The following is a 1,153,433-nucleotide window of genomic DNA, read 5'->3' as shown; positions in this document are numbered from 1 at the left end:
TGCTTTACTCTGATATGGTCATGAGGGTACGCCTTAACAACAGAGGCTTACTATCTGAGCAAATTATTACACACAATGGTTTGAGGCAGGGATGTAGATTAGCAGCTACTCTCTTCAACCTTTACGTATCCCAAGCCGAGAAAATATTGGACTTGAGTGGTTTAGTATCTCCAAAGATAGGCAGAACAAATATAAAATGGATTGCGTATACAGACGACTTCTTGTTGTTTGATGGAACCAAGGTTGGTCTGCAAAGAATGACAGCCTCCTTTGAAGATTTTATCAAAGAAAGGAAATTGCTAATCCAAATAAAACAGTGATATTCCACACGGCCTCAAAATTATTAAGACAAGGTTCTCTCACAATGTTCTGTGATGGTATGAAGTTAAAAAATCATTCACTGCTGAAATACTTGGGTAACAATTATTTTAGTGCACATACACTTGGTTTCATGAAAAACAATCTTAAATTGAAGGCATCAATTATTGCAAATCAAATGAAAACAATAGAAAGAAGATATGGAAAATGTACACTAAGTTCATGTATACTATTCTATCGTACTAAAGCAATTCCACGCTTAACATATGGTCTAGAATTCTGTCCAGATTAATTGGTTCCCTTTTTGAAAACAATTGAGGCATGTGTGTGGCGTAAGGTTTTAAGACACACCCCTAATTGCATCCCAGTGGAAATGATACGCTACGAGTTGGGTCTGTCATCTTTAAAAAGTGTTATATGTTGGAAGAAGTTATCATTATTGTGGAAATGTCTCGTATATGAAAATAACACGCTTTATCATTACCTAGGGAAAGACTTGGAGGATTTATTCATGATTGGCCTTAAAAGAGTATGTGCTAAAAATCTATTTGATATAGGCTTATCAATGGAGACGCTTATAAAGTACCCTGGAAAGGTCAAAGAACGTATAAAAGCATTTGATTGGCTTGAAAATAATGTGGTGATTCTAAATTCCCCATTGTACTCACAAGTAATACATTTTGGAAGTGGAAACCGGTTCCAGAGAAATATCTTGTAAAATATTCCTCTAGATCTTTTCGAAATTTGACTATGAGATTTCAGTTTAATGTACTGAATACTTTTGAGATCCAGAGTATACGAGCAAAAAACGCAGCAGACATTAAATATTGTAGGCATTGTAAGGAAAATGGAGTTAAGGAATCATTAATGCATTTGCTATTGATCTTTCCAAACTTTCTGAAACAAAGAATTGAAAATTTCTCAATGTTCGTAAATGACATTTCTAGAGTGAATAGAGATAATATTTGGTACGAGATGTTACATGGTAACTCTACAGTCTTGAAAATACGTGTTAATGAATTTCTGAGAGTCATTTGTGATCTAGTATGAAAACATTTATGTTCTGGCATATTGTTATGTTTAGGGTAGGAAACCTTTTAAAAACCTTTAAAAGCTGATGTATAAGATGTTTTGGTTTTTATTAAAGTCTTTCATGAATGCAATGACATAGTGATCTATATGCAAGTGATAATTTAAGTACTTTATATGTAAGTAATGAATGTATGAATGTCATTGTATTTTATCGTTTTGTAAAAAAAAGAAATTATACTTATTTTTGTGAAACATTTTGTAAAGGTTTAAATAAACCATAAACAATAAAAAAAAAACTCTTGTATTCCAATCTGTTCGGATCCCTTCTGGTGTACTAGAGGTGTGGGGTTGGTTGATGGTTTAGAAACCGATATTCATCCCTGGACCACTAGTGCCACGGAGGTTTTCCGGGATAATCACATTTCTTGGTTTGCTTTTCCCTGTAAGTGCGACGGTAAACTTCCTTTGTTATGTTATGTTAAAGGATATTTATACCAAGCACTATCACCCCCTGAGTGGTCCCCTTGCACTCTGGCGGATCTCAAAAGCAAGAGGGTAGGGTAGGTTAGTAGAACTGAATGGGGAAAAAAGAGCAAGAGAGCTGTGATGTGCTGTTGGCAGCTTCAGTTTGGTTTACAGCGTTCGCTGAGTGTAGGCGTGGTTTTTCAGTGCGTAGTTGTCATGTGCTGTTGTAAGAGGCTAACTGTGGTTTGTTTAGTTGTTGTTTTGCATTGTTGCCTTGTTGTGTTGCTGAGGTAGTGATCTGTTCAAAGTTCTTTGACAGTAGGTCACAGGGCCATGAAAGGCTTATAAGTGAACAATCGCACCCAGAGCACTTTTGCAAAGCTTTATCTGAACAGCTAATACATGAGCATTCTGGGCACAGATGGGAGGTCTATAGGGCTAGTATAGAGAGGGTGGACAACTTCTTACCAGAACAGCAGTTTTCCCCTCCTCGCAGGTTATGGATTCCAACCTCGATAGACTCTTTTCATTGTGGAGGACACCCCATAGTTCAAAGCACTTCCCAATTGAAGCCACATGGGTCAGAGGAATAGAGCAGTGGCTTTCTACTTTATAAAAATGAAAGTGTGGACATTTAGAGGATAGCCCCATAAAACACAAGAAGATATTTACATAAAAGAGAGAATTTGAAAACAGGAGCAGCTGATTCAGCAAAGAGGAGAGCCAATCATACTCGGAAACAAACAGGAAAATCTCAGAGCAATTTAGGTGCAGTGAAGTTAGTGGCTGACTTGAAGATGGGATTGAAACAAATATGATTTTTTTTCTGGCAAATATAAAAATCAAGATGATTCTAATTTCATTTGATTGTTCTTGCAAGATATGGCGAACATCATATTTTATTTAGTGGAGATACTGAATATGTGTGACATCCCAAACTGCGCTGCAAATTATATTATATATTATTATTAATGCTTAATAAATCAGTTAATCGAAATTACAACTGATTAACCGGTATCAGGTAATAATGTCCCCATACATAACTGATTGGTTGCCAGCAAATTGACAATATTTCCCTACAAAGGCAGCTATTTGATTCGTTGTGTGTACCTCGTTGAGAGATTATAATTGTGTCTCACTTGAACATTGGGGTCTTCTGTGTGATTTTGTGATTGTTAAAAGAATCGAAGGTAACCATGGAATGCTTTTCTTAACATCCGTCCTTCCTGATTATGGCAAACCCAAAAAGGGGGAGGACAATAAACATTGGCACTCACTTGAAACAACAACTCCATAGCTGCAAAAAGGGCGAGGGCAGAATATGAAATTATAGTAGCATCACTATCACGCGACCCAATGGCACATGTTGATGTGGTTCTGGGTGGTGAGAATCTGCCCCCAGAAGACACAGCAATAAACGTGCATGTCTTCAGGAGGCAGATTTTCAGTACTATCAGGAGACCTCTCGGGAGACTGACACATACAAATCAAAGGGCACACACAGGCTGGCGTGATGCTGAGCGCAGACACGGAAATATCCAATTGAAAGAGGCAGTAAAGTAGTGTGGTGAGATTCACAGATATGTGGCATTGGAGAATTGTTTAAGAAATGGAAAACTGGGAAAGAGAGAAAATATGCACTTTCAATCTGGTAAGATCTGAAGTACACTACTGTAGTAAATGGCAGTAGATCATATTAGAAGATAGTTATATGGGCCCCCAAAACATGGTGATCCAGTCCCCATCTCACATACACATGTGCACATTTGGCCCACTCACTTCTCCACTCTTCATAATGCACCCAGCACATCCAAATCTGTACATTGACCATGAGATATCACTCCTTCTGCCCTATTACTATAGAGAAAACAAGGGAGGCTATTTTGTTAAATTTTCTGAAATGTCACCCGGTTTGAATCGCATTCCATTGGATTTCAGTAAACATGATAAAGACATATGAGCTCCTTTTCTTACATGTGTTTTAATGCAGTTATCAAGTGAACATGGCACACCTCCCACACATTATTTGGAGCAGAATGAGTTCCAATAAACAAGAAAAGAATCATAAACAACCTGATAGAGCATAGGCCAACTTCTTTAATCTCCTCCTCTGCAACAATATTTGGAAAAACAATTGTAAGGAGAATGGAAGAAAGATTGTAAGATATGTATTGATGGTTCAAGCAGGTTTCTTCAAAGAGAAGTCGAGTGTATGAGATTATAATTTAATTTACCTACATATGTTTCATCATGTAAAGGCTTTGTGTATCTGTCATTCTTAGATCCTAAATCAGTGTTTGATAACAATCCACAAAATAAATGGTATAAGAATTTAGAAATTTACAGATGACCTCTGACCCAATGGAAATAATAAAATGCACTCTAAGACATATGCCAATGTTTTTTTATGCTGAAGAGGGGGATTCGACTGGAGGATTATTGATTCGAAGATGGTGTGCCAGACTGTGTCCTACCACTATTATATTTGAATATATTTATTAATGGCCTGAATGAAGGCCTCAAAAATATTCAAGCAGATGTTCCCCAATGCAAAGATGTCTTGTTTTTCCTATTGTTATATGCAGATGACACTGTCCCAATCGTAGGAACAGATAAAACTTGTTAAAGCGTTACATTTCCTTTGAGAATGTGTGTAAGCAGATGGGTATACTTGTTATTACATCAAAATGTGAGGTTCTAATCATTGGCACCCAAAAAGGATTCTCCCAGTCCTCTGTTTTGAATAGGGAAGTAGTAGAAAAGGTTAAGGCTTTTAACTATTTGGGTATTTGTTTTAATACCTATAACAATAGGAACCGATGGAACCAAGAAGGTGTATGGCAAAGTTCTACTACAGAGACTTGAAACCTGCGTCACAGGAAATAGCATTATTTCTCATTCTCCGGCAGGTTCCAGATCTAAGGTAGGCACTGTGGCCAGGATTTGCTCTTCCATGTGATAATACAAAAATGTTGTATGATCAAAATAGAACCGCAATATGTCCTATTTGTGGACTTGAAAAGGGTGTGAAGTTTTTATAGCAATGGGGATTCCTATGTATCTCTTGGAGGCAAGAATACACCTTGAACCCAATAATTCTGCTGTGGTTATGTAGGGACAAGGAGGAGGTGTGACAGAACCATTTCCAGTCGAGAGACAGGTTCGGCACGGCCGTGTTCTGGGTCCACTATTGTTCTCGTTGTACATTAACGAACTAGCCATTCAATTACAGAGGATGCTGCACCTATGCAGCATTCGACACAGTAGATTTTGAGACACTCACCGGCCATTTGCTTTGCCCTATGGGGATCAACAAGATCGGTCTCAGCTGGTTTAATCATGCCTTGCTAATCACCACGAGTATGTACAAATGGATTCCTTCAGATCACCAACTTTACCCATCACCTGTGAAGTCCTACAAGAATTCATCCTCTCGCCCGTGATCTTCAGTCTTTACATGGAAATGCTTGCAACCCTCTGCGCTCCATACAAAATCCATATTCACCAATATGCAGATGAAATGTAGCTCTACATCAAGATATCCTCCATCTTAGACTCTCATTGATCAAGTTTTGGCTGTCCCATGCTTTGCTATGCACCTTGTGCGCTTCACACACAGCTTGCCACCTGCACCAAGTGCCTTAGATTTGATATCGACAGACATCTCTCCTTCAAACAGCAAATACCAAGGAAAACACAAATGACTTGGTACCAACTTTCTCTCCTCTGGAAAATCAAGCCCTTGATCCCAGAGAACAACTTCATATCTGCTGTCCATGCCTTGGTACTCTCCCACCTGGATAGTGACAAGGCCCTTTTGGAAGGCCTTCCAGTGACTACTCTGTCTACAGCACAACTCATCAAAGGACTCAGCAAATTCGACCACATGACCCCGACCCTCATCATGTTTCGTCTGACGAAATTTGGAGTGTGTGCAGGACAAGAGAGAAGGAACCCATGGAACATTGAACTGGAATCACAGCGCAGTGAGAAAAAACTGGGGTACCAGATTAGAACATTTCTGGACTCGGCCACATGAGGCGAGAACAGGGCTCTTTCCTCTTTGGATTTATTGACTAAAGATGCAAGACACCCCCATACCTGAATCTTTGATCAGTATAGGCGCAGAGTTATCTAGCACCACTGCAGGATTTAGTCCATCGTTGACACGCGTCTCCATTATTTCCCGTGGAGATTGAGGTTTGACGACATCCTCCACCTTTTGACATTTCGGAGTGGTTGCAACAGAACCATCCGTCTCCTGAAGAAGGTCGCTTATATTTACCGGCTTAAATTAGGGGCCTATTGTGATGACCGAAACATATGTTGAGTTACAGCAAATAAGCAGGATGCTATTTGTTTTTGTATTAACACTTACTGTAATCACCAAGAGGTGTTGAAATTTATGTTAATATATTGGTTCTAGGTGGTCTGAGTACCACAAGTGTGGAATATTGACATGTATAGTAAGAGTGTGAATGAATGATGGAATGAATGGTGGTGTTTAAATGGGGATGTTGAGAACAATAAATATTTGTGTAAATTATTTATAAATAAATATATATATTTTTTGACAAGACCTGGTATTGTTTAAATGTGTACAGATGTTCTGATCTCATTTCGCCCAGGTTCATTTTTGTTGTTCCCGACCCTCATCAGACTGCACAAGCGACACCTGCTGTAAATCCGTATAATCTTTAAATCCTGCTGCATAATCTACAAGGCTGTCAGCCTGAAGTCCCCAAGCTACCTCACTGAGAAACTCAGCATCTCTGGAGGCCTACGACCCACTAGAAGTAAGAACATGTTCAGACTTGGACTCCACCAGTGCAGGACGGAAAGAACCAGAAGACAGACCTTCTCTGTCTATGCCCCAAGACTCTGGCATCTTCTCCCCATCAACATCAGACTAACCCCCTCGCTTCTACGGTTCAGGAAGGAGCTCAAGACCCTCCTCTTCAAGGAATGGCTCCTACCTATCACCTAGCTCCACACACCCTCAACTGCCCACCCTGCCTGACCGGGTAATCTGATCCCCACTGTTTCCTCTCTTGGCTGCTTGTAGATCCATTGCTGAGAAATTGCCTGCCCTCTGCTGTTGTTATAGCCCCACTCCAATGTTTCTCTTCTTCCCTAACCATATTCTTCCCCCTATGATTATAAACCACTCTGGTGGTCCCGAAGCTAGGTCTGCGCTCAATAAATACCCTAATAATTATATAACAATATGTAAAACGGGGACAAACACAGCATACTGCTTTTTACAGATTATACTGTTGTCAAACCAACACCTCTAATGGGACAGTTAGAGGCAACCCAGAAGTTCTACAAATAACATAGCCTTCTTATAAATACCACAAAAGCGGACGGTAACAAATAGTTTTACATTCCACCAGGAGCATAACTTCACACCTTGAGACTATGGGTGTGAAGATTAAGCAAGTGGACACATTCGACTATCTGGGACTCAGATTTTGTAGAAAGGGCAATTGTGCCTCTGCAAGTAACTAGGAGTGAGGTAAATATGACATATAATATATGGGCTGTACTATTGGTTTCTAAAACATACAGAGGAGAGCAATACTCCCTATAATAGATGTTTACTGGACACAAACAAGGGCTGCAGCACTATATGGGGCAGAGCTATGGAGCTTCTATGCTGCACCAAATCTCGAGATTGAAGAAAAAACCTTTAAAATAAATATTTTTAATCTTTCTATATCAACACAGAATATTCCGATTAATGAGAACCGTTTGCATCCACTATTGTACTTTTTGAATCTAACTAACCCATGGCATAACACATGTTACTATGAAAATTCTATTTTTGAAATGTGTCTAAACATCTTCCTGTTAGCGGATCTGATGTCTAGCTAGAGAAATAAACATTCAGATTTACGTGCATAGTGCAAAAATGTGTCAGCCATTTCCTGCTGGTTTCCCTTAATTAAAATCTTGGAACATTCGGTCATCAAAGCTTCGCTCTTGGTTAATAAAATAACAACAAAGGGAACAATGTTATTTAGAGTATCACATGTTGTCTTTAGTGCTTGGCACCACAGGTAGAATTACTGAAAAGATGTCAATAATATAGCCTTATAGACCAAGGGAGGGGTCATAATCGCATGATAATTGCCCGCCATCAAGTAATGGCCCGAGGCAAAGCCGAGAGCTATAAAATCATCCCAACCGATAATGACCCCTCGAGAGATCTCTTAGGCCATGATCACATGGTGGTAGCAGCAAAACCTGTTTCTGAGGTTAGGCAGCAAATGGTTTGGTCAGGAAATATAAAAAATGGATACTTTAATAGTGAGTATAGTCAATATACAAAAATAGTACATTAAACTTGGTTTTACTTTATGCTCTTTAAATAACAAGATAGTCTTCATAAGGTAAGCTCAATAAAACCAGGAGCATTGTAAAACCTACAGGTATTAGGTGCCATGTAAAAGTAAACCGAAAGAGAACGCATATTCAAATGGTGTAACTTTGTCTCTGGTGTGTTAAAAATGATGTTGCTGTGAAAAAAAAGGCCTTCCCAGAAAGGAGTTGTCTTGCTGAAAGAATGTGCTAATGACGCTGGTGTTTCCAGGTCTAGTGCACTGCTCATAGAAAGGCCTAGAGAGGGATTTTCTGTTTTTAGCTTGTTTTAGCTCTCTTCATATACTTGCATTTCATGTATCTTTTATATTAGTTGTATGGCGATGTGTTATTGAATGACTTGGTTCTGAATGCCCGAGATAAACATGTTTGATGATGATAATTATGAAGATGATGATAGTGACGAAGGTGAAAGTAGAAAGAGAATCTAGGTAGAACCTAGTCTACTCCTTATTTAGTCCATAGGAAGGCCTTGGGGTGCTATATGGTTGCACGGAGGCGTGTGCGTTGCTGGATTTGTATATTGACTATCCTTCATGTCCAAATGATTATGATATGTTATTTATAACGCGCTTAATACCCAGAGGTTTCTAAGGCAGACCCGGGATCGAACCTGTGTTGCTCCCGTGTCATCTTGCTTCCAAGGCGATCTCGTTGCTCCTGAGATATCCTCCCGGTAATCAAATGGATACCCTTATAGATTGTGCGATTTCCTCCGCCAGTACTTATTCACCCTGGCTGGCTTATGTAAAGAGAATGCTTCTGACTCCCAATGGTCTTCATTTTGAGCATCATTTTTGAACATCCCCTGAAACCTTATCTAAAGCTGATCAGGGAGACATACCTTCCTGTACGTGAGAGTGACAATTGTAGTAATCACTATTTTTTATCGGCCAAGTCAGCTGTGTGACCAACACATGTCACCATTATTTTGGGCACATTATCGCTGATACACGCCAGACACAGCCTTCCAAGGCGTTGTTTAACATTTCACCACTAGGTGGCTCCTTGCCTTTCAAAAGGGGAATGAAGCAACCACACTTTCTTACCCTGTCCCTGGCCACAAACGCACTTCAAAGAGATGAGTGTGACATTATTCTAATTTATTTATTTGCATTTTTAAAGCGCTCACACAGCCCAGGAGCATTGAGACGCTGTTACAGGAATATGTTTTAGTTGCCTATCTATAGCGCGGACCCGGGTTCGAACTTGTGTTCCAAGACAAGCACCTTGCCACTGAGCTATCCTCACGGGACGATTTTAAGCATGCAGCAGTCCAGGAAGACGTCATTCATGGTAACATCAGTGGCTGCCTGGTTGAATACCTGCCTGGCCTTCCCATATAAAATTGCAGGCCAACATCAGAGCCTGGTGATCATCTCATCAGACCAGGAAATGTCTCATCAACTGGGTGATACCACAATCAACTGGGTTCCCAGTAGCGAGCAGCTCCACTGATGTATTGTGAATGTGATTAGTGAGCACAGGAGTTATGGATTCATTATTTATTTACTGATTTAATGCCCCTGCTTTTGATTGGATGTCTTTCTATCTATACGTTTTTGGTGCGGGGAAATAAGCACGGAAGGCCAGTGAATGTATTGCTAGTTATGATATAAGTGATTTACAACACGACTGTACACATGAGTTTTTGGTGTGACAAGACAAGGGAGGGTACGGAGGGAAGACAAGACAACGATCTTACTAGGCCTCTGTCATTCAGATCGTGCAAGAAAGAGTTTTTTTTATGTATTCCTAATGTTTTTACCGCATGTTATCGTGTATTTATTATTTATTTATTGCTGAGATCCAGCATAAGGCAAAGCATTACTGTACTGCTGATGGGACAAAAAATTAAAGACAGTGCATTTTTCAGAGGCGCTCCATGAAGCTGTCAAGTTGTCTGTGAGGCAGGACAAAGCAAAAACAAAGAGGTGAAGGCTGGAAGGTTTAGACTGAATCTTAACCACTGGCATTGCTCGGGGCAAGCCTCCAGACCATCGTTCTTCGCCTGCCAAGCCATTACAGAAGGGGAAAGACCATATGCAAATCAGGCTTGGCCCCACCCCAAAAGGGGCAGTCCAGCCCGAACTGCTAGGTCACATCCCTTCTGCACGAGACCACAAGCATCCCCAAACATGTTTCGCCCTTGTTGGGGCTCATCAGTGAGGAGTAGCTTGGGTCTCTAGGCCCAGCAGGCACAGGACCCACATCTGGGCATACCCGTCCCACTCGACAAAGCAAAAACAAAGAGGTGATGGCTGGAAGGTTTAGACTGAATCTTAACCACTGGCATTGCTCGGGGCAACCCTCCAGACCATCGTTCTTCGCCTGCCAAGACAGTGGAAGGTTGCCCAGAGCAATTGCCAGTGGTTTAGATTAATTCGAACCCTTCCACCCTTCACTTTTGTGGTCAGTTTGTTTCTCCTTGTGAGAGAGGGTATGCCCAGACATGGGTCCCTTGCTCGCTGCGCCACAGGGAACCAGGCTGCACCTCACTGAGGAGGTCCAACAAGGCCGAAACATGTCTGGGGTTGCTTGGTTTTCTGTGCAGAGGGGACCTAGCCTATCAGTTCGGGCTGGGCTGCTACCTTCGGTGGTGGCAGCTGCTGACTGATTTGCACATGGCTGGTCCCCTTTTGCAATGGCGCAGACGGGCTAAAAAACGGTGGTGTGGAAGGTTGCCCAGAGCAATTGCCAGTGGTTTAGATTCATTCGAAACCTTCCACCCATCACTTTTGTGGTCTGTGAGCCAGGACAGTCAGGGGATCTGCATTCATGTGTCGTATGGCAGTGCGGCACGAGAGACATTATTTTTTTTCCATTAGAGAGCTACATGTAATAGAATTTGTGGGGCATATTACTATAAACGCAACACAAGCATCCTGTACCCGTGAAAGTGGTTGGGTAGGCCTCCAATACTGTGCAGAGCAACAATATGCTAGGCCTACCATCCCCAGAGCATCGGCTCCTTCGAAAGTGGTGTTGCGCTGAAGCTTCCATACTCCTCGCCCCTTCGCCGCCCTTTCACACCTGGCTGCGTACTGCATGCATAGGAATACGGTTTTTAGCGTGGGCTTCAGGCTCTCTCTGTAACATGGGTGGCTGCATGATCTGCCCATAATGGATTGGAGACCACTGTTGTGGGGTGAAGCATCCATTCATCTATATCAATGTCAGGGATCACAGGTGCCAGCCTCGAACTCGAACACACACACACACACACACACACACACACACACACCCCCCCAACACCACTGTCATCAGCCCAGGACAACTGTAAGGTCCAACTGGGATCTCACAGAGCACAGCCAATCACTCCATCAATAACTTATCCCATGAAGAGAGGACAGTTGAGTTTTGGGATGCATCACTGCTCCCACGTCACCTTCCTTAACGAGGGCATCAGTGATCTCATACAGACACCTAAAGGTGCAGCAGAAATGTAATGTACTGTAATGTGTGATATTTGAACAAGAGAAAGGAGGAAGAAAGCACACAAATCTGGAGGCTACCTGCCTACTGCAAAGGGGTTCGGTTGCTGTGTATGGGCACCCCGCTTCCCACAGTACACATTACAACACCTTTATCACAAACAACCTCTCCTGGACGGCTTGTATAGTTGAGTTTGACTATTATCCTTTGCATATATAAATTAAGCAATTTTGAGCTATTTGGAAAACAATTTTTTATATAAATTCAATAACAACTGTAATCACCCAGCAGTTATACAAGTAGGTATCAACTGGTATATCCAGAACAATAGCACATACATCTGTACAATATTTCTAAAAACAATATTAAAAACCATTATGAAGTGCAATTTATATATACTTATGAGGGGGGAAATGATTTTATTCGGAAAATTGTGTTTTGGGGTTTGATGTAAAGCATAATTCCATCACTGCCTGGACACATTCCTGTGTGTCCCAAAAATGTAGTCTAAAGCAGGAGAAAGCCCGAAACGCTAACAAGCCATCTTGCAGCCTAATATCTGTGTGCTCCTCGTGGCCCTTCTCAGATGGCCACTGGCTTCGGCCCACAGTAGCCAGACACCCCTTTTGGCCACCAAGCAGCCTTCTGCACTCCGATTGGGCAGGACTTTGTTCTTTCACCAAATCATGCTGGCCCCCCTCATCAAAGGCCCACATGTAATGCCCTTTCTGTGCCAGTCTGGGCCTGCGATGGCTGGAGGATTTCCCCTCTCTTTCCCCCTCCCATGAACCATGAAGCAGCCTCCAGATGTAGCCTGTGCCTTCATGCTCTATTCAGAACATCAGGTGAGTAATGGCTGAACTTCCACTGCCTCCACCTCTAACAGACCAGAAACAAACTGTGCCTATCTCACTCTGCCTTCTTCGACTCACCTATTCTACCCCTTCTGCATTGATTCTGTGCCCTGTATTTGATTTTCGAATGTGGATGTGTGCCTGCATTGCATTTGTGTCCCTCTTGTAACTACTAGGCCGCTTGGTGAGTTTGGGCTAGCACTGTGCAGTGCAACCACTCCTCTATCCTCATCTATCCTCTGCCACCCTGATGGCGCTCACCATCTCTCCTATTTTCTCTAACTGCTATCCTTTAACCTACCCCCGGTCTCTTATGAAGTCTGGAAGAAGAAAACAGAAAAAAGACATCCTGCCTGCCAACCCTGGCCTACCCATCGCAGACACCTATGGCAGTGCAACTTCCAGACAGGTCTTCACCAAAATCCTCTTTTCTGCACCCTGCCCAGATCTATGGACTCCTCATCTCATCTCTACTCTCTCTCCTTTCACATTGTCTCCCATTAATGGTGGAACCAAGTGGGAAGTCCTCTTGGCGGACTTTGCATCATCAAAGTATATCATTAATGTCTACCACACTGGCACTATCTTGGTTCAGGGTCCTCAACCCAACTTCTATGCCTTTAACCAGAGTCTGCTGGCCCTCATCAACTTCCTTCCTACATCTGCCTCTTCCCTTCCCACTCTCTCTGTCCCTCCCTCTCTGACTGGTGTAACAAGCCCCTGTACCCCTCCTCAGAAAACCTTCAAGGGGGGAGACCTCCTTCAGCTAGCCACACTTAAAGCTTGTTCAGCAACCAAACACTCCGCCAACATCTGCCTCCTTCTTGAAGACTTGGACCTCGACTTCCTCACTCTTACCGAGACGTGGTTCAATGCCAGCTCAGTCACTGCTTTTGAATCCCTTCTCCCTTAAGGCTACAAGATTATTTCCAAGCCCCACCCTAACCGCTGGCCTTGATTTTCCCTGAGTGGGTACCTTCCACCCTCATACCCACCCAGCCTTATTCCTCCTGTGAGAGCCTGGTCTGCAAGTTGGTTATCTCTCCCTACTCCTCTCTGACCATTGCCACTATCAACAGGCCCCATGGCTCTACCAATCTGTTCCGCTATGAATGGGCCGACCTCTGATCCTCTCTCCTCTCACCCACTTCTGACTCCTCCTCATGGGAGAGTTACCCATCCATCTGGAATCCTCCACCATGGCCTCTGCACTTATCTATCCCTCTCCATTCAGCCTTCTGGTCCAACCCACTCAGCTGGACACACTCTGGACACCCTCATCCACTATAATCTCTCTCTCTGCCCCATTGGTCACCACTCTCTCCTGGTCAGACCATTCTATCCTCTCCTCTTACCTGGGCCCCCTTGGCCCTCTGACCGCATCTCCTCAAGCCCTGCCACCTCGCTCACGAACATCCGTCCGATGAAACGAGTGTCAGCTGCTGCGTTCACATCCACCTTCATCCCCCCTCTCCACCGAACTCAGATTCCATCACTGACTCTGCTCTGAGCAACCTCCATTTGGCCATTACCAACACCCTGGACATTCTTACCCCATTCATGAGGATCTGCCTGAAACCTTCCTATAACCTTAACACCTGGTACCACTCTGAACTAGCGGCCCTGAAAACCAAGTGCAGAGTTGTGGAATGGAAGTGGCACATCTCTGGCTCACCCTCTGACAAACTGGCCAGTTGCCTGCTCTAAAGGCAATACAGACTTTGCATCTGCGCCAAGAAAATGGCCCACATCCAGGCGCGGGTCTCTGGTGCATCCAACAACTCACATGAACTCTTTAAAATCAGCAGGGAACTAGCCAACCCATCTACAGTCTCCTCCTCACCCGGCTCCTCCCAAGCCCTCTGCAACACATTGGCCACTCACTTCACTACAAAAACTCAAGATATTCTGAGCACCCTTGCTTCCCTCTCCCCTGGCCTCTCCTCCACCCCCTTGCCTCCTATGGCCTCCCACCCTCCATTCTCCTCTCGCTCTCCTCCTTCTCCCCTGTCGCACATGATGAGGTCACCAGAGTTGTCTGCTCCATGAAGGTGTCCTCCAAACAGGTTTCCCCTGCTCCTACAGAACCATTATGGACAACATTGTCTCTCTTGCCCCTACAACTGCCGATTTCTTCAACCACTCCTTTGCCACTGGATCTTTCCTTTCCTCCCTCAAGCACTCCCTTGTGCGCCCTCTCCTGAAAAAACCTTAGCAGAATGCCACCTGCCCAGCCAACTACCACACCAACCCTATCACCCCCTTCCTTGGGAAACTCCGGGTGAAACTGGCCTTCCCCAACTGACTTCTCATACTGAACTTGATGGCGGTCTGCACAACCATCAATCTGGATTCCGAGCATCAAGAGGCCGGAAACTGCTCTTCTGAACACCCGTGAAGAGCTGCTTGCATCTCTGGACTCTAACTCCCCAGCTGTCCCCATTCTACTTGATATCTCCTCTGCCCTTGGCATGGTCAAATACTCCCTCCTCATAAAACAGCTCCATAATACCCTGGGCATCTCGGAGCATGCACTGGACTGGCTGATCTCCTTCCTAATTGACCGTCCATCCCAGGTTATTCTGGGCACTTTCTCCTCCTCTACCTCTTTCCCCACCTGTGTTGTCCCCCAGGGCTCCAACCTCTACCTGTGGCTCTTTAACACGCACCTTGTTCCACTGGCAGTTCTCATGTCCACCTTATCTCCTAACTTCCAGTGTTATGCAGATGACACACCACTTTTCTTCAAACTCCCCGCTGACCCTCTTACCTCTTCCATAATCCGGGACTGCCTATCTGCCATCCAGTCCTGGTACACTGCCAACAATCTGTGCCTCAATGCCAGCAAGACTGAGATCCTTCCTATTGGGACCAATGCCACTCTCTCTTTCCCTCACACTGGCCATCCTCTATGGTCTCTCCTCCTTCTCCTTCATCTGAATCCAGAAACCTTAGATTCATCTTCGACTCCTCTCTCTCCTTTCCCCCATCACATTCAGGACATTGCCATGAAGTCCCACTTTCAACTCTTCCTTCTCAAAGGAATTCTCCCTTTTCTCACTTTCACCCAGAAGCTTAATGTTACTCAAGCCCTGGTTCTCTCTAGGCTAGACTATTGTAACGGCCTTCTCATGAAGCTACCCTCTTCCTCTCTACGACCCCTCCGGCTAATCCAGAATAGGTCAGCGAAACTTATCCTTGGCCTGAAACACAGGGACTGGGTCTCTCCTGCCCTAAAAAATCTTAACTGGCTTCCCGGTTGCTGCATGGATTAAATTCAAATCCCTCTGCATCATCCACAAGGTTGTAATGGGGCCGGGGACCATGCTATCTGCAACTTGCTCTTACTAAATACTCCCCCTCTAGACCTCAATGTTCCTCTGGCATCAATTCTCTGTGTGTACAGTGTTTAGCTAAACAGAGAGCAGAAGGCTGATATCTTTCTTCAGCTGGTTCCCTCTTATTGAACATTCTCCCCCTTCCTTTTGAGACGGAAGCTCCTCAAGACTTTCCTTTTCACTTCCTCCTTCTGTTCTTCCCTCCTCTGCTAATCTCACAGTCACTGTGGTTGGTGACCAGGGCCCTTATGTGTCCTTCTGAGCCCTGGCATCCCACACCCAATCGTCTCAGCCTCTGCCTACACACAGCACTTGCCTCAGCACCAACTGGTCTACACCACTGTAGCTACAATGTCGATCAATAGGAGCACACCTAATATATAGGCCTGCACTTACCTACTTATTCAACTCAATGCTCTCTAGTACTTATTATACTGGGCACTTACATCTGCTGCTAACCCACGTGCATGGACACTCCAGCACTTACCCCCACACCCTCTTCCCCTCTTCTCTCTCTGCACTTGCACGTTCTGAATACTCACAAGGCCTAGTAGGTTTGTCTTTTATCCTCCAGTTTATAAATAGTTTTCAATCCCATGTTCCCTCCCTGTTGCCCTGTGGGCGCAGTGAAACACAATTCACTTGTTGTATAAGGGCCTAACAAATACACAATAAATAAAACAATAAATAAATGTGCCTCAAAAGTGTCACCATGCTCAATACTACCGATTCTATTGACCTCTACTTGTGCAAATATTGCCATTAATTTTAAGATCCTGTTAGGGATCTAGTACCTATCTACTTGCCCAACATGTTTCATTCCTCTTATGTAGATCCAATCTAAGGAACTTCTTCAGGAGCTTTCTACACACTACTAATTTGCCACCTTCCCACGCTCAACTATAAAAGTAGTCCAGGAGGGTTTGTTTATGATAAAAGTTTGGTAAACCAGGGATAACCCCCTTGCTGCTATATCAAATTAACCCTGAAGTCCCCCATGGTTGCAATAAGTACATTACAAACCCACAGCACCCCAACCCTCAACAGTACACTGTAAAACACCTTAGACTCATCCTACCCTCTACAGTACAAAGTACAACAACCCATGGCAACCTCATCAGCTATAGTATCCTTTACAACACTTACTCATCCTCTTTCTTGAGTCACCTCTTCTGTGGGTGCTCTTTCCAATGGGTGTGGTAGTTGATGGCAATCTGTGTGAGAGAAATTCCAAAAGTGGCAAGCCATTGCTGGATTTCCTTATTTGAATATCAGTGTCGAAAAGGTCCGATGATTTTGGCATTGCAGATGCAACAGCTGAAGTGGCTCACGAGTTGCAATGCACAATGAATACCTGTACAGTGGGCTTGAAAATGAGGCATGTAAAAGTTTGCAACTTGCCTTTTCTAAGCACAGCCATCACATTTGTATGGACCTGCCTAATACAGTACCTAGTTATAATTCGTTCATGCATTTTCTGTCATGGGATGAAAAACCATGGCCGAGATTGTATAAGGCTCTCTGCAGGAGTTGAGATTTCCAAACTATGGGATGCTCTCAATCCTAAGGAACTCTACCAAAAATGCAAAGGAAGAAAAAAAGGCAGCCCTCATCATAGCATACACATCAATAAAGAGACACCAATAGAATATTTAAAAAAACTGAATGTGCTAATCAAGAGGTGAGGATCCTACGCAACCCAACATCCAAAGGTAATGATTTAAACAGGAACCCGCGCTGTTAGAGAGACGGGCCTGCTCCCTGCTTCAAATGAAGCGAATTGTTAGTACTTTGGAGAAAAAAAATAAAAGAATTGGTGTTGGATGTTAAGGGGTTTGGAGCCTGAGCTATTTGATCCGTGGACAGAACATTTAAATACATCCTGGGCAATATGATAGATGGAAGAACGACCTCCAGTTACAAAGTGAGTGCACTGTAACCCTCGGCCAACCAAGCCTTGAGATCACTTGCTGCTCTAATCATACCACCAGTAGACTTAAGCCCCATACTGTATTGTCAATCCCACGATTAGAATAATAAGAACTGGGATGAGCTGAGCAAGGCAACCACAGCCAGTACGCTAGCCTACCTGACAACCAAACTAAAAGCATCAGATGGCACAGGTTTATCTTGCAGTAAGAACATCACCACACTGGAAACCAGACTGGCTGTCGAATAGAACAGTAGTAAAAGTCCTTCTCATCCTATGCTTTGGCCCTTTGGAATGCCATAGGAATGGCAAAGTGGACTGCTCCAAGTATCCTTCAGTGGAGGAAAGAACTGAAGATCTGGCTCGTTGAACAGCGCCTTGGTGCAACCTAGATCCTGGCAATCTTGTGCACACTCCAACTCTACATTCTACTTTGATAACTATTAGCAATGTATACTTGCTAAAATTGCTTGTTAAATTCTGGCTACCAATGGTTTGCGCTATGACCTGAACAGTGCCCTGTTGCTTCCAAGCTAAGGTTGTGCTAGACAACTATTATTAATAATTATAGTGAGAACAGATGTGCATGAACTAAAAACAACTAAACTGTCAGCATATGTGTTAGCAATAAAGTTATTTTGTTTCAAATTCTGTAGTTCTGAAATTTAAAAAGTGTGAGTCTTTGAGTACAGAGGAACTTAAAAGTGGCGCTGACTGCTAAAGGGTTCCAAACATGTGCACTGTGATCTGTGGTGGGACCATTTGAACCATTCTAGCATTGTTGGATGGGGTGAGGCATAACCTCTCGGCCACTGAGCAACAAAGTCAATCCCTGGCCAAACTGTACATAACCTTAACCACCCCTTCCATACAATATATATGTTTTTGTACCATTTGTCAAGGGGTAAATGAAAATGGCAAAAGAAGGCCAACTCATAAAGTAATTGGGGTAGGTAGGATTTGAACCCAGCTCCAGCAAGCGTCCAAAACACTTTAAAACCAACGTCGGGTGTAAGACGCCTGCGCCTGTAGATTTTGTAGACAAGTATTAGCACACCATATATCACCGTGCACTCTGTTCAGCCAAAACCTTGCCCACGGGCAGTGCAGTTTCCATCTAGCGTCACACCATGGCAGGAGTGGAACATTGTTGTTAGTTTTAGTTTTGGCCTATGTGAGATGGGGAAAAAAGAACTAAATCAACCAGAGCTTATTCGCCAAGTGAAAGGGCCCGTGTTCAGAGAAGGGGTGCACTGTGCGGCCGATGAAAAAGCACTGCGTTTTTTATGACATGCGCGATTTGAACTGAGCACAGCATACACGGTACGTCTCATTATTTAGATATGTCAGATTTGTTTCATTGGGCTATATATCTGTGTTATTAGTTTTTCACCGGGAATAAATACTACTGATAGAAATAAAATGTGCATGAAGAAGAAGGAAGAGAGAAAACGAAGCAAATTCATTAAATAATATTAACTTCGCAGGCACCGGTGAAGCGGCAGTTATAGTAATGAATAGATGAGTAAAGCAAAGTGTTCAAAAGAAAAGCATATTCCCCATTTGGAATGCAAGATACAAAAAAATCACAGTTGGAGAAAGGTACACAAACTCAAGAAAGTACCATTTCGAAAGAGTGTGCTTCCCGACAGGATAGCAAAAAATGTGTGCTCTTAAAATGCTGCCGGATTTATGCTACCAATCACACCTCGGCCTGTGTTACAGAAACTTTGTCCCAGCCCACTGTTCCAATGCCAAAAATGGGCGAATACAAATATTTATTGTTTCAATGCAGTTTTGAACTGGCACACATTTGCACCAGTGCAACAACTGCACTCAACCAATGCAACGGTTCTGTAAAATGGTCCCAGGGATGCAAACTCCACCAATAGTGCTAATGGGCTACTTCCAATTGACTCGCCCTAGTTTCTACGTTTCTGAATATTTCAGTTAAAAAAAATTTCACTCTTTGCAAAATGTGTGGTCTTTCAATTATTAGTAAGATTTCCTTTACTGTATTTTTGGAGGGCGGTGTCTCTTCTGGAGGTGGTAGCGTAGACTTTTACCATGATCTCTTGAACAGTCTATAAGTGTAAAAACATGTATGGCTCCCTAGTGCCTGACCCACTTCTTAGTTCTCAAACACACTGGAAAAGTCAATCCCACAGCTTTTCCACATGCCCCCCTTGCTCTTAGCAATACACTCACCCAGAAGTAAGCCTAGTCTGCCTTTACAGGATTAAAGGTACGAAGTATTTTTAATGTACAGTCAAAATATTTGTGATAATCCGTTCATTAAATCTTCTGTTCACCAAATTTATACACCTACTAGCAGAAGCACCCATTCGTCGCACGGGTTCTGTGGGCAGACATAAGAGCACTCTCATCAATTGTTGAAAATGAATGATCCTGTAGGTTGCTGTTCCACCTCACCCTGGCATGCTGCAGTTCATTGTGGTGCATTGCGGTGTGAATATCTCACAGACCGTGCATCCTAGGGCCTTGAAACGTCATTTTCCTCTTGTCGGGACCGGTTGAGAACATTATTTCTTGTTTTCCTTCCCAATGAACATGGTTTATGGCTTTGTTGGCAGGCACCATCTCGCAAAGATCCTCAGGAAAAGTAATTTCACTGGATGCAGCAACCATTTTGTTTACCTTCCCTGTGAACATGGTTTACAGCATTGTAAAGCTTGTTTAGAAACAACATTTTTTGTTTCCCTTCCCAGTGAACATGGTTTACGGCTTTGTTGGCAGGCACCATCTCACAAAAATCCTCTGGAAAAGTAATTTCCCCTGATGCGGAAAAAATGGGGAACTTCTGGAATGCTACCTGCCTTCACCTTTGCCTCTCAGGTCCATTCGCCTGCCATACATTTTTTTGTTTCTCTTCCTGGTAAAATATGGTTTACGGCTTCGTCGGCAGGTCACAAAAACATTTTAACTTATGCTGAAATCCGGGAAAAGGGGTGGGTGTCCAAATGTCATGTAGACAGTAAAGTCTGGAGGGTCCTAACATGTAACTATGCAAAATCTGGTGCATATTGGTTAAACGGCGTGAAATTGTATAAGGAACAATGCATCGCCAAGCCACAAACCCACCAAAATGTTTTGACGTGTGCTGAAATACAGTATACCGGGTAGGGTTTCCAAATGTCAATTAGACATTATTGTCCAGAGGGTCCTAACAGGTAACTATGCAAAATTTGGTGCAGATTGGTAAAATGGTGTGGAATTCTATAAGGAACAAAGTTTTTTCAAGCCACAGACAAATTTTGACTTTTATATATACAGATTAGAATCAGTGGCGATATTACGGTACATTGCGCACATGTAAATGGAGTTTGTGTACATGCAAATGCATTTGATCATGTACTATATTGTCTCGGGAGGAAAGCCCAGGGGCAATGCGCTAGCCTTGGAAGCAAGAGATGCAGAGCAACACAGGTTCAATCCCAGGGGTCCGCGCGTAAAAACCTCTGGGAATTAGGGGTGTTATAAATAACTAATTACAATATATTAATTAGAGTTGGAGCAAATGCAGTTGCACCACATTTGGACTTTTGCCAATACGATTTCACATGCACAAATACAGTTTGCGCATTGGCAAGCCAGTTCATGCTCCCCAAATTGTGTTTGCGCATGGTCTCGAAAATGTAAGCAAATATCATCTAGTCTAATTGAAATAGACAGATTCTAGAAGATCATAACATCTAATACTGGAATCGTCGCGCTGCCAAAGGATGTGGTGCAGAGGTCACTAGTGATACGTGATGCATTGCACGTCAATCAGCCCCGAAGATTAGCCGCAAAGCAGTGACAGAAGTTGGAACCATTGCACTACGGTCCAAGGCCGACTCTTAATTTATAGCAACTGATTCCACGCGGATAACAAAGAGTCGGTTTTCCAATGCTTTTCAATGGCTGAATAGGAGATTCCCAAAATTAAACATAAGGTCCACAGCCATAACGGTGATGTTGGTCATGACATGTTTTGGGGATCAACCCCTTCTAAAATTACCTAAAAAGTCAAACAGCTAGATTTAGATACGAATGTAAAATTGTCTTTCCAAATTGGTTACAATAATTCTGGGCTAGTCAAATGAACATGTACATTATTATTTAAAAACATACCCCAAGTTCTTGATTGACACATTGCGGTGTGGACCGCGGGCAGGAGAAAAGATGTACCTGATGGAGCACCCGAATGGCAATGTCAGGGATCCTCTGCGGGCCCCAGTGATAATGGTGAGCCTTTGCCTCTTCATATGAAGCTCTGCTCTCGGATCATGTAGGGAATGAGGCAATGCATCCACAAATGCTGAGACTAGAGGAGCACAATGAAGTGCCTGTTACATGTGAAGTGTCTGAAACACCGGTCTTCCTCGGTTGTCTGAGGCTACATTGAGATCACAGCAGGATACGAATAGCACCAATATTTGGGCATCCACATGATCGCCATAGCTTCAAGGATTTCCAGAAAGGAGTTGCATAAGGGATGGCCATCACACATACAATCTGATCAAATTATTCAAATGCAGCTGGCCTTAACTGGCATGAATGGTTCTGCTGGTAGAATCCGGGTAATTTCCAAATAGTGTTGCTAAATGTTGCTACTCTATCACCCATGAGGTCTTTCTTAAAAGGGTTTTGGGGCCCAGGCCACAGAAACACTGGGTGCTCCTTCCAAACCGAAAAAATAAAGGATCCATTATATCTGATCACTCCCTACGCCCGCTGTCTGTCACGGTCCCAACCCCGATTTTAATAAGCTGTCCCGGTAGCAATCCAAGTAAGTATGGGTTTTCCCGTGGAACCCACTTCATCTGTGATGGAATCAGAACAATGAACAAGTAGCTTTTTCAGGGCAACATTAGCCGTCCATGGGAAGCACGCGTGTGTTCTGGCAGAGGTACAGGACCATGTTAGCAGCATCATCCAAGAAGATATATAGCCTGTCATAGAGATACAGAACACATACCAGTAGCCATATGAAAAAGGGGCACATGCCCCAGCATGGACACAGAACTCAGATCGGATCTGCGTGAAATTACTGAGTCGAAAAGTCTGACCACCAAAAGTCTGTTCCCCCCCATTTTTTCGCATATATATATATGTGGGGGGAGACCCCCCACAGCACCCCACCTTACACCGATACATTTTAGTAACTTTACTGCCCCCCACATGTACATATGCGAATAAATGGGGGTCGGACTTTTCCACCTTGGTAATTTCGTCCTATTCCCTCAGATCAGCAGCCTCAGAGAATGGGCAGGTTCTCAAGCATGGACCCAGTGGGCAGCTTGGAGGCAATGAGGAAAGTGCAAAGGCCAAAGCAGACATAGAGATTATGGATTATACATTACCAGCATGGTGCACATATGTGAATAGACACTGGGATTAGAAGGGGCCATGGTTCAAGTGGGGCTGCTATTGGTGAACAAAGAAATAAATGACTTTGTGGTGTGCAATGTATCCATTGTCACGTTTAAATTCTCCCCTCGAGGCGAACGTCCTCCCAGAATGCATCGCTACAACAGTCACATCCGCTCTGTAGCAGGTTATCAATGCCTTTGGGACCAGAGAGTTGGTCAGCCTTAAAATAAGGTGGAAGATGGATATAGGCACACTAGAATCTGAGGAATGGGTTGAGGCTTTGATGTTCCCGAGAGAGATTGGGATTTCAGCAAGGCTATGACTAATAAAATTCTCCACAGAGTGTATTACCCCCGTACTGCGCTATGTACATGGGGGCGAGCTGACCATGCTAAATAGTCTAAGATGTGGGAGACCTGTGAGAACATTTCTTCACATACTATAGGACTGTGCCCAGGGTCGATATATTTTGGGGAAATGTCTAGACAAACTGAACAATGTTCTGGGTTCTACAGTTCCAGAGGATACAAAATTGTTATTACTGGGAACATGGAGAGAATCCCCCAAACAATAAGTATGAAAAGTTGTTCTTATGCACTACGGTTGGTCTAATCAAGCGAATCATAGTGTCTATGTGGGAGGGGGGGCAGAGGGGGCGGCAGAACAGCCACAAGTAAGGCGATGGAATTCCGAAGCGGACATGTGCAGTGCCCTAGAAAAAAAGAATATACAATGCACGAGGTTGTCCTTCTAAAGCACAGAGAATATGTGGGAAATGGGGAGGGTGGGATCAGGGGACGACATTTTGATTTTTGACCCAGTTTCTTTTTGTTTATTCCATCTCTATCATACTGTGTTTCTACGTGTTCCAATAAATGTACGTAACTTGCAAATGATATGTTCTCTTGTTTGTTCTGCCCTTTTCAAAATAAAGAAATGGTCACTGTCCCATATGAAGCAGCACTGTTGCCAGCTACACCATGAATAAAGCTTCATTGAAGAGCATCTCTGAGAACTAAATTGCTGAAGTGCGGAATGTTTAGGGAGTGACAATTTTGAAAGGCTAAACACTATGAGATTAAATGGGTTAAACTCTACGAAATTACATTGGTTAAGCACTACGAGATTACCCTAGATTGCCCTAGATCACACACTTTAGTTAAGAGATGAAGCTGTGATTTCAGCCAAGTTTGACATTTCTGCACTTGTCCACATTGTTTCCCAGTTCTTGTCCTATAAAACGTTGCAATTACCTGCGAATGTTTGACGTTGCCAGTTTTGTGGACCTCTGTTGGAAAGTACACAAATCGCATACTAACCTAACATTACAATATTTAAAACAAAAACTTTGTAGAAACGTGTTATTGAAATTCGGAACGATTCTAGCTTTGCTTTCTCCATTATCAATGGAAGCATACAAGTTCCAGAATACTAATGGGGGTCGGCCTGACTATCTCATCTGGGATTTTTCTACCATATTTTAAAGCTTTAAATACACACAACGCACAGAGACACAGGGTGTTGTTATTTATGATGTACAGAAGAACATTTGAAATTCCACAAAAAAGCGAACTGTTTTTTGTGTCAAATATGCCGAACTGGAAATAAGCTAGCCAGAAGTCTGTGGCATTTGGTGGTCTCTCTTCTGTCTGATCCCTTTAGCTCAGATGACCTACATACAAAGAAAGAAGGGGCAAGGGGCTAAACGTTGTGACCAGAACGGGAGTCGGCAAACCATTTTGCAGAAGATAGCACAGTTAACAGTGAGATAAGATGACGTGCAGTATCACTGTATGGTCCAGTGGCAACGCCTGTATATGAGTCCCAACACTTTGCTTCTACAGTCTGGAATTTGGGAAGCATCTCTCCTAACATCTTATGCTCTTCCTAGGGGCTGGCTTCCTGGTTCTCCCAACCTCATCTGTAGGGACCAACATCTATATCTAGGCTGGGAGGATAGATCAGGGCAAGGGGTTTGTCTTGGAAGCAAGACAACGCAGAGCAACACAGGTTCGAATCCCCGTTCCGTGCAGTATTAAGCGCATTATGAAAGATTAATTAATAAATGTATATCCTGGCACAGCCACCAAAGTATGTGTGTGTGGTATACATGCACGTTTATCAACCTTAGAGATAGTTGAGGCTGAGTTGGTCTTTCTGGAATTTGGTATTGTGCATATGAACACAGCTGTATGCTGAACACACTGAGCTATCATCTGAACCCTTGTCATTCAGATTGATCAATATGTATTTACTGCGCTTAATTAATATATTCCCCACATAAATGTTAAAAAAAGCACATGAGTGGACTCTGTGTACTATAGGGAAAGAAGACGCCTTACAAGATGAATTGTTCAGATGGAATGTACTTGTGGTTATGATATGATAGGTTATTTATAACGCGGTTAATACCCAGAGCTTTCTAAGCGCGAACCCGGGGATCGAACGCGTGTTGCTCCACGTCTTCCTGCTTCCAAGGCGAGCACGTTGCCCCCTGAGCTATCCTCCCGAGAACAGCATCCAGGCCGCAGATGTTAAGCCTCAGCCACACACTATCCAACATCATGATGTGTTATGTTTTGTAAAAGGTAGGCACACACAACGCTGCATCAGAATGCCGGCTCACGCCCAAAGTGGGGGCATGGGGTACGTCTTCCTTGTACCATCCCATAAAGATAGACCGGGCTAAGACACGGTGGCATTTCTGCTACACACTGCACATGTGTGGATCCTTCACTGTTACCAGACCAACAAAAGCACGGCTGTGCCACGAGGAACAGTGACGACACAGAACGCACTATTTGCCTTTGCTTTGCCTGGTTTCCTTGGAGAGACAGGTCCAATTCAGTACCAATTACGTTCTGAAAAGTTTTCCAGGAAAAGGGGAAAGATAAGAGCAGAGATCTGGTTCCGCATCAGGCACCTGCACCCGATTTGCTTTTTAACCCATATGGCATTGAACTTCTCATGGGTGGGCTTGCCTTCACACAACGTGCAACGTGTTCTCACATGAAAGGGGGAGAATAATGGATGATCCTGAAAGTCATTTGCTAGCATGGCTCTACGCAGCAATGTCAGGGGCTGCCTCAGCAATAGCATGCATTCTTCACACAGGTGTCTGAACATGGACCTCGCAGAGTGTAGCAGAATCCGAGGTTACAGATGTGGGCAATTCAGCGAGGGGGGCCGGGTCTATATCCACCTCTTTCCCCGGTTACAGAGAGTGCATGCGGCTTCAGGATAGCTCGCCACATCCACAGGGACTCTAGCGCCTTCACTGGTCTACAAAACCAGTGAAGGCGCTAGTCTACAAATAGAGCTCTTATCGGCTTAACCCGGAAGTAAAGATTGTGAGCGGCGTGAGGGGGAGTGGCAACAGAGAAAAGGGTGTTAGTTTGTGTGGCGTTGCCCCGTGAGGGGATACGCACGCGGCGGCGTGACGTTGCACGTCGCCGCGTGCGCCTTAAATAAACGGGGCGTTCCCGGCCGCGTCAGAGCGACCGGGGAGCCCGAACCGCACAGATGTGTCCGTGTGGAGTCTGTGGGTGGAGGGGCTCGCGGGCACGCAGTGGGGGCACCCAGAGACCCCCAACAGTGGCGACGAGTGTCGGATGCCCGGGCCCGGCGGTGAGCGCGATCCCGGACAATTTTTCTACATAAATGGGAAACATCCGCGGGTGTTTCGCATCACGCTGAGGCCGCGGACCACACGCGGCTGGCGGCCATTTTGCGCACGAGGTGGAGGATCTTCCGTAAGCTCCGGTTTGGAGTAGGAAGGCCATCCAAGCCTAATTTTTGGATTTCCTGACTGCGGGCAGCACAACCCGCAGGCCCATGCCAGAATTTTGATATTTTGGCCATTTTTCAGGCGATGACGTCGAGTTGTAGCTGGAAGATGGACTGAGGTGGCTGGGCCTTCTCAGCCCATTCCTTTTCAAAGCTCAATTTTTGGGAACTTTTATCCACAAATCCTCTTCAGGACCCTCTTCAACCCCTTCATCATCATCACGTGGGGGATGACGCTCCCGCTTCTGCGGCCCACGTGGACACAAGGCACCTCGAGGTACTCTCCTTTAACCCTTTCATCATCACGTGGGTGGTGGCAGTGTGGGGAGAAGGGCAAGTTGCGGCCCTCAGGATTAGAACGAGGGTGACTGTGCGCTTGCGCCTATGAGTGATCCCCGTGCCCTTGGGGGTGCGACGGCCTCGGAAGATTCGCAGGACGAAGACTTAACAGATCAGATCCAGCAGCAAACCCCACAGCCAACCCCGCGTCCTACGACTTCTGGACCGGCGGCGCGCCCGGTTGCTGCCGTTCCCCCTCCGATTCAACCACCACCCCTGGCCATGGCCCAAGCCAGGGCGCAAGCGGCCCTACAGCCTATTCCGGAATTTGATGCTACGGGCCCCCCATCCAGCCTGGGGCCCCGATGGAGGAGATGGATCGGACGGCTGGACATGTACTTTCGAGCCGCCCAGGTCGCGGATGATGACAGCAGGGTGGCCACGATGTTGTACTCCGCAGGAGCGACCGTGCAGGAGATCTTTGAATCATTAACTCCAGCGGGTAACTCCTATGATCAAGCCAAAGCCGCCCTCCTCGCGCATTTCGTCCCCCTTGCCAACGTGGATTTCGAAAGGTTCGTCATGCTGTCGGCCAAACAGAAGGAGGATGAGACGCTTGACACCTTCTATGGCCGCCTGCGCCGCCTGTCACAAGGGTGTGCGTGGGGGGATGCGGAGGACATGATAAGGACCATGCTGATCCAGGCATGCTCATCTGGCAAGCTGAGGCGACAAGTTCTAAGAGAGCCCGGACTCACTCTGCCCAGAATCCTGGAGCTCTGGAGGTGCCATGAGGTGGCGGAGGCTCGTGCCAACAAGATGGAGGCCGGATCCCGTGCGGCGAGACCGGAGGAGGTGTGCGCTGTCTGGCGGGGCGGCAGAGGGGTGCGAAAACCCGGTGTACCTCCCAGAGACAGAGCAGGGAAGCCGGTGGAGTCGTGCCAGAAGTGCGGCTATGACCTCCCCCACTCATCGGAGTGCATGGCGAAAGGAAAGATCTGTGGACGCTGTGGGGTGCCTGACCACTTCTCGAGGGTGTGCAGGGCGACCCTGCCTGTACTTATTCCGAGAGGACAACCTCGTCTATGGGCCCCGCGGCAATACCGCCCGCCGAATGTAGCTCAGGTGGAACAAGCGGAACCCGAGGAGGCGCTGGCGGAAGAAGTGGAGGAGGAGGATGAGGAGAATATCTTCTTCGTCTCCAGCATGGAGGTCCTCAAGGGGAGGAGCAGAAGACAGCCGAGATGTGTCGTAGAGGTGAACTGCTCGCCGGTCCCGGTGTTAGTCGACACCGGGGCCTCTGTCAACGTAATGGCGAGAGGACATTATGCTGCGCTCAACCCACCCCCGAGGCTGGCGACGCCAAGAGCCCGCATCTTCGCATTTGGTGGGCGTGAGCCCCTACCACTTGATGGGGCGTTTGTCGCCAAGGTGGAACATGACGGGTCGAAAATCAGTGGCCCGCTTCTATGTGACTCCGGTGAGCAGCAACACCCTGCTCAGCTGTGCGGCAGCGGAGGCCCTTGGCATAGTCAGCTTTGCCTATTCAGTATACTTGGAGGACATCAATGACCTGCTGGACAAGTATGCTGACATCTTCAAAGGGATTGGGAGAATGAACGGTGACCCCGTGAGGCTCCACATTGACGAGTCGGTACAGCCCGTAGCCCTGAAGCACAGGCGGATCCCATTTCATCTAAGGGACCAGGTGGACAGGGAACTCGATAACCTGGTGAACTTGGACGTAATTGAAAAGGTGGAGGGCCCCACACCATGGGTATCCCCCATCGTAGTGGCGAGGAAACCTAAACAACCGGACTCGGTCCGAATCTGTGTGGACATGCGGTTGCCCAATAAGGCCATCAGGAGAGAACGACACCTGACCCCGACGATGGATGACATCATCGCAGAAGTGCAAGGGGCCCGGTTCTTCTCGAAGTTGGACTTACGAGCTGGGTATCACCAGGTTGTTCTACACCCAGAGTCCCGTTACATCACAACTTTTACCACCCACAAGGGGCTCTATAGATACAAGCGGCTGAGCTTCGGAGTGTCGTCTGCGGCCGAGGTGTTTCAGAACTTAATCCGTGGCGCTCTCGCAGACCTGGAGGGCGTCCTGAACATTAGCGACGACATTCTGGTCTTTGCTAGGACTGAACCTGACCATCTGAAACGCCTAGCCAAGACCCTTGAAAGGCTGCAGTCGCTGGGGCTCACCCTCCACAAGGACAAGTGTGAGTTCCTCCGCCCGACCATTGAGTTCTTTGGTTTCATCTTCAAGGAGGGCGGGGTATCCCCTGACCCCAAGAAGGTCCAAGACATCAAGGCGGCACGCCCCCCTGAGTCAGCGTCAGAGGTGCGGAGCTTCCTGGGTATGGTGACGTACTGTGGGCGTTTCATCAAGAATCTCGCCTCGAGGTCGGAACCTCTGAGGGCCCTGACGAAAAAGGATACCATCTGGCAGTGGGGCCCATTAGAACAGTCGGCATTCGAGGACATCAAGGGTGCCCTGACAGCAGAGGACACAGTGGCTTTCTTTGACCCCTCCCTGGAGTCGGAGATTATTGTGGACGCCAGCCCGTTTGGCCTCGGGGCAGTCCTCACCCAGGTGGGCAAAGATGGGGGAATGAGGCCCGTGGCATACGCGAGCAAGGCCCTCTCCGAGACCGAACAGAGGTACTCACAGATTGAACGGGAGGCCCTGGCGGTTCTGTGGGGCTGTCGGCATTTTCGGCTCTACGTGCTGGGGAGACCCGTGACAGTGGTAACAGACCATAAACCACTGATTCCGATTATGGCAGGATCCTCTTCCAAACCACCCGCCAGGATCGAGCGATGGTTGCTGGCCCTCCTGGAATATGGCGTCACCCTGATCTACCGGCCGGGGGCCAACAATGCGGCTGACTACCTGTCCAGGCATCCGGTGGGCAGGGGCGGACCCGCACAAGAGTCGTGTGCGGAGGAGGCCGATGATCACGTCAGCATGGTGGTCGAGAGCGCCACCCCCAATGCAATGCCGCTACCCGAGCTGGAGAGTGCTGCGGCCAACGATGAATGCTTCCGCATCCTGAGGAGATCGATGCAGTCGGGGTCCTGGAAGGCCGTGCTGGAGTTGGTGGCAGGGCGCACTCAAGAGGCCAAAGTGACCCTCGAGCAACTCTGGAAGGTGAGGGACGAGCTGTCCTTCACAGAGTCGGGCCTGCTGCTGCGGGGCGATCGCCTGGTGGTGCCGGGCTCCAAGGTCCACGAAGTCATCAACCTGGCACACCAGGGACACCAAGGGGCCGCCAAAACGAAGGCGAGACTGAGGCTGAAGGTGTGGTTCCCCGAGTTGGAAAGAAAAGTGGACGACTTTGTAGCGGCCTGTGTATGGTGCCAGGCGGCCTCCCCAGTACAGCGGGAGCCTGAAATTGAAGTAATGCCACGGGGGACCCGCCCGTGGGAGGTAGTACATGCGGACTTCGGATCCACGGCCGTAGGTACTCACTTCCTAGCCATCGTCGATGAGTACTCGCGATACCCGGAGGTGGAGTTCGTCGAGTCGGTGGCGTTTGAGCACGTGGTCGGCGCCGTGGAAAAGATCTTTGCCACCCATGGGTTTCCCGTGACCCTGTGCTCGGACAATGGATCCCCATTCCAGAGCGCGAGGTTCTCGGAGTTTCTCGAGAGCTGCGGAGTGGCCCACCGGAAGGTGTCCCCGCTGTGGCCCCGCGCCAACGGGGATGCCGAGAGGCTGATGAGGACATTAAACAAAACGTTCCGGATAGCCCAGGGACAGGGCCAGCCTCTCCAGCGGGCGCTATACCAGTTTCTAAGAGTATACCGCACCACCCCACACGCCTCGACTGGGGTAGCCCCGGCTGAAGCCCTATTTCGAAGGTGCCCCCGAGGTCTCCTCCCGGAGGTACAGGAAAAGATACCCGGCGTAATAGATGACCAACGGGTGGAAGCGGAGCGACAGGCAAGGACACTTCAAGAAAACACACGGCGGGGTCTTCGTCCGCAGCGGCTGGAACCGGGCGACGAAGTGCTGATCAGGAATCGGCATCCCCATGGAAAACTCTCGCTCCCATATGAACCCGAGCCGCTGGACGTAGTGGCAGTGAAAGGATCAATGGTAACGGCCTCGGACGGGAAGTCGGCCGTCACTCGAAATGTGAGTTTTTTCAAGAAACTGGGGGACTCTCGAACTGTACTCCCGCCTGACCCGGATGAGACTGTCCTCCCGGATGAAGATACCCCCCGGGGGGAACTCGTGGGGTCACCAGAACGAGGCACTGGAGCAGCAGGGAGTCCGGCGGCTGAGGTAGGTGGGAGGTACCCCCAGAGGGCTGGGCGAGGGAGACCTGCCTACCTCGGAGACTGCGTGCTGGGGCCAATTGACTGTGTTCCGTAGTGAAGGGGACCTGGGAGGCTGATAATAAAAGGGGGCATGGGCTTTGAAGTTCGCAAGTGACTTTGTGTGCAGTGCTATGGTTTGACGTGTCTGTTTGTTGTTGTTCCTCCCGGAAAAAGGAGGAGTGTGGCGTTGCCCCGTGAGGGGATACGCACGCGGCGGCGTGACGTTGCACGTCGCCGCGTGCGCCTTAAATAAACGGGGCGTTCCCGGCCGCGTCAGAGCGACCGGGGAGCCCGAACCGCACAGACGTGTCCGTGTGGAGTCTGTGGGTGGAGGGGCTCGCGGGCACGCAGTGGGGGCACCCAGAGACCCCCAACAGTTTGGAGGCAAAGAGGAGAAAAAACCCTTCACCTCTTGGCTAGAGGTTTTACTTCCACTTTACCATAGAACATGGGAAATGTGCTTTAGTTGGAATTAGCAGACGTGGTAATGCCTCCAAATCCCCAGCAGAGTCCTGCTCTCTCCAAGAATGGTGATAATCATGGAATTCCAACACTCGTGTTCCTGTGGATTCCCAGTGATTATAAATGGAAGAAATGGTAAAGGAGTTTGGCAGTATTTCCGCGGGTAATGAGGCTATATACTTTCGTTTCTTCACATACAATGATCAGCTTAAATGAAAGTGTCCACACTTTCCTTCGTTATATCCTCCCATCTTCGGAGCATAGAGTCGGAGTCGGTCTCTTTCAGCTGTTTCCTGTGTTCTGAGCGTGAGGTGCGGCTTGACTCTGCTCCGTGTTCTGCTTTGCTCTCGGTTCTCGGCTCTCTGTTCACTGAGCCCTGAGGTTCCTTTTTGGCTTACTGCACAGTACACCCAGACTCACTTGTAGTAGAAAAGGTCGCTTTAATGTGACAGGCCAAAGCTCACAATTAACCGCTAACCTGGCTCCTTGGCCTTACAGACTAATAACTATTTTTTAACAACCAATTTAATAATTCAACACTTTCATTTCCCCCAACAAATAAATAATTAACTAGATCCTCTTCCTCCCTACCTATCCCTTGGTCCCTACCGTCTCCTTACCATCTTCTCAATGCGTCCCGCTTTCTCCCCGGGGCCATGCCCCTCCATCTTCAAAACCTGTTCCCCTGGGGTAGCCCGTTCGTGCAAACACCACCACCCCCATCCTTTCCCACACTATTCCCCCACTGAACTTCACTCCCCCCTCATCTAAAGGGGCCATGCCCCCGGCAACAGAAAAACCCTCTGTACTGGGGAGACCCCCTGTTGGCCTATAGAGTCGGGGTTTGCTCCGCAGTACTTTCAGACGAGATAGCTGCACCTTAGAGATGGATGGAGGTGCAGGTATATTACTGCAACACCAATCAATAAGGACAACTCAATGGTTGGGCAAAGGGGAGTCCGTTTAATGACAAGTACAAAAAACATGGAAACATGGAAATCAACAGTGATGCGATAGTCCGTCTCGCTTCAACTCCCGCGAACTTCATACAAACAGTAACATTTATACCCAAACCTCATCATCATTGACGTGTAACGCTCAAAAGTTAACATGCAATTCTATTGGTTAGGAAAAGGTAACTTTACTATAGGTACTATATCTGTATATGGTAACAGAGTGAGAGGATTGGATAAACACTATCAGGTGGGCGTCTACTCCCTTCCTTCTAATATTACTCTTGCAGACGTCACTAAGAGTACGACAGCCCATTGGTTCTACAATCTGTAGGACCCTAGATTACTTGGTCCACTGTGATTGGGTTGGCTTCAACCCCATGCATAAATCTACACTTTACTTCAAAATCATTAATTTAGTGGCTATGTGTCAATTAGTTGGCTGTGGTCAGCCTCAAAACTGTGTCTTCTTGTCAGGAAAAGTTATGATATCTCCGTCTGGGCGGCTGCCAAGCATAGGTGTAAACCCGTGCTTCTTCTTGCTCGGATGGTCACGTTCTACTCGCACCGTGACTCTGCCTAGTTTCTCTCAGTTTGTGCATTTATTTCCTATTCGGCTGGCCACCTGCCTACGCCTCCTTATCTCGACCTTCCAAGGATAGGATCTTCTGTTCTTAACTTTCAATTCCGCGAGGCTACTGTTCGTTCCTTCTCTTGGTCTATCCTTGGCTCTTCCCTGGTGCACGTTGCCTCTGCTGAGTTTCAATTCATCCGTCTCTCCTCCTTTTAGCTGGAATACGAATCTAATCCTGTTTGACCTCTAGTAACCTGAGGTAATTCTGCTTTTGTGTAAATGGATTTGCACTTGTATAGTGTGCTTCGTTGAGGTAGATATGTATAGGTGGCGCTTGCCGCGGTCTATCTTCTACTAAGCATAGCAAACCGCACTGTTTCCTTAGCTTTCTTGCGGTTTCAAGCATATGTACAGGCATTAGCTGATTTTGAATGACTTCATCCTGCTTTACAGTTTAAGTCTCCTTATATTTCAACATCGTCTCTCCTTCTAGGTTCACAATATCCTTATTCATGGTGTTTCATCTCTGTGTGTCATCTTTGGGTCGTATTATCTTCTGTCTGCAAGTCTGTCCGGGTCTTCGTGACATTACCATTCGTCTTCAATTAAGGCCTTTTAGGTTTCTTCCGGGACGGTACTTAAGCAATCTTTATTTCATTTCATTTGCTGGTAGGGCTGTCTCAATGGATACCTTACTGTCCATGGTTGTCTGGTTATTGGTACTTCGATAGGTGTTGTTCTTCTGATGGGTACCGGGCAGAGCCCTACTGCGGCTCTCTGTTGGTTTATTTGCTCATCATACGTCACATATTTTGGTGTGAACATTCCTGGTAGTTCAAAATGGGCGGCTGGAGTGCAGGCTTTATTTGGGACCTCCTCAACACTCCCCCCTCTGGTCGATTCATCAACCACTTCCACTTCCCCCTTTGGATTCATCTTACTTGGTTCTTCTGTGTTTATTTCTTCTTCATCTTCTGGGTTTGTACATGATGGTTTGAAGAAGTGTCTCTTTGAGTCCATATTTTTATCACTCCTCTCAGGCTTCCTGCTGTCCTTACATGTTTGTCTTTGTTGCATGTCATCAGCTGACATTGTCCATTTGGACTGCAGTAAATCCATTTTCCTTCGTAATTTCTGTGTTCCCTGGGGTAAAGAAACTTTTTACCTTCTGGCGTATGCTCGCTGGCCTTCACAAAGTCTCTTATTTCATCATCAGTTAGATCTCTAGGTCTCCATTCTGGCTTGACATCAATCATGATCTTCATCCCTATGGCTTTCTTCGCAGTTTTCTGGCATTGCGAAATTATTATCTTGATGACACAAAATCCTAGTAATATCATCACTAGCAGGGCTCCCAGAAACTTGAATGTGTCTGCCATCCATTGTGGAACCCACGAGAATAGTGATCCAAACCAGCTGTCATCGAAAACTTTGTCGGTTTCATTGATCAGCTGATTATGTAGCTTCGTCAGCATACCTATGGCTTCTGTAAGAGTTCCATTTTCCATCTCGTCGTGAGATGGTATAAATGTGCAACATGATTCTCCAACTTTTGCACAAACACCTCCATCCATAACTGTGATCATGTCAAGTACATATCTGTTCTGTCGAGGCATCAGTCGAATTGCTCTTAACTCTTCCTTAATCGCATTAAATCCTTTTATGGTTGTGTTGATGGTCTGCAATAACTCCCATCTGGTTATCTGCAACCATTTATTGTTTACTCCAACTTGGATTCTTGGCACGAAGATCGTTGTGAACACTGATGAAGTGAGGCTGAACAGCCTGTGTTCATATGGGATTGCATGAAATGCTTCTTCTGATTTAGCAGAGAAATAGTTTTCTCTCTTCATTCGAGTTATCAGTTCCACAGATCTCTTCTTCCTCAGGTGAGCATCTGCTTTCAGGAAACTGTCAATGTTCAGGTCGTTTTTCGGGATTACTAATGCTGGAATGTGGACATTCACTATTGTGCATATGCCTCCCCAGTTTTTTGGCAGTCTGATGTATGCTTTGGATCCACATGCCCAATAATTATCCATAATTACTGCAGTCCCATGACTCATTCCTGGAGCATCAAACATTTTCCCACAGTTCTGATTCTCCCCCATCTTCCTCGTGCCATTGTTCCTGAAGCACAATTTCGGGCTTTAGAGCGGCACTATCTGCAAGGGTCCTCCTCTGTCTTTGACCATGTTAGTAATTTTGTAACTGTAGGCCATAGTGGTTTGTACAGTCTTTGTGAGTTTTCGATGGCTTCCTTGCCGGCTCTGAGGACAATCCATGCTCGGCAGATCAATACTCCTTCTTCCCATCCGTTTGGTGAAAGCACTGTTCCCTAAATCTGCATCTGGCCTCTATATTTCCAAATTTGAGCTTCTTCTGGAGTTTTTCCTTGGCCATTTAGTCTCAGGTTTACTTCCCATCTTATTCCTGCTGCTTTAACTTCAGGTTTCTCGTACCTGATCACATGAGTCCTAGTATGAGCTGTTTTTCTCGTCTTAATGTCTTGAACATAATCATCTTCATCAGGATAAGCTGTCTCAGTTGCCCATATCAATGAGGCATCACTTCCCTTGAACTGGCCATTCCTATGTGTGAGATACAGTGTGCTGTCGGGACATTGATTTCTTTTCTACAGCTATGAAGATCTTGGACTTCCCCATGCTGTATGGTAGAAGTGCACAAACAAAGCATTCTCCTTCTGAATTTTGTCTTCCAATTTCTTTCATGTGCTGATACCAAATGTTTCCCAGATGTGCTGTGCTGTCCAGGTAGTCGTTTAGTTCATTGTCATCTTCATGCATGTTTCTCTTGATTCTTAAGGTTTTCCTGTAGTTAGCTATAACTACATCTCTGAATGCCTCTGTATGGCTTTTTCTTGCTGGAGGATCCTCAGGCATCCTGGTCCATAGTGCAGGTCTCTTCATCTGCAACATTTGAGTGGATGGGAGTCTGGCAGCTCTTTCCTGTTCCTCATGCATCTTTTCTCTGCTGCGTGCAAATGCCCATTCCAACCAGCCTCACACCGGTCCGGTATATGGCTGTATTGTAGACCTGGTGCTTGTCCCTTGTGTTAGAACATGTGTGCTTGTAGGTACAGTCTCTGCCATTTTGTTCTTTATTTCCTATTGTTGTTTCCCCACTCTGGCTATGTGCGGAAATAATAAGTCTACTATCATTTGTGTCCGTGCAGAGAGTTTCGCTGAGTTGGCTTTTGTTTTCTCAAGAGTTTCTTTTATGACTGCTTCTGTTGGTCTTTTTCTTAATTCTTCTTGTTTTCTCGCACTATCTTCTGTGAAGGTTTTTATAGCAGGCAGTCTTATCTTCTCTGCTGCTTTCGTTTGTGGTTCTGCGGTCATTGATACGAGGCCTGTTTCGTGTGCATTCAGTGTGTGTGTGCGTGTAGTTGTCAGTGTTTCTTCTTCATTCATTTCATGCCGACCCTGTCTCCGGCTTTCCTGCTCATTCGTTACCAGGATTGTGTGTCTATCCTTGCTAATCACATTAATTTCAAGTTCATTTACTCTACCATCAGATTTTCTAGGGACTGGAATGACTATACAAGGTCTGGGTGCTTTTGTGGGTTTCATGCATGTATCATCAGGTGGGTGCACTGAAATTGGAACGCTTCGTGCACCAATAAAGAATGCAGTTCTGATTGTTAATGACAATAAAATAATAATGAATATAATGCGTAGGTACATTATGCCCTTATAAGTCAGGCGGCAGCATTTTCTTCCAGAGAAGCGGGGGTGCCTCTCTGCTTTTGGGAGGACCAGGTTGCTGCTCTGGACCCCATCTCAAACATTTGCCAAATGTTATTATTCCCTTATCCAATATCATCTTTTGAGTTCTGTGTTTAGGAGTGTCAGGTACTCCTCAAGTGTCCACCCTCTTGTGAGTGACAATTGTCTTTTATTTCAGGATACAGTTCCTTTGCTAGACTATGGGAAAAAAATAATCAAATAAACTAATACTTCAGTAAGTCCCTTTACTGTGCATGTTCAAAGTAGGTAAACTCCCAATCCACCACTCGAATCTGCTTCAGTCCTGAGGATATATTGGGCACTGATCAGTATGAAGAAATAGGGAAAAAATGACAACAAATATAACAAATGAAGTTCTTGACTCTGCTTCCTCGATCTGTCCCTCGGCGGAAAGCTTTCTCAGAATCTCCTCAGATAATCTCTCTGATGGTTGGAAAGTTCCACTTGGGGTATGATTCCATGCAGGAGCATTCCCATCTTTGTGACATTAGCTGGATCTCTGATGAAGGTGAGGACGTCAACCTCGATAGGTTTCCCCACCAACTCTAGAAAGTCAGTGACAAGGCGAAAAAGGACATTGTGTGCCAATCTGCTGTCTTCTGGTGACAGGTACATCTGTCCTGTCTTGTTGGGTTCAGGATTATATGTTTTTTCCTTGATGTAAACAATGTCTGCACTGTCCGGTAGCGTGGAGTGCGACTAAAATGATGATCTTATTTAAGAAATGGCTTAAATGTTCAGTGTTTGCTGGGTCTCAAAGAAACGTGATTGTGTCTGTCGTTCTTCCAATAAGAGTTGGACAGTCTTCGATTATGCGAAAGAACAGTGTGTTGACAAGCTAATTTATTTCCGCCTGCGTTGGGACCATTTGATTCTTTCTCACTGTACTGAGGGAGTAGGATGAGTTGTTCGGCAATGACAGTGAGGAGTTGTCTTATTGTCTTTTCGTTCTCAGGATCTTGTAAAAAGTCTGTGACACTGGTGAGCCTCCCTACCAGTGACGGATATGACTTTAGTACTAAGTCAAAACAGGTGACTAGGTCCTTTGTGATGTCTCTACTGTGGGACACCATACGTGATTCCAAATAGGGTCTTGGTACTGAATGAATCGGGATACTGTATTTGTTTCCAATGTAAATATCCTCGGTCAAAATTTGTCATAGTCTTTTTCTCATAAAGGCTTTAAGTGTGCCTCAGTTGAAGGTTCAAATCAACAGAATATGTTGTGGCTTATAAGCGCAATTTTCTTCTTCACCCTGCAACTAGGATGCACAGAGTGTCCGTTCCTATGTCCTTTTCCCCTTTTTTGCTTAGAGTAAGTGTCCAAGTTAAGCCACAATCCTGCAAAAAGTTCCTAGTTTTTGTTTTGCTGGCCATGCATCCTTCTTCCTCATCATGGATCTCGTCTGCACATGCTGTGGTTCTTCCCCGTCGCTCATCGATTCCTCTCATTGTGGTGCAGGCAGGGGCCCTTCTCCGATGTAGGGTTTGATATCACCAAGAATAATCCATGCTCTCCTGCCCTGTAGCTTCACAGCGGACAGAGTGCAGTCCTCTACGATAAAAGGACCGTTGAATCTTGGCTTGTCCTACCTTTTCCTTGTATGGTTTTTCACGAAGACGGCATCTCCAGGGAAGACGAGTGGAACACGTAGACCTTGAACTGGGTCTGTTGCAGTGTCTCCGTCTGTGTCTTGTGCTGGGCTGCACCCTTGTCGTTGTCGCTGCAGCTGGCCTGAAATTACAGTAAGGCAAGATGTCATGCAGTTCAGATAGTTTTGCATTTCAGACCCTAAAAACTCTCCTGTTGACTGGGAATCACCTCTGGCTCTATCTCAGGGTTTTAGGGGAGTTCTCATTATTCTTCCTGTGGCTATCTCGTGTGGCGTAAAATGATGGTCGGAGCCTGGTTGGTTCTGAAGTGCATACAGTGCCAGTGGAAGGCAGTGCAACCATCCCTTCTTTAGAGTAATCTTCAACGTGGCTATTCTCTCCTTCAACAAGCCGTTGAGCTTCTCACAGATTCCATTACCTTGTGGATGATAAGCCAACGAGAACTTGTGCTTTATACCAAGCAGCAAGTTAATCTGTTCAAATACTGTATTAATAAAGTGGGCCCCATTATCTGATCTCATGACTTCACATACCCCCCACCTTGGGAACACTTCCCTCACTAAAAATTTTGCAGCACAGGTAGCGTTTGGGTGTGTACATGGGCCTGCCTCTATCCATCTAGAGAATGTACACACCACAACAATTAAGTATCTATACCCGTTGCATACTTGAATCATGTCGACATAATCAACATGCAGGTGCTGAAAAGGCCCATTTGGCCTGGGGATGACTCCTCTCATAACTTTTAATGTGTGCCCAGCGGTGAATTGCTGGCAGATTATGCAGTTCACCTTAAAGAATGCAACATGCTAAGCTAAATTCAGTATGCACCAGTCTTCCGCAAGCGTTGCTGCTAGATTCTCCTTTGTCATATGCGCCGGGTAATGTAACTGCTCCAGTGCTATTTTTAGTAGGGCTACAGGCACTACTGGTTTATCAGTGCTGTCTTGTCGATACAAGCTGTCAGAGGGGTTTAAAGAACACCCTTGACGTTTCCACAGGTGCCTCCCCTTGCAGCTCCATATGCTGCGTTTGCCCAAGGCTTTTATAGGCTTCAGGAGTTGTTTGTGCAACCATCATTCTTTCATTGGTGCAGATGACTTCCACTTCCATAATCATCTCACTTTTGGATGCCATAAGCTTGGCTTCCGTGTCTGCTGCTTGGTTTCCTCGTGAGACAAAATCTGTCCCTTTCGTGTGGGTGGCGCATTTCACGACTGCTATGCCCACTGGGAGCTGTAGTGCCTTAATCAGCCTGTCCAATAAGACTGCGTGATGCACTGGCGTGCCGTCTGCTCGGAGGTAGCCCCTCCTTTTCCAGCCTGCTAAGCCTCAATGGTGAGTATCAATGTCAATAATTCGGCAGCCTGTGCTAAGTACTCAGATGGTATTCGCGCACTAACAAGTACTCAAAATTCTCCATTTGCAATTTGTTTCACCACAGCGATGCATGTGTATCTTTGTCCGTCATTTTGATCGATCCTTGAAGACCCATCAATAAAGACAATCTCTCCTCCTGCCAAGGCATTTTCTTTCACCCTGGGGATTTCCTCATAGAATTCTTCGTAATTTGCACAGTCATGTATCGGTTCTCATTCAGTGACTGGCTCTGCTATAAACGTAGCTGGTTTTACTATCTTACATCAGACTATTTTAATCAAGGGATTTGATATGATCACTTCATAAGTAGAAGCTCTCTGAGATGTCAATGTGCCTTTCGGTTTCTCTAGAATAGCAAATAATTAGTGCTCGACGTACAATGTCATTGAGCATCCCATTACAATGGTTGTCGCCTTCTCTATGGCGAACGTTGCGGCAGCTAGACTTTGTTGTCATACGAAGTGGCCTCTCATTACTGGGTCCAGATTCCCACTGTAATATGCCAGGGGCTTGTACCCCAACAAGGTTCTTTGAGCACTCCCGTCATGACGCTGCCATTTGTGTGTGAAAACAGGTAGAATTCCTCTGCATAATTGGGGATCCCTAGAACTGGAGCTGTGCAAATAGCTCTTTTTAGTTCAGCGAACCCTTTCTCCATGGCCTCAGATCATTCGATCTTTAAGTAAAGGCTTAGTGTAAGAGCTGTAGTTGAAGACCCATGCCCTGACATAGTTGCATAGGCCTAAAAAGCTCTGCATCTGCTTTATCGTGTGCGGCTTAGCCGTGTTCAATATGGCTTCAGCCCTTTCTGGGGTCACTCTCTTCCCTTCATGTGAGATCAGCTGGCCTATGTACAGCACTTCCTGCTGACAATATTGTCATTTTTCCTTGTCAACCTTATATCCTTTCTCAGCCAGTATAGTCAGTAGATGAACAGAAACGTGCCTGCATTGCTGCTCTGTTGTGCTGCAGATTAGGATGTCCTCCATATACTGCAGGACAACACTTTTTAATGCAATATTGCTTAAGTACATCTGCAGGACTCTGTTGAAAATAGAAGGAGACTCACAGTACCCCTGTGGCAGCCTCATGCTTTTCAGACGCATCTGTCTGAACGTGAATGACGTCAGATCTTGTGAGTCTCGGTGTAACGGGATTGAGAAAAATGCATTTTTCAAGGCAATCACCGTGAAATACTTTGCCTCAATGGGTATATTACATAGGATTGTAGACGGGTTAGGGACTTGAGGGAACTCGCCCTCAACAATATCGTTTATTGGCCTTAGGTCCTGTACTAGCCTCCAAGACCCCCTTTACTTTTTTTCAAAGGATACACTGACGAATTACATGGTGACTCTGACATCACTAAAATACCCTGGTCCATCATGGCAGAAATTGTCTTGAAAATCCCCTCATCTGCCTCTCTGGACATGGGATATTGTCGGGCTCTTGGTAGAATCGCTCCTGGTTTCAATTTAATCCTTAATTCGCCAACCCCCTTCAAGCGACCCAAGTCATAGGGTCCGGTAGTCCACACTGAGACAGACACTTTAGCTATATCGTCATCAAAATATTCAGGACGTTTTAGTGCCAATATCATTCTCTGAGGTATCTCTCTTTTAATCATCTTTACCCAAAAGGTGAGACTCACTTCCACCATTGTCTCTCCCATATCTGCTTGTTCTTCAAACAGATCGTCATCAGTGACGTCAGTCACTCAATATCCTTCTTCAATGGCAATTACCACGCACCATTGTCTGCCCTCGTCATCGTAACCGTCAACCAAGACCACTTTCCCTTGTATTTCAGCTGGGTGTATCAGAGGGAAAGACTTGTCCCTTCTCTTCGTGCATAGGTATTCTGGGTCTGAATAAAAACTCATCAGGGGTTCTCATGGTTTTATCTGCAAGGCCTGGCAAACCCGCCATAAGCGCTCGCATGCCATATGCGAAGATTTCTGGCTGTAATGATATGGCCCTCATGGCTATGTGTCCTGAGTATGCTCTAACCATTTTGCATACATTTGAATAGTACATTCCTGGAGTGGAACATACTATGCCCTCCTCCGTGAACGAGATTGTCATGTTCAACTTTTTCATTAAGTCTCGACCCAAAATGTTTACTGGGGTCTGTCGAGAATATAGTAGAGGTACATTCATTTCGCAATCTCCTATGTCGCACCCGTGTCAATTAGGAAGGAATATTCTTTATCCCCTATTACGACATCCACCCTGGGTTCCCTATGAGGGTCTGGTGTCACTGATAGAATAGAACACATCAGGTTTGCTAGTGAGCTGTCCTAACTTATATATAAATTCGGCCCACTGTGTGCCGGTGGATTTCCCCCATTCCCATTGTTACCCCCCATTCCAGGGTTCATGGTCTGTGATAGTTGCAGCAGTGCCTGCTTGGATTGTCCTTGTGGAAAATTCCCCATGCTTTGTGGTTGCACCCTTTGCTGCGCTCCTTGTGCTTGTTGTTGCACTGTGTGATTTTGTGCACCACCCTGCTGCAAACCTGCAGGTGGATTTGTTATGCCTGCTCCTGTTCCTTGGCCGTTCTGCATCATGCCTCGACTTCTGCATGTGCGCGCCAAATGCCCTGTCATTCCACACAGCCAACAAACTGGGGGTGGTCGGATCATTTGCTCATTTGACATGTCTTTTTTACCATTTTGCATATTTTGAAAGCCTCCTTGAGTATTTTGGAAACCTCCCTGATTGCTCTGACATCCTCTTACCCTAAATCCTCTTCCGCTGGGATAGAATCCCGTATTGCCCTGATTATTTTGCTGTGGATTAGCCACCTGCTGCATGCCTGATTCAGCTGAGCTAGTTATCATGGCTCCCTCAAGAGCATACTTTGACAATTTCCTTTGCACCAACTTCGCTTCCTCACCCTTACGAGTTGCTTCTTTTTTGCGATTCTTTTCTTGCAACAGTCTATAATAATGTGGGATGGTCAACTGTATTTCAGCCCAAGGTTTGGCTTCGATTCCCACCAATGTCTTGAGTTGTTTCTGCACCGGCTCTGGCAACCCTTGGCACAGTATATGGTAAAACACAAGTATAGATTTCGTCCAAGATTCATGCGTTTCGAGCCTTGACGCATCTTGGAAATTCTGTATATAAATTAACGGATCTTCCGACTCCTTCATTTTTCGAGTCATTATAGCTCCCATATCAGAAGTATCTGGGTAAAGTACTCACAGCGCTTTCCATACTGCGGCTCTACAATTGGTAAATGGAGCTCTGTCATGCGAGGTATTAATTGTGGTTACACCAGGGTAGCCTGCTTGCGCCCACACATCGTCTACTCTCTCACCAAGTATGGCGATCAGGAGACCTTTGATGTCCCCTATAGCTAGCGTGTTGTCTCCTGTCATTTTTTCGAACTCATGTATCCATTTTCCAGCTCCCTATGTCAGCATTGGAAGCTTGTTTTTCAAATTTTCTCGATCCATGTGTGGCCATGGAATATATTGTTGTCTTACTCCCCCTTCCCTAGTAGCCGAAATTGGAATGCATAGCCCTCTTTCTCTTCTCTCATTGTTTTTCTGTATATTGCAGGGGTAATATTCCTGCATCGCCGTCTACCTGGCAATGTCCTTAGTCTATCTGCATAAGGTGGCAAAGACACCCCCCTCTGACTGTGAGATACTTCTTCATATCGGTCAGGCCGCGTGGCGCACTCTGACGCTCTTGGTGCAGACTCAATAGCGTCTGACCATCTTATTTCCTTTTCCCTTGGGAGTCGCCTTTCATTTCGCCTCCCTTCTTCGTGTTGTTCGCGCTCTTGCCTTTCGGATTCAAACATTATCTGTCCCCAATTCACTTAACTTCTCGTATCCTCCTTGTTCCTGCTTATTTCTAATCTATCCAGGGATAGCTCTCTATTCCCACTACTTCGAGTGAGCTCCTCAGTGTCATACAGCTGAATGCTTTCCAGGCGCTCATCTTCCCCCTCCCCTTGGGGTATTTGTTCTAGCCCCATTTCATCATATATTCTATCGATCATTTCTCTGATGCTTCTGGTGTCGAAGTCATCATCAATGTTTGTCCCAGATGTGCCTGGTACTGAATCGTACGCAGGAAAGAATTCTTTAATGTCTTCCCAATCTACTCCTAGAGCAGGTTTTTTAACCTCTCTCCCCAGATATTCAAGATCGCGTGCTCTCTGTCTTCGCTTACGTTCTACGTCGTCATAAAATTCTTTGCGTTTCATCGCCTCTTCTCTGACCCCATCTTCTTCCTTTCTCTTTTCATTTCTAGGTTCGTCTGCCTTTTGAATTTCCTCATCTCTTTGTTTCCTTATTCTTTTCTCACGTATCCTTTGCTGTTTCTGTCTGTCTTGATCGTAGCCCGCTCTTGGGTTGCGATTGAGCTGTTTTTCTTGCTCTTCGAGATATAGCTGTTCTCGCCTTTCTCTGTCTTTCCTTCTTATCCTATCGTCTCTTAAGTCCTTTTCTTTCCCCTTCCTCTGTGTCTCATCTAACCTCTCCTTTCGTCTCGCGTCATCAATGCCTTTGCCATTGAGTTTCAATAAAATGTGTCCTTCCATCCATTCGTCTTTTGTGAATGCTAACTCATCAGTTCTGTCTTTGTTCCCTTTCCATCACTTACCTTCTCTCTCCTTGTCGAGAGATGCACTTGTATGTGCCTGATCTTTTCTTTCATCATCGCTTCTCCCCTTGTCCCTTGGGACTGCAGAGGCAATATTTTTGTCCTTATCTCTCCCTTGATTCTCGTCACTACTATGTGTCGGTGACTCATATGCCGGGTTGCTGTTCCCCGTGGCTGCTTTAAGTTCCCTTAATGGGTTTAATCCCTCATCCTTACTTTCTTCGATTTTCGTTTCGGACGGGCAGGTGGCGCGGTAGGCCTCTCACCCCCCTCTGTGCATACATTAAGTATCCAATCTGTTGGTGGCTCTTCCTCCTTTACCTGTTCGTACATTTTCCACAACTCGAGAACAGCAAGGCGTTTTTCTAACTTCTTTCCTGTATATGTGGCTTGCAAATATGTCATCCTATGCTGTAAGACGGCTTTGGATGAAGACCCATTTTGTGGCCATGGCATAAACATCTTGTGGGCGGTACCCTTAACCCACTCGGTACTATATTTCTTTAACTTGGGTGCGTGTTTTGGCAATTGCTTGCATAAGTGTGCCAATGGAGTTATGTCTTCCATGCTTAAATCTGTTCCCTTTCCTCCCATATATAACACTCGACAATGCTTTCATGTGGTTCAAACAGCTTCTAACAATATGAGCGAGCACCAATCAAAATTTTCCAGGAAATTTTATACTTCCAATTTGTTAAAAAAACATCAATTCATGTGCGATATTCTGTCTCAGCTATCAAATCGCATGAAATTTTAAACCAATTTCCTCAAGAAAATGTTCAATACATATGACGTCACGACAGAAAACATGTAAGACAGACGCTTAACAAACTAGACAGACCCCAGCTGGACACAAATATCTCTGCCTCTAATTATTATCCCTTCATGGACTGTAAACATACCCCTTTCACAACATCTTTAAACGTTGTGGTAGCCTATTCATTCCCCATTATGTGGGACTTTGGGTACATGTTTCTTCTAGCTGCTATATTAAAGTGTAGGAATAAGGCGAATCCTCTCACTTCTCAGGTGTCTGCCCAGGTAACCTCTCTCTTCTCGGGTGTCTACCCCGGCAATCTCTCATTTACCCTTTATTACTCTCGAGTCATTATCCCCATATATATATATATATATATATATATATATATATATATATATATATATATATATATATATTCAGTGAAAAAAACTTTGTTAAAGGGACGTTATGGTTAAGTTGCGCTACTAAAAACCTATGAAATTCAGTGAAAAAACTTTGTTAAAGGGACGTTATGGTTCCAAGTAAAACCGAAAAACCCTTGAAATTCGCCAGTTATGGTAAGCTAAGCAACCATAACTCGCGCCACCACCGTGCACTGCTAAGACTAACACCCAGGACATCAAAGATGACATCACAAATGTCATTGATGACATCACTGATGACATCACATGTCTGGCTCACTATGTTTTCTTTTGCTGACATATCTAGGCCACATGGTTTTCTTCAGTAACAGTCAGAAACTAAGAATTTTATTTTATTTGTAGACATATCCTTCTAGTAGGTTCTTACAGTAATTCCCTTAGAGTACAGTCACATCATATGAAACATATACATATGGGAAAACACAAGCTTGAAAGACAGCAATCCTTTTTGTGCATAAAGATAATCACTAGTCTTATGAGCACTTTCTGATAGTTCTGTTTTTTTTTTATGGCTGTACTTTCCCTGTATATGGTCATATTTGTATACATTGTACTCACACTACTTTCCTTAGGGTCCAATCACATCAAGTGATACATATACATAGGGTAAATAGCAGCTTTGAAACAGAGCAATCATTTATTTGCATGAAACTAATCAGTTAAGTTATGAATTGTTTCTGCTACTTCTTGAGCTTTTTTGCTAACTTCACTTTCCCTGTATATACCCATATTGGTATGTGTTCTTGTGTCTTTGTGTTTTGTCTATAGTAATGCAATTATGTGATACATGGGTTTTATTAGCTACTTATCACATATTTCACAGCACACAAAAATCTGTTAAGAAAACAATTATCATTTCATTATTCAACATATTAACATTACGAATATCATACCTTCATCTTGTACGCTGCACACAATGTTATGTTTCTGTATGAGTAGCTTAGTATACTAGATAGAACCCCATAATAGGATGCTATTTATATCAATGCATCGTTCAATGCACTTATTAGGGTATATTTCTTGCAATGATTCTTGACACTTTTTTCGCAACATAATAAGAATCCCTTCTACACATATTTCATGAGAAGTACATACACATGTGATGTCATCAGTGATGTCATCAATGACATTTGTGATGTCATCTTTGATGTCCTGGGTGTTAGTCTTAGCAGTGCACGGTGGTGGCGCGAGTTATGGTTGCTTAGCTTACCATAACTGGCGAATTTCAAGGGTTTTTCGGTTTTACTTGGAACCATAACGTCCCTTTAACAAAGTTTTTTCACTGAATTTCATAGGTTTTTAGTAGCGCAACTTAACCATAACGTCCCTTTAACAAAGTTTTTTTCACTGAATTTCATAGGTTTTTAGTAGCGCAACTTAACCATAACGTCCCTTTAACAAAGTTTTTTCACTGAATTTCATAGTTTTTTAGTAGCAAAACTTAACAATAATGACTTTGACTTTATATACATGTCATATGGAACTGACTAGATCTCTTCTTATGAACGTGATGTCCGCAAACTTATTTAATGTTCGCGGACATGTTCGGAGAACAGTACCACTGCCTAAAAACTGTGGGGAGGGGGTGGTGGGGTATGTTTGATTGTTATATCATAATATAGGAACATTTAACACATTCAAAAAGCAGCACACAAACACATTATATATAGTAATACATAAGAAATGTAACCCATATATGTAACACACTAACCATTCATTTAAATACAATATGTTCTGAAATGGAATATACCACAAGAACATAAATTGGCTTCCAACATAATTACCTCACAGACACAACAGAACTGAGAACAAGACCAGACCCACTGAATACATAGGATTTATCTTACCAGAAATAGTAAGTGTACTTCATTTTACTCATATATTTATAAACTTTCTGTATTAGATTAAAAAATATATTATCTTTTTTTTTTCCTCACAGAAATGTCTAGTACTCTGGAATGGCTAGAGGACAATTTCCCACATGAAGAAATGTCACAAGATAGTGAAACTAATGGTAAACACTTTATAATATAAACCATTTAAATATTATTATTTTGTATACATTTAACATATATATATTTTTTTTGTACAGAGCATAACAAAATAGAAACTACCTCTGAAGAAGCTGTTATGGAAAACACGCTTGACAACATAAAAGAAAAAATTGATTTACTGTTGACCAATTTTAATAATTTGAAAACTTTTGTTGAAGATCATTTTAAAACAAAAACGTCATACCATTGCCCCACATGTACTTGTCCCTCCTCACCATATCCCAATCAATTATCCCCAAACCCTCTCCATAATCCAAAACGTTTTGATGAGATTTCCATCCCTTCTTCACCTAATACCAATCATGTTGAAACCCCAAATTCTCCTGTTTTTGTTTTTGTTTCTGCCTCACCTTCTCTGTCATAAATTATTAATATATGTTAAATAAAGTTTAATTTTTATATTGTATTGTGAATAGTTTCCGTTTTTTTTAAAAAAAACAATAAAAGTGTCCGCAGACAGTGCGAGTGTTCTGAAATGTTCGTACATAAACGAAAATGGAGGTGTCCTGAAGAACACCACACCTGTTTGTACTGTTCGCTAGCAAGTTGAAACTGTTCTAAGAACACACGTGGTGTCCTGAAATGTTCGTAAAGAAACAAAAATTAAAGTGTTCTAAAGAACACTATATCTGTCCGTAATGTTCGCTATGAACTTAAAACTGTCCTAAGAACACAATTGCTGTCCTGAAATGTTCGTAAATAAACGAAAATGAACAACAGTACAACTGTTCGTAGTGTTCGCTAGCAACATGAAACTGTACTAAGAACACACGTGGTGTCCTGAATTGTTCGTAAACAAACAAAAATTAAAGTGTCCTAAAGAACACTATACCTGTCCGGTACTGTTCGCTAGCAAGTTCAAACTGTTCTAAGAACCCTATTTGTGTCCTGAAATGTTCGTACGTAAACGAAAATGGAGGTGTCCTGAAGAACACTATACCTGTGCGTAGTGTTCGCTACCCAATTGAAACTGTTCTAAGAACACAATTGGTGTCCTGAAATGTTCGTACATAAACTAAATTACACGTGTCCTGAAGAACACTATATCTGTCCTTACTGTTCGCTACCAAGTTTAAACTGTTCTAAGAACACACGCAGTGTCCTGAAATGTTCGTTTCACGTGTGACGCACTTTTAATTACTTCAGAACCCGGAACAGTGTCCGTAGGACATCAATGCGCATGCGCTAACCAATCTCCGTGCACTTGGTGTCCTGTAGACAGGCGCTTCCTTCGCAGACTAGTTCGCAAACAGATCATATGACCGCGCTCATGCTCATCGTGTGTCCTGAAATGCGGACACTGTTCATGTCCCCGAACAATTTAAAAGTACATTTTCAGTTAATCCATAATATTTTTCAATAAAATCTCAGCATGCCACAAGTCCCACATAGCAATCTTGAGTTTCTATATACCTTTTGAAACTTTCCGATCCTTTTTTTGTGTTCGATCTGTCCACGCACATTGCGCATGTCCGCGGACCATGCACAAGCACCCCTATAAAAGACCACGCTCAAGAGCTTATTCCCATTGTGTTTCTGGCTATTCTTCAGAACACAGTGATTTTTGCTGCCACCTGCAGACTACACCATCATCGAGATGGCATCCTTGGCTGCTGAACTGCCACTTGGTGCTGCACCTGCTTCAGCACCACCACCACCCCCTCCACCACCACCACCTCCCCAAGGGCCTGAAGAGGGGAACAGGACTGAGGATGCGGAGGAGGAAGAAGAGGGTGATGAGAATGAGGTAGAGGAAATCCCTACTACCCGCACTAGGCGTGAGTTTTGGGTGTGGCGGTTATTTACCATTCATGGGAATGGTCCTAAGGCTCGTGCGAACCATGTTACCTGCAATGAGTGCAAAATGATACTCAGTCGCGGGAAGCACAGTAACTACAGCTTTGGGACCACTACTATGAAGTGACACCTGAGGTCATTTCACTCTGGGGCTATTCGCAGGGTTGTACCTTGCAAAGAACGTAGCAGGTTGATTTCCTCTACTTCATCCTCTGTTTCTGATCCTGTCACCGCAAGGACCACCTCTGTGGGACAGCGTCTTTCTCAAGCTGCCTCACAGGCCATACAGAATGCTGATGACCCTTACCTTTCGAGAGTCACAGTTGTATGTATGTACTGTGACACAGTACTCTGCAGGGGGGAGCGACTTCGGAGTGCTTTTGAGACTATCGCCTCAGAGCACGAGAAGACCTGCTCACTACCGAAATAAAACCCACTCTACATCTTCCTCTCTCAGCTCGCCCTTTCTTATCCCTGTGGTTGGTGTCCCCCCTTTACCCTCCTTTACCTTCCTCTCCTAGTGTGTCGTGTCTGAAAAACCAAAAAAAATACAAAATTACAAAAATAAAAAAAAAATAAGGCTCTTTTCAGAGCCGCCTTTCCCAGTTAAAAAATAGAAGTGAAAATAAATGAAGCAGGGCTCTTTGTATTTTTTAGAAGTCCGCGGACAGTTCGCAAACATTAAAAAAATTGGGTTGCTACTCCATCACAAACATTGTAATTTTCTCTGGAAAGAAGTGGTGGCTCTGAAAAGAGCCTTTGGGTGGTGTTTGTAAGTCAAAAATTGTAAATGCTTAACATCTACTTCAAAATCGTTGTTGTAATTCCAAAAAAGGTTGCAATGCATTTTGTACATTTCTCAGAAAAATCTGATTGCCAGCATAAGTAAGATGGACTCCATCTCTGCGAAAAATGTATGTACTACAAAACATAATATTTTCATTGTGAAAAGAAGACATGCCAAAATCTCTTAGAAAGCCACAAACAACCTTATTAACATTGTGCCTTGCTTTTTCCATTTGTGGACCAAATGAAGAAGAACGAAGCCACATTTGTCTCTGCGCAATCCGTGAAAATGTCACTTGAGAATTAGGAAAGATGTCCATAACCTTCCTCAGTCCTTCTTTCATAGCAAATTGCAAAACAATTCCAGTCACATGTCCTAAACTGTTCCCTCCACAATGAATAACAATTATGTCTGGATGTTGCTCTGTCTCCAAAGTAGCACAGAGAGGTAGCAAGTCCAACCACTTCATTCCACGTACTCCATGCCAGTGTACTTCCACATGTGGGAATCCAAGATCTACAGCTACTCCACAGCTTTCTGCATGCACCTTCAACCAATGTATCCACGAATCTCCTAAAATCCAAACAATCTGTTTTCTGAAACACACAGCCATAGCTATCTTTTGTTCTCTCAGCAAAAAGAGTATCTGAGAAAATCTCTCCTGGCACAACACACCCACCAAACTTTCCTGACCAATCCCTTTCAGTGCTTATTCTCATTTGCATGACTTCTGAACCCAAAAATCCCCGGATGTAACTCCCGATGTCCGCGAACTACCGCCATGTCCGCGGACATATCGTAACATGAACAGCCCTTCTACCATTTCCACTACACTCTCTCTGCCATTCCCTCATTGGATGTACTTCAAAAATCACATGACCATGCACCAATCACATTCAAGACCTCTACATCTAACTGCATCATCATAGATCAGCACAGCAAATGTACTCTGAATCTCTCTGAGTACAAGTGTCATATCATTGGCAAGCAGCATCTACCAGAAATACTGTACAAGTCTTCAAGATTTCTACTTGCAGCTCCATGCACATCCATATGCATGAACACAAACTTCAGGTATGCATATTTTCTGTATAGTAGATGACATAGCTCTCAACCATTTTTGTTTTACAGGCGGGTGAAATCACCCGATTTTGTTTTTGGCGAGTGAGACGCCCATTGGAATGAATGGGCGTGCAGGAGGCTTGGCGGGTGAGTCTGCCCTTTACAAGGCATGTGACACCCGCCAAAAGCGTGTGAGTTGAGAGCTATGGTAGATGAACACATTTTCAAATAGACTTTTACCTTGTAAAATCTGTAAAATGAATTTACTGTACTTTTTTCAATTTCCTAAAATCAACTATCACTTATAAACCTTTATACTTTTTACTTTCTTTATACACACACACTCAAATCATGTTAAACTAACATTTTTTAAATGAACTATATAGACGACATATATTCAAACAAAATTGCATGCAAACACAATCTATGTTTAAACCTTTATAAAAATACTTATACAATTTCATATTTTTTGTTTTTATTTATTTATTTACTTAATTACTTTAAATTAGACATGACATTGAGGCGCTATTACCTAGAACAGTTTACTTACAGAAATAGTGGTACTCACTAATATATTATAAATTTCACAAGGCATAGTAAAGATTTTTTTTTTTGCTACAGTTAGTCATTCAATACAATTTGTTCATTAAGAACATATCATATGTACTGAACTGATGCAATGTATCTTATGTAAATAAATTAGTTTAATGGTTTTACAGAAGGCACTGAGGATTTCAATTAAAAAAATCAATATCTAAATAAATTAAAAACAGTGCTATATACAAACAAAGTTACTAATTTGAAGCTTTTACAATTGCAGTGAAGACCAGTTTCCTGAAAAGAAGCAGCCGAATTCGAAGAAGAAAGAAAAACTAAGAAGTTACCTGTTAATTTAAAAAAAAGTAAGTAAAATATCACCATAATATTTATATTATTAATCAAATATACTATAACATTAATACGAGCTATTTTGGTTTCTTAAAATAGAGATTTTGTACCATTTTGTCCAAAAATGTCCATGTGTTAAACAGCGATTTACAGCCAGAATGGCCCACAAATTTCTATTTTTGGACACACAAATTAGCCAACTGAACCACTACAATTTACATATTATAGAACAAAGAACTTTTTTAATTGTATACATTAGATTTACTATTTGTACTTTTCCACACCACTAGCTTACTTTTTTTTGTCATCTGAACCACAGTTTAGTAACAAATAAATTCAAGAATACCTATCCCTACTAGTTTTAGTTCCCAATGCACAATCATACACCATTACATACATCTTTATCATCTTACTCAAACACTCATGCACACAGCACACATACATTCCAGAACACCCCAACCCATTTCTTCTTTATTTTTTTCAACAGACCCTAAAGAATGCCTACCAAAAGACAACTCTGTAGAAAGCAACGCAAAATTAGAGCAAATGAAAATAAAGGTGTCCAACATAAGCATCCAACTCTAGCAGAATTTGTAAAAAAAGTTGAAACAAAACAGCTAATACAATCATTTAGTGAAACACAAGAAGTTTCAAGTACAACAACTTCGCTTCCTCTATCAAAATGTAAAAAAACCAAAAAACAATTAACAGAAAATAAGCTATCAGTACAGATAAAACTACTTCTTCAAATTTTAATATAGTGCAAAGTAAGCATACCAAGAAAAGTATTTTAGCCAAAATATACCGTCACAAAGTCCTTCAAAATCTTATAAAAACAGGAGAGAAATCAGGTTCAAAGCTTAAAACCTATCGTAGGAAATGAATCTTAGAAGCATTGATGGACAGTGCAATTCTTCTCAAAAGTAATTTATTTATTTTACTGTTAAACAAAATGAAACCACTAACAAAACTAATAACTAAATTACAAAAAATACTTCTCAATAAGCGAAATGTCAACAGAAAGAACTTCTTAAGTATCTGCGGAGGTGAATGGAATCACACTACGAGCACAGAACCATATTTTAATGAAGAAGCGTACAAACAAAAGTAAACAAATACAATTGCCATAAATAGCAGTGGTCGAGGTTATGTAAAAGTGAATAATACCATAATGGAACAAGAAGTACTCCTTACAAAAATATGCCCTGAAAACTTAGAATTACCCCTCCATTCAACTGAATCAGAACGTCTAGTGTACAAATGGCCATGCACGTCAATGTGTAACATTCCCAAACAATGTTTCAAATCTTTACACCAATTCCTCAATAAATATGTAAAAAGAAAAGACAAAATCAAAATTAAATTACTGCAAAATATAGATACCTGTCCAGTGCGCAAGTACACAGGACTACAAGGACATTCATTGGCCTGCATTACAGGACCTACTTGTAAAACCACTTTCCATGATATCAAAAGGATATCAACACATCATTCAACTATAAGAAATCTAGTCTATAAACTGTACTATGCTAAAAGTCCTGCTTTAGCACTACCAAAGTTAAATAACATCCTTCTACATGGTACAGCAAAAGACCTACTTGAAGAAATTCACTATATCCAGAAAAAATATTTTGGAAGTGAAAGCCATTTACAGAATGAAATAGCTTTAAACCAATTAAGCAACAATTCTACACATGGCAACCTTTTGCTAAACACATACAAAAAAGAAATACTAACATTTAAAAGTACATCAGCTGAAGACCCAAACCATGTATGTGTATGTTGCCGTAGAATTTTTTTATAAAAGTAACACAAAAACTGTGGACCTATCATACAAAATAGAAGACAATGAAGATTCTAAATGGTTTGAATTAGCTCTCTACCTTCTAGCAGAAAACAAATATGAAATAACTGAGCCCTTAATACTTTGCAGTTATTGCACTACAAAACTTGACAACAACCAAACTCCTTCACGTTCTATCACAAATAATTTGGAATCATACCCAGTACCAAAACCTCTACAACAACTTAATTTATATGAGAGCATCATAATTCAAACAGTACACCCAGTTCAAGCAATAATACACCTTCAACCAAAAACAGCAAAATTACCTCCCTCTGAATTGGTAAAAGGCATTCGTGGAAAAGTAGTTTATTTACCACTAAATCTAAAAGAAAATGTGCATACTCTAGGAGTGCAACGTCCAATGCAGCAATCTTTAATTATATTAGTAAATGGAGTACCTACAAAAGACAAAAGAATATGGCAACAGCTGGTAGATTTATATAAAGTTAGACAATATCTTAAAGAGAATAATAAATATTACAAAGAAATTAATATTGAATAAAACTTGAAAGATACAACTGAAATAATTCAAGAAGCTGGTCAATTTGAGCTACTAGATCCTGTTACAATATCAAATACTTTAGACCATTATACAATTCATCCTTTGCACTGTAATGACACTGATGTACTAGAAACTTATCAAATGCGTCAAACAAAAGAATCGCCAATCAGTATATGGGAAAAAAGTATAGAAGCACATGCTTTTCCTCTACTCTTTCCTACTGGCAAAGGAGGAAGGTATGATGATAGACCTCTTCAAATATCAGCAGCAGAATACCGCTCATTACGATGTATTCTGAAGATCCCAGATTTAGACAAAATGTGGAATAAATATTCCACCTACTCTTTGAAAGTGAACTAGCAACTTTATGTTACGGAGTTGCTCACATATTAAAATCAGGATCACACTTTCAAAATATGACAGCTACACAATTATTAGAGAAAGTGCAACAAAAGGATGAGGTTTTACAATCAAATATTACAAATCTATTAGCAAATATGCGTGGTACTAAAGAGTACTGGTTTCGACGTCATGGAGATGTATGTTGTATGATCAGAAACCTTGGCCCACCCACTTGGTTTGTTACATTAAGTTGTGCAGAATATGCATGGGAAGATTTACATGATTTCCTACGCATATCAAATAAAAACAAAACAAACATAGATGTTCTAACACCTGGAGAACTTTGTTCTTTGGATCCTGTTAATGTTTCAAGATATTTTCACCATCGCTTCATCGCTATGCTACATTTTATTTGTAATAAAACTGTTCCTCCCCTTGGAGAAGTGCAACACTTCTTTTGGAGAAAAGAATACCAAGCCAGAGGAGCACCACATATCCACATGCTTTTATGGATTAAAGATGCTCCTAAATTTGGTCAAGACAGTGATGCCACTGTTTTACAGTTTATTGAAAAATATGTCACCTGTGAAATTCCATCAGAAGCCACAAATAGTGATCTTCGTGCACAAATTTTACAATTTCAAAGACACAAATGTGGAAAATATTGTCGTCGCAAATACAAAAACAAAGGCAAATACTACACCAAATGCCGATTTGGTTTCCCTAGACCAGTTACAAATACAGGTCAAGTAAACAACCTCATGTCTTCAGTTAGACATAGTGTTAAAGGTAAGTCACCTAAAAATACATATTACATAAAAAGAAAAGAAGAAGAAAAATATACCAATGATTATAATGCAATCATTGCCCACTTATGGAATGCAAACATAGATGTGCAGTACATTGCAGACAATTCTACTGCAGTTGCACGATATGTCACAGCATACTTAACTAAAGCAGAAAAGACAGAGCTCCATGACCCCTGGAATGACCTGTCATCAGATAAAACAGTATCTCAGAAATTATACAGCTTGGCCATAAAAATGCTCACCCATAGAGAATGTGGATCTTATGAAGCAGCTGATCTTTTAACTGGTAATGCATTGTATGGTAAATCTGAAAATATAGTATGGCTAAGTCTTGGTCCAGCTAAATCTAGAAAAAGAGTTCTAAAATCATATGAAGATATAGAAACAATAGCCAAACATGATCCCAACAGCCAAGACATTTTAAAAAACAATTTATTGGACACATACTACCCAAACAGAAGTAATACTTTGGAAAACATGTGTCTATACCAAATAGCCCAAAACTACACATTCAAAAATAATATGAAACCTGATGAAAAAAAAGGTAAATATAGAGTGACAGACTGTGAAGGCAGCTTAGTTAAACTCACTAAACCAAATTTAATTAATCATATCAAATTGTCATTGAAGACTCCTCAACATACAGAAGTATATTACATGTCCCTGCTACAACTCTTCAAACCATGGAGAAAAGAAGAACAATTACTAGATAGCTATGACTCATATGAGGATGCTTTCAAAGCAAATGAAAGCACTATAACTGATGTAAACTTTGCACAGTACAAAACAATGTTGCACAATGAACAGCAACATGAAGAAGAACTCCAAGCCCAACTAGATAAGGATACTCCTGACAGTAGTCAACCTTCTGTAACAGGAAGCCAAGAACCACTGGGAGAACCACTAATAACAAATGAGGCAGAATTAGCTCTGATAGAAGTAGAAAACACCATGTGTCAGTATGAAGATAAGGAAGACTTAACTATACTACAATCAAAACTAAACAATGTGCAAAGTAGCATTTTTCAAGAAGTAACAAAACAAATTGCACATGGTGTAAAACATGAAAATAAAGAATGTTCCTGCCATAATTATAAACCTATACTACTGAACGTCAGTGGTGAAGCTGGTTCTGGCAAAACATTCCTAATCAAAATCATTAGTAAGTTCCTTCAACAATTGACAAACACCAAACTGTCAGCTGTTGTCACTGCCCCCACAGGTTTAGCGGCCTACAACATAGGTGGTGTTACATTACACCGATTACTACTATTACCAGTAGAACACCAGAACAAATTAGACTATTACAAACTTTCTGCAGAAGCTGCAATGGAATTACGCAGAGTATTGAAACAAATGAAAATGCTACTAATAGATGAAGTGAGCATGGTCTCCAACCTGATGTTAGCTTTGATTCACCTCAGATTACAAGAAGTACTCAAAACAGACTATGAAGAGCTCTTTGCAGGAAAACACATTATTGTTTTTGGAGATCTGCTTCAATTAACACCAGTAAAAGACAAACCTATTTTTAAAACATTAGGGCACAAACTCTGCCGTAAAACTGTTGGCAGCATTGGAAATGTCAACCTTTGGCAACATTTCCAATACAGAGAATTAACAGAAAACATGCTCCAATCTGCAGATCTAACTTATGCCAACATTTTAAAAAGTTTGAGAGTCGGTATACTTTCTAAAGAAGCAGAAGCAACATTGAAAACCCAGCACATTAATGCACTTTATGGCGATAATGCATGTGCTACAGATGTTATGGAACAATTAGCCCACAAAAATGTCAATTGTATGGCCTTAATGCCAACTCTTGCAAGCTGTCTCAAATTCAATGAAATAATGTTAAGTAAAGAAGTGCAACCAATAATGGAAATTAGCGCCACAGACAAACTAGATGTACATGGTATGACACTACCCATGTGTGACCAAGCCACAACAAGACTAAATAATTTAGAAAAATCAATCTCAAACACAGCAGGCTTAGAAAAGATGTTAAAAGTATCCTTAAATTGCAGAGTAATGCTTAAACATAACCTTGTCGTGGACCAAGGACTAGTTAATGGAGCACTGGGTACAGTTGTTGGCTTTCAAACATACCCACGTGACAACAAAATTCAGTTTGTCAATATACTCTTTGACAAACTTTCAGAAGTAAAACGGATAGGACGCTCAACACCTAGATTCCTTCTCTTCAAAGATATGTATGTACGCAGAGAACAATTTTCTCTAACTCTTGCATACGCAGTCACAATTCATAAATCACAAGGTCTTACCCTAGACAAAGCAATGATAGATATTGGTAACACAGTCTTTAAAGAAGGCATGAGCTACGTAGCACTATCACTCTTACATACACTTGACGGTCTATTTCTAATCCACTTTGATGCAAGTAAAGTATACGCTGATTTTCCTTGCATTTTAGAATATAATAGACTTCGCTCACTATACACTCCCCATCTAAACACATATTCTGTTCCACAAAAACTAAAACGTTGTAAAAGAAAACTAAATCAAACAGAAATGCAACAGGACGTCACTGCAAATCCTCCAAAGAGAGTAAAAGAAACTAATACTTCATCAAGTAACACAAACAAAAAAGAATCAATTAGAGAAAGTAAACCAGGTACTTCTTTAAAGAAGGAAGACAAACTCCAAAAAAAGCAGTTAGATACAGAACTACCTGGACCATTTAAATTCTCAAATATAGTTGGTGTAAATTGCTTTGCAAATGTAGCAATGAATATTCTATTTCAATTACCACCAATTGTTGACAACATTTACTTACACAGTACAGACCCATTGTGTTTGCAAATGTTAGTACTTCACAGAAATGCAGCAAACAATCCTGACAACACATATAGTGTTTTTGGAATAAGACGACAATTGGACTACTGTTCTGGAATGGTGAAATTCACTATAAACTCACAGGAAGATCCACAAGAATTTCTAATGTACTTACTACAAGTACTGGAAAACAAAAACATACCTATAAATGAAATATTTCCGATTTCATACATGTGGAAACATACATGCACTCTCTGCAACAATGTGACACAAGAAGAAATCCCCAATGAACGCTTCATATATATATATCAATACCAAATTGTGAATCCATTCCATTTCAGCAACTTGTACAAAATGCAAACCATGGTACATTATGCTCTACCTGCAATTCAGATAATCGCTCCACGTTAGTAATACAAACACATAGTAAATACGTAATACTAATGCTTCTACGTTACAATGCAGATGGTACCAAAAACAACTGCAAGCTGACTGGATTCACACATGGTCAAATATCACTTGGTAAGAAAACCTTCACAACAATAGGTATAATCTACCACGCAGGAGCCACAACCAATTCAGGGCACTACACTGCATATATAAAAAAGAAATGTGGATAGTTTGAATGTAATGATAGTACCATTACTCTAAAGCAGAGATTACCAGCAAATCTTACAAAGGCTTATTTGATGTTCTTAAAACCAAAATTTGACAAATAAACTGTATTTAAACCTTTAAATAAATTTGTGTTAAAAAAATATAAACTGTTAGAATACTCCAAAAGCTATCTAACTGCTCAAGGATTCTTCAACAACTAATCAGATAAATGAATACCACTAAATTAGACCAAAAAAATACACAGTTAGAATACGCCAATTGGTATCTAACTGTCCCAAAATTATAAATTTGTGTTAAAATAATATAAACTGTTAGAATACTCCAAAAGCTATCTAACAGCTCAAAGATTCTACAACAACTAATCAGATAAATGAATACCACTAAATTAGGCCAAAAAATACACAGTTAGAATACGCCAATTGGTATCTAACTGTCCCAAAATTTAACAATATCCAAATAGATAAATCAAAACGACTAAAATATATTAAAAAAATAGACAGTTAGAATACGCCAATTGGTATCTAACTGCTCCAAAATTTTATAATATCAAAACAAATGAAGAATCTGTTACTGCTCCAAAAAAAATACAACAAAGCAAAGTATAAAGCATTAGCCAGAAACAACAAGTGAACACTGAAAACAAACAAACAAATAAACTGTAGCATAACAGAAAAAGGTTTTTTTTTTAATCCAACATGGATTTTTTTTTCTCCCACAGACCCAATGATTTTAGCAACAAATACAGAAACTGAGCAAATTGCACAGTACTCTGATTTGTACTCTACTAAATATGAGGGTCGAAAAAAAAATAAAAGTATATTGCTTATACAATGTAATAAGTCATTACAAAATACTAATACTAACATGCTATTTTCTTTTATCACAGAAATGAAGAAGAAAAACATAGACTCCCATTACTAGACCAAACAGTAAGTATACAATAATAAGGACAACCATAGCAGCGTATCACATCCATAGTATCTAATACCTTTGTTCCTTATACATTTGTTTTTCACCCAAAGTTATAAGCAAATATGAATGTGATATGCTGCGGTGGTTGTTGCCAGGGCATAGAGTCTTGGGTGCATGGCAGAGTCAAACATTTCAACTCTGATCTATGGGAAACTTTTAATGTCCGCGAACAATGTGAGTGTTCTTAGAACACTTTGAACTTGCCAGCGAACAATACGGACACCGTTTTCAGGACACCCCTTACGAACATTTCAGAACAACGCGATAGTTCTTAGAACACTTTCAACTTAACAACGAACAATACGAACAGCGTCCTAAGGACACACTCTACGAACATTCCAGGACACCGGGAGTGTTCTTAGAAGCGTCTTCAGAACACCACCATCTTGTTTATTTGCGAACATTTCAGGACACCGCGAGTGTTCTTAGGACACATTCAACTTGACAAAGAACAATACGGACAGCGTCCTCAGGACACCCCCTACGAACACTCCCCGGACACCGGGAGTGTTCTTAGAAGCGTCTTCAGAACACCACCATCTTGTTTATTTGCGAACATTTCAGGACACCGCAAGTGTTCTTAGGACACATTCAACTTGACAGAGAACAATACGGACAGCGTCCTCAGGACACCTCCTACGAACACTCCCCGGACACCGCGAGTGTTCTTAGAAGCGTCTTCAGAACACCACCATCTTGTTTATTTGCGAACATTTCAGTACACCGCGAGTGTTCTTAGGACACATTCAACTTGACAGAGAACAATACGGACAGCGTCCTCAGGACACCCCCTACGAACACTCCCCGGACACCGCGAGTGTTCTTAGAAGCGTCTTCAGAACACCCCCATTTTGTTTATTTGCGAACATTTCAGGACACCGCGAGTGTTCTTAGGACACATTCAACTTGACAGAGAACAATACGGACAGCGTCCTCAGGACACCCCCTACGAACACTCCCCGGACACCGCGAGTGTTCTTAGAAGCGTCTTCAGAACACCCCCATTTTGTTTATTTGTGAACATTTCAGGACACCGCGAGTGTTCTTAGAACACATTCAACTTGACAGAGAACAATACGGACAGCGTCCTCAGGACACCCCTACGAACACTCCCCGGACACCGCGAGTGTTCTTAGAACAGTTTCACTCTGCTTGCGAACAAAACAGACACATATTGACTACTTAGAACACCCTCTAGTCAGTTTATTTAGAACATTTCAGAACACCCGTGATGGCCGCAAACAAATCAAACACAAAAAGAACGTCTAACACATAAAAAACACAACTTTCATCCTATCTCATACACTCCCACCCTCCCCAAACATTCCTACACACCAACACACTCTACAAAATACACATTTTGAACAAAGTTTCACCGCGCTGTCCGAGGACGTCCGAGAATCCAAGATGGCGGGCGCTACCGAAAAATCTGACGCGCTTCACGCTCCACGCCGTCCAATCAGCGAACACTTTGCATATACGCGAACATCACGCAAGACGATTGGCCAATCAGGACACTGTCCGCGGAGCGAACAGGGAAGTGTGTCCGCAAACCGAACACAGATATCACTAATTTTTTTTTACCTACTTTTTGGTCATTTTTAAAAAAACTACTGGACGGATTTTCACCAAATTTGCAAAAGCACGCTTTCGGGACCAAGCCGCTGCTCCTGGTCCAAATTTGGTGGAAATCCCTCCTGCGGTTTGGGCTGTAGGCGCAAGCAAAATTTTTTTCCCATTCACTCTATGGAGAGTGAGAATAATGTATACAAATATGAGCATATAGAGGGAAGGTAGAGTAATAAAAATAAAACTATGAGAAAGTGCTGATAACCATAATGATTATCTTCATGCACAGAAAGGATTGCTCTCTTTCAAGCCTGTATCTTGCGCTATGTATATGTTTCATATGATGTGACTGGACCCTAAGTCTACAAATATAGTACCTTTTCAATTTTTACTTCCTGACTGTTACTGAAGAAAACTATGTGGCTTCGATATGTCAGTAAAGGATAAAAAGGGAGAGCCAGCCATGTGATGTCATCAGTGATGTCATCAATGACATTTGTGATGTCATCTTTGATGTCCTGGGTGTTAGTGTTAGCAGTGGACGGTGGCGCGAGTTATGGTTGCTTATGTTACCATAACTGCCGAATTTCAGGGGTTTTTCGGTTTTACTTTGAGCCATAACGTCCCTTTAACAAAGTTTTTTCACTGAATTTCATAGGTTTTTAGTGCACAACTTAACCATAATATCCCTGACTTCATATACATGTAACATAGAACATACTAACCCCCTCGTAGTGATTTTCATGTCCGCGGACTACCGCCATGTCCGCGGACACATCGAAAATCTGAGCGTGGTGAATGTAAATTTACATAGTGTGCCCCATTTCCCCTTTGAAGTTGGCTCTGAAAAGAGGCGTTTTTTTTTTTTTTTACAGATGCTTGACAGACACCTGTTATTTTGTATTTTTTTTCTTGTTTTTTTTTCTTACTTTACTCCTAAAATCTTCACATAACCTTCTCCAAAGCAACCCTTACATTCCAAAATAGAAAGGCATTTCCCGTAAAAGATAAAGAAATGCCATCTTCTTTAAAATTAACAGCATTACTGGCATCAATATTCTCATTGTTACAGAAGAACATACCAGCCCTAAGCATGAAGGCACACATGCCTCGGTTGATGACACACCTAGCAATATTTTGCTGAGGACAAAAAACTGAACTATTGTCCCATATTGCCCTAGGTAGTAATCTAGAAAAAAATTACTTCTGCATTTGGAAGGATCTTCATTACTGCTTGAACCAGGTGTTCCAAATCAGCCAACAAAGTAGGGGCACTGACGTTGCCCAAATGGAAAGCACCATAGTGCAAAACTACCACATGCCGACTGTTCATCGTGGCCATATCCTCACAAACTTGTACAATTCCCTGTACATTGCAATCAGGCACACTGCTCCACACCACCTCCACTCCTTTCACATCAAAGTTCTTTGCAACATGCCTGCATTCAGCGTACTGCTGTAAACCATGCACAAACATATCTCTTTCAACACAAATCCACAACCTCGACATCTGATTGGCTGATCCGTTCAGTCTTCTTTCCATGTTGGATTTCCTGGAAAAACCCGGATGTAGCATGCCCTGTCCACGAACAGCCGCGGTGTCCGCGGACGGCGTCCACTTTACTCTCTGTGCCATTCCCTCATTGCATACAGCTAAGCAATCACACAATACGAATAACGTCCTCAGAACAACACCATTTTGTGAATTTTCGAACATTTCAGGCCAATTATTATTTCATTATTCAACATATTAACATTACAAATATTATACTTTCATCTTGTACTCTGCACACAATGCTATGTTTCTCCATTAGTAGCTCAGTATACTAGATAGAATCCCATAATACAATGCTATTTATATCAATGCATCGTTGAAAGCACTAATAACGGTATGATATTTATTGCAATATCCTTGACACTTTTTTCGCAACATTATAATAAAAATCCCTAGTACACAAATTCCATGAAAAGTACATACACACGTGATGTCATCAGTGATTTCATCAGTGACATTTGCGATGTCATCTTTGATGTCCTGGGTGTTAGTTTTAGCAGTGCACGGTGGTGGCGCCAGTTATTTTTCAAAGCTTACCATAAATTGTGATTTTCAGGGGTCTTTCGGCTGTACTTAGAACCATAACGTCCTTTAAACAAACTTTTTTTAATATCACGCAAACAATATACAAACATGGCGTGCAAAAACCAACTTCTACAGATGGCTTTACACAGAATGTTGCAAAGTAAGAATTTATGCTCGTTCACAGTGAAGATCAGCTACTTCCACAACTTCTACAGATGGCTTTACACAGAATGTTGCAAAGTAAGAATTTATGCTCGTTCACAGGTCAGCTGCTTCCATTTTTTTCTCAGGCCCCGGAGAGGCTCATGAAGCGGACTATAAGGTTGTATTGTGTTTTGACCTTGACAGACAGAGATTGGGATGAAAGACTTCTCTTGAAGGAGTGTTGCTAAAACGTAAGAGAAGATAAAGATGAAATTTCTGAAACGAAACCACTTTTATATATTATATCACTATGCGAAAGATCGTTGGCACACGCGGAGTCGTATTTCGGGACTGCACCACTTGTAGACAATGGAAATTGCAATTGTACTGTAAGTAACCCTTTAGATTACTTTATACCAAATATAATTACAATAGCGTAGCATTAAAGACCGCTCAAGTTGAACTTGTTCGTTGAAAGTGGCATAATGTTTTCTACCACGCACTATCACCGCCGAATTGATCCCCTGTCGTTTAGAGGGCTCTGAAAAAGGCAGACGACACAGGGTGGGTTAATAGAAATAATTTAACCGGTCTATAGGCGGTCAAGCGCTCTACTCGCTGTGCCACTTCACTGTAGCCTGTCAAGTGGCACAGCGAGTACAGCGCTCGCTTTGACATCCGTGCACAGCTTGCTAACGCAAGTTTGAATCCCGGCAAGGCCAAACTCAGCCTTTCATCATTCTGTGGTCGATAAATGAGCACCACACACCGTGGTTAATAATAAGCACCGCTTAGATACCTCACGGTTCTTAGCGCTATATGAATGGGAAAATATTATTATTTTATTATTAACATACTCTGTTGCACTATCTTCGATAGCAAATATTTTCACGCCCTAATAAATAAAATGATGATTTTTAATGAAGATCGGCTGGTGAGACTAATTTATGTTTTTTAAAACAGGTATGTGGCTCCATTTTGCCTATGTCACGATTTACAGACTCCAGCAGATGGGGTCTTCAACTGCCAGGTGCAGGTCCAAATATGCAACTTCATGACCCTCACCATTTTATGGGACAATCGCCAAAGAACAATATGCCCTTAGGCAGTACTAGCGGCTACAAACAACATACCAACCAATAGGGGGGTCTAATGGCTCGTTGTTGGAGCAACCTTCCGATTATCAGAGCGACCATTTACTGCTTTTATCATAAACCAACAGCCTATCTACCGCAAAGGAACAAGGCGTGGCTCCAAATAAACTTTTGCTGATCGACAGCAGAGACAATAGCAAATTGCTGAATATTCACTAAACATTTCATGTGAAATAAATGTACTTTACCAAATGTACAATCGTGCTGTTTACTTTTAAACCACAGTTTCATATTCCGAATTGTGGCGCACTGAGTTGTAAGCTGATCTAACACTCTCTGTACCGCAAAGGAACATTGCGTGTCTCAACATGAACTTTTGCGGATCGACAACAAAGACAAATGCAAATTGCTGAATATTCTCTAAACATTTGATGTCAAATAAATGTACTTTACAACATTTACAATCTTGCTGTTTGCTTTTAAATCACAGTTTCATATTCCGAATTGTGGCGCGCTGTGTTTTGACATAATGTGTGTTGTCTTCCGGGTTCTGTGTAAAGTCGCGTAGTACTGGAGACGACTGGGCGCGTTTGATTACGCACCCTGTAACGTCACGGAGAGAGGCGGGGAATATGAATGCTTTGATAATATCAGGCTTAGGGGCGGGAGATATGATTTAGTGTCGCAAAAGCAAGTCAGCCAGGTCAATAGCGCCAGTCATAGGATTATCACATAATGTCGGCGCACACCAGCCGGATTTATTGTTTCTTTAGTGGACAAAAAGTCGGTTGACGCCCCTAGGAAATTGTACTATTAGCGGACAAAAGGAGTGCTCTTAAAACACTTTCACCCTGACAACGAACAATACAAACAACGTTCTCAGAACACCCCCATTTTGTGTAATTGCAACCATTTCGGGACACTGCGAGTGTTCTTAGAACACATTCAACTAGACAGATTACAATACGGAGAGCGTCCTGAGGACACCCCCAGTTTGTGTATTTACGAACAATTAAGTACACCGCGAGTGTTCATAGCTCATTTTTACCTTCCTTGCGAACAAAAATGACACATACTCCGTCCTCTAAACACCCCACCATTTAGTTTATTTACAAAATGTCAGAACAGCTGTGTACTCCGTGGACAAATCGAACGCAACAAAAACGTCTAGCACATAAAAAAACAAAACATTGAACCTATCTCATACTCCCCCACCCTCCCCAAACACTCTTACACACCTACACACGGCACTAAATACAATTTTTTATCCACGTTTCACTGCGCTGTACGCGGTCGACTGAGAATACAAGAGGGCGGGCGCCACAGAAAATCTGATGCGCTTCACGGCCCTCGCCATCCAATCAGCGAACACGTCGCATGTCCGTGGACATGACGCAAGGCCATGGGCCAATCGGGGTGCTGTCCGTGGAGCGAACAGGGAAGTCCGTCCGCAAAGCGAACACAGATATCACTAATTTTTTTGCCTTACATTTTGGTCATTTTTAAAAAAACTACTGGACAGATTTACACCAAATTTACAAAAGCACGCTTTTGGGACCAGGCCGCCACTCCTGCCACAAATTTGGTGTAAATCCGTCCAGCGGTTCGGGCTGTAGCCGTGCGCAAAGTTTTTTCCCATTCAGTCTATGGGGAAAAAAAAAGTTTTGGGACTCCCCCCCTATAACTTTTCCCCCCCTGGACGAATCCTCACCAAACTTTGCAAATAAATTCAGGGTGACCCAACTACTTTCTTTGCAAAGTTTGGTGAGGATCCGTCCAGGGAGAGCGAAGTTATAAGCCGCCCAAAAACTGCTCTTCTTATGGAAACAGCAACTTAACCATAACTACATGGCCACTAGCGTGGCCATGAAATATATATACAGTCTTCTCTACTTCTAACTGTATTTTGTTTTCCCACCTCTCTCTCCATTACCTTTTCCCTTTACTTGTTCTAAGGCATGCACTATTTACCAAAGCATTCAATTTTCTGCTTCACTTACCATTCACATGGTTCCTCTCTTGACCCTCGGGATCACCGCCTTTGTTACCACCTTCTTCCGCTTTTGGCTCGCTCAGCTGCCCGTAGGAATGGGAAGGGAAGTGTGGGAAAACTGGTCACTTTAGGCCCTTTCTGCAGATTCTTGCATATGCTACCATTGTCTACGGGGAGCTTCAAGGTCCACTCAGCCGAATGGCAAAGGACTTGCGATATTGCCGAAGACCTAGAGTTACTTTATGTTGATGGTCAATAGGTGTCTTACTTCAGTCAAATAATCGATAGTCGATAACCATCAAATCTCTGCTACCAAGTGTACTGGGGAGACCCCCGGACGGCCCATAGAGTCGGAGTTTGCTCCACAGTACTTTAAGACGAGATAGCTGCACCTTAGAGATGGATGGAGGTGCAGGTATACTACTCCAACACCAATCAATAAGGACAACTCAATGGTTTGGCAAAGGTGAGACTGTTTAATGACAAGTACAAAAAATGGGGAAACATTGAAATCAACAGTGATGCGATAGTCCCTCTCGCTTCCACTCCCGCGAACTTCATACAAACAGTAACATTTATACCCAAAACTCGTCATCATTGACGTGTAACGCTCAAAAGTTAACATGCAATTCTCTTGGTTAGGAAAAGGTAACTTTACTATAGGTACTATATCTGTATATGGTAACGGAGTGAGGGGATTGGATAAACACTATCAGGTGGGCGTCTACGCCCTTCCTTCTAACATTACACTTGTAGACGTCACTAAGAGTACGACGTCCCATTGGTTCTACTATCTGTTGGACCCTAGATTACTTGGTCCACTGTGATTGGTTTGGCTTCAACCCCATGCATAAATCTCCACTTTACTTAGCAGCACGCAGAATGGTCGGCCAGGTGCAGGATGCCCCAAGATTCACCCGGCCTCCCGTCAATCAATCATTACTTTAGTGGCTATGTGTCAATTAGTTGGCTGTGGTCGGCCTCAAAACTGTGTCTTCTTGTCAGGAAAAGTTATGATATCTCCGTCTGGGCGGCTGCCAAGCATAGGTGTAAACCCGTGCTTCTTCTTGCTCAGATGGTCACGTGCTACTCGCTCCGTGACTCTGCCTAGTTTCTCTCAGTTTGTGCATTTATTTCCTATTCGGCTGGCCACCTGCCTACGCCTCCTTATCTCGACCTTCCAAGGATAGGATCTTCTGTTCTTAAGTTTCAATTCCACAAGGCTACTGTTCGTTCCTTCTCTTGGTCTGACCTTGGCTCTTCCCTGGTGCACTTTGCATCTGCTGAGTTTCGATTCAGCCCTCTCTCCTCGTTTTAGCTGGAATTCGAATCGTGTCCTGTTTTACCTCTAGTAACCTGAGTTAATTCTGCTTTTGTGTAAAGTGGACTTGCACTTGAATAGTGTGCTTCGTTGAGGTAGATATGTATAGGTGGCGCTTGCCGCGGTCTATCTTCTACTAAGCATAGCAAGCTGCACTCTTTCCTTAGCTTTCTTGCCGTTTCAAGCATATGTACAGGCGTTAGCTAGTTTTGAATGACTTCATCCTGCTTTACAGTTTAAGTTTCCTTATATTTCAACATCGTCTCTCCTTCTAGGTTCACAATATCCTTATTCATGGCATTTCGTCTCTGTGTGTCATCTTTGGGTCGTCTTATCTTCTAACTGCAAGTCTGTCCGGGTCTTCGTGACGTCACCATTCGTCTTCAATTAAGGCCTTTTAGGTTTCTTCCGGGACAGTACTTAAGCAATCTTTATTTTGTTTCATTTACTAGTAGGGTTGTCTCAATGGATACCTTACCTTCCATGGTTGTCTGGTTATTGCTACTCGATATATGTTGTTCTTCTGATGGGTACTGGACAGAGCCCTACTGCGGCTCTCTGCTGGTTTATTTTCTCATCATACGTCACATATGTTGGTGTGAACGTTCCTGGTACTTCAAAATGGGCGGCTGGAGTGCAGGCTTTTTTTGGGACCTCCTCTAGACCTCCACCGAGGTGTTCTTTCTGCCCCACCCCTACCCCTTCTTTCTACCTGCAACTCCTTACTATCTCTTCCACCTGCAAGGTCAAATCCGCCAAGTAATGACTATTCCCATAAATGGACAGGTAAACACCATCCTCCCTGAAAATCTTGAAACCCTCATAAACTATTTCTTTGTGCTCTAAAACTGTCACCGCCGCTGAGGCACAACATTTTTCCATTTCTCTATTTGTTCCCTTCCTAGCATGCTCTATTGCTCCCTCACTTCTCGCTCCCCTCCACACTCTCCGCGGTAACAGCTTAGACCAACCTACATGTGCTTTGGGCCACATCTCCCGGACCCATACCAAATCCCTTTTCATTTTCCTAAGAAGAGCCACACCTGTATCTCTTACCAGATCATTTTCCCCTGCATGAATTATCACCCCCTCTGGAGACCCGAGGCGTTCCTTCAGCCCTGCCAACATAGGCAGCAGCTGATCCCTGGGAAGCCCCCCTAAACCGGACCATCTTACCAATGCCACCTTGTAGCTGCATCCCAATTGCCTGCCAAAAACTCTTTTCTCCTCCTCCTTCCTCGCCCACTTAACAATAGAGTGGCCCACAATCCAAATCTGCAGTATCTCCTCAGCCTCCGAGCAGCATCTGAAAAAGAAATTACAATATCACTTCCAAATCACAACCACCCCACCACATTCGACACTCCTGTACTCCCCAAAACCTTATTTCAAACGGCACCTTTACCCAAGTCCCTGACCTACCCTCTGCATTTCCCGGACTTCAACCGTCCCAAACTTTTCACCTTATCCTCCGATAAGCCCAATCTGCTACCTCCAGATGCCACACCCATCCTAAATGAATGAGTTCCAAACTCCTTTGCCTTTTCCCCTACCGCTGCCAAAACCTTTCGTAGCACCCCCAAAACTTGCACTTCTGATACTGCCACCCTATCCTCATGCTGAAAAACCAAACGCATCCTTCCCCCACATAGCTCCTTCCACGCCAAGCCTGCCCACACCAGGCACAAATCCTTGCTCCCCCAACCCAGCAAAACCCAAGAGCCCTTTCCTTTTTTATCCATTTTAGACCTCTTAATCCTGATGTCCAGCCCTAACTCCATAAAATAAACATCTTCCCAACACAGTCCACCTACCCCACTCTTTCCTCCCACCACCTCAGAAACCCTAAAGGCCCCAAAGAACAGCCATGTAAAGCAAGTCGCAAACAAGTCTCCTTCTCAGGCCAACCAACAAACCCCCCCCCACAGCCCAACACAACCTGGCTAGTAGGACCACTGATACCGGTCTCCTCTTGTCCTTCTCCCTCCTACTCGCCCTTGCCCATCCTTCCAACATCCTGCTCGCCATTTCTCCACCGATTGGTTGAAAACCCCAAAACCATTTCCCATAGAAAGCGATCCCTGCCATCTTCATCGTTATAGTTGCCTTAGACCAACCCTTATCCATGCACCTCAAGAGGAAGTTAGTGACATAATCCCTCTCCGCTTTTCCGCATCCTCCCTACCCTTCCAACTGCGGGTTCCCCCTTTTATAAAATCCTCCCATGATCTCCTGTATGCCTCCCTAGATGCAGGGGCAAGCGAATCCTCCACCAAGGAAAGCGCTCTCAGCTTCCTATCTTCCACAGCTCCTCCGGAATCCGCTGCTCCTCCTGTTCCGCTCCTGGAGCCAATCCACGGAATCTCTGCCATTGAAAACGAGATAATGCATCAGCAATGCCATTATCCTTCCCCGGCACATGTGTTGCCTTAAACACCACATTCCATTCCATGCAACGCAGAACAAACTCTCTCTCATCAGTCTCGCCACCCTCTGATCCTTTGCCGACTGCCTGTTCACTACATGAACCACGCATTTGTTGTCAATGTTGAACTTCACTTTCCTGTTCTGCAACTCCTTACCCCACAACTCCATTGCAACCAACAAAGGAAAAAATTCAAGAAATGCTATGCCCCTCCCTGCCTTCAACCAACGCGATGGCCACTTCTCCGCGCACCATTTCCCTCCCCAAAACACTCCAAACCTTCCTGCACCTGCTGCATCTGAAAATATCTGCACTTCCCATGACACCGGATCCCCTTGCAACCACATGGACACCCCATTAAAACTCTCCAGAAAACACAGCCAAATCCTACAGTCTTCCCGAACTGCACCTGATAACCTTAACCGGTATCAGGTAATATTATCCCCATATATATGGTCGCCGTAAATAATATCGCCGGGAAAAGGTCGCAGCGATATTATATGGGTGACCATGTATATGGGGACAGGGGCAAAGAAAAAAAAAATTAAAAAAAAGGAAAACAAAATTATTTGGGGATTGCGGGGGTGTCCCCCGCATGTTCCATGCAATAATGTCGCCACAAAAAACGGCCATTTTTCGGAGATATTTTTGCATGGCCAGATTTTTGTGGCGACATTATTACATGGAACCCCTTACCCGATCATGTGGCCACTTTGCTCCCGCCATAGACTGCTCCATGTTTCTACAAAAACGTCCGCCCTGGGGCCACCACCTTGCATGCAAAATTCAAATGCCCCACCTGTCTCTGCATTTCCACTACCGTCATCTTCCGAGCCCCCACAGCTTTCTACAGCAATCCTACCAGTTTGCTCACCTTGTCGTGCGGCAAGCGTGAGGTCATGGCCAATGAATCTAATTCAATCCCTAAAAAAATTAACACCACTGCCGGTCCCTCCGTTTTGTCTTCTGCCAAAGGTACCCCCAACTCTCCTATCACGTCCTGAAACATCTTTAGCATCTCCCCGCACTCCCTCTCTCTGTCCGCCCCACTAATGAACAGGAAATCATCTAGGTAATGCAGAACCCCTTCCAAACCAGAACTATATGAGAAAACCCACTGCAAAAAAGAACTCAAACGCTAGAACAAGGCACAAGAAATTGCTCACCCCATTGGCAAAGCTTTGTCATGTAGATGCGGTCCTCAAATTGCATTCCCAGCAGCCAAAAATCCTCCGGGTGCACCGGCAACAACCTGAAAGCCGCCTTAATGTCGCACTTGGCCATGATGGCCCCACACCCCGCTTTCCTCACCAAACCCACCGCCTAATCCACACTTCCGTATACAACCCCACACACTTCCGCAGCAATAAAATCATTGACAGACATGCCCTCAGGCCATGACAAGTGGTGTATCAATCTAAATTTCCCCGCAACCTTCTTGGGTACAATACCACTAAATCTCCTGGCAGATCATCAACGACCCTACCACCCTCCCCACTGGTATCTCCTTGCCCAAATTCTCCCTCACCATCTCCACATTTTCCTTGGCGGACTTAAAATAACCGTCTCCCACAATCTCAGCCCCCTCCTTGTCCCAATAAAACTCCAACCACTTCTCCAAAACCTCCAATTTAATTGGAGTAAAAGCCTTTCGCCACAACCCCTCTGTCGGATCCTCTCCCCCTCCCTCTGTCTCCTTGCTGGAAACACTGAGTAAGTGGGTGCTTCCCTGCACACTTGCTACATTCATGTCTGAACCTACACACATTCCTTGTGCAGCCATCCTTATTAAAGGCCCAGCATGCCACTGAAGGTTGCCCTCTGCCTCTTCCCCCCCGCCCCTTCGTGGGCGGAGCGACCAAGAAAGGGCCGGAAAGGCACAGGCAAACCACTTGCTGTGTGCAATGTCGGGGCAGGCCTTGTCGGTGCCATCAACTGCAGCCAGAGATCCATATCTATTTCACTCCAGACCGCTTTGTCCTAAACTCTTCATCGTAACGCACCCACGCAAAGCCCCCAAAACTTGTAAATGCCTTTCTAATTCGATCCATGCTTTTTTGCAGGGCCACACATCTCTCTGGAAATTTCTCACAGTAGACTCTCGCGTAGATAATAAATGCTGACGTCCAATTTTCGATCGTCACAGGTACCCTTGGGCGCGAGGCCAGCTCCCTCTACTCCTCCTTAAAACCCTCTTTTGCTCTCACTTCCCTATGAAGCAACTTAAACACATCTACAAATTCCCCTGCCTGTATCGTATCCTTAGTTGTTGTCAAAAAATGTACTCCCAAATGTTTCGTGATGCCCATGTATGGTAGCTTTTTCTCCTTGCCCTTCACCTCTACCTCTTTTTCTTTTGAAACCTGTACCTCGAGTGCCAATGGCTCAATCACCATGTCTGTCTGTACCTCCACCGATCAATTTTCCCTTTCTCCAGCCAAGGCTCCAATAGCCTGTACACCAATCTCTCTCTTCACCCCTTGCAATCCTGACCCTTCCCTTCTTGCCCCCGTTCTCGTATTCCCCATCTGCCATCCAGTTGACCAGCCCCCTTTCCGCTCACCTCTTTCCGCCCTGCCATTGCCTGTCTGCAGCCTGGCCTCCATTCCGATGCTCCTCGTCTCTTTTCTTAATGGGCTCCTGCTGCCAGCCGTCTCACCCAGCTAGTTATTCCCCCAACCTCTTTACCCCCAAACCCCTTTCTCCTGTCTTTCACAATCCCACCTAAGGCCCCTTCTTGCCCTCCCCCTCCTCCTTACCGCCCTGTATCCTTCATCCTCCCACTGCCCCACATATTCTTCCATCCCTTCACCATCACCCATGAAATACCATTGCTGCTGCGAGAACATGCTCGGGCCGAGTAGATCCTCCTCTTGTGAGTCTGGGGCGTCCGCCCTGCCACTCCTTTGGCGTCTTCTCGGCATGGCCGCAGAAACCCCTTCCTGGTCCTTTTCTCTCAGGTGAGGTGTCCTCTCCTCCACCCTGTGGTCTTCCTTGCTAGGGGCCATGCTGTGCCCTCGAGACTGTCCTCACGCAGTTCGAGGAGGGGCTGTTCCTAAACCCTCTCCATATTAATCCTCTGGAACAGCAGGGGCTGCTCTGTGCCCTCCGCCCGAAATCCTCCTGTCAGGGGTGCCGTTCCACGCCCCTCCCTAACCTCACTAATTGATGGGGACCTCTCTCTCCTCCTCCCACCTGCACTCTTCTACAGGTATTTTCCACCCTTGCCCCTCTGCCCTACCTCCCCACTCTGCACCCCGCCACCTCCACCTTCATGCCCCGCTCGACCTACCTCTTTCTGTACACTCGTAACGTCTCCTCCAACCACCTGTTCATTATCCCCCAAACCCCTTTCTGTCCCCTCTACCAACTACACTCCCCCCTGGACACTCTCCTATCAATCTCCCCGCTCATCTTCCTACCCCTACACTCCGAGACCTCCCCCATGCCCGCCGAGGGGCTGCAAGCTACCACTGCCGCAAGAGCCCCATCTGCCGCTGCTCTCCCCTGCGGCCCTGCTCCAACGCCCTCCCCTTCGTCCGTAACCTCACCCAAGGCCCCCTGAAGCTGGGCTTTGGATGCCCTACTAATGATCTCCAAGGCTTCTCTCAGGGCCTTGGCAACCACCAATCCCTTCTTCTAAGCTCCCTGACCCACCATGGTGCACCAATATTAATATTGCTGTGCACTAAAATATGTCCCTTAAACTGGTCACCTAGTTGCACTAAGCCTCCGAGCCAGAACCTACCTGCGGATATGATACTCGTGTGGGGTGGGAGAGGAGGGCACCAATTAACTGGTATACCCTGGAAAGGGACAGAGCCCTAAATATAACTCTATGGGCCTCATTACGATTCTGGCGGTAGCCGTGCCCTGATTAAGGGCACGGCCGCTGCTGGTAATGATTTTTTACCAGGTCCAAGAAAAGGGCAATAACCGGCTTATGCCAACCTTGGTGGACACAGTAATTGACCTTTTCTTGGACCCGGTAAAAATCAATCCCCATTCCCATTTGAGCCCCATATGGCTCAATGGGAATGTGGAGGATGCTAACAAAGGGCCCATTGTTAGCATAATGGCCTGCTAGCGGGTCCCGCTTTTCACGTCTGGTCAGACCAGACGTGAAAAGTGGGACCCGCTACCAGGCCTCGTAACAGATCCCGTACCGGCACCGTTCATTACGAGAGCGCCAGGATTCTAATGAGGCCCTGTAACTCCATTACGAAAAAAGTTAATTAAATTCCTGTGATTCTAATTCTGAAATTATTCAAGTCCTTTTTATTTTTTTAAACCTTCCAAACTTCCATACAACTGTCCCTAGTAACCCCCTCCCTCCGAACTTGTTAACTTGAAATGTAAAAAGCCCCCCCAAAAACCAGGCTGCCCTTGATCAAAAGGAGCCCAGAACCACCTCTCCCTTCTTACCAAACAATGCAGTGCGGTCCCTTTAAGGGATCCGCACTGTCCCCTCTGTCCTTCACCTGCTACCACGCTCAAATGCGCTGCGTAGCCGCTCCCTACAACGCCCTCCTCCCAACAGACCCGAGCGCGACACCAAGGGCAGGATGGCCCCGGAGCGTCTTTCCCCACAAACAGGCAAAGCTCCACCAACGGGGACACGGGGACCAGCAGATGCCTTTCTCCCCAATGCACACCCACGGACGTGCTGGGCTGAATTAACAGAGACGCTGCCCCCTGCCCAACTGATACTGGCTGATACCGATGGCGGCTGAGGTAAGAGGGGGTACCTTATCTACGGTACCCCCGGCTATATCATAAATTGAAATATAAAGCAAAATATTCCTAACGCTAAACCTTACCTCCCCCCCTACCTGACAACAAACCCTCCTCACCTTTACTAACCTCCAACACACTAGGCCTAGATATCCACCCCCTTAAACACCCACTAGGGCGCTTTATGCGCGGGCCAGCTCGCTGGCATGTGCAGCGCCAAAAATGACCCGGCGGGGAAATGCTTTGCGTTCCCCCCGGGGCCCCCCTTCTCGAATCATCAGATTCAGAGATTCCTCAGGTTGGAGAGGAGAGGAGTGGAGAGGAGACGAGACGTGACGGGCACTGAAGATTCCAGCCCGACCGTGCATTTGCGTGACCACGTGACCACCTGACCGCCCGACCACCCGACTCAGCTTTCCTGAGAGAGGAGGAGGTCTGTGGCCTGAGGCGGTAAGGAGAGGGAAGGTCTATTGCAATTATTTGCGCGGGTGCTTCTATACACTACTGAGGTTCCTGCACCCCGGTGTCCCTGTGTCCCTGTGCCCTTGTCCAACTGTCCGTCTAAGCCTCTAGGGAGACTAGGGGGGTACTAGGGGAGACTTGCGGAATACTTGGGGATAATAACATTAAAAAACCCTGCATCGAGCACCGTGCACCGGCTTCGGCAGGCAGTGCAGAATAGAGCACTCTCAGTGGCTGGATAGACCTGCCTACCCCCTGTTAATACCTGTTGATACTTTAGGAAACGAGTGCTGCGGTGCGGTGCTTCGGAGTTTCGAATATTGGATACGAGCACCTTAACAACTTCAACAACAACAACGTGGTGGTTGTGTCTACTCTGCAGTGCAGCGACTGCGAGCCCCTGAGCTGCTTACTGTGCTATGCCATCAATTGTAGCACTCCGGAACCTGCTTTATCTTTGTTGTGCAGCGACTGCGGACCCTTGGCCTTTGAGCCGCTTACAGTACTTTGTTATCAACTGTTTTATTTCAGAGTTTTATTTTTGTTGTGTGGCGACTGCAGGCCTCAGGCCTTTGAGCTGCTTGTTCTATTGGCCTAAACATCCTCGAGAAAAAGCCTTATTAGGCATAATACAACTGCGATAAACACTTGCTATTACTGGCTTGTGGCTGCTCTATGTCCATTGGAATTTATACCTTAAAATCGGGTATACCACCACCTGTTTCATTAGAAAATGAGGCCTTAGCTGTTATTAAAGTACCACTGCCGTTATTAAAGTACCGCTGAGAAAAGCTGCGGTAACTGGCACGACTAAGATGCGCAGTCTGAAGCCCCTGGGGGATCTTGTGCTATGGGGTTGGACATTAGATCCTTTTGCTGATCGCATAAAGTTGTGAATGTGCCATCACTATTAAATAACGAGGAGGCCACCAGGGGGCTTGGGCAAAATGGCCGCCTGATCTTGCAGCTCTGTCCGTTACCCCGAAACACTAGAGGAGCTGTGGAGGAGAAAGGGACCCGATGCCGATGCCCACAACAGCTGCAGGATCGCTCCGAAACGTGGGAGGTGGTGGGGGCCCATCACACAGGGCCGTGTACTTCCCCAGCGCCGGCGGACTACCTGCAGTGCTTGGGCCGACACGCTCAATCAGGAGCTGGCGGGGGACCACTGAGGGAGGACGGGGCCTCCACTGAACCTCTGTGGTGGCCTGGCCCTCACCAGCGGGCCCCAGAAAGATCTGGGGTCTACGCAGCAGCGGAGGCCAGGAGGTGCTGCGCCGGAGCGGGCCTGGAGTTCGGTCCCTGCTTTCCCACCTCCGAGACTTCATTGAATGCACAGTGCCGCAGTGGAGCCAGCACGAGTCGCGGAGCAGCCCCACGGAGAGGACTGCAGCGTTCCATCTGGAACCACCATTGCTGCAGAAGGGGGGCTGCTGTGCCCAGCCCTGGGAACCCGCACTCCCCCACGGCCCCTCTCCACGAGGGGCACACAAAATAGAGGAGCGCCAGCACACAGCAGAAAGGCAGGTGAGGAGCAGACAGGGAGGGACACCTGGCCGCCCTGCAGCACCAGGAGAGCCAACAATAATCAAGCGCCCCTGGGGAGTTAAAACACCAAAACAAAACTGTAGACACATCAGAGGGGATAAGCCCTTCAACTGGCTCCAATGACAGGACCCACTCATGAACCAGCTACAAGGGTCCCCAATGGGACACATGATACACTACTAAATGCACCAGGGGGCCTCCCCCCGGCCCTGACCTTAGTTCTGAGCCCCTATACCGTAACTGCAAGCCACACTTGACAGTTGAGCCCACGTAACATACATCCTAGTGACCATACAGTGACTGATTTCTGGGCTTGTTCTCTGCTCCCCTGCCTGCGAGGGGGGCATGGACACATGGATGAGGCGCTGGACGGGGGTGCCCCAACACACAGAAAGCCCATAGCGCACCATTGAGGTCGAAGGAGATCCACCACTACATTTTGGTGGTGACGCTGCTCCCCCCACCCTGCTAACAGACCCACGCTGATATGGACAGACATCCAGGGCAACTTCCAGTGAATTGGAGCCGTACCCATTGGGTGGATACTGGGGAAACCTGTTAGGCCACCGTCTAACTCCAGCCATGGAGTGACAGTCTCATCTCTACCTACGCTCTAACCACAACGGTGCTGAGACCCCGGACCCTTCTTCATGTCTGACCTTCACAGCAGTGCTGTGGCACGACCTCCATGAGCTGGAAAGAGACACTGTCCAAATACCAGTACCAGGCCGGAGCAGTCGAAATGGCGTCTGGGCCCCCCCCCGTTCCACTCCAGACCTGGGGACCATGCAGAATAATATTCAGATGATCCTGGAGGAGATCAGAGGGATAAGAACTGACATGGGGGTCAAACTGGCAGACCTCACGTCGAAGGTATCCACGCTGGAGGACCCCATGGAGGGAGTAGAGAACAACCAACTATCAATGGCGCTACTGGAAACTCAGATGGAGGCGAGGTTCATGGAGGTGCAACGGCGGGAGGAAGAACTATGATTCAAGGTCGACAATATGGAAAACAGAGAAAGAAGGAACAACCTACGCATCTTTGGCTTGGTGGAATTGGAAGGCGAAACCCTGAAGGGCCTGGAAGGCAAAGTCCAAGACATAATAAGGATTGTACTGGGGTCAGACGCTGGAGAAGAGACTATGCTGGACAGAGTTCATCGTGCAGGAGGAGGACTCAACGGGGACTCAACAGTTGCTATCTATCAGGATCTGTCCGCCCTCACGCTGTTGTTGAGGAAAAAGTGTGGTAACCTCACCAAATGGCTACAAGAGAAGGGGGTCAGGTACCGCTGGGGTCATCCCTTTTACCTTGCGTTTGAATGGCAGGGGGAGAAGCACCATCTTGTATCAGAGGAGGACATCCAAAGGGTCACAGAAGATCTAGTGGGCGGTAGACCTGGTCCCTCGGAGGATTGGAGCGGAGGAGATGTGGGCCTCGCACGGGGTCCCGGGGGCCCAGATACGCCCAAGGGGAAAACTAGGGTCAAAGGTACTCGGAAGTTCCAGAAGACTAGACACCCCTCCTCCGCCTCTGAGGGACACTTAAAGTGATATTGATATTGTCTTTCGAAGGCCTTTCCTTTGTGACTTACACAGTTGCCCCAGTTGGGGGGCCCATAAGACAGGTGATGACCGGCCTGGGCCTTTACTGGGTCTGGTCGGCTCCCCAGGTTACATAAGGGTTCTGGGTGTTCATGAAGATAGGCGAGGGTTAGCTGGCCTGCATTTAATTGTTGAAGAAGTGCTTGGAGAAAAGCACTGGGGCTTACATTTAATTGTTGAAGAAGTGTTTGGAGCAAAGCATTGTGGGGACTGCGCTGGGGGGGAACATTGAGGAGCTTCTCACCAGAGATCACTGCAGAACGTTGAACATTCAGGCAGTGACTGATCCCACTAGGATTGGGGGATGAAGACGAACGCCTCATTGGGGGGAGGGGGAGGGCTGGGCGGGGTCAAGGGGGAAGGGGTTAGGATGAGGGGGAACATCAGGGAGTGGAATAGATTGGTAATGGGTCAGTTGGATAGGAGTTTGGGGGAAAGGGGAGGTATTGGTTGGGGTAGAGTGGAATGGCAATAGCCGGATCAAGCCATGGCCTTGTGCTTTACAATGGGCTCCGTACCAGAAACATACAGAGGCGTACAAAGAGGTTGAGACCAAGGATGACAATGGTTGAAGGAAAGATAGGCACACTGAATGTTAAAGGCTTAAACTCTCAGACCAAGAGATCTTTGACTAGCAACATGTTCGCAAACAACGGTTAATGGTCCTTTTCTTACAAGAAACCCACTACAAACAAGGGAAGTTTTTTGGGCCTCCCACAGAAGTACTAAGAAGGAAGGGGTAGGCATTCTCCTAAGCAAAGCTCTCCATCTCACAGAAGTGGAAACCAAGAGGGGTTTTGCAGGGCGGTTTTGGGGGGGTTAAGGGCACCTTTGAGGGCGAACGGATCACATTGGCCACACTATATGCGCCCAACACAGGTCAGATACGGTTTCTGGCCAGATTTTCAGGGTACTTGATGAATGGGCGGATGGGGCCATGGTACTGGGGGGTGACTTCAACCTCAAAATGGACCCCCAATTGGACTGGTGGTCAGTGAAGGGTGTGGGGACAAAGGGAGGCACCAAGGACAATCTAGCCCTGCAGACTCTCCTAAGGGAACACTATTGGGTAGATGTATGGCGAAGAGTGTGGCCAGGTCCGGGGGGATACACCTTCTTCTCCCCCTCGCACCATACATGCACAAGGATTGATCTACTACTGACCTCAGAGGAGGGGGGGAGGTGGCTGAGCTACCTAAAGTAGAAGCAATAATGTGGTCTGATCATGAACGCCGAGTGGCAAACTGGTCGCTGCCTGTGTCCCCAAGATCCTCTTGATGGCGTTGTAATGACACACTCCTGAGGGACCCGGTCTTCAGGGACTTTCTAAGGAAGGAAATGACAGCCTACTTTGAAACAAATGACAATGCGGAAACCGATATGGTGATGGTATGGGAGGCTGCCAAAGCCCCTTTCTGAGGTCTCCTAGTAGCTGAGGGTTCCAGGCGCAAGAGGGAAAGGGGCCTTATTGGAAATACAACCCGGGGGGAGCTGAGGGCCATGCGGGCCAGACTCAATCTCGATGGGGAAGACCGGGAAGCTCTCCTGGGGGAAATGCGAGATAAAAGGCAGGCCTTACATACGGTCCTCATAGGGGAAGTGATTAAGAAGCTGAGGTACATGCGACAAAGATACTACGAACAGGGAGATAGAGTGGGTACTCTCGTGGCACGAAGAGCGAGGGGATGTAGAATGGAAAGGAGGGTGGGGCCCATTAGAGACAAGGGAGGCAACGTGTGTAAGAAAAGGGAGAAAATAGTGGATTGCTTTGCCGACTTCTACAGAGAACTGTACACCAAACAAGAGGGCGAGTCGGTGGAAGAGATTCGGGCGTACTTGTCTGAACATCTACTACCCCGATTGACTGGACCAGAGCGTGAGTGCCTTGAGGGGGAAATATCAGAAGAAGAGGTGAAATGTGCCATAAAGAGGTTAAAAGCGGGAAAAGCCATGGGGGGTGTCAAATTTCTATAAAAAATGTCAATCCATCTTGACGAAACCACTGGCCAAATTGTTCAACCAAATTAGAAACCACGACTCAATCCCGCCGACGTTCCTACAAGCCCTAATTACCATAATACCCAAACCGGGCAAGGACCAGGCAGATTGTGGCTCATACAGGCCTATCTCCCTCCTCAACCTAGATGCTAAGATCTTTGCCAGAATTTTGGCAGTGATGCCTCCCCTGCCTGATCCACCCAGATCAGGTGGGATTCGTGTTAAACAGACAAGGCTCCGATAATATGCGCAAGACCCTCCATGTTTTGAACTCGAGGGTGGTCTGTGAAGAGGGAGCCCTCCTGTTGGCACTCGGTGCCGAGAAGGCCTTCAATAGGGTCAGGTGGGAGGTTTTCTCTTCTCTGGGGATGGGACCGAGGTGGTTGGGCTGGATGTCGGCTCTGTACTCCACCTCATCAGCTAAGGTGGTTGCAAAAGCGACCACAACCAAGGGCTTTTTCCTTGGGGAGGGGCACAAGGCAGGGATTTCCTCTATTCCCCCCTAATAGATGCACTGGTCATGGAGCCCTGGGCGATTTCGGTCTGAAAAGATGAGGCAATGAAGGGGATACGTATAGGAGACTCACATTGCAAGATTGGCCTGTTTGCCGATGACGCATTGCTTTATATCACAAGAGCTTCCCAGACGGTCCCCCTGGTGCTGCAGGGCCTAACACGCTATGGAGAACTCTCTGGGTTTAAGGTGAACTTTGGGAAGTCGGTGGCGTTCATAGGGGGAAATTTGACAGATGCAGAGGTGGACTACGTGGGAGGGCTCCCCTTCCGGCTTCAGAGTGACGGCTTTTGATACCTGGGTGTCCAAGTGACACGCAGCCCGGATGACCTCTTCCCAAATAATTTTCACCCGCTCTGGTCGGAAGTCAAGAGGGATATGGAAAGAGGGGCGAGATCGGGAATCTCGTGGATGGCTTGTCTCAATCTGGTGAAAATGGTGATTCTCCCCAAGTTCCTATTCTTGTTCCAAATGCTCCCAGTGCAGGTGCCCAAGACATTCTTAACAGAAATAAAATAAGCCCCTCTGATATTTCTTTGGGCAGGCAAGTAACATAGGATCTCATATGAGGTACTAATTAGGCCCAAGGAAGAGGGAGGTGTGGGGTTCCTGGACTTTGAGACTTTGAGACATACTATAAGGCTTCCCAGTTGAGGGTGTTGACAGATCATTTCACCCCAGGGACGGAAAAGCAATGGGTAGCGATGGACAACAAGGTTCTAGCCCCGGTCACGTTAGATGAGTGGCTATGGGTTTCCAGGGCACGCATCTCTAGAGGGGTCCTGCATCACCCGGTACTGGGAGTCTTGTGGTCAGTGTGGAGGGAGGGAGGTTATTATAGATGGCTTACAACCTGGCCTCGCCATTGAGTTGTATTTGGGCCCTCCCATTCATAGACAAGGTGGCCGAACCAGCCGCATTCCAACAATGTTACAGAGCCAGTCTCAGCAGAGTGGGTGAGCTCTGGCTAGGGGGCTCCTTTTTACACCTGAAAGACCTGGAGGAGGCTCTGGGGTTGGGCACCCTCTCGCTGTTTCGCTATCTCCAGCTCAAGGGGGTCCTCACCAAGCCCTCATGGGGGGACACACTCAGGAGAGACCTGACAGACTTTGAGAGGCTACTCATATCAACCCGGGGTTCCAAGGGAGTGATATCCCGTCTCTATAAACTCCTCCTCCTGTCGGCTCCAAGGGACCCACCGCCAGCGCGGATATGGGAAAGGGACCTAGGGGAGGTAATCGACAATAAAAGGTGGACCAAAATGTGCAGACAAGCTAACCGCTCAGCGGCCTCGCTCCAATTCCGACATCAGGCTTTGAAGGTGCTGCACAGGTGGCACTACCCCCTGCAGAGGATTGCTAAGATGAGGACGGGATATGACCCGCACTGTTGGAAATGTCGCAGGGTTAAAGGTGACTATATACACATGTGGTGGAGGTGCCCTGAGGTACAGACATATTGGGGAGAGGTCTTATCCTGGATTAAAGGGGTTGATGGAGTCGGGAGGACCCTATGCCCTTGGCTCCTCCTCTTTGGAATTGAGGTGGGGGATGATCACGAGGAGACTCAAGGACATATGTTCAGGTCATGCTGGTGGTGGCTAGGTGTTGCCTGGCCCAGAAGTGGAAAACTCCACACATGTCAGGAGAAAAAGAGTGGGTCACTAAAGTCCGGGCTATTTATGACATGGAGATCATAACGCATCTTATCGATGAATCCAAATCAAATATCGAAGAACTGTGGCTCCCTTTCTTTGAAAAATACGGGCGCCTGGCCTGAAGTGACAACAACATGCCTGGGGATCACCCCAAATTTGAAAGGCCACCAGGAATTACACTGGGCATAGTTGAAGTGCTATATGAGATATGTGCTACAGAGGAAACAGAGCTGAGCCCAAGACTTCAGTGTGCAAAGAGATAAGGTTCTGAGTCTTCCTTGAAATTTTCACTGCGAGCTCTTCAGACGAAATAGATACTTGTGCTTGATCCATGGCTGTGGGTGAGGGGTGGATTGGGAGAGGGTTTTCGTTATAATTGTATTACGGAGTAGAATGTTGACATACAATGTAAGATGTTATAACCTAAAATGGCAATACATTTTGATTTTCAAAAAATAATGAGACACAGACGACGTTGCAATCGTCTGTGAATACTCGCTGATTGATTTTACAACTAATACCATCAGTGACTCAATGATGCAAATAGCGGAATCCGCTGTAGAAAGTGAAACCTTGTATGATACTCAAGAACCATCAGAAAGAACTGGCGAGAACTATAAAGTGTCCTTACAATCTGAAGAAATAGTGAAACAAACCCTAATGACACCTTCGGACAAGGGCCCAATTAAAACCACAGTGACAGCAATTGTACATGACAATTACATCAAAGATGTTTCTCTTGATGCCCTAATCTTGCGGAACCTGAATGCAATTGATACAGTATATGTTCAATCTGATATGAATGAGGGAAAAAATGACTCTATTTTGACGGGAGATGATGGAAAAAGAATCTGATTGTGTAAGAACTCCAACGCATTCAAATAGCCAACAAGATAAGGCAAGAACACAGGATGAGGATTTATCACACTCACCTGTTACGTTTGACCCCTCGACTAATCACTCTTCTGTGCTATACCTACCATATGTAAATCCAACCCCTAGGTGGGTTAAACCATCGACGGATGCAGTATTACACTCACCACCGATATATAAAACACAAGATAATGATCTAGCAGTTAATAATACTCTTTCAGCGGTGAATATTGCTCTATTAACAATCGCCAAACTCTATGAAACGCTAGATCAAAAAGTAATATATCAGTCTGATTTAATCATGCAGTTGGTTGACAAATTCACCTCCTCAGATTTAGACGCTAATCACAAAATGATGAACGTTCTAGATCAACTAAGAGGGAAATCGACTGCAGCGATTCACACTCAAACATCTATGATATCTAATGAAGAACAAAACATGACCTTATCCTCAGTTATACCAGTCGATAATGATAGGGATAGGTAGTCATTGAAAATAATTGATCTATCAACACAAAGGCAGAACCAGTTGAAGGTTACTGATGAAAGCAATATAAATGATGACACACATCATGCTACATTGAAGACCACTGAACAAAAAAAACAACTAAACAAAGGGGGTCATTCCGAGTTTGGAGGTAAGTAACTGTCCTTACCAGCATGGAGCAAATACCGTGTCCGTATAGGTAAGAGCCCACTAATAGAGGGCTATTACGAATTCGCGGGCACGAGCTTTGCGGCATGCCGGTAAAGACATTGCCGGCATGCCGTAAAAGTCCCGAAAAAAGGCCCTTAGTGGCATCATGTAAAGCGCAGATTGCACTACCGGCATGAATCAAGACGGCATTAGCGGTCACCATTACCAGTGGTGACCGCTAATAACGGTCACTGTAAATAAGCGGAACCAGAAGTAGCGTCATCGCACAGGAACGGGGAAGAGCATGGTGGCCATCTTTAAAAACACAATCCATTTCCATCCTCGGCAGCCAGGACTTGTAGAATATTTCTGTGTGCCAAAATCTATCCACTACAACACTACAATTCCCAAGGTTGTGAAAAAGGGCGCCTCACGCTAGCGTAAGGAGCGCTTCAACGAAGAGGCGCTCACCATGCTGGCAGAGAATGCCGATGTCATGTTTGCCCAGAGCCTCAAGAGGGAGGCTGCAATCAAAAAGAAGGCATCTGGGCAGTAGTGGCACAAAAAGTAAGCGCGGTTGGCAACACCCCCCCGCACAACCAAGGTCTGCAGGAAGAGGTGGGATGACTTGCGCCTGCGAGTCCGCAACATCCTCTCGCCAAACAGGAGCCAGGCCATGGCAACTGGTGGAGGAGCAAGCTCTCCCATAAAGCTGTCCTGGGAGGAGGACATATGTGCAAGCCTGATCAGCATGGAGGCCATTGAAGGAGTGGGAGACATGGAGTGTGGCGCCACCTCATCGGCGGAAGGCGGTGAGTGTCCAAAGAAACATTGTAATGCAGAGTCTGATGATAGTCCACCAATATGTCTGTTTAAAGAGGCAAGCCATGGCCCAATACACACACATTCCCAGCATAGTTGTACGCAGCACAGACACATGCAGATGCATGCAGCAAGGCAATGCAATACCTTACACAAACCACACTAAGATGTTTATGGCATAAGTCACACTGCATGCAGGCCACAACAAATATGCATGTCACATAGCATACGTCTGCCCAACATGAGTGACCCCGACGTATGCCTGCATTACCCACCCATATAGCAAGCAACGTGATCATCCAAACTCAACTGCCTATTACCCTCTATTGTGTAGATGAGCAATAATACAAATGTATGCATGATGCTTCTCAAACCATCACTCATGCCTTCCCTCTCTTCGACCCCCACAGGCTCAGACCATGACAGCGAGGCCTGGGACTCACCCCCACAGCCAACCACACCCCGGAAGAGGGCCCAGGATGAGGGAAACAGGCCTTTGACCTCAAAAGCCCAACACAAGCCTCACCATGCGCCACAGAGGAAACCACCTCCTGATGCCATGGCACTGGTGCTGCCAAGGGCCGTCGACACAGAACCTGCAACTCCAGTCACACTGGCACAGGACAGAGCTGAAGCTGCATTCTCAGCAGAGTCCAGTTCAGTCAGGGAGGCGGCAGCTACAGCACCCCTGGCTGAGGAGGAGGTGCAGGAAGGGGTGTGGGTGCCCGTAGAGGACGACTCCTCCGAACTGCCTCACACACCAAGTCGGCACCATCCCCCCAGCTCACATCAGTAGACTCCGACCACGCCACCACCCCAGAGCAGTCTGGGGGGGGGAGTACAACCAAGGGGCCATGTGTCCCATAGGGGAGCCAATAGAAATTGTGCATGACACCCAAGCACCCTCCACCTCCACAGGTGTACCGGCGGGGGTGCAGCGGCAGCGGCATGAGGAGCTAACTGCCCTGGTGCGACAATTCATAACTGAAAATGCCCAAGCAAGGCAGGAGTGGCGCGAAAACACTGCCTCTCTGGGCAAGATCATTGCCGATAACACAAGTAGACTCTGCGAGGAGGTATCAGCCCTGCGGCAGGTCCTCGGCCGCATTGCTGATGCAATGGAGGCTAAGCGTCCGGCCCCCCAAATGGAGCAGGCGGCCACCCCATCGTCCTCGAGCTCCACACAGACTAGCCCACTACGCAGGTCATCGCACACCATGTGCCACCCGGACATGCCGCCACCAGGTCCAGGGAGTGGCAGGAAGTAGGCTGGCCAGCCTGATGAAGGCAATAGACACTTGTTGGGACATGTGTGGGAGAGTTGTGGGGAGAGGGGGAGGGGGGGAGGGTGTGTGGGGGAGTTGTGGGGTTAGGGGAGGGGGGTGAGGGTGTGTGGGGGAGTTGTGGGGGGACGGGAGCGGGTGAGGGTGTGTGGGGGAGTTGTGGGGAGACGGGAGGGGGTGAGGGTGTGTGGGGGAGTTGTGGGGGGAATGGGAGGGGATTGAGGGTGTGTGGGGGAGTTGTGGGGGGTGAGGGTGGTGGAGGGTTAGTGCACTTTCATCTTCATTGGACATTTCAATACACCCGTTGTGTTAAAAAAATAACTTGAGTGGACATTCATCATTGCGCATGTGTCATTTATTCATATACAGTGCATAGTGTACATGTACCCCCAGTGCCCTCTGTCCAACTATCATGTCACCCTCTGCAGCCATGTGTGTCAGAAATATTGTGCAATCACTGACTGACGCACAGCACGTCCCTCCTGTGCATCGGCACTGCGATGATGTGCAGCCACATCTTCCTCATCCCCTTCATCATCGCCAGGTGATAGCAGTTCAATGTCAGGGGGCAGGCGCACGTTCCGTCGGATACACATGTTGTGCAGCATGACACATGCCATGATGATCTTGGCCACCTTCTCATGCCTGTAGAGGAGTGCCCCACCCGACCGGCTAAGGCAGCGAAACCGTGCCTTCAACAGGCCAAAGGTCTGCTCAATGAACACACGGGTACGGGTGTGGGATCGATTGTAGTCCTCCTTGTGCATGTTCTGTGTGTTTCGGACAGCGGTGAGGAGCCACGGCTTCAATGGATAGCCACTGTCACCTGCATGGGAGGCAAAAAAAGGTATATGTCAGTCGATTCATGATGGACAGCTGTATTAGTCACACATGTCTGCAGATTATCGTTGGTCACATGCACATGTCCCTAGTCGTATGCACATCATTTTTAGGCCCTCAATGTGTCCTGTTCCATGGAATAATGGTGTGGGTTGCATCTTCAAGATGATACACGGTGTGCACTGCCGTCTTGTTGCTCATGCATTGTGTACGCATACAGCTGTGTTGGTGTCAAATTTGTGATGTTTTGTGTTCTGTATGATTTTCTGACTGGGAGCGTTGGCAGTAGGCCCTGCAATATTAGGAATTCAGCACTGATTTCTCCCATGGTGACATGCAGCATTCCTGTGGTTGTGGCGGCCCTGTGACAGACAGTGGATTCCCTTGGTGGTTCTGTTCAATGCACTCCCATGGCTGCTTGTCCTGTGTGGTAATTTGCTGGAGACAGCAACATAGTGCATATTCACTGCTTGTTGCTGGATGGTGTTACGGAGGGTGAGGTCCGCTGATGAGTGGTGCACGTGTTGTGGGATGTGGGGTAGTTTACTGTTTGTGATCTGTGTCGACCTTACTTCATTCCTGAGGTATTTGGGTGTCATGTTCTGTTTGGGATGCTTTGGGCACAGTGTTTAGTGATGTGCACATCGTGCTGTCACATCAACACTGACGCCATGGTGGTGTGTGCATCTCTCCCCCCATTTCAGTGCCATATGCCTGTCATGCAATTTACCAAGCAGCCAGGCACGTCATCCAGCATGTCGCTCCATGAAGCATGGTAGCGTGGGGTTCCGCAGGGCCATAGAGTCATGAATTGATCCGGGATATCGGGCACAACAATGTGTGATGATCTTGCTGGCATCGCATACCATCTGCACATTGATGGAGTGGTATTGCTTGCGGTAGCGGATCACCACCTCCATGGCATGCAGGACCACCAACTCCACGTGGGTGCAGTCGAGGGCACCTATACAATTTGGCATGCCTGCCAGTGCATGGAAGCCAACTTTTGTATCAAAAATCTCCTGGGGAGTACGTGGTAGGGATATGTAGTCCCTTGTGTGCTTGAGGAGGGCATCCAGCACTTGGTTCAGAATGCGAGAAAATAAGGGTTGTGATATGCCATGCATGTGCCCCACTGTGTGCTGGTAGGTGCCTGTGGCAAGGAAGTGGAGCACCGACACTACCTTCAGTAGAGGGGGGATGGCGGTGCATTTTTCAATGAGGCTGACAATGTCGTTGTCTATCATGTCCACGATGGTGGTGATGGTGTCCCAGTCCAGACGGTAGAGGGTGTGGATCTGCTCAGGGGTTAGGTTGAAAGGACTGGCTCTGATGCAAGGGATTGGGGGCTGCCTGCGTGGTACCGCTGGCTGCACTGGTGGGGCATGCTGGGCCCGTCTCACCCTGCGATTCAAAGAGGGGCAGCAAGGATAGACAACACAAGGACAGAGGGAGAGCATTCCAGTGTTGAGTTGCCAAGCTGCGATTCAAAGAGGTGCAGAGAAGATAGACAGAGAGGATAGACATTGCAAGGACAGAGGGAGAGCATTCCAATGTTGAGGCACCAAGCCGCGATTCAATGAGGTGCAGCGAGGATAGACATCGCAAGGACAGAGGGAGAACATTCCAGTTTTTAGGCGCCAGTAAAGAGGAGGAGCCAATGCGAGAAGATGCACAAGAATGTCGCGAGACAGCTAAGAGAAGGAGGGACTGAGAACGAAGGGTGCAGGAACGAGAATAAAATGAAAAAATGTCCACAGAACAGATTAAACTGCAAGGAGGTGATCCTTAAGGCCCGATTCAAAGCGGGCAGAGAGGATAGAAATCGCAAGGACCGAGGGAGAGCATTCCAGTGTTGAGGCGGTATGCTGTGATACATAGAGGGGCAGCAAGGATAGACATTGCAGGGACAGAGGGAGAGCATCCCAGTGTTGAGGCGCCAAGCCACGATTCAAAGAGGGGCAGCGAGGATAGACATTGCAAGGACAGAGGGAGAGCATTCCAGTGTTGAGGCGCCAAGCAGCGATTCAAACAGGGGCAGCAAGCATAGACGTTGCAAGGACAGATGGAGAGCATTCCAGTGTTGAGGCACCATTCCGCGATTCAAAGAGGTGCAGCCAGGATAGGCACTGCAAGGAAAGAGGGAGAGCATTCCAGTGTTGAGGCGTCAAGCCGCGATTCAAAGAGGTGCAGAAAGAAAAGACATGGCAAGGACAGAGGGAGAGCATTCCAGTGTTGAGGCGCCAAGCCACGATTCAAAGAGGGGCAGCGAGGATAGACATCGCAAGGACAGAGGGAGAGCATTCCAGTGTTGAGGCGCCAAGCAGCGATTCAAACAGGGGCAGCGAGTATAGACGTTGCAAGGACAGATGGAGAGCATTCCAGTGTTGAGGCACCATTCCGCGATTCAAAGAGGTGCAGCCAGGATAGGCATTGCAAGGAAAGAGGGAGAGCGTTCCAGTGTTGAGGCGTCAAGCCGCGATTCAAAGAGGTGCAGCAAAAATAGACATTGCAAGGACAGAGGGAGAGCATTCCAGTGTTGAGGTGCCAAGCCGCGATTCAAAGAGGTGCTGTGAGGATAGACATCGCAAGGACAGAGAGAGAGCATTCCAGTGTTGAGGCGCCAAGCCATAATTCAAAGAGCGGCAGCGAGAATAGACATTGCAAGGACAGAGGGAGAGCATTCCAGTTTTGAGGCACCAATAAAGAGGAGGAGCCAACACGTGAAGATGTACAAGAATTTTGCGTGACAACTAAGACAAGGCGGGACTGAGAACGAACGGTGCAGGAAGGAGAATAAAATGAAAACATTTCAACAGAACAGATGAAACTGCAAGGAGGTGATGCTTAAAACATGATTCAAAGAGGGGCAGCAGGATAAACATTGCCAGGACAGAGGGAGATCATTCCAGTGTGGAGGCGCCAAGCCGAGATTCAAAGAGGTGCAGCGAGGATAGACAGCACAATGACAGAGGTAGAGCATTCCAGTGTTGAGGCACCAATCCGCGATTCAAAGAGGTGCAGCAAGGATAGACATTTCAAGGAGAGAGGTAGAGCATTCCAGTGTTGAGGCGTAAAGCCACGATTCAAAGTGGTGCAGCGAGGATAGACATTGCAAGGACAGAGGGAGAGCATTTCAGGTTTGAGGCGCCAGTAAAGAGGAGGAGCCAATGCGAGATGTACAAGAATGTCACGATACAGCTAAAGAAGGTGGGACTGAGAACGAAGGGTGCAGGAAGGAGAATAAAATGAAAAAATGTCAACAGAACAGATTAAACTGCAAAGAGGTGATCCTTAAGGTGCAATTCAAAGAGGGGCAGTTAGGATAAACATCACAAGGACAGAGTGAGAGCATTCCAGTGTTGAGGCGCCAAGCCATAATCCAAAGTGAGCCAGCGAGGATAGACATTCCAAGGACATAGGGAGAGCATTCCAGTTTTGAGGCGCTAAGCCACGATCCAAAGAGGTACAGTGAGGATAGACATTGCAAGGACAGAGGGAGAGCATTCCAGTGTTGAGGCGCCAAGCTGCGATTCAAAGAGGTGCAGCAAGGATGGACATCGCAAGGACAGAGGGAGAGCATTCCGGTGTTGAGGCGCCAAGCCGCGATTCAAAGTGGGGCAGTGAGGATAGACATTGCAAGGACAGTGGGAGAGCATTCCAGTGTTGAGGCGCCAAGTCGCAATTCAAATAGGTGCAGCAGGGTTAGACATTGCAAGGACAGAGGGAGAGCATTCTATTGTTGAGACGCCAAGCCACGATTCAAAGAGGTGCAGCGAGGTTAGACATTGCAAGGACAGAGGGAGAGCATTCCAGTGTTGAGGCACCAAGCCACGATTTAAAGAGGTGCAGCAAGGATAGACATTGCAAGGACCGAGGGAGAGCATTCCAGTGTTGCATCACCAAGCCGCGAATCAAAGAGGTGCAGCGAGGATGGACATCACAGGGACAGAGGGAGAGCATTTGAGTTTTGTGGCGCCAGTAAAGAGGAGGAGCCAATGCGAGAAGATGCACAAGAATGTCGTGAGACAGTTAACAGAAGGAGGCACTGAGAACGAAGGGTGCACGAAGGAGAATACAATTAAAAAATGCCAACAGAACAGATGAAACTGCAAGGAGGTGATCCTTAAGCCGCGATTCAAAGGGTGGCAGTGAGGGTAGACATTGCAAGGAGAGAGAGAGAGAGAGAGAGAGAGAGAGAGAGAGAGAGACAGAGAGAGAGAGAGAGAGAGAGAGAGAGAGCATTCCAGTGTTGAGGCACCAAGCCACGATTCAAAGAGGGCAGCGAGGATAGACATTGCAAGGACAGAGGGAGAGTATTCCAGTTTTGAGGCACCAAGCCGCGATTCAAAATGGCGCATCGAGGACAGACATCACAAGGAGAGAGGGAGAGCATTCCAGTGTTGAGGTGACAAGCCATGATTCAAAGAGGGGCAGCGAGGATAGACATTGCAAGCAGAGAGGGAGAGCATTCCAGTGTTGCAGAGCCAAGCCACAATTCAAAGAGTGGCAACGAAGATAGACATTGCAAGGACAGAGGGAGAGCATTCCAGTGTTGCAGCGCCAGAAAAGAGGAGGAGCCAAGGCAAGATGAAGCACAAGAAGGTTGCGGGACAGCTAAGAGAAGGAGGGACTGAGAACGAAGGGTGTAGAAAGGAGAATAAAAATAACGAGTGCCAGGCCTTAGCAAAGCCAATAGGTCTAGTTGGCTGTAAGTGTATGAGTGTTGCATGGTAGGACTGATGCAGTGTAGTAATGGCACTGGTTTATAGTGAATTTTTCGAATGACATTTTTTCGAATGACATTATCTCGAAAACATTTCATCAAATTTTCCCCCCCAAACCCCTGTTTATTTTTTTAACACTTTTTTTAACACTTTTTTTAACTTACAAAACCCCAAAAAAACGTATTAAATAAAAAAAGAATACATTTGACGAAAAAAAAATTCGACAAAATGTTTTCGAGATTATTGCATTTCGAAAAAATGCATTCGAAAAAATGACCGGATCCCGATGGCACTATATACACATCTAGAGTCATCAGAAGGCCGCGTATAGGATATTGGGATGTTGCAGCCACGTCATATAAATACTTGAATTATTTGCCAGGAACTGCAATTGTAACTTTGAGAATGTCCATAACATGCCGGGTATTTCCATCATTTAATCCTGACCATTGTGAACCAGATTCAGGCTGGATTGAAAAACATTTCAACTGAGACAGCGATATTGCCAATCTTGCCCAAGACAACATGGTGCCATTGCATGCTTATGGATTCACTGTGCCTTAGAAGAGCATGATATGCGCTTTGCAGGATTGGCCATGGCGTGACACCCAACCAAAACCAAAATGGTTACATCTTTCACAGTGCATGCAGTGTTGCACTCCCAAAGTTATACTGCTGCCGACTACTAGCCAAATGTCCTCGTTTCTATTGCCATGGCAACGGGATAAGCATCCCTGGCACCGAAATACAGGCCTCGATTTTGGTCGCACTGGTCTATCAAAGCTCTATTTATTTTGCTATGCAGTAAGCCAGGCTGTTTTTTTAAACACTATTTCACAATTTGACCAATATAATGTGTTTAGCTAAATGGCCCTGAGAGTAGGCTTACTACAGCCGACTGTCATATTGCACATACAAGGAGATATTAGGAGAACATCTTTGGACTGTTTGAGCTTACTGCAGCTGAGACCCAGAGTAGCGCCCTTGCCACTCTTCCTTTTTCTTTGCACATACAATGTATGCATATTTTCAGCTTGCCATTCTGTGTATGCTGTGCCCAGATCATGCCTGAAGCTGGCATGTACCCCTCATTCTTACAAGTATAGCCATGGATGGGTCCCCCAATAGTCCTCATCACATCACACCTGATCAGTCCATAAGCAGACCCCTATTGATGAGCAAGGTCCTTCTCCCGACAATGTAACTGGTCAGTGCTTACACAACGCAATCCTCTTGTGTTTTGCAAGTTGGGGTTGACAATTCATTTGGGAGATACTTCTCAGTCTCACAGTGTATTGGGAGCTAAAATCAATAAATTAGCAAGTACTGTAAATAAGAATCAACAAGTTACATTGGCTAGGACTCTGACTAGCGTCTCTCCGGTGCCAAGGTGAATGCCCCACCGCTCGAATACTAGTGCATAAGATAGAAGCCAGTTATGGCGGCCATTTTATACAGCTTGAGGCCTTATGGAGAATTGAAATAAGCGACCAAGGAAATCGATATGGATAAAGTAAGTAGCAGAAAATAGGAGGCTACAGTACATTCTGGTACTCAAACAGAACTACACAATGGGCCTCATTAGGAGTGTGGTGGCCACGGAATGAACGGTGCTGGTAACGGTAAGGGACCGGCACCGTTCATTCCGGGCCACCACATTACGAGGTCTGCAGCGGGTCCCGCTCTGGACGCCTGGCCAGACCAGACGTGCAGAGCGGGACCCGCTAGCAGACCAGGATGCTAACAACGGGCCTGTCATTAACGGGCCCGTTGTTAGCATCCTCCCCATTCCCATTGAGCCCTCTGGGGGCTCAAATTGGAATGGGGATGTACTGGGTGCGGGTCCCGAGAATGGGAATTACTGGGCCCGCTAAAGTCGGCATGGCCCGGTAATTCCCTATTTTCGGGACCAGGACCCGGTACCCGATTTGGAGGTAGCCATGCCGCTAAAAATGGCATGGCTACCTCCAAACTCCTAATGAGGCCCAAGGAGTCTACACACGCAAGTAGTGTACTGGCATTGCTGGACGAAGTGTGGGTCAACTAAGGGTTCTATTTTGTCAGTAGTCAAAATGATTTCCACATTTGAACATTCTGTGCATTTTATAACTCTTACTTTCGCTAATGAGCAGGGGTCTGAAACCTCAGGCTAGCTGCATATGTTGAGCTATAACACCCATCAGCCTAAGACAAAATAGTCACTAGTCGGGGGCGTCATTGGACGGAACTTCTGGTAAACCGCAGGTTGCAGACCCCCGGTGGAGATTCTGGTAAAGCCTGCAGTATTCTGAAAATACCGTCAACTTGGTATCTGACATCACAGCAACAGGACCCTGAGTTATTCCCGAGTGCTGAGGACATGCAGTGCTCATGTCCACATTACCTCCCCTGCGCTCAGGACATCAGCATTACGGTACATTAGAACTCCAGGGCTAACAACATGCACTGATCATATTTGCGGTCCAGCACAGTGCAACATGGCCATTCACATCCTTGAGGGCAGCATACAGTGGGAGTGCTGCCCTGTGTGCACTCTGCATGCCTCAGGAGCAGCTGATGCTACTGAATAGGAAGAAGCAAACTGCTGGTAAAAGAACAGAGAACCTTCCACACAAGGGGGACCCCGGGGGGAACGCGAAGCGTTTCCCCCCGGGGAGTTTTTGGCGCTGCACACGCCAGCGAGTGGCCGTCGGGGCAGAGCGCCTCCCCGGGGGTATTTAAGGGCTCAGGGAAGGTTCGGGAGGCAGCCGACGGTTAGGACTTGATGATTGTCAAGTCCTGTTGCCTGCTCCCGAGCCTTCCCTGGGCCTAGAGGTGCGTGAGATAGTGATGTGAGGTAGGGGAGTGTTAGAGTGGGCGGTTAGGTAGTTTTATAGTACAAAAAAAAAAAAAAAAAAGAAAACAAGTATATATATATATATATATATATATATATACAGTTAGTTCGTTTTTAAAGTATATTTAGGGGTGCCGTAGATAAGACACCCTTTGCGGCTTACCAGAGGATCCGCATCTTCTGGTGCGTGCCGCTGGGAAGTGCAGGTAGTGGGTGGTTCGAGGGCTTTGGGGCGCCGTGGGTGAGTGGGGGCACATCCTTCCTACGGTCGCTTGCCGGCAGGGTGTTTTGGTTGGGAAGCAGTGCGCTGCACTGCAACATTGAGGGAGAGGCAGCACAGGTTCCCTGTGAACGCAGCGCTAGTGCTGCGCTTCCTAGGTCCTCCTGGTTTTTGGGTCGGCGGCCGTTAAGGGGAGAAGAGAGGGTGTGTTAGGTACGCCGTAGCAGGCTAAGGACAGAGGGGGCAGTGCGGTTCCTTAAAGGGACAGCGCTAATTTGTCATTGATTCCCTGACAGTGCGGTGCATTGCACGATCCACTAGGGGGCGGTGTGGGAGGTATTGTGCTCAAGTGGATCTCTGGCTAAGGGGATTGTGTGGCTGGTGGGGGCAGGGCCTTGCTTGGGCACTGTAGAGCGGGAGTTGGGGGTCTCGTAGGGCTCGGGCAGTAAGAGGGGGCAGTAGTGGGGGGGGGCAGGATAAAATAAAAATAAAAAAAAACAAAAAAAAACTATTTTGATTGAATAAATTAATAAATAATTATACTATTTTGGTACATATTCCCAGTGGGTTTTTAAGAGGTGTATTTTTATGCTGTTCAAAGTTAGCAGTTTGGGCAATTTGGGTATAGGTCCACGGGTAGGTTTTGGCTTGGGGGCTTAGTTAGCTAGCTTAATTTTCAGGGGGCATATTTTTAGTGCACACCCAAATTATTTGTGCACGATGTTGGGCCAGGGAGCTAGCAAGAAGGATCTGGTGGATGCTAGGGTTCTGAGGGAGGCCCTGGAAATCATTAGCAGGGCATCTAAGGCCCAATTGGTAGGGGAAGTAACGGGAGAAGGGGAGGTAGGTGGGGGCAGGCCGCAGCGTAGAGCTGCGGCAGATGGGGCTCTCGCGGCAGTGGTGGCTTGCACCCCCGTGGCGGGAAGAGGGGGGGTTTGGGAATCCAGGGGCAGGAAGATGAGGAGGGAGATAGACAGGAGGGTGTCCAAGGCAGGAATGATTTTGGGGGGGCAGCCAGTGAGGGAGGGAAGGAAGTATAGCCCTATAGAAGCGGGGAGTGCTCAAATGGAGTTGGCTCAAGGGAACTACAGTGGGGCCAGTGAGGGGGCGCAGAAGGGGGTGATAGGGCAGAGGGGAAGAGGGTGTAAATAACTGCAGAAGAGTGCAGGTGAGAGAAGGAGGGTGAGGTCCCCATCAATGGAGGAGGTTAGGAGGAGTGAGGGCGGAGGGCGCTGCGCAGCCCCCGCTGGTCAGGTGGAGGTAGAGGGTTTCAGTACGGCCCCTCCTTGGTCAGCGCAAGGAGAGCCTAGAGGGCGCAGCACAGCCCCTAGCAATGAGGATTCCAGGGTGGAGGACGGAACGCCTCGCCCGAGAGAAGAGGACCAGGCAGGGATTTCCACAACCCCGCCGAGAAGACGTCAAAGGAGTGGCGGGGCGGACGCCCCGGGCTCGGAAGAAGATCATCAACTCAACTCGGGCAGGAGCTCGCATCCGCAATGGTATTTAAGGGGTGATGAAGTGGGATGGGAGGAATATGTGGGGCAATGGGAAGTGGAAGATTATGGGGCGGAAAGGGAAAGGGGGGAGGAGAGAAGAAGCTTGAGGTGGGATATGGAAGGGGAAGTGCAGGGCGGACGGGGAGGAAGGGGTCAGGGGAACTATTGGCTGGGTGAGTGTGCTGACATGTTTTGTCCCCGCAGTAGGAGCCCTCTAAGAAAGGAGAGGAGGAGCATTGTTGTGGACGCCAGACCACAGGCGGCAGGTGTGGAAAGAGGTGAGCGGGAAAGGGAATGGTCATCTGCATGGCAGAGAGGGGTCGCAAGTAGGGGGACAGGGGATGAAGGGTCTGCACTGCAAAGTGTAAGGAAAGAAGTTGGTGTGCAGGCCATTGGAGCCGCGGGGGTTGAGAAGAGCATTTGCTCAGTGGAGATCCAAACGGACAAGGTGGTGGAGCCATTGGTGCTCGAAGTGCAAGCCGGAAAAGATAAGGAGTGTGAAGTGAAAAGAAAGGAGAAAAAATTGCCATACATGGAGATAACAAAACTATTGGGGGCGCACTTGATGGCAGCGACCAGGGAGAAGATTCAGGCGGGGGAATTTGTGGATGTCTTTGAATTGCTCCATAGGGAAGTGTGAGCAAAGGAGGGGTCTAAGGAGGAAGAGAGGGAACTGGCTTCACGGCCAAGGGTCCCGGTGACTATTGAGAATTGGACGTCGGCGTTTATCATTTATGCCAGTGTGTACGGTGAAAAATTCCCAGAGCGTTGCGTGGCCCTGCTTAAATATATGGACGTAATTAGGAAGGCTTTCACGAGTTTTGGGGGTTTTGCCTGGGTACGCTATGATGAGGAATTCAGAGCGAGAATGGCGGAGGAAAGTCAGGCGGTCTGGGGGGAGATAGACATGGATCTTTGGCTGCAATGGATGGCTCCAACGAGGCCTGCCCCGAGATTGCACACAGCAAGTGAGCTGCCTGTGCCTTACCGGCCCTTTCTTGGTCGCCCCGCCCATGAGGGGGCGGGGGAGGAGGCGGAGGACAGCCCTCGACAGCATGTTGGGCGTTCAATAAAGAAGGCTGCACGAGGTGGATGTGCAAATTTAAACACGAGTGCAGCAGGTGTGCGGGTCGGTATCCGGTTACAGATTGTTTTCAGGCAGGGGACAGTGGGTCAGGGCGAGGAGCGGGGCAAGGAGGTGGGGGGGAAGGACCGCATGCCAGGTAAATTGGGGTGTGCTGGTAGGTCGGGCTCAGTTTAACATAAAAGGAGGGGGGGAACAAGGTTTGATGAAAGGTTTTTGGGGGCGACTTAAAGGGGGTAGGAGAAGGGTGAGGAGGAAGAAGCGTAGGTAGGGGAGGGCCGCAGGGGGGATGTAACTGTGGAAATTGTTAAGGGGTGGTGGCCGTCGTTTGGAGGGCATGGACGACGGTGGCGGAGCCCTCACTCTTGCCGCACGACAAGGTGAGTAAGCTTCAGGCTGCATGGACGGAGGTGCGGGAGCACCTCTGGTGCAGCAAGGGGAAGTGATAAGCTGGGTCTGCATGGACGGGGGTGCACTAGGGCCCCTAGTGCAGCTGGGGGAAAGAAGTGGAGCAACGAAGCAAGGTGCTGGAAGAGGAATTTATGTGGAATGGACTGCATGGACGGGGGCACAGGTTTGGCCCCTGGTGCAGCGGTGGAGAGGAGTAAGGCAGAAAAGGGGCCTGCATGGACGGGGGTGCACGTGGGCCCCCAGTGCAGGGGGGGCAACGCAGGGCCAATATTAATAAGGTGATGGAAGGTGGGGGGGCAAGGGGTAGCAGGGGGGTAATAGTTTAGAGGAAAAAGGGGGTATAAGTGGGTTTAGGTGTATTGTTTAAAGGTTAGGTGAAAGGGGCGAAATATAGGGGGACGGTAGGAGAGGACCTGGGGTGTTTCCCGAGAGGGTTAAGGAGATGGCCAGAAAGGATAGGGTACTGAGGAGGTGTTACTAGTGGTGTGGGAAAGGTTAGGAGGTTGGAACTCATTCATTTAGGAGGGGTGCAGTATCTGAAAGTAGCAGGCTGGGCTATTAAGAGGAGTAGGTGAAAAGGTTGGGACGCTGGGAGTAAGGGAGATACAAAGGGTATGTCAGGGACCGGGGCAAACGGAATGTCTTTATAGAATTTTTTCAGTAGGTAGCAGGAGTGTTGCATTTATTAGGATGTTGTTGATTTGTAAGTGATTTTGTAATTTCTTTTTCAGATGCTGCTAGGAGGTCCGGTCAGATGTCAAAAATCTGGTTTTTGGGACATTCTAGGGTTAAGTGGGCGGGGAAAGAAGCTGAGAAAAGGGTTGTTGGCAGGCAACTGGGGTGCAACTATAAAGATGTTGTGGTAAGATGTCCGGGTTTGGGGGGCTGGGCTGGGATTAGTTGCTTCCTATGTTGGCTGGGGTGAGGGAAAGCTATGGGCCTCCAGAAGGGGGGGATTAGTCTTGCTGGGGAAAATGATCTGGTAAGGGATACGGGTGTGGCTCTTCTTAGGTTCTGGGCTGGGAGACAGGGTAAAAAGTTTGAGGTAGAAAAGTTTGGGGGGGTGGGGCAGAAAGAACTCCTCGGGGGAGGGTTTTTCTGGTGCCGGGGGCATGGCCCCTTTTGATGTGGGGGGAGGGAAGCACAATGGGGGAATGACACGGGAAAGGATGGGGTGGCGCTGTTTGCACAAGCAGGTCACCCCGGGGGAACGGGTATTGAGCCTGGAGGGGCATGGCCCCTGGGAGAAAGCGGGACGCCTGGAAAAGGGGCAAGGAGACGGTAGGATCCAAGGGATCATTAGGGAGGAATTGGGTTATTTAATTATTTAATTGTTGGGGGAAAATGAAAATGAAAATGTTTAATTTATTTAATTGGTTGTTAAAATATTTCTTTAGTTTGTTAGGCCATGGAGCCAGTTAAGCGTTTGATTGTAAGCTTTGGCCTGTCACATTAAAGCGACCTTTTCCACTTTTAAATGAGTCTGGGTTTTTGTGCAGTAAGCCAAAAGCGTCACAGGCCTCTCGCAGACATCCGGAACAGTTTAGATGTTCTAAAGATGGTGGCTCATCGAGTCTAGACAGAACATTCTGCCACGTTTCAGTTCATTGCATCATACACTCAGGCCAAGGGCACTTGCATGATATGGCGAGGCACTAACATTGTGTGCTAGGTATTACAATCCTATGCACAGGATCAGGTGCCAGATACCAAATAACATGCCCAGTTAGTCTAATCACTTTTCTATCTTAATACGCCCTGGTACACTACCATCATGTGTTCTGTTTTGGGATTTTCCACTATCAGCTGCCAACCAGGAGGTTAAAGTGAGTCTCTCCGAACCTGCTGGCCATGACCTTGTTTAGAGCAAGAAATCTCCACTTACAAGATTTCACCATTTGGACCGCTCTGACAGTCTACATACATCCTACCCACCAAAATACCTCCATTAATTCTAGAGAAGCCCTCAGGCTCATTTTTTTCCAATTCCTTAATTCCTTTCCTAGATCACTGGCCTGCGCAGCCATTGGTGTTTTGCGACCCACAGTCTCTTTGAACATAGAACTCTGCAATCCGGATATAGTTTTATATTTTTTTTATTGCGATATAGCTGGCATTCTACGAATTTTCACAAGGCAAAAGATAAGAAGGTTCATTCATAACATGTTAGGGATACAAGAATAAAAGAGGAAAAAAACAGCAACAGATAAAATAGTACTTAGAGCATACAATATGAAAAAAGTAAAAACGAATAAACAATTCTACTCGCCAGGAGTCATTAACGCGTCTTTGTTAAATTGTGCTGAACTGGGTATAATCCCATCTATGTAAATTTGGATATGTACCAGTCATATGCGTTGGCTTGTTCTGATTGCGAGCTTAACAAAGACGAGTTAATGACTCCCAGCGAGGAATTATATGGATTTATATATAATGTAATAGCCCTGATTTGAAAAAGGCAGAGAAGGGCCGAAACACGTGTTATCACCAAAGGGCCAATCTAGTAATAAACACGTATTCACTCTTTTGGGCGCAAAGTCCTGGATTTTCTTTCTAGTTTTGTACCACTGAAATAATTAGTACCTTACAATACATGCTGAACACTTTCACCAGAATCCCAGGCTTGTTTTCACACCCAAAAGCCATTAGAATACATAAAACTACATCCAATATACATCAGGAGATACATGGAAAAAATTAACATTAAATAAATAATGCAGGTGTTCAATGTACATGTTAATGAACCCTTAAAAAAATATTGGTGGAACAGGTCAAAACCTGGAGCGCAGTTGGTTTAGGTGACACCCTGTCATCAAGGCTTTCATCCAGTTGATGAAGCACCCACCAGGTTCAAGCCCTGGCCTCCAAACTATCACGGATACACAATGTGGGCGTTCAACCCTGCACCCCCAGGGGTTACAGAGGAGGACTGAATGCCTGTGGGCTTGAAAGGCTGCCAAAGTAACACTCTAAAGGGAGGGTATTGAAGTTCCATGGTTCCAAGTATGCTTGATAGGCTGCAACCTGTAGGCATACAGCACTGGCCAGGTTTGAACTGGTGAGGAAGGACACATACATCACGCTCTGCAACTCTTCACAGTGCATCAGTCACCAGGACCACCCATAAAGGTGCAGTTGGCTGATTACCCATCGAATGACAAGGAACCTGACAAGGAACCTTCTAGTGTCGCAATGTAAACAGCATCTTGAAAGGCTGTGTATCAGAACAAAAGTGGGTCCTAAAAAGTGGGGAAATGTATCTGTGAGGCGGTCAATGCTGAAGACAAAAGGAATGATTTGTACAAATGTCACTCTCAAGTGCACTACAAATACACCTGCAGACAGCAATCTATTCCAGACCTCTTTCCCTTGACTCCATCTTAACCCATGGACCATATGCGAATATTATCCTGTACTGCCGTGCCTGAAGTGCCTGAGTGGCATGTGGGACCTAAAAATACAAAAATATTGCTATCATCCAGTCAATAATTTTCACCATCACATAGGTGCACAGTAACACCCAAACATTCATTCACTCAGAAACATCTATTCACACATTCATTATCTCACACAAAGGTCTTGGGAAATCTTCAGTCAGCGGCTAAGGTGCCTTCAGGAGCTAAAATTATCTAGCCCCAGCTCCACACCACCAATGCCGACCAAATTCACTTGACCCTCCTCTCTTTGCAGTCACGTGATGCAGACCTATAATTCCCACTGCTACGCTCACCACCTTATGGCAGTGAAGATCATCCTGTACTCTTACCAGCAGTTCACATCATTTAACCAGGAAGCCTGAATAACTCTCCCTCTCCTCCCCACTCCACCATCGCAACGTTCCCACTCATATTCTTGCCGGCCTGCGCTAACGCAAAAGGCTCAACTGAACTGTACTCTGAGGTTTTCTTGAGACCTAAGTTTCTCTTACAGTCGCTGACGAAGGTTGCTAGCTCGGCAGTACCAATACTAGCCGTATGGCCCTCCGCTCTTGTGGTAACATAACCCACAAGTAAAGTGCCCACTGCAAAGCCCTCCAATTGTAGCTGTGAAGTTGCCCTGACCCACCTTCCAGCAGGTCATGTGTCACAGTCAATCCATCCATGACCCTCATCTTGGCGTCCATAGCAAAGGAGAAACAGAAGAAAGGGTTTTCTGCTTGGTCTTGTGAGTGCCTGGAAATGGACAGAATTGTGCTCCTCGGGTAGCCTTCCACCATGTGCATAACCCCACACTCAATTGAATCAATTTACACCCTGACTCACTCACCCAAACCTCTAAAACATACACAGAATCCACATTCCTCCCCCCTAAAATTCCACTTACATCCTACTCATCACCCCTCAAACAGTCCCAAGCTTTCTTTCGTGACCCCTTTTCATCATTCCCAGTGTGAAGGATTTCAGTCTTGCTGGCATTTAGGCAGAGATCATTGGAGGTACACCAAGACTAGATGTCAGATAGGCAGTCAGGAATGATGGAGGAAGTAAGGATAGGATCAGAGGGAAGTTTGAAGAAGATTTGTGTGTCACCTGCATAACAATGGAAGTTAGGGGAGATGGTGGAAATGAGGTGTGCAAGAGGAGAAAAATAGGTGTTAAAGAACCAGGGTGAAAGGTTGGAGCCCTGGAGGACGCCGCAGGTGGAGATAGAGGTGGGGGAGGAGAAAGAGCCCAGAATAACCTGGGATGGAGGGTCATTGAGGAAGGAGGTCAGCCAGTCCAGTGCCCGCTCCGAGATACTTAGGGTATGATATATATTAGTGGCTAGATATCATTATGGTACAGCCAGTCTAGTCATCTCTTACTGTGGCATGACATTTTTACTGGGCATCTATAATAAAGTAAGCATCATAACTGATATTACGTGGCTAGATTTGCACTTTGGTGCAGTTAGTCTAGAAATGTCTTCCTGTGGCTTGACATTTTGTACTGGGCATCTCTGCTGAAGCAATCATGATAAGTGTAATCACCTGGCTGGACAGGCATTTGGGTGCAGCCAGTCTAGCTTTTCTTTACTATTGCATGGTATTTTTTTCTGGCCATCTAAGATAAAGTAAGCATGATAAGTGTTAATACATGGTTAGGCTGGCATTTTTGTGTAACCCATCTAGGTATGTCTTACTGTGGCGTGGCATGTTTTACTGTGCATCAACAAGGCTACAGCAAACATAATAAGTGTTATTACGTGTCCAGCCAACATTGTGCAGCCAGTTTTTATATGTTTTCTTATAGTGGTATTGCATTTTCAATAGCAAAGCAGTAAGATTGCTCAGTAGGTTGAGCCCTCACTGCTGCAATTTATGTGTGATCTGCAGGTTCAAATCCCGGCTCGGCCAACTCAACCTTTCATGCTTCGGACGCTGATAAATGAGTACCAACTGCGGTTGGAATGATATTTGTATTTAAATTTGTGCTACGTATAGTGCTTTGGTGAAAACGCTATATAAATAACAAATCATTATCATGAATCAAAGCATTACTGCTCCTGCGCTTTATTGGTGACTTGCATCTATTGGATTTTTGGATACTGTAATATCGCAGCAACTGGCAATGTAGGGTCTCTACTTATCATATAATGACAATCACCTGACATGCAGCTATAACTGGCATAATATGTAAGTAACTGGCCATACAATGCTGAAGTGGCATATCTATAGCAGTGCCTCAGACTATGTTGAGTGCCTCGGCCTACGTTGATTCTATTGGATCCAACCCTATGATATCATGACCCCATCCATGGCATATAAAGTAAATATTCTTGTCGGCTTTAGTACCTATTTGGTATTTTAAAAAGTGTACATTTATGTTCTTTTTTATAAGCCAACACTTCAGATGATGTCACCAGGATTAAAGCAGAACTGATACCATCCAGGTCAAAGGTCATGTGACATCACTTCCTGTGATGTCATCAGGTATGTGATGTCATTTCTGCTACTGCAGGCATTTTGGTGAATTTACATCCCTGAGCCCATTGTGGTTAATATGTGAAAGAGTTTTAAATCTAGCTGAGTTTGTATTAGCCCAGCTAGTGAAACCCACATTTATATTAAAACTAAGCAGAGGCGTTGCTGGGGGGGGGCTGAGGTGGCTATAGCCCCAGGTGTTGTAGCCCCAGATAGAAGCGCAAGAACTACAACCAAAAGGCTACAGCTAGCCCCAAATCCCACCAGTCCCGACATTAGCTTAGCCCCTGATCTTTTCCAGACCTGGCAACACCCCCGAAACTAAGCAATCTTCCATAATCCCCTGTGTACCATATAAAGGTTCCATATGTGTTCATATGAAACAGCCTCTTTTATAATTTTAAATTATATTTATTAAAACACCGTTTCTTATGAATAAAAAGGAATGTTTCTCCTCTTTAATTTTAGGATTATTTCACAACATCATGTTCGTTGTCGTTTGCCAAGATAACTGAGGAGTCAGTATTAAGAGTCATCCACAATATTAACTTTTGTGTTTGAAATCACACTTTGATTGTCAAAATAAAAAGAGGGGTTGGGGAAATCCTACCTGTCCCGATGTCAATGAGGTGTTTCCCTGCCTCAAAACTCTAAACTGACCCTTACATGCTAAATGAATACAATGTGAACATGGGGTTTTCTTTGAGCTATAAACATATAGCTTGTTCTTAAAGTTCCAAACATAAAGTTCTAAGGTGCACAAAAGGAAAAAGGAAATACTGTTCCAACAGGAAACAGGGGTTCGCCCTTCCCATATGTTTCTCCTGGTTTCTTTCAATCACGCTGGTACTTCCAAAGCAGCCATAATGTTTTCATGTTTTTCCAGGAGATGACTCTCTCATTGAATATTCCTTCTCATTCACATTGTTATTTCATATTTTTAACAAGGGGGTGGGGAAAACGCTCCACTCGTGGACCCCTTTAATCATCACTGAATCGAAAATCTTTACGGTCCTTTAAACTGTTCACTTTTTCTCCCTCTCTTGTTCTTGTTCCTCTGTCAAGGGGTATGGCTTCCCCCTGTGTTGATATTCCAAAACTTTACCTTTCTTCACTTATTTGTCTACCCCTGGTTTACTTGTTTGCTAGGGAGCCACTATTTTGTTTCTTCTCTTGAGACTTTGGTTTCTTAAAGGGTTCTTCCCTTTCTACTTAGTTTCTTTGGTTTTATCTGTGGAATTATTTAAATGGGCAAGAATATTCCCTTGTCTATTATGTGCTTTCACATATAGGGGTGTTGACCTCTTGGTCTGTCTCAATCCTTCTTCCTTTCTCTGGTATACTCTCCTGCCAGGGTATTGTTCCTTTTCCTGTAAAAGGGGGATGAATCTTCCCTTTTTATCCTTTATCCTTGCTACCCCTGGTGTACTTGCCTGCCAGGGTGTCTTCACTTTCTTGCTTGGGTGTGAGTCCCAGACTCACTGTTTTCCTGGTTCACTAACCTGCCAGGGCTTCTCCACCTTTGCTTCACTTTTTCTTTTATCCAGCATACAACAATGTTCCAAAATCGGGTCAGCGACCCTTTATTACTTCCATCACCTTTGTCTAGGCTTTTGCCATTAACACTGTTTGTAATGCGATGATTTCACTGTCTACGCTTAGGTTCTTTATCTCAACAATGTACTTGTCAGAAATAATTGCACAATACTTAGGCTCTTTTTCTCAATAAAGTGTGTATCGTTAATACTTGCAGTGCCTTTTCTTAGGCTTGTTCCTTTAATCAATGTTTGTGTCAGTAATATTCACTCTGCCTTTACTTAGGCTTGTTCCTGCAACAATGTTGCATTGCATACCAAAATGAATGGCCACTTAGTGGATACCGCACACCTTAAATAAAATGTTCTACTATTAGCAAGCCCAATGATACTCCTTTAAGCAACATCGGAATGATAAAAGGCTATGTTTTGCCCTTTGGATTTTGTAACTTTGACCTGCTGATGTTTGCACAGGGCACTCCATGCCTGAGGGATCACTGTAGTAGGGATAGCTTTTATCATGTAGGGCAAGTCTGTTGTGGGACATGCATTTCTGATGAGTCTTCCACCATGACCTGAGGTTTACCTTTCAGCAATGGGCTAGAGTTGGGCATGCTGGCACAGCTGGGAATTCACCCTCTCCCTTAAACTTTAGGCCATTTTTAGTTTTAGCTATTACTTGGTGCCAAAGCGCCACCTATAAACGGATACTTATATTGGAGCACAGCTAGGCTGGATCTGACAGGTGGGGAAGGACACACAGCGTGAGCACGTTGTTTTATTGACCACTCATTGACTGTTCCTGGGCATGTCAATTCATATGGCCATTATTCCCACCAGCGACCTGCCCTTTCACATAAAAAACAAACCCCCCCTGAGATCTTTGACCCAGTTCTATCAAGCAGTAACATCAAAGCTGTCAGTGTTATTTCTAAGCCGTCTGAGAGCTAATGGCTTAATTGCAACCATGAATGTGCTACTGGTGTGATAAAAATGACTTTACCTATGATGCCTTCAGCCACTTGACTTATATTTGTTCCTTGAACTGAAGTTCTGTTAAAAAAAAACACGGACAAAGCCAACAGTTTTGTCTAGTGCATAGGTATTGTTATATGTGGAGCAACTCTATAGTCAGTCTTTATTTAAATAACAGCATGATATTAAAGCATTAAAGTTCAACTTAGAAAGTGTGCCAAATATCATCAGTGTACTAAAGTTGAATCTACAAAGTGTGCCTAATAGCCTCACTGTGCTAAAGTTGGATCTAGAAAATGCGCCTAATAGCGTAACTGTGCTATAGTTGAATTTAGAAAATGTGCCAATAGCGTAACTGAGGTATAGTTGAATCTAGAAAATGTGCCTAATAGTGTCACTGTAGTACAGTTGAATTTAGAAAGTGAGCCTAATAGCGTCACTGTGCTAAAGTTGAATCTAGAAAGTGTGACTAATAGTGTCACTGTTCCAAAGTTTGTACTTAGAAAGTATAGCGTAACTGTGGTATAGTTTAATCTAGAAAGTCTAATAGCGTCACTGTGCTAAAGTTGAACCTAAAAATGTGCCTAATAGCGTAACTCTGGTATAGTTGAATTTAGAAAGTGTGCCTAATAGCGTCACTGTGCTAAAGTTGAATCTAGAGAGCGTGCCTAATAGCGTCACTGTGCCAAAGTTTTAACTTAGAAAGTATGCCGAATAGCGTAACTGTGGTATAGTTGAATCTAGAAAGTGGGCCTAATAGCGTCACTGTGGTAATGTTGATTTTAGAAAATGTGCCTAATAGTGTCACTGTAGTATAGTTGAATTTAGAAAGTGTTCCTAATAGCATCAATGTGCCAAAGTTTGAACTTAGAAAGTCTGTCTGATAGCGTCACTGTGCTAAAGTTGAATCTAAAAAATGTGCCTGTAGTATAGTCACTGGTGTAAAGTTGAATCTAGTAAGTGTGCCTAATAGCGTCACTGTGCTAAAGTTGAATCTAGAAAATGTGCCTAATAGCGTAACTGTGGTATTGTTGAATCTAATAGCGCAACTGTGCTAAAGTTGAATCTAAAAAATGTGCCTAATAGCGTAACTGTGGTATAATTGAATTTAGAAAATGTGCCTAATAGCGTCACTGTGGTATAGTTGAATCTAGAAAGTGGGCCTAATAGCGTCACTGTGGTAATGTTGATTTTAGAAAATGTGCCTAATAGTGTCACTGTAGTATAGTTGAATTTAGAAAGTGTTCCTAATAGCATCAATGTGCCAAAGTTTGAACTTAGAAAGTCTGTCTGATAGCGTCACTGTGCTAAAGTTGAATCTAAAAAATGTGCCTGTAGTATAGTCACTGGTGTAAAGTTGAATCTAGAAAGTGTGCCTAATAGCGTCACTGTGCTAAAGTTGAATCTAGAAAATGTGCCTAATAGCGTAACTGTGGTATTGTTGAATCTAATAGCGCAACTGTGCTAAAGTTGAATCTAAAAAATGTGCCTAATAGCGTAACTGTGGTATAATTGAATTTAGAAAATGTGCCTAATAGCGTCACTGTGCTAAAGTTGAATCTAAAAATGTGCCTGTAGTATAGTCACTGGTCTAAAGTTGAATCTAGAAAGTGTGCCTAATAGCGTAACTGTGGTATTGATGAGCTTAGAAATTGTGCCTAAATGTACACCCCCTGTTCTGCTCTCGTGCTTGATCACAGGCGCTTTACTGATAATCACCATATCAAACTACTACGCTTGCTCTCCCCTATACACCATCATTCAACTAGAACACAGCTGTACTATGACACATTCAGTCTAGCTGTTCTCATAATTAACATGACCCCACGAACCCCATCCACATCATTCTAATAAAACACAGCTAGCTGAGCACATTCCGGCTAGCTTAAGCGTCTCTTCAGGCCTAACGCAGCCAGAACTCAGTCTGGGTGTCCAGCCTCCAGACTGAACACATCCAACTGATTTCCTCAGCACCACACCTACCGCTAAGAAGCAGCTTTCATGCAACAACCACACCAGGTGCACACATATCCGGTGCGCCCACGCACCATACCACACTCTCTCTCTCTACTGACTGAACTGCGGTTCCCGAGGGCGTTCAACCTACCAGCGCTTTGAGATCATACCAATGATACATAAGGCGCTATATAAATGCCAAGTAACATAACATAACAATGTTGGTCAGTGGTAGAATTGTAGCATAAAAAGTAGCAGAAGGTATAACTGAAGATAACTGAAGGGTTATGTTGACTTAGTCTGTTTCTGTCTCCCTGGAGCTTGTCCTCTCCCACGTGGTCCTCACGCAGATAGCCAACCCCAGGGTCAGAGTCAGGTAGCTTCTGTCTTTCCCTTGCCATGTAAGAGTGGCGTCCTTCCTGGAAAACAGTGACGAAGTTCTCAGATTCATCACATAACCCAATGCAAAACACATCATGCCTGGGATCCCCACTGAAAGACCCCGCCAAACAGCACCTACACATTAGCATTCCTACCTTGTTGCAACAAATAGTTTATAAACATCAGAACCCTGAAGGATATTGTGTAATGTGAATATGATGTATGGGGAAAGTATGTCACCCTGCTAACTGGGGCCCAACTCGCTAACGTTTTCCTTGGTGATGAAAATTACACAAAAGAACTTCACACACGGTTTCTTGCTTGCGTAATACGATATGAAGCAAACAGGTTTTGCCCCAATTCATATTACTTAAGAATGTTTGCACTGCAGTATGGCATGGGTTTGCCCATTTGCCCTGGTACTGTGATAAGGAGTTAAGCAAATAAGCTTCCCTCCAAGTTTAGGTAGAAACTACTACAAACCATTTTGAGGCAAGGCAAGAAAAGTGAGAAAAAACCTGATTTTTAATTTCTGCTCATTCAATAAGGAACTAAACAAACACTGCCCCACGTTTCCACCGTGAAAGGTGGGAGTTTGAGCAGGACAGAATCTCTTTATTGTTATGCCATGAAGCAGAGATTATTACAAAAATCATGGTGCTTTAATGATTTATAACTTTCATGTGCGTCTTTCTCTTTATTCAGTTTCTTTTTGATCAAAGAATCACTTCTTAACAATTGATTATTTCTAAGACATACATTTATGTTCATATTTTCACGTTTGCATTCAATTTGCATTCAATTTTCATTTTAAAATCTCTTACTGACAAGACTTCTTGTCCTCAATTTCATAGTCCTTTGCATAACCCCAACACGTGTTTCAGCGTTGTTACAGCTTCGTCAGGGGGAATGGTTTGTGTTTGCTTTTTTGGTTGTCCCTTTTGCTCATTTAATATGGAAGGCTCCTTAATGTGACTCCTATTCATGGCTCTCTTTCATAAATTCCTATGAGGAACATAAAAGTATTGTATGTTCCAAGAAAATGTGCTGATTAACGGTTGTTTAGTCAATGTGTGTATCATTGTGGATTGTCATTGTTAGATAACTGGTTTACTACTTAAATTGCTATAGGCAAAATATCACAAAGTCAGATTGCCTCATACTAAACCCCATTAAAAAAAATCTATGTAATATAGATCGGGACACAACCTTTTTTTGCCCCATTCTTTTACAGAAGCAGAAAAGCGTGCAAAAAAAGATTCTTTCAAAGCATTTTTTAACCAAGGCAATGTGTGGTGCAAAAATACATTGAAAGAATTGTTTTGCACCTTGGTATTATTTGCTTGTAAACCTGCACTTGCACTGTTGTAAAGCTTCAGTAATGAGGGCTCGCGCTCAGTTTTTAGCACCTGTGCAAACATTATTTGATCTAGTCACTGCTGTAGCAATCTGCCATCCAGGGCCCTCGTTGCATACGATTGCGACAGGGCTAGTACATTTGGCACATGAGCAAACAGCATTATATAAGCATTAGCACCGAGGCTTTGCCCTGGGGCTAATGCAATTGTCAACAGTCAACAGGTTTGGGAGACAGCAGGGTATTCGTTAAGGCAACAGGTGTGTTGTCCCTGGTATGGTCCCGGGAGGGTAGCTCAGCGGCAACGTTCTCACCTTGAAAGCAAGACGACACGAAGCAAGACAGGTTCGATCCCCGGGGGCACGCTTAGAAACCTCTGGGTATTTAAGCGCATTATAAATACGCAACTAAAACAATTACACAACAAACAAAAAAAACAATTCCTGGGCTGTGTGAGCGCTTTAAAAACGCAAAATAAATAAAATGGGAAGATAAAAACAATCCCTTCTCTGCCAGTGTAGTATTTACTTCAGACGCATTCAGGTCAGCAAATACCTTTATTCCTGGTCATAACATTGATACATATTCTTATGACTAGGGATATTCAACATGAATGCAGAAATTCATGTTAAGCACCAAGCACAGTACATAAAACCTACCACAATTTAAAAACATCTCTACAGAACAATAACCACAAAGTGCAGAGTGCCAATGAAGTGTTCCTGTAAACATAGCCCTAATACACTTATGGCCTAAAGTGAAACATTAAACCACGACTTTTGCATATACCTGAAGTTATCCTACTATATAAACCTGCTCTTTTGTTTTATGGTAAGCACTGAAAGGATTATGTATTACCACTGCCCTACATGTTTCATTCCTTACACTTAGATTGAATCATGGAACTTCCTCAGGGGACGCTCCTGCGTATCCTTACTATTCCAAGAATACCCTAGCCAGCCTTCACAGGATTTGACCAATTACTTTCCATGTTACCTGCTTTACTGCACCCCTAGTGGCGACACGCTCCTGTTACCCTTCCTCTTGGGCTCTGTTACACACGGCACCTCTATTAGTGTTACCATCTGACAACAAATACACATAAGTTGCACATCAGAATGGGCCATATTCTCACTGTAAACATAAATCAGCACTCTCTTCCACAATATGTACAGCCTGCACTAATTAATAGATGCCACACGTGCACTTAACACATTCTTTGCATCTCCCACCGCGGTCAAGTGACCTGCTTGGCCACACAGTACCCTAAAGTGCACTCTGTAGTTTCATCCGCCTATTTTAAGTATAATTGGACCTCTATGCTTACGTATTTGGTCACAGCGAGCTGACACAGAGGTTTCCTTTTTTAATGCATTGTTATGCTAATGCTATTGTACAAGCACAAACACAGTTTGCACATGCGCAAAATGCGTTTGCACTGCTGCAAACGTAGGGCAATGCGCCCCCTAGATGCACTCTATGCTTTCTTGATTACTGTCCATGTCCACACCCGTAGATCTACAATATGATTCTTTTTTTAGCAGTTACCATGTACCAATGGGTTAATTTATGCCTCTAAAATGCACTTAAACTACAGTGTGGATTATCATGTTTAATCATCAATAGTGTTGACGCGCGTCAGAAACCTGAACTGGCCTAGTCTGTTTCCAAACCAAAGCTCTGGAGAGTGTTCATCCTGGAGGAACCTTTTTGAGTGATTGACATTGTAGAAAGTCAGAGTGCTCACTCACCAGATAACAGCTACGTGCAAATGCACACACACACAGCCCAGCCCTGTTCTCTCACTCTTTTAATAGTGAATTCATGAATTATACCTGTTCCACGGCTGCAGGGTGTATTGCTATTTGCACCCCAGGAGTGTGCTCAGGGTGCAAAGGGCTTGTTGTCTCTTTATTTTTTTTAAAACAAAGCTTTGTCAAGGAAATGGAAGTTGGGCTCCACGTTGAACCCCTATTTTATATTCATGGTGTGGGGAGCCAGGGGGGCAGGGTCGTTGAGGAAAGGAAAGCAGAGGAAGCAAGGGTGCGGAGCGTGAGGGTGCAGGTTGCTTTGAGGGGTCAAGGCGGTGGGACTCTATGGCAAGGCCTACTGGAGGCAGCGTGAAGAGGAAGGTGCCAGCGTGAAGAGGAAGGTGCCAGCCCTCAGGAGGGAATGTCGGTAGATTGGGGGTCAAACCTTTGCAGGTCATCTTTCCATTAGCCCTCCCTTTTTACTGTTCAGATGTGGTCGCTTGTTACCCCTCCCTCCCTTTGTATGGGGGACACCTCGTGCCTCCTAATATAAAAAGAGTCAACAGGCTGCAAAATCCTTTATCATGGAAACCTTAGCACCCGTATAGTTTCAGCCAGTGACGCTGCACACATATACTCATTCAACTTAGAAACCTACATACAAACAATGCAGAGGATTGAGATGCATAGGAACCACAAATGTTGTCCCGAGAGCATAGCTCAGCGGCAACGTGCTTGACGACACGAAGCAACGCAGGTTTGATCCCCGGGTCCGCGCTTAGAAAGGCATCGATGCCCCCGGGCTGTTTGAGCGCTTTAAAAATTTAAATAAAAAAGGAGTTTTAAACAGTGCATTGAGACTATAATAATGGTAAAAGGCACCATATAAATTAATACAATAGAATACCTCATATTTGTACATTGTTGGTTTGTTTTACGCATGCTATCTTCCAGATCACTATTACCATGACAGTATAAACTAAATACCCATAACTGCAAATAATTTCTGCTTTAGGAACATATTGCTTTTTTCTTTTTTGGTTTGTGTTCGTATCCTCTGTTGGCCACCAGGGGGCAGTCCTTCTCTCTCCAGCTCAGCTATGACCACATCCTTTCCCTGAGCTCCTCCTCTCTTTTACGTGCTCTGAATGCTCTTTAACCATAACTTTCTCGTCCCGCCAACCGAGCGAAGACTTCCTGAACTCCAATGGATTAACCTCACAATGGCTGAACACTCGCCTTCTTCCTTCTAGTCGACTCCCTCAATTGTTCTTCTGCTCTTCAACTAGGGAAAACATAAATATAATATCAGGGTGGAGTCTAGCTTGTCATCATATCCTTACACAATTACATGCAATATGATTACCAAATAGCCATGGGTGGGAACTAATGCTCGCCTCCTAGTCTTTAATAGAATGAATACTCCCTGCGCAGTTATCAGGGGAAATCTTTATTCTATGACAAGACTGGAGGCGAGCATTATGCTTGTTCAAAGCTGTCCCAACACCGTACTCGCTATACTCTCAGTCGGTTTAAAATAACATTCCCTGAAGGCACGATCATTCGCCCAGTCTGCTGCTGACATAATATCTTGCAATGGAACTCCTGTCCTGTGTGCTTTGGACGCCATGGCCCCTCTCACTGAATGCGTACCATACTGCTGTAAATCAATACCTGCTGCTAGCATTACTTCTCTGACCCACCTCGCTATGGTAGCAGCTTTACCGCCTGAAAAGGCTTCCTACGCGCTATTAGTAACTGATGTGTACTTATTGCTCTATTCTCTGCAGTCCTGGCTTCATATTCTTTGATGCAGCTTGCTACGCACCATTTCATATTATTTGGAAAATAGGGATAGTGCACTGTAGATGTGCTCGATTTATTCCTTTGTACTACTATAAAGGTCACTCCTTCTGGCCCAAATGTCCTTCTATTAATCTCTAATGCTTTAATATCTGATACTCTCTTACAGGATATGAGACATAACAGCATCGCTAGTTTGCCCGACTGCTTAAGAGATAAATATCTATTAACCGGCCAGCTTTCTAATAATCTCAATACTCTCGTCACGTCCCATAAGACTGTGTACTTAGGAACTGGTGGTGCTTTAAACTTAGCTCCTCTAATGAGCCTACAAATTGCCAGGTGTTCACCTGCTGGCACTCCTTCAATTGGTACGTGACCTGCGGAGATTGCTGATCTGTACACTCCCATAGTGCGAAAGGCTTTCCCATCTTGCAGCAGCTGCGCTAGGAAGTTTAGTATGGCTACTACAGGTGCAGAAATGGGATGAAAACCTCATCCTCTACACCAACTCGTCCACTTGGCCCAAGCCATTTCGTAGCTCCTCCTAGTTGATGGAGCCCAGGATTCGGCAATGAGTTCTGCCGCCTGTATCGAAATGCCTGGCAGTTCCCATCGTCTCCTGATATCCTGCACGCGATGAGCGGGAGTGTCCCTCTCACTCTCAGAGGATGACACTGCCCAGCTGGGTCCGTGAGCAGTCGCTCTCCTTCCGGGATGACTCTCGGCAGATCTATCAAGCGTTCTATCAGTGTCAGGAACCAAACTTGAGCTTTCCACAAAGGTGCTACTAGTACCAGCTCTGCGCTCTCCCTCCGACACTTTGCCAGCACTCTGCTCAGCATCATGAACGGAGGAAACGCGTAATGCAGGCCGCCTGCCCAATCCTGCTGGAGTTTGTCTGTCCCTTTTGCGTCTGGATCTAGCCTCCAGCTGAAATAGCTGGGTATCTGAGCGTTGAGGCGAGACGCAAACAGATCTGTGTGTAATGGACCCCATTTCTGATCCAATATCTGAAACACTGCTGGATCTAGCCTCCAATCGCTGGAGTCCCTGAGGTATCGGGAGTTCCAATCTGCTATTACATTCAGTGCCCCGGGAAAATACTCTACTGTCAGGCAGTAGTGCCAGAAGTCCTTCGCTAGCTCGGCTAGCATCCTGGACTTCGTCCCTCCTAAGTGGTTTGTGTAACATACTGCCGAAATGTTGTCCATCTTTAGCAGGACGCAAGACTTCACTCTGTCTCTTGTGAACGTCTTTATCGCGAAAGAGCCTGCCAGAACTTCTAGACAGGTTATGTGCAGGCTCAGCTCCTCTTCGCTCCATTTTCCTCCTGTCTGCAACTCTCCGCACCGAGCCCCCCATCCTAGACGACTGGCGTCTGACTCTATTATGAGGTCCGGCCGGTCTCCGAATATGGCACGCCCAATCCAGTGGTCCATATTCTGCAACCACCATTCCAGTTCCGTGATAGACTCCTGATCTAGCGGTATCAATTGATGATATCTCAACCCTTGTTGGAGGTGTCTTATCTTCAACCTTTGTAAGGCTCGATAGTGTAAGGGACCTGCAAAAATGGTTTGTATAGAGGCTGCTGGGAGACCCACTATTCTCGCTAGAACTCTCAGCGAAATCACTTTCTTCCTCAAGCATGCTCTGATCTCTCTCTTGATATCTCGTATCTTCCTTGCTGGTAGCTCCAGGGTGGCTTTCCTCGTATCTAGAATGAAGCTGAGAAAATCCAGCCTCTGGGCTGTTTTGGTATCTGACTTCTCCATGTTTACTAGAAACCCCAGTGACTGCAACAGGTCTAGTACCCACTTTGTCTGATATTCCAGCGCTCCTCGATCTTCTGCCCGAAGCAACAGATCATCTTAGTATATTATCAACCGTATCCCTTTCTCTCAGATAGCCGCGGCTACTGGTTTCATCATTTTCGTGAACACCCAAGGCGCTGACGCAAGACCGAATGGCATTGTCCTGAATTCCCAGAACTGTCCCTTCCAGTGAAAAGCCAGGAACCTCCTGAAATGCTCCTGCACTAGAACCGTAAGGTAAGCATCCTTTAGATCTAACCTGGTTAGCCAGTCTCCCTCTCTCAGGGAGTCTCTGAACTGATGGATCCCTTCCATCTTGAAATGATGGTAGACTATCCATCCTTTCAACTCCTTCAAATGTATTACTGGACGCACTTTCTCCTTCCTGTGAACGAGAAACATGTTGCTGAGGAAACTTGGGGCCCTGGGGCACCTTTCTATGGCTCTTTTCTTCACTAATAGTTCTAATTCGGTATTGAGGACCGCTTGCTCCGCTTTCGCTAGGCGCGGGCGCTGGGGTACTCTGGTCTGCACTGGGTCCTGAATAAACTCTAGCTGCAGACCTCTGATGGTTTGCAATATCCAGGCATCGCTGGAAAGCGCGCACCAGTTTTCCCAGAACATACTTGTCTTCCCTCCCACTGGAGGATAAGTTACTGTTCTTACCTGGTGTAAACCCCTGACCTCGTCCAAAGCCTCTTCCTCGGCACCCTCTGGTATTGCGACCTCTGGCTGGAAAGAATGTGTCTTGCTGCCTGTTCTCCCAGTACTGGGCTCTATGATTCAGGGGTCTTCTACCTCCTTGTTGGCGACCGGTCAAGCGACCCCTGTAACGAACGGACCCGGCAAAAACTCTCTGTGGGAAGATCTTACGTATGGATGCTTGCGCCTTCTCCAGAGAAGTGTCTGTGCCTAAAAAGCGGCCCATCTCCTTTCCGAAAGTCTCACCAAACAAGAATCCTTGGGCTGCCTCTCCAGCCTCGTGGGATGCTAGGTCACTGAGCTTCGAGTCTATCTTCAGAAGCAGCCCTCTTCTTCTCTCAGAAGCTATAGCGCAATTCGCCTTCTCTAGAAGGCAAACCGCTCTTTGCGCCCATCCTGCTAGGACTTCTGGGTCCACTTCTTCGCCTGTGTTCCTCGCCCTTTCTGCCAAGTCCATGATCTTAGCCAGAGGACTGGCTAAGTCCAGGATCTTTTCCTGGCAACGTTTCCATGATCTATCTATCCCTTTATGGGGGTCCTTACTGGTCTTTGAGACAAAGGTGAGCATTTTGGGGTCCAGTTCGGGGGCTTCCGCCACTTTCCCCGGCAAGTTTGGGCGGGGGCATTCCGCTCTGAGACGCTGTCTCACTTCCTTATCTAAAGCTTTTCTTAGCCTTGCTGTCATATATTGAGCCACTCTCGGAGAAGGCTGCCAGTCGGAAGATCTCGGATTCCTAATACTCTCCGGATCGAACATATCGTCCTGTTCCTCTTCGAGGTGCTTTTCCTTGCAGGCCCTTTTGCCCCCGCTGGACTTTGCCCATTCCTCCTGGACTGGCTCCTCCGGCTCTTGAGGGGGTAGGTCCCCTTCCTCTGGCTCCTCTTCCGAGCCTGGGTCTTCATCTCCTTCATTTTCTTCCCCAGGAGAGGGGGTCGTGAGGTCCGGCACGGCCTGACACTGCAAATATGCTTTCTTAAGCTTCGCGAAGGCGTCAGCGACCTCCGGGGCCTTATCTTCCGCTCCATCCGTAGGGCCCTGGGGGAATGCAGAGGCTTTTCTCTTGCAGGCCTGAATACTCCCCTTAGACCCTGATCCAGAGGGTTCAATGGGCAAGCTGAGTGTCCTCTTGGTGCTTTCTTTAGGCTGATGAAGCATTGCTTCCAACGTCTCCAGCCTTTCCTGTAAGGGTCTCACCCCTTGAGCCACTGCATCTACTAGGGAGTTCCCCAGCACCTCCTTGAAACTGGCAGCCAAGTCTAGGGACTGCTCCTCCTCACTCCATTCGAATTCCGACATGTTAAGGGGTGCTGCGTGCCTTAATACCTGTGTGAAGGTGTCTTTGCTGCCCACTTCCTAGTAGATGTTTTTCAGAGATCAATTTCTAACCTTGTATGTATATCTCTTATTTCTTTCTTTCTTTTTTTTAAAAAATATTTTTCACCTGGCTGCACCGGACTTTATCAGTTTTCTATGCCTTTGGTGGCTTATGGTCTCTCAATACTTGTTGGGAGGCTACAGCCCATGTGTGTGCCTGCTGGCACCTTCTCTTTGTGAGCTAAGCTATTTACTTACTTCCTCCTTCAGCCTCTCTCTCCTGAGGCTGTGCTTTTCTCAGCTTGGTATGCGCTTTCAGAGCACGCAAAGGGAGAGTAATCTCCTTTAAATTCCAATTAATTAGATCAGCTCGTACGAGCTCTCGCTCCTGATGACTCGGGCCGCGTCACAGAATAAAAGCGATGCGGCACGGGCATCCGGCAAGCTCCGCCCCAGCGAGGGTGGGGACGGGAGAACTCCGAGTCAGCCCTTTGCAAGGGCTGGACGCGCTCGGCGTCTGGCCCCGCCTCCGCAAGGGAGGGGGCCTGCGTGAAGCAAGCCCGCTCTACCCGGAAGGGAGGCGGTCTGCCGGCAGATCAAGGGAGCTCCGCGGCCCAACAGTGCACCCCTGAAGTGCCGGGAATACAGCACGGAGCCAAGGCAGCTGACGGAGCTCCCGCTACTTACTATTTAGTAGTCAGGTTGACTGAGAATCGTCGGCGAATCTATGTGGCTGCCGACACGCTCTCAACACGGACAAAGTCCTACATATATAACCGCTTTCCATACGCTTATCAAGTCTGACGTGCTGCCTGAAGTTACGCTTGCGCTTAGTATCTAAATCCACTCACTAGTCTGTGAAATAATGCCGTAGAGGCATTCTAAGTCAAAAACATATCTAAACCATATGTCAATGCTATAGAAATACACATTAGCTGGGAGGTAAAGAGAATGTCACTTATATGCTTGAAGAGCAGTAAAAGAAGAGGAGGAGCTCAGGGACAGGATGTGGTCATAGCTGAGCTGGAGAGAGAAGAACTACAGAGACTTTGGGATTTGTCGTTTTTGAAAGTGAAAATCATGTGGACATTTCTTTGTTGTTGATTTTGATATAGTTTGTTGAAACTGCTGAAGGGTAGTAAATAAAGAAGTTGAAACATAATGCTCGCCTCCAGTCTTGTCATAGAATTAAAAGTAAACGCTGCCTGGAATACAACCATGCCTGCCAGCGTTTACTCACTTTGGGCAAAAGGCACCGTACACACCTGCAGCCACCTTTTGCCCTGCAATTTTGCACCCCACTGTACAAACGAAGAAACTTTGGTGGTGGGGAGACGTTAACGTTGCAGTGCAAAGACCGCCATCAAAGAACACATTTAACCAAAACGAGCCCCATAGTTCTCTGAGGGATGGCGTCACTTGGAATCCTCATTTAATATTGGTACAATTGAAGCAAGTTTCATGGAATCCATTAAAGCCGTACAGAAATGTCAAGAGGAACTTGGCTCCCCATTATCAACATGCAGTAGCAAACCGCGTGTGCGCAAACTTGGATGGTATCACTAAACGCTAGGTTTCGTTTAATACATTATAATATTCTTATGAGATAATACAGAAAAAGAGAACGGAGGATAGCACAGGGGCAATGTGCTGGTCTTGGAATCAAGAGCATGCAGTGAAACAGAGGTTTAAATCCTGGATCCGCGCTGAGAAAATCAACTCTGGTATCAAGCTCGTTATACATTTTTTTTAAAATAAAAAATTATAATAAAGTAACTGATTGCATTCAGTGTTCCCGGATGTGAGTACTTATTGAGTGAAGTGTGGGCAATCAAGGTTCCCTACTAGTATTGAAGAGCTTCCTGGTCATATCCAGATGTTAGGACAATGTGCAAAGGTGTCATGCTATTTGTGGGGTGACAAATTCCCACAAAGCCATCTAGTACCGTACCCACCTTGAAACTGAGCCTGCAAAGCAGGCAGGAAAAAATGGTCGAGAGGCCATCTTACTCGTGAAGCAATGTATTGCAATGTGTGGGGTAAAACCCCAGAAGTCTGATTTTGCTCAGTGGATTAGAGTCTGTTCCTCTGGCTGAAAGGGAGAAAGATTATGGAGCCATCTCTCATGTTGCCCTAAAGATATATGGTCAGATTTCTGTGCTCACCTTGTTAAAAGAGTTACAGCAAATTCTCTCAATTTCAAGTTCACTAGCAGTACATGCGTTCATTAATCCAAAATCTTTGACCAAATATAATTAATCATCACATCATGGATGTTTAAATAGAGTAATAATGTTGTGTCAGCTGAAATGTGGAACCGAACAAGGTAAGGTAATTTGTCTTATTATGCGCCCTTCTACCAAAAATGTTATCATTGCAGCCCAAGATTCTGTAAGAAAGGCGGGTTGCGGGTGTTAGTCGGATAGCAGGAAAGGCAGATGCAGAAAACCTGCAATGTTGATGGGTGCAGGTCGGAAATACCCGTTACCTGTGTGCCGGTATAAAAACTCTGAGATGGGTATGGACGGGCACAGGTTAGCCATATGTGCAGACCCGTAGTTGCTCAGCATCGATTGAAGGAGTGGTTGCTATTGAAAGAGCGGAACGATAGCAGTCTGTTGAGTAAACTAGCGCCATGATGCCCCTGGGCGACCGTACGCTCTACAAGTACAGATAACATAACAAAACATAACACTAGACCTAGTGGGTCACCTGAAGAGAGTGAGTGCAGTGTAAGATTGGAAGATTTTTGGTAAAGACGGGGGTTAGTTGAGGGTGGAGAGGGGACGGTGGGGGTTAAGAGGTTCAAGTATTGTCACTTCCAGGCTATTAATTGTAGATTTCTTTGAGAGACTGCAGTGAGGTTCAATGTCACGCAGCCAGGGTCCACAAATCGGCAGGTTATCCTTTGAATGGTAGTGTAGAGAGGTCGTCAAGGTGCACTGAACCCCATGTCCACTTATTAGACATGGCACAGGGTTCTGGAGGATATCTGATGCACATGATTTGGTTGGTTGCAGTTTTCTTTCATATCTTTGAAGTTGATTTGTTAATAAGTCAAGTCTAGAGCTGCTTCCTGAATGTCAGGGGGTTCACTTCGAAGCTGAGATGTTTAGTAGGATGGTTCAGAGGTTTGTGACTAGAAAGGAGAATGAGGATCCCCTTGGTGTTTCTTATTGACAACCAAGACTAGGACTAGTGCAGTGTTGCTGGACCTTGCTGGCCTATTCGCGCAGGCATGATGTGCTGGGACCTCCTTCTGGGGAAGGAGGGGCCACTTCCATGGTAGGAGCGCTATGTGATGCACTAGGTTTTGAAATTAATCCTTTTCTAGATGCCATTGGAGGATATGTAGTGGTGGCGTGGTATTTTCGAATATCTTCGTTCTGATGGGTAGTCTCACCACTGGATGTTGGACTCTGTAGTTTCCTCATTATGTAGTCCAGGAGTCGGAGATGGAGAATATTAGCATTGTCTAGTCTTGAAAGTACTAGTGAAATCACAGCCATGGTTATGTGGGTGAATGTCAAGTAAGGTAAGTTGCAGGGTAGTGTGCAGGGATGGAAAAACAGCTTCTTGCGATGGCTCCAGCTTGCAGTTCAAGTGGGAGGGTGCTGTCCATTGTGGTTTCAAGTAGTTTTCCTTAAATGGCGGGTGGCTTTGGGCATGGGCACACCTTGTCAGGCCAAGGGATTGTGGTGGTGTTGGAAACTGTTGGATTGCAGAGTATCAGTTACATTTTGGTAGGGTTCAGTTTTAGTATGTTTGCTGTCTTCCATGCGTCCACAAGTACAAGCAGGGTCGGACTGGGACAAGAAATAGGCCCGGTCACCCAAAATAAAATGGCCCACCCCTCGCCTCAAAAAAGTGGCCCAGCCCTTGCCTCACGACCCTGGACCCCAGATGACATCACCGCAAGTGATGTCATTTGACCCCACCCCAAAGTGACATCCCAGTAAGTGATGAAACATGACCTTTCACCCCTTGAAAAAACAGGAAGTGGCATCAAATAGCATTGTTCCTAAGTACACTACGAAAAATATGGTTCTGATTTCACTAATGTGATATACATTTCATACAAGAATGGATCACCATTGTATCATTAATATCTGTGTGTATAGATCCATATTGGCAAATTACTGTGAATGCAAGCAGACATCCAAGGCCAAATGATATGTTATTGTATAGCACTTACGCTTAAGCTCTTTTTTTATAGAACAAATATGCATACAATATCACCCAACCTGTGTTGGTACTCATTTATCAACCTAAGAAGGATGAAGGACTTTTTGAAAAAGAAAAAATAAATGTGAAAAAAATAAAAAAATGTTTTCACATTTTTTTTGCCAAACCGGTCCAGGCGTGGCCAGAAACCGGCCCCAACTGCCCAGGGACAATTTCGGAAGGCCGAGGGGGCCAATCCGACTCTGAGTGCAAGTAATATCTTTAGCATTGTTGATAGATTGTTCTCAACTTTGTAGATTATTTGTGTATTATGTCCGTTGTTGCAGTAGGTGATGCCATATACATTGATGAAGACTAGTATGGAGTGTCATGTAGATGTTGAATAAAAGAGGTGAGAATGTGGATCTCTGTGGTACTCCACGGGTTAGTGGGCAAAGCTGAAATTTGTAATGGTAATAATGGTTGTTGTGGTACAAGGATGGTAGTTGATAGGGGTGTGGCTTGCCGCAATGCCATGAGGAGTTGCTGCTCAGAGCTCCCGAGGCAGATCCTAATGTCGATCCTTTGATGCCCGCACTCGAGAGCTGATTTTTGCTGGGGGAGTGTCGGAGGGGCCCAGGCACGACACTGCCTACTCCTATGCAGCTGGGCTGCCAGGATCAGCAGTTCTCCGCTGATGTGTACTGCCACCGTTGTGGCCAAAATGGCAAACGCCAATAGCCTTCCAGTGGCCTGAGGTGCGACCAAACTCTGGAGATCCTGTGGAGGTGCAGTGTAGTGGCTCTGTTGAAATTGCGCCTGATGCACGCACGTTACAGTGGGCGGTCCGGGCTGCCGGAGCTGCAGGTGCAGGGCTTGGATTGATTCATTGATTGATTGATTGATTCATTATTTTTGTGTGCCTATGCACAAGTGTTTTAAGGCTCAACAAGGCAAGAGTGGGGGAACTAAGGGAGGACAAGACAACAATCTTATTAGGCCCTGTGTCATTGAGATTGTGCAAGTGCGCAACAAGATGTGCAAAGGGCAGGGAACAGGGAGAAGTGCACCCAGATCAGCAGGACCCTGAGTTAAGTGCAAGGAAGGCTTAGCATATAGTGGACAAGCCCAGCCCAATAGTTCAAAGTTAGCCAGGCAGCAGTGCAAGTTGGGCCAGGTGGCAAGTGCAGGTTGACTGGTCAGGGAGGGGGTGGCTGGTGTCCAGTAAGACTCAGTGGACACAGAGCAGCCAGTCAGCAGACAGAGCAGGAGCAAATGAAGGTTAGCAGGGGAGAGGGAGCGGGAAAGAAGAGGAGAAAAGGGAGGTCTTGAGGAGCTTTCGGAACTTAACGAGTTCGAGCTCAAGGCGGAGAGGCATGGAGGCCATTCCAGAGGGAGGCACCTGCAGAGGAGAGAGATCTACTCCCCATTCTCTGGTTGGAGAAGTGACTCACCCACAGAGAGTTAGAAGTAGATGAACGAAAGGGCTCTAGGAGGAAGGTACTTAGGAAGAGAGAGTTGAAGGTAGTGAGGGCACAGCCCCAGAAAGCCTTGTGGGCGATGCAGAGGGTCTTAAAGTTGATCCTTGCAGCCACCGGGAGCCAGTGGAGGGGTTTCAGGGCCAGAGAGATGCATTCCCTGGCTTGAGGCCAAGGATAAGTCTTGAAGCCCCGTTTCTGGATGAGTTGAAGAGGCCGAAGAGTAGAGATAGGCCGATTGAGAAAGATGCTGTTGAAGTAGTCCAGCCTAGAGATAACCAGGGCTCTGGAGACAGTGAGCTTCTGGGGGAAGGTGAGAAAAGGGCAAATACGTCTGAGGAGGAACAGCTGGAAATGGGCCTTCCTGGCAAGGTCTGTGATGTGTGGAGAGAAGGAGAGAGTGGAGAAGATGACCCCAAGGTTTCTTGACTCACAAGAGAGTGAGGGCAGAGGGCCCAGGTAGGGTGGCCAGAGTGAGAGAGGAAAAGCGGGAGCAGGGGTCCAAATGAGAAGGATCTCAGCCTTACTGGTGTTAAAGCAGCGATTGTTAGAGGCGCAACATGCCCGAATGGTGGATGGACAGTCAGGGATGAGTGAGGAGGAGGAGGAGGTTGAGGGTAGCCTGAAAGATAGCTGCCTGTTATCCAGATAAAAACTGAAAGTTAGAGGAAAAGGTAGAGATCAGGAGGTCCAAAGGGGCCAGATAGACATTGAAGAGCCAGGGGAGAGGATAGAGCCCTGGGGAACACTGCATGTGGAGAGAGAGGTGGTGGAGAGAAAGGGCCCAAGCTGAACCTGGGTAGCTCGGTCCAGGAGGAATGAGTTCAGACACGCCAGAGCCTGATCCGTGATGTTATTGGTCTTGCAGAGACAAGTAATCAGGAAGTTGTGGTGGACCGTGTCAAATGCAGAGGAAAGGCCGAGGAGAATGAGGACAGAGGGAGAGCTAGAGTCAGGAATAGAGAGCAGATCTTCACTGATGTTCAGGGATGCAGTTTCTGTGCCTCTGGCTGCTCTGAAGCCAGATTGATGGTCATGGAGACAACCAACAGATTCAGTTTGGCGGGTTAGCTGGGAGATACCCAAATCCTCCAGGAGTTTGACCAGGAAAGGAGTGATAGAGATTGGGCGATATATAGCCAGAATGGATGGGTCGGCAGAAAGCTTTTTTAGTAGGGTGTGCACAAGGGAGCGCTTGAGAAGAGAAGGGAAAGATCCAGTAGCGAAGGCCTCATTACAGAAATCGGCCAAGGCTGCAGCAAGAGAACCAATGTTGTCCTTAATGGATATGGAGGAGCAGGGTGTCACCTATTTGGATGAGACTTTCATACACTGGACTTCTATGGAAACATCTTCAGGTGTTACATGAGAGAGGGAGCAAAGAAGTAGAGATGGGGGAAGTCAAGGAGGGCCTGCGAGAGGTGGAGGGAGAGAGAAGAGGAGGAGAGTGCAGACAGGATGTCCAGAGGTTTAGTGGTGAAATGAGAAGCCAGAGCTGTGCAGAGGGCCTGCATAGGTGTAGAAGAGGTAGATACTACAGTAGGATTGGCCAGCTCCTAGCAGATTTTGAAAAGTTTGACCGTGTTGTAAGAGTCCGCAGAGATGCTGGCTTGAATATGGACCCTCTTCTTAGAGAAGATGTAGAGTCTGTATTGCCTTTGGCGCAGGTGGCAGGCCAGTTTGTCAGAAAGTGCACCCGAAGCTCCCCACTTCCATTCAGCTACTCTGCACTTGAGTTTTAGAGTGGCCAGATCAGCAACATGCCAAGAATTGCACTTGGTGGCAGGCTTCAGGTGGATCCTCATAACAAGCGCAAGGATATCCAGAGTGTTAGAGATGGAAAGGTGAAGGTTGGAAAGGGCTTCGTCAGGATGGGAGTCAGCCACAGGAGTAGGCGGGGGAGAGAAAGTAGAGGCAAAGGCGGTCACTGACACTCGCTTCGTAGGTCGAATGAGGAGGGGCAGCGGCCTCTGCGGTGGCAGCGAGCTGCACATCTGAGGCGGATAGGCTTTGTGGAGCCTGTAACACAGCCCCGTGGGACATCAATGGACAGCTGCATGTGGCCACAGATGAGAGCAAGTGATGCATCAGGACATGGTGCCCTGAGTACCAGCTTTGTTGTTGCCTGGCTGAAGAGCCCCTTAGCATCCTCTTGGTCCAGCCTCACTTCACAGTGGGTGCGCACAGTAGCTGCTGGGACCTATTAATTGTTACCTCTGGAAACGAGGAGCCCTTCTGCTGGTAAGGCTTGGTGGAATTACTTCGGCACTGGGATCTCCCAGTGGTGCCACACAATATTGACATCCTCCTTCCTTGGCTGCTGAAGTGGCCTCTTGGCGTGGTGGCTGTGCACCTGCTGGCTTGGATTTGCTCATTTTGGAATGGATTGCTACATTCTACAGAGCTGGTGCCTCCACGTGTCATGTAGGTGGCTCTGTACTGGTGCCCTGGTGTCTTCGTGGTTTGGATGTTACCCTTGGACTGTAATTGGCGATCCTTAGTGTCCTGTGGGGTGGCCAGTTGTGAGGGACACTCCTAGCAGGAAGCGAGTGGCACCCAAACTGTGAAGTACATTTGCTTTCGAAAATTAGATTGTGAACGGACCAGAAACTCAGGAGGAAACTGTAATTGAATGTATAAGACCTGAATTTTATTGTAATCATTAGTAACACAAGATGTTCCTATCATAGCGGCACAGACTGTGACTGATGATCTGGTCCATCAGGCATTCAGAATGACCTGTATGTATGTAATTGTGAGAACACGCTTTGTTGGAAGTATAACTGCAGAAGAAGGTTTGGTGGCTTTATGACCGGCAGAGTATGAGGAACTAGTGCAAGAGCCATTGATACATTACACTGGGACAAAGGTAGAGTAGTGGAGCATGAGGGAACTGAGTATAAGAAAATGGGTCATTTACATAACCGTACAGGGATAGAGCTATAAGGGTTGCCAACCATTTATTTTCATTAACAGGAGATGCCTATAATAGATGCAATAAAATGTAGTACATCAATAAGTAGCAATATTACCACGCTAAGAGATTTACCAGCAGTACTTGGAGCGGGCACAGTACAAGTGCCTGACTCCAACAAACGCTACCCGACATGCAGTCGGGTAAGGCATGAGTGCTCCATTCTTAACGAATTAAGCTAATTTTATGTAGTATCTAGCTGGGGCACTTAGATAGGTTTGTATTTATAGTTTTAGGTTTGTTTTTTGATTTTTAGATATGCACGAAAGAACAGAGATCCCCAGAGGTGGGTGAATATAATGCTTTTGTTAACATATGAGCATACATTATATGAAAAATACAGGACAATAGATTCTGAGATTTATTATCTTTTCATTGTAGATGGAAATACACAATTTGAATACCACATCAGTTTAGTCCTGGAAAAAGGATAATTTAACATATCCGAAACGCGTCTGCAATGGTTTTTGTTGCGAAATAACCACTGATGCAGAAGTTGGTTAAAATTATAGAATTACCGAAATAAGTATTCTGTTTTCTGTACCTTGAATTTTGTACTTTGTATTTTGAGTTGGCAGTGATGATATATGTGAAATTCGTATAATAAATTGGGTGATTTAAATTGGAGATTTATGTTTTTCTCACCTTTCACATGAATTTGGAGTTAAAGCAGAAATGATGTAACAAGCAAATATTAAAATATACATTGTGAAGAATGCCATCACTGTATGTGGCTTTAATGTAGTGTAAACGTAGTAAGTTCTGTTTTTAGGGGTATTTACCCCATTTAGAGTGCACAAGGATCACCTGTTGGCAATAACCGCTTTTTGGTAGCGTTTACTTAATGGGACTCAGGGCAGAGTGTCCTTTCCCAGTGCACTAGAAATAACTTGGAAATATCTTAAAACAATACAGACACTATATGTGCATCAATGAAAAACTGAGTTGTGCATCTCCATTTTATTCTTCCATTGTAAATTTGCTTTCAGGACTGGGCACACCTTCTTGGCTGGAGTTGCATTGCACCTGGGTATAGAGGTCAGAGTGCTGTCCAGAGCGGCCTTTGCCAGCTCAGCGCCCTGGCTCCACACGCCAAGGTCGGACAGAATTTGCTAAGGGAAGGCTAGACAGATAGTTATGGAGGCCTTTGCGCAGAAGGTGGGGGGTGCTACGAATCAGCTAGACGTCGCTATGGAGGCAGCAGCCTCGTCGCCGGTGGATCCGCAGGGTGAGTGTCCTATTCTGGCAGCGAATGCGGCACTGAAGACAGTGTTGGAGCACAAGTTTGACACAGTCATTGTGAATGTTGGCCTCCTGTGGCAAGAGGTGGGTGCGTTCGCAGACTACTTGGGTACCGCGGAATTGCGAGTGCAGGATAATAAGGCTAGCATCACCACCACTCAGGCACAGGTAACGGACTTGATTGGTAAGGTGAGGGTCCTGGAACACTGAATTGAGGATGAGGAGGGGAGGGCCAAGAGAAATAACATCAGAATCCTTGGTCTCCTGGAGGGCGAAGAGGGACTTGATCCGATGGTGTATATTGAAAATATGTTAATGCAGTAGGTGGGCCCTGGCATGCTATCGCAGGGTATTACGGTTGAGTGCGCACACAGGTCCCTGGCGCAGCAGTCCCCTCCTGGTGTACATCAGAGATCGCTGATTGCGAAACTCATGAACTATAATGAGAGGGAGAGAATTCTGACCTTTTCGAGAGAAGGGGGGGAATATTGTCTGTGCGTCTTACTAGCTGGTGATATACCCTGACTACACTGCCTTGGTGCAACGACACAGAGCAATGTTTGGGCCCACTAAGGAGCGACAACGGCAGGCAAATTTGCGATACATGTTGATTTACACAGCAATCTTTAGTTGCTGCACAATGACAGGTTGCACTTATTTGAGAGCATGGTGGAGGCACACTCTTGGATGGACACACAGGGGATACCACAACTCCCAGACAGGGGGAATAATGCATCATAGTACAGTGCGGTTATGGTTCATGAGGGCATACATCTCTTTTGCTTACCACTCCTATGACATCGCCGGAAGTGGGGGATGGAGGGGTAACAGATTGCGTGGGCATGCAACATTGAGAGAGAGGAGTTTGGGTCGGGCACTCGGGCAGAGTTTGCTGTAGATGACGGTCACACCCCCAAGTTGTAACCTAGGGTGACTGTTTTGTGGCATCAAGCTGCTGCATGTTACCCGAGGAGAGGGAGGTGGGTGTGGGAGAGGCGGCTGGGCCTGAACATGCAAACTGTTGCTGGGCCGGGGTTGTTTGGATTGGGAGGAAGTTGGTAGCTTACCTCCTTTGTGGGTTTTTTTTTTCAGCACTTTGCGCTGAGGATGGTTGATGTGTTGGTTGGAGGTGTGAATACTGTCATGGCCACACTTACAGTCAATGCACAAATAGGGGTAACAAAATTGCAATCCGATGTCTTTCCTGTGCGGCTAGCGCAAGCTCCCCGGCTGCCTGGGTAATGCCTATTTTGGTCTCTCTCGCTCACGTTTGTTGGGAACCGGTCCCTAAAGGGGGTGAGGGAGGTTGTGATGGTGGTTCCATCGGAAAACAAGGGGCCTGGTAGAACCAGAGGGATGGCTAGCTACCTGAAAGTAATTACTTAGAATGTTCAGACCTTAATAGTTATGTTAAGAGACTGAGGGTGCGTGCATATCTGATCAGAATGGGAGTACAAGTTGCGTTGTTGCAGGAAAGCATCTTACGGCTGATAGGCAGGCCACAATTGATAGAAAGTGGAGCAGCAAACTGTGTGGTTGTTCATTTTCAGCATACGCTAGAGGCGTCCTCACACGAGTGGTGCCCTCTGTCCCTTTTCAATTGCTGGAGTCCAGGAGGGATGACGAGGGTAGAATGGTCCTGGTACATGGGTTTTTGGAAAACAGGGAGGCATGCTTTATAAACATATACGCCCCAAACCACGATGACACAGTCTTTTTTAATTCACTTTATTCAAGACTGACTATTTATAGGGGGGGCTGCATTGGTCTTGGGCAGGGACATTAATTGCACCCTCATCCCTTGCGTGGACCGATCAGACACGAAATATCGGAAACCTGCCCCGCCGGCTAAGACCATGGGCTCTCTGCTATCACATTTAGATTTAGTGAACATCTGGAGGGCAATGCATGGTGCGACACGTGGCTACTCGCACTTCACGTCTCCACATGGAGTGCATGCAAGCATGGACTACATTTTCATGGGGCAGGAGACCTTGGGGGAGTTTGCGGGCATTCATTATAAGGCCAGGGTCCTCTCTGATCATCCTCCATTGATGGTGACATGGCAGATATCCTTGCCGAGACCTTGGATCCCTACTTGGTGATTGAGGGCGGAAGCCCTGCTTGATGACACGTTCAGGAGATACTTAGGAGATGGGATTGAGGAGCATTTTGACATAAACACGGGTAGCGTTGCGGATGCTAGCCCATTATGGGACGCCTTTAAGATAATCATGTGGGTGGCGGCTATTGGGAAGATAGGTGGCCTCAGGAAGGACATATTGCTGGCTCTTACTGATACACAGGCTGCTATTGCAGAAGCAGAGAGAGTCGGTGAAGGGTTGGTAGAGGGGTCTCTAGAACTAACGGCGCTGCATCAGAAATGGTTCACAGTCAAAGTTTTGAAAACAAAAGGCTCAAATGCCTTTTTCTCGACAGTCAAAGGACCGAAACAAAGGTTCACATTTTTTTTTATTATTATTATTTTACAGCCCCCTGTTTTCTATTTATAAAAAACTTTTTTTACATTCTAAACTAAAAAATATATATAAATAAATAAATAAATAAATAAAAATTTCGGACCTTTTTTTCGATCCTTTTACTTTCCAACAAAAGGTAATTCGACCCTTTGTTTTCGAACATTTGACCGGACACCATCAGAAATGCATTGCAGAATGGAACAGACTGGGCAGATTTGACTTCACCAAATACACTCACAGGTTGCATGCAGAAGGGGACACATCTAGAAGGCAGCTGGCAGAGCCAAGGGACATGATTAGTGCTATCACTGATGAGAGTGGGGCTGTAGGGAAAACCCAGGAAGAGATTAATGAGGTCTTTTCTGGATATTATGAATCCATATGTTCGGGGGGGCAGAGGAGTGTGGTAGTGACACCAGGGAGACTCTGGCTCAGATTGCTTTGCCAAGACTGGATGGTGAATAGGTAGACATGTTGGATGCCCCGCTCACCCTGGAAGAGTTTCGTGCCTCAATCTCAGCTATACTGACTGCCAAGACTCTGGGACCTGATGGACTCCCGGGAGAGTTCTACAAAATGTATGTGGGCGTACTAGCGCCCAAACTCCTGGAGATGTTAGAAGAGGCTTACAAGACAGGAATGCTGCCACACACCCGGCTGAACTCAACCATAGTGCCTATCCTTAGACCTGGTAAATCCCTGCTATACTGTCATTCCTATAGAGCCCTTTCCATTGTCAACCAGGACTGTAAGATCCTTATGGCGATATTGGCAAACAAATTTAAAAGCGTAACAGGAGCTCTGGTACAAGCGAACCAGGCTGGGTATGTCTCGTGCAGAGCACCGTGTGGAATTTTAGGACATTGCATCATGTGATAGATAGTACTAACCGCCTGCGGGTGGACTGTGCAGCGGCCTCCTTGGATGCGGTCAAGGCATTCGACTCAGTTAGTGAAACTGGCTGTTGGAGACCTCGAGACACTTTGGTGTTAGGGCAGACATCTTTCCGTGGGTCAAGCTAGTATATACTGCACCCAAGGAGAGGGTGAAAACTGGGAAACAGAACTCTAGGGCATGGAGGCTGTATAAGGGAACTAAGAAGGGCTGCCCGCTGTCCCCAATGTTGTTAATTCTTGCTTTGGAACCGTCGGCTGCTTTCCTTAAATCGGACTATGCAGAAGCAGGTAATGTGGTAGATGGGGCAGGGCACCTGGTCTCTCTGTATGCAGACACCATGCTGCTGTATATTAATCAACTCAAGACCAATTTACCGCACATCATGGATACGATTGATCAGTTTGCTGAGCTCTCTGGTATCGGTGTCAGCCGTGAGAAGTCCTGTTTGCTCCGGTGGCTTACTTTGGAACAATTACCTAATTTGGGGCTGCGATGGGAAGTTGACACCTTACAATATTTAGGTGTTAATGTATGGTATGATCCGGTCTCCTCGCATGAGCATAACACGCAAAGGGCTCTCGACAGTGTAGTCAATTCCATTAAGTTCTGGAAGAGGATACCCCTGAATATGCTTGGGAGGGCTGCTTATTCAAAATGGTTGTGCTTCCACACCTCTTATATCATTTTGTCAATGTACCAAATAATATACCCGAGAGGTTTTTTCGGTCGATGAATTTGCTAGTTTGAGACTTCCTGTAGGGTGGGAAGAGGAATAGAATTGCATTAAGCACCCTGCAGAGGGATTATGCCAGCGGGGTTATTAGGATACCCCACTTTGAGTTATACTGTTTTGCAGGGCAGCTGCAGTTTGTAGTGAGTTGGCTTGAGTATGAGGTCTCCCAGAATCACTTGCACTTGCAACCGATGTTAGGACAATATTTATTGAAAAAAGTGTTGTGGGTGCGGGAGTCTGAGTTCCTGCATCCTTCTCGGCTCCTGGTGTTTGGCAGGGAATTGTGGCGCAGGATTTGGAGAATCCTTACTCCCCATGTGTCCCTTTGGTCCGAGTGCTTGAGGAAAATGTGGACATGGTCACACAGTTTAGACGGCATTGGGAGGATAACGGGATAGCTGCGGTGGGGGACCTCCCGCAAGATGGTGAAATGATGGATTTTGCAACCTTGATCGGGGACTTCGGCATACACGGTGGTCAGTTCCTGCTGTATCTGGGCCGATTAGGAAGATAGTATGGAGATGGGCAGACGACTGAGAAGGCTTTGAAGATAATCCAGTGCTGTATTGCATGTATGATGTGTCAAAGGGGGGGCCACATGGTTTCTAGGTTGTATGACCTATTCCTGGATAGGATTAGCGAATGGGCACTAGCAGTGCGTATGAGGTAGGAAGAGGATTTGGGGAAAGCTATTACAGATGAAGAATGGAAGAGAGTTTTATTATGTACGAGAAGAGTCTCTAGGAATTCCAGATTCAAACGTATTCAGTTGTATGCCACTCATAGAGCATATCTGACCGCACAAAGGTTAACACAATTTGGTTGAGCGGGTGCTTGTGAGAGGGGCAATATGCTGCATATGTTTTAGTCTTGCCTCATGATAGGGAGGTTCTGGCAAGCAGTGGCAGACAAGGCGACCAAGGGAGGGTTACAGATGCACAACTGACCCCCGAGGGGAAAGAAACATATCACACACCTCGCTAGGATGAAAGATTTAAGTTGTGTGCTGGCAAAGCGCAGAATTGCAATGGCCTGGAAGTATGCTGAGGGGCCCAGGATTGAAGCCTGGTCGGTGCACTTAAAGCATTGGTCACTGGCTGAGACTGAGATATGGTGTAGGGCAGCGCAGAGTGGGCAGAGTGGGCTGAGGGAAGGATGTACAGAAGTGGCCGCCTAGAATGAACTGATGCTGACAATGTTTGCCCCTTTTGATGGGGAACCCCTGTGAACATATTTGTTCGGGAGATATCATGCTGTTATTTTGTACCATGTTTCAAATGGTAAATAAAGCATAAAAAAAAGTGCCCAGGTCATCAGAGAATGTCAACCACATGAGGGCATGGCAGAGGAAGAATGCTGACTTTGTTCATAGTGAAAGTTGCAGGCAGGAATCTGAAAACATCAAAGCTAAAATAGATGTTTCTCGCACATTGGGATATTTCAATATGGAGTGTCCAACTTTAGTTACAATTGATACCAGAAGAAGGTTTGGGAGCAGTGATGACACAGAGACCCCAGGAGCCTGAACCAAGGTATTTAGTAATAGAAATGGAGGCATTGGCTTGCCAATTGAGTAGGACTAGAGACTAGAGAAGTTCAGACATTTCTATGGGGTACTAACTTTGGGCCTTCAATAAGGCTATTATCAACATAGTCCAGGTATTTCTTAGAGCGCTTTATTTACTTTTTCACTGCCGCAATTTCAGCGGTTCCATGACACACGAAGCGCAAGCTTTTCTCACGTTGTCGCTATATAATTTCTCTGACAGTGATGGTCCAGCGAGGTTACACGTAATTCAGTACCTCAGCATCACAGTGTCTATCCAGCTCCACACTTGACCGCCGTCGGTCCAGCTTGCTAACAATCTTTGTCAGGTATACTAATATTTTTGTCATGTCCTGACTTGCTCGTGCCTCTTCACTATTTGAATCTTGAGAGCAACCTGTTATTTATTACGAACACACGTTTTTTATACCATTAGGATATTTCTGAAACATTCTCAATATTGGGATTTGGGATTCTAATTAGCAACACTATCAAGCTGCCTGGCACAACCTAAGCGTTTGAGCTAACTCGTTTGGAAGGGACTTACAACTAATGTGGACTACCACCCCAGGACTACAGGTGAGTCCACTACCTGACTTCTTGTATATTTACCAACTGCCTACTATGTTTGTTATATTTGAGAGACCATTACAGCACAATTAGTGACTGAAAAGCCATCTATTTGCTTTTCTTTCAGTTACGCAATTACGGATTAATAAGAAATCCCTCTACTAAGGAGTTGTACGCACCCACATGAACCGTTCCAGTTACATTTTACCTTTGGAAGTTGGTTTTGTGTTCATTTTAAGAGCCCCAAGAGTAATTATGCCTTTATAGCTGACCCTGCTCTTTTTTCTTTTAAATCTGACAGGTCATGTTGATTTTAACCCTTACTCCAGCTGTTTGCTGAATAGGAATCCGATTTGAATCTTTTTCTCCTGAAGAAAGTTCTGTATTCAACACACTTAAGAACTGAAACATATCAAGTCTATATTCTCTGTAGTTTGACAGAGCTACTAAACCTACAATATTTTCTAAACTCATGGACATTTGTATGCATTGATTAACTGCCTTGCATCAAATATACTCATTATTTGAAGATGTGCCAATTGTAGGCTTTTTTTCTGTATTCCTATAGATTGCTTTTTAGCAACTTTATTAGTACTTAATTGCTTACTTATGTGTTTTTGATGTTTAATGTTATTTATACTGTTTTAGCACCTAAATAGACCTGTCTAACCGTGTTCTATTTCATTGGTATTTATAGTAGTAACTTTGGGCCTCATTACAAGTCCAGCGGTAACCCGCCGATGCCACCAGCGGGTTGCCGCCGGACTGTATCACTGAATCCCGCACCTGACTTCCCGGTGGTACTGGCACATTACAAGTTCCAGCAGGGCAGAAAGTCAAGTGTCAGATTCGGTAAATCCCCATTTCTGTGGAGCCCTATAGGACTTCACAGGAATGGGGACTTGGAAGCACTGACACCGTTCCATGACAGCTGTGCCTACCGGGGCCGCTGCACCCGACAGGTCAGACCTGCCGGGCACAGCAGCCCCGGCAGGCACAGTTGTAGTCTGCCAGTACGAAATGGGTGCCTGTACGTTGCTACCGGCACCCTTAATTCCGGACCAACAGACTTGTAATGAGGCACTTTGACTTTACTTTGACTTGCATACAGATCATTGAGAGGGCCAAACTAATTAAGCTAACACATGAAGGACATTGTGCATATCGGAAAAAAGAATTGCCTCAAAGAAGCTTATTGATTGCCTGGGTTGAAAAGATCCATTGATTCACTGTTAAAAAGAGTTTCAACGGTGCGCAGATTTGGACTCAGTTACAGACTAAAGGAACAGCCTCTCAGACCTTATCATTTTCCAGAAGCGGCAGGTAGCGAATAGGCCCTGGATGTTTTAGGACCCATTAGTGTGGGTCATGGTTCGAACCATTATGTTATTGTATTAATAGACCTCTTCTCTGAATGGGTAGAGATAGTGATTGAACGCGAGTTAATCATCACCTTTCTATAGAGTATTTTTAGGAGGGAAGTGTACCCAGTGAGAATCCTCATCTTAAATGGCAAAAATGCACAAGCAAAAATATTTACTGGGGACTGTGTGGAATAGCTCATAAAAGAAAGTCTATTAATCACCCCAAAACTCAAAACTGCAGAATCACTTAACAGAATTCTCATGCAAGCCACGTCCATGGTGTATGGATGTAGAGAAAACTGTGAACATGCCATGACACCAACAGTCCCATCAATGAGTTTCTCTCTGCAAAATGTGATGGGTTTAATCCACTTTCAGCTCTTACAGCAGTGGTCGGCAACCTTTGCCTCTCCAGATGTTTTGGACTACAACTCTGTTCACTATAGTCAATTGTGAGGGATCATAGGAGTCATAGTGTGATTCATGTGGTGAGCTGCAGGTTTCAAATCTTGTTTTACGGGGTACCAAAGGAAATATATAAGTTCACCCTGGCTGACTGCCGCATGCCAGGCAAGTGTGCATGAAAGAACAACAACTATGAAGGAGAGTGTCAGAAAAACAACTTCTTGCAAAAAGAAGTTACACTGTTAAAAATGTTAGTGGATGCACCCAAGTTGCAGTCGGTGACCTTATAAGATTAAGGAAGCCTTGACATGTCTGCAAGGGAGAAACATAATTTTTGGACCCTGTGTGAGTTGAAAAGGTTGGAATGCATATGGTGTTTATTTGTTTGTTTATTCATTTGTTAAGCGCACCAGACTCGTGAGTAAAAGGGCGCAGTTATATGGAGATGCAAGACTTACATAGTTACGTATATATAGGTTACAAAATTTACATAATAGCAAAATATACAATTTTTACATGAATACAAGGTATATACAAGGTGCAAGATAAGACGAGGAAAAGAATACCAATGAAATAAATAAATGATCAGTAGGCAATGTAAAGAGGATAAAAGTACAGCAGTCCACTGTTACTGAAGGATGACCAAGTCGCTAAGGAGGTGGGCAAATCCTCTAAGGGTGGTCGGAAACTAAGGATCCGTAGTAGTGATATGTTTTATTAAATTTTTTCTGAAGAGTAAGTAGGATTGGTCTGCTCTCAGCTCCTGAGGCAATGAGTTCCAACTTTTAGCTGCCTTGACAGTGAAGCTGTTACCCCCAATGGTGGTAAGCTTATATTTAGGAATAGTCAGACAATTAGTATTCCCAATTCTAGTCGGTCTGAGAAAAGTTCTTCTCTGGAGTTTATCTATGAGGTAGCTGGGGGCTGCATTGTTAAGGGCTTTATGTGTCAGGGAGAGCGTTTTTAGTTGTGTTTTGTTAGATGTGGATAGCCATTTGTGTTGACGTCTCAAGGAGGAGATGTGGGTTTTCTTATTTATGCCTAAGGCTGCTCTTAGGGCGTTATTCTGTAGTGTTTGGAGCCTTTGAATGGTAGATTTGTTGGCACCACTGTAGAGGGCATTGCAGTAGTCGATTCTGGAGAGTATTAGAGCTCTAGCCAGGATCAGACAACTATTGTCAGAGAGGAATGGTTTACCAGCTCTGAGTAATTTGCAGGTGTAGGCCGTGGCAGAGGTAAGGGATTTGACCTGTTTATCAAAGGACAGTGTGGAGTCCAAGTAGAATCCAAGGGTTTTTACTTCCTTGGAGACTTTGATGGTGTTACCGTCAATATTGAATGATGAGTATTCTTGGCCTAGTTTTTTGATATTAGCCTGCGAGCCCAGAATTATCAGTTCGGTCTTATCATCGTTCAAGCACAGACCATGAGTGGCCATCCACGCTTGGATGATAAGGTAAACTTTGATCACTAAACCCATGTCCGTACCGTAATCCCCAGAAAGTGGGAGGAGAATCTGAGTATCATCTGCATAGTTAGTGTAGGTGATACCCAGCTGGTCCAGATCGTCGAACAGTGGCTTAGTGAAGATGTTGTAAAGGGTAGGCGAGACGCAGGACCCTTGGGGAACACCACATAGGATGGGTGTAGGGTCGGCAGCTGCTGAGGGGGAGAAGGCTCTCATGTTTCTCTCACTCAGGAAGGACTCAATCCATTTGATGGCACCCGTAGAGAAGTGGACTGCAGAATCAAGGTGCCGGCATAAGACCTGGTGTAAGAAGGGCAAGTTTGCAACATGTGTGGGGTGGTGAAAGCGTGAAGCCTTTGTATGCATATTACCTCTTAAAGGTCACAGGAGTTTGTATTGGGCAACCTCCTGTATGTTATTTACATTCTTTGTTCAACCACAGGGAAGATAACCTTCCACTTAATGAAAACCGATCTGGTTTTTGCTGAAACAGAAGAATGGAAAAAAACTCTCCTTTTCAAAAAAAGAGAAACTCCTGAAAGCCTCTGAAAGCACTACACCAACAGCCCTACCAATCCTTGATTTATCATCTAACTGCAATACAATCCACCATCAGACACCACTACAAAGACTAAAAGTTCAGATGGTAGTAGATGGAGTGGATCACCAACTACCTTGACGAACACAAATGAGGGACTTCAACTCAACAATTTCCCCCTGAAAGTGTAGAGTCCTGCATGGCTATTTCATATTTATATTAAAGGCCTAGCAGACATTATACGACTCTTCTCAAAATCATTGCAACGATATATCAGGAATTTGCAGGTAAAACTGAACCTGAAATCTGGTAGGAACAATCAGCATCTTACTGAACTCGGCGAGGATATCCAGGACAGGGACATAGATATTAATCTTTGCTTGATTGCCTCTAAGAAAGAGATTATCTTATTGGGCACCCACACCTGGCAAGACATCCGTTCAAATGGCCACCCCTCACAAATATGCAATCCACCCATTTGTACCAGGTAAAGAAACTTTACATTGTTTTCAAGAACCAAACTCTGACTGCAACAACAAATAGACGACCTCATCTACAAATCTGACTTCCAGTTCCACATCCTCAGGAGAGGTCCCCTACTTGGAAATGGCACAAAAGGTTGACGTGACAAGAGCCCTTGTACTCTCTCACATAGACTGCTGTAATAGTCTCTATTTAGGACTAAATAAAAATCAACGAAACCAACTTCAACTTAGCCAAATAAAATAGCTAGGTAGGTTTATTTTGGAAGTCGTGCCCTGGGACCATAACTCACCAGACCTAAAAAGCGTCCAGCAGCTCCCATTTGCAAAGAGAAAATTACAAAATATCAACTGTTTTACCTTCCAAATCATTCATAACATTGCTTCTAAATACCTGAAATCTTACAGAAACAAATATTTACCTACAAGACCACTGAGATCATCACATGGTAACAACCTTAATATTCCCAGGTTCAAAAGACTGAGACACAGAAGAAGATCCTGTAGTATGATCTTGAAGTAGAGCCTCCTCAGCATACGAGTATGCTGAGGAGGCCGTGTTTGCAGTAGGAGATGAAGGAGAAGAATTAGATGGCCTCGAGGACAATGTGAAAACTGATGGAAAGATGTTGAGATAATGATCGATTCAGGTGCGAAGTAGATCCTCCATCCGAAGTCAATATTTGATCGAATATTTCAGGGAGAAAATGTTATGGATATAGACATTAGGCCAGTAGCATATAGAGGTACTAAGATGGATTAGTGGGGTGGTTCTAAACGAATGTTGAGTTCAAAGAAAGATCTGCTTCCAGCAAATTCTACATTAAGGAAAAAGGAAATACTCTGTTGTTGAGCTATCTCCAACAGAAGACACTAGAAACCTAACCCCAATGCGCGTGAGCCAATGATGTACTGTGATGATAGGGAATTCATCGTGGAGATGCATGCCAGTGAATCAGGTGGCTGGAACAGCAGGTGAGAAAATACTGTGTACCACCTGCTGTTTCCAGCCACCCAAGGCCCTTCCCCAGAGATGCCATCTTGATTATGGGGAGGCAACAGGAGGACTATCCCTGTTGCCTCTCCAGATCCCCACCCTTCCCCTGCCACCAAAAACAAACCTTACCTTGATTAATTGACCTTACCCTTTCCCTGCCCCCTCTCTCTCTCCCTGTTTATCTGCTGGACCCAGGCATTGTGCTCCGGTCCCGGAGTTCCTCCCACCTGCGGCCACCATAGACATGGGTCCCTTTTCCTATGGTGGTGGCCATCTTGTTTTTATTTATTTTTTATGGGAGTTTAGGCTTGTGCAATACACAAGCAGCTCAACTCCTGTGTAAACAAAAATGTTGTAAACCATCCACTCCCCAGATGAACCCCAGGGTGGAAATGGCTAGTACACTCTTGTTCGAGGGCGGACATGGGCAGTAACTGACCATAGCCCTCACTGAGGCCCGAGCTCAGGCTGGCAGAGTATTACCTGCCATGTCCGGCCCCAGACTTGGGGATGATTGCCATAGTAAATTAATGTTCAGCAGAAAAGTAGGATGCTTGAAAGGATTCCTATACCAAATCAGAATACGCCAAGATTCACAAAGTCAGGAACATTCCCATGTCCAATAAGGAACAAGTGGTAAAGGAACTTTGCAAACTTGAAAGAGATGGAATCATTTAGAGAATCGAAGCAGCTGCGTGTGTTTCCCTACTAGTCATAGTGGCTAAAGCTATTGGAAAGTTAAGACTCTATGTAGACCTCTGTTCCCTCAAAAAGTGTTTTGTACAAGATCGCCATCTCTTATCAAATATTGCGGAAATCCTTTCAACCTTAGGCGATGCACAACTATTTTCATCCTTGGATCTCACTTCTGCTTATCCCCAGATCAAGTGTCACCTGCGTTGTAAGGAACTGAAGGCATTTATTACACCTGAAGGGCTCTTTCAATTCGTTTGCATGCATTGCAGCCCAGTATCAACCGCATCAGTTTTCTAGAGAATAATCTATGAGATATTTAAGGATGAGACAGGGGTTATATGCTTCTTGGATGACATAATAGAATTCAACAATAAACAAAAAACTCATGACACGAGGCTGGCCAGAGTAATTAAATCATTAGTAGAAAAGAGTCTCACTCTAAGTGATGAGAAATACAAATCTAATCGGAATCAGAATAAAATAGATTCCTTGGGATACACAATCTCTGCAAAAGACGTTTGTCCAAAAAAGAGTTGATCAACAACATCAGAAGAAAATTTGAACCCGTTGATAAAGATAGGTTTTGTTTGTTCTTAGGCATGGTGGAATATTATTCTAAATATATTCCAAACTTTGCGGAGAAAGCATTACAAATTAGACTACTGATGAAAGACAGAACTAAATACGAATGGAATGAAGAATGTGCAAGGGAATTTATCATGATCAAAGATGCCTTAACAAACACCATCACTTTAGAAATTCTAAATGGGAGGCAGACAATCATATCTACAGACATCAGCAGCACAGGTTTGGGTGCGTTCATAATGTAACTGGAATACAGTAAGGAGTATGTCATTGCTTTTGCATCCAAGCTCCTCAAAGGGGCAGAACTAAATTATTCAACCATCAAGAAAGAGCATCTTGTAATAAAATGGTCTGTGGGGTTCAAATTTCATAGTCCACACAGACCACAAGGCACTATGAGGGAGACACTGCAGATGAAAGGCATGGGTAGAGTTTCTTCAAGAATAAGGAGATGGGTGATGCCGCTCCAGGAATAAAGCTTTGATGTGGAATATGTCCCTGGAAAACAGAATATACCTGCACACTGCTTGTTAAGTTTAGTGGCACATGGGAAACAATATTTCCAAGATGACAAAGAAGAGGAAGAAGATTGTTTTGAGTGTTGAGGAAACAATGGTTTCAAAAGATGACTTGGATACCAGTTTGGAAGAGGATAAAGTGCTGAAGAGAGTGAAAAGGGAGATGATAGAGAAAAGGTCTGTGTCAAAAGAAAGTGTGGTGAAAACAAATTTGGATGGTGTATGGCCGATTAGGGATGACTTACAAGTGCTAGGTCAGTGCATTATGAGAGGAGACAGAGTGATACCTCCTCGTGGAGTGAGGAAACAAGTTATACACATGGCCCATGAGTGTCCTCAAGGCATCACTAAAACCGAACAGCGTGTTTGGTCAGATATTTAGAGGACTAGTTGCGATTTGGAGATTGAGAGGGTGGTGAGAATTTGTCTTGCATGTTAGATGAGTGAGAAAAGTGTTAAGTCAAGGGTAAGCCCCATGACACTAATGTCCGTTCCCAACATACCCTGCGAAAGGGTTGTCATGGATATAGGAAACAAGGGTGTGGGAGCCCTTCTACTGAGAATGAACATGGGTCAAATACCTTGTTCTATGGAATTTCTCCCAATCAGAAGGGTCTACAATCACGTTTGAACTCAATGCACCCTTCACAGAGGTGGAGGTGTCGTTATTCTTAAATCAGTGCCGGACTGCCGTGGGTGGGGGTGGGGGAATGAACAGCAATTGGCTGAAGTTGAATGGGGACAAGATGGAGGTCCTGGCGGCGGGCTCTCCTCCTAATCCTACCCTCTGGACTCTGTCTTTTTGGCCTGTTACACTTTGTGACTTTCTTCTGCCAGTGACGGTCGTTAAAAATCTTGGGCTGACCCTATCCTCGACACTTTCAATGGCCACCCAGATTGGTGAAGTTTGTGACATCGCCCACTGCCAAGACTCTACCATTCTTACTTTGTCACCTGTGACCTCTGGTAGTGGCCTCACTGGTTCCGAGCCAAATAGATTACTGTAATGCCCTGTTTTTGGCTCAACCAGTGGGGCTCATCCATTGGTTGCAGGTGCTGCAAAATCTGGCGGCCTGAGTGGCTACCAACACACTTTATGGTGCCCCTATTACTCCTGTTCTGCACTCTCTCCACTGGCTCCCTTTTGCCAGATGAGAGGAATTCAAGGCTCTCTGTCTAGTCCACAGGGCCTAATATCTTCAGGGGGTGTACTAGCTCTGTGATAAGTTCTCCCCCTGCCTCACAGGTCAAGCTTGCTTTCTGGTAGTGCTTACTTAGTTCTGGTTCCTAGGTTTCACCTTTCCAGGATGGGAGGACGAGCATTCTCTGTGGCGGCAGGCAGAATGTGGCAGGCTGTCTCGGTAGGATAGCTCCGGAGCAATGTGGTTGCCTTGGAAGCAAGACGACATGGAGCAACGCAGATTTGATCCCCGGGCCCGTGCTTTGAATCATCGGCGTATTTAGCACATTATAAATATCATATCAACGGCCTTTTTCTCCCCAACGCAATCACATGGATTGCAACCTCCCTAGAAGGTAGAGCGATGCAGGTTTTCTCAGACTTCGGAGCTGCTAACCCTGACACCATCCTCTTCGGAGTACCGGAAGGCTCTTGCCTGTCACCCACTCTATACAACATATTTACTATCTCTCTCTTCAATCTACTTGACTCGCTTGGCATCATGTACACCAATTATGCCAATGATACGCAAGTCTCCATTCCCATGCAACTACCAGAAAGACTCCAACACCCTCAACGCCACCTACGCCACCATCCACACCTGGATGGCTGAGAACTGGCTGCGTCTGAATGGGGGCAAGACAGACCTTCTTCTGTTAACACCCACAGACGCACGCATCATCCTTGACGCCAAATACCAAGCCTTCACTGTTGACAACACCACCATCCCTGTCTCACAGACAGTCAAAACTCTAGGAGTCTACTTGGACAACAACCTCACCATGTCCAGACAAGTTAGCACTATAGCTACCTCTTGAGCCTACTACTCCAACCTCATCAATGCTACCAGACCTTTCTTATCCACCACCAACTCCCTTTCTATTGCGCGAGCCATCATAGGTTCTAGGCTACTGTAATGAACCTCCTCAAAAAACCTGGACACACTACAAACTATCCAGAATAACGCCCTGCACGCAGCACTAGGCATCGCCAAAAGGGAACACATTTCAGTAGCCAGACAAAACGCTCACTGGCTGCCTGTACGGCAGCGCATCTTGTTCAAGACACTGGCCATCACGCATAGATGCATCCACCACACTGCACCTCCCTACCTCTCTGACAGAGTCCTCCTGTCTACGGCAGCAAGACCTAACAGAACCCCCTTATACCAACGTATTGCCGGTCCCGAGAATCAAACGAGCTACAGGCGGTGGTGCAAGCTTCCCCTTCATTGCATCCAGACAATGGAACTCACTGCCTCAGTCCATCAGAAATTAACCTTCTCACCTTGCCTTCCGCAAGGCTGTCAAAACCAGGCTATTTAGCTAAAAGACCTCTGTATGATGTATATCGTCCGCAGCTCCTATGTAATCTGCTGCCTAATGATGTATCTTGTATTATCTCATTTATGCATCCAATGTTAAAATATCATATCATCATCACTCCCCCTTGCCCGAAGATGCACAACAAACCATCTGGAATTCAGACTGCTTCTGAAGACACTACTCTTGTAGGCTAGATATGGCTGGATATGGATTAGCTGTTCTGCGCGTTTCTAGCGCCAAGATGCCCTTGGTCAAACAAGTGCTTTACAAAATCAGTTAACATAACGTAACAGAGGAGAAATATCATTTGCATACCAGTCTGGTCCCACCCACAAGGACAGTCCAAACCCCAAGTTTTACAAATTAAACAAGCATGTGGGGGCCCCTCTACTGGGAGCAAACATGGGTCAAATACCCTGTTCAATGGAATGTCTCCCACAAGAGTACCATCAGAAATCCTTCACCTCACTGAGGAGGCCCAACAAGGTGGAAACACATGTCTTCAGTTGCTGATTATACTCTTGTTCAGAGGAAAGTTGCCTAGCATTTCAGTGCTGGCCTGCCCTTTTGGGTGCATGGATGGCATTTATTAACTTCTCCCTTGCTACCCCAGTGGTCTACCTTTGTACCCCTAAAAAAGTGTTTAAAAAAAAGGAAAAACATGTTTTAATTGAGGCTCGTGGGCTGTGGCCAGCAGCATGTGGCTCTTTGTTTCTGGAGTGACTGGTTTTCTGATAGCTGTAGCGCTAAGATAGCTCAGCAGGTTGAGCACTCACTGCTGCAATGTGTGTGTGATCTGCAGGTTGCAGGTTTGACTCCCGGCAAGTTCACCTCAGCCTTTCATCCTGCTCAGGCTGATAAATGAGTACTAACACAGGTTGGGTGATATTGTATGTATATTTGTTCTATATGAAGCGCTTAAGCATAAGTGCTATATAATTACACATCATTATCGTTTGGCCTTGGACGCCTGCTTGCATTCACAGTAACTTGGTAATATGGGCCTATACACACTGATATTAATAATACATATGGTGATCCATTCTTGTATGAAATGCATATTACTTTACAGTGATATCGTAAGCATATCTTTCGTAGTGTACTTAGAAACAATGCTATGGGATGCCACTTCCTGTTTTGTCAAGGGGTGAAAGGTCGTTCCTCCATCGCTTCCTGTGATGTCACTTTGGGGTGGGCTCAAATTACATCCCTTCCTGTGATGTCAGCAGAGGCCATGGGTTATGTGATGTCACTTCCACTACCCCTGGCATTTTGCTGAAATGGCGTCCCTGTGTAGGTGGGACCAGACTGATATGCAAATGGGTATTTCTTCTCTGTGAAGGGTGCAGTGAGCTAAAATGTGGTTGTAGACCCTCCTGAGTGGAAGAAATTCCATAGTACCGGTTATTTGAAACATGTTCATCCTCAGTAGTGGGGCTCCCAAACCCTTGTTTCATTTGTAATACTTGTGGTTTCACCCTAAGTAATCAATGGTAATCCAGACATGGACCCCTTGCTCACTGTGCCTTAGAGATATCAAGCTTCACCTCACTGAGGAGGCCAAGGCCGAAAGATGTGTAGGTTTGCTGATGGTACTCTTGTCCAGAGGAGATTTGCCTACCATTTTGGTGATGCAACGCCCTTGTGGGTGGGACCAGACAGGTATGCAACTGGATATTTCTTCTCTGTGAAGGGTGCAGTGATCTAAAACATGGTTGAAGACTGTCCTGAGTGGAAGAAATTCCACAGAACAGGTTAATTGAACCATGTTTGTCCTCAGTAGAGAGGCTCCCATGCTCTTGTATAATTTATTTTTAAAACTTGGTGTTTCACCCTAAGTAACTGATGGTAATCCAGATGTGGACCCCTTGCTCACTGTGCCTTAGAGAGCCTCAGCTTCACCTCACTGAGGAGGCCTAACAAAGCTGAAACACGTGACTGGGTTTCTGATTTTGCTCTTGTTTAGAGGAGATTTGGCTAGCATTTCCGTACTGGCCTGACTCCCCTTTTGGATGGGACCAGACTGCTTTGCAAATGGATATGTCTTATCTGTGAAGGATGCAGTGAGCTAAAGCAAAATTGTAAACCGTCCTGAGTAGAAGAAATTCCATAGAACAGGTGATTTGAACCATGTTCATCCTCAATAGAGGGGCTCCTGCACTCTTGTTTAATTGCCGTGGATATAGTTGGACCAATTCATAGTCGAGTAATACCCCAATAGTGCATTGTGTTAGTAGACATCTTGGGTTGAGGTAAAAAATAACCAAGCATATAAACACAAAGGAAGTAATAGGCTTCTTGGAAGGATATCCTGAGGAAATCCAAACCGATAACGGGGTACAGTTAAAGTCCTGGGAAATGCAAGAATTTCTTCAAGAGAATGGGATAATACACAAGTTCACATCAATGTACCACCCACAAGCTAATAGCATAATAGAGAGATTCAATAAAGTGATGAGGGATTGTATCAGGTGGTCCTGGTGTTATAATATGAAATGTGAAAGGGCTATTATAGATAGGATAACAGCTCACAGGTTCTCAACACACAACACCACAGGCTTGTCCCCTTTTGAAACAAGTAGGGGGAAGAAACCGACAGTAACATGTGCATTCCATGGATATAGAAGAACAATGTGTGTCTGTGATGAGGTTCAAAAAGCTAAGAACCACATCAGGAAGAGACAAGATCACAACAAAGGAAGATATGATGAGAAGAAGGCAGTAAAAGAGAGGGGATAAGAGAAAGGGTGCTTGTGACATTGAAACTACCCCACACTTTTAGGAGGGGTCCAATAAAGAGGTCTCCCCCCCAGAAAGTGATTGAAGTATTTTTTAAAGCTGTAAAGACAGAAGATGGAAGAACTTGGAATGTGAATAGGGTGGTTAAAATAGGAAAGATATATGATAGAGAAGGTGCCATAGACCCTGGAAGCTTTAGGGAGTGCAGGGCTGAAAGATTGCCAAGACGTCCTGAGCATTTCCTGGATTTCAAGCGAAAGGTGCTGCTGCCTCCACAATCCCACCGCGACGCCGGTTCCCTTCACGCACATGAAAGGGTACCGGCGCTGCCGGTTCATTTCCTTTTTTAGATTTTGTTTTTAGTTTGCTTGTCCCTCGCTTTCCTTTTTGTACAAGTGGGGGTCACCCTGCGAATCCCCATGGCCTGGAATATCAAAAAAGGGGCACAGGGGACACCCCTGCTGCCCCTGATCAACATTTTCAGAATTTTCTTCCAATGCTGTTTTCTCCCTTTATGTTTAATTCCGTTCTATTCTTTGGATTCCGGGTAATAACACTTCTGGTTAATCATACCTGATTTGAAGTGCTTCCGGTCTCGCACCCTCAGACGAGGGGCATAAGGCATCCGCCCCTATGACTCCTTCAAGCCTTGCTGAATGGTCCATTGTTTAATGCCACTTGGGCTGACGCGATCCACTGGCCTTAGTCCAACAACCTTGTTTCAGTAAGCCGGGCAGTAAAAAGGCTCATAGTATGCGATATTGCTGCACATGCACAGTCCAGTTCATACAGGACAGTATTGCAAACAGGTAAAAGGGGTTTCACCTACCCAATGGGCACTAAAAGAAATTAAAATGTATAAAACACTGGTGCATGGGTTTGGGACTGATATCATAGGAAAAAGAGTGCTTAGGAAGATGCCTCTTTAACTGAAAAATACAGTTCTCCTCAAGCTGCCCAATTGTTTATTTGGATCTTTATTTTTCTAGTCTCTGGACTGTGCACTACCACAGTGGCTCTTCTTCTGCTTCTAGTGCAATAACACATTTCAGTTAAACATCTGAAAACATATGCAAACCTTTGTTTCTCATGACTTGTCTGTTCGGAGTAAAGGTTTTCAGGAGCTGGGACAAATGGCCTTTACTACCCTGTAGAAATGCAATCTAATTTCGCAATTGTATTCCACTTTTATTGCCATTAGGTCCTACAGCTTCCGCTGATGCTTGTAGTTCTGTTCATGCACATCACAGACTACAAAGGATGGAAAGAAATCATCTTTAGAATTGTAATTGGAGGGTCTGGAGGGTGTAGTTTTAACTGCTATCCTCCCTTGTTTGACAACACACAATGATCCCTACCCCGAGAACAAAGAACAGTATTACACATACAGCTGTGGTATGATAAGGCTGTTTAGAGACTTCATTATTAACAAAACATAACACCTCAACGGAAGTACACGTGTACTTCCGTTGAGGTGTTATGTTTTGTTAATAATGAAGTCTCTAAACAGTCGTACAATGAGTAACCTCCAATCAAGGGAGGACTGGCAACTTTTGGCCTGGGTGGTCATGTGCATATTTCTGACCGTAGCACATAATGCAGTAGCCCCAAAATCCAGAACAATTAAACTCAATACCAACCTCTTCTTCACCCACAAATTCATAAGTAAATATAGCAGACATTATTGACATTACTTTTCTTTTATGCAACATGTCTTTCAGCTATGTTTGTGGTTTCTTAGAGAGCGGGGCCCCCAGCGAACCTCTACCACATGCCAAACACAGTAAAATGATTTAACAAGGATAATAACATTAGGCAAAATTGGAAAGCTGGAATTTGAGCCCAGGTTTCCACATGTCCCAGCTTGCAGTTTGACAGCAGGTTACGTCTCCTCCATCCCATCCCATCGTTAGATTTACACCAATGTAAAGCAGCGGGGAAGCTAGAGGATTCATTGGTAGACTGAAGCCATAACTGAGCCAGGGGGCTTAACTTCACTGTAAGAGCCAAACAGAAGCTGAAATGGCAAAAATACGCAGGTACTTACGGAAAGTAGGCACTTAAACACTTAATGTGTGAAGTGGGGAGGCATGGATTTGGGCTCTGCTATCCTGCCTCCACAGTTTCAAATTTAGTCAGAATGGGAGACTTCATCTTCTCTTATTCCATCTTCAATATTAGTACTAGCAAAACACTTTGTGCAAGGTTGTTATAATTAATCTGGCTTTCAAGGCACCATGGCACATGATAAAGCAACCTGAAAAAATATAGGAGAAGCCTTAATTGAAAGATATGTTTATAAAGCAAGTATGCATCACTGAACAGGAAAGGGGTGAGCCAGTCCCACACATGGGTGCTTTATTTTGCAGGTCAGGTACAGATCTGAGCAACAGTCACTCAATCTGCTAACCTACCTTTCTAGATGTGAATCTCTGTCTCATTTACCCTATTTTTCTTACACATGACCCTCCGATGTTCGACCCTTGCACCACATCCTTGATGCTCCTTCACCCTCCACCTCCTTGCAAAAATCTTTCAGACCTCTGTACCCCTTTTGTGCCATACCATAACCCTTAACTCAATGCCCGTCCTTTACCTTACCCACAATCCCTCGCTTTCCAACATTACTCATTCCCTAATCCCTTGTCACTCACCCCTTCCATTGCCCTGGCTCACATGTATATGGTAGATCACCTTTATTGCCATTCAGCCTCTGCCAGACATGACAATACGTTGTGGTCAGGGTCTTGCTGGTAGTTGTAGGTCTGGGGTCTGCAGGTGGACAACACAAAGTTGCTTTTATTGTGCTCCCAAGTTGAACTGTCTTGGAAAGTTGGTTGCATATTTCAATTCATGGTAGAGGGGTTTCAGACTGGGAACGAGTGATGTGGAGGGAGGACGAGGGACTTACTATATGTATTCGCGGTTTCGAGGAAGCTCAAGCGCTTCCCGTCAAAATAGTTAAAAGGTTCTATGGTAGTAGGGTGACAAGGAAGGTATCTCTGTCCGCCTTCTCACCACTTTCCCCATGTAATTCCTACAAGGGCCACAATTGATACTTTGGTGCATAGAAAATGTACAGTAATGGTATGAACCACGACTGTAGATAAACCATGTTCACTTTCACAGTGAAGGTGCGAATGGCTGACATTTATATTAAAATACACTGTTTTATGTTCCAACCGGCAGAGATGGTATTTCTGAAATATCTCCAGAGGTATTCCAGAAATGCCACCCGTGCTATTGGTAAACTCTGTATTGGGAAGATTTTCAGAAAAGCCACTGGCGCAGCTGGGACATTTTTTCAGCTGTATTTATAAAAATCTGGCCAGTTCTGAATGACCCACGTTTTGTATGCTTCTAATAAGTAATACCTGCATGTTACATCTTTCTGTGTGTGTTTTTCAATTGTGCCCAAAAGTGAATACCACAAACAATCCAGCAGCCATTTCTATAACTACAATAGTAACATCCACGGGTGGTATTCTGGGTGCTATTAAAAGGTTTCTAAAATGAACTCACAAGTGATCAACAAATTCACCAGAATACAGGGGAGCAGTCTTAGAGAATAAAATCGAGGACAAACTCTAATAAGATATGGACCTCCGCAAGTAGGAGGCGTGGCAAATGGAGGAGGATTGAAACAGACCACAGGTTTATGTGGCATAGTGGTGCCTACATTACCATCAAGGGTCACAGAATCTGTCATGTAAATGCATACATTGCCGCTGGGCGGTATGGACATGCAGCTGTTGGCTCTATTCCCTCTCACGGTGGAGGCCCACAAGTGGAGGCCCACAAGTGGAGGCCACCTGCACCATTGCTGAAATGAAGATGACTGACTGACTCCATCTTCAGAGAAGCTGAGCAAGTCTTTCAGCACTCGACTCCTTTAAGGCAGGCTGAAATGTCAAGGATTTTGTTTATTTTGATGATTTTTCTTTCCATTTCGCAGCTCTGACCCATGGAGTAACAGCAATTTTACATCAATCGGTGCACATCGGGTCCATTTTGCAAATCTTAACTACAAGTACAAAAAAACTCAACTAATGTATGGGTGCAGGGGAGGAATACCTGCCCTGACACTAAGCCGTAGCACAATCTGAAACACAAAATGTCCACTCTATGGACACTGCCGTCACCTGCACACCTTAATGCTGAAAAATCAGCAAAACATTTAATTTATACTTTGACCAAATTCAAAACGAAATTCAAAAATAAGTTCCAGACAGTGCCTCATAAATCAAATTCCATTGGAGTCTTCCAATTTTCTTTATTCACTATTCTTATACACTTCAGTAGTGCTCTATGTGTCTCGGGGATATATACCCCTTCTTCAGGACCGAAATTCTGCAAACAGAAAAACACATGGCCCAATATCTTATATATACAATTTCTCACTTATAGACAGTGTATACAGTATTATACAAGTCCACCTGATCAATATGCCATAAAGTTCACAGACTAAATTAGGTGTTATATAGCTCCGCCTAGTCACCAGGCCATACATTTTAACTATTGAATTCCGTGCTTGACCGTTAGTATCCCTAGTGTATGTGGTAAATTAGGACCCCTTAATATAAGTCAAAACCAGCCATTAGTCACTTAGTTAAATTCTACATGTGTCATAGATCCAATATTTAGTGGTCACCCCAACCAGTGATGTCACTCAATACATTCCAAAAGGCCTACCTGGTCAAATCAAATGACTTTTGCCCAAATATTCTTTTATGTGGAAACCAAACTGTAAAGAAAACAGGTTATTAAAATACTAAATGATACTGTCCACTTCCAAGTACTCTTACCATGTGTAAAATTAAAACTCTTGGAAAAAACTCAGCTACACTTTCAAAATGGCTCCCCAATAGCTCAGATCGTAGGTGTACTGCAGGTTCTCCCCAAGAATTTTAATTATTTCAACTTTCTCAACTTGTAGTCTGTTGCCCATAATGCAAATTCTAAAATCATAAAGTGATAGTAATTTTTGAGAATCTACAATTACTATGGCCACTAGTCTCGCGCCGTGAAATTCACCAATAGCTAGGCAGAATAGCCCAAGATGTAAGTGAGATCACGTAAAGTTCCTTTACCTTAACTACTGGAGTCTTCTACACATATCGGCCATCAGTAACCTATCCTGATCGCGTGCAGGGAGGATTTGTATTTCCCTTTAAACAACTTCCTAGAGTGTTCATGTGGGATCATCCGCGTAACGTTCAATCATGTGACCACTTACTAACCAGCCACGTGTGTATCTGCGTGTCAGGTGAATCCAAAATACGTTCTTTCGTTCCGTTACATGTAATTCAAGCAGTCATATTGGCCTGGGTTGATATTGCAGCCATTATCTACTTTTATTATTGATTTTTAGGTAAATGCACACTGAAATTACGCATATCTCGGCACATATATTCTTGGTTTTTGAATAAATAAACACTGAAATTACACATGTATCACCTAAATCAGACGTTTTACCATCCAATCCCTCCCGTGTTATTTAGTCGGCCATCTTGACTTGGGATAATGAAACAGTGACTCATAGGCTGGGTTTCAACACTTACATTTTTAGTGACTTGTGTCTATGATGTTCAAACATGTACATCCTGTCGTACCATACGTACAAATTAGTCATTAAATTAACATAGATCATATAAGAAAGTTTATGCACAGTAAACCAAAAACATATCCCTTGAGGGAGCTTCATAAATGTACAATTCCTAAAAAACAGTTATACTTCCAACAGGTTTATACAGCATGCATGCACAAGTATTGTTAATCCTCAATACATTTGGCTAATTCTAAATGATACATAGATACATTCATGTTCATTACTTCAAAAGAAGCCTTCACCCAATGTCATGTAGATCTTACAACTTGTCTTCCCAATTCAATTTTCATCTCTATGGGTTAGATATACTGTATTCCAGGGACTCTCACCCACACTATACAATCTACAGACCAACTCATACTTTCTCAATTGTAAATCAGATTAAACAATTCAAACAAAACTCTTCATTCATCCCCTTGGGATGTACTGTGTCCAGCAAATGAATCCAATACATTTCTCTCTGTGCAAGACGAGTATTAAAGTCGCCCGCTCTAGTGGGACGTGTATCTACTTCAAATATTTTAAATTGCATCTATGCAATTGAATGGCTGTGTTCATTAAAATGTCTTGCCACAGGAGTAACAGTCCAGCCAGCCGGGGGCGGAAGGGCAGTTGCTCCTTGCCCCTTTCCCATTCCACCACTGCCTCAAATGCCTTCTCCTGCTCATTAAACACTACCTCTAACAGGCTCTTCTGGATATCTGTTAACTTCTTTACTTCTGGAAGTCTAACAGATTCTCAAAGTTCCAAGTCACAAGCATAGGCCAAGGACTCAACATTGCTACCTGTAACTTTACTGAACCTTTCTCTATCACTGGTCAGAATACATCAATTCAATGGGTTCCTCTTTGCAATATAAAATGTATATCAACAGCTGCGGTAGACACTAGTTCTATGCACCTGTCTACTCCCTGTAACAACAACTTCCCACTTAATGCAATTCCTGCAGCTCTATCATTCCAACATATCCTATTATCATAATTAGAATTGTTATTTTTATAACACGCTTAATACCAGACATTGGTTTCTAATCATGGGATCGAGATTCAAATCTGTGTTGCACTGCGCTGTCTTGCATCCAAGAGAAACATGTTGCCCCCGAGCTATCCCCCCACTAATACTACTTGTTCAATAGGTTAACTTAACTTACTGATACATTGCAAATGGGGTGGTTGTGAGGACCCTGATTTCAAAGTGAAACAAATACCTATCCATGAGTCAGAAGCTATACCTGGGACACTGGTTAAATGAAGTGATGGACTCTGAGAAAATGCACCTCCCACACTTTTCGATGCATCATCCAGTCCCAGTTGCATCCAGCCCATGTGCCTGGTGTGATTTGGCACATAGGGGCCCATATTCCTTTCACTGGCCCCCTTGAATGAAAAGTGCATTCTCAATATCAACAGATCCACCTACTGTATTGTCAGACGGCTCTCCGTGGCTGCAGCTCTTCGGATAAACCCAAATCATGTCTTTAGAGTCTTAGCCAGCTGTTGTGCAAGCTATCTTCTCAGATGCTGAGGGGCTCGGAGTTTAGAAATCTTGTACCTCCACACAAACAATCTCCCACTGAAGCTTCTGTCTCGAGGAGGCCACTCCTTTTATCAACTGTATCATGACATCTCGGGTAATTGTACTGGGAGTTTCGAAGACTTTCAGCTCACCAATATTGGTGTCTGTGTTGGTCAGCTGCGTGCCAGAGATAAGCCCTGCCACTCTTTTTAATCGGCTCAAATGGCCATCTAAAGATTGGCCCTGACATATACCCCAAGCAGCAAGAGCAGTATTGGCACCATCCCAAATTTGACCCTTTACTTCCCTTCTCTTTCTTCTTCTGAGGAACTTATCCTTCAGCTGCTGCAACTTGTAGGGTATTTTGTGGAGATTTGGGGCCTGACAGTATTTTATTACCGCCGAAAAATAACTTAGCAATAATCACTCTTTGTATTCAGATTTGGCCATGTGCAACAATAATACAATGGACATGCATTATTTCAGCACCCAGACCTGCATATTTGGTATACGTGGTTGGTGGTATTTTGGTGAGCATAATTCCCTTGTTTTATTTGTGGCCCCAATGTCCAGAATCCCTTGTCTTTGCTTAGATTTTTCGTGTGATCACTAGAGAGACCTCAGACCTACATTTTAGGAATACCACATTTTCAGTGATAGTGTTGGTGTGCCACCATGGGCGAACTCACTGACTTATTTACGACAGAGAGCTATATATGGTAGTCTTGTGGTAATTTCCACTACCTTATATACGGTAGGGAGCTATGTTCAGAGAGTCTCTCTTCCCGTTGGCTCATGTACCTCCAACAAGCTATGCTACAGTCACTCACAATTATTCATACTGATTCTGACATGCACACATCTGTCTTAAAATGACCATTGCACTGTTTAAAAATCTCCCCACATCATCGGCATTGTAATGGTAAATAGTCAATACACCACCCGTCTGTTTTCAAATATTTTTCTGTATTATAAAAGTTGCATTTAAACACGATCTCATTCTTTACAGAAATAAATAAAATGGTACAGTAAAAGCATTGTCTATGACACACTGCAAAGAGCGTGGCGGAGAACAGAACTCAAATTGCAACATTGGTATTTGATTAAGACACGCACAGGAATCCTACACTGACTGCATATTACCGTACACACTCAGCTCCCACACTTCTCATTACCTTATCTTTTTAGTTGTTCTCTTTGGCTGTTCTCTTTGTGAATGTGGCTCCCTTGGATTAACTCCAGCAAAAAGGAACGCTTGCCTTCTCAAACCGGGGTCATTGCCTGGAATTCTCAGCTTTTGCAGATAGGAATGCCTCAGCCAGTGGAAAGGTCCTTCTTTCAGCTCTCCCCAATCTCGACTGCAGCAGGACGCAGGAATCTGCATTCAGTCAGGAGTCCCACAGCCAGGTCTTCTCCCCAGTAGTGCAGAAAAATGTCTGCCTGTCTTTTTCCCCGATACTGCCCACTAAAACTTTCATCTCAGCCCTCTGTATGACGTGTCCCAATGAAATCCATCATCTCTCATCCTCCTACTCTCAACAATAGCTTCGCTTATACATTTGCAATTGTTGCAAATCTGACTTCCTTCTTCCTGCAGTTACTGTGCACAAAAACACGGAGAATCAGGCAGAGAAGAGAAGAAAAAAAATCTGCACACACATTTAAATGGCTTTCAGAGTATGCCTAATTCTGCAGTGGAGAACACATTTTATTAGTGGGTTATGTTAAATAAGGTTTTATTAGTCAGGTTAATGGTTAATAGGTTAGCTGTTAATTTTCAAATGTGTCTCTCGCACCATAGGCATTTCAGGTGAAAAATAGTGTGCATTTTTAAATGAGCACGTGTGCTTTTAACTGTAAAAATAGATTTGCATCTTATATGTTAAAATCGTTTTTGACTGAATAGCCTGTCTTTCCTTGTTAATCTGGTAACCCATATAGCAATGCACCGCACCCTTGTGGTGGTGCTGCGAAAAAATTGCTACCTGTGCAGTAGTGCTGTACTCTGTGCTGTTTGCTACCTGTGTAGTAGTGCTGTACTCTGTGCTGTTTGCTACCTGTGTAGTAGTGCTGTACTCTGTGCTGTTTGCTACCTGTGCAGTAGTGCTGTACTCTGTACTGTAACACGCCAAATATCCTTACATATACCCTCCTTTTGTTTTTAGAACTTGGCTATAATCCAAGCCAATTCCTAAAAACAACTTGTTCTTTTTTTTTTTTTACAATATAGCAATCCAACAAAATGAATATTCATGTGCATCAATGAAAATTTGCAATCAACATTTCATCTGAGTCCATCAGTTCATAAAATGTTCCACATTTGCCTTCTCAGTTGAAGTGGCATTACTTTAAGTTTAAATTTTCCAAGTCAATTAAAAACAACGAAATAAAACAACTAACTAAAACAAATAATTAATATAACAAATTAAAATAAATAATTAAAATAATAAATGCGTGGAACTTCATATGCCGGAACTTTTGTTTTGTCTCTTTTGGTATGTCCCGACCAGCGATGTTATTCGGTTCATTCGAGTACTCTTTCATCTTGGCAATCTTGAATCCACAGTAGTCATCTCTTTTGGCATTCCGGTTATTTTGTCTTCACCTCCACCTGGAGGCAGGCATCTTTTGGTCTTCATCCAGGGGACTCCAGGACTCCATCGTCTCCCGTGGCCTCTGATCCCGGAACCTCCGACCAAATAATGTTAATTGTCTAAATCAAAATAGAAAATAAACAGATTAAGTACATAGCACAATACTAACTTCATCCTTTTGCCAAAAATAAAACATGCTTGGTAAAAATATTTCATTTTTTTTTTTCCTGAAAATAAACACAAGTTAAAAGAAAACAAGCAGATATTCAATATTTAACACACTTTCTCTCTGCACACCAACCATGAGCTTCCATTATATGTGCATTTATTTATTTATATTTATTTTATATTATATTTTACATATACTACAGTGTTTATGTGCCATCATAACAATCAACTCTTTAACTTCTTTGTCACTGCCTCCTGACTACACCCACTTATTTTCTCCTTTTTTGTTCAAGGGACTTTATCTGTCTCTACATGCTCAAGCTGCCTGATCTCATGTCTGGGATGGCATGGTTTGATTTGATTTACATGGACGAACTGCTCTATTGCTGTTTCACCTTCATTTTTCAAAATTTTATACACTACAGGAGAGACCTTATCTATAATCCGAAATGGCCCCTGCCAGGCTGCTAGAAATTTAGAATTTTTCTGTTTACTTTTTCCAAAATGAAACTTGTACACCTGATCCCCTACACTGTATTCCTTTGCTGATGTCTTTTTATCATAATATGACTTTGCACTGTCAGCAGCTCTTTCCAGATTTCTCTGCACAAAAGCAAATGCATGTTGCAAATGCCTCCTTAGTTCATCAATATATTCATGAACTGTGGATGCACTCACTAGAGTTTGCTCATGTGTTCTGTATAGTAGGTGTTGTGGTAACACCATTTTCCTACCTGTCAAGACCTCATGGGGGCTAACACCTGTTGCTTTGGCAGGAGTCGACCTGATTGCCATCAGAACCAACGGTAAACGTAAATCCCAGCTGGAACCTGCTTCTGCCACAAATTTCTTTAAAATATCCACAACAGACCTATTGCTTCTTTCAACTGTACCTGAAGACGCCGCCCGATATGCGATATGTAGTTTCCTTTTCACACCTAGTATTTGCCATACTTTACTCATTAGAGTACTTGTGAAATGACTTCCTCTGTCTGACTCAATTCTTTGTGGCAAGCCAAACCTTGAGAACACATGGTTCACCAGCAATGTGGCTGCTGTTTGCGCACTACAATCTGGTGCAGGAATGCATTCAATCCACTTTGACATCAAACATACCACACTCAAAATATAACGGTGTCCCCTGCTCGACCTTTTTAAAGGACCTACATAGTCTAGTTGCAAATCTGACCATGGAAGAGTTAGGCCTCTTTTCATCAATGGTGCTCTATGCATTGGTGAAGCAGGTTTAAATTGGGCGCATACTAGACATCCTCTAGTATATAATTCCACATCTTGGGACATATGTGGCCAGTAAGCATAATCTTTTAATATTTCTAATGTTTTTTGTGAACCTCTATGGCCCGCAGTTATGGCATCATGTGCATGGTGTAGCATCAGTCCTCTGAATGAAAGGGGTACTACCCACTGTATTTGTCCTGTTATGGACTCTCTAATCATGAGTCCATCCTGTAATCTGATTCGTGTTTTGTTCTTTAATAACACCCTCAACTCTTCTTTTCCCATACAATAATTTTCTGTTAAAGGATTTTGTTCAGGATCTATCAAATGATTATAATAGATTCCCAAAATTTGATCATTCTTTTGTGCCTCAATCAAATCTTGGTCTGGCGTGTCATGACTCCACTGCACCACCGGTTGATCTACCTCCTTTGGTGCTTTAGAACGTGTCACTGCATCAATTTGTATTTCACCCATTAAATAATCAATATGTAGCAATTCTCCCATCACAGCCCCAATCTTAGCCAGATGGTCTGCCTTATCATTTCCCTCCTTATCCTCTCCTGGTGTTTTTAAATGCCCACGAATTTTTCTCCAGTATATTGTTAAATTATTTTCTGACACCAATTTGTCTATGGCTTGTATCATTTTTCCATGTTTAAGTGGCTTTTTGTTGTATGTAACCATGCCTCTTGATTTCCAACCAGGCAAATACTCCACAAAGCTATTCTGTGCATAGTCAGAATCAGTCACCAGGACAATTTCACTGAACCTTTTATCAACTGCAGTAGCAATTGCTTTATAGATGGCTGCCAATTCCGCCACCTGACTGCTCCTATCCCCAATCCTCATCCCTATACTGGGGACGCCTTCACATTTCAACCAGACATTTCCTATTCCTGCCACTAATTGTTTATTACTGTCATTTTCAATGTGAAAAGCACAACCATCCACATATACAGTTGGCAAATCCTTGCATGTTTTTTCATCAAAAGCTTTGTGTGGTGATTGTTCAAATTCCTGTAAACTAGTTTCCACTTCCATTTCATTTGGTATTTGTTCAGCTGCACAGTCATGTAAGTCAGCTAACCCTTGAGCAATTGGGCTCTTTTTATTTTGTCCATATCTCCCTTCTACGGGAAAACCTTGTAATGCCAGCGTCCATGAAGTGATTCTGGATTGCGCTAGATTGCCTGATCTAATTCTTTTACTCTCTAAAAATTGCAAAGGTTGATGATTTGTTTCAATAATCACCTTTTCTCCCTGAACAATGGGGCGGAAATGTTGTAGCGCCCACACAGTGGTTAATAGGGCCTTTTCACATTCATTAAATTTCATTTCAACTTGGGAAAATGCCTTACTTGCATATGCAATGGTTTTGTGATTCAAATCGTGTTTTTGTGATAATACTGCTGACATACAATGTTCATAAAAACCTATTTCTATAAAGAAATCCCTGTCCTTTATGGGGTATGCTAAACATGGTGCCTTTACAAGACATTCCTTTAATTTAGCCACTGCATCAGACTGCCCTCTTTCCCATTTTCAGGGAGTATTCAGTTTAAGCAGTTTAGTCAATGGTTGAGTGATTTCTGCATAATTTTCAATGAACTTTCTGTTATAGCCTGTCATCCCTAATAAACTTTTTACTCCTTTCACATCTTTAGGATCTTTTAATCTTTGTATGGCCTCTATTTTCTTCCTTTGTGGATTTAGCCCACGTTCAGTCACTTCATGCCCTAGAAAGTTCACTTTTTTCTTGCACCATTGTGCTTTTTGCAAAGATACTTTGGCGCCTGCTTTCTGCAATTGGCCAAGTACATGTCTTATTTCATCAAAATGGCTTCTCAGGCTTTCATTTTTTATCAGTACATCATCCACATAAAGTATTGTTCCTCTTTCCGCTGCATCCGGCATGGCCTTTCTCAAAAATATGCCAAATTCACTCCCACTATTGATGTACCCGAACGGAGCTCTAAGCCAGGCATATTGAGTCCTGTCAAATGTAAAGGAAAATAAGTGTTGTATCTCCTCTGCCAATGGCACACACCAATATCCAGATGTGAGATCTAACGTGGTAAATACATTTGAACCATGTATCTGAGCTAGGCCCTGATCAATGAATGGTAGTGGCCATCTAGATACTGGTACTCTTTTATTTAACTCTCTTAAGTCTGCACACAGCCGCCATTGACCATTTGGCTTTAACACACCTAAAATAGGCGTATTGGATGTGCTATGAATGGGCCTGATTATTCCCCGTGATTCCAAATTTTTAATAATCTCTGCCAATGATTCTAAACATGCCAGCGGTAGTCTATACTGGCGTACAAACACTGGATTCCTGCTACAACCTTCTGGTACTGTGGCCACATGTAAATCAGTTAAACCACAATCATAAGCATCTTTTGCAAATACATCCTTAAACTCCATAAATATTTCCCTCAGATTGTTTCGATCCTCATCGCTGTCACATGCATCCGCTAAGGAGATCTGCTCTTCTACCATTCTGGAAAATTCTGGAAACTCTTCTGGTAAAGGAATCTCAGCGCTTTCCTCTAACTGTGTGGCTGTGTCTTTTTGTAGAGCTGCCACTTTTAAATATTTTGGCATATCAGCTTCCACTTCAATGGGCTGATTCCCTGTTTCATTTTCATTTAAATTAAATATTATGCAATCCTCTTGATGGCAGCACACTGTCTCATTTGAATCATAAGGATACACAGAATGAATTTTAAATATTCCTTTGGGCTGAGAGTCCAGGTGTTCTGGCAACTCGCCCTTGGCATCTACATATTTTTCAGGAATATTCCCAATCACCATGTTATTTAAATCTGCCGTATAATGTGATTTTTGTATGGCCATTCCTAATGGGGAGTTTTCCTCTAAATGAATATCCTGACAACCTTTATTATTTACCATGATTTTTACAGATCCCTCACCAATGTCTACCAATGGAATGTATTCATAATCCAGGCCTTGCTGTTTTATGGATTCATTCAGGCATACAAATGCATCAGAGCCTTTCATCTGCTGTCCATTTTTGCATTTCAGTGTTATTGTAAACTGTTTTGTAAATGCAGGAATAATAGTATTTTTCCTCATTTGTAATTCGACTGCATAAGGAACCAGTTGTGCACAATGATAAGCCCTTCTTTTGTCTTCAAATTCAGGTGCCGGACCACCTAGGCGTGACCATATTTTTTGATTAAGGAAATCTAACACCATACACATTCTGTGCATGATGTCATTGCCCATGTAAAATTCATTTTGTGCTCCACTCACTATCCATACATTATGGTAAATTGTTTTCTGCCCAATGCTAATTTTAAGCATGCATCTGCCTGCAATTCGGTTTTCAAAGTCTGGACTGTCCAACCCAGAAACATATTGGTTTTTAATCCTAAATTTCGGGATTTCTTCCCTCTCCATAATTTTTTGCAACAATTTCTCATTAATGAAACTCCTTTCATGTTCAAGTGCTAAAGTGGCTTTTATTGTTTTAAGATAATCATTTATACCAACATGAACCCATGGTTGCTCATCTTCCATGTGTATTTCTGCCAGAGTGGTAATGTGTTTTTCTGAATCTGTTTTAGGAGCAATATTCTGTTTGCATGTTTTCTCTTTTAAATAGAAACGTAATGTGTGCTCATCTATGGCAGTCTGCCAGTCTTTCCTTGTGTCCAAGTATATTTGTACAGGTAGTTTTTCATTGTCGCTCTGCATTTTGTCTTGACACATTAATATAACAGTGACACTAGGTATGCAGCTATTCTGGAGATATACCTCCACAGCATCATTTGTTTTGGCAACGGTGTGACATTCATTTATATTGCTGTTTTGTGATTTTAGTTTCTTAGGCCTCAATGGTTTTTTGGTTAAGGACCACAGCACTCCATTCACCCCATCTATGAGAGGAGACAATCTTTTCAGGCAATCTGTCCCCATCAGAAATGGAATTTCACAAATAGATGTGATCAATACCTCTTGTTTCATTCTGTGCTTTCCTATTTTTATGTCAACCTCAGTTACACCTATGATGGGCACCTCCTCCCCATTAAAGTTATGCACTGGGCCTTGATTTTCCTTCACTGTGATCTGACTCTGTGGAGGCCTCCCTTCATTGATACTCTTTACCAGCTCCTTGGACATAATTGTGGCCTGTGCGCCAGTGTCAATCATAGCGAAGGTGTGGCATTTTTCTTCTACAGTGATGGGTGCATAATATCTGTCCTCAACTTCCTCTAATACACATAAGAAATGTGAATTCTTACTGATTTCAGGGCTCACCTTTCTCAGATCTTTTTCACTTTTGGCTAAGCACATTGGTAAATGAAAAGACATTTTTCCCTCCTTTTTACCCATTTCTGTGTGAGATATTTTATTCATTTCTCCATGTTCAGAGGTTTTTTGGAGTGTGGCCACTGTTCACCCATCCATCTGGGTAACATCAGAGACCACATCACAACCTTCCAACTGAACATGTGTAACAACATCATTCAGCAATTTGTCATTTTTTAATTCTGTGCATTTGTGATCATTTAGTGTAATACCAGCCCTTTCAGCCTCTTCAAAAATATGTGGCTCAAAGAATTCTTCAGGTGATTGACTTGTACCCTCCTTGTGAGTATTTCCTTCTTCTGTCTGTGTTTGGTCATTGCTTTGCTTGCCCAGGGAAGGAGCTATGGCATCCCCACTTACTCCCTGTTCACTGGTATTCCCCATGCATGAGTCATTTTTCTTAAATCTGTTCCTTTGTTCTTTTGGAATTCCTAATGTTTCTTTTTCATTTGTGCAAATCTTTACTGTTTTATTTAGCTCTAAGTTAAACCGTACCTCTTTTTTAGAAGTATTTGCACTTTCTATCACAATTTCATTTACTGGTACTTTCATTTTTAATCCATTAGGCATCTCAGAGTCGTTATGCAAAATTATATCAGAGCAATCTGTCATTTTGGCACTGCGATTATCATGAGTACTTAGTCACTTTTCGGAAGCCCCCCGGTCATTGCTATGGCCATCAGCCCCCTCTTTGGAAGGTTGTTTTTGCGCTGTATAGAGCTTTCCTATTTGCTCAGCTAACATTTTCACTTGGGCCTCAAGGCACTGGAACCTTTCCATCTCTCTAGGATCCTCTTTCTGTGGCCTAGGTCGATATTGGTTGTTTTCCCCCTGATTGGATCTATTCTGATACCTCTCAGGTGATTGATACCGGTTGGGATGGTTTCTGAACTCTTGATTCATTTGTGGAGGGGAGCGGGTTGCACCCATCCTTTGATTATAGTCCCCTGGTGGGGAATCATTGTACTGGCGTGGACTGTAGTTCACGTTTTGCCTCATGTCCTGTCTCTCAGATTGTGGGTACTGGCCCCTATGTTGATTTCCATTATCAGTAAATCGATCCACATATCGGGGCCTATCCTGATTACCATATATCATGGTGTTGGGATCAAACCTACTCTGTGTCCCCAATGACTGGTAGGGACCATCATTTCTTTGATCTTGATTTTGTCTCTGGTTATTGTTCATACCTGCCATATCAGGCCGATATCCTACCCGGGGTCTATCCCCTAAATATCTAGGGCTGATGTAGCTCTCTCTATTACTAGGATCATGTGTTTGGAACATTGGTACAGGAAATGGCGATCTTTGTTGATTACCCCTTTGTTCAGGTGTCACATTATTTTTACCTTGGCTTTGAGCAGACTCAAGGGACATTTTGGCTGACCTGATTTCCATTACTGTGGCTGAGGGTTCTTTAGATTTAGGCCTGGTATCTTTCATTTTATCACTTTCTCTACCCTGACAATAGAGTACCTCATATAGCTTTGTGCTTTGATGTACAATCCATTCAAGGGACTTGTCACGGTCAAATTCACGGACCAATTGGGATATGATGTCTTTCTGTAGCCCATAGAAGTATGCGGTTTTAAACTCATTGGAATTTGAGTCAAAAGATACATCAAAGCGAGAGAATGCTCTTTTTAAGTCTTGTAAAAATTGGCGAGGGGATGTATTAGGTCCAGCAGTAATTGTGTACGCGACTTTCTTTGCCTCCTGCAATGACTGAAAAGGAGAAAAATGACGCCTAATTTCTTTTTCAAACTCCAGCCATGTCATATTCTGCTGTTCATTTAATCCCCTTATGATGCTGGCCGTCGGGGCATCTAAAGTTAAATGAAAATATTGTCTGTACTGTTCCCTAGGTATCTGGAGTGCTTTAAAAATGTCATGTACCGCTTCTAAGTGATCCTCAATGCAGCATTCACCTCCCTTTTTAAATGGTTTGATCAGGGCTTTAATGGATTTCATTATTTTTATGGGGCTACTTGTTGCAATGCATGGAATTGCACTATTTTGTGATTCAATCCTGTTTTCAGGTGTATGAGATTGGTGGCTGCCCCCAATGGGAGTATCAAATCCCCCAAGGGCGCTGCAACCAAGTTCAGTCACCGGCCCAGTCACTGGGGCACTAGCTCTTTGGGCAGAGCTAGAATTCACCTCCACTCCATTGAATGTGGTACCCTGCCGCCTCTCCTGGGACCTGGGAATGCACATTTGCTGTTCTAAGTCCTTACACTTTTTAAGGAGTCTGTTGGCTTCATCTTGCAAATAATTATTTTCGTCATTCATTTTATTAATCACCTCCTGCATATCGCACATTTGCATTTGGCATTCATTGAACTCTTTATTTCTCTTGTCTCTTTCTTGAATCATTTTAATCATTTCTTGTTCTGCACTCTGGAGATCACCTTCTTTTTCGCAATGTTCTTTTTGTAAAATCTGCATTTCTGAAACAACCTCATCTTTATCCTGCCTAATGTGATCCACTAAGGCTTTTAAGTGTGCCAATTCTTGCTCACTATCTTCAAATTGTTTCTTGCTTTTGGATAACTGAGTATCAAAGTCTCTGCATTTTAATTGCATGTCTTTTTGGCATACATCCATTTCTGCTCTCAACATTTCCTGATTTTTACTTGCCCCCTCTAATTCAGTCTTTAACCTGTTAATTAGCTGATAATCATTCTCTTGCATTCGCAGGGACTTGTTTAAAATAAACCATATTTTGCCGCATAGCCGTATTAAACAGTCTTTCTCTGCACTTTTATCGGCTGCATTCAATAATCTTGTAAGGCAGACCTGAATTATGCTGCCTTCTGCAAAAATATTGTCTAGTTTTTCTTTCTGCACCTCACCCTGAATGCGGTTACTCCATTCTAACGTGCTATTCGAAGACCAATTCCCATGTGCAAATAACTTTGCCTCTAAATATTGCACTAGATCTGAGAATGTGGTTTCCCTTTGTGACATTCTGAAATTCGTTTTTAGTGGCACACTGCTATTATAAAATGGGTTCCCTTTAAAGTGCAAATGGCAGTGTGAGACACGTTTGCCACGCCCAGTAGGTACTCTAGGATCACTTTCCCGGCCTGCAACGCACCATAAATATGTAGGGTATTTTGTGGAGATTTGGGGCCTGACGGTATTTTATTACCGCCGAAAAATAACTTAGCAATAATCACTCTTTGTATTCAGATTTGGCCATGTGCAACAATAATACAATGGACATGCATTATTTCAGCACCCAGACCTGCATATTTGGTATACGTGGTTGGTGGTATTTTGGTGAGCATAATTCCCTTGTTTTATTTGTGGCCCCAATGTCCAGAATCCCTTATCTTTGCTTAGATTTTTCGTGTGATCACTAGAGAGACCTCAGACCTACATTTTAGGAATACCACATTTTCAGTGATAGTGTTGGTGTGCCACCATGGGCGAACTCACTGACTTATTTACGACAGAGAGCTATATATGGTAGTCTTGTGGTAATTTCCACTACCTTATATACGGTAGGGAGCTATGTTCAGAGAGTCTCTCTTCCCGTTGGCTCATGTACCTCCAACAAGCTATGCTACAGTCACTCACAATTATTCATACTGATTCTGACATGCACACATCTGTCTTAAAATGACCATTGCACTGTTTAAAAATCTCCCCACATCATCGGCATTGTAATGGTAAATAGTCAATACACCACCCGTCTGTTTTCAAATATTTTTCTGTATTATAAAAGTTGCATTTAAACACGATCTCATTCTTTACAGAAATAAATAAAATGGTACAGTAAAAGCATTGTCTATGACACACTGCAAAGAGCGTGGCGGAGAACAGAACTCAAATTGCAACATTGGTATTTGATTAAGACACGCACAGGAATCCTACACTGACTGCATATTACCGTACACACTCAGCTCCCACACTTCTCATTACCTTATCTTTTTAGTTGTTCTCTTTGGCTGTTCTCTTTGTGAATGTGGCTCCCTTGGATTAACTCCAGCAAAAAGGAACGCTTGCCTTATCAAACCGGGGTCATTGCCTGGAATTCTCAGCTTTTGCAGATAGGAATGCCTCAGCCAGTGGAAAGGTCCTTCTTTCAGCTCTCCCCAATCTCGACTGCAGCAGGACGCAGGAATCTGCATTCAGTCAGGAGTCCCACAGCCAGGTCTTCTCCCCAGTAGTGCAGAAAAATGTCTGCCTGTCTTTTTCCCCGATACTGCCCACTAAAACTTTCATCTCAGCCCTCTGTATGACGTGTCCCAATGAAATCCATCATCTCTCATCCTCCTACTCTCAACAATAGCTTCGCTTATACATTTGCAATTGTTGCAAATCTGACTTCCTTCTTCCTGCAGTTACTGTGCACAAAAACACGGAGAATCAGGCAGAGAAGAGAAGAAAAAAAATCTGCACACACATTTAAATGGCTTTCAGAGTATGCCTAATTCTGCAGTGGAGAACACATTTTATTAGTGGGTTATGTTAAATAAGGTTTTATTAGTCAGGTTAATGGTTAATAGGTTAGCTGTTAATTTTCAAATGTGTCTCTCGCACCATAGGCATTTCAGGTGAAAAATAGTGTGCATTTTTAAATGAGCACGTGTGCTTTTAACTGTAAAAATAGATTTGCATCTTATATGTTAAAATCGTTTTTGACTGAATAGCCTGTCTTTCCTTGTTAATCTGGTAACCCATATAGCAATGCACCGCACTCTTGTGGTGGTGCTGCGAAAAAATTGCTACCTGTGCAGTAGTGCTGTACTCTGTGCTGTTTGCTACCTGTGTAGTAGTGCTGTACTCTGTGCTGTTTGCTACCTGTGTAGTAGTGCTGTACTCTGTGCTGTTTGCTACCTGTGCAGTAGTGCTGTACTCTGTACTGTAACACGCCAAATATCCTTACAAACTTCATGGATGGATGCAGTTGCTGTAATCTTATTGCAGCCCCTTCAGTGCAGTTAGTAAACTGCTCTGTGACCAGATAAAGGGAGGGTAAAAAGCAATATGGTAATGGAAGCATTAACATATGACATGCGAATACCTGACCTATCTATCTCACTTATTGTATCATACCAAAATGACTTCTGAGATAACTGTAAGCTATTATGAAACTCTGCAACTTCTATGTCTTGAGAAGCCATGCGTTGTATCAATGTGCATGTCCTAATCTCCTGCTGGGTGTCATACTGACGTATATCACGTGCCATGTTTGAATACACTCACCATCTCGATATCTCGATGTCATCTCTGTAAGTTAATTTAGTTACCCAGAAACAGTACAATTCAGTTAAAGCATTATAATACTTTCCTACAACTACACTTTGGATCTTCTATACCTCACTTGCCCCTTACAACTACTCTTTGAAAGTCCACCAGTAAATCTACTACTGTGACACTGTTACTCTCATTTGAGCTGTGAGACCTTACTCTCACCACAGCTGTTAAAGGTGACTCGTATCGACACCATATGATGATACTCAATGTCTGTTCTTTCCATCTCCTAGATTGCAAAACAGAATAAAAACGAGTGTATTAGATCAAAAACATAGTAGGGTTCAGGGTATATATCAGTAGGTTCAACAATACCAGTATACATTAAAGCATTGCCCTTTGGAATTTTCATATTGGGGTTGGGGTTCTGGGACCTATGGGCTTCCTCTAGTGCACAAAATAAATCCCCATCTGAAATCCATTCGGGAGAGCTTCACAAGGGCTCCGAACTGCTCATAAACCCACAGTTTCCCATATGCCAACTCACAATATACCTCTTCTTATACCAGGACAAACTCTTTATTTCTGGGGTAGTTATTACCTGCAAGAGGTTAACCTCTTCCCTGTGTCCGAATTGAGTGGGAGAAACATTGTAAAGCATCTAGAGGGCAAAATGAGACAGGTTGACAACTGACAGGAGAATAAGAGAACCCCCACCTCCCCACCCAGCACATACATCATGATCAATTTATGGAAAAAGTACAGTCTTTTTTCTGGTGGAGGCATATACCCAGGTAGGCCACACTTTGACTTTGACCGCCAAATTGGTCACTCGATGATATGAAAAGAATTGTACCACTGCGTAGCCAGCGCTGATTTGTGCTCCAGCCAGGCTGCAAGGAGTTGCAGGGTTCAGTCGGCTCTTTAAGCAAGGTGACCTTCATCGGGTTGTAGAACTGACAGGAAGAGTTAAGGACCTCACATAATCAAGACATGTTTCTTCATTGGGGTGCTGATTAGTATCAATAGACTTAACAGGCAAGGATGAAGCGATCCTCATATAGAGCCCGTATCAAATCTCTTGGCACAGTTTTGCTAATTAGTTTTTAATTACCTATTTCTTCCCTCCACACCTGCTGCTAATTTTGGGTTTTGGGGGCAGAGTCGATTGTGTTGTACATTCAGGGCCTTCAAAAGTTCTTTCATGACATTATTGACAAAAGGGGAACCGTGATCGCTATTTGACTAGTAACCCATATCTTGGTGCAAAATATCTAACCAGACACTAGACAACAGTAATCGCATCAGCTCTTTTGCAAGGGTAGGACTCTACCCAACCATGGAACACATCTAATAATAACAGAAGACATTGCCTATTATTGCAATGAGGAAGCTGCAGCAATTCAATTTGGAGATTAACAAACAGACCGTTAGAAGTGGGATGTGCCCCCTTCCAATATTGGTTTGTAGGCACACAACACATGTCTGACACTCTTGTGCCATTTTTACAAGCTCTGGTGCAAATAAATATTTATTCATGGTCATTATCATTCCACTTTTTCCCACGTGTGCTTGCCGTGATATATTCTTACAAGGTGTGAAAGTAATACTTTTGGGGCAGCCAGCGGGCCGTGTACTCTCTCCACAGGGAATCTTCATGCAAACAACATCCCTTTCTTAACCAGTAATCCTTCTAACTTGAGGATGTGTTCTCCTATATCCGGGCTAATTCTTCTAATGTTTTACATTGGGATGGTTCTGAAGTAACCTTCTCTGAATGGAATGTACACATCCTCAGATATGGTCACCGCGGCTAGCTTTGCCGTAGAGTCAGCAAAATCATTGGCAGGAGCTGCTGAGCGGCACACTTCATTAATGCAATCTTTTCTGGGTGAATAACAGTATCTAAAAGCGCTCTCAGATACTGGCTGCTTTTAATTGGGGAACCCGTGGATGTCAGAGGGGCTTTTCTTTCACAGAGGGTTTCCCCCATATTTGGACATTTCCTGTGGGGGGTCTTTCTGGCACCTTCTTCCACCTTGGTTGCCAGGCTGTCCTTCTATAGGCACAGGCCTCATCTCTTTGACTCCAGACATCGGCAAGCAATTAGTAAATCATCAACATAATGAGCTAGCACCGAATTCCCAGGGAACATGGCATCCTCTAAATCTTTCCTCGACTGCTGGGAAAATAGTGTAGGGGACTCAGTGAACCCCTGGGACAGCCTATTTAAGGTGTACACTATGTGAAAATGGAAACAGATACTGGCCCTCATTACAAGTCAGGCGGTGGACCATGGTGCTATTAGCACCATGGTCCATGCCGGATTCCGCCATGGTGGATGGCGGAATTATCGCCCCATTCCAAGGTGAGTGGGGCGGTAATTCCCCATTCACCATTTGCCCTTCCCCATTCCCATTGTTGCCGCATAGGGCATAATGGGGATGGGGAAGGCGCTAATTAGAGCACCGTAAATTACGGTGCCGTAATTAGCACCAAGGTCGCTTAGCGCCTTGGACTTTAACGCCTGCAAAAAGCAGGCGTTAAAGTGTGAATCAGGCGTTAAGGGTTAACGGCGCTGACGGCGCCGTTAAACCCTTAACGCCTGACTTGTAATGAGGGCCACTGACTGGCCCCATGTATGGGGACAGAGAAAAATATGGTGCTTAAGACTACTACAGATAAACGTGTGGCATTTGGGGGAATACAAGACAATATAGTAGCAGGGTTTGGTACAACCAGGAAGGAAGGTATCACTGCTGCATTAATGGGTCTCATAACCTGAAGAAAATGGTATGGATCCTTCCCTGGCTTTTTGACAGGCAATATTGGGTGTTACACGAGTTAGTAATAGGGACAATTATGCTTTGTTTGAGGAGTGATTAAATGACAGGGCTAATCCCATCTCCTGCTTCTGGTTTTGAAGGGTATTGGAAAATGCAAGGTAATTTTTTGAGCAGATCAACCGTGATTCTAACATGTTCAGCACTGTGAATGTACCCCACCTCATTATCATGCATAGACCACAGGTAGGTTGGTATGGAGTCAATAAAGTCCTTCCGTTCTCCTGTCCTCGGTCCCTCTACTAACAACACTCACTGCGCAACAATCTGAAGCGTCGCTAGAACAGCCTCAGCATTATTATGGGCAACGCTCAAGAACATCCCATCCAGGGTGCAGTATATAGTGCATTGAAGCTTACACAGTAGATAGACAGGAGCTGAGAGACTAAAAGGGAAGGCATGTGTGGCAGTTGTATGACCTAAAATTATTGTAAGTGGTTCTGTAACAGGGTGCACTACCAGAACTTTAAAGATTCCTTGCGCTTTCACTGTTTTTACAGAAAATTGAGCATCAGGAAAGTGTGTGTGGCCACTCTCATAGCTGTGTCTAACAAACATGGTATAGATGTTCCCTCTACTCTGCCTTGCACATACCGACCCACCTGATCTACTGGCATCAAAGTCGCTTGGGTACTACCGCATCGGTTTTCAGTCAGGGCAACCTAAGAAATCAAAGGGGCCCAGGAATGTAGGGTGGTGCGCTAGTATTCGGAAAGATGGGAAAGCATTCATATCTGTGTTGGAGAAGGGGGGCTTATCTCCCTGCAGAAGGGCTCCGCCAGTGTTCTGTCGTTGAGTATTCTGGAAAAAAGGTTCTTCTGGTCTGTATGGAAACTCGTTCTTCCAGTGACCGACCTGTTTATAATAGTTACACACTAAGAGGTCTACCTGTCCACCTGGTGGGCCCTGAAATCCAAAGTGTCCCTGTGAATCCTGTTTTTGTTGGTATCCTTGCTATCCTTGTTGTCCTTTGACCATTACCATGACTCCTACCCCTGAGTCCTCTTGTAAGCCCCAGCCCCCACCCTTTGTCCAGTACCTTGCACCTGTACGAGAGGCTGTGAGGTTGTAAGGCCTTCAGTTTATTCTCAATAGTCTATCTTCACTGCTCCTGACATACCATACAATGATTTGCAACTGCCTCTATTTCTGGCAAAGACTTATTCTGCTAACCGATGCACACAGTGTACAATGGCACTTGAATATTGGGTAATAAACCAGATGCCAATGAATTTGCTATAGCTTCCCGAGCAGTCTCACCAGGCTTAGTGATCTCCAAATGCTGAGTAAGCACTATTTTGAGTCGTCTAAAAAGCCTGCTGGCAATTCCTCTTCAATGAAACACTTGTGTATAAGCGCATGATAAACAATTAATCAATCAATCATTCTGCTTTCAGTTCTTTATCTTTGCCAAGTCGGCCTTTCTGGGGCAAATCGCTAGGATTGCTGCTATCAAACTATCTCTAGCTTTCTGAGGGCGTCTCCGGTAACGGGATCCATCATTGAGCAGCTACTACGCTGAGTAAGCCGCTGCTTTACCTATTATTGATACTAGGAAATTCTTTAGTCACGCTTTGTGAATTGCCCGCTGTCCACAGGACACGGGCAGTGAACAGGTGGGGCTGCACTTCTCCTTCCTCTGTTGTTTCTCCGGTGAGGAAACCCTAAAAACTCAATAGCCAATACATAACATTTACAATCAACAACATACAGATTCCTGTTTCATCCTCTTCGAATACCTTAGGGTCTAAGTAGACGATAGCCTCTCAATGTCACAGCAAGTCAGCGCTATCGCTTCCTCAGTAGCCTACTCCACTAAGCAGCTGAACACAGCCAAAACATTCCTGTCCACGAGAACTACCTCTCCATTGCCCGAGCGATAATAGGCTCAGGATTGGACAACTGCACAATCCTTTCTGCCAGCACCTTGTCAAAAAACTACTAAAACTACAAATAATCCAGAATAACACACTCCGAGCAGCGCTCAGCATCCCCAAAAGAGAACACACCTTTGCAGCAAGATTGGAAGCCCACTGGTGTCCATTCAAAACTCCTGCCATCACTCACAAGTGCATCAACCACACGGCCCCCCCTACCTCACCAAGGAAAGTAGTGAGAGCAGGCATGTCCAGACCTGCCACAACACTGTGCTCCCACTGACTCGTAATCCCCATAGTCAAACGCGCCAAAGCAGGTGGTGCCAGCTTCCCCTTCATTGCTGCCAGGCAATGGAACTCCCTGCCACATACCCTTAGAGCTGAACCGTCTGACCTTGCCTTCCACAAAGCCCTCAAAACCTGGCTGTTTGACTAACTCGTGCACACTATGCCTTGTATTACTGTCAGTGTTCATGCTGTATGTATGTACCCTTGTAACTAAGCAAACGTGCGTAACTCTGTAACAGTGCTGCGATGCCTACGGGCTGTTGTGCGCTATACAAATACAAAAAATTAAAAAATCTGTCTGAGAGGTGCCTGAAGGATCGTATCGTCTCTCTGTATTGTGCTGCTCTCCTCGTAACTGAGTTTAAGAAGGGCATTGGGCATGTGTGGGACCCAAGAAGAACCTGGACATTAGGCCCGGGCTGCACTGGCTGCACTGGTGCAAGTTACACTTGTAGTGGAGGCTCTGCTTCTTCGGGTGACTGGGCAGCACCTGGCAGCCACCCACCCTGTATTCGGCCAGTCATCCTGCTGGCAGTATAATATGTATGCTAGAAAAGAAGTCTGTGATATGCTCCATGTTTTCATCTACCATTGGGGGGCAAAGCAGCGTGGGCAGCCCTGCCGGTTCCTTAGTCTGCAGAAACTTAATGTGTCCCCGCAATGGTTATTGTTGTCTTTTAGTCCCCTTATCTTTCACTCATTCTGCCTAGATGTCGTTTCCTTTAACCACATAGCATATGGGACCCATGTCTAGGACTCATCTTCCCTTTTTGCTTCTGCAATACCTATTTCAAAGCCCCCAACTTATCAAAGTTGAAGGTCCTTGCGAATGGAAACTGAATGTACCTGTTACCCTGTGTCAGCAGATGACATAGTTCAGGAAACGCACACGTAGCACTGTTGATGGGTGGCCCTGGGAGGAGTCTCCCCCAGCCTTGATTTTTGTCGTCCATCTCTGTCTCACATTTTATTAACAAACACCACGCTGTACAACGAAAATGTCAGTATCACAGCAATAAAACAGGCAAAAAGGAGAACCACAACAAAATACCCAATCCTCCTGTTGTTTCACTATCTTGGCAAAACCCTGGGCTATACTTAGCGGCTAGGGTGGACAAACAACTCTATGGTTCCTCCTACCGATTAACTCTTGAGGTTTTTAACAAGGACTCCTTACCTCTTTTAGGCATCCACGTGGGGCGTTTGAGAGGACTGTGTGAGGAAAAATGTCTCTTTACTGCACCTTTCCTTCCATCTTTATGGAACCCCCAAACGTTTTCCTTTTTTTTTTTTTATCTGACCTGTAATTTTCACAGTGCAGTAAAGCCTTAAGCTTCACTACACTGACCTTTGCTCATATGTTATGGGGAAACTGATATGTCTTTCAGGCTGTCAGTACTGGGAAACATTGTTTCCCTTAGTTCTGTTACTATGTTACTACTTTTGGTTACTTTTGTACCACTTGTGGTCACTTTTTATCATTGTACAATGTAGCTTACACTGCAGTACAATGGGTACATTTTTGTTCTGCCTTTAGACTAACACTCAGAGGATTTTTGGTTACTCTAGGTGTGCTAATAGGATAGGCTGGTGGCAGCAGTGACTTTCCCCCATTTTTTTGGGATTTTTGTTTTAGCTTTACGACGTTTACCGTGTTTGGATACTAACTGTGGCTACTGGTCAAACATGGCCTTGCCATGAGGTTTGTCGCCTGTTGTATTGCCACCTTCTCTTTTAGCCTACTTCCTGGCCAGGAAAATCCTTATAAGCACTTCCAGTGCCTGGGAAAGCAGGAGCTTTTGGTGGGCTACTAGAGGGCTATGTGTCTTTGCTGTCAGGATGTGAACTGTGTCTGTCTGACTCCAATCGCCAAACCGGTTTCAGTGTGTCTGAGTGGTATGCATTAATGTTCCCGCCAGTGGTCCCGATTGGACCACTGCTGGGGTGTGTGTGTGGGCTAGTCCTGCTATTGGCTAGTGGGAGTTTCAGCTCTTACCTTGTTCTTACCTGGCTTTTAGGATAAGAAGAGGACCCCTGCACCCATTCTTCAGAGATCCTGGGGAAACCTGAAGGAGCCAAGTATCCTGTCCAGCTGTGAGACCCGCGATGAAACCTAAGACCTGACTGAAGGAGGCCTGGCAACCAACTTCTGCTGCTGTCCTGCAGGAGCCCTGTCTTGCTTGTGATCTTTAGTAGTCCTGTGAAGGAGCTACGGCCCATGGAGTGGAGGGACCATCCATTCCCGAACGTCTGCTCAGTGCCCTGCCAAAGAAAGCCTTCAGAAGTGCCCTGGAACTGTCTGGTGGCTGAACAACTTTGTCTTTGGGTTACTGTGCTGCCGGCGTCACCATACTGAGTTTCAGCCTGAAACTTGTGGGATCCTCAGCTGGCCCTACTAGACTACCTCCTGCGAACTGTCAGCATCCTAGCATTGAGGAGATCCAAGATAGGACGGAAAGTCTGACCACGCCTGCTAAATCCTTCTTTGCGTCACTGTGTGTGGTGACCACCGTTGGCAAAATTTCTTACCTGACCAGACCTGAGAGGGGTGCTACATGGCGTTTTTCTGCATTCTTCGACCGAGAGTCCTTGCAACAGTAAAAAACACCAAACCGGAGATCAGCTCGAACCTGCAACACTTGAGAATCGAGGACTGCAATTTATGGTGGGAAAAGCAACGTTGGACCATCTTCCTTTGTTCTGCCAAGTCTGGGTAAGAATCGGAGTAAGGGGGGTACATTACAGAGCTTCTAACCTACCCCAACACACCCATTATAAGTTGACTCCTCTCTGTTATGTTTGTAAGTCATCTTTACATCTCCTCTTTTGCCTATTCCCGCGTGATTCTATATTTCCGGCCCTAGCGTCACTTCGCTAGCTTCCTTTCGGATCTCTTCTGCTACATAATTTTCTGTTTCTTGTCTTTAATTTTCTTCCCAATCTGCCTCGTCTCTTCCCTCGGTCACTTTTATTCCCCCGCATTCTCTCCACTCTCAGTCTCTTTTGCTTCTTTTAGATGCCTGTCTCAATCCCGCTTTCGTTCCTTTTCATTACGTGCACCTAAGCACTGGAGCGCACTTACCCTTCGCTCTCTGTCCTCATTCCCTCTGTTCCGTTCTCGTCTTAAAGATTGTCTTTTTTTTTCTTAATGTTGTCAATTTTATTTCATGCATTAGATATGTACAATTTTGTTACTTTTTTAAGAGTCTGGCGCAATATAAATTAAATACAAGTAGTGTCCATGGTAGCATGTCTGGACAGTGTGGGATGTGTATGCTGTATGGGGCATGGTCGAAAGCGATGCTTTGTGTGCTTTGTGTACAGTGTGTTCTCTTCATGGCCATTCCCAGTTAGCACAGATCGCATGTTTACCGTGCTTGGGGTATGGCTGCAAACCATGCCCAGTGGTCTTTGTGGGCACTGGGCATGACTGCAACCCATTCCAAGTGGGCTCAGTGGATGTGCACACCGGACTCATGGCCTTGCTGCAATGATATGATATGATAGGTTATCGCGCTTAATACCCAGAGGTTTCTAATCGCGGACCGGGGATCGAACCTGTGGTGCTCTGTGTCGTCATGCTTCTAAGGCGAGCAGGTTGCCCCTGAGCGATCCTCCTTGGCCTATTGAGCATTTTGAGGTGCTTGGGGAATGGGCTAGTGGAGCACTGAAGTGCCCCAGGTACATTAGGCCTCTTTAAGGTGATTGGCAAATGGCACATGCCATGCTCTGAGCACAGTGTGCAATGGGAACATAGAGTCTGGTTAGGGTGCCAGCATCCTGGACCAAGGTCCAAGCACCAGTGAGCTGATCAGGGGCATGGGGGATCCCAGGGCACGGTACCTCAGTGAACAACAGATGTTCCTTGTCTAATTTCTCGTTGTAAATTTATTTGTAAGGGTGGGTAACCTGTGGACGTTTTGACCATCATTTTCCTTGGCAGATAACTATGGTTGTGCACAAGTCTTCTTGCAACCACAAGATTTCCATGGAAATATCAATATTTTTGCTCTGGTGGCCGTTTCTTCCCTGGGAATTATTTTTTTTCTCGGGGAGTTATGTATTGCCTTCTTGTAAAAGAAAAACATCACACATCCACATCTTTTCAGGGGTCGACAAAGGCTCAGCAGTGCAACTAGACCTGAGCCAGCAGTATTTTCTAAAGCCCCCTCGGTAATAAACACTTTGCCTAATCCTACTTAGACAAATCTATGTCTGCTCGAGGGGGCAGATTTCAGCAAAGAAGAGCGGTCCCCGGGAATAAGACCCTTGGCAGTGTATGCACAGCTAGTAAAATAGCTACTTGTACTTGGTGAACACATTTAAAACGTGCACAATTATTCGGTGTCAAAGTTATACAAAGCATATGTGACGTAAAAATATCTGTGTCGCACATCGAAATCCTCTCAACTTGAGGAAAGTGATTTCTTTGTATTTGCTATAGTATACAGTCATTAGGGCACACGCACACCTGTTGCATTGAGTAACCTGGGCTAGAACGTTCTTAAGTGACAAATGCACTGCTGGTCTTCCTGAAAATAAAAATAAAAATCTGTTACTATCCTTGAGAAGGAAATTTCGACATATCGCTCTTTTTTCTCCCTAAGAGGGCCATTTCATTGAGGCATAGCACCACTATTTTGGACATCAAAGTACATCTCTATATTATAATATAACATCTAGTTTTACACAGCGTTACAAACCCCACAGCTGGCTAAGCGCTGAACTAACAGCTGATATAATTATCCCACTGAGTGAGACTGAATTTATCGACCTACGAAGGAAAGAAGGCTGAGTAGGCCCTGCCAGGATTCGAACCAATCATCAGCAGGCTGCGCACAGATCTTAAAACGAGCAATCAACGCGCTGTGCTATCTGACCGGTTATGATTTGCCCCACAGTTTGAATACCTCTGCGTTAGACAGTACAAAGCCATGAAGATTGCTTCGCGGCGCAGTGGGCTACCAAACAACAACGCCCAATTACTGTACAATATGTAATCAGTATCCACTGTAACTGAATGGCTACTTCAGGCGCAGCATTTGAAGCTGAGGTGACCCCTTCTTGTCTGCTGGTATAGTCCTGCCACATCTCAAAGTCATTCCTGTATTGAGACCCGCTGGCCCACAATGCTCTTTTGTTATGCAGTGTTCAGCCAATCTGTTGCCAAATGCTGTGGCAAAGTCACATTACATCCCCGGAAGGGCTCTGGGGACCAGACATGGCCACCAGCTGTGTAAAGAGCGACCTGGAGTTGGCATATAGAGGTGGTAGTGAGAGACTTCCAGAGCCCCTCCCCACGTCCCAGATCATCAATCTTCCTAACACGAGGGGTGACTGCTGCACAGCCTTTGTTTAGCTTCGGTAAGAGGATTAAGTCTGGGCCATGCATTAGGTCTGAGGACGGGGCTGGGGTGACAATGGGGGGCACCCTACACTACACACCTCGGCACATGCCGTGGCTGTTGCCCCAGCTTCACTTGCCAATACCATGAGGCCACCCCCCAGTATCCTCCAGAGCTGTGCACTGTATATGGGTATGCCAGCAACTCGAGTGCATCCTTCTGCCCCCACCGACGGTCCCCTGTTGTGGTAAAGCCAGGCAGAATCAAGGAGAAACAGACACAGAGGGTTATCAGATGAACAGAGATGCATTATCATACTTGCCAACATTGTGTCACCAAAAAGATGTAGGCTTTTTCAAGTTTCAAAATGAATAATTCCCATAACTATGACATCACAGGAAAATACAAAACATAGATTGTTGGCACCATTGAAGCATTCTAAAATACACAACCCATCAAACAGCACAACATGGAAAGATGTTGACATTTTAAACATGTATAATTCTGAATGGTGACTTAACACCAAATTCAATGACCTAACCTCACAGAAGGTAATCACACAGGGCTGGCAGGCAACATGTGCCACTGCTCTCTAGCTGCAGCCCAGGCAGTACATATTTATTGCAAGTTGAACACTGAACGACTCAGCGACTGATAACCCCCTCAGTCTGATTGGCAGATGCTGTGTGATGGTGTTACACTCTGCCACTGGCCTTCACTGGTGGTTCACCTAAGGGTTGTACCGGCAAGCGTGAAGGACAGAGTCAAGTAGCTGTCAGGTCAGTGGATTGGTCTGAGCCCGTATTCAGGCAATAGTGACAGAAATGGTCCGTTTTCATGGCAGTATACTGGCTGACAAACTGTCCCAGCATGCACATATAGTTCGGCCCCAGTTTTGTACACTGTGTAAAAACGTGACAGGGGTCTCCAATTTTGTCGGGCCTTTACATGTATGGCAGATTCTCATCGCCGTATAGGACCACCGTGCTGGTCTTGAAAGCAAGACTACGAAGAGCAACAGAGATTCGAATCACGGATCCGCACTTAGAAACCGAACTCAGGTATGGTATTTGAGGTGTTATTAAAAAAACAATACAATAAAATAAAATAAATAAATGCTTTTTTAAATAGGCCCCCCTCATAGCGAGAAGAGGCAGTTGATTTACTCTCAATCGTAGTATGGGCATTTTAATAAGTAGCACTGGGTTTGCAGGTAATTATGTGTAACCCCCATCACATATGTATAGTTTTTCAGTGTTTGCAGATGGGTGTAATTGCCTATCCAATCATGAGAAGCAATTTTCCTCTTATATATGGGTTTTAACGTAGTAAAGCTCGTACCACGTTCAAGGTCAGGCTTCCAATCAATGGAAAGGAAACACTCGTCATTAATTGATTGGTAATTTACAAAGGATAGTTTCTGTACAATATCCCTAATAAGGGGCATTTGGGTTTAGTTCTTGATTTTATATACAGAGCACCTCTACGTTTCATTACCTGAGATCGCAACGAAATCAACCTCAGCACAGGCCTCAAATAGGTCATAGGAGTGGACGAGGGTAGGGTTAAAAAATGCCTCCAGAAGGACCCTGCCAAGACGTCTAGCCAACCAAGGTCACCCATGGCTAGTGCCTCCAAGCCATATAAGATTGTTGGAATAAAACTCTGTTTATAGAGTTTGATAGTGTCTTCAAGTGAGAACCCTGCTGTACTTTTAGTAAACTGGCCTATGGCGTTCATTAGCTGTCGGCCCTTGCAGATTTTTTGTTCGATAATATTAACGCATCGACCCGCTGCTGACAGCTCCACACCCAAGTTGGTGCAGGTCGGCACATAATCAATGTGTCCAGGGTCTGTCTCTAGTTTTACCCGATGTAACTTTCCTCAGGAGATTACCATTGTTTGGGTCTTCTTCATATTGATGGCAAGGTTATTTTTACACACATATTCGATCAATGCTTAAATGTATCCCTGACACCAGCTATTGTGCGGTCCATCAGGACCAGATCATCAGCATACAAGATGCTGCGTATACAGGTATCTCCAACCTTGATCAAACAGCCCCTCTCAGAGGTTACTGCTTGTGGGAGGTCTGATAAGAATAGTTTAAACAACCGGGGGCCAGGTTACAACCCTACTTGACCCCCCTGTTGATGTTTATCCTAGGTGATAATGTGCCGGCCTCGGGCAATCTTACTCAGGCTCCTGTATTTGTGTGAAATGTGACAAGGATATACACGATCCAGTCAGGGCATCCCAGGGTTGGAATTGTTTTCCACAGAGTAGCCCGATTAACGGAGTCAAAGACCACACTGAAATCTGCACAAATAAGATATAGCACTGGGTTTCCCCTCACCGCGGCCTCCTGCAGACCTTTATCAATAATCCTGATGTTAAGTGTGGTACTGGACCCTGGTCTAAAGCCAGTCTGTGTCAGATGCAGAATGTTACAACTCGTCACCCACTTTTGCAGTGCAGTCATGACAAAGGTGGCAAATAACTTCCCCGCCACATCCATGAGAGAGAGGAGCTTATAGTTTTCTGGCATCTCTATGTCCCCTTTCTTGTAGACAGGGAGAAAAATGGCCTGCTGTCATGTATCAGGCACTGTACTAGTCCCGATTAGCAGGCCAGCAGATGGACGACCACTTTGGCCCTTTTTTGCCAATGACTCGAACAACACGTAGCCCTCTAGATATATCGGATGTGTGAGCCACGTCTCCTGCAAAAATATGATATCATATTCCTGCAGAATTGTTTTACGTGGCACTTTGACTTTCATCACTCCTTGTTATATTATGGAACACATTTGATGATGCCAATAGCCGCTGGGACAGTGCCGAGCATGCGGGGGAGTTGTGCACCACTGCAGCTGTGACCACCTGGTTAATTACCAGACCAGCTAACTCAACTGGTGGCTCAAAGTGTGCACTACCAGACCCCATAGCACTTTGCAGAGTGTAACATAGGCCCAGCAAAGAATTGTTATCAATATCACCATAGTACGATTTAGAATTATTTAGTGTTGGCTGCCATACTTAAGCTTCTCTCCCCCTGGTCTGACTTAGTGGTCCCTTAGTGGTGTGGTAGTAGTTGGTTATTTTCCTCAGGCCGGGCAGGGAGATGGATATAGGCCCCACCGGCCCTCCACAGGTCACAGCCACAGGTACCAGGGGAGCCTTTTTCGTGTCTCCGCTCTTGTCATCATCCTTGTTGCCGCTTTGCAATAGGGTTTGCCAGTATGAGATTTGGGGGTGTAGATATTGGTATCGCCTTTCCAGGCATATTCACGCCTCACGTATATCTGACCAATGACCGAAGGAAAGTTGCTAGTAAGCTCTAGAGCTTGTGTTGATAGGGGGTGGCCACAACGTTTATACTTCAGTAGCCCCCCCCCCACCCCCGCCCCCGGGTTTCGAGCAGCAATGTTTGTAATACACAGGCTTAGCATAACGCTCACTCGCAGATTGTGTGTCAAGGAAGAAAGGCTTTGCCGACACGTAGTGGAGCAGGAGGAGGGAAGGGGAGGGGTGGCAGGCCTCAATAGTAAAGTACTTCCGGCTCCAATATAGGAACTCCACTGAACCCCTGCTGAACACCGCTGAACACTTTTGCTAGCACTTTTGCCTCCCAAAGACCGCTTGAAGCTGCAGCGTGCTGCCTGGTAATCCGTTAACTAGAGAGCAACCAGTTGAATGAGGACACCGCAGAACACTTTTGCCAGCGCGTTCGACTCGAATCTCCAATGTGCTGCCGGGTAATAGTTAAAGGGAAAGTAACCAGTGAAGTCACAGACACCGCAGAACACATTTGCCAGCATTTCTGGGTGGGATTTGCTTCTTCTCAAATGGTGTTTCTGGTTCTCAGTGCAAAAGACACCTCCACCTGGGTCCCAGGGCCTGAGTGTGCTCACCCTTCAGGACTTGGCAGCAGCCAGAGAGATGCCTGAGCATCGCCAGACCAAGCCCCAAAGTTTCTTTCAAGGGCCGGGCCACTTAGACTGATCTGCTAGCTGGGTTTGATGTTTTAGTTGTTCTCCCTGCCTGAGGAAGCTGCCTCTGCTCTCCAACACCACACTTTCCTCTGCCTCATCAGCCACCCGAGAGAGTCTCATTCCTGCAGAGGTCACCACTTGCTTGCTCCCTTCTCATCTGATCTCTCCTGTACTGTTCTCTTTTCTCTTCTATCACCTCCTCAAAACTGTGCCACATTCTTGTTCCTTTTCTTCTCTTTGCTTACCTTCTTTCAAGCACGTAATATACCTTTTGATTCTCAAGTCCCTACAGAACATTCTTGTTCCTTTTCTTCTCTTTGCTTACCTTCTTTCAAGCACGTAATATACCTTTTGATTCTCAAGTCCCTACAGATCCTTCTTCTTGGTTACCTCCTATGCATTCTCCCTCTCTCCTTCACACTCTCCTCCTTCCACTGGCTTTTTCTAAATTCCTTCCTTCGCACCACATTAGTTATCACATCTTCTCTGATCTTTCCTCCTCTCTGGCTTCCTCGCTCCAGCCTCCTTCTCTCTTTTCCAGCTTCACCTTCTCCTATCAGCCCTTTTTCCAGCCTCCTTCTCTGCTTTCTAGCTTCAACTCCTCCTCACTGACCTCCGTTCTCCAGCCTCCCACATCTCACAACACCCATTCCTTCTTGAAGCTCCTTGAGGCATATTTAGGGAATGGATACTGCCCTTGCTCAACTGATACCAGGTTTGGGGGATTTCGTATGGAATTCTACTTTATAGCGGCTTCAGATCCACTCTGTGGACCCGCCACCTTTGCGTAGCCCCTCAGATGAAGCCTTTATCTCTGTTCGTCGTCATTTTGGATCTTCACTTCATGCATGCGTGGGAGGGAGCCAGTGTAGCGGAGCAACGTGCCCCAGGCTCTACCCTTGCTGACCCCACTTTTCGGGCTGAGATAAGTAATTCAAACAGTATTTGAGCACAGTCGACCTCACACATGCATTACACTATTCTCTTTTGATGTTTTGGGTTTTCTTGATCAGAGGACCCGCTCAACAGAATCCCTTTTGTTTTCAGGTTGAATGCAAGCTTCTTCCCTGCATTTCCCACAGAGCTGTACCTGGTCTTGTGGAGCAAGTGGGGACTTCAGCATTGTAGGACAAAGCATGGCTTGGAGTTCACTACGCCCAGGGATAGTTGTATGTTAAAGGGACAGTGTCATTGGTTTGCTATTTGTGACAACCCCTGCCTGCCACATGACTGGGATATGTTGGGGTAAGTCAGGGGATCCCCCGGCACAACAAACAAGGGGCAAGATCACTTAGCAGGCACTGATACCAGCATCCATGGCTATTTTACCCTACATCCAAGAGTCAGGAAGTGGACTTTGTCACATAGCCTCCTTTCCTCCAAGATCCCCCGTTTTTTTCTGACGGAAGTCTGCTCAGGAGGTCCATATTCGCTTTTAAGTGTTTTTTCGTTGGACTACAGTAAATTGGTATGTCTCTGGGGCCCAAAACCACTGCAGAACCCAAGCATTGTATCTTTGTTACAAACAAGCCAGACGAAGGTACATGATCTGTAATAAGGGTAACTGTCTGCTCCCCAAGAACATATTTCAAGGCTGTGGCCCATGTGATAGACAGACACCTCAAACCTAAGGCCACATAATTTCTCTCTCTATTGAACAGATGTATACGTATGTAGAGCATGGGTTCCTCACAGCCATTTCATTCTTGCAACAGAATGGCACCTCACCGAAACCCTAGAGGCATCTGCCTGTAGAATGTAAGTCTGGCTTAAGTATGTCATTATAAGGAGAGGTGGTTGGCATTGAAAGGTCATCCATCACTTGAAGGCCTTCCTAGTGTCTGTTCAGGTGACCGTGCCTCTATTCGCTCCTAGTCAGTGAAAGGTCCCTTTGCTTTTGAAAAATGTGGGTTAAACCATTGGTAGTATCCAACGAAATCAAAGAAAATCTGAAGGGCTCTATTTGTTGTAGGTGGTGCAACTTTTTTGGACGGACGCACCTAGGTTTCCTGCCGCTGTACAGTGGTTTTCCTCACATTGTACCTCACATATTTTAATGAAGGCAGGGATAGATGGCATTTGCCTGGGTTAGATTACAAACTAGCCTTTTCTAATCTTTGGGTTACAAGGTGCGGGCAATGCATGTGTTTCCTACAGTCTACTGTAAATCAGAATATCATACAGGTGTGCTCTTGCATATTGCTGAGGAGGTTTCAAGATGCAAGCCATCATATTTGGAAACATGGGCAAATCCCTCAATAGAGACAATGGCAAACGTAGTGAAATGTAATGGCAGCAGTGGAGGTTAAGAGATAGATTTCCCCTGACCTTGAAGGGCCAGTGGATTTGCCAATAGCCTTTACCTAAAATCAGAGGGTGCATATGGATAGATGGTGCTACCCAATCACCTTGTCCGTGCAAGAAATTGGATAGCGTTCGAACCAAGAGATTTCATTAATTTAGCGAAAGTCTAAACAAAACCTCCTGGAACCACTAGATTTGGCAACCAGGATTTTTAGTGGGGATCAATGGCTCGGCTCTGGAAGTGTCCAATGAGGCAGAGCTCCAGCAGTGTCTTCACTTTTGCCCGTACCGCCCAGTGTCTGGCTCCCGGTAGTGTATGGAGGCTTGAATACTTAAACGTCCCAGCCGTGGTTTCACGCTAGAAAACAAAGCTATTGACATATCCAGCTTTGTCCACAAACACATCTCCAAACTGTCTTAGGTAGTCTGACAGGTCATTTTCTTGACTGCTTTTTCGTGTCTCTGGAATAATGTTCATAAGTCTTGTAGCTGGACCAAATCAAGAAAAGCCCTCCTAACAAGCCCTCAGGGCAGGATCGGTGGCTCTCTAGGGAGCATGCCACCTCACCAGAAGCGTGTTATATGCGTGTCTGTAGAAACTGGGCATAGTTTTGTTCTGTCCGATCAAGCCTCTCCCATCCCTTCTTCAGCATGTCCAAAGAATCTTGGGGTTCCCATCCAAAAACAAGCTAAAACAGAGAGTTGCTAGAAGAGGCTTGCATTGTTTTTCCCACAGCAAGTAGGGTCCAAGGAAAGAGTTCATCCCAGTTCTTGCCATTTTCATACACTAGTTTTCTTAGAAGGTTCTTCAAAGTCTGCTTGAGTCCATCAACCAAGCCATTCAGAGGATGTCAGTAAGTAACAAGGATTTGATCTCGATCATGTGTTTTGACACAAATCCATAAGGATTTTCTGAGGATATTAACTGTACGAAAGAGGGAACAAGATGCTTGATGATTTGTTTGCACGGAAACGCAACAGGGTAGTGGGTGGCATAAGCTACAGTTATAAGTGTGTAACTCATCCCGGCTTTGGATAGTCTTAGGATTACCATAATGTCCATGCATAGCAGGGAGAATGGGAGCTCTCTGATGGGTACAGTTTGTAAGGGGGTCCATTGTGAATGGCGCACTCCTCATAAAATTCCTTCATTTGTTGATACATGCCTGGCCAGAAAATTGCAGATGATGTACCGAGATTTCCCAAAACCCTGATGTCCAGCTGTTAAATGTGAATGGGTCAGTACTAATAATGTCATTCCTGTGCCACATACAATTCCCTTCTGTTGTTGAAAAGTTACATCTTAATGATGCCCCAAGAGTCCTCAGTTATCACCACAAACCCAACATTAATACAACACCTTACGGGTAGGCCTGATTTTGCATCTGCTCTGTTTGAAAACTGAACTCTTATGCTAGTAGTCCAGCCTACAGAAGGAATAACAGCATGATCAATGCTGTACAGTCAAAGCCTGCAATCCAGAGGTGGCTTTAAGGGGCGCTTGGCCCATTTGGTAGCCCTCACAACCTTTATTGTGGGCGTGGTCGGGACGGCTGCAAGTATATTTACCGGCCCCACTACCAACCACTGGTGTTCCGACTATACAATCCCCTCAACCCAGATGTGTCCTTACTGGAATAGGCCAAAATAACTGAACCGAACATTACCTACCTCACCAAAAGACCTAAAACACACCAACAAAAAGTTCGAACTACCAAAAGTTCAAACTTTTTGTGGTGTGTGTTTAGGTCTTTTGGTGAGGTCGGTTAAAACATTTTCTTTTAAAAAAAAGGCTGTGGGGGCAGTAGGGGTGTACCCTGTGACACCCTGCTCACTATACTATATAGTATAGTGAGCGGGGGTTTGCGTGGGACACTCCCGCAGCTCACCCAACCGAAAAAAAAGGCTCGGGGCTGTGGGGGTGTCCCCCGCAGCACCCCGCTCACTATACTACACAATATAGTGAGCGGGGTGTTGCGGGGGAAACCCCTGCAGCTGCCTGAAAAAAAAAGAAACTGACCCTGCGCCGACAGTTCCCGATCACGGAAGTGAAAGGGAACTGGCGCCGTAGGGACTCTGCCTGTCAGAATGGAAGGTAAGTAGGGGAGTGGAGGCGTGTTGGGGGTTTGTTGATGGTGGGGGTGTGTTGTGGGTCTGGGTGGGGGTGAGTGTTTGCATGTATTTGGGATTGTTTTACAATCAATGGCCGCATGGGAAATGTATGACATTTGTTTTATTGCGTACATTTGCCATGCGGCCATTCCCGTCATACAGATCCTCCTTACCACTTCACATGCATGTTTTACCCACCACGATCACAAGCTGCAGTTTCTGTCATGTGGTAGACCTTTTCATACCAAGGTCAAATTAAATCAACCTGTTTACACACTTAATATATAATATATATATAGTCTGGTTTAGAAACTATGACCAGACCAGGAAGATTAGCAATAAAAATTGTCAGAATCACGAACAATCTATGATCAGAGTAAAATTGAAAATAATGACCCTCCGATATCCCCATCCCACCCCCCCATCCTCCTCCTACAAAAACACACACACACATGTTCCTCTGAATTTTCTGGGCTATTGTGAGCCACTTTAATGACATGCAGTAAGTGTCTAGTTAAATGTTGCTGGAAGGAGACTATTGCTTCATTCCACCCGCCCTACTGACTCTCTGTGATTGGAGGGCGAACTACCACTGGCTTTGCTTGCTCTGCCCTGCATCCACCTGCATCCAATAGGGCTCCACTACAGAAACCACTGCATGAGCAACTGACAGTGAGAGGATGTTAGTAGCTGTCATTAGCTTTGCTACCACCACCGCTAGCTCTGTTTGATGGTAGGCCCCATACATCCTGGCAGCGGAATACCCTTTGCTCATCTGCATTCGCAGGCGAGTGGAGGGAATTCCTTTGGTGTCTCAGAGACAGAGCAGAGTAAAGGAGTGTGCCAGCCCACGCCATCCACATGCAGGTGGTACACTACCCAAATCACCATCTGGTGTTTGAAGGAATCCACATGGGCAGGGGAGTTGCTAGGTCTGGAAAAGACCCGGGGCTAAACTGATGTCGGAACTGTTGGGACTGGGGGCTAGCTAGTCTTTTGGCTGTAGCTCCTGAGATTCTATCCGGGGCTACAACCAAAAGATCAGGGGCTATAGCCCCCTTAGCCCCCCCCCCTAGCAACGCCCCTGCACATGGGGAAAATTGTTTGACCAGGTTGATTACTGCCAACGGGCTGCTGTTAGGGCTAGATACGAAAATGAGGCAGTAGCTTAACCTCCTGGCATGGAGATATGGTGAAAGCTCTACTTCAACCAGGTTTCCTAAATAGGGGGTTTAGTGCACTCTGCAGATTCGAGGTTTTACCAATTCTACTGGCCCAATGTTCTTTAAATGTCCCTTTCTCGCAAACTGCTCAGAAAATGTCCTCTTGGTACTAGCCCGTTTGCTGTGTAAAGATATTAATCGTGTATCATGAATGTGTGTCACACCACTTCCAGAACTCACTAAAAAGGTACAGTACTAGCACAAACAGTGCAAACTTTATTCACAGACAGAAAAGACATGACACCACATGCAGCAGAAGTTGAAACTTTCCCGTCATACATTAAAGGTACACAATAGGTACCAGAGCAAGTGACCATCGCACAGGAGCTACACAGGGGGCACCACTGAAAGCTTATATCACACATTAGACAGCTACATCATGGTCGGAAATACTGTAAGCTACTTTCCCACACCAAGACAGTACAGCAAATTCCCTCATATGCACCCATGTGTCACAGTCTAGGCAGCAGTGCTGTAAAGTTTCCAAAAGTACAATATTACTGCACAAATACAGCACATACATTTGCAATATGCATTGGACCAGCTCAGGCGGCCCTCACAAACAGAACAGGCAGAGGAACAGCATAAGCAGGACTGGTACGTTTCCTGAAACAGGTACAACATAGATCAGGCTATTGCAATCTTTCCTGAAAATCAATCAGGAACTGCTTGGGCAGGACGAGTGGATGCTTTCCACAAACAGGTACATCATGTGCATGGTGACTACAAGCTTCCCTAACAACCCAGTGTACATACAGCATGGATAGGGCGAATGCATGATTCCACCTCAAATAGATACAGCATCAACCACAACAAGGCGGAAGTTCACGCTAAGTGCAGTCAATGGAGCAACACGAGAGGGCTACGGCACTTATCTCCGTGTTTTCAATTGGATTGCCTTGTCACATTCTGGAACCAGCTGACTGTCCCAGGAGGCCGGGACTACATGAGCTGTTCCACCGCACAGAGTGTGCACACAGAAGTGCACGCTAAGTGCAGTCAAAGCACTCTGAGCAGGGAGAGCAGCTTTGGTCCAGGACGCTCCATATCTGGTGAATGGGAGCCCTCTTAAGGCTCGTGTTTTATTCCTCCTTTTATTGCACAGTATAAATTATCCTACAAACACTGGTGAACATGTATAATTAAGAAGCAAAAGTACTTCAAATTTACCACAGGGCAAGAGCTCTTGTGACCTGATCTCCATTATGTGTAGAACGGGGGATAAGATCACAGATTCTTTTTAAAACAACCCAAGTACTTCTAATGCTGCTAATACTGTCAGTCACATAGCTATTGCAGATGTTTTAAGTCATCACACTATATTGGACAATGCAGTCGAAGAAATTTCTGTCACCTCCTCTAATATTCAAGCAGTTTCATCTTGATGTCCCTCCTCAATCTAATAACGACTCTTGTTTAGAAAAGAAGGAACCCATTTCTCCAAAGGGTTTCCCACAATCTTTATTAGACTCACATTTGCTGTTTTTTTTAGCAGTTTTCTAGAGTTAAATCCTCTGACTAAACACAGCTGAAATGCCTTGGCTTCGCCCCAGCTCCTGGAAACTGAGGCAGACTCTTCCTATCTAGGTTTTTCATCCATAGCTTCCCCAATGTGATTTTCAACTCACTGGTGCATCTTTATAATACCATTACATCTGACTTTCTTTCTAATAAAGCACTCATGCAGTATCTTATTTGGAAAGGTCATTGATGGGAAGCAAACAGGCTAAGGAGCCTCCTGCATAGGCATGTAATATAACACATTCTGATAAACAGGTCAACCAGGCAGCCCCAATTGCAAGCAAAGCCGAAGCCGGTGACCAAGCTAGCTTGATCAGTGAAGCCCTTGATACTCAAGAGTTAGCCTTAAGGGTTAATGAGGGCACAACAGGGACTCGTGAAGAGTCTACACCTAAGAAGCAGGCAAAAAGGAAGACCAAAAACCAGAAGAATGGTCTGACAATTAAGAGTAGGGGTTCGAGAATGTTTCTGCTTTCCCTTACATGCCCTTATCGGCAAAAGAGCAGTCACTCTCTTGACAGTTCACTGCCTCTACTGGTCCGGGTGACACCCAAACAAGTTCCGACCAAAGCTAAGAAGGAGGAAAAAAATGAAGGAGCAATCGTCTGTTAATAACAAGGAAGACTCAATGCTACCATTCATGTCTATGACTTTGGTTGGTAATGAAATGGAGGATAATTATACCTACATTACTCCCACTTAGGTGCTTCTGACAAGTCATCAAAACAAACCTACTAGTAGCCTGATGCACGCATTGTCTACCGATAGACTGTTCAATGTCTCCAACTTCAAGGTCATCAAGGAAGGTTACACATTATTAGAAGACCCTCTGGACTTGGGTTGCTTAAGGAAGACCCAAGTGTCAAGTGCACCTAACTCTATGTAGATGAGGGTGAAGAACTTTCCAAACAAGGGTCTAAACCTCGAGTCTTGTTCTTGGAATTCATTTTAGGACAAACCAACCCATCCATAATCTTGAACAGACACAATGTTGTGATGTTGTTTCATAACATCCAATCACTAATAGCCTTATTATCTATGCAAGTGCTACACTCAGATTTAGTATGATACACTGTGTTCTGTTCTGTTATGCTATGCCATGTCATGTTTTAAGCTGTAGAAACATGTTGCTTGGTGTCTTGTTCTGCTGTGATTAATATGTTATTTTTCCAAAGCTAAATGCATGTTAACTAGAATCTACCTGAGTGCTACTGCATGTATTCATTCATTCCTTCGAGAGAGGGGAGGGAGAATATGATATTGGTTTCCTTTTATACTAGCCGCATAGATCATGATCTATTAGGTTGAGTTTTCATTATAATGTTTTGCTTTAAATGTGTAATTTTCAAGCGCCTTTGAAGCTCCAAAAAGACAGCATGTAGCAAACCCCTAAACACAAAAAAAAGAAAACAGAGAAGGACAGACTAAGTGAGGCAGGTATGGTATCACAAGTAAGGACACAGACACAAAAGGTCCAAGTTTCAACGCATGTATTGAGTTTGACTGGGGTTGGAGGATTCCTAGCTGGCCCTAATTCTATAATGGCAGTAGTCTCGACCATCAAAGTAAAATAAAATGGTCACAAGTCAGTCAGTCAAACAAAGGAAAAAGTCTGTGTCAGAAACCTATACTGGCCCTCATGTTTCACAATAACTAAGTGTGGGAAAATGGATGAAAATAAAGAGTGTATTAAAAGAATGGCAGAATGGCAGTGAAAGTGGCACACCACTCCCTTCCCCGAGTTCAGTTAAATGGGGTTCTTACAAAGTTCCTTCAAGGTGGGTAGCATGCCCAGTTCAAAGATTTCCTATAAATCTGTTAAGCGTCCCTCGCCTATTTCAATGTCAGTTCAATATGTATCACTGTTCTCTTCAATTGATTCCTTCGGGCTTCTGTCGCCCGACTTCACATTTGTAAAACAAACAGGTATTCACAAAGTTCCTTCTTAGTTACCTTCACAGGCTGCCTTTGCCTGTCTTCAAACATTTAAACATGGCTGAAACACTTTCCATCTAAACAGCTCCGCTTCTCAGAACTCGGGGGGGGGGGGTAAACTCCCTTCCCCAACCTTTGTACTTCTCTTTCACAATGTTCACCTGTCAGAGACCTTCACAACCATATAGTATTATCAGCCCCATGCATGATCACTCGGACAGCAGGGTCCTTCTTATTATCACTTTGCCAGAGACCTTTGCAATCACACACCCCTATCCGTGACAACTCTGACAATAGGGTTGGTTTGTTAATCTTTGTGCCTCTTGCACTTGGTTTCGCAAAACGGGCCCTCAGGGACTCTGTTCCTCATTTCACATAAATCTCCATTTCACATTAGCTGTTCGGGATCTCTGTATGCTCTGTTTCCATCGTGTCCTTCCTTTCGATGGCTTTCAACATATTTTGTTTTCATTATTCACTGTTCTGTTATCTTTCAAGAAGCATTCAACAACGTGCCTTTTCACACGGCACCACTCTGTCACTTTGTTTCTGATTAGCTCCCTCACCGGCTAAATACATGCAAGCTTTCAATTCAATGGGCCTCATTACGAGTTTGGAGTTAGCCATGGTGCTATTAGCACCAGGGCTGCCTCCAAAATCGGTCCCGGTCTGGGTTCCTTGAATGAGGAATTACCGGGCCATTCCAGCCTTGGAGGACCCAGTAATTCCTCATTCAAAATACCATCCCCATTCCCATTCGAGCACCCATAGGGCTCAATGGGAATAGGGAGGGAGCTAATAACGGGCCCGTTGATAACGTGCCCGTTATTAGCTCCCTGGTCCTTTAGCGGCTCCCGCTAAGGGACCTCGGAATGCGGCGGTAAGGGGTTAACAGCACCAGCATCCTTACAAGCGCCGTTAACCGCCTTACCGCCGCACTCGGAATGAGGCCCAATGTCTTTATTCTTCCTGCGTAACCTTGCGTGTGACACAGCAGCATTTTACAATAACGCGAATCACAAAATCGGGCTCTCCATTTCTTTGAACTCACCAGCTGTGTTTGCCTTTGTGTGTCCTTCTATTTTCAACTCGTCAAGTTCAGGGTCTTGCCCACATGCCCCTCAGACACTCCCGGGCAGCCTCGCGGCCCAGGTGAGAAGACGAGCAGTCTGCTGGTGCATGGAGGAAAGGGACTAGCCGGCCCCGCGGCTGCCTTCTCTGAACTCTGTCAGTTGATGGGGGATACCATGTCTCATCTTCCGGTTTCGTTTCCGCACTCGTTGAGGACCACCTATCCAGGTGATCCTCCCTCGCTTGCAATGGCTTGCTTTTCAGGGAGCTGTTGCAAAATTGGCAAATTCGGATTTCTGACGTAGAACCCCTGCCAAATCTTGTTGAGGGGCCCCAGGGAAGTAAGTAGAAGGGCTTTGACGCCTGTGTTTTCTTGGGCATTGCTTCAACATGCCCCGGCTCACCATGTAGTCAATTCCAGAATATTCCCTGGCATAGTGAACACCTCATCTCCATCTACCTCTCCTTTCAGCGCTGCGCTCCAAAGAAGACAGTTGTGTCCCATGATAAACCCGATCCAATTGTACACGTAGCTCTTCCACCATTTCCTTCCCATGCATTCCTGAGCCCCTTATCTATCTCTCGCCTTCATCCCAACTATCTACCCGACTTTGCTCCTGCGTAGCAATACTAAATGTTCTATCATACTCCCCCTCTACCTCTCCGACAGGCAAAAGCGATTCGAAGCCATGAACTATGGCAGCATGTGCTAAACAAATGCTAGATAAAATAACTAAGATTGATAAACAAATATATTGATTTGGTGAAGATTATACAGGTTGTAAGAACTGATCTGGTTGCGTTGCACAAGTGTTATGCATTTACCCTCAACAGACACATAGTCACAGCCAGCATGATATTCTTGGGTTTATAACCTGCACTCATTATAAATCAAAGGGAAAGACAGCAAGGCTTGACCAGTATGTTTCAGTATTGCTTTAAAACTTAGCACAGAAAATTGCAAATTAACTCTTAACTTTCAAAAAATGCAAGATAATGCTTGCAGCTGTGAATTCACCCAGATACAAAGAATTTGCAACTTTCCTCTGTGCCCAAAATAAAGTTTATTTATTCATGAAGCAGTTTTAATATTGTTATGTTATGTAACATGCCATTTGTATTGCACCCAATGTCACTGGTACGGCCTCAAGCCACTGTGGGCTGATTGCCCTTGGAGGACCGAAGTCTGAGGTATGAGAATTGAAGGAGAATCTTTAGAGTGTGGTTGTGCATTTTAGCCCATACGAAGATAGGGAGGGGTGGCTAAGTTCCTGATAGAGATCCATGGCCATCTGGCTAATGGATGGGTACTATAATAAACGGTCAGACGAGTATGTGAATCAACAAGACTGATTATGTGCCCAGCTAGACAGAATTTTTGTGGTAGGACTCAGCTGCATTCTAATGGCAAAGGAGATCTGCATTATAAAAGTCGAGTAGTAAATTGCTGCAAATGTATGCAGGTGAGTGCCCGTGCCCCCGGCAAGATACGGCTATGTTCCATTGAGATGGAGTGCTATACGTACCAAAGAGTCCCTTTACGGTTAGAAATGCAAGTCTACAGCACTATCTCTGTGGGAAAAGATGCATGGTAGTGGCACACAACAGCAGCGAGATTCAAAATGCAAGCCTACAACACTATCCCTGTGGGAAAAGATGCATGGTAGTGGCACAAAACCGCAGCGAGATTGAAAACGCAAGTCTACAGCACTATCCCTGTGGGAAAGGATGCATGGTGGTGGCACAAAACCGCAGCAAGATTGAAAATGCAAGCCTACAACACTATCCCTGTTGAAAAGATGCAAGGTAGTGGCACAAAACAGTAGCAAGATTCAAAATGCAGCCAGACCCAAAATACAGGTCCTTGGCATTATCGCTCTGGAAAAGGATGCAAAGTATTGGTGCAGAACAGTAGTTAGATCCAAAATACAGCAAGATTCAGAATACCGGTCTACAGCACTATAACTGTGGAAAAAGATGCAAAGTAGTGGCAGAAACAGTAGCTAGATTCAAAATACAGTGAGGTTCAAATTACAGGCTTACAGCACCATACCTACAGAAAAAGATGCAAAGTAGTGGCAGAAGACAGTAGCTAGATTCAAAATACAGCTAGGTTCAAAACAGGCCTACGGCAATAAACAGTAGCTGGTTTCAAAATGCAGGTCTATAACAAACTGAAGGGTACAAAAATGTGCTTTCGCCTGCCTGATTGTTGAAGCACACTGGGGCACCGAGGGTGAACAGGCAAACAGGTGATGGAGGTGCCCAAGCAGGTGCCCTTCGCCTTAGCCAGCTGCCCGGGCAAGGCTGCCCTGGTAAAGGCTTATTCCTAGCAAGAGTCACATGACCAGTGCAGGCTCCAATCAGGGGAGGGTGGGCGGGGTGGAGGGAGAGGGGCAGTATGTCTGGGGATCAATGGAATGCATGAGGACATCACTCCCAGGAGGGCCTTGAGGGAGCGGACTGATGCGATCGGTAGGCCCGATAGCTGTTAGACTTTGCTCAGTACAGTTTTCACCCTTTCCTCCAAAGGCATGGCAATACACTTGAGAGTATTATACGTGAGCCCAAGTATAGTGAGTTCTGAGCAGGATGTAAGGATGGCTTTGAAAAATTCACCGAGAACCCAAGAGTTGTCAGACAATGTATGGTATCCTCTGTGTGTTAGTTTGCTAGTGGTAGAGATGGAGCTCGAACCAACCAGTAGACTAGGTGTGGGTAAACATGGACTTCTGAATGACGGAGGTGGTCCACCACTGGAGCCTGGCAATTTGCGAACACTCTTGGAGCTGACTTCAACCCGAAGGGCAGAGCCTTGAATTGGTAGTGCCTGCTTTGGACTTGAAATGGGAGGAAACGCTGGTGCTGCCGATGAATGGGGATGTGAAAGTAAGCATCCTCTAGGTCTAGTGTGGTTTGTGCAAAGACTTGCCTTTGATCTATGGAAAGTCAAATGGAGGGTATAGAATGGGAGGGCCTGGTTTTCCTTGACACGCCTCATAGAGGTGATGGCAACCAACCGGCACGATGGATTTCTAGAATCTGCCCTGTTGGATGGGTTTTAGGAAGCCACCCTAGTTATAGTGTAAAGGGAACTCAGAGGCTAGCCAAAACTAAGACAGCAATGGAAAGCAGCCAAGTCTACTCTCGGGAGAGTGAGTGGGGTCAGGGGCACTCAATGAGTACACACAATATAATACACAATAATTCAATTTAGACAATAGTGTATAAAAATACAAATATTTATTCTAGACCCTCTCCACACTGAAAAATGAAACTAGCAGGTAATACTATTGCACAATACTCAATAAAACAAATATACATTCAGCATAGGTTCATAGCAGAAGTTCAAATAATTTATTCAACACAGGAGGTAAGTAAAATAATGCATTAAGGATAGAACCAAGTCACAAGTGAATTTCCCAAGACAAATGGGGCCTTGTGCCCCAAAGTTACAGGAGCCACAATGTTTCTCCCAGATCTCTGTAGGTAAATTCTAATTTACTTGTCTTGGTAATAATTCAAAGAAGATTTTCAATAAGGTTACTAAGGTAAGTAATTGTGTTCTCATCCTTCAGAAAATACTACCCATGTTTGATGACAAAGGAACTTCTTCCCAATGTTATCCTATGAAGGACAGGGTGAAGGAGAAATGCTTCATGTTTGCTTACCCCCCACTCATATTTTCCCAGATGACTTGATGTGTCGACAGGGGAGTGTGGGTGCATGTTGGATTCCCCGCTGTTGGTTCCAATGAGAGGTGCCCAGGGTGCAAGGATCCTTCTGGTCAGCTCCAGATGCAAGATGCAATCCCTGGCAATGATGAAATGCAAGATTCACTGATGCAGGCCTCTTCAGGACACTTCACAGGATGGGAAAAGGCAACTTCCAGTGGTGGTCACTGCACACAGTCAACAGAAGGCATCCTACCAATCACGTTTGAAGAACCTTCTCTGGGCTGGGTGTGGAAATCGATATAATATTATGACCCCAATCGCATCGTTTAAATGTATGTTGGCCTACGCCAAGCTGTCTAAAGGATACTATGTACATAGGTTCCGCGGCAAGGTCTTGACCTTAATGTATCGTGTAAACCGCCATCTTGGATCTAGCCGCCATTTTAGGTACTCTTGCAGTGTGGAAGTCACCCTGAATCACAAAATGGAGGCCGAATGACATTTCGAGTAAGACTTCGGCCATGGTGACCTCCGCACACGTGAATGAATAATATGTCTGTAGGCTACTTGTTAGGGTCATGAACTAAGACCCTGTCCTCTGTTTAACCTATGTGTAAATATGTAACCGTATCAGCGGAACTGATCTAATGTATGGAAATTGTGTGTTCGACCTGGCTACGAACCCTAGCCATGGTTCCAGAAATGGTTAACTTGTAAGAGGGCTGGCCAATGCAGTACTAAATGTATAAAAAACCCAAGCATCCCGATGATCGGTCTCTCCCACTTTCAGTGCGAACCTAACGTTGAAGGTTCGTGTGTTAGTCAGAGAGCCGAATAGCTATTCGCATGTCAATTGACTTTGGTAACTTTGTAACTTTGAAATAAAGCGCTTTGTATGTCCTTTGTAACCTGTGTTGGTGTGTTTCCTTTTGGGCTTCCCGGCCTCATGTCAATTTCTCTGTTTCCACAGTTGGCGCCCGAATAGGGACCCTCAAGATTGATGCCGGATCATTGAAGGTTGACGCAGACTATCGAATCGGGATCGGACGGTGTGATTCTGTGGGCCCGACCGATCGAGACGCGATACCTCGGCAGCGCTGCACGATCCGATCCTTGGGCGATAGTCGTGCGGTCTGACACGGCATCTTGACGAGGGTCCAATTCCGAGGCGGGCAGATTTGCCGAAACCACCGAACGCAGGTAAAATTTGTTAGTTGAAGTCCTTTGTAAACCGTACGGTCCTCCTTAGGTTTGGTCAGGTGCAGTCGTGACCCGGCTCTTAATTTAACCCTGACAATTTGAATTTGGCGTATTGTATCTGCAGACACAATTATTGGACCAGGTAACACCAATTTTTTGAGAAATGCCTGGGAAATTGTCTAGCTGCTTTAGGGTTCTGTTCCGCAGCGATCGACAATCTTTGGAATTTAGCCGTCCGGCACCACAGGAGGGGTCGCCGGCGTGTACTATGTACTGTAAGTATGGCATTGGTAGTATTGTATTTAATGACATTTGGCACAGACAGACCAGAAATGCCTCCGAATTTCAGTGGCCAATCAATGGTAGCTTTGAGATCCCCCGTATTGAATACTTAGAGTCGATCTTGCTTAAAAAGAAGGCTAGGCCAGCAGCCTTTGATGTGTTACAAAATTGGAAAAAGGAAGCATTACAGCAGCTTAAAAGTAGGGATAAACATGCACGACGTCATAAAACGAATGCCGAAAAGGCATTGTTGTATGACAAGGAAAAACGATTAGATGAAACTCAGAAGATGGATAGAGCTTTCTCGCTTGGAGTCCAGAAAATTTACCCTTCTAAAGATTTTCATGTTTCCGAGGAGTTTATTGAGAAAATATTAAACGAACGGAGGCCTGATTCTTCAGCGCCACCTCCGTATGCTCCCGTTGTGGGCACCTTGCCCGTTCCTGCTATTGCTCCTATCGTTGTTCCTACTCCTCCTGCGCAGCCTACTGCCCCTAGTTCTTTGGTTGTCGCTCCTCTGTCTATTTCATCTATTACATTACCTCTTTCCCCTGCACCCGTGTTAGGTTCACCTACACCTCCGATTCTGGGGAGTCCCGTGTTCACTAAATCAGATCCCGGTGCAGGGTCGAAAATTGTGACTCGTAGTACTGTTCCTGCGGGCAGGAAACAGGAACTATTTGCTTGGGCTAAACATTGTATGGAAAAAGGTGATCAAACTGATGTACTTTCAACATTATCTAATTTGCACGATTTTCCCGAGAAAAACGTTTTTATTGAAGGACTGGGGATTCATTTAGGTGTAATGTGGGGTAGATTGCAGACTTCGGATCTCCCACAAGGGGTGAGAGATCTGAATGCCTTGGCACTTTCAAGGAATACAGAGCAGAAAGTATATGGACATGTTGACAGATTGTTTGAGTTTAGGAGGGATTTTGAAAGGTTACAAAACGAGGATGATGAGGACGACAGGATGTATGCACAAAAACGGTTCCTTTCGTGCCGAAGTTCAGCACCTGAGGAAGTACGAATTTGTACCAAAGACGCGATTCGATGGATCTCGGATTCATTGATACCGCCAGATGAGGTGTATGACACATATAGTCAATACACGGTAGAGATGCAAAGGAAGGTAATCCAAGTGATGGTACAGCACTTACAGGAGGAATGTATAAGGAAGAAGGTTGGTTGCCCCATAGAGTTATTGGGTATTTGTAAAAGAGCTTTTTCGCCCGACACTTCTACAGCTGCTTTAGCGCTCGATTTGGCCCTATTACTCAGTAAGCGGTCGGAGGTCCCTATATCTCAGTTGCCTATGAGAGAGGTCCCTCCGACCTTTGTCCCAAAAGTAGAAATCCCCGCCAACGCGGCGACTGGTGCTGCCGCGGTGGATATCCCTGCACATTACGTATCACAGTTTGTTCACGTCCCGTTCTCTCGACAGGAAGTGAACACGATTAGACAATCAGTCCCTGATATCAGGAAGAACCCGACAGGGTTTTACAAAGAAATAGAATCCGTTTTGCAGTCTTCTGTGTTCACCTTAAGTGACATGGATTTATTGTTTCCAGTGCTTTTACCTGTTGATGTATGGAAACAGGTACGAACAATAGATGATGTGCCGGGGTTAGGGGATACATGGGTAAACTTAACTAGAATAGATGGGGAACGACTAGCTGGTGAGAAACCACCCCAGGTAATACTCACTTTACCTGATAGAATAGTTGCCAAATTAAAAACTATAATCCCGGAAAAAAGGATTATTTGGGACAAGCTTACGGCCTGCGTCCAAGTGAAAACTGAAGGTACTACTGAATTCTTTAATAGATTCGAACAGGTGTTCTCCGACTTCAGTGGACAGGATTTAGGTACAGAGTCGGGGAAGAGGTTGTTTGTGGACAAATTTGTGCGTGGATTGTTGCCCGACATCCAGTCACAAATTATGTCCTCAGAGAGCGCTTGGCAGGCAAAATCTCAGTCAGAGGTCTTGCATATGGCTCAGTATTACGAGAATCGGGTTAATAACGAAAAAGAGAAAATCGAAAAAAGAAGGGGTGACCTAAAGACTAAGGTATTGTTGCAGCAAATTGTCAGAAACCCCAGAGGAGGTACGACACAGACTAGAGGTCAGTACATTCCAAGAGGAAATACTCCTCCAAATTCTATAAATATTAATCAGTGTGCTTATTGCCGCCAGGAAGGTCACTGGCGAGCACAGTGCCCTGCCCTTCGTCAGAGGTCAGGAGGCACATTTGGAGGTATGGGTAGGCGACCAAGGGGCCGCCCCGGAGCAGGGGGCCCTGATAGGGGTCAGCTTCTACAAGATCCACAGCAACCTTTTTCACGGGAAAATCAGACTCCGAGTATGGACTCGAGAAATATATTTGATCACCCTTCCGCCGCCTATCTTTCTGAGGAACTTCCCTTTGATGAAGTTCTGCCTTACTAGGATTGCCCGAAGCAGCGTTTGGAACCTTTACCTATTCCCGTTATTCAGAAGGGCCCCTATGTTGAATTATTGGTGGGGAATAGGAAACATCAGTTCTTGATCGACACTGGAGCACAAAAGTGCTCCATCGACCATTCGAGGGTTCCAAACATCCCACTGTCAGGGCAAACAAACGTCTCTATAGGGTTCTCTGGCATACCAACTGTTTGTCCGGTTTCTGCGCCGGTATCCGTTTCTTTAGGTCCTTTTACAGACCAGTGCCCTTTTCTTCTTACTTCAAACTGTGGAGAAAATTTGCTGGGGTTGAATTTGTTGAAGAAACTGAATGCAGTGATTCATTGTTCCCCTGACGGAATAAGATTAACAGTTTCACCACAGCAACCCTTTAACTCCCAATACTTGACCCGACCTCTACCTCCCGAATTTGACATTGTCCCAGAATGTTTGTGGGCAATAGACGATAATGATGTCGGGATATTGCACATCGATACTGTTAAGATAACATTGAAACATGGGGTTAAGCTACCGCGCATTCCGCAATATAAAATTTCAATTGAAGGAGCGCGCGCTCTGAAATGCATTGTCTCCGATTTTGTACATCGTGGAGTGATCGAAGAGATTACAGGTAGCTTATGTAATAGCCCGATCTTGCCAGTATATAAGAAAGGCGACAATGCAATTCCGTACCGGTTTATAATAGATCTTCGTGCTATTAACCGGGTGGTAGCCCCACAATTTCCAATCGTGCCTGATGTAACAACGATCTTAACAATGATCCCTGCTACGGCTACACACTTTAGTGTTGTAGATTTAAAAAACGCCTTCTTTAGTATTCCGATACATGAGGAGAGCAGGTATTTGTTTGCGTTCACCTTGGGGGGACGCTCGTTTACATTCACAAGGACACCTCAAGGGTATACTGAAAGTCCTAGTATCTATAGTAGAGCCTTAAAAGAGCAGCTCGACACCCTTGAATTACCATCTACTTGCACGCTGCTTCAATATGTAGACGATTTGCTCCTGGCTGCAGACTCTGAGAAAGCTTGTAAAGAAGGCACTATATTGTTGCTTGTTCATTTAGCTGAAAATGGTCACAAAGCTTCACTTAAGAAATTTCAATATTGTTGTCAGGAGGTTGCCTATCTAGGCTACCTCCTGTCAAAGGAGGGGAGAAGATTGACACCTGAACGAATAAAACACATTTCTGGCATGTCTGTCCCAAAAACACAGAAGGAAGTCAGAGCCCTGATAGGGATGGCGTCCTACTGTAGACTGTGGATCCCGAACTTTGCCCTAGTGGTAAAACCGATGTTGGCTTTGACGAAGAAGGGCATTTCTCTGCCATTGCCATGGGAATCGGAACATCAACGATCATTTGAGCTTCTCAAAGCCGCGCTGTGTTCAGCACCGGTTCTGGGTACACCAAATTACGATAAGGCCTTTGTGTTGTTTGTGCATGAATGTAATGGATGTGCTTTGTCTGTGTTAACACAGGAACATGGAGGGAAGAATAGGCCGTGCGGCTATTATTCCTCCGCCCTCGATCCTGTTGCATGCGCTTTGCCGCGATGTCTGCGCGCTGTTGCTGCTGCCGCTGCATCTGTAAAACAGAGTGAGGGGATGGTCCTAGGCCACGATTTAATTTTGATGGTACCTCACTCTGTCAATATTCTATTGAATAAAACTCAAACACAACACCTTACTTCTGCCCGGTTGACCAGGTACGAATTAGTTCTATTTGCTCCTCATATCCAAATTAAAAGGTGTTGTGTTCTCAATCCGGCTGAACTTTTGCCTCTCCCGCAAACTATTGCTTGCGGCGATGACGGATCACATGACTGCCTGTATGCCACCGAACAAGAAACAAAGGGCAGAATAGACCTCTCAGATACTCCTTTGGAGAATGCGGAAGGGGAGCTGTTTTGTGATGGCTCCTGTTTTAAACTTCCGAATGGCACGTCTACAGCTGCTTATGCAGTTACTACTTTGAACAAGATCGTAGAAACTAAAAGGATTCCGCATAACTCCGCGCAGGCCGCAGAGATTATAGCGTTGACCCGCGCTTGTGAGCTCTCCCAAGGGCATAGAGTTAACATTTATACGGATAGTCAGTACGCCTTTGGGGTGGCTCACAATTTCGGAAAACTGTGGTCGGAAAGAGGGTTTCTGACCTCACACGGGACCAAGATTCAGCATGGTCCCTTAATAGTACAACTACTTTTTGCGCTCTCACTCCCTGAACAATTAGCAATCATGAAATGTGCAGCACATCGCAAGGTCATAGACAATGTGGGAAGAGGAAATGCTTTTGCAGATTTGATAGCTAGACAAACAGCTACAGACCTTAGCACAGACATGTACACCTCGAGGGAAGTGAGAGATGGTTGTATAATAGATGAAGGCATTGGGTCTGTGCGAGATATTCAGACTGATGCCTCTGTTGAAGAATCTAGGAAATGGGCTGAAGGCATGGGGAAATTGGATGACGAAGGGTGTTGGGTGGACGCATCTGACGGGAAATGGTTGCTTCCTGATTCTTATGTATTAGCAATGGTTACGATGGCACACGGTCCAACACATGTGTGTGCCCAGCAAATTGCGAAGATATTACAGCAGGTTTGGGTGAATGATAAAATTTTGGAAACTGCAAAAAAATACATCCAGAACTGTATGATTTGCCTGCAGCACAATGTGGGTAAAGGGACAGTGACTCCAAGGGGAAGTTTCGGGCCCCCCTCTGTCCCCTTTGAAACCATTCACCTTGATTTTATTGAAATGGAGCGATGTAATAACTTGAAATATGTTCTTGTTATCATTTGTGCTTTTAGCAAATGGGTCGAGGCTTTCCCCGTCAAAGATGCTACCGCCATGACCACCGCAAAGATCTTGGTAAAAGACTATTTTCCTCGATTTTGGCTCCCGAGGATAATTTGGTCGGACAACGGCCCCCACTTCATCGCAGCCGTAATGTTGCAAATATGTGTTGCCTTAGGGATAGAGAAACGTTTTCATTCAGCTAGGCACCCTCAAAGTGCGGGGTTGGTAGAAAGACACAATGGTATTTTGAAAAACAAACTTGCAAAAACATGTGCCGACACTAAATTAAAATGGCCAGATGCTTTACCTATTGTGTTGTTAGCTATGCGCACCACACCCCAGACTAGAACTGTGCTCTCTCCATTCGAGGTAGTAATGGGAAGGCCTGCTAATATTTGGGGTCTCCCTAAACCTAAAGCCCTGAGGGATGTGGAGAATATATTGCTCATAGACTATTGTAATCAGTTGACTAAAAATCTGTATTTCATTTACCACCAGGTGAATGCTGCCTTACCTGTACGGTTTACGGGCCCAGGACACGATATATTGCCCGGCAGCTGGGTCCTGGTGAAGGCCTACGAAAGGTCTTCCTGTCTCGTGCCTCGCTGGCGGGGACCCTACCAGGTTTTATTGGTCACCAGGACGGCAGTGCGGGTGGCAGGAAAGAAGAACTGGATACATGCAACACATATCAAGAAGATCCCTCACCCGACGCCACACGTTACAGAAGAAACAGAACCCCTCGCTGGTGCTACACTCTCTGATCTCGGAGTAGCAGGCAGCGTTGTGAGTGCGTCGGAGAAGTTCTCTGAGCCTGAGGAGCTCGGGGAGCCGTCCATTTTGTCTCCACACTCCCTTGATCAATCACTTCCGGAAAACCTTGTTTCGAGCTCTGCGACTTCCGTCGCTACTGATACGACGCTCCCCTCAGGGAGCGACGATATTTTACTTTTGGATTCAACAAACTTGGGTACCATCCGGTACAACCTTCGACCACGCAAATAAAATCGCCGCACGAGTATCGTGCATCTGGAAGAAAAAGGAGTGATTGAAATACTATCGTCTTCCCTTTTTTTGGAACAAAGAAAAGGGGGGGTTCTGTTGGCCAGGGTTGGGAAGGACTAAGAAGTCGCGCGGCCGAATTGCCGCCAGCAACGAACATTGGGGCCGTCGATCGGGATAACCATGATGCCTGCCGCCTTCACCGCTGCTCCTCGTATTGAACTATTAGATAAGGAGTTGACCAATTCGAACAATGGACAATGTGACTGGGCCCCGAAAACGTACTGTTGTGTTCTCGTTTTGATTATTGTTAGTTTTGCAACTGCTGCCGTGGGACTTTGGTACTTTGAAGAAATGTATCCTTTGAAGCCTCTGTTACCGACCAAAATTGTACCAACTGTTTTGACTCCCTCTGTACATCTTTACACTCTGTCCCCTAGGGACTCTCGGCATAGACAGAAATATTATAATAACACTTTGATGATAGTGATGAATGCTACGCATGCAATTTTTAATAGGAGTAATTGTTGGGTCTGCACTCACTTACCACAACATGGGAACAAGGGACTGGGATGGTATGTACATCCCTTACCTTTAACAACCTCTTGCTATGCCTCTCTTAGAGCACTCTTTTTTGGCCGATGGAATGATAGCATCTCAGGGAACTTCGATGGGACTAATTTGAATGAATTTGAAAAACGTGAATTGACTCCCCTGGGATGCTCGCTTTTCGCAAATAGGAGTAGACCTAATATCGCTTCTATTAGGCCGTCTGATAAACTTTCTTTTCCTTTTCAAAATCTAGTTTCTTTCAAGATGGCTCCGATAGGCAATAAGGATGCCATGCCTCCTTCTTATTCTGTAAATCACAGTCCTGATTCCGTCCCTTTCTGTGTACAAAGAAACGGCACTAGGCCAATGGGAGATTTCGAGCCTTGTATAAATATTGTAAATTTGACTGGGGAAAATAGGCCTTTGTATGTAGGGGGACCGGTTTATTTTGTGTGTGGTAGTTTAGCTTTTCCCTGGTTGCCCAAGGATTGGCAGGGGACTTGTTATTTAGGGATATTGTTACCAGGCGTATTTATAGCCAGTACCTTAGAGGTATCTAAGGCTCGCCCGCGACGGGATAATGATGGAGATACCCCTGGACAAGTGTTCGGGGATATAGCCAAATCAGTAGTTCCCTTCTGGGGACAAATAGCAAATTCAGAAAACATCAGGGGATTAGCGAGGGTGTTGGAGAAAACAATCAACCAGACCACGGACATACTTTACAATATGACCTTAGAGCAAAAGGCGATAAGATTGGTAGCACTTCAAAATCGAATGGCATTAGATGTCATTTTAGCTGAACGAGGTGGAGTATGTAAATTAGTGGGGTCCGCTTGCTGTGTTTTTGTACCAGATTCTTCGCCAACAATATTCAAAGCAATTCAGAATTTACACACTCTTAGTTCTGAAGTCCATATCCCCGTAGGAGACTGGAGCCTTAGTACTTGGTTTTGGGATTCTCTACGATCTTGGGGGTGGAAGGTGCTTTCTGTTATTTTAGGTATTTTAGGGACTCTGTTATTCCTTTGCTGCTGTTTTCAATGCCTCCCGAGTATATGCGGAATGATAGGGGGATGTTGTGCCCAAGTTATGAGCGCAATAGGGCGTAGAATATATACCCCGAAGACAGCATCTAAAGAATTCATGTTGCAAGAAGTTCTTATGAACAACTTTATGGCTATTGACATTTCAGACAATGATGCGGAACCTATGGATGCTGATGCCTTCAAGTATTTTCAAAAGTATTAGGAAATAATGTTTTAGCACTTGGCATAGGCCAAAAGGAGGGTCTGTGGAAATCGATATAATATTATGACCCCAATCGCATCGTTTAAATGTATGTTGGCCTACGCCAAGCTGTCTAAAGGATACTATGTACATAGGTTCCGCGGCAAGGTCTTGACCTTAATGTATCGTGTAAACCGCCATCTTGGATCTAGCCGCCATTTTAGGTACTCTTGCAGTGTGGAAGTCACCCTGAATCACAAAATGGAGGCCGAATGACATTTCGAGTAAGACTTCGGCCATGGTGACCTCCGCACACGTGAATGAATAATATGTCTGTAGGCTACTTGTTAGGGTCATGAACTAAGACCCTGTCCTCTGTTTAACCTATGTGTAAATATGTAACCGTATCAGCGGAACTGATCTAATGTATGGAAATTGTGTGTTCGACCTGGCTACGAACCCTAGCCATGGTTCCAGAAATGGTTAACTTGTAAGAGGGCTGGCCAATGCAGTACTAAATGTATAAAAAACCCAAGCATCTCGATGATCGGTCTCTCCCACTTTCAGTGCGAACCTAACGTTGAAGGTTCGTGTGTTAGTCAGAGAGCCGAATAGCTATTCGCATGTCAATTGACTTTGGTAACTTTGTAACTTTGAAATAAAGCGCTTTGTATGTCCTTTGTAACCTGTGTTGGTGTGTTTCCTTTTGGGCTTCCCGGCCTCATGTCAATTTCTCTGTTTCCACATGGGAACCCTTGAACCTCGGATGCTGAAATTCAGAGGGAAGGTGATTTGTACTACAAGCTGGAGTCCACTCAGGACAGCTGGATCCTTGAGAAAGCATAGAGACTAGTTGGCCCCACTATTCCAAGGGCTGAAGCACCGCTCAGGGTCTTCTGAGATTAGGTAGTCCAACAGGACTTCACCGGCTTCAGGAGTCTTCTTCAGAATTTCAGTCAGCTGTTGGTCTATTAGGGATTCTTGGCTCCAACGCTGAACTGAAGAAATGGCTGTAGGAGTCCTTTTCTTATCCAAAATCCATCCTGGAAGCAAGTCCACTAATCATAAGTATCTACACCCTTCAAACAGCCAGTAACTACTACTTGTTTCACTCTTTACCCACACCTAGACTCTCTGACACCATGGATGTGGAATGGTACCAGACAGTCCCCACCCCTTCCTGGGCAGCTCCCTCTCGCCAAAACACAAAAGCAGCACTAGCCATTGATCAATGACATTTGTGACGTCATCTTTCATGTCCTAGATGTTAGTCTTAGCAGTGCAAGGTGGTAGCACGAGTTATAGTTGGTTAGCTTACCATAACTGGTGAATTTCTGGGGTTTTTCGATTTTACTTGTAACCATAACGTCCCTGTAACAAAGTTTTTTCAGTGAATTTCATGGGTTTTTACCAGTGCACCCTAATTTCCTACAACTTACTAACATCATAACTACCCCAATATAGCAACATTTTTGTCCAATTTAGAAAGTTTCACCATAAACCTCTGCCATTCCCCAACTCCTGCCATCATTTTTAACATTGCTATTCACTTTTTGCAACTTTTGCCATGGTTTTTGTGTTTGTTGATGTTCGCGAACATCTGATGCAATTGCAGACTTTCCGTAGTGTCACGTGACCTTTGAAGCTCAATATTTACCCTTGCACAGCTCCTACACCTATTCTTACTCATTATCCATTAACAATCTAGCACACAGCACATACTTAGAATATTAGCGAAACTGCTATTTATCTTAAAAAAATGGCATCCGCTATTCCCATTCTCCCCTCCCCCACACCCCCAGGAGCTCCCAACACCAGTTGGAGAACCTACACAACGAAAGAAGTGCAATACTTCAAAAGAGAATGAAGAGGACCAGGAAATGAGTGCCTACCTCTAGCACCCAGAGAGAATCATAGGTGTGGCATTTCTTTTCCAGTGTTGGGAATATGCTAAAGGCGAAAGCTACCAAAGTGAAATGCACTGAGTGAGTGTGACGTTGTACGCAGTCGTGGACTACCTGGGCAGTACTCCTATGGAACCACCTCCATGTGCCGCCACATCAAATCCAACCACCACAATGCTCTCAGAAAAGCTATTCCTTTCTTAGGAAGTAGTAGGCTGTCTTCCTCTCCCTCACCTTCCTCAACCAATACTGTTACCACACAGACTACTTCTGTGGGACACAAAATCCCACCGGCTACCTTAAAAGCAATAAAAGAAGCTGTTGATCTATATCTTTCTTTCGAAAACAACAGTACTCTGTATATACTGCAACACACCACTCTGCAGGGGAGAGCAATTTCGATTTCAAAGTGCTTTTAAGGCTGCAATCAAGGAGCATGAGAAACACTGCCCCCTACCTTAGATGTAACACTTGTGCAACATATTCCCCTGTCCACCTGCCCCTCCGTATTTGTGATTGGTGCCCCTTCCCTCATTTCTCTCTCCACCTTACTTTCTGGCCTCTCCTGCAACAAAAACAAAAAACATAAAAATGTTTCATTTAGGATCCACCTTTCACAGTTTTCAAATAGAACTAAAAAATAAGCTTTTAGACTACATCTACTTAACATTTTTCAGTGAAGTATTTAGATTCAATAAGATTCTCCAACATTCCATTAGCATTTTCTACTATGCTAATGGAAATAATGGATAATTCTATACTACAGAAAAAGAAAAAAGCATCAAAACAATTTTCTGTCCGAAATTCTTCTCTCTGGTATACACTAAACTCCATTGCCCTTTACAACTATCCACAGTCTCTGCATTGCCCAGTCTAGCCCATGACTTATTAGAAAACCCAGATTGCACATTCAAACCATTACACAAGACAGCCCTTCTACTCTTTTTACTTTTATGTTTGTAATTCTCCCTCATTGCCTGCTTTAAACCATTCACACATATATCCACTAATCACTTTAAAAAATCTTTACATATAGCCTTTTGACATATTCAGCTACCACCCACCAACTGCCACTTTACAATGTTCTACAAATCCTTTGCATCTACATTTCCCATACTTATACCAGAAAATTATACATAGTGCTCCTATAAATGCACATATGCATTGTGCAGTGAGATAACTTCATGAATAAAAGGTGCAGTATGGATAGACAACTGCTCATGGGAGCCCATGAGGAAAGTGCCAAGGGATGCCAAGGTGGGAGGCCTGAAACACCCTAGTTTGGCTTAAAATGCTGCATGCCCCAATAAGTAAATCAGAGTAGGCATTTGTCCTTGCTGAGGGCTAGGCCCATTATCCATGCACCAAACAAACTTACATCACTATTTTTTATACTTACATGTGGACACTTTGGAAAAATAAAACAAAAAACAGATTTGAAAAAAAAGCATGCTTTGGGGTCCTTAATGATACTGCTCGCGCAGGTTTGATGTAATTCAGTACAGCACTTTAGGCTGCAGCCACAAGCAAAATATTTGTTGCCATTCAAACCTTGGGCTTCCAAAGTACACAATTATCAAGTAATTGCAGGGTGGTAGAATAAGTAGGTCACTGCGCATCATCTAGTACTTTAAATGGATTACAATACTGCTAGTGATGAGGTTATTTTGTGAAGGTGCCCTTCCTTCTTCAAGTGTTAGGTTTCGAATAGGAGAGTGTTCCCTGTTCACCTTAGCGCTGGGTGATTCAATAAGTATTATTGTTGTAATAAGGCAGTCTTAAAAACCATTGTTGGTGCTATATTTATTGTTAGAAGTCAGCCAACATGTGTTTCGACTCTCTAGGATATTTCTCAATACATGTGGATTGTGGGCCGGTCATTGCTGCGAGGTTGTGGAAATGAGTCTGGCATGCAATCCCAATATCTTGTCCCGGTATGGTCACAAATAAAGGTAGATAATGATTTCAAGGGGTGGTCTGGTGAACACGTGATCAAGGTGGTCTAATGTCTACAATTGAGCCAGGGAAACTGAACCAATGAAGGCATGGAAGGGGCTTGGTGTGCCAGGCAATTAAAAGGGGTGATTCACAAGGAATTGGTGGCTGAGCAATGTGGGAAAGGGAAGGGGTGCATGCAAGGTAAGGGAAAGGGAATGAGTTAAAGGTTAAAGGATCGAGAAAAAGAGGAACAGAGGTCTGAAAGTGAAATGTAAGGAACGAGGTGCATCACAAATGTGGTGCAAGGGAAGGACACTGGAGGGTGATGGTTAAGGAAAATAGGTTAAATGAGACAGATGTATACCTCTGAAAAAATAGGTCAGGATGTTGACGTTGCTGTGATCTGTGCCTGACGTGCATGCCACTGCACCTGACTGTTGGACTGGCTCAACCCCTTTCTTTTTTCTGGCAAAGTGATGCATACTTGCTTCATGAATATCTGTTTCAATTAAGACCACTATTGTATTGTTTCAGGTTGCTTTATCATATGACTTGGGGTTTTCAAAGTGCACACAATTGTATAGAATAAGATAATTATAGTGAGTTTTCATTATAGTTATAATCTTAGTCTTTAAAATTGTGTGTATCCTCAGATACATTCACCTCAAGATACACGCAATTAATATGCTTCTCTCTTGTAAATACATTGGTGCTTTGAAAGCTAGATTTATTGAACTGTGTACTAGTCTAACCCTTGAATAACAACTTGCCGAAAGTGTTTCTAATATTAAAGATGTAAAGGGAGAAGGTGACATCTCATCTGATTTCTAAATTGGAAAATGTGGAAAAAGAAGATATGTCTCACTTTTTTACCTTCCAAACTTCCTACATTATGTTATTCTGTGAAGATCACTTTTTATCACTGTGCCTTATTTTCCCTAACTATCTGCACTCATATGGGTTTATAATCTATAATGTTACTCCGTAAATAATCTTAACGTTTTACATGATGTGTGCTAGTAGGGATACAGGATGCCTAGTTTCATAATTGAAAGATATGTTGCATAAAAGGAAAGTCATGTCAATACATTCTACTAGAAATACTGGGGAATGTGTGGGGGTAGAGGTTGGTATTGAGTTTACCTGTTCTGGAACTTGCCCCTGCATTGTCTGGATTTGCACCACCACATTGGCCAGAAAATGATATTTGCCCCCTATGCTAAATGTTGCCAGTCCTCCCCGGGTCAGAATTCTATTAATGGCAAAGAGGGTAGGATTATTGCACCCTTCTATTGCCCTCCCTCATATATCATTTATTTTGCAACAGATTCAACAAAGGATACATAGAGCGCATAATACTCTTCTCCTTGACATGAATAGAGGCATGACTGTCCACTAGGCACTATCGGCATTCCCATTGAGCACACAATATTTGGCCCCATGTACATTGCTGCAGTAAAATACTTTCAACTACTGTCAGCATTAATGGACTATGTCATGGGTTACCCACAGGACAGCCTGTAAACCCCATGGCTTTTTATCCAATATTTCCTGAAACATTTGGCAAAATATCCAGCATTACAACCAGTAACTTTACAGGCTTTCGAGGGGAACCCTTCGAGGGGAACTCTTCAAAGTTCCTGGGGAGGGGATCAGGCTATACTCGCTTATACCAATTCTGACCAAATATTTACTCCATAGCAAGAAGAAATTCCATCGGAATGTCCCTGACACTTACTGACTAAAGGTATTTATAACTGCAATAAATGGGACAGATGAAACATGCATTCATTTGGAACAGTGGATTGTCGATTTGTCAAAGTTTGCATCAGCAAAGTTCAATTTCAACAATGAAAAAGCCCGAAAATCAATTCTTGAAACATATCATGTTTATTGTTGAAAAAAAGCAGACATTCATATATACAAAAATATTAGTTGTATGGAAAGTGAAATGCATCTTTGTAGCACTGGTTCAGTGATGGAAGCAGATCTGCGTCTTCCCATGCAACTCGGGTCTTTATTCATTTTTTAGAGGCAAAGGTGCATATTGCAATTGTAACAATATCATTGTACAGTTAAATCAAAAGAAAACAATGAACGCAGTGAGACATTTTTTTATCACCACTCCTCCCTAAATTCACAGCAGAAACTACAACCGCTTGTTCTGTGGAATGTGTAAACTGGCATTAAATGTATATGATCTTAGCATAGAGAATGTGACCCATATTCCAGATAAAGATGTGGCGGCATTGAAACTCATATTAAGCAAAAGCAAATTGCACGTTTCAAACACACACGACAGCCTGGAATAGCTTCTGACACAAGTGGATCGGCAGGGGAGTTGCTAGGTCTGGAAAAGACCCGGGGCTAAGCTGATGTCGGAACTGTTGGGACCGGGGGCTAGCTAGTCTTTTGGCTGTAGCTCCTGAGATTCTATCCGGGGCTACAACCAAAAGATCAGGGGCTATAGCCCCCTTAGCCCCTCCCTAGCAACGCCCCTGGGTGGATGTCTTCCCAATCCCATCTTCAGGCTGCCCTATACATTCCGCTGTGACATCCTTACTATATCCTGGCTATTGATCAATGATCTGTATCCATGGCCAATACCACTGCACTGCCATCTCAAATACAAGCTACAGGATAAGCCAGAAGAATTGAAAGAGATGTGGAAGACCTTCCTGGCGGTCAATCAATTGCATAACCTCAGTGCAACACTCTTGGATTCAAGTAACATAAGAAAATTCCTCCTACACCAATGTTTGTTCTAGAAACTTCAATATGGGTGGAAATTGGAGATGTGGCATCGTTGTGCTTATACACTGTTTAAGTATGCAGTGCAATCAGATTTCAGATAATAGTGTTCTTGTAGATTATATGTTTTCAATACACGCTTTAAAGGTACATTATTACATTTTTCTGCATCAAAACAGTTGTGAAACAGTATCAAAAAGAAAAGCGGACGTGTAGCCTCATAAACCATTCAATATGTAATACAAAAAACACAGAAAAAAAAGAAAATATAAATAAGTTTTCAGGTTGGAATACAATTGCCTAAGGCCAGAGTACAAACATGCGTGAGCCCATCCTCGTCAGTGCAGAGGAAATAGAAGAAGTAAACAACATGTTACCATGGAGATTTTAATTGCGCTACAGATCTTATATTAGTTAACATCCACAGCACAGGACCCCACACATGAGACAGATAATATAAGAACTAAATCTTGGCATACAAGACCTAGCAGCCAGGCCATCCTAGAGTTCTAAGCAGAACGGTGGTCAATGACACCAAGGAGGGGCAGCAACTCGAGCCACCATATGTATAGTCGTTAAAAAAGCTCCTACAACCTATTAGATATCTTGCCTGTGCTTCGTTTCATAGAACATATACATTTCAGCATGGATAGATGGGAGGCTCAGCTTTCCGAATTGTGAAGATCAATTGGTTGGGCGGTTTTCCAAGTGGTTAATATAGAATTTTGTGCAGCAAACAGAATCATGTGAAACAATCTTTTCTCAGTGATCCTGTTTTCCAAAAGAGAGATCCCAAACAGTATGAGTGTGAGAGAAAGGCCATTGGTACAGCTAGGTAATTTAGCAAGATCCTGCACCCCATAATCCCAAGACATTTGAGCCAGCAGACAAGACCAAACCTATGACCCATGGTCCCCAATAGTCGGCAACTCCTTCGACAGTTAAAAGGGGCTGTCGGAGCCATATAGAATAAATGATCTGCTGTATAGGGGGTGCCTTTATATTGCTTAACAGAAATTACACGTGTAACATGTGTGAAGAATCCATTGCGCAAACCAAGGAAGAGAAAGGAAAAAAGAGGGGCCAGCCGGCGAAAGAGGAGAGGTAGAGAAGGGCGTCAAGGAGGGGTGCCGGCAGACTTTGGAGTGGAGCTAGATGCGGGAAAAGGGATGGGGATGTGGAGGGGGTAGTGAGAGGGATTTCATGGGGAGGCTAGTGGGCGTGGATAATGTCAACGGTGAGCCAGAATGAGGGGTTGGGGGGAATATGGACAAAGCTTCTGCAGGTGTCCCCTGGAGAGTCAGTGGTGCAGGTGCGGCCAGTGCGTACGGAGGGACAGAGATCCTTTATGCCACTCCTATTGCACGAATGTGTAGGTGCAGTGGGAGATGCGATAAGGATGTTTTAGAAAAGATCACACAGAAGTGGTGTATGCTAAATATGCCAAAGCGATTTAAACTGCATCTCAATATTCTTCAAATTAAAGGAGACCTCAGGTGTTATGCATCAATAAGAATGAAAGTCTGTGAGGTCTATAGTAATCCCATGAATCCAGGCCATACCATGACTAGGGTGGAATTCATTTGTATATTTTGGGGAATCAGGAATGTATGCAAGGTTCTAAGTCTGGGGAAGATGCCTTCGCCACAAAACAATAACAGCTCTCAGTTAGACTGAGTCCTTTTATGATTTCATAAAACCATAAAACAAGACTCTCCTTAACCAAAGTGTGCGATCTTCTACATAATAATATAATCTCACTGAGCATTGCCTAAAAACCTTGTGCGTTCTCAAAGTCTGCAATATTTTATACAGAACAATACCACTGTCAAAACCACTTGTTCAAACTCTTTCAGAGTGGCCATACATCTCAACCAATCCCCGAGAGACTGCCTTTCTTAATCTTGTGAAACGCTTTAGGGTAAAATGGGCATAGAGGTCCCTGGTGGAAACGCAGTCACTCCTCGCTCATTGCTTACATTTTTCAGGTTATTTACGATTCTGAAGGCGAAGCAGCCTGTGAGCAATAGTGAAATGCCACGGATCCACCAATGTTTTCCTAAGCACTGCATGCCCACATCAGATGGTACAGCCCACTAAGGGATGGTGGATGGTGGTAAATTGTCACAGGCCTTTTAGCAAGGGTAATGGCTGGATCTCTGGAAGTGTAAATGTTCTTCCTGTTAACAGGAGACAATAAAATAAAGATTCCACATTTTTCATACCATGAATACAACAGGGCAGAAGTAATGCTGTTGACCTGACACAATTGCTACACCTGTGTGTTTTAAAGCCACTCAAACGTGTTCAGCTCAGGGAATTATATTTCATGTTCCCCAGATGAGAAGACGAATTAAGATATCATCTGGAATGTTCTACTAGGAAGGTGGACATACGTCTGCTGTTAGTTGGATTATTAAACCCCCAATCTCACAGAGATCCTGAAATCAATGCATCTTTATCAGAGACATTTGGTGTGTGGATAGCAAGAATAGCATGCAGTCAGTAAATTATTCTTCTACAAGCTTTGCAGTGTTTGAAAGTTTCCTGCGTTTAACTTTCACTGCATTGCTCTTTCTATAGAACCAAATGGAGGCCCACTCTTGCAAAGGGAATCCATTCAAAAGTGCGTGGGCTCCCTAATTTGCATGTTGGCATGCTCACCCCATACTGAGAGAATCCCCTTTTGTTGTGTGAGGGTGTGCATGCGTTGCAGAAGCAGAGGCATAGAAGCTCCAAAAGATGTTCTCAACGTAGCCTGTTTCTCCGGGCTTCATTTGGGAGGTGAAATAGAGATTCCGGAATACGTCTGTAGACTATTGGGACCAGTGAGTGGCTTCTGGCTCCAGTCCAGAATTAGAATACAGGTACACCGGCGCAGAGGCTCTCAGGGTGGTGGCGGCAGCTCTTGCCCACTGTGCAGTCCGAGTCCAAGACTACACCCAGACTGATGGCAGTCTCAGAACTCCTCCCCCTGGCATTGGAGAGGCCACTCATTCACTAGAAACAGTCAGCGAGTGGTGGTTGAGCCCACCGCTCATTAACTATCTCCTATGTATTCCCCTATGCGGGTGCTACATTATCAGTGAGCACCAGAGAAGGGACCCAAGCATTTGTGTGTTAAATGGATGCATAGCCATGGTGTGCCGATAGCAATGCCAGCGGCTGTGTGTAAGTACAGTCTGAGACCATGCATTCTATAGGTTAACATTCCACTAGCCCTAGGTTGATCTGCTCTAATACCACTGCCAATTCCATTCATGAGGAGAGACTGCTAGCTGGCTCTCCATTATTAGAATGTCAATGTCATCCTATATCTTAGAGAAGGTAGGGGTACTTTCTCACCTTCACATCATAGACTAGCCTAACCACGCTAGCTGGCCCCAGTTGAGAGGCTTATGTTTACCAAAGCCCCGATCCCATGTTTACTAAGGTCCCCATGTTTACAAGTATTGTGCTCACCCTAGATGGAAGCATCATCAACCTCCCTAGCACCATAGGGGAGTTGACGTGTGTACGATAGCAGAGCAACCCCAGATCAGACTATCATATAATTTTCCAGGGATTCCTTTAAAGAGAAAGCATATAACTTTCGTGAATATGGGAATCCAAACACGTCTACTGGAGGGACTGTAAAGCACCCCACGCCAATATGCCTCTTTGGATGCCTTAGTAGATCTCCTACATCACAAAGCAGCCGCAACTGTTCATAGGAATTAGCTTTTCATGTTTGCAAGTCCTACCGAAGAGTCCACCAACCAGAGTGATATCAGAATAGCCAAGCTCTACTCCATGTTCAAATGATACGATGACTTGCATGTTCTTGTTCTTTATCACTGGAAGCTGTCATATACAATAAGACACCAGAGCAGGCCCCCAGCAAGTCATCAAGAGGAGTGTGCCTTTCTGCAACTGACAGATACATAGATACTGTGACATGGCGAATAGGAGCAGCAAATGATGCTTTCAATAGGATTATCTTCATCTTCTCCCACAGTATAGATGAAGCGCCCTAGATAGCCGAACGCTGCACATCTGAACGTAGGCCCACCAAAATAGTGTAACCATTGCTTTCTCAGTGGCTACTGAAGAGATAAGTGACAACCCACTCTCTAATGCTCCAGAGAGAGGTTTTGTGTCGGGTTCATGTTCTTACAGTGAGGTCTTGAAGTGGATTCTCCCCTGCTTTCACTCAGATCTAAATAATCCAGCTGTCTGCACAACGGGTTCACCTAACCTAGATTATGATAAATCCTCTTTCTTGGTCGCCCTACCTATATCATCCCAAAGATGCAGATTGTGAGAGGCTACACCCAAGATTATCCCAGTCCACCTCGTTACTCCCATAGTACTCCCCTTCCGCACTTGTTGCATTGGCTTCCTATCAAGGAACCTGTATCCTTCAGCTAACTGTGCACTGCAGATAGTGCACTCTACGTCATGGCTGTCTCATAGAGAAGTTGGTATCTTAAGCTTCTCCCTGATGGACATTCCTTCCTTCTGTCATAAACTCAACAAAAGTTGTGCCTTCTAAGTATTAACACTGACATTCTGTCATTCCTAGCCCCTCTCCAGTATCTTAGTTCTGGGCTGTCTTTCCTTTCATCGTGCCATTAAGACTGGACTAGTGGGAATCGTACAAAAATGTCGACCTGGGAATTGCGACGGTCGAAAATGCCGACTTTTTTTTTTTAAACACCCGCTTTACACCACATATATATGTGGGGGGTAATGGGTTATTATAGAAATATGGGGGGATGGCGGAGGGTCTCCCCCGCATATCTATGCTGTGTAAAGGGGATTAATAAAAAATAAGTCACAATTTTCGGCTGTCGCAATTACATGTGGTCGCGGTGATCCCATAGATCCGACTAGTTCACTTGTCACTCAAAGGTTTTGCCCTCTTTCTGCTTCAGCTTTAGTGCCAAGCTGCCCACCCGCCATCCCCCCTGGCCCCCCGATCGCCCCGGAGATAGTAAACTTTGTACATTTCTGAGGCATATCAGGCTATGGCAGACAACTGTAATCTGATCTAAAGCAAACAGAGTAAGCAGGAATATTTATGGGACAGTGTTTACAGAAAATCCCGCCTTAGGTAATGGCCCATATTTACCCCATGCATGCCTCCCTCTATGTACCCCATGCAATGTCAATATCAACTCTTAATTAGGAACTAGTTTAAAAACAAATGGTATTTAAAATTACTGCTTTTCCACTTCAACACAATACTCATAACGAAGCACCAGCATGATTTGAAGATTGGGGTATCGTACATAAATCTATATTGCTGTTAGAAAAGACATTACACAATAATCAACAAAATATAAGGGAGTTTATAGACTTGAAAGACAATAAACCTAAAAGGAATAAAATCAGTAGAAAATACAAAAACATCACAACAGATAATGGGCACTGTTTTGAAAGCAGACATACCACTAGGAGCCTCCAAAATTGCCCAGGGCGGCTGTACATCAGATGCAAACTATAATGAGTATGGAGAGAGTGAACAGGGATGCAAGCCCATGTGCATTTCACAAAGTAAGTGTTGTTTCTTTTTTATGACCTACATCGGGCCAATGCGATGATGCAAGATAAGCCGGTCAGTGGATGCAAGATACAAGATTTGGAAATCTCCCTTGTATCTAACCCACTCCTTGCCATTATCGATAAGGAAGGGGTTCCTGGGTCATGCCGATCATATTCCAATGCAGGGCTGGCTTGCTGATCTGAAGCAGATGAGCCAATGGTTGGTCTGTCACAGATGCCATATTACACCCATGCTCTGCATAATAATGAGTCATGGAACATTTTGCTCGCAAATGGAATACAACATTGTTTTTCCAGTACAGTAAACACTGCTTGATAACCGAGACTTACAATGTCCTGAACAAGGCTGCTTCCAAAGAAATTGGGCACGCGTTAGTACAACAAACCAAGCAAAAGATCATTACAATGTACTCAAAAGTTAACACAAATTGGATTCTGTTGTTTCATTGAATCCCAGGTTTTTGTCGAGAACGCAATTGCCTCTCTGATGAGAGAACACAGACATATAGAGCATTTGATGGAAAAAAAAACACAAATGTACAAATATTTACTTCTGAAACATGGTAAGTGATTGATAAAGGCTTTAGGAAATGTTAATGGCGTGTGGACATGAAAAGCAGAGAGAGAATGTGTCCACGTGTATACAAGATTCAGGGCCTGGTTCACAGAGCGTTTCTAATGGGGTTTTGCCATTATAAACCACTACTGTGAATTAGGGCCTAAGTCTCCAACTCAGAGACTAAAATCATCCACACTCAGGAGTATAGATTTTAACGTTGCGAATAAGCATTCTTTCATTTGATGAACAAATTGAATCTTCTTGCAGAAAACTATTACAATAAAAGACTGTTTATTGGGCTGTTCACAACCGTCGCTCTCTGCATGGATCTGGCAATGTCCTACTGTTGAACCCTCACAATATTCGGTTGCAAAAATCTAGTTTATTTTATTTTTAATGAAGTTATGTGAAATGGAAGCATCACCCCAAAAGACAGCCATTTATTAAAAATATCCACAGCCATTTTTCATGCATTGTCCAGTTCAGCCCGCACTGGAATGATATAGGTGGCACGGTTTTAGCCGGACGGCGCAAACGTTGGTGCGTTGCATTTATGTTGGGATTTCTTTTGAATGGCAAGAGTGAGGTCCGCTTCAGCCTTTACACATTGTATAATGTCTTTTCTTTGTCTTCACTTTCTGGAAAAAAAACGGGGCACATATACATCAGGATTCACAGCTGTATTGCATTTAGGAATAAACATTTCTGATAGCCTTGAGTTATAATATAATGTTATATCTAAAAAAAACAACAAACAATATAGTGATTGGCAGTAGAGTTGTAACATCTTTCTACGTCCTCGACTACCAAGACCTCTCATCACAAATTGACAATGTTTAATACGTTCAGCATTGCCAAGTTATGATTACAGAGTACGTACATCCTTCATTGGTTTTCCCTGTCAAATTTAAAGTCATCCATCAATGTAAAGGCACACATGCCAGTCAGTGTTGACTCGGGAGGATAGCTCAAGGGCAACGTGCTCGCCTTGGAAACAAGACGACACATAGCACCACAGGTTCAATCCCCGGGTCCGCGCTTTTAAACCTCTGGGTGGATATTTATATGATATATAAATATCATATCATGCAGTATTACATCAAAATATTAGACATTAGTCATTGCTTCATCCATCCGAGAGCACATGTTAAAAACCTCACCAGAACTGCTTAGCTCACTCCCTTCGGTCTGAGCTTCTTCTAAAATATCGGTTTCAGCATTAGAACTACAGACAACCCCGAAAGAATGGGAAGATTGAATGGAGCTGACTGCGCACCTAAAGAGGCAAACCAGATCGAAAATCAATCTCTCTAATTTGACCACATCATCCTGTGGTGATACGTTTGGTAGGTCATCCATCCCCCAGGCCGTACATGCTGCGGTATCTGTGGCCCTGTCATAAATTAAATAACGCCAATTAGTAAAGGGTTCAGCCCACTCCTGAATTTTGTGTTATGGGCTGCAGCAGAAATTATCCCTGCAAGATATTGTTACTGCGCAAATAGATTGTAAAATTCTTGGCACCACTTAAGTGTTGGAATTGAATGTACTTTAACCCTATTCCTAGCAAATACTTCAACTCTCAGCCTCTTTCTTCCATCATTAAAGCCAAACCTTTTCCTAGCATTGAATCTTCTATAGAGCATGCAGTCACTGAGCTGGATATGTCTGAGCAATCCTTCATGATATTAGAATCTGAGCAGCTGTAACACAAAGCATTAGCCGGCCTGGAGAGTCACAATCCTGACGGCGACCACTGCCTTTTGCTAGGCATGAAATCTAAGGAGACCTACAAAAATAGACATTCATAATCCCCTATGATGTTTTTTACAAAAACAGCGCAGTTTAGTTGACAGTAGCTTGGAAAGGCCCATCATGAGAGACAATCAAATCAGCGGATCTGTTTTCAATAGCAGGATCTGAATCTTAGTGTGGTGGACCTGGGCAACCTTCTCTTGGGCCAATAGCTGAGCAATATAAATTATCTGGATACAAGGATTAGGCTTACAGTAGAAGAGTTGTATGAATTCAACGACCCAGCACTGTTTTATCTTCATTAGAGATAATCTGGGTGCTTGAACAAACTAGTTATATCATGGTTTGGACGACTTAACATCCCATAATTTAGGAAGAATGAACATTCTTCCTAAATTATTGCATTTCTTTAAAGCACTACCCGCACACTTTCCTAAACAGGATTTGCTAAACTTATAAGAAGACATGCTAATAATCATTTGGATAGAGAGAAAACCAAGGATCAAAAAGAAATTCCTTCTTGTGCCACCGGACAGGGGACTGCGTCCCCATGATTGGTACAAATATTATATTGTGGCACATCTGCACATTTCTCGATGCTGGAATACAAAATTGCCTACTAAACAGTGGAGAAAAATGGACTTTGCGCTCAGTGGGAAACTCATGTGGCACCTGATTTGGTTACCTACAGCTAATAGACCAAACTCAATTAACATGAATCCAGTCACCAGATCTGTTTTGATACGTGGGATTTGGTTGATACTAAATGAAACCTTATCTCCTTTCCCTCACCTTTCACAACCCTCTTTGGGAACCCTGAATTTTCCCTGGGAGTCCAAACTGGAGGTTTTTACAAAAGAAAAAAGGCAGATTTTCTACATATCTATTGGTTGAGCTACTTTAAAGTCTTGGACACGATACATGTTTTCATTGTGTACATTCAGAGGGACGTTGCAGATGGAGTATGGTGGGAGAGAGGTTGTGGGTGGTCGTCACTTGTATATTGGAGACTTCTGATTTATTTGTGAAAAATATTGGACCGTTTATTTCTCTATAAAGGTGAAAACACTACTAATATTTGTTCGAGAAAAAAGAAAAGGCAATGGTCCCCAGGGACTTTTGATGAACAATAGCCATGGTGCTCAGAGAGCCTTCCTTATACCCAAGATATCACATGATGCCTTATGACAGACATGCATGGATGTTCATCCTGATACTAGCCCTGGACAAGAGGCAGTTTTCCTTTGTTCCCTACCCTATATGAAATATTCCACAAGCTAGATTTGCATTGTGTACTCAAACTTCACTCCCTCCTGGTGTGCAAGTTTCATTTGCATGTTTTGCATGGCCAGGTCTTGTCTTGGAGGTGGAACCGACACAGTCTGCCTTGTTCCAGTAACAATTCTTAGTGATTTTCTCCACAATAGGTAGTACACTGGAGTATCTTGTCCCTGCTGTATTGAGAGCCAAGCCTCTTCTGGAACTGTGACAGGTGCTGTTAAGGACTTTCATTCACCCCCCCTCCCTTACCTCCCTGCTTGTAGGGTTGGACTAGGCTTTAGATGTATCAAGGGGAGCAGCTGTGTTGTCCTACTTAGACGAATATACACAGCACCATGGTCATCTTCATCCTTGAAATATCCCTTTAAAGGAGTGGGAGTTGACAAAATGGAGTGATTGAAAAGGCCTCTTCTTCTACACGAGATGATTCTACCAGACCTACTGGTAGCTTACCTTCAATCATTTCCAATGCTACCACTGACCTAATGAATCAACAGACAAATCCAAGCCAAAGTATTGGTTCAGTTTCTTTATTGGATACAACAGAAAGCCACGCAAATAGGTTTGACTGAGCTCGGGGTGTGGTTCTGGAATATCCACAAATGTACAAAAGTACTGCCATTCTCCTAACTTCTCCTCGCTGTTTACACTCCTGAATCCCATTGCACCTGTCAATCTCACTCCCCTTGTATCCCTTCATGAGGTTGGGCCTGGGGTCCCTGGTTGTAAAACTGCATTCAAGTGTGTTTGTGGGACGCGTGTGCTGTATGAATAGACAGTACAAACGTTTGGGTGTCATTTTTCATTCACCTTTGTGCAGTGAGCTAAAACGTGGTTGTAAACCCTCCTGAGTGAAGGGAAATGCCATTTCACGTGTTATTTGAATAATGTTCATTTTCAGTAGAGGGCCTACCACTCTCTTGCTAATTCTGTAAAACTTGGTGACTCACCCTCGCTCTTATCTCTTTACTACTCTCTTTCTTCTTGGGATTCGTGATCAAGCCCTTGCCTAGATTGAATCCTACCTCGCACCTCGCCAATTCTCTGTCTAATGAGCAACACCACCTCTCAACTTACTCCTCTAATCGTTGGTGTTCCACAAGGCTCTGTCTTGGATCGCTCCTCTTTACACTTTACACCTCTGCTCTTGGGGCACTAATCTCCTCCTTTGGGTTCTCGTACCAACTATTTGTGGATGACACCCAAACCTTCTTCTCTTTTTCTGATCTCTCTATTCATTATTTCCAAATGTCTCTCTGCCATTAAATATTGGATGGCTTTGGACTCTCTGGTGTTAAACTCCACCAAAACAAAGGTGCTCTTCTTCCCTGCCAAAAGCTCTCTCTCATCTCTTCCTTTGCCTAACCAGTTCCCACCAGACACTCTCCCCAACTCCTCTTTAGCTAGAAACCGAGGCATCATCTCTGACCCTTCACACACCTTCTCTACTTTCATCTCCAAAACTAGAACAGCAGTTCACCTCAACCGCCTAAATAATAATAATTTAGCATTTATGTAGTGCTACAAACCCTCAGGTATCCCCTTTGCCATTTACCGCTGCTTATTATTACCCACGGTGTGTGGTGCACATTTATCGACTTTGGAAGAATGAAAGGCTGAGTTTGGCCCTGCCGGGATTCAAACCTGCATTAGAAGGCTCTGCACGGATGTCAAAGCGAGCGATCTACTCCCTGTGCCACTTGACCAGCTAAATATTAGGAAAATCAGGGACATCCTTCCTTTCAACACCGCCAAGCATCTCCTAACCACTTGGGTCTTCTCTAAACTGGACTACTGTGCCTGCATCCTCTTTGGTCTCCCCAACTATGCTTTCTGTCCTCTCAACAAGATCATTAACTTCGCTACCAGGACTCATTTTGAACTCCCTCACTTCACACCTACTTCCTTGTACCGTCACCAGGCTGGATGACTGACAATGCAAAACAGGGCCAGATTTAAATTTCTTCTCCTGATTCACAAATCCATCCATGGTAAGGTACCACTGTATCGATCCTCCTCCATCCAACTCTACAAGATGTCTTGCAACTACCCTTGTGGCCCCTCACCCTCCCTGTGCTTTCTCTCGTTTTTGCTCTTTCTCTCTTCTTGCTCCACTTGCATGGAATTCTCTTCCCCTGGACATCCGAGAAACAGTCCATTTACATTCTTTCAAAACCAAATGAAAAGCCTTCCTCCTCGCCTCCGAGTTACTCTATTAACCCACCTCTCATTTGTCTGCTACCAAACATTTTAACCTGCCTCTGTCCCTTACTTCTTCTGCCTCCGCTCTAGCACTTCACCCTTTATGGTCACATCCCGAGCTCAACTGGCCATACTGCCTACCGGCACTTAAAAATCTCCAATGTTGGCTGTCCTTAACCTATGTAAGTCCACTTAGGCATTGTCCCCGGTGACTGATCCATTTACTCCCCTCCACAACCTGCTCAGAATGTTCCTTAAACTCCACCTATTGTAAGAAGCTCTCGTCACATCTGATTTCTTATCTATGTTCATTTGTGATCAAAAGAGCATTGTTCCTCCTGTATATAAATGTATAAATAAAGTCACTGGGCTTTCCCAGAAGTGTGAGCCTCACTCTTCTGTTATCCCTGCATGGGTTTGCCTGTTGTTTGCAGGTGCAAAAAGCAAGGCAGACTCCATATGAATCCCCAGCATTTGCATTGGCATGAAAATCCATGCCGGGCCAAATGCTGGAGTATTTGTATGGCGGAGTGGAAGGGAGCGGTGTAAACGTACTGAATGAAAATGAGGCGCACCATTAATTGAATGTGTAAAAGTTGTACGCTTTCAATTAACGGTGCGCCAGGAGAAACATGTGCTCCATGGTGTTTGGATGTCTTTCTACCATGTTACCCATATGATGACCAATGTTTATGCTGCCAAGAGTGGCTAGAGACAGTATGGTAGGGAATATTAGCAGGGACAAGTTTGGAGTGGGGCGAATTACAACCCTCCATACACCACCTTTGACATTGGCACCGTACACATACTCCAATGTCACTTCACATGATTACAACACTTGTTCATTTGATGATGTGGATTAGGAAGCCTTTTAGAAACACTTGTGACAACCAAATGAGGCTGGGATTTGAGATGACCTTCGAAAAGCATAATAGTCAGTTACCGTGGCAGTGATAGCACAGCGAGTAGAGCACTCGCTTTGACATCTTTGCAGAACCTGCTGATGCAGGTTCGAATCCCGGCAGGGTCAAACTCAGCCTTTCATCCTTCCGAGGTTGATACCTGAGGGTTCGTAGTGCTATATAAATGCTAAATTATTATTATTCCTTCATATTACCATCACAAGCTGCGTAATGTCCCACTAGTAGTGATGTAAGACAATATGCTACTTCATGTTAATAGTCACACAGAACCATATTATGTGAGGAGTATTTATATAGTGTGACAAACATGCCATGAATGGGCACCTAGGCACTAGCAGCCTTAAGCAGATCCGGAATATAGGTGGGTCAAAGAAGCTGATTACTTAAATCTGGAAGAGCTCTCTAAAATGATGAGCTTTAGTTTTACAATCATCCCGTCTAGTAGAAATGCATGCATTCATTATAGTCGGCTGAAGGAAAACAATGAAGAAGCTGCCACAGACACTGTAGCTGTCCAAAGCATGACAGGGATAATGTATTTATTTGTGCTGAGACAGAGAGTTGTTCATCAGAGGGAACTGGTGTTGATTGATAGCCAAGACTACTCGGCCCGGGAAAATTAAGCCGTGAAGGTTTTGCCTGTCCACAAAGCATATCCTCTGTTTTGGCTGCACTGAATTTAAATCAGTTTTGGTCCATTCATGAGCTAATTACAAGCATACAGTTTGTTATGGTCATTGTGAAGTTGAATTAGTAACTGAGTGTCATCCGCAATGGTATAAAAAATGATGCCAAATGGTATAAGTATAAAGCTAACGGGTTGAATATAAAGGTAAAAACCGAGTGGGGAAGGGCTGATTGCTGTGGTAACCCAGTCAAGTTGATAACTATGGGATTCAAAAGTTCCTATGGTAACTGTCTGCAAAATATCAGCTAAAAAGGATTAAGATCATTGTAGGACAGTGCGTTAATTCCCCATCTTTGCAGACAACTCTGTATAATAGAGTGATTGACTTCATCAAAGGCCGCAGGAAGGTCTAGCAGGGCTAGAGCCCCAGTCCCTCCATTGTGAGACAGTTTTCTAATTTAGTCTGCTTTAGGTAAAACAACTGATTCTGTACCCTTGCCTGGTTAAAAGCCAGCCTGAAATATGTCTAACATGTCATTGTCTTCCACAAAGGTCTGCAAATGGCCTGCAGCAATATTTTACCCAAATTTACTAAGAAATGACAGGCGAGAAATTGGTCGAAGATTTGATGGGTCCTATGGATCTAAGGATATTTTCAGGTCCGCCAGAAAATCACTTAATAGGGTGGAGTTATTGGATTGTAGAATAATCTCAAGTAAAAATTAGTAGGAATCTATATCTTTGGCAATTTCTGTTTGACAGATATCTTTTGAGCAACCAGAACATTTGGCAGCAAGGAGAAGATAGTTATATTCTACTTTTGTTATTGGTCATGAAGTGTTTAGTGTTTCTTTTTGCTTCTAGGTAGAGTTCAGACTGTCCTGATCAGAGATAGGTGCTAATGTTTTCTTTCTATGTGATATGATTATTTGATACAAAGCCATATTTCTTTTACAAATCCAAGAGCTTTGGAGTAGTTCGAATCGGCTTGCATTTGATTTACCTGTTTACCATTTTCTTTCTGTCTGTGCACTACGCTTTTTTTTGGTAGCAAGTGGGTTTACTCTGCTTTGATTTTGCGCCTTGCTTTTTTTCCACAATTTTCTGATTTAAGTTTAGTGCTTGTAAGGTATCTAGGAGCCCAGCTGTTTTGGGATGTGTTAGTTCCTCTAACTAGAAGTTGAAATCATTTCAACACAGACGTTATTTGTAGCGATCGAAATGGGTGAGATTTCGTCAGCCAGGAGATTTCAATCTTTCAGTCAAACCCTGGCAGCTCCTTACAAATTTGGTGTCTGAATATCTGGTAACAAACCATAAGATGTGCTCTCTACCAAATAGCCTGCTATTGTGGTGTAGCGCTTACTTTGAATTTGTTGTTTTCATTTTCTCTTAAATTGATTTATTGCTTCACACAGTCGGACATGCCTCTCCGGTAAATTCCTTGATATAGTGTTGTGTGATTTTATTTAGGTATCAGTCTGTCAGTCAGTCAGTGCGGGGCAATCTTGTCAGTAAAGCCACATTTTGCCAAATCATGCTACATGGTGGATGAGGACGTTTAAAACCGTCTGACAGAGCGTAAGCCGTGTCAGTCAGTGTGGGGCAGCCTCAGCAGTCCCGGCGGAGGGGCTACATATCACAACGTGACTCTGATTTGAACTTAAATGATCCCAAACCCTCAATGTATGACCATCAAGGCAAATAAGCAACAGATGCAGCATTAAGCCCCTGCGCCCCTTAAGCCTCTGGGAGAAATTGAGTGAATTTCAAACCCCGTGGCTCAGGGTCTATGTTTTCTACCATCGTGTGCTTAGAGTCGTTCCCTCAACCTGCTGGCACTGAAGCTTAGAAAATCGTTCAGGAAGATGGGTGCTTAAACTTTCTTTCTAGTTTGTAGCTGCCTCCTCCTAAATTACTACAATGATGTACTATTGACTAGAAAGCATTTGCCTGTACACTTTATAGTTTGAGACCGGTTTGTCTTTTCCACATGTATTACGGACAGGATCGGCACTTTTCTACAATGTAGGAACTTGAAGGTTTCGCATCTGGAGGCCCTGCTGATAAAAAATGGCGAAAGACTTTAGTTCGGACCCTTGTTATCCATTGCGGAATAAAATGCAAGATAAACCATAGACCAAATCCCCTTCCCTACCTGACTCTTCCAAATGTGCAATGGTAAATCGAATGGGTGATTGATAACCTGTTACCTGCAGGCCGAATCTCAAAAGAGGTGACTGTGGAACAGAGGCCATTGATTAACGGCAGAAACAAAAGTGTAAATTTGGAAGACACAGGGAACTAATTTTTTAAAAATGTGTATGTATCTGGAGGGAGAGGAAAACAAACTCAGGATAACCAGTAAAAAGTACAGTCTGAAAAAGTGGATGCATGTGTACTGGGAAACAGTACCTCTGGGAATATTGCTGTAAACCTGTGGTTGGAAATTGTGAACAGCTTGTGTTAAATTGTGGTGTTTTCTTGAATACAGAGTTTCTTGAATATAGAGAGGGTTTCCGATTATGCATGATTAGTTCCCTAAATGAATGTTTATTGGACATGAGTTTTTATTTACACTATTCATCTTACCAAGACCAATTGGAAAAAGGACCTGATATAGAAAGTAACAAGGATAGGAAAGGTGATACGTCAATCAGGACCATAAAGGGCATTAGTGAAGAGTAACCCTAAAATATGTTGTCAATTGGGCGCAGTGCCATGTACAATTGTCGAGTTTCAGAACCAGGAAAGTACCAAGGTTGGAAAAGAGAAGGATGACTGGCACTGGCAGACATGCAGCTAGCTCTACTGCATCATTCATAGCACTATGGTTGGGAATCTTATCTTATTGTGGAACACCAGTGGTTAGTGGAAATTGTTTTGTAAAGGCCAGTTACTGGACTATATAGGGGACTTTGACTTTATATTGTTACAGGAAGTCTGGCTGTGTTACCCTTCTATCATTGATGAAATATCAGTAGATTTGCAGCCTGACATTAAAGTACTTAGGGAATAGCCAACGGCAGGCTTGTTTCTCATAGCAGAGATCTCTCTAGAAACAGAGTTTGAATTATTAGTGTTAGCCCCTATTTGCTAGCAGTTTGTCTCGAGATGAAAGAAGGTTGTCTTAGACTGTCTTGTGATACATTTTTATAATTTCCCACGTGTAGAATACAGATATATGTATTACTAAATGTCATTAAAGTACTGTGGTCCTTGTAAAGGAATTCAAAAGGAGGCCCAGTTCTTTTGGCCTGTGACCCTAATGCATACATGTTTATTACTACCGCAATACTTAAACAACAAATGGTAAAATAAGGCTGGGAAAATATGGACAGAGACACTAGCAGCCTGGAGACTGGTCATTGTTAATGGGAGGTATCGGTAAACACTGCAGGAGAGTTTAACAGAAAAGTTTAAGAGAGTTAATTGGGAAGTAGATCTACCCTCAACTATGTTTTTATCGCAACTGCTGACCTAAAATTAGTCTGCGCTTGAGTATTATACTGAATGAGACTAGAGCCCACTACCCCCTGGATGATACACTAAATCTTAATTTTAAATCAGTACGCAAATCAAAGATTGGAGGAATTGTTGCTAATGGTTTGGGTAACAGATTAAAATAAGATAACAAAAACATCAATGAGATAAACGAGGAGCAAAATATTTTTTATGAGAGTGATATTTTTTTTAAATTTTATTTTGATATAGCTGAACAAGTCAACTTTTCAAAAGTCAAAACAACGTTTTTTTTTTTCAAATTTCATTTACATGTTAGTATAAAAGGAGATAAAAATAAAATGAAGAAAAACATTAATTAAAACATTAACAGAAGCTATAAAAATCTCTTTCCTAAATATATAATTCTCCTTTAACATTTACAAATTAATCACAGGATGTCATTACAGCTTAATTTCACAAGGCAGAATTATGTCTAGGTATTGCACTAGTGCTTTTATCACAGTGAATTTGTTGTTGGAAAATAACAACCTCCAAATCTGGTTTTCATCCAATTCCTCATTCAAATTTATCATGTTAGTGAAAAATGTGGCTCGTTGATCAATTAGCATATTACAAGATATCACCAGATGCTGAAGTGTCTCCTTTTCAGTTGGAAGCTCACAATATCGACAGTAATTCATATCGGCTGGAATGACATTACGCCTGACAAGCACTTCCCTAGTAAGCCATAAATTCAATCTGACTCGTAGGAATTTGTTCCGTATAATCGAGGATGGACATTTCAGTAAGTATCCTGCCAATTGACCCAGTTTTTTATTGCCAAAATTGTCAGAGTTAAAATCTTTATATTTTAGGCAGGACTCTGTTTTTTATCCAATCCCACTGATATAGCTTAATTTTAGCACGCAATGGATTTTCAATCAGAAGCGTTACTGTTATATCGGCTTCAAGGTTATGAGAGTGATATAATAGGTAGCAATATACCAAATTCTGTGGTTTAGGAGTTTGCTCACTGGATCAAATACTTAGGGAAGTGGGTTGTTATGTCTGTATATTAACAGGCATTTTAGGAGAAATCTGTAAAACCACTGGTGATAAACTAGCCTTTTCAGCCGAAATTTGTAAAACCACATATAATGCTATAATGTGACAGAAGGTAAACACTGGTAAATCTCAATATAAGTGAGATCCTCACACTAAACATAGATTAATAAGAGCTAATTTACAATACAAAAACTTGCTGTAGTAGCATAGAAAAATGAATTACATTTGAATTGACAATTGATGTCAAAATTAATCTTAAGAAAGACTCCTAAAAGTTCTGAGCTCAAATAAATGATTTAACAACTAACTGTATGGGATCCCAGGTTAACCGACAGGCAGTTCTTGCAAGTAGCAGGTCATGGAAGAAAGGTTTGGATAGAAATCGGCTGAGACTGAAACTACCTACTTTGATCAAACATACAAGTGGGGCTTGTACTTCAAAGAAGTTGAAATAAAGTACAACCTGTTGATGCTAAAGTCCTACAGAGCACCTGGTTCAGAAGGTCTTTCAAATATGCTGTTAAAAACGTTCTGGCTTTGTAGGGTCTATATTATACTTGGTATTTGAGGATTTCAAGATTACATTTAAATTACCAACCTCACGGATTAAGGCAATTGTGGTGAATATTTATAAAAAGGACAGCAGGGACAGCAGCGATGACCCATGGCATTTTCGTTTAATTTATTTTATTTATGCATTTTAATTTAACAAAGAACATCATTATTGCATAATTGCGCTATTAAATATTATTAGATAATACCAGTAAGATCTTTGCATAATTATTGTTAAGGAACCTGGGGTCCTGTGCTTCTGTGAAGGCTACTCTGTTTCCTTTCCAGAACAGTGTCAAAGCTAAGATGTCCATACTTCATAATGGCGTTTGCCTGGGTGCATTCGCTAGCATGACGATCACTGCAGGGACATTCCTCCATATATGTCTCTCACTATTTGGCTACTTTTGACAAGGTTGATTAGCCGACCCTGTGAAGACAACTGTTTACATGGGGAATTGATCAAGGTTTGCTGAAATAAACAATTTTATTACACACAGATACTAAGGTGAACGTACAACCACACCAGAACTGAACTGATCAACAACTCTAGTGGCCTTAAGTAGGGCTGCATATTAGATCATTTATTGTTTAATTTATACATATACCTGATATTGAATTTACACTGATTCAGCCATCAAACTTTCCACCAAGTAATGTATTCGATATATATCATTCGGTAATGATTTGGTCATATTTGTTTAGACACCTATCTGACTACACACTACAGCATAGCCTGTCTGCAGTGTTTGAGCATTCTGCTGGCCTGGGCTTACAAATTAACACCATTAAAAAAACATTGGTTTCTCGAAAGGGGCCAACCTTAACAAAATAAATTGGAACAACGAAGTCCAAGCCATTAAAGTAGTCAACAACACTTTCTACCTGGGGATTGCATTTAATTTACGGTTACATTTTATGAGTCTATGTAAAATGAAATAGTCAAGGTTTGGATTGCTATGTCCCTGCTGCGATATTTTGACACTAAACATATCAGATTCTCTCCGACTCTGCTGAAAGCTTACAGGCAAAAAATAGCACCCGACATTCTTTATGGTTTGGAATGCAATCTTTGCCTATCTACTGCTTGGCTCAGGGGTGAGATCCTGTTTACATAGTCATTTGGTAAAGCATGAGACTCTAAATGCTTTTGATTCCCAATCGAATCAAACCTCCAAGCCTTTATAGTTGCCTTCCTTACTAAAATCACTTTAGGCAATGATCAATCAGGAGCCATATTAATTTCTGCCATGAAAGTCATTTTTTTTCCCGAACATATTTAGGCCTTCGTTATGTCCTACATTCATGGCGGTCACAATCTGGACTAATACAGACTCTGGATCAGCATCTTCAAATGCACATAAAAATATAGTTTCTACAATTTGAACAATGTTTCCATTGATGTTAATCCTAGTTCCACAATTATCAGTTGTATTGGAATGCATTAAGGGAGCCCAACACCAGTCACCATAGTTTTCCCTCAAGTTGACCTATGATACAGCAGACTTAAGTTTCTTAGTTCCCAGATAAGACAAAAAGGTGTCTTTATAATATGTTGTGATTAAACCCGCTGGAAACATATGAAGTACTGGGAGGTGGGCATTTAGGTGTAGGTTGGTCTGAGAGATGTTTGACAATTTGTAATGATGCTAATATTCTGGAAAATAAAAAGCATCTCATATTAAGGGGTACTAATCTGAATAACATCAGAGTGTTACTAATGTGTACATTTGTCAAGTGTGCTGATATTCTTTGGACCAGTCCATTTTAAAGCTGGATAATGCGGGGGAAGCAGGTATTATTGCAGTTTTGATTTTTGGGAAAGGATTTTTAAACTTTTGAGTGATGATAGTATCAGGAAAATAGATCAAAATGACTACATCAAATTAAGAAGCATTTGTTAATTAGCTATAATTGTATAGTGTAGATATTTTAATTATTCTAATATGGACATGAACCACATAAAATGAAGATTTTAATTAGAATTCTTAATTAATAGAAAGGAACCAGTTACTTACATGTAACTCTGGTTCTCCAGCATTTCTATCTTTCATGGATTCACATGCTCTTCAGTATAACCCGCCATCAGGCTGGGAATCCTCAGCAACATTAAAGCTGTTTACCTTTACATTTTAAAACTGCTTGTCACTTATGTGCTCTATTAGATCCATTTTGGGTCATACTGCCCACAGTTAATTAGGCAAGCCCCCTTAGCTCCACCACTAGTGCCCATCTTCAGATTTGGCAGCGCATATAATGTGGCAGTAACAATCAAAACGAGCCAGAGAGAGACGAGACCACAAGGGGTGCTGTGAGCAAGATGGCAACTTGAGCCGAGGCTCCAGCCGCCCCCCAGCAATCATTCGCTAAATTATCCGTTCCCCTGCGCTCTAGTGTCTGGCATGAGCAGAGTGGGTCACAGAGGCTTCGGCAGTAAACTCCGGCCCGAAAATATGAATAGGTGGCGGCTGAGGGAAGGCACATGGGACAGCAGAGGAGGTGGGCCCTGGCCAGACGAGGTGCGGTGAAGGTGGTCTGTACGGGAACAGCGTGGCACGAGCCCAGGGATTCTGGAGATGGTAAGGAAATAAAGGCAGGCATAGCTTTACCGGGAAGGAGCAGCAGTGACAGCCGCACCCAGCGGCGGGCAGCCAGGACTGCAGTCAGAATTGAGTGGGCTGCATTGGAGTGCCCCGGAGTGCAGAGGGAGGTGGAGTGGGACCTGATCTAAGTAACAGAGGGGATCCCTCGAGAATCTGACTGCGATCTGAGGAAGGCTGCCATAGAGGGCTGGTTTGTGCCTGGTGAAGGCCCGTCAGACATAATGAGCAGTACTGTGAGCATTGAGCACTGAGGAGTAGGGGGAGGCCTCACTAGGGGATGGGGTGCACAGCACATATTCATCATAGGAAGACTTCCAGTGCCTCAGGAGCACAGTTTGGAGCCCCCTGCCCCCTTTCACGATTCAGTGGCTCCAGGGAAGAAGAGTTCCTTGGAAGGGCCACGTTACTGTGAATACTGCATGGGAGCATGTTGAACTAGTTTGTATTTGTATTTGTATTTATTGTGTTTTATATAGCGCCGTTGTCCAAAGTGCTTTACATAGGACAGTCAACAATATAATGAATCAGAATGCAAATCAGCGTTCATAAACAGTAACATTCAAACTGTGTTCATAAATAGTAACAATCAATTAGGATTCCTGGGAGTAAGTAGTTGGGGCATGGGGTGAAATAGGACGGCCGATGGATGAGGATGCGTAAGGGGCCAGAGGCCCCCCCCACTCCCCACCAGAGGACTGACCGGCGGCTACAGCGAAGATTCTGCAGCAGAGGTGGGGTTGTACCACACCGACTGTGTGCATGGGCAAGGACAAGCCCAACAAGCTTGTGCAGAGAGAAATAGAGCACTACGCACTGAATTCAGTAACCAGGGCACAGGCAACCCCCCATCCTCGTCCCACTCCAGACAATGCAGCCCACAATGCCGGCAGGACAGCAACAGGGAGTGAGAAGGAGCCCACGATGAGGCAGGTGCTACTGGCGGTGACAGACTCTAGGCACAGCATGGAGGAGAAGATAGGCCAAGTGGGGGTGGAGGTGAACCTGCTCACGACAGACCTATGGGCCGTGTCAGAAAGAATGGGAGAAACAGAGGAGATGATTAGCTAACTGGAGGACATGCAACACCAGGGGCTGCAGGAAAAAATTGCGAATTGCGGAAGAGAGGTTGGAGGACGCAGAAGGAAGGGTGCCGTAGGGCCAATATTAAGATAATTGGCCTCCCCCAGAGAATTGAAGGCCCGGCGATGGATTTGTTCTTAGAGAAGTGGACCAGGGAGGAGATGCAGCCAAGGGGGCTGCTGGGCAGACCCCCATCCACTGGGTGCCCTTCCTAGGCCGGTGGTTGCCCACCTCTTTCATTACAGAGACAGGGACATTATCCTCCAGGCCACCAGGAGAAAAGGGGTTGATCAAAATTGAGAACGCGAGTGTGATGCCCTTCCCGTATTGCACGCTACAGGTGTAGTGGGTTAGAAGGTCTTTCGAGGAGGCCAAAAGAATACTACATAACAACCAAGTGAAGTACATGCTGATGTTCCCGGTGAAGCTGGGAGTTATGGGGGGGGGGGGAGTTCCTGGGTTTTTCAGGAACCACGGAAAGTCGGAGACTGGATAGAACAACGGGGAATGCAGGGGTCAGGCCCACACAGGAGGAGAGCGAAAGGGCAGCATGTCTGAGGTAGAGAAGCAGTGGCCCCCAAGGGGAATACCAGTCACAGAGGAACTGAATCATTAAGGGAACAAAGAGAGGAGTACATAATCAGGGTGGCTTTGGATGGAATGCTTTGCAGGATTGATCCAGACCCTGTGGGAGAGGAGCACCAGCTGGGCACTTCCCAAATGAATGCCATGGGAGGCAGGCCAGGAGATTGAGAGCATTGGGTGGGCCTCCCAGAACGGCTATGAATTTTCTGAGCGTTGTGCTGGACATGAGCCATGATTCATGGAAGCGAGGCCCCAAGCGTTGAGGCATTAGTGCCTTGTGGTGTGGGGGGTTATCAGCATGGGAGGAGTAGAGGAGAATGAGGCGGGAAGGATGGGGTGAGTGATTTTGTTTTGTCGAGGGTTATATTTGGGGACAAACTTGAGTTGGTTTGATTGGGGCACACTTTTTTGTTTTGCAGGTAAAATACTTCACTATTGGGGAAGAAGTATGAGGAGGGGGTTGGAAGTTCAACAGATGAGGGGCAGGACGAGTGGGAGGAGGGACAAAAGTTGGGGGTGGGGTGGGGAACAGAGGGTGTTTGTAAAGTTAGCGCTACTATGGTGGGTTTGGAGAAAGGGACTGTGGCGAGGGTACAGGAACAGGGACGGTGGATACGGATAATAAAGACCAGGTGACATGCCTCTCCTGGAATGTAAAGGGGATGAAGGACAAGTTTAAAAGAAGTGTTGTGCCGGGGTCAATATAAATACGTGGCACACGCATGATTCACTAGGGGCTCCAGTGGCGTGGGTATACTCATTAAAATGTCAGTGGCCTTCCAGATCAATAGGACATTCCAAGATAGAGGTGGCAGAATAGTGGGCATAGAAGGTCGGTTGGGAGAGGAGGCTATCTCCTTCATCAATGTTTCTTCACCTCCAGTGCTGCTACAAGACACTCTTGAGGAGGATTAGAGGAGGATGCTAGGGGCACAACAGGGTCTGACAATATTGGCAGGAGATTTTGATGAGGTGGTAAGACCATTGTTGCATCAGTTGGGGAGTGTTGTGCAGGGGGAATAAGGAGATGATTTTGAGGACCTTCCTGGATGCCATGGGGTAAGAAGATCTCTGGGTGGAACACCTGAGTGAACGGGCATTCTCTTTCTTCTCGGCAGCCCATGAAGCCTTCTATAGGCTAGATCATGTCTTTGCTTCGGTACTCCATGTCGATAGAATAGTGAGGGTGGGGTACTTACCGAGGCGTATCTCAGACATTTAACATGGATAATCAGAATAGAGTGGCGGTCGCTTGAGGGGGTTGGAGGCTGGGTGCCCACCACTTGCAGGACAAGTGAGGAGCTGAAGGACGAAACAGGCAGTACTTTAGTAATAATAAGGACTCTGTGAACTCGAAACAAGCTCTGTGGGAAGCATATAAGCAGTAATATGGGGGATAGCTATGGCAATAATCACTGCTAGGCTAAGGGAACACAGGAAGGTACTTGTGGATAGGGAGGCCAGAGTGAGGGAACTTGAGGAAAGATTGAGGCAGACTCCTTCAGAGGAGATGGCTAGGAAACTCCAAAAGACAAGGGAAGAGAGCAGACTTGGGGCCCTGGAGGGGGTGAGGAAGGGTTGGTGGCATAGAGGACCCGTATATACGAATGGGGAGATAAGACATGGAAACTCCTGGCCTGGCTGGCAAGAAGGGAGGAAGTTAATAAGGAGATAGATGGGGGGACAGGAAACGGAACGACTAGAAAACCCAGGGAGATAGTGCAGGCCTTTGCGGCGTACTACCAGAGGCTGTACACAACACAACTGTTTTTTATTTAAATTTGTCTATTGATGAGTAGATACAGCTTCTTGCATTATACATTACTTGAGTATGTATACAGTGTCTTAATTTCTTTGGTTCATTATAGAACTCTATTTATACCCCAACATATAGTTTGGACTAACGTCAAATCAACATACCAACAATTATTCTGTTTAAAGTACAAAACAAGCACATTTTTACAACTGTTTGCTTCACAGGTGTAGGCAGATGATATATTGATCGTGGTGCGGGCGATCTAAATAGAAAAGTTCAGAGTTTGGGATGGGTGGACCTGCCCCCTCTTTACTTCACAGGTGTGGACCTCCCTTTTGGCAACAAAGATACAGATCAGCGTCTCTGCATCTAGTGTAGGTCTCACTGGAGAACAGTTAATGTCATACTATATGCCGATCCTTGTGCCTCTCTCTTCACGGAGGGCGCAGGTTGGTGGTGGTCATCATGTCATTTAACATTTGTCCCCAGTCCATACTACTGTTCACCTCTGCATCTGCCGAGGTTTGATCTCTAAGTAATTCCATCTCTGCCTTCCCCCAGCGATATACATCTTTCAGCCACAGTTGGATCGATGGGCCCTTCAGGTGCTTCCAAGAGATCGCAATTCTACGTTTGGCTAGTATTAGTAGAAAGGCCACCTTTTTCCTCCTGGATTTTGTACGTTTTCCCCCTGGTAGTATGCCCCACAAACATGTTTCGGGTGTATACAGATATTTACTGCCAGTCCAGGTGTTGGTCTTGTTCACAACTTCTTCCAAAAATGCTTTGATTATCTGCCACTCCCAGGTCATATGCCAGAAACCCGCCATGGCTCCCTTACATCTTGGACAGGTGTGTGGTTGCTGTGGGTTGATTGTGTGAAGTCTGGATGAGGTCAGGTATACCCTGTGGATAAAGTTATATTGGATGAGTCTAAACCTTGCGTTTCTTTACACCCTACGGGTCTGTTCCCATATTTTAACCCACTGCTCGTCTGGTATCTCCCTTTCCACTTCTCGCTCCCATTTTGCTTTCACAGCTAATTACGGGAGTATCCTCCTTCTGCTTATCTGTTGATAAAGATGTGATATCAACAATTGGTAATGCCTAACTGGTGCATCAGGGGGTTATTTTCCAGTTCCACAGGAGTGTCTGCCAACAGGGCGGTTATTCTTTTAACTATTTGGGCATAACTTAAAAGGGCTCCTTCAGGCATGTCGCATCAGTGGCGCCATTCCTGGAATGGTAATAATTTCCCTCCCTCATAGAGATCTCCCACTTTTGTGCACCCTTTGTTCCTTAGTCTAGCCCAGTCAAGGTTAGTCAGTATGCCTCTGATCTCTGGGTCAAAACTCAGCGGCAGGTCCGGGCTATATGGGTGTGACACAACAAAACTTACTAAGCGGGAGGCAGATCTGAGGAACTTCCTGGAACGACTGCTGGTGACTCGATTATCGGAGGAACAGAGAATCACTCTGGAAGGAGAGTTACGGGCAGAGGAAGTGCAGGAGGCTATGGCCCAGCAGGGAAGGGTAAAACTGTGGGGCAAACGGTTTCCCGTTGGAGTTCTGGTTGAGGCTAAAAAAGGAGGTCTCCGGGCTCTTATAGACCAATATGTCTAATTAATATAGAGACAAAGAAAATGGCCAAAGCACTAGCCAACATGCTGAGTAAAATAATTAGAGTTGGTGAAAGAGGACCAATGCAGTTTCATTCCAAATAGATCGACTAGGCTAAATATACAACACCTCCATCTGATCTTGGGGGAGCAAAACAGATGCTGTGTTTGCTGGACATTCTGGTGTTAGATTTCCAAAAAGCCTTTGACTCTATTAAGTGGGTGGACCTAATTATGGTCCTGCACTGGATGGGCTTTGGTGAGGGGCTTATAGGGTGGGTCCAGGTGTTGTAAAAGGGCTTGATGGCCCGGGTGTGGGTCAATTACATGGTTTATGAGAGGTTTGCACTATGTTGTGGCACCAGGCAAGGGTGCCCACTCTCGCCCATGTTGTTTGCACTGGCATTGGAGCCGCTAGCAGACTGGATCAGGGGGGACCCAGAGGACTCAGGATTTGTGTGGCCAGGGGAAAGGGAGGAGCAGATATCGGTGTACGCAGACAACATCCTACCTTATGTCACCAACCCAGAGATCTCTGTGCCGAGAATTATGGACATTCTCGAGGAGTTTGGTTCATATTCCGGACTGGTGATTAACTGGGAGAGGTCCATCCACTACTCGGTGAAATAGGGGGAGAACAGCAGGAGGCAGTACCCACCGCTGAGAACAGAAACAGGAAGCTTTCGGTACCTAGGGATATAAATCAAAAAGGACGAGTCGTCCTTTGTCGAGCTGAATCTTGTCCCAGCAATTAAGAGATTCGAGCAGAACACCACCCACTGGACGACCCTACTGATCTCTCTCATGGGCAGAGTGGTGTTACACAAAATGGTGACTCTGCCTCGATTTCTTTATATTATCCAACATGCTCTGTGTGGACTGCAGGCAAAATACTTTTTATAGGATTAACAACAGGATACTGAGAGGATTTATATGGGAACAGAAGACACCTAGGGAGAAATTGGAGATGTTATATAACTCTTATTGAGGAGGGGGACCGAGTCTGCCGAACTTGAAACTTTATTATTGGCCAACGCAGTTGGCCACAGTAAACGGATGGGTCTATCAGGGAGGGAGAGACACCCTTGTAGACAAAGAACTCGGGCGGATGGGCAGGGGTGGATGGGAGGGACTACTATATGGGTCAACCTGGGTTAAAGTGGGTCTTCCCATCACAGCAGCGGTGGGAAGGGCCTGGACGCAAGCCAACAAATATCTACGGTGGGGGAAAAAGCTCACGTCTAGAATCTGGGGAAATAGGCTTATTAAGGGGATTCACAATCAATAGCACAGTGAGTAGAGCGCTCACTTTAGTATTCGTGCAGAGCCTGCTGGCGCAGGTTCGAATCCGGGCAGGGCCAAACTCTGCCTTTCATCCTTCCGAGGTCGATAAATGAGCACCACAGATACCTGAGGGTTTGTAGCGCTATATAAATGCTAAATTATTATTAAATTATTATTATTATAGATGCAGGATGCCCGGGGACTGAACAGATGAGATCACTACAATTCCTTCCAACTTAGGCACGCCTTACAACCACATGTGGACAGACCAGATGGGCTCCCCCAGGTCTCCCTGACTGAATGGAATGTGCTAGATAATGAGATTTAGGGGAAACATATTTCCATCCTCTATAGGGCTTTAAGTAATCACACGACGGTGTCACTGAATGGCTTGAGGGAGAGATGTGTCAGGGATTTAGGTGGAATAGATGAGTAAGAATGGAAGGAAGCATTATAGTGCCCCAGGGAGGTGGCTAGAGCTGCAAGGTTAAAGATGATACAATTCAAATAGGTGCACAGAATATATTACTCTAAGGAGAGGTTAAGGAAGATGGGCAGCGGGGAGGACAACACCTGACCTATTTGTTAAACTCACAAAGGACCTTTATGCATTTGATATAGCATTGCCAAAAGCTGCATAGATACTGGGGGAATGTACAACGTGAGGTTGAGGAGGCCTGGGAAAGATCTATACGCTTAGCACCAAGGGGGCAATACTAGGGAGGAATATGATAGACATGACATATGCTTCCTAAACATTGCATGTATTGTGGCCAAAATGGATATAGCACAAAAGTGGATGAGTTTGGATCCCCCACAATTGCGGCATGGAGATCAGGAATGGACATGGTAGAGAGGTGGATCTGGGTTGTGTACAAGAATAGAGACTGCCTACGGAAATACAAAATCATTTACGGACAATGAGATTGAGGGAGGAGGGAGATGCCGGGGTAGGATGGGAAAGAAAGGGGATGGGGGAGTGAATACATGGATCTTGGACATTGGTAAAAGTGGACCTTACAGGAAGGACTAGGAGTGGGAGGGGGCAGAGGGTGGGAATGAGCGTGGGGTGGAGGACACCCATCAGCTGTTATTGGATTGATATACTGTTCATTGATATTTTTGGTGAACCCACCAGTGTTTAAAATGCATAATAAAAAGTTGTTTTAAAAAAACAATACAAGCCAGAGAGGGTTAGGATGGAGGGTTGCATGTGATGCCATGCAAGATACCAATGCTGGAGGAGAGGAGCTACAGGTAAGTAGCTATTTCCTTCTCCAGCATTGGATCTTTCATGGATTGACATGCTCTAGAATAAGATTACACAGCAGTACAAATACACAAACAAAAGAGGTAGAGGCGCAGCTCAACAGAAGTAACCAACTCACCTCTGGAATACTCTCATCATGCAAACAGGTTGTAAAGCACTGCTTGGCCGACTCAGGACTCCTCACTGGAATCACTATTGACGCAGTAGAACCTTGTAATGGTACAAAGAAACCTCCAAATGGCTGCCATGCAGATGTCGAGCAGGGGAACATCGAACAGGAACGCCGTAGTAGAAGCCACAGCTCTCGTCGAGTGTGCTCTTGGTCTTCCTGGCAGGGGCCTTTTGGCTAGACGATGGCAGTGGGAAATACATGTTGACAGCCACCTGCTAATGGAAGACTTTGAAAGGGATTTGCCCTTGCCAACAGGTCCAACGGCAACAAACCTTCAGAACTCCTTAGTGCAAGCCACATAGAACTTTAGTGCTCGTGCACCATCTAGAGAGTGTAAGGATCGCTCTGTTGGAGACTAAGGAGAGCCAAAGAACACCAGCAAAATCAATGGTTCATTAAGGTGAAATGCATAAGGGACCTTCGGCATGAAGGAAGGGTTCATACGCAGAACCACCTTAGACTGGTAAAAACTCAAGTAGGAAGGTTTGCAGGAGAAGGCCTGCAGTTCACCCACCCATCTGACTGAAGTAATGGCAACTAGGAATGGTGTCTAGCACAAGAGGAACATCAAAGAGGTTCTGTGTAGAGGCTTGAAAGGAGGGCCCATTAGCTTCGAGAGGACCACATTGAGTTCCCAAGCTGGAGCAGGGGCTCAATTAGGGGAAAACCCCTGAAAAAGACCCTTGAGTTTCCACTTGCTTCTGTAGCAGGACACCATAGATGTTGCTCTTACCCTGGCCAGGGTTCTTTTGCATTCTGGAGGTAGCAGGATGTTCCCAAATTATACGGATGCAGGAGCCAGGCTGTCAAGTTGAGGGATGCTGAGTCAAGGTGCAGCACTGACCTGCCGTCTCTGAAGAGCAGGTCGGGAAGCTGAGGCAATTTGATGAATGTAGCAAATGATAGGTGAAGCAAGTTTGCCCCAGCCAGGCTGGGGCCACCAGGATCATAGTGCAGTGGCTCTGTTTGACTGTACTGAGAACTCAAGGTAGAAGAGGGATCAGGGGGGAGGTGGTGTAAAGGAACATTTCCTCCCATTGGAATGAGAACACATCCCCCAGACCCACCTCTTGGTGAAACCGACTCGCAAACTTGATGCATTTCCTGTTGGACACTGTAGCGAACAGGTCGATCTCCGGATGCCCCCACTTGGAGAAGATGCTGAGAATCTAGCTTGGATGAAGTTCCTATTCATGACATAACCTGAGTTTTGTGGATTCCTGGCAGATAGAAGGGAATCAGAAACTTGTGTTAGATCACCCATTTCTACAGCACATGCACCTCTGCAGGCAGAGTCGAAGAGCTGGTCCCACCCCGCTTGTGCCTATGGTACATGGTGGTGGTGGTGTTGTCTGTGAGGTTGTGAACCACCTTGGTTTGCAGCTGTGGCCTGAAAGATGAAAGATTTCAGGGCCAGAACACTGCTCTGGACTCCAGGACATTGATGGCCTTTTCTTTGGGTAGCCACAGTCCCCATGTTTGGGGTCCCCACCCCTCCAGGGAGTCATCAGTAGCTACTGTGATTTGATGTGCCGGAAGACGAAAGGAGACTCCCTGAGTGAGGTTGAGATGATTACCCCACCATTAGAGAGGTTGGCAGAAGGATGGCATGAGACGAAGCTTGTATTGCAATTAACCTGTCATTTGCTTCCCACGGGCAATCAGGAACTCTTGAAGTGATCTAATTTGGAGCCTGCAGTGAGGGATCAATGGGATGCATGAGGACATTATTCCCAGGAGGTCCTTGAGGGAGCAGACTGATGCGATTGGCAGGCCAGATAGCTGTTGGACCTTGCTCAGTATCATTTTCACCCTCTCCTCTGAAGCTGTGCCGACATACTTGAGAGTTTTAAGACGTGCGCCCAAGAATAGCGGGTTCTGAGCAGGATGCAAGGATGACTTTTCAAAGTTCACAGAGAACCCCAGAGTTGTCAGACACTGGGCTTCATTACGGGTTTGGCAGTAACCCTGCCGGTGCTGCCGGTGGGTTGCTGCAGGACCCGTAATAATTAACTGGCGCCTGACCTCCTGGTGCCACCGGCTCATTCGAGTCTGGCGGCCGGGAAGTGAGGCACCAGTATATTTGTTAATCCCCATTCCCATAGAGTGCCATAATAGGAGTGGGGACATGGAAGCACCAGCACTGTTGCTAATGGTGCTGGTGCTTCTGTGAAGGGTTTGCCTACCGTAACTGATGCGCCCGGCAGGGTCAGACATGTCTGTCACAGCAGCTTCGGCAGGCAAAAACATGGTTTGCTGGTCCGGAAACAAGGGTGCCAGCGAGCTTACCGGCACCGTTGTTTCCGGACCAGCAAACTTATAATGAGGGCCACTGTATGGTATCCTTACAGTGTTGCCTCGCTAGTGGTAGAGATGGAGCTCACACCAACCAGTCGACTAGGTGCGGGTAAACATGGACACCAGATGATGGAGGTGGCCGCCACTGGAAGCAGGCACTTTGTGAACACTCTTGGAACTGACTTCGACCCAAAGGGCAGGGCCTTCAATTGATAGTGCCTGCCTTGGAATTGAAATTGGAGGAAACGCCCGTGCCGCCAATGAATGGGGATGTGAAACTAAGCATCCTCTAGGTCTAGCGAGGAGAGGAAACACCCTTCTTTCAGCTGGTGCAGGTTTTCTTTTTGCAGCGTTACCATGCAGAACGTTTGACGCTTGAGGAATTTGTTTAACCTCCTGATGTCTAGTAAAGGTTTTCTTCGTCCTGATTTCTTTCCTTACGAGACGGTATCTGGAGCTGCGGTAGTACGACTTAATTTGCCCCTTTTCTGTAGGAGGAACCGTACTTCTTGGAGAACCAAGGATTGTTTTTTTCTGCCTTTGGGATGAGAGGAATGGATGGACATTTTCCCATGAAGTCCATGTTATGGCCCTGCTCAATAATGGACAGCACCCATTTGTTGATGGTGATGTTCTCCCACTGTGCCACCAAGTTGGAAACCTGCCCCCCTACTGTGGTGTCGAAGTTGGGGGGGTGGCCTGGTCAGGCCTGCTTCAGAACTTGACTTCCTTGAAAACCTTTCTTTTCCAGAGTGAAAGGACTGGCAATGTTGTTGTAAAGTGCCAAGAGAACAGGTTGTTTCAGTGTCGGCTTAGATGGCTTCTAGGGTCTTGCTGACCTTCTTTCCAAAGAGGTTGATACTATCAAAAGGCATATCAACCACCTTTGACGGGTCCCCCAGCCGAAAATGTGTGGCTTTCAACCACCCTTGGTGGCCCCCATTACCCATCTCACAGAATCACGTATCTGCTATGTCCACAGCAATGGAGACGGCGTGATCCAGTGCTGCTTCCCCCTCATGTAGCAGCTTAAGCACTTCATCCTGCTTGTCATCGGGGAGAAAATCTATTATTGGTCCTAGTTTGAACCAGAGTGCACAGTCGTATCGGGAGAGGATCACAAGCGAGTTTGCCACTTTTATTGGCATCTAGCTGTCTGCCCTCTTTGTCTGGAGGCACCATAGAGGGAGAGGAAGGACTAGCCGAACGCTTATGGGCAGCTGCAGGGACAACCGAGTCCGGGCAAGGTTGAGTGAGCAGGGACTTGTGTGCAGATTCTGGGACTTTATATTTTTTTCTCAAAGAAATCCTTTTTGGGGCACTGAAAATGGGTTCCTCATCACTAGGAGGCCGTCCTCCCAAATATCCTCTAGCAGTGTAATGGCCACCATTGATTTTCTGTCAGGTAAAGCAACCCCTCATTTTTCTGTTCTTCAGGTAGAAGATCAAAATGTTTTGGGGTGCGTGCCTTAACGACATGGAAAGAGACAATCTAGTCTGGAGGAGAGTCTCTTGGTAGTAGGTCTGCTGTCTCACCATCACCGGGCACCAGATCTTCAAACTAGAAAGCGTGCCTGGTGAGCCATTTGTCGTATAGCCATCTGCACCTGTGTCCGTATCTGTAAGGGTGACTGGTGGTAAAAGTGGAGCCTTTGGAAGACGTCTGGGAGGTGGAGGAGGAGCCAGGTCTTCCCGAACAGGAAACCCACGAAGTTATGCTGGAGAAGACAACTGTGGAGTAGGAAGCCGTTGCTGGGGCTCTGAAACAAGTGTTTGTAGTTTAGCTAATATATCCATTGACACATCTCGTGAGCTGGAAGGCATGCCCATCAGGGTAGGTGCCACTGGAGGAGGATGAGCAGGTCCTTCTGGTAGAGGAAGGCCTTGCTTTGGTTGAACTGGAAGAGGCATGTTAGCAACAGGCGTCACCTTTTCCACCCCTCCTTCTGCTTCGAAGGACACAACTTCTGAATTCGCTCCCTATTGCAATATCTGCTCAGAAGGGGCTGTGGATGGACATGGGACTGCAGGCAGTTCATAAGGAAGGAGCCAATAAAAACAGTGAATGGGCACGAGTCGGCCTTGGAAGATAAAACAATGCAGATGGGGCATCGCTGTCCACAGCAACTTGTTTTGGGAATGTGGAGACTAAGGGCCTTTGAACACGAGCCTTTGACAATGCAGACATGCATGGCAATGGCGTAGGTCTAGATGGTAACTCATAAGAATTTGTAGAAAACTTGGTTGTCGACGACGTGATTGACGTAAATAACGGTTTTCATTGTCAGCATAGTTGTCTTGGTAGTTGATCAGGTGGTTGACGGAGTCACCAACAGTGATGGCATCGATGAAGGAACTGTAGACGTGGATGAGCGCTGCTTTTCCGAAGAGTGCTTTAACGACAAAGCTGTAAACAAAGGCATTCACGGCACTGAAGTGGTCAACGAGGCGATTGCAGGCATAGATGTAGACGTCAATGAGACCGTCAACAAGGGAACAGCCCGAGTGTGCGACCCATGTCCATTTTAGGCCTTCTTCCCCGGGAAGATTCTTCGTGGGACTTCGACCTCTTAGAAAGGGTGTGCAATGTAGGGGTCTGCTGCGCCTGACAGGGGCATATTTACGGACAGATGCCAAGTCATAACCCCCAGGACACCTTCATCCAACCAGGTCAATAACCTGCAGTGATGGTCCTTGCGGGTCTTGGATGAGAACGACTGACAGATGGCCCAGCTGGTCAAGTCGTGGTCCGAGTAAAGACAGTAAAGTCACTTCTCAAGAAGATATTTGATGTAAATGTTCTTACATGTCGAGCAGGACTTGAATAGGCATTTCTTACTCGTTTCTGACATCTCCATGGACTCCTGAAGGCCTCAGTTGGAATATTGGAACATCAGAAGCAATGGAATGGCCAAAAATTCACTGCAGTGGGCAAGAAGGATGCAGCAACAAACTCGAAGATTAGATGAAAACAGAGAATTCTCGACGTCTCACAACACTTAACGTGCAGTAAAAATCCTGAAGATGGCCACCACAGACCGGTGGAGCTAAGGGGACCTGTCTAATTACCTGTGGGCAGTATGACCCAACATGACTAATAGAGCAATAAAGTGACAAGCCGTTTTAAAATGCAAAGGCAAACTGCTTTAATGTTACCGAGGATTCCCAGGGGATAGTCAAGAGCATGTGAATCCATGAAACATTGAGGATTTTACATTGACTTGTTAGATACCATTTGTGATTTGCTTGAAACTGTCACATACTTAAATTAAATAAGAAGACTTTTAGATTCCAATCGTATATTACAATATAGTGGTAAAGCTGGAGCAATCCCCATTCCTGACAGTCCTACTTTGCTATCCTATTTTAATTTGGTGTTAAACTTGTACCCCTAACGTTGCCTTTTTTTCCCTCACATATATTCCATTCACCTTGCCTCTCTCGTAAATGGGTTCCTAAAGTGCCAGCTTTTTGAATTTGGCGTTCTGGATTGTTTCTGTTAACTTACGCAGGTCTGTAGTTAATGTCTGTCGGTTTTAAACACAGGGGTGGACTGGCCTATAGGGAACTCTGGAGATTTCCCAGTGGGCCTCTGCACCCTGGGCCTCTTTTGTGTGATATTTCTAAATTTTCTCATAGGAAAAGCATTGGGCTTGCTGAAAGTGTATCAAATGGGGCCACTTTGAACCTTATTTCCAGGGCCTCTTTTGGTCCCCAGTAATTCATTCCAGGGCCTCTTTTAGTTCCCAGTCCACCCCTGTTTAAACATCGAATTTAATTGAATTATTTTTGCAACTAAAAGCCCCTTTCAAGGTATTTCCATTTGCCCGGACAACTTTGCTTATCCCTATGTCAAATGTCTCTGTGTTTTTAGTGGTGTTAATAAATGTCTGTGGGCGCAAATGTCTCCCTCTGTGTAATACATTAACGATAGTCTCTCTGCAATAAATACAGTGCCCGTGCCTTCCAGCGGGTCCTTTCCCATTTCGGCCAATAGTTTCGCTCAATAACAAAGCCAGCCCCCTCCTTGTGGAAGGGCTCTTCTCAGGCTGCCGAGAAGCTGCTGCATCTTGGGACTTCAACTCTTTCCTTAACATACGAAATCTGAGGGGAAAAGTGCAAACATCCACAGAAAGTTTCACCAGATTTGTTGCGGTGAAAAATCAACATCTGAGAGTTAAATTAAATAATATGTGCATACAGCAGCAAAAAAAAAATATATATATATATATTAGATTTTAATGTTTCATTGTAACACTCACAATAAGGAACTAGCCCTGTAAAACGGCTAAATGCAATCAATATACCTGCCCTGAACTAACTCTAAAAAATACACATTCTAAAAAAGTTGCTAAATTACAACTCAACTCTGAGCTCCTGATACAGAATCCATTTTGTGTTTTTTCTACAGTGCTTTGTGGCAGTTTCACCAATTCAAACTTCATGAGGTGGGGATCACAGAGGGAATGGTCCCAATCGAGTCCAGCATTTCTCACCGCAGCCTACCATAATGATGATAGTGCTGGCCAGTAAGGGCATGGCAGACACCATTAGTTGAGAAAGTTTAGGAAGATGAAAATCATTCGATCAAACTATTTTGACGAGCCAATTATAAGCAACCTCCCTTGTGGATCAGGATGCAAGAGCCTTTTGGGTACGAAAGTTTTCCGGTGCATTGTGCCCGACGATTGTGAGAGGTGGCTAAGCAACATGACTTACAAACTATTGAAATGTAATATGAAATGATCATGTGATACACAAGCAGAACTACTCTTATCAATAAAGATTGCTCCCACTAACAATGCTAACCCAATTCAACCTCACCAGTAAAAACATGTGACCATTCCTAGTACGGAATGTAACCTGGTAAAGCATTCAAGGATCATTTCTGTAGCTATGGCTAAAGTTTATAATGATATCCCCTATGAAGGTATAGGATAGACAGTGCTTCAATCTTCATATTTCTCAAAATGTGTAACAGCGACATTTGTTAACACATTTATTTGAATGAACATAAACATTGAAATGAAGATGCATGCACACATATATTTGGCCAAATAACCAGTACTTGTAAAATGTAGTCTCTCATGGAACAGAACATGGACAGATGAAAATAAATGAGAGCCTGGAAGTGTCAATTACCTTGATGTATGCACAGAGACCGCGAAGAACTAACTGCTGGGGTTTGCCTTTCGGGCCGTGTCCATGGTCCTATTTAAAAAAAACACAATTAAATTAATACTCAACAAGGATTGCTACACAAAATGTGATTGCCAGTTTGAATTGTGTTATATTACATTTAAACCATCAGTTTCCATATCAACCACAATATGAGAGGGATATTGTCAAGAGATCTTTAGCATATTCTTTCTACAACAATGTTGGTGCTTTGGTTATATGATGTACGTAATCAATATAGTAGTTAACCACAAAAGAAATGGGGGCAGCCTCTTCAAGCACACTGGGCCTCATTACATGAGTGAGCAGCAATCGATACCGAGTTAATGTCAGCAATCAGCGATCATAGATTCCACTCGCAGGAGGCGACTGCCGATGAGATCCAGGATAATGAACCTTAGCAGAGGTGTCTGTGCGTAGAAATACTGAAGTGGTAGACAATTCCTTTCAGCTCCAATGTGTGTGATAAAGTACTTTTACCTAGCAGTGTGCTACATGAAACCAAACTCCACCTGTTGATTCCTGAAGTACTGAAATACATTTCAGCATTACAGTACTGGTGGAATAAGGGGAATCAACATCTGGAATTGGGCACGCCTATCTGCTCAGTGTGTTTTGTGACTATGTCCCATGTTGGAGGCTAGATGATGGGTCTGACATGACTTTGGATGTCAAGAGCCACCACCTGATCCGAGATGTAGGTCCTGAGGTGGAACAATGAGGATCGCCACTCCCAAATGGTCCTGGGACAGGATCTAGAAGGATCAGGTTATAGAGAAGAGAGAAATTACAAACCCGGGTCATCAGGTAGCCTCATGATCAGTTGCTAACTCCCTTTGGAATCCTGTGAGTTATGAGCTTTGAATGAATACCACTGTCCCCCGGCTTTGAGTGCCCCCACCCTCCAGCAGCTCTGTTGAATCCTTTGCCAGCGGAAAGTAAATGCCGTATTGCAGACCATTAGTGTCCATTTCACACACAACACGAGAGGAACACTGTCAAGAGATCTTTTGCATTATTTTTCCCACATACATTTTAGAGTTTGCATTACATTTTGTACATTGTCCCATAAGTATTAATATATGTATTTAATCGCACCAGAAAAGGGAGTGGCCAAGCAGGTAAGTGATTCATTGGGCCAGGTGCCTCTCAGAGCCAGTGAAAGATGGACCCGGGAGTGGATTGCAGAGAATCCATCCCAGAGTCACTATCCCTTGGCCCCTGGCAGCTGGCAATGCACAGTCACATTAGCACTGCAAAGCCCTTTCCCTTTTCAGTAAAACAAACATGGAGGTGATTGGCAGACACGTTGGTGCTAACCCACTTGCAAAGTCTGCAAACCCACAAACAACCACACATTCTCTGAAGAACATGAAAATAGGGTTACAACCATCCTTAATCCTCCAAAACTGTACTTGCCTACACAAAAACCACACACAAGTGTGTTCCTTCCACATGCTGTTCACCAAGACCCTTCATGCACATACACACACACACATCTATAATGGCTGCCAGGCTTGATATAGGCTCATGATGCCCCCCGTTAGCCTCAACTTGATACACGTGAGGTTTAAAGCAACAGCCAATCCCAACTATCCAACAAATGGCAACCACAGATGCAGAGCCTTATCCAGATTTCCACCTACGAGGAGAGGAAAGTACCTTAAAGGGTTCCATGTGTTAAAATCGTGGCAAAAATGGCTGTGGACACAAAATATCGCGGCAAAAGCCCCCGCACCCTCTGGACCCATTATACCATTTAAGGAGAGCGAGGGACACCCCCGCAACCCACAATCTCCTTAAATGGTGTAATGGGATACACCTTCAAACCACAGCATTTCTGGCATGATTTTTTGTACAGGCGACATTTCTTCCGTGATTTTATCACTGCATACCCCTTGAAGGTACATTATATAAGCAAAGCATCTCAGTCTGAGAGTGTTGGTTGTTGGAGCAGGTTCTAGCTGGCGATTAGAGGAGTGGTTCCATGTGTTAAAATCGCGGAAAAAATGGCCATGGACACAAAATATCACGGCAAAAAGGCTGTGGTTTTGCCGCTGCAATCCATGTAAAGGATGTGGGGGACATCCCTGCAACCCCCGGACCCTTTAAATGGTGTAATGGGGTACACCTTTAACGGGTCAAACCACAGCATTTTTGCCACGATTATTTGTACAGGCGACATTTTTGCTGCGATTTTATCACTGCATACCCCTTAAAGGTACATTACATAAGCAAAGCATCTCAGTCTGAGAGTGTTGGTTGTTGGATCAGATTCTTGCTGGCGATTAGAGGAGTTTTGTGTATGATACAAGTATTGTGAAGGAATGGATGCTGCTGGAGGCGAGAGGCGGAGAAGGAGCCTGGAGGAGGGTGTAACATCAGGTGGAGGAGGTGAAGAACTGGAGGAGGTCATTATAAGAAGAGGAGGTGAGAGGCTTGAGGAAGTGGTAACATCACGAGGAGGTGGTAAAGAGTTGGAGTCACAGGATTATTAGTAGAGGAGGTAGTCTGGATGGCATAATAACATCAAGAGGCATTGGTAAATACAGCAAGGAGGCAGTTGTACCAGTAGGAGGTGGTTAAAGGCTGGCTGATATCATTATAAGAGGAGAAGGTGGTGTTGTGTTGGCCCAGGCAGGTTGAGATGGCAGGAGAAGGTACAAGACACTGACAGGGAGACTAAAGCAGCAAGGAACTCAGAAGGAAGGAGGATACAGGGGTGCAACCCTGTAGGTTGGAAGTGGACTTGGGGATTAGAGATTTGCAGTGGAAACTCCTGGTTCCAACTCCAACCCCTAGAGAATCTGCTGTGCCTTCACTACAACTAGTGGGGGCAATGCAGAAGAACATCAACAAGGGATTCCAGGGTGCCAAATAGAATGAAACTTGTGGTGGTCTATTTCTTTTACATAGCCATATTATTGGACCTAGGAAAGCTAGCATGTGAATAGGTGGCCAGTAGTGACAGCCACCCTGAGATCAGAGAACAGGGCAATTCAGGTTGAAATACTCTGCTAGGTGGTTCTTGAGACGCTTGGTTTGTTCATTTGAATTTAGTGTTGATCCTTTTGCCCTGTTAACAAAAGACTGTACACCTCATCTCCTGAGTCTAGTCATTAGTCCTACCCAGTCTCTTGACATTGTGCATAGAATGTGATGGACGTCTGACCTGCCTCTAAGATAAAAAAAAAAGTATCTTACTGTGCCCACTGCTCCTGTCCCCACAAGAGCCATCCTGAATTCGACGAGTGGGATTTGTACAACACTGGCACGGTGGCCATCCAGCTAAAGAGACAGGCTCTGTTTTATACTGGACTGAGGTTTGCTCTCTTGGAAGGGACCTGTGGACACATTGCCCCTTCATGATCAGGTGTCAACATCTGCTCCATGATGTACACCCAGGGAAGGGGTATACAGAAAATACTTTAGGTTTTCACATTAATCACCAGCCTTATGTCTAAAGGCCAAACCAAGAACCTAAAGGACCCCTGGCAAGCTAGGGCAGGCCATTGTGGCAAAAGTAATAAAACAGGAGAGGTTTTCTTAGATCGTTTACTTTCATGAAACGGGATGTAGAAGAGTTGGGTTACAGGAAAGAGAGAAGGTTACAAGCCCAGGTCAACAGGTACCCTCATGAGTCTTTGCGTCTTTGTTGACCCCCTCTGATACTCCATGAGGCCTGGCATTCGAATGCCAGATCTTGTCCAGCGGGAAGGGACCCCAATCTTTGTGACTCCCCAAGACAACTGGCAAATCTCTATCCAGCTGATATGAAAGCTCCTCATGGAGGTTATGGAGAGATTGCTGTTCTCACTAAGAAGGATGTCTCTTTAGCTTGTCTGTGAGAAGTTGCTTGCCTCAGAGAAATGCAGCATTTCCATTCAGAAAAGAAGAGCTATTGACATGGAAACGAAAAATATGTTTGATAAAATGAAGAGATTTGTTACAATGGCACCAATGGACATGGTACCATGGGCTTTTGCAGAGCCCAAACCATGGTGTCCATGCGAGCCAACACGAGTTCTTTTCCTCTTACTTTTTGGGTCCCTCAAGGATCAGTTCTTGGCCCCCTTCTCTTCACTCTCTACACCTCACCTTTGGCATCTAATTTTTTCTTACAATTTTCAGGCACATTTCTTTGCTGATAACATTCAAATCTTCCTCTCCTTTCCTTCTTTCAATTACTATATTCATAAACATCTTGCTCGTCTTCTGGCAGGGAAAACCTAAATGTCCTTGCAATTTCTATGCCTTGGCCCCAACAAAATAAGGATTCTATTTCTTTCAGCTTCTTCTTCTATTTCTTCGCAAATACTCTTTTCTTTTTCCTCCCCTTAATCTTCCCGTAGCCTCTCAGACTTGAAATCTGGGTTTCATTTTTGACTCACCCATCTCTCTTCAAAAGCAAATTTCTACTATTACTCAATCTTATTAGTTTATCTCATTAAGATACATAGACATCCGAACTGTCTAACTTTTTCTTCCATTAAATTATCATTACAAACTTGTGTCTTGTCTCACCCCAACTACTGCTGTTCTTTATATACTGGTCTTCCAGCTTAATCTCTTCTTCCATTACATTACATTCATTCAGCACAGTCAGATTATTGTTTAAATTAGCCGAATCCTCAAATATCTCCCCCTACTTGATTCAACTTTGATGGCTCCCAATTAGATATAGATTTGAGTTTCATGTTCTGTGCTTAGTGTTTAAATTAGTTCATGCTTTGGCTTCAGACTATTGGGCCTCTTTGGTCTTCTTTTATCATCCAGTTAGGGTTCTTCATCTCATTATATTCTTTCGGAGTCAGCTTAGTCTTGAGAGTCTTCCCTGATTTCCCTGTTGCTTTGCTGACTGAGGACCTCTTCCATTGCTACTGCCCAGAGGAGGACCCTTTTGCTACCTGCACCATAAGACCCAAGACTCTCCGCGGAGCGGACGCAGAGTCAGCTGAGTCTTGAGAGTCTTCCCTGATTTCCCTGTTGCTTTGCTGACTGAGGACCTCTTCCATTGCTACTGCCCGGAGGCAGACCCTTTTGCTACCTGCACCATAAGACCAAAGACTCTCTGCGGAGCGGACGCGGAGTCAGCTGAGTCTTGAGAGTCGTCCCTGATTTCCCTGTTGCTTTGCTGACTGAGGACCTCTTCCAGTGCTACTGCCCGGAGGCGGACCCTTTTGCTACATGCACCATAAGACGCAAGACTCTCCGCGGAGCGGAAGTAGAGTCAGCTGAGTCTTGAGAGTCTTTGGAGGCGTGGTGGTGTGGCCAAGAAAAAATGGGTGAGCCTGAGCCCTTGTTGGGTTCAAAAGGACGAGGACGAGGAGCCCAACATCCCTTGACTCGACTGCAACTGCGCCGTGGGAATGAAGCTGTGTTTAGACTGGAAGCAGTCACGGACAATCAAGTAAGAATAATGAATGATAATAACTACCTGCCTAACAACTGCAAGGGGGGGAAACACGCCCAAAAATCAGATGTTATTTAATACAGCTTTGAACTTACACAGCTCTCCATATAGTGGGACCAAAACAATGAAAGCAGCATTAATGGTTGATCAGTTGGCGCCTCCTGCTGTGACTTTACCATCTCAAAAGCTTTCTTACCCCGAAAATATGCAGTTGCCACAATGTACATCACCCATTGGCCCTGCTTTATCTGTACATGCTAATATGCCCGTTTCGGCGCATAGCGCTGTGTTAACATTACCCCAGAATACTATGAGCTCCATAATCTCCCAAACTAATCAGTCCTCGCCTAATATCATACCTGCCGGGGCTGTTGTGGCGGGAAGCGCCGTGTCTTCACTGTCTCGGAGCTCCGTGTGCATTGGAGCTCCGCAGCCATGCCCCCTCGGGACATCGATCGGTGCTGTCATGGCGGCGTCCCCTGGGTTGGCTCGTGGAGCCTCCGTGGAGCCGCGGGCAGGTGTGCCCTTGAGACTCGTCCTCGGGGAGGTTCCGAGTGAGGACACCGCAGAGGTCTCTCGCGGAGGGGCTACGAGGGCTGGGCTCCATAAGGCAGACAGTGAGCAGGCTGTTCCTGCCTTGGCCGTCATGGCTGCGCATTCGTGGACTGCATGCCAACGACGGCTGCTTAACTATAAACAAACGATAACAGGCAGAGAAGTGGAGGTTAACACACACGCGACTCCATATTTCTCTGCCACAGAAATGCCATCTGACATTCTAGAAGAGCGAACAGCTTCTAATTCAGAAGTAACTTGTGATGTCATAAAAAGCAGGGCTAGTATAATTGGAACACATTTTAAATTTCCTGATGTTGCACTAGTAACACCTGTTTTTCGTCAGAATAACGGAATATACCTACATCCACTTCACACTGAAGTCCAAAATGAATGTTAACTTATGGGACTCAAGAACAGTGTGTCAAATGTGAGCCCCTTATATGGAGAGCAATCAGAGTCCAAATTGGGGGAGCTTGTACAAGACTCTCCATCTGACAACAGTGTGCATGACGCTTTCAACAGCAAGACTCGTGAGGAACGTGCTAAAAGCAGAACAATTTTGGGCTTGGGACAATCAACCGCCCATGCAAGTGCTGAGCAAATAATGTCTGAAGTGAGGCAATCCTTTGACACAACTTTAACCTCAGATCCTAATGAACTGATGCAAACTGCTGATAACGTAACAACAAGTGCAAACTCACTTGAGGTAGTAAACAAACTGCTACAGGATCTAACCAAAATACATTTGGCACGTATTTCCCCAAAATCAGGACAATGTTAGAAGGCAGTAACAAGGCACTATTAGAATTTGGCATGGATCAACCCAAAATAAAAAGTGCAAAAGACATCATTGGACGTTCTGTTCATTCAAAGCGTAGACGGATTGAAGATAGCGATTCCACAGGCATTATCTGTTCCCAAATAAGAGTACAGAAGACTCAAAATATAATATTGCCTACACAAAATTGTGAAGATTTGGTTCAGAAACCTACAAATCTAATGACTAACAAGACTGGTTCAATTAGTGAAAAAGAGTCTGGTTCAGAAAATTCCTCTACAGACTCATCGTTCATAGAATACAGGACAAACAAATCAGAAGGACCTGTAAAACAGGATGAACTGCTCACAAAAATCATGTGAGACTTGCAACCAATTCTAACATCTACACTGACGTTGTCCTTGAGTCCTTTCATTAAGTTGTATGAGCAAGTGAAGGACAGCTTGAATGATCTAACTACTTTAGTCGCCCTGATGAATTCCAAAGTGGTCAATTTGGAATATGCCACCAACCTATTTAAGCACATTTTCTGCGAATCAACAAATAAAATTGACAGCTCTCTGGCGACCCTAGTAGATCAAAAACAAATGAATAGTGAGGACAAGAAGCTTCTGGCTGCAGTGGCCAAAGAAGCCCTCAGCTTATTCAGGCACCAAAAACATCATGCTCATGATGGATCTAGTCCGCAATCTAGAGCGGACCACGCTGTACATGATAGTAAGCCCGTTAGTGTACGATCTGCAGGCACTGAATCAAATAAAGATGCTGTTAACAAAGAAGTACTATCTGAAACACCTGCAGAGGTTCTGACTGTAAGCATTCAGTCAGGTCAGAACTTGAGAGCAGATCAACAAACAATGGACACAGCAAGTGTAATAGAAACACAACGAACAAACAACGTAGAGAATGGAGAACATGCCAGTGAGGCCGAGAGGCTTACAGCCATTCCTCTGAAGGGTGATAAAGAGCACATGGGGGAAAACTCGTCCAAAAGAGCACTAGATTCGAGTGTTGAAATTACATCCTTTGCCATAGCAGTGGAAAGTGCTCAAAGCATAGGAAACAACGCAAATGGCGATGCTCAAACACCCTCGACATTTGCAGATCTCAGAGGACGAACCATAGACTTAGTGAGCCCTGTGTTGCCTCATGATACAGACACAAACACCGCTGAAGATGTGTTCCCGATCTTTAAAGCGTCTCAAAAAGAGGTTTGTAAATCAGTACAACCAAAACCACCTCTAATTAAAAGACCTAAAAATCAAAAAGGAAATAGAGCGCGGATAGCTAACAATTCAAGAAAATTCCTTAGAAACAGAAAAGCAGTAAGCGTTACTATTAACTCAAATGCTCTGTGCACACAGGCAATTCCTAAAGTTCCTCAAAACACAAAGTCAAGTCATGTGGTTCAAGATGGCACAAGAGATATCGAGGTAGTCACTAATGATATTCCAACTGACCTCCTGGAATTATCTGTCTATGAGGATGTTGAACTGGACGAAATTGAACAAGCTCAAGAACCCAAAGGTGCGGAGGGTGCTGTTCGAGAATCTATCGAACCTTCTGAGTTGCCACAGCTCTTAAAGAATAGACCGGCAAGAGTATGCACGATAGTGCCATCCACCTGCTCGGAGTCGGAAATGATGGAAAACCCACTGAGCCTGCCTTTTGTGACGCTCTTCCAAAAATGGGACAAACTTACTGTCTCTCAGCGGAATGTGACTCAAGAGCCAATCTAATAAATAAAGATCCTAAAGTAGGCATTGAGGAGGAAAAAGGTCACATTACCAAAATAACCATTGAGCAAAGAGTGAGAAATGATAATCAGAAAGGCAATGCACAAACGAGAGGATCTTCCGAGAACGAAGCTAACAGCGGTCACAAGACTACATCTGTGAAAAGAAGTTACGCGAAGCAAAATGCTAAGAATTATTTAAGTGCAAAGTACTGCCTGTGCTTGGAACGCGTAGAAGCCATTGAAGATGACTTGTCCTTGAATCAGCACAATGTCCTACATCTGTTGCACTGCGTATGATCAATACAAACGACATAAAAATAGTCGAATTCTTTAAAGAAAACCATAACGACGCAGTAAAACTTCACTTTGACTCCCGTATAATCTGTAACATCATATTGGATGCTGCTCCCATCCTAATATCGATGGGTTTTGATATCACAGAGTCACAAGAAAAGATGAATCCGGAAGATAAACAAATAACATCTGTTGCTGAACATAAAAGAGACAGAAAAGTAAATCAGGGTCTCACACAAAAAGACATAAGAAAGAACCAGTCTGAAATTAAAGGGATGGTCTAGTAAAATTTTTTATTTAAAAAATAGATAGGCAACATAAAAAAATACTAGCATTCTCCGTTTTAAAACTTCCTATGTAAAATTTTGAGCTATTCAAGCTCAAAATTCGCAAAAGCAAGCACATGGGCGCATCCATTTTGTGAAATGGATGCCCCGCCTGTGCTGGCTTTTGCTTTTGCGGCACTAATGAAGGAAAAGCCAGCCAGCTGTAGTAAACAAAAGCTACCGCTGGGTGGCTTTCCGTTCATTAGTGCTGTAGGCGGAGGACGGGGACCGGAGACCAGAGCAGGAAAGCTGCAGATGAATCTCGGTAAGTGCTATTTATTTTTTTTTTAAAAATAAGCACTAGCTGCGTTTTTTTTCTAAGTTTTCCGGGCTGGAGGAGCCCGGAAAACTTAGAAATAAAACCGCAGCTTTAAAAACGTATTTATGTTTGCGGTCGCTTTTGAAGCGACCGCAAACATAAATACAACGTTATTGTGTTGGAAAACGCTGCGGTTTTTCTTTCCAAGTTTCTCAGGCTCCTCCGGCTCGGAGGAGCCTGAGAAACTCGGAAAGAAAAACCGCAGCGTTTTCAAACACAACCGCGTGTGTTTCTGCCTGCTGTGGCTATCACTTTGGGTCTCCGGTGCTCCCAGGGGAGCACCGGAGACCCAAAGTGAAAGCCACAGCAGGCAGAAACACAACGCGGTTATGTTTACATGCCGCGTAGTGTTTCTACCTGCAGCTGATTTCCCATTTGGGGCTCTCGGGCTCCCCATGGGGAGCCCGAGAGACCCAAATGGGAAATGCTAAATGCTGCGTTGTGTCTGCCTAAATCTGCTTTCCCGTTTGGGGCTCTCGGGCTCCCCGTGGGGAGCCCGAGAGCCCCAAATGGGAAAGCAGATTCAGGCAGAAACAACGCGGTTGTGTTGGAAAACGCTGCAGTTTTTCTTTCCGAGTTTCTCAGGCTCCTTCGAGCCGGAGGAGCCTGAGAAACTTGGAAAGAAAAACAGCAGCGTTTTCCAACACAATAACGTTGTATTTATGTTTGCGGTCGCTTCAAAAGCGACCGCAAACATAAATACGTTTTTAAAGCTGCGGTTTTATTTCTAAGTTTTCCGGGCTCCTCCATCCCGGAAAACATACAAAAAAAAACGCAGCTAGTGCTTATTTTTAAAAAAATAAATAAATAGCACTTACCGAGATTCAGCTGCAGCTTTCCTGCTCTGGTCTCCGGTCCCCGTCCTCCACCTACAGCACTAATGAAGGGAAAGCCACCCAGCGGTAGCTTTTGTTTACTATAGCTGGCTGGCTTTTCCTTCATTAGTGCCGCAAAAGCAAAAGCCAGCACAGGAGGGCCTCCATTTCTCAAAATGGATGCGCCCATGTGCTTGCTTTTGCGAATTTTGAGCTTGAATAGCTCAAAATTTTACATAGGAAGTTTTAAAACGGAGAATGCTAGTATTTTTTTTTTTATGTTGCCTATCTATTTTTTAAATAACATTTTTTACTAGACCATCCCTTTAACGTCCATAATCTTCAAATACCAACTGTCAAGAACATGCTACAGAACCAAGAGGAAACCTCACATGTATCAGAAATCAGAGAACCCATTAAAATAACCTTTTGTTCTATATCGGGAGGAGAAAACTCTATGCCCAGCACAATTCAACCCTGTAGTGAAGCCACTGATTGGAGTTGGATCGCGTCAGCCCTCGCTGCTCAAACTCGCAGCTAATGCCATGTCTTGGGGTTACCCAATGTGTGCACCATTAGGTGCTGGAACACTCGTGGTTTTGCTCACCTGTGCCAGTCTAATTGGCTGGGAGATTTGGCTATAGCATGTTTGCAGGAAACCTGGCTGCTTGAGTGCCCTACAGTAGATGGTTATGAAGTTGCCGTAAACCCAGCTATTAAAAAGAAATTGGGTTGTCCTTCGTCTGGTCTATTGACATTCGTGCAAAGGAAGTCTGGTAATAAAATTCTGCAAGTGCGTAACATATCACCCTACATCCAGAAAGTAAAAGTGGCCTTGGACGGTCCGGCAGAGAATCTTCAAAACTACCTACATCTTTATAACGTCTACTGGCAACACGACTCCATTGATTCAGCTACCTTCATTGATCAACTCACACATTCTATAGATCAAATGTAGGAGCAGGAAGCGGCCCCGAAAATCCTAATTTGCGGTGACTTGAACATCAACTGCATAGATTTATCCCATAAAAAACGTCCAAGAAACGACGAAACCACACCTAAAGCAGTTCAATGGTGTGCTGAAATGGAGATGAGAAACTTACACCTCCTGAATGGCAACACACCAGGTGATATACCAGCTAAATCTACCTGGCAGAGACAGAATCAGGAATCAATACTGGATTATTATTTTGCCTCAGAAGCTTCACAAATCGACGTCAAAGAACTTTGTGTCGTGCCTAAAACTGAAAGCGACCACAACTTAGTTCTGTTGAGCATTAATTGTCTACAGAACAAGCAGTTAACCTTATGGGACCAAGACATAGCAGTTGAACCTAGCCGCACTAGACTCAGACTTAAAGAACAGAATATGAGATCAATTAACAACGCCTATCAAGAAGAAGTCAGCTGCGTGGAATATCGACATCTTCTAACTATCTTTTCAGGAGCACAAGGTGTGAGGAAGAAAACTTTCATCAATAAGCATGTCTTTGATCTTGCCATCATGAAACAAAAAAGGCAGCTAAGAAGCAAAATTAGAGCATACGAGAAGCCATTTACTGCTGAGATCCTGGTTAGCATCAAAAAGGCTAAACAGTCTCATTAAAATTGGCTTAAGTCACATCGAGCAATCATGCTCCAACAAGATGCAGAACTGATGATTGCAAAAATGTAAAATAAAAACACACGTCAGTTTTGGACACTAGTCAATGAGCAAGAGAGCTTGCAGACTACACTCAAATCTAGTATGGTCACGGAAACTGCTTGGATAAGACATTTTGAACAGCTTCATAAAAAGAAAGGAGACTCCCTTGACCCGGAACTGCCAGATTTGGATATGTGGGATTTACAATTTGAACGTTTGGATATTCTTGAAACCATCAATAGCATAAGTACCTCGCGAGCTCCAGGCCCAGATGGGTTAACCAACTTCATCTTGAAAGAAAATCCAGAAGCCTGGGGCGATATTTGTTGTACTTTATTCAAAGATATCACAGGGGCATGTGCAACACCAACATCCTGGAATGGAAAAGTGCTTTAATTATACCTGTGTTTAAGAAGGGCAGCCGAGCAAATCATACAGACTATCGCCCCATGGCACTTTTGAATGTCCTAAGCAAGATTTACGCCACGCTCATACAACGCAAGCTCCTAGCCTGGTCTATTGCGAGCAAGCATATTGACCAGAGGCAAACAGGGTTTGTTAAAGGAGTGGGCTGTAGCTTAAATCTCCTAATTGTCAACATACTGAAGATGGATGCAATAAGAACAAGCACTAAGATCTACTTAGCCATAATTGATCTAGCTCACACATTTGACAGCATAGACCGTGAGAAATTATGGTAAAAAATGTCAATTTGGAATTGCCCCCCAAGTTTACTGTTGGCAATAAAGGACCTACACACGAACACGGTGATAAGAATTTGTTTGGGTCGTTCAGGTAAATTATCTATGCCCATCCAAACCCTATGTGGAGTCAAACAAGGATGCCCTTTGGCTGCGATCATTTTCAATTTATTTATATCCAACATTGATCAAGCCATCGAAAGTCCGAAATCGTTCTCACCAAAAATAAATGGAGTGCCCATAAGTCATCTGCTATATGCAAATGACTTGATATTACTAGACTTGACACCTATTGGCCTCCAAAGAAAACTGAACGCACTGGTACAATATGTAAGAAACAATGGGCTGACTATCAATGCGTCAAAATCGGAAATGCTCATTCTTGAAAACCTAAGTGGCAAAAAGAAAAAACTGCACCCAAATTTTCACTGGCAGATGGATAATACCGTGTTGAATATTACAATGAATGCGCGCTACTTGGGTATGCAAATTAATTCGAACATCAATGACTCCCCGTGGGTCGAAACAATGAAAAGGAAATGCCATATTCTAGCAGTTCAAGCTACTGTTCTAAACCGAAAATATGGGAAATATTCTCTGCTACCAGCGTTGACGTTCTATAAACAAAAAGAAGTTCCTGCACTAAGTTTTGGGGCAGAATGTGCATTTGGCTGCCCAGAAGAGCTATGGAGCACTCTTGAGAACATCTTTTGATCCAGAGTTTTGAGCCTGCCCAAGGGAACTCTTACTGCCTGTATCCGATACAAACTCAGCCTAATATCCATAAAAGCTAGAGTGTGTTAGAACATGCTTTCCCTATACAGGAAAATCACACTGTCAGAATCACCAATACAGTTTAAGATCTTGCAAGCAACTACTCATTGTAATGAGAACTCAGTATTTGCTTTATGGATGAAACGTTGTAGCGATATAATGCTGGATCTCGACATCAAGCTCAAGATCTTACAAACAAATTCAGAACACGCAAAAAAAATGTTATGGAGACTTGTTTGGTGCTCTACTTGTGATCAAAAAAGAAAACATCGAATAATGAAACATGTTCCACATGAGAAAAGAGAATTTAATGAAATCCAACATTTCTGGAAATTATTCCCTGGCCCACATCGAAGAAAACTGTATATGCAATTTTGTTTAAATGTGTTCAAAACAAGAGAAAAAACTAATATATGGGCAGGACTAAACAATCGAAGTGACCAATGCAGACTTTGCAAAGCTTCGGAGGAGACCTTAAAACATATAACGTTGTTCTGTCCTTTACTCAGGCGAGAAAGAACAAAATATCTGGGAAGTTTCATTGGAAAACGTTCAACATTAACCGCACTAGACTGGTGGCAATTAATGTTCGACGAGACCGACAGGGCATTGACGATTACATTAACTTTTTTTTCTTGAAGAAATAGTGCTACGATTTTGTGCTGTAAATGAGGAATTGTAAAAGGTTTATTTCTTTCTTTTCTGTTTTTCTTTCTCTTTCTGGGTTTTTAACACACATATACCAAAATGATGCGAGTTGTTCAAAGATGAACCAGTACATGTCCTCGCATTATTATTAGTGGTTATGCTTAGTTTTTTTGTTTGTATTTACTCTGCATTTACAGGTTGCCAGTTCGCTCTTTTTAGAAGAGTGTGATGAATCGAAGTGCTCTTTTTTTCTTGAATTACTGTTGAATAATTGTGTATGGATGATCTGTTTTCTAAACGTTTGTAATAAACCATATAAAAATAAAAATAATAATAATAAAAATATATTCTTTCTGTTCCTCAACCCCCCTGTGCCTTTCCTTACTTTTGTTCTTTTCAATTACCTGTTCCTGATCTATGGAATTCTCTTCAGTTTGACATTCGTTCTTGCTCTAATTTTGTTCTAATTAAGAAACATCTTAAGACTCATCTTTTGCAGTCTGCCTTTCCTCGTCACGTTTTCTCATGGCTTTGGTTGTGCCATGAGTTCTAAAAATGACTAGGTTAATACAGTTTTTAGAAAAGAGATCAGTTTTAAAGGACTACTGTGTTTATTCGGTACTCAAGAACTCATGCATTCTAGCTTTGAGATAAAAAAGAATCCACTAATTCCTTATATAAAGATTGCCAGGAAGGATCTTAGCCACACAAATGCTAATTGAATCTGACTGATTACAATAGCTAAGCAAGAAAACTTAGGGCACAATACCTGGAATCCTAGAGTAATATCAAACTTGATCATTACAGCATTAGGATGCAAGAGCATAACACATCACTAATAGTCCTGACTGTGTTAATCCAATAACCTTCCAACATGTGTGTAAATCCAGAATTGCTATTAATGCTCCACATGCAAGCTGAATTCTTAATTATTTTTTTAATATCTGAATTAATCATGTTGCGTAATAATAATAATAAAATAGGGTCTTGTAGTGTTGCAGTTTGTACATGAGGAATAACATAACAACTGCTGAATATCTGCAGTTAGATGTGAATTATAAAAGCTCCTCAGGCCAGTTGTTGGCATGAATAGGCATGAATAGCAATACAATCTGGCCCATCTCCATCAGAACAATATATAAATTGAGCTACTAACCAGGGCCATATATAAGGAAATAGTAGTGGTGAGTATAGAGTACAATGTGTGTGGGTTCTAGCTTGAGGTAATCACAAATATGTAAATATTTAAAGATGCCACCACTTTAGAATCCAAACTCTTCTTGAATCCTTTGTCTCTACCAGTAAATAAAACAGGGTTTACTTCGTTTTTATTCCTAGGAACCTCCCATTCTATGGGACTGGCTAAGCCCTGATTCCCTGTTGTTCTGGTTTCCCAGGTATGGCAGCTCTCTCCCTTAACAAGACAGTACCACTTACTAAAATATAAGCGTTAAGTTAAAATGGTCAGAGTCTTTGTAGGTTCGATTTGGCTAAGGACGTCCATCTGGTGAATGAGGAAGAATGCTCTATAGAAGTGTCCTCTTTCCAATGACAGGGGGCTCTCCCAAGAGGGGGTGGCCAGGGGATCCTTCCTATAGCATCCCCGGGTCAATCATTCCCTGGCTCATGAAGGTATTTGTCTCCCATGGACACCTCACTAGATGCCCACAGAGTAAGTCAGGGGACTATTTTCCAGTCCCATAGGGTTTTCCCAAACCCATTTCTGTTATCCCTACTGTCTGGGCATTCAGTCCTGCCGGGGGTGGTGTGACAAACCAAAGGTTGCCTCACCCGCTGGTCTTCGGGGACTTGTCATCCAAGTGGCCAGGACACGGCCATCGCTTTTGGATCCAGTTCCTGGGGGTGGACCAGTGTGGGAGGATCACCTGGGTGAGGCGTCTTAAGGGAGTGGGAGTGAGGCAGCCAATGGTGAGAAGCGGTATTCCCCCACTTTTTTGTATACCTAACCCATCCTATTTTTTAGGATTCTCTGATGTCCCAACTCCCCCCCCCCTTTCTACACAAATCCTGGGCCGAGGAAGAGGGCAACTGAGAGTAATAAGACTAACACTTATACATCGCAATGTACATATCCCGCTAATCGGGTCAGGCAAAGTGAAACACTTTGTTACGTTTTCCACGACATGCCCTGTTCCTACCAGACAACCCACAGGCACACGTGCTAGCCCCATACGTACCAACCCCTCTACACTTCAAAACAAGGGTATCCCACGCAAACATTCTGGCTTACGGAGGTTGCGGCCTCTCACCAGTTATGCCAGGACATGGTCTTTTGGATCAGGTGTTTACCGGCCTTCGCATCGCTGGCGTCTACAAGGGAAACATCTGCTGGCCCGCAACGCTACACGTTGTCAACGAAGATCTACACGTCACGTTATCGGGCCAAACGTCACGTGACGACACATCTCACCTGACTGCATCACCTGACGCACGTCATATGATCATTCCAGCATCAGGTGACCTTCCCTATTGGCTTAAAAGGGCGTCCTGAAATCGATAGCGTTGCTTCACAGCTGTTTACCTTCAGGACTTTACGGCGTTTGTTCGCATGCTTGAATCTCGTTACTACGACCACGGATATTGTCTACTGGATTGCCCTGTCTACCGGACTGCTTTGTCTACTTCTTGCTTCTTACACGTTACCAGACCTCGGACTCTGCTTACTGGATTGTTCTGTCAACCCCTGGCATTTGTTACCCGACCTTGTTCTTTTTGGAATTGGACTGTCTTACGGATTTCTTTTTTTGCATTCAGTGACTTTGGCCATTGGCCTTCTGCTAGGCGGTTGCCTGACCTACATTACCACAAGCCACGTGTGTGCCGCCATCCAGGGTTTGGATACCACCCACATTCCTAACCGAGAAGCTCACCAAGCCCTTTATCCCGGGTTTACTGCCTCTTCCATCAGGGTGTCACCTTCCGTATTTCTAGGTAAGAGGTGCTTTATCTCCTTGCTGGGTATACCTTGTAATAGTCGCACATAATCTGATAACCACTCATTGCCTTACAGCGCTCAAGGGGTCCTTCTGGCATTTCCCGGTTCCAGATCTGACGGCTCACAAACAAAACCTGTGGCCTCAAAGACTGCACAGACATTCTATACCAATTGTCTGTGTGGTACTTGGGGACGGAGGCATTATTAATCTGCACGACCATCAAGATCTTAACAGTCTGTGAAGCCTCTGGTCGTGCTGATTATGGAGGCCTCCGCCGGGGACCCTGTGACCGCTTTAATGCAGGCTGTTGCGGCCCTTAGGACCGACATGGCCGCCGCCACCTCTGCTATTCACCATCGTCTTGACGCTTTACAAAGCACACACCAACCATTGCCCGCTGACGCCGAGTTTGGGGATCCCAACCCTCCTGTCCAGCCTGCCCCTACTCCACCTCCTGCTCCCACTCCTGTGTTACTCCCGACTTCTTTTCCTCTGGCTGCCCCAGAACGCTATCAAGGCGACCCACGTAAATACCGTACCTTCATCAATCAATGTAAACTTCACTTCTTATGTAGACCCCAGGCCTTCCCTGACTCTGTTACCAAGGCTGCCTTCCTTCTATCCCATCTATCCGGCGTGGCAGCCACATGGGCAAATCCATTCTTGGAGAACGACCATCCTGTTTTATACGATTTTGAACTTCTAGTGACTGAAATGGCGAAGGTGTTCGATACTCGTTATAGGGCACAATCACGAGACCTGGAACTCTTAGAATTGTCACAGGGTAAACATTCCCTAATTGAGTACATCACTCGGTTTAACCAACTCGCCGTGGAAACATCCTGGCCAGAACAGAAAAAGGCCATTGTTTTTTACAGAGGGTTATGCAATACCATGAAAGATGCCCTCGCCGTGGTTCCATCTCTTCCTTCTGTTTTCTCTGACCTGGTTGATCTCACCTTACAGCTAGACGCTCGTAGAACCGAGCTTAAAACAGAGACGTCCTTTTCTAACCTGCCTCCTCCACGTTCGTCTGCCACTGGCACTGAACCCCTGCAAATCGGTGGCATTCGAAGTCCTATAACCCCAGCTGAGCGAGAACGCAGGAGAACCAGTAACGCCTGTTTTTACTGTGGTATAAGTGGGCATTATGTAAAAGAATGCCCTCGTCGCCCAAAAAACAAGACTCCGGATTTTCCGAAGGCTCGCCCTTGAGAGCGGGGGCACCGGCGAGCCCATCATTGACCCCCACTGAACCCATGTTCGGCTCCATCAGGCCCATAGTGGTCCATGCATTGTTGAAACCCACTAGGGACATTGAGCATGATGTGCGCATCGTGATTGACTCAGGGGCCACTGGCTGTTTTATAGACATCACATTAGCTCGTCATCTCAATCTGCCCCTGGTTCAGAAAGAACATCCTGAGCATGTACAAGCAGTTGACGGCACCTCCTTGTCTTCTGGCCCGATCAGATACCAGACTGCCCCTTTGGAAGTGGTGATTCAGAATACCCACAAAGAAACCATGTCTTTCGACCTTATCACCACACCCCAATTCGGCATTATACTCGTATTCCCTGGTTAAGACAACATAATCCCTTGATCAATTGGGGAACTGGGCAGGTAACGTTTGAATCAGACATATGCCAAAACTTCTACTTAACAGAACCCGACTCACTAACCTCTCCCTCTGCTATTCTTGGGGCCATGGCCTCTTCCCGACTGGAAGACGTAGAGCCGTGCACTCCAGCACATACCGTGGGAGCTGTGTTGACCAACATTCCTGTTGAATATCACGACTACATACAGGTTTTCGACAAAGCTACGGCGGAGGGTCTACCCCCGCATAGGCCTTACGATTGCCCCATTGATCTGATTCCTGGCGCACCTATACCAAAGGGCAGAATATATTCTTTATCTCCCTCTGAAGAAACGGCTTTGAAAGATTATATCCAACAAGCCTTACAGTTAGGCCATATCCGTCCTTCTTGTTCTCCCGCTGCCAGCCCTATCTTTTTTGTGCCCAAAAAGGAAGGCGACCTACGTCCATGCATAGACTATAGGCGGTTGAATGCCATCACTATAAAGAATAGGTACCCTATTCCGCTTATATCCACCCTGCTAGATAGGCTGACGCGTGCTTCAATCTTCACTAAGTTGGATCTAAGGGGGGCGTATAATCTAATCCGTATGCGCCAAGGAGACGAATGGAAGGCGGCGTTTTGCTCCCGACAAGGGTTGTATGAGTACACGATAATGCCCTTCGGGTTATGTAACGCCCCTGCCACTTTTCAGCGCTTCATTAACGAAGTCTTTTCTGACATCCTTGACATATATGTCGTGGTGTATCTGGATGACATACTGATATATTCATCCTCCCTGGAAGAACACGTCATGCATGTCAGAGAGGTCCTATCTCGCCTCAAAGACAACGCCTTATTTGCTAAACCAGAGAAGTGCTTGTTTCACTCAAAGGAGGTGGACTTCTTGGGATTTCATATTACGCCCAGCGGTCTTTCCATGAATTCATCAAAAGTCAGAGCAGTTGTAGAATGGCCTGCCCCGACCACCATAAAACAACTCCAATCCTTCCTTGGTTTTGCTAATTTTTACCAGCGTTTTATCGCCGGTTTTTCTGCCATTGTTACCCCACTCACGACCTTAACCAGCCCTCTTGTTCCGTTTTCTTGGACACCCGACCATCAGAAGGTGTTTGATACCCTCAAGTCTAGGTTTACCACGGCTCCGGTGTTACAACACCCAGACCCAGAACTCCGGTTTATCTTAGAAGCCGGCGCCTCCTCTTACGCATTAGGGGCAGTTCTTTCACAACCTTGTCCATCTACCAGCCACTTACATCCAGTCTCTTATCATTCCCGGAAGTTCACATCAGCCGAATCCCATTATACGGTGACCGAAAAGGAGTTGCTAGCCATAAAAGATGCCCTCCAGACATGGCGTCATCATCTCCTCGGGGCAAAACATCAGACAGTGATATATACTGACCATAAGAACCTGCAAGACCTAGCCACATTGAAGTGCACAAACAGTAGGCATGTGCGTTGGCATTTATTTTTTGCCGCTTTCGATTTCATTGTGAAACATAGGCCTGGCCTCTCCCATGGTAAGGCGGATGCACTTTCTCGTTCCCCTGGGGGGGGATTCTTTGCCTCTGTTTCCTGATGCAGTGTTAGAGAAAGGTCACGTCATCTGTGTATGCACGCCATCCCCTCCCATTTTTACCACTATCAAACACTGGATCTCCCAACACCCTCATGCTTTGACAGAATGGACGTTCTACTTCAGGAGGGGTTGCCATTTATTCAAGGTAAACTTTTCCTCCCCACTAGTGAGGTTCGCAATCAGGCACTCGCCTGGTCTCATGACGCTGCAATCAACGGTCACCCGGGGCAAAAGCGCACCCTAGAATTGCTACAACGGTGGTGCTGGTGGCCTTCAATGAGAAGAGATGTTAAGAATTACGTTAACACTTGTTCGATCTGCGCCCAATGCAAACCGTCTAGAGGCCGACCTCTGGGATTGCTTCAGCCGCTACCGGTCCCACCCAAGCCTTGGCATACGATCTCTATGGACCTTATCACTGATCTTCCCCGCAGACGGGGTTACAACACAATCTGGGTGATCGTTGATTCCTATACAAAAATGGCCCGCTTTATACCTTGCACAGGAATACCTTCTGCCTCCACATTGGCCCGTCTGTTTTTCCAATCCATTTTCTGTCTCTTTGGTCTCCCACAGGTTATTGTTTCAGATCGAGGTTCCCAGTTCACGTCCTGTTTCTGGCGGGCCCTTACTGGACTACTGGGTATTGAGTCTCGCTTCTCCTCTGCCTATCACCCTGAAACTGACGGGCAAACTGAGAGGGTGAATCAGGCCCTGGAGCAGTATTTACGCTGTCTTACTCTCCAGTACCAGGATTCTTGGCTTGACCTACTCCATTTAGCTGAATTCGCATATAACAACTCATGGCACTCATCTACTGGCTTTTCCCCCTTTTACTCTTTGTATGGCCAACATCCTCGTACTCTTCCCCTTCCTGATTTGCCCTCCACCACTCCTGCTGCCGATGCCTGCGCCCGCAATTTGGTCACAGTCCATGCTCAAACTCTTATCCATCTACGCGAGGCTCAGGTGGTAATGAAAGCCAAAGCGGACAGGAAGCGGGTGGCAGCCCCTGAGTATCGTGTGGGGGACCGGGTTTGGCTCTCGACTCGCCATTTGCACATTCCTGGATGTCGCAAACTACTGCCGCGTTTTGTCGGCCCCTACAGAATTTCTAAGATCCTGAATCCTGTAGCTTTGCGCCTTTCCCTTCCACCCGCTTGGCGGATCCACCCTGTGTTCCATGCCTCGCTCCTCAAACCCTGTCCTGCCCCTACACGACTCAATGTCCCTCCTGCCTCTGTTTCTGTCACCTCTCCCGATGAGTATGAGGTCAGGGCCATTTTGGGTTCTCGTTTCTTCAGGGGTCGCCTACAGTATCTTGTGGACTGGGTGGGTTATGGCCCTGAGGAACGCTCTTGGATCCCTTCCCGTGATGTACACGCTCCGGTTCTGGTTGCCCGTTTTCATAGGGATAACCCTTCCAGCCCACGGGGTCGTGGGCCTTTGAGGGGGGAATCTGTTACGTTTTCCACGACATGCCCTGTTCCTGCCAGACAACCCACAGGCACACGTGCTAGCCCCTTACGTACCAACCCCTCTACACTTCAAAACAAGGGTATCCCACGCACACATTCTGGCTTACGGAGGTTGCGGCCTCTCACCCGTTATGCCAGGACATGGTCTTTTGGATCAGGTGTTTACCGGCCTTCGCATCGCTGGCGCCTACAAGGGAAACATCTGCTGGCCCGCAACGCTACACGTTGTCAACGAAGATCTACACGTCACGTGATCGGGCCAAACGTCATGTGACGACACATCTCACCTGACTGCATCACCTGACGCACGTCATATGATCATTCCAGCATCAGGTGACCTTCCCTATTGGCTTAAAAGGGCATCCTGAAATCGATAGCGTTGCTTCACAGCTGTTTATCTTCAGGACTTTACGGCGTTTGTTCGCATGCTTGAATCTCGTTACTACGACCTCGAATATTGTCTACTGGATTGCCCTGTCTACCGGACTGCTTTGTCTACTTCTTGCTTCTTACACGTTACCAGACCTCGGACTCTGTTTACTGGATTGTTCTGTCAACCCCTGGCATTTGTTACCCGACCTTGGTTTTTCTGGAATTGGACTGTTTTACGGATTTCGTTTTTTGCATTCAGTGACTTTGGCCATTGGCCTTCTGCTAGGCGGTTGCCTGACATACATTACCACAAGCCACGTGTGTGCCGCCATCCAGGGTTTGGATACCACCCACATTCCTCACCGAGAAGCTCACCAAGCCCTTTATCCCGGGTTTACTGCCTCTTCCATCAGGGTGTCATCTTCCGTATTTCTAGGTAAGAGGTGCTTTATCTCCTTGCTGGGTACACCTTGTAATAATCGCACATAATCTGATAACCACTCATTGCCTTACAGCACTCAAGGGGTCCTTCTGGCAGTTCCCGGTTCCAGACCTGACGGCTCACAAACAAAACCTGTGGCCTCAAAGGCGGCACAGACATTCTATACCAATTGTCTGTGTGGTACTTGGGGACGGAGGCATTATTAATCTGCACGACCATCAAGATCTTAACACACTTGACTTTAAGTGCATACATCTGATACCAATTAGCTATTCTCACACGAATAAAAGGCGGAACATAGAGACACACTCTGAGCAAGGTGGAACACGAGTAAGAGTGGAACTTCCAGGGCAAAGGCAAACCTACTGAAGCAGAGCGACGGACCAAGGGATGAGAGCAGCAGGTCAAAAACCCCAGGAGTTCGTTACAGGAGGTTGTTGCCTCCAAAAGGCCACGCAAGACATGTGGAGAAGGCCAAATCCCAAAGCAGAAGGCTGCATTGTGTTTCAAGGATGGCTGTGACCCTCCTGGGTGAATGGCAGAGTTGGGAAGTAGAGGCCAAGCCTGTGGTACTAACCTTGATTCGTGAATTGGAAAACTGTAAAGACAAGAAAGAAACGCACACAGCGGGTGAGTTGGCAAGCGACCTGAGAGACCCATGTATGTTAAGGAAAGATTGAAGTTGCAACATTATATCGCAAGTGAAGGCTGCATGCATGTGGATAAGACGTGAAGAAAGGCAGACCTGTGAATGAACTTTGAACTAAGGATAGCTATGAAACCAGCAATATTGAGTAACGGAGAAAGGAAGTAGCCCACTCAAAAGTCTCTGTGAAGGGTGAACTGTTTGTAGCATTAAAGTGAATTAACTATAAAGGCAAAGTGATTAAAATTAATCCAGAGAGAAGGGGAGAATAAAAAGCTGAAAATTGAACTTTGAGTCAAAGTGTTCCTGGGAAGGCCTGTAGAGAAAGCTAAGCACATTCGAAAGTCTTCGACATCTGAAAATGGTCTGAGCCCAACTGAGGGAGACCCGAAGTGTAATAAGTTTGGGGAAGGGAGACCGTGCAAGTATTGTTGAAATTTTGTTATGCTATTGAAGGCAAAAGATTTGTGCAGCCGCTATGGCCAGACCATGGGGTTTTTTTTTAATAATCACTCAACAGCTTGGATATCTTCCAGTATTTTACAACGTGTGCTATTTGCTGAACATATCATTGTGCAATCGGGTCAGAGGTTCAAATCACAACAAAATAATTCAGAAGTTTATTGTAGCTACCATAAAGACTGCACGTCACTAGCAGAGGATATGTTTTTATTTTCACACAAAATAAGTTTTTCACCAGGGTTATTGGCATTTTTTGCCACATTCATCTCCCACAATGCGTTTGTCAAATACACGCATGCAACTCAATGTGATAGCAGCAGGGACGCAAGCGGTATGGTTGCTGTTACCACCGCCTCCCTCACCTCTTGTGATGCGTTTCTCTAAACCTCCACTCGGGACATATGAATGCGATGATACAAGTGGTGTAGCTGCTTTTGTCCCCACTGTAAGGGAGCCATGGTATCACAAGTATGACACTGACACAAGAGGCACACGTTTCAAAACCTTTATTCAATTTTCAGGGTTTGGAAAAACACCTGCTTTACCCTATCGCTATGATGGGAGTAGTCGCTACCATCAAATAATAAAGAAAACACAGTCCTAGTCAGTCTTTGCCAAATCAAAATGGCCTATAGTACCAAAACATAATGCCTGCCCTATCTCTTATACAAAAAGTGTGTAAAGGGGAATATGTATGTAAAGGAAAATCAGTGTTCTAACAGAAAGGATCAAGGTGGCTGAGTCAGCTCTCCTCCCCCCATTGGACAGCATGGAGTAAGGCAGCCCGTAGACAGGATGACACATTCTGGCTCAGGTTCTCAAAAACAAGGCAGTTCAAAAAGTCGGTCGAGGCCCATGTGTCCGTCCACGTTAAAGTCACTTATTTCAGCGTTCCAAAAGTTATTTCACAGTTCAACAAAAAGTTCACGTAGGTCTCCCTCCGTTGGGTCGGACCTCTCCAAGCTTTAACAGTTAACATAGGTTCACAAGTACCTGATTCAACGCAGATCTCCCTCAGCCGGGCTCAGACCTCGCAATCACATCACTTGCATGGGTTCCCTTCCCCAAGCTTAATTGACATTCGGTAGGGGTTCCCTTCCCCTAACTTAACACACTTCCGGTATCCCTCAATCGGACTGTGACCTTTTACGGATGTCGAAGACTTTGGAATGTACGAGGCTTTTACTGTAGACCTCCGCAGGACCACTTTGGCATTCTCTTCAGCTCAAACTCTTATGTTATTTGCTCCAGTGTCTCTTGGTCTTGGTAGTTCAGCACCATTAGCTCAAACGTTCAAAGAAATCTTTATCTTCAAGCATTCACCTTTTCACTTCCCCTTCTGTCAGGTTTAATCTTGACCATTGCGCATTTCAGAGTTTGTTCACTTTGCCACTTTATAACCAAAACATTTCACATTTCGCTGAGACTTTCGAGTGGGCTACTTCCTTTTGCCGGACCACTGCGCTACTCTGTATCACTGGCTTCACAGTTATCAGACACTTAAAAGTTAATCACTGGTTAGCTTTTTTCCTGTCTCATCAGCAGGTGTGCAACCTTCACTTATGAGATATACTGTTGCAGCTTCAATCTTTCCTTGACACAAACCAGCCTTTCATGTCTTTCACTAACTCACCGTTTGTGCGTGTTCCTTTTGTGTCTCTGCGGCTTTGATTCATGAGTCAAGGTTAATACCACAGGCTTGGCCTCACCTCCCCAACTCTGTCGTTCGCCCGGGAGGATCTCTGGCATCCTTGAAACACAATGCAGGTTTCTTCTTGTCTGCGATTTGGCTTTCTCTGTGTCTCCTTCACGGTTTCACGGAAGCAACAACCTTCTGCAGAGATCTTTAGGTTTTCCATACTCTATGCTCTAGTCCCTCGATTAGTCTTCCTGCTCCTGTAGGTTCACCTTCGCCCCGGAAGGTCTGCTCCTTCTCATGTACCACCTTTCTCAGAGTGTGTCTCTATGTTCCGCCTTTTATCCATGTGGGGACAGCTAATGGGTATCAGATGTATGTGAATAAAGTCCAAGTGCCTGACTTGCCTGACCTGATTAGCGGGACATGTCCAATGAGATATGTAAGGGTTAGCCTCTTTACTCTCAGTCCACCTCTTTTGCAGCCCAGTGTTTGTGCAGAAAGGGGGCGGGAGGTTGGGACATTGGAGAATCCTATCAAATAGGATGGGGCATGGATACTGGAAAGGGGGGAAAACCACGTGCCACCGTCGGTTGCCTCAACCCCACTCCCCAAAGACCCTTCACCCAGGTAATCCTCCCGCACTGGTCCATCCCCAGGTTCTGGATCCAAAGGCTATGGCTGTGCCCTGGCCATCGAGAGAGAGAACCCCTGGAGACTGGTAGGTGAGACACCCTTTGGTTTCTCACACCACCTACCTGGCCTGCCCAGATGCATTCTTCCAATACCCACAATTTGCTGGTGCTCTTTGGCCGCATGACTCTGGCTCCTATGCATGCACTCTCATGCTGTGCTTGCTGGTTGACATAATTGTGGCACCTGGGCAGAGGATGCTGTGAGAAATCTGAAGGTGTCTCCCTAGCTAGTCCCCAGGGATCTGTCATCCAGGTGGCCAGGGCACAGCCATCGCTATTGGAACCAGTTCCTGGGGGTGGACCAGTGAGGGAGGATCACCTGGATGGTGGGTCCTCAGGGAGTGGGACACTGATGAGTGAGACGCGGTATCCCCCTTCTTTCAAACACCTTTTCCCCATCCTACTACGTAGGGCATTAAAAACACTGCCCCCCTTTTTCCAACACGAGCATTTTCACACAACACAAAAAAGAACAGACTAACACTCGAGCTGTTTACCTGACATGTCCCAATGCAAGCGTCAGGCAAAGTCAGGCAATTAACCAGAATCACACACACCTGATGGCCCTTTCCTTTCCCCACAGGGATAAAAGGTGGAGCAAGAGAGCACAGTATGAGCAAGGCAGACCGCACAACCTGAGAGCTAACTCAGCACAGCAGTTCAAGAGAAGGAGAAAGACGGTGCATACTGAGGGGGTGACAAGGAGAGAAGCTACCTTGCCCTTTCCAACCAAGTCCCGTGAACCCTCTGCAAAAGGAATTGTAAGACCACAAACAGTAGCCAGCGTGTGTTGCAGCAGATGTCAACGGTACATGAGACCCTCTTCCGCTGATAACCAAGCCAGGAAGAGACGCTGGTCTCCGTGGTACCGACCTTGACTCCAGATACCCTGAACAGCCAATCGGTTCATCACAGCTGGTGAGTCGAGGGGAGAGCAGATGAAAACCGAACTGTGTTGAGTGAAAGCCGTAAAGTAGCAAATTGAAAGAAGTTCAAAGAACTCTTAAGAATAAAGTGGAGGCTAGCTGCAGAGGGATTCGGCACCACATGGGTACTCACTGGAAAGACTCCGGTCTATTTCGTTTTTGTTGAAACTGCTGATACTAGAAGTCTGCAGGAGAGCGGCCCAAGCAGGTCAAAGTGATCACACAGGAGATCTAGCAAAATCCCTGTACAATCAAAAGTCTTTGACCGACAAACTGTTAAGAGAAAGCAAGGGAAGTGAATCCTGCATCAATAGAAAACAAGGGAAGTGAATCCCGCAATCGTTGACAGAAAAAGAAATTGTAAAGTGGCAAGAGTGAACCCAGCAGAGGGAAGCCAGTAAAGAGGGGGCGAAGTCTAGAGTCAGTGTGTTGACAAAAGTGGACCCGGCTGAAAATGTTCAAAAGGAAATTAAGATTTGCATATATGTCACACGCCTGACTTCCTGGTGGTTGTGGAAACCCTGGTTGTACCGACGCCATTAATATGCACACCACGTTTCATTGTCTACGTTTTGCAGCAGTCTAGTCGTTTACTGTCATGGGCGCCACCGGCCGTTCTTAGCAATTCTGTTTCCGGAGCTCCTCGCGTTGTAACCCTTTTGGCTACTCGAACCTTTGGGTCCAACACTGTTATTTCCTTGGCTGCCCCTGCAGCGCTCCTATTCCTCGCCTGTGAATATTCTGCCCTGTTGCATGACTCTCTCGCCGCACCCTCTCTGCCCATTCTGTTGTTTTTTCTCCCACTTCGTTTCTCTCCTTGACAGCTCTTTTGCCCTGTTCTTCTCGTGTCCTGTCCGTTCTATCCTTTTCTCTCTGCGTTTTCTCAAAATGCTATTCTATTCAGCTCCCGATTTCCCGTGAGCTCTTTTTTTTCTGTTCTCTTACTTTTCTCCTCTGTCTGGCTCAGTTTTCATACCGGAGCACTCCTAATCTCTCTTCCTGTGTTCAGTGTGGCTATTCTGCTGCAGAGTCCTTCATACAGCCATCATACTGCTGTTGTACCGAACTTTCTGGCGCTTACCTTCACCATTGTGCTGGAAGCTTACCCTTGATAGGGATTTCTGGACTCAGTACTATTCTTTTGCTGTACAATAATACTGCTGATTCTCCAACGCTGGATGAAGAGACCTTGCCTGTCACACCAGGCATCTGTGGACATCCAACAACTGAATCCTACACAAGACCACGTTATGTTAAAGAGGTTTTTTCTGCCAGCAGGCCTTTTCCTCTTTCTTGGCTTCCTCAGGAAGGGGTCCCTAGCCGGCCTTTTGGTTAGGCGGCATAGTGGCTTCGTTTCGAGGGAAACCATATCTCTACCGAAAAAAGCAGAGCATCAGAAAGAAAGGAGGCAGGTCTTTCCCGAGCACTTTAGAGGAATCAGGTGTGGGAATTATCGGAATTAAGTGAAGACCAAGAAGATTCTGACAGTTTGCAATGCCCAAGAGAACCCTCATTGGCAACGGCAGAGCAAGTTCAAGAATTGTTCAACGCGGTGCAGTCTTTCCCAAGAGATCCAAACACTGAAGGTCGAAAACAATGCTCTGCGACAATTGGTCACTGCTCGAGACCAACACAAAGCCAAACTCCCTCCGATGCCCTTGGCCTGCGGAAAATACGATGGATCACCAAAAAGGTTCAAGGAATTTATTGAAGCCTGTTTTATCCAATTCACTTTCCGCCCACATACTTATGCTTCTGATCAAGCACGAATTGGATTCCCTATCTCCAACTTAAAGGGGAATGCTCTAGCCTGGGCTACCCCGCTAGTGACCAGCGCTAACACAGTTCTCCAGGACTTTGCCAACCTTTTCAAACAAGTGTTTGAGAGACTAGAGACTTCTCAGGTTGCTTGTGAGGAATTCCTGGACATACGACAGGGATCATCTGATCGCTTGACCTATATCACTCAGTTTAAGCACGTAGCAGCTGATATCGGATGGCCCGAAGCTGCACAATACACTATCTTCAGACGTGAGTTACGAGAAGAATTAAAGGATGAACTAGCCTGGACGCCAAGACCCACCTCGTTTTCTGAGCTGTTATCTACCACATTGCAGATCAACTATCGTCTTTCGGATAGGAGATCAGAAAGACGGAAGGGTTGTAGCCCATTGGGAAATTCTGAGCCACCAGTTCTTCCCTCTTCCTCCCGCGAACTGTCAAAGATGAACCGATGCAGATAGGAGCAGCCAGAGCACCATTATCCACCGAAGACCGCAATAGACGCACAGAGAACAGCCTATGCATGTATTGCTGTTCTGCTCTCTACCTCCTCCGAGACTGCCCAGAAGTGCCACCTTGCCGCCCGGGAAACGGGCGACCTCGGAACTAGCAAAGACGAGCTCCCGAGGTGTTTATCCATAGCCCTATGTCTCCATGTCTGTCTCCTCCACAATCTCCACTGAAGACAACTGGCTAATGGGGATAGCCATTCAGCTTTTGGTAAAACAACAAACAGTGGATTCTATAGCCCTCATTGATTGCAGCGCTGCCAGCAATTTCATGGACACCCTTTGGGCAACCAAGATGGGCATAGACCGCATCGAGAAGGAAGAAGACCAGAAGGTTAAGGGGCTGGACGGTAAACCCCTTAGCTTGGGATTAATAACACACATTACCCAAGAATTGAACATGACAGTACTGCAACACAAGTAGACCTTACAGTTCGACCTCATTAGAGCTGCCCATTTTGCAGACATTTTAGGAGTGTCATTGCTTCAGACGCACAATCCTGCTATCGATTGGGCCAAAAACCAGATTGTGTTCACTTCAGGGTTTTGCCGTAAGGCCTGCTTATCGTGGATCAACTATGAAACAGTCAAGGCCATGACAATACCTTCAGCTAACCCAGTCACCCAGGAAGTTAATTGTATACCAACAGAGTTTGGTGAATTTAGCAAAGTCTTCCTGGACAAGGATTCTCAAGAATGACCACCGCATAGACTAGAAGACTGCGCTATAGATCTGCTGCCTGAGGCCTTTATTCCATTTGGCAGAATGTACTCTTTGTCCCTTAAGGAGAAGTAGGTACTCTGGATCTATCTAGACTCCAAAACGGCCTGATACAGCCTTCCCGTTCTCCCGCCTGGGCATCCTTATTCTTTGTTCCAAAAAGGATACCCAAGAACTAAGGCAATGCATTGACTATCGAGGGCTCAACCGAGTCACCATCAGGGATAGGTACCCTATGCCTTTGTGTCTGGAGGCAGTTCAGGGTGTAGTTATCTTTTTCAAATTAGACCTAAGACAAGCCTATCATCTGCTGCGTGTTCGTGCTGGAGACAAATGGAAAACCGTGTTCCGGACCCCGTACGGTCACTATGAGTACAAAGTAATGTCGTTTGGGTTGGTCAATGCACCTGCCATTTTCCAGAGGTTCATGGACCGACTGTTCTCAGATTTACCATTGTGTACCTGGATGATATCCTTGTTTACTCCAAGTCTACGCAACTCCATGAGGAACACCTCCATCAAGTTCTTCTTCGGTTGAAAGAAAATCAGTTAATGGTCAACCAAGAGAAATGCTTGTTCAAGGTTTCCACTGTTCCTTACTTGGGCTTCATTTTGTCTGAACACAGAGTAGAAATGGACTAAAGAAAGGTGGCAGCTATACTGGAATGGCCTTCTCCCACTTCTGTAAAAGATATGGAAAGGTTCTTAGGACTAGCGAACCTTTACAGGAAGTTCATTCCTGCCTTCTCTCAGGTAGTGCTGCCTATCACTGCGCTGCTGAAGTGTCCATCTCTGTCTTTTCTTGGTCAGATGCGGCAGAAGAGGCTTTCCAACATCTCAAAAGGCTGTTCTGCTCTGCTCCGGTACTCCAACAACCTGATCAGAGTCAACCATTCATCGTCAAAGCTGACGCGTCGGCGGCTGCCATTGGAGCTGCTTTATTACAGGATTTTGAAGGCACCGAACATCCTGTGTCCTATCACTCCAAAACGCTGACTCCTAGCCAAGCTAACTGCGCTGTCATAGAAAAAGAATTACTGGCCATGAAGACGGCTTACGAAGAGTGGCGACATCTGCTCCAAGGAGCCAAGTATCCATTCATCCTTCGGACGGATCACAAGAACCTCAAGGTTATTCAACAAATGCATTGCATAAAGCCCAGATAGGCCAGATGGGCACACCTTTTTGCTCAGTTTGACTTTACTATCACATACATACCAGGCAGCAAGAACGTCCTAGCCGATGCCCTATCTAGGGTTCCCGGTCCTGGTAGTTCGTCCGAGCATCTTCCTGAGTTTCTTTTTCCTCGCAATAGGATTGTTTATCAAGTATCTACATTCCTCCAGAAGGTCAAAGAAGCCACTAGATAGGGTGTTACACTGCCTCGAACCACTCACAAAGACGGGGTCCAAGACCATCAAGGACCGATCTTCGTCAATAACCGGCTTTTCCTTCCTGACTCAGCATCCCGCCAGTTTGTGTTAAGGTGGTGTCATGACAGTATTTTAGCAGGTCACAGAGGCGTTGCCACAACATTGGAACAGATCCAAAGACAGTTTTGGTGGCTGGGTCTTTCATCTGAAGTTAAGAATTATGTCCAATCCTGTCTTACGAGACAAGAAGCCACCAGTCCCTAACATTTGCCTCCGCAAACCAAAATTCAGAAAGGCAGAGGTGACGGCACTGGCAGACACTGTGATGCAGCACTCAGAGGCACCCTTTGGGGCTGGCCACAGAAAAACCAGCCAGCAAAGGAACACTGCCATGTTGCAGGAGGCGGCGGAGAAGGTAATGGCTGTGGGGACTGTCCCCCGCATGAAGAGGTACTGCCGGAAGCGCTGGGTTTATCTGCGCCTGAGGGTCCTGAAACTCATCTCCCAGCGGAGGAGGGAGACATCTGCCACAGGAGGAGGGACAGTGGCACCTCTCCACCTCTTGCCCTGGGAGGAGATATGCTTTTCCGTACTGCACATGGAGGGCAATCAGGGGTTTGGGACGGCCGAGGAAGGAGCTAGGATTTAAGGCGAAGGTGGTAAGAACAACAAACCCCATGTAAAAGCAAAGATTGTGTCCAAATACATGCATCCCCAAGTACAGAACCACCTAATGTGTAAGTGAACTGGTCCAACACATATCAGTGACAGCAAATGGGCAGATCACACACACACATGACAGGGGATGAATGTAGACATAGCCATGCAAAAACACCACAGAACAAATCTGAAGCCCCACACATGGACACATGAGAAGCGCCCATGCGTGGCAAGGACATTCATGACATGAGTCGTTGGCCCACCATAGACACACAAAAAAGGTACCTTGGCATGCAAACAGGCAATGTGCACTCACACCACCTACATGTAGGTGCACACATTAGGCCCAAGACCTCAAAGAGGCCACATAAATAGAGCAGTACATACAGAATGTTGCATGGTTGTAATGCAAGTCCAGAGATATGTCTCCCAGATGACTAACAGCATGCCCATTTCTTCTTAACAGGCACACAGTCCACAGACAGCGACAAAGCAGGACCGTCGACGTCAGCGATGACCAGAAAAGTCCACCCCCCAACAACAGGCTCACACAGCATGTCAGGACCTCTGGCACAACACTATCTGTGTCAGCAGCCCCACCATCAGCTGCATCAGCAGTCCCACCATCATCTGCATCAGCAGCCCCACCATCAGCTGCATCACCACCCACCTGTGCAAGTGGCACATCAGCCGTACCCGTGTCTGCCGCCCTCACCACAACAGTGGTCAGTGGACCCACCACCGGTCAGCAGGGAGACATACCATCCCCAAGAACCACCTCTGGTCGGCCTGACCAGGTGACAGTCTGGGCAACCTATGCTGCTGTCCCTCCTGTTCCCTCAACACCACCACCGGCAGAGCAGCCCCTAGTCCGTGGTGGCAGGCTCACTACCACTGATGAGGAGGAGTATGAAGACACATCCTACCCCTCTGCCTGTTACAGCCCAGGCCCACCAGAGAGCCCTCCACCACTGCCACTGTCCAGTATCACTCCTGCATGCAATTGAGGACAGGCAGTCCAAACTCAACACCACAGCATGCCAGCACCGCAACAACATGTGCCTGATGCGGGCATTCATGCAGGCGTGCAACAGCAGGATTGCCAGGTTCCGTGGACATGCCACTGTCGCCCTCATCAGCCTTGCCCAAAGGGTGCGTGAGGGCAGGAGGTGGCCTCCACCACAGCTACAGCTGAGGCCATAAACCAGAGCATACAATTGACCCTGCAGCACATGCAGGGCAAGGGATCTGACCCACCAAGCTCTGTCACCACCACCAAGAGCACCCAGCCAAGAACCCCATGGTGCTGCTCCCAGCAACTCCTGACAACAAAGGAGAAGACAAAGAGCCCCATGACAAAGAGGCGCCCCAGGTGACTATAGAACACTGGCAGGGTGCATCACTGGGTGTTTAGGGAGGGGCAGGGGTGTTTGGGGAAGACAAAGGGAGCAGGGATGTTTGGGAAGGGTGCGGGGAGGGAGGTGATTGGGGTTGCCACTGTTCATGTTTCAATACAAAACATTTCACTTGAAGCACTGACTTAACATTCCTTTTTTCAAAACAAGAGTTTACTGTGATGATGCATGATGACTACTAAGGTGCAAGGGTTGTACAGAGTGGAGTGGAAACTCAAACAAAAGTTGTCAATCAGTTCTTGGTGGGCCATGCGGTCATCCCTGTCATCCATGCGCACGTGCATGGGTCCAGCTGGCGCTGCATCATCATCATCCTATGGTGGAGGAATGTCCAGATCTGGGGCAGGGGTATGTTGTGCCTGATGCAGATGTTGTGCAAGATTGCACAGGCCAAGACTATATGCTCCACATTCTCTGGCCTGTGCATGAGTACACCCCCAGACTGGTGTAGGCATCTGAAACGTGCCTTGAAGAGCCCAAAGGCCCACTCAATGGTCACCCTGGTCCTCCCATGGGCTCTGTTGTATGCCACTTCCTGCAGCGTCTCGGGATTCCTCAGAGGTGTCATCAGCCACGGAAGCAGAGGGCATCCAGAGTCACCTACAAGGGCTGAGGACACAGGTGTGAGTAATAATGCTCGGCAGTGGTGTTGCCTCTGATAGGAATCTCAATGTTCAGTCTGTGCTTCCATCTCCTATGTTTCATTGTGCCACACTGTCGCATGTTACAGTCCTTGCATGCATATTGCACTGCTCAGGGGGTGTTGCATTCTGGTACCTGTAGTGCATTGCGTGTGGATGTCCTGTTGGGTTTGAAATGTCCTGGTTAGTGACTGCTACATCTCCAGTCATGTGATACTCCTGTGTGTTGTGGCTTGTGAATTGAGGGGTGCGCTGGTGGGTCCTGCATGTGCAGGGTTTTTCTGGGCATGCATTTGTGACATTGTTGCACCCCACGCCACCCCTTTTGACTGTCACTCATGCTGCAAGGTAGGTGGTATTATAAATGTGCTCACCCAATATTCAGGTCCTCTGTGATGCTCCATGCAGGCTGGCAGCAGGATGTTCCACAGGACTATTGCGTCATGGGTTGGTTGATCCTGGGAATCGGGCACAGCAGTGTGTGATGCTAAGGTCGACATTACAGCTGACCTGGACATTCAGGGAATGGAACTGCTTCTGGTTCCCCAAGACCTCCTCTGAGGCATGGGGGGGCCACCAGCTCAACATGAGTAAAGTCCATTGGTGCCACCACATTGGGCATGGCTGCAATTGCACAGAACAGGGCTTTGGTGGCTTTGAATTGTGCGTAGGTGGTGGGGAGGGCGATGTGCTGATCCACATGGCGAAGGCGGGCCTCCAGCACCTCCACCAGCATTCTGGAGAAGGCAGGCTGCAAAATACTATGCAGCTGGCTCACAAGGTGCTGGAACGTGCCACTGGCCAGGAAGTGCATGGCGGGCACCAGCTTTAGCAGCAGTGGTATGTCCGACCTGATGCTGATCCTGCTCCCAATGTCCCCCTGGATGTCAAGCATGGTCTCCCTTTTTAGGCAATAAAGGGTTAGTATCTGCTTGCCAGTGAAGGCCCAGGGTGTGGCCCTTGTGCAAGGGAACACTGCACGCCTCTGCCTCACCACCTGCATCCCCATTACAAAAGTAACGGTATTACCTGCACTTTTACTGTATACTAGCAAACTCGTAATGTCACGTGTCTTAATCTATTTATTTATTTATGTGTTTATTTGTAAGAAGCCGGAAGCCCACAGGCATCGGGGCTCCACAGAAAGACAAGAGACAAGACAGTGCTACACATCAGACAAGACACTTTGCTGAAGCCACCAAAGAGAGGGAGATCATGTCACTTTATTTATTTGAACAGGTATGTTTTCAGACTTTTTCGAAAAGATAGATGGTTAGTCTCTAATCTCAGGTTCAGAGGTAGGCTATTCCAATTTGTAGCTGCACAAATTGGGAAGGTTCTGCCTAAACCATTTGTTTTCTTATGGGGTTTAACCAAAATAAGTCCCTGTGTTTCTGATCTTAGCGTACGTGCTGGTATGTATCGAGCAATCTTCGATTTCAGGTAGACCGGTGCCTTGCCGTACAGACACTTGTGAACTAGTGTCATTGAAAAGCACATAAATGCCCTCAACTTATCCGTGAATGGCTGTGAATGTCCTTAAATGCCCGCATGAACCAATGATTATGAGTACTCGGTCACGCAAGACAGAGAGTTTATGTGTATTAGCAACAGGGATGCGCAAAAGTCAGTAGTAAAACTCTGGGGAATTTGGAGATAAGCCAGCAAAAGGCTCTTGAAAATCACAAAAATCCTCACTGTGAAAAAATTCCCAGAATTTGCAGTCTTCCACAGAAGCAAAAATAATACTTGGAATTCTGGAATTTCATTGCGCTTTGTGAGACAGGCATGGTATCAAGAGAGATGATACAGAGGTATATTTAAACAAAGCTTTATTAATAATCAGGATGGTGTAACGCATAACTATCCCTATACTATGGTGGGATTTCCCTGCCTAAAGAAATCTAAGGAAAGTCTGTGTCTAAACGTCAAAACCAAAAGTCAGTCTGTGTCAAAAACCTATGTGTGTTTTCACAACTACAAAAAAACTAGCGTGGAAATGCTCTCAACCAAATATAAGTGTTCCAAAGTAAATGTTCAATGATTGGCAAATTTAAGTTCTTCTAAAGTTCTCTGTCTCAAGACCAATACAGTGTCCTGGGAGGATAGCTCAGCGGCAACGTGTTCACCTTGGAAGCAAGACGACACAAAGCAACACAGGTTCGATCCCCGGGTCCGCGCTTACAAACCTCCGGGTATTTAAGCGCGTTATAAATGCACAACTAAGACAAAAAAAAAAAAAATTACGCAACTAAAAAACAAACAATTCCTGTAACAGCGCCTCGATGCCCGTGGGCTGTGTGAGCGCTTTAAAAATGCAAATAAATAAAAATAAAATAAAATGTAGTCTTGTGACAATAAAGACTGATCAAGTTCTGAGTTTACCATCTGCAGATTCACAAATATCACAATTCACATCACTTGAAAGTCTCTGGGCTCCTTTCCTAAAGTTCCAAAGGTGACAAAGTACACACAACACTGTGGTCTTGGGATTCCCTTCCCCAAGATGAATATTCTCCAGGTGTTGTTTTCAGAGTTCCCTTCCCCAAGATTTACTTTAGACAGTTACTTGGTTCTTCGGTTTACAAACGATCATGGGATCTACTTGACCCTTCCTTTGGTTAACTTCACCAATGATTCACCTCTTTGCTGCTTTCCAACCTTTAGTGGTTTTTGGTCTAGGAGCAGTTGTCAGACAGCACAGTCCCCCCATCACTGGTCACGCAACCAGCAACCACATATGCTTTGAGTCTTAATGTTGAAAAGGTTTGTACTAGGAAACTTTCTGGTCTAGGCGCAGTTGTCAGACCACACGGTAAACCCATCACAGGTCACGCAACCATAAGTTTCCCAAAGCTAATGCTCAATAGTTCACAAGACAATACTTTCATTTAATTTTAGGACCTTCATGTGTTTTCCAAAGTGTTTTCTAACCATGGGACACTTGGTTTCCCCAGACTGTTCTTAGAGTTGGTAACACTTTATAGTCTTGTTCTAGTAGCAACTTTCTTGTCATTTAATATATCCCGCATTATAGCATTCACTTGGTTTCACTCTAACCATGCTTTCCTGTTATTCATTATTCAAGATGTATAGCTTTACGTTGTGTGAGTTCGAATAATGTCTTTCAAACAATTCAGTATTACATAGATGCAAGTTTTTCTTGTACGTGCTCAGTAGCTCCTTTCAACAAGTTTGGTATTCAATATTCGTCGCTTTTACTTATTTATTTTATTTATTGTGCATTTGTAAGGCGCTTATACATCAAGAAATTGTGTTTAAAAGCACAGTAGGGAAGGCATGGTATCATAAGTATGACATTGAACAATGGATTTATTAATTTCATTTTATTTTATTTATTGTTTTTTTGTATAGCGCCTACACACAGAAGAGTGTTTCAAAGCGCTTGAGGACAGAGGGGGAGCAGTAGGGAAAAAAAACAGTCATACAGAGCCCTTGACTTTCTGCATGATACAAGCCTGCACAAAAAGCAGGGAAGTGCAGCAAGAAGTGCATGTGATACAAATAACAGTGAAGTGAACTCTTTCATGTCTGAAGACAGTCCTTAGTTCGTCCAAGTTCCTTACATAAATGGGGTGAGATAGGGGGTGGGGGGGCAGGGAAGGACAGACAGCTGCTATACAATGCTACATACAGTTATATAGTGGCGTGACATAACTATGTAGGGGTGCAGGGTAGTTGGGGGAGGGAAGAGATAGTAGGTTGGTAGTACTATGTTCAAAGATAAGGAGATTTTAAGGTGTAAGGAATGGGAAGGTAGAGCGGGGGCAGGAGTAGAAACAAGGGGGAAGGACAATACAATTGACAATGAAAAAAGTATAGAAGAGGAGGGTGCTTGTAAGGTGGGTGGGGTAGAGTTGGAGGGAAAGGGGGAGAAACAGATAGCAGGAAGGAGGTAGTGATGGATTAGGAAGGATAAGGAGCGACGCATGAAGCGGTCTGGCATAACGCAAGTCGGGCTATTATAGGCAAGGTGAAACCACGAGAGGCAGATGGGCAGGCATAAAATCGCATGATGTGCAATATGGCAATTAGACTCCCAAGGTGCAACACGAGCAGCAGGGCACATCGAAAATAGAATTACGACGGTGAGTCACATGAGGCACACAGGCAGCCATAAAATCACATTATGCAACACAGCCTCAGACTCATATGGTGCAACATGAACAGCAAAGCACATCGATAATCAATTTGCAACAGTGAGTCACATGAGGCACATAGTCAGCCATAAAATCACATTACGCAACACAGCATCAGACTCACATGGTGCAACATGAACAGCAGGGCACATTAAAAATCAATTTGCGACAGTGAGTCATGTGAAGCAGATAGGCAGCATTTTAAAGTTGTTATTGCGGCGGGACAGTCAAGATGCAAGTGAGTGAAAGGTGGCATGGTTCCGGTCTGGGAGAGGGTATGACGATGATAGTCGATGGAGCTGACCTGGGTAAATGTTTGATGCTTCTGAAGGTCTTCAATATGTCCTACAAGTGGTCAAAAAAATGCCTCGACAACTGTGTGCACAAGGGGGAGGAGGGGAGGAGTGGGCCCTCAGACCCGGCCAGGCAGCGGACAGGGCCTTAGATAGTGGGCCTTCTAGAGGGGGCCGGCGTTCGTCTGCCGGCTTTGGATTGGCCATTTTTAGGTGACGAAGGGCCAATCATGTAGCAGCATCAGGCTGCAGTAGGTAGTGCTTAGGGTATGGATTCTTTGGCGGCCATGTTTGAAGATATTAGGACAAAGAATGAAAATGGCCAAACACATGTGCATATCATACCATGGCACGCATTTAAAGCACAAAAGATGGATTGTGTTGCAAGCGGTATAGTGTACGCGGTGTTGAAACAGGGGAAAAATGCATCCCTCTGATAGCAAGCTCCAAGTGGAGCCTACCTACATAAGCATGATGGCTGCAGACCCCGCAGCAAGAGTGAAGCCTTGTGGTGTAGCAGGGTGCTCCGGGCATCCCATGATAGAGTATCTTCAGATCCAGGCAGGCTCAGGAAGAAGTGGGGGAGACATGAATCAGACAGGGCCTTAAATTGTGGGCCTCACAGAGGCCAATCAAGCGGCAGCATCAGGCTGCAGTAGGTAGTGCTCAAGACAAAGAATGAAAATGGCTAAAAACAAGTGCATATCATACCATGGCCACATTTAAAGCAATTCTAAAATTCTAAACCTTTATTGAAAACTTTGGGGTTGGAGAAACTCCTAATTTGCCCTATAACTAAGATGGGAGCAGTCTCGACCATCAAACGATAAACAAAACAGTCCTAGTAGCATCAGTCAAATCAAAATGGCCTATGCTAACAAAACCTAATGCCTGCCCTATCTTTTATACAAAAAGTGTAAAAGGAGAAATGTATGCAAAAGGAAAAATCAGTGTTCAAAAGAATAAAGGTAGTTGAACCAGCTCTCCTTCTCACGTTACACCTCACTGAGTGAGGCTGTCCCTGTAGGCAGGATGACACACTCTGGCTTGGTTTCTAACATTCTAAGCAGTTCCAAACCCTGGATTTAGGCCCCCCCCTTCTGCCAGGCTCAGACCTTACAGCACACAGTTCACGAAGGTCCCCCTCTGCCGGGCTCAGACCTCTCACATCACAGTTCAACACAAACTTGCAAGGGGGCTCCCTTCCTCAAGTTTACTGTACTTTGAGTCTCCCTCAATCGGGCTCGGACCCCTTTCAAAGACTTTTGAATGTGCGTGGCGCTTTTACCAGACCACCGCAGGAACATTTCAAAACAATGCAACTTTGACAGAGACTTTCGAATGGGCTACTTCCTTTTGCTGGACCACTCCGTTACTTAGTATCGCTGATCTCACAGCTGCTCTTTACTTCAAAGTTCATTCACAGGTCTGCCTTTCTTCGCGTCTCATCCACATGTGTGCAGTCTTCACTTGTGATATAATGTTGCTACTTCTTTCGCTTTAACACACACCAGGTCTCTCAAGCCGCTTGCCAACTCACTGGCTGTGTGAGCTTCTTTCTTGTTTTGCTATTTTCAATTCACAAGTAAAGGTTAGTACCACAGGCTTGGCCTCGCCTCCCCAACTCTGCCGTTCACCCGGGAGGGTGGCTGGCATCCTTGGAACACAATACAATCTTCACTTATGGGATCTGGCCTTCTCCACGTGTCTTTCGCGGTCTGTCGGAGGCAACGACCTCCAGTAGGAAACCCTTGGGGTTTTGTGCCCACTGCTCTCGTCCCTTGGCCTGTTGCTCTGCTCCAGTAGGTGTGCCCTCATTGTCCCGGAAGTTCTGCTCATGCTTGTGTTCCGACTTGCTCAGAGTGTGTCTTTAGGTGTTGCCTTTTATTCGTGTAAGGAGAGCTAACTGGTATCAGGTGTATGCACTTAGTGTAAAGTGCCTGACTTTGCCCGACTCGTTTAACAGGGCATGTCCAGTAAAATGTGAGAGAGTTATTCTGGTTGCTCTCAGTCATCCTCTTCCTCGGCCCAGTGCTTGTGAAAAAAAGGGGGAGGGGGGACTTTGGAAAATCCTATAAAATATGATGGAGTAGATGAAAAAAAAGGGGGAAATATTGCATCTCACCGTCGGCTGCGGCATCCCAACTCTTTGAAGACCCCTCAAGTGAGCCACCCACAATGTTCCACCCCCAGAGTCTGGATCCAAAGGCGATGGCTGTGCCCTGGCCACCTGAGAGAGAGAGATACCCAGGGACTCATGGGTGAGACACCCTCTGGTTTCTCACAGCGCCCACAGGGCAATGGGGAGAGCACATGGGAATGAAAGGCAAATATAACAACAATGAAGAGAATGAAACAGGCGGTCCTATTAGGTCTTGTGAGCATTCAGAGCATGCAAGTGCAGAGAGAGAGAATGGACGAGGGAGGGGGGTAAGTGCTAGGACTTCCACAGATGGAAGTGCAAGGGAGTAAGTTGCAAGCAACTGTTAAGTGACTGGCAGAGATCACTTGGTAAGAGTGGTCAAATGTCAATACAATAATTGCAGGCCTGCGAGATAGCACAGGGCATTAGGCACCCAAAGGCAAGTGCTCGGCTTGAGCGGAGGCTGAAGGTGATACGGTCCCTGGGCTTGAGGCCAAGGATAGGTCTTGCAGCCCTATTCTGGATAAGCTGGAGGGGACGGAGAGACGTATAGGGCAGATTAAGGAAGAGGCTGTTGCAGAAGTCCAGCCTAGAGAGTGCCAGCGCTCTAGAGACTAGAAAGCTTCTCGGGGAAAGTGAGGAAAGGAAGGATACCTTGTATGGGCTCAACAGTCCCTTTCATCAAGTTCGGCATTCAATATTTGCTTGGTTTACTTATGCAGGCTAAACAACCCCTCGGAGCGCAACGGAGTTCCCAGTCTCTTTGAGAGTTTTACCGGGTTGCAGCTGCTCCGTTCTGTGGCTTCCCCCCACACGGGAGAAGCAACCTGCTGGTTCACCGGCTGCTTCCTTCCAGGTACAACGGCATTCATGCTGGGCTCCACCTCTGCTCGTCAGCAGCATCTGCTCTCCTCATTCCTCCACAAGAGTTCCTGGTCCTGTTAGGTCTGCTCAGAAGGACTCCCGAGATCTTCAGCGGGCACCTTAGGGTCTCGGATTCCCACCCCACAGCATGGAACAAACTTGGTTTTGTTCTTGTTCTGCTCCTGCACCACCTACATTTCTCGCACCTCTCACGCCTCTCTCTAAGCATCCCTGACTTCCAGATTTTATACTCCCTTTCATTAATAATGGGCTGCAGGTGAAATAAAGTATTCCCAATTGCCTGACCTTGTTTAATCACATTATTGTGACATGCCTGACCTTGCTTCTTCGACACAGTACCAGAGTGGTGTTGGCAATAGGAAATCTGAACTGCTCCTACTTCCCTCTTCTTCTTCTCAGTACTTAAAGGAAAATTACAGGGGGTGATAGAATGAGATTGGCAATAGCCCATAAGGGCTAAGGGAGGGGAGGGTAGGTCAGTATTAGGAAAGGGGGGATACCATGTCTCACCTTCAGGCACCCTCTCTGGAATCCCCAAGGATCCTACACCCAGGTGATCCTCCCTCTTTAGTTTTATTACATGGATCCCCAGGGTTAGAATCTGACAGCCTTGCCTTTCTCTTGGTTACCTGAGTGGGGTTTCTAGGAGGGTTAAATGTGTGAACATCCTCAGAAGTCTCACAGATTGGTGAAAATTCACTAACCCCTACTTGGAACCATTGAGAAAGCTCAGTAAACTGTTTTTTGTATAACTTGCCGGTTAGAAATCTAGACTGGACTAACTGACCCTTTCATTGTTCATAGATATCACTGAGATGAGTCACAATGGCACCTATTATTAAAGCACAAACAGGTAATTAATGTCACGTCATATAGTGTCAGACATCCTACCCAAAGTTTTGCTTCACAACACAACTTCCTCCAAACGGTTCCATGTAATAATGTCCCTGCAAAAATGTCGCTGGGCAAAAAAGTCAGCATTATTACATTACTACACACAGTAGTAGCTTCATATTAGTCAAAGTGTGGTCAAAAGTTAATTGTATTTAACTATATGACCAATAAAATAAAACAAATAAAAGAATATTAGTCAAAGCATAAAATGGCTTAGCCCTGAACAATTCAGCACAAGATCCAAGATATATGTAGTAAGGCAAAATCATCATTGTCTGCAATCAATAGAAAGCATAGAAAGTAAAACATAGAGCAGAACTGTTGTCAGGTAGAACAACATTCTAGAAGAACCCAAGCTAGTCAAAGCTGTCACATTTAGTATGTTATGACATTTTACAATGTTCACAACTTGTGTCCATTAGAGTGCACAGAGTATGTAGGACCTGTTACAACATAGCATCATATTTGTTGTGAATGCACTACCTATCTAAGACATAGTCAGTGATATGCCAGGCAAATTAAAGAAAGGTGTAGTGGTGGAAGCAAACAATTTCATTAATACTTTCGACAGTTGGACGATCAAAGTGTATAGATTACTTCATATTGTCAAAAAAGAAAACTTCTAATTTATCTTACATTTGATGTTGTCTAACAAACTCTGCAAATTGTCGATCTTTGGCATAAAGTTCAATTATTCGTATCCTGTCTTGAATTTCCTGAAAGATAAACAACATGTTACAAAGCCTGAAAACTTGGTATAGTTTTATAGCAGCATATTCATCCAAATGTAGGCTAATTTTGGTTTAGCAATTATTTTGTGTCAATTCCCTATCCCTGTCACTTAAGAAAAACTAGTAATATTTCAGATGCGTCAAAACACTGCATAAGCTGCAGAGTGAGGCAATGTTAACAATTCTAAATACATATATTAATTTAAATCTGTATTGAAGTTTGAACACAATTAAAATATCTGTAAGCTATAGTTGAGCCAAAGTACATTAATTATAGAAAAACATCCAACTGCAAATAGATTATGGGCATGCCCCAGCCGAAGAGTATTCTGAGTGGGAGTTCCTCTGCCCCATTATTCACAAATTATTGTATGGTGTTTCACTGTTTTCTCAGAGGTTTGCAACCCATGAGAAATATCTTGAAAGAACATCTTTCACTGAGAACACAATTGGAAAAGCAAACATATTTTGTGGTGAGATGATTTGTGTTCTTTCAAATACCTGGGACGCTGTCATGTGACTCTTATTATGGGGCTTCTCTATCACCATGTAAATGGAATAATGCCCTAATTAGTGTTTGTAGGATCATGTGAGATCATGTGATCAAGTTTTGTCAGTGAGTCTGATATGGTACAAGAGATTATAAATTAGGGATCTGACAAATAATAATGTTTTTATAAATCATATCATCCTAATAATTAGCATTAAAATAGAGAATAATGATGGGTAGGTATTAATGGATGGTCTAGATAATGTACAGAAAAATGTAACAATTTGAGTTGGGTAAAGCTAGGAAGTACTTTTAAGGTGCGAGCCACACAAACTGAGGTTCAGATTTTCCGGTTTCAGCTCTACCTAGTTTCAATCATTGAAATTAATTTGATTCCCCAGTGTACCAGATTTGTGCCAGTTCTCCCGTCCCTAGTTAGAACTACTGTGGCAACTTCTCCTGCCTGTCGTTGTTAGTGGATAGCGGGGTGGCTGATGGGCCAGAAGCCATCGCAAGTTGGAAAAATCATGGGGCCAGGGTTTATGTGCTAAAAATCCACTGGTTTCCTCCAAAATGGCACTTGCAGGAGGCAGAAGCTTCTCACGTTGCCACTTCAGAAGCTCCTGGCCCTTTAAGGGAAATGAGTGGCGGAGGTGATCCTTCAGAGTAGGCTGCTCCTGAACGCTAAGCAAACCATATTGTGAAGCAGAGACCTTGGTTGACCTAAAACAGAAATATCGTGAATTTAAATAAATAATTTACATATTTTCTTCACAAATTGCTGGCATGCCAGGGTACCTGATTTGGACACTCAGAAGATACCTCACCTGAATTCTCAAATTAGAATACAAACTGAAAAGGGGATTGTTATACAAATGATTATTGGAAATATACACACAAAATCGGAGGAGAGGGCGGTTTACACGTTTTGAACATATGTATTTGAAGTCTCCTATGAGTCTTTGAACTTCCTAGTTATCTAGATAAAATACACTATATCCAGGATGCAGGCAGGAAGACCATCCAACCCAAATGAAAGCTCTAGGTATGATAGAAATGATGCATAGTCTTGCCCAGGTAAGATTGCAAAGAAAACCTTAGGAGAAATTGGGAAACTATGAGATCAGTAGGGGGCTAAGGTTGGGCAATTTAAGAGATTGGATGCTAAATTTCAGCATCTTCTTACACTCAAACATTTCAAACTAGCAATATAATTGTACAAGAAAAAACTCACATATATCCATTCAGAAGAGTCTCTACCACCCTATCCTAGCAAAGAAGGCATACTCGCTCCACCCAAATGACAAATATGAATGTATTAGATTTTCTACATACTACAAAGTGTGAGAGGTCAGAAATGTGAGACGGACACATAGGTATAGTTTCCTCACAAGCTGGCATTTTATTAAATGAAAAAGGGGTGAGACAAGTGTCTATCTTTCCCTAACCAAACAGTAATGTCCCTGCCTAACAAACTAAGGCTAAAGGAAAATGACATAGTGTCCAAAAAGCATCTGACCCTCACACTAATACATACTACAAAATTATACAAGGTTAGTTTGGCTGTTTTAAATTCCACTAAATAATATACCAATTCAAACTCAAAAGCTTTAAGTGATACTCGTTGTAACTACCGTTGGACTCCCTTCCCCTGGATCAATTCTGGAATATCTTGAGCAAAGTTCAGGTTCAAGAAAGCTCTGTGCAATAACACGTTCCCATTCAGCATAGCATATAAAGTCTTTTCCAATTAATATATCTTTTCAATTGGCAAAGCGATTATCTTTCTTCCAAATGATTTTTCATGAATCACAACAACTGTCAATTTTCCAAAATCTCCTGCTTGGCCAAACGAAAGTCTTTTCCTCAAAAGACCAGTTCATAAATCAGGACAAATGTTCTTTTCTCAAGGGGCAAGCAATTGTTAATACATAATACTTCTTCAAAAGAAACACTTAAGTCAGGATGGTTCAATATTCACTTTCTGCAATGCAACAGTTCACCAAGATAATGTGATAGAATTAACACTTCCTTTCCACCACACCTTTTTACCACAACCAAAGTACTTCAACTCATCTTCTTCTTTCCTGGTATACTCACCTGCTAGGACTAAATAAAATTGATCCCTTTCCTGGTTCCTACTGCTAAAATTGTACTCTGTGGTAATGCTTGTTCAAAGACCCTCTACACCAGGAACATAAATGAGGAGGTTTGAACCAACAATGTAAGGAATAGGTGTTGGGACAAGAGAAGGCGTGTAATGGGTAAGAAACGGCTTTGAAATAGCTTTTAACTACAATTCCCAGCAGGCTGTGGGACATTAGTTCAGAGCATTCACGTGGCGAGCCAGCTGTACAATCAGATGACTTCTTAAACCATCAACCGGTGTGCTTTGTGGGCGAGCAGATTTGCGGGCTATTGAGACGCCGGAGGTATGTTTGCTGAGGAGACCGGGCCTCGACAGTGAACAGTGGCTGCCCGGACTATATTCTGCGCCATTCTCCAGGGTCTGGGTGACCTCGTGAGGCACCCGGACACACAGATAAGTGCCTTGATGCCTATTACCCTCTAAGGGACTGTGTGCTCACGTCTATATTATTTGTCAATGGGAATATCTATGTGCGTGCCAAGCGTACGCTAGGTTAACTTGTAAGGAAACAAAGTGAGAGAAGTTAAGGTCACGCTTCTCTGCTTTACAGCGTTTATGCCCATGAGGTTTAGGAGCACAACTTAAATGCTGAGAAAGAACATTAATGATACTTTATTTTCGAACATTACATGCCATATAGGGGTGCTTCTCCAGACAAGTGGAGAGGGGCACAGCTAAATGTAATGATTTGCAATGTTTGTTTGTTGCCTTTGCATGCCCGATGGGCCATATGTCTTGTGTTTTCATGAAAGGGACCTTCCCTTGTTTGTGCCATAATGCTTGCAGTTAAAACCATGTCCTGCATCGTGACACTATAAGTTTGTTGTTGGGTGCTATGTTCTGTTATGCTTCTTGTACCTAACACATTGTTGTATGTGCATTTATTGGTTTGGATTGGGTTACTCAAGCACCTGCTATGTTTCAAAGAATACGCCTAGAGGCAGGAATAAGATTGGAGTAGGGCTGATCAGGTTTTGGAGGTCAGGTTTAGGAGTACAGGCTTAGGTGTACAGGTTTAGGAGTATTGGTTGTCAATAGAATTGCTTGCTATGTATATGCATGTTTTCTCTTCCCCACCTTCCCTTTATCATTCCACACTCTTTCCCTAACTGTCTTCCTCCCATTGGCTGCCACGTGGTTACCTGTGTTACTAATTTCCAGGCACCCGTGCCAACCACAGTGGGAGGGTCGATCTATTTGGCTTCTGTGGTTCGGGAGAGGGGGTCGATACCCTTTCATCCCTTTACGATCTTGACAGAATTATCCGCCCCCTATTTCGGGGTAATTGAACCACCCAGGCCAAATGGAAGCGAATCCTCCCTCTTTAGAGGAAGTGTTAAAAGTTTTTCAGGATATTCAACTTGAATTAGCGCACGCCAGACAGGAATCAGGTACTCTTAAGGCTCAGGTGCAAGGTTTGGTAGCTCAAAGTACCCCTCTGGAGGGGGCTGGGTCATCCATAGGGATCACAGCAGGTAGGCCTTCCACTGTGATTGTGCAGCCCCCCGAGTAGTGTGCCGTTGGTGGCACCGGAAAGGTTTGTGGGGGATCCTAAGAAATATATGACGTTTCTGACACAGTGCAGATTGCATTTTTTGTGTAAACCCACTGCTTTTGAGACCATACAGGCTAGGACCACATTTGTAATTTCATACTTAACTGGGGGTGCAGCAGCTTGGGCGATGCCCTTGGTGCAGAAGGATGATCCGTTATTGTACAACTGGGATGGGTTTCTGGCGGAATTTGGAAGACTGATCACAAGGACGTTTTGCTGGCACAGGATAAAGAATTGCTGGCTTTAAGGCAAGGAACACGCGATTTGGTCTCATATGTGACCCCGTTTAGTAAACTGGTCATTGAGACAGTTTGGCCAGAAAATAAACAGACTGTTTTTTTTACAGGGGTTAAGAGAGGAACTAAAGGATGCAATGGCTCAAGGAGAACCTCAACCTAGTACCTGTACGGCCATGATTGACTTAGCCTTAAGATTGGACCATCGCATGAACGAACGCAAGGGAGATAAGAAAAGACCAGAGGTAGTGCCGTTTGCACGATTGGATAGGGGTAAGGGAGGCAGAAGTGCGGAAGGAGAGCCAATGCAGATTGGAGGAGTGAAAGGGCCCTTATCCACAGCAGAGAAGGAGCAACGTAAGGCTAACAACCTGTTGTCCTACGCGATCGCACTTGGCGAGAGGTTCTGCGTTGGAGGATGGGAGGCGGGTTCCGACGCAAGGTGTAGCCTTTACATTTTCTCTCTTTCTGCCCGTTGCGATCTAGTCTTTTGCACCGTGGCGACTTCGGGGAGGTACTTTACTCTTCCGCTCCCAGCAGTCCTGGCGTTGCAACCGTCTTGAATCGCAGCTCTTTTTGGTTGTCACGCTAGTGCTCTTACTTTCGCTTCGCACAAAGCTTTTTCTTTTCCCCTAACCGGCCTCTGGCACCCTCTTCCTTCGGTGTTCAGCCCGGTTCTGTCAGCTCTTTCCCTCTTACCTTTGCTCCGGCATTCTCACTCTTTTTTCTGTCTCCCCCTGGCTCCTCTCCCGGCTCCATCTACTTCCGATTCTCCTTTACTTCGGAATCGGCTGCCCTTCCTGTCAGCTAGTTTCCCTCCGCGCGTAGATCTCTACCTCTTTGGAAAGCAAAGTGAAGATCTACTGCTGCCCGCATCTCCATTGTGTCACTTGTTCATTCATCAAAAAGGGTTTTTTTTTTTAAGCGAAAGCTTTTTTCCCCTTGTATTTTGCCTGTCCCTGGGATAGGAGCCACAGTGCTGCAGCTCACAAGCAGTCACAGTGGCTTCTACCCGAGGCAGGAACTTACCGCAAAAGAAAGAGAAGGACTACCTTACTCGCAGACACCTGGATGTGGAGACAGCCTTAACCGACAGCTCAGGTGAGGAGGAAGCTGAAGGGAGTGGGTTGGTGTTTCCCTGGAAGCCTGGAAACCAAGTATCCCAGCAGGAGATAGAAAGCATTGACATTATTGACAGTTTGCAACGCCAACAAGATTCCATGGCTTCAGCGGAGCAGATCCAGGAACTCTGGACGGCTATACAGGGATTATCTCAAGAATCACAGACCGTGAAGACGGAGAATGCGGTACTTAAGCAGCTTGTCACAGCTCGTGAATCATTACCCCAGGAATTACCCTAGATGGCACTATCTTCGGGTAAATTCGACGGAACCCCTAAGAGGGTTAAGGAATTTGTGGAAGCCTGTACTGTTTATTTCACGTTTCGCCCCCGTGCATTTTCCTCCAACCAGGCTAAGGTGGGGTTCATTATCTCTAATATGACAGGGAATGCACTGGCCTGGGCAACCCCATTAGTCACGGGCGCAAATCCCATTTTGCAAGACTTTGGAGGGTTTCTGACCCTTCTCAAGCAGACAATCGAGCAACCAGAACTCACTTATACTGCTTGTAAAGATCTGTTAGACATCAAACAAGGGTCATCAGATGTACCTTCTTACATCACGGCCTTCAAGACTCTGGCCACCGGGGCTGGTTGGCCAGAACAAGCACAATATGCAGTCTTTCATAGGGGTTTGAAAGAGGAGATTAAGGATGAGTTAGCTCGTTCTTCACGGCCCCCTACGTTCACTGACTTGTTGTCTGTGGCCCTTCAGATTGAGTACAGGCTTCAAGAAAGACATTCAGAGAGAAGGAAACAACGAGGCGGATTCTTGTCTGGTGAAACTTCATCTCCACCAGCCCACTACCCTGTACCTACTAAGGAGGAGCCAATGCAAATTGGTACCACCAGAGCACCATTTTCAGAGGAAGAAAGAAGGAGAAGAAGAGAAAAAGGTCTCTGCGCCTATTGTGGATCCCATCAGCATTTACTTAAGAATTGTTCAGAATTACCAACGAAGAGATCGGGAAACGAACACCCTCGGTCCAAGTAGGGACGGGTTACCGAGGGAAATCTCCAACCAGCCTTAGTCCCTATGTATCTTTGTCCATCTTGGCAACGGATATTAAAGAGGAATCCGGACTAATGGTCCTCACGGTGCTTATCGACCTCATTCAGGGACCCATAGAGTCCTTGGCACTACTTGACTGCGGGGCGGCAGGCGACTGTGTAGATACTGTATGAGCAGACCAAGTTGGGCTGCGCCGCATCACTCGCAAGGAAGGACAAAAAGTGGAAGGGGTGGATGGTACTCCGCTATCCTCCGGGCCCATCATCCACACCACCAAAGAATTGCAAATGACCATCTTCCAACACAAGGAGAACCTACAGTTCCACATTATCCGGGTGGCCCATTTTACAATCATATTGGGTATTCCCTGGCTTTGCAAGCATAACCCCCGCATCGATTGGGCAACCAATCAGCTGACCTTTGGGTCCAGTTCGTGCAAACAAAATTGCCTCCATCCACTGCAATACACCAAGGTGCAGGCTATGTTAGCCACTCCAGAAGACAACCTCAGCATCCATGCTTTACCCAAGTTTTGTGTTCCCTTTCAGGATGTATTCAAGGACTGTAAACCTGCAACATTGCCTCCCCATAGGCCGGAAGATTGCTCCATTGAATTAGAACCCAACGCTCTGGTCCCTTTTGGGAGAATGTTTTCTATTTCTCAGTTAGAATGACAGGTTCTACGGAATTACCTGGACACAAATTTACAGAACGGTCTCATCCAGTCTTTCAAATCTCCTGCGGGGGCATCACTCTTTTTCATATCTAAGAGGGATTCTTCAAATCTTCGCCCGTGCATAGACTACCGGGGCCTCAATCGAGTCACCATCCGTGATCGCTACCCGATGCCTCTCATTAGAGATGTTATTGAAGCAGTCCAAGGCGCTCAGTGGTTTACAAAGTTGGATCTCCGGAATGCTTATCACCTATTGAGAATAGCTGAAGGGGATGAATGGAAGACGGCATTCCGGACCCCCTTCGGGTTGTACCAATATAAGGTGATGCCTTTCGGGCTTGTGAATGCACCAGCTGTATTTCAGCGTTTTATGGATTGACTTTTTTCAGATTTATTATTTGTCTCAGTGATCATTTACTTGGATGATATACTCATATTTTCATCCACCCACGAGGAACATATTGGTCATGTCCAGGAGGTTTTGAAGAGACTACAGTCCAACCAACTCCTCGCTAAACCCGAGAAGTCTGTCTTTGAGGCAACATCGATTCCCTATTTGGGGTTTGTGGTTTCTCGGGAGGGCATCTCCATGGATTCTCGCAAGGTCTCCGCCATTCTGGATTGACCCACTTTGTCATCTGTTAAGGAGATTCAAAGGTTCCTTGGACTGTCCAACTTCTACAGACGATTTATTCCGGGGTTTTCTGAAACGGATCTTCCCATAACATCCTTGCTAAAGAAGAGTTTGTGACCTTTTCTTTGGACTGAAGAGGCTAACAAGAGATTCCTCATGCTCAAGAGACTGTTTTGCTCTGCCCCGATCCAACGTCAACCAGACCAGGAGAGACCGTTCATTGTGGAGACTGATGCATCCGATTCTGCTATTGGTGCCGTCCTCCTACAGGTAGATGATGGTAAAGAGTTCCCTGTGGCTTACCTTTCCAAGATGCTATCACCCAGTCAATGGAACTATTCCGTACTCGAAAAAGAGCTACTTGCCATGAAGCAAGCCTGTGAAGAGCGGCGTCATTTACTTTTAGGGGCTCGACATGCATTCATAATTCGTACCAATCATAAGAATCTGCAAGTTCTTGAAGCCATGGAATGTTCAAATTCTCGCCAAGCTCGCTGGGCTCACTTCCTTGCTCAATATAGCTTCAAGATCACCTTTCTACCTGGCTCTAAGAATACGCTGGCAGACACCCTGTCTCGGAAGGACTACTTCCCCCTAGGGCAGCGTCAACCCAGAGAATTAATGTTTCCTGAGACCAAGATTGATACCTTGGTTAATACTTTCTTACAACAAGTTAAGGACGCTTTGGTTACAGAAGGTTCTGGGTCTGCAAAGACTCCTGAACAAGGCTATGTCTTGAAAGACGGCATGTGGTTCCATCATAACAGGCTATATATACCTGAAGGTCCTTTTTGGAAACAGATCATAAATTGGTGTCACAACCATCTCACAGCAGGAGACAGAGGGATATCAGCCACTACGGAGTTAATAGAAAGATCCTTCTTCTGGCCTACGCTTAGGAGGGAAGTGAAGGTCTATCTAGAGCCGTGTCCAGTATGTGCGATGGCTAAATATCAAACCGGAAGACCATTGGGACTTCTCACTCAAGCCCCAGTTCCGTCTCGACCGTGGGAAGTCATCTCCACGGATTTCGTGGTAGAACTTCCCGTTTCTGAATCTTGTACTTGCATCATGGTCACAGTGGATACCCTCACAAAGATGGTCCATTTTTCTCCTCTGATTGGTTTACCCACGGCGGCAACCATGGCTGACGTCTTTATCAAAGATATATTTTGTCTGCATGGTCTTCCTAATAAAGTGATATCTGATAGAGGGAGTCAATATATTTCAAACTTCTGGAAAGCACTGTGTAATCGCCTAGGCATGGAGCGGGCACTGTCATTCGGGTTTCACCAACAAACTAACGGGCAGACTGAACACCTCAATGCCACCCTGGAGCAGTATCTGAGATGCTATATCAACCAGACTCAAGACAATTGGGTGAAGTTATTTCCTACTGCCGAATTCACATATAACAATTCCAGACATTCTGCCATAGGTATGACTCAATTTTTTTGTACCTATGGTATACATCCGCGTTCTATTCTCCCTTTGCTCCCGAACCCTAGAGGCTCACCCGCTGCTGAAGAGTTATTGGCTACTCTTTCAGAAGCACACAAGGAAGCAGCCATTAACTTGAAAGCGAGCCAGAAGATTTACAAGACTCAAGCTGAAAAACATTGCAAGGATTGTCCCGGGTGGTCCCCCGGCACCCAAGTCTGGCTGTCTACTAAGTTCCTTCCCAGATGGGTCCACCCATCTAAGCTCTCTCCTCGTTTCTTGGGGCCCTTCTCCATTCTATCTAAGATCAATCCTGTTACCTACAAACTCAAACTACCTGCTAGCCTCAGCTGCATTCATCCTGTCTTTCATGCTTCCCTTCTCAAACCTTTCTTTCCTGATCCCTCTCGTAGTAAAATTTACCAGCCTGATCGTCCCATGGGTGCAGACCCCACAGAATATGAAGTCTCTTCCATCCGCGACTCGCTATTACAGGGGTCGGTTGGAGTATTTGGTGTCATGGAAGGGGTATCCAGAGTCGGAGGATTCATGGGAACTGGCTTCCTGTGTCCATGCCCCTAGGCTGTTGAAAAGGTTTCACCAGTTACATCCCAGTAGACCAGGGTCCTACAGCCCTAGAGGGGGGCATACTGTCCTGCGCGATCGCACTTGGCGAGTGCTTCCGCGTTGGAGGATGGCAGGCGGGTTTCGACGCAAGGTGTTTTTTCTTTTCCCCTAACCGGCCTTTGGCACCCTCTTCCTCCGGTGTTCAGCCCGGTTCTGTCAGCTCTTTCCCTCTTACCTTTGCTCCGGCATTCTCTCTCTTTTTTCCGTCTCCCCCTGACTCCTCTCCCGGATCCATCTACTTCCGATTCTCCTTTACTTCGGAATCGGCTGCCCTTCCTGCCAGCTAGTTTTCCTCCTCGCGTGGATCTCTACCTCTTTGGAAAGCAAAGTGAAGATCTACGGCTGCCCGCATCTCCATTGTGTCACTTGTTCATTCATCAAAAAGGGGTTTTTTTCTAAGCGAAAGCTTTTTTCCCCTTGTATTTTGCCTGTCCCCGGGATAGGAGCCACAGTGCTGCAGCTCACAGGCGGTCACAGTGGCTTCTTTCCGAGGCAGGAACTTACCGCAAAAGAAAGAGAAGGACTACTTTACCCGCAGACACCTGGATGCGGAGACAACCTTAACCGACAGCTCAGGTGAGGAGGAAGCTGAAGGGAGTGGTTTGGTGTTTCCCTGGAAGCCTGGAAACCAAGTATCCCAGCAGGAGATAGAAAGCATTGACAGTATTGACACCTGTGTCTGTATTGTGGGCAACCAGGACATTATGAGGGTAATTCATAGAATTTCGTACAAAAGTGGCGCACGCGGCTGGCGCACAGTGTGCGCGTGCGAATGTCTGCACCCGCCGTGTGCGCTACAATCGATATCCCTGCACAGCATATTCATGAATTTTACCCTCCAAAACCAGCCGTGGCGCAGAGTGGTGCAGCGACCATGCAGCAGTGCCAGTTACACCCCCAAGAACGCCCTCGCGCAAAGAAAAGCCATCAAAATTCCCAATTCAGTGCAAAGGGCTGCGCTAACCCTGGACCAGTTTACAGGGCTGGCAAACAGCAAACGCAGAGCGGGGAACGTGTATTACTGGGGTGCGCGGGAAGTTCCACACGCGATTTCAGCAGGGTACGTGTATTTCTGGGGTGTGGGGAAGTTCTACATGCGATTTCAGCAGGGTACGTGTATTACTGGGGTGCGCGGGAAGTTCCACACGCGATTTCAGCAGGATACGTGTATTACTGGGGTGCGGGCAAGTTTCACACGCGATAGGCCCTGTGCGAGTGGGGTACGTGTATTTCGGGGGTGCAGGGGAGTCCTACACGTGAATTGGCGGTGTGGGTCCTCCCAGGTGGTCCCTCTACACCCTCCACAGCGCCTGCAGGCAGACCACACCACAGGGGACTACCCTGCACCCCTGGTCATGTCCCGCAGGCAGCCCATCCACCATGGGCATGCCCCCCCAGCCAAGCCACATGTCACCTTGCGCTAGTGATCACCAACGCATTACCCCCTTGCACCCCCACCCCACAGCAGTGCAGGGCACCTGCCATCAGGCCCCCACTCATGTCCCCTTGCACCCCCACCCCCAGCACTGAGGGGAACCTGCCAGCAGGCCCCCACTCATGTCCCCTTGCACACCCACCCCCCAGCAGTGCGGGGCACCTGCCACTAGGCTTCCACTCATGTCCCCTTAAACCCCCAGCCCCCAGCACTGAGGGGCACCTCACAGCAGGCCCCCACTCATGTCCCCTTGCACACCCACCCCCCAGCAGTGCGGGGCACCTGCCAGCAGGACCCCACTCATGTCCCCTTGCACACCCACCCCCCAGCACTGAGGGGCACCTGCCAACAGGCCCCCACACATGTCCCCTGCACCCCCACCCCCCAGCAGTGCGGGGCACCTGCCAGCAGGCCCCGAAACATGTCCCCCAGCCAACAAGTCATCACAATCTAGATCCCTGGCGCTTATGGCCAGCCTCCACATGCCAAAGACCCACCCAAGTATTGCATCCACCCACATAGAAATGCAAATTACATGATACAACCCCAATGGCAAGTATGTAAATTAACACATGTCCGTCACACACACACAATGGGTGCAAGTGAATGTCAAAACCCATATCATGACATGCATGAAACCAATGAGATGATACCACAAATGGAAGTATAAAAAATATATATTAAAGACAAAATGAATGTAAATCAAATTAAACACACAACAATGGGAATAACAAAAGAAATGGTCCATGTCCGATAAATAATGAAAATCAAGAAAACATAAGCAAAAGAAATCCAAAAAGAAATGTTGTCCAAAGTCACTGTTCAACAAATCAAATCCAAGGGAAAATAAAAACCATTGCTCCATGGTGAACACAAAAAAAATATCAAAAAATATGAATCCAATGTAAAACTATGTACAATTGAAGAATCCAGGGTCCATGAGCCCAACTTAAGAAATGAAACCTACCAAAAACTACTACCTAATAAAAAAACTATATACAAAAATGTGGTCCATTGTCCAAGCGGTCCAAAATAAAGAAAAAACCAAAGGAAACCTAATACTAACTAACTAACTATTTACAAGGGCAGCGGGCAAGTCCAACGGCTCACATGTTGATGTTCCGCGCTAGGGCATCATCGAACTCCTGCTCGATGTCCCGGAGGCGGTCCTCTTCCATGGCCCCGAGGGTTCGCAGGGACGATGACATCTGGAACTCCAGGTCCCTGCGAATGGCCTCGAGGCACTCGGCCTGCCTCAGGGCCCTACGCATGGAGTTCTCCGCCCTGACCATCGTGAGCCGTGCCTCTTCCGCCCGCTGCCGCTCCGCATCTATCGCATGGCCCAACCGCTGCCACACGGAAGACACTTCCCGTCCAGGGTACTCCTGCCCTCCAGCCGATGCCTGCCCCTCCGATGTTGATGGTCCCGAGCCATCATTGCTCCCACCTACAGCCTGCTCCTGCTGCTGCTGCTGCTGTCCATGTGCCCTGTATGATTGTGCCTGCACATCCTCCATCTGCTGGTCTCCAGTTGTGGTGTCCACCCCTGCTGGACCGCCAACTCCCGACTGTGGCAGGGATGGGATCTCCACCAAGCTGGCTGTGTTGGGCAGGCCAGGTCCACAGGGAGCCCTGGTGGAATCTGGGCCGGAAGACGATGTGGAGAACGACCGGCGCACAGCCTCCACAGAGGAGGAGAGGTCCGCCAGAGTGCGCGTCACATGTAGGAACCCACCGACCAGGGCCCCTCCCAGCAGTGCCACGTCATGACGCTGCTCTTCGTGATGGTGTGCGTTCTCCGCCCAGGAAGAACGCACGTCATCACGAATGACACGCGTGCGCAATGCGACACCCACCAGGACGGATCCCATACGGTCACGGGACCCCTCGCCCGCAGTTAGTGGAGAGGCAGGTGATATGGCACTCTCCCCTACCTTTGGACTGGCCTGGTACGGGGCCTCCCTGCTGGTGCATGATGGTGCAGTCACAGGGTCAAGGACAGCGACATGCACAGGCCCCTCCGCGGTGACCTGTGCTGCCTCCTGACCCTGGCCGTGGACTGCACCACTTGCACCAGTGGTACTACCCCCACCAGGCCCCATGTGCGGCTCAGTAGCGGGCTCCTCCTCCTCTGTGGAGACCACCAACCTGAATGTCTCCACACCGTCTTCCGCCATTGGAAGCCCCTGTGGGGGCTCACCCGGCCCTTCTGCACAGCCGTTGTGGCAGACGCAGCACCAGCCCCCTCGCTCCCGGATGATGGTAATTTCTGGGAGGGTGGCTGGGCCTTGCGTCGCCGCCCAGTGGAGGCATCCCCGCCGCTTGGCTCCACAGCGCCGTCTCCACCCTCTTCTTCACTTGACGCTGCGTAGAGGGAGACATAGAATACAAGCATCAGGGTACAGTACAAAATACCCTAGACAGGAAGCAATAACACATGAGTGGCACTGTCAAATGTCACTTCCATCCTGTCATTCCACAACACATGGGTGAATGCACACAACACACATGCAGAATCAGTCCTGGCGCCTGCAATCAACATCAACATCCATGTAGAAGGGCCCCTGTAAACCAAGCTGTTGCCTTCAAAGTCACATGCATCCATGGCGTTTCAAAGTCACACACACACTTCTCAGGCACACACACACACACATGTGCACCATACATGTACATGACATCAGCACCCATTCCTCACCCCCCCTCCATGTCCAGGAACAGAGACAGCCATGCTTTCATGTGTGCATTCCACATAGAGCTCCCCATGTTGCATTAAAACACATGCACCAACCATGTGGTTCACACATAATTAGTCTCACATGCATGACCATGATGTCCCTGCACACACACATCCATACATGGCCTATGTCACACATACAGGCAAGCATCAGACTACCAGCACACTGCAACATGCCCTGTCTCACACAGCAATGCTTGGCCACTTACCGCTCAACTCCAGACGGGTCTGCCTACAAAGGATCTGGACGTGGAGCGCTGGGCCTACGCGTTCCAGGACCCTCATCTGGATGGTACTCAGGCGTGCCCGGCCCCCCTCCATGAGGCGCCGGGCCTTGTGGAGGGTCCTGGACCTGAAGACCTCCCAGCGCTTCTTGACGTGCTTGATGTCGCGGGTTGCCACCCCCTACGCGTTGATGGCAACCACTACGCCGTCCCAGATCCTCTCCCGTCCTTCCTTGTTGGCGTGTGATGTTCCGAAGAGGGCATCATAATGCCCCAGGACATGCTCCACCAGGACACCAACTTCAGTGGCAGTGAAGCTGGTGGCCCTCTGCCTCTCTGGCTGGGGGTTGCCAGTGGTGCCAGATGGTGTAGTGCCCGACATGGCAACCCTAGAGGCAGGAGTGGGTGGGCAACTGGGTCCTGGGGCTGGGCTGTGGAGCGATGGAATCCCAGTCGGGAGTCTTCTGTTCCAGCAGGGGTGGACACCGCAACTGGACCCCTGCAGATGGCTGACGTGCAGGCACCAAATAGCAGGGCACGTGGGCAGCAGGCAGACAGGCAGCAGCAGATGGCTGGTGGGAGCATACTCGGGGCTCTGGGGGGCAGGAAAATGGCCTTCTGGGCAGGAGCGTGGTCTTCCGTGTGTGTACGCATGGCCAGCTTGATACGGAGTGATTTGGCACGTGAAAATCTTGCACGTCAGCGTGTAATTCGAGGAAAGGCCCTTAGCGCGTAAGCGCATCAGCACACGTACGCGATATCATTGGACCAAAGTCAGCACACGTACGCGATATAATTGGACCAAAGGCCTTTAGCGCGTAAGCGCGTCTGTGACGTATTGTGCACAGGCGTTGCCCTTTCGCGTGTAAAACTTGCCGCGCACCCCTGAAATTCACGTACTCCCTCGACCAGGGCCCTTTCGCATGTGAAACTTCACGCGAACCCCAGGAATACATGTACCCTGCTGAAATCGCGGGTGAAACTTCACGCGAACCCCGTAATACACGTACCCTGCTGAAATCGCGGGTGAAACTTCACGCGAACCCCAGGAATACACGTACCCTGCTGAAATCGCGGGTGAAACTTCACGCGGACCCCGTAATACACGTACCCTGCTGAAATTGCGGGTGAAACATCACGCAAACCCCAGGAATACACGTACCCTGCTGAAATCACAGGTGAAACTTCATGCGAACCCCAGGAATACACGTACCCCGCTTGCTCGCACAGGGCCAATATTCCTGGGGTTCGCATGAAGTTCCACACGTGATAGGCCATGTGCGAGTGGGGTACGTGTATTACTGGTGTTCGCGGGAAGTTTCACCCGCGATAGGCCCTGTGCGAGTGGTGTACGTGTATTTCTGGGGTTCGCGGGAAGTTCCACATGCGATTTAGCTGTCAGAGCGGGGTACGTGAATTTCGTGGGGGCACAGGGAGTCCTACACGTGAATTGGCAGTTTGGGTCCTCCCAGGTGTTCCCTCTACACCCTCCACGGCCCCTGCAGGCAGACCACACCACAGGGGACTACCCCGCACCCCTGGTCATGTCCCGCAGGCAGCCCATCCACCATGGCCATGCACCCCAGACAAGCCATCTGTCCACTTGCACCACTGATCACCAACTCATGTCCCCCTGCACCCCCACCCCCCAGCAGTCAGGGGCACCTGCCAGCAGGCCCCCACTCATGTCCCACCCATGTCCCCTTGCACCCCCACCCCCCAGCAGTGCAGGGCACCTACCAGCAGGCCCCCACTCATGTCCCATTCATGTCCCTCTGCACCCCCACCCCCCAGCAGTGCAGGGCACCTGCCAGCAGGCCCCCACTCATGTCCCACTCATGTCCCCCTGCACCCCCACCCCCCAGCAGTGCAAGGCACCTGCCAGCAGGCCCCCACTCATGTCCCCTTGCACCCCCACCCCCCAGCAGTGCAGGGCACCTGCCAGCAGGCCCCCACTCATGTCCCACTCATGTCTCGTTGCACCCCCACCCCCCAGCTGTGCAGGGCACCTGCCAGCAGGCCCCCACTCATGTCCCCCTGTACCCCTACCCCCCAGCAGTGCAGGGCACCTGCCAGCAGGCCCCCACTCATGTCCCACTCATGTCCCCTTGTACCCCCACACCCCAGCAGTGCAGGGCACCTGCCAGCAGGCCCCCACTCATGTCCCCTTGCACCCCCACCCCCCAGCAGTGCAGGGCACCTGCCAGCAGGCCCCCACTCATGTCCCCCTGCACCTCCACCCCCCAGCAGTGCAGGGCACCTGCCAGCAGGCCCCCACTCTTGTCCCCTTGCACCCCCAACCCCCAGCAGTGCAGGGCACCTGCCACCAGGCCCCCACTCATGTCCCCTTGCACCCCCACCCCCCAGCAGTGCAGGGCACCTGCCAGCAGGCCCCCACTCATGTCCCACTCATGTCCCCCTGCACCCCCACCCCCCAGCAGTGCAGGGCACCTGCCAGCAGGCCCCCACTCATGTCCCCTTGCACCCCCACCCCCCAGCAGTGCAGGGTACCTGCCAGCAGGCCCCCACTCATGCCCCACTCATGTCCCCTTGCACGCCCAGCTCCCAGCAGTGCAAGGCACCTGCCAGCAGGCCCCCACTCATGTCCCCTTGCACCCCCACCCCCCAGCAGTGCAGGGCACCTGCCAGCAGGCCCCCACTCATGTCCCACTCATGTCTCGTTGCACCCCCACCCCCCCCCAGCTGTGCAGGGCACCTGCCAGCAGGCCCCCACTCATGTCCCCCTGTACCCCTACCACCCAGCAGTGCAGGGCACCTGCCAGCAGGCCCCCACTCATGTCCCACTCATGTCCCCTTGTACCCCCAAACCCCAGCAGTGCAGGGCACCTGCCAGCAGGCCCCCACTCATGTCCCCTTGCACCCCCACCCCCCAGCAGTGCAGGGCACCTGCCAGCAGGCCCCCACTCATGTCCCCCTGCACCTCCACCCCCCAGCAGTGCAGGGCACCTGCCAGCAGGCCCCCACTCTTGTCCCCTTGCACCCCCAACCCCCAGCAGTGCAGGGCACCTGCCACCAGGCCCCCACTCATGTCCCCTTGCACCCCCACCCCTCAGCAGTGCAGGGCACCTGCCAGCAGGCCCCCACTCCTGTCCCACTCATGTCCTCTTGCACCCCCACCCCCCAGCAGTGCAGGGCACCTGCCAGCAGGCCCCCACTCATGTCCCCTTGCACCCCCACGCCCCAGCAGTGCAGGGCACCTGCCAGCAGGCCCCGACACATGTCCCCCAGCAAACACGTCATCACAATCTAGATCCCTGGCCCTTATGGCCAGCCTCAACATGCCAAAGACCCACCCAAGTATTGCATCCACCCACATAGAAATGCCAATTACATGATACAACCCCAATGGCAAGTATGTAAATGAACACATGTCAGTCACACACACACAATGGGTGCAAGTGAATGTCAAAACCCATACCATGACATGCATGAAACCAATGAGATAAAACCACACATGGAAGTATGAAGAAAAAAATGTATTAAAAGCAACATGAATGGAATTAAAATCAAACAAACAACAATGGGAATAAAAAAAGAAAAGTTGCATGTCCGTAAAAAAATGAAAACCAAGAAATCATAATCCAAAGGAAAGGTGTCCAAAGTCACAGTCCAACAAAGCAAATCCAAGGGAAAAACAAAAGTGAAAACCATTGCTCCATGGGGAAATCCCACAAAAAGATGAATCCAATAGTGAACTATATACAGATGAACAATCCAGGGTCCATGATCCCAACTAAAGAAATGAAACCTATCAAAAATACTACCTAATGAAAAACTATATACAGAAACGTGGTGCATTGTCCAAGCGCAACCAAAATAAAGAAAAAACCAAAGGAAACCTAACACTATCTAACTATTTACAAGGGCAGCGGGCAAGTCCAACGGCATCATCAAACTCCTGCTCGATGTCCCGGAGGCGGTCCTCTTCCATGGCCCCGAGGGTTTGCAGGGACGATGACATCTGGAACTCCAGGTCCCTGCGAATGGCTTCGAGGCACTCGGCCCGCTTCAGGGCCCTACTCCTGGAGTTCTCCTGCAAAGTCAGAAATGTGGGGAAAAAAATGCATTTTCCGCACATTTCACTCGGCTCACCCATCAAAACACACCGCCAACAACACATGGTCTACCGTCCTGCGTTCCCACACGTCTCCCGATGAAAACGGTACCTCACATGTGTGGGTGCACCTACCTGGGCTCCAAAGGGAAAGCCTAGAACACAAGTAACCCCAAGTCTGTTTTCGCACCTGAATTTCACAAGCCAATCCCCTCCCTGAGAACGGGTCTGGACGTAGGTATCCCTGCTGGTGCAAGATGATGCAGTCACAGGATCGGGGAGAGGATTACACACAGGCACCTCCGCGGCGGCCTGTGCTGCCTCCTGTCCCTGCCCCTGCACTGCACCACTACCACAGTGGAATCCCCACCTCCCGACCCCGTCTCTGTCCTTTGCACGGCCTCCTCCTCCACCAAACCCCCCACCAACCTGGATGACTCTGTGCCATCTTCTTCCGTCGGGCCCTGTGGGGTCTCAGCTGCCCCTTCGGCTGCCGAGGAGTCCAACTCCAACCTCCGCCTCTTGGACCTCCCCTCGGCAGCTGCGACCTGGGACGCGGCACTGGACTCCTCACTCCCCGACAAGATGACAACCTGGGAGGGGAGCCGGGCATTGCGTCTCCGGCTGGCGTTGCGATCCCTGCCGCTGTGCTCCACAGCACCTTCTCCGCCCTCTTCATCAGTTGACGCTGCAGACAGGGAGAGATAGGAGACAGGCATCAGGGCACTGTACAATGGACTCATACACACATGACAGTTGTACATGAGTGGCATTGTCAAACTTCAGACATGGCATCACAATCCCCAACACACATGTCATTGCAACTCACACACATGAGCTATTCCACAGCCATATTGCAACAGCCAGCACCATCCATACACATACAACAGCATGAGCAGCCAAAGGTGAGCCAGACATCACATGAAACACAGGGAGTGAACTAGACATGCACACACGCCACCACAATTACATGCATGTGTACACCTCCGCCAACTGTCGCAGTGATGAGATTGGCATCCATGTCACATCTGGCAATCAGTCTTCTACATATCAGTCTCACATGCATCCATGTTGCATCACTGTTGCACCCATGTCAAGTAAACACACATGCACATGTACACGGTGCAGATACATGCAGCTGGAATCAACATCCATGTGTGACACCACAACCATGCCAACTTACATACACAGTAATTCAAACATGTGTGGTCACACATCTGCATTTGGCCTGCATGCTTACCCATACATACACCATCCATGTGTCTCACACATGAAAGGACTTGCATGTGTCAGCCTCACAGCCCTGTACATACACATCCATACATGGCCCTACAAAACCACATGTACAACCTGCACACTACTGGCATACCACCACACGCACAGCTTCCAATCAGTATGCATGTACACTTACTGCTCGACTCCAGACGGGTCTGCCTCTCAAGGACCTGGACATGGAGCGCTGGGCATATGCGTTCCAGGACCCTCATCTGATGTTCCGACAGGTGGCCCCGGCGCCCCTTAGCATCCGCTGCCTTCAAGAGGCGCCGGGCCTTGTTGAGGGTCCTGGACCTGAAGTCCTCCCAGCGCTTCTTGACATGTTGGAAGTCGCGGACTGCCACCCCCTCCACGTTGATGGCAGTCACGATGTCCGTCCAGATCCGAGTCCATCCTTCCTTGTCGGCGGCCGACCTTCCGAAGAGGGCATCATACTGCCCCAGGACTTGCTCCACCAGGACACCAACTTCGGTGGCAGTGAAGCTGGTGGCCCTCTGCCTCTCTGGCTGGAGGTTGCCAGTGGTGCCAGATGGTGCAGTGCCCGACATGGCAACCCCAGAGGCAGGTGTGGGTGGGCAACTGGGTGCTGGGGCTGGGCTGTGGAGCGATGGAATAGCAGTCGGGAGTCTTCGGTTCCATCAGGGGTGGTCACAGCAACAGCACCCCTGGCTGACGTGCAGGCAGCAAATGGCAGGGCACGTGGGCAGCAGGCAATCAGGCAGCAGCAGATGGCAGATGGGAGCGTGCTCGGGGCCCTTGGGGGCAGTAATTCGGCCTTCTGGGCAGGAGCGTGGTCTTTTGTGTGCGAACGCGTGGCCAGCTTGATACGGAGTGATTTGGCACGTGAAAATCTTGCACGTCAGCGTGTAATTCGAGGAAAGGCCCTTAGCGCGTAAGTGCGTCAGCACGCGTACACGATTTCATTGGAACAAAGGCCCTTAGCGCGTAAGCGCGTCTGTGACGTGCGCACGCGGGTGTTTCCCTGAACCCGGGTGCATGTTACACATCCAAGAACTGCACGTCAGAGTGTCAGCTTGTGTAATTGGAGGATAGGGCCTTAGCGCATATACGCGGAAGTGACGTTGGACGTGTGGGCCGGTTCAAAAGGTACGTGTAGGACGTCATTTCCTTGTACGTGCTTTTCGTGGAGAGCGAGTGGGTGAATTCTGTACTTCTTGTCGGTTCACACGCGATTTACTTCACAGCGTTTCTAGTTCGTACTCCCTGTTACCTCTGACAGCTTTTTTCTGATTTTCTGTTGGGCCTGTTTCCTCAAACAGCGTTCACTTCTTCTTTTGTCCTGTCTCCTCAGACAGCGTACAATTCTTCTTTTGGCGGGGGGTGTTGCCAACGCGCACACGCGCATATTTTTCACGCTCTTTTTACAGGCAGACGGTGAGTCACGCACGTATTTACCAACTGTGCTTGCTCCGTTTGTCACGTACCCCTTCAGAGGTCATTGTAGGCTGCGTGTGACATGCATAGGTTCATTTTTGTGTTTCTGTGTGCCACAGCGTAGTGCGGGTTCATTTTTCCACGCACGTTGTCTATGAGGGGTTGCGTGCACGTTATTTTCTGTTTTTGGGGTGCCTGTGCGTTGCGTGACCCGTCATCTTTCCCCAGGGGTCACATACAGCCTTGCTAGAGCACTAGGGTACGAATTTCATCTAGTACCCTACCCCTTTGACCCCCAATTGCCCAGGACAATAGTTTACTGCAACTCCCATACGCACAACAACATCAGTGCCATGGTTGGGAGGCGACCAAGCTGTAAGGTGGCAAAGGTGGCTGAGCCTCAAGAGGTGGGCATGGTGGGCACGGTAGGGGACGTGGCCGGGATTTGCAGGGTACCCCGAGCCCCCCATGTGTGGAGGACCAGTCAGGGACACCCATGCCCCCCCCCATGGTTGAGGGAAACATGGCTGACACCATCTCTGCTCAGCCCTTGTTGGTCCGGCCCATTGTGGCACCTGACCTGGCACAGGGTGACTCCCAGGCTGGCTTCCAGGTTGCCAAGTCTAGGCCACGTGTGGCGGTGCAAGTTGGTGTCACCAGGCCACGTGGATCAGGGGCAGCTATGTCATCTGCTGCCCCGAGTAGGCAGGGTGGGGAGGCTGCAGGGGCAGCTGCAGCTCCATCCACCCCAGCTCTGACTCTCCCAGCTAGGGCAGTGTTGATCACAGTCCATCTTGCTAACGTTCCCCCTGACTACGTCACACTTCAGCCAATGCCTGCACCAAGTCCCATGCTCAATGTGCATTCCCACACTCCAACTACCCAGTCCACCGGTGCTCCTGCCCCTAGTGGCCAGAGCAACGAAGGCCATTCAGGAACCCCACCACCTTCCAAAAGAAAGAGGAAGAGTGCTCGTCCAGTACAGGCTGATACCCCAGACACAGCTACGCAGTCCGGCACACCAAGGAAGCCTAGCTTCAATGATGCCGAACGTGATGCACTTGTGCAGTATGTGTCCGCACATGACAGCGAAATGTTGATCACTTCAGGGTGCAAGACCACACCTGCTCGATGTCAGGCACACTGGCAGACCGTCGCGGACATCATAAGTGCCCTTGAATTTGTGAGGCGCACAGCTGGTGAGTGCTACAAGCGCTGGAATGACCTTAAGCGCAGGGCAAAGAAAAAGCTGGCCTCAAGTCATGCCGCTACACTGGTGACTGGAGGTGGGTCTCCATAAGAGGACATTGAACTCACTGTACATGAGTCTGTTGCTGGGACCTACGTCACAGAGGAACAGATCCAAGGTGTGGGAGAACTGCAGATTACGAGGTATTGTCCGGTGAGTGCACATGCATGTGTGTGTGATCCATGTGTATGTTGTGTGTGTGAGGGGTTCTGATTGAGTGCCAGGTGAGGGTGTGCGTGCCTGAGTGGTTTGGGTCACCCAAGTGCTTCATCCAAAACATTCTGCGCCCCTGGATTTGGGTATTACAGTATCCCTTCTGCCCACAGTAGACATTTTGTGCAACATCACGCCAGTTGCCCTTGAAGTGGCATCTTGCAACAACATTGTTCCGTATTGTTCAGTGTTCATTCAGGCTGATTGTTTCAATTCCCACACTTTCACTACGCATTTCTCAGCCCTATTGTCAAACAATATGTGACATGCCTATGGTACATGCCATCTGTGTGATGGCATGTGTCATGTATGTGGATTGTACATGCCACTCACAGGCCAATGTGTGATGGTACTGCTAGCCAGCATGCAGCGAATGTGTTGCTCTTCCATCTTGGTGTCATCAGTGTCTGACATTTTCCTCCCCTTCAAACTCAGTGACAGTGCATGCCTGGGAGGGTTATAGTCATGTGGGACATGTGTCAATCAAGTACTAGTTCTGTAGCTTGTCAGGCCTAATTGTGTGCCATGGTGCTAATGCATGTTTCCATTTTTTGTCTTTCATGTTTTTGCAGGGGATGACGCTCTTGATGCTGTTGAGGGTGAGGAGATGGTGCAGACCCAGGAGGGATCTCAGGCACGACCGGGCACCAGTGGGGGACAGGGTGTGGTGGTGGGTGAGAACCCACTCTTGCTGCAGACCGTTCTCTCCAGGGGTGTCTCTGGGTGCACCTCCCCAGACCTCTATTCAGGTGTTGATTCGGATGATGAGACCTATGTGGCTTCGCAGGTAGGTGTTTCTGGAAGGGATTCTGTTCTGTACGACCCACCTGCACCAGGGGTACAGCCCACTATGGAGATGTCAGTGTTGGTAGGTCTGCCTTTGGTGGTTACGGATGCAGGGCCACACTCCGCAACATCTGATCCTGTTCCTGGGCCAGCAGATCAGAGGGGGAATGCAGTCCTGCAGCCTCAGGCAGTGCCGACACAGCAAGGCACAGTTCGCCTTGCCCCAGACAGGTGTGGTGCCCGCCGACGCGGTGGCCGTACGCCACCAGGCAATACCGCAAGGGAGAAATCCATATACGGTATGGCAAACCAACAGGCAGCATCATCTGAGATGATGGCTCAAGCAATGGAGAGGGTGGCCACTTCCATTTTCCCCCCAGAAAGGCAGATGAGCAACTACAGCAGGCAACAGACTCCATTTGCCAATCACTCAGGGAGGACATGTTGGCGTCCAACAGGGACGGACGGGCGGCCTTGGACACTCTGCGGGAAGCCATTTCTTTAGAGTCCCAGGGCCAGAGGGAAGCCCTGAGGGTAGAAGTCCATCACCTCAGGCAGACTGTTGTGGACCTTGAGTCTTCCACTGTCACAAGGACAGAACAGCTGCTGGAGCGGGTCACACGTACGCTCTCAGCAGAGATGCAGGCAACTCAGGAGGAGGTCCGGGCATCACGTCAGGTGGTGCATGGGGATCTCCGCACCATATTCCTCCAGAACGAGACCTTCCACACCCGCATGCTTGCTGCCATGGAGGACCAGACTAGGGCTTTGCGTGGGCTGCCTCCCATAGCACCACCACCTCCTGTGGCGGCAGCAGCACAGAGTGATGAGAGCGACCACAGCGATTCTGAATCTCTCACAATAGCATAGCCGTGCAGGCCATGAGCCCATGGAGGTGTTTTTTTTTCGCAAAATCCACACAGGTGGCTGTTGGTGTGCACCCTGTCCTCGGACCTCCTGGGTGGCCTCCCCCAGCCCCCCTGTTCCCCACGTGGCCATTTTTGATTTTTTGTTACAGTGTGTTGCCTTGTGTGGCTCCCGTGGGCATCCACTGTATTCCGGCTGGGCACATGCAGGCTTGTCCTGAGTTTGGTTTAGATGCTTGGGTTCGTGAGACACACACCCCTCATGCTTCCCGTTTCCATGGGCTTGCAAAGGGTGTGCCCAAGTGACAGTGACTTACACAGTGACGTTGGACTCCCATGACATGCGTGGGTAGTCTGTAGTCAATACTGTGTATACATTCCTAGTGCATATTGTTGTAGTATTGTACACTGCATGGTGTATTGATGTGTGCTTATGCATCCATGTCTCCCTCCTAATTTGCAGGTTCTTTCCTCATGTCTTCACAAGGCCGTCTACTTTGGAGATGGGGTTCATGTTGTAAGCAGTGCACTTCCAGATTTGCGTGGCACCAACACTGTACAATTGGAAGTGGTCGATGTGCTAGCATCTGTTACGCTCACCTGGACCCAACAGGGGTGTCGATCGGACACGGACAGCTGTGGTCTCCTTCGACGTGATGCGTAGTGCAGAGATGACTGTCTGGACTGGCCCGCCTAGTCTTGTCTGCTGGACCCGAAGAAGTATTTTCCTGCAAGTGGAGACAGGGATTAACCACCTGTGGGTTTTAGTGATGGCCTCCCAACTGTTCTCGCTCTCCCCCACTAATCACCTCCGATAGCCCCTTAGTAACCTCACATTATGTTCGTAAAAGATGACCTCTCCATCCTGCGTGTCTTGCAGGGGCACGTAGATACCAGTTACTTCACTGGTTTGAAGGCGCTGGGAGAGTTCCGGTAAGTATTGACTCTGAAGTCCCTGGCGGGATTGGTAAGTATCAAGTTCAAAGAGTTCAATGTGCCCAATGTTCACTCTTGTCCCCTTCCTTCCTTAAGTTGCAACTGAGTTCGTGAGAAGAAGGCCTCGTAGCTGCTGCTGGCGTTCAGGTAAGAGTCTGTGTTACCCAATGCTGTCCGGTAACTATTGCATGCGTTAACGTGTTGATTTTCTCCCTCTTTACAGATGCAGCACATGAAAATGTGGAGAGTTATGGAATAATACCGCCGGTGGTAAGTCTATGGTGGTAAGAGGTTGTATTTGTTGATTTCCTTGGCTCACCTTGTTTTTTCGTGTGTCCCCTAGGTGCCGGATTATGGTGAAGAAATGATGGAGACAGTGCCAGATCGAAAGATGCTGTGAGAACTGGTGAGTATGGCGCCGTGCTGGAGCTGGCGAAGCGACGCGTGCAGGACTGATGTACTTTCCAGGTCCAGAGATGAAATGGTTCCGGAATTAGGTGAGGAATTTGAAATAAGTTTGTTTTCTAACCTTGTCCTTTTCTTCTTCTTTATTCTAGGAGCTCCGGATTCGAGGCGGGCGTGGCAGAAGACTGGATGCTGGCTGCAGGCACACAGGCATGGCAGAAGACTGGATGCTGGCTGCAGGCACGGTGAGCGTCACGCTGCTGGATGCAGAATAACGCGAAGCATGTGCTGCTGTTCGGGTGTGGTTTAAATAGCCTCCAAAGTAGTTCCAGGTAAGAAGTTCCCTAGAGCTACGCCCGAGTAAAAAATAGTCCCTGTAACAAAATAGTCCCATCCAGGCCTCATGTAGGCTTGGACTCTTTTGCAGCATGGTCTGCATCAGGTAAGTATGAGCCTATGGCGCCAGGACTGATTTCTATGATGAGCCTGGCGCCTAAGGTGCCAGGACCGAACGCAGACAGCCCCTAGCCGGGGCTGCTGAGGTTGAAACAAATGTCTGGATGCCTGCTCCCGGAGCTGAGGGCCTTGGTCCTGATGCCTGGGGGTAGGCATCATGACAGAGTTCCCCCGCCAAGGCCCCTCCTAAAGTTTTTCTTCCCCCTGGCCCCGGTTTGTCTGGGAAGTTCCAATGGAACCTTTTCACCAACCGAGGTGCATGAACGTGGTCGCTAGGCTCCCATGATCTTTCTTGTGGTCCGTAGCCCTTCCAATCAATCAAATAAAAAAGTTTTGATTTAATCATCTTGGAGTCCAGGATATTTTTTACCTCAAATTCAGGTTCTCCATCTATCAAGATGGGGTCGGGTGGTTTGTTTAATCTTGTCCCTGGTTGAACTGGTTTTAGAAGTGAAACATGAAAGACAGGATGAATTCGCATATTAGAGGGTAATTCCAATTTGACGGCCACCGGGTGGATAATGGCCTTAATGGTGTAAGGTCCCAAATATCTAGGATTAAAAGTCTGAGTTCCCTTCAGAGGTATATGTTTTGTAGCCAGCGAAACTTGATCCCCAATCTGGTATTGTGGAGTTTCACTTCTATGTTGATCAGCATTTTTCTTGTATTTCTCTTTTGCTTGTTTCAAATGTTCTGTGGCTTCCTTAAAGACTTGTGTAATAGTAGAGTGCAAATGACTAACTGCAGGCATTTCTAAGTGCTGAGGCGAATCGAGTTCTGAGGTTTGAGGGTGATGTCCATATATGGTATAAAAAGGGCTTTGTCCGGTTTCTGAATGTACAGAGTTATTGTATGCGTACTCGGAAATCCATAAAATATCTTTCCAATTGCTTTCGGTCTGGTGTAGCATGCAGCGTAAGTACTGTTCAAGGGTCTGGTTGGTCCTTTCCGTCTGACCATCGGTCTGGGGATGGTGACTTGTTTATAGCCTCATGTCGATTTGTGCCAGTTGACAACATTTCTTCCAAAAATGCGAGATAAATTGACTACCTCGGTCAGAAACCAATACGGAAGGGAATCTGTGTAATCGAACAATGTTTTCGAGGAACTCCTTGGCCAGAATCGAAGCAGAAGGTAACCCCTTTAAAAGAATAAAGTGGGCCATCTTGGAAAAATGATCCACAATAACTAGGATGGTGTTAAATCCATTACATGGAGCTAGATCTGTAATAAAGTCTAAAGTAAAGGTGTGCCATGGTGTAGGTGGAATATCCAAAGGTTGTAAAAGGCCAGCAGGTTTTTTCTTCTGGCTTTTGTTTTGGCCGCAAATGCCACAAGACATCACAAATGACTTTACATCTTTTTGTCAAGTGGGCCACCAGAACTGTCTCTTAATTTTTGCTTCAGTTTTTGCGATACCTGGGTGCCCTTCCATCAGGGTGTCATGGTAATTGGAGATGACTAGTTCTTGTATTTTCTTGTGTGGTAGAAATAGTCGTCCTTGATAGTAAGGTAGGTCTTTGACGACTGAGTAGTCCGGGCCTTTCTTTATCCAGTCCTGCAGGGTTGCTGGATCGAAGAGTTGTTGGATTTTTGAATGAATATCTTCTAGTGTCTGTAGAGTAGTTATGCCAAGAATTCTTATCTCAGGGATTATTGGCACTGGTTCCGGGTTTGCATATGCTTCTCCCATCCCCATTCCTGATAAGGCATCTGCTCTGCCATTTTTGCAGCCTGGTCGATAAGTGATCACAAAATCGAATTCGGCAAAGAACAATGCCCATCGAAGTTGTCGCGATGATTGGGCTTTGGCTGTTTTTAAATACTGCAGGTTCCGGTGATCGGTGATTACGGTAATAGTATGCCTGGCACCAAGAAGATAGTGCCGCCAAGCCTTAAAGGCGGATTTGATGGCTAATAGCTCTTTATCAGTAACCGCATAGTTTAACTCAGGTGCTGAGAACTTTCTGGACCAAAACGCTACTGGGTGAAGTTGACCGGTTTCAGGATCCTTCTGGGACAGGACAGCTCCCATGGCTAAACTGGATGCATCAGTTTCTACTATGTATGGAAGCTCAGGACGTGGATGCTTTAAGACAGGTGCTGATGTGAATTTCGCTTTCAGCTCTTGGAAGGCCTTTTCAGCCTCTTCGGTCCACAAGAAGCGTTTGTTTTTTCACAAAAGTGCTGTGATGGGGTGTACAACATGGGAGAATTCCGGAATGAATCTGCGGTAGAAATTAGCAAATCCGAGCATGCTTTGTACCCCTTTGACTGAACTGGGTGATGGCCACTTGAGAATTGCATCCGCCTTTCGAGAGTCCATTCGGACTCCTTTTGGAGTCAGGATAAATCCAAGAAATTCAACTTCCGTAGCATGAAAAACACATTTTTCCAATTTTGCATATAACTTGTGCTGGCGTAGTTTCTCAAGGACTGCATGCACGTGCTTAACATGGTCTGATTCTGAGGAGGAGTACACTAGAATATCATCTATGTATACGACGACACAGACGTCAATGAGTTCACGAAGTATATCGTTCATAAAATACTGGAAGGCTGCTGGTGCATTGCACAACCCGAAGGGCATCACCTGATATTCGAATAATCCGTACTTGGTGCGAAAGGCAGTCTTCCATTCGTCGCCTTTCTTGACAGGTAACAGATGATATGCCCCTCGGAGATCTAACTTAGTGTAGATAAAAGCATCCTTTACTTGGTCTAGTAATTCGGGGATCAGAGGCAATGAGTATCGGTTTTTTACCGTAATCTGATTTAATGCTCGGTAATCTATGCACGTTCTAAGGTCACCTTCCTTTTTTGGCACGAAGAATAAAGCTGAGGATGCAGGAGACTTGGAACGACGGATAAAGCCATTAGCAAGGTATTGGTCCAAGTATTGCCGTAGGTGACGATTTTCAGGTTCCGTGAGGGCGTAGATTCTACTGCATGGGGGTTGTGCACCGGGTAGGAGGTCGATTTGACAATCGTATGATCTGTGAGGAGGTAATGTATTGGCCTGTTCTTTTTGAAAAACATCCTGAAATTCTTGGTATTCCTGAGGTAACTGCACGATTGGGTTAACGACTGTAGCCAGGCCTTTGTTCAAAGTTTTCTCCGGGTAACAGGTGTGTGCACAATCCGGGAAGGTTATTCTCTTCTCTCGCCAATCTATACAAGGATTATGTGTTTCCAACCATGGCATCCCCAATATTATCTGGAACTGTGGGGCTTTGATTAGATCAAACACAATAGTCTCTCGATGCCCATCTTGACTCAACAGTATCATCTCTGTAGTGGAATGAGTTACAGGCCCCGAGGCAATCTCAGTTCCATCAACTGTGGTGATGACATCCGAAGTGGTCTTTTTGCAAAGAGGCAGATTCATCCTTGACACCAATTTGTGGTCCATATAGTTTCCTACGGCCCGCTATCTATGTATGCCCTTACTGTGTGCATACGTGATGGCTGCCTGGGATCAAGTAGGACCATTGGGATGATCAGATGCGAGGTCTGAGTGTCCTTCTTTAAGCTTGGCAAGCGGACCTCTACGCTTGTCGGGCGTGGTGGTTTCCCGAATCAGGCTCTATGTGGCTTTTATCAGCAACTCCTACCACCTTCTTGGGTGGTTTTTTAGGGCAATCCCGTAGAAATGTCCTGAGGTTCCACAGTTCAGACACAACTGCATCTGTCGTCTTCTTTCTTTTTCCTTTTGAGTTAAGGGTCCTTTAACCCCCCCCGATCTGCATAGGTTCAGATGAATCTGTTCCTTTGGGGGCAACGTTGGGTTTAACCAATACCCGGTTCTCGAACTTAGCTCGATCAGTCTTTCGGTTCTGAAGTCAGTGGTCTAGCTGGACCACTAAGTCTATAAATTCTGTGCAATCCTGAGGTGGGTTCACAACTTGAGCCAAGACATCTTTGAGTTCTCCCCGAAGTCCACGATGAAACAATGTCATTCGTTTTTCCTCCAGCCACCCGGTTTCCACCACAAACCTATTGAAGGTTGCAATATAGGTTAGCAGATCCTGGTTACCTTGTCGTAAGGATAAAGGTTTGTTGTCCAGGGCTTGACCCTGTGAGTGTCTGGCGAATATTTTTTCCATGCTCCTTTGAAAACCCTGATAATCCCGGAGAAGAGGATCATCCTGGTTGACTAATGGAATGGACCAATCCGCTGCGCTGCCACTAAGATATGACAATACAAAGGCTACTTTGGCTTGGTCATTTGGAAAGGCTCCCGGTCTGCATAAAAAGTGCAAGCGGCATTGGTTCATAAACACGGCAAACCTTTTGGGGTCCCCAGCAAAGCGTTCGGGTGGAGCTAACGGAATATTTCCTGGTAAAACCACTTGCACAGGATTGCTTGATGAAACGGGGGTTGGGTTTCCCCCATGTCCAGGCAGGGGCGTCTGCCCAGCTTGGTTTTGCAGTAGTTGCCTAGCCAGATCATCCGTGCGCTCCTTTGAGACAATCAGTTCTCTCCTGAGGGCATTAATCTCTTGGCGAGCGGCATGTACTTCCGCCCTAAGTTCCCCGAATAATTGGGCCAGTTGGTCGGTTTCCGAGGTTTCCATAACACCCGGGTGGGTATTTGTAGAGAGGCTTCGCATTCTGTTACGCTCACCTGGACCCCACAGGGGTGTCGATCGGACCCGGACAGCTGCGGTCTCCTTCAACGTGATGCGCAGTGCAGAGATGACTGTCTGGACTGACAAGCCAAGTCTTGTCTGCTGGACCCGAAGAAGTATTTTCCTGTAAGTGGAGACAAGGATTAACCACCTGTGGGTTTTAGTGATGGTCTCCCAACTGTTCTCGCTCTCCCCCACTAATATCCTCCGATATCCCCTTAGTAACCTCACCTTATGTTCGTAAAAGATGACCTCTCCATCCTGCGTGTCTTGCAGGGGCACGTAGATAACAGTTACTTCACTGGTTTGAAGGCGCTGGGAGAGTTCCTGTAAGTATTACTCTGAAGTCCCTGGCGGGATTGGTAAGTATCAAGTTCAAAGAGTTCAATATGCCCGATGTTCACTCTTGTCCCCTTCCTTCCTTAAGTTGCAACTGAGTTTGTGAGAAGAAGGTCTCGTAGATGATGCTGGCGTTCAGGTAAGAGTCTGTGTTACCCAACGCTGTCCGGTAACTATTGCATGTGTTAACGTGTTGATTTTCTCCCTCTTTACAGATGCGGCATATGAAAATGTGGAGAGTTATGTCTATGGTGGTAAGAGGTTGTATTTGTTGTTTCCCTTGGCTCACCTTGTTTTTTCTTGTGTCCCATAGGTGCCGGATTACGGCAAAGAAATGATGGAGACAGTGCCAGATCAAAAGATGCTGTGAGAACTGGTGAGAATGGCGCCGTGCTGGAGCTGGCGAAGCGACGCGTGCAGGACTGATGTACTTTCCAGGTCCGGAGATGAAATGGTTCCGGAATTAGGTGAGGAATTTGAAATAAGTTTGTTTTCTAACCTTGTCCTTTTCTTCTTTATTCTAGGAGCTCCGGATTCGAGGCGGGCGTGGCAGAAGACTGGATGCTGGCTGCAGGCACACGGGCGTGGCAGAAGACTGGATGCTGGCTGCAGCCACGGTAAGCGTCACGCTGCTGGATGCAGAATAACGCAAAGCATGTGCTGCTGTTCGGGTGTGGTTTAAATAGCCTCCAAAGTAGTTCCAGGTTAGAAGTTCCCTAGAGCTACGCCCCCGAGTAAAAAATAGTCCCTGTAACAAAATAGTCCCATCCAGGCCTCATGTAGGCTTGGACTCTTTTGCAGCATGGTCTGCATCAGGTAAGTATGAGACTATGGCGCCAGGACTGATTTCTATGATGAGCCTGGCGCCTAGGGCGCCAGGACTGAACCCAGACAGCCCCTAGCCGGGGCTGCTGAGGTTTAACCAAATGTCTGGATGCCTGCTCCCGGAGCTGAGGGCCTTGGTCCAGATGCCCGGGGGTAGGCATCATGACAGCATCACCAGGTTGTAAGACTACGTATCCTTTAACTTAGTACTGTCATGTGAATGCTATGTTTGGGGTTGGGTAGCTGCATTGTAGTGTGGTAAGTATTTGGTCATGTGTGTTGTCAGTTCTACATTAATGGGAGCATATTGTGTGTGGCCAGTTTCCATTCGGGACACTGTACTTTGTGACACTTGTCATGTTTTGGGTATTCCTTTGTTTGCTCTCACATAGCATGACATGCCATGGTGTGTTGGGTGGCGGTGCTGGGGAGGGGTTGGGTGACATGGCACTGTTGACATGTTGTATCTTGCAAGGGGGTAATGATTTTATCAGCATAGAAGTGTGTCTTTTGATGACACAGCATTGGTGGTGTTTGTGTAGGTAGGGATGCACACAATGGAACACTTCCAGGTGAACAATCTCCGGCTGGTATGGTTGTGGCAGTTGACTGTCACTTGACTCATCATCATTGATAGTCAGCTGGTATGTGCCAGGGCTGTGTGCACTCCACAGGGGTGTGATTTTAGGTGAAATAATTATCCACCAGCTACATACGGGCTGCCTCACCCTGTGCCCTTTCCCCTCCCATGCGAGGCGGGTGTGCATGTGTTTGGGGATGTGGGGGCACCACCATGTCCACGGCCAGGCCCCAGCGTGTTGCAACGTTGTGCAGGACACATGCTGCCACTATGATCCTGCACACTACTGGGGGAGCGTATAACAGCTGCCCGCCAGAACGGTCAAGGGAGAGAAAGCGTGACTTGAGCACTCCGAATGTGCACTCCACTATGCCCCGGGTTGCAATGTGGGCTGTGTTGTATCTTACCTGGGGTGGCGTGGTGGGGTTCCGAATTGGCGTCATCATGTGGGTGCTCAGAGGGTAGGCACTGTCCCCTGGGGAGGTGGTGATGGGTATCATTAGTGGGGTTGTGACATTACTCAGTATCTGACATGCATGCATGTGCAGTGGCATTTATACTCACCAAGCAGCTATGTATCGCCATGCCGCCCAGCTTCTAGGTCTCGGTTTAGGGTTGACATTCTGTAAATTAAACTGTCGTGGGTGGACCCTGGATAGTTGGCATATACTGAGGTGATGATTCCCTTGTCATCACATACTACCTGGACGTTGATGGAATGCCAGTGCTTGCGGTTTCTATAGATGTGCTCAGATGCCCTGGGGGGACGTAGAGCCACATGGGTGCAATCAATGGCACCTAGCACTTTGGGGAATTGTGCCACCCCGTAGAAATCCTGGGCGGCAGCCTGCCTTTCTGCAGGTGTTCTGGGCAGGTATATGTGCCTGCGGACTGATGGGCGTGTAGTGATGATGGCCAAGACCTGGTGTAGGCAGCGTGACTGCGTGGCCTGTGACACCCCCCCCCCCCACTATGGCACTTTTCCGCTGAAATGATCCAGTGGCCAAGAAGTGTAGTACATTAAGGACCTTCTCCAGGGGGCTGAGTGCTTGGGAGCACAGGGTGGGTGATGTGAGGTCATCCTCCCACACACTGACCAGGTCGAGTATTATCAAAAAGGCTGGTTCTGGGTGTAAAAATTCTGGCCCTGACTATCCTCCTCCTCCTCCTGCGGTATCCCACGGCCACTGCTGCTAGCAACGGTATATTCATCCTGGCGTCTGAGCTTGTTTGTTGTTTGGGTGCACTTTTATGATGCACGGGTCGATGTACGCCTGCTTCCTGCTGGCGTACGTGTTTCCGGATTGGCCCGTCTTTTTGGGCGCATGCCTTAGCCACGTTCGATTCCATGAATACGTGTTGTAGGCGAGCGTGTGAAACTTCCCACGCACCCCAGTAATACACGTACCGCGCTCGGCCAGGCCCAATCGCGTGTGAAACTTCACGCGAACCCCTGAAATACACGTACCCAGGCCAATCGCGTGTGACACTTCCCGCGCACCCCTGGAATACACGTACCCCGCTCCCCCAGGCCCGCTCACATGTAGAACTTCACGCGCACCCCTGGAATACACGTACCCTGCTCCCCCAGGCCCGATCGCGTGTAAAACTTCCCTCGCACACCCGGAATACACACACATGCTATTTTTCACACAGCGGGTGTCGCTGTTTGTCGCGTACCCTTTGCGCATCATTTGTCCTAGGGGGCCACAGTATGGGACATTCATCAGAGCTGTATTATCGTGCTTTTTGTTAGCGCACATTTTGGCGCAAATTTGTTTCCAGTGCAGGGATGCTACCGCCTGCCTTCGTGTGGCGGATGGGTTTGGGTCTGTGCACGTCTTTGCCCGTGCGCTGGTTTGCCCTATTCGATTCCATGAATACGTGTTGTAGGCAAGCGTGTGGGCGTTCCGCGCACTTGCCTCCTGTACTTCCCCTGTGACACCCACATTTTCACGAGTTGTTCCCCATTCCGAGTGTCACGCCCCGTGTTCCGCCTACTTTTGTTATGTGCACCGCGCTATGTGCGCTTTCGCTGTGGCCTTAGCGCACGCCGTTAGATGACATGTGCGCTGGCATGCGCCGCACACTTTTTCAGCGCACATCCCTGATTTTACTCGCGCACGGACTTCCATGAATAGATGTGCGCTGGTTTCCCTCCGATATTCGCACTTGCACTGCGATTTTCGCTCTTTCACTGCAAATCGCACGTTTTCGCACGCTTGCGCCGAAATTTTCAGCGCACATTAATTCCATGAATCGGCCTGTATATTTGGACATGCCCAAACACTCCGAAGAAGGGAGCAGGAGGGGATAGAACCAAGGTGGAGACGGGAAAAGGACTGGGCCGGCCTTGGGGGGAACTCAGGTGTCAGGCCCAGTTGAAAGTAGATTCCCCAGTTGGGTAGCTAATATGGCAGGAAAGGGGAATTACCATTTATACATTCTGGTGACATTATTCTTTGCTTGTACTAAATAGATAGTGTCAGCTATGGTGCACTCTGGGGCCACAGGAAATTTCATTGATATTAGTTTGGCCAAAAGGTTGTGTTTACCGTTGAGGGAGAAATCACAGGTGGAAGGGGTGCAGTCGGTAGATGGGTCACCCTTAATTTCTGGGCCCATTTGTCAACAGACACAACCAATTCTAATGAGTTGTGGGTCGGGGCATGTGGAAGAAATTGTGCTTGATTTAATAGCAGCACCTCAGTTTGGACTCATTTTAGGTATGCCTTGGTTAATACAGCATAATCCTAGAACTGATTGGGTCACTCAGGAAGTCGTCTTTGAAGGGCTGGAGTGTGTGAGTCATACGGAGGAGGAGATGGGTCCTGCTTTGTTCTTGGCGATCAGATGCCGGAACAACAAGTGGTGGGAGCTGTGGGACTAAGTATTCCAGACCAGTATCAAGATTTTTCTAGAGTTTTTGACAAAGGGGGAGCAGAGAGGTTGCCACCCCGTAGATCGTATGATTGTGTGATTGAGCTAGAGCCTGGGGCCGCCAAATTGCCTTGCAGCAGGATATATGCTTTGACAGAGACAGAAAATCAGCATTTACCGGAGTATTTGGACGACATGTTGAAAAAGGGTTTCATCAGACATTCTACTTCTCCAGTCTCCTCACCTTTGTTCTTTGTTCCAAAGAAGGAAGGAACACTCAGAACCTGTATTGACTACCCTGCTTTAAACAAGGTGACGGTAAAGAATAGGTATCCCTTGCCTTTGTTTTCAGTGCTTTTGGATCAGGTAAAGACAGCAGTGGTGTATACAAAACTGGATTTAAGAGGGGCATACCATTTGATTCGAGTAAAAGAGGGGGATGAATGGAAGACGGCCTTTAGGACTACATTTGGATTGTTTGAATACCTAGTTATGCCTTTTGGACTGTGTAATGCTCCTGCAGCCATTCAGTATTTTATGCAGGAGGTGTTATTTGAGTTCTTAGACTTGTTTGTTATCGTGTATATTAATGACATTCTGATTTACTCTTCTTCAGAAGACCAACATGTAGGCCATGTTAGGGCAGTGCTGCAGAAATTACAATACTATCAGTTGTATGTAAAAATGGAAAAATGTGCCTTTCATACCACCCAGGTGGAGTTTCTTGGATTTATTTTGACTCCTTCTGGAATAGTAATGGACAAAAAGAAGGTTCACGCAGTTACTGGCTGGCCAGCGCCGCAATGTATCAAGGATATTGAGTCTTTTTTGGGTTTTGCTACTTTTTACAGAAGATTTATTTCAAAGTTATCACAAATTGTTGCACCCATCACTAAAAGAAAGCAACTAGCTTTTGTTGGAACCAGGAAGCGAAAAGGGCTTTTTAAGAGTTAAAGGAGGCGTTCACTTCAGCTCCAGTATTGAGACACTCAGACCCTGGGAAACCTTTCCAAGTGGAAACAGATGCGTCAAATGTGGCAGTGGGGGCAGTGTTGTCTCAAAAAGATGAGGAAGGGGTTTAGCACCCAGTGACTTTCTATTCTCGTAAATTCACTAGTTGTGAACAAAACTATTCTATTACGGATAAAAAGCTACTAGCTCTCTGAGCAGCCTTCTTGGAATGGCAACATTATTTGATGGGTGCCAAGCATCAGGTGATGGTAGTTACTGTCATGATGCCTACCTCCAAGGAGCCAGGTCCGACCCAGCAACCCCAGAGGCAGGCATCATTTCCCCCAGGGGAGTGCCAGCGGGCCCAAGCTGGGGCCCTTTGGACGCAGTCCTGGCGCCTTAGGCGCCAGGCTCATGTTGAACCCCTGTCCTGGCGCCTTAGGCGCCAGGCTCATAAAGCTAGACATGTGTTCAAGTGTTTTAATGTGCACTTACCTGATGCAGACCATGCTGCCATATCCAGGCCCTCTTGAGGCCTCAATGGAACTACTTTACCTGTGGGATTACTTTCCAACCGGGTGTGGTCGGGGAAGGATACATACCTGATCGGAGGAAGGATACACACTTGGAACTTCTTCCAAAGCTATTTAAACCACACCCGATCAGCAACTCACGCTTCGCGTTGTTCTGCTCCTCGCAGCTGGACGCTCACCGTGTCAGCTCCTGCATCTGGACTTCAGCCACGCCTGTCAGCATCCTGGGTCACCTGCAAAGGAAAACAAGAGACCTTACCAGCTAAATCTGCACCACGGAGACATCACTGACGATCCTGAAAGGGAAGACATTATTTTTTAAAAGCATTTTGTTACGATCGCTGCAGCGCTGCATTTCACTCACCTTTCCTGGGTTCCTCCATCTTCAGCAGCGATCATCCGGATACACAGCCACTTCCCAGAGCCTAGAGAAAAAGACAAGAATAAGAGGTGAGAGAAGGAAGGGAATAAGACTTACCTCATTTCATTTCGGGTCTTGCCGCTTCCAGGCATTTTCCGGACCCCGGCCCCTATGGGGAAAAAAGACAAAGACATTGAATGAGCGTATGCAAAGTCAGTTCCCGAGCGCTCATCCAGAACTAACCTGCCATTTACTGGAACTGGAACTGCACGTTTCACTTCGGGTCGGTGCCATATCTCAGGCATTCCGAACCCCGGCCCCTAAGGGGAAAAAAGACATAAGCATTAGCGCTTGCTGCAAAAAGACAATGAACATTATTATTAAGCTTGGACTTTTGAACTTGCAACAGAACTTTTACAGAGCCTTACCTGAATAGTCAAGCTTACCTGAACTCCCATCAATCCTCAATCCAGTGAAGTAACTGGGTTTCAACGCGCCCCTGCATCAGAAGCAGTATGGAGAGCTCATCCTTCCTGACCCCAAGGTGAGACTTCACAGGGAATCGTGGAAGGGTATCGTGGAGGGTTGGAAGAAAGTGGGAGGCTTGATCATAACTCAGTCAGTAGGTAATAATCCCTTTTCACACACAGGGGAATATTTCTGCGAGCCGGAGAAGCCAGAGTAGAGGGCCCTTCCTGTCCATCTTCAGAGTCCTGCGCTTCACCATTGAAGAAGCATCAGGACTCGAAGCCAGACCTGCGCCTCCGTGGGAATCAGGTGAGCGTTACAGAACGCGAAGCCTACCCACAATTTCCCACCCGGGCGCTACGGAGACTTCCGAGACTGACCAGCTGGCCCAGCTTTTGGGGGAAGTACGGGCAGAGGTGCACTCAGCCCGCCAGGAGACTAACGCTCTCAAAAGAGAACTGATCTTATCCAAGGAAAGAACAGATGACCTAGCCAAAAGGTTATTACAGGCCCAGGCAGGGCACACTCCTTTACCTAATTCCGGAGACATTTCCACATCAATGGGTTTGAGTAACCCGGTGCAAATTAATCTACCTGGACACATGCCTTTGGCCACGCCTGAACGTTTTGCGGGGGATCCCAAGAAATATGCCGTCTTTATGAACCAATGTCGTTTACACTTTCTATGCAGACCCGGAGCCTTCCCTAACGACCAGACCAAGGTAGCCTTTATACTATCTTACCTCAGTGGCAGTGCTGCCGATTGGTCTATTCCATTGGTAAATCAGGATGATCCCATTCTCCAGAATTTTCAGGGCTTCCAGGCCAGCATGGAAAGATTGTTCGCTCGACACTCTCAAGGACAGGCCCTTGATAACAAACTGCTATCCTTACGACAAGGTAATCAGGATCTTCTGTCCTACATAGCCACCTTTAACAGACTGGTTGTGGAAACTGGATGGCCAGAAAGCAAAAGGATCACATTGTTTCATCGAGGCCTGCACGGAGAGCTTAAGGATGTTCTAGCTCACATAGTAAACCCACCCCAGTTCTGCGCAGACTACATTGACTTGGTGGTTCAACTTGATCACAGACTTCAAAATAGAAAAGCAGATCGGTTCAAGTATAAAAACCGAGCACCGATCAAAACCCACGCTAACTCCAAGAGTACCGACGTATCTGAACCTATGCAAATCGGTGGGGTTAAAGGACCATTAACGCAGAGAGAACGAGAGAGAAGGCGGCAAATGCAACTTTGTCTGTATTGCGGGACTTCCGGTCACTTTCTTCGAAATTGTCCAGTTAAACCACTTAAGAAGGTGGTTGGAGCTACTGATAACGAATTAGTGACACCTGATTCGGGAAACGACCTAGCCCGGCAAGCGTAGGGGTCCGCTTGCCGAGCTTGAAAACTAACTCTTTGACCTCGCATTTTGTCATGCCAATGGTGCTCGTGGACCCAAAACAGCCTCAGCAGTTGCATGCTATAAAAGCATACATCGACAGTGGAGCTATTGGAAATTACATAGACCGTGAATTGGCTTTCAGGATTAAGCTTCCTCTCCGCCCGAAAGTAACCCAAGATGTCATTACTACAGTAGATGGAACCAAAATAGCCTCAGGGCCTGTAACGCATTCCACTGTTGAAGTGACACTGGTGGGTCAGGATGGACATCGGGAAGCAATCGTGTTTGATGTGATCAAGGCCCCACAATTTCAAGTAATTCTTGGAATTCCTTGGTTAGAAACACATAATCCCAGAATTGACTGGCGAGCAAAGAAGATAAGTTTTCCTGATTGTGAACAAACTTGTTATCTAAGAAATCCAGCTATGGGTCTAGCCTCAGCAACTTCCACCCCTGTACAGCTACCGTCAGAATACCAAGAATTCCAAGACGTTTTTCAGAAAGAACAGGCTAACACGTTACCTCCCCATCGGTCTTATGATTGCCAAATCGATCTGGTACCCAATGCTCAACTACCTTGTAGTAGGATTTATGCTCTTACGGAACCTGAGAACCTGCATTTGTGTCAGTATTTAGATCAGTACCTAGCCAATGGTTTTATTCGCCCGTCCAAGTCTCCTGTCTCTTCAGCTCTGTTCTTCGTGCCGAAAAAAGAAGGCGACCTTAGAACGTGTATAGACTATCGCGCCCTAAATCAAATAACGATTAAGAATCGTTATCCTCTGCCCTTGATCCCTGAGCTTATCGACCAGGTGAAAGACGCTTGTGTGTACACCAAGTTAGATCTCCAAGGAGCTTATCACCTGGTGCGCATAAAAGAAGGCGACGAATGGAAGACTGCATTCCGCACCAAATTTGGGCTCTTCGAGTATCAGGTGATGCCCTTCGGGTTGTGCAATGCACCTGCCGCCTTTCAGTACTTTATGAATGATGTTCTTCGGGAATTTATCGATGTCTGTGTCATTGTTTACATTGACGACATCCTGGTGTACTCTTCTTCAGAATCTGATCACAGAAAACATGTTAGGGCAGTTCTTGAGAAATTGCGCCAGCACAGACTATTTGCAAAACTCGAAAAATGCGTTTTTCATACCACAGAAGTTGAGTTTCTCTGATTCATCCTGACACCTCAAGGAGTCCGAATGGACTCGCGAAAGGTGGACGCCATCCTCAAATGGCCATCTCCTAGCTCGGTGAAGGGAGTTCAGAGCATGCTCGGCTTTGCCAATTTCTATCGAAGATTCATCCCGGAATTTTCCCGAACAGTCCAACCCATCACCGCTCTCCTAAAGAAAAACAAACGCTTCGAATGGACTCTTGAAGCCGAACAAGCCTTCCAGGTCCTGAAAACCAAATTCACCTCTGCACCTGTACTGAAACACCCGCACCCAGATCTCCCGTACATAGTGGAAACCGATGCATCCAGTTCGGCCATGGGAGCTGTCCTGTCGCAAAGAGACCCAAAAACTAACCAACTACACCCAGTGGCCTTTTGGTCCAGAAAATGTTCTCCTCCTGAAATCAACTACGCAATTACCGATAAAGAGTTACTGGCCATCAAATCTGCTTTCAAGGCTTGGCGTCACTATCTTCTCGGGCCAAGACACACCATTACCGTAATTACGACCACAGAAACTTACAGTATTTAAAGACGGCCAAAGCTCAATCTTCACGACAACTCCGATGGGCTCTATTCTTTGCGGAATTTGATTTTGTAATTACCTATCGCCCTGGCTGCAAGAATGGAAAAGCGGACGCCTTATCCCGGATTGGCATGGAAGAACCTAATTCGAGCTTAGAACCTGTGCCCATCATACCTGAGCAAAGAATCTTAGGGTTAACTTCATTGCACACTATTGAGGACATCCAAACGCAAGTAAAACAACTTCTAGACTCTTCAACCTTACTGGAATGGAGTCAGAAGGATTTCATTACACCGTTAAGGATGACTTACCCTACTTCCAGGAGCGGTTGTTTCTGCCAAGTAAAGAATTGCAAGAACTTGTTATTGCCCATCATCATGAATCTTTAATGGAAGGACATCCTGGTATCGCTAAAACGGAGGAAAAAATTAAATGTCACTTCTGGTGGCCTTCTTGGAGAAAAGACATAAAGTCTTTTGTTCTGTCTTGTGGAATTTGCGCCCAAAGCAAGGCTCAAAAGAAAAGGCCAGCCGGCCTACTTCAACCCTTGGATATTCCACCGGCACCATGGCACACCCTGTCAATGGACTTTATAACCGACCTGCCTCCTTGTGCTGGTTACAACACAATCCTTGTAATTGTGGACCTATTCACCAAAATGGCCCACTTTATCCCTTTAAAGGGTTTGCCTTCTGCTTCCACCTCGGCCAAGGAATTCCTGGAGAATGTAGTTCGCATACATGGTTTCCCTTCCATATTAGTCTCGGATCGTGGAAGTCAATTTATCTCCCATTTTTGGAAGAAGTGTTGTCAACTAGCACAAATAGATGTGCGGTTATCCACCAGCCACCACCCCCAGACCGACGGACAAACCGAGAGAACCAATCAGACTCTCGAGCAATATCTTCGGTGCATGTTACACCAATCCGAGTTAAATTGGAAAGACATCCTTTGGATCGCAGAATATGCATACAACAATTCAGTGCATTCTGGAACCGGACAAACCCCCTTTTATACTTTGTATGGTCACCATCCTCGGACCTCTGACCTAGATCCACCTCTGACCCTGGAAATGCCCGCAGTAAATCATCTGCATTCCACAATAACCCGAGCCTTCAAAGAAGCTGCAACTCATTTACAGCAAGCCAAGAAAAAGTATAAAGAAAACGCAGATTTGCACCAGAGTAAAACTCCGCCTTACCAAGTAGGAGACCAGGTATGGCTAGCAACTACAACGGTTTTGTAGGGAATAATATTATTTTTAATACTTGAAAAAAATCTTGAGGCAAAAAATTGGAGGTGGGTCACCTCTAATTCACAAGTGCAAAGTAGTTCAGGAGGGTAGCAAATCCAAAAGGGGGGTAAGTGCTTCACTGTTCAGAACTGGGGATTAGATTCTGGAACTGTGAGATGATAGTCCGATCTAGATCGGGTTAGCTGTTCATTTTCTGTGTTCTGTGTCAATTTCTTTAATGGTTCCCGTGGGTAACAAAGGATCAGAGGTATTGACTGTTTGGAGATGCACAAAAGTTAAAACACAGGGGAGACTTCTTTGGCCAAGGGGCCAAGAAATGGGAGAGAGCTCTTCTAAAATTGCACACTCATAGCATCTGGGGGTGTGCTGGAGAGGTTGTTCACGCAATATCTTATTCCTTCCAATTGAGATATTTGCTGTAGGTCATGAGAGCCCTCATGACCTGTAGGGTCGACCGGTTTCAATGGCTAATGATAATGGAGCCATCTTCTTCAGGACCGTTGTTCATTCCGAGCTGCAGCAGTGCCACGAGCAGACGCCTACACGCAGACGTATACCAGAGTGACTGATCAGACAGCACCAGCCCAGTCTGCATAAAGCAATTGTCCTTGTTTCAGACTTCTGAAACCTTGGGATTGACTCCTTGTTTTGAACAACGGTCCTGAAGAAGATGGCTCCATTATCATTAGCCATTGAAACCGGTCGACCCTACAGGTCATGAGGGCTCTCATGACCTACAGCAAATATCTCAATTGGAAGGAATAAGATATTGCGTGAACAACCTCTCCAGCACACCCCCAGATGCTATGAGTGTGCAATTTTAGAAGAGCTCTCTCCCATTTCTTGGCCCCTTGGCCAAAGAAGTCTCCCCTGTGTTTTAACTTTTGTGCATCTACAAACAGTCAATACCTCTGATCCTTTGTTACCCACGGGAACCATTAAAGAAATTGACACAGAACACAGAAAATGAACAGCTAACCCGATCTAGATCGGACTATCATCTCACAGTTCCAGAATCTAATCCCCAGTTCTGAACAGTGAAGCACTTACCCCCCTTTTGGATTTGCTACCCTCCTGAACTACTTTGCACTTGTGAACTAGAGGTGACCCACCTCCAATTTTTTTGCCTCAAGATTTTTTTCAAGTATTAAAAATAATATTATTCCCTACAAAACCGTTGTTTTTGTGCTACCATCCTTGATCTATATTTAACGGTTAAAAGAAATCCAACGGCTTGTCCGTGCTCTCCCTTGGTTGTTTATCCCAACAACATACCCTGTTTGTTATTACAATGGCTAGCAACTAAACACTTATCCCTCAAGGGCCCGCGAACCTTCAATCCCAGATTCATAGGACCTTATCCCATCAAGGCTATAATCAACCCAGTGGCCTTTAAACTGGATCTACCGTCCAACATGCGTATACATCCAGTTTTTCATGCAGCACTTTTGAAGCCCGTACAACCAGGAACCCGATTTCCAAGCCTCCAGATCCAGTTCAAATTGAAGGGGAATTAGAATTCGAAGTTAAAGACATTTTAGACTCCCAAGGTGGTAAAGTTGAAACTCTTCTATCTTGTTGACTGGAAGGGATATGGACCTCAGGAGAGATCGTGGGAGCCTAGTAACCATGTCCACGCACCTCGATTAGTACAAAGGTTTCACCGGAGATTTCCGAACAAGCCAAAACCCCCGGAGGGAAGAACCTTGGGAGGGGCCTTGAGGGGGGGTACTGTCATGATGCCTACCTCCAAGGAGCCAGGTCCGACCCAGCAACCCCAGAGGCAGGCATCATTTCCCCCAGGGGAGTACCAGCGGGCCCAAGCTGGGGCCCTTTGGACTCAGTCCTGGCGCCTTAGGTGCCATGCTCATGTTGAACCCCTGTCCTGGCGCCTTAGGCGCCAGGCTCATAAAGCTAGACATGTGTTCAAGTGTTTAATGTGCACTAACCTGATGCAGACCATGCTGCCACATCCAGGCCCTCTTGAGGCCTGAATGGAACTACTTTACTTGTGGGATTACTTTCCAACCGGGTGTGGTCGGGGAAGGATACATACCTGATTGGAGGAAGGATACACACTTGGAACTTCTTCCAAAGCTATTTAAACCACACCCGATCAGCAACTCACGCTTCGCGTTGTTCTGCTCCTCGCAGCTGGACGCTCACCGTGTCAGCTCCTGCATCTGGACTTCAGCCACGCCTGTCAGCATCCTGGGTCACCTGCAAAGGAAAACAAGAGACCTTACCAGCTAAATCTGCACCACGGAGACATCACCGACGATCCTGAAAGGGAAGACATTATTTTTCAAAAGCATTTTGTTACGATCGCTGCAGCGCTGCATTTCACTCACCTTTCCTGGGTTCCTCCATCTTCAGCAGCGATCATCCGGATACACAGCCACTTCCCAGAGCCTAGAGAAAAAGACAAGAATAAGAGGTGAGAGAAGGAAGGGAATAAGACTTACCTCATTTCATTTCGGGTCTTGCCGCTTCCAGGCATTTTCCGGACCCCAGCCCCTATGGGGAAAAAAGACAAAGACATTGAATGAGCGTATGCAAAGTCAGTTCCCGAGCGCTCATCCAGAACTAACCTGCCATTTACTGGAACTGGAACTGCACGTTTCACTTCGGGTCGGTGCCATATCTCAGGCATTCCGAACCCCGGCCCCTAAGGGGAAAAAAGACATAAGCATTAGCGCTTGCTGCAAAAAGACAATGAACATTATTATTAAGCTTGGACTTTTGAACTTGCAACAGAACTTTTACAGAGCCTTACCTGAATAGTCAAGCTTACCTGAACTCCCATCAATCCTCAATCCAGTGAAGTAACTGGGTTTCAACGCGCCCCTGCATCAGAAGCAGGATGGAGAGCTCATCCTTCCTGACCCCAAGGTGAGACTTCACGGGGAATCGTGGAAGGGTATCGTGGAGGGTTGGAAGAAAGTGGGAGGCTTGATCATAACTCAGTCAGTAGGTAATACCCCCTTTTCACACACAGGGGAATATTTCTGCGAGCCGGAGAAGCCAGAGTAGAGGGCCCTTCCTGTCCATCTTCAGAGTCCTGCGCTTCACCATTGAAGAAGCATCAGCACTCGAAGCCAGACCTGCGCCTCCGTGGGAATCAGGTGAGCGTTACAGTTACTGATCATAAGAATCTGCAGTACTTTAAAACAGCACACACTTTGAGCCCCAGGCAACTACGTTGGCCGCAGTACTTTAACGAGTTTGACTTCTTGGTGACTTTTAGACCAGGAAAAAGAAATGGGAAAGTGGATGCTTTGTCAAGACAGCAAAATTTAGACAATATTGTGACATAGGAAAAGACAATCATTCCAGCAGAGAAGGTGGTAGGAGCGGTCATGACCAGATTGTTGAGACAAGTAAAGCAGGAAATGAGAAAGCAGGAGAGGTTAAAATGGGGAGTGGAAGATCCCTTAGAAATGTTTCGTGATGGTCTTCCTTACTATGCGGGAAGGTTATACTTGCCTACTCCTGATTTACAAAGGAAAGCTATGCATTGGTGTCATAATTCCCCTTTAACGGGTCATTCTGGAAGTAAAAAGACACAAGACATGCTGGAAATGTATTTCTGATGGCCAGGTTTGAGACAGGATTCTATTAAGTACATTCAGAGATGTGAAACCTGTGTACGCAGTAAAACAGACCATACCAAGAAAGCAGGGATGCTTCAGCCACTGCCCGCTCCTTAGAAGGTCTGGATCCATATATCTATGGATTTTATTACCGATTTGCCTCCTGATGAGCAGTATACCACTATTTGGGTGGTGGTAGACTATTTGTCTAAACAAGCTTATTTTGTGCCCTGTAAAGGAATTCCAGGAGCTGGGAAATTGGCAAAATTATTTTTGCAACATGTGGTCAGATTACATGGGTTGCCTCGAAGTATTGTATCAGATAGAGGTCCCCAATTTACTTCTAGGTTTTGGTGTGCCTTCTGTCAGATGTTAGGATTTGATTGTGCGTTATCCACAAGCTACCATCCCCAGACAGATGGTCAAACAGAGACGGTCAATAAGACTCTTGAACAATATCTGCACTGTTATCTGAACTGAATGATGATAGGACTCATGGGTTCAAGCATTGTGGTTAGCAGAATTCATATACAATAATACAGAGCATACCTCTCTGGGTATAGCGCCTAATGAATGTTTATATGGACAAGTGCAAAATATGTTGCCTGAGCATTTACCTGAGGTAGAAAAGATTCCAGTACTTCGAGTATAAGGTGGGAGACAGAGTATGGTTGTCCACACACAAGTTTATTGGACCGTATGAGATTGTGAAGTGTGTGTCTGCGGTGGCTATGAACAATTTCGATTGCCTCAAACTTTAAAGATACATCCAGTATTCCCTGTGTCTTTGCTTAAAGCTGCAGTTCCTGGGACGTGTGTGCAGAGGCTACCAGCACTGTCCAAGGATGGTCAGACGGAATACGAGGTAAAAAGAATACTGGATTCAAGGCGAAGACAGCAAAGGTTGTGGTATCTAATTCAATGGTCCGGTTATGGTCCGGAGGACTGTTCTTGGCAACCAGACAGTTCTGTTAATGCACCCCATTTGGTAAGACAATTTCATTTGCACCATCCGGAGAAAACAGGTCTTGGGAAGAGCAATGGGGGAGGAGGTACTGTCAGGAATAGGTGTTGGGGCAAGAGAAGGCGTGTAATGGGTAAGAAATGGCTTTTAACCACAATTCCCAGCAGGCTGTGGGGCATTGTGTAGTTCAGAGCATACGTGCGGCAAGCCAGCTTTGCAATCAGATGACTTCTTAAACCGTCAACCGCCCTTGCTTCGGTGCGAATAATTACTGATGAACAGCACGGGCGGCGGCGGTGTACTTTGTGGGCGAGCAGATTTGCGGGCTATTGAGACCCCAGGGGTATGTTTGCTGAGGAGACCGGGCTGCAACGGTGATCATAAGCGGCTGTATCATCATGCTAGCTCAGGAGCCTGGGTTGCGGCGTGAACAGTGGCTGCCCCGACTATATTCTGCGCCATTCTCCAGGGTCCGGGTGACCTCGTGAGGCACCCGGACACACAGATAAGTGCCTTGATGTCTATTACCCTCTGAGGGACTGTGTGCTCACGTCTATATTATTTGTCAATGGGAAAATGTATGTGCGTGCCAACCGTACGCTAGGTTAACTTGTAAGGAAACGAAGTGAGAGAAGTTAAGGTCACGCTTCTCTGCTTTACAGCGTTTATGCCCATGAGGTTTAGGAGCACGACTTACGTGCTGAGAAAGAACATTAATGATACTTTATTTTCGAACATTACATGCCATATAGGGGTGCTTCTCCAGACAAGGGGAGAGTGGCACAGCTAAATGTAATGATTTGCAATGTTTGTTTGTTGCCTTTGCGTGCCCAATGGGCCATGTGTCTTGTGTTTTCATGAAAGGGACCTTCCCTTGTTTCTGCCATAATGCTTGCAGTTAAAACCATGTCCTGCATCGTGACACTATGAGTTTGTTGTTGGGTGCTACTTTCTGTTATGCTTCTTGTACCGAACACATTGTTGTATGTGCATTTATGTTTTGGCTTGGGCTACTCAAACACCTGCTATGTTACAAAGAATACGCCTACAGGCAGGAATAAGGTTGGAGTAGGACTGAACAGGTTTTGGAGGTCAGGTTTAGGAGTACAGGCTTAGGTGTGCAGGTTTAGGAGTTTTGGTTGTCAATAGAATTGCTTGCTATGTATATGCATGTTTTCTCTTCCCCACCTTCCCTTTATCATTCCACATCATTTTCCTAACTCCGTCTTCCCCCCCATTGGCTGCCACGGGGTTACCTGTGTTACTAATTTCCAGGCGTCCTTGCCAACCACGGTGGGAGGGTTGATCTATTCAGCTTCTGTGGTTCGGGAGAGCGGGTAGATACCCTTTCATCTCTTTACGATTTTGACAAACAACTACTTCTCTTTATAGTCTTTCGACTCTTAATAAAGTGGGTTAAATCTGTTGCCAAATTGATATTCCATAAAAGAATTATTGCTCTCTTGCTTGCATTGTGGTTGTAGGCAATGCAGGTTACATTTCTCCCCCCTTGGTCTCTCACACAAGGAGGGCTTTGCTCCTGCTGGCTTTGTATTCTAGTTATGCAACCTCTTGGCTGCTGGCAATGCGGGTTACATTTATCTACCAATTGATATCCCTTACTCAGAGAGTTGCACCCTGTTTGCCCTGGTATCACTCTTCTACAGATTGGGCAATGTGGGTTACAATTTTCCCCTAATTGGTATCCCTTGTTAGAAGAGTTGTGCCCAGTTTGCCTTGATATACTTCCCCTGTGACTTTGGCAATGCGGATTACAATAGTCCCCTAATTGGTATCCCTTATTAGGAGAGTTGTGCCCAGTTAGCCTTGATATTCCTCTTCTCTGACTTTGGCAATGCGTGTTACAATGGTCCCCTAATTGGAATCCCTTATTAGGAGAGTTGCGCCCAGTTTGCCTCTGTTCATTCATTTGGTATTCAAAATTACTACTTTCACCTAGCGGTCTCCTTTGCAGAGCCCCGGGGTCACCTGCTTCAGGACAACGCACTGGTATGCCTTGGTGTATCCTTCTGACTCGATGGCATTGCTGTGGATCTCTTTGGGGCCTGCTTTACCTCTTCGAGCTCCGGTTTGACTGCTATGGTCCACACAGTCCTTCAGAGGAGCTCTGGCAGCTCCATGTGCTCTCCGGTGCAACCGCAGTACCGGAGCAGTTCACAGCGTGTCAGGAGCTCGTTTCCCACACGGCTCGGCTTACTTCAGAACTGCCTTCCGCTGCGCATTCTCTGCATAGCCATGGTGCCCCACCCTCTACACTCAAACAAGTGGGGGGTCCTGGGAGTTCCTCTCTACCGGCCGATATCCCCGGGAGAGTCTCAACCAGATTCTTTAGCTCAGTATTCCTTTTACAGAAGAGAAATGTCCATTACATATCAGTCTTTGTCCTGCCAACGGCAGTCCAGCACCGAAATGCCAGGCAATTCTCTTCTGAACAATAGTACCAACAGCAACCCCAGACACATATTTCAGCTTGGTTGGGCCTCGTCAGTGAGGTGGAGCTGTACCTCTCTAGGAACAGTGAGCAAGGGGTTCATGTCAGGATTTCCGTAGTAATTTAGGGTGAGAACCCAAAGCTACTTAATATGCACAAACAATGGGGGGTCCTGGGAGTCCCTCTCTACCGGCCTATATCCCGGAGGGTCTCAACCAGATTCTTTAGCTCACTATCCCTTTCACAGAAGAGAAATTTCAATTACATATCAGTCTTTGTCCAGCATCTACAGCATCTGCCGCGCAGCATCCTGCAACCGCCACAACTGCACCATCAACTTCCATCAGAAGCCATACATAAAAAAAGCAAAATAAAAAACTGAATGTGAGATTTGGCCGAATTTCTGGGCGTGCGAAAGTTACATATGGCAGAAAACTTTGAACAAGTCCCCCATTCGGTGTCCCTGCGCCCTTGTTCACTGTCATGTCAGCAGCGGTTGCTGGGGTGTCCCCCGCTCTGTCACAATAAAGTTAAAAGAAAACAAAAAAAGAAAAAGCCGTACCTGCAGCGCGTGCCCATCCATGCAAGTGAAGGGAATCAGTGTTGCAAAGGGGTGCAGGAGACAGCGGCACACAAGGAGGTTTACTGCCCACAGGTTAGTAAAGGGGTGGGGTACAAAGGGATAGTATGAAATGTCCGGGGGAGAGAAAACCGAAAGTTATTTTCGGTAAAATAACTTTCGTTTTTTTCTCCTTTGAACATTTCAGCTTCGATTTAATCTCTGTAATACACTTTCCTCTGCTCCTGCTCTTGAAGCCCAAATATATTTAAAGGTGCTGCTCAGGTGCTTTCTGCCAAAACAACTAGACTGCTCATTCTGCTTCTTCACCTATGAAGCACTCTTCCTCGTCCCAATACCATAAGTATTATGGGACTAGAAGTCCATAATGTTTTGGTTTATTGTATGATCAGTTAACATAAGCTGGTTTGTTAATTTAGAATGTTCAGATTTATAAATAGGTTATTAAAGGAGTTGGTGATTTACCCTTGGGTTTTAGACCTTAATGTAAGGCAGAAACACAATGAGAAGTTGTGAGATGAACTTCCTTAAATCTCAATGTACCACCTTCATGCTGGTCATCAGCTAGCAACTGCCTCCCCCTGGCGATATGAGACGAGACTTTAGTCTGGGTTTAGTGATAGCTCTTCAGAATTTATCACAAAAGATAGTTGGAAAGCAATGGGAATTGTACAACATTGGAATAATAGGATTCAATAATATAATTATAATTGTTCTTTTATAACGCGCTTAATCCAGCGATTGTGCAGGTTCTGCATTTGAAGACAAATGTGTTGCCCCTGTGCTATCCTTCCTCCCCATATGGATACAATTAGAAAGATATACTATTAGGAGTGGAGCAAGAAGGATACAGGAGGGCAAACAGAGGGTTACAGGCAAGGGATACAGTCTGGAGATGGAATGGGGGACCCAATCTGGGCATGAGAGCCACAGTTTCCAAGGATCTGACCTTCCTCAGAGCATTAATTGCTTGGATCTGCATTAGTGATTTGTTTCCTTCCCTTCTTTGACTATAAAAGGAGAAACAAACTGTGTTTCTTTTAATTCCCCGAGAAGACCCCAAAAGTGTTCAAATCATTATGGAGCTGGGCCAACATTTGTCCCGGCCTTTTCTATGCCGTATTTACTGGCTTCAAAAAGGGAACCCTATGATGTATTCTCTTTTATAGTCTCCGGGATTCCACGCTTCTAATTGAAGTCACATACTTGACATACTTGTTCAATACATTTTAGTTGGCTAGCTACAGCCAGCCTGCCCAAAAGTAATACTTTTAATAACCAATAGTATGCTTCTATCACCAATAACCCGAAGGGTGAACCCACAGATACAGCCTTCCAGGACCTTCTTTCAGGGATCAAGTCGAGGGAACACGTGGGGGGACGGAGTCCACTCAATTTTTTCAAAGGGTGGACTCAGAACCCCCCCATCTAACATTAGAAGCATTGAACATCCTTGCTGAATTCATGGGTTAAAGCCGACCTTGGGAATCGAACTGCAGTCGTCAGGTTTGTAGACAGACACTTCACCACTGCACTATAACCTGATGAAAAATAACAAACTACTAAAGGTGAAATGTCACATTTCGGTATTGCAAGTCCGAGGGAAAACATTTATATTGGTTTTTGGAGTTTAAAAAATGCACACCTTTTAGCGTTTTCAAAAACACCATTAGAAGAAACTATCCTTTCTTGGTTTGGTGCATGTGTTGATTTTATGAAACGCAAATTCCATTCGTCCCGTGCAACTTGGGTGGTTCTGCAAAGCCAATTTAATTAAAGGTGCATATTTCGCCTTGATAAGCTCATTTCTGGCGACGTCACAACCCATTGCATTTGTTGATGAGTCCCCCCTGCTTTAACGTTTAGGACTTGACCCCTGCTTCATTGTCATAATATCCAACAACATGCAAACATGGCTCATATGGATAGCAGAGTACCTAAAACAACACAAAAGAAAAGAAAAAAACACAAACGTACTAACACGTTCAAATACAACATAATCTAAACAATATGGGAATCGAACCGCAGTCGTCAGGTTTGCAGACACTTCACCACACTATAACCTGATGAAAAATAACAAACTACTAAAGATGAAATGTCACATTTCGGTATTGCAAGCCCGAGGGAAAACATTTGTATTGGTTCTTTGAGTTTAAAACATGCACACCTCTTAACGTTTTCAAAGACACCATTAGAAGAAACTATCCTTTCTTGGTTTGGTGTATGTGTTGATTTTATGAAACGCAAATTCCATTCGTCCCGTGCAATCTGGGTGGTTCTGCAAAGCCAATTTAATTAAATGTGCATATTTCACCTTGATAAGCTCATTTCTGGCGACGTCACATCCCATTGCGTTTGTTGATGAGTCCCCCCTGCTTTAACATTAGAGTACTTAAAACAACACAAAAGAAAAGAAAAAAACCCCACAAAAGTACTAACACGTTCAAATACAACATATTAAATCTAAACAAAAAATAAGGTTAAGGTATGTCTCACTACTGCAAAGTCAGATATTGGAAATGCCATTACAAGCACTCTCAATGACGACAACAACTTTAGACAATCGTGGACAACCGCAAACCGCACTAGACACTATGTTACCAACTTGCTGCAAAACCTACAATCAAAACTGAAGTAAAATGTAGGTAGAAGTGCCCTTTATTGTCCCAGTGGGCAAGCAATGTGCTACAAACTCCCACTTGCCATTTTAACTGGAGTATGTTATGCTCATCAAAAAATACAAAATGCATTTCATAATCAATTGTGAAAAAATGACAAAATACAGAAAGGGTACAAGAATATGGGTACTTGGAAGTGAGTTGGAAGTTGAAGTATAAGATGGGGCCTGTGCCATTAATATAAGTTTCATGTGTACGAACAAAACAGTTTCAAAATTGGAACCACATAGATCCCTTTGACCACCTAACAACTCTGAAGTCATGATAAACGAAGACACTTAAATTGCAAAATTGGTTGCTTATCTTCCCTAAGTCTAGAACACACTCTTCCTGGACAGCTGGCACAACTTAATAATGGATACACAGATTGCTGCCATACAATATTCATAATAGGAGACAGAGTGGGTCTCATGTTGATGCGGCCAGTGGGGGAGCAAAACGTAATTTGTTTGTGAAGATATGGCCTCAGCCAGCAATTTACGATCTGTGCAATGATTGGGGTTGCAGAGAATAAAGTCCTCTTTTGTCTCCCAGCCCCCTAATGCAACAAATCCACCTGCATCTCCACTCTCATTGAATCTTTATGCGACTGAGGTGCTGGAATCTGCCTGATTTTCAGCCTGATTATTTCACATTCAAAAACCTGACCCGATCATTATGGATTGATGTAAATAATGTCTGCCATGGAGATGCATGACCGCTGTCAATTACAAATGATTCAGTGACAGGGTGCACTTAAGACATCTAAATCCAGGACCGCATGCATTTACTTGGTGGGATAAAGAACTAGCATAGAGGGTGTCATCAAGGAGGGTCAGTACCAGAAAAGGAGTAGAGAGGGGGAGGCACTGAGGGTAGAAATCAGGATCCCAGGAAGGGAGGTAATAAGGGCCCTGTGAACTCCTCTGTGGAGACTGCAACAGGGAAAACCAGTTCACTCTGTGATAAAGTAAAGGAGAAACGTCACTTGTATCTGCAACTTGTGGCCAAGACACAGCAACATCTACATTAACTGCCAGGGTATTGGAGGTGGCTGTATCCCACCATCACCCACAAACAAGATGGAGAACTCTTGAAAGAACCACAGAGTCTCTGAGTGACAGAGAAGGGCCCAGACATTTAGTTAAACAAATCTTATGGTACTGATGGAAGGACTCTAGAAATGAGGAATACTCTAGAAATGAGGAATGAGAAAGAGAACAAGTCCAGCAATTGACTAGATTCACCACAGAGTAAGGAAAGAGAAATCCTTCTGATAGGTCCATAAAAAAAATCATTTTGTTATTGGGGATGGTTATTGGTTTGAAGACGTTATTGAAGGTCTGTTGAGAAAGTAAGAAAGGTTCAACCTAAGATGAACTCAGGAGTGGGGAATTAGTTGAGGAGTCTGCCAAAGTCCCACAGTTATTTGGTTTCAGTACAATTATCTGTTTAAAGAAAGAATAGTGCTCCTTCAATCCCTACGCCAGACTCGGTTGTTTTCGTATGATCAATGTTCATGCAATTACAACACTAACAATGGAATATACCACTTAGGTCCATCAAGGAAGGCTGTAATTTCTAAAAGGATTTGATGTTATTTTGAAACTGTTTGAATGAATAGATAGATATGCAAAATTATGATTAAATGTTGTCCTCTTTAATTATACAAAATATGAAATAAAAATAAGGCATTTTATAAAATCCAAACAACACATATACAATAATAAAAGCGACAATGCCTCATTACAAGTTTTGTGGTATTTCTGCAGTAAATCTGTTGAATTACCACCAAACCCAATTACTGTTACCACCACTTGGTCCTGTGGAGTTACCATGGCATCAAAAGTGGTAGTAGTTACCCATTTTTTTGATTTCCATTTTTTTGATTTCATACAACTCCTTAGGGTTTTGGGATGGATTTACCGCTGGTGGAATTACCTACAGTAAATCTGCTGATTTTTCGGTGGTAAGGAGGTAGATTTATATCCAATTTTTTGTTAGAGCTAAATCTACCTTGCTACCACTAAACTCATAGTATGGCAGTTTGGTAATGTGGCGTTAAATTGGTGCTTATGGAATTACCATCACTTCATCACTGTTTTTTACCAAACCATAGCATTTCTAATGAGGCCCATTATGATCCAATGGCTTGGGACTGGGGAAATCTTTCCACTTACCTCCTTGCTGAGTTCACTGTTTTCGTAAATGTGCCTTATTTCTTCACTGCTGAAATCCGATGATGTTTCCGGACTCGTAGAGCTGTTGGATGTTAGCTGAGGGTATCTTCTGTAGTAATGGCTGTATCCAGTAGTATCACTTTCATACATAGGGTTGTATTTCACTGCATTTTCCACTGATGACAAGCTGTCACTTGGTCTACTAAAGGAATTGAGACAATCCACATTGATAGTATTTGAAAGGCAGTTTTTAGAGATACCTTCAACAAAACATCTATAGAGTACATGTTATTAAGTACATATTTTTTGTGTTCATCAGACCTAATCTTATCACATGACGAAGTCAATACTTAAAAATAAAGAAGAAAAGCCTTGGTTTTGACCTGTTGAAATTGACTTGTGCTTAAGTTGCTTGAGATGGAGATTTGACAAAGTGCCTTATGCAAATGAGGGGCAATGAGATCACTCATTAGAAGAAGCATTCGCACCGAGGGAGGGTGAGCCAGCAAATCAGGTGGCTGGAACAGCGGGCGAGAATACACAATCCCTGCCTGCTGTTCCAGCCACCAGAGGCCCTTCACCAGATGGTGCTTTTTCTCTCTCTAATTTATGGAGGCAACAGGGAACACCTCCCTGTTGCCTCCCCACTGCCCCAAAACACCAGATTCCACTTCCCAGTCCCCCACTTACCTGTGGGATCGGAGCCTTGCGCTCTGGTCTGTGAGCTCCTCCCGTTTGGCTGCCACCATTGAAATCAAAAAGGGACTATGTCCCTTTTCGGCTGACTGCAGAGATTTTGGAACATGTTTTCAATGGCTGCTGTCATCTGAAAAGGGATGTAGTCCCTTTTCCATGTCAATGGCGGCAAATAGCTTTCCCGCCCTGGTTGGAGAGTGGGGCGGGGGGTGGACATGGGCTTTAACGGCTTTACTCGGGCCTACCAAAGCTCGGACTGGTGGGCCGTTAAAGCTCATGTCCGCCACCCAGCCATGGCATGAGAGCGAAAATATTTGCCTGATTACAACGACTATTATGTGAATGGGTGAAAGATACCCAAAGCACTGCACTCAGGTAACCTTAGAGCTAGCAACTGTGGTGTGGCCGAGCCTCCCAGAAGCTTACACTTTAGGTGACTGACTAGATGAATAGCTGTTAAGTGGAGCAGATGAGAGCAGAATATGTTTTTGTCATGAGATCGAAATAGAGAGTGGTTCAAATATAATCAGCTATGACATAGAAAGTATTCACTGATTTAAAACCTGGCGGTGGTTACTGGCTTGAAGAAGTAATTCCACTCTTAGGAAGGGATAAACAGCAGACTATGCTTTTAGAGGTTTGCATGAGATTTGTGGATATCAACAGCTACGGAGTGTGAGGCTCCCGAGACTCTGACATTGAGTCATACATCATGGGCCTGTGTCTCTCAGAAGAATGCGAGATGCGTGAGTTTTACTTAATGGCATTGAGGACCAAACGTGTATTCGTTTTTTTCCCTTAAGATGGTACGAAAGTCTGCAGGAGAAGGAGGCATTCCCTGGCATTTCGTGAAAGTCACTGGAAACATTTCATTAATTGTTCATGAATGAAGGTGGATCACTAAACAAATTCCATGTATGATGGTTATTGCATGCATCGCATGCTAACAAAGACAACTGTTACATTTGCATCTTCATTAATTCGCAATATGATACTTTTTAATGATAAGAGATTGGGACACATCAGTTTTCTTGATCATACTCTGTATGAGGCATAGTTTTTATAAACTTTACATATAATTAGTCCAAGTATGTTTTGCTAAAGATTCTGATGTAAAATAGATTTCTACGAAGAATCAATAAATGTTCATAGTATATAAATGTTTCACTACAGGGAGTGATATCTTCATAAAGTGAGAAGTTGGTCTATTTCCCAAGAGTAGCAATTCCCAGAAAAAGGGGCCAGATTCTGTTACGTTGAGACTACCACTGCCTTCTCCCTAGGCAGCTGGTTGGAGCAATCGATTTCCATTTCCATAAAGTAATGTACTATACTAGACCACATTCACAGAAATCGTACAATCGTAGGTTCCACTGTTGACAGTTCCATTCAGTATCTAGTGATAAGCTTAGCAATATGATCAGGATTGGTGCTCCCATTCCCAAGATGAAAGGAGCTTACAGACACGCAGCGTAGTTCAATGGGGTCATGAAACACAGGCAATGTATCATTGATGGCCAACGTTACTGTTTTAAAAATATCGGCAACAATATACTCTTATTCATTACAGGTTGATGTATTTTTTAGATAGAAAGGACTTATTGGTACTACTACAATTCAATGTGAGCTCAAAGTGTTTCAAAACCCATGCATTTGCATGGGTGGATTGCAGCAATCTCACATTGTGGTAAGACAGATTTCACCATGCGGTCTACTTTTGGAGCTTCAAGTTGCACACATACATTTCTGACAAACATGAAGTGTTCTTTTCAGATGATTAAAGGTGTTTTGTAAAATTTCAAAATGGAACTTTTAGCAAAAGAGAGGAAACTCAAATGAAATTTGAGTTTCATACATATGTTCCAGTTTCTTGGAATTGCAGAGGACAAAATGACCTGAAGTGGTGCAATCCTGCCACAATAGCCATTGCTTCAGAACACATGATCTCACATTATTTCCACCATAAAAGCAAGAGCAACCAGCTATGGTTATGCAATGAGGCTGAGCTCACCTTAAAGAGTCATCTTTGCTGCTCTTCGTGTGGTGTCCTCTAAGAGCCCTTGCTAGGACGAAGATGACTGCAGACGCCACCAGGAGAAATCCAGCCACAGAAGCGACAGCAATACCCACCACAAGAGGCTCAGATACATATTCCTCACAGTGTGCTCCTCTGTACCACCAATTTTCCCCTACACGGCATCTGAAATCACCAGCCAGTAAAAAGAGCATTCGTTAAGCAGCAGTATAACATCGATCCATTTATTGTATCTATAAGGCACTACATGTAGTGTATTTGAGTGAGGCCAATCAAATTAACAGACCTCTGCTCCTCCCAGGTCAATCTGGCATTGACATGAGTCATAAAAGCACAAATTCTGAAAAACATTTTTGAAACAAATGATTGTGCAAAAAACGATGCATCCTATTCTCAGAGGACAGTGGAATGTGTGATTCAAATGCTGTCTTTTACCCCTTTTTGCATTTACCCATAATGTGGGGCATTTCTACACATTTTCAAGGAAATCCTGTATTCAAAAACAGGGTGCTCTTTTAAATGCAAAGAAAATGAAGACATTCCCCTGTGAATGGTTGGAATAATTGTGGAGGGCTGTGCATTACAGGATAGGGTCCTTTGTGACTTTGTCATGCACTTACATTTCTATCCCTCAAACAGGGATAGAAATGTTTTTCCCCTACCATTTAACAGTCACTGTGAAATGTGTTCCCCGGATCCACATTGGGGCTGGGAGTCTATGATACATTAGTTTGGGGAGCACACTCCCGACACTAACAAATGCAAGGAGGCTGACCAGAGCATCTATTGAGGTGCTATCCATCCACCCTAAAATAGACAGCTCACCTCAGAGAATAAGTTGACCTGCGTAGTTCTAAAATTGACATAAATGAAAAAAGACCCTTTTTGATTTACGTTAGATTTTCAGAATTGTGTCCATAATGTCTAAATCTGTGAATAAAGTCAAGCAAAGCTCCTCAATGGATATGGTCATAGGCCTGCAGTCTGTCAAAGCAACCCTGTCCTGCTGCGGTGATTCTGACATCCCTTGTTATGAAGAGCATGATAAACCTAATGATTGTAGCTTGGAATTTGTTGTGATAGAATAGGTCTCTGTTTTGATATGTTGCCCAAATTACAGACTTTGGAAATGGGAGAACTGGATTCTAATCTCAAGTTAAGCACTTGATCAAAAGTGCCAAGACCCTTGAAAGAAATAACTTCATCTTCCAGTGGACAATTTGCAAATACATAAAAAGTAAAAAACAACTATACATTGTGCAGTCTAATATTAACCGAAGCAAATGTTGTCACCCTCCCTACCCATCCTGACATGGATTTTGTTACATGGTCTCAAATGGGCCTCACAAACCATGATATTCTATGTCCAGCAACTCAAGTTGAAGATGGTTCTGCTACAATAAAGGAACTGCTCATTCTAAAGTCCTCCTATGCTCCCTGGAGCACGGTCTGCATAGACATACATTTTGTGTCACGATGAATGCGTTGGGTTGCAACCTTTGTGTTAGAGTCAAGCAGGGACATGCTTTGAAGGATGAAATGATTAGCATTAACCCTCTTCTTGTTTCCACTGTTTCCCATGTATCTCCGTGTTTGGAGTGGCTTGAATCTGTTAATAGGTCAACTTGAGGGGTGTGTACAGTTAATACAACATCACCATCATTCCGATACAGAGTGCCTAGAGGTCAGACCGGGGGTTCTAAAATGACAGTGAACTGGGTGAAATCTTACTATAGCATGGTTGAGAGCAGGGGCTCCATTGTGATGATGTTATCTATTATATTTATTGAGAAAGGTAATAATAGTATGACTATGCATTGAACACAGGTGAGGGCAGAGTCAAAGAAGGGCATAGCCAATTAACGTACCTACAAATTGCTCCTTGTCCCGGGATTATATCACATTTTCCATCGTTTTGACAGAAGTCTGGCTGCAAGTCACAGATACTCTGACAGGGCAAACCATCTGTGCTCATATACCCAGGATTACAAACACACTCTCCCTCCCCGCTCCAACGGTTCACTGCACATTCTGAAAACTCATTGCAGGCCTGAAATTTGCAAGGATCCGCCTGATCTCCTAAAAGATTCAAGAAAAGATTCCATTAAAAACACATCATAAAATCGAATAAACATGTGACACTTCACATCTACTTCTTCAACACAATCCATACAGTTTTGCTACACCCACACTGAGCCAATGGTGGGCAAGCAATCCATCACCTACACCTTTTGTCCTGGGCTCATGACAGGAGGTCTATACTAGCCAAGGGAGATGTTTATATATATTTGTAATGCTTTACTTAATATAGGCAAAGTACAAACGCACTAGCGCACTTTTCACATATAACGATCATTATGCTGAAAAAGCACAACATTGAGCATTGTGCACGGGTGAACCGAAGCACTAACAACAACATAAAGAACAATAGTGTCACTGTACAATATTTCTACACAGTATTTCACAGAAACATATTATGTTGAAAAATGTGGCTGGCCTGACGATGTGAGGCCTTTTAAGGGTTGGAGGGACTGAAAGATACGGTGATGCTGATATTGGTGAGGTGGGGAAGAGTGGTAAGTGACCCCCTTGCACTTGTGACACATTCAATGAAACATTTTCACAAGAGAGCAGTGGATCCCAAAGGATTTGGAAAAAGAAGGAATTGTATGTTTTAATCCTTTGTTATTCTCATGTCATGACCGTAAAGGTTAAAGGGTAATAGAAGCGCAAATGTACTCTTAGCTGTCTCTTAAATGGATACTAACTAATAATTGGTTTTATGGCAACATCATCATTTATTTATGCACTGACGCGTTTCCTTATTCAGAGGTAGTAATGGCATCATGGATTCATTCAGACTAAAAGAGCGAGGATAATAAAAAAACAGGATTGATTGCAATAGATGGGTGAACAGGAAAATTATAATTGTCACCCACTCAATCATGAGTAACATACAGGGTATTATAAACAAGTATTATTTTAACTATGCTAAGGCTAACAGTGTTTGATTAAGTCAGCCCGAAGAATTAATGTATGCATAGCACTCTTTCTGACCCCTGTGGAATGCATTCAATATGTCTGTCTAGTGGCATTGTAGTTTGAATTCTTTGAAATAATGGTATCTTTCTGATTAGTTGTATTCAGAGAATTAATTTGCTCAATGGTCCTGTCTCAAATAATTTCCCTGTTCATATTCTTCCGAAAGTTAAAATGATCCAAACGGTTCAGGGACTAGTCAGATTTATTTTGCCTCTCTAGAGCAAAAGGCTTCCTATGGCATAATCATCTTACTGATAGTTTTGCGTTCCTTGGAAGTTCCTCAAAAACATCACCTTTGTGAATGAAATTGAACGTGATTAAGTCCTTTCATACTTTTTATTTTGCCTTGCAAGGCTGTTTAACCATCCCTTTTCCTCAAGTTATCTGAAATGCGGTGTTACTGTTACATTTAGCAACGTTCAGGGGTTATCGATTAAAAGGGCTTCTAGAGGGGTTGATAATGTTAGAGTATTAAGAGATATAAATCTCTTATTTGTATCTATGTTTTAATCTTTACTACCTTGTTGGCCGAATTTCAACATAAATCCACTAAGGAGGAGACAACTGCCCAATTCAATTGTCTATCTCTGTTCTGCATGGTGTATAAGGTGATCAATATACTTGACTTGAGAACTCCAGCGTTAAAGTCTGGAAGAGGCTGCCATCCAATTATTTTGATGCTGCTCATTTCTTTCAGGTCATCCCCATGTTCTTTCACCACATAAAAAAGTTGAGATGAGTCCTGAATGTTTGGTTAAAAATCTATGTGGACTATAGATTGAGATATACACATGCAAAAATGTACTTCTACTCCTATGAATACACAAAACACATATATCTCGATTTTGGTAACATTCTTTTTTCAAATAATCATAATAACAATTATTTAACCAGTCAAGTGGCACAGCGAGTAGAGCGCTCGCTTTGACATCCGTGCAGAGCTTGCTAACACAGGTTCGAATCCCGGCAGGGCCAAACTCAGCCTTTCATCCTTCCGAGGTCGATAAATGAGCACCACACACCGTGGGTAATAATAAGCAGCGCTCAGATACCTGAGGGTTCTTAGTGCTATATAAATGCCGAATTATTATTATTATAACAAGGTCTTGCAAGGACCACATATATTTCTACATTTAAAAAACAGAATACAATAAAGAACACCCTTAACAACACCCTTAACACCACAATGTTCAAAATGGACAGGGTGGAACTCTCCTTTTCTCACACAGCCTTTGCAGCTCTGTTCACATGGGGTAGGTATCACAAAATGGCTGCTAGGCCCGATGTAGACTTTGTCTGGCTTTCTCATGCTCAGCAGGGTCCAAGTGAGGCTGGAAAACCTAACTAGTCATGGACCACTACCATTTGGGTATCACAGCTGCAAACCTTTGTCCAAACTCCAGCCAGGGGGAAGTTTCAGGGCCATATAGTAAGAGTTGGTGTTGCACCAAGTTTTGGCTGGTGGTTGCAGGAATTTGGAGGATATTACAATATCAGGCACCATGGAGTAAGATTCAAATTTAGTTACAAAATGTATAAAAAAGTGTTACTTAACTTAAATGTCGGATGGAGTAAGGCCTAACTTGCCCTATGGTAAGGTGGGATTTCCCTACCTAAAGAAAACTAAGGATAGTCTGGGTCACGATGTCCAAATCAAATGTCTGTCTGTGTCCAAAACCTATACTTACCCTCACAACTAACTGTATACAAAGTGTAGGGATGTCAGCATCAAACGAATAGCGTTCAAAAGAAAATTCAGAGCTCCTTCCAGCTCTTGGCTTAGGATCAGCTTCCCTAAGTTCAACACAGTTCACAAAGTCTTGGGGTTCGCTACCTCAAGAGTTCAACACAGTTCACAAAGTCTCATGGTCCCCTTCACCAAGAGTACAAAGCTGTGTTCCAGCTTTAAAAAAATAACACATTTCTTTGGGACACTTCCCAGTTCCTTTAAGATTAGTATCTTGTACCAGTTAACTTAGACAGTTCTGTTTCTTAACTTCAATTTCTCATCTTAGGCTGTTGCAGAACGTAGACCTCTTTATATTTACTTTCTATGGCTCTTTCCAAGAAGAGTACTGGGTCTAGGCACAGTTGTCAAACCACACGGTCCACCCATTACAGGTCACACAACTGAAACCACTTCTTCCTGTTTCTATAAACAATTGGCCACTGTCTCCTCCTGACAGTGATGTTTAGTTGATTCTCCAGTGTCACACTCTTCAGACACTGTACCGTGACTTGCTTGGCCAATATGCACTTTCTTATTCTTTTCTGTATTCCTCTGGCTCTTACAAACACAGGTTTCCTCTTAGCCTGCTATTCCTGGGCTCCTTTTGGCTTTGGGAGAATACTTGAGTGCTTCTTTTTATACCTTCTTGGTATTCTCTTGACTTTGCTAATATGTATTTCCTGTGCCCCTCTTAACTTTGGGCTCATACTTGGTTTCTCATTTCCATACCCTTTTTGGTATTATCTAAACCTTGCCAATACTGGTTTCATGGGCCACTCTTAACTTTGGGCCAATGCTTGGTTTCTCACTTTCATAACCTTTTTGGTATTTTTGGTATTCTCTTGACATTGACAATACTTGTTTCATGCAATGCATTCCTTGATTTCCGTCTCATGCAATACTTTGCTTTCACTCAATTTATGAGTATTCACTGTGCTTTGTATTCTGTGCGGCATTACAAAGTGCTTTCAATCAGTTTCAGTCCGCTCTGTATCTTAAAATATGTGTGCCGGCATTCAAAAGTACTTTTAGTTACTTTCAGTTCAATAGACTTTCACAAAGGACTTTGTTATGCATTACCGGAGCGCCCCGGCATGAGTGTGTAACTGCTTTACACTCACCAGTCGCACACGGCAACGTCCTTCTCTCGCCGTCTTTCACTACAGGTTTCTCCAGGCTTCTTCGGCTTCCCCAGAATCTGCCTCTTCAATGAAGCCTCCGCATAGAGCACCGCTAGCTCTCCTGGCGTCCCGCAACAGTGGCTGGGGTTAATGGGAGTTCCACAGCTTCCACGAAGCAGACCCACTCTGGAGGGTAACAGGACCTCTGGACCCTCGCACAGCCGACCACAGCTCTGGAATCTCCAACTCCTGCACAACACCGCTCCCGGCATCTGGGTCTCCAGCTTCCTTTCCTCCAGCCTGTATTTCTGCTCCCAAACAGCAGGCATTTTTAAATCCCTCAGATGTGCTAACTGACCCCAGGTGTGGGTCATTGAGTTCCATTGCCTGACTATGGAGAACGCTATTTATCAGACAAGCCTGGCGGTTCCATTGGTATGCCTCCATAGCCCTCATCTGTTTGGAACTGTCTGATTTAATAAAAGGAGCATTCATAACTCTGTTTTGTCTTTGATATTTGTGTGTATCAGTAAAACGAGGATGTGTCCTCCTAGTTGGTCTCTTCCTCGTCCTAGTACTAAGGTGTTGTTTCTGTGGGACAGTTTGGAAGGAGGGAAAGGGTTTCCAATACAATACAATGACTTTAGGGCTAGAGAGCTCATTGTGGAAAGAGAAAGGGGGATACTATGGGGGTCATTACGACCCAGGCGCTAAGTATGCCAACTTTACCACCATGGTGTAAACTACGTTTAACCATGGTGGATGGCGTATTTACCGCCCCATTCCAAAGTGAGTGGGGCGGTAAATCCCCATTTCCCATTTTCCCTTCCCCATTCCCATTTTTGCCCCATAGGGCATAATGGGAGTGGGGAAGGCGCTAATTACGCCACCGTAAATTACGGTGGCGTAATTAGCATCATGGCGGGTTAGCGCCATGGATTTTAACGGCTGCTAAAAGCAGCCGTTAAAATCAAAATAGGCGTTAAGGGTTAACGACGGCGTTAACCCTTAACGCCTGGGTCGTAATGAGGCCCAATGTCTCACTCAAGGACATCATCTCCCAGCTCCCCAGGTTCCCTCCACCTAGGTGATCCTCCCTCATATCTCCACCCTCAGGGTCGGGATCCAAAAGTGATGGCCTTTCCCTGGCCACCTGAGAGAAGGATACAGGGGAAAAAGAAGAGAGGACGCCCTCAGGTACCTCACACGAAAATGTTGACTACTCCTGTCCAGGAAAGGGTCTAATACCACATTAAAATCTGCACCTAGTAATATATTTCGGTCCTTTGTGTCTAGTAAGTGTTGTCCTACACTGCTTAAAAATGCACTACCATTCGCAACTGGTGCATAAATATTACAAATTGTCATTACTACATCCTGTATTCGTAAGGACACTGAAACCAGCCATCCCTCTTTTTAAGACAAAATCACTCCCGGGAAATTTTTCCGTAGCAAAATCAAAACTGGAACTCATAGAATATGAAGAATGGAACATCTGTCCTACCCAGCCCCTACATATGTTTTCTACTTCTTTTTCAACCAACTGAGTCTCCTGGAGCAGAGCAATATCTGCCTTCAAATGTTTTAAGTGGGACAACACTTTTTTTCTCAATATTTTCGAGATGGGAGGAAAAAAGACAGAGAGGCTTTAAGCTTACTCATGCAAGACTTAGTTGACTAGATGTGTGGAGATTGGAACATCCGACAGGTCGTGAATACACCTTCCATTCAGGGGCACATGATGTTTACTCCAGGACAGACAACATATTGACAACTGGGTTAGTAAAGCAGAATGTCAAAAGTTGTGAGATTGAGAACATTATGATTTCGGACCATGCTACCTTTTTGATGTGTTTAACTTTAGATTATTCATCACGTAGATCACACACATGGAGAATGAACACCTCAATATTGAAGGATGAGACATTGAGGGAGATATTAGTGAGAGAGGCAGAGGAATACATTGCATTTAATATGAAAAGTGAAGTAGAGGTGGATATAGTGTGGGAAAGCTTCAAATGTGTGATGAGAGGAGTGTGTATGGGGCTCTCTGGAATTAAACAAAAAGAAAAGAATGAAGAACTTGTTGCTTTGAGCGTAACTGTGAAGGATTTGGAGAAAGATGTGATGAGATTGCCAGATGAAAATAAAAAGTTAAAGCTTAAAAAGTTGAAATATGGGTTAAATAAGGACCTGAGTGAGTTGGCTGAGCATGCACTTTTTAGGGCACGATGAAACTATTATGAAGGTGGGGAGAAATGTAGCCGATTGCTGGCACATCATTTAAGAGTGGTTGATGGAAGCAAGGCAATTTGTGTGATTGAGAAAAAAGGGGGACATATAACTTATGATCCACCAGAGATTAAAAATGAATGTAGAGAATTGTGTAAGGGGCTTCACAGTGAAACTCAGAAAGATGATTCAGTTTTAAATCATGAATACTTGGAAAGTCAACTTTTGGAATGTTTGTCAGAGGATGAAAAGGTGATTATGAAAAGAAAAATAACAATCAATGAGATTCGAAAAGCTGTGCGTGCTTTGAATATGTGAAAAGGCCCAGGTCCGGGCGTTGTAACCATAGAATTTTATAGGCCAATGCCTGAAGGGGGTTTGGACTTGCTGAAGACAACTTACACACACTGCAGAGATAAGGGTAGGCTTCCACCCTCACTTAGACATGGAGTGATCTCGGTCCTCAATAAGTTTGATCAACTTTGACTGTGAAGTACTTTCAAAAGTGTTGCCGGGCAGGTTGGAGAAAGTCTTAACAAAATTGGTACATCCAGATCAGGCCGGCTTCGTAAACGGAAGAGTCTCAGAAACAAATAAGCGAAAGCTTTTATTAAAAATGTCGGTATCGGGCAATATAAAAGTCATATTGGCTGCTCTTTCTCTGGATATGGAGAAAGCCTTCAACAGGGTATGTTGGGATTTTCTATTCAGAACTCTGGAGAGAATGCAATGTGGAATGGAATTAATGAGCTGGGTGAGATTGATTTATATGAACCCAACGGCTGAGATATTAACATATGGCACTATTTTATCAAAGTTTGAATTGCTCCGAGGGACACGTCAAGGATGTCCATTGTCACCTTTTGCTCTTTGTTCTTTCTTTGGAGCCCTTCGCTGTGGGTATCAGATCGGAGAAGAGAATAGCAGGGGTTAACTTCCATGGAGTTAGTACACAGAAATGATGGCTCTATGCAGAGAATGACTTTCTTGTTTTGCAAGATATGACAACATCTATCACAGAATTAATGGATCTCATTGAGAGATATGGCATCATTTCAAACTATAAAATCAGTTGGTTAAAGTCAGAGGCTCTGCCATGTCCGAAGTTGTGCAAAAGTTCAGAGCTAACACATCTAGATTTCAGGTGGAGCACTTTGTGGATTACATATCTGGCTTACTAGAGATATAAAGACATGATGGATGTGAATATGAAATTAACAATGGAGAAATTATTGGCAGACTTTGAACGATGGGATTCCCTTAATTTGGCATTTAGTGTACCATTAATAGTCTTTTCACGTCGGAAGTGGCTGTGCATACGCATTTTGCATTTCGCATTCGCGCAGTGCGGCTTGACGTGCTTTCCTGTTCCTTTGGGTCCTCTCATCTAGCCTGTGAATCAAGAGAGTGAGAAAGCCGAGCTGCGCCGAGTGGAGCTGCGTTCCGAGGCGCTGCTGTTCCGGCAATTCCTTGTGTGCATCCAACTCCTGGCAGTCACCCTGTGCTGGCATATATCACAGTACACAGAACACTGAACAAGGAGGAGGAATGACTGCACATGGAGTGAGTGAGTTCGGGTGAGTGAACCAGCCTGCACTGCCTGCATTATTTTATTTATTTATTTACTTATGTTTTTCTGCACTCGCAGTGTGTGAGCTCTGGTTGCTGGCCGAAAGGAATCGGAGAGCATTGCTGTGCGTGCCCTAGCTGATCACTGCCTGCTCTGCACTGCTGAGGATGTGCTGAAGGTGACTGAGTGGAGGGGCCACCTACAGTATGAGTGCCATTACAGTTTCATAACAGGACAGGACGTCGGAAGCGGCCAGTTCACTGCTCTGCTCTCCAAACGTGAGCTTTGAACTTTGGTGCGGCTCGACATGTACGTGCACGAGAGGTGCCGTTTAGGTCCTTTCCTGCGGGAAAGCTGTGGCTGCGCCCTCTGGCGCCTGCTGCTGCCTAGGTGCCCTGGTGCCTTTGTGCTGCTTGGAGAGTGGGGGAGGAGCGGCCCCGAACACATGCGGTTCGCCTTTCCCTATCTTCTTCTGCCCATGGGCATGTGCACTGCCGCAACCTGTGAAGCTTACTGATCAGGTAATTTGGCAGCCGGCAGCCGCCTGCAGGCAGCCTGAGGCCACAGCACCTAGGTGGGTGCCTTAAGTGGAGGGATCATAGAGGAGTGCAGTGGGAAAGGGGGGTAAAGGGGGCCTTTCGGTTTGCCTCCTTTTTGTGACTTCCCCACTTCCATCCCCTCCCTCCCCCCCATCCCTGCCCCCCCCTTCCATGTGTCTCACCTAGTGACCAATAGTCTGGCTAACTGGCACCACATATTTATTTATTTATTTATTTATTTAAATTTATATAGCGCGCAAGCAGCCCACGGGCATTGGGGCGCTGTTACTTGTGAGAGCTTAGTTACAGAGGTACAGGAATGGTAGCAGTTGTTGGTACATTATAAGTATTACAGACATAATACAATACTTACAGCTTATGTGATTGGTCATTACATTCCAGCTTATGCAGTGGGTCAAATGTATAGTATTCATACTGATGCGAGGGACCTTATGTGAAGAGGATGGTTTTCATAGCTTTACGGAAGGCGATGAGGGAGGCCTCACCTCGGATAGTGGGAGGTAGGGCATTCCAGTGTGTGGGTGCAAGATAGGGGAAGCTGGAACCACCCGCTCTGGCTCTTTTTACTAGTGGCTCATAGAGCATGTTGGTATAGGGTGATCTGGTTGGCCTTGTGGAGGAGACAGGGTGGATCCTTTCCGAGAGGTAAACGGGAGCCGTGAGGTGAATGCACTTGTGGGTCAGTGTAAGAGCTTTGAAGACGATTCTTTCCTTAATTGGGAGCCAGTGGGCTAGTTTTCTAGCCTCCGAGATGTGTTCTCTTTTAGTAATGCCTTGGGCTGCACGGAGAGCACTATTCTGTATGACTTGTAGCCTTTCCAGATTTTTGTTGGAGGTTCCTAGAAAGAGTACATTGCAGTAGTCTAGCCTGGAGTCAGTGATGGCTCTGGCTATGTTTGTGCAGTTCTCTTTTGAGAGAAAGTTCCTGACTGCGTTGATTAGTTTAGCGTGATATGCAGCTGAAGAGGCTATTGCATTGACTTGTCTCTCCATGGATAGGTTGGAATCCAAATAGACTCCAAGGGTTTTGACTGAGTCTGAGACAGGTATTTTGATGGTGTCGATGGTGAAGTGACTGAATTGGGAGTCTAGATTTCTTAGTGTGTCGGTGGAACCTATCAGGAGGAGTTCGGTCTTATCCGAACTGAGGCATAGTCCATTGTCTGCCTTCCAGGCTTGAATGGTGTTGTAGAGGTTGTTAAGGGTCAAGGAGTCAGTGTCGTAGTTGCCAGTGAGGGTAGGGAGGATCTGGGTATCATCAGCATAGTTAGTGTACGAGATACCCATAGCGTCAAGGATGAGGAAGAGGGGCCGTGTGAAGATGTTGTACAGGGTGGGAGAGAGGCAGGAGCCTTGGGGCACACCACAGAGTATGAAGGAGGGTGAGGCAGAGGCTAGGTCAGAGAATACTTGCATGGTTCTGTCTCGTAGGAAGGAAGTGATCCATGTAGTGGCGTCAGGGGAGAACTTGGCAGTGGAGGAGAGGTGGTTGCATAGGACGTCGTGATCTACAAGATCGAAAGCCGCGGATAAGTCAAGAAGTAGGAGAAGTGTTGGTTTGCCCATGTCTCTGGCATCGTCCATCTGGTTTTTCAGGTCAAGTAAGGCAGTTTCAGTCCCGTGTTTGGGGCGGAAGCCAGATTGACGGAGTCCCAGGAGTTTGTTCTCTTCAATGAAGTGCTGGACCTGCAGGTAGGCTGCTTTGTCCAATATTTTGAGGAGGAAAGGGACAGTGGTGATAGGTCTGTAGTTGTTAGGGGATGTTGGGTCAAGAGTTGGTTTTTTTAAGAGAGGGCGGACCCAGGCTTCCTTGAGGGAAGCGGGGACTTTCCCTGTGGCAAACGACGCACTGACAAAGGCTGTCAGGAAGGGAGCCAGCGCTTCAGTACAGTCCTTGATGATGGTGGCTGGGCATGCATCACCTTTACAGTTAGAGGGTTTGATATATTCCTCATTATGTTGATGATATCTTTTTCCTGTATGGGTTTGAAGGAAAAAGGTTGGGGGGGGGTCCGAGGCTGGTGGTGGGACAGGGATGTGTGTATTAGGCAGGGCTAGTTTGGTAGCCAGTATTTTGCTTTGGAGAGTCTTCAATTTGGTTTGCATGGCCGTTTTGATTTCATCGCACCAGGCTTTGTCTTTGGTGAAGTTCTGGGGGGCGGGAGTGGGTGTCTCTAGCTCCCTGAAGATGGCGAAGATTTCTTTTGAGCTAGATTGGGCTTCTGAGATTCTGGATTCAAAGGATTTGGACTTTGCTAGAGTGATTGCCTTTTTGTATATGGTGGAGCGGGTTTTAAAGATCAGCTTATCTTTGTCGGAGTGGGATGTTTGCCACTGCGTAAGTGCAGCCTTTTTCTCATTGCGGAGTATGAGAAGGTCCGGGGTGAACCAGGAGTTGGAGTGGGTAGTTGGTTTGGATTTTCGGGTTTTGAGTGGTGCAATGGAGTTGATAGCTGCTTTGATGGCAACATCATAGGCGGTTGCGAGGGTTTCTGGGTCTGTAGAAAAAGGTGGTCTGAAGGCTGGGCCTTGGAGGAAGGGCAGTAGCCTTTCCTTAGTGAGCTGACGGGAGCTTCTTGCGAGGCAGGGAGGCAGGGGTTGTGGTGCGGGAGTGGAGGGGCTGGTGGTAAGGATGCTAAAGTTGATGATGTGGTGGTCGGACCAGGGGGTGGGAGTGTTTCCAGTGATGATGAGTGGGCAGTTATGCTGTGCGACCCAGTCGAGAGTTCTGCCCTGGGTGTAAGTACACATCCTTACCTACTCGTATAGTGTTACCATAGGCACCTGGGTGGAGAGCCTAACAAAGCAGACAGTATCAATTTTGGCGGAACAGTGACAGACCGTATTGTTTTGGGACTACCACAAGCTGCCCAAAAAACTATTTGTGAACTTACCTGAATATTGCCTAACCCTACTTCAGGAGACTGCTGGATAAGTGCCTTTGATCCTGAAATTCACTTTATTTAAGGTAAGGAGCCCTGAGTGTCACCGAGCTTGAGCTGCAACTGAACCTCTGTGGATTCTTGACCAACAATCAAATCTGATCCACTTTAATAAGAAGTTATCTGAGACACATCCTTGTGGGTCTCTGATTAACAGCAAAATTTGACCCACTCTAATAAGAAGTTACCTGAGGTGTATTGAGTGGGAAGTGGACCTAGACATACAGGCCACCACTAGCAAATTGCCAATGTCCCCGGGGAAGGGTTTTGCATAGACCAAATACAACCTGCGTAAAACCAGAAAACAACCCAGCAAGGCGAGCGTTGACCCGGCTCCCCCGGTGACCATTACGAGATCAAAAAAGAAACTTAAGAATCCCATCCCCACGGACCAAGCCATGATCACGGGATTCTTCCCCCCGAACCCTTCGATCCCTCCATTGGAAATTACCTCTACCATTATTGAAGAGATTGCCACCCCAGGACCCAGTGCCAGTGGAGTAATGAGCTCAACCAACTACGAGGACATTGACAACAATTCCCTATTGGAGTTATGTTTAAATATCCAAAAAGGAATGTTGTCACAAATTCCGTTGCCAGTAGAAAATTGCATCCCGCCTCAGGCTGAGAATTTTTCAGGTGGAGGGACGGAACTACCAAATCCGTCAGGGAGCTTCGGTCGGCTATCTGCTTCTCCCAACCTGGTCTTGACCTCAATGGAAGATGGACCAGAGAAAGAACCAGAGGAGTCGAACTGCCCGGCACCTATGGCAAACGAGATTGCGGAGCTACAGTCTATACAATTTGTCCTCAAAATCCGATGAGCACGATTTCTTAGGGGAGTCTTTCCTTGGTCACCTGAATTAAACAATTGATTTCACTACAGCTCCCATAATCCTTAGAGACTGCATTAGCACTTTAATTGGATTCACCTGAAAAGAAAGGCAACACAGACTCCCTGAAGAGTGTTGGGACACGAAAGCGCTAGGAGGAGAAGAACAGCAGTACAAATGCAGCAGAAGGGATCCACCCTTTGAATATTTATGCAACAAATTGAATCTAACTCAGTGAATTGGAAACTTTGGGATTTAACCCAGTTATTCTTTTTCTTTCTTCAGGTAGTATATTGGCCAGACTTTGGAGTGCCCGCCTCACCCCCCTTTTGTTGTTACATGTAATCTGTGGAGATCCGGACTCCAGAGGCTGCAGCACTGGGGACATTTTGCCCTAGAGTGGAGAACCATAGTTAAGGTTTTCTCCCCTCCCCCTGCTAAGAGTAAGATGTGTGCTACTGGAGGGGAGTCTTTCCTTGGTCACCTGAATTGAGCAATTTATTTCACTACAGCTCCCATAATCCTTAGAGACTGCATTAGCACTTTAATTGGATTCACCTGAAAAGAAAGGCAACACAGCCTCCCTGAAGAGTGTTGGGACACGAAAGCGCTAGGAGGAGGAGAACAGCTGGACAAATGCAGCAGAAGGGATCCAACCCTGTGAACATTTTTGCAACAAATGGGATCTAACCCTGTGAATTGGACACTTTGGGATTTAACCCAGTTATTCTTTTTCTTTCTTTAGGTAGTATATTGGCCAGACTTTGGAGTGCCCGCCTCACCCCCCTTTTGTTGTCCCTTCATAATATAGTTTGGCACAGTCGACAAGATTTGTGTTCACTATTCCATTCTGGAATTAACAGGGAAAAGTTGAGCACAATGATGAAGGTGGGGTCCTCTGTCACATTCCTGGGTGGCCAGAGACAAGTGCAAGGTCATGTGTGGCTGATTTTCTGCATAGGCTCTATGCCCCAATGGCGTGGGATATGCTGGAGAATGATGGTTCCCATGTGGTAATCAGCGAATGCTTGGCTGATTTGCTGCTTGGTAAAGGCAAAAGGAAGCAGAATGCTGCAGCCAATATAGGCTGCTTGATTTTGCAGGCGCTCAGGAAAATGCATTAGAACAAATTAATTGAGGATGCCCAGATTTGAAAACTAAGTGATGAGATCTCCCTGCTAAAAGAGCAACACATTATTATGCGTGAAACGCACAAATCATCCTTTAAACAGGCTGACCTCATGGAAGATAAATGTGCTTCCCTAACCGTGTGTGTTGCTACACACAAAGGCAGGCAGAGAAAAACTACTCCTTCAAAGATAAGAATTTGAGCACTGGTTAGGAAAGATGGTTGGGACCCAAATTTACAGTCATGTGATGTAAGCTACAGTGAGTCAGAACAGGCTTTTGATTGGGATGAGCCAATGAGAGGTGAGATTAATGGAAATTGATAAATTGCAAGTGGAGGAGCAAGATAGTTCTGTTAATTACAAATAAATCAAAAGGCCAAGTTGGGGGAGCTAACATTTAGAATACTCAAATCGTCCGAGATTACACTCAGATGGAGCATTTATACATTGCTAAACTATCGAGACAGAGAGCAGGAGAACCGATTTTGAAATGATTCCTCAGAACATGGGATACTGGAGCCGATGGAATATTATTGTCCCCAGAAGAGTTGTTGAAAATGGGTTCAGTTACTACCAATGTAATGTTGGGGAAGATCCTTCGAAGAGCGTTAGGACAGCAAAGATCACATTCATTGTTTAAATGGCTTCAGACTGCTTTAAACTGTGTTTTATGCAGGTACATTGGACATAGGGGAAACTTGGGGTGCATGCAATTAATTACCTGAAGCTACAGATCCATTAGGGAGATGGGATTACAGTGTGCAATGTATAGTGCAAATTTTGCGGGACCTTATATGGAGCTGTTTACAGCAAGCATGAGAGCGCGATTATTGTGAAACGCTCCTGGCCTTGTGAAAAGGGCATCATTGCTAGGTCCAGCACAGGGCGAGGTGAGGTTGCACTGTTACTAGGGCAATTATAAGGTTTGGATGAGAGAAAAGCTGCATGTTTAGTTGCATCAGGGGATAATCACGAGAAAAAATCTCGAAATAAATTAAAATTGAAAGATAAAACTGACACCATTAGAGTAAAGCGCAGACAAATGTGGATTGACTTGTTTAAAGCAGGGACACCAAAAGAGGAAATAGACAGTAAATCGACATCTGTGTTGCTTGAAAAATTGAAAAAGATTAAGGGTGGAGAGGGGCAGGAAAAGACTAGCCCTGGTGCAAAAGGTTATCCTGATTTGTCAAAGGGGAAATGGGAAGTCCGTGACCACATCTTTGATTGAAGGAGTGTCTCTGTGTCTGAGGTGCAGTTAATAAAGAGGACTAGTTCCAGAGACAGCCGCCCTTTTGTGCCACTCACATTGTATTTATATGACAGAGTGAAACAGGTTTTAGCCCTATTAGACACGGGGGCAGAAGTGAGAATTCTAAATGGCAATCCAAAAAAGTTTTCTGGCCCCAGAGTTCTGGGGGCAGAAATGATCGCAAAAACCTTTCACATGAAGTTGTCAACTGGCAAGGGTTTGCCTTTCACTGGCGATCTTTTGATTGCTGACATCCCAGAATACATTTTGGGGATGGATGTGCTGCTGGGGAAAAGTGTAACTACTGACTTGGGGGAATTTGTTTTTGGCAACCGCAAAATCCATGTGAGAGTGGTGAACTCTGTTTTGGTTGGGCTTGCTAAATGGACACCCTTGCATGTACCCGCTTCCTGCAGAGCCAGTGTGCATGAAATAGTACGAGTTTCCGGGAGGGCCCAAAGAGATTGGTGAAACTATTGAATCACTAGTGAAAGCTGGCATAATGAGACCAGCAGTCAGTCCATATAATTCACCTTTGTGGCACCTGTGCAAACCGGATGGCTCTTGGAGAATGGTTGTTGATTTTAGTGCATTGAACAAAAAGGTGCCACTTTTGGCTGTGGCTGTGTCAGACATTGTTACCATGGTTGAGAAACGCACTAAAGAAGTGGGTGAATGGCATGTGATAATTAACTTGGCCAATGCATTGTTCTCCATTGATATCAATGTTGAATCCCAGGACCAATTTGCAGTAACTTGGGGGGGACAGACAATTTACATTCACTAAATTGTCGTAGAGGGGTACTTGCATAGTCATCCTGTATGTCAGGGATGGGCTGCCAGAGACTTTTAAATGGTACAGCTGAATGATGGGTATATAGCACACTATATTGATGACAGTGGGCATCATTACGAGTCAGCCGGTCCGGAAAGAACGATGGTGGTAAATCCGCCACCACTGTTCTTTCCACACCGGCTGATTCCGAGTCCTGCAGGCGGGAGGTTTCACTCCTGCCAGGTCTGACCTGGCGGGTTTAACACCACCAGCCTGCAGGCAAACGTGGAAAGACCGGCACCATTACATTGGTGCCTGTGTTTCCACTTCCCCATTCCCATGGAGTCCAATCGGACTCCATGGGAATGGGGATTTACCGAATTCCGCCTCTGGAATTACCGGGTGACAGGGGTTGTAATGCCCCGGTGATTCCGGGAATCACAGAGGCGGAATGGTAATACAAGTCTGGCGGTAACCTGCCGGTTGTTCCAGCTCGGTTACCGCCGGACTCGTAATGAGGCCCAGTATGTTAACAGGTAGTGAGAGAATTCACGTTGAAAATGCTGCTGAAAAACTGATCACACACACATGCAGAATCAAGGGTGGGCAATATATCCCAAGAAAGTACGGGGGCCTGCTCAAGAAGTACAGTTTTTAGGTGCAAAAGGGTTTGGCTCTGTAAAGTAAATTCCTGGATGGAGAACCTGACCCTCCTCTCGCGAGATAAGATCCTCTCTTTATGGACGACGAATCGGAGGACAGATGGACATGTCTAGAAGATTCGGGTACCATATCCTCCTGGCCCAGTCCGGGGCAATTAGGATCATGGTTTTCCGGAATCTTCTCAACCTCCTTATTACGTGAGGAATGACAGGGACTGGGGGAAATGCATATAGAAGTGGAAACTCCCAGTCCACCACAAACGCATCTCCTAGAGCTCCTCTCAGGGGAAATTCCCTGGGGCAGTACCGTTCACATTTATTGTGGAGACTTGTTGCGAACAGATCCACCTGAGGGGTTCACCAAAGGGTGAGGATCTCTTGAAGGACTTCCTGAGCTAGTTCCCACTCGTGGGAGATTGTGGTTTGCCTGCTCAGAGGATCCACCGCTGTGTTCTTCTCTCCTGCTAGGTGGACTGCCGATAGAGAGATTCCTTCTCGAATTGCCCAGAACCAGAGCTGCATTGTCTCTCTGCACAGTGGCAGTGACACTACGCCTCCTCTTTTGTTGCGGTAGTGCATGGCCACTGTGTTGTCCATCATTATCAGAACATTTTTTCCCTGTACTGATGGCAGGAAAGCTTTTAGTGCTAGCCTGATTGCTCTCAGGTCTAATAGGTTGATGTGTAGTTTGGACTCTGATGGAGACCAACGACCGCTGATGGTCAAATCGTTGGCATGGGCTCCCCACCCCGTGAGTGAGCATCCGTAACTACTGTTATCTCCGGCCATGGTTGCCAAAAAGGTTCTCCTTTCAAGATGTTCTCCCGACAGGCCCACCAATGAAGGTCCCGTGCAACTCTGTTCGGGATTTGTAGGAGATCTGACATATTTCCTGAGAATTCTTACCATTGGGTCCTTAGAGCCCACTGGAGAAATCTCATTCTCAGGCAGGCCTCTGGCACTAGACAAATTCAGGATGCAATGAGGCCGAGCAACCTCAAAAGTCGTAGGCCGGCAGATCCTGGGCATTTTGAAATCTGTTCACCATCAGTAGAATATCTTGAGCCCTCACCTCTCGTGGCGAGGCTTTTCCCAGGGATGTGTTCAGGACTGCTTCAATAAACTGGAGTTTCTGTGATGGTATCATGTGGGACTTCTTGAAGTTGAGGGAGAAGTCCAGCTTGTGGAAGAAGTGGCAAACATAATCCAGATGATCTCAAGCTTGTTCCGGGGACACTGCTCTGATCAACCAGTCGTCCAGGTAGGGGTAGATAGGAATCCCTCCCCTCCTGAAACTTGCTGCCACAACCGCCACTAGCTTGGTGAATACCCTTGGGCGGAGGTTAGCCCAAATGACAGAGCCCGAAATTGATGGTGAGAGCTGCCAATGGCAAACCTCAGGTTCTTTCTGTGCTTCAGATGGATTGGCACATGAAAGTAAACATTCTGAAGGTCCAGAGATAACAACCAATCCTGAAGTTGGAGGGCCTGAAGTATCTGAGAAAGGGTTACCATCTTGAACTTGTCTTTCCTGAGGAATTTGTTCAATTCTCGTAAGTCCAAGGTGGGTCTCATTCCTCCGTCCTTTTTCGGAATTAGGAAATATGGGGAGTACCAACCCTTGTGCCTCCCCGTTACAGGTACCGGTTCTATAGCACCTTTCTCTAGCAGGTCCAAAATCTCCTGCATAAGGAGCGGGTCTGGAAACATCAAAGAGTTGTTCCCCGGTGGATGACTCTGAGGAGTGTGTACAAAAGGCAGGCAGTAACCCTGGGCAATTGTTTCCAATGCCCAAGCATCTGAAGTCATAGCCTACCATTCTGTCAGATGTTGATTTAACCTGCGTCCTACTGGTGTCTTGTGTAGTAAGACCTCAGAGGGGTTTTGGAGCGTCTAACGCAGATGCTGAAGGCAAGACAGCACCTGCGGATGTGGACTTGGTACCTTTCCCCGTCTACCACGGGTGAATCGTCTGTGGCACCTTTGAGCTGGCTGTCCTCTGCCTTTTCCAAAACCAGAGTAAAAGCAAAAGGACCTACCCCTCCAGGGCGTACCTGTGGGGCGGTTTCAAGTTTGTCGAATTGCAGCTCCAAGGGATTTGGCCGCCGCTTTGGAAGTTTGCAACTTCTCCAAACTGTCATCAGCTTTTTTACCAAATAAATAGGTGTCGTCAAAGGGCATATTCAGAAGTCTGGATTGCCCATCAGGTGCAAAGCCAGATTTCCACAACCACGCAAATCTGCAGATTGTGGTACTAGCCACCATGGCTCTGCTGATGCTTCAACAGAGTTGTGACCAGTTTGGAGGGACTCACACATCACATCCCTCCCGTCCTTGACAATGCTCAAGAAACCGTCTCTCTCCTCTCCCTCGGGGAGGTGGTCAGCTGCCATTGAAGCACACTCCCAAAGGGTGTGGCTGAATCTTGCTAGCGTGCAAGTGGCGTTAGCAGACTTAAGAGCCATGCTGCATGGCAAGAAGACCTTCTTGGCCATGGCGTCAAATTTCTTGTCGTCAGGATCCTGTGGTATTGTGGGGTATGCTGATTGTCTGCCTGATGAAGTTGCAGCTTGGACAACTAGACTCTCTGGAGTCGGGTGTTTAGATAAAATTCGAGGATCTGTAGCCGATGTCCTATATTTTGCAGAGAGTTTTTTACTGACTGCAGGAATTACTTCTGGAGTCTCCCAATTTGTGGCTACTTTTTTGCACTTGCCCTTGATATTGATATTGAGTTTATGTGTATAGCGCCTATAAACAATGTTTCAAAGCGCTTCAAGGAAAGGGAGGGAACAAGGGGAGAAAATACAATGAACATTCTTACAGTCCTTGATACATTCAGAATGTGAAAAACAAAAATCAACTATCATAATTCAGCCTGGCGACATTTCTGATAGTGCACTTGCTAAGGAAATGGGGAGGGAGAGAGGGAGAGTGAAACAGACAAGCGGCTACATTACTATGCCTGACGGCAATTGAGGTAGTGCCGGAAAATAAACAGGGGGAGGCAGGGGGTATTGGAAGAGGGAGAAGGAGAAGAACAGAACAAAGTGACTATTTTACTAGGTCTGACGATAATTCAGATAGTGCTGGAGGGGGTATGGGGGATAGGAGGGGGTGATCATAAAGGGAGGGGAGACAAACAAGCTGCTAACAGATAGGTCAGGGGGACGTAACTGAAAGAGTAAGAGCCAAATGAACAGTGATTAGGAGGGGAGGAGGGGAGCTAAAGAGAGTGAGACAGACAAGCAGCTACATTACTATGCCAAACAGCAATTGAGGTAGTGCCGGAAAATAACTGGAGGAAAGGGGATTGGGGGTCAATTGGAAAGAGGGAGAAGGCGAACGCTACTTCATAATACTCTGGAAAATAGCAAAGCATTAAGACCACTTGAGGGATGTTTTGCGGTCCCCAAGGAAGTCTTTTCATAGTTTGGGGAACAGCTAGTATCTTTTCTCTGATCGATATTTTGAGAATGTACTTTTGCGGATAAAATGCTTCTTGTAAGATCTACAAGTCCATTTTAGAAAGTAAGCTTTGAAAAACCTGAATAAATATTTTGGGACAGTATTTTGTATTTATTTGTATTTGTATTTCTTTGAAGAACAGGGATGTCAATTTCGAACAGAAATTACTTACAACAAAGTAATTACAGATGGCGGAGGCATTCGTACAAAGCATTTCTGTACAATAGCAAAACGATGAGAACAAGTGATGAGCCAGTTTATGAGGATGTAAAATAGTGGGACATACACCAGGGACAAAACAAAACGAACAGAAATATACATATATATATAAATATATATATGAAAACAGGTGACTTACAAAGGTAACATTAACAATTAAGGAGCAAGTGCTTCAAACTAAACAGGAGTACTATTTAAATATATACATTTTTAAGCGTCACTGGGGGCGATGGTGGGGTCAGGTAGGGCAGATGGCGTGAGGGCAGGGGGAGCTCCCTCTTTAGCAAGTAAGTGAAGTTTAAGCCGAGCTTTGAAGATATATGCAGTTGGGCTGGCTTTATTGTTATGGATTCCAGTGGGCATGCGTTGAGTAGTGAGAAAAAGCAGAAGCGAGAGGAGGGCGAGAGGAGGCACAGCGATATGGGATGGTGAGGTTGAGTGGATAGGAGGATCTGAGGGAACCAAATGGTGAGTAAAGTGAGATACAATCAGACAGGTACTAAGGAGCAAAACCATTGATAGCTTTCTAGACTAAGAGAAGGAACTTGAAATGATAATGGTTGTGCATGGAGAGCCAACCGGGATGCTGTTATTATGTAGAAGTGGGGAGGATCTGGGTAGGTTGTGGAAATTGGGTGTAGCAAATGTAAGGACTTTGTCTAGAGTGAGGAAAGAATAGATAGGAAGGCCAAGGAGTACGCTGGAGCAATAGTCCAGTTTGTTGAGTACGAGAGTGGAGATTAGAGTTTCTGTAGAGTGGTTAATAAGAAAAGTGTGCATTTTCCAAATGTTGAGGAGGTTAACACGAGCAGCATAGGCAGTGGTAGTGGTGAATTGTTGCAGTCGTAGGTTGCTATCAAAGAGAGCCCCAAGACTGGGAGCTTTCAGTGAGGGAGCAAGAAGGTCGGGCAAGAAGGAGATAAGAGAGAGGAGGGATGGCTTTGGAGGCAGGGAGAAAGATGAATTCTGTTTCTTTAAAGTTCAACATGAGGCAGCGGACAGCCATCCAGTGATGAATTGCAGTTAGACAGAGATGGCTGCGGTGAAGGAGGGACATGAGAAAATATTTGAGTGTCATCAGCAAAAAGTTGATAGTGATAGCCAAAAATTGAGATAAGACTTCCTAAGGCAGAGGTATAAAGAGTGAAGAGCAGAAGTCCACAAACGGATACTTGGGGATGCCAACGGGGAGAGTGTGGGGTCAGAGTTTTTTGAGTTTTTGAGTTGCAAGTGATTTTAAAGGATTGACTTTCATGGTAGGAGATGATCCACGAAAGAGAAGATTTGGTGGTCAGCAGTGTTGAAATCGGCAGAAAGGTCCAAAATCATGAGTATAGAAGAGAGTTTGGAGTGGTGAGATAAAGTTCAAGAGATGTATGAGTGTTGTCTCAGTGGAATGTTTACTATGGAAGCCAAATTGAAGTGGATCTCAAAGGTCATTATCATCAAGGTACTTAGTGATCTGGTCAAAAACCACCCACTCAAGGACTAAAGGGGAAGAAGAGAAACTGGGCGATAGTTTCCTCAGACATTTGGATCACCACCGAGTTTCTTCAATAGGGGTAAAACAGTTGCATCCAGCTCCGAGAGAGGGATGTTAAAGAACTCAGAGAGATAAGGTCAAGTGATTGAGATTAAGACTTGGACCATTTGGGGAGAAAAAGGGGTCATAGGAACGCAAGATGATTTGGCACTGTGAAGGATGCATTCTAATTCAATAGGAGAGGTAGGGGAGAAGTAGGTGAGTGTGGAAGAGGTAGGAGGAGAGGTGGTAGACAGAAGAATATTTGGGGAGGGAGAGAGAGGTGGGCTCTGAGAGTGTCACATTTTAGAGGTTTTAGATGAAAAGTAGTGAGCAAAGCCACCAGCAGAAAGGGACGAGTAGATGGATTTTGGCTTGGGAAGGATGAACAAAGATTGGAGGGTAGATGAAAGTTTGGGGAGATGATTATGGAGGGGGGAGATTAGGTTTGTGAAGTAGGAGGACTTGGCAGAGTCCATGGCAGAGGTTAGGGCAGCAAGGGACTTTCTGTAGGCCAGGAGTAGGGTTGGTGTCCATAATTAGCACCACAGTCATAGGTCACACATATCTGTTTTGAGGGCCTGCCTTTCAGAGGTGATCCAAAGCTAAGGACAGGGACGAGAAGGTGTAAATATTCAAGCAGGATAGTGTTGGTCCAATGGGGTCATAAGTGGATAGTGCAAGTCTGAGAAAGCACGGTCAATGGAAGAGGCATGCAAATGGTCTTTTCTGGGTAATCCAAATAATCTTAAAAGAGATTATAGTTCCACTTGGAGCTTGTGTGAGGATTGCAGAGCAGGGGAGATGTTTTCCCATTTTATAATGCCATGGTTAGGTTCTGGATGAGTGGAAGTTGTTTTATGGACTTTTTTTTGGAATGCAACAAGCATACAGTTAAAATAGTCCAGGTAAAAGGGTGATCCGTTTTTTTTCAATAAAGTTCAATTTTGATTGGAATTCCAAAAAGGGAAGGATGTTTCACAACAGGTGAAGTTGAACGTTTACGTTCTTGAAAGCTACATTGATTTGGGGTATTTTGGAGAGGTTTGCATCGAGGAGGATGCAAAAGTTCTTGGCCAGGCTTCTCATTTATTTTATTTTGCATTTTTAAAGTGCTCACGCAGCCCGCGGGCATCGAGGAGGGGAAGCAAAAAGTGGGTAGGGAGTCTGTGATTTGGTGGCTGAACAGGATGCCCCCATTTAGGCATATGCAGTTGTCCACCATCAAATCTTGGGTATGTGTGATGAATCCCAGGATCATAATTCAATGAGCGCAGTCAAGGCCGAAGATGATACATATCTGTACATCATCTGCATAGCATTGCAATGGTATGGGAAGTTCTCCAGGAAAGTGCTCACACTTGATTATGAGCCTTATTCCAGCTTTTTTTATATCTGCAAGATCTTTGTTGAACCATTTATTACTGAGTTAAAGAAGGGGGGGGGGGTCTGTCTCCTCTTTGTTCTGGAGATATCTGGAATTTTTTCCCAATGTCCCAATGTCAAGGTACACCCACTGTGTACTACAAATGATGTGTTAAGGATATATTTTTTATTTCCTTGGAGGGATCAAAGTCAAAGCTGGTTTAATTTTCTAGCATGAGAGAATATGTATCAAATAGTACATGAATAACAAATGTGTGTTCTTTTATATCACTTCATTCCGGATTCATCTTGTGTTTAATTGTTCTACAGATGTCATTATAATGCAATTAAATGATACTCAATTTATTGACCTCAAAAGGATGAAAAGCTGAACCGCCCGCGTTGTGGGATTCCAACTTGAGTAGTGCATACTGACCCCATATCTCAGGCAAACTCTTAACCCATGAGCTATCCATCCAAACTCCAATAATAATTACTTGTTTTTATCAACATTTGTTACTGCATAGACACACTCTGTTTATCAGATTTTACTATTATCTAATGTATTATTGCTCAATTAACCAAATCTGGAAGGATGAAAGGCATAGTTTACTCTGAAAAGATTTGTACCACATTATCCCTTACCGCCTATCTGAAGCAGCATCTTTACCTGATTCCACGTCCAGAGAGTATTTATCAATGGCCAGGTTCATGGTTTGATAAGCCGTGTTGCAGAAATCTTCTAGAATGATGTAAACTGCATTGGTTACATTGCGAGGCACAGGTTTTGCGAATTTCATCCGGCTATTTACCACAATGCTTCCGTTACGGAAATTCAGAATTTCCAGATTCTCAAAACCTGTTAAATTGGATTGAAGGTAGGGAACCAACTGAAACACATAATGAGGAACATGATTAGACAATACTTAACATAGAGCTATTGCAGTTATCTGAACTGATTAATTGGACAATTAAAATAACACACACAGAACAAGTAGCCAAAAGCAGAAAAGGGGATGGTGGTTTACAATGAGTCCCTCTGAACGCCAACAACAAATATACAGCTTGTGAGTTAATCAGCAAGACAATAGCCACTGAACAAATATTAGTCAGGTATGTAGGATAGCTGAATCAAGTAGCACTCATAGATTTATATGCTCATAGAGCCATAGAGATCAAATCAGAATGGACCGACAGATACTCAGCTAGTTAATATGAAGACATATGTTGCAAAAGTGTGATTTCGCTCAACTCCTCCAACTCTGAAAACCATTCCAAAAGCAAAACATTAACTGCAGCACTTCACAAGATGTTTTGCACCAAAAGCTCTGTGCTTTGTCAGCTTTAGAAGAAATCATAAAAACTAAAACATCTCTTTCCATTACTATGCTGTCACATAACACTTTAAACATACCCAAAGAAACAAAATATTTACCAGCAACGGCTCAGTCTAAATACTGCACAAAAAGGTGGTCTAACAGAATATAACATTTAAAAGTGAATAATAGTAAATTGTGATAAACACTAGACCTGCAATAAAAACACATCACATAATAAGCAACTAAAGATCAAATTCTGCTAAAGGGCAAGTGCCTAACCACCCATGATCTACAACTAACAGAGAACTAACTTACTACCTGCATGCTTATGCCCTTTGCCTCTAAATGATCACTAGAAAAAGTATGTAACTTGCATGGCCAAGCTTCTGTCTATACTCAGGGCTAGTTGACACATGCCGGGAATCTAAACAAGGTCTGCCAAAGACGACAGAAGCTTTTTGACCTCTATCTAATGAATGCATTGCCTATATCTCAATAACTGAACTAGCCACTCCCTTCTAATTGGCCAATACCACTTGGATGTCATCTTCCCCCTCTTCCAATATTTCTTTTATATATTATTAGTGCTGAATCTAGCTCTGCAATCTACGAAAAAAACACCTACGTATGTTCCCTTTTCTCAAACTGATCATCTAAACCTTAAACACTCCCAGACTTAGCCATTGTTCTTTTTATTTTTCTCAGCGATTTCAATCAGGTCAGCATCCCTTTCAGCCTAGTCTTTATTTTTCGGCTGGGGTTATAACTGGTGCCAGTTGGCTGGCCATTTCTGACCATTATCAGCATCAATTTCTCTGCATGATCTATGAATGGCCCAGCAGGTTTATCTGACCCATCTCTGGTCTCTAAACATTCTCTACATTTTCTGAGACTGTCTTGTTTCCCTGTTGCTCTGTTATTTCCTGTCAGTATTTCTTGTTGTTTACTTCAAATGCTCTAATACTCTGAAAACATCCCCCTAGGGACATGCACTCTGCACATCAACTCTCCTGTGCTTTTAGTGGAGGCATCTGCAACCTTTGGCTCTCCAGACATTTTGGACTACAACTGCTATCATCGCTAGCCAGCGTAAGGCCATGGGATTCAGAGTCCAGATCACCTAGACATCCTCAGGTTGCAGACCGCTGCTCTTTGTATCCTCTACAGTTGGTCAAACCATTGCAGAAGCCACTTTTTGGACAATTCATCCATTCAACAATATGTATAGTTATGTGTTAACACTTCCCCAGTGTCTCACTCACAAACCATTTGCACAAGCATTCAATCTGCCCCACGTGTTGCGCCTTGTCACATTTCAACATGTTAAATGCACTCCAACAGACCTATCAGTCTACTTAGTTTCTACAATCCAAAATGGTAACACAATTCCTAAAATGTTCAAGCCCTAAACTATCCACATGTTCTGCCACCTTATTCTTTGCATATGGTAGCATCAACTTTCCTATGCATTCCTTGCCACCTTCGGTATTTGCAGATTCTGAGCCTGATATTAAAATCAATCTCACAGTTTGTACATTTTGAAATTAACAGACCTCTAAGATGGCTCAAACTATGTTGCACAGAGTACAACCTTTTCAGCCGAGGCTGTGTAATATATACTAAGCACTATACTATTATGCATTGTCATGTAATGGTGAACTGCTTTGCATAGCAAGTGGGGGTGCAAGGAAAATGTCCAACTACATATGAACAGTAATAATAAGCTGCACATGAAAAGTAATAATATAAAATATACAAAATAACAAATAATACAAAATAAAAATATAAATACCCTGCACATGAACAATTATAATGCTATAAAGAAATAACAATAACAATGATAACAACAATAATAATAACAATATTCTTACCAGCTCCAAGAACCGCTGCTCCAAAGCTTTGTATTCTGGTGAATTTTTGTTGAACAGGTCCTCTGAAAACATCATGTTGGTAACCCTCAGACTAAAAAATACCACCACAGCTCGGGCTGGTAATGAAACATTAAGGCCATTTTCAAAGGTGGATAAAATAACTCCAGCCATATCTGTTGAATAGTCATTTTCATCTGTCATTAACCTTTCCTCTTGGTTCATTTCTGGGTGATAGTACACTGTGCCCAGATTATCCAATTCCAAAGAAATGTCTTGAACATTTGGGATTACTTCTCCATCACGGTTCACTGAGGGAGCGCCCAGATCTTGCTCTGGTGCTGGCTTGGAGGAAACATTGAGCCACTGATCGTGCAGACCAACAGTAGGTGAACCCATGATTGCTAGGTCCTGCTCGTTGAGTGCATTCCCAATGGTAACTGTTGTTATGACAGAGTTCACCACGGTAACAAAGGGATTAAGAGAATGATCTTCTTCAGCTCTACTGGGCCACTCGCTAATAGTTTCTGAACCTGTTTCCATATGGGGTATAACTTTAGCATCATTGGGCTTCTCATCAACAGAATCAGCGCCAGTGGGCAGATCTGGTTTGTTAGGATTGGTAGTCAATACTAAAACCGATTCCTTAGTTGACTCGGACGTTGCAAATACATTCTGTTGTACAGTCTGAATATCAGTGGATGATAAAACCAGGGATTCATGAAGGTCTTCATTTATAGCATTTTCAGAGGCTTTGTTTGGACTTTGAGTTGGCTGTTTTGTTTGTAGTTTGATGTCCGCTGCATCAGTCACATTATCACCAATAAACTGTGAGTCTGTTATTTGAGGCTCATGGCTGGTTACCTTGTTTGTAGAGTGTAACGCCAGATTATTTACACTGAGGTCTTCCTTTATGTCATTTCCTTCAAAATATGATCCATCATTTGCTGGTTGAGGGACAAAGTATGAACTTGTAAATGGGTGATGGTACAATGTTTCAGGCATAGGTATGTCAGATCTGGTAACATCAGTAACAGGCAACACACGAGTTAATGATTCTGTGGTTGCCTGCCAAAATGGGTTTGCTGCGCTTGGGGTCTCTTCACTTGGAAGGTCTAATAATGAATACTTCACAGGGCTCTCCGTTGACAAGGAAGACTCTGCTAGCAAATAATCAGTCATGCCAGAGGATTCCTCTTTTTCCACAAACAGCTCAACCGTCGAAGATATCAGTGTCAGTGGTGTAGACACTGGTGTAGTCGTCATCTGTAGAAAGGCAAGTGCGTCTGGTGTGGGTCCTGCAGCAAGAAATTCATTATCACTTTCAGACGTGTGTGTAAATTCCTCTGTAATTGGGTTTGTGTCCCCATCTCTTGAAGAAACTTCATTGAGGTAATCAAGCAAGTTTGTTACATAATCTGCATCCAAACCCATAGCAGTTTCATCATCTATTATCTGGACTGATACATTCTCCTTCGACATAGGATAGAAAGCTGCTTCAGGAGATCCCGTAGCCCATGTAAAAACTGTTGAATCATAGTCTTGCCCTGAATGATCAAACCCTGATCCAGAACCACCTTCAAATAATATTTCATTTCCAAGATGGATGTCAGGCGGTGCAACATTTCCCGCTAAATGTCTCTGCTCCTCATCAGTATTGCTAGAAATTGTTGAAGTAGAGTCACCTGATGTAGCTGCTAGTTCTTGTATTCCAAGTGAACATAGGTCATTGCTGTTACATTCTGAGAGCGGAGTCGGAGCAGCAACCACAGCAGGAAACAACATATTTTCTGTGTCGTGACCTGTATAACCAAAGTCAATATTGGTGATTTCGGGCTCCTCCACGGAAATTGTTGATGCCACTATTGCAGTACTGACCTCTGTATCTGATTGAGAGGCCACTGTTGGTATGACAGTAATATAGGAGAATGACATTTCGCTATGTGGTTGTACATTATTTGGCAAAATATGAGAAGGTATTTTGGTTGCAGGCAGTTCAAAAGGCAACTTGTCACTAAAAATAAGGCCTTCTGAGTCCGATTCTTCAATATCTGCAGGTTCTAAAAGAAATACAGAAGCATTGCCGATGTTTTAACCAATTGTCGTATTTACTCCAGAACAATAGCGATATATGTATATATATATATATATATATATATATATATATATATATATATATATAAGTCAAAAAATTGTTTGTAAAAGAAAAAAACATTTAAACACGTAGATTTTGGCATGACTTTCAAGATGTACCATACAAGGTAAGCTCAAGCATCGGCCTTTCCTGCAAACACACATCCACAAAGGTCAAAGTACCCTTTTTCAAACCTACCACAGAATGTACTGATTGTTGAAATACTAAGAGTAAGTCATGGGCACTACATACCTTCACTTTAGCATAGATACTCTTGTTAATGTACTGTAATGTAAGAGATTTTGTGTTGGTTGACTCTTTGATGGGGCCACACAACATGTGGTGTTTAGCAGAAGCTCCAGATACCTGAGAGTTACCTATGGACAAAAAAGGTGATGATTTCTCACCAAACTTCCAGTAAGGCCAGTGGATCACCGAATATGCAAATTCTCTCATGTATGTGTACTCCTGCATTTGACTCATTTATATCATGTTTCACTGACCTGAAAAACCTCTATCAGATGTTGACTGAGAGCAAAACCAAGAGATCTCAGTGGGACACCTGCATGGGTAACCTATAACCCTACCGAATGGTGAAAAAACTCTTCTCTGAGCCGACAATAGAAAACAGTTTCTCAGATGATGAAAATGTAGTGGTAGCAGTGGCAAGACATTCTGAAACAATGCATACATTTTCAGGGTCAGCTTCTATGTCAGCAACCAGCTAGAGCTTTTTCAATGGCTCCCATTACCAACACAGTGATTCCTCACCAGTCCTGAACCTGCCAAGTCCATCTAGCAAAGGCTAATTGCTTCTCAAGCACTCCTACATCTAGTAAACCAGGAGCTAATATAGACCTTCCATTGAGAAATGCAACAGTAATTAAGCCCACATTTTCTTCTTTGCCAAGCTTTGGGCCATGAGTGATAAGAAACAAAATGTACACACATTTCAGGAGAATGCTGATTTTGTTGATTGTGCTGGTAAACATGAAAACTATGTTTAAGGCGGTGACTGCTGACCATTAAGATGCATGGATTTCCATGACCAATCTCAAAAACCTCCACTCCATGTTTACAGGGTTTCCACCCAAAATGCATTTTGATGCACTAAATCTTAGACTGGACTTTGGAGCGAGTGATCATCGAGAACAAGCCAGGAAGTATGCTAATGATGAGGAGTAAGTTATCCCCAAAGCAAAGTTTTTTATTTTTTATTTAAATGAACAAATATGCCAGCTGGCAAATACATCTGATGCAATTATATCTAAAAGAACATCTACATATACAGGTTACCTGCTCATAATCCTTATACATATTAGCTGTGTCACACCTTCTTCGGTCTGCATTCGTATCCTACTTTACTCATACAAGAAAAGGATAATGATAATGCTTGCCTTTTTTCTACCCTTTTTTTCATTTCCATTGTTATTTTAGAATTATTAGCTCGAAAAATATAAAAATCCTCCTCATAATTGAAAAATTATGCCTTGTCCCACTGCTAGATCTGCCTATGAAAACAATTGCATTTCTGTATTTGTTCAGAGAAAAATATCACAAGAAGGTGAAATGAGCAAAAGCTTGCAGAATCCTGTTTAGATTGAAGCCACCACTTCGTCGAGACTCATTGGCCAATCCACATGGCATGACTAAATCACGTGCCTACACTCACTCTTGTAGTCGCTCTGATCGCTGGGAAGTGTAGGTAAACTTCCCAGCGATCAGACCAAGAAAATACAACCCACTAGGGAAAACGGCCAGGTGCGCCCTTTTTCGAGAAAGACAAGAGCATTCATTTAGTATACAAAAGAAAAATGGCGACAATGGTATTATAAGTCGACTGCCACAGAGCTCTTTTATCCTGCGTTGAAGACTCAAGTTATGAACACAAAAATCATCACATATGACATACTCAATATACAAGGTTAATCCCCCCTTCAGCATAGGCTACCACCTATGTACATGCTACTGATTACATATAGCCCATTTCCCAATTGGTTCTGCTGTCTTCTCGCCCCCCTTCACCACACGTGGGTAACGTCCTTGTCTGTCTTGAAACACTACAAGATGATTTCAAGGTTACCAGACATTTGGTCGAAAAAAATTGGTCGACTGGACAAATGGTCGAACCAATTTGGTCGAAAACCAAATGGTCGAATTTTTTTATTTTTTATTTTCACCCCTTTTTTGGTTTTTTTGGGGGGGTCCCACCTAACCCCCTTTTTTTTAAAAACGAAAACCCGAAAAATATATATATAAATAAAAAAATAAATTTGACCATTTGGTTTTCGACCAAATTGCGTCGACCAAATGTCTTTCGACCAGTTTTCAGTTGACCAAATGTCTGGACACCGATTTCAATTAGCACCCTCTTACGTTTAGTCCTAATCACTTGATGTACACCTGGTTATCAACATGAACTCAGCAGTCGACTTCAAGGTCAGTCTGGTCCTTGCAAACAAAGCAGCCCTCTTCCCATTCCAGACACGTTGGCGCCCCCATCATGCGCTCCCCACTATATGGGCATCACTCTTGACTCTCCCTGGCACAGACCATAGATCATGTTGTTCTCCGTATTCCCCTTTATCAGTTCTCCTACCCAAGCGCAAACCTAGTGTCCCACTAATCATCCCAGTTCGCGAAAGATTTAAGACCCATTTTCCTACACATCTGGTAGTTCAAATAGAATGACTATAGTTCTGGGGGGCGCTAGTGTCTTAAATCTTAATTGATGTTTTGGCAACCCGAGACCTCTGCCTCGTTTCCCAAGAGTGTGACCTTAGTGCTAGGCCGCAGCCCCTCGCCTGTTCAGCTGCACATATTCCTGCCTACTACTTCAAAAGCCCAATTAATGGGGAGGTGCGTGCATGTTTCTTACCGCATCTGGGAATCAAAATGTGATGGTCAAACAAGGGATAAGGCCTCATTGTTCTGTGTCTTCGACGTGGCCTGCAAAGATTCAGGCCTACTCTTAAATGCAGCACTGCTTTATGTTAGGACTACCGTGTGTATGTATATATATATATATATATATTTAATGTATCTTACGTGATTCTATTGCAACACTACTGATTAGTTTCCCCCATATGTGATCCCCACTCAAGCCAGTTAGTCCCATTCATGAAACATCCCTCTCCCTCCTACACCGTTCTACACCCCTTCTCCATATTTTAGTATATTTTCCACAATCTAAATCATCTGGGAGCGGCAGCAATCTGTACATGCATCCCAACACCAGACATAAGATTCCCAGCCCAGAAGTCTCAATTAAGGGAAGCTGAAAGTAGGGGCAATTCCTACTTGGTCCTTTTAAAACAATGACTGGGTGTAAAGGCCTGAACCCCTCTATTGCACCAAACAAGTTACGCACACAATCATGTGCCTTTAATCTCTGAGACACCAGCCAATTTCCACACTTCCATGCAGATACAAGCCCCCCTCATCTCCTCAGATTAAAGGCTCACACAGCCACAACAGGCTAGTTTCGATCAAAATCCCAAATGGCACACTCACAGCCTCGTTGACAAAAAAACTAAACATAATGCTAGCTTCTCACTCCTCCATGCAAAAAGCATGGTAGACACCACAACAAGAAGTATTCCTAAGGCGGACTTCATCACAGTGAAGTAGCTAACTCATAATCCAATAAGTGTCCTTCATGAAGACATCCCTAGGGGTAACAGTATTGAATACCACACAGAGAACCAGTTGCCAGCTAGACATAACCCACAACACTTCTTGGCCCAGCATCCGGCTGGGAGAAGCCATAATCAGCTCTTTGTAATCATTGTCTGTTACTTCCCAATGTGACCCACATATAATGTGGCATTCTATTGCATGTAAAAAACCCACTGGTGCAATTAACAATTTAACAAACACGTCTCTGACCCAATGACAAGAGAAGAGAGTTTCAGTTCCTGAACCTTAAGTGTATTATGGCCTGTCTGTAAAATGCAGGGCGCCATTTATTAGACGACCCCCGCCCCCATTCTGTTAAGGTGGCACATGTGAATGTAGGTGGTGCATAGGCCCTGTACTGTAATGCACACCTGATGAGATCAAAGGCAGAGGTAACACTTAGCAGATCTTCCTGCCACAACCTGTCTCATGCTGAGCTGTTTGTTGAAGGTTTGCAGCACTTGTCTTACTGGACACAGGTTGGCAACGCTTCGTGCTTCAACCCTCTTACCTGTCTGGAAGAAGTAGCGACACAGAGTTTACACGTCAAGACACAGGAAAGGTGTGCGACTGAGGGCTGGAGGAGAGAACCGAAAAGAGAGTGGCAATAGAGAGAAAAGAGGGGGCATACAGAGAAGGGGCAGAGAGATAGCAAGTGTCGATAGGCAGGGATAGAGAGACAGAAAGATTGATTGATTGGAGGAATTGGAGGAATAATTGCTTTTGACCATCTTGCTTCAGTACACTGTGAGGGGGAACCTACACTCACTTTGAGGCAGGCAATCTGCTAAGAGGAAACAGGACACCATCTCTGCGCTTAGCATACTTGAAACTGCAACCACATAAGCCTTTATATAGTGCAGTCAAATATGCGTCACACCCCTTTTGCCTTTAACGTATTCCTCCTCCTATGAAACCATCTAAATGAATTAGTGCGAGTGAGAACCGCATTCTGCAAACGCACTACTTGGATCAGCATAATTCGGAAAAGGACCATCTTTTTCTGACATTTTAGACAAGCACTGGTCGCCTTCAAGGAGAAGTGCCTGCCAAGCCTCCTGGTCACACAAGGGCTTGCTCCAATTTTCTATGTATTCACTTTTCTTCGAGAAACTACAAAGTACTTCTTCTCCCTGGGCATCCCAGTACTTGCGCATTCACCTCGTTGTACGCTGGGACAAACTAAGGCTTTCACCCTTGGCTAACCTATGCCTTACCAAGCCTGTGCGCAAAGCCCCTGCATGACTGAATTGGACGGTTCCCCAGTCAAAAACCTCTATGTTCATGATATGTTTTTCTCAGATGCTTCAGCTTGAAAACTGCAGCGAGCAACCTCGCACGCTTGGCAGCCGGGTCGTAGTGATTTACTCTCATTTAAGCAGTGATACTTTTAGACTGTCGTATTTCAGGAACAACCTTCTCTGTAGCTTCTCAGTGGTCTGAAATAATGCCCAATAAATCCAGAGGTGACCACGGCAGCAGAAAAACAGCCAGCTTTTATTTCTGTACAGATGTTGAGGAATGAACAGGAAAACCACAGTTTATCCGTGTCCCAGAAAATAGCCCGATGGCACAGATTTTGAAGGGTTTTTGTAGGGTTTTACAGAATGAGAATGAATCACATATAAAATAGTAAAATACATGTACTCAGGTGCATCAAAACAATACACTTCCTAACGGAGCATCCTTTGACCTCAGCAGGCATTGTTCAACACTTTATGTCTGTACAATTTCACTCTGCCTACCCATGTGACACAAACTCTGCCTGTGACAGATCATTCAATCATACGTAACAAGCAATGGTCTGGTGATTGGTACCTAAGTGGCCCTTATTTCAGTTCTCAGGCAAGAACGCCTTGTCCTAACCTTGCCCTTGTGTTATGTATCACTTAGTATACGTCACTGGTCATGCTTATGTCATGTCCCAAGTAGAATTAGCATATTAGCTGCTAGCCTTCTGGTCCATTTCCCACCTTCTGTCAGTAAATCGTGTCCTCCCATGGTCCTGCCCCATCATCCTTCTAATCAAACCTGCTGTGCTGTTCTGCCCGGTACAGTTTCACAAACATTGCTGATAGGAGAATATAAAATACTGTTTGTTTCAAACGTACCCCCTTTTGCGCTTACACACACACACAGTTGTCTCACTTTTATTTATCGGTATTTCCACTTTGTTACACTCATTCGATTATCTGTCTGTCTCACTTTCGCTTTTCACTGCAATCAATATTCTTTATGCTGTCTACGCAGAGATTTGAGGCCAAGGATAAGTCTCACAGTCCTGCTCTGGATTAGTTGCAGAGGGCAGAGAGGAAGGAAGATTGAGAAAGAGGCTGTTGCAGTCCAGCCCAGAGAGAACCAGGGCTCGAGAGACAGTGAGCTTCTGGGGGAAAGTGAGAAAAGGAAGAATACCTCTGAGGAGGTACAGCTGGTAGTGGGCCTTCTTTGCAAGGTCTGTGATGTGCAGAGAGAAGGAAAGGGTGGAGTCGAAGATGACACAAAGGTTTTTTGCCTCACAGGAAGGCGAAGGAAGAGGGCCCATGGAGGGCAGCCAGAGTGAAAGAGGGAAAGCGGGAGCAGAGGTCCCAACGAGAAGGATCTCCATTTTACTGGCTTTGAGGGAGAGGTCGTTGGAGGTGCACCAATCCTGCATCGTGGCTAGACAGTCTGGAATGAGCGAGAGAGGAGAGGAGGCTGAAGGGAGCCTGAAGGAGAGCTGAATGTCATCCACATAACACTGAAAGTTAGAGGAGAAGGTAGAGATCAGGTGGGCGAAGGGGGCCAAGTAGACGTTGAAGAGCCAGGGTGAGAGGTTAGAGCCCTGGGTAACACCACAAGTGGAGAGAGAGGTGGTGGAGTGACAGGACCCAAGTTTGACCTGGGAGGGCTGGTGTTACGCTCACCTGGCTCCCATGGAGGCGTCGATCGGAACTGGACAGCTGCGGTCTCCACCAATGTGACGCGTAGGGCCGAGATGACGGACTGGACTGGCCCACCTAGCTTCGTTTGCTTTGCCCGTAGGAATATTCTTCTGCAAATGGAGAAAGGGAATTAACCACCCGTGGAGTTGAGCGTAAATCCCCCTACCCCCGCTGTTCTCCCCACAGATTGCCTTTGATGTCCCCTCTTATAGTCTCACCTGATGGTTTGAAAAGATGAGCTCTCCATCCTGCATTGAGCGCAGGGGCGCGTTGATAACCAGTTGCTTCACTGGCTCGAAGGAATTGGTGAGTTCCAGAACAATATTGACTCTGAGATTCCCGGCAAGACGCCGTAAGTATAAAGTTCGTAAGAGTTCAAATGCCTGACTTTCACTCTTGTCCGATTCCTTGCAGGTTGCAGCTTGACCCTAATGAAGAGTTCCTCGTGGCAACCGGTAGTATTCTGGTAAGGATTTGTATTTTCCAACACAGTTCGATAAAATAAAGTCATTGGGCCTCATTCCGACCCTGGCGTTAACCAAGGCGCTATTAGCTATTAGCGCCTTGGTTGACGGCGTTATTTTTCCGACTCCGCCATGGTGAATGGCGGAATTACCGCCCCATTCCAAGGTTGGCGGGGTCGGTAATTCCCCATTCACCAAGGGCCCTTCCCCATTCCCATTTTTGCCCCATAGGGCTCAATGGGAATGGGGAAGGCGCTAATTACAGCACCGTAAATTACGGTGCCGTAATTAGCTCCTAGGTCCCTTTGCGGGTTGGTTTTTTAACGCCTGCAAAAAACAGGCGTTAAGTACCAACCCGCAAAGGGAACTCGGAATAGGGCGGTAAGGGTTTAACGGCATCGGTCTCGTTAACGGTGACCGTTAACCCTTACCGCCCTACTCGGAATGACCCCCAATATGTAACCTGTTGCTTTCTCCCTTATTCAGTCGCTGAGAGACAGTATGAAGTCTTGGGGAATAATACCTCTGGCGGTAAAATCAGGTAAGTCTATTGTGGTGAGGAGGGTTCCCCTTGTTAGTTTCTTTGTTTCACCTTGCTGTCCTTTTGTTTCCCCTTAGGGGCCGGGGTTTGGCGAAGATGCAGTGGAAGCTGCGCTGACCCGTGAAGAGGAATAGTACCCCTGGTGGTAAAATCAGGTAAGTCTATGGGGGGGTAACTAATATTCCTCTGTGTAATTCACCTTGCTGTTCTTGTCTTCTCCTTAGGTGTCGGAATGTGGCGGGAACATGCAGGAGGATGCGGTGGAATGTGAAGATGCTGCGAAGGCCGGTGAGTTCAGCGCATTGCTGCAGAAGGCGAGGCGACGCGCATAAAATAACTTCTTTCTTCCAGCTCGAAGGCGCGATGGATCGGGAATTCAGGTAAGGATTAAAGGTATTGCTCTTGTTCTAACCTTTTCTCCTTCTTTCTCCCTTTTTCTAGGAGCTCCAAAATCGAGGCGGGTGTGGCAGAAGGCTGGATGCAGACTTGCAAGCACGGTGAGCGTAACGCTGCTGGATGCAGAATAACGCGAAGCGTGTGCTGCTCTTCGGGCGTGGTTTAAATAGCCTCCAAAGTAGTCCCAGGTAAGTATTACTCCCCAGCCCCGCCCGAGTAAAAAATAGTCCCTAAGTAAAGTAGTCCCTTCCAAGCCTCTTTTGGCTTGGAGCTCTTGCAGCATGGTCTGCATCAGGTAAGTTTGCAGCATGGTCTGCATCAGGTAAGTTTTACTCTATGAGCTTGACGCCTATGGCGCCAGGACTGACTCTCCATATGAGCCTGGCGCCAAAGGCGCCAGGACTGGACCCAAATAGCCCCTAGCAGGGGTTGTTGGGCTTGCTTAGGATAACTTAATGCCTGCTTCCGGGGTTGCTGGACGTGGTCTGGGTCCCCGGGGTAGGCATCATGACAGCCGGTCCAGGAGGAAGGAGGTCAGCCACTCCAGAGCCTGATCCGTGATGCTGAGGTTCACATGGAGTCGCTTGATCAGGATGGAGTGGTTGACCGTGTCAAAAGCAGAGGAAAGGTCAAGGAGGTTGAGGACAGAAGGGAGGCTGGAGTCAAGATTAGCGAGCAGATTGTCACGGGTGTTCAGGAGAGCAGTTTCCATGCCTCTGGCTGCTCTGAAGCCAGACTGATGGTCATAGAGACAACAAACAGATTCAGTGTGGAGAGTAAGCTCGGAGATGGCCAGCTTTTCCAGGAGTTTGCCCTGTTTCATCCTGAAGGGGTGACGTTAAATATGGGAATTGTTAGAACATAGTGTCTGACCCTACTTAAATCTTTTGTTACATGGAGCTCTCCCACGCTGGTGGCTACATTTGAGAGCTGTATTCATTAGCAACTCTGTCACCTTTACCAGCTGTCCCAACCTCTATTTATGAACTTTATTCCTTGATATACATATTCTATGCTTATGCTATGAAATTGACCCCATCCCAGATGCAACCTTTTAGATATCTCTGTTTTCTGATTTTAACCTTCAGCATGTACTTCTGCTGTGCCAAATGTATTGAGCAACCTGTAGAGCATTTAGTAAACTGAGATTTCACTCAAAAGTTCAATATTGGCAAAAAGAGCTCTATCAAGCCTAACGTTGCATTAACCACTGTCTATCTAGGTGCGTTCTGGTTTCCCAGTGACTTGCTGCAAATTCTTTGGTTCTTTATGACAATAACATCTCTTAAACATTTACTTTTGGGGTAGTGACAAGACGCACATTGGATCAGGGTGCAAATGAAAGGTGACACTGGTAACTTGTCTAGGCAAAGGATTTCCCCTTATGTCACTCTCTCCACTACCACCTTGATGTACACTAGATGAGAAAACCATGTATTACTCCTCATTTAGTTTGATCAGTTCAAGGTCTGCCCCACATAGCCTTGTGGCTTTTGTACTCTCAGCCTCGTTGCTCATTTGGGCATGATAAAACAACTCACCCTGGAAGAATGTCTCCCCTATCACCTTCTCCATTTCAACTTCGTTGTACCATCGGTCATCTACTGCAACACTTTGTTGTCCAATTATTTCCTTATTCTGTGACATAGAGATTAGTCTAATAATAAGAAGCCAAATTAGATGTCTGTGTTGGTCTTGGCCACCCAATCTGTTCCAGAGAAGGAACAGTACATTTTGGAGAAACATTTGCCATTTTTCATGTCACCTATTATTGCTGCACATTGCCTTCTAAAGAGATTAGGCCTGATTACGGGCCTGGCAGTAGCCCTGCCGGTGCTACTGGTGGGTTGCTGCTGGACCCGTAAACATTTACCGGCACCTGACTTCCCGGTGCCACCGGCTCATTATGAGTCCAGCGGCCAGGAAGTCAGGTGCTGGTAAATTTGTAAATCCCAAGAATGGGGACACGGAAGCACCGGCACCAGTGTTTCCGGAACAGATTTGCTTACTGTTACCGCTGCACCCGGCAGGGTAAGACCTGTCGGGTACAGCGGCTCCAGCAGGCAAACCCATAGTTTGCAGGTCCGAAAAAAAGGGTGCCAGTGAGCTTACTTAGGAGCCCAATTTAGCAGTATCTTATCTCTTGTAGGCACTTGGCCATCCGTATATATTCACCTGCTCTTGGGGAACAATTGCAGATAATAAGTGATGTCACATTCCCACAATGCTTGATGCAACAATTGCCTCACTGCAATACAACTATTGCCCTCTTTTCACAAGCAGCAATTCCTAATTTCCTATGTGGCTATTGTACCACTGTCTCTAACTTCCTTTCAGATTGCTTCTATTTAACAGTCACTGGTCGTTTTCTTATAGTTCATCTCACCTAGCTATAAACCAAACAACAGAAAGGTCACAACACTATCCAGGACCACAAGATATCACTATCACTTGGGGTGGGATTGCTTGGTGACAAGAACTGGAGTGGGTCCAGGTCACACATATCTGCACTGGGTGGCAGTATTCATTGTGAGTAGGACTTTGAAAAGGCATGAAATCTAGGTGATAGACACTTCTTGCAGAGATGGATCCTCTCAAAGACCCAGCCCACCAGCTTGAAAGGGGGACACAGCATTTCAGTTTCCTTTTGCAGTACCTGCTGGACATGCAAAGAGATACACCTGAAAATGTTTACATGGTTCTACCAATGTTCTAACACTACATCGTTAAGTCATTGAACATTTGTCAGACCTATTTATGGTATACGGACAGGTTTGCTAATGAGAATCACATATGGGCTCAACACTATCTTTCTGTTTGCAGTACCTCTCATACTCATTAAGGAGAATGGCGGTGCAACTGAGCATTTCAGGTGAGTTTCGGAACAGATTTTTGAGTCCCCAGAAGCTGTGATGTGATGAAAGCTTCTATTTACTGGGCATTCTTTGTGGGTGTACCAGCTGCAGTTCAGAACACCCTTTCCTTGCACAGCAGACCATAGTCATGCACCACCCCAAACTTGTACGGGAAGCCCATGTACATTGTTACCCTTTTATATTCAGCTAGGTTGCATGCTCTTGGTAGTGTAAGCAGCTCTGCAATTTGGGCAGAAAACACTTCAGGGATTTTTGCACATTCACTCACTTGATATGCAGTGCATACCATATAGCCACATTTTAAATTCCTCTTGTTCACCTATTGAACATCACCCATCCACATATGTTGCCATCCAAGCCTTCTGAAGTGTAATATATAGAAAAGATGTTTTAATGGTGTTATAAGGGCTTCTGTCACCAACAGGAAATTGTGGGCATCACCATCTTCAGGGGTTGGCAGCAGAGAATTAGGATATAGCACTGAACATCCAGTAATGGGTAACATCTGCAGAATTCAATAAATACAAGTTCATATTTTGTAAGACATGAAACAGGTAGTGTGTTTTTGTTTTCAACAATAACGCTGTAACCGCATATGGTACTGCTACAATGAGGGGCAACTCTAACACCACTGACCTACCACAAGCAAGGTAGAGTTCAGCTACAAGTGGGTCCAATCAAGTGCTATAAAAGGCAATAGGGCAACATTTGTCCATATGTTTCAGTGTTACGACCGCTTGGGCATACACCCCTTTCTCATCATATTTTTTAAAAAATTGCTTTTAAAAAAATGTATTTATAGAGTGATATAGTTTAGTTTACAAACTTTACACATAATACATAAAATTAATCCATATAAACAAAAAAATACCCAAGATTGGAATTCATTTAAAATAGTCAAATACAAATGACTCAAAAAGAAGAAATCTTAATATTTGATTAGAATCATACACATTTAAAAAATAAAAACAATAAAGTAAAAAAATAATTGCTTTTTGTAATCTAGTAATCCGATAGCTGGGGTGCTAGCAAGGGCCTGATGCACTTATAGAAACATCTTCTCTGCTGCTGGTGCACATTTACCCACACCAGAGCCCATTTCAAGGGCTCTGGTGTGGGTAAATGTGTAATTATCTGTTAGGGGCTCATCATAGCAGAGTATTTCAATGTCGACAATATTCAGTTGCCCCTAAGAAATATTTTGTTTGGAAAATAGGCATGTAGGTTAGGAAATTTTAAAGTTGTTTGTTTACAGGAATTTGTAAGGGTCCGGTTGCCTGCTGAAACTTTGTGGCCCTGATAATGCATTTCTTCTGTAATGGCATGTGACATTTTTTCAGCTAATGCTTTTACAAGTATAAGTGGGTTTTGCCTACACCGTTTATATAAAGATGATGCCCCCGCTAGGAAGTTGTCCACATAGTTGATGATCATAGAACCTACAGTCTAAGTCTTTAAGATCTTGTGAAAAAGAGTATGGGGCTCTCTATGTATCCCTGTGGAATCCTTGTATACATATATTGAAAATAGGAATGGATAAAAGCAAACTAGTAGTCATTATCACAATGTATGGGAATAGGGATGAAGCAGAACATAAATCAATAATAGTGGAATTAGTAGCTCTTTATGGAATGCAAGTAAGAATTGAAACTGGGTTCAGGACAACAGGAAATGTAGGCAATACCACTGCATTCACTGCTCATAAATCTTGTACAAAACAAGATGTACTCATACATGGGTTTTTCACTGGCAATATTGGAGTATTGCATTGGCTAGTAGTCAGGACAATAAGTCATTGTTGTAGCAATGACTGTATGTCTACCGCTGTTATTGAGATTTCCATTGCAAAGGTTTCACTCGATTCACAGCTGGCAGCATGTATTAAGTAATACACAATTTTGAACAATGGTCAATCAGGCTTCCGTCCTGGTTACAGTACGGAGTCAGCCCTCCTGGAACTTAAATCTAATATGATGTCAAAAATCAACGAAGGATCCACCATGTTACTGCTGTCCCTGGACCTTTCAGCAGCATTCGATTTTGTGGAACATTAACTCCTCCTGGAGAGGTTGGGGAACAGAGCCAATTTTAGTGCTACTGCAAGAAACTGGATGCAGTCTTTCTTAGGTTCAAGAATAATTTGTGTATGTAGTAAACAAGCAGAGGCAGGTCCAGTAACTATGAGCTATGGAATACCTCAGGGAGCAGCATTGTCACCTATTTTATACAATTTATTCACAGTTCCTTCTTTGATGATCTAGAAAAAAGAATATATGCTTCTCGTACTACAATGGCGATTCTCAGTGCCTTATTACACTTTCAGGGAACTATGATCAGGACGCCACTATGGTAGCTGAAATATATGATTTCATTCGTGACTGGATGGACGCGAACGGCATGGCCCTTAATCATGGGAAAACAGAGCTGATGTTGGTCGGCTCTAAACCAAGACTCAGTAAGCTGACATCAGATTATAAATCATTTTGTATTGCAGACCATGATATTCAGGTGAAGGGAAAAATCGAAATTCTTGGAGTCACATTCGATGCATACCTGAGTATGTCAGCCCATGTTAATAATCTGGTTTCATCATCAGCTTATTACATTAGGCTTCTTGCACACATAAGACCTTTTTTGTCACAAGCCTGGTGTGAAACCATTGCTAGAGCTATTGTATCCGCAAAAATAGATTACTGCGGATCACTCCTCATTGGTATAAATAAGGCTGAATTAAAAAAAAAGTATTGCAGAATAGCGCTATAAGAGCCATCATAGGCCAACGTAAATATGCAAATGTATCTGAGGTAAGAAGAAAGTTACATTGGTTGGCAATTGAAGAAAGGGTTGAGTTTAGACTTCTCACCATTACGTTCAAGGCTTTATCCAGTGATGCACCACCTTATATTGTCAACAGATGAAAAATTAAGCAGGTGTCACACTCACTTCGCTCTAATGGAGATAGGAACCTACAGGTCACGAAAACCTGGCTGGAATTAGTGAGAAAGGGTGCATTCTGGTCAAGTGCCCCCATTAAATGGAAAGCACTAACACCGATTATAAGAAACAAGGAGTTTAAAAACAAACACAAGACTCACCTCTTTAAATAATCTGGGTTAAAGCCCCACTTTTTGGAAGAGCTTTTTTACAGTCTGCGCCCGTATGCCCCCGGGCCAATTTGGTTGTGCATAATAAATAATGATAATTAACAGGAATTCAAACTGGTTCAGCATTCCTGTTTAGCCCCAGCTCATTGGCATGGTAAGACCACAACCAGTCAGGTACTTTAGATAATAATGTAACGAAACCTACACCTAATCTATCGCCTTTTTGTAATTATGGGTTTTCATTTTGTAACATTGCAAAAACTTTCATTTTCGCTAGGCATGTTCCAAAACACCCCATGTAGGGTATATCTATGAAAGTGTCATCCAAACAGGTGCTCCCCAGCTCCTCCAGAAACCATCAAGGACCATATTGACACCCTCACTCCAGCCTTGGCCGATTTCTGTAATCACTCTTTCACCACGAGAACTTTCCCCTCTCCCCTTAAGCACTCCCTTGTGCACCCCCTCCCGAAGAAGCCATCTGTCGATCCTACCCGCCCAGCAATTTCCATCACCCCTTTCCTGGGCAACCTCTTGGAAAAGCTGGCCATCTCCCAGCTTACTCTCCACACTGAATCTGTTGGTTGTCTCTTTGACCATCAGTCTGGCTTTAGAGCTGCCAGAGGCACGGAAACTGGTCTCCTAAACCCCTGTGAAGATCTATTCTTAACTTGATTCCAGCATTCCTTCTGTCCTCATCTTCCTTGATCTTTCCTCTGCTTTTGGCATGGTCAACCACGCTATCCTGATCAATCGACTCCTTGAGAACCGGGGCCTCACGGATCAGGCCCTGGAGTGGCTGATCTCCTTCCTCTTGGACCGCCCTCCCAGGTTCAACTTGGTCCCTTTCTCTCTGCCACTTCTCTTTCTACCTGTGGCGTTCCTCAGGGCTCTATCGTATCACCTTGGTTTTCAACCTCTGCTTGGCCCCTTTGGCCCACCTGATCTGTACCATCTCCTCTAACTTTCAGTGTTATCAGGATGACACTCAGCTTTTCTTCAGGCTCCTGTCGGTCTTCTCTCCTCTCTTGGTAATTCCTGACTGTCTATCCACGATTCAGGATTAGTGCGTCTCCAACGATCTTTGCCTTAATGCCAGTAAGACGGAGATCCTTCTCATTGGGACACCTGCTTTCCCTCTCTCACTCTGGCTGCCTGCCTTGGGCCCTCTTCCTTCACCTTCATGAGAGGCAAAAAACCTTGGTGTCATCTTCGACTCCACTCTCTCTTTCTCCCCTCACATCTCGGACGTCGCCAAGAAGTCCCACTACCAGCTGCACCTCCTCAAAGGGACTCTTCCCTTTCCCCCAGAAGCTCACTGTCTCCAGAGCCCTGGTTCTCCCTAGCCTGACAACTGCAACAGCCCCTATCTCAATCTTCCTTCCTCTGCTCTCCGCCCTCTGCAACTAATACGGAATAGGACTGGGAAACGTATCCTTGGCCTCAAGCCCAGGGACTGTATCTCTCCATCCCTGAAATCTCTCCACTGGCTCCCGGTGGCTGCAAGGATCAAGTTCGATACCCTTTGCAATGTCCATAAGGTTTCTGTGGCCGGGGTCCGCATACATCCAACGCTCTCTTACAAAATACCTTCCTTCTCGAACCCTTCGCTCAGCCACCTCCAACTCTCTAAGGGTTAAATGCATCTCCAGGCATAGAGTGGGGAGTAGGTCTCTCTCCGCTTTAGGTGCCTCCCTCTGGAATGGCCTCCCTGTCCCTCTCAAACTTGAGCCGCACCACCTGAAGTTCCGGAAGCAGCTCAAAACTTTCCTCTTATCCTCTGCTTTCTCTCTCTCCCTCACCAGCTGACCACCTGTCTGCTGTACCGACTGGTTGCTTGGCTACCCTCAGAGTCTCACTGGGTACCAGGCTCTTTCTTGATCAGTCACCCTTGCACTGTCTGCGGGCCTACCATGCACTTAGGGGCTGTAACTGTAACCCTACAGTCCCTTGTTCTCCTTGCACTACTAGAGGCGCGCTGCCCTGGCTGCAATTACTCAGAGCATTGCTGGCCTGTTTTTCCCTCCTCTCTCCCTTACACTCCCCCCACCCTTTCCCCTTGCACTTTTCGTTCTCACACTTCTACGATCTGAACGACACAAGGCCTAGTAGGATCGTTTATCTTGTCCTCCCTCTGTCTTCCCTCGCCTGTCTTGTCGCGCCTAGAAAAACCTGTGTACAGGCACGTTATAAATGACTTATCATATCATATTGTACAGTAAATAGTATATCTCAGTTTATATAATGAGTTGTGTCCAAATACCTTCACTGGAGAAAAGGGGCATAAAAGAAAAGCAGGTTAATCTGAAATAAGACTTTTATCCCTTGTCAAGGGGGTTGTAACAGGGTCAATATGGGACAATAGGAATACCAACATCATTTACAGTCAAAGGAGAAAGCAGAGCAACAGGAAAATTGTTACACCTTGCAGATCGATTTTCCCCCTGTATCTATTAGACAAGGGATAAACTTGCCCCCAATTTCACAATCAGCAAAGAGACCCTCCTGATTTATGGGTATCAATGCTTGAATGATGTTGTCAGTTTTCTCCTGGTTGTCCTAACCCCCAATCTGTACATTCATGTTTTGGAAAGAGAGGGACATCCAGCAGCCTGAAGCTGAAATCGGTTGGGGCATTTAAATTATCCATCACCCCTTCGACTTACAGTAATGGCATGCAGAATTACTTGTCACAAACCCATCCGCCATACCTATTCCCCAGCCAGGTCTTCTAAAATTTATTTGTCCTCCATTCTCATTTGAATTTGCGTTCATATTCATTCCTTGGCCCGCTCCCGTAAGCTTTGTGATATAAAAGGCACCACTCATGAATTTTTACCTGTTTCCTATTTTTGCTCTTGTGCAAGAAACAAAGTGATTCACCACCACGTGCGCTCTGAGAGCAGCTTGGTTTACTACCCCACACAATTGGTCTTACGCTGTTCCAGAAACATAGGGATTTACCCTACACAAATGCTTCAGCCACGCCCTGGTGAGCCACTTCTGCCAGTTGGTTAGTTCCAAACTGCTGTGTAAACAAAATGTTGAACAATCAAAATAGTCCACTGGAGACTCATTCATTTTCTGCCAACAGGTATTTATTTTAGCCTAATCTGTTTTCCTCGGACATGTCAACAGAATGTTGACCAACAAATAATTCTCGCTTACGTGGGTTCATGCTGCCCCTATCCCTACGTCTTGGGTGAGCTAACCACTCTGGCACACCATAGTAGGTAGCCATTACTACCCTCATCAGTTGATTTATGTCTGTCCAGGTATGATTGTAACATTACACCATGGTTCAATTCTTCAATGAACATTCTGGTTCCTCTTTGATATTTGGAAAGTCTTTAGGCAAATTCCTTAAATCTCCACGAGTCCATGGGGCATGTACTGTTACCAAATTACCAGATCCATCAGTAGAAACACCAGGTGACAGACCTTACGGAGTCTGGAAGCATGTTCCTGTCTTACCTGTGTGAAAGCGAGAAGAACAGTTGATGCAGATGCCCTTGCCTGCTCGCTTGGGGTTGACTACAGCAGGGGCTCCTACTGTGTCTGTGTTCCCTATCGAGCTGGGGTCTAAGGCTGTGAATGCAAAATGATCATGGCTTCAGAGTATGTCACTGCTTCTGCAAAGCTTGCATATACTTGCACAATGCATTTGAAGCACTTCACAACTCTCTCATATCTTCCCTTTCCTCATCCTCTCCCCCTCTCTTTAGCCTTATCTCCACTGTCCACTGTAGATACAAAGAGGTAATGGGAGTCATCGGGGTAGGTTGTATTAAACCTGGTTCTTTTCTCTGTTTCTATTTACATTTTTTGACTTTCCACCTCAGTTTATCATTTGTGTCCATAAGACTCTTCAAGTTTGAATCCCCAACTGATTAATAAGCTTCTCTGAACCAAACTAGGAACGCTTCCCATTGCTCTTTTCGAGATTGAGCACTTTAGGAGTTTATGCAAATCAAAGGTGCCTTCGACAGGGAATTGCTTGTGCTTAGCCTGCCACTAAAAATATAAATGCCCCTTTCAGTGGAACTACATTCTTTGCAATGTCCCTTTCCCATTCTCCTTTGTAGAAAGACTCAGCATTACCTTTGAGACTTGTGTGAGGAGTTCTTGATTTTCTCATGTATGCCATAGAAGACTTATGTTTATAACACGGTTCTTTCACAAGGAGGTTAAGCTACACAAAGCAATTGCTAACTATTCATAATATAGGGACCTCTGTTTACCAGAATGTATCTTCAGTACAGCTCTAATTTTCCAAGAGATTTCAGAATAACCCAATTATTTCGGCACCACCCTTCCCTCCCCTTTTAGTTTTTGCACCATTTTCAGTTACTTTTTATCCTTACTGATCAGTTTTTCTACATTGTATGGTAAGATTAAGAATTGTGACGAATCCCCGGATGTCATCACTTCTCCCCTAGGGGGAGCCCATTTCCATGAGGCTAGGGAGGTGAGGCTGCTACCCGATAGTCCCCCTGGTGGTGATACTCAGCAGGTGGATATCATGGGAGGGAAGCCCCCTATAAGATTAGTGACAATCCGAGGAGAACATAGTATCCCCATAGCCAACAAAGCCCACCAGCCTTCTTCTCTAACCCTCTACAACACCATCCCTAGTGTCCCTATCTGTTTCCTTAAAACCAGTAGGGTAGGGAGTACTTGGAAGAGAAAGAGTCCAAGTGACTCACTAGGAGTCCTCAAGATCAGTACTGAGACGAGACGAAGAAGAGATGTGGAAGCATAGAAAGCACCGTTGTGAATCATACCAAGCAGTCTAGTTTTTGCATATTTCGTATTGGTCAAGGCAAGAGTGAAATAGAAGAGGGGAATTCAAACTCAGTGAGAGATCCTCCCTGGAGAAACCGGGAGTTGAGGAGCCAGCGGTCAGGAGCTGAGCAAAGCAATAACAGACAGGACGCTTACTAATCAGCAGACACGCTCTGGAGACCTTCACTGTGGTTGTGCCGTGACTGGAAGCAGGAAACCAAAGCACCAGCTGATCAAGAGAGTGGTATGGCTGGCACATGATGCTGGAAAGCAGAAAGCTGCTGCGGGGAGCGTGGAAGTCCAGGGCTGCCCATGTGACGAGAACAAGAAGCAAAAGGGTTCTGGGAACAAGGGCAAGAAATCAAAGGGGTCTGGGACCCAAAAGAGAGAGAAGCCAATATAACAGGGGTCTGGGACACGACAACATGAATACCTGGCAGGATAGTTAACCGGGTACAAACTGGTAAGGATCAGGAAAACACCAGGGAAAGAGAGACATATCCCTGGTGTTTGTGAACATTGTAAAAAGGAGTCAAGAGGAGGGGGTCCTTCTCTTGACACAGTGAAGATACAAGACTCTTTGATCTATCTGCATTATTGGGAGCATTGTGAAAAAGGACCAGGGGAAGGGAGGTATACCCCGCGGTGTTTGTGGAATCAAGAGGAGGGGTCCTTCTCTAGAGACTGTGAAAATACAAGACTCTGTTATATGTGCCATATTGAACCTTTAATCCAAGAAACCTTTTTTGAGACTTTTGATTTGTATCTCTTATTTATTATCACATTTATAGCAGCACACCAAACCCTGAGGCATCAAGGCACTAGTTGCAGAATAGAAACAGGTAAAAGCGTGAGGTTTAGAATGCTAGAAAGGGACAGGGAGAGAAGGTCAGATCAACAGATCAATGCTAGTTGAAAAGTCACGTTTGTTGTTGCTTTCTGAAGAGCCAGGAGCCGGGCTCCGCTCTCAGGTATAGTGGCAAAGAGTTCCATAGTAAGGAAGCAGTGACAGGGAAGTTGAAGCCTGTGGCTCTGATGTGCTTGGATCTGGGAACAGTCAGATAATGGATGTTGGCTTAAGAAGAACATTTCATTGGGAATAACCCAGAAGTGAACATGCGGCTATCATCCCAAAGGAAGAAACCATTATTCTGAATCAAGAAGACCTACCCTTTTCTTTAGTTGCATATATAGAGCAGGGTCAGAAATAGGTTTTGGACGCACAACGGTGGACTCTTTGTTTAGACTGACATCCGGGCACACTCCTTAGTATTATTTGAGGCAGGGAAAACCCTCTTAGAACTGGGGTGAGACAGGGTTTTCTCTTTTATGTTACTACCAATAAGTCTATAGCTAGAAACATGTCCCCTGTGTGCCGTTGTCCTACTTCCACACCCTTACAGTATCCTTTTCAATTTAATTTCTACTCTTAATAATATTTCCCATTCTTCGTTCATGCTGGGTCTACAATACTGATGTAAAAATCGAATTAAATGGCTTACATGCAGCCCAAGAGATACACCAACCTTATGGGGGCCCTCACTTGAAACTCCTTGTTTTGGTTTCAAGTAGACCTCTTATCTAACTTTTTGTATGCAAAGGAGTTAGTGGGGGAGTGGTACAATACGTGCATTGCTGTCTGAGCTGAGCATAACGAATCAGAATACTGATGGCACAAATTGTGAAATTGCATCCAATAAATCCACTAAGAAAACTAAGGAAGTAGCAACAGAGTTACCTTTTATTTCTGTTCAGCTGTAGACAAATTAACAGGAAAACCAGCAGAGAATCTCTGCTCCATAAAATGGCACCCGAGCACAAACTTCTCTGTAGTTTTTGAAGGGTTTTACACAACGAGATTCACACAAAAACAATTATTCAATTACAGTATAACAAATACACTTCCTAACAGAACATCCTTCAACCTTGGGATGCATGGCTTAACAAGCAACCTTATGCCTCTACAATTCCACTCTGCCTACCAATGTGACACAATCTACGCCTGAGTTGGATCGTTCCATGATATGTAAAAAGCCACGGTCTTGGGTGTGGCCAAGATGGCGGAATGGTGAGACTCTCCTCTCCAACCATCGGCCTGACCGGATACTTTAGAAGCGTCCTGGCACTGTCTTTTCACTACCCAAGCTGCCGCAACGAAAGCCAACATCAGGGGGACTGCCCTGGAGGGCTTGGATGTTCATGGATGGGGGATCGCAGTCTGTATGAAGAAATCAAACCCGGCAGCATGTCTCTCAAAGATGGCGACCATGGCGGGAACACGCTCATAGTAGGGTGAGAGGAGGGCCAGACCTGGCGGCGGCACCTGCTTAAGACACCACCTCACAAGTGGGATTCGGAGCGCCTCTGGGGATGTCGCCGGGTGGGAGTCCGCTCCCACCACAAGTAAGGAGGAGGGGACGCCAGGGATTGGCCGCCCCGCATCGGCCGCACTGCATGCAGGCGAGGCCTAGAGCAGAGGAGTGACCCATTTGCGGGGGCCTGTAGATGCCGCTGGGGGCAGGCAGCCAGAGTCAGCTTCCAATGAAGAGCGTGACTCCCGCTCCAGGCCAATGATTCAAGATGGGCCACGTTAGAGAGCCCCCTGCGATCAGTGGGGGCACCAGATCACAGCATGGGGCTTTGGAAAGCGCCTCCCCCCCTGCAGTGCGAGCACCACATATAAAGCAGACACACCTAGGTCATGGTTGCAGGAAGAGGGAAGTGCGAGAGGGAGATATTGCTGACCCAGACCCCAAAACCTTGGCACAAAGAAGATACTCTGGAGATGCGTGCAGAAGCCATGTGAACTGGGCAGCATGTCCAAACCCGCCAAAAAAACAAGGGACACAGGTACCCAGGCATTTGTGGCACCTTTACATAAGTTTTCAACAACTGACTACATGGAGAGGGAAACGGGGCAAGGACTGCAGCCTCAGCCTGGAGCACCAACATTAACCCCAGACTTTCAGACTCACACTTTAGATGGGCTCAAGAAGGGCATTAAAGACTCCCTCCATAACGAGATAGCGGGGCTGCGCAAAAAGATGCTGGATTCTGCAAGTGAGATTAGAGGTGGGGGCCCTGGGAGGCAGAGTCGACCAGAATGAATAATGCCTGGCATCACTTGAGACGGAGGCGAGAAAAATGCAGGGGGTGGTGGCCGCCACTCAGGAAACTAAACGCAGAACTAAACAAAATACAACAACCTGGAGAATAGGGCACATCCAGAAAACCTCTGAATAAAGTTCCTTCAGGAGGGAGCCAAAGGAGGTGACAGAGGATTCTGTGTGACAATTCTTCTTGTAACATCATGACTAACGTCCCCCTTGAAGCAATCAAAATTGATAGTGCCCACCGATTTGGCCCCAACAGAGACGACACCACTCGTCCGCCGGAGACATACTGGTGAAGTTCCACCTCTATAAGGTTAAGGAGGAAATCCTGACAGAGGAGCGGAAAGCTAACCAAGTCCATTTTCGGGACTTCATGATCCAAATCTACCAGGACATCTCTCCATCTACCTTGGGGAAGAGAAGAACACTGAAGCCGGCCATGGAAGAATTGCACCAAAAAAGTGGACAAATCCTTTCGGCCTTCAGTTCAAGTTGAAGGACAAAATACATACAGTTTTCACCCTGGAAGAAGAAGCCCTGATACTGAACATCCAACATCAGTCTGGAGAAATCTCCCAATCAACAACAGCCAGCAGTGGCAGTAAAGAGGCCGGATCCTGGAATACGATGGAAACAGGGAAAAATCAAGTCGACAGTTGACGGCTGTTGAAACCCAGAGCCTTGAACTCCCCATTTAGCAAACTGAGTGCAAGGACCAGTTGAGAGTGACCAAGCTCTTCCCAGGGTGTCACTTTGTTTGATGAAAGTCAAGTTGGCTGTAACATGATATGAAGTTAGAAATGCCAAATTGGCGTTAAGTTTATAAGAGATATTTGGTCTGGTCGGGTGGAAGGAGTGTGAGGTTCCTTCGATAACAGAAGTTATACTGATTGCAGACATAAAAGCCAGGGTTTGAAATTGAGGTGAGCTGGGAGCTATTTAGCTCCTTTTGGCTCCCCAGGCCAACTGATGCCTTACAAACACACGTATGTATATGTAACTGCATTCGGACATCACTAAATACATATTAGGACACATCCATACGACATTTAAACCATATGGGGCCATAATAAATGCACAAAATTATATGTTTGCATTTCATGTGGATATACTAGCTCCTTGTTCCTCAGTGGTAGCTCCTGGTCCCTTGTTAACGCTGGATACCCAGGAGCTGTGTTTAGCTCTGTCATGTCTCACAGGCGGCGCTGGTCTATCTGGCACCTCTGGAGACAGGTTAGCTCTGTATTTTGTGGTTCTTCCAACATGGCGGCCTGTAGCCACAGCAGCATTCCAGCCCAATCCCTGCTGGTTTGAGGCTGACTCCGCCCCCATTGACAGGGAAGGATTATCTGGCATTCCAGACAGGACATTGGCGCATTGCTACTCTACAGTGTGCTACGCTCCGTGAGTTCTTACCCATACAGCCTACACGTCGTCTCTTGAGGCTTACACTGTGCACATTTTCTAATCTTTGCGCTCTCCCTAGAACTCTCATCTAACCCTCGTCCGTCTCCCGTGTCCCGATCGCATCCTGTCAGACATACAAGCTCCCACGCTCCCCTTCTTAAATTACGTACTTTTGCGAACCAGGTTCCCCGCAGTAACAATCTCGTCCCATTTTAGGAATCTCTCATTTTCCCTTGTTGTTAAGACAACGGATGACATTTACAAACCTACCCAGACGTTTGCGTCTCCTTCGCTGCACTCCCAGCCGCAGTGCCACAGTGTATGAGAAGGACGCCTCCGGTAGGTTACATTGTAATCTTCTCTTCTTTCCCTTATCCGCATACCTCCCCGCTCGCTCTCAGTCACTGTACGCTCTTTCAGATCCCGTCCTCACCTCCTCACTGCAACACGTCCTGAAGGCCATCACGTCTCCAGTCTCCATTCTGGCTCAGCATACTTTGCAAGTCTCCCGTTCTAAGGTTAATCAGAATTCTATTAAGACCGAACTGTGTAACTGCCTGAATCCTCCAAATTAACACTCTGTTTTGCATTGACAGCATCTGTAAAAAGAAGCTGCCTCTCCTGCTACACGGTGAAGTTCTCCAATAAAAACACCTAGAAGAACGCCACTTCAACAGCCAAACAGGGTTTTCTTCCCCAGAGGTTTTACCTGGAGGTTTCATTCTGTCCTGGCAAACATTGGCACAGGCTGGAAAGGGATAGCCAGGGGGCTTCTAATTGTCATCTTCACTGCTGCCTCTGGTACAGGTAGTGTATTTTGTAACATAGTGTCCACCCTTTTGCCAGTTCTGTATATAGTTATCACAAGCTCCTGCTTATCAAATCTTAATTTCAGACCCTGAAAAGGGATTTTTATTATTGCTAGTGGATGATATACTCAAAATGAGAATCAGCATAGGGGACTATCCATTCGACAGTGGGGCATGTCTAAATCAATCAGCCAATATGGGGGTGGGGAGCCGTTTGACAGCCAGGCTATAGGGAGAGGCAATGTACGCTCCCATCATAATGGCAGTTATTGTGACCACTTTGAATGCTCGGGGCCTAAACATCCCTGGTAAGCGCGTACAATTATTTCATGAGCTAAAAGAACTGCAAATACACGTAGTGGTGCAGCAAGAAACCCAACTGTTGGTTGAAGACCAATGTAGGCTTAGGAATAGAAACTACCTACACCAATTCTTTTAATCAGCAGAAATGCAAGCAGGCCAAAGTAGCAATTCTCCTACATAAAGAGCTGGAATTCACACACAGGAATACAAAGAGACAAGGGGGGCAGATACATAATGGTAGTGAACTAATTGCGTGGGAAACAGGGGACCATTCTCTCATTTTATTCACCAAACACAGCGCAAGACGCCTTCATGCTACAGCTACTAGTGCAATTGGACTCTGTGGGGCTGGGGGACTTCATTTTTCTAGGAGACATGAACCTAGTCTTGAATGGTGTTGAGGCTAGGTCGGTTAAGACAACCTATTCTACAATGGGAGCTCAAAAATTGAGAAACAACTGCTAGAACTGAACTTAGTAGACATCTGGCACACTGAGCAACCCAACAACACTGCATATACCTGCATTTCTCACATGAATGCATTAGCCTCATGCATTGACTACATCCTTATCACATCAGGCTTGGTCCAACAGGTATTGACCTCGGAAATAGAGTGCATGACTATGACTGACCACAACATGGTATTGGTAAAATTCTGGGACTGGACGGCACATCGGAAACATCCACATTGGAGGCTTCCCCCAGAACTCCTGCGAGACCCGGTGTGCCTCAAGGATTTAAAAAGAGTGTTCTGGGATTACTTAGCCTACAACCATCCTGATGATACATCGGTAGCCATTCGGTGGGACGCCTTGAAAGCGGTAGCAAGGTGCAATATCATTGCGAACTCAGTTACAATGAAACGAGTGAGAGGCCTAGCTGAAATGCAATTAACTGAGGCAGTTAAGCAGGCTGACAAGACCTACACTGCAGCTCTAACTAGGAGCCACTTGAAGCAACTTAGCATGACCATAAATCAACGCAGACTTATTAGAGTGCAGAGAGCGGAGCGCCATGCTGGGGCTGCGCCATAGATATTTTGAGCAAGGTAATGTGCCGGGAATGTTACTGACACAATTTCTTGGACAACAGGCGAGCCGCTCGTTTATACACTCAGTGCAAGACACCAGAGGGAGGGAATGGGATGAAGAGGATAAAAAAAGAGACATATTTCATGAATACTACACCGCACTCTATACATCGAGCTCTTCTGAGCAGGAGCATATACTCTCCTTCCTAAAGGGGGTGCTGCTAAATAGAATCTCTCAAGGGGAAAAGGATCTTCTAGAGTCCCCAATTGAGCCCCAAGCGGTTCTCCAAGCTATAAAAACTCTAAAGGCAAATAAGTCCCTGTGCCCAGATGGCTTCAAGGCCGCTTTCTTCTGTGGCATCCAGCCAGCACGGGCCTCTCCTACATCCACAAGGCTGGGGGCTCACCTCCAACATCAAGCACAAAAGGTAAGCCCTTGGGGCTTTTAGGGTGCATTTATCATTAAAGGTCAACCGGTGCTACTGCACCCCCTACCATCCTGCTTATTTTAAATGTTTATTCAGAAAGCAAGAAAAAGCAGATTTATTTAAAATATGCATGCACTGCGCCTCCGTGTGCAGGGTGATCCTGCATTCACTGTGGGCTGCTCTCTCTGCCCCTTTGCATCATGGCTGCTTTGTTCATGTAGGCACTGGAGTGCCTTGGGACTTTGAGGGACTCACACTGATTGGGCCTGTTCCTATTATGCCCAAACAGACTAGCCGGCAGGCGAATGCCGGCCCGCTTCCCTGGCCACTCACTGATAACACTGAGTTCTGCCTTCCTCTGCCTGTTCTTCTGTGGCATCCGGCCAGCACGGGCCTCTCCTGCATACACGAAGCTGAGGGCTCACCTCCAACATCAAGCACAAGAAGGTAAGCCCTTGGGGCTTTTAGGGCACATTTTTCATTGAAGCGGAAGCAGCGCTAATGCAACTCCTACCATCCTGCTTATTTTAAATATTTATCAGAAAGTACAACAAAGCTGTTTTATTCATTTAAAATACACGTGCACCGCGCCTGCGTGTGAAGGGTGATCCTGCATTCACTGAAGTCTGCTCTCTCTGCACCTTTGCATCATGGCCGCTTTGTTTGTGTAGGCACTGGAGTGCTTTGGGCCTTTGAGGGACTCACACTGATTAGACCTGCTGTTCCTCTTATGCCCGATCAGGACTAGCTGGCAGGCGAATGCCGGCCCGCCTCCCAAGGCCCCACTTCTAAGTCTTCTGTCCGGTCCTGGCTGGGACCTGTGGCCACTCTATGTCCGCTACCTTCACCCTGCACCAGGTTGCCAGTGAATTTATCCAGGTGCTATGTGATCGCACCTTCAGCTTTCACGTAAGTTTGGACATTCTGGACTATTTTGCCACTCCCGACTATGTTCTATAACCTATATTCAGAAGTTACATTCTTTCTCCTCCGGTTTCAAATCACCAAACCTTCACACCCACCTCCTTCTTGGACTTCCACCTCAACTTCCTAGACCCCCGTACTGTTGTGCTACTATACCGGTCTTGCCTACAAAGAAAATCGATTTTAGCCATGTGCACATCCTGATTGTCTTGCTGCTGTTTAGAACCGTTTTAACTGTGTGCACATCCTGATTGTCTGCTGATGTTTTGAACCGTTCTAATTGTCTGCTGCTGTTTAGAACCGTTTTAACTATGTGCACATCCTGAATGTCTGTTGCTGTTTAGAATTGTTCTAACTATGTGCACATCCTGTTTGTCTTGCTGCGGTTTAGAACCGTTTTAACAGTGTGCACATCCTGCCTTTCTTGAGAATGTGTTGACAAGTTTCCCCTCTGTTCCCTGTCTTGTCTGCTAACTGTTCCCCTACCCTCGTCATCTCCCATTCTCCCCCTTTCCTATCTGTGTCATTTGCTGTCTATGCTTGGTCGGGCTTCCGGGCCCTACTCTCCTACAATTACAACCAAAGATGCTCCATCATGTTGGTTACTCCAACCACGCACCTCTGGTCTGTGACATCCCCCCTATTGCCATCATGTGAGTACTGACTGTGCTTTGGTGGCTGCTTCGTCTTTACTTGACTCACTCCCTCTGCCGCACCAATCACTCACATTACAGTTGCCCCTGTACTACGGTGAATCTTAAACTCTTCTTTCACCCCCTAATCTACATTGCTAGTGTCTCCATCTCTGTATTGTTGTGCTACAATTCCTTGTGGCATCTTGCATTGCATTTGTCTAATTATTGTAAAAAATCAAAACTAGATGTGCCTTCATCCTGCATTGCATTGTCTGTTAGTGTAAAAACAAATATAGAATCTAGGTGTGCCTTTATCCTGCACTGCACTGTCTGTTAGTGTAAAAAAAAAAAACAATATCGAAATTAGGGGTGCCTTCCTCCTGGACTGCATTATCTGTTAGTAGAACAAAATTGAATCTAGGTGTGCCATTATCCAATCGAATCTAGGTGTGCCTTCCTCCTGCAGTGCATTATCTGTTAGTGTAAATAAAAAGGAATCTAGCTGTGCCATCATCCTGCACTGCATTGTCTGTCAGTGTAAAAAATAAAGGAAAAAAGGTGTGCCTTCATCCTGCACTGCATTTGTCATTAGTGTAAACATCGATTCTAGATGTGCATTCGTCCTACATTGTTTTGTTTTGTACTCTTAACACCCACTTGGCCAACTGTGTTTCCAGCTCAGAACTGTGTGTTGCAGCACTCACACACACACACACACACCCCTCTCGCTTTCTCTCTGCCTCTCACTCTCAGATGGCACTCCCCATCTCCCCAATCTAATGCAACTGTTTCACCATCACCTATCCTCCCTCTCTCACAAAATCAGGATGGAAAAAACATTAAAAGAACATCCTTGCTGCAACCCCTGGTCTCCCAATTGCAGACTCCTATGTCAGTGCATCTTCAAGAGAAATCTTCACTGACATCCTCTTCTCTGTCCCATCTCCTGACCTATGGAACTCTCACCTTACTGCCATCCTCACTGCCACCGTCCCACCTGTCACAGGAGGATAGATCAGCGGCAACGCACTCGCCTTGGAAGCAAGACGACACGGAGCAACACAGGTTCGATCCCCAGGACCGCCCCTAGAAACCTCTGGGTATTAAGTGCGTTATAAATAACTATCATTTCATATCACCTTACTCTTCCACATCCATTAATGGTGGCACCAAGTGGGATGTCCTCCTTACGGGCTTCCTCTCATCTCGCTGCTGCATCAATGTCTATCTCACGGGCACAGTCCTGGTTCAAGGCCATCAGGTCAACCTCCTTCTCTTCGACCGAATCCTGCCACCTCTCAGCAATTTCCTTCCTTCCTTCCCCTGCCTCTCCCCCTTCTATCCCCTCTGCTCCACCACTTCTAGTGGAAGCCCCACACCCCAACACACTGCCTCAAAAAACCTTCAAAGGCAGCAATCGTCTCCAACTGGCGACCCTCAACGCACGCCCAGCCATCAAACACTCTGCTGACATCTGCCTGCTTCTTTCTTGAAGACACTGACCTGGACATTCTTGCACTCACTGAAACTTGGTTCAGTACCAGCTCAGTTACTTCCTTCGACTCACTCCTACCAAACGGCTTTAAGATCACCTCTAAGCCTCAACCTCACCGTGCTGGCTGAGGGGTTCCTTTGAGAGACTAGTATGCAAATTGGTCATCTCTCCTTCCTCCACCTTCACCATTGCTACCATCTACCGGCTGCCTGGCACTTCTTCTCGGTTTCTCTCTGAGTGGGTGAACTTCTGTTCCTCCCTACTCTCTACCATCTCCAACCTGCTAATACTAGGTGACTTCAACTTCCACCTAGACTCCCCTTGCACAGCAACCACCCTCGTCACTGACCTCTGCTCCTCCCTATCCCTCTCCATCCTTCCCTCTGGCCTAGCCCATTCTGCTGGACACACGTTAGGTGCCATCATCCACTGCATCCTCACTCTCTCTTCTCCCCTGGTCACCCCCCATTCTTGGTCTGACCATTGTCTCCTCACCTCTTATCTAGGTCCCTATGGCCCTGTGACAACTCCTCATAAAGCTCTGCCAACCTTGTTTACGAACATCCGTCTGATGAAACGAGTGTCAGCTGCTGCCTCCTCTTCCACCTTCATTCCCCCTTCCCCACCCAACACAGACGCTACCACTGATTTTGCCCTCAGCAACCTCTATCTGTACATTACCAACACCATTGACATCCTTGCCTCAGTCATGAGGATCCGCCTGAAACCTGCCTCCAAATGTAACACCTGGTACGACTCCGATCTTGGAGACCAAAAACGTAAGTGCAGGGCTGCTGAACGGAAGTGGCACACTCCAGGCTCACCGTCTAACAAACTGGCCTGCCGCCTAAACCAGAGACACTACAGACTCTCCACCCATGCCAAAAAAAGAGCTCACATTCAGGCACGAGTGTGCAATGCATCCAACAACACGGCTGAACTCATCAAAATCTGCAGGGACTTGCCAACCCGTCCGCAGTATCCTCTGACTCTACTCCTTCCCAGGACCTTTGCAATGCACTCGCCTCTCACTTAATTTCTAAAACCCAGGACATACTGGACAGTCTTGTCACTTACTCTTCCAACCCAACCTTCCCCCCTCTGCCCCCTCCTACCACTCCTTCCACCTTCTCTTCCTTCGCTCCTGTCTCCCCTGAAGAAGTCACCAGAGTTGTCAACTCCATGAAGGTCTCTACCAAACAGGTTGCCCCATGCTCTTGCAGAACCATCAAGGACAACATCTCCTCTCTCGCCCCTGCTCTTGCTGATCTCTCCAACCACTCCTTTGCTAGTGTTTTTTTTTCCATCCTCCCTCAAGCACTCCCTTGTGTCCCCTCCTTTAAAAACCCACTGCAGACCCCTCCTGCCCAGCCAACTACCGTCCCATCTCCATCACCCCCTTCCTGGGAAACTGCTTGAGAAGTTGGCCTTCCCTCAACTCAACTCTCATACCGAACTTGTTGGAGGTCTACATGGCGACCAGTCTGGATTCCGAGCATCCAGAGGCAAGGAAACTGCTCTTCTGAACACCCGTGAAGAACTGCTTGCATCCACTGATTCCAACTCCCTTGCTGTTCTCATCCTCCTTGATCTCCCTTCTGCATTTGACACAGTGAACCATTCCATCCTCATAAAAAGGCTCCATGATACCCTTGGTATTTCGGAGTGGGCGGCACTGTACTGGCTTACCTCCTTCCTAACTGACCGTTCCTCTGACGTCATTCTGGACTCTTTCTCCTCCCCTACTTCCTCCTCCACCTGTGATGTCCCCCATGGATCCATTCTTTTGCCCTGGCTCTTTAACATATACCTTTCTCTGCTGGCATGCCTCATTTCCTCCTTCTCCCCCAACTTCCAGTGCTACGCTGACGACGCACATCTCTTCTTCAAACTTCCTACTGATGCCCTTACACCTTCCTTCCTCCCTGACTGTCTCTCTGCCATCCAGGCCTGCTCCACTGCTAATGACCTCTGCCTCCATGCCAGCAAAACAGAGATTCTCTGTATTGGGTCGCCTGCACCCTACGTCTTCCCTGCACTCTTGCCTTACTCCCTGGGCTCCCTCCCTGCCCCCTCCACTGAAGCCAGGAACCTCGGAGTCATCTTCAACTCCTCCCTTTCCTACATTCCTCAAATACAGGACAACGTCAAGAGGTCCCACTTTCAACTCTTCCTTCTCAAAGGAACTCTACCCTTCCTCACCTTCCCCCAGAGACTCAATATTACCCGTGCTCTGGTCCTCTCCCTCTCCAGGCTAGACTATTGCAATAGTCTCTTGCTTAATCTTCCTTCGTCCACCCTGCGACCGCTCCAGCTAACCCAGAATAGGGCAGCAAGACTTATCCTTGGCCTCAAGCCCAGGGACCACATCCCTCCTGCCCTACAATGCCTTCACTGGCTCCCAGTCTCGGCATAGATTAAATTCAAATCCCTCTGTATCATCCACAAGGCTATCTGGGGCCGGGAATCAATCTATCTTCAACGCTTCTGACCAAATACTCCCCTTCTAGACCTCTGCGTTCCTCTGGCATCAACTCCCTGCATGTGAAGCGATTTTCTAAACAGAGACCTGGTGGTCGATCACTTTCCTTGGTGGGTTCCCTTCTGTGGAATAGTCTCTCTCTCCATATGCGACTTGAGCAGGACTTCCTTAAGTTCCGAAAAAGCCTCAAGACCTTTCTCTTTACCTCTTCCTTCTCTTCCGCTCTTCCCTGCTAATCATACAGTACTGTGACTGATGTGCAGGGCCCTTATGTACCCTGGGGGCCCTGACCTCCCACATCTCTCATCCCAGTAGCTGTCTAATTTTGCTGCACTTACTTAGGCTCCTACGGGAGTTTGCACTTACGTTCTTCTCTTCTTAAGCACTTTTCCATGAGCACCTCAGCACCTATCCTTCACCCTCCTCCCCTCTGCACTTGCACGTTCTGAACACTCACAAGGCATAATAGGTTTGTCTCCCCTCCCTGATTGTTTGTACTATTAATTCAATTATTTATCTTTGCTGTAATGTGTTGCTTCCGTCCCGTCCCCATTCTGTTGCCATCTGGGCGCTTTGAAACAGCACCTAACAAATGACCAATAAATAAAAATAAATACATTTCTATGGGTCACGCAATCAGGTACTAGCAAAACCCATGTCAGAGATTTTTAATTCTATCAGGAACGGGGGCAACCTGCCGAAATCCATGAAAGAAGCTCAAGTGATTTTAATACCTAAGCCTGGCAAAGACTCCAAACAATGCTTGTCCTACAGGCCTATAGCCCTGTTGAACTTTGATTGCAAGATCTTTACCAAGATCCTCACCAACCAGCTGGAGTAAGTTATGCCTACCCTTATAGACCGTGATGAATCAGGTTTTGTCTGCGGAAGAAGTACAGCAGACAACATAAGAAGATTTCTACACCTGATAGACAAATCTGGCAGGAACGAGTCGCAATTCCTCATTCCGGCATTAGATGCTGAAAAGACCTTTACTAGGGTGGAGTGGGGGTTTTTGAGGAAGGTATTGCTTGAGTTCATTATTGGACCTACAATGGGCCACATGATACTCTCGAACTATGCAGACCCAATGGCACGACTGCTTATTAATGGGGCGGCAAAAACATCCATTAGCCTAAGAAGGGGCACACGGCAAGGATTCCCCTTGTTGCCTTTGCTGTTCGCAATGGTAATGAAGCCCTTTGCAGCATACATAAGAGCAAATAATAAAATTAGGGGCATAACATTCGGGGGAACCCAGCATAAAATGTATTGCTTTGCTGATGATGTTGTTCGTTCCATCACACAGACCCAAACAACTCCCTTCAAGAGATAGAAGCTGAAACTATTCGGTACGGTTCGGTCTCAGGTTTAAAGGTTAATATAACTAAATCAGAAATATTGGGTCTCAAAATCCACCTTCCAATGATGGAGGAACTTTAGCAAAAATTCTCCTACTGATGGGCATCCAAAACGGTGAGATACCTCGGAGCACATATGCTGGGGAAACTAGGCAACCTGTTTGGGGCTAATTACCCAGTGCTAGTAAGGGAAATTAAAAAGGATCTCGAACGATGGGACACCCTTCCCCTCTCATGGTTCAGAAAAATTACTTTAATCAAAATTAACATACTCCAAGATTCTTGTATCTTTTCCAATCGAACCCCATACCTGACTTTGGTAGCATCTTTGTCCTATGGGATTCACTGCTATTACGATTTTGCATAGAGTCAACACACGCTTGTTATACGCGACCAAGACTCAAGGGGAACTATGGTTCCCTAAACTCTTGAACTCCTACAGAGCTTCAGTGATGAGGCCAATGATTGATTGGATGCAAAGGGATTCCAATAAGATTTGGGTGACAATGGACCAGACGACACTTATGGATTCAGCCAGAGGTACCTCGATATATGCAAACACAAAGTTTGTATAACAACCCTTTAACGCAATCTACCATTGCCACTTGGGACAGTGTGGACAGGCTGGAATGATCATTCACATTTCTATCTCCATTCACTCCTGTGATAAATAACGATGATTTTACACCTGGAAAGACAGACAGGGGATCACCAAGTGGAAAGACAAGGGGGTGAGCAAGATGGGGGAATCTCTTCCTAAATTACCAGATCTGAGGTTGCATCACAAGTTGGGTGGTAATCCGGCACAATTTCTGCCGAGCGGAAATAGTGTTACCACTGGGTCGTGCAGCAGTATTAGTGCTGCATCACAACCTGCCATGAACGCACGTCCGTCTCCGGAAGTGATGCTATTACAGCCCGGGGGGAAACTGCTCCGAAATAAGGGGTAGTGCTAAAAAAATCGGCACTAATAGCGCCACCAACCATGCCGCTATTAGCTCCAGCGGAAATTGCATCATCGACGGAACGGGAAGCATTGCAGCTGGCTTTTTGAAAAACACAATACATCAAATATGTCCTCTTCCTACAGCCATGTGGCCCTGAAAAGAAGCCAGCATGTCCCAAGAGAGGATCAGAGGAAAGGTGGGAGAACATTGTCTGTGGAAACCAACATTTTGTAAGGGCAGCTGGTGATCCTCACAGATGAGGTCATTGCCCACTGTCACAAACTATGTGGCAGTCAGCAGCTTTAGACCACTGCACAGCGCAGGACAGCCATCTGGCATGCCATCATCTGGCATGCCATCATCCAGAAAGTGACTGCAATGGTGAGTGTGCCCCATGACAGAGAGGACTGCCGCAAGCAGGGGAACCAACTCAGAGTCAGGGTTCAAGGACTGCTGTCCCAAAACTGCCAGGAGTCCCTGGCGACTGGAGGAGGCACTGTGGAGCCACTGGTCCTCTCTGCCTGGGAGGAAAAGTACAGGTCGGTGCTGAACATAGAAGGAATAGAGGGAGCTGGTGGTGCAGAGGCGGGTGCCAGCATCCAGGAGGCAGGAGGTGAGTCAAACACGCCTCCCTACCCCACACAAGTTCATTCACAAATGACAGCCCAGCATAAGATGCCCCAGTGGAGAGGGAAACATGTCAGCAGACCCAGAAGCTGGACATGCCAACAGGGTGGAGTGATGGGTTGGCACATCATCCACCCTCCACAGCAGCTATGTGACAGGGCACCCCTGAACATCACAGCAGTGGGAAGGGGTGGAAAGTGACCTAACCAAACGCCATGCACAACACACCCCTGCTGGCGCACCCTGTGCCAGCGGAATTTAGGTGCATGAGCAACCATCAATACTGAGCAGCAGTCACTCCAGCATGTTGTGCCCCATGTTGGCATAGCGGACAAGCCACAGGGAAGTACACCTACCCCACACAGATAAGTGGTCAGTTTGCCAATCACTGTGCAACACAGTGCAGCATTGCTGGCTGCACAGCAGTGCCTCCTAGAGCTATGCCAGTGTCACGGACTAAGCCCCCACTCCCACCGTGTGAGTGTCACCCGGGGAAGGGATGTGGGGGCATGAAGGACCAAAAGCATGCATGCCATATGCAGCTGCCCCCACATGAACAATCTACCATCCCCACACACAGCCCAAAGACCAACTGGCCATGCCCAACAAACTGATTGCTACAAGCAGCCCCATGATGCTGGGCCCACATGCGATCTCCCCTGACTAAACATGCCCATTTGCCCATATCTGTGGGGTCCCACTCTGTACCATAGCAAATGTGGCTTGCACGCGAACACACATGTGAAAAGACCTAATTCGACCTCTTTAAAGATGGCAGCCAGTGTAGACATTTAGATGGAGACACGCAAGCGAGGCTATTTAGGCTGGTTACCTGGCAACTACTCCAAACAGTATTCCCACAAAAGAAGATTGTGATCGTGGCAGCGGGGCTGAGTAACTATCTGCCTAAAGGTAAGTGTATCTGTAGATATGTGAAAACAGATACTCAGTAGGAACATAGGTGCTCGAGGGAGCAGCCCAAAATCTGAATGCATCAAAAGCATGTATCATGCTCAGCATGGGAAAAATTAATGTGAAACTACACAAGCAACCTGCCTGAAGGACAGTTGCCAGGGAGTTGTATTCTGTGAAACGGAAGCTGCTCATAATTGTAACCGAAGGACGCATCGCGCTCGGTACATACTATTCAGTGGGATAGAAACGAGCAACCTGTCCGACAGTTATGCATCTAGTCACACACTTATCAGTTGCGCTGACGCGTGCTGGAGGTCCGTTCTTGCGGCGGTGCGGGCCGCAGGTGCGCTCTGGTTCTGCATCCATCCAGCGGCATGCTGGATCCCACGCACGGTGGCATCATTGGCGCTGTTGGCCCGGCTCGTGATGGGGGTTGCCATGGTGTTTTTGCGGACGCGCAGGAGCGCCGCTTTGCTCCCCTACTGCTCACGTGACCCGCATCTCCTACCTGGACGGCAACGACCCAATTACGTGACGCCCATACAGCATGAAGGGCGGTCACGTGTCCAGGAAGTAACAAGATAAAAGATGCCCCTTTTGGATACTCGGAGCTTCTATGCTGTTTTTCTATGGCGTTTGGCTACTTCTGTGCTCTGTGTACTTCTGTTCGACTTCTTGGATTTTGGACCTCGTTTCCCTGGCCTTTTGGATTGCCCTTGGTTTTTGGCCTTTTGGATTTGGTGTTGTTTTCCTGGACTGACATCCTGAACTGCTGCTACCTTGGATTTTGCTCAACCGGATTGCTTTTTCTCTTACCCTTTGGCTCTGGCATTTAAGGACTTTGGATTACCCAAGAACTTTGTTGAACTCTGACCACAGTACCACTTAGCCTGCCCCCATCTAGACCACGGTGGACCCTGCACGTGTCACAAAAGAGGTACCCTTCCATCTCTTTCATTACAACCTACGACACCATTCAGGGGGAACAGTTAGGTTATCAGTTGTCAACGGTCATCCCCACGGGTAGGTGCCCTTGTACTTGCATCGTTGTACATATTTGTAGAGTCCCTATATCTTTGCATGTCTAACCTTGTGTTTTTCCCTGCAGCCATCTGGGACCCGGTGTTTTCTCTGTTCCTGCCACTTGTGGCCCCAATAATCGGTCAGCAAGTTGTTTATACTTTCCCTGAATGGTACTTGGGGACGGAGGTATACTAATCCACGTGGACCTCGGTTCTTGACACTGACGGGCGGTTGCTAGAGAGATGCACTCTGTTAAATGGAAGCAGCTTATATTTACAACCGGTGCTGAAGCAGAGTGGGAAAAATACATGTTTTCATACCAAAGTACACATGGTTACCACACGTGATGTATGTGACAGAATGTATTATGAGAGATAAGAGATACAAGGAAATTCATGTGGTGATCCATCCAGCATATGAAAGCAGCTCAACAGATTTTTTATAGATGCTGTATTGAAGAAGCCACGCGTGTAACAAATAGCATATCGGGTCTGCCATGGTGGGCCAAAATTGCCTGCATTTGGAAAAATAACTATATATTTGTGTCACGCAGGCGATACAGCGACATTGATGCTCTGAAATACAGATGGCTGCCGCATATATATTGAACTCAAAGGAATGGAAAAAGGTAAAAGTGAATATTTTTTGAAAATAAGAAAAATGATGGTCATTTAACATGCAACAAGAAGAGAACTGGGAAACAAAAAATGACAGAAAAATATTTACATTTTTCTATAGACTGCAACAGAAAATAAATAAATAATGCAGCAACAACAAAAAGGCCGTACTCCACTTTTGAGAAAATAAGGTTAGTGTAATGCTCATGAACACCATTATGGTAAGGCTAAAACCACCCAGGTGAATCTCCTTCTGATTTTTACTTTTCAATATTTTTATAGACTAGAGGAAGTAGCCCGGTAGTTGGAGAAATTTGATCAAGCCACGCACACACAATGAACTCTAGTCCTGACAAAGGCCTAAATACCATTCACTAAGAGACTGCAGTGGATGAGCGGATCTTGTTGCAAAGGACCGAAATGCTCTGGTGTCGACATTGTTTTATCTAATCCGTGTTTTGTCATTTAAAAAAAAACAGAGGTATAGAGAAATAACCTCTCTCTAGGGAAATTGGAAGATATAAGACCACAAAAAAAACTAAAAATGTGAGAGTGATTTTGAAAATCCAAATGAAAAAACAAATGAACACACCTCCTTTTTTAATTGTTAAAGTCAAGAATTGAACAATATCACACTCCCTGTTCAAGCATGTGTTTACAAGATGTAAATGTACTGTATGATTCACAAGAAGCACATTTACTAACCCCATTTGTAAAAAAGAAATGAAAATTGTATTATTAAAATGTTATATTTTATGACAAATTGCTTAATGAAGAAAAGAGAAATGTATATATCCAGAAAAGAGAATACAAATCAGATCTGTATATTTACTTATTAACAGATGGAGTCCATGTGTAGTGATTGAGGTTCTAAGAGCTACAAAGTTTCACAAGGTAACCATTTGAAATTATAACAAAAGAAGGTCGAGGGGCTAGTGTGTGTTGGTTGTTGTGTTTAAGTGTTGGTAGGATACAGAGCGTACAGAGTGACTGTGAAGTGTATGGTTCAGAGTGAAAGGTGAGTGGTTGTGCAGAAGTAGTAGTGTGGAGGAGGGAGTTGTAGTATGGAGCAGTAGTGGGGACGAGAGAAAACTTGTATGGAGGATGCTGCAGTTGTGTTGAGGACGGTGGAGTAATATCAAAAGGCTGCATGCAAGGTTTAGAAGGAGTAATAGACATCGGAGAGACAGGATAGTAGATGGAGAGGAAAGAGGAGGGCGGAATTGGAGGAGGCGAGTAGTAAGAGGTACAGAAAGGAGAAGAGAGAGGAAGGGAGAGGAGAGCGTGACAGATTCAAGAGCGAATCGAGCATGGTATCTGCAAGGCACATTCTCTATCCCTATAGTACACTAATCACTGGATGGAGTAGGGACAGTGTTATGAAGTCCCTGAGGGAGCCCCGTAAGAAAAGGCACCTTGTCTTTAGGTCCTCACAACTAGTGCAAGGCAGCGATTAGACTGTAGGGGTTAACATTCACTATCTACTAACCCAGGACCAGGGACTCCTAGGTTATAGAGGAGGTGCTTTTGAAGACGAGAAAGAGGCAGAGAGAAAGAGAGAGAGATAGAGAGAGAGAGAGAGAGAGAGAGAGGGAGAGAGAGAGAGGGGAATTAATTGGGACCCATTAAAAAACAATACAAATCCTTGAACCATCTCTTAGTCTTGGAGTAAATCCTATGCTATCTATGACATTTGGTGTTGTCCATCGTGGGATTCAAAAGACCTCTGTACAGAGGTTTCCCCATCACCATACAAAATGCTGAATGTTCTGAGACTAACGAGTATGGCCCGGTTTCCCACCAGAGTTGCAGGGTGCAACCTGCACAGAGATGAAGAAGTGACTATCCCTCACTGAGGCCAAGCCATGCTTTGGGCCGGACTAGATGGATACATTGGTGGGATTGTGATGTTTGAAATGATATGGAGGGACAGGGCCTCCTCGTCCTTATCCCACTACTCCCCTAATCTGTGTTTTCTGCTTGGCTTGGACCCCTGGCAGTGCAGCTCTTCATGTTTTATGGCACCCATGGGTAGGAGTACACCTTGTTACCCCTAGTTTGTGTTTTTGGGTACCTGTGTGTTGCTCGACAGAGCAGATATGGGCTGGTGGCAGGTACATGCTGATTTCACAGGCACCCAGGGACTCCCCCATTTTGGGACACCCAGGCCCAGCCATATGAATCTATGGATTCTTGAACAAACATAAGATGGCTACTGCCATTGCCTTTTATTTATTAGGCATATGGTTAATATACAAACCTTTAGTCAATTTTAATATTTAAGAACATGTGTATCATCAAAATTATTAGAACAAAAAACAATAAGAACATATCCAAACAACAAACAAATATCAAAAGTTAAAATCACTGTTGTACAGAATGTGGAAAATACATAATCTATACATTTAGTACATTTAAAATAGACATTTGATATAAAGCCACAGTCCATACATGGAAAGCTGCTGCTGTCATAACAATACTCTCAGCACCATACAAAGTGTTCCAAAATTGGTCGCCCACAATTGAAGTGATGTTATGTACTAAATTCTTGTAGCAAGCATAGTAATATAAAACAAGGGCCTGACATAGTAGACGACGTTCAGTCTCCATATAATCATTGTAGAGTCAGCAGATTCTATGGCTGCAAGCCAATTTGCTCCATCTCCCCATATTTTCTTGAGTCAGGAGTATATTAAACCATAAATACAGTGCAAATCGCTGTATATTGGTAAGCAATATTTTATTTAGATAAGTCTGGGGCGATCCTCGAAGAAGCCCTGAGTGGAATATGCCTGATACATTGGGCCTCATTACGACCCTGGCGGAACGGGTTAAACGGCGCCGTAAAAGGCTGCGGTGCCGTTCAACCCGTTCCGCCACATTACGAGGTCCCCTCGCGGGACACGTTAAGCACGCCTGGGAAAACCAGGCGTGCATACCGGGTCCCGCGAGGGGAAGAGGGAGCAAACAACAGGCCATCTCGTAATGGCCCGTTGTTTACTCCCTCTCCCATTCCCATTCAGCCCTATGAGGGCTGAAATGGGAATGGGGATGAACCGTGTCCGTGTCCTCGAGTGAGGAATTACCGGGCCATCCGAACTCGGAATGGTCCGGTAAGTCCTCATTCCGAGGACACGGATGCGGTTTTGCCGGCAGCCATGCCGCCAATAGCGGCATGGCTACCGGCATACCTCGTAATGAGGCCCATAGACTTCTTATTTAGATATTGAATATTGGCCGCAAAGTCAAAGTTACTATTCTTCCTTTTTAAAACAAAGGAAGAATTAGGCAATTCCAATAGATCATGGATATCAATGTCAAGATTGGACAGATGTTCGAAAGCAGTCACTTTAAGCTGTTCAAGAAATAAGTTAGAAGTGTTCCCCCTATATAGTCGCATAATGTAACTATACACAATCTCAGTCTCTACTGATGAGCAATATATCTCAAGAAATAGTTTGCATCACAGATGGGACCAAAGTGAGTGGATAGATTGTACCTCAAGTTCGCAACAGAGGGCCTCAACAGGGACAGAAGAAGGCACCCCTAAGGTAGAGCGCAGCAGCTTGGTTTTCAAGCTGTCCATCCATTTAGTCATGGATTTTGGGGAGAACAGCAGAGCTATACAAAATCATGGGAATTATGCTTTTACAGTATATTTCAACCATTCCCTCCATATTGTTGCCTCCTTTGTTACGTATAAATCTCCTGATCATGAGCCATTTCTTCATTGTTTTCATATGCATGTGGTCACCATATTTTTGTGATGTTGGAGTATTATAAAGAGGGACACCAAGATATAAATAACTATCCACTACTTCCAACAGGTCCCCATCATAACGCCACTTGTACTTTGCAACCCTTTTTTCCCCAAATTCCAGTATCTTTGTTTTGACGCTGTTGACATGCAGGTCATTTGCCTGAGCATAAGCAGCCAGTGGATCTAATGATCTCTGTAGGCCGACGAGGGTACGGTCCAGAATAACCGTGTTGTCAGCTTATCGAACCCAGGATACTGGTACCGTACCAAGACATGGAGGAAAGTTATGTACGGCTTCAATACAGGCACCCATGTCTGCCACATACAGATTATATAGTAATGGGACCAAGCCACAACCCGGTTTTAAACCTGTATTCGTTGGTATGACTTCAGTGACTTCACCCTGCTGGCTAACCCAAAGTGAAACCATGGTGTCAATATATAAGGCAACAATGAAATCTAAGAGGGAGCGATCGATATCCCAACTAATCAATTTAGCCCAAAGACGGTTACAGGAAACTCAATCAAAAGCTTATGAAAAATCTACAAAACACATGTAGATATTCCCATAGGTTTCGTCCAGGCAATGGCTAATGATCATTTGTAGGATACAAAGATTGTGCAGCGTGCCATGTGATTTACGAAATCCCATTTGGAATGGGGACAATACATTCTTAGACAAAGCCCATTTAGATAGTTTTCCCTGCAATATGCTGGCAAAAACTTAAGAGCTAATGTCTAACATGGCCAATAGCCTATAATTGTCAGTATTATTTCGCCCCTTTTGAACACAGGGATGAGAATGGATTTATGCCAGCTGGACGGAAGTAGGCCGGTACTAGGGATTTGTTGGAATAGATTCCACAAAACCATTGCCCAGATTCCGGATCGGTTTTGAAAATTATATTTGTCATCATATCTGGACCAGGGGCTCTTCCTGTTTCCCAAAGTCCTGTGAAGCCATGGCTCTATTCCCTTCCCCTGGTTTGATTTTGGGTGGAAGGGCAATTTATGTCTCTGGGGCTGCCTTTACCATAAAACAGCTTGTTTTGGGAACATCCTAAGGGTGCGACCTGAATAAATGTAAAGAACTCCCATTCTGTGTTGTGGGTGTCTGAGGTTTGTTGTGCGCCACAATGCCTGTGGTCTACCTGAGCCAGCCCTCTCTGAAACTGGAGTGAAGGCAGTCTGTGCTCTGAAAGGCTGGGAGTTGCCCCCAATATACATCCACTGTTTCGGGTGTCTGGTTTCGGGTGTCTGGTTTTGGGTGAAGGGCCTGAATGCCTATGACCCAAGCGGCACTGCAGACCGGACATCTGTCCACTTTTCCCCAGCTGAGGAAGTTCGGTGTCGCTGTATGCAGGGAAGTGTCTGCAGTGGGTTTCCCGCCACTCTGCATTGATGAATGAGTCCTGAGGGTCCAGACTTGGCAGAGGTCTGCAGAGAAGTCCAGTACTTGAGTCCAACTTACCAGAAGCCATCGAAGAATGAAAGGGCAACAAACCGCGAAGGGACGGAACCCGACACCTACTTCTGTCACTGCACCCATTGACACCAAAGGTCATTGATGGAAATCAAATGTCTTATCCTCACCTCCCAAGCCTTGTCAAGGTCCACAGAGATATAGTCAGCTTCGTGGGACATCCACAGCCGGAGTAGTAACACGGCCAAGGAGTCCACCGTGACAGACCTCACTGCTTTCTTTATGACATTGCTTGGTTCCCTTCTCCCTCTCGACAGCGACGACCCAGTGACTTCTTCTAGAGAGGGGCCGTCCTTGAGGGGCATCATTGAGTAAAACTGAGAGACTCCACCACTTCCAAAGCAACCAAAGTACTGTGATGAGGAAGAGGGGCTTCCTCCCTCATGGTCCATCTGGGGTCTCAGATTCATCTTGGGCCCTGCTGCCCTGTTGGTTTCCAGGGGTTCTATGTGATTTCATTGAGGAGAAATCATTGAATCCAATTTCGTCAAACTTATTTTTCTCTTCTTCATTTTGTCCACAAATGTATGTGGTGGAACCCCGCACCCACCTGCCCCCACCTTAATTTTTACCTTTACCCAGCCACCCACATATATTTGCGGACACATTTGTTTAAACATATTCGAAAAATTAGAATACTCCTGCGACAAAACATCCTTATCCCTTCCCAGGTACTTTGGGGTGATGGGACCTGTAAAGAGAAAAGCAGACAATTACTGAACATGTACGATAACATAAAAGCAAAGTTTAACTTACCTTTTTATTGCAGGTTGCACAGGTGGGTTCTGAGTACAAAGAGTCTTATTTATGTGTATATATTCATCTACACCTTACTTTATTTAATAAAAGAACTGGAGTATCTCAAAATGTGTGGACATTCCATTGTGGGGGGCTTGGGGATTCACTGTACCTAAGAACCAACTTGCATCACCTCCTTTGAGTCTCAGCCAAGGGATGCTCGTCCATTGCTAACATTTGAGAGCCTTGGCTGGGGTGCCCCTGTGTCTCTACCACAACCATATAATGGGTAGTACAAAAGACACACCCCCTCCAGTCTTTACAGAGAACCTATGGAAGGATGGCTCCAAAATCCAGATTGGCCCATAAATATTTCCTTGACGTGGGAGCAGGAGTGATTGACAGATTACCAGGGAGATCCAGGTAATCCTGCTGAATCTCAAGAATACACTTTTTAATCTGAAGCAAGGCCATTCCATTGCCCAACTTATATGTAAGAAGGTACCAGTCCTATCTACAGAGAAAGTTGAAACCCTGGACTCTACCGACCAGGCTAAAACCTGGTGCAGTGAAATGACTGAGTCATGAGAATTATGTGTCCTACCCACTGACCTTCCAGGCCTGGCTTTATTAAAGCTTGCAGATGTCCAGAGCTAGTTTAAACCCTAGAGGAGACAGCATAAGCTATCATAGATTGTTGGCCCTGCACCCCTTCCAGAAAGCTGTGCTGGAATTGTCCCACTGAAATCTTACAGCGTGGCATCTAATGCTGGAAAAGACACAGAAGACCCAATTTAGCCAGATCTATTTGTGAGGAGTGTATGCTAGAACAAAACAATTGTGTGCTTGTTGTCCTGTCTGCCAAAAGACCTCTCTGGATTATCCCAGGATACCTCTGCAAACATTAACAATCATTGAGCTACTCTTTCACTGTATCGTTATGCGTATAGTTGGCCCATTGGACCCTTCCAAATTGGGAATCTGATACATCTTGGTTATTGTCAATTATACTAACCGATATCCGGAAGCCTTCCCAATATGAAGTAACACCACTTACACAAGACCGAAGGTACTCGTCCGGTGTTTCATGAGAGTGGGATTCCCAGAAAACGTCTGACAGATCAGGAGACCAGTTTCATGTCGAAGGTGAAGAACAAAATGAAAGAGCAGATAAAGATTCTAACTCTACGAACCTCCATTTATCATCTCCAAACTAACATTCTAGAAGAACGATTCACATAACTTGGATGATCTAGTTCTCAGGCAGATGTCGCAGTACGGAAACCCCCACAAGCCTAAACTGGTGTTCCCCATTCAAACTGATGCATGGGCAGAATCACAGAGATGTCTTAGATAGTCTACAGGAGGAATGGGAAGGCCCCAACAGCCGACAAACTAGTGACCCCCCCCCCGGATAATCCAAAACAGTAGAGAATATATGGAGAAGGTTCGGGACCTGCCCAGAATCCATTTGCAAGCCCAGAGTCCCCAGCAGAGAGCCAGCATTCTCATGCCAAATGATAATTCAATTTTGTATACAACTATACAAAACTAGTGGGCATTTGGCTTTCAGTAATCTTACATTTTCTGTGTCTGTTCAGAATATAAATAGCTCAATACACTTTTTTGAACTCTGAATACCTGTAAACCTCTCTCAGGATCTGCTTTCACTTTCATAGTATCTGCCGACCCATTGCTCATGGAAAAATTACATCCACAAATATGCAGAGCTTGTAACATCCATGAAGCTCAGTTTTATATTCAACATCTACCTCAAACATCCCTGTTAAACTGGAAAAACTTTACAAAGGGGCCTCAACACTTACACTATTCTATTTTACCTACTGTAACCCGATGCAGGGGACGGCAAGAAAAAAATAAAAATAAAAGAACAAGTTTCCCCAGTGTGAGAAGCCAAGCGAGGAGCCTTTCAAAGAAAAAGACAACAAATTAGAGTAATGAGCATCATACGTGTCCGGGTGAGGGATCCTTTACTCTAAAAAATGAAGTAAAAGAACCTTCGCTCAGTGTGAGCAGAGCCCTGTGGAGAATAGTTGCCAACCCTAATAAGAAAGGGTTTAACGGTACTCCGCTCTGCGCCATCACTGTTGCTGCCCAGGCCTTCATGGTGGTGCTCCTTTGACAGGCAGGGGAGCCCCCAAAATAACTGCTGCCTCCACGGCGAACTGCCACTGGCACTGCATAAATACCAACGCTACCCTAAGTGGGTAGTGGCCAACGATACTGCCTCCTGGGCTGCAAATAAAACATAAAGGGTTTGCTTCGTGGTAAGTGGCCATAAGGACTCCCCACCCCCTGGGCTGCTCCTCAGCCCGTGTTGATGCGGTTTGTGGGGCCCCTTACTGCTGCAATCAATGCTGTGCTGCAGCTGACAGATGCTGCAGCTGACAGATGCTGCACATCTAAAGTAATCAAAGTGATTCCCACACACTGATTGGTCATTGGTCATTGGTCATTGCTGGGCTGCATCTGACATACGTAGCCCAGCCAAAAAAGACTTTGGTGTTCCCACACACACTGATGTTGCTGTCTGTCTTCCAAAGTAACATCCTGCCTGCAAAACACATTTCCAAGAAGAGGAGTGAGAACAATGTACAGCAGCAAGGTCCTTGAGACAGCCCTGTACAGGCTATCTCCAAAGCAAGGCATGTATATCAATAAAATGTATAGTGCACTGTATAGAGACTTTATATATATTTTTAAGGACTTTTCATATTTTTAAAGAACTGATATTTTGAAAGGACTCTTAATATTTCTGAGCGTACTTTTAGTTACGCAGCTACTTAGGTTTACAGGTATATATTGTAAAATGTTTTTTGGGATTCCCCCACTTTATAAAAAAATGATTAAAACCCTACTGGTGTACCGGAACAAAGTATAAGTCATTAGAATAAAAACTAAAGAGACCTTACACCAGCATTGGGTTGCCCGCCTTTACTTTTCATGACAATTTATAATAACCTAGTGTTTTCTTCCCTAAGGAAATTGGGGGAATCCACCCCATACTAACCTTTACCTTTCCGTCCCTTGACAACATTAAATAGAGGCCCACCAAGATGATCTGGAGCTCAGGTAAGCGTGGTTGGAGACAATTAAGAGTTAAGATAAGTGATTCATTAACATTTTTCCAATCTCTATTCACATTGATCAGATCATGCTCTCACATCTTCCTTAATTTCAATGTAATCGCTTCTATTCGGCTCCACTGAGAGCTAAAATATTCTCCCCCTGTGCCCAATTCACAAAGGCCCTCATTAGGACCCTGGCGGAGAGGGGTTTACGCCAGCGTAATGCATGGCGTACCTCTCCGCCAGACTACGACATTCCGTAGCGCCATGGAGATTTCTACGCCTGCTTTTTGCAGGCGGAAAAATCCATGGCGCTATGGGACTTGTTGTTAATTACGCCACCGTAATTTACGGTGGCGTAATTAACGCCTTCCCCACTCCCATTATACCCTATGGGGCAAAAATGGGAATGGGGAAGGGTAAATGGGGATTGGGGACTTACCGCCCCGCCAACCTCGGAATGGGGCGGTAAGTCCGCCAACCCCCATGGCGGTGTTGGCAGCTCTGCGCCATGGTCCATGGTGCAAATTGCACCATGGACCTCCGCCAGGGTCGTAATGAGGGCCAAAGTCTTTAGGCTTCTCCGCAGACTTATAACTAAAGTTACATTCACATTTCATTAACTAGGCTAGAAAATACAATGGGCCTCATTACGAGGTTGGAGGCAAATTCGCATCCGGGTCCGGCACCTGCAAGTGGGCAATTACCGGGCTATTTCGGCCCAGCACAAACAAGGGCGGGTCAAAAACCAGTCAATAATATACCATTTGGGCAAAAGGCCTTAAGTGATTTTGTGTTCCGATTAGATTCTTTTTTCTTTGTAGAGGTAGGGCTAGGATCAGGCTAGTTGTAGGTTTTAAGACGGTGGACAGACTTTATTTTGAACGCCATCATGTCCCTATTTCTTTCCCTTTTCTAAGAATTGGGATCACAGGTGTAGGGCTAGTGCAGGGTTTTGGGACTATAATAAAGCTATTGCGTTTAAACCACAATGAGTTGTCAGTTTCCTGATTCTGACTTACCACAGTAGGTAGTGGTAAAGGACACTCATATTTATGAGATAATTGCAAAGATGAAAACAGCATACAGTGACTAAGGTTAAAGTGTAAACTTGTTTCAAGTTACAAGAGATTTATTTTTAATAAAGCAATTGTTGCACAAACCACATTGATAATTAAACCTTAGTGGTAACTGGATTGTGCATGCAGCGTCATGTAGCATGGCAGGATCAACTCACCAGACAAACCAGTAATCAAAGGTTTTATTAGGGTCAGCGTACAAATGGGTAGCCAGAAAAACACTCCAATTGGTTTTAGGATTACAAATTAAAGTAAAAAGAGTGTTCTCTGAGATTGTGCTTGGTCACGCGAAATCTCAAATAAGGAATCATGTTGGAAGACAAACCAAATCAAAGAAAAGTATCTCTTTGGGACCAGCAGGCTCTAAATAAGATTTGGCCAAATGTTTGAGTCCAGGTCTTACCATTTGTCCTTTCCAGGGGTCCCCTGGGTTACACATTTTCTGTGGCTCCCAAACCCTGCTGAGGGTGTCTCTACCATTCTGGGCTTTGGGACTTCTGAACCCATCTTAATAGTCTGCCCATGCAGATGTGGCTTCTTGGTGGTGGGAACCTCACAGGTTCCCTTTTCCGGCATAGACCAGTCCATGGGCATATCACCTGGGAGAATATCTACCACTGGCCTGAGGGAGGCAAAGGTCCCTTCAAATCTGTCAGTCCCCTATCCCTTGAACTGAGCCTTCTTCTCCTGTTCTCTTGTAGCCTCAGCCACAACTCGGTCTAGTTTCTACCTCACTCCCCCCCCCCATCTCCCTTTTCTGCTCTTGCACCCACATCCCTCAAATCTGATGCTCCCATTCTCCCAGGATCTCCAACCTCACCTATCCTACTGCACAACACCTGCTCCTCTGCCCAACCTCCTGTCACTCTTTTACACTTTGCCTCTGAAATACACAATCTTTCTGCAACAAGTATTCCTTTATCAATGACTACTTTAACTCTTATCATCCTCAACATTCATGTATTGCCATTGCAGAAAACTGAATCTCCCTCATGACTCTGCTTCACTAGCGGCTCTCCACAATGACTCAGCCCTTTGCCCACTCTCCTTAACCTTTTGGGAAGGGCAGTGAAGTGGGGTTTATTATCAATAAGGCCCCCACAAAAGCCCCCTGTCCTTACCTCCTCCTGTTGAATATGCCACTGTTCAAATCCCCCTTCTAGTCTTACTCGACTGTACTGTGTGACAGGGCCATGACCCTATGAAGGGGCGGGGGGGGTCTGTCCCTGAAACCCCATGCATGCCTTGAATGTTAATATGGGATGACCCTCTGTTACACAATGCCCCTCAGTACTTTTTCTGGCCAGAGTTCTCTCTTGTCATTTTCAGGACAACTCCTCCCAAAATTCATATGGGTGCAACCAACAGAATCCAGACCGGAACTATGGGAATAGAATTGAGACTTGACAGAGAGGAGACACTCCATGCCTATCATTCCCAGACAGACCCCAGGGGAAGGGTGGGGGCAACAGCAAAACATGAAAGTAAGAAGGGACTGCAGGGTAGCAGCTCACCAAACCGAATTGGAAACAAGTTTCATCAGCACATGAAGGAAGCCACATAGTGAATGAGCAGACTGAACACCTGGCTGCTACCCTGCAAACAGAGATCGAAAGGGGGCAGGGCTAAGAGAGCTTTTTAAAGCTTTGCAAGTGTGTAATCCAGCCCCTGGGAAAAGAATAGCCATAGATTGCCCAGCAGAGACAAGTGAACACTGGAACCACTGGAAAGACAGAGATAGAATCAGGAATAGAACAGTATCAAAGGAGAGTGAATGTGAGACAGAGTGTGGATTGCAGGTCAGGAGGAGTGGAAGTAGGCTGAGAAACTAGGCGGAGTACAGAACTTGGAGCAGAGTGCTGAAGAGTTGGTGTCAGAGTTGGAGCAGAATCCAGGTGAAGTATTGTTTGTGAAAGAGAGTGGCACCGGCTGTAAGTAGGGTAGTGTGGGAGGGTGTGTAAAAGGTGAATGGGAAAGGAGAGTGAAGATAGAAAGAGAGATAGGTGTGGACAATATTTAGGTGGAATTAGAGAGGGAGTGTATGGTAGAAGGGGTTGGAGAAAGTACAAGGTGGTAGTGGAAGTAGTAGTAAAGTCGGTGGAAAGCAGGAGGAAGGGTAAAGGTAGTTGGAAGAGAAAGGCAGAGAAAGTGGGGAAGACTAGGGCATAGACGCATAGATAGGAAGTTGTTTGGTGTAGAGAGGTGAGGAGAAGGATGTGTGGAGAAGTGAGACAGAGTTAGGTTAGTAGAGAAGAGTGAGCAGGGCACTATATCCCTGGAGGGAGAGTAGGGTACCATACCCCTGAAGGATGAGCATGGCATCATATCCCTAGAGTGTGAGTGGGGCAACAAATTCCTGATCAGGGAAGGTAGGTGAGAAGAGAGGATACAAGGAGGGGTGAGAGTAGGGAAAGGAGAGAGGGGCAGTGTGTACATATGAGACAGTCCAGGGTGTCTGTGACTGGCACAAGACAATTGTATTTCCTACTGAGAAAACCTAGGGAGTGTTATTTTAGGGACCCCTTGGAAGAGCCCCATAGGGAGCGAGGTAGGTAAGGCATTTTGCCTTTAGGCTCTTCCCCTAGCAGCTAGCAATAGATTGTAGGTATTACCAATTTCTATATGGGAATTAGGGACATCTTGGTTAGGGTGGTGGGAAGCCCACAGGAGACGAGTGAGGGAAGCTCATTAGAACACCCTGCCCACACCTTGACCAGAAAAAAACTGAAATGTTACTTCTTTGAAAATAAAAGCACTTGAACTACCTTTCAGAGTCTAGCTGTTCTTAAGGCCATCTGTGACGTCTGCTCTCTGTCAAGTCCCTGGTCCCATCAACTCTGTCTTCGGTGAACTGAATCTTCTCCTTAAGGCACTCCTCCCAGACATCTCCATTTTCATGCTCAGGAACCTTACCATTCCCAAGCCCTTTGCAGCCCTGCGCCTTGACCTAAAATCCCTCCTATCTTACCACTTCCTCTACTCCCTTCATGACCAGCAAAACCACGTGGGAACTCTCTTGGCCTTGTCTTTCTCTCTATTTCACTCTCATCCTCTGCTCTCTCCATTGTGCCCTTTCCCTCTAATCACTGCATAGTTCCATTTAATGTCTCATTCCATGTATTCTCTACTCATCCACTGCCCCTTCAATGACCAAGATGAAATTCAAAAAGGTTCCCTTGCTCCCTGCCTTGATTATGTGAGGACGTCTCTCCTGTCTCTCTCCTCTATTCATGCCTCTTCGATTGACTATGATTTTTCAGAATTACACACTGCACTTAGAACTCTCATGGACTAATGCCATCCTGCAGGGCCATTCCGACCTTCCTGTCCCCATCCTCAGCAGTGGATCACCCCTGAGATCTAGACCATCAAGACATACATGCAATGTGACCTATGATGCTGGCGCAAATCCCAGACTCTCAACATATTCGTAGCCTACAATAATTTTCTTTCAGCTGTCTCCTATGCACTTTACTCTGCTAAATCCTCATAATTCACAAAACTTATCTCTTCCATTCGCAATGTCCCACAACACATTTCATCACCCTCAAAGCTTTACTTACACCCCAAGCCAATATCCATTGCTTCCTCCGTGTCTGCTAACAATGTTGCTCACTACTTCTCCTCTAAATTCTCTAGAATTTGATTTGTGGCACTCTCACAGTCCACCCTCGCCCCTCCAATACCTTCCATATGTCCACTACCTCTCCCTTCAACCCCTCTACTCTTGACTCCTTCTCCCCTATATCTTCCACCAAATTAACACCCCCTCTTTCGCAGCACCAACCTATCTTGCGCTCCTATCAACCACTTTTCTCCCCGAATGGTCAAATACTTAGTCTTAATCATGTGCCTTCATCTCTCTGGTGGGTGGTTTTTCAGCTGGATCACCAAGTACCTTGGAAATAATGGCCTTAAAGATTCACTTCAACCGGGCTACCATAGTAATGACATCACAGAGACTGCAATCATGCAGGTCTCCAACTTTTTCTCTGATGTTCACCACTCCAGATTCTCTTCTACACTAATCATTTGGACTTCTCTGTCGCTTTTAACACTGTTTACCACTCCAAACTCCTCCTCACTCTACAGAACCTTGGGTCTCACAAATTTTCTCTAGCCTGGATTGCCTCCTATCTGGATGGTCACTCCTTTAAAATCTCCTGGAACTTGCCAAGATCTGACCCCAACCCTCTTCATGTCGGTGATCCCCAAGGAACAGTGCTTGGACCTCTGCTTTGCACCGTCAATATCTCTGCCTTAGGTGAACTTATCTTGGCTCTAACTGTCATGATGCCTACCTCCAAGGAGCCAGGTCCGACCCAGCAACCCCAGAGGCAGGCATCATTTCCCCCAGGGAAGTGCCAGCGGGCCCAAGCTGGGGCCCTTTGGACACAGTCCTGGCGCCTTAGGTGCCAGGCTTATGTTGGACCCCTGTCCTGGCGTCTTAGGCACCAGGCTCATAAAGCTAGACATGTGTTCAAGTGTTTTAATGTGCACTTACCTGATGCAGACCAAGCTGCTACATCCAGGCCCTCTTGAGGCCTGAATGGAACTACTTTACCTGTGGGACTACTTTCCCCTGGGTGTGGTCGGGGAAGGATACATACCTGATCAGTGGAAGGATACATACCTGGAACTTCTTCCAAAGCTATTTAAACCACGCCCAATCAGCAACTCACGCTTTGCGTTGTTCTGCTCCTCGCAGCTGGACGCTCACCGTGTCAGCTCCTGCATCTGGACTTCAGCCACGCCTGTCAGCATCCTGGGTCACCTGCTAAGAGAGAATTGGGGAGAAAGAAGACCTTACCTGCTAAAGCTGCATCACGGAGACATCACACCGACAATCCTGAAAGGGAAGACATCATTTTAAAAGCATTTCGCTTCGATCGCTGCAGTGCTGCATTTCACTCACCTTTCCTGAGCACCTCCATCTTCAGCAGCGATCATCCGGATCCGCAGCCACTTCCCAGAGCCTAGAGAGAAAAAGACAAGAACACACGGTGAGAGAAGGAAGGGAATAGGAAAAGCTCAGTTTCCTTCTTAGACTTACCTGTTGGGTCATTCCCATTTCATTTTGGGTCCTGCCGCTTCCTGGCTTTCCGGACCCCGGCCCCTATGGGGAAAAAAGACAAAGACATTGAATGAGCGAATGCAAAGACATTACCCGAACGCTCATCCAGAACTTACCTGTCATTTACTGGAACTGCACGTTTCACTTCGGGTCGGCGCCATATCTCCGGCATTCCGAACCCCGGCCCCTAAGGGGAAAAAGACATAAGCGTTAGCGCTTGCTGCAATAAGACAATGAACATTATTATCAAGCTTGAACTTTTGAACTTGCTACAGAACTCTTACAGCGCCTTACCTGAATAGTCAAGCTTATTTGAACTCCCATCAAAACTCAATCCAGTGAAGTAACTGGGTTTCAACGCGCCCCTGCATCAGAAGCAGGATGGAGAACTCATCCTTCCAGACCCTAAGGGGAATATTCCTGCGAGCCAGAGAGTCCATCTTCAGATTCCTGCGCTTCACCATTGAAGAAGCATCAGCACTCGAAGCCAGACCTGCGCCTCCGTGGGAATCAGGTGAGCGTGACACTAACCCTTTGGCTTTCACAACCACTACCACCTCCTTGCTGTCAACAGTCAAATCTTTTTCTTCTTCCCACCAGCGATGTTGGGACCGATGAGAAACTTCTTCAATGCAAGACGTTACTAGTTGACTACCCGCTTTCTCATGCTGAACTCTTTAAAAACAGAAGTCATCTTTGTCTCGGCTTCCAAAGCTATCCCTACCCTAGCCTCGACTACATCCTTCCTATCTGACCTTGCTCCTTTACTCACTGAGCACAACCGTGGGGATCCTCTTTAATAGTAACCTCCAACAGCAACAGTTCATCACTACCACCACCTCTTCTGCTCAACATTCAGAAAATGTGCCCATTTTTTACTCACACTCTAGAGAAACTCTACTGTCCAGAGGTGTGGCAGTTTGGAGAGGGTGGAAGAGAAGAAACATAATGCAAGCAAGGGGGTGATGACTTTGAAGGGCCTAGGGGAGAGGAGCAGAAGAGACTGGAAGAGAGTCCATTTCGCGCATAGCAGAGAGGTAGTTTTGAAAGAAAGAACAAGGGTTTTGAGCTAGTCAGGAAGCTTGGAGGAGACAGGCCTGTGGTGCTGGGGAAAGAGAGCCAGAAGGATAGGAAGGATGTCTGATGCTGGAAGCTGGTAATAGAGATATGCAAGAGGCTGGAAGAAGAAATCCAAGAAGACTGGTAAGGAAGAAACCAAGTGGGTTGGAAGCAAAGTGGCCAAGGAGACTCTGAGTAAAGGGAACCTCAACGTTGGAGAGAAAGAAACCCAAGAGGCTGTAGAGAGAGAATAAGATGAAGAATACCAGGACACGGAGGTATTTGTGAAAGGCCAAGTATAAAATAAGAGAGAGGCATGATAGGGGCAGTTGGAGGTTGCAAAAAGAGCAGAGACACTCTAAAATGGGGCCAAGTGTTAGGTAGCAGAAAACGTAGCGCCAAAACCTAATAAGGAAGTCATAATAGAGTTTGTGGAAAGAGAGGACAAGAAGGAAAGCCTGGACAGGCAGAAATACAGAGGGAAGGTGCGGCAGATATGCTGTATTACTGGTGGAACTGTGTTGGTGGTATGAGGTATGAGCATATGCCATTGCATCAAAGGAGCTGATACGAGTTAAAAATGAGGAAGGGGTGAGTATTGGAGACAAAGAGAGAGGTGAGATAATGCCCCAAGGGCTGCAACTGTTACAGAGGAATATTGAGACAACAAGGGGTGTTTGGGGGGTAATCAAGGATCCACTGAGCCAGAGCTCCCTCCAAGACCATAGCTAACCTGCAAAACTCTTGGTAGAGACCTCAGGGACTACATTTAGGGACCCTCACCCTCCTTCCAGGGGCTATCCATATTTGGACAGCTTTGATGTACAACCCGAGACCAAGATCTTACAGAACCAATGCAGAAGAAGAGGATGGCAATAACAGGACTTGTGGAAAGAAGTGTTGAGGGCACTTAAAACACCTCAGACTGTGAGTGACTATCACCCCCTCCACCTGTGGATTGACTTGCACGCCTTTAACAAGTGTTAAGTTCCAAAAAATAAAATAAAATGCCACTTTGGTCTATGTGGCTTACTGAACCCCACTTGGCTTTGTGAAAGCGGAGAGGTACAGCTACACAAAAGTAAAGGAAAGGAGCAAATAGGAGAGCATTGGTGCTGTATAGCTTTACCTTGGAAAATATTTTTTATATTTTTAGTCTTTCCAGTTAACTGTTTCAGGCAACATAGTCATACCATCCACATGTAAGTGGTTCCTTTGTAAAATGTATGAAGTAATTAAGCAATAAACCCCAACAGGAGGGTGTATTACTGGGTCAGGTAATGCTCCGGGGCATCACCACACCAGGTGTATTGCTATTAGCATCCCGGCATGTTCTACTGGGAGGCTAATCGTTTTCTTTTGTTTAGAAACAGCGTGTTTGCTGTTTCTCAACTTAAAAATGCATGAAACAAGGTGGCAGCCATACACATAGTCCCTTCTCCCTTTACATGGTGCCCATTTGTGCAACAGGGGAGCGTCGGAAACACCGATTATTCCCAGCGAAGTGAGGGACAAGGAAGCTCCAGGTAAGTCGGGAGGGGATGGAGGAGGGATGTAGAAATTGGTGCTGGGGGTCACTGCAGAGCACAGGGAGCACTTACCTTCTGTCCGGGCAGTGAAGATGGCAGCCTCCCTCTTCTGAGGCGCTTCAGAGCAGGGGCCATGAGGTATAGACCCAGTTCCTAGCTTCCCGATTGGCTGGGAGGCCGCTTGCGCCTCCCCCACCCCCACCCGGGTGTTATACAAATTAAGAAGATAGCATCAGTGATAATGCTAAAACTCAGCACTTCCGGCTGCTTGACTTCCCCAGTGCAAATGCTCTAACCTTTTGTCCACTAAGGCTCTGCCTAGGATGTGCCCCTGAATGCTTACGTACCTGAGAAATGTACACTTGAAGCGGGCTTGCAGGTTCATGTGTTTTGAAACCTGTTGAATGGCAAGGAGATACCTGGTGGCCGTGTATCGAGCAAAATTTTGGGCCACAACATTTTGGGCCACAAAGTGGTAAACTGTGTTGATGAGATTTTTGGTGATAAAAAGAATAATATTTACACATCTCACCATCAGGAACAGTAAGAAGTCTGCAGCATACCCCATAAGGAAGAAGGCTTGCAACCCCATGTTAAAGTCATACAGGATTTATAATGCATGAACCTAGCTGGGAAGCAACAGAGCACTGTGCATAGAGGACGCACCTAGCGGGGTTACAGGTGGCACACAAGTGTAGTCTAGGTAGCTGGGCTAAGTAGGGGAAGATTGGGAGGAGGAGGCTCTGGAGTGAGAGAAGTAGGCTGAAGTGGAGCTATCAGAGACTGGCAAGAAGTTGTTTGAAGAATAGGGTCTTCACGCCCTTCTTGAAGTGGAGAATAGTAGGGGGCACAATGATGTACATTGGTACCTTGTTCCAGAAACACTACATATCAGGAAAAGGCCTGGTTCTTTCCTCCCTCTTGTAGTTCTTGTTTCCAGTCTGGCACTGTCCTAGTTTCTGGTGCTGTGTTGGCCTCTGAAGATGGTCTCATGCTATTCTGTGACTTCTAGTTAGTACCCATATGCACATTTTAATTTACCTGCACACCATGCACTGAAATGGGTCAAAATACCATTTTTAAAATGTCTTTCAAAGTAGCAAGCGTTAAAAAATAAAAGCAAAATAATTAATCAATTGGTAGGACAACATTGTCAAATAACATACTTGAGGGTAATTGTGGCATAAACCACGCAGTTAGCTCCGCACATTTAAAACTTTGGATACTACTCTGAATTCCACACATCGTTAACCTTAACAGAACTACAAGGAAGTGAGAATTAAGGTAGTAACATCAGTGGGTCAGGAGTCTAGTGAATGTGCACTGCACCGGATAAATAATCACTGGCCTAACATGACGGGTGTGCTGAGCCAAGTTGGCTAGCCCCAGTGTTTTCTACCTGGTGGTGACTTTGTATACAAACTGTGACAATCCCATAAATAACAAATCATGTTCATGCTATCTGCATACATCTAAAACAATCATAAAGATGTGTCCTACCATTGAAGTCAGAGTCATGATGTTTGACTTATTTCACATTTTTATTGCAGCTATAAATGAAATAATGGTCTCACCAGTTTTGAAAGAGGTAGGTTTAGAAGGCCATTCTTCAGCGTCAACGGAAGAGTCAGTGTGTATTTTCACTGGTGTGACCATGGGAGCATAGGTGCTTTCCTCTAGGATGGAAACACCTGGAGCCAAGGTGAAATCCTCATTGAAATTGATTGCCATCCCAGGTACAACATCTGGGTCATTGTTGGTGGGATTAAAGATGTTGGGGTCTGACCAGATTTCATTTTCAGAGAGGCCAGCAGATGGTTGATTATCTGGGCTGACCGACATTTCCTTGATGTCAGGTAGCAAGATGTTGCTAATTGTAGGTTGAGAGGTGGGAAGCCACTCAGCTTGAAGTGCATTATTCTGAAACATGAAAGCAAAATATATTTTTAAAAACTTTATTTAGTTTTACAGTAAAAAAAAACATTTTACAGGAATCCAGCATATTTTATTAATCACGATTACAGGTGGAGAATAAGCTTGGTTACCAATTTCACACTGAGTTAATAAACCCAGCTACATTGTATAACCACCCTACAGAACATGCTCAACGTCGGATCTTATGCCCATTCTAAAATTCGGCCTTGAATATCGACTATGATTCATGCAACATTGTTTGGTGTTAATCTTTACCCCTCTCTAGTGAGCTCTCAGGATTAGAACAAGCGACCAGATCATTTTTATAAGGTGCCAGGGCCTCCGATTTTTTATTAATTGTCACAACTTTTCTATGTATTTTCTTCCATGTCGAAGCAGAACTCCACATCACTAAGCCCACCCTAGTAGTCCCATCAAGCGGGTCACGTTAGCTGCAATCCCAGCATATCATTAATAGCTACAAAGACCTTACACCGGGATTGTCAGATAGTTCTATAGTACCAGGCTAGGTGTAGGAAGCCGGCCTGCTCTGCATGGCATCTTTGACAAGTGTGCTGACTCTCTAGATAATACTTATTTAACTGCCCAGGGGAATAGTATAATTGGTGGATATATTTAAAATGTATCAATTTGACCCTGGCATGACACTTTTAGTCTGTGTGCAACTATGCAGCCACTGTTTGTTTGATATTGCTGTTGCCCAATCTTACTCCATTTCCTACTTGAGGGGAATAGAGGCCTCCAAACCGCTATTGATTAAAGTAAAATAGTGAAGTTAAAACTATCAAAGATTGATCATATCGTATCAAAATGAGAATCACAACACAGTCCAAACAGAATAAAATCCATTATTTATTTTGGGCACTAACCTTCCAAACCTTGAGAATTGGTAAGTAAATACACAAATCATCAGAATAAAATGAGGGGTAAGGTCATGCAGCTTAACTCTGCTTCATGGTACAGGATCATAAATGGATAACAATGGAGGAGTGAGAAAAAGGGATTCAACGACTTCCAGTTGATATGTTATGGTCAGAAGCCTTCATGTAACCATTCCATGATCTACTGTATTATGTGCAAATGTTAGAGATGAGCAAGTGTAAAAAGGAAGCTGGTCGGGCCTTCTTGTTATGTTATGTTAGGAAGTACTTATACTGCACGAATCACCACCATAGTGGTTTTAAAGCACCAAAGCTTGTCTGAAAATGTGCTGTGTTGTACCCTCAACCGGGGTAAACCAGAGCGGGGTCTATAGAAGAAAGCAGGAGAGGTGAGCGAAAAGGAGAGAAGTAGAATACCAATGGACAAATGGAAAGACACATGGACTGGGAGTGAGGAAGCATTGTTGTGCTAATGGTAATGTGTGTGTAGTCATTGCTCGAGATCATACACAATACGGATCAGAAGTGAGGTGATTAAACCTTCCAGCAAAGCTGAGCATTATAAATGACCAATATAAATGATTCATACGCCATGCTTTCTGGCTACATTCAACTTTTCAATGTTTTGTCCTGTCTATGATACACTCTTAACTTTCATTCTAGTATGTTTACATACATATATTAAGGTTACTACTGAGGCCGTGTCTTGGTTGTAGAACTGTCTCATAATACTAAAGTTACTCCCTGTGTACATAAAGGAACTCACATGGACCATACTCTCGCTCAAGTCAGGTAAGCAGGTTCACTGTCTCTGCTCCATCCCAATGCCCTCTAATCAGAATTTTTGTTTTCGCCTTAGTCCCTTTTCTTGGCCAAGCTCAGGATCATGCACTTTGTCCACCAAACAGAGTCATAAACATGCATCACTGTGACTAAATAACCATAAAGTACATTCACACACAATTCCAACAGTGTCTATAAACGTCAGGTTGGCACAGGGGGAGCTGTAATGCACTGAAGAATGCAGTTGGCAGCAGAACGGAATGTGGATTAAACAGAGGTATTGTTGTCTTATTTATAAAGACAAAGGGCTTCATTACACGGTATGCGGTAAGGGTTTACTGGTACCGGTAAGGCACCGGTACCGGTAAACCCTTACTGCCTTACTACGAGGTCCCTTTGCCGGACCCGACCTCAACGGCTGGTTTTACCAGCCGTTAAGGAACGGGCCCTCAAAGGGACCTTGGTGCTAATTACGGTACCGCAATTTGCGGTACCGTAATTACCTCCTTCCCCATTCCCATTGAGCCCTATGGGGGCAAAAATGGGAATGGGGAAGTGACTTGGTGAATGGGGAATTACCGGCCCCGCTCACTTTGGAGTAGGCCGGTAATTCCGCCATCCACCAAGGCGGACACGGTAAAATACCAGCTGCAACCATGGCGCTAATAGCGCCATGGTTACCGCATTCCGTGCAATGAGGCCCAAAATGTTGTTAAGATCTCTATCACATCCAACCACTTCCAGCGTATCTCCATCCATGGGCCAATCCATGGTCTCTCAATAGTGAGGGATCACAAAGTATGAGCTTATCCTCTTTGACAAAGTTCCCTTCTTGACGACATTGGTGGATGATGGGTAGTATATGGATGCCAGATGGTGCCACAAGCTAGATGATGCTGGTCCCAGGGGTGGTGTGGGGAGGATTCCTGTGAATCTCTACCATGCCACATGTGGAGTGAAGTGGCTTGTCTAAATGACACTGTAAACATTAATACCACTTAAAGGGCATTGATGAATGGCAGTGCCACAGAAGCAGCGTGCTGCATGCTTAACTCCCCCTCACGCAGGTGCAAGAATCCCACATAAACCTAAGAGGAAAAGTGAGGCCCTAAACCAAGATGGAAACACAAGAGACAGTCAGACAGCCATCACACAAGGCTTGAATTCTAATGAAGTTAAAAACAGGTAAGCTCAGGGAATCTACACCAGGGGCAGAGTGTGAGAAACAGAGAGAGGACCACCCATGGGGAGGATTTAGCCAGCCCCAAATCCCACATTAGAACTTGAAAACCATCCATAAGGGTGGGGCCCACCACACAATCCCTACACCAGCGGCCTGAAGAGGCAAACCATAGTTTCCTTACAACACAGATAAACTGGACAGGGCTCGGGAGTGGCATACAGAGCGAGGAGGGACAATCCAATCCCAAGTCTCTCCTTAGGGCTGCAAACCATCTCCAGAAGAGAAGCCTGAAAGTACTTATTTTACATTTTTGTATTTGTTTTATTGGTTTATTTCAAACCTTTATCATACATCATACATTTTCTTTGTTTTTAGTTCTCTTCACATCCAAAACGGTTTAAGAGAATGTGGAGTACCATCCCTACACAGAACAGTGCGTTAACTATTTGACTCAAATACCTCATTTTAACAGGCAAACCGTGGCCGTTAGGTTATCTCCCTTCAGGAGGAAGGTCCAAATTTCATCTGCCTCCATCGATTGGCGATCCTCAATTAGTTTGATGATGTGTCTAGTTCATAGATCCATCAAGCATCGACAGAACAGTGTCACATGCTTTAGTGTCTCGTTTATATCAGTTGTCGCACAGAATCTACATCCTGTGGTGACTGATTTCCCATCGGTCTGCAGAAGCTGTTTTGCTGGGAATAAGTCTAATCTGAAGCGTAGAAACTGGTTCCCATACCACACATTGTTGGCCTTGGTTAGATATTTAGGTATCTCGCCCCGATTCTTGGTTTAGTTTCTGGGAGCTTTCAGGAGATGGTGCAAGTTTTTTCCTCCTGGGTTTTAATCCAATCATCTCGCCAAAACTTCAATTTCACCTTCCCTGGGAAATCAATTAGTTCATCAAGATCAGATTGCAGGTACTCGAAGGTCTACCGACATCCATTAGACCACTGCTCCGGTAGGATGGTATGTGCTCTATGCAATTTGATCTTGAGAATTTTAAAAGGGCAAGCCGGGAGAGGGAGCATGCATTTACGGAAAAGGGCCAGCGTTTTTCATGTCGCCCTTGCTTGTAATGAGGTGAAACCTATTTCATATCTAATCAAAGCAGTTGAGATTAGATTCAGGAACTTCAAGATTTTCCTCCAAAGAGCGCCCTTCAGTGAGGGCCGAGTTTCCCAAGGAGTAAGTGGAAATCCTTCAGCTCTGTATATTAAAGAGAAGACCACTTTCAGTTTGTAGCAGGATAGTACCGGCAAGATGGAAAACCTGCCATATTTCTTCTGCATCATCTGGCCTTGCCCAGTCAGGATTTTCATCCTGGAATTCAGGGACATCTGACGGGTTGGTCATATCTGCTGTTGTTAATAAGGGCCCCTAAGTATGTAATCTGAGCGGTTTTCATCAGTCGATCACAGGCAACATACCATTTAAACGAAGGCTTTGCTCTATTGCTTTGCAGACACAGGACCATGATGTTTGTTTTGGCAGAGTTCATTGACAGGCCATTGATCTTCAAATACTCTTTAAGAGCCTCTAGGCTCCTCTGCAGGACTACGGGCATTCTATCAATAAGCACAAAGTTGTCCATATAGAGCATTCTTGCCAATTTCTCTTCTCCAATGTTTGGGGGGAACGCTCTTATCTTATCTAGCGTTTCCCCTACATCAGCGAGGAATAGATTGAAGAAGGTCGGGGCTTGTGCACACCCCTCTTTCAGGCCTCTAAAAGTGTAGATGGTAGTTGTCAAAAGACCCCAAGCATTAAGTCGCACTTCAATACTGGTGGATTCGTAAAGGGATTTGATGGTGGCCAGTAAAGACGCCGAGCAATTCCAAGCTTCCATTTTTGTCCATAGTCATTGGCGGTCTACTCTGTCAAATGCCTTTCTCAGGTCAACAAAGGCCAAGTAGATCTTTGTATTGCTGTTGAAGGCCTTCCCTTCCAAGATGTTCAGCAAGAAGAGGTTCAGATCAGTGCCAACTCCCTTAACAAAACCTGTTTGTCTTGTGTCCTCTATCTTTGTTATCTTAATCCAGGTCTGCAGTTGTTTTAAAGGAAGGCGGCAAACAGCTTGCCCAGTGCAAATAGTAGGCCGATAGGCCGATAGTTGGATGGATCCGACCTATTACCCCTCTAATAGATCGGAACGATTATCACCTTTCGACATAATCCCGGAATCTCGCCCTTTCCCATTATCTGATGAAAAAGGTCCAAGAAGAAAGGAGTGCAGAGTTATGGCATCTGTTTGATCATGTTTATGATTCCATCGGGACCCGGAACCCTGGAATAACTGGCTTTTTTAATAAGCAACTCCACATCCAAATGATCAAGTGGAAATGGCCAGCACATGTTACTTTTGCCATCTACCAAGTCCTTTGCCCCCTCACCAAGTTCAAATAATTTTCTGTAAAAAGCGGTCCACGCTTCTTCTGAGATGGCGTTTGCCAAGGAAGCTGTACGCAATAGTCCTGCCTCATTAACCACCTCCCACATAGTTCTTATATCCTTTTTGGCAAGGGTGCAAGCATAGGTTCGCAAAAGTTGGTTAGCATATTGTTTATGTATAGAATAAATATCTTGCTTTCTCAGCCTCAGGCGATTAGTCCCCTGGGTTGCTTTGATGTTCATGACTAGCATATCTCGCTCTAGCTGTTGTTTTCCGTCCCAGATTAATTTCAGCAGCGCATGGTCACTTGCGGCCCGAGGCAAGTCTTCAAACTGGGTAATATCCGGAATGGCTAAGCTGGAGACAAAGAAGTAGTACAAAATACTGGAGTTTAAGTTATTTATCCAGGTTGTTTTAGCTGGGATGACTCCGTGGTTTGTCCATTGAGGATGTGTAGATCTTTGGCATTCATTAGCTCCAACCACTTCTCGACTCTGGTTAATCGAGCAGATGGCCAGTTATGCAAAGACGACTGAAAGATGTTATTTGTCTCCATACAATGGCTATTCAAGTGCCTCCTATAATTACAAAGTGAGGGTTACAATACAGAGTTAGATTGTCAATTGCATCCAATACTGCATTCATGAAGTCCTTAGTTGTAATTGCAGCCGGGTTCAAATAAACGTTCAAAATCAGACCCCTGAGGGTCTCATCTCCTTCATCTTCCTTGATGATAACTACCAGGGTTTGCAAGAAGGGGATTGGGCTTGCTGCTTCTATCACTCTAATCCTGCTCCGGTTTTCACAAAGGCCAACAGGCCCGCCGAGCAGAGACCTCTCGTACCTTTATAGGCAGGACTGAGAAATGAGGTATAGACATCAAGAATCAAAGGCATTGTTAGCCAAGTTCCTTGCAGACAAATAACATCAAACAGTCCCGAAAGAATCCTTGCATTGGTCCACAAATGTGACGAGCCCCTGGTGTTCCAAGAATGCTAAATGCCATGAAATATCTCATTGTTAATTAGAAGTTTGATGAGGGGTTTTAGAGCGGCCCAAGGACATGCTTATATTAGTTTTCCTTTGCTGTGAATTAGCCGGGATGTAAATTGAACGTTTCTTCAGATTGTTCCTGTTGAAAGTGATTGTCAGTTCGCCCATCAGCTTCCTTGAATTGCCTGTCTGGGTCTTATCACGAGTGGCAGGGAAAGTTGTCACTTCCGTTAGGGGAAATCCTGTGTTTTTTTTTAACATACCCTCTCTCATCACTGTAGAGTTGTTACACCTCTGAATTGGAGTTCTGGAGGCCGAGATCTTGGGCTGAGAGCAGATATTTTCCTTAGGCATATCACTAAGCTGGAATCCCAACAGCAAGAGTAGATGTGCAACTTTCAATAAAGATGTTCTCACACTGTTCGATCCTAGACGCAGAATTACCCGATTGAAGCAGCTTTTCTTCGAGAACTCAACTATAGTAATATCTTCTGATTGCAGAAAGCGCAGTAGTGAGAATTTTAAGTAAAAGAAACATCACATTTGCACGGTTCAGAATGAGGCTGTCTTCCATTGGCAGTAGTTTGTCCAAAAGCATCCTGCAGGATCCTAATTTCTGGTAGACATTTCCTGGTGAGTGCTCATGTTACTCTGCATTATGTTGTTGCGTTCATTCCTGATTCGTCGGTGCGTGCCTTCAGACTCATTTTTGAGGCCAGAGGTCCTTGTTGAATCAGGAATAAGGCAAACCTTAAATCCTGAAAAATGCTATCAAACATCTTATCTCTACTGACCCCTAGACTTCTACCCTTTAGGCTGCTTCCATAGCGGGATCAACCTACTCCTACTCGCCCAATAAACTCTGTGTCATTACTGTTAAACTCACGTGTCAGCTAATCTATTCCGGAAAGTCAGTGTTATACTCTGTGTAACACTCTGTAACCTGTATATTTGTATATTGTATATTGTGGTTACCACATAAGCCTTTATATTGTATATTTTATATGTTGTTTATATTTTGTATATTGTGTAACTATGTAAGCCTTGCATTTTCTTATTCCTGCACCCTGCTACCTACGGGTCTGGTGCAAATAAAAAGTGAATAAACAAACAAAAAAACAAACAAACAATCCTGTTTCGTCGAGGTTATGTTTTTTTAAAAAGTGATGCTTTTAATTTTTCCTCGAGGGTCAAGAACTGTATGTAGCTTTTTTTAGACTTCAAACTCGGAAACTGGTCAATAGGAATGAAGTTAGAACTGGAATCCGTATCATAGCCATGAGAGTTGGCCTCAGGTTGAGGTGTCTTCGACTGCGATTTCCCCAAGGTCACTGGACACGAAGATAGGCTCAAGGGAGGTTGTCCATCATCACTGAGCTCTTCCTCATCAATCGTATAAGTGGACATTTTTAAGCAATCTGTAACAGACTGCTCAGAGATAGAGGCAGATTCATGTGCACCTTCGCTATGTTGAATCCTAAACTTGGCGACAATGTCACCCTATTTTATGCCTCCCTCATAGGAAACCGTGTTTACCTCAGTCCGGATAGTAGGATCACAGGGAATCTGAACATTTCTAATGAATGCACAAACGTTTTTTCCATTTCGATTGCTGGACATCTGTAGGTTTTTAGTTTTTTTTTGTTCTAAGTGTGGCTTTAGGTACTGAGCTGATGTTTTTCCTATTTTTCTTATTCTGGGTTTGGTTGAAGAGCATATACCCATGGTGGAAGGCAGTTGAGGTACAGGAAGATTAGAATGCTGGACTTTAGTCAAAGTACCTTGATTCATAATGTGTCACAGGTTTCCCCCCTTCTCACCTGTCTGAGTTGTTTGCTCGTGATCTTCGAAGAAGTATTCTTTCGCACAGTTTGGGTTTTATATAACCCTGTGCGTGGGTCCTCGGGTTCCAGCGTGCGGTTCGTGACCAGACTCCAGGAAGCGTTCAGATGTCCGGGAAGAAGTCCAGGAATTGCGAGGGAAATCCAGGATATGCAAGGTGAGGAAAAAGGGGAAGGAAGAAGAAGAGGAGACTCCGGGGACCGGGAACCAGGAATCAGAAGTAATCACTAAACGAACTCCGGCAACACACGTCTGACTACTGCAAGCGGTAGCGTTGAGACGCGCAGGGCCGCGTGGGCATGTCTGCTTTGTAGAACGTACAGCGTACAACGCAGAGACCGGCAAACAGCTTTCCGCGTTCAGAGGCCATGTTGGGAGTACTGCTGAGTTCAGTCCCCTATGGGTCAGGGACCACGATGTCCAGAAGGGACACGTACGGTGGTTCATGACATAATGTTCCTGAAGGAGAAGCTTGCCATCTCCTTTCCACTTCTATTTAGACTTGCAGTCGACTGCTGGCTTTGAGGTCCTACTGAGAATCCATTTTTAGTGCTCAAAGATATACCATAATGACATGTATCACTCCACTGGTCTAAGATGGTGACAGTTATATGCAGTCACCACACACTGGGGGATTAGCATCCATTCTCTGCGTTATAGACAGTCCCACTCTCCTATTTTGAACCAAGGATTTAAGCTGGAGCAGTTCCAACACAGAGTTCAGCAGACATTTTTTGTCGGCTCTCTCCAAGTCCAGGGAATCTTGCAACTTCCATTGAATGACATTCACACAATCTGCCTCGTGGTCAACTCTGCATTGCAGAATGTTACAAATTATTCAACAAATATAATTTTATAATGAATCATCACGAGAAGGGTGGCCTGATCTTTCACGTTTTCGTTCATCGTCTCGTAGTTTCAAAAAGGGGCCAATGTGATAGTAAGTGCCGCCATCATGTTGCATTGAGTCTTAAGTGCTGAGGGCAAGATGCCCTGTCTAACTTTATCTGAAGTATGGGGGGAGAAAAACAGAGTCCTCCAAAGATAGTGTCACTGGAGGATGATGGACCGTCGGAGAAAGATGTTTTGTCTGACTTTCTGTAGAAAAAGATACTAAAGGCTGAGAGGACTTTGCAGGTACAGCCTTTTCTTTACGGTATGTTGCTTGGACCGGCTCAGTCAGTAAATCATTTTCACTTCGTAGAGGAGACTTCATCAGGAATGATGGCTCCACTCCGATCTCATCGGTTTGTTTAAACTTACTTTGTTCTGCCGAAAACCCGAGACCGTCACCCAGGAATTCTTTGGATCCTACTGGTTCCTCTTCTTTCCCGTTCATTATTTCTGAGTGATCTAATACTCTTTTTGCACAAGTAACGGTTTTCGACACGGCTCTGGGTAGGTCATAGATATCAAAGAGGAAGCTAAGGAGGGCAGAGCAATCACCAGTACTGTTTCAGGGGGATGAGGGGGTGGGGGAGGATCCTGCCTCAGGAAAGCTGTTTGAGGATCAAAATCGCCCGCCTGAGGTTTGCATGGCAACATGGCGGCCCCCTCCCGAGTAGAAGAGCCAGAGGCAACATTTCCCAGGTTTTCCCCTGCCTCTTGATCATATAACACTGATACACTGATTCTTTAAGTGCATTTTCACTTTGTAGGATTGCCGCGTTTGTGAGGTCGCGAGGGATCCCAGTCGATATTATATATTATATGATGCTTTATTTGCATCGCACTCATACACAAGTGTTTCAAAGTGCGACGAGGGAAGGGAGGGGAACAAGGGATGAAAAACCAACAATCTTACTAGGCCCAGTGAAATTGAGAACGCAGGGGAGAGGGAAGGGGGAAAGTGCAAGGGAGAGGGGGTAAATGGAAAGTGCTGAGCAGGGGATAAAAAACAACAACTGGTAGTGCAGCCAGCAAGTTGGCAAGTACAGGTTTAGAGGGCAGACAATGGTTGTCTGATAAGCACAGGTAAGGGAACTGTAGGGTTACGGATACAGACCTAAGTGCAAGGGTTGCGAGGAGGCAGTGCAGGTGTGTGGCTGGGTGGGCAGGGACATGGGCCCGAAATCAGAGGGTAATCAGATGCATGGTGTCGAAGCAGACAGATCAGCAGGGAGAGGAAGAGCAAAGGCAGAAGCAAAGAGGAAGGTCTTGAGGTGCTTCCGGAACCGGAGATGGTTCTCCTGAAGTTTCAGAGTGGCAGGGAGGCTGTTCCAGAGAGAGGCCCCAGCCGAGGACAGAGATCTACCCCAAACTCGTTGCTTGGAGAAGCGACTGACCCAGAGGGAGTTGGAGGTGGAGGAGCAAAGAGTTCGAGTGGGAAGGTATTTACGGAGGGAGAGTTGAAGATATTTTGGACCCAGGCCCCAGAAAGCCTTGTGGACAATGCAAAGCGTCTTGAATTTAATCCTTGCAACCACTGGGAGCCAATTAAGAGATTTCAGGGCTGGAGAGATATGATCCTAGGGCTTGAGGCCAAGGACAAATCTTGCAGTCCTGTTCTGTATGTGTTGCAGAGGGCAGAGAGTAGAAGCAGGCAGATTAAGAAAGAGGCTGTTGCAGTAGTCCAGCCTGGAGAGAATCATAGATCTGGAGACAGTAAGCTTCTGGGGGAAGGAGAGGAAAGGAAGAATACCTCTGAGGAGGTGCAGTTGGTAGTTTGACTTCTTAGAGATGTCAGAGATGTGAGGAGAAAAGGAGAGTGTGGAGTCGAAGATGACCCAGAGGTTCTTAGCCTCAGAGGTGGGAGCAGAAATAGGGCCAATGGAAGCCAGCCAGAGAGTGACAGGAAAGGAGGGTACAGGTGTGCTGATGAGGAGAATCTCTCTATTACTGGCATTAAGGCAATGGTCATTGGCGTCACACCACTCCTGGATAGCAGCCAGAGAGTCAGAGATGAGAGAAGGAGGATAGGTAGCAGAGGGAAGCCTGAAAATGAGCTGAGTGTCATCCGTATAGCACTGAAAGTTGGAGCAGAGAGCGGCAACGCAGTGGGCAAAGGGTGCCAGGTATTGGTTGAACAGCCTGGGAGAGAGGTTAGACTCCTGGGGAACAACGCAGGTAGAGAGTGAGATAGAGGAAAGAAAGGACCCAAGTTGGACCTGGGAGGGTCTATCAGAGAAGAGAGAGGTCAGCCAGGCCAAGCCCTGATCGGCGATACCCGGGTTATCATGCAGACGGTTGAGCAGGATGGCCTAGTTGACCGTGTCAAAGGCAGACCAGAGATCGAGTAGGTGTCATGAATTGAATGCTTATTTAAGTATACCACTTGATAAAGCAAAGGATACAGGTTGTAAGGTCAGACCTTGGTAAAGGATACAGGTTGTTTGAGCACCGTCGACCAACTTGGAGTCTGAGATCGGATCACTGGTGGACACAGCGGTTTTGATAATGGGATCAAACAATAGACCTTCCAATTGATGAAACTCTCTGTCTGGTACGTAAACACAGACAGAATGAATAATCAATTGAAAGGGCAAGGAGTACTCAACAGACGCCAATCTGTAAAATAAAGAAACTATCAGTATGCTTCCTAAGCACTCATAACTATATTACAACTCCTCTGGACACACACTGACCTGTTGGTGAAGTCAGAAATCAAATGTTTTGTCCATATAGAAATCTAGGAAATCCACAAGGAAACAACATCTAGGAAGGGAAACGATAGTATGGAAACTAAGCCCGAACGGCACGAGGGCCGCACTAGTGTCGGGCTGGTGCACCCCTGGATAGCGTCCCAATAGTTCCGTGCAAGTAGGAATATCCAGTAAAAGTTCAAGGTAATAACTCAACAGTAAATCCACTGATGGTTAATTACCAATGCAGTAGTAATGGTCCCTATGCCCTTGGGAGTAGTCAACCTAGGTATAAACCCACACGACAACCACCTAGCGCAGGCCAGGAATTTGACAGATTGGGCGTAACAGAAAGTCAGCTGGCAAAGAATTACGAGGTGAACTGAAATGCAGCCCTTCGCGAGAGATTGCGCTTAGCTATCTCCAGGGAACAGTGTCTGTAAGCAAGCCTCGCTCGAGACTACGAGGGAAGGTGTCAGAAGAATACAGCAAATGTAGCGAAAAGGAATTCGCAGGAAGAACACTTACTTGGATGACTCGCTCGGACTGCGAGAAACAAGTGTTCGTGGAAGCAGAGTTTTGAAAAAATGCTCTGACAGAAGTGTTGAAATCCAGAGACGCTGAAGATGGGTTAAATGACTAGGATAGTCGGAGCTTCCGACCAAGACTGTAACAAACAATCAGAAGCAGCGAACGTATGCTTGACGTGCTGCTAAGTACGTGCCAAGAAAACACGTGACTTTACCGGCGTATCAGCTGACGGCGCCGCATTCCAGGAAGTGTGTCAAAAAGCCTCCACCTTTTGTAGAACGGTCTAGCCATTCTGTATGCATAATGCATACCTGGCGTATTGTTAGGTACAGGAGTGTTGTGCACCCCAAGGGGAGGAGGTGCAGGCATGACAGTGCCATCCCCCAAAGGGACCGCCACACCCTTCTTAGCGTGGAAGCGACATAACAGAGGAGGTGCGTGAATGTTATGCAACGGCTCCCAGGATCTGTCTTCTGGGCCATAATCCTTCCAATCAACCAGATAATAAGGCTATCCAGATCGGAGACGCATGTCCAAAATGGCTTTGACTTCATACTCTCCAGAACCCCTGACAGAAACAGACAAAGGTCGGACAGGGAGACGTGTAGAGGAAAGACATGGAAAACCAGATGTACTCACCAACGGATCGGTAGATCTAGACGAACAGCAGCTGGATTGACCCCACTGGTGACATCATAAGGCCCGATGAATCTGGGCAACAATTTCAGGTTTCCGCGTATCTTCATATTCTTTGTAGATAACCATACTTTCATACCGACCCGGTAAACTGGGGCCGGTTTCCTATGTGCGTCAGACCGTTCTTGAGCTCTTGTCAGATGTCGTCTGATTCGGGCATGCAGCACTGTGAGATCTCTGATGTTCCGGACTGCCGCAGGGTTTTCTTAATAAAGAACCGGGTCTACTGGAATGGATCTGGGATGCTGGCCATATAAGGCATAAAACGGAGATGTTCCTGTGGATGAATGTAGAGGATTGTTGTAGGCAAATACTGCAGAAGGCAAAACTGAAAACCGGGTGGATTGGAACTGCAAACACAGACAAGGTAGATATAGTTCCAGAGTACTGTTTGTTCTCTCTGTTTGTCCATCTGTTTGCGGATGATATGAACTAGACATCCTGTCATCAATAAGTAAAGCAGAACTTAACGCCCTCCAAAATCGTGATGCAAACTGGGACCCCCTGTCGGTGATGATAATGGAAGGCAGGCAGAAAAAACGGAAAACATTCCGTATAAACAATTCCGCTAGGATAGGAGCTGTGGGTACCCCCTCACATGGAACAAAAAGGGCAAGCTTAGTGAAGTCATCCACTACTACCCATATGGTGGTAAACATGTATCTGTGGCAACTCGACAACAAAATCCATGGATATCATGTGCCAGGGTTTGTGAGGTATCGGTAAAGGACGCAACAACCCCATTGGCTTGCCACGCATGTCTTTACATTGTGTACAAACAGAGCAGGATGAGACGTAGTCGGTCACGTCCCGTGACATGGAAGGCCACCAACACCATCTTCTGAGCAATTCCAGGGTCTTTTTGTGGCCAGGATGAGCAGCAACATCGGAATCGTGACACCACCAAAGTGCTTTGTTTTGGGTGCTCTCTGCAGGTAAGAACAGGACACCTTGTATGAAAGGCAGACCGTTTTATATGTCTAGACAGAATTCCTGTATCTCATGAGGATTTCAAGAAACCCACTCTTGTATTTCCTGTCTCAGTGAAGGTTGTACGGAGCAACTACATATGACCTGATCAGGGAGAACATGACGTTGTTTAGGATGGGTCTCCTGAACGTCACTGTTAATACAAGATAATGCATCGGCTTTAGTGTGCTATCGTGCGGGACGATAGGTGATGTGGAAATCAAACTGTGCAAAGAAGGCATGCCATCTGGCCTGGCGAGCTGTGAGACACTTCATGGTTTTGAATGCCTGAAGATTGCGATGATCAGAGTACTCCACTACAGGATGTTCAGCCCCCAATAGATGATGATGACATTCTAGGAACGCATCCTTTGACTGCAAGCAATTCCCTCTCAGTAACGGTGTAGTTGTGTTCGTAAGGGGTTAGCTTGCGAGAGAAAAAAGCAACTGGATGCTCTTCCTTGGAATCAATGCATTCCTGGGAAAGGATGGCACCGATTGCAACACTGGAGGCATCGGCTTCCACAATGAACTGTAGTTCTGTGTCCGGATGCTGCAATACGGGGGCAGTGATGAACGACTCCTTTATAGTAAGGAAGGCCTTTTGCGCATCTTTATTCCAGCAAAAACGCTACTTTGGAACTGGTCAATGCTGTCAGAGTGGCTCCCGCCCGGTAGAATGACCGGATAAACCGATGATAGAAATTAGCAAATCCCAGAAAGGATTGTAACATTTTGGTGTTGCTGGGAATAGGCCAGTCTGGTATGGATTTGACCTTGGAGTGGCTCATTCGTACACCGTGATTGGTGATGTCATACCTCATGAACTCCACTTCTTGTGAGTTAAAAACGCATTTTTCAACTTTCACAAACAAATGGTTTTCACGCAGTCTTTGTAGTACTCTGGAAACGTGCGCAACATGTTCTTGATACGAGGATGAACATATCAAGATATCGTCCAGGTATATGACGGCAAACTGATCTAGGAGATCACTGAAGATGTCATTCATAAAAAACTGAAAAGTAGCAGGGGCGTTACATAGGCCAAAAGGCATAACAAGGTATTTGTAGAGACCATACCGCGTTTTGAAGGCGCTCTTCCGCTTGTCTCCGTTCTGGATACATACGAGATTGTAGGCTCCACGTAGGTCTAACTTAGTAAAAATAGCAGACATACCTAGTTGATCAAGGAGCACATTGATTAAAGGCAATGGGTATTGTTTTTTTACTGTGATGTTGTTCAGTGCCCCATAATCTATACAAGGTCTCATATCCCCTTCCTTCTTTGGGACAAAGAACAGAGGGGATGCAGCAGGTGACTGTGAAGGCCGAATGAATCCCATATTCAATGCCTTGTTGAGATACTCTTTCAAGACTTCATCTTCTTGCTGTGTTAATGAGTAAACCCGACCAGTTAGTATCTTAGCCCCAGGCAGTAACTCAATAGGGCAATCGTATTGCCTATGTGGAGGTAATTGTTCTGCCATACCCTTGTCGAATACGTTAGAGTATGACATGTATTCAGACGGAACTCGATTGCTACTGGGAAGAACAGCACCAATGGTCGAGGCCCCCTCCATAGCGGCTAATACTGACATGGCACTGGTCACTTCTTGTCTTTGAAAACAGTGTTCATTGCAAAATGCAGTGGGGTACTGTATTTGTCCCGTAACCCAATTAATGGATGGATTATGCAATGATAACCATGACAAACCTAATATAAGCTTGTACTGAGGTGCAGCAATCACATCAAAAACCATTTCCTCAGTATGTCCGTTGGACAGGACTAAACGCACAGGGATGGTCACTTCCGTGACCTTAACAGAAGACAAAACTTACCCGTCTACCGTATTAATGGTTTCAGGTATGGGTTTTACCACTGTAGCAATAGCGTTTTTCTTAACAAAAGAAATATCTATGTAGTTGTTGGTTGCACCGGAATCCACCATGGCTTTGGTGTAGATACATATATCACCAACACATAGATCGACTGAGATGGAAACCAAAGAGGCAATGATCGCCTGACTGAAGTCCTGTGTTGTACCTGGCATAGGGACTCCTGCTACTGCCAAGCTTTGGTGTTTCCCAAACGCCTGATGGGTTTTTTAGGACACGAAATCAACAAATGATCAGCCGGACCACAATACCTACATAAATAGTTTTTTCGGCGATTCTCCCTCTCTGCAGAGGACAACCGTCCACGTATTTCCCCTATCTGGATTGGTTCTGGATCGTTAGGTGAAACCATGGGAATTTCGGATCTGGAAAGGGTAGGCATGTTAGGACTTTTTTCGCCTTTTCTAGCTGATCTTCGTGCATCCATCTGAAGGATGAGATCGAGGAGTTCAGTAAAACCCGAGGGGACCACTGGTACAGTTGATAGTGCATCTTTTAACTCTTCTGACGGCCCTTTATATAATACGGCCGCTTTCATGTCTTCAGGCCATTGAGTTTCAGCAACCAACAGGTTAAATTTGGCTAGATACATCAACAGAGACTGGTTCCCCTGCTGCAGACTCAACAACTTCAAGTCCGTAGCTTGAGTTGCATAATGCATGTCAAACACCTTACTCATGGCTGACAAGAGGGCATCGCAATCATAAAGCAAAGGCCTGTTGGATTCCAACAGGGGGTTAGCCCATGCGGCCGCAGTGCCCTCCAAATGCGATAACACAAAGGCGGCTTTGCGTTGTCAAATCCGGAAAAATATTCGGACAACAAAGGAAATGAAGCCTGCACTGATTGACAAACGTGCAATAGGCCTTAGGGGCACCTGTGAATCTTTCCGGGGGGGCTAGTGGGAACTGAGTGGGCATAACCACTTGCACTGACTCTTGTGGAGGTGAAGGCAAGTTAGAGCCAGATTCAGCGCCTGCGGGGGCTTCCACCCCCTGAGGGGAGGAACGCAAAGCGTCCTACATGGCATCCATACAGTTACGTAAAGTGTCCTGTGCGGTAACCATCTCATTGCGTAGATCAGCAATTAACTGTGTCAACACTGCCAAAGGGTCTGTACTTTCCATTTCCATGGCTTCTGATTCCGTCATGAATTGAATGCTTATTTAAGTATACCACTTGATAAAGCAAAGGATACAGATTGTACGGTCAGACCTTGGTAAAGGATACAGGTTGTTTGAGCACCGACCAGCTTGGAGTCTGAGATCAGATCACTGGTGGACATGGTGGTGAGATGATAATGGGATCAAACAATAGACCTTGCAATTGATGAAACTCTCTGTCTGGTACGTAAACACAGACAGAATGAATAATCAATGGAAAAGGCAAGGAGTACTCAACAGACGCCAATCTGTAAAATAAAGAAACTATCAGTATCCTTCCCAAGCACTCATAACTATATTACAGCCCCTCTAAACACACACTGACCTGTTGGTGAAGTCAGAAATCAAATGTTTTGCCCATATAGAAATCCAGGAAAATCCACAAGGAAACAACGCCTAGGAAGGGGAAGGTTAGTATGGAAACTAAGCCCGAACGGCACGAGGGCCACACTAGTGTCGGGTTGGTGCACCCCTGGATAGAGTCCCAATACTTCCATGCACGCATCCAGTAAAAGTTTAGGGTAATAACTCAACAGTAAATCCACTTACGGTTAATTGTTCCAATGCAGTAGTTATGGTTCCTATGCCCTTGGGAACAGTCAACTTAGGTATCAGCCCACGCGACAACCACCTAGCGCAGGCCAGGAATTTGAGAGATTGGGCGTAACAGAAAGTCAGCTGGCAAAGAATTAAGAAGTGATTTGAAATGCAGCCGTCCGCGAGAGATTGCGCTTAGCTATCAACAGAGAACAGTGTCTGTAAGCAAGCCTCACTCAAGACTGCGAGGGAAGGTGTCAGAAGAATACAACAAATGAAGCCTAAAGGAATTCGCAGGAAGAACACTTACTTGGATGACCCGCTCGGACTGCGAGAAACAAGTGTTTGTGGAAGCAGAGTTTTGTTGTGAGGAAATAGTCCAAGAATAACAAATGCCTCGCTCGAGATGAATTGCTAGGAAAGGAATCACCCATGAACGCTCTGTGAAATACACTCGGACAGAAGTGTTGAAATCCGGAGATGCTGAAGATGGGTTGAAATTAAATGACTAGGAGAGTCGGAGCTTCCGATCAAGACTGTAACAAACAATCAGCTTTTCCAGGAGTTTGCCTAGGAAAGGAGTGATGGAGATTGGGCGATAGTTAGCCAGGCAGGGGGGTCTGCTGTGGGTTTCTTGAGAAGAGGGTGCACAAGAGAGTGCTTCAGAAGGGAGGGGAAGGCGAGGGGAAGGCTCCAGAGGCAAAGGAGAGGTTGCAAAAGTCAACCAGAGCAGGAGCAAGCGTGTCAATCTGTTCGAGATAAAAGATCTCCGGGAAGTATCCGTCACAGCCTCTGCAGATCTTGTCAATGTCGTCTCATATGAATTCAACACACAAGGGGCCTTCACAGGGGTTGTTATCATGTTTGCATTTACTTCAGGCATTTTCTTTCCCTTCAAAACATGCATGAGTCCCGAGTACTCCACACCACCCTTAGAGTCCTGCAGCCAGGTTTTCACATCTTTCATTGGTGGCATAGGGACTCGTTTGTGAGGTAGTGTTAAATGGGGGGATGAATGCAGTGATCTTTTATCATTATTAAGGGTTTTAGTGGGAAGACCGCTCACCTGGGACTTCAACTGCTATCTGGTGCACAGCATCGGGAAAAACCTCATTGCTTCCCTGTGAGGTTTGCTGGCACAGGGGCACCCAAACGTTCAAGGTGGGATTCCCTTAGTCACCTGGGCCTCCCTGGACTCTCGGGCAACACAGCCAACACTCATGCGCACTCCCCGTCGCTCCACGACCGGATTGAGGTTTTATACAGAACCACCTCCCAGCAGCAACCGAGGTGGAAGAAGGACTTTGCTTCTCAGAACCAGCAGCCGCCGTAACAAATTAGTAGCAAGGAGTTTTTCCAACTAACCAACACTCCTGCACACTCTGTGAGATCACTGATCCACTTGTTCTCCCAAGCGCTCATAATTGGGAAGATGTTCTGTACATACGCATCTACAGAGATCACTGATGGATGCCTGAAAGTCAATCCACAACCCAGCTACCACATTTGAGTCCCCTTTCATGAGAGGGAGGTCAGAAGGCAGGGCCAAAGCTTTAAAAGGCAGGGCCTCTGCCACAAGGTTGAGGGTGTTAGGAGGAAGATTTACTTCAGAGCTAGTTGGAGCGGTGGATAGAAGAAGGTGCAGAAGGAGCAGGAGCTGAGGACAGGAGCAGGAGAGCTGCTGGAGCTTGCACAGAGCAGGAGGCTGGAGGAGGGACCCAGAAAACAGAGGCAAGAAAAAGTGAAGAAGCTGCAGGGGGAGTCCAAGAAGCTGGGGAAAGACAGATCCTGTATGAAATTGAATAGGCTGGTATAGATTGACCAAGGAGGTTGGGGGGAGAAAGCAAAGAAGGTAGGAACGAGAGTGACCCAGAGGACTGGGAGAACAAATGCCCAGGGGCCAGGAAGGAGAAAGGTCCAGGGAGCAGGGACGAGAGAAGACTAGATGGTTGTGAGAAGCAAGTCTGGGAGGAGAAAGGGCCAAAGAATGTGTCCATGGTAGGCAGCATTTACAATTATAATTAAACGCTGCCTGCCATAGGTGCATGGTAGGAAGCATTTAATTGCAATTGTAAATACTGCTTGCCATGCGAGCATGGTAAGCAGCATTTACTCATTTGCACGGCGGAGTGGACATGTGCAGGGCATGTATGCCACCATATTCCCTACACATTTACACTCTGCAGTTCAAATTGACCAAAATGGGATTGCGAGGAGACGCCTACATGTATGTCTACACTTAATGTCTCCTTGCCGCCAAATTACTCAACGAGAAAAATGAGTTCCTAGGAGTTACTGAGTAAATGGCATAACATTACATTGTGGGTTACTGCTAATATACCAGTAAGTGCGTTTGATTTAACTGTGTTACAGTGTTAGTGTTATTTCAGAGCTACAGAAATAGTATGGTAGAGGTTTTTTGTTTAAAAAACTGAGATACTGAAGTGGGGGTTGTTGCAGAAAAGTGCCAGGATTAATTACCAGTAATCTACCTTACTCTGGGTCTTAGTATTCTTTATCAAAGGCATATACAAAGTGAGGAGTGCCCACCTCTGAGACAGAACATGCCGATAAACAACATCCTTTAAAAAGTTCAGGAACTAGTCCTTGCCAGCGAGGGGAAACAGCATACATTGCATGCCCTCCCACTTACCCCTTCTGAATATCTATCGAGCAATAATCCAGAATCAAAGTACACCAGAAGGACAGGGTGGGAGGGAAGTCATGAGGTCTGTGCAGAAGAAAAGTAGGACTCTGAATAGTGCATTATCACTTTGTCCCCCACACATAACAAAATACCGCACAAGGTGATTATATAAGAACCATCAAAGACTTTGACCCAACGCAATGTCACCAGAAGAGATGCAAATCCCACTTTATTGAGGTAACAGGTCAAGGATCGGCAGACAATAGTACGGCCAAACCCAATTAATATAATTCAGAATTGCATATGAAAACCATGCAGTGAGCATGAAGGAGGAAGGAAAAACCTGAACAGCAGCTTGGCAAAACTCAGTCCTAAAGACACCTTTGGCTTCAGTTCAAAAAGCCACCCCGCCTCTAGTAAAGCAGCCCTTTCATAGACTGAGAAAGGGGGATTCATTGTTGCTCACAGAATAAGATAATTAAGCAATACATTGTGATGGGGGGCATTACCTGTAAGGTAATGACCCAGGTCAGACACACGTGGCATTACCTGTCCTGGCAATGCACCCGCCAAGAGAAGTTTATTTCTATTAGTAACTTGGCACCTTGTACTAGGATACTAATCTTTTTTTTTTAAGTCGAGAAACAGCATGTTTGCTATTTCTCAACTTGAAAAAAACCCAACAAAACAAGATGGTTGCCACGGATTGGGAAAAAGGGAACTACACATGGTCCCTTCTCCTTTCCGATGGCGGTTATTGCGACATCAGGGATGCGCCGGGAACACTAGTGTTTCCGGTGCCAGCGAGGGACAAGGGAGCGCCAGGTAAGTGGGGTGGGTATGGGGGAGAGCTAACTATGTGGAAAAGGGTGGTGGGGTGGATGGGGAAGTTTTGTAGGCAGCACTTACCTTGGACCCAGCGGAGGAAGATGGCGGTCTCCAGCTCCAAGTAGGCTTTGAGCAGGGGTTTGACCATGTGGTCGCGCCAGGTATTAATAGATGGTCACACTAATCTTCTGAGAGTAGTATTAGAAGCCTTCTTGGACTCATGACCTGAGCCAAATGACACATAAAGCAAATCATAAGAATGAAAGGATATACTTTTCCAGTGTGAAAAACCTGGGGCGTTGTCTACTAGCAAATCCCACAGATCTGTTGCTCAGTTGGCCAGGCAAGTGCCATCGCTTTGGGGCCCAATCCTGGGAGCAGACAAACAAGGGGAAAATCCTCGGGTGAGATGCAATATGACTCATTTTCTTCTCAGGGAATATCTAAAATCCAGAGAGGTTTATGGGATATTATCATTCATGTCCAAATAACTTCAGAGACATCCAGAAATCCTTCCAATTTAAAGGAAGGTGGAAGGACCAAAATAAGAACAAGCATCCCTTATCCCAGAGTAACAAATCACCCCACTCTCACTTCATCTTTAAAGAAGACTATCCGTCATTGCCCTCTGCAGCCATGAAAGCCCTGTTACTTACAACAAAAGGAGGGACAAATCATTATGAGGAAATCCCACATCGTAGGAACGGAATAAGGAAAAGAGAATTAAACATATTGACCAATTCCAGTCATCAGAATAATAATTTACCCCACATTTCCTCTACCTTTATGAGATACTACAACTCTCATTATTCCCCTCCTTTCTTTATCAGCCCAACTACTGAGACGAGGAAGAGGAAGATTGAGATTAGCAATATTACACTAGTGATAAGCATTGTCCGTGTTCCGCTAATGAGGCCAGGCAGGGTCAGGCACTCAGTCACAACCACACACACCTGAAACTCATTGACGGCTACCCAGAGTATAAGAAGTGGAGCACAAAAAGACATAGAGGGCGAGACTGGGTACGATAAGGAGCAGCTGAGCAAGCGCTGTTGAACACCAGGCTGCAGAGAACGAAAGACAGAGACGCTGACATATTGCGAGCAAGAGCAAGAGAAAGCAAGGAGAGGGAGTCGTATTTCCTAGAAGCCAAAGAAGTGTGGAGAGGGAAGCCTAGAAGCTGGAGGAATCCTTTCTTTGACGTGCCAGAATGTTCCTTGTTTCCCCAGAGCGACAGGAGTGCCCGGGAAGGTCTGAGAAGGAAAAGGTGAGGGACCCTGACCTCGGACGCGATAGCAGAGAAGAGCGAGCTACAGTCTATCACAGCTGGTGGGTTCTTGAATGAAGGGAGAGCCCGGTTTTTGAAGACGCGAATGTTAACAATGTTGCAAGCAAGCCAATGCGTCTGATGGCAGACGCAAGAAGAGAAAGATCTGATTGTTGCTTGTGGAAATACAAAGTAGCAGAGTGATCCTGCGGAGAAAGAAATACGCATTATCAAAAGTCTCTGTGAACTGTAATCTTCCTCAGAAAGGGGAGCGGAAAACTAATTGTGTTAAAAATGTATGTTTGAAGCAAGTCGAACAGGGAGGCTGACAAGAGAATAAGCTGTGATCCCCAAAGGGCTTGTTGTTGAATAAAGCAAATGTTGAAAGTACGAAGGAAGTGAGACTTCCCGAAAGTGCCAAGAGGGCGTATGTAGAACCAAGGTGCAAAGAAGAGCAGGTATGAAATTAAGGAACAAACCAAGGTTCTAAGGGAGCACATGTGAATGGAGCGCATGTGAATATAAAGAACTACAATAACCAAGATGCATTGTGTCAAAATGGTCATGCATAGGCATATGTAAAGCTGTGCAGTTTTGAAGGTCTTCAATGTGAAAATCCATTGACAACCAAGAAGGTTGGTGGAAGGGAGTCCCACGACAAATTCAAAGAAGTTAAAGTTCTGAAAGGTCTAGACTTGGGAGAGGAAAACCTGAGGGGCCTCTGGGGAATGATTCACCCGAAATATCGTTATATCAGAACTGTCTTATGTTGATGATGGTTAAACAGGTGAGGGAAGCCTGAGAGAACTGTGTTTTGTAATGCTGGCGAGGGAAGCCTGAAGAGAACTGTGATACATATTAAACTAATGTTGAGTCAGGAGAGGGAAGCCATAAAGACTTATGTGAACTGTAAGGAAGGCATGGTATCAACAGCAAGACAGACACAAGTGACCACAGTTCCAGAGTGTTTATTGAACTTCAACAAGAGTGTGATTAACGCCTATCAAATCCTAAATCTACAGATGGGAGCAAGCTACGACCATCAAATAATAATAATGTAGTCTTAGTGGAGTCTCGTCAAAATAAAAGGCCTTATGCTAAAAAAAACGATTGCCAATCCTTACCTCTAAATACAAATAGTGTGGGGTAGTGTTCATGAAAAAGAAAGAAGTGATCACAAAAATGATGTCAGGATGTTCAGGCGGTTGACCTGCCTTCCCCACATTTTCAGCATGGGACAAGTTGGTTCACTCGAACATAACACACTCTGGGGCTTCTTCTGCACGAGGATACAGTTCCATTACCAGCATCAGGGCCTTCTGTGCCCAAGTCACTTTACTTATCAAAGTGTCTGGGCCTGATGTACCAAAACAAACAAAACGTTTCTTTCCTTCTTACAAGTTCTCAATTCAGGTGATTCACTCTTCACCCTGGATCCCCCTCAGCCGGGCTCAGATCTCTTTTTATACCACAATCGTTACTTTGGATCACTCTCTTCTGGGCTCATATACAGTGTCTTCCAATGTTCCGAGAATATTCTTTCTCGGGTGATTCACGGTTCACCCTGGATACCCCTCAGCCGGGCTCAGATTCTTCCACTTACACAATTAGTCTCCCTCAGCCGGGCTCAGATCAATTTCAGTTCGTATTAACTATCAAACACTTTCGAATGTGCACAGGGTTTAGCTTGACCCGCTGCAGGACCACTCCGATTTCATAATTCCTTTTTTACATTTGCCACCTCTCAGTTGGATATCTAACAGAGACCTTCGATTGAGCACCCACATGGCGCCGGACCACTCTGTATATGGTATCTATCTTGGTTTCATAAATTCAGTCACTCTTTTGATGCTCAATTATATTCACATCGCTCGTCACATACGCTTTACACACTCTTCTCTTCAGATTTCTCCATACAATGTTGCTGCTTGCAACCTTGGTTCTAAACCAGACCAGTCTGCTATCAGTCTCCCCAATGTACCGGCTGTGCTGACTTTACTGGCGCTGCTTTGTTGTAGGAGCCAAGGACAGTACCACAGCGGCAAATGCTCCTCCCTGCCTAGGCTATCGATGCAGGAGAGCCCTGGGTACCTCCGACACACAATGCATGTTTCTTCAGCTTTCATTCTAGGTCTTATGCTTATTATTCTCGAAGGCTCATGAAAGTAACGATTTTTTCTCTGAAAAGGTCAAGGGCACTTCCCTCCTTGCAACCCTCTCTAGTCTTGTCGTTTTCTCCTCATATTGTCGGTCTAGAAAAATTGACACCTCTCACGATGGACGGCAAATGTATTTTGGTGGCCAAAGACCAACCGTCTCCTGTACATAACGATAGAAATACAGATTTCCGAGTTTGACCAATGAGCGGCCATTTTGATATAACAAGGATCGCCATTTTGTTTTCTAACAATTGCTCATTGCTTTCTGTTCAAACTGCTTTGCAGCACATTTTTTGCTTACTCTGCTCGACTGTTAACATTGTTGTCTGAACATGAAAGGACAAGGCCGCAAGGCTGCGAGGCTAATAAGGAGTTCGTTGAAACACAATGTAGGCAGCTCCGGAGAGGAATGCCCAGTTCCCTCCCGAATATAGCCTTGAAGGAGAGCCGCAGGGCATTTAATCATTTCACAGCTGCCAGCCTGTCTCGTTATATGGTAGAAAATGTTAGAATAAAGCAGCTAGAGGCTTGAATTATGCTCCTCTTACGGCCCCCCTTTCCCGAGCCCTGTAGAGCATGTCGGCTCCCAGGCCACGAATAGCACCTCAAAGATAGCAAGGTCTGGAATGTGACTCTTCCCCCGTATGTAGCTCGCTTACAAGAACAGAAGCACTGTGTTCTGTTCAACAAAGAAAAGATGTCTCTACACTTGCAAGGTTGCATATTGTTGCTAGAATAGATATTTGAAGGTGTCATATTCGTCGAAATTGTCCATCATCAAACCGAGTTCAAAGAAACCCAATAAAGGGTGGTGTTAAACATGTCACAGCTGATTGTATGATATGCATTTTGTATATATGTAACTGATGTACGTAATTCGCTCTCTTGCATCCCTCGAGGTCTAGAGATACATGTCGCGGGGCGTGAGACCGAGTTGGCCAACTGAGACTATTTGCCTTGCAATAAACCCTGGCTTTGGGAATACAACCTTGTGTCTGGCGTATCTATCGTGTGTGGTGATTTGCCTTGTTTCCATAACGCGAGGGACCCCTAGGGGCCCCTTTCAAGATGGCGCCCAAATAGGGACCCTCCCCCACTTGTTCCATCGTGTACGTTGTAATAGAGTAAAGGCGGAGAACGACGAGGACGGGACGATCGAGCCGGGATCAAGAGGTGTTCAGGGCGCCCTGTAGAAGTGATGAGAGATTCCTTTACAAATCTGCACACATCTGATCCCTGACGTATCTGGCCAGAGAACAAGGAGGTGAGGGTCCCGAAACGAGGCAGAAGCCAAGAAACGCATACACGACGTCATTGGTTGCGTCAGTATACAGACGAATTGTGTTCTGGAGGACAATTTGATTTATCAAGTGAGTCATACCCAGATTCAAAATAACCCTGATATTGGTTTAGAGTTGTCTTTGCAAAATCAAATGCCCAGGGTAAGGTTGATTAACCAAGGGGAGGTTGAAACATGCCTGGGGTATTGTCTACCCTAGCAGGGTTTTTCCGCTGCGGTAGACAATCTTTGGAGAATGGCCAAATTGCACCACCTGGGGGAACACCGGCGTATGAGATGTATGCAAAGTGTTATGGTGTGGGAGCGATAATATTCTGTGAGACTTGGCATAGGCAAACCAGAAAGCACAAGACCATCAGTGGCCGATAAATGGTAGTTTTGAGATAGCGAGAATAGATAACCTGGAAAGGGTGTTGATAAGAAAGAAAGCTCGTCCCACAGCACTTGATATCGTTAAGGACTGGAGAGCGAAGCATGCGCGCAGGCATAAATCGAAAGATGAAGTAGCGGAAGAAAAGGAGGAGGAGGAGTGGACGGAGAGTCTAAGGAGGTCAGGTAGACGGGACCAGTTGAACATAGAAAGAATATACCCACAACGGGAATTGCCCATAGCAGATGAAGTGAACATATTGATCCATACAAAACAAGGCCCAAGATCAGAAGCGAGGCCAAACACACCAGTAACTATTGCTCAAGCCCCTCCCGTAGCTCAAACTCTCCCTCCCGTAGCTCAAGCCCTCCCACAGCCACAGACCGCGCACCTGGCACTTCCTATTAGCCAGCCAGGCCCACAGCAGACACTCCCCGTTCCTTTTGTCCCATCCGCACCTCCCGCCCTAGATACAGACTCGGTACCGTCCGTCCCTCCAGGGGTTTAAGTTGAAACCACGGGGCGAGAGGCGGGACTGAACAAAGTGGATGCACAAGGGTATCTCGAAGTGCGATCAGCAAAGAAAGGAAGGTGGAATTGCAGCAACAGGCAGATGTGTATATAGACGGGAATGATGGGACGGCAGCATTGGCTTCGATGTATGGCTTCTGAAGAAGCAACGAAAGACAGGTAGTGTTGGAATGCATGGGTGAATATTTGGTGGAGAGATGGAAACAGTTCATTGGGAAATTACCACCGCAGCGATTGTTAGATCTGAATGCATTAGCACGCTGTAGAGAAAGAGATGAAGAAGTAAGGGAACATGTATATGGACTTTTTGAGCTTAAAAATTAATTGGATAATGATTATGCTGAAATGTTTATTGAACCTGGGTACAGGGGTAAGGATATCAGGAGAGATAGGAAGGAAGTGCTAGGGCCACATAATCGACGGCAACATTTACCATCGCCGGGCCGAAAGGCGATGGTGGACGAATTATTGTTGTTAAAACAGGTGGGGGAAGACTTGAAAGCATGCATATTGAAAACAAGGGTATTACTGCAGCAAGTAGCAGGACATAATAGAGGAAGAGGGAACACACAACAGAGGAGTGATTGGAATATGCATGGGGGGCCATTGGGACCAAATCAGTGTGCATACTGTAAGGAGGAAGGACACTGGCAAGCACAATGTCCACATTTACAGAATAGAAATGGATCTGGCCAGAGAAGACAGCACAGAGGGCACCAAGGAGCGAATGGACCAAATAGGAATAGCATGCAGCAGCACCACAATAATGAAGGTAATCAAAACCAAGCCCAAAACCAAAGTGCTCCTAACAAGAGTCAGGGCCAGTATGGAAATCAGAGTGGGGGAAATAGAGGAAAGAATGGGAACATTTTCAATACACAGCCAAATACGTATTACAGTAATAGTAGTGACTACACATCGGATGATGTGTTATTTCCCCAATAGGACAGCCCAAGGCAGGGGTCGGAACCAGTGTCTACTCCCATGAATCAGAGAGGACCCTACGTAGAAATGAGAGTCGGGAATGAGGAGCACCGCTTCCTTGTAGATACAGGAGCGCAAAAGTGTTCAATAGACCATCACTTGGTTCCGGATATACCACTGTCAGGGAAAAAGAATATTTCCGTAGGGTTCGCAGGTACACCAGTCATAAACCCAGTGTCCCAACCAGTCCCAGTTACCATAGGACAATTCACTGAACATTGTCCCTTTCTGCTAACAGACAATTGTGGGGAGAACCTGTTGGGATTAAGCTTGTTGAAAACGCTAGGTGTGATTATACATTGCACGTCAGACGGGGTGTTTCTGACGATTTGGCCACAAGATGCCCCTGTGTCAGAATTCATGTCTGAAACTTTGCCAGGAGAGTTAAGAAAAGTGCCAACCTGTATATGGGCGATGCATGATAACGATGTAGGATGCTTGAAGATAGAGCCAGTGAGGATCATTTTGAAATAAGGAGGTACACTGCCGCAAATTCCCCAGTATAAAATTTCGGCTAACGGAGAGAGAGGATTGAAAAGTATTGTTTCAGATTTGGTGAAATTAGGGGTAATTGAAGAAATTACAGGCAGTACATGTAACAGCCCGATTCTTCCAGTGTATAAGAAAGGAGATAATGAAGTAGCATATTGATTTGCGCACGCTAAACAAAGTAGTAGATCCACAATTTTCCTTGGTCCTAGACGTCACTACAATATTGACAATGACACCTGCCTCAGCAGAATACTTTAGTGTAATTGATCTAAAAAATGCTTTCTTTAGCATTCCGGTGGACAAGGACAGTAGATATTTGTTCACGTTCACATTAGGGGGACGATCATTTACATTCACGCGCATTCCACAAGGATATACGGAAAGTCCGAGTATTTACAGTAGAGCGTTAAAAGAGCAGCTAGACATGCTAGAATTAGCAGTGGGGTGTGTACTATTGCAATACATAGATGATCTGTTGATCGCTGCTGATACAGAAGAGATTTGTGAAAAGAGCATCATATTACTACTGTCACACCTAGCGGCACATGGCCATAAAGCTAGTTTGAAGAAGTTTCAATATAATCGAAAGGAGGTGGCTTATTTGGGCTACCTACTTTCGAAAGAAGGGAGAAGGCTAACGCCAGAACGCATAGAAAGTATTTCTTGTATGCCTATTCCAAAGACACAGAAAGGAGTCAGAGCCATAATAGGCATGGCTTCTTATTGCCGGCAGTGGATCGGTAATTTTGCGCTGATTGTGAAGCCAATGGTGCTATTAACTAAGAAGGATGCGGTGATGCCTTTGCAGTGGAATGAAGAATGTCAGAGAGCGTTTGATCAATTGAAAACTGCATTATGTTCTGCTCCAGTTTTGGGCACACCGAATTATGAAAAAGTTTTTAGATTGTATGCGAGAATGAAGGATGTGCATTGGCTGTTTTGACACAGGAACAAGGTGGAAGAAATAGGCTGTGCGGCTATTTTTCTCTGCGCTGGACCCTGCAGCGCCCGCCCAACCATGATGTTTGCGATCTATCGCGGCGGCTGCTGCGTCGGTGAAACAAACGGAAGGGATGGTATTGGGGCATACTTTAATTCTGATGGTGCCACATGCCATAGATGTCCTATTAAATAGGACACAGACGCTACACCTCAACTCTGCTAGACTGACAAGATATGAAAATATCTTATTCGCGCCCCATATCCAAATTATGAGGGTTAGCGCTTTGAATCCAGCAGAATTAATGCCACTGCCCACAGAAGAAATTGGTGACAACAAATCACGACGCCATGATTGCTTAATGGTCACTGAGGAAGAAACAAAGGTGAGAGTTGATTTAAGTGACATCCCACAAAAGGAGCCAGATGGAGAGTTATTTTGTGACGGCTCTTGTTTTAAGAACTACCTGATGGCACGCCAACTGCCGGCTACGCTATCACTACCCTAGAGAGCGTTGTAGAAAGCAAAAGAATCCCCTACAACTCGGCACAAGCCACAGAAATAATAGCATTGACCAGAGCCTGTGAGATTTCTGAAAATTTTAACGTGAATATATATACTGATAGTCAGTATGCTTTTGGGGTGGTTCATAACTTTGGTCGACTCTGGGCTGAGAGGGGTTTCTTGACATCGCATGGGGCCAGAATTCAACATGGCCCTTTGATTGTACGATTGCTGTCTGCACTCACGTTTCCAAAGCGCCTAGCAATAGTGAAATGCAAGGCACATAAAAAGGTAATATGCAAAGTGGGAGAGGGAAACGCATTTGCAGGCAGAATTGCGAAACAAACTGCCACTGATTTGAATAATAAAATTATGACAGTCCAGACTGAGGAAGTACCCTGTATGATAGAAGATGGAATTGCCACTGTCAAAGAAATGCAGGCCGAAGCCACGGCCGATGAGATACAAGGGTGGGCAGAGGGCTCTGCTGAGTTAGATTTAGAGGGTTGTTGGGTGGACAAGGGAACTAAAAACTGGATGTTGCCAAATTCCTATGTAACTGCACTGGTCACAATGGTTCACAGCCCTACCCACATCTGTGCTAAGAAAATAATCCAGCACCTATCTACGGTATGGAAGAATGTAAATATAAAGAAGAATGCAGAGAGGTTGGTGCAGAACTGCATTACGTGTTTACAACACAATGTAGGAAAGGGAACAGCGACTCCAACAGGTAGTTTTGGCCCGCCCTCTATGCCTTTTGTGGTAATCCATTTTGATTTCATAGAGATGGAGAGGTTCCAAAACTTGAAATAAGTCTTAGTGGTGATCTGTGCATTCAGCAAGTGGGTGGAGGCATATCCCTTAAAAGACTGCACAGCAATGAGTACGGCAAAAGTAATGCTTAAAGAATACTTTTCCCGTTTTGGCTTGCAACGTGTCATATGGTCAGATAACGGTCCACATTTTGTGGGCGCAGTGGTATTACAGATATGTGCAGGTCTTCAGATTGATAAGAGATTTCATAGTTCGAGGCATCCGAGTTCGGCCGGTCTTGTTGAGAGGCACAACAGAATCCTCAAGTCAAAAATTAGATATGTGCAGGGAGCAAGTTGAGTTGGGTGGATGCATTACCGATAGCGCTATTGTGCAGGTGTACGTCTGTACAGGCTAGAACTGGGCTCTCCCCGTATGAGATTGTGATGGGGAGGCCGGCGAATATTTGGTGCGCACCTCAGCCAAAGCGACTGAGTGAAGTAGAGCATCCTGTACTTAGCACTTAATGTGGCCTTTTAATGCAAAAATTGCGTTTGATTCATAAGCAGGTGCAGGAGGCTCTACCCGTAAGATATACTGGTCCGGGGCAAGCGCTGGAGCCAGGAGACTGGGTGCTGCTTAAGAACTTTGAGAGAAAATCATTGTTAGCGCCCAGGTGGCGCGGCCCCTACCAAGTGCTTCTGGCAACGCAGACGGCGATACGGGTGGATGGGAGGAAGGCGTGGATCCATGCCACCCATGCCAAAAAGATCCCATCTTCACTGAAAGACTTGCCCAATCCGGACGACCGGAAAGAGACAGAAGTCCCAGAAACGAAAGAAACTGCTGCCAGTCCACTACCGCTAAATCTGTCCGAGCGAGAAGTGAAACTCGAAACAAAGCCTGAAAAGTTTGCCAAAAAGGGGGAAGGGCAAAGAGTGCTCCAATGTTGCCCAGCAGAACCTACATCACTGTTGGCCGACACGAAATCTGCATTGCAAATAACGGCAGACACTAAACATGTACCCCTTTGGCGCCCACCAGCACTTGCCATTGCGCCAGAGCCAAAGACCAAATCTGCATCACTGTCGCGGCGCACACCAGCACCTGCCATTGCGCCACAGGCTGACTCTGAGCCTGGATCTGGAAGTGCACCAGCACTGTTCACGGATCACACAATACCAGGAGTGAGGCGAAATGATTTACGGCTTCGAAAGACAGAGTGATCCACAGTTCTTTGGTGTTTATGCTAACCTCTGGCTCCACTCATGGACGGAGAAGGAACTTGAGGTGTAGAGGAGAGAAGCGTGAGAGTTGTGCAAGTCGGACAATTCAAGACTCGCGGCTCCTCGGTGCAATCATAAAAAGTACATGTGTCCTGAACCAGAGCGCACAAGCTGGGCGCACATGGTACAAAGGCAATAGAGAACTGTTCAGAAGTCCTCTGAGCAGTGTGAGAAAGGCCAAGTGATCTTGTCTAGAACAAATAAGCAACCCAGGCTGCAAAGGGCTGGCAGACTAAACTGTTGAGAATTCTTTGAACTTATTGACATCCGGACATGTGCAACGAAGAGAGATATCCACGACGAACTTTGGCAGGAAGAAGAAGGACGGTGAGAAAAATGTCAGGACCAGCTTCAGCCTCCTCCTGCACCACTGCTGAGAATGAGTTAGTTATAAAGACTGTAAACTTAGGGAAAATGCATGGTAAAAAAAATTGTATGCTGATCTTGACAATAATCATGTGCTTCCTGAGTGTGGTAGCACCAATAACGACAGCCTTTGTGTTATGGTATGTGGAGACTATACACCCATTGGGAATGTTCTTACCAATAGAGTTAATATATCCACTACTGAAAGCCCGGTTCAGGTGATTACTTATACCTTGTCCCCAATGGAAGAGAGACACAGAGAAGGGTATGGAAACAATACATTAATACTCATCATGAACATGATGCATGCAATTCTAAAGAAAAATAATTGCTGGGTATGCGCCCATTTACTGCAGCATGCGGGGAAAGGAATAGGCTGGTATGTACAACCATTACCATTAAGTTCTGCATGCAGTGCATCTTTAGGTGCAATGTTTTATGGGAAGTGGAATAAGAGTCGTACGGGTCAATTAGATAGAACAAACATGAATGAGTTTGAGGAAATAATTATGAGGCCTGTGGGTTGTTCCATATTCCATAAAGCGCGAGTGATGATGCCAGAACCTACGCCTAAAAGTACGCGAAAAATAGCACGACAAAATAGACAAGATAGATTGTCCCCGCCAGTTAAAACATCTGTGATGACGTTTCGTGAAAGGACAGACGGGAACAAAGATGCAATCCCCCCTTCTTACATGGTGAATTACAACCCGAGAACTGTCCCTTTTTGTCTAAAAAAGAAAGGCTCCTATTCAGTAGGAACATTTACTGGATGCATGAATACAGCGGTACTAAAATGGGAAATAGAACCAGTATATGTGGGAGATCTTGTCTATTTTATATGTGGAGAAAAAGCATATCCTTGGTTGCCCAGAAACTGGGGAGGTATATGTTACCTAGGTCTACTGTTCCCGGGAGTGTTCCTCTTAGAAACAGCAGACATAGCCAGGCTATCCAGATCTAGAAACCGAAGGAGTAGCGAAGGTGTTTTGATAGCGAAGGACGTAGCAAAATCATTCATACCATTCTTGTCCCAGATAGTGAACTCCTATAACATAAGGCAGCTGTCCAGAATACTAAAGGATACGATAAACACAACAACAGATATACTATTTAACATGACGTTGGAAGAAAAGGGAATTAGGTTAATGACGCTGCAAAATAGAATGGCTCTCGATGTAATCCTGGTTGATCGTGGGGTAATTTGCAAAATTGTGGGATCAGCGTGCTGCGTATTCGTAGATGACTACTCCCCTACGATTTTTGAAGCAAGAAGAAAAATGCATGTCCTAACCTCCGAACTCCCTACTGGAGAGGGGGGCTGGGGAATACTGCGTTCTTGGGGATGGAAGTTGATTGCAATATTAGTAGTAGTGTTTGGAATATTAATAACGTGCTGTTGTTGCATACACTGCCTACCAATAGTTTGCACTGAGATAACTGAGGGATGTACTAAGGGATGTATGCATATGATAAAAAAAAGAAAACAAACTTATGGCCGGGATGACAGAGACACAAATGAAATGAAAACATTGAAAGAATTAATGGCTATAGATATTAATGACGATGATGACTGATGCAAAATTCAGACATAGGTACTTCAGACTCATTGGCCCTCATTACGACCCTTGCGGAAATCGAAAAACGATGGCGGAAATGCAATACCGCCATCGAATAGCGCTCGGTGCGATTATGACCCGTCACCGCAAAGTACGATGCCATTAGCTGACCCCAGCGGACATGCACTCAACGCCATCAAGCACGGCGGAAAGTACCATTCCGCCATGGTGAGAAGTACGGCATCGCGAACCAACCGTAAACGGCCCTACTGAGTGCCTGTACACCGCTCCCTGGCCACATTGTACAACTCCCCGTAGGTGCAATGAAGCCACACAATGCAACCAGTGAAATGTACAAGTCATCCATGCCTGCCAACGACCAAATGAATCTCAAGAGGGGCCAATGGAAGCTGCAGGGCACAGATGGCACGAATACAGAAGCCACACAAATGGACATGACCTCAGTCTCCCTCCAAGAAACGCACGCAAACACAGGCACCTGTGACCAGCCATATTCTGATAATCACATCATACCACCAATCCAACTGGCTGACCGGCATCTGTTACACCAAAGCCATTCCCCCGCCCCTGAGCATCACATCACCAAAACAGTCACATTGGCAGCCCCCATCCCTGACCTCACTGGGCTTCGTAGGCAAACGCGCCCAGCACAGTACCACGCAACTATACTCCGAAGCTGGAACCCAATGCAGATCTCCTCACAATACATCGCTCCCCAAATAGGAATATGACACATCACCTGCAAAGAAGAACGCTACACGGTTCATATCATAATAGGAATAAATGCACAACAAAATCACCAAGCCCATACAGCCATCAGGCCATGAACTCCAAAATACATTTCACCATTGTGGGCTGCATCCGCAATAAATGACCAGCTACTTCTTGTGTGACGCCCTGTACCCTCATGGCACACAGGGGCTACATTCTCGTACGAAAAGGCAACATGGAAGCGCCTCGACCCGCAGGGCCGTCCCAATAGGGAGGCACTAGTCCAGCTGAAAGGCCGAAATGTTGCTCCTAGCCACTAGTACTGCGTAAGGGCATGTGGCCCATTGGCGATCGTCCCATAAGATCGTAATGCTGCTCCACTGATCAACACGAAGCAGCAGGTGTCGGGAGTAAAATCCATCTGCAGGAGTGGCATACAGATGGCAGTGGCAAAAGGGGAGGAGATACCTGTCACCCAAACGAAATGAAAAAGAATAGTATGGCCATCAGAACTACATTTGATTTACTCACTTCAATGATCACACCAAATCCACAGCCATATGCATGCTAGCCCACTCCAAAGGATCATCACCAACCAAAAACCACTAGCGAATCATAACTATCTATATCGAGGTGAAAACACTATCACAAACGCCTGCTTCCATACTCACATGACATGTGAAACTTCCATTGTGTCTGTGCGTAATGCAGCCTGCAAAATGCACTGTGCCCCAGCCCGTAATTCCAGTGTTGTGAAGCAACATGTAATTGGGAACGTCCGGCCTTATCGCCCACTTCGCTATTGCGCATCCCATACTATTCATATCAATCATTGCATCCTCGCCATGGCCCATGTCCCAAGGACATTGAACAATAGAACGTTATATTCGCAGTCAGACCTGTGGGCATCTCCTCGCCGCTAGCTGAAAACCGAAAGCGCCGTCCTTCGAATTCCTCATTTGCAACATCACGTCGAAAAGGCATCTGTGGCCGCTTGAAATCACAAATTAATCCATCTAGTGCGGCTGTGTGTGAAAATGGCAACTGGCTACACTCACAAATGGGACGCCCCGCCCGTCGGTGAACCTCGGTGCAGTGTTGCATGAGGGTCCACCGTTACTCGAGTACTACGTTCCACTGACCCTTCAAAAGTCTGTACCCGACAGCGAATATAGTATGTGAAACAATGGGAGCATAGCAGAATTAACATATGAAGCGATATCTCACTGCCATCGGGATGAAATACATGATTGTAATAGCAAGATGCCATGCGTCGATTTGCAGCGTTGTGTGCGGGACGTGCTCGCCCAAAGGGGATTGCAGCTTGCACAGGTGGAATGAATCACCACAGGTGGAGGCTATACAGCTTGGAAACACATAAATTGCACACCCAACCCCCTCCCACAACCACACCCACTCCAAAATGCTGCTGGCAGGACTTGCGATGCTGGCCCTGGGGGACCTGATAGCACTGCAAGTACTCCAACTTCAAGAAGAAGACGAACACCAACTACTACAACAACCGGCCGCACAGAGGAGACGCAGGAGGAGGAGGAGGGCAAGGCAGGGCCAGCAAGGCCCACCAGCACAGCCACTACCACCACGCAGGCAGCCCGCAATCCCACGCCTCCGAGCACATCCGTTCAACCTCACTGGTGAGCAGATCCACACCCTCTACCGTTTGGACCGGGACACCATAACCGCCATTGTGGACATGACACATGCTGACCTTGTCAGCATGATAGATAGCCCAACCGCCATCCCACCCCTACTGAAGGTGGTGTCTGTACTCCACTTCCTGGCCACAGGCACCTACCAGCACACAGTCGGACAGTTGCATGGCATATCACAGCCACTGTTCTCACGGACACTATTGCAAGTGCTCGATGCCCTCCTGAAGCACGCAGACGACTACATCTCTCTACCACGCTCGGAGCAAGAAATTACCAACACAAAAGTGGGATTCCATGCACTTGCCGGCATACCGGGTTGCATTGGTGCCATCGACTGCACCCATGTGGAATTGTTTGTCCCACATGCCATGGAGGCCCAGTACCGCAACCGAAAACAATATCATTCTCTTAATGTACAAATGGTGTGTGACTAAAACGGGATCATTACACATTGTTGTGCCCGATTTCCTGGATCAACCCATGATTCCATGGTCTTACGGAACTCTACAATACCACGCTACATGGAGCGACATGCAGGGAACAGATCCTGGCTACTCGGTGAGTCTCATTTCATGCATGATAATGTGGGGTATGTGATGCGGCAATGACCTGCCAGGAAGGGGGGGGGTGCTTACGTAGCAATGTCATTCCTCAAACATCCTTCATTGTCCACATACAGGTGATGCCGGGTATCCACTGAAGAGATGGCTCCTTACACCACTCCGGAACCCACAGGACCAGCATGAGGAGGACTACAACCATGCCCACTCACGTACCCGTGTAGTCATAGAACAGGCATTCGGCCTACTGAAGGCTCGTTTCCGCTGCCTCAGCAGGTCTGGCGGGGCACTCCTGTACCGCCATGGGAAGGTTGCTAAAATGGTCATGGCATGTGTCATGCTACACAACATGTGCATACGTAGAAATGTGCCCATGCCCCCTGACGCAGAACTGCAAGCACCAGAATATGGTCATGATGTGGGTGGGGATGTGGCAGAACCTGAAGGAGTCCGCGAGGCACAGGAGGGCCGTGAAATTCGTCAGATTATCATAGATTCATGCTTCTAGCACTCACGCCTGGTGTTTGATACATGGACACGGGAGTTGTGGCACTGTGTGTGTCTGGAACATGCACAATATGGACTGTACGCCTATGATGGCCTCGTACACAAAGATCAATGTCCACACATCTCATTGGATGATTGTGAAATGTTTATAGCATATGTGAAATTGTGTTACACACCCCATCGACCCGCCACCCAAGTGAGCCCAACACACCCCCTCCACCCTCCTACCTCCCCCCCGAACACCAGTGTCCAAGGATGCTCATTGTCAGTGGGCAGACGCTATTGCAAGCCCCCTCTCCGGGTATCAGGGGCACCCCTGCCTGTGGATCGCCGGGTCCTCCCAGATCTACGTTGGGGGCTGCCCTGGACGGAACTTGCAACGGATGATGTCTCTGCCTGCTCACGTCCATGCATGTCCCTAAGGGTTTGTGAGAGCTCAGTGAGCACACGGCGCACAGCGGCAAGTTCAGCACATACGTCTTTGGACGTCGCATGCAGTTCCCCCCTCAGGCTCTCAGTGCTTCTCTCCATTTGTACTCTCAGGCTCTCGGTGCTTCTCTCCATTTGTTCTCTCAGGCTCTCGGTGCTTCTCTCCATTTCTGCCCTTAGTGTCTCTGTACATGTTTCTATGGCTGCCTTGGTACCCCCACATTCATCAGCATGCTCCTTGAGGAGCGTGGCCAGTTGCTGCTGTTGCTCGATCACCTGGTCGAGGGACTGTTGCCTCTGCTGGGCCATGGCCATTTGCGGTGGTGTCACAGAGGGGCTGATCACCTCATGTTGCCTTGACACAGGGCTTGTGGGGGATGGCCAGTCGTCGTCTTGTGAGTGCCCCTGCGTGGTATCCTCATGTTGTACGGGATGAAACAGACAGGGGGATTGAGACAGGTTATGGATAGATCGTACTTCGACATCCCCGTTTTCTGTGTCGGAGCATGCTGCCATTAATGCTGTGTCACCTATGGTGCTGCTGCCACCAGAAGCAGTGCCTTCTGTGGCATCCATTGGGGGGGCCTGTGGTGGTGGTGGTGTTGTGGCCATGCTGGCTGCTGGGGTGCCTGTTGAAGTCCCCTCCTGTGTGCTGCCACTTGATTTGTGCTGCAGCCGTGTCTTGATGCGTGCAGCTGAGGTGGAGGGTCTTTGCCCGTTGGTCTTGGCCCTCTTTGCAGGTGTGCTGGTAGGGGTGTCCTGGAGCTCGTCGTTTGAATCGGACCCTGTGGTGGAGTAAAGGAGGGCGAGCGTTATTAATGGGTCTGTGGAAATTGGAATGGCAATGTATCACATGCATTGGGGTGGTAGCTGAGGGTGATTTGGGTCAGGGCCTTGGAGGTAGTTTCATTTTTGTGTGGATTGAGGGTGCAGTTGTATTGCAGCCTGCAGTTAGGGGGTGCCTGCTGCACGTGTGGAGGGTGTTTTTAGGAATTTTAATTATTTATTTATTTATTTTGACTTTTGATGTCCGCTATCAGGCCAATGTAAGTGGACGTTCTCCTGGACATGTGTTTCTGTTGCACTATGTGGACACATGGTACTTCACATGATTGGACATTGTGGTTTTAGCATAGTTTTATTTGGGCCACCTACCTGATTCTTCGGATGTCTGCACTCCTTTCTCCATCCCTCCGACTCCCTCTATGGTCTCCATTCCAATGGTGGAGGCACAGATTTCTTCCCAGGGGGTCAGCTTGATGGGTGATTCCGATCCTCCCCCGGTAGCTGTGGCAATGTTTCGGTTGGCAGAAAGTATGCTACGGACGCGGATCCGCAGGTCGTCCCATTGCTTTCTGCATTGCTGTGGGTTGCGGGGTGCGGTCCCCACCGCACTTACCCGCTGTGCCACCAGGGCCCATATGGCCTTCTTGTTCGCAAGTGCCGTCCTGGTCATTTGCGTCGAGAAGACGACGGCAGCATTCTCCTGGAGGGTCTCTGTGAGCACCGTGAGTTCCTCACGTGAGAAGTGGACCTGCCGCTTGCGGTCGCACGCTTTTTTCGCAACTTTTCCCATTGTTTTGGTTTCACTAGGGTGGATGTCGGGTTGGGATGTCTCTCAAGGTAGTATTTTTAATGGTTGTGTGAATGTTCTGATTTTATAGGTGTACGGCGTGCTGTTTCCCGTTCCGGGACCATGTTTTTGCTTCCGTTTCCGTATATTTACGGTCACCGTATTTTCCGATTGCCGCTCTTTGCGGTGACCGCTATGTCCGGTGGCGGTATTGCACCTAGGTCGCCGTACGATGGCGGTGAGGGGTGTTTTGGGGTCATTTCCGCCATCGCAGACTTTGCACTTCCGCCATGGCGTGGTGCTCGTGCCCGATGGGTCGGAATGAGCCGCACTTTGCTCCGTCGTGCAATGGCGGAAACGCTATTTACGCTATGGCGGTCCGGTCGGTCGATTTCCGCAAGGGTCGTAATGAGGGCCATTGTCATCAGAGGAGGATACAATGAATGAATGAGACGTTTGGCATACGGCCAAAAGGAGGGTTTGTCGGTCTAGAAAAATGGACACCTCTCACGATTGACGGCAAACGTATTTTGGTGGCCGAAGACCAACCGTCTCATGTACATAACGATAGAAATACAGATTTCCGAGTTTGACCAATGAGCGCCCATTTTGATGTAGCAAGGATCGCCATTTTGTTTTCTAACGATTGCTCATTGCTTTCTGTTCAAACTGCTTCGCAGCACATTTTTTGCTTACTCTGCTTGACTGTTAACATTGTTGTCTGAACGTGAAAGGACAAGGCTGCAAGGCTAATAAGGAGTTTGTTGAAACACAACGTAGGCAGCTCCGGAGAGGAATGCCCAGCTCCCTCCCGAATAAAGCCTTGAAGAAGAGCAGCAGGGCATTTAATCATTTCACAGCTGCCAGCCAGTCTCGTTATATGGTAGAAGATGTTAGAATAAAGCAGCTAAAGGCTTGAATTATGCTCTTGTTACAGCCCCCCTTTCCTGAGCCCTGTAGAGCGTGTTGGCTCCCAGGCCACGAATAGCACCTCAAAGATAGCAAGGTCTGGAATGTGACTCTTCCCCCGTATGAAGCTCGCTTACAAGAACAGAAGCACTGTGTTCTGTTCAACAAAGAAAAGAAGTCTCTACACTTTCAAGGTTGCATATTGTTGCTAGAATAGATATTTGAAGGTGTCATATTCGTCGAAATTGTCCATCATCAAACCGAGTTCAAAGAAACCCAATAAAGGGCGGTGTGAAACATGTCACAGCTGATTGTATGATATGCATTTTGTATATATGTAACTGATGTACGTAATTCACTCTCTTGCGTCCCTCGAGGTCTAGAGATACACGTTGCGGGGCGTGAGACCGAGTTGGGCAACTGAGACTATTTGCTTTGCAATAAACCCTGGCTTTGGGAATACAACTTCGTGTCTGGCGTATCTATTGTGTGTGGTGATGTGCCTTGTTTCCATAACGCGAGGGACCCCTAGGGGCCCCTTTCAATATTAAACTGCCATATTGGAACTTCTTCTTCCTTGTGCGCTTTGATTTGCTCAGAGTGTGCTTTTGTGCTCCGCCTTTTATCGGTGTGGGGAAGTGTGATGGAAGTCAGGTGTGTGTAATGATCAGTAATTGCCTGACTCTGCCTGACCATTGTTTTGGGACATGTCCGGCATACGGCTCGGGCGTTAGTCCATTTTCTCTCACAGTGAGCTGTCCGTGAGAAAGTGTTTGTGTCGGGAAAGGGGGGAGGGGATGAGTTCTGAAGTATCCTACCTGGTAGGATGGGGAAAAGGTGTTATAGGGAAGGGGATACCGTGTCTCACCATCCAGTGTCCCACTCCCACTCCCCGAAGACCCCTCATCCAGGTGATCCTCCCGGACTGGTCCACCCCCAGGAACTGGATCCAAAAGCGATGTCCTGGCCACCTGGATGACACATCCCCAGGGACTAGCGGGTGAGGCACCTTCAGTTTTCTTACAGAACTCGTTGAACTATGCCTACTACCCACCTTGAAGGAACTCTTAAAGAGCCCTATAGACTTGAACTTGGGGAAGGGAGTTGTGAACCAACTATGTTGCCATTCTGACTTTCATTTGATACACTGTTATTTTCATACATTTTCCCACACTTGGTTATTGCAAAGCGTGAGGGCAAGAATAGGTTTCTGTCATCAAATTTTTCTTTGTTTGACTAACTGACATGGTCTACGTTATTTAACTTTGATGGTCGAGACTACTCGCATTATAGAAGTAGGGCCAGCTAGCAAGTGTCCAACCCCCATTCAAAACCTAAATAAAGGTGTTGCAACTTGTATCTTTGTGTCGGTATCTAACTTGTGATACCATGCCTGCCTCACACCAGATAAATATAAACTGTGAAACATTAGAGAATCATTTGAGAGTCTGCATATTAAAATGTGGGCAGGGCCTGATCCTGAAGATGTGACATTTGGAAAAAACTTTACAACAAAAAGAAGGAGAAGGTCATAAATCCAATTCTTCAGACCAAAAACTAAAATAATTTTCAGGCCAAAATTTAAATTCCTAGTTCACCCAACCTTCTTGCTGGTGTAAGTGTGAAAGAATTTGAGGGGAACTTCCTGCAATCGTTAGAAAGGTTTAGATTGAAGTATTATAAGAATTAAAAGTGCATCGCAAATTCACAAACGGGATGCGCTTTTAAAGGTGCCGAAATGAGGGTCATCCCCCTGCGCCTGTTGGAAACAGGAGCAAATCACGGCAGGGTAATTTCTGATGACCCTGTTATGAACATAGGATGAAAATGCTTTTTTCCCCTGATAATTTCACTGAGACGGGCCAGAAATGCTTGGGAGTCTGGGGAGTGGACTCCCGACTCTAATGAGTGCAAGGGGGCGGATCGTACATCTTTGTGCCACTGTCCAGCCCCTCCTAACATGTGCAGGTCACCTTTCAGAATAAGCAGACCTGCACATTTCATCAATTAGCGCAAATGAAAAGAGTGCATGTTCTGCGCGTTTTACTTTTCACTCATTTGTGAGAATCGGGCCCCTATACCTTTGGATGCTCAAAGCTCTCCTGGTAGATATTCCTTCATTCATTAATCCTCTCCTTTAGTTTCCAGACTCTCAGCTTGAGCCACTCTTAATGACAGATGAGTTCACCTCAGGGGTGACAGGTTGGAACTACATACATTCCACTGACATCCTGATTGGGGTGGGGACAGTATTTCCTCAGACAGCAGGGGACTGCCAAGAACAAACTGACCCTCTCTGATCTGATCTTGGCCACAACACCAGGAATGAGAGGAATCAGGGAATGTTGGCGTACACCTTTGACGAAAACGGAAGTTGAGGATTGGATTCTATAGCTAACATACCCCTCCAGTAAACACGCAGAGAGACACAGATCTGGGAGAAGATCATCAGGAAGGTGGAGTACTCCATTGAGGAGGAAAATATTCTGCCCAGGGAATCCACCCCCACTTTCTCTACCTCAAAGATGCAGGAGGCCATCAGAAAAAGTCAACTGGTGGGTCAGATCCCTAATCATTTGCATTGAGCCCCTTACTTGGGGATTTGCATACACCTTGGTTACCAAGTTGTCAATTTGGACAGGCATTGTTTGATCCAACAGATACCGAATTAAACAGTTCATTGCAAAGACTGATTTCCTAATTTTTTATTTAATTTTCAATGATTTGACAAAGTTCCTGATGGTTTGAAGACATTCATGACTATGAGTGGGGTTCTGGACCCTAGATTAACTGAATCCCCAACATCACTCCCCAATCTCTTTCACTTGTATCCACCCCAACAATCAGGGAAAAAGACAGGGACAGGACCACTGCTCCGAAGACATCCTCCTCCAATAACAGCCAATAAAAAAAATTACCAGATGTCAGAAAATGAAGGAATTTCTACCCTTCAACATCCTTATGGACTCCATGGAGGGGGACTAACTCTGCCATACTGCCACCAATAATGTGGCAGTAAGTACACCCGAATGGGTGGCAGAATTGGAAATCGAGTTTGGACCGAATGATTAAAATGATCGGCAATGACTGCTAAACTAAGGAAGCTTTTTGATGTCGGGTTGCTGGGGATGCTGGGAAATTGAGGAGGAAAATTGTAAGGAGGGGGTTGGAGGCGACACCAAGGACGTTGTGGAAGAGAGCAATAAGGAATGTTAGAAATAGTTAAATAGGAGGTTGGTGAATATTTGATGGAGGAGTTACAGGAGGCTGAGGAGGATACTGGTAACAGTCATAACCAGGAGATTGATATCAGAAAGAGGTGTCAGAATTCAGGAAGGACATGGTAATAGAGGTCGTGCAGGTGGAGGACAACTTGTTACAGGTCCACAAGACTGGAGGCCAGATGTTGATGAAGACCAGAGATAAATAGAATCTCTGGTATATAGGCCAGGTTCAACTATCCCCAAGGGCAGAAAAGGCAGCCATAGAGGCCCAAATTCAGTACTGGGAGAAGGAAGTAGTACAAAGGAGGGAGCAGAAGGATGTCCTCATGAGAAGGCAAGTCTTGTAGAAAGTTGACCTGGAGGAAGAAGTGGTAAAATACCACAAGGAATAGGTAGCAAACAGAGAGCAAGAATGGTGGGTAGGTCTGATTCTTACTTTCTGTGCGAAGAACTGAGAACTTGGGTGACATAATTGGAACAGGAGGAGAGATTCCAAGAAGGGCTGAAGAGAAAGTAAGTCAGGGAGTGGAAAAGGTCAGCTAGAAGGACCTAAACATGATAAGAAGTATGGGTGGTCAAAGCAGATGGGAGTGGGCTCATCATAGAAAGGTGATTGGGACAGAGGTTTTCAGAACCAAGGAAAGCTGGGGAACCCCCGGCAGAGAGCTCAGGAACTCCAGAGGTCTGTTAACCCAGCCCCCTTTCCACAAGAAACTTCAACGTTCCCTTCCAGCATACCAGAAACAACTTTTTGGACTTCACCTAAACAGGATTTGGGAACCACTTTAAGTGTACACCAAGTAGGAAACACCATATCTGAAATCTTGACAGCAGCGAGAGAGAGTCTGAATTGCAAAGTGACGTCAGGAGGTGGTCAGTGTATGAACTGTAAGAGCATTTTTAGTTGCCTTTGTCCACCCAGTTTATCGTTTTGCCCCCTAAACTGTACCCAGTCCCAGAATAAACCCTTGTTACAATTTATTTTTGAGTCTGGTTGTCTATTGACTCCTGGTGGCCATCCTGACATATACCTTAACAAGAAAGCTACGGGTTAGAATTGGCACACTAAACATAAGTCAGACATTCTTGTTCTTTGGATCCCACACTCTTGTTTTGTGCCAACAGCAGTGGGGCATTATTTGATCTGCAAGAGGTGTTGAGTTTGCCTGTACTCAGCTATCACCTGCCCAGACTTCCAAGGAATCTGCGAAGATCATGGCTCCTATTAAGGAAGCAAATGCATTAATTAACAAAACTGAGACCTTTTAATGCAATTTAGGTGGAAATAATACCTAGGGAGGAAACCTTGTTGAATGTGGGGAATGGCCATCTGCAGCACAATTTAAGGAGGCTCATGGGGTACCATTAGTTCAATCTACTGGAGGATTCGAAGATGGCCGCCGGTGAGTGAGGACGTGCTGTTCTCTGCTCCACTCCGGGCCAAGAGAAGCATGCAGCGCACCCGTGCAGCGGTGACGGCCGGGCAATGACAAACCACCCGAGAGAGGAAGGAACATGGTGGAGACCCACATTGGCAACCAGAAGCACCCCTCACCTGCAGAAGAGGAGCAGGCCCACCCAAATGCAGGGATGCAGGAGTGTGTAGGAGTGTGTAAAGTGAGGGAAGGCAAGCGCCTTAGAGGCATAGGAGCTGGAAGTTCTGCAGCGGGACAAGTGGCCCCCATGGCAGTACAGGGGAGTGCAACTGCGGAATTCGTGATTTGGGTGATGTGTGAATACAACGCGGCAAGGAAATCTCTGCAAAGGAGGACCACAATGCAGGGATATAACGGATTCAAAGAGTGGATCGTGAACATTCTTCGTAGGAGTCCGGTAATGATAAGACGAGCAGAGGAGGCGGAGACGACAGGTTAGAGGCCCCGATGCCGGAAGGAAACACACAGAGCCAAAAAGTGCATGGAGCTTGCAGTAGATCCCTCGGCTGGAGGAAAGCTCTCCCCCGGTTAGTGAAGCCATCAGGAGGGCAGGGATTTTGGAGGAGATGCGCATGCAACAGCGCGGTCGAGTCCCGAGAGTGGCAGCTCTCTGAGGAAGGCAACCAGAGAGTGTGGGAGATGTAATCAATGGAATAAAGAGTGGAGCACCGGTGTGGAAAGAGTGTACACACGGATTGGAGTACATATTATCCCGTCAACACATAAGCACAGGAATCCAGAAAGAAGGAAAGAGGTCCAATTGCGGAACGGTCGCTACATCCAGACATGAGCGGACGAGGGATGTACATTGGCGGGGAGGTGACTCCCAGATCGGAGGATGGAAAGGGAAGGGGACCTCGGCCAGAAGAAGGCAACCTTTAGGAGTTCTAGAAGAACAATTGGAGCACTGTTGGAGGCAGGGAGGCGCGGGCATATTAGGGGCCGAAAAAGAGGGCATTGGAAAGAAGAGTGGGGGCGCCCAAGCGGGTGTAGTGATGGCTCTCAGTAAGGAAGACCTTAAGGAATGCCTCAACGACATGGAGGGGAGAATGACTTATACATTCCAAGAGCAGTTTACATTGCTGCGTGATGAACTAAGAACCTCCCTGACAGAAGTCAAAGGAGGAAGTGAAGACATTGGGAGAGAGGGTGGATGTGACTGAGCAGGGTCTGGCGGAGATGTGAGAGGAGGTAGGTCAGAACAGTGAACTGTTGGATCAAGTGGCTAGGGTCTCCCACAACTTGGACATGCAGACAGAGGACAAGGAGAATTCCTCACGCTGGTCAAATATACGTATGAATGGTCTGAGCTAAACAATACTGGAAATAGACCTAAAAAGCACTATCCAACAATGCTTTGGGAACTTATTGATGGACACACAACCAGAAGATATCGGGATTGACCAGGTGCATAGAGTGGGGCCCAGCAGAAAGGAGCCAGGAGCAAGACCAAGAGATGTACTGGTCGCCCTCACCTCGTATAGCATAAAAGAGAATATTTTGCAGACAGCAAGAACCAAAGGAAATGTCACAGTGAATGGGGTACAGATACAGTTGTTTCAGGATCTGGCCATGGTTACACTGCGAAAACAGAGACACATGGGCCAGGTGATGCAGGCTCTCAATGCAAAATAAATTCCATACATGTGGACATTTCCGTTTGGATAGCTTTTTAGCCTGGAGGGTGAACAGCATCGTATTACAACATGAGCAGAGGGCCTATCAGTATTGAACTTGAAGGAAGAAGAAGGCCACAGAGAGAAACGATCAAGCCGCTCCTCTTTGCGAGGGCAGAGGCAGTGGGACTCGTATAAGGTGCAGGGCAGGATGGGAGGTAGGGAGGCAAGACTGAAAGGTCCTCCGGGAACAGGGTGGGGGGGAGTGGAGGGCAAAGCGGGGGGTGTCTCCTAGATGGAAGGTGGCAAAGTTAAGTGAAGGAGGAGGGGTGTGTGAATAATGAGGGGTGAACACTGGTTATCTAGCCCAGAGCATAGAGCTGGTGAGTACTGTTTTGTAATCAGTGGGAGGTGTTAGGATACTTCCCAATGGGGGTTACCTAAGGTATGTTCTTGGGCCAAAGCTTTGGGGATGGTCCCCATGGGTATCGTAGAATCTTTCACCTGGTCCTGGGATGGTTTGTTGGGGGGGGGGCAAAGGCAGGTGAGAGGTTAAACTAGTTGGGGCTTAGGGATTAGTACAGATGGCTATAGATGCTTGCATAATGCCTTACATTCAAAGTTTTGTCATATAATGTGAGGGATCTAAATACCCGTGTGAGGCGCAAAAAAGTGGAAGTCCTAGTGAGAAGGGAAATGGCAGATGTTATTATGTTACAGGAAACACATATAAAGAAAGCTGACAAATCTGCTATGAGATGGTGGCAATTTTACCGGATTATTCAAGTCAATGTGATAGGAAGACCTCAGGGGTCCTGATAGGATTTAAAGATATGTTGAGGGACAAGGTTGTACGGATCCAAGTGGATGGGGAGGTGAGGTATCTTTTTGTATTAGTGCAGTTGGAACATAGACCGGTTACCATGGCAACGGTATATGCACTCAATTCAGGGCAGGATCGTTTTCTGTGGGATGTGGCAGCAAAACTAAAGTGCTTTGCAGTAGGAGAGATTTAACTCAGAGATTTTAACTTGGCATGGGATCCCACCAAAAATAGGAGTGTGGGAGCGGGGAGGAGATCAGCACCTACATCACAGGCATTGGAGGAAATCTTTGATACTCTGACCTTACGAGATGCATCGCGGACTAGCAGAGGAAACGGGAGGGGCTATACTTGTTTCTCGCATATCTAACAATCCCTGTCAAGAATAGACTATGTGTGGGTAACTTCTGGGTTGATGGGGGAGGTGAGGGAAGTTGAACCGGGGTCAATATCACTATCTTATCACACCCCATTGCTGGTGGCGATCATGGATAAGGGGCCACGCAGTGGGCTGTGGGCTTGGACGTTCCCGGGGGAATTGCTGAATGATGAGGTCACGGCAGAGGTCATTGGGAACAAAATAGATGGGTACTCCTCCGCTAATGATAACCAAGATGCCTCACCGTAGGGGATCTGGGATGCCTTTAAGGGTGTAATGTAAGGGGAGCTCATTGTGTTACGTACTCAGCTGGAAAAACAGTTAGTGGCAATGGAAAAGGAATTGGAGGCCCAATTGAGGGACACCCAATATGCCATAGCTAAGCGTAGAACGAAGGAACTGCATAAAAGGCTAAAGGATTTTCTGAGCCAATTTGAGTTGCTGCAAACCGATAGGGCAGAGAGATATTTGGTATTTACCAAGGAGAGGTATTATATGCGGGCCAATAAGGCAGATAAGCTGTTGGCTAGGCAGCTGAAGGTATCAGTGGCGGCTAGGACGGTCTTTCAAATTGTGCAGCCCGATGGTTCGATTGTTATGGAGTCAGAGGCCACAACAGAGGTTTTTACAGAATTTTATTAAACACTATATGCCTCTGAGCACCCAGATCCTCAGGCTGTAGAGCAATACTTCTCAGACATATCAATGAAGAAGATAACACCCCAGGACAGGGAAGGACTGGAAGGCGACACAAGGCAGTAGGAGGCAGAGGCAGCTATTAGGGCATTAGCCCTGAACAAGGCGCTGGGGCAGGACGGATTCCTGGATGCATTTTATAAAAGGTATGTTAGGAAATTGACTCCAATGCTGACAGGGTTATTTAATGCAATATTGGTTAAAGAGAGGGTAACAACGACCACGCCAGAAGTGAAAGTGGTGCTGTTCAGGAAGCTGGGAAAGGATTTGACTAAATGCAGGATGTATCGACCCATTGCGTTGATGAATACAGACGCAAAAGTGTACACAGGTGTGTTAGCAGCGAGATTGGCGCCTTCTCTTCCGAACTTAATCGATACAGATCATTTGGCTAGCTTATGGGGAGACTGACTGAGGATAACATGAAGAGAGTTATTCATCTTATAGAAAAGGCTAATACAAAAAACAGATCTCATCGGTGTTGGTGTCACTAGATGCTGAAAAAGCATTTGATCGGGTGGCATAACCTTTTTTGTTTACCACTATGAAGCGTATGGGGGATAAGTTCATACATATGGTAAAAGCAAACTATAAGACTCCCATGATACGCTTGTCAATTAATAAACAACTGTCCCGTAATATAGAAATTGCATGGGGTACAAGGTAGGGATGCCCCTTGTCGCCAATGCTTTATGCATTATATATTTAGAGCCGTTCTGGGTCAAACTTCAAGAAAGGTTGGCGATAAGAGCATCCATTTTGGAGGGGAGGAGCATAAGATAGCCACCTTCGCGGATGACTTGTTGATAACATTGTCACACCCAGAGACGTCAATACTGGCAATGCTGGTGAATTGACAGAAATAGAACTAGTGGCGGGTCTCAAAGTAAATATGGGGAAATCATAGCGTTGTTTTTGGGCCTTTCGCAAACACAGAGGGAAGCTCCGCCTCTATATTCTCCATTTGTGGTGGCGAGTAGAACTATTAGATATCTAGGGGTTAACATAGCTGATGCGATATTGCGGATGTATGATAACAACTATCCAAGACTGCTCTACAGGTGAAAGAAGATCTGGGAGATAGACCCCACTTCGTATTTCATGTCTGGGGAGGGTGACCACTATAAAGATGGTAACACTCCCATGGGTACTTTATTATTTTCAGGCTCTCCTGATTCCTGTCCTGCGCTCATTATTTGCAACATTTAATAAAATGGTCTTGAGATTTTATGGCGAAATAAAACCCAGAGGGTAGCATTGCACACCTTAATGGCTCCCAGAGACAAAGCGGGGGGTGACTCCCAAAATGGATACAATATTATGAGGGCGCACAGCTGAGAGTACTGTGTGGATGGTTTACAGGTGATTTTTCGAAGCCCTGCGCAAGGATGGATAGGGCCGTGGCAGGGTGCCCCCAGGATGGGGTCCTTTGGTTACAAAGACAAGACAGACCCCAGAATATAAGGATCAGTTCAGTTTTGGCAGGTCACCCATCCCCATTCACCCCACTATTGGGGAGCCTTCAATTCCAACTAGGGACTATACAGGGAGCGTTGAGGCAATGGTGGAAAGTGGGGTGTACAAAGCTTCGGGATATGATGCAAGGGTCAGATATTCATACTTTTATGTAGTGTAAACAGTATAATTGGCTCTCCGAAATGGATAGAATGAAATACTATCAAATGCGACATTGGCTAGCCCGCTCAGTGGGGAAAGAAGCTGTGTGGAGAGAACTGTTTAAAAAATGTATTACCACACTCACTCAGGAAATAGACAACTGGTGTCAACACTAGATTCGATATTTAGATGGAAGAGGACTCGGGCTAAACATGGGGATATATTCATAAATTGGAAAAGACACTGGCGATTGATATTCCAAGAGAACATTTGGAACATCTATGGGCGAATATCCCTAAGTTGATGAGGTGGGGCCAGATCAGAGAAGCATGGTAAAAAATAACGGTCAAGTGGCACTATACTCCGGAGAGGCTGCATAAAATATGCACGACAACATCGGAGAAGTGCTGGAGCGGATGTGGTATGAGAGGGGACTGGAGACATATTTGGTGGGAGTGATCACAGCCCAGATAAAGACAATGATGGCCCTATATGCAGTTCTGACTCCAAGGGAATGGATGTTCAGCCTATTCGATCCGCCTACCCTCTAGGGAGCATAGCAAAGCCTTCATGTTAATGATAATAGTGGCATGATCGGTCACAGCGAAATGTTGGAAACAGAAACAGCCGCCAAAGACAAGGGATTGATATTTTAACTGTGGGGCTTTATGGCAATGGAATAGATGACATATATTTTACATGGGTAAACATGTACATTTTAACAAGACTGGGCAATGGTTTTGGACTTTCTTAAAGGGGACTTTGTACACCAGTGGTGGCCACATAATTTGAGAATATTGGACATTATGTAACTGAATGTAATCCCAGAGCCAGCCAGAGATGTGGAAAGAATCAAGATAATGCCTTTGCCGTAGGGAGGGGTGGCTGGAGGGGTGAGTTCAGAGGGGGAAAGGGTAATGTTGTTTTATTTAAATGGCAAACAAAATATGTTTGAAATAAATTTAAATTCTGATATGGCCCCAAACATATCTGCTGTGCTTGAGAAATGTGGAAAGGTCCCCACAACTCTTGCGGAGATCCCAATTCGAACTGCATCGAGGAGGGCATACTTTTGATGTTTCTGTTGAGGTTTACACATACATATTTAGGCAAATACATGTGTACTTATTAGGGAAGTTCTAATTCACAAACAGTGTCAAGGTGAGATCCAGATGGACATGGTGGAACCACGGGTAATTTCCCTGGAAATATGCCTTCATGTTCAACTTTTAGGATAGATGGTAAATAATTCATATTGAATATAACTGTCAGGTACTGGCAGGTTGGAGTGACATATTCTTACATACAGTATCATATACTCATTTACATTGGGTCAGGGGAGACACATATTTAGTATAGAACGGTTTTAGGAAGTTATTATGGGTTATATTTTTAAACAGCCAATTTTGCCCTTAACCTTCATTACAGTCTATGGAGATTGCCCCAAGCCAAGATGGAGGTTCTCAGTCTAAATTCTGATTGGCTGGAGATTGTTTATAGGGAGGACAATGAACATTCTAAACTGCCTTTCATCGTCCAAGCCCAGCTGAGAGGTCGTGTGCCTTGTTGCTCCTGCTTAACTTTGTCAAGGGTGACAAGTTTCTAGCAGTTGAGCGGAAGATCTGAAAGTATAACAGGAGTCGTGTTTGGAGTTTGGTGGAGACACAGGACAGGAGTCAGAAACTTCCATTTTTTCTCAGAAAAGAAGTTTTCAAGTCTTATTCACAAGATAAGTGACTTTCCAGTTTTGTTGAACTTTGTAAAAAGGTTATAGTTATCTAAGGGATTGAAATCAAATCTGTATCTAAAAAGATTGAAGCGCGTACGTTTGTTTTTATCGCTACATGTCAAATCAAACTAGCGTGTGAGTTTTTTGTCCGTTACTTTTCGCCCACGCGTGTGTCTCTGCGCGTGAGAGTGAAGCGCGAGCGTGTACTTTGGACTCGCGTTTACTGTTCGTTTACACAAGGGTTTTTTCTGCGTGATAAAATAAGCGCGTGTGTATTTTGCGCGTGTACGTATTTATTCGTGAGTTGGACATTAGCGCAAGTGCGTTTTACCCGCAATTGAATTGTCAGCGCGTGAGCGTATTTTCCGCAACTTGGAGGGAAGCGCGTGTAATTTTTATCGCATCTTGGACTTTAGCTCGAGAGCGTTTTGCCCGCGAATTGAATTGTCAGCGCGTGTGCGTATTTCCCGCGACTTGGAGGAAAGCGCGTGTAATTTTTATCGCGTCTTGGACTTTAGCGCGAGTGCGTTTTACCCGCGAATTGAATCGTCAGCGCGTGTGCGTATTTCCCGCGACTTGGAGGAAAGCGCATGTAATTTTTATCGCGTCTTGGACTTTAGCGCGAGTGCGTTTTTTCCCGCGAACTTGATTGTTAACGCGTGTGCGTATTTCCCGCGATTTGGAGAAAAAGCGCGTGATTTTTTCTTCCCGCAGTTTCTGGCTTTCCACGTGAAGATTCCATCGCAAGTTAAATTCGTTCCTGAGAAAAAGACTCTCTACAAAGAAAATATTAAAAACAAATACAAGAACTTAAAAGAACTTCATAAATCTTACTTGAAGACCTTGTTCAAGAATCTTAGAGTTGAGCAGACTAACTACAAAGTTAAATTACATTCATGGACCTACTGAGAAGGCTGAATTATCTATAAGATTCTGGTCCACAAGTAAGGAAGTCTTGTCTGCTTTTCACTTCTCTGGGCATTCTGAAGAGAAGAACAAGGTATGGTTTTTAAACTATTTTGGTTAAGGATTTAGAGTTTAACGTTAGTATAGTAACCCATGAGTAATGAGGTATATTGCATGTTTATGTTTTAACTACAGGTGAAGAACCAGCGAGTTGATAGCTTTCAGCCTGGTGTTTGTTTCTTTGTCCCTTCCCCCTTTCCTCTGAAAGTGAGGTAAACTGAGCAGTTATATTTATGTCAGCTCAGAGTGCCACATTTTGGGTGGATTGTCGGGGGTTCAGCAGCTTCTGCAGACACCAGGTTCTCAGCATGACAATATACTTGTGGACCACCAGAGTTGTACTCTGACAGAAGATGTTGTGGTAAAAGCTACACTTAAGAGTGACAGTTCCATACTCCTAAGTACATCTATCCCTTTGTCAATGATGGCCTCAAGAACAAAAACAACTCCTAGACAAAGTTATAGGGATTTTATTTGTCAATTCAGCAAAGGATCGAGTGGCTGACCCTCTCCCTCTAACCTACGATTGGGTAACCCCACCCTACCCCGGGCATCCCTCACTCCCAAACTGGTCCTAGGGATAGGTAACCCCAAAAATCTAAAAGCTATCTATCTGTATATTGATGATGGCCTAAATGCAAATGCCTTATCTATCCAAACTTTATCTGAGAACAATGTAGTGACACCTATCAGGGATCCTGGTTAGGTAGTGCCTTTCAATCACTCTTGGCACTCACCTGATCTTCCACTCCTTTCTACTAATTTCCCTAATGTTACACTCCCTCACTCTCTGCTTCACTACTCTCTCTCTCTTCCCTTCCTTCCCTCTTGAACCCATTGTTCCCTCTCTCTCTCTAACTGTCCCTAAGTTGTTATCTCTCTCCCATCTATCTAATACTCCCCCTCCTGCACCACTCCTGCTCTCCACCCCACTACTCCTCCACACCACAAATTATCAGCGTCTACACCACTATTACTCCCACCATCACAATACCACTACGCCCAACTTCACATACTGCTACTCCAACATCTACACTCTCTTCAGTCACCCTCCTTGCACTCTTCCAGTCACCCTCTCACTCCTTGCTCTCCTCTTATCTCTTACACCTGGCACATGCATTCACACCACCGTACAGTTCTCTCAGCGGTCAATACTTCATCTTCTCTATAAACTGCCTCCATGTACCTCTATACTGTCCTTCCTTATTCTGGTTTCTTGGTCCACCTCGAATGCCTCAAACCGCACCCGAACAACCCACAACTTCCTATTTCCTATGCCCTCTTATCTTCTCCCTCCTCCTTCCATTGTGGTTCTCCCCTTTTGGTTCCCAGGGCTAATTAATCTCAGTCTCATGGCCCGGGATGTGTTACAATCAGCAGAATACTGATAAGGGGGTCTAAGCCCCACCCTTTTCTCTCATGTTGTCCCCCGCAGCTTATCAATGGCGGCCCGCTACAGCAAATGTTCAGCTCAGTTGGGCGTTTCCATTTCCAAAGTCAATAGGATTGCAGCCTTTCGTAAGGAACCACTCAGCAGCTCTGTTACGTGTTAGCGTTGATTCACCCTGAAGTATACTGTAGTCTGCAGCTCTGTTGACAGTTGTTGATGTATGGAGCGGTCCAGCGTAAGCACTGACACATGTGGCTGTTAATACTGCATTTTGTAGTGGTTTTCTTACAATGTTCTGCCAGTTGTGGCTGTACACCGTTGCCTCCCCCCTTCCTTCCCCTCCACCCCCACACAGAGGTTTCTTGTGAGTTTTTCCCCCTTCAATCCACCGCTAAGGCAGCTTGTATCCATATTCCTCTAGAACAAACAGAAAAAAACAGGCCAGCATCTTGTAATATAGGTATGGGATGATTAAGAGTGGTAACATTTTCACACAGGCAAATAAAGGAGGGACAGAGAATGCAATCCTCCCAACTGCCCAACTGCCACAATCCCCCATCTGGAATGGAACTGGCTCTGGCTTCCAGCCTGGTAGCCCCGCCCTTCCCACCCCCCATGCTGAGAGGAGTCTCCATCCCTCAGAGTACTAAACCCGACACACCCTTACAGAAAAGATTCTAGTAGGGCTTTCAGAAACACAGTTATTTCCTTAGTCTTCAATAACAACCAGAGAATCCACTGGTCATCATTGAGTCCTGAAATAGACATTTTTCTAAATGAAGACCTCCTTCCACTATTTCATAGGCTTCTTTCAGATTTCTTTGTTGCTCAATTCAATGTAGTGTTTGTGGCACACCATAATAGGTCATAAGAACTTGTGTTACCAAACCTAGCCCCGTGCTAGGTAGTTTTCCCTGAAAATCAGATCTTTGATTGTGATTGCAAAGAGGCTAAACATAGCTTTCTGAAAGCCCTTAAAGCTACTGAAGTTAACAGTAAGGCACTGTTGTGTACTTTTAGAAGTGAGTATAAATCTCTGGTAGAATGCGAAAAGAAGGAAGAGGCAGAGAGAATAGGTGGGAGGCTCTCTCGAGAGGACAGTGACTTTTCACAACCAATGTGACTTTTGGCAAATCGTGATAAAGGGTGCAGTTGGGACTTTGGATGTTCTTGATGTTAATACTCATGAAGAACAGTGGTAAAGGACTTTATGGAGACATTGATTTACCACCACTGAGTGTGTAACCAATCCTCTAGTGGAACTGCTATATGACAACTCCTTAGTTTTTTCAGACTCAGAGCTTGCCTCTTTTCTGGATTCCCAAAAGAAGGGGAAGGCTCCAGGAACAAATGGACTCGCAATTGATTTGTTCAAAGAGTAACAAGTGATATGGTTTCCCTTCTTAATAACATTTTCTAATGAGATTAATAGAATTGTACGCCTTTTTATGGAAAGGAGCAGTGATAGATTGCATAGATAAGAAGGGAGATAGAGGGGAGCCAGATAACTACCATACTATGTCACTGATTAGCAGCTTTGCTAAAGTTTGCAGCACAGTTCTAGTTCTTCTAAGTGGATTGGAGGCTGAGTGTGATGAGAATAATGTATTTTGCATGTGCAAGCTGGATTCCAGAGTGGTATACAAACCATTGATCAGGCATTCTGATTACATCTTTTGGTCCCAACATGTATAATTTAAAAATAATTTCCTTTCTATATTTTATTTGCAGATTTACAAATTACCTTTGAAGCTGTCGCTGGTTCACAGCTAATGACCACTTTGCATGCAATGCTGCTTCTGCAAATATTACTGGCAGCAATCGAGAGTTTCTATAGAAATAACTATTCAGTTGTCAGATGGGGACCAGGATGGGAAACATCAATGCAGAAGGGAGTAGTAAAGCCAGATTGTCTCTGCACATCCCTCCTACTGTCCTTGTTTATTATTGAATTGCAGTGGACATTTTTACATTTTCAAAACCCCTTTTGTTTACTAAATGATATTTGCCAAACAATTGCACATTTTACAGATGAAGAAAGAATCATATCTGGACAGCAACATTTGCTTCCTGACTTTTTACCAGAAAAATAATCTGATTCCAGAACGGTCCCGAACTTCTTAGGACTAACCATAGCAGAGCATGTGCTGGCCTGATATGCAGGAAACCATCTGAGAAAATAAGGAATCACCTGATACACCAAATCTGCTCCAAGAGAACCAGACTCAGCAAGGAGATAAGCAATCTCATAACAAGGCTTACAGAACAGATAAATAGCCCAACACCACAAATTGACTATGAGCTGAAAAGGAATTAGGGGGTCATTATGAGTTTGTCGGTATTCAGGAGGTACTACCACCAGGCTGGCAAATGGTACTACCGCTAACGGCACAAGTTCCGGTTGAAGGTACATCGTATTCCGAGTGCCGGTAATGGTGGCAAATCCCTATTCGATGAAGTCCTATAGCACTCCATGGGCGGATTGCTAGTATTGCTGGCGATAGTAATACTGGCTATTGTTTGCCAGTAAGGTGGTGGAAAGACCTCCAGCTTTTAGCTATATTTTTGAATCACTGTAAGGGCAGCCCCAAAACCCTTTTTGTGCTGGTTGCACAAAAACACTGTTACCATCTAAAATGTTTTTCCCCTAATCGTACCGTAGAAGTTCACAATATGAAAGTCCTGGCGTTAGAGTGCATATCTATAGAGGTTCTAAACAAATTACTGTAACCACAGGTATTCCAGGATATCATTTTGAAATCCTGCAAACTAGAGATTACAGTCATGAAATCCTCACTTGTTTTTTGGGTGGCTCAAACCTGACAGCAACCAAGACCAATCAGCCTCTTTTACCTTGGTAATTTAATCTTCTGTTGCTAATTGGACTGACCTTTTCATAGAAGATCTTTTTTCAAAGCAAACCTTTAAGCTTAGCTGTGGGTAAGGAACTCTATTTTCTGTAAACACTGTTGACAACAACCTTCGTTTAGTAAGTTTTGCTACCTGGAACTAGAATATTGAACTAAATCTTAACCGATGACCAAAAACCTCTTTCTCTGCTATCAACATATCAAATAGATTTCTAAAATGCACATGTATTGAAACAAAATGTGTCCTTTGTGCATCAATGAATTTTATCTGATTGATATCATTAGACGTAATAGTTCTTAATCACTGAATGTCATATAATAATGCTCATACATTTGATCGATTTACAACAATAGGTAAACCTCTCTGTAAAATAAATTCTAAACTAAGACATTCAAATGTTCAAGTGCCAAGTACTGAATTTCTCAGATTGGAATCGATATTTACATGGGGAGAGAATAGATAATTCTTGGATGTCGTCTAGGATCATAGGATTCATCTTAAATGGACTTAACCTCAAAGTAGCATTAGTTAAATGTGAAACCTCCTTGTTTTGTATTGTGGGGTCATTGATGCCAATAATAGATGACTCCTGAATTGAGAAATAATGACCATGTTCACTCTCTGACAGTTTCTGCAAGAAAGGAAGTGTTGTATCGTCCATCGCAAGACCAATCTTATCCTTAACCTTTTTATTCTGATACCTGTCCTTCTCCTTTCTCATCTTCACCATTATGAATATTCAAATATGAACAAATACTCTGATTCCCCGGATTTAGATTTTTAAAAAATGTCCACGACCCACATTCTTTAGAGTAACTAAATTGTTAATGTTGTTGTTCCTTTTAAGGGGGGTGTGGATGACACCTTTTGCCCGTGGAATCCGCATCACCCTGTCATGTACCTTGCATGCCCAGAAGGAGTCCGGCAGCTGTAATTACCATATCATCTCAGTATTCCCCTCATCGGGAGGTGGAATTTGGTCATGCAGTGAAATGATCACTTCTAAATATTCTATCTTGCACTGATTCATCCACCAAGAGTAAAGGCAGAATGGTGTTGTCTCCCTCTTACTGATCAATGCTGCTTCTAGGGGCCAGAATACAGCATTCCAAAAAATTGTTGTATAATCTCTCCAGAGACTCAAGAGGACATTTAGTGCCGAAATTGTATTGAGCCCAAATGAGCTGTTTAGTGCAACAAATCCATAGGATGTGGTGTGAAGGTCCAAAATAGGTTGTTTGGAATGCATAGAGGCAGTGTCGCAAGAGAGCAGCTCCAAGAATAGGGATGGGAAACCTAGTAAAGAACCCCAAAAAGTGTGTTGTTGTTCAGAAACCCTGGGAAGCAAGTCATTATTAATAGAGCCTAACAAAGAAGAGTTCAAGTTGCTTGAAATAGGTGCCGAGCAGTATGCTCGGAATGATGCAGTGAGCCATAGCGGGACAAGCGTCTTTATTAGGCGATGTGATGAATCGAGAGTATTCGTCCCCTCTCCCTGGGGGGGTGCCAACCCCTTTGAGGTTAGGCAGGTGAGCCTGCTCCACAAGACCATCCCAGGGGTATGTCCTCACCGGTAATGACTCCCCTTTGGGCACAAGGACTCTCATTCCCACAAGGAACTCCCTATACAAGACACCCAATCTGCATACATGGGACTTCATCCAGTAACAAATAATAGGCCCTCCTTTTGTTTTGCTCGAGGCAACGCAGGATCAACCATGACGGCGGAAGTAAAAGGAAATATCCCTTTAAGAGTGAACCTTTATGTAAGAAGGACAAGTGCATCGGAGAAGAGGAGAGAGAGTCATACGCAGGTAAAGCCCTCTGATGTAGTTACGACTTGGAAGGGCGGAGCAGAGTGAAGCCCACAGCAATTCAAGAAGAAGAGAATGCCAGAGCGAGATGCCAGAGAACCGGAAACCCAAACAGCAGAAAAGCTATTATCCAGACACAGCTCAGAGGAGCGTCCGACATGGAGGCGTGACCACGGAAGCGCCGTGGTGGGCCTGAGGCCCGTCTGGCGACTCCAAACACCACTAGGAATAGGAGACCCAGTACCACCCATCAGCAAACATTCACCAAGTGCAAACACCTACGGAGATGCCGAAAGCGGGCTGTTACGAAACCCAGAGCGGAAAGACAAGGAACAGAAGAAGCAGACATGTGTGAGCTCCAAACACCGAAACACCATGCACGATGAACGTAGGTACTGAGTGTGGCATGGAGGAGGGGTAGGCCAACGGGGGAACATACATTAGGTAAAGGAAGCTTGAAAACAACAGTATTGATGTTGGGCCACTGAAAAAGCATAAGTACAAATGCCACAAGAAACCAAGGTAACAGAATGTAGATATTAAGCATGAAGCTTGGAGAAAACCGGAAAAAGTAACCCATAAAGAATGAAAGAAGTTACCACAGTTAACTGTTAACTGTTTAAGAGTGGATGAATCATTGAATGAGAGACTTTGAAAAGTACTATCAGAGAAAGAGCCTAACAGAGAGACCCAGAAGTGTTGGGGCCTCACCCATAATAAATATTATGTGCAAAGCCCAGAAGGGTCAAGTGGAAAGAAAGTGAAGTACTCAAATTCAAAGGAAAGACTGAAAGAGACTATCATAAGAAAACCAGTAAGGAAAGTACAGAGAACAATAATTGACAAGGGCTCAGAGACCCCATGAGTGGTGGTGCCTCACTGAAGATAATAATATAGCAAACCCCAGAAGGGTCAAGTGGAAAGAGAGTAAAATACTCAAACTTAGTGGAAGAATTATACAAGACTATCTTAAGACAGTCATCAAAGAAAGTACTGAGAATACTGATAAACACTGCACCGTCTGGAACACCAGACCTATGAGCAATTGGCAGGAGCACCAGGAGCTGATAAGTAAGACATTGAGAATCAGAAGAGATCATCATAATGAACTTGATTCTAGAGAATGGCATTTTCATATCTGAAATATATATATATATGAACTAAGAGAACCGTGAAGTAAAGCCTCGAGACAGATGGCCAAAAGGAAATGCCAGGAGAGAGACACCCTTTTGGAAAAATGTAGTTATTAGTATTTAGTGGTAGGGTCAGGAAGATTCGATTTTGGGAAGAGGACACTTAATTTGGACTTTCTGACAACAGACGAGCACCTTAGTTAGTTTGGTTAGATAGGGAACATCTTTGTAGCAATAGGGTAAAACAAGAATCTTCTATATTGTTTTGAATAAACATTACAGAAATGTCCAATCTGTGTCTGATGCCTTCTTCTGACCCACCACATAGGGAAAACTCAGATTGTCTTCCGTGCTACCATATTCGGTACCCCTCGGTGAAAGGGTCTGTAATGCAAGGCATTTCCCATCTTTCACACTCTAGTTCTTGGTTGAGTGGATGCATTGTGCCAAGTGGCTTATGGTGTGCTGTGCCATATCTAAGATCCGTTTCCCTACCTAAAACCAAAACGAAGGGTGTGTCAAGATCAGGTTGTCCAGAGAAAAACCGTCCTGTGTCCAAAGTACTATTCTAGCCCTCACATTCTAACAAACTAAATTGTAACGTGAAAAGGGTAATGTCTTTGGCCTTGAGTGGTTCACAAATGTGCAAAAAGGAAAATGCGTAACTCTATGATAAAAGTTCCAACAGGACAGAGTTCTTTGTTCCAGAGGGTGGTTCCTCTTTGGTTTCTCTTTATGAAATGTACAAAGCTACTTGGCTCTCTGTCTTTTGTCTTGTTCAGGAAACCTGGTATACTCTCCTACCAGATTTCCACTTCTCCTCTTATGATCAGAACAGCCTTTTCACTAATCCTGATTTGCTTTTCTCAGGACCTCTTTACTACATTTGTTCCCTATACACTGTCCAACTTGTCCTTGCCTGGATTCCTTCCTTGACAGGGATTCCTCTTATACACACACTTGCGACTGCCTGTAATAGTCTCCTGCAAGGGCTTTCTTGGATGCACACACTTGCGACTGCCTGGTATGCTCCGCTGCCCAGACTTATATATGCTCTTTATACTTTTAACTTGCCTGGTATATTTCCCTGCCAAGGCTTGTCTCAGGTGAGCTCTGCGCACCTCTCAAAAGTAGATAGTCTCTTGTTTCTGCTTCTTCTAATAGTTAATTTGCCTGGTATTCTATCCTACCAGGTCTTAGTTTACTTATATATCGCATACACTCATAATCTTGAAAGCTTTGTATTTTACTTCTGTTCCCTCTTTAGAAGAAATACTTGTTCGCTCTCTCTCTTATTAACTTCATTAATATTTACTTGGTCTTGGCATGGCCGGCAATATGCTCCGGCATCCCTGCTTCCCCTGGGTGGACTCACCGGTCTTGGCTGGCATATTCTCCTTCTCTCGCGGTAAGCGGGCAGCGGTTGTTCAGCCTCTCCTCTTCGGTTGCTGTATCCTCTACTTGTGTTCTCTATGTCCCACGGTTCCTGCTGAGCTCTTCTGCTTGGTGTCTTCAGGTTCCGGTAAGGCAAAGACTGCCTCCAAACACCTGCAAATGCCAGTGAGCCCCCTGTTGGCTTCTGGTGTTCCAGCAGCGTGTTACTTCTTGAGGTTTAGATTCCATGTTTTTGGTTCTTGAGACAGTCTGCTCCACAGCTCCCTTTTCTGCCTCACGGTCTCCTCAAAAGGAGAAGGGAGGATACCATGTCTCATCTGATGTCAACAGGAAATTCTCCCAGAGGTTGTCTCCCCCATTGTGATGCTCCCTCATATGGCCGCCCATGGGGTCAGGATTAGGTAGTGGCTGCCGTCCCTTGGCCACATGGGGAGAGGTCCCCGCCGGGAAGAAGGGATGACACCATCAGATTCATTCATCACAACTATCTAATTGCCTCTGGAAGAACTGGTCATTGGGCCTCATCACGAGTTGGGCGGTATCCTGGCGGTATTACCACCAGGATACTGCCAGGGCTAATAGCTTACCGCCAAACGGCAGATCACGGGTTTGGCAGAACGGTAATTCCCCATTCTCCATTGGGCCAATTGGGGAATTTTTGCTGTGATTACCGTCAGCGGTATTACTGTGCAGTAATTGTGCTGACAATCAGCAAATTCCTGGCAAATGTTCCCCAGCTCAGAGCTGGGGGTAAATGCTGCCAAACCCGTGATTTGACAGACCCTTAAATGCAGCGGTAATAGAGTTACTGCCGCATTACGGGTTACCGGCAAACTCGTGATGAGGTTGATTGTTTCAGACACATGGTAGAGGACCATTGTTTGGAGCTGAATTTCATCTTTTTATTGGATTTTCTGTTATTCTAATATGTGTTTGCTTTTCTTTGGCAGCCACCCGGGGTGCTGTGTATTTGTTTGTTATGCAAACAATTGGCACGGTAGCTACTTGCACATGGCATTCAAGGATATGCATATTTCTCACTGCTACCAACTCCATCTAATTGACTTTAATAAGTGTGCTATGCTCTCTGGAAACCTTATCTGGTGTGATTTCAGCTTGCTAAGCAGAACTCCCCTCAGTGCATTGACTTTGGTGTCTGGGGCTCGTCTCGGCATCGTTAGGCTTGGAAACTTGTTTTAAAGGATTGTATGTCAGGCTGCAGTATTTCAGAATTGAGGCTTAGCAGAGCTTGTTTTAAGCAATGGCGGCAATTCTGTTCATCCACCTCCATGCTATTTTCTTCGTAGCTTACTCATTAGTATTCTACATGTCTATGTGTAAGTGTTCTTCATACCTTCGTGCAAGTGTCCAATTGTCCCTGGGGTGGTTAGGGTACAGAGCTTGCTTCTGCTTTTGGAACACCTGCCTCACCTCACAACTTGATGACTTTAGAGAGGACTGCTCGCCAAGCAGAGTCCAACAAAATCTTGCGGATGGTTCAAGAAGATTCCAGGTGATTCAAAGAAGAGGTGGGAGACCTCTTCTTTTATTGGCAATAGTCAGGAGGTGATTGGAATAACGCTAGCCTGCTTTAGGGGTCCAATGCCTGTTCTCAAAATATGTGAACTTTGCCTTATGATGTAATCCAAAATGTTTTGCTCCAGAGGAAGTGGCTACGACAGGGAAGATAAAGAGACGCAGAGAGAATCAAGATGGCAGAACCTTCCCAAAACTGTACAGTCCCCTCTCTGGCTCACCCTAACTCCACCCGTCACCTTTCAATAGGATCAAAGGCCTTTAGATAGGCAGCCCCCTGGTGTGAGGCCTGGCTCTCTGTGAATGGGTGTGACTCTTAGTTTTGTTTCCATGCCAGCATCCTGTGGAGTGGCCGTCCTGGGGAAAAGGGTGTTACCTGTCCTTACAAAGGAACAAAGAGAAGCAATGCTCTAAGGCTAGTCCTGTCAGCTGACAGAGGTGGGCCTTGTCTGGGAGGAATACACATAATCCTTCCACAGCTGAACTGTGCCCTCAGGGCTCACACATGCGTGAAATCATTTTAATGTGGCTGGGATAACTCTGAGAGATGCTGGCCACCATACCCTAACTCGGGTATGGCTAATAGTTACAATTGTATTTGCCACCGGGGCAACATCTTCAGAGTTATGTTGTTTTTCGAACAGGTGTGCATACTTTAAATGCAGCCCCTGCGCTGCAGAGACGTGGCTGTCACTGCAGCTGTCAAGAGAGCACTGCTGCCCCTGAACCTGCTCTCTGCCACTGGTAGAGCAGGCGCTGCGATACAGGATACTGATGCAGCAAGGCACAAGCACACACCTGTCTTTTGGAATGGAGCTTATAAAAGGGGAATCTGATTAGCAGATATCCCTTTCAGAGATTGGATTACACGCATTATTTTATTATTTCATTATTTCATAAAAATCCCCAAAACCAGGCCTTTAACACCATTGTCAGATGGCAATTCATCATATCATCTGTGTCCTGTACTCCTGTCAATGTGGCTCCTCTAAATTCATACAAGTGAGCAACACTGCACTACTGAAGCTCAACACTGGAATTGTCTGCAACCCTCAGAAAGGGGATGCAACAGCAACATCGCCACACTCACAGCAAGTCGCAACTTCAGCTGCTCTGCCTACACAGTTGCCCATAGTAGTCAGTGTGCCACCAATCCACACTGCAGGAAATAGCAATATTGTGACACTGCAAGGGTGACATGGAGAGGTCAAGTTGGTGGCATACAATTGAGAGGCTACTGGTGGTATATCTCTCCCCTACACTTCACCCAACCTCAGTGAGGAACACCAGGTCTCGTCTCTTGTACTTTTGAAAAGGGGGACAGTCTGTGCATGTATAAAACAGGGCCAATTTAGGGCTGCAACTCAAGCCCATTCAGCATTATGGTGCCATTTGTCTCACTTCAAAACAAATGCAACGGAGAGTGGCAGCCCATTAACTTCACACTGTGGTATTCAATACTTTGTGTGCACCATTATGTTAAAGAATCTGTCAGCCCGGAGGGTCCAACACCTATATACTGTGCCGTAACACTGTCAGCTAAGGGCTGTATGCTTGTTCTATATCTGTCCTCCACCGCCACCAGCTCACTATTTGCCACATGTCATGAGTGATCTTCATTGTATGATACTGCACTGACCTCTCTGCTCCGTCTGGTGTGTCTCACAAACTGATCTAAGCTTCCTCCAGACACTGCTTATTGCTGCATGTACACATGAGTACGGCAAACTCTTTAGCCTCCTTGGGCACCACTTGAGGGGGATTTTACGCAGAATATGTCACTGACACAACACCTTCATTGGCAAAAACTCCGACATGTCCCAGTTCACTTTGCATCCTGTGGTAATTTTTGACTCTTTCATAACCAAAAGGGTTGCTGGAAGTTACATGAAAACATCTTTCAGAACCAACAGCAAATCGTCTGTATACAGCCACAGCTCTGGCATGCCCCCCCGTAGGACAGCACCACTATAGACTCATTGGCTCTGATCCTACCTGCTACAGACATCATGTCAATCACGAATAGTCACAGGGACATTGGGCAGCCTTGCCTGATCCCTCTCCGCAGGGATTAGGAACTCAAGATCAGTCTATTTGTGAGCGTATTAGGTCCTTGATCTGCATACATATGGATCCTATTGCATTTGTTTCCTTTTCTTCGCTTGGCATGTTCTGTTGCTAAAACATACTTTGTAGTTATTACAGTTTATGCACAGACTGCCAAGTCCTTGTACATTGGAAATGGAAAACTTGATAGAGAGAGGATTTGATCAACAGGCAATGGCTCTACCCGAGTTGGCCGAGGATCTTCTGTACCCCCCTCTCCACCACATCTCCCCTTCAGACTGCACCACACTTTCTATGTACTTCTAATATAAAATGATCATCAGAACTTTGTCTCCCACGTGGACCTATTAAGAGACTGCACCCACGAAGATGCCTCGTATCATATTAGTCATCAAGTAACAGATTCGCCGTTACACAATTCTAACTATCCATATAAAAAGGAGCACCTATTTTAAGGCTGAAATGCTAACCAGTGCTGTCATGACCTACAGAACGCGCCCCTTTTGGACTTCCTGGTCCTTGTCTCAACGGGCTTGCACTCCCTGGTACGCCCAACATGGCCGTGCAGCGTGAAACACCTTCCTCGCTCTACACGTTGGACGTAGCGTGTTCTATTAATAGACCACGCCCCATGCAGCTCCACAAGTCTCAATGCTATTGCGCAGTAGCGACCAGACGTGTGCTCCATACCTCGCGGTATTGCTTCCCTGATTCTGTCCCTACTAATTCCATTCCTAGTCCCTCTCCTTTCTTTCTTACTTCCTGGACTCGTGTGCTGAGTAGTGCACTTTCTTCATTTCCCGGATTCCTGGATCGTTGCATCCTGGAACTTTGAACGCAGCTGGAGTCGGAAGAGACTTGTGCAGCCTTATTCAAGACCCAATCCGGCCGCAAGAAGGCATCGACCAAGATATCCAGCAGAGATCAGGCTGAGGTGAGAAGGGGGGAACTCTGTGACAGTTTGAGACGCCACCCGACAGAACTCGACATGGACGTGGAAGCGGCCATTCAGGACCTGATGCGTGGCATGCAAGAACTAACAACCGAGGTACAGAATCTAAAGGCGGAAAACGCTGCTCTCAAACAATTAGTTCTATCCCGTGATTCTGCCACAAAAGAAAGTGTGTTGCTGGGCGGCATTGTTGACAAATACGATGGGTTGGCAAAAACCCTTCGTGGATTCCTGGATTCATGTTTGGTCCACTTTACTTTTAAGCCCTACTACTTTTCGACTCCCAGGGCTAAGGTGGGTTTCATAATTTCTCACCTTTCAGGAAATGCCTTAACCTGGGCTACACCCCTCGTTAATTCCGGCGATGCTCTCCTAGATGACTATTATGGGTTCATACAGGTCCTTAAAACCATGTTTGAGCACCCAGAGCAGGTCTATAGTGCCCAGGAACACCTGGTAGACTTTCAGCAGGAATCCCACAATATGCTCACCTTTGTAACCCGATTCAAGCAATTGGCCAAGCAAGATGATTGGTCCCCTGAGGCGAGTTTTACCTTTTTCAGGAGAGGACTGAATGAGGAGATTAAGGATGAGTTGGCCAGAGTGGCTCGCCCAAACTAATTCCAGGCCCTAATGGACCTTGCCATGCAAACAGACTTTCGTATTCAGGAAAGGAAGGCAGAGAAGAAGAAATCCAGAGGAAATCCTCCGAAAATTTCCTTTGAGAGCATCACCAAGACGGACACAAACCCAGGCTCAGTCACTGAACCAGAACCCATGCAGATAGGAGCCTTCTGTGGATCTATATCCCTGCAAGAAAGGATGAGAAGGATTCCTACGGGATTGTGCATGTATTGTGCCTCAGATAAACACTTGGTTAGGGAATGTCCTCTAGCCCCGATCCTAGATGGAGCAGAGCTTCGGGAGAGGGATGTTTGCTCCACATCAATGCCATCCTTGAACTCTCCTGAACAAAACAATTTGGTGATACTGCAGGCCTTCCTATAGCCCTCCAAGAATAAGACCTATTCCATTTTGGCCTTGGTAGACTGCGGAGCTATGTGAATATTCATTGATCAAGATTGGGTTGTTAGTCATCACATTCCATACGAGACACGAAGCACCATGCAGCCGGTGGAAGCAATCGACAGAAGACCCCTCACTTCAGGGCCCACAAGCCTGCAGACTAAAGAGATCCAGCTTTCTATAAACCATCACCAAGAGCGGATTAGATTCGACATCATTAAGTCAGCTCATTACCCCATGGTATTGGGTAAGCCCTGGTTACAGAAGCACAATCCGTATATCAATTGGACAGCAGGATCACTATTCCTAGGCTCAGAGTTTTGTATGCCTCACTGTCTATTCCTGGATCCCTTCTTGACACCCCCTAAATAACCACCAAGAGACCAGCAAACACCACTCATGGTTTCCAATATCATACAAGTCCCTGAGGCCTATCAGGGATATGCTAATGTATTTTCAACTGCCATAGTCCAGGCCTTACCCCCTCACAGACCTGAAGACTGCGCCATAGATACAGATCCCTCAGCAGTGATTCCCTTCGGCAGAATGTTCATCCTTTCCGAACCTGAGAAAAAGGCCCTCCGAGAATACCTGGATACCAACCTTGAAAATGGCACCATAAGACCTTCAAAATCTCCAGCTGGTGCTTCGTTGTTCTTTGTTCCCAAGAAGGACACCAAGGAACTCAGACCTTGCCTCGACTATCGTGGCTTAAATCAATGCACCCTCAAAGACCGGTACCCATTGCCCTTGATCGCGGATATCCTGGAAGCTGTGAGAGGCGCGGTAATATTCACAAAGTTGGATCTCTGGGGTGCCTACCATTTGATCTGGGTCCGGGAAGGAGACGAATGGAAAACAGCCTTTAGAACACCCTTTGGTCACTATGAATATCTAGTCATGCCCTTTGGACTAGCTAATGCCCCCGCAGTTTTTCACGTTTCATGGATAGGGTGTTCTCTGACATGTTATTCCTCTTCGTCATTGTCTATCTGGACGACATATTGATCTTTTCAAAGCATGAAGAACATGTAAAGGCAGTATTACAATGACTCCGTGAACACAAACTTTTAGCCAAACCCGGAAAATGCTTGTTTCACGTTACTTCTGTTCACTACCTAGGTTTCATCCTTAGTCCAGAAGGAATTGGTATGGACCCTTCAAAGGTAAAGGCCATACTGGCATGGCCCGCTCCCACGTCCGTGAAACAAGTTCAATGCTTCCTGGGGCTTGCCAATTTCTACCGGAAGTTCATATCCACCTTTTCCGAGATTGTTTAGCTGATCGTTGCTCTCTTGAAGAAAGCCACTCCCTTTATCTGGTCTACACCGCAAGATAAGGCATTCCAACGTTTAAAGGCAGAGTTTACGCAAGCCCCCATTTTAGCCCAACCTGACATAAATCAACCATTCCTAGTGGAAACGGATGCCTCTAACTACGCCACAGGAGCGGTGTTGAAGCAGGAATTTGAGGATAAACTGGAACACCCCATTGCTTACCTTTCACGAACCCTGACTCCCAGTGAGACACACTACTCTGTCCTGGAAAAGGAACTGTTAGCCATCCACCAAGCCTTCACTGAATGGCGACATCTACTTCTGGGTGCTAGACATCCAGTTCATGTCCCCACGGACCATCGGAATCTCCAAATTCTACAGTCATTGGAGTGTAGGAACAGTCGTCAAGCACGTTGGGCCTACTTCTTTGCCCAGTACCAGTTCCACATCACTCATGTTCCCGGATCACAAAATCTGATTGCTGACGCCTTATCTCGACGTTCTGACTATGTAACTACTGAAGATAGGGCCTATCCTAAGATGTTTCCCCACACGATCTTTGTAGCTCAAGCAGTCAATCTCCTGGAAGAAATTCGAGTGCAAACCCAATCCTCTGATCTGTGGAAGGATATTTCAAGGACGAATCAATGGAATCTAAGAGTCAAGGAAGGATATTTATTCAAGGACAATGCACTGGTCATTCCCACACAGAAATTACAACAAAGAATAATAAACCTCTGTCATGATACCCTTCACTCCGGACATCATGGCTTAACCAACACCCTCCGCCTCACACAAAGACAGTTTTGGTGGCCTGGAATGAAGACCGACGTACAGCAGTACATCCAAGCTTGTGCTATTTGTAGTCAAAATAAACATGATAACAAGAGACCGGCAGGTCTTCTACTGCAACCTACACTGCCAACAAGGCCATGGGAATTCATTGCTACAGACTTGGCTCATTTTACACCCCTGTGTAAGCTACTATCCTCATCCAAACTTGCTGGAATCTTTCTGGAACACATATTCCGTCTGCATGGACTTCCTTCCAATATCATATCTGATCGAGGACCTCAATACGTCTCACAATTCTGGAAACATCTCTGTCACATTTTGGGAATCCAACGCGCCCTCTCATCAGGTTATCATCCCCAAACCAAAGGGCCACAGAACGTGCTAATCAGACCCTGGAACAGTATCTTCGATGTTTCGCCACCAAGGTTCAGGATGACTGGTTGCTCCTGATACCCGTGGCTGAATTCGTCTACAACAATTCTGATCATTCAGCACTTTAAACCAGTCCCTTTTATTGTAGCCAAGGTTTCCATCCATCGGTTCTACCCTCTGTTCTCCCTCATCCCACACCGGTACCTACTGTCGACTCCTGGATCGAAAACCTCATCAACGTACACCAGGAGGCCAAGGAATACTTGGAGAAGGCCAGAACACAGACTAAGAGGTATGCGGATTCCAAAAGAAGACCATGGCCTTCTTATGCAATTGGTGATCAAGTCTGGTTGTCCTCGAAATTACTACCCCGACATCTACGGCCAAACAAATTGGCCCCTCGGTACTATGGTCCATTTCCCATCAAGGAAATTATAAATCCAGTCTCATACGGGATCAAACTACCAGACTCCTGGAAGAAAATTCACCCAGTTTTCCACACATCCTTATTAAAACCCTACATCCAATCCTCCCGGAAATCCTGCAGACCCCCTCCTCTGCTGGTCGACAACCAACTGGAATATGAAGTGTCCCGAATATGCGACTCCAGGTATAAACGGGGTCAGCTTCAATACCTGGTTGAATGGAAGGGATATCCTCCCAGTGAAATAACTTGGGAACCACTTTCTAGTCTCAAGGCCCCTCGACTGCTCAGAAAATTTCACCTCATACACCTGGGCAAACCTGGAGGAATGGGTCTTCGGAGGAGGCATACTGTCATGACCTACAGAACGCGCCGCTTTTGGACTTCCTGGTCCTTGTCTGATCGGGGCTTGCACTCCCTGGTACTCCCAACATGGCCGTCCAGCGTGAAACACCTTCCTCGCTCTGCACGTTGGACGTAGTGTGTTCTATTAATAGACCACGCCCCTGCGGCTCCGCGCGTCTCAATGCTATTGCGAAGTAGCGGCCAGACGTGTGCTCCGTAGCTCGCGGTATTGCTTCCCTGATTCTGTCCATACTAACTCTATTCCTAGTCCCTCTCCTTTCTTTCTTACTTTCTGGACTCGTGTGCTGAGTAGTGCACTTTCTTCATTTCCCGGATCGTTGCATCCCGGAACTTTGAACGCACACTGGAGTCGGAAGAGACTCGTGCAGCCTTATTCAAGACCTGATCCGTCCGCAAGAAGGCATCGACCAAGACATCAGCAAAGATCAGGCTCAGGTGAGAAGGGGGGAACTCTGTGACAGGTTCTATCAAACTAACTGAATTTGTATTATGTATTTATGGAGGAAGATTTCAAATATCCTGGACATCTACGGATGAACTGTCTGTTATCTCTGGACATAATACCCTGAGTTTTATTTTTTCCATCTCAACACTATGATGACTGCAGTATTGCTATGCCATCATTTTATGGATGTACGAACTCTTCTGATTTTGAATTTGATTGGTATTCTTATTTTGTGTGAAAAGTTTGTATTAAACTACATCACAGTAAAGTAAATAAATAAATATTATGTATTCATCCTTTTTTAACACGCTCTTTCTCTATATCCGTGTAGCTCAAGAGCAAACTTTATCTTGTTTGTTTACACAGGAACTTAATTCAAATGAACTAACAAACACTAGATATTTAAGCAGACCCCTTATTCCTAGAAAGAGTGTTTCTAAGGGAGTCCTCCATTAAAGAGAAAATGCAACAAAATTTTACTCATACAATCATTATTATTACTAGGGTATTGATTGAGCGCAGACCTAGATTCGGGAAGAGGCAGAGAGTCATAGGAGGAAGGACACAGCGAGGGAAGCAGAGAGTCTAGGGAACATGGTGCTAACAACGGGGGTGGAGGAGGGCGGGCAATTAGGCATCAAGGGATCAACAAGCAACCAGGGGAGGAGACAGGGGGGAGGAGAACGGTTATTATATTAATACACTCAATATTCACAATATTATCCAATGTTGAGTTGATACATGACCAACTATTTAGTCAAAAAACAATAAAAACAGTTGTGTGCATTAAAAGTAAAATAGAGCACGAGTTACACAATCCAGAATTGCCAAATACAGGAAATTAGTTGCACAATTTTCTTATGCATCAAACTGATCACAACATCACCAAAATTCCTCTTTGCGTTTTTCAAGCTCACTGGAATAAGCACGAGTGTGCTCTTGATTAATAGGACCAGGCTTTAAATTAGGTCAGTCCTACAATGAATATTTCAAGTCTCACCTTTGATATAGGCTGTGCTTTTCTTGGCACAGTAGCCTGGGACTCGCCTGATGTATTTCTATGGACCCTCATTCTTGTCTCATCCCTCTTTGAAATATATGCACACGCCCACACCATACATTACGCACAATAAATCGAAATGGTATAAACAACTCTGGCAACCTTTAGTGAGAGCAAAATCTATCCATAAATTTGCCTGAGAACCAGAATGGAGTATTACGCAAGAAAATCTGAAAAAGCTGGCGATCAAAAAATGGATGAGACGCTGCAACAAAGATTATATACTGGCTTGTATGCAGAATTCTTGGCACGCACACTACACTGTCACTGAGACCATATACCCATCCAAGACACTTGCCAATTTTCTGACAAGGACCAGTGTTTACTTACACATATGGTTGACAACTGCCCTCATTTAGTTGATGAACCTATGACTCTTTTTGTAGCTAAGGACATTGGGGTGCCCCCCCCACTATTAAAGAAATACACTAAAAAAGAATTGCCTCTTTATCACTGCGTCTCAAACTAATTGCCTCAATCAGAAAAGGCTAGGAAGAGAATTAACAAACTTGTTTGATGGTATTTGGCATGTCACCCCATAAGACTAGAGCTGATTGGGGCCGACCAGGAGAGCCTTCTGGCCAGCATGGAACACTAGATAAGAAATGGTCTCCGATTTCTGATTTTCTTATAAATCCCACAGATCCAGATCTTCCAAAGGCAGGATGGGCTAATATACAATTTCCCTCTAAATGTACTGATACTCAAAGTATCTCCCGTCCTGTTGCATAATATAGTGTCACAACTACCCCACCGGCTACGATATGCAGTTTACCTCTCCTCAGTGATTAGATACAAGTCTGTGGATAACGTGGTAATAAAGTAAACTTTTACATAGATGTCTACTGGCCCCTTCACACCTATTTTTTACTTTTTGACTCTCTTCTCTTTTTTATTAGCCCCTTCCGCACTTGAATATTGAAATGCCACTCCCGTCTCGTAATTATTATTAACGGGTTTGATGGTTTCTTTACTGTTAAGTTTGGCTGAATTGGCATGTTTTTCTATTACATCAGTTAAAAGAAGAATCAGAGAAATGCCGGGGGACCTTGGCCATTATTCTGACTACCTTCTGCTCAAGCTGAAGTGCTCCCCTAACTGCACTATGGCCTTCCACGTGGTATACCGCCCCCCACCCCTACCACTGACTTTCAAGAAGCCCTGACTCACTCACTCTCGGACAATCTAAAAAAATCTTCCAAAGTCCGACTCTTAGGTGATCTCAACTTGGGGCTCAGTGACCCTAATGACTCCCACGCCACTGCCCTCATGAAAGCACTCGCCACCCTAGGGTTCTCGCAAGCCATCTCGGGGCCCACCCACTCAAAAGGCTGTACGCTAGACTGGGTCTCCCACCATAACTGCACCGTCCTTGTCAGAGAGATCACGCCTGTTCCATGGTCCGACCACCTATGCATCCGATTTGACATCACCACCTCTAATGGGCCCCCAAACTGACCGTCCCTCTCCCTGCTGCATTAACCAGAAGCTCTTGCCAGCTCACGAAGGAGAACCTCACCCAACACTTCCAGGTTCCCGCATTACTGCGCCCTTTCTCCAATGATCCAGAGGTACTGGCCAACGCCTTTAAAGCGACCATCACCGTGGCTATTGACGCTGTAGCTCCCCTCACACTTAAAAAAGCCAAAAAAGTGAAGCATGCCAACGCCTGGTATACCCAAGAGCTATCTCAGTTATGATCCAAAAAAGGGTGGCACTAACTACCTGGAAAAACAACCCCAATGACACCACCAAAGCTGCCTTCAAGGCCATGTCCATTGAATATAAAACCGCCATCATCAAGGCCAAAGCCTCTTCATTTAACACCAGTATAACCAATGGCACCAAAGACACTTTCCCCATTTTCAGAGAGCTTGAGACCCCTGCCTCACCTCCCCGCACCCCACCCTCTTAAAAGACGCTGCCTGGTCCAACTCTATTCAATCTGCCATGCTGGTGAAGCTGGACACCTTACATGGGAAGATCCTTGCCCACCAACAGGCACTATCGAACCTGATAGCTAAGAGCCATTGCTGCCCTTCTCCTGCCACCGACACCACGCCTTCCCCCATCTTTGATTTCAAGGACATGACTATAGCAGAAGTCACTGCCCTCCTTGATTCAATTAAACCCTCCAACTGCAAAGGGGACGCCTGCCCAGCTCAGGTCATCAAGGACTGCGCCACCTCATCACTGCCTTCTTTAACGCCTCTTTAACGCCTCTGAACAATCCAGTCCATGTCCCTACCGGACTCAAGGAAGCCTGGGTTTCGCCCGCTCCTAAAAAAAAACCTTCCCTAGATCCATTGATCCCGAGGAATTCCAGGCCCATTACCACTGTCCCCTTTCTACTAAAAATACTGGACAAGGCAGCCTACATACAAGTACAAAAATTCCTGGAGGACAACCACCTTCTTGGTCTCCGGCAATCAGGCTTCTGGCCACGGCATGGTACCGAAACGGCCCTCCTTGATCTTAAAAACCAGATGGATCACATAAGAGATGCAGGAAACCTGCACTACTTCTCCTTCTGGACCTGTCCGCTGCCTTTTATATGGTGGACCATAAGACCCTCTGCCACCATCTCTCCACCACAGCAAATTTCTCCCCTTGTGCATGTAAATGGATCACCTACTTCCTGCAAGGAAGAGCAATGAAGGTTTTCTCTGACCTTGCATCCGCCGACCCAAGCATCCTCCAATGCGGGGTCCCACAAGGGTCATGCCTTGCACCTACCCTCTACAATCTCGTCACAAGGCCCCTGTTCAAAATACTGGATGCACTGGGCACCTCATGCACAAACTATGCTGATGATATCCAGGTGCTCATCCCCCTCTTGGGCGATTACCTGTCTGACCTGCACACCCTCGACACCATCTACTCGACGATTCAATCCTGGATGGTGGAAAACTGGCTATGTCTCAACAGTGAGAAAACCGAACTTCTGCTGATCGGATCCAGGGTCGGATTGGGTCGTCGGCCAATCGGCCCGTGGTCGATGCAAAATCATGGCTGGAGACCTGGGGCCGGTTCCTGAACACCATGTGGGCCGGTTTCGGCCCAGGCATGGGCTTCATTGTGAAGCCTTCACACTTCAGGAACCATCCCCCAGGGCCTCGGCCTCGCTGGACGGATGGATGCAAGTTGCAAAGGATCTGTAAGTAAGCAACTTACAGATCCTTTGCAATTTCAGCCCTGCGCCCGCTGCCGCCAGCCCGCCGCAGATGCAGAGAAAGGTAACACTGAAGTGTTACCTTTCTTTGATAAATGCGGCGGGCCGGCGGCCAACTGCCGCGGCCGCGACACCCTGGCACCAGCAGCAGTCAGTGTTACAAAACACTGGGAGGGAGCGGCAATGCTGGGCGGAGCTGCCTCAGCCCGGCCTGCTCCCTCCCAGTGTTTTGTATTACACTGGAACCAGGCTGCAACGTATTGCGTGGGGAGCATATCATTTTTGAAAAATTGCCTGCACGGCACCTTAGGGAGTTTGGGGAGGTCCCACCCTTGGGCTCCTGCCATGCACTGGCCCCGCAGAACACGCTGGGCACAGACTGGTGACACTCTCCTCTGAGAGGAGGGAAGTCCCTTTCTAGCTGGGCAGATGGGGTGGTGGAGGAAGCGGGGGCTTCATTGAAAAGGCACGCGTTCCCCTCTCGTGACACCACCTCGCCGCCCCGGTGCTGCCTTTATGGTCCAGGTACAGAGTGCACAACCCGAACTCGGAGCAGTTTGGGCGGAGAAGGCAGCGCCAGTCACCTCTCCCTCCTCACCCCTTCATGAAGTTCATGGACATTTCTCTCTAGGAGCCCGAGAATGGCAGCTCTCAGGATCCCGCTGGTGTGCCTGGTGCTCCTGGCTCTCTCCTCCGGTGGCTTGGGTGCATGTACGGTGTTCAGGGATGGTCTGGGGTGGGCCACCGCCCCCAGCCAGCCCAGGAGTGCACAGAGCAGCACTCAGGCAGCAACCAGCCACCCAGGCCAGCCTGCCAGCACAGAGGTACAGAGGTGAGGGACCCATCATCAACCCCACAGCCCAACACCACCACCCCACAGGCCTGCGCCACAGGCTGCCTGCCTGCTGCTACTGGCAGCGGAGAGAGATGCCCTGCTGAGAGGAGGTGAGATCATACTAGTAACCATTCCAGTCTTGCTTGTGTGATGACAATGTGCTGCCAGAGGAGGGTACTCCCCGTCCCCGTTCACAATGACTAAGTTTGAGGATGTGTGCAGCTCTTGATTTCCACATGACAATAAGTGCTTGCCATGCATGCATATTTAACAGCTAAGAAATGTTGTGCTCCAAATGTAAGCATTTCAAGTATGATATTTGATTTGTTACCAGTCCATGTAATGCAGCGGGGGCTAGATTCGTCAAAGTGGTTTGAGGTAAAGATTTTGCCGCACTTGGAAAGCACGCATCTACATGTTTTCAGAGGCTGAGTGTGAACTCATTTCCAGAAAATGCTTTGAGTCATTGGCTGTCCGGCCTGTCCCATAAAAGGCCAACACTGAAAGGGCCACCACGGTCATTCATGTTTGTTGTTCGACGGGGTGGATGTGCACCGCAGCACAAAGGCGGCCTGTTGGGTGGAGGGAAGGGACCTGCGCTCTAGTCCAAGTGTAACATTAGGAGACACTCCTCCTTACATCCTTCACTGGGGGTTGGATGTGTTCGAAGGTGCCCTACATTGTTATTTCTTGCAACACCGTGGCAGCTCTGCCTTCTTCGGTGTTTGTTCGCTCGCCCGGGTGGTCGGGCAGTGGGTCACCCATAAAAAGCGTGATTTATTGGCTCCTGAGTTCTCATCCTTTCTCCTTCCTGTTGCTTACACAGGCGAGCTCCAGTTTCCTGGTCTTTACATCCACTTAACACTAAAACGACAGGCCGCAGAGAGGTGTTGCTAAATGCATCAATGAGGGCACATGTGTTCAACAGATCTTCATGTATGTGGTATCTCTCTCTTGTGATTAGTAAACACGCTCCAGCATAAATGGGCCCAAGCAAGAAACATTCCTTTGAAAAACAGCTCACATTTTTGCAAAATACATGCCTTTTCCATAATATTTTAGCGAATGTAAATGATAACTGATGACTTACAGTAGTAATACACCGTACGGACTACATGAGAAATATTTGACAATAGCACATCAAGTGGCCATTGACTAGTCTTCATTTGTCCACAATGAATGAATGCTTTGTTGTAATGTGTCTATTTTCCCATCTCTGGCATGCTGTTCAGGATGTTTGTTTGCATGTATGAGGTAATGAGTGATCAGAGTATGGGATGTCCTGTGAGTGTGCTGCTTTGCCTATTTTGCCAACCTCTGATCTGAAGCCTGAAAAGTAGATGCACACAGGCTCCAAATGCAGCCATATTTGCACCAGACCTGCAGATGAACTTAACTGGTCTGCCGTTAAATCTCAGTTACCAGTTTAATGGTATCCACCAAATAATAATTGCTCCTTTTACTATATCCGATATGATAGCTCAGTGGGTTGAGCGCTCGCTACTGCGATGTGTGTGTAATCTGCAGGTGTGAATCCCAGCAAGGCCATCTCAGCCTTTCATCCTTCTTAGGTCGATAAATGAGTACCAACACAGGTTGGGTGATATTGTATGCAAATTTGTTCTATAAACAAGAGCTTACGCGTAAGTACTATACAATAACATATTATCATTTGGCCTTGGACGTCTGCTTGCATTCACAGTAATTTGACAATATGGATCTATACACACAGATATTAATGATACATATCGTGATCCATTCTTGTATGCAAAGTTACGATATTTTATGAGCTGTGATGTAATGTGGGAAACTCATGAACGCTCCATAAGTAGCATTTTCTGTAGGGTCGTGAATTGACACGATTAACAGATGATGGTTTGAGGGCCACTTTTTTTGAGGTGAAGGGTGGCCCACTTTTGTGAGGCGAGGGGTGGGCCACTTTTATTTCAGTGTCCGGGCCTATTTCTTGTCCCAGTCCGACCCTGATCGGATCCCCTTCCACCCTGGGCAAGCTGGACAAGCAATATAGCTCCTTCATCGTTGACAACATACCCATCACTGTATCTCCAGCAGTTAAGACCCATGGGGTATACTTTGATCCTAACCTTACCATGACCAGGCAGGTTAATGCCATTGCATCAACCTCAGCCTATCACTCCAAACTTCTTAATGCAGTGAGACCATTCTTGTCCCAACAAAATTGCCTCACCATCGCCAGAGCAATAATAGGATCAAGATTGGACTATTGCAATGCCCTTCTTATAGGGACCTCCAGCAAAAATCTTGCTAAACTACAGTTGGTCCAAAACAACGCCCTCAGGGCAGCCACGGGTGTATCTCGCAGGGACCACATCTCAGGGCTCAGAAGACACGTCCACTGGCTCCCTGTTAAAGAAAGAATAATCTTCAAAATCCTTGCTCTGACTCACAAGTGCCACCACGACCTAGGCCCCCCCTTACCTTGCCCATAGGTTCTCCAAACTCGCTGCTTCCAGGCCTTATAGATCTGCATATTCCCACAGGTTAATCATACCCAGAACGCGCAGAGCGTGCGCTGGTGGTTCCAGCTTCCCTACCCTGGCTGCCACCACCTGGAAGGCCCTTCCACCCTACATCAGGCAAATTGATTCCCATGCTGCCTTTTGCAAGGCCATTAAAACCAGCTCGTTTGTGTAACCTGCCTGTTCCTGCCGTCACACTGTGTGTGACTAAGTATCTATCTATGTAATCATGTACCGTATCTATGAATGTCTTTGCTGGGCGGCTTCACTGTAACCCTTAAGTAAGCCTTCTTATTCTCCATGTCCACAGTGCCTCGATGCCCGTGGGCTGCAGTGCGCTCTACAAATACAAATAAATAAAATAAAAAGCAAGCAGGCCTTACTATGAACTCTTCTGAGTAAATCGATATAGTGCAGTGCACTCACTTTGGGAACAAGATGATGCTGACTGTCATTGGTTGTATCCCCTCGTTAGGCCGATTCAAACCTTCATCCTCTCAATTACGATAAATTGAGTATCACAAGTGGTTAATATTAGTGACAACAATTATTACAGTGCTCAAAAGAGAAACCATATGAAGCGCAATCCAAATCATCATCATTATTATTAATTGTGCCCCAGATTTTTAACTTGAATTTACTACATGATTTGATTCACAAGGGACAGCAATAATGAATGGTACACTCTATTGTAATTGTTGGAAATCTTATAAACCTCAGAATAAAAAATATAAAAAAGCAATGACATGCCTCCCATGATCCGCTTTTCAAGACCTTGATACTGAGAGTAGGACACACTGAACCACTTTTAGCTGGGCTGCTACGTTACTTCTTCCATCTATCACCTCAACACCTTGCAGTGGACCTCAGGAATGCAGGCTCAAGACTGGCTTCGATCGAAGTGGTCTCTACCCGCCCATATTTTCATTCGCCAACTAGTCCCCTTCCGTTGCGCGCGCTATGAAGCCATTGTCTCTCCGTATGCAACATTACAAAACACGAAATAGAATACAAAATGAAAATATGGTTGAACATTGTTGAAAGTACTTACAATATTATTGGGTAGAACTCCCGGAAGTGTTGGTCTCTTCGGCTCCAATGCTTGCATTTCAGGGACTTCTTTAACTAGGGAGGCGTGGAGGGATAGGGTTGTTAGACATGCAGAATGCTGTCTTGCTGATGCATTGCATAACATTTGTGATTAACCTTCTACAAAACACTGATATCTTGACATGCACAGACAAAACATCTTATCAGCTGCGCTATCATATACATATTATAAGCACATAACACATTAGAATACATGTTAAAAAGCCACTGAATTAACTATCAAAAAACAGGTTCAGCACGTTTTGAAAATTAAGTACATGTTATTTTGGTCAAAAAGTATTTTATTACCTTAAACAACTCTTTCATTTTCTGAAAGAAGAATACTGCTCCGTTTTGGGTGAAATTTGCTCAAGTTTGTCTATCCGGGATTTCCGATTCGGGTAAGCCTATATATTACCTCATTGTTCTGCTTCCTTCTAGTAGAGCATTCATCCGATCAGGTATTTTCCTGTCTCTTCTATGACAGTGTCAGGTGTGAAAAACCAAAGGGTGTCTCACCCGCTAGTCCTCAGGGACTTGTCATCCAGGTGGCCAGGACACGGCCATCGCTTTTGAATCCAGTTCATGGGGGTGGACCAGTGCTAGAGGATCACCTGGATGAGGAGTCTTCGGGGGGTGAGGGTGAGGCAGCCGATGGTGAGACGCAGTATTCCTTCCTTTTTTGTTCATCTACCACATCCTATAATGTAGGATTTTCCAAAATCCCTAAGGCCCCCACTGCCCGTTTTTACACAAACACTGGGCCGAGGAAGAGGGTGACTGAGAGTAACCAGACTAACTCTCTCACATCGCACTGGATATGTCCTGTTAATCGGGGCAGGCAAAGTCAGGCACTTTACACTAAGTGCATGCTGCTGATCGAAGTTAGCTCTCCTCACACGAATAAAAGGCAACAACTAAAGACACACTCTGAGCAAGGTGGAACACGAGTACTAGCAGAACCTCCGGGATGAGGGTACACCAAATGGAGCAGAGCAACGGACCAAAGGACGTGAGCAGCGGGCCGGAAAACCTTAAGGGTTCCCTACTGAAGGTCGTTGCCTCCGACAGACTGCGAAAGACATGTGGGGAAAGCCAGATCCCACAAGTGAAGATTGCATTGTGTTCCAAGGACGCCACTGACCCTCCCAGGTGAACGGCAGAGTTGGGGAGGCGAGGCCAAGCCTGTGGTACTAACCTTGACTCGTGAATTAAAAATAGCAAAACAAGAAAGCAGCACACACAGCCGTGAGTTGGCAAGCGACCTGAGGGACCGGTGTGTGTTAAAGCGAATGAAGTAGCAACATTATATCACAAGTGAAGGCTGCACACGTGTGGATGAGACACAAAGAAAGGCAGACCTGTGAATGAACTTTGAAGTAAAAGGCAGCTGTGAGATCAGCAATGCTAAGTAACACAGTGGTCTGGCGGAATGAAGTAGCCCCTTCAAAAGTCTCTGTGAAAGGTACATTGTTTGAAGTTATAAAGCAAACAGACAGCAAAAGTGAATTAAGCAAAAGTAAACGTGAACTTTCATTCAAACTGGTCCTGCGGTGGTCTGTTAAGAGAGCTACGGACATTTTAAAGTCTTCGACATCTAAAAGGGGTCCGAGCCTGATTGAGGGAGACCCGAAGTACAATAAGCATGGGGCTGGGAGACCCCTCACAAGTTTGTGTTGAACTGTGACGTGAGTGGTCTGAGACGTCTGAGCCCGACATAGGGGGACCTACATGAACTGGGTGCTGTATGGTCTGAGCCCAGCAGAGGGGGACCTTTGTGAATTTTACGTTGGAATACATTTTAACGTGGAAGGCCATGCGGGCTTCAATCCACGGTTTGGAACTTTTTAGAGTGTTACAAACCGCGCCAGAGTGCGTCATCCTGCCTACGAGGACAGCCTTACTCTGTGAGGTTTAACGTTAGCTGGTTCAACTACCTTTATTCTTTTGAACACTGATTTTTCCTTTGCATACAAGTCTCCTTTTTACACTTTTTGGTACAAGAGATAGGGCAGGCATTAGGTTTTTGTTAGCATAGGCTATTTTGATTTGACGTACTCCACTAGGACTGTTCTGTTTATAGTTTGATGGTCAAGACTACTCCCATCTTAGTTATAGGGTAAAATAGGAGTTTCCCCAACCCCAATAGTCTCAATAAAGGTTTTACAAATTGTATCCATTGTGTCAGTGTCATACTTGTGATACCACCCCTTCCCTACACAGGCTCTTGGAACACCACCCCTGAGACTTCTCACCCTAACTAGAAAGGAGCACTCAACTCTCAAGAATCAGCTCAGGTTGATGTGCAGACCACTGACTCCACAGACTTAAGTGTTCAATTTCATGACTCTTTACTTCTGATATATATGACCAAGGCCTCACATCATCGTCAAGTCTTGCCTGCTCATGGCCAGAGCTCCTCTGCCAGTGTTGGCCACTCACTGGACCATATGCCTTGGTGAGATTGGGGGTTTGTAGGAGACAGTAGTGGGAAGGGATCTGGCCAAGTATGAATATTGATTACTCTTCTCTTCCAGACCTGAGGGCACTTCAATGCGTAGCTATCCATCTCAAACCTTCCCTCTTCCATACTGTACACTTGAAAAAAGATGCCCACTTCTGTCCCACTCAGATGGTATAGGCCAACTGGCCTTCCCAACGCACCTTGTTTTCTACAGAGGAAGTGTTTGAGATGAGGAGGTCGATGCCGGCTAACATCAGTTCATGTGTAATAGTGAAGACATCAAAGACTGACAGTTCCGCGACTCCGCTCTATTGAGTCGAAAGACTTGAAAATCATTGAATTCTCAGATGACTTGTGCACTGACAAGGTGATCATACACCTAAACTCTAATCTAATTGCAAACGTAATCCTGGACGCAGATGAAGAATTGCTGTCACTAGGTTTTGATTCCTACAAAGTGATGGACCCTGAATGATGTGGCAAAAAAGAAGAAAAAAATTCTATAAAGGGGAGCCATTGTTTTCTTGTAATAGCGATTCAGCGCCTGTGGATGCCTTGAGAAAGAGTGATCAAACGGCCCAGAAATGGCAGCCGCAATTCGGAAAGAGCAAACTAATTTGTAAGGTCAATCAAACCGCTTCCCCTCTGCAAAAAGTTTGGCGGTGGTAATACAGGACACAAACATCAGAACAAGTCCAATGGAGAAAATCAAAATCACCATAGACAACGGGAGATTATCTGATAAATCCTCTTTGCCACAACTCAGTAACCAAACTGCACACACTCCAGGGGCAGACTGGAATTGGATGGCCTCTGCGTTAAATATGAATTTGAACAGTTAATGCCCAAAGTCTAATGTATCTCAGGAATTCACTTTTGCTTCATGGAATACACGTGGTTTTGTACATCTTTTTAACAACAACTGGGCCAATGAGTTACAATTGATCTGCCTCCAGAAAACCTGGATGTGTGAATTACCAACTATCACAGACTTTGAATGTGCACTGAACCCTGCTGTTAAGGCCGAGAAAGGCCACCCGTTAGCTGGTCTTTTGACAATGATCAATCGGTCTTCGGGGTACCGGTTGTTGAAAGCAGTGAACCACACGCCTTACATTCAAGTATGCGAGATAAGAAAATCCGCAGCTACTTCTGAGGCTTGCGATGGGATTCATATCATTACTATATATTGGAATCACCAACGAATTGGGACACAATCCTTTATTGATCAGGTTACCACAATTCTTGATAATTTGTTAGAATCCAGCACTGGAAGTGACTTGATTGTCTGTGGAGACCTGAATATCGATTTTTTTAATCCACAGAGCTCCCTTAAAGGTAATTTAGCAAAATCATGGTTAGACGAAATGGAAATAAGGGGCCGCTCAATGCTAAATGGCTGTACGCAAGGTGATATTCCGGCAATGCCGTCGTGGCAGCGAGAAGGCCAAAGTTCCATCATTGATTATATCTTCGTTTCTGACGCCATGCATGGAAAAATCAAGTCAATGAAAATCTGGTCGATGAACAACAGTGACCATGAAATGCTGGAAATAAAATTCCAAGAATTAAGAGGTGGGCAGAGTGAAAAATGGTGTGCAAAAATCTCAGTGGAACCAAATCGCCTCTGCTTAAAGTTGGATGAAAAGGAGGTAATCACAATTTGCAATCAATTTAAGTCAACAGGGAAGGAGATTGATTATGTGCCAATACTGTCGCAGTTCAAAACAAAGAATATTGGTATGAAAAATTGGTCTTTTCAGAAAAAGCATAGTTTTGACATTATGATAAAACAACGAAAAAGAATGATGAGAGCTGAAATTCGAAAAAATAATCAAGGCCCATTGGGAGAAATATCAGCGAAAAATAAAGCAGCGACACAATCCTATAAAAACTGGATTAAAAGCCATCGAGCAATACTACATCAGAATGACGCTGAAGCAATGATGACGATTCTAATGAACAAAAACACCGGGGAGTTTTGGCGAATAATCAATGGCATGGAAGCCCCACAAGTCGCTTTGCAAGCTTGCCCGGTTCCGGAAAAAGAGTGGGTGAATCACTTCACAGCCTTATATCATAAAGATCTCGCTCCAAATAAGTCAATTTCCAATATAACATCATGGAATCTACAGTTCCCAAAAGACGAAATCCGTGAGACAATCGTGAGAGCAAAAAACTCTCAGGCACCTGGACCTGATGGGTTGTCGAACTGTATGATTAAACAGTTTCCTGACTTATGGGCCGATCTGTGTGGTGATCTATTTGCAAGAATTAACTTGCAAAAACAAATACCTGCCTCATGGAAGACTGGGATAATAGTACCTATATTCAAGAAAGGTAACAGATTATCACCAAAAAACTATCGACCAGTGGCCTTACTTGACGTTCTGGGCAAGATTTTTTCATCTCTGTTGCAAAAAAAACTGATTGCATGGGCAAAAACATCAAATACAGTGGATGAAAGACAGGCGGGTTTTGTGAAATCTGTTGGCTGCTCTTTGAACCTGCTTGTACTAAATCTGCTGAAAATGGAAGCCCTTAGAACAAACACGAGAGTGTATCTTGCCTTTGTCGACTTTTCCATGGCATTTGACATGATCGACCGTGAAATGTTCTGGCAAAAGTTAGAATTGTGGGGCTGTCCAGCTGGATTACTTGCAGCAATTAAAGAACTTTACAATGACACTTCAATTTTCATTCGGCTCGATCAATCTGGGACTATATCAGCTCAAATCAGGACGTATAAAGGTGTCAAGTAGGGGTGCCTGTTAGCAGCAGCAATTTTCAGCCTCTTTATCTCTGACATTGGTGCCACGATTCAATCTGTGAGATCCTTTCCGCCAAAACTTAATTCATTGAAGGTAGGCTGGCTATTATATGCTGACGATTTGGTAATCCTAGACCTGACACCAATTGGGCTTCAACGTAAACTGGAAGCAGTTCAAAAATACGTGTGTCAGAACAATTTAAAGATCAATACTGCAAAAACTGAAATACTGGTCTTTGAGAACCTAAAAATAAGCCGGCAACAAAAAGAACCAAGACAGGTGTGGAGTTTAAATCAAGAGAAACTGCAAATTTCAAAAAGCGTTAAATATCTTTGGATGATTTTGAATTCCAGTATTTGCGATGAACCTTGGGTAGCAGACTCAAAGCGAAAGTGTGGCCAGCTGGCTTGTCAGGGCCTAGTGTTGCATAGAAAATATGGGCGCTTCTCAATGCAACCACTTCGCAACTTCTATGAACACAAAGTGGTGCCGATCATGGCTTACGGTGCGGAAAATGCTTTTGGCTGCCCGTCAACTCACTGGGCCTCACTAGAACACATGTTCTGGACTAAGTCCTTAAACTTACCGCCCGGAATTTCATCAGCGTGTATAAGATATGAATTAGCTCTAATCTCATTGCACGCCAGGATATGCTGGAATCAGCTAACATTGTTTCGGAAAACAAGAGCAGAGGAAGGAATACTACAATTCCAGATTTTCCATCATGCTTCATCTAAAGGACCAGATATCCTTTCGCAATGGGTAAAACGATGTGAAGATCTTTTAGCATCGAATAACATCAACTTGAAAACTCTTCACACAAATCCAACGGCAGCCAAAGTGACATTATGGCGTGCTGATTGGATAAATACATGTACTGAACGTATTGACGCACACGTGATGAAAGATTCTCCCGCTGAAGCAAGAGGCTATGGTATCCTTCAAAAATATCTGACTCGCTTTCCGAATCCGAAAGCTAGAAGATTATTTATGCTATTCAGGCTAAATGCAATGAAAACCAAAGATAGAATCTGTCGTTGGGCATGCAATGCAGGTCTAAATCCCATATGTCGGTTGTGCAAAAAGGAGCCGGAGTCCCTTAGACATTTAGTACTTTCCTGTACATCGTTGAAAGATGTAAGATCAATTTACTTGGGACGATGGCACGACGACCATCAGTCGGCATGCGCTGATGAGTGGTGGCAGCAGAGTGTGTGGAACGGCTTGGATATGAAACTAATTATACCATTGACCTCCTTCCTGGCCGTCATAGAAGAGAGACTAAAAGACACTAATGAGTAATTAAGAGACAGCTAGACCTAATGTTGTATGTTCTTTACACAACAAAAAAATGATAGAGTAATGTTTAGACTTGGGGACAAAAGAGAGGAGGTCAATTTGGGGAGAAATGACAAAGTTCAATGTATTATTTTTTATTTTGTGATGTAAAATATTTTAAAGGTTTGAATTTAAACCAATAAAATAAAAATAAAAATAAAAAAAGACTGACAGTTTGCCAGGACACCTCTTTCCCCACCCCAACTAATGGATCTCTTGCGTGTGCTCCAGCAATGAACTGCCCAGCTGGAACAAGTTCAAACAGAGGTAGCAGCGCTTCACTCAGAAACCTCTGCCATACATGTATTTGTCAAAGCCTTGCAGGAAAAGATACAAGAAAAACTGGGGAGGGGGTTTAAAGCTAGTTACTCATTCTTTGGTGCCCAGCTTCAAACCAGTACAAAGAGATGCAGCATATACCTTGCTACTACCGGTTCAGAAAAAGCACAAAATCTCCCAAATACAGTGCCTCCTACATTTCCTCATTAAAACATCTCAGTTTCTGCGTACCTCCACAGAATGTTCCTCGGGGCCCGAGACCAGGGCGCTCTCCCGCCAGGATCTGCGCAAAGCCACAATTGTTGTCATCCCCAAGCTGGGTAAACCACCTGAGCAATGCGCCTCCTATAGCCCATTTCATTACTTAATACTGAAACCAAAGTCCTTGCCAAACACCTAGCTAACCAGCTACAATGGTCATTACCTTCTTGGTCCATCCAGACCAGTGCGGGTTTTTGCCACATAAATCAACTCGCATGAGCATACGACGCCTCCACCGATTATTAGAAAGAGCTCCAATTATAGACAAACCGCTTATATTACTAGCCATAGATTTTGAAAAGGGGTTTGATTCGGTTCTCTGGGACAGCCTTTGGGAAACTATGCGGAGAATGGGCTTTGGAGATGATTTCCTGGGATGTGTGCAACTCCTCTATACTGACCCACATGTGGAGGTGAAGGTAAAGGGTGGCCCTCTGAGCCCTTTCCCCTTGATAAGGGTACACGACAGGGATGTCCCCTGTCTCCCCTCCTCTTTGCCCTTGCAATACAGACACTCGCCTTATGGTTCCACCAGAGCGAGGAATGGATGGGATTTAGATGGCTGGAGGGACAGGAGGACAGGGTGTCTTTGTACGCTGACGACCTCTTGATCTATCTGGGCGACCCGACACGAACCTGCCCCATAGTGACGCAGATGCTTGTCCGCTTTGGTGAATTCAGTGGCTTGAAAATCAACTGGAGCAAGTCTATCCTCTTTCCGGTGAAGGGCAGTACACAGGCCATCCCCCAGGAATGCCCATACAAGGTGGAACCAAGCGAATTTCGATATCTGGGGATTTCGGTATCACAGGACCTGACACGCTACACAACCCACAATCTCCAAACAATCATGGACCGTTTTAGAGATGATGTCGCCACTGGAAACTTCTTCCCCTGACACTTATGGGCAGAGCCGCCCTCTTTAAGATGATCACCCTACCCAGATTTCTTTATGTATTACAAAATGCCCCACTTGAGATTCAAGACCCCGAATTCGATCGCCTCGATAATCTCCTTAGAGAACTCATATGGGGGGGGGGTCAACCCTGCATTGCATTGGCCACGCTTCAGAGATCGATCTGGGAGGGAGGAATCAGTGTGCACCGCCTTCGAGCGTACTACTGGGCCTCCCAACTAGCGGTGGTCAATGATCTACTACACGGGGCCCGGGAGTTACCACACATAAGGGCCGAAGTAACAGCCATGCACGACATAGATCCACTACACCTGCTTTATCAGACCCTCCACAGACCCCCTCCACAAACAATGGCAGCACACGTTACTATGGTCTGGAAACAGGAACACGCTTTTGTGGGTTGGAAAGATAGGTTCACCACCGCACAACCCTTGTGGCACAATTGTAAGCTGACGGAACTTGGGAAACTTAAACCATGGTCCAAATGGGAGGAGGCCGGTATCACTAAGATTGGGGACGTCCTGGCGGGCGGGGAACTAGCCTCATTCGAAGCACTGCAACTAAAATTTCAGCTCCCAACAACTGAACAATATCATTATACTCAGCTGGCTCACGCCCTACGAACACATATCCAGACAGGCTCTGACAGTCCCGAGAACACACCGATAGAGCGCAACATATTCCCGGCATACATTCCTGCTAAATGCACCTCCAAATTATATAACGCCATGACCTCCTTCGCCACTCCGGAACTCCCCCACCTTAAATCCAAATGGGAGGAGAATGTGGGTACCATAGATCCGGAGGACTGGATCCAGATCCTAATGCACCCTAGGGAAATCGCTATTTCTTCCAGGCTCAGTCTGGTGCAATTGAAAATCCTACATAGAATATATTATCCTAGAACTATGCTACACAAATGGAAACGTGCCCCAAACCCGTATTGCCTCCGATGTGGGAGAGAAACTGGAACACTTATACACATCCTGTAGGAATGCCCCCGAATCCAGACCTTCTGGGGTCAATGCTGCAGGGAACTGTCTGGAATATTAGGTCGTAACATAGCATTAGACCCGAAAACATTGTTACTGGGTAAACCCGACGAAAACATTGCGAACAAATGGGAGGGACTGCTCCTGGCAACGGCCGCAGGACTGATGAAGCGAAATATCGCACAGAAATGGGGCGCTTCGAAATCTCCGACACTGGATCAGTGGACAGATGATATGGACACATGTGCAATGTTGGAACACAGAGTCTACAACGCAAGGGGCTGCCCCACTAAAGCTTTCAAAATCTGGGGGAAATGGGAGGAACGTGACTCCCCGTAATTTTTTGACGCCTCAAAGGAACACGCCTTTTGAGCACATGGGGATAGCTATAGATGGGAATCATCAGACTTTAACCATACTTTATCTTTGATTCACTCTTTGAATGCATATGTTTTGACCTTGTTTCTTTGTTTTCTTGTCTATTGTTATGGTTGTTAAAATCAATAAAATATATTATTTTAAAAAAAACATCTCAGTTTCTAAATGACCAGTCCAAGGTTAAAGTCATAATTGCATACTAGGTGGTTAATCTGGGCCACTCTCCCACTCAGGTCGGACAAACTGATTCTTCAGCGATTTTTCCAGAAGCATTGCTTTGTTTAGGAAATTGTTTTCTATGCAATATTTTCTAAAACAGGGTGCTTGAAACTTGCTTTCCTATCTTACACAGTTCCAGAAATTAGTAAATTCCTCTGGTCCCAAAAGAAAATCAGATGATTGGTTTTCAGCATGTGCTCCGGGATGAAATTCAGGATGCTCTAGTACACACGGACCCTGGCCTGGGCCACTATCAAAGAACCTATTGACGTGGTGCTACAAATAGATCAGCGAATCCAGGAGCGCTCGCCCGTACGAAAGAAACCTACCACAATGTAGTCGACCTTTGCATCCTTTCCCAGACATTCTATCAATTTCTGTTAAGACTGGCCTACCGGAAGAACCTACCATGTGGAATTTGGTCAACTCTGTGGTATGTTCTCTTCGGAAGAGCAAAATAAAAGACGCATGGGAGGCATATGCATGCATATGCATGTACCATGGAAACAAGAGCCACTTAGTACGAGACTGACTTTTATCGAGTTTGGGAAACACCAAAGCTTGAAGAATATGAGGTACTCCTCTTCGGGAATATATAATTCTCTCTTGTTTTACCCCGGTGTATGTCTTCTTTGCCTACCCCATCTTTATACTTCTACATACCCGTTTCGTTTGTAGGAACTTTATCCTCTGTAAAGATTGTCATCTTTAACTGTGGGGACTTCAAACACAGGTGGTTTCCATTCTGCTTTGAAAAGTTATCTCTAAAATCTGGTAGACTCAGCACAGAAGTGTGTATGATCAACCAGATAACCCTAAATGACAGTCCGTGCTAACAGCAGAGTTGAACCAAAAGGTAAAGGTTGAGAAAATAAATAAGCAGTGGGCATTTATGGTAGCAATCCCTGTCAAAGTTGCATGGAATACTCAGTTTTCTGCGCTCTGTTTGTATTGCACAAAATCTGAAGGTGGATAATCCGTCACTGGATACTGTTATGTTATTTGGCATATGTATAGCACCTGCTGCCATTGGTATGGCCTGCAAGTGACGTGGGGATGAACAGCCTTCGGAGGACCATGGTCCGAGATGTGAGATGTGAGGAAAGAATTCAAAAAAGCATGTGTTTCCCTGACATGGAAGTCAGATGAGAAGATGGGTGCCATGACAGACTATCAGGAGGAGAGTAGGAGAGTCAAGGAGACTGATTATGTGCACAGTGTTAGGGAGAATTCTCAAAAATGTGCTAATTTCTCCCACCTTAGAGACCTCCAGCTCTTTTGCTGAGCTTTGGGACTCTGAAACTTTTTCTGTGTATGTGTTTCTTTTGGTTATGGAGTCTGACAAACTTCATAGGCATCATCTTTTACATTGTGTCACACAGCACCTTCAGTGCAGTGGCACAGGGAAGTCTTGCAGATTTCCCAAGGTTGAAATACCTTTCCTGGGATAAACTACTGTTTCCCAGGGCAGTAAAGTGAAATTAACTTTACTTAGCATTGCAACTTGCTAGACCCAGCCCGCACTATCTTACAATAGAGTGCTGGAGGGGTTACTTAGTATCCGCCGTGTCTAGAAGCTCATGTAACATTTTTATGTTACCCTTTCCTCACAGAATGGCTGGTGACAGTGGTTTCGTTTTGAACTACCATGGTTTGCATTTACCGCGGCTGTTCGCAGCTCCGGTAAAGCTAACCGTGGGAGCCATCTTTTTCAAAATGGCGCAGAGCCATCTTTGACAAAATGGTCCCCGGTCTTCTTTTGTCGCCATGTCTTTGTGGAAAGGTCCTTCTAGAGATTTTTTCTGCGCGCCAATCCAGGTTTGGTCTCTTTGTTCATTTCGCTTTTGGCAGGGTTTCTGGAGTGAAACCCGCCCATTGCTCCAGAGTTTCTGGGGTAGGCAGGAAGTGAAGGAGGTGCCGAAACTCCCTGTGCTTACTCTCCTAGGAGACCCAAATGCACTCTGTGGTGATTGGCTGGCTGACTGTCCGGCTCAAAGACTCCTAAGAACTAGTGCAAAGACTTTTCCATTTACTTACCAGTGCTTCATCCTATCCAAGACTTTAGCCCATTGACTTTGGCTTAGCCTATTGAATTGAATGACTCTTCTAAGAATATCTAAAAGTACTTACCTGCTTAGGAATCTTTGTGGTTGCTTGTTGTTCTAATAACCTTTGCCTTTTATCAACGTTTAAGAGTATTCTGAATGCACACAGTAACATATTGATGTTCCTAGCACCCTTGTTACTGAAGTCACCTGTGGGTGTAGGTTGTGTCTGTGGGCCATCCCAAAAGGGTCTTGTCTGATTCAGAAACTCAAAGTGTACAATATTGAAGTATAATTTGTGTGTTACTATTCTATTGCTCCCTTCTGAAGAAGGCTTTATAACTGACTGATAAATAAATTAATAATAGTTTATGCAAGAAACCTTGAGTGTAAGAGTGTACTTGAATACCTGCAACTGTGAATCTTTGTGTAACTCCACTAAAGCTCACATTTCCCCTCTTGAGATAAGCCTGGCTACTCAACACGCTACCAAAACTGTGTAGTACAAGCTTATACCAAAGGTTGGGTTGCCTATACCTGTAGACATAGTTGTTTGTAGTGTTCCCAGAGGGTACTGCGTACAAACTTTGCCTAACACACAGCTGCACTGGATTTTCTCATGGCACTCAGCTGCATTCATTTTGAAGTGGTGATGTGTGTTTGGGTGTTTGAAGTCGACCAGTGATTGTTGCAGATGTTTGTGGGTGGGTGGCTGTGCTCCGGGTGGGATACAGCTATGTTCAATTGTGATTGCGCGTTAGATGTACCAGAGAATCAAGGCTAACATCTAGTTTTGCTGCGGTCTTGTAGAGAATATCATAAGACCTGGCAGGAATCTGTTCAGTGCGGTCTACGTGCCATCTTGTTGACTCATCAGGTGCCCCTGAATTTCTGTCTGGGGGTGATGGTTCGCCCAGGAGGTTGACTAAGTCAGTCAGGATGCAGAAGGGAAAAGCCAGGTTTTGAAAGCCTTTGGAAAGGCGAGGTGATCCTATATGCATCAGATGGAAGACCTGAATGGGCACATTGCCTTGAGAGAACACCATGAGGAGGAGGAGGTGGTGGAAGGATAAGTGTTAGAAAATGTGCTACAGGTGAGACTGGAAGTATTAAATCAGTAGAAGCAAGTACATCTGAAATGTGAATATCAGGTGGTGAGTAAAAGGCCAGAAGGAGAGAGGGGACCAACACTTAGTAAGAGCAGGCAGGGTCCAGCAGGCCCGGTCAGCCCCAGGTAGGACTAGATGGAAGGAGAAACGAGCCAGCGCCATGGATTTTATTGTGAGATTAGAGAAGCGAGTAAAGGTAAACCAGGAGGAAACCCTGGCAGATCCCAGGAACCTCTCCCCTATTGGCTACGTCCACTGCTCACAAGACCTTCCAATAGAATAGGCTGCAGGATACATGACCCTGGAAAGCCAGTATCTAGTTCAGACCAAGAAGAAGGATTTGGGTCACCCTAAAATCTACAACGCCAAAGAGAGATAAAGTAACCCATCTCAAAACTATACAGATTGGAACACTTACATCTGAGGCTAGAGAAGCCTTGTTACCCATATCCTATTAAAGAGACATTGGGAAAAGGTTTTTTGTTTAGTTGGAAGGGGCCCACCCCCACTGAGGAGAGCCATCATGATCTTTATTTTTTAAGAAGACCCAATTTTTGAGTTACCCAATCTTGTAACAGAAACCCTAGTAATCATAGTAACTCTGGCAAACGGTCTTGACGTCCTTCTTGAGCTCAGGTGGAATCCTATGATAGAACACAGGATATGTTTCTGAAACCCAGTCCCAAAGAGAACTGAACTTTGTTCAGAAAGTACACAAACTAACATCCAGGAATAACAAGGCAGTAAAATTGCAGCAGTGAAAATCCACCAGAGGACAGGGGCTTACCTTCAGCATTATTCCAGGAAAGACACAACTTAATTGGCCTAAAAAATGCCTGAACCTGATACGAGAGCAATTCACTCTACAAAGACCCTCCATCCAGCATGAGCTCCTGCAATTTATATTTAGGCCTGCGGACCCCTGTTTAACTTTACCCTATTAGCATCACCAGTTGGCCCTGATTGTGCTCTTTATTGTTAGCAAAAGAAGAACCAACCATGTGATGGCTCAAACCTATTCATGGAATTTGAAGCAACCAAGGCACACAATCATCAGCCTAAAGCTAGCTCTACTTTCCTTTTTTATTTACCTGTGAGCTCCCATGAAGGGATTCAGAGCTTTGAAAGCCTGTTAAGATGCTGCCAGCAGACGCATCATTAAGCAGGATTGATTTGTGATCCACATTGAATACTAGGACAGAAAGTAAATACCTTCCACGGTCAGGCTGATAACACCCAAACACAGTTCGGGCCCAACTAAAAGTGCCCTGTTCAAATATATATATATTTTTTAACTTTGTTTTTTATTGTTTTTCTTTATATGCAATACAATCTGCTTCAACCAACAATAACAGCATGAAACCATCATTATCCCTAGCCTCTTCCTCTTGGCCCTCCCCCCTCACATGAGCTACCATGACCGTCCGTCCAATAGGGACGTTAAGGCAAGTAATTGAGTCCAAAACTTTCAGCTTTTTCTGGCGATGCGGGCTCTGTATATCGTACCTGTGCTCTTTGGGTGCCTCATTCAACCAGGGAGGCAAGTGGAGCATCAAAACCCGATCACACAATTCGGCTTAGGATTTAAGGTTTTCACCCCCCTGTTTTAACAAAAAAGTGCCCCACTCGATGAAAAAACATTCCATCTTGTCATTTACCATTGCTGACAACTTATCGTACGTAAATATGTCCCACCGTTTAATTAACATTCCTTCTTAGTTGGGGCGGATTTGCTTTTCCATTTTTGGGCTAGCGCTACCCTTCTAGCTCTCAGCATAGCTTCCACAATTATTGGGAACCTGGAGGCTTCGGAATCAGAAGGTGGGATGCCTAACAAAACCTTGAGGGGGTTTAAGGAAGGAGTCACACCAACCAGGTCTTTGATCCTGCTTAGGACTTCCATTGCCTAGTATAACTGAACAGACGGGCACTCCCATCACATATGGTACCACGTTCCTCCGTGTCCACACTCCCTTGGGCAGAATGGGGAGGATCCAGCCAACATTTTGGAGAGTCTCACAGGGGGCAGGTGCCAAGAGTGCAGCATTTTAAAATTATGTTCCATAGCTGAAGTGTACAGGGTACATGCAGACATTAATTTACACATTTTCCCCTGTCTCCCAGCATTGCCTAAAATTCTGCCTCCTCACTAGATCAGCTGTGATCAGTACCCTATACACCCTGGACAGTGCTCTCTTCCTTGTAATGGATTCACAGAGGATTTTCTCAAAGGGCATCAGGGCTCGGGAGGTGTTAATATGCCACTTGGGGTCCATCAAGATACCCTTCAGGTGTAGGTATTCAAGGACATTCAAGTTATTTGTTCCCAATGCCTCTGATAGTGCCTCATACTCTGTTCCCTCTGAACAATTGGGCAACTCTCTCAGACCCTTGTCTGACCACTGCTGCGTTTTGCGGAAGCCCTTGTTATACCAGGACCAGCGGGCACCCCACAACATACTCAGGGGTCGAAGGCCAGGAGGAGAGGAGAGAGTTTGCTTAGTTATATTTCCACAGGCCTCATAGCACTGACAGGGTAGGATGGATTCTAATGTGGGGCGGTATCTCCTTGGCATGTGTCCACAAGAGGTCTCTGACTTTTTTAGGGTGGGTGTATGTGTCCTCAATGTATGTCAAGTAGGTACCCATGTCATCCCGCAGGTGCTCCAACATAATTGGGAGCTGCGCTGCCTTATAATATAGTCTGAAGTCAGAGAGGCCGAAGCCCCCAAAGTCTCTGGGTAGAGTCAGTCTGGCATATTTAATTCTAGGCCTCTTCCCTTTCCATATAAACTGGTAGAACGTGGCTTGTAATTTCACGAAGAAAGTCTCTGGGAGGAGTGAGGGGAGAGACGTGAATAGGTATAGAAGACGGGGGAGGATGTTCATTTTCACTGATACCATTCGGGCCAAACCAAAAGAGGGTGAGGGGTGCCCAGCACAGCAGGCTTGATCTTATTTTTCCTAGGCTAGCAGTGTAATTGACCTCTACTATTTTTGTCAGGTCTCTAGGGAGGCGGATACCCAGGTACGGGGAGGATGAGTCCTCAACTCTCATGCCACCTGCCATCTTCCTACCTCTGGTCTACGAGTCTTGCGCCCCTATGGGCATCACGCTTGATTTGGGGAGATTTATTTTCAGGCCCGAGAACCTGCAAAAGGACTGTATCTGGCTTAGAGGTTTGGGAAGAGATTCTGACAGATTTGTCAAATAGCAGAGGATATCCTCGGCAAACAAGGAACGCTTAAAGTCTACCTCTGCACATTGAATTACAGTAATCCCTTGGTTCTCCCTAATAGTGATTGCCAGGGGATCCATGGCAGGGATGTACAGGATGGGGGAGATAGAACAGCCCTGCCTTGTCCCTCTAGCTAGATGAAGGGGGTAGGAGACAGTGCCATTCACAGACACTTTTGCTGTAGGACCGTTATATAGTGCTGATTTCCACCGCCTAAAGTTCATGCTGAACCCCATCTTCTACAAGACTTTCCCCATGTGCTACCACTCGATGCCGTCAAAGGCCTTTTCTGAGTCTATGTGCTCCCAGCCTCCTACGTCTTGCTTCGTGCATTAGGCTTATGGACTTCCTTATATTATCTGCTCCCTGCCGAACCAGGATAAATCCCACCTGATCCCCATGAAGCAGAGAGGTCATCTGATGAGCGAGTCTGTTGGCCAACAGTTTTGCCATTATTTTGACATCGGTGTTCAGCAGGGAAATGGGTCTATAAGAATGGCACAGGGCAGGGTCTTTCCCCTCCTTTGCAATCAGTACTATCAGGGCCGCCCGCATGGACTGTTGAAGGGAGCTTGTCTCCAGTGCGCTGTTGAACAGTCATCAACAGAGCCAGGGTGGAACAAAATCTTTTATAGAAGGACACCGTAAAACCATCCTCCCAGGGGGTTGTCTTCCCCTTCATACCACTAATTGTGTCTATCACTTCCTGGGTGGTTATGGGAACTTCCAGGGATTCTGCCTTATCCGGCGGGAGACACAGAATCGGGAGAAAGTCCAGAAAGCGGTCTACATCTGACCTGTCTCCATTGTATTCTGAGGTGTTAAGTGTTTCATAGAATACTGGAACCTCCTGAGCTATCTGTGTGTCTTCAAGGAGCTTTTAACCTTCTATTGGACGGATCGCAACTACCCTCCTGCTATTCCTGAGCTCTCTCAACCTCAATCCAAGTATTTCGTCGGCCTGCTCCCCTTTTTCCAACATATTTTTGTTTTAAAAAATACAGTTTTCTCTCTGTTTGGCTAACCATGAGGGCTTTCAGCTTAGCTTTATACTCTTGCCCCATTCCTATCAGAACTCCCCTAATTGTGGCCTTAAATGCCTCCCAGAGCCCTGCGGTCCCCACCTCCCTGTTGTCATTAATTTCGAAAAATTCTCTGATCGCTTTCAGGAGTGCGTGTGCTAGCTCTTTGTCCCGTAGGAACAGGTCGTTGCACGACCACCTAGTGTTGTGCTGCTCCCAAGGGAGCACCAGTTTGTGATCGGACCACCGAATTAGCTTAACAACAAATTCGCTCACTCGTTCCAACAGGAGGGCGTTCTACCAGGATATAATCTATCCTTGAGAAAGCATCATGTACCTTTGAATAGTATGTGAATAGAGGGTCTCAACCCTGTCCCCTCATGTGGGTGTCTGTCATTCCCAATTCCATGTTAACTTTCCGAAAGCGAGCAGAGTCCTTTGTTGTACTTGGGTTTCGGTGTAGGGATACACTCTCTTTCTGCCACCCTCGGGGTGTAAAACCATATTAAAGTCACCTCCTATTATTAGTGTGCCCTCGGTAAAGGTTTGAATTTTGCTCCTAACCGATTCCCAGTACTGGTCCTGGGCTTCATTTGGGCAATAGATGGAGACCAACGTGAGTATAGAGCCCTTGATCTCCCCTTAACCATCACAAAACGGCCCTCCGGGTCTTTAGACTGTGCCTTCAGTGTGAAATGTAGCATGCTGGATACCAGGCCTCCTACTTTTTTTTTTGGTTGGGTCAGCCGTGTTGTATACCTCCCTTATTTACCTAGCTTTCAAGGCCGGTTCCCTCCTGCTTTCCCAGTGGGTCTCCTGTAAGACCATAAAGTGCAGCTTTCACCAATTGAATTCCTTAACCACTAGGGACCTTTTGTGAGGGGAGTTCAAACCTCTTACATTTAGCGAATCCAGTGCCAGTGTATTCCTTGGGTCATCCATTGGGGGAGGGGTGCAGTTTTCTCTTATGCCTCTCAGATTTGGCACCCTGGTGTACAATGCTCCCGGACCATGGTCTCTTACATCTAGCTGATTGCGAAGTAACCCCCCTCTGGACGGGACTGGTTATTGGTAGCTTGCAAATCTTGAAAGTCCCTTTGATGAACAACAAACCCCCCAACCCTCCCGGAGCCTGGGCTACTTGCGACATTTATCGCCTCGCTGGACCAGACCACCATTTCCTACCCCCCCTCTGGGGCTGAGTGAAACAAAAGAACACCTCTGAGCCCCCGCCCCCAGTTAGCCTGACTTCGATGAACAAACCCCAGACATCCCGCACCCCAAGGGGTAACAAATCAATACCGATCACAAGTAAGAGAGCTGAACAGCACACTGGCAGCGCCCCACCACCAGGGTCTTAGACCAAAGTCCGGAGAAAAAGAAAAACAGAAAAAACCCCGGCTTCTCACTAAGTCAACTTTGTTTGATCCGCCAAATCAGATCTAGTGCAATTTCCTCTACATGGAGCCTCCAAGACCTCCCCAAGTGGTAGGTTGAGTTGCTTCCTCTATGGACTCCTGAGAGCTCAGCATCGCCCTTCATTGAGAGACGGGACGCCGGATTTATTTCTTAAATTTCCTGTGGCCACGAACGCATCTGTCCATAAATCCATTCGTCTTCTGGGATTCACTCAGTTCTCCCCCTAGGAGTTCTGGTGTGTTGGCAGGGGCGGCTCCGCCCAATACGTTGTGCGTCATTCTCTGTATATCATCTTCTGTTACGAGGCTGAATTTGTATCCCTCATATTCGAAGGAAAGGGAAAAAAGGGAATCCCACCTATAACGAACTCTTTTAGCATTGAGCCACTTTGTCAGGGGCCCACAGAGCCTCCTTCTTGTCAGGGTGAAAGCTGAGATATTCTGGTAAACAGTTATTTGTGAATTCGCCCACTCTATCGGGCCCCTCTTCCTTGCCAACTCCAAAACCTTTGACTTCTCTTATTAAGTAATGGAATCTTGCCAGAATTGACCTTGGCCCCCTGGAGCTCCCTCGCGCTCTATGAGCTCTGTCGATGGTAGGTGCATTGGTGTTTCCTTCGTTGAAGAGCTTACTGAACACTGCATTAATGGCTTTAGTGATGTCACTCTGGATTTCACCTTTGCGCTCCGGGAAGCCAAAAAATCTCAGGCTATTGCAGCGTTCTCGATTTTCAAAATCTTCCATCTTTAGGGCATACTTTTCCTCTCTCCTATCCAACTGCAAGAGTCTCATATCAATTTGGGTTTCCAAAAGGTCCAAAGAAGTTCAGTTGGCTTGTATGCAGTCTTGTTCCAATCGTCCATACATCTACTTTTTTGTCCAGACCATCCAGCCTCTTGCCAATGTCAGCCCTAAAGTCCATAATTTTGTCAAGAAGTGCCGCCATGCTTTTAATCACTGACTGGGTCTCCTCAGTGTCGGCTGCTGAGGTGGTTGACATGATTATCTGTGTTGGGGAGGAGCTCTGGCCGTGCGTGAATCTTTGGAGCGAGGCTGCCCAGCTCATGGAAGGTCCCAAGGAGGCTAAATTCCTGGGCTTCAGGCTGGAGGGCTGGGTCCAGAGAACCCTGGGGACTAGGTGGGGATGGGGATCCCCCAGTCCTTCTGCATTTTTCGCAGCTGTACTAGGCCAATGGGACCTTCATTTTTGTCCCCATTACAGACCCTGTGGGGTGAGATAAGGGCCAAGGGTTTCAGTCACTGGCGTGTGAGGACAGGGCTCTGAGATGGAGCTGGCCGGGGGAGGGAGGAGGTGGTAGTTATGTGAACTATGGCAAAAAGGTTGCACCAGGGGCAGCAGATTTTCCCCCCACGGTCTCCACAAGGGTTCGCTCGGGTAGGCAGCTGTCCAAAGCTGCCGTGGGGTGTCCAGCTGCCCCCGCCTCTAACAGGGAAACTTCAGCAGGGGATCATATGGTGGGAGCAACAGGTTCACTGCACAGTCCAGAACCCACAGGGCACCTTGCCTAATCATGAAAGACTGGATGGGCTTGTTATGGGAAGGCCCCTCAGATTGCAGGCATGCTGGGCGGCCAGGCGCTGATGCAAAGCTTTGCTCGTGGTAACTGGGACACAAGTACAATAGAAGTGATTCCTCCCGGAGCGGAGTACCTGCTTCGCCTGTTTTCTTCACCACAGGCTGGTGTGAGGTCCGGCTGCTTCCCGCTGATATGATATGATATGGCATTTATAACGTGCCTATACACAAGTGTTTCAAGGCGCGACGAGGCAAGGGAGGGGAACCGAGGGAAAAACAAGACAACGATCTTACTAGGCCAGGTGACATTGAGATTGCACAAGTGAAGGGGAGGTGGGGAAGGGGAGAAGTGCGAGGGGGACAGGGGAGGGGAAGTGCAGTACATAGAATAACAGTAATACATAGAACAATAAATAGGAACAATAATAAGAAGTGCGGCCAGCTGGTGGCAGGTGCAAGGGTAAGTGCAGACATCAGGTGTCAAGTGCTGGTAGGGGCTATGGGATACAGAACAGCCCCAGAGTGCAAGGGTTGTCAGGGGGGCAGTGGAGGTGTGTGTGCAACTGGCAGGGAGAGGACCTGGGCCCGAGAACAGAGCGTAGCCAAGTGACCAGTGCAGTTTCAGTTTCAGCCAAGAGTTCAGCAGGGGAGAGGAGGAGAGAAAGCAGAGGCAAAGAGGAAGGTTGCAGCAATATATGTACAATTCCGAGAAATAAAGTTGGTACCCTTTAGAACCACGGATGCACAGAGGCAATCGTACCGAGAGAAAGGAACATCTTTGAATCCACAAGAATCTACACACAAGGAAAAAAAGAAAAAAAGAAAAAAAGGAAAAAAAAGGGAAAAAGAACAAAAGGAAGACAAATAGAGAGCCGATGAGAGAGAAAATTGAATACCAATCAATACTGAATCAGAATTATGAGAAACATGACAAGGAATCTCCCCTGAGGAACCGTGGCTAAAGTCATGGGGAAACACGTGTTGGGAGACAATTTGGGAGACAAAGTTTGTTTATTGAAACTTTAAGTGTATGGAGTATCCAGAACCTATACTGAATAAACAAATTGGAATTAACATAACCAAGTGATTGAGTAATTCTTCCCAAGGAGCGCACTAAAGGGTACCAACTTTATTTCTCGGAATTGTACATATATTGCTGCAGCCACAATACTGGCACCCCTGGTGCAGACCCTTGGCCATCTGAGAAAGGAACCAGAGAGGCACAAAGGCTTCGCTCTAGATAGGAACTCAAGCCGACATTGGCTGCAACATCTGTTTTTTGCAAAGAGGAAGGTCTTGAGGTGCTTCCGGAACCAGAGATGGTTCTCCTCAATTTTCAGAGAGGCAGGGAGGCTCATCCAGAGGGAGGCCCCAGCCGAAAAAAGAGATCTACCACCAACTCTTTGTTGTAGAAGCGACTGACCCTGAGGGAGTTGGAGACGGATGAGCGAAGAGGTCGAGAGGAAAGATATTTAGAGAGAGTTGAAGGTATTGAGGACCCAGGCCCCAGAAGGCTTTGTGGACAATGCAGAGGGTTTTGGACTTAATCCTCGCCGCCAATGGGAGCCAGTGCAGAGATTTCAGTCCTGGAGAGGTACGATCCCTGCGCTTGAGGCCAAGGACAAGTCTTGCAGTCCTGTTCTGGATGAGTTGTAGAGATCGAAGAGTAGAGGCTGGCAGATTTAGAAAGAGGCTTTTGCAGTAGTCCAGCCTAGAGAGAACCAGAGCTCTGGAGACAGTGCGCTTCTGGGGGAAGGAGAGGAAAGGAAGAATACCTCTGAGGAGGTGCAGCTGGTAGTGTGACTTATTAGAGACGTCAGAGATGTGAGGAGACAAGGAGAGTGTGGAGTCAAAGATGACCCTGAGGTTTTTAACCTCACAGGTGGGAGCAGGTAGAGGGCCAAGAGAGGCCGGCCAGAGAGAGAGACAGGAAAGGAGGCCGCTGAGTCCTGACGATCCTAGGGGTGGGCCTCCGCTCTGTTGTCTGTGTACGGTATCCGCGGCTGCCCTTCGATGTTCATCCCACACTCCTACCCACGTCAGGGAGGGGTGGCAGAGAATCAGGCGGTCTCACGCAGCACTGTCAGCCCACCGGTCCATATCTGATTGAGTGGTCCCTATCTGGGCAGGGCGACCCTAGATATCATGTGTCTGGATGGAGAGCAGATCTCCGTTGCTGAATAACGGGTGCAGTCCAAGGTGGCGTCCTGTTCTTTCTCTTCTTCTCTTAAAAAGCGATCAGTGACATACGCCGCCCAAGGAATCAGTACACCAATGTGGCAGACGAGTGGAGGAGTGTTTAGGTAGCAGGTGGAATGCACATGTTAAGTAGCTTTAACCCAGATGTTATTAATGGGTGGACATTCTAGGCACTGTCAAAGAAAAGCCCACATTTGTGGATCATGTTGGATTGTAAAAGAAAGACAGAGGAAAAGAAGAAATGTGAAAGGAGCGAGGGAAGGCAGGCAGGGTTTGCTTAATGTGCTGGGAGATAGATTATTACTCTTGAGGGAGTTGAGCATAGGACAATAAAGATCCATCCAGTGAAGGATATCCATATGACAGAGATAAGAGAGGAGAGGTCAGAATGAAGGTGGGAAAGGAGAAGTATATCTGAATGTCATCAGCAAGTAGGTTGTAGGAGTAGCCATGAATTTTCCCAGTAAGGATATGCAAAGTTTGGAGGGAAGTAGCCGAGGACAGATCCTTGGAAAACTCCAACTGGAGATGGGTGCAATCGGACATATGGGTGTGCCAAGGAGATGGTGAATGCAAAGGTGTGACGACAGAAAGCAATCCAGGCCAGTGCAGTGTCTTGGATGCCAAGATTATGTAGGGTAAGGGGGAGAGAAGGGTTGTCAATGGAATCAAAGACTACTGAGAGGTCAAAGAGGGTGATAATGGAGTAAAGGGTGGAGCGATGGATTATGGTAAGAAGCTTGAAGGTGTAGGTCAGTGCCTTTTCAGTGGATTGATGTTAATGGATCCCAGATTGTAATTTGTTAACTTTATGGAAGGTGTTGATCTGGTTAAAGACCACCAATTAAAGAGCTTTAGCGTAGTGTGGTAGAAGGTTGGCTGGGTAACATGTGCCTGGGTCCGCAGAGGGATTTTTGAGGATAGGTAGTACAGCAGCAGTATTCAAAGAAGCTGTAGAGATCCCAGTTCTGACCAGACTGTACACTCACCTGATTTTGCCTTGCCTATCTGTATACCTGATGTAGCCCCCGTACCATGAGGCACAGCTTTACCAGACTGTACACCTACATGATTTTGCCTTTTGACTGGCTGTATACCTGAGGTAGCCCCCCGTACCATAAGGTGTGGCTTTACCAGACTGTACACATACCTGATTTTGCCTTTTGACTGTCTGTATACCTTGATGTAGCCCCCTGTACCATGAGGCGTGGCTTTGACGGATTATGCTTCTCGAGAACCACTTGCATGTTGTAACCTGTATGAGTGGTCCTGCCGTTTGAAGAATGTTCACTTCGCACTCAGGGTAACAAGCGCCCTGATGCCTAAGAGTTTGGTGCGCTGATATAAATATAAAAAATAAATACGTTGAAGAGTGTGGAGAGTCAGGAGTAGGTGATAGGTGCCAGGGCTTCATTGTTTGCAGCAGAGAAAAAAAGGGGTCTATGATGGAACACAATGGATTAGCGTGCCGAGATATGAGGGTACGTTACCAGTAGAATTCGGAAAAAGGAGAAGAGGGTGGGGATAGTAGGGGTTGTGGTGGAGCTGCAAAGGATTTAGGAAGTGGGATTATATGCAGAGAACAAAATAATTGGTGGAGAAAAAGAGATACAGCCAGGGTAGCGAGAGAATGTAAGTATGGTCTCGAGAGCAGTGGCCAATTTTTAGGGATAGGATGGAACAAGGAGATACACTTGCTGAAGTATTTGGACTTCACTTGCCGCAAAGCAGTAGAAAGGGCAGAGAATACAGCCTCATAGTTGAACAGGAGTGAAAGGGAGCAGCCTTTGCACCATGACACATGTTGGTCTAGAAATTGGAAATCTCTGGGGAGATCCAGGACTGTGGTGAAAGGGTTTTCATCAAACTCTGCTTGCAAGAGCCTAACCCCTATACCAAAGGCACAAGACAGGCAGTGTGCCAAGAGTTGTCTGTGGCTGTCGTAGGATTTGCGGTAGAGAATAGTGCTATGCCTGTCGCAGTACCTCAAAAAGAGTTATTTTTTTCACTGAGGGAAAGTGTACCCACCGCTCCAGAACATCAGATGGACTTACTATTAGTCAGCCACGTTATGATGGGTCTACCATCTTAACTCCAGAAAAGCTACTCGTTACCCTTGCGTAAATGATTGACATTAAATGTCAGTTTTCTCACCAAAAACAGCAAGCACTTCCATTAGCAAAATAGCACGCCTGATAAAATATTAGCCACATTAAAAAATGCTCTCACCTTTCTGTTAGCATTCATGTGTATTTGTTCTCACAGAAAGCTGATGTGAGAATTAAAAATGTAATAGTCATTCAACAAGCAATTCCCGATATAAGTTTAAGTATTTTTTAAAACAATCCTAACATACCCCTACCGATTTACTTCTAAAATTGCAATGCCCATTATTAGTTTCACAGCTATATAATATTAATATATGCCCGGTAGAAATAAAAATGTACGGACATTAGTGCGGTTTCAAAAGGTGAATCAATTATTCATGTGATGCTATTCCAGCAACTACAAACCTATTAAAATGGTTTAGCTTAAAACCTGTATAATGAAAGTAATTTTGAAAAACGTTTGACATCTGTCAAGCCTTCATATAGACTAACTGCTTGAAATACACCACCAAATCGTCATCCTTTGGTACTCATTACCCTTCCAGCCCCCCCTCCCCCCTGTAAAATGATGGTGACCCAATCCAGCTCTCAAACAAATTTGGAACCACATGCTTTGAAAGCACCACTGTGCCACGCTGGAATAACAAAAAATTATTTTAAATAGATGTTTATAAAAATCCATGGTAAATAGTGGTATATGTCAAAACCTGCAAGTCTGTGTTTTACACTTACCGTTGATGAGTTGAAGTGAGTTTGGATCCATATCTAATGTATAATTTATTGACATCATTTGCTGTTGAAGGGCTTCAGCGATGTAATTTCTGAAGTCACTGACTGTGTAAACGACTGTGGGGATATCCTCATTCGCAGAAAAGAAGTTGTCTTCCACCTTATTGGACTGAAGGTTGATCAGATCCAACGTTGCATTACTAATGGCCTCTGCATCACCATCAAACGTCACAGCGTAATGGACCTCCACTCCATCTCTGGTAAGAGGATCATGTGCAAGACAGAAAAACTTGTAACATGATATACTTGGGAGCATTATCGAAAAATGCTGTACACCAGGGCGAACTTCCAAAATAAATTCTTACAACATCTTGATAATGCATTAAATTAGCGTTTAAAAAGACGCTTACAAGCCGAACCCAAACACAACAGGGAAGTTCTGGGCAGTGACAAAAAAAAATCGCATTGCGCACAAATAGGCAGTGACACACACTTTATTATTAGCCTACTATTTAAATGATGAGCAATGTGTATTTAGAGCTGTGTATGGCATTCACTGTACAACTAAAATCCACACATAGCATCTGTAGAAAAGGACATTGGTAGCAAGCGTTTTTGCCACCATGACTTAGGCAATAATCCTTTTATTGGCAGTTTGTATCAGGCTGTTAATAGGACAGTGCATATGGATGGTCCATTCGATAAGAAAATGGGTCATGTGGCATTCATATAGGAAAAGAACAGGCTGCTCACAGCTTGGGACCCATTTATTCTCTTAATAAGAAAATAAAACTAAGATGACCACTATTTAAATGGTGTCCAGAGTTCTGTGTCCTTGGAGCATGTAAGATTGAAAAGACTGGATGCCAGTAATGGAGTCAAAATAGGAGGCGAGGGATCGGTGGCATCCAGTAGAGAGGTGAGTGCTCATTTGTTTAAGGTAACAAATAATTAGGGGCGTGGAGGACAAGAGCAGCAAACAGCAGCACCCAAACTTTCTTGGAACGTGCACTTAAACACTTATATTCAGCCCATAATCCCAGCAACCTGATTGGTAACTCTCCAGCTCCCGGGCGATATGGCTATATTATCGTGCTACGTACCGTTCTATTTCATGCTATGAATGACGACAAAGCTACTAGGCAACACGTAGCCCTTGGTGATCATACCAGTGATGGTTTTGCCTTTACCGCCACTCCAATAAAATTAGGTGGTTGTTCTCTGTGTCTCTTAGTAGTCACATTTGTCTTTAGTAATAGAGAGGGGTCAGACCACTTACGATTATCGAATGAGATTAGTGTCTTGTTATTGCACAGCACAATGTACAGTGGTGCAATGTTCTGAATCCATCCTGATGTCTTGGCATAGTGCATCTGAATGATTTAGAAATTTCAAAGCTGCATGGCACAACTCTACCAGTGGGTCTATTGTTTGTGACAATGTCCATCTGTGCCACGTCACTGTAGCTGAGCATTAATATTGTCAAAATAACATGTATCACTTTTGAAAGATAACATGAATTAAACGACACATTAAACTGGAATAGCACCCTATGCCACTACTACTTAGACCTATATGTGTAAACTACCCTTCAAACATATCAATTATTCAACAATTTTGAGAACCAACCTGGGATTGGGTTTTTAAAAAAAGGGTATGGTATTGCAAAATGTGCCCACAAACCACCATTGAAATAGCAAAGTATGCATTATAGTCAAAGTTTTACTTTATTAAGATAGAGTTGTAAAACATCTATCCATTTCAATACTAAATTAATACATATAGAAATAAACTAATATCCCAACACGCTAAAATACTGAAACCTAGCTTTGACAATAATAAGGAACAACAATGAAACCTTAATATTCAAGAACTCACTTCACCAAACGTGAGACAATGAAGAGTGCCGCCACATCCCGAAAGACAACTCCTATTTAATTACTTTTGCTAGCAAAATGTGTTACTCGTTGCACCGAAGATCAGCAAATTTGCTCATCTTAAAAAGAACAGCGTTAGAAAGATGTCGCTAAGTCACACTTTGAAGGAAAGGTTCTTTGTTGTATGTCGCCCAGAGCTAAAGTAGTGTCTCTGTCTATTTCCAAGAAATATTTAACATTTTAAATGATACGTTTGGTCCAGACTAATGAAAACAGCTGCACTGACTTTCGCAGCTATCTCAAATCTAATGTTTCCTTTCTTTGAAATGACACATTTTATGAATTATCAGCTAATCATTTCTTTTGCAAATATTTCCATTTCGCTTCTTCTCTCTGTTTGTTGCTTCACACTAGCCCACCACATTAAGGGACAACAGGCCATTAACATATTAGCAGTGCACTTTACAAAGCCCAATAACATAAAATGTCTTTATCAGTACTCTGAACATAACATTATTGAACTTAATGTCTGAGAGTCCTCCAAATTGTGTTCCTTCATAGTTGGTTTTAATAATCAGGCAATTCATCACATATTTGGGTAAGTAGGTATAATATTTTTGGTGAACCCTTTGCTCAGAAATAGCACTTCAGGCAAAGCACATGATACTTAATGTAATGTAATCAGCCATTCCAAAAAGGAGATGATTGCATGTGACTGAATACTAACGTAGCTCTCTTATGTTTGTAATTAGCCCTCACATGTGCAGACCAATATGACAAGGAATAAATGTGTGTTTATTTTCTGTTTCATTCCCACGTATATCAGTGTGACCATGTTATCTTTCCACAATGTATGATCAAATTAAAGTTCGCTCTCCAATGCACTCCACTCCCCATGCCGTTTAGCCTAAGAAGTATGAATGGATTTTGTGGGCTAAAAATGACACCATGAAGAGAACAAAAATCTTACCTTCTGTTATTTGGCGGCCTTAAAAGAAACAAAAAACAAATGAAAAGTTACATCATTTTAAGTTTTTTGATTCAAGCATAAGTGAATCAGTCATGACCTCATTATTACATCTGCCCAGTGTGTCGTACAGACCAATACATCTATAAACAGGTTCAATGACTCTTATTTCACTGGTTAAATTGTTTGATGTGATAAATGAAATCTTGTTTAATCAAAGAAACTAAACAATTAATTAAACATTGAAGCAGAAGCAACTAACCCTTTGTACGTAGTATCAATGTGAAAACATCTGATCCAATGTAGTGCTAAAAATGTGCATGATATATACTCCAGAATCTAAGTTTTTTTAATGTTACTTTCAATGGTGACTCGTATACTGAAGATCGATAATTACTTCTCTTAAGGCTTTGATTTTATTCAGGAATTTGTAATGGGCAACACATGTAGAATTGCTTCTAGCCGCAAATGACCCCGCCCATTGCTTCAAAGCGCTTAATGGAAGTACTAAATCTGTATAATATACTAATAAGATCACACTACCAAATCCCCAAAGAGCCTAATGAGATCCACCATGAACACAATCATACTCCCTCCATTTCAACCGTTCCAGAATTCTGTTCACGTCTATTGCAACTTCATCTATCCTTTCTTCTATGCTCTTTTCCCTTCCCGCCCAGACCATGGGCTGGTTTTCTCAATGGGAATGGGTGGGACCACTATACACCACCATCAAGACAAGGCAAAAGGCCATAAGGCCAATCATGTGGTGGGGAGCACAGTATAAAAGCCGAATAACATAACTCTCCACAATCCACTGCTATGCTACATCTTCAGCAGACCCTTTCTTGACAACTGTGCCCTTTTTGCATTTGCAATTATATCCATTTACCTAGCTTTCTACCCATTGTGAAGTCCCAACAATAATGTCGTCTATAGACTATAGCCATATGTGGAAAATAAGTGTGTACAAATTCAGTGACTGAGTGCGATAACTGATATAGCACACTGCACTACTTTCTGTTAGAATCAGTGCTTTGAAAGGGTCCTTAATCACACAGACAGTTTGAGAAGCATGTGGTGTACATCCTAACAGAAAGTAATTGCATACATGGTGGCATACATCTAAATATTCACTGGATAGAGTTATGTTCTATACACAAAGATAAATGTTCTAATCATTGTCTCTTTGATTAGATCTTTTATTGGTTGACATTACCACTCCAAACACCACAAAGTCGCAATGTCTGCATGTTTTTCCATCTCAGTGCCACCCGTTTGTCTGACACCTTCAAAGCACAGAAATGCCTGAGGTGATTGCTCACACAACCCACTCTAAAGTCACATTCTGTGGGTGTGTCAGTTCAGAGCCACTTGGCTGCTTATGCTGCTATCAATGATAGGCCTTCCAATGAGGCCCTGAGCAGCTACCACACAGAAAGTAAAGCATAACTAAAATGCATTTTCTGGCTTCAAGGGAGAGTGCAGAACCATTGCAAAATATAAGGTTGTGATGAGATATGTAGACGATTTGCAAAGACCAAAAGACATGGGAATGTCACCGAGATCTGGAACAGCAGCAAGGAGCTTAGATGAGAACCCTATGAGAAATGAAGCTAATAGCTGTTCCAGATAGTGACGATAAGGCTCAAAAGAAGGACATTGGATTGTTCAATAAATGATGTCTCTGCAATCTATATACATATATATTTGTGAAAGGGTGTTTGTATGTTTGGGGTTGGCTCCGGCCCTGTAACAGGTGGTGGGCTGACGATTTGGTCCACGGTTGGAAAAAACAGTCTGGGATGTATTTGCGATAGTGAAATTTTACCAACCCCGCCCATTCGCCCTGCATAGGGTGAGGTCTCGCCCTCTGCTATCAGTATAGGCGATTTCTGGAGATTGACAATTTTGCATTTGTTGGCTCCAGCCCCACGACAGTTGGTGGGCTGAAATGTTGGCCCGAGCTCAGCATACCAGTCTGGGGTGTACTGGCAATAGTGAAATCTGACCAACCCCACCCATTCACCCTGCACAGGGTGAGGTCTGGCCCTGTGCTATCAGTACTGGCAATTGACGATTTTGCAACTTTTCCAGTAATATGAATATAGGACACAAGGTCGGGATACCAGTCTGGGGTGTACTGGTGATTGTGACATTTGACCAACCCCACCCGTATCGAAAGACTTCTTGAGGACCTTTATAAAATCCATGATTGACTCACTGAAGAGAAGGAACTAAAATACATCAATATTGGTGTCCAATCATAATGCATGAGCTTAATTTGTTTAAGGGGCAAAATTGCCAAGATTGTTCTGGGTTTTATTGTCCAATTGGGTTAATTGTACGGAAAATATAGATTTGGCGGAGAGAGGATTAACCTTGCTCTAAGTCCTAATGTTTCAACCAAATGTAGATTCATTCTCTCTAATGACTTATCTGAAATGAATCTTGAAACATTTGATATTTTATGGATTAAGAAAAGTAAAATTTCAAAAATGTTATCTAGGTAGGTTCCTGTAGCGAGTAATGGGACATCCAGAAATTGGAGTCATTACACCTAACTAAAGAGTTTCAATACAATTGAAGTTGAGCGTGTTAACCACTTGTTTCACTATGCACCCTATTCAGAAAACAATTGACAAGAATGCCCATATGCACATCAAATGATAGAGTCAATCCTGACTGTCACGCATTATTTTTAAACAGGATGTATGTACCGCTGCTGTCCCGCTTGCATTTCTATTCTTCAAACAGGGATCGAAATGCTATTTTTTTGCATTTCACAGAAATAGCCCTTTCAAGGACCTGTTACTGTGAAATGTGATCCCAGCACTCACAGGGGTGTTGGGAGCCACGAATACATTAGTGTCGGTTTCACAGCTCAACGCAAAAGTATACAAGAAGGCTGGCCAGCACGTTTGCTCAGCGGGCCAGCCCAACTGAAATGTGGAGGTCACTGTTGAGAAAAAGGGGGCTTGCGCAACTCTCAAACAAGTGCAAATATGAAAAAGTGCCTCCTCTGTGCTTTTGTTTATTTGCATTGTTTTTTAAGAATCTGATCCATGGTGTCTAAGTGCTGAGAAGGAAATGTTATTGAAATCTAACAATCAGAATCAATTCTTCGTGAAGAATAGTTATGTTTAAGGAGCCAATAAATTAGCCTCACTTTCAAAGCCATAGGCAGGTCAGAAACTTTAAAATATCATATGAAAGAGGCATCTTGACATGCATACCCATATGTAATGTTTATTGTTTAAATACCCTGCTAATGTCATGGAGTCTTCTTATTTTGGGATCTTTTTATTTAGATATGTCACATCTGATTTTCAGCAGCATTTCAATGTTACCTATCATTTAGGTTTATTGATTGTGCTGCGATTCACAGTTGTTTGTAAGTTGTACTTTCCTTTTAAAAACGGACATTTAAAAAAGCAATACAATCATATTTACCTAAATTTCACGACATGGATTTTCTTATATCCAGATAGACCATAAAATACATTTTGAACCTGTAAATGAGAAACAAATACTATATAATTTTCAACAAAAGAATTCAGGTTCATAACTTTTCAAGGATATTAAGAATGGGTTGCATTATGTTCTGACAAAAGTCTGGGGTTTCTCATTGAGCACAGGGTGAGACTGATTAGAGTCAGTAGGAAATGCACATGGGCTGGGGATTTCATGTCTAATATGATAAAATGGATAAGACACGGATACTTGATACAAAACCACATATAATTCCAACATATAATTGCTATGTATCAGTGATTTTTTATATGCATTGCAACCGATTTATCATGTATATGACAGGGGTCGAAATTTGTGGATTTGTTCACCAGGAGCAAAACGCAGCTCCTGGGTATCGGGCATATCAGTTATGCAAGAGCTACCTGTGGGGAACCAGGAGCTAGTACGCAGTGCACAGCAAATCTAACTTTGTGAAAATGCAAACGGACGTTCTGTCCATTTTACATTATTCAATATGCTCTAAATGTCCCTTAGGTGAGTTATTTATTCTCCTCAATATACATTTCCAAGCATACACAGTTATTATCATCTAGCTAGGTTTGTATGACACCAATTTCTACAGGAGTCAAAGGTAGCTCCTGGTAGTTGTTGGTTTCAAGCTAACCAGGTCCCCCTCGGCAATAACCAGGAGCTAAATAGCTCCCAGCTCCTAACAATTTTGAACCCTGATATGACACACTAGACAGGTTATGAGGACTTCACATTATCAGATGAGATAGCATGAACGTGCAAGACATTTAATGACTGTGACAAGGCCAATACCCTGGACTTGTCAAGAAGGCATGGAAACCCCTCTCAGTCGGGGAGGCCAAACAGGGAGAAATCCAGAGCCAATCCTACCCCTGACCTAGATGGTGGCAGTTGAGAGGGCCCCAATTCCTGCCCTCCTTGTGCCGTACTGTTTGTAAACAGTCCACCTTTGTCCCATGTCATGCCCCTTCAACAAGATGCTGGTCAGTTTTTTTGTATCCTTTCCAGAGACCAAACACCATAACGACAAACCAAGCATCAAAGGGAGAGCCCAAGTGAAGCACCCCACACCAGTAACAAAGAGTCCGCAACCAGACAACCAACAACAAGTTCCCCAGTCTCCAGTGATACACTGCTGGTTGAGAACAGCGAAAAGAGAGAGCCCAACTACAACACATGCATGTGACGAATAGAACAGAAATGTGGCACTGCCAAGTCAGGCTGCAAGGACATCCAGCTGCCACTGTCTACCCTAGACTACCTGGGCATTGTGCAGGGAACACAAAACTTCACCAGCATGAGACATACCTTATTGGAACCCAGAATGCCCCCCCCCCTAACACAAACAACAGCACTGGACTTCCCAGACCACCACTGATCTTCCGTAACAGAAGTGGGCAGGAGTGTATCTGCTACATATAACTTCGCCTGATAGCTCAGTGTCCCAGGTAGGGCTATATTGGCCAGGGACAGAAGGCCAATCCACAGAGAGGAAGGGAGATAATAGGAAATAACAGGTAGCAGCAAGCGTAGTTTATTTGGTCAGAGGAGGAGGTGCAAGACCAAGAGACTAGCAGTCATTACCCTGGCACCGGAGTGCCTTGCTTGCTTCGAAGTGCTGATTGGTCCTCTTATGCTTCAACAGCCAATCAACAGCCGGTAGGCGGGACAGCTGGCCCTCCACCTAAGGCCCACATCAAAGGCCCCTGTCTGCTCTGGCCTGGACTTCACTTCCCCCTGTCTGCCCTCTGGGGCACTCATCAGGCAACCTCCCCTGCCCTTCCTCCAACGATGTCGCCCCGACCAGGAGAATCTACATGAATCATGAAGGTAAGCCCACTGGGGCTCCACTCTTCTGCCGCACACCTTGATGCATTGTGCTATTGCTGCAAACTTAAACATGCAGCACCTGCAGTGGTGCTGTCTCGTGGGGCCTGATGTTTCTATGCCGATCGGTCTGCCCTCTCCAACATGGCTGCAGGCATCTTTGTTCGTTCCCCTGGTACTGGAGTGCCTTGCTTGCTTCGAGGTGCTGATTGGCCCTCGTATGCTTCATCTGCCAATCAGCAGTTGGCAGGTGGGACAGGCAGCCCTCCACCTAAGGCCTGCATCAAAGGCCCCTGTCCGCCCTGGCCTGGATTTCACTTCCCCCTCCCTGCCCTCTGGGGCACTCATCTGGCTCCCTCCCCTGCCCTCCCTCCCACGATGTTGATCCGACCAGGAGAATCTGCATGAATCATGAAGGTAAGCCCACTGGGGTTCCGCCCTTCTGCCGCGCACCCTGATGCACTGTGCTATTGCTGCAAACTTGAACACGCAGCACCTGCAGTGGCGCTGTCTCGTGCGGCCTGATGTTTCTATGCCAGTCGGCCTGCCCCTTTCCAACATGACTGTCAGCATCTTTGTTCGTTCACCTGGCACCAGAGTGCTTTGCTTGCTTCGAGGTGCTGCTTGGCCCCCTTATGCTTAATCTGCCAAGCAGCATATGGCAGGCGGGACAGCCGGCCCTCCACCTAAGGCCTGCACCAAAAGAACCTGTCTGCCCTGGCCTGGACTTCACTTCCCCCTGTCTGTCCTCTGGGGCACTCATCTGGCTCCCTCCCCTCCCCTGCCCTACCTCCCGCAATATCGACCCAATCAGGAGACTCTGCATGCATCATGAAGGTAAGCCCAATGGGGCTCTGCTCTTCTGCCACAGATCCTGATGCATTGTGCTATTGCTGCAAACTTGAACATGCAGCACCTACAGTAGTGCTGTCGCATGGGGCTTGATGTTTCTATGCAAGTCAGCCTGCCCCTCTCCAACATGGCCACCGACATCTTTGTTTTTTTTTTTAACTTTATTTTTGGTATTTAAACCACAATACAACTCCACACCCACATTAGGGTGGACTTTAAACTTTGCGCGATAGCCCAGGACCCACCCTGTGTCCCACACCCCCTCCCTCACCCTCTCTCTTAAGTTCTGTGTCCCCTTTGGTTGGAAATGTGCCTCTTCTGACACTCGCCTTGAGGAAGTGGAGATGCCATGGACCTGCCTTCACCGAGGTGTACCCTCCGAATCTGAGGTGTCTGACGCGGGTTCCTCCGCTTCGCCCATCAGGAACAGTGTCAGAGGGCCCCAAATGTCCAGAGGACGGGCGTGTAAAGGTAAGAGTTTAATGAAGTCTGTTTCTACATCTTGGTAGTAAAGCAAGTCTCTGTGCCAGGCGGCAAATGATGGGGGGGGGTCTCGGCCCCAGGCCATGGCAACCCTCCTACGAGCCAGCATCAGCAGAACCCCGGCCAACTTCCTTATTGGAGCTGAGAGCAGCCTGGTCATACCCAATAAGGCTGCTATTTGGCTCGGTTGTATCGTTTCTCCCACAATTGCAGTTGTCGTCTCCAGGACTTGTTTCCAGAAAGGAGTTAACTAGGGGCACTCCCAAGCTAGGTGAACGAAATTTGCTGAGAAAGTCCCGCATCTGTTGCATTTCGCCTCTGCGTCGGGGTGGTGTTTGTTGGCTTTCGCTGGTGTGCAATAGGTTTGATGGAGGAAGTTGAAATGGATAAGTTTTAGGCGTGAGTTAAGTGCCACTTTTTGAGTCTGTTTCAGGATATAGGTCCAATCCTCATCTGATATGGTAACATGCAATGACTTTTCCCATCTAGATTTTGCACAAGTGATGGCGGGGGTTGTGCTGGGAAAAATGGATTTGTAGATTTGCGACACCAGCCTACCTTCACCCTGTGCCTGAATGACATTATGCAGCAATTGCCAGGTTGGTGGTTGACACGGGAAGTCTGGCAGAAGGGCCTGTAGGGTATAACGAGTCCTGAAGTAAAGGAATACGTCCAGAGCAGTGTTACCCCCTTTCATTTTTACTTGATCTGGGGTTAGAAAGCCCTCCTCTGTGAAGAGATCCCCTAGGGTTTGTATGTTCAGTTTTTCGACCCACTGGTGGAATACTTTCTCTGAAGTCAGTGGGACTCCAGGAATAAACTTGACAGGTAAAAGGGGGGAGTACCGTGATTAAACCCTGAGCTTCTGGGCTAGAGTCTTCCAGACTTTATACGTCGTGAGCATCACATTCATCGTGGAACTGGGGACGGGCGTCTGGCTAAAAACGACCGCGGTCAGAATGTTAGGCGTTGCCAGGGCTCGCTCCACTTGTACATGAGGTCGGATTACTTGAGAGGCATACCAATGGCTGAGGTACTGCGCTTGAGCTGCCCAAAAATATCTCTCTAAGTCTGGCAGGGCCAGCCCCCCACTGGTGACCGGGAGTGTCAGCGTAGTGTGCGCCACTCTGGCCGGTTTGCCCGCCCAAAGTAGCTCAAGGACCAGGCTTTTCAGTTTTTTCAGAAAGGTTTGCTGTAGCAGCAGAGGGATATTGTTGAATAGGTATAACAGTTTTGGTAAGATCACCATCTTGACCAGGGAGACCCTTCCCCAAAGGGTTAGCGGAAGAGTCTTCCATCGTGACACCTTGTCTTGAAGAGATTTGACCACCTCTTCGTAATTATCTCGAAGCACCTCTTGATGATTCAGTGACAATTGTATCCCAAGGTACCGGACCCTGGAAGATTTCCATGTGAGACGGAAGTCATCTGAGAACTGTTTGGTGGCCGGGGTCAGTGGGAATACGATGGATTTTGAATGGTTGATTTTTAATCCTGAGGCCGCTCCAAATTTAATGACTTCCCTCATGACTGGATTCAGATTGTCTTCGGGGTCTCGAATGAACAGTGCCACGTCATCGGCGTAGAGGGAGATGATGAGCTTGTGTGGACCTAGGATGAGTCCCCTCTCCTGACGCTGTTCCCAAAGGTTGGAGGCCAGTGGTTCCATCACCAAGGCGAAGATTAGTGCCGATTGTGGGCAGCCCTGTCTCGTTGAAGTTCTATTGGTGCTGATTTGGCTGTGCCTACAATAATATTAGCTTGTGGTTTAGTATAAAGGAGAGAGACAAGGTTGATGAAGCGGGCTCCTAGCCCCATCCTGGTGAGTACCATGAACAGAAACGGCCATTCCACCGAGTCGAATGCTTTTTCAGCGTCGAGAAGAACTGCAACAGCCTGCATTGTGGGATCCAGTGCCTCGATGACACCAAACATCCTCCTGATTTCGAAGGTCGTATTGCGGCCTGGTATGAAGCCGGCTTGGTCTGCCAGTACGAGGGCGGGCATCAGTGGCATTAACCTCTTAGCCAGCAACTTGGCGAGTATTTTATTGTCGAGATTGAGGAGGGATATTGGGCGATAGGATGCGCAGTCTTCCGGTGGTTTGCCAGGTTTGTGTAGCAGGTGACATTGGCTTCACAGGCGGTGAGAGGGAGGTTCCCTTTTTCCAGCGCCTCCTTGCATACGGCCGCCAGGAGGGGAGCCAGGGTGCATGCAAATGCCTTGTAGAATTCTCCCGTTAAGCCGTCTGGGCCCGGCGCTTTGGAGCAGGGGAGGGTCTTTATGGCCTCTATAATCTCCTCTTGTGTGATCATCTCATTCAAGGGTTCACGGAGGGGCTGTTCGACCCAATATAGCTCTGTGTCTTCCAAGTATTCCAGCGGGGCGGTTGAGGGCTTGTTGGGTTTAGCGCTGTAGAGATCTTGGTAGAAGACCCTGAATTCCTCTGCTATCTTTTCGTTAGTGTGGACCGCCTCGCCTTGTTTGGTCCGAATCCGTTCTATTTGATAGTGTTTGTTATCGGCTCTGATTAGGTCCGCTAGAAGGGCACCGGGTTTTTGGCACCCCCCCTTATTGTCGGACTTGACTATTGAGACTCAGGAATGTAACCTCACGGTCTGCCGTGAAATTGAATTTTTGCAATTCTTCTTTCAGAGCTGCTGCTAATTTTGGGTCCGCCGTGTTTGTGATCTGGAGCTCAAGATGTTTTAATTTCTCTTCGCTGTTTGCAAGCTCGCGCCTGATGAGCTTGAGATGACATTTTCTTTGGCGAGACAGACTCCTCTAATAAAGCATTTCAGAGACTCCCAGATTATGCCTGCAGAGGGGACCGATCCTACGTTGGCTCCGAGAAACACGTTGATCTCCTCCCTCAGCTCGGAGGCAAACACTTTGTCTCTTAACGAGCCCGTCTTGAAGCGCCACCGCTGTAGTGGCGGAGTTGAGTTGGAAGGCTTGAGGTTGAGGAAAAGAGGGGAGTGATCGGAGAGCGTTCTTGGATGTATACAACACCGGCCGCTTGACAAGGGACCACCTGCAGAGGCGAAGAAATAATCGATTCGGGAGCTCGTGTTGTGAACCGCCGAGTGAAATGTGAATTCTCGCGACTCGCCATTCGAGACTCTCCATGTGTCTTGCAGATTGAAAGCTTTGCAGATTTCTTTTATTTGAAGGCCAGCTTTGGTAAGAGGCTGTGGAGTGGCCTTTGATCTATCTTTTGTAGGATCTAATACCGTGTTCATATCCCCACCCCAGATTATGGTTGCCGGGTCTTGAGTGGAGAGCTGGGTAAGCACCCATCCAAAATTGTCAGGGCCGTCTGTGTTTGGTGCGTAGGAGTTGATAAAAGTCACTTTCTGGCCCGCTATGATGCCGTTCACTAGGATCGCTCTCCCTTCGGTGTCCTTCGCCATGCGGATCAGGCGGAAGCTCATCCTCCTGTGTATGAGGATAGCGTCTCCTCTGGAGTAGGTGGAGTAGGAGGAGAAGTATCTGTGGCAACCCCAACTCTTGGCCCACTGGTGGTCCTTCCCTGGGAGAAGGTGAGTCTCTTGAATCATGGCCACGTCTACTTCGTGGCGTCTGAGGTATTGGAGGATTTTCTTGTTTTTGGATGGGATATTGCCGCCTCTTATGTTCCAGGTCAGGACATTGAATGGGGCGAGTTAAACTTTATGTTTGACCACTTTTCTTTTTCAAATGTCAGCCATGGTACGGCTACGTTGAGCTCTGTGCTAGGGTCAGTGCTTGGAGTTTGGGTTCTTGACTGAAGTGGCGGCATTGACAGCTGGCTGGGAGATCGGGAGCAGGGGGGCGGCTGGGAACTGGCAGCGCAGAACTTTCCTGGTGAACTCTGAGGGCACCGTCCTCGGGCAAACCCCAACTGGCCCGTAACGTTTCTCCCTTTAAGGTGGACAACCCCCAACTGGCCCACAGGGAGATCCCTTGTCAACCAACTAGAACTAAAAGCGGACCATGGGGTTACCATGCCGCTGGGTGAACTTCACCCCGAGAAAACTCAATTTATGAACCAAACAGTTGCTGAGCTAACCTTGGTAAACGAACTGGTGCAGTTCTAGGGGCGCTTGGGGCTTCCCGATCGTCCCAGCCCCACGTTGTGTTCTTCGTGATTGTACCTGTACTTTTTGCGTCATATTTTAAACTTGTAGTCCGACTCTGGTTCCTCCGGTTTATGGTGGATTCCTGAGATTTCTGTCTCTTTGGGGCATGGGACGGTTGGGATTTGGGTCAGGGCAGCCTATCTGGTCTAGAAACATGCTTGCATCGGCTGGCGTTTGGAAAAAGTGGACCCTCTCCCCTTGTTGTACTCTGAGCCGTGCTGGAAAGAGCATCGAGTAGGGCATTTGATTGGCTCTGAGTCTTCGTTTGATGGCGGTAAAGGATTTCCTCTGAGTTTGTACTGTGCGAGAGAAGTCGGGATAAAAGTGTATTTTGTCTCCATCATGGAGTAGGTCTCCTCTCTCTCTGGCCAGCCGGAGGATGGTATCGCGGTCCTTGTAGTTGAGTAGCCTTGCAATGATTGGCCTAGGCGGTGCGCCGGGTACAGGTCTGGTAGATGGTATCCTGTGTGCTCTCTCTACTATGAAGAGTTGTGACAGTGATTCTCTGCCGAAGAGTGATATGCAAAGTGACTCCACATATTCCTCCATTTTACCTTGTGGCTGCTGTTCTCTCACCCCGATGATTCTTATGTTATTCCTTCTTGAGCGACCTTCCAAGTCCTCACATTTGGCTATTGTCGTTTTCATTTGAGCTTCTAACTGCGAGACTTTGTTTGATAGGGTAGTTGAGCTATCATCCAGATTAGACACTCTCTGCTCAACCTCGTTTAGACGTTCAGAGTGTGTATCGATGCAATGTTGTAGGAGGTCAACTTTGGAGGCGAGGCCATCCATTTTGTTACTTAAGCTCCCTATGCCAGCTTTCAATTCTAATAGGAGTTCTTTGATTTCAGACCGGCTACCATCTGATTCCTTCTGGTGTGAGCGGCTGGGTGAGGGCATCTGGTCCTCTCGCTGTACGGGTGCTTTAGGTGTTGCGCCGCCCTCGAAATTCAATTTCCTCTCGGATTTATCAGTTTTCCCCATCCTACATGCGGTTCCGGTGACGTTTGTATGTGGCGTCTGCCTTATGATGCCGGTCTTTGGTTACACTGTGCCTGGATGGGGTACGCCGGTGTGTCTGACTGTAGCCGGCCTGGTAGCGAGATGTGTATTGGAGTGTCCAGGGGGTGAGGGGGTAAACCCCTTCTCGTGGATTGGATGCCACTCCTTGTTGTGGCGCAGCACAAAGGTATGTATTGTAGTAACAGGGTTGGGGGAGCCCCTCTTGTGACACTGCTTGCTTAACTGCTTTATAGTTAAATGATGGTGGTTCCTGCATAGTGAGGAGTGCTTATATCCACACAGCCTGGGTTAGCCCATAAGGCCTCCGGGGCGAGGCACTGCCTCTTTCAGTAGTAGCTGTACGGATAGGCAATGGATGATTTTGGTCGCTCCTCCCTGCAATACCGAGGCACTGTGTGGGTCGGATGGACCCCGGCTCAGCGCAGTCTCATATGGCGCTGCTACGTGGGTTTTTGTGATCGGCGGGGGGGGGAACAGGGCCGGCTCGGGGTGGCCCCGTTTTAAGCAAGGAGCGCGACCTCCCCCCACCTCCGTACCTCGTTGCCTGGCCGATCTCTCCGCCATTCGCCACCGACCGCTGCAAATCCCAGGTGCTGGGGAGCTCCGAAGGTGTTGTGGCTGTCCCAGGTGCTGTGGAGCTCCGCAGGAGGGGCGGACGGGCTCTGGAGCTGGCGGAGCGCTGGGGGGGCGGGAGACGGGGCGCTGTCTCCTCCGAGTCGCCGCAGCCCCCGGCAGCGATGTCAGTCGGAGGGTGTGTGGGGGGGGACTGGGTCGGCTCGGGATGGCCCCGTTTTATGCAAGGAGCGCGACCTCCACCCACCTCCGTACCCCGCTGCCTGGCCGATCTCTCCGCCGTTCACCGCCGACCACTGCAGAACACAGGCGCTGGGGGGGGCGGGAGACGGGCCTCTGTCTCCTCCGAGTCGCCGCAGCCCCCCGCAGTGATGTCAGGTGCAGGTAGGCGGCGCACTGGACTCGTCCTCACTGTCAGCCGAGGACGGGAGAGGGGCGGGAGAGGCCTCCCACAGGCTCGTTGCAGGCCAACCCCTGCTGATTATCGCACGCTCGCCTCTTCGCAATTTTACCCCAGGCGCCTTCCCGGGGTCCAGGTGCTCGGGTCTCAGCCAGGTGGGGGGTGGCTGTGTGGGACTAGTCGCCTCGCTGGGCCATTTGCATAGAACACGGCCTCGAGGCCTCACAGGTCTTGTGAGGGCATAGAAGGGCCGATTTTATCCAGGAAAACAATGGCTGGCAGCTGGGTAGATCAGGAGTCCAGGAGTCGGGCAATTGGATCGTGGCTGCACAGGAAACAGCAGGATTGTGCAGGATTGATGCAGGGCTATACGGGAGCTCAGACCAAGGCGGCCATCTTGGTTGGCCCTCTAGTGCCCTCTATGGCCACCGACATCTTTATTCGTTCTCCTGGCACTGGAGTGCCTTGCTTGCTTTGAGGTGCTGATTGGCCCTCTTATGCTTCATCAGCCAATCAGCAGCCGGCAGGCGAGACAGCCAGCCCTCCACCTAAGGTCTGCATTAAAGGCCCCTGTCTGCCCTGGCCTGGAATTCACTTCCCCCTCCCTGCACCGGGGCACTCATCTGGTTCCCTCGCTCCCACGATGTCGACCTGACCAGGAGAATTTGCATGAACCATGAAGGTAAGCCCACTGGGGCTCCAGCTCTTCTGCCGCGCACCCTGATGCATTGTGTTATTGCTGCAAACTCGAACATGCAGCACCTGCAGTGGCGCTGTTTCATGGGGCCTGATATTTCTATGCTGGTAGGCCTGCTCCTCTCCAACATGGCCGCCGGCATCTTTCTTCGTTCCCCTGGCACCGGAGGGCCTTGCTTGCTTCGAGGTGCTGATTTGCCCTCTTATGCTTCATCTGCCAATCAGCAGCCGGCAGGTGGGACAGCCAGCCCTCCACCTAAGGCCTGTAAGGACCTGGCTGGTCTGTTGGTCGCACCGAAACCCCTACCCTTGTTCTATCTCCTCTCGCCACCAGTATTCGTCTAGTCCGGAGGGCAGTCCGCAAGTTTCTGGAAAGACTCATCAGAACATTTGGTGCCCAGCGATGTGAACGTTCGTGAGTTGGCAGCTCCGAACACTTGTTTCATCTTTTTTCTCAAATGACTTTGCTCATCTGCCACTCTTCGCTTAATGTGTATTATACATGTGCATAAATCAATTCTAGATGCCTACTGGATGTGTCTGTCCTGCTTCCCACTCCCACCCCACCGCCCTTACCTATTGTCTCTGCACTTGCTTGTTCGTCTTGACCCTTCCCCCCTTTCCCTTCTTCCCTCCTGCCTGTTAAGCTCTTGCATAATGTAACGACTGCCAGGCACTTGCATTAACTTATTGTCCTGTTTTAACAGTTTGTATTCCCCATGTCTGGTGTTGTACCTCTAAAACGTATTGCTCTTGCCTATTCTGAATGTACCAATGACTATTAAGAATGCTAAATCCTGTATTCCCTCCCTGCGTTAGAGTGCTTTGAAACGCTTCTTTGCTAAGTGTACAGGCGTTTAAACAAATAAATAAAAAAATCATCCACTCCAGCTGGTACTGCCATAGCATTGATTTTTTTAGGAGAGATTGAAAGGGTTCATCTGGCAAGGAGACAACCAGAATACTGTCAGCACCCTTTCCCAAAGAAAACAATAACATGCAAACGGCCAATTGTGGAAACAATGGTGGTAGAGTCAACTGATAGTTGTACATTTGCCTACTGCCAATCTTAATCAAATTGTGATTGAGAATGTCATGATGCCTCTCTTTTTGTGCTGCACGAATTTTTGATGTAGGCAATACCAAGAAAATTCTTTTTATATTTGACAGGAAAATATTACTTCTAAAACACTTTTCTAATAGAAATAATTGCAATGCTAAAGCTGTTTTCCAGTGTCATTTCACTTGACACATAGCATACAAACATATTCGAGATATCCAGCCACTATTGTAAATATAGGTGAAGGTTTCTTGCTACATAGTGTGGAATCAATGATGTGCGCCATTAACATTGATTCATTACCCAACTCCAAACAGACAATGCATTTGATATATTTTTTTAAATAGTTGTTAGTGATCTGGAAGTTTCGTTATAAGGCAAAAAGTCACCATATAATTTACGTTCCCCATATAACCTTGCTCTTAAAGCTTTGCAAGATAATTCCCAGATCACTATTAAGAACAGGAACAAGGATATGCTACACTCGCAATACTGTAAATTATAAAGCTGAGATCTACAGACAACTAAGGGATAAGACCTTTTCTTTATAAAATAAACATCTAATCCCATTGGAGAATTCCATACCAGATTAATTTGTAAACTCTGTACCTGGTATATACACAAACGCTTACGTAAGGAAGTTTTTAGGTGTAGAATCTTCAGTCATTCCTATCATGTACACACTCTTCGCAAGATCCACAAAGAGGTAAGGATGCCCACGAGAGAATCCACAATTCCAGGAATAGGGAGTCTTTCCAAGGACCTTTTGTGAGTATGTTGATCATGATGCTACATCCTTATACACCTGCATGCCCCATCATCTTGACCTGAAGCCTATGAAGCTATTTTGTGAGGTTAATTCTGCCAATTTTCATTAGAACAATGACATGCTCACAGAGGTGAAAAATAAAAGGGTTTTTTTAGACTCTAAGGGCCTCACTATAAATTGGGAGGTATCCCGGCAGTAAATCCACCGGAAAACTGCCCAACGCAATCACCGTTACCACCGGTTGGTCCGGCGGGAATCATTTTTTAGTCCTTAGAACTCAATGGGGCATTTTCGGAGCAATTACCACAGCGAAAATTGCGCCACAGTAATTGCACTGAAAATGGGTGGAAAGTCTGTGGATTTACCTCCAGCTCAGAGTGTGAGGTGACTCCTCAATTTTTCCACCCAATTCATAGTTGGGCAGTGCGATAATGTGGCTTAATGGTTTCTTAAGTGTGGACAAATTTAAAATGCAATACTGCCGACCAACTAAAACAAACCTTGCGATTCAAATAATCAAAAGAACAGTGTGTCAATCAGATGGATGTCTCTCAACACATGATATTTTCCTGCTCACTTGGGATTGTGCCCTTTCCTACATGGGACCGAGAATATGAACTTCACATATGAAAGCACATTCCAACTATGTAAAAGATAGACTTTGTTTATCCAGAGACATTGACCTTGGAGACATACACAATTCTGATCCAACAGTATTACATTTTTAGGGGTGGTATATTGGGAATTAAGTTTGTGCAATCAAGAAAGTAGATGGATTAAAAGGCTATGTACCTTGGTTTAAAATAGTTTTCACATAGATGCAAAAGGTATGTGTTCTGGTGAATACTTTGGGGATTACTGTTTTGAACTTAAGAAATGTATTATTTTGTTTAAATTAGAATGCATAAATATATGTAAATCAGTACTACACTGAGCTGTCGCTTTCGATGATTATATGGATATTTGGGTCCATATGTGGCAGTCCAATCTATGACATTGGATTCAAAATATAAATGATGGAATGTGCACTCAGGCTTACATTAAATGAGCATTTACTTGTATTTCTCCTTTTCTGCTTTATTTCCTTGTACTTCTCTTTATATATATAGACGTTTATCTTCATTTCATATGTTCTAGCTTCATGTTTTTGGTTGGTACAAGTTGAAGCAGTATTTAATTATATTATGTAAATAACAGGTTATCTCAATTGTTGGATGTCAACTTTCAATACCATGTCCAAAAGTGTAACTACTATACTTGATTAATATCTTGTTATTGAAGCATGCATCTATGAGTGCTATATTCTGTTAAGCTACCAGGAAGGAAGATGCATTTTATTAGGATGAATAGCACACTTACCTAAAATGGCTGCTATTTTAATATTGGATTGCACTAGATGCTGGTCTAGTGGCACTCTTTTGAATATTTAGCCAATTCCTGTCCTTTAGATCGGTTTGAACTCTAAATAAAATAAGGCACTCTAGAGCATGAAGAAGGGTTTGCTTGCCTGTCATAGCCACTGGTCAAGGGCCAAGCACTTCACCACCTGCAGGGTCCCAATGGACCCAGTCTTGGCACCTATGGCACCAAGCTCATTACAAAGAGTGCTCTGCACCCAGAATACAGAAAGCACGTGCCTCTAGGCCGGGCTGGGCCCTACCAATACAGGGAAGGCACGTGCAGAAGACAGGAGGAGAGGCTGGGGCCAGGCTATATAAGCCGGCCCCACCCGCGTGTTGGCGCTTCGCGTTAGTCTGCTAGAGCAGCGTAACGCTTACCGCCATTCAGAAGACTCTTACCTGGTTCAGCACGTGCATCTTCAGTCTCCGGAACCCTCCAGCATCTTACCTGGAATCAGCCACACCATCGCTAGAAGCACTGCCATCTGCTTCCCATCTGCAGCCGCCGCGTTCATTTTACCTGAGTCAGCCTCGCCATCCCTTGAAGAAGCACTGTCATCTGCTTCCCAGCTGCAGCCGCTGCACGCACCTTACCTGAGACAGCCTCGCCATCGCTTGAAGAAGCACTTCTACCACTTCCGACTTTGCAGCAGCCGCGCTCATCTTACCAGTCTTCTCGAGTCCTCCTTGAGTGCCGCCTAGCATCCTTACCTGTTCCGAACTTCAATGAACACGCGGATCTCATCTCCGGCAGCCAGCAGGAGTTCGGAAACCGGCTAATACCGACCAGCTGCACCTGCAAAGGGAATAGAAAACGCAAGGTGAGCAAGTCGCATAGACTATAACACTTGGCGCAGTTTCTGGAACAGTCTACTTACCACCAGTAGGTCCTCCGGGATAGACTGTTTTCATCACCACACGCTCGTGGGCCATCTTCATACTTAGGGAGAGAAAGGACAATTTATTGTTATGGACAATAATCATTGGGGAAAATTAACACAAAGGATACGGACAATAATCATAGTAATAAACCTACCTTCAAGACGGAATGGTTGCAGCCGGTCTGGACCTCCAAACCCAGGACCAGTGATGCAACTAGGTCCATCCACAGCGCCCCTGCTAAAGGAAAGCAGGACGGAGAGCCCATCATTACATCAAAACAGGTGAGTTTGCATGGGCAAACTCTTGTGCACTACATTCTGGCACAAAAGGGTTGAGGGGAATCACAGCACCACTACGCTATTCTCACTGCCTCTCATCTTTTCTCAGGACCAGTACCAGCACCGCGGGTCCTCGATACCACTGCAGTTGGGGGAGAGAAGTGATCCAAGGGAGTCAACTCCTGGGAGGGCTCCAACCGTGCCCCAACGTCCCCGCAGAGACCAGGTGAGCGAACAGAACGCAAAGCCTCTCTGAATCTATGCCTGGGCATTATGAATACCTCAGAGACTGACCAGTTGGCCCAATTGCTGGGGGAACTACGGGCTGAAGTGCATGCTTCCAGACAAGAAACAAATTCCTTAAGAAGGGATCTCATTGTTGCCCGAGAATGAACGGACAAACTGGCAAGACAGGTGCTTCAAACTCATGCAGGGCAGGTTCCGCTACCTGGAATCGCACCAACCCCTTTGCCACCTTCACCATCAGTTCAAGTGGTACTCCCAGGGGCTGTACCGTTGGCTCGACCTGAACGGTTTACCGGCAACCCCAACAAATATGCCATATTTATGAATGAGTGCCGCCTGCAATTTTTGTGCCGTCCAGGTGCATTCCCGAATGATAGCTCCAGGGTGGCTTTTGTACTTTCGTATCTAGGAGGCAGCGCAGCGGACTGGTCGATACCTTCGGGAAATCAGGATGACCCTGTACTTTACAATTTTGGGGAGTTCCAACGGGGATTGGAAAAGTTGTTTGCGAGACACACCCAAGGACAGGCTCAGGATAACAAACTGTTGTCACTAAGACAGGGAAATCATGATTTACTGATGTATATAGCCACATTTCATCGCCTCGTTGCACAAACCAATTGGCCTAAAGAAAAAAGAACCACATTATTTTACTGAGGACTACGTGGGGAGCTAAAGGCGTGCTCGCCCAGGTGGTCAATTCTCCAGAAGGCTGTGCAGAGTATATTAACCTAACGCTGCCACTGGATTACAAGACCGAAAATTGGATCGCACAATAATTGAAGGAAGGTCAATCTATATGCGACCCAGGGACAATCTGGTCAAGACCCATGAAAACACTGAACCCAGGCAGATCGGGGGGTTACGGGCCCCTATATCGAAGGCAGAGAGAGAGAGAGAAAAGGAGGCAGCAACAACTTTGTTTATATTGTGGCAAAGCAGGACATTTTCTTCGAGATTGCCCAACAAAACCACCAAAGAAAACGGTAGGTGCAACGGATAATCCCGATAGTGAGCAAGACAAGGCTCTGGAAAACTCCTGCGCCCGACAAGGGAAGGGGTCCCCTTGTCGAGCAAAAAGAAGAAAGTAGTTCAGACCTCACATCTAGTCATTCCGGTACGCTGAGTCCACCACCAGCAACCCTCAAGGGTACACGCCTTGGAGGCGTGGATCGACAGTGGAGCAGTAGGTAACTATATTGATCAGGGTCTAGCCGCAAGAATAGGCCTCCCTCTTCGGCATAAAACACAGGCGGAAAACGTGACTGCAGTGGACGGCTCTCAACTATCCTCTGGACCAGTAACGCAACACACTAAAAAAGTTATGCTGATATGTTAGGACGGTCATCAGGAAGACATCTCTTTTGATCTTATTGGAGCACCACAGTTCCAGATGATCCTAGGAATGCAGTGGCTGGAGACCCATAACCCCAGAATAGACTGGAAAACACAAGTGCTGACCTCTCCGCAAGAATGCGATAAAACTTGTTATCGCAAGAATCTGCAAAGACCCAAAAGCAAGGCAAAAGCACTTCTGGATCTTGCTGGTGCCTTACCCCCAGAATATTTGGACTATCAAGACGTATTCCAAAAGGAACAGGCTAATACTCTGCCTCCACATAGGCCCTATGACTGCCAGATCGACCTGATACTCGGGGCTCAAATCCTGTGCAGCTGAATATATGCTCTGACAGAGCAAGAAAATTAACACCTACAAACCTACCTAGATCAGTACCTAGCCAACGGATTCATTCGTCCATCTAAGTCCCCTGCTTCCTCAGCGCTCTTCTTCGTACCCAAGAAGGAAGGTGACCTCAGAACGTGCATCGATTACAGGGCGTTGAATCAAATCATGGTTAAGAATAGATACCCTTTGCCACTCATCCCAGAACTACTCGATCAGGTAAAGAGCGCCCAAATCTACATAAAATGGACCTTCGGCGGGCCTATCACCTCATACGAGTTAAAAGTGGTGACGAGTGGAAAACAGCATTCCGGACCAAATATGGACTTTTCAAGTATCAGGTGATGCCCTTTGGGTTATGTAACGCACCAGCGGCATTCCAGTTATTTATGAATGATGTTCTCCATGAACTATTGGATGTCTGTGTTCTTGTTTACATTGATGATATCCTGAACTATTCGCAGTCCAAGGAGGATCATGTTGGCCATGTAAGAGCAGTGTTGGAAAAGCCCGTCAGCACCGATTATTTGCCAACCTGGAGAAATGCTCCTTCCACGTCATGGAGGTCGAGTTTTTGGACTTCATGCTTACTCCTCGAGGAGTTCATATGGACACACGCAAGGTTGAAGCTATCTTTAAATGGCCATCTCCGACATCTACCAAAGGGGCACAAAGTGTACTGGGATTTACTAACTTTTGTAGACGATTTATACCACAATTCTCACAGATCGTCCATCTGATTACATCTCTTCTAAAGAAGAATAAGAAATTTGTTTGGTCCACTGAGGCTGAGAGCGCCTTCCAAGACTTAAAGCGAGCCTTCACCTCAGCACCTATACTTCGACATCCTCGGCCGGATCTGCTGTATGTGTTTAAGACTGATGCCTCCAGTATTGCCATGGGAGCTGTGTTATCTCAAAGGGACCCTGAGATGGGCAGCTCCATCCCATAGCATTCTGGTCCCGCAAGTTTTCTGCACCTGAAATTAATTATGCAATTACTGATAAAGAGCTCCTAGAAATCAAAGGAGCCTTCAAGACATGCAGACACTATCTTTTGGGGGCAAAACACATGGTTACTGTTATTACAGATCACCGTAATCTACAATATTTGAAAACAGCCAAGGCTCAATCCTCTCGTCAACTCCGTTGGGCTTTATTCTTTGCCGAATACGATTTTGTGATAACCTACCGACCAGGGGTGCGTAATGGAAAGGCAGACGCCCTATCGCGAATGGGAGAGGACAAAGATGCCTTTGATCCATCCGAACCCATAGCCATTATTCCCAAAGAACGGATTAAACATCAGATAGCCATAACTACCTGCTGGGAAGATTTAAAGACTGATCTCCAAGCTCAGATGGACCTAACGGCCCAGAAGGAATGGTTGAGTAAGGGAAATCAATACTACATCAGAAATAACCTGCCGTACTTTCAGGGAAGACTATATGTTCAGGACAAAGAAATACGTACTAAGATAATAGCGAATTATCATGAGTTATTGGTGGAAGGACATCCGGGGATCAACAAGACTAGAGCCAAAATCCATAAAAATTATTGGTGGCCCTCTTGGAGGAAGGATGTTGCCCAGTTTCTTACCACGTGCGGTGTCGTCGCACAAAACAAATCCCAAAAATTAAATCCTGCAGGACTATTAAGACCATTAGGAGTACCACCAATGCCATGGCATACATTGTCAATGGACGTCATCACCGATCTGCCACCCTGTGATGGGTTTAATACAATAGTGGTGGTGATAGACCTATTTTCAAAAATGGGACATTTCATCCCACTGAACGGACTTCCCATCGCTGCTACTCTGTCACGACCCTCGCCCAAAACCCCCTCTGGCAAACACATTGGCCAGGTGGAGTCAGGAATCGGGCCTCTAGAGCCTGGCATCCTCTTCAAAAACCCTCATGGGGCCAGTTCTGGCGCCTGTGGCGCCAGGCTCATACACCATGAAAAACAATGTGCTTGGGAACTACTTTATTGTATTGTCAGCCAACATAGAGGCATCCACATAGCTTGGTTCCTGAGAACCAACCTATGCGGTCTAGTGTTTCGGGTGTGGCAGCCTAGGGACTACTTTTCCTGGACTATTTTGTTGGGGCTATTTAAACCACACCCGAGCAAGACAACACGCTTTGTGTTACTTTGCAGCTTGCAACGTGACGCTCACCGTGTCCAGCTATTCCCTCGAACCTCGGAGAAGCAGAACATACAAGGAGACAAAAGGAACATCATTAGCAGCAGCATCATCTTACCTGCAGTCTTCATCTTTAAACACTCGCAGCTACTGAGAACAGCTTCCTCGAATCTGCATGCCTCCCGGACAGAACGACCTGAAAGAGGAAGATAGAGGCAACATTAAAGAAAGCAGTAGAGACATTTACAAATTACAAACTGCTCAAAAGGCTCACCTGGCCGGTTGCCTCTCGACTGGCACTACTCTTGACATTCCACTCACGCTGAAGAACACCGCGACCTACAAGGAAGGAAAACACAGGTTAGCAAAGGCAAGACTTTGCAGCCCTGCGCATAGCGCTTACTTACCGCATCATAGAGCTCTTAATGCGCCATCATTTACCAGCGGGGCTCAACCAAGCCAGTTTGCCGTGCTGGAGCTCATCATACCTAAGGGAGAAAAAATAGACATTTTAAACAAAGAAAGGCATGCAGGAGAGCAACAAAACTAAAGAACAGAAATAAGACCTACCTGAACAATATCAAACGGGCCGGCGTCAGTGAAGTAACTGGACCGCACTCGCTCACGAAAGACAACGCGCCCCTGCAAAGAAGGCAGGACGGAGAGCACGCCTAATTCTACCACAAGGTGGGGAGAGGGCGCCAGAGGGACTGAAATCATACAGGGGTGGAGGGAGGATACTTACCCCAGTCGGTCAGTCTTGAACACAGGCCTCCTGTATTTTCAGGCAGAACCTTCCCCGCAGACCACATCAGGGCAAAGCTGAGAAGCATACCAGCGAGTAACCCGGCTGGGTGGCGTCCCTGTGGATACCAGGTGAGCGTAACAACTCTGGCCACAGTATATCTGGAACAGATCGTCCGACTGCATGGTTTGCCATCTGTATTGGTTTACGACAGGGGATCTCAGTTTGTTTCAGCCTTCTGGAGAAGATGTTGTAAACTAGCCCAAATTGACCTTTGTCTTTCCACGAGTCACCATCCCCAGACCGATGGTCAAATGGAAAGGATGAACCAGACGCTCAAACAATATTTGAGATGTTGGTACAACAAACAGGAGACTCCTGGAAAAACATCCTCTGGTTAAGTGAATTCGCAAACAACAACTCTATTCATACCAGCACTGGACTGTCCATATTTTACACAATGAACGATCGACACCCAAGGACATCTTCCTTTGCCCCCTTGACGAGTTGGAGATGCCAGCTGTTACATCATTGCATAAAATAATCACCCAATCTCTTAAAGAAGTTAGCGAAAACTTAAATCGAGCTAAGGAGCAACAAAAGAAATGTGCAGACCGACATAGGAGAGAGGCTCCATAATATCACGTCGGGGATAAAGTGTGGTTGGCGTCCAAAAATATTCCACTAAAAGGACCTTGTGCCTTTCGGCCACGATACCTGGGGCCATACCCAATTAAAGCCATCATAAACCCTGCAGCCATGAAGTTGGATTTACCTTCCAACATGCAAATACACCCAGTTTTTCATGTCTCTCTTCTAAAACCAGTGAAACCGGACACTCAAATTTCAGCACCACCAGAACCGGAGATCATCGCAGGTGAACTTGAGTATGAGGTAAAGAACATCCTGGACTCCAAGAAAGTATGCTCAAAACCTTATTATCTCATTGATTGGGAGGGCTATGGGCCCCAGGATCGTACTTGGGAGCCAGCTGAATTTGTCCATGCTCCACGACTCAAACAATTTCACCGGAACAACCCCACCAAACCGGGACCGGAGTCAAGAACAACCGTAAGAGGGGCCTTGACTGGGAGTGCTGTCATGAACACTGGTCAAGGGCCAAGTACTTCACCACCTGCAGGGTCCCAATGGACCCAGTCTTGGCGCCTATGGCACCAAGCTCATTACAAAGTGTGCTCTGCACCCAGAATATAGAAAGCACATGCCTCTAGGCTGGGCGGGGCCTGTCCAATACAGGGAAGGCACGTGCAGAAGACAGGAGGAGTGGCAAGGTGGGGCCACAAGGCGGGGCCTAAGGGGAGTAGCTGGGGCCAGGCTATATAAGCCGGCCCCACCCGAAAGTTGGCGCTTTGCGTTAGTCTGCTAGAGCAGCGTAACGCTTACCACCGTTCAGAAGAATCTTACCTGGTTCAGCACGTGCATCTTCAGTCTCCGGAACCCTCCAGCATCTTACCTGGAATCAGCGACACCATCGCTAGAAGCACTGCCATCTGCTTCCCATCTGCAGCCGCCGTGCGCATCTTACCTGAGTCAGCCTCGCCATCGCTTGAAGAAGCACTGTCATCTGCTTCCCATCTGCAGCCGCTGCACGCACCTTACCTGAGACAGCCTCGCCATCGCTTGAAGAAGCACTTCTACCGCTTCCGACTCTGCAGCAGCCGCGCTCATCTTACCAGCCTTCTCGAGTCCTCCGCGGGTGTCGCCTAGCATCCTTACCTGTCCCAAACTTCAATCAACACGGGGCCATCTTCCGGCGCAGCATCCACGTGGATCTTCATCTCCGGCAACCTGCAGGAGTTCGGAAACCGCTCACCAGCTAATACTGACCAGCTGCACCTACAAAGGGAATAGAAAACACAAGGTGAGCAAGTCACATAGACTATAACACTTTAAGCAGCGCAACTCACGAACTTGGCGCAGTTTCTGGAACAGTCTACTTACCACCAGTAGGTCCTACGGGATAGACTGTTTTCATCACCACGCGCTCGTGGGCCATCTTCATACGTAGGGTGAGAAAGGACAATTTATGGTTGCGGACAATAATCATTGGGGAAAATTAACACAAAGGATACGGACAATAATCATAGTAATAAACCTACCTTCAAGACGGAATGGTCGCAGCCGGTCTGGACCTCCACACCCAGGACCAGTGACGCAACTAGGTCCATCCACAGCAGCCCTGCTGAAGGAAAGCTGGACGGAGAGCCCATCATTACATCAAAACAGGTGAGCTTGCATGGGCAAACTCTTGCGTACTACATTCTGGCACGAAAGGGTCGAGGGGAATCCCAGCACCACTACGCTATTTTCACTGCCTCTCATCTTCTCTCAGGACCAGCACCGCGGGTCCTCGATACCACTGCAGTTGGGGGAGAGAAGCGATCCAAAGGAGTGAACTCCTGGGAGGGCTGCAACCATGCCCAACGTCCCCACAGAGACCAGGTGAGCGTAACATTGCTTCAAAATATGTTAAATTAGGTAGAGGCATTTTTTCGAACATTGAGATTCTGTATTTTCATTTTGCATTACTGGTTTATTCACAATGCACTTTACATGCACCTTTTGGACGATTTCACCTTTTGAAGAAAACCACATGAGACAGACTAATTAAATAAAGAAAGCTGTGCTATGAGCCTTAATTGGCACATGTTTTAGACCTTTTGGTCTTCATGTAGCCTGAACACCTTAAACGTGGGTTTCTTTGAACAAATATATAGTGTACAGTGTCTGTAAAATAGCTTGTTAGAAATCTGAATGTTCTGTACAGTTCACAAAATGTATTTTATTTATATAATTATTTTTTAATCTTTTTTTCTGGTTTAAATTAAACTTTACACATGATTCCTTTCACAAACAAAATTTCAATACAATATTGTACAAATGCATCATTTAAAAGCAAATATAAAACATAATTCATTTCTTAATCAGCATTTACATGCAAATACCAAAGTAATTCACAGTTTTAAAGGGAAATATTAAAACAAGAGGAGACTATGAACATAATATAAAACAAATGAATACATTTCATCTTAAAGAACAATGAATACTGCCTATACAAAGAGTTTCCTTCCCCAGTTATCCGTTTTATATTTCAATGGATTCCATTTTAAGAAATATCTCTTGTTAAAATGCCACCAATGCACTTATTAATGAGACCTGTGTCCCATTAATTAACTTCTCCCACAAAATAGGTGCAACTAGATAAAATATTCTTTGGTGCAAAATGGCTAGCCATTCTACTATCAAATGATATAAGGACTCTAAACATTTAATTGAACACAATCTGCACGGTCGATCATCTCTACGCAATCCCATCCTCTGACCAATTACTTCCAAGGTTTTTAAACAATTGAAGCAAAACCTCATATACCAACAACTATGCACATGTTGACAAGGAAACATTTTCACGCATGGCCTAATTTCATTTGCAGTTGAGTACACCACCAAGATCTATCTGTATACAGTTTTAACCTGATCAGATCATTGCCATTTTCAATTGCGTCCCACATTTTCAATCGATTCTTAATTACATTGTTCAAGGAACTTAGATCTAAACCCATCTCTACCATATAACCTTCACATATATCTGGAAATTTAGATAGAAGTACATTAGATTTCTGTCTAAGAATCTCCCCCAATGTATCACACAATACTGCACCTTTCTCCATTATTATTTGTTTATACAACCCAATTTTCCAACCTTTGTAAATGGAAAACCAGGATTATAATCAAAATTCCAATCTTATAATGCTAATTGGGACACAAAACGGAACACCCAAGATATCTCTCCAAATCTTACCCTCAAGGGTGTCTAACCATTTTCTGTTAATCGAGGAAATACGCTCTATACCATACAACACAGCAGGGGTTCCCTTAGCCCTAAAATTCTCTATTAAGTGACACAATGAAAAGGCACATAACTTAGACCTCACCACCTTCATCAGTGATACAAATGTTGCTGCTTTGGTCCCAACATTTTCCTTTAATCGTTTAAGCGTATTTGTATTTGCCAAGAGAAAGCCCAGGTATATAAATGGATCCACTTCCCCAATATGATTGTTGTAAATTGTCCAAATATCTTCTGTGTTTCCTTTTATTATGCATAGACATGCATAGACATGATCAGGATTTCTCCTCATAAATAATCCAATTATCATCCATCAAATATCCTGTAACCCCATCTAACAGGGGTTAAATCTAAAAAAAATCCACTAATCTGCATAAGCAATACAACATGCCCATAGAAAAAGAAATTTGGGAGGGAACAAACTCCAATCTTCACTCTGGGTCCATAGGTCCGGCACGTACATGTTGAAGAGGGTCAGTGTAAGAACGCACCCCTGTCTAAGACCCTTCCCAGCCGGCACTGGCATTGCAATGTCTCGTTCCCAATTTAGGCGGATGCAGACTTTGTTCTTAGTATTAAATAAGTGAAGCATGTTTAACAAGTCTGGATCTTTTCCCCTGGCCCTCAGCTTCCACCAGAGCTTATCTCTATTTACTGTATCAAATGCAGAGGACAGATACAGGCTTGCCACAAACACAAAACGTCTCATTCCCCTATCTGCCAGGGTCAAACATGCGGACATTACCAGCCCACACAAAGACGTACCAATTCTTTTCCTATACCCAGGTTCATAGCATGAATCCTATTTTCATCCTCCTCCAACCTGATAAGATCTTTAAGTACAAAGCCAGCTAATATCTTAGAAGAGGTCTCGATAAGTGAAATTGGTCTATAATTCAGTGGAGAATCACAATCGCCTTTTTTGTATATCGGTACAATAATCGCTTACTTCCATGATCCCAGAATATCAAATATTTTTAAAAATACTGTACGGATTAACCCCAAACCACAAAAGGATCGCAAGTCAATGCTTCGTGCCCAAGTTGTTTCAGACCTGATCCAAATCTGTCCAGCAGTTTTGGCTGTGCGGTCCAGCATAAACTTTTTTGTGTATGGAAAAATGAATGGGGACTCGGCTGAAGCACTGTTTTTTGTTTTCATAATAACCTTTTTATTTTTCAAAGAATCTTTCCGATACTTTCCAGTTCAGGGGTTTTATAACAAGTATGACATTGACACAAGAGCTACAAGTTTCATAAACTTTATTCACTTTTTGGAAACACTCCTACTTTGACCTACAGCTATGATGGGAGTAGTCTCTACCATCAAATAATAAAGAAAACACAGTCCTAGTCAGTATATGTCAAATCACAATGGCCTATACTACCCAAACCTAATGCCTGCCCTATCTCTTATACAAAAAGTGTGTAAAGGGGAATGTGTAAGGAAAGTCAGGTTTATAACATGAAGGATCAAGGTAGCTGAGTCAGAACTCCTCCCCACGTTGGACAGCACGGAGTAAGGCGGCCCCCATAAACAGGATGACACACTCTGGCTCAGGTTATCAAAACAAAGGTAGTGCAAAACGTGGGTTGAGACCTGCTTGGTCTTCCACGTTATAGTATCACTTATTCCAGTTCTCCAAAAGTTCTTTCAGAGTTCAACAAAAGTTCATGTAGGTCTTCCTCTGTCGGATTCGGACCGTCTCATGGCATCAACAGTTCATGTAGGTCTCCCTCTGTGGGGCTCAGACCATTCAACTAAAAATGCGTGATTTAACGTAGATCTCCCTCAGCCGGGCTCGGAACTCGCAATCACAGCACTGGCAGGGGTTCCGATCCACAAGCTTCCTTCACGTTCATTAGGGGTTCCCTTCCCCTAACTTATTCCATGTTTCCGATCTCCCTCAGTCGGGCGCAGAGTCTTTCACTGATGTCGAAGACTTTTGAGTGTGCAAGGCCTTTTACATAGACCTCAGTAGGACCAATTTGACTTTCACTTCAGCTCTCCCTTATGTTATTTACCCCAGTGTCTCTTTGTCTTGGTAATTCCATAACATAACTGTCGTTCACCCAGGATGGTCGCTGGCACACTTGAAACACAATACATGTTTCTTCTTGCCTGGGAGTTGGCTTTCTCCGCGTACGCTTCATGGTTTCCCAGAGGCAACGACCTCCTGCAGGGATCTTCAGGGTTTCCCTACCCTTCGCTCTGGTCCCTCGGTCGGTCGTCCTGCATTAGTAGGTTTGCCTTCGCCCCGGAAGATTTGCTGCTTCTTGTGTCTCACCCTGCTCAGAGTGTGGCTCTATATTCTGCCCTTTATCCCTGTGGGGGGAGCTAATGGGTATCAGATGTATGTGATTAAGGTCAAGTGCCTGACTTTGCCTGACTTTATTAACGGGACATGTCAATGAGATATGCAAGTGTTAGCCTCTTTTCTCCCAGTAGTCCTCTTCCTCTGCCCAGTGTTTGTGTAGAAAGGGGTGTTGGGGCAGTTGGGACATTGTAGAATCCAATAAAATAGGATGGAGTATGGGCACGGGAAAGGGGGATACCGCGTGTCACCATCGGCTGCCCCACCCCCAGTCCCTGAAGATCCCTCACCCAGGTGATCCTCCCGCACAGGTCCACCCCAGGGTCTGGATCCAAAGGCGATGCTCATGCTCTGGCCACCTGAGAGAGAGATCCACGGGGACTAGTAAGTTTGTTTGTTTGTTTATTTATTTGGTAATGCGCTCCAAGCCCGTGGGCAGCGGGCGCATCAATACATGTAGACTCGAAACTTAGTTACAGTGCCTGACACAGGCTATTACAAAACAGTGATAACTTACAAAAAATGATACAGGTGAAGCAGTACATATAGGATCAAGATAGGTAAACGCAGAAGAATGTTGTCTTAGCAAGTGTATAGCGTGGTCAGCTAGATAAGGGTGAATATTGTTACAAATCGTTGTTGTGCAGCCATTTGCGAGCATTAGATCTAAATCTAGTGTAGGGTAGAGGGCGTCTAAGGTCAGGTGGGAGTGGGTTCCATGATTGTGCTGCTCTAACTAGGAAGCTAGATCCGCCCGCCGTGGTGAGTTTGAATCTAGGGACTTCAAGTAAGAAGGTGTTGGCAGGTCTTGTCAATCGGTTAGAGGGTTTCCAGTTGACTCTTTCAGCTAGGTAGGGGGGTGCTGATTGTTGAGGCATTTGGCTGTGAGAGAAATCGTTTTGAGGAGGATTCTGCCCTTTATCTTGAGCCAGTGGGCCTCGGTCCGGTGTTTAGAGATATGCTCTCTACGTGGGATGTTCAAAGCTGCTCTAAGAGCATTATTTTGTAATCTTTGGAGTTTGTCAATGATCGTCTTATTTGCACCTGAATATAAGGCGTTGCAATAGTCCAGTCTTGACATGACAAGGGCATTGGCCAAGGTGAGGCAACTGGCACTGGACAGGAAGGGTCTGGCGGCACGGATAAGTTTACATGTGTAAGTGGTTGTGGAGGCGAGGGAATTCACTTGCTTTTTGAGGGTGAGAGCTGAGTCAAGGTAAAAACCTAGGGTTTTAACCTCGCGCATAACCTTGATAGTATTATTGTCGATGTTGAATGAGGCATAGTCCGGGGTGAGTTTAGATTTAGATCGTCGTTCAGGCAAAGGCCATGGGTGGCCATCCATGCCTGAATGAGAATGTACATTTTATTCACCAAAGCCAGGTCCACTCCATAGTTGCCCCAAAGGGGTATGAGGATCTGGGTGTCATCTGCGTAATTTGTGTAGGTGACGCCCAGTCTGTCCAACTTGTCGAACAATGGCTTGGTGAAAATGTTGTACATGGTGGGTGAGACACAAGAGCCCTGTGGGACTCCACATGTAATTTGGATGGGATCGGCACAAGTGGATGTGGAGAACACTCTCATGGTCCGGTTGGCTAGAAAGGATTGGTCCCATGCTATAGCTTCTCCTGTGAAATTGGCAGCGAGCTTGAGGTGGTTGCATAAGACTGCATGATCCACCAGATCAAAAGCTGCTGACAAGTCCAGTAGGAGCAGCAGCGCTGTTTTCCCACTATCCTTAAATTCCTCCATTTTAGTTTTAAGATCTATCAAGGCTGTTTCAGTGCCATGGAGGGGGCGGAAGCCCGATTGGCGCAAGCCTAGTAGATAGTTAGCTTCTAAGTAATCTTGAATTTGGAGATAGGCTACTCTGTCGATAATTTTTAGTAGAAAAGGTACAGTGGTGATAGGCCTATAGTTAGTCGGGATAGATGGATCGAGGGTTTGTTTTTTAAGAAGGGGGAGGACCCAGGATTCTTTTAGGTTAGCTGGCACTGTATTGGATTTGAAGGAGGAGTTAATAAGCTTCGAGATAAATGGGGCTAAATCTCTAGCTGCGTCCTTTATTATTTGAGCTGGGCAACTGTCGCCCTTACAGTTGGAAGGCTTCAGTGAGAGGATAACCATTTCAGTGTTGATGATGGAGGTGCTTGTTGACAGTGGTCGAAGTGAGTGGGAGCGGTTGGGAGCGGTGCTCCTCTACTTTTTTAAATCAAGTTTTACAGCTCCTATACTTTTATTCTAAAAAGAAACCTTTCCAGAACGGTTTCGTTTTAAAATAACAGCGTAGGAAGAAGTTGAAACTTGCACTTTCAGTGCACTGCACTGAACATTCCCTTAAACAGCAGGCAAATGTGTTTGGGGGCTTGTATTGTGTGTGGGAGGGAGCAGGGCAATGGGGTTTGTGAGGAGCGGGACAGGCTAGCAGGCAACATAGTTCCACTACTTCTTTTCTTACACTTCGACCACTGCTTGTTGATCAGCAGGAGAGAGGGCATCCTTTTTATTAGTTATTTTAAGTTGGAGGGTGGAGATTTTATTTGATAGGGCATTCTGTATGTTAGTGCACCATATCTTGTCCTTGGGGACCGTGTCAATAGGTTGGATGGGAGATTCCATTTCCCGGAGCATGGCAAAGAGTTCCTTGGTATTGGATTTGGCATTGGTAATTCTGTTAATGAATACTTTTTTTTTTAGTATTGATAATTTCTGACTTGTAATGTTTAGTAAATTGGGTTAAGTTACCTTTGTTGTCATCGGTAGGCGAATTACGCCAGATAGTTTGGAGTTTTCGTTTCTGCTTTCTAAGGTCTTTAAGCTGGGGGGTGAACCAAGCATTAAGGTGGGCTTCTTGTTTAGCTTTGCGTAGTTTTGGAGGTGCAATCGTATTTCGAGCATGAGACATAGCTTTATTAAAGGTGTCTACTAAGGTGTCTGGGTCAGTATTGTCCTTCAGGCCATTGATAGTGGGCAGGAGGAGGGGGATGAGTTTTTCTGTAGTAATGTCTTTTTTTACTTCTGGTGGGAAGTGGTGGTATCATTTTGACAATTTTAGGGCTGAGGAGGTCAAGTGTGGCAGTGAAGTTTATTAGATAGTGGTCGGTCCATGGTTGAGGGGTGATGTCAGTAATGACTATGTTGCAGTTAAGTTTAGATACCCAGTCAAGGGTTCTGCCTTTAGCATGTTAGGGGAGAGGACTTTTTGAGTAAGGCTGTGGTCATTTAGAATAGCTGTTATAGAGAGGGCATTTTTGTTGTCTAGCTCATTAAAGCCAATGTTGAAGTCGCCCAGCAACAACGTTTGCGAATGATTTTGGGTATTGTTCGCTATGAGGGTGGTAAGGTCGTCTTCAAAGGTTCCCAAGGGGCCTGGGGGCCTATAGATCAGGTGAATAGTTAACATGCGGTTATTGGAAAGTTGCACTTTTGCTGAGAGTACTTCGCAGGAAACACATGGGGGTGAGGTGGTGAGTCTGATCGGCAGAGTAGTTTTAGCGATGATGGCTAGGCCACCGCCTTTAGCATTGGGTCTGTCTACTCTATGGATCTGGTCATTGTCAGGTACGGCTAACATCAGGGAGGGGCGTGCTGCCTCGTGAAGCCATGTTTCTGTTACGGCAAGGAGGTCAATGCTACTGTTGTTTAGTATGTCAGCAATTTCGGTTGCATGGGCTGCCATGGATCTTGCATTGATCAAGGATCCAGTAAGAGATAGGGTGTTCTTAGGGGTGGGATAGCTTGCAGATTTATCTGTGTGCTTGTTTTGACTCTGTGTTTCTTTTTGTGATAATGAGTGAGGTTTGGGGTCGGAGTTAAGGGTGTCGTGGCTTGAGTTTGCTTGTCCAAGTGCGTCTGTATAGTTGGGGATCTAACAGTATAGTTAGTACTGTTTCTTTTGTGTTCGTATATGCAAGGTAGTCTTGCCCTAAGTCTCAAGTTTCAGTCTGTGGGGGGGCTGGTGCTGTAGCAAGAATCACAGTGTGACCTAAAATGCATGGTCTGTTAATAACCATAGGGCACAACACAATCAGAGTGGTCCGTTAGCGACCATTGGGCACAACACAATCAGAGTGGTTGTTAGGACCCTAAGAGCGAATGCAAGCAAGGTATACCTAGTTTCGAGATTCAAAAATATGGCTAAAATACAGGTGCAAACTGGGTATGCCTAGATTCAGTGCAACCAGGAATGCAGAGGGCTAGTGTACAGTTGGGTGAGACATTGTATCAACAGTAGCGTGGCAGTATGCATAGGTAATACAGTGCTGGTACAGGTATTTACTGCACAAGATGATGCGCAGATAAGCGGTGGAATTACAGGATCATAGGCGGGTTTTGGTGCAATCATAAGTATGCAAAGTTCATTAGGATTGCGCCATGACTCTGTATGCGCAGCTTAGTAGGGCAATGTCATTTAGGCAAAGGGATAAACAAACGGAACGTATATGCAGAGATATTGCTGGCATGGGTTAGAGCAATCAAATTTAGCAAGTGTGCAAGGTAGAACGTATCTCACGTAGGCTAATGTGTTTGGCGGCTTATGCGCGTCTTTGAGAGTCAAACGCGGGTGAGTTTACCTTGAGAGCAGGTTGAAGGCGAGCTGAGTAGCATTTCCGGCATATGGCGGGTGGCGTGCCTGGCTGTGACAGGCTAGGACAGGCACCAGCCTTGGTGGGTGTGCCTTTGGGGGTGGGACGGCTTATTGCCTGCCGGAAATGGATTGTCTTGAAGAAGGAAGGGGCAGCCAATCATGCGCCGCGGCAGACTCAGACATCAGCACCAGGTCGGGTTTGCTTAGGCGAAGTGCGGGCGGCCATCTTGGAAGCAGCAGCACCTCGTGGGCTGCAATGGAGATTCTAGTTCGTGTCGGCCGCAGAAACAGAATTTTCTGATATTGCAAGTTGATTCAGCTTGCATGACAGTCACCAGCTGCAGCAGGTTAATTACAGCCAGACCGCCGGAAAAATAACATAGATGCGGGCGGGGGCACAGATCAGGTGCAGAGTGCGCGCTGGGTCCTACCTTGCATCTGAGTGGATCCCAGACGCAAAGTGAGACACCCTTTCGTTTCTCACAGGGGCCTGTGACAAACTTTGCTTTTGCAAGCTTTCAGCCAAATCTGTCACATGACTCAAAGGTTATTAGCAATTTATTTTTTCAATTTCCACTGTAACTCCGTTTTACCTTAACTATAGGGCAGTGACCGCCAACCTCTAATATATATATATATGATACATTACTCCCCATAATTGTATTTCTGATGCTTGTATCTGCTTAGATTCACATGCTGTGCATGGGCTGACATCTAGTGGAAGCTGCAGAGTATTACAATAGTTGTTTTCAAAATTCGAAAAGGGACGTCGACAGGGCATGCCAGTAATACTATCCCTAGTGAAACGTGCACTGTACCCATGGTCCTTCACGCGTCTAGGCCCCTCAGATTGTTTTGTTTTTGACATGAGGAAGCATGAAGTGTAGCGTGAGTACAAGGGTATCCAAGCAGATATGTATCAGACAAGCTCATAAGCATCCATGCGCCTTCTCTCCATGGGAGGAAGGGTGGGCGCATGTGAATCTAAGCAGATACAAGCATCAGAAATATGATTACAGTAAGTAATGTATCCCTTCTGAGGCTTGTGGAATCTGCTTAGATCACATACTGTGCATAGATTAGCGAGCAATGTTAGGGGAAGTGGTGGGTTGTGAGAAGGTTCAATGTATAAAAAGGGGTAAATACATTATCAAATTACCTCCCCCCTCTCTCCCTACTGTGTGGGCCGAAGCCTCGAAGCGGCCTTCCAATGCCGGACAGATCCGCCGATGGGAGTCTTCCAACTGTCGTTTTCTTCACCGCTGTTGGATGTTATCGATAGTCGGTGATGGAAGATATAAAGGATAGGAAGAGAAACTATCCCTAATTTGTATAAATCAATGGCGTTATGCCAACAGGAGAACTCAGCAAAATAGCATCCATCTACGATGGCAGAAAAAAACAATCTGAGGGACCTCGACGGGTGAAGGACCATGGGTACAGTAGACGTCACACTAGGGATAGTATTACTGGCACGCCCTGTCGACGTCCCTTTCCGAATTTCGAAAACAACAACTGTAATACTCTGCAGCTTTCACTATATGTTGTGATCTAAGCAGATTCGACAAGCATCAGAAATATATATATATATATATATATATATATATATATATATATATATATATATATATATAGAGAGAGAGAGAGAGAGAGCGCTTACTGGAGACTCTGGGTGTGATCTGGCACATGACCAGAGTGTGTAATTCCATTTAATAACTGGCCTCTTGCTAAATCTACTGTAAGAGATCTTCCAGTTGCTGATACACAAAATCATGCAGAATATGACTCAATTAAAAAAAGAGAATACGGCTCATTACGAGTTTACCGGTATATGGTAAAAGTGCTGATAATACCTTTTACCAGCACTTTAACCGGTCCGGTCAAGTACACGTTTGCCAGAACGCAGTTGCCGGAATTACCAGCGCCAGTAATACAGACAATGAAAATTCCAGATGGGCCAAAAACCTGTGCCGGTAATACCTGCACATCGGTTACTTTAGGCATATTACGGGATTGGATTTGCCAGTAATACCGGATGATATTTGCAGGTAATAACAGCAAAACCAAGGCAGAGATAACACTTCATAGTAGCTGGTAAATGGACACAGGTGAAGGAAATAATGCCACAAGTTCACCCAATCCACCCATGTGCACCCAATGCACACAGGAAGGGTACAAAAGGGCCACACCTTCACTTCCCAACAAAACCATGCTGCCAGTCACTGTTGCAAACATGGAGCTGGAGGCGCTGCATTCCAACCCACAGCTGTACGGGTTGTAGTACCAGCAGAGACAACAGGAGGCCTGGGAGACGAGGAGGATTAGGATGATGGGGATGTATGTGGCGAAGCAGAGGCGTGCAGTGATCCCTCGCACAAGGGCCATACCCTGGGCCCTCACTGACAGGCAGATACTAACAGCACGCTGCCAGCCGACATGGAGTTTGCAAAGGACAAAGGACCTGGATGGTGGGTGAGCACATGCACATTCCTATCTTCCTTGCAGCATGAGTGACAGGCAAATGGTGTCAGGCAACAATGTCACATCTGCATGTGCAGATTGGTCCCTGTTTATGCAGGACGCACAAGTGCACCCCTCAAATGACAGGTCACAACACACAAGCGTAGCAAATGACTGGGGATGCATCAGTCACTGACCAGGCCTATCCAACCCCCCCAACCCCGACAGGACAACCACACACAATGCAGGTACCAGAACGCAACACCCCCTCCCTATGAAATGGCAGTCAATAGGTTGACAAATGTACGTCCAGGGGCAACCCCAATAGACTAATGTTAAGCTGGGAGATGACTAAAAGCAACAACAACAAAGACCAAGCCCTACATACAGTGTAAAGGCATCATGATATATGATATGATATGATATTTATAACACACTTAATACCCAGAGGTTTCTAAGCGCTGACCCAGGCATCAAACCTGTGTTGCTCCGTGTTGCCTTGCTTCCAAGGCAAGCACGTTGCCCCTGATCTATCCTCCCGAGACAAGCAAGACACAGACAACAGATTCAAAGTGCAAACCAAAAATGTATTCATTAACTCAAATGTTAGGATGGTTGAAGGCCTAACTTGCCCTATCCTAAGGTGGGATTTCCCTACCTAAACAAACTAAGGAAAGTCACAAAGTTCAACTTAAAAGTCTGTCTGTGTCCAAAACCTATACTTGCTTTCACAACTAAAGCTAAACAATGTGTAGGGATGTCTGCAATAACAGAAATAGTGTTCCAAAGAAAGTTCTGGCTTACTCATCAGCTCCTCGTCCCCAAGTTCGAAATAGTTACTCAAAAGTATCGGGATTCCCTTTCCCAAGTTCAAGGTAGTTCCACAAACCCTTGGGATTCCATTTCTCAAGTTCAAGAAAGTTCCACAAAACCCTCAAGTTCCCTTCCCCAAGTTCAAGAAAGTTCCCCAAAACCTTGGGGTTCCCTTCCCCAAGTGCAAGACAGTTCCGCAAAACCTCTGGGTTCCCTTCCCCAAGCTCAAGACAGTTCTACTTGTAATTGTTCTCACTCTTTCAATATTCAAAAGCTACTCCAGACCTCCTTTATGCTCTTTCTGGTTTCTTAACAGTTCAATCAGATTGCTTTCTCCTTCACAGGTCGCGCAACCAGGAACTCTAAGCTCTCTAGCCCACACAAGTTCTTCTGTATTTGTACCTTTGTTAAGGTTCACATTCACTTGGCTTCCATTTGTCAGGCTCTTGGCTTTGCCACAATGTGTTCTGTCCTTTTCCAGTCTTTTGGCCTTGCCACAATGTATTTTTATATATATATATATATATATATTTATTTATTTATTTAATATACATGTAACCACATGGTTTTGTATATACAATATAAAACACAACAATACAAATTATACATTTTATACACCACATCAACAAATATATACACATAAAATTAGAAGAATCACAACGATTTGAAACATTCTACTTTGCTCATTAAAACCTCAAAATCTGACTTCAATAACTAATTACAGATATAAACACTTAAAATACACCTTCAGATAGTTCATTTAAAATTAGAATACATTTCCAATAAAACTTTGTTAAATTTTATATAAAATTCATATAGTTTCCATCCATAAAAAGGCTCCAAAGCTTATACATGTCATTGAACTGCTTGTCATATGATTTCAAATAACGTTCTCTAATTTGGTGAAGACTTTCACACTCAACAAATAAATGAGTCAGTGTTTCAATTCTTAACTCTCCACAAAGACGGCGCCATCTTGCCACTCGCGGTATGCCTATTAATGCCCCTTTAATTTCCAACGTTTCACAACAGTTACATTTGAGCAGAATATATTGACGTATTACCTTTGGACAGGGAGATGCCTGATAGTAGGCTGGAGTAACAGTGTGCACTATACGTTACTGTAAATACTTTCCGCTATTACTGAGAGTCACCAATGGCATTATGTTAGTCTCAGTAATGTGTTCTTTACACATCGTTTTCAGCCATGATTTGAATCTAGGTGTGCTTTGAGATGTGTTTGAGATACACACGTATTTCACTCTCCAGATATTGTGTATAGCCATAGTTTTACCAAAGGAACCCATTTTCATGCAATTGCCAATATTCTTAAATGTTGAAATGAACTGTACTGCTATTGTGTTATTATCCAACACCAACACATTTTCATAACACATAGTATTTCTGCAGTTAACGTCGATGTTAATGCTGTTCAATTCAAACTCCAACAAAATATACTCAACGGAGACACATTGGGGAAAGCGCAACAATTTACGAAAGATAACTGCCTCAAAATTGTGTAATTCCTTGGAGAAGTTGTGACCCCAGATCTCCACACCATACATTAAGATGGGTTTAACTCTTGCTGTGTAAAGAAGCATAATGGTCTTAACAGAATAACCCATATTTTTCCCAATAAAACAACTTATGATGCTTACTACTTTTAAACATTTGCCTTTAAGTTCAAACCAGAGTGACTTCCAATTGAGCCTATGGTCTACGTATAGACCCAGGTATTTGTACGTCTCGACTTGTTCTAATGGAGCACCATTGAAAGTCCAACCACATTTTTTTTGGCGGGCTTGGTTTTTTGCAAACACCATAATTTTGCTTTTCTCTATATTTACTTCGAGGTTGTTCAAACTATCAAAATCACTCAAGGCATTAAGAGAGATCTGTAGGCCAAATAGAGTAAAAGCAAATTGTCTGCATATGCCAACCAATTAAAAAACATGGAGCCTATTTTTGCCGGACATATGTGATGGTTTATCAAATAATATTGGAAGTCTGCCAAATAGAGATTAAAAAGTGTGGCCGCCACTATGCATCCCTGTTTAACACCTTGGTAAGTTAGGAACGACTTTGAAAGTTTCCCTCTGCCATCCAAGCAAACTTTTACTGAGGTATCTGAATATAAGGACAGCAGCTTAGAAAATAAACCAGCAGGAAGGTTCCATTTTACTAGCTTGGCCCATAGTGTGTTCCGATGCACTGAATCAAAGGCCGCACTAAAATCGATATAGGCGCAGTACATATTAGAATTGCACCGCATCCAAGAATATTCAACTGCTGATGTTAATAGTATTATATTATGTGAAGTATTAGCTTTTGAACTGGACCCAGTCTGGTTGGACGGCAGAATATTTTTTGCATTAATCCACTCAACTAGAAGGACTCAAGAGAAGATTTTCGCCGGTATCTCAAGCTTGGCTAATAGACATAGTTTTCAGGTGTACTCCATGCACCTTTCTTATATACCGGAAGTATATTACTCATCTTCCAAGTAGGAGATATACTACCACTCACACCAATTTCGTTAAACAGAATAAATAGAGCTTTGGCCCAACACTCAGGACAAAATGTTAACAAGTTATTGCATACCCCATCAGGGCCCGCTGCTCGAGAGCTATTCAAACCAACAATCATTTTTAAGTTGCCACTAATTGTTGCTTTACAAACCCATGTACTCAGAGGAATCTTTAACGCATCCGTGGATGTGTCTATATTTCCAAGGGTAGATAGTATTTGCTTTTCCCACTCATCTTCAGCTGCACAGTTGATGGGTAGATCCCTTTTTTTTGTGCCCTGAATAACACGCCAAATTTCTGTCCAGTTTCTTTGAATAGCCAACATTGCGATTATTTTCCAATGCTGTAGTTTAAGGGATTTTTTATATCCCCCGAGCCAGGAACGATAAGATTGCTTAACTAATTTAAAATGCAAGGTCACTTGGCTGTTCTCATAGAGGCATAATACTGGATACAATATTGCCCCAATCTCGATTTGCATGATTTTTTTCGCTTCTGCAATTTTTTTAATCATAAAATACCCTTTTTTTAAGTGAAATATTGGACCACTCATACATTGCACTTTCGCATACTATTGCAACCTTCACTAATTTTCATCAACATAATAGATGAAACTAGTATAATCTCCTTACCTGGGCCACCACAGTCTTGGTACTTGTTAGTGTACTCATATAGTAGACGTTGTGCTATAGAATCACCCGTAGCCACATTTTTTACATTCCCCTGTATGCGGTTGGTATTTTCATTCAGATAGATATTTCCATGCAGATGATGATCCGACTTGAGGTCTACATTTGCCTGCAATTTAGTAAAAGCACGCAGAGGAAAGTGATCACTCTCCTTCCGGGAGACTGTCCCCATTTCAACAATTAGGGATAAACCGGCTAAGTTAGAAAAAATATAATCAATCGCTGTCGCACTTTTGTCGTGTTTTGTCGCACTTTTGCCCGTGACTCGGGTAAATGCCATGTTGGCATCTCCCTGGCAATACCCATTTAACATGGTGAATCCAACTTCTTCAAGTAGGTTCACCCAGAGTTTATCCTGTCGGTTTATTTTCTTTTTATCTACCGGGCATGAGGAATTAGCTATTAACAAAGCAAGATCACTACATTTTATTTTTGCATTAAAATCACCCATCATCCATATGGGGTATGAATCAGAGTCATTTTTTATCAGATTTCTTACCACATTCTTATTTCTTTTGGTTTCTATGCAGTTTGGCGGGTCATAAATATTAATGCAGAGCTTGCCTATTTTTTGTATTTCGATTATCGGCAACAAAGAGTAAATTTTTTGGCTTGGGTAACAATGGTTTAATATGGGGCAGCATTACAACTTTAGATGTATAGCCAAATCGGAATAGCTCATCTTCATAGCTAAATACAAAATCTAAGGTGGGAGAAAGATTGAACCATATGTTGGTGATATATTCTTTAGTATTTTCCACCTGATCAACAATCCGGTGAGGATATTCCACGTATGGGAACAATCATGTGGAAAACTCGCAGGATAGTTTCCCGGTGCAATGGCAGTGTGTCATAATTATTAGAAACTGAATGCAGCTGTAATGCTTTATGCAGCTCAAGGGGGTTCACCACAGGGTTAGAATGATTTAGGATAGGGGCGTTCACCATCACTATCTTCGGGCCCACATTTCATGTAAATTAGTCTGACTGTTTGAGCATGGTAACAGTATATTTTTAGCTATAATGGATGCATTACCTGTCTCTACTATTATGGAATTACTGTTTTGCAGAATCACAAGGCAGGCTGTTTATGGCAGGTACATCAATTTGCGAAACATTTGGAGTGGATGTGGAACTAGCGCTCACTCTATCAGTACCACTACATTTTTTAGATGTTATATTCGAATTACTGGGGGTGTTATCAAGATCAGTTACAAGAATCGGTGCTAACTTCACTTCAAAGTAGTGGTGATTATTTTTACCTATGCCGCTCATCAGATTACGAGTATACTGTTTCTTTGGGTACATGAATGCTTGAGACAGCACTCTAGATTTCGCTTTTTTTCCTTTTATGTGCAACACTTTACCTCTCTTGGTGGATTTTTCAGACTTTAGTGTGGACACTTTAGTGTTCTTCAATGGTTTAGACACATCATGCACAAATTCATTTAAAGGACAAGTTTCAGTTGTCGTGCTTACTTCTTTAACTATTTTATGGACCCGATTTATACTTTTCATTAAAAGTACAGACTACATCTATCTTCTTTTCAAGGCTTTCACACTTTGTTACCAGCATTGTGAGTTGACTATCCAGAGCCCAAAACATATAATTTGATGTCATGCTACACAAGCTATCGTCCGACTTAGTAACAGAGGATTTAGGCAGAGGTAAGTCTTGACAACTAAACACATGCAAACTTAAGGTGTCATCTGCTTTCTTTTCTTTAGCTCGTGCTACGTTCATATCAGCAAGAGAATTGGCTACATTCATTTTACTTTCATTAAAGAATACTTCAGGCTCGACATTCAGCATGCAAGGGGTCGATGTAATTTCTCTTGCATCTCCTAGATATTCTATTTCCGAAGTTTCCATATCCAGATATCAATCTTTAGATGCATTTAGTTCTATCAAATCATTTAGCTGCTTGATTTTATGTACTTTTATGATGTATGGATGGGATCTACCATTGCCGCCATCTTTCTATTGTTAATATGGCACCTGGTGCGAGAGAGCGCTGTTGAATCAGGCTCAGATATAAACACAGATATCTCGTCTTGCTGCATTGCAGAGGAACTATTAATACCAATACCTCACTAGATTGAGTCAGGGGACGAGTAATGATAGCCAGTCCGATAGCACAGCCAGTAGAGCACTCGCTTAGACATCTGTGCTGAGCCTGCTGACGCAGGTTCGAATCCCAGCAGTGCCAAACTCAGCCTTTCATCCTTCTGAGGTCAATAAATGAGCACCACACACCATGCGTAATAATAAGCAGCGCTCAGAAACCTGAGGGTTCGTCGTGCTATATAAATGCTAACTATTATTAATGACAGCATCTAGAGATTTTGTACCGAGACAACTCAAAGAATTGCTCAATTCTTTGGCAGTCTTTTGGCCTTGCCACAATGTATTTTAATATATAGTTCACTTGGTGGTGGTTTTGTTCCTTCAACACCTTATTTTCATGCTCTTTCGCAATCTCCCATACTTGCTTTCTTTTATGCCTCATACGACTCGTGTTTTGCTTTCAATATGCAATATTTGAATTTCACACATACTTGTCATCAAGGCACATCTTTGCCAAAAGCCCTCCTTTAGTTCGGTTTTCAATTGTTGTGATTTTGAACCCTACCACTTGCAAATTATATGGTCCTTGTGCTTCTCTTTCAACCCATTACTTTGGATTAATTTCAGCGGGCGTATGCTTTCCCATTCATTCTGCATATAATTCGACTTTCTCACACAGTCCCAGGAACACCCCGATTCGAGTGCTCTTTGCACTACACTCACCAGTCCCTGGCGTGCCTCTGGGCAGCTGTGCTCTTGATTTCAGCTCCGCCGGCATGTTTGCTTTCACACGTGAATCCCACTCGCATTTCACTTTCTTGTTGGATCTCGCTGGCAGCTCCGCTCTTGCTCCACGGACGCTGTCTGTCACCTTTCTTCTTTCTCAGCTATGGCTGTGGGACTTCTGATAAATGAGGCTACCCCACCTGTGGCCTTCTCGCGGCCCACCTGGCCCTTGGCTCTACAGCTTCCTGGGGTCGTCTCCTGATCCTGGCTCTCCTGGAGGTCCTACCACGGCTGCCTCCTCGCACATGGGATTCCCTGCTGGTCTCTTTGCTGCTGATCGCCTCCCGTTCTTTACACATGCAAACACCTGACAGTTTGCAGGTGTGAGTCCCAAATTGCAATTGCCTGGTTACAATTAGTGGAGTAGTTGAGACATGCCTGACCTTTACAATACCCTGCAGGCCTCCTCCTTGTCTCAGTACGAGAGTGGTGAAATGGCTTACTAGTGTTCACTACTCCTAGTCACCTCTTCCTCGTCCCAGTAATATAATGGGTTGAATGAGGGGATGTGATGGAAAATGATTTACAACAGCCCATGAAGGCTGAGGGAGGGCAAAGTTGATTTTCAGAAGGGAAGGGGGATACCATGTCTCACCTGTGGATATCCTCTCCCCAACCCCCAAGGACTCTCTACCCACGTGATCCTCCCTTGCTTCTCCATCCCCAAAGTCAGGATCCAAAAGTGTTGGCCTTTCCCTGGCCACCTGAGAAGAGGATCCAAGGGGAGTAAGTGTAAGGATAAATTCAGGTTTCTTACAACAGTCACAGGGGACAACACATTACAGTGATGCACATTTACGTGTGCCTATCCAATGCCACGCACATTACCAGAACAGGCTGCCCAGGCCCACACACACCTGGCATAAGCTCTGGGGTACAGGCCAAGACTAGGTGCAGGGCCCAAGAACAACAATGTTGCCCATGGAGACATTGTACGTTGAGCAACCCAATGACACCCCCCCATTCATGGGATGAGACACTGACAAACAACTGAGGGTCACTACACTGACATGGGACCTGGCATGCCCTCCGTTCACAAGTAATCACACACGCCATCATGTCACACAGACCACCTTACCATGTGACCCAGACTCCAATCCGGTACCACGCATGGTGGAGATGCACAGGCCCAGACCACACACCCATGGCATGGTGGCTTCACAGTCAGATACCAAAATTGAATGTGTATTGGCTGTGCGCTGTGTGCAAGTATTTCCATGCAAGACTGGACAACCCGCTTCTCATTGCAATACCGATGCAAAGGCTGGAACGTGAAACAGTGTGGCACAATGTGAAATGGGACATGCATGCACAGACTGCCATTGAGATGATGTGTGATAGGTAATACCACTGCTGGGCATCACGAGTCACATCTGTGTCTTAACACCTTGTAGGCGACTCTAGATATCCACTGCTTCTAGGGCTGATGACTCCTCTGTGGAATCCCCAGATTCCAGTGGAAATGGCATATAACAGGGCCCATGTGAGGACCAAGGTGGCCATTGAGCACACCTCAGGCCCAATTCCGATGCCTGCACTGGTTTGGGGGTGGACTGATGTACAGGGTGTACATGGTTGGACAGATAGTCCTGACTTGTGCAATGTTGCATGACATCTGCGTCAGACGCAGCATACCCCTGCCACCAGATCTAGACATCCCTCCCCCAATGGATGATGATGCAGTGCCAGCCGGTCCCATGCATGTGTGCTCTGAGTGCATAACATTTTTTAAGTTTACCCTCCACTCTGCACACCCCTTGCACCTTTGTAAATATTGTGCACCATCAAAGTAGATAAATGTTTGAAAAGAGGAATGTCCAGTCATTGCTTCAAGTGAAATGTTTTGTATTGTAACATGAACAGTGGCAACCCCAAACACTGCCCCATGCCCTCCCGGAACACCTCCCCATCCCCAAACAACCAACCTCCCCACGCCCTCCCGAAACACCCTCCTCCACCCAACCTCCCCAAACAACCCTCCGACCCCCAGCCTCCACAAACAACTTCCCTCCTCCCACCCTACCCACAACCCAAGGATGCACCCTGCCAGTGTTCTTATCCAATAACATGTTGTGCCTCTTGGCCATGGGGCTCTTTGCTTGCTCCTTTGATGGCTGGAGTCGCTGGCTTGGAAATGCAGTGTTCTAGGCTGGCACCCCTCGGTGGTGGTGATGGAGGATGGAGGGTCAGATCCCTGGCCCGCATGTGCTGCAGGGTCAAGCAGATGCTGTGGTTGATGGCCTCAGCTGTGGCAGAGGCTACCTCATCGCACCCACGCACCCTTTGGGCAAGTGAGATAAGGGCGGCAGTGGCATGTCCAAGGGACCTCACAGTCCTGTGGCTCAACCTCTGCATGCATTTCTGCCTCAGGCGCATCTCATCGAGCTGCTGGCGTGCTCGGATGGCGAGTACCGACTTTGTATACTCAATGACACGCTGGCATTCATCCAGTCATTGTATGCTGGGCAGTGGCAGTGGAGGAGGGCTCTCTGGTGGGCCAGGGCTGTTACAAGCACAGGGGTAGGTGGTGGTGTTGAGAGCACAGGAGGGATAGCAGTACAAGCTGCCCAGACTGTGGCTGGTGTGTCTCACTGCTTACCGTTCATGGGGCCACTGACCACTTGTGTGGTGAGGGCAGCAGAAACAGGCACCACTGATGTGCCACTTGCATCAGTGGGTCATGATGGTGGGGCGACCGATGCAGCTGATGGTGGGGCGGCTGATGCAGCTGATGGTGGGGTGGCTGATGCAAGCATTATGCTGGTGGCCCTGCCTTGCTGTCTGGTCCTGCTAACATCCTGGCTCTCCTGCAGGACCCGCCATAGCTGCCTCCTCACACACAGGATTCCCTGCTGGTGTCTTTGCTGCGGGTCTCCTTCCTTTTTATACGCCTGCAACGGCGTTACAGGTTGCAGGTGGGAGTCCCAAATTGCAATTGCCTAGTTACAATTAGTGGAGTAGTTGAGACATCCCTGGCCTTTATAATACTCTGCAGGCCTCTTCCTCGTCTCAGTACTAGAGTGGTGAAATGGCTTACTAGTGTTCACTACTCCTAGCCGCCTCTTTCTCATCCCAGTACCATAATGGGTTGACTGCAGATGTCAACGGTCCAGATCCATCGCAGTTCGTGGACTGTGTGCCTTTTGGGAAGAGATGGGCATGCTGTTAGTCATCTGGGAACCACGTCTCCAGGCTTGCATTACACTCATGCAACAGTCTGTGTGTCCTGCTCTATTAATGTGGCCTCTTTGGGGTCTTGGGCCTAATGTGTGCTACTAAATGTAGGTGGTGGGAGTGCGGCTACGTCTACCTGCATCTCCTGGAATGTGTGTGTGTGTGTGATCTGCCCATTTGCTGTGACTGACATGTGTTGGGTCAGTTCACTTGCACATTAGGTGGTTCAGTGCTTGGGGATGCATGTATTTGGATGGTATGCAGTCTTTAAATTAAATGCACTGACACTTTCACCGAATGTTCTAGGACTGGAGTTAGTATATAACATTACACCAGTCCTAAAATATGTTGGGGAGTGTGTTTGGTGCATTTAAATAAAATAATGAAAATATTGAAAACACTGTCATTATTTTTTCATTCGTTTTAAACACATGGGGCCTCATTACGACTCAGGCGGTAAGGGTTTTACGGCGGCGTAAACAGCGCCGACCCTTACCGCCTGAGTACGAGGTCCCTTAGCGCCATGGCGGACTTAACACCTGCTTTTAGCAGGTGTTAAAATCCATGGCGCTAAGGGACCATGGAGTTAATTACGCCACCGTAGTTTACGGTGGCGTAATTAACGCCTTCCCCACTCCCATTATGCCCTATGGGGCAAAAATGGGAATGGGGAAGGGTAAATGGGGATTGGGGACTTACCGCCCCGCCAAGGTCGGAATGGGGCGGTAAGTCCGCCAACCACCATGGCGTAAACTTAGTTTACGCCATGGTGGTAAAGTCACGGCCCAGGCGGTAACTTACCGCCTGGGTCGTAATGAGGCCCATGGAACCAGTTGGACATGATATTTGCATTTACATGGGGTTTGTTGCACTAACCACCTTTGCCTTGGGTCTCAGCTTCCGCCTCTGCTGTCCCAAACTACTCCTTGCCTTCCATGTGCAGGATGAAGCTGCATGTCTCCTGCCAGGTCATGAGGTGGAGGGGTGCCACTGACCCTCCTCCTGTGGCAGCCGCATCTCCCTCCTGTGCTGGAAGATGAGATTCCGGATCCTCAGGAGCAGATCATCCCAGCGCTTCCGGCAGTCCCTCTTTGTGTGTGGGACAGGCTCCACAGCCGTCACCCTCTCAACCCCAATCTGCCATATGGCCGTCTTTCTTTGCTGGTCGGTCTTTCTGTGGCAAGCCCCAAAGAGTGCCTCTGAGTGCTGCACTACAATGTCTGCCAGTGCAGGCAGCTCAGCCTCTGGGAATTTTGGATCGTGCAGGCGGACGTCAGGGACTCCTCTCTTCTGGCTTCCCGACATGTTTGGCACCTCCTACAGCAGTGGATGACAGTTGGAAGTGGGGGATTGAAAGTGGATTGAGTTTTAAAGATGGCTGTCGGTGGTAATTCCAGTAGTTTGGGTGATGGTATTAGTAATATCGGCACATTTCTGCTGGTAGTACTGGCAGATTGGTGCTGATGCTGGTAATACCGTCAAGCTGCTATTACCAACCATTTCCGACAGGGGGCTCTGTGTGCGCCCGAGGACTTGTAATGCGCCGGAAAACCCGTAATGAGCCTCAATATGCTGCTTCCAATGTGTTGCAGAAAAAAGTATAAGCAGTTTAATAAAAATGCATCTAAGAACATTTTGTGCTTTAAAAAAAGCTCATGTGATTAAGTCCAGCAGTGCACAAAATAAAGCATACTAGCATAAACATGTCCTTATCAATGAATACCTGTAAAGGTTATATGTTTTTTTTAAGGAATTTGAAAAGGTTGCCATTACAGCTGAAATTGTGCTTTGTGCTGGCTCAGGCAGCAGGCATAGCGATGTCACAACTTAACTGTGATGGCTGATTACAGAGAAGTAGTAGGCGGCAAGGGTCAATGAGCTTGTAAAAAGCAAGCTCATTGGCCCTTGCCCGGGTCTTACATGCCTGACAATGCTCTGAGCCCTGCCACATCCCAGAGTTTTCTCCGCTAGTGTCCGCCATGGAAAGGGAGAAGGGACTACATGTAGTTCCTTCGCCCCTTCCATGGAGGCAATTTTTTTTGTTTACTTTTTTCTTACATTTGTTTTAATGCCCACCATGGAAAGGGAGAAGGGACTAGGTGTAGTCCCTTCTCCCTGATCCCTAGCAGCCATTTTTATTTGCTTTTTCTTTCTCAAGTTGAGAAACAGTTGCAGTGCCATTTCTCAACTTGAGAAAAACTGCTATTAGTACCCTGGTACGACGTGCCGGCGTACTAATGGCAATATAAACCTCAGAGGGGGGCATTACCAGTAGGGTAATGCCCCCGGGGCTATATTAAAGCCCTTACTAGGCTCGTTAGTAGGTTAGTAGTGATGTCACAACTAGCCTCTAATGAGAACAATATTTACATGCTTTTATAGGGGCATTGCAGGCTGTCATAAAGAGCTGTTTTTCTCTTTTGCAAACTGGCCAAAACGATCCAGTGGACTGTTGAGACCCGTTGCATTCCAAGTGTCAGTAGGCAATGGGTTATCACGGGAATTACTCAAAGAAAGTATATCCGATAGACACACAAAGGAAACAGTTCTTCATTCAATAAATAGGAATGTTTGGAATGGTTGAATTCGGTAAACAGTTTTCAAAGGCCCAATGTTAACTTACTAGTGCAAAAGCAATGCAAAATAGTAGATATACTATGTTCATGAGTTCCACTCTATAGCAGTGGAGCTGATTCACAAAGAATTTATTCCGACTTATCCTAACTTAAATCTTGATGTGGCTTTTTGATTTACAAAGACGTTGCAACAAGGAACTCTGACTTATTTAAGTCAGGAGTAAGTCAGGGAGTTACTCAAGATACATTCTTTGCAGATCCAATAACCCTCTCCTGATTTAGGTTAGGAGCAAGTCACTGTTACACATTGTAATGTATTTGTGAATTGGAAGAAGTAAACTTCACATCCTTCTTTTAAAACCTAACCCAAGATGCATTTAATTTTGGTAGCTGCTTCCCATCCCTTTTAAATAAAACATGTGTTAAATAAAATTGTCATGTGCCCAAATTCCCATTAAATAAATGACAAAACCAAACAAGATTCCACATGTAGTATAGGAAGAATGATCAAGAAATATAGCATCTAACTGAACCCTTGGGAGATAAGGCGTCCTTAAAATTATTATACTGTGCACAAACCAGGAGTCTAATATCTAGAGTGAAGCTAGACAGACCCCCAGTGCACTCCATCAATCCAATCCAATGATAAAATACATACAGATGGTCACCATTCACCATATTTAAAAAACAACGTATCATATGCAATATCAAACACACAACTAATCATTGTGACAAAAAAGAAGAAAACGTAACGGTAAAAAAAGAAACAGAATTAGAACCTTACTTCACAACAGAAGAGCACCGGAATCACCATTCTGTGGCTGATGGCCCTCAATGAACTTTACAAAATAACATATTGTAACAAATTGAACAAGGTGATCTAAATTCAAAAGGTTATCCTAAATGCAATTATATTATCTGAAGACAGGCACGCTAAATTCCAGGAAACCGCCCTGTGTGAACCCCCTTTCTGCATTTTCTTGAGTACATCTATGCCTGTAACACTCAAGTTTTCCAGCGCCCAGTTACCTCAGGGTTGGCGCGTGATACAAATAATAAACAAATACAAAATACCAAATATCTCATCCATTGAACCTCTGCATTAATTCAAGAAGCTCAATTTCAAGTCAACTATGGCACATAATTATTTCAGAAAATACCAACATTTGTGATGTCAGCAATTAGGTCACGAAAAGCAACGCGCACCTCGACCTGCTAACGCTGTTAATGGGATCACCCCGCCCTGCAGACCGCCACCGACGGGAAGTCAGAGTAGGATGACATTTTAGGTTGTCTCTTGACTTTTCAACCAAATTCATCCCTTGTAACAAGATTTGGTTTGTAGTTGCAGTTGAAACATTTGTTATCTTGAAAAAACATACCCATACCACTGCCAATCTGAAAAGCATGAGTACTTCCAGCCCTCTTTTCAGTGCTGAGACTTTTAAGAGGACTCCACCAGTTTCAGACAGAGATCAGACTAGACAATATTACCTGAGAAATAAACTGTTTGGAAAGTTGCTGGAACTCTGCGGTGGATGGGTCACTCAACTCCTCCCTGTATTTTTCTCCCGGCAGGTGAATGCTGAACTCAACCATCTGCTCTGCTATTAGAATGAGAGGCTTTTCAGTCACTCGGCCAATCTCATTGTTTATCTGTCAAAAACAAGCCAGTAACAGCTGTTAACGTCTGCACATTGTTATCCACATTTAAGAACATACAGGAAAATTGAAGTTAAGCAGCAGCAACAAAACATTTAGTATACATTCGAAAAGGAATATGAGACATTTTAGGTAATGTGTTGATTATACTGCATGCAATACAGCTTGATGTTGATTCAATTGTATCACTCTTCTTCATTTTCAATTCTTTTTTAACAAAATCAGTTCTTTTGAGTAGCAGAATATAAAGTCTTCCAGGCTGAAATTCGCTGATTCGTGGCTTTGGTAGCAGCACCACTTTCAAACTAGAAATCTAGATTACACCTCCTGGCTTTCAATGATTAGCGGTGAGCCAGTTAACAAAACGTTATCAGGGTTGAAGAAAGGAAGAAGCCATACACGAGTTTTGGCTTCTTCCCAGAGTTTAGAGAGACTCCCCATGCTGGAGGTTGTAGTTTGTGGAAAGTATAGCATTTATTTATTTATTTATTTATTGCATTTGCTGGTAGCACCCAGACCCGGAGGTATCATGGTGCTAAAAGATTACATTATATGGTTACAATACATTGGACAATTATGTAAGTACACATGATATACAGGACCCAAGGGAGTAGCTTGTTATGCATAGGGGCATTCAAGTGGGTGGACATGAGATACAGTATACATGAGGGTAGCTTAAGCATATTTGTCGAATAAGGCAGTTTTCAGATTATAACGGAAAGGGGAGTAGGAGGGCTCATCTTGGATGTGGGGGGGCAGGAATTATCAGAGGGTGAAGGCAGTGATGGAGAAGCTTTCTCTGCCAACTGTTTTCCTGTTGGATCTGGCAGTGGTCAGTGATAAAGTGGAGGAGGAGCGTAAGTAGCGCGGGTTTGTGATTCTGGTGACACGCTGGTTGAGGTAGGTGGGTGTAAAGACTGGAGGGGGTATCTGTACTTCTGCCTTCTATATGGCAGAGTAAAGGCACAGAGCACCCCTGCCACGGTTCTCTATATGGTAGCTATGGACGAGCAACCAAGGCTTACGCACTCATGACGTGATGCAGGCTGGTTCTTATGATATGATAGGTTATTTATAACCCGCTTAATACCCAGAGCTTTCTAAGCATGGACCCGGGGATCAAACCTGTGCTGATCTGTGTCGTCTTGCATCCAAGGCGAGCACGTTGCTGCTGAGCTATCCTCCCTAGACTAGCAGTACAGTGAGTCCCCAAGCAAGCACACACAAAGGAATGTCCACACACTATGTTATGTGCTAACACAGTTCTTTATATAAAAATAAGGTTCAGAGGTATACACACAATTCAATAACACACTTTGTACTCTGGTAATTCTATAATGGGAAATCTATACAATGCTAGTTGGTATCACACTTTTAGATTCCTTTAAAATGCATCAACGGCTGGCAGTTATTATAGAGCATACAAATCTTTCAGTAAGGTGTATCAACATAGACAATAAGGAAGGAAGGCAGGTTAAGGTTAAGTAATGGCAGAATGCTTTCTTTGGATATAGATACACAATTCTGAGTGAGGATCCCCCTCCAAACTGGGCAACATGTAATAAATGTATTGACAAGCCCAGACCATAAATGCTTAATAAGCCTTGCTTCTTGGTTAAAAAGTGGAACACTTGCAGTGATGTTGCCGCTTGGACCTTTGCAGTGCTCTTCGATGATCAATCGTGGAAGTCCTGGGAAGATGAGGCATGTGGTACACATCGATGCAAAGTATTCGGTGCCCCAAAGAAGACTCAGTGATAGATGCAGGCCCAGCAACGGGTGTCGGGAGTCGCTTTCGCCAGTCCTCTGGACTGTCGGTGTTGCAGCGGCAACATGTACCTCGTGATAGCTTCGGCGATCGGGACTCGAACATGGGCTGGAGCTCGGATCTTCACTCCGTCAGTTTCGTAGGGACATCTTTGTTGGCTTCTGGTGGCGGGAAACCCACTGGCAGACTTTCCTCAGTAGCCGGCGACCTCGACTTTCTCTTCTTCACTGGATAATCCCTTTATAGAGCACTTCACTAATCAGCCCCTTCTTAAAAAGAAAAACATCAGCATTTGACTGAACAACTCATTTAAATATTAAAGCCGAAGAACACAACTACATCAGATAGAGCCTTAACAAATGCAGTAGAAAAAACACTCAGACAGGCCTTTTTCATAAAACTGCAATGAATGGCAATTGACTTCACACCCTGTTTGAAGAAAAACACTTTCCCAGGAAATGAGTCCAGAACATTAGGCCGTTGGAGAGGCCCGTAAAGGAAAGCGCAGGAAATGTCACTGTGCTAGGCAAGCAAGAAAATATAAATATTTCACGGGACAGACACTTGGGTCAAATTATGCAATCACAGACTCGTACTATCACTTTAAGGAATGTAATATGTGTAGTAAGTACACTACTCCTCATCAGCAATATAATATCATACTCCCAACATGTGCACTACCCCGAGCCATACAACATCTTACAAAAACAAATACATAAAACACATCTACATGTTGAAACACAATTGTGCTTTGGAAAGAAAAAAGCCACGGAGTAAAATATGCTATCAATGCTGAAACCAACCAAGTAAAATAATTTCTTCAGACATAAACAAATAGATATCATGGCCACTAAGGAATCCACGGAACGCACAAACATGTGGCATGAGGGTCTCTGGTTTATAAAGGACTAGCTTAAGTAACCATTCTCCGAACAGGTTCTGTAGACAGACATGATAACACTAATCCTGTAGGTAGCTGTTCTGATTTTCTTATCGCTTGATGTGCTTTGCACACTGAAGTAAACTGCACTGAAAATGGGCGTGTGTGGCTGGCTGACATAGCGCAGAGCAGACATTGGGTGGAGGCGAGAGTTGGTGTGCTGCTGCATACTGGGACCTTCTGTGTTCTCTCCCCACCTGTCGCCTCACCCTGGTGTGGTGCAGTTCGTTGCAGTGCATTGTGGTGCAAATATCTTGTAAACCGTACATCCTAGAGCCTGGACCTCGAGTTTTGTTCCTCGAGTTGGGACTGGTCCTTCTACGACCACATTGATGTTTCACCAATTTCAGGCAACCGTCTCATGTGTGAAGGTGCTGAAATCCAGGGAAAGGTGTGGGGTGTCAAAATGACATGTAGCCAGTAATGCCTGGAGGGTCCTAACAGCTAACTATGCAAAACTTGGTGCAGATTGTTGAAACAGTGTGGAATTGTATTAGAAATAACGCTTCACCAAGCCACAAACCCACAAACACATTTTGACGTGTGCTGAAATCTGGGGAACTTGGTGGGGTGTCCAAATGTCATGTAGCTAGTAATGTCCAGAAGGTCGTAACAGGTAGTTATGCAAAATTTAGTGACGATTGGTGAAACGGTATGGAATTGTATAAGGAGCAACGCTTCACCACAAACACACAATCAAATTTGGACTTTTGCTGAAATCTGGGGAAAGGGGTGGGATGCGCAAATGTCATGTAGCCAGTAATGTCACGGGAGTCCTAAGAGGCAACTATGCAAAATGTGATGCATATTGGTAAAACGGTGTGGAATTGCATAAGGAACAACGCTTAACCACAAATCCCGCCACAAACAAACACATTTTCACTTTTATATAGATAAGATAGATTAGGAAAGTGGAGGAATGCCGGGTAGGATAGGTAGAACAGTAGAGCGACTTTCTATGGTCATAAAGAGGGTTGATATAGGTCAAACAATGCAGTTTTCCCTGCTCTAGAAAGCAAGATGCTTCAGGATATAGCCCCGGATAGTTTCCAGCACTTACAGTCTTTGGAGCTCATTTATAGTGTGACACAAAGTGCCTTTCCGCCACACATACTCAGAAAAACCATCGGAATAGCAGCGGTATTGCAAATGCCATATTCCCGCCTATCACGAGTACAGGGAAACCAGTGCAGCATGCACTGAAGTAACTGGTGTTAATACACCAATACGACCAAGGACATAGATTAAATACGCCCCTGGCACCTCTGCAATGCCGACAGAACAATGGCCGCCCAATATCAGAAAGTCACTCCTCTGTGATGTGGAGGCAGTGGTTAGTTTACTTCCTCCATCTTCTTTGCAGGTGCTTCCTTGCCCTCTGGAATACCTTCTGATGGTGGTGTGGGAGTGGGGGGGCTGTGTGTGCGAGGTTGGCTTACTTCCTGGGATCTCATACCGGACACATGTGATGGGGACGACTCAGGCTGCTGCAGCTGTAAAAGGGCCTGTTGGAGTGATTGGTCCTGTCAGTCAACCACAGTTGTGAGATGTTCCTGCACATTGATGGTGGCCTCCATACACCGAACCATGTCTAGATGCATGTCACGCTGCAGGATACCAACAGCCGGCTCGTGTAAATTCCCTGTTTGATGCTGCTTGTCCAGCATTGCTTTGCTCAAGCCTCCTCCTGCCTTTTGTGGACTGTACCTACTTCACTCTTGCCTTGTCCTTAAGCCCATGATGGCTGATGTGTGCTTGTCCAGGGATTCCTTCAGTGATGCCTGGATCTCATTCCGGCATGTGAGGAGCTGGTTATGCTGCTCCAGTTGTTGGAGTATCTTCTCCTGGATGTCCAGCTGTTTTTCAGCTGCATCAGACTGCCGTCCGGCCTCATGGACTAGATTGCGGTGGCCTGCAACCAAGGCGGCTGTCCGGTCATGGACTGCACATTGTGATGTGAAGTAGGTTTGTTCTGTGGGGTAGACATCCTAGGCGGAGTGTTGGTACACTCTTCTGCCTGAACGTCTGAGTATTCATGCATGCCACCATGCACATCTTTATCATCTCCCCACTGCATTTTCAGAAGGTCAGCAGCTGGCACCCCTTCCTTGTCTTCTTCCTCAACTGTTCCCACCTGTGACTGTGTGTGCTGGGGTTGGCCGGTTGGTAGTATTACTGCTACTGCTATCCGATCCACTCTGGCTGTGTCTACTGTGTCTGCACTGATGTTAATGGCATTTGTAGGATCGCCATAGGTGCTGGCCATGTGCCCTGGTGTTGCAACATACTGCTACTTGCAACTCTTTCTGTGCCATATGGCATGTGCAGCTTCATGGCCACTGGACTGCTATAGTGTGTTGCTTGCATGGGACAAAGCATATATTCATGGCATCAGCTTGTGGTCAGGCAGTATGTTTGTATCTCTCTCTGCCTAGTGTTGTAGATGCATGTCTAATGGGTGTTGCCGGAAGGTTAGTGGTTGTGCACTTGGCATGGGGGTAATGATGTTTGACATGTGTACATGTAGCACCTGTATGATTGTGAATGTATTTGTGTTCGTGGTTCATATATGTATGGCAGGATTGTTGTTGTCCACTCACCTGTGTCATGCCCCTCCTCTAGAACCGTCACGCTCTGCACTTCAATCATTGGGAGCACCTCCTGCTCCCAGGCAGTCCATGATATGGTCTCTGGTCCCCCCCTCACTGGTGCTGTCCTTGGCTTCCTGTGCCTTTGATATTTATTTGCTTGTGGCACACTTAAGGTCATTACACCTCTTACCTAGGTCTTCGTCCTCCAATGGCACAGTGGGTACAGCATTTACTGCAGTGACTAGTCCCAACCACATGTACCTCTTCCCATTGCCACCTAAGATGTGCATCTCTGCGCCAAGGCATGATGCCTCTACTGGCATCATGTTGTCCAGCAGCACCTGCAATTCTCTGTCTGTGAACTGTGGGCCCTTGCACTTGCCATTTCCAATGTGCAGTAATATGCCTAATTGGGCTTTATGAACCTCCTGCAGGGACTTTGCTGGAGACCTGTAGCAGCGTTGTTTCTGCCAGCAGTTAGACCACCGTCAGAAAGGGTTTGACGTCACTTCAGCCGGAGGGTGGATCGCCACCAATGACAACAGCAGACACGGACCACAATCGATGTTTACACCGTTTTACCGCTGTACCAATGCAAAGGTCATGATACATTGGTATACGGCGTCGGATGCCAGAAGCAAATGTCAGCTGACTTTTAGGCACTCTCTAAATGAGCTCCTTGTCTATCTATTCACATTCCTTACAGTTCCAGTGGATCTGGATATCCAAGACAAAGGTTGTGGTTCCGTAATTTCACTTGACCGTGTCACCTCCCGAGAAGGTGAGATGGCCTCCAAAGGTAGTGTGACCCCTGGATTCCTCAGGGGGTCTGTATTGAGCAGCTACACAGTTGCCCCTCTGGGCCGAGGTGTCTCCTAAACTTGGCTTTTCCACCTGAAACAACTTACAAAGGTATGGCCCGCTTTCCAATTTGGTCTGGACATGATTTTCTTCTCCCCTGCCTAGGTATTAACTCCAGGGTCTTGGGGTAGTGCTCATGGCATGCTCTTGGCTACCATAGTCTAAACATCTTCCTCTCTTTTGGGCCTTGCTATTCCTGGGGATATAGCATCCCACTAGCTCTGTCACGTCAAATAGAGCCTGTGATTTGCTTTCAGAAATCATAAGGGATATAATGCCCATTACTCTCATCATTAAGCTTATACATATCTTGCGCCTCTGACTCTCCTCAGACCTAACAACCCTCTACCAGCTTCTGTCCCTAGATCCTTGGCAGACCCCCTACCTTAGCGTGTATTCCTGACAGGGTTCTGAAATACTGTGCTTACCTAAAGCTGACCCACTCGTGGTTCTGGCTCTGCTGTCAGGTGATCCTGCATGTCTTTACTTTCCAACTCTTGCCCTCCTCCCCTCCCGCTGCCATGACTCCAGCCTCTTGTCTTGATACTGCTCCGCATCACCTACTGCTATACACTTTGCTCCTGCTCCACCACCTCCTCTTAATTCTCCTCATCCAACCTCTCCCCCGCTCTCTTCTTTGTCCTCTTCTCCTTTCTCCTGTTCTCCTCCAATCTCTCTCCAGATTATCTTCCTCTCCCAGACCTGACCTTAGGAATGCCATCCTCTTCCCCACAAAACTAATGGAACCTCTATGCATTTTATAGTTTGGGTAATATGGTGATTGGGGCAATACGGGCTTTAATTGGCTGGCCCTGCCTGCTGGTTTTCCCTGGCCGCGATTGGCTTAGGCCTTGCGTGCCTGACTCCCTCGATGATGGGTGCATTCCCCTCCTTCTGAATTCCAGATGAGAAGAGTTTTCTAATGGTTTAGTTTGTGTCCTGCCTGTCCAGACTATCATAGCTCCTTCCTGAGCCATTGCTCTGTCTATCATGTTCACAGGAAACTGGCTTTCGGGAGAGCAGGGGGAGAGAGACAGAGACAGAGAGAGAGAAAGAGAGACAGAGAGACAGAGAGAGAGAGAGTGAGAGAGAGAGAGAGAGAGAGAGAGAGAGAGAGAGAGAGAGAGAGAGAGAGAGAGAGAGAGAGAACTATCACTTATGTCACCGGGAAACACCCACAAGACTGCATGTGCTTTTTGCTTTCTTTTGTTGGTCGACTGGAATTAAAGTATTTTGCTATCCTTTGCCTTTTAGGATACTAAAATACCGTCCAATTCCAGGCCAAATGCTAAATGATGGAAAACACAAAATCTAAGGAACTCTCAAAAAATGCCATGGTACAAAACTAATACTCAAAGAGACTGTGACAGGATCAGGGACCAGACCCTGGGGTAGGAGGTCTATGATGGTGCTTTCCAGAGACAATCTGGCCCCAGTGGTTGTATGAGGGAATTGGGAGTGCCCCAGTCTCTGAATCCCCCTTTTGTGCCTGGTTACAAGTGGGGTACACACTTCGGATCATTCCATACCTGCTGTACAAGATGCTGGCCATTGTTTTCTCGCTTACAATTCAGAACTCTCAAGCCCAGGAATCTTTGCGGCAGAGGACGGAACATGCAACCCACCAGCGAGAAATGTAGCAGTGATTGTAGAGCAGCAGAGCCAGCGGAATATTGCTCCCTGTAGACCGGCAATCAAGACGCCAACATTGACATTCACAATACCAGGCCGTAGCTGAACCACACATTAAGCCTGTTGATCTGTGTAAAGCTGATGTGACATCTTTAAATATCCCCAAAACAGGAAAGACTGTTTGAGACTTCTAAGGTTAAAAATCCCCTTTTATGCCAGAGGTACAGTGAAAGGAAACCTATAAATAATGGCTTAACTAAACTGCCTTTTCATTTTCAAGTAAACTCTTGTGATTTTTCCTTAAATGCATTTAAGAGAAATAAAATTGCATTTAAAAATAGAAAGCTGACAAGAAACCCTAATTTTGTTGTTACGGACTACACGTCCCATAATTCCCTAAGTACTGGGACGAGGAAGCGGGCTCAAGAGCAATGCTGCAGGAGTAGTCCGCATGTTAAGCATAATGTCCCACACCTGACGGAAGCAGAGAAGTTTAAAAAAAAAACTCAGGTGCAGGCCATTAGATGGAGATGGAACTGGAATAGTCACAGCAGTAGCAACAACAGAAGGAGAGCACTTTGTTGACAATCCAAGCAGAAGTTGATGGAAAGAAGGGGTGCTGCGGCTTTAGCCAAGCAGATTTCAGCTGCATGTCCTGAGGGGGTCCTGTTCCCCCTAAAGCTGAAGTGCAAAGGTTGCACAGCAGAAGGCATGAAGGAAGACTGTGTTTCTCCATGTGATCCTGATTGCAGAGATTGCATAGCAGGAAGCATACCAGAGACTGTGGCTGAAAGTTAGTGTACATCCAAGGGTCCCCGCAGTGAGACAAGCTCCATAACTGCATGGCTGGCATGAAGACACCTTCACCAAGAAAGGGCGTATGTTTATACGAAGCCAGAAGCAGTTGCAGTCCTCCAGCACACAAAGGGAATGTCATGATCTCTGCTTCCAAAAGGTCAGGGTTTTCCCAACTCCCTTGGAAGCAGATCCATAACCCAGGTTCCGAGGGCCAACCAGTCCCAATTGGGACCTTTTGGACCCAGTCCTGGCGCCAGTGGCACCAGGCTCATAAATGTGCCCAGTCCCAGCGCTGGAAGCGCCGGGCTCATGATGCTTGGGTGGACTTACCTGCAGCAGACCATGCTGCTTACTTGCCTGCCAGCTGAGCCTCTGATCCTCTTCTGTTTGGAACTACTTTTCCTGTTGGGTGGGGCAGGAGCCACTCCCTAGATTCAGAACACTGGAACTCTTCTGGAAAGCAGGAACTCTTTTCTTACCTAGGCGTGGCTGTGGAAGGAGACACCTAAGCACTACAGGAGGCTATTTAAACCACACCCGGTGGATGAATCTTGCTTTGCGTTATTCTGCATCCTCTGCAGCAGAACGCTCATCGTGTCTTCTGCATCGGATCCTGGGCCTAAGGAAAAAGGCTTACCATCCTGAATCCAGTCTTCAGCAACACCTATAAAGACAAGAAAGAACAGGTTAGCATTCCGGCATCTGAAAGACAAAGGCTTACCTACTCTTCGTGCGCTCCGGAGGTCTTCACACTGCATTCCGGCATCTGAAAGACAAAAGCTTACCGACTCTTCGCACGCTCCGGAGGCCTTCGGCGCTGCATCCTGCATCTGAAAGACAAAACAAGGTGCGTTTAAAGACATTGGGGAACTTTGATACTCACGTGCCATTACTCCTTTCCACATCAACCCCAGTGGGTATTCCGGCACCCTGCAGCCGCTCCGAACTCGTACCTGCAAAATAAAAGACAGTTAGAGCGCATCGTGAAGCAGGCAACAAGCGCTTACTTACGTGCTTCCAAGCGCTTCTATTCATCATACGGACTCCATCTTCAACTCACTTCAGCCCGTCATCCGCCATCGCCGGAACCTGCAAAACAAGAGACATCATTGCCCAAAGAGCCAACCGGGTGCTACACATCACCTTTGAAGATACGGTAGTCGCCCAGTCAAGACCGGCGCCTCTGCGAGAATCAGGTGAGCGTTACAGGGAACAATAGAGAAGCCGGTGAGTGTTACTGAGCATTCTGATCCCTTGCACGAACAAAGGCAGGCAACAGTATCCAAGCAGAGTCACTCGCGTGCAAGTAAAAGCAGTATTAAACCGACTATTGATTGTCGGACAATGGGAAGTTACAAAAGTAGCGCTTGGGTATAAGTGAATATTTTTATTAGCACTCGCGTAAGAGGAAAACTCTCTGAACCACGTTAATTGAATACTAAAATCTCTGAAAACCGGTGAAAGATTGGTCATGTGTTCTTAAAAGTGATCCAGGGGTAAAGGTTAACCGAAGAGTCAATTGTGAAGCAGTTGAAAAGAATGTAACATTGAAGTTAAGTGACTGAACATTGACAATTGTGAGTTCTAGAGAACAAGCATTGCCCAAGCCAAGATTGAAACAAGCATTTCCCAAATCCAAGAGTGGTGCAAACATTTCCCAAGCCACAGGTTGTACAAGCATTGTCTAAAGCCAAAAGAGAATAACAATAAGACATTCAATTAAATTACTCTGGTTGGCAGGAAGCGAAGAGGCGAATGCAAGATTGTAAAAAGGTGAAGCTTGCTGATTGTGATTGTTCTCTAAATGTTGGTATAACTCACATTGCCAAAGCCAGGAAGAGGAAAGGTAGAATTAAGTCCTCAAGGGCATTTTGGTTGTTGATGTGGCAGAAAGACAAAAGTGGTAAAATGGCTGACCTTCTGGAAAGTGAATGTTCAGGAGAAGAGTGCCTTGCTTACTTGGAAGTGTTGAGGGGCACTAAAGTGAATCTTGCTTTCTGAAAAGGTGTTCAGTGTCACAAAGGTGCAAACTGCGGAAGCTGCGGTAAATATTGATGTTGCAGAAAGACAACTGGCAAAGAGGCTGCCCTTCTGAAAGGTGAATGTAAGAGGAAGAGTGCCTTACCTACATGAAGGTATTGAGGAGCACGAATGTGAATATTTTATTTTCTGAAGAATTGCTAAAAGTCACAAAGTTGCAAACTGTCAAAGCTGTGGTAAAACCATTGGTTGTCCATAGATGTAAAACTTTGACAGCACAATTGAGCGTGGAACACTATCAGGCAGGTGAGTTACCCGATTGGTGAATCCCTACAAATGTTAACCTTTCATGAGAGTTATCCAGATGGAAACAGAGGTGTTGTGAAGTCATCCTGTCAAAGATTTAAACTGTGATTCATAGTGCTATAAAGAGACAATTGAAAAGTGCTAAGAAGAAGCTGTGTTACTTTAACCTTGCCTGAAGTTGTGTTTCTTTGGATCTGACAAGGAGCTATATTTCCTCTTTGACATTTATAAGTTGCAGCAAAGTATCTTGACCCAGAATATTATTGATGCTATTATATGAAGTGGAAATTATTCTTCAAGGAAGAAGAGCAATCTTTCTTTTGGTTGAACATTGGTTAACAGAACTTTGTTTTGACAAAGTGAAGGAGCCAAGAACTGAATTGGATCTTAGTTGCAAATCTGGATTTTCTTGTTTCTTTTTGGTGAACAGTGGAACTGAGTCTAACTTGAGCCCTGGGGAAGGGGAGGTCATTGGGGTTATAAAGAGTGACTGTGAATACATTGGAAATACAATTGTTGATGTTGTTGTGAATTGCCATATATTTTCTTGTGTAGTTTATGTTTAAGTGTGAGGGCCAGATATCCTTTGTTAGAGTGTTTCCTTTAGATTTTGATAGGCAGGAAAATTCTTGTCAGGGTAGGGATAGTGAGGAACTTGATAAAACATATCATTTAATAAAATGGCATATTTTCTGAAATCATCAAAATGTTGTCTGCCTCACATCTCTGACCACCTCACATATGGTATCAGGGGTGGGATCGGAATCAGCTGATACAAACTGGGGATCCACTATGTTTATGGCAGATTCTGATCAAATAGAGAAAAGTCAGAAAAAGATTGGCATAGTCATATTCCTCCTTCTCGTGAAGCTTATACTTCCCCTGTTGCCCCGGGTTCTGACACCTCCCTTACTGGGGAGGAAATGAGCACTGATTCTTTTTCCATCAAAGGAAACTGGAGGATAAGAGAGATTCCTTGTAATCAGTGGCCTCTTAAGATGAATGTTGGAATAAAACATCTAAAATCTAGAGGCAAGCTATTAATCCCAAAAGACAATCAGTAGAACTGAACTGAATTTATACCATCTGTATCTTCCCCAGAATTACACTATACCTGGGAAAGATAAACTTCTGGTGGCAAGGAATTGAAGTTCATGATTCTCAATCTCTCACCCACTCCCCATGAAATACATAGAGGAGATAGAGTGGGGAGGTTGATGTATGATGTGACTTGGGAATCTTGAAATGTGGAGAGAGTTAAACCTACAAATTCTTTAACTGAGTACAGAAAATAAAATTCTACATGTAAGCTCAGTGACAATCCTTGTAAAGGGATTAAAAAGAATGAGAACACGGACAACATGCTATATTGTTTTCAAAGGGAAGACTCCTGTCCCAATCTTGAACTCCTTGTCAGAAACCATTTAGATGATACGTGGAGTTTGTGGGATGAACAAGATATTCACCCTAATATGGGAGCTAAAAGATCTGGTGACATTATAAGAAATGATTTCAAATCTTGTTCTTTGGACAGGATTTTTTTTTCACCTGATGATTATTATAAATTGTGATCTCCAGGTTACAATACACCTCGGAAGTCCATTTTAGAGACTTCCCAGAGAAACAGATCATATTTCAGGGATCTAGATTTTTCAGAGAAAAATGTACCCTCTGTGTTGGGTTGCTTAAAATGTGGGAGGTTTGAACATCCTGTGTATAGATGCATGTCAAAACTTCCCCATGATATTACAAGGGATGAATGAGAAGAGGAAAAACAATTAGTATCTGAGGAAAGTATACTGTGCACAAACTATTCTAAGGAAAAGACAGAAACTCAGCCATATGTTATGCTTTGAACTGGAGAAAAGAATAGTTATTGGGCCCCTATAATACTCCAAGGGAAAGCAATTCTGGCTCAGTTGGATACTGAAAGTAAAGGTTCTGCTGTACAAACTAACATTCTTCCACCCAATTGGAAACCCATAGGTAGAAAAGAAATAAGCTGTGTCCACTTCCGACTCCTGGCTGGGGTGAGTTTACTGTTGCTCAGTCACAGGGCCCCAACTTGTTTGATTTTTCTGGCGGCATTCTAGCATTGCATCACCTGGCTAGAGGCACATAGTTGTGCTTTTAACTTTAACATTATTTGTTCCCTTAGCACCTGCTCTCCCGCTCCCCCTCCCTACCCCTTGTCCACGCTTCCCTTCCTCCCCCTCCTCCCACCCTCCTGGCCCCGCTCTTCCATTGGTGAGTTGCGCCCTTATCTGACGGCTTTCTAGGCAGTCACTGTCGTGGCTGCCCCCTCGGCGAAGGACCCTGAGGCAAAGGACTGCTCCAGTGGAAGGAGCTCCAGTTGCTGTCTGCCGGTGTCTGCCGGAGAAGCAAGAAGCCTGCAACCGTCAAACTACTGCGACAAATCAGGAAAGTTGCATTTGGGGGTTTTACATTGCTGTGTTTGAAAGCTAGGCCTTTTTCCCCCTTTAGGAAAGTAGAAATTGGGTATTTTACATTGCTGCTGTGTTTGAAATCTAGTCCTTTTTTCCCCCTTTTAGAAAAGTTGAATTTGGGTGTTTTACATTGCTGCTGTGTTTAAGTGAGAGTACCTTGTACTACTGAGTGTACCTGTCTGCTCCTTCTGGGCGTTCCCTACTGTGTGACACCCCCCCCCCCCTCCCACCTGCACAACCCATTAGAACTCTCTTTCACTTCTAGGTCCCCCACCCCGCAAGGGGTGCAGTTCTACTGTCGTGAGTCACTTGTTTTCCCCACCTGTGTTTTCCCTATTGTGTCTTCCCTATTGTTGTAACCCCGCACCCCCCCACCTCCGCGCATCCTGCATTGTGCGGCACTGGGCGTACGTCTCTCTCTCTTCTCTTGCGCCCTTCTCCTCTCACCTTCCTCTTTCGCACCCTCTATGGTGCTCCCTGTTCCTCCCATCTTCTCTAACTGCTACTCTATCTCCCATCCTTTCCCTCTCACTAAGTCTGGAAAGAAGAAATTCAAGAAGGACATCTTGTTTGCCAACCCTAGACTCCCCATCGCTGATACCTACATCAGTGCTTCCTTCAGGCAGACTCTCATCAACATCCTCTTTGTCGTTCACTCGCAGCATCTATGGACCGCTCATATGGTCTTGGCTCTCTCTCCTATCTCCTACTCTCCCATTAATGGGGGCACTCGGTGAGAGGTCCTCTTAGCCTTCTTCCATTCCTCCAAGACCATCATTAATGTCTACTTGAATGGCACCGTCTTGGTCCAGGGCCCTAGACCCAATCTCCTCCTTTTTGATAGGCGCCCCCTGCGTCTTATCAACTTTCTTCCTTCTCCTGCCACTCCTATTAGCACCTCTCTGGTCACTCTGCAACCTCATTCCTCCACCTTCCCTCTGGCACCTTCCTCCTCCACTCTGGCTACCTTGCCACCACCTGCTATCACCTCTGCCCATTTTCAGGCACCTATACCACTTCTGCCGGGTGTACCCCAAGCCTTTACCCCACACCGGAAGTCTTTCAAATGTGGCAATCTGCTCAATGTTGCCACTCTCAACTCTCGCTCCGCTGTCAAACACTCCTCTGACATCTGCCACCTCCTCGAAGAGCTTGGCCTGGATGTCCTTGCCCTCACTGATACATGGTTCACGGCCACCTCTGTCTCAAGTTTCGACACTCTCATCCCTGATGGCTAAAAGATCCTCTCTGTGCCCAGAACCGACCAACCTGGAGGGGGAGTAGCTCTCATCTTTCCGGAATGGGTCCCTACCTCTGTCATTCCTATGCAGGCCTACTCCTCGTTTGAATGCGTGGTCTGCAGGCTCTTTATCTCTCTTGGCCTCTCTCTGACTGTGGCCACCATCTATAGGCCACCTTGCCAGGCTGCCCTCTTCCCCTCAGACTGGGCAGACCTCTCCACATCGCTCCTTGACTCTACATCTTAACATCCCCTCCTTGGAGACCTCAACAATGCTTCTGATCCCTCCACATGGCTCTTCCGCAACCTCTGCGTCTCTCTCTCTCTCTCTCTCTCTCTCCATTCTACCCTATGGTCTGACACAAACTGTCGGACACACCTTGGATGTGCTCATCTCCTTAGACATCCCTCACTCTCTAACCGTCTCACTTATCCTCTCTCATGGACTGACAACTTTCTTCTTTCCTCTCACCTGACACATTCTGTCCCCCAGGCAAAGCCCACCCCAGCACTGCCAGCTACCTTCTCAGTCATTCGGGCCATGAAGCTTGTGCCAGTTGATGCCATTGCCTCCACCTCCTACTTCTGCGGCTGACTCACACCCTGACACAGCCCTCTCTAATCTGCATCTCACCATTTCCAACACCCTGGACATCCTTGCCCGTGCCATGGGAATCCGTCTGAAGCCTACCTCCAAGTGCAAGTCTTGGTATGAAACGCAAGTGTATGGCGGTTGAGAGGAAGTGGAGTGCATCCTCTGCTTTGGGTGCATCCTCTGACAAACTGGCCTGCCGCCTGCTCCAAAGGAAATACAGACTCTCTGTCCTGTCCAAGAACAGAGTCCACATCCAAGCCTGCATCTCTGCGACCTCTAACAACACAGCCAAACTCTGAGCTGGCTAATCCTTCTGTAGTCTCCACTTCTCCTGTTCCCTCCCAGGCCCTCTGTACGGCCCTGGCTACTCACTTCACAACAAAGACTCAGGGCATCCTGTTATCACTCTCCTCTCCCTCTACCACTCTCGGCCCCCGCTCTGGCCGAATCTCCCTCTACCACTCTCAGCCCACTCCAGCCGCCTCTTCCTCTCCGCCTCCTTTCTCTTCTTTCTCTCAGATAACACCTGATGATGTTGCTAGATAAGTCTGATCTATGAAAGTGCCGTCCAAACAAGTGCTCCCTCGCTCCGCCAGAACCATCAAGGGACACATTGACACCCTTGCTCCAGACTTGGCCAATTTCTGCAATCACTCTTTCGCCATTGATGCTTTCCCCTCTCTCCTCAAGCAGTCCCTTGTGCATTCCCTCCCTAAAAAGCCTTCTACCGATCCCACCTGTCTGGCAAACTGTGGCCCGATCTCTATCACTCCTTTCCTGGGCAAACTTCTGGAAAAGCTGGCCATCTCCCAGCTTACCCTCCTGTAAGGCACCCATGGTGGCAACAATAAAGACAGACACAAGTGATCACAGTTCAACGCCTAATCTAAACCTAAATCTAAGATGGGAGCTAACTTCGACCATTAAATGAAAAATAAGGTAGTCCTTGTGGCGTTGTGTCAAAGTAAAAGGCCTATAGTAAAAAAAAAACTATTGCCAAATCCTCACAACTAATTACAGAAAGAGTGTGGGATCGGGTTTTCAATAAAGAAAGAAGTGTTCACAAATAATAAATCAGGATGTGATTGCCAGGGATCTCCCATGTTTTGAGCACGGGACAAAGTGGATCTCCCGAGCACAACACACACTCAAGCTTTCCCAGCACAAGCCGACATTCTGTGTCAGCTATCAGGTTCTTCGATGGTTAAGTATTTTTTCAATAGAAAGTTTCATGCTTTCAAGGCCTGATTTATCCAACAAACAAACACAAAGTTTGGTTAGTTTTGGGTGATGGCTTCACCCCTGGGTCCATCCTCTTCCGGGCGTAGAAACATCACAAAATCGTACTGAACAAAGCGACTAAACAGTTCCTTTTTCAATGAACTTTGGGTGATAACTTTCCAACCCGGATCTCCCTCTTTCGGGCTCTGACCCCTTTCAGGCGTTAGTCTCCCTCCTTCGGGTTCACCGTGACTTTTCTTACTTTCACAAATCTTAATGTCTTTTTAAACACTTCTTCAGGCTTTGCCCCCTTTTGTCGGCTCCCCTCTGCCACGTTCACTCTCGCCAACTTTTATAACACACTGTTCATACGCTCATTTCACCAAGCGGGACTCATTTCTCTTAGCTTCGCAATTATTTGTCAGTCAAAGACTTTGGACGGTACAGAAGATTTTACAAGACCTCTGTATCACCACTTTGACCTCTTCTCGCCTCTTCCCAAGGGCTTCTGGTTACGGTAGTTTCTTCCATTGGGTAATCGCCCAGAGTTTCCTGCCTGAGCACCGACTTGGTGCCAGACTCCTCTGTTGCTGGTTTTCCCTCTCTTTCACCAATAGTATCTTTTCAGTTTTTCAAAGTTCAATTTAGCCGTTGGCTATTTATCGTTAAACACAGTTGGGTTTCTTATCGGCTCTTTCCTCGACTCACCGGCTATGATTAACTGCTTGGCTTTCTTCTCCTTCGAGTCAAGGTTGGTACCACAGAGACCAGCGTCTCTCCCCGACTTGGTTATCAGTGGAGGATGGTCTCATGTACCGTAGACATCTGCTGCAACACAAGCAGGCTGTTGTTTGTGGTCTTATAATTCCTTCTGCAGAGGTTTCACGGTCTTTGGTTGTAAAGGGCAAGGTCGCTTCTCTCGTCACCCCTCGGTATGCGCCGTCTTTCTCCTCCTCTTGAACTGTCGTGCTGAGTTAGCTCTCACGTCGTATGTCTGCCTCGCTCATCTTGTGCTCCACCTTTTATACCTGTGGGGAAGGGAAAGGGCCGTCAGGTGTGTGTGATTCTGGTCAATTGCCTGACTTTGCCTGACACTTGTATTGGGACATGTCAGGTAAACAGCTCTCATGTTAGTCCATTGCCTTCCGTGTTGTGCAAAAGTGTTCATGACAGGAAAGGGGGGGGGCAGTGTTTTGTAATATCCTACGTGGTAGGATGGGGAAAAGGCGTTGAAAGAAGGGAGGTACCGCGTCTCACCCGTCAGTGTTTCACTCCCACTCCCCAAGGACCTCCATATCCAGGTGATCCTTCCTCACTGGTCCACCCCCAGAAACTGGATCCAATAGCGATGGCCGTGTCCTGGCCACCTGGAGGACAGATCCCCGGGGACTAGCTAGGGAGACATCTTCAGGTTTCTCACACCTCCACCCTAAAACTGTTGGCTGCCTCCAGGCCTGGCTTCACAGCAGCCAGAGGCACGTAAACTGCTCTCCTGAATACCCGTAAAGATCTGCTCTCCAATCTCGACACCAGCACCCCTTCTGTCCTTATCCACCTTGACCTTTCCTCTGCTTTCGACACGTTCAATCACATCATCCTGATCAACCGACTCCGTGAGAACCTCGGCATCACAGATCAGGCCCTGGAGTGGCTAACCTCTTTTCCTCCTGGACCGACCCTCCAATGCCCAACTTGGGTCCATTCTCTCCACCACCTCTCTCTCTCCACATGTGGTGTTCCCCAGGGCTCTAACCTCTCACCCTGACTCTTCAATCTCTATGTGGCCTCTCTGGCCCACCTAATCTCCACCTTCTGCTCTAACTTTCAGTGTTATGCGGATGACACTCAGCTCTCATTCTAGCTCCCTACAGCCTCCTCTCCACTCTCGCACATTTCTGATTGTCTATCCTCAATTCAGGATTGGTCTGCCTCCAACGATCTCTGCCTTAATGCCAGTAAGACAGAGATCCCTCTCATTGGGACCCCTGCTCCCTCTTGCCGCCCTCCATCGTCCTTCTTCCTTCGCCTTCCTGTGAGGCAAAACACCTTGGTGTCCTCTTCGACTCCACTCTCTCCTTCTCACCTCAAATCACTGACCTTTCCAAGTAGACCCATTACCAGCTGCACCTCCTCAGAGGTACTCTTCCTTTTCTCACTGTCCCCCAGAAGCTCCTTGTCTCCAGAGCCCTGGTTCTCTCTAGGTTGGATTACTGTAACAGCCACTTTTTTAATCTGCCTTCCTCTACTCTCCACCCTCTGCAACTAATCCAGAAAAGGACTGCAAGACTTATCCTCGACCTTAAGCCCATGAACCGTATTAGTCCAGCCCTGAAATCTCCGCACTGCCTCGCGGTGGCTGCAAGGATCAAGTTCAAGACCCTCTGCATCGCCCACAAGGATTTCTGGGTCCAGGGCCCGCACTACATTCAACACTCTCTTCCTAAATACCTTCCTTCTCGAGCCCTGCGCTCTGCTGCCTCCAACTCCCTCCCTCTCCTGCTGACCTACCTGTCTGAAGGTAACCAAGCAACCAGTCGGCGCAGCAGAGTCTCACTGGGTACCTGGCTCCTCTTGACCGGTCTCCCTTGCACTGCCTCCGGACCTGTCATTCACTAGGGGCTGTAACCGTTACCTCTACAGTCCGCCGCCTCCTTGCACTTACACAGGGCTGCACTGTCCTGGCTGCTGCCCTGATTGCACTATTCCCTTCCCCACTTTGCACTTCCCTCTTCCCCTTCCCCTACACTTTGCGTTACCGCACTTGCACGATCTGAATGACACAAAGCCTAGTAAGATCGTTTCTCTTGTCCTCTCTCTGTAGCCTCCCTTGTCATGTCGGGCCTAGAAACACATGTGAAAAGGCGCATTATAAATGACTTATCATAACATATAGTAAAGACATCCCTTGACTACACTTGGTGTTACCATTCTAGGGAAGATTTTGTTGGTATTACTGGCAGTAATGCCTGATCTTCCTACATTTTTAATCTTGGGTAGGGAAGTTCCCTATTTTGATGAATGGTTCCACAGATAAAATTGAAAATTATGAAAAATCTCAATAGTCAAGTAAGGAAGATAGATTTTTTGTACTTCCCCTCTTAATTCATCGACTCAAGAAGAGTTATTTACAGATGATCCAGTCTGGGACTGGGAAACTTTTAAACCTACTTTGAATGCAGTTGAGGCATGTGGTTTTCACAAGAGGCGTATGGTCAGCCTAGTCTGCAGATCCACCCAACCCCAACCACTACGTTAGCATCACTTAGCAAGAGGTAGAACCCAGCAGCCACGGCTATCCCACCCTATACTCCAAGAATCAATCATGTCTTGAGGTCCAACACCAGGTTGCCATCTTTGATTCAAACATGTACTTGGTACACACCAATTCATTGATGCTTGTATTCTTATCTACTGGCTTGGGGTGAATATTCTCAATCGTGCACAAGGCTGTTCTCCAGAAGCTACCATAGACCAAAAAATCGTGCAGGAAAGTACAATGAATGCTGATCGTCATCTTTCTAATAAAGTCCTGGTGTTTGCATTGTCTGACTCGCATGGTGCCACGAGCAAGTCCCGGCTGGAAGTGTCCTCTTTGTCCCCAATCACCTTCCTCCCTATAAAAGCCATTCTCTCTCTAAGATAGCTGTTAATTGGCCTGCTCGGCGGACTGACTTTGTATTACAAACAGTAGGATTTCATGTAGAGATGGCAACAACCCCCTTATAAGTATTAAAGGTATTCTTATGAATAGGAACAGACTTTCTGGCAGCTACAGGACTGTGCATGAGTTGGGAACTTAATGCCACACAAATGCCCTAGATCTACCAGACCATAGACTCCCTTTTGCTTCTCACTGAATACTAACTACACAGTGAGACTTACACTACTACCCTGCTCTGTACCTCAGAATGTGGAGAAGCTTGAGAACATGGGGCCCTGGCATCCAATGAGATTTTTCGCTTAGGAGACTCTGGCATGTTCGGTGTTCAGACGTCAATCTTCCACCTAAGGTTGTGATGGCTTGAAGAATCTGGGGGACCCACCATGTATCTCTTCCATGGCCTGCATCACAGAACGAGCGGTGACACTGATCATCGAACAGGAGATTTTATTGATTAATGAATCAATCAATCATTCACAATAGTTTATTTCGGAAACATAACTATTTCTATAAACACATCAGCTAAAACATACATTAATCTAATACAGAAGCAAGATTATAATGCACAGATGAGATGAACCTTCACTTTATTAAAAATTCCCTTTGATGTTAAGCACCCCTAAGAAATGTTAGAAGGGCCTAACCCACTCTGGGGGAATTAGCCCACAGCAAAAAACCCTACCCTGGCCTGTGTTGAGTGAACCAAAGTGTATGTAGTATCGGTCTCAGAGTCCTAGCTGGAAGCTCTGAGGATGCAGGTCAGTACATTACAAAATGGGCTCGGTCCTCTGACGGAGCATTGCATAATAGGCATGATTGATTCATGGGTGCTTGTTCCCAGACCACAGGGATAGCTTTAAGGGGAAGGTAGTTAAAACATGCTCTGGTGATGAATACTCTCTGACAGGGGAGATCTGCCCATAAGTTATTTTTGGATGCCCTGGCCTGCCACAATGACATGCCTTCTATTGAAAGGAATATTCCCTGTTCTCAGTTCTGAGGATTTTTGCTTGTGTTTTCAGCATCTTTATCAAGTTAGAAGTTACAGTTTCAGGAGAGTAAAACAATGAGTCAGCATTGAATGTCCCCAGCTCAGATTTGATATAAGTAAGCCAAGAAATCCTGACATTAGAGTCTTTCAGAATGATGTTCTTAATTATGTCATGCGTCAAGCTGGCTTTATCATTGCACCATACTCTAAACCAGTAAAATAGAGGCTGTAGAGACAAAGTGTCACTAATAAATTCACATGCAAGTTCAAGGTGCACTCCATAATGGGAAGCAGAACGGGGCAAGCCCAATATATACGTTTGAAAAAACAATGTTCAATTACCTGTAATGGGCCTGCGTTCTTAAACCCCCATATCGCAACAGAAAGACCCAAAAAGACGGGGAAAAAAAACAAATGGGAGAGTTGACCGAATTTCGGGCGTACGAAAATTACGTACAGCCGAAAATCTCGACCAACTCTCCCATTGGTTTGCATTACAGTGAAGAAGGGCAGTGGGGGGTGCAGGGGTGTCCCCCACACCCTGGTACATTGTCATGTGAGTGGGGGTTGCAGGGTTGTCCCTCGCTCTCTCCTCAATAAATTTGAAAAGAAATTCTAAAAAAAATGAAAAGCAGACCCAGCCGCACTGGTTCCCATACACGCAAGTGACGGGAACCGGCGTTGTGAAGGGATGCTGGAGACGGCGGTACACAAGGAGGTGTGCTGCCCTCAGGTTAGTAAGGGGGTGAGGGGCAAGGGGATAATCTGAAATGTTTGGGGGAGAGAAAACCAAAAGTTATTTTCGCTAAAATAACTTTCGGTCTTTTCTCCTTCGAACATTTCAGCTTCGGTTTAATCACAGTAAATCTATCGCCATACCATACCATGCCACTGACTCAGCTTAACTATCATATATTTTTAAGGCCAAATCCATCGGATTGGCTTCAAACATAGCCAAAGATCTTTGGAACCCCCCCTCCTTAGCGCTAGTCTAAACTTAACAGACTGTTTCTAGATTTTATCACAAATCCCTATTCCTTCTCTTACTTCCTTGACTTGGATCCTCCTTCCTGGCCATGAATAGACATTCGTGGAATTGGTTGTTGTATTTGCCAACAATTTGTTGTCCTATCTTGCAATGCAGCTGTTTGTCAAAGTTTTGCAATGATCCCCCACACTTGTAGTTCATCTGACACCACCATCCTCAGTGTCTTGGATCGTCTTGAATGTGGGGGGACTCCTTTATCATCGTCAGACTCTTTACAGGTACCTTGCCTCATTTTCAAAGGTTTGTACACCCTGCTTCATCTAATTCTCTCAGGGTTCTTGTTCTCTTGCTTACCAACCTTAACTTGCTTTAGTTGCCTTTTATCCTCTCATTCTTTTAGACCGATCTTTCCTTCTCGAACTTCCTTTGGGCCTTACTCTTTTCTTTACGCCGTTCTTTTTCTGGGTGCTTTCTCTTATCTTCTCCATCTTTGATCTCCTTTTTACTGACTCTTTTTCTTTCTTCTCTCGGTTTTCTTGCCACACTCTCCTTTTTTAGAGTTCGATTTCATTCTTACATTCTCACTTTCTCTCCTCAACACCCATGACACTCTTCTTTGCACCTCTTTTCCGCTTCCCCTTTCTCTCTTCGCAACCTCTTCTACTCTATTTCTTCTTCATTATTACCCTGTTGCAATGTATCTCTCCTCTTCTCTTTTCTTACTTTCCCACTTGGTAGGAAAGGCAAATCGCTTCTCTGCTTCTTTTCTTCTCCCCTGTTCTCCTGTCCCCCCTCCCTTTACCTTCAACAATCTATCCTCTCTTTTATCTCCTTGTTTCTACTTCACCTCTTTGTTGCTCTTTCTTTCCAGTCCTCTTGTCTTCTTCACCCTCTATTTCCTCCTCTCTGCTTCTCTCGCCCTCCTTCACCAGCTCTATGCTTTATTTTCTCTTCCTCAACATCATTCCAATATTTTTTCTTTTTTTCCAGCTCCGTTCAACCTCCTAGCTGTCCATCAAGTGCTGGATTCACATTTTCTATTTGCCTTCAATTTCTTTGTAGCCACTCTGTGCCTCCTGTAGTCTAATTCACCGTCCTCCACTTCATCATCATTATCACATTTCCAACACTCGCAATGCTCTCCCATGTCACTCGTCCTTCTATACGTCTCCATAGCCTCAATTTCCTATGCTAGCCCATCAAATGGGACTAGCTCTGTTGGATCATTGCTCTGAGTCCCTGAATGGTGAGGGGCTTCAGTGACGCCTCCTTGCAAAATGGGGCTGTACGTTTTGTTTCGTCCTGCAGATATGCAAACCACATTTTCAAAACTAGGGACTGTCATATTTGAGTCTGGCTGCCCCCAGTTAACTCCCATTCGCTCCACTATTGTCCTTAGGGTCTTGGACCTTCCTCCCTTTCTATTGCTGCATTCACCCACCACTGTAAATGGATATATTTATGGTTGATGGCTTTGACTTATCTCAAAAAAGGCATCCAACCTCTCGATGTGTGTACTGGCCCAGTAAGTCCTTCTCACCACTATCTGTCAGGCCGCCCACGACCCCAGGAATTGCTCCAATTGGTTAAGGGGCTTTGCTGGAACACCTTTTTCATTGACTACTAGTCCCCCTTGGAATTAAGGGCCTATGTCCCAGCTCACTATTACCAGTGGCAGAGCCAGGTGAGAAGCAGAGGGGGCCGCTAAACCTCCACCCCCTGTGGGTGCCAAGTGCACCACCTAGCCTCCCGCTGGTGCCCTATTATCCACCCGCCCTGGCACCAAAAGCTGCCTACGCCACTGCCTAGTACTCCATCTATTGGTTTCATACATGTGTCATTGCTACATACCTTCCCCATTCTGTCTTTTCCAGCTTTCTGGATTGTTCTATTCTCATGAAGCACATAAGCGAAGGTAAGTATTGCCTTTCAGTTTCAAGTAAAGTCTCCTTGCATAGATTTTCTGGGTTTCCATAACTTCCAGAGGCATATAATCATTCTCCTCTCCATCCATCTCAGGAGAGAACATGATTGCCCTTCGTCTCTTCCCCTTCTGTATAGGGTCTTTTGGAAATTTTAACAGTTGGTAGGCTGACCTATTTCCATCAATTTGGAGTGGCCTCTCCTCCATGTGCTCTCTGAGATTCAGGTTCCCTACTGACAGGGGTGACCATTCCACTAGTCATTAACAATGTAGGACCAGGAGAGTGTTAACTCCAAATGTAGCGAAGGACGGTTTTCTCAGAAATTGTTGTAAGAGATGCCAGTGCCCTTAGAGCGGTTGGTTATTTTAAAGCTTCAGTACCTAGACATACTCTGAGTCTATTGCCTTCATTCAGGTATACGTGCAAGGTGAGCCCTTTGGTTTTCACTGGTCTTGACTCATATGCGCAAAGATGTTTTCTAACTCGGTATTCCAAGAGTCTTCTCCAACTTGGGAACACAGGATCTGAAGGTTCTTAACAGACATATTCCCTTCAATAACTAATGCTACATCATACCCCAAGGATCATGCCTGTGAAACTGGACCAGTGTTTGAAAGGTTTGCTGCCTTGCTATGATCCCTGAAGTAAAATGAGGGGTGAAAACACTAGCAGACATTGGTCCTCATTACGAGGTAGGCGGTAGCCATGGTGATATAGCACCATGGCTACCCCCTTACCGCATTCCGGGTCCGGGTTCCCGAAATAGGGACTTACCGGGTCATTCCAACCTTGGAGAACCCGGTAAATCCCCATTCCGAGAACCATTCCCCATTCCCATTCGAGCCCCCATAGGTCTCAATGGGAATGGGGATGGAGCTAATAACGGGCCCGCTAATAGCAAGCCCGTTATTAGCTCCCTGGTCCCTTAGTGGCTCCAGCTAAGGGCGCCTGCTAAAACCAGGCGCCCATAGCGGGGACCCGCTAAGGGACCTCGGAATAGGGTGGTAAGGGTTTACCAGCACCGGTCTCCTTACAGGTGCCCGTTAAACCTTACCGCCCACCTCGTAATGAGGCCAATTAACAAAAATGTGCATTGAGAGCATAAAACATTAGCCTACCATACGCAACACTTACTACAATAATGTTGTGTTCGTTTTTTTCCACAAAACATTTGAAATGATATCTTGGGAATATGTCTATTTTGTTTTAATTGACGTTTTGGTATATTGTATTGTATTATATAATTTTTATAGCGCCTTTCACCTATGATCCCAACATGCAGTAGGTTGAACGACCTTCGGGGACCGTAGTCCAGGCATGGGAAAATTTGGGAAGTGCTAGTAACTTGTGTGTGTGTGTGCATAGCGGTCAGTACGAAGCTATGAAGGGGAGGTCCGGTCACTGCTAGCCACCCATGTTGAGCCAGCATGTGGATGGGTGTTGAGAGACAGTCTAGGGGGGGGGTGCGAGAGCGGGATAGTTATTATGTGTACAGCTATAAATCGAATTTTTTGTCATGACCAATAGCTGCATTCTTGTGGCAGAGGTGTGCAAAGTGTTTTTGAGTGGTGTATGAGGGCAGATGCGTGCCGGTCTGTGGCCGTGCATTTGGCTAGAGTTCCATAAGCATGGAGTGCAACAGGTTTAAAAAGCATTGGCTGTGACTTAGTGAGTGCCCAAGTGCTCTTTCTACTTTCAACGTTCATTTAGAATCATTGCACTAGCTATACTCTACCCTCACCTAGATACAATGCACTGGATAGATTGTACATTCATCAAAATATATCTAAGTGCAACACACGTTCACATAAACCTTTCGCAATACAATACGCACAACCATTCTATAGCAATAGAAACATTCTTAATTAATTAATTATACTTAATTATAATCAATAACATTCACAATTAAATTGGTCATATGCCACAATTTTCCCATTTATAATTTATACAATACATTTATAATTAAAAATGCTGTAGTGAACCTTCCTACACACATTTAATTATCAATTGTGGTCAGACGCTTCTACAAGCAACGGGTTGGTGGTAGATCCCTCTCTTCGGCTGGGGGCACCCTCTGGAACAGCCTCCCTGCCTCTCTGAAACTCGAGGAGTACCATTTTCGGTTCTGGAAGCACCTCAAGACCTTCCTCTTTGCTTCTGCCTTCTCTCTTCCTCTCCCCTGCTGATCTGTCTGTTTCTGCACTGGCTTTCTGGCTACCCTCTGTATCCCTGCCCACCTATCTGCATGCCTGCACTGCCTCACGGCAACCCTTGCACTTGGGTCTGTATCTGCAACCGTAAAGTCCCCTTACCTGCACTTATGAGACACCCGTTGTCTGCGCTTAATTACTGCACTTGCCACCTGCTGGCCGCTCAACCTTTGTTGTTACTTCATCACATGCTCAGCACTTTCCACTCCTCCCATACGCCCTGCACTTTCCTCCTCCCCCTTCCCCGCACTTGTGCGTTCCCAATGTCACTGGGCCTCGTAAGATTGTTGTTTTTCCTCCCTTGTAACCCTCCTTTGCCTCGTCACGCCCTGAAACACTTGTGTATGGGCGCGATATAAATAAACTAATCATATCACATCATTGTTAATCGTTGATAACAAATTCTATATCTCTAAAAGTGCTTTACATAATGATACATTCAGACATTGTTGATATGAGTTTAAGAATCGATTCCATAAAATGCCTCTGTTAATAACAGTATCTGCAATCATATAAGGACTAAAACACTTACCACACAAATCAAGACTACCACTGCATTCTATTAACAGGTGCTTTCTAGGTTCAAGTAATCCTACACTGTAAAAACAACAAATTCGCTTTTCACGAGATATCCCCAATCTCGGTCAAATAACTGACATTGTTTGAGTCAGATTGACATGGAAACGTTGAAGGATCGAACGTAATTAGCATGAAGGAAATATTGCAATATAACGTATTATGTCTAGTAGCTGCGGTACCTTGCAGGTAGCATTATTACATGTTTAAGGTTTATGCCGACGAAAGAGCCACCATTGAAATAAAACACTGCCAGCAGCAGAGGTACGCAAGTAGTAAAAGTGAGACAAAACCGCTTCTTGTGAATTGAGCCCATTCATCCCTCATTATCCCATTCCTCCTGTAGGTGTTTCCTCTTCCTCCTCATTCTAGGGAATGGCCTCAGTGGGTAATAGGACATTACAGGAGAAAGTTCTCAAGGTTTACAGTCGGAAATCTAGACCTCAAAGGAGCATTATTAATGGTCTCATTTGTCAAATTCTCTTATGTGTATAAATACTGTACAAGTGGTATAGTGGAAAAGATGGAAAACACTACAATGTACATGGAGAAGTGCTTACGCTCGGCACTATTTCGTCCTGAATGCCAAAGTTGCTTGCAGAGGTGCTATCGATGGCCGATTCTTGAGGGGCAGGTATGTGGGCTGCTGCGTCTAATGTACAAAAACACAAAAGAAAAAGTGTTCAGGAGAAACAAAGTACAATTAAGGACAAGTGTAAAACTAAGTGTATTTGTATGTTAGAAACCAGCATAAAAAGCCCTCAAGGTATTTAGATGGGGAGTGGGTACATTTTTGGCAATGATCACCTCTCTGAAATTTGAAATAAAATATAGTAACGGATGAAACAACACACATAAAGAAGCAAAGAGACCAGCAGGTATGTAGACAACCCCTCAGATACAGACCAATGCCAGTTCATAAATATACAGATGCAAATGTTACAGGTGATGAGGCTTGTTCCATTTATTTCCCGTCCCTCAACGTCAACATTTCAAGCTGTCCTGCCCTAGAGCCCAGTTGGTTCAAACATTAGCACGGTTGACAACTGCGAGGTGGGTGGGGAAGAGTAGTCTGGATTTCAATCTGGGGTATTAGACATAGTGCTCCAGCACCTCTTCATGTGCAAGTGAAAATATCAGTTTGATCAATGAGGCCAAGGCAATGGACCTTCCAAACCCATGCTTGAACCTTCTGCTCAGCAGAAAAAGCGGGTGAGCTCTTCAGTTGTGTTTCTTGCAACAACGATTAGTGATGGATGTAAGGTTTTGAATGAATCATAACGTCAGGCATTGCTTGGGCTGAACTTTCAAAATACCTTCTTTCAGCCTGCTGTGCTATTATAGAAGGATAAAAAAAGGCTTGGTTCCACCCCAAAGGGTCAGTTCAAAATGAGCTGTTAGGTCACACCCCTTCTGCACGAAACCAAAAGTCTTTGGCTCACTGGGCGTCATCAAAGAGGAGTAGCTTGGACTCAAGGTACAGCAACCATGGGAGGCATAACTGTGCATTGCAGCTGCCCTCAGGGTGACATGCTTGACCATGTGCCTAAAGATTCATCTGGTGTGGTGTGCCAGTCTGTCCTATGAGAGAATGACAGATCACGAGTGGTTCTTCACCTCCCACAATCACTGAGGGGCTCATCTTCAAGTTCCCCATAATTTAGCGGTGGGGAGCCATGTACACGTAGGCCACTCCTTGCCGCCAAACGTTGGTCATTGCACTCCGCCATGCAAATGAATTAAACACTGTCTGCCATGTGCCTATGGCAGGCAGCATTTACAATGGATCCCTATGGACTCCGTCTGCTTTATCTTGGCTCATAGAGCCGGCGGGCTCCATAGGGATCCCCAGCATTTGCACCAGCATTAAAACGCATGCCAGGGCAAATGCTGGGGCATTTGTATGGCGGAGATGACAGGAGGGGGCGAAAATGCAAGTTGTGTTTGCGCCTCTCCTCTCCGTCCTCTACATGGACAAAGGAAAATGGAGCGTAACGTTAATGGAAGGCTTTTAAACATTCCATTAACTTTACACCACTCAGCCAATATCAGCCCCTTTGTGATTTGTTGAAGTCTCCATCCTTAATCCAGCAACGATGGATATGCTTTAGTATTTGGGAGCTTATATTACTCCTTTTTTCCTACCAAGTCCTAAGTGTGCAAGATGTGGTGCATGTGTAATCATTTGACACCTGGTTCGATTAGGTGCTATACATTGGATGGCAACCAGTCATTAAAAAACCTTCAAAAACGAAGGATGTGAAATTTCATTATTGTAATTGATCTTGAAGTGGGATGGGGTGATGGGAAGGCAAAGTATGGATTGTGTCTATTTAGTGACAGGGAAGACAATGATTCCCTGTGATGTGATGTCCAGCAGTATCAGCTGTTAGTTATTTATTTTAAACTTCAAGTGCTGCAGAATAACTCAGATCAGCCTTAAATATCCCCAGATCTAGCCATGTCTCAGCAATCTTGCGGGGCACACACTGGCTGACAGTGCTAGACAGAATTTCATTACGAACACTAGTAATCACTCATAAATGCCTGTCCAATGTGGCCCCAAAATACCTATCTGATAGATTTACCAGGAACCAATCCACCAGCCCCAACAGATCCAACTACTTACACCGCCGTAACATTCCAGTATAGAAATTACAAAAAGCAGGCAGATCCAGCTTCCCCGTTCTAGCGGCCAAGCTGTGGAGGCACCTTGCCTAACATTCTCAGAGCAGAACCATCCTTCTGGTCCTTCAGAAACAGTGTAAAAGCCTGGCTCTTCGTTCAGCAAAACTAACCCCCGTCACTCTGTACTAATTGTTCAAAGCCTATCCTGACATGTAGCTCAAGTCAACTGCTATATAACTTTGTATCTGTAAATATTTGTAATATAACTCTGTAACTGTGTACTTAAGTATAAAGTACCTAGATACCTCAGGTTAAGTGCGCTCTACAAATAAATAAACTAAACTAAATTCTATTACGCTGCATGTTGCTCTTTCCCACCACATACCTACGATATTAAGTAATTAAGATGAAAGGTAAGATGAAATAAATCCCTTGCATGCAATTCAAGAGTCATTTTCGTGAAGCAATGATAATAAGAGCAATATGGAAGAATATATACAAAGTAAATCTAAAAACGTGAAGAGAATCCTAGGAGTCAACTAAGACAATACTCAAATTGGACAACCGTTTTGTGTGTCTCCCAAACAAATCAAACCCAGTACAGATAAAAAAAAAACATTTGGTTCTCTCTTAAAAGTCTCTGAAGAAGCACATAACAGTCGATTGTGTCATATAGTCACATTGCCGTGTGAAACATCTGCTCCCTGACTTATATTTAGAGTGATATGAATATACGAAGCACGGGGGTATAATTCAGTGAGGGGAAATGTGTTTGTATTTTGCAACTCAAGCAGGTCAAGTGTTATAGTCAAATTTCCCTGCCGCTGTACAAAAACATATACATTTGGGCAATATACATTTGGGCACATTGAAATATACTTAGAGAGCAATCGACCTTCATTAAGACCCGTTTTTGTTTTGATATCATTGTTTAAACATGCAATTTTTAAGCGAGCACCTACAAAGAAACAGCGTTAAATACAGCGGTGGTACTAAGGTAACATTGCTGCAATTGCATCAAAAGTGCATACAAAAGGTCTTATGTGACATAATTGTAACATCCAGCACGTGCGTGTGTTGCCAAGCATGGCAATGTCGAGGTTTGCAATGTTTTGTTTTGCACCACAGTCAGCTTTCCACTTACATTGTAATCTCCATCCATGTTCTCTTTGTTAAAGTTCCACCACCAGAACATTTTTTACATGCGCGCATGCGCTAAAACAGTATTACAGTATTGCAGCTTACTGCTTGAGCTGCACCAGTAGCAAAACCACAGTAATACCTCCCCGGAGTCGCTTTACAAAGACTTTGCATCTGTGCATTGGGATTTTCAATGGTACTAGCATTGGGGCAAGCATTGGGCCTTATCGAAAAAAATAAATGCATAGAAAGCATTTGTATTTGCACTTGCAACTCGTTCTAAAGTTCTGCAATGAGGCCCAAGGTATACTATAGTATCAAAGTTACATTTTTTTTAAAAATAAAACACCATAAACGGTATGTCTGTTACAGAAATGTGTGACGAGATGGATAGTGTTTGTAAATTAAATAGATTATGCTTAAAGCTTTGGGCTAAAATTGCAGGTTGTTAGTTGATGACCTGTGCTTTGTAAATGACAACTGCAATATTTTTGTTGATGTAGATATGTACTTTCATGTTTTATCCTTTACAATATCAGAAGTAAACCAACCTGTCAGTGTTGTGGCATCTGTTACTTGCGAAGGAGTTGTTGCCACTGTGCTGAAAATATAAGAAAACAGCAGCATTTAAAATGGACATTTTGTTTGCCTAAGAATTAGATTTCAGTATTTATCAACGTGCAAAGTGAAATGAATGAACAAGTATTAATGCCCTCACGCGACCTCACTATAATACAATTTACTGTTAGCTCACTCAGAAACATTTACAGAAATGGCCTCTTTCAAATCGATGGGTTGATGACTTCAGCTGGAGAAAGCAATGCAATCCACAGAAGCACAACATGTTCCAATAATCCCAATACCAGCTACTCCTATGAAAAGCTGCCGGGGTGCAACAGACGACAGACTTCATTTGTTGACTAGCAGTTGTCAAAATAAAATGCAATGTCACAGGCACTGATGTGAGAGCACGGTCCAGGGCATTTGCATGTCTGGCCGTACGTCTCACAGGGCAAAGATTACTCCAGCACTCACACAGGGATCATTAATATAGAAGGCCTGGTGACATTTTGGTTACTTGGACAAATTGGGATTTGTGCTGTAAGACATCTGAGAAAACGAAGAGAGAGCAGCATGTTTAAACAACTACAAGAACAGTCATACTACCGACAAGAGGACCAAGCACAACACGCTAAAAATGAGAAGGCAACAAGCTTTGAAGGCAGGTGCTTTACTGCTTACATAGACCCAGACGCTGAGAGAAAATTCAAAACGCGCTTCCTCTATTCTGTGCAGAGTACATGCTCTGAACAGTGCATGTTTTGCAGACTCACACATACAGTACTTTTTGTTGACATTTGAAATATTATCTGACATAGGAGCCACTCTTTGCCTCAAAATGAGATCAATTTTTGCTCAGAATGTTAATGTTAATGTTAATGTTAAAGGATATTTGTACCGTGCACTATCACCACCAGAGTGGTCCCCTGGACCTTCGATTGATTTTTCTCCCATTACTGATATGTTTATGTTTATTATTTGAAAATGCGCTCCAAACCCAGGGGTAGCCGGGCGCAGCGGGTACAAGATTACTTAGGCTTAAGTTACATACAGTGGATACTATACACGTCGATACAATGCAGCACATGTCAATACAAACAGCTGAAGCAATACATGTCATGTTACGATGTTAGAATACATATATACAAAGAGGTAGAGGGTGAAGGTGTCTCTCGGCCCACTGAGGGCAATGAGATGGTCTATAATCCAGATTTCAGGAGTATCACGGCAGTTAAGTGCAGTGAACCAGGGGCTGCTGCAAGGGTTCAGGTTAGTTGTCGTTGGTCCAGAGCCAATTTTTACCTTGCATCTAAATCTAGAGTAGGGTAGGTTAGCTCTCAATGCAATGGGCAGTGCATTCCAGGCATGGGCAGCTCTAACAGGGTAGCTTACTCCGCCCGCTTTAGTTCGTCTAAATCTGGGAGTTTCTAGCAGGAAATGGTTAGTGGCCGTAGTATGGTGTCTGGACGCTTTTCTGGTAAGTCTGGCCGAGATGTAAGGAGGTGCTGTGTTGTTAAGCCCTTTGTGGGTAAGAGATAGCGTCTTAAGAAGGACTCTGTCGCTGATTTTTAACCAATGGTGGTCTTTCCTGATATTGGAGATATGTGCTCTACGGGGTATGTCCAAGGCTGCTCTAAGAGCATTGTTTTGTAGTATTTGCATTTTATTTATAATAGTTTTATTGGCACCTGCATAAAGGGCTTTACAATAGTCCAGCTTCGACATTACTAATGCGTTAGCTAGTGTGATGCAAATGGTTTTGGAGAGGTAGGGTTTACAGGTCCTGATTAATTTACAGGTGTACGCTGTGGAGGAAGCCAGGGTGTTAACTTGTTTTTTGAGAGATAGAATGGAATCAAGGTGGAAACCTAGTGTTTTTACCTCAGTTGCCACCTTAATTGTATTGCCATCTATGTTGAAATTGCGATAGTTGGGCTAAGTTTTTTTAGGTTGGAGTCGGAACCCAAGATCAGTATCTCTGTTTTATCGTCATTTAGGCAGAGGCCGTGGGAGGCCATCCATGCCGGAATGAGGAGGTAAATCTTGTTTACTAGAGCGGTGTCTTCGACAAAGTTGCCCGATAGTGGTATGAGGATCTGCGTGTCGTCCGTGTAATTAGTATAGGTTACCCCTAATCTGTCAAGTTTGTCGAAGAGTGGTTTAGTAAAGATATTATACATTATCGGGGAGACACATGAGCCTTGTGGGACACCACAAGTGATGTGAATTGGGTCCGCTGCGGCTACAGGGGAGAACACTCTCATCGTACGGTTAGCTAAGAAGGATTGTACCAATGCTATAGCTTCACTTGAGAAATGGGCGGCAGACGCTAAGTGGTTGCATAACACTGCATGATCCACCAGGTCAAAGGCCGCCGATAGGTCAAGGAGGAGGAGCATAGCTGTTTTACATTTATCCTTCAACTCGTCGATTTGTGTCTTGAGGTCGATTAGAGCCGTTTCAGTACCATGAAGTGGTCTGAAACCAGATTGCCGCGATCCTAATAGTTGGTGTGACTCCAGATAGTTTTGGATCTGGAGGTAGGCTACTCTGTCAATGATTTTAAGGAGAAATGGGACCGTGGTAATAGGCCTATAGTTAGTAGGGATCGCTGGGTCAAGGGTCTGTTTTTTAAGTAGAGGCAATACCCAAGATTCTTTAAGGTTTGTGGGTACAGTGCTAGAACTAAAGGAAGCATTGATTAGTTTCGAAATAAAGGGTACTAAATCTCTGGCTGCGTCCTTGATGACTTGCGCAGGGCAACTGTTGCCTTCGCAGTTCAAGGGTTTAAGGGATAAAATAACCTTTTCAGTTTCCAATATGGAAATGTTGGTAAACCTGAAGGGTTTGCAATTACTTTGAGTAGCTATGCTGGGTGTCTCTGGCAGTGGAGTGGTATGGGTTCCACTAGAGCTCAGGGAAGCTTTTTTCTTGGCAATTTTAAATTGAAGGGTTGTGATTTTATTTGCTAAGGCATTCTGGATGCTGGTACACCATGATTTGTCCTTGGGGACATTATCTGTAGGAGCAATTGGGTTTTCCATTTCCCGGAGAATGGAAAAGAGTTCTTTAGAATTAGAGTTGGCTTTACTAATTCTTTCGTTAAATGTGTCTTTTTTAGTTTGAATTATTTCCTTCTTGCATTTTTTGGCAAAGTTGGCGAGTGAAGTTTTATTCTCAGCTGTAGGAGAGTGCCTCCAGATAGCTTGGAGTTTGCGTTTTTGGATGCGTAGTTATTTCAGTTGGGGGGTGAACCATGAATTGAGGTGAGCTTCTCGTTTATTTTTACGAAGTTTGATAGGGGCAATCATGTCCAGAGCTTTGGCCATGGAGTTGTTGAATGACTCAACTAACGCGCTTGGGTTGGAGTCACTGGAGCTAGCCATGAGAGCTGGTAAGAGTAGTGGGAGTAGTTTTTCAGCCGTGATTTCTTTTTTACTTCTCGTTGGCATAGTAGGTACTATTTCATTCTTGTTTAGTTTGGGAGGCTCTATGATGGCTGAGAAGCATATGAGGTGGTGATCAGTCCACGTTTGAGGTAGAATATTAGAGATGGTGATGTTGCAGTTATGGTTGGCTATCCAGTCTAGTGTATGTCCTTTTATATGTGTAGGAGCTAAGACCTTTTGTGTGATATCATGATTGACTAAAATAGATTGGATAGATTGGGCTTGTTTGTCCTCGGCATCATTAAAACCCAGGTTAAAGTCACCTAGTAGAAGGAGCTGGGTGGAGTCTTTAATGCTGTTAGTAAGGAGGCTGGATAGGTCTTCTTCTAAATTGCCTAGTGGGCCTGGTGGTCCGTTCCCTAGGAGGATCGTTAGTGTGCTATTATTGGAAATGGGTATTTTAGAAGAGAGAAGTTCGCACAATGTGATTGCTGGATGTGGGGTATGTCTAGCAGCAAGCTGCGTTTTGGCTATGATGGCCAGGCCGCTTCCTCTGGAGTTAGGCAGATAAAATCTTAGAATATTGTAGTTGTCTGGTATGGCGATCATGAGGGCAGTGCCAGCTGCATCATGTAGCCAGGTTTCAGAGACAGCAAGGAGATCTAAATTGTCCATGGCCAGTATGTCAGCAATTTCTGTGTTGTGTGCTATAAGGGACCTAGCATTAATAAGGGCTCCTGATAATGTAGGAGTTGTGATTGTGTCTTTGACAAGTCTGGGACTAGGGTGGTTAGGTCTCCTCTGTTTGCAGTGCGAGTCGATTTGTGGTACAGGACACCTTACCGTTACTGAGGCTAGAAGGTTGGGGTCGGTGGCAATAGTGGTCAATGTATGGACTGGTGGACTAGTTCTTTTGTTTTTGAGGTCGTAAAGTCATGGCAGCCCTGCTCTAAATCGCAAGTTTCTCTCTTGCAAGTTGCAGGGAGTAGAGTTGGTGAGGGCCATTATTGTGGTGATAGTTAGGATAGTCCAGGCTAGGGACCAGGAAGTGTATAGAGGCAGGTCTGGATAGTGCGCATGTTGGGCGAAAATAGCACTGTGGCAACTATATTAAGCCGCCCCCGTCGGGACTAAAATACAAATTATATTGACACTTGGCACTTAGGTTTGGAAGTCTTAATCAGGGCAGGAGTGCCTATATACTTCAGTGAGGCATCTAGATTTGACACTCCTATTCAAGAGTAAAATGCAAATATACTATTTTGAGACACATAGATTTGACACTGCTTATTCAAAAGTAAAATGCATGTATACTATTGTACTATGTACTACGGTTACACAATGCATGTATGCTATTGTACTATGTACTACGGGTACACAATAGATTATTAAAAAGATTTGCATATTTTAATAATCAAAACACAATTTCATATATAAACATAAAACAATTAAAAACCTAGGAATAAATCGGTCTAAGTTGGGCCTCATTACACGGATGGCGGTAGGTATTTAACGTTACCGGTAATGGAATACCGGTAACGTTAAATGCCCATGCGGATTACGACCCGGCTCACCGCCATTAGCGGCACCGCTAATTACGGTGCCACTAATAGCGGTCAGTCCGCGTGCGCGTGACCCGCCAACCCGTAAATAACGACATGCCGCTAATAGCACACCATCACAAGGCCAGTGCACACGGCAATAGCGCCATGGTAAATACCCCAAAACCCCTTACCGGCATGGCGGCAATACCGCCATCGCAAACCACCCGTTAAAAGAACTAAGCAGTGTCAACACCTGCCACAGGTGGCCAAAATCAGCACAGGTGGAGGTAATGGAGACTGTGGCTGCTCAAAAGAAGCACACCACATCCCTTCCCACACCCCTTCCCACACCAAGATGGTTCCAATACTGGCAGCATTACATGGCCTGGAGGACCTGATTGCAGCGCTGCTGCTACAACAACAGGCTGTACAAAGGAGAGGCAGGAGGAGGAGGAGGGCCAGACAGGCACAGCAAGCACCACCACGCCACCTAATCATACCACAGAGGCACCCACCAATTCCCCGGATCAGAGCCAGTCCATTGAACCTAACACCTGAGCAGATACACACCCTGTACCGTCTGGACCGAGACACCATCACCAGCATCGTGGACATGATACACAATGACATTGTGAGCCTCATAGATATCTGAACTGCCGTCCCCCCTCTACTCAAGGTGGTGACAGTGCTCCACTTCCTGGCCACAGGAACCTACCAGCATACAGTGGGGCAGATGCATGGCATCTCCCAACCAGTATTCTCACGCATACTGAACCAGGTACTCGATGCCCTCCTGAAGCATGCACCCGAACACATATCCATGCCACGGACTGCCCAGGAGATTGCAAACACCAAAGTTGGCTTCTATTCACTGGCAGGCATCCCAAGTTGCATTGGGGCCATCGACTGTACACATGTGGAATTGGTCGTCCCACATCACAATGAAGTAGTCTACCGAAACAGGAAGCAATTCCACTCCATCAATGTCCAAATGGTATGTGACGCAAACAAGATAATCACACATTGCTGTGCCCGATTTCCAGGATCTACCCATGATTCCATGGTCCTGCGGAACTCAACTATCCCCTGCTACATGGAGCGACAAATGGGACAACGTTCGTGGCTACTTGGTGAGTTCCATGCTAAGCACATGGCAGTGTGATTGGGGGGGGGGATAGATAGATACTCCAACTGGGTGTGCATTGTGGGGGGGTGGGTAGATAGATACTCCAACTGGGTGTGCATTGGGGGGGGTAGATAGATACTCCAACTGGGTGTGCATTGTGGGGGGGTAGATAGATACTCCAACTGGGTGTGCATTGGGGGGGTAGATAGATACTCCAACTGGGTGTGCATTGGGGGGGTAGATAGATACTCCAACTGAGTGTGCACTGGGGGGGTAGATAGATACTCCAACTGGGTGTAGCCTGTAGTCTGTTGCCCAAATGTACGTACAGATGTACGCTAATGGGCATCTGTGAGGGCAGCAACATACTTGGGATGAACGGACATGCAAATATATGCCACACGACACAGCTGACAACCCAAATCTGGTGACATCAAACATCAATCCTCATCCACATTGCACGACACTCCACGCCACGAAATACACAAATGTCATCCATGCCGCCAACATAGTCATGCAGCATTCCTACAGCACAACATCAACAATGCATTGTGCCCTTGGATGCATGCAAAGGTATACCCCCTAGCTATGGCAATGCACCACAAACCCATGGCACCACTGAAGCGTTGCCTCTGAGCATGGCAACAGCAATGTCGGAATGACAGTACACCACCAGTGTGGTACCAAATGTGCCTGCCCACATGGACACCAATGACCTGGCCTCACCCAGGACCTGGCAGTCACTGTTGGAGGCATCTATTGGGCCATGTCTACTTGCATGCTTGTGCTCACCTTTGCACAAAGCAGTCACACAGACTATATTCATTGATGCAGTTGAATGTGTACATGAATCAAAATGATAGGCCAAAGTATGTGACATGAACAGGCCACACATGTGTCAAAAAGTAACAGGAACTCATTCCTCCCCCCATGTAGGTGATGCCGGCAATCCCCTGAAGAGGTGGCTCCTCACACCTGTACGGAACCCACAGAACAGGCACGAAGAAGAATACAATCATGCACATACTCGTACCCGCCTCGTCATCCTTTTGGACTGCTGAAGTCACGGTTTAGGTGCATTAGCAGGTCTGGTGGCGCCCTCCTGTATGGCCATGAGAAGGTTGCAAAGATCACCACGGCATGTGTCATGCTGCACAATATGGGTATGAGACGGAATGTGCCACTGCCCCCTGACGTTGAAATGGAGGCACCTGATGAGGATGATGACGGGGATGAGGATGGAGGTGAAGGGGATGCAGGTCATGCAAGAGGGGATGGCCAGGAGGGACGTGCTGTGAGACAGCATTTGATCAACCAAATATTCTGAGTAACATGTAGTCATACTGTCACCTGTATATGGCTGGTGATGCACTGGTGTCTGTTTGTTAGCTCACAATGGACCTTGCCGTCAATAAATTGATCATACACAATGAAGGAGTGAAGGCCTGTGTTTTGCTCAAACAACAGTGTATTAATGAACAGAAACAGGAAAATGTGCAAGGCCCCAACCATCCCGCCACCCTTCCCCCCAGCCCCCACAACTGTCCCATCACACCCTTCCCCGCACTCCCCACAACTGTCCCATCACACCCTTCCCCCCCCCCACAACTGTCCCATCACACCCTTCCCCCCCCACAACTGTCCCTCATGAGTCTCCAACAATGTATGTTTCCAGGCATGCACAGAGGTCAATGGACATTCACGCCCTATTGTTCATTGCCAGGGCCAGCATTTGGGGGCTGGCTGGAGGTGCGCCTGGTGGTGCGTGTAGAGCGTCTGATTGGGCTTGTCTGCCGCGAACTGGTGGTCGAAGAGGTGGCAGACTGTCCTGGTGTAAATTGGCGCTCCATAGCATCTGCGATGCGTGTTAGCACCTCCCGGACGCGTATCAGCTCCCCACACAGCCTGTCTGTGCACGACTCCATTCCCTCCCTGGAGTGCCTGGATGTCTCCCCGAGGTCAGCCCTGAGACGGGCAACCTCCTCCACATGTTGACCTACGAGGTCTGTGAGAGCCTGCTGGCGCTGGATGACGCTGGCCAGGTCAGGGGAAGTGGCGGCCTGTGGTGGTGTGTCTGCTGCCCATCCTGATGCTGGCTGGTGTGCAGATGCCGCCTCTGGGGGGCTACTGAAGGCCTCCATAGACTCGTGAACGGTGACGTGCGAGCAAGGTGTGTGTAGGGGTGATTCCTCAGGGGTTACAGCAGGGCTTGGGGTGTGCATAGGCAGATCGAGTTCCGTGGGCTCATCCACGTTGGACAATGGGGCAATGGCTGCTGCCTCCCCTGCCGAACTGGCAGCAGCTGAGGGTGGACCCTCGGTGGCAGTGATTTGGGGGGGAGTGGATCTCCAGAGGGGGGGCAGTAGGGTTTTGCGTGGCACTGGCGCGCAGGAGTTGTTTTGGACGCTGCAATAGGGGCCTTGGCCTTTTTCCACCTGATGTTGTTGGTGCGTCCTCGCTGGGCTGTGGCCTTTTCTTCTTTTGCACAGGGGGTGCCTGGGATGCTCCCTCGCTGTCTGTATGCGACCCTGTCGGGGACAAGAAGGGGGATGTCATTGGTTATGGTCGCATGTACCCAATGCAGGCTACATCATGAATTCATTTGGGGCCGTTTGAACTTTATTGTGGAGTAAGCAGGTGAGGTGTCATTTCAGTGCCTCATCCATGCAGTGTTGTGTGTGGCACTTGGCTCTGTTGATGTATGCATGTGTGTGTGTTGGGGTCTGGCGCTGACATGCGCAGGGTGGGATGCATGTGTGGATGCCGGGCCATCCATGCAGTGATCCAGGGCTGCCATTTGTGGGGACTTGTACATTCACATTGCATGCTTGCATCAGTGCACTTACCTCCATCAGAAGTGTCCGGCACGCCGTGCTCCATCCTTCCGACTCCCTCATAACATTCTACCCCGATGAGGTTTGCACATGTTTCCTCCCACTCCTTCAGCTTGATCGGTGACCCTGATCCTCCAGCGGTGGCGGTCTTGTGGTTCTCGGCCAGGATCATCCTGACCCGGAGTCTCAGGTCGTCCCATCGTTTTCTGCACTCGCGTACAGTGCGCGTGCTGGTGCCTACAACACTCACTTTTGTTGCCACTTCGGCCCAGATTGCTTTCTTCTTTAGGAGGGTCTCCCGCCGCATGTCATTTGCGAAGACCACTTCTGCATTGTCCGCTAAGGTTTGAGTCAGCATCACTAACTCCACGGTGGAGAACTTCTCCTTTCGCTGGCGGTCTGTTGTTTTTTTTAATGCCTTGGGCATGGTAACAGTGTAGCAATGGGTCTCAGGCAGCAAGGTAACACGAACAGGTCCAGGGGGCAGAGGATGTGTTTTGTTTTTAAACATGGCCGCCGTGCTCTTTCCCGTTCCTGTGCGATGATGCTATTTCCGGTTCCAGTATTTAACGGTCACCGCTATTAGCGGTGGCCGCTATTTGCACGATGCGTCAAGGCGGAGTCGCTATCTGCACTGTCGTGGAAGGCGGTAAGTGACTTCTGGGGGAGATTAGCGACAAGGCTGGAGGGGCATTACCGGCATGGCGCAAAGCTCGTGTCCGCGTACTCGTAATGGTACGCTATTAGCGCACTCCTACGAGGGCGGACACGTTAAGGGCGCCATGCCGGTAATTTGCGGATTTTACCGCACAACGTGTAATGAGGCCCAAAGAAACGGGAACAGAAGAAGTTATCACAGAATCAGAAGTCAATTCTGACAGATCAATGTGAGGTTGGTACTTCAACGTGAATCATGAAAGATGCCTATCACTCATTAATTTGTTCAGACATTGCTTTTCTATCTATTAGCGTATTTCAAATATTTCTGAAACAGACAAATTGTGTCAACAAATTAAATAGGTTTCTAGGTCCCATTTTTTGAACGAACACGTGCGTGGATGGATCCGATTGGCGTGTTTCATTGTACCTGTCTTCAGGACACTTTCTATTCATATACCATATTTTATGTTCACCATATTAGTTGGCATGACTTTCAATTTCCATGGTGATCTTATATTTCTTATTAGCGTGTAAGGAACCACATCATTTAAAATTTGTGAAGTTTTTCCAATCAGTCGTGATTTCTTTTTTCGAGCTTCCCCACTTCCAGAGTCCGATGGTTGCTGAACAACTGCGAACGTCCAAAGATTCTCACGCATTGGAATCTTCCGTCGTCTTCAAGCACAAATGTGTTCCTTAGGGATGTTTCACAAAGAGAAAGTTACGGCACCTCTGCACATTGCGGCACTAGGCTGAAACTGAGCTACCTAAGCACTAGATTATGGCAAAATCGAGCTAATGGTGACGTATTAAGACATAGGTTTCTGTAAAAAAGCATAGGTACACATCCACAATCTTTAAAGTCACAGCATTGGTAGGGAAGTGATATGATCACCCACCTCCAACAAAGGAGTACCAATGGGATATGGGTACAAATTTTGTGTTCTCCATTGCCTTTTTGAATTGGCCTTGTTTTATTTATTTGAAAACAAGAAAAAAGAACACGCGGACAGAATGAGGCTGAAGCTGTTGGACACAGGGGGCATCAATTAGCCTGGCGGGTTGGCTACTAAAGGGTTCTATCTGGCAACTCTGTGCTTGCACCAGTGGTGTAAGGTACAGTGTAGTTCCAATCTCTTCATGGCCTATGTTATTATTCTCCTTTGTCAAAAAGTGTCCGCGTTTTTCTCATAACTTTCTAATTACTTCAAAACAGTAGTTTAATTTCTTTCATTTTATTTTTGTGTTGAGCTGCTGTGAGGTTTGGGCTCTGCAATCATATGGTGTGGTGCTACGTGGAAACCATGCGGCCCATGCCCAGGTGTATATGCTGCATTCTTTGCGACAATGCTCGAGAGATAGTCATGCAACAGATTAAAGCACATCTCTTGACATCCATCACCCCTTTTTAGTTCCATCTCTGCAAAAATTACAAAACATAAAATTCAAAAACTGTATTATTTACTCAAGCAAGTGCTGAATTTGTTTTTGAGTTTTGGTTTCAGCAACTCTGTAACCGGTTGTTTCAGCACATTACATTCTTACCATTCTAATGGTGTCATAGACAATACAGTATAGGGGCAATGTTTTTTGTATGCCTGCAGCAGCAATTATCCCTGTGGCTTCAGTGGCTTAGGAGGTTCTGTGCACTGACTTGGTAAATGGAAGTAATCCTTCCAACTATCAAATTGGCCAAGAAGGATTTAAATACTCTAAGGACCAAAGTACATCCAATATTAGTGGAATTGAAACTCAGGGGCTGGAAAAACCCCTCTCTACAAACAGTTTGGATCACGTTTTTGAAAAAGTTTATTTCCTTCAAATTTTGGGTTGGTTTTGGGTCAGAGCAAATCCCTTACCATTTGTCTAGTACATTACACTTTTGAATTTTCTATTGGTGTCTATTGAAATGGGTGCTGTGCTTTGGGGGGGGGGGGGCTTTTTTAATTTTATTTGAATTTAGGGTTGATTGCTCTGAGGTGGGAGAACCTAACTTACATGAAGATGTTAACCTCCTGCAGCATGCATGATTGTACTTCTTCCTTCTATGAAGGTGTCTGCACCTGTTCAGATGGATGATTTCCATCTAACCAGGATGTAATATGTCAATAGGCCCTGACTGAGATGTCAAGTGTTGATGACGGTACTCTGTGAAATAATGAAAGTGCAGACTTCTACATGCCTTGTGTACTACTCCTGCTCGGGTCCTACTCCATTTAAAGGATCCCATTTTAAAGACAACGTACAGTCATTAGTTGTAAATTGCAAATTTGGGAACCACGTCGACTGCTGTACCTGCAATGCCTAAAGTCATCATGCCAGAGATGAGCACAAAACTGAAGGAGCTTTTTGGCAAAGGGTATTTCTTTCAGAAATCCAGGAATGGATTTTCATTCACTGGATTTCCCTGATGCAGTCTTCTATTTACACAACTGTGGAAAAGCGCACTCCCAGAAGAGAAATAATCATAAGTAGTGTTGTATTGTATTGCCTAGAGACCCAACCTACTTCTCAGTGAGGGCGGCCATGAGGTCGAAATATGTCTGGGGATGCTTGTGGTCTCGTGCAGAAGGGATGTGACGTAGCAGTTCAGGCTGGACTACCCCTTTGGCGGTGGCACTAAGCTTGATTTGCATATGGTTTTTCCCCTTTCTGTAATGGCTTGGCAGGCGAAGAATGATTGTCTGGAGGGTTGGCCAGAGCAATTGCCAGAGGTTTAGGATTAATTCTAAACCTTCCCGCCATCACCTCTTAGTTTTTGCTTTGTCACACTGTTTAGGATTGTTATGACCATATGTGGGTCCCGTGATTGCTGGGTCTAGAGAGCTAAGCTACTAATCACTGATGATGACCAATGAGGCCGAAACATGTCTGGGATGCTTGTGGTATCGTGCAGAAAGGATGTGGGCTAGCAGTTCAGGCTGGACTGCCCTTTTGCGGGTGCGACCAAGCTTGATTTGCATATGGTCTTTCCACTTTCTGTAAAGGCTTGGCAGACGATAACGATGATCTGGATGGTTGCCCAGAGCAATTGCCAGAGGTTTAGGATTAATTCTAAACCTTCCATCCATCACCTCTTTGTTTTGGTATTGTATAGTGTAACATATAGGGGTGTTGTAGCAGGCAGGGGCTGTGTAGTATTGTACTGGACATTGTAGCAGGTGGGGTTAGCGTGGGGGTGTTCTCTGTGTACTGGAGATGGTGGGGTGCCAAACACGTGACCATCCAAGTTTACAGAGTCCTGATTTGTGTTTTCTTTCTGAGACATCACACATTCCTTTACATTTTTCTTTTGCTGTACTTTTTATTTAAACCTTTGTGAGATAATTGACACATGATGAAGGAAGGCAACAAGGGAATGGAATACCCAACTCAAATCTCTGCTGTCCAGCCATTACAGGATCAATGTTATTAACGGAGTCATCTGTCGTGCTCAATGAGTTCTCATTTAGTAACGCTGGACTGAAATTTGAGCTAGACTTTACAGTGGAGTGGTCATGCATAGTCTGATCCTTGCAGTTTCGAAAGTCTTCAATAGTAATAGCCCAAGGAACAAGAAGTTGAAATAAGAGAATTAAGACTTGGGGAAGGGAATCCCAAGGTGAATGGAAAAGGCATGCTCGAGCTCGGCAGAGGGAAGCCTGTAATTAACATTTGATGAATGGGAAGTGCATATTGAAATATTGTGAAATGAAGGTGAACATTGTGCTGTGGTGAAAGAAAAGGGAACATTGAAACAGGTTTGAGTCCGGCAGAGGAAGGCCTGTGTAGGACGATGGTCCTATGGTTGTTTCAGAACTGAAATGTACATGGAAAATTAGACCAAGAGAGCTTAAAGGAACTGTCTTAGTAAGCCAGAGAGTGCTGAACCTGATGAAACTGTGCCTGTCATCTATCCATCTGAACTCTCTAAACCGTTGTGCTAGTAAACGTCGGCAAGGGAACTGCTATACAAGCCATTCTGACACTTCATTTGATAACACTCTTTATTGCTTTAGTTCCCCTGTACACATTTGTTGTTAGTGAAAGAGGGCTAGGTTAGGTTTCTTTAGTATAGGCCTTTATAATTTGACTTAGACTGACGAGGACTGTTTTCCTTTTGTTTCATGGTCGAGACTACTCCCATGTTATAGTTAGGATTAGCTAGGAATTATTTCAACCCTGCTGAGTTTTCTAAATAACGGATTTTGAAACTTGCATCTGTTGTTGTGTATATCTGCTGTTGATACTATGCCCTCTTTACAACACCAGCAAGTTTGGGCGATACAACCAGCAACAATAGATCAAAAGGAAGTTTGTTTGTTTCCCCTCCTTTTCACACCAATGGAATTTCTATAGAATAGCTTTGTGCGTCACAAGTAAGGGTAAAGGTTTCCTACCAGATGGTACCTGTAATAGATTAAACTGTTCATAAGTTGTGTAAATTGTGTAACAAGGAGATGGGGCTGTGACCAAATATGGAAGGACCCCAGAGAGGGGTAAATATGAAACATGCAATTGTACGTTTAAAGAGGATGGTGCTTAAATGAATGCATCCAATGAGAAGTGTGGGAACTGAAGGGAATATGGTTACATTGTATCAGTTTAACTAATCATGTGCGAAGGGGTTGACTTTGTAACAAAACCAAAATGCGTGTTCTTTGTGTGGTTCAGGGAGACACTGGTTAGTTTGACTCTCTGATATCTTCTAGTCCCTCCCGGCCGTTTGTACAATAAACTTGCTTCATGGACAAACGCGCACATACTGTTTAAGCCTACTTTGGGTACGGTGATCAAAGGCCCACTCCTACAACAACTAACCATTTTGATCAGTGGCTTTGATACTATGACCTTGTAACCTGAGGCTCTCTGTGTAGTGAATGCGCTTTTGGACTTATAAAAAATGGCAAAAAGAGCATGTTCTACATATAATGTAACTGAACAGCCCATTGTGATATTCGCTGACTTCTCAATTGCAAAGACTGCTCTAAGCAATGTTTGTTCACATGGGTAATGGCCTCTCATTACTGGATCTAAAATCCCACTGTAATATGCCAGTAGTTTGTCTCTCAGTGAAGTTCTCTGTGTGAGGACAGCCATCATCACAACTCCATTTGAATGGGAGAACAAGAACAAGTCCTCATTGTAATCTGGGATCACTAACATGGGAGCTGTACTGAATGCTTTTTTCAGTTCATCAAATGCATCTATCATCTCAAATGTCCAAGCCATATCTCTCCTGCCTTTCTTCGCTTATTTTAGTCTTTCTAAAAGTGCCCTAACATATGTGCTATAGTCAAAGACCCATTCCCTGCAAAAATTGCAGAGTACCAAACACTGCTGCATCTCCTTCACAGGATTTGGCCTGGCTGCGTTGCTAATCGCATCTTATCTTTCCGGAGTCACTTTCCTCCCCTCCTTTGATATTATCTGGCCTATGTACAATACCGCTTCCTTGCAATATTGCAATTTCTCTTCATCCACCTTGTACCCTTTTCAGCCCAAATTATCAATAGTTTTACTGAGTCTTTACTGCACCCTTCCTGTGTTGCACTACAAACTAATAAGTCATCCACATATTGTATGAATGTACTGCCAGTTTGCACATTTCCCAGGTCCATTTGTAGCACTCTATTAAAGACACTGGGGGACTCACAGTACCCCTGTGGGAGGTGGCTCTGCTGTAATCTTGTACAACGAGAGGTCACTGTGGTCAAATATTGTGAGTCTGTCACGCTCACCTGATTCCCACGGAGGCGCAGGTCTGGCTTCGAGTGCTGATGCTTCTTCAATGGTGAAGCGCAGGACTCTGATGATGGACAGGAAGGGCCCCTCTACTCTGGCTTTTCTGGCTCGCAGGAATATTCCCCTGTGCGTGAAAAGGGAGTATTACCTACTGACGGAATAATGCTCAAGCCTCCTACTCCCTTCCAACCCTCCTCGATACCCTTCCACGATTCCCCGTGAAGTCTCACCTTAGGGTCTGGAAGGATGAGTTCTCCATCCTGCTTCTGATGCAGGGGCGCGTTGAAACCCAGTTACTTCACTGGATTGAGGTTTGATGGGAGTTCAAAATAAGCTTGACTATTCAGGTGAGGCGCTGTAAGAGTTCTGTTGCAAGTTCAAAAGTTCAAGCTTAATAATAATGTTCATTGTCTTATTGCAGCAAGCGCTAATGCTTATGTCTTTTTCCCCTTAGGGGCTGGGGTTCGGAATGCCGGAGATATGGCGCCGACCTGAAGTGTAAGTTCTGGATGAGCGTTCAGGTAATGTCTTTGCATTCGCTCATTCAATGTCTTTGTCTTTTTACCCCATTGGGGCCGGGGTCTGGAATGCCAGGAAGCGGCAGGGCCCGAAATGAAATGGGAATGACCCAAAAGGTAAGTCTTAGAAGGAAACTGAGCTTTTCCTATTTCCCTTCCTTCTCTCACCTTGTTTTCTTGTCTTTTCTCTCTAGGCTCTGGGAAGTGGGTGCGGATCCGGATGATCGCTGCTGAAGATGGAGGCGCCCAGGAAAGGTGAGTGAAATGCAGCGCTGCAGCAATCGAAGCGAAATGCTTTTAAAATGATGTCTTCCCTTTCACGATCGTCGGTGTGATGTCTCCGTGATGCAGCTTTAGCAGGTAAGGTCTTCTTTCTCCCCAATTCTCTCTTATCTCCCTTTGCAGGCGACCCAGGATGCTGACAGGCGTGGCTGAAGTCCAGATGCAGGAGCTGACACGGTGAGCGTCCAGCTGCGAGGAGCAGAACAACGCGAAGCGTGAGTTGCTGATCGGGCGTGGTTTAAATAGCTTTGGAAGAAGTTCCAGGCATGTATCCTTCCACCGATCAGGTATGTATCCTTCCCCGACCACACCCAGGTGGAAAGTAGTCCCACAGGTAAAGTAGTTCCATTCAGGCCTCAAGAGGGCCTGGATGTAGCAGCATGGTCTGCATCAGGTAAGTGCACATTAAAACACTTGAACACATGTCTAGCTTTATGAGCCAGGCGCCTAAGGCGCCAGGACAGGGTTCCAACATGAGCCTGGCGCCTAAGGCGCCAGGACTGTGTCCAAAGGGCCCCAGCTTGGGCCCGCTGGCACTTCCCTGGGGGGAATGATGCCTGCCTCTGGGGTTGCTGGGTCGGACCTGGCTCCTTGGAGGTAGGCATCATGACAGAGTCTTCATGTAGGGGAATAGAAAAAAAGCATTTTTCAGATCAATCGCTGTAAAGCATTGGGCTGAAGACAGTATATTACATAATATTGTTGCTGGGTCTGGCACTAATGGAAATTCAGCTTTAACATTGTTGTTCATGGGGGGTAAATCCTGTATACATCTCCAGGACCCCCTTTTGCCTTCTTTATGGGGTACACTGCCATGTTGCATGGTGATTGTGAAGGCACTAATATACCCAGCCGCACCAAGGCAGCAATGGTTTCATAGATACCCTTGTCAGTTGTCTTGGACATGGGATACTGTTTTACTCATGGTATAAATGGCATTCTTCTTCCGTTTATTTGTACTGCTCCTACTGTTTTTAATAAGTCAACCTCATAGGGACCACTGCTTCACAACGAACTCGGTACCTATGCCAAATCTTCCTGCATAAAGGATGGTACCTTCCTCACCAATAATATTAATTGGGGAATCACTTTGTACTCTATTTGCAAATTATATGCAATGATATGATATGATGGGTTATTTATAACACGATTAATACCCAGAGGTTTCTAAGCGCGGACCCGGGGATCGAACCTGTGTTGCTCCATGTCGTCTTGTTTTCAAGGCAAGCACATTGCCCCTGAGCTATCCTCCCGAGACAAATATCAAAGTCTCCTCGTCATCTGAGCCGTCGTCTTCAAATAGGTCTTCATCAGTCAGGTCAGTTAGTCTGTTGTTTGAGTCCAGTTCTACTACAGGGCAACAGGTTTCTCCTTTGCCATTAATTCTGTGTAATATCACTCTGGCCTCTTACTATTGCTACTTCTGATTCAATTGTAATTATTTGCCCTTCCTCCACATCCATGGGAATCTCTGGTTTGAACAAACATTCTGTGGGTAATCTCAACAATTTGACCTGTATGTATGTAGGCTATGCCAATGATATCTATACTCCATAAAGGAATACCTCTGGGTTCGGTGGCCCCCCTCTCTGTGCTTTCTGACCATAACATGGTCTGGTGAGCTCACCGCATTCACATAATGAACCCCTTGTGTGGAAGAAATGATTCCCTCCTCAGTGAAGGAAATCGTCATGTTTAGTTTACTCATCAAGTCTCTGCACAAAATATTGACTGGTGTCTTTCGAGAAAATAACAATGGCATAGCTATCTCGTGTTCTCCTATGGTTATGGGCAAATTGTCTGTAAAGGAACCATTGTCATAGCCCCTGAGAATCCTTGTTTATCCATTGATATTCCTAACATCAGGAATTTCCCCTCTCTTATACAGGATTGTCGCCCCCATATTTATCAAAAAGGAAAAAGTCTTGTCAACCATAGTCACGCCGACCCTCGGTTTCTCTTCTGGTTATGGGGTAATCGATAGAATTGGACACACCAAGTCGCTCTGTGGGCTGTCCTTTTGTGGATAGTTGCCCAGTTCTTTTCCGGTAAAGGGATTCCCTCCCACCACTGTCACCCCCCTTGCATGGGTATTATAGGTGCTCGTGGCAATATGTTTACGTCCCATTGTACTATTGCATTCTGTGGTACTTGTGGTTATACTTTTGCTTGCTGTATCTGAGATTGCAGAGCCTGTTGTGATTGTTGTATTTTCGGCTGTACTGCCTGCTCTGAAAGTGGCATTTGCAGCACCTGTGTTTGCTGATACTGCATGCAATCTTGGGCGTTATAGTCTGGTGGTGTAGCGCTCTACGACAGTGGGTATGCTGACCCCATTATGGGATGAATTGTTGCCAGTTTTGTTGCATTCTTCCCCTACTTGTGTAAACCTGTGAAATGTGTCCATGTTTCCCACATGCCCAGCAGTGTGCTGGAGATACTCCAAATCGAGGCTGTCCTCCATTAAACCCTCCTGCCTGTGGTGATTGAAATCTTAAACCCTCTGCACCCTCTGCTCTGAGTGCAACCCCTCTCCCCCAGGGGTAATAATTATATTCCCTTCTTTCTCCAAAGTTTCCATTTAACCCTGGCTGCATCGGTTGTGCTTCCTGCATGCTTTGGTTCTCCCCACCACTTGTTAATACGGCCTCTTCTACTGCCAATTTTGACAGTTTCCCTTGGACTAATTTTACTCTTTCTATCTTTCTTTACTCAACCTTCTTTCTGTCCTTCTCTTGTTTTAGTGTACAATGATGAACAATGTCCAACTGTATCTCGGGCCATGCTTTTGCCTAAATCCTCACGATTTTCTTTAACTACCTTTGTACTTCTTCGGGGCGACCCTGGCATAAAATGTGAAACAAAATTGTTATATTTTTGTCCCAACTTTTCCCTCATCTCTAGACGCCATTTCTCCTGAATCTCCTGTATATCTAAGCAGATGGGTCTCCGTCTATCCCCATTTTTTTTTCATGTCATGATTGCACTTATGTCTGATGAGTCTGGTAATTGTACTCTGAGTGCCCTCCAAATGTCTGCTCGACAATTGTTAAAAGGGGCACCGTCAAGTTTGGTATTTTGTGCTGTCACCCCAAGATACCCTGCCCGTTTCCAAATGTCATCTGATTGTTCACCCAATAAAGCAACAAACAAGCTATTGATGTCTCCTACTGCTGAAAGTCATGCCAGCAGTTTCTCATTCTAACTCAGAATTCCACCACCTTGCTATGAGCAATGGTAATTTACAAATCAAATTATTTTTATCGGTCTGTGGCCAAGGTATATATTGTGCTAGTCCTCTACCTTTCTGTAATAATGGGGATGGTGTCAGTCCAATTCTGCATGCAGGTGTAGACACGTCTGTCATGAAAACTTCCTTACTTTGTGGTAAATCTCTTAGCCTATTTGTATATGGTGTTTTTTCCTCTGGGCTTCTTGAGCGCATCCCCGGTAGCGATGGTTATTTAATGGGCTCTGCCTTATCGCTGGTTCTGACCAAGCTACCTCTCTGCCTACATATGTGCCCGTCGACGTGGCTCATGCAGCTTCCTCTTCCCCGCTCACCTCTTCCTCTTCTGACTGTTTCTTCTTCATCTTCTTCCTCTCTGTCCTCAAACTCTAGTCTTCTAAGGGGATCTCTCCTATACGTCCCACTCATTACTTCTTTCAATACATGTCTGCCTTCCTCTTGCGGACACTTTCCCCAACTCTTCTTTATACTGGCACCATCCCTTCTGTTCCTATATAAGTTGTCACTATTCCTTCTCATAACGTCTTCTTCTCAATTGTCTAATAATGCGTGCCTACTAATAATGCCATCAACCTCCTTGCAGCATTTCTCTAAACTTCTCTTCTTTTCACTCTCTCCACCTCATCATCTTTCTCTTTCTTCCTCTCTTTTCTTTACCTTTTCTGTCTCTTCGCGTCTTTTTTCTCTTTCCCTGTCTTACTCTCGTCTGCTCTTTCCTTCTCCTCTCTTTGTCTTTCCTGTTCTCTCGTGACCTCCCTTCTCTTCTCCACCTCCAGTCTGTCTCTACCTTCCCACACCTTCTCTTTACATTCATCAATGCCATTTCCATCAAGTTTCAATATTGGTCCGAGCCTGGCTGAGGGAGAATAATGGTGTAGAAGGCATCTGAGCCCAGCAGAAGGGCATCCGCGGTGAACTGTGAGTCACCTAAAAAGGAAGATCCTCCCATGCACATTCAAAAGTCTTCAATATGTGTTGTATACATTGGTCCGAACCCAGCTGAGGGAGACTAATGGTGTAAAAGGTATCTGAGACAGGCAGCGAGGGATCCGGGGTGAACTGTGAGTCACCAGAAAAGGAGGAACCTACGAACATTGCGTAAAAAGTGAAAGGTGAAAAACAGGCTCGAGCCCGGCAGAGGGAAGCCTGTGCGGAACTGTATGCTGAAGGGACCTGATCCCGGTTGAGGGGGATCCAGGGTGGATATTGAATAATTCTGAGGCCTGTTGCGGCCTACGCGTTAGGAAAATGCCTGCACTTCTGTCTTCCCGTCTCCATATTGGCGAACTATAGCCGCGTCTATTCGTCTTGTATGTCTGCCATACAATGGTGTCCCTGCCTGTGTATTCAGCATCTTATCTACCTATAATTTAACTGCCATGTCAGTGTAGTGAGTCCCTTTCTTGGTACACAGAAACCTTCTGTCCTTTTATAACGTGTTTCACTATTTGTACTGCACATTATTTGTGCATTCTACACTACTTATTTTAGTCCTTACTTGTTCCGCACAACCTAACTAATCCATTATGAGAGGTTGCATGCACTTTCACTTTAGTTAAGCATATTGTTTCATGGGGCTCAGTTCAACTCATCCAGACAACCACCCCATGGTCCATGGGGTGGTAAGGCTGTGTCAGTCTGTAACGTCTCTTGCCCTTGCTGTAATGGGGCAGGGCTGGGGCAGAAGTTGGTAATGACTTATTCATCTGCATCATTACACACAAATAAAGGCAGAAAGGGGATGGAAAGGAGGTAATTCCTGTTAATGTTGTAACATAACTCCACACAGTGATATTAGTGTTGGTAATTGAATTCACAGATAACGATTTTGCTCTACACTTAATATGATGCCATGGTTGTTTCCAAATGTCCGAGCCCAATACTCTTTGTTCCATAAACATCCATGGTTTCTCTGATTCTGATTAGACCCATTCTCCTAGTACTCTCACTTGGGCGGCCTTAAAATAATTCTGTATGTCGGACACCGTTATTGTGCCTCGGTCATTGGGTCTGAGCATATTCTTCATGTTCACCCTTGCTTTTTTCCCACCCCATATGTACCTGGTGGACAAAACACAAAAGGCCTCATTACAAGTACGGTGATGTGGCAAAAAAGACTTTTAACTCTGAGGTAAGCCTGTTACTACTTCATTACTGCTCCGCTGTACTAGAGGTTTGGCAGTGAGGTGGAGAAAATGCTGGATGTAATTCCATCACCTTACTACCTAAAAACTGCCACATTGGCAGAATTACTGCTGGTGGTAATGCCGCAAAACTCCTTGGCATAATTGTCCCCAGTGGTAATTCTGCTGGCAGTAATTCTGCTGATTTGGCAGTTTTTTGGCTGTAATGCTGCAGAATAACCTCCAGCATTTAGCTGGAGGTATTACCTCCACCTCACTGCTAAACCTCCAGTACTTCGGTGTAGTAATGCGGTTGTAACAGAGTTACCTCCATTTTACTACCGTTTTCTACCACATCGCCATACTTGTAATGAGACCCTTTGTGTTATGGAGACCAACACTGGGTTACCACCACTTGTAATCTGACGGTAACTCCGCTGGACCAAGTGGCAGTAACTGTAAGTCTGTTTGGCAGTATTCCTGCAGATTTACCACTGGAATACTGCCAAGCTTGCAATGAGGCCCAAATGTCAGGATTATACTTCTCCTTGGGTTTACCTGGTTGCTGCCCTGGAAAGATGCGCTCAAGACCCTTCCAGGTTACCCTAGGCTATTGGGCATTCTGGGCCTCTGTTCCTTTCATGTTCTTGTAGTTCAGGAAGGAGTTTTGCTCACCCCTGTTCAGTCCTACTGGGAGTTACAGCTTTGGGTTTCCCAAGCCATTGTTCTTGTGACTCTCTAGTTGCAGGCTGCCATACCCCAAGAATCACTCTGGTGCCCAGTCCAGCCAGCAGATGGGTCAACAGATGTTGCCAACAGGGAGAGCTGGAGAGACATCTTTTAAACACTGTTTTACCTAGGGTAACTCCTGTTTCTTCTACCCTTCCCTCTTTGTTCTTAACATAGACTCAATGGCCCACTCTCATTCCTCTTCCAACCTCTCGTCCTGCCTAGGGAAGAACTTGCCTGCCATAAACTTTTTTCTCATCTTGGTAAGCTTCTTTTTAACATTTATATGTTTAATCTCTGATGAAATTAATTAGGAGTTCCAATTATATTAATAACATTAAACACATTTTTAAACTTTCTGACTCAATGTCATTATCACACTGCAATAAGTCCTGTTTGCTGGGCATTAACTCTTAGAAGACATCTAACCTCCTAAAACATAATCCCACCAAGTCACAGATCCTTCTGTTCAATACCAGGCCCAACGCATGGCACTCATCAATCTGGTTGGGGTTCTACTGCGCCCCGAAATGCAAATTCAGAAAAGTGCATACCATAATGGAATCACTGTACTGCATTAAGGTAAAGAGAATGGCACTTGGTTTTTTGGGGGATGGGCAGTGGGTGAATGATGGGTAAATTGGGTTACAGGGAACACCTACTTTCAAAGAAAAGTTGAGATTCTGCATGTTGGGATTGTGCAGATCAATAAACGGGCACATACCCCTATGGCCAGCCAACTTTGCAGATGTCCTCACCCACCAGACAAGCAAGAAATATAGTTGCTGTCTTTGTTGGAAATGTGCGCATCACATGTTATTATGATAGTTGTGACGATCCTCCAAATGGTGTAACTTCTCCCCAACAAGGAGCCCCTTTCCACGAGGCTATCGGGGTGCAGCTGCTAACCAATAGTTCCCCTAAGGGTGGTAAAATGCAGGAGGACCTCATGGGGAGGAACTCCACTCCTGGGGATAAGGACATGAGTTCAGGACACTGCCCCTTTAATTCCTGACCACACTGGGTAGTAACAACACCCAAACCTTCTCTATCTATCATACAGTGTGAAACCATGTGTTATTGTAAACTATCAGACAATTTCGCTTTAATGAGTATGGGGACGAAGAAGATCCGAACACGATACAATCAAGTACGAAGAGTGCTTGACCAGCTGTTGTCAATCGAACTGAGGTTACACAGATGCAGTCCCCACTATTTAAATCCAACAGCAAAGAAGGACTTTGCTCTGGTCAAAACCAAAAGAGAGGACGAGAGGGTCCAGAGAAGGAGACCGACATGCAGGGTGCGGTTCATCGGAACACACGAGCACGGTATGAATGTCAACAAGGTGTCGGCAGTAACAGTAGAAGCAGTAGAAAGTGGAGAGGGCATCTTACAGGTTGGCAAAAAGTCAACAGTAGTAGTAGTAGTAGTAGTAGTAGTATTAGTAGTAGTAGTAGTAGTAGTAGTAGTAGTAGTAGAAGAAGAAGAAGTTGGAAACCGAAGGGTGAGCAAGAGACCGGGGGAAGGCAAAACTGGTCCAGAGCCCTACCAACCTGGGAGAGGAAGACCGGGCGATACGAAGATGAACTTATTGAGAATAGGTTGAGTGAAGTGGAAAAGACTAGCATGGGATGCCCTAAGAGAGTATCTCGATAATCGACGAGAGCCAGCACAGTTGAATTCAAGATAAAGTTTGGTGGTGGCCTGACCTGTAGTGGGTGGACCGAGCAGTCCAAGAACGGTGCCAAAAACTCCAGAACTGGCCTACTGGCCTACAGGAGACGCGCAGAGCCAATTACACGAGAAACATCCAGAAGTGCAAACATGCTACCTGGGAAGGCTGCACGGTCAGTCTACAATGAACTTCCGAACTGCCTATAGTCAAGGGCTGCATAACCAAGCGGGCCCCCGATGAGAGAAGAAGGAAGAAACTCAACATCACCGAACAGCCCCAGGCAGAACTGGTGAAACGTTCCCCGTCCAGAGCAGGTAACGGGAATGGTAGAAAGTCTGGGAGTGAGCCGTGGGATTTGTAAGTGGGAATCGAAAGATCTATGAAGCAGAAGGAGAAGCAAGCAGAGTCATAGCTCAGTACAATGGGGTGCAAGTTATAGAAAGAGAAGATTATAAAAGAGATTTACTTTTGCCTTCACAAATCCAAGAAGCGGATCCTTTGGAAGTTGACCTCAAGGAGATCAACACTCTGACCCAGGGGTCTTCGAGAGCATGACTTGCCACAACAATATCCTCCTGGCGGGCAGCCCGGAAACTGCCAGCCTTCTAGGCACGTTCCCATGAGCCAGACGATACCTGTTGTGACATACAACAGATATGCAAAAGATTGTCTTTTTTCCATCAACACCGGATCCCACCAAGAGTCAGTGCCCCTTTGAAACAACAAGAAAGCATCTTCATCGCCCAGTGGGACACGTTCAAAGTACAACCAGTCTGCTAGAGACACTGGCTTTGGAAAATCAAACAGCAATCGTCAAGCCTCTTCTTCTTCCCAGTTGAGCAAGTTCAAAGTAGAGAAAGTAGAGGGTAGAAAGATTTGTTAAGGAAGTTGAAATAAAGATAGCCTGGAAGAGGCTTACAGAAAACTGGGAATTAAGCTAGAAGGGAGTCATTCTCCTAGCCCCACCTGGAAATTGTAGAATTGTGTTTCTTTTTGGTGTGAACCTTTGAACTTTTCCTTTGTTCGTGAACCTTGGAACATTTTCTGGAGTTAAGAACTTCGCATCTTAAATGACTCATACCCAGAAGAAGGAAGCAATTCTCATGGGTTGTAGAAATAACTATTTTCTTAGGATTAGATTTTGTGTTTAAGTGGTAGAGAAAGAATAAGAGTTTGGACTAGGACAGTGAACTTTCGATTTGGACTACTTGGACTTCCTGACTGCCAGAGTTTTTTTGTTAGTTTGAGTAAGGGAAACCACCTCTAGTTAGGGGTTAATAGGCTTGAATATAATTGAAATAAACGTTTATAGCAACCACTACATCATCATTTGGTCAGACTCCTCATTCCATGCCACCACATAGTCCAAACAAGATTATGGCATCTCTGGATCTTGAAGTTGATCCTCCTAATCTGCGAACAGACACAAAAGACCTTGCCATTCTTGTGTTTGTTCTGTCCAGTATCAATTCAGCAATTGGCACCATTAATGGAATGTTTGAATTATGCCAGCCAATCAGTATCAATGATTCCAAGTAAGTTCTGCACACTGATGCTCATAGAAGCGTGGAAGTCCTTCATCCTAACCAACCAAGTCAAGCCCAACCTTTTTTACTTATCCGCTCTACACCACTGCTCCTCACCTGGCTTTCCCTGGCTGTCACACTGTATTTGCGTTGCTCCAGCCACTTTCCCATTCTTGCCTCTCTTAGCCTCCATCATGCTCTCCTCTGCACTGTATGTCACCCAGAAACAACCCCTCCCTCACTCCGTTCTGCTGCAGTTCCTCCTTATGACAGCCTTCAATGCACAGGGCAAAGTACCAGTGTGTTGTCATGACATCTGCGGCCCCTTCCTGGAAACTTTGTTTTTGGGAATTTCGTGTGCTTATTTAGTGAGGTGAGGTCTTGTACAGGAGCACTATGCAAACTTAAAGCAATAGCACACTTGGACCTTGGGCAATGCCATGGATGAGGCGTCATCAGCCCTCGCTTCATTCAAGCTATTAAGTCAGGATTTCTGGGCACCCAATCCATGACATCACCATGATCCTCAGAGGCTGTTGTATTTACTTAAGCCGCAATGTATCCTCAGCCCCTCAGGAGAGCGAGAGCAAGCTCACACACCCACTGAACACCATGAATATGCCTGACTGCACCTTGTGACCCGCGTCAGACATGCAGCCCTCTCCCACGACCATCATCCTTAGCAATGTGAATCCACCTCACCTTGAACTTGCAGCCCTTGCATATCCTATGTAGCTGAAACTGCCTGCAAATGCAAGTCTGCCGATAGCCCACCTGGCTAACTTGGCGCCCCACACAAGAACCCTACTAAAATGCAACACTGCTGGTAGCCACTCTTCCCATATACCGCTAGAAGCACCCACTGACCACACTGCCACATGCCCTGCCAATACTTGCACCAAACACAACAGGCTCCGCCAGAGGACGTACTGCCTGCCCCCCCATTGCTACCCCCAAACCAGAGAGCTCACAGGCGCTACTCACATAGGTAACCTCTCCGGCATCCTACCCCATGGTGTCTTCAAGCAGACCTGGGGCTACAGGGATGCCAGGGTCAGAAAGACGACAAGGATGAGCGATCTAAGTCGCTGCGATACACCAACCACTAAACCACCTACAACCCAGGCTGCCAAAACTAGCCAACCCCTACCAAGTGAGGCTAGTGAGCTTACTTTACCCATAACATCTGCCCCAGGCTTTTCGACATCTAAAATCCCCAAACTACCACTGCCACCACTAAAAGGAGCTCTGGCGAACGAAGGATCTATTCCTGCACATGCACTGGACATCAATGTACTCATCACGTCCCAAGACCTAGATATTCTAGCCATTACAGAAACTTGGCTACATTCAGCCTCTGGCCCAGCCCTGAGCCTAGCTATTCCTGAAGGATTTTCTATATTTGGAAGCGACAGACCTGAGGCCAGAGGCAGAGGCATCGCACTAATCTTTAAAGACGTCCTGTAAATAAGACAATCTAATACTGCTATGGAGGGAAATTGTGACACTATCAGTCAAAATCTCAACCTCTCCCACTGACTCCTTGACCCACCATATCATTTATCACCCACCAGGCCCCCCCTCTATCCTTCGAAGAGGACCTCCTGCACACCATATGCTCCAATATTAAGTCCATAACCAGAACCATGCTCTTAGAAGACTTAAAGTTGGGCCTCAATGACCTCTTGGACCATACTGCCACCTCAGTAGCCAACGCACTCAGTTCTTGGGCTGTAAACACTATTACTGCCCCGAACCCATGCCAAAGGTTGCATGCTAGACTGGATAGCTGACATCAACAGCCAGGTCGCTATATGCTCTAACTACCAATGGTCAGACCATCACATTGTAACCTTTACTTTCTCACCCACGAGGCAGATCACCCAAGCCCTGCCATCCCTACCACCCACCTGGTCCTGCAACTCTCGCAAGCTGACCAAATAAAGTATTGCCCCTCTACTTAAGGAACTCCAACCAGAACACCTACACTCGAATGACCCAAGCCTTCTTGCTGACCTCTACCTAAGGACATTGACAGCGGCAGTGGGAGCCCCTCTATCGCCCCGAAAGGCTAAACCATCGGGACACATCAACTCATGGATTACCCCAGACCTCCAGGCACTTGAACTAAAAAACATCTGTTCAAAGCTACTTGGAAAAAGTCACCCTCAGGCGCCCACAATGCGATGTTCATGACAACCTCCAGGCAATACAAACAAGCCATCATTGTGTTTAAATCCACATCCTATAATACCAGAATCGCTAATGCGAAATCCAATTCTTGAGAGATATTTAAAATACTCAGAGAACTCAAACCCCAACATCACCCCCACCAACCATCACTAAAGATGAGACGTGGTTTACAAACATTCAAAATGCTATGCTTGGCAAAATGAACTCCCTACTGAAGAAAATCTGCCCCACCCCACCATCAGCTGCTATCTGCCTGAAGACCCCAGTATTCTTCTTCAGGAAGGCCACAGAGTCCGAGACTGCAAGCATTCTCAAGAGCCTGAAAACATCAAGTTTTAAAGACGACATCTGCCCAGCCTACATCATCAAGAACAGATCGGAGGCCCTGGTGCCATTCATCACCAGGTTCTTTAATGCCTCCTTCTCCTCGAGCCTTGCACCCACCAGTCTTAAAGAAGCTTCGATATTCCCATTATTAAAAAACCTGCTCTAGACCCTGCAGTACCCATCAACTATCGCCCAATCACAATGGTTCCTTTTGTACTAAAAACTCTAGACAGAGCAGTGTACATCCAAATCCAGCAATACCTGGAAACAAACCACTTCCTGGGAATGCGCCAGTCTGGTTTCCGGCCAGGTCACGGCACTGAATCAGCCCTGCTGGATTTGAAGAACCAGCTTGACAAGATCAGAGATTATGGGAAGCCGGCCGTTCCGCTTCTAGATCTCTCAGCTGCCTTCGATCTGATTGATCACCAAATCCTAAATCACCACCTCACTACGGCTGCTTACTTCTTACTAGACGCCACGACTTGGGTAGCATCATTCCATGAGGGCAGATCTATGAGTGTTCCCTGAATCAACCAGTGGCTCCCCAGCAACCATCTCATGCGGTGTACCACAAGGGTTGTGTGTATCCCCCACCCACTACAATATATTTACCAAACCTCTATTTGATCTATTAGACTGCATCGGCATATCATACACCAACTATGCCTATGATACCCAAATTCTTCTCCCCATATCTGGCAACTGCCTCGAAGACTCACTCACCCTTAACACGGTCTACATGACAATGCAGGCCTGGATGGCTACGCGCCGTCTTTGCCTAAACGATGAAAAGAAAGAGATCTTGCTGGTAGGACCAACAGTGGTGATTGAAAAGCTCAACGACCAGCATGCTTCATTTAACATTGACGGCCTTCAGATCCCAATCTCTTCCTAAGTGAAGACCCTGGGTGTTCACCTTGATGCCACCCTCATACTCATACACCAAGGGACCTCTATTTCCTCCTCTGCCACATATACAACAAAGCTGATTAACAACTACAGACAGTTCCTATCTCAAAACAGTTGCCTTACCATTGCCCAAGCTGTCATTGGATCAAGGCTCGACTATTGCAATGCTATCTTTGCCGACACCTCCTTGCACAACATCCAAATGATGCAGGTGATCCAGAACAATGCATTCCATGCAGCCCTCAACATCCCAAAACAAGATCACATCTCAGCTGTAAGAAGAGAGGCCCACTGGCTCTTGATTCAAGAAAAGATAATCTTCAAAACCTTATCCATTACACACAGATGCCTCTCCAAATCAACACCTCCCTACCTATCACAAAAAATCTCAAATGCAAAATCCTCAAGGCCACTCAGCTAGGCCTACGCACACCAGCGTGCCAAACTGAAATGCAAATGAGCTAAAGGTGGAGGCTCAAGTTTCCCTACAGTGGCAGCCAATCAATAGAACTCTTTTCCGCCTGCTTTGAGAGTGGAGCAATCGGAGTGGGCCTTCCGAAGAGCCTTGAAAACATGGCTGTTCGCCTAACCCCGTTGCTTGGGATCACCCAAGTGCTGAAATCCTTTTGTTTGTCTCTAACTGCATGTAACTGGATCTGTAATAGCGCCTTGATGCCCTCGCGTTTAGGTGCTTTATAAATGGAAAAATAAATAAATAAATAAATAAATAAATAAATAAAAGCAATCAGGCTTTTGTTCCACTCTGCCTGCAGCACTGTTAGAATGCAGGTGCTTACTAGTATCAGAGCTAGGGAGCATATTACCCCCACATTTATATCCCCTTTCACTGGCTTGCAAGAATATCATGAGTGAACTTCAAAATACTGTGTCGTACGTACCATTTTTAATGTGGGCTTTGACACAGTTTCATGTCGGATAAGTTACAGCTTTTTTATTTTTTATTTATTTAACGTGATTCTATGGTTATACCTTAGACAACCTTTGATCACATGTTTTAACTTCATATTTAGAAAATTTAAAAAAAGAAAGAACGAGAAAAGATAAGATGAGATGGATACAGAGTCCTCAGCATTGTATATATGTCATGTAGGCTATAACAGTTTCCTCTAGTCCAATTTAGCTAGGTGATTCTTTATGATGATTAACAGTTTGATCAATGCTAAGGTTATTGAAGTTTTTTCATTGGCTAGTAGCATTTTCCACCACATGTCCTTTGGTCTGTATCCATATTTTTTGATGACATCACACATTATCAATGTTCTTTGATTCTCAAAAGTTGAACAGTCCATTATCAGATGTTGTAGATTTTCAACTGATTTTCCTTCATTACATAGACGGCAAGTTTGGGGCCCTGCTTGTATGGTTTTGGACCATGTAGTTTCTTTAGTTTGAATCAGATTTAACTTGAATCGTAGGAATTGATCCCGGAAGAACCAATGAGGGAATATCTTCAAATAGTTCAGGATTGAATGTGGTTTCTGACTGATTTCCCATAGTTTGCCATATCCTTTGTACCTGCGTCTTTGCTCTTTGGTATTGAACCAATCTAATGAATAAAGTTTCTTTTTGATTTTATCAGGATTGTTCATTAAGGTTTCATTGGTTTCTTGTAAGGAATGTATGATGGTTAGACACTTTTCTGCCCATTCATTCAATATTGGCTCAGATCTAGTTGCCAGTGCTTTATGTAAATGTAGGAAGCCTCCTTTTGGTTGATCATCTTTGCATTTCCTGTAAAATGCAAGCATCTTCCATTCCACAATTACCGCTAAAGAACTCAGACCCAATTCCATTCTTATTGATTGTATTGGGGTTCCTTTTGGAAGTCTCAACACTGTTTTCCAAAAACGTCCTTCCAGTAGGGCCCAGTTTTTCATTCCAAAATTGAATGATGTCTCAGCGCCATATGTCAGAATCGGAATGACTTTGGCTTTGTAGAATTGAATTAGTAGTGTGAGACTATAGTTGCAGTGCCTTTTTAGCAACATTTTAGCCAAATTTGCCAAGTTTGCTGTTTTCTTGTTCAAAGCTTGTTGTCTCGGTGCATTTACTTTGCTAGTATTCAAGCAGACTCCCAGATAAACAAACGACTTTACTACTGCAATAATAGTTCTCAATAACGACCAGCTTAGATTTTTAGATTTTGTCTGATGATGTCGCAAGCCCATGGTTAAGATGGCTGATTTTTTTGGGTTGATCGTGAGGCCATTAGTTTGTGGGTAGTTATTAAGAGTATTCAGTTGTCATTGGAGGTCTACTGGGGTCTGGTCTATTAGGACCACATCGTCAGCGTACATAAGCCTGTTGATTTTTGTAGTGGCTATTGATGGTGGAAAGTGCCTAGCGTCTTGAAAGCTATCACCGGCATCTGAAGTAAAGAGATTGAATAGTTTGGATGCAATAGGGCATCCCTGCTTCAGTCCTTTGTTGGCTGGTATGGATTTAGTAAGCAATCCTGTCTTGTTGAGTCTGACTTGTATTGTGGTGTTTTGATGAAATGCCTGAATTGGGGCTAGTTTGGTTTGGGGACAACTCCGGTGTTGTAATTTTGCCCAAAGTCGTGGTCGTGATATGCTGTCGAATGCTTGCATTAAATCAATGAACGCAACGTAGATTTTGTAGTTCGCATTTCGCTCAGTTCTGGACTTCAGTAGATTTAGAATTAATATGTTGAGGGCCGTTCCGATCCCGCGAACAAATCTTGCTTGCCATATGTCTATATGGTTGGATTTTTTTTGCCCAATTGCATAGTGCTTTAAGAATCAGAGTGCCAAAGATCATGCCAGAGACGTCAAGTAATGCTATAAGACGATAATTTGATGGTTCAGCTCGATTGCCCTTTTTGTGAACAAGGACTATAATGGATTTCTTCCAAGATCATGGAATTTGGTTGACAATAACAATGTGAGTGAACAAGATCGAGAAGAAATTCGCCCATTCGGCAGCATCTGTTTTCAGTGCTACATTGCTGAGGCCGTATGGACCACAGGCTCAAGAGGTCGATACCTTAATGATTTCCATGATAGTTTGACTAGATGTGTCTATTAGATGCCATTTTTCCACTGATTTTGGTGCTGAGAATGGATATTCATTTTTGTTCGTGAGGCATGGATGCTCAGTTTTATCCAAGAGGCATGGATGTTCAGTTTTATCCAAGAAAGAATTGAAGTGAGCAATCCATTTCTTCGGTGCTATAGGTGTCATAAGCATTGAATCTTGTTCTATTTCTGAGTTGTTAATCATTTTCCACATCTCGGCTGTGTTCTTATTTTTTAATGTAGGCAGCATGGTTTCAGCATCTTTTTGGATTAGGACCTTTTTGTATCTCCTTGTCCAGTTTCGATAATGTTGGCGAATTCTATGTTTCTGGATCGAGGCTGTCGAAGTTCTGTCATGTTTTAATGCATTCAATTGCTGCCTCGTCGTTTTTTTTGGTTGCAATTTGAGCATCAAAATTGTGGGTCCAATGTCGTTACATGATTCTTGTTCCTTTTTTGTTCATTTCAAAGTTTTTGAATAGGTTTATGTATTCAGGTGTGTCAACTGAACCTTTGACTTGTGGTGGATTAATTGAGGTAATCAGAGCATCAGTTAGCTTCGGTAGTTTTGACAATGGTATTCTCAGCCGATTTTTACCCATGGTTACTTCAAGACATAATGGATCCATATGATCATCTCTACGAGAGATTGGGAACAATGTCGCAGATAGCAAGTTATGATCGCTATCTCGCATTTGGATTACTCTCATGTTGTTATTTGAAGAGATCAAAGGGTCTGAGATGAATATATAGTCTAGGATCTGTCTGTTTGTGGAGCTTTCCCTTGTTATTTGTGCTGGGGAATCATCCATAGTTGAACCATTGAGAATTGACATATTTTTTTCTTCCATGGCCATGTTCCACTGGATACCTCTTAGTTCAGCCGCTGTGGCCAGTATGTTATTGGCCTTGATAGGTTCATCATTTATGTTTAAACATTTGCAATTTAAGCCCCCACACAAGATGAACATTGTGTTCGGCCAATTTTATTTGCAGTGATCGATCCATCTTTCTACTTTACCAGGAAAATCCACGCTAATTAATGTATTCAGGTTCCAATATAGGTTACATATGGCTAGTGTTTGCTTTCCCTTGTTATTATTATTTGTTAGTGTACCAACAACTATCTGGATTAGACTAGTTGGGTTCAATTATGCCACCATTTTAAATTGTACATGGTTCTTAACTAGAATCAAGAGACCTGACATAGGGCGACATTTGACGCCTTTGGGTGCAGGATTTAGGTAAATTGAATATCCTTCCACAATTGGTAATTCACAAAGCCAGGTTTCTTGTAGACAACATATATCATGTTCTTCAATGTTGTCATTCTGCTGAGTAAAAAGTTGTAAAAAAAACCCTAGTGTTCCATGATGCAATCGTTAGGGTTTTTTTAGCGATTGTTGGCCTGGCCTTTGGCATTTGAATTTTGTCCGCAACTAAATTCATTAGCCATTTCCAGTTATCCTCAGTGCCTTTAGCAGGTACACTTTGGTCCGGCTTTTTGAGGGGTCTTTCCTGATGGTCCTTTACCCTAGGTACATATGATCTAGATTGACTTCTTTGGCCTTTTCTTCCTGAAGATCTTCCTTGACGATTTGAGTCTCGATCTAAAGGAGATTTTGATCTCTCTCTATGGCTAGATCGACCTTGTTGGCTCTTTTTGGCTGGTGATCTTCCTCGTCGTTCTGTATGTCGATCTAAGGGAGATTTTGATTTCTCTCTGTAGCTGGACCGTCTATGGTGATTGGCCGATCTTTGTTCAGGTGTTCTATGGCTTGAGGAGCGACGATAATGGTCACGTCTTTCTCGTGAGTACATGTGAGTGCCGTCGTTGTTGTTATGTGTTTTTGTTTTTTTCAACACATTTCTTCTTGGAGAATGCATTCCTGTCTTCAATGCAATCTTACTCGGTAAGTTTGTTGGCTTTGATATAATTGGCTGATCAATGACGTCAAAGCCCAATGATCTTAATTGTGACGTTTCTTGTTTCAATAATTGGGCTATTAGAGGAGTTGTGGGGTGGATAAATGCTCTGTCCAATCTTTCTTCATCCATGAATTCAACTCTTGCTATATCATTAGATGTCAATGACCTAAGCGAGGGAACATGATGTAGAAGTCGAATGATGTTTGCACGATTTAGGATGAGACCATCCTCTTCAGGGCAGAGTCTTTCAATTAATAGTCCATCTGCATACTGAACTGGACAAGATTGATGTTTCGTTGTCGGGTCTTGTCGCTTGACTTGGGGATATTTAGATAATTTCAACGGTGATATGTGATAATGGTCTGTAGGAGCTGTGTTTGAAGTTTTATCATTAGCTGCTCCAATGAACTGAACGGGTGTCAAGTTTTCTTCACTCATTAAGGCCGCAGAATCTAGTTCAGGTGCCTGTAGTATTTTCAGTTTTGTCTTGGACGGCTCATGTTTTGCATTCTTGATATCTTCTGTCATGTCAGAAGTGATTAACTGTGATGTTTGAAGTAATGTCGCTGCAGTTGTTGATTTTGCTTCATTGTTATTCATGCAATCTTTGCACATACAGGGCTCCTCAACACTAGGTTTGGACAACTTCTTTGGCAATTGACTCCATTGGACCTTTCCTTGAATCGAAGGGCTATCTATCTCGTTGTCAGATTCAGAGGATGCTATGAGTGTACTGTCAGGTTCTGCTTCGCCGTCGTCACTTTCGCTATCTTCTGTAACAGAGTATGTGGACAGCTCCATTAGTTCCAACATTTCATTTTCCCTTGTTTGTTTTCTTGCAATTGAGCTTTGGCAAGTTTTGGATGGTGACCTCAAGTTTGCAAGTTTGTTTTGTTGACTTTTTGGAAGTAACTTTCATCGACGACGACCGAATTCACCTCTATTTCAATTTGTTGCAAGTCTTTTCCTGGCTTTTTAGAATTTGTATTGGTGATCTTGGTCTCGTCATTCTTGATGATTCCTTGTTTTGTCGCACTCTGGTAAAGCTTTGGATGATTGGTCTTTGCAGGGACTGACACTTTTTTGGTCTTCGTAACTTTTTTGAATTTTGGCAACATTTTTGGTTGATTCGATTTTGTGGCTACTTTACCCTTCACGAAAATTGAACATATCTGCGGCATCGAGATGTGTGGTTCGGGTTTCGCTAAGACAATGTCATCATTTGAATTTGTGACTGATGTAATATCATCCACTAAGATAATGTCATTGTTTGAATTTGTAACTGATGTACTATTATTCGGGCCCGCCACTGGTGCAATAGCAATCTCGGGGTCAACATTCAATTTGGATGAAGAGTCTGTAGGTGTCTTTAGAGGTCCAGTATTGTTCACATGGTTGCTAGTTGAGTTTTGAGTCAAATCAAGCCATTGAGTCTTTGGTACCTCTAAATCAAATGGATTCTTCATTGATGTTGAATGTTTTTCAGTTAAGGATTCTAAATCAACTGACCCCAGTCGTCGTGACAGACATCGGTTCTCTCTGTCTTTAATCACTGCGTCCAATATTGAGTGAATCAGAGTAGTTATTTTTGCTTCACTCAAATGCATTTCTTTTTGTATTGAGGTAATGAATCCTTCTACAAAAATCATCATGGAGGTCTACATTGCAAGGACTGTTGTCTGATCTTTCATTTGTTCGGCCATTTGCTCATGAAGTTTCATGAATGGAGCCATGATATTAGTCAGTGTAGATATAACTTGAACATTTCGATCACTGACAAGTTGAATTTGAATGTCATTTGGCTGTTTGTGGATTGTAGTTTGAGTTGCTACATCTTCGGACTTGATTGACATTATTTGCCGCTGCTTCAGACGTACAGCTTCCACATTAGTGTTTTGTTCTGTTTGTTGGTTGTGCTTTCTTGACGGTTTCAAGATGTTAGCTGTTTGTAATTCCAAACTAGTGGTGGATTCAAGCAGCAGCTGATCAGGTATCTCATTATCTCGAGAGGTGTTAAAACTACTTCTGTTGAATTGTTTGCACTCACAGGAGTGAACCTTTTCGGCTTCTACTCCCACAGGCTTCCAAATGGACCTTTCAGGTAAGTAATATGGCATGGAAAGTTGTTTCTGTGATATATTATGCCTCAGTTTTATTTTGCATCCAGCTATTCCTTCATCTTTGTCTATGATGTTAAGATCACCATTCAAGGCATTGGACAGGTTGGCGATGGCTTTGGGATATGAGCTGGGCACACTTAGAGAAGTCTGTGTATGTAGTGCTAAAGATAGTGCTGATGTTAAGCCATAATTCGCAGTATGAGCTGCCACGTCTGCAGATTTGATGTTTGCCGCCTTAGATGTTGTATCAGGTATTGCGTTAAAATTCTGTTCGCTTGCTATCACAAGTTCATTATTTAATGGGTTTTCATGAATCAATCCCTTAAGTGGTTGTGGAGCCTGAGTTTCTGTACTTTGTCTTCTTTTTTTCTCATTTTGCTTCATGTCTAGCAGGTCGCTCTCTCTCAGAAAACTCGCAAGTTCATGTTGCTCATTGTTATCACATGTTTGCATTTCACATCCTGGCTCAGGTGCGATTGCCACCCCCTGCACTTCTTCCTGTACGGCATGATTTATAACGGGCAGTACTTTGTGGGGGGCAAATAGTTCTGAAGTCTTTACATCAGCGGATGTTGGAGTTGTGCAATTTCCTAGTTCTAGTTCTAACGATTTGCATGGCTGGTTGGGCGGAATATATGGCATCATGTCTGGCGATATTGTGGTGGCAATAATTATTGCTTCAACGTTAACAGGACAAGGTGGCTGGGCAGTTTTCTTTAGCACATCACTCACCCTTATGTTTGCTGTTGCATCTGGGGGGCTACTTGCATCCACTGACAGAATGCTTGCGGGTTCCATAGTATACGTCGGTGGTTTCTCACTCAGGCGGGTTGAAGACAAACAGTATGCAAAGAAGTAAGGAGAGCTCACAGGAGCTCACACCCTGGCCGAACACGCTCCGCTTGTGGCGAGTGTTTTGGCGAGTTTGGCTCCGCCTCCTCAATGTCTATAGCGAAAAAAGACCAGCAAGGAAAGACCTCCGGGTGCTGGCACAACAACGTTCCTCAAAGGGGCCAAACACTGGGCCAGTCAGTAAATGCCGTAAATGCAATGATCTGATTAGATTAGATTTTCCTATCCTGAACTGCATGGCAAAACACAACGTGGCTCAAAGAGGGTTCAATCCTCCGCAGTCACCCGCTGTGTTTCATAAGAACAAAATCTTTACAAAATTAAATCCAGAAGAATGTTGCCACAGTTTGCCCAGTAGATGGAAGTAAAGAACCATAAATCCGACATTTACAGAAATGCAATCCGTTCTTTTCTTCTTTTGGCAACCACTGCTGTAACTTGTGTGGAAGGTATCTGCACCTGAATCCACAGCCATATCTGCACAGCTGAACCGAACCACTGTAATGAAGAGCTACACCAAAGGACTCAGATGGGCTGGATCCTTGACTGACTTAATTCAGTAAAGGCTCAAAGTCTTCCAAAGGCGTTTCGATCCAGGTGCAGCAAAAGCACTCGTGAAAAGTTTGTTAGTGAGAGCAGGCAGCAGACAATTCGCTTCGGTTTGCAGAAACACTCGCACTTTCTGACGCCGGTCCTTCAGCTTTACATTTTAGGGGGTGTGGTTTGGTACCAAATGGGATTGCAGTGTGAGAGGCTGGTTCCTGATCTGTCATCCTTTCTCTGATGCGTGCACTCTGCAGCAGTCGGATCTGAGTACACACTGAGTAGTAAAGTGGTTCCTGGGGAGCCGGGTGAGTTGCAGTGGAACACCTCTCATGTTCTTTGTCGCCATCTGTTTTGACAATGTGATGGTAGCAGCAGTACGGTGCAGAGCATCCCTGGGCTACTGAGGTACGGAGTCGGGTTACTGCTAGCAACATCCACGCTGCATATGCGTGGGTGTTCGGTGGTAACTGCAGAACTATTTCTCAATCTGATGACACCCTATTTTGTTATCAATTTTGGGCGCAGTTTTCTTCTTCTCTCTGTTGATTTCTTTGACTGCCATCCAGGGCTTTAAGTGGGAGGTACCCCACCCACCCGTACTTAGGCCATGCCCCCTAACTAGGGCTCCATTCTGGCCTACGTTGTGTGGGGGCCAGGCAATTGCTTGTCAACATAGCATTTGTATTTATTCCATGGCATTCTTCAGTGCAGTGGTCGAAGTGGGCGGGAACGGTCGGGAGCGGTGCTCCTCTGCTTCTTTTAATTAAGTTTTACTGTTCCTATACTTTTATGTTAAAAGGAAACCGTTCCGGAATGGTTTCTTTTTAAAATAAAAGTATAGAAACAAGTTGAAACTTGCACTTTCAGTGCACTGCACTGAACGTTCCCCTAAACAGCAGGCGCATGGGTTTTCGGGTTTGTATTGTGCGTGGGAGGGGGCATAGGGATGGGGTTTGTGGGGATTGGTTCAGGCCAGTAGGGAACATAGTTCCACTACTTATTTCCATACACTTCGACCACTGCTTCAGTGTCTTTGCACTTCAATGCGTAGGAATAATGTGCAGATGGGGCTTTAAGCACCTCAACCCCATGCACAATCGGCTGGGAGGAGCTAGATGACGCCATCGAGTCAAACTAACCTGAGTCTCCTTGAACCACACAAGTTGACACATTATATACATTTTTGCAATAGTTAAACACTCCCATATATTTTATTACAAACCACCCCTCACACATGATTGGTTAAAACCTATACAAAGAAATCCAATATTTCTCCAGTTCCCCCATTCCCTTTGGTTGCAGTTATCTTAAGTACCATCTTCAGCTCATGTGTACAACACACTCCTTTTTAGGATGTGTCCATGGCAGGTCATGACATCATCATACAGTTATATATTCACATACAAACATAATTCATTGCAAGTCCCAGCTGGCTTGAGACTTCCGAACCCCATACGTAATTGCAAATGGTTTGCAAGAGTACTTCAAACAATATGATGCAGGGATGAATAAACAGGTTCCCTTTGAACTGGCGATAGCAATCTCACCCCCACCACCCCAACTTGCTGGCATCTCTGAATACTAATCAAAATGACTACCAATTCAACACACATAGCCTGTGGTCACATCCTGGGCAAACAATTGAAACACATGGAGAATTGGTCAACTCTGGCCTCGGGTGTCCTTCATTCCAGGTGTATTGCCGGTCAAAAAGCAAATAACAAGCTCCCATGCACTTAACAGATTACATCTTCCTTGCACAATACTGCCAAGCCATAAAAACGATAGGCCGGCCTGTTGGCTGACCATCTGCTAAGGTCATAGTTACTAATTACCTCTCCTCTGTCTCCTGAAACCCTGCAAAACCAGTTTTTCCCAGCCACTCAAATTTCCCCTCACAAACCCTGACTGCAAAATGTAACCAATTTATGAAAAGAGCAATTTGCATAGAGGTTTGTAAAAGCTCCCATGTATGCATATCCGTGCATGCATGTTTAATAACTATCACGTCTCCTTCACTAAGCGCCCTCATGCCTGCGAGCTTACGGCGCCATACAAAAATAAATACATACATACATACATAGTGGGTTCTTCATGACAAATCCCCTTCCTCGCATGCCCATTATGAAGCTCAACGTTACCTAGCATGCAGGCGCTTTGTGATACACAAGACCCAGATTTAATTTATATTTCATTGCTGATTTTGACAGTTATCTTGCTCTGTGTGTGCAGATCTTAAATGTATCAATTTAAACACAAAGTAACACTTACAGTAAGACTATCCTATTCTCATTAACTATGCTAGCTACGTATAACATTGCAACATGGCTCCAACTTCGCTGCTCCCCAGTAACAAATATGGTGCATGCAACACAAACCCCTCTTTCTCATTGGGACATTTCCTGACCACCCAACGATACCTGTGTTAGTCAAACGCTGTTTCACTCTTACTTCTTCTTGTGTTTCCAGAACCCCTCCTGTTTTGCTACCTGCCCTCACCTAGGCATCGTGATTCAGCTTGGTCTTCCTCTAGTTCTTTCTCTTGTGATCCCCAGTATGTGTTACGCTCACCTGGTTCCACAGGGATGCCACCCAGCAGTTGGGACTCAGGTATCCTTCTCTGCGGTTCCCAGGTGTGACCAGCTTGAGGGTTCTGCCTGGAATACAGGTGGGAAATGTTCAAGACTGGGCAACTGGAGTAAACAGTCCCCCACCACCCTGTATACCCGCGGCCTCACTGGACCTCTCCTCACCTTGTTTTTAATGCAGGTGTGTTCTCCATTCTGCCTTCTTGGCAGGGGCGCGTTGTGCTTGGTGGGCGTTTGCGATCGAGTTACTTCACTGATGCCGGCCCGCTTTGAGTCTTTCGGGTAGGTCTTATTGCTGTGCTATATTATTGTCTTTGCATGCCTTTTGGGTTTAACTAATGTCTTTTCTCTTCCTTAGGTGCGCGGAAGTCCAGTATGTGGCATAGACTGAATTGGGTCTTGCCGGTAAGTAATGGCGTTTTTAGAGCACCTTGAGGCAGTGAGTAGGCGCTAAGCGCAGCACTATGATGCCTTGCCTCTTGCTAACCTGTTGTCTTGTCTTCCCACAGGTCGCGGTGCTCACCCGTTGCATGGAATTCCTGAGGCGATGCTGGTCGAGGAGCGGCTTGCGAGGTAAGCTTTTCGGCACCGTTCATTAAATTGTAAAAATGTCCAATGCCTTGTTTCTTCCTTTTTGGCATATCCGTCGGTTCGGGAGGAACGCTGGTTCCAGGATGCTGATCTCAAGAGCCGTGGACAGCTAACGATGAAATTACAGGTAAGCTGCTGCTGCTAACGATTTCCTTTTTCTCCTTAACAGATGCTGTTCTTCCGAGGTTCACGGTGAGCATCACGTTGCAGAATTGCAAAGTAACGTGAAGTGTGTTATCCCATTCGGGTGTGGTTTAAATAGCTTCAAGAAAGTAGTCCAGGTAAAATAGTTCCTATGGTACCACACCCAAAAATACTATACCGTATAGCTTGGTTCCAAGGAGCCAAGCTATGTGGATGCCTCCATGTTGATTGACACTGAAATAAAGTAGTTCCCAATACAAGTCCTTTATCAAGTATGAGCCTGGCGCCAAAGGCGCCAGGACTGGCCCCAAGAAGGCCTAGGCCAAGGATGCCTGGTTTTAGTGGAGACTCTTCCTGGCCCATGGGCTTGCCAGGGGGTCTTCTGGATGGGGGTCGTGACAGTATGCCTGAAAGGGCCTATGCCTTCCGCATTATTCAGAGGAAGGAGTTCTCTCTTCTGGCTCATCTTAGTTCATAATCCGAAAAACTTTCACATTCCAAGTTTGCAAAGGCCGTTTCCCCATTTGGGATTTTGCCTTTTGGAGACAATTTCCCATCTTAGGGTTACCTTCTTGGTTAGATCCTTCCTCTGTCAACAAGGTGGTTTCAGCAGAAAGGTGGCCGCAGTTCCCCAGATCCAGGGTCAGGAGCCCATGCAAGAGCTGCCATTGTCAGATTGAGGTACCAACAGATCATTGCCAAGCATGCTGCAAATATGGACCAGGTCCAGCAGCTCTTGTGAGCAGTACAGCCTCTCCCTTCAGAGGTGCAGGTCCTGCCACAAGAGAACCCAGCCTTGTTACAAGCCGTTGCAGCCGGGGTACCCTAATCCTAGATCCCCCTATGAAGGGGTGCTGTCATGTGGGAAATACAATGGGAAACCCAAGCCACTGAACACATATTTGAATGCTGCCTCATTCAGTATACTTTCAAGCCAATGCAGTCTGCCACTGACAGAGACAAAGTCGGCAATATGGTAAGAGCCAATGTTTGCTTCATGACTAGCCACCTGAGGGGTAGTGACTTGGCAGGAATGATACTACTTGTTTCAACTGCTAGCTCGTTACTTGATCAGAATGATGGCTTTGTCCGTGCCTTGCAGGAGATGTTTGACAGACATGAACTTACATGTTCAGCACAAGAAAGCCTTTTGGATTGTCAGCAATGTTCCTGGACCTTATTAGAATACATAACAAGCTTTGGGTGGCGCTTAGAGTCTAAGTGCACCTTTTGAGCCGTGACAATTCCTGGCTCTCATATGGAACACCGACAGCGGGTCATGAGGAGCCAGAATCATTGAGGTCCTGCCTAGGAAAAGCACCAGACAAGTGGGTAGAATGCCTAACCAGAGGTATAAAAAGTGGGGAGCTGGTGTTACAGTTGTGTTGGTCTCTCAACTGGTGTATGAGCAAGCCCGGGTGGGCGCTGTGGTGAGCAGAAGTAACTAAGGGTCACTTGTCGAAGTCTGAGATTGGTGATAGTGCTCATCTCAGGTGGAGACAGTTGTGAAATGAGAAAGGGGGAAGCCACAGAGTGGAGCATATTGGAACCAAGACAAGAGGATGTCTTTGATGACCGAATAAAACTTGGACCTGCCTGTAGGAATTTTCACTGTAATCAAATTAAAGGTGGCAGACATGAGGCAGAGAAGATAATGGAAACAGAAAAGAGGACATAGTTAGTCACTACATAGTCGCCATGTTGAAGTCAGACAACATACTGGAACATGATTATTTCATAGGTTGGATCGTGCTGTGCCTCAAAATTGGGGTATTCTTAGCCTCTAGAGTCTTGGGAATAGAAATAAATCATATGAAATGAAATAACTGTTTGAGTTTACTCACAGAAGGCATAAACCAAAGGAAATGTGTCTTTAAAAAAAGACCCCAACTGGTCCTGCTGGGAAACACAGGAACTGTCTTGGTGTCAACCCTGATACTGGATCTCATAAAGGGACAGTTAAGTGCTCCTATGATGGCCTCTGGGAAAAATAAGAAAAAAGAAAAACAAACTGATGGAGACGTTTTCCCTACGCATAGTGCAATGCTCAAGCAGTGCCTGTCAGAGCATGCATCCAGAGCTTTATCCCCATCTCTAGAAAGCCTCATGTCAGTTCTTGGGTGCATTGACAAAACAATGATGCAACAAGAGGGCAACCTCGATGAGAAGGTGGCGCTGCTGAAACTAGAATGGCGACCCTGTAACAGAAAACATCTGAGATAGAAATACAGAATACCCAGACAGCCCCAGTGGAAGAAGATGAGTAAGGATTTGGACGCAGTGATACAGTGAATCAAGGCCGTGTATGGGCTAAGCAGGTTAGAGTACACTAGCTGTTCCCAGCGTAAGATATGCCATTCTAGCATATCTTAAAGGTCAATATCTGTCAGTAATTCATAGGGTCCCTCTGTCCCCCTTCTTAAATATCGGAATTTCCACTAATCGCTTCCAGGAAGGGGGTGTAGGTCCCTGTGACTTATTAATGATCATTGAAAAGGCTAAACCTATGAGATGTAATTAGATGTGCGGAAAAGAACAGTATCTAAGTTGGTCACTTCTGTCCCCCTTGTTAAATATGGGAGTTACCACTGATCGCTTCCAGGAAGGGGGCGTAGGTCCCTGCGACTTATTAATGGTCATTGAAAAGGCTAGACATATCAGATGGAATGAGAGGCATGTGCGGTATAAGAACAGAATCTAAGTTCCATCAATCACACGGGCTTCTATGATGTGTCTTTGTAGCTGCATAATTGACAACCTTGTTCCATTGCAGAGTCCCCGTGATGGCATAAGATTGAGTGGTAGCATAATTACAGCACCTAGTTTCAGTTTTGGCTCGTGAGGAGCCATTCGTCCTACAGCGTTTCGCTCTTTAGAGACTGAAACGTTGAGCCTGTCGTTAAGTGTTCATTGACACTGGAATCGATGTGCCCAGTGTGAAGACAAGTTGGGGTGAAAAGAAATAACTTCTGAATTTTTGCGATAGTGGAAGGTGAAGGTGACAGCGTAGAACCATGCTCATTTTGTTTGTTGCAATGATGGCTGTTGTTGCAGTTGGTGCACTTTGCCATTTGGACAGCAGAGGGAAACCTAACACTGATAAATTGCATCCATATGTTGAAATGAAAGCCATTGTTGAAAAGTGTTCACTTTGCCATTCGGATAGCAGAGGGCAACCTAACACTGATAAATTGCATCAGCTGAATAGAGAAACATACGTAAGCATTTTATATATATATAGATAGATAGCCTCCTCTTAGGTGCAAATGGTGATGACCCAGTATCCTTTGTCTCCTTCTGGCTCTCAGAAATGTCAGGCCTAAACTACTAAATATAAACTGACAACTGCTATAGAACTAAACAAACCATGATTAATAACATAGGGTACTCAGAGTTAGAGCCAATGCTCATGGTCAAACTATTGGACGCCAGATGTAAAGAAAGAATTCTAAAAGTGGCTAAAGGGAATGGGAAAAGGAGATTTCTTGCCCAAGGAGTAAAAGCAGGCATCATGTGCTGCAAAACTCACGGTCACAGGGAAGGGAGAGGAATTCATTGTTTGGGTTGCTGAGAAGGCTGAAGAGGTTCTGAATATTATAACAGATCTGGCCGCAAAGGTTAAAATTGGAAGTTCCCCGGACAAGCGACTTCCATTTTAACAAGTGAAATGCTCATTTATATGTTTTTTGTTTTACTTTTTGTAGGGAATATGCTTTCATTAACTCCTTACTCAGACCTTGTTCAGCAGGGTCAAGGGTTGAAGAAGGATTCATGGGTCGGGTTGAAAGGCTATCTATGTGGAGAATTGTAAACTATGTTTGAATACTTTTGCTGGCGTTATGAAGAGTTTGAAGAAGCAACAGTGATGTTCCATCAGGCATAGAGTTGCCCCGGCCCCATTATTGTTACAGGGAGGACATCCAGGAGGACCTTTGATTGTTTATGTTGTTGTTTCAAAAACTGTTGATGTATATGAGGCGTGATGGCATTTCATATTGTGGGTGCAGTTCAGGTAATGTTATTCTTAAAAATATTCAATAAAAATGAATAAAATAAATTAGGAAAAGATCAGCCTTTCATTATCGAAATGTCCTTGCTTCTGAAACAATCCCTCTATCTGTAATGGAGCAAACCAAAATGTTCCCCTCACTGATTGAAAATTGGCATCCATCTGTCTGATCCCAAAAATATAGCACTGCAAGGAAACTGTCCCTTTAGATCTCTAACTAAGTTGAGACCTTACTTGCAATTTACATGTGAAGCTTATCTGTCTCACGCACATTCTGCAATCTCATCTCTATGGTCCAACTAAAGTCAATCCGTTATGCAACATGATCAAATAATTTGTAGACCATGGAGGAAACGGCAACACCCATTCAGCTGGGAACAAACAGAGGTCTAATAACACCAGAAGAGAAGGCTTGTCGCCAGAGCCTTGGGCTGTGCATGTATTGTGGTATGACAGGTGTAACGCTCACCTGACTCCCACGGGGGCGCTGGCCTGGTTCGCGCTGCTGTGACCTCGTCTAAGGTGATGCGCAGGGTTCGGAAGACGGACTGGACCGGGCCCCAGATCTGGCTTGTCTGACTCGCAGAAGTATCCTTCTGTAGGTGAGAATAGGGGGTTAACTGTCTGGGGGGTAATGCAATCGGCCTCCCACTTACCCCTCTCACCCTCCTCAAAACCCTTCTGTGCTTCCCCGTAGCGTCTCACCTTAGGGTCTGGAAGGACGAGCTCTCCATCCTGCTTCTGATGCAGGGGCGCGTTGGTATCCAGTTACGTCACTGGATTTTCGGATGGGTGAGAACCAAACTTGCTTGGCTTCCAGGTAAGTTTTTCTATAAGTTGTTCCCCTTGTGTCCATGCATTAATGTTCTAATGCTAGTGTCTTTTTCCCCATAGGGGCCGGGGTACGGAATGCCGGGGAACAGGCACCGACCCGACGTCAGCGGTGAAATCCTTGTGGAAATCAGGTAAGTCTTTAATGAGTGTTTTGGTAATGTCTTTTCATTCACTCATTAACGCTGATGTCTTTTTCCCCTTAGGGGCCGGGGTCCGAAAATGCCTGGATGCGGCGCGGACCCGAAATGAAAAGGGAATGACCCAACAGGTAAGTCTTGACATGGAGTTTTAGCTTCCCTTTTCCCTTCTTTCTCTCACCTTTGTTCTTGTCTTTTTCTCCATAGGCGCGGGGGCGCGACTGCGAATCCGGATGGTCGCTGCTGAACATGGAGGCGCCCTGTAAAGGTGAGTAGAATGCGGCGCTGCAGCGATCGATGCAATGTGCTTTTAAAAATAAATGTCTTCCTTTTCAGGATTGTCGGCGAAATGTCTCTGGGATGCAGATTTAGCAGGTGAGGCCTTTTCCTTCTTCTGTTCTCTTGTTCCCTTCCTTTGCAGGTGATTCAGGATGCTGGCAGGTGTGGCAGAAGTCAAGATGCAGGAGCAGACACAGTGAGCGTCCAGCTGCTAGATGCAGAACAACGCAAAGCACGTGTGGCTGATCGGGTGTGGTTTAAATAGCCTTGGAAGAAGTTCCTAGAATGTGTCCTTCCTCCAATCAGGTATGTATCCTTCCCTGACCACGCCCGGGTGGTAAATGAGTCCCACAGGTAAAGTAGTTCCTTTCAGGCCTCAAGAAGGCCGGGGTTCTGCAGCATGGTCTGCATCAGGTAAGTGCACCCAAACACTTTCATAATGAGCCTGGCGCCTATGGCGCCAGGACTGACGTTTTCTATGAGCCTGGCGCCATAGGCGCCAGGACGCTGTCCAAAGGGCCCCTATAAGGGGTTGCTGGGACCTTCCCCGGGGACTTGATGTTCGCTTTCGGGGACGCAGGGCCTGAGCCGGCTCTCCGGGAGCGGGCATCGTGACAACAGGCCACCTAGTAAGAAACTGCTGAGTGACTCCTAAGAAGAAGCCAGAAAGACCTCCCAAACATAAGGAGAACCCTGGCTTTCAAAGCAAAGACACAGTTCATGAAGAATGCACGAAGATCTGTCTCTTCATTCCTATAACACGGATACCATTAGACTGTTATCTAAATATACATAACCTGGAAATGTCACTGGTCTGGATACATACATTGATTGATTCAGGGACGGCAGGACATTTCATGGATGACCAATGGGCATACCACTATGGGCTCCCGAGAACCCTAAGAACATTGCAATCCCCATCAAAGGTGCTGATGACCAGCCCTTCGGGTCAGGCCTCGTAATTGAAAACACTGAAATCCTAGATATGGTAACCACCAAATATCAAGAGAAGATATCTGTAAGAAAATTACATCTTTGGTAACTAATTCTGGGCCTGTGACCAAAAGGCATTTCATTAGGAATGCTGATTGGTTTGACTATTGAGCTTAAGACAGCCAAGCTAAATCTGCTGAAAATACTATAGAACAGCGACAATGTGGAGAGTTTGCACCGTCAACAGACGAGATCCCAGTATAAAAGGTAAATTGCATCCAAGAAAAGCTAGTACACTGATAATTTGTGGATCATGACTCTAGATGCAGTTAAGAATCACTATAACATGATGTTTTGGAAGCTTGTGTCAATGCTCCGAAAGGATGATGAGGGTTTAATCAAAGGGAATATACCAGCAACAGCATGGTACAAGCACTTCAGTAACCTGTACAAGGTAACAAGAACTTCCCACTTAGACCACAGGAATTCTTTAGGCCACCCAATAAGTACCCTAGCCGGTACCTTGGTAGAAGTTATGCATGCCCTGAAATGTCAAAAAAGGAAGAAGACCCCAGGTCTGAGAGACTTCCAATGGACTTGCTCATTGAAGAACTGAAAATGTGGGCTTCTTATCTTTTGAGCTTGTTCAACGCTTCCTTTGCCCTAAACGAAGTTCCTAGCTCTTGTGTTAGCACCGAAACTATCCCAATATAAAACGCATGGGAGGGAGTTACCATCCAATTTCAGACCTATTTTGTTCTTGGAATCAGTAAGGACAATTTATTTGAGGATGATCTTAGGCCAGCTGCAATCTTGGGCTGCCGATAAAAACCTAATCAATCCTCTGCAAGCAGGCTTTCAGCGTGGAATTAGCACAATCAATCAAAGTTTTCGTTTGTTTCTGTTGATAGAGATTTATTGATTTGTAAAAATCTGCCATCGATTGCGTCCCATGAGATGAAGTATGGAAGACCCTTCGTAAGCTAGGTATCCCACAACCTATTTTGGCAGCGCTCCTACTTTTATATTCAGATAATAATGCTACAGTTGAGCTGGAGCCTTAATGGTGACACTACTGACACATTTAGGGTGGAGAAGGGTGTGCGTCAAGGCTGTGTACTTGCTCAACCCTCATCTGTCTGTTCCTAAATGTTGTAATCAATAGCATTCTTTCATCCTCTATGGATGCTCCTATGCTAGGCACAGATAGACATCCCATCCTTCTTTACGGTGACGATGCCGATTTAATATCCCTAAACCCATCTGGCCTTAAAAAACTATTTGCAATTTTTTTTTATTCTATACGGTTTACAAGAAACCTTTATAAATTCAATAGAATAACACACAGGAAGTAAAAATACCTAAATCTAAGATACAAACTATAAAAACATAATTTCATCTTAATTTAAGATCCATCCTTAGATAACATCACAATTAATCTCACAGTCGAATAATAAAAGGAGGTTTTGACAATTCCACACGTTAAAACATGATTATAATCACAATAAGTGCAAATACAAAGAATTTTAAAAAGCAACTACAGATAACCCATCTAATGGATTCTCGCAGCTTAGACACCTTTTCCAGAGGTTATCCTTATCCTGCCAATCAATTTTCACAAACAATTTATGAAGATGTTGCCATTCTCTGTACATTCAGAGCACTACAGTGCAGAATCGAATGCTTCACAGTCTCTTGAACATTACTATCCTTACAAAATCTGCACATGGCGGCTGATTGGTCGATCAACCCTCTCCGCGAAAAGGATGTTTAAAAGCGTCTGTAATGAAATGGGGTTGACAGTCAACCAAAAAAATCCCAAAATCAATGGTCTTCACAATGAAAAGGAAGGTATTGCCTGCCTTAAGTAGCTCGATGAAGGAGGGCCCTATTGAATAAACTAAGGGCTATCCTGACTATTGGGAAAACAACTCTCCCTGAGTTATGAATCATACTTGGATGTAATGAGACCCAGAAGCATGCACACATTGTTCATAAAGTAACGTTTTGGTATTTTGCTGCTAGCACATAATATGTACAAATGGGACAAAAAAATGTTCAGACAAATGTGCATTTTCTTTTGATTTGTCCTTTATACCGCCACTGTATGCCCTATTTGTGGATTTTAGTACAGCGCTTGACACCGTAAAGTAAAGGCATCTCTGAACACTTGCAAGGCTATCTGATACAATTACACACTGACAAAGGATTCTGTCTAAATATATTATTGTGACTAGTGGTGTGAAGCGGGGGTGTGTAATGGCCCCTATGCTTTTTAATTTGTACAGTGTAGATCTTGCTGATGACCTTTCAGGGGGCAAGAACTTCCTGGGAAAACTCACATAGCCTGGCTAACTTATGCAGATGATGTTCTTATTTCAGATCACACTTATGCTGGAATAGTAAGAAATTCTGCCTGTCTGTGTGAGTTTGCCAGGGATAAGGATTTGAAAATCCACATGGGTAACACCAAGTTCATGAAATTTGGGGAGGGGGGAGGTATGATGATAGCAGGTTAAGCATTGGCATTGAAAGAGCCTAGTGAGCATTTCCCGTTTATCTTCCTACACAGATTTGCGTCATGAAGTATCTCACGAAAGAGGCTGTGATGAAGTAAGCGCAAGCAAATGATTAAGAGCTTTTGTCCTGATGATGGTAATCAAGAAATGTGCTGCTAAAACAGCTGGCTATAGTTTGGAAGGGGTGCAGCTAGCTTACAAACAATGCTTAACCAATAAGCTGATGCATGGATAAGAGGCCACCTATGAAGACCATGGTATATGGGTAAAATACCTCGAGAGTCATATCTGGAGAAGACTATTGGGCCTTGCACAGGGGCTACCTGTCGAGGCTATTCGTTTAGAACTTTGCCTGACATCTATCCACACTCACATTCTTTTAAAAAAGGGACTGTTGTACATTAAAGCATTAACAGCACCTGCACACCTATTGTTACATCCACTGGGGGAGGCTATTCAGGAAAGCACTAACATTGTCCTAGGGAAATATAAAAAACAGTGTGAACATTTCTTTAATGAGATTGGCTGGCAACCTTGCTGGGAATTAGGTTGCTGCCATTGTTCCCCAGCAAGGCTAACCCAACATACTCAAAATCTCAGGAACACCATTATTGAGGCAGAGGATGATAATATACCCTAATTAGCCACATATCTGGGCCAATTGAGTGTTTTAATTGCTAAGCTAATTCATGAGATGCGATCAATACAGTACACAAGGAATAGGGGATCAGGGCTTTGGAGTGGGACTGGGTCAAAAATTATATCATATAAATCATATATTTATGTGATTAGCGTAAAAAGTTATTTAATAACTGTAACGTACTATAAATAAAAAAAACTATTAAAAAAGGTATTCTGAGGCTATCCAATTTGTATTGGAAGTTTATCTCAAACTTCTCACATCTGGCCCGCCCATTAACCAATACTTTTAATGGAAAGAAGCCTTTGGTGTGGGCAAAAGAAACACAAGACACCTTTCGAGATTTAAAAGGAAAGTTTGTGTCAGCTCCAACACTTCAATACCAGGATAACATGGTACCATTATAGTGGAATCTGATGTCCCAGATTATGGTGTGGGTGTGGGATTGTTACAACCGGATGAAGACAAGGTAGAACATTAAGTGCTTTATCTATTCAGGAAGCGGAGACTGTACGAACCCCATTACTTGGTACTGGAAAAAGAACTATTGGCTATGAAACAAACCTTCCTGGATTGGCATCATTTGCTATTGGAGTCAAACACAGTGTGGAAATTAGAACCGAGCATCAAGTTCTGCAAGTATGCCAGCATATGGACTGTATTAACTGCTGGCAAGCCATATGGCCATACCTCTCTTTATTATATGATTTGCTTATTACATATGTTCTAAAAGCATTCTTGCCAATACTTTATCATTATGTGCAGCCATGATTCATGTGCTCAGAAAACTCTGGATCATAATATTCCCTTCTAAGAGGATCAGAGGATCTATATCTTCCTTTGCCACAAGAGTACAATAAGCTTCTGTGAGCTCTCCATAGTTTTTGACTTTAGAAGAGATCATTCCTTTTGTATTGCATAAGTTCCAGAATTACATATTCCTGCAGAATCGACTGAATGTTCCTACAAAGAAACTTCAACAAATCTTACATCTTTGTAATGATAGCCTCGTAGCTGGTCACAGAGGGCTTTTGTCAACCAAGTGCCTTATCGAACAATGTTTTTAATGACCCTCCTTGAATAAAAGATGTGTAGAACTACGTCTTTACCTGTTCCAGCTGTGCTCATGTTAAGGCTCCTTGGCATTTCCTGTATGCAAGTCTCAGATAGGGTTCTTTCCTCCCCAACCTCCTCCTCACCTGAGTCTTCAAATGGAATGTCCTTGGATACCGCAGCAGGTTTCTTCCTAGCCTTCCTGTTGTCGGTTGTTGGCTTTTCCTTGACTGGTTTCTTCTTTTTATCATGTAAGTAGGGTCTGGCTTCCTCAGAGACCACCTTGACAGGAAGGGAAACCTGCCTAAGGGAGACCCTGAGGAGCCACACCCCAAATCCCAGGGAAAAAGCCTATTTGGCAGAATAAACCCTGGTTGTCCAACAGGAAATCATTCTTGAATTGAATATGCAGGAGAGGGCGACTGTCTTCTTCTAAATTCCAGTTCCTTAGACTCCATCACCAAGGAACCCCTGGTAGAATGGCAGTTTAGGGCAAGAAATTTGGCAATAGAGCTCAATCGAGCGCGAAATAGGTAATACTCTGAAAGACAAGTGCCAGTTAAAAGGAAGCACCACCGTCAGGTAAAAAAGGGGGTACAAGGGACAATAAAGGTAAGTATTGAATACCGAGGCAAAAAGAAAGTAGTAGTTTGAGAAGCAGTATTAAGAAACCGACATACCTAAGAAATCAATATCACCGGATGCGTAGAGAGCAGAACCGCGGACACGGTGAAAACGAAAGTCACACCACGAGCGGAATTAACAACAAAGAAAAAAGGAAGCCGAGTAGACCGTAGAAAACCACCAGCGTGTTGCTCAGAAGGAACAGATAGACGGAGGAGGAAGAAAAAAGAGACCGAAAGGTAGGAAATAGAATGAACCCTGAAGGCGGGTGGAAATGGAAAAAAGTATAAATCGAAATAAGAAGGAGGGGACTAAGTACGAAAGTCAGAAAGGAAAAATACGAGAATGGAGCACGGTCACTACAGAATGTAGCGACACGGAAAAAAACACAGGGGCAAGATGGGCTAGAAGGCAAAAAGGATCCGTGGAAGAAATGCACTGAACTGAAGCACAGCAGCGTTACTGCACTGAAGAGAAAAACAGATACAATGTGCTGGGCTGTGGGCGTGGCCTTGATTTAAAGGGTGAGCCTCCATCTTAGGTGAGGACTAGACTGGCTAGTGGATTGAGCTGAACTAGAGTCGCCAGGAACTCCACACCTTCCAGGGGCGAATCCTGACAGTATACCCCCTTCCTCTTGGGGGTCCTCCAGGGTTCCCCGGGTGAAGGAGATCAAAGTGCCTTACAAGTCTGGGGGCATGTAGGTGTCTTTTGGGTTCCCATGTTCTTTCTTCTTGAGAATAGCCCTTCCAAAGCACTAGATATTGAACACTGCCCTTTTAGTAACGGGAGTCCACTAAATATGCCACCTCATACTCCTCCTTGCTAGGAGGGGTTGAAGAACTCTGCTTCGTAGTCTTCCGGAAGTATGGGTCTGTCTTGCGCTCCTTGAGCAGAGCGGTATGAAAGACTGGGTGTACTCTTTGGAGGTATTGAGATAACCTAAGTCTGTAAGCTACTGGATTGATCTGGGATTCAATAGGGAAGGGTCCTATAAAGCGAGGAGCAAACTTGCCTTTATGAACCCATCTTGGCAGAAACTTTGTTGATAACCAAACCAGTTGCTTAGGCTTCCAGTCGGGATTGGTTCCTCTCTTCCGATCAGCCCACCTTTTTAGTGAATGTTTGCTGACCTCTAATGCTTTCTTGGCGGTTTTATGAACCTCCAGAAGTTCAGCCAAAAGACTGTCAATGGCGGGTGCGCTGGATGAAGATGTATTAGTCCAAAGTAGAGGCTGGGGATGGTAGCCATAAGTGCAGAAAAATTGACTCATCTGAATGGAAGTATGAAGAGCATTATTGTAGGCAAATTCTGCGTGTGGAAGGAAAGAGAACCAATCTTCCTGTTTGTTACTACAGAAACACCGAAGGTACTGTTCAAGATTGGAGTTCAGTCTCTCCGTCTGACCTTGCTTTGCAGATGGTAACCCGATGACAAAGCTCTGTCGATACCCAGTTGTTGGCATAATGTAGACCAGAACTTAGAGGTAAATTGAGATCCTCTGTCCGTTATTATAGTTCTTGGTATTCCGCGTAAACGGACGATGTCACGTAGGAAGATTGTTCATGTCTCTGGAGCAGAAGGTAAATGGGAGACTGCAGAAAAATGTGCCAACTTGCTGAATGAATCGATGGTCACCATTATCGTGTTCATACCACGGGAGATGGGTAGTTCCAAGAGGAAATCCGTAGAGATGTGTTCCCACGGTCGTCTGGTACTCTGGGTTGTTGTAGCAAGCCAATCGGCTTACCCGTAGGATTTTTATTTTGGGCACAGACCGGACAAGAGGACACATAATTATTAGCATCTTGTAGAAAAGTAGGCCACCAAAACTGGCGACGGATAAGTTCTTGATTCTTGCGTATGCCTGGGTGTCCAGCCAAGGGAGTATCATGACACCATTTGAGGACCCGATCTTGAAGTGTCTTGGATGGTATGTACAGGGCTTTCTCATGATAATATAGACCGTCATGACCTTGACTGATTGCGTGTGGGCTATCCTTTTCTTGTTGGTATTGTACCAAGAGATCTTGTAAAAAAGGAACCACAGCTGCCACTCTTTGTACACTTGGAAATACCATGTTGTGGCCTTGAAAGCTAGTAATCTCTTCACCTTGGCTTCGGGATAGAGCATCTGCCACCTGGTTTTCTTACCCAGAATGTAGGTTATGTGGAAATCAAATTGAAGGAAAACATAAGCACAACGGGCATGGCGGGCGTTGGTACACTCCATCTGTTGCCGGACTCTTAGGTTTCGGTGGTCAGTGTGAATAAGGAACTTATGTTTAGCTCCTTGTAAGAGATAACGCCACTCTTGGCAGGCCAGTTTCATTGCTAAAAGTTCCTTCTTAAGGACGGAATAATTTCGCTCGCTGCCAGTCAAAGTTTTTGAATGATAAGCAACTGGATGTTCTAATCCGTCTTCAGTCCTTTGCAGTAGGACCGCTCCCACCGCCCCAGCAGAGGCATCAGTTTCAAGGATGAATGGTCGGTCTTGTTCTGGCTGTACTATAATGGGGGCTGAAGTAAAATGTTCCTTCAAACTGTGGAATGCCTCTCTTTGCTCATGATTGAACACAAACTTAACACCTTTCTTGAGGAGATAAGTTATTGGTTGTACTAGTCTGGAAAAATGTGGGATGAACTGTCTATAGAAATTTGCCAACCCTAGGAATCTTTGAATCTCCTTGACGTTCTGGGGTTCTTTCCAATCCAGGATGGCCTGGATCTTCCTGGGGTCCATCTGTACACCTTCTCTTGAGAGGATGAATCCCAAGTAAGCTACGGAACTGGCTTCAAAGGTACATTTATCTGGTTTAACCAGTAGTTCCTTCGTCTGCAGATGGGACAATACTTCCTTTACCTGATTCCTATGTTCCGGAAGGGTACGAGAGTACACCAAAATGTCTTCCAGATAGACCACTACCGAGATAAACAATAGGTCTGAGAAACTCTTGTCAAAAAACCGTTAAACCAGCCCAAAAGGCATGACCTTATATTCGAAAAGACCTAAGGGGGTCCGAAAGGCTGTCTTCCATTCATCCCCTTTGCGGATCCTCAGGAGATGGTAAGCTCCCTGGAGGTCCATTTTGGTGAAATAACATGACCCTTGTACTACTTTCAAGATGTCCCTTATCAAAGGCACCGGATAACGGTCTCGGATGGTGATCTGGTTGAGACCTCGATAGTCTATGCAGGGCCTGAGTTCTGACGATTCTTTCTTAGGTATGAAGAACAATGATGCTCCACAGGAAGATCTGGATTCTTGGATTAAGCCATTTTGTAGATGAGCATCTAGGTATTCTCTCAATGCTTCTTTTTCCGGCAACGATAGAGGATACATGCGCCCAAAAGGTACTTATGCCGAGGATATTAGGTCTAAAGCACAATCTTGGGGTCTGTGAGGGGGTAGGCTCCTTGGCAACATGTCCTTGAATACTTCCGTAAATTCCTGGTACTGGAGAGGTATGGAAGAAACTATCCTCTTCTTGGGCACATCCGTCTCTTCCATCTTGGTCTTGTAACAGGGCACCTCCATACAATGAGATTGACAGTATGAAGAATTAAAGCTTACTCTGAGGCCCAGTCTATTGAAGGATTATGCTTCCTAAGCCAAGGTATGCCAATGACCAATGGAAAATGTGCGGCCCTGATGATGTCGAATAGCATGAATTCCGTATGCTGGCCCAACTTCATCTGTAAGGGAACAGACTCCTTGACTATTGGACCTGAAGATAGAGTAGAACCATCTACCCCTTCAACCGGGATAGGTTATTGTTTAAGACGTTCAAGCACTCTATTTTCTCGGGCCCAGTCTACGTCAAGAAAATTTCCTGCGGCACCGCAGTCCAACATTGCCAAGACCTCTACAGGTTCAGGACCCGACAACCATATTTGTACCTTGCAGACCATTAGACGATTGTCTTTGCCTTCCTCTACTGGTCTTGTGTTGTAGCAAGGGCTGTAGGTTGTTCCCCCGGTACTTCCCTTGCATAGGTTCGGGGGCTGGCGTTTTCCTTCCGCCGGGGTGGCACCTCAGAGCAATTCTGAAGAAGGTGTTTAGATGATCCACAATACATACAAAGTATAAATCGAAATAAGAAGGAGGGGACTAAGTACAAAAGTCAGAAAGGAAAAATATGAGAATGAAACACGGTCACTACAGAATATAGCGACACAGAAAAAACCACAGAGGCAAGGCGGGCTAGAAGGCAAAAAGGATCCGTGGAAGAAATGCACTGAACCGAAGCACAGCAGCGTTAATGCACTGAAGAGAAAAACAGATACAACGGGCTGGGCTGCGGGCATGGCCTTGATTTAAAGGGTGAGCCTCCATTTTAGGTGAGGACTAGATCGGCTAGTGGATTGAGCCGAACTAGAGTCGCCAGGAACTCCACACCTTCCAGGGGCGAATCCTAACAGCAAGTTACTACCACTGGATACTCCACAAGGACCGTGGCAATTTATCTCACTGGATTTATTTCATTGCAGGCTTACCCCTTCTAAAGGTTGTACTGCCATAATGATGAAAATAGACTACTAATTTGGCACATTTTTATCTTCTGCCTAGGCTACCCACAAGGAAATGGCCAAGGTGTTTCATCATGATGTCTTCTGACAATACAGATTATTTGTCAAAATCATATCAAATCGTGGGTCGCAATACATATCACCTTTTAAGTTGCAATTTTGAAACAATTTGAATGTTGAGATGGTCCTGTCTTTGGGTTTCATCTAATGGACAGACAGAACACTTAAACCAATCGCTCAAATGATATATACGCTATTTTACATAGGCTGCCAGAGACAACTGGGAGTTCATATATTACCAACGGCAGAATTCTGTTGCAACAACTTGATTCATTTGACTATTCAGATGATTCCCTTTTTCTGCACCTATGGGTTCCATCCAAAGGAGTTCCCTTTCAAAGCCTTCTCCAATACTCATATGCCATCTCTGTATAAAAACCTGCAAATTCTGCACAACGCTATTCGATGAATGGAAAAAATGAAGGAGCACACTTCATTGATCACAAAAGATTCCTTCCACAGCACTTAGAATCTTCCAAATGTGTGCCTAAGTAGTATGGGCCCTTCAAAATTACAGACAATATGGTGGGTGGAGACATAGAATTTGTTGTCCGAGTTTCTCTGACTTCAGGATCAGGCAGGGCTGTCTCCAGTTCCTGGTGGATTGGAAGGTATATGATCTGTTCGACTATAGCAGGGAGCCAGTTGTCCATGGGAGGGTGAATCAGGGAGTTTAATCATCATCACCCTTGCAATTAGGGTGTCCCTTATTTTGGCTGGGGATATACTTTCAGGAATATCATGGGCAGACCACTGCTGTGGCGCTGTTTGGCTTCTAGTGGGAATGGAGTAATGGTGCCTCAGTTCCTGATATCCATTTTCCATTCATGATGCTATCATCTCCAAATTGATGGGGCTTCTTTGAGCCCAGGACGCCACACTCAACTTGACGTATGGTCACTTCTGAGTCAAGAGTGACAGTGCAGCATTTGTATTAATTCTGCAGCATTCTCAAGTGTCTCTGTGCCTCAATGCATGTGAGTACCTGTATTAGCCACACTCTGTCTCTTTTGCTCTCACTCCTTCGTGTGTTTTTTTAACACCTACTACTTCATAGCTAGGCTGCTTTTCAAACTAGTATTGAAGTTGCGGAAAGAAGGATTACCAAAGCCGATGATGTTTCCAACAGATTAACAGAGCAAAAGTCTTGAGTCGGCCCACTCTTTAGCTGAAGGCCAAAAGAGACTCCTCTGGGAACACCAATCCGGCAGAAATTGCCTCATCCCAGCAACACCAGGGACAAAATCAGAGACCAACCACTGATGGACTAGGCGATCAGGTAAAAGAGCATGTTTCATCACTTCTGGTTTGCGGCTTCACTTTCTGCCTGCAATATCACTTCTGACTGCCATCCTGGATTGGTGACATCACTTCCTGCAGCCATATTGAATCAGTGACTTCACTTCCTGTGGCCATCTTGTTTCAGTGACATCACTTCCTGCAGCATCTTGAGCCGACCCACACTTCAGCTGGAGGCCACAAGAGACTCCACTGGGAACACCAATCAAGAAGAAATTGCCTCACCCCAGCACCACCAGGGACAAAATCAGAGACCAACCACTAATGGACTAGGCGATCAGGTGACAAGAGCGTTTTTCTCATCACTTTTGAACTCCCTAGGGAGATTCCAGTTAAGGGGGGCACAGTGAAGGGTGAAGACCAGCTGTTGACCAGCCTCTTTACCTATGAGCCTTTGCTTTTGCCTTCTTCCCTGCTGCACCTGTTAGTACTCCAAGCATGCTAATTACTGTGCTATCTTTCCACACTGCAGTACTCCCCTACAATGCATTGACTCCGGCTGTTCCTCCTGCTCTTCCTACACCTCTTGCTATGCGTTCTCCAATTATGCTACAACTTCCTCCTTTCCAATACCTATCATAAAACTTGCATCTTGAAACTCCCACTACTCCATCTCTCTTGCACGTCCTACTTTCAACAAACAACAAAAAAAGCAGATGAGCTAACCAGACCTCCCCTAACACCTATCCACCTCGACTCAACTTCTCTAATCATCCTTTCTGCATCAACAGAACACTGCATGCAGGAATGCTCAACCTGTATGCAACAAAACATCCTTTATCACTGACAACTTTCATGCCAGCTCTCCTCCCACAGACCTCCTTGCTCTCACTGAAACCTGGATTTCTCAACTGACAATGCCACCATGGCGGCCCTACATGGCTCCAAACTATCATTCATTCACTCTCTATGTCTGACTGGCAACGGTGGTGGTGTTGGTCACCTACTCTCTTCCTGCCTCAAAGACTCACAAATCTCTAATGCCACGTCCACCACTACCACTGTAAAATTCACTATTGCTCCTCCTCACTCGGGTCACATCATCTCCATCTATCGCCCTCTTGGTCCCCCGAACCATTCTTTGATGAACTTGGGCGACTCCTTGATTCTCTTTCCACTAAACATCACCTCATTCTCTCAGCTGACTTTAACCTTCCCTCTCCAACCATCTCTCGGAAATCTGAACTTTTCTTAGTGGACATGCCCTCCACTCCATCCATAACCTACCTAACCACACTGGGGTAACTCTTTGGATCTCCTATTATTTCCACCTTTCCCTCAGCTACTAATACTACTGTCACACCATCCTTCGCTGATCATTCCATTGTTTACACCACCATCTCCTTTTAATTTTCCAACATGTCCTCACTACTAGCCTCACCAATTACTAAAAGGAAACTTAAACCTTTTGCCATTCCTCCTTTTCTCTCAGTGTCACGCCCCTTCGAAGGCGGTGGTCCTTGTGGCATCGATGGACCTTAGGACGACGGGTGTCAGCCATTTTTACTAGTAAGATGGCCGACGTAACTGGAGTTGCGGGTCTAGCCTCTGCACGACTCGGTTTCCAGGAAGTGCTGTCTCCCTACCCGAGTGTAGGTATATCTGTTCCTGTGATCAGCACACTATTGCGTTGCTACTCTGCTTCAACAACGCTACTGCATTCCTCACTGCCTCTCTGTCTCCCGATTCCACGGACTCCATCTCTTTCTCACCCAAGTTTGCCCACCGGTCTCGTTCCGGAGCGCGGCTTATGTCCCACCGGTACAGCGACCGCCCGTGCAAAACTTTGTTCTCATCAAAACCTTTCTTACTATCGTAGAAGTTTTCTGAAGTTTCTGACTGGCACCTTTTCCCACACATCGTTCCTGTTTAAGGGTAATCAACATTCCTATACATCTTACATATCCATTTTTCCACTTACCTGCTTATACTTACCAGTTTCTTTCTCTTTCAAGACGAACGTCCTCCGGACTTCACCTGAATCTCCGCCTGCAATTGAAGACATCTTACCGCTACCTTCGGCACAGGGTTTTCTTCCCCCAGAGGGTTTCCCTGAGACTTCTTCTCCTACCTGGTTTATCTGGGAGGGGGAAGAGGTACTTGGGAGGCTTTCACTTTCATCTCCCTCGCTTGGAACAAGGAGAGTATTCCCCTGCTGGAAGGTGTCAGTTACAGGACAGGAAGAGAGGTAACGGTGAGTCCTTGGGGTAACCTGCCAGTCGTTTAAATTGTAATGATCATTGTGACATTCATCATATATGACAGTTAGCAACGCCTAAAAAGATATTATTGAGTTTCGAAATTTAATCTGATTTATCAGGAATTCTGAGCAGGTTATCTCAGGGGTTCAGGGTTACAAGGAAACATGGACGCATCCCAACAACAGCAATTAGTCACTGCTGTACAAGCTTTGACGGCTGAAGTGCAGGCTTTAAAACAGGAGAATGCCTATCTCCGACAACAGGTAGGCAGAGTCCCTAGTTGTTCTGAGATACCTCCTGGCCCAATACCGGGGGGCTTATACGATGGTAATCCTCATAAACTCAAGGCCTTTATTGAAGCTTGTACCGTTCAGTTCTCTTTCAAGACAGCCTTTTTTCAAAGTGACCGTGATAAAGTAGGACACATGATTGCAAATTTAACAGGTCCCGCTTTAGCATGGGCCACGCCTCTTGTTACTACAAATAATGCCTTGCTAGATTCTTACCCTGCCTTTTTGAACAGTCTAAGAGCCATGTTTAGCCGTCAAGAAATCACGGTTTCAGCCCAAGAACAGTTATTGGATATTAAACAAGGATCTCAAGATCTGTTGTCTTATATCACCAATTTCAAGCAGTTAGCAGCTGGCACGTCATGGGCTGACGATGCTCTGATCACTATATTCCGCAGGGGATTAAATGAGGAGTTAAAAGATGAGATCTCCCGAGTACCCAGACCTCCAAATCTGGCAGAATTAATAACCATGGTCATGCAGATGGACTACCGATTGCAAGAAAGATTAAAGGAACGACGTCGCGGCCGTCCCGTGAGACCACCTGCTACATACTCTCCTAGTTTAGGGAAATCTCAGACGGAAGAACCTATGCATATAGGAACTACCAGAGGTCGTCTTACTCCAGAAGAGCGCAATAGACGTCGAGTCAAGGGGCTGTGTATGTATTGTGGTTCCAAGGAACACACTATTCAAGATTGTCCTCTCATCCCAGTCAAAAGACAGTGAAACGCCATTTCCCAACCGCAAGGGGAACCGCGGCTAGGGAATCAGTAACAGGTTCCTCATCCTCTATGATACCATCACAAGTAACAGAGATCCCCGATCTTACTATGTTGGCCTTGCAAGTCCAAATCAAATGGGGAGATTCTGATCCTATTCCGGTCACGGCCTTAATAGATTGTGGGGCCGCAGGGAATTTTGTTGATACCCTCTGGAAGACCACTCATAATATACCGTGTTCAGTTAAGACCTTGGCAATACCAGTGGAGTCGGTGGATGGTAGTCCGTTAACGTCAGGACCCATAAAGGAACAAACAATACCTTTGCGGATGAATATTTCCTCCCATCAAGAATCTGTTGTCTTTGATGTAATCCGTACAGCACACTATCCAATAATTTTAGGGTTACCTTGGCTTCGTACCTATAATCCTTATATCAATTGGAAGGCGGGCACTGTTTTTCTGGGCTCTGAACATTGTTTGACGCACTGTCTCTTGGACGGAGTGGTTGGGTTTCGTCCTACTATTTCCATGTTGGAAAATACGGGTTCCATCTCTATGTTGAACCATATTCAGGAATTACCCCTCGAATACAGGCAATTTTAGACAGTATTTTCCGATTCAGAATATGCCGAACTACCCCCACATCGGAGAGATGACTGTGCCTTGGAACTAGTTCCGGATGCACCGATTCCTTTCGGTCGCATGTATGTCCTATCAGGACGAGAACGTGAAATTCTTAAGGAATATCTTCAAAAGAATCTTCGCAATGGACTTATTCAAGAATCCACCTCGCCTGCTGGAGCTTCCTTATTCTTCATCCCCAAGAAAGAATCTACGGAATTCAGACCGTGTATAGATCACCGGGGCTTGAATAAGATCACAATCCCTGATCGCTATCCTATGCCTCTCATACCAGATATACTCGAAGCCGTTAAAGGAGCTACCATTTTCACAAAACTAGATCTCCGCGGGGCTTACCATCTCATCCGTATACGAGCTGGCGATGAGTGGAAGACGGCTTTCCGTACTCCTTTGGGACATTATGAATATAAAGTAATGCCTTTGGGCCTGTCCAACGCCCCCGCTGTCTTCCAACGCTTTATGGACCACGTTTTTTCAGACATTCTTCTTCACACAGTTATTGTCTACTTAGATGATATTCTGGTTTTCTCTACATCCCCATAGGAACACCGACAGCACTTGAAGGAAGTCCTTCGGAGACTGTTTAACAATCATCTCTATTGCAAACTAGAGAAATGTCACAGGAACCAGGTTGCCTACCTAGGATACATAATTTCTGCAAATGGGGTAGCCATGGATCCTAGGAAAGTTTCATCTATTACTGATTGGCCTATACCAGGGGTCTGCAACCTGTGGCTCTCCAGATGTTTCGGACTACAACTCCCATGATCTCCTGACATTGACTATGCTGTACGGGCCGGATGGGAATGGTAGTCCAAACACATCTGGGAGCCAAAGGTTGCAGACCCCTGGCCTATACCGACGTGCATCAAAGATCTACAGAGATTTCTGGGGTTTACAAATTTTTATAGACGTTTCATCCCACATTATTCGCAAGAAATTCTCCCACTGACGGCTCTTCTTAAAAAGAATGTACGATTCTTTTGGTCAAAGGAGGCACAACTAGCATTCGAGAGACTGAAGGAACATTTCCTCACAGGACCCATTTTGATTACTCCAGATCAAACCAAGAGATTCATTGTTGAATCTGACGCGTCTCATCAGGCCCTTGGGGCCGTTCTGCTTCAAGAAAATGATCAAGGAATAGAATGTCCTATAGCCTATCTTTCTAAGACACTGTGGCCCTCATTACGACCCTGGCGGAAATCGAAAAACGATGGCGGAAATGCAATACCGCCATCGAATAGCGCTCGGTGCGACTATGACCCGTCACCGCAAAGTACGAAGCCATTAGCGACACCGTAGTGAACGCCAACGCTAACTGCACCAAGCACGCGCGCGCGCGCCATGCCAAACCGCAAACACCACCATGGCGCAACGGTACGCCAATTCCGACCCTAGCGGACATGTACCTAACGCCATCAGGCATGGCGGAATGTACCATTCCGCCATGGCGAGAAGTACGGCATCGCGAATCAACCGTAAACGGCCCCACTGAGTGCCTGTACACCGCTCCCTGCCCACAAAGTACAACTCCCGGTAGGTGCAATGAAGTCACAATGCAACCATTGAAATGTACAAAGCACCCATGCATGCCAACGAACAAAAGCAACACAAGAGGGGCCAATGGGAGCTGCAGGTCACAGATGGCACGAATACAGAAGCCATCCCAATGGACATGACCACAGTCCCCCACCAAGAAACGCACGCAAACACAGGCACCTGTGCCCAGCAATATTCCGAAAATCACATCATTCCACCAGTCCACCTGGCTGACCGGCATCTGTTACACAAAACCCAATCCCCCGCCCCTGAGCATGACAACATTCAAACTGTCATATAGGCAGCCCCCATCCCTGACCTCACGGGCTTAGTAGGCAAACGCGCCCAGTACAGTACCACGCAACTAAACCCCGAAGCTGGAACCCAATGCAGATCTCCTCACAATACATCGCCCCCCAAATAGGCATATGCCACATCACTTGCAAAGAAAAACGCTACACGGGCCAAATCAGAATAGCAATTTATGCACATCAAAGACACCAAGCCCATACAGCCATCAGGCCATGAACTCCAAAACACTAATCACCATTGTGGGCTGCATCCGCAAGAAATGACCAGCCACTACTTGTGTGTCGCCCTGTTCCCCCATGGTACACAGAGCCACATTCACGTACGAAAAGGCAACATGGAAGCGCACAGAACCGCAGGGCCGTCCCAATGGGGAGGCACTAGTCCAGCTGAAAGGCCGAAATGTTGCTCCGAGACACCAGTACTGCGTAAGGGCATGTGGGCCATTGGCGATCGTCCCATAAGATCGTAATGCTGCTCCACCGATTAACACGAAGCAGCAGGTGTCGGGAGTAAAATCCATCTGCAGGAGTGGCATACAGATGGCAGTGGCAAAAGGGGAGGAGATACCTGTCAACCAAAAGAAAAGAAAAAGAACAGAATGGCCATCAGAACTACATTCGAACAACTCACTTCAATGATCACACGAAATCCACAGCCATATGCATGCTAGCCCACTCAAAAGGATCATCACCACCCCAAAACCACTTGCGACTCATAACCATCTATATCGAGGTGCAAACACCATCACAAACGAGTGTAACTGTGCATGCGTCTGTCAAAACAGAATCCATCAGATGGGAATGTTAACGTGCATGGACACAAGTGTCTGAGGGCGCCTCGAGACAGGGAGGGCTCAACAAGGCCAGATAGACGATGGTCCCACTATGGCAGCCCTGCATCACATAGCGTAGGGGAGGCGGATAGATCCCAAGAAGCCCTGTACATGGCAAACTCTGTATCAAATCACCTGCCCATGCATCCATTCATCATTCCCTCATCCCGGGATCAAAACGCCTGAATAATTACTCACATGACATTAGAAACATCCATTGAGTCTGTGCGTTATGCAGCCTGCAAAATCCACAGTGCCCCAGCCCGTAATTCCAGTGTTGTGAAGTAACATGTATTTGGGAACGGCCGGCCTCATCGCCCACGTAGCTATTGCGCATCCCAAACTATTCATATCAATCATTGCTCCCTCGCCATGGGCCCTGTCTCAAGGACATTGAACAATAGAACGTTATATTTGCAGTCAGACCTGTGGGCATCTCCTCGCCGCTAGCTGAAGACCGAAAGCGCCGCCCTTCGAATTCCTCATTTGCAACACCACGTCGGAAAGGCATCTGTGGCCGTTTGAAATCACTAATTATTCCATCGAGTGCGGCTGTGTGTGAAAATGGCAACTGCCTTCACCCACGAATGGGACGCCCCGCCCGTCGTTGCAACTCGGTACAGTGATGCATGAGGGCCCACCGTTACTCGAGTACTACGTTCCACTGACCCTTCACAAGTCTGTTCGCGACTGCACAGATAGAATGGGAAACAATGGGACCATAGCCGAATGAACATATCAACCAATCTAACACGGCCATCGGGTACAAATACATGATAGCAATAGCAAGATACCATTCCCCGAATTGCAGCGTTGTGCGCGTGACGTGCTCGGCCAAAGGGGAGGGCAGTTTGCACAGGTGGAATGAATCACCACAGGTGGAGGCCATACAGCCTGAAAACACATAAATTGCACAGCCAGTCTCCTCCCACAACCACACCGAAATGCTACCGGCAGGACTCGCGATGTTGGCCCTGGGGGACCTGATAGCACTGCAAGTGCTCCAACTCCAAGAGGAAGACGAACACCAACTACAACCAGCAGCACGGAGGAGACGCAGGAGGAGGAGGAGGCCAAGGCAGGGCCAGCAAGGCCCACCAGCACAGCCACTACCACCACGCAGGCAGCCCGCAATCCCACGCCTCCGAGCACATCCGTTCAACCTCACTGATGAGCAGATCCACACCCTCTACCGTTTGGACCGGGACACCATAGCCGCCATTGTGGACATGACACAGGCTGACCTTGTCAGCATGATAGATAGCCCAACCGCCATCCCACCCCTACTGAAGGTGGTGTCTGTACTCCACTTCCTGGCCACAGGCACCTACCAGCACACAGTCGGACAGTTGCATGGCATTTCTCAGCCACTGTTCTCACGGACACTATTGCAAGTGCTCGATGCCCTCCTGCAGCACGCAGACGACTACATCTCCCTACCACGCTCGGAGCAGGAAATTACAAACACGAAAGTGGGATTCCATGCACTTGCCGGCATACCGGGTTGCATTGGTGCCATCGACTGCACCCATGTGGAATTGGTCGTCCCACATGCCATGGAGGCCCAGTACCGCAACCGAAAACAATTTCATTCCCTGAATGTACAAATGGTGTGTGACTCCAACAGGATCATTACACATTGTTGCGCCCGATTCCCTGGATCAACCCATGATTCTATGGTCTTGAGGAACTCTACAATACCACGCTACATGGAGCGACACGCAGGGAACAGATCCTGGCTACTTGGTGAGTCTCATTACATGCATGATGATGTGGGGTATGTGAATTGGCAATGACCTGGCAGGAAGGGGGGGGGGTGTGCGTACGTATCAATGGCATTCCACATCATACGTTTCTCGTCCACATACAGGTGATGCTGGATATCCACTGAAGAGATGGCTCCTCACACCAGTCCGGAACCCACGGGACCAGCATGAGGAGGACTACAACCATGCCCACTCACGTACCCGTGTAGTCATAGAACAGGCATTCGGCCTACTGAAGGGCCGTTTCCGCTGCCTCAGCAGGTCTGGCGGGGCACTCCTGTACCGCCATGAGAAGGTTGCAAAGATGGTGATGGCATGTGTCATGCTCCACAACATGTGCGTACGTAGAAATGTGCCCATGCCCCCTGACGCAGAACTGCAAGCACCTGAAGATGGTCATGATGAGGGTGGGGATGTGGCAGCACCTCATGGAGTCTGCGAGGCACCGGAGGCCCGTGACATTCGTCAGCATCTCATTGATGTATGCTTCTAGCACTCACGCCTGGTGGCTGATACATGGACACGGGACTCGTGGCACTGCGTGTGTCTGGGACATGCACAATATGGCCTGTACGCCTATGATGGCCTAGTACACAAAGATCAATGTCCACACATCTCATTGGTTGATCGTGCACTTTTTATGGCATATGTGATGTCATGTTGAACACCCTATCGACCCGCCACCCAAGTGAGCCCAACACACCCCCTCCACCCCCCTACCTCCCCCCCGAACACCAGTGTCCAAAGATGCTCATTGTCAGTGGGCTGTCGCTATTGCATGCCCCCTCTGCGGGTATCAGGGGCACCCCTGCCTGTGGAGCGCAGGTTCCTTCCAGATCTACGTTGGGGGCTGCCCTGGACGGAACTTGCAACGGATGATGTGTCTGCCTGCTCACGTCCATGCATGTCCCTAAGGGTTTGCGAGAGCTCAGTGAGCACACGGCGCACTGCGGCAAGTTCGGCACATACGTCCTTGGCCGTCGCATGCAGTTCCCCCCTGAGGCTCTCGGTGCTTCTCTCCATTTGGACTCTCAGGCTCTCGGTGCTTCTCTCCATTTGGACTCTCAGGCTCTCGGTGCTACTCTCGATTTGTGCCCTAAGTGTCTCAGTTGATGTTTCTATGTCTGCCTTAGTGCCCCCACATTCATCAGCATGGTCCTTGAGGAGCGTGGCCAGTTGCTGCTGTTGTTCGATCAGCTGGTCGAGGGACTGTTGCCTCTGCTGGGCCAAGGCCATTTGCGGGGGTGTCACAGAGGGGCTGTTGTCCTCATGTTGCCTTGCCACAGGGCTTGTGGGGGATGGCCAGTCGTCGTCTTCTGGGTGCCCCTGCGTGGTATCCTCATGTTGTACGGGATGGGACAGACAGGGGGATTGGGACAGGTCATGGATGGATCTGACTTCGGCATCCCCGTTTTCTGTGTCGGAGCATGCTGCCATCAATGGGGTGTCACCTATGGTGCTGCTGCCACCGGAGGCAGTGCCTTCTGTGGCATCCATTGGGGGGACCTGTGGTGGTGGTGTTGTGGGCATGCTGGCTGCTGGGGTGCCTGTTGATGTTCCCTCCTCTGTGCTGCCACCTGATTTGTGCTGCTGCCGTGTCTTGATGCGTGCAGCTGAGGTGGAGGGTCTCTGGCCGTTGGTCTTGGCCCTCTTTGCAGGTGTGCTGGTAGGGGTGTCCTGTAGCTCGTCGTTTGGATCGGACCCTGTGGTGGAGTAGAGGAGGGCGAGGGTTATTGGTGGGTCTGTGGGAATTGGAATGGCATTGTATCACATGCATTGGGGTGGTACCTGAGGGTGATTTGGGCCGGGGCCTTGGAGGTGCTTTGATTTGTGTGTGGAGTGAGGGTGCAGTTGTTTGGCAGCCTGCAGTTAGGGTGTGCCTGCTGCACGTGTAGTGCGTGTATTAGGGGTTTTTAATTATTTATGTATTTATTGTGGGTTTTAACGTGCGCTATCAGGCCGATGTGTGTGGACGTTCTCCTGGACATGTGTTTCTGTTGCACTATGTGGACGCATGGTACTTCACATGGATGGACTGTGTGGATTTGGCATTGTTTTTTCTGGCCCACCTACCTGTATCTTCGGATGTCTGCACTCCTTTCTCCATCCCTCCGACTCCCTCTATGCTCTCCATTCCGATGGCGGAGGCACAGATTTCTTCCCAGGGGGTCAACTTGATGGGTGATTCAGGACCTCCCCCGGTGGCTGTGGCAATGTTGCGGTTGGCAGAGAGTATGCTGCGGACGCGTATCCGCAGGTCGTCCCATCGCTTGCGGCATTGCTGTGGGGTGCGAGGTGCGGTCCCCACCGCACTTACCCGCTGTGCCACCAGAGCCCATATGGCCTTCTTGTTTGCAAGTGCCGTCCTGGTCATTTGCGTGCAGAAGACGACGGCAGCATTCTCCTGGAGGGTCTCTGTTAGCACGGTGAGTTCCTCACGGGAGAAGTGGACCTGCCGCTTGCGGTCGCACGCTTTCTTCGCTGCTTTTCCCATTATTCTTGGTTTCGCTAGGGTGGTTGACGGGTTGGGGTGTGTTTCAGGGTAGTGATTTTAGTGGTTGTGTGGTTTTAGTGTATTTATAGGTGTACGCCGGGATGTTTCCCGTTCCGGGCCCATGTTTTAACTTCCGTTTCCGTATATTTCCGGGCACCGTACTTTCCGGTAGGCGCACACTGCGGTGACCGCTAAGAGGGGTGGCGGTATTGCACCTAGGGCGCCGTACGGCGGCGGTGTGGGCCGTTTTGGGGTCATTTCCGCCATCGCGGACTTTGCACTTCCGCCATGCCGTGGTGCTCGTGCCCGATGGGTCGGAATGGGCCGCACTTTGCTCCTTCGTGCAATGGCGGAAACGCTATTTACGCTGTGGCGCTCCGGTCAGTCGCTTTCCGCCAGGGTCGTAATGAGGGCCTGTCTCCCTCTGAAATAAATTATTCAGTGCTTGAAAAAGAACTACTAGCTATAAAAAGGGCATTTGAAGAGTGGAGACATCTGCTGTTGGGGGCAAGACACCCAGTTGAGGTCCGAACTGATCACAGTAATTTACGCGTTCTACAATATGCTCAGACCCGAAATAGCCGACAGGCACGTTGGGCACACTTCTTTTCACCTTATGAGATTGTATTCACCTTTATTCCCGGAAGAGCCAATCTCAAGGCAGATGCTTTGTCTAGAAAGGATTATAACTCCTCTACGCCTTTCCGAACAGAGCCTCTGTTTCCCAGAGCCACATTCGTGCAGGTAGTTACCACATTTCTGCAAAACGTGGCTAACTCAACTTTGCAATTTATTCAGTTGAATCCACAGTTTTCTGGCAACCTGGAAACTTACCTTGGTCCAGGGATGTGCTTATAATAACAAAAAGCTCTTCCTCCCTTCGAGTGAACTACTGTTAGGCGATCCTCTACACACCAGGCCACGACACATCAGAACACTGCTCACATTCCCACAACATCTCCTCCCAAGCTTCGAGGCTCAAGTGATTCGGTGAAACCACAGAACCGAAAACCTCGTACCAGTGTACGGGCTCGATTGCAACCCTTTCTGCATTGGCAACTGCCTTGGAGAACGTATAGCAGAAAGGGCGGCCTTACGTCTTCACGCCGGTCACGTGATCGTTCCCCATGTGATCTTGGTGGACGTCACATGACCCAGGGGCGATCAGTATAAAGGTCTGAGAGACAGAACGCTCATTGCTTCTCAGCTGGCTTCGGACACTGTTTGGCGTTACTACTTGCTCCTTGTTACCTTGATCACGGAACTCTATCTCGGACTCCCTTGGACACCCCTTGGTACTTTTGCTTGGAACTGTTTACCTGTTGCCGGATATTTGGACTGCACCTCGACTTGTCTTTGGATCATCCCTTGGTACCCTGCTGATCTCCTACGCCTTTTCCCTACTGGGGATTCAAGTCAAGCCCTGACTCCCACAGGTGGCTACTCCTCATCCACGCTAACCTGCGGTTCTACCATTCCAGGGACCGCCGCATCTAATGAGCCTCGAACCTCCCTACTAGGTTACCTGGGTCTCCCTTACACCAGATAGGTAAGACACTTTAGATTATTTTGTTTACCTGCCTGTATTGTGATTGCCTGGTGCTTAACCTCCTTCCTTCTTGACAGCAGCATCGGTGTTCCAGAGGCTCCGTGGATCTGGGAAGACATCTCTCACCTGTGGCCTCAAGGGTCGCACAGCGGGTTTCTATTTTCGTTCCCCTGTGCGTCACTTGGGGACGGAGGTCTCATCGGTCTACACGACACTCAAGTCAGAACAGACTGAGAAGCCGTATAGTCGTGTTAGACGATGCAGGGATCCACGGACGAACCCATAACTGCTTTAGTTCAGGCAATTACAATACTAAGGGCAGATATGGCCGCCGCGAACACAGTGATCCACCAAAGGCTGGATACCATACAGAGCGTTCAGCATTCACTTCCTGCAGACCCGGAGTTTGGAGAGGGCAGCTCCTCCCCTACACCGCCAGTCCCGACTCCAATAGTCCTCCCAACTCCTTCCCCCCTGGCTGCTCCTGAACGTTACCAGGGCGATCCCAAGACATTCAGAACCTTTGTTAACCAGTGCAAGTTACATTTCTTATGCAGGCCTTTGGCTTTTCCCACGTCCACTGCTAAGGCCGCCTTCGCCCTTTCCCATTTAGCTGGAACAGCTGCCGCTTGGGCTAATCCCCTGTTAGAAAACAATAGCCCGGTTCTTTATGACTTTGATTTGTTGGTCCTAGAAATGTCCCGAGTATTCGATACTCGACACAAGGCACAGTCTAGGGATTTGGAGTTGTTGGAATTGACTCAGGGCAAAAGAACGCTGATAGATTACATCACCAGGTTTAATCAGCTAGTTGCGGAAACATCATGGCCAGAAAATAAGCGGGCGGTGGTCTTTTATAGGGGATTGAGTAACACCATGAAAGACGCTTTAGCAGTGATCCCTTCTATGCCTACTCAGTACCAGGAATTGGTTGATCTCGTCCTGCAGGTAGATGCACGCCGAGCGGAGCGTAGAGCTGAATCAGGGGCCTCCTCCTCTCCTCCTCTTGTTAATACTCCCGTTTCTGTTACTGTAGAACCTATGCAAGTGGGAGGGGTACGCAGTCCTATTACAACATCTGAGAGGGAACGAAGAAGGGTTGATAATGCGTGCTTTTACTGTGGCACCACTGGACATTTCGTGAAAGAGTGTCCTCGACGTCCCAAGAAGAGTCAGGTTTTTCGGATGGCTCGACCTTAGAACCGGAGACCAGGTCGAGTGTTCCATCATCTTCTCCGGGAACCCCTCTTACCTTTGCTCGTGTTCGACCTATCTCCGTAAAGGCTACTCTATGTCCCTCTACTGGCCTTCTACATGTAGTCAATATCGTTATTGATTCTGGTGCCACTGGTAATTACATGGATATTGATTTGGCCCATTCCCTCAATCTACCTTTAGTGGTAAAAACACGACCGGAACCTGTCCAAGCCGTAGACGGCTCTGCATTGATTTCTGGTCCTGTTAGACATCAAACTGCACCCCTCTTGTTGAACATACAGGACATACACACAGAAACCTTAAGTTTTGATTTGATCACCGCACCTCAATTCGGTATCATACTAGGGATTCCCTGGTTACGTGAACATAATCCATTGATCAATTGGCAAGCAGGCACTGTACTCTTTGAGTCCGATATTTGTCAGAATTATTGTCTCCCGATCCATCAAGCCCCTGACACACCCTCTCGGGTCTTGGGAGCCCTAGCACAACTCACACTGACGGTCGACGATCCAGAAGTCATACAGTCCCATACTGTTGGGGGGTTGGTGTCTGGGATCCCGCCAGAATATCTGGCTTTCGAATCTGTTTTCGATCGAGGCTCGTCTGAGGTACTTCCTCCACATAGACCTTATGACTGCCCAATCGAATTGCTTCCTGATTCCACCGTTCCTTCGGGCAGGATTTACTCTCTGTCTCCTTCGGAGGAACTGGTGTTAAAAGAATATGTACAGAACGCCCTGCGTTTAGGACACATCCGCCCCTCCACTTCACCAGCGGCAAGTCCTATCTTCTTTGTACCCAAGAAGGAGGGGGATTTACGTCCTTGTGTGGATTATCGGCGTCTTAACGCGATCACCAAGAAGGATAGATATCCCATCCCGTTAATCACTCCACTCTTAGATCATTTGACACATGCTTCCATTTTTACCAAACTCGATCTACGCGGCGCATACAATTTGGTACGCGTTCGCGAGGGAGACGAGTGGAAAACTGCTTTCTGTACTCGTTACGGATTGTACGAATATCTTGTCATGCCCTTTGGCTTATGTAACGCCCCGGCCACGTTCCAACGATTCATGAATGACATTTTCAGGGATATTCTGGATGTGTACATGGTTGTGTATTTGGACGACATCCTGATCTTCTCTCGTGATCTGGATGACCATGTAAAACACGTCCGAGAAGTATTAACCCGTTTAAGCAAACATTCCTTATTTGCCAAACCCGAGAAATGTCAGTTCCATAAGACCTCTGTTGAGTTTTTGGGTTTCCACATCACCCCTGGGGCGTTATCCATGAACGAGTCTAAGGTCAAAGCAGTCTTAGATTGGCCAGTACCTCAAACACTCAAGTCCTTGCAGGCCTTTTTAGGATTCGCCAACTTCTATAGGCGTTTCATCTCTTCCTTTTCCACGATTGTAGCCCCACTCACGGCCCTGACTAGTCCTCGGGTACCATATCAGTGGCAGAGAGAACAGCAGGAGGCTTTTGAGACTCTGAAAACCGCCTTTACTACCGCACCGGTACTCCAACACCCCAATCCGGATCTTCCGTTCATAGTCGAGGCAGATGCCTCTTCCTTTGCCCTCGGGGCGGTGCTGTCACAAACGTGTCCTAATACCGGCAAATTACATCCAGTGGCATTCCACTCCCGTAAGTTTTCCAGTACTGAGTCCCATTATACCGTTACGGAAAAAGAACTCTTGGCGGTCATGGACGCGTTCCGTGTTTGGCGTCATCATCTTCTGGGGGCTAAGTATCCTGTCACAGTATACTCCGATCATCGGAACCTACAGGATTTGGCCTCCCTGAAATGCATTAATAGCAGACAGGTCCGATGGCATCTTTTCTTTTCCTCCTTTGACTTCCGTATTATGCACCGTCCTGGAACGGCGCATGGGAAGGCGGATGCCTTGTCACGTTCCCCGGGGGGGGTCCAATTGCCTACATTCCCCGACACTGTTCTCGAAAAGAGTCATGTGATCTGTCTCTGTACTCCCTCATTGTCACTGATAGACTCGGTTCGATCCTGGACTAGCGATCATTCTGACCAGTTACGAGAATGGGATCCGGTATATTCTGATGGTTTACCTTTCGTACATGAACGCCTGTTCCTTCCTACACCTGATACACGTAATCTTGCCCTTGAGTGGTCTCATGACGCCCCCTTTAATGCCCATCCCGGACAAGAGCGCACTTTAGACCTTCTCAAGCGTTGGTGTTGGTGGCCTTCTATGAAGCGCGATGTGGAGTGTTATGTCAGATCTTGTGCGGTATGTGCCCAGGCTAAACATCAAAGGGGTCGACCGATTGGGTTGTTGCTTCCGCTTTCGGTACCTCCCAGGCCCTGGCATACATTGACAATGGATTTCGTTACCGATCTCCCCAAGTCGAAAGGCTTCGATACCATCTGGGTAGTGGTGGACACGTTCACAAAAATGGCCCGTTTTGTTCCTTGCAAAGGCATCCCTTCGGCCCCTGTCTTGGCGGACCTGTTTTTCGAACATGTGTTTATGCTATTCGGCCTCCCTTCGGTCATTGTTTCTGATCGAGGTTCACAGTTCACCTCTCGGTTTTGGAGATCCTTGACGAAACTATTGGGCATTGATACGAGGTATTCTTCGGCCTATCATCCGGAGACCGATGGTCAGACCGAAAGGACGAATCAATCGATGGAACAGTACCTTCGTTGCCTCATATTGCAACATCAGTCCTCTTGGTTGGCCGTTTTGCGGCTTGCGGAGTTCGCGTATAACAATGCGGCTCATTCAGCTACTGGTTATTCTCCTTTTTACGCCCTCTATGGTCAACATCCCAAGGTTTTGCCGGTCCCTGATGCCTCTGGTTCTTCGAATCCTGCGGCCACGACATGTCTTAGGGATCTTTCTGCTATTCATGCGAGCACAGTGGTTCATCTCACTGAAGCAAAGGCCTCTATGAAGGCCCGTGTGGATGGCAAACGTCGTGCTGCTCCCCCTCTGGTGGTGGTTTCTAGGGTCTGGTTATCTTCCCGACATCTTCGCCTAGTGGGTTGCCGGAAATTGCTGCCTCGCTTTGTCGGGCCGTATGTGATTTCACAGGTTGTTAATCCGGTGGCTTTCCGTCTAGTACTCCCCAGCTCTTGCCGTATCCATCCGGTGTTTCATGTCTCCCTCCTCAAACCCTGTCCTGACTCGGTCCGTCTTCGTACCCCTGTTGCGCCGGTGTCCTTGACCTCTCCTGATGTTTTTGAGGTGTCGGCCATTTTGGGTTACAGATGGTTTAGGGGTAGGCTCCAGTTTCTGGTGGATTGGACGGGTTACGGCCCGGAGGAGCGTTCGTGGGTTTCCGCTTCTGATTTGAACGCCCCGCGGTTGGTAGCCCGCTTCCATAGGGATCATCCGTCCTGCCCACGGGGTCGTGGGCCGTTGGGGGGGGGCTATGTTAGGCGATCCTCTACACACCAGGCCACGACACATCAGAACACTGCTCACATTCCCACAACATCTCCTCCCAAGCTTCGAGGCTCAAGTGATTCGGTGAAACCACAGAACCGAAAACCTCGTACCAGTGTACGGGCTCGATTGCAACCCTTTCTGCATTGGCAACTGCCTTGGAGAACGTATAGCAGAAAGGGCGGCCTTACGTCTTCACGCCGGTCACGTGATCGTTCCCCATGTGATCTTGGTGGACGTCACATGACCCAGGGGCGATCAGTATAAAGGTCTGAGAGACAGAACGCTCATTGCTTCTCAGCTGGCTTCGGACACTGTTTGGCGTTACTACTTGCTCCTTGTTACCTTGATCACGGAACTCTATCTCGGACTCCCTTGGACACCCCTTGGTACTTTTGCTTGGAACTGTTTACCTGTTGCCGGATATTTGGACTGCACCTCGACTTGTCTTTGGATCATCCCTTGGTACCCTGCTGATCTCCTACGCCTTTTCCCTACTGGGGATTCAAGTCAAGCCCTGACTCCCACAGGTGGCTACTCCTCATCCACGCTAACCTGCGGTTCTACCATTCCAGGGACCGCCGCATCTAATGAGCCTCGAACCTCCCTACTAGGTTACCTGGGTCTCCCTTACACCAGATAGGTAAGACACTTTAGATTATTTTGTTTACCTGCCTGTATTGTGATTGCCTGGTGCTTAACCTCCTTCCTTCTTGACAGCAGCATCGGTGTTCCAGAGGCTCCGTGGATCTGGGAAGACATCTCTCACCTGTGGCCTCAAGGGTCGCACAGCGGGTTTCTATTTTCGTTCCCCTGTGCGTCACTTGGGGACGGAGGTCTCATCGGTCTACACGACACTCAAGTCAGAACAACTACGAAGAACGGTTCTGAATCTTTGTCACGACTCCTACCTAGCTGGTCACAGAGGTGTGGCTAATACTAAAGAATTGATCCAGCGTAATTTCTGGTGGCCGGAAATGACTCGAGACATCATAGATTACGTTTCCGCTTGTGCCATCTGCTTGCAATCTAAATGCCCGCGATCTGCCCCTTCGGGCCTCCTCTCAGTAATGCCAGTTCCTAACCGTCCTTGGCAAATGATTTCAACAGATTTTATTGTCGATCTGCCACTCTCGGACGGTTGCACAGTAATCATGGTCACAATCGATTACTTCACAAAATTGGCACATTTTGTTCCACTTCCGCGGATTCCTACCGCATCCCAGATGGCAAAGATTTTTCTTTCACGGATTTTCTCTCTTCATGGACTTCCTGAGACCATCGTTTCTGATCGAGGTTCACAATATACATCTCGTTATTGGCAGCAAGTATCCAAGAGTTTGCATATCACCCGAGCATTGAGTTCAGGATTCCATCCACAGACGAATGGTCAGACGGAACGTCTAAATCAGACCCTTGAGGGTTATTTGCGTTGTTACATCTCTTCCTCACAAGACAACTGGTGTTCTTTGTTGCCTTTGGCAGAATTCGCATATAATAACTCTCAACACTCAGCCTTGGGGTTCAGCCCTTTCTTTTGCTCCTACGGATATCACCCTCAGTGTTTTCCCAGCGGTCCAATCTCCGCATCTAGGTTTCCCGATGTGGACAATCTCATCAATGCTATTCAGATGAGACATCGAACAGCCAGGACCTCTCTTCTGGAAGCCCAGACCCGTGTCAAACGCTCTGCTGATAGACATCGCACTCCAGCTCCGAGAATGGTGCCAGGAGATTTAGTTTGGTTGGCTTCCCGATTTTTACCTCGTCATCTGGTGCCGTCCAAATTGTCACCGAGATACTTCGGTCCCTTTCCCGTTTTACAACGAATGGGGTCGTCTGCTTACAAGCTCAAGCTCCCTCCGTCTTGGTCCAGGATTCATCCTGTTTTCCATGTGTCGCAATTGAAGAAGGACGTGGTGGATCGTTTTTCCCGAGTACGGATGGGTGCACCCCCTCCTGTCATCACCCCGATGGGTCCCGAATATGAAGTGGCTGGTATTTGTGATTCTCGTCTTTTTCGGGGACGTCTGCAGTTCTTGATTGACTGGAAGGGGTATTCTCCGGCTGATCGCTCTTTGGAACCTGCATCGGCTGTTCATGCTCCGGCTCTGGTCCGCCGATTTTTTCGATCCCATCCGGATAAACCGGGTGGCCCGGGGCATTTGAGGGGGCATACTGTCACGCCCCTTCGAAGGCGGTGGTCCTTGTGGCATCGATGGACCTTAGGACGACGGGTGTCAGCCATTTTTACTAGTAAGATGGCCGCCGTAACTGGAGTTGCGGGTCTAGCCTCTGCACGACTCGGTTTCCAGGAAGTGCTGTCTCCCTACCCGAGTGTAGGTAAATCTGTTCCTGTGATCAGCACACTATTGCGTTGCTACTCTGCTTCAACAACGCTACTGCATTCCTCACTGCCTCTCTGTCTCCCGATTCCACGGACTCCATCTCTTTCTCACCCAAGTTTGCCCACCGGTCTCGTTCCGGAGCGCGGCTTATGTCCCACCGGTACAGCGACCGCCCGTGCAAAACTTTGTTCTCATCAAAACCTTTCTTACTATCGTAGAAGTTTTCTGAAGTTTCTGACTGGCACCTTTTCCCACACATCGTTCCTGTTTAAGGGTAATCAACATTCCTATACATCTTACATATCCATTTTTCCACTTACCTGCTTATACTTACCAGTTTCTTTCTCTTTCAAGACGAACGTCCTCCGGACTTCACCTGAATCTCCGCCTGCAATTGAAGACATCTTACCGCTACCTTCGGTACAGGGTTTTCTTCCCCCAGAGGGTTTCCCTGAGACTTCTTCTCCTACCTGGTTTATCTGGGAGGGGGAAGAGGTACTTGGGAGGCTTTCACTTTCATCTCCCTCGCTTGGAACAAGGAGAGTATTCCCCTGCTGGAAGGTGTCAGTCACAGGACAGGAAGAGAGGTAACGGTGAGTCCTTGGGGTAACCTGCCAGTCGTTTAAATTGTAATGATCATTGTGACATTCATCATATATGACACTCAGACCTACATTTCTCACTCTCCTCCCTCACAACGGAGGCCTCTTCCAACAATGCTGACTTTTCCAGCTTCCAATCACTACTTTGTCTCATTCTCCTCTCACATTCCACTGCTAACTTTCCCACCTAGGTCTCAGCATCCTCAATCATGGGTCACCCCATTCATACGCTATCTCTGCACAGACATGCATCGGCTGCTGCGCTAATTGAGGCATACCGACACATAAGTACCCGAAACTCTACCTCTCTGCCCTGAACTCTCTCAAGTCCTTTCTTGATAGAGGGAATACGGATTTGTACTGTACCCTCATTGACTCTCACTCCAACCATCCTCGCTGGCTACAGAGCACACTAAACGCATTCCTCACTCCTCCTACATCTAGGACTATAAACTCCACTCTCACTGTAAATGACCTGGCTGAATACTTTGCTGCAACAATTTCCAAAATTAGAGACTCCCTCCTGACCATTCTCACACATACTCCTCCTACATTCTACACTCTGCATTCCCTACCATCACCCTATGCCTCTATTTCCCACTTTAGCCGCACTAATACTGAAGAGGTCCTATCTCTACTGATGAAGACTAACTACTCTTGTGCCCCATCAGACCCTCTTACTCCTCAGCTAGTCAAGTCTATTGCCCCTTTTGTGGCCTTTCACCTCACTGAACTCTTCAACCTGTCCTTATAGTCCGCTTGCTTTTCCTCTATGTTGTAAACGGCCACCGTCATCCCTCTCCTAAAAAAGCAAGGGGCTGACCCAAAATTACCGGCTAACTTTCGCCCTGTGTCTCTGCTTCCACACTACTCTAAAGTGCTTGAAAGGGTTGTGTTCAACCGTCTTAGACATTTCTTAGAGATCCACAACCTTCAAGACCCCTACAAGCAGGTTTTCACTCCTGTCACTCCACAGAAACAGCTCTCGTGAATGTCTCCAACTTCATCTCCTCTGCTAAGCACTCCAACCTATTCTCTTTCCCAATTCTCCTTGACATGTCCACTGCCTTTGAAACTGTCCATCACTCTGATCTCCTTAATACTCCCTTTCTTCTTGGGATTCGTGATCAAGCCCTTGTCTGTATTGAATCCTACCTGGCATCTTGTCAATTCTCTGTCTCCTGGAGAAACAACACCTCTCAACTCACTCCTCTAACTGTTGGTGACTCTGTTTTAGGTCCTCCTCTCCTCTTAACACTCTACACCTCTGCTCATGGGGCCCAAATCTCCTGCTTTGGATTGTCCTACCGACTCTTTGCGGATGACACTCAAATCTTCTTATTTCCTAAACCCTCCTCTGATCTCTCTATCAACATTTCCAACTGTCTCTCTGCCAATAAATAGTGGATGGCTTCGCACTCTCTGATGTTGAACTCAACCAAAACAGAGGTGCTCTTCTTCCCAGCCAAAATACTCTCTCTTTCTCATCTCTTTCCCCTGCTTATCTAGTTCACACCTGACACTCGCCCCTACTCTTCTTAGGAAAATCAGACACTTCCTTCCTTTCAACACAGCCAAGCACCTCTTAACCACTCTTGTATTCTCTAAACTGGACTACTATGCCAGCATTCTCTTTGGTCTCCCCAACTATGCTTTCTGTCCCCCCGACAATATCATTAACAATCATCAACTTTTATTCGGCTTTAAAAACCATCAAGTAAAAACACATTCTAAAAAACATAATTCATATATAAAAATACAATTTCTGGGAAATATACATATTACAAATGATTTTCAAACTTTAAAATTTTAAGATTAACATATCATTTTTTTTAAAAACAGTGGTTTAACATATTTCCATAAGTTGGACAGTTTTCACACAAACAGTTGTGACTTGGAGTCACTTTATGTCATATGATCTCGGTTTTTCAGGATATGTTAACTGTGTAAATAATGGGCAGTTGCGAATACTACGTGAGGTATTACAGAATGCTTACATAATTTCAGCGCAACCGTTGTTGCGTAAATTCCTACTGTTTTGAAAACTGGGCACAGGTAAAGACATCTAAATTTGAGGGGCATTGCACAAATCAGAAGAAAGTGTGTTACTGTTTAATTTTCTGGTCTGCAAAACCAGCATTCTCCAATCTCAAAGCTTCACTGCACTTTTATGAATGATGCCAAAGGCAATATTCCTAACCTGAATCGTACATACATTGCTCTTTCAAACAGAGGATTGAATAAACCTAAGTTACATTTAAATCCTATCCCTATTTTATGTAGTAAATAGTCTGTGCCCAATTTTAACCGGTTTGCTGCTTCAACCAGATGGTCTCTTGATCTTACATCAGAAGCTTTCATTAGTCTCGAGCGAGTTGGGCCATTCACACTCAGGGGATCTCCCACGCTTCGATCTCACCTAGAATCGTAAGAGTATCCTTTACATGTTTCACCCATCCTGGGCTTTTTCCTCCCTCCAAAGAGATAAGGTGACTCAAGGACTCTCTTTGTTTCTCTAGGCCCTTTGTGCACCATAATCTCACACAGTACAAGACTGGTTTTAGTGTCATGGATTTGTCCACTGGCAGAACATCCAATGCTAGGCACCTGAGTGCTGATGGGGCCCTCAGTGGGAGCAATAATAGATGTTTAAAAAATGTACATTCCAAAATGTCCAGTTCCCTTGTGTCCCCGCATCCCCAAATGTATGCTCCATATGCTGAGGCTGGCAGGGCCTGTTTTTTATACAGATCCAATGCGGAAGTGACGGCACCGCTCCGATGTTTGTTACATAAGGATTCGGTGGCCCCACATGTTTGCTGAGGTTTATAAAAGACTTTTCTTCCTGCGCCGACCACCCCCCATTTTCCTGGAACCTGACTCCTAAATAATCAAACAACCTAACTTGTACCAGTTTTGTTCCATTTATTTCCAATGATAGGGAGCCGTGTTTTGGTCTGAAGACCATTACCTTTGTCTTCCCTATATTTACCTCCATTTGGAGTCCTCACATTTCCTCTTGAAGCCACTCAGAGTGGTTTTCAGGCCTTGTGGCGAGGTCGCCAAGATCACTACATCATCGGCGTCGAAGAGGGCTTGATATTTTTCTATGCCCAACTTGGGAAAGTCCAAACAGCCCGATAGGAGTGCATCTATTACTTCTTGTATGTAGACACAAACCAATAGCGGGGCTAGCACACCTCCCTGCCTTATGCCCTTCTCTATCTACATTAAAGGGGCCAGTTAACTCGCCTCCGAGCTGAACTGAACTACGGCGTGATTCTTGGAGTAGAGCTGTTGGATAAATGAGATCAGATGTCTGGGGGCTTTCCTTGAACGTAAGATTTGCCATTGAAACTTTCTGGAAACCCTATCAAAAGCAGTTCATAGGTGCAGAAATACTGCATGTAATTTGACTTTTAATAACACTGTATGCTTTTGGATCAGAAGGCACAGACTAAAACACAGATCTGCAGTCCCCTTATTCTTCTGAAATCCTGCCTGTAAGTTAGTTATTATGTGTTTTGTGTCTACCCACTCTGGGAGCTAACTTAATATAACTTTCCAAAATATTTTTGGGAAATTAACCAGCACGGGGATCGGACAGTAGTTTTCCCGAGATACTCTGCCTCCTTTCTTGAATATCGGGACAATCAATGAATTTTTCCACAAGGAGGACACCTTTCTTAATCTAATGATGGCATTAACGACTTTACACAAGACGGGCGCACAGATGCTCATTTCATAGTTTAGTTAAGATTAATTTAGTTTATTTCTTGTGTAGCGCAAGATGCCCGCAGGCCTCAGTGCGCTGACAACAGAACATACATCAATACGAACATCACATATATAAATCAAACAGCATGATTAGCCAACACAAAATCAGTAAAGAAAAAAGTAAAAAGCAGAAAATCACTCTGCTGTCATAAAGAAAGAAAAAGTCAGTTCAAAATAAGTCTCAGTTTGGTAGGAGAGGACATGTTCAACAAACGTTTGCTTAGTTTCAGAAACAAAGGGAGGTTACTTTGACCGCAACCTATAACTATACAAAGTGTGTTATCTGTTATACACCAATTGCTAATCTGTACCCTACGCAGGACCCTTAGGTCCTGAGCACTAACAGAGTTTTGGCCTACTCTCTGATGTTCAATTTGGATCAGCAATCCTTGCCATATGAGATTTTTTTCTGCAAATATCCTTCGTAGATGAGAGAATAGGTGATGTATTCAACAAAATCCCTGGGCTAACAGGTTTTCCTGCTGGTAAGATAGCAACACTAAGAGTTTTTACATCCAATCCGGGGGTACCTTGTTTGTTGAGTCTGCTGACACCCCAAGTCCAAAGAGCCCCGTAGCTGAGTACCAACACCAGAAAACTCTTGGCAATATGGGTGAGCCCGATTCAAGGAATTATCAGTTTGTCAGGACTTATCCACAGCCAAATGATTTACCGTAGGAGCTCCTGTGACCAAAGAGTCAATCCAGGCATGCAGTTGTAATGCACTTGTATATGCATCAAGATCCCGAATGAAGCGCTCCTTAATATGTAACCATGTCCTTGAGTTGATTAATCATCATCCACACCCTTCAACATCATAGGGGGCTGCTCCAAGGTATCTAAGATCTCCTCCTCTGTCTTTTTCAAAGGAGTCTGCAATATTAAAATAGGGACAAGCGGAGACCTTTCGGCAGCACTAGTTGTATTTCCAACCAGCAATACCCAAGCAGCACTTACAGGGTCAGTTTGAGCATGGGTCAATTTGTTCCCTGACGCCATAGTGGCAGAGACATTTCCCCTAACTAACCGCGACTCTGGCCCAGACACAAAAGGGCCTATAGCAGTACCCTCAGCTAAGCTCAGACCTACCTTGTGGTCGGCTTTATTGATGGAATGAGAGGAGTTATCCTGGAGTTGTTGTCTTCTGCGGGCGCTCCATGACTCAAGCAGTCCCTCTAGAGGACCCTACAACATCGGACATCCAGCAACCAGAATCCAGCATAGGGCCTTAGAGCTGTGTCAAGCCGCCCTGCCTCCAGACAGCCGACTCCAAAACGCTTCTTGAACTGAACCCCATCCAAATATAGGTCAGCTGGGACAAAATCTGGTCAGCTGCCTTGCCTCTTTTCTGGGATTTTAATGCTCTCTCAATATCCCTCACACTAACAGTGAAGTCTTCCATTCCTTGGTGCTGGCTCTTCGTATTGACTGTGTGAGAAACCAGAGGGTGTCTCACTGACTAGTCCCCGAGGATCTGTCATCCAGGTGGCCAGGACATGGCCATAGCTTTTGAATCCAGTTCCTGGGGGTGGACCAGTGTGGAAAAATCAGCTGGGTGAGGGGTCCTCGGGGAGTGGGAGTAGGACACCTGATGGCGAGGATAGGTAGGACAGCAGGGAACTTTAAGCCCCCCCCCTCCCTACATGAACACTACTACACAGACAACCCACTCTGGGAGAAAACAGGCTAGTACCTGAGCAATGTACCTGACCTGTCCCACTACCATGGCCCACACGGATAAAAGGCGGAGCACGAGAGCACACTCTGAGCGAGGCAAAGCACACAAAGGGGTAGTTCTTCCCAGGCAGCAGCTGAGCCGATGGAGAGAGACGGCAGACCGAGAAAGGAGAACAAGGAAGGAGATACCCTTGACCTTTTCGATAAGTGATCGTTATACTCTTAGGAACTTGAAAGCAGCACATGTAAGGCCAAGAAGGGAAACTGAAGAATCCTGCATTGTGTGTCCGAGATATCTGTGGCCCTCCTGCATGACTGGCGAAGTCGGGGAGGATCAGTAGCCGCAGTGGTATCTTCCTTGGCTCCGAGATCAAAACCGCAAGCAGAGAAATCAACACAGCCAGTGAAGAAACATCAAGGTCTCAGCCTGATCAAGAGAGACCTATTGTGAATTTATTGAACTGTGAAATAAGGAGATAGTGAGAGTGCAAGGTATGAGTCTGATCGAGAGAGAGGCATTGTGACTTTGTGTATCAAAGGGGTCTGAGCCCGGCTGAGGGAGACCCAGTGTGAACAGTGCACCCGAGACTTTGTAAGCGTGAGACTCCTGAAGAGAAAGGAACTTTGATGTTGTGTTTTGTATCCAAGGCATTCTACGAATGAGAGACTTTTGAACGGAAAGAGATTGTGTCGCAGAAGGCCCTGGTTTATATCCTGAACTGCATCCTCGTACTGGAGAAGCCAGAGTCGGTGCTCAGCTTGAGTGTGCCACCTTGCCCAGTGCTGAAAACGTGGGGAAGTGAAGCTAAATGTCCTGCTGTCGTGACATATATTCTCTTGAACACTCTTTTTTTTGCATACATCATTTTCCCGCACCATTTGTTTTTCGAATGGTAAGGATTGGCAAAAGGTTTTTTAGTATAGGCCCTTTTATTTTGACAGAGACTCCTCTAGGACTGCGTTATTTTTATTTGATGGTCGTAGCATGCTCCCATTCTTAGATTTAGGGTTAGATAGGCATTGAACCAACCCATTGAAGTTCAATAAACACCCTTGAACTGTGATCACTTATGTCTGTGTTCACTGTTTGATACCATGCCTTCCTTACAACTGGTAGCAATACACTCCTGGGCCTGATCACTATATAAGGCTACAGAAATGAGACATCTGTACCTCTGAGGTACTACAACAATTAAGATCCTGTTTATTAATACAACAATTAAGATCCTGTTTATTAACTTTGCTAACAGGACTCTCTTTGACCACCCTCACTTCACACCTACTTCCACGTACCATCACCAGGCTGTATGTCTGACGGTGCAAAACATGGCCAGATTTTAAATTCTGCTCCTGGTTCACAAATCTATCCAAGGAAGGCACCACCTATGTATCCCCATCTATCCAACTTTACAAGCCTTCTCGTTATCTCTGTTCTGCCTCCTTGGCTACCCTTGTAGCACCTCGCCCTCCCTTTGCTTTCTCTTGCTTCTGCTCTTTCTCTCTTCTTGCTCCACTTGGATGGAATTTTCTTCCCCGGACATTCCAGAAACAGTCCACACGATTTGTTCAAAACCATACTAAAAGCCTACCTCCTCACCTCTGAGTTACCCCCTTATCCTACCTCTCATCTGCCTTCTAGTTAACATTTTTCCCTCGCCTCTCCCCAGCCTCTGTCCCTCACTTTCTACTGCCTCCACTCTAGCACTTCATCCATCTTGATCACATCCCGAACACAACTGGTCTTACCGCCTATTCTGCACTGAAAAATGTCTAATGTTTCTTGTCCTTGATCTATGTATGTCCACCCATGTATTGTCCCAGGTGACTGTTCCATTTACTCACCCCCACAACCTGGTCAGAATGTCAATTGAACTCACCCCATTGTAAGAAGCTCACTGCTTCCTGTCAAATCTGATTTCTTATCTATTGTATGTTCTTTTGTGATCAAAAGAGCATTGATCCTGCAAATAAATAAATAAATAAATAACTGGAAACAGATCTTGTTGATCTTCATAAGCATAATGAAAACCTGGAAAATCACAGCAGGTGTAATAACATATGCTTAATTGACCTGCCTGAGTGAGCTGGGGGAGACAACCCTGGCGCTCATTTTGTCCCAGTGAGTAATTAGGCGCTGGAGAGCCGTTACATGTAGATATACATGTAGGCGGCTCCCCACTGCAAAATTCTGGTCATTTGCACGGTGCAACATTTACAATTACAATTAAACGCTACCTACCAGGTGACAAGTCCAACATAAAATTATTAGAAGAAAATCTAGAAATTCTTATTGAAGTAAGATAAGCCCTATGTAAAAGTAAAAACATAGTTTGTGTTAGAGTGGCAGCAGTAGAGTTTTATGAATCTTAATAAAAAATAATTTAACAAAAAAATAATAATGATATCCACATTTGTGTTAAAGTCATTTTATAGGTTTTACCCTTCCCTTACCTGCTTCCATTTTTGAATTACTGACTCCATTATCACTACCTTTTTGTGAGGTAATAAAAAGTTCCATATTTTTCTTAAGAAAATTAATAGTATAAAGATAATGGTGGGATTCAGTTCCCAGATATCAGACTTTGCCATACTGCTTTCATTCTTAATCAAGCAAAAAGTTGATTTCTGCATTACACTTACCTTCATTGCCAACTTGTCCTACTTCAGAGAAAGTGTTACTATTCCCTCAATCCAGAGTGGATACTTTTTACATGAGTAACTATTCCAAATTCCTGGAACCTGCTACCATCAAATTTAACACATCTATCATAGTTTGTATTTCGTCATATACAGAAAACTTTATATTGAAATATATGTTGCATAATCTCATTACATTGAAAGGGAAACCCATTTTCTGTAGGCTTTGACTTGGCAAAAGTATTATGTTTGAGTCCCAGTTGTTTACAGGAAAGGCTATATTGGGGTTTATGATTTTAAGGCTGCATTTGCCCTCCCCATCTCACCGTTACCCGAAACTACTGCACTACTTGATGCTATTATTGATAACGTGCCCATTCTCATGAGTGCTGAGGCTGTTCATGTGCATACCAGATTGTGTTTGATGAATCTACCTTTCTTCCTCTTATGTTCCACCCCCTTCCTTCATCCATCTCCTTCCCACTTGACCTATGCCTTATCCCAAGGCACGCAACCTTATGGTCAACTCCGATATCAAGCTCAACCTTCATCACTTTATCACCCAAACCACAACTGTGGCCAGGATAAATGTTAAATTCAAAAATGAAACAAAACCTTCCTTATTTTAAACTCCACCAAAACCCTAATTCTAACCCTGGAACTGAGCCATCTACACTACTGTGCCAGCCTACTTCTTGAACTTCCTCGCTACTTCTCTCTGGTCTACAAGATTCTCAATTTAGCAAACACACCTTCTAATATCTCCCCATTCTTCTCCTACCTCCAAACACTGCCTGTATGCTGGTTGGCTCTCTGTGGATTAAATTTCTCTTTAAAATACTTCTGCTTGTCTTTAAATCCCTGAATGGACTCGCTACTTAGCAAACACAATCTCTTGCAACAACCCCCTACAGCCCTCCATTCCTTCTCAATCCATAATCTTTCTCCCCCCATCCTCCTTGCACTCATTCTCGTTCTGCTCCCTCCAGATGACGCTTTGATGGAATTATATTCCCCTCCACATCAAAAGTCCACAATGATATACTCCTTCAAGTCCTCACTGAAGTTCTGCCTCCTCAATCTTATAGGGTGCTCTCTGCAACTATTACTACACGAAGCTGTGTCCCCAACCCTCCCGCTTCCCTCCGTTGGGTACATAGTGTAACCTGCCTGTGTTATGTCTGTCCTGCTTCTGGTATCTGTCCCATTACCACTCGATTTTCTACAGGTCGACAACCATCATTCCATCCCTATATTGTAATAAATGAATGCAGGATAGCCCCCTGTTTGTATTGCTTATGTAAGAGCTTCTGGTTGAAACACATGTGTCCTAATTACATAAATACAAATGCAACCCTTATTTGTGCTAGAGCAGGTCCTCAGTATAGTACAAAGCCTTTCTCATGGCTCCCAATCAGTTTCCTTTATTTGCACTATGGACATGCAGTAACTGAATTTAAACAAGAGATAGATAGCTATTATTTACACAACAGTTACAATCATTAAACAACAACTATTCATAAGACATATATAAGATTTAATTCAATTATGACATAAAAAAATTACAAATTTATCAAATTTCACTTTATAAAACAGTGTGTAAAAATACAATTCCCCTATTTGTGACAATCTTGGCCTAATTGGCTAAACATAGATCTCAATAGAGCAAGTTATTGGTCTCTAGATTGATATTGTCATTCACTTGACATGTGTGCATTATCAATGGTTACTACATAAGCCATTGTGATGTTCTCGACATGTTTCAGTTCTCTTCAGATGTATACGGAACTTTCTTCAGGAGTATTGTCACTTCATATAGTTAAAACATACAATATATACTTTAAGTTTATACTGCTGGCTGAAATTTCCTCCAGCTTTTGAAACATGTCGAGAACATCACAATGACTTATGTAGTAACCATTGATAACGCACAAATATCAAGTGAATGACAATATCAATCTAGAGACTATTATTTTAGCCTCGAAGACTACCAATAACTTGATCTATTGAGATCTATGTTTAGCCAATTAGGCCAAGATTGTCACAAATCGGGGAATTCTATTTTTATACTGTGCTTTATAAAGAGAATATTGATAAATTTGTAATCTTTTTATGCCATAATTGAATTAAATTGTATATATGTCTTATGAACAGTTGTTGTTTAATGATTGTAACTGTTGTGTAAATAATAGCTATCTATCTCTTGTTTAAATTAGTCTCTACTTCCCGGAATAAGATAGAGCTACCACCTTGGTGGTATTTTGGGAATACCTCTTAAATTTAGCATGCAGTAACTGAAACCATTATCACACATGGCCTCAAGATCACACCAACTCTCAAAGATGGTTCAATGATTTTTATTAAGTATTTTAGTTGGATCCAAAATAAGGGCTGTTCCTCTCTCTCTCTCTCTCGTCTTCCCTGGGTCTTCCACCAACATAGCCCCTACTTCACTAAATTCCATATTTGATGAAGGACAGGCACACATACCGGATGCCTACTGTATTTTTAATGATACAGATTCACAGCTGCAATGGTCCAAAGGGGGTTCTTCCCCATAAACATCAGCAAATCTTTATTATAGACACAAGAATGTCTGGTTAATTCGACTCATTTTGTTCACATGATTTCTTTTTTAAAAGCTGCCACAATTCCACCCTCTCCTTACCTCACCCCATTCCCTAATATAAAAATATATGTATGTTGTTCTTACAAACAACAGGAGTTGAACTATACATGTTTGAGGTAAATGTGGTTGATGAAACCACAGATTACTCTTTTTAGTTGTTCTGCACTTGACTTGTAGCCTCAAAGGCAAGCACTGTCTTTTAGAGTCCTTCACCGTTCCTGTACACAGGTTGGTCACATGGGATTAGCTATGTTACCTTTCAGACATTTCTGAGACATGATCTGTCGTTGTGACCCTTTCCCATACTCAGTGAAGAAATGTTTTGTACATAACTTCATATTTTTCAGATAAGGTACAGGGCACAGCTCAGGAATCTTGGTACAGAGACCGGGAATGCAAATGCTGCATCTGATGTACAAAAGCACACACGCCAGTCTTAGGTGTTAGTTTAACAATATGCAACTGTGTGCCTAATGCTGCATCTAATTAAAGTGACAAAACACCCCTAATGTTAGAGTATATTTTGATTGTTTCTGGTATGCCCTCCCATTCAGTGAGTGCTGCAGCTTGATAACCCCAAGAGATGGCATATTCCGCTATGCAGTGGCCATAAATCTACCAACCCGCCCAACCATGTCCATCAAAGCAACATTCCCGTCCCCCCAAGAGCCATGCTGGCCACTATCAGCAAATCCACAGCTATCAATTTTAAATGTTGGAAATAAAGTAGGAACACTGGCTAAGAAAAAAAACAAGAGTCACTAAACTGAAACTTGCATTCTCACTGTTATTCTGACCAAACTAACCTACTGCTCTGTGTGAAGAATCCTGCGCATCCCTCACTAAAACCCTGCCTAGAGTTTCCTCGCAGGTGGCCAGGAGAAGGCAGACGCTTCCTGATCCCAACCCTGTGGGTGGTGTACTGTGTGAGGATCACCTGGGTGGAGACAAGGCCCAGGTTGGTGAGGAGATTCAGTGGGATAAAACACGTTTTCCTCTGATAGGGAGATTCTTACCACTGTGCCAAAAGAGGTTATGGCTTATTGACATTTTAATGTCTCTCAACCTCATATTAAATCTAAGGTTGTGAACCCTAAGGTTGTAACATCAAAGCACACTATACCAAGAGGAAGACCCTTGGTGGTATTTAAAGATAAATGCCCTCCTCAATCCCAAGGATGCAAATACAAAGGATTGCGAACATGTTGTCTTCTCTAAAATATCTTCCTCTTTAAAAGTTAAAACCCACAGCCCCTCTGTTACAGCTATTAAGGGAATTCAGTCTACCCTTATAAAGAATAAAGAAGTGGAAAACCCTAACTTTGTTGAAAAGAACTACATGTCCCAGAATCCTAAAGGAACTGAGATGAGGAAGAGGGCTGAAGAAGCATGTAGATGTAGTATTCAGGCAATTAAGCCTAATAGCCATTGCAGGAGTCAGGCAATTGAAGCTAATGGCTCACACCTATTGATCGATCTGTGAAGAATAATAGGCTCCAGCAGGAAAGCAGGAGAAGAAGCTGGAGCATGAGTTGGAAGGCTGGCATTAGTAGTAATAGAGGATAAGCACAAGGCTGGCAAGTTAGGAGGACGTTGGAGCACAGAAGGGACTCTGGAACGTGGAGACAGCAGATTTCACCTACAAGTTCTGAGAGTGTGATGTGTTTCCAAAACCTGCATTGCATAGGCTGGGCAGCGGAAGACGTGCTGGAAGTGAAGTTTTCCCCATGTGCTGAGTTTCTGTGATTGCAGAGCTCTGACCATGCAGGAGTCAAGGCCAGAAGCAGAAGGCACGCTGAGGGGCTAGGGAGAAAAAGGAACTCCCAATTAAAGTGGCCCAACCAGAGACACCCGTGCTGGAGAAGGGTGTGGGTCCCAAGTGAGCCAGAAGTAGTAGCAGTGGTCGAGGAAGTCGGGGAAGCAGAGCAACCCACAACCGCAGTGTCCCTGAAGCCAGTGAGTGAAGCCCACCGTTCAGATTCACTCCACAAGCCTTGTCGGTAACTGTAGCCAGCTCCGGAACAACTCGCATAACGTTTAAAGAGAGGAAAAGTTGTTAGATAACTTTAAACTGTCTGTTAACAACAGAATTGTAGAACTCGCGTTTGTTCTGAAAGCTGTAATATTCGCATGAGAAGTGTAGAGCGATTACATCCAATGTTCAACTCTGTTCATTTTGAGAAGTGGTTGTGTGTCCATAATTGTGAAGAAGGAACGCTTGTTAAATCCATTCTGAATATCTAACATTGACGTTCTACAAGAGTTACAATTAATACCAAGTGAAAACAGCATCAAAGGAAGGTCGTGTGCGGCCAATTGCATTTCCCAAAGGAAGTCTGAAGTTGTCTCATTTACCGTTATATAGGAATACAATTCTATTCAACACTTTATGTTTAATAATCTATCTTAAAGTGTGGGCGTGTGTCCCCAATTATGTTTTCACTTTGAAGAATGAACCTTGTATTGTTTCCAGAATTGACATTCTTTATTTTTCCAAGAAGTTAGGAGTACACAATACTGAAGAGAAGAACAAGCAGTACCCAAGCCAAAATGCAATCCCTTTCCATAGTGAACCCAGTCTTGTTAAAAGCTATCTACCGACTCTAAAATGAGGATATCTAAAGTCGTCAACAGTCCAAAAGCCGAAGACATCAGTGTGGCATTGTTACCTGAAGCTGAAAGAGTGGCACTACGGTTACCCATCTGGGTAATTGCTGGAGCAGAAGAGGTGCGAGTAAAGCTGGGGAAGTGGAGTTGGGTATAAAGAATATTCAGAAGTTAACCTGTAATGATAAAGACTGCTGAACCTGAGAGGAAGTACGTCTTGTGGGAAAAGCAGGTTATCCTTGGGGCAGTCAGACAGACGTAAGAGGCAAAGAGGCTGCCCCCTTTTAGAAAGTAATTGAAGGGGAGAGTACCTTGCCAACCTGAAGAGGTCGAAGTGTCTTGTCAATACATGCCTAATAATTCTAAAGTACTGAACAATTGTAATAATATTCTTTTGGCACTCAGACAGACGGAAGCGGCTAAGAGGCTGCCCCTTTTCGAAAGTTACTGAAGGGAAGAGTGCCTTGCATACATGAAGAGGTTGAAGTGTCTGGTCAGACTTTGCCTGACAATTCAGAAGTGCAAAGCAGTGGTAGAAGTACCTGGACTGTGGTGGTGGTATACAATGTTGTCAGCAGATGTCACATTGAAGAGGTTTGAAGTAGTGACATACTGTGGGACAAGGCTAAATGTTCTCACAGTAACAACAGTAGAAGGGTGGTTGTTAAAAGGGAAGAAGCAACCGAAAGAGAAGCATGCTGACAAATATACCAAATATAATGGAGAAATCCTAACCAATTGCTGAAAGTAAATATTACATATTCTTTTGAACTGTGTCAAATACTATTGAAGAGAAGACAATTTATCTTCATATCCAGGATTACCATTGGTACTATTTTCTTTACTGTAATTGGAAGGGGATCTTTTCAACCAATATCAAGGACTTGTTGCCAGTGGATTTTTGTTTGATTAACTTTTGCTTTGACTTGGAAGTGATAAGAACTGGTTCAAGGCTTCTCTTTTTCTTTGAAAATGCTTGAAGTTGACTCTGAAGACTGGGGAAAGGATCTTACCCAGGGCAGCTGAAGATCATCCAAATATGGTTTAATATTGTTTATTATCTTGTGTTGCTTTATCATTTTTTATGTATGTTTGTTGTGATGGCCAGTTTACCCATGCTAGAGATTGTTCCCTTAGCCTTTAGACTAGGTAGGTAATTCCTCGAGCAAGGCTTTATTTGAAAACCTTTACTTTAATAAAATGTTAAACTATGAGAAAACTAGAAGCAGTTGTCTGCCTCACATTATTGACCCCTCCCATCTGGTAGCCCTTCCAAACCCATCTCCTAAAAGTCAAACCCCCACCATCAACGATCATAGATTCTGTCTGAGTCTTTGATTAGGGCAGTGATTGGCAACGATGGGTACTATGAGGTCAAGGTGGAGCAATGTTAACAAAAGGAAGGTGCTACTCATAACAGATGGAAGTACCCGTGTGAGGGGCAGATTAATGTCTAGTGTACATGTGTTGCTTTGCCAAAAGAGCATGGGGGTAGGAAGTGTGTGCCAGCACATCAGTTGCACTGTAATTCGGTCAAAATGAAGAACGGTGCTGAATGTGTTCCCGGCAGGGGTATGTGGAAGGTATATCAAAAAACGAATGAGCAAGGTCAGGTCAATCTCTGCTGAAGAGTAACCACTGCTACACCCTGAGTGGGTGACCCATTGTGTGGGTGGTCACAGAATTCTCATGAAACTGTTCTTCTGCACAAAAGGGTTTTATTTTGAAGTGCAGTGGTGTAGTAATACACTGGTATTTTTAAAAAAACATAGGACATTCACATTTGAGGACATACAAAGTGTAGTACCTAAGTATGAATGATCAAGTAGTCAATATTTGAGACATCTACTTGTACAGTTTGTTCATTCTCTATAGGTTCCTTGGGAAGGAAGCTAAGAGAATTCAGTGGAATCATAAACAGGTGGGGGGCCCATAGAGTGTGGGCACAATCAAGAGTTGAACAACAACATATAATACATGTCGACACGAAAGTGTTTCGGCCATTTTGCGTGGAGCTAAGTGAGCTCTAATGGTGTAGGCCTTCATCAGGACAGGAGTGTCTTTACGAGTGGAGGGTCCTATGTGGTCGAATCCGAGGAGCTTAGTGGCTCAGATTACACCATTAGAGCTCACCTAGTACATGAGACTTATATTTTCAACAATGTACTGTAAGTCCAATGCACTGTAGACAAATTAAAGTTTTTTCTCTGCACTTAATAAATGTTTTGGACTACTCCCATCAGCTCTTCAGAGGACATTCAATGGGTAGGAGTTATTGGAGTTGAAGTATCAATCATCTCAAAACCACAGGTACTATAGCATCTTACCTGACCCCAGTTTATATATAGTATGTGCACTAGTGTATGTAGAATATCAAAAGAACTGCATAGGCGAGAGTACGCATCTCATAAAAACATGAATTAATACGCACACTAATACCAATATAACAATAAGTACTGAAAACACTTTTTAGGGGTCATCAATTGATGAGTTTACCAGCCAAGTTTAAGAATTGATCCCCAATCTATCACTGGTGCACCAGGTAGGGTTTCAGCCATTTGAGTGTCTGTATGTCTGAAAGGACACTTATAACACACTCTTCTCGCCCTCACAGAATACTTGTCAGAAGGTGCAGATGTTTTCAGCTCTGCAGAATGGCAAAATGCCACCTAATAATGAAATGATAAACAGTCTTCCAAAAGTCTATGTATGATGTGCATCGATGAAAAATTGGGGTCAAAATAGTATAAAGATGTGTGGGTGATGTGGCCAATTGGCCAAAATAAAATGTACAGGCATTGTATGTTTTGAGTTAATTTATAGATTACAAAATTATCAATTTCAAAATAAAATGTACAGTTTTAAGATCATCTGGCTTAATTTCTGGGAACTATATAAGTAATGATTTCTTGTTTTCTGTGGTACTGTGGTGTACTACTTGGTGTTCTCTTCCTTCACTGCTCCGTCTCTATTAATTCCTTGTATCCGCCCTAGCTTGGCCTTTTTGAGTTCTATACTTTTAATGTCCTTTTTCTTATGTTGGAAATGTTATGTTTCATTTAGTAAATGAAAAATAAATAACATTTCAAATTACAAGAAAAATGCATGTAATGCTAACATGTTTACACCATCTTTAAACATTTTGAGTTAAGTCTACCCGAATGACAATGATACAAACATATTGAGCCTAATTATTATGGTGGTAAAAGAGAAACATGTGTTGTTTAAAGTACCACCCAATTTTAAACTAACACCCAAGTATAAGTTGTGGGTCACATGGGATCTTTTTGGCGTGGCATACATGGAAAGTACAGCACAGGGTAAAATATGGGTCATTTACCCCTCTGTTCAGGATTCATACAAGATTCCCAGTGTAGGTCGGCAGAACATTCCGTCTTACAGCCTGATGTGCTTTGCATCGATTAATGCAGTGGATCAAACTTGGACCGTATCCACTTCTGTGGGTCTCTCTGCTGTATTTTAATCGTTTTTGAGCTTAGAGTGGAAATAAAGTACAGGAATCCGTGAAGTCCATGGGTTCCTGTGTCATTAACTGCTGAGGTGGAAAATGCCCTTGGGTCACTACTGAATGTATGCATGGTGGTGGATCTGTAATCGAAGCAGCCATTAAAAAACAAGGCCACCATCATTACAGTAAGCCCCAAGTACTCTACCTGTATTTTCATGGCATAAAAAAGCAGGGACATCAATCTCTCAACCCACTTCAAAATCTGATCCAGCCAGAGACACTGCCGATTTCCCTGCATGAAGCGTCTGAAAAGATGTGCCCTTCAGTCAAGACACAGGGAGACCATGCTGGGGTGAGCGACTTCTTTACTCAAGTTTTAGGTACAGGGTTACAGGTAAGTACATTTAGTTAGAAAACATATAGAGACTAACCACCGAACCCTCTCAGTCCAGCAGCTGCCTTCCAACTGACACTCAGGAACACTCAAACACAAACACCCACTCAACATTCTAGAACCAGGCATTCCACATGCATTCCAAGCACACTAGCTCACATCATAGGGACAGAGAAGTAAGGACATAACAGTGGGGAAAACACTCAAAGTAGGTTGTTCACTCCGTGCTCCCACTCCATCCAGACATACCTGGGTCTCCTCATGTTTCACAGACTCTTGACCGTTTTACGACACTTTCAAAATGGGCCTGTCATTTTGAGGCTGATCCGCCCCCTTTACACGGTTGCTACAAAAACATGTTTTCACAGTTTGTCAGTTTGTAGCAATGCAAGGACCACATGACAGCATGTAAAAGATAGGAAAAGAGCACTGTTTTGGAAGTTCAAGACAACATGATGCAAAATGAGAAGTCAGTGTAATGTAAATAGCTGATTATCAGAATATCGGAAACGTATCAATAGATGCATGAAAATAGCCCTTAGTGGGCAGCGTAAAACAAGAGCCATCAATCACAGCTTGCAATGCTGGTTCCCTGTCTACATTCCCCCGCCCTAATTCACAGCTTCCATCTGGTGACCTTCTTGTAAGGACATTGAATACAGGGTTTTTGGATAGTTAAAGGGCCGCTCAGTTTACAGTCAAGGCGAATGTAATCCTAAAGTAATCCTAAACTGGCTAGAGAAGCTACATTAACAAATTTGCAAACTATGCCAGACATGGCCGACTAGATAACTGAAGACAAGACTATTGGAATAGTAAGCCTAGTGGATATGAAACTACCTGGCTGCCTATTCCCATAACACACAAAAGCGAACTGGAACATAAAAATGGATGAGAACAGTCTCATTAAACAGCTTCTCCACAAGACCTGCCTGATCCTGGAAAGTAACATTAAAGATCTTTAATCCAAGACTGAACATCCAAGCCAGAATGTGAAAGAAGACATGACACGGTTCGCTCATGTAAAGATTTTGATAGCCACAACTTTAAACTTTGTTGCTCAAACAAACAATATCAATGTGCAGTATAGCTCAGTGGCAAAGTGCTCGTTTAGGAAGCAAGACGACGCAGAGCAACACAGGTTTGAATCCCAGGTACGCGCTTAGAAACCTCTTCGGTATTAAGCGCGTTATAAAAAACAATGATACTTAATTATAATCAATACACTGAGGCAATGAGCCCCGAGGTAGCAGGCCCACCCTGAGGGTAACGGCACGCTGCCCAACTTAAGGGCCTGAGCGAAGCGAGGGTCCCTTAACGAGGGTGTGGGCCATAACCCACAGGGTGGACCCACCCACCGAGGGGCATAGCGCCATTAGCACCTGTGTAGTGCGCTACACGGGTGGTAAATGGTTTTACTTTTTTTTCAAAATTGTTTTCTCTCTGTAAACGGAACGCCTTGCGGCGTCCCATTCTCAGAGACAAAACACTAAGCCATGATGGCTGCCAGGGAATTGGAAGGCGGTGTTCCAGAAGGAGCCCCTCTTCTATTTCCATGGTGGCTACACAGGAAAGGGAGCCGCAATCAGGTAAGTGAGATAGGGGAGGGAGAGGGAATCAAAACAAAAAATGGGGTTGGTGGGGGGAAGATGGCGGGCGGGGGTGCCAGCCATCAGGCGAATTGGAACGTGGGCTTTCACTGGTAGTGTCAGCCCATGTTCCTAGCCACCAGATTGGCGGGCTCCCGCACAAAGGGTGCTAATGTCTGATAAATAATGATTTTTGATCCTCATATTCAATTGACTTATGTGGAAATCATCAAGCACATATCAATGTGTTCTGTTCGGAAAATCATTAAATATAACTATAGTTTTGCCACGTTTGCTGCTAATCTTTCACACTAAAAGAAGGAGGGTTAGGGAACATTATGCAAGTCAGATCATCCATTCAGTGACCGTTTCAAACTATAAGCACTTTAAAGTATTTGCCAACAGGATGTTGCCTTGAGTTGTGATGTAACAAATGACCCTGCTAGTGCCATTGGGACATAAATGTGTAAGTGCCCTAAAAAGGTGGTCTTATTTTTCCACAAGATCTATCAAGACATCCTAAATTGTGGAAGGGTGTTAACACCAAACTGTTTGGGGCTGGGCACCCAAACGGTTAATAAGGGCTTATTTTAAGGTTATGAAACCAAGGCTTCAACTTGTTTTATAGGGGTATTTTTGCTTCCTTTTTATAAATTTTATGGAAGCCCAGTTTGGTCCAGACTAATAATTTTTCACTGAGTTGGTTTTCAGTGCTATGTTGAGGCTTCAGGATTTCTTACTATAGACTAGCAGCCACAATAACCTTTGCTGCAATAAGAATTAAAAATATAGCAATGAGGAAGAATTTGTTTCCAACAACTTGACAAAATCACCTGCTGCCAAGACAATCTACATGTGAAGATTCATGATATGCTTCAGTTCACTTTATAGAGGTCTGAAAAGAAAATGTAATAACATCCTTGAACATTGATAGGTTTCACAACACAAGGCAACATGCCCCATTCTAGCACTATGAAGCTAGGAAGATCTCTAGAGCATTGGGATGAAGAGTGAGGCTGTTTCATAGCGCCGCCATAGCCACTTTTTCTGTTAATCTCTTTGCACAGCCAATGTTACAAGAATGATGGCGCATGGGATTGCAGCAGGAAGGACTAAACGCTATAGTTGCTTACCTGCATGAGTGAAGCCATGGAGGAGCATCTGGGCTGAACGTCAGACAGAATACAAAATATATATGTGTATACAAAGAGAACCATGGGAGGTACACAAATGGCGACAAGAGCATACAAACTCTAGATAGTCAAACATCAAAACATAGAAGCAGAGCATTATCGCACACCTCTTGCAGAATGCAGAAAAAGGACAGACGCACAAGAGGTGCAATAATGGCATTCTATTCCATGGTCAGGATCACTCTGCTGCTAGTACCGAACAGATATGCAATTAGGAAGTCCATTCTCATATTTGATTTGATTACAGAGAATGTGAACATTTACACAACACAAAACCCTTCTGCAGCTCTTTAGCAAGTACTTTCCCCACAGAATCAAGATATTGACAGAAGCCCTGGGTACAGACATTTCCACCGAGGACCTGATGGAGGGCATGGAAGATTAACATGCGGAAATTGATGCTGCAACCACGGAGTCATGCACGATGTCTGTAACCCTCAGGGTCATCATAGCGGGCTAGGCTGAAGGTGTTCGTGCTTTGCAGCCAGATGAAATAGCAAATACCTAACACATGTCCAGCAAGCTTGGAATACTTCTAACAAACCAATAAACCTATATGCACATTTTATACACACATGTTTTGTCTAGTAGGTTTTACCTGCCTTAAATAAACATACTTACCATTGTTTGTTAGAAAAATGACCAAGCTTGGTTTATTGCATTGCTTATAATAAATGAGGCTATACGATGAAAATCTGGGAATATCCACTGAAGAAGCAAAATGTAAGCGCCACATTATGAGTATGCCAGTATTGATAAAAACTTGCAGTGCTTGGAAAAACCACCTGCTTTTATCCCCCTCCTCCAACCTGGTAATGCGGCTGGAGGAATTACTGCATGAAATAATTATTACTTCTTTATGAGGTGCAATGCCTACTAAATCAACTCTATTTTTAGATCCACCCAAGAGATGGAGGTATACATTTAAAAATCTTGCATGAAGTTTTGGGACCTTTTTTCCTATCCGGAAGGGAAATGCTTGTGAAAAACCTTTCCTATAGGGATGCCCAAAGGGGGTGAAAAGTGGATATCTCAGATACATACTTTCTCGCCACCTATGCCATGTTATGCACAAAAGAGTCTGAATTTTCTTTTTTGTGCCCTAAAACAAAATGAGGCCGGAAAATGATTCAAAATAAATTACAATACAAAGGATTTTGCTTTTTGGAAGTACTGCATGTGGTAATATCTAAACTCTGCACCCGTTAGCAATGTACCGCAGTATTCCCAGAACATGGTGGATCCCTGGGTTAACTAAATGCAGTCGGAGTAATTACCGGATGCAGTAATGCCAGGAAACATCATCAATGAGGTCCTACATGTCCATAACACAATAGCCACCCCATCAGTTGACATGTGAATGTCAAATGCTTTTAGATGAGGAGGCGGGGGAATCGTTGCAGCTGCTATTCATTTTCCATGAGTTTTTGTTTTTTCAATCTCTGCCTCCGTGATTATATTTTACGCTTGACAATGGCATTGCCATAGGTTACTCCTGACACTCTGTAACATCACAACCAGTTCCATCTGTTACAGTCAGCTCTTGTTTAGATTGTCAAACTACCCCTCATGCTGCTGCATGTCTCATTCACGTCTAAATGTGCAGAAGAAGCAGGAGCTCTGGCGCCACCATCTTGTCTCCTGGCAAGAGCAGATGGACACCATTTCAAAACGCACAAGGCCTTAGATTGGGGTTGGAAACAAACAGGCATGACAGCACATTATCGTTTATAAAGCAGCCGGAAAGGTGCACTGATTTTATTGTGCTAGAGAAGTCAAACCAGGTATAGCCTTATAGATTAAGCGAGGATATTGTGGAATAAAGTATACCCAACGTGTTAGTAAATTAACTGTGGTTTCATTTTGTAATATTTAAGTAATTAAGTTGCCTTATTAATCTAAGCATTTGAATTGTAAATTTGGTAGAAATGGGACAGCTTTACCATAAGCTTTGTTTAGGTGCAATGCTAAAGTGAAAGTTTAAGAAAAAAGTTTCTTTCTTCACAAATGTCTGCAGGGCGAGGACCTTGCATAGAAACGTGATGCTGGGACCTTTTTTCTAAGAGCTTAATACATGCGGGGCGATGACTGGTGGCAGATATGTGTGCAAGGGGGAAGGAGGCCGCTAAGCGATGACTGGTGGCAGATCTGTGTGCAAGGGGGAAGGAGGCCGCTAAGCGATGACTGGTGGCAGATCTGTGTGCAAGGGGGAAGGAGGCCGCTAAGCGATGACTGGTGGCAGATCTGTGTGCAAGGGGGAAGGAGGCCGCTAAGCGATGACTGGTGGCAGATCTGTGTGCAAGGGGGAAGGAGTCCGCTAATCATCGCGTTGGTCATCTACCTAGAGAAAGTTATTACATGCATTCATGAAAATGGCTAAGTCTTCGTGAGGCAGAAAGGACTGAGAAGTGAACCTAATCATTTTCATAGATGTCATGTCTGTTAGGATATTTGACTTTTTGTAAGGTGTATAGACCTATGCTAAAGTCATAATACGTTTTAAATAAATAATAAAGAAAGCACTGTTCCATGTTTTAGCTTTCACTTTGTTTTGTTAAATTAGATTGGTGTGTTCTACTGAAAAATATCTTGCTGGAAAACTGAAATGCTCTTTCTTGAATGAAGAAACATGTTTTCTGTTTCCCTACCTGCAGAATGTCTGAAATGTAGTCAATGTCAGTAGTTATTGACTGTATTCTAAACCCGATTGGCTGAGAGGAGGTCAATAATGACTTCCATGGGCTAATATGTGTTATTCATGTTCTTTTTTCTTTTCTGGAAAGGTTATGCAATTGAACACATGTCAACATCTCGATCTATTGACACATCGCCCTCCGGTAGCATGTTTGCCGAAGAGATGCAAGGGATTAACACAGTGCAATAAACCTTTTACCTCTAACAATGCAGGTTTGAATCTGATCCACAGGATCATTAATTCACATGTTGGTCTCCTCTTAGAGGATATGCATACTAAGTTTATGAGGACAATTTAAAATGTCTCTCTCACTTAAAGGGAGACCTGTGATACTAAAATCTCCCTACTATAGGAGGCAGGCGATAGAGATTGTCACACAGAACTACTGAGAGATGTGAATAATCACGGAGCGGTTACGATTCCTAACTCCACTCTTGCATTTACACAACACATCAGAATAACATTACGTGGCACAATGACACAACGACTCATGATAACAAAATTAGGCTCATAAAGATGTATTTGCAAAATGATAGATTGCCAGAAAGAACTCAATGTCTGAAGTTATGATTCCCCTGCTGTGAGATTTCTCATCTCTCTTCAGGGTGGATTCGGTGGTCGGTGTAAAAATACAAAAACAGTCATCAAAACGGGCAACCACATTTCTACATATACAACCGAATGTAACCACTAGCAACTAAAGCAATACAAATATCTTCACTCCATTTTCGGACAATGGAATAAATATCCTTGCACGAGTCCTCCTTTTTGGTTCGGAAAAGCACAGTAAGCAAGATATTTGTTTGGAAATGATCTGACACTGTTCACCTCGGATAGTGTCTTTTACACACACCTTAAATGCTTGCACAATTACGGCACTGGGTTGGTGCACCGACTGATCAGAAGTATAGTTTGCCATCTGTATTGCATGCTATTTCTATGGTCCAGGTTGTCATTTCATAAAGGCCTTTGTTGCTACAGTTGAAGGGTACAGAGGCACAAACACTATGGCAATTTTTCTGGCATCAGATTCGTTATTTCAGATTGTGGAGTAAAATATTGGATGTGGAGCAAAAGAATAGATAGTGCTGATAATCTATTTAAATAATAAGTTGTTTAAATTCCTCCAGCAAAGTGCATTAAGAACAGTTTTGCACCATTTCAGCGTGTTCCAATGTCCACGCCACCAAAAGATTTGAGGGGCACACAGACACCCTAATATGGGTGCAATGCTTGATCCACATTTACAACTGTCCCACCTATCTTTACTGTGACATCAGAATCGGGTCCAGAGTCTCTTGTTTTGAGCTGCATTTTAAGATAGTAGTACATATCCCAGAATGCAATGATTCTCAAAACATGTGTTGGCATTTTCTTCCTGTGGCTTTGGAAATATTCTGGAATCATGCTCCATTTCCAAATTTAGTTTTACGCTGAAACTTCTTCCGTTAACGCCAAGAGCCTTTCCCCAGACTCCTTTGCTCCAATTCTTTACTGGATGCTGCCTTTTGAACGTATTCGCCTCAGCTAATTGCTCCTCATACTTGAGCCCTGTCATGGATTCTGCTCTTCAGCACATCTGATGGCTAGTACAATTGTCTTCTATTTGGGTCTCCTCACTTACTCAGTTTCCACACATTGTCTGTGTCCTTGGAATGTAAGGAAGGCATGGTATCAAGAATAGACAGACACAAGTGATCACAGTTCAAGGGTGTTTATTAAACTGTATAGGTAGGGTGGAAAAAAGCCTAATCTAAACCTAAATCTAAGAAGGGAGCAATCTACTAGCATCAAATCAAAATAAGGCAGCCCCAGTGGCATCTTGTCAAAATAAAAAGGCCTATACTAAAAAAAAGATTGCCAATCCTTACAACTAAATACCAAAAAGAATGTGGGATAGGATTCACAAGAAAGAAAGAAGTGTTCACAAATGATAAGTCAGGATGTGGTAGCCGGGGGTCTGCCTTCCACACGTGTTGAGCACGGGACAAGGTGAAACTGTGAGCACAGCACACGCTTGAGCTTTCCCAGCAGAAGACTACATTCCCGCTTCAGGTATCAGGGCCATCGGTGGTTAAGTCTCTTGTCTATAACAAGTCTCTTGCCTCCGAGGACCTGATATGCTCCAAAATAACTATCAAAAAAGTTCCTTTCAAAAGTACCTGGGGTGATGGCTTTTCACCTTTGGGTCCCCCTCTTCCGGGCTTAGATCCACGGACAATTCCTATCACTATCAGGAACTTCGGTGGTTGACTTTTTTGTTTCCGAGGTTCGAAAAGGTTCAAACATAACAAAAATGTCCTTTCTGTTTTACACTTGAGGTGATGCTTATTCACCCCTGGTCCCCCTCTTCTGGGCACAGACCCGTCTCGAATATGAGCCTCTCTCCAGTCTGGTTCACTCCGGCTTTTATTCAAAATGCCTTCCCAATTGCATTCACGGGACGTTGGGTTGATGGCTTCTCTCCTCTGGATCTCCCTCTTCTGGGCTTAGATCCTTTTAATTTGCCTCCCTCCTGTCAGGTTCACTCTGGCTTTTGTAAATGTCTTTTTAAACAGTTTCTCGTGGACTTCCCTCTGCCGGGTTCACTTTTGTCAACCCACTGTTTATTAGGACTTTAGACTTTGCCTCTCTTAATTGGAATCCCTCATTCGGGTTCACTCTTGCAATGTCATATTTCCTTTTGCTTTCTCTCGATGTGGGATTCACTTCCCTTGTTTTCTCAACAGTTTGTCGGCTGAAGACTTTCGACTGAACAGGGATTTTGCTCGACCCCTGTAGGGCCACTTTGAACTTTCTTGGAGATTCACCTACGGCCTTCTGATCTCACTAGTTTCTATCAATATGGAAGTAACCAGAGTCTCTTGAGTGAGGACCCATGTGGTATCGATTCCATCTGCAGCTTGTCTTCCCTTAACCATTTACAGTTCCTTGAACTTTTCTCCATGTGCCACTTTGCGACTTTCATTCAACACAGTTTGGTTTCTTATCAGTTATCCCCTCGACTCATCGGCTGTGATGAACCACTTGGCTTTTCTTGTATCTGGATTCAAGGCCGGTAAATAGTAGCAGGCGTCTCCCTCAGTCCTGCTTATCAGCATAGGCACGCTCTGTGTAACGTTGACATCTGCTGCAACACACTTGAGCTATTGTCCACGGTCTTACAATTCCTTCTGCGGATGTCTCGCAGGTCTGGGTGGGAAAGGGCAAGGTTGTTTCTCACCTCATCAGCCTTTCGATATTCACCACCTTTCTCCTCCTCTTCAACTACCGTGCCTGGATAGCTGCGTCGTCATGCCGTCTGACTTGCTCGTCTTGTGCTCTTGTGCTCCACTTTTTATCCCTGTGGGGTGGGGAAAAGGCTGTCAGGTATGTGTGTGATCCTGGTCAATTGCCTGACTTTGCCTGACTCTGGTGTGGGGACATGTCAGGTGGACGGCTTTGGTGTTTGTCCTACGTCTTCCGTGTTGTTCGAAAGTGTTTGTGTCGGAAACTAGGAGAGGCAGAGTTTCTGCATAATGGGATGGGGAGAAGGTGTTATTCTTTGACAAAGGGCGTAGGTGATTTTGTAAGGGTAAGTATGTGAAATGGATCGGAATGACCGGGATTGTTATCGTGAAAGGAATAGGGGGGATTATGGGCGCAGAAGTGTTTTGTTAATGTTGATTGGGAGTTCTAAAAATAATAACCAGAGGGATGTGGAAAAGATTCTGGGAGAGATGATTTTTGGGTGCAATCGGGTTTGGAATCCTAGGGATTGGATATATACAGAGGAGTCGCAGGATCTGGGCAGGAGGCATTCAGTGGGAGGAAGGGAGGCAGATGTCGTACAGCCTACAAAGATCTCATGGATCTCGCCCTCCTCCTCCTCCTCTTCTTCCTCGGTATAGCAATGCATCTTATCTAGGGTATTTCCCCAAGCACAATGCTGAGTTCCCCCACTCAGGTGATCCTTCTCCATTCGTCTACCCCCTGGACTGCGATAAGCGAGGGCTGGTTCGTCCCTGGCCACCTGAATAAGGGATTCACAGGATCTACGCGGGAAAAATACACTCAGGTTTCTCACAGGACATACCTATTGCTTTTGGGCCGTCTCACCTGCTCTGTTCACTCACTGTATATGCAATCTGGTAATTGGCTTCCATTGTTGTCGTCCTCACCGACTGTGTCCACAGAGTTTGGCTCGTCACACACAGCTCTCACTCTTTGACTCTTGCACTGGATCCGTTCCTTCCCACTGTTTGGCAAGTGTGCTAGTGTCCTCGGCTTCGCTGTCCCTCACTGGCCCTTTGTCGGACATCCACCAGTTTGCCTGTTCTTTCTCTGTATGTCTGCATGCACAGTGTCCGAGAATTTGTCTAATCAACCATGTTTCTTCAACTGTCTCCTTTGCATAAATGGTACTTAACACTGATGCCCTTTCCCACCATGCACAGCCTTTACAGCTAGAGTGTCTTTATCAGGTCAAGTGCTAATTCACATGTTGGATTCTTATATACATGGTCAAGTAGAGTGAGAGGGACAATGGAAGACCCTGCAATAGTATTTTCAGGATGAGCTATCTGGGTCGATAGAAATTATAGCTTTTTGTAAGAAGGGGCCCACTGCCGTTGCTGTGTTTTTTTTAGAACCTTTAACTAGGGGCAGAGAGGCGCCGAATTATGTTTCCACTGTACATTCATTATTGAGTTGGTAGATTGAATAATATGCTAAATGTATTAAAACTGTAAAATCCAAACAATATAAGGTTGTTTTAATGACTAGCGCATCTGATATGGCGAAAATTGGAAATAACCATCAGTAATAGAAAGACAGGAAAGATAACACTTGTGAACACCCAACATTCAATGATTAAACAGCCTATTAGGCATTATCTGTAGGCTTAGTGTCAGCTCAGAGACACTAAATGATAATAATGCATACCTTGTCTGAGGCAAGTACAACCACTGCAAAAATTGAAAGTTAATAAGGAAGTCCGGGAAAAGCCATAGGAAGTCCATGGCCTGGCTAGGTGCCACAGAGCCTAAAGTCACCGCCCCTTCGGTTGTCACCAGCCTCCCAAACTGGATTATCGGGAGTTCCATAACCACATTTTTCCCACCAAGATCCAAAGAGACTTATAATTTCAAGTCCCGACGTAAGGTTTGAGAAAGTGCAGCTGCAGGCATCAATTCTCATTAATCTTTGGCCTGTATGGATGAGAACCGTCCTATGTTGTAGCACAAACAAAGCATGAGGCCCGATATAATAGTGTTTTGGTAGCTTAACTCCAGATCAATGCAGATGACAGGTGCTCCAAGGCCAAACGCCAGTCGTTATCACCAGATCAATTTTGAAATCATCAGGAGTATATTTGGAATTCTGAATGCTTGGTTTAGACACCATAAGCAAGGGCATTACTGCACTCCGGAGAGGTTACACACTGTTAAGGGGGCAGTTAGAGCACAGTTAACAGACAATCTACAAACAATCTGTATCAGCAAAGCTAAAACCCTCACTGGGTAGTGAAAGGATGTGCCACATAGCTTTATTCCAATCTCTCCATAAAGCTACAGGCTTCAGATTTCAGACTGCTGAGTGTGCTTACTGTACTTTGCTGAGATACCTGGTAAATGTAGCTATAGGCTTCGGGCCTGGGAGCAAACCAGCTTCACTCCACAGCAGTCACACACTCTCCCTCCTGCTAGTGACTGCACTTAGTGCACTTTGCCTGATCAGTCAGGATCTTGCTGCTGTTTCTCATCTAAGGGAAGCTGCACTGTCCTGTCGTGCATCGACCTCCTGACAAGAGCATCCTCTGATGTGAACCAAAAGGACAGTATTATAGTTCCTCACTGCTGCTTTCACGTCCACAACCTTGTGCGTCATCTTGTGGGTTGGTGTTGTAACTCAGTCGCCATCGTGTCTCATCCATCAATCGTCAGAACCAGCACTGTGACCAAAACCAAATCCTGACCTTGGTACACACTTCTGCACCCGTGGCTCCTGGACTTCTCCAACACAGCCCGTAGCCTTGGCCACATATTAGGGATTTTGTCACACCTATTCTGTCACTGGTCATGTTCTTCTGTCCCTCTCGCACCCCCTGACCATAACATCCACTGCATCTGGTACTTGACGCCAACACTACAATCATCCAAGCCCAAAGATTGCCTTCTCTGCAGCTCTCTTGTGATCCTAGCATCTGTACTGCCTTTTTCCCATAGATGGGAGCTGCCTAGTGACTTAGCCCCATATTACTTCCTATGGGCAAACTTTCGGAATTATTCTAAACTTTACCTCAGTACCTAAACTTTTTTTCCTCCTACTTGTAAATGTTTATGAAATGTGGGTTTACATGGGGGGTGATGTTGCGCAACGGATGAAGATGGCCATGAAATAGCGGTGCTCCGGCACCTGCAGTGATCATCCTGATAAAATATCCTTGGATGTCCGAAGCTGAACAATGGATCCCGACTAAGGAAGGTAAGATTCAGTCACTAGAATCCTATGTAGGGACACTTAAGACTGAACTCAGGGGGGTTCGCACCAAGAAGATTGACCTTGAATACCGTGCCAGGAGAAACTACATTAGTTTACTTGGCCTGCCAGCTTCTACCCAGACTGGCCAGAGGGAGGTTTTTCTAGAGAAGCCTCACCCTCAGCTACTGGAGTGCCCTGCATTCTTGCCAACACCTCCAAATCTAGAGAGTCCCCAGGGACAACAGCCAAAACCAACCAATGCCCAAGTCTTTAATTATCGAGAAAGATATTTAATACTCTGATGGGCCAGAGGAAAAACGCTCCTCCAATACCAGAAAGCAGATATTCAGATCTTCCCAGACCTCAATGCTATGGTTCACTTGTCTTGACGATCATTCAACGACGTCCGCAAACGACTCAGAGAGCACCAAGTACAGTATGCCATGCTGTTTAGTGCCAAGTTCATGATTCTGTTCAACAACACGACACATTTCTTCACCGATCCCAAAGAGGCTATGAGATTCTACGACCACTTCATTAGGTCATCGGACTCATGCAGCTGAATATACAGATGATCAGGTCCGTATCAACACCTGTCACGGAGGAAACCACAGCTTACCACTCCGGCTGAATAGACTGCAGAGACTGACTTTGACAGTGTTCCCCCCTATGCATATGCCTGGCTGTTGAAGCTGGATTGATGTTTTCCTCAGTTCCCGGTTGGGAGGTGATGTAGGTTGACAAATTGGGGGATGCTGCCACGGGTGGGAGGATGGGAATTTGACTGTAGTTCAATCCTGTACACTTGTTTTACAGCTGGTTAGGCCCCCCGGAGAAGGTCATAACGACTTCACTGCTATGCCGCTTTGCCTGTCTTGGTGTTGGGTTCGGAAGGGGTGATAAGCAGGTACTAAGAAACTCACTGCATCTCCCACTATGAAATGTGAGTGGGTTAAATAACCAGGTGAAAATTAGTAAAGTGTCCTCTTTCACAAGAAGCCACAATGCTCATTTGCACTCCTGTGCAGGAAACACGTGTACACATGTACTACCTACCATTGGTGGGAATGTTGCAAGAGCCTGAGGCAATAACAAGTGGTTCTCCTGTTACTCAACATATGCCAGGAAAGTGTTGACTATACACAAGTCTATACAGTTTACATGCATATGGACTGAGGATGATGCTGAGGGCACTTATGTGATGGTTTATGAATCCCTAGCTGGCCTACAAATGTTGATTGTAAATATATATTGATATATAAATGCATAGATTTTAAATATATATGCTCACAACAATGACGATGAGTCCTTTCATCAGAATTTCTGCCATAAATGTGCACGTTATGTGGGCAGTGAGATCCTGATATACAGGGATTTTAACACCTTCTTAGATAAACACCAGGATTAGAGCAGCCCCAGAGGGCGCGGGCACCCAGGGTCAATCAGATGTATATTAGATGGAATGTCGACATATAACATAGCAGATGTGTGGAAGAGAGCACACATAGATAATCATGAATACACTTTTTATTCACCAGTGCACGATACCTACTCCAGACTAGATATGTGGCTTAGTACCACCACTGGGTTGTGCAATTACTAAGACTACTAATAAATTGCTCTACACTTCACAGGACCTTATCTGACCATTCCGCAGTGGCCCTTGAGCAGAAGTCCCTTCCCCAACTACACCGTTGGGCTTACACATGGAGATTCCAAGCGGAAGGCTTTTTGGACCCAGTGTTCAAAACAGAAATCTCCAAAGAGATCCAGTCCCTTTTCCAGATCAACATGACCCCCACAGTAGACTTGCACATAGTCTGGGAAACGTTTAAAGTATGCATCAGGGGGCTATGCCTCCAAAGAATTTGGAGTCATTAGGATCATCCGCAGGGACCTCAGTAAATGCTAAATCAAACTCAGACTGTTGGAGAGGGAATTGTTGTGTTCCCATACAGGTGAACACCCTGCAGCAATGCAATTTGAACTTGCCACGTTTTCAAGAACAAGCAGAAAGGGAGGCCAAGTACTGTGCTCATAGAGCCGCGGCCCCGAGATACACGGAATCCGATAGTCTGGGCCGCTTGTTGGCCTAGACTATCAAACAAGAGAGGCGCAATGGCGATATCTAATCCATAACGAGTTGGCATAAATGCAAAATTTCTTAAATACTACTCCCCACTTTACTCATCCAAGTTAACTATGACTGAAACTGACATTGCAGGGTATCTAAACAGGGCAGAACTAATCTGACCTAATAAGCCTTTTACCAGCACAGAGCTCTCAGAGGCAGTGCATGATCTAAGATTTGGTAAAGCGCCAGGTCTAGACTGTCTTACCAGTGAATTCTACAAGGAGTACATAGACCTACTGGTGCCCATTCTGCTTCAGGTATATTTGACGGTGCTCGAAAAGGGACACCTACCACAGACCACAAATGAGGCCCATATTGTAATGCTACCCAAGCCCAACCAAGATCACTCAGATGTAAAATCCTATAGGCCACTGTCGATGTTGAATATCGATAACAAGATCCTTGTGAAAATGCTGGTGCGTAGGATGCTTCCCTTGGTCCCAGACATGATCTTTGAAGGGCAGGCTGGATTTGTACAAGGCCGAGTGACCTCTCATAACCTTGAAAACTGTAAAGTGTCCTCTCCCTGAAAGACCACTCTGTCCCAGCCCTGGTGGCCTTCCTGGATGCAGAGAAGGCCTTTGACTCATTGGAGTGGGGATGCATGTGTGTGGTGCAGAGGCAAATGGGTCTGGGGGTGATGTTTACAGACTTAGTGAAACTGGTATACTTCTCACCCACAGCCAGAATTTAGACCAATGGGGTCACATCAGGATGTTTCCAACTGCATGGGGGCTTACGTCAGGGCTGTCCCCTGTGCTATTTGCAATGGCGATCAAACCTCTGGCCAAAATCCTTAAAGACTATCACGCTGACAGGGGTCTAACATTTTATGGGGAAACAGTCCTTCTAACACTGTGTGCAGATGAATTTGCTCAATTTGTTATATGAAACACCCTGAGACCAATTTGGAGCCAGTACTGGAAGAGATTAGAGACTTTGGGCAACACTCACCACTCATGATTAACTGGTCCAAATACTAGCTGTTTCCCCTCATTCCTACGATGAGCCAATTTGCAGATAGTGTCAATTTTAAATGGTCACAAAATCAAGTTAAAAACCTTGGTATCCTGTTTGCTAGGGGCCCTCCCATGCTGTATGTATCTACCTATGCTCCCTTATTGTAAGAGCTCTGGGATAAGGTTCGAAGGTGGGTGAACCTCCCAATATCAATGATGGCTAGAATATCACTGGCCAACATGGTGATCCTGCCTAAATGCTTGTACTTTTTGGGAATGTACCCTTCCGGTTTGGCCCTACCTTCTTTTTGCAACTACAGTCCCTATTGATACAACTGATATGGGGCAGAAAGACCCAGAGAGCTCACGTGGGCATTCTTACTCTGCCATACCACACCAGTGGACTAAATGTACCTGACTTAGAGACATATGCATTGGTTAGTAAGGTTGCTCCGACTGTCTACTGGTATACCCATCCTCCTACTCCAGTTTGGGTTAATCTTGAGAAGATGGTAGTGGACTGTCTCAGCTTTAATCTGTGATGCTCACAAAACCACAACACACCTAGAAAGAGATAGAGTGGCCACCACGAGCAGGGCATGTCACAAAACACACCAGCGGCATGTCCCCCATGTGCCCATCCTCTCTCCTTCTCCAGAATATTGAAGGTTTTCCATTCACATGGCAACCAGGGCTGTGCAGAGAATTGTCCAGGATGGGCGTGGTCTGACTGGAAGGCTTCTTTGCAGCCTGCATTTTCATCACCTTGTCACAGTTTGAAGAACTAGGAGGCACAACCTTTACCTTAACGATGTATCACTGCATCTGGGGTGAGATGAGGGCCAAGTCCCCATCCTTCCCTGCAGAACCAGAGGCCAGTGCAGTATGGGTCTATCTCTCGAGGGCTGATGTGGCTTCCAAAGTAGTAACTTCATTATACTATCTTGCTAAACAGTGGGCCACTGGCACCACACATGGAGAAGGTGGAAGACAGCCCTGACGACAAGTATAGATGATGATCTGTGGGCTAAAATATACACTCAAACGAGATGTATTTCACTTCATTTCAAGTATAGATTACTGCACTTTAAGTTTCTCCACCAAGCTTATTACACACCATTGAAAGACAGGATGTTTTGCCCAACAGTGTCCACAGCATGCCATAAACGCATACAAGAAGAGGCTTCACTCTTGCATCTGGCCTGGCCATGCAACCAAGTGTACCCTTTTGGAAAGACGTTGTTAAACTTGTATCTGGCCTTACAGAATGTACACTGCAACTGGATTCACTGCAGTGCCTGTTAGATGACCCAGATCTAAGCAAACGCTGCTACAGTCAATTCGCAAATGTAGCAAACCTCCTGGCGCGGAAGACAACTGCATGCAAATGGTTGAGCCCTCACAGGCCACCCAGGGAGAAGTGGCTTACTGACCTTGTTAAAACATCTAATATAGAGGGCGCCAGCCGGGAACTGCGGCTTCTGCCACCAAGCTTGTCTGACCTTAGGAGTTACCAACTAGAACTGTAGAGGCAAGTAACACATTGCACAACGCCACCTAGTAACCATCCCTGGAAGTAAACCTCCAGTTCAGAGCCATTTCAGCAAGGCATGTGGATATGCAAATTAGCTCAAAAGCAAGACGTTTGCTCCAGAAAATTACCTTTGTCTTACAGGCCAGTGCTACTTTATACATAGCTTAATCAACCCAAGACAGACATTTCTCGAGACTGCAGACAACTACATACCTGGTTCACCCTTATTAGGGGTCATTAGTGTAGTATAGTCTGACAGCCTGGTGGCTGGAGCGTTGGGGCATGTTTTACAAACACCAGATCAATGACGATGGGTTTAAATAGGCTTGAAAATAAACTAGATGTAAAATAGCACATCAAAGGGAAATTTTTGATTTCGAAATTGTTCTTTTTACAAAAAGTTTCAAATAAATGTTTCCTTGTGAAAGAAATCTTAAATGTTTTGGGTGATCTGGGCAAGATATGTGCTCCTTGAGCATGTTTGGATCACTGGTCATTTTGGATCAGGAAACATTTAAGGAACTGCTGTGTTTAGTTTTCGCAAATATAGTTTCTATGCCTAGTTTGCATATGCAAATGGAGTAATTAAAATGTTCGCCACTTTTTAGCCCAACATGTTATGTTCCATTGTATATTGCCATTGGATAGGAAGGATAACTGAGTGGCAACACATTTGTATTGGAAGCAAAACAAAGCAGCGCAACACAGGTTCGAATCCTGATCCTGCACTTTGAAACCACCTGTTGTTATTAAGCGTGTTATAAATAAACAATTAAATAAATTGCTCATCTCCAAGTCACTCACACATGGTTCCAAGTTAAGCAAACGCATGTTACGCTGTTTCTCGTTGAAACAGTGAAAGATGTGTCCTTTGCTTGCTTTGGTGAAAACACAATCAGCATTTTACATTTTTGGGTTGAGGGATTACAGCTTTCATGCCCTGGCAGAGCGGGAAGGGGGGGTGGACATGGCATTTAAGAGCTCGCCAGCCCAGGCTTTGGAAGGCCTGAGCGAAGCAAGGGCCTCAGCTCGGGCTGCGGGCCGTTAAATGCCATGTCCGCCCCTCTGATGAGGAGTGAAAGCTATTTGCACCCTGGGATTTACCGGGGTGCAGAATGTTTTCTTTTTTTTTACTTCGGATGGGAGTTCAGCTAAGCGCGAGCCCATCTCCCGTCGGAGAAAAAAATATATAAATAAATGGCCACTGTCATTGAAATGGAAAAGGAACTAGGCCCCTATTCGGAATGACAGCGGCCATGGAAGACATGTTCCAAAATGGTCCTCCATGGAAAACATGTTCCAAATTGGCTTCCCAGTCCCTTTTCTATTTCAATGGCGGTAGACAGGCGAGAGGAGATCGGGGACCGCAGTGCAAGGTGCCTCTGCACATCAAAGGTTGTCTTTCAGAATTGAGATACGTCGGGGATAGATCCCAATTCTGAAAGACAACCTTTTCCCAAGGACATAATCAAGTTCTGCGACCACGATTCAGTGCCACCAACATTTACAGGACACGGAAATCTGACCATAAAGTCTTGATGCAAAATTCAACAGGGGAACACCGCAAGAAGAATTTTGCCTTGAAAACGACCAAGTGTGGAAACATGTGTCGGCTGTAGCACGATGATAAATCCAATACAATATAATGTGATGACATTAATATATTATATAACAGCCAGATAAGGAGCAGTGTGCACTTTAATTAATATAGGCATAGCGCGAATCACCAGTACGACCAATGAATCTGTCGAGTGTGTTAGTTTGCAGTACCACAAACCTTTTATCCATTCTATGTTACATTTTTTCTTATGAGTCAGTAGATATTTGGGCCAAATAAAAAGTCTCAGTAAATGAAATGGAAATAATGAAAGTGCAGAGACTTACCCGCAATCCCGGCATGCACTTGAAAAAAGGAAAAAAATATACCTTAATGTATAAAAATGCATATTATGGCATTAAGTCATCTTTGGAAAATATGCAGAATTACAATGCATTATGTAGAGCATCCTTCAATTGGGGAAACCTTTCAGCATTAACTGGATCTATAATATATATATATATTGTTTGCAGAGTCGACAATAGCAACTGAATAGATGGTTAATTAGGAACCCCCATAGGAAGAGAACTTTTTCAGATGCTTACATTTGTGTTACCATTTGACAAACCTTCACGAAATTTTAAAAACAACATTCATCCATCCATCCATCCATCCATCCCCGAATCGTTTCGGAAAGTTTTGTCAAGTTCTGCCCAGAAGGGACAAAGTCATAGGAGGAGTCCCAAAACTTGTGTTTCCCACCAGAACCTCCACAGGCAAATTTTGTTCTCACCGAAGGTGAGATCCAGCTATGATTTATGCAAAAAGTTGCCATTATTTCCCAAAAGTGTCCTTTGCTTGGTTTGGTGAAAACACCTTCCGCATTCTAATGTATTTCCAGAAGTAGCCAAAATCCCATGACGTATAGCTTGAGGACCAACCTACAGACCTTCAGGCCAGCTTCACAAATGCAGAGCCCACGCACCCTTTCGTCCTTTGAAAGTCGATACATTGAGTACCTTTAAATTAGGCAATAACAGCTATTTACGACAGTGTTTAAAAGCAAGAGACATCTTGCATAAAGTGATATGTAAGAACGTATTGTCATTAAAATAAAAGTTTAGTTCTGAGGTATTGATTAATGTGTCTGCCTTTAATCTAAGCATGTGTTTAATAATTAATATGCTTATTGATAGTTGTCTAATGTTGGATGTAGTCAGTTTTCATTTGTTTTTAATAGAAGTGTTCTTCGTTAATTCATTTTAAATCAGACTACTTTATTCCCTAGAATATTGATTTCATCCGAGTCTTTTAACTCTGCAATGTTTTAATAAAAAGATTGCAAACCTTACTGCTTTGAACCTAAAAACGTTAAACAGAAAAAGGTATCTATATTTTTCATGCATATAAAGAGTGAACCCAAAACACCCAATTGTTTACCTCCTCTGCCTCCCCAAGGCCCCCACTAGAGACATCAGCTACCCTCTGCGAGGCCCTGTCCTCACTGCTGCTGAGATGGCACACCCGAAGCATTTTCATCTTTGCTGCATATTTTCGTCTGCCATTGCTATGCCAGCCTCTTAGGCAGAGACATAGACAGGGTAGGGCCTAAGTGGGCAAGGCCCACCCAAAATCTGTAAATACCCACTCAGCAGCTGATGCCAATGTCGCTGTTTATCCAGCATGTGTCATTTGTAATCGTCAAACCTGTGAAGGCAGGAATCTGTCTGCACGTGACTAAAGGAACACCTTGTGCCCATTTACAGACACAGGGTGGAGATGGAACGATGCAGGGTTTACAATCAGCTGTGTATATGTTAATCCTGCATCACAATGTTATTTAGAATGTGAAGTTAGCTGCACAGGTTTAATGTCAGGCCGGTAGGCAGAAATGTATGTTTGGGGGGTCATAATCCCTGGTAAAACAAGCAACAAAAATGGGAGAGACGAGGTGAGGTCGCTGTTAAATACAGTGCAGTATTGCGAGATCAAATACCCAATATTTTTGTTGATTTCCTATGACCATTAATAATACTTTTTATTATTATTGTGACTTGCTTTAAATTAAACCTTACACAAAACAGATAAAACAAATACATAAGAAAAAAAATTAATAATACTTTCCCCCAAAGAATATTTGCAAACATTATAGCTAAATGTTTAATTTTAAAGCACATTCCATGAAATAGAGAGGATTTAAGAACAAGCTAGCTGTCAGGAATGGCACTCTGTCAAGAGTGGCACAGGGTACCCAGGTAGGGTTTGGGTGGCTGTGCTGAAGTAAGGTAGCAGATAAGCACACACAGCAGGGAGTTAAACAAGAAAGAAGAGTAGGAAACAGTAGCTGTGAGCCAAAAGGGGCAAAAGATACAAAGGTACAAACAAACTGGATTCCCTCTTGGGGTGTATGCTGAAATGGGAAAGAGTGTCCCACGAACCTTAGGAAACTCCAGCCTTCTGCACAGGTTGCTATAACAGAGGCCCACGCTGTATGCTCATGGCTGGTAACAACAGCAGTGGGTGTCTGTAACACTGAAAACGCGACAAGGGAAGGGGCAGAGGTTGCCTGCCGGAAACCAACAGGCAAGCTCGGTACAAAGGGATTACATAAGACACATGAGAAGACAAGAACAGATATATCCAGCGAAAAGGAAGACAATGAGCAATCTAGCAGAAGGAAATGAAGGAAAGGCAGTTAGACTGAAGTAGATAACCTAAGGTGGAGTACAGAGGACTCAAGGAAGAGAACAAGGGAGCAGCAGTCAGGAAAACAGAAGGGCTGCAAAGAAGGAAGCAGGTCTGCAGTCAAGAGTGGGACTAGGTGCAGGCAAACTGTAGTGGACTGCGGAGGACTGTAGTAGGCTGCAAGGCAGGGAGTCCAGAAGAACAGGACAGAGAGAGATTAGTAGTAGGCGACAGACAGAGAGCCCAAAAGAATAGGGCCGCGAGGTAGGGAGCCCAGAGGAGCAGGGCTGTAGGCAGCTAAGTGTAAAACAGGCTGTAAGGCAGAGGAGTGTAGCAAGCCGCAAGGCAGGGAGCCCAGAGGACAAGGGCTGTAGGCAGCGGAGGGAGCAGGCTGCAAGGACGGAGCCCAGAGGACAAGGGCTGTAGGCAGCGAAGAGGTGCAGGCTGCAAGGTAGGGAGCCCAGCGGACAAGGGCTGTAGGCAGCCGGAGTGAGGCAGGCTGCAGGGCAGGGAACCCAGAGGACAAGGACTGTAGGCAGCCGGAGTGAGGCAGGCTGCAAGGCAGGGAGCCCAGAGGACAAGGACCATAGGCAGCCGGAGTGAGGCAGGCTGCAGGGCAGGGAGCCCAGAGGACAAGGACTGTAGGCAGCCGGAGTGAGGCAGGCTGCAGGGCAGGGAGCCCAGAGGACAAGGACTGTAGGCAGCCGGAGTGAGGCAGGCTGCAAGTCAAGGAGCCCAGAGGAGCAGGGCAGCAAGGAGTGAGCCCAGAGGAGCAGGGCCGCTGACTGTAGAGGGCTGCATAGGACTGTAATAGGCTGCAAGACAGGAAGGCCAGAGGACAAGGGCTGTAGGTAGAAGGCAGTGGAGCGTTATCGGCTGCAAGGCGGGGTGCCCGGAAAGGGCACTGGATCAAAACAGGATAATGCAGCAACAGGAACAGCATACAAAGTAAAGGGTCAAGGCAAACAGGAGCGGGGAGAACTAAAGATGCAAGACACTGTGCTCCTGCAGGCAGCTCCTTATATACAGCCCTGCCCTGTTCTGAGGCAGGCTAATTGACAGCACCTGGAGCAGCACACCTGAAGACAATCTGCCTCCTCCCTCTCTGGTCCTGAGCAGGTGGAAGCAGCACTGGCCGCTAGGGCTTCTCGGGATTGTGGTCCCAATAACAATGAATGAGAATAGCCAGGAATTGAGGACCGTAGCAAGGTGCATTGTGGTAAATGTAGTTAGTTGAATAATATAAGAAAGAACCAAAGTCGAGCAAATGGAAATTAAAGACCAAGGTGTGAATAGGAGTTGTTCAAAGAGTATTAGGAGGATAAATGAGTACCAAGTAGTCCATGATGGTTGCCAATGCGTGTGCCAACGGCGCGGGCATGACACTAGCAGGGGTTGCTCTCTGGCTCCTGAGTGCATGTCTGGAACCATTAATCTCTCCCTGTTTCCTAGTTCCTGGTTCTTGGTTCCTGTTTGCATGGAGCGTGCAAGCTGAAGGCAAAGAGAGCAGCAAAGGAGGGGATGTCTTGTTGAGCCTGCAGAGAAGCAGGTAAGAGAAAAAAACGTTTTGTCTGTTTGTATGCATGTGTGCGAGGATTGTATGTATGCATGCGTGCATGCAAAGGGGTGTCTGTCTATGTGTTTGTATATATGCAGGGGCGTTGCTAGGGGGGGGACTAAGGGAGCTATAGCCCCTGATCTTTTGGTTGTACCCCCTGATAGAATCTCAGGAGCTACAGCCAAACCAAAAGGCTGTCTAGCCCCCAGTCCCAACAGTTCCAACATCAGCTTAGCCCCGGGTCTTTTCCAGACCTAGCAACTCCCCTGTATGTATGTATACGAAGGAGTGTCTGTAAATGTGCGTGTATGAATGAAAGCAGTGTGCATGAGTGTAGGTGTACATGTGAGTGAGAATGCAGTGTGAATGCCATCTACCATAAAGCCATCTTCTTAGCCAATCAGGCCCATTTGTCGTCTTGCATTGAAGATTCCCTCAAACACACTAAGGAGCTGTTTAAAGTAATCTGCTCACTTTCTTCTGCTACTTCTCAGCCTAAACCTTCATCACAGGATCTCTGTGATTCCTGGCCCCTTTTCTTTGTTAACAAAATCAACAGGATACGTGCTGGCATTGGTTCTCCAGGCATCATGATGTCGTCCTCCTCTATCGTGGCACTCAGTCTGCCTGCTCTTCAAACCTGGTCCATGTTTCCTGCCTTTACAGCAGATGACATCTCTGCTGCTGTTCTCAAACTAAAGCTAGCCTCCCCTAAAGACCCTATCCCTCTGGGTATCTTGGAATCTCTGGTTTGTCTGCTGCTTAGCACTTTTCTTGAAGTCTCCCTCTTTTTTCACTCTTCACAGTCAGGATTTCATCCGGGGCGCTGAGAGTGCGCTGGTCTCTGTGGTGGATGATCTGGCATGACTACAGGATCGGGCGGAGTTGGTGCTTTGGTTCTCCTTGACCTCTCTGTCGCTTTTGACCCAATTGTTCATGCAGTCTTGCTTGGTCGTCTGTCAGGGGCCGGCCTCTTTTGGATGGTCCTGGTCTGGTTCTCCTCCTTCCTGTCTGGCCGCTTCCAAACCCTTTCCCTCCTGCCCTTTCTCTATCAGGCTAAGGCCATCACTTGCAGTGTTCCTCAGGGGTCTGCCATCTCACCTATTTTGTTTAATGTCTACGTTCAACACCTGACCAGACTCATTCCCTCCCACGGATTCCTCTGTTATTCCTACGCTGATGATACCCAGATTATGGTGTGCCTGAACCTTCCTGAGTCGGCCACCAGATTCATGGTTTGTTTGGAAGTCATGGGAGAATGGATGCGGAACAACTGGCTCAAGTTGAACAGGGCTAGAACTGAGGTGTTGGTGGTGGGATTCCCTTCTGCCTCTGATTTATGGACTGCTGGCCTCTTTTCCTTGGGCACTCCCCTTGTCCCCACTACTGTGGTCAAGAATCTGGGGGTAAAAATGTCCTCTACCCTGTTCATGGAGCAACAGGTTGGCGCCATTTGCCAATGCGGCTACTTCCTTCTCAAACCTGCCTGGAAAGACCTCCCATTCAACCCTGCTCAGGCTAGGGCTCCTGTGGTGGCAGCGCTGGTCCCCACTTAATCGATTATTGCAATTCCTTATTCTAAGCTCAGCCTCTATATCAGGGGTCAAGTCCTAAAAATTAAAGTGGGGTGACTCATCAACAAACGCAATGGGATGGGACGTTGCTAGAAATTAGCATATCAAGGTGAAATATGCACATTTCATTAAATTGGCTTTGCATAACCACGTAAATTGCACAGGATGAATGGGAATCAACACACACACAAAACCAAGAGAGGATATTTTCTTCTAATAGTGTTTTTGAAAACGTCAAAAGGTGTGCATGTTTTAAACTTCACGAACCAGTACAAATGTTTTCCCTGGGACTTGCAATACCGAAATGGGACATTTCACCTTCATTTGTTTGTTATTTTTCATCAGGTTATATAGTGCAGTGGTGAAATGTCTGGCCTGGAAATCTGACGACTGCGGTTTGGTCGGCTTTAATTCATAGATTCAAAGAGGACATTCAATGATTCTCATTTTAGCTGGGGAGGACTGAGTCCACCATGTGAAAAAAGTGGGTGGACTCCGTCAACCTGCGTGTACCCTCGACTTGAGCCCTGCTCTTTATCTGTTTCAGTGCCTCCAGGTACTTCACAACTCTGCCGCTCAACTTGCCACCTCTGCATGCCCACATCTCCCCTGTTTTACATCTTCTTCATTGTTTTCCGGTTAAACAGCACGTTCTGTTTAAGGCTGCCTGCCTTGTTCTCTGTCGGTTTGGGGGTCGCGCTTGTTCGGTGGCAGCTGACGTTCTTTGGAATTCACTTCCTCGTGCCATGCGTTCTTTGCCCAACCATCTGGCATTCCGCCATACCCTAAAAACCTACCTATTCTAAATTCCCTCTTCCCCTTGCCGTCAGGTTGCGCCATGATACCCCTGTGGTGATGTGTGCCTTATTAATTAAATGAACAATAACAATGTTCTGGGTGCTCATGCGAATACCAAGAGAAGCTGTATGGTTGGTGTGTATGCTGGGGTGGGGCCCAGGGTGGCTTTGGAGCATTAACATTTTTTGACAAGGGCATGGCATGTTTTCCTGACATTTTTGGACAAAGTAAAGCCATCTTGTTGAGTTATTACATGGAGGATGGGTTGAGGTCTGTGCAGGGTACTACAATGGTACTGGCAGCCTGGATCATTTCATAATGTGGCATGGCATTCTGGACTCTTGTTAAGAGCCAGGCTTACATGATGAGTGTTTTTACATGGGGCAGGGGTCGGCATGTTTCCATACTCTGGCTTGGCATTTTTTACTAGCGTTAGTGGGAAAATACAACATGAGTGCTCTTATATGGGAGGTGGGCATTTGTGCAGCTCGCAAGGACATGTTTTCTTATTTGGGCATGTTTTTTTTATACTAGAATTTGGGCAAAACCCACAGGACTATGTTCTTATGTGGGGATACTGACATATATCGGCAAAGCCAGCTTGTTATTGTATTATTAATTGCATTTATAAAAATGTATACATAAAAAATATGAATTTCATTATGGGCAAAGCAAACATGAGTATGCTCTTATATAGGAATACTGACATATATAGGTGGGTATACACACATTTCGCCGACCTATTTTTGGTCGTGGTACTTTTCATCGCCGGATTTTACATCGCCAGAAATCCGTTTTTTTTATTTGTTTATTTTGGGGGTGTTTTGTTGGGGTCGGGGTATTATTATAATAGTAAGGAGGGGCTGGGGGTTTGAACCCCCCCCAGAATAAAAAAGAAAAACAAAAACAGGGTTTCTGGCGATGTAAAATCCGGCGATGAAAAGTACCACGACCAAAAATAGGTCAGCAAAATCACGTAGCACCATATAGGTGCACAAGCATGGACATATATGAGCACAATTAGCATGCAAATGTTGTGAGCACTGGCATAGTACTGGCATATAGTGGGCAGAGTTATTATGAAAATGCATTGGAAAATGCTCCTGTCCATTGTTAGTGACTTGGCATCTAATGGATTTTTTTTATATCTTACCCTACAAAATCTATTGCATGCTGTGTGGCTTTTATGTGTACTGTAAAAGCCACCATTTAACCCCATTCTTTAAAACATGTTCTCGAGGGGGTGGGGGAAGAACCTACACCTCAGAAGCTCACTTGGTTGTTCGAGGCGCCCTCGCTACCCTTGGTTGCTTCTGCGCATTCGGCTGGGGACAGAGCAAACAACCTTCCCTCTGCAGGCTCCAACTGGGCAGGGCCCAACTACATTAGCTTCAGACTTCACTTGTTAGACAATCCTGGCCACGCCTCTGCTCTTAGGGTGCCAGAGTATTCTGCCTAGTGTACTCACCTGGAACATTAAGAATAGGTGTGCATTGGTGCATCCATGTGGCAGCAAAGAAGTGTGGTGTATCTTCCCAGGGATTGTCCCTGGCAACTCTCACTTGGGTCGATTGCTATTGAAACTGTACAGCCACCTGTTCCAGCATCTGTAATAATTAGCTAATTGTCGGTATGATTTGTTGAACCATGTTTTCAATGGGATATTTAACTGCTTACCAGGCAATTGCCTTGCACCAAACAAGGAACACCATCCATTGCCCTTTAACAAGCACATAAATGGAAAAGAGAACCCTTTGGATGGGTACACTACTTGTAAATAATGGCCCATGCCCTTCTGGATGCTTAATATGTGTGTAATTAGTAAATATGTATTGTATTTATCTTTGGCTATGGCTTAACCTTTGAGTGCCCCCTTACCTGTCCCCTGGGCGACCAGGGTTGTGAGGATAAAGACAAATAATGTAAGGGTTCCCATCACCCTCACAACACAGTGGAAGTGGGTTAGGAGGGGGAGTAGGCACCCAAATGTGTTTTTTCCACAGCACTAAAGACAGGCCTAAAGACAGTCCTAGGGAACCGGGCATCAGCAAAAATGGTCTGTGGGATCACAACATAGATCCAATAGAAACCGTTTATTTATGTTCAAAACGGAGGTTAATAGCCACGTGTGAGGGAGTTGCTCATACCCGTGTTCGTCTGCTTGGGCTGGCCCTGTTTCTGACCTTCTGTACAGATTTTCCGAAGTTGTTTGCAACATAAATCCTCAGGGGGCATCTCACAGATATCTGGCAGCCCAATCGTTTAATGTTTTCTGTCTATGCAAAAGTATTTAGTGTTATGCTTAGTATACACAGTTTGTAGTTACCTTGCAGCTGCTTCCTTTGCAATAGACAGTTTCTGTAGAAAACATAAACGGTGCAAATTAATTAAATAACACTTAAAATGGTGAATTAATGTATAAATAATAGGTCAGAATTGGTGTGGGAAAAATGGTGAGCTCATTAGCAATGTTACACACTTAATTAACAGGAGTTGAGCATAACAGTGCAAACATGAGCAAACCTTAAGGGGCCATTAGGGAAATAATTCAACATTTCAAGCACATCATTATGTTAAAAGAAATAATATGTCCTATATTTGAAAGTATATCTATATAATATAATAAAACTTGTATATTTCATAGTGAATTACATATCACAGGATGCAATCTATATATCATATAAAGAAACCAATGGCATTGCTTAATGAAATATTGCTATTACAGACTGAAAATTCCTTAATATTTTACAATTAAAAGAACTAAAGTAGTGAGAACATTATTATTACATATCTTTGGATGCTTTTGCGCACTTCTGAAATCATTATGAATTAAATCCTTAAGTGACATCATATCTTTGTATATATCCTGTAATAAATTGCACTTTATTTTATTTATTTTTACGGAGAGGAACAATGCTCTTTTGATCACAAAAGAACATACAACAGATAAGAAATCAAGAGGAAGATTTGTGCTATGGAGGGAGTTGTTTCCAGTCACCTGCCAGCAAAATCAAGTGCTAAAAATACAAGTACCAGAATCCTCAGAGCTAATTAACTTGTTACACCTGAAACAGAAATGCAGACCCGCATGAAAAAACACAGAAACTCAGCCTCCCTGAAGATTGAGGAAGTCATGAAAATGTGCGTTAGGAGGAGAAGCTAAAGACTGGTAACAGAGCGTCTGCCTTCGCATCTTTAAACATTGTTCCAGGAGTCCCGGGCTCACAAGGCAGTGCAGCAGGGCCATCATGCCTTACATTGGAGAGCCACAACCATGGCTTTACCCCTCCCCACATCAAGGGGAAGATTTGAGCTATGGAGGCAGTTGTTTCCAGTCACCTGACAGCAAAATCAAGTGCGAAAAATACAAGTACCATAATCCTCAGAGCTAATTAACTTGTTACACCTGAAACAGAAATGCAGACCCGCCTGAAAAACCACAGAAACTCAGCCTCCCTGAAGATTGATGAAGTCATGAAAACGTGCGTTAGGAGGAGAAGCTAAAGACTGGTGACAGAGCACCTGCCTTCACATCTTTAAACAGATAAGAAATCAGATTTGACGGGGAAGCAATGAGTTTCTTAGAATGGGGTGAGTTTGAGTGACATTCTGACCAGGTTGTGGGGGGGGGGGGGTAAATGGAACAGTCACCGGGGACCATATATGGTTGGACATAGATAGATTAAGGACAACCAACATTAGATACTTTTAAGTGCAGGTAGGCGGTACAACCAGTTGTGTTAGGGATGTGACGATGATGGATGAAATGCTATAGGCAGTAAAAGTGAGAGACAGCGTAGTCTAGTGGTGAGGGAAAATGTTAGCTAGAAGGCAGATGAGAGGTAGCTTAAGTGGGTAACTCAGAGGCAAAGGGGTAGGCTTTAAGTTTGGATTTGAATAAATCGGTGTGGACTGTTTCTTGGATGTCTGGGGGAATAGAACAAAATAATTGAAACAACAAAAATGACTGACAACAAAATTGGAAACAACCTTCTAGTGATTGAATTCTATAATTCCCCTGGGAGTGCAGTAATGCACAAAAAGTGCACCTACCTAATGGAGATGTGAGCAGCCAGGCACAAACTCCACATGTGTAGGAAATAACATATTGCCAGGAGGGTGGAAACAGGACCTCACTCTCAGTGAAAAGCAGATGAAAGAAACCATATCCAGGCAGTGGGCTCTGCCGGTCCCTGATTGAATGGAAGAAAAGACTCAGCAACCGATGGGAGTGCTGCAAGGGAAAGGCAGTTCAGCCAGCCTGCCTACACAACAAAGAAAACAATGGCGACCATCTTGGAAGGGCCAGAAATCAGTCAAATAACCAGGCAATAGTGGAAAAACTCGAGCTTTCAAAAGACCAAGGCAGCTTCATGCATCAAAAAGCTACAAAAACAGCAGCACAATGAAAATGCAAAATAAAACAGTGCTTTTCCAACAATTTCAAGAAAATTTCGTTTTTTCATCTTTTTTTCAATTTTTGATTTTTCAGGTTCAATAATTCCCCTGGAGGTGCAGTAATGCACAGAAAGAGCTCCTACCTAATGGAGGGGTTAGCAGCCAGGCACAAACTCCACATGTGCAGGAAACAACTGATGGCCGCCCACTTGGTCTTACTGAGACATGGTTCACGGCCAGCTCTGTCACGAGCTTTGACACTCTCCTCCCTGATGGCTACAAGATCCTCTCCGCACCTAGATCCTACCGGTCCAGTGAGGGGTGAGGGGGCAGCCCTGGTCTTTCCTGAGTGGATTCCTGCCTCTATCATTCCCAGTCAGACCTACTCCTCTTTTGAATGCCTTGTCTGTAGGCTCTCTCTCTCTCTCTCCTAGCCATTCTCTTACGGTGGCTACCATTACCGGCCTCCTGGTCAAATCACCCCATTTCTCTCTGAGTGGGCGGACCTCTCCTCCTTCCTCCTGGCCTCTACCACTCAACTCCTCCTCCTCGGTGACCTCAATATCCATTTAGACTCTCCTTGTTCCTCCTCTGTACTCTTCCGTGACCTCTGCGACTCCCTCTCTCTGCCCATCCTCCACTCTGGCCCAACTCATTCCGCAGGCCACTCTGGCCCAACTCACAACTCACTCAATGTCTTGATCTCCTCTGACCTCCCCCTCTCCATCCCTCTGACCACTCCTCTCTCCTGGAGCGATCATTCCCTTCTCTCCTCTCATCTCATCGCTCCCTCTCTTCCACACAAGCTAAGCCTACCCCAACACTGCCACCTACCTTCTCGGACATCCGTCCCATGAAGCGTGTGTCATTTGAGGCTTTCGCCGCCACCTTCTCTCCCCCCGTCCACCTCTGGCTGGCTCACATCCGGAAACAGCTCTGTCTCTTCTCCACTCTTCAATTTCTGATACTCTTGATGCTCTTGCCCCTGTCATGAGGATCTTTTTGAAGTCCAAAGCCAAGTGCAATTCCCGGTATGACTCTGACCTAGTTACACTTAAACGTAAGTGTAGGGCGGCTGAGAGGAAATTGAGGGTTTCTTGTTCATCCTCTGACAAACTGGCCTGTCGCCTGCTCCAAAGGTAATACAGACTCTCTGTCCTCACCAAGAAGCGAGTCCAAATTCAAGCCTGTGTCTCTGCGGCATCTAACAACTCGGTCGAACTCTTTAAAATCTGCAAGGAGCTGGCCAACCCTGCTGAAGTCTCTACCCCTCCTGTTGCCTCCCAGGCTCTTTGCAATGCCCTTGCCTCTCACTTTATCTCAAAAACCCAGGACATCCTGTCCACCCTCTCCTCCCCTCTCCGTCTGTGCTTGCTGACCCTCCTTCAGTCACCCTTCCCACCCTCCTTCTTGTCCTTTCTCTTTTCTCCCCCGATGAGGTCGCTAGACACCTCAGCCAACCCATGTTGCACACCTTTGAACTATCTTTAGCCAATTTTGAATAATGTATAACCACTAATCATACTTGCCTTGTGCCCGCTAAGTCACTAGACACTTATCCTTTGAACCACTTGCCTAACTACATAGTGCCTAGATCGCTTGCTGGGACGCCTCTTACCAGTGCCTACCTACTGCTGAATATTCACCTATAGCTCTGATCTCTCAGTCCCACTTGGCACCCAGCTCGGACTGACTGAGCCTGTGGTAACTATGATCCCGAAGCTTCTCCAGCGGCCCTCACTATCATTAATTACCTTAGCATTAACTAGCCTGCAGCTCATGGCTTCCACTATAATTTACACCAGCAACACACCCTGCCCGCTACTGGACAGAAACTGCAGAATTAGGGCTAGACCTCCTTGCCTATATGAGACACCTATTAGCAAGCTCATAACACCCAACCAGAAACAGTGTGTAAACATCCCTGATACTAAATCCCCTCCCAATTGTGATACTATGAACTCACACACTACACTGATCGCAAAACCTTGCCAGCCTTATACAACTATACCTCTCAATCTAAACCCCTCCACAATAGCCCACAAAAATTAAAAACCGTAACTACTCTGTCCCGGGAGGATAGCTCAGCGGCAGCGTGCGCGTCTTGGAAACAGGACGACACGAAGCAACAACAGGTTCGATCCCCGGGTCCGCGCTTAAAAACCTCTGGGTGTTTAAGCGCGTTATAAATACGCAACTAAGAGAAAAAAAAAAAAAAAACAATTACGCAACTAAGAAAAAACAAACAATCCCTGTAACAGCGCCTCGATGCCTGCGGGCTGTGTGAGCGCTTTATAAATGTTAAATAAATTAAATTAAATTACTCTCTCCGGTGCCTTGATCAACGCCAGGTCACTAGTGGCTCATGCCACTGAAATAGCAGACACTATCTCCAATGAGAATCTGGACATCTTAGCTATCAGAGAATCATGGCTACATGACGCTGCGGGCCCAGCCCTCACGATAGCAATCCCTGAAAACTACTTCTATTCAGAGCAGATAGACCTAATGCCAAACGAGGTGGCTTAGCACTTATAACTAAATCTGACCTTGCAATAAGACTTGTACCTCTGCCCTCTATCAAATCATGTGAACTGCTTGTTGCCAAACTCCCCATATCTAACTACCGCACCCGAACTGTCTACCTAATCTATAGACCCCCGGGGCCTATAGGCACATTTGAAGAAGATATCTCTAGCATCCTAGCCACAATACCAGAGTCCTCACAAATCCTACCTCTGGGTGACTTCAACCTTGGTTTTAATGACCTGCAGACAAAAATGCCCAGACAGTAGCCAATATCCTGCGTGAACAAGGACTAACACAAAGAGTATCCTCCCCCACTCATGAGAAAGGTAGGACCCTAGACTGGGTAGTGGACCAAAATTGTGAAACTTCCATCACCAAGGTCACCTCAAAACATTGGACTGACCAACATCTGATTACCTTCACATCAGCTATTCATAACCAACGACCCAAAAACAATGTCATGGCACCCCCTTTCCCCACTAGAAGCAAAAAAGATATTACCCCAGAAAATCTACTACCTCATATCCTTCCCTCCCTCAACACTATCCTAACTACTTCTGACCCAAACCTCTTGGTCGAAGCATATAATAATACCATGTCTAAAGCGCTGGACACCATTGCACCCCTCAAATTGCGCAAAAGTAAACAGCGCGCACACCTTAATGCCTGGTTCTCACTGCATCTCAAAAACCTGAGACTCCAAAAAAGGAAATTAGAGTCCATATGGCAACATACCACCACTGAACAAAACAAATTGATTTTAACTAACTTCGCCAACAACTACAAAAAAGAAATAATCCGCACAAAGAAAGAGCTTTATAATGAAAGAATCTCAAAAGCTAGTTCTAATACAAAATAATTATTTGTGACACTACGTGAAATGGAATCTCCCACTCCACCCATAGATAATGCCTCTAAGGATAAACTATGGTGTACAAGTATACAGAATGCCTTAGCCAACAAAATAACTTTACTTCAGAACAAATTAGCAATCAAAAAAGCCTCCCTAAACAACTGCGAGCCACAACCGACAATCCTGCCAGAAACCAACAGAACATTACAACCATTTAAATTTACCAAATTATCCATCCTGGAAACTGAAAATATCATCTCTTCTCTAAAACCATCCAACTGTCAAGGTGACAACTGTCCCGCTCAAATAATCAAAGATGCCGCGAGGGACCTCACCCCTTTCATCTCCAAACTTATCAATGCCTCCTTTGCAACCAACACTGTCCCTAGCAATTTAAAAGAATCCTGGGTCATTACCACTACTTAAAAAACAGACGCTAGATCCAGCCATCCCAACAAATTACAGGCCTGTTACTACAGTGCCTTTTCTCCTTAAAATAATTGACAAAAGTTGCATATTTGCAAATACAGTCCTAACTTGAGGCCAACCACCTCCTAGGCTCCCGCCAATCCAGTTTTAAACCACAACATGGCACGGAAACAGCTTTAATCAACCTAAAAACCCAAATCGATGAGCTCAAGGACAAGGGGAAAACTGCCTTGCTACTCCTCCTTGACCTATTAGCCGCCTTTGATTTGGTGGACCACGAAATGTTGTGCAGACATCTGGGGTTGGCTACCCATTTCTCGGATGATGCTATTGCCTGGGTCCAATCGTTCTTAAATAATAGAACGATGAGAGTCTTCTCCCCCTTGGCATCGGCAGATACCATCGTTACCACATGCGGTGTGCCACAAGTATCTTGTGTCTCGCCGACCATGTCCAATATATTTACCAAGCCTCTGTTTGACAAATTGGACAGGCTGGGTGTCACCTACACTAACTATACAGATGACACCCAGATCCTCATCCCCCTTTCGGGCAATTATGGCGATGACTTAGCCTTGGTAAATAAAATCTACCTCCTCATTCAGGCATGGATGGCTACTCACAGCCTATGCCTGAATGACGACAAAACAGAGATCCTGATCCTGGGCTCCACGACCAACCTAAAAAAACTGAACTATAACTACTCTGCCTTCAATATTGATGGAAACACAATCAAGGTCATGAAAGAAGTCAAAACTCTAGGCTTTTACCTTGACTCTGCGCTAACCCTTTGCAAACAGGTGAACTCCCTGGCTTCCTCTTCGGCTTACACATGCAAACTAATAAGGGCATGTAGGTCGTTCCTTTCCAAGGCTAGCTGTATCATCCTCGCTAACACATTAGTATTATCAAAACTAGATTACTGCAATGCCCTCTACCTGGGTGCTAACAAGTACATCTTAGATAAACTCCAAATCTTATAAAACAATGCGCTAAGAACAGCCTTGAACATTCCCAATAGAGAGCACGTGTCACAACACAGAAGAGAAAACCGCTGGCTGAATATAAAGGACAGAATTATGCTTAAAACAGTGACACTGACCTTCAAGTGCCTAAACAAGGCAGCACCCCCATGCCTAACAGAGAGAAAAACCTCTACCCGCCCTTCTAGAACAACAAGTGCCTACTGCCCCAACATTCCCAGATTTAAATAAAAAAAATCTGGAGGAATCAGCTTCGCAGTGAAAGCTACCCAATCATGAAACACGATACCTATCGACCTCAGAGCTAATCAATCCCTCTCCAGTTTCAGGCGCAAAACCTTGGACTGGCTGCGCTCTAATGAACTTCTTTTTGTATATGACAAATATACCTCCACAGAGTAAGAAGTTTGTTTGATCCCTACCTGTGCCTTAAAACTGTGTTAAGAATAGAGTTGTTAGAGACCACTAGGGTCTCGGTGGTTGACGTGATAAGTAACACGTAGCTTCCCCTCCCCCTCTTTTATCTAGTGTATGACCAAGGTTGACTACTGGAACTGCATTATGGAATCAGAAAAGTGTTTAGCTCATAATGATGAGTATGTTCGCAAGCTCATTGAATCTATACCGCTAGTAGGCTTGAATAAAGATCTTGACGCCCTTGACAAAGATGATCAATGGGATGAACTAGTACAGATGAGAAAAAGACTTATCCGCACAGAGCTACATGCCATAATTATGTTGGAGTATGTCACGACTCGCTCCCTTCGCTCCCGTTCCCGCCACTTGGGGGCATGTTTTGGGGTTCATTCCCTACTGGACATTTCCTCCGAACCTAATGCTACAGTGCTGTGATGAATTGGGAGCGCTAAAACCTTATTTTCCAAGTTACTTCCCTTCCGGATCCATTCCAGGTTTTTGGCAGCCAGCATGCTTCTTTAATCTAATGACTATGCTTCCCAGAATGCCTGGCTCACTCCTTCATCTCCTCCCTTGCAGTACAAGGTTGGGTGGAGGATAGGCAACACCTGTGGCTGCAGGTGCAGCAAGCGGCACACCTGAGGGGTGTGCTCGTTAAGCAGCTTTAAAAGCCTCAGTTTGCTTCAGTCCAGCGCTGGTCATTGTTGCAGTGTTCCTGTTGTGACTGGTCCCTTGTTCCTGGTTCTTAGCTTTGCGCCTAGTTCCTAGTTTCTGTTTCTTGTTCCTCTACCCTGGATTTCTAATTTATGTGCTTAATTGATTTCTGCTTTCTAGATTTCCCTTTCTGTCTTCCTCTGTCTGCAGGCAGCCTTTCTCAGTGCTTTCCCCTTTGATGCAGCCCAATTTGCCTGTGTTCTCTTTTTCTTTGATGTTGTCCTTTGCTACTGAAAAAGTTGATGCTTTAGTCTTTCCCTTTATAGATTTAGCTTCCTGCCTTTATTCCTTGGAGGGGTGGGAGAAGTTTGCCTTTTGTAATATTGTTTTCCCTGCTCCTTACTTTCTATTGGAATCCATTCCATGTTTTCCCTTGCACTTCTGCATTTATTTCCATTGATTATTAGGTGTGGTGTGCTGTTGTAGCTAGCTCCTGTGTCAATGCCTTTGTTTTCCTCACTATTCTATAATCACAATTCTTACTTGCCCCTTGTCTTGAGTCTTATGTATTTAGTTATCCTCCACCCATTGCTGTTATAGCCTTCTGGGTCCCTGTTTGATCAACAGGGTTCGTGGGCTTACTGACATTCTAGTGGTATTTCCAGTCCTCGTGAGTACTGTTATTTCAATATCATCAAGAGTGTCAGCTCACAGATCCTGTCCTTGCTTGCCCTCTACGTGGGTTTAGCGATGTCAGTATCTGTAATAGCATAGTGGGTAAGGAGTTTGCCGACTTTCCTTTCAGTCATAAGGAGGTTCTAAGTGCTTACCCCACATCCCTTTTCATATATTTGTATTATTGTTTCACTCTATCTGCACTCCTGGGTTTTAGTATACATGAGTCTTGGTTCTTGTGTGCACGTTGTTTGATTCAAGGTTATTCACTGTGCGATTTTGTGCACATTTCCCTTGCCATATTCGCTGCCTTTGTACTCACGTGATTAACCCTGACAGAATGACCAGCCCTAAATTCCCATTGAATATGGCAAGTTTAAGAAAGAAAGGCAGCAAGGCCTCTAACAAGTTTGTACAGAAAGCTTCCCCTACATTTACCTGTGACAATCAAATCACTAGTCCTGACTTAAATGAACTCCTTGTCACGAATGGGCATTTCCGTGCAGAGTATTTTTCCCACAGGATGGCACATCTTACATTGCCTGATCCTAGTTCTGTCTTTTATTCTGATCCAGATTCTATGTCAGCACAAGCCTTAGCAGCAGAAAACAACACACTGTTAGACTTATTATACAAGAGTACCTCTGTTGTTGAACCCCATGATTCCAGTTGTGCTTCACCTCAGATTGAACAGTTTCATGATACAAACATAAAGAATGGAGGGGTTCCTTGCATAACTTCTGTTTTCTACCCTCAGTCTAAAGCATACTCCTTTGCACAAGTACATACTGTAGTCCCTAATGCCAAGAGGTCTAATGTCAATAGTTTGCTTAAGGGAAACACAGACCAAGTTGGTAAGAGAAAGTATAAATCACGGAACCTGCAAGCAGTAGATGACAATGTACAATCGGTGCACATCCAGATTGCTAGTGCAGGATCCAGCCCTGATGCCACCATGCCTCCCCCTGTGCCTACTGATAGTGATGTACAGTTAATGCAGGGCATGCTAAGAGCTAAGCTTGAGGAGTTAAGACAAGAATTCATTTCTTTACAAGAGGAGAATAAAACCTTGCACTCTTTACTGAATACACCTCAGACTTTATCCGTTGATGTTGATGAAGTGAGCACTGTTCAGCCCCTGAGTGCAGAGACTTTGGTAAACCATGATATTTGTCAATATGTTAGATCTATTGGGAGTGAAAGTCTTTCTTCTAGCACAGCGCTTAATCTGGGCACAGTTTCTGACAATTGTTCTGCTGTTTGTCAGGGATTGCAGTTAGCTGAAGATTTACAAGCCACTCCTTTACCTAAAATTTCCTGTGTAGCAGTTTGTCATAATTCTGAGCTTGAACACATACATGCTTCTGATTTCCAAACACAATCCACAATGGTGGCATACACAGAATCAGTCACTACTGTAGGCTTAGGTTCTGCCCTTGATCTTGCTGCTGAGACTGAAGTAGACGTTCAAGGTGATGTGGAAAACGATGCTACCTCTGTGTTCGCTCTTCCTTCTGCCAATTTTGGTCACAACGAACAGTCAGAGACAGTACAGATTTCAGGTTTTGATGGACTCATTCCACAGTATACTGAACCAAAAACCTGGCAGGCGATTCCTGAACTGTTGATTGTTAATCTGCCACTTTCAGAAGCTAAGACAGAGGAATGGACAATTGACGAAATCCTGATTAACAGAGACTTTACTATGGTGATTCCTCTGGTTGATATTGACTTCTACAAAGGAATAGACTGTGCCATCCACTAAGGAGAGGGACTGCAGGGGTACAGCTCAGTCTTTGGTTACTGGTGCTAAGGAGTCAACTGCCCTAAAGGTGTTTTCCATTCCTGAGCCACAAATGTGTCTGTCGACTTCTGGGACTTCAGTCTGTCCTCCTACAACCATTGACTCTTCTATTATCCAGTCCACAGCTCTGCAGTCATCTTTGGCACACGTGTCTTCAATCAATGAACAACTGCCATGTCTGCCATTCACTCAAGAGCCTTCACCATGTACGTGGTCAGTGCCAAAGACCTTGACAAGTTTGTCTTCAGCTAACGAGATGGCTCCAGCTTGCATGCCTTCAGCCTCAGAATTTCCTCTGGCATGCCTGTCTTCGGCTACAGTGACTCATCCAGCAGATTATCCTTCAGCCATGGAGCCTCCGGGAGTACATTCTAAGTGCATGTCTTCGGTCCCAGAGCCTCCTGCTAGTTTGGCTTCAGTTCGTGAGAGACCTGTATCCTGCTCACCCTCGCTGCCAATATCGGAGGTGTACCTGTCTACACTGTCAGATCCTGCTGCATATTCTTCTGCTCCAGAGATTCCTCCTGAATCCCAACCATTTATTACCGATGAACGTCCAGCCTGCCCTTCTTATGCTTCAGGGGGATCACCAGAATGCCTGCCTTTTACACAAGACAATTCTCCCAACTGCCTCCCCCTCTCCATCCCTCTGACCACTCCTCTCTCCTGGAGCGATCATTCCCTTCTCTCCTCTCATCTCATCTCTCCCTCTCTTCCACACAAGCTAAGCCTACCCCAACACTGCCACCTACCTTCTCGGACATCCGTCCCATGAAGCGTATGTCATTTGAGGCTTTCGCCGCCACCTTCTCTCCCCCCGTCCACCTCTGGCTGGCTCACATCCGGAAACAGCTCTGTCTCTTCTCCACTCTTCAATTTCTGATACTCTTGATGCTCTTGCCCCTGTCATGAGGATCTTTTTGAAGTCCAAAGCCAAGTGCAATTCCCGGTATGACTCTGACCTAGTTACACTTAAACGTAAGTGTAGGGCGGCTGAGAGGAAATTGAGGGTTTCTTGTTCATCCTCTGACAAACTGGCCTGTCGCCTGCTCCAAAGGTAATACAGACTCTCTGTCCTCACCAAGAAGCGAGTCCAAATTCAAGCCTGTGTCTCTGCGGCATCTAACAACTCGGTCGAACTCTTTAAAATCTGCAAGGAGCTGGCCAACCCTGCTGAAGTCTCTACCCCTCCTGTTGCCTCCCAGGCTCTTTGCAATGCCCTTGCCTCTCACTTTATCTCAAAAACCCAGGACATCCTGTCCACCCTCTCCTCCCCTCTCCGTCTGTGCTTGCTGACCCTCCTTCAGTCACCCTTCCCACCCTCCTTCTTGTCCTTTCTCTTTTCTCCCCCGATGAGGTCGCTAGACACCTCAGCCAACCCATGTTGCACACCTTTGAACTATCTTTAGCCAATTTTGAATAATGTATAACCACTAATCATACTTGCCTTGTGCCCGCTAAGTCACTAGACACTTATCCTTTGAACCACTTGCCTAACTACATAGTGCCTAGATCGCTTGCTGGGACGCCTCTTACCAGTGCCTAACTACTGCTGAATATTCACCTATAGCTCTGATCTCTCAGTCCCACTTGGCACCCAGCTCGGACTGACTGAGCCTGTGGTAACTATGATCCCGAAGCTTCTCCAGCGGCCCTCACTATCATTAATTACCTTAGCATTAACTAGCCTGCAGCTCATGGCTTCCACTATAATTTACACCAGCAACACACCCTGCCCGCTACTGGACAGAAACTGCAGAATTAGGGCTAGACCTCCTTGCCTATATGAGACACCTATTAGCAAGCTCATAACACCCAACCAGAAACAGTGTGTAAACATCCCTGATACTAAATCCCCTCCCAATTGTGATACTATGAACTCACACACTACACTGATCGCAAAACCTTGCCAGCCTTATACAACTATACCTCTCAATCTAAACCCCTCCACAATAGCCCACAAAAATTAAAAACCGTAACTACTCTGTCCCGGGAGGATAGCTCAGCGGCAGCGTGCACGTCTTGGAAGCAGGACGACACGAAGCAACAACAGGTTCGATCCCCGGGTCCGCGCTTAAAAACCTCTGGGTGTTTAAGCGCGTTATAAATACGCAACTAAGAGAAAAAAAAAAAAAAAAACAATTACGCAACTAAGAAAAAACAAACAATCCCTGTAACAGCGCCTCGATGCCTGCGGGCTGTGTGAGCGCTTTATAAATGTTAAATAAATTAAATTAAATTACTCTCTCCGGTGCCTTGATCAACGCCAGGTCACTAGTGGCAGACACTATCTCCAATGAGAATCTGGACATCTTAGCTATCAGAGAATCATGGCTACATGACGCTGCGGGCCCAGCCCTCACGATAGCAATCCCTGAAAACTACTTCTATTCAGAGCAGATAGACCTAATGCCAAACGAGGTGGCTTAGCACTTATAACTAAATCTGACCTTGCAATAAGACTTGTACCTCTGCCCTCTATCAAATCATGTGAACTGCTTGTTGCCAAACTCCCCATATCTAACTACCGCACCCGAACTGTCTACCTAATCTATAGACCCCCGGGGCCTATAGGCACATTTGAAGAAGATATCTCTAGCATCCTAGCCACAATACCAGAGTCCTCACAAATCCTACCTCTGGGTGACTTCAACCTTGGTTTTAATGACCTGCAGACAAAAATGCCCAGACAGTAGCCAATATCCTGCGTGAACAAGGACTAACACAAAGAGTATCCTCCCCCCCTCATGAGAAAGGTAGGACCCTAGACTGGGTAGTGGACCAAAATTGTGAAACTTCCATCACCAAGGTCACCTCAAAACATTGGACTGACCAACATCTGATTACCTTCACATCAGCTATTCATAACCAACGACCCAAAAACAATGTCATGGCACCCCCTTTCCCCACTAGAAGCAAAAAAGATATTACCCCAGAAAATCTACTACCTCATATCCTTCCCTCCCTCAACACTATCCTAACTACTTCTGACCCAAACCTCTTGGTCGAAGCATATAATAATACCATGTCTAAAGCGCTGGACACCATTGCACCCCTCAAATTGCGCAAAAGTAAACAGCGCGCACACCTTAATGCCTGGTTCTCACTGCATCTCAAAAACCTGAGACTCCAAAAAAGGAAATTAGAGTCCATATGGCAACATACCACCACTGAACAAAACAAATTGATTTTAACTAACTTCGCCAACAACTACAAAAAAGAAATAATCCGCACAAAGAAAGAGCTTTATAATGAAAGAATCTCAAAAGCTAGTTCTAATACAAAATAATTATTTGTGACACTACGTGAAATGGAATCTCCCACTCCACCCATAGATAATGCCTCTAAGGATAAACTATGGTGTACAAGTATACAGAATGCCTTAGCCAACAAAATAACTTTACTTCAGAACAAATTAGCAATCAAAAAAGCCTCCCTAAACAACTGCGAGCCACAACCGACAATCCTGCCAGAAACCAACAGAACATTACAACCATTTAAATTTACCAAAATATCCATCCTGGAAACTGAAAATATCATCTCTTCTCTAAAACCATCCAACTGTCAAGGTGACAACTGTCCCGCTCAAATAATCAAAGATGCCGCGAGGGACCTCACCCCTTTCATCTCCAAACTTATCAATGCCTCCTTTGCAACCAACACTGTCCCTAGCAATTTAAAAGAATCCTGGGTCATTACCACTACTTAAAAAACAGATACTAGATCCAGCCATCCCAACAAATTACAGGCCTGTTACTACAGTGCCTTTTCTCCTTAAAATAATTGACAAAAGTTGCATATTTGCAAATACAGTCCTAACTTGAGGCCAACCACCTCCTAGGCTCCCGCCAATCCAGTTTTAAACCACAACATGGCACGGAAACAGCTTTAATCAACCTAAAAACCCAAATCGATGAGCTCAAGGACAAGGGGAAAACTGCCTTGCTACTCCTCCTTGACCTATTAGCCGCCTTTGATTTGGTGGACCACGAAATGTTGTGCAGACATCTGGGGTTGGCTACCCATTTCTCGGATGATGCTATTGCCTGGGTCCAATCGTTCTTAAATAATAGAACGATGAGAGTCTTCTCCCCCTTGGCATCGGCAGATACCATCGTTACCACATGCGGTGTGCCACAAGTATCTTGTGTCTCGCCGACCATGTCCAATATATTTACCAAGCCTCTGTTTGACAAATTGGACAGGCTGGGTGTCACCTACACTAACTATACAGATGACACCCAGATCCTCATCCCCCTTTCGGGCAATTATGGCGATGACTTAGCCTTGGTAAATAAAATCTACCTCCTCATTCAGGCATGGATGGCTACTCACAGCCTATGCCTGAATGACGACAAAACAGAGATCCTGATCCTGGGCTCCACGACCAACCTAAAAAAACTGAACTATAACTACTCTGCCTTCAATATTGATGGAAACACAATCAAGGTCATGAAAGAAGTCAAAACTCTAGGCTTTTACCTTGACTCTGCGCTAACCCTTTGCAAACAGGTGAACTCCCTGGCTTCCTCTTCGGCTTACACATGCAAACTAATAAGGGCATGTAGGTCGTTCCTTTCCAAGGCTAGCTGTATCATCCTCGCTAACACATTAGTATTATCAAAACTAGATTACTGCAATGCCCTCTACCTGGGTGCTAACAAGTACATCTTAGATAAACTCCAAATCTTATAAAACAATGCGCTAAGAACAGCCTTGAACATTCCCAATAGAGAGCACGTGTCACAACACAGAAGAGAAAACCGCTGGCTGAATATAAAGGACAGAATTATGCTTAAAACAGTGACACTGACCTTCAAGTGCCTAAACAAGGCAGCACCCCCATGCCTAACAGAGAGAAAAACCTCTACCCGCCCTTCTAGAACAACAAGTGCCTACTGCCCCAACATTCCCAGATTTAAATAAAAAAAATCTGGAGGAATCAGCTTCGCAGTGAAAGCTACCCAATCATGAAACACGATACCTATCGACCTCAGAGCTAATCAATCCCTCTCCAGTTTCAGGCGCAAAACCTTGGACTGGCTGCGCTCTAATGAACTTCTTTTTGTATATGACAAATATACCTCCACAGAGTAAGAAGTTTGTTTGATCCCTACCTGTGCCTTAAAACTGTGTTAAGAATAGAGTTGTTAGAGACCACTAGGGTCTCGGTGGTTGACGTGATAAGTAACACGTAGCTTCCCCTCCCCCTCTTTTATCTAGTGTATGACCAAGGTTGACTACTGGAACTGCATTATGGAATCAGAAAAGTGTTTAGCTCATAATGATGAGTATGTTCGCAAGCTCATTGAATCTATACCGCTAGTAGGCTTGAATAAAGATCTTGACGCCCTTGACAAAGATGATCAATGGGATGAACTAGTACAGATGAGAAAAAGACTTATCCGCACAGAGCTACATGCCATAATTATGTTGGAGTATGTCACGACTCGCTCCCTTCGCTCCCGTTCCCGCCACTTGGGGGCATGTTTTGGGGTTCATTCCCTACTGGACATTTCCTCCGAACCTAATGCTACAGTGCTGTGATGAATTGGGAGCGCTAAAACCTTATTTTCCAAGTTACTTCCCTTCCGGATCCATTCCAGGTTTTTGGCAGCCAGCATGCTTCTTTAATCTAATGACTATGCTTCCCAGAATGCCTGGCTCACTCCTTCATCTCCTCCCTTGCAGTACAAGGTTGGGTGGAGGATAGGCAACACCTGTGGCTGCAGGTGCAGCAAGCGGCACACCTGAGGGGTGTGCTCGTTAAGCAGCTTTAAAAGCCTCAGTTTGCTTCAGTCCAGCGCTGGTCATTGTTGCAGTGTTCCTGTTGTGACTGGTCCCTTGTTCCTGGTTCTTAGCTTTGCGCCTAGTTCCTAGTTTCTGTTTCTTGTTCCTCTACCCTGGATTTCTAATTTATGTGCTTAATTGATTTCTGCTTTCTAGATTTCCCTTTCTGTCTTCCTCTGTCTGCAGGCAGCCTTTCTCAGTGCTTTCCCCTTTGATGCAGCCCAATTTGCCTGTGTTCTCTTTTTCTTTGATGTTGTCCTTTGCTACTGAAAAAGTTGATGCTTTAGTCTTTCCCTTTATAGGTTTAGCTTCCTGCCTTTATTCCTTGGAGGGGTGGGAGAAGTTTGCCTTTTGTAATATTGTTTTCCCTGCTCCTTACTTTCTATTGGAATCCATTCCATGTTTTCCCTTGCACTTCTGCATTTATTTCCATTGATTATTAGGTGTGGTGTGCTGTTGTAGCTAGCTCCTGTGTCAATGCCTTTGTTTTCCTCACTATTCTATAATCACAATTCTTACTTGCCCCTTGTCTTGAGTCTTATGTATTTAGTTATCCTCCACCCATTGCTGTTATAGCCTTCTGGGTCCCTGTTTGATCAACAGGGTTCGTGGGCTTACTGACATTCTAGTGGTATTTCCAGTCCTCGTGAGTACTGTTATTTCAATATCATCAAGAGTGTCAGCTCACAGATCCTGTCCTTGCTTGCCCTCTACGTGGGTTTAGCGATGTCAGTATCTGTAATAGCATAGTGGGTAAGGAGTTTGCCGACTTTCCTTTCAGTCATAAGGAGGTTCTAAGTGCTTACCCCACATCCCTTTTCATATATTTGTATTATTGTTTCACTCTATCTGCACTCCTGGGTTTTAGTATACATGAGTCTTGGTTCTTGTGTGCACGTTGTTTGATTCAAGGTTATTCACTGTGCGATTTTGTGCACATTTCCCTTGCCATATTCGCTGCCTTTGTACTCACGTGATTAACCCTGACAGAATGACCAGCCCTAAATTCCCATTGAATATGGCAAGTTTAAGAACGAAAGGCAGCAAGGCCTCTAACAAGTTTGTACAGAAAGCTTCCCCTACATTTACCTGTGACAATCAAATCACTAGTCCTGACTTAAATGAACTCCTTGTCACGAATGGGCATTTCCGTGCAGAGTATTTTTCCCACAGGATGGCACATCTTACATTGCCTGATCCTAGTTCTGTCTTTTATTCTGATCCAGATTCTATGTCAGCACAAGCCTTAGCAGCAGAAAACAACACACTGTTAGACTTCTTATACAAGAGTACCTCTGTTGTTGAACCCCATGATTCCAGTTGTGCTTCACCTCAGATTGAACAGTTTCATGATACAAACATAAAGAATGGAGGGGTTCCTTGCATAACTTCTGTTTTCTACCCTCAGTCTAAAGCATACTCCTTTGCACAAGTACATACTGTAGTCCCTAATGCCAAGAGGTCTAATGTCAATAGTTTGCTTAAGGGAAACACAGACCAAGTTGGTAAGAGAAAGTATAAATCACGGAACCTGCAAGCAGTAGATGACAATGTACAATCGGTGCACATCCAGATTGCTAGTGCAGGATCCAGCCCTGATGCCACCATGCCTCCCCCTGTGCCTACTGATAGTGATGTACAGTTAATGCAGGGCATGCTAAGAGCTAAGCTTGAGGAGTTAAGACAAGAATTCATTTCTTTACAAGAGGAGAATAAAACCTTGCACTCTTTACTGAATACACCTCAGACTTTATCCGTTGATGTTGATGAAGTGAGCACTGTTCAGCCCCTGAGTGCAGAGACTTTGGTAAACCATGATATTTGTCAATATGTTAGATCTATTGGGAGTGAAAGTCTTTCTTCTAGCACAGCGCTTAATCTGGGCACAGTTTCTGACAATTGTTCTGCTGTTTGTCAGGGATTGCAGTTAGCTGAAGATTTACAAGCCACTCCTTTACCTAAAATTTCCTGTGTAGCAGTTTGTCATAATTCTGAGCTTGAACACATACATGCTTCTGATTTCCAAACACAATCCACAATGGTGGCATACACAGAATCAGTCACTACTGTAGGCTTAGGTTCTGCCCTTGATCTTGCTGCTGAGACTGAAGTAGACGTTCAAGGTGATGTGGAAAACGATGCTACCTCTGTGTTCGCTCTTCCTTCTGCCAATTTTGGTCACAACGAACAGTCAGAGACAGTACAGATTTCAGGTTTTGATGGACTCATTCCACAGTATACTGAACCAAAAACCTGGCAGGCGATTCCTGAACTGTTGATTGTTAATCTGCCACTTTCAGAAGCTAAGACAGAGGAATGGACAATTGACGACATCCTGATTAACAGAGACTTTACTATGGTGATTCCTCTGGTTGATATTGACTTCTACAAAGGAATAGACTGTGCCATCCACTAAGGAGAGGGACTGCAGGGGTACAGCTCAGTCTTTGGTTACTGGTGCTAAGGAGTCAACTGCCCTAAAGGTGTTTTCCATTCCTGAGCCACAAATGTGTCTGTCGACTTCTGGGACTTCAGTCTGTCCTCCTACAACCATTGACTCTTCTATTATCCAGTCCACAGCTCTGCAGTCATCTTTGGCACACGTGTCTTCAATCAATGAACAACTGCCATGTCTGCCATTCACTCAAGAGCCTTCACCATGTACGTGGTCAGTGCCAAAGACCTTGACAAGTTTGTCTTCAGCTAACGAGATGGCTCCAGCTTGCATGCCTTCAGCCTCAGAATTTCCTCTGGCATGCCTGTCTTCGGCTACAGTGACTCATCCAGCAGATTATCCTTCAGCCATGGAGCCTCCGGGAGTACATTCTAAGTGCATGTCTTCGGTCCCAGAGCCTCCTGCTAGTTTGGCTTCAGTTCATGAGAGACCTGTATCCTGCTCACCCTCGCTGCCAATATCGGAGGTGTACCTGTTTACACTGTCAGATCCTGCTGCATATTCTTCTGCTCCAGAGATTCCTCCTGAATCCCAACCATTTATTACCGATGAACGTCCAGCCTGCCCTTCTTATGCTTCAGGGGGATCACCAGAATGCCTGCCTTTTACACAAGACAATTCTCCCAACTGCCTCCCCCTCTCCATCCCTCTGACCACTCCTCTCTCCTGGAGCGATCATTCCCTTCTCTCCTCTCATCTCATCTCTCCCTCTCTTCCACACAAGCTAAGCCTACCCCAACACTGCCACCTACCTTCTCGGACATCCGTCCCATGAAGCGTGTGTCATTTGAGGCTTTCGCCGCCACCTTCTCTCCCCCCGTCCACCTCTGGCTGGCTCACATCCGGAAACAGCTCTGTCTCTTCTCCACTCTTCAATTTCTGATACTCTTGATGCTCTTGCCCCTGTCATGAGGATCTTTTTGAAGTCCAAAGCCAAGTGCAATTCCCGGTATGACTCTGACCTAGTTACACTTAAACGTAAGTGTAGGGCGGCTGAGAGGAAATTGAGGGTTTCTTGTTCATCCTCTGACAAACTGGCCTGTCGCCTGCTCCAAAGGTAATACAGACTCTCTGTCCTCACCAAGAAGCGAGTCCAAATTCAAGCCTGTGTCTCTGCGGCATCTAACAACTCGGTCGAACTCTTTAAAATCTGCAAGGAGCTGGCCAACCCTGCTGAAGTCTCTACCCCTCCTGTTGCCTCCCAGGCTCTTTGCAATGCCCTTGCCTCTCACTTTATCTCAAAAACCCAGGACATCCTGTCCACCCTCTCCTCCCCTCTCCGTCTGTGCTTGCTGACCCTCCCTCAGTCACCCTTCCCACCCTCCTTCTTGTCCTTTCTCTTTTCTCCCCCGATGAGGTCGCTAGACACCTCAGCCAACCCATGTTGCACACCTTTGAACTATCTTTAGCCAATTTTGAATAATGTATAACCACTAATCATACTTGCCTTGTGCCCGCTAAGTCACTAGACACTTATCCTTTGAACCACTTGCCTAACTACATAGTGCCTAGATCGCTTGCTGGGACGCCTCTTACCAGTGCCTAACTACTGCTGAATATTCACCTATAGCTCTGATCTCTCAGTCCCACTTGGCACCCAGCTCGGACTGACTGAGCCTGTGGTAACTATGATCCCGAAGCTTCTCCAGCGGCCCTCACTATCATTAATTACCTTAGCATTAACTAGCCTGCAGCTCATGGCTTCCACTATAATTTACACCAGCAACACACCCTGCCCGCTACTGGACAGAAACTGCAGAATTAGGGCTAGACCTCCTTGCCTATATGAGACACCTATTAGCAAGCTCATAACACCCAACCAGAAACAGTGTGTAAACATCCCTGATACTAAATCCCCTCCCAATTGTGATACTATGAACTCACACACTACACTGATCGCAAAACCTTGCCAGCCTTATACAACTATACCTCTCAATCTAAACCCCTCCACAATAGCCCACAAAAATTAAAAACCGTAACTACTCTGTCCCGGGAGGATAGCTCAGCGGCAGCGTGCACGTCTTGGAAGCAGGACGACACGAAGCAACAACAGGTTCGATCCCCGGGTCCGCGCTTAAAAACCTCTGGGTGTTTAAGCGCGTTATAAATACGCAACTAAGAGAAAAAAAAAAAAAAAAAACAATTACGCAACTAAGAAAAAACAAACAATCCCTGTAACAGCGCCTCGATGCCTGCGGGCTGTGTGAGCGCTTTATAAATGTTAAATAAATTAAATTAAATTACTCTCTCCGGTGCCTTGATCAACGCCAGGTCACTAGTGGCTCATGCCACTGAAATAGCAGACACTATCTCCAATGAGAATCTGGACATCTTAGCTATCAGAGAATCATGGCTACATGACGCTGCGGGCCCAGCCCTCACGATAGCAATCCCTGAAAACTACTTCTATTCAGAGCAGATAGACCTAATGCCAAACGAGGTGGCTTAGCACTTATAACTAAATCTGACCTTGCAATAAGACTTGTACCTCTGCCCTCTATCAAATCATGTGAACTGCTTGTTGCCAAACTCCCCATATCTAACTACCGCACCCGAACTGTCTACCTAATCTATAGACCCCCGGGGCCTATAGGCACATTTGAAGAAGATATCTCTAGCATCCTAGCCACAATACCAGAGTCCTCACAAATCCTACCTCTGGGTGACTTCAACCTTGGTTTTAATGACCTGCAGACAAAAATGCCCAGACAGTAGCCAATATCCTGCGTGAACAAGGACTAACACAAAGAGTATCCTCCCCCCCTCATGAGAAAGGTAGGACCCTAGACTATAACAAAATAACTTTACTTCAGAACAAATTAGCAATCAAAAAAGCCTCCCTAAACAACTGCGAGCCACAACCGACAATCCTGCCAGAAACCAACAGAACATTACAACCATTTAAATTTACCAAAATATCCATCCTGGAAACTGAAAATATCATCTCTTCTCTAAAACCATCCAACTGTCAAGGTGACAACTGTCCCGCTCAAATAATCAAAGATGCCGCGAGGGACCTCACCCCTTTCATCTCCAAACTTATCAATGCCTCCTTTGCAACCAACACTGTCCCTAGCAATTTAAAAGAATCCTGGGTCATTACCACTACTTAAAAAACAGATACTAGATCCAGCCATCCCAACAAATTACAGGCCTGTTACTACAGTGCCTTTTCTCCTTAAAATAATTGACAAAAGTTGCATATTTGCAAATACAGTCCTAACTTGAGGCCAACCACCTCCTAGGCTCCCGCCAATCCAGTTTTAAACCACAACATGGCACGGAAACAGCTTTAATCAACCTAAAAACCCAAATCGATGAGCTCAAGGACAAGGGGAAAACTGCCTTGCTACTCCTCCTTGACCTATTAGCCGCCTTTGATTTGGTGGACCACGAAATGTTGTGCAGACATCTGGGGTTGGCTACCCATTTCTCGGATGATGCTATTGCCTGGGTCCAATCGTTCTTAAATAATAGAACGATGAGAGTCTTCTCCCCCTTGGCATCGGCAGATACCATCGTTACCACATGCGGTGTGCCACAAGTATCTTGTGTCTCGCCGACCATGTCCAATATATTTACCAAGCCTCTGTTTGACAAATTGGACAGGCTGGGTGTCACCTACACTAACTATACAGATGACACCCAGATCCTCATCCCCCTTTCGGGCAATTATGGCGATGACTTAGCCTTGGTAAATAAAATCTACCTCCTCATTCAGGCATGGATGGCTACTCACAGCCTATGCCTGAATGACGACAAAACAGAGATCCTGATCCTGGGCTCCACGACCAACCTAAAAAAACTGAACTATAACTACTCTGCCTTCAATATTGATGGAAACACAATCAAGGTCATGAAAGAAGTCAAAACTCTAGGCTTTTACCTTGACTCTGCGCTAACCCTTTGCAAACAGGTGAACTCCCTGGCTTCCTCTTCGGCTTACACATGCAAACTAATAAGGGCATGTAGGTCGTTCCTTTCCAAGGCTAGCTGTATCATCCTCGCTAACACATTAGTATTATCAAAACTAGATTACTGCAATGCCCTCTACCTGGGTGCTAACAAGTACATCTTAGATAAACTCCAAATCTTATAAAACAATGCGCTAAGAACAGCCTTGAACATTCCCAATAGAGAGCACGTGTCACAACACAGAAGAGAAAACCGCTGGCTGAATATAAAGGACAGAATTATGCTTAAAACAGTGACACTGACCTTCAAGTGCCTAAACAAGGCAGCACCCCCATGCCTAACAGAGAGAAAAACCTCTACCCGCCCTTCTAGAACAACAAGTGCCTACTGCCCCAACATTCCCAGATTTAAATAAAAAAAATCTGGAGGAATCAGCTTCGCAGTGAAAGCTACCCAATCATGAAACACGATACCTATCGACCTCAGAGCTAATCAATCCCTCTCCAGTTTCAGGCGCAAAACCTTGGACTGGCTGCGCTCTAATGAACTTCTTTTTGTATATGACAAATATACCTCCACAGAGTAAGAAGTTTGTTTGATCCCTACCTGTGCCTTAAAACTGTGTTAAGAATAGAGTTGTTAGAGACCACTAGGGTCTCGGTGGTTGACGTGATAAGTAACACGTAGCTTCCCCTCCCCCTCTTTTATCTAGTGTATGACCAAGGTTGACTACTGGAACTGCATTATGGAATCAGAAAAGTGTTTAGCTCATAATGATGAGTATGTTCGCAAGCTCATTGAATCTATACCGCTAGTAGGCTTGAATAAAGATCTTGACGCCCTTGACAAAGATGATCAATGGGATGAACTAGTACAGATGAGAAAAAGACTTATCCGCACAGAGCTACATGCCATAATTATGTTGGAGTATGTCACGACTCGCTCCCTTCGCTCCCGTTCCCGCCACTTGGGGGCATGTTTTGGGGTTCATTCCCTACTGGACATTTCCTCCGAACCTAATGCTACAGTGCTGTGATGAATTGGGAGCGCTAAAACCTTATTTTCCAAGTTACTTCCCTTCCGGATCCATTCCAGGTTTTTGGCAGCCAGCATGCTTCTTTAATCTAATGACTATGCTTCCCAGAATGCCTGGCTCACTCCTTCATCTCCTCCCTTGCAGTACAAGGTTGGGTGGAGGATAGGCAACACCTGTGGCTGCAGGTGCAGCAAGCGGCACACCTGAGGGGTGTGCTCGTTAAGCAGCTTTAAAAGCCTCAGTTTGCTTCAGTCCAGCGCTGGTCATTGTTGCAGTGTTCCTGTTGTGACTGGTCCCTTGTTCCTGGTTCTTAGCTTTGCGCCTAGTTCCTAGTTTCTGTTTCTTGTTCCTCTACCCTGGATTTCTAATTTATGTGCTTAATTGATTTCTGCTTTCTAGATTTCCCTTTCTGTCTTCCTCTGTCTGCAGGCAGCCTTTCTCAGTGCTTTCCCCTTTGATGCAGCCCAATTTGCCTGTGTTCTCTTTTTCTTTGATGTTGTCCTTTGCTACTGAAAAAGTTGATGCTTTAGTCTTTCCCTTTATAGATTTAGCTTCCTGCCTTTATTCCTTGGAGGGGTGGGAGAAGTTTGCCTTTTGTAATATTGTTTTCCCTGCTCCTTACTTTCTATTGGAATCCATTCCATGTTTTCCCTTGCACTTCTGCATTTATTTCCATTGATTATTAGGTGTGGTGTGCTGTTGTAGCTAGCTCCTGTGTCAATGCCTTTGTTTTCCTCACTATTCTATAATCACAATTCTTACTTGCCCCTTGTCTTGAGTCTTATGTATTTAGTTATCCTCCACCCATTGCTGTTATAGCCTTCTGGGTCCCTGTTTGATCAACAGGGTTCGTGGGCTTACTGACATTCTAGTGGTATTTCCAGTCCTCGTGAGTACTGTTATTTCAATATCATCAAGAGTGTCAGCTCACAGATCCTGTCCTTGCTTGCCCTCTACGTGGGTTTAGCGATGTCAGTATCTGTAATAGCATAGTGGGTAAGGAGTTTGCCGACTTTCCTTTCAGTCATAAGGAGGTTCTAAGTGCTTACCCCACATCCCTTTTCATATATTTGTATTATTGTTTCACTCTATCTGCACTCCTGGGTTTTAGTATACATGAGTCTTGGTTCTTGTGTGCACGTTGTTTGATTCAAGGTTATTCACTGTGCGATTTTGTGCACATTTCCCTTGCCATATTCGCTGCCTTTGTACTCACGTGATTAACCCTGACAGAATGACCAGCCCTAAATTCCCATTGAATATGGCAAGTTTAAGAACGAAAGGCAGCAAGGCCTCTAACAAGTTTGTACAGAAAGCTTCCCCTACATTTACCTGTGACAATCAAATCACTAGTCCTGACTTAAATGAACTCCTTGTCACGAATGGGCATTTCCGTGCAGAGTATTTTTCCCACAGGATGGCACATCTTACATTGCCTGATCCTAGTTCTGTCTTTTATTCTGATCCAGATTCTATGTCAGCACAAGCCTTAGCAGCAGAAAACAACACACTGTTAGACTTCTTATACAAGAGTACCTCTGTTGTTGAACCCCATGATTCCAGTTGTGCTTCACCTCAGATTGAACAGTTTCATGATACAAACATAAAGAATGGAGGGGTTCCTTGCATAACTTCTGTTTTCTACCCTCAGTCTAAAGCATACTCCTTTGCACAAGTACATACTGTAGTCCCTAATGCCAAGAGGTCTAATGTCAATAGTTTGCTTAAGGGAAACACAGACCAAGTTGGTAAGAGAAAGTATAAATCACGGAACCTGCAAGCAGTAGATGACAATGTACAATCGGTGCACATCCAGATTGCTAGTGCAGGATCCAGCCCTGATGCCACCATGCCTCCCCCTGTGCCTACTGATAGTGATGTACAGTTAATGCAGGGCATGCTAAGAGCTAAGCTTGAGGAGTTAAGACAAGAATTCATTTCTTTACAAGAGGAGAATAAAACCTTGCACTCTTTACTGAATACACCTCAGACTTTATCCGTTGATGTTGATGAAGTGAGCACTGTTCAGCCCCTGAGTGCAGAGACTTTGGTAAACCATGATATTTGTCAATATGTTAGATCTATTGGGAGTGAAAGTCTTTCTTCTAGCACAGCGCTTAATCTGGGCACAGTTTCTGACAATTGTTCTGCTGTTTGTCAGGGATTGCAGTTAGCTGAAGATTTACAAGCCACTCCTTTACCTAAAATTTCCTGTGTAGCAGTTTGTCATAATTCTGAGCTTGAACACATACATGCTTCTGATTTCCAAACACAATCCACAATGGTGGCATACACAGAATCAGTCACTACTGTAGGCTTAGGTTCTGCCCTTGATCTTGCTGCTGAGACTGAAGTAGACGTTCAAGGTGATGTGGAAAACGATGCTACCTCTGTGTTCGCTCTTCCTTCTGCCAATTTTGGTCACAACGAACAGTCAGAGACAGTACAGATTTCAGGTTTTGATGGACTCATTCCACAGTATACTGAACCAAAAACCTGGCAGGCGATTCCTGAACTGTTGATTGTTAATCTGCCACTTTCAGAAGCTAAGACAGAGGAATGGACAATTGACGAAATCCTGATTAACAGAGACTTTACTATGGTGATTCCTCTGGTTGATATTGACTTCTACAAAGGAATAGACTGTGCCATCCACTAAGGAGAGGGACTGCAGGGGTACAGCTCAGTCTTTGGTTACTGGTGCTAAGGAGTCAACTGCCCTAAAGGTGTTTTCCATTCCTGAGCCACAAATGTGTCTGTCGACTTCTGGGACTTCAGTCTGTCCTCCTACAACCATTGACTCTTCTATTATCCAGTCCACAGCTCTGCAGTCATCTTTGGCACACGTGTCTTCAATCAATGAACAACTGCCATGTCTGCCATTCACTCAAGAGCCTTCACCATGTACGTGGTCAGTGCCAAAGACCTTGACAAGTTTGTCTTCAGCTAACGAGATGGCTCCAGCTTGCATGCCTTCAGCCTCAGAATTTCCTCTGGCATGCCTGTCTTCGGCTACAGTGACTCATCCAGCAGATTATCCTTCAGCCATGGAGCCTCCGGGAGTACATTCTAAGTGCATGTCTTCGGTCCCAGAGCCTCCTGCTAGTTTGGCTTCAGTTCATGAGAGACCTGTATCCTGCTCACCCTCGCTGCCAATATCGGAGGTGTACCTGTCTACACTGTCAGATCCTGCTGCATATTCTTCTGCTCCAGAGATTCCTCCTGAATCCCAACCATTTATTACCGATGAACGTCCAGCCTGCCCTTCTTATGCTTCAGGGGGATCACCAGAATGCCTGCCTTTTACACAAGACAATTCTCCCAACTGCCTCCCCCTCTCCATCCCTCTGACCACTCCTCTCTCCTGGAGCGATCATTCCCTTCTCTCCTCTCATCTCATCTCTCCCTCTCTTCCACACAAGCTAAGCCTACCCCAACACTGCCACCTACCTTCTCGGACATCCGTCCCATGAAGCGTGTGTCATTTGAGGCTTTCGCCGCCACCTTCTCTCCCCCCGTCCACCTCTGGCTGGCTCACATCCGGAAACAGCTCTGTCTCTTCTCCACTCTTCAATTTCTGATACTCTTGATGCTCTTGCCCCTGTCATGAGGATCTTTTTGAAGTCCAAAGCCAAGTGCAATTCCCGGTATGACTCTGACCTAGTTACACTTAAACGTAAGTGTAGGGCGGCTGAGAGGAAATTGAGGGTTTCTTGTTCATCCTCTGACAAACTGGCCTGTCGCCTGCTCCAAAGGTAATACAGACTCTCTGTCCTCACCAAGAAGCGAGTCCAAATTCAAGCCTGTGTCTCTGCGGCATCTAACAACTCGGTCGAACTCTTTAAAATCTGCAAGGAGCTGGCCAACCCTGCTGAAGTCTCTACCCCTCCTGTTGCCTCCCAGGCTCTTTGCAATGCCCTTGCCTCTCACTTTATCTCAAAAACCCAGGACATCCTGTCCACCCTCTCCTCCCCTCTCCGTCTGTGCTTGCTGACCCTCCTTCAGTCACCCTTCCCACCCTCCTTCTTGTCCTTTCTCTTTTCTCCCCCGATGAGGTCGCTAGACACCTCAGCCAACCCATGTTGCACACCTTTGAACTATCTTTAGCCAATTTTGAATAATGTATAACCACTAATCATACTTGCCTTGTGCCCGCTAAGTCACTAGACACTTATCCTTTGAACCACTTGCCTAACTACATAGTGCCTAGATCGCTTGCTGGGACGCCTCTTACCAGTGCCTAACTACTGCTGAATATTCACCTATAGCTCTGATCTCTCAGTCCCACTTGGCACCCAGCTCGGACTGACTGAGCCTGTGGTAACTATGATCCCGAAGCTTCTCCAGCGGCCCTCACTATCATTAATTACCTTAGCATTAACTAGCCTGCAGCTCATGGCTTCCACTATAATTTACACCAGCAACACACCCTGCCCGCTACTGGACAGAAACGGCAGAATTAGGGCTAGACCTCCTTGCCTATATGAGACACCTATTAGCAAGCTCATAACACCCAACCAGAAACAGTGTGTAAACATCCCTGATACTAAATCCCCTCCCAATTGTGATACTATGAACTCACACACTACACTGATCACAAAACCTTGCCAGCCTTATACAACTATACCTCTCAATCTAAACCCCTCCACAATAGCCCACAAAAATTAAAAACCGTAACTACTCTGTCCCGGGAGGATAGCTCAGCGGCAGCGTGCGCGTCTTGGAAGCAGGACGACACGAAGCAACAACAGGTTCGATCCCCGGGTCCGCGCTTAAAAACCTCTGGGTGTTTAAGCGCGTTATAAATACGCAACTAAGAGAAAAAAAAAAAAAAAACAATTACGCAACTAAGAAAAAACAAACAATCCCTGTAACAGCGCCTCGATGCCTGCGGGCTGTGTGAGCGCTTTATAAATGTTAAATAAATTAAATTAAATTACTCTCTCCGGTGCCTTGATCAACGCCAGGTCACTAGTGGCAGACACTATCTCCAATGAGAATCTGGACATCTTAGCTATCAGAGAATCATGGCTACATGACGCTGCGGGCCCAGCCCTCACGATAGCAATCCCTGAAAACTACTTCTATTCAGAGCAGATAGACCTAATGCCAAACGAGGTGGCTTAGCACTTATAACTAAATCTGACCTTGCAATAAGACTTGTACCTCTGCCCTCTATCAAATCATGTGAACTGCTTGTTGCCAAACTCCCCATATCTAACTACCGCACCCGAACTGTCTACCTAATCTATAGACCCCCGGGGCCTATAGGCACATTTGAAGAAGATATCTCTAGCATCCTAGCCACAATACCAGAGTCCTCACAAATCCTACCTCTGGGTGACTTCAACCTTGGTTTTAATGACCTGCAGACAAAAATGCCCAGACAGTAGCCAATATCCTGCGTGAACAAGGACTAACACAAAGAGTATCCTCCCCCCCTCATGAGAAAGGTAGGACCCTAGACTGGGTAGTGGACCAAAATTGTGAAACTTCCATCACCAAGGTCACCTCAAAACATTGGACTGACCAACATCTGATTACCTTCACATCAGCTATTCATAACCAACGACCCAAAAACAATGTCATGGCACCCCCTTTCCCCACTAGAAGCAAAAAAGATATTACCCCAGAAAATCTACTACCTCATATCCTTCCCTCCCTCAACACTATCCTAACTACTTCTGACCCAAACCTCTTGGTCGAAGCATATAATAATACCATGTCTAAAGCGCTGGACACCATTGCACCCCTCAAATTGCGCAAAAGTAAACAGCGCGCACACCTTAATGCCTGGTTCTCACTGCATCTCAAAAACCTGAGACTCCAAAAAAGGAAATTAGAGTCCATATGGCAACATACCACCACTGAACAAAACAAATTGATTTTAACTAACTTCGCCAACAACTACAAAAAAGAAATAATCTGCACAAAGAAAGAGCTTTATAATGAAAGAATCTCAAAAGCTAGTTCTAATACAAAATAATTATTTGTGACACTACGTGAAATGGAATCTCCCACTCCACCCATAGATAATGCCTCTAAGGATAAACTATGGTGTACAAGTATACAGAATGCCTTAGCCAACAAAATAACTTTACTTCAGAACAAATTAGCAATCAAAAAAGCCTCCCTAAACCACTGCGAGCCACAACCGACAATCCTGCCAGAAACCAACAGAACATTACAACCATTTAAATTTACCAAAATATCCATCCTGGAAACTGAAAATATCATCTCTTCTCTAAAACCATCCAACTGTCAAGGTGACAACTGTCCCGCTCAAATAATCAAAGATGCCGCGAGGGACCTCACCCCTTTCATCTCCAAACTTATCAATGCCTCCTTTGCAACCAACACTGTCCCTAGCAATTTAAAAGAATCCTGGGTCATTACCACTACTTAAAAAACAGACGCTAGATCCAGCCATCCCAACAAATTACAGGCCTGTTACTACAGTGCCTTTTCTCCTTAAAATAATTGACAAAAGTTGCATATTTGCAAATACAGTCCTAACTTGAGGCCAACCACCTCCTAGGCTCCCGCAAATCCAGTTTTAAACCACAACATGGCACGGAAACAGCTTTAATCAACCTAAAAACCCAAATCGATGAGCTCAAGGACAAGGGGAAAACTGCCTTGCTACTCCTCCTTGACCTATTAGCCGCCTTTGATTTGGTGGACCACGAAATGTTGTGCAGACATCTGGGGTTGGCTACCCATTTCTCGGATGATGCTATTGCCTGGGTCCAATCGTTCTTAAATAATAGAACGATGAGAGTCTTCTCCCCCTTGGCATCGGCAGATACCATCGTTACCACATGCGGTGTGCCACAAGTATCTTGTGTCTCGCCGACCATGTCCAATATATTTACCAAGCCTCTGTTTGACAAATTGGACAGGCTGGGTGTCACCTACACTAACTATACAGATGACACCCAGATCCTCATCCCCCTTTCGGGCAATTATGGCGATGACTTAGCCTTGGTAAATAAAATCTACCTCCTCATTCAGGCATGGATGGCTACTCACAGCCTATGCCTGAATGACGACAAAACAGAGATCCTGATCCTGGGCTCCACGACCAACCTAAAAAAACTGAACTATAACTACTCTGCCTTCAATATTGATGGAAACACAATCAAGGTCATGAAAGAAGTCAAAACTCTAGGCTTTTACCTTGACTCTGCGCTAACCCTTTGCAAACAGGTGAACTCCCTGGCTTCCTCTTCGGCTTACACATGCAAACTAATAAGGGCATGTAGGTCGTTCCTTTCCAAGGCTAGCTGTATCATCCTCGCTAACACATTAGTATTATCAAAACTAGATTACTGCAATGCCCTCTACCTGGGTGCTAACAAGTACATCTTAGATAAACTCCAAATCTTATAAAACAATGCGCTAAGAACAGCCTTGAACATTCCCAATAGAGAGCACGTGTCACAACACAGAAGAGAAAACCGCTGGCTGAATATAAAGGACAGAATTATGCTTAAAACAGTGACACTGACCTTCAAGTGCCTAAACAAGGCAGCACCCCCATGCCTAACAGAGAGAAAAACCTCTACCCGCCCTTCTAGAACAACAAGTGCCTACTGCCCCAACATTCCCAGATTTAAATAAAAAAAATCTGGAGGAATCAGCTTCGCAGTGAAAGCTACCCAATCATGAAACACGATACCTATCGACCTCAGAGCTAATCAATCCCTCTCCAGTTTCAGGCGCAAAACCTTGGGCTGGCTGCGCTCTAATGAACTTCTTTTTGTATATGACAAATACACCTCCACAGAGTAAGAAGTTTGTTTGATCCCTACCTGTGCCTTAAAACTGTGTTAAGAATAGAGTTGTTAGAGACCACTAGGGTCTCGGTGGTTGACGTGATAAGTAACACGTAGCTTCCCCTCCCCCTCTTTTATCTAGTGTATGACCAAGGTTGACTACTGGAACTGCATTATGGAATCAGAAAAGTGTTTAGCTCATAATGATGAGTATGTTCGCAAGCTCATTGAATCTATACCGCTAGTAGGCTTGAATAAAGATCTTGACGCCCTTGACAAAGATGATCAATGGGATGAACTAGTACAGATGAGAAAAAGACTCATCCGCACAGAGCTACATGCCATAATTATGTTGGAGTATGTCACGACTCGCTCCCTTCGCTCCCGTTCCCGCCACTTGGGGGCATGTTTTGGGGTTCATTCCCTACTGGACATTTCCTCCGAACCTAATGCTACAGTGCTGTGATGAATTGGGAGCGCTAAAACCTTATTTTCCAAGTTACTTCCCTTCCGGATCCATTCCAGGTTTTTGGCAGCCAGCATGCTTCTTTAATCTAATGACTATGCTTCCCAGAATGCCTGGCTCACTCCTTCATCTCCTCCCTTGCAGTACAAGGTTGGGTGGAGGATAGGCAACACCTGTGGCTGCAGGTGCAGCAAGCGGCACACCTGAGGGGTGTGCTCGTTAAGCAGCTTTAAAAGCCTCAGTTTGCTTCAGTCCAGCGCTGGTCATTGTTGCAGTGTTCCTGTTGTGACTGGTCCCTTGTTCCTGGTTCTTAGCTTTGCGCCTAGTTCCTAGTTTCTGTTTCTTGTTCCTCTACCCTGGATTTCTAATTTATGTGCTTAATTGATTTCTGCTTTCTAGATTTCCCTTTCTGTCTTCCTCTGTCTGCAGGCAGCCTTTCTCAGTGCTTTCCCCTTTGATGCAGCCCAATTTGCCTGTGTTCTCTTTTTCTTTGATGTTGTCCTTTGCTACTGAAAAAGTTGATGCTTTAGTCTTTCCCTTTATAGATTTAGCTTCCTGCCTTTATTCCTTGGAGGGGTGGGAGAAGTTTGCCTTTTGTAATATTGTTTTCCCTGCTCCTTACTTTCTATTGGAATCCATTCCATGTTTTCCCTTGCACTTCTGCATTTATTTCCATTGATTATTAGGTGTGGTGTGCTGTTGTAGCTAGCTCCTGTGTCAATGCCTTTGTTTTCCTCACTATTCTATAATCACAATTCTTACTTGCCCCTTGTCTTGAGTCTTATGTATTTAGTTATCCTCCACCCATTGCTGTTATAGCCTTCTGGGTCCCTGTTTGATCAACAGGGTTCGTGGGCTTACTGACATTCTAGTGGTATTTCCAGTCCTCGTGAGTACTGTTATTTCAATATCATCAAGAGTGTCAGCTCACAGATCCTGTCCTTGCTTGCCCTCTACGTGGGTTTAGCGATGTCAGTATCTGTAATAGCATAGTGGGTAAGGAGTTTGCCGACTTTCCTTTCAGTCATAAGGAGGTTCTAAGTGCTTACCCCACATCCCTTTTCATATATTTGTATTATTGTTTCACTCTATCTGCACTCCTGGGTTTTAGTATACATGAGTCTTGGTTCTTGTGTGCACGTTGTTTGATTCAAGGTTATTCACTGTGCGATTTTGTGCACATTTCCCTTGCCATATTCGCTGCCTTTGTACTCACGTGATTAACCCTGACAGAATGACCAGCCCTAAATTCCCATTGAATATGGCAAGTTTAAGAAAGAAAGGCAGCAAGGCCTCTAACAAGTTTGTACAGAAAGCTTCCCCTACATTTACCTGTGACAATCAAATCACTAGTCCTGACTTAAATGAACTCCTTGTCACGAATGGGCATTTCCGTGCAGAGTATTTTTCCCACAGGATGGCACATCTTACATTGCCTGATCCTAGTTCTGTCTTTTATTCTGATCCAGATTCTATGTCAGCACAAGCCTTAGCAGCAGAAAACAACACACTGTTAGACTTATTATACAAGAGTACCTCTGTTGTTGAACCCCATGATTCCAGTTGTGCTTCACCTCAGATTGAACAGTTTCATGATACAAACATAAAGAATGGAGGGGTTCCTTGCATAACTTCTGTTTTCTACCCTCAGTCTAAAGCATACTCCTTTGCACAAGTACATACTGTAGTCCCTAATGCCAAGAGGTCTAATGTCAATAGTTTGCTTAAGGGAAACACAGACCAAGTTGGTAAGAGAAAGTATAAATCACGGAACCTGCAAGCAGTAGATGACAATGTACAATCGGTGCACATCCAGATTGCTAGTGCAGGATCCAGCCCTGATGCCACCATGCCTCCCCCTGTGCCTACTGATAGTGATGTACAGTTAATGCAGGGCATGCTAAGAGCTAAGCTTGAGGAGTTGAGACAAGAATTAATTTCTTTACAAGAGGAGAATAAAACCTTGCACTCTTTACTGAATACACCTCAGACTTTATCCGTTGATGTTGATGAAGTGAGCACTGTTCAGCCCCTGAGTGCAGAGACTTTGGTAAACCATGATATTTGTCAATATGTTAGATCTATTGGGAGTGAAAGTCTTTCTTCTAGCACAGCGCTTAATCTGGGCACAGTTTCTGACAATTGTTCTGCTGTTTGTCAGGGATTGCAGTTAGCTGAAGATTTACAAGCCACTCCTTTACCTAAAATTTCCTGTGTAGCAGTTTGTCATAATTCTGAGCTTGAACACATACATGCTTCTGATTTCCAAACACAATCCACAATGGTGGCATACACAGAATCAGTCACTACTGTAGGCTTAGGTTCTGCCCTTGATCTTGCTGCTGAGACTGAAGTAGACGTTCAAGGTGATGTGGAAAACGATGCTACCTCTGTGTTCGCTCTTCCTTCTGCCAATTTTGGTCACAACGAACAGTCAGAGACAGTACAGATTTCAGGTTTTGATGGACTCATTCCACAGTATACTGAACCAAAAACCTGGCAGGCGATTCCTGAACTGTTGATTGTTAATCTGCCACTTTCAGAAGCGAAGACAGAGGAATGGACAATTGACGAAATCCTGATTAACAGAGACTTTACTATGGTGATTCCTCTGGTTGATATTGACTTCTACAAAGGAAGAGACTCTGCCATCCACTAAGGAGAGGGACTGCAGGGGTACAGCTCAGTCTTTGGTTACTGGTGCTAAGGAGTCAACTGCCCTAAAGGTGTTTTCCATTCCTGAGCCACAAATGTGTCTGTCGACTTCTGGGACTTCAGTCTGTCCTCCTACAACCATTGACTCTTCTATTATCCAGTCCACAGCTCTGCAGTCATCTTTGGCACACGTGTCTTCAATCAATGAACAACTGCCATGTCTGCCATTCACTCAAGAGCCTTCACCATGTACGTGGTCAGTGCCAAAGACCTTGACAAGTTTGTCTTCAGCTAACGAGATGGCTCCAGCTTGCATGCCTTCAGCCTCAGAATTTCCTCTGGCATGCCTGTCTTCGGCTACAGTGACTCATCCAGCAGATTATCCTTCAGCCATGGAGCCTCCGGGAGTACATTCTAAGTGCATGTCTTCGGTCCCAGAGCCTCCTGCTAGTTTGGCTTCAGTTCATGAGAGACCTGTATCCTGCTCACCCTCGCTGCCAATATCGGAGGTGTACCTGTCTACACTGTCAGATCCTGCTGCATATTCTTCTGCTCCAGAGATTCCTCCTGAATCCCAACCATTTATTACCGATGAACGTCCAGCCTGCCCTTCTTATGCTTCAGGGGGATCACCAGAATGCCTGCCTTTTACACAAGACAATTCTCCCAACTGCTTGACTGTAGCATCAGAGCCTCCCGAATATGCAACATCTGAGTCTGAAACTTCTGCCAGCTCTCACTTCAGAAACATCAAGCTGGACCACGACTCGGGAGAGCCTTACATGCGAGGCCATTGGACTTGCCTGGAGTATTACGAGAGGGAGACGACCAGGATAGCGGGCTGGGTGGTTCGCATCTTGGGCCCGGTTCGGATCAGCCGCTTGACAGCTTTTTTGTTGCCGGATCACACATGAGCTTGAGGGAGGGGACGGGCACGGCCCCCCAGCAGCAGCACCAGTTGGGTGCTAGTAGCCAAAGGAAGGGAATGACTGCTGCAGTTCAAGATGTGCCTGTTATTGCTCCTGCTGCGAGTGTGCCTGATGTACTAAGTACTGCGTCTATCACTCCTAGCAGTATGCCAAATGTCCCTGCGGTTGTATCCCACGTGCAACAAGGTGGCTACACGACTGTCACCGGGAGTGCCAGCCTCGAACAACCCATAGGACTTCCAGGCCTCCAAGGCATGGAACATATGCAGTCAAACCTTAGTCACTTTCAACCACAAGCCTTTTCCCAGATGGATGACAGAAGAAGATCCGAACCTCTACCTCGGCCGCCACCTTCTTTTGCTGAACATAAACATTTCCTGAAACCTGCAGTTTCCTCACCTCCTGCTTGTCCACTCTCGGCAGAAAGGCTAACAGAGCTTCTACCATTGTCTAAGGCATGTTGCACCAGCCTGCCTCCCTCCTCAAAGACTTATAAGTGTCCACTCCCAGTGACTGAGCTTCCTGGACCTTCCAACTCTGCTTCAGGTCCTGCAAGTCCGTCATGCCTTTCTTCGAACCATGAGTCTCTTCCTCACCAGAAGCCTGCCTATGACTCTTCTAGACTGCAGCCTGATTCTATTCATTCCAGTCCATCTGCTTTTGCCCACAGGCCACCGTTTCCATCAGTGCCACCTCCAAAGACAAAGCACTCCTATCATGGAAGGAAGATGTTTTGTGCGGGTGACGGTCGCCTGGAGACGGCCGTGGGAGGGGGTATACTGTCACGACTCGCTCCCTTCGCTCCCGTTCCCACCACTTGGGGGCATGTTTTGGGGTTCATTCCCTACTGGACATTTCCTCCGAACCTAATGCTACAGTGCTGTGATGAATTGGGAGCGCTAAAACCTTATTTTCCAAGTTACTTCCCTTCCGGATCCATTCCAGGTTTTTGGCAGCCAGCATGCTTCTTTAATCTAATGACTATGCTTCCCAGAATGCCTGGCTCACTCCTTCATCTCCTCCCTTGCAGTACAAGGTTGGGTGGAGGATAGGCAACACCTGTGGCTGCAGGTGCAGCAAGTGGCACACCTGAGGGGTGTGCTCGTTAAGCAGCTTTAAAAGCCTCAGTTTGTTTCAGTCCAGCGCTGGTCATTGTTGCAGTGTTCCTGTTGTGACTGGTCCCTTGTTCCTGGTTCTTAGCTTTGCCCCTAGTTCCTAGTTTCTGCTTCTTGTTCCTCTACCCTTGATTTCTAATTTATGTGCTTAATTGATTTCTGCTTTCTAGATTTCCCTTTCTGTCTTCCTCTGTCTGCAGGCAGCCTTTCTCAGTGCTTTCCCCTTTGATGCAGCCCAATTTGCCTGTGTTCTCTTTTTCTTTGATGTTGTCCTTTGCTACTGAAAAAGTTGATGCTTTAGTCTTTCCCTTTATAGATTTAGCTTCCTGCCTTTATTCCTTGGAGGGGTGGGAGAAGTTTGCCTTTTGTAATATCGTTTTCCCTGCTCCTGCTCCTTACTTTCTATTGGAATCCATTCCATGTTTTCCCTTGCACTTCTGCATTTATTTCCATTGATTATTAGGTGTGGTGTGCTGTTGTAGCTAGCTCCTGTGTGAATGCCTTTGTTTTTCTCACTATTCTATAATCACAATTCTTACTTGCCCCTTGTCTTGAGTCTTATGTATTTAGTTATCCTCCACCCATTGCTGTTATAGCCTTCTGGGTCCCTGTTTGATCAACAGGGTTCGTGGGCTTACTGACATTCTAGTGGTATTTCCAGTCCTCGTGAGTACTGTTTTTAAGTTCTTTATTTCAATATCATCAAGAGTGTCAGCTCACAGATCCTGTCCTTGCTTGCCCTCTATGTGGGTTTAGCGCTGTCAGTATCTGTAATAGCATAGTGGGTAAGGAGTTTGCCGACTTTCCTTTCAGTCATAAGGAGGTTCTAAGTGCTTACCCCACATCCCTTTTCATATATTTGTATTATTGTTTCACTCTATCTGCACTCTTGGGTTTTAGTATACATGAGTCTTGGTTCTTGTGTGCACGTTGTTTGATTCAAGGTTATTCACTGTACGATTTTGTGCACATTTCCCTTGCCATATTCGCTGCCTTTGTACTCACGTGATTAATCCTGACAGTATGTTAAAAATCAGGCTCTAGCCCAAGGCCTCATTGTGAGAAATGAACCCAGATTATTTCTAGATAACCCTGAATTTAAATTAAAATTGAGTTATATCTCCAATAAGTGTGGCCGTGATTGGCTGATACTGATTATTGAAACAGCACAAGAAACAGCAAAAAAGATTGAGATAGATTTGAAGAATTTAGAGGAGAAAATTAAGAACAAATTCGATGTAGAAGCCTTCAAAAAAGGCCTAGACAAACATTTAAAGGAGATGCAAGAATTTAAAAATTAAACGATTTAGGAACGAGTGAAGAGAATGAAAAAAGACATACAAAATTTCTCACATGAGAAAGCTTTTTGTTACACCAATCAAGATTACAAGTTTGGAGAACCAAGACCCAATCTGAGGCAGAATCGGAAAGTAGGCTTCCGCAATACCTCATACAGTTCCAGCGATGGGGGTTCCATCGAATATGATGAATTTAATGAACAAGGTGCTGAAACAGCCAATAATAGGGGAGACGCCTTCCACATCGAGGCAGAGGGACAAGAAGTAACAGACAAAGAGGCGACAATAAGAGACAACATTTTATAGGAAGGGGAGGAGACCAGAGACAGTGGGCAACCGAGCGGATGCAAACACGCAGCTACAGGGGCTGGTAGTAAATCTCTCAGATGTCCTATTGACCACAAAAGAAGAGGAAGTGCTCAATAAAGGACTTAACTTTGTTCTAACAAAATTCCATAATCCTTTTGATTTTCGGATCGAATTTAATCAGTTTATGCGAAAAGTACATTTAAGAGAGTTCTTTAAGGACAATACCTTTGATAAGGGGGACAATTGCAGTGGCCTGAGAAATCCGTATGTGTTCTGTGCTCCTGTGAACTCACATTCTGCAGAATCAAAAGTTTTTGAAAGAAAGGTATTGGAGGAGATTACTAAACTAGAATCTAGAGGAATTCCACATCACTCCAACCTCAGTAAAGCTGAACAAAACATCTTGAAGAATTTTTGTGCTAATGAAAAGATCATCATCAATCAAGCTGACAAAGGCGGAGCTATTGTAATACTGAATAGAAGTGACTACATTAAAGAATGTGAAAATCTATTAGCTGATGAGAATCATTATCAGAAAATAAACAAGGATCCCAGTAATGATCTGCGTATTGTGATTAAAGATAAGGTTCAAAGAGCTGTGGAACAACACATGATTAGTAAACAAGAGGGTGAATATTTAATTAGAGAGAATGGCAGAGTACCAATCTTTTACATTCTCCCTAAAATTCACAAAAGTTTAGAGAAACCCCCGGGCAGACCAATTGTTTCGGGAGTGAATTCATTGTAAGAACCCGTCTCTAAATTTGTGGATTTCTATCTAAGACCATTTATCCCAAATAAGAAATGTTATGTAAAGGACACCACAGATGCCATTAATAGGATAGAGGGCAATATATTCAACCCTAGTGAAAATGTGTTACTGTGCCTAGATATCCAAGCATTATACACAAATATACCTCAATTGGCAACATTGGAGGTAGTGGAAGAAACTTTATTGAATAGAGAAGATGAACACCCAGTGTCCAATTCCTTCATTAAATGGTGCACAGAAATGGCCCTCACAGAAAACTTTTTTCAGGTTATGGGACAGTTTTATGAACAAATTGAGGGAACGGCAATGGGGACAGCAATGGCTCCAAATGTCACAAACTTGTATGTGAACATGTTCAAGAAACTGTTGTTTACACCGATCTAAATCCATTTCAAAACAACATACTATGTTGGCTACGTTACATAGATGACGTGTTTGTTATTTGGAAAGGGAGTGAAGAAGAATCCTGTCAATTTGTACAGTGGATGAACCAACAAAACAGATATCTCAAATTCACCAGCAATATTAGTAACAAGGAAATCAATTATTTATATATCTGTATATATCATCAAAATGGTTTCCTGTTAGTTAGACCATACACTAAAGAAACAGATAGAAATGCTTTATTACATTTCAATAGCCACCATGCACAACATGTGAAAAATAATCTTCCTTTAGGGCAATATCTACGATTAAAGAAGAACAGTAGTACAAACGAGTCGTATGAAAACGGAGCCAAAAATCTGATTACAAAATTAGTGCATCGTGGGTATCCTGCCCCTTTGGTCAAGAAAGCAGCTAAGAGAGCTTTTAACAACAATAGGGAATCTCTCCTTGATCAACAATACAGAGAGAGAAGAGCATGAAAGAAACACCTTTAGTATTTGTAAATACGTTCAGTAACCTGTCGTATAAAATCAAGAACATGATTATGAGGAATTGGAACAAGATCATGACTAAGGAAATTGGATAAATGATTGAACATAAAAGTTGCATTAGAAATGAAAACGAGCAAGCACCCATAGTCAAACATTTTTGGAAATGAAAAATACATGCAATGAATTCGAATGGTGTATTTTGAAACAAATTAAGGGTAGATCGCAAAATGTGATCAATAAGAGGTTACTCCATTTGGAACAAAAATTGTTTTTTCTGTCGAAAAGCCACATTCATGGTCTGAATGAAGGAGTGTAATGGCACAATGCATAATGCTGAAATACCTATGTAAATATACAATAACTATGTAGTGCTGAATCCATCATGCAGCTGTTAATCAGTGTTACATGATTTGTTGGCCTCAGACCTTGTGTCTATTGAAGCTAAGAAATAGAGGTGCTTGTGTGTTGATATTAAAATGGACTGTGAAAGTTTTCTAGCAGTGACAATGGTAAACAGTTGTTGTAATTACACACTCTAATGGGTGCAAATGTGGGGCTGCTTTCTTTCTTTCTTTTTTGAGTAATCTATTAGAGATTGAGGGACCAGTAGGAGTAATTTCTATGTATACAGTTCCTGTTCTGATGCAGTAGTTATTTCTGTGCTCTTTATAGCTGCATCCATATGGGTTAGTACTGATCAGATTTATGTAGGATGTGCCATAAGTAAAATTTGCAATCTGACTACTTTTCGCATGAGAATGTTGGCTTTTTCACACAATTACAGAGGAACGTGGCGATGCTACCACGCTGAGTTGTGTTCCGCGGTCTTGACACACACGCATCCTCGCGATGATGTCATCTTGTCACGTGATCAGCGATTAGAGTTGCATCTTCAGTGACATTGTTATTTGCCATATTGTTAGATGAAATTAGATCCTAAAGTGCCATTAAAACTTTGAGCTTTGTGGAATATGTTAGGATATTCAAGTAAATGTGGGAACAATAGTGTAATAAGAAAGGTGGTTAGGACAATACAGCTAAGAGTTTAGCTAATGTCCATTTGAAATATTTTGTGACTCATATGATATGATATGATAGGTTATTTATAAGGTGCTTAATACATAGAGGTTTCTAAGCGCAGACCCGGGGATCGAACCTGTGTTGCTCCACGTCGTCTTGCTTCCAAGGCGAGCATGTTGCCACTGAGCTATCCTCCCAAGACCCATAGTTGTATCCATATGTATGAGGACTGATCAGACTAATGTAGCATGTGCTATCATTAAGACTTGCTGTCCTACTACATTTCCCATGATAGTGTACGCTTTTTTACACACTCACGCAGGAACGTGGTGATGTTACCACATTTAGTTATAAACCGCGTTTCTGACGCACACGCATTTATGCGATGACGTCATCACGTCATGCGACCCGCGTTTAGCGCCGCGTCTGCAACAGCGGTGTTATTCGCCGCACAGGGAGATGAAATCAGATCCGAAAGTGCCATCTAATCTCTTACCTATGTGGAATATGTCAGGATATCCAAGTAAGTGTGGGGACAATAGTGTAGTAAGAAGATGTTTTGGACAATATGGCTAAGAGTTTAGCTATTGTCTAGTTGAAATATTTTTGACTTATTACAGAGTGTGGCAATGACAAGGAATTTGAATACTGAGGCGTTGGGAACCCACTGTTATGGGGCTTCACATATAACAGAATTTTGAAATTGATATCCACACCAAATAGAATGATACAAATAAGTGAGTTTGGACGAGCGGTGGAGACATTGATGACTATGAGTAGAATGTCAGTCCCACAAATATGGATCAACTGATAGAGGGTGTATGGTTTCTGTTCTTTGTTTGCAGGGACTCTGTTATCCTGCAGACAGAGACGAATTAACATATGGAAATAAAGACAACTTAAGAATGTTGGTCTGGTAATATTTACAATTGTGTATTACCTAGCCATTAAACATATACTAGGTGATGCACATGATAGTCTAACCACAAATATTTGTTGTACACTAGATTAGAAAGGAGAGGAAGAATAGCAAGAATTCCGATAAGAATTTGAATTTCCATTGAAAACCAGTAAAGGTTCAAAAGAAACTTCATGGCAAGAGAGGTATGTAATAATGAACATACTTACACACCCCTTGAGGGATCAGGGTGATATTGTTGAATGTAATAATAGATTAATACTAGATTTGAGCATTAATAGGGTGTCCGTTTGATTAACAGGGTACTCCTCCCAAAGAAAGAAGATTTTAAAATTCAACACAAGTCACATTCCCCTGAAGAATGTCCACATTTTGTATATAAAGGACAGAAACTTGTGCAAGTTGAGTATTTGGAAATGTACCAATAAGCATATGAAATAAGCTGGAATTATTGAGGCATTGGAATCAAAGTGTGAACGAATTACACATGCTGATCCTTTAAGAATTACTGTATTAAGACTCATTGATGGTGTTTCTACTTGTGTTGTTTTAGGTTTTGTAAGTGTTTTATGTACTATGATCATTTTTATGACCATTTTTACTAAATATGATGATTTGTGATTAATAAAAACTGTTATAATTGATGATACAGCTACATTCCACTTTGTGTGGGAATAGTTAGAGGGGATACCTCTGTAGACACTACATAGAGAATTGAACTTCTTTTTGTATATGACAAATATACCGCCACAGAGTAAGACGTTTGTTTGATCCCTACCTGTGCCTTAAAACAGTGTTAAGAATAGATTCGCTCTAATGACATCTGACCTCGCTTTCTGTACCCATCCCTGCTTCTGCCTAATTTTGTCTGCCGGTACTAATGTAAAGTATCCAAATATGTTCATCCTACCACGTTCTATTCTTTGTTTAATCTGTACCTCATTGATCCCCGATATGTATTTGCCTGTAACTAAGCTGTAAACTTACTTATGCATTTGTGCGCCCAGTTACCTCTGGGTTCGGTGTGCCTGACATAATAAATAAACAAACAAACAAGTCCGATCTATGAAAGCTTCAACAAAACAGGTTCATCTCTGATCCTCTAAAACCATGAAGGACCACATTGACACCCTCGCTCTGGCCCTTGCCGATTTTTGCAACCACTCCTTTGCCTCAGGAACCTTCCTCTTCCCTCTGAAGCACTCCCTTGTGCATCCTCTTCTCAAGAACCCCACAGCTAATCCTTCTTGTCTGGCTAACTATCACCCAATTTCCATTACTCCCTTTCTGGGCAAACTCCTGGAAAAGCTGGCCATCTCTCAGCTTAACCTTCATTCCAATTCTGTTGTCTGTCTCCATGACCACCAGTCTGGCTTCAGAGCTGCCAGAAGCACGGAAACTGCTCTCCTGAACATCCGTGAAGATCTGCTCTCCAACCTTGCCTCTAACATTCCCTCTGTCCTCATCCTACTCGATCTCTCTTCTGCCTTTTACACGGTCAACCATACCATCCTGCTCAACGGTCTCCGTGAAAACCTGGGTATCACTGATCAGTCTCTGGCCTAGCTGACCTCTTTCCTCTCTGATCAACCCTCCCAGGTTCAACTTGGGTCCTTCCTATCATCTATCTTCCTCTCTACCTGTGGTGTTCCCCAGTGGTCTAACCTCTCGCCCTGGCTTTTCAACCAATACCTGGCAACTCTTGCCCACTGCATTGCCATGTCGTGCTAGAATTTCCAGTGCTACGCTGATGACACTCAACTCATTTTCAAGCTGCCCCCGGCCACCTCCTCTCCCTCTCTCATGTCTGGTTGCCTAATTGCCATTCAAGATTGGTGTGCCGCCAATGATCTCTGTCTGAATGCCAGCAAGACGGAGATCCTCCTCATCAGCACACCTTCACCATCCCTTCCCCTCACTCTCTGGTCGGCGTCCCTTGACCCTCCTCCTACCCCCAACTGCGAGGCTAAGAACCTCAGGGTCATCTTTGACTCCACACATTCCTTCTCCACCCACATCTCTGATTTCTCTAAAAAGTCAAACTTCCTACTGCACCTCCTCAGAGGTACTCTGCCTTTCCTCTCCTTCCCCCAGAAGCTCACTGTCTCCCAAGCGTTGGTTCTCTCTAGGTTGGACTATTGTAACAGCCTCTTTCTTTATCTACCTGCCTCTACTCTCCGCCCTTTGCAACTAATCCAGAACAGGACTGCAAGACTTGTCCTTGGCCTCAAGCCCTGGGATCATATCTCTCCAGCTCTGAAATCTCTCCATTGGCTCCCAGTGGATGCAAGGATTAAATTCAAAACCCTCTGCCTTGTCCACAAGGCTTTCTGGGGCCTGGGTGCAAAATACCTTCAGCTATCCCTCCACAAACACCTCCCCTCTCGAGCTCTTCGCTCCTCTGCCTCTAACTCCCTTAGGCTCTGTCGTTATTCAAAGAAACAAGCTGGGGCCTCCCTCTGGAACAGCCTCCCTGCCACTCTAAAACTTCAGGAGAACCATCTCCAGTTCCGGAAGCACCTCAAGACCTTCCTCTTTGCTTCTGCCTTCGTTCCCCCTCTCCCCTGCTGATCTGTTCTCTCTTGATACTGTGCACCTGGCCTCCCTTTATCCTCCGGGCCCAGGTACCAGCTCACCCTGCCACCCTCCCGCACTGCCTCCGGGTCACCCATTGCACTGGGGTCTGTATCTGTACTCATACAGCCCCCCCCTTTTTCCTCCTGCACTTATCAGACCTACCCTGTCTGCTGCCTTAAACCCAGCACTTGCCACTTGCTGGCTGCACTACCACTGTTTGTTGCCTTTATTATTTATTTATTTATTATTATTATTTATCTGTTTCTCCTTTGCTCCGCATTTTTCACTTCTCCCCCATTCCATGCACTTTTCTCCTCCCCCCCTCCCTTGCGCATTCTCAATGTCACTGTGCCTAGTAAGACTGTTGTTTTGTTCTCCTCTCTTCCCCTTCCTTGCCTTGCCGCTCTATGAACCACTTGTGTAAGAGCACGATAGAAATAAAATATCAATTTCAATATCAATATAAATTATAGAATGAAAAAATGTACACTCTGCTGACTGAAACCAAGTACACGTTTTTACTGATTGGTATACTCCACCGAATGGAAATTTTGTTAAATGAAAAAGGCATTTTCTCATAGGGAGATTAGTCATCAGTCACATGACTCTTTCCTTTCTGTGACCCTGGCTCCTTCATGCTGCTTCCTTGGACCCGGAAGTGTGCTTTTTGTATCCTGTGTTGGTGACGTGATGCCCAGCCTCCTCCAGTCTCACTTGTGCTTCCAGCCACACTCGCATTAGAGGCACAGAGCCAACGATATAGTGGACCTCCTCTGCTAAGGTGGATTTCTCATGTTCCACCCACAACATCTCCACCCTTCTTACCATCTTTCATGCAGGTCATATTTGCCTACCATCCTCTAGGGGTCTTCGTTGTATTTTTCTTAGTCCTCTGTTCGTTAGCCCTTCTTCATCTTCATCTGCAGGTTGCATCCTCTTTGCTGCTCCATGAACACTTTTGGGATCAGAGCACTTTTTCAGACACCCTTCTTCCAACCCTCCGAGCTCTTGTAACCCCTCATTATATCTGAAGCTGGATAGATATATAGCACGTAATGATAGTGCCCGCACCTCCTTTCACATGGTTATCACTTTCTCCTGCAGCCCCTTTCTAGACAATCCCAATGCTTCCATCGCCTTCCACTGTCCTATTTGCTTGTCATTCTTTCTCGTCTTAAGTTGCTGAAACCCGCTTCCCAGTGCGTCTCCTCCACTCTGGATACTGGATGTCCCTTGTCCTTTCTTGTCCCTTACGTTCAGGAGCTCTCCTATCACTGTATCTTTCCCTCTTTCTCATGAGATACTTCTTGTTGCCTTATCGAGACCCTTTTCCTTGAGGGCTTCCGCTCATCCTTTCCCTTGTCCACTTGTAAACATCCCCCTTCACAACTCTCTTCTTCCGTCTTCTGTGTTCCCACTACTTCTTGCAACCTTGTTTCATTGCATGTATCAGATCTTTGTGACCCTTGTATCCTTCTCAGTGCCTTGTAGGATAATTGAGGTTGTTGGTGCTGTCTCTTTCCTCACTGTGGCGGTGCGGTCTTCCTCGTGGACGCTTCCTTTCCATTGCTTTACTTCCTTCATAGCGGCTGCCTGGTCCATCAGATCTTGAATCTCACTTTGCATGTCTTTCTCTGTTGCCCCGCTTCTTTCAGCTTCCATTGAGTGCAACCCCTGCTGCCTCAGCTGTCACTTGGAGCAGAGAGCTTTTGTGTCGGGTGCTATCTTGCTAATGTACCTGTGTGGATGAGCGGCCGCAACCGTTGGTGCTCATAGCTATTGCCTTGCTGGAGTAGCATGCTGTAGGTGTTGGGCAGGACCATGGAGGGTCGATGGGCACGGCCCCTTTCCTGTGCTGGAATTAGCAGAGACAGGAAGCCTGTTGTGGCATGTGGGCCCGCTGGTTGTCGTACCCTGCAGTGGCAACCTGCAGTGTTCAGGCGTCTTCTTGCACCCCAGGGACAGTGTCCTGCTATCGGCGATGGAGTTCCACAGATATGCTGGGATTAGCAGAGCTGTCACTGAGGGCAGCCTTCCTATAACTACTTGTCCCTGTATGTTGGGTAGCAGTGTGCCGATGTCCCCTTTAGTTAGTGTAAGAGGTCGAGCAGATGGGGAAGATTGCCCTTTTTTCGTCGGGTGGAATACCCTATTTTCTATTCAGGTTCCGGGATCAGCAGTGTCATTGGGCGGATTCCCACTTTCTTTGTGTCCCAGGTCATGGTCGTCTGATGCAAGCATGTCTTGGAATGGGATCAAGATCGGTAGCACATGCGCTTTTCGCCCAGGTGTCGGGTTGAGACGAGCGTGCAACCAGTCATCTTATGATGGAGTGGCGCTCCCTGTAGGATAGCGGAGTGCCACGCGCCTTGCGCCTTCCCTGGGACCCGGCGGATGGATGCCTTCCTTGTTTCACTGCAGCTGAGCGCCTACAGCCCTCATACAGCCCTTCCCCCGCAATGTCGGTAGACCAGCGTCTGGTCTTATTGTGTTATTTCGAATTTCTCTTTCCACACGGCGAACCACTGTTGTCTTCTGGGCCGCAGAGTGGATTGCCCTACGATATTAATTGCGATGGATTGCTGTACCCCTGCGTGTTCCTCATTTCATTTTATGCTGCGACCTGCCGTTTCCTTTCGTATTTCCCTCCTCCAGTTTATGAGGCAGACTGATGTTTCCTATTTCAGTTTATGAGGCGGACTGACATTTTTTTCCTTCTTCGCCAATACCTTTTATGTGGCAGACAGCCGTTCCTTTCCTTCTTCCTTACTTCATGTAATGCAACCGACTGCTGTATCCTTTCTACTGCCTTACTTCCTTTTATGTGGCGGACAGCTGTTCCTTTCCTTCATCCTTACTTCATGTAGTGTGGCGGACTGCTGTATCCTTTCTACTGCCTTACTTCCTTTTATGTGGCGGACAGCTGTTCCTTTCCTTCATCCTTACTTCATGTTGTGCAGCGAACTGCTAAATCCTGCCGGACCAGGTGTGCTCGATGCAGTGCTTGTTTGCTTTGTCGCCAGTTGTTGTGCCTTGTGTTGGGGACGTGGGGCCCACTCTCCTCAACTCTCACTTGTGCTTCCAGCCACACTCACAATAGACATACAGAGCCAACGATATAGTGGACCTCCTTTATTCCCCTCTCCAGTTCTCTGTCCTGGGCCCCAGCAGCCCCTCCTCTTCCTGTTTTGGTCCATGTGCTGTATCCTTCCTTCGGCCTCTTAAGGTCGTCCTTCAGTTAAGGTGGATCCCTCATGTACCACCCACAACAGTGCTGTGTTAAGTAGGTCACACTAATCACATTCATTGCCTTTTGGAATATCCTCTGGGGAAGCACTGTAGTGGGCAAAGCAGGCTGAAGCGCATAGGCATGGCGAGGACACCACCTGCAAATGGGTGAAAAGCAGGAGCAACAGTGAGCTCAGGTGCTGGTGTTGGAGACATAATTGCACCGTGAGATTGAAGCTGAAACCAAAGAGGTTCTGTGGGGTAATACTGAAAATCTACTCATATCCAAGGCCGCATGGAGCTGAAAAGCAAATACACATGTAAAGCTGCTCAAAGCGACAATGAAAAATGTGCAACATAGTTGGATGGTACTAAGAAAAGAGATGGGCACCGTGTATACCTGTAAACCTGTATAGAAGCCATTCAAACTGTATTAAATGCTGTTGTTTACATATTCACCATAATCACAGGTAGTAGCAAACGTTAACGTTGAATGATACATCTTTGAAAATAGCATTGGGAATTGACGTGGTAACTGAGACTTCACACAATCAAGAAATCCGAAGGATAAGAGAATAGATAGATATAATCTGCTTCCGTGCTGAGAAGTGAAAGTGCATGAGGGCCTCAATGGGAGCAGCAGGTGGGTATTGTAACATACTGTTTTGCCTGCTTACTGAAACTGTACACTGGCTTGATAGTTGAACTAACTTGACTAAGCTGACAAATGCAGGAGCTAAGAATCATATTGTTCTACAACACTTTGCCTACCATCTGTGAGAAACCTATGGGTATTCAACAATTTGGACCCCGAGAATCCTCTATTCGGATTGCCAGGGAACGGCCATCGCCTTTGGATCCAGCCCCTTGGGGTGGACCAGTGCGGGAGGATCACTTGGGTACGGGAGTCCGGGTTCATTCTCTTGGGAATACCCTAGGTGAGATGCGGTATTCCAATTTTTCCAATGCACCCCTCCGATATCCCAGCAGTATTTATGGGATGTTGCCACCAAAATCCCCCTCCCTCCCACCCAGCACTTTCCCTTATGGAAAAGTCAGAGAAAACAACAGGGGAAATCTAAATGACCTCTAAAACCTAAAACACATTTTACCTCTCCACAATACTACAACTCCCATAATTCCATTACCCCATTGAAACCCACAAACATTGGGATGAGGAAGAGGCAGGTGGGAGTCTTGAGGATTACCCATAGGAATCCATGGGCAATGGATTCCTATGGGCCGTCTCCATGTTGTCCCGATAACGAGGTCAGGCAGGGAGGGACAACTATTCACACCTAACGCCAATTAACTCTAGCTGGGAGTATAAACACAGCAGCCAGAAACAGCATTGTGAGTGAGTTGGGGGATGCTGGAAGGTACCGGAGAGTAGGAGGGAGCCCATGTGAGCTGGAGAGACCCTGGGAGGCCTGGAGGAGAAGGAGAAAACTGTCCAAACACTGGCCCTGCTACCGCAGAGGAGATTGCAGGGCGGAGGAGGAAACCATCTCTCCAGAAGGCAAGACCAGGGGCAACTAGGGTGGCCTGGAGGTACCAACAGTTAAACTCCTCCCCTGGGCCAGTCAGGTGAACCCAGGTCTCTGAGAGGCAGAGGGAGGGACCTTAAACTCCTAGAAACATCCCCTTTCAGCTCCTGCAGCTCCCAATGACAACGTGCCATTTTGGGGAGCAAAGGAAGTGGGAGCAAAATCAGCCAAGTGCATTCTGGGACTAGAAGTCCCACAACCCTTTTTGTTAAAATAGTGACTTTTGCAAGCAGGGTCTGTCCTGGAAAAGGGAGGCCTTTGTAAACGTAGAAAGGGTTCCAAGCCCAACCGAGGGAGAAACCTGAGGAGCATTAAGAACGTTCTGAGCCCGCTAGAGGGAGACCCAGTGGTGAAGCTATAAAATACAAATCAAACCTTCAGAACCAGCTGCAGAGTGCTCCGGCACCATGTGAGTGCTTGTGTGAAAGCCTCTGGCTGAGCCCCCTTTGTTTTGAAGGAAACTACAGAAATCAGATGGCCATTGGAAAGCCGCCAGAAGAGGTCAAAGTGGTCATACAGGAGGTCTAGTAAAATCTGCATACAATCGAAAGACTTTGATCCACAAACTTGAGAAAGTAAGAGGGAAGTGAATCCCGCATTGTAAAAGTAAAAAAGGGAAAGTGAATCCTGTGAACATTACAAGTGAAACTGAATGTAAAGTTGGCAAGAGTGAACCCAGAAGAGGGGTGCTAACGAGAAGGGGCAAAGTCTAAAGTCCTGAGAAACAGTGTGTCGACAAGGCAAGGAATGTCCACTATGAGCTGTTTGAAAAGAAATTGAGATGCTAAGGAGGGGACAGGAGAAGTACACTGTCGCTTGTTTAAGGGAAAGGTCAGCCCCAGAAGAGGGGAACCCAGGGGCGAGCTGTTATCACTCTGATAATGCAAACCCAAGAAAGGCAGATTCACAGCAAACTGTTGAACACACTTTTTGTAAGAACAATAGCAAAAGACTTGTTGAAAGCCATGGGGAACCTGGCGGAGGGAGGCCAACAGTGGAGACGGGTCCGAGCTTGAGCAAGGGAGATCAAGGGGTGAAGTCGTCATCCAAAACACATTAAGAAGAGGAACTGTTTTTGATGGGTCATCCCAGAAGAGGGATGCAACCATCACCCGACGCAACCTGCCAAGAGAACTTTGTGTTTGTTTTGTTATTGGATACATCAGGCCCTCGAAGGCAAGAGACTTTCAGGGGAAACAAGACTTGGTCATCGACTGTCGTGATTACTGCCATTGGAACTGTTAAATCGTGCTGGGAAGGCATGAGTGTGTGCTGTGCTCCAGGCTCTTATTTTACCCCTTGTTGAAAACATGGGGAATGGAGTCCCAGGCTACCGCATCCTGACATATTATTTACAAACACTTCTTTCTTTTCCTGAAAACTATCCCACACCCTTTTTGTATTAGTTGTGAGGTTTGGTAATAGGTTTCTTAATATAGGCCCTTATTATTTGACACAACATCTTATTTTTCATTTGATGGTCGATGTTTGCTCCCATCCTAGTTTTAGGTTTAGATTAAGTGTTTTTCCAACCTGCATACAGCATTCATTGTTCAATAAATACCCTTGAACTGTGATCACTTGTGTCTGTCTTACTTGTTGCCACCATGAGTTCCTCACACATCAAATACAAGAGTTCCAGTCTGGAAAAGAAAGGCTGCAAAGGCAGAGCACCATGGCGATAAAAGTGTGTGAGGAAAAGTGGCCTCGACTCCAGGAGATTTAATTGGAGCTTAGAAATAATCACGTTGAGCTTTTGTCAAAAATTAGTGGCATCACTTTGAAAGTGGATGATGTTGAAGCGTGATTGACAGAAATAACAAGAAGAACCAGAGGGGTTGAGAAATGAGTAGGAGAGACAGAAAAGTCAATCAATACATTAGACAAGAAAACCAAATTTATGGATGTAGAAATGAAGGTGATGGAGATGAAGCTTGAAGATTCTGGGGGTAGGTCACAGAGAAATAACATATGCATAGATGGCTTGAGGGAAGGCATTGAAACAGTAAATATGGAGAAGTATACAAAATCAACCTCAGTCCCTAAAGAGCGAAATGCTGTAGGACGAATACCTCCTCATGAAAACTGAAAGTAGGTGCTGTATTTATTCTATTATGCAATCTTAAGCCATCGCAGTGACTCTGCAATGGAACAAGATTGACAATTACGCATCTACAAAGACATATCATAGAGTTCTGTGTGATCAATGGAACTTAGATACTGTTCATATACTGCACATACCTCTCATTCAATCTCTCATTGCATCTGATACATTTAGCCTTTTCGACGACCATTAAAAAGTCACAGTTACGTATGCCGCCTTCCTGGAAGTGATCAGTGGTAATTCCGATATTTAAGAAGGGGGACAAAAATGGCTCTATGAATTATTGACCGATATTGACCTTTAAGGTATGCTAGAACGGTGTATGTTACGCCTGGAACATTTTGTTGTTGTATATTATTTGTGTCACATAAAACTGTAGTGCTTAAAACTGTAACTGTATACTCAAAGCGCTTTTCAGAACAATTCAGGCTCCTGTTGGCCTATAATAGGCTGATAGCAGCAAGCAGCCTCTATATATATTGATGAGATTTTGTCTCAGACACTAATAAATATGTTTTTGTGTTATCATTCATTTAATTATGTAAATGTTACGCTCACCTGGCTCCCACATGGGCGTCGATCGGAACTGGACAGCTGCGGTCTCCACCAATGTGACGCGTAGTGCCGAGATGACGGACTGGACTGGCCCACCTAGCTTCGTTTGCTTGGCCCGTAGGAATATTCTTCTGCAAATGGAGAAAGGGAATTAACCACACGTGGAGTTGAGCGTTAACCCCCACCCACTCCCGCTGTTCTCCCCACTGATCACCTTTGATGTCCCCTCTTATAGTCTCACCTGATGGTTTGGAAAGATGAGCTCTCCATCCTGCATTGAGCGCAGGGGCGCGTAGATAACCAGTTGCTTCACTGGCTCGAAGGAATTGGTGAGTTCCAGAACAATATTGACTCTGAGATTTCCAGCAAGACGCCGTAAGTATGTAGTTCGTAAGAGTTGAAATGTCTGACTTTCACTCTTGTCCGATTCCTTGCAGGTTGCAGCTTGACCCTAGCGAAGAGTTCCTCGTGGCAACCGGTAATATTCAGGTAAGGATTTGTATTATCCAACACAGTTCGATAAAATAATGTCAGTATGTAACATGTTGCTTTCTCCCTTATTCAGGCGCTGAGAAAAAGTATGAAGTCTCGGGGAATAATGCCTCCGGCAGTAAAATCAGGTAAATCTATTGTGGTGAGGAGGTTTCCCCTTGTTTGTCCCTTTGTTTCACATTGCTGTCCTTTTGTTTCCCCTTAGTGGCCGGGGTTCGGCAAGGATGCTGTGGAAGCTGCGCCAACCCGTGGAATAGTACCCCCTGTGGTAAAATCAGGTAAGTCTATGGGGGATAACTAATAATGCCTCTGTTTATTCCCTTGGCTCACCTTGCTGTTCTTGTGTTCTCCTTAGGTGGCGGAGTGCGGCGGGGAACATGCAGAAGGATGCAGTGGAATGTGAAGATGCTGCGAAGGCCGGTGAGTTCAGCGCAGCGCTGCAGCAGGCGAGGCGACGCGCATAAAATAACTTCTTTCTTCCAGCTTGAAGGAGCGGTGGATCAGGAATTCAGTTAAGGATAAAAGGTAATGCTCTTGTTCTAACCTTTTCTCATTCTTTCTCCCTTTTTCTAGGAGCTCTAGACTCGAGGCGGGCGTGGCAAAAGACTGGATGCAGACTTGCAGGCACGGTGAGCGTTGCGCTGCTGGATGCAGAATAACACGAAGCGTGCGCTGCTCTTCGGGCGTGGTTTAAATAGCCTCCAAAGTAGTCCCAGTTAAGTATTCCTCCCCAGCCCCACCTGAGTAAAAAAATAGTCCCTAGGTAAAGTAGTCCCTTCCAAGCCTCTTTTGGCTTGGAGCTCTTGCAGCATGGTCTGCATCAGGTAAGTTTGCAGCATGGTCTGCATCAGGTATGTTTTAATCTATGAGCCTGGCGCCTATGGTGCCAGGATTGACTCTCCATATGAGCCTGGCGCCATAGACGCCAGGACTGCACCCAAATAGCCCCTAGCAGGGGTTGTTGGGCTTGCTTGGAATAACTTGATGCCTGCTTCCGGGGTTGCTGGACTTGGTCTGGGTCCCCGGGGATAGGCATCATGACAGTAAAGTAGCAAAGATGCTAAACAGATTCAAACCGAAACATACATGAATGCACACTTATATATGTAGTTTAGCTGGGATGAGAGTGTGTGTTTCAGAAGTCCCTGTGTGGAAAAAAGCGATTATTAAAAAGGCCTGTGTAAGCAAGCTTCACTCCATTTTCTATAGCAAGAAATACAACAGCTTGCTTGTAAGATACGTCTCGGAAGGACAGCTCAGTGGCAACGTGCTCGCCTTGGAAACAAGACGACACAGAGCACCACAGGTTCGATTCCCGGGTCCGCGCTTAGAAACCTCTGGGTATTAAGCGCGTTATAAATAACCTATCATATCATATCATAATATGATATTCTGTGACAATAGGGCCTTGAACGTGGGACATCTTCTTATGCCAGCAGGCACTAGATGCCCAAAGTGTATAGATAAATGCTCCGGAGGAACATGACATAAATGCGCCCAGAGAACATGGGGTGGTGCCAAACTCTTTTTATTATTTAGATATTCCCGAGGAATTAAGTGGGAGGCACCTCTGACCCTAGTGTTAGAAGCTGAGGTGATTCTTCTGGCAGCTGATGGCATAAAGGGCTTTAGGTATGAAAGGGGATTTCCAACTATGACTACCTTGTAAATATGCTTTCCACCCACAGGGCCAGGCTCATGCCATAAAGCCTTGACTGGTGGGAGGTAAGATCTAGGTTTTGCTGAATGTCATGATGGCTTTTACTTTGTATATGCTGAACTGCCTGGCAGAACCTTGTGCCACATGCACTGGGCTTTGCTCCACATTTATTATGCTCATTCTGATTCCTTAAATTGTGGTTACTATCACTCTCGCTATATTGGGAACTCAGGGTACTCATGATACTCATGATGATTAGCAAGACTGTTTTAAGGTTATTGCTGGGGATTTTGTACATCATTTTCTTATTTTGGTATAAACCAATGTTGATCTTTTAGTCTCCCTTGCAAAGATAAAAAATGCACTTGAAGCATATTGTAGCTGCAAGCTGCTCATCAGAAGCAGTGTACTGTTAATGTTATGCCTCGCTGCCTCTCTCCTTTTCCCCTGTGCATTTGGTTACGTCAAACAGTTGACTGGGAAATAGCTGCACACCGTGAGTACATTGCCAGGCTATTGGAATATGATTGTATAATATTAGCCCACACCTCGAAAATTGTAGTGAAAGCATAAAACACCCCTGAACAGGCGTAGAGGGAAGCGTTCCTCTTTCTTCTGGCCCACAAGTTGATGCTTCTCTTAAAGTTCAGGAGAGAGAAAATGCTAGCCTCACTTTCCAAGCAACAGGTAGCAGGGGGCAGAGTTTTCCCCTGGCTACGAGACGGTAAATCAATTTGCGACAATGCTAGAGGTGTAATTATCCTGATGCACGAAACAGTAGGGTTTGTCTCTCAGGAGATTCCAACAGACTCAGAAGGGTGATACCTTTGTTTGGTGGGGAAAATCAGCTACAATAAGATGACACTGATTAAAATATATGCAGCCAATGTGGATAATCCACTGTTCTTCGACACAATAATTGATCTCTTAGCCCAAAACACAGACGCACAATTATGTGAGTAGGAAACTTCAATTTAGTGTGGGACCCAAAATGACATAGCACAAGCAGTGATGGTAGAAAAACAACTCAATGTACATTTGAACAAACAAACAAACAGACAAACATTTAGGGTCTGGGAACTGATAGCCTTTCACGAAATTAGCTAACATTTCGCGACACTAATTTGCACAAATTTAGCATTAACATGGGTGGAAGACTGCAAACTTCTTGCACAAACCTTATCAGGCCATAGCCCAGTGGTAGCTAAATTACATTTCTGTGCACATTATAATAACAACATATGCCTGGAGATTTAACTCCCCATCACTGACAGACTCGTTTTTTCTGCAGTGAAAAGTGGATTAATAACTTATTTAGGGACTTTTTTGCAGCATTGTATCACACTTCGGATTCTTTCTCATTATCTGAAATAGAGCAATATGTAGAATTGCTCTTCCCAAATTGACCACAATTGTATATATATATATATATATAAGCAGACAATCTGTAGTTTGTTCCTTATACAATTCCACACCCTTCCACCAATGTGCACCACATTTTGCATAGTTTCCTGTCAGGACTCTCCAAACATTACTGGCTACGTGACATTTGGACACTCCACTCCTTTCCCCAGATTTTAGCCCAGTCACATTTGAGACGGTTTCCTGAAATCAGCAAAACATCAATGTGGTCATAGAACGACTGGAGAACGCAAATTTTAAGTGCCTCGACGCAAAGAACAAAACTCAAAGGTCCCAGAAACTACGTTTCAAGGCCCTAAGGTGCACCGTTTCTGAGATATTTGCACCGCACTGCACTGCACCGCACCACAGCGAGGCAAAAGGTGGGCAGAGCGCACAGAGGGTCCCAGTATGCTGCAGCATGCCAACTCTCGCCTCCCCTCCACGTCTGCTCTGGGGTATGTCCTCCCCTCCCCGTCTACTCTGGGGTATGTCAGCCAGCCACAATCACCCATTCTCAGTGCAGTTTACTTCATGTGCAAATCACATTAAGCTATAAGCGACTCAGAACAGCGACCCACACGAGCATTGATTTTCAACAATTGATGAGAGTGTTATCATGTCTGTCTGCAGGACTCGTGTGGAGTACGGGTACTTTTTGCTAGTATGAGATATATGTTAAATGATACACCGACAATATCAAAGATAGAGATGGCAGTAAAAAAATCTCCAGTTCCAGAGGGGCTGACAGTAGAGTTTTATAAAGCATACATTGACTATTTAAATTGGCACTAGCCAAATAAAAACAAATAATGTGTTGGTATACTATCGCCATCTTTCATCGTAGCTAATATTGTGATTATATTGAAACCAGGGAGGCCAGTGGAAAAATGTGGCTGCTATTGCTGTCACTTACTATTACTATTAAATGAAGACATCAAAATACTCGCGAAAATTATAGCCAATCATATCCTCTCATATATTGCAGAATTAATTCATCCAGAACAGACTGATTTATCCCAGGATGATATACGCAGCTCATCCTTACGAAATCGCTCACCATAATGTCCAACACTGACTCCAACAATGTCCCAAATAGCAGCTTTTTTAGATTCAGAGAAAGCATGGAACTTCGTAGGGACATTTGTATGTCTATTTTTCTTCGGCCCTAAACCTATACCATGAATCAAATAATTGTAGTCTGAGCCTAGCGCGTGGGTAATTAAGAACTGAATGGACTCTGAGCTTATATGCTTGAAAAGAGGCACAAGGCAGGAATGTCCGTTGTCGCCTACATTGTTCACTGTAGCAACAGTACCCCTTGCTGGAATGCTGAGACAAAATGATATACAGAGAGGACTAAAAATGCCCCAAAGTCATGGAACAATCTAGGTTTACTGATGTCTGAGAAAGGTGAATTTGGTAGCCATGCTGGGTTTTTGATCAACTGGTCTGAACCAGAGTACATGCCTCAAGCACTATTGCTGCTTTATGCTTGGTGCAGTGAAACTTTATCCACAGGCAAAAGTAAAAATCCTAGGGGTTACTCTTGATCAACTATTGAATATGAGGCCTCACGTGGCTTGACTTGTCTCGGCAGCTGTTATCCTGGCACACCTGAGACCTTTTATTTCCCAGGATAACGCTGCAACCATAGCGAGAGCTATTATGTGTTCTAAGATAGATTATTGTAGTAGTACTCTGGTGGGCTTACGTAATGTGGACATCAACAGACTCCAGGTCGTCCAGAATGGAGCAGTCTGAGTCGCAGTTGGTCTCTCCCGGCGTGACCATGTCTCAGCGTCGACGCGGGCTCTGGAATCCGTTTTCGCCTTTTGGTCATTACATTTAAATGCCGATCTGGCCTTCTGCCCCTGTAATTGCAAAACCTCATCAGTAAAAAGGTAAATCGCTGATCCCTTCGGGTCAATAATCAAGATCTGCCTGTCACACCTAGATGTAAAACAAACAAGGTTGAAAATGGAGCCTTCTTCTCTGCTGCACCGAAGGCTTGGAACTTGCTCCCTTCCGAGCTACGCAGTCTTACCTCCCTGAGTCTTTTCAGAAGAAAGCTGAAAACGTGGCTGTTTTCGTTATTTGATTGGACACGTCCCATTCCTTCCTCCTATCTGACTAGTTCTGTACTCTGACCTCATCTACTTCTTATTCCCCCTCTGTGTTTCTTGTTGTCTGTCTTGTTAGGCCACCTAATGCCTAACGTTCCGTGGCTGCGCTATATAAATATAATAAAGTAAAGTAAACAAGCTTTAGCTGAGCAAACGCCAATATAGGAACATTTCAAATGGAGCCCTGTGGGGTTTAAATAATTAAGGATCAAGCTTATTAGGACCCAATCACACTTTTTGAATTAAACCATATTCAACAAATCGAATTTCTAAAGTTAAGAATAGATAAATGGTTAGGTCTACCTATTTCAATGGCTGGTAGAATAGCCATTACCAAAATATTGAAATGTTCAACATTTCTTTATCTGTTGCAAGCTTTATCACTGGTTCTCCAGCACGGAATTTTAAAGATGCTCCATAGATAGCTTTACATGCTTCTATGTGGAGGCAAATCCCCCAGACTTAGATGGAAGGTATTAATCAAGAATATATATCAAAGAGAGGTAGATACATACACAAGAGCACTTCCACAAGTCGATTTACTAATTCAAATCATTTTCAATGTATTAATAGTCAATAAAAACAACAATCAAGCATAGTAAAGATAAAACACTGTACAATAAAGTACTTGTGACACCAGAAGCTTGTGATCTAATAACAACAATTAAATCCTGTTATCATAATCACATCAATGAACTTCAAATTCAAGTATTACTAAACATTCAAGAATGAAGTTTGATAAAGATCTCAGTATCACAGGCGCGCACCATGAAGTACATCGAAGTACTGTTGACTGGCGCCGGGTGCTGCTGGACGCCTACCTGGAATTGCTTCGTGACTTAAGAAGACTCAAGAAAAGGAGCCTTCATCTGTTCCTATCAGCGCGAGCCCAGGGACATAGCAGGAAGTCTTTGAAGGTTGCACACGCTGCCTGGTTTCACCGTGAGAAAAAAGGAGGTGACTGTTTTCTGCTGTAAAGACACGCCTCTGACACTGTGAGAGGCTCGCAACGTTGTGGGTTTCACGTTGTGTTTGGGGATTGAGTAATTGGTTTCACGCCGTGTAATTGGTTTCACGCTGTGTTCACGTTCTGTTCACGGATCAGGCTCCCTCCCCCTACGGGTTAACATATGCCTCCTGTCTTGTCATCTACGTTTGTTGTTAACAATTAACCTAGGTCATATCGACTTAATTATATATATATATATATATATATATATATATATATATATATATTATTTTTTTCTCTTCCTCTGGAAGGTGTGTCCCTGTGAGGCCGCCCCTCTTCCTTGTTGTGGCTATGCCCTTGGCTTCCATAAATCATCCGCACGCACCGTGAAGTACATCGAGATACTGTTGACTGTTCATGGTGCGTGGCTCGCGGTGGCGCTGGATGCACTAAAGGGTCTGCTTTTGCCGCAATAAGACTCTACATATGGTAATCTTCCTAACTATGGATGCACTATATATTGTAATGCATATGAGCGCGCTTCAAATCTGAAAACATCTTTTTACTTAACAAAAGTGTATTGTCAAAGTTCAACGAATTCTGAAGGGCATTGGTTCTGCATGATATAGCCCTTATGGTTTACTCTTTACGCAGCGGTTGCCCTCCCTGCAAAACTGTGCCAAAAAACAAAAATTTTAAAAACAAACAAAAAATGGTCTCGTCTAATCTTTCTCCAATTGTTGAGACAGTAAATATGGAGACACTTCACAGCGCACTAAGTATTCAATCTGCATTGAATGCTGCTGAGGAAAACGACATAATCTGTCACGAAGTGGCGTTTGCATATGCACGTACACAACCAGAACTATGAACGCTTTTTCCGCCCAGTCAATTGCTTCACAGGGAAGGGGTTTAGCTCACCCTGCCTCATCCAGGAAGAGCTTCTTGAGCATGAGAATGGACGAGCCTTCTTCAATGCGGGAGGGAACCAATGATCCATTGAACACCTCGCCCTCTGACAATTCTATTCTTGTTCCGGCAGTTCTTGCGGCCCTTGAAAAATGGGTCCGGTTGTCTGATGGCCCTTCTACCCCGGTTACTCTACCCAGCTGCAAAAGAGCTGATGTTCACTTGTTCTGCAAGGAAAGAGCGATGCTAGATATCTCTAACATCTCATCTAGCTCAATTACGCTCATTAGCCCTCCGCTGATAACGGATTTACCTCAAGATCTGCCCTTGCCGCCCAAAACAGATCCAACTCCTTTGTTAGCCGCGGCTGCCTCATCTCCATCTTTTAGGCCCCCTACTCCCCCGCTGGGCTTTGACCTGCTGGATCCCTCAGACGACTTGCAGTCCTTAGAGGCTTCATATCCAGTTCTAACCCGTATTCTGAATTTACTTGACAAAGGTCACGAATACACGCACTATGAACTTAGGGACTGCAAGTCCTCACTGAATCAAATACTATTCAAACTTAATAAATTGGTGGGTTTAATTTTTGCGGACTCTATCCGCCTGGAAGGTATAAATCCTTCAATTGGGGGGCTAATGCCGGCACATTGTAAACAACCAGAAAAGGCGGAATGCGTAAATACTGCTACTCAAACCCAACTGAATGAACAAGCAGTGGTATCTTCTACCCAACCAATCACCTATTAATTTGCGCAATCTTTTGCCCAAACGGTTGCTGCTCCTCCGGGTCCTTCCCACCACCATATATTTACTCATGCTCAGTTATGCCAAATGGTCAACACCAACACAGAAAATATTGATCAGATATTGTTCTTTGTTCAAAAAATAAATTCTATGGACTGTCAAACTGACTGTGAAGAGGATCAAGAGGACTTGGAGGTGGATTCAATTTTCCACCCAGATATTCCTTCCACTCTTACTAAACTCTTCTCAGAGTTTAGGTGTGAAACAACGGTCCTGGATGGTAAAGCTAAGGTTAATGCTGGCGATGCAGCTAGTGCTGGACAATTCTTTACTTCTCGTAAAGAAAAGTGCCTCTTTCTCCGAGCTTTAAAGAGGAAAGAGGAGAGGCAGCCGCCTCCTCCAGTGGCTAACCCACCTAAATCTAAAATAAACAAAAAAATGAAAAAAGACAACAACAAAAATAAAAATCTAGATTCCATACAAAATGACAGTAATACACAGGTTTCTAAACAGTCAGCAGGCAATGAAGCGGGCACGTTGTCTAAAGCCTTACACAATGCTGCAAAAAATGCTTCCCAGCATTCTTCTGAAAGCTTAGATATGGGACTAAAATCTACAAATCAAAAAGGAAAACTGAATGCGAAACTCCATAAAGAACTAAAAGGGCCTATTTCTGGTGGATCTCCTGCACATAATGATAAAACACTGATCACTGCCCAAACCCAGTTATCAGCCTTCTTTAAGCCTATTGCAATTAAAGCAGTACAGGCTGGTAATATATGTCAACAATCGCCCGTATCTCAGGAAGGGTTACAAACAACAACGATGGAGTCAAATGGAACTAGTGGCTGCCCACAATTCAACTCACCTCTAACAAGGGACAACAATCCTGATCAAATTGATTACATGCATACACAGAATGGGCACGAAAGGGAGCGCCAGTTTTCTGCAAAGATGACACTTGAATGTACAGATCCACCACAGTCCATAAACAAATCCAATCTGTCTATTCCCACGATACTTGGTTGGGAATCCGATCCGAACATTTATGGCAATAGACGTCTAAATCGGTCTGCCTTATTGAAGACCTTTAGACAAATACCAGCGCTCAGGACGCTCCATTCAGATGACATCGAATGGAAGTACAGGATGGTATGCAAAGTGCAAACCACCATCATTTCTGATTTGATATGGCAACATAGGAGTGAACTGCAAATGATCGGCCTTCTACGGATTCCATTTGAAATTCTTGATGAAGCCATAGCCTTTAATGAAACACCACTTAGACAATCCGATTTAACACCGAAAATCCCAGTTTCCACAAAAGATCATGGCGGGATTCACCCAGAAGTTATTACCCAATTGGTGGCCCTCTCAAATGCCAGCAAGGACTGGTCATGGCTATCCTCCTTGGCTTCCACATTAAACCCGCAATGGACAACATTCCCACTTAAAAAGATCCACAAGTTTTCCATAGCTTCATGGAACTCCTGTGGTTATACTAATCTTTTTTCTTGGCTTAATAAGAAGCTTTATGTTTTAAATTATGTAATACTGCTTTGTCAAGAGACTATGGCCATGCATCACATGATATTGCCTGGCTTTCGAGTCTTTCAAAAATTGGCTGAGCGCGGTCCAACTGGACGCCCATATGGTGGAATTGCCATCTGCATAAATACCAATTTGAATTTCACTACTCATGAAGTTTTTCAATCTCCATTGTTTGTAGCAGTTGTTATAGCCTTTCAACTTCCCACAGTGGCGTACTTTCTATGCGTATCCTTATATCATAATTCCAATCGTCTTAAAATCAATAATGCCTTTGGTTATTTGGATGCATTGTTAGATAAAGTACTCACTAAATATGCTGCATGACGGATAATTATCGGCGGTGACTATAACGCGGAATGTTTGATGCAATCTTGTACAAACACGGGGAATGAACTTCCCCTATCCTCACACGGTAGGGGTGCAATGTGGAAGCGGCAATTAGAACAATGGGATCTAACATTTCTCCCTAATTAGTATCCTGGTTTAGATTACACCTGGAAGAGGGGTCCACACAGTTCTCATATAGACTAATTAGCCATGTGCGGAAATTTACAAGAGTGCTCCACGGACATTTTAATTGTATATCCTGAACTTGGCGACCATATGTTGATCTCGTCGACAATATATACTAATGTGACTGCCCTAGCCCAGGATCTAAATCAGGGATTCTTGGAAACAGACAGACCACATCTTTCAATAAGATGGAATAACCGCCTATGTGATAGAATCAACGGTTGTATTGACAATTGGCTTGAGGGACTCTAGGACAGTCCTGGAAAATTTCAATCTATTGATGAAGATCCAACCAAGTATTTGCAAATGATAACGCATACAATGGCTAGGATCCAAAATGAATTAAACAATTCTACTGTATCAAACAAAATAAATGACTGTCCTGAACTCCTTGTAGCTAAACGAATCAAAAATGTAGAATTGTGTAAACTAAAAAGAAAAATCAGTTACACACAAGATGAATATCATAAACTAAAAACAACGATTTGTATCAAATATCGTAACAAATGTAAAAACATCAAACGGCAGATACATAATCTTACTAATCAAAGGATAATCAACACACTATGTCGCAATGATCGAAGATCAACATGGGCAATTCTGAGGTCTGAAACTGGTAGACTGGATAAGAATCAAGCGTCTATAATAACTGCTGCGACATGGGCGCACTTTTATGAGAACAAATTTGCAGTTGCACCATGTTTTGCCAATGTAAATGCAATTATGCCACCAATTCCAAAATTGCCAATAATTCCATGGTCAACACAAGATATTGAGTGTGCCATCAATGCTCTCAATTACTCAAAGGCAGCAGGTCCGGACGGGATTCCTCCCTGTGTTCTGAAGCGTCAACCATTACTTTGGGCTAAAGTATTGAAACCCCAATTTGACAAAGTGCTATTATCTCTAGTTATTCCATCCTCATGGCTGGGCTCTATCATTGTGCCCATTTACAAAAAAGGGGAAAGAACTGATCCCGCCAACTATCGGCCTATCGCATTGATAGATGCGTCTGCAAAAGTTTTTGCCATCTTAATCTTACGGGAACTCCAATTATTTTTGAAAAACAACAATACTTTATCTCGTTTTCAGATCGGTTTCAGAGCAAGGATGGGAACCTCCCTAAATGCTACGATAATGGCACATCTACTTGCCAAATCGAAGATTCCGGACACTGGGCCAATATATATGGCCTCACTGGATTTATCTGCTGCCTTTGATTGTGTTGTGCGTGGCCTGCTTTGGAAAAAAATGAGGGCTTTGGGCATACCAGACCATCTGACATATCTAATTGCTAAATTACACACTAACACTGTGTATTTTATTAGAGTCAATCAGGCCACTACGGGACCAATTGAGATTGCTCTAGGGGTGAAACAGGGTTGCAATTTGGCTGCCACCCCGTTCAACTTATATCTGTGTACCATCAATGATATATGGATGAAACAAATTAGCTATCCAGCTCGACTAGGCCACCTTAAAATCCAATGGCTTGCATATGCTGACGACATTGTCATCTTTGATCGGACGCCAGTAGGCCTGCAAACAAAGCTTTCATTGTTTGCGGAATACTGCCTAACCCACAATTTGCAGTTCAATGCAGTCAAATCAAACATCTTTTTATTTAACAACCGAAAGAAACGGATCTGCTCAAGGATCTGGACTATAGGCTCAATCTCCATCCCACGGTCCTCCACAATTCGCTACTTAGGCTGTTTAATATCTGATTCTAACGCAATATCAATGTGGAAGAATACATTAAATCTAAAAGCAAAAACTTTAACAACACAAATGCACATGATTTTAGTTAAGTACTGCAAGTTTTCATTGCTTCCATTATGCAAATTTTATACCCTTAAAGTAGAGGCAATTCTACTTTACACACTTGACATGTGCTTGGCCAACATAAATCCCTTTTTGGACCAACTACAGGGCCGCATTTGGAAGGGTGTGCTGCGATTAGCCAATTCACTCCCAAATGCGGTTCTAAGACAGGAATTAGGACTGATTTCATTGTCTGCTCGCTATAACAGGCGACAGCTCTCAAATTTTGCAAAAATGCTTTATCCACTCCAAAACTCGCTATATGAAGAATTAGGGAGGATGAATACTAATCTGAATCCTCCTTCCATCGAAAAGTACCATAGAAAAATGGAAGCTCTTTTGGATGAGATAGAATTAAAGCCCTCCGATCTCGAATTTCGGCTAGCACATGTCAAGATCCGTCTTTTCGCCCATGATTGGTGCAAAACCCTAAGTGCTATGGAAAAGTTTAAGTCCTATAAGGAAGCTGCTAAATTTGCTACAGTTCGATCTCCATGCAAAAAATATCTTCAGCAATTTCCTTGTCCTGTAGCCAGGGATTTGTATCTAAGGTTTAAACTTAACCAACTATTAACTCTAACGAAGACAATAAACTGGAGAAAATCAACCGAAACTGGGTTTGGGGACAATTGTAGATTCTGCAAAATGTCTGACACCCAGGAAACACTCAAGCACTTAACCATTTATTGCTCCTCTTTTGAAGTGCAACGCAATGAAATTTTCAAAAACCACACTTTGACCGAATCTGTTGAAAACAGGGAGTGGCTATGGATGGCTTGTATGTGGGGCTCCACAACTAAAGCAATTTTACGTCTTACACGCTTTCTAACCATAGTAAATGTTGAATTAGAAAAAGATTTAACAACATAAATAAACGTTCCAAGGTCCATTTTGAAGGGAAATATTTGAAAAGTATGTGATCTGAGTATACCAAAGGTGTGCTTAAATGTATGGGGCCTCATTAGTAAATAAAAAAAACGTGAAGGTGTAAGATGGGGGAACTCCCATCTGCATATTGTATATATCTTTACACATTGGAATGTATTCAAAGAGTTATTTTAATTGTATTATATAGTATTTGAAAATTTGAATTTTTTTTTATTCTCTTCTTTTAAACGAAATCGTGTATGTAAAATCATACGAAAATGGAAATGGAAATATGTGTATTGTAAAAGTATGTTGTAAAAGTTTGTTTAACAAACCATAAACAACGGGTTTGAATAAAAAAAATTAAAAAAATTAAAAAAAATTAGATCAAAGGCCTTTGGTGTCACAATTAATTTATTTTACATTGTTTTAACTTTCCTCTGTTTGATTGTTGTTTTATTGACTTAATAAATTGAAAATGTTTTGAATTAGTAAATCGACTTGTAGAAGTGCTGTTGTGTATGTATCTACCTCGCTTTGATATATATTCTCTATAACCCCCCCAAAAAAAGAGGTAGAAAAATCACTATTCTTTTGTTTAGTTTTTTTTGGGTTCCCTCTTTACATTTAAGTATTAATCAAACCATACTACAAGGGGGTTGACAATAGCCAATCTCCATTAATGCCTTGTTGCACAAGTGTAATTAGCCAAGAACCTGGATTGATGCTGTCAAGCGGCATCCAAAGGGCCGCGCCAGAGACCACAACAAACTGACCAACTTTATTAACCCTTTCCCTTCCTGCTCCTGTTGCATAACTGACACCACTACCAAATCTTGGACTAGCCACACTCCACATAAACAAAGAACCATCACTATATCCACACCTAGAGCAACCCACCCACATAGCCCTAAACCATCAACAATGCAACTAGACACCAAGATGCCGGATTACCTCATAGCTACGACCACCTGTGACACTAGTTTCCTTATGGACACTATCTGACCAGTGCACACGATCACCGTGCATAACCATACAACACACTGATCTCCAACACAAAACACGACCACACACCGGAGCCACTGAATCTCACCCATACGGTTACAATGCATGAGGCCACTCACAAACTACCATATGCAAAACAACACCCACAGAGGCCAATTCCTCCTGGTTCTGAATCTATCCCCTCATCCTACCCCCACTAACCCTCCCCCTTTTTTTGCAGAGACACGCGAGCGCCTGGAGACTGCCCCTGCGTAGTAGCGGTGCATGGTACAAATCAACATAGCATAACTTCAAAGGCTTAGCCTATTAACAATGGCTAAGGGTTGATCTGAGCGAAGGAGCTATATGCAATTTGAGATCTTTTTCCGTCGCAGTCTCCTTTTGCCTGAGTACCTATGTCAGTGTCAGTTACATGTTAAATCTGACTGTTTAAACACCTTGATGGGTTTTTGTGTTCAATATTCCAAGAGAAGTTTATATTTTAACACGATAAGTCTGTCTCTTTCATAGTTAGCGACCCAAAACTCAGCATGTGTGTGGCAACTGCCGACACCAAGTTATTATATGCAATCCTACCAATATCTTTCTCTTGCAACACTAATTGTATGTCGATCTCCATTTTGAATATCAAATTCAACTAATTTATGCCAATGAAAAAAGGCTGCATGAACCATGAGGATTAGCTGTAAAATCAGACATCTCATCAGGGGGCACGGGATAAACCCCTAATCTGCCACTGAACAGAAAACCATTGTCAAGCTTTACTGTTAACAGATGTCTGTGAACCTCACTTTCTTACACAAGTGTCCATTCAATTAGAGCGACTTAGAAATGACTTGTCTGGAGTCCAGTGCAGCCAAAGTAAGCGTGCAGCTAAGGTTTGATGCTAATGAAAAATGACAGGAAGATTGTAGCATTATTTTGCATACTGTGGTTGGGATTTATGGCACTCGTATGCCAAATCGTAAATATCCACTACGTAGGGACTGATTGATACAAGTACCAGACCGGTATTTGTGGATGGCAGGTATGGTGCAAACCCAGCAAGTAAGTAGCATAGTGCTGGACCAATCCACTCAACCTATGTGTATCCACCAAACCTTTTGTGAAGGAAAATTCTGCAAGGGGGCGACATTTCCCCAAATATGCTCCATCAAAAAAATCAAACACTTTCCCCAAATATTCTAGGAGTGGCGTCTATAATCGTTAATGACACCCCTCCTACAATACATGAGGAAAGTATTTTAGGGGGTCAGGAGAAGAAATTGGCCACCCTTTCCAAATCTTTCATTTGACATATTCACATGGAACCAACCTGTGCATGAAGGTTTTACAGCATTCTTCGTGTGTCCATGACTTTGAATACTATACTATTGAAGCAATCATAGTTATAAATTATTAACTGGAAAACACGATTAACCGGTACCTCCCATTGCCAGGAATGGTAAAAATTCCCGCTAAGAAAATGCCGATATTACGGTTTTGAGGCAAGATAACAGGTTAAAAAAATCAGCAGAAAGTTTTGTTATCTGAAAGTTCTAGGTAGAATTAACTTGACTGAGTGGTGCTCCTCCTCGAATAGTGACTGTGTCATCGTGGGATGCAGGTCTAGCACGCTACCACTGTTTCTTGCTTTGTGAAACTACTTCACAAAAGGGATAACCAACTGTAAAATAATACTATAACTGCTAGTCGTATAAAGTACTATCCATATCTGGTGCTTTATACTGGCACCTTAACAGTATGGGTTAATTAATTTCTTATTGGGTTCAGTTGGGTTTTAGGTTGTACTTTTTTCTTCTTTGTATGTTTTTATGTTGTATTTTTGTATTTTTGTTGTTGGTCTTGTTTGCGCCATCATGCCTGAGGGTCTATTGTGTGCGATATAAATAAATAAATATAAATGTAAATGTTATCTGACTAGAATAACCGACTTTCCTGATTATCCAGCACCTTTGGGTTCCCACTGGTACCAGATAATGTAGCATCTACTGTATATTTAAGCAAGAAAGTATTATTAGCACTCAGGTGCCACCTATAAGCCGAAACTATTGCATTATAGTACAGGTAGTAGGAAGATGACATGTGAGGAGGAACACAAAGCTTTTTGGCGTTGTTTGGTTATGTACGCACCCAAACTGCTCATGGCCACGATAATCCCTACGGCCATCCCCACACTACCTGCCCCTCCATGCCCAAAACACATCCTCCTGGGATCTCTTTGAGTTCGCTTTATCAAATAGTAACATCAAGCTTTGGACAGGCAGTGTTATTTCTAACTAATCTGCTGAGAGTTAATGGTGTAATTGCAGCTGTAAATGTTTCCTGGTGCAATAAACATGATCTTAAACAAGTGTGCCTTCAGCCACTTGATTTATATGCCTTCTTTGCTCTGAAGCCCTGTCAAAAACAAGTACAGACAAAGCCAACAGTTGTGGATTGTGAATAGGTGTAAGATAGGTATTTGCCTGGTTCTGCAACGGCAAATGCCCTGGTAAACGCTTCAATTTCCAGCTGTTGCGCCCTTATGCCCAGGTTGTACGATTATATCACTGCCCAGCAAATGCCTATCCCATGCCTACACAAAAGCCCAAACTGTTTGCTTTGACAGTGCTTGTTTTGTTTAAGTTTTAGGAACCTTTCTTACGTTCTTTATCTGAAAATATTTGTATTCTTGGGCGCTATCATTTGCAATCTGCAATGGTCCAGGATGCAAAATCACACACATAATTGACTCATTAAAAAAAAGAGAAGCATAGTGTTCAGAACCACACCTTCACAATCAAGCTGAGATGCTCCTCCGTCTGACTGAAATGGGCCCCAATTTCAAATATACTCCTATTCCCGTCCTCGCACAGCCTCATCCAATTGTGATACTCGTCACGGTCGGGTAGCCGGTCCCAGAAAATTTTGAAGACTTCCCACATTGTTTCTTGACACACTGGGGAAAAAAAGAAAAAAAAATATGAAGTTAAAATATGTCACTTTCATGGTATATCACAGTGTAGTAAAACAATTCCCTTCTGCGGAACGAGTTCAGCTCTGAAGTGATTGGCTTCAGGGAGGCGTTACTGAAGGCAACTTTATCAAAGTACACCACACCCTCCCTCACCCCCCATCCAGGCCTTCTCCTGCCACGCACGGGCGTGCCCATTCACATCGGCGTGGCTCCATCGCCCCTTAATTCAGGGAAGACCTAAACACATTGCTGTTCTAGAAATTGCTAAAATAGCATTGCATACCGCTAAGGACTGCTTAGGCAGCCCTGCGGCGTCCACCAGGACCATTCCAGACACACACAAAACAGCTCTCGTACAGTGCTCCATTGCTACCTAGCCAGGGTCACACGCTCTCAAAAACGGCCGTACCTTTTTTTAATTTTATTTTTTATTTATTTATTTGTTTATATTGCGCCGAACGCCCACAGGCATCGGGGCGCACACATGAAGACAAAAGGACATACATATAAAACGGGGCAAATGTCTACGCAATAATTAGGGCGGGCTAGCTGGGTCAGCGGCACGCCTTCACTTAAATAGGTGTGTTTTCAGTGTTTTTCTAAATGTTGTGTAGTCTACTTCGTGTCTTGGCTGTATTGGTAGGCTTTTGCATTGTTGGGCTGCTTTCACAGGAAAGGCCCGGCCCAGGACGCTAGACCGTTTATAGAGCGGGCATGTGATCTGTCCTTTGCCTGGCTGGGCTTGTGATGTAGGGTGCGATGTTATTATTATCTCGATAGCTTTCTTTATTTTATTTGCGAAAGCCTCCTGCACCTTTTTCGCAGTCTTCCTGCGATGGCAGAAAGGGTGGCGTTAGGGTCTTGGGATTCTCCATGGATTTAAGAAAAATTACTTTTTTAATTGGAGGCAGATGAAATCTGGTAATTGGAAACGTTTTTTGTTGCTACAGTGATACATTTTTTATAGTGCTTCTCTATGCCCTTCCAATTGTCCGTGTTTGACTGTGAGAGTTTTTTCATCCCTCCCTTGCCTCTTTTCTCTTTTCAGCTCAACTAGCTCGGTGTTAAACCACTTTTGAATGGTTTCCATGTGCCCTAAAGGGTCTTTCCTGATGAGTGCCAACCGATCTACTAATTCTTGTATGTGTGAGTTATATTTTTGGATGATTTCATCACATGTATCACCCTCTGAACTGTCCCTCAGGATAGTGTTAAGGCACTGCTCTAATTGTGCTGTCGTAATTTTCTTATAGTATCTGTTCTGTATTTATTATGCTCGTTGCTGTTTTTCAGTTGAAAATCTTGAATGAGTAGTGAGTAGGACACTTTGAAGTGGTCCGTCCATATACACGGAGTGGTCTCTTCCATTCGGGTCTCGAGGTTACATGTAATCACCCAGTCTAATTGGTTCCCGTTTGGTGTGGTAGGTTCTGTGTTGACTACCCTGAAATCAATATTGTTCAATGATTTTTCGAGGTTGATTTGCCTCTTTATCCTTGGGGTTTCCCCTCCATCTATTTAGGTCTCCCAACACCAAGGTCGCTGTATTAGTGCCTTTAAGGTTGTTTAGCTGCTGTATGATTTCTTCGTTGCAGTCCGTCGTTAGTGAGGGGGGTCTGTAGACCACTATCACATTCATGAAGCTGTTGTTTGTTGGGGTGTGTTGAGGATGTAGTACTTCACACCCCTGGCAGGTTGTTATGGAAGGAAACATATGGATTGAGTCCCTGACTATGGCAGCCACACCTACCACAATCCCTGTCTCCCTGATCTTGTGGAAGATAGTGTAGCCCTCCAGTACTACCTTGTCAATTGTCGGGGCATTGGGGTCTTGGAGCCATGTTTCGGTTAGACATAACATGTCTAAGTCATCCTCTATGTGAGGTCGTGGATGCACTGCGCGTGCTTATTCATGGATCTAGTATTTAATAGACATACTTTTAGTTCTTTTTTTTCAAAATTTTATTTTCATTTTCCAAATACAATCACAATTACATGGCATGAATGACAAGGATGATTTAGTATGCAATGCTTTCTCGGGTTTGAATATCAGTCCTATGCTATTTCTGGCTTGAGTCCATGGTTGTGCATGTGAGTAATATGGTTTCAACAAGAATTATAACATTTACATCCTTTCACACTCCTCCTCCCCTCCCCTTCCCAACCTATCCCCAATCGGTATAGTTTCCGTTACTGCGTTATTCGGTTAAATGGTGGGTGTGGAATCTTTCCACTTCAGGCATAGTTCAATGGGTCAATTACTTTTGTTCACAGACCGGAAAGCCTGATGTTTGCCCTCTCTCAGAGCTCCCATATTTTCCATAGCCAACACATTCCAGATTTTGACCCACCAGCATGCAATTATGGGGCCCTCCGCATGTATCCACCCCTTGGCCAAGGTCATCCTTGCCTCCATTAATAATTGGGTAATGAGGGAGGCATTGTTCCCGGTCGCCGCATAAACTCCCTCCACCTCAGTTCCCAGTAGTACCACCTTTGGTGTGAGTGGGAGCTGTTTCCCTGTAATTTCTTTTATGAGCCACAGGACCTCCTTCCATTATATCCTAGCTTTGGGGCAGTGCCATCACATGTGGTATAAGTCCCCTCTATTACCGCATTGTCTCCAGCAGGTGGGGGGGTAGGAGGGGTTCATTTTGTGTAGTCTATGCGGGGTCAAGTACCATCTGTAACATAATGTATATGCGGTTTCCTTGATCGTTGTACATCTGGACGTCTTTTGTGCCCTCCTCCAGATGTTGGCCTTCCACCCCTGAACGTAGTATGTCTGCTTAGTGGACAATAGCGAGTGTGCAGTGCGACCTGCCATATGGGTTTCCAGCTGGGCTCTTGCCTTTCGGCGAGTTCGCAGTGCTTTTTGTGTTTGCCTGGTCGTATGTTGCGTTTCACGCGTCCTCCAGTTCTGATTCCAGTTTCTCCCTAATGAATCTTTTTTTCACGTGTATGCTGTATCTTGCGATATGAATTCTCCTGAATTACCACCTTCCCACATCCCAGATCACTCCCCAATCTGTCTCCCCATTGTCATTGTCTTGGAAGTAGTCGTTCAGTGTTTTCTCCATATGTTCCCTGAGTGCAATGTCTCTCAGTATCATTTCGGTCAGCCTCCAGTTTTTGCGGGGTTTAGCCGTACCCTTTACCAGCTTTATTTGCACCAGGACCAGAGCATGATCGGAAAGATACTTGGCCTCTATTTGTACTTAATCTATTTGAGGGATCACTGGGCTGAAACCAGAATCATGTCGATTCTTGAGTATCCCCTGTGGGCTGCTGAGTGCCTGATGACCACTCCCATTGTTTAGGTTTTTCCCCTGTCTGGTCCTGGTTCGCGCCTTTGCTCGTTCAGGGATGGTCCTCCTACTCTATCTGTAGCAGGGTCATGCCTTCTTCACAGGTGGAGAACCACTGTTGCTTTCCCTTCCACATAAACAGCAAGCCAAAGGAGTATGCCCATCTGTAAGTTATTCTTTAACACCTTTGTGACAGGTTGCATCAGTCTTCTTTTGTGGAGGGTCGAGAGTGCCAAATCCTGGAATATTTGGACTTGTTTTCCGTTAATGGAAACAGATTGTTGCCTTCTTGCTACACGCAAAATCTCCTACTTCAAAGTGTAGCTGGTCATTGCCAGTAGGACATCCCTCGGCCTTGCTCCAGGGTCTCCTTTCTTGGGACCTACTCTGTGCACTCTATCTATGAGTATGTCTTCTGGTTGTGTGCTAATGAGCAGGCTGCTGAAGCAGTGTTGCATCATTTCTTTCAGGTCTTTATCCTCAATCGTTTCCCCCAGGCCTTTGACTCTAATGTTGGATCTTCGAGATCCATTCTCAAGGACTTCTGCCTGGAGCTGCTCTGGCGATCTGTTCAAGGAGAATGCTATTCTGTTTTGCATCTGCCGCAATCTCCGTGAGGCCCGCTTCTGTAGTGTCCACTCTCTCCCCGAATTCTGTGATGTCCTTCTTCACATCCTGCAGGGAGGACCTCAGTTCCTCACTTATTGCGTTTATCTGGCTTTGAAGCTACCCCATCATTCTAGTTTCCATGCTCTTCAAGCATTCTTGCAGTTCTTCCTTGTTTAGGGCCATTTCAGTGCCTTCTCCCATGCTTTCTCAGTCCCCCGCTCTGTCGTTCCTATCCCCGGAGTTGCCTCCATTAATGTTCCAGCGGTCCCCCTTGTGATTTGGCTGTAGTTTTGGCTCTTAACGGAGTGCTCCTTAGTTTAGCCCCTGGCATCTGTGTCCTCGCTGCGGCCCATTGGATGGACAGGTGATTCGGGTCGGCCTCCTTTTGGTAGGGGTTACGCGCCCCTGACCCTTTCTCCTTTCAGAGGCTAGGTTAGCGTATGTCTTAACCATGGGAGGCTTGCCAGTGCTTTTTGGGGAGCTCCTTATTTACCCCTTTAGTGTGTGTTGTGTCAATCCCTTTGGGGTGGGGCAAGCGTGGATCCCTGGGACTGGGATCCTTTGAATGCTCTCAATCTGCGGGATAGCTGGGGTGGCCTTGAGCGGGTCTTTTATAGTGCCTTCGTTGTTTTCAGTAGGTGTTTGGAGGGATGTTGCCTCTGTTTATCTAAAGCATGAGCAGGGGCAGAATTTCAGCCGTACAACACAAGAGATAGGTCCCTTCCAGCCAGTACAGAGAGTTCACTTACATTTCCACCTCGAAACAGCATGCTGCAAAGAAGGGGAGCGCGCCTTCCCTTTACTGAGGGAGAGGAAAGCCACGTGGACGATTTCAGTGAAGTCTGGTACGAGAGCAGAGGTGCTGGTTCTTTCCCTACTGTTGTATCATCTGGAAGCACAAAAGATCATGTTCTCCATTTAAATTCAGCAAGGACAAAGCCTGTCTGGAGCCTGGTTTCGGACAGCTTATTTCCCTTCTGGTGTCTCTGGGAGTGCTAATGTGTCTTTGGGGGCTATGGAACTCCCGTTCCACACCTTCCGATTGCCCCGTTTATATCTCAAAAATGGCGCTGCGACTCCGTCAATATTTTCAGTCGTGGGGGGAGCGCACGCCACTTCAGTGTTCCAATGTGCCCCCTGCCTCCATGTGGAGCAGACCTCATGTCCTCTGGGGGGACCCCACTCACTGTGTCTCCCAAATGTGCTGCTGTTGCTTAGTACGTGCCCCTTTCCGGTACACATACTCCTTCTCCAGTCCGTGTCCCCGCACCGACCCGGCTGCCAGCTCTGTCGTTAGGAAGCTCCTCAACTCCGGTGTTGTGGTGTCCATGTGGTCCTGCTACAGTCAGGGGTGCCTCTCTTCTCCGGTGTAGGTTTCCGGATTCACAGACGCCTCCACTCCTGGCAGCCGCTCCAGGCTGTTGCCGTGCTCCAGGCTCTGCTCGCTTCCACATTGCTACCAGAGCGGATCGGGTGCGAGTGACTGCACAGCTCTGAGACAGCGAATCTGCATACCCTGTGGCACGCTTTCAGGGCCAAGTTTAGGGATACTTTAAGCGCTAATTCTCTCCTTTAGATTTCCTGACCGGGCGGAGCGCAGCGGCTGTGCGACCTCGCAGGGTGGCGGCCATCTTGGAATCATACTTTTAGTTCTTTAGTATTGTTTCCTTTGGTGGTTGGGCTTTCCCCAGGTGGAGGGTTAATCTCCTTCCTTTTCTTGTGTTTGCTTTGGGAATCTTGGAGTATTTTAATAATATTGATTGGGACCTGGTTTTCAGTGTGTATTGGGGCATGCAAAGGATCCTGTGCGAGTAATCTCTTTGCTTCCATGGCGTTCTGTACAGATTGTTGCACCGCAGCCATGCACTGCTGACATTGCCGGTCATGTAACACCTTCCTACCATTAGTGTGACCTATTCTTACCTCCAATGGAGCAGTCCTCTGCCCAAGAGGCGGAGAAAAATGTGTGGTTCGCCTCCAACGTTGATGACTGCGAGGACTGGCGAAGACTGGCTTGGCTCAGAAGCGCCGACACTGATGCGCCTGACATTTCTCTATGAGCCGAGCCGAGTGTCCTTTGAACTGTAGTCCCTATGGGAGTTTGAGCTCTGCTAGAGGCGCCTGGAACTAATGCGGCCAATAGCGTGGTAGTACTGTTGCTTTAGAATGTATGCTCTACAATGTCAAACACACGATGTAAATAAACCACCTTTGTGGTTCATGCTCCCTGGTTTAACCTAATCGCCAAACCTCTTAGCTTCAAGAACTCAAATGATACTTGCGTTAGGAAAGGCATGGCATGTCTCGCCAGAAATCCTTCTGGGACCTTTGTAAGTATCAGTTGTGCACTTTCCTCTACCATTCAGCACGCTGAGTCCATACCAGTGGCGAAAGGCGCTATACAAATGCACATTACATTACATTTGAGTATCCCTCGCAAAACAAGCTTATCAGCTTCACAGTGTAGAAAGATATGCTATTAAATGATGCTATACAATGTCAGGAAACATGTCTTTTCCTCGTCAAACAACTGCACTCCTTTGTCAGTAATTAAAACGTTTGCTTGCCCTAATCTGCACAAAGGTATTTTGAGAAAAACAATAACCGCTGCTCTAGACATCTCTGCTTTAAAAACATTTTCAAACCAAAATGAGCCCATTTAAAGGTACCATTACTTGGTCCTGAAACTCCTCATGGGAGCTACTGCTTTTCCACAGGCTTAGACAGGCTCCTCCTGGGGCTGCAATTGTGCCATTAGTGGCATGTGGATTTTCTCAATGGTGGGCCAGGATTCCCGAACCTCTTAACATACGCATCGGCACGTGGCTACCACTATAGTTCTCAAATCTGCACATGCTAAGACAACAACCTTTTTGTGCAAATAAAACAGTTTCCTCCCCTTCGGTTTCTGATGTGTGGGACATTCGAATCGCATCACACCCAAAGTGCAAACTGGGAGCTGGTCCACCCTTCTGCGCACTCTTGTACATTATCATGTTGATTGAGTAACGCATACGTTTTGAATTCGGCAATTATGACCATTGAGTGCAGCATTGTGTGATAAAGGCCTGCTGTCTCAAACTAATCCCCAGACCTGGCGATGGCACAACTAAAAGGTATTGGGGCGTAGCCACACTGTACAGCCAAGGCCTATTAAGAGCCGCATGTGCAGATGTTAGGGATGCACTGCACCTCCAGAAAAGAGGAGTGTCCAGAAGTGAGGAGTGTCCATCGGAGGCCTTAGAATGAGAGGCAAGCCCAGGCTCCTGGAAGAAGGGGGGACTACAGTGGCATAGAAGAATGATGTGTTGAAGGTAATTGTTGAGATCTCGCGGGCCGTGTAGTCTCGTCAGACTTTGGGAGGAACCAAGAAGAGCCGGTGAAAGAGCGCGAGAGCGCCATTAAGACGGCGCAGAGGACACAGAGCAGGTCGTGCTCCCGGCGCTCCTCTTAAGGGAGGCATAAAGAGACTTTGTTGGGACATTTTACATTACACTACCCTGCACTGTTGATGGCCTGCAGCCCATGGACTTAAGCTGTACCATTCCACCTTGTTTGTACTGCTAATGTTATTGCAGTAATAAAGCCATAAAGTTATAAACCCAGGAGCCATCTCACCATTTATTTACAACATATTTGGCGACGAGGACCAGGACTTGAACCTGCGCAGCATCCTGCAAAGAGCGATGCCCCCCCCACCGTTTCTACAAACGCCAGGTAAGCCTACAATTCCATGGCCACAATGGCATCCCCTGTTCACTACTTACCTGGAAGCACTAGGAGGTGCGGGGTACAGAGCGGCAAGGCGCAGAGCCATGTTACTGAATGCGCTGGGCGTGGAAGGCCAGAGAGTGTTTGCAGGCCTTACGCCTGAGGTGGTGGCTGATGATAACGACAACGTGTATAAGGGGGCGGTCAGCAGGCTAATGAAGCAATCTGCCAGCAAAGAAAATACGGTATTGCACAGAAAACGTTCTACAGTCGCAAACAAGAGGCATCTGAACGACGACTGCGTGACTAAGCTGCGCAAACTCTGAAGATATAGAGTCATCTCTGTTGAGAATGTGAATGGGAGGATTAATGAAATCCCCAACCAAAGAATTGGTTGCAAGTCATATAAGACTTAAATTAATTGATGTGAGTTAGCACAAATATATGGGGCGGGAAACCCCCATTGTCTCATAACTTGCCAAGCCCTTAGTCCTTCTACTATTCGGGATGTCCCTTTAGTTACCCAGAATCTATTATCAAGCATCTGGTGGTAACTGCACAACATAGGCAACTAAAGGGAGGGATTGTGTACCGACCCCATCCTCTTTCCCTCATTAGTCAATGCCAGTAAATTGACGCCATGCTAAGTATTATTTACTATTGCACTGAAATCCTGTTATATCTAGAACTAATTACAATGATCTAAAACAATGCTGGTGTTGTGACCAAAAGGTTGAGTGGGCATGCTTTCCCGTGCATACTCTCGTGCACACCCTTACCTTCATCCAACTGTGGTTCAAGTAGGTGGTGAAACGCAAAGAATCTCTCAGCACTAAGGCACTGCAACATAGCATACAAACACGTGGACATCTGACTTCCTTCCCTCAATGCAGCCAAAAGAATACTTTAGACATATCATTCAATTGAGTCAGTCTGTGCTGATCAATTCAGATGGTCATGGATGGGCAAATAGCTAAGAGGCAATATGATGCACTGCACTGCAGATTTCACACTAATGCTTTAGGAGAGGGGTCTGCAATCCTTGGCTCTCCAGATTTTCTGGACTACAACTCTCATCAGCTCTAGCCACACATATTCAATGGTGAGGGATCATGGCAACTGTAGTTCAAAACATCTACAGACCCACTATTTGCAGACCCCTATGTAAGTAAACACTGCTGTACTGTCTGCTTATGTTCCTGTCATTTAACTGTGCAAGAAGGATTGTAACATCACGGTTTAAATGTCAACAGCAAGAATACTAGATCACATTTGATATTTCAGGTTTCATCGTGTGTAAACAAATACACAGAGTTATGTAATTGAGCATGTGGCAATGTTCAGCATATTGGGTTACTAAGCACATTTTCTTTTATTTATTTATTTATTTATTGAGTTTGTTGACAGTGCCGAAACCCGTGAGTATCGCGGCACTGGTACATTATAATCAAAAAGAACACAATAACAAGGAGCAATAGCATGGTGGTAGATGCTGCGGAATAGTCAAGTAATGGGGATACCCCAATTTCAGGTTAGTCATATTTGTCAAACAGCCAAGTTTTTTTTGCAGTTTTCTGAAGATGAGGTAGGATGACTGCCTGCTCTTGGATGTGGAGAGGTAAGGCAGTCCACAGGGTGGGGGCAATGACCGTGAAGCAAGTGAACCCAGCTCTTTTTCTTGAAAATCTGGGGATGGCTAGTGATGGAGTGGGTGAGGACCGTAGGAAGGGGAATTTGGTTATTTTGGAGATGCGTTGGGTGAGGAAGGAGGGTGCCGTATTGTGGATGCATCTGTGTGTTATAGAGAGAATCTTGAAATCGATCCGTGCTTTGATTGGCAACCAGTGAGCGTCACGTCTGGCATCATGAGCTATGTGGTCCGAACACTTGAGGCACCAGACAGCCAGAGGGCATTGTTTTGGATCGGTTGAAGTTTGACCAGATTTTTAGAAGCGGTACCTGCAAGGATGGCGTTGCAGTAGTCCAGTTTACTGCCTATAATTGTTCTAGCGAGGGTGAGGCAATTGTCGGTGGATAGGAATTTTCTGCTGAGGTTGATGAGTCTGGTGGTGTAGCCTGCTGAGTAGGCGAGGGCCTTGCCATGTTTGTGAATAGATACTTCTGCATCTAGTTGAAAACCCAGTTTTTACACATGGCTTGTGACACTGGTGGAGTTTCCATCAATGCAGAAGGATGCAAAGGCAGGATCTAGCCATTTAAGATGGTACCGGGAGCCTACTATGAGTTCAATTTTGTCATCATTCAGGCCGAGGTGGTGTTCCGCCATCCAGGCCAGAATGATGCTATAGACTTGACTGATGTTTGCGGAGTCAGTGGCGTGGTTACCAGTTAGTGTTAGCAGAATTTGGGTGTCGTCTCGGATGGATAGCTCGGGGGCAATGTGCTCATCTTGGAAGCAAGACAACACAGAGCACCACAGGTTCGATCCCCGGGTCCGCGCTTAGAAACCTCAGGGTATTAAGCGTGTTATAAGTAACCTATCATATCATATCTGAGAGGTTTGTATAGAGGATCCCAAGGTTTCGAGGTGGTCAAAGAGGGACTTAGTGTACATGTTGTACAGGGTGGGTGAATTGCAGCAACCCTGAGGGACACCATAGGGTACAGGTAATGGGTCAGCAGCTTCTGAGACTGCGAAGACCCTTGAGGTTCGCTGGCAGAGGAAAGCTTTGATCTAGCTGGTAGTTCTCCAGAGAAGTTAAATTTGGTGGCGAGGTGTTGACAAAGAATGTCATGGTCAGCAAGATCGAAGGCTGCACAGAGGTCGAAGAGGAGGAGGATGGCTAGTTGGCCAGCATTGTGGATGCCGTAGAGATGGATTTTAAGATGAGGAGGGCAGCCTCTGTGCTGTGTCTGGATCTGAAGCCTGATTGGCGGGTGGACTCAAGGAATGCTTGGAGTTGGATGTATGCGGAGCGGTTTAGGATTTTGAGTAGGTAAGGAATGATAGTAATGGGGCAGTAGTTTGTTGGGAGGCTGGGATCGAGGGTTTGTTTCTTGATGAGGGGGGTGACCCAGACTTCCTTGATGGCGGCTGGGACGGAACTTGTTTGGAAGGAGGCATTAATGAAGTTAGAGATGATAGGTGCCAGATAGACACATTTTGATGATGTGGGCGGGGCAGAGGTAACCCTTGCAGTTAGAGGGTTTAAGGTGTTGGATGATGTGGAGGACATCTGATGGGGAGACAGGGGAGAACTGGAATTGGCGAGAGCGGGGAGTGGGGGTTCTTGGGGAGCTAGAGGGGGGTGACTTTACTAGTAAGCATAGTTTTCTTAAGAATTGTTTTTTTCGTAATCTGGTTGTTTTGTCAGATAGGGCTGTTTGGATGGTGCTGGGTGTGACATCATCAGTCAACAATTTGGCTTTGCCATCTTCTCCCATCCCACAACAACACAGCGGCCAAGGAAGCGTAGAGAAGATTCCTCTTGTTCAAATGTTCGGAAGCCACACAACACCACTTCTGCTATTGTCACGGCACAAGGATATGTAGTACAGTCACTCCCTATCTGCAGGGATGCACTCACCATCCACAAAACACAAATACAGCAACGCAACTTATAAAATGTCATACCGTAGTCCCAGCTGTAATGAACATACAGAACATGATTTTGACTGGCAACACAACATAATGATAGACTATATTCATTCTAAGGCTGTTGGCAACAGACATGATTAACATGTGTAGCGGGATGCCCTCCTGCCCCCAGTGCAGGAATTCACCATTGTGGCTGTGGATTTTAGCACAAAACCCTTCTATAACCCACCACAGCAAAGTGCTGATTCAGTGGCAAATTGCATGCTCCTTAAAAAAGTATATGTAGTGATTCACCTGGGCACCAGAGGATGCTGCCTGAAAATTGAGGTCGAAAAAAGGCTTTAGTCTAAGCCGAGGTGGCCTAGAAAGAGAATTTATGTCTCATCTGTGGATTCTTCATTCCAGAATGTACAGCTATATTCAGGATCAGAGAAGATCACAACAGGTAAGCTCCTGAACTGGTGAATACCAGGCTGTGACTGAAATGCATGGAGTTGGAGTTTCCCTTTCACCTTTAGTACTCCTGTAGCAAAGTGCACTGGACACTGTGACAAAGTCACATTCGATATACGTCCGTTATGACAAAAAGGGTGGGGCTCTGGTGCTCCCCACAGTGGGAAGAGCTGCCTGGAGGGAGTCCACAGGAGATTACCCCGAGCCCTGCCCTATTTTCACCTTACCGGGATCTTAGCCAAGGATACGTTTCTATTTGATATTTATAAGGCACCACATGTAGACTAAACTAAGTCAAGATGCACATTTCTTGCTGCTAACCCGATGGATTAAAAAAAAAACATGTATGTCTTCAATGATTTGGGAAATGTCAAATAATCTTCCAAAGACAAAGTGGTAGGTTGTTTCCGTATGAGCGGTGGCACCACAGAAAGTCTTTGATTGCCCCTAGTCTTCAATTTAGATCTTGTCATTTCAAGATACAAGAGATTTTCTGAGAGGAGGGATCAGCCCGGTCTATATATTTTAAACTTATTTTTCAGATACACTTAGGCCATCTCATACATACATTTAAAAACCATGCAGAGAATCTTAAAATGGATTCTGCATTTCACTGGAAGCCAGTTCAGAGAGCATCTGGTGTCTGATACGGATGCACATCTAGAAAAACCGCTATCCAGACAGACAGATGCGCTCTACACTCTTTGAAGGCAAAAGAGCTGATACTCCAGAATTCGCATATGAAGAGTTGCAATTATCCAACCCGAAGTTGATTAATGCACCGATGGCTGTGTTTGCCAACTCTTTGTTCAATTATGGAAGGATACAATTCAAAAGACGAAGTTTAAAGAGAGGCAGTTTTTGTAACTTCTCCAAAATGGAGGTTTACATTTAGGTTAAATTGCCAATGGACTCCTTGATTTTTTATCTTATCTTCAAAAATCAGTGGGGACCCAAATATGACCGGTAAAGAATATCCTTGTTCAGCTTTAAGATTTACCTTAGAACCTATCAGGATGATCTCTGTTTTGTCTGCATTCAATTGCAAATTGCAACCTGTTTGAAACGATCCATCTCTCAAACTGTTCTAGACAAGTCTTAACGGTGTCAAAGTCTGTTTTAGGGCTCTGGACTTTAAAATACACCCACAAAGATGGTAACAGTGATTGTGTTAAAGTACACAGTCAGATGAATGCTAGCAAATGCCAGGCATCAGCCCTGAAAAAGATAAAATCAGTTATCAACCAACTAAGGCAAACACTGTCATGAACCGTCGTCTGCGTCCCTTCTGGACTTCCTGGTCCCGGTTTCTTGAAATTCCCTTCCTTCCTTCCATTCCTCTACCTTTCCTCCGAACTTCCTGGATTTTCTTCTGCGCTTGGGTCATGGCGTTCCGTGTCTCCGAGTGCAAGCATCATTCCTTCCTGGTATCCGCCCTGGACTTCTGAACATTGCCGTAAATTGGATTACGAACCTCACGCTGGAATCCGAGGACCAGCACTTGGGTTTGTACAAATCCTGGACCGTGAGAAAGAAGACATCACAGAAGGTCACAAGCAAACAACACAAGCAGGTGAGAAGGGGAGAGACTTGTGACAGATTGAGACGCCTAAAAAACGATACAGATACAGTGATGGAAGCCGCTGTTCAAGACCTCATGCGAGGCATGCAGGAACTAACCACGGAGGTCCAGAACCTTAAGGCTGAGAATGCTGCATTAAAACAGCTAGTCTTGTCACGTGACTCTGCAACTAAGGAAAGTGTGTTATTGGGAGGAGTAGTGGACAGATATGATGGTTCTTCAAAGACTCTCTGTGCTTTTCTTGATTCATGTTTAGTGCACTTTACCTTCAAGCCCTACTACTTTTCCACTCCTAGAGCAAAGGTGGATCCCAGGATATGCTTACCTATGTGACCCGTTTTAAACAACTCGTGAAAGAAGCAGATTGGTCTCAAGAAGCCAGCTTCACCCTCTTCCGAAGAGGTCTGAATGAAGAAATAAAGGACGAGTTAGCTAGGGTAGCTTGCCCAAGCTCCTTCCAGGCTCTCATGGACCTTTCCTTGCAAATAGACTTCCGAATCCAGGAAAGAAGAGCGGAGAAAAAGAAGTCTAAATCGGCTTTCCAAAAGGCCGCCACTGACCATCTGTCTAGACCCGAGCCCACAGTTTCTCCAACCCCGGACCCAGAACCCATGCAACTGGGGGCCTTCCGTGGACCCATTACCCCACAAGAAAGGATGCAACTGATTCACACTGGTCTGTGCATGTATTGCGCCTCCGATAAACACCTCGTGAGGGAATGCCCTATTGCTCCTTCACGGTGTTCGGGAAACGCCAGCTCCCGATCCTAGAAGGGGCACAGTTTCGGGAGAGAGATGTTTGCTCTGCATCAATTACCTCCTTGAACTCTCCTGGACAAAATAATCTTGTGGTTCTACAGGCCTTTGTATCGCCTGCCAAGAAAGAATCTTACCCCATCCTGGCATTAGTAGATTGCGGAGCCATTGGCATATTTATAGATCATGATTGGATCACTACTCACAACATTCCACATGAAACTCGAGGGACTATGCAACCTGTAGAGGCTATTGATGGAAGACCTCTATCTTCAGGACCCATCACCATTCAGACTAAAGAGATCCTACTCTCTATAAACCACCATCAAGAGAGGATCAAATTTGATATTATAAAATCAGCCCATTATCCAATGGTTCTAGGAGTGCCCTAGTTACAAAAGCATAGCCCCTACATCAATTGGGCAGCACGCTCCTTGTTCCTTGGTTCTGAACACTGTATGTCTCACTGCTTATCCCTAAATTCCTTACCAAAGTCTTCTGAAGACTCGCAAGAGAGTCAGCAAAATCCAGTCACTGTCTCTAACACCATCCGGATTCCCAGGGCCTACTAGGCCTTCACAGATGTATTTTCAACTGCTATAGTTCAAGCTCTCCCTCCTCACAGACCAGAGAATTGCGCCATCGATACTGAACCCTCAGCAGTGATTCTTTTCGGGAGGATATTTATTTTTATCAGAACCTGAAAAAAGGGCCCCCAGGAATACCTAGATACTAACTTGAAAAATGGCACCATACGACATTCTAAATCCCCAGCGGGTGCTTCGTTATTTTTTGTTCCAAAGAAAGACACCAAGGAGCTCAGACCATGTCTAGATTACCGTGGCCTTAACCAGTGCACACTCAAGGACCGCTACCCAATGCCTCTCATCTCGGATATCCTGGAAGCAGTCAGAGGTGCAGTAGTCTTCACAAAATTAGACCTAAGGGGTGCCTACCATCTTATTCATATAAAGGAAGGTGATGAATGGAAAACAGCCTTTAGAACTCCCTTTGGCCATTTTGAATACCTGGTTATGCCCTTTGGACTTGCTAATGCCCCATCGGTCTTCGAACGTTTTATGGACCGAGTGTTCTCTGATATGCTGTTCATCTTCGTCATTGTATATCTGGACGACATACTGATATACTCCAAGGACCATCTAAAACATGAAGAGCACGTGAAGGCAGTCTTACAACGTTTACATGAAGATAAGATCCTGTCTCGTGTTGAGAGACGTGAAGATATAGGAGACCTCCGTCCCCAAGTGCCGCACAGGGAGAACCACTTATTCACTCCCTGTGCAACCTTTGAGGCCACAGGTGGAGATAATCCGGAGCCGGAACCGAAGTACTAGGAACCCCAAGGCAGCTGTGAAAAAAGGCAATGATTATATACCAAGCAGACAGGATACTACATATATTAATCAGAAGACAATCAGAGTCTTACCGGGGGTCTGCTGAAAGGGATGGTGAACCTGAACGGGAGGATGGTTCCGGGACTCACGTAGGCAAAGGACCCACCCTGCGGGATAGGTCTGGATGTTCTTCGCCAATCTCCACCTGGAGGGTGTATGTATAGTAGAAGGGCCCCAGGTAATCAGGTGGCAGCCGCCAACTGGAATGTGAGATTACCCGTGCAGAGGTGCAAGCAGGGAGGCCCAAGAGAAGTCCGTTGCAAAAAAGGTCTGAAGCCAGGAAGAGCCGTCCAAACCAAAGGGAAGAACAAAAACGTGATCCAGAGGAAGTCCGTAGTTCAGTCCGAGGTCAGGAGCCGTGATGAGCAGAAGAGCCGATGTAGCAATAGCCAAGCGTGATCCACAAGAAGTCCAGAAAGCAAAAGCCAGGTCCAAGGAAGCCAGGTGAGCAACATGGGTAAGTAAGCCAAACAGTGTTTCCAGGTAAACCAGCTGTGAAGCGTAGTGTACCGGCACTGCACTGCTTAAATATCGTCTACTTCCTGGTCACATGACACTAAACGGAGTCATGTGACCGCGAACCTGGGACACGTGACCGTCTCCTCGGATCACGTGATCGGGCCACAACGGTACGAGCGAGTGTGTTACTGCTCGAGCGGTGGCCTAATCTCCATGGCAACTGCCAATGGAGAAACGGCCGCAACCGCGACTGTAGGGTGTATGGTGTTTGTCTTGCTAGCGCGCGAGCCAAACTGGGTTGCCTGCGTGAGCCCCGGGAGACAGGTGAGTGGGAGGGACAGGTTACTAGACTGGGTGTCGGGACATGGCCGGAGGAACGACCCGAAGGCATGACAGAGCCCCCCCCAAAGGCCCACGACCCCGTGGGCAGGAAGGATGTTCCCGATGAAACCGAGAAACCAACCGAGGGGCATGGACATCCGAGGCGGAGACCCAGGTGCGCTCTTCCGGACCAAAACCCAACCAATCGACCAGGTACTGCAGGCGACCCAGAAGGAAACGGGACCCCAGAATGCCCGAGACCTCGAAAACATCAGGCGCATCCAGGGAAACGGGGGCAGGAGAAGGGCGAAGACGCGTCGAGGACGGGCAGGGTTTGAGGAGGGAGGTATGGAACACTGGATGTACCCGCCAAGAGGAGGGGAGAACTAGGCGATAGGCCGCCGGGTTGATGACACGGGAAACAACATAAGGACCCACAAAACGGGGCAATAGTTTGCGACAGCCCTTCAAGTGGAGATGACGGGAGGACAGCCAAACCCGGGAACCAACGGGATACAACGGGGCCATGGTACGCCTAGCGTCTGCGGAGGCCTTCATGGATGCCTGTGCCTCCTGCAGATGAACGAGGACCTGGGCATGGAGGGCTGACATATCCCGAACGCAGGCTGCTGCGGCAGGGTTCTCGGTGGGTGAGATGTCGGGGATAGGGAGGACCCTGGGATGTTGGCCATACATGGCGTAAAACGGAGAAAGACCAGTGGAGGAGTGTGTAGCGTTGTTGTAGGTGAACTCAGCGTAACGTATGTTCTGTAACCAGGTCGATTGTTGTTGTAGCATCAAACAACGCAGATACTGTTCCATGGACTGATTTGTCCTCTCGGTCTGGCCATCGGTTTCCGGGTGGTACGCGGAGGAGAACCGTGCATCGATACCTAGCAGAGCGGTCAATGCACGCCAGAAACGGGAGGTGAACTGAGAGCCTCGATCGGACACAAGGACAGAGGGAAGGCAGTAGAGACAGAAAACGGTATCAAAGAAAAGCTTGGCCAAGGCAGGGGCAGACGGGATACCATGACAAGGGATGAAATGAGCCATTTAAGTGAAGACATCGACCACTACCCATATGGTGTCGTAGCCCTGGATCCTGGGTAAATCGGTTACGAAATCCATGCTCAGGGTGTGCCAGGGTTTTGGTGGCACGGGTAAGGGTCGCAGTAGCCCCAATGGACGACCCCTACGATGTTTGCCCTGAGCACAGACTGAGCATGAGTTTACGTAACAGCCCACGTCGTGTCTCATGGAAGGCCACCAACACCAGCGTTTCAAGAGGTCCAAGGTGCGGGCCTGGCCCGGGTGACCATTGATCGGGGCGTCATGGGACCACTCCAGGGCTAGGTTTCTGGTGTCAGTGGAAGGGAGAACTAGGCGATCCTGTACATATGGCAGACCGTTGTGATAAGTGGGATCCCATTCTGACAGCTGATCGGGGTGCTTTTGAACCCAAGAACGAATCTCGTCTAGTAGTGCCAGAGGCGGTGTACATGTGCAGACAACATGCCCCCGGGGTAAGAGCGTGTCAGGAAACACCGGTAACGAAACCCCCCCAGGGGAGCGAGACAAAGCGTCAGCCTTGCTATGCTCTGTACCAGAGCGATGTTTAATCTGGAAGTCGAAAGCGGCGAAGAACAGATGCCACTTGACCTGTCTACTGTTCACGCATTTTAGGGCTGCCAGGTCTTGCAGGTTCCTGTGATCTGTGTATACCGTAACCTTATGTTTGGCCCCCAACAGGTGATGACGCCAGGTTCGGAAGGCGTCCATCACCGCCAGTAGCTCTTTTTCGGTTACGGTATAGTGGGATTCTGCTGGGCTGAACTTACGCGAATGGAAGGCTACAGGATGCAACCGCCCTGTAGCGGGACAGACCTGTGACAGGATCGCCCCCAATGCAAAAGAAGAGGCGTCAGCTTCAACGACATAAGGCTGGTCGGGGTCGGGGTGTTGGAGCACAGGGGCAGTGGTAAAGGCGTTCTTCAACGCCTCGAAGGCCTGCTGGTGTATCTCCTGCCACTTGAATGGAACAAGAGGACTGGTAAGGGATGTGAGAGGTGACACGAGAGAAGAGAACCCAGAGATAAAGCGCCGATAGAAATTAGCGAAACCCAAGAAGGATTGCAAAGTCTTTAGGGTCTTTGGTGTTGGCCATTCAAGGATCGCCCGAACTTTGGCGTGATTCATGGCCAGACCACCAGGTGTGATGTTAAACCCTAGGAATTCCACGTTAGACACATGGAACAAACATTTTTCGGGTTTGACAAACAACGAGTGTTTTTGCAGCCGGGACAACACTTCTCGTACGTGTTGTATGTGTTCTTTCAGAGTGTGAGAGAAGACGAGTATATCATCGAGATACACCACCACAAACGTGTCTAATATGTCCGAGAAGATGTTGTTCATGAAATGCTGAAAAGTGGCAGGGGCGTTGCACAGGCCGAAGGGCATGACCGTATACTCAGAAAGGCCATACCGTGTACAGAAGGCGGTCTTCCATTCGTCACCCTTTCGGATGCGGACGAGGTTATAGGCCCCCCACAAATCCAACTTGGTATATATGGAGGCGTGGGTTAACCGGTCCAAGAGGGGAGAGATGAGTGGAATTGGGTAGCGGTTCTTCACCGTGACGGCATTAAGCCGTCGATAATCCACACAAGGACGAAGGTCGCCCTCTTTTTTAGGCACGAAGAATATGGGACTAGCTGCAGCTGACTTAGACGGACGTATGTGACCCAGACGCAGCGCTCTGTCGATGTACTCCTTAAGAGTCAGGTCCTCCGATAGGGACAAAGAATAGATGCGGCCTGAAGGTACCAAGGCCCCGGGAACTAGGTCAATCGGACAGTCATAGGAGCGGTGAGGAGGGAGTACTTCAGAGGAGCCCTGATCGAATAGCATTGTGTAATCCTGATAAACCACAGGGATGTGAGCAGTGACTAAACCCACTATATGCGAGGCAGGGGGAATGTCGTCGCCCAGTATCGTGAGTTGGGCAACAGCACCAAGTGCTAATGCTGGGGTGTCTGCCTCTCTGTCCACGGGGAGGCAGAAGTTCTGACAGAGCTCAGATTCGAAATGGACGTGTCCCGTTCCCCAATCGATATGCGGGTTGTGTTCCCGTAACCAAGGTATTCCTACTATGACGCCGAACTGAGGCGTGGATATCAGATCAAAGTGGAGGGTTTCCCTATGGACTGATAGGATGGTTAGGACGAGAGGGGTGGTCTGTTGCTTAATGGGACCAGAAGCGAGTTCTGTCCCATCGACTGCTTGAACCGGTTCGGGACGAGGTTTATTGATCAAGGGTAGGTTCAGTGTCTGAGCTAGAGCGATATCAATATAGTTCCCGGAGGCCCCGGAATCAATAATGATCCGCACGGGGTGGATGATACCAGGGGCAGGCTGTATGGTGGCTTCTACCTGAATGGGCCTGATTTGACCAAACGATGGAATGATTCTCGGGGAAGGGCATGGAGAACTCGATCCTACCCCCGTATCTAGGATCGAGCTGGATGAAAAACCTGTTTCTTGGGTCTGGGTCTCCGGGGACACTCCTTCACAAAATGCCCCCCTAAGCCGCAATAAAAGCAGGCGTTCTCAGCCCTTCTGCGCTCCCTCTCTCTCGAGGTGATGGGACTCCTAACACCCCCAATTTGCATAGGCTCACCGGTGGATTCAGAGGACGACGACGAGATAGCAGAGCTGGCCGTCTGGGAAAACCCGGCTTCAGCCCTGCGTTCAGAGCGTCATGCGTCCACTTGTAGAGCCAAGTCCACCAGGGCAGGGAACTGGACTGGTAGAGACGGTACCATAGCCAAAGCGTCTTTCATAGGGCTGCTCAGCCCTCTATAGAATACAACCGATCTCTTACTTTCGGGCCATGAGGTCTCTGCTGCCAGTTGGTTAAATCGTGTAATGTACTCAATAAGGGAGCCCTTACCCTGGGACAAGTCCAGCCGTTCTAGATCATGGGATTGTGCTTTATACCTGGTGTCGAACACTCGGGACATCTCTGATACTAACTGGTCGAAATCATAGAGGGCAGGATGATCGGTTTCTAACAGCGGGTTTGCCCAAGCAGCAGCCGTGCCGGCTAAGTGAGAGAGAGTGAATGCCGCCTTGGTGGTAGGATCTGGAAAAACAAGGGGCCGACACAAAAAGTGCAACTTACACTGGTTAAGGAAAGTCCTAAACTTTCTCGGGTCCCCATGGAACTTTTCTGGGGCAGCCAAAGGAAAGGGAGAAGGCAGGACCCCCGGAACGGGAGCCGAGGGAATCGGGATTGGGTGTGCAAGGGGTATCGGTGCTGGAGGGGCGTCCCCGAGCTCCGGGTCCACGGGTAAGGGATGTTGGGCGCTCTGTAACAGGTCAAGACGCTGATGGACCGCTGTATTAGCAGCCACCATGTCGGCCCGTAGTACCGTGATCGCTTGGATGACAGCGGCCAGGGGGTCTTCAGCGGCACCCTCCATATCTTACACGACAGGCTTCACAGTCTGTCTCGTGTTGAGAGTCGTGAAGATATAGGAGACCTCCGTCCCCAAGTGCCGCACAGGGAGAACCACTTATTCACTCCCTGTGCAACCTTTGAGGCCACAGGTGGAGATAATCCGGAGCCGGAAGCGAAGTACTAGGAACCCCAAGGCAGCTGTGAAAAAAGGCAATGATCATATACCAAGCAGACAGGATACTACATATATTAATCAGAAGACAATCAGAGTCTTACCGGGGATCTGATGAAAGGGATGGTGAACCTGAACGGGAGGATGGTTCCGGGACTCACGTAGGCAAAGGACCCACCCTGCGGGATAGGTCTGGATGTTCTTCGCCAATCTCCACCTGGAGAGTGTATGTATAGTAGAAGGGCCCCAGGTAATCAGGTGGCAGCCACCAACTGGAATGTGAGATTACCCGTGCAGAGGTGCAAGCAGGGAGGCCCAAGAGAAGTCCGTTGCAAAAAAGGTCTAAAGCCAGGAAGAGCCGTCCGAACCAAAGGGAAGAACAAAAACGTGATCCAGAGGAAGTCCGTAGTTCAGTCCGAGGTCAGGAGCCGTGATGAGCAGAAGAGCCGATGTAGCAATAGCCAAGCGTGATCCACAAGAAGTCCAGAAAGCAAAAGCCAGGTCCAAGGAAGCCAGGTGAGCAACATGGGTAAGTAAGCCAAACAGTGTTTCCAGGTAAACCAGCTGTGAAGCGTAGTGTACCGGCACTGCACTGCTTAAATATCGTCTACTTCCTGGTCACATGACACTAAACGGAGTCACGTGACCGCGAACCTGGGACACGTGACCGTCTCCTCGGGTCACGTGATCGGGCCACAACGGTACGAGCGAGTGTGTTACTGCTCGAGCGGTGGCCTAATCTCCATGGCAACTGCCAATGGAGAAACGGCCGCAACCGCGACTGTAGGGTGTATGGTGTTTGTCTTGCAAGCGCGCGAGCCAAACTGGGTTGCCCGCGTGAGCCCCGGGAGACAGGTGAGTGGGAGGGACAGGTTACTAGACTGGGTGTCGGGACATGGCCGGAGGAACGACCCGAAGGCATGACAGATCCTGGCCAAGCCCGAGAAGTGCCTTTTCCATGTATCAACTGTTCACTACCTCGGATTCATTCTCAGCCCAAAAGGACTCGGATTCATTCTCAGCCCAAAAGGAATTGGAATGGACTCCTCGAAGGTAGACTCCATTTTATCCTGGCCCGTTCCAACTACTGTAAAACAAATTCAATCCTTCCTGGGGCTTGCTAATTTCGATCAGAAATTTATACCAACTTTTTCGGAGATTGTGCATCCTATCGTTACATTGTTAAAGAAGGATACCCCCTTCCTGTGGACCTGAGCCCAAGATACGGCGTTCCAACGGTTGAAGTCGGAGTTCACAAAAGCCCCCATTCTAGCTCAACCTGACATTGATCGACCCTTTCTTGTTGAAACTGATGCTTCCAACTACGCCATTGGGGCAGTCCTAAAACAAGAATTGGGTGACAAGTTAGAACACCCCATCGCCTATCTTTCTCGCACCTTGACTCCCAGTGAAACTCATTACTCCGTTCTAGAAAAGGAATTACTAGCCATCCGTCAAGCCTTCACTGACTGGTGTCATCTCCTCCTGGGAGCCAAACACCCAGGGCAAGTCCGCACGGACCATCGGAATCTTCAAGTCCTACAATCCCTAGAATGTAGAAACAGGCGTCAAGCCCGTTCGGCCTTCTTTTTTGCTCAATACCAGTTTCAAATCCATCATGTCCCTGGAACACACAACATAATAGCCGATGCCTTATCCAGACGTCCTTATTACGAACCCCTTGAAGATCGGACCTTCCCTAAGATGTTTACCCACACAATATTTGTTGCCCAAGCACTTACCCTTCTGGAGAATATTCAAATTCAAACTCAATCCTCTGAAATCTGGAAGGAGTTTAAGAGAAACAATCGATGGAATCTCAAAACAAAGGACGGATATCTGTTCAAGGACAATCGCTTGGTCATTCCCACTCCTGGACTGAGACAAAAGATCATAAGCCTATGTCATGATACTTTTCATTCAGGACACTGTGGCATCACCAACAGCCTCCATCTAATACAAAGACAGTTTTGGTGGCCGAAGATGAAGGATGATATCAAGATCCATATCCAGACATGTGCAGTCTGCAATCAGAACAAACATGATAATAAGAAACCGGCAGGTCTCCTGCTCCAACCAGCAATACCAACAAGACCCTGGGAAATCATTGCCACGGATTTTATCGTGGAACTACCATCTTCCAGTGGCTACACAAATATCATGGTTACTATTGATTTGTTTACTCATATGGCTAATTTTACACCTTTATACAAACTGCCATCCTCATCTGAACTTGCCCGAATCTTCTTGGAAAACATATTCCGGCTTCATGGGCTACCCGCCAAGATCATTTCTGACCGAGGACCCCAGTACATATCTCAGTTCTGGAAGCAATTATGTCGTATACTGGGAATCCAACGTGCCTTGTCTTCATGTTATCACCCACAGACCAATGGAGCCACTGAACGGGTAAACCAAACTCTGGAACAATACCTTTGTTGCTTCGCTACCAAGGTCCAAGATGATTGGTCACTCTTAATACCTGTGGCCGAATTCGCTTATAACAATTCGGATCATTCAGCTATCAAAACCAGTCCTTTCTTCTGTAGTCAAGGATTTCATCCTTCAGTTCTACCATCCGTTCTCCCACACCCTACCCCAGTTCCTGCGGTTAATTCCTGGATTGAAACCCTTATTACTGTCACAAAGAAGCAAAGGAACACTTAGAAAAGGCCCGAAGAGACATTAAACATTATGCTGATTCCAAAAGAAGACCTGGACCTTCCTACACAGTAGGCGATAAAGTCTGGTTATCCTCAAAGCTCCTTCCCCGACATCTGCGCCCAAATAAATTGGCTCCCAGGTATTACAGGCCCTTTTCTATACAAGAAATCATCAATCCAGTGGCCTTTCGACTCTGACTACCAGAATCATGGAAAAGGATCCATCCAGTCTTCCACACCTCACTGTTAAAACCATATGTTCAGTCATCTCGAACAGCTCCGAAATCTACCCCAGTGATTGTCAATGACCAACTCGAATACAAGGTTTCCAGAATCGGTGACTCTAGGTACTGACGCGGTCAACCACAGTAATTGTTCGAATGGAAAGGATACCTTCCCAGTGAGCGCACCTGGGAACCCATGTCAAATATGAATGCCCCCAGGCTGGTTCGAAGATACCATCTTATCCATCCGGGCAAGCCCGAAGGAGCTGGGCTTCAGAGGAGGCATGCTGTCATGAACCGTCGTCTGCGTCCCTTCTGGACTTGCTGGTCCCTGACCCGTAGGGGATTGAATACAGTGATCCTTCCAACATGGCCACTTGAAACGGAATGCTGCTGGCCAGTCTCTACGCTCCACACTGTACGATCTACAAAACAGACACGCCCCCGCAGCTCTGCGCGTCTCAACGCTACTGCTTGCTGTAGTTGGACGTGTGTTGCCGGAGTTCGCTCGGGCTTTCTTCTGATTCCTGGTTCCTTGAAATTCCCTTCCTTCCTTCCATTCCTCTATCTTTCCTCCGAACTTCCTGGATTTTCTTCCGCGCTCGGGTCACAGCGTTCTGTGTCTCCGAGTGCGAGCATCATTCCTTCCTGGTATCCGCCCTGGACTTCTGAACGTTCCCGGAAGTTGGATTGCGAACCTCACGCTGGAATCCGAGGACCAGCGCTCGGGTTTGTACAAATCCCGGACCGTGAGAAAGAAGACATCACAGAAGGTCGCAAGCAAACAACAAAAGCATGTGAGAAGGGAGAGACTTGTGACAAACACAGGGACCATACTCAGTTTTACAAAAGTACATACTTAGACAAAAATGCTGGGGTGGTCTTCGTAAACTTTGAGAGGGCAGTTAAGATTTTAATTTTCCTCTAGATCGATGAAGCCAATATGTCGGAAAGGATGGAGCAAGAGATGGAATACCATATACAGAAACTCCAAAGTGTTTATATGTAATTTTACTGGTACTCGTTTTTTCGATAGATTTTTTATGGAAAAAACTCATCGAAATGTTTTATTTTTTATTTGGGGAATATCCCAGCCCCATTTTCCAATGTATTTTCTGCAACACCCCTCACCCCTTTTAACCCCTTACCTGCCCTATATGTATTTTGATGTGTTTTTTCTATTGGAATCTTTCTGTAAAAATTGAAAAAAAGACTGTCGGCAAAAGAACATTGTACCTCCAAAATATCCACATCAAATCTGAAGAAACATCCAGAGAACCACTGCATTGAATTGAAGAGCTAAATAATAAATGGTTAGAGGGTAAGACTTGGGGGGAGATTGAGTATGGGCTAATTTTAGAATAGTTTCCTAACTCCTTTACCACACACTAACAATTATATAGTCCCACCTTAAAAGACTCTGTTCAAACAGCAAGTTGCCAGCAAGGAATGCACAGCTTTAGACCTCAGGGCATAAAAACAGGGGGTTCCACAAGTGTAAAACTTTGAACAGTGACCCTATATAAGAAAGAATAGGAATAACAAATATGTGTCTTTCTGGAATTCTATACTGTAATTGCTAGACTCATTAAAGGTTTATTTCAGGCATACTTCAGGGGGTGAGTCACTGATTCTTAAATACCTCAAATTCACAATGCAGACAAAATCCTCCAAAACGCATTTAGAGTATAATAAGCATTAATTTCGGACTATATATTTTGCTTTTTGCAACTTGGAGTTATAGCATGTTTTTTTCTGTCGATACATATGGTGATCCATTCTTGTATGAAATGTATATCACGTTACAGTGATATTGTAATCATATTTTTCATAGTATACTTAGAAACAATGCTATGTGATGCCACTTCCTGTTTTGTCAAGGGGTAAACGGTTGTGTTCCATCGCTACACGTGATGTCACTTCAGGGTGCGGTCAAATGACATCACTTCCTCTGGTGTCATAAGGGGCCATGTGATGTCACTTCCGCTACCCCTAGCATTTTACTGAAATGACGTCCCTGACCATAATTAAGACCTTCAAGATCCACGACAAAAAATATTTTTACATTTTATATATTTGTTCTTGGTTTATAAAACATAAAACCTTTACAACATTAATAAGCATTACATTGTCAATGTTATTACAAGTATATCAAGTTAAAACTTCAATTGTCAACAGTCGGGTGTCCTAAATCAGAAAAGTGATACTTAGCATAGCAAACAAATGCAGATTATTATTGGCACTTTTATCTAGGTGTTACATATGCCAGAAAAACCTATAAATCACAAGCAGGTAGTGAAGATGTAGAAATACTATTCTATAGATTTAGGAGGTTATTGGATCATAAGTATGTACAATAATTAGTTTTGATTTTCACAGGAAATATAGATAAGGAAGCAAAATAGTACCCTATATAGTACATCGTATAAATAACAGAGAGAATAATCTTGAGTTACTGCCATATACACAACAAGTCAATTTCATTCGTTCATAGAATCCGATTAAAAATATACATAGTATTCTGTCACAAAAGTTATGTCTGACAGAATCCCGAAAGCTAAATTATAACAGTAAAACAGCATACATTTTCATATCTATACGTTATTATTCAGTAAAAGTTCCTCATTAATTGTAAATAAAAACTTTGTTAGAGATAAAATCAAAGAGGTATTTTCCCCCACTTGAAACAAGCCCACATCATTTCTTTTGAGAAAACCGTAACTCCAAATTTAAATTTGTCAAATATCCTTACTCACGTAATTTCAAAATGGTGACAATATAGTACAAGATGTTTTAGTGTTTGTACTACATCCTTACTTTCACAAAAACAGCAAAGATCATTGGTGAATTTTCCTTCAAATTATTGCCAATGGTAGATGAGTTCAAACGTGTGAAATAGGTTAAATCTAAAATGTATAAAGAAAGCGCAAGCTTTATCACACGGGAATTGCACTAAATACAGTGCTGTAGGTTTTCTTTTTTGGGATAACATGCATATTCACTATGTAGTTTGTATACAGCCAATCAAATTCAAAATGCTTTTTTTTTTTACAAGGGGTAAACAGAGTCCTAGTTCTTTGCTGGTATCATTGATTTGAGAGAGAAGCGACTCCATCCTCACCACAAATTTCACTAATGATGGTAAATTCGCCAACTTCATAGTCCTGTTTAGATTTTCAAACAGGGAATTTCATGGAGGATTTAGAATTTAGAGGAAAGCATGTTCATTCACAATTCATGACGCAGAATTGAATTTGGGAGAGCTAATGGTAATCCCATCGTCTGCTTCCACATTACCCCTTGTATGCGGTCAAGAAAAGTGTCCAACTCCAAAAGACTTATGTCAAGCCCATATAATATTATGGGCTCGATTTACAGAGTATAAAAGTCAATATTGGGCATCAGGGATTGCTTACTGTACCTCTGAAGATAATCTTCATTTGGGATAGTAAAGGTCTTATTTTCTGCTGTATGTTAGTGGACTATCCTGCCCTCCTCACGAAATCTGGTAGGAAGAAGTTTAAAAAGGATATCCTGGTCTCCAACCCAGGCCTCCCTATCGCTGACACCTATACCAGTGCCTCCTCCAAGGAAACTCTCACTAACATCCTCTTTGTCGTTCCCTCGCCAGACCTATGGACCCTACATATGGTCTCTGTGCCCTCTCCTTTCTCTTCTTCTCCCATTAATGGTGGCACCCGGTGGGATCCCCTCCTGGCCTCCTTACACTCCTCTAAGGTCATCATTAATGTTTATTCAAATGGGACCGTCCTGGTCCAAGGCCCTCAGGCTAACCTTCACCTCTTTGATAGACGCTTTCCGCGCCTCATCAATTTCCTCTCCTGCTGTCCCCTCTCCCACCTCCACGGCCTCCTCGCCTCCCCCTGCTGCCCCCCCTCAGCTACCTTGCCCTCTCATTCCCTCTCTGCCCCCCCTCCGGCTCCTCCCACACCTCCGCAGAGCGTACCTCTGATCTGTACCCCTCCCGGAAGTCCTTCAAGTGTGGCAACCTACTCCACATTGCCACTCTTAACTCTCGCTCAGCGGGCAAACACTCCTCCGACATCTGCCGCCTTCTGGAAGAACTTGACCTCGATGTCCTCGGTCTCACTGAGACAAGGTTCACAGCCAGCTCTATCACCAGCTTTGACACACTCCTCCCTGATGGCTACAAGATCCTCTCCGCGCCCAGGTCCATCCGCTCCGGAGGGGGTGTAGCCCTGATCTTCCCCGAGTGTATTCCTGCCTCTGTCATTCCTACGCAGGCCTACTCTTCTTTTGAATGCCTTGTCTGCAGGCTCTCTCTCTCCCCTAATCATTTCCTTACTGTGGCTACTATCTATTGGCCACCTGGTCAAATCTCCTCCTTCCTCTCTGAGTGGGCGGACCTCTCCTCCTCACTCCTGGCCTCGACCACTCAACTCCTCCTTCTTGGAGACTTCAACATCCACCTGGATGTTTCCTGTCATTCCTCTGGACTCTTTCGTGACCTCTGCGACTCTCTCTCACTCACCATTCTCCCCTCTGGCCCGACTCACTCTGCAGGGCACACTCTGGATGTTCTGATCTCCTCTGACCTTCCCCTTTCTGTCCCCCTCACCACTCCCCTCTCCTGGAGTGATCACTTTCTCCTTTCCCCCCATCTCACCCTCACTACCTCTCAGGCCAAACCACTTCCATCACTGCCACCCACCTTCTCGGTCATCCGACCCATGAAGCGCATATCAGTTGAGGCTTTCGCTGCCACTTTCTCACCCCCCCATCCCCTTTGGCTGACTCTCACCCTGACACAGCCCTCTCCACTCTCCACTCTGCTATCTCTGATACTCTTGATATCCTTGCCCCTGTCATGAGGATCCACCTGAAGCCCAAGGCCAAGTGCAACTCCTGGTATGACTCAGACCTCGTCGCCCTTAAACGCAAGTGCAGGGTGGCTGAGAGGACGTGGCGTGCTTCTTGTTAATCCTCTGACAAACTGGCCTGTCGCCTGCTCCAAAGGCAATACCGGCTCTCTGTCCACACCAAGAAGAGAGCTCATATCCAAGCCTGCATCTCTGCGGCATCTAACAACTCGGCTGAACTCTTTAAAATCTGCAAGGAACTGGCCAATCCTGCCACGGTCTCTACCTCTCCTGTCCCTTCCCAGGCCCTCTGCACGGCACTGGCGTCTCACTTCATCTCTAAAACTCAGGACATCCTGTCCTCACTCGCCTCCTCTCCCCTCCCTCCCTATACTCCCTGTTCTTCCTCTGGCCCTTCTGCAGCCACCTCTCCTCCCTCCTCTCTGCCTTTCCCCTGTTCTCCGCTGACAAGGTTTCTAGACAAGTCCGATCTATGAAAGTCTCGTCAAAACAGGCTCACCCCTGTTCCTCCAAAACCATCAAGGACCACATTGACACCCTTGCCCCTGCCCTGGCTGAATTCTGCAACCACTCCTTCGCCACTGGAGTCTTCCCTTCCCCCTGAAGCACTCCCTTGTGCACCCTCTTCTTAAGAAACCCTCTGCTGATGCCTCTTGCCCGGCTAACTATCGCCCAATCTACATCACTCCCTTCCTGGGCAAGCTCCTGGAGAAACTGGCCATCTCCCAGCTAAATCTCCACACTGAATCTGTTGGTTGTCTTCATGACCATCAGTCTGGCTTCAGAGCTGCCAGAAGCACGGAAACTGCTCTCCTGAACATCCGTGAAGACCTTCTCTCCAACCTTGACTCTAACACCCGTGTGTCCTCATCTTGCTTGATCTTTCTTCTGCCTTTGACACTGTCAACCATGCCATCCTGCTTAATTGTCTCTGTGTTAATCTAGGGATCACCGGTCAGGCCCTGGAGTGGCTGACTTCCTTCCTCTCCGACCAACCCTCCCAGGTCCAACTTGGATCCTTGCGACCTCTGCTATCTTCTTCTCTACCTGTGGTGTCCCCCAGGGGTCTAACCTCTCTCCCTGGCTGTTTACCCAATACCTGGCACTCCTTGGCCACCGCATTGCCTCTCTCTGCCCCAACTTTCAGTGCTATTGGGATGACACTCAGCTCATTTTCAGGCTACCTTCGGCCACCTCTTCTCCATCCCTCATCTCTGACTGTCTGTCTTCTATCCAGGAGTGGTGCGCCGCCAATGTCCTCTGCCTTAACGCCAGTAAGACAGATTCTCCTCATCGGCACACCCACTCCCTCCTTCCCTGTAGCTCTCTGGCCGGCCTCTCTTGGCCCACTCCCCGCTCCCACCCGCAAGGCTAAAAACCTTGGGGTCATCTTCGACTCCACACTCTCTTTCTCGCCTCACATCTCTGACGTCTCTAAGAAGTCACACTACCAGCTGCACCTCCTCAGAGGTATTCTTCCTATCCTCTCCTTCCCCCAGAAGGTCACTATCTCTCGAGCACTGGTTCTCTCTAAGCTGGACTATTGCAACAGCCTCCTTCTAGGTCTGCCTGCTTCCACTCTACGCCCTCTGCAACTCATCCAGAACAGGACTGCAAGACTTGTCCTTGGCCTCAAGCCCAGGGATCGTATCTCTCCAGGACTGAAATCTCTGCACTGGCTCCCGGTGGCTGCGAGGATTAAGTTCAAAACCCTCTGCATCGTCCACAAGGCCTTTTGGGGTCTGGGGCCTCAATACCTTCAACTCTCTCTTCCTAGATACCTTCCCTCCCGAGCTCTTCGCTCATCCGCCTCCAACTCCCTCAGGGTCAGTCGCTTCTCCAAGCAACGAGTTGGTGGCAGATCTCTCTCTTCGGCTGGGGCCTCCCTCTGGAACAGCCTCCCTGCCTCCCTGAAACTTGAGGAGAACCACCTGCGGTCCCTACTCTTTGCTTCTGCTTTCTCTCCCCCTCTCCCCTGCTAATGTCCTGGCTGTTACTGAAATTGCACTGGTTACCTGGCCACCCATCTTATCTTGGGCCCTAGCCTTACCAGTTGCACGCCTGCACTGCCACCCTGGCAACCCTTGCACCTGTGGACTGTTTTCTGTATCCCGACAGTCCCCCCACTAGCACTTATTTTCTGCACTCACCCTGCACTTGCCACCTGCTGGCCGTTTATTTATCTTGTTGTTCTATTATCCCATGCACTGCACTTTCCCCCCTCCCCCTTCCTTTGCACTTGCGCGAGCTGAATGACACTTGGCCTAGTAAGATCGTTGTCTGTCTTCCCTCTGTTCCCCCTCCCTTGCCTCGTCGCGCTTTGAAACACTTGTGTATAGGCGCGTCATAAATGCCACATCATATCATATCATATCATATCATATCATTTTGAGAGTGAGGTGCAGTAAATACCGTGTAACCCAAGTAGCATAAAGAATAAGATTGTACCATGGGACTGCCCATCATGGACCATGTGAAGGTTCGAAGGATCTTTCTGTTAGAAAAAAATCATAATCTTTGACTTGGATGGGTTGGCCTGTAGATTATTCTTTACAGCTTAATGAAAAAATGAATTAAGCTTATTTTGAAGGCCATAGGGCCAGGGTCTCCAACCAGGAGATAGGGAGCTCTTTGCATCAGACACCAAAATGAGCACTGTGAGTTTATTTTGGTGACTGAAGTCCCTGGGCCTCTTCCCCTGCCGCCTCATTCTCCTCTCCTTGCAAAGCAAACAGTTAAAAGCTGTGTTCATGGTGAGAGGAGGGGCTGCATCGGGCCTTGGAGGGCTTGGGGCAGTGTCACAACAAGGGGTTACATATCAATAACAAAAGCCAATAGGAAATGTGTGTTGTGGCCATCGTCACCAAGAGGTGCAAATGATGGGTGATTAAAAAGGGAAGGGGGTGCATAAATGTGGAAAACTACTTGCAGACTGCATTCTGGTGCTTGCCACTACATTTATAAAAACTAAACAGGAATGTAAAGTCAAATGTGCCATTAATGCCAGGACTTAAAAAATATGATTTGAGAGGTCTGTGTCAGCCTTTGTATTACGAAACAAGAATACAAATTAAGTAATTGGGTGGGAAAAGTGTGCAGTGGTATGTATGTATATACTTTGATATGTATAGGATTAATATAGCTTAAACCTAGTTACTAAGTAACAGAGCACTGTACAAAACAGGATGGTGAATACAGGGAGAGAACACTGAGGCAAGCCATGGGATGGGAGATCAATTAATAGGGTTGATCCCATTTGCCTATGTACACAAATGGGGAGATCTACAGAGATCTGTGGGGAACCTGCATGAATATGTTCCAATTCTGGTGGAGGGTTTCAGCCTTTCAATACTGGGTTGAAATGGTGCAATTTAGGAGCAGTGTTTATCGTAAACAATTGGGCAACACACCATCCAATGTACAAGTAATTCTCGAACACATGGAAAATCCCCATATGTCTGAGGAAGATGCACGTTCAATCCAGGCATGGCTCATTGGTCATGCATCAGAATGATCTGCATGATTCCTGCATGGACAGGAGGTGATCCTGTAATCTGTTCTCTGTGTTATTGCCTCCTTCATAAAGAGCAGATGGGTGTCAGGTCGCTACCCCTTATGAATTAGTCGCCCCTCGCTACAACCATACTCTCTTTGCTCAACATTTTTATGTAATGTTTTGTATTTTGCCTGGTTGGGTTGTTATTTGATTTGTGCAGGTTTCAAGTCATCGCTATAGAACTGAATGTTATTTTAGCCCTGTGATTTACACTTTTTACATATAACTTGATCACATGGTTTCCACATGTTCACTTTTTCAATCTTGTCAATTATTTTGACGTGAAAACATTAAAGGGTAGTCAACAAAGTAGGCTTTGGCCTACTTTTCCTTGGCTGAATTCTCTGACTTAGCATGTGAGCAAATTGCATGAATTGGGGATATGCTAAACTAGCAGAGGATTTTATTTTGACAAAGCAAAATGTGGTATATGCTGATTACTTTCTTCTTTTTTTTAAAGTATAATACATTGATTGAAATACTCTCCAGATTTATTTTGCACATGCAGCCCCAAAAAAGACACAAACTACCCTTGTTGAAATCCTGAAGACAGATGTTGATGCACCATCCAACAAAAAGGCAAAAGATGCCCATTTCCATCCACAGTGGGAAACCATTTTCTTTTCTTCCAGCATAAAAAGAAACTCTGCATTTTTAATTTACGGTGCCTAATTTACGGTGGGGAAAAAGCATAACCAGATATGTTCTCAAGGGAAGCTGTCTGCGATCCTAAAATGTTGGTAAACTAAATGCTGCAGTGCAAATTCTGTCACAGAGTTATCCTTCAAAGTTGCTAATTATTTGATGAAAGACAAATGTACTTTTGGAAATGGTGCAATTGTGTAGGAAGCAGTGACTCCAGTGGCAGCCTTTTGTTGAAGATTTTAAAAACTGTCCTAAATTTATGTCTGCCATGTTAGGTGCAAACACTATGACAAGTGGGGTAACTGCACTACGATTGTCGGGCTCTGCAAATATGCCCTTTTCAGATGAATTTCCTGAAATCAAAACTTTGATCTCATCTGACAGCATCTGAGTGCTGTGCTGTTTCAAGCTGCACACCAAATTACTAAGCACTAGAGGATAGCAAGCAGTGTCAGACTTCACAGTTAGGGCCTGATTCATGGAACGTTTTCCTATGTGATTGCACCATTATAAAACACTTCCATGAATCAGGCCCAATTAGTTTCCTACATTCTGATATTGTTTGACGATTTGCAGGAGATAGCTACTAATAAAAAAAGAATGTAATAAAGATGTTTTTTGAAGTTGATAATATAATAAATGTATGTTATTCCTTGTTTTATATAAAGAGCAAATAAATGGAACAAAATAATCTTGGTACAAGTTCTCATGCTCATGGAAATCACCACCCCAGTAGCTCCCGCCTATTGTCCGTTAACTACAAGTAGTTCTTGCCAACGTAAAGGTTGGAGACCCCTGCCGTAGGGGGTTTTATCGAAAAGTATGATGTTGTCAGTGAAACCCAACCAATGAAGCTGCAGGTTACCTATTCTTATTGCAAACATATTATCTCTTTGCCAAGTTTGATCCAAGTCACAGATGTAAAGATTGAATAGAGTTGCAGCAAGATTACATCCCTATAGGTAGATATCAGAGGAGTTAAGGTTCCTTCCTGATTAATCCGAATTTGAAAGCTAGTATCTTGATGTAACATAGCGATTAAACGAACAAGCCCCCCAGGAAAGCCTGGCTTCTGCATTTTTTCCCGCAATAGACCTCTAATCACACAGTGAAACGCAGCTTTTAGATCCAAAGAGGCCATGAAAATAGACCTGTGCCAGGAATCTTTGATTTTGCCAAAATGTGGGCAACTATGGTTGCATTTAAAGATGTTCCCATGGATTTACGAAAAGCCTACCTGGACATATGATATACTCATCTATCTGTTTTAAAAGAATTATGGCAAAAACCTTTGTGGAGGCGTCCATAAGGGGTATCGGGTGAAAGTTAGCAGGGTCATTTGGGTCACCCTTCTTATATATCGGAATTATAAGAGCATTTTCGTCCAAGAGGCTGGTATCCTATTAGATAGAAGGATGTTATCAAACTTATTTTTTAATTTAGTCGCCCAAAAATATGGTCCTGCCTTCAGAATGCAGGAAGGTAATCCAACTAGCCCTGCAGCTTTTGAAAATGTTAAGTTATTGATTGCCCAACGAACATCTTCCACAGGAAATCAGTACAGTTGTAGAACTATGTCAGTTAACACCACAGAGGAGTACCTGGACAATTTTGCTGGTAGTTGAAATATGTGCGCTATGAAGGAGTTCCAGCCTGTGGCCGATATGCAAGAGATAATAGTGCTCATGGCAGCAGAATTGTTGCTCCTCAAGGTCTCCCACCCTTTCCTAGTGTTCCCTTTACAGAGATTGGTGATCATCATTTGATTATCTGCTATATATAGCTGAGTTTTGAGGTTTTTCATCTTGTTTTTATAGCATTGAAGAATGTTTTTTTTTTACTTTTCACCACAGAGCCAATCAGGATCTGCTTACTCAGTTGCCTAATTTGCCTATTTTTCTGATTTTAAAAGAGCAACTTCAGAGTTAGAGGTATGTAGGTGGACTTGCTGTTTATTGGAATACTGTTGAGTGATTTGAATAAGATGAAATTTAATTATATTTGTATTACAATTTTCTATTTGTAGTGTGTCCTTACCGGTATAGCTCAGTTGGGCACCATAACAAACATCCTGGCTGACTCAATAGGTCAGGTCTCGATATAAACAAAGGTTCCAAAGTACCGAAATAAGAGGTCTATCGATGTCAATTACAGCTAATATAGCAGTTTTATCATAGGCACACAGAGCCATTCCAATTCTTAACGTAATGGCCATATGACCATCACGATTGAGATTGTCAATAGCGACAGGTTCAACTAGACTATACACCTTAGCTGATATGAAAAAGTAATCTATATAAGAGCTAGATGAGCCTCTCTGCCACGTAAAGGTATGGTTATTGTTTGCAAACTCAACAATTTGCAAGTCCCAATCTGCAAGATATTTCACCCATTGTCGCCCTCTTCTTTGAGAAGGAATCCTCGTTTGTGTTGCATGGTGAGGAGTGCTGTACACGAGACAGTTAAAGCAAGAAGAATTGATATTTCCACCCAAGATGATATGGAACTGAGAATAGCGCAAATAAACTTCTTTGAGTATTGTATCTAACTGTGTGAATATGCTATCCATGGAAACCCTCATTGGGTTCCAGTAGATAGAGATTAAGATATACACAGAGTCAGGTTGTCCCCAAGGAACAAATTCGATGCATATTAGTTTGTTCGAGTTAATTAATAATTTGGTATCACCCTTCAGGTTGTTGCCCACAAGAATTGCAACACCACCTATCAGTCTGCTCGCTTTCCCACGCATGGCCGTTTGGGTATAAGTTGTGTAACCATTAACATTGAAAGACTGCACTTTCATAGTCTCTTGAATAAAGAGAAAAGACGGTTTGTGAACAAGAGACAATGAGCTAAGCCAAGTGAATAAGTTGGTAAAACCACAACTATTCCATGATTGAATAATAAAATTATCTTGGCTACGCTTGTGATTTAGAATGATTCATTGACGCAAGACCCTTCAGGAATGGTTCCAGCCATGACCAGTCTTTAACAGTGTTAGCAATAGAAAACTGCGCTAGCAACTCAGGATTGAGTGATGTAGACAGTACATTACAAGAGAGGGGCACCATTTTTATCCTCAATCTCCTTTACTTGGTTTTCCACAAATTCTTTCGCTAATTCTGCAGATGTAAACAAATGAGGTACTAATCCCAACTGAGCAAAGTCTGTTTTGTGTTCCCACACCAATTTCATTATTATATGGGATTGAAACCCACAGATCATGCGGTTGTTATTCAATGTGGACATAGTAATCCACTCTATGTCCTCAGAGTTTAAAGTTCTCAGTTGAGGACATTGTTTGAAGATGTTTAACATAAAGGTGCGATTCAGTCTGCCCCTACCATTAATGGCACACTCACTTGACCATCCCATGGTATTAGGCAGATCAGTGCTGAGTACAAGATTACTGAAGTCAGATGGTAAAGTAGTAGCAGGAAAACGGGTGGAGTCGAGAAAAGGCCCGCTTTCTTTAATGCTGTTCGTATCCAGGGTCACTTCTTTAGAAAGGGATTGTGTCGAACTGGAAGTCATAGTTTTTGGTCTTAAATACACTAGCAAGTTTGTTTTAACATTAGAGGTTTCACGGGATGACTTGACCTGCCCCAGATCAGATGGATAAATTATGCTTTGAGAACTCATCAGAGCCATCAATGGCAAAGTGGATCTAGGGCTGTCTAGAACAGCTGAATGTGCTTGAAGTGTAGGCAACCCATAAGCCTGTGCAGCTGCAACATTATTGGAGATAGCATGAGAACCCCTAACCTTCTTATAACATACAGTAGGGAACATTTTAACATTGATGTTTGTTTTATTTTATCGTAATTTGTTAGAAGCTGATACGGTACAATAAGTGTGTCAATAAAATCAGCTGCTACATCTGACACAGCTTGTTTTTTTGTTGCTAGAGTCAAGTGGTGATGATGTAGGCATTGGTTTAGGAACCAAATTCACCACTGTTGCATCCTTTCCTTTAGCTTGGTTAACATTACTTTTTGAATCCAGATGTAATTTGGATTTGTCATTCAGTTGTTTCAGGTCAAGTAGGACATCTTCATTAGACAAATTACGTATAGTTTTTATGTTTGAGTTGTATCCCATAATTTTGTACATCGATTGATTTTTGTATTTTGTCTCATTGGCTTCCAGCTGTTTTCTTTTATTAGTTTTCCATTGTAGTGCTCTCGCGGCAGCGCATTTCATTCTACGCGAGAAATGCTTGCTTTGATACTTCATAAGAGTCTTTACTATTAAGTGCTCCATTTGAATCTGGTGGCTCTTCATCTTCATTGACAGTATTATCAATAATATCCATAAGAGGTGTGGGGCTACATGGTGCATCAGAGGGAGTTGCAATGTGGGACTCATTATAAGCAGAGGAGTCAATGTATTGCTTGTTGACATTAAGCAGTTCTCTCTGTCTGTGGACAAGATAGCTCATGATTGCGGCAATCTTTTCTGAGTTATTAGCGACTGCACTTAGTAAGGTGTTATTAGATACTTGTGGGTCACTTTCATAACTGGATGGCACCTCTTTTTCACATTGGCATAAGATCTATTTTGTGCTTCACCCGGCAGAGTTGATTGTGAAGTTTGTGTCGCAATTGAGCATTTCTCACAGTTGTTTACCCTAATAGGTTCTTTCAACTTAGGTGGGAATTCGAGATCGAGTAATTCCGTGGTCATGTGACAGCGAAGGTTATCGTAAGTGTACATAAACCCTCTAATTTATTCAGCTTGGCGATTATCTGGGCTACGGAATTCTTGATATTGCGTAGTTCTAAGTGAGTCAAGTCGTGTCCTTTATCAAGGAGATTTAGAATTCTCGTTAATACTGGGAAAGAGTAATTATCTGGTTCTTTAATATCAAATGAATGTTGTTCAATGTGCATTGGATCGCTTCGGGGCTCAGTTGATGTTTCTATACAGGTGTTTCAAGTTGTGTGTTAGCAAAATGATTAGGCAATTCTCTAGAGGTGTTGTGACACGTTAAATGTTCAGATGAATTAGGAGAGCTGGCAACAGGATGAACATTATTCCTGTCATTCAGCCGATCCAGGGCCCCTGCATGTCGATGTGTAGTGCCATGAGTGAATTTGTGTAAACAAACCTCTTCAATGTGTGAGGGGAGCTGTGCAGCAGGAGTGGAAGGTCAGACAGACAGCCTAATACTCTTATCCTACTTAACAGCAGGTGCCAGTAGTGAAATATCTAAGATGTGATTATCAAATTGCTCAGAAGGACATTGGGACATGGGGGAAGGGAAGGTCTTTGCTCTACAGCTTGAGTGTTTGTGCTTGTTGCACGAGACAGTGGCTGGAGAAGGCATCACCTGTACAATATTAGGTGTATCTGAAGTAAGCAATTGAGGTGATTGAATTGATGGGGCTGTTATTATGCCATGCTCCTGTGCTAATGGTAGTAGTGGAATTGTTGTTTGGCTAAGGTTAGTAGCAACGTGCGGTAGTGTCGTGATTGGCATCTCCATTTGAGTAACCTCGGTCGCATCTTTAATTCGTTTACCGCTACGAAAGCCCCTCACCATTGTCGAATCTTAATTGCACGTTAGGATTCTCGGTACATGGACCGAATGCACAGGCACTAACAGCACAATGAGAAATAACCTTTAACTGTGATAATAGGTGCACACATTAGTTTACAATCCCTCATATATGCATAGATGTTGAATACAACCACAGTCACCCAAAGTTTGACCTATGTTCCTAGTGAACAATATGAACATAATAATCAGCAAGTCACTTATTGGCACAACCTTATGCCATGCATAGAGGCAACGTAATTAGCCAATTTCACTCCAGTGCATCAAAAGGAATATAGTACACCACAATTGGTTAAGCCACAAACACAAAACGATGCCCTCTGATCTAACACTGTAGCAAGTACAGAAGTGCTAGACAAATCCCACAGAGCCATTCAGTAAGAATGTGAGGGAAATAGCCAATTGTACGTTACCTCTGTGCTTACATAAATTAAGGGACGGCACGGCACTAATAGTTGGATATGTATCGTCAGTGCAACGGAGTAGTAGAAGAACAGTGTAACAACGATGTAGCAATCACCTTAGCTACAATAAAGGACTTAATTTGCCCACTACTATATAAGGAAGATAATGTAGACTCAGAGTGATTAAGCCACCGAGCCACCCAGAGCCAAAGAGGCTCAACAGGCACTTGCAGGAGGCAATACCAGATGTCATTAGTAAGGCTTATACATACATATATGCAGAGTTGGCAATAAGGCAATAAAGCTGTGAAGTCCAGTGCGGAAAACACACCGTAATAGTAGAAACTGCTGATGCATATCCACACGAAGCAGAAAGTCACTTGCAAATGGTGGAACTGATGGGCTCCCGACTCTCAAGACTCTCCAGGCTCAACAGGCACTTGCAGGAGGCACTTCTGAGGGAAAGACGTTTTGCTAAGTGTTTTTTCTTTGGGAAAAACAAATTAATTGCACAATTCTGTCCTACATTAAAAAGGAAATAACCTATGAACACTTGTTACACAAGACCCAGTAAGGAGGGTAACTGGGAGTAGGAGTATCTGAGTGGTTACTACACCCAGGAAGTGGAGTTTGTAGGGGAGGCCATTGTATAAATGCTAGTTAAGGAATCTAGCCAGGGGGCCTATGTGACCTCAATTAAATTAGGGAATCAGGCCACAAAATTATTAGTGGGCTCCTGCGGTCAACTAACAGATTTTGGATCAGGCTTAATCTTCCCTAACCAAGTAATCCTGGTCAAAACTGTACAAATCGCTTGTGTATATTCCTATATAAGCTTTATGTTTATTCTTTGCAAGGGTTAGGTATGGTGAAACCTTGGAAGGCCTGTATCCAGGACTGTGTTTTCTGCTTGGCCGGTCATTACTTCGGCTTGAACTGGAGCAAGTTCTAAGTAGGCCCTTTGATATGTTTGCTGATAGGAACTTCAAAGATTTCACCATACCTTACCATTACAGAAATTTAACATAAAGCAATCCTCCAGGAACCATGCTCCACTAAAGATCACATATTCTTTCCGAACATGGTTGTAGGGTTGTCCAGGAGAAATAAGAAGATTTTCCTCAATGATTCAACAATTTCCCTCTCCGAGAAAAGGACCCTCTGGGACCATGTTCAGGTCAGCTCTAGAACCAATACCTAAGCTCTTAGTCAAAACTGATTCAGTATCAACCTCAAGGATTTTCCAAGTAAGGAAAAATATAAAAGGGAAAGAGTCGGTTAGATGGTGGTCTGTTAAGCCAACACTTGCCGAGTTGCGAGCAAAGATGCGGGTTACATTTACTTGCGCTTGCTCGCAGAAGAGATAAGAAAACACTCATGGTAAGAAGTAATAGTCATAAACATTTCCATACACACATGGGAGACTGCATCTTACGATGCAGAGCTGTAGTATCTGGGATTCACACATGTAAACTGGAAGCAGGAAGCACTCTGGAATCAGGTAGGTGTAGTTACAAATGGGCTTTATTAGTTACAGGGTTTAAATAAGAAGGGAGGTAGGAGATATGGTATATACATCCTTCTGTGTTTCATCTCCCAACCTGTCTCCCCACCAACCATCACTCCTGGATCTTGGGGTGACATAGGGTTCCAGACAGCTACCATTCTATGCTTGCATTGATGTACACTATGCAAGCCCAATGCTACAGGAGCTGAGTAAGTATACCAATACTTTAGCCTGATTTTAAAATGGCGGCACAAACTTTTAAGCCCTTGACCATGCCACCTTTCATTAACAGCAATTATCCAGAGGAAACTAGTAAGCAGCCACAGATGAGGGAACCCTCATTAAATGAGCACAAACAACAGGCAGAAGAAGATTGGAAAGTAGCTAATCACCAATGATGGACAGGTAGTAAAAAGGGGGAATAACCTATCAGAGGTTAGATTGAACAATGGGCAAGAGAATATTGGGACAGAACCTTATCTGCTGTATCTCGAGAACTCAAAGACAAGATCTTTGTATGTGAAATTTCGTTTGAGTATATGCCACTGGCAGTAAATACTAAGTATACACAAAGTATATTTATTTAACTAAAACATGTTGGTTGGAATATGGCCTAACTTGCCCTATGCTAAGGTGGGATTTCCCAACCTAAAGAAAACTAAGGATAGTATGTGTCATGTCCAACTTAGGTATCTGTCTGTGTCCAAAACCTATAGTTGCCCTCACAACTAACTGCATACAATGTGTAGGGATGTCAGCCTCAAAAGAATAGTGTTCAAAAGAAAGTTCAGAGCTAATTGTAGCTTTTGGCTTAGGATCAGCTTCCCCTTCCGCACGTTCAAAATAATTCTTAGAATATTGGGGGGTTTCCTTCTCTGTTCCAAAAGTAATACAGTTCCTTGGAACACCTCCCAAGTCGGGGGCTCCTGCCCCAAGAGTTCAAAGCTTCCAGCTTTAAAAAATTCACACAGTACTTTGAGACACTTCCCAAGTCAGGGTTCCTTTTTCCAAGAGTTCAGACCTTCCAACTTTCCAAAAATAAAACAGTTCTGTGGAACACTGCCAAAGTCGGGGTTTCTTTCCTCAAAGGTTCAAAGTTTCCAGATTTCAAAATTAGCGCAGCTCCTTGGGACACTTCCCAAGTCGGGGTTCTCTTCCCTAAGTGTTCAAAACTTCCAGCTCTAAAAATGAACATAGGTCCCTGCGACACTTCCCAGTTCGGGGGGTTCTTTTCCCAAAGGTTCAAAGCCCCAGCTTTCAAACATAACATAGTTATGTTTCTAAAAGTCTGTTTTTCACCCAAGGATGTGGCAACACATTAGCTTGACTTCAAACATACTTTCATTGGCTTTTTTACAACCTCCAGCTCTCAGAATGAACACAGTTCTGTTTCTTTCATTTCAGTTTTCACACAAGGATGTGGCAGCACATAAGCTTGACTTCAAACATACTTTCATTGGCTTTTTACAACCGCCAGCTCTCAAAATTAACACAGTTCTGTTTCTTTGATTTCAGTTTTCACACAAGGATGTGGCAGCACATAAGCTTGACTTCAAACATACTTACATTGACTTTTTACAAATAGGGCTCTCAGTCTAGGCACAGTTGTCGGACGACCCGGCCCACCCACTACAGGTCACAAAAGCGATTGCCCTTCTTACTGCTTCCCTAAGCATTTATCCACTGGTTCCACCTGACAGTGATGCTTAGTTTATTCTGCTGTGTTGCATTCTTCAGACACTGTCCTGTGGCTGGTTGAGCCACCATGCACTTAATTAGTCCTGTTTGTCTTCCTCTGGCTCTTACCAACACAAGTTTCGCTTGTAATGCCTGGGCCCCCCCTGACTTTGGGCCACTATTTAGTTTTCCGTCTTTATACCTTCCTTGGTACTTTCTTGACTTTGTTTATACTTGTTTCACAAGCAGTACTCCATGACTTCTGTTTCATGTACTATTTTGCTTTTGCTGCATTCATGAGCATTCAACTGACGACTTATTCTGTGCGGTTTTCACAAGGGCTTTTAATAATTTTTGCCTTCGGTACAGTCTTCACAAGGGCTTTCAAAGTAGTTTCAGTTCACTCAATATTTTGACAATACTTGTTCTGGCATTCAGCAGTACTTTTAATCACTCTGCCGTTCACTCCGCATTTGCAAAGGACTTTGTTATACGTTACTGGAGCGCCCAGGTCAGAGTGTGTATTGGCTTTACACTCACCGATCGCACACGCCAGTGTTCTTCATCTTGGTATCCTTCGTGATGGGCTTCTCCAAGCTTCTGCTGCTCCCCGGCTTCTCCAGATTCCACCTTCCACTCACGGTCGGCACCGCGCGCACCTCCCACTCTCCTGGCTTCCTTTCGAAGTGGCTGTGGTAGTCACTGGGAGCTCCACAGCTTCTCTCCACCAGACCTGCTCCAGCAGATAGCAGGACCTCCGGACTGTCGAACAGCCGACCATGACATCCCCTTCTCCTGTGCAGCACTGCTTCAGCTACCTGGGTCTCCAGCTTCCTTTCCTCCAGCCCGTTCATCATCTATCAGAATGGCAGGCATTTTTATATCCATCAGGTGTGTTAAGTGACCCCAGGTGTGGGTCATTGAGTTCTCTTGCCTGACCCTGGAGGACTCCATTAGGCACACATGCCTGGTTGTTACTCTGGTATGCCTCCATAGCCCTCCTCCTCATCTCAATACCAGAGTGGTGTTTGGAACTGTCTGATTTAATAAAAGAAGCCTTTACACCTCTGTTTGTTCTTTGATATATGTATGTGCCAGTGAAATGAGGATGTGTCCTCCTAGTTGGTCTCTTCCTCGTCCCAGTAATAAGATGTTGTTTCTGGGGAACAGTTTGTAAGGAGGTGAAGGGAAGGGGTTGCCAATATCCCACAAAGGCTTTAGGGATGGGAGGCTCATGATGAATGGAAAAAGGTGGATACTGTCTCTCATCTAAGGACGTCCTCTCCCCATTCCCCAAGTTCCTTCCAAACCGGTGATCCTCCCTCACATATCCACCCCAGGGTCGGGATCCAAAAGCGACTACCTTTCCCACACCACCTGAGAGGAGGATTCTGGGGAAAAAAGAAGTGAGGTCACCCTCAGGTTCCTCACATAGACTATAGTGGTTTGTGTCTAGTAAACTGCTGAAATGAGTTAGTGAGATAGGGCTAGAGAGAAGAGTGCTGTCATAGCTTGGTTAAGGCTCATGTGGCAACAGCTACGGCCATGGTAGCCATATCTGGGGCTTTGTGTGTGTAGTGTAAGGAGGTAGGAGCTTTAAGCAGTGAGTCTGTATGTCGTAGAGAAGAAAGGAGTAGGAAGAAAGGGGGTAAACATGGTGTGGGAAAGAAGCGTTTATGCTAAAAACCAATAGGCCCTACTTTGACAGCCACATGGGAAATCCATACCGAAGGCATTACAGTACAGTCAAGGGTCCTAGATGAAGCAGACCCATACTTACAGAGGATGCTCTATTTTTGGCTGTGGTGCCGATGATATAGATTATGTTTCGAAATGTAAGCATTGTAAGGTTAAGAACTATATCATAATCAAATTATATTTCTTTTTTTAACAAACAGTGAACACTATTGGCATTTTGCTATATTAACTTTTATTAGAAAGCATTCAGTTCAAATGTCTATTTATTGTTAGAATTTAACTTGATCTCATGAGAGGAACCCGAAGATAAAAATTCATGAAAACATCTTTTTAACTTAAATTCATATGTTTATGGTCAGTTAATGCTAATATTCCTTCTGGAGCTTTGTGACGAGAAGACGAATTCCCTTTTTTTAGTAAATAAACATATTTGTGAGTGCTTATTTGAGGGGAACTCTCTCAGTTTTCATTTCAAATGAAACCAGGTAATGTTAAATCATTAGATGTGAGATCGTCACATTTGCTCCAATAGTTAACCAAACTCCCAAAGTACACTTGTCCTCAGACAATACTATAATTGACATCAGATCAAAATGAAATTCAGATGCACACATTAAAATATGGAGTAGTTGTGTATGTAATGTAATACATCCATATTGTGTCATGAAAAGACGTCTCCAGATGAAAACACAGGTGTTTTATTCAATGTAAACTTTTTCCCTGATGTATAGAATTTTAGGAACTGCATATTTCATTGACTAATGGTAAAACAAATATGTTTTTGGTACAAATACTCATACTTTATTTGGAGTAAAACGACTGTGTGACTGATTGCAAAATTTCACTTGTAAATTATATAACGAGAGATAAAACCGTATTTGACTAGCTGACTATGTATGCAGCTCTATGGGTTCAGTACTTGCATCTGATGTTACAAAAAGGACACACATTGACCTAGAGATTTGGTTCGTTTAGATCCCACTTTGCCACCAGTTGATAAATAAATTGTGCCATGTGTACCAAGACAATAAGAAATGAATGTATGAAAATAAACAAACACACACATTTCTTTTTTCTTTTTTTTCTTCTTGTAAAGCACTGCACGCCCACAGGCCTCAGAGCGAAACACAAAAACAAGGTTTACAAAAAAGACATAATACATAAAAACAATACATAGGGACCACACAAATACATCAGGAAATTCAAAATCAAAAACATATGTAAATAATAAGGTGTCAAACTATAAGTCACATTCGCAAATATTTACAAATACTTAGGAACCCAGGGAGATTACTGGTTCCACACCCAACCACAATACAGTCTCTATTCTTCAGAGTACACCAACTGTAAATTTTGACTTTACGCAAAAACTTCAGATCAGAGTTTCTAACTATGCCAGGACCCGTTCTTTAGCGAAGCCAAGCCAATATTTTATTTCTTAACGCTTCCCATGGTTCTCGCTCACAGGGTTCATTGACATTAGTAATTATAAAGTTCCTGTGTTAAGCGACCAGGTCTCTGATTGGGTCATCCTTAGGCATAGACATATGGGACTTTCTGGAGCGTAAACTCTGAAGATTAGAAGGTTTGGGAACAGTACCCACAGACCCAGTCATGCCAATCCTGCACGTCTACACTGTTCTGATGGAAGCAGGAGGTACGATGTAAGTAGCCTGTGAAGACTTAGATCTGGTAGTAGCTAACATAGTAGGGATGGACATTGCTGCCGTCGTTGCAATATAGTTCGGGCATGCGGACAGATCCAAAGTGACTTGAACCTGATTATCTGACTGTTTGACCAGCAAGTTAGTTTGGCAAAAACTGTCCACTTTATTAGAGACCTCATGTGCTCCCGAAGGTACATGGGTATCAAAAAGGCAGAGTTTTGCAAGTTTTCAGATGGATGATAACCTGGTACAATTGGTGCTGGCAACTACATATCTTACTGAGCCAATACTTATTGAACCCAGCCTAATTACAGGTCATTTCTTTAAGTGCTCAAGATGACCAGGTGTAACATCGGAAAGACATGAACATTCTTTTTAATACAGTAGTGCATCGAACAAGCTGCTGTGTTTACATTAAAAATTGAGGATTTGTCTCTTAAGCAACTTGTAAATTAAGCATTCATCAACTACGTTTTTGGGTATTGTTTAGTTTTGCACAGCCACTCAAAGATTCTAACGATAATCTGCAAAAGTGATACACGCAGAGATAAATTATTGGTGCCTGTGTCACTGTGAACTCACTTATGTTACTCGATTAAATAACTCGGCTGCGGAACAGAATGAGTGTAATGCTCTTCACAATGTCATCGCCATCATGTTAATTTATCTTGAGAAGGAAATTATATCTAACCGAATATGCAAAGAGAATTGTAGTGCCAGGCGGCATCTTGAAGAATATTGAATCTGAAATAGGTGGATTGAAAAGTGAGTTAAATGTGCATTTAGAAGAGACAAGAGAATAGTCGGTCGATCAGGAAGAATTAAAAACGATGCGCGAATCAAAAAAGTCCACGTTGACCAACTAGTCAAATTATGAACAATTGATTGAACAATTAGAGAGAGCGCTAGATTGGATGACTAGTCAAGAACAGCATGAATCGGGTCAACGACAACAGATTTTATACACTAGCAAAAACCGTAATCTACAATACACAAACCTGCAGCTGAGGTAAAACATGGAAAAGCACATTAAGCTTGTGAGAGAAAAAATAGATGAATTGAGTGTCTGGTTGTGGAAATTCCTAGCTAAATTGAATGATGTTGACTGTGAATTAAAACATGATATTGTTCTGAACACTGAACGTAAAGCTGAGTTGGAAAGTTTACATATTCAGAATGCAGATTTGAAGGTAAGGATTAGTTACATTAACTCACTATTGCCCCAGCATGTTTGAGACAGTGAGGACGGGTCTCAGTCTTGCCAAAATCACAAGTTCGAGCAGCAACCTTCTCTGAACAGTGCATGTAGGGAGGAGTGGGTAAGCTTATGGCAAGAGGCAGTGGGGTTGGTAATACCAATTTCATATGTTCTTCCAAGAATTCCACTGTAATTGATAATTCACAATGCACTTTATTTCTGATACAGGGAAAAGTGTACCAACCCTCGAGAACATACATTAACATTACAAAACACCCAGATTTCCTTCACATTGAGAAAACATAACAGTGAATAATGCTACCTTGACTCTATGAAAACTATTAGTTCTAGCAATGAGGCTGGAGATATTGTTGCTGCCTGTTGCTTAGGAAGGACAAATCTTTATTTTAGGGTTTGCAGAAAAGTATAGGTGTGTGATGGTTACAAAAGGTATTCAGGATACAAAACATTTTCTCAGACTTTATCAGTTCATCATTTGCAGATAAGTAGGTCACAAATTCTACCTAACCCTCAACGACTCTCACTCCAACCATCCTCACCGGATACAGTGCACCCTAAACGGACTCCTCCTAAGTCTATGACTATCAACGCCACTCTCACAGCTAATGACATAGCTGAATACTTCGCTGCAAACATTTCCAAAAATAGAGAATCTCTCCTGACTTTACACACACTTTACTCACACTCCCTCCTCCTACATTTCATACTCGGCCTACACTACCATCATCCACTGCTTCCATCTCCCACTTTAGTCACACTAATCTTACAAAGTGCTATCTCTACTGATTAAGGCTAACCCCTCTTGTGCCCCATCAGACCCTCTTACTCTTCAGCTAGTCAAGCCTACCGCCCCTTTAGTGGCTTCTCACCTCGCGGAACTCTTCAACCTGTGCTTCGACTCTGCTTGCTTTCCCTCTGTTTTCACAACAGCCACGGTCATCCATCTCCCAAAAAAGCAAGGGGTTGACCCGAACCTCCCGGCTAACTTTCGCCCTGTGTCACTTCTTCCGTACTACTCTAAAGGGCCAGAAAGGGTTGTGTTCAACTGTCTTACCAATATCTTAAACATCCACAACCTTTGTGACCCCTACAAGCAGATTTTCCACTCTGTCGCTCCACAGAATCTACTCTCATGTATGTGTCAAACTTCATCGCCTCTGCTACGCACTCCAGCCTATCCTCTATCCTAATCCTCCTTGAACTGTCTGCTGCCTTTGACACTGTCGATCACTTGGATATCCTTAATACTCTCTTTCTTCTTGGGATTCGCAATCAGGCCTTTGCCTGGTTTGAACCTACCTTGCACCTCGCCAATTCTCTGTCTCCTGGAATAACATCACTGCTCAACTCAATCCTATAACTTTTGGCTTTCTACAAGGCTCTGTCTTGGGTCTGCTCCACTTTACACTCTACACCTCTGCCCTTGAGGCACTAATCACCTCCTTTGGGTTCTTATACCAACTCTTTGCGGACGACACCCAAATCATTTTCTCTTTTCCTGAACTCTCCTCTGATCTCTCTATCAACACTTCCAACTGTCTGTCTGCTATTAAATATTGGATGGCTTCCCACTCTCTGATGCTAAACTCTACCAAAACAGAGGAGCTCTTCCCAAACTAAAAGCCTACCTCCTTGCCTCTGAGTTACCCTCTTAACATACCTCTCATCTGCCTGCCAGCTAACATGTATCCCTCACCTCTAACCGGCCTCTGTCCCTCACTTCCTCTGCCTCCACTGTAGCACTTCACCCATCATGATCACATCCCGAACACAGCTGGTTGTACCGCCCACCTGCACTTAAAAATGTCCAATGTTGGTTGCCCTTAATTTATGTATGTCCACTTATGTAATATCCCCGGTGACTGTTCCAGTTACTCCCCTCCACAACCTACTGAGAATGTCCTTCAAACGTTCCCCATTGTAAGAAGCTCACTGCTTCCCATCAAATCTGTTCTTATCTATTGTACGTTCTTTTGTGATTAAAAGAGCATTGTTCCTCCTGTATATATATAAATAAAAACCAGCCATATTCAAATTTAAGACTTTTAGGAGAATGAAGTTTGTTGTATGTTTAATCCTCACACAAATTGTTAACAAGTTATAAAGGGGGCTTATTAGATGTGTTGTTATCATGATCAAGGTCCATATGAATATTTATCCATATAAAAGCAAGATCTTGTGCTCACAGACCATTATTGAGATATTCACAGTGTGGCGGTTTAATATATGCAAATTTACATTCGTTGACAGACCACGGGGGATCCCACCTAGTTCAGGTGTGGTCTATCAAACTTTCCTTAAGTTGTATTGTGGCACAAGACACTAGAATATTTCACACAACAAAACGGACTCTGAAAGCAAGAAATAAAAGACAGAAAACGACAGAATCAAATTTGAAGTTTGAGTAACTCAAGAGTACACTCACAATAGCTGTAGAGGCTGACTGCCCAAATCAATATGTCCCCATACACTCAAAAGTACAAAAAATAAAAGTGCCTCAGACAGATCTCATAGCGGAATACAACCAGTGATTTATGAAAGCATTGACCCTCAAAGACAATACATACATATCTCCCAATAAAAGGGACCCTGGACAATATTGAGATACAAGTATGTTTCTCCCAAGCAGAGTAAGCCCAAATATGTGGAGGAGATAACTATATGACAGTTATTGGTGTCTCTGGCTCTCAAAAGACAAAGATGGGGGCTCAATTGCAAAATAAATCAGAATTTGCAGAAAGACAGCCTAATTATTATCGGCCCAATCAATATTATCATTCAGGACATCATAAACCAGATGTTCATATTTTACAGAGCAAAATCACAATGACAAAATACTATGGTGAAAATCAAAATTACAAAGGCCATTCAGAGGTTGCTCTGCCTTTGCATGAGACCTCGACCCTCTCCCAATCACAGGGGCAAGGGGAGAGATTATCTCTACTCGAAAAGCAAAGAACATTTCATAAAGCTTCAACAGATATATCCAACACAATAAAGCTTAGAATTAGTTTCTGAATAAATTGAAAGCAGCACTCACTGCCCAGTTGGTTCTTTACCAGACACAGATGATAAAAGGTTGAAGACAGTGCATACATTAGGTCAAGGTATAGAAACACTTGATACATGATTGATGTTACAAGCTGTCTTTTTTATTAGAATGAGCTACACGTTCTGTAAGACGTCCACAAGTTAAACACAATAATAGCAGCAATGCCAGTATAATTCTTCAAATAATTTCATAAATTAATATTTTTCTTTCCTAATTGCTGTTTTTGAATAATGTCCCTGTACCTAGAAAATGCAGCCTTCTAATGCTTACAAAGCTGTGCAACTGAGGGTTGGCACACTAGTACATTAAGCACAGACATAGTGGAAAAACCTATGTTTACCCCGGTGAATGGGAGTCTCCTTACTATGTTTGTTTAATGTAATAGTGTGACAACCCTAACTTTTATGCACTCCCAATCCCAACACCACATTCACTGCCTCCTTACAAATGGGATCTCTCTGCCCATTGGACACATTGGCAGCTGCGATTTTCCCCAATTAATCCTAAAACTGGGAGATTTCACACCATCGCAGGATGCAATGAGGGCACCTCATGACATAAGGCTCAACAGCTTTGCTGTCGGCTCCTACAAACCGCAAGATAAGAAAAATTATACTTGCCAATTTAGGTCATGCAAAATAAGTGAATTGTAGACGCTTCGAAGTAAAGAAAATGAATCCAGTGTCTTACTGAAATAATGCATGATTATCATTATATCATTATATGGAATTCCATATTGCAGTATTCAATTGATAAAGAAATACAAAGTACCAAAACTGCACGGTACAGCCCTATACTACATTTTCTGAAAACTTGCATAATGAAAATGTAAAATTGTATTTGCTGCCACTGACAGAATGTCCTTTGTTTTAATGAACATCACAGGTACGGAACACTAATGAGTTTTATAATGGCAGAGTCTGACATACACTGTGCTGAAAGATGACATGAAAAGAATAAAACGTTGCAGATGGAAAAATAGTATCTCACGCTTCACAAAGTATAAACCTTGCACAAACCCATGCAGTTATACTTAATTAGAACTGGTTTTACCTTTTCACACATAAAGGAGTGTTATATAATAGCCAAAAGAGAAAACACTGCAGGGCTGCTTCTCTGTATAACAAACAAAGCCCACGCATGGCAATCATTGATTTGCAGGAACGCATGCAGCAAAAGAAATCTAAAAAATGAGGTTCAGGACATATTTCTCAGTCCTCACAAGACAAGGGGGACAAAACTAGATAAAAACAGCCTCATATTTATACACCATTTGGATGATAAGGAAACTGTGCCATAATGAATGCCATAATTGATCACTTTTATAATTGTCCAGATTACAGAAACAGATACCGTGAGCATTCCGGTAGATGTGACATACATGTGACTGAATTATGTCAGCCTGTTACTGCTATTTTACACTTGAATCATGAACATGCTTTCATGGACAATCACATATTTCAGCATCTTTCTAACAGACAAGAAATGCCTTTCTTGCCACTGGTGACAAATGGGTTATCTTCCCAGATGATCTAAAAATGTACATTTCCCTTATGCTAAAAAGGGTTACTCAATGTTCTGCCTTCTTCAGGAACTCTGATTAGCACAAGTCCACTAGGCCTCCTGTTTCTTTAACACATCAACAATTCGTAGGTCTCCACGTGACATCAGATTCTCTTAAGATGGCTCTCATATCCGTCTCCATGATCTTTGATACTCTCAGACACATCACAGGTCTCTCCACAGGTCTCTCATGTCTCCCAATGACCTTGAATATTCTCAGACTTCTCTCAGTTCTCCCAATGAGCTTGGATTCCCTCAGCCCATCATTCTGGACAGTAATGGGTACTTCCACCTTCCTCATTCAGGGTTCTTTTCAGGTAGACAACCTCCTGCTATGGGTTCTTCAACATCTTTTATATTGAACCGTCTTGTCTTTCGGCCTCCCCTGTGGGACCAAGGTTTATGAGTGGCACCAGTCTCTAAGCCCTTTCTTCAAAACAGTACCAGCTCTCTAGTTTGTCCTCCGGCATACCCTCACCACAGCAACTGCTGCAAAGCTGAAAGAAAATGCACTGCCTCTCTCCTGTTAGTGGTCTTTCCGTGTATCCAGAGAGCAAATGATGATGCATCCAGTGAGGTTGTAATGGTAACAACACTAAAGCAGTGGTGGATGAAGACTTGTGAAGCCCCGGTCACATAAATAAGACATACAGAAGGCCCTACAGACTAAAATGTGTTGAAGGGAAGAACCGGATTGGACATACAGGTTCCAGATTTAAAACATCAGACTACATCCAAAATAAACAAATTGAACTGTCATTCAAGATCATACAGTGGTACAGCATCTTTTGAAAATTAATGTTTGGCATCTGTTGAATTTCTAACCTTGAGGTGCATATATGCGCTGGCAGACTCCATGTAGTATTTATGTATGATGAGCTGTGATATAGTGATAGTTTTGTCCTGATGAAAAGGAGGAGGCTCTAGCTCAGGAACTAGCGACCGTCAAAAAAAAAATATGCAGACATTGGTCTTTCTTATCCAGGTTAAGCCACAGAGATGAAAGGGTGGAGTCATTCTCAATGTGTGTGCACTACTTAATATTTGTTTAGCCTTATACCCCTCATCTTTCTCTCTAGTCTCTTCTTTTAACAAAGCATTTATGTATGTTTACATTGTGAATTTTCATTTTAATATGCATGTATGTGTATTACATGTTTTTTTATAATGATGTATTTTCATCAGTGTTATGTGAACTAGATGTTTTGCTGATGTTTATTGTATATTTTAAATAATTGACCTGACTCCAATGATCTTGTATAAAGCTAAGGATTGGATCAAAGCACATCTTCTTCCTCCTAGTCTTTGCCTCATAGTGACGTGTTAAGAGATGCAGAGAGTAATTTTGGTAAGGAGAAAGTATTAGACACAAATACATCATAAAGAGCTATCTCTAGAAAGATATCTAAAGAAGGGCAAAGCTTTGATAGAGCAAAATGCGAGACGAGACGCCCGGGAAAAGAGAACGATTGGAGCACGTGGCTGAAGGAGCAAGACCCTAGCAGGGAAAAATGATGGGAGGAATCTTGTGAGAACTTGGTCCCAACATTAGGGAAGCCTCCTAGCATGCTCTGGCTCCAATCCATCCTAGAAGACTCGCCTCTCACAATTCCATCTATAGAATCCAACCACAGGCTCCAAGTACAGCACCAAGCGCCAAGGAGAAAGGGATCTGAGAACTGTGTGACGCAGGTTGAGAGATCCCTAAAACCAGATAGACTAAGATGAAAAAGGAGAGACCCCAAGAATGGTGGAAAATATGGTGCAGGAAACCCTTAAAGCCCAGGACTGTGAACACACAAGTATTGGTTGGGTTTACCAGGGACATCCAGCCCATGACCTACGGTGCACTGTCAGTACTTTTGTTACATTTTTCTTTCACAAAAGACACTTTCTTTAGATACATTTTCCCAGGGCACTACCCACCAAGACAAGACCCATCCTGACAACTTTGAGTTTAATTCAGGCACTATTTCATTATTTTGACCAAACCGGTGCACATTTGTTAATCCAATTCCCTTGTCTGGCCTATTTGTCGATCAATGTCTGACATTGTATTACCAGTAAGGCATGTGCGATCTGATTAGCAGACCCACACCTTTTCCGCTCACCCAGAGATATTTGGCATGCAAAAGTTGCACACATATTTCCCTTACAGAGAGAACGGATAAAAACAGTTATATTAAAATGTCCTTTTCGGGGACATGGTAGTAGACACCCCTAAACATGCTATGGTCCTTGCGTAATTAAAGAAAAAGGAGCACGTCTGTCACATCCAGCCAATTTTCAGCCAATGCTAATGCTTCGCTTGATTGGGTAACTACTGTATTCAGTAATAGCACTGCAACTTTGAAGACATGTGGAAATCACCTGTATCCCTGGCAACAAACAGGCTGCATTCTGTCCAGGATTCAGCACTTAGCTGGTGGTTGTGTCCATGAAGTTCGATGTTTGCAGAATGGTAGATGATGGTGGTGCCAGAGTACTGAGATTATTTTCACTTACGGTAGCCTTTGAAACCGCCAACCACTCTTCTTCTTGGCAGACTCCAAAGATTTTAAATCTCAGAGATAGCGTTACCTTGGCTTAAAGATTTCACATTGAATAGAACTCAATCTCTGGCAATCAGCAAGTGTGAATACCCTCCATCACACTTCTTATGATGATCCACAGGGAGCAACAGTATCACTGTTGCTTTTCACATTGAATAGCCAGTCACTGACCAAATGCCTTAACTCATTGAATTAATTAATTAATTAATTTTTATAACACACTTAGTACTGGAGACTAGATTCTAAGTGCAGGACCGGGATTCAAACCTGTGTTGCTCTGTATTTTCTTGCTTTCAGGACAAACGTCTTGCCCCGGATCTATCTTTCCAGACCTTGAACATGACATTTTACACCTACACCAACAAAACTTACAGTTTGTTTTGTCTGGACAGGTTTACCATCTGCAATACCAGTTTCTCAAGTTTGTGTTGGCTGTCAGAGGTTGGATGAACAATAACAGGTTGAAATTCAATGCTAATATTCTTTGGTCTAAATTGCATTATTATGGGGGCGCTGCTGAGCGGCCTCAAGATGACCGCCTAAGGACAGAGCTCTGCTCTCGGCCCATCAATAACCAAGCGAGGTGGTGGTAATACCGCACTTCATGCAAAAAACTGGTGGGCTGGTACCCCTAACTGAGGGGAACTAACGACTCCTGTGGCGTTGAAACCAAGAAGCAGGAGACAAATTACACCACCTTGAAGACTTGTGGCGGCGGCAGGGGAGGAGCCACCGCAGGCTTGACGTTGAGGAATCCTGCAGCGTGGCTGTGTCTCAATTAGAGGCCGACCGTGCGTGAGGACACACACATACTGCCTCAGCGTGGCATCTCGAAGGGCAGCGTGAAGGCCTCACGTCTGCAAAGCAGCGTGCAGAAGAAAAAAAAACATCCTGAGTCTGCGCTTGGACCAGCAGAGATGGTTCATATCCCTACACCCGTGTGGCAGCAGTGGAGAGGAAGACCGGGCTTGGGCTGGTCGGAACGGCTACATCAACGTGCCTGGGCGGCGCTGGCGGTGAGTGGATGCCCCTCCATCTGGCACGCGACCGCGCCATAGCCCTAGTACATACTGCAGCCCCCTCCTAGCTGCCCCGTATCAGGCCACCTGCACTGCACCATCACACATATGGAGTCCCTTTCTGGGACTCTGCTACATGTGGGGAGTGGCAGGGACCAACCCAGTGATCTTTCTGCTGCCTCCATAACAGCGTCCCTCCAGCTTGTGCTGTGGCTAGCCTCCTATATCTACGAACACGAGGCTCTGTGGGGAGAACCTACCCAATCCGCGCCAGCAACCCCATGACTCTTTGGCCAACCTACAGGCCCAGCTAAAACACTCTGGGGCTCGCGGAGCTCCGGAGAAACCTAGACAAATCCTGGACAGCATCCTGGTGCCTGCGACCATCTGTCTAAGGAGGCCAATAGCCCTATACACCATTGCTGGACCTTTGACCTCCTGAGCCATAGCTCAGCTGGACTGGGCCACCTACCTGCCTTGAGCGGCCCCTTACAACGACTGTAGCACTCCTGAGGTACTAAATCAAGCTGGGATAATGCAGGCGGATAGTGCTGACTCCCTACTATGTACCCCCAGTGCCCCCTCTGGGTGTGCTCCCCCTACTCATTCGCCATGACTAGAGGCAGTGGCAGTGGGGAAAAAACAGGGGCCATGGACAAGTTTGCTAAAGTGGCTTCCCACGAAAGCCCTGGACCCTCGACTAGCTCCCTTTCGGACCAGATCCATCCCCCCATGTCACCACCTCCGGACCTCACGCACATGTTGGAAGCCATGGTGAAAGGCTTTGCTGCTGTCTGCGAAAAACTGGATGACATTACTGCTAATGTGGCATCGATGCGATCGCAGCTGACCAAGGAATCTGTGAACATTACGGAAGCAGTGACGAGAATTGCACGGAGGAGACCGTTCAGGGGCTTCAGAGCACTGTATCATCCCTGGTGAAGAAAATGAAAATAGTAAGAAACAAGTGTGACAACCTTGAATCGTGCTCCAGGAGGAACAACATTTGCATAGTGGGGGTCCCGGAGGACGCACTGTCTGGGGGCATGGAACAGCCAGTGGAACATCTTCTCAGGGACCTTCTTAAGGCACCAGTGCTCTCCCCCTTTTTTGCAGTGGAACAAGCCAACTGGGCTCTCGCCCCGAAACCTAAACCAGGAGACTTTCCTCGCCCCATCATTGTGAAAATTCAGAGTTTTCGGGACAGAGACCATCTTTTGCGCCTTGCCAGGCGAAAAAAAGAAACTATGTCTGGGCTCCCAGACGTTATGCATTTTCTCAGACTTTTCACTTTCAGTCCAAATCGAGAGGCACCAATTTGTTGGTGTCAAGAAAATGTTGCCCGTGACATACAGTATGCAATGCTATTCCCGGGCCGTCTGAAATTTCAGTTTCGGGGTAAATTATACTTCTTCACAGTGCCAGACGAGGCTGTGAAATCTTTAGAGGCCCAGATACCGTTCCCGGACCATAGGGAGGCGATCAAGAATGCTCAACTACCAGTCTGAGTGAACTTATCATGAATTTGATTCATTTACCTCAATTTTTCAGATGAGTACATATCACCTAAAGATTAACCTACTGCCACCACTTGTATATTCAAATACATGATCCTGAAATTGTGTTGTGGTGCGGGCCAAAGCAGCAGCAGTTAGCCCCTTAGAAGCTGCTTGAACAATGTTGGGTCATGTTTGGTCTTTCTGGCCCTGTTGGGGTGGGCTTTGGGTGGAGGGTGGAGGGCGGGGTTTGGGGCAGCGTTTTACACTGTTGGTTGGGGGAGGGCAGTGAGGGTGGACAGGTGGGGGTCGAGATCTGCGCTAGCAACAGGTCTACTTGAATGTTTAAGAACCTGTTGCGCTCCTTGGGTGAATAGAGGAGGAAAACGAATTTGCAGCAGAGTACAGGGTTGGAAATGTCTTCAGTTATAAAAGCAGGAAGTACACTGGGAGGTTTGCGGAGCACCCATTAACCATGATTATAATCTGCAATGGGGCTTAAGGTGATGAGCTGGAATGTGAGAGGGTTGGGCAACTTCACAAAATCACATAAGATCATGCCTATGTTAATAGGCATACAGTAAATGTGCTTCTACTAGAGGAGACACATGCGAAAGAGGGGGCATCCAGAGGCATTACACCAACGTAAGGGACAAACAGATATTTTCACCTCATACTCAACCCAATCTAGGAGGGTCATGAGCTAATTCGCAAATCTGTGAAATTTGTCTTAAAAACTAATTATTTAGACCCTGGGGGGCACTACGTCGTCCTCCATTGCACATTTGACGGTATTGAATTGCTGCTGGTTAACACCTATGGCCCCAACATCGACTCTCCTGAATTCTTTAATGATGTAGCATCAATACTTGCCGGCTACATTGGGGTCCCAATCATTGGGGGGGCATGAATTTGATCCTGGATCGGACCATGGATAGGTCCGGTGTGGCCCCCAGAGCTAAGTCACAGGCAGCTCGGCAGCTCTTGACTCACATGGAATACCTGGAACTGGGTGATACATGGCGCCTACTACACCCACAAGAGCGACAATACATGTTCTACTCATCTGTACACAATAGTTCATCACATATTGACACATTTCTTACGTCTAGATCGTTGATGGGTAGGGTCAGGAACGTTGTAATGCTACCCCATACTCTCTCTGACCACTCCCCAGTGGTATTGACCCTGAATACAGATAGACCATCTGGGTCGGGTAGTGCTTGGCGTTTCAAATCTGAAGCACTCAGAGACATAGTATTCAAGGCAGGGATCTGATCTGATATTGAGATATTCTTCATGTGCAATGGGATGGGGGCAACCTCCACTGGTATACGATGGGAAGCCTTTAAAATGTACATTCGCAGAATGTCAATCTCCAGAGAAGCCAGGGTTTTAAAAACCATTAGAAATTACCTTCAGTGCTCCAAAACCAAACTCAAGACCCTGGAGGTGGAATACTCCAGCCACTCAAATCCACAGGTGCCTGCGCAAATACGATCTGAACTAGAGCAATTTGAGGCGCGCGCCCTCCGGGAGGTACGCTACTTCTCACGCTGCAAGCAGCCAGGAAATACAGGGAGGGAAGAACACCAGCCAGACTGGCCAGATCAGAGGGGGGGCTGTCCCCGGTGGACTGCATTAACGATGCACTGGGGAATCCCCAATGGTCAGACCACGAGTTTCTCAAAATGTTCTCGTACTTGTATAGTTCCCTTTATTCAGCAGATCACCAACACAGTGCACAAGCTATACACTCCCTGCTTGAAGGGATACCCCTGTCACGACTGTATGCCCAAACCATGGAAACCCTTGAAGACCCACTCTCCATGGAAGAGATCCTCACAGTGGTTTCCAACCTACCCAAGCGCAGGGCCCCTGGTCCAGTTGGATTTACGCCCAAATTTTACCAAGAACATGCGTCCCTTCCGGTTCCTCACCTTCTTGAGGTATGTGTGGAGGTGCTTCATGGCTCCATTCTGCCCCCTTCCCTACGCAAGGCCACTATAAACTATCCTGCTCAAGCCTGACAAACCCAGCAACGAATGTGGTTCCTACAGGCCCCTTTCCTTCATGAATGTCGACACCAAAATCTATGCCAAGGCTCTCGCAAACAGTCTTATCCCATTGATGACCCACATCGTTCACAGTGACCAGAGGGGCTTTTCCCGGCATGTCAACCTCATTGATTATTAGAAAACTCTTCGATGTGATGGCAAAAATGGATTCAACAGCTGAGGCAGTGGACTGAGGCAGTGGACGTGACACTCTATGCCCAGAAAGCATTTGACATGGTCTCATGGGACTATCTATGGGTGGTGCTTGCAGATATGAGGTATTGCCAGCACAGAGGACTTTGTTCACAGATACTCGTGCTTTGAACGTGCACGGAAAAAACACATCATCAGCTGTACTCACTCACCGCTCGTAGCTCCGTTCCCAGGAGGGGCGGAGCTCTTTTGGTGCTCACGTGAGGAGTCACGTGACAAGAAGCGGAGACAAAACACACCCGTTTTCAGGCGAGTGCTGTATTGCCAGCACAGAGGACTTAGTTCACAGATACTCGTGCTTTGAACGTGCACGGAAAAAACTCATCGTCAGCTGTACTCACTCACCGCTCGTAGCTCCGTTCCTAGGAGGGGCGGAGCTCTTTTGGTGCTCACGTGAGGTGTCACGTGACAGGAAGCAGAGACAAAACACACCCGCTTTCAGGCGAGCGCTGTATTGCCAGCACAGAGGACTTTGTTCACAGATACTCGTGCTTTGAACGTGCACGGAAAAAACTCATCATCAGCTGTACTCACTCACCGCTCGTAGCTCCGTTCCCAGGAGGGGCGGAGCTCTTTTGGTGCTCACGTGAGGAGTCACGTGACAAGAAGCGGAGACAAAACACACCCGCTTTCACCCTCGCGGCGTTGAGCCCGGAAGGTGTAGAGGGCGGAGGCTGTTGTGCGGCTGTTTGGCGCTGGTGGTGCTACATTCAGTTGGGAAGTGCGGCTAAGTGGAGTCTCTGCCAGTCTGCGGCAGGAAGGCACGAAGGCAGCAAGGTAATTTTGAGACTCTTTATTTTGAAAGACTTGCATATCAACCTGGTACCTCTGAAATTCAAGTAAATTTGGCCAGTTTTATTGACTAACTGCTTACAATGGTCGACTCCCTGGTCACAAAGCCTTCGCCACATAGGACAGGGGCGGGTTGCTACCCCGAGGTAGCCATTACATGCAGTACTGCCTCGTTTGAAAATATTTTACAAATAAATGTGGAAACGGCTGAGGAGGTGGTGAAAGGATCAAGTTCAGGAGAAGGGGAAGGCTCCCATACACAGCTTCACTTACAGCTCCAACAGCCTTTTCAGATCCCAGATATATTGGTGCCACCCAAAGAAATTGAAAATCGCAGACTTTTAAATAGCACGGTGGCCACCGACGATATGGGTCAGAGCATGGAACCACAAACAGGACCGTCCCCTAAGGATACAGTGCGGGAGGTTTCCCCCAATTTGACTCCCTTAAATTCTACTCTCTCCTCTCTAAAGGACTTGGGCGCAACTTATGACGATGAGACGGGTTCTCTAAGGCCAACCCCATCTCCTGATGTGAACCCCTTTGTCTTTGGTTCTTTAAATGGGAATAAAAGAGATCAGCCCCCTGCAAAAAAAACGGATAACGGCTGGAAACCCTTCGGGATTTCCTTACTGAACACCAATTTCCACACAAACTACTCAAGTATGAACCAGCAAAACAGGGTGACTACTCGAGAATGTCTTCCGGATACCTTTACGCCACAGCCTAGACACCAACAAATGAGCACTTCAGGGTCTTATACATTCATCCCTGAGCGTAAGGGGTCATCATCAAATAAATGGGGGGGCCTCTTGCCTCAGTTAATAAAACTCTACCTCAGGGACCCTTACAAAGATTCCACAAAGGAGTATTCCCTCAGCAAGCGCCGTTTCCAAGTAAATGGCAAAGAAGACAACCCTCTCCCACAGACGAGGATCTCTTGTCCGTCTTGGAATCTACCCAAGGAGATGCCCCTTCTAAAAAGGATCCCCAAATCGATCCTGGAATGATTACAGCTTTTGCTCTTGTAATGGCCCCCTTTATGAAACTTATAGAGTCGCAAAATGATCAGCTTCGGGACCATACGACAACAATTGCAATGCTGTTTTCTAAAATGATTTTTATAGAAGGCTTTGTCTCTGCAATTCAGTCGAACCGCGAAAAAAATGATGAACACACGACAGAAATTTTGAAAAGTATCATCAAGCCAATCATAAAAGAAAAAGAAATAAGAAGATCGGAAAGGTCAAGTCTTCGGTTTGTAAGAGGATTCAATTCAACACTACAGCTAAGTCAATGCCTAGTCTGGGATACTGAATGGAAACCCTTATTGATATATCTTTATGTCCAGTTCATGCGTTCTGGATGACTACCCCTATATAACACCCCTCTCTTGGAATCCCCCTGACCCCACTGAGCCAAGAAGTAGTTCTGTTTTGCAAGTTAAAAGGTTTATTTGAGAATTTAAACTATATATATATATATATATATATCACTTTATAATAAATTAATAATTGAATATCACACTTAATCTGATATGATAAAGATTAACAACGGAGAATCTGGCACTAGCCCACTTCTTTATAATCACTAAGGAGTTGACATGAAATGGATAAGGTAGCACACTGGTAAATAGGGACAGAAGAATAATGTGGTAGAGAATGCTTTATAGGGTTCAAGGAAATGCAAGGTTGAATGAATGAAATGCAGTATAGAAAATAAACTGATATGGTTTCACAAAAGACAAGGTAATCACTTTCCCTTTGTGGCAATTCACCCCCCTTATACAATGTAAGGAGATGGAAGGAAGAGCACACAGTTCAGGTATACAATCACAATGTAATACAGAGTTCCAGTTTCCCAGCAAGCTTAGAGGAGAATAGATATGAGTTTTACACAGGCTCAAAATGCTTTAAAATGTGATAGCAATATATTGGAAAATGTGCTAAAATGATTTTAATTCCCTCTGGAGGTTCAGGTTGAGGATTAGTTGGTTTAAATTAGTTCAGGCTTACTTTAGCAATGTTCTAGGAATGATTGGCAGGTTAAACGAATTTTTGGCAAATGAAAGCAAGGAAGCTGCTGTTTTCATACGTGGAGAAATTTGCAAATCGCGGCAAATTCGCGAGTGCGTTTTTCGTGATTGCGGTTATAGGGAGTAGGAATGCGGTTCTAGGTTCGTTGAAAAGCCAAGATTCCCAGCTTTCAGAGGAAAGTTACTGCAAGTCTCTAAGACAAACGGTCACGGAGATATGAGCGATATGGTAAAGGTCGTTTTTCAGATTTTAAATTTTAAAAGTTCAAAGTGATAAGTTACAGCTAGCAACTAGAAATGACAGGTGACAGCTTTGCAAATGACAGGTGACAGTTAGGAGACAGTTCTGGTTCGATTAAAATAGATTGAATTATATTATTTTAACTAAGAGATTGGTTCTGCACAGTTCTGCTAGGTACTCACAATATGTTTAGAAATAGAATGGGCCTCGCCACGGATCTGGTCAGGTTTTCTTCACTCGCCACGGACGGTCTCTGCTCACAGCGGTCTGGGTCAGCTCTCTGGTTCTGCAAACAGCGGTGTGGGTCAGCTCTGCTCTGCCTCTGGTTCTGGATACTGCTCTGCTTTCTCTGGGTACAGCACTGCTTCTGGATCTTTCTGCACAGCTTTCTCTGGACCCAGCGCTGATCTGCACGGCTCCTGGATGCTGCTATCGCTGTTAGGTTTGCTGGATGCTGAGGCCCACTGAGAAGAGTTCTCAGTTTGTGGGTTTAGGCCCTTGCTTTGAGTTCTGAATCAAGTTCTTTGGAGTTTTAAAGTCTAAGTGTTGAATCTAGTATCTTCTGGATGTTGTGTGGTCCGGCAGAGCGCGTTGCAGCAAATGGAATTGGATGTCCCTATCTGTCCTGACTGTCTGCTTTTATGTGTTTTGAAAGTGGGTGGAGAGGCTAGCTTTCAAGGCCCAACCCCTTCAGAGTTCTGATAGGTTGGAGAATTCTTTGCGTTCTCACTGGAGAGCAGCATTGTGTGTCAGAATGATGTCATTTAATGGCTTTCAGAAAGGACACTCCCCTGTCAAATTGCACACAATCTATATTTGATCAAAAAGACATATTTGCACAGGTACACATTTGTTTAAAATTACATGCACCCATCACATATCACAGGAGGTATACCCTGTCCAAATCTGCTCTTCCTGAGAGCTTGCATTGAGAAATGGCAACATTTTGCACTTTTTAACTGGTTTTGCAATATCGGACATTAACCGAAATTTACACACATGTGCGCAAGGAGTATGGACATTACTTGATGAAGTGTCAGATTTTTAACATGCATACATTTTAAGTAATACCCTCTTAACTGCTAGCTTGCCCCCAGATCATACCACCGGTTCTAAAAACCTCTTAAAATGTGGGCAGAAAAATCACAAGAATTATGATATCATTTATAAAATTTTCACAAGTCCGCTCTATGAATGATCCATCTTTTTAGTGTTATGTTCTGGCCCCAAAGGGGTGTGGTTTCCCCCCAGCACAAGGTTGAATTTCTGTTTTTTCCAGTTCTGCCAAGCTCAGAGACCCTGCCCCTCCCAGCTTCTGCCACGAGGAAGCTGTTTTACGGTCCCCCCAATAAAGCATCTGCCTGGGTCCTGGAAGGCCCATTGTTCAAGAGGAAGCCATTTATGGCCTCCCCCCAATAAACCCTCTGCCTGGGTCCTATGTTTAGTCTCTAGCAGTCCCTTGGTAATTCAATCAGAGAAGTGTCATATCCCTTTTGGTGGGAACAGCAAAAGGCAGCTAGGCCTGGGAACACAGCTGTTGTGCAAGTCTCAACTCCTGTCGGGGGTAGCTGGTGGGCAGAATTCAGTTCCTTAAGCCAGGCCCCAGCTAATGTCACTTTTAGTTACCCAGTTTTTTGCATTCAAATAAAACTAACCATTTTTACATATGCAGCTAGAATGCTGATTCTAAGTTTAAAACTATGACATTTAAACAATTGCAAACTATGTGACACTCAAAAGTAGGTCACTCATTTCTTTTAAACATTTAGATTTTTAGTGTCTTTCAGTCCAAATTTACTTAAACTGCTGAAATCCACAGCTCAGCCAGTCTTGTTATAAACCTTCAAGTCACTTCAGAATATAACTTTACATTGTATCCACCCCTCAGTAAGTCTTTCTTTGGCCTGCTTTGGGTTCATTTATTCAGTTTTACACAAAAAAAAGTCTGGTGTTGTTTTAAAACGCCGGCTTTCTGATAGTGGTGAGTACTGGTAATGCACCCATTTTTGGGATTTAAGAAAATGAATTCCCCACAATTCTAGGTTGCTCTTGGCAATCAGCATTGCCATTCCCAATGGTTTCAGGCTACTGTGTGGGTAGTCCAATGGGGTTTTAGGCAGTGCCCTTCTGTGCCCATAACATCGGCAAAAATGGGTGGCAGCCTATTCTTCATGCATTTCCCTGGGCATTTTCTGGGAAGCTCTGGCCATCATGATGTTTTCAATGCCAGTACTGCACAGTTTTTGAGGTAGGGCTCGGATGCATGGGTAAAAACATCCCACAAGCCCCCCTCTTGCGATGGCCATTCTGTTTCACTGATGGGACTCGCAAGACCTGGGATGTTTACTCATCTTCTTCCAATAGATGGCACAGTTCAGCATCTTTTCCTCCATCCGGTACTGATCGATCGGTTCTCCTCGCCGGTCCTGATGGGAATATTGGGCGGTACACTGGGCCCCTTGCGTCTCTGCTCCCGGTCTCCGGATCGTCCTCCTTGGCCAGCCTGCAGGTTTTCCTTCTCCTAGGACGACAAAGGAAGAGCGGCAATACCTATTCATGGACATTTCTCCCCCACCATTGATATAGTAGGGTGGCATATAAATTTATAGTCAAAACATATGAACATGCACATTTCTTTTTGCATTCAAAAACAAAAACACCCACATTGAGAAACTCAGAATTTGATAGGCGATATGTAGGATATTTTAAGTTAGAACTGAATTAATCTGAGACAGTACCCTCTAGGATTCCAGAGGATTCCTCCAGTTGTTGCAGAGTGTGCCTGGGATGGCAACACTTCAACTGGTTAATGTGGACCCACTTGTCTTCCCCCTCTGCCAAACCGCCTTTGGGGATGCGGATCTTGTAGGCCACAGGGGAGATCTTGTCTATAATCTCAAAGGGTCCCTTCCATGTAGGCAAAAATTTTCGCTGTTTGGCCTGGTTCCTTTGGAAATTGTATAGATAGACCCGGTCCCCCACCTGATATTCCTTCCTGGAAGTCTTCAGGTCATAGTGGGTCTTCATGCTATCAGCTGATCTTTCTAGATTCCGCTGAGGATAAGCAAAAGCATGTTGAAGGTGTTTCCTTAAATTCTCCACATACTCATGAGTTGTGGAGGCATTTATTAGTGTCTGCTCTTGGGTCCTGTAGAGCAAATGCTGAGGAAGCACCATCTTGCGTCCAGTCATCAACTCAAATGGTGACATTTTGGTTGCAGATGAAGGGGTAGATCTGATGGCCATTAGGACCAGAGGTAATCGGATATCCCAACTTGGCCCAGAATCTGCCACAAACTTCTTTAATATGCTCACAATGGTTCGGTTATATCTCTCTACTGCCCCAGAAGAAGCTGGCCGGTAAGCAATATGCAACTTCCTTTTGACCCCCAGTATCTCCCACATCTTTGTCATCACTTCACTGGTGAAGTGGCTACCCTGTCTGACTCAATCCTTTGAGGTAGACCGAAACGGGAAAAGATGTGGTTAATCATCAGGGCAGCTGCAGTTTCTGCCTTGCAATTTGGGGCTGGGAGACATTCCACCCACTTGGTAAACAAGCATGTCACAGTCAACATGTACTTATTCCCCCTAGCAGAGCGAATCACGGGGCCTACAAAGTCGATTTGTAAATCTGACCATGGCAGTGTCATCCCCCTCTTTTGGAGAGGCGCCCGGTGTGTGAGGGATGTTGGCTGAAATTGTGCACACACAAGACAACCCTTCAAATATTGGTTGAGGTCCTGGCCCATGTGTGGCCAGTAGGCAACCTCTCTTAATATCTCCAGTGTTGTGTGAAACCCCCTATGACCGGCGGTGGCCGCATCATGGGCGTGACTTAACATCAGGCTTCGGAATGAGGTAGGAACCACCCAGTGATCGTGGGCAGCTTTGGATTTCCTTACCAGCAAACCGTCTTGGATCCGGAACATTTTTGGACATTTCATCAACACTCTTAGGTCCTCTTTCCCAATGTAATCGGTATCCGTCAGGGGAAAGTTCTAAGGGTCCTCAAGGTGTTGGTAAAACTTACCAATAATTGGATCCCCCTTCTGAGCTGTAATCAAATCAGCATCAGGGGTCTCCTTGCTCCATTGGGCAGTTGAAAGATCACTGTGAGCATTTGTCTGGGACCTAGTGATAGCAGTGACCTGGATTTCCCCCAACAGGGACTCAATCTCAATTAGATCCCCTTGGATGGCCCAGGTTTTGGCCAGCTGATCAGCTAAGTCATTTCCAGTTTTGTCTGGTCCCTCTACTTTGGAATGACCCTTGATATTTTTCCAATAGATGGTCATCTCATTCGAGGTGACCAGATCATCAATGTTTTGGATCAACTTCCCATGTTTCAAGGATTTGTTATTAGCACATAACATGCCTCTGGTTTTCCAATTAACCAGGTGCTCCACAAACCCGTTCCGTACATAATCCGAATCTGTGATTATGACCAGTTCGTGGAGTTGATGCTGGACAGCAGTGAGGATGGCCTGATGCGCAGCCATCAATTCTACCACCTGACTACTTCGGGGACCAATTTTGTATCCAGCGGAGGGTTCTGGGGACTCATTCACCCATGCATTCCCTACGCCGGCCACCAGTTCTTTCTCCCCGTCGTTGTCAACATGGTAAGAGCATCCATCCACATACACAGTGGGCATTCCCTCACACTTGTCTTCTTCAAAGACTTTGTGGGGGGAATTACGGTATGCCTCCATGTTGTCCTTTATTTTTAGATTTTCGTCCTCGAGACAGTTTTCTCTGGCACAATCATGCAAGTCAGCCAGACCTTGCGCGAGGGGACTCTTCTTGTTTTGGCCATATCGGACCTCCACAGGAAAGCCTTGCATTGACAGAATCCAGGAAGTAATTCGGGAATTACTCACATTTCCGGCCCGGATTCTGTCACTTTGGAGATATTGCAGAGGCTGGTGTGGAGTCTCCACTATGATGTGTTCCCCATGGATAAACGGGCGGTAATTCTTCAATGCCCACACCGTTGCCAGGAGTGCCTTCTCACAATCGTTGAATTTTTCCTCCACAGAGGATAAAGTTTTGCTCGCATAGGAGATTTCTTTATTGACCTTGTCATGCTTTTGGTATAATACTGCCATCAAGCACGTATTAGAGAAACCCGTCTCCAGGAAGAACTCCTTGTTTCTGACAGGGTAAGCTAGGCAAGGCGCTTTTGAGAGGCTTCTTTTGAGTTGTTTTACTGCCTCGGCTTGTTCTGGACCCCATTCACACTTGACCCCCCCTTCAGGAGATGAATCAGGGGTCTGGTGATCTCTGCGTAGCCCTCAATGAACTTTCTGCTGTAATTAGTCAGTCCAAGGAGGCTCCTTAGTTCCCGCAGAGTTGTGGGGTCTTTCAGTTTCTGAAGTGCTTCCACTTTGTTTTCCTGGGGACAGAGACCCTGAGGAGTAATCTCATGCCCCAAGAAATTAACACGGGTTCTACACCACTGTGCTTTCTGAAAGGAAAGTTTTGCTCCGGCGGCCCTCAGCTGCGTCAGAACATAACGGATCCCCGCTATGTGTTCCTCCACAGATGAACTTTTGATGAGGACATCATCTACATAATCCAGGTTACCCCTCGCACCCAGGTCGGGCATGGCCTTATGTAGGAAAATATTGAACTCATTACCGGAGTTAAGGTATCCGAAGGGAGTCCGGGTCCATGTATACTGCTGGCCCCCAAAGGTAAAAGCCAGCTTGTATTGGTCCTCCCTACTGACCGGCACGGTCCAGTATCCATTGGTCAGGTCTATTGCAGTTAATACCTGTGACCCCTGGATCTGGGCCAGCCCTTGGTCAATGTAGGGCAGAGGCCATCGGGAAGTATGGACCCGTTTGTTGAGCTCCCTGAGGTCGGCGCAGAGTCTCCACTGGCCGTTTGGCTTCAATATTCCCAGCACCGGATTATTGAAGTTGCTGTGGACTGGACGGATTATTCCCCGGGACTCAAGGTTCTTAATTATTTCAGTAAGGGACTCCATTGATGCAAGAGGCAAGTGATATTGCTTCACAAACACAGGAGTTATGCCAGGGTCCGTGGGGATTGTTGTTGTGTGGATGTCAGTGCGACCACAGTCATATGAGTCTACCGCAAAGAGATCTTGGAAATCCAAGAAAACTTGTTTCAACTTTTGCTTTTGTTCCAGAGTCACACAGGCATCAGCTAGGTTGACTCTCTCTTCCACCATCTGCCTGAAGCCTGGAAAGACTTCTGGTTTGGCTATCTCCGTGGCCTCCTCCAGCTGGGTGGAGAAGTCCCTGGTCAGAGTGCTGATTTGGACCGGAGGCTTCAGGTGGGAAAGGCAGCCTTCATGGACCTGGAAAATCACCTCATCCCTCCTGAAGTCACAAGTCACATCTTCCTTACCATAGGGGCAGGAAGTGTACACCAGGAAGTTCCCCCCATGCCGGGTAAAAATCCTGTCTGGTGTTGTATTGTCCTCACTGTCACTGTCAACGCAGTCCTTGGGGATTGGCCCTAACAGTTCATTACCTAAATAAATGGAAAAATGTCGGTCATCAACCGCCATTCCAATAATGGTGCCTGCGGCTAGAGTAATACTCTTTAAGTCGCTGTTATCCACCTCTATTAGAATGGTGTCATGTTCTATGTTGACTACTGGTGTTGGGTTTACCCCTAACCCTTGCTGTTGGAGAGAAGCATTTAGATGTATGTAAGCATCAGGTTTTTGCAAATATTGTCCTCTTTTAGCTTTCACTTCCAGGGAGAATTGTCGGGTCCTTTCTGGGATGGTGACTTCCTCTTTGATCTGAATTTCAACTGCATAAGGTAGCAACTGAGCTGACCTGAATGCTTTTTCTGGATCATCAAAGCCCAAGCTTTGAAGTTTATTAGGTCCAAACTAATGGCAAAGCGATTGAGAATGTCACTGCCTAAGTAAAAGGCGGCAGGGACGTCTCGCACGACCCAACAATTGTGGACTATGCTCTTGTTGCCAATGGAGATTTTGAGCATACACCTGCTTGGCAGGAGATGTTTGGAATTAGGTGCTTCCAGGTCCATTTCCCATGTGTCTATCAGTTTGAAGGTGGGAATAGCTGGATCTTTTGGGAGTTGGCGAAACATGGCTTCGCTGATGAAGCTCTTACCATTGTTCACGCACACTCGAGCGAGAACAGAGTCCTTCCCATCATTTAACTGAACAGGGATGAACAACTGCTCTCCAATTTGCTGAATCTCAGCCAGGCTCTGAGCTGATTTCACATCTTTCTGGACTATAGGAGTGGGAGTTTCTGATTGTGGATTAGTAAAGAATTTCAGGGTGTTTCCTTCCAGTGTTGAATACCACCTTAAACTGGAAGGAAGGTTGATTTTCAGAAATAGAGAGGACCCCCCATCACCAGTCTGTTGTCCTACTGCTATTACTGTCACGTCTGGAATTTGGTTGTTCTGGAAGTGAAATTCTACTTGGTCAGATTTTTGTTCAACCATATGGCAGGTGCCGTTTAAACTAACATGGTTGACACTCTGTTTTAATTTTATTGGTCGGCTAGTCTGGGTCCAGAGGACCTTGTTTACGCAATCTATTAAGGGTGACAACCTACTCAGGAGGTCATTCCACAGTAAACAAGGGGTGCCCTCTGGAGTCACTACTATGACCGGGTGTTTCACCTTGTGTCGCCCGATCTTAATGTCCAAGTCTGCAGTCCCCTCAACGGGAATTTCCTTCCCGTCAAAGTTCTGTAGTTGTTCAGGAAGAGGGGTGAGAGGAATTTGGTAATTCTCTCCCCTTCCTGCATTCAGTTTGTCAAAGGCCCTTCTGGACAGAAGGGTAGCTTGAGATCCAGTGTCCACCAGTGCCAAAATTGTACCCTGCCCCTGTACTTGTACCGGGGCATGGTATCTTCCCTCCTTCTCCTCAAGGGGGCACAGATAATGCACATTTTTGGACAACTGGTGGGCTAACTTTCTGGTTTTGGACATCGCTAGCAAAGAGATTTGGGCAGAATTCTGTGGAGAGCCTTGGGAATCTGAAAGAAAAAATTGGCAACTGGAGATCAGAGCCATTGTGGGTTCCCCTGGCTCCGGTTCCGGGCCGCCCCCCCCCTTTTTGGAGGCAGTCACCAGGATGGGTTTGAACCAGGGGATTTTCTTGCTGTTGGTTCTGGGATGAGATGGTGGGCGACGGTAGCTCAGTCTCCCCATCTCCCCAGTCTGGATTTGCATCCCTAGGGACCCATTCTTCTTTGGGAGGAGTTCCCCCCTCTCTGAAGGAGAACATCCTTTTCCCAGGTTCCTCTGAGGATCCCTCTCCCTCAAATTGGAAGATCTGTACCTCCTCCTCAAACTGAGTCTGTTTGGGTCTTTTGTTTCTCCTACCCCCCCCTCTGCTCCTTAGGAGGCAGACTTTCATGGGGAAGAGATTTTGTTTCCGGTTCCTGGGTTTCCAGGGGCTGTTTACAAGTGAGGAAGGAAGCTTCCTCCAAGGCTTTACACCCCCCTTCCCTTTGTGCCTCCTCCCTGGGAACCGGTGAGTTATCGGGGTGCTGCCCCCGTCATTGTTCTGGAGCACCAGGTCCAGAGTTGGGTGCGTTCTGCGCCGGCATGCCGATCTGAGGGTTCTGCTGAGCCCTCAGTATGTGACCCAGATCCCGCGCCATGTTTTGAACCTGGCGCTCTAACTGGGAAACCCGCTCAGGCTGATACGGGGCCCTGTTTTCTCCCCTGGGCTGATCCCGGGAAGGGTAGCTATACCTTCTTTGGTAGTACCCCTGGTTGGGAAGATTTGGATACCCCTCCACCCTTGGCCTCCCCTCTCCCGGATTCGGTTGTCTGGGCTCAGGGAATTGGGGAAAGAAGGGTGGAGGATTTTGGGGCTGGAAGTTGGGTGGATACCTGGGGAAGAAGTTCTGCCCAGGGTTTGGTGAGTTTCTGCCCTCCTGTGAGAAGTTGGGAGGGAAGTTCTCTGGGTTAGGTGCTTGGCTGGATCCCCCCCCTTGGGCTGGAGGAGTCCACACATAACCCAGGATGGGTCTGTTTCCCTTGTAACGGGGGCTTACATAATCAGGAGAGCGAGGGACCCCATTTGTGGGGCTGCCTCCCTGGCTCCCTGTCTGTGACTGGCCCGAGGACCTTCTGGGCCTAGCATTATTAGGTGCAGGTAGGTTTTTAGGTCCCCCCATCTCCAAATCTAAAACGGGGGTGACCTTTACCTCTGCCACCTTGGCAGCAGCAGGGGTGTTGTTGGCTTTGGGGTTTTTGGGCGCATTATTTTTATTTTCTATTGGCTTCTGCACCTCATAGATCCGGGTCGCCTGTTCAATGACCCAGTCTAAAGATCTTTTCTCGTGAAAATCCCTCACGAGCTGGGTCATTATGTATTTGGGCAAGGCATGGAAAAACGTATTAATAAATTCTCTGCTATCCGTGCGCACCCTTCTTGTGGTCTGTGCAAAAGCACGCTTTAACTCCTGCACAAATTCTTGTGGGGCCTGATCCTCCCCACATTGTAAATTGTAGGCTGCCTTGCGAGCCTCTTGAGGATTTCTATGAGTAGAAAAATGTTTCAAGATGGCCGCCTTATAGGTGGACCATCTTAAATGATTTTGGTCCTCCAGCCCCGCAAAGAAACTGGAGTATTCCGGGGAGAAGGTCCATTTTACATATTGAATACAGCTTTGGCTGTCCTTCAAATGGAAAGTCTCCATCATTTGCTCAAACAACTCTAAGTGCTCCCAAACAGAATACTTGGCGTTCTTATGATAAGGCGTGATGACGCTCCTGATTGCCTTAATCTGCTTTAAGGGGTCCTTAAGCAAGGCCCTTTTTGTCTTATTGGCCCTTTTGGTCCGGGTAACCCTGGTCCATTCATCTTCTGACTCAGAGGCACTGCTCCCAGAGGTTCCCGTCTGTTCTTCCAGGTTTTCCCGGATTCTGCAAGCCTGGGAATGGCTGGCAGAATGTGGGGACCTGGTCTCCTGTGTCCTGTACCGCTCAGAGGAATCTTCAGATCCCTCCTTGCTGCCAGGATTTGATGGGTACCCCCCCCACTGACCTAACTGGGCAGAGGTTTTCAGGATGCCCTTAATGGGGCTACTCTCCTGGGGTTCCCCATTAAATTGCACTGTGCTTGGGTGCCCATACCCGGATGCCCGCCCCTCCATTCCTGGGTGGTACTGGCCTATGAGCCCCATGCTTCTGGCTGGATAGTAATCTGCCATCCCTGTGGCCCTGTGCTCATGTGCGCCAGGGGACATGGGGGTGGCAGAGTCCAGGGACTGAGAGAGATAAAGGCCTCTGGTACTAGGGCTCCTGGGGTTATGCTCAGGAGTTTCTCCTTCCCAGCGAACCTCATCTCTATCCGCCCCTGCTCCCTGTTGCAATGCAAGAGCCTGCGCCTTCAGTTCCTCAGTTAAGGCCTTACTAGACTCTATCAGTCTCTCCTGCATCGCTACCTGTTGTTGTAGTCTATCATTGTGCTGGCAGAGAGCCTCATTCTCTCTCTGTGCCTCCTGATTGGTCCTGGAGCACTGGGCCAGTTTTTGCTGCAGGAGGGTTACCTCCTGAGCTGTGTCCCTATTGGCCTGCTCCTTTCTTGCCAGAGCATCCTCCACCCTCCTGGTGTGTTCTAACAAGTTCTGGTGTTCTTTTTGGAGGTCACCCAGCCCCTGGAGGGCCAAGTGATTTTCTTCTGTTTTTCTATTTAAATGGCAGACTTCCTGGCGTAAGGCGTCTCTTTCCTGACTAAGAGCCTGCATTTGTGCCGCCAGGTCGTCCCTCTGCCTTTGAAAGGCACCAGCTTTCTGGCGTTCTTCATCAAACTCTGCCTGGGTATCCAGGTCTTTCAAAATCAGCTTGTTGCTCTCTGCCTTCACTCTATCTAGATGACTTTGCAGGGTGGCTACCTGCTCCCTGCATGCCCTGTTAAAGTCTAATTGTTGCTCCAGCTTTTTCTGGCTCTGCAGTAAGGAGTCCAAACTGTCTTGGTGCTCCTTCTGCAGGGCCAGAAATCTAGTATCCTGGTCAGCCTTTTCCTGTTGCAGTATATCCATGTCCTCTTTTATTTTAATGATATACTGCCTACTATCATTTTCTGACTCCTGGCTCCTCTGCAGCCTCTGCTCAGCAGAGTCCAGATCAGATTGGGCCTTCTGTAATGCCAGCAGTTGCCTACTCGGCAGATCTTGGCCTTCAGCACATTTGTCCTGCATGGCTCCCATATGTAAATATAAATATGCCGCTACCCTGGCAATCTTGTTGTGCTCATCCTTGGCCTTAGAGGACATATATAGTTCACTCAGGGCCACATGTAAGGGACCCTGGTCTCTCCATATATCTGATCCTGTTTCCGTGATCTGGGGTGCGATTGCTTGCAACCAGACCGTCTGGTCCTGATGAGTCCACTCACCTCTCACAAATAGCTTATGTAAGAAGTGCTCTCTGGCTATTTTCATATCTACCAAGGTCGTCATTCTGGAATTTGAGTTCCTTCCTGACTTACAGAAGTTTGTATTTTATTTTTGCAAAACAGACCTTTTCCTTAGAGCGTTCCTTTGAGGAGTGCTTTACAGCGTAACACAGTGTGGTGATCCGACCGGATATGTGTATCTGGTCAGCTGGCACACTGTATTAATCTGCACAAGTGATAGATCTAATCCGGAATCCCCGGCTACGAGCCCCCAATTTGTAAGAGGATTCAATTCAACACTACAGCTAAGTCAATGCCTAGTCTGGGATACTGAATGGAAACCCTTATTGATATATCTTTATGTCCAGTTCATGCGTTCTGGATGACTACCCCTATATAACACCCCTCTCTTGGAATCCCCCTGACCCCACTGAGCCAAGAAGTAGTTCTGTTTTGCAAGTTAAAAGGTTTATTTGAGAATTTAAACAATATATATATATATCACACTTTATAATAAATTAATAATTGAATATCACACTTAATCTGATATGATAAAGATTAACAACGGAGAATCTGGCACTAGCCCACTTCTTTATAATCACTAAGGAGTTGACATGAAATGGATAAGGTAGTACACTGGTAAATAGGGACAGAAGAATAATGTGGTAGAGAATGCTTTATAGGGTTTAAGGAAATGCAAGGTTGAATGAATGAAATGCAGTATAGAAAATAAACTGATATTGTTTCACAAAAGACAAGGTAATCACTTTCCCTTTGTGGCAATTCACCCCCCCTATACAATGTAAGGAGATGGAAGGAAGAGCACACAGTTCAGGTATACAATCAAAATGTAATACAGAGTTCCAGTTTCCCAGCAAGCTTAGAGGAGAATAGATATGAGTTTTACACAGGCTCAAAATGCTTTAAAATGTGATAGCAATATATTGTAAAATGTGCTAAAATGATTTTAATTCCCTCTGGAGGTTCAGGTTGAGGATTAGTTGGTTTAAATTAGTTCAGGCTTACTTTAGCAATGTTCTAGGAATGATTGGCAGGTTAAACGAATTTTTGGCAAATGAAAGCAAGGAAGCTGCTGTTTTCACACGTGGAGAAAATTGCAAATCGCGGCAAATTCGCGAGTGCGTTTTTCGCGATTGCGGCAAAAGTATAGGGAGTAGGAATGCGGTTCCAGGTTCATTGAAAGGCTAAGATTCCCAGCTTTCAGAGGAAAGTTATTGCAAGTCTCTAAGACAAACGGTCACGGAGATATGAGTGTTATGGTAAAGGTCGTTTTTCAGATTTTAAATTTTAAAAGTTCAAAGTGACAAGTTACAGCTAGCAACTAGAAATGACAGGTGACAGCTTTGCAAATGACAGGTGACAGTTAGGAGACAGTTCTGGTTAGATTAAAATAGATTGAATTATATTATTTTAACTAAAAGATTGGTTCTGCACAGTTCTGCTAGGTACTCACAATATATTTAGAAATAGAATGGGCCTCGCCACGGATCTGGTCAGGTTTTCTTCACTCGCCACGGACGGTCTCTGCGCACAGCGGTCTGGGTCAGCTCTCTGGTTCTGCGAACAGCGGTCTGGGTCAGCTCTGCTCTGCCTCTGGTTCTGGATACTGCTCTGCTTTCTCTGGGTACAGCACTGCTTCTGGATCTTTCTGCACAGCTTTCTCTGGACCCAGCGCTGATCTGCACGGCTCCTGGATGCTGCTATCGCTGTTAGGTTTGCTGGATGCTGAGGCCCACTGAGAAGAGTTCTCAGTTTGTGGGTTTAGGCCGTTGCTTTGAGTTCTGAATCAAGTTCTTTGGAGTTTTAAAGTCTAAGTGTTGAATCTAGTATCTTCTGGATGTTGTGTGGTCCGGCAGAGCGCGTTGCAGCAAATGGAATTGAATGTCCCTATCCGTCCTGACTGTCTGCTTTTATGTGTTTTGAAAGTGGGTGGAGAGGCTAGCTTTCTAGGCCCAACCCCTTCAGAGTTCTGATAGGTTGGAGAATTCTTTGCATTCTCACTGGAGAGCAGGATTGTGTGTCAGAATGATGTCATTTAATGGCTTTCAGAAAGGACACTCCCCTGTCAAATTGCACACAATCTATATTTGATCAAAAAGACATATTTGCACAGGTACACATTTGTTTAAAATTACATGCACCCATCACATATCACAGGAGGTATACCCTGTCCAAATCTGCTCTTCCTGAGAGCTTGCATTGAGAAATGGCAACATTTTGCACTTTTTAACTGGTTTTGCAATATCGGACATTAACCCAAATTTACACACATGTGCGCAAGGAGTATGGACATTACTTGATGAAGTGTCAGATTTTTAACATGCATACATTTTAAGTAATACCCTCTTAACTGCTAGCTTGCCCCCAGATCATACCACTGGTTCTAAAAACCTCTTAAAATGTGGGCAGAAAAATCACAAGAATTATGGTATCATTTATAAAATTTTCACAAGTCCGCTCTATGAATGATCCATCTTTTTAGAGTTATGTTCTGGCCCCAAAGGGGTGTGGTTTCCCCCCAGCACAAGGTTGAATTTCTGGTTTTTCCAGTTCTGCCAAGCTCAGAGACCCTGCCCCTCCCAGCTTCTGCCAAGAGGAAGCTGTTTTACGGTCCCCCCAATAAAGCATCTGCCTGGGTCCTGGAAGGCCCATTGTTCAAGAGGAAGCCATTTATGGCCTCCCCCCAATAAACCCTCTGCCTGTGTCCTATGTTTAGTCTCTAGCAGTCCCTTTGTAATTCAATCAGAGAAGTGTCATATCCCTTTTGGTGGGAACAGCAAAAGGCAGCTAGGCCTGGGAACACAGCTGTTGTGCAAGTCTCAACTCCTGTCGGGGGTAGCTGGTGGGCAGAATTCAGTTCCTTAAGCCAGGCCCCAGCTAATGTCACTTTTAGTTACCCAGTTTTCTGCATTCAAATAAAACTAACCATTTTTACATATGCAGCTAGAATGCTGATTCTAAGTTTAAAACTATGACATTTAAACAATTGCAACCTATGTGACACTCAAAAGTAGGTCACTCATTTCTTTTAAACATTTAGATTTTTAGTGTCTTTCAGTCCAAATTTACTTAAACTGCTGAAATCCACAGCTCAGCCAGTCTTGTTATAAACCTTCAAGTCACTTCAGAATATAACTTTACATTGTATCCACCCCTCAGTAAGTCTTTCTTTGGCCTGCTTTGGGTTCATTTATTCAGTTTTACACAAAAAAAAAGTCTGGTGTTGTTTTAAAACGCCGGCTTTCTGATAGTGGTGAGTACTGGTAATGCACCCATTTTTGGGATTTAAGAAAATGAATTCCCCACAATTCTAGGTTGCTCTTGGCAATCAGCATTGCCATTCCCAATGGTTTCAGGCTACTGTGTGGGTAGTCCAGTGGGGTTTTAGGCAGTGCCCTTCTGTGCCCATAACATCAGCAAAAATGGGTGGCAGCCTATTCTTCATGCATTTCCCTGGGCATTTTCTGGGAAGCTCTGGCCATCATGATGTTTTCAATGCCAGTACTGCACAGTTTTTGAGGTAGGGCTTGGATGCATGGATAAAAACATCCCACAGGTTAGGGAGTGCAGGTGGCCTAGAGAGTGGTCCGTCATCCCTGGAGCTGACTCAAAACCAGCAGGTGGTTTTGCCTACAAAGAGTACTCTTGAGGAATTTTCCACTACTAAATACAAGGACAGTTCTACCAACACGGACCCTTTGTTAGGACACTCACCCGGGAACGGAAACGTCCGTATCCTTGTGGGCGGGGAGATGCCTGGCGGTTATACCCGCGGTATCATCTTCGCTCATTTGGGGTGCATGCGTTCATACACGGAAACGGCAGGGAACGGGCTTGTGGTTCAAGCCTCGTTTCTAGGAATATCTTGGTTCCGCGCATGCGCCGACTCGGATTGCGGGTCAAGCCTCGCTTCCATGCCGAGTCACTATAAAAGAACTTCCTGGTCTTGTACTCGCCGCGTCTCAACGCGGTTTGGTCCTGACCTCCCGCTCGCTACTGGATTACCTTGTTCTACTTGGTTACTCCGTTTACCTTCTTGTTTCCTTCCTGTTTCCCCTGCCTTCCTGTCCTGTTGGTCTGGTTCCCTGGTTGGTGGTCTGGCTTCCCTGGGTTGGGTTAGTCTGCTCCTGGTCTGTGTTCCTTGTCCCTACCTGTCTCTTTTTCCCTCCAACGTGCCCACCTTCCCTTGCCTGGTTTCTTCTCTGCCTTGTGCTTGGGTACCAGTGCCTCATCGGTGCCTTACTCTGCCTTTTCTGCTTCCTGCAGTTGCTGCCACTCTACGATCTTGGCAGTCCTCTTCCACCATCTTCGAGAGAGTCTCTGCAGAATAAAACAACGCACTCAAGTTTGCTGTTAACATCTACTGACCTTCCCTGTTCAGTGCTCGCACTGTTCCGGCGCCACGTAAATCCAGGGAAGTGTCCATCCGTGGCGTCAGGAAACGGACCCTTTTTCAATCCTGCAAATCAGGACGGGATCTGGGCCGGTTCTTGGCGTTACCCTGTCATCCTTCGTTCTACGATCAACGTCCTGGCAACCCCGGCACGCAAGCCTTCAGGAAACACAGGTACGCAGCGTCCACGGGACGCACATCTTGACACCCTTCTGTGTGGGCAATTAGCCCAGCAATGAAGGAGGGTAGGCGAGCACCGAAAGAAGGATGTTCAGCGTCTTCCATTGCAACTAATACTTTGCCCCAGGTTACACGGGATCAGCTCGAGGCCCCAGTGCCAATAAACAACATCAAATTGTTTGACTTATTTAGGAAACCAAAATCAGGTTCATCCCCATTGAAGGAAGGTTTACTTAAAGTAAACAAGAAAGGGGACAAAAACTATGGGAAAATGGTTATATTAACGGAAAAACCTATAGGACAGAGACCTTTGCCTATTAGGAAACCCATAATGAGATCCAAAATCGCCACTGGTCTATCCCTTCCAAGGAACTTGGCACTTCCTTGCAAACCGCCAATTCATGAGAGACCATTAAAAAAACAGAAATTGCTTCTGCTGCCTGCCCAAAAGTGAGTCCTGATGAGTCCCCTCGCCCACTGGACATCACGTTGACAAATGAAAACATGGACATTTCTCTCATGGACTTATCTGTTTATTCAGACATAAACACTTCATGGGAGGGGAAGTCGGGATCGAACACTTCTGGAACAGAAAGTGGTACCGAGGACGAAGACCCAGAAATATAGAGCAAGATAAAAGATGTCGACTCTAAAGGGGAGACGAAGGCTCAGACGGCTAAAGACAGGGTGGTGCGGCTAGTGTCCTTCAAAAAGCCCTCAATGCCCACGTTGTCGATTCCGAATTCGAACTTCGACAAAAAACTTAAGTGGAAAACCAGAGTGCACTCCGGTAGAGAAGAATCGGCTAGCCCCACAGAAAAAGAAAGGGCAGACATACGTCCATCCAATGCCTTGGTTTACACAACACTGGAAGACAGAAGGAACTTTCTTGTCCAGAGATCCCTGGAAACTACCAGTAGTAAAGGAGTCAGCCCTGACGCGACAAAGAAAATTAAAAGAACAGTGTCATGGGCAGAAACGACTGAGAGTAAGCCGGTATATGGGCCCAACAATCAGAACGCTCACAAAGGACCGGGGGCAAAAAACGCTAAGGAACACTACAGAATACTACTGGAAAGAACTCTAGGTTACGAAGACAACTTAATTATGAATCGGGCAAACGTTATGAGGCTCTTACAATCCCTGGATCATCCTGAGAAATTAAAATCAAGGGATTTAGACTGGATCGAATTCCACAATGAACAGCGACACGACAGTGTGATTCTCCACAGAGGTGATCAAAACACTAAAAACTCACTCTTAGAGCTGGGTCCAAAACTTAACTTATGTGGATTCGTGCTTAGGGAGTTGGAGGAGGAAAATAGATCCGATCGTTTAGTTCCAAAGGACCCGAAATATCTACTACGTAACCACCTAATTACCACTACCAAACCCAATAAGGAACACCTGATGAAAGTAGGAAATAGTGGTAAAGGGACCCGAGAGGTTGACAGTAGAGGAGACCAAGTGCATATTCAATCAGAAAAAGCAGGACTAAACTTAGGGAACAGTCAAGATGACTGGAGTTGGCTGGCAGGGGCTCTATCTGCTAAGTCATAACGCCAACATCTATCTACGAGGGCCCACTCCAACTCCATATCAAAAGGGATAAAGATCATGAGTTGGAATACAAGGGGTTATTTGCATTTACTTGGCAATTCAGCAACACACCTGTCCTCCTATGATCTTTTTTGCTTGCAAGAAACCTGGTTGTGTGACCTACCTCTTCTGGACAGGTTCGAGCTATACTTAAACCCTGCAATAAAGGGCACGAAAGGTAGACCGAGTTCGGGTTTACTGTTGGGGGTAAAGCGCACTAGTGGCATAAAAGTGCTCTCTTCTCTAAACAGAAACCCTTGGATCCAACTCACTAGGATTTCATCCACGTCTGAACCCGCTTTACTTATTCCGGATTGGCAGTTGCTCATATGCAACGTATACTGGGGCCCGACAGCCCGAGATGAGGACAAATTCATGGAAGCTCTATTGGAAGCCATAGACGACGCTAGGATTGAATGCTCGTCACTCGAAATTCTGCTATGTGGTGGCTTCAACATGGAATGTTACGACAAGAAGCAGAGGAAAATAGAGCTCCTGCCTCTGAACGCCTCAAAAAATATAACGAGAGGAGTGGCCATGGAGAAGGAACTAATAGCCAGGAACATACATATGGTAAACGGGAACTTGGCGGGCAACAAACCGGCCACCCCTACATGGAAACGGGCTGCCCAAACAAGCACATTGGACTACATTTTTGCATCAGAAAACCTCTTTGGCAAATTAACATCGTTGGAAGTGATCTCCACGATCCAGAGTGATCATAATATTCTGGAACTCAAATCTGAGGCCTGGAATAAGTTCTCGTCTGCACCAGGTAAACATCTACCGAACCAGTTTCTTGAGTTAACTTCTGGGGGCAATAGACTACGTATGGGAAGAAAAGAGATGGCCCTGGTGCTGGATTCCCTAATCAAGGACCAAGGTCCCAATTTGATAGAATATGCTGAAACACTGAAGATCTTTTGCCCAAGGAAATCCACCAATGCCAGCGGCACTATTATGATCATCAAGTAGTGACAAAAAAAACAATTGGTAAAAAAAGCCAGGAGGTTATATGTTAAAACCAGTGCACCAGCTGACCTAGTCCTGTATACTAAAGCTAGAAACAACTACAGGAACTGGCTCAAGCAACACAAACATCAAATAATGCAACAAGACAGTGAGAAGATGCTTCACCTGCTATCTACTAAAAACATCACTGGTATTTGGAAGTTGATTAATGAAATAAACATCCCTTCTGACTCAAAAATGGTAAACCCAATAGCCTCAGAAGTTTGGGAAACTCATTTTCTGAACCTTTACTCTATGGGGAAAATCTGTGGTCCTGCCTCATTCTTACCATCAAATGAGCCTTGAGACTTCAAATTTGGAAAACAAGATATCTTAGACCTCATTAAACACTCCAATTCTTCAAGGGCCGCAGAACCAGATGGACTTACTAACGACATCCTTAAAAGGGACCCGGAAAAATGGCCTTCGTTTATGTTGGTTTTGTACAACAACATAACAAGACTAAAAAAGTTACCTAAATCTTGGACGACATCCATAATTGTGCCGATTTTTAAGAAGGGAGACAGGTCCGTGCCCACAAACTACAGACCGATTGCCCTTTTGGATGTCGTCGGCAAAATATTTGCAGCATTAATTTTGAAACACCTGAATGATTGGAGTCAGTTGGCAGAACATTTGGACCCTTGGCAATCAGGCTTTCGAAAGGGCATTGGAACATCCTTAAATGTGCTAATCATAAATATAATCAAATGTATGGTTAAGGACAAGAAATACAAGAACATCTATATCGCGTCAATAGACTTGGAACAAGCGTTCGATTCTGTTGACCGCGGAATGCTATGGCAAAAACTGAGGAAATGGGGTTGTCCGACCAACCTGAGAGAACCTCTGGAAGGACTGCACATGGGGACAACCCTCAAAGTGAGGTTGGACAGACAGGGCAACCTTTCAAACAATGTGGAGGCCCTGAATGGTCTGAAACAGGGCTGTCGGTTGGCTCCCGCTGTTTTTTGCCTTTTTATATCTGATATGCAGGAAGCTTTCAAAGCAGTGAGGTGTTTCCCCCCAAAAATCGCAGAGACCACCGTGGGAAGGCTGTTATTTGCGGACGATCTTCTGTTGCTAGACCAGACGGCCGTCAGACTTCAGCGGCAACTAAAGGCACTCGAGTTATACATACAAGGAAACGGCCTCCGTATAAATCCGAAAAAATCAAAGATCTTGAGGCTAGGACCTACCATCGGCATGAAAAATCTAAGGTGGTGCCTATCCGGGGAAGAGGTACCAGTGGTCTCATCCGTGGTATACCTTGGAGTAACTTTAAACAACAGCATCCAAGATGGTCCAGGTATCGTCAGGCTTAGAAGTAAAGTTACGAACTTAGCTTCACAAGCATTGTTAATTAAACGACGATACTGTTCTTTTTCCCTTCGTCCTCTGATAGATTTCTACAAACTGAAAGTTGTGCCAATTCTCACTTACGCGGCGGAGGCGAATTTCTTCATCAATTTAGATGTTTGGAAACTGTTGGAGGGCCTATTCTGGAAAAGAGTATTGGGTTTACCGACATCAATTCCAATGGAAAGTGTGCGTAAGGAACTGGGCCTATCCTCCCTTTACATATCTACGGTCTGGAAATTCTTGACACTCCTTGGCAAATGTCTGCACCCCCAGGAAAGAAGTGGATTTGTGGCCATTGATGAAGCAATCAAAAGAAAACTGATTCCGGTCCTAACCAAGTGGCAATTAATCTGCTTAGAAATACTGAATACCATAGCACTAAAACTAGACAATCTTATGTTAAATCCGCTCATGGTAAAGAGGAAACTCTTGGATTGGGATTGGACAGCCACCCTGGACAGGCTTAGTGTTTTGCCATCAATAACCCAAGGTATGGACGAGCACTATTGCAGAGGTACCGTTCACCCGTACTTGGATAAATTTCCCTCAAATACGGAAAGGCAGTGGTTCTTAAAATTCAGACTAAACCTTTTCCACACAAGAGAAGTCCTACGGAGAAGAAACAAAAAAGAGGAAAAACCCAGTTTGCTGTGTCGAGGTTGTGGGCAAGAGGCTGAAACCTTACAGCATCTAGTGATGAACTGTGTTACCTTAACTAAGCCCAGAGAGAAACGGTTGGGGTCGCACCTTTCAAATTTAAGTCCTTTAACCTTGCAGGACAGGTGGTTAATCCTGAGAAGGGGCGAAAAAGTATCTATGACCTTGGCTTTGTTGAATTTCGTGAGAGAAATTTTTTCAATTCTGGACATTTAGTTATTCTACCTTAGCTATACTGTTTTCTCCCCTATATATAATTGATGTAATTGTGTTTTTTTTTTAATTCTCTTTTCTTACCTTCATAACGCATTTAAAGTTTCCTTTGGTAACTAATTGATGCAATAAAACAAAAAAAATAAAAAATAAAAAAAACAAATATGAGGATCGGCCCAGAAATGCTACGTTATATTAAGCTGTTATATACCCGTTCTCACCGCCAGACTCTTGGTGAACTCTTACAAATCTGAACCCCTGGGGCTTGCCATGGGCACTCAACAAGGCTGCCCACTGTCCACGATCTTTTTCGCCCTGTTCATTGAACCAATGGCGGATATGATCAGATCTCGGCACGGACACCGGGGAATCTGCCTTAGCAGACCCCCCGAAATAGTTTCACTTTACGTAGAGGATGTCCTACTGTATGTAAGTGATCCTCAAACAAATCTGGATCTAATTCTCCAAGACATAATTCAGCTGGGGTGCTTCTCCGGATTCCTTATAAATCAATCTAAATCAGAGATGTTCCCACTAACCAGCAGCACTAAGCAACCAGGTGGTGGGTACCCCCTCCGCTGGTCCCCCAATGGGATTAAATACCTAGGAGTGTGGGTGTATGGTGCGAGATCCTCCCTCTTGAAAGACAATTATGGGGAAATGGAGGGCAATGTGGCGGGCAGGCTGGCCAGGTGGAGGGCATTCCCACTTATGATGGTGGGTAAAATGTCCTTAGTAAAGGTGTTAGTACCCACACTCATATATATTAGCCAACGTTCCAATCTGGCCAACCTCCACGGGCTCTGTGCGTAAATATGACGGCCCCATATGACAAGGGGGGCTTCATGGCCCCTGACTTTGAGCTATACTGGTTAGGTGCACGCGCCCAATATGCCTCCTACTGGTATGGGGAAAAGCTACGGCCACCTTATGTCAAACTCGAGCGCCTGGCGGTGGGAAGATCGGATCTCAGGATGCTCGTGATGGACTGCATATACAAAGATGACTGCCCGTTCGTCCCGGTGTCCTCCACAGTGCTAGCCTAGCATCACTTCTTCTCAGCCAACGCTGAGATACACCTATACTATAAATGGCTTCCACTGTGGAGGTTCCCTGGTCTAGGCCCTACCTGGGACACTGCACTGGCGGTACAATGGGAGCGTCTTGGCTATAGACATGTGGCTGATCTATTCCTGGATGGGAAATTCATCACCCCACTAACATTGCGGCGGGAACATTCTGGCTCGGGATGGAACTTATGCACTATTACAGATTACGCGTGGCTGTCCAGTCGCAATGGCCATGTTACCCATCAGAACCCCTGGAGACAGAAGAGTTGACATACATCACCGATTCTTATGGCAGTCGCTGTATACTATCTACACACTACAAAATGCTTATGAACAAATGGGTCTTCCTTGACCCGGAAGACACGCAATAACTGGTCTGATTACCTGGGGATCGAGCTATCAGACTCCCAGCCGAAACGCACATCTGCACACACTAACCAGTTCTCCTTAAATTTTTGATTCAGATGTATACAATTTAAACTGTTAAACAGAATGTATTACACCCCCAAAAAACTCAGCAGGAAATCTCGGGTGTGGAGGGTTGCTGTCCGAGGTGCCGCTTCAGACCTGCTAATCACATGCATGTGTTTTGGTCCTGTACCCAACTGGGAACATTCTGGGACACTGTACTTATGACTCTCGCTGATGTTGTGGGGGTTCCTCTTGAGCGCTCCCTCTTGGAAGTCCTATTTGGTATGTGGGATAATCTCCCGGACAAGAGACTTCGCTCATTTGTAAATACAGCTTGTATGATTGCCAAGAGATGTACACTGTTGAAATGGAAAGATGTCACCCCGCCTAATTCCAAGACCTGGATGATAGCACATACCTGAGCCCAGAACTGTGAGGAGATGTACCTGGACTCACTGCCCCCCACATCTCGACCCGCCAACGCCTGGTCAGAGTTTCAAACCTATTTGACCACCCTTCCTCCCGATGAATAATTGAATAAATGTCACAAAGTAAACTTACTAACCATACTACTCCAGCGAGCAATGTAACACATGTGCCTAAGACACCTCATGACATGATACTGTAGTCATTCATTGTGTTTACAGGTTCCTGCCAGACTTGAATAAGTACTGTAACCTATTGTACTCTGCTTAGTTTGCCAAATAAACAAAAGTGTACAAAAAGAAAAATTGCATTACCTGGAACACTTCTTTTGACCTTCCGCCCTCAGTCCATGTCCTTCTCTTAATCTGTGGGTTGGCATGCATGATCAATTGACTTTTGATAAAACTGTTGGTGAGTGCTTTGCACAAATGCAGCAAATAATTAAGACGCTCCTTTGTTTCTTCTCATTCATCTATCGAGACCAGCTGTCGAATGGAATTGCATGATCCAGAATAAACTTTAGTAATTCCGTTTATTCAAGGCTTACCTAAACATGATGTTTTGAGAGTTAAAAATGCTCTACATCGAACATAGTTAAAAATCCTGTGGTGGAAGACAACTATGTTTCTTCAACAGCCATACTTATGGCCTGCACCTGGACATGTAAAGTTTTAAAATCTGCACATAATGCAAATAGCCATTGTGGTCACTTTATTCTTAGGAATACATTTACAAAACATAGCTACTCCTTTCATTAGATCTTAAGCTGCAAGATCTTCCCAAATATTCATTTGTAAGAAGGGACATCGCAGTTTCGATTAAAAAAATGAAAATGGATAATCATTTGATATTCAGAAATTGTGTAAGAAAACTTCCTTTCACCAGGTTAAGCAAGTACTTTTTAAAAGTGCTTGTCACCATGGTCCTCTTTGGGATGCAGGTGGCGCTTGATGAGTCATAAGACTAAATTAAAACTAAATTATTAGTACAATTTAGGGAGCAACCGCAAGGGCTCATCAGTGTCTGCGGGTGGACGCCACATAGAGACAGCAACAACAGAGATGTGCACAAGAGACTAGGTGATGAATGGTGGATCACAGACTTTGTGGTCCCTGAAGGCAATGAACACTGAAGGAACGAGAGAAGCATTGGGTCCTAAACAAAATGGCAGTGGCCTCTGTTATATATTCCTGTTAAGCAGGGCCCAGGAGAGGCGATTTATGACATTTAAAAATGGAAATCCCTGTAAAGGAAAATAATCAGATCCTAGAAGAGGATACCCTAGGGGTGAATTAAGGGACTTTTAAAGAGCCTAGAGCGCTAATGGTAACTATTACAAAGACGGAGGGTCTCATGGATCAGAGGAGTTCTTAAGAAATGAGGGGTGGAGGAAACCTTGAGAAGCACTTGAGAAGCACTTGAACATAAGCAGTGCAGTGAGATGCACTGACTAGAGGCTAAGAAGAACTTAAAACAATGAGAAGCACTTAAATCTAAAAGGTGCTGCAAATCCTGAACAACAATAAAGATTAAACGGCATTGAGGTCTCGGAAAAGCACCTAAGCTGAAGATGTGCTGAGAACACTAAGAAACAATTGACCCTTAAAGGTGCTGAGAACCATGAGAAGCACTTGAACCCAAAAGGTCCTGGAAACCCTGAAAAGCACTCTACCCTGTGAGGTGTTGAGAACTCTGAGAAGCCCTCGGACCTATGAGGTCCTGTTGACCTTGAAAAACCTCTGAACCTAAGTGGTGTTGAGAATCATGAATGAGTACTGTAAAGTGAACCAAGCAACCTTAAGTAGGTAAAGAAACACATAGTACAAAAAGCAGATGTTTATTTAGAAGAGGAGCAGTTGTATTAATAATCCCCCTTGGGAAAGGAAACCTAAGAAACAGGAAAGACTGTAAGATACATTTAAAAGGCCACTGAAAAATCTGGAGCCTATTTGAGTTTTCTTTTTATAAAATAAATAACGAAAAATACCTTTGTGCAACCAAAATAAACATGTTAGAATTTGAATTACAAGTTGTGGTCTCTTTTTACCACTCTGTCATGAAGGAAATGGTAAATACCAAAGTCCAACCCCTTCACATGTGAGGTAATTACAGCCACATCTCCTATTGAGTGTTCACTGTCCTGAGCCAGAACAAATATTATGTTCACTTACATTACCAACTGCATGCCTCTGATGTACCAAAGGTAAGGCAAATTAACTCCTAAAGGGTTCCTTCCCTCAGGAAGCAAAGCCATCATTAATGGCATATGTGTAAAAGATTTTAGAGGCAAGTATACATCAGACACGTTTTACCAACCAGACTGAGGAGATCCTCCCTCAGAAGGAAAATGCCCTCCATCGTCATGTGGCTGTAAACCTGAACAGCAATGCGCTGCCATAGGTCCATCACTCATCGTCAACTTTTGTATTTTTTCTTTAGTACAAAGATTGTGTTGACCAGGCTGTAATTTGTGAGAAACAATATTTCCTTACTTCTCTTTTTTAAACATGTTAACACAGCACCCTTCCAGAAGCAGTTCCTTTTCAGCATAGAATGCAACTCTCCTGCCATGTGCGCGTGCGGGGGACATGTGCAGCAGATAAATGAAGATTAGATATCTAGCCAAAGGCCTTAAATTGCCTAAAAATCCAACCATTGCTGTTCAGCAATGGTCAATAGTGGAGAACCAGTTGGGTGGAAGGACCTGGAGGTAAAAAAGCGGAAAAGTGGAACTTAGAACTGGTACATACTTGCCAACCCTACATATGTACGTGGTAGGCTATTGCTTTTTATGCAGTTCTACCACTTACAGATTGTGTTGACAAAACGTACTGATTTATGGCTCCTCCAGGCCTGGCTTCATTAGGCCTAGCCACCCAGTGTGAGCAACAAGCAATATCCATTCCTGTGCATGGGGAGTTGGGTGTGTTAAATGGACCATTCATTTGATGGACGTTAACATGATGCATGGCCGCAGAAGACCTACATGAGACAGGTACGAACAGCAAATACTTTGACAGAGCACACAGCACCTTGAAACACAGACAGTATTCTGCAGGAGCCCTCATTTTTGACTGATGAATGTGTGTAATTCCATCTTGCCAGTTTGGTATGAGTGTAGTAGATGAATAGTCTAGGAATTCTCTTTGCTGTATATCTTCTTCAGGAACAACACCAAGGAAAACATTACACAATTCCTCAATACTTGTAAATGATGAGGCCATCTGCATGTTTGGAGACAAGAATGAGGCTTTTCTGACCACTGGATCATACAGGGGAGACTTGTTTTTGATGTATGTTAGCACTTTAATATAACATTCTTTCATTTGTTCCCTAAATGCTGCAACAGCAAGTGTCCCATAATAACAGAATACTGTATCAGCCTGTAATGCCCCATAGCCAAATGAACAAAATCAGGATCACTTTGATGATCGCCCAGGTCATTAAAAGCAAGACTCTAAATTGTCATCCTTATGCTGCACGGTGATCTCTAGCCTTGCCAGGCATGACTGAATTGACTCATATAGTTTGATCTGTGACTGATACAGCACATGTATCATAGGAGCCTCTGCCTGGAGTAGAACATTAAACTTATCAACATTGGTCGTAATGGCATGGAGAAACAGAGCATAGCACATCAGTATAGGGTCTTTGAAAACTTTCACTCGTCGTTCTGAGTTCCGCCTTTTAAATTTCTTTGCTGTTTTCTTGCTGGCTCCTCGTAGTTCATAACAAAGTAAGATTTCAAACCATTCCACAATTTCAGACATCTTTCAAGACATTCACTGAGGCTCAGCCATCTTGTACTTACATGTTTGATTGATTAAAAAAAAAGTAGTGATTGTCTCAATGTAGATTGTATTTTTGCACTTTTTTCAAACTGGTAAAACAAGTCAATAGCAAATTCTTCTGGATTGAAGCGACTGGGAGCCATTGCTCGATTTTTTGCAGCTATATGAGAAAGGGGGCATGTGCACCCCATCATATACATAGCTGCCACATTTTTTTAGATGCCCAAGAACTCCCTTGCCTTTCCCAGTCAGAGCAGAAGCCTTGTCACAAGACAATGAGGCACTGTGCAAGACTAAGATTTTTCTCCTCCAACAATGTTTACATGGTGATGTAAATATTTTCACCTGAGGCTTAATTCACAGCTGGCTTGTCCAGAAAAGAATGTACTATTAGCCCAGATGTTTGGTCCTCATGACTTCTATCTACTGGAAAAAAGATATCTTCCACGTCTGAACTTCCATTGGTTGCAAGAGACTATGGGCCTCATTACACGTAGTGCGGTAAGGGTTTACCGGTACCGGTAAGGGCACCGGTACCGGTAAACCCTTACCGCCTTACTACGAGGTCCCTTTGTGGGTTGGTACTTTAACGCCTGCTTTTTAGCAGGCGTTAAAAACCAACCCGCAAAGGGACCAGGGTGCTAATTACAGTACCGCAATTTGCGGTACCGTAATTAGCGCCTTTCCCATTCCCATAGAGCCCTATGGTGCAAAAATGGGAATGGGGAAGGGCAATGGAGGAAGGCGGAATTACTGCCTTCCCAACCTTGGAATAGGGCGGTAATTCCCCTTTCCTTCAAGGCGGTACCGGTAAATTACCGGCATGAACCATGGTGCTAATAGCACCATGGTTTACCGCACTACGTGTAATGAGGCCCTATCACTTTTTATTGACAATAAGGAACCTTTTTAAATCCTATATGGAGTCAGCAGCAATTGCATTGAAGATATGGCTTCCTTTAGTTGGGTCACGTGGGTATGACTGAGCAACTTTGCTATCTGGAAACATGACAGTAGCCATTTTAGAGAATTAATCATTTACACTAATTGACAAATTACGTTTGACAATTAGCCCTTGAAAAATAACGTCTGCTTTTACGCCAGAGCCATGAGGATATCTGCATAGAAGCTATTATATTGCTAGTTTCGCTAACTGCAAATGTGCATGCCTTTTTCTTTTTTAAGTGGCAATATGTTTCTTAAACCATGCCACCATGTCTTATAGAGAAATCACACCTACATATTGTGCAGGGAGCTTGCTTTGCGCCAAGTCTTGAAGGCTTTAGAAATGGGTATGTCTCTAGCCATGATGTCTTGTAAACATTGTCCTACCGAGCTGTCATAAATAATTTCTGAACTTCCTTGCCTGGTTTCTGACTGCATCACAATTTGTTTTCATGCAGAGCTCTTGATTCCCTGTCTCTGTGCTTCAGTTCTGGGGGATATAAAAGTTACAATAATAGTTTTATAATATTGTGTACGAAGACAAAGGATCTCAAGATGTGCAATAACGTCATGACAGCTGCCATTAGGATGCCAAAATAAAGTTAAAGACTGGTGATTTTACATGTTCTTCTCCCGAGTTACTCAGGTAGCAAAACCATGAAAGAACACAGAGGCCCTCATTACGACCCTGGCGGAAAGCGACTGACCGGAGCGCCACAGCGTAAATAGCGTTTCCGCCATTGCACGAAGGAGCAAAGTGCGGCCCATTCCGACCCATCGGGCACGAGCACCACGGCATGGCGGAAGTGCAAAGTCCGCGATGGCGGAAATGACCCCAAAACGGCCCACACCGCCGCCGTACGGCGCCCTAGGTGCAATACCGCCACCCCTCTTAGCGGTCACCGCAGTGTGCGCCTACCGGAAAGTACGGTGCCCGGAAATATACGGAAACGGAAGTTAAAACATGGGCCCGGAACGGGAAACATCCCGGCGTACACCTATAAATACACTAAAACCACACAACCACTAAAATCACTACCCTGAAACACACCCCAACCCGTCAACCACCCTAGCGAAACCAAGAAAAATGGGAAAAGTAGCGAAGAAAGTGTGCGACCGCAAGCGGCAGGTCCACTTCTCCCGTGAGGAACTCACCGTGCTAACAGAGACCCTCCAGGAGAATGCTGCCGTCGTCTTCTGCACGCAAATGACCAGGACGGCACTTGCAAACAAGAAGGCCATATGGGCTCTGGTGGCACAGCGGGTAAGTGCGGTGGGGACCGCACCCCGCACCCCACAGCAATGCCGCAAGCGATGGGACGACCTGCGGATATGCGTCCGCAGCATACTCTCTGCCAACCGCAACATTGCCACAGCCACCGGGGGAGGTCCTGAATCACCCATCAAGTTGACCCCCTGGGAAGAAATCTGTGCCTCCACCATCGGAATGGAGAGCATAGAGGGAGTCGGAGGGATGGAGAAAGGAGTGCAGACATCCGAAGATTCAGGTAGGTGGGCCAGATAAAACAATGCCAAATCCACACAGTCCATCCATGTGAAGTACCATGCGTCCACATAGTGCAACAGAAACACATGTCCAGGAGAACGTCCACACACATCGGCCTGCAAGCGCACGTTAAAACCCACAATAAATACATAAATAATTAAAAACCCCTAATACACGCACTACACGTGCAGCAGGCACACCCTAACTGCAGGCTGCCAGACAACTGCACCCTCACTCCACACACAAATCAAAGCACCTCCAAGGCCCCGACCCAAATCACCCTCAGGTACCACCCCAATGCATGTGATACAATGCCATTCCAATTCCCACAGACCCATCAATAACCCTCGCCCTCCTTTACTCCACCACAGGGTCCGATCCAAACGACGAGCTACAGGACACCCCTACCAGCACACCTGCAAAGAGGGCCAAGACCAACGGCCAGAGACCCTCCACCTCAGCTGCACGCATCAAGACACGGCAGCAGCACAAATCAGGTGGCAGCACAGAGGAGGGAACATCAACAGGCACCCCAGCAGCCAGCATGCCCACAACACCACCACCACAGGTCCCCCCAATGGATGCCACAGAAGGCACTGCCTCTGGTGGCAGCAGCACCATAGGTGACACCCCATTGATGGCAGCATGCTCGGACACAGAAAACGGGGATGCCGAAGTCAGATCCATCCATGACCTGTCCCAATCCCCCTGTCTGTTCCATCCCGTACAACATGAGGATACCACGCAGGGGCACCCACCAGACGACGACTGGCCATCCCCCACAAGCCCTGTGGCAAGGCAACATGAGGACAACAGCCCCTCTGTGACACCCCCGCAAATGGCCATGGCCCAGCAGAGGCAACAGTCCCTCGACCAGTTGATCGAACAACAGCAGCAACTGGCCACACTCCTCAAGGACCATGCCGATGAATGTGGGGGCACTAAGGCAGACATAGAAACATCAACTGAGACACTTAGGGCAGAAATGGAGAGAGGTACAGAGACGCTAAGGGCACAAATTGAGAGAAGCACCGAGAGCCTGAGGGGGGAACTGCATGCGACGTCCAAAGACGTATGTGCCGAACTTGCCGCAGTGCGCCGTGTGCTCACTGAGCTCTCGCAAACCCTTAGGGACATGCATGGACGTGAGCAGGCAGACACATCATCCGTTGCAAGTTCCGTCCAGGGCAGCCCCCAACGTAGATCTGGAAGGAACCTGCGCTCCACAGGCAGGGGTGCCCCTGAAACCCGCAGAGGGGGCATGCAATAGCGACAGCCCACTGACAATGAGCATCTTTGGACACTGGTGTTCGGGGGGGAGGTAGGAGGGTGGAGGGGGTGTGTTGGGCTCACTTGGGTGGCGGGTCGATAGGGTGTTCAACATGATATCACATATGCCATAAAAAGTGCACGACCAACCAATGAGAAGTGTGGACATTGATCTTTGTGTACTAGGCCATCATAGGCGTACAGTCCATATTGTGCATGTCCCAGACACACGCAGTGCCACGAGTCCCGTGTCCATGTATCAGCCACCAGGCGTGAGTGCTAGAAGCATACATCAATGAGATGCTGACGAATGTCACGGGCCTCCGGTGCCTCGCAGACTCCATGAGGTGCTGCCACATCCCCACCCTCATCATGACCATCATCAGGTGCTTGCAGTTCTGCGTCAGGGGGCATGGGCACATTTCTACGTACGCACATGTTGTGGAGCATGACACATGCCATCACCATCTTTGCAACCTTCTCATGGCGGTACAGGAGTGCCCCGCCAGACCTGCTGAGGCAGCGGAAACGACCCTTCAGTAGGCCGAATGCCTGTTCAATGACTACACGGGTACGTGAGTGGGCATGGTTGTAGTCCTCCTCATGCTGGTCCCGTGGGTTCCGGACTGGTGTGAGGAGCCATCTCTTCAGTGGATATCCAGCATCACCTGTATGTGGACGAGAAACGTATGATGTGGAATGCCATTGATACGTACGCACACCCCCCCCCCCCCTTCCTGGCAGGTCAATGCCAATTCACATACCCCACATCATCATGCATGTAATGAGACTCACCGAGTAGCCAGGATCTGTTCCCTGCGTGTCGCTCCATGTAGCGTGGTATTGTAGAGTTCCTCAAGACCATAGAATCATGGGTTGATCCAGGGAATCGGGCACAACAATGTGTAATGATCCTGTTGGAGTCACACACCATCTGTACATTCAGGGAATGAAATTGTTTTCGGTTGCGGTACTGGGCCTCCATGGCATGTGGGACGACCAATTCAACATGGGTGCAGTCGATGGCACCAATGCAACCCGGTATGCCGCCAAGTGCATGGAATCCCACTTTTGTGTTGGTTATTTCCTGCTCCGAGCGTGGTAGAGAGATGTAGTCGTCTGCGTGCTTCAGGAGGGCATCGAGCACTTGCAATAGTGTCCGTGAGAACAGTGGCTGAGAAATGCCGTGCAACTGTCCGACTGTGTGCTGGTAGGTGCCTGTGGCCAGGAAGTGGAGTACAGACACCACCTTCAGTAGGGGTGGGATGGCGGTTGGGCTATCTATCATGCTGACAAGGTCAGCCTGTGTCATGTCCACAATGGCGGTTATGGTGTCCCGGTCCAGACGGTAGAGGGTGTGGATCTGCTCATCAGTGAGGTTGAACGGATGTGCTCGGAGGCGTGGGATTGCGGGCTGCCTGCGTGGTGGTAGTGGCTGTGCTGGCAGCCCTTGCTGGCCCTGCCTTGGCCTCCTCCTCCTCCTGCGTCTTCTCCGTGCGGCTGGTTGTAGTTGGTGTTCGTCTTCTTCTTGGAGTCGGAGCGCTTGCAGTGCTATCAGGTCCCCCAGGGCCAACATCGCGAGTCCTGCCGGTAGCATTTCGGTGTGGTTGTGGGAGGAGACTGGCTGTGCAATTTATGTGTTTTCAGGCTGTATGGCCTCCACCTGTGGTGATTCATTCCACCTGTGCAAGCTGCTCTCCCCTTTGGGCGAGCACGTCCCGCACACAACGCTGCAATTCGAGGAATGGCATCTTGCTATTGCAATCATGTATTTGTACCCGATGGCCGTGTAAGATTGGTTGATATGTTCATTCTGCTGTGGTCCCATTGTTTCACATGCATTCATTGCAGTCGCGAACAGACTTGTGAAGGGTCACTGGAACGTAGTACTCGAGTAACGGTGGACCCTCATGCATCACTGCACCGAGGTTCAACGACGGGCGGGGCGTCCCATTCGTGGGTGAAGGCAGTTGCCATTTTCACACACAGCCGCACTCGATGGAATAATTAGTGATTTCAAACGGCCACAGATGCCTTTTCGACGTGATGTTGCAAATGAGGAATTCGAGGGGCGGCGCTTTCGGTTTCCAGCTAGCGGCGAGGAGATGCCCACAGGTCTGACTGCAAATGTAACGTTCTATTGTTGTATGTCCTTGAGACAGGGCCCATGGCGAGGGAGCAATGATTGATATGAATAGTTTGGGATGCGCAATAGCGAAGTGGGCGATGAGGCCGTCCGTTCCCAATAACATGTTACTTCACAACACTGGAATTACGGGCTGGGGCACTGTGGATTTAGCAGGCTGCATAACGCACGGACTCAATGGATGTTTCTAATGTTATGTGAGTAATTATTCAGGCATTTTGATCCCGGGATGAGGGAATGATGGATGGATGCATGGGCAGGTGATTTGATACAGAGTTTGCCATGTACAGGGCTTCTTGGGATCTATCCGCCTCCCCTACGCTATGTGATGCAGGGCTGCCATTGTGGGACCATCGTCCATATGGCCTTGTTGAGCCCTCCCTGTCTCGAGGCGCCCTCAGACACTTGTGTCCATGCACGTTAACATTCCCATCTGATGGAATCTGTTTTGACAGACGCATGCACAGGTACACTCGTTTGTGATGGTGTTTGCACCTCGATATAGATGGTTATGAGTCGCAAGTGGTTTTGGGGTGGTGATGATCCTTTTGGTTGGGCTAGCATGCATATGGCTGTGGATTTCGTGTGATCATTGAAGTGAGTAGTTGGAATGTAGTTCTGATGGCCATTCTGTTCTTTTTCTTTTCTTTTGGTTGACAGGTATCTCCTCCCCTTTTGCCACTGCCATCTGTATGCCACTCCTGCAGATGGATTTTACTCCCGACACCTGCTGCTTCGTGTTAATCAGTGGAGCAGCATTATGATCTTATGGGACGATCGGCAATGGGCCACATGCCCTTACGCAGTACTGGTGGCTCGGAGCAACATTTCGGCCTTTCAGCTGGACTAGTGCCTCCCCATTGGGACGGCCCTGCGGTTCTGTGCGCTTCCATGTTGCATTTTCGTACGTGATTGTGGCTCTGTGTACCATGGGGGAACAGGGCGACACACAGGTAGTGGCTGGTCATTTCTTGCGGAAGCAGCCCACAATGGTGATTGGTGTTTTGGAGTTCATGGCCTGATGGCTGTATGGGCTTGGTGATTTTGATGTGCATAAAATTTCTATTCGGATTTGGCCCGTGTAGCGTTTTTCTTTGCAAGTGATGTGGCATATGCCAATTTGGGGGGCGATGTATTGTGAGGAGATCTGCATCGGGTTCCGGCTTCGGGGTTTAGTTGCGTGGTACTGTACTGGCCGCGTTTGCCTACGAAGCCCAGTGAGGTCAGGGATGGGGGCTGCCAATATGACAGTTTGAATGTTGTCATGCTCAGGGGCGGGGGATTGGGTTTTGTGTAACAGATGCCGGTCAGCCAGGTGGACTGGTGGAATGATGTGATTTCCGGAATATTGCTGGTCACAGGTGCCTGTGTTTGCGTGCGTTTCTTGGTGGGGGACTGTGGTCATGTCCATTGGGATGGCTTCTGTATTCGTGCCATCTGTGCCCTGCAGCTCCCATTGGCCCCTGTTGTGTTTCTTTTGTTCGTTGGCATGCATGGGTGACTTGTACATTTCAATGGTTGCATTGTGGCTTCATTGCACCTACGGGGAGTTGTACTTTGTGGGCAGGGAGCGGTGTACAGGCACTCAGTGGGGCCGTTTACGGTTGATTCGCGATGCCGTACTTCTCGCCATGGCGGAATGGTACATTACGCCATGCCTGATGGCGTTAGGTACATGTCCGCTAGGGTCGGAATTGGCGTACCGTTGCACCATGGTGGTGTTTGCGGTTTGGCATGGCGCGCGCGCGCGTGCTTGGTGCAGTTAGCGTTGGCGTTCACTACGGTGTCGCTAATGGCTTCGTACTTTGCGGTGACGGGTCATAGTCGCACCGAGCGCTATTCGATGGCGGTATTGCATTTCCGCCATCGTTTTTCGATTTCCGCCAGGGTCGTAATGAGGGCCAGAATGCCTTAAGCTGAAATAAACATACTGGACAAGAAGATGTGATGAGCTTAGGTAGCAACAACAGGGTGACAAATAAGATGAGAATGAGAAGATGGGATAGGAGGAGGGCCACAAAGTAGAGGCATCGCACAGACAATTTAACACTGGGGCCTCCCTGTGAAAGGTGAATTAAAGGCTAAAATAACATATGACCCAGTTTCTTCGACAGTCACTCAGACCTCACAAGATACAGATACACTGCCGGGGGCCTGTGAATGGTCTTGACCAGTGTCCCACAAAGGCATGTGACAGGCCTGGGTAGGCTGGGGTAAAAAAGTATCTCTTGAAACCATGTATTCAAGAAATTGGGCATACTTCACTTTTAGCAAAGTTCAAATGCCAACATATACAGTGGCTTGCCCAGATGCCCTTTGTAAGGTCTAGCACCCTGTTCGTTTATTTCAAGGCCTGCCCTAATGCTCTGAGTACTTACTATACATCTTCATTACTCCTAATCCAACTCTCCCTCGTCCTAGTACTTATTGAAAGCGATCTGCCTTCTGATAGGACCCTTGCCCACATTTCTTTTCATAATCCCAGCCTTCCCCAGCCCGGGGACCAAACCACCTGACATGTCCAAAAATATGTAAGTCTATACTAAAGGAAAAGGGACAATTGCACCACTGGGAGGGAGAGAATGGTATCAGTAATGTGACGAGAAGAGCAGCAATAGCAGTAATGAAGATTAACGGTAAGTAATCAGAGCATTACCTCCACGTTTCTCTTCTTTATCACAGTACTTATTTATTGAAGTGTACCAAAGATCCAGGATCAGATCGGCACATACTTTGACTGAAAATGAATGTCCTTCCCATGCAGTGGCCATCCTATGGAAATTCACAAGCAACCCCCCCAAAGAAAAAAAGAGGAGTGTGGAGGGCATCCTTCACGGAGACCAACTAGGAAGAAGCCCAAGAGGAAGGCACTATTGGTAGGCACAAATCCAGGGCGCTCAACAAGAATACTTCAAGTAAGCCAAGAGTCCTTGACCTGGAGCACAAACCAAACCCAGGGACCACCAGAGAATAACAAGTCCTAGAAAAAACAGGGAAGAAGACAGGAAGATTATGGGTCATGCTAGGGGTTTATAGTGATTGCATCGAATGCCAAAGCATCGAATGCCTTAGCATCTAAAAAAAAGCAACAAAAAAGCATTGAATGCATTTCTTTAAAAAAAAAAAATTCATGGGGATCCTCCCAACCCCTGTTTTTTTTTACCCCTTAAAACCCATTATACTTAAAATAAAACCTTTATCTTTGAAAAAATGCATTCAATGCTTTTTTGTCTATGCTTTTTTTTCGATGTTTTTGGCATTCAATGCTTTGTATCCGATGCAATGACTGGATACCCATGCTAGGTGCTTTAAACCCTGGGCTGCAGTGGGGTTGTGAGAAAGAAAATGGGAAAGGGTTCTCTGGCAAGTCAGGCAGACCGCTTTCAATATGTACTGTGAAGAGGAAGAGAGACATGGAGCTAATGATATTTTATTATTATACATACTAAGTATTCTAACATATGAAGCAGAAGTAAGTGCAGGGCTTTGTAGGGCCGATGGACCATACAGCCTCTTCAAGGCTTATTCAAATTTCTATGGTCTCATGGTCCAAAATATGTTTGCTTTTTATCCCCCAACCTTAGATATTCAGACAAACTCTGTATAGCCTTTCTCTCAACTCCAGCGCCACTGGAGCTTTCAAATACAACCCACGGCACACTTGATGTCAAGATATTAGGTGTTCAAATTTTAAAGGATGTATTTGTCTATGGAGGCTATCAAGTGGGCAGATTTTCAATTTCCCCAAGAAACCAAATGCACAGGCAACTTCCGGTTTGCCACAGAGAGACTCACTGCCCTTGACACATCAATTGTGAAATATTAAAAAATGTAACTCATTTGTACACAATGTACCTGCCTCAGAATGATTGAATAAGTTTGTAGATCTGTATACAACAGACACTGGGAAGTTCAGAAGTACTGTGAGAGCACCAGCTCAGAGCTCCGAACAAACAGTAACTTATCTCTGCACAATGATGAGCTCAGGTAGGCAGCTCTGATCGAGGAACGGGATATGTGCGGCTTCATGCTGATGCTCTGACATTTGCCTGGACCTCACATGCCTGAGCAGTGAGTGTGTCTGTCTCCTGAAGGGCATCTGCGGCCAGGTAACATATCAGTATCCATCAAATTATTGGACCATTTAACACACCAACATCCCCGTGCACATGAATGGGTGCTGCTCGTCTCTCACGCTAGGCTTGCTAGGCCTCAGGCAACTAGGCCTGGAGAAGCCATAAATAAGTAAATTTTGTCAACAAAATCTGTAGGTGGTAGGAATGCATAACAAACAAGCATTATTTGTAGGGTTGGCCTAAATCTGTAGGGCTGGCAAGTATGCAACAGGCGTTCCTCTTACTTTCAAGGTCTCCTCTGGACAAGGCCAAATGTTTTGGGCAATGGCTGATGGATTTTCTAGGGTGGGCAACTAGAAGTTCCCATATTTGAGGATGAAGGTACCATTCTCTAACTTTGGGTGTCTACATAGTTCTGGGCAGAAGAAAGGGATACCGCTAAGATCTTTAATTTGAGCTTCAATTTCTGCTGTGACTAGCAGATTTGTGTGTCGTAGGACCCATGTCACTTCTAATCTAATGGGACTCATGTTTTCCTTTCTCCTATATGGAATGTTATGTTATAACATTTATATAGCGCCAAAGCCCTAGGGCATCCAGGCGCTAACTTACAGGCAGAAAAGAGACAGGACTGGTACACTATATTGTTAGAGATGAAGGAAAAAGGGAACTGGAGATCTAATTCTTAAAGATGGTGAGCTACTTGAATAATAGGAAACTCTCCATGTACAGATCCTTCTTCTGAAGAGGGAATAGGGAAAATGTGTTTGCTATTACCGCACAGTGGCTGTTTACCATAACTGCAGCCATCATGAACAAGAGAGGCTCAGATCCTTCCTGTTGCAGTACTTTCCACTCCCTGGTGTGTGAAGTCAGTTCAAAGACTTATTCCCAGGTTGTGTACTACAAAGACTAGCTACACAGTATTGTCTCTCCGGAAACTATCTAAGCAGGATCTGGGAATGGAATGAGAGATGAGGGGAGAAGAATTGTGAAGCAACTCTTTATCAACAACAGGTATGCACCCTCTCTCGGCTGGTACCAAGATGTAAAATGTGCCGCTCAGAGCTGAAGAGGGGGAGTGGGGAGACCCTGGGTAGCTTATGAAGGGTGCCTGTCCTTGAGGATCATGAGTTGCAGCATCGCTATATATCCTGGCCTGGGCTGGGAGGGTCGCTGAGTGGCAACGCATTTGGCTTGGAAGTGAGACAACGTACACCAACACAAGTTCGAAACCCGGTCACGCCGTTAATTAATCTAAAGCATGTGGGCTGACAAATGACCCCCCACTATGCAATTGGTTAGCTGGTTGTTGAAAAGGGTGTAGCGTGAACGAAGTGAAGAAAGCCATTGGAAAATCCAAGAAGGTGTAGAGTCTGCAGGTTTGTCGGCACAGTGCCGGGTGTCTCAGGAAAACTGGGACATTTATGGGAGCCATAAATGACACTCTCGGAAAATTGTGCTCAGGATAGTTGTGGCGTGATGAAGTAAGGAGGCTGACAAGATGTTCTCGTTTGGCTATAGACTTGTATTCAAATAAAGCAAAGAACCTGTCTCTCTCTATTCCTAGAGGGGTTTTCCCTAACCCAATACAGAATAACTTGGGTGCTCGTCAGGATGTAAGTCAAAAAACAAAATACTGTCCTCTGTCCAAACCAAAAACTCTATCCCTACCACTAAAAGATAAACTAAAAAGGATTCAATCAACTTCTTATGAAAGCCACCAGGAGAATGTCTCCCTTCTCCTAGTGAAACAATGAGTTGTTAGGCTGACTTAACAGCAGTCTCTGGCAATAGAGTCCTTTGTTGATAGTCTTTTGAACAAGTTTTTAGAAGTCTCTTTATTTTCTCACAAGGATTTGCAACCACGTTAATTCTTTATCAACTCTTCTTCTTATTGCTGGCACTTTGTCAGAACTTTTTATATCTTGAATATTTGTAAGATTACTCCCTGACAGTTCTTTGTCCTTTTGGTATCTTTCACATATGTTGGCTTTCCCACCTTGATGAGAGAAATCACTCCCGAGCATACCAAATAAAAACCTGCAGAGGCCAGAAAGGATATCCCTCAGCATGCGTGGCTAGAACAAGCAGCAGCTGCAAATCCAAAGGAGGCTCGCCTACCCCAGAGGAAGCACGTTAGAACAAACAACTGGTGGCATATACACATGATCAAGCCCTGATAAACTCTACCCCACGCAACAAGGACCATTTACTTCGCAGCATAACTCACCCCGGATCCCCACATACGGCAAACAGAAAACATTGTTGACTCACAAGCATCGAGACACGGGAGAACCACACATTGATACTACCCCCAAGCTCCATTTGTATAAGCCTTTACAAACACAAAAGCCTAATTATCCGCAGACTGCTACAGCCCCCCTCCAATCTGCTTAAGCAGTGCGTGTGCTGTTACCAAACACAGCGGAAAGGAGGCAAATAAAGCAACCCAGAAAACGGTTCATACACACTCCCAAATACGGTTGCCCACCGCTGAAGGACGCCAGGGCACTACAGCGAATTTACACAAGGTCAGTGGACCGGGGGAGCTCAGATAAACCCAAAGGCGTATACAAGACGACCAGCAACCAAGAAGCCAAGCCACTGGCAGCACACCGGCAGCCCCGGGAAGTGTACGGCCATACAAACTAAAGCGATACCCTGGAGTAACACCCAAAATGAGCAACTCAATGAAACCGCGAATATAGGCAGACACCCAGTAATTCTCAACCCACCCATTGAACAATAACACCGGTCCCCAGAAGACTATAGCAAAGAACTGGCACGAGAGCAATATAACTGAAAACCCGACAGCAAGACGCAAAAGGCGAAAAATGTTCCCTTGAAGGTGTCACGTCAACCGCAGACAAGACACTGTAGAATTAGCGAACAATGCCTATGTCCCAAATGCCAGAAGGGAGGAGGAAAACAGTAATACACCAGAAACAGACGACAGCACAACTCAAACAGGCTACAACGAACAGTTATGCAAAGAAGGCAGATCGCAAAACAGACCCTCCACAACATGACGAACAAGCACATGGCGCCACGTCGGAAACCCGGCAAAACGCAGAAGAGAACAAGATCCTGGAAGCAATAGCCGCTATGCGCACCTCGATGAAAACACACATAGGGGAAATAAAGTGCAATGTGAGCTTGCTGCGCCAAGACCTTCGCAATCTCGCCAGCAGAGTGGACGACACTGAACAAAAATTCGAACAGACTGCCTCCATGACTAAAGAACTGGAGAGTACAGTGCAAGAGCTGACATTCAAACTCAAAATGCTTCAAGACCGCACAGAGGACGCAGAAGGAAGGGTGCGCAGAAGTAACATCTGGATACTATGCCTGCCCGAAGGCGCGGAGGGAAGAGACCCAACAGAATATGTGGAAAATCTACTCCAGGAAATAGGACCAGGGACCTTGTCGCAAGGGTTCACAATAGAAAGAGCTCATTGAGCCCTCACAAAGAAGCCTCCACCAGGAGCCCCTCCAAGACCAATCATCGCAAAGATACTCAACTACAGCGACAAAGAAAAGATACTAACCTTCTCCAGACTGGGAGGTGTGATTCAAAGAGACTCAGCAACCATACCCTGATTATACAATACAAGTACAGAGACGACACGCACAATATGTGCCAACCAAGGAAAGACTACAACATCAGGGAATCAAATATATGCTCCCATACCCAGCAAAAATTTAAATACTCTACAAAGGGAAATCATTATTCTTCCAGACCCCAGAAGGTGGAATGGATGAAAGAACATAACCTAGGCCAGCTCCCGGAGAAACACCCAGGCAGGAATGGCAGGAACACCAAGGCAGGAACAGCCGAAACAAATGAGTCGATCAACAGCTCTCTTCCCAGACCTCAACGCTACTGGCACCAGAAATATGGGACCAAGGAGCAGAAACTCAGCACCTGGACCCAACTAAGCTCAGACCAAGAACCTATTTAGGTGCATAGTGGTGGACGAAAACCACGACCGGACCACATCACCTCTATTTTCTTGACCGAACAGGGTTAGACCCCACACCTGACTCTAAATGGACTAAGAGTACCTTGAGTACTCATCCACCGACTCCCCGAAAACCAGCAGGAAGATGGTGGAGACACCTCTACAGAATCATGCCGATGGGCATCAAGTTCAATGTTACGTTTTAGTTTTGTTGGTAAAGTCATAAGAGAAGGCCACCCTTTGGTGGAGAAATCATAACAACAGTAGGCTGCAAGGAACCCAATGGTCACAAGCACGGGAAAAGGCTGAAAATGCGGTCGAGACGGGACTGAGTGATAATGGCGCTGATGAAAAGGAGCACAACAGCATAATTGGTGCCAGTTACAGGCCCAAAATTAAACGCAAAGATAAACAAATGCACCATAACACAATCTGGCACCACAAACAAGAGCATGCAGCCCCGGACGACACCCACTGGCAGACAACCTAAGAATAGTCACATGGAACGTGCGTGGCCTAAACAGCTATGTAAAAAGGATGATGTCTTATCTGCGTAGAAAGCCATCCAAATTGCGCTACTGCAGGAAACCCACCTAACACTGGACAAACAGATACACATTTTCAATAAATGTAGAGGGGAAAAGGTACGGCTTAGTGTACCCCAACTACGCAAGGGGAGTACTCATATGGTTTGCGCCAGGAGTACCACATCGAATCCTACATAGGTACTCAGACTCGGAGGGTTAGATCATATTGCAAAATGGATACATAGACTAAAAAGAGTTTTGCATAATAAACACCTATGCACCTAACCAAAACGCAGCTGCACTCTACCACTCACTCTACTCTGTCCTGTCGCCATAAAGAGGAGCCCATTGGATCTGGGGAGGAGACTTCAATTGCGTACTGGACCCAGCTCTGGATAGATCAGACTGCATGCAGAGACCCCTCTACCCCCCATCCAAAGCTCTGCAAACGCTGACCCGAGACCTGGAACTACAAGAAATATGGCGTTGGCTGGACCTAAGTAAGCAAGAATTTTCATTTTATTTGAGTGTGCACAAAATATACACAAAAATGGACTATATATTCACAGGGAAAGAACATGTGGGAGATATAGCAGGGGCAACATTTGAGGCCAGAGCTCTATCCCATCACTCCCCCATGATAGTTCAATGGGCACTTGCGGACCATTCTACACCCATCCCCAAATGGAAACTGCGAGCGGAATCACTGCGAGATGTCAGCTTCCGGGAGGGCCTGAGACTCCAAACAGAGCAGTTCTTTGAACACAACCTGGGCAGTGTAGACAACACATGCACAGTATGGGAGTCCTACAAGGTGGTCATAAGGGAAGCAGCAATAGCCGCCGCAGGAGGGTCCAGAAAGAACTAGAAACCCAAATCTCAAGGGTAGAAGTCGAAATTTCGGAATTAGAAAAAAGGGATACACCGGGAGAGAAAAAAGAAAGAGCCCTCATGTGGTTAAGATTAAAATGTTTGGAACACTGGGAGAAACTGGGCGATTTTAGCTTTGTGAGGTACACAAAGAAAATACATGGACAGGAAGACAAACCAGGCAGACTCCTGGCCTGGTTGGTCAAGGGACTAGACAACAGAGAGGAGGTGGCAGAAATTGCTGACGAGAATGGACACATATGGCGATCACAAATAGAAATCAACCACGCCGTCAAAAACTTCTACAGCACATTTTCTGAAGATAACACACACTCGAAAATGGCAGACATAATAGAAACCCTGGAAGATATAGGGCTACCAAATCTAACAACGTAACAGCAGGAAATGCTCGATAGCCCCCTCACGTTAGAAGAAATACAGGGAGTCATCATCTCATTACCCACTGGGAAAACGCCAGGTAGTGACGGACTCCCACCCAAATTTTATAAAGAGTACACAGACATACTAGCTCCACGACTACTGCAGGTCCGACAGGAGGCATACGAAACTGGCACTCTCCCAGAATCGATGGAACAGGCCCTGATACTACCAATCCTAAAACCAGGCAAAGACAGCAAACTATGCAAGTCTTACAGACCAATTGCATTAATAAACCAAGACACCAAGATCCTCACAGCAGTCCTAGCAGATCGCTTTAAAAGAGTAATTACCATGCTGGTCCATCCAGACCAGATGGGATACGTCCTGGGCAGGGCCACAACAGCAAACCTACGACAACACCAAGCAGTCATAGACAGAACACGCATCGAACTAGAGGGCTGTGCAGTAGCAGCATTAGACGCCATAAAGGCCTTTGACTCTGTATGATGGGAATGGATGTTTGCTACACTAGAACATCATGGAATAGGACACGGGTTTATGCGATGGATATGCATGCTTTATGCCAGACCATCAGCAAGAATATACACAGGAGAACACATTTCAGATCTATTACCGATCTGTAGGGGTTAAAAGCAGGGCTGCCCGCTATCACCCCTCTTATACATCCTAGCACTAGAACCCCTGGCAATTTACATGAGGGACTCATTTAGACACAGGACTGCAGATAGATGGAACTACACATGTCATCTCCCTATATGCAGACAACATATTACTATATATGAAATATCCAGAAGACAATCTGGGAACGTATCTAGAAGTGCTAGATAACTTTGAACACCTTTCAGGAATCTCCATTAGCAAGACCAAATCCTGCTTGTTCCCTCTGGCAGGTTGGGCAGGAAAAACAGAAAACCAACTCCCCTGTCTTCAACTCAGATGGAACACCCACACGTTTCGCTACCTAGGTGTTAACATACACCATAATATAGAAGACACGCATAAAGCCAACACACAGAGCATAAAATGGCTAAGAGACATCTACCAAATTTTGGGAGAAGCTCCCCTTGTCGATCATGGGTCGAATATCGTTGGTTAAAATGGTCGCCCTGTCCAGATTGCTGTATCACTTTATTAACGTGCCATACCTCATACCAAACAAGTTCTTTATAGACCTCAACATAGTATTAAGTAGCTTTATATGGGGTAAAGGTAGGAGGAGAGTAGCCATGGAGGTACTATGCAGAGATTATGCAGAAGGTGGAATGCGCCTCCCACACTTTGAACTGTACTATTTAGCAGGCCAATTACAACACGTGGCTGGCTGGCTAGCGGATACAGAGACTGTGGAGCACACCCTCTTGAGCGGCATTGTGTCTCTGTACCTTCTCAAGGAAGTGCTGTGGCTAGAGAAAAGTAGGATCACACAACCTCTGACGTTCCTACAGTTAGGACTGCAAATATGGAACAGAACAAAGAGAATACTAATAATAGATGAGCCTTACTCCCCCAGATACTGTTGGCAGCACTCAATGGAATCAGCAAAGAACACATGAAACAAAGCAGGGATTACTGGGAGACCAGAGGACTAATCACGGCTGGAGACCTAGCCCCAGCTGGGGAGATATTAGACTTTCAGAACTGGTTGAATCCCATGAACTGCACTATGGCCAATTCAAACAACTGGAGACTAAATGGCCATCTCCGACCGTCCTACAAACTGAAAATCCTGTTTTGGGTTTGCTATATGATGACACTGAAGGAGGTCATGTGGTATAAAGGCTATACCAGGCACTCACAGAAGAGATACCTAAAGACACGACCAAAGGAAAGCAGACATGGGAAAAGATAATGGACAGGGAGATCACAGATGAGGAATGGGCTAAGGCAAAACTCTACCCAAAAAAAATATCCAGGAACGCCAGATTAAAACAATTACAATTTTACATACTCCATGGGGCATACTTGACCCCGGAGAAGATATCACGCTTTCCAGTTGCCACCCCACAAAGTTGCCCGAAATGCGGAGAAGAGAACGCAGAATCTGGACACATGTTCTGGTACTGCCCAGAGATCCTGAAATACTGGCAAGAAATAAAACAATGCTTGAGAGAGAAAGGGATACAAGGACAGGAATGGACAATCAGAGCCTGTTTCCTATGTCTATACAGCTACCAAACAAAAGCAGAGCAATGAAAAAGATGGTAAACCTATCATGGACACTAGCTAAACGATGAATAGCAATGATGTGGATAGCCAAAGACGGACCAAAAAAGGAGACGTGGTGGAAGGACTTAAAGAGATGGACCATAGCAGAGACAGCAGTCTGGTATGAGGCACTACGAACAGAAAGAAGGGAAAGCTAAGTGGACATTACATCATGGAACACAATAGTACAAGAGCTGTTTTCCTCCCCAGATGACAAGCCTCCCTGACAGCACTAGCAGACAAAAACAAGTTGAAGCACCCAAGAAACGCTAAGAAACCGGATGAATGCCAATATACATCACCCTCATCGACCTTGACCTGGAGCAGCTACAACCTTGAAAGCGATGCCCTGTGACCTTATTTTGTTAAAGTTGAGGTTAGGTAGGTACTGAGGGCGGGCGGTCACAGGAACCTAATAGACAACAAATCATGCTATAATGTCATGTACGTTCCTCTGCTCTTGTAAAACCTAATAAAACATATTTTTACGCTCACCTGGTCTCCGCGGGGGCGTTGGGGCACGGTTCTAGCCCTTCCTTGACTTGACTCCTCGAAATCGCCTTCCCCTCCAGATAGTGGTTGGACCTGCGGCTCAGGAGATGAGTTTTGCCCCTGAGTGAAGAGGAGGGGCAATGACAATGGAGTGGGGATATCGTGACTTCCCCCAACCCTTTCGTGCCAAAATACTGTGTGCAAGCGCTTTCCCATATAAGCTCACCTGTAGTTTTGTAATGTTGAACTCTCTGTCCTGCTTATCCTAGCAGGGGCACGTAGAACGGACCGAATTGCTTCACTGGTCCGTGAGAGTGTTGATCCAGACCAGCTGCGACCAATCCACTTAGAAGCTAAGTCTTTTTTATGACTATTGTTCGATTAAACTGTATTTTGTCTAATAATAATTCTTGCAATGTCTCATTCCATTTCCATAGGTACGGAGAAGTAAATCGGGACCGAAGAGAGTCCAGAAGACTCTAGAGGTTGATGAAGTTTCAACAGTGACAGGTAAATTGGTCTTTATTAGGAAACTCTAGTCTCTTGTATGATGCGGCTGTGCGTTCGATATGCATATGAGTTCTAACCTGTTGTGTTCTTATTTCCTCGTAAGTGCAGGCTGACTATGAAGAATGGCATCTGGATTCTCGATGAAGATTCGCGGTTGCAGGATGAAGATTCCGACTCTGACCGTGATGGAATGCCGGTGAGAAAGAAGACTTCGGCTCCGACCGTTATGGAATGCAGGTAAGAGGAAGAGTCCGGCTCCGGCCGCGATGAGTTGCAGGTAAGAAGCGCTCTCAGCGTTGTAGCGGCTGGCAGCAGGTAAGATGCGCGCTCAGCGATGTAGCGACTGGCAGCAGGTAAGTTGCGCGCCCAGCAATGTAGAGGCTGGCAGCAGGTAAGGAGCGCGCTCAGCGATGTAGCAGCTGGCAACAGGTAAGGAGCGCGGTCAGCGATGTAGCGGCTGCCAACAGGTAAGGAGCGCACTCAGCGATGTAGCGGCTGGCAACAGGTAAGGAGCACACTCAGCGATGCAGCGGCTGGCAGTAGGTAAGGAGCGGCCTCAGCGATGGAGTAGTTGGGGTGAATGGCGCGCACAGTGATGTAGCGGTAGACTGCAGGTAAGGAGCGCTCTCAGGAATATCTTCAGGATGGGGCTGCAGGAATCCAGTGATGCGCAGGTAAGCACAGCGGAGAGCGTTACGCTGCTGAAAGCAGAATAACGTGAAGCGAAGGCACGTGGATGGGCTGGCCTTATATAGGCTCGCTCAAGCACCTCCCTTTAGCCCCGGCTACTGACTCCACCTTGCCCTTCTTTGGGACTGTGGCACGTGCCTTCCAGTTCTGTTCTATGGCCACGCCCGGCCCAGCTGCACACGCGCTTGGCATAGAGTGTGCAAAGCACATTTTTACATGAGCCTGGCACCAGAGGCGCCAGGACTGGGTCCAATGGGACCCTGGGGATGAGGAAGGACTGGCCCCTTGACTAGTGGCCATGACAAAATTTGTTTTTAAAAAGGGATCACTACTGTGATGAGGGAGATCACTCCTGAGGAATACTTGACTCTTGGTTCTCTCGATCTCACTACTGTGATTAGGGAGATCACTCCAGAGGAACACTTGAAACTTGGTTCTCTGGGTATCACTACTGTGACAAGGGAGCACACTCCCAAGGAATACTTTATTCTTGATTCTCTGGATATCACTACTGTAATTTAAATTGGTTATTTATAACACGCTTAATATCCAGTGGTTTCTACGCACGGACCCAGGGATGGTACCTGTGTTGCTACGCGTCGTCTTGCTTCCAAGGCGAGCGCGTTGCCCCTAAGCTATCCTCCTGTGACAAGGGAGTTCACTCCTGAGGAATGCTTGACTCTTGTCTCCCTGGATCCCACCCAGCATTCCCGAAACTCATTTTACCTGTGTCTTCACAAGTTGACGCTACCACTTCTTCCCTGGCTCTCAGATCGCTATTGTTTCTGTTTCAGACATGCGACAACAGGTCTGTCATTCTATTAATTTGTCTTTTTAGAGTTACCCTGTGTGTAACTGGAAACAACTTGCCCTCCAACCATTCTAACTCGTCCCTCGTGTGGTGTCTGACCCCAGATTGCGCTGGTTTGCTGCTTATCTACGGTTAGGGGATAAATGAGAAGAGGCTTGCCCTAACTCGTTCAGGCAATTAAATGTTTTGTCAAATCCCAATGACATAAAGCTCATCTGTCTATGGGCCTTAAAGGATAAACCATAGAGTGTGCTGCGGGTTATACGAAGTGGGGTTGAAAGACCAAGTTAAAAATGTTCGAGGGAGAAAAGACTGAAGATAATTATTTCAAAATAACCTTCGGTTTTTTCTCCACTGAACATTTTGGACTTGGCCAAACCCCCACCCACACCCCCAACACCCCCCACACCCCCAACACACCCCACTGCCCCTACTTACCTTGCCCCCAACTCGCTGGTCCCTGCAACGCCTGTTCTATTTCACTTCTGTGATCGGGAACTGGCGCTGCAGGGTCCTTTCCTTTTTTTCCAGACTTTGGGACAGCTGCGGGGTTTGCAGGGTTTGCGGGGACACCCCTGCACCCCCGGCAGCCTTTTAAAAAAATATATATTTTTAAAAGAGGTAAGTCGAAATTTTGGAGGGTAGCCTTTTTTAGAACATTTGGTTGGGTAGGTCAATTAAATTCAGTCTTTTTGGACGAAACCCTTTGCAAGGGGGACCAGACTTGCAGACCGGAGGTTGTACCAGGGGCTGAATGCAGTGGGCCCTTAATGGGCAGGTCTAAAGAGGGGCTGGATAGGGCCCATATTAATATTGATATTTTATTTCTATTTCGCTCGTACACAAGTGTTTCAGAGCGCGACAAGGCAAGGGAGGGGAACAGGAGAGAACAAAACAACGATCTTACTAGGCCCAGTGACATTGAGAACGAGCAAGTGCATAGATAGAGGATGCCGCAAGCAGAACTGATGCGCCAGGTGGTGACAAGCATAGGAGGGGGGGACGAGAGAGAGTGAGCAAGCGAGAAGAAATCCAAAGATTTCAGGTCTCAAGTACATCTGTTTGGCTACGAAATCCCAGCTACCCACCCATCAATTACTTTGGAGACAAGTCTATGATCTTTTTGATGCCCACAATTAATGGGATCCAGGATGTCGTGTCTTCCCTTGCCTTCCACCATAACTGTGATCCACCATGGGTGCAGCGGAATGGACTCCCAATCGGAGTGTGATGTGATAGTGCATAGACCTTCCAAGAGAAGCCATTCAGAGAACACAGTACACAGGTGCTCCGTACAACTCCCCAGAAGGGTGGGGCCAACAATTATCTTATCTTGCTCTGAATGCCTTCACTTGTTTAGTTTGTAATTTTTCTCTGAAACCCACAATGTGGGTAACAGCATCTGTGATTATTGTTCCCTGTTGCAAAACACCCCTTAGGTTTCCCCTGCTCCCTTCCCACATACCTACATGACCTAACCCTGCAGATGGGAAAGTTACAACTATTGAAATTAGTTAACTGCACTCTTTCCAGACCGCTTGTAGTTGTACCCCTTCAGTGTTTGTTTAGTTCCATTATATGGCGGGGACAGCTATATGCAGCGAACCACAGTCTTTGCGGTCAGACCTATAGCAGTTGTAGTTTGCAATGCGTTATACTAGGTATACAAAATCATATGCGCTTGCGCTTCATATGCGCGCTTACTGAACTCTGAGACCGGACTTCCCAATTCCGAAGTCTGGAAAAACTCAGGGCTTTGGCTTTCTGACAAGGGTTATAGAGAAGATCATCATCAGGGAGCTCTCCTTCCAATGGACATAGAAATGACATAGTACCTCATATACAACAACCATCGGCACCCCTGTGCTCTTTACATAGACAAACAACTATCCCCACAAATGAGATGGGAAAGCTACGAAAGAAACCATGGAAGAACTACAGAATAAACCCTTGGCAAGACAACTCACAACAAAGGAGAGTTTCTAAACGTATGTATTCCAATGGACCTAGAAAGGTCATTGTAGCTCATATACAACAAACATCGGCGCCTCTATCCACTTCCCATATGACGGAAAAACAACTATCGCCACAAATGAGATAGGAAGGCCACGAAAGAAATCGTGGAAGAACCGCAGAATAAACCATTGGCTAGACAACTCCCAACAAAGGAGAGTTTCTGAAAGCATTGGTTCATGATTTCTCAAGGGACAAACCATTACTCAACCTCCAAGAAAGAGAAACAAAGAGTCCAAATGACACCAAAGACTCTCATGGAGCATTTATTCTACAAACCTCTGTTAAATGGCAGGCACTCGAAGATCATATGCTCATAGGAAAATATAATACCCAGCATTCTACATGAAACAGAAAGAGCCTTATTTTGGTCCATCTGGAGGATACTATGAGAGTGAGACAGATGAGGAGGTGGGTATCCCCAACCAGAAGGCATTAAAAGTGGACAATCCTGCTATCTCCCAGACTCAAGATCTTTGCTGTGTGTTAAAAACGCAGGACATGCACATTATTCCAGCCGAAGCCTGGCTCACTGAGGAACATACGAGAAGGTACATTTCTGGGAAGAACCAACTGGCTAGAAACCTACATGATACCAGGGACGACCGGAATGCAGTGGAGAAAGTATGCTACCTAAATGCTAAAAATGTGTATCCTACTTCCATTTTTGGCCATGAGGCCGACTTAAGTAAATTTATGTCCATGCCCCAATATGGTTGGGAAACAAGGTTAAATCTAGAGCCCGCAATTCCCGCAACTCAGAGAAATTAGGAAGAAAACAACACCTTAATAAAAACCCTAAAGAAAGACTCCCATGAAGACCACAAAGAAACTTTACAGCCCTTTCTTTGGAGGAACCAGCAGAACTCTGAAATGAAGCCTTAGAGGAGTGTCTTCAAGAAAACGCTGATTTGAAAAAGGACAATGGCATGGCCTTCTCCCGGCCTATAGCCCACTCCAACATGCCTATATAATTGAATACCCCAGTTTGCAAGATAAATACCAGTTACTAGTTTGACTATTCCAGAAAGATGTGCCAGCCCTAATGGATTATGGTGGTCATCAAATAGCAGTTCAAACTGAGCTGATCTCTTCATTTCAGAATACCTAGAACCATCATGCTTATTCCTTGAGTGTATGGGACTGCACAAGCATACCAATACATTCAAATTTGGGTCCAATAAGATCAGAAGAGGTACCCTCTAATGTAACGCTCATACCTATGCTACTAGAGGGGTGAATATTGACTGTGAAGTTTTCCAATGTGGTTGTTGGTTTGATGAGGCTAGAGGAACTTGTCAGAAGAACGTATCCGTCCAACAAACCATTTTATACCTGTGGCAGTTCCAACCGTTCGGTTTAATCTTGCTGACAATGGCTGTGGACAGAACAGCAATTCAGAAAGAGCAGATTACTCCAACAATTCTATGTAAAGTTAGTCAGTAGAAAATGACTGTTGAGCGTACCTTCCAAGAAACAAAGTAGCCAGATGGAATGGGGAGATATGTGACAAAGTCCCATGCTTTTCAGGTCTGACCTGACTTGCTGACAGTAGGAAGTCCCAGGAAACAGTGGACCAGTAGAAAGGCCTTCAGAAGGGCAAGACAGAGGCCATAGAGGGATAATGCCTGGAAGGACGGTTGTTGCAGATGTCAGAAAGTATTGAGGCTACTAGCCCAGAGCAGAATTTGGTAGGGTGCCATTGCAGGACAGAATAATTATTGACCTGAACGTAGGAGGGCCCACAATGTGTCCTGAGGCATGTGGCAGGGGTCAGGAAGTAACATAATTGCCCCTATAGGATGTGATTAACTGTCTTAGCTTGTTCGTGCATTATTCATGAATCATAACAGAAGGCTCTGGGGCAGAGCGGCCTATCGGTTCATTCCAAGGCCAGCAGGAGTAGTCCTGGATGAGTGGGACCAGAAGAGGTAGAGTACCGCAGAGCGTGTTGAAGGAAAATGGGAATGGAATGTAGCTGGGCCCTATCAGATATGGCATAGGCCTCAGATTACTAATCAGAGCTGAGGAAGTTTCAACTGGGAGCAGAGTAGTCTTAACTGTAGCTTGCCAGGAAGACACTGAGCGCAAACACGATGAGGAGGCTATTATAATGAAGACAACTCCATTGGATATGTCCGTAATACTTTATTAAAGGTTATGAGCTTCGGGGCGCTCGCAAGCTTGTGACCAAGATGGCCACTGAGCTCTGAGCAACATTTTTAGGCAAACAGCCGTTGGTGCTGACCTTTCATATATGCATTGACGGGAAAGGCTGCAGGACACCATGGGGATTATGCTGCTGTAATCCTGGGCAGACCCGATGCCTCTGTCGGCCTGCGCTTGCTGTTTGGAAAGTTGCTGGAGGGACAGCGTGTGAGTTAAGTCGGCGCAGTGCCCGTAGCCAAGTGGCTCCGATCGTGCTTTGGCAAGTGACTAGCAGTGGGCTGCTTCACCCGCAAGGTGGTGCGTTGAGCACTGGGCCGCTTGGACTTCCGACCGGCTGGGGTTGAAGATGTGTGGCTGCTTGCCGGGCTGCAGGTGTGATTGTCTCCTGTGCAGACTGCACCTGGGTCTCTTTGGGGACATTTCGTCTGCCGGTTCCGGCACCAGCAATTACAGTATACCTCCGGCCTGTTGGTCGCTTGGAGATCCTGACATGGCAATCTGGAGGGGTGCTTCTGAGAACACTGCTGTTATTGCGACACAAGCTGGGTCTGCCAGGAGTGACTTTTTGTATGGTGGCACGCTGACAGTGGTGAAAGGCAGCAGCAATGTTTACTGGCTACTTGGGACGGTATTAGAGCCCTAAGGTTGGATGCATTCACTGACTTTGACAACATGTGATTACTCTCCCCTTTGACTGTGGTCTTCATGCTGCTTTGCACCAATATTATGCTTTATTTGTTTTTGTGCACCTTGTATTTTGGGTTTGGATCACCTGTGGGGGTGTATGATTAACTCGCCTTTTCACAAAGTATGCAGGGAGCCCTAGTGAATCTTGCCTTTGCCTGGACTTATCTGGTGCCAGGCCCTCAGGCTAGTGCTTAGTGCGCTGCCACCTGTACGTGTTGAGTGGGGCGGGGTGCAGCCTGGCAGCTACGCAGGGCAAAGGTAAATAAGCACCAATCTTAACTCCCATCTATGCATAAAGAAAGCCCAGCCATACTTAAAAAACAAGTTGTAGCCTTCGGATCAGTGGCCGTTGCGGCAGAAGCAGCAGAGGTGGAGGGGGTAAGGCCCGGAATGATACTGACTTAAGTGCTACACCTTCTGGCTCCACTCCTGACCTGGCTATTGTTCTAGCCCAGAGGAAGTCCGGCATTGCGTCAATAAATACCAATCTTGATGGCCTTGTGCATTAAGCGGATCGATAATGAGAGTGGTTGCATTTCTGAGGTGGAAAAAACAGGACTGGAACTCTTGAGGACATTAATACGAGGTGTACCAAGCTTTGCGGACTCTACATCGTGATTTGAAGTGTATTAAAGAAAAGAATGACTTGGAGGCGAGATTACATAGGAACAACATTCCCTTCACAGAATATGGAGGTCTTTATGGGAAGAGTTTATTAGGGAGGTGCTTGCGGACCCTCTGCTCTTGTCTCAGTTTCTGGTAGAGGGAGCACACCGGGTCTCTCTGCAGGTGACTAAACCGGGCCAGAACCCCTGCCCTGTCATTGTGAGACATTTGAACTATAGGGATCAAGATGATGTTCTTCGTAGGGCCTGTGAATTGGGAGACCTCCAATATAAAGACGCCAAAGTCTCTCTCTATCCAGATTTCACCTGAGCAGTCCAGAAAGCGTGAATCTCCTTCATGGCAGTGAAGCGCTCTCTCAGGGAGCATGGATTTTAGTATGCAATCCTATATACGTCCAAACTTAGGGTAGTACATACCAACAAGACTCACTTCTTTTCTGATCCAATGGAGGTCCATGATTTCCATGCCCAAGAGATGAGAATTTGTGCGGGTGGTGACTGCTACCTATTGCTGTGTGTCCATGGTGGCCCTTTGCCGCTCGGATGCTTTAGATTATGGGGCCATGTGATACATTTGGATGTATTCTGGCCATTTCTAACCTATTATATATGTTGATTTGCTGTTGTGCTGTTTCTCCTGTGATTTGCAGTTTTTGGTCGATTATATACCTGATAAGAATGTAACATTACAATCCATAAATTGGTTGATTTTTATGATACAAGGGGCCTCATCTTCTTGGAGTCCTGCACTGGCTGGGTTTCCGAGTCCGACGCCCCTGGGTGGTTACCCAGTTGATGTTGTGGAGGGTATTCAGTTGTTGGGTGGGCTAGTTGGCTGCGGGTTGGGGTTTGGCAGTGTGAGTGGGGGGAATGGGGTTTCATGGGAAACTGGGATTAACATTTAAAATTGGTTTACGCTCTGAAAGTGTATAGCAGTTGAGTCTGTGTGAGTCTGGGTTTGCTCTGGGTGGAGATGTGAGTGCTGCATTTCAGTCTCTATTTTATGTGCTCTAGCAATGGCAACGATTGATATATTGAGTTGGAACCTCAGGGGATTAAATAATCCATGCAAGGTGCGCCACCTGGTGAACTACTGTGAAAGGAATGGTGCCACGATAATTCTGTTACAAGAGACCCATCTGGTAGGACGATCCAATGAAGGGGTTGACAGAGCCTGTTGATAGGGGTTCCACTTCATTCTCAACCTCTTCCCATAGTGTGATGACATTGATTGACAAATCATTACGTGTCAGGTTTCCAGAGCAGGAGACGGATCCAGAGAGTAGCTTTGTGCTGATTGCGGGTCTTTTGACTGGCAGGCCTGTTACTATTTTTAATATATACGGACCTAATATGGATGATCCTGATTTTTATATGAGCCTTCTGTATAAACATTATAAGGATGCCCATTTGAATCTTATTCGTGCGGGTGATTCGAATATGATTTTGGACACCATTAGTGACAGGTCTGCCGGTGGTTCCAGGCCTCTTTTCCCAGGTAGCCCTTATGATTGTAAGGTGTATGGCTGACCCGGGTTTATTGGATTTGTGGCGCACAAATCACCCTGAGGATAGAACATTTTAGTATTATTCGTTGGTGTATGACAGGTCCTCTCATATTGATTATGCCTTTGCTGGGCCACTGCTGATCCGTATGAGCAGAGATTGTGTGATCCTCCCTAGAACCTTTTAGACCACTCCCCGTTGAAGTGGACAATTGCGATAGACCAGAACACGCTTACACGTTTTGGCAATTTAAGGCATCAGCATTGCTTGATGTTGTATTTTGTGGGGAGATTCGTGATATTCTTTTGACGTTCTTTGAATGTAATGTGGGGCCAGTGTGGGAAACATTCAGCGTGTGTCACAGGGGACGCTGCATTGCACTAGAACATGGGATAAAGATATTAGGCAGCATCTTTCTTCGTTAGAGGTGGACATACAGAACCTTGAACTCAACTGGGGGATTCTAATAATGCACAAACACTGGCAGCCATTAAAGGATAGTTCCGGGACTTTTTTTTTTATTGTCCCTACGGTTCGGCCATGTGTTTTTAAGCATAACTCGGTAGATCGTAGAAAACTTTCCTATGGACCTTACCCGACTTTTCGTCCATTAACGCACTCGAAATCAGCCGCCATTTTCTGATAATCCTATCATTTCCCCCCATCGCCCTGGCTCACCTGCTTTTGCGGCACTAAATCAAATCCCCCGCCCCTGAAACAGACTTTATCAAAACATTCATATTCCCCGCCTCTATCCGTGACGTGACTGAGCTGCGTAGGCAAACGCGACTCCACACAGAACCCGGAAATCAACACAGATGAGCTCACACAACACAGCGCGCCACAATTGGGAATATTTCCCGAGCAGGTGGCCAAATCCAATGGAACTCTGCTAAAATTGCCATTTACCCTGATTACACTTTTCAGGTCCAAATGAACAGAGCGCAGTTCATACACACGAAGGCCAGATTGAAAGCCGCCGGGCTACGTTATATGCTCCTGTATCCTTCTAGGCTTAAAGTGCTGCATAACAATAAGGCGCACCCGTTCGACACTCCAGCTGAGGCCAGGGACTGGATGGACGGTGTACAGATCCCTGATATTGAGGAAAAGAAGCAGAGACCGAGATAACACTCCTCCTGTCATCTTGGTGGGAACTATACTTTTTTGAACCTCTACACAGCTGAATGGATCCTCTATGCGGAGACCCGCAGTCCAAGTTCACTCCACCCCCTGGAAAGTTTCTTCCTTTTGGGTATATATACCCACCCGTAGGGCACCTGGAGACCAATGCACCGTCCGACGGAGCAGAAACGGGACAGTCATAACAAGGGTAACCTCGCTGGGCCAGTTCTATGTTTGGGGATTTCACAGTTAAGGGGGCGGGGGGAATAGGGGAGTTTCTGCACAAGTTGGGGACATACACTGGGAAATACGGAGACCACGGGAACCATTCACACGCAATGCAGCACCATCAAGACCTTGAGCTCCACCTGTTACATACAATAAACCACACAACGCCTATGGCTGACACAATAAGGGTTGTTACTTGGAACGTCAGAGGCCTGAACAGCTTTGTTAAACAACTGCGTGTCCAAACCTACCTGAAAAGATGCAAGGTCGGAATCGCCATGCTGCAAGAGACTCACTTAACTGCCAAGAAACTGGAAGCCCTGGCCAAAACTTGGCGTGGTACCCTAATAGGTTCGGCTTACTCCTCCTACACCAGAGGGGTTCTGATTTGGATTGCCCCCACTGTTCCTTTCAGACTTACGAGCACTAAAACAGACAACAAGGGTAGGATGGTGGTGGTGTGCGGCTCCATCGAGGGCAAAGAGGTATGCCTGGTCAGCACTTATGCACCCAACCATGACGCGACTGCCTTCTTCCATTCCCCTTATACGCGACTCAGCCCGTACATGGACAGAATTATGATATGGGGGGGTGACCACAACTGTACCCTTGATCCTCTACTGGACAGATCAGATAATAAACACGATCGCCCCTCCCCTCCGGCCAAAATACTTTCCAAACTAATCCAACAGTTGCAACTCAGTGATCTATGGAGGGTCCAGCACCCGGAGCAACGCGAGTATTCCTTCTACTCCCCACCTCACGCCGTACACACCAGGCTGGACTATATTTTTCTCAGCCTAACACAACAGTCCATATTTGTTGATGTGCGCTACCTGCCTAGGGTGCTGTCTGATCACTCTCCCCTATTGGTAAAATGGGAGGTGTTCCCGCCTAAACCCCCTGTACCCACATGGAGGCTGAGGGCTGAGGCCCTACTGGACACTGCATTCCAGGAACGCATAAAAGATAGTACTGAGGAATATTGGCAAAATAATTTGCATAGCGTTAAATACTTGAGCACAACTTGGGAAGCATACAAGGTGGTCATGAGGGGTGAGATGATCGCAGCAGTAGGGGGTGCTCAGAGATCCATTACATCCTTGCTAGAGCGCGCAGAGAGGGACCTGAGTATACTCGAAGGCAGGGCTGACCCATCCCCTGACCAATTACAAAAAATGGCCGAACTTAGACAAACCTGCCTAACTCATTGGGAATCCCTTGGTAAACTGAGCTACGCCAAGCACACTGAGAGAGTCCATGCTCTGGGAGACAAGCCAGGGAAACTCTTAGCTTGGCTCTATAAAAGGGAGACCCCCCAGGCCACCCATTTGCCACATACTCACAACCGACGGCACTGCCGTGCATACCCAACAAGAAATCAATTTGGTTTTTACCGACTTCTACTGTAGCCTGTACTCCGAAGCCCCGCCCCCCTCTGACACCAGGATCGAGGACACCCATGACGTCATTGACCTACCTAAATTAGACTTGCAAATGGCTGAGACCCTTGACGAGCCCGCCACCCCTGACGAGGTCAGGGTGGTAATTAGATTGCTACCAGCTGGGAAAACCCTGGGTTTGGATAGTCTCCCGGGGGAATTTTACAAGACCTATGAGGAAACACTCTCTCCAATACTGGCCCAGGTCTTTAATGAGGCCTTCGAGCATGGTGCCCTCCCAGACTCCATGAATGAGGCCTTGATTATACCCTTACTTAAACCAGGGAGGGACCGGGGCAGTTTGTGGTTCATACAGGCCCCTCTCTATGCTAAACGTAGACTGCAAGATCCTTACTGCCCTGCTTGCGAATAAACTGCGCAGAGTAATCCCACTGTTGATCCATCAAGACCAAACTGGATACGTCCCGGGGCGTTCCATCACTGAGAACCTGCGCAGGCTACATCATGTAATTTACAGTACTGAGGGAAGGCCGCAGAAACTTGCAGTGGCGTCATTAGATGCCACCAAAACTTTTGATTCCGTGAGGCGGGACTGGTTATATGCCACCATGGCCAAAATGGGAATAGGCCCTGTATTTCTAAAGTGGACCCAGCTAGTTTATGATAACCCCACCGCGAGAGTATGCACCAACAAAACCTATTCCGCTAAATGGTCCCTACACAGGGGTGCCCTCTGTCCCCCATGTTATACATTCTTGCCCGGAACCAGTGGCAGCCTACCTGAGACAGGAATACGGGGAGGGAGGCATTAAGATAGACGGGGTGACCCACCTCATCTCTATGTATGCTGACGACACCCTTTTGTACCTTCAAGACCCTGAGCACCTCCTACCCTACATCTTAGAAACCCTGGATTGCTTCCACAAGCTCACCGGGATCCAGATTAATAGGAGCAAATCTTGCCTTTACCCCCTTGCAGCACTTTACAGTAATGAATACAGATCCCTCCCCCCTCTAGATCTCGAATGACAGTAAACATCTTTCAAATACTTGGGGATAATCATACACCGTAACCCCGGCACAGAACATATCCTTAATACCGTGAGGGCCAAAGACTCTCTCACGAAATTCATGGAATTCTGGGGTCGGCTCCCGCTTTCAATGGCCGGGAGGGCTGGTCTCCTTAAAATGGTCGCCCTTCTCCGCCTGCTACATAATTTCACTAACGTCCCCTTCAACATCCCCCCCTTATTCTTCAAAGATCTCAACAAACTCTGTAGGGGCTTCCTCTGGCAGGGAGGTAGGCACAGGGTGGCGTTGGAGCCTCTCCAAAGACCATACGAAAAGGGGCGGACTGAAGATCCCCATTTTTGAGCTTTATTTCCTTGCTAGCCAGCTGAGACATGTCACGCAATGGATGGCCGATGAGAGCATGACGGACACTCGCCTCCTCCAACCGGCCCTTCCCTGGTTGTTACTAAGAGACATACTGTGGGCCGGGGAGGGTGCTATGAGACACTGGGCCTCATTCCGAGTACGGCGCTAACCAATGGCGCTATTAACGCCTTGGTTGACGCCGTACCCGGACCGGCAGCGCCTTGGTGGATGGCGGAATTACCGCCCCATTCCAAGGTTGGCGGGGCGGTAATTCCCCAATCCCCATTTACCCTTCCCCATTCCCATTCTTGCCCCATAGGGCATAATGGGAGTGGGGAAGGCGTCAATTACGCCACCGTAAATTGTGGTGGCGTAATTTACATCAAGGTCCCTTAGCGCCATGGTTTTTAACACGTGCTAAAAGCAGGTGTTAAAACCACCATGGCGCAAAGGGAACTCGGAGTATGGCGGTAAGGGATTACCGCCACCGCTCTCGTTAGCGGTGGTCGCTATCCCTTACCGCCATGCTCGGAATGAGGCCCACTGCCTATACCTCGCTAAGTTTGGGATCCGGCTTGGAAAAAGGCCTGCAAGCTGGTTGGGTCAGATGACCCGTTCTCCCCACAGATCCCCATTGCTGCACTTATGGCTAATCACTCTTGGGGGAAACTTGAAACACGCACACAATGGGAGCCCCTCGGGGTGGCCACACTTGGGGACTTGATTCAAGAACAGGAAATCTTAACTTTCTCGGAACTCTGTGAGGCCACGGGCCTTCCGGCAGGACAGTTCCTGTTGCACAGGGTGGTCGTACAGGCCTTGAACAAGAGATGGCCGGTCGCTGCCGACCAGACTGAGGAAAATGAATGCATTGAAACGATACTGAACTCCGCTGAGGGGGGGCATGAAACCTCACGAATCTACGAGGCCCTGTTGTGGGGTATGACCAGGGGAGACCTTCAATGCAGGATTAAGTGGGAAACTGAACTGGGCCTTGTTTTTGAAGACAAAGATTGGGGTGATATAACCCACTACCATGAGAAAGTTTCCAGAAACGACCTCTTGCAGCTTATCCAGCTGTACATCACCAATAGAGCGTGCCTCACACCTGAAGCCATATCAAGATTCACAGGTGCTGGAACCCAATTATGCCCCAAATGCAGTGAACCCAGGGCAGGAATGGCTCACATGTTCTGGGGCTGCCCAGTGATTAGGGAGTTCTGGTCACAAGTGAAGGACAGAGTGGCCGGCGCAGACATCGAAGTTGAGGTGGACGAGCCTACGTCCTGCATCCTGGGCAGATATAGGTGAAACAGGAAGAAAAAACCCCTAACCAAGCTCACAGATCTTATATACATAACGGCCAAAAGACGTATTGCATGCGGTGGAAAAGCCACAGAGGTACACATATGTCAATATGGTGGGGAGACCTTACGAAGTGGATTACAGCTGAAACCGTGGCGTGGGAAACGGCTATCCATGTGCAAAGACTAGATTCCAGCGAGGAACTACACCGTTGGGTGGCCATGACGGTGCCCTTGCTCCACCCTGAGGTGGATGATATTGAGCGGAGTGGAGAGGGTTGCCTGGGCACGGACTAGAGAGGAACAGTGAACTAACCGTGGTGTCGGGGGTGGGAGGTTGGTGGGATAGGGTTGTGGTTATTACCGTGATATGCTTGACCAATCTCTAATGATATCGTTTTTTTGTTACCTCATGTTATTAAACCAATAAATTTAAAAAAAAATGTTTCAGTATTTTAGACTTTGTATGCCTTCCAGCCCTGGTTCCTGACATTCCCACTTGAGCCGCCAACTACACCAATTTCAGTCTTTTTGAACCAATCAGCGAATTCTCGAAATCTTGTTTCTTCTATTTATCGTACGGTCCAACAAGATACTTTGAGAGGTTTAGCAGTCGCTAGGGTAAAATGGGAGGAGGATACTGGCATTGAGTTTAGTGATATAAGATGATCCAATTTAGAATCCTACATACGGTCTACCTTGCCGCATCTCAACATATGTTTTTTGAACCTGCTAAGTCTGGAGAATGTCTCAGGTGCCATGAATCTGCTGAAACCTTTCGACATATGATGTAGAGTTGCCCGTTGCTATCTTCATTCTGGTGCCAGGTGGTCCCTACATTTGCACGTTTGTTGAAGCATGAGATTCCATGTGAGTTGCTTTGTTGTATGTTTGGGTGACTGCCCGACCTGCCGAAGGGCTGTAGGAAGCTATTGGTGATTGGTATGATTTTGGCACACATAGTATCCTCTTAAAATGAACCAACAAGACACTGCCGACGTCCGGTTCTTGGTTGCGACCCATGACATGAAGGTTGAGAGGCAGTCTGAGGTGCCTAGTTACACATATTCTTTAGATTCTGCGTCTAAAAGGCTCACTTTGCCCCAGTGAATACTGCTGAATAGCCAGAAGTAGAGCAACTCGAAAGAATGATGAGCCTTCCCAAGAGTCGATCTGACAGAACAATAGATAGTTGTTTTTACCAGTGTCAAATGTTTCCTGTCTGCTTCAAGGCTGTGATCTTTCTGACACATAAAAATGCAGACTAGACAGAGGATACATTCCTTCTTCTGGGCCTCCAGGTGGCAGAGACATGAAGTGAGATAAGTACATAAAAGGAGGAGAGGACTTTTTGGGACAGATGGTGTGTCTGTCTCGTCTGTCAAGACCTCAGTAAGCAAGAACTGGGAAAAGGCATTTGAGATAATAGGTTTGAGATAATAGGTTTCATGTTTTCTGAAGGTATATTTTGCCATGTCTACGTGTCCTTCTTCAAATTCAAACATACTCTCAAAAGCAAATAAAACACAAAGTTCAGTGTATTCCAAAAAAGCTAATTATTTTGATGCTTGATTTCTATGATATGTGTGCCTTCTAATTTGAAAAACTGTACATGTTCCTGGCTTCATATGAATACTGTCCATACAAAAATAAACCTCGTCTAAAACCACAGTATGAAACTTATATACATGTTGTACACACACACAATTACGCCTCATGTAACCTACAGCATGAACTCCCAACTCCCTGTAGCAGCCATATCCAATTGGACACACACTACCTCTCCCAAAATAATTGACTCCTATTCTGGTTTCGCTATTTGTTTGTGTACCCATATCATGTTAAATAGTGACTTAGCTGTACCTTGGCACACAGCGATGTGCTGAGGTTTGGACAGTTCACATGAAGGACAGGCTGGCATCTGAAAAGCAGCCCAGGTATCCATGCATTCATTTGCTTAAGTGATCTGTCTGTGCATGGTGTAATCCGTGTTTAATCCAGTTAGCGCTTCCCAGGAGGTGCATTATAAGCAGTGTCTAATAGTGCACAACGTGCACGGCTTTCTATTTTAAGGCAGCACTATTCTGCTGCCACTTTTGTTTTTTGTAAATAGCATCAGTAAAGAAAGACCCGCCTCCATTTCTGTCATTCAGGATGACCTGCTTCAAACAAAGAAGGCGTTTACCTCAGACAAGACATAAAAAGTAACAGGAAAACACCGTGGGGCCTTATTCCAGAAACCGTTGCAAGTGCATACGCATTTTTTTTTCAGTGCCCTTTTGAACCGGGGCCCTGTCAGCACTATGGTAAACATTGCTGTGGTGCAAAAAGACGTCAAAAGAATACATGTTCGAAATAGAGCACACGACGTCCTTGTGGTAATAGCATGCAAAATTACACCTGCACTGGTGTAAATCTTCTCTAGTGATGCCACTGATCAACTTGTTATCCAGGAGTGAAGTAAGTACAGCAGCTGACATATGAATGATAGAAGACGATGCAATATATCGCTACCAGAAAGCAGACAGAGGTCAATTAGTGTATATATAAATATATACTTTTTTTGCAAAGTTTGGTGAGGATTCGTCCAGGGGGAGCAAAGTTATAAGCCGCCCAAAAAGTGTTCTTCCTATGGGTTTAGCAACTTAACCATAACTACATGGCTGCTACCGCAGGCCATGTAATAAAGTATTTAGAAACCAGTACGTACACTCGACAACTGTAACAAATGTAGCATTTCCTGTTAGACTCCTCTCTCGCAAGAGATACAGCTTGAATACATGAAATGGAACTTTCCCTTTGTCAGAAGTTGTTTTCTGCTGATTAAATGTCACATTTTCACTAGTTCCCTTTCAAAGTGCCCTGACACTCTTTAGCTTTAGTACATAGGCGTCACTTCAGGGATACCTCTATGAGACAAAACAAATAGAATATTGAACAGTGGGGTTCACTTTTTCTTGGATTTTGAGGTGGGGTACAGTACTTTTATCTGGTTAAAAGCCTTTCTTATTTTAATTACTTAACAATATTGATGTGTTGTGCATATTCAAGCAGGCTTTGCTGTTGCCATGGCTTGTGTCACTTCATTAAATGATGGTGATATAACAGTAGATGAAGTTAAAATGTTAACTTTTTCACAAAATCCTCTCAGCACCATGCAATCGTGTGAATGGCAACGGAGGGCTGTATATTTCCAACGTAACATAACATTTTAAGGGTACCTGGAAAGAGCACATTCTTAGATTTCATGATTAGGTAACAAAGAGGCGTTAGGGTCGAAACCTGTGTATGTGATAGCGCAATTAAGGATATGACCATGGCCCCCTTTTCTGGGCTCCATGTTTAATCAAAAGAAAGCATGAATGACGCATATTAAACCAAATTAATGTATGTTAACTTACATTTATGAAGTCTCCTGCCATAAGTAACAGCGTAGAAGCGCTGTAGGAAGCGTGGCCATTTAACAGGCCGTGGTCTAAAAAGATGAGACCGAGGAGCATTGTGTTGCATGCAAGAGAATTGTTAGCAGAGGAGTCTAGTGTGGAGATGTTAGTAGCCGAAGAGTGTATAGAGAAAAGGCAAGAAGTGTATCGAATGTGGTAGAGACTTTATGACAGCTGGACCAAATTGGTTGTGGGACTCAGCTGCATGCTATGGGGCGCAGTGCTATAGGAGGAATTTCGCAGGATAGAAAACAGTCCCTAAGGCAGCTGTCCAAAGTTGAGGGCTCTGCTATACTAAGCATGCAGTGTACATGCATAAAGTAGCAGTAGGGACTATGTGAACAGCTGGACCACATTTCTCATGGCACTCAGCTGTATGCTGTTGGCTACTGTGCCTCATGCGGCATGCATGCACAATGAATGAGATGTAATCACATGCAAGTATAAATATGGATAAAGGCACGACCGGGACATTTGTTGCACACATACTGAATGCATGAAAGATATGTTCAAGTTATCAATACTGAACAATAACAGTTCAGATGGTGCATAATTTTCATCAAAACAGACCAATAAACCAATGAAATAGGGCGATAAAATAGGGCATTCCCTCCACCAGACCAGGACAACCCTCTGCACTCTCCCTCCCCCACCTAGGTGCCAGGTTTAGCTCATCAACAGTAATCGAGCCATGACTAAGCTGTCCTCTTTAGCCCTATCACACCCTCCCATGTAAGCCCAACCCAAAGCGCTGTAGCCCACCTGTCTTGGGCTGAAGAGCTCTAATAAGTGCTAAGAGAGGCAACAACTCAGCAGACTCAGAGAACTTCCCTCCCCTCTCCCCCACACCTCCCCCCCTCCTCCCGCTAAGCCACTTGAGACACGATTACTGTCCAATTCCCACTCAGGGTCCATGTTATGTGTTTACTCATATCTTAAGAGATAAGGTGAAGAGTTAAGCAGTGCTTGTTATACTGTCGGTAAAAAAAATAATTGTACTTGCTGAATGCCGATATGCACTGAAAATGTGTAATATTAAAAAATGTAAGATGCCACATGTTCTTTCCATCCTGAAAATGCACATTATATTGCAGGTCATGTTTCTTCAATAATTGTTTACACTGCACCCATCACTAATGTGGAAGGTGAATTGGAAAGCTTCCTTCCATCTCACACAGAAACGTGCACATGTTTTCTGTCCACTGATGCAAGACACACGTTGAGGGTGCATGTAGGTGATTGTACTCCAGTTCCCTACTAAATTGGGAATCCCTCTTTTTATAACAAACATGGGAGAGGACTGTCCCAGAGAGGCCAAGAGGGTTGGAGCAGGGGTACTCGCAGATAGGTAAGTCTGACATGTGACTGGACCTGCCCAAACTGTTAAGTGGCTCCGTTCTACCACAGGAAAAGAACGTGTGCCGGAAGCACAGTAAAGTGGAAAAGGACAGAGTGAAAGAGGCACAGAAGAGGAAAAGGTGCCAGAGAAGAAGGAGAGGTGTTAGAGGTCAGAGTGATCACGCCTGGGAGGAGCAGAGAACCCAGCATTTACGAAAGTCTCTGATACTACCCCCATTAAAGAACTGTACAGTGAAAGGTACATCCTGACAAGAGAAACTTTTTGTTTGGTTGAGACCAGAGGGACCTAGGCTTGAGGGAAGAGAACCCTAAGAGGCCCACTAAAGACATTGTTGAACTTTGTGAAGGGAGGCCTAGACTTGGGGAAGGGAACCCTGAGAGGCTTAACAGGAACTGTGTCTTTTTGTTTGGAATTGGAAGGATTGAAGCTTGGGGAAGGGAACCCAAAGAGACCCAGAGACATTGGGCTTCATTATGAGTCCGGCAGTAGCTGTTCCGGTAAAACAGAGTCATTTTCTTTCCGGCGCCTGGCAATGGGGACTTACCTGGGCATTACGGCCCTGGCGGTCCCTGCGGCCAGGCGCCGGAAAAAGAAAATTCCCATACCCATTCGAGTCCCATTGGACTACATGGGAATGGGGAGGAAGGATACACCGGCACTGTGTGCAACAGTGCCGGTACATCCGGAAAAGTCTGCGAGCGGCTGCCTTTCCACCTGCCAGGTCAGACCTGGCGGCTGGAAAGGCACCCGCTTGCAGAACTCGTAGTTTGCCAGTCCGGAAACAACGGTACCGGCAAGCTTTACGGTACCGTTGTTTCTGGACCAGCAACCTCGGAATGACCCCAATTGTGAACTCTATTGACTTGTTGCAAGATCCCTACGTGGAAGGTTCCAAGGGTAACCCCTTTGAGTTTACTATTTTGAACTGGCAAAACTACACTCCCTGTTAAGACTACCTGAAACCAGCTGTGGTTTACATTTCACTTTGAATAAAAATGTTCCTTTAAGAAGACCCCCTATCACATTTGGGTTAAGGTGAGGGCAAGCATAGGTTTGGACACAAACTAGTATTCGGAAGGGTACCTGGTTACTGCCTGGCTCTGCCCAGGTCGGTACAATAATATCAACAAACGAATTAGCAAGGTCAGGTCGATCTCTGCTGAAGAGTAACCACTGCTACACCCTGAGTGGGTAACCCCTTGTGTGGGTGGTCACAGAATTCTCATGAAACTGTTCTTCTGCACAAAAGGGTTTTATTTTGAAGTGCAGTGGTGTAGTAATACACTGGTATTTTTCAAAAACATAGGACATTCACATTTGAGGACATTTATTTATTTATTTTTTTACATTTATAAAGCACTCACACAGCCCGTGGGCATCGAGGCGCTGTTACAGGAATTGTGTTTTTTTTTTCTTCTTAGTTGCGTAATTGTTTTTTTTTTTGTTGTCTATGTTATGTATTTATAACGCGCTTAAACACCGAGAGGTTTCTAAGCGCGGACCCGGGGATCGAACCTGTGTTGCTTCGTGTCGTCTTGCTTGGAAGATGCGCACGTTGCAGCTGAGCTATCCTCCCGGGACATTCAAAGTGTAGTACCTAAGTACGAATTATCAGGTAATCAATACTTTCGACATCTACTTGTACAGTTTGTTCATTCTCTATAGGTTCCTTAGGAAGGAAGCTTAGAGAATTCAGTGGAATTATAGACAGGTAGAGGGCCCATAGAGTGTGGGCACAATCAAGAGTTGACCAACATATAATACATGTCAACAAGACAGTGTTTCGGCCATTTTGCGTGGAGCTAGGTGAGCTCTAATGGTGTAGGCCTTCATCAGGACAGGAGTGTCTTTACGAGTGGAGGATCTTATGTGGTCTGTTGGAGTGAAACAGACAAAGACGTGTCAGAATGTACGTGGTCAGCAAAAGATCTAGCAGAGAGAAGTTATGAATACTATGTAAGGCGGATGCCGGTGCTTACCGAATCCGAGGAGCTTAGTGGCTCAGATTAAGAGGTGGAAGGATCCACTTCTTTAGGATGCAGTCGTCATCTTGTCAACAGGCGCGGTCACGCCTGTCAGGGGATAAGGAGGTAGGATTACTAGATGGGGCCCAATGGTGTGGTTCCTCTCTAGCCCATAGTTGGTGTGTGACTAGGGAGGTAGTGGTGTAGGTTTTAGCAGATTTGGTGAGAGTAGACCTAGTGGTGGTCCCACTAAACGTGGAGTGCGCTTAAATGGAATAAAAAGGGCTTCTGTGGAATCACAAATGCCATTTATCAAGTGCACGGAGAAATTAGTGCAAATCTGTATTTAATACAATTTGATTAAAAAGAGTGCCCCTTCTCAACGGTCCTGGGGGAAGGGTGGAACGTGATCTATGTGGGCTGTGCAGGTTCTGGATTACCCAAACAAAACCTGTTGGAAAAAGGGTTGCCCTTCGCACCGGCAGCAAAAGCTCATGCCTTCAACACTGAAGTCGAACTGAAATGCTTTTTCCGGAACATTCGTTTGAAATACTTCTCCGAGGTTTACCTACCAGAACACTCAAACACTATCATGGAACGACCCGAAAGAGGTACAGACAACACCACAGGCCTCAAAATGAAATCAACATTTATGCCTACTCCCCACACTATCCCTTGTGAGTTTGAAACATATGAGAAACTGGTCACCAAAGCTGTGCAGAAGGGACTCACACAGCACAACTTCTACACAGACAACCTACAAATAGATGAAAGAACAGCGTTACGTTCCCTTAAAGACAACCATTACATCACCATCAAACCCGCGGATAAAGGTGGTGGTATCGTCATCCAAAACACCAAGGACTACGACCTGGAATGCCTGCGCCTACTGAGTGACATCAACACCTACCGCTCCTTAAAAGTGGACCCCACCAAGAGTCTACAGGATGAGATTCGCAGCCTAACAGACCACGCACTTCGAGAAACTTGGATCTGCGAAGATGAGCATCTTTTCCTCAATTAAGCTCACCCGCGAATCCCGGCGTTCTACATACTGCCAAAGATACACAAAAACGTACAAAAACCTCCTGGAAGACCGATCGTATGGGCTTGTGACTCAATTTTCGAACCCCTATCAGTCTACACAGACTTCTTCTTGTGAACCAAATGAATTCCTACCTCAAAGACAGCACAGACACCATCCTCATGCTGGGGACCATCAACATGGAACAAGATGACATTTTAGCCACCCTGGATGTAGAGGCCCTCTACACTTCAATCCCACAACTAGAGGCGTTAGAGGTATTGAAACTCTTTCTGGATAAAAGAAATGACACCGAAACCGTCCCTACAGACTTCATACTAGAATGTGTGAGACTTGCAATGACCGAAAATTTCTTTCTATTCAAAGACCAATTGTACAAACAAATCAAAGGGGTCAGCATGGTGGCCACCTTTGCACCAGACATTGCCAACATGTACATGGCACATTACAAAACCGAAAACGTCATGGCAGACACTAATCCCTACAGAAACAACATCAAGCTGTGGAAAAGGTACATCGACGATGTGCTCCTCATCTGGCAGGGGAACCAACAAGACCTAACTGCATTCCAAGAATGGCTCAATCTATGCAATCCTCACATCAACTTCACGATGCACTGGGACTTCCACGGGATTGACTTCGTAGACCTCCACATCTACAGGTCAGGAGACTATCTACACACGGAACTATTTCGGAAACCTACAGACCGGAACACCTTACTACACTTTGGAAGCTATCACCTCAAGGTCTGAAATATAACCTGCTCTACGGACAGTTCTTGAGGATTAGGAGAAATTGCACCAACCGTGACACATATGAGAAACACGCCACAGATCTACAAAACCGCCTTCTCAACAGAGGCTACCCGAGGAAATCCATGAAACACGCAAGCAAACGAGCAGCAAACACGGACCGTACTAGCTGCCTCACCAAAACCACCAAAAAAGAACTGGACGGACTGTTATGCGTGACAACTTACAGTCCCCTCAGCAATTTGATAAAAAAGACAATCAAGCAGCACTGGCCACTGATCAAGAACACTGGATCTCTCCAAAAAGTGCCCCTTTTTGCCTTCAAGAAAAACCGCAACATCAAAAGAGTTACTGGTCCATACATTTCTAGAAACTCCAAAACAACCCAATACTCTAACGGAACATACCACATGTCCAAGGACACTACCAATGTGGCAAATGCATGGCCTGTCAGTTCACCGAGACAACCAAAGTATTCACACACAAAGAGATCTCGTGGACCTTACAGGATCACACGAACTGTAATATCAAACAAGTTATTTACACCATTGAATGCCCATGTGGACTTCTATCCGTTGGAAAAACCATGAGAGCTGTGAAGACCCGAATTGGCGAGCTCCGGTCTTGTATAAAAAACAAGGTACCGGACAAATCACTAGTGGAACACTATGTTAAGAAGAACCACACCAACATGGATATAAAGTGGTGTGTCTTACAGGAAGTTAACACCACCCGTAGAGGTGGAGACAGACAAAACCCTGACCAGACTAGATCAGAAATGGGTCCACAAACTACGAACTGTCAAAGAGGGTTTGAACATAACTGTAGAGTGGAAGAATTTCCTGTAAAATATGGCGACAGTATGTATGTCCTATGACAGAACACCTGTCTACAGCAATGTGTTTTATACAATATGGCTGCAGATGCTCTCTGAGAAACCACATCCACCTTGCATCTGGCCAGACTTTCATACAGATCCTTTCCATTTTCTAAAAACAAGAATTTGCACTGTGTAACATTTTGTTTTTTGATTTTGTGTCAAATCCTTTTTTTAAAAAAAGTTTTTTAAAGTAATTACATCTATAAATTGATATAAACCATTGATGTCATATACCTGTCATGAACAACATGTGGGAATTAAGTAACACAGGCCTGATTCAATACTACATGATAGCTGACACCCAAAGGGATTGACAGTGGCTGACATCATCATTGTGCGCCACACCTTGCATGACTTGCATTTTGGCCCTACTGACTGCCTGCATTTACTCTAAAGAGGCATTTAGGTAGTCACGCCACCACAGGGCCCTTGTTCTTCAACACGGCCCTAGCCCCAGACACCCTATGGGATTGACAGGGGCTGACATCATCATCCTGCGCCACACCTTGCATGACTTTCATTTTGGCCCGACTGACTGCCTGCATCAACTCCAAACAGGCATCTAGGTAGTCACCCCACCACAGGGCCCTTTTTCTTTAACACGGCTTAGCCTGCATTCTACACACTTGCATCCTCGACATCCGAGACGACACACTGCTCCTTCAACGATCCTGGCAGCCTAATGCACTGGCAATAGGTAAGCTCTACAACATGCGGCTTTATGCACAGAAACTGGTAGGCCTACCCTCACTGTAAGGAATCTCTAAACAGTATGACTCTGCACATTTAAACGCCCATAGCCCTTCGTGCCACCTACACCATAGGCTGCATGACATGTGTTGTGGCACCGTAATCCAGAACTTGCACAGCCCACATAGATCACGGTCCGCCCTTCCCCCAGGACCGTTGAGAAGGGGCACTTTTTTTAATCAAATTGTATTGAATACAGATTTGCACTAATTTCTCCGTGCACTTGATAAATGGCATTTGTGATTCCACAGAAGCCCTTTTTATCCCATTTAAGCACACTCCACGTTTAGTGGGACCACCACTAGGTCTACTCTCACCAAATCTGCTAAGACCTACACCACTACCTCCCTGGTCACACACCAACTATGGGCTAGAGAGGAACCGCACCATTGGGGTGCCATTTAGTAATCCTACCTCCTTATCCCCTGACAGGCGTGACCGCGCCTGTTGACAAGATGACGACTGCATCCTAAAGAAGTGGATCCTTCCACCTCTTAATCTGAGCCACTAAGCTCCTCGGATTCGGTAAGCACCGGCATCCGCCTTACATAGTATTCATAACTTCTCTCTGCTAGATCTTTTGCTGACCACGTACATTCTGACATGTTCTTTGTCTGTTTCACTCCTAAGGACCACATAGCACCCTCCACTCGTAAAGACACTCCTGTCCTGATGAAGGCCTACACCATTAGAGCTCACATAGCTCCACGCAAAATGGCCGAAACACTGTCGTGTTGACATGTATTATATGTTGTTGTTCAACTCTTGATTGTGCCCACACTCTATGGGCCCTCTACCTGTCTATGATTCCACTGAATTCTCTAAGCTTCCTTCCCAAGGAACCTGTAGACAATGAACAAACTGTACAAATAGATGTCTCAAATATTGACTACTTGATCATTCGTACTTAGGTAATACACTTTGTATGTCCTCAAATGTGAATGTCCTATGTTTTTGAAAAATACCAGTGTATTACTACACCACTGCACTTCAAAATAAAACCCTTTTGTGCAGAAGAACAGTTTCATGAGAATTCTGTGACCACCCACACAAGGGGTTACCCAGTTCAGCAGAGATCGACCTGACCTTGCTCATTCGTTTGTTGATATAGATTTGGACACAGACAAACTTTGAATTTGAATTTACAGACATCGATGGCCCTTAGAAACATCAGTTGAGGGAACAACCCCCTTAAAGTTATGGCCAGATAGGCATTACACCAACCCCACAAAGTATGATAATAAAGGTTTTCAAACTGTTACTTATGAGTCTGTGTCTCTCATGATACCATGCCTTTCTCACATATGGTGTCAGTAATGAGATACAACTCAACTAAAACAGATTGGGGGACCCTGAAATATGAGAGATTAAGTAGTAGAGCCTCAACCCCACAGTGGCCACTAAAGGTTCTGTTGGGTTTGGTCTTTGTAGTAGCCGCTCAGAAACATCCATACTGATCTTGTCTTTATTCCACCTCCCGGAACCTACATCAGGTTGCCACCCAAATCAGGACTTGCTTGGAACTGTGGCATCGATGTCCTGGCAGGGATGATGAACCCCGATTTTAGAGGGGATGTAAAAGTATTACTCCACAGTCATGGGGAAGAGGCCTTTCAGATCCAGGCAAGGGATCAAATAGCCTAGGGGATACTTGAAAGGATAATGCTAACTATCCTCAAAGAAGAGGCTGAGAAAGATACCACGGAGAGAGGCCTTGTTCAGTGAAACAATCCCTTAATCGCTGTAGCCCTCGTACAAGGTCTGAAGGTCAAAAGGGAGGGGGGGGGGCATTTTTCTTTTTAAAGAAAGGACTCCTGTATAGAGGGGATGTTACTTCAGAGGGATACCAAAAACACAGCTCGTGGTTCCCCAATTTCACAAACGGATAGTGCTCAGAATCACACACTCACATGTTACAGGACGACATCTGGGCCAGGCAAAAAATCAGGCTCACCTATCCAGCAAATGCTACTGGCCAGGGATACATGTCGACACAAAATATTTCATCTAGACTTGTTAAATATGTCAGTGTACCAGCACTCACTTACCACCACCAGCCCTTTTAAATCCATTACCCATCATCGAAGTACCATTCTCGAGGATTGGGATGGATATTATTGGGCCCCTTAAAAAAATCCAAGCTAGGGAACAAATATGTCCTAGTAATACTTGACTATGCCACCCGATACCCTGAGGCATTTCCCTTGCGCAATACCACCCAGCAGATACTAAAACATGTACTTCCCTTTTTCTCTCAAGTGAGCTTCCCTAAAGAAATCCTAACGGACGCGTGTACCACCTTTATGAGAAAGCTCATGGGGGAGGTAAAAGAGCTACTTCATATAATCACCTTGAGGATGTCCATTTACCATCCCCAAACGGACGAATTAGTAAAACGGTTTAACTAGACCCTTAAGACTATTCTTAGGAAATGAGCTGACAAAGACGGAACCAAATGGGAGCAGATGATTCTGTGGGTCTTGTTTGCCATAAGAAAAACACCTCAAGCCTCTGCTGGGTTCTCAATCTTAGAATTACTGTTAGGGCGAGAATCCAGAAATGTTTTTGACATGCTTCGAGAAACATGGGAGGAAAGGGAAGAAGCTCCAATACGACTCTCCCAGACAGCCTCTCGGTTAAAAGAACATATGCCAGCTGTTCGATCCCTGGTACAAGACCACTTTGGCAGAGCCCGAAGCCAACAAAAGGCATCTTACGACAAGAAAATCTCCCTTAGGGCATTCTCCATGGGCAAAAGGTCCTTGTGCTTCTCCCTACCTCAGACAACAAGCTTATTTCTAAATGACATGGGACATACGAGGTATTGGACAAGACAGGACCGTGAAATTATTAGATTGCCTAACCAGACAGTCACCAGAAGATGCAGATCTACTATGTAAATCTGTTGAAAGAGAGGAAGGAGAACATCTCTGAGTCAAATGCCACAGTGTTATCTCATTTGATACTGGAAGATGTGAATAATAACACTCTAATTCCCTCTGATATTACTAACACTCAACAACAAGATCTCCTTGAGTTGCTAGAACAATTCCCATATGTTTTCTGTGAAGAGCAGGGTGAACGGAATATAGCACAGGGGCAACGTCCTGGTCTTAGAAGCAAGACCACGCAGAGCAACAGAGGTTTGAATCCCAGATCCGCGCTTAGAAACCAAACTCAGGTATGGTATTAGGCGCGTTATAAAAAAACATTAAAATAAAATAAATATACCATCATATCCGCACCACTGCTGGCAAGGTAGTACACTTAAACCATATCGACTACCTGATGCCCATAGAAGTTTTGTCATCAAAGAGGTAAAGCAAATACTCCAAGCCAACATCATTGAACCATCTACCAGTCCCTGGTCCTCTCGCCATGTGCTATTGGAAACACTAGACAAAAGTTGGAGGTTCTGCATAGACTTCCGAAAGGTGAATAACATCTCAGCCTTTGATGCTTACCCAATGCCTCGCATTGACGATCTTCTCGATAAATTGCATAGTGCTGTTTATTTGTCCACCCCAGACTTATCCAAGAGTTAACGGCAAGTCCCACTATATGTAACCAGATAAAGAAAAGACCGCCTTTGCCACCCTGATAGGGCTCTAACAGTTTAAAGTCTTACCCTTCGAGTTACATGGTGCCCCAGCAAGTTTCCGAAGGCTGATGGATAAGATTCTCCAGCCTTATTTGGAATTTTGCAGGGCATACACTCATGACATTGCAATTCACACTCCAACCTGGGAAGACCATTTGTACCATCTACTCACTGTAGTAACAGCCTTAGGAAAAGCGGAATTACAGCCAACCCAAGAAAATGAAAGTTGGCCCAACCAGCCATTAAATACCTAGGGTTTTTTGTCAGAAATGGCAGCGTTCAACCTTATTTCTTCTGTGTGACTTTTTTAACTTCCCAGTGCTCCCAAGGGAATCCCGGCAGGGATTGTGGGTTTTGTGTCTGTTTGCTAAAACCTACCTTGGCATGGCTATAAACCAGCAGGGAGATTGCAGGGTATATTTCCCTTTGATCCACGCCTCGTGTTTACTTCCAACTCGGTGCAAGGAAGGGCTATTGTCCCTGGGTTTGTTTACCCGCGTTTTGTTCTTGCTTTTAAGCCCGGCTTCAGGCGTGCCTAGCTGTGGGTAAGGAGGAAGACTCGTACGTGACTAACAATGATGGCCACCCTAAGAAGCATGTGATTTGTGCCAGTGACTACCAAGTACGTTCTCAAGACGGTCACTGGTTTATCTACGGTTGATGGGAACTCCATTGTTCTCCACGAACAAGTTCCTCTTCAACTGTAAGCTTGGGTTTTATAGTGGCCCTGTTATCCCCTGCTGAGGGAGTGCCTTCAGGGCAGTTGCCAGTCACTGGTCTGGTGGAGGCTCTGGAGCTCACAACTGCTCTGGGCATTCCAGGTGCTTCGGCCCATGAGCCTGGGTCCACGTTCACGGCAGTCATAGGTAACCTTGATCAGGCGTTAACAAGAATCGAAGACAACATCACGGACATTGATGTATCCATACTTGCCCCCGCAGATTTGCACAAATTGGGACAGCACGTCAGACTATCTCTGGATTTTAGGACGAGCCAGTGGGTTCCTCCTGAGTCTCCCCCTTGTGCTCAGGGCTTAACAGAAATTATGCTTTTTTAGCCAGACTCTATGGTCCTCAGCAGATCTGATGTTTATTGTTCCCCTATGCCGATGAGTTGCATTTGTGGGGGGTTGGGTGGGTCCGCCCAGGCAGCTCTAGAAAATGTGGTTGTGCCTGAGCTTTCAGAGGCCGAGATTGCCCAGACCCCCTCGGGGTGTTTACCCTCACAAGGGGAGAGCCCAGCAAGGACCGGGGGATGACACCAGTTGTTGACAAATTGTCATTCTCAATCCTGGCTTGGCTCCTAGATTCAATGGATAGGGGCTATGATTCCCTTCATTTTGAACTCTGGGAGGTTAGACAGACCCTGAAGGAACTTTTGGGGAAAGTTAGCTTCCTGGAGGGTTTCATTATAGCCTCAGCTAAGACCAACTGCCAGCCAGTGAGTTGTGTAGGGCCCGAGGTCGAACTACAAGCGAAAGTTGAAAGGGCTGAACCATCAAGACAGATTGTTGTAGAGGCTCAAGTGTTGTCTACGAAATATATCTTATTGAATAAACAATAAACCTCTCCAAATGGCATAAACAGCGACACATTCATAATGGAAACCCCCTGAACGTGTAAACGAATTGTCAAAATGAACTTTGAAGATTTGCTCTTGTACCAACTTGGTGATCTTGTAAAAATCTTATTGATTATACACAAGTAATAATAAAAAAAAGTATATATATATTTCCTCTTGCCTTCAGTATCTGTGTTGGTTATGGAGGATGAGGCTGCAAAGGAGATCAGGAGTCAGAGCTTTATTGAGCTGCACCCCTCAGGTATTGGACCTTTAGCTAAAGAAAAGGGCATACCCCAAAAGAAGTCCAAAAACTGTAAGCCCCCACCAAAACAGAATAATAGGGGCTCGCAGAAATTCCTAAATAAATTTGAGGATGGAAGTGGATAAGGGTACAGCCCTTGCAAAGGTGGAGGCAGAGCGGAAAAAGGCCTTCTTTAAGAGTTGGAACGCAAAGGGAAGCATGGGGGGTCAAGAGTGGCCCTTTGCAAGGTGTGGCACAGGAGAAGGATGTTAGTATCCATCAGGGGGGAGGATTCGTTGTGGAGAGCCCATCCTTCAATGTAAGTAACATCTCGCTTCACCTGTGCAATGATGAAATATTAGATTATGCTGCAAGTACCGGCTCTTATGAGGACTCAGATAGGGTGATCCCTGTAGTAGGGTCAGGTGCTGTGAAATTTTGCATTATGAGGGAATCAATTCTGAGATCACTGAACGGTAGTAAACCTATACCACTTGAGGGGCTGAACAGTAAAAAAGAGATACTGCAACCACCGCTTAATAGGCAGAAGCTCTACTCAATATTTTCTAGACCCGAGGTCTTAAAAGATCTAGAGACCTCAGTTATGACATCGTTGGAACATTTATGTAAAGTTGGCCCTTTGTCTCGTACTATTGAAGAGAAGAGATCGGGTTTTCCCAAAAGTAAGAAACTTCCTGAAGGAAAGGCACCTTTGGTACATTTTTTTTGCAAAGTTGTGCCAAGAGTAAAAAAATAAGGTGGTTAATGATGCGATTTGTCTCTATTTGAGCCGGCTGTTTGAAAGTTCAAACAGAATGCCTTTAAATAGACATTACATTCTCGCTCTATTTTATTAAATCCCCAGGCCTTCGGTTGGTAACATCAGAAGACATCAAAATCGTGCAATTTGTCGATGATGACTGCCTTGATATTGTCAAAGTGCATTTGCAGTCACAAATTATTAAGAACGCAATTCGAGCTGAAAATGAAGGCTTCCTTTCTCTGGGCTTTGGAGTGGCATATGTGGGGATCGCAGTTATCTCAAGACTGTCTGTTTCTAAAGACTGTCTTGGCCAGAAGGGTCCAGGGGCTCAAAATATGTGCAAATGGAGCTGTCTAAGCCTCAGTGGCAAACTGGGCTGAGATCTCAAAGTAATGTTCCTTATGAATGGTCTTCAAGGGCTGACTCTGCTTTTGTGGGGGAAGCGGAGACGAATGGGAAGGTTGAAATTCGGAAGTTGTTATTGTGTCCTTTAATTCAAGAGACTTTGCAGGCATACTGAGAAATCAAGATGTGTTTGCTTCATATGACCTCATTTGTATTCCGGAAACACTCCTGTTGGATAATCCCCTTATAGATGGGCTTGATGTGGTTTTTACTAAAGCGCAGTGCAGTCTAAAGGGACGTATGTATGGAGGTGTCTTAACAGCCATTAGGCGTAATCAACTGATAGATTGGATATGCTTGAAACCCATCTAGAATGGTCACCACAGGGCTCAGGTGTGACTCAGAAGTGTTTACTGGTTAATGTATACCTTAACCCAGAGATCTAGAAGATAAAAGAAGCATTGTCTGCACTGTCATTTTTACTCTTGGGGGAAATTCCAGAGGAGGCTGTGTCAGTTATTGTTCTGGGAGATTTTAATGACAAATGCCTGGATAATGCCTTGTATCAGGCCCCAAATAGGACGAGGACGTAAAGGGTGGCGCGTGAAAAGGTTGAGCAGGAGCTTGAGTCCTGGGATTTGTCACTGCTTAATGGTAACCTTTCAGGTGATGTGCCACCCTGTTTTACATGGTATAATGGTCCTTGGCATTTAACCCTGGCCGACTACTTCTTATCTGCTGATCTGTTTCAGGGGGATGGGAGTTTGGAGATAACACAGACAGAGCTTAGCAATCATTGTATGGTGTGCTGTGAGTTGTCAATGTTGCGGTTTGCGCAAAAGCCATATTAATGAACGGATTTCAATCCTTGAAATCATGCTGTGGAGTGGTCCCAGAAAAAAAATCGCTTTAACTTTTGATTATCAAATCACTGACCTATTTAGATCAAATGTAAAGGATATTTGCTCACCAGGAGGCTTTGCCCCTTGTATTCGATCAACCCTTGGGGATTTATTGCCTGCCAAACAACTGGAAAAACCATGCTTTTGATGCTGAGATACAAGTGGGTAAAAATCAGATGCACTCAATAATCAAAGCTATACACAGGGTGAAGCCCCACGGAGAAAGGATCGAAATTCGAAGGGTGAAAAATATCTTTATAAATTGGCTAAAAGGGCATACATTTGTAATGGCGATAAATGATGCAGAAATAATGCTGGGCTATATCTTGGGTAATAACACCAGCAAGTTCTGGCAGTTGATTAAACCCAGAGGGATTGACCAATTCCTACAGATTCAAGCAATATCAGAAAAAGCGTAGGTGAAGCATTTTAGGGATGTCTATGTAAAGGAAGGTTTGTTAAACTGTGTCCACTTCTCTTCGCCGAGTTGGTTAGGGACTCTTTCTTGGGACCTGGATGATATTGCGCTTCTTATTGGGTCCAGCAAAAAATCAAATGTCCCGGGCCCGGTAGATTGAGTTATCTAACCTTTAAATATAATGTTTTGTTTTGGTCCCAAGAAATGTCTTGTTTGTTGGGAACATTCTATTAAAAAGGGAGCTTCCTGGGTCCTGGAGTGCAGCATTCATAGTCCTGATTTTTAAGGGGTAGGAGGGGCAGATTGTCTCTGTTACGAGACAGACCAATGCTTCTGTTTGCCTGTGCACCATCTACATTCAGTGATACTGCATTTAAAAACTTTTGGGGTGTGCTGCTTAATTCGAATTTGTGGGCTTCTGTTTCCCTGTGCACCATCTGCAGTCAGTGTTGCTGCATTAAAAAAAGAAAAACGTTTTTGGGGTTTTGGGGTGTGTTGCTTAATTTCACGCTGGGCTGTGTTTCATTCTGCTGGGCCTGATATCGACTTGGCTGTGTGCACATGCTGCATTGTGTTTCATTCTGCTTTAGCTAAAACCAAACACGGCTGTGTACCTGCTGTTACCATTTGTTTTTTAAATGCTTTTTGCTAGGTAGACAACTGTTACTTTACTTCCTTTTAAAAAATAGTGTTTGCTGTAAGTACATGCTGCATTAACTCCCTGCATGTCCTTCCTTGTCCTCAGTGCCTGCCCTCCCAACCTCTGTCCCGCACCTCCCACCTCCTTGGGCCTCAGTACATCAGCCTGGTAAGTGTCCTCCTCACCACTGCAGCTAGCCACGTCACTATGTATCTTTCTTATCTTCTCTAACTGCTTCTGTATTTCCTATCCCTCTAATATCACTAAATCTGGCCGTAAGAAACTTAAGAAGGACATACTGGGCTCCAACTCAGGCCTTCCTATTGCAGACACCTATGTCACGGCTTCCGCCAGGGAGACTCTCACAGACATCCTCTTTGTCGTTCCCTCACCCGACTTGTGGACTCTCCACATGTTCGCCTTTCCCTCTCTTATCGCCTCTGCTCTCATTAACGGTGGCACCTGCTGGGAGGTAATGCTTAGCCTCTTCGCCATTAATGTCTATCGGAATGGAACTATCATGGTTCAGGGTCCTCAACCCCACCTTCTCCTCTTTGACAGGCTCCTACCTCTAGGTCGCAAACCTTAACTCTCCGACTGGACAGGCTCCGTTGCCTACTGGGCCTTCCTCCTCCTCCACACAGGCTCCCTTGCCTACTGTGCCTACCTCTTCCTCCGCACAGGCTCCCTTGCCGGTTGTGCCTTCCTCCTCCTCTGCCCATGCTCCCTTGCCTATTGTGCCCTCCTCGTCCTCTGCAGCAACCCGCTCCTCCCGCGGAAGACCTGTAAAGATGGCAAGCTGCTCCATATTGCCACGCTTAACTCTCGCTCTGCTGTCAAACACTCGTCAGACATCTGCAACTTCCTTGAACTCATGGATCTTGATGTGCTCGCGATCACGGAGACATGGTTCTGTCACAAGCGTTGACAGACTCCTCCCTGAAGGATACAAGATCCTCTCTGTTCCCAGACCCAAGGGGACAGGAGGGGGAGTGGTCCTGATCTTCCCAGAATGGATACCTGTGTCCATCATCCCTACTCAGGCCTACTCCTTCGAGTGCCTAGCATGCAGGCTCTCACTCTCTCCTAAATCTTCTCTCCTTATGGCCACCTACTATCAGCCACCAGGAAAAGCCACACTCTTCCTCTCGTAATGGGCTGACTTGGCCTCCTCTCTACTTCCCTCCTCCTCTCAACTCTTCCTGCTGGGTGATCTCAACATCCATCTGGACTCTCCTGAATCCTCAGGACCTTTCCGCAACCTATGCAATTCTGTCTCCCACTCTATCTTACTCTCTAGCACCATGCACACTGTGGGCCACACCTAGGATGATTCCATCTCTACCGACATTCCTCGCTCTATCCCTCTCACTACCTCTCACTCTTGGATGGACCACTCTCTTCTCTCATCACACTTGAAGCTCTCCTCTTGCATCGGCACACCCGGCGCGGCCACTCGGCTCAAAGTGACCAGACCCATGAAAAGAGTGACTACGGCTGCCTTTGTCTCCAAATACTCTCCCTCTTCTACTCCTGCGGCTGACTCCCACCCCGACATAGCCCTCGCTAACTTCAATCTCTCTAGCTCTAACATCCTTGATACTCTTGCCCCTGTCATGAGGGTCCGACTGAAACCTTCCAAAAAGTGCAACTCTTGGTATGACTTTGATCTGGCTGCCCTTAGCAAGTGTAGGGCAGCTGAGCAGAAATGGAATTCGTCGGGCTGACCCTCTGACAAACTGGCCTGCCGCCGCCTTCAAACGCAATATCGACTCTGCATCCACACCAAGAAAAGAGTCTTTATTCAAGCCTGCATCTCTGCGGCTTCAAACAACACGGCCAAACTTTTCAAAGTCTGTAAGGAACTGGTCAATCCTGCAGCAGCCTCCTCTTCTGTCATACCCACCCAGGAACTTTGCTCGGCCCTGACTGCACACTTCACCGCAAAAACCCAAGACATCTTTTCCTCTCTCTCCTCCACAAGACCTCATTCACTAACAGCTCTGGAGCCTCCCTTGACCCCTCCACCAATTATCCTCTCTTCTCTCACTCCTGTCACACCTGATGAGTCGCCAGACAAGTCTGGTCTATGAAGGCTTCATCCAAACAGCTGTACCCCTGCCCCACCAAAACCATTAAGGACAACATTGACTCTCGCTCCAGCCTTGGTCGATCTCTGCAATCTCTCTTTTGTCACTGGAGTTTTCCCAACTTCTCACAAGCACTCCCTTGTGCACCCTCTACTTAAGAAACCCTCTGCTGACCCCTCCACTCCAGCAAACTACCACCCTATCGCTATCACCCCTTTCCTGGGCCAACTCCTGGAGAAGCTGGCTATCTCTCAACTTGCCCTCCACATTGAAACTGCTGTTTGCTTCCACGGTCATCAGTCTGGTTTTAGAGCATTCAGAGGCACGGAAACTGCTCTTCTGAACACCTGTGAAGACCTGCTCTCAAATCTGGACACTAACACTCCCTCTGCCTCATTCTTCTTGACCTCTCATCTGCCTTTGACATGGTGAACCACAACATCCTGATCGCACGTCTGCATACCACCCAGGGAATCACAGGTCAGGCTCTGGCGTGGTTAACCTCCTTCCTTTCCGACCGCCCATCCCAGGTGGAACTTGGGTCCTATCTCTCTCCTATCACTCTTTCAATCTGTGGCGTTCCCCAGGGTTCTAACCTATCCCCCTGGATCTTCAATGTCTACATAGCTGCCGTTGCACGTGTAATTGCCACTTTCATCTCTAACTTCCAGTGTTATGTAGATGACATGCAGCTCTCCTTCAGGCTACCCTCAGCCACCTTCTCTACCTCGCTCATATCTGACTGTCTGTCTGAAAATCAGTCATAGTGTGCTGCAAACGACCTCTGCCTCAACGCCAGTAAGACTGAGATCGTTTGCATTGGAACTCCTGCCCCCACTTTCGCACTCTCCGCCTGGCCGGCCACACTTGGCCCTGCGCCCGCACCCACCTGCGAGGCAAACCTTGGGGTCATCTTCGACTCCACTCTCTCCTTCTCCAATCACATTTCGGACTCCACTCTAAAAAGTCCAACTACCAGCTACACCTCCTCAGAGCTACTCTTCCTTTTCTCATCTTCCCCCAGTGGCTCACTGTCTCCAGAGCCCTGGGTCTCTCAAGGCTGGACTACTGCAACAGCTTCTTTCTCAACCTCCCTGCCTCAGCTCTGCGCCCTCTGCAACTCATCCAGAACAGAACCGTGAGACTTATCCTTGGCCTCAAGCCCAGGGACCGCATCTCTCCAGTGCTGAAATCCCTCCACTGGCTACCTGTGGCTGCAAGGATCAAGTTCAAGACCCTCTGCATTTTCCACAAGGCTTTCTCGGACCTGGGACCTAAATACCTGCAATGCTGCCTACCTAAATACTGTCCCTCACGAGCCCTCCGCTCATCTACCTACAACCTTCTGCGAGTGAGCCGGATCTCAAAGCAGAGATTTGGAGGGAGAGCCTTCTCCTCTGCAGGGGCCTCCTTCTGGAATAGCCTCCCTGCTGCACTCTGTCTTGAGCCTGATCTCCTTAAGTTCCAGAAACTCCTTAAGACATTCCTCTTCTCCTCTTCCTTCTCTCTCCCTCTACTCTACTAACCTTTCTCTCTGCTCTATCCCTCTATCCCTCCTTTTCTGCACAGCCTTCTGACTGGCCGCCTGGTGTATCTCAGAGTCTCACAGTTCCCTGGCACCCTTGCCAGTCCTCTCGTACTTGCCTCATCGCTACTGCACTTGGTCAATGACCCATGAGAGTGACATCTCTCAGCACTTACCCCAGCTTCTGACTGACTGGGCGCACTTGCACCCCCCTCACTCCTCCCCTCCCCTGCACCTGTCTGCACACTTGTACGAACTGAATGCACCATGCCTTGAAGATCGTCTGTTTTCCCTGATCTCCCCTCCTTGCATGGTGGCCCCTCAATGCACTTGGAAAAACTGTAGAATCGTCGTCAGACCTATTTGCTGTTGCCTACACCATTAATTGTATTATATGCACTTGTTCCATGCACCCACCCGCCCGTGCAGACTTGTATCGTTCAGAAATTCAAGGGCTCTGAATGACTGTTGTTTTTTCCCCTTGTTCCCTCCCTCCTTGAGCGCTTTGAAACACTTGATTTGTGTATAGGCGCTTTACAAATAAACAATACCATACCGTACCATGCCATACCATTATTAGATGCCTCAAATAAGATATTTGCAAAGATACTCCTGAAAGAGCTTCATAAATGGGCAGAGGGGGGCAAACTGCTTCAATCAATGCAAGGCAGGCTTTAAGAAGGGAGTGGAGACAGTTTTAAACAGCTTTGTCTTGTCGCTTTCGTCGGGGCAAGAGAAAGAACAAGGGAGATCGGTTTATCTGGCCTTCCTTGATGTAAGTAAAGCCTTCAACCATGTAAATAGGGCAGTTCTTTGGAAACGTTTAAAGGACAATGGCTGCCCCCTCCCCCTAATTGTTAGATTGGGAGCCCTCCATTCAGGAACGAGAACAAAAATCAGACTGGCCTCATATGGCTCTTCCACGAAATGGATAGAGACTAATCGAAGCTTGTGCCAGGGGTGTGTCCTTGCTCTGTTCTTATTTCATGTTTATATCAAAGACATAGCTGCTTGTTGTGAGTTCGCTAGGACGAACCCCCCGAAATTGGGGGAAGTAAAACTGCAACATCTGAATTACGCAAATGACATTCCCATCTGCGATATGACTCCCATAGGATTATATAGAGCATTATAGTGTGTTAGTGAATTCCTAGGTAATTTGGACCTCTCAATAAACAGCATCAAATCAAAAATATTGGTGCTGAATACAGAAAGGTCCAAATGGACAAAATGTGAATGGCCTTTGAATGGCCAAGTTCTGGAGGTTGTTAACGAGATTAAATACTTAGGTTCACTCGTTCATGATGGAAGCGGAAGAAGTGGACCTGTGGATCTAAAGACCAAATTCCTGCCAGCAACAGGTCAAATTATACAATTTGATTGTAAATGTGGCAAATTTTCAGCTATACCGATGAGGTTTTTTAGACAAAACATCTTCCCAAAGTTGGTATTTGGGGCACAGACTGGAGAAGTAAGTGTCCCATGGGATAAATTGGAGGCTAAGTTGTGGAGAAAAGTCTTGTGCCTCCCTCATTCTGTTCCATTGGTGGGGATTTTGCATGAGCTGTGACAACTCCCAACCCGGAGATTTATAGATTAGGGGAAACTACAGATTTACGATAACATAATCTCCCCACCTTAAGCCTCCTTCTTTCTGTTTCTTAATTCAATGTGGGAAAAGGAGACTTGCAGGGTTCTTGTGAACTGGGTGCAATGCTGCTCTCAGGTTCTTTTGAAAATAGATTCTTCATAAACGTAATTGTCTTCAAATCCAAATAAAGTGACGCAAAAACTGTATAGATATACATGGATACATTTGAGGGCTGATGTTCTTGAATATCGTTGTTTTAAATTATCACTTTGCCCGGTAAATTAAGAAATGTAATGTCCTGGCTCCATATTTGAAGAAACATCCCTCGCAAGACTTTTGGCTTAAAATTTTGAGGTTGAAGCTGAATTTGTTCCCTACCATGGAGGTGGTGGGGATTAAGAGGCAGATGCTAAGGGGAATGAGATTATGTCGGTATTGTGCTCACGAGGATGAGACCGTAAAACATCTTTTTATAACCTGCCCTGCTCTGCGTTTCTTATGGAGGGAAAAAAATGAATTTTGTGTTAATTCCTCGGACGAGGCTTCATCGATCAGGATTTTAAATACCAATGACATTTCTTTGTCACTAAGGCTTTAGGAATTTTTGGATACGGTTTTAGATTTTTAACAAATGTTTTTAACAAATGTTATACTGGGATTGTTATTAATTTGGAGATTGTTGAATTAATGTGGAATTAAGAAATGTGTCAAAAGTTCCGCTTATTTACTAAAATGCACAATTAATAAAAAAAATTAGAACAGTCTTAGAATCCCTGACGCTGGAAACTAAAAAGGATTTAAGATCTTTCCTAGGGTAAATTTGCTATTATCGGAGATTCATACCTAACTTTTCCAGTAAAACTGTCAGATTGACCAACAAACTAGAAAAACGCTGAACCCCAGCAACTTAGATGGGAGGAAGAGGACGAAGTATGCTATCAGGCCCTCAAACAAACACTATGTCAAAGCCCTATTCTTATGGTAGCAGACTTTTCTAAAGACTTTATCTTACAGACTGTTGCTTCTTTCATTGGTTTACGTGCAGTATTATCTCCAAACTATGACGGGCTAGAACATCCCATTCTCTATTCTAGTCGAAAACTGTTCCCGAGGGAAAATAACTATTCAGTGACCGAATTAGTAGCTTTATGGATCAGGTGGGCCATTATACATCTCAAATCAGAAGGATAGTGTAACGCTCACCTGATTCTCGTAGAGGCGCCGGTCTTGACTGGGCGTATACCGTATCTTCAAAGGTGATGTGCAACACACGGCTGGCTCTTTGGGCTGGCCCTCTGTGCACTGTATGTCTGACTTGAAGGGTGAGATGTCTGCAGATAGAAAATATGGGATTAAGGAACTGGGTTATTGAATGTCTCTCTCTTCTTCCCTTTCTCTTCTCCTGTAGAACCCCAAAGGTTAACGCTCTCACCTTAGGTAAGTGAACGCCGTGCTCTCCATCTGCCTCGGGGCAGGGTGCTGTAACCAGTTTCTTCACTGGATAAGGGGAGCAGGCCTCTTGACTTCAGAGGACTGCTGTCCGTCGTTTACTGCACGAACGGTAAGTTTCGAGTAACTCTAATGTCTTTAAAGTCTTTAGTAATGATGTTTCTTGTTTTGCAGGGTTCTGGCGATGGCGGATGACGGGCTGAAGTGAGTTGAAGATGGAGCCCGTGTGATGAATAGAAGCGCCTGGAAGCACGTAAGTAAGCGCTTGTTGCCTGCTTCACGATGCACTCTAACTGTCTTTTTATTTTGCAGGTACAAGTTCGGAGCGGCTGCCGGGTGCCGGAATACCCACTGGGTTAGATGTGGAAAGGAGTAATGGCACGTGAGTATTAAAGTTCCCCAATGTCTTTAAACGCACCTTGTTTTGTCTTTCAGATGCGGGATGCAGCGCCGAAGGCCTCCGGAGCGTGCGAAGAGTTGGTAAGCTTTTGTCTTTCAGATGCCGGAATGCAGTGTGAAGACCTCCGGAGCGCACGAAGAGTAGGTAAGCCTTTGTCCTTCAGATGCCGGAATGCACCGCAAGGCGTTGGTGACAGCCGATGGACCAGGTAAGTGAAGAGCTCTCACTGAAGACCGTAATGCTAACCTGTTCTTTCTTGTCTTTATAGGTGTTGCTGAAGACTGGATTCAGGATGGTAAGCCTTTTTCCTTAGGCCCAGGATCAGATGCAGAAGACACGATGAGCGTTCTGCTGCAGAGGATGCAGAATAACGCAAAGCAAGATTCATCCATCGGGTGTGGTTTAAATAGCCTCCTGTAGTGCTTAGGTGTCTCCTTCCACAGCCACGCCTAGTAAGAAAAGAGTTCCTGCTTTCCAGAAGAGTTCCAGTGTTCTGAATCTAGGGAGTGGCTCCTGCCCCACCCAACAGGAAAAGTAGTTCCAAACAGAAGAGGATCAGAGGCTCAACTGGCAGGCAAGTAAGCAGCATGGTCTGCTGCAGGTAAGTCCACCCAAGCATTATGAGCCCGGCGCTTCCAGCGCTGGGACTGGGCATATTTATGAGCCTGGTGCCACTGGTGCCAGGACTGGGTCCAAAAGGTCCCAATTGGGACTGGTTGGCACTCGGAACCTGGGTTATGGATCTGCTTCCAAGGGAGTTGGGAAAACCCTGACCTTTTGGAAGCAGAGATCATGACAGTACCCCCCCTCAAGGCCCCTCCCAAACCGGGCTCCTCCGGGGGTTTTGGCTTGTCAGGAAATGTTCGGTGAAATCTTTTGATTAGGCGAGGAGCGTGGACATATTCAGCAGGTTCCCAGGATCTCTCTTGGGGGCCGTAGCCTTTCCAGTCAATTAGGTAAAATAGTTTAGATTTGGAGATCTTGGAGTCCAGAATGCTTTTGACTTCAAACTCGAGTTCTCCATCAACTAGGATAGGTTTTGGAGATTTAGTTAGTCGGGTTTGAGGTTGCACGGGTTTTAATAGAGAGACGTGGAAGACCGGATGTATCTTCATGTGCGGGGGCAAGTCCAACTTGACCGCTACTGGGTTTACTATGGTAGTGATGAAATAGGGACCAAGGTATCTTGGGTTGAATGTGCGTGGCCCTTTTAGAGGTAGATGTTTGGTGGATAACCAGACTTGATCCCCTACTTGATATTGAGGGGCTTCCTTCCGATGTTGATCTGCTCCTTTCTTGTATTGTTCTTTAGCCCTTTGAAGGTGAGAAACAGCTTCCTTAAAGGCTTGGGTGATTGTAGAATGCAGGTAGTCTACTGCTGGTGTTTCAAGATCTTGGAGGGGATCCAACTCCGAGGTTCGAGGGTGACTGCCGTACAATAGAAAAAACGGGGTTTTCCCAGTTCCCGAATGGACAGAGTTATTGTAGGCATATTCGGCTATCCAAAGGATGTCTTTCCAAGTTTTTTCAGTTTGTTGCAGCATGCAGCGTAAATACTGTTCCAGAGTTTGATTGGTCCTCTCGGTTTGTCCTTCGGTCTGAGGGTGGTGACTGGTCGATAGTCTCACATCAATTTGAGCCAACCGACAGCAACTTCGCCAAAAATGAGAAATAAATTGACTACCTCGATCCGAAATTAGAACCGAAGGAAAACCGTGCAGTCGGACGATGTTTTCGAGAAATTCTCGGGCCATAGTTGCTGCTGTTGGCAAGCCTTTGAGCGGAATGAAATGCGCCATCTTGGAGAATAAGTCCACGATTACTAGAATCGTATTGTATCCGGAGCATGGAGGTAGATCGGTGATGAAGTCCATAGAAAGCGTATGCCAAGGGCGAGGTGGGATGTCAATAGGGCGTAAGAGGCCTGCTGGTCTTTCCTTTTGATTCTTGTTTTGGGCGCATACTCCACAGGACATTATAAAGTCTCTGATATCTTTTTTCCAAGACGGCCACCAGAAGTAGCGCTTGATCTTTTCTGAGGTCTTGGCCATACCGGGATGTCCTTCCATTAAAGAATCGTGATAACAAGCGATTACTTTTTTCTGTAAATCTGTGCTGGGTAGGTATAATCGTTCTTGGAAATACAATAAGTTGTCCTTTACTGCAAAGTCCTTTCCCTGCAGATGCCAATTCTGTATGTCTGCTGGAGTTACAAGTTGCCTGGCTTTATCCTTAACTTCCTCTATGGATTCTGTGGCGATTACACCCAGAATTCTTTGTTCGGGAATGATTGGTACAGGTTTAGGGTTGATCAAGTGTTCTTCCACTCCCATCCGAGAAAGGGCATCAGCTTTACCGTTCTTTGTACCAGGTCGATAGGTAATTATGAAGTCAAACTCGGCAAAGAATAATGCCCAACGGAGTTATCTAGAGGATTGGGCTTTTGCGGTTTTCAAATATTGCAGGTTTCGGTGATCCGTAATCACAGTAACGGTGTGTCGGGCCCCCAGCAGATAATGCCGCCAAGCCTTAAAGGCAGACTTGATAGCCAGAAGTTCCTTGTCAGTAATCGTGTAATTGATTTCAGGAGGCGAGAATTTGCGGGACCAAAATGCCACGGGATGCAACTGATTGGTTACCGGGTCCTTTTGTGATAGAACTGCCCCCATGGCAAGGCTTGAAGCATCAGTTTCCACGATGTAGGGGAGTTCGGGGCGAGGGTGTTTTAAGATTGGTGCAGAGATAAATTTAGTCTTCAAATCCTGGAAAGCTTGTTCCGCCTCGGTAGACCATTCAAAACATTTGTTTTTCTTTAACAAGGGAGTGATGGGCTGGACTATTCGAGAGAATTCGGGGATAAACCTGCGGTAAAAGTTAGCGAAGCCTAACATGCTTTGCACACCTTTTACGGAGGATGGTGATGGCCATTTGAGAACTGCATCGACCTTCTTTGAATCCATACGCACTCCGCCAGGTGATAATATGAATCCCAAGAATTCAACTTCAGTCACGTTGAAAACACATTTTTCTAACTTAGCGAAAAGTTTGTGTTGACGCAATCTTTCGAGGACCATTTTCACGTGTTTCCGATGTTCAGATTCCGATGAAGAATAAACGAGGATGTCGTCAATGTAAACAACAACACACACATCTATGAGCTCTCTGAGGACATCGTTCATAAAATATTGAAAGGCGGCCGGGGCATTGCAAAGTCCGAAGGGCATGACCTGATATTCAAATAGCCCATACTTGGTGCGGAAGGCCGTCTTCCATTCATTGCCCTCTTTTACTCGTACCAAGTGGTAAGCTCCTCTAAGATCCAGCTTTGTATATATGCATGCTTTTCTGACTTGGTCCAGGAGTTCAGGGATCAAAGGTAACGGATATCTATTCTTAACGGTGATCTGGTTCAGGGAGCGATAATCTATACAAGTTCTAAGGTCTCCTTCCTTTTTTGGAACAAAGCTGAAGAAGCAGGGGACTTGGAAGGACGAATAAACCCATTTGCCAGGTATTGATCCAGGTATTGTCGAAGGTGAAGGTTCTCAGGCTCGGTGAGGGCATAAATTCTACTACAAGGAGGAGTAGATCCAGGTATCAGGTCTATCTGGCAGTCATAAGACCTATGAGGAGGTAGAGAGTTAGCCTGATCCTTCCGGAAAACATCTTGGTATTCTAGGTATTCGGGAGGTAACTGGGGAGTCTCTGAAGAAATTGCTGCCAGTGCCACACCAGGTGGAGGGTGACAAGTAGAGACACATTCTGGAAACTGGACCGTTCTTGCTCGCCAATCGATCAGAGGATTGTGTTTCTCTAACCAAGGTATTCCTAGAATAATCTGAAACTGAGGGGCCTTGATCACATCGAACACGATCTTCTCATGGTGTCCATCTTGACTTACTAGCGTCACCTCTTGAGTGGTATGCGTTACTGGCCCGGAGGCTATCTCCGTACCATCCACCGTAGTAATGACGTCCTTTACAGCCTTGGGACAAAGAGTTAGATTCATCCTCAAAACCATTTCGTGATCCACTTAATTGCCGATGGCACCGCTGTCGACGTAAGCTTCAATTGCATGTAATCGATCCGGATTATCAGGGCTAATGAGGACCATAGGTATCACGAAATGCGAGGTCACTGAACTGGTTTTCACGCTCGGCAAGAGGACCTCTATTCTTGTCGGGCGAGGTCGTTTCCCTGCTCAGAGTTTGTAACTTTGGTAACTGCAGCTCCTACTGCCTTCTTGGCAGGTTTCACCGGACAGTCTCGAAGAAAGTGCCCTGAGTTTCCGCAATAGAGGCATAATTGCAACTGTTTTCTCCTTTCCCGCTCCTTTTGTGTTAGAGGACCTTTCAGACCCCCTATTTGCATGGGTTCCCCGGAGTCTACTCCTTTGGAAGGAGTTGGCGGTTTGGAAAATACTCGAGCATCAAACTTGGAACGATCGGCCTTCCTGTTCTGCAGTCTGTGATCTATTTGAACGACTAAGTCTATATAGTCCAAACAATCTTGTGGGGGATTCACTACTTGGGCTAACACAACTTTGAGCTCTCCACGTAGACCTCTATAAAACAGCGTAATCCTTTTGTCCTTAGGCCATTGAGTTTCCACTATTAGTCTGTTGAAAGACGCAATATAAGCCAAAAGGTCTTGATTACCTTGTCGCAACGAAAGAAGCTCATTGTCCAAGGCCAGCCCCTGTGAATGTCTTGCGAACAGTTTTTCCATACTGAGCTGAAAAGCTTGAAAATCATGGAGGACCGGATCATCTTGACTTACTAGAGGGATCGACCAGTCTGCCGCATTGCCACTAAGGTACGAAAGCACGAAAGCTACTTTAGCTTGATCAGTTGGAAAGGCTGCTGGCCGGTATAAGAAATGCAACCGGCACTGATTGATAAATACTGCAAACCTCTTTGGGTCACCAGAAAATCGTTCGGGCGGAGCCAGAGGTACATTCCCAGGTAGGTTGATCTGCACTGGATTCATAGAGGATGTAGAAGGAAGATTTCCACAAGATGCGGGTAACGGGGTCTGTCCGGCTTGTGACTGTAGCAATTGTCTAGCGAGATCATCTGTTAGCTCCTTGGAAATAATCAGTTCCCTTCTTAGAGCGTTCGTTTCCTGACGGGCTGCATGCACTTCTGCCCTTAGTTCCCCAAGTAACTGGGCTAGCTGGTCGGTATCCGAGGTTTCCATAGCGCCTGGACGGGAGTTTTGTGGTAGGCTTTGCGTTCTGTAACGCTCACCTGATTCCCGTAGAGGCGCCGGTCTTGACTGGGCGTATACCGTATCTTCAAAGGTGATGTGCAACACATGGCTGGCTCTTTGGGCTGGACCTCTGTGCACTGTATGTCTGACTTGAAGGGTGAGATGTCTGCAGATAGAAAATATGGGATTAAGGAACTGGGTTATTGAATGTCTCTCTCTTCTTCCCTTTCTCTTCTCCTGTAGAACACCAAAGGTTAACGCTCTCACCTTAGGTAAGTGAACGCCGTGCTCTCCATCTGCCTCGGGTAGGGTGCTGTAACCAGTTTCTTCACTGGATAAGGGGAGCAGGCCTCTTGACTTCAGAGGACTGCTGTCCGTCGTTTACTGCACGAACGGTAAGTTTCGAGTAACTCTAATGTCTTTAAATTCTTTAGTAATGATGTTTCTTGTTTTGCAGGGTTCCGGCGATGGCGGATGACGGGCTGAAGTGAGTTGAAGATGGAGCCCGTGTGATGAATAGAAGCGCCTGGAAGCACGTAAGTAAGCGCTTGTTGCCTGCTTCACGATGCGCTCTAACTGTCTTTTTATTTTGCAGGTACAAGTTCGGAGCGGCTGCCGGGTGCCGGAATACCCACTGGGTTAGATGTGGAAAGGAGTAATGGCACGTGAGTATTAAAGTTCCCCAATGTCTTTAAACGCACCTTGTTTTGTCTTTCAGATGCGGGATGCAGCGCCGAAGGCCTCCGGAGCGTGCGAAGAGTTGGTAAGCTTTTGTCTTTCAGATGCCGGAATGCAGTGTGAAGACCTCCGGAGCGCACGAAGAGTAGGTAAGCCTTTGTCCTTCAGATGCTGGAATGCACCGCGAGGCGTTGGTGACAGCCGATGGACCAGGTAAGTGAAGAGCTGTCACTGAAGACCGTAATGCTAACCTGTTCTTTCTTGTCTTTATAGGTGTTGCTGAAGACTGGATTCAGGATGGTAAGCCTTTTTCCTTGGGCCCAGGATCAGATGCAGAAGACACGATGAGCGTTCTGCTGCAGAGGATGCAGAATAACGCAAAGCAAGATTCATCCATTGGGTGTGGTTTAAATAGCCTCCTGTAGTGCTTAGGTGTCTCCTTCCACAGCCACGCCTAGTAAGAAAAGAGTTCCTGCTTTCCAGAAGAGTTCCAGTGTTCTGAATCTAGGGAGTGGCTCCTGCCCCACCCAACAGGAAAAGTAGTTCCAAACAGAAGAGGATCAGAGGCTCAACTGGCAGGCAAGTAAGCAGCATGGTCTGCTGCAGGTAAGTCCACCCAAGCATTATGAGCCCGGCGCTTCCAGCGCTGGGACTGGGCATATTTATGAGCCTGGTGCCACTGGCGCCAGGACTGGGTCCAAAAGGTCCCAATTGGGACTGGTTGGCACTCGGAACCTGGGTTATGGATCTGCTTCCAAGGGAGTTGGGAAAACCCTGACCTTTTGGAAGCAGAGATCATGACAGATAGCTCAGGGGAAGCATGCTCACCTTGGAAGAAAGACAACACGGAGCAACATAGGTTCGATCCCCGGGTCCGCGCTTAGAAATCTCTGGGTTTTAAGCATGTTATAAATAACCAATTGAAAATTAAAAAATATTACTTATTAGGCCGAAAGTTTAGATTGATCAGCGACCACTCCCCCCCTCTAATTTGGATCAGTCAAAGGAAAGAGTCTATCCCAAGGGTTATGCAGTGGTTCTTGGACTTGCAACCCTATTGCTTCTCAGTGGAACATCAAAAGGGTTAAGAACAAGGAAATATAGATTTCCTTTTGAGGTTCCCCTATGAAGCAATTCAGTCCAAGCTGCATAGGGGAAGTGTCTGTGAGAAACCTGATGGTATTCTCCCACCTACTCCCTGGGATCTTCCATTCAGGTTGCCAGGGAAGGGCCTTTGTTTTTAGATCCCAAACCTGGAGGTGGACAAGTGAGTGAGGATCACCTGAGTGGAGGGTCAAAGGTAATTGGGAGGAGAATACCCACTGGCAAGACATGGCATCCCCCTTTCCTATTATACATCAACCCACTCACCCTCAGTCTTAATGGGATAGTGTCAATCACCCCATATCCCCTTCCCCATTTCCAATAAGTACTTGGACAAAGAAGAGGCGATCAGGAGCAACAAGGATTACCCATAGAAATAACATGGGGATGCAAAATCAGGCCTACCATCTAACACCTTTGAATTGTCTCACAGGCCCCATCACTCCTGCACCTCTCCCCCCCCTTCCCTTATCCCAGCCCCTCTGCCCTGTCCTGCACTTCTTGTCACTGCACTTGCATGGTCCGAATACCACAAGGCCTAGTAGGACCATTTATTGTTGTTTCTCCCCTGTCCCTCCGACCCCCATTTATGTCTTGTGGTGCCCTGAAACACTTGTGTATAGGTGCCAGACAAATGTCCAATAAATAAATACATTTAAAAAAAAAAAACTTCTGGTGTTATAATTTTGCCCAAAATGCATAAATCCCTTTCAGCCTGTGGATCTGTTTTAGAACCAATTATCAAATATATCGATTTGTTTATCCAACTTTTATCGATGCAGGGCCCTGCCTTTTTTCATGACACTCGACCCATCATTCATTTGTTTGAGAGATTTGAATTTAATATTGAGACAGATTTGTTGGTATCTTTACGTGTCGAGTACCTTTATACCAACATCCCTCAAATGGAGTCTCTTCAAATAATGACTGAAGGAAGCACTGGACACAAGAATTCGACCGCATGTAGTCCCAGCTGACTTTTTGGTAGAATTGGCTGAAATAGCTCTACAGGAAAACTACTTTGGGCCTCATTACAAGTAGTGCGGAATGCGTTTAACGGCACTGGTAATGGTGCCGGCGCCGTTAAACGCATTCCGCACTATTACGAGGTCCCCTCGCGGGACCCACTCTGCACGTCTGGTTAATCCAGATGTCCAGAGCAGGTCCTGTGAGGGGACCAGGGAGCTAACAACGAGCCCTCTTGTAATGGGCCTGTTTTTAGCTCCCTCTCCATTCCCATTAAGCCCTATGGGGGCTCGAATGGGAATGGGGAAGGACCAGGCCCTGGTTCCCTAAAGGAGGAAATACTGGGCCCTCCATACTCGGAATGGCCCGGTATTTCCCCATTCAGGGAACCCGGACCCGGACCCGATTTTGGAGGCAGCCATGCCCTTACTAAGGGCATGGCTACCTCCAAAGTCGTAATGAGGCCCTTTGTGTTTAAAGGCAATTTTCAACAACAAATCAAGGGGATTGCTATGGAGGCAACTTTTGCTCTGAGTCAGGCGAATCTATGGGCTTCATAACGACCCTGGCGCTCACCGTAATGAAGGGTGCCGGTACGGGACCGGCACCCTTCATTACGTTAGCGCCGATTACGAGGTTCCCTTTGCGGGACCCGGACCAGACGTCTGGTAAAGCCAGACGTCTTTTCCGTGTCCCGCGAGGGGAAGAGGGAGCTAATAACAGGCCATTCGTAATGTGCCCGTTATTACCTCCCTCCCCATTCCCATTGAGCCCTATGGGGGCTCAAATGGGATTGGGGAATGGTTCCTTCAAGGAGGAATTACCGGGTCCTCCAATGTTGGAATGACCCGGTTATTCCTCATTGAAGGAACCCGGTATTGGAGCCCGGTTTGGAGGTAGCCATGGTGCTAATATAACTCGTAATGAGGCCCAATATGTTGCCTTTTTTTAATCATTGCACATATTCAACAAGACTAATCGATTCACATCTTCTTTAGCAGTAAATCAGTGCACATTGATATTTCTATCATATGGTAGTACAATTAGGCCAATTTGAACAGATGTGTCGATTGGATTGATGACTGGAACACCAACTTGAAGCTTACTATGACTTACAGTCGAGCTAAACTATCTTTTCGGGACATTTTGATTAAGGTGGTGAATGGAAAATTGGCTGTTACACTATGTAGAAAACCCAGAGAGTGTAACACCACTGTCCATTTCTCCAGCCAGCATCCATCTAGTTTGCTCACTAATGTGCCAATTAATCAGTTTTTACAAGCACAGAGAAACTATACTTCTTAAGATGATTTTTACATGCAGGCAAGGTTTATAACTGAAAGACTCCTGGCTCAGGGTTATCCCCCAAACTTCTTAAAGGATCATGTAAGAGAATTAGATTTTATTAAAGAAATTCCCTTTTTTTAAATCATGACAGGCATGCAAAGAAGACAACAGTTTGTGTTACCACTCATGGTCCACATAGTAACCAATTTCGGTCTTTGATAATATGTAATTGGCACAGCCTTCAATTGTATGATTCTGTATTTGAAAAGCCCCTTTTTGCCTTAAAGAAGGGTATTCATTAGAAGCAGTCTTTAGTGTATGCTTAACAGAACCCAGACCTTTCTGATAGAGATTTACGGAGCCAATTTAGCTTACCTCCTTTAATAGGCTATCACCTCTGTGGCTCTTGCACATTGTGCAAATTCACATCTATAATTGAATCCTTTGACTATGGCGGGAAGGCTTAGCATCTTCAACAGTATACCAACTGCAAAGATAAGAAGGTTGTCTACATGATATTTTGCCCATGTCAACGATGCTATGAAGGCAAAACTGAAAGAGCAGCAAGGATCAATGAGCATCGCTCAAGAATGTGTATTGCAATAACCACTGTCCCACTGTTGTCACATTACATTGAACAAAATCATAATGCTGATGGACATAAAAAAGTTTATTTTAGAAAAAATAAAATTTGGCCTACGGGAAAAGAATATCGTACAAAGACTGTCCAAGCATGAAATATTTTGGACATCCAATTTACATGCACATATTAATTAGTCCTTTGAATGGTCCTATTGACATAACAGTTTCTATCCACTGTATGAATACAGGCCTTTTAATCTGTCATGTGCGAATTACTGATATTGGAAATTTTGTCCGTTTTTGAATTGGCTAACTTCTAAATTTCCATTTACAATGTATAGCACATTGTCCTGTAACAGAGAGATATGATCAGTTGTCATCTGCACACTGATTAGATGCAACAACTTATCTTATATGATTCGATTTGGCTGCATTGCATCTATTAAGGATGCAGTACATTTGTAGAGATTTGTCGATGAGATAGTCTTTCTAACTGGGAAATTGAACCTTTTAGAACCTTTTTTCAATTGATGCTTTAATTGAAAACCAAGCCAACAATGTGCCACAATAACTATACGTGATCTAGTTGCTGTGATATACACATACGTCGATCTTGATGAGACGTACCACGTTCCCAAATGAAGTAACCGGGTGGCAAGGCAGTGGCGCTACAACATCGTACTGCACGGTGGCCGACAGTGGGGCTATGAGAATTCCTTGGCTCGGAAATGTCCTAAATACTGCACACTTGAGAAAAGGAATTGGACTCTTTGGTCCCTACATCGATCATTTGCTTTCAACTGTATGGTTTATTTTATAGCAACAGAGATTATACGTTGTTTTTACATTTTTTCTCCATACAGACCCATGTCACTATTTTTACCTACAGTGTTTAAATAGTGAGTGAGTTTAATTTGCAATATCCACCTAAAAATGTTAAATGTGTATATTTTAGCTTTTAATGTCCTAGCTGTTTATTTCAGCAACTATATTTGTTTTGTTACATATTTAGTATGGGGCACATATCTGAACTGGAGATTAATTTTGAACATCACACATGAATGTGATGCCATCTGAGAGGTTTTGGATTGAATTGCTAGCCCATAAGAAAACGTGGGTAAGCTTCTTCAATAAAATGTGGGCATATCTTCATTTTAATTGCATTTGGTTGGTGTAATCATAGCAAATGCATGCTTTCATACTGCACTGAATGGATGTCTATGTTTTAATGTATTATCCCTGAAGAAAACGAGGCCTTTAACATCATGGCTAGCCGGCGAAACTAGTGGGCACTTGTTGGCATTTCTGGTTGGAGCTAAAACAAATGATTTTGCAGGCCCAATAGATAGGAATACATTAAATGCAATCAATACAGATGCATAAGGACTGTGTTAGTTTCAGATATCTTTAACACATTTTTTAAAATCAGTATTTAAACTTGGATTATGAAAGCATCATGACAATGAGAAGAATGACTGCCTACGTTTTTTAAGGTACTCCATAACATTCATGGCTGTAGTAATTTTGTGTTTTTTTGCAAATGAGTCTTTAAAACATTTATAGTGATATGCTAAAGGATATGCATTGATGATGAATTGGTATTGTTTTAATAAGCACATGATAATTTCATATGTATTTATACATTTCTTAATTTTTTTGCAATTAACTGTTGCATCTCTTCTTCCCTTCTTAGTTCAGTTTGTATACAATTTTGAATTTAGTCCAATGTTGATTTCATTGCTTTGTACTATTTTTGTTTATCACATGAGGAAAATTTGTATAGGTTGGTATTTTGGAATATGGAGCCTGAGCTAGAACGGTAGGAGCCCCCTTCAAGGGAAAGTGTACAGGGACAACCGCTAGACTGGGAACCCCACTTTTTGCACATATACTGAGACTAAACATTGAAAATGTTTCTACATTGTCATGTGACTCATTTAAAACCTTATCAGATTGGGCAATGAAAAGGACGTTAGGAGCAGGCTGGGCACCCTATAGGATCACAATGCTTGGCCAGAGCGTAGTCAGGATGCCAGCAAACATCCTCCAGCACCTAAGGCTCAGCGGACCTGTAGCTCAGAGCTCATTGCCAACCGGTGGAAGCCAAGGTGAACTTTTGGCCTTGTGGTGACACTGGGGCTACTTCGAAACAGTGACTGGAGAGAACTTCACCCTTACCCACTGGGAACCAACATCTAAGGGATCAAGTATATAGGCTCAGGAGGATCAAATCACCTGCAAAAGACTGAGCAAACCCGAGAACACCAGAAGAAACTTTGTAAGAAAATGTGCTGAGGAATCAAATAACCTGGGAAAAATATTGGCATTCTGACAAATTATATTTGTGCAGGTGTGACCCTTTTTAGGGAAGGTAAAGGGATTAAGTCGCTATTGGATAGATTTCTGCAAGTGCAAGAGAGAGAAAGGAACTAAGTCTATTAGGAGAAGCTAGCCATGTTTGTTTGACAGTTTCTAATATTTTATTAAGTGTTCTTTCTCGTGAGCTACGAAAGCCCCAAGCATGCCAAAGGACACTGAAAAGGTACTGAGTAAAACCAAACCAGTCTTGTTGTTACACGTGTATCTTTTAACAGCACACACTCATGTGAACAGGCATTTGAAGACACTCTCAAACAACAGGTAATGAGTATAACATTACTAACTCACTAATTTTAACATAACCACCTCAATCTTTTCAGTCTTCTAACATACCATAATTCCATCACTCATTTCACCCATTTACTCACTTCCCACACTCACTCATTCACTCACAAGTAAGTGAGTCTCTAAGTAGTATTAATTTTATTACTGATGACGCATGGCTGAATGGCTGCGTGAGTTTAACTCAGTATGAGAAAAGGCGACTTGGCATTTTCTATGCCAGTGTACTCTTTTGAAGTTTGGAAACCTGCCTGAGCTAGTCTTAAGTACTTAAATTGGAATGGTCATTGCTGTTTCAGGAAGTGTGGCGCCATTTTGGTGTTTAGAATGACTTTGATATGGGGGAGGCTTGACAGCCACCTGTGCAGACTGCTTTCTTCGAAAGCTCTGGAAGTCAAAATCCAAAAGCATGGCTGCCTCCCTGGATCGCCAAATGGGGGCTACGACTCCAGGACTAGGGTTTCAAGATTATTCACAGGCCTGGGAAGGAAGAACACCCAGCAGAATTTGACATTGAAACCCTCCATTGTTGACAAGTACATAACCTATATTATAGAACATGCAAGACACACCCGTCTGACCCTAGACATTGTACAACAAGAATCTGAACAAGACATAAAACTGTCATTAGGAGTTGCCTTCAAACAGGAAAATGTAAACATGACAACAAATCGCAGCTCAACAAGGCCAACTGCAATATTCAAAATCAGCTGATAGTAAAGAAAACATTTTGCTCTAAAGAAACAAAATTGCGGCCCCCACGTTCCTTCATCACAGTATAGCTGACTGACTAAGAACATAAAGGCATTGTGTCAACAACGAAAATGCTGCACCAAAAGGTGTGGTTTCCAAAAATTGACATATTAGTGGAAGAGGTACTCAGGAAGAGCATCATGTGTCAGATCGTGACCCCTCACACGCTCCGAGAACCGTTGCACGTGATGCGCTGCATCAGGCCATGTGGGAAGAGGTAGCAACCAATTTTTATGATCCAGTCAATGGCGGACTATACTTTCTTGGCACCATGCACGAGTGTTAGGAAAGATTCCCATTTATGTGAAGTTTTCCCTCCAGTTGTGTACCCCCCAACTTTACGCTGCTGTTTTACACCATAGTCTGACTTTTGCTGCACTCCCCTGTGCTTTTTTCGCTCACTTTGTTATGGGGAAACTGGCATGCCCTTAAAGACAGTCAGTACTGGGAGACTTTGTTTCCCTTAGTCCTTGTCAATGTTGCAACCTTTCTGTTACATGTTGCAAGTGCACAATGTACCTTACCTTACAGTGCACTTGGGTCTTCCTGTCATTCTAAAGGCCCTAGCCGACCTCAAAGGATTTTTTAGGAGGAGTGCAGATTTGCCTTGGACAGGGCTGGTGGCAGCTTATCTTTTCATATGTTTTTAACCCTTTCCTGCCAGGTAAACCACATTTACCGCGTTTGGCACGAACAGGTGGCCTGGCTCTAAATTGGTCATGCCACCAGGTTCTTTGTCCTGTCCTTTGGCCATCTTTCCCCTTCACCTTCCCCAGGTTGAGCCGTCCCAGGTCAGTCCTTATTTGAGCATGCATTCTCCCACGAAACGCCAAGCTTTCGCAGGCTTCTACATGCCTTGTGTGTGTGGTTCCAGGATGTGGGTTGGACTGCCTGGTTCCAACACACATCCTGGGTGACAGAGAGTATGGTATGCTGTGAATGCCTGGGACCACTGTGGTCCATGATTGGTCCATGTACAGTGTGCCTGTATGTGAGCAGCTCGCCCATTAGGTCCTCTTTGTTGTGGCACAAAGGAGATTCTGAATCAGAGAAGGCTCCAAGCACCCATACCATGTCGATCTCTTGAGTTCTCACTGAATGAAGAATAGGATCCAAGTATCCTGAAACTAAGACGCTGAGTCAAGGAACCGCTGGTGACCCGCCGGAAGGTTTGGCACCCTGAGCCTGCTGTCATCCCGCTGGACCCCTCTGCATTTGATCGAACTAGAAGGTCTGCGCAGACGGTTCGACCCATTTGAATAGTGGGGCCAACTCTCAGCACCTTCATCAAACCCTGTAAGTAAGCCTTCTCGGAAGTGTCCCTTGGCCAACCAGTCGGCTGACCAGCTTGCGCAGGACCTTTGCTTTGATACCGCCGCCGTTTCAAGGAGACCCTTGAAACTTGGTACATCGCAAGCTCTGTGTTCACGGCACTCTCACACTGAGTTTTATACACTTGGCGTTCCCAGGTCTGGAGTAAAAAAAGAGCGCCCGAACCAGATTACACGCGGTTACCGTGTCACCCAGCCATGGTGACAAATTTTGTAGGTGCCTTGCAGCTGTGCCCCTCTGTGCCCTGAAGCCTGCTACAGTGAAACTGGCCTGGTCCATACGCCAGGAGCGGAGAAATTGCCACTGTGCCATTTCGGAATCAACCCTGTAACTTTGTCGCTGAAAGCCACAGAGCCGCAGAAATGACCGCATTTGAACCTGCAACCGAATTGGAATCGACTGCCAATGTTTGATTTGGAGTGTGCCAGGGGTCAGTGAGTACTTGCAACCCTTACTGGTGGCCCCTAGTGCATCCATCTGTTTTTACGCACAAGTGGCCCCTGAGGGCCCCTCTCCTTTCCATAGATATCCTGCACTATCGAAGCATTCCCAACTCCTGGAACCTGTTCTGCCCCATTGGGTAGACCCTCTACGAATAGTGGGAACTTATTCTGCATCACCTCACCCATCTTCCCCAGCTGCTGCAGACCCTACAAGAGACCCAGTTGTCACCCATCTGCACAAAAGCGCGCGCCAGCATTGCAAGTACATTTGAGCAATAGACTCCTCTCTTCTTAGGTACTGGGCTGCCTTTCAGTTAGGATTGTGATTACTGCAGAACTGCCTAAAGACTATTTTCACGACCTGCTTCCTGCCCTTTCTAGGTTGTGGACCCATTTTGTGCATTAACCCTTTAGGCCACTTGGTCTTGTATATATGTATTTTAGTAAGATTGTGTATGTGTTGGTTTAGAAGTGTTACTGTCACTATTGTGTTGAAACTCAAAGGCCTTCAATAAATGTATTTGTATTTGTAATATATATATATCAATCAATCAATCAAACAAGTTTATTCGGAAATATAAAAAATTCCATTAAACGACAAAAAGAGATGAATTACATGTTTTCAACATTGCAAAGACACCAATTATATAAAAGACAGATAAAAGTAGATACCGAAAATTACAAATCACAATCTACAATAATAAAAATAACTGGCACTTGCTTGCCAATCGGGAGGGGATATTTAAAAAAAAAAAAAAAAAAAAAAATTATACATTATAATCAAGCATAAGACAAAACTCAACCACTTTTCCCCATGCACAGTTCATTGTAAAAATTAGTGGCACTAACTAACCCCACCTTGCAGATTTAATAAGTTCTTTCTAAAATACATCGCTCTTTTTAGAAAGGTCAACAGAGCCCAGGATGTAAAAACTGACTCGGCACTCAGAAGAAACTCAAGTGCGACCTTGTGTGAACGAATCTCCGTTTTCTTGAGGGCGGGGACCAAGGTCATTCTGCGGATACCCGCATAACCTATGCAAAAGAACAACAAATGCAAAAGGTCCTCACGCTTGTGGCCACAGACTGGGCAGCCGGCATCACTTGGAAAACTTTTCCAGTTGCACGTGTTTCCCTGTAGCCGAAGACAGTCAAAGCGGGCCCTCGTAATCAGCCACCTGTCTGTTTTAAAAGTGCTCCTAATCAGATATGGTTGAATTCCAGAGAGATTGCTGATGCTAAAGTGAAAAGAATCACATTTCTGAGTGTATCCCAGGAGAGTTTTTTTCCTAGCTACAATTTCTCCCAGTTTAACCTTGTAGGCTGCCCCCTCAGGCTTAGTGATTAAAGATTCAGGCGGAAACAGGGCACTTAGGTTAACTTCCCCCAATTTAGCAGAAACATAGGCTAACCATGGGATTTTTTTCCATCCTGATCTGCCCAACACAGTACGTAAAATAAAATGGCACAGAGTTGCGTGTTCATTAACCCACAGCCAAATCCAAAAGAGTAAAGGTGCCATCGCCCACTGATCCTCCCAGAACTCTGCCCCCAGTTCTCTGTGAATAGCTATTCCGGGGGCGCTGGTCGGTAACCCCAGCAGGTTTTTAAAAAATGTGTTATATATATATATACATACATACACCTGACTGGGAGTGATTTGTAAGTGTCCTTTACTCTGTGTGCTCATTGAGGTCTTTCAGTCACCCTCACCCTTCCAAGACCTAGTCTTGACCGCCCCAACACTACCTTGATTGGTCTGGCTTGTCTGAAGGTTACCCTGATCCAAGAAACTAGGCTGGCCTTCTGAACCTCTGCCCACCAGGTCAGAGTTCAAAAATCCATTTTAACAACAAGTACTTCAGGTATCTGTAATCCCATATAAGTAATTAATTCCACAGCTACCTGCAGTGTTGTCCCTGTTGTTGACAAGATGTTCACGGCACTTTGGGTACCCCGGACAGTGAAGTTTGACAATGATCCACCATTCCCAAGTCAAGACTTCAAAACCTTTGCTGAATATCTAGAGTTCAAACACAGGCCGATCACTCCTTTGTGGCTCCAGACCAATGGGACAGTTAAGCATTTCATGGCCAACCTCGAGAAAATCCTAAAATTATCACACTTTACAAATCGACCTCTTGAACAGATGCTGTATAAGCTATTGAGAGACTATCGTAATATGCCTCACAGCACCACAGGGAACTGTCCCTCTGAGGTCATGTTTAGGAGAGTTGTCAGGACACGATTACCACACTTCCCCTAACCTGAAGTCAGACATCTTGAGGGCTTCGCAATAAGAGAACGTGATATCAAAGGCAAACTGAAAATGAAAATATATGCAGACAAGCAATGAAGAGCAAAAGAGTCATCTTTGACTGTAGGGGACATTGTTATAGTGAAGTAACCAACTACACACAAGGCAACAACCCCATTTCACCCAGACCCTCTTATCGTCACAAAGGTCCTTTGGTGACAGCTGCAAATGAAGCAAAGAAAATTATGAGAAATTTCTCACATTTCAAGAAAAGCTTTACGATATCCTTGAGATCGACTTTACATGAATCCGTAGAATCAAAAGATGATGACTCTGAAACCTCCTTCTTAGTAGACAGTGAGCTGTCTGACAACGAATAGACATAGAAGAACATCCTTGGCAGAATCACCATTGATCTCAGCTGCAGAAAGGCCTGGTCAAGTAAGGAAGAAACCTGTCAGGTGGATTGAGGAGATGTGTTAAGTGGCGTTATATATAAGAAGGGGGAAGTTGTAATGTGTACACATCACTGTGAGGGTGCACCTCTCCACATTCTTATTTGTAGGAGGGACCGACTTTGGGTCATGGCAGAAAGGAAATGATGTGGGAGGAAAGCGAGGTGTAGATCTTTTTAGTGATGCATTTGAGAAAGAATGACAAAGTAGATTTTTTCCACCTATCCGTGTCCATTCTTTTTTGGATACTCAAACAGAGGCATAACACATGGATTTGCAGACTGTTCAGATTGTGATGTCTGGACCCCTTTCATGGCTCGTGCAGTGTCACGTGTGCAGTGACACGCGACATGTGATGTTATTGGAAAAATAAAAGGGCTGCACAGGGTCACGTGCAGCAGTTATCAACTGAACTGCTGGACTCCTGTGTCTATGTCATGGAAGGCACTGTAGGGGGCTCTGCCTTATCCGATGCCCCACAACAATGGCGATGAGGACTTGAGTAACCCGTGTGCAGACCGGCCTGGCTGGTGCATGCCCCTATGAGCGTCCGATGTACAGTGCTCACTTCTTTTGTCAGGTTTTCCCAGACGAACGTCGGCCTCTCCGACGAGGTCCCGTGTTGAGCAGGCACATGCCCAGTGTCCTCTGTGCAGGTTTGGTGTGCATTTCTGTTTTGAAACTGATCCGACGACCATAAGCGTGGCTGATGAGGCCCTGTGGTGCAGAGGCACCCGCCACTGGAGCCCCCAGTGCAGCCTCAAAGTACCGACCACAGCTTGTCAGGGGCAGACCTGATGACCGCTGGTTCTTCGGCGAGATACCGACGTCCAGCTGAGAAGGTGTGTGCGGCCATGAAGAGGAGGAGAGGCTTCCACTGATGTCGTGTGGGAGAAGTGAAGCAGCCGCAGCTGCACTGAGGGGCATGTCTCTAGCCTGAAGGAGAGCGCGATGCTGGCTGCGCCGCTAAAGGGGCATGTGGCAAGTCTCCCACGTGAGGTAAGAAGAGCAGCTCCCACTGCTACAGCCGTTTGGTCCTTGTGGGGAAAGCTGCAGCTCAAATCACAGCCATTGGGAAGCCCATGCTGCAGCAGGTGACATCGCTGCCACCGCCAAAATGCTAAGGTTTTAAACCCTTGCCACGGTGAAGCCAAGCAGCCTGCTGCCGTGAAGGACAAAGGATGTCCCCGACCGGGGAATATCAAGGACCGCAACACACCGTCGGCCCACAGCACATGTGAAGATCACACTTTTTCTAATGGTGAAATCCAAGGGCATGTTCAGAGACCCAGAATAGGAAAGAAGCTAGCCCATAGGCCCAGTGACTATATGATGAACTGATTCCTTTTTTTTTTGGGATGTGTCCTTTCATCTTTAGCGCTCGAAAAAGCCTCACTCTGCACAACGTCTATTGGCCTGTGGAAGGTGATAGAGAGCTCGGGCAGGTACAGAGAGAGACTGCAGTAAGGAATGGGCCAGGAGCTGCCCACAGAAGCTCCTATCATAGACATTCTCAGGTTGGTAAAGTGAGGGGCGCTCACCAGCATTGTTACATAAAAACAAAGAACAGTAAAGTCACTTCATGATGTGGCCCTTCTTTATTCAATATAGCACAACTTCCACAATCTGGTGTGCTATAAAACTCCAAAAATAAACCAGCGTACCTAGGGCCTCATTATTAGTTTGACAGTGTGGCCAAGAAACGGTTGTAATGCAGTGGTAACAGTTACCACTGCATTACCCCTGCATTACCGCACCACTGAACTATGGTTTGGAGGTAAGGTGGAGTAAAAATCTTCAGCAAAATGCTGGAGGTAATTTCCCCACCTTACCGCCAAGACACAGCCATTTTGGCAGAATTACCACCAGTGGAATAACTGCTGGGGGTAATTCCGCCTGAATCCCCATGGAGTCCAATGAGGACTAACACCGCCAGACCGCCACTTGTAATCCGGCAGTAATTCCGCCACACCAAAGGACAGTAACAGTAAATCCGTTTGTGGTATCTCAGCAGATTTACTGCCGAGATACCACCTGTGGAGTGCATTTAATGCCCTAAGCAGAAATCCCCTCCACCTAAAAAACGCATTTAAACAGTGCCACAAAAATGGCTGTGCTTTTGTCTTCCTGGCACATGTGTGGCAAGCATTCAACACTCCCACCCTAAGAATGGCTCTGCATTTGCTTTCCTTTCATTTGAATCATAAGAAAATGACCTGCATTCAGAATGGCTCTACATTTGCTGTTCTGTCATCTAAAACAGCATTGTCTTACTGATAAATCACATGAGGGGCAAAGATTTCTACATTGCAACCTGACACAGCTTTTGTTTCCCTTTGATGTGAACCACTGCGCTCAAAACATTGTAAATGAAGAAACAGCATGGTTTTCCCTCTTTATTCTGTGTCCAATCCAAGAACCATGTGCAGGACCCCTCTGGGTCTATGAATCAACAGTTCATGCAAAACCCACTCAAAACGACAGAACCGCATTTTAAGCTTTAAATGAAATATTGCCTGTACACGTGTAAAAGGAAATCAAGAAAAATTATGTTTAAAACTCTTAATGAAATGACAATTTTGCTTGCACAGAAATGTCAGTGACTATGTGCGGGTGCAGGGTTTGGCTACACATGTACATCATATACTTCCCCACGGGACTAGAGCTACCTTGAGAACCAGTAAAACCAGTTTGGCTCAAGCAGAAAAAAACATCAATTGGAAGTCCTGCATTCCCTGGAAGTCACATTAATCAGTGAACTATTTAGCAATGACATATGAGGTGGCCGAGAGTGTGAGGATTCTCTGCCCTGCCAGACTAGCAGGAAGTACTGGAAGAGGGAACAAAGAATTCCAGTGTGGCAAGTGCGTGACCAAGAAGTGCGATTTCCTCCAGCACCCACTCTGAAGGATGAACTGCCAACCTTCAAAGGGCATCATAAAAGTCCTTTGATGCAAGCCAAGGCAGTTTGCTGTGGGGGGTTGCAGCACTGCCCCCACATGTGACTAATCCCCCACATTGACATTAAAGAACTTCTTCATTTAAAGACATTTTTCCCAGCACACTGAATAAGTAATAATTTTGTATTATGCTAGTTTTCCAAGTGATTTTACGGCGGATGTAAAGAGACCAAGTGCATGTTTCTAGCACTTTGGGAACTGAAATGGCCAGGAAAGACGCATTGCTGGCTGATTTATAAATGGGACAACTATGAAACTAGGTGAACAGATGGAAAGAGATGTTATGAACATGTGTAAGGATTGGCAGAATTTTAACTGTTATACAGTTCAAGAAAAGGGCACAAATGTGCCAAAGGGCTATGCTACCTCGCATGGAGTTGGCGGTCGGCTTGTCTAATTCCCTGCGACACACTGAAACCGCATATTCGATTTGCATGGCGGTGGCTATTATAAGTTTGGAGTTATGGTCCATAACTAATTTTTGCTGAAAAGTGGACATAAAAAACAAAGAAGTGACATAAATGCAAATAGACAAATGACGCTCTCTCCCCTGAACCAATCGGCCCAGGGCGGCGTAGAGAGGAATGAGAGACTGTCCGATCCCAGGATAGGAGTAATTCCTGAGTACTTCCACCCAGATTGTAAAATGAATGATGTAATTTGGGGAATATAAGGGGGACACAGAAAGAAACAAGGGATCCATCCATCTCCAGCAAGATACACAGATTCCAGATCCAGACACACACAAGAATCCGGGGAGACAGAAGAGGAGGCAGCTGATCCCATCCAAGAGAGTGCAGTGACCAGATCCTGGCCTAGCTGACCCCATCCTAGAGAGTGCAGTAACCAGACCCTGGCCTAACTCCAGAATCAATCCAGGAGGACGCAGTGACCAGACCCTGGCCTAGCTGTCCAGAATCCCATCCAGGAAAGCTGTAACGCTCACCTGGCTCCCACGGAGGCGCTGGTCTAGTCTGGGTTGCTGTGGCCTCTTCAAGCGTGAAGCGTAGAACTCGGACCACCGATTGAACAGGACCCCCAAATCTTGCTTGTCTGGCCCGTAGGAATATCCTTCTGCAGATGAGAAAGGGGAATTAACTGTCTGCAGAATAGTGTGCTTGCTTCCCCTTTTCCCCCCTTCGTTCTTCTCTGATTTCCTCCAAAACCCCCGGTTTAAGCTCACCTTATGGTTTGGAAGGATGAACTCTCCATCCTGCTTCTGGTGCAGGGGCGCGCGTTCGTTCAGTTACTTCACTGGTTTTCAGAATGGCGCTGGCAAAATCCACTTGACTTTTCGGAGCGATACGCCGTAAGTATGAAGATTCAAAAGTTCAAGTGTGAGCCTCTTTTAATGTTGTCTTACTAACCTGTGATCTGTCCTTTAATTCAGGTGCAGAACGAAGGCGATGCGTTGAGGGGTTAAATTGCCGACGGTAAAATCAGGTGAGTTAGTGATGAGGGCGACCCCTCTAAAGGTCTTTATAATTCGGCAGTAATGTCTTTTGTCCTTTCCCCATAGGGGCCGGGGTGCGGTAACTGCCAAAGAAGCGGCGCCGACCCGAAATGTGGAATGGTTCACCACGAAAATCCGGTAAGTATTATGGCTGAAAATGTGGCTTTCCTCCTGTGTTCCCTCTGCTCACCTTTTGTCTCTTCTTCTCTCCCCTAGGTGCAGAGATGTGGCGACCGGTGCTGACAGCCGCAATGGAGCCGGGAGATGTCTCGAGGACAGGTGAGTGAAGCGCGGCGCTGCAGCGAGCAACGCAATGCTTTTAAATGGAAGTCTCTCTTCAAGAATGCTGGCGTGAAGATTCCGGATGCAGGTAAGAAGTTTGAATAAGTTCTTGGTTTTCACCTTTCTCTTCTCTTCTTTCCTTACAGGTGTTCCAGGTTCGAGGCGGGCGTGGCTGGAGTCCAGGTGCAGGAGCAGACACGGTGAGCGTTCAGCTGCTGCGATGCAGAACAACGCGAAGCACGTGTGGCTGTCCGAGCGTGGCTTAAATAGCCTTGGAAGAAGTCCCAGGTAAGTATTCTTCCACAGCCCCACCCAAGTAACAAAATAGTTCCTTCAGAAAAATAGTCCCTCCTAAGCCTCATTTGGCTTGGGTCTTCATGCAGCATGGTCTGCATCAGGTGAGTATGCAGCATGGTCTGCATCAGGTAAGTGCACCAAACACTTTCCTTTATGAGCCTGGCGCCTATGGCGCCTGGACTGATGTCCAACATGAGACTGGCGCCAAAGGCGCCAGGACAGAGTCCAAAGAGCCCCTATAAGGGGCCGCTGGGCTTTTACCCGGGGGCATGATGCCTGCTCCCGGGGGTGCTGGGCCTGGCCTGCTGCTCCGGGGGTAGGCATCATGACAGCACTCCCCCCCAAGGCCCCTCCCAAGGTCGTTCCCTCTGGAGGTTTTGGTTTGTTTGGGAAATTCCGATGGAACCTTTTAACTAGCCGAGGTGCATGTACGTGGTCGCTGGGTTCCCAAGACATTTCCTGAGGCCCTTACCCCTTCCAATCAATTAGATAGAAAAGTTTTGATTTTGAGATCTTAGAATCCAAAATGTTCTTCACCTCGAATTCGGGCTCCCCATCTATCTGGATTGGTTCTGGTGGCTTTATTAATCTGGTTCCTGGTTGCACTGGTTTCAAAAGTGACACATGAAAAACGGGCTGAATACGCATGTTAGCTGATAGATCTAGCTTGACTGCCACTGGGTTAATTATAGCTTTGATCGAGTAAGGGCCTAAATACCTTGGATTAAAAGTCCGAGGTCCCTTGAGCGATAAGTGTTTGGTAGCCAACCATACATGATCCCCTATTTGGTATGGAGGCGCCTCTCTTCGATGCAGATCTGCATTCTTTTTGTATTTCCCTTTCGCATGTTGTAAGTGTGCAGCTGCATCCTTGAAGGCTTGAGTAATCGTAGAATGCAAATGGTCCACTGCGGGCATTTCAAGGCTCAAAGGTGAGTCCAGGTCTGAAGTACGAGGGTGATGTCCATATAGGGTATAAAAGGGGCTCTGACCAGTTCCAGAGTGTATCGAGTTATTGTATGCATATTCAGCCACCCATAAAATATACTTCCAATTCCCTCCGATTGGTGCAACATACATCGTAGATATTGTTCAAGGGTCTGGTTCGTTCTCTCCGTCTGACCATCGGTCTGTGGGTGGTGGCTGGTTGAGAGTCTTACGTCGATTTGTGCCAGTTGACAACACTTTTTCCAAAAATGAAAAATAAACTGGCTTCCCCGATCGGAGACTAGTATGGACGGGAATCCATGCAAACGGATGATATTTTCGAGGAATTCCTTGGCAAGAACAAAAGCTGAAGGTAATCCTTTCAACTGAAATAAAATGGGCCATTTTGGAAAATAAATCCACCACAACCAGAATAGTATTGTATCCATTACAAGAGGGCAGGTCCGTGATAAAATCTAGTGACAAGGTGTGCCAAGGTGCTGGTGGAATGTCTAAGGGTTGAAGAAGACTGGTGGTCTTGTTTTTTTACCTTTGTTTTGGGCGCAAACTCCACAGGACATCACGAAAAATTTAATATCCTTTCGCCAGGAAGGCCACCAGAATTGTCGTTTAATGTTTTCCTCTGTTTTGGCAATGCCAGGATGTCCTTCCATCAGAGTATCATGATGACGGGAAATAACCAGTTCTTGCAATTCCTTTTCTGGCAAAAATAAGCGTCCTTGGAAGTAAGGTAAGCCATCGTTGACTGAAAAGTAAGACCCCCTTTTGATCCAATCCTGCAAGGCTGAAGAGTCCAGGAATTGTTTTACCCATGCTTGAATGTCTTCAAGGGTTTGTAAAGTGGTTATCCCCCAAATTCTTTGTTCGGGAATTATCGGCACGGGTTCTGAGTTTGTGTCCATTTCTCCCATTCCAATTCGAGATAGCGCGTCCGCTTTGCCATTCTTACAGCCGGGACGGTAAGTGATTACAAAATCGAACTCAGCAAAGAACAAAGCCCATCGGAGCTGTCGTGAAGACTGAGCCTTGGCAGTTTTTAAATATTGTAAATTTCGGTGATCAGTGATCACGGTGATGGTATGCCTGGCGCCAAGAAGATAATGCCGCCAAGCCTTAAAGGCGGACTTAATGGCTAATAATTCCTTATCGGTGATTGCATAATTTATCTCCGCCGGCGAGAACTTTCTGGACCAAAATGCTATGGGGTGCAGTTGGTTGGTTTTGGGGTCTCTCTGAGACAGGACAGCTCCCATGGCTAAGCTGGATGCGTTGGTTTCGACTATATATGGGGGATCGGGACGCGGTGTTTCAGAATAGGTGCGGACGTAAATTTAGCTTTCAATTCCTGAAAGGCCTGTTCAGCCTCCTCGGAAAATTCCGGGATAAACCTGCGATAAAAATTGGCAAAACCAAGCATGCTTTGGACACCTTTCACCGAACTAGGTGATGGCCATTTGAGGATGGCATCCACTTTCCGTGAGTCCATTCGGACCCCTTTAGGTGTCAGGATGAATCCAGGAAACTCAACCTCGGTGGTATGGAAAACGCATTTTTCCAGCTTTGCAAACAGTTTGTGCTGGCGCAATTTCTCTACGACGGCCCTGACATGTTTTCTGTGATCTGATTCCGAAGAGGAGTACACCAGAATGTCATCGATATACACGACAACACAGACATCGATGAGTTCCCGAAGGACATCGTTCATGAAGAATTGGAAGGCAGCAGGCGCGTTGCACAACCCGAAAGGCATCACCTGGTATTCGAATATATTTTGTACGGAAGGCCGTTTTCCATTCGTCACCTTCTTTTACTCGTACCAGATGATAAGCCCCCCAGAGATCTAACTTGGTGTATACGCAAGCGTCCTTCACCTGGTCAAGGAGTTCAGGGATCAAAGGCAGAGGGTAACGATTTTTAACAGTTATCTGGTTCAATGCGCGGTAATCGATACAAGTTCTAAGGTCGCCTTCTTTTTTTGGCGCGAAGAACAAAGCCGAGGATGCCGGAGACTTTGACGGGCGAATGAAACCATTGGCTAGGTATTGATCTAAATATTGTCTCAAATGCAGATTCTCCGGTTCAGTAAGGGCATAAATCCTGCTACAAGGGGGTTGTGCACCGGGCACTAGATCGATTTGGCAATCGTACGATCTGTGAGGAGGTAACGTGTTGGCCTGTTCCTTTTGGAAGACGTTCTGAAAGTCTTTGTATTCCGGAGGTAGTTGCATGGAGACTGAGGTTACTGATGCTAGACTGATCTTCAGATTTTCTGGGTAGCAGGTTTGTGCACACTCCGGGAAGGTTATTCTCTTCGCTCGCCAATCAATCCGAGGATTATGTGTCTCTAACCAAGGGATTCCGAGAATAACCCGAAACTGTGGAGCCTTGATTACATCAAACACAACTGCCTCCCGATGGCCGTCCGGACCTACAAGTGTCACCTCAGCTGTGGAATGTGTTACCGGTCCAGAGGCAATTTCGGTTCCATCAACTGTGGTGATGACATCTTTGCTGGTTTTAGGATGCAGAGGGAGGTTAATCCTGGAGACCAATTCACGATCCACATAGTTTCCTATAGCCCCACTATCGATGTATGCCTTTATTGCATGCAACCGCTTAGGCTGTCCGGATCTACGAGGACCATTGGCACAATGGAATGCAAGGTCTGAGAGTTTGTTTTCAAGCTCGGCAAGCGGACCCCTGCGCTTGTCGGGCGTAGTCGTTTCTCGATACAGAGTTTTCATGGGTTTTATCAGCGGCTCCTACCACCTTCTTGGGCGGCTTTGCCGGGCAATTCCGTAGAAAGTGTCCAGAGGACCCACAATAAAGACATAAGTGCATCTGCTGTCTTCTTTCACGTTCCTTTTGAGTTAGAGGTCCTTTAACCCCTCCGATTTGCCTTGGCTCAGAGGCTTCAGCCCCCTTGAGGTTAGCGTGGGTTTTGACCAACACCCGGGTGTCAAACTTGGACCGATCTGCTTTTCTGTTTTGCAGTCTGTGATCCAATTGGACCACTAAGTCTATATATTCTGAACATTCTTGGGGCGGATTTACAACTTGGGCCAGGACATTTTTAAGTTCTCTGCGTAGACCTCGATAAAATAACGTGATTCTTTTATCCTCTGGCCATCCAGTTTCCACAATTAGTCTATTAAAAGTTGCAATGTAGGATAGGAGGTCTTGATTGCCCTGTCACAGAGATAGAAGTTCGTCATCCAGAGCCTGCCCCTGGGAGTGACGAGCAAATAACCTTTCCATGCTTGCTTGAAATCCTTGAAAATCACGAAGAATCGGGTCATCTTGAGTTACCAGTGGAACTGACCAATCGGCAGCACTGCCGCTGAGATATGACAATACAAAGGCTACCTTGGTCTGGTCATTAGGGAAGGCCCCAGGTCTGCATAGGAAATGCAAACGACACTGATTCATGAATACGGCGAATCGTTTGGGGTCCCCAGCAAAGCGTTCGGGTGGGGCCAGCGGCATGTTTCCAGGTAGATTAATCTGCACCGGGTTACTGGAAAGCACAGGAGCGGGGTTCCCCCCGGAACCGGGTAAAGGAGTTTGTCCAGCTTGACCTTGCAAAAGCTGTCCAGCCAGGTCATCAGCTCTTTCCTTTGTTACAATCACTTCCCTCCTGAGAGCATTAGTCTCTTGACGAGCGGCATGTACTTCGGCCCGTAATTACCCCGTAGATGGGCCAACTGGTCAGTTTCAGAAGTTTCCATAGCGCCTGGGTGGGAAATTTGTAGGAAGGCTTCGCGTTCTGTAACGCTCACCTGGCTCCCACGGAGGCGCTGGTCTAGTCTGGGTTGCTGTGGCCTCTTCAAGCGTGAAGCGCAGAACTCGGACCACCGATTGAACAGGACCCCCAAATCTTGCTTGTCTGGCCCGTAGGAATATCCTTCTGCAGATGAGAAAGGGGAATTAACTGTCTGCAGAATAGTGTGCTTGCTTCCCCTTTTCCCCCCTTCGTTCTTCTCTGACTTCCACCAAAACCCCCGGTTTAAGCTCACCTTATGGTTTGGAAGGATGAACTCTCCATCCTGCTTCTGGTGCAGGGGCGCGCGTTCGTCCAGTTACTTCACTGGTTTTCAGAATGGCGCTGGCAAAATCCACTTGACTTTTCGGAGCGATACGCCATAAGTATGAAGATTCAAAAGTACAAGTGTGAGCCTCTTTTAATGTTGTCTTCCTAACCTGTGATCTGTCCTTTATTTCAGGTGCAGAACGAAGGCGATGCGTTGAGGGGTTAAATTGCCGACGGTAAAATCAGGTGAGTTAGTGATGAGGGCGACCCCTCTAAATGTCTTTATAATTCCCCAGTAATGTCTTTTGTCCTTTCCCCATAGGGGCCGGGGTGCGGTACCTGCCAAAGAAGCGGCGCCGACCCGAAATTTGGAATGGTCCACCACGAAAAGCCAGTAAGTATTATGGCTGAAAATTCGGCTTTCCTCCTGTGTTCCCTCTGCTCACCTTTTGTCTCTTCTTCTCTCTCCTAGGTGCAGAGATGTGGCGACCGGTGCTGACAGCCGCGATGGAGCCGGGAGATGTCTCGAGGACAGGTGAGTGAAGCGCGGCGCTGCAGCGAGCAACGCGATGCTTTTAAATGGAAGTCTCTCTTCAAGAATGCTGGCGTGAAGATTTCGGATGCAGGTAAGAAGTTTGAATAAGTTCTTGGTTTTCACCTTTCTCTTCTCTTCTTTCCTTACAGGTGTTCCAGGTTCGAGGCGGGCGTGGCTGGAGTCCAGGTGCAGGAGCAGACAAGGTGAGCGTTCAGCTGCTGGGATGCAGAACAACGCAAAGCACGTGTGGCTGTCCGGGCGTGGCTTAAATAGCCTTGGAAGAAGTCCCAGGTAAGTATTCTTCCACAGCCCCACCCAAGTAACAAAATAGTTCCTTCAGAAAAATAGTCCCTCCTAAGCCTCATTTGGCTTGGGTCTTCATGCAGCATGGTCTGCATCAGGTGAGTATGCAGCATGGTCTGCATCAGGTAAGTGCACCAAACACTTTCCTTTATGAGCCTGGCGCCTATGGCGCCTGGACTGATGTCCAACATGAGACTGGCGCCAAAGGCGCCAGGACAGAGTCCAAAGAGCCCCTATAAGGGGCCGCTGGGCTTTTACCCGGGGGCATGATGCCTGCTCCCGGGGGTGCTGGGCCTGGCCTGGTGCTCCGGGGGTAGGCATCATGACAAAAGCGCAGTGACCAGATCCATTGCCCGAGCTGTCCAGAGTGACCAGAGACCTTGCTGGCTTTCCAGAATCCCAAACCCAAGCTTACATCGTAAGTAATAAATAACCCCAGTCCCAAATTGCATACCCCTCTCTTTTGAATCGTGCATCCCATTGAAAACCCAATTGAAAATCCCAAATTGGCAGTATAATTCATTCATCTTTCCCTAGAAGAATTTGTATTATCCTGTGTATGTTAGTGTCTTCCTTTGATAAATCTTTCAGTAGTCTGCATAAATCCTTAGCATTATTTTCAAGTAAATCAATGAATTCCCCTATAAAGAGATTCACAGTGTGAGTTAGTTGAAATTCTAAATTAACCACCTCGTGCCAAGTGCCTTTCTTTAATAATTAATGCCATTAAAGTATAGCCTCAACAGAATTAGTCTTTGTGTAACAAAAAACGAATTTGCCCGTGTATTGTGTGCCTTTCTACGAATTCCGATTTGCATCCGTCCCATAGAAAAACCAATCTGTAGTCCTATTGAGAGCAACCCCTTTTTGAATCCTATCTGTTATGTTGCTCTGTTCCTTGTCCTTTAAACCGATTTCTGATTTTGACAGCCAAGCCCTTCCCGTGGCTGACTTTCATCACAAGTCCTGTGTAGAAACGAATTTCCATTTTACCTCGTGTGTTTTTCTTTTGCATTTGTTTTCTGTCCCAAAATCGATTTCCCTACCTTGTGTTCACTTTGACCTGGAATGCTGAGTAGTAGACTTTATGCTTCCTTATCTTCTAAAGTGTAGCAACCCGAATTTCCTTCCTAGCTGCCCCACTGCGGTTGTGAGCTGCTGTGCAGGTAAAAAGCAAATCCGATTCTGCCGTTTTGCTCATAAATCTGGTTTTGATTTTCTTTTATGACTTCCCATCTCGGGGTGGTGGCTCTATTCTAAATTTGATTTTTTTTCTCTTTATCTTTACTCCTTGCCATTGCCTTCAATCCAAAGGGAATTAAGTTAGCTGATGTTTGGGGGTGAGTGTTGTAGGGGGAGCACTTAACTTTAATGCTATCAATTGCTAAACAAATTTTTTTCCAGTTTGCCATTAAAGATTCACGAGAAGGCGTTTGAAATAGGAACGCTACCACAATCGCTGAGAGAAGCGATTATTATCCCACTCCCCAAACCTAATAAACCAGGCATGGAGTGTGGTTCATATAGACCACTGTCAATGCTGAACCAAGACAGCAAAATACTTACAGCAGTGCTGGCCAACAGAATGAAGCGGGTCATAGGTAACTTAATTCATCCTGATCAGACAGGGTATGTCCCATGTAGGAGCATTTCAGACAACCTAAAACGGCTCCACCGGGTTGTGGAGCACGTGAGAGGAGACTCAAGTGAGATCGCTATTGTATCATTGGACGCAGTCAAAGCGTTTGACTACGTCAAGTGGCCTTGGATGATGGCAGCCTTGAGCAACTATGGGATGGCACCAAGATACCTTAGATGGGTAAAATTGCTGTATAGCATTCCACTAGCTAGCGTCAATATGGGGGCTTGTATCTCAGAGAAATAGCAACTTGGCAGGGGCACCAGGCAGGGGTGCCCATGGTCGCCAATGCTGTATATACTAGCGTTAGAACCCCTGGCAATATATTTAAGACAACAATATGGAACAATTGGGATCCACGTAAATGGGGAACCGCAACTAATCTCGCTATATGCAGATAATATGCTGTTGTACCTGCAATATCCTGAGGAAAACCTCCAATACATACTGGAAATTATGGCGAGATTTGCGGCTGTAAGAGGATTCAAGTCAGCACTACAGCCAAGTCAACGCCTAGTCTAGAATACTGAATGAAAACCCTTATTGATATATCTTTATGTCCAGTTCATGCGTTCTGGATGACTACCCCTATATAACACCCCTCTCTTGGAATCCTCCTGACCCCACTGAGCCAAGAAGTAGTTCTGTTTTGCAAATTAAAAGGTTTATTTGAGAAGTAAAGCAATATATATCTATCACACTTTATAATAAATTAATAATTGAATATCACACTTAATCTGATATGATAAAGATTAACAACGGAGAATCTGGCACTAGCACACTTCTTTATAATCACTAAGGAGTTGACATGAAATGGATAAGATAGCACACTGGTAAATAGGGACAGAAGAATAATGTGGAAGAGAATGTTTTATCGGGTTCAAGGAAATGCAAGGTTGAATGAATGAAATGCAGTATAGAAAATACTCAATATGATTTCAACAAAACAATGTAATCACTTTTCTCTGGCAATTCACCCCCCCTTTTATGCAAGGCAAGGAAATGGAAGGAAGCACACAGTTCTCAGAAATGCAATTCAAATGTAATTCAGTTCACCCAGCAACTTAGACTACAGAAGTTGAAAACACAGGCAAAATGCTTTTAAATGTGCTGGAAATGAAGAAAAAAAATATGCTAAAATGCTTTTAATTCCCTTTAGAGGTTCAGGGTGAGTGAAATCAAGTTAATATTAGCTCAGGCTCACTCTAGCAGTGATGCAGGGATAGTTTTTATGAGGCAAACGATTTTTTTTCAGAGGAAAGCAAAAGCAGCTATCTTTTTGCAAGTGGAGAAATTTTCAAATCGCGGCAAAATTCGCGGATGCGTCTGGCGCGATTACAGAGGAAATACAAGGACTATCACTATCGTTTTGGGGTCCTAGGAAAGCCTAGGATCTCAGCTTCCAGGTGAAAGTTACTGCAAGTCTCTAGCACAAACGGTCACGGAGATATGAGCGATTAAATAAAGGTCGTTTTTCAGATTTGAAATTTTAAAGTTCAAAAAGACAAGTGCAGCTTGCAACTAGAAAATGACAGGTGACAGCTTTGCAAATGACAGGTGACAGTTAGGAGACAGTTATACTTAGATTAAACTAGATTGAATTATATTATTTTAACTAGGAGATTGGTTCTGCACAGTTTTCTAGGTACTCACACTATATTCTTGAGTGAAATGGGCCTCGCCACGGATCTGGTCAGGTTTTAAACTGGACTCTGGTCTCTGCACTTCACAGTGATCTGGGTCAGCTCTCTCTGGTCCTGCTAACAGTGGTCTGGGTCAGCTCTGCTCTCTCTCTGGTTCTGGAAATTTGATAGATTTAAAGTCTGGATCTTTCTGCACAGCTTTCTCTGGAGATTGATGGAGGTAAAGTATGGATTTTCCCGGCAGAGCTTCCAGCTGCAAATGGATTTGAAGGTCCCTATCTGTCCTGTCTGTCTGCTTTTATGTGTTTAGAATGTGGGTGTGTTCTAGCATCACTGACCCTACCTCTCTCTCAGCTTCTAATTGGTCAAACTTCCATTTCTCATTTGATTGGGGAAGCTAAATTGTGTCAGAGTGATGTCATTTTACAGCCTGCAGAGAGTCCACTCCTCCTGTCAACTTGCACACAAATCTAGATTTGATAACAAAAGACATATTTGCACAGGTAAACATTGGTTTAAAATTACATGCACACATCACATATCACAGGAGATATACCCTGTCCAAACTTTGCTCTTCCTGGGGGCTTGCATTCAGAAATGGCACATATTTCACTTTTTAACTGATTTTGCAATTCCGTACATTACCCCAAATTTACACACATGTGCGCAAGGAGTATGGACATTAGTTGATGAAGTGTCAGATTTTTCACATGCACACATTTTGAGTAATATCCTCTTTTCCGCTAAAACCCCCCTGAACATGCCACCGGTTCTAAAAACCTCTTAAAATGTGGGCAGAAAAATCACAAGAATTATGGTGTCATTTATAAAATTTTCACATGTCCGTACTATGAGTTATCCATCTTTTTCTAAAACCATATTCTGGCTATAGAGGTGTGTCTTTTCATGTCACATGGTACAGAAACCAGTCTTTCCAGTTTCTGCCAAGCTCAGAAACCCTGCCACTCCCAGCTTCTGCCAAGAGGAAGCTGTTTTACGACATCTGCAATAAAACATTTGCCTGAGTCAGGACAGGGCTTTGTTCAATTTCCTGCAGAGCCCAGGTAATTCAATCAGGGAAGTGTCATATCCCTTTTGGTGTGAGCAGCAAAAGGGCAGCTAGGCCTGGGAACACAGCTGTGACTCAAGTTTCACTCCTGATGGGGGTAGTTGCCAGGCAAATTGGAATCTCTTTAAGCTGTCATTTCTGTTCCCCAGTTTCTGCATTCAAATAAAACTAAACATTTTCACATATGCAGCTAGAAGGCTGATTCTAAGTTTAAAACTATGACATTTAAACAATTGCAACCTATGTGACACTCAAAAGTAGGTCACTCAGTCAATTTAAACATTTAGATTTTTTTTAGTGTCTTTCAGTCCAAATTTACTTAAACTGCTGAAATCCACAGCGCAGCCAGTCTTGTTATAAACCTTCAAGTCACTTCAGAATATAACTTTACATTGGATCCACCTCTCAGTAAGTCTTTCTTTGGCCTGTTTTGGGTTCATTTATTCAGTTTTCTACAAAAAAGTAAAATCTGGTGGTTTTAAAACGCCGGCTTTTGGATAGTGGTGAGTACTGGTACTGCACCCCTTTTTGGGATTTAAGAAAATGAATTTTCCACAGTTATGGGTTTGCTTTTGGCAATCAGCATTGCCATTCCCAATGGTTTCAGACTACTGTGTGGGTAGTCCAATGGTGGTTTTAGGCAGTGTCCTTCTGTGCCCATAACATCGGCAAAAATGAGTGGCAGCCTATTCTTCATGCATTTCCCTGTGCATTTTCTGGGAAGCTCTGGCCATCATGATGTTTTCATGTCAGTACTGCACAGTTTTGAGGTAGGGCTCGGATGCATGGGTAAATACATCCCACACGGCACTATCGGGCATCGCTGTAAACCCCAAGAAATCATGTATATTCCCGCTGGGGAAGTATATAGGAGTCCCAGAGAAGCAATTGCCAGTCTTACAAATACCATGGGAAACTGATACATTCAGATATTTGGGGATAGATGTTTATCATACGGTGGAAAAGGAACACAGGCACAATACTGAAAGAGCGGTAACGGGCATAGAAAATAGCATGAAATTCTGGATTAAACTACCCTTGGCTATGATGGGAAGAGGAGCGCTATTGAAAATGGTTGTATTACCCAGATTATTACATTATTCCGGGAACATACCGTATATGATACCAAAACGTTTCTTTACCAAGCTCCAGAGCATATGTAGGGGGTTCCTATGGCATGGTACTAGGAATAGGATAGCTGTCATGCGGGGAAGGGACACCGACAAGATCCAGGCCATTAGAAATAGGGAGACTGACTTGCCCACTCTCAGTAAATCCCAGACACATGGAATAGCTAGACTTCCCAAGTTACACCCACATCCAATTCATGGTCTCAGGTTACCTGTGGTGCGAGGGAGGCGTAAACAGTCCTTATTATGGGGCAGGGGCGTTGGCCGTCCTCATTGGGCTCCCTGTTTACATTGGCAACTTCCTTGGAGGTTGCGTCCGGGCTGGAACAGCTGATCGCATTACTTCCTGGTTACGGGATGCTTTGCCGATCACGTGGTTTGTTATCCAATCAAGTGACCAGGGCTGCGTATAAAGCCGGCCATTTCAAACCACTCGTTGCTTCACAGCTGTTCTCCTGCAACACTGTTCAGCGTCTCGTTTCAAGATCAAGTCTCACGGATTACTGACCTTTGGATTGCTTTGGGACCTGTCTCCGCTTTGACCCTTCAGTACTACTACGTTTTATCAAGAACCATGCACCTTCCACGAATCCTGCGGGTGTTGACGGTCGGCACTCCCATCATGTGCCAGACTGCAGGAACTGATTGTGCGCCCCTTGCACCACAACCCTCGATCCCGAGTCATTCCCTGTTGGGTTTAGGTAAGCCTCTCTGGTATCTTACGTTAATTACTAATTGAAGTACTGTGATTGTTTGTGCTAATACTTACCTTCCCTCCAATAGCCTTGGGGTCTTCGGCGGCGCCTTTTTACCTGTTATACAACACCAACACCTGTGGCTTCAAGGCTCGCACAGTGAATTTGCTTGTATTTCGCTGTGGGAAACTTGGAGACAGAGGCCCTAATACTCTTCACGACGCAGCAAGTCTGACAATAGCCCTGTGGAAATTGCAGAACATGCACGACAGAGGGGGCAAAAAACTGCCGAATTTTGAGGCTTATTATCTAGCTAGTCAATTGAAACATGTGACCAAATGGCTATCTGAAGACACTACGTCAGAGTCCAGATTGTTGAGTCAGGAGTGTGGCCTGTATTTTCTTAAAGAGATGATATGGCTTCCCAAGTCGGAAGTGAAAGGGTGCCTGGCGATGTTGGATCTGGGATGGAAGATATGGCGAAAGGCATGTCAGGCCATGGAAAACCCAGCTCCATGTTCCTTGCAAATACCGCTAGTGGCACTCGCTGCAGGGGATGAACAACTGAGGAGAATGATCCGAGGGCGATGGGAATCAGTGGGGATCGCAACAGTGGGAGACATATGGCAAGAGGGGAAAATAAAAGAATTTGAGAGATGGTGGAGGAGACGGGCTTACAAGAGGGGCAATACATTGTCAGAATAAAACGGAAAATTAATGAGACATGGTCAGAAATAATAATAGGAGGACAACCCGACGAAGCCATAGAAATGATGTATGACATGGCAGACAGAGGGCATGAGATTTCTAGAATGTATGAGCTCATGATGTCCAGAATGATGTCCAGAATAGGGAAAGAAGTGACCCAACTCAGGCTAGACTAGGAAGAAGAGGTTGGCGAGGCCATGAGTGACAGCTTATGGGAAAGAGCCCAAGGCTACCATAAAAAGGTGTCCAGAAGTGCGAGGCTTCAGCAGATACAGCTGTATGTGACTCACAGAGCATATTTAACCCCCAACGAATAGCTAAATTTAAGAATGCCGAACGGCAAACATGCCTCAACTGTGGAGAAGTAAATGCAGGAATGACACACATGTTTTGGGCTTGTCCAGAAATTGGGAAGTTCTGGGGAGAGACTGCCCATCGGTTAATGTAAAAGGGGGTCAAGATAAATGTGGAATCAGTATGGGCATGTATGGTGGGGGGGAGGGGTTCCCTAGGCCGCGACAATTGAAACATGTAAGTAAGCTGAAGGACCTGGCATACATACTTGCCAAACGGAGAATAGCCATGGGGTGTATGGCAAGCCACAGACCCAAAGTAGAGATATGGTGGACAGACCTGCAGAAATGGGCTGAAGCCAAAACGGCAGTATGGCAAGAAGCGGGTAATAGAGGGGGAGAGGAGGAAGCAGGGTCCCTGATGGCCTGGAGCCACATGGTAGCTACATTATATGAGTCCTCCCAGAATGATCTCAGCGAGAATGACTCAGCTGGGGAGCAGGCTATGGGAAGGCCTCGAAACGGAGGAGCAGCGGAATGCGAGGTGGACTAGGCTCGAGTTGGGAGGGAGGGTTAATAGTAAACAGCAGAGCTTAAAGGTTAAGTGTCAGATGTAGTAGACTGATAATGTATATTGCTGGTTTGTTGAATGCTTGTAGTCTGTTGTGAAAATCAATACAAATTGTTTCAAAACAAAGATTCATGAGAATTGTGGGGATTTTGAACTGTGTTGGGGGAATCTTTGCATTTGTCTTTCCACAACATTGGTGGCTGCTGTCCAATTGTTTGATTTTGCTTTTATTTTCATTAAACCATAAAATTAATAACTATCTGATTGATGCACACCGGCCTGGTTCCTAGTCCATTTTGACACGGGGTGTTTATGAAGGTGGGTGCGAGATGGGTTCGGGTCCTACTCAAAACGAATCAGTGGTTTATTAAAGATAAAAAGTGCTTTTATTGTGCGTCACATTCATTGTCCGGGGAAGTGGTCCCTGGCCGGAGTGTGCCGTGTTATAAAACAGTTACATACCAAACTTGTAATGAAGTCCATACTGCCTTCAGGTGGGCAAATCTAGACGAACAACAACAAAACATTTCCCTAATTTTTAAGCATTTTCGTGCTTTGATCCGCACAATAAACATCTGTTCTGTCAATACCGCGAAGATGCCCGTCTGGGTGTGAACGTGTGCTCTGCAAATACACCTGTTGTGTTATATCGCAGGTCCGACTATTTTTACTGTAACAGTCAAAATGTATGAATGCATTTGTAAACTGGAGGCCAACAGAAACTAGGCACTCGGGGTGCTTAGGACGGGAGGCCACGAGGACTTGTGCAAAGGGGCACATGTGACGAACGAGCCCCCTGTTTTGAGAGTGAGGGTGCGTTTCAAAATTCCCTGAAAATATATTTCATGTGTTTGTCCATGGTGTTCGTTTGGATGGGTACAAGAATACATGTCACTGTTCATCGTGGGAGTTTCGCTCCAAATGCGATCCTTACTGGGACTAATCCAGCATAAAAACAGACGACATCTTTGGAAGCGGCGTGAAAGTGGGTGGTAAAAACGAAATAACATAGAAAGCAGGCTGGTCTCGGTGGTATGTCTACCCACTGAAGGGTGGCAGTGCAGCCCCCCGACCTCGATTTGAGGCCGTGTAATGCTTTTAAAATGGACTGTCTGCAACAACACACACGCACAGACCTCCTGTGACTATGCGAGAAGGCCATTCAGTCCTATGTTTTCACTTTGAATTCTGGGACTTGTAGTTTTTTCTTTCCCATTTGAAATTTAGGAAAACAATAAGTCTCAGAATTCAAAGCAAAGACAGGACTGGATGTTCTTCTCACACGTGGCCACTAGAGACTTCAGAGCTCTGTGCACTTGTAATGCCCTTCTAGACAATCATCCACGGATACACCATAAAGCGCATGCAAAGTTGATCCCAAATTCATACATACATTATTATTATAATCCCAATGTTTACCCAACGACTTACATTATACTTGTGCAAGTGGCTACAAGGGAGAGAAAATCACAGACTACAGCTATAAGTTATCAGATCAATTTAAAAAATTGAAATAACAAGCATATGTCCTTCAACATTTTCAATTTTTACATAATTGCATACAGTGAAGGAGTGGCAATTTTTTGGCTACAGGACTGGGGGTCGGGGGGGGGGTTTGAATGAGTACAAAATGGTGGTCTAGATTGCAACGGCCTCAATCCACGGTGCAATGGCACCAAACCACCTTTTAAATGTATATTTGATATCCAAAAATGCTTTCAAAGTAAAATACCTAATAAATATTTTAGTGAGTTTACCATAACACATGGAGCACCATTTTATGATAGGCAGAAACACACAAATGCAAACATATCCAGCTGCGGAGAAATTATGCTCTGAACTACGGAGAAGTACCTTGACGCTTCGGACCTTTCTTTCCATTTATACCTTATCCCCATCTTGCCATAACCATTTGAAATGTAATTAGTTTTGCGATTCTAGTTGCACTAAGACAATCTTACACAATAATGTACATACATAGTAAAAAGAAACACTTCAAATTCTTCAAATGAATTCAATTTCTATATACTAAAACCATATCAAATTCATCAACTTCATCGAATTCAGATAATTCATCAAATTCAAACACAGGGGCATTATATAAAATTCATCAGAAATCATCAGATTTAAAACGAGAATTCATATAACCATTTGAAATAGGAGGCTGCCTTGTGCGTCTCGCCAGCGTAAGTGAATTGGGTCTGCTTGAAATTCTAGTGATTTTAATGCAATGATACCATTTGATAGGGACTAATCTTTTATTTGGTTCTAAAATAATCAAACTTGCAGCTATGATAAAACCAGTGTTGCTATTACACAGCTTGATGCTACCATCAATATTGCCCTCAGGAATATCAGAGGCTGGGGCTGCTCAGCGCAAAATTGAAATGTTTAATACTGGCACAACCACTTGCAATTGGCTGGGTTTTCTGTGTCCAGCATTTCCAATATTAGCCTATATGTCTGCAGCAATGCACTCTCACCTACGCGCTCACATTACTGTACAATATATTATATTTGTTTAGCCAGGATGGTTATCAATATCAGCCCCTTCCCTTTAGCAGAGCTATGGTCCTCGTGCAGGCTTGTACAACTGCAGGCCTCGATGGCCCGATTCCTGAAAGGTCTTCGGGATATTCATGAGAGGAAATGTGCCTACATTTAGAATCATTGCATGCAAATTTATCTCATGAATATTAATAAGGGGAATTGTGAAAACCCGTCAGGAATCCGGGACTCTAGGCCTGGAGTTGGTCAACCTGACGTGATCCACTGCTATCACAAAGGATTCTTCCTCCCTGCTTCATCACTTCCTCCTTTGTTCCCGGTGTTTATATCATCTCTCCGCCATTTTCTCATCCTTTTATCTGCCTCTCAATCATTTTCTTCCTCTAGCAGAATAAGGGCCAAATGCCCCTGACAGGCAAGTCTAAGTGGTCTGATTCTACTACAGTGGTGAATTGCCATAGCATAAACGCATATTATATTAACAGGGCATATTAACGCAACATACATTCTCCAGGAAAAATCCAGTAATAAAGTGAAACAATCAAAAATATCAAACTAAAAAGCCAAATGCATCATACAGAAATTGAGTACTGCATTTATTTCTACATCATTTAAACGGTGAAAGACAAAGGCCCCACAAGTCAACGCAAAACATTCCCATTGAGGCAAATCTTTGCTGAGAAAACGACCAGCAAGCCCCAGGGCCAGTAATTAAACAAGGTAGACACATCGGGATTATGCCCAATAGCTCAATTTATAAATCAGATTTCGTGAGGCATTTTCCATTTACGTTTCTCGCAGACGTTTCATGGCATCTAGGTGACTGCAATGGTGTCTCACAGTATTGGTGACTGCCGCGGTCAACACGAACTCATTCAAACACACCGCCACTATCAGAGAACGTCTCTGTCCCTAACACAGAATACCTGGCGTTATTCACCCAAGTACACTTTGAAATGCACAGCAATGCATAGAAGCCTAGAGCCCCTGACTGAGTACAACCCATCCAGGAACATGTTTGCTTCTGGTACACCATACCAATGGAAGATAAGACCAATATTAATAGCAATTAATATAATACTTAATACGAAACAGCTTACTATGAAAAAATGAAGAAACAACCAAATGCAGTTTCAGCACATCCTTGCAAAGCTGTGCAGGTGCATCGCTCAGTGGGTTCAGAGCCCGCTTCAGAAGTTTGGGTGCAATCTTCAGATCACCTGCAATCAACCTTGATGCTTTCCAAAGCAGTTTTCCTCTTGAAAAAGCTACAAGACTGACTGAAAATGCCTTCCAGACCAACCCTGGGCCTGGGTGAGAACCACTGGCAAGAGTGTGACATATCTCCAACTCAGCATTAGGGTTGTCACTCTGCTACGCTTCCACACGCGCTTATTTAATCCACCTCCTAAAATGTCTATATAGCACAGTCAAGCCAGCAGAAGAGCAAGGGATGCTACGTAGAATTGGTGGGGAACAAATGGCCGCCATATCTTTGGAAAGCAAATATTAACAATGGTGGATTAGGTTTTACTGATGAAAGAAAGACACAAATAAATAATGTCTATGTCCATGTTTAGCAGCTTGCTCGGGTATATGTTCTCCTGCAAAGGATTCTAGAAACAAAAAATCCCGGCGGATTCTTCTCTGCATTCACTGCATGGATTGCATCTTTGACTGGAACTGCGCACTGTTCCCAAAAGCAGTTACATCTGAGTATCTATCACCATTTGTTTTATCCAATGCGAATGTGAGAGGCGCACAGTTGCATGCCACAGCTAGCCGGGGTACTGTGCATGGGCTCGTGGTAGCGGATCAATGATGCCGCCAGTTAATGCAGCATTTTTTACTGACACTGATACAGTATGAGCTGGGAAGCTTTAAAACATGGGAAGGACTTCTCTACGTGGGTACACCTGTGATTGTACCCACGGACATCTTGGTCTCTACAAAGCTCAGGGACCTTTTACTTACTGTCCCCCAAGTGGCCTTTCTAAATACCGAAAGCCGCCCCACTGAAAGGTCTGGTGTGCATTGCTTCCACAACTTAATGGCAAAGTGGCTGAGATTGTTTTACACGGGTAAGACTTTTTGTAACAGGTACACAACAAGTCTTTCAATTGAAGCCTCAATCAAACTGTAGCACACTCTCGGAAGTAATTTCCCTGACTTTGAGATTTGCTTAACATTGATGGTGTGTTACACTGAGAGTGCAGACACGCACAGTACTTACCCGTGGATGGGGGAGTAGTAACTGGGCCAGGCTCCCCCTAAAGTGCCATAACCCACAAGGCTTTAAAACGAGTGATGTCTGCGCTTCCTTCACGGGCAGATTATCTGCTTTCTGAAGTAGAAGGTCCTGGCCCAGCAGCTGCACCCCATCACAGACTGCTATGCCTGACATTAATGATGCGTTGGCTGCCTGGGCTTTTCCTTTCTTAAATAAATGTTTCAGACCAGCAGGCCCTGAGAGAAACAGCGCTGCCAGCACGATGGCTTATGCCCGTGTTACTTACTGTGACAAAGTAGAAGCCTAACTGACTAACACATCTACTGTTCGGGTGAAAACCAAGTAGTTTGTCCAATATTCGGCCACAAAAGAACCATTGATTTTCCTTAATAAATCAAGCTCCAAATCTGGCATACACCTACCAGTATAAAACATGAAAACACTGATTTTAAATACTTTTCCTGTGAAATGTCCTCTTTTTTCTCTGTGTATTGACTGGGGAGAAGAGGAGGAAGTGGCGTAAAAGGAAGGGGATGGGCAAAGATAGAATACTGAATAAAAAAGACGTATTACAACACGTGCATCCATGCAGTTTGTGAATGCGACTGTTACTATATTTGAGCGTGCGCATAACACTGACGACCACATTGACGTGCCGTTGCCCCCGATAAAATCATCTCGAGATCCTGCTTTCCCGTGCCATGACAGTTCCGAAAGCGCACCTACGTTCACTGACGGTCGCATACGTGTTGTTAGGTATGACCCTCCCAGGTGTATTGCCCCTTCAAGGGGTTGTGTCCCTCCCATGTGTATTGCCCCTTTAAGATGACCATGACTGTGTCATGGCCCAAGCTAATAAAAGGAGCCCATGCAGGCACGTGAAACAGAATGGCTGCAGACTCCACAAGAGGAACTCCTGAGTCCGTGTCTTATTACCCTGTAGGATGCAGGCCTACACATGGAGGCACAGGCCTGCAGGCCCTGATGCCGTGGGACTCTCATGCCACCATGGTGGTAGAGGTCTGCATGGTCAGGGGCCTGGCAGGCTGTGCCCCCACCCCCGATGGTGCTGATGCCCCACAGCACCAGGGGGCCTGCCGGATGTCCAGCGCAGGCCTCAACCCCCACAGGCACTGGGCCTGTCGTGTGCCTGAGTAAATAGCACTTGGGGTGCCTGCCAGATGTCCATGGCAGGCAACCCCCAACATTGGCGACAAGGAGGTCGGTACACCGAGATGCTCCCTATCCCTGTTGTGTTTTTTGCCTTTATCCTTTGTGGCGTTTCCTCTCCTTTGTTCGAGGAGGAATGAGGAAGTGTAGTCGGCTTTCCCCTGTTGCAGGGAGGAAGGCGACAAGCGGCATCCATCGCTGCACATGAGGGAGCAGGAGCCGCAACAAAGCGACATGTGGCATGCATCGCCACGCAACAAGAAGTCAATGCAGGAATCCTGCCAGTTGGTTCCCCGGCCGCGGCCCACTTTGGAGGGTGCTCGTGCGGCGGGGCTGTTTGTCTTGCTCACAGCTCTTTCCCGGCCCACCCCTCTCTCTAGTGCAGCATCTCCTGGCACAAGAAAGAAGTGAACCTGTGGACGCGCTGATGAGGAGGATCGACACAACAGGTGCAGCATTGGCACCCCGCTTGGTCCGCGCATAGAAGTGCGGTGGCTGAACAAAAAAAGCAAAAAAGGGGGGAGAGAAGAATAAAGTAGCCGCAAGGAGGAGGAGCGGCAGGCCACCGCCGCGGTGAGTGGATATGCCCTGCATGTCTCCGCCGCGGCCCTCTGAAAGGAGGGTGCTCGTGAGGCCAGGAGTGGAGCATGCCTGCACCCTGCCACAGGAAAAGGTACTGTGCCCCGAGGGGGGACGAGATGAGCGAACGCAGCCGCGGATGGTGTCAAGTAAGCGCACCTCCCGACAGGGTAAATGCGCTGTTTTTCCCACCAGAAGCACACCCACAACAAAGTAAGGAACTGTGGGCCCCCACCCCTAATGTAGACACATTGAGCGGCATCTGCTGCGAGGAGATAGGCCGTGCCCCCCCAGAAGAACTGGAGTGCCTGCTGCCCCAAGAAAGAATATGGGATCTCCTGCCGGAGAGAGAGTCTCGGGCTGCCCCGGGGTGAAGAAATCGAGCGCCCGATGCCTCCGGCAGAGGAGAGAGCTTGTGAGCGGCATCCGCCACGAAAAGAGAGAAGCCTGCAAGCGACCCTGCCTGGCCACAGACCCCTGTTGTGAACTGGCAGCTTGAGACAGAGTCGGGCCTTCCTTCACTTCTGTGCATGAACTCGACCTGACTTTGCAAGGAATAACCAGCCTTTTCTCTCAGTGCTTGGTGTGATGCTCCGACAGGGTGCAGGCTAGGCACTGCGGCCTAGGTGCGCATCGGAGGAAGTAACGAGACACACACGTAGCGTGGGCACTCAGCGCCTTGCCTTCCCCCCCCCCTTTAACCGGCCCTTCTTACCCCCCCCCTCTATTCCAAATCAGTCATACCATGCAAGCAGTAGAAAATTGACACGACACCAGTTTGTGTGGAAAGTTAACATGCCTCAGCAGCTTTATTTGCATAAAGTCTTGGAGTTATCTTACAGGCAATCCGTAATTCACCGTCACCGATACACTATTCCGAGTGCGGCTACCTAGGGCTCCCCCCCCCCTCCCCCCCCCCCTGATCGTCCTCGTCCGGTGGACGCCTCGGATCGAGCCCGGCCCTGACTATCCACCTCTCTCTACCCCGGCCGTTGTTTGCAGTGAATTTTTGGTGTGCCCACCATTTCCCCCCCTGCCCATGTCTAGGTCTTGTTGCGGGTGCCCGACCCCCCGCACACTTGCCCCGTTTCCTGCTCGGGCTCTAGCTAAAACCGGCAGCCACGCGGTGCCTCGCTAACAACAGGTTCCTATACCGGCACCGTACTAGTGCCCTTACAATTTCCTATACCGGCACCATACAAGTGCCCTTACAATTTCCTATACCGGCACCACCACAAGTGCCCTTACATTTTTCTATACCGGCACCACCACAAGTGCCCTTACAATTTATGTACGTTTCCGTATTTGGGCCGGCACCGCCCTCCGATGCCGGCCCCCACTTTCTGCCTGCCTAGTTGTCCGTCGCTTGCGACGTCCATCTAACCTTTTCTTGCCAAACTCTGCTCAGCCCCCCCTACGCCTAACGCGTTGTTCCGGTTCTTGGCATCCTAGTCCTACCCCCGCTATGCCTAAAACCCCCCCCCAGGTCTCCCTGCTGTGTCCCCGAGCCCCCCAGAAACCTCGCAATTCCCTCCCACTCAAGGCGCCCCCCCCTCCAACTGCAGCCTTAGCAGGTGTCCTCCCCCCCTTGGCTGGTGTCATATCTCTTCCAGATTCCCTGTCCCTCGTACTGTCTTCCTTTCCCAACTGTCTCCCCCATTCCCCCGGTCCCCTATGCTGCGCCCCCCCAGGCCCCCCTCTTTCCTGTCCTTGCTGGCCCTCCTTGTACGGGCTCCCCCCGCCCCCGATGCTCCTACCTTTCTTCCTCCCCCCTCCAGCTCCCCCCTCTTGCCCCTCCCCCTTCGTGACGACTTACCCCTGCTGTAAATTTTTGTCCCGGTAGCATACCCCCCCGTATTCTCCTCTTGTTCCCCTCCAACCAGCTTCACTTGCTGCCCTCTTTTTAGTTTGTTGTTCGTTCCCTCCCCCCCCCGCAATTTGGGTCTTGGAATTGCCTCCCAAGTCCCCTACAACCCTCCCCTTTTTCCCAGGGCCTCCCCCAAGCCTATTGCTCTTGGGGCGCCGTGCATCTAAACTCTTGGCTGCTCGTTCCCCTGTGGGTCTGCTGGCAGTGCTTTGTAAAGGGATTGCAATGTAACTCCGCTGGGCGACCTGTAAAACAAAATTGAAAATTATTCACATACTTTTTTGTCGGGAGGGTGGGTGGGAAAAAGAACGCAGCTCCGGCAAGACGGGAAACCGAGGGAGGATGTGTGAATGCTCACACCAGCACGGGCTTTTATGCCCGGCTTCTCCCCGGTTTCCCGCCCTGCCCCGAAGCTTTCGCGCCCTGCCCGGGGGGGGCGGGCCCCTTTTCGTCATCATCCGCCCCCCCGGCGCATTTCCCTTACGTGCGTGGGGGGAGGGGAAGGGCGGCCTGTACCGCCCCCACTAAGGGGCGGCGCTCGCCATGCCTGCTTCGCCGGCGCGTTCGCCCGCCGTAGCGTGGGCACTCAGCGCCTTGCCTTCCCCCCCCCCTTTAACCGGCCCTTCTTACCCCCCCCCCTCTATTCCAAATCAGTCATACCATGCAAGCAGTAGAAAATTGACACGACACCAGTTTGTGTGGAAAGTTAACATGCCTCAGCAGCTTTATTTGCATAAAGTCTTGGAGTTATCTTACAGGCAATCCGTAATTCACCGTCACCGATACACTATTCCGAGTGCGGCTACCTAGGGCTCCCCCCCCCCCTCCCCCTGATCGTCCTCGTCCGGTGGACGCCTCGGATCGAGCCCGGCCCTGACTATCCACCTCTCTCTACCCCGGCCGTTGTTTGCAGTGAATTTTTGGTGTGCCCACCATTTCCCCCCCTGCCCATGTCTAGGTCTTGTTGCGGGTGCCCGACCCCCCGCACACTTGCCCCGTTTCCTGCTCGGGCTCTAGCTAAAACCGGCAGCCACGCGGTGCCTCGCTAACAACAGGTTCCTATACCGGCACCGTACTAGTGCCCTTACAATTTCCTATACCGGCACCATACAAGTGCCCTTACAATTTCCTATACCGGCACCACCACAAGTGCCCTTACATTTTTCTATACCGGCACCACCACAAGTGCCCTTACAATTTATGTACGTTTCCGTATTTGGGCCGGCACCGCCCTCCGATGCCGGCCCCCACTTTCTGCCTGCCTAGTTGTCCGTCGCTTGCGACGTCCATCTAACCTTTTCTTGCCAAACTCTGCTCAGCCCCCCCTACGCCTAACGCGTTGTTCCGGTTCTTGGCATCCTAGTCCTACCCCCGCTATGCCTAAAACCCCCCCCCAGGTCTCCCTGCTGTGTCCCCGAGCCCCCCAGAAACCTCGCAATTCCCTCCCACTCAAGGCGCCCCCCCCCTCCAACTGCAGCCTTAGCAGGTGTCCTCCCCCCCTTGGCTGGTGTCATATCTCTTCCAGATTCCCTGTCCCTCGTACTGTCTTCCTTTCCCAACTGTCTCCCCCATTCCCCCGGTCCCCTATGCTGCGCCCCCCCAGGCCCCCCTCTTTCCTGTCCTTGCTGGCCCTCCTTGTACGGGCTCCCCCCGCCCCCGATGCTCCTACCTTTCTTCCTCCCCCCTCCAGCTCCCCCCTCTTGCCCCTCCCCCTTCGTGACGACTTACCCCTGCTGTAAATTTTTGTCCCGGTAGCATACCCCCCCGTATTCTCCTCTTGTTCCCCTCCAACCAGCTTCACTTGCTGCCCTCTTTTTAGTTTGTTGTTCGTTCCCTCACCCCCCGCAATTTGGGTCTTGGAATTGCCTCCCAAGTCCCCTACAACCCTCCCCTTTTTCCCAGGGCCTCCCCCAAGCCTATTGCTCTTGGGGCGCCGTGCATCTAAACTCTTGGCTGCTCGTTCCCCTGTGGGTCTGCTGGCAGTGCTTTGTAAAGGGATTAGCCTGTGATTCCTCCAAGACTCTCTGCAGGTTGCCGGCAGCAGAGAGTTCCCCACCACCCAGCTTGCCTCCACCGGTCCCTCCCTGTAAAGCTCTTGGCCGGCATACTTGGAAGTGCACCCCCCCATCCCTAGGGCCTTTTATACACATCCCGCATTCTGAAGTGCCGTCATCCATTCCAGGGACATCAAAGCCGTGCCCACCTCGGATAGGTGGGCCCCGTCCCCTTCAAAATACCCTGGTACTTTTAGCGTGATGAGGGGGTGTCGGATCCAAACCATCCCCCTGCCTTTCAAAAAACTGCCCATGCGGTTATTTGTTTTGCGCCTTGCTTCTTCTATTGCGCCGTGGCGCAATGCCCCCCTCCACTCCTGTCTTGTGATTATCTCCGACCACATCACCTCACCTCCCCTGAACGCATTCCCCATCCTCTGGAGTAAGTTTCGCAATGCTTCCGACAAATCCTTCCTTCCCATTGTTACCAAATCATTGCCCCCTATGTGCAATAACACGATGTCCGGCCAGGTGTGTATCCTTGCCGCCTGTTCCAACGTTCCCCATACGGATGAGACCTTCAAGCCAGCCTTGGGGATCCAGCTGATCTGCGTGTTCCGTAGGCCCAAGTTCCCGTCCCTAAACGCCCGTCGTGCTCTGGCCGCTGCGCGGGCCACAAAGGAGTGCCCCACGACCCAAACCCTGGTGTTCTCTGCGGAGACATGACAGATTGTGTTTTAGCATATGCACATTTCCTGATGACCCTCCCCCCCCTTTGTGCCGCCCATGCCCCCCCCCCCCTGCTCCCCATTGGGCCCTCTCCTAGCGCACGTACAGCTTGTATTTATCGGATGTCCATCGCCCGATCCTCTTTACTATGTCCTCCCCCAGACCTTCCCTGCTGGCTGTTGTCGCTGCCCCTATGCGAAATGAGTGAGTGGAATATAGCCCTGGATCCACCCCCGAGCATGCCAAAGTTCCTTCCAAGACCCGTCTGAACTGAAAATTGGTGAGGGGGGTGCGGTCTTTATGTAAGAATAGGTAACCCTGCTCCCCTCCCCTGATGGCGAAGTATGCCGTAGTGCATACTACAGGGCAACAAGCCTCTTGTCCCAATTTGGCTAACCGCAGTTCCCTTCCTTTGCCCTTCTGGTCTGTTTTGGAAATCCTGACGTTGACCGATAGCCCCTCACCAATGTGGCTTACATCACCCCATAATAAGGCCCTGCTGCTTGAATCGTTCTTGGCTTTGGCCACCAGTTCACTTATCCGCAGTGCACCGAAAAAGGCCAGAGCAAAGCATGCTTTGAACATTATACATTCGTAATGTGAGTAGCATACCCTGTTGGTTGCCGCCATTACCTTTTGAAACAACTCAAAATCAATGGGTTTCCTGCAGATGTGGGGGGGGGCCTTTGCCATGTCTGCCCCTGCCCTGTCCCACCCTTTCAAGGCAGCTCTAACTAGGAAACCCTTGGTCGGGTCTGGCTGGCCCGCCAGCTGGCTGTGAAATGCCACCGCGCTGAGATGGCCCCCCAGCCACGATCTTGATTTACCCGACCCCTTTGCCCAAAGAACAAACCCATCCACCCTTTTTTCTAGATCCGCTTCCTGTAAATGCCTGGTGTGTAGCAGGAATGTCTCGTAGTTAGCCTTGTATCTGGTCCACGTGCTCCCTGCTAGTGCTCTGGAGGCGAGCTTTCTCATTCCTTGACCCAACTCACTAATTGCCATAGATCCACGTTGAACGGGGTCATGATGGGCTGGGCCATGCTGTGTGCTTTCCGGAACTGGGCCATCTGTGAACGAGAAAGTGCATCGGCCGCTTTATTATCCACCCCTGGTACATGTCGTGCCTTGACGGCCGCATTAATCTCTAAGCATTTCCGCACCAGGTGTCTTAATAGGCACAATGTTGCCGGGCATTTTGCTGAGTGCATGTTGATTGCCTGCACCACAGCCAAATTGTCCGACCATACCACCAATCGTTTGTTGCGTAGCTCGTGCGACCAAATGTGCATGGCTGCTACAACTGGGAATAACTCCAGCATGGTGATGTTCTTGCACCACCCTTTCCTCACCCATGCCTTAGGCCAATTGGCCCTGCACCATTCCTTCCCCAGTATTGCCCCGAATCCCACCCTGCCTGCCGCATCCGTGAATAGCTGTAGCTGTGCGCATGCTGTCCACGGTCCCTGCCATAAGCTTACCCCGTTGAAACTGGTTAGAAATGTACGCCATACTTTGAGGTCTTCCTTAACCCCTGCCCCGAGGCGTACCTTGTGCCACCCTTTCTCGTGCCTACCCGTTGCTGCCGCCAAGCGTCTTGCAAAGACTTTCCCTGCTGGAATGACCCTGGCGGCAAAGTTGAACTTCCCCACCAATGACTGTATGCATTTTATGGATACCTTCTCCCCTTGAAGTGCCCCATCTATGTCGCTGATGAAGTCCCTGATCTTATCTGCCGGTAGTTTGCATGTACCCCCCACGGTATCTATTTCTATTCCTAAATAAGTTAGCTTGGTGCAGGGTCCCTGCGTCTTGTCCCCCGCCAATGGTACCCCTAGTTCCTCCGATAAAGCCAAGAAGTTCTTGAGGAGTGCCGCGCAGATGTCCGAGCCCCCCCTTCCAATGAACAAGAAATCATCCAAATAATGCGTTATCCCCCCCCTGCCCTCCCTTTTGGAGAGAGCCCATTCGAGGAAGGAGCTGAATGCTTCGAAGTATGCACATGAGATGCTACACCCCATAGGCATGCATTTGTCAACATATACCTGTCCCTCGAACTGGAAGCCTAGCAGAAAGAAACTGTCCGGGTGCACCGGGAGCAACCTGAATGCTGCTTCTATGTCGACTTTTGCCATTAGTGCCCCTTTGCCGGCTGCCCGTGCTAGGCATATGGCCTGGTCAAAAGATGAGTACGTTACTGTGCATGCCTCCATGTCCAAACCGTCATTTACCGAGCCCCCTTTGGGGTGCGATAAATTGTGTATCAGGCGAAACTTCCCGGGTTCCTTCTTGGGTACTAGTCCCAGTGGGGAAATGATGAGGTTGTCCAATGGGGGGCCCCAGTAGGGGCCTGCTACCCTTCCTAATTCAATCTCCTTGTTGATCTTAGCCCTGGCCACTTCCGCCCCCTCTGAAATGGACTTTGCGTTGTTGGCCGATCTGGCTCCTATGTGACCTTGGTAAGGGATGCGGAACCCTTCTAGGAACCCTTGAGCTAGTGTGTCCCTCCCCAATGAGGCTGGGTACCTACCCAACCATGTGATCAGTTTGTCCACTTTGATGGGGGAGAATCCCTTGCTATTGAGGTCGTTCACCGGGCCCTCATGCTCCCCCCACCTTTCGTACCCCCCCATCCCAACATTACCCATGCTGCTTCTTGTGCCTGTTCCCGTAGGCGTGCATGCCCATGTCCCCTCTCTTCTTGATGAATCAGTTCTCAAGGCACCTTTAAGAAAAATTGGTTTATTGTGATATACATTGTTAAGCCGTGGTCACCCCCCCCCCGTATTTCATAATACACATGGGCCCAAGACCCGAAATGACCTAATCCCCCAGTCGATCCCAGCGCTTATTTTTGTGGGTTGGTTGCAAGGGGCCTATTCCTGCACCAGCGCGCCGGGTGAGCGTTGTGGCCACATGCGGCGCAGGCATGTCTGAACTTGCAAGTAGCTCCCCAGTTGCATGTTCCATCGTTGAAGAACCTGCAAAATGGCTGTGGCCTGAGAGGCCCGTTGATCAATCGGCCAGCACCTGCTGCTTTTGGAATTCCTTCCAGGGCGGACGTCAGTGCCGTGCCCGTGCTACCCCGCAGCGGTTGTGTCCCCCAGCTGTTTGGCCATGTTGTGCTTTCCGTCCGGCCCTCTCTGGGTGGTGCCGGTCTGGGGGCCGTGCTGGGGCTATTCTGCCCTACCCCTTCTACCGTACGTGTACCCCCCACTTCCGGCCAGGGATTGACTCGCCCTCCCGCCAGCATGATTGTCCCATCTGCTTGTTCTACTGTCCCACTGGAGGATTCCAACCAGTCCTCTACCGACTTATGGTGCCATTTTAGCTTGGGGTCGTGCTCCATGCGTAGGCGGAAACGCTGGTCCCTCAAAAACCATTCGTTACCGCCCTGTTGGTTGTATTCGTGTATGACACAAGCCCTGTATGCCATCAGGTGCGGGCCCATATCGGGGTCTTTCTGGTTAATGGTTTGGGATAATATTTTGAATGCGGCTAGCCAGTTTTCCAGCGACTCCGCTGGCCGTATTCGCTTCCTGGCTTTGGCCAATTCCCTCCCTCCAGTACCCCTCAGCGTGTCGTTCCCTTTGGTTTCGTGTTCAAGGAGTGACAATATGTCGATGAATTTGCCTTCCCAGATTTCCTGCTTTACCCACTCCGGCAAAAGCCATGCCGAGTAATTACCCCCAGTTGTCGGAGGTAACTTAGTGTTGGGGGCGCCTGCCACTGTGCTCCCAATGGTGTTAACTGTGGTGTTCCCAGTTGTGGCGTCCTCCCCCCCCAGCCAGACCCTGCTAGCCCCTGTGGTATCTGCCCCTGTTGTTTTGGTGGCCAATTGGGCGGGGGCACCCGTTGCCCCTTGCGCCGCCAATACTGCTTTGACAATTTTTGAATGAATGCTGACTCACCCTCGGTGCCTGGCGGAGCCATGATTGGCAGTGGTCCTTGGTCAGGCCTTGGTGTGCCTTTGGGGGGGGCGGCAGGTGGTTGGGCCGGTGTTGGTGCTGTTGGTGCCACCCCAGGTGCTGCCGGTGATGCCCCTATTATTGCTTTCAATGCTGCCAGCTCCTCCTCTAAGTCCCTTTTTGTTTTCTTCACATGCGGACCCCCACTTGTCTTTGCTGTGCGTTTCCGGGGGGGGCACCCCTCCTGTTCACCCCCGGTGGGTCCATGATCCGGGGCACCTGCCCCTTCGCCGTTTGTTGATCCCTTGTTTGCCGCCGTGGGTCTGGCCCCTTCCGTGCTATGTTCCGGGGTGACCCCTGCATTGTCGAGCGTTGGACCCCCCATCCTTGCCATGGCCGCCTGCCACCCCAGGACCTCGGTAAGGGCTAAAAATTCGGCCCAAGATTGAGCATCCATCCCTCGCCCTGAGGTCGATGGTCCGGACACGTTCTTCAGAGTTTGGCCATCTTCAAATAGTACTAACTCGACCACGTCCGGCCCTGTGTTACTATTGCTTGCGTGTACCGACATGTCGACCTAGTGAAACAAATGTTGAAGTCACTAATATGTACATACATAAATGTATCGTGACATGTAATGAGGTAACAGCATGTTTAGCGAGAAAAAGCCCCTTGACTTGATGCCAAAGGGGTCCTTCTGCGTGTCATTTGGCGCCCCCTGCTCAATAGGCTGCCCCCTTGTGACCGTGCTTGCTGGTAGCACCATTTGTACCATTTGTCTAGTTCCTGAAACTTCCCTACCAGCAGTCCTATCAATGTCTTCACATGCCCAAAATCACACCTATACCCCAAGCTGTCCATGCTGACCGGGACCATGACCATTTCATGTGATTACAGAAAGTTTAGTTGAACCCCACTTCCCTCCCAGGAGTCCTAGCAATGTCCTCGCATGTCCCCGTGTGGAGCTTCTGTGGTTGTTTCTTGAGCTCGGCAACCTGACCGGAACCTTACCATGCATAATTCCTGAAAAATCCACCTTACCATTTGCATAATTGCTGAAAAATTCAGTTGACACCACTTCCCTACCAGCAGTCCTAACAATGTCTATATATGCCCGCAATTTATGAACATATGCCCCAAGACGATTGGACCCACTTCCCTCCTAGCAGTCCTATACATGTCTTCACCTATCCACGTGTGCCCATGCACAGTTGCGGGATACTCTGCACCGAAGAACTTCAAAGAAAACATTCAATTTCACCCCTAACTTTTTTTTTTTTTTTTTTTTTTTTTGCGTGTGCCAATGGCATTATTTATTTTAAAGCGGCCCCCCTGCTCAAGAGGCAGCCCCCCCCACGATACCCCGCGCCGAACGCCACCCCCCCCACCCAGCCCCCGAACACCCGGTCCCGCATGAGCCCCCCCACTCCCGACCCCTCACCCCCCCAGGCCCCAAACCAACGCCTCCACCCGGACAACCCCCCCCGAACGAGCAACCCCTGCCACCACCCCCCCGCAGCGGAGTCTGGCGGCGGAGCCACCCGCCCGGGGAAAGCCATCCAAGCTAAGGCGCCGGTGCCAATGGCATTATTTATTGTAAAGCGGCCCCCCTGTTTTCGCCGGCCCGAAAGCCGGAAGGGGAGAAACCAAGAGCCAACGGCGCCCGCAAGACCAACCCCACTGCTCCGATCTCGTTTCCACTTGCTGAGTGCAATGGCACCCCCGCGCCACCACCGCGCCGGCCGCACGGCCAGCGCGCCTGTACCCCGATGCTCCCCCACTCCGGCGTCCCCAATCTGGTCCCAAATGACCCCAGCTGCCCAGCGCCCCATGCACACCCCGTTGGCACTCCATTGATCAATCTTGAGCTATAACCTTGTTTACAAAGAATGCATGGCTGTACATAACTGCCTAGAATGTCCCTGTGTGGAGTGAAATTACCCATAGTGCTTTACCATGTTTTACATAGAAACTGCATATGCACTCAGACCACAAATTGCAGAATGTCCCCCTCGCGCATTGTCATTCACTTGTTTGTGCTATCTCTCCGGCAGTTAAATTACTTTTCCATGTCCCGAAATTTGAAAATGACTGTAGCTTTAGTAGCGCGTTATTTAAAAAGGTAACACACTCATCCATACGTCGATATAGAAAGACATGCTTAGATCCAGCTAGACCCATGCTGCGACGCAGAGCCGTTACACAACCAGCATGCATGCCACCCAAAAGCATTGCGTACCCGCATATAATGAGTTACAACTGAATAATGTGACCGCACTTTTTTATAACATTACTGCCCCTCGGGTCCTGCACCCCTCCCCGGAAGGCCCCGTATGCCTACCGACCGCGTCGCCAAGGCCCCCCCTCACGGTTTCCCCGCCCATTCCTCAAACATCGGCAAGACAATACCCGGCCACGTGCTCCCCCACTCCGGCGTCTCCAATATGGTCCCAAGTGCTTGTATCCTGTCCCCTGCTCTGCCCCAATAAACAATCCCCAGATGGCCGAGGCGGCTCCGTTTGCACATGCTGCAAAGGGGCCCGCACAGTTCGCTGCGCCCCATCCCTGCTTATGCCGCCACCTCTGTCACATTGATTTGCGCGCATGTACTATAAGTGACCACCAGCTGCCCAGCGCCCCGTGCATACCCCCGTCGGCACATCCTCCCCAGCCCGCCGCGAATGCAAAATTGGACCCATGCTGCAACGCAGAGGCGAGATAAGGGGCAACAGAGAACAAGTTGCGCCGGTCCCGATGGCTCGATCCGCCCTGCCCCAGACGGAAAAATGGTGCCGCAAACCCCCGCCGCCTTCCTCCCTCCCCTAGCGATGTTGCAACAACGCCTGCATTTCCCCACCCCCCCGAGAACCGGGCCTGACACCGTCCCCAACTCGTTCCCCCCCACCTACACACCACGGCTAACAGATATGGCAAGTGCCTACCTCCAACCCTTCGTATGCTCTTCGAACCGACCGCTGTAGCCACCGGGAGCTCCCGCGAACTCGTCCACGACCTCCGGCACCGACGCGATACCCGTCCTCCTTCTACCGACGCTGGAACGCTGGAACGCCACCAACACCACCTTCAACCCTGTCGCCAGCAAAACGAACGCAGCTCCGGCGAGACGGGAAAAAAAAAAAGAACGCAGCTCCGGCAAGACGGGAAACCGAGGGAGGATGTGTGAATGCTCACACCAGCACGGGCTTTTATGCCCGGCTTCTCCCCGGTTTCCCGCCCTGCCCCGAAGCTTTCGCGCCCTGCCCGGGGGGGGCGGGCCCCTTTTCGTCATCATCCGCCCCCCCGGCGCATTTCCCTTACGTGCGTGGGGGGAGGGGAAGGGCGGCCTGTACCGCCCCCACTAAGGGGCGGCGCTCGCCATGCCTGCTTCGCCGGCGCGTTCGCCCGCCGTAGTCACTATCAGTCTCGCAGCGGCAAACCCTTGGCAGGCTATCCGACTCCCATTTATTACTTACATCATGTGGTCTCCCACATCCAGGTTATCACATGTCATGTGATCATCACATCCCCCCCCAACACATTTTCTACAATAATTGCAGCCTCATGTTGTTGTCTCCAACGGTTCTCTCCGGTCTTCTGCCTGGGGAGCATGTTCCGTTGTTGGGGGGTTTGCTCCTGTGGAGGCTCCTTCCTCATGAGTCTCTTGCCAGGTGGTGCTTGGTATCTGCCTGAAATCGGACACGTTGCTTGTGACTGTCTCTGATCCTCGGGATGCAGTTACTAGCCCCTGGTCTCAATGGGTTATGGTCCAGGGCAGTGATTCGTGGGGGGAGTTCCATCTTCCTAAGGGCACTCGGTTCCTGATCAGCGCTGTGTACCCAACTTGTAGGTGGCTTGGTGTTGCTCTCCTGGTGCGGTCTTCTTTTGTGCTATGTTCTTGTCTCCTCTGTTCCATCCGTTCTAAGTCTGCTTGAGGGCCCCTGCAGGAGTGGTATAGGGAAATCCTCGCTTGGATGGGCACCCCAAACATCAGTGCTGCGGGGCTCACTTGCGTGGCCGAGTGATGAGTATGTCGGTACAACCAGAGAAACAGGTACGGTTCTGGTAGCCATGACCGGCCTCTGTCCATCTCGATTTGCACGCATTTGCTGATGGATGCCATGAATCTCTCGGCATCTCCGTTGGCTTGGGGCCAGTACGGTGTGATGTGGTGGTGATGTGGTGGTATCAGACTCCTATGTTGTCAATGAAATGTTGGAATTCGTTGCTTCTAAACAGTGGGCTGTTGTCGCTTTTCTAGGGCGGTTGTGACGGATGCTGAATCAGTGGAGTTGACTCCTGGTATCGTGTGTATTCGTCTACCGCTACTAAGAGGTATGCCTCATTGCCAATTGTGCAGAAATCCACACTCACTGTGTCCCTTCTGCGTTCACTTCTGGGTGGGCAGGCCATGGGCTTTGGTGGTCATGGCCGGCAGGTGGCTAGGCATGAGGCACAGTTCTCCACAAGGGTCATGACTTTCTGCTGTATGTGCGGCATCCATACACGCGATTTGAGGGAGGCCTGTGTCTTCACGATCCCCTTCATGCACGAGTTGGAGCACTCTCCCTTACAGGCTGGAGGACACTATGAGGCAGTGTTCTTTGAGGAACAGGCCTGCTGCGGAGACAGACAGCTCATGTCTGAACCATAATAGTGCTTGGATCAGCTCTTGTGCTTGTGGTGTTCGATGGGCCACAGCCATGAAAAAGGTTTTCCATTCGCTTGTCAGTATGGCCTCTTTGGTGATTAGGAGGCAGGTGTCCTTGTTTGTTTCCGATGCTATTTCATCCAACCTCATCGTTTTTGGCTTGGTACATGCGATGATATGGCATACATGCTCCTCTGTTTCTTTTGCTGCTTCACATTCCGTTGCGGTGGCAGATCTTGCGTGCCATAACAGGAAGTCTGCAGAGTTGTCAGCCCCTACTCGGTATTGTACTTCCAGATAGAACTGTTGTAGTTGGAGAATCCAGCGCTCTGGCTGGGGGGTGTGGTGCCGACCCTTTGAAGATGGGGACTAACAGCTTGTGGTCTTTCAGTACTTCACCGGGTGGCCCTGGATGTATACGTGAAAATGTCGGCAACCCCAGATGATAGCAAGAGCTTCTTTCTCTATGTGGGCATAGTTCCTCTCTGTTGGTGTGAGCACCCTGCTGGCAAAGGTGATAGGGACTATCATTCCTTCCTGATCAGTTTGTGTTAGTACTGCCCCGAGGCCAACTGGACTAGAAGTTCTGTTTTCTGTGACGTGTCAAAGAAGGCCATGGTGGCATCACTGGACAAAGATAATTTTCTGAAATGTTGTCTCTTGTACTTCGCTCCATTCCTGCGTCGACTTTGTCTTAGTGAGTTCTCGCAGTGGAGTGGCGATGGTGGCTAGGTTGGGGATGAATTGCCCACAATATGTTGCCATGCCTAGGAAGCTATGGACTTCAGCTGCGATGTTAGAAGCTTGGGCATTTTTGATGTCGGCAACTTTGCCGGAGTCTGGGGGTACCCCTTTTTCGTTGAATATGTATCCAAAAAAAATAATGTGGACTTCCTGAATTTGCATTCTTCCTCATGAAGGGTTAGCCCAAACTCCTCCAATCGCTGGAGCATTGCTGCTAGTCGTTTGTTGTGTTCTTCGCCGTTTTGCCGTAGACTAGTATATCGTCACTGACATTGGTGACTCCTGGTAGGTCCTGCAGTACCTTCCTGATTTCATGTTGGAATAACGCTGCTGCGGTGGAGAACCCAAAGTTGAGCCAGCGGTATCTTCTCAGCCTGAGGTGTGACAAGAAGGTTGTGATATACCGTGACTTCTTTCGCCAAACGGATCTGGTGGTACTCTGATCTTAAGTCTAGTTTGCTAAAGATGAGCTCATCCACCGTTGGGTAATGTGCCTTGGGCAGGCGCATGTCAATGCAAATTCGTACAGCTTGTGACTGTTTGGGCTTCACTGTTATGACCATGGGGGGGCACCCATGGCATGGGAACTGTGATTTATTCGAATATCCTGAGGTCTTCGAACTTGTTGAGTTCATCTTTGACTGCCGTTCTCATGTGAAATGGGATCCGTCGGTGCCGGACGGCTCTTGGTTCCACCGTAGGGTCGATGTGGAGTTATACGGTCCTTCCTTTTAGGCACCCAATGCCTTGGAACAGCTTCTTTTGCTTGGTTAACAACTGGTCAATTTCTCTGGCGTGGATTGCAAAAGTAAACAAGATTAGCTGTCGTTTTTCGGCGGCTGGGCAGCTGAGTAGCGTCTCGATTCCAGTGTCAACCACATAGATGCGTATTTTGCAACTTTTCCCCCCGTAGGTGAGGGTGGTTTTGAAGAATCCTATGACTGGTAGGGGTTTCTTACATCCATAGGCAAATAGTTGTATAGGTTTGCGCCGCAGGATTGGTCTGAGGTCGAGCTTGTCAAACTTTGTGGTTGTGGCCGGCGTTTACAGTGGCACCAGTGTCAATAATCATCATTTCCACAGGGATATCTTTGACTGTTACCATGCAGGTGTGGTGTGATTTGTTGGTGTGTGGTTGGTTGCCACTGACTGGCTTGACTGCCAGGATGATGTGGGCCTTTTATCGACTTGTGGGAGCGGTTTGCAATGTTCTGGGAAGGTTCCCTGCTCGATTGGTCGCCGTCATCACTGCTGCTGTCAGCGTCATCCCCTTCGACTGCGCAGGCTCGCCCTCTGTGGGTGTCGTGGCTTTTATTGGGTTGTTTCCATGGGCGGTGGTCTGGCAGCCATGGGTGGGATGGCTGCACATTCCTAGACCTTGGATCACTTTTCCATTCTCAGACCTTTTCTTGTGGCGGGTGTTCTCTCGTTCTCTTGGAGTTGAGACATACCAACGTGTAGTGGTTTACTTTCCCGCATTTGTAGCACGTGGTGCCATACACTGGCTTGGTTCTTCTTTATGTTGTTGGCCGCCGCACTCTAGGCAGTCTCTGGGTCTTCTTACTGCAGGCTCATGTTGGGGTCTGTTCATGCTGTTGTTTGGCGTTTTGGTGTTGAGAGGTAGGCGGCTGATCATCTGCTCTATTTCTGCCGTGTGCTCATCCGTCCTTTCCCGCTGTCCTCCCATGGTGAGGATGGTCTCCAACGGGAGATTGGTCTTGGATAGTATGGTTTTGCAAAGTTTGTAAGAGGAGAGGCCATGTATGACCTGTTGTCTGACTGCAAATTCTTCATTGGGGAAGTCGCATCCGATGGCCATTTCCCGGAGTCGGACACGGAAGTCGTCAATGTTTTCCTGCGGACCCAGTCTCGCTTGGCTCATTTTGAAACATTCAAAATTTGGGGTTTGGACTTTCTCATTAGTACAGTTTTGGGTGTGCCATAGTCCTTTAATGTGCCCCTGTTTGGGAGCGCGTTGAAAAGTCTCAACGCCTTGGTGCCGAGGTTGAGCATTAGCAGTGCCCTTTTCTCTCATCATCTGTAACCTTCTTAGTTCGAATTGTTGGCCCCACAGCTCCCAGTGAAGTGCTGCTCTTGGGCCAAAAGGATTGAACAGCTTCATAAACGAGCCTTGTGTCATGTCCAACCACGTGCTGGAGTCAGGGTTTTGGGTTTGTGGCCTGGCTGGTGATGCAGTGGGGTCGGCTTCCATGATGGGGCTTCATGCTGGTGCAAGACGTGCCAGATGCATAGAGTGGCAGGTGTGCTGGCTCAGGGCACGTGCCACGTGCAGTTGGGGCTGTGGACGGGGGGGTGCTGCACCATCCTTCGCTGGTTTCCCCTGGTGTGCTGGCACTAGCAGCCTTAAAGAGCCTGTGATGCGTATGTATGTTTTTGGCGCAGGCCAGCGGTGCCTGTGATGGGCTCCTGCGCAATTTGATGGTGGCTGGTGGTCTGCAGCTAGGTGTGGCCAGCTGGGGATGCTGGCCTTAGTGGTGGATGCCGTTGCCACTGGTGTGGGGGGGAGGGGCGGCTGGGGTAGAATTGGCGCTGTGATGGTACTCACAGCTTAATCCCCATGTGTGTCGCACCCAGGCATGGTGTATGACAGGCACGACTCTGCATTTGAGTCTGAGTGCCTGGGTGCATCTGCGAGTCGTTGCAGTGTCACGCAATGTGGGTTAAGGGGCAGGCAGCAGTTTGGCCATTTCGCCACCTCTCGTCGCCAATGTGATGCTCCGACAGGGTGCAGGCTAGGCACGGCGGCCGAGGTGCACGTCGGAGGAAGTAACGATACACACACCAGGTCACTATCAGTCTCGGAGCGGCAATCCATTGGCGGGCTTTCTGACTCCCATTTATTACTTATATCACGTGGTCTGCCACGGCCACGTTATCGCATGTCATGTGATCATCACACTTGGGTTGCTTGTCAACCCAGCGAGGGCCGGTGCAAGCATTAGAGTGGCAGGCCTTTGCCCACAGTGCTCAATTGTAGGGTGGCACTAAGTACTTTACACATCATTTCTAATTACATTAAGTCATTGTTGTGTTGCACATGAGACCAATGTGTGCTGTCACTGCAGTGCCAATGACACCCCTGGGGATTAGCTTTGGCAGTTTACTTTTTACATGACAAAACAAAATCCCATCATCACTTCATTTTGTCACAACATGCAGGGACTGGGCTCCTTTTAAGTTTGCACATTACAATTAGGCAGACATCCTGTGTCACGGGCCCTGGCAGAGAAGAAAAAATAACAAATCCATCCAATTTATGCTGTTAAAATGCTTTAAATTCAATGGAGTTCAAGGTGGCTCGTGTTTTGCAAAAACATTCTCAATTATAAAACCAGGGAACTCACCAATTCGAATTAGCTTTAAGAAAATAATGCATTATAACCTATGCACCACACAGCTCCCTCCCCATAATGGATGGGCTTTTATGTTGCAGCGAACTCGTTCTTCCCATTCCTTGTAACACATTGATTGTGTGATCATATATGCTCCTCTGAGTTATAAAACACTGGCAAAGCCAACAGATTTGGCGGGTGAACGAACAGGCATTGGAAAGGTATTTGGCAGGCAGCAGGCAACGACATATTGATCCAGGTATTCCCACTATTTCGTGTTGCCATCATATGACCAGGTAGTGCAATTATGGCAGTGCCTGACAAGTGTCTATCCCATGCCTACACAAAAGTCATTACTATTGACATTGCCAATGCTCGATTCCGTGTGTCACTTACAGCATCGCACATAGCACACATTTCAGTCCAGGCTCTTTACAGCTTGTCTGAGAACACATGAAATTATGGAGCCGTATGAAGGAGCTCCAAGGTACGCAGACATCAGACTGGAAGGCGCCAGTACCAAAGCAGAGTCCATGAGTCTCCCACAACGGAGCAAGCAGAGCAAGATTCAACGTATCTGAGTGCTTAGTTTTCCACTACAGGTTTGAAGGTTGCCTGTGGAGTTGCAAGTGGGAAAGAGGGGCAGCTTGACTTTCCCACGGAAGGAACGGCAGCCGTGGTTTCTTCAGTTGAATGTGAATTTTACTGGGGTTTACACATCGGAACAGGCCTACTGAAGGATGTATTTTCAGATGACTGTAGAAATAGACTGGAAACTCCTGTGTATTCTTCTATGGCATTAGATGGAATGTATCTGAAGAAATGAAAGTTTGGCTAAGCTCAAAGAGTGTTAAGCACTTGCATCTAGCATCTCAGTTCACCCTGCAAATTACAGCTTCCAGTCACGACAGAACCGACTCAGCCTTTCATTCATTTTATTTAAGTACATTGAGGTTGTTTAAAATGGGATATGATTGCACTGGCCATTTACAATGCTACACAGTGTCATAAATTGTAGCAGCAAGTCATATATGAAACATGCATGGGCATGGCCAAAAGTGTTGGCGTTGTGTAGGCGTGGGCCAGGTATTTGCCACGAACTGCCTTAATGGTCCTACCTGACTATAAGAAGGCAAAGGGGTGAACATGGTGTGCTTATCTGGCATATAATAGCAGTGCCTGTCAAATGCTTACCTAAAACCCATACACAACGCATATTTATTGGCTTACTCAGTGCTTGAGCAAGAAACAAACAAATCAAGTGGCTGGAGGTACAATTGGATCCATTTACAGCAGCAACTAAGCCATTAACTTTTGCAAGCTTTGAAACAACACATAAGGTCCTTTGCAGCACAGTTTGATGTTGCTGCTTGATAAATATTGTCATGTTCAGTTAGTGGTAAAAACAGAAAATTAATTTCAATGATTGCTGTCTGCATTAGATTTGCAACCGAGGTATCATCCTGTCAACAATAAATGGGATGGCAAAATCAAAATGTTAAGAGCCTAGACTGACCTTTCTGTGGATCTGGATTGGACCCCCTCGCCCAAGTAGTTTGAATAAAATACCCTGGTACTCAATCTCTTACTCTTCTTACCCTTCATGCTGCACATCTTCTTCCATGGCCATGACTTGACTTGCCTTGCCTTACCCTTTCTTATGTCTGCTTTGTAGCCTATAACCAGATTTCCATCTTTTTGGAGCAGAATCATATTTACCATGAACATCAGTCAGGTTTCCGGATGAACCATGGAACCGAGACTGCTTTGTTGGCTCTTAAGTCCCATCTTCTTCATAAGATGGATGGGGGTCATATATCGCTCCTCATGATTCTAGATCGGTCAGCAGCATTTGACCTGGTGGACCATTCCATCTTGTCCACCAGATTAAAGACTAATGCTAATGTTTCTCAAGCTGCGGTAGATTGGATCACCTCCTTTCTGGAGGGGAGGCAAGTCAGAGTCGCTAGTGACAGCGCTGAAGCAAAACCCACCACACTTATGTATGGTGTTCCACAGGGAGCATGTGTGTCGCCTTGCGTTTACAACATCTTTATGATCCCTTTCTTCCAGATGCTGGAAAGGGAAGGGATCATATTTGCAAATTATGCAGACGACACAAGGTGCGTTATCCCTATTTCAGGATCCCATGTGGAGTATGAAAAATTAATTAATGAAATATACAAAAAAAAATCCATTATTGGATGGTGGCCAATGGTTTAGCCATCAATAGCTCTAAAACTGAGCTTTTATGAATTGGGTCAGAGAATAATATCGAGAAGTTGGGACCCAATTATAAGACTTTTACTAGGGATAATTGTAAAATTGATGTCATGAGCAAAGTTAAAACTCTGGGCATCTATTTAGATAAAAACCTGAACATGAAGGCTCAGGTTAATAGTCTAGTCTCCTCGCATCCTACTATATTTAGCTGTTTCGCTGTCTCAGACCTTTCGTATCTGAAAAAAAACTCGGAAACTCTAGCAAGGGCCATTATTGGTTTCAGAATTGATTATTGTTGCAGCCTCCTGGTAGGCTTACCCTTATCAGATTTTCACCGTCTCCATGTTTTACAAAATGGAGCTGTCAGAGTCGTCAAATGTCTCGCAAGAAGAGACCATGTTTCAGAAGCACGCAGAGGTTTGCATTGGCTTCCTGTGCAGGCCAGGGTTTCCTTCAGGCTACTCCGTATTACACATAAGTGTGTCCACGGAACAATGCCTGCATATCTTAAAGAAATTATCTCTTTTAAGAAAAACACCAGAACCCACAGATCTGATGAGTCGAACATGCTTAATGTTCCTCGTCTCAAGACCAAGAAGTCTAGGGTTGCTGCCTTTGCCTCCGCAGCGCCCCAGAACTGGAACTCTCTTTCCCCTGTACTTAGAGTTACTGCATCCACCGAGGTCTTTAAGAAAGGGCTGAAAACGCTTCTCTTCTCATAGATTTTTGCATCTCATCTATTGGATCTGCCCCCCCCCCATGATACTGCTTTCGCTTCTTATCACCTTTCTGTTTTTTGTCTGTCTGTCTTGAATTTGTTTTCAGCGCACTTAAGCCTTAGGGTACCTGGCGCGCTATATACATTTAAAACATAAACACATTTGTTTGCTGGCAAGCTCCTCCAAGCCTCTGCAAGTCACAGGTTGGCAAGTTAGGTCAGTGGGTTAATGCATCTACTGTGAGGGTGTCGGTGTAGGTGTGAGCTCTTATCATTATAAATTGATACCGATTATAAATGTTGGGCTTGATAAATAACATTTACCAGTACTTCAACTCAGTAGGTAGGTATATTTTACGATGGATTTTCATAGTTTACCTTTAGATTTCGATGTTCTTAATTGGTAGGGAATGAATGCATGTGGGGGATGCCTTATCATCAAACGTAGATTTTTCCCACAGTTCTATCTGCCCCAGTCCTATGACTTCATAGCAGTATTATGAACAATCAATGGTACTCATTTTTTATCCGTTTTGGGAAGATGAACGCTTATTTGTTTTCCAAGATGTAACCTTGCAGTCACAAGTATCTCTGCTGCAGATGTCTAAATACCTTAAACCAGGTTGTACACAGGTCTCTGCAGCAGGTGCATTAACTCCATGGGTTATTTACCCAGCTCAGAATATTCAAAGGGTACATGTCTTTTCCCGTAAATGTGTTACTTATTGGACCTTCATTAAATGAATCCCTTCCCATTGTTTATTCATGAAGAATACTTAGCTATGGTAACACCTGTTTTTGAGTTTGATATTTCGGGAAGCATTTGTTTTTCTTTCAGTGTGCGTTTTTATCCATGATATAGCATCTCTGTTGCTGTGCCAGCCCTGAGGTCGCAATCTTATGTCACCGGTTTCTGTAGAAAGTAGAACATGCTCCCAAAGTTCGACCAGGAGGATAGCTCAGGGGCAAAGCGCTCACCTTGGAAGCAAGACGACGTGGAGCAACACACGTTCAATCCCCGGGTCCTCTGGGCATGAAGCGCGTTATAAATAACCAATTAAAATTACAAAAAATAAAGTAACCCCCAGCCTAAATATCCTCTCTACTGTCCCTGTGCTAGAGGGAAAATAATGTGTTTCTTGACGTCTTTGCTTTATAAATGCGTGCAGTATTTGAGAAAACGTAGATTCCTACCTGACACAATCAGTTTTATTGTACTGAGTGTGGGAAATGTGGAGTGAGGAAAGGCCGAGCTAGACCCACCACACTTCAATCCTGTGGCCTGCAGATGCATGACTGCAAGCTATTTCATCCTGTGGCCTGCAGATTACACACATACGCCAGGCTGCATTACTGCAAGCTATTTCATCCTGTGGCTATTTCATCCTGTGGCCTGCAGATTACACAGATACGCCAGGCTGCATTACTGCAAGCTATTTCATCCTGTGGCCTGCAGATTACACACATAGGCCAGGCTGCATGACTGCAAGCTATTTCATCCTGTGGCCTGCAGATTACACACATAGGCCAGGCTGCATGACTGCAAGCTATTTCATCCTGTGGCCTGCAGATTACACACATAGGCCAGGCTGCATGACTGCAAGCTATTTCATCCTGTGGCCTGCAGATTACACACATAGGCCAGGCTGCATGACTGCAAGCTATTTCATCCTGTGGCCTGCAGATTACACACATACGCCAGGCTGCATGACTGCAAGCTATTTCAACCTGTGACCTGCAGACTATGCTCAGACCGTGCAAGCAGGTACAGGCAAATGATTCTACATGCTTTGCTATCAGAATTAAGACTAGTGACCTGCAGATTACACAATTATCTCTGCAATAGCTGCTTTACACCACTGCGCTCTCTTACACAGATGTCTTTAGCAGGTGCATTAACACGTTTATGTGGTGCATGAATCATTTCGATTTGTCACAGAACAAACACACACAACTTTCTATCCAAAATGCACACTAAGGGAAATGTAATATCTAGCGTCCGGCCCAACATACACACCCGAAGGCTACTTCAAAATAACAGACACATATTAACTAGAATCTTTACATACATACACTCTTTTGAAACATGTCACAAAGTTGTCCGACTCCTTCTTTTGGTTCACCCCACTGCCCAATTGTAAATGTTGAATACTGCCTGTCTCAGTGTTGGCATATCCATTTAGGCACTGTGAGGACCTGGATGGAATTGAGAGGACAGAGGATTTCCTGATAGAGGTATCACTGCTTACAGAGACAGTTCAGCAGATGTAGTGCAGTTGCCAGTGTAGATTTAGGTGCACACATTCTTTTTGTACTGAGATTGTGGGTGATGTATGAACCTGTCACATGCTGCCATGTGTGTATGTGGCATTTTCTCTTTCACATTACGCCTGCTCTTCATTCATGGGTGTCCTTGGGTTCTCCCTGTGCATCATCGCAACAAAACATCAACTAAGCTATACCCTGCTCCTGTTTCTAGTATCGCTATCTGTGAATTGTACAGAACTGTGGCGCTCACAGAACAGACTGTCTGTTTGATTCAGCACTTGCTTGCTGCAGACACAGAACAGTGCACGACACAGCTGAGACAGAGTTTTACCAGACGTCCTTAGCGGGTCCCGCGAGTGGCCCAGCATTCTAACAACGGGCCCGTCATTAACGGGCCCGTTGTTAGCATGCTCCCCATTCCCATTGAGTCCTATGGGGGCTGAAATGGGAATGGGGATAGACCGGGTCCGGGTTCCCTGAATGGGGAAATACCGGGCCCTCCAAGGTCGGAATAGCCTGGTATTTCCCCATTCAGGGATCCCGAACCCGAGTTTGGGGGTAGCCATGCCCTTATTACGGGTATGACTACCTCCAAACTCGTAATGAGGCCCAATGTTTTTAAAAAATGAAAATCTCTAAATCATTTATACTATTGGCCTTCTTTTTTTCTGTGATGTAATCAAATATGTCTGTTGACCACCAGGTGTGCCTGCGTGGCCAGTCCCTCACAGACCCATGACCAGTTTAGGATGGAGTGTGGCCTGCTGACTCAGAAGCTTACGCCATGGTCCAGATCCCCTCATTCCAGTCCTTTCAGCAGCTGGTAGCTTGCAGTGACTTACCTCGGAGTTTAAAATACTTCAGATGGTTTGCGACGGCCTGTTCGTGCGTTTCTTCTGGGCACACCTTGACTCCACTTGGAAACAGAATGGACCTCTTCTTTCTTAAATGCAACCTTGCATAGTAGGTTACGTCGTGCGAGTCGTCTGGGGCCTGTTCAGACTTATGAGGCCGGGGTGGCTTTGCCAGCGACCACCCACTGATGTGAGGCATGGGTGCCCCGTCTGTCCCTTGGGTTTCCTTCTCAGAAGTCTTACTGTCAGCTGAAAAAGATGAGAACAATAACGTTTCTTGTATAAGATTATCTAGAGCATGTGTACGTGTTTCAGCCAAATTGACACGAATACAAATACTTAAAACGTGTTATCACAAATTACACCATCCATTAGCATTTCAAGTTACTTACCTTGGGCAGCAAACTGTAACTTAATGGCAGCAATCTCAGCAGGGCATAGCGCTTCAAATGAAATCGATAATCATATATAATAGGGCTTGCATAGAGATTAAACAAGTGAAGGCTTTGCTAGACGTTCTGCGTAACAGAGCAGCTTAAGTCCCCCTAAACACATTGCTGCAAAAGCTCTGTCAGAGAGCAAGCTTTGTCTCGCTGGACCTAAGTACAAAGTATCTTCCCATGTTGTTTTCTGTCAGCTCTGCACCTGGCAAAGGACGTCCTTATTCTCTCGACTTTAAAACAAAGAGGGGAGAAGGGATACTAATGGCCAACAGCAGAGTGGAAGGAAAATGGAAGGGGAAAGGTAAGTTTAAGTTTATTTTTCTTTTGAAAAGAAAGGGAAGTGGTGGTGGTTGCAACAGGAGTGTTGGGGTGGCCACCCTCCTGTCGGTAGGCCATGCACAGCATTAGCACCGGACCCCACAGAAGATTCAGGAGACCTTGGTATCCATCAGGGCTCCGCTCGTGCACTGAAGCATGTCGCTGGAACGCCCCCTTATACCACGCGACAGAGTGGCGTAACTCCGTCGTGTCCTGTGTGTTCTTAAAGCAACACACCACACTCCTCCTTTTTATAACAACAGTGGCAAACATTCCAACAGCATAACAGGTATAACAGTAATAATAACACTTTTATTTGAATGCTAAGCAATGTCCTGTCCCTTTTCTTTATGTGTCCAGCACATAGTAGTTTAGGCAAACAGGTCTTCCCTAACAGCACGTTCCTGGTACCGCCGGCCCCCTCCTCAGCTCGGCCTTTCCTCACCTGCCTCTCCTTGGTCCAATGAGACATGAGGGCAGTCACTCCCTCCTCCTTCGTCAGGCTCTTCAGCACAACCTCTTCCAGGTGAGATGCTTGGCTGAAGGTTCTCCCGATCCTATTGAAGAATCTGGTGTTCCGTGTGATGGTGGCATTTCCATAGGATGTTGTCACCATCAAGTCTTTCACTTTCACTACGTCCATGGGGTTGGGTTCATATGGGAGTGACAACTTCCCTTGCGGGTGTCTGTTCCTCACCAACACTTCATCTCCCGGGCACCAGTTGATGCGGTCGGAGTCCTCTTCAAATGTTCTCACACTAGTTTCTGGCTCGCCTCTACTCGGTCACCCTGTCGTCATCAATCTCTGCAGGTTCTCGCCTGCCGGTGTCTGGCAACAGCCCATCTTTTGAACAAGGCATCTGCTGGTGCGACTCCTGTTGAACAGTGGGGAGTCGCACAATACTCCCTCAGGAACTGATAGAGTGCCCTTTTGAGACACAGTCCTTGGCCATGGGCGATGTAGAATACCTTGTTAAGGGTCCTTATGAAGCGTTCCGCCTTGCTATTTGCCCTGGCCCATATGGGGGTTTACCTTTTGGTGGTGAATGCCGTACTCTGTCATGAACTGTCCGAAGCTCTCTCCCTGGAATGATGGCCCGTTGTCCGAACACACCACTTGCAGCAGTCCATGAGTGGCAAACACTTTTTCCAGTGCTGCCGCCACGTTGTCAAATGCCACTGATTCCAGGAATTCTACTTGTGGATATCTTGTCCATTGGTCCACAACCACGAGAAAAGGCCTGTCTCTCCCCGCCAAGCCAAAATCCACGTCTATAGTGTCCCATGGTTGTACACTCCAGGGCATGGACTCAATGGTTGGCTCTCATTGGGCCGGGGCAGCCGCTTGACACCAAACGCAGCTTGCTACACACTCATCCACCCTCCTCTCCAGTTCTAAAAACCACACCTTCAATCATAGGCGTGCCTTGGTTTTGGCCATACCCTGATGTCCCTGGTGAGCCAGTGATTTGGCTTGCTGGATTTTGCTCGCTGGGATCACCATTTTGGCCCCTCTCAGCAGTAGGTCTGAATCGGAGAATGCAATCTTCTCTCACCTTCCAAAATTGTTCCAGGGTGACATGGGCCTCTTGGGTTCTTTTATTGAGGCCTTCCAGAACTGTCTTCCACTCTCCCCTCTGCAGAAACCCTTGGAAGAGGCCGAAACACTTGTCTTCATCCGAGGCCTTCGCAAGTTCCAAAACAGGCATGGGGTTCGGCGTGGTAGATTCAATGATCACATGTACATGCTCCTCTGCTTCCTCAATGGTGTTTTCACTGTCTGCCTTGTCTCTCTGTGGATGCCCGGACAGGTAGCCTGCTGCATTGTTGGCACCTGGTCTGTACACCAGACAGACCCCATATTCTAGAAAGGCCAACATCCACCTCTCTATTATGGCCGGGGGCTTGGTAGATGATCCTACCATGATCGGCACAAGGGGCTTACGATCTGTCACCTTGGTGACGGGTCTTCCCAGCACGTAAAGACAGAAATGCTGGCACACCCACAGCATTGCCAATACCTCCCGCTCGATCTGCGAGTACCTCTGTTCTGTTTCTGAGAGGGCACGGCTGGTGAATGCTACTGGCCTCACTTCGCCATTGGTATCAAGTTGTGTAAACACGGTTTCTGAGGGAAGTGACAGGTCGAAGAACGCCATAGTGTCATTTTCCATGAGGGCCATCTTCACATCATCCAATGCGGACTGTTCAAGGGGGTCCCAGTGCCAGATCGTGTCTTTCTTAGTCAGGTTTCACAACGGCTCTGACCGTGTGGCCAGTTTCCTAATAGTATGTCACCATACCCAGGAAGCTGTGTAGTTCTTTTTTACCTTCTCCGGGAGTCTGGCGTCCTTGATGTCCTTTACTTTTCCTGGGTCTGGAGATACACCCCCTTCTTCGAAAACAAAACCAAAGAACTCAATGCTGGTCTTGAGAAACTCACATTTTTCCTTATGCAAAGTGAGGCCTACCGACTGGATCCGTTCTAGTGTCTTGATTAGCTTTGCCATGTGTTCGACATTCCAACCCTGCAAACACCAGAATATAATTACTTTTGTTAAGGACGCCTTCTGGGTCAGCCAGGGCACCACGTATTATTTTCTCTAAGACTTCAGCAGCCGCCGACAGTGTGAAGCGGAGACACTTGTAACGGTACACCCCTTTGTTAGTCATAAATGTAGATATGTACCTGGATTCGGGGTGGAGTATGACCTGCTGATATCCAGCTCTTAGGTCAAGTTTTTTTTTTAAAACTGGCACCTTGCAACTCAGCAATGATGTCATCAATCGTGGGTGTCTGGTGCCTCTCCCTCTTTATAGCTTTGTTCGGCAACTTCATGTCCACACATATTCTCACCAAGAATCAGGTTGTTTAGGTTTTCTCGCTATGACAGTGGGTGATACCAAGGGCTTTGGTCCTTGCATCTTCTCAATGATGTTGAGTTGTGTTAGATGCTCTAGTTCCTTGTCTACGAGTTCCCGTAGGTGAAACAGGACTCTCCTATGCTTCAGGGCGACTGGGCAGATAGAGTAATCTATGTGCAGTTTGATGGGTCCCCCCACCAGCTGTCCAATGCCAACAAACACGTGAGTGAATCTCTCCAGCACCGATTGGATGTCCTCGACGTACACACTGTACGCAAAGCTCACTACCTTCAGTGCCTCGCTGCCGCACAGCTTAGCAGGGTGTTGCCACTTATGTCCATGACAAAAAATCCGACTTTAATCGAGTTGGATATGTGCTCCACCTATGAGATGAATGCACCCATCAGTGAGATTGGTCGGTCTCCTCCAAAGGTGACTATGCGTGCTCTTCGTTGTTTCAGAGCTAAAAGATCCACCATTGCTTCATAGTGTCTTTTCACCATGACATTACCAGAGGTTCCTGTATCCACTAATACCGGAATCTCTGAACCATTGACTCATGCCACACACTTCAGCAGTCATCTTGCCTTCGCCTTTATCTCACTCACATTGGATCTGAAGAAAATGTTCTCCTCATCCTCTTCCTCTTCTGCCTCCTACCTGGTTGCATCCTCCTCCTTATCCATGAGGGCCACACTCTGGGAGAACCATTGTTTAAGGGATCCCACCCTGACTGGCCCTCTCTGTATCACAACTGGGAACGGTGTGCGACACATTCGAGCATAGTGGTCAGAGTTGACACATCTACCACACGCCTTCCCCTTTGCAGGACACTCTGTTGGGTGGGGAAGGTCATACCCACACTGTGGACATGACGCTGGTGAATTAATTACCTTAATTCACCTTCTCTCTTACTGGCGTCATGGTCCTCCAGATCTCTCTTGTACCCTGGACGCACCCCACAGCACAAACGTCATTGATCTTTAGTGTGCTTATAGCCGCATCCATTCGAGAGGCATGTGTCTCTGCCACTTCATACGATCTTCCCAGCTCCAGAATCTGTGCCAAAGTTGGCCAGGCTCCCGCAACACTTGATGTCGTAGCTTACCGGGTGCACACCCTTGAATCAATTGGTTATGTATCATACCCTCTTCATTGTCCCATGCACACATGGCTGAGAGACGCCATAGCCGGCCATAGAACGTGTCCAGGTGTTCATTATCATTTTGTTTGGCATTGCTCATGATGAACCATTTGTAATCCATGTTCGTAAGGGACATAAAGTGTTCCTTTAGTGTGTTTTTCACAGCCAAATAAGACTCAGACTGGTTGCAGCATCTTGAAAATGCTATGTCCCGGGGCCAGCTGCGTAGACAAGAGTTGACACCTTGGCCTCATCATTGCATTTCCCAGTGGCCCTAAAATACAATCGATCCATAAGTTCCACCTTGGTCCCAGACATCAAACTCCGGCATTTGGGCCAGTGCCCCTTGTTGGCGTGGCATTCATGCTCTCACCTGGGCAGCATCAGCGGCTGCAGCCTCATTGTCTTAGTTGTCTTCCATCTTGTTTGTTCAAATGGTGAAAGTGTGTACTGGGAGCACAGGTACCCCTTTCCTGACAGGGGTCGCAACCCAGAGAACACATGTCCTCACTAGGTCTCCATAACCGAAGGCTGGACGCAGAGAAAATAAAACACCTCGAACATCAATGGATGATGGAATTCTCCTCTTTGTGAAAAGAGAAAAGCGAAAAAAAATGATCCTTCTTGATTTTCTTATGAGAAAGAAAAAAGGAAGAAAAGAAATCTGTGGGTTTTTTGGGAGAAAAGTGGCAGTGGATCCAAACATTATCCGTGGAGGCGCACGTGCACTCCCCTAGGGAGCCACAACCTGTGTGTGTTAATAGAACACAAGATATCTCATTGTGATGCACAGGTCGGCTCTGCGGCTGGTGAAATCTCTCCCCTGCACACTGCCCTCTGTGGTTATGCCTGGGATCACTGTTACACGGCCCAACCGTCGGGTCCTTCACACCAATGACCCCTTTGTCGCCATTGTTTGGTGGCCACCCCTGTTGGGAGGCCACGCACCGCATTAGCCCCGGACTCCACAGAAGACTCAGGAGACCTTAGTATGCATCCAGGCTCTGCTCGTGCACTGAAGCATGTCGTTGGAACGCCCCCTTTATTCCACGCGACTGAGTGGCGTAACTCAATTGCGTGTGTTCTTAAAGCAATACACCAGAAGGAGCAACACAGCGGTTGCTTGGGGGCTGAACAGAATGCTGGCTTTTACCGATAGGTATATTCCACCTTATAAGCAACCTGTCTCTTAGTGAGATGCCTCCACCGTGGGTGCTAATGCTTGTGTTAGGCCTGAATGATAACTTTATATTAATAGGGTTTTAGAATCTCTGGTCTCAAATGTCAGATGCTTACTCAAGAAGACGTGAGCTTCACCTGGGAGTGGTAGCCATTTTGAAAGCCTATTGCATTCTTCAGAGCAAAAGGTATTGTTAATTGTGCAAGCTACTTTTACTAGCTTCCTCAGCCCGCTTTTTAGTTTGGGCTATTAGGTGGTGCCACGTATAAGCCTAAACTATTGCATTAGAGTACAGATAGGGAGAAATTACATTTGTGGAGAGGCACAAAGCTTGTAAGTGGTGTTTGGTTATTTTCCCACCCATTGACTGCCCACAGCAATGCTAACCCCTGTTGCCATTCCCACCAAGTTCCTACACCTCCCCGCTCAAAACACCTCCTCATGTGAACTCTTTGAGCTCACTTTAATCAAGCCTTACCATCAAACATTGCACTCGAAGTGCCTACCAGTGTTTTTTTCAAAGCAGTCTCCTGAAATTTAATGACTTAATTGGAGCTATAAACGGGCTATTGTTGTAATAAAAATTTCTTAACCTGGTCTTCCTTCAGCTACATGATTTATAAGCACTACAAGTGTCCTTCACTTAAATCCTGTTAAAAACAAGCATTGGCAAAGCCAACAGTTTGGCTTGGGTATACGTATTAGCCATTTGCCAGCCATTGCTATTAAATGCCCAGGTACTCACACCATTTTGCACCTGCTACCATCAATGGCCAACTATTACCACTACGGCAGTGTATGGCAAGTGCCTTTCCCATGCCCACACAAAAGCCCACATTGCTGGCATTGCCAATGATTGTTTCTCTTTGCTTCGCCCCTCTGTCCCGTGCCTGTATTTTCGTATATTTTTCATTTCCAAACATCTTTAATGACGGGTGTATCGCACAAAAGCTATCTTTCCACTGTGACGATCGGAATTGCAGGTTGAGCCAGTACTGTGAAATGGCATGCTACAGAGATGTTGTCCTTTGTTTGATTCTGTAACGTCTATGGTGACCATGATGACTGTGGTGTCACATGCCCCGCCAATCGAGGGTTACGTGACACACAGGAAATAAAGGAATCACCGGAACTGGCATCATAACGCCAGTCCGGGTTTATGCATTGATCGAAGTGGTCCGTGTGCTTCTTTGCTGCGCCCCTCTTCCCCCCGCTGTGCACCAGAGGCCTGCCCTCCCGTGGTCCGACGCTGAGCCAGGGACCCCGGGGGCAGATCATCACACTGGCGACGAGGCGGAAAGAACCCGCGCCTCTGACACGCACAGCCGCTCATCATCCCTCCGCGTGCTGACGCGACGCGGAGCCGCGTATCATCCCTCCGGCTGCTGATGCGGATGACCAGCTGCCGCTGCATCTACCCGGTGAGACCACGCAGCAGCCCTACAACACGCCGGGGCTTCTCCCACATGGACAGATGAGCCGTGCACCACACGGACAACCTCTCCTACATGCCACAAGTCGGCTACAACACGTGGGGCAATAAAGGAAAAAAACAAGTTTTTTTTTTTTAACAAGACTGGCAAGCAGCAAGCTCCTCCTCACACAACACCCTTATCACATCACCCAGAAATAAGAGGAAGGGGAGTGTAGCAACAACGCAGGCACCCTGCACTTCGAGAGTTAAAGGCACGGCCCTCACCTCACCTCAGGAGTCATCACAAACCCCCACAGACTACGCCTCAAACCAAATTTGTTGTGCTCATTCAAACAACAACCTAACCAGGAAGGGCAGCACCGTGAACCTTCTGGAACATGTCCAGCCCAAATACTAGCCCCACGAGGGCCAGCACAAGTTCATCATCTAGGAGGAGCCTCACCTTAGACCCTCCAGACCCAGCGCAGACAACCTTCATGCCGCCGTTTGATCCTTTTACCACCGGAGCCACTATTAGGTGGGAAATCTGGCTACAGCAATTTGAAATACATCTAGATGCGAGAGACATTACCATAGCGAAGAAGAAGCGCACGTTCCTCCAACTCAACATTGGATCAGCCGCCCTGCGCCTATTCAACGCGACCCCAAATCGTGGCAACGACAACAACTACGACGTGGCCAAAGCTACGCTTACTAATATGTTCAAGCCTGATCTCAACCCAGATTACGAACGTTTCCATTTCTGCATGGCGAGACAACGCGAGAAAGAGACTGTGGACAAATTGCACGCTCGCCTTCGAGAAATGGCGGTAGGCTGCGAGTTCCCGGACGAAGAATTTGCCATCCGCCTCCAGATTATCAACGGGATATCCTCAGAAAAACTAAGAAGAGCCATCCTGTCTGAGAGAAACATAAGACTCTCTCGCATCCTAGAAATAGCGCGCCTCCGTTAACAAACAGAAGATCACGTGGCGATCATGGAGGCCGCGATCCAAAGATTGCCGCTAGACAGCCCTAAACCCACCGAGGACGTCGCTGCCATCTCTAGACATCAGAGCAATCGCATGAAACAAGGCCAAAGGTCCAACACGGCACAGGGACGAGACAGGAACTGCAAATGGTGCGGAGGCCCATGGCACAAGGGTGAGTCTTGCCCGGCATGGGGATCCACGTGCAGAAAATGCAACCGCCTTAACCACTATGCCGCAGTCTGTTTGAACCCACCGAACAGAAATGACGCAGCACAGCAGCCTGCACAGGATCGCAGGAAAAAGTTTGCACCCAGAGAATCCTCCCGCCAACAAGAGCGAAGAGGAAAAGCTAGAGCCGTGGACGACTCCCTAAAATCCCCAAACACTAGCAGCAGCGACGACAGCGACGACAGCTTGTCCCCAGAAGGGAGAGACAATAACAGACGGAAAAGAGGGAGTAGGCGGACACACCGAGTACACCTGATCTCGGCCGTCGAGCCGCACCGATCACGACAGAAAAAGAGACCGTCATGCACCGTTCTTTCCAACGGAGCACCGCTGAAAGTAGTCATCGACACCGGCGCAACCGTGAACGTCATGCCGGTGACGGCATACAGCAAGCTCCGCCTGAAGCCTACTCTCCATGAGAAGAAAGTCCGGCTCTATGCCTACGGAAGCAAGAAACCTTTGCCCGTACAAGGATCCTTCAAGTCGGATTTCACCTACAAGAACGCCAACCACAGAGCATGCATCTATGTAGTAGATGCCGGCTGCGAGACACTATTGAGCTGCAGAACAGCAGAAAAGCTGGAGTTGATCCACTTCGCTTTCAACCTTCAACATGACGAACTCAACAGCCTGCTAAAACGACACAAGAAACTGTTCCAAGGCATCGGATGCCTAAAAGGAAGAACCATCAAGCTCCACATAGACCCCACCATTGAACCTAAAGCAGTAAGACATCGACGGATTCCATTCCACTTAAGAGGAGCAGTGGAAAAAGAGCTGACCAAGCTAGAAAAAGCGGGAATCATAGAAAAAACGTCAGGACCTACCCCGTGGGTCTCGCCCATGGTGGTTGCTCAAAAACTCAAACAACCAGACGCGGTAAGAATTTGTATTGACATGAGGCTTCCCAACGCAGCCATCGGGAGAGAACGTCATGTAACACCTACGACAGACAAGCTTATTGTAGACCTCACAGGGGCAACAGTCTTCAGTAAACTTGACCTTAGATCAGGCTATCACCAACTGAGACTGTCCAGAGAGTCGAGATACATTACTACATTCTCCTCTCACCTCGGCCTGATGAGGTATGAACGACTTAACTTCGGAATATCTTCTGCTGCGGAAGTGTTCCAGCACGAAATCCGCAAAGTCATCACGGGGTTAGAAGGCACCACCAATATCAGCGACGATATTCTCGTATACGCATCAAACAAGAAGGATCACCACAAACGACTGGCAGCGGTCCTAACAAGGTTAGAAGAAGAAGGCCTAACACTCAACGCCGAAAAGTGCGAGTTCAACAAAGATGAAATATGCTTCTTCGGGTATATTTTCAGCGCCAGGGGCGTATCCCCCGACCCGTCCAAGGTACGAGACATAAAGGACACCAAAGCACCCCAATCAGCCTCCGAAGTGAGAAGCTTCATGGGAATGGCGACATATTGCGCACACTTCATCCACCGATCTCCCCAACACGGCAAGCCCACTCAGGGAATTAACGAAGAAGGACCAGAGGTGGGAATGGACCACCTCCCACCAACAAGCGTTTCAACAAATTAAAGACACCCTATCCGCGTCCACCACCATGGCGTTCTTCAACACAGATAGGCAGACTGAACTCCTGGTCGACGCCAGCCCCGTCGGCCTCGGAGCAGTCCTAACCCAAACTGACAACAAGGGAAACGTGGTCCCCATCGCGTATACAAAACCTGAACAGAACTACGCGCACATAGAGAAAGAAGCACTAGCCATCTTATGGGGATGCCGTCACTTCAAAGTGTACCTGTTAGGCAAACAAGCAAAAGTCCTCACGGATCACAAACCCCTGATCCCAATTTTCCGTGGATCCGCTCCTCACCCACCAGCACGCATCGAGAAATGGATGCTGCAGCTACAACCGTACAACATCGAAGTTGAGTATCGCCCAGGAACAGACAACCCGGCAGACTACCTATCCCGCCACCCGCGGCCTGCCACTGACAGAGAACGGCGCCACGCGAAGGAAACCGACGAACACGCATGTCACATAGTCGCCTGCGCGAGGCCGCGGGCCCTGACCCTACAGGAAGTGGCCAGTGAAACAGAAACAGACACCGTCCTGCAAAATACCACTGCCGCCGTCCGATCAGGCAATTGGAAGAACTATCTCACGTCGATGGCCCAGCGCACTGCATCAGCCCAAGTCAAACTCAGAGCTCTGTTTGGGATCCGGCATGAGCTCTCGATAGCCCCAGAAGGCTTCTTACTCAAAGGACATAGAATCGTACTGCCCGAGTCCCTAGAAGATAGAGCTCTCCGCCTAGCGCACAGTGGACATCAAGGCATCGTCAAAACCACTGCATATCTCAAGTCCAGGATGTGGATGCCCAACATACAACAAAAGGTAGTAGAGTTAGTCGAATCCTGCGCAGCATGCCAAGCATCCAGAAGACCAGAACACCCCGAACCGATTAGCAGCACCCCAAGAAGCTGCAAACGCTGGGACGCTGTCAGCATGGACCACTGCACAATTGCCGGCGAAGGGTATCTTCTCGTAGTGATCGACGAATTTAGCCGATACCCGGAAGTGGAACACGTAGCATCTACTAACGCAGAGACCACAATCCTCACACTAGAGAAGATATTTGCCACACATGGACTACCGAGGAAAGTGAAAAGCGACAACGGACCATCATTCACTAGTCAAGAGCTGCGCGAGTACTTCAAAGAAGTAAATGTCAAACACCAGCGAATCACCCCAAGATGGCCCCAAGCGAACGGTGACGCTGAAAGATTCATGGGGTCACTCAACAAAGTCATCAGGATCGCCAAAGAACAGGGACGCCCGTGGCTGAAAACAGTGTACCGGTTCCTGAGAACACACAGGCAAACCACGCACTCCTCTACCGGGATCAGCCCGGCAGCCCTCATGCTTGGCGTACCCATACAGGCGGAACTACCCATACACCCCCAGTGGATAGCTCCAGAACCAGACATCCTGCCATAGACGCCACGCGGCTGAGGCGAAATGAGCAAGAAAGCATCGCCAGACGAGCTTGCCACAGAGAGCTGACACCAGGGGACACCGTCATTGTCAAGAACCGAGCCCCGCCTAAGAAAGTGTCCCTCAACTTCGAGCTCCAGCCATGGACAGTTAGTACCACAAACCACAGCATGGTCACAGCCACCCGAGGGGGGGAGACAGTGACGAGGAACGTGTCTCACTTCAGGAAGGTACCCCCAGAACTGTGGGAAGAACAACCGATGCCTTCTAGGGAAGAAGCGGAGGCGCCACCCTCACTCCCCGGCCAAGTGGCACCGGGAAGTCCAGCTACTCCCGGAATATCAGACAGTCCATGCCAGCAAATAGAGAGAGGTAAAGCCGAGACTCCAAGGACGGACGCACCGGAGAAAAGGAACACCCGGTATCTTCTGAGGGAGAGGCCCAAACCGTCGTCCCGCCTCAATGGATATGTCGTGGACAGAGTAGGCTGGCCGAAGCCTCGCTAAGGTGAACTCTAAGCTCAGTCAATAAGTTTTGTTTGTCCAAGATGTATGCCAAATTATGTAGAAGACCAGTTAAAATGTAGGTTTGTTGACAACCGTGCAAACACCTCCAAGTTGGGGAGGAATGTGGTGTCACGTGCCCCGCCAATCGAGGGTCACGTGACACACAGGAAATAAAGGAATCACCGGAACAGGCATCATAACGCCAGTCCGGGTTTATGCATTGATCGAAGTGGTCCGTGTGCTTCTTTGCTGCGCCCCTCTTCCCCGCGCTGCGCACCAGAGGCCTGCCCTCCCGTGGTCCGACGCTGAGCCAGGGACCCCGGAGGCAGTTCATCACAATTACAGTCTATCTGTAAGAAAATAGCGCGCTCATATTAATAGCCACTGTCATTAGAGCAGTTAGAAGCGGGCGGAATTCTGCACGGACCACTATATATGAAAGCAAATCTTTATTACATGATGGAATGGCACAGCCATGTTTTCTGTTGGACCTTGTGTAGTTTGCTATGTTTTATTATTTCATCTTAATTTCGGGATGCAGTCCCTATTGTTTTACTGTATGGAATGGACCCTTGCTTGCGTCTTGCTCAGGACGTGAGCCAGGCGCAGGTATCAGACTCCACATACCCTATTTACTTAAGAGGAAGAAAGTAAGGAACTGCAATCCCTTTGCGCACCGAACACGTGGGTAAGAGGTTATGGATACTGGTGGAGTTTAGGTTGTGGATGGAATTGGACCATGGGCGTAATTTCAGGGGGGCAGGGGTGTTTGTCCCCCCGAACTTTCACGGCACACTATTTTTGGCTTGGGAACCTTTTTTTCAGATGTCATGTCCCCCCCCCCTAATATTTTCAGCAAAGTTACTCCACTGTGGAGGACATACACGTCTTCTGGTGCTGATTGTGAGGGGTGAGAACAACAAACCTGGGACAACATAGAGGCAACCAGGGAAAGCACAGGGTTCACAGGAGACACCACTTGAAAAACCAGAGACAGCACAAGGAAAAGCATGAACACCAGTGGCAATCGAGGTCAGTGCAAGGGAAACCAGAGGCAGCATGACCAGATCGCTCCTTGCCACATGGATAACAGTTTTGCAGACCCGAGCTGTCATTTACCAATATTGGAGGAATCATTTGGGTTGAGTTCAACTTAACATAGTGAGCTTAAGCTCCAGTACTCTTAACTGGTTGAAAGAGAGCAAAGACTGTGTACATTATATCTCAGTGGCATTATCTGAAAACTCCAAGGTGGCACTTATGGGCATAACTACAACATGTCTAAGCAAGGAATTCCCTTAGAGTCAAAGCCAAACATGCATATGGTGTGCACGCCAATTATATGTTGCTTTAAAGGTCGGAATCATGGCAACAACAACTCTTATAAGAGAACACCGATAAAGGAGGTGTCAGAAACTCTAGGAATATCCAATACATCTTTTTAAATGTTCTCTGTAACAAGTATCCTCTCAGACTGTACGTATTGTGGTGGCTGTAACGTGAGATTTGGTGTGACAAATCACTATCTATGAGCCGCCATATTGAATTTTGCACATGTGCTGGCTCTTAGAGATGTGGAAGTCCACCAGGATAAAACAGCAAGCTATATGCCATCTTCATGATAGCTGGCACCTCCCATTATTTGATATTATGGCAAATTTGCATCCTTCTGGTATGCAATCACAGTGGCCTTTGCAGGCAGGGCCCAATGGGCCACTGAACTTAGAGAATATGATGAACTTGAATCAAGTAGCCTTGGAGGGCGCCTTGGCTAGATCCCCTAAGTATGTGTTGTCAAGCAGAACAACGGATACTGTGTGTGATTGTATCCTGAATACTCCACCGTCTAGTTCCTAAATGCACTATATGAATATTGTCTCATGGAATGTTGCTGGTCTTAGAACCAGGCTTAAAGATCCTGATTTCATGACATTTATAAAGGAAGCATATATTTTGTTATTCCAGGAGTCATGGGCTTTGGATGGAATGCATGTTGCTAACTTTGAAGTTTATAGTGCAAAAGGCAGGAATCGTGGATGGCTAGGCACTTATGTGGCGCACTCCTCGAGGATAAAAGAGTCCCGGTTATATTCCACTTCCACGACACTGCTGATAGTAGATGTTGAACTGGTGGATGGTACAGTGTGGTGCGTAGCCAATTTTTATAGCGCACCAGGGATTACTAGTGGTTGAGGGCCTTGGCAAGGCGTGTGGAGGCTTTGGAAGTGTGACTGTTGTGAGGTCTGGAAAAGACCCGGGACTACGCTGATGTCAGAACTGTCAGGACTGGGGACTAGCTAGCCTTTTGGTTGCAGCTCCTGAGATTCTATCCGGGGCTACAACCAAAAGATCAGGGGCTATAGCCCCCTTGACCCCCCACCCCCAGCAATGCCTCTGAGTGTGAGGAACTCATGGCGGCAACAAGTAAGAAAGACACAAGTGATCACAGTTCACGGGTGTTTATTGAACAATAAATGCTGAATGCAGGTTGGAAAAATGCCTAATCCAAACCTAAAACTAAGATGGGAGCAAGCATCAACTATCAAATGAAAAATAAGGCAGTCCTAGTGTTGCTGTGTCAAAATAAAAGGGGCTACACTAAGAAACCTATTGCCAAACCTCACAACTAATACAAAAATGGGGTGTGGGATAGTTCTCAAGAAAAAAAAAGAAGTATTCTCAAATAATATGTCAGGCTGTGGTAGCCTGGGTCTTACTTCCCCACGCTTTGTACATAGGGCAAGATGGAAGCTTGGAGTACAGTACAGTCCCGGGCTTCTCCAGCACGAGACAACGGTTCTAATGGCAGCTCTCAGGACCATCAATGGCTACGTTTTACTTCCTTGAAAGTCTCTTGCCTTCGAGGACCTGACGTATTCAACTAACAAAAACAAATACACAGTCTCTTTTCCATGGGCTTCGGGTGACGACTTTCACCCCGGGATTCCCCTCTTCTGGGCGCAAATCCCTAGAAAGTTCTTTAATGATATCAAGACCTCGGATAGCTATGTTTTCTCACTTTAAAGGGCCTCTCTGGTTCCAAAATAAAGTTCCTTTAACAAATGAAAGTTTGTTTCCAATGTTCACTGGGTGATGGGTTCCCTCTGGGTCCACCTCTTCTGGACGCTGACCTTTTCGCAATTACCTACCATAGTTTCACGTAGGGTGATAGCTTTGTTCCTGGGTCCCCCTCTTCTGGGCGCTGACCCTTCTCAATTGCTTACTATTGTGTCACGTAGGGTGATGGCTTCACCCATGGGTCCCCCTCTTCTTGGCGATGACCCTTCTTTACTTTCAACCTCCCTTCTCTGGGTTCGCTATGGCTTCTTCTTTTTTCTCACAAATCTTGATGTCTTTTCAAAATAGTTCTAGTGGACATCCCTCTGCCGGGTTCACTCTTGTCAACACACTGTTTCCTGGGACTTTTGACTTGCCCCCTTCTCATCAGCATCCCTCGGTCAGAGTCACCCGTGCCAATTTCCCATCCGCTTGCATTTGCAGGATTCACTTCCCTTACTTTCTCACTGATGCAGATCAAAGTTTTTCGATTGTACAGGGATTTTACTAGACCTCCTGTATGACCACTTTGACCTCTTCGGCGACACTCCTACGGCCTTCTGGTACATGTAGTTTCCCTCAGATGGGGATCAACCAGAGTCTCTTGAATTAGCCCCCATGTGGTGCCGGTTTTCTCTCTGCAGCTGGTCTCCCCTTTACACTTTTTACAGTTCATTAAACTTAGTTCAAACTTGCCACTTTGCGCTACTCATTCAACACAGCCCAGTTCTTATCGATTCTCCCCTCGAGTCACCGGCTGATGAACTGCTTGGATTTTGGCCTTCCTGGAGTCAAGGCCAGTACCACAGGCACGGGAGCGTCCCTCAGTTTTGCTTATCAGCATAAGATTGCCCTGTGTACCGTTGACATCTGCTGCAAGACACTTGTGCTATTGTTTGCGGTCTTAGGCTCTCTTCCACGAAGGTTCCACAGGCCTGGGATGAAAAGGGCAAGGTCACTTCTTTCCTCACCACCCTTTCAATTCCTGCTGCCTTTCTCCTTCCATTGAACTGACGCGTCTGTGTAGCTGCGCGGTTGTGCTGTCTGCAGTGCTCGCCTTGCTCTTACTGTGCTCTGTGGCTCCACCTTTGAACCCTTTGGGGAAGGGAAAGGGCCATTAGGTGTGTGTGATTCTGATCAATTGCCTAACCCTTGTATTGGGACATGTCAGGCTCTGGTATTAGTCTGTTGTCCTTTGTGTTATGCAAAAGTGTTTGTGTTGGGGAGGGTGTGGTTTGGAATGTACTATGAAAGAGGATGGGGAAAAGGTGTTAAAGAAAGGGGTATACTGCATCTCACCCGTCGGTGTTCCACTACACGAGGCCCCCCCATCCAGGTGATCCTCCCTCACTGGTCCACCCCCAGGAACTGGATCCAACAGCGGTGGCCGTGTCCTGGCCACCTGGATGACAGATCCCTGGGGACTAGCTTGGTAGACACCTTCAGGTTTCTCACAGAAGTCGTAAGGAATAATGTTGGCCCTCCACCAGTCACTAGATTTTTAGCGGGTGGCAATTTTAATCTAAAAAGAGCTAACTAAGTTGGCACTGCTAAGGGTGCCTTTGAGAGGATATATCATTTGGTATTCACCCCCTCATGTTTTGTAGAGGCTAGTAGAGATAAAAGGGGAATTACATTTATGGACGTTTTAATCAAGATGGGGTTAGAGCAGTGAATGGGAGAATTGCATCGGACACTCCAGGCAGGCACCCTTTCATAAATAACAAACTTTCTTCTATAATTAACTATACAATCCTGGGGGTTGAGAATTGGCATTGGGTAAAAGATTTTCAGATGGTTCCTAAAATTAAAAGTCACCACGACCCTGTTGTTTTGACAACACTTGTATACAGGCGCGTTATAAATGCCATATCATATCATATCAATACGGATTGGGAATGAGAGTTCCCCGATAGGGGGCAGAGGGTCTAAAACAGTTGGGCATAAAACTTTGCAGTTGGACATGGTGGATCCAGATCTATTGGTCCCTAGGGTGATGTTCGCGATTATAGATGAGTTGGAATTATAGCTGCATTCAGGTGCTACCAATGACATCAATTGGTCCGCTTGGGGCAACATGATGTCAAAAATTACCCATGCATTTAGAAGAGAACCCCCAATAGCTAGAACATTGTTTGGAAGGGGCATACATGGTTTGATGCAAAGTGTAGTCTTGCTAAACAAAATCTTTTGTCTGCACTTAGGCGTCAAAGTAGAGATATTCTGGGAATAGCTAAGGCTAGGACATTCTATAAGCACATGTTGAAATACAGAAAAGTGGAATTGGTGGAGCTAGCATGGTCAAAGTTAGAGGGGACGGCAATGTCAGGTTATATAAGGGACTACTGGAGAATCATTTCTAATGGATTATGTGCCGATGATAAGTTATTAAATGGGTACATTGATCTGGTAGGTGAGGCCAAGTGGACTAAACATTTTTTGAAGATATATAATAATGTCGTTTCTAACGGGAAGGGGAGTATTTTAGATAGATCTGTACAATACTCGCCTGCCTGGGCCCAGCCCCGTTCTGGTGGTATCAATGAATGACATAGCCATGGCTCTTGCTGGGTTTGCCAATGGTAAATCAGCAGGGATGGATTCTATCCCGATTAAGTACTTTAAGCACGAGGCAGCGATATGGGTACCAGTTTTTACTCTGGCATTCAATATAATACTGCATTCGGAGGTTATACCGAACTCCTGGAAGGAGGCGACCATAGTCCCGATTTTTAAGAAAGGGGAAACAGCCGGCCCAGCCTGCTACCATCTATTCTCCTTGATTGATACCTCTGCGAAATGGTTTGGGTGTGTTCTATACCGAAGGATCATGGATTGAGCCACTGAGAACCAAATCCTTTCGGATTATCAGTATGGTTTCCGCGATGGCATTGGTACAGTGGGCCACATTTTAAACCTGATCTTGATTGTTGCTAAGTATATCCTTGTCCGCAAGGGAACAAAGTATATATATTATATATTATATATAACTTGGGTTGCATGGACTTGTCTACTGCTTTTGATAGCATTAATCATCACAAGCTCTGGGAAGTATTATACTCAATGGGCATGCCAGTGGAGATACTACAAACTTTGGTACAAATGCATACAAATTTGTCAGCAAAGGTGAGGATGTGAATTAAAGGGGAAATAACTCAGCCATTTAGAATTACCCGAGGAGTATCAGGGATGTGTATTAGCTCCATTGCTTTTCAACCTTTATATAAATTCATTGCCAGTTAATTGCTAGTTAATTTGACGAGCGACATGCCTAAAATGGCCGATAAAAAGATATGCATGCTTTTGTACTTAGATGATGCTGCTCCGATGGTTAGAACTAAACATGCTCTTCAAACGCTGGTAAATTGATTTAATACCTGCATGGGAGGGAAAGATATGAACATCAATGTAGGGAAGACGAAGGTCATGTATCTCGGCAGTAGTAAACCCAGAGGCAATGCTATAATATTAGAAGGAAGGAATCTCAAATGGGTGAAAACGTACAGTTACCTCAGGGTAACAATTTCCTCTGATCTGAAATGGGTTTCACAATTCTGAATTATGGGGCAAGTCTGGGTGGATTGCCATGACATCATATACTCAGAATGTATATGGCTAAATCGGTGCCATCATTGACATATGGTGCAGCTGCATGGGGTTTTACCCCGCAAATAAACCTCAAATAACTGAAAATAGCATTTTACGGAAAATAATGGGCATATTACAGGGCTTTTCTGGATATTTGCTTCCTGAAGAACTTGATTTAGAGTATGTGGAAGATTTTATAACATTGCAGCCTTTGATAATTTGGTTGCGCCTTTGGGGTAGTCTGCATTTATTGGTAACCAGAAATTTGGTGAAAGACTTAATGACTGTGAACTGCTTGGATGCCTCGTCCGGATTACGTTTTATCAAAACATCTTTCTTCAGACTTGGCCTTTGGAGGTTATTTACTGAGGATCCATTGGTTGATAATGTTGTTAGAAAGGAAGAAGTGGACAGCTTCCTTTGTTATAGAGAAAATGAAAGGAGGAAAAATGAATTGCAGAAGAGGAGTGTGCAATTTTATCACAATAACATCCCACTAATTGCTGTCAGGCCAGGCTATATTATAATGCGCTTTAGGGCAAATGTATTGTTTGTAGTGGACATTCTCTCACCCGGGTTTGTATGGAAGGCATGGTATCAAAGTAAGACAGATACAAGTGATCATAGTTCAAGGTCGTTTATTAAACTGAAAAATGGGTGAGATAAACACCTAATCTAAACCTAAGTCTAAGATGGGAACAAGCTACGGCCATCAAATAATAATAATACAGTTCTAGTGGAGACTAGTCAAATAAAAGGGCCTATACTAAGAAAACCTATTGCCAATCCTTACCGTTAGGTTGCAAAAGAGTGTGGGGATAATGTTCACAAGAAAAGAAAGACGTGTTCACAAAATGATAAGTCAGGATGTTATGGCCGGGGTCTCCCTTCCCCACGTTTTTAGCACGGGACACAGCGGGGCTTCTCTAGCACAACCTTACAGTTCCTTTTCTCTAAATAAGGGCCTTCTGTGCCCAAGTCTCTTCTCATGCAAAGTCTCTTGCTTCAGAGGGCCTGGTATGTTAAATCAACAAAACAAAAGTTATTTCGATCAATCTTCATGTTGGGTGATTACCCGTCACCCTTGAATCCCCCTCAGCCGGGCTCCGATCCTTCTTTCAAGGTCAACCTCCCAAAGCACTTGCCAATTTAAACAGAACCTTCCGAAGGGCGATCTCATCTTGCTGGTTCGCTCTGTTAGCCTATAGCAAGTGCAGGTTTTTACAAACTCACAGTTCGCTCGGCGTTCACCTCAGCCTGGCGCAAACGCCTGTTTCACAATTCCCTTAGTCAGGTTCCCAATTTTACAAAAGTCAAAACCTCTGCAATGTGTCAAGGACTTTCGATTGTATGAGGGGTTTGGCTTGACCCTTGCATGACCACTGACACTTCCCGCCGGCCTTCCCTGTGGCCTCTTGGTACTTGTAGTTTCAGGAGAGGGGTATCAGCTAGAGACATTCGATTGAGCGCTCACGTTGCGCCAGACCACTCCATCTCTGGTGCCAAGTTCGTTCACAAAAAGACCTCTGTCTATTAATCTTCTTAATGTTGCCACTGCAACCTTGAGCCTCACACAGTCTGGTCCACTATCAGGATCTTCCGACTCACCGGCTTTGCTGAACTCATTGGCGTATCCTTGGCCGCTGGAGTCAAGGATGGTACCTCAATGGCAACAGCGTGTCCCCGCCCTGGCTATCAGTACCGGAGAATTCCATGTATCGCTGACATCCATCACACCATTCGCCAGCTGCAATTCTCGGTCTTATGTTTCTTTTGTTGGAGGCTTTGTGAGTCTTGGTTAAAAACGGCAAGGGCAATTCCCTCCTTGATGTCCTTTCAGGTCCTGGTGCCTTTCGCTTCTGTTTGAACTGCCGTCTTGGAATAGTTGCTTCGTTGTACATTCGGCCTTGCTCCAAGTGTGCTCTTGTTCTCTGCCTTTTATCCCTTTGGGGAAGAGAAAGGGCAGTCGGGTGTGTATTGTTGTCAGTAATTGCCTGACTCTACCTGACCCTTGTGTTCGGACATGTCAGGTAAACGGCTCGGGTATTAGTCCATTGTCGTTCACGCTGTGAAAAAGTGTTTGTGTTGGAAAAGAGGTGGGTAGAGTTTCACAGTATCCTACTAGGCAGGATGAAAAGGGGAAAAGGGAAAAGGTGTCACAAGGAAGGGGATACTTTGTCTCTACCTTCAGTGTCCCACTAACACTCCCTGAAGACCCCTCATGCAGGTGATCCTCCCGCACTGATCCACCCCCAGGAACTGGATCCAATAGCAATAGCCATGTCCTGGCCACCTGGATGAAAGATCCTGGGGACTAGTGAGTGAGACACCTTCAGGTGTCTCACAGGTTGGATAAGTGCCACACCGGGAGGAAATGTGCCTGCTCTGGGAGGGACATTAATTATTCACAGCATTTCTTATTTTTCTGCTCTGCTTTTATATCTCTGAGGAAAAGGTTTATACTCACAAGTTTAAGGCAGCAGGGAATAAGACAAGTTCAAACAGCTATGCAGTCTCTTTTATCAGCTCCCGATCCATTTATAGCGCAAAATGTGTATTTATATATTGAAAATGCTTTTATGTTGTGTGGGCAATTATTGTGAATGTATTTGAGTGTTTGCCCATTTTATGTATGTTGATTTTATCTATTGTTTTTATCTTTATTTATGTATATTCTTTGACAGGAATGTATATATCCCGAATAAAGATTTACTACTACTAGTATGGCGCCTAGTCATCCTCAACCCCAACGCCAAGGTATGTACAGGGAAAGGTGGGCCCATTTCCTATGTCAGTCAAACACTTTGAGGCTGGTGTTAAGGAGGAACATGGAAAATGTCTGTCTCAGTTCTTTTCATCAAATACAGCAGCTGGTGTTGAGTGCCCTCCTCAGTGCAGACACTTGCAGATTAATGTCATTTTTGCCATACTGCCCCTTTGATACACATATCCTCTGATCCTGCTAGCCTGCCATTGTGTGAAACTGCGTCACAATAGTTTGGTTGCTTGTCTCAGGGACTTCCAAAAGGATGTGTCCCAAGGTTTAGGAGTGACAGGAATGTGACCAAGTTCTGTTTTCTGAAAGTTGCAATCGAAGTTGTTGTACCCTGGGGGAGGCCCTGTGGTGGTGTATGGGCCCCCCTGGGTCGGGGCACCAGCGCGCGTATGCGGCGCGCAAGAACACACACCGGAGACGTCTGCCTGTTCCGGCGCTCCGGCGCGAACTGCCCCGGGCACCGCCTTTATTAACTGGCGCGCATGCGCCGGCCCGCTGGGCCGCGCATGCGCGCTTCGTGTACCACGTACACAACATCCCTCCTTTTCCCCCTCAAACAACAAACACATTAAACATGGGGAGCCAACATGGCTCAAAACAAACTATACTTAACAGACTTAGTTCCTCAGGCTGCCGAGTCCATGATGAAATCTTGGAACCTTTGCGGGGGGCGGCGCCCTTCCCTGCGCGGGTACCTGGGCGAGCCTCTCTCGAGGTTCTCTGGCCCCCCAGGGTCTTCGGGCGGTTCGCCGCCTTCCTGCGGCGCCTCTGCCGCTTGTCCTTGGTCAGGATCGGTTTCTTCCCCCGCTGCCACGGGTCCTATGCGCTTGAAGAAGGACACGTTTCTGGTCACCGTCCCTCGCGCGTTCGCAGCTGTGACCATGGAGCCTTTGACATGGGTTACTCCCATTGGTTGGGTTTCGTACGTCATCGAGAGTTTTCCTTCCGGTTTCCTGTTCCGGACAAGGACGGTGTCTCCTACTGCTATCTCTTTCCCCGGCAGCCTCCGCCTTGTTGTCTCGCTCTCGTTTCTCGCGGCTCTGTCTGCTGTCACCTGTGCGCTATCGATCATTCCTGGGCGTCGGTCTCCCGCTTCAGGTATCAGCCCTCTGGGTATTCGCCTGAACAGCGCCTCGGCGGGTGCGATTCCGGTGGACCGATGTGGGGTGGACCGGTACTCACGGAGAAAGTCGATTAAGTTGTGTCGCAGGTCCTCCCCTCGATTGACAGAAATACGAAAGATTTTGTTAAGCGTCCGCATGAAACGCTCAACCTCTCCATTGGCCCTTGGCCACAGCGGGGTCACCTTCCGGTGCTTGATGCCTCGTTCCGCGCAGTATCTGGCAAACCGCTGCCCTTGGAACGGCGATCCATTGTCTGAGCAGATCTCAAGTGGGAAACCATGGGTGGCGAAGATTTTGTCCATGGCCAGGATGGTGTGATCGCTGGCGGTGGATTCCACGAGTTCCACTTCCGGGTACCTCGACCACTGGTCTGTGACTACCAAGAAATATAGACCTCTTCCGGTCGAGCCGAAATCTGCGTGCACCGTTCCCCATGGCACGTCGCTCCGTTCCATGGCCTGAATGGGTGGACCCCTTTCCGCAGGACTCGTGGCCTGGCAGGGGATGCAGGTCCTCACGAATTCGGCCACCCTGTGTTCCAGATCGGGGAACCAGACCTTCAGCCTGAGGCGCGCCTTCATCCTCGCCATGCCTTGGTGCCCTGTGTGGGCCAACTGGAGGACTCTCATGACCAGCGACCTGGGGATCACGATCTGGTCCCCTCGCAGCAACAGGCCGTCCGTGGACACCGAGAGCTTGTGTCGAACTTTCCACAGCAGTTGTAGGTCCCTTTGTACCTCTGGGTTCCTTCTGGCATTGTTTAGGAGGACGTCCCGCCACTCCCCTGTGGCCACCGCCCTTTTCACTCTTAGGAACGCCTCGTCAGAGTTCGAGTCGTCCGCAATGTCCTCTCTCGACAAGGCTACTGGCAGGGCTGATTCAATGACGAGATGCACAGCGTCCCCAGCGTCTGTCATCTCTACGGGACTCTGGGCGTTCCCTGTGCCTGGGTGGCGAGAAAGGTAGTCGGCGGGGTTATGAGTGCCTGGGCGGTATACTAGCTTGACGCCGTATTCGATGAGGGACAGCATCCATCTCTCGATGCGGGGAGGCGGCTTGGAAGACGTTCCAGACAGGATAGGAATCAGGGGTTTATGATCCGTAACCACGACGACGGGTTTGCCGAGGATGTAGATTCTAAAGTGTTTGCACCCCCACAAGATGGCAAGGGCCTCCCTTTCTATCTGGGAATACCGCCTTTCCGTGTCGGTGAGGGCTTTGCTGGCATATGCTATGGGTCTCATGGCCCCTAGTTCGTCTGCCTGCATGAGGACTGCCCCCAGTCCCACCGGTGACATAATTATCAGTTGTTAACAATGCATTGTATTGTGTGTACATGACGTACATTAAGGGTTTTGATGCAGTACAGAAAGGCAGCGCTAGGTTCCGATGTGGGGGAGCCTATTGTGGTGTTAATCCGACACAGTAATGTTGCATACTGGATGTATCTTAAGCAGGCAGCCTCTGGATCAATAGTGAAGGCTTGTATAGACAACAGGAAAAGAATTGGTGAACTGTTTTGTGACAGGCTAAGTAATGATACACGTGAAACCAAAACGTAAGTGGTTCAACAAGTATATTTTGATTCCACAGTTGTATAGGTGTGAATTGGACCAAATGCCTACAGAGGCTAATGCTTTTCTCTATAACTAAGAATGATTTACCAAGATAAAACAGTAATAGAAAAGGGCTACCGAAAAGTGATTCTTGAAGCGCCTCCCCCCCACCTTTTAAGTCAAGGTTCCTAAATCATTAAAAAAAAATCACAAATGAGTAACCCCTCCACCCCCACTTGACGTGTGAAGCTGTTAGTGTGACATCGATGCAGCGGAAACCATGCGCCTGGAGCCCTCCAAGATGGCGGAAATGTGCTCTTTACATTCCGGTTTTGTTAATTTTCTGCCCGTTTTCATCCTCAATTAGGTCTCTCAGCGTTATTAACTTGTGAGTGCTCCTTCTCTTTTACGGCGCTACAAGTAGTGTTACTATCAGGATCGTTTCAGTTCCTGGCACTAGGGATCTTTACTTTTCTTCACGTGTTATCGCCTAATTACTCACCATCCTATCGCTCACATCCTCTTTCTGTGGCAGTATGGGATTTATGAAAGTTTTGGAGGCCAAAGTGTTGCGCGCCTAAAACTTGAAAGAAACAGTATTTCAGCCCCTAGTTTAAGGAGTTATAAGCCATTAGATATATATATTAGATATATATTGTCTCTGTCTGGTCATGCTCTTAGGCAGAATCTGTCCATTGCTGCAAGCAGTAGCATGTGCAGTGCCTGCACCTTGAGTCCGTCTCTTGAGTTGCCTAGTATTGGTAAATGCGCCGTGGTGTTGATAGGCACACTGGGGCATCTAGTTTGTCTCTCCCACAGTATGAGGCTGTCATGCCACCTCCTACTATTGCCTCGTCATCTTGTCCTATGAGCTTGCTCCTCTGGCCCTTTTGGAGAGAAGGGTGGCATGTTCCAAGAAGTGTATTGTCAGAGGTAAAGTGAAATGCATGCTGGTAAACACCAGGTCCTTGGTTAGGCATTCAACAGAGGTTGCAGATTATGTTTCGGAACAACAAATAGATCTTTGTGCGATCACTGAGTCGTGGCTCCATGTCGCAGCCGGTCCCTCACTTTTTCTGGCGATCCCCACTGGCTACAGTATTCTTAGGCAATATCGTTTGAATGCCAGAGGAGGGGGTGTAGCTCCCATTTATAATCAATCTTTTAATATTTGTAAAATAGACACACAGATCCCTAACTGTGAAATACTATGGGTTAAGTACCAGGTTAACCATAATTCAACTATTAATATCGTAATTGTCTATAGGGCATCCCAAAGCTCTGATGATTTTGTCACCAATTTTAGTAACTTTATAGCATCGATATTAAAATCCAACACTAAAACTATGATTCTGCGGGACTTTAATTTTGGTTTCTTCAACCCATTGGATGCCTCAGCTATGTTATTGAAATCTCTATTATCTGACTTAGGGTTTGAACAGCATGTCACTTCCTTTACGCATGAAAAAGGTAGAAGCCCTGGACTGGGTCCTATGGCAAAACATCTGCATTGAGGATTTGTCATATTGTCAATGCCCATAGTCGGACCATCATCTTTTGGATTGGAATTTAACCATCTTTCCTGCCCCTAAAATCCCCAAAGAAGAGTGTAGGGCCATATTTAGAAATACAGGCAAGCTTACTCCGACAGCCATGGCCCCTTTTTTTTGCATCTTTGCCAGGTGATATAACTGTGCTTAATTCAGCAGAAGAACTTTCCAACACTTATTGCAAAACTTTGGAATTAGCCGTGGAAAGCAGAAAAATTCTGTGTAACCTTGAAACCACCTGACAAAAAATGGTTTACAACAGATTTGCGACTTCTTAGGAAAAAGTCGCGGAATTCATTAAAACACTGGGATAAAACCAATACTGATGAGGATAAACTCATTTATGTACAGGCTGCCAAAACCTATAAATTGGCCATTGTTCGGGCCAAAAAAACATACTATGATCATCGTATTTCTGGAGCTGCATCCAGCTCTTCGGAACTTTTTCGGATCCTTAAGGAGCTGGAAACTCCTGTTTTGCCATCTAGTCAGGTGGTTAAAGATGCCGCCTGGTGCAATAATATCCAGGATGTCTTCCTGGATAAACTTGATAAAATCCAGAAAAATATTAGGCAGAAAAATATTGATTACCTATTGCATGGGATAACAATTGCAGATCAGGCTTCACATTTATTACCTTTTATTACCAAGTTTATTAATGCTTCATTTAGGGAAAATGTTGCCACTAAAAATATAAAGCAAGCATGGATTTCTCCTCTCATTAATAAGCCATCTCTTGACTCTGGCATTGCGCGCAACTACCGGCCTATTACAAACGTGCCTTATCTGTGAAAGATTTTAGATAAGGTGGCTTACTTACAGATTGAAGCCTTTTTGGCAGCTCGTGAGATCTTAGGGGTTAAACAATCAGGCTTCAGAAAATCCCACAGCACTGAATCTACCCTACTTGAGCTTAAAACTAATATAATACAATCTATGGCAGGGGGTGACATCACAATGCTTATGCTGCCACATCTGTGCGGCGTTTGATCTTGTTGATCATTCTAAATTGGCAGAGGGACCACAGTTATCTGCACACTTCTCTGAGTCTGCGATGGAATGGGTTAAATCCTTTCTTGTGGATCGCAGGGCTAGTCTCTTCTCAGAGAATATACGGGCTGAGGAGTTTTCTGTGTTATGTGGGGTCCCGCAGGGTTCATGCATGGCACTCACCCTTTTCAATATTTTTATGATTCTGCTGTTTGAACAACTAGACAGATTGGGTGTGGTGTACGCAACCTATGCAGACGACACTCATTGTCTTGTACCCCTTACTGGCGATTATGCACGTGATGCTGCATCTCTTACTGCTATGCATCAAACCTTTCAGGGGTGGATGCAAGCAAATAGGCTTGCACTAAATAGCTCAAAGACTGAGCTTCTGAATCTGGGGATTGCAACACACCTACATAAACGTTCTTCTGCTTATACATCATTTAAAATTGCAGACTGTGTGATTCATACCCAGAACAAGGTTAAGACACTTGGTGTGGTCCTGGATCAGGAATTGAATATGAAGAGTCTGGTGAATTTCCTTGTGTCAAGTACATGTTACAATCTTAAATTGTTGGCACAGTTACGGCCATTCCTGTCCTCAGGAAATTGTGCCACAGAAGCCCACACAATTATTGGTGCTAAGATCGATTATTGCTCAAATCTGCTCTTGGGTATTTCTAAGCAAGATTTGATTTGGCTTCAGGTAATTCAAAATAAGGCTGTCTGTATTGTGGCAGGGCCTCAAAGAAGAGACCATATAACATCAGCTAGGAGAGCTTTACATTGGCTCTCTAGTCGTAGCCGGATTATTTTGCGGGTGATGTGCATCATGCATAATTGCCTGACGGGGCAAGCTCTGAAGTACCTGGCCAGTCGCATTTCTCAACTACCGGCATGTAGAGTTCTTAGGTCTAATGCCAGTAGCCTCCTGGAAACACCAAAAGCATACCTGGCATACATGGAGCAGCGATCTTTTCCTCATGCAGCACCACGGCTGTGGAATATGTTTCCGCTAGATGTGAGGTCATGTGCTAATCTGCAACCTTTTAAGAGCAGATTAAAAACACATCTTTTTGAATAAATGCTCACCTATTTTCTGCCTCTGTACTCCTTGTTTCTGATTTTATGCGCTGCACCGTCTGCTTTGGTGCGGTACATTTCCTGTTGCCTGTGTGTTTGTTCACGTGGTGCGCTATTATGCCTCCAGGTGTGTCTGCCAGCGCGGTATAAATAAAATAAATAAATAGAGCATCAGTCAATCCCTAGAAGTGGTGAGGTGCCGGAGAGTGGGGGATCCCACAGGTCGCACAGTCAAGCGTGCCTGCGGTTTTGCGCCTGGCAACATGCGTCGCTGAGCGGCTGAGTCTTTGGCCTGAACTATAGCAAAGATTTCACCCCAGTGGACAACCGACTCTCTTGGCACTCAGAGGATTTGGCGGTGCCATACCACCATTAGAGAGCATCACGCAAAGGTTGAAGCAAAGTGGCAATCGGCTGCTAAGCACTTTGGTAACTGAAGTCAAGATGGTAGCCGGGAGGGCTCTGGGAAGGTGTAGCAGATCCAGGCCCTGCAGGCGCATTGCTTCTTTCAGCCGCCTAGGCCATTCCCCGTGGGTGGTCAACCCTATACCCCTTGCTGCACTGGTGACGGGAAATGAGTGGCAGCTCTCTGGGTCTTGGCAGACCTCAAGCTGCTGGGACCCTGCTAAGACACACGTAGCAGGGAACGCAAAAGTACAGCTCTCAAAGGCTCAGCAGCAGTGCACAAGAGGGACACTGGCACCTGTCTGCCACAACAGTGAAACAGAAGGTCTGGTGCCCTGAATCTAGGAGGGTTTGCTCGGGGTGGAGGCCTGGGCATCTTGGACATTGTGTTGGGTGGTGCGGGTGGATGTCGACAAACAAGAAGATAGCCCAAGACATTTCAGTTCATTGGTCTGGAGTGGCTGGGCCGCTTGGACCCATGCAGCACTGGCTCGTTGCCACCCTGAATTGTTTTGGCAGAGGGGAACAATATCAGAAGATACAACAGAGGATATCATTATGAAATTCGAACTTGAGGGCATTCTTGCCCATCGACAAAGGCGCTGGGAGCCCTACTGAGGGAGCTGGGATTGTGTGATATATCGAGGGGGCTGCATGGGGACAGGGGGGGCTACTCCCATTATTAAAGCCTGTATGGGGTACACACACACACATAGATTACATGGTAACAGACGCCGAGTCCTGTCTGATTACGCACCACTGGCTGTGACGTGGCAGAGAACTGCAAGTAGGCCCCCATACCCAATGTGAAGGCTAAAAGCAGAGACACTGCTCATTGAGCAGTTCAGAGACTGTATGGGAGAAAAGATAGGAGAATTGTGCACACAAAACTCAAGGTGTGTGGGCAGTGCAGGAACCTGTGAGAATCGTTTAAGGTGGTGATGAGAGGGGAGGTGGTAGGCAGGACGGGTGGGATACCGAGTATCTTGCTATGTAGCATCACTAGAGGCGCAGATGGAGGCACTGGTGAACGGGATAGGGCAACCTGCAGGGTGAAAGAAGAGGCTCATAGAGCTTCGACATGCTTGTATGGCAGATTGGGAAAGATTGGGCAGACATGACTAAAACACGTATGTAGAGAGGCTCCACGAAAGGGGGGATAAACCTGGGAGAGGGCCAGCCTTGCTGTGCTGCACTGAGGAGAAGAGGGGAATGATTAGCTCAATTAAGGATGAATGTGGGGAAGAATGGCAAGCTCAGAGCAAGATCAATGCAATCTTTAGTCCGTTTTATCGGTGGTAATATGCTATGGGTGGAGAAAGCGTGCTAGGGACATAGAAGTCTGGATGGAGATTGCGCTGCCCTGCTTAGAGCAAGAGCAGGCGGAGATGTTTGATGCACCGCTTGCAGAAGAACTAAAGGCAACCATACTCTCTCTGCCTTCAGGTAAAATGCCAGGGACATATGGACTCCTGGCAGAATACTACAAGGAGTACGCGGGAGACCTTGCACCACACCTCTTGGAGATGCTGGAGGAGGCGTTTGAAGTAGGTCTGCTGCTTGCAAGCCTGCAGGAGTCCGTCATAGTGCTGATACTTAAGCCCGGCAAGACACAGCTCGAGTGTCGCTCATATAGACTGCTCTCGATGATTAACCAAGACTGCAAAATACTTGCTGTGCTACTAGCAAATCGACTATGACGTGTGATCGCTGCCCTAATACACCCTGGCCAAACAGGTTATGTAACTGGGAGGAACAGGTCCAGGAACTTATGCAGACTGCATGGTGTTATAGAATGGACCAGGAGGGCAGAGGAAGAATATGCAGTGGCCTCGCTAAATGCGATAAAGGCGTTCAATTCCGTGAGGTGGGTCTGGCTACATGCTGTGTTGAGGTGCTTTGGGGTTGGGTCGCGCTTTGCGTGATGGGTGCACCTGTTATGTAAGAAGCCAATGGCAAGAGTTAGAACCAGGAGGCACATCTCAGAGTCGTGGGAATTGAGTAAAGGAACCAAACAGGGGTTTCTGCTCTCTGCCATGTTGTTCATTATAGCGCTGGAGCCCCTGGCGGCTTTTCTTAGGGTGGACTTCAAGGAAGCAGGCATACCCGTAGGAGGTAACATGCATGTGGTCTCAATGTATGCAGATGACATGTTGCTCTACGTATAGAACCCGGAGGCTAATTTGCCGTACATACTCGAAGTCCTGGACGGTTTTGCGAGGTTGTCCGGCATAACAGTAAGCAAGGAGAAGTCGAGGCTCTTCCCGCTAGTGGGCCTGTTGAGATAGGAGCAAAGATGCCTACCGAATTTGGGGATGCAGTGGGCTGTGGACACCTATTTGGGGTGAATGTATACCAGGATCCCAGGAAGGAACACGAAACGAACGCACTGAGGGCGCTTCACAGGATTGTGAGATCCATGGAGTTTTTGTTGCCGCTGTCAATGATGGGCCGAGTGGCGCTCTTCAAAATGGTGGTGCTGCCGCGCCTCCCGTATCATTTTGGGAACATACCCTATGAGATCCCAGAGGTGTTCTTTTGCATCTAGATTCTATGGTGAGGGGATTCTTTGGGGGGTTTAGGGGGAGAAAGGGGGGGGGAGAGAAGCAGAATCTCATTGAGCACATTGTGCAGGGTCTATGACGATGGAGGAATCAGACTGCTGCACTTTGAAGCATATTACCTTGCTGGCCAACTGCAGTTCATTATGACTTGGCTGGCAGACGAGGCCTCGCTGGACACTGGATTCCTACAGGATGAGGTTAGTGTTAGGGAGAATTCTCTGTTTAGGCTGAATTTCCTAACCTAGTGAGTCCCCCAGCAGCTTTGCTGGATTTTTGGGGTTTATTTTTTTCTCCTGCCAAGAGTGAGACTCTTTTACCCTCACTCTTGGGCATGATTTGAGTGTCTTTCTTTGAATCTAGATGTGTTTAATGGGCTATGGGGTCTTTTACTCCATAGGGCTTCATGTGTTTTTGTGATGTGTGTTACACAGCACCCTCTGTGCAGTAACACAGGGGTGTCATAGTGACCCCCCCAGTATAGACTCCATACCCTGGGACTGACTACTGTCTCCCAGGGCATGTAAAGTCACCATTGGCTTTACTAGTCTTAAATTCTGAACAGAACAGTACAAACCATCATATTGTGGACGTACTGGCTTGTGCAATTCAATTGCCCCGGGGTCTGTTAGTCGAGGGGGCACGTCTCCATCCCCCCTGATCGAGTTTTGGCTGGTGGCAGTGGATACAACTTTTTATATTCAACCGCAAATATTTTCCTATGGGATTTCCCATTGTTTTAGGCTACTATCTTTATTTAATTATTTACGGTAGCCTCGAACATACCGCCGGTTTATTTAATTAATATTAATTCTCCGGTTGGTATTTTTTGCCAAAACTTGATTCTAAAATGGCGTTTGTGTTCTCTTCTGTGACTCCAACCCAAGTCGAGCCCTTTGTTCCACTTTTTGGCGGCTTCTCCACAGAAGCCCACCAAAGTGGTGCCACTCTGTCTGGGGTACTTAGGAGGGGTGGAGGGAAATGTAGGCACCCTGGACTGAGTTGCCTAGGCAACTCAAGTCGCACTCCATCCTGATTGGCCCAAGTGGTGAGCCGGCCGGCTCACCACTTAGCATGTCTGAGTGACAGCTAGGCTGAGTGAATGGGGGTTTGCTGCATAAAAGCAGGGCTTTGGGGACTGGAACTTCAGAAGTCAGCACAGGACCTAAGAATCCGACGAGGGAGAAGCTGAGCCGACCTGCCACGACACCACCACCGGTGGAGCCCTGCTGGACTGCCTCACCACTTTTCCCAACGACAGAGGAGATCTCCCGCCGCAGAGTCTTCTTCCTTTGACTGGTGGGGATAACCAGTTTCACCGTCTTTTCGCTTTCCTGACGTACCTCGTGGCCACCTTGCCTGTGCCAAGCACCCCAGCAACCGGGATACCACGTTTTACCATGACCGCGAAACAAAGGTACCACCTTTAACCGGAAAACTCTGCGGCTAGTTTCTGCCCTGGTAGTGCAACGACCTTCATCTTTCCTCCAAGTCGAGATCATCTCTTCCCCTGGACGACGACACAACTTGCACCCACTACCAGGAACAACTGCCACCGCTGGAGGATCCTTCCCACTTAAGGTACCGTGTACCGCCTGGCTTCCCTTGCTACCGACTGTACGGGATAGATTTAGCCCCCGGCTTTCGAACCTGGGTTAGCCTGGGACACCCTGGCTAAACTTTCCTAAGCCTCTCTAAACTCTTTTTGAACCCTCTGCAAGACTTTCTAAGCCTAGTGTAACTGTGTGATCTTGGGCGCATTTGTGCTCTGCTCTCTCTAAGAGGGGGCCCAGCCTTTGGCTCACCAGTGACTTTTGTTCTTCTGCCTTGCTAATAGTGTTCCTGAATCTTAGAGTGGTGTACCTTTCCATATTCTGTCTTTTTCCCTCCCTTTCTCACAAACTTATTGGAGTGCAATCTAGTTAAGCGCTCACCTCTGTATGAAAATAAATGGTGTTTTACTGTGACTTATCTAATAAGGAAAAGGGGTGTATATATTACAATAGTAACTGTGTTTAGAATATTTTACAATAAGAGTGCTGGAGTGTTTCAAACCGTGTGTTTTTAAATAAATAATTATATACTTTGATACCAAAGCTCTGGTCAGTGTTTGCTTGTATTATTGTATCTGGGTACCTATTGTGTATACTTTGCATACTGCCTAACTCTTCTTGAGGGAAGACTGACTGCTCAGCCACAGCTACCAGGTAAATCTGGGTGGTGCAGACTGCTACCAAGTGGGTTTACTGCCAACACCTGTAGTCTTAAATCTTTTGCAGTGTTCCCTAAGGGAACTGCACAGGTTTCTGCCTAACAGTTAGGCCATGCTATTTAAAGGAAGCGCTCTGTGCGGGGGGTGCCGGCTTGCAGTGGGCGTCTGCACTAGTAGTACTGGGGTCGGAAACTATGGTATAGACTATGAAAGATGGTTGGCAGGCAGGACCCGTATTCAGGCAACATACCTTTAACAGCCATCTGGGGGAGGAATCATGAGGAGGTCCCCAGCTTTTGACTTCACTGGTAGCCGAATGGGGTAATCACCCTGGGAGATCTGTGCCAAGACAGAATACAGATGTGTTTCCATGTATTGTCCGAGAGATATGACATACCTAAGGGGCACTTTCTGACACACTACAGGGCAATCGAAATAGTTGAAGCCAGATGGCCGGAAATAGAGAAGGGCATGGAGGGGGACGTCATGCTGGACTCTCTTTATAAGGGGCCATGTGATCTCTAGACTATATGAAATGATACTGGACTCATTGGATGGATCAGGACTCAGGGTAATGGTCAAATGGGAGGAAGATATGGGACGTGATTTCACAGATGGGGAGTGGACCAGGGCATTGATGTACGCGTGAAAGGTAACCAGGAATTGCAGATTTACAAACAGATACAGCTACAAGTCACACACAGGACATACATTACCTCACATGTTGTCTCACGGCTCTTGGGAACGGGAGAACAGGGATGCCTAGGATCAGCAGACATGCTGCATATGTTTGGGCCATGCCCCATGATTAGCGTCTTCTGCCGGGACAATGCGAGTAGAGTCTCAAGGGGAGGGATAACCATGCACACATGTCTGCTGGGAACATTTAGCCAGGATGAAAGACCTCATCTGCATCTTGGCCAAGCGCAGGATTTCATTGTAAGTGGAAGTCAGCAGAAAGCCTGCGTGTAGAGGCATGGTGGGGGGACTTGAGGAAATGGGTGGAGGCTGGGACAGTGGTGTGGCACAGGGCAGTGTGCAGGGGACAAAAGGAGGTCAGTGACGTCACAGCGTGCCACGCATTCATTCAAATGTTGTTTGTGCGCTCCGACGATATTCCCCTGTCAGTCCTGTGAGGCAGTAGAACAAGATATACTGAGCAGAGGATGAAGGGGTTAGGTGGGGGCGCCAAGTAGACAGGGGGAGAGGGGATGGGATGGGAGGGGCATGCAAAAGATGGTTAGATTTCGTTCCTAAAAGGGGCCCGGGTGCCGATGATTGATGCAGGGACCCTAAAAGTGAATTGAATCAATATATAACCCATGAAGTCACATTGTACACGAACTGCGAAAGATCTATTGCATTCTCTTGTGCTCCTTTTTCTTGCTGCGCATGGCGGCTTGTTTTGTTGATGAAATGCAAATAAAAAGAATTTTAAAAAGAAACAAATTGAGGGCTTTCTTGCCAAACTTCACCCGACTATTAAAGAGGATGTTACAGGTGGATTGGACGTGCTTTGAAGAGACCGTTCGGCAGACGCCTGAGAACTGCATAGAGATGTGGAGGCCCTGGGGGAGGGAGTGGTGGAAAAAAAAAGAAACAGTGATAATGCGTCCAGGTCTCAGGCTCTTCAGATGGAAGTCAATGAAGTTACCAAGCATTCACTTGGCTTGTTTCTACAGTGCGAGGACTTGGAGAGCAGGTCAAGAAGGGAATACATTTGCACCAAGAATCTTGATGAGGGAGTAGATGGTCAAGACATGGTGGCCTTTGTGACAAACATGTTGGACCTTCTATTGTACTCCCAGCAGAGGAGGTTCTCATAGATGCACTCCCTCCTCTTCCTCTTCTTCCTCCACTATCATCCCTGATGGCCTACCTGCCATTCAGTCCTGGTGCACATCTAACTATCTCTGTCTTAATGCCAGTAAGATTGAGATTCTTCCTAGTGTGACTCCTGTTCCCCGTTTCACTCCTGCACTCTGGCCACCCTCTATGGGCTCTCCTACCACTGAGGCCAGAAACCTCTGGGTCATTTTCGCCTCCTTGTCAAGAAGGCCCACTTTCAACTTCACCTCCTTAGAGGCATTCTCCCTTTTCTCACCTTCCCCCAGCAGCTCAAAGTCTCTAGATCTCTGGTCCTCTCTAGGCTGGACTACTGCAACAGCCTCTTCCTCAACCTGCCTCTTTCTTCCCTCCGCCCATTTCGACTAATCCAGAATAGGACTGCTGCTGCATCTCTCCTTCCCTAACATCTCTCCACTGGCTTCTGGTTGCTGCAAGGATCAAATTCAATACCCTTTGCATCATCCACAGGGCGGTCTGGGTCTTGGGACAACGCTACCTGCAGCTCTCTCTTACTAAATACTCTCCTTCCAGATCCCTTCGATCTTCTGGCTCCAACTCTCTGCTGATCAAACGTTTCTCCAAGCAGAGGCTGGGGGCAGATCTCTCTCCTCGGCTGGCTCCCTCCTCTGGAACAGTATCCCACTCTCTCTCTCCATCTTGAACCGGACCACCTAAAGTTCCTGAATCAACTAAAAACTTTACTCTTCTCCCCCTTCCCTCTCTCTCTCCCGTGCTAACCATCCCTACAGTCGCTGAGATTGGCGGCCTGGTCCCTCAAGAGTCCAATAGGGTCCTGGACCTCTGCCCGACCCGCCCCCCCCACCTGCACTGTCCTCTGGGCCCACACCCTCCTGTCGGGTGGTCTGTCCCAACCCTGCATTAGACCTCCCTCTTCGCCCATGCACTTATTAATTGCCTCCCCAACAGGCACCTTTGCCACTTCCCCCACGGGGGTGGGGGGGGGGGGGCTATAGCACTTACACCCCCCCTCGACCCCTTCTTTTTCACTGCACTTCCACATTCCGAATGTCACAAGGCCTAGTATGACCGCTTTTCGTTTTTTATTTATTTTTTATTTATTTATTTATTTGTTGCCTTTTACATTGTTTTTGTTCCCTTGCTTGCTTCCTGTTTGCCTTGTGGCACTTTGAAACACGGTTCCTGTTGTACAAGCGCTTTATAAATATCCAATAAATAAATAAATAGATAGAGCACACAGGGTGGGCCTAAACACATTGAAGCTGTGAAATATGTGATACAGTGGTAACCCTTCACTATGCATCTTAATGAAGAACAAATGACTTACCTCACAGTTATGTTCTATCTAATGGATGTTCTTCATATGGATTCCTGATCTATGATATCTCCCAGAGCGGCTGGTCTTTGAAACTTTTCCACTGCCAGGGGGTGCAGTGCAGCTGCTCCGGACGCCTCTATGCGCCCCATGCTGAACAGGACATCAGGGCCAATATATATTGAAGTATATATTAAAGCAACACACTCAATGAACTTAGTTTAACCCTTTTTCCCTAGCAGTCTGAGGCTGAGGGACAGCAGTACCACGGTTTATTAGCTATCCGCTAGAGGGGCAGGTTGGGAGGGAAATGAAGAAACCGCTGGAGGAACATCTATCAGAAAGAACATCCCTGAGTGGTATGTAATTTGTTCTTCTCATGGATTTCCTCCTCCCAGGGATTCCTCATATTTGATAGATTCCCATAGCAATAGGTAGATCTGGAGGAGGGAGGAGCATAAGGACACCAAACCAGAAAACACTGAAGGACAGCTCTGCCAAAATTAGCATCCTGTTCTGACTGCGAATCCAAGCAGTAATGTTTAGCAAACGTGTGCAGAGAAGCCCATGTCTGCAAATATCATGACAGAGATGCCACGTTGCAGAGCCGAGGTGGCAGCCAGTCTTCTGGTGAAATGAGCCTTTGGACCTTCAAGCCCATTGTTAGCAGCCAGATCATAGCATTTAGAGATGAAGAGGATGCTCCACATTGACATGGTCAGTTTGGTCACAGCTAAGGGTGCGCAAATGTTCACCCGCAAAGTGAAAAAGTTGCATAGTCTGCACTGTAATCTGTTTCTGCAAAATCAACATTATGGTTCAGCTGCCACTGAAATTTTGTGCGGTTTTGTGCAGAGCATGGAGTTTCGTTCTGATGTTAGTTTCCTCCAGCACGCTGTCGTCTCCTGTAATCACTCCGCAAAGCAGGATTTAACATGCAGCATCAGCCTCTCTGTCTTGACCAGCCTACCGGACGGCTCTGGAAGGAACACAAAAGCAGATACGAAGGAGCCACCCTGCGCTTCTTGGTCAGAACTTGTCTACAGAAAGAACTGAGATCAGTTTCTGTAACTACAAAACTGGTGCTTTGACTGCTGGGTTAATGGGCAGTAGGGTTTCTCTTTGTGGACCTACATCCAGAATGCCCGTTAGCTCGTACTTCACATTGGGTCTTAGAGGTGCGCATATCCATAAGGTCTCCACCACCTTAGGTACCTGGCATTAAGAAGCGGGCTGATGGGCAGGGTAGAAGCAGGAAGCATGTTTAGCTTTAGTGAAGTGTCCAGACAGCTGCAAGTCAGCCGCAAGATCCACCAATTAACCACGATCTCTGTAGAATTCCTCAGGGAAATTCTGCACTTCTCTGGGGCATATAGATTCCAATCCGAAGGGGATGGAGTCCCCATCATAAATGTCCTCCATTCGGGACATAAATGCACTCCTAGGTAGTAAAGCATACTCCTGAGGAACTCCGGCACAGCCACAGGGAGAACAGTTGGTGCCAGAAGATCAACATCGGAAGAAGGAGAAGTGCGGGCCTGAGACAGTCCTTGTTTAGCCGTGGTCAAGCCCAAGGGTGCTGGTAGTGGCAGACTCCCTGCTGCTTCATTCGAGGGTGGTGGGATTTGTCTGTGATAAAGCCAAAGCCGTTGGCGTCAAGGCCGAAGACTTCGATACCCGGGCCGCAACTACTGGCGTTGGGGCTTTGGCGAAGATGTCAAGCATCTTTAGCCTAAAGATCTCTCATTCCTCAGGATTGGGTAATAAAAGGTACCTGTGGTGCATGCTTCTTGGAGGAGTCCCTGGGGGCACGGAATTCTCTTCCTCGAGGAATGATGTTTCGAAGAACTGCTGAGGGAACAAGATCTCTTGCCGTACTGCTTCTACTTCTTGTCCTTTGAGACTCAGGACCGTTCTTTAGTGGTACGCTCCTCAAAGGTGTCCATTTATCATCTTTCTCCTTGTGGAGAAAGGTGAATAGTTTTGCAGGCCCTCATGAAGAGTCTTTGGGTACATCGAGTGGCACGACTAGTAGTCCTGCCTGTCATAATCTTCTGTTAGGCAAGACATGCAGATCCCGTTAGAATCGGAGATGGACATCTGTTGGCAGCAGTCGATGCATGGTTTGAGACGCAAGGGCATTGACTGATTTTCCAATGCGAAACGAGAAGAAAAAATCACGCTGAAAAATAAAGCAGTGTTCCTGAAGTGAGCAGAATGAGCGGAAAAAAGGGTCACGAGGGGCAGCGCCTCAATATATACTGGCACCAACATAATGTCCGGACTGGTGCATAGAGGCATCAGGCGTTTCCAGTGTGGAACAGAGGTGTGCCCTTGGCAGCAGATACGTTTCTGATGGGCAGCTTTATCTATTTTATTTATTAATTTTGCATATATAGCAGCGCGCAAAACCATCGGGCATCTAGGCGCTAGTTACAGTAAATGCGGAGTGACATTCAACGAAGTGCAGAAACCATGCATAAAGGTTACAACATATGGGTGGATCTTGAAAAACAATCAGGCAGAGCCATGCCTCATGGTGCTGGTGAGAGGAGGGCTAGTGCCGGTGTACACATACGCTTGAAAGACAAAATTAAAGTAGGTGTACTGCCTGATGAAGCCACGCCTCATGTTACGGGGGGTCTACTTCAGGTGTACAGATACCGATACAAGGCAAATCTAGAAGCCAGGTAACATCAAGGTACAATAGTCATGCTAGGTAGGCCTTACGGTCAGGTAACATCCAGATAGGCAGGCCTTGCAGCCCAGTAACATCAAGGTAGGCAGGCCTTGCAGCCCATTAACAACAAGGTAGGCAGGCCATGCAGGCCAGTAGTGTCGAGGTACAAGTGTCAAGGTAGTCAAAGCCGCGCCTGAAGTAGATCAGGGCTAATCGGTAATACAGGCATAGGAATCAGCAGTAGTAAGTGTGGGCAATGTGATGCATCGTTAACGAGGCAGATAAGGCCAGGGCCTAAAGGGTGCCACATATGGCACCCTGAGCGCCCTGAGCGACCGCCTTGATCTGTAGCTTAACTTGTGCCAAGTCTGAAAGGGGGGGGCATGTTCAGTGTAGTGGTGGCTCCACAGGGGAAAGAACAGCGAGAGAGCAAGATACAGACACTGTGAATGTGGGGTGTGGGCAGGGGTCGAATCGGCCAGGGTTTGAATCGGCCAGGGATGCCAAATGCACATCTCACCTTACCTGAGTAGAGGAAGTTGTAGGAGTGAAGGTAGCCCCATAAGAGTTGATAGATGGTGATACGGCAGCCTAAGGATGTGAGTCCTGTATTTCAGCTGAATAGTTGGCGGGAAGCTCCCGCCTCACCCACCAGCACCTGACAGGCCCACACAGGAACTGAAGATAGCCTTAGATGGCAGCCTTCGACAAAGGCCGGCTCTGCCTTTGAGCAACACTGCCCAAGGAACTTAAACAAAGGAAACCAAGTTCAAAGAACTGTAAAAGTGTTAAAGCGGAGACCAGTAGCAGAGGGAACCGGCACCATGTGGGTGCTAACTCGTGAGACTCTGGTCGATCCCCGTCTGAGTGAAACTACAGATATCAGAAGGCTGTAGGAGAGCCGTCAAGTTAGGTCAAAGTGGTCATAAAGGAGGTCAAGCAAAATCCCTGTACAATCGAAAGCCTTTGACCTAAGAACTGTAGAGAAAGCAAGGGAAGTGAATCCCGCAAACATTGTGGGCAAAAGTAAGTGTGAAGTTGGCAAGAGTGAACCTGGACGAGGGATGCTGACGAAGGGGGCAAACTCTAACATCCCAAGAAACAGTCAGGATCAACCCAAGAAAAGGAGGTTCACAGTGAACTGTTGAAAAGACATTGTACAAAAATGATAGAGGAAGATTGTTGAAAGCCACAGTGAACCCGATGGAGGGAGGCTAACAGTCAAGAGGGATTCGAGCCCGAACAAGAAAAATCCAGGGGTGAAGCCATCACCCAAAGTTGAGAAGCCATGGTGAACCCGGTGGAGGGAGGCTGAAGAATTGAGAGGGGTCTGTGCCCAGAAGAGGGGGACCCAGGGGTGGAGACCTTTCACCCGAATACAGGGAAGAAACCCTTTTGAAAGAACTTTTTGTTTTGATACTTCAGAAGCTATCAGGCCCTCAGAACCAGGAGGCAAAACCCCCAAAGGCCTTGATACTGATAGGAACTGTTCTTTTGAGATACAATTTGTGAAGTGTCAGTACCCGGAAGAGGGGGACTCAGGGGTGAAGAATCCTCACCCGAAGAAAAAACAGGAAACAAACTTTTATTTTGTTGAAGGAACTTTTGTTTAGTAATTGAATAACGTCAGGCCCTCGAAGGCAAGAGACATTCGAGAGAAACAAGAATTGGCCATCGACGGTCCTGATAGCTGCTAGTGGAACTGTCGTCTGTGCTGGGGAAGCTCGAGAGTGTACTGTGCTCCAAGATCCCACCTTATCCCGTGCTCAAAACATGGGGAAGGGAGAACCAAGCTACCACATCCTGACATATCATTTGGAATCATTTCCTTCTTTTCTTGAAAACCATCGCACACCCTTTTTGTATTAGTTGCAATGTTTTGCAATAGGTTTCTTAGTATAGGCCCTTTTTATTCTACACAACGCCACTAGTACTGCCTTATTTTTCATTTGATGATCGACCCTTGCTCCCATCTTAGATTTAGGTTTAGATTAGGTGTTTTTCCAACCTGCATAAAGTTTAATAAACACCCTTGAACTGTGATCACTTGTGTCTGACTTTACTGTTGCCACCATGAGTTCCTTACAGGGAGGACTGAGATGTTCCACTCATTTTCGTTTTTGTATTTTGGATCCTGTCTTATATGAACCAGAATATGTTTCCCTTTTTGATGCAATGGGTATTAAGTGTCAGCCTTGTGGTGATATCCAATTGAACAACACTATTTGTTTTGTCTTCTGTTCCATTTTCAAAATAATAAAAACGTTTTTACTTAAAAAGAAATCATGATCACTCACACATGCAGGTCCTTCAGAGAAGCAACGCTCATGAGGCGGGAACCTGGAGACATAAAAAGATATTCAAGGCTGAAATATGGGAGTTTTGCAGTCAGAGCAGGAGAGCGTTTGGCCCATCTTGGAGAGAGCAGTGGAGAGTGCAGGCTGAGAGAGGAGTGAAGGAGAAAAGGAGGTGAAATGGAAGAGTAGAATAAAGGAAGAGTGAAGGAATATCACAGCAGAGGAAAAGGAGGCGGGAAGAGAAGCACTGAGGTAGAGTGAAGGAACATAAGAGCAGAGACAGAAGAGGTTGTGAAGTGGAGAATGAGGAGAGAAGGAACATCAAGGAGGGGTGGGAGAGAGTGAAGTGAAAGAGAGTTGAGACAGTGCTGCTGTGGCATAGAAGATACAAAGCCTCCAAGAAAAGCAAAAACAAGCAGGAAGTCAGCAGGAGTAGTGAGATGAGGTGGAGGAACATGAGAGGTAGAAAACCCGGTGAGGAGGTTGGGGAGTGGAAGAATGGGGAATAGAGAAAAGAGAAACCTGCACCAAGAAAAAGTGAACCTTGGACAGGTGGAAGTATGAGCATGTGGATGAACAGAGAATAGAGCAGGTTCCCTTCGGAAGGAGATCATAGCAGAGCATAACGGAGGATAGAGAATGTGGGTTTGTGGCCAGCAATGCCAGGTACTCAAAGCAAGGAGATAGTTGCATAGTTGGACAGCCAGCTGCAGCTCTGAGGTTGCCCTTTACAGACTTGACTGAATGGGGAGACCCAATAAAGCTTTCCTCAAAAATTCAGCTAACCCTGTGTCAAGCCTTGCTATCCCACCTACACTTTGTGACACCCCTTATACCAACCCTACAAGTTATCCGTGCTTCACCCACCCAGGCCCCCCGCCCCAGCTTTATCCGTCATGTCCATAACCATCCATGTCCAACGGTGCTGTTATGTGCAGCACTATACACCCACACTTCCAACCAATCACATCCATATACACAATGACATCCAGCATCCTTCTAAACAATCATGCTCATCAACCCATACCTGTATCCCACATCCACACAATAAAATGCACCCATCCATAAACTAACACTTACCCCCAAAAAAAGCCAGACATAATTGACTTTACAAATGTTTGTTTTATAGATTCTCAAAAACCGTGGGTTGCAACTGCTGCACTTTTGGTAATAATCATCTATATGTTGTGCTCTACCGGCTAATAATTTCCTTTACAAAATGTTTAATGTTGAATTGATTTGGAGCTGCAGGCCTCGTTATAAGCCTGGCGGTCCGGTAATAAGGGAGCCGGTAGCAGTGGACCAGCAAACTTCCCGGAAGACCAGACTCCAAGTATGCCTGCAGGTGCCGTTGCTCCCAGCAGGTCTGACCTGCCGGGGGCACCGGCCCCTGCAGGCATGGTTTTCACAGAAGCAACGGTGCCAGTGCTTCCATGTCACCATTCCCGGAATGGGGACCTACAGTTTCTGCCGCGTGACATCCCGGGCCGCTGTTGGCACCGCAATATCAGGCGGCAGAACGGTGTTATGAGTTCGGCGGCAACCTGCCAGTAGCACCGGCGGGATACAGCCAAACTCGTAACGAGACCAGGGTCTGTCAAATGGGATATAATCCGCAGCTATTGCTGTGCATTTCAACCCTTCAGCTTTTACAAATCATTCAAACAATCGTATTCCAATTCTCTTGATTCTTTGCCATTTCAAGTCGTGTGAGGTCCCATTCCTTCAATGTAATCATCAATAGTCAACCAATATAATAGAAGTTAGGAAAGGACTATCAGGAATTTAATGTTGAATGAAAAATGGAGGCTCATCGGGCTGGGTAGTACTTTAATAAAGTTTAAGCTGATCTTTCTACTAAAACCCCAGAACACAGTTTGTTAGACAGTGTTAAGGCATAGGATATCAAGCTTTCTTTCAAGGCAATTAGTCGAAGATTTTTCTTGAAAAGATGGGCTCGACCTCAAGCACTTCGTAAGTAATCATTATAGATGGTTCACTATCAACAATAGAAATAGATTCCATTGAGGGGTTCCAGTTGACAGCTACTGGGCAATGAGAGCGAAGATTGAGCTGCATACGTTATCACACGGAACACAAAGGTGAAATGAGCCCTGTTGCTGATGGGTTCTGTGGCAATCCCTATTGTAAATGTGTTTAAGGGTAGAGGTTGCGGTGGCTGGGAGCCGCCACTTGCTAAATTATGCTGGGCCCTGGGGAGGTGTGTGAAGGGTATCTTGGCCTACTCTCTAATTCCCAAGTCTTGTGGCAGGGGCTCGTCACATAGAACAAGAGCATGCCCCTGTCCCTTTAAGAGAAGCTCGAAGCATGGGTTGAACATTCAAAACACCATCATTTTGGGGCAACCGTTTCTAAGAGTCACAAGGAAAGATGGGTTTATTTGCCAAGCCCTGCCTCTAAAGAGAGAACAGTGACTGAATTATTGGGAACTTGGGATCACGTTGCCAAAAGTTGAGGTACTGTTCATTGCATTACAGCACCTTGCCCAGGCAGCCACACACAGAAAAAACTTTTTTCTGCTATCTTTCACGCCCGCCTGAATGGTGCCTCACACAAATGATGGATGCGAAGCTCCACAGTAACAGCCCTGCTCACAGCAGTTACAAAGTACATTTCCAAAATGTTGGCCAGCCTTAAACAAGGGCTGCACAAAAAACTCTGTGTAAAAAAAGGAGCTAAGCAACAAAGATGACAAGGAAGCCAGGGACAATCACAGTGTAGCAAATCCAATCTTAAAACTATTGATGGTGAGGCCACCAGGGGAAGGGCGGATGACGGCAGCCCAAGTGAAATGCTCCCTGTTCACTGGGTCCAAAGGGGATCAGAGCCCTCCCTATATGATCTCCCCCCGCCCCCAGAATGAACACACCAGAGTTTCCTTGGTGGGAGCACCCAGGGCACATTGCCACAAAGTTTGCGGCGAAACGGCCTTTGGGAAGCGAGAAATTGAACGAAGAAGACCTCCAGGGAAAGGAAGGAGGAGGAGTCTGTGGCACCATTAATATGATAAGATATTATATTTTACTTATAGCGCGCCCATGCACAAGTGTTTCAAAGCGCGAGTTGTAGACCAGGGGCCCAGGGTCGAGTCCCTCCCCCCACAGAGGGTTTTGACAGTGGGAAGAGGGTTCTGGTGACCCCGGTGAATGTGGCTGTGTTGGGGACACAGAGGTGGAGGAGAGCTGCAAGGAGGAGGAGCACGGCCCACATGGTGTGGTGGGACACACTGAGGTGGGTGACCGGTTCCTCCCCGCAGAGCAGATGGAGAGGCGCTGCATCCCCACCCACGGAACTGAGGGGCCCAAGGGCTCTTGCGGGGCCCACGCCTGAAGGTGCCCAACCCCACCCACCAGGGAGCAGTGGGGGAAGGTAATTGGCACCGGCAGACCCGAGAGGGAGTGATTCCATGGGAGCTGGGGCCACATGGTGACACCAGAGGAGTCCAACGGGAGGTGTGGGCCCCCTTTTCAGGGGTGTGTTCCTGCCTCCCGGACACCCCACTCCACACGCCCAGCTCCCTAAGGACTGTACCCCGGCGAGGGCAGAGTGGTTGAGCACCTGAAGGAGGACCACTGAGAACGAACTGGAGCGCACTATCCCCCTCACTCCCCCCTGAGGGGCCTGGCGCAGAGTACTCAAGGTGAGGAGAGCGAGGAGGCAAGGGAGACGGAGAGTGGTCTGCAACAGGGGAGTATTGGGCCCCCAAAGCGAGTCATTTGAACCGGACCCTTCCACTGTCCGGTCAATCCATAGGGCACAAGAGACGTCTCTTGGAACATACTTGAAAGCAGGTCAGCCCAACGCAGTGGGGCCCTCGAGACACGGAATAACACGCCCGCCAATGAGGGAAGTCGCATGGCTGTGAGATCTAAGCTAGCTAGCTTCGAGTACACGTGGAGGAAAAGACGGGGCCCCGGACCAACATGGCAGCCGGGGGGGAGGAATCCATGGGGACAAAAAAAGGCATTGCTGCACTGATGAATCTGAAGCAGCCAGGCCGACATTGGGGGAAAGGGTCGATAGAATAACACAGAGGATCGACAAGGTGGAAGATAGACTGGAAGAAGCGGTGCACAACCAACCCTCTCGGGATGACATGGAGGTTCAATTGGACGTGAGAATGTCAAAAATGGAGAGAGGGGGAGATCACATTGAAAATTGATGATATCATGAATAGAGAGAGGCAGAACAATCTGGGGCTCTTTGGGACCCCGGATAAGGAGGGGGGGCGGAGATGGACTTGAGGAGAATCTCATTTTTGAGGATGACTCCATTGACAAAGGCAAAATAAAGAGGATTCACAGGGCCGGAGGACCAGCAGGGGGTCCCAGATCGGTTCCTGCCCAATTCCACAATTATCTGGATAAGCACAACTTGAGAAGGCGAGGAAGAAGGGCCAGCTGATGTACAGTAACTCCAGAGTAACGATTTTCCAAGACCTGTCCTCACTAACACTTGCAAGGAGACATCTGTCCTCACACCTAACGAAGTGGATGAACGAGAAGGGAATCCGATATTTGTGGGGTTTCCAGTTTTCCATAGCCTTCGAAGTAGATGGGATTAAATACAAACTGTCCAATGAGATTCAGATACAGAGGGCCACGAGCAAGATATTTGGTGAATCCGGAGGCCCACAGAGGGCCAAGGATCAGGAGTTTGGGGCAAACCAATGGCATATCAAGGGACCCCAAAGACAACGAATGCCAGGATCTCTGAAGTTTAGGAAGTTGAACACGTTCCCAGCAGCTGACACCTGATGGCAGATGATGTTGTATCTTTTTTCTCTGTGCGGAACACCGGGGTGGGGTGGTCCTCCCTGAGGGGACATGCAGGGTGGGATTTGACTGGTTGGTAAGGAGTCAAGACTGTCCACCTGACATCTGGTAGACAGTGCACCCGGTGGGATTGCGGGGGAGAGGTTAAGAGGTGTTAAACAAAGGTGGGGATGGGGGCGGGCTCTGAGAAAAAGTGGTCTGTCGTGCTAGGACCCGTGTCATAGGGTCTGGTTGGTGGTTTGGTTTCACCCTAGTGATGTTAACTGGGGAGGGCAGGGTGCCGCTCATGGTTGGGGGATGGGTGAGGAGAGAGGGCACACAGGGGGCCAGGGAGACTGGTACTAGTGTCCTTTCATGGTTCTGTTTTATTTCCTTGTGACATAGTTCAATTTGGTATGATAAGGCTAGCCAGATGGCAAGGACGAAGGGTTCGTAGTGGGATAACATGATGTCAACTGCAAGACCCATAACCTGGGTATCACTGGTCAGGCTCTGGCGTGGCTGACCTCTTTCCTCTCCAATCGACCCTCCCAGGTCCAACTGGGGTCCTTCCTCTCTGACATCTTTTTCTCCACCTGTGGTGTCCTCCAGGGATCTAACCTCTCTCCCTGGCTGTTCAACCAGTATCTGGCACTCCTTGCCCACCGCATCGCCGCACTCTGCCCCAACTTTCAGTGTTATGCGGATGATACCCAGCTCATTTTCAGGCTACCCTCGGCCTCCTCCTCTCCTTCCCTCATCTCCGTCTGTCTGCTATTCAGGAATGGTGTGCCGCCAATGACCTCTGCCTTAATGCCAGTAAGACTGAGATTCTACTCATCGGCACACCCACTCCCTCCTTCCCTGCAGCTCTCTGGCTGGCCTCTCTTGGCCCTCTTCCTGCTCCTACCTGCAAGGCAAAAATCTTAGGGGTCATCTTCGACTCCACACTCTCCTTCTCTCCTCACATATTTGACGTCTCCTCGGAGGTATTCTTCCTTTCCTCTCCTTCCCCCAGAAGCTCACTGTCTCCAGAGCCCTGGTTCTCTCCAAGCTGGACTACTGTAACAGCCTCTATCTAAATCTGCCTGCCTCTACTCTCCGCCCTCTGCAACTCATCCTGAACAGGACTGCGAGACTTGTCCTTGGCCTCAAGCCCAGGGACAGTATCTCTCCAGGACTGAAATCTCTATACTGGCTACCAGTGGCTGCAAGGATTAAGTTCAAAACCCTCTGCATTGTCCACAAGGCCTTCTGGGGCCTGGGGCCAAAATACCTTCAACTCTCTCTTCCTAAATATCTTCCTTCTCAAGCTCTTCGCTCATCCGCCTCCAACTCCCTCAGGGTCAGCCACTTCTCCAAGCAACGAGTTGGGGGTAGATCTCTCTCTGCGGCAGGGGCCTCCCTCTGGAACAGCCTTCCTGCATCCCTGAAACTTGAGGAGAACCATCTCTGGTTCCGGAAGCACCTCAAAACCTTCCTCTTTGCTTCTGCTTTCTCTCTCCCTCTCCCCTGCTAAATTCCTACTGAAACTGCACTCATTCTGCAACTGGGCCACTCTCACCGTTCTCGGTCCTTGGCCCAGCCACTCTCCCCGTGCACTGCCTCCATGGCAACCCCTGCACTGCGGAACTGTCTCTGCATCCCTACAGCCCCCCCTCCCAGCACTTGTCTGCACTTACCTTGCACTTGCCACCAGCTGGCCCTTATTATTTATCTTGTCATTCTCCTACCCATGTACTGCACTTTCCCCTCACCCTTTCCTCTTGCACTTTTCCCTTCCCCTCTACCCCTGCACTTGCGCGATCTGCATGTCACCTGGCCTAGTAGGATCGTTGTCTGTCTTCCCTTTGTTCCCCCCCTCCCTTGCCTCGTCGCGCCTTGAAACACTTGTGTATAGGCGCGTTACAAATGCCATATCATATCATATCAAGAGAAGGCGCTCAAGGGAGCGTGCTGAGGATTGGGACTCCTAATGTTAAGGGCCTGAACTCACCAACTGAAAGGTCCCTGGTTGCAAGGGAATTCCGTAGGGTAGAGCCGGATGTTATGTTTCTCCAGGAGAACATATTTTGTAAGGGGGAGGAAAGAAAAAATTTCCTCTGGTTTGACGGGCCAGGTATACTGGGTTCGGGTCCTGTAATGAGGGTGGGGGTGAGTACCCTATTTAACAGAGCACTTAAGGTTGGCGGTGTAAAAGATGTGGTCAGACATGGAGGGGAGGTCCTTGCTGGTCGCCGGCACCATTAGAAAGGTGTGTTTTAGGTTTGCTATGATTTATGCACCCAACCAGGGGCAACTGAGATTCTTGAAGAATATCCTCCTGAAAATAATGGTGGAGAGTTCAGGACACCTCATCATTGGAGGTGACTTCAATATATGGACGGACGTGAGTTTAGATAGACAGGGGATGCAGGACAGGTCACAGGAGGTGGGCAGGCCTTGCTGTGCGGAGATCCAGAAGACTCTTGAATTGTACGGGCTGCGGGACATGTGGTGCCACTTTCATCCAAGAGAGAGGCGATACACCTTTTACTCACCACCCCACAGAACCTTTACTAGGATAGACTAGGTATATATCTCAAGGGGTCTGTGGGAGGAGGCGTTGAACTCAGAGTCACCCGACATCTTGGTCGGACCACGATATGGTGACAGTGGACCTGGGTTGGGCGGGCATAAACCCGAGGGAGGGGGGGGACAAATGCATCTAAATGGAGATGCAACAAGTCTCTATGGAAGGATTTCGTGTTCCGACAGGAGATGGCTAGGGAAAATGATGAATTCCTCATCACTAACCTCACAGGGGAGGTGGACATAAGGACTGTGTGGGAAGGCAACCTGGAGGGGGGTATTGCTTAGGGAAGGGGCGCGGAAGAAAAGGTAGCAGGGGCTAATTGAGAATAGGCTGTGGGATGAGATAAAATACCTAGATTCGGGCACAGGGGAGGGGAGGGATGAGAGTATTAAAGAGGCTAGGGGGATACGGGAGGAACTGTGGCTCCTTGAGGAAGGGAAGATAACACACAACCTACAAATCCTTAAACAGAAATTCTACGAGAAGGTGGATAAGGCAGATGGGCTCCTGGCAGCCAGATTAAGAGGGCAGAGAGGTGGGTGGCAGAAATTGAGGGGGGGGGGTAAAAGAGACATCCACTGAGGGGATCCAAGAGGCATTTGCCTCCTTCTATGAGACCTTATACAAATCTGACTATACCCCAGGCGCAGGAGGTATTGCAGAGTACTTTGCAAATACTCCCTTGCCCAGACTGAAGGGCAATTAATCTGCCACACTGGAAGCCCCCATAACAGCAGAAGAAATTCGGAAGGCGGTGGGAGACTGCCAATGGGAAAACCCCCGGGGGACGATGGGTTCACTACAGGATTTTATAAAGCCTTCCTCAACGTCATATTGGCATTTAGTACTAAATTGTTTAACAACGTCATGAAGATGGGTAAAGCCCCAGAGTCCTTCTCAAGGGCATTCATCTCAGTGATACCAAAGGAGGGGAGGGACCCCAAGAAATGTGGCACATATTGCCCGATATCCCTGCTTAATACAGATGCTAAAATATACACTCGGGTGTTGGCGCAAGATTCGAGGGCTACATGCCGTGTTTAATCCATCCGGATCAGGTGGGCTTCATTGGGGGCAGACTGGGGGCAGATACAATGAGGAAGACTTTGCACCTGATGCATGAAGCCCACGGAGTGGGTGGGGGTGGGAAAGGAGTGGGTGGGAATCCCTTCTCTTGGTCGATGTCGAAAAGGCCTTTGATAGGGTGGAATGAGAGTTTCTCGAAGCGGTACTCGTCAAATACTCTGTGGGATAATGGCATTGTACACCTCCCCAAGGCCTGTGTAGTGGTGAATGGGGAACGCTCCCATTTATTCGAGTTGAGTAGGGGGACCAGGCAGGGTTGTCCTCTATCCCCTTCTTTGTTTGCACTCTCTTTGGAACCCCTTGCCCACAGGATTAGGGAGGACATCAGAGTGGAGGGAATCCGTGTAGAAGGAGTGGAATACAAAGTCGCCCCATATGCAGACAACATGTTGCTGCACATAGTGAACCCTCTGACGTCCATACTGACAGCAGTTCAACATATAGAGCAATACGGCGCACTGGCAGACATAAGATCAATAAGTCTAAATCGATCCTTTTTCCACTGGACAGGGATAGAGATGGTGACAAAGGAAGGTTTGCCCCTCTGGGTATGCAGGTTAGCTTGGGAACGTTAAGATACCTGGGTATCAATCTTACTAGAGACATGGGGGAACTCTTTGGGGCCAATTTCACCCACTGATGTCCACGATTAAACTGGAATTACGAAGTGGAGTAAGCTTACAGTATTATGGTTGGGATGACTCAAAGCCATAAAAATGGTTGTCCTCCCAAGACTCTTGTATCTATTTCAGATGCTCCCTATCCGCATTCCAGGCCCCTTCTTTCTGGAGATGAAGCGTTCCCAATTGAGATTTCTTTGGCTGGGGAAGAAGGCCAGGATAGTATGGGAGGTACTGGTGCTTCCCAAGGAAAATGGAGGGTGTGGGGTGGGTCTGCCAGATGTGAATCGGTATTACAAGGCAGCCCAATTTAGGGTTCTGATACCACATCTTAGGGCCCAGGGGGATCTCCAATGGATCGCACTGGACAGCCTGCACCTGCGACCAGCTACGGCTGGGGAATGGTTATGGGTACCAAGAGACAGAGTCCACCGTAGAATCTGGGAACGCCCTATATTGTGGACTGTTAGGACTGATTTTCTATACTCTGGCCTGGCGGACAGATGTATAGAAGACCAACCTATATTGTGACGGGAACAACTCTGGGAAGCTGTAGCCAAACCAGTTTAGGTAGCATTGACAGGCGGTCTAGGCTAAGTTCTTCATAGGGGGTGAGCTTGTGAAGGGTCCACAATGAGGTAACACAATGGGAATCACAAATTGCACTTACAAAGGATGTATAAAAATACAGTTATTTAATTACGGCCAAAACACACTATAGAAAAATGACTACAAGCATGTAGATGTATCACACAACACTATCAAACTAAATACACATATACATTCACTTGGTTATAAGGCATAATACAAATCAGATACTGTGGCAAAGGAAAGGTTAGACAAGTATTATGCACAAAAAGATCCACAGAGATGATCCCTAGCTAAAATTGTCCAGCCCTAGGTTGCCTCGGTCCTTATGGCCAACAGTTCAGGAGGCAGTTCCACAGAACATAGGATGCAGGAGAAAATGCTGGTAGGGTCTCTGGGTTCCAGTGAAGGGTTCTTGGGGTTAGGGTTCAAGTTACACTATTGCCCAAAACTAGCCCTAACAGTCAGATATCTTCCATAGGCAAGTTATGGCAAAGCCAAAAGTGTCAGAATTAAGTTTTATTATAAGCACATTGACTTATGATGGGAGTATAGGGGTAGGTTAGAAACTCTGTAACTTACCCCCTTACTCCGAATCTTCCCCAGACTTGGCAGAACAAAGGAAGGATGTCCAACATTGCTTTTCCTGCCAAAATCTGTGATCCTTGATTTCCACGGGTTGCAGGTTCGAGCTCAACTCCAGTTGGTGTCTTTTACTGGTGCAAAGACTCTTGGTAAAAGAATGCAGAAAGCTCGATGTAGCATCCCGCTCATGGCTGGACTCGGGTCAGGTAAGCAGTTTACAGACAGTGCACACCATGCACTGCGATGCAAATGGATTCAGTAGCTGCGGTCAGACTTTCCCTTCTATTTCAAGTCCTCTTGATGCTAAGACATCGGGCCAGGGCCAGCTGAGGATCCACCAAGTTTCAGGCTGCAACTCGGTACGTTGAAGCCGGCAGTACGGTTGCCCGAAAACGAAGCTGGTCAGCCACAGGACGGTTGAAGGGCACTTCTGAAGGCTTCCTTTGGCAGTGCACAGAGCAGATGTCAGGAATGAATGGTCCCTCCACTCCAAGGGTCGTAGCACCTTCGCAGGGCTACTAAAGATAAAGAGCAAAACTAGCCTCCTCCAGGACAGCAGCAGAAGTTGTTTGCCAGGCCTCCTTCAGTCGGGTCTCAGGTCTCTTTGTGGGTCTCACAGCTGGATAGGATACTTGGCTCCTTCAGGTTTCTCTAGGATCTCTGAAGAATGGGGGCAGGGGTCCCCTTCTTATCCTAAAAGCCAGGTAAGAGATGAAACTCCCACTAGCCAATAGAAGTACTATCCCACACACACCCCTGCAGTGGTCCAATCAGGACCACTGGCGGGAACATTCATGTATACCACTCAGACACACTGAAACCAATATGTGGATTGGAGTCAGACTGGAGCCTGAAGGACGTATCAGTTTCCCCATAACATATGAGCAAAGGCAAGTGCAGTGAAGCTTAAGGCTTCACTGTACTGCAAAAAGTACAGGTCACATTCAGAAATAAAAGCAAAAGGTTTAGGGGTTCCATAACGATGGACGGAAAGATGCATTAAAGACAATCTTTCCTAACAGGGACCATCTGGGACATTTGGAGAAAAGGTGCGGAAATGAAGGGAGTCACAACATGGCCTTCCCCGCTGGGACATCTGTGGGATCCGGGAATCACTGACGTGATCCGAAATTCTGAAAGATTCCAGACATGGTTTGAAGCGGCACTTGAGAGGATAGGCCAGCTGTGGAGGGGGGATAAGTTCATAGATATACTTGAACTGGCGAAGGCTCTAGGGTATAGGGAAACATCTGTCTTCCTGTATTTACAACTGAAGGGGGTATTTACTGAGGGCTTGGAATAAGCAAATACAGTGGGACCTTACTCCTTTTGAAAAACTCCTGGATACTAGGATGGAGATGCAGGGCTGATCTCAGCGATGTACGGGGCCCTCGTAGAAACTGGGGGTGGGTCCACAGAGAAATTGAGGGTGAGGTGGGAACGGGATCTGGAAGGGAGAATAGACCCCGCCCTGTGGTGAAATCTCTGTAGGGATGCCTCGCAGACTTTGATTTCAAGTCAATATAAACAGCACAACATGAAGCTCCTACATAGGTGGCAATTCAACCCGGTCAGACTTGCTAAAAATGTGTTATCCAAGCATTGTTTCGAATATATATTTCGAATGCCAAAGTTTAGAAAACAAAATGCATCGAAAAAATGCATTTTTTTGTAGGTAAAGTTTTTTTTTTACTATAATGGGTTTTAAGGGGTAAAAAAAACTGGGGTTGGGGGGACCCCCCATTAAAAAAAAATTAAATGCATTTTTTCGATGCATTTTTTGTCGAAACTTTGCCATTCAAAACTTTGCCATTCGAAACAATCACTAAGAACCAAAAATGTATGATGACGTCAGCCCACTTTGTTGGTGGGAGTGTGGAATTAAGGCCGACTACTGGCACATGTGGTGGGGCTGCCCAAGGGAGCAGTTTTACTGGGATGAAGCCTTGGGGTGGATTAAGGCGGTGATGGGCATCAGCTGGGCCAAATCACCCTTGTTAGTCTTGTTTGAGGTGGCGGGGCAGGAAGGGCAATATTGCAGGATGCCTGGCATAGCCTCGGGTTTACTACTAGCAGCAAGAGCATGTCTTGCCAAGAAATTGAAAAGTTCCCACACGCAGGATAAAAAGGAGTGGGCTAATGTTACAAAGGACATATATGTGATGGAATGGATAACAGCAGGATTGCATGGTCGGGCGGGTCCATTGGAGGTGGAATGGGGAGGTTACGCTGAGAAATGCCTGAGATCGGAGGGAAGGCAGGTTGAGGGGGAGACGAGAGAATGAGAAAAGGGGCACGGGTGTCTACGATTGAAGAAGCAGCAAACGGGCCGGCATCATTAAGGAAATAGGAGAACAGAGGACGCCAGAGCGGTGACCCAGCGCCAATGGTTAGTGCCTTTAGTAGTCATAGGAGAATAATGGTTTAAGGAAGGTTTTTTTGAGAGGGGTTGATGGTACCAGGTGGGGAGGGGAGGGTGGGAGGCGTGGGAGGGGGAGGGAAGGGGAGCTGTTTATTGTTGATTCTTAGGAGAGGGATGCAGAGGGCATGTACTTTCCTTCGTTATAAGTTGATTGAATGTGTGCCTCGCAAAGTTGTGCTATTGCTTGTATTAAAACTTTCAATAAAGACGAATTTGAGAAAAAAAAAACTATTGATGGTGAACACTTGACTGCAGTTAAGCAAGGGTCTTACATAGGGGTGGGCAAAGACCACTGTTTAAGCCACTGGCATTTTGATAATCTAGTGGATGTTTGGAGGTAGAGAAGGGGTGCTGGAGGCAGTTGGAAGTGAAGACAGAAGATGATGGCAGCTGAGAAGCAGGAAACACGTTGGTGAGAAGTGACCGGAGAGCGGGAGGAAAGGTGACTGGAGAAAGAACTGGAAGCAGTATGGAGTAGGTAAACGTTGAATCAGAATAATGTCCGTTAACGCACATAAAAGACACCAACATTAAAACATAACAGTTTTACACCGACCATTTAAAATTAAAACACAATAACTATTAAATAAGGGACAACGATGGAATTAAGTACATGTTCGGACATAAATTAAGCCTATTCTATGTTAAAACAGTCTTCTTAATAATAGTTTCTTTTAGTGCATCTCTTATGTAATAAAATACTTCATATAGAAATTCCTCCCCATTGAACGGCATAACAATTTTTGTATTCCTAATAAAATGCGGGCTAAGCCATGTTTTCCTTAAATTTGTAAAACATTTTCAGATCATCAAAAAATGCATCCCATCTTCATCGCGGCCCAAAAGCACCTGGGCATAACCTCCCCAGACCAAGCCAAAGCATCCTTGCCCCAAGTGGTAATACATTTAATCTAGCCATTAAGAAAGCTCTGCAGCATTCAGATGACTTAATTCTGGCTAAAGGGGCAGCAGACTTTGGTCGCTTGTGGGTGGGTGAACAAAATGTCAAAGATGGCATTTTAACAATTCTATCCTGAAGTGCAGCAAATTCCAAATCTGCCGCCCTTTGCTTAAGGATAGACTTGCGCTGTGTAGCCGAGAGAGCGCCAAGGGCAGCAACATCCCCCAAACCCCAATGTTTCCTTAAAATAATCCCACTATTATAACAGCTAGCACGATCATTACTAGGATAGCGCAAAAAGGTTTTCAGCGACTTGATGCTCTTTCTTCTATGTGAGTTCAATTGGCGCTGGTTACAGTTACAGTCAAGGAGTAATAAGTGAATTACTTATCAGCTCTACAGTCACAGCTATTGAACGCACATAGGGAAACCGTTAACTTCTCCAAGTTTCTTCCAGAGCAGCCACAGCATGGCAGAGTTTTTGAACACAGGACCAACTCAGTACCTGCAGGTGAAATCTGTTGTTCTCTGCTATTGCCAACCTTCCAGCACATCTCCTTTCTACTGCTCCTTCCTGCTGCAGCCTTTTATGCCCCTGAGGTGGGGCAATTGGCTTCAGGTGCAGGCCCTTAATGTTAATTGCCTGACCCTGCAAAGGCTTTTAGGCCTCCTTGCCTGACCTTTACTTCTGCATGCCCCTTCAGCCCTCATTTTCATCACAGTCCCTGAGGAATTCTGGGACACGTCGTTTATTTTAAAGAAAGTAGATTTTTCCACTTCTTTTATTTGGCAAAAGGCCATCAGAAGGGAGGGATTATGGGGAAAGTTAATAGGGATTTCTCCCAGTTTTCCTGGTCTGATTACCCCCAAGCAATCCTCCCGCAATACACCACCCCAGGGTCGGGATCAGAGTGTGCCTGCCTTTCCCTGGCTAATGACATGGGTCCCAGACCAGGTTCCTGGGGGAAATCCCATCAGATTCTCCACAATACTTATATTAGTCTTCCAACTCTACTGTTATTTTTGTCTAGAGACCACTTAAAGTTCACTTTTCCCTTATCAAAAACAAGGATTTGGGTTTTAAGGAGTTTTAAAGCAAGCCTACAAATGGGACTGCATTAGTCTCTGCTGTAGCCCTCCAGATGGTAAATCCATAAGGATAGTGCCATCTGCATATAGTAGAGTGCTGAACTTGGTGCCATTTAGTAGAGGAGGATTCAGACTTCGTGTACCATTATGGAGATTAAAATCAAAAAGAAACAATGAAAATAAAAGTGGGACAAGGGGGCCCCCTTGCTTCACACCTCTATTAGTATTAGAATACCTTGAATAATGATGGATCCTTGAGCACCTAACCATAGCTAAGGTGTCTGCTTAATTAATTTGAGGAGACCAGGTGGGACCTCAGTCCTGCCAAGCTTTGCCCATAATAGATGTTGATTTATTGAGTCGAAGGCTTTGAATACGTTCAGAAAAGCAGTAAAGAGATGATTTCCCTCCTTCTTGTATACTTCACCATTATTGTATTCAGTAAGAAGCATTGGTAGATAGTGGAGAAGCCAGAGTGTCCGGGAGCAAAAGATTTTCCCTGACCCATTCTTCCACACGCACCACCAGACATCCTGCAAAGATATTATTAGAGGTGTCTATTAGGGTCTGTCATCTGACCTTCTTTAAACAAAGAAATTATTAGACTTCTTTTCCAAGAAGATGAAGGAACGAGGGCACATGCAATTGAATTAAAGACTTGGGTCAAGACTGGTATCCACCAGTCCAGTAACCATAGAAAGACCTCAGGTCTGAGGCCACCTGGCCCAGCTGCTTTACCCTGTAACAGTTCTTAATTGGGATGCAATTTCTTCCTGTGAGAATAACACATAATTGCATTCCTCAATTCCCTGTACAGAGATTACTGGCACCTAAACCCCTGGATCAATGTAACGCTCACCTGATTCTCGCAGGGGCGCCGGTCTTGACTGGGCGACTACCGTATCTTCAAAGGTGATGTGTAGCACCCGGTTGGCTCTTTGGGCTGGACCTCTGTGCACTGTATGCCTGACGTGTAGAGTAAGATGTCTGCAGATAGAAAATATGGGGTTAATGAACTGGGGTTATTGGGGTGTCCCTATCTCTTTCCACTTCTCCTCTCCTGTAGACCCCCAAAGGTTAACGCTCTCACCTTAGGTAAGTGAATGCCGAGCTCTCCATCTGCCTCGGGGCAGGGTGCTGTAGCCAGTTTCTTCACTGGATAGGTAGCGCAGGCCTCTTGACTTCAGAGGACTGCTGTCCGTCGTTTACTGCACGAACGGTAAGTTTCGAGTCATTCAAATGTCTTTTTAAAGTCTTTAGTAATGATGTCTCTTGTTTTGCAGGGTTCCGGCGATGGCGGATGACGGGCTGAAGTGAGTTGAAGATGGAGCCCGTGTGATGAATAGAAGCGCCTGGAAGCACGTGAGTAAGCGCTTGTTGCCTGCTTCACGATGCGCTCTAACTGTCTTTTTATTTTGCAGGTACGAGTTCGGAGCGGCTGCAGGGTGCCGGAATACCCACTGGATTAGATGTGGAAAGGAGTAATGGCACGTGAGTATTAAAGTTCCCCAATGTCTTTAAACGCACCTTGTTTGGTCTTTCAGATGCGGATGCAGCGCCGAAGGCCTCCGGAGCGTGCGAAGAGTTGGTAAGCTTTTGTCTTTCAGATGCCGGAATGCAGTATGAAGACCTCCGGAGCGCACGAAGAGTAGGTAAGCCTTTGCCTTTCAGATGCCGGAATGCTAACCTGTTCTTTCTTGTCTTTATAGGTGTTGCTGAAGACTGGATTCAGGATGGTAAGCCTTTGCCTTTCAGATGCCGGAATGCTAACCTGTTCTTTCTTGTCTTTATAGGTGTTGCTGAAGACTGGATTCAGGATGGTAAGCCTTTTTCCTTAGGCCCAGGACTGGATGCAGAAGACACGATGAGCGTCCTGCTGCAGAGGGTGCAGAATAACGCAAAGCAAGATTCATCCACCGGGTGTGGTTTAAATAGCCTCCTGTAGTGCTTAGGTGTCTCCTTCCACAGCCACGCCTAAGTAAGAAAAGAGTTCCTGGTAAGAAAAGAGTTCCTGCCTTCCAGAAGAGTTCCAGTGTTCTTAATCTAGGGAGTGGCTCCAGCCCCACCCAACAGGAAAAGTAGTTCCAAACAGAAGAGGATCAGAGGCTCAACTGGCAGGCAAGTAAGCAGCATGGTCTGCTGCAGGTAAGTCCACCCAAGCATTATGAGCCCGGCGCTTCCAGCGCTGGGACTGGGCATATTTATGAGCCTGGTGCCACTGGCGCCAGGACTGGGTCCAAAAGGTCCCAATTGGGACTGGTTGGCACTCGGAACCTGGGTTATGGATCTGCTTCCAAGGGAGTTGGGAAAACCCTGACCTTTTGGAAGCAGAGATCATGACAGTACCCCCCCTCAAGGCCCCTCCCAAACCGGACTTCTCCGGGGGTTTTGGCTTGTCAGGAAATGTTCGGTGAAATCTTTTGATTAGGCGAGGAGCGTGGACATATTCAGCAGGTTCCCAGGATCTCTCTTGGGGGCCGTAGCCTTTCCAGTCAATTAGGTAGAATAGTTTCGATTTGGAGATCTTGGAGTCCAGAATGCTTTTGACTTCAAACTCGAGTTCTCCATCCACTAGGATAGGTTTTGGAGATTTGGTTAGTCGGGTTTGAGGTTGCACGGGTTTTAATAGAGAGACGTGGAAGACCGGATGTATCTTCATGTGCGGGGGCAAGTCCAACTTGACCGCTACTGGGTTTACTATGGTAGTGATGGAATAGGGACCAAGGTATCTTGGGTTGAATGTGCGTGGCCCTTTTAGAGATAGATATTTGGTGGATAACCAGACTTGATCCCCTACTTGATAGTGAGGGGCTTCCTTCCGATGTTGATCTGCTCCTTTCTTGTATTGTTCTTTAGCCCTTTGAAGGTGAGAAACAGCTTCCTTAAAGGCTTGAGTGATTGTAGAATGCAGGTAGTCTACTGCTGGTGTTTCAAGATCTTGGATGGGATCCAACTCCGAGGTTCGAGGGTGACTGCCGTACAAAAGAAAAAACGGGGTTTTCCCAGTTCCCGAATGGACAGAGTTATTGTAGGCATACTCGGCTGTCCAAAGGATATCTTTCCAAGTTTTTTCAGTTTGTTGCAGCATGCAGCGTAAATACTGTTCCAGAGTTTGATTGGTCCTCTCGGTTTGTCCGTCGGTCTGAGGGTGGTGACTGGTCGATAGTCTCACATCAATTTGAGCCGACCGACAGCAACTTCGCCAAAAATGAGAAATAAATTGACTACCTCGATCCGAAATTAGAACCGAAGGAAAACCGTGCAGTCGGACGATGTTTTCGAGAAATTCTCGGGCCAGAGTTGCTGCTGTTGGCAAGCCTTTGAGCGGAATGAAATGCGCCATCTTGGAGAATAAGTCCACGATTACTAGAATCGTATTGTATCCGGAGCATGGAGGTAGATCGGTGATGAAGTCCATAGAAAGCGTATGCCAAGGGCGAGGTGGGATGTCAATAGGGCGTAAGAGGCCTGCTGGTCTTTCCTTTTGACTCTTGTTTTGGGCGCATACTCCACAGGACATTATAAAGTCTCTGATATCTTTTTTCCAAGACGGCCACTAGAAGTAGCGCTTGATCTTTTCTGAGGTCTTGGCTATACCGGGATGACCTTCCATTAAAGAGTCGTGATAACAAGAGATTACTTTTTTCTGTAAATCTGTGCTGGGTAGGTATAATCGTTCTTGGAAATACAATAAGTTGTCTTTTACTGCAAAGTCATTTCCCTGCAGATGCCAATTCTGTATATCTGCTGGAGTTACAAGTTGCCCGGCTTTATCCTTAACTTCCTCTACGGATTCTGTGGCGATTACACCCAGAATTCTTTGTTCGGGAATGATTAGTACAGGTTTAGGGTTGATCAAGTGTTCTTCCACTCCCATCCGAGAAAGGGCATCGGCTTTACCGTTCTTTGTACCTGGTCGATAGGTAATTATGAAGTCAAACTCGGCAAAGAATAATGCCCAACGGAGTTGTCTAGAGGATTGGGCTTTTGCGGTTTTCAAATATTGCAGGTTTCGGTGATCCGTAATCACAGTAACGGTGTGTCGGGCCCCCAGCAGATAATGCCGCCAAGCCTTAAAGGCAGACTTGATAGCCAGAAGTTCCTTGTCAGTAATCGTGTAATTGACTTCAGGAGGCGAGAATTTGCGGGACCAAAATGCCACGGGATGCAACTGATTGGTTACCGGGTCCTTTTGTGATAGAACTGCCCCCATGGCAAGGCTTGAAGCATCAGTTTCCACCATGTAGGGGAGTTCAGGGCGAGGGTGTTTTAAGATTGGTGCAGAGATAAATTTAGTCTTCAAATCCTGGAAAGCTTGTTCCGCCTCGGTAGACCATTCAAAACGTTTGTTTTTCTTTAACAAGGCAGTGATGGGCTGGACTATTTGAGAGAACTCGGGGATAAACCCGCGGTAAAAGTTAGCGAAGCCTAACATGCTTTGCACACCTTTTACGGAGGATGGTGATGGCCATTTGAGAACTGCATCGACCTTCTTTGAATCCATACGCACTCCGCCAGGTGATAGTATGAATCCCAAGAATTCGACTTCAGTCACGTTGAAAACACATTTTTCCAACTTAGCGAAAAGTTTGTGTTGACGCAATCTTTCGAGGACCATTTTCACGTGTTTCCGATGTTCAGATTCCGATGAAGAATAAACGAGGATGTCGTCAATGTAAACAACAACACATACATCTATGAGCTCTCTGAGGACATCGTTCATAAAATATTGAAAGGCGGCCGGGGCATTGCAAAGTCCGAAGGGCATGACCTGATATTCAAATAGCCCATACTTGGTGCGGAAGGCCGTCTTCCATTCATCGCCCTCTTTTACTCGTACCAAGTGGTAAGCTCCTCTAAGATCCAGCTTTGTATATATGCATGCTTTTCTGACTTGGTCCAGGAGTTCAGGGATCAAAGGTAACGGATATCTATTCTTAACAGTGATCTGGTTCAGGGAGCGATAATCGATACAAGTTCTAAGGTCTCCTTCCTTTTTTGGAACGAAGAACAAAGCTGAAGAAGCAGGGGACTTGGAAGGACGAATAAACCCATTTGCCAGGTATTGATCCAGGTATTGTCGAAGGTGAAGGTTCTCAGGCTCGGTGAGGGCATAAATTCTACTACAAGGAGGAGTAGATCCAGGTATCAGGTCTATCTGGCAGTCATAAGACCTATGAGGAGGTAGAGAGTTAGCCTGATCCTTCCGGAAAACATCTTGGTATTCTAGGTATTCGGGAGGTAACTGGGGAGTCTCTGAAGAAATTGCGGCCAGTGCAACACCAGGTGGAGGGTGACAAGTAGAGACACATTCTGGAAACTGGACCGTTCTTGCTCGCCAATCGATCAGAGGATTGTGTTTCTCTAACCAAGGCATTCCTAGAATAATCTGAAACTGAGGGGCCTTGATCACATCGAACACGATCTTCTCATGGTGTCCATCTTGACTTACTAGCGTCACCTCTTGAGTGGTATGCGTTACTGGCCCGGAGGCTATCTCCGTACCATCCACCGTAGTAATGACGTCCTTTACAGCCTTGGGACAAAGAGTTAGATTCATCCTCAAAACCATTTCATGATCCACATAATTGCCGATGGCACCGCTGTCGACGTAAGCTTCAATTGCATGTAATCGATCCGGATTATCAGGGCTAATGAGGACCATAGGTATCACGAAATGCGAGGTCACGGAACTGGTTTTTACGCTCGGCAAGAGGACCTCTATTCTTGTCGGGCGAGGTCGTTTCCCTGCTCAGAGTTTGTAACTTTGGTAACTGCAGCTCCTACTGCCTTCTTGGCAGGTTTCACCGGACAGTCTCGAAGAAAGTGCCCTGAGTTTCCGCAATATAGGCATAATTGCAACTGTTTCCTCCTTTCCCGCTCCCGTTGTGTTAGAGGACCTTTCAGACCCCCTATTTGCATGGGTTCCCCAGAGTCTACTCCTTTGGAAGGAGTTGGCGGTTTGGAAAATACTCGAGCATCAAACTTGGAACGATCGACCTTCCTGTTCTGCAGCCTGTGATCTATTTGAACGACCAACTCTATGTAATCCGAACAGTCTTGTGGGGGATTCACTACTTGGGCTAAAATGTCTTTGAGCTCTCCACGTAGACCTCTATAAAACAGCGTAATCCTTTTGTCCTCAGGCCATTGAGTTTCCACTATTAGTCTATTGAAAGATGCAATATAAGCCAAAAGGTCTTGATTACCCTGTCGCAAAGAAAGAAGCTCATTGTCCAAGGCCTGTCCCTGTGAATGTCTTGCAAACAGTTTTTCCATACTAAGCTGAAAGGCTTGAAAATCATGGAGAACCGGATCATCTTGATGAACTAGAGGGATCGACCAGTCTGCCGCATTGCCACTAAGGTACGAAAGTACAAAAGCTACTTTAGCTTGATCAGTTGGAAAGGCTGCTGGCCGGCATAAGAAGTGCAACCGGCACTGATTGATAAATACTGCAAACCTCTTTGGGTCACCAGAAAATCGCTCGGGCGGAGCCAGAGGTACATTCCCAGGTAGGTTGATCTGCACTGGATTCATAGAGGATGTTGAAGGAAGATTTGCCCCTGATGCGGGTAACGGGGTCTGTCCGGCTTGTGACTGTAGCACTTGTCTAGCAAGATTGTCTGTTCTCTCCTTGGAAATAATTAGTTCCCTTCTTAGAGCATTTGTTTCCTGACGAGTTGCATGCACTTCTGCCCTTAGTTCCCCAAGTAACCGGGCTAGGGGGTCAGTATCCGAGGTTTCCATAGCGCCTGGGCGAGAGTTTTGCGGTACGCTTTGCGTTCTGTAACGCTCACCTGATTCTCGCAGGGGCGCCGGTCTTGACTGGGCGACTACCGTATCTTCAAAGGTGATGTGTAGCACCCGGTTGGCTCTTTGGGCTGGACCTCTGTGCACTGTATGCCTGACGTGTAGAGTAAGATGTCTGCAGATAGAAAATATGGGGTTAATGAACTGGGGTTATTGGGGTGTCCCTATCTCTTTCCTCTTCTCCTCTCCTGTAGACCCCCAAAGGTTAACGCTCTCACCTTAGGTAAGTGAATGCCGAGCTCTCCATCTGCCTCGGGGCAGGGTGCTGTAGCCAGTTTCTTCACTGGATAGGTAGCGCAGGCCTCTTGACTTCAGAGGACTGCTGTCCGTCGTTTACTGCACGAACGGTAAGTTTCGAGTCATTCAAATGTCTTTTTAAAGTCTTTAGTAATGATGTCTCTTGTTTTGCAGGGTTCCGGCGATGGCGGATGACGGGCTGAAGTGAGTTGAAGATGGAGCCCGTGCGATGAATAGAAGCGCCTGGAAGCACGTGAGTAAGCGCTTGTTGCCTGCTTCACGATGCGCTCTAACTGTCTTTTTATTTTGCAGGTACGAGTTCGGAGCGGCTGCAGGGTGCCGGAATACCCACTGGATTAGATGTGGAAAGGAGTAATGGCACGTGAGTATTAAAGTTCCCCAATGTCTTTAAACGCACCTTGTTTTGTCTTTCAGATGCGGATGCAGCGCCGAAGGCCTCCGGAGCGTGCGAAGAGTTGGTAAGCTTTTGTCTTTCAGATGCCGGAATGCAGTATGAAGACCTCCGGAGCGCACGAAGAGTAGGTAAGCCTTTGCCTTTCAGATGCCGGAATGCTAACCTGTTCTTTCTTGTCTTTATAGGTGTTGCTGAAGACTGGATTCAGGATGGTAAGCCTTTGCCTTTCAGATGCCGGAATGCTAACCTGTTCTTTCTTGTCTTTATAGGTGTTGCTGAAGACTGGATTCAGGATGGTAAGCCTTTTTCCTTAGGCCCAGGACTGGATGCAGAAGACACGATGAGCGTCCTGCTGCAGAGGGTGCAGAATAACGCAAAGCAAGATTCATCCACCGGGTGTGGTTTAAATAGCCTCCTGTAGTGCTTAGGTGTCTCCTTCCACAGCCACGCCTAAGTAAGAAAAGAGTTCCTGGTAAGAAAAGAGTTCCTGCCTTCCAGAAGAGTTCCAGTGTTCTAAATCTAGGGAGTGGCTCCAGCCCCACCCAACAGGAAAAGTAGTTCCAAACAGAAGAGGATCAGAGGCTCAACTGGCAGGCAAGTAAGCAGCATGGTCTGCTGCAGGTAAGTCCACCCAAGCATTATGAGCCAAGCGCTTCCAGCGCTGGGACTGGGCATATTTATGAGCCTGGTGCCACTGGCGCCAGGACTGGGTCCAAAAGGTCCCAATTGGGACTGGTTGGCACTCGGAACCTGGGTTATGGATCTGCTTCCAAGGGAGTTGGGAAAACCCTGACCTTTTGGAAGCAGAGATCATGACAATCAAGAAGCATTTCTTGAAAGTGGGAAATCTATGCTTCAGTGGAATTTGGCCTGCATCACCCTCATTACCTTAGTTGAAACCCTTGGCGAGGGCCTCCCAGAATCTTTTCGATGATTTCCCCTTACTGCTCTATCGAGCAGTTTCCATTGTGCCTCTATAAGTTGTCCCTTTTTAAATTTCAAGAGGAACCTATAGGACATTTTTAGATAGAAGAGTTGACCTGCAGTTACTAAAGCTCCCTGGGGGGTCTGGTGGAGTGCCCTTTTTGCATGTCTGCATTCAGCATTGAACCTGGGCATATTAACTCTAGAGAAGCTTTTATTGGTCCTATTATCGCACAGGGTACGTGGGGCCTTCCTGTAAATTTGAGACTCAATGAGCTCAAAAAGATGCACAATTTCTTGGTGAAGCTGTGATAATAATAGCTTGTCAAGTATCTCTAGGATATGCCCATTTTGAAACAGGATTAATATCTCAATACTTTCAATCCTTCACATTGGACAGGACCTAATGAACACCTCTTTGTTACAAGCAGCATGTGAAATGGTTGTATTTGCAACACCAGAGGATTATGATCACTCTCCATCCGATTCTGTATCTTAAAACATTTACCTTTGTAGAAAGAGAAACAATCAACCAAACAGTAATCAGTTATGGTTTTCCTCAGGCCAGCCTTAAAGGTCAGATTCGGAGGGACATCCCCCTTACATCTTTCATTGAGCTCCACTACAAACGTATTTGACCATAAAAGAGTTCATTAGGTGGCCGATTGCAGTTTGTCCCTCAAAACTGCTTCTCTTTGGGATTGTGCATACTTTTTCCACTCAGATTTTATCTATGGGGATTCCCATGTTCTGTCCGCGCATTGCATTAAAATCTCCAATCAACAATGTACAATCTTCCTCGACACTTGGCAGTCCCCTTGGGATGAAAGATTCCTCATGAAGTTTGCTTTTTGCGGGGACATAAATGTTTACCACTGTCAGGTTTTGGTCATACTGTATCTTGTCTCTAGAGAGTGACACTGCCAGTTACCTATTAATAGTATGACTTCTTTGCCATGGATGCCTAACCCTTTTGCCATCTGCCCTTTTTGGAACATTCTGATTTTACCAGAAAGATATTATAGTTGGTAAAGCTGTCTTTCAAGCAAGACTCATCTACCAACCACGTTTCCTGTGACCAGATTACATCACACAGGTTGAGCCGCTGGATTCAGTCAACATCTAACAGTTGTTTTTGATGCCAGCGATGTTCCAACGTACTATTCTCAAAATAGACCCTTGTGTGGCCACCTGTGGAATTTGTAGGGTATTTCCTAATAGCTTTGCGTTAAACAGAAGCTGGTGGTACAGAAGAGATGAATTCATACACACTCTCATTGGCATTCCTTGAGATATCACTGGGGACTAACCAGCCATTATTCTTAGACTGTGATTTGCCTCTGAAATATGCCAGTCTCTGCTAGATAGGGGTGCTTCATAAGAGGCTTGTGTATCAACACGGGAGAGCAGAGGACCTCCAGAGCTAGATTCTAGACAAAGGTCCTGTAGATGGCAGACATTGAAGCTTGAGCCCGGATAGACTTCTTTACCCACTGCCGCAAGTGCATCTTGACAGCTGAGATTGCAGCATCTGATATAGGTGTTTGCAAGCCCAAACGTAAACTGCACTCCCCACAGAACATACAGTCAAAGAGGATTCTGCAGGTGGTGAGAATTCTAAAAGAGAAGTCATCTACCCCCAGGATTTCGAAAATGGCTTTTACTAGTAGCCTTTTGTAGGTGTTCATGTTACCATGGGTACGTCCATTGAACGTGCAAATCACGTTTGTTTGGCGCCATCCTTCAAGAGGGTTGATATGAGTAGAAGCTATCTGGCCACTGGCGCCTGCTGCACTATTGCCATCACTGGAGATAGGCAGTGGTTGCTTCGTCTTATTCTCTGGCATAGGTTTTCTGTCCAAGCAGATGCGACCTTTGTTACTCTTAGAAATGCCTTAATGGGTCTCAATCCTTTTAATGCTGCTTCCTCTTATGGCATTATGGTGGCTCTCCATGGGGGCACAAAGGGGTTTCCAAAACAGGGTGGGTACAGATTAGCTGCAGTTACCAGTGACCCTTCTGTAGAGTCAGAGGATTGTCTGGATGACGAGGGCCCCACAGACAGAGTGTCTTCCTTTGTAACATTTCTTTCTGAGGTCCTCAAGGGCTTCTTGCACTAATCCCCTTTCTCTTTTTTTTGGTGAAACATTTTTATTTTGAAGAAAAAATTCATTAACAACAAGATTTGTTACATTATAACAGGACCTTTCCAAGTGGATGATATTTGGTGGACCATCCCGGCGGATTCACAGACATTACCCCCATATACACTCAATCAATTAGTCGTTCAATCTTCCCCCTCCCATTTCCCTGAAATGTTCTCTGCATTTGCAGGGCTCCCCTATGCAATATATATTCTTCTTTCTAGAGACACACAAATGTCCACATCGCAAACCCATGCACTAAACTTGGGGCGTTCCGGAGACCCCATTTCATAGGAATGTTTCGTTTTATAAGACTGATCGCCGTGGATAAAAATAACTTTTCATATTGATTGAAAGAGGTGATGCCCCAAATCCCCAACAGTAGTAGTTCTGATTCATGTGGTAACTCTGTTCCCAGGCTTATCGTCAATCTATCGAGGCATGCATTCCAGAAGCTGCAAATCGGTGGAAAGTCCCAGATGATATGAAAGAAGGTTCCCACGTCCCTCCCACGTCTTGAACAATTCAGGTTTTTGGTCTGACCCCATCTAATGAGCAAGGTGCTGGGCTAATATACCGTATGGAGAAATTTAAGTTGTACCAATCGGAATCCGGATGAGATTGCAACCTCCATGGGAAACATCCGCAGGTTCAATTAGTCCCACATCCAATTCCCATTTTGCCCTGCGCTTAATTAGCTCATGTGTAGCAAAGGAAGATATGGCCTGGTATAGTTTGTTTGTTTGTTTATTGTTTTTCTAGAGCGCGCCACACCCAAAGGTATCCGGGCGCTATACAAGACAGCTTAAAGCATATACATTCAATAGTACAGTATCAGCAGTCATTATTACAGAATCGACAGTTATAAATAATATGCAGATCACGTGAAAAAACATATCGATACAATGTATAACTCGCTAGGCGTGTGCCGGTCCAGAGGGGCAAGGAGGGACAGGACAGCCTAACAGGTTACTTGTGGGCAGTCGGATGGTACATTTAGAGTGCAGTGTCCTTGGAGAAGAGCCATTTTTTGGTGTTGGACCTAAAACTCTGTAGGTTGGAGTCAATGCGCAGGTTGTGAGGGAGGGCTTTCCATGCCTGGGATGCTTGCACTGGGAAGCTGGTGCCTCTGCCTCTTTTGAGATTGTAACGTGGTGCAACAATAAGGCAGGAGTTAGCTGATTTTGTGGGTCTGGCGGATGTTTTGGGAACAATTTTGTCTATAAGGTATTTAGGGGCGGCCTCAGAGACATTTGTGGGAGATAGAGACCAGTTTAAAGTATATTCTATCCTGGATAGAAAGACATTTATGATTTCTTCTTGTTTCTGAGATGTGGTCCTTTCTTGGGATACCCAATGCACTTCTTAGTGCATTGTTTTGTAAGGTTTGGAGTTTGATTAGAAATGTTTTGTTGGCACCTGCATACAAAGCGTTGCAATAATCAAGTTTCGATAAGATTAGTGTTCGTGCCAGGATCATGCTGCTATTGGTAGAGAGGTAGTTTTTGCAGGCATGGGTCAATTTTCAGGTGTAGGCTGTCGCTGATGCAGCGGTGTTGGCTTGCTTCTTAAAGTTTAGGGCCACTTCTAGGTGGAAGCCTAAGGTTTTAGTTTCCTTAGCAGTCATAATCATATTGCCGTCTATATTAAAGGCAGTGTAGTTAGGATTCAGTTTGTTTAGTTGAGTGGGGGCGCCTAGTATGAGAATTTCAGTCTTGTCGTCATTCAGGCACAGGCTGTGGGTAGCCATCCATGCCTGAATGACGAGCTAAACTTCATTTAGCCGGTCATTGTCCACGTCATAGTTTCCAGTTAATGGGATAAGTATCTGGGTGTCATCTGCATAGTTAATGTAGATGACACCCAAATGGTCCAAAATGTCAAAGAAGGGTTTTGTAAACACATTGTAAAGTGTGGGGGAGACGCAAGATCCTTGGGGGACTCTGCAAGTGATGGGGATGGGTCAGCTGTGTCTGTAGGGGAGAATACTCTCATCATTCTGTTGTTGAGGAAGGATTTAATCCAAGTGGTGGCCTCAGAGGAGAAGTTTGCTGCCGATGATAGGTGCTTACAAAGTATGCTATGATCAACCAAATCAAAGACAGCAGAGAGGTCTAGTAGTAGAAGTAATGCACATTGTCTGTTGTCATTAATTTGGTCAATTTGCATTTTTATATCTAATAGCGCTGTTTCCGTTCCATGGAGAGGTCTGAAACTGGATTGTCTTAGCCCCAGGAGATTATTAATCTCTAAGTAGGACTTGATCTGGAGATATGCCGCTTTCTCAATGATTTTGAGAAGGAAGGGGACTGTCGTTATAGGCCTGTGGTTGGTGGGGATGGTAGGGTCAAGGGACGCTTTTTTAAGTAAGGGGAGTACCCAGGCATCTTTCAAGTTAGTAGGAACTTGGCAAGATTTGAAGGAGGCGTTTATGAGTCTGGTGATGAAGGGGGAAAGGTCTCTGCTAGCATCTTTTATGATTTGGGCCGGGCAGATGTCGCCTTGACAGTGTGATGGTTTCAGAGAGTTAATGATTTTTTCAACCTCTGTTGTCGTAACTAGATTGAATTGGAGTTCAGGGATAGAGTTGGTGAAGAGCGAGGTGTTTAATTGCAAGGTTGAGTCAGCGGTCCTTATATTGAATCTCTTGGAGGCTATCTTTTTTTGGAGAGTCGTGATTTTATTTGCCAGGGCATTTTGAATACTGATGCACTAGTCTTTGTTTTTTAGGAGGGAGTCATCCTGGACTATGGGTGATTCAAGTTCCCTTAAGATTCCAAATAATTCCTTAATGCTGGAACTAGCATTTTGGATCCTCTCGTTATAGGTTTCCTGTTTGGTTTTTATGATCTCCGCTTTGTAGCGAGCCGGAATTTCTAAGGCTATGTCCTTGTTTTCCTTAGAGGTTAAGGTTTTCCAAGTGGCCTCACATTTCCTTTTTTCTGACCTTAAGGCTTTTAGTTGTGGTGTATACCAAGAATTAAGGTGACCTTTAGGTTTGCTTTTGCAGTTTTTCAAAGGAGCGATGGTATCCAAGGCGGTGGTCAAAGTGTTATTGAAAAGCTCAATTAATTCCTCAGGGTCTTCGGAGTTGTTAGCGTTAAGTATTGGGATCAGCAGAGGGGCTAATTTTTCAGCAGTAATGTTACTCTTGTTTCTCATGAGTAGTATTGGAGCAATGGTCTTAGGAGTTAGGGCTGGACGATTAGCATTAATTGTGAAAGTGATAAGGGAGTGGTCAGTCCAAGATTGTGGTTCAATGGCTGTAACAATAGTGTCACAATTATGGTCTGCCAGCCAATCAAGTGTTCGCCCTTCCATATGAGTAGGTTGGTTGATTTTCTGAGTGAAGTTCAGTTCGTTGAGGGAGTCTTCTAAGGATTTGGCTGGCTGGTCGTTAGGGTCAGATAGGCCTAGGTTGAAGTCCCCAAGTATTAGGATTTGAGACTTAGGTTTGGTGTTATCCGAGAGCAGTGCGATAATGTCTTCCTCAAAGTCTCCTGACAGACCCGGGGGTCTGTATATGAGGTGGATGGTGATGGTGCTGGTGTGTGAGGTAGTTATTTTAACTGTAAGCCGTTTGCATGATTTGAGGGAGGTAGTAGTTGAGGGTCTGAGTGCTAAGTTGGAGTGTGCTATGATGGCGACCCCTCCTCCTTTGCCCTTCTCTCTAGCTACTCGGGTGATGGTGTAAGACTTTGGTATGGCTAGCATCAGAGCAGGGCCAGCTGCGGCGTGAAGCCAGGTCTCTGAGACTGCTAGAGATCTAGGTTGTGGTCATTAATCAGGTCTGCTATGTCCGTTGCGTGGGCAACTAATGATCTCGCATTTATAAGTGCGACTTTGATCAGCACCGGTTTGGTTTGGGCTGGAGGGTGAGGTAGTTTATATTGGGTCTTCTGCTTCGACGTTTTGTTATACTTGGGTCTAAGTTTTTCAGGTAGAGAAGCAGTAGTAATCGAGCGAAGTCGACTAAGCACAGAGCTAGACGGCAAATTCAGGATGCGAAGGTTCTCCTGATAGAGGTTAACTAGTGGTTCTGCTATGGTGAACCTTTAGGCAAACCTGGTATTTCTGACGGTGCCTTGGCAAGGGAGGTTGGGGGTTGGCTTGGTAGCAAACCGCTCTATCCATTGCATAGGAGTAAGTGTGAGTGGGTTGTTGAGGTTGTTTGGCTGGTTAGGTATCTGTGAAATACCCATGTTTGGTGTTAGTTTGGGTAGGAAAGTGGTGGGATTAATAGCATGCAGGGTTCCTTGTAAGGGAGGGAGGAAGGTGTAGGTTTGACCTTTCAGTGGTCAGGCATTTTCATTGAGAGTAAGGTGGCGATTGGTGCAGCTGTCCGATGGTGTCCCAGTATGGCGAGACAGAGTAGCATGTTGGTAATGATCCTAAGGAAGGTCATAGTAAGGTTCATAGAGGTTGGATAGGCTAGAGCAGGGGCTGTGTTACTGGAGGTATGGCGTGTGGGCGTGAGTAGGGCGTTCTATGCAATAAGTTGCCGGCTAGGGCAATTGTTGGGATAAAACAAGTTAAGGACACAATCAGAGTCTAATACAATCAGAGTCTAATACATTGCAATATAGACAAGCAATACAGATGTCATTCAGAATAGCTTAATCTCAGTGGTGATAAGTGAATTGCCACTGGATACTTGTACATAGGTTGCCAATACATATGTGGAGGGTAGCGGTACAATGTGAAGGTGGAGGTACCCTAAAAAGGCTGGAGGTAGGTGCATAGCAGTGGTAAGTGATAGGAACAGAGTTTGGCGGCAGTCAAAAGTTAGTAATCTTAGTTACCTCCACACTATAGCTCAATGGAGGGAGCGGCCAATGGACTGTATCAAGGGACTATACCTAATATAGATGAGGGGCTTCAGCCAATGTTTTTCAAAGGGACAGTGGAAACTGGTTGTCAAACATCTATTATAGAAAATGAATCCATCAGGCTCCCAAATTCTCTACTTGTTGTATTGCAAAGAAATTAGGCATTGGCTGCTCTAGCTTTACCTGGTCGAAGGTACATAGAGTGTCAGGCCTTTATGCCATCGGGAATATTACCAATGTTGGGGCTTTGGTTGTTAGACCATTGGAAATTGAGGAGAACCTAAGAAAAAGGATAGCTAGTTCTAAATATTGCATAATGAAGCACATAAAGAGGAACCTAGGGGTACTAGACTCCGTACAATGTTCTTTCATCGCCCAATTTTTCAAAGCCTGCCACTTCAATGTGGACTAATGTTCATCATTTTTTTTAGGGGCGGTGGTAAAAGGCAGATAAGGGTTTGGGGGTTAGGGAATGGGTAAAATAGGTGGTGCAGGGGGGTTTTGGGTGGTCCCCCCACAAAAAAGAAATTTGATGAACATTTCCACGTTGAAACGCCAGGCTTTGAAAATTCTGACGATTAAATGACATGGAACCCTAGACTCCTGTTAGAATACTTGTTTGAGACGGGACGCCGCGGGCTGTTGATCAGGTCTAAGGTGTTAGGTTTATTCTATGAAATATCAAGCTTTCACCTCATCTCTTCTAAAGATATTGATTTAGTGGAGTTTGTGGAAAGTTGACACAATGATTGTGTTGTATTGAATATCCACTCTCGTATGGTATGTAATGTACAGTTGGGTGAGGCTAACAATTTAACACAATTGGGCTACAATCTTACACCATATCTTGAAACGAGTAATGACAGGGAATTTGGTAAAAAGATTGACATGGTTGATGGGTAAATTTGTCATCATAAGAGAATAATAATGCTCAATCGTGTGAAATTGGTACGGCCGGAGAAGAGTTGAAAAGTATTGAAAAACCAGCTGAGCTTAATGGGTATGGAGCAAGTAAGTGGCATTGGTAAGCACTTACCCTAAAAGAATCAATCACCCAAGTGAAGGAGTTAAAACAGCAGCTTTAGTATAGTGGAAGGATTCAGCTGCTTGTTTTGGAATTCAAGTGGCCATAAACATTTAATGAGCAATGAAGTCCTCTGCAAGATCTTATTAACCCACTCAATAATACTTCTGCAGGAAGTGTGATTAATGTCTACCCCTATAATGGATGGGTTGCAAATATGGCTACAGCCATCGATAAAGGGTAAACTGGGTCACCTATCGGGGACTCATAATAGCAGTCAGAAATGACTCAGGATTTGCCTTTATCGAACAATTTGACATTACTAGAGGAATTCTGGCAATCCATTTAAGGAACGAGGTCCCTATTGTGGTAGATGTGTTAGTTATAAATATTTACTGGCAGAGGACTCATTGCCATTTGACAGTCTTTCTCTCCAACTTAGTGCAGCTTTTGGAGAAATGGCTCCCGAGTTTCCCAGGTGGTTTGATCATATTAGCAGGAGACACAGATTCCCAATGTAAGAAAGGCATGGCCGATTGTGACTCACGTCAGGATGAAAGTGTGTGACGGGGCAGGTTATGGTGTCGTTTTGTGATGGATTGGGGACTACATGTTCTGAATGAACAAATGCAGGTAGATCAAATGAATATACCAACATGGCACAAAGGCCAACTAGGGTTGACTATTGACTTTATTTTTGTTTCTAGTAAATTGGTGGATACATGTGTTTCTTTCAATATTAGGGAAACTGACTTAAGTGACCACAATATGTTGATCTCAAGGTTTAATTTCCCTAAACAAAAAAGGGACTTCATGAATCAGCAAGAGCTGTATGTAAATGTGCAGGCAATAGAATACGGTGGTCTGATAAAAACATAGAGACCATAAACAACCAACTTAAGCTTGTAATGACTGCCACCAATATGGAACAAAAAGTAGATATGTCAAGACCATACAATATGGATTCCCTACTGAACCAGTTGTGGTCATCAATGTCGAGGTGTAGAAACATCTACCCCTTAAAGAAAAGTAGCCATAGTGCAGATAATGTAGTGGCCACCCAAAAAAGGTATTCACAGTGGGTTTGGCGCCAGAATAAACAAACAGTGGAAGATACTGAGGAGACTACATAGCTGGTGAAAAAAGAGAAACAACGCTATAAAAACTGGTTGATAAGCCATAGGCATCAGCTGTTCCAACGAGATGGTGAACTCATTCTTTCCATTCTGTTACGTAAATAAAATGTAATATTTGGCTCATTGATTAATAGTCTGGTCTCTAGATAAGGAAGTTCCCAGGCTTTAACCATTTCAGAGGAATCCTAGGTAGCACACTTTAGGAAATTGTATAATCCAAAGGAAGGTAGTCAACATTTAACAGGTCTAATTTGGGATTGCCCTTGACAGTTAAAAGTCACAATGGAAGATGTTGAAAGTGTGGTTAGAGATGCAAGTGAATCTGGGGGTGGGGGTCCTAAACAGCACTCTAATAAATGTTTAAAAAAAGATCCAGAGATGTGGGCCTGTTTATTGTTCCCATTATTTAAGGACATTGTAAATAAAAAACATATTCCACCATCGTGGAAGAACGCCTTAGCTATTCCCGTATTTAAGAAAGGTAATAAAATGGACCCATATAACTATCGGGCAATTGTACTGTTTGACGCCAACAGCAAAATCTTTGCTGCTCTGGCATTGAGAGACTTGGAAAATTGGATCCAGGAAAAGGAGAATTTAAGAGTGAACCAAATGGGTTCTTGAAGATTGATAGTGTAAGGAACTTGTGGTGGCAACAGTAAAGACAGGCATAAGTGATCACAATTCAAGGGTGTTTATTAAACTGCATCGATAGGTTGGAAAAATGCCTAATCTAAACCTAAATCTAAGTTGGGAGCAAGCATCGACAATCAAACAATAATAAGGCAGTCCTAATGGTGTCTTTGTCAAATAAAAGGGCCTATACTAATAAAAACTATTGCCAATCCTTACGCTAAATACAAAAAGAAGTGTGGGATAGTAATCATAAGAAAGAAGGAAGCATCCACAAATAATAAGTCAGGATTCGGTAGTGGGGGTCTTCCTTCCCCACGTTTTCGGCACAGGACAAGGTAGGGTTTTAGAGCACAGCACACCCTCGAGCTATGTTTTCTTGCTTTTGAGGGTCTGACGGGTTCTAAGTAAAAGTTTCAACAATCTCTTCTGTGATAGTCAGGAATCTTAATGTCCTTTTGAACAGTTCACTGTGGACATCCCTCGGCTGGGTTCACTCTTGCCAATCTTGTCAATCGCGCCTTTCTCATTCAATTCTTACGATGCAGGATTAATTTCCCTTTGCTTCACACTCATCTGTCGGTCAAAAACTTTCGACTTTACAGAGGATTTTACAAGACCCCTGTATGTGCACATTGACCCCCTTCTCGCCTTTCCCAAGGACTTCTGTTTATGTTAGTTTCAACAATCGGGTAATCTCCCAGAGTTTCCTCAGTGAGCACCCACGTGGTGCAGAACTCTCTATTGCTGGTTTTCCCCCTTTTGCATCAATCGCCCTTTATGCTTTCACAGTTCAATTAGCCGTTTGCTACTTTTCGTTCAAGACAGTTTGGTTTCTTATCAACTCTCCCCTCGACTCACTGGCTGTGATGAACTGCTTGGCTTTCTTTCTCTTTGGAGTCAAGGTTGGTACCACAGAGACAAGTGTCTCTCCCCGGCTTGGTTATCAGCAGAGGAGGGTCTTGTGTACCGTTGACATCTGCTGCAACACACGCTGGCTATTGTCTGCGTTCTTCCTATTCCTTCTGCAGTGGTTTCAAAGGGCCTAGGGCACAAAGGGCAAAGTCACTTCTCTTCTTGTCACCCTCTCGGTATGTGTCGTCTTTCTCCTCTTCTTGAACTGCCGTGCTGAGTTAGCTCTCACATCGTGCGGTCTGCCTTGCTCGTATTGTGCTCTTGTGCTCCACCTTTTATCCCTGTGGGGAAGGGAAAGGGCTATAAGGTGTGTGTGGTTCCGGTCAATTGCCTGACTTTGCCTGACCCTGGTGTTGGGACAAGTCAGGTAAATGGCTCGAGTGTTAGTCCGTCGTAGTTCGTAATATGCGAAAGTGTTTGTGTCAGAAAAGGGGGTGTTAAAGTGTTTGTGTATCTTACGTGGTAGGTTGGGGAAAAGTTGTCATAAGAAGGGGGATATTGTGTCTCATCTGTCGGTGACCCACTTCCACTCCCTGAGGACCCCCCAACCAGGTGATCCTCCCTCACTGGTCCACCCTCACAAACTGGATCTAATAGTGATGGCCGTGTCCTGGACAACTGGATGACAGACCCCCGGGGACTATGATTATCAATGCTAAATGGTGCTTCAACCTCTCTGGTCTTGACCGTGGTGCGATTTCTAAAAATACTTAACCTTTGTTAAAGAACTATGACGTTTTAGTTATTGAATTGGTTTTAAAAGATTTTTAATATTGTAATGGGTATAGGAATTGTATGGTTTCAGAGGAATTTGATGAATTGAAATGAAATATGCGGTTGTGTTTTAAAAATGAATTTGCACATGGGTTTTATGAAATTGTAAGGTTTTAAATGTTTTAAACCAAACATAATACAAAAATATATATATATGCTCTGGTAAGACATTTATTTCTAATGGCGAGCATTGTGGGATTTCACGGAAATCTATTATATATTACAAAGGGCATGAGATAGCTGAAAGTAGTGGCAGTGTTCTTTATTGGATAGTCCGTATGGGAAAAGTCCAAAAAGACTGAATCCATTCGTACGAATACTACGTACGAATACTACAAAAGACCGAAAAGGCCTGTACCATTCATCTAAATGGGAAAATACTGAACATGAGGAGCAGGTGTTGCCGGGGTGTCCCCCGCTCCCAAAATTTGGCATTTTCGGATTCGGGGTTGCAGAGTTATACATAGGGGGGTCCCGCATAGGGAACAGCCCTATGCACAAAGAAAACAAAAAAAATGTGAAAGGACCCTCCAGCGCCGGTTCCCAAGCACGTAAGTGAAGAGAACCAGCGTCGCAGAGGGATGTTGGGGACGGCCGCCCACAGGTAAGTAGGGGCGCAGGGGCAAGGGCAAAGTCTGAAATGTTCAGGCGAGAGAACACCGGAAGTTATTTTCGGAAAAATTACTTTTGGCCTTTTCCCCCTCAAACTTTTCAGCTACGGTCTTTCAACCCCAATCCATCCGTATGTCTGTTGTAACTCAGCAAAGGGCACAGGCCTTCCTTCTTTTATCACGTCAGGACAATAGAATTAACCCATGTATTGAATCTGCCGATTTTGTTAACTTTGGGCATCTGTGCATTGTCCCACAGCGGTTGTGTCAATGCCAGTTTGTTCCTCCAACCAATGTGTTTGTGTGCTTCCTTCCATATCCGTAGTTGTTGTGTCGTTCCAGGAAGGAATAGTTCCCCATTTTTCCCATATAGGATTTGTATTAGTCTAATCCCACCCCATCCATGCTTTCTCAGGCTTCATATGAGGCAACTATGGATTGCCATGAAGCCAGTGATTAATCGTTGCTAGCTGACTCACCCAGTAGTAGTTGTTGCACATTTGGTAGCCTGATGTCGTCCTCCTATATCGAGCATTGTAGCGTGGCGAGGGCAATGCAAGGTTGTTTACCACTCCATAAAAGTTCCCGAAGGACAGTATCAATCTCATAAGATTCTTGCTTAGAGATCACATACCGGCAGTTTTGAAGAATGTAGCTATAGCTGGGCAAGGTTAGCATTTTAAACAAGGCGGCCCTCCCAAGTAGAGTTAATGGGGGAGATGTCCAGTGTTTTACATCATGTTGAAAGCGTTCTATAATAGGGTGAAGATTATGGCGGGGACACCTTGAGTGATCAGAGCCAATATGTATACCCAAATATTGAAAGCCATCTTTTTTGGTGAGGTATGGGCAATCGGGAGGAATAGCTAGGTTGTCTCCTTGCATTGGCAAAAATACAGATTTATTCCAATTCACTTTCAACCCACTGAATGTTTCATATTACTGAAACCTTCTTCAGGACAGGATTGGATTGGGTTTCCCATATATATCAATAAATCATCAGCATGTAGTGAGACCCTATCCTCCCATTCGATTGCCCATCAAAAGCCTATCAATACTTGGTTGGTTCTGAGTTGTCCGAATCACCTTTCTCGGAAGAATCACATCTAGGGCACCCATCATAGATGTTTGATAGGCTTAATCCACCACTAAATAGGGCATCATTTGGTTGCTGGGTGACAACCACAGTGCCTACTAGAGCTTTTCAACAACCATTTCATTATTTTGATACACTTATCCAGACGGGCAAGGCCCTTATTTCTTGCAATCAACTGAGCATTAATTACATCAATCGACTTTTCGAAATTCTTTGGCGAATCTGCATGCACTGAGAGTGGGGAAAGCGAAAACAAGACTTCTTCTAATTTCTGGTGCAGAAAACTAGGACACTATGCCAAAGGGCTCACTAAAACTTGTACATTTGGAGTGAGAACCCCCCCCCCCCCAAGACCTGATACTGGAGGTGTTGGAAGGGAAGGGGCCTCACAGTCCTTTGCTTGTTGGACTCCCAAATAATTCACGCAATTTCAGCAGTAAAAGGGGTCACTTGTCTCAGAGTAGAGCAGAGGAAAGTATAAACTGTGTAAATAAGATTGGAGGTGACATCTAGGGAGAGATGAAGGAGTGTATTGAGGAGGAGGAAGGTAGTGACATCTAAGGAGAGGAGGGGGGAAGATGATGACATCTGAAGGCAGGTAGAGAAGTGCGTTGATGAGGAGGAAGAAAGGATCAGAGGCAGAGAAGACCAAAGGAAGTTGAGAGAGAAAGAGACACTTCCCAAGACTGAGGAGTTTGAGCGGAGAATGGGTGGAGGTATAAGAACATGGCAAAGCGCTGAGGAGGTAAAAGTTAGAGAAGGGGACGAGGAGAGAGCAAGAAGTAATTAAATGTTCCCCTTAGATACGAGTTGGTAGATAAGGACAGATGTTTCAGGCTAAACCTATGATCATAAAACTGGGAGGTGAAGAAAGCTCCCCAGAAAGGGTCTTCAAAAAAGCACAGATGATCAGCCTCTTGGAGTAGGCTCTGGCTCTCATACTGATATCACTCAGTCATAACTTCATTCACTTCATTCACTGTCTAGGCCTAATGTGTGGGTGCATGTGAGACACCATGCACGGGGTATCGCAGCACTCAAGGATAAGGAGAGCACCTGAATCTACAGAATAAAGGGCCAAGAAAGAGGTGACTGAAAAGTGAAATGTCCCTGGAAGTGATCTCACATTAAGGGATACGAAACTCAGAAATGTGCTGTTTGAACTACATGGAGAAGCCACCCTATTGGTGCATTAGATTTTTGTTATTTGGCTCACTTGTGTAACAGACTATAATAAATCTGTATATTTGGAACCTAAACATCTATGTCTGCCTCATATTGATCATCCCAGTTGGCTTTGTGACCGTGCCCATCTTCAATTTTATGTTGTGTATGACCCCCTCAGCATCCCATAGCAACCCCTGCACTGTCCCATAGACTAGTGGCCCAGGGGTGGATAATCCTGGCAAGATGCCACTGTCCCTCGCCTTTATTTATTGTCATCATCCTTACCTCTCCAAAGCACCAGAGATATATAGAGGTAATGCCACTGGAATAGGACTTCCAGGTTCAACATGAGTGATGGCATTACAGGAGGATATAGCAATTACAAGAAGTGTATTTATGTGCTATTGAAAGCCATGAACAAGAATTGTTTTTAACATATGGCACTGGCCATTGTGTTGTCTGAAAAGAATTTGTTTTACTATGGGCTTTAGAAAAAAATGTGTAAACAGTTAATAAAAATATACACAGCAGCCACGAAGAATAGCTAGTGCCATACATCTCAATTTCCATATCTGATTGCACAGAGTGGGCAACGTATATAGCCACAATTATGGAACATGTTTGAACAAGGAATTGCCATGGTGGTTCCCAGAGCACATAACAGTAATAAAGTCTTCTTTTGTATTTGGCTTCATATAGCGCAAACCGGGCGACAATTTGGGCTATACAAGTAATTTGAGGTTAGGTTAACACCAATACAAAATGACTTAAATGGCTCTTATAAGTAGCTTATGAGAATTTGTGAGAAACTCATGGGATTTTGGGAACAACAATAAGAACTTTGTGTGACTATGCCTTCTCCCTGGCCTCATCAGGAAGGAGGGGTGGGCGGAGACAAAGGGAATTCCAAAGATCATGGCCATTAATTGTTCTGGCGTATTGATGGCAGCCATGGGTCACCCGCCTTACCTCACCGTTGGCGAGGCTCGTTTATCTCTCTCATTCACCAGAGGGGAGGCTCGTTCATCTCTCTCATTCACCAGAGAGGAGGCAAGACCCTCACTTCATTGTGTCGGATGGAGTACAGTGGCCCAGACTGGAAAGGACGCCGATGGGATGAACCCGATCCAAAAGAGGAGCTGCTAAGCGGCAACTCGATTCTCCTTGTAAAGCTTGGGCATCTCTGAAACAATGTGGCGCCAGTTACAGCTACAACTTCGGAACCTCATGTGGTAAAAAAACAGACCTAAACCCCCCACACATAAATCTATCTTCAACACCGGGTGGTGGGCTGTCAATTTCCCAGACCTCTGTGAAGACTTGCGCAGAAAGAGGCCGCTTTTTAAAATCTATCAGCTGCACATACATTGCCCGGGAAGAAAAGAAGGAGTCAGATAAGTTAAGCGCAGCGACCCATTCAGGACAGATGGATAAGGATATGAGTCATTAGCAGGAATTAAACATTGTGGGTATTCCGGGTGAGGTCAGAAGCAGGAGTGGAGGAGGACCAAAACACCAACAGCAGAAAGGAGGGAGAAGCGGTATGTGGCGAAAGAATTTAGAATGATATTTGAAGGAAAGTGGCAGTGGTTCTACAGTCCGAATGGCGAGTAAAGAGAACAAGTTAGTGTAAGGAGTCAATGTAAAGTGAATGACATTGGGCGAGAGAAGGGTGTTTGCGTAGTTTGGTGGGAGGAGGGGAGGAGGCAGTAGTGGGAGGAGAGTAGTAGTTGGAGGAGAAGAGGAGTAATGCAGTAGGAGGAGACTAGTAATGGGAGGATGAGCGTAGTGGCAGGGAAAGGAGAGTAGTAATGGAAGGACGAGAGCAGCAGGAGGAGGATAATAGTGGGTAGGGTTAAGTAGTGAGAGGAAGAGAGTAGTAGTGGGAGGAGGAGAGCAGCAGGAGGAGAGTGGGAAGAGCTGAGTGGGTGTGATTGAACTAGCTTGAATACTACAGTCGATTGGACTAGCCGGAGTACTTCATAGAACACTTACATCTGGCTAGAGTATGGAGAGACAGAAAGTCTTTGAGGGAGTTAGATAGCCAGTACATAGGGAAACCATTTTAGGCTAAGTGAGGAAGCAGACAGTAGGGGTCACCAATCAGCAGCACTAACCTGGAGTTATGGACACTTAGGTTAGGATGAGTTCCCAAGATAGACGAGAGCGAGGGAGAGAGTGAGTGGGTGGGACAGCCCTTGGGTCCATAAAGTACTAATAAACACCCAAGAATGGTCTTTGAGTCTCCCACATATTTTGCCATCCGTGATAGATCGTGTGAGAGTGGGATTTCGATTGGCCCTGATACAGAGGTCGACCAACACCAGAAAACATGTTAAGGATTAAGAGGATAACCATGACTGCCAGGCTTCGGGGCTGCAGGTGTGACGTCTATGAAGATGAGGATGTTATGAATTCTCCTTGAACTCAGGCCATGGTGCTGACCAGCTTGAAGGTGGAATTACCGGACGGAACCTATGGGAGAGTGGCACCGAAATCTGGTTTGTTTCGAGGTTGGAGCTGGAGTAATCAATAAGGACTATTGGGGCTCGGTCAAGGTTATCCCATTGAACCATGGGAACATTCCTTTTACAGTAAACCAAGGCCCACTGAACGCACAATTGGTTTGTAAACATATACTTATCGCGGATATAGAAGTCAAACACTAGACCCTATGGAACAATCAGAAGCCTGTTTTCTTGGGAACTAAGAGAGTGCCAAGGACCTGCCGATAGACCACAAGACCTGGCTGGGCCAGCTTCAGCCGCATTTGCTGTAGCCCAATGAACAGATCCTCTTTTGGAACATGCTTAGAAAAACTTGTTCTCCAAAGAGGAAATTTGCACCTTGAGAACCCCGGAACCCTCAAGGAGATGGTATTAACTGTTATCAACTCTGGTACCACAGCCTTTCTGGAAGGCTGTACTGGAGTTGGTACACTCAAATTTAACAGCCGGAAATTAGGGACTGGAGATGACCCAGAAGACCTTAATTAGCCTGTTCCATTGTCCAGGGGTCTAAAGGGGTCTAGGTTAAGACCAATTACTCTTGCGCCTGCTGTCCAGTATGCCAATAGACCTTCTCAGACAATGTTCCCAATACACTGCTTCAACCTTTACCCATTCTTGAAATACCTTTTCATTTAATTGGGATGGACGTGGTTGGTCCGCTAGAACCTTCGACATCCAGTCACCGATATATCCCAGTGATCGTCCACTATGCAAGAGGTCTTCCCAAAGGGTATTAATACAACCAAAGTGATAATGAAGGTCATCAACCTGTTTTTCACACAAGAAGGCTCCTTGTATGACATTTTAACTGGCCAAGGGACTAGCTTTATGAAGGAACTGATGAAGATTCCAACTTAACTCTAAAGCCCTCCGTGTAGCACCCTCAAATGGATGGTCGAGTTAAATGATTCAATCAAACCCTACAGCATATCCTTCGAAATCTGATCAATGAAACTGGGATAACCTGATTCCTTGGGCACTATTTGCTGTAAAGAAGACCCCTCCCACAGGCTGCCACAGGATTCTCTCCTTTTCAGCTTGGGTATGGCCGGAACCCAAGATACATCTTCAATATTCTGTGCGAGGAGTGGAAGGAATAAACAGCTGAGACTCCCAGTGACAACCTGATAATCCAGAAAACACGGCAATACATGGGGAAGGTTCAGAAGTTAGTGAAGGTACATCTCCAAAAAGCGCACCAAGAAAACACATACAACCAGGGAGCTAATCTATGCCTGTTCCAGGTAGGAGACCAAGTGATGGTGTTACTGCCTCCAACCCAAATAAGCTGCTCACTCACCGGGACACACCATTACAGAGATGGTTTCTCTGTTGTCCTACAAGGTACACCATGACAATAGACTCAAGCCATCCCAGTTGCATCTAATTAATAAATTAAAAGCCTGGCAAGAAAATAGTAATCCCCAGCTACTGGTTGTATCGATGGAAGTAAGTGGGGTGACTTTTACTACCGGTTTGCACATCAAGGAACATCAAGAGCTCACCCAATTGGTTTAGCGGTATGCAGAAATGTTTTCATCCCAGCCAAGCAGAGTGCAAGGGAGTCATCCATCATATACACACTCCACCAGGAAGGGTAATTCAGCTAAAACCATATTGACTACTCGAAGTCTGTAAACATTTACGGGAGGAACTTTCAAAAATGCTTGTCCTGGGTGCCATAGAATGGTGATCTCTGGTGGTTATTGTTCCAAAGCCAGATCAGCCTCGGAGATCTTGTATTGCCTCTTGCAGACTTAACAAGATCGCCCATGTTGATGCCTACACAATGTCAAAACAGATTGATTTTTCAACCCCAGAGATATTCTTCTAGTTTATGGTGTTACCCTTCAATCTCCGTGGGCCACTGGCAACTATCCAACACGTGCTGGACCTGGTTCTGGCCCCCTTGTTGATTCCATGCTGGTGCCTATCTTGGTGATATAATAATATAGAGCACAAGCTGGAAAGATCACCTCAATGACATTTGTACCCAACTTCAGAATGCGCACCTGACTGCTAACCCCAATAAATGCCATCTTGCCCTTAACATCAGTGCAATATTTGGGCTTTTAAGTCAGGAATGGCAACGTATTACTGCAGCAAGTCAAGGTGGAGCCACCCCAGACAAAAAGGGATATCCAAGCCTTTTTGAGAGTCACAGGCTATTACTGTCAATTCATACCCACATTTTTCGAGATACCAGTCCACTGACTGATGGCCTAAAAAGGGAATTCCCCAACAAGGTCCCATGGGATGAAACAGCCCAGACGTCCTGTGAACAGCTTAAAGAGGTTGTGTGCAAGCAACCCGTTCTCGTTTTGTCAGACTTTAAGAAGGAGATCCTCCAATAGATTGACGCCTCCACAGTAGGATTAGGTGCTGTACTATCCCAACTGGAATAGGGAGAAGAAAAGGCTATCATATATATCAGCCGAAAAAGTTCAGCTATGTGAATAAAAATGACGCGGTCGTTGAACTGGAAGCGTTGACCATCATATGGGCTGTCTACAGTTTGAGATATTACCTCACAAGTAGAAAATTACAACTTATCCCAGACATGCTCCACTAGTTTGGATGGCCTGGAATAAAGACGACAACCACCATAGCTTAAGGTGGTTCCTGGACTTACAATGCTTTTCCTTTCATGTTGAGCATTGAGCAGGGCAGAAACAGTTTAATGTTGATTTGCTTTCCCTTTTATCCCAGGTAACCAAACCTCAGTGAGAGCCAAAGGATGAAGACTTGGAATAAAGGGTGGAGGTATGTGACAAAACCTGATCCATGGCCTCAACTGGAAGGAAGGGTGCAGGGAAATCTAGGGATCATGTCCATTAATTGTGTGCACATCATTAATGGCAGCCATGGGTCACCCGCCTTTCCTCACCGCTGGAGAGGCTCTTCCATCCCTCCCGTTTACCAGGGGGGGGGACAGGCTCCCCAGCGCATTGTGTCCCAATGCAGGCCGCACCGAGGCTGGAGAAGATGACCACGGGATAAACAAGAAACCAAAAGAGGGGATGCTTTGCAGGGACATGACCCACTGCGTAATGCTCCTGGATCTCCGAAGCAATGTCGTGCCACAAGTAGCTACAGCTTCGCACCCCAGGAGACCTAGCAGCAGACCAAGTCCCCACACATTAATTTATCTTGAATGCCACGGAGAGCTGGCAATTTTCATAACCTCTGTGGAGACAAGCACAGAGGGAGTGGGCAGGGTTTGTATCAGCTGCACATACATTGCCCAGGAAAGAAGGAAAGAGTCAGATTGTCTAAGGCTATCAACCCAATCAGGAGAGACAGACAACGATATGTGTCACGAGCACAAAGTAGACACTATGGGTTTTCCAGGTGAGGTCAAAAGCAGGAGTGGAGGAGGGCCAAAAGACTAACAGGAGGAAGGAGGGAGCAGTGGCTTGTGGTGGAGGCAGTTGGAAAGATACTGGAAGGAGGGTGACAGGTATTCTGCAGTCTGAGTGTGCGTGTTTATGTGGCGAGTGAAGAGAAGAAGTTAGTGTAAGGAGTGAATCTGAAGTGAATGACAACAGGTGAGAGAAGGGTGGTTGCATAGTTTGGTGGGAAGATAGTACTGGGAGGGGAAGCGAAGCATTAGGAGGAGTAGAGTAGTAGTGGGAGGAGGAGAGGAGTAGTGGGAGGAGTAGTGTAACAGCAGGAGGAGAGTAGTACAGAAAGGGGAGTAGAAAAGTGAAGTGGGAAGGGTGGTAATATCAACGGTGGAGGCGAGGAGTGGGAGTGAAAGATCTGAGGGACGCAGTACTGGTGGGAGGAGTAAGGCAGAGGGACTGGCAGTAAGAGCAGACAGGAAGAGCTGAGTGAGTGTGATTGAACTAGTCTGAATACTTCATCACAAATGCAAGGCACTTTGCAAGCCTCTATAGAACACTAAGATCTGGCTAGAGTAGGCAGAGATAGGCCATCCCTGAGGGAGTTAGATAGCCAGCACATGGGGAAGGCATTATTAGCCTAAGTCAGCGACCAGACAGTAGGATTCACCGATCAGCAGAGCTAACCTGGGGTCACTGATACTTGGGTTAGGGAGGGATCTTAAGTTAGAGAAGAGAGGAAGGTGGCCCCTGTGGCCCACAAAGTACTAATAAACTCCCCTGAACAGTCCTTGAGTCTTACAAATATTTTTGCCCTCCGTGACATTTGTAAGGACTTATATGAATTCCAAATACTTATTGAATTGTTATCAAATCTTATACGTTTAAAGTAGGATTTGTGTATGATCTTATAATATTCGGATAATATCCTTATAAGAAAATAAATCAGACTTGTGTATGGGCAGAGGCCAGTGGAAGGTGAAGGTTATAAGCTTAGATATTGCATACTACGGGGTGGTATATACCTAGGAGTAGCAGGTGCTAAGTAGCCCCTTGATATTTCCTGAAGGCAACCTGTGGAAGGCGCACATTTGCATGGGCCACATCACTGGGCGAGGTGGCACTCGGCGCAGCTGGCATATCAAGTAGAAATAATGCCTCGTGGCAAATCGGGGAGAGAGAGGCACATTTGTAATAGCCCGGATTCCACAATAAACACCGCCCTGCAATGCGCATGCTCGCCTATTTAATCACACAACAGATAGGCTCAGGGAACCCCCTTGAACAGCTGACTCTGGCCTTTCCTCTAACTCCGTCTTTGCCTAATGTATCTGCTATCCTTGTGACAACACACGTTATGTTCAGCCCCCTGCCCCTACATCGTTCTATATAATCCCTTCCCAGGCTGTGCTTTTGTGTCGTAACCCGAGTCCCATTTGAATTAGCGGGTTGGTTTACCTCACAGAACAGCTCACATCTCATGTCTATTTAAATTAATCCTCGTAATGCGACTACCTCTATTTTCTCGAATATGTGTATTTACGTTGCCTCTTTTTTAGGTTGCCTATTGATATACGTACTTTTGAAAATGTATAGCAATGGACCTGAATTACCAATGTATTTAATTTGCAACTGTCCAGTGTTCCACAATTAACACAATAATCAAACATTAAAAAGGGTGCACCGGTGCTGAGCTTAAACTCGGTGCGGAATAGTATATGACCCATCTATTTCAAGAGTTGTATATTGCGCAAGCATGAATTGCCTGCTTCCAGATGTCATCATTTCGAATAATGTTTGTGTAGACACACACGCATTTATGTTTCCACCCATAACCGTCACCATCGTTGTTTAATTATCTCGCGTTGGTTATGAGGGCGAGAGTCGATTCCTGGTGAGTTTGACAGTTTGAAGCATTCAAATGAAACCGCTTCTGCCGTCTGGCGCACGATGGCGCACATGGCCTGTCCTTCCTCACAGGGCCGCGGCCTCGCATCGCCACATAAACACGGTGAAAAAAATTCCAAGACAGTTCGTGGGATTTAGCATATCTTTTCAGAATTGAAAAGGGTGCTAAACCAAAGGAAATCCTGTTCTGTGAGTGCGCTAGGGGGGTTGCTAGCTATATTTGACGGTCCTTTGGATCAGCCTCATTTTTCTTCATCTGATAGACACTTTTACTTAATATTAAAATGCAATATAAAATCTGAACAAGCAGAAAACATGTAGGGAGAAATCCATACATACACATGGGCCGAAAGTGAGATGAACATACGTGACAACTGCCCGATTCATTGGAACGCGTGCGTTTTTTCAGTATCGTTTTTCTCGCAAACGATAAACTTGTATTCCTTAGGTAAAACGTAATCGGAAATATATGTATTTGCCAAGTCATATGAAGAAATACAAGATTTTGAAACACTGTAATCCAAAGCAAACATGTCGCTATCTGGGACCCCTGTGCATACCCCGCAACACACAGGTTTTGGAATGAATGAATTATCCCCCTCCCCCCGCCCCATACCCCCCTCCTGTCCGTTCATTTCAATATGTGCTCTCTCTCCCACCCAAAACAAAAGTCTCCCTTTCTACCCGCCTTGGGGAATTAAAAGGTTGAGGTGTATTTATAGAATGTACTCAGCATGGTTTAAATATGGGGTATTTAACCCATCCATAGCACTCTGTGTATCCATCTCACGCAAATTCATTTCACAATTAGGTGGTATTTTGAAAATGGGACGTATTCACAACACGGCATGCTTTTAGCATTACCACGATACTACCAATAAGGCTCGTGGCGCATCTTGGCGAGTTTGTCTTCACCCGTAGCTGAATTTATAATAGTAGGACGCACTCAACGAGTTGCCTTTCATACCCAAAGCACTTCTCGTGAGAGTCTATGTGATATACACAGCCACATATGGATTTCAACCAAAGCCATGTCGTTACCTGCAAAGGTTTCAAGTCCTGTTTTCAGGAAGACGCATATCAAAATTCCCAGGGACATGTTCCAAGAGAAGGCCACCATCTTCCAATTTTACCTAAAGAAACAACAAGGCAAAGTCAATTCAGCGCCATTTCACCTGCCACTGTCGCCTCTGTTAGGACTGCTAGGGAGATAAGCTGTATAAGCAGCAAAGGCAATGTTTCTTCTAAGTAACAAATACTCATTATCAAACTCAGAAGGTACTCACCCAAAAGGCCCTCCAACTCTGTTTTCCCTCCTTGTCTCCTCACGGCATGAACCCCGAAATGCTTCGTCTGCCAACAGGGCGCCGAGAGATGACAGCAGCTCATCAGTAAACAGATGGGGCTGAAGAGACAATTCTTTTAGGTTTAATCTGCTCAGCTAAGCTCTTTACCGCAGCTTGTCTGGTTGTTAACAGGCAGCCCCGGCAAGGACAGGCGCTTCAACCATAATTAACTATATCGGGAATATTACGCGCTCCTCAAATGCCGCTTCTTACTACAGCAAACAGGCTTTCCGGGATAACGCTGGCCTTCATAGTATGTGTGACAGGAAAGCGGTGAAATCGTTGATGGAAAACTTCCTGCAGGGTTTCAGTTAAGCCTCCTCGGACATTTTGATGTTCAGAAAAAGCCACCTATCTTCCAAATATAAGGTCGTGAAGTGAAATACTTGAGTGGATAGCACACCGTGTTTAAAATATGACTTCCAGTTCTGGTACCTGAGAGGCATTCTTAAATATCGAATGTTTCAGGAGTTCTTCATTCACTGTGAGCACGTTGGGTGTTATGCAAACCCAATTGCTGATTTACTTTACGTTGTGTTTTCAGGCAGGAGAAATCTAACGGTCACTTGTAAAGGACTTCCATTTTGGATTGGCCATTTCCAGCCAACGTTTGAAGCACAGACGTTTTTGGACATTCAAAAGCATGGAATAACCACTTCAACATTTTAGGCTGCGAAATGTATGACTTTATCTTCAAAAATGGAACTGAAGCACGCCTCGCTGATTGGTTTGGATAGCCGCCATATTGTAGGTGTTCATGTAGCTTTGTCTTTAACGTGTTTGGGCCTGCCATTTTTTCACTCAGAAAAATTAACTTTGTATCTGTGTCTTCAAGGGGGGGTTATTTACTTTAATGTTGGATCTTGGCTGGTGCTTGCGCTATCTGACTTGACAAAAATAATGCCGTATGTTCTGGATGTTTCTCAGTACTGGCTCAACGCCAAGTAGAATATCTTTCCTTGCATGTCCCCCCCGCCCCCCAACACCTCTGCTTACCTTCCACCTCTCCTCCCTCCCCTTCTACCTCTGTCTAATTGGTGTGTGCTCCAATACCCACTACAGCACAACTTTACCGGTTGTTTATGTCTTCCTTTGGAAATTATCAACCATCAAAAATGGATTGCATTGGGCATGTACAAAATGACCGCAGCAGCCGACCTTGACCTACAAAGGCCATTCTGAGCATGTTTTACTCACGATTTTTTTTTATCCCGACAAAGGTTACCAATTTAAACTCGCGATTAGATCCATCTCATCCACTAATGTAGCTACTTTGCCCGTGGGGTGTGGAGCGATCAAACACAACTGCATAACATCGCAACCAAAACTGCTCTCCCTAAGAACACGGGATCATCGTGTGTCTGTCACGACAAGCTGAGCATATTAGTAAAAGGCTGTACATGGTGCACAGGCAAATGTGACGAAAATGAAAATTACTTGATGAATGATTGTGGCCATTGTTTTTTAATTGGCTTTTCTAAATTATGTAGATGTATTTTGCATTATATTAAAATGTCCTGTTTTACTATGGCAATGTAACCGAAATAAACATTAAATGCACTAGTTCCCATGGTAACGTGACCAAGCCTCTTCACAGGCAAAGTTGGTGACTTTAAAAGAGGGGCACAGGGCTGAGATTTAATTGATAACATTAGCTGATGAGCCGGCCCGAGGGTCAAGGCAGCAAGGGAGAAAGATTCCCGATTTTTCAGACACTGAGTAGGAAGTTTAGGGCCCCTTGTTCTCCTTTCACCTTGCTCTCCACTGCACCAAGCTGAGGACGTCGTGAAAGACTGCAAGGCCTAGAGCAAGTGCAGTTGGAGGCTTCGCCAGAAAGAACTGAGATCAGCTTTTACTTGCAAGTGGGAAGATTTTAAAGGAAAATATCATCCCCCCCCACCCTTAGTCATGAGTTAAAGCCTCCACTTCATAAGTTAGAATCCCGGGAAACGCCAACCGGGGACTTCATCCTTCCAAGGTCGATTGGATGCCATTAATTTGACTAATAACACCTTTTGTTACAGTGCTTTGAAGCAGGAGGAAACCAGCATGACGCGCCATATAAAAATGTGGCAGCCATATTATTTGTTTGTTTCTTTATTTATTTATAATGCGCGCCAGACCGAAGGTAACCGGGCGCAGCAGAAAAGAAGATGCAAAGCTTACAATGTTACAAGAATAGAAACAGTGATAAAGTTAAAAAATATCAAATCTACATACTTACAATGTGTGCAGATAATTACATAGCGATAATGTAATATTACAGGGAGATAGTGTACAAAGGTGAAGTAGATTTACAAACGATGTTGGAGTTATATACATTTGTTGATGGTTTTCTAGTAATACATCTATACAAGCCCGTTGGGCTAGAGATACATGGGTATCTACAAGTTATTCTAGTTGATGTGTTTGATGGAATTCCTTCTGAAGTGTGAGAAGGGTTGGTCTGCTCTCAGGTTAAGTGGCAAGGCATTCCATTGTTTAGCGGCTGTCACAGGGAAGCTGATGCCGCCAATTTTGGTAAGTTTGAATTTTGGTACTACCAGGCAATTGGTGTTGGCAGTTCTTGTAGGTCTGGTAGATGTTTTTCTCTTGATTTTGTCCGTCAGGTAGCTAGGGGCAGCATTGTTAAGGGCTTTGTGAGTCAATGAAATCATTTTCAGATGGATTTTGTTATCAATAGAGAGCCATTTATGTTGGCGTCTAATAGAAGAGATATGCTCCCTTTTATTTATGCCAGGTGCAGCTCTTAGGGCATTATTTTGCAGAATTTGTAATCTTCGGGTAATGGCTTTATTGGCACTACTATACAGGGCATTACAGTAGTCGAGACAGGAGAGTATTAAGGCTCTCGCCAAGATCATGCAGCTATCGTTGGATAGGAAGGGCGTCCCTGCTATTATTAATTTGCAGGTGTAGGCTGTGGTTGACGCTAAGGAGTTAACCTGTTTAGTGAAAGACATGGTAGAATCAAGGTAGAAACCAAGCGTTTTTACTTCCCTAGAGACCTTGATGGTGTTTCCGTCTATGCTGAATGAGGAATAGTCACGGCCTAATTTGTTGATGTTGGCCTGCGTGCCAAAAATAAGTAACTCTGCTTTATCATCATTCAGGCAGAGACCGTGAGATGCCATCCATGCTTGAATGATGAGATACACTCTATTCACCAACTCACTGTCCTTACTATGATCCCCATAAAGCGGGAGGAGAATCTGTGTATCATCTGCATAGTTAGTGTAGGTGATACCTAGATGGTCCAAATCATCGAACAGAGGTTTGGTGAAGATGTTGTATAGTGTTGGAGAGACACAGGAGCCTTGGGGGACACCGCATGTGATGGGTGACGTGTCAGCTGCTGCCAAGGTGGAGAAAACTCTCATAGTTCTCTCACTCAGAAAGGATTCTAGCCATCTGATAGCCTGAGTAGAGAAATGAGCAGCAGAGTCCAGATGTTTACAGAGGACCTTGTGGTCCACAAGGTCAAATGCAGCTGAGAGATCAAGTAGGAGGAGGAGTGCTGTCTTTCCTTGATCTCTCAGTTCATCTATTTGGGTCTTTAAATCAATGAGGGCTGTTTCAGTTCCATGAAGTGGACGGAAGCCGGATTGTCTAACTCCTAGTAGCTCATGTAGTTCGAGGTATTTTTGAATCTGTGTATAAGCCACTTTGTCCAATATCTTCAATAAGAATTGTACTGTGGTAATCGGACGGTAATTAGTAGGGATGAGAGGGTGAAGAGTCTGCTTCTTGAGAAGCGGGAGTACCCAAGATTGTTTTAGGTTGGCTGGGATAATGCCTTTGGAGAAAGAGGCAATAATGAGTTTGGAGATGAACAGTGATAAATCTCTGGCTGCGTCTTTTATTATCTGTGCAGGGCAAGTATCACCCTTACAATTAGAGGGTTTGAGAGCGAGGATGATTTTCTCTACATCTATTGTAGTTGTTTTAGTGAAGGAAAACGTATTGGTCTTGTTGTTGAGGGTAGCATTTGGTAGTGGCTTGGGCAAATTGGGGAGGTTTAGTGAATCTTTTTTTAGTTATATTTTGTTTTGGAGGGTTTTTATTTTATTTGCTAGTGCCTGCTGGATATCTGTACACCAGACTTGATCCTTGGTACAAGTGTCCGGCGTGGCAATAGGTGACTCGAGTTCCTTCAGTATGGAGAAGAGTTCCTTCATACTCGAGTTATACTTGGCAATGCGGTCATTGTATGAATTCCGTTTTTCTCGGCAGACTTCATTCTTATAGTGACTAGAGGTAGAGGTTAGGTTCGCCTTATTCTCATCAGTTGGACATAGTTTCCAGGCGGATTCACATTTACTCTTTGTTAGGCGTAAGGCCTTGAGTTCCGGAGTGAACCATTTGTTAAGGTGGGCCTTCGGTTTGCTGGTTTGTAGTTTGAATGGGGCGATTTTGTCCATAGTATCGAGCATGATTTTGTTGTATTCGTGAACTAGTGCTCTGGGGTCAAGGTTGTCAGGCAGTGCATTTAGTTTAGGGAGGATAAAAGGAATGATGTTGTCCACTGTCATGTTCTTTTTATTTCTAGTTAAGCATGGGGGTGCCGTAGGTCGAGCTCTGGTCGACAGTCGGGTGGTTAGAAGGTTGAAGGATACCAGTGAGTGGTCGGTCCAAGGTAATGGCGAGATAGAGGAAATGGTGGCTGTACAGTTAGAGTCAGCGATCCAGTCTAGTATTCTCCCCTTTCTGTGGGTAGAATTGTTAACTTTCTGGGATAATCCTAGTGAGTTAAGAGTGTTAGCGATGGTCAGACGTGCACATCCGCTTGGTCATTAAATCCTAAATTGAAGTCTCCTAACACCAACAGTTGTGAGGTGGTTTTGGCATTGTTGGTTAGTAGACTGTGCAAATCCTCCTCGAAGGTCCCAAGCAGGCCTGGTGGTCTGTAAATTAAATGAATAGTTAGTGATTGGGTGTTGTTTATAGAAAGTTTAGCCGTAAGGGTTTCACAGGATTGTAAGATGCTTTGGATAGGGGCTAGCCTTAGTGATAAATTCATTTTGGATATGGTGGCAATTCTGCCTTCGCCAGTGCCCTCTCGGTCTTGCCTAAATATAGTGTAGCCGTCAGGGATGGCCAGAATGAGTGACAGCCCTGCTGCATTATTTAGCCAGGTCTCGGCTATCGCTATGAAGTCCAAGTTAGCTTCAATAATTAGGTCTGCTATGTCAAGGGTGTGGGCAACTAGTGATCTTACATTGAGGAGCGCTCCTTTGTAGGAGTGAGCTGCCGTTTCCCCTTGGGTTTGAGTAGCGTTTGGTATGCTTCTCACACTAAACTTTGGCTTAGATTTAGTGATTAGAGAGTTTGTTGTGGTTGGTGAGGTGGGGCGAGATTAGGAGCATTACATTCCCTATTGTATTGGTATTTCATATCACGTTTTATAGCAGGGAGGAGTCTTCTAGGTAGCTCATGTAGTTTGTTGAGTCTGGCACGTAGTTTATTATTTCTATCATTGGTCGAGCTAGGCTGGGAAGCATAAGCTACTGGTCCTGACACAGCAAGGTGCTTTGAGTGGATATAGGCAGGGTTATTTAGAGCTATATCTGTCATGTTGGGACGGATGAGCACTGATTCATATGGGGGGACATCATTGTGGCAGTCCTGATTGCTAGTGACCAAGAGTGAAGATATGGCCATTATGCAGTAGATACTGAGTGAGTTTAGCATTGTGCAGATCTACCGTTGTGATTAGGAGGGCAGAAGCCGTTCAGTGCAAATGCTTCTTAAGCTTAGATGGGGTGGACTAGATAATGTAGATTAGATGTGCAAGTATGCAGTACAGGTTAGAAGCTGTCCGTACATTGTCTGCTTAATATCTGTCTAAGGTGAGCACTAGGTGTAGACGCATGGGTAAGCTATAGGCAGGATACTAGCATAGTAGTGAACATAAAGGTAGAGCACTTGAGCTAAATATGCAGTGAGCCACGTCTAGAATTGAGATTAAACACTTGAGCTAAAATGCATCTAGAATTGATATTAAACACTTGAGCTAAAATGCATCTAGAATTGGGATTAAACACTTGAGCTAAAATTCATCTAGAATTGAGATTAAACACGAGCTAAAATGCATCTAGAATTGAGATTAAACACTTGAGCTAAAATGCATCTAGTATAGAGTTGAAATGCGTGAACTGTAATGCTGTAGGGCAACACCTACATTCAAGAAGGAGGGGCAGCGCCTACGTACAGGTAATACAGTTGAGGCAATTAAACTAAGGATGTGTTGGGGCAGCAGCTATGACGCTGACACTTCAGATTTTGAGGCATAGTGGTAAAGATAGGATAAAATGTGGGATAATTTGCATCCGGATAACAGTAAAGGCATTGCGCAGTTGGCACTTACAGTTCGAGTTTGTAAGCAGCAGTTGTCTCACTGGGCATATATATGGAGGCCCTCTCATGGGTATCAGTGGTTCCTGGGGCAAGTGGCACTCTAGTCTTCCTCTTGAGTCCCCATTATAGCGGTGCTCGGGCCGGATGGCGTAGATGGGATGGCGCAGTCGACGTTGGGCAGAGTAGCTGGCAGGAGGCACGGACAGGCATGGACAGGAAGCAGTCCTTTGTGTGTGGTCCTTCGTGGGTGGGACGGCGATCGCCTGACGGCGATGGATTGGCCAGAGAAGACGCTCCGTGGGCCAATCAGAGGCAGAGGGCGGTTGGGCCAGACAAAGCAGGTCAGGCATGGACACCGGGGAAGCCGTCGGCCATCTTGGATTCGGCTTCCTCATGTGTATCATTCTTATATTTTTGTATTCAAGAGTGTTACAAAGGTCTATTTCTTTCAGATATTTATAGTATGGTTTTGGATCCGGCGGTCTCCTGCACAGCTTGCCAGTCCAGCTGTGTTTCTCCTAGTCTGCCTCTGCTTCTCCGAACTTCATGGAAGCTCGTAGCTCAGCTCATAAAAAATGTCAGGGGAGGGATCAGAGCAAAGAAACGCGTTCATCTTTTCAAGCCAGGTCTGTGGCTCCATGGACTAATGTGGGTTATGTTATGTTATGTTGAATTATAATACCGATCTATAAAAAAGGTGATCTAAAGGACCCAAGACATTATAGGCCTATCACTTTGTTAGATATAGAAAGTAAGATTTTTGCTAACCTATTATTGAAAGAATTGGAGAAATGGGCTAGAGCTAAGAATATCATACCAAAACAACAGACTGGCTTTAGAAGGGGACATTCTACAGGCCTAAATGTATCACACTGGCAACTCTTTGCCATGGAAATGAAACAACGAAGCCACCAAAGATATTTTCAGCCTTCATAGATTGATCAAGCGCCTTCAATTTAGTCGATACAGAGAGACTCTGGCTCAAGCTCAGTAATAGGGGCGCTCCCAAACCAATATTAAACATCTTAGCAGCTCGCCACGAAAACAATACCGCTGTAGAAAGATTGAATATTAAAGGGTTTTTGTCTTTAGACATCCTGGTGAAAAGAGGAATCAGGCAAGGATGCATGGTTGCCCCTTTTCTTTTCTATTTCTCTCTCTCCGACTTTGGTGATGAGGTCGATGTGGCATCATTAGCAAGCGTCAAAGTCGGTCAGGAAGCAAGTACATGGATTTGTTTTCCTCGATAGAACACCAGTGGGACTTCAGAGTATGTTGTCTGCCTTGGAAATCTACATGAAGGGAAACGACCTAATAGTTAACCCAGATAAATCAAAAATAGTCGTGTTTGGAGGCAGGGGGAAGAGCAATGGTTTTCCTTGGAAGATAGACGGCCAAATAATACCAGTGGCAGATGAGATTGTATATTTAAGTTATACATTATATGCTAAACCTCGAATGGGTCAAACACTGTCTGAATTCACATGCACAACTAAACATCTTACAGCACAATTACAAAGAATTGTTGGGCAATTTTGTAAATAATCATTACTCCCAGCATTGAGGCTTTACAAAGCTAAGATTATTCCAACTATTCACTATGGAATGGAGGCTAAATCATTGGCCTGGACCATTGATTGGGATAAAATAGAAGGACAAATATGGAAAAAGGTTTTAAATCTCTCCAAAGGCCTGTCACTTGCGTGTTTGCGATTTGAGCTGGGACTAAAATCTTTAAAATCACAAATGGACTGGAAATGGGATGGAAATTGCTTTCATTATATAGACTGATAATAGATCCTTTACGGAATCCACTATATGAAGATCTTAGAAAGCATCTTGAACAGCATTCATTAGTACTGCATAAACAAAAAAATCTGGTACAAGAGATTCTCACTGTTTGTAATAGTGATGAAGTGACATTAGCGTCAAACCCATTGAAGATAAAGAAGGCAATGGAAACATCTGATTGGATTAAGACAATTGGGGAAATGAGAGCCTCATCTCTCTCCTTTCAACAAAAAATTGGGTTTTTTACTGAGATATTTAATAAAATTTCCAGATCCTAAAATAAGGCAGAATTTTCTTAGAATGCGGCTCAATCTGGTCCACACTGGAGCAGTCCAAGTAAGGAGGGGCCAGGAAGATTGTGGTAAAATTCTATGTTTGAGATGTAAAGATTTAAAACATCAGACCCTCAAACACCTTCTGCGATATTGCCAAGGAACTTTGAATGCCAGAAAAAAACATTTGGGGAGATTTATTACTAATATTGACTCAGAAGAAGGTTTGTCATCGCACATGTTCTGGAATAGATTAATTAATGGACAAGAATCTGCTTTAACGATAAATGTAATCATAGTGCTTTTAGAGGCTGATTTTATTTTACCAAAATACTGTTAAAATTGCTATGGAACTGATTACCAATTTACTAATGAGTAATGACGGAATCTTTTTTTGTTAGTATTGGTCTTTCTGCCTTTTTTTCCTTTTTTCTAATATAAGTGATAAGTGTTTTCTTCTGTTTTGTTTTTATGTTAAGTACAATTGTGAAAAATCAAATTTGGTTAAAACACAAATAAAAAAACAATTAAAAAAAGTTATGTTGAATTATATTGCACACCGCTACCACCCAGGGGCAGTCTCCAGGTGCTCGCATGGCTCTGGAAGAAAAGGGGGTAGGGATGTTAGCGAGGATAGGATGAGAGGATAGGTTCAGATCCACGAGGAACTGGAATCTGTGAGTGTTGTTTTGCAAGTGGGAGTTGGTGTGTGAGGCCCCATGCGTTGTAACCGTATGGGTAAGACTCAGTGCCTTGGGTGTGTGCTAGAGTTTGTGTGTTGTGTTGTGTTGGGTGGGTTGTGCGCACTGGTTAGAAAGTTTCCATAAGGGATCCAGAGTCATGGGTGGCCGTAGCTGTAATACTATCTGGTGTCTTGGTGTGTACTTGCGTTGTTGACGATTTTATGGACTATGTGGGGTGGTTCACTCTAGGTGTGCTTCCAGCACCTCAGACATGGTGGGTGTGAACATAAAGTTGATTCTTGGTTTATGTGTAGTGTGGCTAGCCCATGGTCTGCAGTAATGGCGTTGGTTATATCGGAGGAGCAGGAAGGGGAAATGGGTAAGTCTGTCAGTTTGTTGAAGCTTCTGATGAGGCCCTTTGGTTGCCACCTGACGGTATCTACCCAGGTTACAGTTTATGGTTCATCAGCAAATCTCGCTTTCTCCAGAGTTGTTTATCTGTTATTGCTGCCGGAGTCCCTTTGCGGCTGTGATTGTCTGTTGAATAACCAGGTGTTGAGTCATTTCCTGAAGGTGATGTGGCCATCTGTGGTTCCAATTTCTTTGGGCATGGTGTTCTAGAGGTTATCAATTAGACGTGAGAACGCTGTTCCGTCACACTTCCTTTTTTTGTAAATGTTTTGCCTCTATTTGTAGGTCGTTGCTGGATCTTAGGTCCCTTCTTGGGCGGTACCGGTTAATCTTATCTTGAAGGAAATCAACTCTTTGGCTGTGCAAGGCTTTGTGGGCGATGCAGATTGCTTTGTATTTGATGTGTTTTTTTTACTGGTAACGAGTGTAGGCTTTTCAGTGCTGCTGTGATATGGTCTCTTCTGTTTAGTCTTAGTAGGATCCTGGCTGCTGTATTTTGCACCCTTTGGAGTTTCTTGGTGAGTCTTTCTGGCATTCCTAGGTAGTGAAAGCATAGTCAATTCCTGCGAGTATCAGTGAAATGATTGTGAGGATTCTGTGAGGGAAGGAGAGGTAGGGGAGTAATCCTCTGAGTACTCTTAGAAGGAAGAAGCATTTTTTGGTGATTTCGTTGACTTGCGGTTCCAGGGTTAGTCCGTTGTCCATTTGTATTCCAAGATTTTTTACTACATCAGCAGTCTCCGGTTGCGTTCCCATGCCTGCCCGCCAGTCCAGTTGTGGGTGCCGTCTGTCGAATCCTGCAGGTGAGAGGGTTATTTCCATTTTTGCCAGGTTCAGTTTAAGGTTGTTCATTGTCATCCAATTGTAGATGTCTGTGAGGCAGTTGTTGAGGAAGATATTTTGTTCCTGAGTTCTGTTTGTTTTCACAATCAGTTGTGTGTCGTCTGTGTAGTTGTAGGCGGTAAGTCAGTGGGTTCAAATAATTTTCATCAGCGGGCACGTATAGATGTTGAAAAGTAGAAGAGAGGGGCTGGACCCCTGAGGGACTCTGCAGGTTATATTTTTGGTGTTTAGAGTGAATGGTGGTAGGTAGCTTCTTTTGGTTCAGTTTGTTAGGAATGAGCTAAGCCACTTTAGTGCGAATTCCTGTATGCCACATTCCATCAATCTTTTTATAAGTGTTGCATGGCTGGTTGTGCCAAATGCTGCTGATATGTCCAGTAGTATGAGGGCCGATTGGGCATTGCCTGTGTTTATTTTCAGGTCGTCCCATATTGATATGAGTGTTGATTCTGTTCCTCTCATTGGTCTGAAGGCAACTTGTGACCGGTCTAGTATTCCATTTGTTTCGACATATTTAATTAGGAACTTGTATATATGGCTCTCTAGGATCTTTGCCGGGTAAGGCAGGTTGGATATCAGTCTGCAGTTGCTCGGGTCTTCTGCGCTTTCTGATTCCTTTTTTATCAGTGGTTTCATGCTGATTTGAAGGTGGACGGTACTATTCCTCTTTTTCAGTGATAGATTCATTAGGTTCCAGAAGTGAGTTGCCATGGTTCTGTGGTTGAGGATTCCTTTGAAGATATCAGGGGGGCAGGGGTTCCTTGGGGATCGTGCAAGGTTGGTGTCCAGTGTGGCAAAGCTTTCTTCTGTGATTCGTTCTAGGCAGGTGCGTTTTGCTGTAGCCTGCGTTTCGTTCGGTGTCTGTGGTCCGGCCATTGCGGTTGTATTTTCCCAGGCTGTGTTGATGGTCTCCTGGATTGTATCTATTTTTGATCTTGGATGTGGTCATAAAACGTTTGTGTCGGGGTGGTGGAATTCTTGCAGGATGAGTTTTTTTAATCTCTTTGATGATTTTGAAGAGTTCATTCTGTGGATTGTTTGACGATTCTATTCTTGTCACATAATAGTCTTTTTTTGCTTTGAGGTCTGCTGATTTGTATAGTTTGAGCTGTTTTTGGTATTTTATTGTCTTGTCAAGTGTATTGTTCTCTAAATTTTTTCCATTTTGCAGTTGTGTTTTTTGGGTCATTCAGCTCTTCTGTGAACCATTTTTCTGCCAGATTTTTTGGTGTTGCTTTGAATGTTTTTGCTGGTGCCAGCTGTTCTAGGGCCTTGGTGATCCAACTGTTGAGTTTGTTTTCTGCTGTGTCTACAGTTGTTTCAGTGGGTTCTGTTTGGACGGGTTGGGTATAGAAGGTTTGTTTGGGCCTCTAGGTCTAGGTTCTTCCAGTTTCTTTTCTTGCTGGTATGAAGCACGACCTTTGCGGCCAGTAGGTGGTTTTGGTGTGTGATGTAGAAAGAAGAGTATTAAGTAGTGGTCATTCCATACCATCGGTGTAGGTGCCGCAGATGTGCATAATCCTTCTCTGCAGATAATTGCATCCAGAGTGTGTTTGGCATTGTGGGTGGATCCATTTACTATTTGCTTGAAATGCAAAGTTTTCAGGAGTGCACACAGTGAGTTTGCTGTGGATTTGTTTTCTTTTTTGAATCAGATGTTGAAGTTTCCCAGTATGACTAGATTGTCATGATAGGTTGATAAAATGGTTGTCGCGTCTGCTATTTTTGTTGTGAAGTTGCAGTTGTAATATGATAGTCTGTAAATCAGGAGGAATATGTTGGTTTGGTCGTTCAGGTGTATCTTGATGGGGAGGGATTCTGTCTTCTACGTCGGTTGTGTTGAGTTGAGATGCTCGGATATGTTCTTTGTGTAGGATTGAAATTCTGCCTCCTTTTCGGTTTTCTCTGTTGACATCAATTAGTTTAAAGTTGTCTGGTATGGCTTCATTCGTGGTAGTTGTCGGATAGCCAGGTTTCTGTAGGAAAAAGGACGTCTGTGCCTCCTTCGCTTAAAAGGTCATGGATTTCAATTGAGTGTTTTGCCATGGTGTTGAGAAGGCTGCAATGTAGTTTGTTTGATTTTCCTTTTGGGTTGTTTGTATTGTTGGTTCAATTCGGTGTGTTGTCGGTTGGGTTCCTGTTGCTGATGATTCTCTCCTAGTTGTGCCTTTTGGGAGGTGGGATTCTTTGGTGGTCTGTCCCTTCGTCGAGTAGACTGATTTGATGGCAGAGTTGGTTGTTTTTGATTCGTTAAGGCTTGTGAATTGTGTTGGTACCTGTCCTTTGTTCCAGTCTTTGGTGATGTAGGGTGTGTAGAGTGTAATGGATTCCAGTTTGTCCCTGATTCTGGTTGGGGTGTTGGCCATGTTTTAGTCCAGGTTGGGGTGGTTTATCAATTATCATGCTACGATTGTATCCCGGTGGGGTCTGTATTGGTAATGCTTATTGCCTGTCGGTTTGTTGTTGCTGGCCCGTCTTTGCTTATCAAGCAGTCGTATGTGTAGGAGTAGCGAGTGATGTAGTCCGTATTTTCTCTGTTGTTTCTATGTGTCCTTGGGCCACCTGGCCTGTTCTCTACCCAGTTTTTCAGAGTTGTGGTATTTTGCCGGTCCAAACCTTCCTGCGTGAATGGGGTTTCCTTATTATTTCTGTTTCCATTCTGGCTTCTTTGTCTTTCTTGTGGCAAGGCATGGTGTTTTAGGTTGTGGGTTGTATTCCTTTGAGGGGGCGTCCTTTTTGAATTGGTATGTTTCCTAGTCCTTGGGGTTCAGTTTTTGTTGTTTGTAATTGTTCGCTTGTTGCTTATAATTGGTGAGGTTGGGGTTGTTGAACCAGGGGTTGTTGATCCTTGCAGTTTGGTCATTTACTGTTATTTCCTTTTTGGTTCTGATGTGGTGTTTGGTGTTTATCCTGGGGTTCTTTTCCTTGTGGTTGTTGAACCGGGGGTAGTATACCCTTGCGGTTCGGTCATTTGGTGGTTTTTCCTTTCTGGCTCTGATGTGGGTTTTTTTCTTTTTGGTGGTGTTTATCTTGGGGGTCCTTTGGTTGATGTTGTAGAAAGCGGGCAGGCTGTGCGGCTATCTAGCCGTTGAGGTGGTAAAGACTTGGTGGTTTGCGTGCAGCAGGGAACAGCGTTGGGATGGGGATACTGCCAATGGGGTAGGGACAACCTAGATTTGGGGTGTTGTGCTAGGTGGGAGAGCTGGGTTATGTGAAACCCGCAGTGGGTGAAGGTGTCTGGGTTGGAGACACTGGGATTATTCAAAAAGGCACCTGTTATCACACTTTGCCTGAAATCTCACATGTTTATCTTTCGATGTCTTGGATTGGGTTTTTCCTTCTTCCGGACAGCTCGGGTCTTGTAGAGACACGGTCGCGTATCCTCCGTCGCCAGCGTGCAGGTGAAATCCGACCGAGGTGAGTATGCGTTCAAATCCAGGGAGGAAGAGCAATATTTCGCAGAGTCCCGGGAGGAAGGAAGCCAGGAAGGAACCAGAACAAGTACAAGGGCGGTAAGGAATAAGCGCTAAGGGCAGCAAGGCCTCAGGAAGGAAGAGCGCTGATAAGACAGCTAGGGTAGAGGTGGGGGCTTAACAGAACCTGGAAAGGAAGGGTACTAAGCACTAGGAAAAGTATGAGCACACTTGCCGAATTTTGGGAAGTTAGCGTTGAGACACGAAGCACCGCGGGGCGTGTCTCTTTTCAAGGAACTGGCAAACTCCTGGAAACACTAGAGCGGTAGTGATGCACTAGCGTCGGCCATGTTGGGTGTAATTTGGAAGGAATGCAGCAATGTCTTATGGACCACGTAGTCCAGAAGGGACTGAAATGTCGAATCATGACACCTGTACCTTAGCTCCCTGGGGTAGTGGAGGGCCCAAGCTGGGGCACAGCATCAGTACTTAGCTTGGGGATGCCTGGTAAGTGGGTGGAAGCCTAGGATTGCAGTCACAACTGTAAAAGCGTTGATACTTAGCTTTGGGATACCCAGCAGGCGGGAGAGAGTCCCAGACAGAGGACGAAGCAGAGAATGTGGTAGCGCCTAGATTTGGGATGCCTGGCAAGAGAGAAAGAAGCTCACACAGCAGCAATGGCAGGTATGGCTAACAATGGCAATTGTCTTAGATGCCAGATATGGCCAACTGCAATGTGGCTATCTCGAATCTAGTAACCCCTAGATGTGTGACACCTGGATAGAGCGAGAAGGGCCCAGAATGGGTGTGCAATGGCAACACAGTAACCCCCGGATCTGGGATACTTGGACCTAAAATGGGGGCAAGGCGGTAACTGCAGTAACACCTAGACTTGTGACACCTGGATAGAGGGAGAATGGCCTAAAATGGGGTCAGAGTAAATGCAGTAACACTTAGAACTTAGAAATTCGTAGACAATCTGATTCTGGGTCAGGGTTTCGTAAGTAGCAGAGCGGCTACCTTGTTGCGATCTATTGAAAGTCATCCTCTGAGCCAAGCTTTTGTCAAAAGGCACCCCAGTGGCACCGCAAGGCTCTCCATCCTTCCTCCTGCTGCACCGCAGGGTGTATGGGAAACTCCCACCGACCCTGGGCGCACACCCACAGGCTGTGTGGGCTGGGTGGGGGGTGATCTCCTCCCTTCCTGGTCAGCCTGGCAGACCAGATGGCCTCGGCCCAGCCAGTGGCAGGCAGAGTGGCTTGACCCAGTGCTTGGGAGGCAGGCAGGAAAGGCAGGGCGTGGGGGTTTTGGCAGTCTCACCAGATAGCCAGAGTGGCAGCTGACCTGGCTGTTTCCTACATTTGTCTCTGGTCGGGTTCCATAAGCCCCGACTCTGTGGGGGCTTAGTAGTCTGTGTGGAAGTGTCTCCCTGCAGGGCTCTATGGCACAGGCGGTAGACGCTTCCTCCACACCCGTGCTGACCGGTGCAGGAAAGAGAGCCTGGGCCTTGGATTGCCAGTAGCGGCTCAGTTGCAGAGACTGAACATTAAAGTCCTGGCTCCCTTGACGCTATTATCGAAGTCGGTACTTCCACCGAACGCACAGTGTTAGAACTTAGAAATTGAATGGAGGTTCTGGTCTGAATATATTGCGTTGGTTGGCATGTTGGGTTGCAGTGATTCTAGTAATAGTTTCTTACTTCTACACTGAAATAAATCCGGCAAGATACTAGAACTAAGCAATTAAGGCAGGCTTTTTTAAAGTTTGTTTTTCTTTTGACCGAGTCCATCCGTGTCCTGGTAAGAGAAGGTCTCCATAGGAAGCCACATTATATTGTTTTTATTGGTGTTACTGCTTTAAAATAGGGAAAGATAAAAGGGGGAGGTTGGAAAACTGGAAAACTGAAGCCTGATTATATAGGGACAGAATGTTTGCAGGTTGAGAGCCCATATTCCTATCAGGACCATGAAGGAGTGGAGTCAAAGAATGAACAGAGAGGGTTGTCTGGGCAATGGGCTAATTTGAGACAGAGTGATAAAAGTACAGACATAAATGAGCAAGGGTCAGTCAAAACAGGGGGAAAGAACCCCCCCAAAGGGGTCGCCGGCTCATTAAATATTTACTAATTTTAACAGCACTACAGGTGGCCTCTTGGCTTTACCTGACATGGCAGAACTGGCATACCCTATTTCCGATTGAAGGAACTTTTAACTAGACAAGTCAGAAGCCCTCAGGTGGGCATTAATGGAAGAGAAAGGGAAGGTAACTCTGAAGCAGTGGGGAGCATTTGCGACTTGGTTTGAGGAGTCAACTGCACAAACAAATGACTGTAAGGTGAAAGGAATAACAGATGTTAATGATAGATTACCAGGGCAGATAATGTACTTTAGATAGAGAGAGGCATGAGACAGAGACACGCATGTATGCCTCCAAATAGTAGAAGAAAAGACGAAAGAAAAGGACAAGCTGGAAAAGGATCAGGAGGAGCAGGACAGTGAATTGGCTGAGGATATTATTGAGTTATTTACTGGTATGCAAGCAGCAGTGATAGCTGGACAGAGACAACCCCAATCGGTGACACAAGACAGGAGGGGGGCTGTGGCGACAAGGAATGAAGAGACTGACCAGGTAGTGCTATAGCGGTTGCTTTAGACTTTTATCAAATGAAAAACCAAACCTATCTATCCTCTAACTCCAAGGGGATTTCCCTACCTGAACCAAAGAAAGTTGGGTGCTCATCAGGAAGTCTGTGTGAGTCAAACCAAAAAGGCACCACCCTGGTCACAAAGGCTCCTGCCCTATCCCTTTCACTACAACAAAATACTATAAAGACCAGCTACTGTTTGTAATCTAGGAGAATGAATCCCTTCTCCTGGATGCAAAGCGTCCAAACACCTCTCAGGTTATTTAAATCAAATGTTCCATAAAAATTCTGGGTTCTCCGTAACCCAACAGAAAATCAAATAATCACACATTTCTCGTGGGTCTTGGAGAATTACTCCCTTTTCCTAACTGTATCCCCAATGTCTTTCACAGTTCTTAGTAAGTTGTGTAGTTCCATTATGGAGGTTTCACAATCTCTGGGTTTTGCATATCTCTTGGTCCGCCCCTACTGGTACGATGAAACCGTTCCTGGGGTCCCTCTTGACTCTCCAGCACCACCCTTTTGTGGAACTTGCCTGAGAATTCTATCACAAAATGGTATATAGTTTTCTCAATTTCTTTATTGTTTACAGTCTCGTAACTTCCCAGCCCCCTCTCGGACATATACGTGTTCCTGTTACCTTCTCCTGGGGCACTCTTTACCGGTTTCACCAGGCGTCGTGGGTTCACTCCTCCTACTTACACTTTTTCCTTTAGTAGTCCTTCTTGTGTCTCTCCACCTCGAGTTGTGGACGCCTCGATGTAGCTGTTGGACCCCTCGGTCCTGCCTTGACAGGTTACGCCTCCTCCACGGTCTCTCGGCCTCTCCTGATAGTCACCTATGCAGCTCTGCCATAGGCTATGGTAGGCGGTCTCAGCACCGTTGTCGGACCAAATGGTCAACCCACTACAGGTCATGCCACCTGTCTCTGCAGGTTTATCACAGCGGTTCCCAACCAACTCGCAAGACACTTCTTTGGTGTCCCCCTATTTCTCTTCTTGGCCTTGTTGCAGTCTCCCGAAACCCTGCATCAGCTTTCCAGGTTTTGATCCAGCCTCCTCGGTCGCCTGATTCTCCTTCTGGTCATATCACAGTGAAGAGGAAAAATCCGAGTATGCCTTCTGTCCCGAAAGACTCCACAACCGGAAGAAGCACCAACGACAACATGGCTGTCGATCATACAAGCTCACAGCAATTTCTACTGCTCCCACGATGGAGAACTACCATGAAAGATACCCTGTCAGCAGACCTTACAACCCTGCAGCAATACAAACTCTACCCAGAGTGGACGAAGACACACACAAGACAGAGCTGGAAACGGCTATATGGAGAGAATTGACTAAAGCACCAAGAAGCCATGCCTCAAGTTGTTAGAGACATCATGACAACCTACCCACATTAGACAGGAAGCACACATACAATCCACACATTCAGGACACTCACACACCCAACCTACACAAAGAACACACACGGACAGCCCTATGAGTTAGAGGACAGTGGCATATACATACTGTCTGCACTTTTATTATTTTGACACTTAGGCTATCACAGCAACGCAGGAACGCAAGACGCCAGAAGAGCTTGTGTACATGCTTGTAGACGCTTACATGCAACTAACCCTATGACGTGACAGGAGCACTCAAGGGATCTGGGACCTGGCAGCCATGACGCACTAACCTATGAACACTATGAATGACACGTACTAGAAACCAACGTTTTGTTTTACTGATTGCAGTCCTTGTCGGCTTTTACTCCCTATTTTGGCGATTTCAAGGTGCCAAAATTGACTAGTAGGTTTACCTAGATGCTGCACCCTTAAATGTATATTGCAAAAGCAGCAATATTTAAATCTGTTTTTCTTTTTGGAAAACACTTTCGTGGGTTGCGCTTCTGGTAAAACTATATAAATCACACCAACTAAATGATTCCTTATGTGGTATTTATTCTTTGCATTAATATCATACAACTACCATTTTCATTCATTGTTTCACATATTCATATTTATTTTCTTTCTGTACACATTTATTTCTCTCAACACTTGTTTCCCCACTTTTTATACCCGTGGTTCTTCAGGAGAGATACTAAATTTGGATTCTTTTATAAACAATGATCAACATATTGTTGATCATTGTTTATAAAAACAGCAACACAATTTTTGGTGACACTAGACATCAAAGCACTATATACCAACATTCCACAAACAGCTACATTGCAAATTGTGGAAAAAGTGCTATGAGAATTGGAGACCCCGCCGGCAGTGCTAATAGAAACAATTATGCAAATGGTAGAACTGGCACTCACTCTGATTTTTTTCCTACACAAAGAGACTTTTTACCAACAATGTTCAGGGACCGCCATGGGTGCCACCTTTGCTCCGTCCCTGGCTAATCTCTATGTGGCGGAATTTGAAGAGCTACATATCTGCACACCAACCAACCCCTACAGATCACAGGTATCCCTGTGGACGAGATACATTGATGATATCTTGGCGATTTACACGGGGACAAAAACCTCTTTGATGGAATTCCTGGAATGGTTGAACTCTCGAAACCCTTTCTTGAAATTCACTCATTGCATCTCGAAAGAGGTGATACACTTCCTAGATGTAGAAATTAGAACAAATGAGGAACAACTGTCCACGACGGTCTTTAGAAAACCCACAGACCGCAATACCCTATTGGACTATACAAGCTTTCATACAAGGAGCTTATGTGAGAATTTGCCTTTTGGACAATTCGAGCTTACAAGAATATGACATCCAAGCACAGACTTTGGCAAATAAATTATCAGAACGGGGATACCCTAAAAAAACTATCAAAATGGCCAGAAAAAGAGCCAGGAATATCCCAAGAGCCATTACTTTACAGCAAAAAGTACGCCCAATAGGTGAAAAAACAATAACGGCAGTGTTCAGTTATTCTAATAAGGTGAACCAAATCAAGAGAGAAATTGTGAAACTTTGGCCATTATTAAACATGGGCCCGGTGACCCTCCCTTTACCACGTTTCGCCATTAAAAAGAGAACAAATTTGAGAGATACTCTTATACACTCCTATATGCCATCTCAGGTAGTTCCCAAACAGACCACCCTTTGGGAAACAATACCGGCATCTAGACACACACCATGCGGTCAATGCACTGTATGTTCCCTAACAAAAAGATCCCAAACTTTGGACCTTGGTCAAACGACCCCATGGCGACAACAGTCGTTGACCAACTGCAATACTTCAAATGTTATCTACATGATTAATTGCCCATGCAATAAAAAATACATAAGCATGACCACCAGATCTATAAAAAAAACGCATACAAGAGCATCAGTCGTGTATAAGAACTGAACGGGAAAATACTCCATTGGTTGAACACTTTAAACTATATAAACACAAGGCCAATGAAATTACATGGACAATAATAGAGAAAGGGACCTGCCCGAGAAGAGGTGGGAACATGGCCAATTTGCTCCTGAAAAGAGAGAAAAATGGGTCTTCCACCTTAAATCAGACTAACTAGGGCTGAATGAGACCATCCCCTGGCAAAGTCTAACTATGATTAGCTGATGCCCAGGGCACAGATGCAATACAGCCTTTATTTGGGATATCTTCAAGATGTGCCCCTAAACGACATGAATTTTGTTAATTGCATGTATACATCACATGCATAACCATTCCCGCCACTTTATATCTATATTTATATGCAAATTGTGGAAGCTCATTGATAGAACGTCTTGCATGTACAACACCCTGAAAGTAGTGGAAACTTTTTTATTTGCAGGCCATGAGACCGATAACCCTCATGGAAGCTACTCCACTTCCGGGTTATGGGACGGTATATATAACAACATATGATCTATCCAAACGCCCCCGCCACAATAACAAGTGCAGGGCGAGCCGAGACTCAATCAGCCAGGCACCAGTGTTTGAATAACAGAGGTGCCTGTCTTCCGGGCAACACGTACGCGCGTTAACCAATAAAACGCGATGCATTTTGCAGCCGTCACATGACTTGTGACGGACTGGACAACGCATACTCGCGTTTACCAATAAAACACGACGCATTCGGCAACTGTCACACGACTCGTGACGGACTGCACTATGGCCATGCAGACGGGTGCTGTGGACGCTTTTCACTAATGGATGAGACTCAGGACATAGCCAGTGCATTTCAAGCAACTAGGTAAACCCAAGCACTCACGGGCCAAAAATAAACACAAATGCGGGATGATCAGGGCCTTGCAGCATGTGACTCGCGTCACATGCTCCCCGGGTCTGGGTAGAGCGACCACCTCCCCCCGTATTGTTTACAATATTAAAACCCTGAGAGTGCAAATATTATGACACAGGGAGAAAGTGAATGGTAGTTCTTTCTCTCCTCTACTAGGTTCAGGACTCCCCACCTGACCTTCGGGGACAAAAAATATTGCATGATCCTAGATGAGAAAACCATGTTCATTCAATTCTAACATTCAGGTCAGTGATTTTCACGGTCTCTATTTTTACATGATATGAACTTGGGTTACTGTTAAACATCACATTGCAAATGGCATGCATAGACTACAAACCAAAACCTGCAGGCGAAAATATGCAAAATGTTTTTTTTAAGACAGTCCCTGATTAAATGGATTAGAGACAAATGATAGAGAACATCAGATTGAGGACTATGATGAGAGGCTGGAACCATCCATACCTCTTGTTGTGTATTTAGAGCATGAATAGTACCAACAAAACTGTTCATTCGAAAGCCATTATTGGCAGTTAATAACCAAATGGTGACGTGTGTATATTTTGTTTTCATTACACAGGGTCTCCCGTCTGTCCCAGCCTCAAAGACACACTAAGAAGGTGGTAAAGTCATTCTCCCGCCTTCCTTTTTTGAAATTCAACCTTTGGTATGTACAAATTAGACCTACCTCTTTGTTGAACACCAAAAGACTGTCCTGAAGAAAGCGGCCACAACACATATGCTGTCGCTGAAACCGGTAGACAGCAATTGCTACAGTCTATATCAATTTTCTATATATGAGCAATTGTTTACCTCACCCCACTAGATGCAGTAAGAATAAGACTTAGGAAAACGCATAGTGGAGTGTGTATCGTCTCTATGTTGGTTTGTAACACAACTTTTGAGTTTTTATAATTTGTGTTCGTGTCTCTTTTTAAACTTCGGTGTGTGTGGTTGTTACACAATCCCTGGGTCATTAAAGTTCTATATAACCCAGTGGATGTGTATACAGCCAACCACTATACCACTGAGTTTTAGTCTAGCTATTTGTCTCTTCCAATACAGACACATAGTGGAAGAGAGTGGTTGATGAGCATGACTTAAACAAGGCTGAATGTTACGGATAACAACTAGAAGTAAATAGTTTACCTTCATATCCTGTATCCTGTTTGTAGGCGATACATCAGCGCTACACAGGGACAGATTTGGGTAGGAAGAAGGGATATTTAGAAATGTAACTCTATCCCTTTCTGTCCTCTCTCACAGCCTTGTTTTTCTGCTAGTGGCTAAATCCACAGCAATTCTTTGTTGTCTCTCTAAAAATAATTCTGCCCTCAACCACAGTAGTTTTATTAAAAAAACAGGTGGGTTGCCTGTTTTTGGAAACCAGACGTTGTTTGGTTTTAACTAAATTAGATCTCAGTTGGCAATTGCCCTATCTTTTTGTGGTATTAAGTTCATAGAGTAAGTGCATTTCCCTGTAAACTCACCCTTTTGGCCCCCCATTTTTTCGTGAACGAGCAGATACTGGGCCAAGACTCAGAGGCATGAAGTAATTGTTCAGGGCTGCAATGACTGTGCCATATGACTGATTTATGGGCCACAGGGTCTTAAACAGCCGCTGGACAGCTGGGCCGGCTGAGTACAGAAGCGTTGGGCGTTTCGCTCTGTCCTTGATCTCCACTGCCTCAAAATACAGTTCTAGGTTTTCGACCCACGTCATCCACCGGTGTCCCAGACTGGCTGGAGCTCCCACCACATCAAATGGACACAAAGGCGCAAGCTGTACATTCTGGCCATGTGCCCCGTAATTGTCGTCATCCCCCATTATGGTTACTGCGCATGCCGCAGTCTGTGCTCACTGTTGATGGGCCCCTGACTGGGCTGCACACTTTGTAGGTCATGGAGGGTGCATGGGCACTCCCTGTGGGGCCGCTACCCATGGGGTATTGTTGGTGATGAACCTGTCCTGAGGGGTTGGTGTGCCCTCTTTCCACCCCCACCACAACCTTGCTGGGCCTCCGGGTCACCTTTGTTCCCAACACACAACACACTGGAACTTGCAGCGATTTCCAGGGGGGCCCGATTGTTTACTGGCCCCTGCTTCCTTTGTTTTTTTTTTGTACTCCTCCACTGCTGGCCCAAGTGATAGAAGGGCATGCCCCCTTTTCCTCTTTTTACCCCAGAAAGCACAATAAGATGCTTCCTCAGCTTCGAGCCGACACAGTCCCAGTGTGCCTTTGTTGCGGCTTGATGGGATTCTCTTATTCACCAGGACAAAATAGTTAGGGTCCAGGCTAAGATAGGCCAGGGGGGGAAGTTATTCGAACAACCAGGTTTTCAGTTGCTTCCTAAACGCTAAGTGAAATTTCTCATGTTGCAGCACCAGAGGGAGTGTATTCCATACTTGCAGCTGTCAGGGCATCGAAGGAGCGGCCGCATCCCCTGGCTTTTTTTGCACGTGGAACTTCCAATTGTCTTTGAGTACCTGATTGCAAGTGCCTGGAAGGCATTTAGGGGGATATGTGTTTCTTAAGATAACATGGAGCTTTTCCGTGTATGCATTGGTGTGCCACAGAGAGAGCCCTGAGACTTGATCTGGCTGACACCGGACGCCAGTGTAGTTCTACCCTTTAGTTTTTCTCTGCCTCCATCTCCCGACTTACTTTAACCCCCTCCTCAAATGTCATGATGTTCCCTCTGTCATCCCTTATAGAACTTCCACTTACATGAGGCCTCTCTCATCCAACAGTCCTTTCTGCTGCCTCCTTGCTTCAGCCTTGTGCATTCTGCTCTTGCTACCATCAAAGTCCCTCAGCAGCACACCTCCACTTTGCTCCCACTCTGTCATGATCTCTGCTTCCAAAAGGTCAGGGCTTTCCCAACTCCCTTGGAAGCAGATCCATAACCCAGGTTCCGAGTGCCAACCAGTCCCAATTGGGACCTTTTGGACCCAGTCCTGGCGCCAGTGGCACCAGGCTCATGAATATGCCCAGTCCCAGCGCTGGAAGCGCCGGGCTCATAATGCTTGGGTGGACTTACCTGCAGCAGACCATGCTGCTTACTTGCCTGCCAGTTGAGCCTCTGATCCTCTTCTGTTTGGAACTACTTTTCCTGTTGGGTGGGGCAGGAGCCACTCCCTAGATTCAGAACACTGGAACTCTTCTGGAAAGCAGGAACTCTTTTCTTACCTAGGCGTGGCTGTGGAAGGAGACACCTAAGCACTACAGGAGGCTATTTAAACCACACCCGATGGATGAATCTTGCTTTGCGTTATTCTGCATCCTCTGCAGCAGAACGCTCATCGTGTCTTCTGCATCTGATCCTGGGCCTAAGGAAAAAGGCTTACCATCCTGAATCCAGTCTTCAGCAACATCTATAAAGACAAGAAAGAACAGGTTAGCATTACGGTCTTCAGTGACAGCTCTTCACTTACCTGGTCCATCGGCTGTCACCAACGCCTCGCGCTGCATTCCGGCATCTGAAAGACAAAGGCTTAACTACTCTTCGTGCGCTCCGGAGGTCTTCACACTGCATTCCCGCATCTGAAAGACAAAAGCTTACCTACTCTTCGCACCCTCCGGAGGCCTTCGGCGCTGCATCCCGCATCTGAAAGACAAAACAAGGTGCGTTTAAAGACATTGGGGAACTTTAATACTCACGTGCCATTACTCCTTTCCACATCTAACCCAGTGGGTATTCCGGCACCCTGCAGCTGCTCCGAACTTGTACCTGCAAAATAAAAAGACAGTTAGAGCGCATCGTGAAGCAGGCAACAAGCGCTTACTTACGTGCTTCCAGGCGCTTCTATTCATCACACGGGCTCCATCTTCAACTCACTTCAGCCCGTCATCCGCCATCGCCGGAACCCTGCAAAACAAGAGACATCATTACTAAAGACTTTAAAGACATTAGAATTACTCGAAACTTACCGTTTGTGGAGTAAACGACGGACAGCAGTCCTCTGAAGTCAAGAGGCCTGCTCCCCTTATCCAGTGAAGAAACTGGTTACAGCACCCTGCCCCGAGGCAGATGGAGAGCACGGCGTTCACTTACCTAAGGTGAGAGCGTTAACCTTTGGGGTTCTACAGGAGAAGAGAAAGGGAAGAGGAGAGAGACATTCAATAACCCAGTTCCTTAATCCCATATTTTCTATCTGCAGACATCTTACCCTTCAAGTCAGACATACAGTGCACAGAGGTCCAGCCCAAAGAGCCAGCCGTGTGTTACACATCACCTTTGCAGATACGGTGTACGCCCAGTCAAGACCGGCGCCTCTACGGGAATCAGGTGAGCGTTACAGAACGCAAAGCCTACCACAAAACTCCCGTCCAGGCGCTATGGAAACCTCGGATACCGACCAGCTAGCCCAGTTACTTGGGGAACTAAGGGCAGAAGTGCATGCAGCCAGTCAGGAAACAAACGCTCTAAGAAGGGAACTGATTATTTCCAAGGAGCGAACAGATGATCTCGCTAGACAATTGCTACAGTCACAAGCCGGACAGACCCCGTTACCCGCATCTGGGGGAAATCTTCCTTCTACATCCTCTATGAATCCAGTGCAGATCAACCTACCTGGGAATGTACCTCTGGCTCCGCCCGAACGATTTTCTGGTGACCCAAAGAGGTTTGCAGTATTTATCAATCAGTGCCGGTTGCATTTCTTATGCCGGCCAGCAGCCTTTCCAACTGATCAAGCTAAAGTAGCTTTCGTGCTTTCGTACCTTAGTGGCAATGCGGCAGACTGGTCGATCCCTCTAGTAAATCAAGATGATCCGGTCCTCCATGATTTCCAAGCTTTTCAGCTCAGTATGGAAAAACTGTTCGCAAGACATTCACAGGGGCAGGCCTTGGACAATGAGCTTCTTTCGTTGCGACAAGGTAATCAAGACCTTTTGGCTTATATTGCGTCTTTCAACAGACTGATAGTGGAAACTCAATGGCCTGAGGACAAAAGGATTACGCTGTTTTATAGAGGTCTACGTGGAGAGCTGAAAGATGTGTTAGCCCAAGTAGTGAATCCCCCACAAGATTGTTCGGACTATATAGACTTAGTCGTTCAAATAGATCACAGACTGCAGAACAGGAAGGCCGATCGTTCCAAGTTTGATGCTCGAGTATTTTCCAAACCGCCAACTCCTTCCAAAGGAGTAGACTGCGGGGAACCCATGCAAATAGGGGGTCTGAAAGGTCCTCTAACACAAAAGGAGCGGGAAAGGAGAAAACAGTTGCAATTATGCCTCTATTGCGGAAACTCAGGGCACTTTCTTCGAGACTGTCCGGTGAAACCTGCCAAGAAGGCAGTAGGAGCTGCAGTTACCAAAGTTACAAACTCTGAGCAGGGAAACAACCTCGCCCGACAAGAATAGATGTCCTCTTGCCGAGCGTGAAAACCAGTTCCGTGACCTCGCATTTCGTGATACCTATGGTCCTCATTAGCCCTGATAATCCGGATCGATTACATGCAATTGAAGCTTACGTCGACAGCGGTGCCATTGGCAATTATGTGGATCATGAAATGGTTTTGAGGATGAATCTAACTCTTTGTCCCAAGGCTGTAAAGGACGTCATTACTACGGTGGATGGTACGGAGATAGCCTCCGGGCCAGTAACGCATACCACTCAAGAGGTGACGCTAGTAAGTCAAGATGGACACCATGAGAAGATCGTGTTTGATGTGATCAAGGCCCCTCAGTTTCAGATTATTCTAGGAATACCTTGGTTAGAGAAACACAATCCTCTGATCGATTGGCGAGCAAGAACGGTCCAGTTTCCAGAATGTGTCTCTACTTGTCACCCTCCACCTGGTGTTGCACTGGCAGCAATTTCTGCAGAGACTCCCCAGTTACCTCCCGAATACCTAGAATACCAAGATGTTTTCCGGAAGGATCAGGCTAACTCTCTACCTCCTCATAGGTCTTATGACTGCCAGATAGACCTGATACCTGGATCTACTCCTCCTTGTAGTAGAATTTATGCCCTCACCGAGCCTGAGAACCTTCACCTTCGACAATACCTGGATCAATACCTGGCAAATGGGTTTATTCGTCCTTCCAAGTCCCCTGCTTCTTCAGCTTTGTTCTTCGTTCCAAAAAAGGAAGGAGACCTTAGAACTTGTATAGATTTTCGCTCCCTGAACCAGATCACCGTTAAGAATAGATATCCGTTACCTTTGATCCCTGAACTCCTGAACCAAGTCAGAAAAGCATGCATATATACAAAGCTGGATCTTAGAGGAGCTTACCACTTGGTACGAGTAAAAGAGGGCGATGAATGGAAGACGGCCTTCCGCACCAAGTATGGGCTATTTGAATATCAAGTCATGCCCTTCGGACTTTGCAATGCCCCGGCCGCCTTTCAATATTTTATGAACGATGTCCTCAGAGAGCTCATAGATGTGTGTGTTGTTGTTTACATTGACGACATCCTCGTTTATTCTTCATCGGAATCTGAACATCGGAAACACGTGAAAATGGTCCTCGAAAGATTGCGTCAACACAAACTTTTCGCTAAGTTGGAAAAATGTGTTTTCAACGTGACTGAAGTTGAATTCTTGGGATTCATATTATCACCTGGCGGAGTGCGTATGGATTCAAAGAAGGTCGATGCAGTTCTCAAATGGCCATCACCATACTCCGTAAAAGGTGTGCAAAGCATGTTAGGCTTCGCTAACTTTTACCGCAGGTTTATCCCCGAATTCTCTCGAATAGTCCAGCCCATCACTGCCTTGTCAAAGAAAAACAAACGTTTTGAATCGTCTACCGAGGCGGAACAAGCTTTCCAGGATTTGAAGACTAAATTTATCTCTGCACCAATCTTAAAACACCCTCGCCCCGAACTCCCCTACATCGTGGAAACTGATGCTTCAAGCCTTGCCATGGGGGCAGTTCTATCACAAAAGGACCCGGTAACCAATCAGTTGCATCCCGTGGCATTTTGGTCCCGCAAATTCTCGCCTCCTGAAATCAATTACACGATTACTGACAAAGAACTTCTGGCTATCAAGTCTGCCTTTAAGGCTTGGCGGCATTATCTGCTGGGGGCCCGTCACACCGTTACTGTGATTACGGATCACCGAAACCTGCAATATTTGAAAACCGCAAAAGCCCAATCCTCTAGACAACTCCGTTGGGCATTATTCTTTGCCGAGTTTGACTTCATAATTACCTATCGACCTGGTACAAAGAACAGTAAAGCTGATGCCCTTTCTCGGATGGGAGTGGAAGAACACTTGATCAACCCTAAACCTGTACCAATCATTCCCGAACAAAGAATTCTGGGTGTAATCGCCACAGAATCCATAGAGGAAGTTAAGGATAAGGCCAGGCAACTTGTAACTCCAGCAGACATACAGAATTGGCATCTGCAGGGAAAGGACTTTGCAGTAAAGGACAACTTATTGTATTTCCAAGAACGATTATACCTACCCAGCACAGATTTACAGAAAAAAGTAATCTCTTGTTATCACGATTCTTTAATGGAAGGACATCCCGGTATGGCCAAGACCTCAGAAAAGATCAAGCGCTACTTCTGGTGGCCGACTTGGAAAAAAGATATCAGAGACTTTATAATGTCCTGTGGAGTATGCGCCCAAAACAAGAGTCAAAAGGAAAGACCAGCAGGCCTCTTACTCCCTATTGACATCCCACCTCGCCCTTGGCATACGCTTTCTATGGACTTCATCACCGATCTACCTCCATGCTCCGGATACAATACGATTCTAGTAATCGTGGACTTATTCTCCAAGATGGCGCATTTCATTCCGCTCAAAGGCTTGCCAACAGCAGCAACTCTGGCCCGAGAATTTCCCGAAAACATCGTCCGACTGCACGGTTTTCCTTCGGTTCTAATTTCGGATCGAGGTAGTCAATTTATTTCTCATTTTTGGCGAAGTTGCTGTCGGTCGGCTCAAATTGATGTGAGACTATCGACCAGTCACCACCCTCAGACCGACGGACAAACCGAGAGGACCAATCAAACTCTGGAACAGTATTTACGCTGCATGCTGCAACAAACTGAAAAAACTTGGAAAGACATCCTTTGGATAGCCGAATATGCCTACAATAACTCTGTCCATTCGGGAACTGGGAAAACCCCGTTTTTTCTTTTGTACGGCAGTCACCCTCGAACCTCGGAGTTGGATCCCCTCCAAGATCTTGAAACACCAGCAGTAGACTACCTGCATTCTACAATCACCCAAGCCTTTAAGGAAGCTGTTTCTCACCTTCAAAGGGCTAAAGAACAATACAAGAAAGGAGCAGATCAACATCGGAAGGAAGCCCCTCAATATCAAGTAGGGGATCAAGTCTGGTTATCCACCAAATATCTACCTCTAAAAGGGCCACACACATTCAACCCAAGATACCTTGGTCCCTATTCCATCACTACCATAGTAAACCCAGTAGCGATCAAGTTGGACTTGCCCCCGCACATGAAGATACATCCGGTCTTCCACGTCTCTCTATTAAAACCCGTGCAACCTCAAACCCGACTAACTAAATCTCCAAAACCTATCCTAGTTGATGGAGAACTCGAGTTTGAAGTCAAAAGCATTCTGGATTCCAAGATCTCCAAATCTAAACTATTTTACCTAATTGACTGGAAAGGCTACGGCCCCCAAGAGAGATCCTGGGAACCTGCTGAATATGTCCACGCTCCTCGCCTAATCAAAAGATTTCACCGAACATTTCCTGACAAGCCAAAACCCCCGGAGAAGCCCGGTTTGGGAGGGGCCTTGAGGGGGGGTACTGTCATGATCTCTGCTTCCAAAAGGTCAGGGTTTTCCCAACTCCCTTGGAAGCAGATCCATAACCCAGGTTCCGAGTGCCAACCAGTCCCAATTGGGACCTTTTGGACCCAGTCCTGGCGCCAGTGGCACCAGGCTCATAAATATGCCCAGTCCCAGCGCTGGAAGCGCCGGGCTCATAATGCTTGGGTGGACTTACCTGCAGCAGACCATGCTGCTTACTTGCCTGCCAGTTGAGCCTCTGATCCTCTTCTGTTTGGAACTACTTTTCCTGTTGGGTGGGGCAGGAGCCACTCCCTAGATTCAGAACACTGGAACTCTTCTGGAAAGCAGGAACTCTTTTCTTACCTAGGCGTGGCTGTGGAAGGAGACACCGAAGCACTACAGGAGGCTATTTAAACCACACCCGATGGATGAATCTTGCTTTGCGTTATTCTGCATCCTCTGCAGCAGAACGCTCATCGTGTCTTCTGCATCTGATCCTGGGCCTAAGGAAAAAGGCTTACCATCCTGAATCCAGCCTTCAGCAACATCTATAAAGACAAGAAAGAACAGGTTAGCATTACGGTCTTCAGTGACAGCTCTTCACTTACCTGGTCCATCGGCTGTCACCAACGCCTCGCGCTGCATTCCGGCATCTGAAAGACAAAGGCTTACCTACTCTTCGTGCGCTCCGGAGGTCTTCACACTGCATTCCCGCATCTGAAAGACAAAAGCTTACCAACTCTTCGCACGCTCCGGAGGCCTTCGGCGCTGCATCCCGCATCTGAAAGACAAAACAAGGTGCGTTTAAAGACATTGGGGAACTTTAATACTCACGTGCCATTACTCCTTTCCACATCTAACCCAGTGGGTATTCCGGCACCCTGCAGCCGCTCCGAACTTGTACCTGCAAAATAAAAAGACAGTTAGAGCGCATCGTGAAGCAGGCAACAAGCACTTACTTACGTGCTTCCAGGCGCTTCTATTCATCACACGGGCTCCATCTTCAACTCACTTCAGCCCGTCATCCGCCATCGCCGGAACCCTGCAAAACAAGAAACATCATTACTAAAGACTTTAAAGACATTAGAATTACTCGAAACTTACCGTTCGTGCAGTAAACGACGGACAGCAGTCCTCTGAAGTCAAGAGGCCTGCTCCCCTTATCCAGTGAAGAAACTGGTTACAGCACCCTGCCCCGAGGCAGATGGAGAGCACGGCGTTCACTTACCTAAGGTGAGAGCGTTAACCTTTGGGGTTCTACAGGAGAAGAGAAAGGGAAGAGGAGAGAGACATTCAATAACCCAGTTCCTTAATCCCATATTTTCTATCTGCAGACATCTTATCCTTCAAGTCAGACATACAGTGCACAGTGGTCCAGCCCAAAGAGCCAGCCGTGTGTTACACATCACCTTTGCAGATACTGTATACGCCCAGTCAAGACCGGCGCCTCTACGGGAATCAGGTGAGCGTAACACACTCCTTCTCCAGGCTCTCTCACCCCTTTTCCTGTCGCTGGGCTTTACAAAGGGGCTTAAGCCTGCCTTGTTTCTCTCGCTCCTCCTACTGGGTTCAGGTGTGAGGGTTATTCTGTGCAGAACCTTGACGAGCTCACGACCCTTCAGTTGCATTCTTGGCTCTGCCTCTTGTAAGCAGGATTGTGTTTCGAGCCTTTAAGAAGGCACTACTTTGATGTGCAAAGAGGAATGTGCTTGGGGGACATATGCAATACACAGTATCTTGCCAACTCTCCTGCCTGTAATATTTAACCAGGGAAGTAGCAGGACGTGTAGGCAAGCGTACCATGTTTAACACCCTCACTGCATGTTTTTAACACCCATATGCCTTAAGACCAGGACTTCTGGGTACCTATCCTGTGAGCGACCAACTGGGCCTCTCTAATTTGTGAGTGCATTTGTCAGGAAATCCTTTCTTGAACAGGAGAGGGGTTGGGGGGCTTATAACATAACAGGCTTATTTGTAGAGCGCATGCTCACCCCCAGGGGCATCTTAGCGCTATTGACAGATAACTGATGTTTATTGCTTCTGGCTAGTATGATATCACAGTCCCACAAAGGGATAGGACTCTCTTGCAGCATCGCACAGTTGACCGCAGGACACCAACCCCCCTCCATCCTCAACTAGGGTTAGGCAGGGAAGTCCAAATGCACACAAAAGCAGCTATTGCAGACCAGTGGGGTGGCAAAGATAATCACCAATATGACCCTATTGCACTAGGACAGATGCTTACTCAAGCATTAACAGCCGCATTTGCAGTTCCATTTGCAGGACTATGTAGATACAGGAAGACCAAGCCCCTAGTAAACTGCAGCCAGGAGCACCAATTTGGGTAGAAGAGGGATACCATCTGCAGGAGGAACAACCATGCCTCACTCTGCATCAAAGAGTGCCCCGACAAACTGAAGATGTTCAGAGGGAATCGTAAAGAACTTCGTTAGCTTTATAGAAAAACCTAATGTATGAAGAAGGTATGAAGAAAGTTACAAGCGGTCTCCGAGGTCCTTGAGTGCAGATTGCAGCTTGTTTAGAAGCAAATCAATGTTTTTACATTTATAAAAAAGATACATTTTTATAGATTTTTCAAAACACACATCAGGACAAAAATAATCACATCACAATTTTCTATCATGATCAAGGCAGTAAATCAAATTTCCCAACAATATTGAACAAAGAATAATAGGAGCACACATCACGTGTTATGGTGGTAACCACCAATCGCCACCATTGTATACTTAATTGGCATCAACTAATTTATTCCAGATCTTCCCGAATTTAGCGTTGCAGCTCCTAGCCCTGTACACACCTTCCTCCATCGCCACACAGCTGTCCATATCCAGCACCCATTTGGAAACTTTACGGGCCTCCTTTGTTCCCCCCCCCCCCGCCCACCCCCACTGCATGGCAACATTATTTTTTGCAATTATAAAGGCATTTGAGATTGTTCCCCAGACAAATCCCCAGCAGACTGAGTCTCAAAATCTTTGACCACCAGTGCCAGCGGGCCAGAGATATTGTCGGCCATGTCTAGGGCAGCGTGAAGCCACCGGATACTCATATGAGTTGCCCTATTTGGCAGAAAACTGGTTTAATCTTGGTGGATCAACACTGGCAATATCGCAAGCAATCTTGTTGCCAGGACTATCGCCAATATTTTTGATTCCATATTGAGAAGCGATATGGGCCTGTACGAGGCACAATCCACTGGTGGTTTCTCCTTTACGGGATTGACTATGACTGTTGCATGGCACAGGTCCAGTGCCCCTCTCAAGCTGTCCTGAAACATTGACAACATAGTTTCAATCACCTCATTGCAAAGACATTTCCATAACTCCACTGGGAACTCATTGGGTCCCGGTGTCTTCCCGGAATAGAGCGCCGGCACACCCACCACCACTTCTTCTCTTGTGATCTCCTTCTATAACTGCTCCGCTTGCAGAGTTGTAATTTGTGGGAAAGGAATCTCTTTCAAGAGGTCAGAGTATGAAGGCATTCACTGGCCCACCGGATCTGCTTAAATGTTCTTGTAGTATTCCGTGAATACCTCAGAGATCTGACTGTCATCCCTGACAATTTTGCCCAGTTCGTTGATGACACCCTGCACATATCTGGTGGGCTCCTCTTGCTGCACCAGCCAAGCCAATAACTTCCCAACCTTGTCCTGCACTTTATATACCCTAACTCGAGATGCAAAGCAAGCCTGTTTTGCCGTGTCATTTGTAATAGTACAGGAAGAGTGCCTCACTTGTAACAGTAGGCGTTGCATAGCCGAAGAGCGGTCTTCCAGGAACGAGCGTTCCAGGCTCAAAACCGACAATTCAGCATCAATTACTTTTGTTTGCCTATCCTTCTCCCTAGCTGCCACAACCGAAATTGCACCCCATTTGCCCCCGCCCATCTAACCACCTTGTATCCCTCCCAGAGTGTTCCACGACTCCCTATGGTCGGGGTATTTATTTTGAAATATTCTGCTGTCCGGTCCCGAGGTTTGTCAGCTGCTTCTGGAAACCCAAGATCGTACACGTTCAGGCATCAGGGAGAATGGTCCCCTCTAATATCCGACCCCATCAAGATCAGTAAGGGAGAGTGGTTGGAAATACCCTGCTACAGGAACTGTGTGTCTGCCACTTTATGGATATCAGAGGGAGGCACGTACAAGTAGACAATCCTTGAGAGGAAGAGGTGTACCCCAAAATGAAAAGAATAGCCCGACTCATGAGGGCGTTTATAGCATCATGTATCGATCTGCCCATTAGCAATTGCAAACTCGCTCAATGGTGATTTCCTTGTGCGCGTCCCTTTCAATCCCGGGAATCTGTACTTGCTACTGTCCATTACTTCATCAAGATCTCCGCCCACCAGCCATCTGTCAACTTGATGTTGAACAACCAATCCCTGTTTGTCGTGTAAAAGGTCCCTATTCAGGGGTGGTGAGGCATAGACATTCAGAAACCCCTAAATCTCTCCTTTGGGTGACCCCGTCGCAAGAAAGTATCATCCCCTGGTGACACCAAATGGTACATGTTTTCGCACTAACACCATCCCCTCCTTGTGTTCCCCGAGTGAACCCTGCATGAATACATAGGGAGTAATTGGATCTCTTAGAAAACATACATTCCGTACCTGAAACATGAGTTTCCTGAAAAAAATACAAAGGTGGGTTTGTATCTATTCAGCAGTTGCAATATTACCCCCACTCTTATATTTTTGTCGCACAAGCCATTGGCAGTTCACAACATCACCACAGCCTTCTGGTCCTGTACCTCAGCCATTGTGTCACGTGTGGCAACCATCAAGCAGGGCGTGCATACCTAAAGGTCTAGCGGTCAGGAAATGTGTGGATTTACCCTCTAACATTATGTTGTCCTGTTGTAACCCAATAACCCACTCAAACTAAACAACACCCGTTTGTTGCACCCAACTCCCAACCCCAAAACAAAACCCCCTCTCATCCTAGGAAACTCCCCCCACCCCATACAACCATTAAGAAGCAAATGTGCTCCTGTTTCCTGTGAAGATGGACAGCAATGCAACCACCACCATGACCTTTATGAATACTCTGGGGCTAAAGTGAAAGTGAATTGGAACACTGAAAACTGGTAATGATTACTAAGATGAACCCCCCACCCCCCGCCCCCTGTCTGGTTCCGGGGACAAGCAAGGTGGTGGTAAATTAGGGTGCCAGTTGCCACCCCAAGCCAGTGTGTGTTGGGCTGAGGCAGAAAGAGCAGGATCCCCTGGTCACTGCCCCCTTTTCCCAGGCACATGGCAGGGGACAATCAGCGTTGCATGTCAGTCTAGTCCTGGAAGGTGGGACCCTCCCTATGTTTCTATGCCGGAAGTGCAAACTGGGCCTGACAGCCCTGCACTTCCCAATCTCCTTAGGGGACTTTGCAGAGTAAACTTAGTGCACCCCTGCCGAACTGAGAAGGAGAAGCTTCCTGTTTAGGGGAAAGTGTTTCTCAGTAGTCACCAATGGGATTGAATGTGTGGATATTGCTACTAACTTGCTTGCCATAAAAAAAAAAAAAACGTATTGAGGGGTATATGCAGCACCCCTGGTGAACTCTGGAAACCCACAGATTAAGTGTTAAAAGTTTGCAACTTCCAGAACGCTGAAAGCTCAGTCCAGGAAAGAAACTCTCAGCAACATTGTCCCTGGCAAGGGATTCTCCTGCTGGGTATACGATATCAGTGATCAAAGTGAGGGGGAACGGTCGGGAGCAGTGTTCCACTACTTTTATTTTTTTCAGTTTACCATTCCTCTACTTTTTACGACCATGTTCACCATTCTATATAGAGGATTTGTCCATTCATGTCCCTATGCAAGGGTAAAGTTGTAATAGGAGCCTTAGTTTCTAGTCACTTATTGCAATGCCCCGTCCGCAACACCTTGTTACAAGTTGCACTATGATTCCGCCTACCCTCTCCCCTGCCGAGACCACAGCTCCACTACTTTTTGCAGTACACTTCTACCACTGTACGATATTACAATTTCCCTGCATGCCCAGTGAAACCAAGTATCTCCCAATCTTACCTAGTATGTTCCCAGAAAGCAATAAAAGCACAGGCAGCAACCAGGAGGTTCAGGGGAGGGATATGTGACGATTCACTAGGTGTCATCACTTCTCACGGGAAGCCCTTTTCCATAATTTGATTTGATTATTTGTACTGCGCCCCAAAACAGACTTAACTGTATCCAGGCACAGATGGAACACAACACCTACCAATAAGGTGCCACATAGAACCAGTACCGTGCTATCTCTGGGTTAAACAGCCTAGTTAAACAGATGGGTTTTTAGAGCCTTCCTAAACTGAGCCAAAGACTGACAAGTTCTAATCTTTAGTGGGAGATGGTTCCGAAGCTTGGGTACAAAAACTCCAAATCTCTTATCTTCTCTGGAGACACATTTGGAACGTGTAACAACCAACAAAAACGTATCTTCTGAGGGCAATGCTCTAGCCGGCTGGTAGTGGTGGATTTTCACTCTTCGGTCCTCAACCGCCAGCCAGTGTAAAGATGTGCGGAAAGATGAGACCGGAAACATTTTCCCAGCTGCCCCACCAGTCTGATCGCTGGATTCTGAGCCTCCTGCAGTCTATACATCTGCTTGGCTGGGATGCCTGGCATCAGACTGTTGCAATAGTCCAGGTGAGTGTTTGTCAACGCACCTACAACCACTGCGTGATCTCAGGAAAGAAGGAAGGAAGGGGAGTACATTCCTAAGCATCCACATGGAGTAATAAACTGAGTTCACCTTGCCTCCGCACCTCCACGAATTGGCTTCAATGCCGAGGTTCACCTGCCGACCAGAGCCCACATTTTTATTTTTTGGGCAAATTTAAGTGTCTCCCCAAGAATATGGGGTGAGAATAATTGCTTCTCATCTGCAATCCTCCCCTTGGGCCCAACCATGATAATCTCAGTGTTTGCTGCATTCAATTGTAGCTGGTTACTAGCCATCCACTTATCAATGTCCACCATGCACTGGTTGATTTTCATAAATGCATCCTCAATGTTATTTGTCTCAATATGGATTTGAGTGTCATCAGCATATGAGTGAAAACTCAGCCCATGACTCCTCACTATATTTAAGATTGGACGCATGTAAAGGTTAAAAATCAGAGGGGACAATGATGATCCTTGGGTGTGCGGGGGGGGGCCACATCCGAGGACAATCGCCTCTGAGGTGAAGCCCCCAATTGACACCCCGGCCTCTGTCCATCAGGAAGGATCTAAACCACTTCAGCACTTGTTCCCGCAGCCTTTCCCACGAGACTAGGGAGCTGCGGCTGTTACCCAACAATTCCCCTAGGGGTGGTTCATTGTGGGAGGATCTCATGGGGAGGGACTCCCCATGTGGGGAGAAGGACAACATCACATCCCACAGGTCTTAGTCCTCCCCCTCCACTTCAAACCACTATATGGAAAGCAAACATATGTATTTCTGTAGTACCTGGGTTACAGCCAAGACAGAAAATACTAGGATAAAGAAGAGTACAGAAAACATGAGGAATACTGACTGTGCTAATACTGAGATGAGGTGGCTCACAGGAGGCATGAGGAATAGCAAGGAGCCACTGACAACAGGAGTTGACGTTACGCTGGGGCAGAGTAAGCCCCTTATGATGGAAAGAGAAGGACGTTGCATCTTAATCTTCCATCCTCGTCGGGGGAACTCAGGAGTTTCGAAGTCTGCACTCGACCCAAAGAGGGGGCTCTGCAGAGAACGCCGACGAGTGGATGAAGGAGTCTGTGATGGGTCCTCCGTCAGCAGGATCGAGCCCAGGGGGAAGTAGGCGAGGCAGTGGCACGACCTGCAGGAGGAGGTGGACCGCACAGTCCCCAATCTGTGCCGATACTGCAAGAAGGCACAACAAACTGAGCTGCTCCAGAAGCAGTAATGAGGCAGATGACTGGAGGAAGTGCAAAGGAGACTGATCCCAGTCCCTGGTGAGACTGGCACAGTGCAAGCAAATCCAAAAAGGTAACAGGAAGCACGGGCGGACCTGCATGGACATAGGGAGAGTAAAGAGGTCTCAGCTTTATGCCGGCGCGAGCCTAAGGCCTATCAGAGGGCCATCAAGGGTAGGGGACCCACAGCAGGTCAAAGAGTGCATCTGAGTAAATCTCCGTGGTGTACCAGTGGCAGAGAAGTCCACTGACCACCACAGAAGGGTCTGGGACCCCATCAAAGGAGAACCAAGTATCCAAGGAAATCGTCCTCATACCAGGGGTGGAAATAAATCCACTGACCACCAGAGAAGGCTCTGGGACCCCAATAAAGGAGAACCAAGCATCTGAGGAATTATTTTTCACACCATTGGCAGAGATAAGTCCACTGACCACCAGAGAAGAGTCTGGGACCCCAACAGAAGAGAGCCAAGCATCCAAAGAAGTCCTCCTTGTACCGTTGGCTGAAATAAGCCCATTGACCACCAGAGAAGGGTCTGGGGCCCGATATAAATAGGATTTGGAACTTTGTTGATGTAATGAAAATGTGTCACGATAAAACCCAAGTTGAAAAAGAACTTGCAAACACCAAGGTAAGGGAGTCATTTTCCTGGTAAGAAAATGTTGTCCTTTCAAGTACACTGAAGAGACACCAGGGGAAGGGAATCATTCCCCCTGGCCTTGTTTGAAGTCTTGTTTCAACAGAATTAGAATGCGCAGACCAGTACCAGGATAAGGGGGGGTCATTCTCCTGGTCCAGAAAGTTGACTGTAGAAAGTGCTGTAACTTCCAGCCAGGGTAACAGAGGCATCGCCCTGGCGGTTATTTACCAGAGGACATTTTTGGGAACACCACCCATATACGACGAGAAGGGAGTCATTCTCCTGGGGAAATAACTTTGTTAGATTGCTAAAAGCTAGGGGAAAGGAGTCATTCCCCCGGTACCTTTTAGCAAGAGAACATTTTGGAATCGCCATCCATATACTAGGAGAAGGGAGTCATTCTCCTGCAAAAGGAACTTTCTGTTGGATTATCTTAGTCTTTAGTCTTTTCATTTGGACAGACATTCTGACAGATCCTTTTGTATTAGTTTGAGGCAGAGAAACAACTCAGGAATAGTAAGGGTTCTTTCATTATCAATAAAAGTCTATATCCACAAACATGTAAGCCTTGTGTCTGCATCCTTGTTCGACACCCTTACAAATAGCAGTATCAAAGCTGGCTGATAGGACCAATTGTACACTTTTCTCAGCTCCTTGACCCAAAGCAGACTCAGGTGCTTATAGAAAGGCCCGAGAATCACAGCCCTCACCAAATATTTAGCTACAGCTAGAGAGCCATATCAGAAGAACCACCCAGGGAAAGGAGAGAGCATGCTATAAAAACTCATATTTGCAGTCAAGTAGTTTGGGTTGTGGAAGAAGGTTTTCACTAGCAGTAAAGCAGCAATTGAGTGGGAAAGGGTCAGTGATCTGCAGTAGCTGGAGGGGGAGAAGAGAGCAGGTGGTGGTAACATCACAGAAGGGGTTTTGTGACATCAGGCAGGAGTAAGTGGTGATATCAAAGGAGATGGGAGAACGTCAGAGTAGGAGGTGTTAATGTCGCTAGAGGAGATTACAAGGGAGGAAGAAGTACCAACGTCTGAGAGAAGGGATGATGGCCCCCCCTTAGACCAGTGGTCTGCAACCTGCCCTTTGACTCTCCAGATGTTTTGTATTACGACTCCTATGACTCCTGATCATTGACTATGCTGATCAGACCAGTGGGAATTGTAGTCCAAAACATCTGGGAGTCAAAGGTTGTAGACCCCGGCCTTAGATAATCAGAACAGGAAGGCTTGAGGCCAACAGCATGGCTCAAGGGAGGTTGAGGAGAAACAAAACCACTACTGGGAGAACAGGGGAGTAGTCAGGACAGTAGGGAGGAAACCTTGAAACACAATGCAAAGAGAACCCCAGATGTGAGCTAGGATGATGAGTTAACAGAATATTGTAAACGCATTTGGACTAAAGTCAGCCCAAATTCAGATCATCCAGTTGTATCAGCAGTTGGTGCAAGGGACTGTGTTACAAACAGAGAGGCTACTCACCCGTGAGGAATAAGGTCAGAAGAAAGGCTTTGGGAACCCCTGCTAAACCCACAATGTCACTGAGTAAGGTGAGATGAAATCACATCAGTATGACACTTTATTCTTGGTTTACTTTCATCCCATTTTTGTTGACCTGTGTAGTAATAAAGGACTCCAGATCATCTCCCACATGTTCATTTTTCTGTGAATCCTACAATATTTCCCAATGTTTGGGGTGGAGAGAGATGCACAAATATGATTCCTGCAGACCCAGAGATGCAAGCCAATCATGCAGTTCTAAAGCGTCAAGGATCGGTACACCAGGGTCACCATCTTGAACCTATTATTTTGAGGAAGTGTGTCGCAAACCTAGGCTGGGTCTGGGATCCCTGCCTTTTTTGGCAACCAGAAAGAATAGGAATACCAGCCATTCCCCATTTTCACTGAAGGAACACAGCTCAACTGCTCCTTTCAGCAGCAGATGTGATCTCTCTCAAAGGAGCAGTGGTTCCGGAGTTGCAAACCGCCTAAACATATCTGTGTTTTGAACAGCTCACAAGGCAAGCCAAATAAGCCTGGTCACTGTGCTCAGAGAGACACAGCTTCACCTCACTGAAGAGGCCCAACAAAGCTGAAACACGTGTATGGGGTTGCTGTTGGTACTCTTGTTCAGAGAGGAATTGCCATAGCATTTTGGTGCTGGACTGCCCATGTGGGCGGGACAAAGACTGATATGCAAATGGATGATTGCCATCTGTGAAAGGTGCAGTGAGCACAAAGTGTGTGCTGCAAACTCTCATCTCAGAATAGGTTATCATGCCATGTTCTTTCTGGAGAGGAGCACCTGCTACCTTTTTTTAAATATTTGCCAGGAACTTAGGGTTGGTCACCCTGAGTTACCTGTGGGCAAGTAAATGTGGACTCCCTTTCGGCTGGCAGGGAAAATATCTCCGTCTATGGAGGAGTCGAGACTGACCCTTATATTGAAACCTAATAAGAACCCCGAGGAGTGGTCCCCCTATAGACCGATAGCACTGATTAATATTGACGCTAAGATTTTTACAAAAATACTGGCCAATAGACTGGAGGACCTTCTCCCAGACCTGATTTCTCTGAACCAAGCAGGGTTCATAGGAGGCAGACAAACGGCAGACAATATTAGGAGGGTGGCTCACCTTGTGGAGAAGGCTAATAGAACGAGCACTCCCGCGGTCCTTT

General features: G+C 45.7%; 1 protein-coding gene across 2 annotated transcripts; it reads right to left on the bottom strand.

The window, feature by feature from the left end:
* Window positions 1–210,927: 210,927 nt before the first annotated feature.
* Window positions 210,928–1,112,884, bottom strand: IMPG2 (interphotoreceptor matrix proteoglycan 2). Of its 2 annotated transcripts, XM_069637266.1 has the most exons (23): window positions 1,112,756–1,112,884; window positions 1,112,511–1,112,602; window positions 1,025,240–1,025,500; window positions 812,383–812,549; window positions 743,803–743,834; window positions 735,209–735,226; window positions 719,481–719,513; window positions 622,039–622,088; window positions 618,280–618,371; window positions 590,822–590,983; window positions 544,220–544,278; window positions 540,770–540,787; window positions 537,926–538,179; window positions 512,860–512,933; window positions 433,708–434,053; window positions 375,311–377,367; window positions 372,791–373,010; window positions 349,567–349,777; window positions 347,675–347,863; window positions 344,968–345,169; window positions 290,527–290,606; window positions 247,572–247,640; window positions 210,928–218,551 (listed from the first exon to the last, which is right to left on the bottom strand). In XM_069637266.1, the coding sequence occupies exons 2-22, from the start codon at window positions 1,112,587–1,112,589 to the stop codon at window positions 247,601–247,603; spliced, it is 4,644 nt and encodes a 1,547-aa protein (XP_069493367.1). In that variant the 5' UTR covers window positions 1,112,590–1,112,602; window positions 1,112,756–1,112,884; the 3' UTR covers window positions 210,928–218,551; window positions 247,572–247,600. The 2 variants fall into 2 exon arrangements, with proteins under 2 accessions (XP_069493367.1, XP_069493368.1); XM_069637267.1 differs by lacking the exon at window positions 719,481–719,513.
* Between the last annotated feature and the right edge of the window lie 40,549 nt (window positions 1,112,885–1,153,433).

Source organism: Ambystoma mexicanum, chromosome 7p (assembly GCF_040938575.1).
Source record: "Ambystoma mexicanum isolate Mex_15411 chromosome 7p, UKY_AmexF1_1, whole genome shotgun sequence".
Taxonomy (NCBI): Eukaryota; Metazoa; Chordata; class Amphibia; order Caudata; family Ambystomatidae; genus Ambystoma; species Ambystoma mexicanum.
The sequence above is the reverse complement of the archived record's forward strand: the minus strand, read 5'-3'. Positions and strand labels throughout refer to the sequence as shown.

What these genes read in the sequence shown, in the direction of transcription:
- IMPG2 (XM_069637266.1), bottom strand. Translation starts at nt 1,112,589, where the DNA reads ATGGTGGCCTTCTCTTGGAACATGTCCCTGGGAATTTTGATATGCGTC. An exon ending in AGGACTTGAAACCTTTGCAG is followed by an intron (nt 1,025,501 to 1,112,510) that starts GTAACGACATGG and finishes CATCTTTTTCAG; the next exon opens with CTGACAGTAAGACTTCTGAG. An exon ending in ACCTACCTCTTTCAAAACTG is followed by an intron (nt 377,368 to 433,707) that starts GTGAGACCATTA and finishes TATTTCTTTTAG; the next exon opens with AACCTGCAGATATTGAAGAA.